Source organism: Ambystoma mexicanum, chromosome 4p (genome assembly GCF_040938575.1).
Source record: "Ambystoma mexicanum isolate Mex_15411 chromosome 4p, UKY_AmexF1_1, whole genome shotgun sequence".
NCBI classification, from domain to species: Eukaryota; Metazoa; Chordata; class Amphibia; order Caudata; family Ambystomatidae; genus Ambystoma; species Ambystoma mexicanum.
Window position 1 is genome coordinate 1,237,008,931 of NC_090927.1, and position 1,153,433 is coordinate 1,238,162,363.

At 47.0% G+C, this 1,153,433-nt stretch overlaps 2 protein-coding genes and 1 long non-coding RNA gene across 3 annotated transcripts; 2 read left to right on the forward strand and 1 right to left on the reverse strand.

The window, feature by feature from the left end:
- Positions 1-115,318: 115,318 nt before the first annotated feature.
- TBP (TATA-box binding protein) lies at positions 115,319-635,009 on the reverse strand. The gene is made up of 8 exons (XM_069606902.1): positions 634,902-635,009; positions 525,863-526,114; positions 388,079-388,410; positions 369,929-370,016; positions 369,398-369,489; positions 288,279-288,446; positions 245,444-245,538; positions 115,319-115,895 (listed from the first exon to the last, which is right to left on the reverse strand). The coding sequence occupies exons 2-8, from the start codon at positions 525,911-525,913 to the stop codon at positions 115,816-115,818; spliced, it is 906 nt and encodes a 301-aa protein (XP_069463003.1). The 5' UTR covers positions 525,914-526,114; positions 634,902-635,009; the 3' UTR covers positions 115,319-115,815.
- Positions 635,010-635,046: 37 nt separating this feature from the next.
- On the forward strand, positions 635,047-664,672 carry LOC138453766 (uncharacterized). Its single transcript, XR_011260522.1, has 3 exons — positions 635,047-635,150; positions 646,495-646,676; positions 647,662-664,672. It is a non-coding gene; the product is annotated as an uncharacterized lncRNA (long non-coding RNA).
- Positions 664,673-810,987: 146,315 nt separating this feature from the next.
- PSMB1 (proteasome 20S subunit beta 1) lies at positions 810,988-974,137 on the forward strand. Its single transcript, XM_069606903.1, has 6 exons — positions 810,988-811,309; positions 865,742-865,849; positions 894,229-894,310; positions 950,435-950,564; positions 972,788-972,894; positions 973,824-974,137. Exons 1-6 carry the CDS (start codon positions 811,209-811,211, stop codon positions 974,007-974,009), a joined length of 714 nt encoding a protein of 237 aa, XP_069463004.1. The 5' UTR covers positions 810,988-811,208; the 3' UTR covers positions 974,010-974,137.
- Positions 974,138-1,153,433: the final 179,296 nt, after the last annotated feature.

Consider the following 1,153,433-nt stretch of genomic DNA (forward strand, 5'->3'; position numbering starts at 1 on the left):
TAATAGGGAGGACACGAAGGACAACACTGTGTCAACCGTGGCCCCCCCTTGGATCCAAATTCTTCTCTATACACCAATGACAGAACCTGAGCCTTTTACTCTTGTACTGAGATCTGGTCGAGGGTTTTCTGGCTGCCTGGATAATACGCATGTTATCCGCAGACAAATTCAGATGCTCTAAAGACCTGAACTCAGGCACCATGCCGCCAAGCTGAGCGATTGTGGGGAGGGGTGCCACATCTGCTGTTCCCTTTGGTGAAGAAGATCGGGAGTTACTGGTAACCTGATCGGCGGACACACCGACAGGTGTTGAAGTTCTGAGAACCAAAACCTGGCCAGCCACTACAGAGCTATCAGTAGAAGAGAACAGTTGACAGAACTCTTCAACTTCCAAACTGCTCGATGAACCAGAGGCGGGAAGGCGTAAGATCTCATGTTGTGCCATGGGACTCGAGTGTGTCCCCCAGAGAGGAAGCTCCCAGCCCCCCTCTGGAGGCGTACTGATGAAGCTTCTTGTTTATCGCTGTGGCGAAGAGGTCCATCTGCGGTGTGCCCCAACGCGAGAAAATCCAAGATAGGATCTCCGCCTTCAACTCCCACTCGTAGCTGACCACTGTCCGCCGGCTGAGGGCATCCGCGGTGACATGCAGCCGGCCCGGGATGTGCACTGCAAGCAGCCAGACCCCATGAAGCACGGCCTACTCCCAAATCTGAATGGCCAGATCCACGAGACGGGAAGACTTCGTTCCCCCCCGCTTGTTTATGTAGTACATCGACACCACATTGCCCGTTCTTATGCAGACCACCTTGTTGACAATGAGAGGTCTGAATGCCTTGAGCGCCAGAAAAATCGCCAGAAGCTTCAAATGATTTATTTTATGTGCAGGAGCTTGTCCTGAGGAGACCAGAGGTCCGAGACCTGAAAGAGATCTAACGTCACACCCCACCCGAGGAGGGAGGAGTCCGTCGTGATCGTCACCATAGGGACCGGGTACTGAAACCCTGCCACCCAGACAGATTGCTGAGAGATGACCACCAGTCCAGGTCCACTCTCATGGAATCCGGAATCATTATCCGCATGGAGTTTGAGTCCACTGCCTGACGCCATGAATTCCGAAGGGCCATCTGAGTCCGTCTCATTTTGAGACGAGCAAGAGGAAGAGCCAGTACACATGAGGCCATGAGGCCCAGAAGCCTCTGGAACCACCAGGCCGACATACTCTCCGACTGCGCAAACATCTGACACGTGGCCAACAGATCCGCCATTCTGTCCCCGGTCAGGTATTCTCTGCAGTCGATCGTGTTCCAACGGAAACCCAGAAAAATCAGGTCCTGAGAGACCATCATGGAGGATTTCCGCCAGTTCACCGACAGCCCAAGATGGAACAGGAGCTGAAGGAGAGACTGGAGGTTGCCCGCTGCCGCCAGCGGACAAGGGCTGCGTAAAAGCCAATCGTCCAAATAAGGATACACATGGATACCCTGAAGACGAAGATAGGCCGCAATCGCCGACATCATCTTCGTGAAGACACGCGGCGCCGAGCTGAGGCCAAAAGGAAGCACCCGAAACGGGAAGTGCTCCTCTCCCAAAGAGAAACGGAGGTACCTCCTGTGTGGAGTCCAAATCAGGATATGCACGTACCATGCGAATGCCAATCGCCCATCTGCAAAGAGGAGCGTATCTGGCTGGGCGTGATCATCTTGAATTTCTCTTGGGGTAGAAAGAGGTTGAACTGGGAAAGGTCTAGGATGGTGCGCAGGCCAGCCTAGTTGGGTTTGGGCACCATAAACAGCCGGGAGTAGAGGCCCTCCCCTCGCTCCCCAAAGGGAACGGGTTCCACAGCCCTGAGATCCAGGAGTTTCTGAACCTCAGCATTGAGGGAGGGCGAGCCCAACGTCTGAAAAGGAGGGTTGAGGGGTGGGGTAGGGGGTAAAGGTAAGCGGAAGCCCGCCCGAGCGACTGACAAGACCCATTTGTCTTCTGTGATGGTCTGCCACACCTCCCAATGAGATGCAATGCGCCCTCCCACCGGGGTCGCGTACGTTGTTGTCTACGGCGGTTATTCCCCGCAGGAGTATCCACTCTGCGATTTTTGCGGTCGAGGAATCCCCTAAAATCAGAGGAAGGTCGCCCTTGCGACAACGGCCTTTGAGCCTTGAAGGGAGGTTTAACCAGAACAGACAATGATTTAGCCGTCTGAGTGCTATCCTTGGTTTTGGTGAGCTCTACATCAGTAGACGAATGAAAAAGCTTCTTACCATCGAATGGAAGGTCCAATACTTTGTCTTGCACTTCCTTCGAAAACTTGCCCCGAGCCGAGGTGTCTACATGATGAGCCGCAGCCTGCAGAGGGAGGTGGACAAGACGACAAGGTCACTTCCTCCGAAGAGTGTAGCCTGTACCTCGCGTCAATCTTTTTATTGACAAAAAAGTCCTGAGTGTGGCTTCTCCCAGACTCTTCGGACCTCGGCCAAAACATCCTTCTGCACGAAAAGGCTGGTACGCTCCAAAGGAGACAGGGTGAACGCCCCAGAAAGCACGCCCTCCTGTGGAGCCGGTGCCTCGGGAATTGGAACATCTAAGAAATTCATCATGTCCAGTACCCGGTCATGAAAAGCTCTAACAGAGCGGGGAAGGTCCTTGTTGTCCTGCTCGCCTTGAGGGTCATCTGACAGGTCAGGATCCTGCTGAACCGTGTCAGGCACTGCCTTGTCCACTGGGGAAAACGGTGGCAAAGGTGGAAGAGCAGGGGCAGGCACCACGGGCAAAGGAGGCGCCGGCGGAACCACCAGAGGAACGGGTGGAGCCGGGGGCGCTGGTGGACAAATTTCCTTAAAAAGCCCTTTGAAATACTCCCTCATGGGGTCGGTGCGCATAAGCGTTTGAAATTTACCGAAAAAAGCGTCCTCAGGAGATTGCTTCAGAACCTGAGGAGGCCTCTCATGAGGTGGACAAACCCAGGGACGTAACGGAGAACGGTGCCACGCCAGGCCCTCCGCCGACGTATCCACATAAATCAAAGGGGCCGCCCCTGCAGGCAACGAAACATTGTGCGGAAGAGGCATCCGGGCGTTCCAATCATAAACGGGCCGGTAGGGATACGCAAAAGTGACCTTAGGTTCACCCAAAGGACCGAACCCTACACCAGGGGCCGATGGCGTGGTTGTAGGGGTAGTACCTAAAATGGCCGCCGTGGTCGTGGCGGGAATGGCCGCCATTTTGTCTTCATCTGAGGGGAACTGCGGCATGTGAGGAGGTGAGGCAGGGGTCCCCGTCGATGGATCAGGGGTCTTAATTTTAGCCCTAACATAAGGAACCTCGCAGAGCCGGTACTGTGAGGCCTGGAATATTTCTGCGACATACCAACCGCCAACTGAGCCTTCGAAGAAAGGACCTCGGCACTGCCGGTAAAAGAAGAACCTTGCTTCTTTGCCCCCTCAACAGATCTGGTATCACCACAAGAGCGGGAACGGTGAGAAACCGCTTTCACCGACAGGGCCCTGCCCGACCCCTCAGAACTGTTGGTAGCCTTAGCTATGGTACGAGGGACCTCGGGCCTAGGCCCGGTAATTTGAAAAGGACTGAGGGGTATGGCGTTGGGGGGGCGGCATGGGAAGGCAGGGCCATGGCCACTTATGCGCCAGCCCTCCCGGGAAAATCAAAGAACATATGGAGGGAAGGGGAGCCTGTACTAGGAGTACAGTAGTCCCTAAGGTAGGTAACGTTTCCTTTTTCTGACCTAGACGTCAGATGAGACTAGGATAAACAGAATGCGTTCATATGCCACCATATGCTCAAATCAATATAAAGTTAACATATTGTGAACATCCTCCTACTACAGATTACAGTCATGTCTTCATTTTCTCCTCCGGCTGTAATAGTTAAAAACCTTCTATCTAACCTTCTATCTCTAAACAATATCAGGAGCAGATAGCACACTTCTGCAGGCTGTAATAACTTAATTTTGAAACTTCAGATTGCATTTATTTTTGCTCAGTTTTCAATGTCTGTCAGGAATGAACAAGCATCTATTCTTTTCTGGTTTTAAAACAAGGTAATGCAAACCTAACTCCAATCCCTTAGGTCTCTGAGCACTATGGCAGTTGAGAGGGTCCCAATTCCTACCCCCCCCCCTCGGAGGGTATGTTTCTTAGCAGTACAGCTCTCATGTCATACCTCCACTACAAGGTGCTTGCCAGTGTTTCTCTTTTTGCTGGTAGAGACACCTTGTTTCAGCCTGAAATCAAGAAGAGGCACCCAAGTCTGAATCCTGACCCAGCTGTGAAGACAAGACAGATATTCGATAATCACCCAACCGCAGCATTGATCCTCTGTGCAGGGACCCACAAAGAAAAAAGAGCAGCCGTGGTACCTACGCAGACCTATGCCGCCGATGAGCCCCAGCACGCAGAGAGAAGGCAGCATAGAAAAGCTGCTTTCAGACGTGGTCAGCAGAAGCACTGCATAGCGCTACCGGGGGACACCAAGAGCACTCCAAAGACTTGGACAATCCCTAGACCACCATAGACAAAAAGGAGTGAAAGTGGTACTGCTGAGTGAGAGTGTTTAGCGAGTGTGGTTAGCTGATTTGAGTGTAGTAAGTGAGTGTGAAGTGTATGATACTGAGTGAAGTGATGATGACTGGGTAGAAGTTGGGTGGATGAAAGTGAGTAGTAGTGTGGAGGAGGGTGGAGGAGGGAGTAGTATTGGGGAGGAGGGAGTGGTAGCGAGAAAGAGGAAGGAGTAACATGAGTAGAGTAGATGGAGAGAACTGGAAAACTAGATGAATGTCAGCCTTCAAATAGGTAGTACAATAGAATAGGATTAGGTGAATAACACTAGATAGGATATCATAAACATTAAGCATACGCTTTAAGCACTGAAACATGAGAATAAATAAAGTTGTTAATGATTAAGACACTGTAAACTAAGGTTCCTACCTTATTTCTCACATCAAAGCCCAACTCAAGTAGTGATGTAAAAATGCTTGGTGAGAGACTGCAAGCGTAAAAGGGAACATCATGCATTTCCATAGAGGCAACAGGCCAATCCGGGTAAATGTAAGGCATTCCTGCCAAGCATTATCTGAGGGTGCTTCACGGGTCACAATTATCCACATAAGTAGCCACATACATTACCCACGCCAGAGAAATAAGGACAGTGACATATATTGAAGATGAATTCTGTTGGGGTCCAGGAAGTTCTGTACAGGAAGTGCAAGTTTCAGGCGAAGGCTACAGTCTGAAGTGGAATGTCTGAGTCCCATTATGCTCAACTCGCAGAAACAAATAGCTACAGAACATTGATTGAAATGCAACAATGAATACACATCTGGGATCAACAAAGCCCACTGAGACTTTGCAGAAGAATTAGAAAACAGCAGAAATCTTGAAAAAGGTGGGCCCCAAAGTCCAGAACCCACATTTGCTTTTCCCGTTGCTGTTTTCATAAGAACAGCAGCAACTCTCCAGAGCTCCCATTAGCAGGTCTTACGTGTGAGGCAACACCCAGCTGGACCTACATAACAGCTCCATGATCAACAGCTTCATAGTAGTCCCTCAATCAAAAACAATGTTTTCTGGGGAGCGTGTGGCAGGTTCTTGAGGATTTTACTGTTAAGGGGCAAGACAAAACGAATAGCAGCAGCGGGTTCATGTGCGGGCCAAAGCTAGAGGTCTCAGCCCTGCTGGTTCTCAAGATAGGTTGTCATGATGCTCAATGCAAAAACCCTTTAGTTGTTTGTTATTCTTGATTGTGATTGGAATTTAGCGAGGAGCTAACGTGAGCACAAACATAAGAGCTCAGAGCAAATATTCTTTGCTGATGAACCTCATACCGATCATGTTTTACTTTAGTTAATATATATTTATAAAGCACAATTTACCCTTCAGAGGGCACCCTGGTAGCTGAGCTAAATTGCATACAAATCTTTTAGTGGTTCTAGCAGTGAATTCCAAAGAGTAATATCCTGAGATGAGAAGTATCTGGATTCATATTTGACAGAATACATTTTTGGTGAGAAATTAAAATTAAAGATCACAATTTTTTAACACAGTGGGGACATATTTTTTTAATGCATTGATAAAACCATTTGGGTCTCTCAAGAAGAATGATTTTGGATAGGCCTCATTACAGTTTGGTAGTAAATCTAAGTTTGCCAGTCTGGAAACAAGGGTGCCGGTAAACTCACCGGCACCCTTGTTTCCAGACCGGCAAACTACGAGTCTGTCTGCCATAGCTGCTGTGCCCGACAACAGGTCTAACCCTGCTGGTGCAGCAGCCACGGTAGGCAGACTCTTCACGAGAGCACCGGCACTGTTAAAAACGGTGCCGGTGCTCGCATGTCCCCACTCCCATAGAGTCCCATAGGACTCAATGGGAATGGGGATAAACAAATATACCGGCGTCTGACTTTCCGGCCGCCAGACTCGTAATGAGTCGGTGGCACCGGGAGGTAGGCGCCAGTAAATTATTATGGGTTTGGCAGCAAACCGCCGTTAGCACTGGTAGGGTTACCGCCAGACCCGTAATGAGGTCCAATATCTCATGGCGAGAGGCTGACAAGGGATTCGTAATTCTGCCTTCGGCTCCAGTGGCAGACCCTCAGTCACTTATTCCTATATTGTGACCGCATAGATGGCATCCTGGCTGTCTAAATGACGCACATGTTTTCACCCAGGAGGACAAGGTGAAAGACAGCAGAGGGAACACACGAGCTTCCATACTGTTGCAGGTTATCTACAAGGCGTCTCCCAAAGAGCTGTTTCCTTAACCCTCTCTTGCAGCATTGAGAGAAAATTTCTTATTCCAGGCTGTTGCCAATAGATTAACTAGGGGAAATCCCCATTTGTTGCAGAGGTATAGCAAGATCTCCTTGTTCAGTTCCCAATCGAAGTTGGCTGTCGCTAACTGATTCAGGGAATCCGTCGTCGTGTGCTCTGTCCCCGGAGGATGGATCACCTGAAGACAAATTTCTCTGTGAATGGCTCATTCCCAGATCTCTACCACCATCAGTGTGATTTGCCACAATTGTTTGCTGCCGTCTCTATATATAGAACATCGACACTGCGTTGTCCATACAGATCCTCAGTGTTCTGTTCAGAATACTGAGCTAAAAAACTTTCAGGGCTAGGACTATGGTAGTCAGTTCCAAGATGCTGATTTGTGACTTTCTAGTTAGGACCACAGGTCGAAAGCTTTACCCATGGTAGTGCCCCAGCCCAGGCAAGAAGAGTGTGTTGCTATGGTAGCCTGGGGAAGTGGTTCAGAGAAGGGATTTATCACATATAGCTTCCTACGTTTGGCCCACCATACAATATCTTGACGCATGTCCTCCATGGCAAGCACTAGTTAAGACTGCAGGTATGAGTCTTGAGACCAGCACTGCCTCAGTGCCCGCTGGGTCCTTTGCATTTTGTGCCTGGCCACATGAGGCCATAAGGCCAAACAACCTCTGAAACCACATGAGCTTATTGTTGAGGAATAGGGAGCATGTCTGAAATATGGCATGATTCTCTGTTTGGTAAGGAATACTCTGGCCTGGGATGTATTCCAGCAAAAGCCTGTGAAGGTCAGCTCCTGAGGGACCATCAAAGCTGACTCTGATCAGTTTACAGACAAGCCCAAAACATGCAGAATGTCCAAAAGAGTTTGTAGCTAAAGTCAAATGGAAGCAATGAGGCTTCACAAGCCATTCATGCAGGTACGGGTACACATGGGCGCCCTGGAGCCAGAGGTAGGGAGCAGCCATCGGCATTGTCTTTGTGAATACCCGTGGGGCTGAGATCAGGCCAAAAGGCAAGGCACAACACAAAGTGAAAAATGGCGACCGAGAAACTCAGAAATCTCTGATGGGGTGGTCAGATTGTGATATGGCGGAATGCATCTCTCAGATCCGTTGCACAGATCCAGTATCGCTGTTGAAGAGCAGACCAGCTCTGCACAGGTTTGATCATCTTGAATTTCTTTAGGTGGTAAAATGCACATTGGTCTTCGACAGGTTCAAAATAGGGCACAGGCCAGCCTATACTTCTTACTGCATTTTAAAAAAGGCATGAGCAGAAGCCCTCACCTCTCTCTGTCAGGGGAACCTGCTCTGTAACTTTCATTAAAAGTTTCCCAATTTCTTCTCACAATGAGGAGAGCCCATCTGCTGCAGGTGTGGCTTGGATGGGGGACAGGTGAAAGAGGAAAGCAAAATTCTTTGCTCGCAACTGATAATACCCATGAATCTGACATGGTGGTCCTCCAAGCCTTAACATTTTGGCGCAGCTGCCCCCGTGCCCTTGGTATACTAAGGGACCAATCTTGACCATCACTTGCAGGTTTTATCTGCTGAAGTGGAGGAAGAGCCAAGGAGGAGGAATGAGAACCCCCCCCTGTGGTATTTTGTTTCTTCTTGCAATGGATGGTACAGGATCTGTCCGTATGCATGGACTTGTGTTCCTGGAAGCCACGAAATCCTGCAAAAGAACGTGATTGAAAATCCTGTCTCTGGCCTGTGGTGGTTATACAGGCGTTGGTCTAGCCAAAACCGATGACGACTTAGCCGTCATGATGCTCATTTTTGTTGTTGTTCAGTTCCTTGTCTGTAAAATGATAAAAGAGGGCAATGCCTTAAAATTGAAGGCATAAAATTAGTTTTGTATCTCCTTTGTGAATTGTGTAGCATGGAGTCATGCCCAACGATGTCCGTCCACAGCTATTGCGATCCCTCTAAACAAGAGGTTCACATGGTGCACTGCTGCTTACAGCAAATCCTTTACTATGCCTCTCGCATCTGTGTGAGGCCGCCTTTGAACTCAAAATTGGTCAGGAGGAATCAACTGTTCAAATTCAGGCAATTCTCTCCATAGCTTTTGGTTTGCCACTGCTAAAATAGCCTCAGTATTTGCTTACGTGAGCTGGAGAGCAGAGTATGTTTGATGAATATTTGCAAAGCTGTCAAAGTTGAAAAGAAAGGTCTTGAATAGAGGGTAGCAGCCATCACCACTGAGGGGAATGGCTGAAAGATAATGGAAGAGAGACTTAGTCTGCAGAGAGAAGCCTACAGGAGCCATCAGTCCCCTTGTTCATGGGCATGACGGAGTGGGGTATAATCCAAAGCTTCCTGACCTCTGCTAATAGATGTTTCTGAAGACAGACGCATGATCACTCAGAGGATTTTAGAGAGCGAGAGCTCCTGCTAACACTCCAGCCTCTGCTGGAGGCATTTCCAGACTTGAGATTTCTAAAAACCACACGAGGTCCATATTCCTATCGTGGAAAGCTTGTTTCAATGATGGAGCTTCCCTGTCTCCTTCCTGGCAATCATCATCATCCTCATTTCAGAGTTCCACTGAAGGTCCCTTAATAGCTCGTGTGTGAGCTGTAATATATGTTGGCACCACTTGAGGCTGGTCAATTTCTCTTCCTGTGGCTTGGGTGCTGGGTGTAAGGCCAGAGGTGTGTAAGGAAGTTTAAGAGCATCTTGAGGCTGAGGGAGCAATTACTCTAAAAAAAAATCCTTAAACTAGGCTTTCATTGGGTTGGAATGCAGTAGGGTCTGAAGTTAGGCAAAAAAGGAATCTTCAGAGGATTGTTGAGGCTACGCCTGAGGGATTGACCTCTGAATGGGTGCTGGTCTAGCCCAGGAATCCACCAAAGTGGGTTTCCACGATGTTCGTCCTATCCAGGGATTCACACAATAGAGAGGGGAGGAGGTCTAGGGCTAAGAAAGCATGTGGGGGGTCAAAGCTGGATTTGGAAGTGTGTAGAAGAATCAGGTATGGAAATGTTTGCCTCAGACACATCTCAAGAGACCACCCTTTTGTGTGCTGATATTGCAAACTGTGTCACAGCCAGTCTAGACACCCGGACTGATTTAGAGGATGGGGCTCAGGTCACCATGAAAGGTTTCTCAGTGGAGTTTAGGTTTTTGTAACATTTTGTACCCAACGCTTTCTTAGTTTGAGAATTAGCTCTTCTTGAGGGATCCTGTGTGGCAGCATTTGCTCATTTAGCTTTAGGGAAAGCCCTGGTGGGTCAGCCTTAGAATGGGAACCTCCGTGCTCCCGGTAATTTTGTTAGCCCCCATTTGGAGCCTCAGTGGACTCTTCAGTACTCTTAGCCACTAGTTGGGGAACCTCAGCCTCGCTTGTACACTGCTTAGCCCCTGAACAAGAAACCTCAGGGTTTCCCCTGCTGACTTTAGCCCCTACACCGAGAAATATGGAGGTCACTCTGGTATCCAGTTTAGACCCTTGCGGGGTACCTCAGGACAGATCCTGGTAGTGCTAGTATTAATCCAACCCCTACCTGCACCAGAAAGCCCCCCAGCGAGAGGTGACCAGTCCATGGTGCTCTGCAAATAAAATCAATTACAGGTCTGTGTCATTTCTCATCAATGAATTCATTGAGGTGCTTCAGCAAAGAATGCTTGAATACCTCTTCTCAGCCATGCAGTCTGCAATCGAGTGTGCGTGTGTGTAAAGGGCATTGCAGTACAAGAACATGCTCCAATGGTGATACTGTCCGAAATATTCAAGGCAAAAGGTGTGAGGATCTGAGGCCGCATAGTGACACTAACATAAAGAACATGATGCAAACCCTTTTGTAACCGGTATAGGCGGTGGGAGAATACCAACCACAGAAACTGCACAAGGTTTCAATAAGACATATTTGACAAGAAAAGGGTATTAAAAAATCTTCAGGTGCTACGCGCCTCCGATCTTGACCGCACAGAGAAATGGACTGAAGGACGAAGTAGGGGGGGGAGGATCATGTGTAGGTCACTCATGTGCCAGGCCTCACATAGAAATCAAAGAAGGACAATATTTTTGGGTGGTACAAAAAAAAGCGCTCTGGTCCTGCACTGTGGGGCAAAATGTCCCAAAGGTATGGAGTAAAGGGGATGCGTTGTAAGAGTAAAGCCCACTTTGAAAATTCCAATTCTGTTATTATTCATACTTATTTTGTAAAATTGTGCTCTTGGTGATGTCATCTTAGTGAGAGATGGGACAAAATGGGACGTGCGATTTCATAGCCGGTAAAGAGGAGGTACAAAATAGGAGCCGGGTACACCTTTCTCAAACATTCTCATGATCCAAGGAAATCAGATGTTATGGTTTTACTTTTTGAAGTGGCATACAATCCAAGCATCCAATCTGAATAGCGACCCAACAGAAAATAATGACATTACAAATGTCAAAATGGGTGCAGTGAAGCCTTTCTGTAGGCCAACCCAAAGACATAAGGAGATCCTTATGAGAAAACACCCAGAGCAGAAAGCCCGAGGAGTCAGAATGAATTCCTGGGATCCCAGAAGGAGAAAGATTGATTCCAAAAGTTGAGAGACAGGAGCCATTCACGAAAAGGTCAGGAGACCCATTCCCGACTACAGCTGAAGAAGTGCGACTCCAACATGTAGACGCTCATCCAGAAGTACATTACAGTGGAGCTGGTTCCTGAGGATAGCTATAGGCCTTCCAATTCAGACAGCAAGAAGGGATTTGGCAGACACAGCCAGTAGATTGATCAGCCTGTGCAAAGTTCTGCTGACCGGTGTGCGCCCATGAAATATTAAAGGCAAGTGTGATAACCTGAAAGAATATTGGAAGGGTACACCCCCACATGCGTGATTTACCTCTTCCACAAAGAAATCAATGTATTCCTTTGGTAATTACCCATCAAGTACCTGTCAGGATATGCGATTTAAGCTTTTGATATCACAGATTTTCAGAGGTTATTTCTCTGTCTGTCGCTTTCTAAACAATCCTTTGTTTAAATGAAAGACCTGAATGAACCTAATTTATTCAGTCCTTAAGAGGGCTAGGGAAGGGGATGATGAACTTGTGGGTGCATTCAAGTATCCACTTCATGTTGTCCTAAGAAATAAAGCATAATTTTAAGTTAGCTGTTTAAAATGCATTTAAAATCTGAGACCAATAAATGAGGGACATATATATTCATTGACAATTTTGATTTGCTAATCGCATAACTGTGACATTTCAAAGAAAGATTTACGTCGTGTTTTCAAAAATATTTTAAAGGCAAACTGATTAATGCAGTGATTATTATTCATAAGAACATATACCTGTTGCTAGAAGGGGGTGTGCATTGTAAATAGTCTATATGAGGATAGAAACCTGCAGACTGTATTGCTTTGATTTATGGTATATTCTACTTGCTCTTGCCAGCAGTCGTTCAGTGAATTCCCCGTGTATTAAGGTAGTAAGCCACATGTCAATTTCTTTGTGCTATATTTCTAATAAAAGGAAATAGTTACAACACAGCTGGCTTCTTGCCTTAGAGGGTGGGGCGGAGCTTGTGTTGTTTGAGGCCATTAGAATGAATTTACCTGTGTGTAAGAAAAGGACCTAAAATAAGTGTGTAAATCTTGCTTGCTGGTGGGTTTTTAAATGTTTCCTGAAGACGATTCTGCTCAATTGAAGTTGTTACAGGTTTTGTTGACTAGAGATTGGCTTGAGAGCGAGAGCTCACTGGGACAGGCTGAGCCTTGATTTGGTCTTACAATTTGCTGAGAATCAGATTCGGGAAGGGATGTTAACGCATTGACAAGAGGTCTTCCACGCGATCAACCTTGATATGGCCACATATGTTAGCTGAGGACAAAGAAGTTTGCACAAACCATACCCAATCACAGAACACGCTTACAGTATGAGCAGAGCGTATCAGTGTCACAGAATTACATGTCCGTGAACAGATCTATTTAAGAGGAGCGCAGCAACGGGGGAGCCTGAGAATTAGGAGTTGGAGTGTGGAAGAGCAGGAGCTATTAGAGCATGATGGTGCAATGAGGAAGTGAAGGAGAGAAGACGAAGAAGCTAGAAGGGTAGATGAGAGTAAAGAGCAGACAGAATGAGGAATGGGAAAGTCAAGAGAAGCCGGGATGAGGAGAACAAGAATAGAGAGAGAGTGGAGAGGAGGGAAAGAAGAGAGCATGGAAAGGGTGATTAAAGTGAGAGGTTAAGGGGAGGAGGAAAATAAGTTAAGAGCAGGAGGTAGAGAAGGAGAGGATGAGTAAGAGAGTAGAGATAGAGTGTGGCGGAAATGGTAGAGGAGAGGCAGGAGAGGAGGCACATGGAAAGGGGAGAGAGAAGGAAAGAATCTGAAGGGAAGAAAAACAGAGAACAGCACAGAGGAGAGAAGGATAAAAGGGAGACTAAAGGAGGGGATGCAGAGAGAAGCCAGAAAGAAGGCATAGAAGAGAAGGAAGAAGGGTGGAAGGAGAAAGGGGGAGAAGGAGAGAGTCCCTAGAACCACAGTATTAAAGTAGAGATCATCCAGTGGTGGAGAGGCCTAAGGTGACCACCACAGATCTTGAACGCCTGCCAGTCAAGGCTACCCATTTCTACCAGGAGGAGAAGACTGATAAACCCTGGGGTCCAACAGTTCTCAAAGAGTCTGATGTACGTCCTCATCAAAACAACCGAGGGTACTGGGGTTATGGTGCCATGTTAACTGCAAACCCTGAAGGAACAATGGCACAGCCTGGTACGTCCAGTGACAACCAGCAAAGGTAAAGAAAAGTGCTTGGCAGTATACATCTCAGAGACTGAATGATTCTGTGCTGCCAAGAAGGCACACATACCAAGAGGGTTGGGCTGAGGACCATCTTCTAAAGAAAGTACAACTTAATTGTGCAACTCCTTAAACCACACGATGGGGAACAGTAAAGGCCTAATCATTGTCCAAATTTAAAAGGCACTTTCTTTAACAGTCCATTTTATTTTGCTGGTTAATTATTCAAGGGTGACATAGCAAAAACAAAGAGGTGATGGCTGGAAGGTTTAGAATTAATCTTAACCACTGGCAATGCTCTGGGCAACCCTCCAGACCACCGTTCTTCGCCTGCCAAGCCATTACAGAAGGGAAAGACCATATGCAAATCAGGCTTGGCCCCACCCCAAAAGGGGCAGTCCAGCCCGAACTGCTAGGCCACATCCCTTCTGCACGAGACCACAAGCATCCCCAAACATGTTTCGCCCTTGTTGGGGCTCATCAGTGAGGAGTAGCTTGGGTCTCTAGGCCCAGCAGGCACGGGACCCACGTCTGGGCATACCCGTCCCACTCGGGGTGACATAGCAAAAACAAAGAGGTGATGGCTGGAAGGTTTAGAATTAATCTTAACCACTGGCAATGCTCTGGGCAACCCTCCAGACCACCGTTCTTCGCCTGCCAAGCCATTACAGAAGGGAAAGACCATATGCAAATCAGGCTTGGCCCCACCCCAAAAGGGGCAGTCCAGCCCGAACTGCTAGGCCACATCCCTTCTGCACGAGACCACAAGCATCCCCAAACATGTTTCGCCCTTGTTGGGGCTCATCAGTGAGGAGTAGCTTGGGTCTCTAGGCCCAGCAGGCACGGGACCCACGTCTGGGCATACCCGTCCCACTCGGGGTGACATAGCAAAAACAAAGAGGTGATGGCTGGAAGGTTTAGAATTAATCTTAACCACTGGCAATGCTCTGGGCAACCCTCCAGACCACCGTTCTTCGCCTGCCAAGCCATTACAGAAGGGAAAGACCATATGCAAATCAGGCTTGGCCCCACCCCAAAAGGGGCAGTCCAGCCCGAACTGCTAGGCCACATCCCTTCTGCACGAGACCACAAGCATCCCCAAACATGTTTCGCCCTTGTTGGGGCTCATCAGTGAGGAGTAGCTTGGGTCTCTAGGCCCAGCAGGCACGGGACCCACGTCTGGGCATACCCGTCCCACTCGGGGTGACATAGCAAAAACAAAGAGGTGATGGCTGGAAGGTTTAGAATTAATCTTAACCACTGGCAATGCTCTGGGCAACCCTCCAGACCACCGTTCTTCGCCTGCCAAGCCATTACAGAAGGGAAAGACCATATGCAAATCAGGCTTGGCCCCACCCCAAAAGGGGCAGTCCAGCCCGAACTGCTAGGCCACATCCCTTCTGCACGAGACCACAAGCATCCCCAAACATGTTTCGCCCTTGTTGGGGCTCATCAGTGAGGAGTAGCTTGGGTCTCTAGGCCCAGCAGGCACGGGACCCACGTCTGGGCATACCCGTCCCACTCGGGGTGACATAGCAAAAACAAAGAGGTGATGGCTGGAAGGTTTAGAATTAATCTTAACCACTGGCAATGCTCTGGCCAACCCTCCAGACCACCGTTCTTCTCCTGCCAAGCCATTACAGAAGGGAAAGACCATATGCAAATCAGGCTTGGCCCCACCCCAAAAGGGGCAGTCCAGCCCGAACTGCTAGGCCACATCCCTTCTGCACGAGACCACAAGCATCCCCAAACATGTTTCGCCCTTGTTGGGGCTCATCAGTGAGGAGTAGCTTGGGTCTCTAGGCCCAGCAGGCACGGGACCCACGTCTGGGCATAGCCGTCCCACTCGGGGTGACATAGCAAAAACAAAGAGGTGATGGCTGGAAGGTTTAGAATTAATCTTAACCACTGGCAATGCTCTGGGCCACCCTCCAGACCACCGTTCTTCGCCTGCCAAGCCATTACAGAAGGGAAAGACCATATGCAAATCAGGCTTGGCCCCACCCCAAAAGGGGCAGTCCAGCCCGAACTGCTAGGCCACATCCCTTCTGCACGAGACCGCAAGCATCCCCAAACATGTTTCGCCCTTGTTGGGGCTCATCAGTGAGGAGTAGCTTGGGTCTCTAGGCCCAGCAGGCACGGGACCCACGTCTGGGCATACCCGTCCCACTCGGGGTGACATAGCAAAAACAAAGAGGTGATGGCTGGAAGGTTTAGAATTAATCTTAACCACTGGCAATGCTCTGGGCAACCCTCCAGACCACCGTTCTTCGCCTGCCAAGCCATTACAGAAGGGAAAGACCATATGCAAATCAGGCTTGGCCCCACCCCAAAAGGGGCAGTCCAGCCCGAACTGCTAGGCCACATCCCTTCTGCACGAGACCAGTGGTTTATGATTTATTCAAAACCTTCCAGCCATCACCTTTCTGTTTTGCTAAAGTTACCCCGAGTGGGACGGGTATGCCCAGACGTGGGTCCCGAGTCTGCCGGGCCTAGAGACCCAAGCTACTCCTCACTGATGACGCCCAACAAGGCTGAAACATGTCTGGGGATGCTTGTGGTCTCGTGCAGAAGGGATGTGACCTAGCAGTTCGGGCTGGACTGCCCCTTTTGGGGTAGGACCAAGCCTGATTTGCATATGGTTTTTCCCCTTCTGTAATGGCTTGGCAGGCTGAAAAACGATGGTCTGGAGGGTTGCCCAGAGCTTTGCCAGTGGTTATGATTTATTCAAAACCTTCCAGCCATCACCTTTCTGTTTTGCTAACGTCACCCCGAGTGGGACGGGTATGCCCAGACGTGGGTCCCGAGTCTGCCGGGCCTAGAGACCCAAGCTACTCCTCACTGATGACGCCCAACAAGGCTGAAACATGTCTGGGGATGCTTGTGGTCTCGTGCAGAAGGGATGTGACCTAGCAGTTCGGGCTGGACTGCCCCTTTTGGGGTAGGACCAAGCCTGATTTGCATATGGTTTTTCCCCTTCTGTAATGGCTTGGCAGGCTGAAAAACGATGGTCTGGAGGGTTGCCCAGAGCTTTGCCAGTGGTCATGATTTATTCAAAACCTTCCAGCCATCACCTTTCTGTTTTGCTAAAGTCACCCCGAGTGGGACGGGTATGCCCAGACGTGGGTCCCGAGTCTGCCGGGCCTAGAGACCCAAGCTACTCCTCACTGATGACGCCCAACAAGGCTGAAACATGTCTGGGGATGCTTGTGGTCTCGTGCAGAAGGGATGTGACCTAGCAGTTCGGGCTGGACTGCCCCTTTTGGGGTAGGACCAAGCCTGATTTGCATATGGTTTTTCCCCTTCTGTAATGGCTTGGCAGGCTGAAAAACGATGGTCTGGAGGGTTGCCCAGAGCTTTGCCAGTGGTTATGATTTATTCAAAACCTTCCAGCCATCACCTTTCTGTTTTGCTAAAGTCACCCCGAGTGGGACGGGTATGCCCAGACGTGGGTCCCGAGTCTGCCGGGCCTAGAGACCCAAGCTACTCCTCACTGATGACGCCCAACAAGGCTGAAACATGTCTGGGGATGCTTGTGGTCTCGTGCAGAAGGGATGTGACCTAGCAGTTCGGGCTGGACTGCCCCTTTTGGGGTAGGACCAAGCCTGATTTGCATATGGTTTTTCCCCCCTTCTGTAATGGCTTGGCAGGCTGAAAAACGATGGTCTGGAGGGTTGCCCAGAGCTTTGCCAGTGGTTATGATTTATTCAAAACCTTCCAGCCATCACCTTTCTGTTTTGCTAAAGTCACCCCGAGTGGGACGGGTATGCCCAGACGTGGGTCCCGAGTCTGCCGGGCCTAGAGACCCAAGCTACTCCTCACTGATGACACCCAACAAGGCTGAAACATGTCTGGGGATGCTTGTGGTCTCGTGCAGAAGGGATGTGACCTAGCAGTTCGGGCTGGACTGCCCCTTTTGGGGTAGGACCAAGCCTGATTTGCATATGGTTTTTCCCCTTCTGTAATGGCTTGGCAGGCTGAAAAACGATGGTCTGGAGGGTTGCCCAGAGCTTTGCCAGTGGTTATGATTTATTCAAAACCTTCCAGCCATCACCTTTCTGTTTTGCTAAAGTCACCCCGAGTGGGACGGGTATGCCCAGACGTGGGTCCCGAGTCTGCCGGGCCTAGAGACCCAAGCTACTCCTCACTGATGACGCCCAACAAGGCTGAAACATGTCTGGGGATGCTTGTGGTCTCGTGCAGAAGGGATGTGACCTAGCAGTTCGGGCTGGACTGCCCCTTTTGGGGTAGGACCAAGCCTGATTTGCATATGGTTTTTCCCCTTCTGTAATGGCTTGGCAGGCTGAAAAACGATGGTCTGGAGGGTTGCCCAGAGCTTTGCCAGTGGTTATGATTTATTCAAAACCTTCCAGCCATCACCTTTCTGTTTTGCTAAAGTCACCCCGAGTGGGACGGGTATGCCCAGACGTGGGTCCCGAGTCTGCCGGGCCTAGAGACCCAAGCTACTCCTCACTGATGACGCCCAACAAGGCTGAAACATGTCTGGGGATGCTTGTGGTCTCGTGCAGAAGGGATGTGACCTAGCAGTTCGGGCTGGACTGCCCCTTTTGGGGTAGGACCAAGCCTGATTTGCATATGGTTTTTCCCCTTCTGTAATGGCTTGGCAGGCTGAAAAACGATGGTATTGAGGGTTGCCCAGAGCTTTGCCAGTGGTTATGATTTATTCAAAACCTTCCAGCCATCACCTTTCTGTTTTGCTAAAGTCACCCCGAGTGGGACGGGTATGCCCAGACGTGGGTCCCGAGTCTGCCGGGCCTAGAGACCCAAGCTACTCCTCACTGATGACGCCCAACAAGGCTGAAACATGTCTGGGGATGCTTGTGGTCTCGTGCAGAAGGGATGTGACCTAGCAGTTCGGGCTGGACTGCCCCTTTTGGGGTAGGACCAAGCCTGATTTGCATATGGTTTTTCCCCTTCTGTAATGGCTTGGCAGGCTGAAAAACGATGGTCTGGAGGGTTGCCCAGAGCTTTGCCAGTGGTTATGATTTATTCAAAACCTTCCAGCCATCACCTTTCTGTTTTGCTAAAGTCACCCCGAGTGGGACGGGTATGCCCAGACGTGGGTCCCGAGTCTGCCGGGCCTAGAGACCCAAGCTACTCCTCACTGATGACGCCCAACAAGGCTGAAACATGTCTGGGGATGCTTGTGGTCTCGTGCAGAAGGGATGTGACCTAGCAGTTCGGGCTGGACTGCCCCTTTTGGGGTAGGACCAAGCCTGATTTGCATATGGTTTTTCCCCTTCTGTAATGGCTTGGCAGGCTGAAAAACGATGGTCTGGAGGGTTGCCCAGAGCTTTGCCAGTGGTTATGATTTATTCAAAACCTTCCAGCCATCACCTTTCTGTTTTGCTAAAGTCACCCCGAGTGGGACGGGTATGCCCAGACGTGGGTCCCGAGTCTGCCGGGCCTAGAGACCCAAGCTACTCCTCACTGATGACGCCCAACAAGGCTGAAACATGTCTGGGGATGCTTGTGGTCTCGTGCAGAAGGGATGTGACCTAGCAGTTCGGGCTGGACTGCCCCTTTTGGGGTAGGACCAAGCCTGATTTGCATATGGTTTTTCCCCTTCTGTAATGGCTTGGCAGGCTGAAAAACGATGGTCTGGAGGGTTGCCCAGAGCTTTGCCAGTGGTTATGATTTATTCAAAACCTTCCAGCCATCACCTTTCTGTTTTTCTCTAATTATTCAAGGGTGACCTACATAAATGTGCAATTGGTAAATTCGGTGAGAACCTACAAATCCATGATAATTGAACTATTTTGTAAAAAGAAGGTACGCTCAAAACTATCATGGGGAAACAGGGCAGTGCTTAATTTACTTAATTTGTGGGGACCTTGCCAGACCCAGCAATTATTGCTGGGCCTCGACACTTCATTCTGTTCCCTGCTTCATTATGTTATGGTATTTTGGCTACTGTATTATTTAACTGTCAGTCAGTTATAGTAATTTAAAAATCAACAACAGTATGCCCTGGCCAGGCACTCTGCATCCTGGTCTGGTTCATTATTATTCATGAACCCGATGACCCAGGTTGGCAGGGCACAACTATTTGTCCTTTTTTTATAAATAACAATGAGTTGGAAGGTGACAATGCTGGGAACTCATGCTGGCCATGTCTGCGCACTGCTCCACTCGGCCTGCATGATATTGCTTCAAATTCTGCACTGTAATAACCAGCAGGGTGGGTTGAAAACAGCAAGACCGTCACCAGCCAGAATGCCCAACACAGGGGTAGGGGCAGTGACAAGGCCAGTATTGAAGAGGAGTGCCTGTCATGAGTGCTAACCTGTAAAATATGATCTTGCTGCAGTGTTTGAGAGGCATGTTCATCAGTTCATGAATGGTTTTGCCTCCATTTGTCCATCAATTTACCATAGGAAGAAAGCATGTTTGCTCTTTTTTTCTGTGGTAGGGTTGTTAATATTGTTGTGTATTCTAGTCAAACAGGGGGCCATGCTGAACTGGTGGACTCCAGCACTTTAAGAAGAGGTAGCAATACCCTTGAGATGGATGGGGATTCAGAAGTTACTCAAACATCAATAATGAAAACGACTCGGGTAGTTGGCAAAAAGGTAACTGTTTTAATATCAATTATCTAAAACAACGGACATCAGCGGACGTCTCAGCGTAAGACCTCTCAATGTATCTTAATAAAATAGCATTCTTTTATAGCAAAAAATCATCCTTGATGACGTTAACCTACGTATTACTAATGTCATCCTACGTGGCAAACTACAAAAACGTATTGAAGAAAGTGATAGGACTGGAGGGAACATCTAAGTATACGATCCATACTCGTCTAAGAGAGTGAAGAAAAGTGATAGGTTTCTTAACATCAGGTGGGGAAACTATGCCCTCCCCTTAAACAGGTCACTATGAACGTCACTAAATACATGATGTCCCATTGGTTACACAAACTATAGGACCCTTAATCACGCGGCCCCCTACCATTGGTTGACACTCTAACCTCTGTCAGTACTTTTCCACCCACGTTTAGCAGCACGCAGGCTGGCCTTCCAGGTGCTGGTGAGCTAGTCTTAACCATAGCTTCCCGCCAATTAGCAAATTCATCTATCATCACCTCAGTGGTCTGCTGTCAATTAAGGCTTTGAACTTGTTCTTGGGAGTGTTCTTTTGCTCTGGAGAATTTAGGGGAGTGAAGGCATGCTCTGCCCTCATGCGTAGGTGTGACCACCGTGTTCATCCAACTTCATCCTTCCACGTGTCTGAAGACCACAAAATCGAGCCCTAGTGAAGTTAAAATACTATTTTCTAATAGACCTCTGATGTCTTCCTTGTTTTTGTCCATGTCTTCTGAACAAGAGTTTTGTTCTTTCACACTATTTGTATACAAAGTCTGCTCAACCCAACCTGATAAGACCTTGGCTTCTTGGGGCTCGTCCAGCCTTGCCTTTCTGAGATATGCTTCTGTAATTCAGTTGATTTTTAACTGTGACACACTGGAAAAGAGGCTTTCCTTATTTGGTCCAGCTCTGCTATAATAGGTAGTGGAAACATCAATTTTTTACTCACTTTAATATATATATATACATATATATATATGTTGGCGCATGCCGCAATCTATTCACTATAAAGCTAGCCTCAAGAATACTTTGTCTGCTTGCGTTTCTTTGCATCTGTACATGTGAAAAATAACTTGATATCTTCATCGTTTCTGCAGCATTAGTTTCTTCATCTTGATCCCAAGATGTCACTTATCTTTGATACCTTCTTGATGCCTTATAGAACATCTGCATTCTCTTATCTCTGCATCTCTCCCATGTACGTCAGCTTAGATTATGTGACGTCACCATTCTTCCCTTTCATTCATTGGTCCTGCTTCTTCCGGGCTTTCATTCAAATGGCCATCATACTGTCTTGCATGCAGGTATGGCTTTCTCAATGGGAACCTTGCTTCCAGGATTCTCTTCGGTATCAGTATTTTCACTGGTACTGCACGTGCCTCACACTCTAGTTCCCAACATATAGGCAATATGGGCGAGGTGGTTGAGGTGGGGGTACTTGGCTCCTTCTCTACACCCCCCCTCTGGGTGATTCATCGACCACTCTCCCATCATCCTTCATATCTAGACATCCTTGTCTGAAGAAATGCTTCTTTGGGATCCATATTTTTATGACTCCGTTCAGGCATCCAGCTGATTTCACATGCTCATTCTTGTTTCAAGTCATAGGCATGCACTGTCCACTTGGGCTGCAATAGATCCACTTTCCCACATACTTCTTATGGTTCTTTGGATACAGGAACTTTGTTCCCTCAGGTGCATGGACACTGGCCTTTACAAAGTCTCTGATTTCTTCATCTATCAAGTCTCTGGCCTTCCATCCTGAATCAACATCAATCATAATTTTGATCCCTATGGTTTTCTTTGCTGTCTTCTTGCATTGTGTGATTATTATCTTGATCACACAAAATCCAAGCAATATCAACACGTCCAGGGCTCCAAGAAACTTGGACATGTCTGCCATCCATTGTGGAACCCAAGAAAAAGGCAATCCGAACCAGCTGTCATCAGCAATGTCTTCTACTTCGTCTATCATCTGGACGTGTAGCTTTGTTAGCATTTCTATGGCCTTTGTCAAGGTGCCATTCTCGTCGTCATGAGAAGGTATGAACATGCAATATGATTCTCCGATTTTTGCACAAACACCTCCATCCATAGCTGTAATCATGTACAGGACATATCTATTTTGAAGAGTCAACAGTGGTATGGCTCTCATTTCTTCTCTGATAGCATTGAATCCTTTTATGGTAGTGTGTATTGTCTGTAGCAATTCCCATCTGGTAATCTGCAGCCATTTGGCATTTGCTCCAACCTGAATTCTCAGCTTGAAGATCAGAGTGAATACTGACGAAGTCTGACGGAACAGTCTGTGCTCATACAGAATGGAGTCAAAAGCTTCTATTGACTTGGCAGAGAAATAGTTCTCCCTCTTCATTCGATTAATCAGCTCCACAGATCTCTTCTTCCTCAGGTGAGCATCTGCTTTCGGGAAACTATCAAGACTTAAGTCACTTTTAGGAATCACCAACATAGGAACATTAACATTCACTAGTAAGCATCGTCCTCCCCAATCCTTGGGTAGCCTCATATATGCTCTGGATCCACAAGCCCAAAAATTATCCATGATCACTGCTGTTCCAAGTTTCATTCCTGGTACATCAAAGATTCGACCACAGTTCTGATTCTCTCCAACTTTTCTTGTGCCATTGTTTCTGAAGCACAGCTTTGCACTTTCCAAAGGCACTATCTGCAAGGGTCCTCCTCTATCTTCGACACGGGTCAGTAGCTTAACAAGTCTTGGCCATAGTGGCTTGCATCCATTCTGCACTATGCCAATGGTTGGCTGATAACCAATGCCCACTCAGGCTCTGCAGATCACCACTCCTTCTTACCATCCATCTGGTGATAGCACTGATCCCCAGATCTACATTTGGCCTCTGTTCTTCCATCTATGAATTTCTTCTGCAGATTTTCCTGGACTCTCCAGTATTTTGTTTACTTCCCATCTGATTTCAGCTCCTTTCACTCAAGGCTTTTGTATCTGATCACAAGATTCTTAGTATACTTCCCATTTCTTGTCTTCGTGTCTTGGATATAATCATCTTCCTCTGGATCTGTCCATTCAGTTGACCATTTGAGATAGGCATCTCGTCTCATGAACTGGCCTCCCTAGCACTTCTCTTAGGTCTCGTTGTTTTCTTACAGGTTTCTCTAACCATCTCATTCAATATGTCAGCACAGTTTCTCCTTACTGGACCAACCCTAGAAACATTTGTCAGTGGACTGGGTGTATTTACATGTACTGTGTAGGAGAAAGATCTAAAAGTCTTTTCCTATCCTGAAACCTCATTTTAGCAGCAGCTAAGGCCGGTCATATGGAATCTGCTATAATCTGTGCATGTGACCTCCCTCCAAAAGGTAACCCAGGCTTATCCATCACAGGACCAGGTGCCTGTGTGTGTATCTCTAGTGTAGGAACAATCCCATTAGGTCTCTGCTGCCTTGTAGTTGCCACATCAGTACCCTCCTTCTGTACAGGAAGATGTACAGGAGTCTTTGCTCCACTTAGGTCTATATAATAAGCAGTGTATACAGTAAGTGAGAGCAGTATCACTACGAAAAGGATACAAGATTAAATTACGTACAGATAAGTCCATTTACAACAATAGCTTCTTGTACATCGCGGACGTCTCTCAGGACCTGCCATAATAATATTTCTATTAATACTGCCCATTTTTCCTCTTTTTTAAGGAAGGAACAAATAAACTTTAATCGGGCAACATTATGCAATACACTGGAAGGTGCTGCGTCTGCTCCACATGTTCCCTCAATCAGCTTCGGCTGGCTGACTATGCGATAATGAACAAAAGTTCCCAGTGAATACCACAAATTGGCCTTTTACCAGAAGACATGACAATTCTTCTTCAGCATGAGACAAAGTACTTTGAGCAGTAGACTCTTGGATCTCTGTCCTAGACAGTCTCAATCAGTTCTCAGTGTTCTCTCACAGCAAAGGTTCACCTGCTCGATGATATCTTAGTATCTCATTAAGCGCAGCATTATTCCTCGGATCCCTCAGGAACGTTTGGACATCAGTTTGTCTCCCAACAAGATGCAGGCATTCCTCAATCAAATAATAGAACACCCAACTGACCAGTCTATGGGCATTATCCACTGATAGGGACATTTGAGTCTTCCCCTCTGTACTCAGAAATCTGAAGGATTTACTCAATGGTATCTGCAAGCAATCTCCTCACAATTGGATCTTGCAGGAACAGATGAACGCTAGTAGTTCTCCCCACAAGCGCAGGTTATGCACGCAAAATAAACAGGAATACTGCAAGAACGATCCGTAAAACGTTGTCATGAGGCACCACCATGGGCACATCCCAAATGAAATTCAGTGAGAAAGGAATCGTGGAACTGTTCCCTTTTCCAGTTGGTGAAAAGGAACTCCAAATCTGGCATGCTCTCCTTTATGATCAAGACTTAAACATGTCTCAGTCCAATGTCAACAAACTCCTGTGCCTCAAGAACAAATAGCTTCCCTTAACTCCGTTTTTAGTGACTGAAAAAGAGTGTCCTGAAATAAGCCACAGTCCAATGTACTCTTCATCTTTGTTCAACAGCTTCTGCATCCTTCTTCCTCGTCATAGACCTAGTCTGCATGTGCTGTGGTTCTTCCCAGATGATTGCTTCCGACAGGGGTGGGAGTTAAGGGGGTTCTGCAGTATTGATTTTCATATCTCCAAGAAATGTCCAAGAGCGTTTGCCCTGCACTTTGACTGCAGACGGTGTCACGTCTTCCATTATGAAGGGGTCGTTAAAACGTGGCTCATGCCACCCAGTGGTGAAATTCCTGATCAGGAATGAATAACTGGGGAAAGGTTTGGGAAGACATAATTTTTCAACTCCAGTTGTAGCATCTCCTTCTGTGTTCTGAACTGCCCCACACCCCTTCTGCTTGAGCTGCTCTGAAATGACAGAGATAATTGAGGTCATGCATGTTAAGTAATCACGTAACTCCTTTCCTAACAATTCTGCTGTTTTCTGGGCATCACTTCTAGTTCTAGATGGAGGTGTGAGAGGTGTCCTCATTCGCCTCCCTGTCACTATTTCATAGGGCGTAAAATGGTGGTTGGAACCTGGTTGATTTCTCAATGCGTGCAATGCCAGTGGTAGACAATGCAACCATCTTTTCTTCAGGCTAAGCTTCAATTTGGCTATTCTCCCTTTAAGCAAGCCGTTGAGTCTCTCACAGATTCCGTTCGCTTGCGGGTGAGACACCGATGAAAACCTGTGCTTTATGCTAAGCAACAAGCTTATTCGTTCAAAGACTTCATTAACAAAATGAGGCCCATTTTCTGATCTTAATACTTCACATATTCCCCATCTAGGAAATACTTCTCGTACTAAAGATTTTGCGATTTTGCTGCACAAATGGCGTCTTGGTGTGTACACGGACCAGCTTCAATCCACCTTGAGAAAGGACATGCCACTACAATCATATATCTCTATCCTTAACATACTTGCAGCATGTCGACATAGTCAATTTGCAAATGCTGAAAGGGTCCATTAGGTCTTGGGATAACTCCTCTAATTGTGCGCAGTGTGTGCCCAGCAGTAAACTTTTGACATACGATACAATTTACTACATAAAATGCAATGTATTCTACTATATTTGGAACAAACCAATCCTTCGCAATAGTTGCGGTGAGGCTCTCTCTAGTTGTGTGCGCAGGGTCGTGTAGCTGTTCCAACACCACCCTTAATAAGGCTACAGGCATCACCGGTTTACCAGTGCTGTCTTGTCGCCACAATGCTTCAGAGGGGTTTTAAGAATACCCTCTCCATGTCCACAAGTCTTTCTCATCTTGAGGTGCTTCCCCTTGAATCTCTGCCAATTGAGTCCTAGACAAGTTATTATAACATTCAGACGCACTCATCATCACCACCATGCTTTCATTCACATCAGGCGTATCAAACAACATAATAATATCTGTACATGCAACTCGCTTTGCTTCCTCATCTGCTTTTTGATTTCCGCGTGAGACAAAGTCTGCTCTCTTAGGGTGTGCTGCGCCTTTAACTACTGCGATGGCTACTGGGAGATGTAGTGTTCTAATAAGCCTGTCCAGTAAGGCTGCATGTTGCACTGGGAGTGCCGTCTGCTTGGAGGTCGTCCCTCTTTTTCCAACGTGCTAGCCCCGCGTGCACGGTTGACGTCACATAGGCGGAGTCACTGTACACTGTGACTTTCTGGTCTGCGTGTCTCTCAAGCACGATAATCAGCGCCCTTAATTTTGCAGCCTGCGCCGAAAAGTGAGACGTTAGTCGTGCACTTATCAATACCTCAAACTCGCCATTGGCCATGTGCTTCACCACAGTGGCACCTGTATATCTTTGTCCATTGTTCTGATTGATTCTAGAAGAACCGTCAATAAAAAAATCTCCCCAGCTGCCAATGCATTTTCCTTCACCCTCAGGAGTTCATAATAGAATTCCTCAAAGTTCAAGCAATAATGCACATCCTTCACTCTCAGGAGTTCATCATAGAATTCCTCATAGTTCAAGCAATCATGCACATTCTCATCCTCTGCCAGTGGTTCTGCTACAAACATGACAGGATTCACAATTTTGCATCAGACTATTTTAATCGCCGGATTCAATATGACTACCTCATAGGCAGAAGCCCTTTGAGAAGTCAACGTACCTTCAGGTTTTTCTAAAGTAGCAAATAATGCATGCTCAACAAATAACGTCATAGAACACCTCATTACCATGCTAGCATGGGATTGAGAAAAACACATTTTTCAAGTCAATCACAGTAAAATATCGTCCTTCAACAGGGATATTACATAAAATCGTCGTAGGATTAGGAACTAGAGGGAACTCAGCCTCTATAATCTGGTTAATCGGGCATAAATCCTGAATTAAACGCCACAACCCCCCTTTGCCTTTCTTCACAGGATAAATTGCAGTATTACACGGTTACTCTGACATCACTAGGATGCACTATTCCATCATAGCAGATATTGTCTTCAAAATACCTTAATCTGCCTCTCGAGACATAGGATACTGTCATGCTCGAGGTAAAATTGCTCCTGGTTTCAATTTAATCTTCACCGCTCCAACTCCCTTCAACAGGCCTACGTCATGGGGCCTGTCGTCCATAATGAAACTGCCAATCTCGCCATGTCTTCATCAAAATACTCGGGGCGTTTCTGGGCTAACATCATTTTCTGAGGAACCTCACATTTAATTGCTCTCACCCAATAAGTAATGCTCATCTCAAATACTACTTCGTCATCTGATGGATGGTCTCCAAACATATCCTCATCAGTCACGTCAGTCAATCTGTAACCTTCCCCAATGGCAATTACTGTGCACCATCGTCTGCCTTCATAATCATTACCATCAAGCAAAGACATTTCTCCTCGCACTATGGCTGCTTGTAATTCTAAAGGAAAGATTTGCCCATCCTCTTCATCCATAGGTATCTTTGGCCTGAATATCGGATATTCTCATAGTTCTACCCACTAAACCTGGCAGCCATGTCAACAGAATGCTTACCCCATAATGAAAAAGTTTTGGTTCTAACGGTACTCCTGGCATGGCCATTTGTCCCGCAAATGCCATCATAAATTCACTCACGTTTAAATAATGCATGCCTGATGTTGAACACACTATGCCTTTATCAGTCAACAAAATCGTCATGTCCAACTTGGTCATTAGATCTCGACCTAATATATTGACAGGTGTCTGCCTTGAATATAACAACGGCACAGGCATGTCACACTCTCCTATAGACACTGGCAATTCTTCAGTAAAAGGAACTCTGCTTGTAGGTCCTGTGAACCATTGGGGATTCATGGCACTTCCAGACATAGAAAATGTCCCCTCTCGTATACATGAGCGTGTCACACCCGTGTCTACTAAAAAAGAAAAAGATTTGCCACCTATATTGACGTCAACCCTTGGTTCCTCTTGAGGATTGGGCATCACTGATAGCATTGAACACATCAATTCTCCCAGTGAGCGGTCCTATTGTGGATACAATCTCATCCCCGTACCCGTGAAAGGATTTTCTCCTCAGACAGTGACACCCCCTATTCTAGGACTCATTAACTGACCTGTGCTTGTGCTCTACTGTATCTGCATAGGTGACTGCTGTGACTGCCCTTGTGGCAGATTCATTATTGCCTGCTGTGTTTAAAATCTTGTCGCATTCTCGGCGCTTGTGTTTGCTGCACTGTCTGATTCTGAGCAAACCCATCTCCATTCTGCTGCAAATATGCAGGCGGGTTTGTTGTCCCCCCTCTTGAGAATTGCCCATTCTGTACAAATCGTTGACTTCTACATGTGCGAGCATAATGTCCTGACATACCACATGTCCAACATATATGAGGCGGAGGTCTCCTAACTTGCCCCTCATGCATGCCTCGACTATCGTTCTGCATGTTTTGAAACCCACTTTGATTGCTCTGGAAGTTTCCCTGATTATTCTGGAAGCCACTACCTCGAAAGCCTCCCATTCCCCGTGGTGAAAATCCATTATTACCTTGATTAAACTTCCTTTGGTTATTCACTTGCGCCATACTGGCTGTGAACCTGATCCATCTCCACTAGTCAACATCGTCCCTTCAATGGTGTACTTTGATAGCTTTTACTGCACTAACTTTGCCTCTTTGCCTTTCCTAGCATCATCTTTCTTTCGATTCTTCTCTTGCAAAAGCCTGCAATAATGCACAATGGTCAGCTGAATCTCTGCCCATGGCTTTGCTTCCATGCCCACTAATTCCTTGAGCTGCTTTTGTATTGGTTGTGGCAGCACTTAGCACAATATATGATCAAATACAGGTATGGATTCCAGCCCAAGCCTTGCATGTCTCCAAAGCCCCTTGCTCTTGGAAATTCTGAATGTAAAGAAGAGGATCCTCCCCTTCCTGCATCTTCTTTGCCATTATAGCTCCCGTGCCGGACGTGTCCGGATACAGTACTCTAAGCGCTTTCCAGACTGCCGCCCTACAGTTATTAAACGGTGGTCCATCATGAGCAGTGTTTACTGTTGTAACACTAGAATACCCTGCTCTTGACCATACGTCATCAGCCCTTTCCCCAAGGATGGCAATCAGAAGACCTTTAATGTCCCCTATAGCGAACATGTTTCCTCGAGTCATTTTCTCTAACTCATGTATCCATTTCCCAGCGCCAGAAGTTAAACTCAGGAGTTTACACCTTAAATTATTCTTATCCATCTGTGGCCACGGTATATACTGTGGACTAGCTCCTCCCTTTTCTAACAAAGGAAACTGCGAGATCCCAAACTCACATTCATCTTCCATCGTCTGTATATCCATAACAGGGACAATGGCTATGCTCCGCCTTCTACCTGGCAGCAACCTTAACCTGCTCACATAGGGTGGCGAGTCCCCCCTCTCACCATGGGATCACCCTCTAGGTGGGTCTAGCTGCGTCAATGATTCTGATGCCCGAGATTTGGGTAGGTCTAGATCTGACCATCTTACTTCCTTAACTATTGAAAAGCACCCTTCAGGGCCACATGCATTGCCTGCCTCCTCCCCATGGAAGGTGTTCCTGTCCTCGTCTGACACATCCTGTCCCCAACTCGTGTGACTTCCCTCCTCTTCATCTCTATTCAGAGTCAGTCTATCTAAAGGCAGCTCATTTGGCTCACAACTGAAAGAGGCTCCTTCTTTGTTGTGCATCTGCATACTTTCAAGTCGATCATTTTTACCCTTCCCTTGCAGCACATTCTTAGTCCTCATATCATGATAGACTTTATCGATAACGTCCCCAATGCTTCTAGTGTCAAACTCATTCTCTACATTTGCTCTAGACGGACCTGCTATTGGCTCATGTGCCGAGAAATACTCTTCTATTTCTTCCCATGCCACTACTGGATTATAATCTATTAATTACTCTTCCACAAGTTCAAGATTGCGTGATCTCTGCCTCCTTTTTCTTTCTAGTCCATCATCAAACTCTCTGTTTCCTTGCCTCTTCTCTTATTCTTCTTTCTACTTTTCTTTTCATATCTATCCTTTCATTTGCTCTTCGTATCTCCTCATCTATTCATCTTTGTATTCTTTTATCCTTTCATTTCTGTTCCTCCTCTTCTTCTTTTTCTTTCTCGTTTTTCGATTACCCTCTGTCTATTGTCATACTTTCTCTGCTCTTATGTTCTTTCCTGCTTTCTCAGTTGCTCCTCTTGATACAACTGTTCCCGTCTTTGTCTATCCTTCCTTTTCGCTCCATCTTTTTTCAATCTCCTCTCTTTCTCTATTCTTTTTGTCCTGTCCGTCTCGATCTTCCCTTTGCCTTACGTCCTTGATGCTCTTACCATCGAGTTTGAGCAAAATCTGTCCACACATCCATTAGTTCTGTACAAGTGCTAACTCATCAGTCTGATCTTTTTCTCCTTTCCATCTCTTTATTTCCCGTCCTATATCTACGGATGTATTTGGTCGATCACTTCTCTCCTTGTCGCGCCTCTCCTTGTACCTCGGGACCTTAGAGATTGCATCTCTCTCGGGTATTTTCTCTGGGCCCTGGTCACTGTTTTGTGCAGGCGACTCATATGCTGGATTACTGTACCCTGCTCTCTTAATGGGTATATATCACAAAGGTCAGTAATGTCCTCTTCTTCAACTGAAGTTTCAGTCTCAAATTCCTCCCCCTCCTCCTCACCTCTGTCTTTTTTCCTGATTTTCTTTCCTTCGTTGTTTCCTGGTTTCTCCTTTTTTTTTTATGAAGATATGGACGGCCACGAAAGGACGCCACCGCGACACCGTATAGGTAAGGCGGTGAAAGATCCTCCGTGACCGTCGGATAAGGGGAAAAAGCCAAAGGCACAAAAAACCCCTAGTGGAAGATTTCAGGTTGTGATCTGTAAGCAGGTTGGGTAAGCTTCACATGAAGGACCAATGTCCACAGAAACGGAAGGCGAAGACAGTCCAAAATAGCAGGCAAGGTCGGTACACAGGAAGAGGAACAGTTCACAAAACGGGAGGCTGAGGCAGTCCAAATAGCAGGCAGGGTCAGTACAAGGGATGATAATATGCTCCACAACAGCAGAAGGCTGAGGCAGAACCAAATAGCAGGTGAGAGAAGGAAGGTAGAGCAGAATGGGAGTAGAGTAGCGAAGTAGACAGAAAAAGGAGGAGGGAAGACGGAACGAAGGAAAGAGAGAGGGAGAGAGAGAGACGGGAAGAAAAGGGGAAAAGGAAAACGAAAGTAAGGGGAGGAAGAAAACTGCAGGAACAGGCGGAGGTAACACAGAAGGCTTCCTAGAGAGGCAAAGCAAGCGGACAACCCGGGAGCGTTGCAACGCGTACGCGTACGCGACCCGGAAGTGGAAGGCTAAAAGCTCCCGGTCGCGTACGCGAGCGGAGAAAGACTAGACCTGCAAACACGCAGGTGAAAAGGAACGTGACGGCAGGATCTATGGCGGACAGTGTCGATACCGATCCCAGACCCGCCATCTACCCCACGATGTGACAGTATAACCCATCATCTTTCTTACTATCGCCATCTGCTGAAGGCACGGCGGGTGGAGCAGGAGCCTCCTCACCCCCCTCTTTGCATAGATTCAATATCCATTCTTCAGGAGGTGGCTCTTCTCTCTCCTCCTGGTACATTTTACAGAGCTCTGAGCTCGCTAATCGTTTATCTAACTTTTTCCCCGTATATGCTGCATGCAAATATGTCGTCATATGCTGCAAAACTGCCTTCGATAATGATCCCCCTTGTGGCCATGGCATGAAAATCTTGTCTGCCGTCCCTTTAACCCATTCTGCACTGTACTGTCTAAGCTTGGGTGCGTGTTTCGGCAACTGTTTGCAGAGGTGCATAAGTGGAGTAATATCCTCCATTCTGACTCGTCACACTTGACTGTCAATACTCACCTTTACACTTTACAGATTTCAAAAATACGTTTCAGAAAAACAACACAATATGAACGTACACCAATCGTCGCAGGCTCCAAACCCTCTATATCACGTTTTTTACTTTAATCTACTTTTACATTAAACACCATCAATTACATTTCTACTAAATAAACAATTAATTCTCAAATCTCGTGTTTTCTTTTCACATCTATCAATTCCTCTATTGTTTTTTCACCATAGTCAGCCATATAAAACGAACAGACAAACGGACATACTCGACCGGCCACATATATTTCAGTCCTCTCCTAAAGACCAACCTTTACCTACCCCTAAAAAATACCGCGATTAGGATGTGAATCACCATCTTTAAACTCGTCTTTAACCGAGTTTGAAGTCTATGTCACCCGTCTATAGGGCACTAGGAACGATTGGTTCTGTTATGTTCTTTAAAATGCAAGAACCTGGGCGTATCCTTTACCGTGGCACCTTCCCTCACGATACCTTTTAATTGCTTGGCCTCTCAAGTAAAAAACCCTAATATTTCAATGCTCAATATTCTCAAGTTACTTTACCCCAATCTTGCCTCCGTTACTCGTTTTTTCCGTATCACTTTCCTCACCGACTGCCCATTCACAATTTTGCCACTTCACTCAGTTTTACTCACCATTCATTTTTCAACTTCCGACTCTCAGGATCGTGCGCCTCTTTAACAGCCATTTCAACTTTCCGTTTGTTCAGCTTCCTGTAGACCCTGGGAGGGGTTCCTGCCTGAAAACAGGGGACCCTTCTAACCTGGCTTGCAAGACTTGCCTTAAACTAATTACCGCTATTCACAGGTAGCTTCACGTCCTTTCAGCCAAACGGCAGAGGTTGTGCGATATTTCCGGGACCCCAAAGCCTACTAGGTTGATGGATTTTAAACCATCCTCTCTGCTACCATGTGAACTGGTGGAGTCCAGCCCTTTAAGACGAGGTAGCAATACCCTTGAGATGGATGGGCATGCAGAAGTTACTCAAACATCAATAATCGAAATGACTCAGGTAGTTGGCTAAAAGGTAACTGTTTTAATATCAATTATCTAAAACAGGGAGTACAACGGACATCAGCGGACGTCTCAGCGTAAGATCTCTCAATTCATCTTTTAAAAAAGCATTCATTTATAGCAAAAAATCTTCATTGATGACGTTAACCTATGTATTACTAACGTCATCCTACGTGGCAAACTACAAAAATGTAAAGAAGAAAGTGATAGGACTGGAGGCAACATCTAAGTATACAATCCATACTCGTCTAAGAGAGTGAAAAAAAGTGATAGGTTTCTTAACATCAGGTGGGGCAACTATGCCCACCCCTTAAACCGGTCACTCTGAACGTCACCAAATAAAAAACGTCCCATTGGTTACACAAACTATAGGAGCCTTAATCATGTGGCCCCCTACCATTGGTTGGCACTCTAACCTCCGTCAGTACTTTTCCACCTACGTTTAGCAACACGCAGGCTGGCCTTCCAGGTGCTGGTGAGCTAGTCTTCACCATAGCTTCCACCAATTAGCATATTCATCTATCATCACCTCAGTGGTCTGCTGTCAATTAAGGCTTTGAACTAGTCCTGGGAGTGTTCTTTTGCTCTGGAGAATTCAGGGGAGTGAAGGCACGCTCTGCCCTCATGCATAGGTGTGACCATCGTGTTCATCCAGCTTCATCCTTCCATGTGACTGAAGACCACAAAATCGAGCCCTAGTGATTTAAAAATACTATTTCTAATAGACTTATGACGTATTCCTTGTTTTTGTCCATGTCTTTGGAATGAGAGTTTCATTCTTTCACACGATTTGTACATAACGTCTGCTCACCCCAACCTGATGAGACCTTGGCTTCTTGGGGCTCGTCCAGCCTTGCAAGTCTGAGATATGCTTCTGTAATTCAATTGCTTTTTTAACTGCAACACACTGGAAAAGAGGCCTTCCTTCTCTGGTCCAGCTCTGCTTTAATACGTAGTGGAAACATCCATTCTTTACTTATATATATATGTTGGCGCATGCCGCAATCTATGGACTATAAAGCTAGCCTCAAGAATACTTTGTCTGCTTGCATTTCTTTGCATCTGTACACATGTAAAATAGCTTGATATCTTCATCGTTTTGCAGCATAAGTTTCTTCATCTTGATCCCAAGATGTCACTTATCTTTGATACCTTCTTGATGCTTTACAGAATATCTGCATCCTCTTGTCTCTGCATCTCTTCCATGTACGTCAGCTAAGCTTCATGTGACGTCGCCATTCTTCTGTTTCATTCATTTGTCCTGCTTCTAGATCCACTTACACCCGCTTCCCAGCTGCAAAGGAAAAGCGGCTGGAGGGCTCCTTCAGTAGGGAAAAGAGCGGCAAGCAAGAAGGCACCAGGTGGGCGGGTCTTGCTAAGTGGTGAAAAAGAGTGGCAACCAGGAAGGCACCAGGTGGGCGGGGCTTAGGTCAGGTGACCTAGATCCACTTGCACCTGCTCCCCAGCTGCAAAGGAAAAGCGGCTGGAGGGCTCCTTAAGTAGGGAAAAGAGCGGCAAGCAGGAAGGCACCAGGTGGGTGGGGCTTGCTAAGTGGTGAAAAAGAGCGGCAACCTGGAAGGCTCCAGGTGGGCGGGGCTTAAGTCAGGTGACCTAGATCCACTTACACCTGCTCCCCAGCTGCAAAGGAAAAGCGGCTGGAGGGCTCCTTAAGTAGGGAAAAGAGCGGCAAGCAAGAAGGCACCAGGTGGGCGTGGCTTGCTAAGTGGTGAAAAAGAGCGGCAACCTGGAAGGCTCCAGGTGGGCGGGGCTTAAGTCAGGTGACCTAGATCCACTTACACCTGCTCCCCAGCTGCAAAGGAAAAGCGGCTGGAGGGCTCCTTAAGTAGGGAAAAGAGCGGCAAGCAAGAAGGCACCAGGTGGGCGGGTCTTGCTAAGTGGTGAAAAAGAGTGGCAACCAGGAAGGCACCAGGTGGGCGGGGCTTAGGTCAGGTGACCTAGATCCACTTGCACCTGCTCCCCAGCTGCAAAGGAAAAGCGGCTGGAGGGCTCCTTAAGTAGGGAAAAGAGCGGCAAGCAGGAAGGCACCAGGTGGGTGGGGCTTGCTAAGTGGTGAAAAAGAGCGGCAACCAGGAAGGCACCAGGTGGGTGGGGCTTAGGCCAGGTGACCTAGATCCACTTACACCTGCTCCCCAGCTGCAAAGGAAAAGAGGCTGGAGGCCTCCTTAAGTAGGGAAAAGAGCAGAAAGCAAGAAGGCACCAGGTGGGCGGGGCTTGCTAAGTGGTGAAAAAGAGCAGCAACCAGGAAGGCACCAGGTGGGCGGGGCTTAGGCCAGGTGACCTAGATCCACTTACACCTGCTCCCCAGCTGCAAAGGAAAAGCGGCTGGAGGGCTCCTTCAGTAGGGAAAAGAGCGGCAAGCAAGAAGGCACCAGGTGGGAGGGACTTGCTAAGTGGTGAAAAAGAGTGGCAACCAGGAAGGCACCAGGTGGGCGGGGCTTAGGCCAGGTGACCTAGATCCACTTACACCTGCTCCCCAGCTGCAGAGGAAAAGCGGCTGGAGGGCTCCGTCAGTAGGGAAAAGAGCGGCAAGCAAGAAGGCACCAGGTGGGCGGGACTTGCTAAGTGGGGAAAAAGAGCGGCAACCAGGAAGGCACCAGGTGGGCGGGGCTTAGGCCAGGTGGCCTAGATCCACTTACACCTGCTCCCCAGCTGCAAAGGAAAAGAGGCTGGAGGGCTCCTTAAGTATAGAAAAGAGCAGCAAGCAGGAAGGCACCAGGTGGGTGGGGCTTGCTAAGTGGTGAAAAAGAGCGGCAACCAGGAAGGCACCAGGTGAGCGGGCCTTAGGCCAGGTGACCTAGATCCACTTACACCTGCTCCCCAGCTGCAAAGGAAAAGAGGCTGGAGGGCTCCTTACGTAGGGAAAAGAGCGGCAAGCAGGAAGGCACCAGGTGGGCGGGGCTTGCTAAGTGGTGAAAAAGAGCGGCAACCAGGGAGGCACCAGGTGGGCTGGGCTTAGGCCAGGTGACCTAGATCCACTTACACCTGCTCCCCAGCTGCAAAGGAAAAGCGGCTGGAGGGCTCCGTCAGTAGGGAAAAGAGCGGCAAGCAAGAAGGCACCAGGTGGGCGGGACTTGCTAAGTGGGGAAAAAGAGCAGCAACCAGGAAGGCACCAGGTGGGCGGGGCTTAGGCCAGGTGGCCTAGATCCACTTACACCTGCTCCCCAGCTGCAAAGGAAAAGAGGCTGGAGGGCTCCTTAAGTAGGGAAAAGAGCGGCAAGCAAGAAGGCACCAGGTGGGCGGGGCTTGCTAAGTGGTGAAAAAGAGCGGCAACCAGGAAGTCACCAGGTGGGCGGGGCTTAGGCCGGGTGGCCTAGATCCACTTACACCTGCTCCCCAGCTGCAAAGGAAAAGAGGCTGGAGGCCTCCTTAAGTAGGGAAAAGAGCAGAAAGCAAGAAGGCACCAGGTGGGCGGGGCTTGCTAAGTGGTGAAAAAGAGTGGCAACCAGGAAGGCACCAGGTGGGTGGGGCTTAGGCCAGGTGACCTAGATCCACTTACACCTGCTCCCCAGCTGCAAAGGAAAAGCGGCTGGAGGGCTCCTTAAGTAGGGAAAAGAGCGGCAAGCAGGAAGGCACCAGGTGGGCGGGGCTTGCTAAGTGGTGAAAAAGAGCGGCAACCAGGAAGGCACCAGGTGGCCGGGGCTTAGGCCAGGTGACCTAGATCCACTTACACCTGCTCCCCAGCTGCAAAGGAAAAGAGGCTGGAGGGCTCCTTACGTAGGGAAAAGAGCGGCAAGCAGGAAGGCACCAGGTGGGCGGGGCTTGCTAAGTGGTGAAAAAGAGCGGCAACCAGGAAGGCACCAGGTGGGCTGGGCTTAGGCCAGGTGACCTAGATCCACTTACACCTGCTCAACAGCTGCAAAGGAAAAGCGGCTGGAGGGCTCCTTCAGTAGGGAAAAGAGCGGCAAGCAAGAAGGCACCAGGTGGGCGGGACTTGCTAAGTGGGGAAAAAGAGTGGCAACCAGGAAGGCACCAGGTGGGCGGGGCTTAGGCCAGGTGACCTAGATCCACTTACACCTGCTCCCCAGATGCAAAGGAAAAACGGCTGGAGGGCTCCTTCAGTAGGGAAAAGAGCGGCAAGCAAGAAGGCACCAGGGGGGCGGGACTTGCTAAGTGGTGAAAAAGAGTGGCAACCAGGAAGGCACCAGGTGGGCGGGGCTTAGGCCAGGTGACCTAGATCCACTTACACCTGCTCCCCAGATGCAAAGGAAAAGAGGCTGGAGGGCTCCTTAAGTATGCAAAAGAGCGGCATGCAGGAAGGCACCAGGTGGGCGGGGCTTGCTAAGTGGTGAAAAAGAGCGGCAACCAGGAAGACACCAGGTGGGCTGGGCTTAGGCCAGGTGACCTAGATCCACTTACACCTGCTCCCCAGCTGCAAAGGAAAAGAGGCTGGAGGGCTCCTTAAGTAGGGAAAAGAGCGGCAAGCAAGAAGGCACTAGGTGGACTGGGCTTGCTAAGTGGTGAAAAAGAGCAGCAACCAGGAAGGCACCAGGTAGGCTGGGCTTAGGCCAGCTGACCTAGATCCACTTACACCTGCTCCCCAGCTGTAAAGGAAAAGAGGCTGAAGGGCTCCTTAAGTAGGGAAAGGAGCAGCAAGCAAGAAGGCACTAGGTGGGCGGGGCTTGCTAAGTGGTGAAAAAGAGCGGCAACCAGGAAGGCACCAGGTGGCCGGGGCTTAGGCCAGGTGACCTAGATCCACTTACACCTGCTCCCCAGCTGCAAAGGAAAAGCGGCTGGAGGGCTCCTTAAGTAGGGAAAGGAGCAGCAAGCAAGAAGGCACTAGGTGGGCGGGGCTTGCTAAGTAGTGAAAAAGAGTAGCAACCAGGAAGGTACCAGGTGGGCGTGGCTTAGGCCAGGTGACCTAGATCCACTTACACCTGCTCCCCAGCTCCTCAGCTGCCCGTGCCTCAAGCCGTGTAGTCATTTTATAAGAAAGCATGAGGTAGAAAACAGCATTTGAAATATACTCATGCATTGAGCACATATCAACAATTATAAATGGTTTCTACCATCTATTGTGTAAGTCCGGGCTGTGAGCCCGGTTATCAGGTGTTATGGAACACAGAGGGGACTTAGTAAGCAAAAGCTTCTGGGTTGTGATCCAGTGGTCTGGGGCTGCGTTCCAGTAGCCATTTTGTTTATGTAAATAGTACCCGATGTTCTAGTAAACAATAAATAAGGCCCTAAAAGACTACAATGGACTACAAAGGGTGATGGACTCGACTTCCAGGCTATGCCGGATGCGACTTGGGGAATATTGTTGACTGATGAGCCTGGAGATAGATGCGCTCAGAAAACATCATGATCATGCGCTCGTGGCACATCAAGATAAATGTGCTCTCACTGCATGTAGAAAAAAAATCTATGTTTCTGATATTCCCGGGGAATATCATAAACGAGCTAGAAGCTATAAAAAACCAAGTTCTGGGAGGAGGCATCAGAGCTGTTTAAGAGATCCTGGGGAAACGGCGTCAGGCTCGAGGCAGAGCTAAGAGGATCAAAAGCAGGCTGGGAATACCCTCTGCATTCTGCCTATGGGGGAAAGAGGGGTTCATTCTACCCTGCCTTTTGAAGCATTGACATTGCATTTATGACTCCAGAGTCTCAGAAAGCCTTTTCTTTTAGTTCTTTTGAGAGAATTACTCTTTAAATGAGCTGTATAGGGAAGCACTCCTAACTTTAGCTGTCTGTGCAATACCCATGGAAATAATGTATCCAGATTTGGCTTATGATAGCAGCATGATCCTGCTTAATTGCCACCAAATCTCTTTTAACGCTTTGTTACAGCCATTAAGCGACCATGACTGATTATTAGCTTTTTTTAACCTATGGATTGCTTTGGAGATTTTTGGATTGTACAGAGAAACCTTCCTCCAAACCCATGCTCCAGGCATTCAGCTTTCAGCTGTCTTTTCCCTATCACAGAAGACTATAGTGAGTATGAGAGACGGTTTTACCCATTTGTAATATCACACTGGGAAAGAGGAGAGGTGTTGAGAAGGTAGTTCATTTCATGAGGCTGTTTAGTGAGAATTGATGAGCATACAATTGCTTTTAAGGAGCCATTATGTTTTTGACATGGTTGACTCATTTGGAGTAGAGATATAAGCCCTGATTCATGGAATTAGTTGCGAGTAAAAAGGGGATGTGCGTGCCATTCTGCACGCAAATCCCTGTATGACGAATGGGTATTTGTGGGCAGAATGGCACGCAAATCCACATTTTACACGCAAATAATTCCATGAACCAGGCTAGAAAACGATAGCAGTGTTTTCATTGATAACCCTTTTCATGTTCAGTGTGTTATGTGCATTTACAATAATAGTGGCAATGCTTTTTATTACTTATGTCTCTTAATAGAAGAAAAAGCTCTTTACATGACAGTGTGAGGACATTCATTGAGTGTTCTTTATTGAGAATCAATGTATGAACCTTTGTGTATGTGTATTAAGTGCGGGTCATCTATTTAAAGTACTGTACATTGTATTACTGTATACGGTGCATGTTTTGATAAGGAATTAGTTAGTAAGGGTTTTAACAGTAGTAGACCCTGTATACATTACATGACATTAGTAAATCAGTCCTGTGTGGATGAGTGAGTGTGGCTAACCCACGGCAGGGCTATATTGCCTACTCTCTCTCTTTTGACACATAGTGACAAGTATATGCTTTTTTCTACTTCTATTCCTGTAACAGTCCCTTCTACTGGGGGTCTAGAAGACTCCCCTTGGGGTTGGGGAAAGGCTCTGTGAGGTGATAAGAATCACGTCAATATGTTCCACTTGCCACCAGTAGGATCAGAGCGAAATGTTAATGATGATGTATTTTAAAGAAACACTTAAACATTTATTTTATTTCGAGGCACAATTAATACGTTTTGTCGATTAGCAGCTGTAAATTGCACAATGCATCCATCACCCTCATTGAACCGGTGCAAGCTGCAGCTTTAACCCCAAATAAGCTAACACTGTATCCTTTTCCACTTCTCCCAAGTCTCTGTCAAAGATGTGGAAAATATCATTGTAGGAATTAAACCCTCTAATTAACCGGGAGACATATGCCCAGCAGCGACCATCAAGGACAATGCTAGACAATTAGCCCCATTTATCACAACCCTGATAAACGTATCATTCAAAAACTGCTCTGTACCTGTCAACCTCAAGGAAGCATGGGTCATGTCACTATTAAAAAAGCCTACTCTAGACCCTAATGTACCCACTAATTATAGGCCCATCAATACGGTCCCATTTCTCTTAAAGATCCTGGACTGTGCAGCTTATATACAAATTCAAAGCCACCCCGAAGACAACAACATATTAGGCCTCCGGCAATCCGGATTTAGACCTATGCATGGCACCAAGACAGCACTGCTAGATCTCAAGTTCCAGATGGATGAGCTCAAAGACTGAGGCAAGCTTGCTATCCTCTTGCTCCTGGATCTCTCAGCTGCCTTCAACTTGGTAGACCATGAAATCTTGACCCAACACCTAACCTCAGCAGCCCCCTTCTCATCTAATGCAGCCAGTTGGATCAAATCCTTCCTCTCTAATAGAACCACAAGGTTCTTCTCATCTACGGCCTCAGCACCACCTATGCCCATCACCTGTGGAGTTCCACAGGGATCATGTGTATCGCCCACGCTTTACAATATATTCACAAAACTCCTATTTGACCGCCTTGACAATCTGGAGTCGCGTATACTAACACTGCGGATGACACCCAGATCCTGGTCACACTCACTGGTTGCTACACTCAAGACTCCAAATTGATCAACGACATTTATCTAGAGATCCAAGCCTGGATGGCCACGCATAGCCTTTGTTTAAACGATTATAAAACTGAACTACTTATCATTGGATTCCAAACTAGCTTAAATAAATTAGACACATGCTATGAGTCATTCAACATTGATGGTAATGTCATCAAAGTCTTGAGGGATGTCAAAATATTGGGCATATACCTTGATTCCACTCTGACACTAAATAAACAAGTCAACTCCTTAGCCTCCTCCACAGCATACACCAATAAACTGATCAATGCGTGCAAGCCCTTCTTATCTACCACTAGCTGCACTACACTAGCAAGAGCACTCATTCTCTCTAAGCTTGTCTATTGTAACACATTGTTCATCGGGACCTATGTGCAGAATTTAAACAAACTCCCAGTTTAGCAAAATGACGCACTAAGATTGGCCCTAAATATCCTGCGTTCCAGTCACATCTGTTCCCATAGAAGAGAGGCTCAATGGCCCATTTGTGACAGAATTACACTCTGATCAGTCGTCATCACTCACAAATGCCTAGCCAACAGGTCTCCCTCATACTAGTCAGTTAAATTCTCGAGACACCAGACTAACAGACCTACCAGATCCAACTACCTCAACCAACTCACTAGTCCCAAATTTAACCTAAAAACAGCAGGTGATTCCAGCTTCCCAGTGCTAGCAGCAAAATGCTGGAACTCCCTCCCCTCTGACATCAGAGCAGAGACCGCATTCTGGACCTTCCGAGCCAAAACTAAAGCCTGGCTCCTCAGCCCAAACGATTCCCAAGCATAACTCATCTTGGAAGAACGTACACACCTAGACTGTGTGATTCACTGCCTTGCATCTATAACCTGCAAATATATGTATACATGACACCTTGGCTTGATCACCCTCTGCGCTCAGCCACCTGCTTATATGCTCTTTGCTTTTGTGATCTATGGATCACTGACTCTTTCTTTATCTATAGCTTTAAGGTGATTTGTAACACACCTCTAGTACCTTTTTCTGTAGGGAAGGTGAACTGTAACACACCTCCTGCCTACTTTGTGTGATCTATGTTTGTTCTGTTGCAACCTTGTATCCTTGTACCCAAGTCATAAGCGCCCAGATACCCTTGGTTGGGGTGCGCTATACAAGTAAATAAACAAAACAAAACTAAACTAAACTGTATGGAGCAGCCGTGGGTGGTGTCAACAGTGAGGGGGCGTAGCTGCCCCCGCCCCGCCCCCAATGTATCATGTGCCTGGTAAAAAATATTTGGGGCACTTATTTTGTTACCAAAATAAGCAGTAGCTACACTAGGTAGAGAATCATGGCAAGGAAAATGTACCCAGGATCATCCATGGAGGCTGTACTCAACTGCAACATGCACTCAGAAACATTTTAGATGGGTTATGGAAAAGCACTCTGAAGCTCCTTATAATTACATAGGAGTTCAGTAAGCCCTTTTCACAGAGTTGCTTGGCGAAGTCCATATTTAGGACAAGCAATGGCTGTGCGTGTGAACCCGTCACCTTTGAATGCATTACATAGGATAACCAAGACAACACTGCCAAGGACCAGAAACACCACCTAGGATTACAAAATATCAGGAACACCGACGATCACAGAGCAGGAGAAAATGGTGTAACAACACAATGACAATACACCATGTGAAAGAGGTTCATAAAGCGAAAGTATTCATACAGCAGAGGGCTAACAAAAGAAACAGCATACTGCACTCGAGGCGATGGGGAAGCAAAGCAGCAGAAGCACGAAAAAACAGGCACCCCCCAAAACGCCTCCCAGCTACAACACACCCAAGGAATGGAAAGGAAGGAAATTGGATCTACAACGAGAAAGATTCACTCTAAAAAGCGACCAACCTCACAGAGCATGCACTTAATGCAGGCAGCACTAGGTCAGAGAACGTCCGCACGCAGCAGACTGTGCTGTTCAGCCGCTCCGTTGAGAAGTGCTGGGTCAAGAACTAAAAGGAAACACTGAAAAGAAGAGAAAACTCCAAAATCAGGAATTGAAGGGAACCAGTAGCCGGGAACTACAAACTAGAGGGTCAGTCACAACAAATACAAGAACCAGGTTAATTCGACTAACAATCCCTGCATTTAGGCTGGCAAACAGATGGCAGCTTTCAAACATGCCACTATTCAGCCAGGCCGGGGATCTGTAGTTAGCAGGCTTTCCGCGACAGGTTTCCCATGTAGCAGTGCGGCCGCATAAGGGCCCTGGCACGACACACGAAGAGTCTTCCTGCTTCGGTGCAAAGAGGGTGATGGGACACCAGGTGGGAGGGAGCAGATTAAAGAGTCCAGTGGATTTGGGGTGGACTCCCCTGAAAGGTGATGCATGCCAAACGGAATTCTGGAAGCCACCTCTTTGCTGAAGTACCAATGGAAAATGTAATTTAACAGCAAAAGCTGACAGGTGTGCATGAAGCACTTCAGGCGTAATGGCACTGGTGAACTCACACAGCACCCAGGAGCACTGCATCACTGGCCAATGATGGACTGGAGCAAGCACTAGAGTTTAAGGCTGACTAATGATCACAGGTATCACGTGTGTGCAGATGTGTGCATCCTTCATCCAATCTAGCTGTGCAATGGTGGAGACAAAACCCTGCAAAGCATTCTCAGAAATGTCATGCTTGGAACAAAAAAACAACAGTGCCTGCGACCACCCTGAAATGGATACTCATGGTAAGGGAAGTCCAATATGTAATCTAAGAGCAACAAGACTGTTGTATTTAATGTGCTGTTTTTTTTCATAAGTCAAGAGTGTCGATCAAGAATGTGGGCAACAGTAAGCAGAGCCATTCGTTTGATTTGCGAAAGGTCAGAGTAAGAAGAGTTAAAATTTATCATTTTGAGACAAAGGTTAAATCAGTACCGAAGCATGGACTGGTAACAACAGAGACCAACACCATACACTGTATACAACTATGAATATTTACATTGTATGCAGTTATTTGCCTTTTAATACAGTGGTGGGACACCTGGGTACTGGGGCAGGATGGTGGGGGGTAGAGGGTGTCATGTTGTGACTTTGGGCAAAGCGCCTCCCGCATCGTTATGTGGGAAGGCCCACGTTTGGGCTTGGACTAAGGGGAAGTGACGTTGGGCTAGGGAGGGGGTGGGGAGTACGGGGAAAACAGTAACGTTCATGGCGGCGTGTAATAAAGACGTGCTTCATTACACCGGCCGTTGTGTGCGCCTCTTTCTTGATTACAGGCCTCCCCGCTTGAGTGGCCCGCAAGTCAGGTGAGGCCCAACTTTACAGAGGGGTTGATCACCTTTAAGGTCTCTATTGCCCTTCCCCTGCTTAAAAGCAAGTTTTTGTGGATACTCTTAAAGGCCAGAAAAGATGTTTTCGGGGGTCACAAGTGCCAATAATATATGTTAGGAACACCACACACAATTAAGTCTACAAGTGCAAGTACAAATTCACCTTTGGTACAAGCCTGTACTACACAGTAAAGTGGTAGCGATGGCTGAGCAGCCAGACTTATCTCAAGAGTAAAGTGAGCAGTATCAGAAGTTAAACAAAGGACAGCAATTGCTATGGTTCAAACAAACACGGACTCAAGGTAAAAGAATATACACATTTATTTACACCATCAGTTGTAAAATAGTTCACTAATCTAAAGCAGCAGAAAATCACAATCTTAATACACTACACACCAGCCAATGCATTCTGGACAAGTTAAGCTCAAAATGAAGTGTGAGCAAAATGGCACTCCAGCAGTTTAAAAAGGGAGGGAAAGACAAGGTTATTCAAAATCAAGCAGCACCAACAAGTAAGTAGGCAGGGCAATCTAGAAAAGGCTTACTACAACTAGGATTCAAGTCAATAGGCCTGGGCCAATGTTAATGGTTCAGAGTCTTTGCAGAGGATCACACAGTTCAGAGTAGTTTGCGGTTAAGTCTTTGCCAAGAGTTCGAAACGAAGTTGGCTGGAAGAAAAGTTATTTAAAAGAGTAGAGAAGGACAAGCCCTCGGATTAGCGAAAGATTTCAAACACTTTCACCGCGGTTGGACGCAACGAACGACCGGCTTTGAACAGTACCTTAATAGAAGAAGAATGCTGTAGCTGAGGCAGAAGTTCCTGGCAGGTCCTGCAGGCTCACGGTTTCTGAAGCGACTGTCGGACGGACAAGAAGGAGGAAGACTGGAGGGTCCTGCACTGCCCAGGGAAGAAACCAGCAGCATAGCAAAGCGATGAATAAAAGGTGCGCTCCTTAAAACCCAAACAGGGTCCGGTCCTCCTGGCTATCCGGTTCACTGCAGCGATGCACAGCAAATTCGACCAGGGGAGGGAGGCCTTGCTTGGTGTTTGGCAAACTGGTTGGTCCCACCAGCTCAAGGGAAGAAGATTCCTTGGAGCTCTTCTCTGTAGTCGAAGTTTAGGAGATTCGGACCCGCAGCAGGGCTTCACCGGGAGATTCAGTAGTTGCAGTCATCCTCTTCCTTCAGCTTCTCTTCCGTTCTCTCGATCCAGTGGCGACTCTTCCTTCCAAGTACCAGAGACCTGCTTTTTATGCAGTTTTCCCCCATTCACACAGCCTGGCTGTCAATCAAACAGCAGGGTGGCTGTCCTGGCAGGACAGTCACCTAGCCAATCAAACAAGAGTGCGACTTGGGTCTCCAAGGAGACCCTGTGCAAGGGGCCTAAAACCCCTCCCTCACATCCTGTCCACCCAGAAACTCAGGCGCCTAAGGAGGGCTTCTGGGCAGAAGCCCACCAAAGGACGGCGAACAAAAGAACAAAACCTGGTTTGGCGCACAGAGTAAAACACGAGAAAGACCTTTACAAAAAGAAATGGCGAATAAACCCAGCTGGAGCCAAATAAAATTAAAAGGGGTCCATCGGATTAAAGTTCAAGGCTACTAGCATTGCCTAAAACAGTACCAAGGCTATTTTCATAGTCCGTGGTAGGAACAAAATGGTAGATACCACTGCCACCAGCCAAATCTTAAAGAAAGGGGAATGAAATAATGTTCCATGAGAAACAGACAAAAAGGGATAACTATTAACCCTTTCCAGTACTCTATGGAAGATAGTTGGTACTGGGTCTGTGAATTTAAAAAGACTAATAAAGTCAATGGCAACTTTACATGTTCTGCGAGACAGTAGTCAGTCCCAGAAAATGGAGTTTAAAGTGGGAAGCCTTAAAAAGACAACCCTGTGTCACTGCACTAAAGGTGCTGTGCGACACACAGTAAAAAGATGATGCCTATGGAGTAGGTGAGACTCCACAGTCTATGAACACAAAAATGTAAAACACACAGCAAAACACATGTAAGAGTGGGAAAAAAGGCTCACACTCTTACCAGGTGAATAAAATAAACCCTAGAAATCTAGCAAAGCTGCTGAGGGACTCAGTAGGTAAGGCAAATTAGCCATTCTGGAGAATTTTCCCTAACAATATAGCAGCGGAATGTTGAAGGGGCAGATGCATGAGGCAGCATGGGGTGGGGGATAGGGGGCAGAAGGGAATTATCACCTTGAGTAGGGCTTGGAATCACTGACAGCTAGATGAAAAGTAAAGCTAAGCAGAGTTGGCTAAAGGGTGGCTTTTTGAGGGACGAATATTAGTAGAGAGAAGTGAGCAGAGGCAAATGCTTGTGTGGAAAAAGAAGGGTGTTGCGGATAGTATGGTGGCCTGAGTGTCTCTGGTTTTGGAGATTTTTTAGATTAAATCATTGGTGGGAGGGAGGAGGAGATGGAGCAGTGGTGACCGTGGTCTATGGGGCTAGGGAGAGATTGCAGTGATAGGAGCTGACAGAGATGATGAGGTTGGTGTAGTAGGAAGAGTCTGCTGGGTAGAGGGCAGTAGAGAGCAAGAACAGATCAGTTGTAAGAAATAAGTGGCACAGGACTCTGCAAATGGAGTCTCCTGGTCTTTTTCAGCTGGCGGATCAGAGAAGCTATAAAGCAGATATGGGTGAAGAGAGACCTAGGCAGAAAAAAACAACACTAGTAGGTAGGAATCAGTGTAGACTTGTTTGAATTTGCAGTTAGATTTAGGGAAGTGTGGGGGAGGAAGACAGGAGGAGGTGGAACAGAGACCAAAAAGTGGTGGAAGGAGCAATGCAGTCAAGGTTGGGGGGAAGATAACTGAGTGCAGAGGAGAAGATACAGAGTTAAGAGAGTTCATTGATTTGTGCATAGACTGGTTGTGAAGGGCAACTAGGGAATGACCAGAGAGGATTGAGTCAGGCTACCCTCAGCCGTGTCCTACTTCTCGCTCATACCCGACTGTCTGTCCGCTATTCAGTCTTGGTGTGCTGCAAACAACCTCTGTCTCAACGCCACTAAGACTGAGATTGTTCGCATCAGGACCCCTGCTCTCACTTTCCCACCTTTGCTCTGGCTGGCCTCCCTTGGCCCTGTGCCCGCATCCTCCTGCAAAGCAAGAAACCTTGGGGTCATCTTTGACTCCACTATTCCTTCTCCTCCCACATTGCAGACATCTCTAAAAAGTCTAACTATCAGCTTCACCTCCTCAGAGGTACTCTACCTTTCCTGACTTTTCCCCAGAGGCTCACTGTCTCCAGATCCTGGTTCTCTCCAGGCTGGACTATTGCAACAGCCTCTTCCTCAACCTCCCTTCTTCTGCCCTGATCCCTCTGCAATTCATCCAGAACAGAACCACAAGATTTATCCTTGGCCTCAAGCCCAGGGACTGCATCTCTCTGGCACTGAAATCCCTTCACTGGCTCCCAGTGGCTGCAAGGATCAAATTCAAGACCCTTTGCATTGCTCACAAGGTTTTCTGGGGAATGGGGCCTGCCTACCTGCAACACTGCCTACCTAAATACTGTCCCTCACGAGCCCTCCGCTCCGCTACCTCCAAATGTCTGCGAGTGAGCCGCTTCACTAAGCAGAGATTTGGGGGGGGAGATCCTCCCTCTGGAATAGCCTCCCTGCTGCCCTCTGTCTAGAGTCAGATCTCCTTAAATTCCGGAAACTCCTCAAGACTTTCCTCTTCTCCTCCTCCTTCTCTCTCCCCTCTACACTGCTAACTCAGTTCTGTTTTTTCCCTCCCTCCCTCCTCTCCCTTACAGCATGCTGACTGGCCACCGGGTGTACCTCAGTCTCTCACTGGTCCCCAGCACCCCGCCAGTCCTCTCCCTCACTCAATGCACTTGAGAATTCAAGAGAGTGGCTCTCTCTGCACTTACCCCGGTCTCAACCAACCGGGTGCACTTGACCCTCCCTCTCCCCATGACCCTCTGTACACTTGTTCGATATGTACGCACTGCGCGTGAAGATAGTCAGTCGTCTCCCCTGTCTGCACCCCTTAGTTGCACTGTTAAATCTGCAGAATCGCATTCAGGCGTATTTGCTGTCTCACAAACTGTTAAATGTACTTTCATGCACTTACTCTGCCTGTGCAGACTATCATCGTCTACGGATTTCAAGGGCTCTGAGTGACTATTTGTTTTCTCCCCATGTTCCCACCCTCCTTGAGCGCTTTGAAACACTTCCCTGTTTATAGGCGCTATATAAATAAACAACAATACCATCAAGACATTAGGCTTAGGTGAGATTTGGGTGGTTGGAGTCACCTAAGAGGATGACAGAGACTCATTTGGGGAGGAAATAAGGGTCTGGTTAAGTTCAACCTCAACTCCTGAGCTATCCTCCCAGCACATCATGCTGAAACATTATGCAAAATACATTTTCTGCCCTGAATGTACAGTTTAAAATATGTATGTCCTTGGAGGCACAATTACCAAGATATTTTTCTCGGTCACATTCAGTGTTTGTGAGGCACATGTTACTACTTACCTCTCCCTGTGTGAGCATGTATCTGCTGTAATACCTGCCTGCATTTTGAAAAGTGGCGGCCGATAATTCTTTAAAAGAAGGGGATTAAACATTTCCATGAATATATATGAGCGACCACACGTAACAGGGGAGCCAGAAAGAACCAAAATAATGTGTTAAAATGGAGTGGCGGCTGGTGAATTTTTGAACTGGAGCGGCGTAAATGTATGTGCCTAATATGCGTGAGCTAACGAGTGTAGTAAGAGAGCCCGAACCAAAGAAGAGTGGGTTGGGGGGATTCCCGCCCAAATAAATATTTTAAAATAATGTGTTAAAATGTTGCATTTTACTACACTTTCTGTGAAAAGTTGGGAAAAAGCCACATAGTTTGCAATCAGTTTTGTATGGTAGCACATGAAAAAAAAACAGTAGTGCAAGTTAATAGATGCCAAGTTACCAAAACATTTTCATAATGCCTTTGCCCACACCATATGTAAGTATATAAGACATGTCCATGCTTGCTGTGCCTATACATGTCCTTGCATGCTGCACCAATATATGCCAGTATTACCATAAAAGGACTCCAGGCCAATACAAAATACCATGCCACAGAGAAAGTATATCCAGACTGGCCATACCAAGATAGGCCGGTGTACTAAGTAATCACACTTATGTTTGATTTTACCCTTGATGCAAAAATCAAACCTGCTATGATACAGAAGGAATATGTAGCTAGACTATTGTCACCGATTTAAACCAGTCTTGCCACTTACTAACACGCATGATGTTTGCTTTACCCTTGATGCACAGCAACTGTGGGTCAAGGGAAAAGCAAACTTAAGTGTTATGTTGCTAGACTGGCCTACATGCATTCACTGTAGGCCAGTCTAGCCACGTAATAACGCGTGTGTTTCATCTACCGTTGATGCATAGTTACTATGCATCAAGGGTAAAGCAAACATGACAAGTGTTGTCACTGGCCTAAATTCAATGGCTTGTCTAGCCAGGTAACAACGCTTATGTTGGCTTAACCCTTTATACACAGTAACTGTGGATCAAGGGTAAAGCAAACAGAATTGTCTGTTATTCTCCGTTAAAGATAGATAAATATCAGGACCTACATGTGTATGGGCATATTTCTCGTAAAATGGTGAAGCTGGCAATTCACAGAGGCAAAAATTGTGTAATGTATGTTTTGACTATGCTGCTAAGACGCCATTATTACCTATTCCTTCTTAGACTTGAAGTCTCTTTAGAGGGTGTTTTCCAGTGTAAGGTGGAACTAAAGCTATGAGTTAGGGAAAGGAGTCAGCATCCTCGGCCAAATGGTTGAAAGGCCCATAAAAGAGGTCAAACGCCTTAATCCTTCCCATTACCAACCTCCAAAAATGCCTCAAAATAAAGCATGCTGCTTCCAAAGGTATTCGCTCTGTATGACACGTCTTTTCAGCACATACGTTTTGGTGGCCTTTTGTACCGTGTAAATTCAACGTGGATCAATTACAAGCAATCCAATAAAACAATCAAATGAAACCCATATAGTTAAACGGAGGAAGGGAAGCACCATTTAGAAAAAACACACTCAAGAAAAGAAAAACTAACAAAAGTCTACCAGAAAAAACACTTATGAAAAGACATCTTTTCTCTGACTGCAGAGAAATGGAATACAAGGTATTTCAATGGGCTGAGAAAGTTAAATGACTTGTGTTACTAGGTAGAGAATCTACAAACACGAGACTTCGCAAAAGCAATGGTGAACAATAGCCTAGACATAGTGTATATTCTAAGTCAACAGTACTTGAGAGCAACATTTGTACTTATTGCACCTTTTTATAGGCCAAAGCCGCCACCCCACCAACACATCTTGGCACTATGTTATCCCACGTTTTCCTGACTACACCCCAAACAGAGCTTTATAACACATTTCTTTGGATTTCAAGAATTGTTGGCTTCTTGTCATTCAAGGGATGTCGAAACATCTGCATACCTTGGCCACAAACCTTCTCTGAGGACATAGGCATCAGGCACCCACCGTTTTGTGTAATAACGGTGGAGACGAGGTTGGGTGCTTGTATGTGTATCTGTAATAGATTTGGAATCAGAGTTCTTCCTGATAAACTCCTCACTCAACTAGGCACCAGATCACAAACCACAACAGCTGAGACTACTTTCTTTTCTGTACATACTTTTTTTCCTACATTTATAATTTCTTGTTTTTATGAGAAACAGGGCCTCATTACACGGATGGCGGTAAGGGTTTACCGGTACCGGTAAATCCTTACCGCCTTACTACGAGATCCCTTTGCGGGTTGGGAAATTTAACGCCTGCTTTTTGCAGGCGTTAAAAACCAACCCGCAAAGGGAGCAGGGAGCTAATTACGGTACCGCAATTAGCGGTACCGTAATTAGCGCCTTCCCCATTCCCATAGAGCCCTATGGGGCAAAAATGGGAATGGGGAAGGGCAATGGTGGAAGGGGGAATTACCGCACCACCAACCTTGGAATAGGCCGGTAATTCCCCCTTCCACCAAGGCGGTGCCAGTATTTTACCGGCATGAACCATGGCGCTAAAAGCGCCATGGTTCACCGCCATCCGTGTAATGAGGCCCACAGAGTAATGTAAAGCTGTTACTATAAATAGTGTTATATTCCAAGTGTCACTGTAAAACAGAAATGTTGGTAAAACTCTGAAGAATTACCAGAAACACGGTGTGCCTTTTTAGCAGACACTGTCAAAGGGAAAAAAACAATGAACATGGCAGCTTAAACCCACAGCTCAGCGTTGGACAAAATCCAGCCTAAAAATCATCTTTTTCTTTGGCACAGCAAAAATACTTCAGGCAATCGCTCGATCCCTGAAAGCAGTGGCAACATACCAACGGATTTTCTTGCCGATTTATCCCCTGGAACCGCAGCTTTGGTGGCTGTGTGGGGCGATGGGTGAGGTTGCCGAAGACCCTGCACCGTGTCCGAGGCCTGATGAGCGTCGGGGTGCCATGCACCTAACATCCTGCAGTGGCTCCTGCAGCGAGATCAGCATGGCTGTGGGTGCAAGTGGCAGGCGTTAGCAGATTGCGCACCGGATCCACAGCATACACCCGTTCAACTTTGTACTGCAGGGAGTGTGGTGGTATCAGGCATCGGAGCGCACCAATTTGAAGCAAGAGAGGCCGTCATTACTGCTGCAGGCCTAGTCCGGCCCCCGACGGCGCCGCCTTGACAAGAGTGGGGTGCTGAACCTGCCCAGGGCACACATGTCCCGCATACCTAAACACAGGGAAGTTAGTGGGAGAGCAGGGAGCGAGCTCCATAAATGTAAGACATTGTTGTGGAGAAACAGATTGGAAACTGTGTGCTGACTGTTGCATCAAGATCGCCTCTGGGACGTCACCATTACCGCTAGTCAAGATACTACACTCAGATGGCCCTGTGAGGGTCTGGAGGAGTCTGCACGTTCAGGGGGTATCCGTGGTGTACTTAAATCCCAATCCTTGCTTTGGGCATAACGCTGGCAACTACTGGCAATACTTATCTGCTGGGCAACTTAGGGGACACACATCCCTGCCGACCCAGGTGCATTGATTAGACTTGTCACATTGGGATAGCATACTTTGGGGAAGCCTTGCGCACCTGTGGTTAAGTGATATAACTCTAGACTCCTGCAGACATGACCAGTGGAAGCGTGAAGGGCAAGAGAGGACCAATGGACTCATACACCAGTACCCCACAGAGAGACGCCACTGTGACTGACGAAACAACAGGTGGAAGCGAGGAGGGCGCCCCAGGCAACTCCAACATGGATCCCTACATTACGATGATGCAGGTGGGGTTTCCCTCAGTAAATGCCAAGCTTGATGACATTGTTGCCAACATCAACTCTCTGCATAACAAATTAGATAAGGAATTATCGGTGGCAGTCCAGTGGCGGTCTCAGGTGTTTATTTCGATACTGGAGTGTCAGTGTTCCTCTGCTTGTGGCGTTGTGGTAGGCCAGTGTCTGTGTAGGCTTGCGTATTCTGGGGTTAATGGCTATTCATATGGGTAGCCAAAGGTCCCGCATCCTGGCTGTCCCCAATTCCCCCCTTCAACCGTGGCGCATCACATGTGTCCAGTTCTGACAGGGCCGCCGCACTTTGTGTGGACGAGGCCTGACGTAGTTGACCTTGCAAGGCCGATCAATTTTCCCTCGGGTGATGTTCCTCTATCAGTTTACTTTTTACTGGACACCTTTGCTTCAATATCTTTCTGTCTGTGAGGGTCCACTCCGTACTGCCATGGTTCCACTGCTATGTGGGCTTCCAGTTGTTGTTGAGTGTCTTTACCCTGTCTGTCACGCTGTGTCCCCGGTAAGAGATGGTGTTGCTTTCAACTGCCTCAATATATTGTTATATGAAGCCGCGGCCACACACCAGGCTAAGATTGCAGGCCGTGATCAGCTCAATTCTACTGGGCCAGGTCTGAGTCACTAACGGGTGTCAAAAGCATGAGCTTTGAGGGGATATGGTTACAACTGCGCCCATGGTCGCGGAGGAGCGTTCCCTTAAGTGTTGACAATGTGGTGCTGTTGTGAAAGCATTAAGACAAGGCTATCCAGGGTTGGCAGGCCATCAGTTACCCAGCGTTTAGTATATGCGTGATATTACCTGGTCGGACGTCTGCGGCTATGAATTTCGTGCAGTGGCCGCCATGGCTGGTCTATGGTAGTTCATCAACCATTGTGTGAAGCGTGTCAGTGGCCACTAGTGAGCTGTCCCAATGGACCGGTGGCACTGTGTCGCCCTATTATCCCCAGGAATTATGTCCTGGTGTGCTTCCCAAGGTGACCTACTCAATTATATCAGCTCGGGAGGGGAGACTCTTGCATTTCCAGTGTTTGGCCATCACTTGAAATACGTGTGCACCTACAGCAGATCCTTTTGTCCTTGGCCGTGTCTCACTGCAACACAACAACTGCAAGGGTATGCAGCGTGCACTTAATTATTCAATAAATCACTGTCACAGGCAGGCATCGGCTCACCAGTTACATGGATCAGGTGCAGTATTTCTTTTTGTCCCCTCAGTTGTTCATCCCGCTGCGGCGGGCTGGGCGGGCTCTTCCTGCGGAGTGCAGGATCAGTCCAGCATTACTTCAGACCGCTGAGGCATCCTATAAAGCAGGAAATATGCCGCAGGCTATGTGGGTGCTTGTGCCTTCTGGTATTGGCGCCAAAGCCAGTTCAATACTTGTTTCCCTGGGTTACCTTCAGGGAGTTTCAGTTGGGAGTACAGCTCCTGGTCTTACTGCTCTCAGCGTCAGTCCGAGTTGTGGTTATCTCCCAGTCTTCCCGTCACCACAGGGTAACGTTCCATTGCCATACTCGGCACCCTGAGTGCAGTCGTGGAGGCAGCACTTCGACAGCGAAACATGTGCACTCAGTACGGTGCAGTCCACTTAGCCGCAGGTCGGCAGATATCATATGCGGGCTTGCAGTACTATTATGCGCGGTCCCGGTTTGGCCTCCTGTGGTGCCGTTGTTTCTGTTAGCAGCGTTTTGCTGTAAGTAGTGTACCTCCCCCAAGCGGACCGGTCACGGCGGCCATTTTGATGAAAGCTGTTCGCGCCGATGGGTCTCCTCGTTCCGCTCCAAATATATCTGGTAATAAGCAATTGTCGCGGATCGTGTTCCGACCTGGTATGCTTCACATATTAATTCCCCGGCAGGTGTTTTCTTGTTCTTTTCTAGCAATGAAATCAGGATATTTTCGCTGAATACTGCTGGTGGCCTCGGGAGCTTCACAGGACTCACATCCTCATCTCTCGCTAGTTGGCCACGCCCCTCGCCTTGACATAGAATGAAGATTGCCCATGCTTACAGTGCAGGTAGTCTTGATTCTATTAAAGATACCGAGGCGAGCATTATATCCCGCCTGATACTGCGAAGAGTTTCTATGTTGACATGTATATTGATATTGTGTGTACTCTTTAGCGTATCTCCACCCTTATAATTTCCTCTCCATTGCTCATAGGGGACGAACAGAAAACAACATGAGATGTGAAAAGTAGAAAGGAAGCAAGATTTGTTGCATGGACCGCACATTGTGTCCTGTTGGGTCAGAGCAACCATGAAATGGAAGAGATAGTTGGAGGTTCTAGGCCACAGAACAGCTTTCATGGTGCAAAGAGTGTTATGTTTCAAGTTTGGACAGAGTTCGTTGTCAAAAGAAAGAGGAAAGGACCTCGGTCAAGAGCCTCTTGTACTGCGCCCTATCATCTGATAGGGGAGGACAAGAGCCTCAGGACTACCAAAGATTAGAGGCTCATGGGACTAGTGGTTCCAGTTGATATTTTTCCGTGAACTCTTTAAACCATTGGATTTTCATTTTTCTGTGAATTTAAGAGTACAACAAAAATGTTCAGTTTAAATGTTCAAACATTTTAGAAGCTGCTAGTTGCAGTAATAAATTATAGCATAATGCTCACCTCTGTATCTTTAATAGAGTCAAGACTACCCTGCGATGTAAGCATGGGCAATCTTCATTATCCAAATAATAGCTAAAACTGTGCCTACTTTAAGAAGATGGGTTTGGAATGGTCAAACCTGGAGCAATTTCCCAGGCAAGCCCATCTTCAGAGTAGAGAATAAAGGAATAATTGATAACATTCTAGTAATCATTGAGGGCAGGTATTAATTACATAGTGATAGCTACAAGGATCTACAGTGAGCACGATTCCCTTATTCTAGTCACAGACATTGTTTTAGGAAACAAATTTGCAAAGGAGGGCAAAAAAAAAAGCCTGCGCTATTCCTGCAAGTGGTCCAATAATAAAAGAGTGAGAAGGGCATGGATTGAGGAATACAATGTGGTTCCCACTATCTATATTAAGATTATCGCTTTATTAGCTGAAGTTCCATCGTCAACTTCCAAGGATAACCCTGTCGCTACTTACGATACCTTGGTGTTCTCTTTGGTGACCTCCCCCTCGAATGATGCAATACGAATCGGAGAAATATCCAGCTCACGGCCTGACGGAGTACAAAGATGCCAAAACAAAATGGATCTAATACATTTAATTTCTCAGCAAGGATGATGGGCAAGCGCAGCATGCAAGGAATATAAAATCCTGATCAAGAAAGAAAAACGGGATAGGATAGGTGCCGACTTTGATGCATTGACTAAATTCTTGATAATACACTTGTCCCTGGGTAGATGTCATAATATTGAATGGTTGGCATATATAAAATGGTCCCTTCGATCATTGGGCTTGGGGAGCTGCTTTAAGAACCCCCAATAACATTGCTGCAGTTCCAGTTCAAATGCTAAAATTGAAGTTCATAGCACTGTGGGGAAGTGACAGGTAGGACTTGAATTTTTGGAAATCCTCTGTAAGGCAATATTTGCCTTTATCACCATCTATATGACCAGCAGGGTTTCTTAATCTGGTTACCAGTTGTTACAATAGATCACAGCTGACTCGAACCAGGCTAAATGTGTTGCCAGTAAGGGCTATAACCGAAAAATTGTCTCGTACAAAGTGCCCAAGTGATGTTCGCTGTTTTTGTAGTGCCACCAAAACCTTGGCCCACTATTTTTTCTATCCTCTATACAATAATATACAGAGACTATACCTCCTTGGTTTCTTAAGGGACTGTGGATATTGGAAACCTTTATGATGCTATCCATCCCAGATGCTACAAGTGCTTTTAAATGGGTCCGTTACTTACGCACTGCATGAAAAGGAGAACATCAATTTTTATGAGATTTGACATATTTCATCGTGATTTTAATCAAAATGGCTTTTACGGTTCTTTTTATACTTGTTGATATACATGTAGTACCAGGAATCTTCAACATATGTTTTTATGATGTGGCGTATGGATTTTTTGATAATCCAAATAAACTGATTTGACTGACTGGTATTGCTTGCAACTACAGCCTTGGGCAAGCAGCTGTTTGGAGAGTAGTTTCCAGGGTAGGACATGTGTCATGATTTGCCATTGATTCCCATCACAGAATTGGCATGGACCGGCCATAATTGTTCCTTGTATCATGAATGTGAAAATGTATTGACCAGGGAAACAGCACAACCATTGGATTTGGCCTCTCGAACAACTACTACTTTTGGAATGGGAGGAAGAGGAGATTTGCTCCCAAAAGGAGTGAAAAGACCCAAGGCCAGATTTTCTTCCCGTGGAACTTGTTCAATTTGAGCTCAGAATGTGGGCTCAATTTTTAACACAATTTTTCAATGCGCCTTTGTGGTCGGCTTGGATTATTGGACCCAAGCAGTAAGCATACCCATTTACAAAACAGCAGGGTCTCCCTCCCTTATACCCTTGCAGGATGTAATGGGTTAATTCTTTGGCAAAATCATATCTAGATTTGAAGCCTGGTCTTCGGAAATATGCAGGCGGGTTTCTGCAATGGTGTAGTGACTTGGGTATTTAGATTACTTTCAATCCTCCAAATGTCATATCCAAGAAGGAATGAACCCTTCTTGCATTTAATCGGCATGCAAACCACCTTTGCTTTACCAGATCCCTATTGAGTTTTGGTGTACACGACCGTCCCAGATATTATGTGCCCATCAAGGACTTTTAACGGGATAACTAGGTGATAGTAAGATAGCAGGCTAGTTATCGGAAACCTGGATTGTTCAAAGGCGTGTGTATTAGCACACCTTCTGTTCTCACTTTTCATCAATAGATTAGCCTTTGATAAAACATTTTGACAGCTGATGCACCAAAGATGAATGGTTATAGCTGGTATTTTACTCTTCGACTTTACAGAGGGGTTGATTACCTTGAAGGTCTCTAGTGCCGTTCCCCTGCTTAAAAACAAGGTTTTGTGGATAATCTTCAAGGCTAGAAAAGATGTTTTCGGGGGTCAGGAGTACCAATAATCTAGCAGTGGAATGTTGAAGGGACAGATGCATGAGGCAGCATGGGGTGGGGGTAGGGGGCTTAAGGGTGGCTTTTTGAGGGACGAATATTAGTCGAGAGAAGTGAGCAGAGGCAAATGATTGTGTGGAAAAAGAAGGGTGTTGCGGATAGTATGGTGGCCAGAGTGTCTCTGGTGTTGGAGATTTTTTTTAGATCAAATCATTGGTGGGAAGGAGGAGATGGAGTAGTGGTGACCATAGTCTATGGGGCTAGGGAGAGTTTGCGGCGATAGGAGCTGAGAGAGATGATGAGGTTGGTGTAGTAGGAAGAGTCTGCTGGTTAGAGAGCAAGAATAGATCAGTTGTAAGAAATAAGTGGCACAGGACTCTGCAAATGGAGTCTCCTGGTCTTTTTTCAGCTGGGATCAGAGAAGATATAAAGCAGACATGGGTGAAGAGAGAGCTAGGGGGGGAAAAACAACACTAGTAGGTAGGAATCAGTGTAGACTTGTTTGAATTTGCAGTTAGATTTAGCGAAGTGGGGGGGGGAGGAGGAGGTGGAACAGAGACCAAAAAGTGGTGGAAGGATTGGTCAGTAGCAATGCAGTCAAGGTTGGGGGGGCGGGGGGGAAGAGAACTGAGTGCAGAGGAGAAGATACACAGTTAAGAGAGTTCCTTGATGTTGCATAGACTGGTTGTGAAGGGCAACTAGGGAATGACCAGAGAGGATTGAGTCAGGCTACCCTCAGCCGTGTCCTACCTCTCGCTCATACCAGACTTTCTGTCCGCTATTCAGTCTTGGTGTGCTGCAAACAACCTCTGCCTCAACGCCACTAAGACTGAGATTGTTCGCATCAAGACCCCTGCTCCCGCTTTCCCACCTTCGCTCTGGCCGGCCTCCCTTGGCCCTGTGCCCGCACCCTCCTGCAAAGCAAGAAACCTTGGGGTCATCTTTGACTCCACTCTCTCCTTCTCCTCCCACATTGCAGACATCTCTGAAAAGTCTAACTATCAGCTTCACCTCCTTGGAGGTACTCTAACTTTCCTCAATTTCCCCCAAAGGCTCACTGTCTCCAGAGCCCTGGTTCTCTCCAGGCTGGGCTATTGCAACAGCCTCTTCCTCAACCTCCCTTCTTCTGCCCTGCGCCCTCTGCAATTCATCCAGAACAGAACCGCAAGATTTATCCATGGCCTCAAGCCCAGGGACTGCATCTCTCTGGCACTGAAATCCCTTCACTGGCTCCCAGTGGCTGCAAGGATCAAATTCAAGACCCTTTGCATTGCTCACAAGGCTTTCTGGGGAATGGGGCCTGCCTACCTGCAACACTGCCTACCTAAATACTGTCCCTCACGAGCCCCCCGCTCAGCTACCTCAAAATGTCTGCGAGTGAGCTGCTTCACTAAGCAGAGATTTGTGGGGGAGATCCTCCCTCTGGAATAGCCTCCCTGCTGCCCTCTGTCTAGAGTCAGATCTCCTTAAATTCCGGAAACTCCTCAAGACTTTCCTCTTCTCCTCCTCCTTCTCTCTCCCTCTACACTGCTAACTCAGTTCTGTTTTTTTCCCTCCCTCCATCCTCTCCCTTACAGCATGCTGACTGGCCACCGGGTGTACCTCAGTCTCTCACTGGTCCCCAGCACCCCGCCAGTCCTCTCCCTCACTCAATGCACTTGAGAATTCAAACCAAGAGAGTGGCTCTCTCTGCACTTACCCCGGTCTCAACCATTCGGGTGCACTTGACCCTCACCCTCCCCGTGACCCTCTATACACTTGTTCGATCTGTACGCACTGCGCGTGATGATAGTCAGTAGTCTCCCCTGTCTGCACCCCTTAATTGCACTGTTAAATCTGCAGAATCGCAGTCAGGCCTATTTGCTGTCTCACAAACTGTTAAATGTACGTTCATGCGCTTACTCTGCCTGTGCAGACTGTCATCGTCTACGGATTTCAAGGGCTCTGAGCGACTATTTGTTTTCTCCCCATGTTCCCACCCACCTTGAGCGCTTTGAAACACTTCCCTGTTTATAGGCGCTATATAAATAAACAACAATACCATCAAGACATTAGGCTTAGGTGAGATTTGGGTGGTTGGAGTCACCTAAGAGGATGACAGAGACTCATTTGGGGAGGAAGTAAGGGTCTGGTTAAGTTCAACCTCAACTCCTGAGCTATCCTCCCAGCACATCATGCTGAAACATTATGCAAAATACATTTTCAGCCCTGAATCTGCAGCTTAAAATATGTATGTCCTTGGAGGCACAATTACTAAGAGATTTTTCTCGGTCACATTCAGTGTTTGTGAGGCACATGTTACTACTTACCTCTCCCTGTGTGAGCATGTATCTGCTGGAATACCTGCCTGCATTTTGAAAAGTGGCGGCCGAGAATTCTTTAAAAGAAGGGGATTAAACATTTCCATGAATATATGTGAGCGACCACACGTAACAGGGGAGCCAGAAAGAACCAAAATAATGTGTTAAAATGCAGTGGCGGCTGGTGAATTTTTGAAATGGAGCGGCGTAAATGTATGTGCCTAATATGCGTGAGCTAACGAGTGTAGTAAGAGAGCCCGAACCAAAGAAGAGTGGGTTGGGGGGGATTCCCGCGGGGGGGATTCCCGCCCAAAGAAATATTTTAAAATAATGTGTTAAAATGTTGCATTTTACTGCACTTTCTGTGAAAAGTTGGGAAAAAGCCACATAGTTTGCAATCAGTTTTGTATGGTAGCACATGAAAAAAAAACAGTAGTGCAAGTTAATAGATGCCAAGTTGCCAACACATTTTCATTATGCCTTTGCCCACACCATGCTCACTGTGCCTATACATGTCCTTGCATGCTGCACAAATATATGCCAGTATTACCATAAAAGGACTCCAGGCCAATAAAAAATACCATGCCACAGAAAGAAAGTATATCCAGACTGGCCATACCAAGATTGGTCGGTGTACTAAGTAATCACACTTATGTTTGCTTTTACCCTTAATACAAAAATCAAACATGCTATGATACAGAAGGAATATGTAGCTAGACTATTGTCACCGATTTAAACCAGTCTTGCCACGTAATAACACTCATGATGTTTGCTTTACACTTGATGCACAGCAACTGTGGGTCCAAGGTAAAAGCAAACTTAAGTGTTATTATGTTGCTAGACTGGCCTACATGCCTTCACTGTAGGCCAGTCTAGCCATGTAATAACACGTATGTTTCATCTACCCTTGATGCATAATTACTATGCATCAAGGGTAAAGCAAACATGACAAGTGATGTCACTGGCCTAAATTCAATGGCTTATCTAGCCAGGTAACAAAGCTTATGTTGGCTTAACCCTTTATGGACAGTAACTGTGCATCAAGGGTTAAGCAAACAGAAGTATCTGTTATTCTCTGTTAAAGATAGACACATTTCAGGACCTACATGTGTATGGGCATACTTTCTCGTAAAATGGTGAAGCTGGCAATTCACAGAGGCAAAAATGGTGTATGTATGTTTTGCCTGTGCTGCTAAGAAGCCATTATTACCTATTCCTTTGTAGACTTAAAGTCTCCTTAGAGGGTGTTTTCCAATGTAAGGTGGAACTAAAGCTATGAGTTAGGGAAAGGAGTCAGCATTCTCGGCCAAATGGTTGAAAGGCTCAGGAAAGAGGTGAAACACCTTAATCCTTCCCATTACCAACCTCCAAAAATGCCTCAAAATAAAGCATGCTGCTTCCAAAGGTATTCGCTCTGTATGACACGTCTTTTCAGCACATACGTTTTGGTGGCCTTTTGTACCGTGTAAATTCAACGTGGATCAATTACAAGCAATCCAATAAAACAATCAAATGAAACCCATATAGTTAAACGGAGGAAGGGAAGCAGCAAGAGGTGGGCTGGAGAGGGGCGCACACCATTTAGAAAAACCACACCCAAGAAAAGAAAACTAACAAACATTAAATCTGCAGACTTAAAAAGTCTACCAGAAAAAACACTTATGAAAAGACATCTTTTCTCTGACTGCAGAGAAATGGAATACAGGGTATTTCAATGGGCTGAGAAAGTTAAATGACTTGTGTTACTAGGTAGAGAATCTACAAACACGAGACTTCGCAAAAGCAATGGAGTACAATTGCCTAGACATAGTGTATATTCTAAGTCAACAGTACTTGAGAGCAACATTTGTACTTATTGCACCTTTTTATAGGCCAAAGCCGCCACCCCACCAACACATCTTGGCACTATTTTATCCCAGGTTTTCCTGACTACACCCCAAACAGAGCTTTATAACACATTGCTTTGGATTTCAACAATAGGTGGCTCCTTGTTATTCAAGGGATGTCGAAACATCTGCATACCTTGGCCACAAACTTTCTCTGAGGAGGAGAGGTTGGAGCTGATGTCCTTGCAAGCACATAGGCATCAGACGAACAAGTTACTTTCCTACCTGGTAACGTTCTTTCGATGGGATGGTCCGTGACGTATTCCATATCTATGACATGTAATCACCACAGCTGTGCTGCTTCGGAAACATTTTCCGGCGTCTGCGTCCTGCGTCGATGACGTCGATGCGCCGTCGTCGAGGACCTCGTCCGACGTCATCCGATGTGATAAGTAGGATGCACGACGCCCGTATCCTCAGTTGTAGTTTTTTCACCCCAGAACGTGTGACATTAGTCAACTGCCAGTCAGACACAAAGCCTTGCGGAACGTAAGCTGCAATCGCAAAAGAAATTCTGCAGCGGGGAAGGCAGGGAGGGAGCGATATGGAATACGTCGTCGGACCATCCCATCGAAAGAACGTTACCAGGTAAGAAAGTAACTTGTTCTTCGAGGGGATTGGGTCCTCCGACGTATTCCATATCTATGACAGACTCCCAAAGCAGTACCAGAGCAAGGAGGAGGGAAAGAATTTAGAATCAAAATTTAGAATGGCCAATCAAATAGCAGAGCAAAGGACCGCTTTGCCAAAGGCCAGATCCTGTCCTCGGATGCAATCGAGGGAATAGTGATGTACAAATGTATGTACTGAAGCCCAGGTGGCTGCATCACAGATGTTGCGAATAGGAACACCCCTCTGCAGGGCAGTAGATGCAGCCATACCCCTGGTAGAATGGGCCCGCAAGCCAGCCGGTGGGTCCTTACCCGCCAAGCGGTAACACTCCGAGATGGCCAAAATAATCCAGCGAGACAAAGTCTGTTTCGTCACAGCTTGCCCCAAACGCTTTCCAGCGTAACCAATAAAGAGTTGATCGTCCACTCTGACCCGGGACATGCATGAAACATAAAAGCTTAAAGCTCTCCTAGGATCAAGCCTATGGAGCCTCTCCTCTTCCTTACCAGGATGCAGAGGAGGATAGAATGCCGGAAGAACAACCTTCTGGGCCAAATGAAATTCCGTCACTACCTTCGGGAGAAAAGAAGGACGAACTCTAAGGACAACCCTGTCCTTGTGAAATACAGTGAAGGGTGGCTTAACTGAAAGTGCCTGTAACTCACTCACTCTGCGAGCGGAAGTAACCGCAACTAAAAACACAGTTTTCAGAGTTAACAGCCTCAAAGGGCAAGAATGTAAAGGCTCAAACGGAGCACCCCTAAGAAACTTAAGAACAAGGTTTCAATCCCAACCGGGCACCAGGAAAGGTGACGGAGGGAACACATTAGTGAGCCCTTTCACAGAAACTGTGAAATTAAAGGGATTTTAAAGTAAGAACACTCTTCAGACGAGCGCTTAAAGATGGACAGCGCCGCCAGGTAACCTTTAATGGTCCCCACTTGTAAGCCCTTGTGGGCCAAAGAAAGTAAAAAGGACAGAACCATGGGGATGTCACATGCAAAAGGATCCACATTCTGAACTCTGCACCAGTCGCAGAACTTACGCCAACGGCAACGGTACAGAGACTTTGTTGCTGGCCTTCGGGCCGAAAGCAACACCTCCATCACGTCTTCAGGGAGGTCCCAATCCTTATACCTCAACCTTTCAGAAGCCAAGCGTGAAGGTTGAGGGATCTGACCTCTGGATGGAGAACCTGACCCCCCCCCCCCGTGAGAGCAGATAGTCTCGGTAGGGAAGACGACGTGGAGGGCAGATGGACAAGTCGAGAAGGTCCGGGTACCACGTCCTCCGAGCCCACGCCGGAGCAATGAGGATCATCCGGGAACCGAACTTCCGTAACCTCCGCAGCACTTGCGGGCTGACGGGGACTGGAGGAAACGCGTACAGCAGCGGGAACGACCACTCCACCACGAACGCGTCTCCTAAGGCTCCTTTTGGAGGAAATTCCCACGAGCAAAACCTTTCGCACTTCCGGTTGACACTGGAGGCAAAGAGATCCACTTGAGGGGTCCCCCAAAGGGCGAAGATCTCCAGGAGAATCTCCTGAGCCAACTCCCACTCATGAGAGATCGTGCTCCGCCTGCTCAGAGCGTCTGCCGTCACGTTTTCGTCTCCGGCCAGATGAACTGCTGAGATCGAAACTTCCTGCTGGATGGCCCAGAACTCGAGCTGCATCGCCTCCCTGCACAGAGGAAGTGACCCTGCCCCCCCCCTTTTTGTTGAGGTAGTGCATGGCCACTGTGTTGTCTGTCAGGATCAGGACACTCTTTCCTCGCACAGTCGGCAGAAAAGCCTTCAGGGCTAGCCTGACGGCCCTCAAGTCTGGACTCCGACGGAGACCAACGACCGCTGACTGTCAGCCCGTTGGCATGAGCTCCCCATCCCGTGAGGGATGCATCCGTCACGATCGTCACCTCTGGCCAGGGAAGCCAAAATGGAGCCCCCTTCATCAAGTTGCCTTCGACGGCCCACCACAGAAGGGCCCGGGCGACCGAGGGCGGCACCTGAACCGGATCCGACATCCTGCCGGAGGACTGCGACCATTGCATCTTGAGTGCCCACTGCAAAGATCTCATCCGCAGGCGAGCCTCTGGCACCAGAAGAATGCAGGATGCCATGAGACCGAGCAACCTCAAGAACTCGAACGCTGGGAGCGTCTGGGCATGCTGAAACTTGTGCACCATCTGCTGAATGTAAAGAGCCCTCACCTGGGGAGGAAAACACTGCCCCAGGGAAGTGTCGAGCACTGCTCCGATGAACTGGAGCCGCTGTGTTGGCGTCAAATGGGACTTCTTTAAATTGAGGGAGAAGCCCAGCCTGTGAAGGGAGTGGCAGGTGACGGACAGATGATCCAGGACCTGCTCGGGAGAGCTCCCCCTGATCAAACAGTCGTCCAGGTAGGGGTAGACGTGAATCCCCCCTTGCCTGAGATGCGCTGCCACCACCACCATGAGCTTGGTGAAAACCCTCGGGGCGGAGGTCAATCCGAACGGCAGGACCCGAAACTGAAAGTACGAGTCGCCAACCGCGAACCTCAGGTACTTCTTGTGCTTGGGATGGATCGGCACATGGAAGTAAGCATCCTTGAGGTCGAGAGACACCAATCAGTCCTGAAGCTGAAGGGCCTGGAGGACTTGAGAGAGAGTAACCATCTTGAACTTGTCCTTCCTTAGGAGTTTGTTCAAACCGCACAAGTCCATGATGGGTCTCAATCCCCCGTCTTTCTTCGAAATCAAAAAATAAGGGGAATACCATCTCTTGTCCCTCTCCGCTACAGGCACCAGTTCTATGGTGCCTTTCTCCAGCAGGGCTTGAATTTCCTGCGCAAGGAGCGGATCTGGACTCTGCAAAGAGAGGTTCCCCGGTGGATTGTCGCAAGGCCTGTGCCGAAAGGGAAGACAGTAGCCGTGGGTTATGATCTCCAGAACCCACACATCTGAAGTAATGGCACGCCACTCTACAAGATGCTGCGCCAGCCTTCCCCCAACCGGCGAACCATGGGGCATGCCCTCATGACTGAGTGGTAGCGGCTGCGGCGTTACATGAGGGCAAAGAGGCAACTGCCCGAGCGGCCTTGGCACCACGGGTACCCTGTCGTCCACCTCTGGTACCCCTGCGTTGGCCTCTTTGACTGCCAGCTCCTCTCGCTTTACTGAAGGACGAGTAATAGCGAAAGGAACCACCCCTCCATTGCTGTCCCCTAGGACGAAAAGGCGGAGGTTGGTGAACTGCAGCGCCCAACGACTTTGCTGCAGCTTTTGAGGTCTGCAACCTCTCAAGGCTCTCGTCAGCCTTGCTGCCAAAAAGGTGTTCACCGTCAAAGGGCATGTTGAGGAGCCGGGACTGCACATCAGGAGCAAACCCCGACTTCCGCAACCACGCAAACCTGCGTATCACGGTGGTCGCTGCCATGGACCTGCTGACGCAATCAGCCAAGTCCAAACCCGACTGAATGGACTCACACATGGCATCCTTACCATCCTGGACCATAGCAAGGAAACCATCCCGTTCGTCCCCTTCGGGAATATGTTCAGCCGCTAACACAACACTGTTCCACAGAGTGTGTGTGAAACGAGACAAGGCACAAATGGAGTTGGCCGCCTGAAGCGCCATACCACCAGAAGAAAACACTTTCTTCGCCCAGCCATCAAAACGTTTGTCGTCCCTATCAGGAGGGATGGTAGGGTACGACGCCTGCTTTGCCGGGGCCGTGGCCGCCTGCACCACCAAACTCTCCGGAGTGGGGTGCCTGGTCAAGTAGCGGGGGTCGCTACTGGCTGGACGGTATTTTCGCGACAAGGACCTGCCCACCGCCGGGAGACTCTCCGGAGCAGTCCAAGCCGCCCCCAACCTTCTCTGTAAAGCCATATGGAACGGCAGTACCGGGTCAGTTGGGGAACCAACATCAAGGATGTCCGTGAGATCATCCTGCACAAACTCCCCTGGGGGAGCAGACCATCCCAAGTACTCAGAAACCCTAGCCCTAAGCCGTCGGTATGAGGAATCGGCATAAGAGCCAGGCTCAGGCCTACAAAACTCCACCTCCGGAGAGGTGTCCAGTCCACTGGCATCATGCAGCGACTGCCTCAAATCGTCAAACTGACTATGGCCCGAGACAATTTCATCTGGAACCTGACTAGGAACCAGGCCATCAGAATCCTCATCCGCCTCTGAAATATATTCCAGGTGGCGAAAAGAAGGCACCCGAGAGTGCTTGCTCTTAACCAGAGCCTTCCTAGGGGGTTCCCCCGTGCCACGGGGTACCTCCGACACGAAAGGCCTAGAGGGCGTCGAGTGAATCGGCGCCGGCGTCGAGAGAACAGGCATTGGCGCCGAGAGGATCGGCGTCGAGGAAATCGGCGCCGACGTCAGATGCAGCGCCGCCAGCATCGGCGGCGTCGACACAGTCCTCGAAGCCAGAGCTCCGAGCGTGTTCTTCGACGACCTGAGCGTCGACAGCTTCGACGACTTCCTCGGAGCCGGAGCCTCGAGAAAGCCTGTCGACGCCCTCGACGCCTCAGACGTCGATGTCTTCCTCGAAGACATCACAGGTGCACACGGTCTCGAACGCGTCGAGGACCGGGACCTGGAACGGGTACGTCAAGAACGAGTCCCCTTGTCCGAACGGGACCTCTCCCGTGACTCGTGCCGACCACTCTTTCGAACGGTGTCTCTCGACCTCTCACGACCGACCCCACTTGAGGGCGCAGACGGCTTAGTACCCTGCGACTCGAGAATCGCCAGCATTTTCTTCCCAAAGGAAGCCCATTCCTCTGGCGTCGCACGGCTGGTGGGATAAGCGACGTGCCGGGCAGAGTCCTCCGAAGAGGACCTGGAAGACGACCGGTGTCGGCGCTTCCGAGAATGCCTCGAAGAGGCTGAGGAGTGGCGAGACCGACTCCTAGAAGGAGACCCACGAGACTTCCGACGATGACGCAGAGAGTCTCCTCTCGAATCATCCGTCGAAAGCCCCGCAGACTTCGACTTCCGGGGCTTGGACACCCAACCTACCGACAACTTCTTCTTACGTTCACGTAAGACTTTGGACGTGAGCGACTGGCAGTCGATACAGTCATCCGTGTCGTGGGCCTCCCCGAGGCACCAGAGGCAGGCGTCGTGCGAGTCCGTCACCGACATCTTGGACCCACACTCCCCGCACTTCTTGAAGCCCGGACGCGGGGTCGAAGACGAAGTAGAAGACATCTTCACACGAAGGATTTTCACAAAAACTAACAGGTTCGAAGAACCGAGAAGAACAGAACTCCAAAGAGTCGAGGCGTTAACCGAGATTCACGAAGCAACACGTTCGCAGAAAAAATGGAACTGAGGCTACGGGCGTCGTGCGTCCTACTTATGACATCGGATGACGTCTGACGAGGTCCTCGACGACGGCGCATCGACATCATCGACGCAGGACGCAGACACAGAAAAAAGTTTCCGAAACAGTACAGCTGTGGTGATTACATGTCATAGATATGGAATACGTCGGAGGACCCAATCCCCTCGAAACCCACCGTTCTGTGTAATAGCAGTGGAGACGAGGTTGGTGCTTGTATGGTGTACCTGTAATAGATTTGGAATCCGAGTTCTTCCTGGTGAACTCCTTACTCAACTTGGCACCAGATCACAAACCACAACAGTACATAATTTTTTTCCTGAATTTATAATTTCTTGTTTTTATGAGAAACAGTGTAATGTAAAGCTGTTACTATAAATAGTGTTATATTCCAAGTGTCACTGTAAAACAGAAATGTTGGTAAAACTCTAAAGAATGACCAGAAACAAGGTGTGCCTTTTAGCAGACACTGTCAAAGGGAAAAAACAATGAACATGGCAGCTTAAACCCACAGCTCAGCGTCAGACAAAATCCAGCCTAAATATCATCCATTTCTTTGGCACAGCAGAAATACTTCAGGCAAGCGCTCGATCCCTGAAAGCAGTGGCGACATACCGGCAGATTTTCATGCCGATTCATCGCCTGGAACTGCAGTTTTGGTGGCTGTGTGCAGCGATGGGTGAGGATGCCGGAGACCCTGCACCGTGTCAGAGGCCTGGTGAGCGTAGGGGTGCCGCACACCTAAGATCCTGCAGTGGCTCCTGCAGGGAGAGCAGCTTGGCTATGGGTGCAAGTTGCAGGCGTTAGCAGATCGCACACAGGATCCACAGCATACGCCCGGTCAATCGGTCAACTTTGTACTGCAGGGAGTGTGGTGGTATCAGGCATCGGAGCGCACCAATGTGACGCAAGAGAGGCCGCCATTACTGCTGCAGGCCCAGTCCTCCCCCCATCAGTGCCACCATGACACGAGTGGGGTGCTGATCCTGCCCAGGGCACACATGTCCCGCATACCTAAACACAGGGAAGTTAGTGGGAGAGCAGGGAGCGAGCTCCATAAATGTAAGACATTGTTGTGGAGAAACAGATTGGAAACTGTGTGCTGACTGTTGCATCAAGATCGCCTCTGGGACATCATCATTACCGCTACAGTTAAGATACTGCTCTCAGATGGCCCTGTGAGGGTCTGGAGGAGTCTGCACGTTCAGGGGGTACCCGTGGTGTACTTAAATCCCAAACCTTGCTTTGGGGCATAATGCTGGCAACTACTGGCAATACTTACCTGCTGGGCAACTTAGGGGACACACATCCCTGCCGACACACGAGCATTGGGATAGCATACTGTGGTGAAGCCTTGCGCACCTGTGGTTAAGTGATACAACTATAGACTCCTGCAGACATGACCAGTGGAAGCGTGAAGGGCAAGAGAGGACCAATGGACTCGTACACCAGTACCCCACAGAGAGACGCCACTGTGACTGACGAAACAACAGGTGGAAGCGAGGAGGGCACCCCAGGCAACTCCAACATGGATCCCTACATTACGATGATGCAGGTGGGGTTTCCCTCAGTAAATGCCAAGCTTGATGACATTGTTGCCAACATCAACTCTCTGCATACCAAATTAGATAAAGAATTATCGGTGTCAGTCCAGTGGATGTCTCAGGCGTCTATTTTGATACTGGAGGGTCAGTGTTCCTCTGCTTGTGGCGTTGTGGTAGGCCAGTGTCTCTGTAGGCTTGCATATTCTGGGGTTAATGGCTATTCATATGGGTAGCCAAAGGTCCTGCAGCCTGGCTGTCCCTAATTGCCCCCTTCAACTGTGGCGCATCACATGTGTCCGGTTCTGACAGGGGCACCCCACTTTTTGTGGAAGAGTCCTGACCTAGTTGACCTTGCAAGGCCGATCAATTTTCCCCTCGGGTGATGTTCCTCTCTCGGTTTCCTTTTTACTGGGCACCGTTGCTTCGATATCTTTCTGTCTGTGGGGGGCCACTCTGTACTGCCAGGGTTCCACTGCTATGTGGGCATTCAGTTGTTGTTGAGTGTCTTTACCCTTTCTGTCACGCTGTGTCCCCGGTAAGAGATAGTGTTGCTTCCAACTGCCTCAATATGTTGTTATATGAAGCCGCAGCCACACACCAGGCTAAGATTGCAGGACGTAATCAGCTCAATTCTACTGGGCCAGGTCGGAGTCGCTAACGGGTGTCAAAAGCATGAGCTTTGTGGTGATATGGTTACAGCTGCGCCCACAGTCGCGGAGGAGCGTTCCCTTAAGTGTTGCAATGTGGTGCTGTTGTGAAAGCATTAAGACAAGGCTATCCAGGGTTGGAAGGGCATCAGTTACCCAGAGTTTAATATATGCGTGATATTACCTGGTCAGACATCTGCGGCTATGTATTTCATGCAGTGGCCACCGTGGCCGGCCTATGGTAGTTCATCAACCACTGTGTGAAGCGTGTCAGTGGCCACTAGTGAGCTGTCCCTATGGACCGGTTGCACTGTGTCGCTCTATTATTCCCAGGAATTATGTCCTAGTGTGCTTCCCAAGGTGACCAACTCAATTATATCAGCTTGGGAGGGGAGACTCTTGCATTTCCAGTGTTTGGCCATCACTTGAAATACGTGTGCGCCTACAGCAGATCCTTTTGTCCTTGGCCGTGTCTCGCTGTAACACAACAAATGCAAGGGTATGCAGCGTGCAGGTAATTATTCAATAAATCACTGCCACAGGCAGGCATCGGCATTGACACACCAGTTGCGTGGATCAGGTGCAGTATTTCTTTTTGTCCCCTCAGTTGTTCATCCCGCTGCTGCGTGCTGGGGCGGGTTCTACCTGCGGAGTGCAGGATCAGTCCAGCGTTACTTCAGACCTCTGAGGCATCCCATAAAGCAGGAAATATGCCGGAGACTATGTGGATGCTTGTGCCTTCTGGTATTGGCGCCAGAGCCAGATCAATACTTGTGTCCCTGGGTTACCTTCAGGGAGTTTGTTGGGAGTCACAGCTCCTGGTCTTACTGCTGTCAGCATCAGTCTGAGTTGTGGTTATCTCCCAGTCTTCCCGTCACCACGGGGTCACGTTCCATCGCCGTACTCTGCACCCTCAGTGCAGTCGTGGATGCAGCACTTCGACAGCGAAACGTGTGCACTCAGTAGGGTGCAGTCCACTTATCCGCAGATCGGCAGATATCATATGCGGCTCACAGTGCTATTATGCCCGGTCCCGGTTGGGCCTCCTCTGGTGCCGTTGTTTCTGTTAGCAGCATCTCGCTCCAAGCCGTGCACCTCCCCTAAGCGGACCGGTCACAGCGGCCATTTTGATGAAAGCTGTTTGCGCCGATGGGTCTCCTCATTCCGCTCCAAATATATCTGGTAATAAGCAATTGTCGCAGATCGTGTTCCGACCTGGTATGCTTCACATATTCATTCCCCAGCAGGTGTTTTCTTGTTCTTTTCTCGCCATGAAATCAGGATATTTTCGCTGGATACTGCTGGTGGCCTCGAGAGCTTCACAGGACTCGCGTCCTCATCTCTCACTAGTTGGCCATGCCCCTCGCCTCCTGTCTTGACATAGAATGAAGATTGCCCATGCTTACAGTGCAGGGTATCCTTGATTCTATTAAAGACACTGAGGCGAGCATTATATCCCACCCAATACTGCGAAGAGTTTCTATGTTGACATGTATATTGATATTGTGTGTACTCTTTAGCGTATCTCCACCCTTATAATTTCCTATCCATTCCTCATAGAGGATGAACAGAAAACAGCCTGAGATGTAAAAAGTAGAAAGGAAGTGAGATTTGTCTCAGGGACCGTACGTTGTGTCCTGTTGGGTCAGAGCAACCATGAAATGGAAGAGCTATGTGGAGGTTCTAGGACACAGAAGAGCTTTCATGGTGCAAAGAGTGTTACGTTTCAAGTTCGGACAGAGTTTGCTGTCAAAAGAAAGAGGAAAGGACCTGGGTCAAGAGCCTCTTGTACTGGGCCCTAGCATCTAATAGGTGAAGGACAAGAGCCTCAGGACTACCAAAGACTAGAGGCTCCTGGGACTATTAGTTCCAGTTGATATTTTTCCTTGAACTCTTTAAACCATTGGCTTTTCATTTTTCTGTGAATTTAAGAGTACAACGAAAATGTTCAGTTTAATGTTCAAAAATTAAAAAAGCTGTTAGTTGCAGTAATAAAGTATAGCATAATGCTCACCTCTGTATCTTTAATAGAGTCAAGACTACCCTGCGCTGTAAGCATGGACAATCTTCATTATCCAAATAATAGCTAAAACTGTGCCTACTTTAAGTCGATGGGTTTGGAATAGTCAAACCTACAGCAATTTCCCAGGCAAGCCCACCTTCAGAGTAGAGAATAAAGGAATAATTGATAACATTCTAGTAATCATTGTGGGCAGGTATTAATTACACAGTGATAGCTACAAGGATCTACAGTGAGCACGATTACGTTATTCTAGTCCCAGACATTGTTTTAGGAAACAAATTTGCAAAGCACTGCAAAAAAAAAGCCTGCGCTATTCCTGCACGTCGTCTAATAATAAAAGGGTGAGAAGGGCACGGCTTGAGGAATACAATGTGGTTCCCACGATCTATATTAAGATTATCGCTTTATTAGCTGAAGTTCCATCGTCTACTTCCAAGGATAACCCTGTCGCTACGTACGAGACCTTGGTGTCCTTGGTATTCACTTTGGTGACCTCCCCCTCGAATGGTGCAATACGAATCAGAGAAATATCCAGCTCACGGCCTGACATGGAGTACAAAGATGCCAAAACAAAATGGATCAAATACATTTAATTTCTCAGCAAGGATGATGGGCAAAGGCAGCATGCAAGGAATATAAAAGCCTGATCAAGAAAGAAAAAAGGGATAGGAGCCGATTTTGATGCATTGACTAAATTCTTGATAATACACTTGTCCCTGGGTAGATGTCATAATATTGAATGGTTGGCATATATAAAATGGTCCCTTCGATCATTGGTTTTGGGGTGCTGCTTTAAGAACCCTCAATAACATTTCTGCAGTTCCAGTTCAAATGCTAAAATTGAAGTTCATAGCACTGTGGGGAAGTGACCGGTAGGACTTGAAGTTTTGGAAATCCTCTAAGGCAATATTTGCCTTTATCACCATCTATAGGACCAGCAGGGTATCTTCATCTGGTTACCAGTTGTTACAATAGATCACGGCTGACTTGAACCAGGCTAAATGTGTTGCCAGTAAGGGCTATAACCGAAAAATTGTCTGGTACAAAGTGCCCAAGTGATGTTCGCTGTTTTTGTAGTGCCACCAAAACCTTGGCCCACTATTTTTTCTATCCTCTATACAATAATATACGGAGACTATGGGCCTCATTACGAGGTTGGAGGTAACCATGGAGCTATTAGCTCCATGGCCGCCTCCACCACCCTACCGACTCCTCCCTGGTGAATGTAGCAATTACCGGTCCATTCCAAGGTTGGCGGGACCGGTAATTCCCCATTCACTAGGGCCCTTCCCCATTCCCATTTGAACCCCCATAGGGCTCAATGGGAATGGGGAAGGCGCTAATAACGGTACCGCTAATTGCGGTACCGTTATTAGCTCCAAAGTCCCTTTGCGGCTCCCGCTAAGGCCGACTGGTAAAACCAGGCAGCCTTAGCGGGAGCCACAAAGGGAGCTCGTAGTAGGGTGGTAAGGGATTACCGGCACCGGTGCCCTTACCGGTGCCGGTAATCCCTTACCGCCCACCTTGTAATGAGGCCCTATATCTCTTTGGCTTCTTAAGGGACTGTGGATTTGGGAAACCTTTATGATGCTATCCATCCCAGGTGCTACAAGTGCTTTTAAATGGGTCCGTTACTTACGCACTGCATGAAAAGGAGGACATCAATTTGTATATGATTTGACACATTTCATCTTGATTTTAATCAAAATGCCTTTTACGGTTCTTTTTATACTTGTTGATATACATGTACCAGGAATTTTCAACATATGTTTTTATGATGTGGCGTATGGATTTTTTGATAATCCAAATAAACTGATTTGACTGACTGGTATTGCTTGCAACTACAGCCTTGGGAAAGTAGCTGTTTGGAGAGTAGTTTCCAGGGTAGGACATGTGTCATGATTTGCCATTGATTTCCATCACAGAATTGGCATGGACCGGCATTATTGTTCCTTGTATCATGAATGTGAAAATGTATTGACCAGGGAAACAGCACAGCCATTGGATTTGGCCTCTCAAACAACTACTACTTTTGGAATGGGAGGAAGAGGAGATTTGCTTCCAAAAGGAGGGAAAAGACCCAAGGCCAGATTTTCTTCCCGTGGAACTTGTTCAATTTGAACTCAGAATGTGGGCTCAATTTTTAACACAATTATTCAATGCTCCTTTGTGGTCGAATCGGATTATTGGACACAAGCAGTAAGCATACCCATTTACAAAACAGCAGGGTCTCCCTCCCTTATACCCTTGCAGGATGTAATGAGTAAAATCTTTGGCAAAATCATATCTAGATTTGAAGCCTGGTCTTCGGAAATATGCAGGCGGGTTTCTGCAATGGTGTAGTGACACTTGGGTATTTAGATTACTTTCAATCCTCCAAATGTCATATCCAAGAAGGAATGAACCCTTCTTGCATTTAATCGGCATGCAAACCACCTTTGCTTTACCAGAAGAGTTTTGGTGTACACGAACGTCCCAGATATTATGTGCCCATCAAGGACTTTTAACGGGATAACTAGGTGATAGTAAGATAGCAGGATAGTTATCGGAAACCTGGATTGTTCAAAGGCGTGTGTATTAGCACACCTTCTGTTCTCACTTTTCATCAATAGATTCGCCTTTGATAAAACATTTTAACAGCTGATGCACCAAAGATGAATAGTTATAGCTGGTATTTCACTCTTCGACTACTGTCAGACTTTCAGCAACATCTTGATAAGTTTGAATATTTTTTTTCAATTTTTTTATTTCATTTAGTTTTTACAAACTTTTTGAAAACTTTTTACAAGAGAAAAGGAGAAGAAAAACGAAAAAAGAACAGAAAAAAATAACTTCATAAAGACTCATCACTTTTCATCTGCATCTTACAGCAAATGGTCCAGTTCCTTTTTCTTTTAAAACACTATTTACACATCGAGCATTTCCATTCTATGTAAAATTTGATATATGCACTTAATATTAACTATGTGGCTTTGTGGCCTTTCTGACGTCATCATCTCTCAATTCCATCTTTCAGGGGGACCTCCTCCTCCGTGTATGCTGATGTCACCTCCAGTCAAATTTGTATCTGCTCGAGGATTCTCATCATTGCAATCCTTAGTGACTTGTTTTCACCAATATGAAGATGCCTCCACCATTCCTCAAGATTGTACGTCTGGAATTGACTCCTTTCCTTCCCTAGACATATCTCACGTTGGTCCTTTAGTTCTGCACAGAACAAGACCAGATGTTTTAGGTTTTCTTCTTCTGTTCTACACATCCTACATTTGGAATTTCCTTCAGAGATCATCCTTCGCTGCTTTAAGATTTCTTTTGTTTCGTAGATGTTCAAACGAAATTTTAAGTATATCCTTCTTAACCGTTTACAGGGTGAAAGGATCAGATAGTTTGGAAGCGTATTGCATCTTTTTGCTTCGCACAGTGTTTTGCATGCATTTTTGAGTTGATGTTTTCTCACTAATTGCTATCCAGTCCACATCTAGTAATTTCCTTTTCACCAGGTCTGGATTGTACCATAGCGTTTTCTCGTCTGAACCCACAAGTATTAGGATCTCTTTGCACTGTCGCTTCCAGTCATTCAGCGCCGATTGTCTTTGTATCTTTTTTTTCTGTCAGGATTTTGACGGGGGCAAATTTGCTTCTTCATACGTCTTCCTGAACAGTGCTAATTTGTTCCAGGTGATTCTTGCGTTGAGGGTTGAGATCCCTACGTCATACAAAACACATGCTGTTGGTGTACTTTGTGGAATCTGTAGAATTCTCTTCCAAAAGAGACCTTCGCACCGTGCCCATATTTTATGGTCGCACCCAAACATATTTTTTGCACCATATGTGAGGCTTGGAGTGACGTTACTTTGATAAAATTTTCGTACAGGTTCGAATAATCCTGTTTTAAAAAGGCCCATCCGTAACCGCAAATAATACAGGCTATGACTTGTAACACCTGCAAAAAATTGAACTTTAACAAAATAGGAAAGATTTGATAGAAACTGTTGACAACCATGAGTATTTAGGCATTAGAATCCCTAACAAAATAGCGTAGATTCCCCCTCTGTAAAATTGAACTGATTTCAAGTAGACAGGGGGAGGGGGGGGGGGAGTGATCCCGCAGTTTGCACCAAATTGTGGAGGACATGCAACAGAACTCTACGATAAAGCCTAGCCAGCATCTCTCTATGAAGCAGAGTTGTGTGTGGGTGGAGGGGGCGGGGATGAATGGGACATTAGCCCTGACAGTCTGCTCAAAATAGAAAAGATTCTAGAAATATTTCATTGTTTAACCAAGCTTGTTGACAAAATTAATAACTAAAAGGATTTTTAACTTGGCTCAGAGTGGTTGGTTATCTAGCTCATCATTGGCTCCCTCACATGCAACCACCACATTGTGGGGTTGGGAACCGTATATAAATAAAATTGAGCTCACATATGAACCTTTTTATTAAACTCCACCTAGGAATTCTCTTGCATAATTTACTACACTCTGGAGCTGTGACTAGTATTTATTGCCCTTTTTTTAAGAGTGGAGAAGATTTGATTAATTTCCTCAGGCTTGGTCTTCAAGCATAGATGTTGGATCAGAATTTATTCCTTGAAAATAGGATAAGAACACTGAATAAGAACCAAGTTACTCACCAATAACTCCTGTTCTCCACCATGGGTCTGAAATGGATTCACATGCTCATGAATATTCCCTGTAATCAGGCTAGGAATCCTCGATAAATAAGAAAAGAAGTTTTGCTTCAACCTGAAAAATGCATTTCTCCTCTACAACCAATTACTGTCCTTTTGGGTCATAATGCCCCCATCCAATGACAGTCGTCTCCCTAAGCTCCACCCCTGGGGGCCATCTTCAGATTTGGTAGAGCACATAAAGAGGCAGTGTGAACCAAGAAGAGCCACAGAGGGGAAGGAGAGGGTTAGCATGTGAATCCATGCTGGAGAAGAACAAGTTACTTACCAACTGGTAACGTTTTTTCGACTGGATGTTCCACGTCTTTGACATGTAATGTCCACAGCTGTGCACTTCGGAAACTTTTTCAGCAGAGGGCATCCTGCGTCGATGACGTCAGGTCGATGTCCCTCGAAGGCCTCCGCCGAGGGCGACGTCACCGGATGTTATAAATAGGATGCACGGCACCCGTAGTCTCAGTTTAAGTTTTTTCCCTCAGAACATGTGGCACCAGTCTCATGCCTGCTTGACTGCACATAGCCTTGCGGAAACGTAAGCTGCAATCGCATAGTAAATTCTCCAGAGGGGCAGGCTGGGAGGGCGATGTGGAATAAGTTGGAGGAACATCCAGTCGAAAGAACATTACCAGTTGGCAAGTGACCTGTTCTTCGAATGGATTGTGTCCTCCAACGTATAGCACATCTTTGACAGACTACCAAAGCAGTACCAGTAAATGGAGGAGGGAAAAGAATTTAGAGTACCCAAACAGATTGCGGAATAAAGAACCGCCTTCCCAAAGGCCATATCCTGACCATGGATCGTATCCAGGGAGTAATGCTTAAGAGAGGTATGGAGCAAAGACCGTGTAGCGGCATCACAAATATTCCTAATAGGAACACCCCGCTGGAGCGCGGTGGAAGTAGCCACTTACCTAGTGGAATGAGCTTGCAGCCCTTCAGGAGGGTCCTTACCCGCCAATCGGTAACACTTCGTAATGGTGAGGATAATCCACCTGGACAAGGTCTGTTTGGTAACAGCCTGGCCCAATCGGTGTCCAGCATATCCTACAAAGAGTTGATCGTCCACTCTGACCCTGGTCATCTTAGAAATGTAAAAGCTCAGAGCTCTCCTAGGATCCAACCGATGGAGTTGCTCCTCCCAGGATGAGGAGGAGGGTAGAAAGATGGAAGAAACACCTTCTGACTCAAATGAAATTCAGATACTACCTTAGGTAGAAAGGAGGGACGTACCCGCAGTACAACCCTGTCCTTGTGAAACTCAGTAAAGGGTGGCTTAGAGGATAGTGCCTGCAATTCACTCACTCTGCGAGCGGAAGTAACCGCAACTAAGAACACAGTCTTGAAGGACAATAATCTCAAAGGACAAGAGTGCAAGGGTTCAAACGGAGCACCCATGAAAAATTTCAAAACCAAATTCAAATCCCAAACCAGCACCTGGAAAGGGGACGGCGAGAACACATTAGTCAGTCCTTTAAGAAATTGAGAATTCAAAGGAATCTTAAAGTAAGAACATTCTTCAGATGAGCGCTTAAAGATGGACAGCGCCGCCAGGTAACCCTTAATGGTACCCACTTGAAGGCCCCTGTGGGCCAAAGAAAGTAAGAAACACAAAACCATAGGAATGGAGCACTGAAAAGCATCAACATTGTGATCTCTGCACCAGTCGCAGAACTTAAGCAAACGGCAACGGTACAGGGATTTTGTTACAGGCCGCCTGGCAGAAAGCAACACCTCCATCACGTCATCTGGGAAGTCCCAACCCTTATACCTCAGATACCAAGCGTGAAGGTTGAGAGTCTTGACCTCTGGATGGAGAACCTGACCATCCGTGCCCAACCCCCGTCCCCCGTCCCCCACCCAGCCAGATGTGCATTGATCAAGGCATGAGCCAAGCCAGCCTTGGGCAGGGAAAGCAGATACGTAAGGAGCATGCGTAGCAGTGACTCGGAGTGGTGAAATCTTCTGAGTCCTGCACCACAACGAGAAGCGTTTCCACTTGTGGCTGTAGCACAAAAAGGATGAGGACCCTCTGGCCTTGGCCAGGATCTTCTTGCATTCCAGCGGCAGGGAATAAGGCCCAAACTCTAGGCCGCAAGGCTCAGCGACGTTGGGTTGTGGTGCCGTATTGTTCTGTTTTCTCTGGAGTGAAGATCGGGAAGAGATGGTAGCCGGATGGACTAAGCCACTGACCGACAGAGCAGGTCCAGGTACCAGATCTGCCCTGGCCATGCCAGAGCGATGACATCATCCTTCAATTAAATTGAATGCGTTGATCACACAAAGCAGGCACGAGATCGCAGGGAAGGCGTACAGGAAGAGTCCCTCCCACAGGAACTAAAAGGCATCCCCCAGATCCATCGGCTAAGGGAACCTACTGGCAACCTCTGGCACCGAGTTGGCCGCCATCACGAAGAGGGCAATTCGGGGTTAACTCCACTTGCTGAGGAGCAAGGATCCTTGATCCTGACGAAGCTACCACTCGTGGCAGGACCGCTGTTCCCTGCTGAACGAGTCTGCAATGGTGTAATTGGTGCCTGCCAGGTAAAACGGAACAAGGAAAATGTCCTGAAGAATGGCCCATTTCCACAGGGAATGAGCGTCCAGGACGAGTGCCGGAGAGTTTGTCCCACCCAGTTTACAGATGTAGAACATGGTGGTGGTGTCCATGAAGATCCTCACCACCTTCCCCAGCATTTGAGGCTGGAATGATTTGAGGGCCCAGAAGACTGCCCGGAGCGCCAGGACATTGATGTGAAGGTCCTTTTCCTCCGGGAGCCCAAGGCATCTGGCGTGCAACTGTCCGTTGTCTGCTCCCCAGCCCTCCAGAGAGGCATCAGTGGTGACTGTGGCCTGGTACGGTGGGACCTGAAAGGGAGCCCCCTGTGTCAGATGTGGGTGCACTCCCCACCATCGTAGAGCTTGTCCATACTCCTGGTAGAGGAGGTTGGGTCCTTTAAAGTGCCTGTGACTTGTAGCCACTGCGCATCCAGGAACTCTTGAAGAGGCCTCATCCGGAGCCTGCAGAGTGGAACGAGGTGGATGCAAGAGGACACCATCCCAAACAGCGACTTGATGGCTCGAACTGTCATGGATTGCGTCGATGAGATGCTGCACCTTCCCCAGGATGGCTGTCACCCTCTCCTCCAAGGGGGTAGCCAGGTATGCAACCATGTTGAGAAGGGCACCCAGGAACAGAGCGTTCTGCGATGACTCCACACAGGACTTCAGACGGTTGGAGAATCCGAGCTCCGTGAGAAGGCAAAGGGTGTGTGCAGTGTGGTTCATTGCCAGCGCATGCGAGCCAGAGCGGAGGAGTCAATCCAGATAAGGGTAGACGTAGATGCCCTTGAGACGAAGAGGCGCTGCTAACGGAGCCAAGCACTTCATGAACACCCTCACTGCCAATTTAAAGCCGAAGGGCAGGACCTTGAACAGATAGTGCCATCCCCGATTCACAAATCGCAGGAACGTTCAATGCTTTGGCTGAATGGGGACATGAAAGTAGGTGTCCTCCAGGTCCAAGGTCGCCAGGAAATCCCCTTCCTCCAGCTGGTTGAGCACTTGCTGCAACCTGTCCATCCTGAACTTCTGGAATTTCAAGTACTTGTTGAGGTGCTTTAAGTCTATGATCGGCCGCCACACGCCTGACTTTAGTACCAGAAAGTATCTGGTGTACACTCCGGAGCCGCTGAGGGACGGGCTCTATTGTTCCCTTTCTTAACATGGCCAGACGGCTCCTGCAGCAAACGCGCCATGTGTAGTTCTTGACGCTCCACGGGATGAATAAGAGGAGACCTTTGTTGGAATTCCAAGATGTGCCCCAATGAAAAACGTCCAGCACCCATTTGTCTGTGATGATGATCTTCCACCCGCCTACAAAGTTTGCTAGCCGGATTCCCACTGGGATGCCAAAGTGGGAGCCCTGATATCCAGCCAGTTCAGGCCCGCTTGGGCATCTAGATCCTGGCTTGCGGGCGACAAGGCTGTCCTCTGCTGCCATAGGCCTGTGAGCAGCCCCAGTAGGCCTTCTGGCCTGTGGAACTGGAGGGTTGATGATAGGGGGTGTTATACCCCTGGAGTACCTGCCGGACTTCCCCCTTGCGGACTGAAACAACAACCTCCTCTGCTGCAATATCCCCAGTGAGTGCGCCCTCTCCTTATCGGTCTTAATCGTCTGGAGAGACTTGCCCACAGTCTTGCCAAACAGATTGTCCCCATCAAAGAGCCTGTTCACCACCTTGGACTGGACATCTGCCCTGAAGCGTTGCCCATCTGGCGGAACACGGTATCAGCAATGTCCAGAGGCACCGTGATGGCGTTATCCAAGGCTACCTCTCCCTCCTGGAACAGGGCCAGGTCAGACATTCTTGCCCTCTGCCAGGAAGTCCGAAATGGGCCTTATGACATAGCTTCCTGTCGTAGCGTGCCAAGATGGCCAGGGCATTAGTGGTCTTGACAGTGGAGGCTGCAGTGTAAATGATGCGCTTCCCCACTGCATCAAGCTTCTTCTCCCTCCTGGTCTGGAGGCACCATGGCCAAAGATGAAGGGGTTCGACGAGCGGTACTGGAGTCTTCATCAGGGCGAAACCTTCCGCCTAGACATCCAGCAGAGGGATCGATATGATGGTCTTCCGTCTGGACTCTTGGTGCTGAAAGAGAAAACCCTCCTTCTTAGTCTCCTCGGGTACCAAATTAAAGAGAGCGGAGGCCCTCGAGATCATGGCATGAAAGGAATTGACCTCATCTGGTGGGGAGGCCCTGGCGGGTTCGTTGGCACCCAACGGCTCCCCATCTGCTGGAAAAGTTATCAGACTTGTTGGTATGAGTCATAGTAGCATCCGTATCCGTACCAGTGTCGGTGTGTGGGGGTTCCTCAGCACCGGGGTCAAAGGCCGGTGCGGTGGCGGCGTCGGCTGACATCTCGGGCCTAAAGGGCCCCTGGGCTTACGCTTTGGCATGGAAGGGCTTCTGGCTGGTGGCTGGACAGGCCCAGGAGTAGCAAGAAGACTTTGTTGCATCTCGGACACCAATGTCTGGAGGGTCGTAAGGATGTCCAAAGACGTGTCCCTAGGCCTTGGTTGAGGCGTGAATGGAACAGCCGGCAGCGGCTCGGACTGAAGCGCCTCCTTGGGCTAGATGGTGAATAAGGCTCACCCCGTGGAGATCCCTCCATTTACATGGTCTCACAGCCCCCTTCATGGTCTGAGTAGCTGCTCTCGGGCAACTGGTCGTCATTGGAGCTTGTGTAAATATGTACAGACTCCATCTGAGAATCGCTTGGCATCATTGGGTACATCCTCATTTGCCTATGGAAGAAATCCACAGGCGGTGGTAGCTCCTTGGTCCTACCCGACTCCTTCAGGAATTAATATTAATGGGTGCCCGAACAGGAACGTCTGCAGTGGTAGCCGTCGGAGCAATCGCCGAAGCCGTAGGCCGTGGCGGCAAAGACACTTGCGGGGTCGTTGTCACGCAGAGACACTGATATTGATATTTTATTTATATCGCGCTCGTACACAAATGTTTCAGAGCGCGACAAGGCAAGGGAGGGGAACGGGAGAACAAAACAGCGATCTTACTAGGCCCAGTGACATTGAGAACGCGCAAGTGCATGGGAGAGGGGGAGGGGGGGAGGGGAAAAGTGCATGGAAGGGGGGAGAAGTGGACAGTGCGAAGCAGAGGAGAAACAGATAAATAACAATAAATAAATAATAAAGGCAACAAACAGTGGTAGTGCAGCCAGCAATTTGCAAGTGCTAGGTTAAAGGCAGCAAACAGGGTAGGTCTGATAAGTGCAGGAAGAAAAAGGGGGGGGCTGTATGGGTACAGATACAGACCCCAGTCCAAGGGGTGGCCCGGAGGCAGTGCGGGAGGGTGGCAGGGTGAGCAGGTACCTGGGCCCGGAGGACAGAGGGTGGCCAGGTGCACGGTGCCAAGAGAGAACAGATCAGCAGGGGAGAGGGGGAGCGAAGGCAGAAGAAAAGAGGAAGGTCTTGAGGTGCTTCCGGAACCGGAGATGGTTCTCCTCAAGTTTTAGAATGGCAGGGAGGCTGTTCCAGAGGGAGGCCCCAGCCGAAGACAGATCTAACCCCAGCTTGTTTCTTTGAAAAACGACTAACCCTGAGGGAGTTAGAGGTAGAGGAGCGAAGAGCTCGAGAGGGGAGGTATTTGCGGAGGGATAGCTGAAGGTATTTTGGACCCAGGCCCCAGAAATCCTTGTGGACAATGCAGAGGGTTTTGAATTTAATCCTTGCATCCACTGGGAGCCAATGGAGAGATTTCAGAGCTGGAGAGATACGATCCCAGGGCTTGAGGCCAAGGACAAATCTTGCAGTCCTGTTCTGGATTAGTTGCAGAGGGCGGAGAGTAGAGGCAGGTAGATTTAGAAAGAGGCTGTTACAATAGTCCAAGCTAGAGAGAACCAGAGCTTGGGATACCATGAGCTTCTGGGGGAAGGAGAGGAAAGGCAGAGTACCTCTGAGGAGGTGCAGTAGGAAATTTGACTTTTTAGAGAACTCAGAGATGTGGGCGGAGAAGGAAAGGGTGGAGTCAAAGATGACCCCGAGATTCTTAGCCTCGCAGGTGGGGTTAGGAGGAGGGCCAAGGGAGGCCGGCCAAAGAGTGAGGGGAAAGGATGGTGAAGGTGTGCCGATGAGGAGGATCAGGAGACCACAGAGGTAACAAGGCCCTCTTTCGACGATAGTGATGGTCGACGGGATCGTCAACGAAGTGAATGCCCTTGATGTCGACAGGACCGTGGTCGTCAATGGGGTCGTGGTGGATGCACTGGAAGATGAAGCAGTCGTCGAAGTCATGGTCTTGGTCCACTATGGTGTCGACTATGGACGAGAAGAGCCACCAAGGACCTCTCCTGCACAGTCTTGTTCGAGGATGATAATCCAATCTTCAAAGGGTTCAGGGACTTCCTCTTAGAAGGAGCACCCCTAAGTGGCAGGCTCGTCAGACTGGGAATGTGTCCTTCCCAAAATGGGTCCCGCAGCCGTGGCGACCCTAGCGGGATCTGTAGCGTGATGCTTAGCCTTCCTTTGGGCCCCCAGGGGACGGGCATCCTCAAAGAACCTCGACCTCTTCTCAGAGGGAGCACGCTCATGGGACTGGCCGGTCCTGGATGAGGCATTGCTGTGCCCAGAGGCCAAGTCAGAGAGGCCTTACCAGACTTGAGCCACGCCGCTAACCTGCTGTAACGGTCCTTTTTCGTCTTCGAAAGACCACTGCAAATTTTGCATCCTTCCTCATTGTGGTCTGGGTGTAGGCAATAAAAGCACTTGACGTGCCGATCCTCGACCGACATTCCATAGTCCGCATTTCACACATATCTTGAAGAGGCTCCTCTTCGGACATCGCAGAAGGTGCGAGGTAGGGCCGAGCCTGGGCCTCGGAAACTTGAAGAAAGCACTTGCGATGAAGCAGATCTTCCCGGCAATGGTTTCCGCTGCCGGTAGCTCATCAACAGAGAAGTAAACTGGAGAAAAAAAAACAAAATCTATCTAAAATATCTCAAAATAGTCAAAAAACTCAAAGAGCAAGATGCAAGGACTCCTAAAACTGAAACGTGCTGTAAAAATCTGAAGGTAGCCACCAGGGGTGGAGCTTAAGGAGACAACAGTCACTGGATGGTGGCAGTATGATATGATAGTTTATTTATATCGTACCCATACACAAGTGGTTCAGGGCGCGACAGCAAGGGAGGGGTACAAGGGAGGACAAAAACAACGATCTTACTAGGCCCAGTGACATTGAGAATGCGCAAGTGCAGGAGAGCGGGAAAGGGGAAAGTGCAAGGGGAGGAATGGCAAAGTGCTGAATACGTGATCAAAACAACAGGTAGTACGGCCAGCAGGTGGCAAGTGCAAGAAATGAGCGCAGACAACGGGTGTCATTAAGTGCAGGTAACGGGCCTGTAGGGTTGCAGATACAGACCCAAGTGCAAAGGTTGCCAGGAGGCAGTGCGGGTATGCAGCAGGATGGGCAGAGATCTGGGCCTGAAATCAGGGGGTGGCTAGATGCCCAATGCAGAAAACAGACAGATCAGCAGTGGAGAGGAAGAGTAAGGTCTTGAGGTGCTTCCAGAACCGAAGATGGTTCTCCTGAAGTGTCGGAGTGGCAGGGAGGCTGTTCCAGAGGGAGGCCCCAGCCGAAGAAAGATCTACCACCAACTTGTTGCTTGGAGAAGCGACTGACCCCGAGGGAGTAGGAGGTGGAGGAGCGAAGAGCTGGAGTAGGAAGGTATTTCCGAAGGGAGAGTTGAAGGTATTGCGGACCCAGTCCCCAGAAGGCCTTGTGGACAATGCAAAGGGTCGTGAACTTAATCCTAGCAGCCACAGGGAGCCAATGAAGATTTCAGGGCTGGAGCGATACGATTCATGGGCTTGAGGCCAAGGACAAGTCTTGCAGTCCTGTTCTGGATGAGTTGTAAAGGGAGGAGAGTAGTAGCAGGCAGATTTAGAAAGAGGCTGTTGCAGTAGTCCAGCCTATTGAGAACAGAGCTCTAGAGACAGTGAGCTTCTGGGGGGAGGAGATGATGAATACCTCCGAGGAGGTGCAATTTGTAGTTTCACTTCTTGGACACATCAGAGATGTGTGGAGAAAAGGAAAGCGTGGAGTTGAAGATGACCCCAAGGTTCTTAGCCTCACAGTTGGGAGCAGGGAGAGGGCCAAGGGAGGCCAGCCAGAGAGTGACAGGAAAGGAAGATTCAGGAGTGCCGATAAGGAGGATCTCTGTCTTACTGGCATTAAGGCAGAGGTCGTTGGCAGCACACCACTCCTAGATTGCAGACACAGTCAAAGATGAGAGAGGGAGGGAGAGGAGGTGGCAGAGGGGAGCCTGAAAACGAGCTCAGTGTCCTCAGCATAGCATTGAAAGTTGGAACAGAGAGCAGCAATGCGGTGGGCGAGGGGTGCTAGGTATTGGTTGAAAAGACAGGGAGAGAAGTTAGACCCCTGGGAAACACCACAAGTGGAGAGTGAGATAGAGGAAAGGAAGGACCCAAGTTGGAACTGGGATGGTTTGGTCAGAGGAAAGAAGTCAGCCAGGGCAGAGCCTGATCAGTGATGTTTTAACACATCACGAGCAGAATCTTTTTTATTAAAATAGTTTAAACCTGTGGCTCGAGTCCGTAGCTCTAACTAAATGTCCCTAAAGAGGAAAGGAATCTGTTCCTGGTTTTCTCCAGGAAACAGCCAAAGGGACACTCGCCCTATCCTGGCTCACTGCTTTCCTATAATTACTAAAAAGAGGTGCACGCCCTTGGGAGTCAACAAATTTCTTTTAATCATGTTGCTAGCCCTCTGTGTGACTTATGTATAAAAATCATAGCGATCATTGGTCCAGAATCAGTGGGTCCAATTGCTGCTGCGTACTAAAAAAAACTATGGATATTCTTTTCCAAGCTCATATATTGCTTCCTTACGAGACAGGTGGATCAGGTCATCACCCTGAACCTATATTTGTCAACCGGTTTCAGCGGGGGAATATAGTTTGCCGCTTTCTTCGGGACTATAGAGATATTTTTTTAGCACTCTATACATTCACATATTGACAGTAAGAACAATACTCAGTCTTTCAATTTCTTTATCTGGATCCGGCGTGTTCCATTTTTAGATGGGACATCTCATCTGCATATCAGCTCCCTGTAAGGGAAAATGCACACATCAGGGGCCTCAAAGTTTATGACTACTGTACATTCTATGGTACTCTTATCTATATAATTTCTTACCGCTATCTGTTGTCTATTGTGGTAGGTCATCAGTTCGGTTTCTCTGTTCTTCTCAGGAGTTCTGGTCTCTATAGAATAAAGAACTCCGGGTCAGATATATTTTGACCCCCCTCTTCTGCATGAATATGGTGGATTACTTGAGTATTATCTTACTTACCGTCACTATGATTGTCTCAGTGCACGGTATTCACATCTATTCTTGTTTTTTTCTCTTCACAGGTCTTATGTGGCGGGGCTGTTATTCCTGCAGAGTATAAGGGAATAATGCTGTTGAAGGTAAGTATCCAGAATGTCCCCCCAAAAACAAAAAGACTCAATCATTGTGGACATATCCAAGACTAGTTACAGTATGGCAAGTGCTCAACTTCCCCAACAATTGTTGTGTAGTCTGAAAATTGTGACCTGTGCCTGGTTAGATTTCATAGTGTCACCTCTCGCAATTTTCTACTAAACCTTATGTGGCCGTCACCCTATTCCCTGTTTGTACCGGGATATAGGTCTCAGTGGAGGCAGGGTCCATATGCCGCAGCATTTTCCTTCTGTCCTGGAGAAAAACGCTGCATTTAAACCCAATATTTCAGTGAGTCTTGTTTTTTTCTCTTCACAGGTCTTATGTGGCGGGGCTGTTATTCCTGCAGAGTATAAGGGAATAATGCTGTTGAAGGTAAGTATCCAGAATGTCCCCCCAAAAACAAAAAGACTCAATCATTGTGGACATATCCAAGACTAGTTACAGTATGGCAAGTGCTCAACTTCCCCAACAATTGTTGTGTAGTCTGAAAATTGTGACCTGTGCCTGGTTAGATTTCATAGTGTCACCTCTCGCAATTTTCTACTAAACCTTATGTGGCCGTCACCCTATTCCCTGTTTGTACCGGGATATAGGTCTCAGTGGAGGCAGGGTCCATATGCCGCAGCATTTTCCTTCTGTCCTGGAGAAAAACGCTGCATTTAAACCCAATATTTCAGTGAGTTATACGCTTGCACCGCGTGTCACTGTTCCTCATTTTGCCAGGCTATGGGTCTCAATGAAGGTAAGATCTCTCTTCTGCGGCATTTCCCTATGTCAGGAGGGTGCCGCTGGAGTGCTGCGTGTATTACCCAAAGCTTTCTTAAGTAAGTTGTGCGCGTACGTCGCATCTGTTGTGGCATTACAAGCCTTGAAATACAGGCGGTTTTTAATTTCGCTATTCCCTGCCCTTGTGGGGGAGCCATTCTTAGTTGAAACAAGATCTGCATACCGCGGCATTTCCCCGTGTTGGGAGAAGTGCTGAGTGTGTAGCGCATTGGTTAAACAATACGCGTGCGTTACTTATAAGATGCCGGTGCAGTTCTATGTGCACACGGCTCTAATGGCTTTTCGCAGCAATTAGTTTCTTACCTTGAGCTTCATGTTTGGGCTCTGGTCTGATCCAACAACGGCCGCCATCTTACGAGGGATTATTTATACCATGGCCAGGACCGCTAGTCCTTCCTTTATTTTTAGCGTTGTTGTCATTCATAGTTACAGCATTCTCTAACGTTGTGTTCCCTTGAAGGGTTTTTTATCTGGTAGGTGTGTTTTAACTGTGTTAATGATGACCATAAAGGTACCAAAACAGTCGAGTGCCTGCTATCGTTGTTACTTATTGCACTATTTATCGCAGTGCATTATATTCATTAATTATTTTGAATTACTCTGCCATGCTCAATGCGACAAGATACGAGCCATATATATATGTGGTCATGCATGGATGCTCGAGCATGGTGTATTGATAAACATAGTTATTAGTTTTTAGGTTACAGTGGCCGTGTGTGGGCCGTTCACCCCTATTTACGGACTCATTGTCGGGGACCTCATTTTTGAACTGCTAGTGTTCGCCAACATATACCTTAATTGAGGCCAGTAATATGGCTCTTTAATCTAAAAATCCATAGTTGTTCCCGTTTCAGTAGCATGGCCGCTAGGTCTCCACCCCTCCGTGGGGTTTTGACTTTCTCAAGGATAGTCCAGTGCATGTCGTTTTCAGAGTGCTTGTGCAAGAGGTAATGTTCCACTAGTGGTGCATTAATTCTTTTTGACCTGATGTTAGATCGATGTTCACCTATTCTTATCTTTATTTTCCTGGTTGTCATCCCAATGTAGATCTTATTGCAGGGACATTTAATAAGGTACACTACATTAGAGGTATTACAATTCGTCAGCATCCTTTGTTGCCAAGGTGTGTTCCAGCCAATGTCCACATTTGTGGATCGATCTGTGAATGGACAGATGCCCAGGTTATCACGGAGCCGGTTGAACAAGATGGCAAAGGACACTGATTGGTTATACAGGAGAAATGCAGTTTTCATGCTAAAGCAAAACTGCTTTACCTTTTTACCGAGGAATCCCAGCCTGACGGGCAACATTCATGAGTATGTGAATCCACGACAGACCGCATGCTGGAGAAAGCAGCATTCCTGTGTAATGCCACCACACAGGAAATGGTAACCTTTGCAGAAGGAATGTTTCTTCTTGACAGGGAACTGATTCTTCCACAAATAATTCTAATATGGAAGGTTATAAACGTCTTTGTGGTAATACAGCAAAGCAACAAACTAACAAAACAAACATCAAGCAGGCCCAGCCTCAACACGAAGAAATCCCAACCAAACCTGCCCCTCTCCAGAATATAGCAGTAATTATACTTTTCTGGAAGATTGAATTCAATAAGGGGCGGGGGGCGTACCCAATGCTGGTCATTAAGGCAATTTTAAACGAGTAAGCTCACACTTTGCTGTGAATCTTACAAAATTCTAAGACCCATGCATCGGTCATTCCAAAGTCTTTTGTTTAGGGAGGGCCCCAACAAGAAACCACTGCGTCTCGTTACATTTGATATATGGCAACTTTATGTGTGGCAGACTATGAAGACCGTCATCCAGTTCTGACTGGATTACTTATAATGGTGGAGTTGAAACAACTAATCAATGCATTGAGAGAATTCTCCCTTATGTGTGCCAAGTGGAAATACGTGCAAGCTTTTTACTGAAAACATGGAGTCACATCTCTACACAGACCAGTGCAGAGTAACAGAGGCCTGGCCTAACCAGCATAACATTATATTGGTTTGCTTTAAACAAAGACAGGACGTTTCTTTATCTTCATTAGGTGCATATCTACGTTCAATAGTCATCGACTTATTTTACTTCACCGCATCCAACTTGCAAAGAAAAATAAAAGCAAGAACCATCTTATATGGGTGAAGCTATCTTTTGTACATTGCAACTGTTGTCTTTTAACTTGTCTTTAGCATCAATGGTTTATTATGCTTTTCATAAGTTATATTTTCCAGTAAGTTTTTATTGTGAACTGCAATTATTTTAATTGGTTTCATAGGCATTGAAACCCGGAACAAAAACTGATGGTAAACCTTTATTCATTTACGGTGATATACATACTCATCACTGTGACGATTGCCACATTAACTAGTCAAGTGTATGGTTTACGAGAGGAACATTTGTATTCTGAAATACTATCCATTTTTTATTACTCCAGAATGCACTAGAGTAACTTGCAATACAAAATGCCAAGTTCATTTAAGAGTACACTTAAGTCTTATTTAAATATGTCTGCTATATCAAAAATATGTAAACAGAACATTTGTGATTTGTATATCCCTCCTTTTGTTCAAACGCAAACTGTGAACTTACAACCCAATTTTATTACATATGACTTCAAAACAAAATTGTCATTTGGAATAATTTGACAGTATGCAGAGTAGTGTGGGATTGCTGCAGTAAAGTCCTTTCCTCTAGACTTGGGGAACGGGCCATCAAAGTGGCTTGCATGCGCCAGGAGCGGGAACCCATGTGGATGTTGTAGCCTGCAACTGGCCTAACCCAACCGTTTTCACAGTCGGCAGCCGGTGAGACTCCAATAGCCGCCAAGTGATACAGCAGTCGGCAACACACCACGGAGGAAGGGGGGAAGCGCATGGGGGGGAAACAGGGTCAGAATAAAAGGTACCTGGATTAACCATCCTCTGGGTACCCAGTCAATTTTCCGAAAATAATTCAGAGTGGTATACTTCACCGAAAACCAAAATATAGAAACAATTAAATATATACAGGGTAGTGGGTTAAGGGGTTAAAATGGGTCGGAATGGGGTTGGGGTGGCGTTATAAGGATAGAAAAGCAGCCGGCTTGGGGGGAGGGGGGCGACCCCCCACCCCGAATTAAAAAAAGAATATAGTATTTTTGGGTATTTTGGTCGCAATGAAATGTACCACTCTGTCGGTAAGATCACATATAACCCATCTGTGCGCTTCTGCCGCACTACTCCAGCAGATCACTTCCTATGGATCTATTTCCATAGATTCAATGATGCAATGACACAACCCATGCCTGCCTATTGCTGGTGAAAATAGATGGGGTGCTGTACAAGGTGATATGCAGTGAGCTCACACCAATCTCTTGAATATTGATCAATAATACCTATGGAATAAGTGGGCACCACTGTGTGAAAGGTGCATTGCCCGCCTATTGCATGTTCTCCCTCATCTGATCAAGGGATAAGGGAAAGAGACTGCTCTTCTCATGGGTAACTTTGCCTCTAAACGTCCAGCAGGGAAGCTGGCATTCCTGGACTATTTGGAAAAGGTGGTAGGAGTGGGTGAGGCCCAAACTATTGGCAGCTGAAAAATCCCTTTGCTCCTTGGCCACAGATAAACAGTGGAGCCATAATCTAAACTTGCGGACCAGATTGTGGGTGATCCCTTAACACCAACCACAGAGGCCCAAGGCACCCCACTGGACATTTGGGCAAGTGGCACTCCTTGTGTCAATACAGAATCTAGTAGAAGTAACATTGAACTTAAAGGCTGCAATGTTTTTAACAACCACATGCAGGTCAAAATGTGAATGAAGAAGGGTGGAAATAAGAGTGCTGGTAAAAGTGAGATTCTTCAAGGATTCTTTAATGTGGGCAAGAATAAACTGACAGAAGTTATTTGCTTGCAAAATAACCTGATTTGTCTGGCTTAATTAAGTGTCAGCAGGTGTCCACAGGGGAAGCCAGAAGCCAGCCGTCAACCAGCAGCAACCAAAAAGTAAGTGTGGCATGGGTCGGGAGTAGAGCAATTACTCTACTCCGGAAAACCCAACCACTCAACATTACCCTAACTCAGAATTGTGAATGTTAGCAGTGCCGCACTTAGCTAGAATTGTGAACTTTACCCTGTGCCGGACCCAGACAAGATTGTGAATGTTAGCAATGCCACACTTGGTTAGAATTGTGAACATTAGCCTGTGCCTGTCCCTGACAGGATTGTGAATGTTAGCAATTCCAGAATTGTGAACATTAGCCTGCCACAGACCCAGACAGGATAAACATTCACTATATATTATGTCATCAAGATCAATACTGAGATGAGCTTCATGAGATTCATGCTTCTACTATTGTGGGACTTAGTCTGCATCTGATTTAATGGCTTCCTTCCCAGGTGCTTCCATTGCACTTCATTCACACTTAGATGAAATCATGAGCCTGAGTCGCATCTGGATAGAAATGTGAATGTTAGCATGTCCCACACTCTATGGACTTCTGGATGGAAGCAGGTGCCTCACTTAGATGAAATAGCGAACATTAGCCTAAGTCACTTCTAGATAGAAATTCAAATGTTAGCTTGTCCCACACTTAGGTGGAGCAGTGAACATTAACCTGAATCGCATCTAGACAGAAATGCGAATGTAAATGTTAACATGCCCCACACATGTTGACTGTGTACCCTGTTTTCCTGTTTCCCTTGATGTTGCTATATATCCGTATCCCCCCTTCCCGTCACCGTAAACCGAGCCCCCTACCTCTATGTGTCTGCGTGTTGCTGTGTTCCCTGCCATCCTGTTCACGTGCCTGGTCTCGGGCGCTTTGAAGATAACCATCATATCACATCTCTACGCTTACTCTCTACTATACACCATCATACAACTAGAACACAGCTATACCCCTGATTAATTCGGCCTAGCTGTTCACATACGAATACGACCCCATGAACACCTCATCACCCTAATAAAACGTAGCTAGCTGAGCACATTCCGGCCTAGTTGCTCACATATGCGTCCCTCAGGCCTAACGCAGCCAGAGCCCAGTCTGAGAGTCCACCCACCAGACTGCACACATCCAACTGATATCTTCAGCACCACAACTAACACTAGGATGCAGCTACCATCCGGCAATTACATCAGCTGGATACATACTTGGTGCACCCATGCACCCTATGACACTATCTCTCTACTGACCAGAACTATGGTTCCTGAGGGCGTTCAACCTACCAGCGCTTTGAGGTCATACCAATGATATATAGAGCGCTATATAAATGCCAAGTAACATAACATACCATAACATAATGCGAGACGCCATCTCAGCTGAGTTGGCAACTATGTAATCCTTGGACCGCATTGTCTCCTTATTTATGATCGGAACGCATAAGTAACATTGAAGCCACCTTGGTGGTAGCATCTTCCACAGTGCCTACTACTGCTAAGAAGATTAAGTCACCTCAGAGTAAGGCCAGCATTGTGATTTGGGGAAGAAAACCTGACTCTTGCGCCTTTTGACATGTGCTCAAACTCTCCTGTGGCAACAAACAGCACAATTAATGCTGACACTGACCCAAACGTTTCTCTCAAAGCCAACATTTTTAATACACAGAGCCACATGACGAGAACCACCTTGAGAGGAGAAATTCATGGGAAATGTTCCAGTGTTAGGCAGGCAACCACTGCCCTCACAGGAAGATATTCCAGTACATTTGAAAAAAGTAGCTGTTGAGGGGTGTGCACGTCAACCAGATGCCCAGCTAATCTCCCTTCAGCAGCAATGCCATATGTGATCTCCCTTAAGAAGGTTCCCAAATCACCACCTAATGTGGAAATCGTAATCTCTTAGGAACTAAGAGTTTTCACCTGATCAAAACTTCCCTATATATGAGCGTCCCATCAACACTTCGTTGGCTTTGACTGTGCAAAGAGAGCACTGTATTGTCCCATAAATCAAATGCTGCCATGGTGACTGATTTTATCTTTTTCCAACCATGATATTGTGTAATTATTTCAATCAAATTCCAATCGGAATACAACTGGTAAAATGGAAGGAAGAATTGTTCATTAACACTTAATTTTATGGTTGCCAGCGTTTGAAGGTAGAAGACCCACTTTAAGCACTTTACAGATTGCTTCACCCCAATCACTTTGCACCGCTTGCTACCTTAGAGGAAGTAGATTGATACCCGAAATGCGCCAGAAGGGATTTTGGACTTTGATAACAGCAATGCCCATAGAAGTCTAGTAAGATGGCTCAGCTGGTTGAGGGCTCACTGCTGCGGCCCGTGTGTGATCTGTAGATTGAGGTTTGAATCCCTGCAAGACCAACTCTGCCTTTCATCCTTCCGAGGTCGATAAATGAGTATCAACTTCAGTTGGGTAATATTTTATGTAAAATGTTCTACATACAGCGCTTTGGTGAACGCGCTACATAAATTATCACTGGGTCGAGAAATCATTTGATTGACAAGCCAAGTAAAAAGCAGAAATATCTATAGAATATGATTTATGTAAGCTAGAGGTGTTGTCCAGAAACGGGCTGTTTTGGGGGGTAAATTAGAGCAGGGTAGTTTGACTTACTAAATCAAACTCGTCGATTTTCCCGCAAGAAACTTGGTACCTGGAACCAATAGATCTTGGCAGCTATGTCCAACCCCAAAGACAGAAATGCTGGTGGTTTGACAATGTTGATTTCTAGGAATGGTTTATCAACTTGCACCAGTGTGTTTTTGATTCTCAAGGATTTCTGCCGATTAAGGCAAAATGTACTTCTGGCATTACAGCCAATCTAATGAATTGTTGGGTTTCATGGACGTCAAAAAAGATGGTTCCTTCATCAAGGAACTGAACTGGGTATTAATAGAATTGTATGCACGTGAGGGCATTGGAGGAGCGGGGCTTAACTTATTCCCTTAATAGTGTGTTGCCATTTTAACATCAATATTGGGACTATTGCTGGAAATGTAGCCAAAGACTGAGTAATGGTATAACCTTATTGAAACATACCATGGAGTTAAAACGTAGGTGTGCAAATGGTAGGGTAAAATATAATCTCCTAGGAAATTAGACTTTCTTAGGTGCAAGAGGGTAATCCACCATTGATTATATTTTTAGCTCTATGTGCCTGAACGCCATTGGATTTAGGTTATGGAGGTAAAGATCAGGGCAGATAGCTACCATGCAATGTTAAAACTTTCTTTACGGCCACCTACGTTGAGGAGTGGTGCCCCTAGAAACAATCACTATCTCAGATTTAGTTTAGGTCAAACACAGCGCTTACAATGGGAGCAAGTGATTAAGAAAAATATATTGGACATCGAAAAGGAAAATGTATACTGGCTTAACTCCCGTCTAAATGGCAGACGGATTAACCCATACTTGTACTGTTTTGACCACTTGTAAAAGAATATTGGAGAGGATAAACCCTTAGCTGTCGGCTCCAAAGTGTAATGGCTAAACAAATCCTGCAAGCTGGCAAAGCCAGATTTACTTAAAGCCTTAAATTCATCCAGGTTTCCCAGTGCTAAATGGAAGATAAATAAAGTTACAATTGAGATTCGAAAGAAGGTCTTGGCTGAAAGGGCATAGGAAGAGCAAGTTATCTCTGCAGCTGACCCCAATAGCCAGTGCTCTTGGAATTTGGTCACCAATGATCCAAGAAGGGGGTTTACTCGGATAACATTCCAACATAGACCTGGGAGACTCATTTTGCACAACTACATGCAGAGAGGGAAAGTGAAGTCCCCCTCCCCCCCGCCCTAGACATCCCCCTTTCCTCCTCCAAGGTAATAAATACTGCTCAAACAGAACATGATCCATGTCTTAATTGAAATAAAACAGTGGCTATTCAGACAATTAAAAATAATAAGAGCCGCTGGTCAGATTTCCTCACCCCAGAACTCTAAACTGTTGATCGACACGTGGGGCCCATTGTGATGTAAAATGTTTAACCTAATAAGGTTTGGATGTGTCCTTGCATTGGAAGTTATTTCACTTATTTTCAAAAAAGGCAATAGATTAGGTATTTCGAGTTACCACCCTATATCCCTACTGGACCCTTCATTTAAAATCCTCCGGAAAGCTCCCTTGAACAAGTTTAAACAATGGATAGTGTAACAATATTCTGGCACTTGTTCAGTTAGGTTTTAATCAAGGGAATGGCACTCCATATCAAGCACTCCATCTCTATTTAATAGTGGTTAAGTCTCTTGATTCAGCAAGAACCAACATATGCTGCATTTATGGATTTTTCCTCAGCATTTAACTTTGTAAATGAAGCAAAGCTTTGGACAACTCTAAAAAATATAGGGGCCCCAGAACAATTACTACATGGATTGGTCTTGCTCCATGCTGGTAATTCTGCAACAGAATGCCTTCCAAATAAGGTGTGGTTTTCGACAAGGGTATTTCGCCCGTAGTCTTTTTTTTTGGAGCTTTTATACAAATATCTTACTCAAGATTGTATATGATAGTGTGGTTTTTAACCCTTAAGGCAGCCTAATTTCATTTCTCATTCTGTCTTATGCTATTGACTGTTCCAATTACTAGAACAAATAACTCAATGAAACAGATATTCGACGTATGCATGGAACACATGACCATGCTAGGCCTAAAGATTAATGCAGGTGAATCTGCGATTATGTGTTTTTCACAGAAAGGGCTAGGTGTCAAAGAATTTTCAAAACCAGGATCCAGCACATAAGATTGGTGGAGAGTTTGATTATCTGTGCATTCGATTTTGCCAAACCTTATCATGCCCACAGCTTTCTTAACTTTTGCTACTAACTTTCGTGCTCACCCAGTTAAATATCAAGTTTACGAAGCAAATGCCTAGTGCCTTGCACTTTACAGTGCAGGAATTTGCGATTTCAATAAAGAAGAGGACCTACAAAGGTCTGAGGATTGATCTAGTAAGTTCGCTTACCTTCCTTTTTTTTATCCCCAAACTAGTCTTGCCACCTGGCATTGGGAATGACATACATAACGGATCACTTTCACTTAACACCTTTGCTGCTATTTTTTAATGGTATACTGATCGTTGTGAGAAACCTGAAGGTACTCAACAACTACTCCCCATGGATCTTCTGTTCAGGTGGCCAGGGAAAGGCCATCGCTTTTGGATCCCGACCTCCACCCAGGTGATCCCGACCCTGGGACAAGCATCCCGAACTCCACCCAGGTGATCCGACCCTAGGACAAGCGAGGGAGGATCACCTGGGTGGAGGGTCCTTGGGGATTGGAGAGAGGGTACCTGAAGGCGAGACATGGTATCCAATTTTTCTAATACTGGCCTAGCCTCCCCTTCCTTAGCCTTTATGTGCTATTATCAATCTCATTCTATCAACCCCAATAGTTTTCCTTTAAGTACTGAGATGAAAAACAAAACACTAGGAGCAGTGCAGATTTCTTATGGCCAACACCACTCTGGTACTATGACAAAGAAGTGGGGTCAGGCATGTCACAATAATGGCCTTAACAAGGTCAGGCAATTGGGTATGACATGCATTACTCACCGTAATAACATTTCTGAGGATTGTATCGGCTTAGATTCACATGCTGTGCATATAGTCCGACATCTAGTGGTCATCATTGAGTATTGCATCTTTCTTTCGAAGATTGTAAGGGGACATCGACATGGGCGTGACTGTAACACTATCCCTAACGTGACGTGTAGTGTACCCAAAATTCCTCATGCGTCGAGATCCCTCTGGTTATCCTTTTTCTGCTGTGAGGGAGCCTTATAGTCAGCGTGAGCGAGTACAGAAGAGAGAAGGTGTAAGAGATCTATGTTCCTTCTACTCCACGAGGGGATGAAGGGTGGGCGCATGTGAATCTAAGCAGATAAAATCAGAAATGCTACTATAGTGAGTAATGCATGTCTGATGCTTGTGAATCTGCTTAGAATCGCATTCTGTGCATAGACTAGCGAGCAGTACCCATAGATGGTGGTGGGATGTGTGAAGGAACAGTAGCAAAGATGTCTTCGCATTGCTTGTCCCACCTGAGAATCCGACCTAGAGTGTGTATCGAGGCAGTAGTGTTGTGTAAAATGTGTACAGAACTCCAGGTTGCTGCTTTGCAAGTGGACTTGAGAGGAACATTTGCAATGAATGCTATGGTTGCCACTGTGCCCCGAGTAGAGTGTGCTCTAGGCATGAAGGGTAGATCTCTCTTCGCAAGAGTGTAACACAGTGTGATGCAGTTTACGATCCACTTTGAGATAGCCGATTTAGAGACAGGGACCCCTACTCTGCCAGCTGCCAATGAAACAAAGAACTTGTTTGTTTTGCTTAGTGGCTTTGGTTTTTCCAGATAATAGATAACCGCTCTCCTCACATCTAGTGTGTGGAGGATTCTTTCTGCCACGTTAGTGGGGTTCTGTAAAAAGGTGGGTAGTTCTATGGATTGATCTACATGGAACTTTGAGATAAATTTAGGCGCAAAGCGTGTGCGAGTGCACATAACCACCTTATCTCTGAATTGTGACGAATGGGTCCTCAACTGAAAGGGCCTGCAGTTCGCCACCAGAAAGGCGGTCTTGTAGGCGAGTGCTTTAAGGCTAGCCTTGTGCATTGGTTCAAAGTGAGGCCCCATTAGTCTCGTAAGTACAACATTCAGGTCCCACCCGGGGGCTGGGTTGGAAACAGGGGGATGAAGCCTTCTTAGCCCTTCCATAAATGCTTTAATTACTGGAATCTTCCACCATGAAACCTTGTTTTGGGATGTGTTGTACGCCGAAAGCGCAGCTAAGTGGACCTTTAGAGAATTGAAAGCCAGACCTGAATCTAACGGGTGGGTTAGATATGCCTAGGATTGATAATGATGTGTTATTTATATAGCGCCTTAATCCAAAGCGCTTTACAGAGCATATATTTACATACAATATCACCCAACCAAAATTGGTACTCATTTATCGACCTTGGAAGGATGAAAGGCTGAGTTGGCCTTGCAGGGATTCGAACCTGCGACCTCCAGATGGCGCTTCCATTTGCTGGAGTAGCAATGCCTGGTGTTAGGTTCCCGTGCTTCTCCGAGTATGTCCATACATCTTTGAAGGAGTTGGAGGTGCCCGAACTAGGACCTCAGAAGCCAGGCTGCTAAGTTCAGGGTTTGAGGGCATGGATGTAGTGTTTCCCCCTGGTCTTGAGAGAGCATGTTGTACGGGCACGGGGAGACTGACATTGCCATGAGATGGGAGAACCAAGGTTGGTGGGCCCACATCGGGGCCACCAGAATCATCCTGACTGGCTCTTGGTGCATCTTGTGCACTATTCTGTTGAGCAGGGGAATCCGGGCTGGGAGGGGGGGAGAAGGAGGGAAAGCATTGACAAATTTCCCTGACCATGTTATCCAGAGACCGTTCCCCCTTGGAGCAGTTCTAAGGTTACCTAGAGGCGTACTCTGGTCATTGTGCCTTCTCCAGAGTTGCAAACAAGTCTGCCTCTGGGAAGCCCCAGTCTGCGAAGACATTGAGTAGAATGACCTCGTGCAGTTGCCACTCGTGCTCTACGGGTAGAGGGAAGTCTCTGCAGAGTACGTCCGCCAGAAGATTGAGTTCCCCTGGAACATCTTGTGTTTGAGAGCCCACTTCCATATGTTCTGGGACAGTTTGGACAGCCTTAGAGAGTGAGTGCCCCCTTGTTTGTTTAAGTAATACATGGCCATAGTACTGTCCGCGAGGACAACTGTTTTCCCCTGGAGGTGTGTTTCGAAAGCCTTCTGGCCCTTGAACACTGCTAGCAGTTACAACAAGTTTATGTGATTGGATGCTACCGCTGGGGACCACACGCCGTGCAACATCTGATGAAGGAGGTGAGCCCCCCACCCCGTCAGAGATTAGTCTGTGGTGAGAGTAGCTGGCTACTGCGGGGGTGGTGAAGGTTTTCCCCTGCAGAAGGTTTTCCCCTGACCACCACTGCAGAGACTGAACGAGGGCTGCCGAGACAACCAGTAGATCGTCCCATTGTCCGCTGGCCTGACACCATTGGCTCAAGAGCCACTCTTGCATGGGGTGCAGGCGAGCGTGTGGAATTAGGTAGATGCAGGAGGCCATCATCCCTAACAGTCGCATGGCTTTGCGTACGGTCACCTCGTGGCTGGCTACATAGTGAGGGATCTGGAACAGCATTTTTGGACCCTCTCGGAGGGAAAGAAGAGGCTGTCTTTGGTCTGAATTACAGCCCCCAGAAACTGTTTCACTTGGCTGGGGTTTAGACTGGACTTTTTCTCGATCGAGAACCCTAGGCTGAAGAGGATATCTACCGTCTTCTGGGTATTTGTTAGGCATGTTCCGTACGAATCCCGTTATGAGCCAGTTGTCGAGGTAAGGATAGATGGACTGCCTGCGCGGTGAGCAGCTACTACCGCCAGTACCTTCGTGAACACCCATGAAGCTGAGGCAATGCCGAAGGGAAGAACCTTGATAGTGGGCGTCTTCTATCATGAAACATAGGTACTTTCTGTGCGCCGGCAACATTGTAATATAAAAGTATGCATCTTTCATATCAAATATTGCTATGTAATTCCCCTGCAGCAACAGTGGGATTACCTCCTGCAGTGTTGTCATTCAGAATTTTTACGGTTTGACATACTTGCTCGCTGGGCGCAGGTCTAACACAGGGTGCATGGTGAGTTCCTTTTAGGGTACAAGGAAGTATACTGAATAAATACCCTTGTTTACCTGGTGAATGGGGACGACTTCTACAGCGCCCTTTTCCAGAAGGATCTGCACCTCTTCCAGCAGGATTTGCAGGTGTGCTGGTGATAGGCGTCTGCTCTTCGGTGGGTGTTATTGAGGTGGCCGGTGAAACTCGATGCAGTAACCATGGGTAACGTCTTTAACACCCCCTGGTCTGATGTTATCCCCTCCCAAGCGTGAATGAATGACAAGCGACCCCCAACTGGTAGTCTCCTCCTTTTCGCAACAGCTCCCCCGGGCCTGTAACAACAGCCCTAGGTGAATTCAAGGACACAAGACTGGGACCCGACAAGAAACTCCAAACACCAAGGGGGATCAACCTGGGGACACACCCCCTCATCCTAAAACATATACCTTGATAAAGACCCCTCGAGGTCGAAACACGTGTCGGCTGACAACCACAAGACTATGTGTCTACACTGTAATAAAAAATCTCACTGGAACAACCGCATTTAGCGTGGGAAGTAATTCATATACAGAATTTCAAATTAACGTATTGCAAGGTAACCAGCACTGTCTCTATACCTACCAAGAGTTGTGGGTTCACCTCTACCAATCTTTGACCTTGCACATAAGAATTAGGACTACAAGATTAACAAACAGAGCTTAGCGCAGGAGTGTTCAAAACTAGAGCCAGACTCCTCTCTAGTCTATTAATAAGAGAGGCCCGAGTTACTGGTTTAAAACCAGAGTTCCTCAGCAAGGCCTGTCTCTTAAGCTCAGTCCCCTGGGTTAGAGTGCGTCCAGCAGTCTCAGCAGCGTCTAGAGTATTCTTTAATATATTGTGGGTTACCTGTCTGCCCTCAGTCATGTCAGCCAGCAGGTGTGATCGCGTGGGCGCTGGGACCTTTTGAAGGCCTTCCTGGAGTAAGCCCCATTGGACATTGCTGTAGCTAGCCAGGCGAGTCGTATTGTTTGCGATCCTGGTTAAATAGGTCACAGAGGTAGTGATAAGTTTCCCGAAGGCATAAAGGTTCTTGCAGTCTTTATCCGGAGGGGCTTCCGCAGTGGACAGTGGAACACCTGGCCTCTTTCTAGTGGTTGCAACTACCAGGGAGTCCGGTGTGGCAAGTCCGTATGTACAAGGGGTCGGAAGGAGATGGTCACATGTGAGGGAGGGTGATAAAGAAGGAGCTAGGCGCTTCTTTATAGAATTAAGCACAGGGATTGCCCGACTAGTGGGAGGCTTCTCCTTGAGGATATTTTCGACAAAGTCAGAGTCAGGGACTGCCTCATGTGGAGCAATCTCAAAATGATCGGCTGCCCTCTTTAAAATGGCGTTGAACACCATTTGGTCATCCACAGGTGAAGACTCCCTTTGTGGAGGTGAAGAAGGTGGGTCTAGACAAATGTCCGGGTTAGGGGGATGTGTAGGCGATAGCCAAGCGCCCTGATACCCTGACTGATCCTGGTCCCAATCAGGGTCTTGGTCAGCGGTGTCCTGACCAAAAGGATCTATATCCTCATAGGTGTTCTCCTGTTCCGAGATATCTGGGATATCCTCCTGTTAGCCCTGTACAGAGACATGAAGTTTCTGCAATTTGAGGAATGGAGCAGGAGTCCTCTTCCCTAGGTCTCTTGGGAGTTATGTATTTATCTGAGAAATGAATAAATGGGGCCATTTTGTCCATATAATTTACAAATCTCTTCCTAGGAAAGATGCAGAAGTGTCTGGAGGTGGAAAAGTGTGTCTAGAAGGGGGACATTTACCTAATAAGGACTTCGAGAAAGGCTGGGGGGCTTTGGAATACTCCTCTCGATGAGATGGGTTCCCTTATGTTCTGTAGCGGCCGAAACAATAGCCGCTAGACTCTCGCAGATTATCCGCGGCCGAATGGCAGGTTTCGATGCGCTTGATGGCGCTGTCGCAGTCGTCGATTCCACTGAAGTCTTAGGTGCTTGTGCGCCCTTGGATGGCATTTCGGCAACCGTATGCTTTTTCTGGTGAACGCCCTTGCCAGAGGAATGCCCAGTCGCATGCCGTGCAGACAATTGCGCGAAGGGCAAAGGACGGCGAGGGTCGGCAGGCACCGTTGAAGATTTTGACTACCATGTTGGCGTTACGCACGTCTTCGACGGGCCCATCGAGGAGGCCTTATGGTTTGTGTGTTTAAGAGTTGGTGGTGCGTGTGCCCTTGTCGCAGGGGTGTGAACTCCCCATAACAGAGTCAGTGGCCTGTCTGTCGGGGCTGGGCTTCTGGGAACCTGAAGGTTCCGCCAAAAGGTCTGACTTCCAATTTCGGAGCCATGGCTGCCGATGGAGTCCTTGTCGTCCGAAGCGACGGCGCCAACCGGGGAATGGCTTTCGGCCTGCATCGCGTACCCCGCCCACCATTTAGTCTGCCTGTCCTTAAGGTCTTCGGACGAAAGAGCTTGCAGGACTTACACGAACGCTCTTTGTGGTCTCGGGGTAGACGTGATAGGTGTCCTTCCAAGGGAATTTGACGTTACATGATGGACAAAATTTAAAGGGTGTCCTCTCCATAGCAGAGGGTGACGGCAGACAGACCAAATAGGGAAAGAAAAGGGAAAAGGAAATGCATTCTTGACAACGAATAAACCGAGGGCCCCACTCTCCCTACTGTAAGGGCTGAGGCAATGCGGTCAACAAAGGTCGAGCAGTTCACCAGTTGACGAGCAGTCGTGGATGTCTTCGGTGGCAGGAAGCCAACGAAGCAGTCGAAAAGAAGTAGTTGGAAGACTAGATGACCGTGAGTCATGGGACAAGTAAGCAATATAAACTCTTTTGCGAGCTCCGCATAAGGCGACCAACTAGTTGGCCGGAAAAAAACTATCTGAGGGACCTCGACGCACAAGTGATTTTGGGTACACTACACGTCACGCCCATGTCGATGTCCCCTTTCAATCTTCAAGATGTAATACTTTGCGATTACCACTAGATGTCGGACTATACGCACAGCATGTGATTCTAAGCAGATTCACAAGCATCAGAAACCTTGTTTAACCTGCAGCCCATTAGTAATGAAAGAGTATAAAATGTGGTGGTCAGAGAGGGCGAAAGATGCAGGTGGTGCAGGAGCAGAACAAGGACAGAATTGAGTTTGTTTTGTGCTGAGGGGCTGGAAGCCGAGACGCTAAGGTGCCTGCCAAAGATCCCAGGAGTCCAGCTGAACGGAATGAGCCAGACCAGGAACTCTTTTGAGGAAGGCAGAGAGCACACGTAGTTGAGGAGCAGAGGTGGAGCCCAGCACGAAAGCCGGCATACCTGGAAAGAAGTAGCCGTGAACTGGCAAGTTGCTTCTCCCATGGGGAGAGGGGGGAAGCAGTCGAGCAGGGCAGGAGCAACCAGCAAGTTGCTTCTCCTGTGTGGAGAGGGGAAGCCGCCGGGCGGAGCAGCAGCATCCCATAAGTCTCAAAGTGACTGGGAACTCCGGGGCGCTCTGAGGGACTGTTCAGCCTGCATAAGTTAACCTTAAGTAAATTGAATACTGAACTTAATGAAAGGGTGCTGCTGAGCCAGCATAAGTAAACCTTGCGCATATTGAATACCAAACTCGATGAAAGGGGCCGTTGAGCCTGCATTAGTAAATCTTTCGGATATTGAATAGCAAGCTTGATGAAACTTGCATCTGTGGAATACTGATGTGTTTGAAAGACATTTTTCAAGCTCACACAACGTAAAGCTATACACCGTGAATATTGAACAGGAAAGCATGGAAAAGGTGAAACCAAGTGAATGCTACAATGTTGGATATATTAGGTAACAAGAAAGTTGCTACTTGGACAAAGGACTACAAGATTAACAAATTACAAAGTGTTAACATCTATAAGAACAGTTTTGAGAAATAAATTGTCCCATGGTTAGAAAACACTTTGAAAAGCATATGAAAGTCCTACAAGGAAATTAAAGCATTGTCTTGTGAACTATTAAGCACAGGTTTTGGGAAACTTTTGATTGCGTGGCCTGTGATGGGTGGACCGTGTCGTCCGACAACTACAGCTAGACCAAAAACCAAAAAAGGCTGAAAAGCAGGAAAGAAGTGAATCATTGGTGAAGTTAACCAAAGGAAGTGTCAACTAGATTCCATGATCTTTTGCAAACTGGTAAGCGTAAGAAACAAGTAAACTATTTTTATAGATGAATGTTGGAAGACGCCAATTGTGGTTAGTTTGCAATTCCCAATTACACTGGCTGCATAAGTACCTCTGCAAGTGTGATCAGAACTCAAATTAGGATGTTCTAAATGGGAACAGTTTGTGGCATGGACATCAAGGAGCAAAGTGAGAGTTCATAATGGGTTTTTATGATAAAATGTCATTGAGTAGCAGCAGATAGTCTGCTACTTATGTTGGGGAAATATAAAATAGACAAAGCTAAGACTCAATGAGTGACTTTACTGCCATCATGCAGTCATATCCATTGTGTCATAGTATTTTCAACAATTGCATATTGCAAAAAGATGCATTTTGACCACGACTATAAATCACAAAAACTGATCAGATTAATAAATTCAGCTCTGCCATGATGCAAAACTATGGGATGTCAGTAACTGAACTATTATCAGACCTAATAATCCTGCTAATTATAGGGCTTATGGAGTTCATCTGATCGACAATGGCAAGCATCTTTAAATAGAGCACACGGAACAAGTTGCTTACCTGTAATTGTTCTCCAGCATGGGTCTGGCATGGATTCACATGCTCATGAATATTCCCAGTCGTCAGGCTGGGAATGCTCGCTAAAGAAAAAATCAGTTTCAGTTTAATTTCTGAACTGTCTTTCTCCTAACAACCAATCACTGGGCTCTGGGTCATACTGCCCCCTGCCAATGACTGCCCTATCCCTAAGCCCCTCCTCTGGCAGCAATCTTCAGATTTGGTAGCACGTTCAGTGGCAGTAGGACCAAGAGAAAAGCCGCAGAGGGGCAGGCGTGAGGGTTCGCATGTGAATCCATGCCAGACCCATGCTGGCGAACAACAGTTACAGGTAAGTAACTTGTTCCTTCTCCAGCATGGGGTCTGGCATGGATTCACATGCTCATGAATAAAGAATACATAGCAGTACACACATGCACAACCACGGGAGGTGGCAAGGCTCAAAATAAGCATCTCTTACCTCCTCGCCTTCAAGCGAACAGGTTGCGCAGCACTGCTTGGCTGACTCTGGACTCCTCCCTGGAATCCCTGCCGATGCAGTAGAATCTCGTGAAGGTGTGCGTCGACCTCCACATAGCAGCCCTGCAGATGTCTAGCAGGGGCACACCAGACAGGAACACCGTAGTTGCAGCGATCGCTTTGGTCGAATGGGCTCTCGGACGGCCAGGCAACGGTCGGTTTGCCAACCAGTGACAATGGGTGATGCAACCGGAGAGTCACCTGGAAATAGAAGCCTTGGAGAGGGCCTTCACATGGTTCACAGGGCCAAAGTTCTGAAAAAGTTGCGACATCTTCCGGAAACTCTTTGTGCTGTCCACATAGTACTTCAGCTCTCTAGCCACATCCACCTAGTGCAAAGTCCTTTCAGCTGGCAACGAAGGCGTCGGAAATAACACAGGCAACACCAGGGGCTCATTTAGATGAAAGTCCAATGGCACCTTGGGCATAAAGGAGGGGTACGTCCGCAGCACCACCCTTGTGTCGTGAAAAGTCAAATAAGGTGGCTTACAGGACAGGGCCTGAATCTCACCCGCTCGTGCGGTGATGGCCACGAGGAACGCAGTCTTCCACGACAAGAACTTCAGTGGAACTGTCTGCATAGGTTCGAATGGAGGGCCCATGAGCCTAGTCAGCACAACATTGAGTTCCCACGCCGGGGCTGGAGCCTTCACCGGCGGGAACGAACGGAACAGTCCTTTAACAAACTCCTTAACCAGACGGTGTGACCATAACGACGACCGTCCCAGAGATCTGGTGTAGCAGGAGATAGCCGCCAGATGAACTTAGATGGAGGCATGAGCCAGTCCTGCTTTGGCCAACGACAGCAAATACGGTAGTACCTGCAGAGCCGTGGCTTGTAGAGGATCGATCTTCTGTGCACGGCACCAAACGGCGAAGCTCTTTCATTTATGTCTGTAGTATTTTAGAGTAGACGATGCTCTGGCCTTGGCAAGCACCTCCTTGCAGTCCGCTGGGAGATCGTAGCCCCCGAACACAACGCTGCAGGTGCCAGGCCTTCAGGTTCAGCGGTCCTGGGTCGTGGGGCAGAATTGCGGCTCCTTCCCTGGCAAGAAGATCTGCGACCACCGGAAGCTTGACTGGAGGGGACGCTGACATGCTGAGAAGGTCCGGGTACCAGATCTGCCTCAGCCACGCTTGTGCGACGAGGATCATCCTGCACTGGGACCATCTGAGTTGATTGATGAGTTGAAGAAGCAACAGCAACAGAGGGAACGCATACAAAAACAGGCCGTCCCAGGGAAATGAGAATGCGCCCCCCATGCTCCCCGGCTGGGGAAACCTGCTGGCGAACCTCCGGCACTTAGTGTTCGTCACCGTCGCAAACAGATCGATCTGGGGTTTGCCCCATCTGTGGAACAGGTGATCCACTTGGTCCTGCCGAAGTTCCCACTCGTGGCAAGAGCGTAACTCCCTGCCGAGAGAGTCGGTGACCGTGTTCTTTACTCCTGCCAGATGAAAAGGAACGAGGAACATCCCCTGGGCGACGGCCCAGTGCCATAGGTCCTGCAGTTCTTTGGAGAGCGCCAGGGATCTGGTGCCCCTCTGCTTCCTGATGTAAAACATCATGGTGGTATTGTCCGTGAAGACCTGCACCACCTTGCCCTTGAGGGACGGGAGGAAGGACTTGGGGGCCCAAAACACTGCCCGCAGCTCCAGCATGTTGATGTGCAACGCTTTCTCCTCCGGCAGCCACAGGCCTCTTGCGTGAAGACTTCCGGTGTGAGCTCCCCATCCTTCCAGGGAGGCGTCCGTCGTGACCGTCTCCTGGTGTCGTGGGGTCTGGAAATCCGGGCCTCCGGACAGATGAGCCGTACTCCCCACCACCTTTATCGTTCGACTGAAGCTCTCGTCGAGTGTGACCTAATCCTGGAAGCTTCCCGACACTTGTATCCAACGGTCGTTGAGGAACTCCTGTAGTGGGCGCATCGGTAGCCTGCATAGTCGGATGAATTAGATGCATGACGACATCATGCCAAGCAGAGACTTGATGGTCCTCACCGTGGCGACCTTCAGTGCCAACAGCCGGTGCACCTTGCCCAAGATGGCCGCTATCCTTTCCTCCGGCGGAGACGCCAGGCACAACACTGTGTCGAGTCGGGATCCCAGAAACAGTGCTTCCTGCGATTGAGTCAAGCAGGACTTTGCATGACACCTGGCTTAGTAGGATCGTTGTCTGTCTTCCCTGTTCCCCCTCCCTTGCCTCGTCGCGCCTTGAAACACTGTGTATAGGCGCGTTATACATGCCATATCATATCATAGTTCACCAAGAACCCCAGCTCCGTAGGCGAACGGTCCTCGACCTGTGGTCGACGGTGATGTCCTTCGAACTGGCCCGGATGAGCCAGTCGTCCAAGTAAGGGTAGACGTGGATACCCCGCAGTCGCAGCTGCGCCGCTACCGGCGCCAGGCACTTGGTGAAAACCCTTAGCGCCGACTTCAATCCGAAGGGAAGGGCCTTGAATTGGTAGTGCTTCCCTTGAACCACGAAGCGCAGAAACTCGCAGTGTCCCTTGTGAATGGGGATGTGGAAGTACGCATCCTCCAAGTCCAGCGACAACAGAAAGTCTCCCTCCTCGAGCACGTGCTGAAGAGTGACCATCCAGAACTTTTGGGACTTGATGTATTTGTTCAGTCAACGTAGGTCAAGGATGGGCCTCCACCCTCTGGTCTTTTTCATGAGGAAGTAGCTTGAGAACACTCCAGAGCCCCGGAGCCTCTTTGGGACGAGCTCTATCGCGCCTTTTCTCAACATGGCCCGTACCTCCAGCAGCAGCTGACGGACGTGGTTTTCCTGCTGGGCCACCGTTGGTATTCGGTCACACTTCCGTTGAAATTATAGGGTGTGTCCGTGGGCGAGAGCGTCCAGCGCCCTACGGTCGATGAAGATGGTCTTCCACAGGCTGATTAAGTTCCCCAGCTGGCCCTCCCACTGGGGTGCACGGGTGGGGGCCGGATGCCACTGTCGGTTCAATCCTGCTTGGACATCGAAGGGCCGCCTTGGGTACCCTGGCGACTACGTCCTCCTCCGAAGGTCTTGGAGCCGCCCCTGTTGGTTTCCTGGGCCGAAGAGCGCAAGGGTTGGCAGTAAGAAGCGGAGACCACTCCGAAACCCTTAGAGGATCCTTGGGACTTGCTGCCTGAGGGCCGAAAGGACGGCCTCCGTTGTTGAAGAGTGCCCAAGGCACGAGCCCTCTCTGTGTCCGTCTTTATGGCTTGTAGAGACTCTTCTACAGCCTTCCCGAACAAATTGTGCCCATCGAAGGGCATGTCCAACACCTTCGACTGAACGTCCTGACGAAAGTTGGTGGCCTTGAGCCAGCCATTACGACAGAGGCAAATGCTGTTGCGCATTTGGCGGAACCCCACGTCTGCAATGTCCGTGGCCACCGTGATGGCGTGGTCTGACGCCACTTCGCCTTCCCGCAGAATTTCCAGCGCTTCCGACCTCTTGTCGTCGGGGAGGAAGTCCAGAATGGGAGCGATCTTGAACCACAGCTCCCGGTCGTAGCGTGCTACGATGGAGGGCGTTGGCCTTGATGGTCGTCGCCGCAGAATAGATGACCCGTCGTCCCATGGCATCTAACTTCTTGCCCTTGCTGTCCGGCGGGGTGGGTGCTGCTGAGGAAGAAGCGCCCGAGGACGACTTCTTGGCCGCTGCTGACACCACAGAGTCCGGAGACTGTTGGACCCGTAAGCACTTGGGCGCAGAGTCCGGCACCCTGTATTTCTTCTTAAGGCGATCCCTCTTCGCCGGGGCCGTAGAAGGGTTCTTCATGAGAGACAAGCCTTCGTCCCAAACGTCATCCAGGAGTGGGACCGAGAGGATGGGATGGTCTTTCTCTTCGCCTCACAGCACTGATATAAGAAGCCCTCCTTCTCCTCTGGAGCGAGCTGGAAGAGTTCTGAAGCTCTGGAGATCATCGCGTGGAACAAGCCTATCTTGTCCAGTGGGGAAGATCTGGGAAGCGGCGATGGGAGGTTCCCCATCCCACCATCGTTGTCTGTGCCTGTCGTTGCTGTGTTAGGGTCTGTCATCCCTCGGGGAGCGGGGTGTGGGGGGGGGAAGAGGGGTGAAGGGTGGCAAGGAGGTGGAGGGTGTACTCTCCTCTTCTTGGCCGGAGGCTCCCCCATTGCCAGGGGGTCGGCCGTCACTGGTGCTGCTGGTGGAGCCGCCGACGCGATTGGCATCCTTGTCTGTATCTCGGAGACCAGAGTATGCAGTGCAGAGAGAATGTCCACCGAGAGGTCTCTAGGAGGTAGTTTGCGGCGGGGGTGGCAGCTGAGGTGGAGGCGGAATAGGCAGCTGGAGCACCGGCCGGGAGCCCAGGCCATCGTCGCCTTGCTGCTCTTCCTCAACGGTATCCTCGCTGTCGTCCCCTTTGCTCGTTGTAGGGCCAGTTCCCTAGGTTTTCCTCCTCCTAGATGGTTTGCAGGCAGGCGAGCTCCTCCTCAGAGGAGATATCAGTACCCTGGAGGGCCACTGCACCTCCCCCACCACCCCCTTCTTCGTTTCCAGAGGGGAAGGTCTCGGGGAGATGACTGGCATCTTCTTCTCCAGGGTCTTCTCTATGGGCCGGAACGCAACCTCATTCCTGGGAGGAACGGATACCCTCGCCTTTGGGGTTGCGCCCTGCGGATCCGTCTCGGCGGCTTTCGCAAGAGACTCCACCACCCCCTCGATGGAAGGCTGGGCCATCGCCGGGGTGTACCTGGGCCTTCACCGTCAGGACCGGATTGGGCGTCTTAGACGCCTTGTCCTGCCTGGCCTTCTCCTTAGGGGGCGGGTCCGCGCCCCGATCCCCCTTAGCCTTCTCCGGCAGGTCGGTCTTGGGCTTCTCCTTGAGTTTGCCCGGATGATACGACTTCCTCTTGGCCGAAGATCCTGAGATTTGACTGAAGCTGGAGACGAACGCGCCCTGGCCGCCGAAGAGCCTGTCGCAAGGGCGCTCCCGGTGGCAGTAGACTTGCGGTGCTTAGCCTTTTGTTGGACCCCCGCGGGTGGGGCGCCCTTAAAAGCCCGTTCAGTTTTCTAGGAACCGGGAGAGGCATGCTGCTGGGACCCACCCAGAGCAGGGGGCCTTGGTCTGCAGCCACTCCTTCAGCATACGAGGTGGCATCTCCTGTCAAAACACACAGTCTTCCTCCACGTGCGTCGGGTACAGGCAGTAAAGACACTGGGAAGGCTTGTCGTCCGAAAAGACATTCCGCAAGCCGCAGTCGGAACAAATCCTGAACAGGGGTGCTGAATCCTTCTCCTCCGACATGGTCCACGCGGTGTAGGGCTGAAGAATCTTCTGGAAGCCTCCACGAAGAAACTCGATGAAATTCACCCTGGAAAGACGCTTAAGAATCCGAAAAACGGGTCCCTGTTAATCGGAAGGTTGATCGATGGAGCACAAGGCTCGATTGACCGAAAAATAGAGTAACACTCTTCCAAAAAGCAAAAACACTCAGTAAAAGTTTCGAGAGCTAAACACGAGGACTCCCAACACTTGAACGTGTGGTAAAACATCTGAAGATGGCTGCCAGAGGAGGGGCTTAGGGATAGGTCAGTCATTGGCTGGGGCAGTATGATCCAGAGCTCAGTGATTGGTTGCTAGGAGAAAGACGGTTCAGAAATTAAACTTTTTTTTCTTTACCGAGGATTCCCAGCCCGACGGGGAATATTCAGGAGCATGTGAATCCATGCCAGACCCCATGCTGGAGAATTTCAAATTCCTTGCAACATCTAGACATCGTCCGCATTAAACGAGACCCCTGGTGAGTCCTTGAAATAGATTGCGCCTCTCCACAAGCTAAACCTCTTCAGCAACTATCAGTCAGGGTTCCACTCCAAGTGTAGTGTGATGCCTTTGGGCCCAGCGTGCTATATAAATAAACAAAATACAAATGAATCCTACAGATTCCTCACTAGAACCCTAAGTAAAGTCTCCTCCCAGGTGGCCAGGGAAAGGCAGACACTTCCTGACCTTGGGTGTGGTGTAATGCGGGAGGATCACCTGGGAAGAAGACAAGTCCCAGGGTGGTTAGGAGATCCTGTGGGATGATACGCAGTATTTATCCTTTAAAAGGGAGAACCTTTTTAAGTTGCCAAGGCATGTAATAAACTATTGTTGTTATAATGTATCTGAACCACATCAAATATGTTGCTTTGGGCGCAGTGGATGTAAAATCTAAACAAACCAAAAAAAAGGAAAGACCATTCGAGACCTCCCCCAGCCCCCAAAAGGATAAAATCCTCTTTGCTCCCAAAGGTACAAAGAAAGAGAATCTATAAATGTTGCCTTAAATAAGCGGTCTTCCTCTTTACCAATGAATTCCGATGATTCATCCCTAAATACCTTAAAGGGAAATAAATATACCCTTAAAAACAAGAAGTTGCCAAAAGGACCTGATTTTGCTGTTGGGGACTACAAGTCTCAAAAGCCTATAAGTACTGGGACAAGTAAGAGGGCTGAAGAGCCATGTTGCAGCAGTAGTCCGGCAATTAAGCCTGATATCCCACACCCAAGGGTCGCTGGGAGGCTTGAAACACTTGTGTATAGGCGCGTTACAAATGCCTTATCATATCATATCAAAAGGTCCCCTCAGGTGCAGGATATTAGAAGGAGTTGGAATGGTGGCTGGAGTGTATGCAGCAGTAGTAGAAGCAGGAGGAAGAAAGCACTGTACTGGCAATCCAGACAGAAGTGGGAGAACCGAAGGGACGCCAGGACTCTGATACAGCAGATTTCAACTGCTTATCCTGTGAGGGTCCTGTTCCCCCAAACTCTAATGTGCAGAGGTTGTACAGCAGAAGCCGTGAAGGAAGACTGCTTTTCCCCATGTGAACCCAATTGCAGAGATTGTGCAGCAGGAAGCATGTCGGAGACCGTGGCCAGAGGCTGGTGTGAAGTGGTGGTCTCGGGAGCGAGAGGGGCTCCTTAATTGCATGACTGGACTAGAGACATCTTCAGCGAGGAAGGGTGAGGGTCCAAGGTGAAGACAGAAGTCGTAGAAGTCTTGCAGCCTGCGAAGGAAGGAATACAGAATCCTGTGAATCTGACTGAGCATTCTGATTCATTGCGTGAGCACTGCCGGCAACAGTATCCAGCAATATAATCACTAGCCTATGAGCAGAAGTGATGCTAACCGACCATTGATTGTTTAACAATGGAACACTTGAATTGTAGCACTCGGGTATAAGCAGACATTCTCTCTTTCACTCGCGTAAGGAAGACACGCAGTGAAACCATTTTTTAACCTTAATTTTGGGAAAACCCATAAAGGAGTGGTTGTGTGTGCCAGATAAAGATTCTGGTAAGATAAAAAAGAAGACCAACCTCTTAATTTTTAATAAAGCAGTCAAACTATTCTGACAATAGAAGTTAAGTGTTTGGACATTGTTATTTACAAGTTGGAAAGAGCAAGCATTGCCCAAGCCAAGAGTGAAAAAAGTGTTTCCCCAATTAGAAGTGAAACCAGCCTTTCCCAGAGCCAAAGAATGGTGTAATCATTACTGTGAGCCGAATAGAACACCAGCATTGCCCAAGCCAAGAGTGTGCAAGCATTACCTAAAGCTAAGAGTGGCAACAAAGCTTCTGGGTAATTATGCTGGCTAACAGTTTACAGAGGAATAAAGGTAAGGTTGGGGAAGGGAAACTTGCTACTTGTAATTGTTCTTTGAAATTTGATACAACCTACATTGCCAATGCAATAGGAAGAAGAGAGAAGAGGGTCCTAAAGGCAATTTTGGGTTGTCAATGTTGCAGACAGATAAGAGTGGCAACAAGGCTGCCCCTATGGAACAGGAATATTCAGAGGAAGAGTGCCTTGCTTACTTGAAGGTGTTGAAGTACCAGAAAGTGAATCTTACCATATCTGAAAATTGTGTAAAGTCACAAAGTACTGAAGCTGTGGGTGTATTTGGTTGTCAGTAGATCTGATACTTCAATAGCACAATTGAAGGTGAAATACTATGAGGCAGAGAAGTAGACCCTCATGGTGAACTCTTGCAGAAGTTACTCAAATTTGAAAGTTGCTAAAATGAAGTAGAAGTGAGTCATCCTGAAAAAGATACAATCCATGACTCCAAATCTTATAAAGAAAGACGTACTAAGTGTTAACCAAGAACTGTGTTTTATTAACATCATCAGAAGTTGCGTTTACCTTAGCCTACGAAAGAACTGTGGTATTTTCTTCATTGACAACTGGAAGTTGTAGCACAGCATCCTGGCCGGTAAAGACATTGATGCTATTTGGATGAAGTGGAAAGTCTTTATTTCACCAAGAAGAGAAGAGTTTCTGTTTTTTGAACTTTGGCTAACAACACTTTGTTTTGACATTGAAGTAGCCAAGAACTGAACTGAGACTGTATTACAAACCTGACTGTTTCTTTTTGTTGAATATTGGAGCTGAATTTACCTTGAAACCTGGGGAAGGGGAGTTCACCCAGGTTACTAAGAAAGACTGAATACCATTGTTGATGTTACTATGAATTGCCATATATTTCTTTATGTATTTGATAATTAAGTTTGCGGGCCAGATATCCTGTGTTAGAGTTTTTTCCTTTAGTTTTGATAGACGGGGAAATCCTCGTCAGAGTAGTGATAATAGTGAGGTGTTTGACAAAACATAGGATTTAATAAAATGGCACGTTTTGAGAAATCATCCAAAGTTGTCTGCCTCACATTTCTGACCACATTTCTGAGCCTCGAGACAGCCACCGTCCAGGTGGTTGATCATGCCCTACAAATGATTGATAAGGATGACCCGTGCATCCTTGTCCTCCTTAATCTCTCGGCTGCATAAGCCACCACAGACTACCACATCTCACTTTCTTCCTCACCACCAGGATGGGATTCAATGTCAGTGTTCTGAATTGATTCATCTCCTATCTCTCAGACAGACAACAGGCTGTCCAGAGGAACACGCTGCATACTAACCAGCTTCCAGTCTCCTGCAGAGTCCCACAAGGCCCTATACCCCTTACAGATCCTTAGTAACCTTTACATGGAGCCTCTGTGCACACTCAAAGATCCTGATATAGCCATCCACCAATCCGTTGACGATAGTCGGTTGAACATGAGAGTAAAAAGCCAACAGTAGTCATCTCCGTGATTATTTAGCCATCATCCACAGATGTAAACTACGCACCTCAAACTTAACTCCTCAGTGTTTGAATTTGTCCTCATCTGTCCACCCTTTAAACAACTTGTCCAATAATGGCTCAATTATATGTATCTAGAAGGATTCCATCTGCAACTCTGATTCAGCAAAACCATTGGGCTACACCATTGATAGCGGCCTGTCCTTCTAGAAACACCTAGCCAAGAAGGCCAAACAAATCTGGCTCAAAATCTCCATCCTTAGAAAAATCAAACCAGTCTTCCCTGCCACAGGACTTCCGGATCGTAGTGCAGGCCCTCGTGGTGTAACATATCGATAGGGGAAAATCCCGCCCGACTGGCACCTAAAAGCAGCCCACCATGCTGCAACACTCCTTATTACGGGTGCGATAAAACTTGACAGACTCTCCCCCTTCCTGCATAAACTACTACAGGCCAGGCAACTATTCAAGACTGCATGTATCTGCCATAAAGCAGTCATAAGCAGCGCACAGTCCTCGTGCAGCTAATTCACCAACCTGCTCAAAACACAACTCGTTCCCAAAGGGAGGACCTGCAAACACTCCTCTCACAGACCCACCCTGTGAAACTTGATCCCAGTATCTGCTCAAAATGCCCCAACTTTGCAAATCTCTCAAAAGCTAGCTTTTTAAACACCACCTGAACAAGCACTAACATCAGTGGCCACATACACTGAAGGACAGACCGCAACTTGTGCTGCGCTACCCACACCCTGTACAGCACTCCACTGTTCTCAAGCAAGGCCTGTCCTTTAAGTAATAAAATAGATTAAAACACCTTGATCAATGTGCAAAGGATTTTCACAAAGCTATTTCTCTGCATTCTTCTCCATGTCCTGGGACAGAAACAAATATAGTGATTTCTCATCTTTACAACCACATGCATAATCACTTGTAGCACCTTTTTCATCAGCTTGAGTGTTTGAGGTGCAAGAGTGTACATACCCTTGAGCGCATGTCAGAAGTGCATGCATCTGCATTGGATAAAAAACTAAAGGAGGCTAGAAAGACCAGAAAGCTCCAGCAGTCAATAATACATTATATCCAGGACAAAGAAAACATTGAAAGAAAACATTTTCATTAGTACATTTATTCTGGCCTGAACACTGAACAGAGGGAATGTCTCCTGTACATAGAAAATGTCTAAAAGTGTAAATGGATTAAAACATCTTTAAAATGCTTTTTCAAACAGTGTACAACATAACATGTAGGCAGAACAAATTTGAACATAACTTTACACTATAATTGACGCAGCGTCACTTAGTATTTACACGGTTAGGTAAGTGTTCAAATATACAGCTTGTAGCATTCTTAAAAGAAGGCCTTAAAAAACTATAAAAGCACAATATAAATAAAAAGATGATGCCATTCCCAAAGCCAGACTCCTAAAATCAACTTGCAGGAATTCTGATGTAGTAATCCATGAGACAAAACTGGCACCAATTGGAAAATACTTTAAATGTAGGTGCCATGTGTGTAACAAGTCCATTTCTTTCGTTACTTTTGTGCCATGGCAGATGCCTCCATTAAAAATGAAAGATAAAAACTCTTCCCAAAATTTAAAAAGTGGGCTACGTTGTTTTTCGAAAACCTTTTAGAATTGGATAGATATTTTCAAAGGCTTCATATATTTCTGCACGGACCTTTGCACCTAAAACAAATTGTGAAAAAGAAAATGTTACTAGTGACCATTCTATTTCATACGCTTAGCTTAAACAGTTTCATGGATATGGTGGAGTCATTCAACACGAATTAAACATCAGAAAATGTTACCTCCCAGAAACATAGGTTGTAGGATGGGAGCACGAGAATCGGGATTCTTTATATGCATCTTTGGGGCAGGGGTCCTGCTATATCCATGAAATCTGTACCTTTGCGAGTCTGTGCATGCACATAGGTCTGCACGCTAATCACTAAGCCAGGATATGCGATGTTCCTATAGATTAGGCTAAAGTATGCAATGTTGCTTCCTGGTTTCTGGAGGTGTGCAGATGAAGAGGACAAAAGGAAAAGATACGGCTGAAGAGGTCATGGACAACTCGACATGTACGTTGAAGGGAGAAATAACTGAAGCATACACAAACAGACTTATTTATTGTTAATTTGTAATGCGCCTACACACAAGTGTTTTGAAGGCACAGCAAGGCTGGGGAAGGGGGGACAGCAAGGAGAAAGTAGTGATCCTAATGGGCTATGCGACATTCAGATCGTGCAAGTGGTGTAGCGAGAAGTGCAAGGGGGAAGGGAGGTGGGGAAGTGCAGGAGCTGGGTAGAAGGGTCCATGAGAAGGAGAGTGCCAGGGAGGCCAGGTGAACAGAGCCAGGGGAAAGAAGGAAGTGGGGGTCCATAACTGGATGCAAGCCGATCAGCTAAGTGTGGGCAGGGGGGTCTGTGAGGGAAAGTGCAGGATAAGTGTTGGGGGAGGGGGGAGAATAAGTGCAGAGGTAGAGTGGAAGGGGAGGGCCTGGCGCCCTGTGAGACTCTGAAGGAGCCAGGCCAACAGTCTGAGGCACAGGGGACATTAGCAAGGGAAGGGGAGGGGTGAGAAAGAAGAGAAAAGGGAGGTCTTAAGGAGCTTTAGGAACTTAAGGGGACTCGGCTCAAGTCTGAGAGGGCAGGGAGGCCCTTCCAGAGCGAGAAACATGCAGAGATCTACCCCCCACAAACTGCTTGGAAAAACTTCTGATTTGCAGAGAGCTAGACTAGCGAAGGACTCCAGTCGGGAGGTATTTCGAGAGAAATAGCTGGATATTGCGTGGTCCCCGGCCCCAGAAAGCCTTGTGGATTATGCAGAGGGCCTTGAATTTGATCCTCGCAACCGGGAGCAAGGGGAGGGATTTAAGGGCTGGTGAGATGCGGTCCCTGGGCTTGAGGCCAAGGGTAAGTCTTTCAGTCCTATTCTGGATTAGTTGAAGAGGGGAAGGGAAGAGTTAGGAAGATTGAGGAAGAGGCTGCTGCAGTAGTCCAGCATGGATAGAACTAGAGCCCTGGCGACATCCAGTTTCTGGGGGAAGGCGAGGAAGGGGAGAATGCTTCTGAGGAGGTGAAGCTGAAAATGGGCCTTCTTGGCCAGGTCCATGATGTGAGGAGAAGGAGAGGGAGGAGTCGAAGATAACGCTAAGGTTTTTTGCTTCACACGAGGGTGAGGGGATGGGGTGCACGGAGGGTGGCCAGAGTGTAGGAGGGAAAGAGGGAGCAGGGGTCCCAATGAGAAGGATCTCAGTCTTACTGGCATTAAGGCAGAGATTGTTAGTAGTGCACCATGACTGAATAGCAGACAGGCAGTCCGGAAAAGGAGGAGGAGGAGGAGGGACGCTTGAAAGAAAGCTGCTTGTCATCAGTATAACACTGAAGGTTAGGAGGGAAGGTGGAGATCAGATGGGCTAGGTGGGCCAGGTAGATATTGAAGAGCCAGGGTGAGAGGAGAGAACCCTGAAGGACACCACAGGTGGAGAGTGAGATGGCGGATAGGAAAGGGCCCAATTGAACTTGGGAATGCACTGCTCCTGCAGCTACCTGGGGGGGAGGGGGCTTCGACCCCTTTGGACTCATTGTCGTTTGGCAGTATCCATCCCACAGACTACGCTAACGCTACAGACTGCTTCATATGGATCCTTTTGCAGCTTCTATCCCTCGTCTGTGCTGCTATTACAGTCCCGCTCTATTTGCTTGACATGTACAACAAATCTTTTTCCACTTTTCACAGTATTGCAACAATCAAGTTATTCACAACCAGGATTATTGTTTTAGTAGTCCCTGGCGTTAGTGGAATGCCTTTGTCACCTCTCTCTAGCATAAGTGCTCCCTCATCGCCTACTATACTCTTAGCAAAGTGGTCAGCTCACCTCCCCTCTAAGCAGATAACTTTTGAAGTCTCCACAGATTTTTTTTACGTCTGGACATTGCTGGTAACATTTTAACAAATAATTCTTCATTGTTATTAGTCCACATAACGCCCCTCAACCACTCCTACAATGTTGATAACATGTGGCCAATCCACTTCTTTAAGTTGCATCTTTTAGCCAGCAGGCACCCCAGGTTCAGAAATAGTCTTGTGTTCTAAAGCGCCACCCCCAACCCAAACAAGTATCCCTTAGACATTGCCGGGACAGGTATTTTTACTATTTCTGACAATTTGTCACACACTTGTGACCAGAATCTGAAGAGTCTGGGGCAGTCCCAAAATATGTACATAGCCAGCTTCCCCTTCGTTAGATCAAGGAGAGAGGCCTTTATAATTCGGGCAGAGTTTTGTTAGTGTAGTCTATTTAATATTTTGAATTGTATACATTTGAACCTTGTGTTTAGCGAGACCTGGCCGTAAGATTGCACATCTTGTGCCATTTGTGATCAGTGATTTCCATGACCAAGTCTGTAGCCAATGTGTCTCTCACTTTGACTGATGTGTCAGGTGCTTGTTCAATGACCATCTTGTATAAAGTTGCTACAATTCTGAGACATACAAATGAATTTGCGATATATATGTTGCACACAAATTCTCTGCTGGTTCCAAGGTTTCCTGAGAATGCTGCCCTCCACCTGTAGTATTGCAGTATTGAGTGTGCCCCTGTGCTCTTCCTTCCAACTGTGCATGCGCAGAAATTGCTCCTCCAGATACACGTCACGTAGTGTTGTCATTAAGTCGATCTCAGTGTGCCTGTACAACCTTATCCCAAGTTGGAAGACCTGGAGCCTCCACATTTGTAGGTTTTTGTAATAGGGGGTTGTTGGGGCCATTTTGAAGAATATCTTGCACCACGCTACAAGCGTTATTTGCAAAGGATCAAACTGGCAATCAGTATATTCTCCTCCAACCAACACATTTTTCAGCTCTGCCTTTCTGCCTGCAGCACTCTCTAGCATAACATGGAGCGGTTCCCCACCAATCCCAAACCAATAGGTCAAATATGTCTGGGCTGCTATCCAATGTTGTTCAAAGTTAGGGCCCATGAATCCCCCTCTGTGATAGGTTCTAACATTCTTTGCAATCTTTGCATACAGCGCCGGAGTGCCATAGGAAATGAGACGGTAGCCTTTGTAGTGTAGTGAAGAAGGTCTGACCCAGCCACAGAGGTATGTTTAATAATAGATATAGAAATGTGGGCAGAATCATCATCTTAATCATGGCTATTCTGCGTTTCCATTTGCTCAAGTTGCCCTGAGTATGTACCGTAGTTGTGTTCATGTAAGAGTGTGTTACTGGAAACCATAACTCCTACATATTTAATACAGCCTAGTGCCGATTTTAGTTGGTATCTTCAATGGGGATTAGCATTTTTTTCAGTCGGGGGAAACATCTCGGACTTTGCATAATTTACCATAAATGCAGAGAATTCGACAAACTGTGTACTATCCATAATTGGATCCAGGTTGTCTTGTGGGTTTCTTATAAAATCTGTAGATCATCTGCATGAACGGAAACAATGTTCAGGGTCCCAGCTACATGTATCCCACAGCAAGCATGCCATGCTCTGATCAGATCAGCCAGAGGTTCTATGGCTATCCCGAACAAGAAGGGGGATAATGCCTTGACTGTTCTCCCTCCCCTGTGTGAATGGCTCAGATAATGTCCCATTCAGCAGTACTTTGGCTGTGAGGTCTGTGTACAATACTTCACAAATTCTACGAATTGGGTACCGAATTTCCACTCCCGCACCATCTCCCAGTCAGTGTTAAACAAAGAAATTCCTAGGAGACCATGTTAAATGCCGTTTGAGCATTGAGTGATACAGCCACTGCAGTCATTTCCAGTGAGATCCGAGACATATAAAAAACATGGCTTATGTTGAATGCCGTTGATCTTCCTGGAACAAAGCCAGCTTGGCCGTGATAGCCAGCTTGGCCGTGATGAACTATAGAAGGCATCAAGGGGCGTAGTCTATTGGCTATGATTTTAGCATATATTTTGGTATTGACATTGATAAGGGAGAGCAGCCTGTATGATCCGAAGTCCTCCGCGGGATTCCCAGGTTAAGAGAGTAACCTTATATTTGCTTCACGACGCAAGGCTGGAAGTTTGGAATTCTGTAGAGACTCCTCTCATACCATCAGCAAGTACAGGACGATGATGCCGTCAAACGCTTTGTAAAATTCTGCGCCAAGACAGTGTAGGCCTTGTTTCTGGGCAATGCCTCTATTGCTTTTAGGATTTCCTCTCGAGTGAATGGGTGGTTAATTTGATCACTTGCAGCCCCATATAGCTTGGACATGAGAATCTCGTCAAATAGTGCATGCATTTCCTCTTCCCTCTTGTTGGCCTGTGCATGGTACAGGTTGCTGTAACAATTTTGAAATATGGCTTTCATTTCCTTATCAGTATGACGTATATTGCCCCCTTTTGTCTCGTATAAGTGGTACGCAATTCCTCCCCCTTTCTAGTTTTATCAGGCATGAGACATCCCTACCTGGGCGCTCCCTCTAGCCATATTTCCTGGCTGCCATGTGCCTAGCAAAGTTTTAACCTCCCTGTCTGCATGCTCCAATGCTGGAGAAGGGAGTAGTTTCTTACCTGTAACTCGATTTCTCCAGCGTTGGTATCTTTCATGGATCGACATGCTGTGAATATTCCCAGTCGTCAGGCGGGAAACCCCGGTAACTTTAACTTAGTAGTTTTCCTATGGAAAACAACGTTGACCCCATCAACGTCTTTGTGGTGCTTTAGGCAGCAATAATGGGACGCCGAGTGTAAAGCTCCGCCCCAGCAGCTTCCCCTCAGATTTTAACCACTCCAACTGGCGGATGATCTTTAATGATGTTTGCCTGAAGGGGGTAGGCTGGAGGGCGCATGTGAATCCTTGAAAGATGCCAACGCTGGAGAAATGGAGTTGCAGGTAAGAAACTAAACTACTTCCTTCTCCAGCACTGGATCTTTCATGGATTCACATGCGGTGTATAGATTTTGTAGCAGTACAACTGCTTGGAGGTGTAAACCATGCAAACACAAATTAAAGGATTTGAAGACGTGTACATTAATGCAGAAAGGATACTTTTTTTAAAGGAAGAGAACATGAACAGCCCTGGAAGCTGCAGGGATTACCTTACTGGAACAGTTGCTGAAGGACTGCACGTCCCATCTGCACATCTTCAGCGTGTTGCTGGTGTAAGCAGTAGTGCCTGGTGAACGTGTGGGTCACCACCCATTTTGCTACTTGGCAAATGTCTCTTATGGGACCACCAGACCATAGAGCCGCTGAGGCAGCCGTCGCCCTAGTCGAGTGCACTCTAGGGGCCGATTGTAATAGCCTGTTGGATTTAGAGTGGCAGAAGAATATTGTAAATGAAACCCAGCTTGAAATGCTGTTTGTATATGAACTTTACTTTGTTGGATGGACCAAAGGCTACAAAGAGTTGCCTAGAGGATCTGAAAGACTTTGTGCGATCCAAGTCATATGTCAATGCCCCTTTGACATTTCTGCTGGTTAAGTGGCCTCGGGGAAGAATGTAGGAAGAGTGATCAATGATAGTTTAGGAATGAAATGCGGGTTAGTGGATAGCACTACCTTGTCTCTCATGAAGCGCAGGAATGGAGGATCAATAAACAAGGATTGGAGCTCCGAAACACGTCTAGAAGACGTAATGGCCACCAAAAAAGCCACTTCCAGGTTAGAAACTTGATGTGGGTTGTAGGCATGGGTTGGAATGGAGTTCATCAGACCTGCTAAGACTAGGTTCAGGCTCCATACAGGTGAAATCCTTTTTTGTGGTGGAAAGGTGTGGAAAAGGTCTTTTAATAAATGATTGATTAGCCTGCCACTGTATAGCAGGGAGGATCTTCTTTTCCATGTAAATCTGGAGATTGACGATAAATGCACATTGATCGAAGAGGCAGCCAAACTTTCTGTAGCTAGTTTCAGCAGATAAAGAAGGAGCTGATGAGGTGCAATAGCTAGCGGTTGCCGATCTGGTTGTAGTGCACACCATGCACAGAATCCACTTTCGACTATAGGAGATGTTGGTGGAAGGGGCTCTTGCTGCCGCTAGGATGCGGCGACAGTCCTGAGGAATATTCAGATTTCCAAACTCAGAGTGGTAAGAAACCATGCCGTCAATTTGAGAGAGCCTGGGTTGTGATGAAAGATCATCCAGTTGTTCTAGGATAGAAGATTTGCCTGGGAGCCTAGATAAATCAGCTTGTCCACTGCCAACTGGAGCAGGTCGGAGAATCTTTATGGTTCTTCTTATGAGAGGAAAGGGAGGAAATGCGCAAGCGAACACCCCGTTTCCAAGGGAAAGGGAATGCCTCCTCTTGAGAGTCCGGATGCGGAATCCTGCTGCCAAATTTTTGGCATTGTCTGTTGTCGGGGCTGGTGAAGAGGTCCAGAGTGGTGCGACCCCACCTTGAGAAAATTCTGGAAGCTGTGCAGTTGCCACTCGTGTGTTTGCGAGGAGTCCCTGCTCAGGTTATCTGCTTGCTTGTTCTGCATCCCTGGTAAGTGGAAGATCTGAATCAGGATGTTGTGCCGGATGGCCCAGTGCCAGATGGTTTGTGCTTCCTGTGATAAGGTGTCTGAATGAGTCCCACCTTATTTCCGTAGGTAAAACATTGCGGTCGTGTTGTCAGTGAGGACACGTAGCAGTGAGCTCTTGATAAGGGGGAGAAAGGATTTGAGGGCCCAGTGTATTGCCTGCAACTCTAGTAAATTGATGTGCAGTAAGGTTTCTTCGGGTGACCAGAGTGCTTTGACCTGGTGCTGGTCTAAACGTGCACCGAAACCCACTTGGGAGGCATCGGTCAAAATAGTGAGTAGGAATTTTGGCTCCACCAGTGGCATTCCTTTCGTGATGTTGGAGGGGTGTGCCCACCATTTCAGATTGTCTGATAGAGTCCGGGTCATCTGTACATTGTCTGACCAGGAACCTGGATTTGGGAGCATCTGGTTGCGAGGAATCTTTGCGCTGGACGCATGTGAAGGTGACATTGGGGAATGAGAGGAATGCAAGATGACATGGTTCCCAGAAGAGCCATGCAAGAGCGGACTGTGACCATCTTGTTAGGTGTAAATGAGCCCGCTACAGCTAGAATTCTTTTGACTCTTTCCACCGAAGGTTAGACCAGATTGTGGTTTGTAAGGAATTACGCGCCAGAAAAACCAAGTTCTTTGAGGGAACTGTACAGGATTTTGTATAGTTGATGGCAAAGCCCAATCATTGGAGAAGCAGCTCTGTTTTGTTGAGAGACAATAACGTTTGTTGGTACGTGGCTCCTCGAATTAACCAATCGTCCAAGTACAGGTAAACATGGTGGCCTTGCTTCCGGAGGAAGGCTGCTTCTGCAGCCATGTCCTGGGTGCCGATTTTAAGCGGAATGGCAGAACCCGAAATTGTTAATGGCTTTCGTCTACTACGAACCGCAGGTATTTCCGATGCCTTGGGTGTATTGGCACATGGAAGTGGGTCTAGGGCCGCAAGGAACTCCTGTGGCTGTACATCTCTTATTACCTCTTGGAGCGTTACCATTTCGAATGTTTGTTTTTTGATGTTTTTGTTCAGTAGCCGTAGGTCCAAAATGGGGCGCCATTTGCGATCTGGTTTTTTGACCACAAAGTACCTGGAGTGCACTCCCTTTCCTCTTGCTGAGAGAGGCCCCTTTTCGATGGCTCTTTTCCTTAGAATGTGGCGTATCTCGGGCCGTAACACGTGATGGTGTGGGTGAGAAACCTTTATTGGGGGAATTGGGAACTGTGGTCGCTTAAACTACAAAATGTGGCCTTACTGGATAGCACCTAGCACTCATCTGTCCGCAGTTATAGATTGCCACTAGTTGAGGTGGAACGCCACATTTCCTCCTATTTGACTGTCCTTGCGGCACTCATTGTTGCGTCTTACTCTGGCGACCTCTCTGGCAGGTGGAAGACCTGCGCTTTATTTGCCCTTGGAAATCTCTATTGCGCTGTGAAGATTGGTAACCGCGCTTGTAGCCCTGAGAATAATATCCAGGTCTACTGAATCCCTTGCGGTCTCTGGAGTTTGAGAATTTTGAGTTGCCTGAGACTCCTCGAAAGGAACGAAAGGGGCAAAAGGATCTCCTGTTTTGCAGAGCTGTAAAAGATGTACCCGTGTCTGAATCTGCCTTCATGGCCTTAAGGGCTTAATCTATTTTGTCGCCAAATACATTCTCACCTTCGCACGGCATATCAACAACTTTGTGCTGTACGTCTTGACAAAAGTCTGTCCAGCAAAGCCAAGCCTGGCGTCTTGAGTACTACCCCATTGCTGATCTGTTTAAAGACAGTTTTGGCTACTGCTATAGTGATGCTGTAATTTGACGCCACTTCTTCTCGCACCAAAAGCATAGCCTCTTTTCTTTGTTTTTCTGGGAGGTGTTCTAATAGGGGGGCCAAGCAGTGCCACATTTCACAATCATATTGCACGACAATAGCCAGGGAATTAGCTGCTTTAACCATAGTGGCTCCAATGGGCAGAACCTTCTTAACAAAAGCATACCATTTTTTATTGTCAGGAGGAGTGGCACACTTGTGTTGTGTTGTGTCCTAGCTTTGCGGCTAGCAGCAGCTGAGACCACCGACTCTGGCGTTGGTTGTGACGTAAGGCATTTTGGAGCGTAATCTGGAGCCTTACACAATCTCCTTTCACCGCCGGCGCGGAGGCAATCCTGCCATACATGATCGAGAATAGGAATGGAAAAACTGCTTTCCTTCTTTTCCCACATATGATCGAAGAGGAAGCAATCCTTCTTTTCATCCAGAATTAAGCCAAACTCCTGGCAGGCTTTATCCATCATGGAGTGAAACGCTCCAATGTCGTCCAGGGGTGAAGGTTGAGCTGGACTACCCGGTGCGACTTGGTCCGGATCCGTATCTCATGTGTCAGCTCTCCTAGGAGATGAGAAGGCAGTGGAAGTTATAACTCGAGGATCTGTGTCCTGGTCCGTGTGGACCAATTCACCCTCTTCTTGTTCCCTCCTTTGTGGGCTAAATGCACATGGAGGAGGTCTAGGAGGAGAAGAAAGAGGAGGTGCTACAGTGATGTGAGGTGAATGGTAGTCTAGGATGAACCAGGAAAGTGAGGGAAAGCTAGCAGGCAGATGACATAGTACTTTTTGTGGCGACATCACCATGGTAGGCTGAAGGGCAGGGGTGGTCACATGGGTCTCCATAGCACAAACAGCCTGGTAGCAAGCTCATGATGTGAATGTTGAGGCTATATATTAGGGCGGCTGCATGAAGATCTAACTAATGAAATCAAAAGCCATAACCACCTCCTGCTGCTTTGGCCATTTGGGTGTGCAATGTGCATTGACCCAATTAGGTGGGCATTTAGGAGAACCTGGAGGCTAAAACCTATGCAGCCAGTGTACACCTCAAGGGATGAACAATGCTACTGCTGCTGTAATCATCAATGAAATCATCCATTCAACCCTCATTTACAAGGACTGCCTATCCTGGCAACTCTCCACAATCACATCACGTGGAGCAGGAGCACTGGCTGGAGAAGGTACTTACTTTGTCCAGGAAGCATTTTAACCAACTGGACATTTCCTTTCTGTACCATGTTAGGGTAAAATAGGGATGCTAACAGAAGCTGGCTAGGTGCATAATAGGCAAATTAGTGAAAATCACACAAGATCCAAATGCCATTTTTGTACATGTAAGATGTGTGTTTGTACCCATCAATTACATCATTTGTTAGAAATGTTCCATACGCCAATGAAACTGTCTAGTGGTTGTATGCTAATTGTTTTTTATGCAGCCAGTGTACACTTTGCACAAGCATCTTGGTGCTGTATAAATCCTCAAACGGATACATGTAGCAACCTAATTACTGTAGAAATAGAAGTGTTTTGATACTAAAACTCTGGTTTGAGAGATTTCAGATTTGAGCATGTAGATGCTTCCACCGTTTGGCTGCTGTTGGGAAGAATTCTCAGAAATGTGCTAATTCCCTTCTACCTTAGAGACCCCCAGCACGTTTTGCTGGACTTTAGTACTTTTAATTTCTAACCTTTTAGTGAGTGAGAGTGAGACCTTTTTCCCACTCTCTCATGTATTTTTCTGTGAATTGGACTTTGGAGTCTGACAAACTCCATAGGCATTACCTTTACATTGTGACACACAGCACCTTCAGTGTAATGACACAGGGAAGTCTCTAAGATTTCCCAAAGGTTTAAATACCTTCTCTTGGTGAAACTACTGTTTCCAAGAGCAGTGAAGTGAAATTGATTTTACTTACATTTTGTAACTTTCTAGACCCAGCACACACTAGCTTACCATAGGGTGCTGGAGGGGTTACTTAGTATCCCCTTTGTCTAGTTTCTCATGTAACATTTTTATGTTACCCTTTCTACAATTAATGGCTGGTGGCAGTGGTTTACTTTTTCCTGCCATTGTGTAATTTTACAGCGGGCTGCAATTGCAGCTACAGTAAGACGCTCATGGGTGTCCATTTTGTCAAAATGGCCCGTTCTTTTTTCCACCATTTCTTGTTGGAAAGGTCCTTCTTGAGATTTACTCTGCGCGCCAAACCAGGTTTGGTCTCCTTGTCCGTTTTGTCTTTGGCGGGATTCACTGTTGAGCCCGGATCTGGCTCCAGCGAAGAGTGTGTGTGAGTGTGTGAGTGTGAGTGTGTGTGTGTGAGTGTGTGTGTCTGTGTGTGTGTCTGTGTGTGTCTGTGTGTGTGTGTGTGTCTGTGTGTGTGTGTCTGTGTGTGTGTGTGTGTGTGTGTGTCTGTGTGTGTGTGTGAGAAACCTGCATAGAAGGCAAGGCTTTTTGCTTGGAAGGCAGAGTCGACCACTGGACGAAGGAATCCAAAGAAGAACTTGGAAGAGACGCCGGCTGCAACTCCTGGGCAGTTGGTTTGCCCGGTGATGCCCTGCTGCTGTGCTGAAGCTCCGAATTCGCCTCGACTAGAGAAGCTTCTCCCCTTGGGTTGGTTGGAGCAATCAACCCCAAAGTGAACTTGCCTGTACATCCTCTCGGAGCTGGCTGTACTTCCACTGCAGGAACAGATTGCCAGGGAGAAGAACACCAGATCGAGTGGATTGCATTTACGTCTGACCCGAACTCCAGGAAGATCCTCCGGACTTCCATGAAGCAGGACTGACCAAGTCTGAGCCACCTCAACGGAGTTCTGGACCCCAGATGCGAGGAAAGTCCATTAAGGTATCAGAGACCGCAGTGGTGCTATTTGCAAGAGACGCGAGGAGCTGAAACTGCGAAGTGCCGGTGATCTGAAGTTTGCCCATTGCTGCCGCCGACTTTCCATTATAGTGCAGGAGTCCCCAGAGGACCTCCCTCTTGTCCACACGACTGAGGCCCAGGAACACAGGATCTGCAGACCTACACAGGAACAGAAGTACAGCTGGATCCAGTTTTCTTCTAACCAAAGGTACTGTAAAACTAAGGGGACTTACCTTTTGTTGTGTAGCCTTGCTATCTCTCAGTTGAGACTTGCCTTGGATGCTTTTTGCAGAGTTGCTTGCAGCTTTGCCCCTCCAAACCTCCCAGCTTGTGGCCCTTCAAGTGATCTTATTTCTACAAACTTTTCTAAAAACATTGTAAGTACGGATAAGTACTGTTTCCTGGTTTGTTGGACCCGCTGGAGAAAATCTCGACGAGACTTCTATTGAGCCCGCTGCCGTGCCGTGCAAACGCAAAGTAAATCGTCCTGGAGGACGTCTTTGCATGCGGCGCCTGGCTTGCCTGACTTCCTAATCCACAAGGTGATTACATACCCAGGTGTGTGTGTGTGTGTGTGTGTGTGTGTGTGTGTGTGTGTGTGTGTGTGTGTGTGTGTGTGTGTGTGTGTGTGTGTGTGTGTGTGTGTGTGTGTGTGTGTGTGTGTGTGTGTGTGTGTGTGTGTGTGTGTGTGTGTGTGTGTGTGTGTGTGTGTGTGTGTGTGTGTGTGTGTGTGTGTGTGTGTGTGTGTGTGTGTGTGTGTGTGTGTGTGTGTGTGTGTGTGTGTGTGTGTGTGTGTGTGTGTGTGTGTGTGTGTGTGTTTTTTTAATTGGACTCGTGTCTTATGAGTATATTTGGACTCCTTTTGGACTTGTGCTTGGATAAGCCTGTTATTGTCTTTACATACTCCAAGCATTACTAAGAGTGTGTCCTCATTCTTTCTGTTTAGGGCACTTCCTGGAGGGAGACCCCGCCCTCGCTAATCACGTGACGTGCAAGTTGCTCCCCCCTCCTTTCCTACAAGTACTGTCTCCCTGGCGCACTCGCACCGCGCACTAAGTACGGATAAGTACTGTTTGCTGTTCGTTGTTCGTTGTGCTTGGTGCGCGGTTTGGGTTGGCAGCACTTGACTTAGCCATACTGTAAACGAGGGGGAGAAAGAAAGGCGCAAAAAAAATAAATAAAAGGGAAAACTGTGCACAACGTGAAAGGGTAAGAGGCTACTGCCTGTATTATCATCTTCACCCATATTGCAATCTCTAAGCTACGTACTGTGCACGAAACTAATGTGGAAAAAGATTATAGATTGGGTGATCAATATTAGCAAGACATAATAACCCAGTTGTGATCAATCAAAGAAAGGGGGTAGTTTATCTGTGTTTAATTGTGATAGCATGGAGAAGGGTCCCTACACATTGTAATCTGGTATGCCGCCTATGAATGGCGCACTATTTAAAGAAGGATTTAATCCAAAATTAAAAAACATGGTGGGAATGCCGCATACTCCAACAGTCCCACTCTCAAAGAAGAAAGGAGCTTCCTGTGCAGGGGAGAAAAAAGTGGGAAACAAAAACAGGAACCGCTTGATGTCAAAGGTACCCGATATCCGCTCATATTATAATTTGAATACAAGTACAGGGACCGAAATTCCCCAAGAACAACAACAACAAATTAAAAATGGTCATCTGAATCAAGAAAAGCTCACTGAGCTGAATAACCGCCTTGACATGGAAGTAGCTGCCATTAAAGTAAGCGCACCTGTAACATCAAATGTCGGGGTGGGAAATGCAATCTCAGACACTACCATGGAACATGAGAGTAAACGGTGTGAAAATGAAGTATATGTACCCCAAACACTTGAAAAAATTGTTGAAAGTCTGCCCAAGCCCTGTATAGTCGAAGCTCAGCAGAGACTAAGAGAGGCTTATCATAACTTGCAAATTACAGGTCAAGTATATGAGGAAGCTATACATTTCATGGATTGTAGCTCTGCCTCGACGAGTGAAGAGGAAGTTGTGCTTGTACACTCCAATACAGGAGACTTAATGCAATTAGACAATCTATCGCCTATTCCAACACAACATCAACATGACATTAGCAGGCGTAGAGTTGAAGAGGAGGATATAATGAATGCATCACAAAATCATAAAGCAATGACATCTTTAGAAAAGTTAGAATGTTCTGAGGAAGAAGCGTTTGTGAAATCACTCTTTTGTTCCTCCAACCCCCAGGCAAGCTGAAAGGGGAAACAAAAATCTCACGGGTGGGAAAGCACGGCAGTTGATTCCTGTTGAAAGTCCTGCAGAAGAGGCCCAGGCCCTGATTGAGAATAATTCTGTCCTATTAGCAATGAACACAGCTCTGCTATCGTTGGCCAAATTATACGAAGCAATGGACCAAAAATTGAACTATCAAACTATATTATTGAATAAGCTGACAGATCAAAGCAACAGCTGCCAGGAAATGGGAGAACGGAGAGAGTGTATTCAACAATATGAAATATTCAGATATTGTGAATCAAAAGAGTCGGGAACCCAGACCACATTCCCCCTAAATCTAACAGACTGCAGGTTTAAGACTCCTTTGCAATCAAAACAGTTCAATTTTAGTAGGGCTCCTAGTACTAATAAACCTGAAGAACCCTCAAAGCATCTGTTACAGAATGGAGCAAAAGGTAGGGATGGTGAGATGCCCACGACTAAGTTAATCGTGGAAGCAACTATTGAGACCAATAATAGTGAAAAAGGACAACAGAAAACAGAAGCAAAACAGAACAAGCAAAACAAAGAGGGTCAATCTTTAACAAATAAAATGAAAAGTACCATGTCGGTAGCAAAGGGTGTTAAAGGGAAAGCAAAGAATAGACGAATTTTGAAGATAACAAGTGCTATAAAAGAAACCAGAGACAAATCAAAAATCACCGATGAAAGCAGTGAGCACATGAGAACTATGCCCTCAAACAGCATAAATAAAATTACACCAAGCCTATTCTACAAACCATTAAATGATTTAGTTGCAGTGGAAACCGCAATGAGAAGAAGTGAAAGTGCCCAACCTCAGGCACTCCCCAACAATGAAAAGATAGATTCAAGGTGGAGGGGGTTAAATGAGGTGCAAATGAGAGAAGAAATAAACAAAACTGTGGAAAATTACATGGCCAGCAGGTTAAAGGAGACTACGGAAACTGGATCTAGAAAGATGGAGACAGAATCCATGCCAGAAGGGCGCCTAGTGAGAGGTCTCGAAAAACAGCGTAATGTCCTCAAATAAAGAGACAATGAAGAATGCTAGTATGAAGAAAACGGCACAATGGCAAAAGAATAAGAGTATGAGCAAAGAGGTATCATTTAAATCGAGGGCAGTGGCTCAGAAGAACAGTCACTGCTTTATACTGGAATGCAGGGACCAACCATTCCAGTAATTTGACCTGAATCGATCAAGCGTCAAACATCTGCAGGGAGATATCTCAATTGAGGAACATATCAACGTCGGACATCGACAGAGTTGAGTTTATGGATGATAAGGATCTTACACGATCCAGAGTTTCTGTACACTCAACCATTCTTGCAGCTATATTATGGCAGGCTAGGGATGTTCTCTTTCAAATGGGCTTTAATTTGTATCAAGAAAATTGTCAAACGAATGAAGAAGCCATAGGCTCCACGAAGTGGATTCCCCGCATTTATGGCGCCAACTTTGCTGCATCAAATGAGGGCAGAGGTAATCACTTAGATCGTTCATAACAACCCACAGCAAAAGAGAAACTCCAACTCATATGTTGGAATACTCGGGGGTTCAAGCATTTTACGAATACGGCGAATACAAGTTTGACATGGTGGTCTTGCAGTAGACATTGTTGGCCGAAGCCCCAATATGGGATGGATATGAAGTATACTTGGAACCAGCAATATGCCTACCGCGCGGCAGACCGATGGCAGGGCTTCTGGTTGCAGTAAAGAAATCAAAGGGCTTTACAATCTCAATGTATGATTCCATCACCCCTTTTATTCAAACCATCAAACTGAAGAGTAATTTACATCTACTTATAATCATAAACATCTGTTGGGGAAGGTCTCATGTAACTGCCGATTGTTTTTTTTGACCTTTGCCAAGAAGTTTTTGCCAAAATTGCTAAAGAAAGAAATGTTGATCATGCAATGATCATGGGCGATTTTAACATGCACCTGCGGAATAAGGGAAAAAGAAAGAGAACGTTAGAAGAAAGAAGATGGCTAGCAATAATGGAAGACATGCAGTTATTTATGCTAAATGGGACCGTGGAGGGGGACACGCAGGCTGCTAGTACATGGCATAATGGTCCAGTTGAAGCCACACTAGATTACATATTTGGGAACAGTGCACTACTGAATTTAATCCAGTCCATGACAGTAAAGTCAAAAAGGGAAAGTGATCATAGCCAACTTTGCCTGGTGTGGGAAACAGAAAAATCCCGCAGTAAAAGCATTTGTGAGACCTATAATGGAGATATAACCGCTAACAACAGGAGGAATAAAATCAAGTGGTCTAAAGCTACCTTGTGGGATTTTGATAAACATTTGTCCAGGTTTGTATTATGTATCAATAATGCAGAAATATGCACATGTGAAAAACAGCTCACAAGGACATGGGTACAAACATGCTCATGTCTTTGACATTGATGTCAAAACCAAAAAAGCTAACATGAGAAAACAAATACGACTACTAAAAGATCTAACATTAGAAGAGAAACTCCCGCAAATAAGGCACATTCGGACAGTATATAAAAACTGGTTAAGAGGTAGAAAGGCCCAATGTTACCAGAGGGACAGTGAGGATATGCTTAAAACAATTGCCTCCAAATAGCGGAAATCTGGAAGGTTTTGAATAATGTCACCTACAAAAACCAGGCTTCTGTTCAAATCAACTCCATATCGGCCAAAACCTGGTGCGATTACTTCCTGAAAATATATCAGACACCAATGATGATCCAGCAAATGCCTCTTAAAGGTACAAATTGGGATCACACGATACAATTCAATCAAAGTGACATTATATTTTACATCTCAAAACTAAGCTCCTCTAGGGCCCCTGGCCCGGATGGGCTTGATAATAAAACCATCAAAGACGAGATAGAAGTGCGGTCGCTAATACTGATGAAAATATTTGCGGTAGTGATGCGCACCAGGCTAATTCCAACATCATGGAAAAAATCTCTTAATCCCGTTATTCAAGAAGGGAGACAGACTTGATCCAGGATCCTATAGACCAATAGCCCTTCTGGACTGTCCAGGGAAAATATTTGCTCGCCTTGTCTTGCATGAATTTAACAACTGGCTAGACAGGGAGAACCTGAGGGACCCTTGGCAGAGAGGTTTCCTTAAAGGCCTAGGAACAGGTATTAACCTATTTACGACAAATGCCATCATTGCAAAGCAAGCAAGCAAAAATCTACCACTGTATATTGCATTCATTGATTTCAAAACTGCATTTGATTCTATTTTGAGGGAGCTACTAGTGGTGAAGCTAATGAAAAACAATTGCCCATGGAACATCTTGAAGTGGATCATTGAGCTTCATCAAGGTACCTCACTCCAGATAAGACTAAACAGCGACGGTTTGCTGACTGACCCCATTGACACATCGAGAGGTCTTAAGCAAGGGTGTATACTTGCTTCAGCAATTTTTAATTTCTTCATTCTGACATGGGTAGAGAGTTTCTTAACATCATAACTGACTCCCCAAAATTAGGCAAGCATGAGATTAAATGGCTCTTGTATGCCGATGATCTCCTTCTGCTTCACCGATGGGGCTACGTAATATGCTTAAAGTATTGGAGAATTATGCCAAATTCAATGGCATGGTCATAAACATTAAAAAAACAAAAGTGATCTAGTTTGGAAACTTACACCAAAGAAACAAAGAACATAGGTGGCTTCTAGATAACCAGCAGCTCGAATCAGTGGGTGAATACATTTACCTGGGAGTGAATATTAACAACAACCCACAGGACACTCCATATGAGACTACTGCAACAATGAAATGGAATAATTTAATCTCCCAAGCCAAAATCATCAGCGGCAGGTCTTGTAAATTTACCATCGCTCCTCTGCTGACATACTATAAGCAAAAGGCTCTGCCAATACAATTGTATGGGTCAGAGACAAGATTACACAAAATACGCAGTTCTTGGGATAAGAAAGAGGGGGAATATTGGAAAAATCTCTTGAAACTCTCGAGATCTACACCCATAGGCCTCATAAGGCACGAATTAGGGCTTATATCGATGCAAGCCACCTACAAATGGAGAGTATGCATGCTATACAGTAAATGTGCCCTGGAAAATCAAAAGAATGGGCTGGTAAAGCATTTAGCAAATTATGTAAAAACATCAAATGATAGTTTTGCTAAGCATTGGAAAGCCCAAGCGCAGAGATTTTTGCAAGAAGCAGACGTAGGGGATGAGCTTTTGTTACAAAATCCTGACAAAGCTAAGCAAAAGATATGGGAGACGGATTGGATAAGTACTAGAGAACAATGTCAAGTCTATAAATGCTTCAGACAGAATCCTTTTGCTTTAAAATCCCTTGGCTCCCCTGAAGAGTATCTCTTAAAATCAACAAATGTCTCGCATCGAGCAGGACTTCTGCGCTTGAGGTTAAACCAATGGAAAACCAAAGAAGTTACATCTAGATGGTTTCCTGATGCTGTAGATTTTAGTCTATGTCCATTTTGTAACAAGCATGAGGAATCACTAGAACACCTGCTCACTGAGTGCACAAAACTGGATTGTCTAAGATTTAAATACTTCAAAAACCTCTTTAAACGTTGAGTACACATGGAGGCTAAAGACCTATGGAAGTTTATATTTCATGTGCACTCAAAATCAATAGGCTATGCGACTGTAAACTTTTTAAATGAATTAAAACTAGAAAATGATGATGAACAAAAAACAAAGTAAAAAATAACAAATAATTCAATCAAACCATATAATAATGATATGCTATGTTGAGAACTGTTTAAAGCACCTTGCTTTGTATGTTAAATAACTGCTATTCGATTGCACCTTGAACACGGCACTTTCTCTTTTGTTTCTACACTTTTATATTTTCTTGTTGCTCATTTTTTCTCTTCGTTTTATCATGAATTTAAATGAATTATGTTTAGAATAAGTTATGAGTATTGCGATCAGCAGAATGAATATAATATTTATGTAATGTTATGATACATTGTATATGTTTTAATGAAGTAAATGGATTCTGTATTGAAAGGTTGAATTTGTCAGCCAAATAAAATAAAAAAAATAAAAATAAAAAAAAACATTGTGCAAGACTTACTTCACTGCAAGAAGATCTTCAGCTCTCCTAGACTTTGCTCAACTAACATTGGCTGTCCTGGCTCCCTGAGAAACTCTTCTTACATCGGACTTTGTGCTTTTGCCTTTCCTCCAGTAAGGGGTTAATTTACTTTGCATTGGAGGGTTCAAAAAGTACTTACCAGTTTATGAATTATTTGTTAACCTTTGTTTTATTCCCATATCTAATTTTTTGCACCAAACTCAGTATTGCTCTGAATGTACCAGTGATAAATCAATGTCCACAGTGTCCTAGCTATTAAAGTCACCTGAGGGTGAAGGAAGTGTCTCTGTGCCATCCCCAATGGGTATCATCTGATTAGAGAAACTAAGAGTGTGTTTTGAAGTATATTGTAAAAGTGTTACATGTTTTGCTCCCTTCTAAAGAAGACTTATTCAACCGACTGTTAAATAAATGAATAATTGTTAAATCAAGAAATCTTGAGTCTAAGTGTTTATCTGAATAACTGTCACGGTTAAACTCTGTTACAACCTTACAGCTCACATTGACCCCTCTTGAGATAAGCCTGGCTGCTCAGTCACTCTACCAACTTGTGTAGTACATGCGTATACCAAAGGTTGGCTTAACTATGCCAAGAGGACAAGACTGGTGCAGTCTTCCACAGGGTATTGCATACAATCTTGCCGAACACTGGTGGCAGGCGGTGAGGATCTATTGTAGAGTTGTGACACTGAGTATTTGCTTTGCTTTTGTTCAACTAAAAACCTTCACAAGGCTAAGCTCCACCAGAACAGCAATTGTAGCATGCCTAATAGGGAAAACCTCAAACAGGAAGCCCGTCTCTGTCTAACAATAGAAAGAAATGTGTCAGATCAGGAATCTCCCCGTTAAAGGAAAGAAAAATGAATTGATTACAAGGTTGTTGGATCACCAAAGGTTGGATAGTAGCCCTGTAACTCCTACTAATCCATAAAATGTGGACATTGATAATGAGGATGATAATTCAGAGTCTAACTCTAATGTCTTAGAAGAGTCAGAGGCGGAGAGGCGTCCCAGGATAGGAGCCCCTCCTTGCCTCAGCAGGCCCTTTTGCCTCAACCTATGTCCACTGGGACACCACAAGGTCTATCACGGAGTCCCGAATATGTGTCTCTTGAGAAAATGAGACTTGAACTGGAATTTAAAAGGTTGCAAGCTCAAGTTGAAGCCAAAGCACATCAATCTCAGTGAATTGGAAATGCAACATGCTCTTGAAATGAAACGATGGTCTCTTGAAAATGTTTCCCTCGCAGAGTCCTCTTGGTCTTCCAGTCCCAAGAGGCCTTGCCTGCCTAAAGAAGCAGTGAGTATGTATGATGTGAAACTTGATATTTTGGATTGGTTGGGTGCTTTCGAATACAATCATAGGATTCAGGGTCTCACAGGGAATCAGTTGATTCCTTGGCTTTTGTCTAGGCTTCCCCAGGTTGCAACTGATGCTGTAAGGGAGGTGGGTGAACTTGAAAGACAGGAGTATGAGAATGTGAAGCTGGCTTTGATAGCCAGATTTGGGAAAACTCCTTCCCAGTACCTTAAGAGGTTTAGGACCCACAAAAAGACTGATGGTACCCCTTGGGCTACCTGGGTGTGTGAATGTTTGAAAAACTTACATGGTTGGGTTAAGGGTTACAGAGTGAACTCATTTGAAGGAATGAGAAATCTGTTTTTGTTAGAGTCTATTTGTGATGCCTGCTCTCCTGAGCTGAGACAGCACTTGGTTGACTCAAAAGAGATTGATCTCAAGAAGTTAGCTAAAGCTGCTGACTTGTGAGTTCCAAACAGGGCCACTCACACAGATTCTGGGGTGAGGAAGCAGCACAAGAAAGATGAGAAAGAGAAATCTAATTATAACCACCCAAAAGAGGGCCACACACAGAAAAAGGGTAAGCCACATGGGAAACCAGGTCAGTCTAGTGAAACCTCTGGTGCTAAACCAGAGGGAGGTCAGCAGGAACCCCCGTTCCAGAAAACATTTGGTAAATGTTATGCGTGTGGGTCAACTGACCATGTGAAAGGGGACCCCAGACGCAAGGGTAAACCTTCAGGGGTCAACACTTTTTATTTATTTATTTGCATTTATAAAGCGCACAAGCGGCCCTGGGGCATCGTGGCGCTGTTACAGAGTGCTTATCTTACATATGTAACACAACAGTGGTGAGAACATAGAATAAAACAGATGCAAAAACGCTAGATACGGAAAGAGAGCGTACTTTAGGCTGTTGCTGGGGTTACAAAGAAACAGCATCTATACGCAAGTTAGTAGGTACATTTAGCAGAACAGTAGGGTTTTTACACTGCCGCCTTAGCCTTCATCCCTGAGAGAGAAGTTCATATGGCAAGTGGAAACTTTGATCTATTGGCTGAAGACCCCATTGGAGTCTCAGTCAGTGTTTCTTTAGTGTCTGTGGGAACAGCAGAATGTATATGTATATAACTCTATTCCAGATAATACAAAAGAATATTACAAGGACAGCGTACTAGGAAACCCCCTGCCATTAGAGACACTGGTGCCAGCATTACAGTAGTAGATGAATCTTTTTCCAAACCTGAGGATGTTGCTAAGGCACCCAAAGGTCCTATTAAACTTGCTGTAGGCCAAATCCAGATGGTTCCAATATTACCAGCTCTCATCCAGTGCAACAATATGACTAAGAATGTCTATCGGTGTACAAAATGAGGTGCCTGGGAGAGTCCTGTTGGGGAATGACTTAAAGACTCTTGGAGTTGTATCAAGCACCCCCAAGCCTCCCAGTAAAAGGAACCAGGAGCAGACTAGACTGGCCAGAGAGGCTACTTTGGATGAATCTCAATGAGAAGTTAGAGACTACTATAACTTCCAGCCCACAGGAAGGACACCCTTCTACTCGTAGGACAAGGAAAGAGACAAAAGGGGAACACTAGGTCTCAGGAAAGAAGAAGGGTGCCACACCTGTTCTAAGGACAAGGACATCCCCAAGATGACAGTCCATAGTCACACCTGTGACTCCTCCACCAGCTGAGACGGAGTGTGAGGAACAACCAGAGAATGGTGATGCAGCTACTGGTGAAACAGCTAGAGGAAACCCTTCCCTATGTTGGAGATCTGGATCCTAAAGACCACCCTGAGCTGTAGACGTTGCTTGCAGAAGGTGGACCCTCTAGGGCAGACTTTAGCAAAGGTCAAATACAGTGTCCTACTCTTGAAGGACTTCGCCAACAGGCAGCTTCCCAGCTGGATGGGCAAGAGCCAGGAAAGCACAGGCTGTACTGGGAGGATGGCCTCCTTTACAGTGGGCCTATTGAGTCTACCCCACGGGACTACAGAAGAATTGCAGTGCCTCAGGAGGTGAGACCTCAGTTTCTACAGTTAGCCCATGAGATTCCTTTAGCTGGTCACTTAGTTTTACGAAGACCAAGGAAAGGATTTCTCTATATTTCTACTAGCCCAAGATGGGGCCTGATGTTAATACATTCTGTAGAAGCTGTCACACTTGTCAGACTTCTGGCAAGAGTCGAGCCAAGAACTTGGCACCCTTGGTGCAACTCCCACTGGTGGGAGTTCCTTTTGAGAGGGTAGGGATTAACATTGTTGGTCCCCTAGACCCTCCCACATCTTCAGGCAACCGATTTATATTGGTTGTGGTAGACCATGCTAACCGGTATCCTGAAGCCATACCTATGAAGACTGTTACTGCTCAGGCAGTGGCTATGGCCCTCCTTGGTATTTTTTTTTTTACCAGGGTAGGTTTTCCTAAAGAGGTCATCTCAGACAGGGGGACCAATTCTATGTCCCACTACATGCAAGCCATGTGGAAAAACTGTGGAGTGACCTACAAGTTCTCAACAGCCTACCATCTCCAAACCAATGGGTTGGTGGAGAGGTTTACTAGGACAATGAAGAGCATGATAGGTGCTTTAGAATAACCCCTTAGAAGAAAGTGTGACCTTCTACTGCCATGCCTTCTCTTTGCTTATAGCGAAGTCCCTCAGGAAAGGGTTGGTTTTAGCCCCTTTGAGCTCCTCTATGGTCATCCGGTTAGAGGTCCATTGGCCCAATCAAGGAAGAGTTGGAGAGTGCTCCTTCCCTCAAGCCAGTGAGAGTCACTGACTAGGTGTTAGGTCTCCGAAGGAGAATGACACAAATTATGACAGAAGGTTCTGATAACTTGAAAGCAGATCAGGCTCTGATTAAACTTTGGCATGACCAGAAGGCCAACATGGTTGAGTTTACTCAAGACCAGCTAGTTCTAGTTATGGTACCTACAAGGCAGAGGGCCTTACAGGACAAATGGATTGGACCCTTCAAGGTTGTGGGCAAACTTGGAGAGGTCAATTACTTAGTGGACTTGGGCAACCCTAAGGAGGCCCCTAGGGTCTTTCACACTAACCGCCTAAAGGCATATGTATCCAGACCAAAACTAGGAGCTTTGCTCTTAGCATCTGATCAAGAGGAGGAAGAGAGTGAACCTCTACCTAACCTTCTCAAGGGGCAGCCTTTAGATGGGAAAATAGGAGTTCTTCTCTCTTCTGATCGGACTATGAAACAACAGGAGGAGTGCAAAGTTCTGTTAAATCAGTTTGCCTCCCTGTTTTCACTGACACCAGGCTTGACCCCTTGGGGCCAGCATGATAGCCTCTCTGGTGACTGTCTTCCTGTCAAAAGCAGGGCTTACAGAATGTTAGACCATGTAAGAACCCACATAAAGTAAGAGTCAAGAAGATGCTTGATCTCGGGGTAATAGAGCCATTTGCCAGTCCATGGGCTAGTCCTGTTGTGCTAGTTCCAAAGGCAGGATCCAAGGAGTTGAGATTCTGTGTGGACTATAGAGCTCTTAATGCAGTCAATACGACTGAGGCCTATCCTTTACCTAGGACAGATGGGAATAAAGTTCTCTGTTTGGGATCTGGATGGGCAAAATAAGTGGCCTACATGCCCATGTTTGTGCCCTGGTGAGTAATTGTGTTTTTCAGTTCCCATAAACAGTTAAAATGTGGATCATTAATTAATAGGTGGCATGCATGCCCAATTTCCCATCCTTGAATCATTTGCATATGCCTAATTAATAAAGGAAATATTTTCTTTTAATGCAATCATGCATGTTTATAACAATGTTTGTGTATATTTTGATGAAGGTGTGGTACCAGATGCGCTCAAATCCGCCTGGATAACCCCCTTGCTGAAAAAATGAAAATCTAGATACTACCAACAAAGACAACTACAGGCCAATAACCAGGTGTCCTTTCTACTGAAGCTATTGGACAAACTAGCATATAAGCAACTTTAAGCTCATGTTGAAGAACACAAGATCCTCGGTACTCGACAGTCAGGATGCAGGGCTCATCATGGAACTGAAACAGCCATGCTCAACCTTAAGTCCACCCTGGCGGGCATTGCGGACAAGAGTCAAGCCGCACTACTGATGCTACTTAACCTCTCCGCAGCTTTCGATCTGGTTGATCATAGCTTACTAGTGACAAGGCTCGGAGAGGTCGCAAATTGTTCCATGATGGCATCTAAATGGATCGCCTCCTTCTTGGGCCCTCACATGGTAAGGGTTTGCGTAGGTAGTAATCACTCCACTCCACTCCTATCTCTCAAACCTGTGGTGTCCCACAAGGTTCCCGTCTGTCGCCATTACTCTTTAATTTGTACATTCAACCTCTTCTTGATCTCTTAAACAAGCTAGGAGTTCAGTATACAAACTACGTAGAAGACACTCAGGTTGTCATCCAGCTAAGCGGTCAGTACAGAAACGATGTTGATTCCATCAATAACATCTACAAAGCCATCCAGGACTGGATGGCTTGTAATTCTCTTGCTCTGACCAACAACAAAACCGAGTTTACGATAGTATCCTCCAAGAATACCCGGAGCAAGCTAGATACTGACTACGCCAATTTCCAAATTGCAGACAATATCATTACTGTCCAAAGGAAAGTAAAAACTCTGGGAGTTCTTTTAGATGACGAGCTATCCATGAAGCTTCATGTCTCCAACATCAGGTCTAGCTGTGGATTGATTAACAAGCGAATCAACTACATCCGCCCATTTATAACAGCTGAAAACTGTGCACTTCTGTCTACGGCGCTGATAAACTCCAGACTAGACTATTGCAACAGCCTACTATCCGGCACTACTGCCGCGAATATTCAATGTTTACAAGTGGCCCAGAACAATGCCGTGCGGACATCTTTAATCAATCTCGTCGTTCCCATATCTCCATCTTCAGGAGGAAGCTACACTGGGCTTCCTGTTAAACATTGCATAACACACAAAATGCTAACGACGACACAAATGCCTTTCTCTCAGCAGTCCCACCTACTTGTCCGAACGTATCAACATCAAGACCAATGGAAGAAATCTTCGCTCTTCCTCTGCTACAGTCTTTGCCCCCCCCCCACCAGATTTAAGACAGCTAAATTTGGTGGTACCACTCTTGACGTTCAGGGCCCCCTACTCTGGAATGCCCTGCCGGCTGGGTTACGACAGATTCAAGATTATCTTATATTCAAAAAAGCCATAAAAACTCACCTTTTTAACCTGGAGTAATCTTCCATGACCTCTCCCTCTCCTCCTATTGGCTTTCTATTGTTGTCTGTCTTTGTTTTTTGTGCGCCCTGAGGCCCACGGGCATGTGGCGCGTTATAAGAATTAAAATAAAATAAAAATGTTCCATACTCGTTGCCAGTGGCAGCTCCTCACTATCGGTTTGGGAGGCAATTACTGGATTGACTAGCAGGTAATGTGCTTTATTGTCAACGCGGACTGTGGACAGAGGTATATATTTTCTTATTGTAAGCAGACCTAGCACACCATAATGAGAGGACGGTGGGGCGTTGGAAGTCTGGCCCACTGCCTCTCATTATTGCACTAACAGCAAACACACACTGACTGACAGTCCTCTCCTGTCAGTCAGCATATTCACACTATTGAGAAGAGGGATGTGCCATCTGGTCCTCCATGCTGAGGGTGCAAGCAGGTAAGCGAAGTGACATTTGTGTATGAAATGTTTTTGTATATATATATATATATATATATATATATATATATATTATATATATACATATACAACAAACTAAACCATTGAATTGAAATTTTGTGCGCACTGGCGTGAATAACACACACATTAATTCTAAATTTTAATAGATCAGAGAACAGGATCAGGCATATGTTGTGCAGCCTCTCCCCTCCGCATATATAAATCCCGAATACAACATTTCCTGATATGGGGCGAGTACTAACTCACATTAAGGTACTTTGAATCCATTCAAAGATGGCCGTAATTTCGCCCATCTGCGACGCTAGCCACTTGCGATCACATGATCGACCAAATTGCAAGCGCAGGGGAGGAGCCTAACACTAATGCCGGTCCGGTTCTTGTTTTTATAAAAGTAAGGTGTTTTCACGTATTTGGGAAGAAGAAAGCCTGAGGAAGCTTGGTACACAAGCAGAACGCGTGGCGGTTTCCACCCTGGTGGGGTGAGTGTCTTAATAACCTGTCTGTCAGCAAGGGAGGCGTGGGAAATATGCCTACCCTTTTTAAGCCATTAGGTAGTGTTGGTTGCACGAGAATTTTAGTAATGAATTAAAATACTTTTTGAGCAAGCGGTTTGGTCATGTTTCCTGGGTTTATTTTCTACATGCTGTGGTTGGGGGTTTTTTGTAGTGTTACAACCTTCCTCTACACATGTGTATTTTTGTATATTAAGAAATCCGGCCAGGATTTCTGTCCCTAGCACCATCTACGTGTAGGCTGAACACTATGGCATATCTGTTTTCTTATATAGCCATTAGCTGCCGCCTCCCACAACTTTGGATATTGTACCAGCAATCTAGCTGCACAGCTGTGCATTACTATTAGTTTTGGTGTAGCCCCCGTTTTGTCTATAGAAGTTCCAGAGATATTGGGAGATTTTTTCAGCATTTTAAACTGGAATCGGGGAGACCAACTGGGCGCACCTTAGCCGCTGTTTGAAGCGGAGTGAGTGTGTGTTTGGGAGGATTATATTCACTTTTTCTACCCAGCCCAGTGATACAGCCGCTTGCCTCTGCAACCAACCCCTATGACTGGACCAGTCTTACTAATTGTAGACTTGGTACAATGGCAGAACAGGTTGAAGCCAAGAGAAGAGCAGCAGCGCAAATCCTTTTTAAACATGACCAAGCAGCCACACCGGCCACTGAAGAGAACAGCCTGCCGGCGAGCCTCACGGTACAGCAAAAGTTGGACAAACTTGAAAAAATAAAGAAAAAAGAAATCTCCAAATGGTGGGAGGCAATGATGCTCCAAACTTATCTGGAGGTTCAGCGTATTCCAAGAGGACTGAGAATCCTCACGATTCCTACCTTTGAGGACATAGATCCTAGGCTTATAGAGGAATGGACACAACACATTAATCAATGTTCCTTTAAAATGATCGAAAGTCTTGTAAAGTATGCCAAATTGGATAGGATCAAGCTCCTTAAAGACATAGAAGAGATGGAAGAACAACTTTTCTCATCGGAAGACAGAGACGAATGTAAAAAACGAATGTCCAGAGTTGAAGAAAATCTGGAAAGGCATGAGGGGGAGATCAGGATGGGTAAACAGCATAAATTTAAACGAGATTGTTTAGATTATGAACAGGGCAGAATATACACGTTTGCCAAACGCTTCAATGACCCCATCAAATGCAGACTGGAACAAATTGCCACCAACAGTCAACCAATAGCTGCTGCATTAGCTTTGATGTGGAGATTTCGGACACAGATGGGCCATCATCAAAAAGGCTCAACTTTTTAGAAGAATTCAAACTACTGCACTTAGACAGCAGAATGGAGAAGAGAGGGAGAGGCCAACCGTCCGGACAAGGAAGAGGCACAGCCGGAAAAGCAGGAAAAACAAGACAAGGAGGGAGTGCCAACACAAACAACCCACCCAGCGTGATCACACGCTCTGGAAACAAACCGACGGGAAGACCGAGAGGGAAGAAAACCTACAATTAAAGATTTTCAATATCTCAAAAAGAACTTTGACCAATGAAGAAACAGCAGTATTATCTCTAGGCTTATCCTTCAGTCCCACGCACAGTTATGACTACACCTCTACTAGAGTGGATCTTTTCAAATTCCTGAGAAAACTTAAATTGACGAAATTCCATGCAACCAAAGTCAATGAAGGATCAAAAACTCGGGAGAAACAGAGAGGAGAAATATCGCCCCTCTCAGATAAGGACATGTCAAGTTTGATCTGTTTAGTCAATATGGAAGAGCGAACGATACGGGAAGATGAAATGATAGACATATGATAATTCTACATTAGAAGAGCAATTTGGGATATTCACGGATATAGCATGTCCAAGTCACCTCAAACCCAGATCTATCTTCTGTCCAAATATTGCTTGTGGACCGATAGACACTTTTGAGAGTCTCGTCATGCAAGATCTGAAGAAACTACCCACGACTATACCATCGACCTCTAGGAATTTGAGCTTTGTGCAATACAAAGCACTGGAAAATTTGAAAAATGACCACTCCATAGTTATACGCCCCTCCGATAAGGGGGGCGGAATAGTTGTCATGAACAGTGAAAACTACAAAAAAGAAGCTAAAAGACAGCTGAGTGAAATTACCAACTATGTCCTGGTCAATAACAAAGTATTAACTGAGACAAACACTTTGTATTTCTCTCGGTTACGAAAATTGTGTGATTATGGGTTAATCAGTGATGAAGAATACTGGTACTTAAAAAATCCTTTTCCTGTCACCCCGTTGATCTACTTCAATCCTAAAATCCATAAGAGTCTAGCAGGCCCTCCAGGTCGTCCTATAGTGTCCTCCATGGGTAGTCTCCTTGAAAATACAACTAAGTTTCTAGATCATTTCTTGCAGCCATTTGTGACTAGTCTTAGCTCATATATACGAGATACCTCTGATCTTCTCATGAAATTGCATGATATCAATTGGGAACCCGGGTACATCTTGGTATCCCTAGATGTAGTCTCGCTGTACACTTCCATTAAGCATGTGGCTGGCATCAAGGCCTGTAAATTCTATTTAGACACTAGATTCATCAGTTACAGACAACATAATGATATGCTTTTGGAAATGTTGCAGTTCTGTTTGGAACCTAACAATTTTTTGCATGAAACCTCCATATACAAGCAAACCCAAGGTACGGCCATGGGGTCATGTATGGCCCCCACTTACGCCAACCTCTATATGGGATGGTGGGAGTCACAGATAGCGTGGGCTGAGGAAAGAGAACGATTCACCGAACATTTAGTGGTTTGGTATCGTTTTATAGACGATCTCTTTTTAATATGGGATGGGACTGAAGATTCATTACAGACCTATGTCAATATGCTTAACGAGAACAACCTGAATCTGTTCAGGACAGAAAGGAATGGGTTTTTCTGGATGTGAGATTTACTGTGGTTAATAATTCCTTGACCACCAAACTCTTTCGTAAAGAAACCAGCTCTAACTCCACGCTTCATGCCCTCAGTCATCATCCTACAGCTCTCAAGAATTCGATCCCTTATGGAGAGTTTTTGAGAGCCAAGAAAGCCTGTAGCACAGAATCGAATTATCAAAAGGAAGCCCAATACATAGGCCAAAGATTTATTAATCGCGGCTACAAAAGGAAGATTGATTAATGAATTAAAATACTTTTTGAGCAAGCGGTTTGGTCGTGTGTGCAGGGTTTATTTTCTACATGCTGTGGTTGGGGTTTTTTTGTAGTGCTACAACCTTCCTCTACACTCTACACACTAATATATATATATATATATATATATATATATATATATATATATATATATATATATATATGAATATGAAAGTACCTGTACCCAGGTACAGGAAAGGTGGAGGGCACTCCGAGAAGCAGTTTGCGGCCAGTAATCTTCGCCGAACACAGAGGCAGAAAACCATAGATTGGCAGGCAAAAAATGTACTTTAATGAATATAATGTCCAGGCCAGAAAATAACACGAAAACGACGTGTTTCGCGGTAACAGACTGCTTGTTCACATTGAGGGTGGGAAACACAAAGGAAGGACTTTTATGCTGACATAAGTCTCTATGGTTTTAATATAGAGAGTCATGTATTCCTCCACACAGTCTGTAATTAAAATCCGCCATGTTTGATTAGTGTTTACAGCAAAGTTCGTTGTGTATATATGATACATTACTCACCGTAATCGTATTTCAGATGCTTGTATCTGCTTAGATTCACATGCTGTGCATAGGCAGACATCTAGTGGAAGCTGCAGAGTATTACTGTTGTTTTCGAAACTCGAAAAGTGACGTGCCAGTAATACTATCCCTAGTGTGACGTCCACTGTACCCATGCTCCCTCACGCATTGAGGTCTCTCAGATTGTTATTTTTCTGACATGAGGTAGCATGAGCAGTTGTATCCAAGCAGAAACGTATCAGACAAGCTCACAAGCATCAATGCGCCTTCTTTCCGAGGGGAGGAAGGGTGGGTCGCAAGTGAATCTAAGCACATACAAGCAGCAGAAATACGATTACGGTGAGTAATGTATCCCTTCTGAGGCTTGTGGAATCTGCTTAGATCACGTGCTGTGCATAGATTAGCGAGCAGTGGAAGAAGGAGGTGGGTTGTGAGAAGGTTCAGGAGCTAATAAATGTCTTAGAACCGCTTGACCCACTTGTGTATCTGTCTTGGAATGGGTGTCAATGCAGTAGTGCTGAGTGAAAGTATGAATAGAGCTCCATGTAGCTGCCTTGCAAATACGGTCTAAGGGAACATTTGCAATGAATGCCAGAGTGGCCTCAGTACCTCTCGTGGAGTGAGCCCTGGGTGTAAAAGGCAGAGTTTTATCTGATAGGCAATAGCACAGTTGGATACCTAACTATCCACCTAGAGATAGCGTTCTTAGAGATGCGATCACCTTCTCTGCCTGGTGCTACGGAGACAAACAATTGATCTGTTTTTCTTAGCGTTCTGGTCTCGTCTACGTAGTAGAGGACCGCTCTTCTCACATCCAGTGTGTAGAGTTTTACCTCAGCAGAGCTCTTGGGCTCCTGGAAGAAAGCCGATAGCTCAATTGACTGGTTTACATAAAATTTGGAGATGAATTTAAGTGAGAACCTAGGTTGAGTACGTAAAACCAGTTTGTTCTATGTGTAACAAAGAAAGGATCCTTCACTGACAATGCTTGGATTTCACTAACCCTTCTTATGGAAGTGATAGCCGCTAAGAAGGCAGTCTTATAAGTCAGGTGTTTGAGACTAGACTTGTGCATAGGCTCAAAAAGGGGGTCCCATGTGCTTAGCGAGTACCACATTGAGGTCCCAACCTGGCGGTGGGTTAGAAATTGGAGGATGGAGTCTCTTTACTCCTTCCATAAATGCTTCGATGACGGTACTTTCCACCATGATATCCTATTATGGGGTGGTGTAGGCTGACCAGGCTGCCAGGTGGACTTTTAGGGAGTTAAACACTAACCCTGCATCTAGCAAGTGGAGCATATAAGTTAGAATGTTAGATGGAGTACATTCTATAGGGTTGATCTGCTTAGTCTGGCACCAAATTACGACTCTTCTCAATTTGTCAAAGTAACAGTGCCTAGTGTTTGGTTTTCCTGATTCTTTCAAGATATCCATGCATCTTTGAGGTAGATTGAGATGCCCAAACTCCATGACCTCAGGAGCCATGCTGCCAAGTTCATTGAGCGTGGTTGTGGGTGCACTGTTAGTCCCTCGTGCTGGGTGAGTAGGTTGTACTGGCATGGGAGTTTGATGGGATCGCACCACGCCAGTTTGCGCAGATGTGGATACCATGGTTGTCTTGCCCACATAGGAGCAACTAGGATAAGCGTCATCGGTTCCTTGTGTAACTTCTTTACCACCTTCCTCATGAGAGGAGTTGGGGGGGGGGGGGGTTTGGGGGGAGGAGAACATAAGCAAATTTCCCTGACCAGCTCATCCATAGGGCGTTCCCCTTGGAGCCTGGCTGGGGGAACCTGGACGCGAAGTCTGGGCATTGACGGTTTTCGCTTGTGGTGAATAAGTCTATAGTTGGGGAAACCCCATTGAGAGAGGAGGTGTTCTATGACTCCTTCGTGTAGACGCCACTCGTGTTCCTCTGGTAGGGGATCTCTGATCAACGAGTCTGCTAGAGCGTGGAGTTCCCCGGGAACATGTTGTGATGAAAGGAACATTTTACGTCTGAATGCCCATCTCAAGATTTTTTGTGCAAGTCTGGACAGATTTGGAGAACGTGTACCCCCCTGATTGTTGATATAAAACATCGCTGTAGTGCTGTCTGTTAGGATCTGTACAGACAGGTTTGTTAAATGGGTTTCGAATGCCTGAAGGGCTTTGAATACTGCCAGAAGTTCCAGCACATTGATGTGGTTCTGAGCTGCAGTGTGAGACCACCGACCCTGAGCTGTGTGGTGAAGGTAGTGAGCCCCCCGCCCTGCCAGTGAGGCATCCGTTGTGACCACTGCCTGTACCTCTGGGACGCAGATAGGTTTGCCTTTCGTTAGGTTTTGTCCACCAGCGAAGATTGTGTACAAGTGTTGGCAAAACGACCACTCGATCGTCCCACTGACCACTTGCCCGAGACCACTGTTTCGCCAACCACTCCTGTATGAGACGCAGGCGCGTGTGAGGAACCAGGTATATGCAAGATGCCATCATGCCTATTAAACGCATTACTTTGCGCACCCTTATTTGTCGGCCGGCCTGATAATGCGGTATTTGCAGTAACACATTTTTTACGCTTTCCTCTGAAGGAAAGACCAATCCTTCCTCTGTGTTTAGGACAGCTCCTAGGAACTGTTTTGAAGTGCTTGGCACTAGACTTGACTTTTTCTCGTTGACGGAGAAGCCCAATTGAAAGAGGAGGTTGATTGTTCTTTGGATGTTTTGTCTGCAAATCAGAGGTGATTCCTCTGTTATGAGTCAGTCGTCCAAATGGATATTTCCCATCTGTGAAAGGTACAGTGAGCAAAAAGCAGTTGGCTGTGAACTCTCAATGTGGTTAACAACCACTGAACAGGTTATCACACCTGTTCTTCCGAGAGAGGGGCGCCTGCTACCTTTGTTGAATCTTTTAAGGAACTTGGGGTTGGTCACCCTAGGTTACCTGGGGGCAACCAGATGTGGACTCCCTGCTCACTGTGCTTAGAGAGTCTCAGCTTCACCTCACTGATGATGCCCAACTGTCAGGGGTAAGACTGGCCTTGGGCCCAGTACTATTGGGACTGTGGGGCCAGGGACCATGAAGAAACCTGGATCCAGAGGGTTTCCGTACTTTAAAGGGCTGTTGTGCCCTTTCTGCAGACTGATCCAGCGTTCAGCCCGCCGGAACTACATTTCCCAGCAGGCTTCACGGGCCCGAGAGCCAATGGGAAGCCGCGCTGGGTGTGGCGCGCGACGAACGCGCATGCGCAAGCTCCAAGGCACGGGGCTTGTGCTCGAGACGCCGAGGAGAGAGGACGTAAGCCCAGCAGCTCCCCGGAATCCATACGCAAGGGGCCTTGAGCCACAGGAACAACGATCCGGCCCCTCGCTGACACAAGATAAGTGTTGCTCGGCCCAGGCAGAGTCTGGGATCCTAGGGGAAGCGCAGGGGGCATACCCCGACCCCTTCTAGAGCCCCTGCGCATAACGCAAAAGCTAAGCGGGCGGATTCACGGGGAAAGTCGTGTTTGCTAACTGAAGGAAGTGAGCATGGTTTCGAGTGCATTCGTCTCATGGGAAAAGCGCCGGAAGGGCGCGTGAGATGAAGGAGCACTAGCTTGGGGAACCCGGTCTGAGGAAAGACCGCGCTCGACACCCGGTCTGAGGGAAGACCGTGTTTTTGGGCAAACAGTAACATAGGGGCTTGATAAGCCACGTGCAGCAGAGCACCCTATTATTAAAAACGCTGAATGCGTGTTGAGAGAGTTTGTGAGAGGGTTTTGTGAGAGAGCGTGAGACCAGAAGAACGCAAGACAAACGCTAATCCTTGCCCTTTGTTTTCTTTTAGTTTGCACCTGATTCGAACCTGAATCTCGGACTGCAAGGACGTGGCACAGGACTTGACAGCCTTTGCAGGACAGGACTCCAAAGACTAAAGCAAAGCTAAGTGTGCTAGTGCATGTGACTGTGTTCATGAAAATGTAAATGGGCTAATGTCAACAATTGTTTGTTGCTAATCCTGATATGCTGCTGTAGAGCTCAAAAGGGCACCTTCATGTTGGTTCAAGGGGTCTGGTGAGGGTGGCAGCACCTTTACATGTAGAGGTGTTACGGCAGTTCCATCAGCCAGTTTGAGGAAAGTGTGCAGACATCGTTTACCCTAAAATCCCCAGTCCTATCCATAACCTCTTCCCAACCCTCGATCCGGTTATCCTAAAATCCCTCTACCTATCCACTCATCGAGATCCTAACCCTCCTTCCCCGCTCTGGTTAAGGAGGTCTGTGTAAAGCTCTGTCTTGCAGGCACTGAAACCATTGAGGGGGTGGTTGGTACTGCGTCGCTCCTGCGCCTAGGACCTGAGCATCTCTGACACCAACAAGGGTGAAACACGTGTATGGGGTTGCTGTTGGTACTCTTGTTCAGAGAGGAATTTTCCATAGCATTTCGGTGCTGGAATGCCCATGTGGAGGAGAATTGCCTAGCATTTCGGCGCTGGACTGCCCCTGGGCAGGACAAAGGCTGATATGCGTGGAAATTTCTTCTAAAAGGGTGGGACAAAGACTGATATGCAAATGGATATTTCCCATCTGTGAAAGGTACAGTGAGCAAAAAGCAATTGGCTGCGAACTCTCAATGTGGTTAAAAACCACTGAACAGGTTATCACGCCTGTTCTTCCGAGAGGGGCGCATGCTACCTTTGTTGAATCTTGTTAGTGAGTGGACCTAAAGATTTTAGAGTGTCATACTCGTCCTTTGCTGTTTTAAGTGCGTCTTCAACGGCCTTACCGAAGAGCACGTTAGGTTCCACTGACATGTTTATTAGAGTGGCCTGCGTTTCCGGCCTAAAGCCTGACTGGCGCAGCCATGCATGCCTTTTAATAACGGTCCCCTCTGCAATGACTCTTCCGGTATTGTCCGCCGCATCAAAATTTGATTTAAGGAGACAGGTAGATAAGGCCCTTCCATCTGCTGCCACTTGAGCTATTTGGGATCTGAGTGGCTCTGGGGCATATGAAAGTAAAGCAGATATTTATTCCCACTTGTGGCAGTTATAACTAGCCAAGAGGGTTGCGTTGTTCGCTATCCTGTATTGATAGGCCGCAGAGGAGGCGACCTTTCTGCCCATGGCATAGATCCTTTTGCTTTCTTTATCAGGTGGAGCCTCGGAGGAAGCAAGTGGTGTGCCTGCTCTCTTTCTAGTTGTGGTGACAACTAAGGAGTCTGGTTTTAGTTGCCCTCCAATATATAAAGGGTTTGAGGGGGCAGGCCTGAATAATTTCTCCACATGTGGGTTAACGGCCCGTGTGAGATTAGGGGCTTCGAAGGATGGCTGTATTCTGCGTTGCACTGATTTTAGTAGCGGGATAAACTGGCCCACTGTCTTTTTGTCCCCAAGGATTTGTTCTGCAAAGTTTCTATCCTCCTGTACCTCCTGTGTGTCAATCTGAAAGTGTTCTGCCGCCTTGGCTAATACTTCATTGAGGAGGGGTTGATTATCAACGGGGGAATCGACAACTGGAGTGTCTTGGTTAAGAGGGGAATCTATAGAGTACATGTTAGCATCTTGGTCTGCCTCTGGGTTCTCGTCATCCCCATAATAAGGTTCATCTGTATGCTCCTCAATAAGTTGAGGGTCAGATGCCTCCACAAAGGAGAGATCTTCTTGGTCTGATTCAGGGTCATATATATCTATGATCGTACTTTCTAAGGGAACATTAGAGCGAGACCTCTTAGAAGGGGGATGAGTAGGTAAGGCAGAGGCTTGAGAGCCAGAAGGGGATGTGGTGGGAGGAGTGGAGTGGAAACTCTGAAAGTAATCTGGGTTTTTCACGTAAAAATTGGCCATAAAGGTCATTCTTTACATTACTCTGTCAATATCTTGGGAAGACCATTCCTTGGAACTTGGAATCACTACAGATTGAGGGGAAAGTCCCAAGTCCTTATTAGTGGGAGGTATTACTTTAGGCCTAGAATCCTTACATTTTTCTATCGGCTTGGATAATTTAGGCTTTTCCTTCTGCGGTGTCTTCTCCCTAGGAGGGCCTTTGTCCCCGTGAGGGGTCTTGGAGGTCTTTTTGTGATGTTTCCCCACACCCTGGGGCCCAGAGGAGTGTGTTTTACAGACTTTTTGGGGCCTGCCACCTTATACGACGTCGAGCGTTGAATTTCAGATGTGGGTGCCGAAGTGTCGTCCGCGGACGATCGACCTTTGGAGGGAGTTTTTCAAGCGTCACCCTTGCCGTCTTTCAACGGTTGGTCCCTGTCGTGCGGCGATCTTCATCGAGATTGCCCAGAGGACCGGGACTCAGCGGACCTTTCTCTGGGTGTCCAATGTTGTCGAGTCTCGACTAGGGCTTAGGTGCTTGGTGGTGTGCGTTTTTGTAGCGCTGCCGCCACCGGGTGTAGTCCCCCCAACATGGCCGCCGGCCTGTCCTACGGGGTTAGGGGCCTGCGCTTGAGTAGCTGAAGCTACTCGGTCACCCTCGCCGTCCGAAAGTACGGCATCCCTGCCATCGCTAAAGGTTCCCTCTACCTCCATAGCCTCGAGTTGCCTTGCGTAGTGGGCCCAGCGTTTCGTGGAGCGGTCCTTTAAAGTCTTCGGCTTGAAGAGCCTGCACGCTCGACAAGACGTTTCAACGTGGTCTCTTGGACGACACAAATTACAAACTAAGTGTTTGTCTAACCACAGGAATTCTCGGTTACACTTGGGGCAACATTTAAATGGTGTATTTTCCATAGTTATAGGTTATAGTAAATGGGCAAACAAAGTGTAGGAAGGGGAGAATATGCATCCTAAAATGGCCTCCCCCATCTCTCCCTACTGTCTGGGCTGAGGTACAGGGCAGCCTTCCAAGGCCGAACGGTCCGTCGCAGTGGTCTCCGACGGGCAATCCTTCTGTCTTCACCGGCGTGGTGTTTTGGAGGTTGGTGAAAGGATAGAAAGCACCATTGTTAATTGTGAAAAGTCAATGGCTTAGCACCGAAAGGAACTCTGCTATACGCGTCCGTCTAGCATGGTGGAAAAAAACAATCTGAGGGACCTCGACGCGTGAGGGATTATGGGTACAGTGGACGTCACACTAGGTATAGTATTACTGGCACGCCCTGTCGACGTCCCTTTTTGAGTTTCGAAAACAAAAACTGTAATACTCTGCAGCTTCCACTAGATGTCGGCCTATGCACAGCATGTGATCTAAGCAGGTTCCACAAGCTTCAGAAATATATGGGATACATTACTCACCGTAATCGTATTTCTGATGCTTGTATCTGCTTAGATTCACATGCTGTGCATAGGCCGACATCTAGTGGAAGCTGCGGAGTATTACAGTTTGTTTTTCGAAACTCGAAAATGGGCGTCGACACAGGGCGTGCCAGTAATACTATCCCTAGTGTGACGTCCACTGTACCCGAGATCCCTCACGCGTCTAGGATCCTCAGATTGTATTTTTTCTGACATGAGGTAGCATGAGGAGTAGCGCGAGTACAGATAATCCAAGCAGATAGATAGAAAGGTAAGACTACAAGCAACCATGCGCCTTCTCTCAGAGGGGAGGAAGGGTGGGTTGCATGTGAATCTAAGCAGTTACAAGCATCAGAAATACGATTACAGTGAGTAATGTATCCCTTCTGAGGCTTGTGGAATCTGCTTAGATCACATGCTGTGCATAGATTAGCGAGCAGTACCTGAAGGAGGTGGGATGTGAGAAGGGTCATGAGCAAATAAGTGTCTTAGAACCGCTTGTCCCACTTGTGTATCTGCCTTGGAATGGGTGTCAATGCAGTAATGCTGAGTAAAAGTGTGAATAGAGCTCCAAGTAGCTGCTTTGCAAATGGTGTCAAGGGGTACATTTGCAATGAAAGCCAGAGTGGCCCCAATGCCTCTAGTAGAGTGGGCTCTTGGCGTGAAAGGCAGAGTTCTTTCAGAGAGTGAGTAACACAGCTGGATACAGTTAATAATCCACTTTGAGATGGCACCTTTAGAGACGCGATCCCCCTCTCTGCCTGTAGCTACGGAGACAAATAGTTGATCTGTTTTCCTTAGCGGTCTGGTTTTATTTACATAGTAGAGGACCGCCCTACGCACATCTAGGGTGTGTAGTTTCACCTCAGCCGAGCTTTGAGGGTCTTGGAAGAAAGCCGGAAGCTCGATGGACTGGTTTACGTGGAATTTAGATATAAACTTAGGTGAGAACCCAGGGTGTGTGCGTAAAACCAGTTTGTCTTTATGGACAGTAAAGAAGGGATCCTGCACTGACAGAGCCTGAATTTCACTGACCCTTCATATATAGAAGTAATAGCTACTAAGAAGGCCGTTTTATAAGTCAGGTGTTTGAGACTGCTTTTATGCATGGGCTCGAAAGGGGGGCCCATGAGCTTAGATAGCACCACATTAAGGTCCCACCCTGGTGGTGGGTTTGAAATAGGAGGGTGAAGTCTCTTTACTCCTTCCATGAAGGCTTTAACTACTGGTACTTTCCACCACGAGACCTTGTTATGAAGTGGTGTATGCCGACAGGGCTGCCAGGTGTACTTTCAGTGAGTTAAAAACCAATCCTGCATCTAGCAGGTGGAGCATGTATGTAACAATAGTGGAAGGAGTGCAATCAACAGGGTTGATTTGTCTACTCTGGCACCAGATAACGAACCTCTTCCACTTGTCAAAGTAACAGTGCCTTGTGTTTGGTTTCCTAGATTCCTTTAGGATGTCCATACACCGCTGTGGTAAATTGAGATGCCCAAACTCTATGACCTCAGGAGCCATGCTGCCAGGTTCATTGAGTTGGGTTGCTGATGCACTGTTTGACCTTGGTGCTGGGACAGTAGGTTGTACCAGGCTGGAAGTTTGATGGGCTCGCACACCGCCATCCTGCGTAGGTGTGGGAACCACGGTTGTCTTGCCCACATGGGAGCAACTAGGACGAGCGTCATCGACTCTCTGTTCATCTTGTTGACCACCTTCCTGATGAGAGGAATTGGTGGAAAAGCGTACGCAAACATCCCTGACCAGTTCATCCACAGGGCGTTCCCCTGGGAGTCTGGTTGGGGGAACCTGGATGTAAATCCTGGGCATTGTCTGTTTTCGCTTGTGGCGAATAAGTCTATAGTGGGGAAACCCCACTGAGAGAAGATATCTTCTACGACCTCTCTGTGTAGAACCCATTCGTGTTCCTCTGGGAGGGAGACTCGGCTCAGAGCATCTGCTAGGGAATTCAGCTCCCCTGGAACATGTGATGACAGGAAGATGTTCCGTCTGAGTGCCCATATCCAAATTTTCTGGGCAAGCTTGGACAGATTTGGCGAACGAGTTCCTCCTTGCTTGTTCAGGTAGAACATGGCTGTTGTGCTGTCCGTCCGGATTTGCACTGACAGGTTTAGTAGGTGGGGCTCGAACGCTTGAAGCGCTCTGAATACTGCCAGAAGCTCTAGCCGGTTGATGTGGTTCTTGGCGACTGAGGGAGACCATAGACCCTGAGCTGTGTGGTGGAGATGGTGAGTTCCCCACCCTGTCAGACATGCATCGGTAGTGACTACTGCCTGTACTTCGGGATCGTAAAAGGGCTTTCCCTGTGCAAGATTCTCTCTTGTCCACCAGTGAAGGCTTTGTACTATTGTTGGCGAAAACGACCACTAGATCGTCCCACTGACCACTTGCCTGAGACCACTGTTTCGCCAACCATTCCTGCATGGGACGCATGCGCAGGCACGCGTAGGGGACCAGGTAAATACATGACGCCATCATGCCCAGCAAACGCATTGCTTTGCGTACCGTTATTTGGTGACCGGACTGATATTGCGGAATTTGCAGTAGTACATTCCGAATTCTTTCCTCTGAAGGAAATGTCAACCCCTTTTGAGTATCTAGGATAGCTCCTAGGAACTGTTTGGAGGTGCTTGGCACCAGGCTTGACTTTTTCTCGTTGATTGAGAAGCCTAATTCGTGGGGAAGGTCGATAGTCCTTTGAATGTTTGTCCTGCAAATTGCTGGGGTTTCCCCCGTTATGAGCCAGTCGTCCAGATAAGGGTACACCGGGATTTCCTCCCTGCGTAGGTGTGCAGCCGCCACCGCCAGTACCTTGGTGAATACCCTTGGTGCCGAAGCTATCCCGAAGGGCAGTACCTTGAATTGGCAGTGCCGACTGTCCACCTTGAAGCGCAAGTACCTTCTGTGCGCTGGGAACATGGAAATATGAAAATAGGCATCTTTCATATCCAAGATTGCCATGTAATCCCCTTTTTTAGGAGGGGGATTACCTCTTGTAGCGTAGTCATACGAAACCTTTGGGGCTTGACATACTTGTTGGCAGGCCATAAATCCAATACTGGGCGCATTGTCAAATCTTTTTTTGGCACAAGGAAGTAAGTTGAATAAATACCCTTGTTTACCTGGTGTCCCGGGACAAATTCTATCGCGTCCTTTGCTAGCAGAATGGCGATCTCCTCGAGGAGAATCTTCTGATGTTCTAAAGAGTGTACTCTTTGTCGTGGAGGATGGTTCCGGGGACGCTGCAGTAGTTCTATACAGTACCCCTCGGATACTGTTGACAGCACCCATCTGTCTGATGTGATCCCTTCCCAAGCCTGGGTGAAGTTGGAAATTTGTCCCCCTACTGGGGTTGCGTGAGAAGGGACCCTGAACTGAGCGTCACTGCTTTGGTGGAGGCGTGCCGCCTCGTTTACTGGGGCTGCCTCTGCCTTTACCACGTCCTCTCCCATTACCCCTACCGTAACCCGGGGTAGACCGTTGGATGTTGTTCCACTGTGTACCCTGCCCCTGGGAATAGTTAGACCCTCTCTGGGAATTTTGGCCGCGTGGGCGACGAAAATTACTATTCCCTCTCTGGTTAGGGGGTTTATTGGTTAACTGGCCAAGGGACTCGGGTGTCTCGTATTCGTCCTTGGCATTCTTCAGTGCGTCCTCGACCGCCTTACCAAACAACAGATCGGCTTCCACCGGTTTGTCCAACAATGATGCCTGGGTTTCTGCCTTAAAACCAGACTGCCGTAACCACGCATGTCTCTTGATAACAGTACCTTCTGCTATCAATCTGTCTCCATTGTCCGTGGCGTCAAAGGTTGCTTTTAAAATGCAACCAGACACGGCTCTACCCTCTGCGGAAATCTGAGCTAACTGGCCCTTTAAGGGTTCTGGTGCAGAGGCTATGAGTGCCGCGACTTCTTCCCACTGATGGCAGTTGTAGCTGGCCAACAGGGTGGTGGAGTTTGCAATCCTTGCCTAATAGGCAGACGTTGAGGCTACTTTCCTGCCGAAACCATATAGTTTTTTGCTCTCCTTGTCTGGAGGAGCTTCGGACGATGACAAGGGTGTTCCAGCCCTCTTACGAGTGTAGTGACAACTAGGGAGTCTGGCTTCAGATGTCCTCTTATATAGAGAGGGTCAGACTGGGCTGACCTGAAAAGTTTTTCAACTCTGGGATTGACTGCTCTGGTGAGGTTCGGTTCACCAGGGACGGGTCTATTCTTCGCTGAATAGACTTGAGGATAGGGATGGTCTGGGCAACAGGCCTCCTTTCTCCTACTAACTCCTCGGCGAAGTCCCTCACCTCCTGGACACCGTGGGTGTCAATATGGAAATGTTCTGCTGCACGTGCGAGAACCTCGTTCAGGAGGGGTTGGTTATCGACAAGGGAGTCGGTAACCGGGGCTTCCTTTTCTACCGGGGAATCTACTCTGTAGGTTTCAGGGTCTTCCTCTTCTTGGTCCTCATCGTCCCCATAGTAGCCCGTCCCGGTTTGCTCTTCTACCATGCCAAAATCTTGGTCCTCACCAAAGGAAGTCTCTCCTTGATATAGTGAGTATGGTCGTGAGTATATCACTAACAAAAAACCTTGTTAAAGGGACGTTATGGTTAAGTTGCACCACTACAAAACCTATGAAATTCAATGGAAAAACGTTGCTACAGGAACGTTATGGTTACAGGTAAAACCTAAAAAACCCAGAAATTCGCATGTTATGGTACGCTACGCAACCATAACTCGCGCTACCACTGTGCACTGCAAGGACTAACACCAATGACAAAGATGACATCACAAATGTCATTGATGAAATACCAAAAGTGCCCAAGTCTTTCAAAAGTGCATGCATGTCAGCGAAACTGGGCTCGTACACTGCGTTCCACAATGTGTCTACTCCTTCCAATCCAAAATTGACATCAAGGTTTCTTGCGACGACATACTTGTGCAGATCTATGACGAAGGCATCACCGAAAGTCCACACAATGCGTTTTCGCCATGTCAGCCACCCTCACTACACACTACATAATGGACAACATTATCACCGCCCCTTCCGGTGAAGCGCACTCACAGTACCTAATTGGGTAATCCCAACAGTCCCATGGCCATTGGCCAGCATGTTGAGAAGGGCAGATTGTGGCACGTGCGGTGCTCAAAACACTGCGACGACCGTACCCCAGTAAAGCAGGAGCAGTCCATCTTCCCTTTCCACTACTTTCTCTCCGCCGCTACCTCATTGGATACAAGTACATAGGCACAAGCGATTCCACCAATGGAATGTAAGAGGAACATCCAGGAGCACTGTCCCATTCTAATGGTTGTATGGATGTGAAGAGCACCTTCGCAGTGGGGAAAACGCACTTCAATACATTTGGGAATCTCCTCACTCGGCGAAACAAACTTTCGCAACCCACATAACCCATGTGCATGCCGCCGTAGTGGATAACAACATCTGCTGTACCAAAAGTGAACAGGATTTGGGCAAACTGCATACATATCAGCAAAAGGGTGCTCGAGCACAGTGTTGTACAATGTGTCCAGTCCTTCCAAGCGGAAGCGTTGTACAATGCGTCCAGTCCTTCCAAGCGGAAATTGTGAGCAAGGTTTCTTTTCAGGGTGCACTTGTGCAGATCTATCACGAAGGCATCACCGAAAGTCCACACAATGGCGATCGCCATGTGAGCCATCCTCACTACGCACTGTACAATGTACAATATTTTCACCTCCCCTTCCTGTGAACCACACCCACAGTGCCTCATTGGATAATCCAGACAGTCCCATAGCGTGGCCAACTGCACGCATATGTTATGTTATTTTGCATTTATATAGCGCCTTATATACCATTGGTATGGTCTGAAGGCGCTGGTAGGTTGAAGCCCTTGGGAACCGAAGTTCAGATCACTAGAGAGTCAAAAGGTGCATGTGAGCACCGGGTATGTGTGCAGCACGTGCGATATCCGTGTAGTACCTGCTTCTTAGCAGTAGGTGTGGTGGTTGAGAAATCAGGAGAATGTGTTCGTTCAGGCAGGTTTTATCCAGAACGGCTGCGGCTGCGTTAAGCCTGAGGAGAACGCCTGGCTGGAGGGTGTGAGACCAGCACTGTCAATATAGAATGATGTGGAGTGAGCGGCGGATGTAGGTATGAGAACAGTTATACCGAATGGTGTCATAGTATCTCTGTGTTCTAGTTGAGTGGTGATGTAAAGAAGAGGGTAAGCGTGGTGGTGTGATATGATGAGTTATATGCTCTTTCAAACGTTCTCTGCATTCTAGACCATACTATGTACGTCACGCAATTCTATGCGTTCCAATCCGTACCGTGCACACCTATCCATTCTATGCACCCCAGTTTGGTCCAATACACTCTGGTCCGCCCTGCGAGGTCTACTCAGCTCCGCGCATGCGCTCTTGTTCGCCTCACGACTGTCCATTTGTCCGCCCCACGCATGCCCTCTCGTCTGCCCCAGGCATGCACTCTTGACTGCTTCATGCTCTACGCATTCAGTAGCTCAACGTACTCATCCATTCTACACACTCATCAGTACCGTATGCGTCAGTGCTCGTTCGTTCTACGTACTCGTCATCTCTACGCGACACTTCAGTTCACTCTGGGCACTCGATCGCTCCAGGCACTCGTTCGCTCCAGGTACTCATCCGCTTTATGCCCTCACGCGTGCTATGCGTTCACCTGTTTTACGCACTCACCCCAGCAAAAGGGTGCTCGAGCACAGCGTAGCACAATGTGTCCACTTCTGGCAAGAGCAAATTGTGAGCAAGGTTTCTTTTCAGGGTGCACTTGTGCAGATCTATCACAAAGGCATCACCGAAAGTCCACACAATGCGTTTCGCCACGTGAGCCATCCTCACTACGCACTGTACAATGTACAACATTTTCACCTCCCCTTCCTGTGAACCACACCCACAGTACCTCATTGGATAATTCCGACAGTCCCATACCTATTAGGCAGCATGCTAACAATCACAGATTGTGGCACATGCGGTGGTCTACTAAAGCGGGAGCACTTCATCTTCCCACACAAGCAAAGCTGGTTTGCCAACTGCAGGACTTACTACTCTGCGCAATGCACACTACTCAACCACATATAAAAGTGGTACCACCATAACATCATCCATATGTACAGTAACCCCACTGGTACACGCAGTGGACACACTACATGACTGCTCACTGGAACATCTCCACTCACACACATCTACAACTGTAGTTGCTTCCACCAATCACCACACCCATACAACCACACAGAAACCAACAATGCACCTGATAAGTTCTTTTCAAGGGCCATTGTGTTCAAATACTTCTTCATGGAAGGCTCTTAAAAGGGCCTACCTATAGTAAACGCAATTGCAGCGATCTGCCGCCCCATTGTTCAACGGGGGCTATGCTGAGTACCACATGCAAATATATGCGTAGCACCTCACTTGTGCTGTTCAACCAAGTGTTCAATGTACCGTACAACCGTTCTGTGCACCTCACCTACTTGAAATGCATGCCGACTGACAACTGCATGGCTACATTATGTTGTGCTCCCTGTGATGAAGGCCTAGCCTGCTGGGCACATGGCACATGGCCCAAGGCCTACGGCCTTCGGCCATGCACCCAACAGTACGACAGGCAGTGGACACACTGCAGGACTGCTCACTGGAACACCTCCACTCACACACATGTACAACTGTACGTGCTTCCACTAATCACCACACCCATACAACCACACACAAACCAACAATGCCCCACCTACTTTCAACCACTAGACATAGCTCTTCAGGCGGCAGTCACTTTTCCTCTCCTAGAGCTGCAGCCATGCATCAAAGGGACTAAAGACTTACCTCTCATAGCACCTTAGTGCACCCTATGTGTAAATGCTATCGTCTTCTGCAATGCACTCCCCTTTTCGGAAATGTGCCTCCCACCACTCTTCCCATAAACACATCGCCCCTACAACTGCCATGCCATACCCAAGGCTCCCTACAATCTCCACACAGCTTTTTTTCCTACTCAGGTAGCCGCCCATTGCCATACTGTACGCCAATACCGCTGGCACTCCACCCTCCTCTTCTGCTCAAATTTCTCACACAAAGCGCTTGTAACTCACGCCCCTTTTCTGTCCCTTCTTGCACCCACCTAATGCCGTACACTATGTTCATCAGCCCCTTTCGCCACTGGATTGTCCTCCTACACAACATTGCGCCATCATAGCAAACTTTTCTGACACATACCGTCACCGCACACTGCAGCACAATCACTATTTCACCTGCGCAGCCACCAAGAAAATGGGACGCCAGAGCTCAGCCACATATAACTAGTAATTTCAGTGTGCACAATCCCACCTACCCGGCCGCGCACACTATCTCTTACAACCCTGCCACACACACCACAGCCATATCCTCCGATACACCATGGCAGCGTTTCGCTAAATATTTCACGCACAGCACGCTTCCCTCCAGCCAACCACTGCCCGCGCCCAATGTTCGCCGACATCACGCCGTGCCGCTGGCCAATAACACTGCGCTCCGTGGAGCGAACAGGGAAATGGGTCTGCGCAGCGGACCCAGATATCACTAATTTATTGGGACGTACATTTTAGTACTATACAACAAAAGTACTTGTCCGATTTCCAAACACACAAAAGCACACTTTCTGGCCTTAACCACCAATCCATGCTGCCAATTTGGTGAAAATCCATCCAGCCGTTCGACCTGTAGCCGTGCGCAAAGTTTTTCCCCATTCAGTATGGGGAAAAAAATGTTTTGGGACCCCCACTATAACTTTGCCCCCCTGCACGAAACCCCACTCAAATTGGCAGAGAAATTCAGAGTCTCCCATATAAGTTTTCTGCAAAGTTTGGTGCCGATTCTTCCAGGGGGAGCGAAGTTATAAGCCGCTGAAAAAGTGCTCTTCCTATGAGTTTAGCAACTTAACCATAACTACACGGCCGCTTCCGCGGGCCGTGATATAGATATATATATATATATATATATACACACACACACACACACACACACACACACACACACACACACAAGCGTGCATGTTTGAGTGTTTGTTCATATGCATGCGTGCAATGAGATTGCACGTTGTACGAGAGCATCTGTGCATGCATGCACGAAGGGGGGAATAGGTCACTAAATTTAAGTTTCTGGGCTGCTGGAGGCATGGCATTGTTTTTCACTTTATCCTTTGATGTGGCAGGATTGCTATGTTATGCAGGATTGCTATGTTACTCCATGCTATGCTATGTTACGCAGATTATTATTAGGCTATGGTATGCTACATTGGGCTCCCCCATATTGTTAGGCCTCAGACCCTACTTGTCAACTCCCTCTGCATGCAGCACCGCTGACTCCAACAACCCACACCCCTCCTGTGGCAGATGACACATCAGACACTCTCTTCAGCTTACTCTCTACAGGTATAGCAGTAGTTCCTTATATGGGAGATAACAGGTGGTGTTCTGTGAATGCTGCTTATCCATAATACAACACAAATGTCCCCGCAGAGCTGTGTCACAAGTAAGACAGCAACAGTTCTTGACAAATGTCTGCAATATCGTGCCAAGTAACACCCCCATTGTGAAAGTACAGAAACATATTGGTGTTTGCCTATGATATGCTATATAAACCATCAGTCTAGGGTGGCGGTGCTAGCGAGAGCTCTGTGTGCCAAACTGCTTGAACACGTGCATGCAGTGTTCCCTGCTGATCCCTCTATATGACGTGCATTTGTAGTCTAGTACAGGAAGCATGATTTACGATCAGTCTGGTCTCGCCCCTTATTTGCTTATATTATTTATTTGCTGCAAGGCTCTTGGCCACCACTGAAATGATGCTGTGACTCTGGCCAGGTCTGTACAGGAGTTGTTCTGGAGGGCTGCCATCAACCACGACGCCGACTCATAAGGCCCTCATCATACTACCAGAGGGTGCTGTTAAAGGTGTGCACATCAGTTATCTACAAAGTTGCCGAACTCAGCGGGGTGATTGAGAAGTGGCCCTCTGGGAAATCTCTGCTGCAGCGCACGGCCATGGACCGGTTTGATTTTTCCTCAGACTGATATCAACCTTCCGCTTATGGCGCTGTTTTTCTCTGCACTGCACGTCATTTTGACTAAAGTTGATTTGCAATGTCGTGTATTTATATATTTTTTCTCTGTCTGTCTGTTTTTGGTTTCTAGGCATTAGTTGCTGGCTTCGGTGTAGAACTAAAATTGAACCACCAAGAATGAGTGCAGGACTGGGTGGTCCTGAGATTGCATCAGGGAAAATAATCCTTGCATCCTCGCTGGAAAGTTCCCACGCTGCAGTCCATGCCAGCCAGTGGGTGAAAGCAGCACCTCCACTCGACAACGATAAACAAGTCCAGGACAAAGACAACCCGTCGTCCGCATCACCAAAGACACAGCAAAGCTGCAATATCCAGGGTTACAGGAGAAAGACCCCTCTTAAGCGGCCCACTGTTTTCCCAGCAGCTAAAACACTCTGCTTAGTCTCCGCCTCCAGGACTCCACTATGAAGTTCTGCTACCTGTCCCAAAGTATAATTTGCGGAGTGTGGCCACCATCTCACCTGACATCAGCAGGTGATCCATCCCTATGGTGAACTGTAGCATTGCTACCCTTGTCTCATATGGGTGGCCCATCGCTCTCAAATGTTTTTGTCACCAGGCAGCCACAATAACGCTGCACACCTGGAGTATAGGTGCATAAGTGCTAGAACCAAAGGGGTTTTTGGAGTCCAGCTAGGTGGGCCCAGCACCGCAGCTGATTTCTTCCAGCTCTACACATCTGTCATCATCCTGGCAGGATTTTGCATAATCTACCTACCGGGTCCTGGAACGACCAACACTCTTTCGGAACTTTTGGGCATAAGGCCCCAATCTGCGTAGGGTTGGACTGCTAAAGCTAGGTATAGTACTGCTGTTGCATGAGTATATATGAAGTATTTGCACCTTGTTGCTGTTCATTACTATGGTATTTGTTCTGCCTCACCCTACATCCACCACCCTACACCCAGACACTAACACTTTTCTAAATTTCTCTCTGACCTACATGGACCTAATAAATGCCTATGAGGGCTAGATATGCTCCCACACTCCTACATACGCCAGTGGAGGGGAGAAAGCCCCTGATCCCCGTCCTGCTTAATGTTGTTATGACCCCCTTATCAATGACTTCTTGTACCAAGATGACCCATCCCTTTTCCTGTGGATTCTTCTACCTCAGGTACACCAATATGTCACCTCCCAAGAGACCGACAGCATGTGTTCCAAGCGCTCTGATCTCTTTCACCACTTTCGAACACTTTGGTTCATGGGGCTCTTCCATTCTACATGGTATTTTAATTATTGTTGTTATAATTGCCACCTTTGCAATGATCGTTTTTCGTATTTGCTGCCTTCTCTCATGTTGTGCTAGACCAGTGCCTCACTGAGGCCAGACTGCTGCCACTTGAAATCGAAAGATTTCAAAATTACAGACATTTCGAATCTGCAACACTGATTGGGCTGAATTTTTGAATTCGGAACTTCTAGGTCCACAATCTGTCTCTACGAACATTGCTTCAATAGCAATCCCTAAGCCTCTCCACCCTATCCTTATGTAACCCATATACCTTTGATTGAGATTATACCCCAATCCTTCTCCCTGTGGTCTACGTCCTGTTCAGGGGTGACCAAACAGGGGGCAGGGGGTTAAGCAGGATTGCTATGCTAAAAACAAGGGGGGTCCTGGGAGTCTCTGCCAGACATTAGTCCTGGTTGCAAGAGCCTTACCCAGATTTGTTAGCTCACTAACTTTCACAGAGGAGAAATATCCCAAACATATCAGTCTTTGTCCTGCCCAGGGGCAGTCCAGCACCGAAATGCTAGGCAATTCTCCTCTGAACAAGAATACCAACAGCAACCTCAGACACTTCTCCTCTGTGAAAGATAAATTAGCTAAGTCTCTCGTAACCGGGACTAATGTCCGGCAGAGGGACTCCCAGGACACCCCCTTGTTTTTTGCTATGCTATGCCATGCCATGATATGCTATGTTATGCAGGAGTATTGGGTTAGCATTATTTACCATAAGTCTGTCGGCCTGATCACCAGTTGGGTGGTAGCCCTTAAATGCTGCTGCATTTAAGGGTCTGCCCAATCTCCAGTCTGGCATGTTTACCCCCAGCTCAGAGCTGCGGGTGAACAGGCAGTAAAAATGACCATTTTGGGTGCAATTACAACCGGCTGTATTACCTCGCGGTAATTGCACCAAAAATTCCCCAATTGGTCCAATGGGGAATAACAGCAAGCGCCCAAACCGTGATCCGGCGGGGTGGGAGCTAATGCAACTCGTGATGAGGCCCTGTGTCTCTCTCTTTGTTTGCTTATATTACTTATTTGCTGCAAGGCTCTTGGCCACCACACCTTGATGCACAGTAAAGATTCTTTAGTGTAATTTAGGGGTAAAGAAAACATAAGTGTTGTTACATGGCTAGACTGGCATACATTGGTGGTGCCAATCTACATTTACTTTATTACGGTGGTAATACATTTTTCTACTGGCATGAAGGCTAAAACCAAACTAATAAGTGCCTAGCTAGCCATATATTTGTAGTGTGGCATGGCATTTTTGTACTGGGCATCAAGAATAAAAAGCAAACATAAATCATTAAGTGCTAGTCATTGTTACAGCCAGTCTGGATATACTTTCTTTCTGTGGCATGGAATTTGTTTCCTAGCTGGGAGTTCCTCTATGGTAATACTGACATATATTGGTGCAGCCTGTATGTATGGACACGTATGGGCAGGGCAAGCATAACAATGCTTTTTATACTGGCATTATGTTGTCAGCAAAGGCATCATGAAAACACATTGAAAAATACTCCTGTGCACTGTTGGGACCTTGCATCTGTTGATGTTTTTCATACACTTCCATACAAAACTTAGTGCAAACGTCACCTGGTCTAGATTTGGACCTCGACTTACTATTAAATTGCTGCACATTAATAGATTCGATTTGCAAAATTCCATGTGCTACTGTTGTAATTTGGGTGGAAATCATTTTGCCACCACCTGAAAGACAATATGTTCCATCGAGGTACAGCTGTTGCTCACTATTTGACTTGATAAGCAAATGTTGCTCATTACCCACAAAAGGTTGGGGACCCTGGATTGGAGCTTAAGAACCACACTGGTTTTTTGCGCAACTGAATGAGAAGTGCTTTACTCGTATTGAGTGGATGTCGGACTTCGAGAGGGACACAAGTTACGAGGTTATGAAAGATATTTTTAAGAGCAACTGGAATGTTGGGATTGGGTCAGTAATTATGAACATTTGTACACTTTGAGAAATTTTAAACATATGGCTGGTGTAATGGATAGTTATCTTAAAACTCAAACATATTTGATGCGTAGTCCCAGCCCTGCTGTTTGTAATTTAATGCTCTGGTTACGAACAAATCAATTACCTTTACTGTCAATTCAAGGGGCCTATGTTAAAACAGTATTTGAGAGCAGAAATTGTCATATATGTCAACCACCAGACAAAATAGAGACGGCTCGACCTGTGTTTACGGAATGCAGAGTGCTAGGAACAATCTACATGTGTATGTTGGGACAATATGTGAGCAGATATGAATCGATTAATACACTTGCATTCTGGAATTACTGTCTGAACACAGACTCGGAATCCATGCATGTTGCACTTTGCGGTTTGTGGAAAGAGATTTCCAAGTACCTCTTTGTTCAAAGGAAATGTAACTTATCTATTTTATTTGTATTTAATTGTGCATTATGAAATTGAAATATTTTCGGTGATTGTATGATATATATTGAAATTATTTTTTTAAAGGATTTATAGATACTACGAAATTGGTAAAAGTTCTTATGAACGAGATACAAATAAAGTTTACTATTATACATTTAGGGCTGGTGCATCACTCCCACAAAAAATAAAACAAGGAACCAGATACATTTTAATTTTCGAAAAGAGGAACTGTGGGAATTCAAATACACCCAGCTTGCATTGATGGCGCAAACATTTCTTACTCAGAATGTACAGGAAAAGCGAAAAATTGGAAAAAAATACACTATTCCTCACTCGTTGGCACAGGTGTCCCGATGAAAATGGTAGCTCACATGTGTTGGGTCCACTGGCCTGGGCCGAAAGAAAAGGGCTAAACCACAAGCACGGAAATGCTCCGTTAAGAGCATATTTGGCCTTGCAGCAAGCACATGGATTGAGGGCTCTGGAATCACAACCACCAAGGAAAGGTGGGACTCCCATGAAGTTTGAAAACGAGAAACCCAGGGGAATCCAAATACATCTTGCTTTTGTTAATCGCAGAAGAACGGGTTACTTGTTCGATTGGATGTTCCTCCCATGTAGTACTCATCTTTTGATATTTCCTTTACAGCTTCAGATGCTTTGGAAAATTTTTTCTGGTCTGGTCGACTTGATTTCCCTAGGTGACTTCCGCCCGACATCATCACCAGTATATGTAGCACGCGCAGCGCCGGTTGGCTTCAGTTCTGTTTTTCCCCGTTTTGAGGTATTAAACCGTAATGGACTCTAACAGCGTAAAGTGGAACACGTAAATTGTACAGCTGGGTAGGCTGGGAGGGGCGATGAGGATTATGTGGGAGGAACATCCAATTGAAAGAATGTTACCAGGGGTAAGTAACTTGTTCTTCAAATTGATTGTATCCTCTCACGTATTCCTCATCTTTTGATAGCTTCCCAAGCAATATTGGTGCTGGAGGAGGGAGTAAGAATTTAGACATGTCCCTAAGAATTATCATGGACAGAATGAAGGACTGCCTTCACAAATCCCCCTTCCTGAGTGGAAGTCGAGTCCAGACGAAGAAGTTGCTCTCTTACCTGGTAACGTTCTTTCGATGGGATGGTCCGACGACATATTCCATATCTATGACAGTAATAACCACAGCTGTGCTGCTTCGCAAAATCTTTCGGCGTCTGCGTCCTGCGTCGATGACGTCGATACGCCGTCCTCGAGGACCTCCTCCGACGGCACCAGATGTTATAAGTAGGATGCACGACGCCCGTAGCCTCAGTTGTAGTTTTTTCCCCAGAACGTGTGGCACCAATCTTCTGCCAGTATGACCACAGAAAGCCTTGTGGAAGCGTAAGCTGCAATAGCATAAGAAATTCTGTAGCGGGTCAAGCAGGGAGGGAGCGATATGGAATATGTCGTCGGACCATCCCATCAAAAGAACGTTACCAGGTAAGAGAGTAACTTGTTCTTCGAGGGGATTGGGTCCTCCGACATATTCCATATCTATGACAGACTCCCAAAGCAGTACCAACGTAAGGAGGTGGGAAAATAATGTATAATATACAAATTTAGAAAGCCCAATCAAATTGCAGAGTAAAGGACCGCCTTGCCAAAGGTCAGATCCTGCCCACGGATAGAATCAAGGGAGTAGGGACGTACAAAAGTATGGACCGAAGCCCAGGTGGCTGCATCACAGATGTTACGAATAGGAACACCCCTCTGCAGGGCAGTAGAGGCAGCCATACCCCTAGTAGAATGGGCCCGTAAGCCTACCGGAGGGTCCTTACCCGCCAAGCGGTAACATTCAGAAATTGCCAAGATAATTCATCGAGACAAAGTCTGCTTGGTAACAGCTTGTCCCAAACGCTTTCCAGCGTAACCAATAAAGAGCTGATTGTCCACTCTGACCCAGGACATGCGTGAAATGTAGAAGCTTAAAGCTCTCCTAGGATCCAGCCTATGGAGCCTCTACTCTTCCTTACCAGGATGTGGAGGAGGATAAAATGCCGGAAGAATAACCTTCTGGCTTAAATGAAATTCCGACACCACCTTCGGAAGAAAGGAAGGACGAACCCTAAGGACAACCCTGTCCTTATGAAACACAGTGAAGGGTGGCTTAACTGAAAGTGCCTGTAACTCACTCACTCAGCGAGCGGAAGTAACTGCAACTAAAAATACAGTTTTAAGAGTTAACAGTCTCAAAGGACAAGAATGCAAAGGCTCAAATGGAGCACCCAATAGAACTTGACAACAAGGTTCAAATCCCAACCGGGCACCTGGAAAGGTGACGGAGGGAACACATTAGTGAGCCCTTTCAGAAACTGAGAAATTAAAGGAATTTTAAAATAAGAACACTCCTCAGACGAGCACTTAAATATAGACAGCGCCGCCAGGTAACCTTTAATGGTACCCACTTGCAGGCCCCTGTGGGCCAAAGAAAGCAAAAAAGACAGAACTAAAGGAATGTCACATGAAAAAGGATCCACATTCTTAACCCTGCACCAGTCGCAGAACTTTCTCCAACGGCAACGGTACAGGGACTTTGTTGCCGGCCGTCTGGCCGAAAGCAACACCTCCATCACCTCTTCAAGGAGGTCCCAATCCTTATACCTCAACCTTTCAGAAGCCAAGCGTGAAGGTTGAGGTATCTGACCTTTGGATGGAGAACCTGACCCCCCTCCCGTGAGAGCAGATCGTCTTGGTAGGGAAGACGACGTGGAGGGCAGATGGACAAGTCTAGAAAATCCGGGTACCACGTCCTCCGAGCCCAAGCCGGAGCAATGAGGATCATCCGGGCACCGAATCTCCGTAACCTCCCCAGCACTTGCAGGATGACGGGGACTGGAGGAAACGCGTACAGCAGTGGGTAGGACCACTCCACCACAAACGCGTCCCCTAAGACTCCTCTCGGAGGAAATTCCCGCGAGCAGAACCTTTCGCACTTCCGGTTGACACTGGAGGCGAAGAGATCCACTTGAGGGGTCCCCCAGAGGGCGAAGATCTCCAGGAGAATCTCCTGAGCCAACTCTCACTCGTGAGAGATCACGCTCTGCTTGCTCCGAGCGTCCGCCGTCTCGTTTTCGTCTCCGCCCAGATGAACTGCCGAGATCGAAATTTCCTGCTGGATAGCCCAGAACCAGAGCTACATCGCCTCCCTGCACAGAGGAAGTGACCCTGCCCCCCCTTTTTGTTGAGGTAGTGCATGGCCACTGTGTTGTCCGTCAGAATCAGGACATTCTTTCCTCGCACAGTCGGCAGAAAAGCCTTCAGGGCAAGCCTGACGGCCCTCAGCTCCAACAGATTGATATGAAGTCTGGACTCCGACGGAGACCAACGACCGCTGACTGTCAACTCGTTGGCATGAGCTCCCCATCCCGTGAGGGATGCGTCCGTCACGATCGTCACCTCCGGCCAGGGAAGCCAAAATGGAGCTCCCTTCATCAGATTGCATTCGACAGCCCACCACAGAAGGTCCTGGGCGACCGAGGGCGGCACCTGAACAGGGTCTGACATCCTGCCGGAGGATTGTGACCATTGGATCTTGAGAGCCCACTGCAAAGATCTCATCCGCAGTAGAGCCTCTGGCACCAGAAGAATGCAGGATGCCATGAGGCCATGAGGCCGAGCAACCTCAAGAACTCGAACGCCGGGAGACTCTGGGCATGTTGAAACTTGTGCACCATCTGCTGAATGTGATGAGCCCTCACCTGGGGAGGAAAACACTGCCCAAGGGACGTGTCGAGCACTGCTCCGATGTACTGGAGCCGCTGAGTTGGCGTCAAGTGGGACTTCTTTAAGTTGAGGGAGAAGCCTAGCCTGTGGAGGGACTGGCAGGTGACGGACAGATGATCCAGGACTTGCTCGGGAGAGCTCGCCCTGATCAACCAATTGTCCAGGTAGGGGTAGACATGAATCCTCCCTTTCCTGAGATGCGCTGCCACCACCACCATGAGCTTGGTGAAAACCCTCGGGCGGAGGTCAATCCGAACGGCAGGACCCGAAACTGAAAGTGCGAGTCGCCAACCGCGAACCTCAGGAACTTCTTGTGCTTGGGATGAATCGGCACATGGAAGTAAGCGTCCTTGAGGTCGAGAGACACCAACCAGTCCTGGGGTTGAAGGGCCTGGAGGACTTGAGAGAGAGTAACCATCTTGAACGATATTCTGTTTATCTGGAAAGGTACCACACCAGAGTTAGCTATATTTCACACATGGCTGAATACTCAAGCTCCAGAAATTCAATTCACTTTGAACAGTAGCCAAGCAGCTATACATTTCTTGGACTTAACTATCATCAAAGATGACAATAAACTCCGATGTACATTGTATGGCAAAGAAACTGATCGCAACACATTGTTACACTTCAACAGTAATCACCCGCAAAGTCTGAGAACTAATTTACCATTTGGTCAGTTCCTAAGAGTTCGTAGGAACTGTTCGGAAACTCAACAATATCGGCAGCATGCATCAAACCTTGAATCCAAATTTTTGGCACGCGGCTACCCTAGGAAACTACTTAAGAACACACGCAAAAGAGTTCTATGTATCCCAAGGGAAACTTTACTCCAACCTAAGAATCACGACATACAAGAAGAACGAATCACCTGTGTGACTACTTTTGGACCAGATACTAATAATATTAAAAAGATTATTAAACAATTCTGGCCCCTTGTCCACCAAAATCTTCCTGATGAACCATTACCCAGGATGGCTCTCAAAAGATCTAAAAATCTTAGTGAATGGCTCACACATGCCCGCTTGCCTAAAAAGACATCCAGAACAGGACTCTGGGATCTTAGAACACTTATAGGCCACCACCCATGTGGTAACTGTACATCTTGTAAGTATACAAGCAAAACCAAATCCTTTACAATCGAAGGCAGAGAATGGTCCCTTCGACAATTCACCAACTGTAAGACACCCAATGTGATATACGCCATAGAATGCCCATGCGGCCTCCGGTATGTGGGACAAACTAAAAGACCGGTACACAAACGCATCGGTGAACATCGTTCAAAAATAAGATGTCATGCCATCTCAGCACCACTGGTCTCCCATTTTTTGGAATTTAAACACACACAAGACCAGTTGAAATGGTGGGTCCTGGACAAAATTCAGAATACTTCCAACATCAAAAATGCTTTAAATTACAAGGAAGCTTGGTGGATTTTCAAATTACGGACAATTGAACATGGATTGAATGAAGCCTCCCCCTCCAGATAATCTTTTTTGAGTCGACATCTACAGAATCATTCTTTATACTTTATAGGCGCGAATCCAGCAAGTTGGATTTTTACATCAGTATTCCATCTTTGCGCCGCAGACCCTTTTCACCCTAATACCCTGGAGACGTAGTATCTCCAGATGTCACTAGGATGTCTTTACTCCGTGTTATACCATTCATCCTATGTTGATTTGCTACCCCCTCCAGGGGATCCATACTTACAATGCCCCATCGAGAACCTTATGGATTTAACACTGTCCCTTATATCCTCTTGTGTTGTACCAGAGGCCCATTGCCACCTCCACCATATGGTTTCCTCTTATACTATCAGGTCATATCTTCCTTAAAATACACTGAGGCCATAGGGAGCTTTACACACACTTACTCTCCCTATCCTCATCCTTGTGACATAAATAGGGCATACTGAGCCAACTTAGAGCGGCTCGCTTTTAGAGCGATTTGATGATTAAGAAATAGAAAATACGTTTTTTCTATAGTGTGTTATCAGTACACACTATATCTTCTCTACTTTACCCTTCTTTCCCCCAGGCTCACACCACTAGCCACCACCAGACGGCGCTATGGCCCGCACACAGGACGGGCGGCTTGCGGCGGACGCTATCCTCGCAGCGCATGCGCGAGTGCAATAGTGTCCCCGTTCGCCAAAAGGAACAGCATACAGAGGTTGCGATTTGGAACGCCCACTCGGGAGGGGTTTCGCATCCGCCATCGTTCTCGGATGTCGCTGCAACCTGTGTGCAAGACAGGAACCTTATGGCAGACGCAGCCTCTACAATACATGCGCGAGTGGAGTGGTGTCCCGGTCCCGACTTGCGACACATGCGCACTTCGACCGCTTTAATCATCAGCCGTAAGCGCATGCTCGCAACTCAGCAATACACCGTCCAGTTGAGGTACATCCCGGACGCAGCTCCAAGCTTTCCATCTACTTACAGCGGCCAACGAAACTACGCTTTTCCTTTTCCATAACCGCTTGAAGGTAGGCTCCAGTCTTCAGCAGACTCACCCAGCGCCACAAACTCTGCTAGTTCAATATAGCACGGCATTCTTCCATGTCATTTTGCCAAAATCTGCCCCTCTGCCTTTCACAGGAATTACATCAATATGAATTGTCTAGTTCAACCTGCCTGGGAATGGTTCTGGACATACATAGCTGTCTAGTTACTTGCAAGGCGCAGCCTCACCACAGCCTGTTCCTGTGCCTGGGTAAGATAAAGAAACATGCTTAACCTTGATATTTATAAGTCTTATGACAATTAGTTGTCATATTTTAGTTGTAAATAGTAATTCTATGCCTTTCAACATCACATGCCTTTTCCTTTGTTGTGTGTTTTGATCACCAGCCTCTTCGGCGGCCATTTCCGCACATACAAGAGTCGATTGAGAAGACCAATATTAAAGACACACACGCAGTCCACAAGTTCCATCACGTCCCCTCCCTTTCCAGCCCGGACACACCCAAGGTGAGTCTGTTTTTAATTCCCCCCCCACTCCAGAATACACATCTATATGTGTTTCTGAGCTTACTTTTCCTTCTTTTTAACTGTAGACCCAGCCACGCTTGCTCTTAACATACAAATTCGAGCGAGCCCAGTACTTAAAATAGATTATTTATGTTTCTTTTTTTCTTACACATTACTTTAGGCTTTTCCAATCCTACTGGCCCAGAAGAAGGCTGTCCACTCAGAAGCCGAAACGTCATTGCAGCAGGCCTTTACCTGCTGTTAGCTAACTATCAGGGATTTTTAGTTCCCGACGTAGACCAAGGATTGGTAACCACCATACTAATGTGCAAGATTTTCATCACAAACAGGATTTTGCCTGACTAAATAGCCCTCAGAATAAAAGTCAAGCCATATACCTCGAATGCACTGAATTTTGGGTATCACTATCTTGGTAACATTGCATCATAAATTTGTTGTGTCAATATTGGATGTATTAGAATTCATTATTGCTTTACTAGAAAACTACCACATTAGCAAGAATTATTTTTGTGTGTTTGTTGTTTTTGTTTTGAATATTAGGAATCAATCGATCTTTGAGAATGGTTTTCACACAGAAAATAGTCTTCTGTTAAATCCAAAATTGTTTTCCAATTTTTGACCTCATGTTTTTTCTTAGATATGGGTAAAACTGGTTCTAAACAATGTCTCCATTCCTTGACCATATATAATGTCAATGATTTTTTTTATGTTTATATGTTGATGATTTGATTCTCACTTACAATACATGTAAATAAATACATGTCCCCTGAATCAAGGGATTTAGAAAAGCTGTTGTGATTTATTCGAATAACATTGGTCATGTCTCTAAAATGTGGGGATAATCTGAATACTTTTACGCTGGGGTTAAGGTGACTAATCCCAACTCCACTACAGTTCCTTATAAATAACACAACATTCGAAAACTTGAGAATGGTTTAAATTTTCCGGCGGCTACCAACCCCTTCAGTTATATATACCATCTTGAACTTGTCCTTCCTGAGGAGTTTGTTCAAACCGCGCAAGGCCATGATGGGTCTCAATCCCCCATCTTTCTTCGAAATCAAAAAATAAGGGGAATACCATCCCTTGTTCCTCTCCACTACAGGCACCAGCTCTATGGCGCCTTTCTCCAGCAGGGCTTGTATTTCCTGCGCAAGGAGCGGATCCGGACTCTTCAAAGAGAGATTCCCTGGTGGATTGTCGTGAGGCCTCTGCCGAAAGGGAAGACAGTAGCCGTGGGCTATGATCTCCAGAACCCACACATCTGAGGTAATGGCACGCCATTCTACAAGATGCTGCGCCAGCCTTCCCCCAACGGGCGAATCATGGGACATGGTCTCATGACTGAGTTGTAGCGGCTGCAGCATTGCCTGAGGGCAAAGAGGCAATTGCCCGAGCGGCCTTGGCACCTCGAGTACCTTGTTTTCCACCTCTGGCACTCCTACGGTGGCCCCTTTGACTTGCAGCTCCTGTCGCTTTACTAAAGGATGAGTAATAACGAAAGGAACCTCCCCTTCATTGCTGTCCCTAGGACAAAAAGGCAGAGGTTGGCGGACTGCAGCGCTCAACGACTTCGCTGCAGCTTTGGAGGTCTGCAACCTCTCAAGGCTCTCGTCAGCCTTGCTGCCAAAAAGATGTTCACCATCAAAGGGCATGTTGAGGAGCCAGCTTTGCACATCAGGAGCAAACCCCGACTTCCGCAACCACGCAAATATGCGTATCACTGTGCTCGCCGCCATGGACCGGCTGACACAATCTGGCATGTCCAGACCCGACTGAACAGACTCACACATGGCATCCTTGCCATCCTGTATAATAGCAAGAAAACCATCCCGTTCGTCCCCTTCGGGAATATGTTCAGCCGCTAAGGAAATACAGTTCCACAGAGTGTGCGTGAAACGTGACAGGGCACATACGGAGTTGGCTGCCTGAAGCACCATACCCCCTGAAGAAAACACTTTCTTCGCCCAACCATCAAAACGCTTGTTGTCCCTATCAGGAGGGATGGTAGGATACGACGCCTGCTTTGCTGGGGCCGTAGCCTCCTGCACCACCAAACTCTCCGGCGTGGGGTGCGTGGTCAAGTAGCAGGGGTCACTACTGGCTGGACGGTATTTTCGCGGCAAAGACTTGCTCACTGCCGGGAGACTCTCCGGAGCAGTCCAAGCCGCTGCCACCCTTCTCTGCAAGGCCGCATGTAAAAGGCAGAACCGGGTCAGTGGGTGGACCTTGGTCGAGGATATCCGTGAGGTCATCCTGCAAAAAATCCACTGGGGGCGCAGACCACCCCAAGTAGTCCGTGACCCTCGACATAAGGCGCCAGTACGATGACTCGGCATGGGTGCCAGGCTCAGGCCTACAGAACTCCACCTCCGGAGAGGTATCCAGACAGCTGGCATCGTGCAGCGACTGACGCAGGTACTCAAACTGACTATGACCAGAAACAATCTCCTCTGGTACCGTGTCAGGAAACAACCCATCTTCAGAACCCTCCTCCACCTCAGAAATATAATCTAGAGGTTGGAATGTGGGCACAGAATAAGGGAGGAAGACATGTTTTGCCTTGGCCAGAGCCTTTCTAGGGGGATTCACCGTGCCACGGGGAACCTCCGACACAACAGTCTTGAAAGGCGTCGAGGGGATCGGCGTCGAGCGTGGCACCGACAGCCTAGGCGCCGATGACGTCGACGACTTCCTCGGAGGAGGAGCCTCGGGACTGTCCATCGACGACCTTGGCGCCAAAGGCGTCAACGTCTTCTTCGAAGACTTCACAGGCACACGCGGACTCGAGGGCATCGAGGACCGGGACCTGGAACAGGCATGACCAGAACGATTCCCCTTGTCCGAGCAGGACCTCTCCCGCAAATTGTGCCGACCACTCGAGCCCGAAAGGCGTACAAGCAGTGTCTCTGGTACGGTCACGGCCTACCCCTCTCGGAGGCGCGGACGGACCGGAGCCCTGCGTTTCAAGAAACGCCAACATCTCCTTACCGAATGAAGCCCATTCTTCAGGAGTCGAATGCTTGGTGGGACAAGCAACCCGCCGACGGGCGGCGTCCTCAGATGAGGACCGGGAAGGCGACCGATGACGGCGCTTCCGTGAGTGCCTCAAAGAGGCAGAGGAATGGCGGGACCTACTCCGGGACCGAGACCTCCCGGACCGACGACGACGATGCGGAGAGTCGCCCCTCGAATCATCTGTCGAAAGTCCAAAGGACCTCGGCATACGAGCTTTGGCCACCTTACCCACAGAGAGCTTCTTCTTTCGCTCCCGCAAGGCCTTCAAAGTAAGCGACTGGCAGTCCACACAGTCATCCGTGTCATGGTCCTCCCCGAGACGGCAGAGGCAAGCGACGTGCGAATCCGTCACCGACATCTTGGACCCGCAGTCCCCACACTTCTTAAAGCCCAGTCGCGGGGTAGAAGAAGACGAAGACATCTCGTCAAAATAATACACAAACGAACAGGTTCGAGGAACCGAAAGAACAGAACTCAGAAGAGTCGAGGTGCGCCGAGATCTCCGAAGCGAACACGTTCGCGGAAAAAACGGAACTGAGGCTACGGGCGTCGTGCGTCCTACTTATAACATCTGGTGACGTCGGCCATCAGAGGAGGTCCTCGAGGACGGCGTATCTACGTCATCGACGCAGGACGCAGAAAGATTTTCCGAAGCAGCACAGCTGTGGTGATTACTGTCATAGATCAGGAATACGTCGAAGGACCCAATCCCCTCGGAAAGGTTTTACAAAAGTGTGAATGGTAGACCAAGTGGCTGCTGCACAGATGTCCTTAATTGGCACCCTCTTTGAAGAGCAGACAATGTTGAATGGGCCCTCAGACCCTCCGGAGGATCTTTACCAGCCAATTTCTAACATTCCCCAATAGAAAGAATAATCCATCTGGATAGCGTTTGTTTTGTTAACGCCAAACCTAATTTATGACCTCTATAACCAATAAATAATTGATCAAATAATAATTGGCGAAATGTAGCCATTTGTGAGATATAGAAACTAAGCCCTTCTTGGGTCCAGTCTATGCAATCTCTCCTCTTCCTTCCCAGGATGAGGAGGCAGGTAAAAAGTTGGTAAAACAATCTGAGACAATCTGAGACAAATGGAAGTCTATCTTTGGCAGAAAGGAAAGCTTCACTTTAAGAACCACTTTGTCTTTATAGAATATAGTGATGGAGGCTTACAGGAAAAGTGCCTGCAACTCGCCCACCCTGCGGGCTGATGTTATTGCAACTAGTAAAATGGTTTTCAGCATCAGCAGACTTAAAGGACACAAGTGTTAGGTAAGAATTAGTGCAGTCCAACTGCATCCCGAAAACAGAGAGGGCAGGAGCCCTTCTCCCACCAGCATCCCCGACGCAGGATCAGCAAAGCAGGAGCAGCTGATCACTGCAACGTTCGTCTGGACCAGCACATCGCTTCACGGAGGCCCGCGCCCACTCTAGGTGAGCACCATGATGCAAGGAGACCTCCATACACTTACACTCAAAGCCCTTTGAACACATCTTAGAGCAAGATCACTTGCGGAGGGTTTTCTGCTTTGAATTTCACCTGGATCATAATTGAAATCATAGCCTGCTCCGAAAATGGCCGCACGGCGCCAGAGCGAGGCTGTATACCTCGTTGCCTATCAACGCTTGGTCATTTGAAATGCCCTACATTTGCTGGCACAGGCCCAAGGGTAAAGGCCCTATTTTGCACCTGTTTGCGCACTGATGCGCGTTGCAGCTAACTTATCTGACCTAGGACTACCAAGGTAGGCTACCCACGCTACTATCCCGCCACACGTAAGAGTACGGCTGAAGTATGCCCTATGCGTCCCATGGCTGATTTGCAATTCAACTACAGATCTGATTTGACTCTTTTCCCGACCCTAAATCCTTGCAACTGGGTCTCCTACCGTCACTAAGCGTAATCCATTCCCTGCTGGCATTGAGTCACTATACAGCGCGGCCGTTCTACTGTACTTACCTTCCCCCAATGACTTGTCCCCACTCAGGCTTTATCTGTGCCTATTTCTCCAAGATGATTTGTTCGTCAAACTGTCCGCCTGATCATGATGTAAACGCCCTAATCACTTGCCCATAGCTTCACTTTATGGCCTAAGTGCTGCCTCCACATACTAATTGATGGACACTTTTATTATTGCCCAAATGATAATCGAATTATGATGTTATCCCACTACTGCTTCATAGCATATATTGTCCTCCAACTGCTAATATCAGTGTGTACTGTACATGTTGTTGCCCTGCTAGTGCTTCATAGCATATATTGTGATCTAACTGCCATAATCAGTAATTATTGCCCATGTTGTGATCTTACCATGGCTTTATGATATACTACGTGCTAACCACTGCCTAGGAAGTGAAAGAAGTAAAAGTGATTTACATAGTTAGCTATCCCTGTATATTCGCCATAACTGTAAGGTCATATCTCCAAAGGCCCCACCCAGACAATTACTCCTAAGACGTGAGCTGAAATATGACTCCCAAGATTGCCCAACGGACTTTACTATCAATCATTGCAGTAACGATTATCCAACTGAGCATAGCTGTAAGTTTCTATATCGCAGGCCCACAACTCCTGACAATTACCAATCGAACGTCTTTACCCTGCCCTCTCGCTGCTAGAAACAACAGACTCCGAGCTAGACTACCTTGCCTTTATGAACCACGTATCAGCTACTTATCCAATCCTTGCCACCATCCCAGTAATAACTTCTAGGAGGATAAATTGCCTCACAACCTAAATAAGGCGGCTACCTCCAAAATACAGAAACCATCACCTAATAATCCATCAAAGACTAAACCTAGCTCATCCAAACTCACAAACCTTTAGGACCTCAATAACCTTACTAAAATCAACTGCCCTAATAAATGCTAGATCTCTAGTGGCACATGCCTCGGAAATAGCTGACCTGATTACTATGAATAACCTAGACATCCTAGCAGTCACAGGGTCATGGGTACATGCAGCAGCTGGCCCAGCCCTTGCATTAGCAGTCCCTGAAAAATTCCAAATTTTCAGAGCAGACAGACATGATGCTAGAGGCGGCGGCATCGCCCTTATCACTAAATCGAACCTAGCGATCAGATTAGCTCCCTCTCCTTCAATTACATCTTGTGAAATTCTCACAGCCAAAGTACCGATCTCCAACTCTAGCACCCTAACGATCTATCTAGTATTTAGGCCTCCTGAACCCATTGGCTCCTTTGAGGAGGACATTTCGAGTATTCTCTCAAACAATAACAAAGAATCCTCACAAGTACTATTGTTAGGAGACTTTAACCTTGGCTTCAACAATCCAACAGACAAAAATGCTCTAGCAATATCTAACATGCTCTCAGAACAGGGACTTACCCAAAGAGTGACTCAGCCGACCCATGCCAACTGGGTGGCTAATATGAATTGTGGACTATCTATCAACTCTTTAACACCACAACTATGGACAGACCACCTTCTGATTGCCTTTACGGTGGCTATAAATAAGCAAGCACCAACTGACAAAGACATCGTTTCCCCCCCCTTCCCACAAGGAACAAGAACTCACTCCCGACTGTCTCTGACCCTAAGATTCTAGTTGACGCTTACAACAGCACAATGTCTAATGCCTTAGACATTATTGCACCCATCAAATTGCGTAAAAGCAAACAACAGGCGCATTTGAATGCCTGGTTTACACCACATCTAAAAGCCCTTGGACTAGAAAAAAGAAAACTAGAAGCTATATGGCAACATACCCCTTCAGGAGAAAATAAGACCAATGTGATTAACTTCTCTGATAACTATAAAAAATTAATAATCTGCACAAAAAAAGATTTATACAGTGACAGGATTACTAAAGCAAGATCTAATACTAAGGAGCTATTCACAATCCTACGTGAAATGGAAGCTCCTACTCCACTGGCAGACAACATTGTAAAAGACAAACTCTGGTGTACTAACATATAGAACGCTTTGGCAAAAAAAAAAATAGTACTGCTCCAAAACAAGATTGTCAACAATAAATCCACCCGACCTAACCAGGACACGCAAGTCTTAATCCCCAGTGGATTGACTAATTTACCAGATCAATTAAACTTCTCCAAATTTTCCACCCTTGAAGTTGAGAAAATTATTTCCTCACTGAAACCATAAAGGTGCCAGGGCGACAACTGCATGGCACAATTAATTAAAGATGCAGACAGAGACCTTGCATCATTCATCTCCAAACTAATCAACGCGTCCTTCTCAGCTAACATTGTACCAAGTAACTTAAAAGACTCATGGGTCTTACACATGCTAAAAAAGAAAACATTGGACCCTTCCATTCCAACTAATTACAGGCAAATTACAACAGTGCCTTTTTTACTTAAAATACTTGACAAAAGTAGCGTATCTCCAAATACAGCAATACCTTGAAACAAACCACCTCCTAGGTGTCCGTCAATCAGGTTTCAGGCCAGAACATGGCACTGAAATGGCACTAAATGACTTAAAGACTCAAATTGAGGAGCTTAAGGACAAAGGGAAAACTGCCACGCTACTCCTCCTTGACTTGTCAGCTGCCTTTGACTTGGTGGACCATGAAGTCTTGTGCAAACACCTTTCCTCGGCGGCTCACTTCTCCATGGACGCAATAGCATGGGTCCAATCCTTCTTAAATAACAGGACTAAGAGTCTTCTCCCCCCCAGCAGACCCTATCCCCATAACCTGCGGCGTACCACAATGCTCTTGTGTTTCGCCCACTATGTACAACATATTTACAAAGTCGCTGTTTGACAAATTGGATAATCTGGGTGTCACCGACACGAACTATGCAGACGACACCCAGATCCTCATACCCCTTTCGGGCAATTACCTCAAGGACACGGCTCTTGTGAATAAAATCTACCTCCTCATTCAGGCATGGATGGCAACCCATGGCCTCTCTGAATGACGAGAAAACCGAGCTCCTGATTCTCGGAACCACGGCCAACCTAAAAAAACTCAACACGGACTATTAGACTTAACATTGATGGTAACACCATGAAGGTTGTAAAGGAAGTAACAACCTTAGGCTTCTATCTTGACTCTACCTTAACCTTGAGCAAACAAGTAAACAGCATGGCATCGGCAACAGCCTACACATGCAAATTAATTAGGGCTTGCAGGCCATACTCATCTAAAACAAGCTGCATTACCTTAACAAACGCCCTCATACTCTCGAAATTGGATTACTGCAATGCCCTTTTACATGGAAGCTAGCAAGGACATCCTAAATAAAATTCAAACCCTACAGAATAATGCACTAAGAAAGGCGCTAAATATTCCAAATAGAGAGCACATATCCGAGCTAAGTAGACAAAACCATGACAATCAACGACAGAATCCTGCTCAAAACAGCTTCTTTGACTTTCAAATGCCTCAACAATGCTGCCCCACTATACCTTACTGAACGTATATAGTCAGGAAAACTTCCAGCCGCCCCTCTAGGACTGCAAACTCCTTCTGCCTCAATATACCTAGATTTAAAAAAATCTGGTGGTAGCAGCTTCCCAGTTAAGGCTGCACAAACTGGAACTCACTCCCTCTCGCACTAAGAGTTGAACAAAATTACTTCAGTTTCATACGAAATATTGTGAACTGGCTGAGAACTAATTATCTTTTACACTGCTTTCCAGTATTGCATATTGGAATTTGTAATAGATAATAACTTTACTGTTTGCATCTACTTATTAACATGTAACAGACTTACTATCTGACGATAATCTTACTGAGTGTATCTTGTACTTTTCATCTTGTATGTATCATCTACACTGCCACTTTCCTGGTACCTTATACTATGTAAACTACCTTGGTACCTAGTACTATGTAACCTAAGCCTAAAGTTTTCTTCTACCTCTTGCGCCCAGTTACCTTTGGGTTCAGTGCGCCATACAAATAAAATAAACACAAGACTTAATCTCCTTGGTATTAGACCCACCTTTTAATATAGGCCTGTACTACACAAGTTGGTAGTGTGAGTGAGCAGCCATGCCTATCTTAAGGGTGGTAATACTGCGTGTAGAGCTGTGCAATGAAACAAGTAAATACAGGTATCCAAGTAAACACTTACACACCAAGTTATAATACATTATTTATTTATACACAAAGATATTTAAAGCATTCTTTAAAAGGCAGTAATTGGCTGTAACAGTAATTCTCAGTTAGGATTAAATTAAAAAGAACAATAAAGCAGGTGAGTAAATAAGGCATATGCTACATGTTCCAGCACCCGGAGGTGACGTCAGTTGAAGTCAGTATAGCATTTATATAGTATCACTATTGCAATATATAATATAAGAACCGTTAGATTCTCCCAAAAAGATGCAGGCAGTCAATTATCCCAGCATTAAAGTGTTCAACATTTAAGAGCTGTAAGGGAACAAGCACTGCCAAAGCCAATAGGTTCAGGAGGAGGCATTTAGGAAGCCAGGACAGCCAAAATCAATGGACAAAGTCAGTTCTGATGTTGTTCTTCTTAGAAAAATGTTCTTAAATAGTCAGTGTTCAAAAGAATAATCACAGCAACTCAAGAGGAGTCACCTTTAGAAAGCAGAAGCTGTAAGGCCAATACATGTAAGTGGAGGTCGTCTTGGTGTTGGGTTAAAACGCACTCCCAAAAGGTAAGGAGCACCCCAAATGGCAAAAGGATATAAAACACCAAGCCCCAAAGTACCTTGAAAATGAAGAAAGTGTTCCAGCTGATTGCCTTCACGATGCAATGCAGTAGACCCTTGTTTCTGGTCCTTGGTCGGGGTGACAAAAGGGAGGACGTCTGGCGGGCCCCTGCAGCAGCACTCGAGAGGTACTCGGAGGCAATGGATTCCCATCAATTCAGCAGCTCTTTGTGGTTTTGGCACCTTTTCTTCACTGCCAATGAAGAACGGATTTCCTTGATCCCTCGGTCCTGTACTCTGGTGAGGGGACTCTGGAAGCGGATTTCTCGCTTCTGTAGGGTCCTCTGGATGCCTACGAAGATCTGGCCAGATTCAGAATTCAGAAGACAATGCATGCACAAGTGGTCGAGGTTTTAGGCTTCTGCAGCCTTGAAAAGTCACAGCAAGTTGGGGGTTGAGCCAAAATAGAGTTTGTCTCGAGGCTAGTTGGTTTCACCAGCCTAAGGGATGAAGTCATCCTTTGCGGGTCTTCCCTGTCGATTCAAAAACAGGGACAGCACAGCTGCAGGGCTTCACCGGGCACTTTACAGTCCAGGAGGGTGCTGCTGGTGTCTTCTCTCGTCCTCTGCTTCGGATTCTATTCTCCAGTGGTCGACTCTGCTTCTAGTCCCAAAAGCCTTGCTTTTTAAGCAAGTTCCCATTCATTCAAAGCCCTAGGCTGTCAATCACACAGCAGGGTGGCTGACCTTTCAGGACAGCCAGCCGGCCAATAGGAACTGGTTTTACTCAGGCACACCTAGAGACAAAGGACAAGGAAGTTTTGGGACCCTCCCCAACTTCCTGCCTTTCTAGACACACTGGAGCCTGGGCGGGCTTCAGGGCTGAAGCCCGCCAAAGGCAAACTACACAAAGGGCTCAAACCTGATGCAAACAGAGTAAAAGCCTAGAAGAAACGAACTAACATAAAATGGCGAAAAAAGAAGGCAGGGGCCATTTTGGGAAAATGGTCCCCCCTTGTGTGCAGCACTGCAGCTGAGGTATCAGCCTGCAGATACAGGTCACTAGGTAGTAACAAAGAAACCACCTCCACCAGCCATTCAAGTAAGTTAGTGTAACAAAACGTTACATGAGGAATTACTAGGTAGCCCCCCAGGGTGAAGTGTGCTGGACCCATAAAGTAACGGTAAGTAAGATAGGGACAGCTTACTATTCTTGGGAACAGTAGTTCACCCAAGAAAATGTAATTAAACATTAGGAGAATGGACTTCTCAGTGGCACTGCACAAAAGGTGCTGTGTGTCACCAAGCAAAAGCAGATGCCTATGGAGTTTAACAGACTCAGTAAGGAATATAGAAAATCAGTCAGGAAAACACATGAGCGAGTGAAAAGAACAAGTTACTTACCATATCTGGTAACGTTCTTTCGATGGGATGTTCCTCCGACGTATTCCATATCTATGACCGTAATGTCCACAGCTGTGCTGCTTCGGAAACCTTTCGGCAGAGGGCATCCTGCGTCGATGTCGTCGATCCAATGTCCCTCGAGTGCCTCCGTCGAGGGTCGACATCACCGGATGTTATATATAGGACGCACGACGCCCGTAGCCTCAGTTGTAGTTTTTTCCCAGAACGTGTGGCACCAATCTCCTGCTAGCCTGACTGCAGATAGCCTTGCGGAAACGTAAGCTGCAATCGCATAGGAAATTCTCCAGAGGGGCAGGTTGGGAGGGCGATGTGGAATACGTCGGAGGAACATCCCATCGAAAGAACGTTACCAGATATGGTAAGTAACTTGTTCTTCGAGGGGATTGTGTCCTCCGACGTATTCCATATCTATGACAGACTCCCAAAGCAGTACCAGACTATGGAGGTGGGAACAGAATTTAGAATACCCAATCAAATGCCGGAATAAAGAACCGCCTTACCAAAGGCCAAATCCTGCCCGTGGATTGAATCCAGGACATAATGCTTGACAAAAGTATGTAACGAAGCCCATGTGGCTGCTTCACAAATATTCCGAATAGGAACTACCCGCTGAAGGGCAGTGGAGGTAGCTACGCCCCCAGTAGAATGAGCACGTAATCCTACCGGAGGGTCCTTAACCACCAAACGGTAACACTCAGTAATAGTGAGAATAATCCACCTGGTGTCCAACCGGTGTCCAGTATAACCGATTAAGAGCTGATCGTCCACTCTGACCCGGGACATCCTTGAAATGTAAAAGCTCAGAGCTCTCCTAGGATCCAACCTATAGAGCCTCTCCTCATCCTTGCCAGGATGCGGAGGAGGATAAAACGCCGGAAGAACTACCTTCTGGCTTAAATGAAAATCAGACACGACCTTCGGCAGAAAAGAAGGCCGCACCCGAAGGACAACCCTGTCCTTATGGAAAACAGTAAAGGGTGGCTTGGCCGAAAGTGCCTGCAACTCACTCACTCTGCGAGTGGAAGTAACCGCCACTAAAAACACCATCTTGAAAGACAGCAGTCTCAAAGGACAAGAGTGCAAGGGCTCAAACGGAACACCCATTAGAAACTTCAAAAGCAAATTCAAATCCCAAACCGGCACCTGGAAAGGGGACGGCGGAAACACATTCGTCAGCCCTTTTAGAAACTACGAAATCAAAGCTATCTTAAAGTAAGAACACTCTTCAGACGAGCGCCGCCAGGTAACCCTTAATGGTACCCACTTGAAGGCCCTTGTGGGCTAAAAAAAGCAGAAAAGACAAAACCATAGGAATGGAACATTGGAAAGGATCAACATTCTGTCCCGTGCACCAGTCGCAGAACTTACGCCAATGGCAACGGTACAGGGACTTTGTTGCTGGCCGCAAGCAACACCTCCATCATGTCATCCGGGGAGGTCCCAATCCTTGTAGCTCAACCTTTCAGATGCCAAGCGTGAAGGTTGAGAGTCCTGACCTCTGGATGGAGAACCTGACCCCCCCCCCCCCTCGAGAGTAGATCCTCTCGGTAAGGAAGACGTCGTGGAGGGCAGATGGACAATTCTAGAAGGACTGGGTACCACGCTCTCCTGGCCCAATCCAGAGCCACAAGGATCATGCGGGTCCCGGACCTCCGCAACCCTTCAGGAATGACGGGGACTGGAGGAAACGCATACAACAGCGGAAATGACCAATCCACCACGAACGCGTCTCTTAAGGCTCCTCTCGGAGGAAATTCCCTTGAGCAGAATCTCTCGCACTTTCGGTTGACACTGGTGGCGAAGAAATCCACTTGCGGGGTTCCCCAAAGGGCGAAGATCTCCAGAAGGACTTCCTGAGCCAACTCCCACTCGTGAGAGGCTGCGCTCTGCCTGCTCACAGCGTCCGCCGCCACGTTTTCGTCTCCGGCCAGATGAACTGCCGAGATCGAAAGACCTTGTTCGATGGCCCAGAACCAGAGCTGCATCGCCTCCCTGCACAACGGTAATGACCCTGCCCCCCCCTTTTTTGTTGAGGTAATGCAAGGCCACTGTGTTGTCCGTCATGATCAGAACACTTTTCCCCCGTACAGTCGGCAGAAAAGCCTTCAGGGCAAGCCTGATGGCTCTCAGCTCTAACAGGTTGATGTGGAGTCTGGACTCCGATGGAGACCAACGACCGCTGATGGTCAGCTCGTTGGCATGAGCACCCCATCCTGTGAGGGAAGCATTCGTCACAATCGTCACCTCCGGCCATGGTTGCCAAAACGGTTCCCCCTTCAGTAAGTTCCTTTCGTCGGCCCACCACAAAAGATCCTGTGCACCAGAAAGATGCAGGATGCCATGTGGCCCAGCAACCTTAGGAAGTCGAAAGCCGGAAAGATGCAGGGCACGTTGAAACTTGTCCACCATCTGCACAATGTAATGAGCCCTGACCTGGGGAGGCGAACACTTCCCCAGGGACGTTTCTAGCACAGCACCGATGTACTGGAGCTGTTGGGAAGGTCTCAAATGCGACTTCCTGAAATTCAGGGAGAAGCCCAGCCTGTGGAGGGTGCGGCAGGTGAGACCGAGATGATCCAATACTTACTCGGGAGAGCGCGCTCGGATCAGCCAGTCGTCCAGGTAGGGGTAGACGTGAATCCTCCCTCACCTGAGGTACGCTGCCACCACCACCATGAGCTTGGTGAAGACCCTCGGGGCGGAGGTGAAACCGAATGGCAGGACCCGAAACTGAAAGTGTGAGTCGCCAGCCGCAAACCTCAGGTACTTCCTGTGCTTGGGATGAATCGGCACATGAAAGTACGCGTCCTTGAGGTCGAGAGACACCGACCAATCCTGAAGTTGAAGGGCCTGGAGGACCCGAGAAAGAGTAACCATCTTGAACTTGTCCTTCCTGTTCAACCAACGCAAGTCCATGATGGGTCTCAACCCTCGATTTTCTTGTGAATCCAAAATATGGGGAAATACCATCCCTTGTTACTCTCCGCCACAGGCACCAGTTCCATGGCGCCTTTCTCCAGCAGGGATAGGATTTTCTGCGCAAGGAGCGGATCCGGACGCTTCAAAGAGTTTCCCCGGTGGATTGTCGTGAGGCCGCTGAAGGAAGGGAAGGCAGTAGCCGTTAGCTATGGTATCCAGAACCCACGGATCTGAAGTAATGGCACGCCATTCTCCGAGATGCTGTGCTAGCCTGCCCCCAACCGGTGAACCATGGGACATGGCCTCATGACTTAGATGTAGCGGCTGCGGCAGTGCCTGATGGCAAAGAGGCAACTGCCCGACCACTATGGGTACTTCTTCGCTGACCCCTTTGACTGGCAGCCCCTCTTGATCTACTAAACGAGGAGTAGTATCGAAAGGAACCTCCCCTCCATTGCTGTCCCCTAGGACGAAAAGGCGGAGGTTGCCGTACTGCAGCGCTAAAAGACTTTGCTGCAGCTTTGGAGGTCTGCAACCTCTCAAGGCTCTCGTCAGCCTTGCTGACAAACAAATCGCTGTCAAATGGCATGTTCAGAAGACGGGATTGCACATCCAGGGCAATACCCGAGTTCAGCAACCACGCAAACCTGCGTATCACGGTGCTCGCAGCCATGGACCGGCTGACACTATCTGCCGTGTCCAAACCCGACTGAAGGGATTCACACATAGCATCCTTGCCGTCTTGCACGAGGGCCAGAAAGCCATCCCTTTCTTCCCCCTCGAGAATATGCGCAGCCGCCAAAGACGCACAGTTCCACAGAGTGTGTGTAAACTTTGCCAAGGTACAAATGGAATTGGCCGACTTCAACGCCATACTCCAAGCAGAAAATACCTTTTTCGTCCAACCATCAAAGCGCTCGTCGTCCCCATCAGGAGGGATGGTAGGGTACGCAGCCTGCTTCGAGGTTTCCGTAGCCGCCTGCACCACCAAACTCTCCGGAGTAGGGTGCGATGATAAGTAGCAGGGGTCACTACTGGATGGGCGGTATTTTTTCAGGAACGACCTGTTAACTGCTGACAGACTCTCCGGAGTAGTCCAAGCCGCTTCCACCCTCTTTTGCAAAGCCATGTGGAACGGCAACACCGGGTCAGTGGCCGGCCCCGATCCAGGATATCCATCAAATCATGCTGATAAAACTCCACTGGGGGGGGGGGGGGGCAGACCACCCCAAGTACTCCGTCACCCTCGACATGAGATGCCGATAGGAAGATTCAGCAAGCGCCCCAGGTTCAGGTCGGCCAAACTTCTCCTCCGGAGAGGTGTCAAGGCCACTGGCATCATGCAATGACAGAGTTCCTCCATCTGACTATGCCCAGACAAAAGATCATCAGGGACCTCAGGAGGCACAGGCAAGCCCATCTCCTGATCCGACAGTTCATCAACCTCCGAAATGTCTTGCAAAGGTTGGAAAACAGAAAAAGGTTCAAAAACAGGCCTCACAGATTTACTGAGAGCCTTCATCGGAGGTTCCACAGCCCGCAGGGGCCCCTGCGGCAAATCCTCCACAAACGGCGTCGAGGGAATCGGCGTCGACCGAGGCTCCAACGGCGTCGACAACTTCTTCGAGGCCGCAGCCTCGAGAACGTCCTCCGCCGGACACGGCCCCAATGGCGTCGACGCCTTCTTCGAAGGCTTCACAGGTTTCGATGGTCTCGATGGCATCGTGGACCGGGACCTGGACCTGGCACGGCTATGGAGATCGCCCTTGTCCGATCGGGACCTCGACTGCTCCCGATGATCGCGCCGACCACCCGAGCCCTAAGGCGTGCGAGTAGTTGACCGAGCCCGTTCCCTGCCGGCTTCTTTCGAAGGCGCGGACGGATCTGTGCCTTGCGACTGAAAAATCGCTAACATCTGCTGGCGGAATGAATCCCATTCGGCCGGCGACAAAGACTTGGTGGGACAAGTCAACCGTCTGGCGGAGTCCTCCTACAACGAGGACGGGGAAGTTAACCAGTGACAGCGCTTCCTAAAATGCCTCGACGAGGCAGAGGAATGGTGGGAACCAATCCTAGACCGAGCCCTGGAATTTCGTCGATGCGGAGAGTCGCCCCTCGAGTCATCGGTCAAAAGCCCAGCGGACTTCTATTTACGGGCTTGGACCCCCTACCTACCTTTAATTTCCCCTTACGCTCCCACAAGGCCTTAGATGTCAGGGACTGGCAGTCCTCGCAGTCGTCGGTGGCGTGGCTTTCGCCGAGGCACCAGAGGCAGATGTCGTGCGGGTCCGTGATGGACATTTTTGACCCGCAGTCCCAACACTTCTACTACCCAGAGGCCGGGCTTGAAGAGGAAGATGAAGACATTGTTCGAAGAGAAGAATCGAGCGAGCCGAGATTCTGAAGCAAACACGTTTGCCGAAAAACGGAACTCAGGCTACGGGCGTCGTGCGTCCTATATATAACATCCGGTGACATCGACCCTCGACGGAGGCCCTCGAGGGACATGGGATCGACGCCATCGACGCAGGACGCCCTCTGCCGAAAATGTTCCGAAGCAGCACAGCTGTGGACATTTCTGTCATAGATATGGAATACGTCGGAGGACACAATCCCCTCGAAAAGGCCTCACTCAGGAGTCGAATTTAAAAAGCCCCGAGTCCAGCAAAAGAGCTGGGGGTCTCCAAGGTTAAAGGGAATGGGCACAGAAGAACAAGTTACTTACCAACTGTAACGTTCTTTCGACTGGATGTTCCTCCCACGTATTCCTCATCTTATGATAAGTCGTTATCTCCACCTTCGCTGCTTCGGAAAAAATTATTCTCGGCAGAGGGCGCTGTGCTCGAGGTTGTGGCATCGATTGTCCCTTGACGGGCTCCGTACTCTGTCGACGTCACCGATGGTATAAATAGCTCGAGCCGCGCCCGTTACTTCAGTTCTGTTTTTTCGATGAAACATATAGGAGGAACACCCAGGGGTGCCCCATGACTGATGCACTCTTTGTGAGAGGAAAGTGTAAGAAAACGTAAACTGTACTGCGGGGTAGGATCGGAGGGTCGATGAGGAATACGTGTGAGGAACGAACATCCAGTCGAAAGAACGTTACAGTTGGTAAGTAACTTGTTCTTCGAATGGATTGTGTCCTCCCACGTATTCCTCATCTTATGATAGACTCCCATAGCAGTGGCAATTTTGGAGGTGGGAGTACTAAGTATTGTTTTCATGGACAGAGTGAACTACTGCCCTGGCAGATTACCCCTCATTGGAGGAGGCAGTATCCAGACAATAATGTTTGATGAAAGTATGCATGGTTTTCCAAGTTGCAGCTGAACAAATTTCTACTGCTGGAACTCCCCTCTTTAGAGCCGCAGAAGTAGCCATTCCCCTTGTAGAATTGGCTCTGAGCCCATCTGGTGGGTCTTTTCCCGCCAATCTGTAACATTCAATAATGGCTAGAATGATCCAGCGGGATATGGTCTGTTTTGTTACTGATAGACCTAGTTTGTGGCCAGTATAACCCACAAAAAGTTGGTCATCTTGTCGTAATTTAGACATTCTTGAAATGTAAAAACTAAGAGCCCTCTTGGGGTCTAGTCTATGTAGTCTCTCCTCTTCCTTGCCCAAATGAGGAGGAGGATAAAATGTTGGTAGTATGATCTTTTTTGACAAATGGAAGTCAGAAACTACCTTTGGTAAAAAGGAAGGTTTAACTTTAAGGACTACCTTATCCTTATAAAAAGTAGTATATGGTGGTTTGCATGAGAGAGCCTGTTTTTCACTAACCCTGCGGGCTGATGATAAGGCTACAAGAAGGACAGTCTTTAATGTTAGAAGCCTCAATGGACAGGAGTACAGAGGCTCAAAAGGTATACAAGTCAGAAATTTGAGTACTAGATTTAAATCCCAAGTTGGGACATGAAAAGGTACTGGAGGGTATATGTTAGTAAGCCCTTTTAGGAATTGAATTATTAATGGTATTTTGAAGTATGAAACCTCTTCCGAGGTGCGCTTAAAAATGGATAGCGCAGCAAGATATCCTTTTATTGTTCCTATCTGGAGCCCCAGATTGGCTAGATGTAGCAGAAAAGAAAGCACCATTGGAGTGCCACATTGAAAAGGGTCCACATCCTTATCTTTGCACCAGTTACTGAACTTGTTCCAGCGACATCGGTATAAAGATTTCGTTGCTGGCCTTCTGGCCGAAAGCAAGATCTCCATTACGTCATCCGGAAGATCCCAATCCTTGTATCTCAACCCCTCATAAAACATTCGTGAAGGTCGAGTGTCTTGACCTCTGGATGGAGAACCCGATCTTCCTCTTGCGAGAGAAGATCCTCTCTTTGCGGAAGACGTATTGGAGGGCAGATGGACATGTCTAGAAGGTCCGGGCACCACGTCCTCCTGGCCCAATCCGGGTCAATTAGGATCGTGGTTTTCCTGAACTTTCTCAACCTCCTGATTACTTGAGGAATCACGGGGACTGGAGGAAACGCGTACAGAAGTGGAAACTTCCACTCCACTACGAATGCGTCTCCCAGAGCTCCTCTTTGAGGAAATTCCCTTGAGCAGTACTCCTTGTACTTCCGGTTGATCACGGTGGCGAACAGATCCATTTTAGGGGTTCCCCAAAGGGTGAAGATCTCTTGAAGGACTTCCTGGGCTAGCTCCCACTCGTGGGAGACAGTGCTCTTCCTGCTCAGAGCATCTGCCGCCGTGTTCTGCTCTCCGGGTAGGTGAATTGCCGATAGAGATTCCTTCTCTTATTGCCCAGAACCAGAGCTGCATTGCCTCTTTGCACATTGGTAGTGACCCTACACCTCCTCTCTTGTTGAGGTATTACATGACCACTGTATTGTCCGTCATTATCAGGAAATGTTTTCCCTGTACAGAGGGCAGAAAGGCCTTCAGCGCTAGTCTGATTGCCCTCAGCTCCAATAGGTTGATGTGTAGTTTGGACTCCGATGGAGACCAACGACCGCTGATGGTCAGATTGTTGCTGTGGGCTCCCCACCCCGTGAGTGAGGCGTCCGTCACTACTGTTATCTCCGGCCATGGTTGCCAAAAAGATTCTCCCTTGAGGATGTTGTTGTTGCAAGCCCACCATAGTAGATCCTGAGCAACTGCGCTCGGGACTTGCAGAAGATCCGACATATTCCCTGAGAACTGGGACCACTGAGTTCTGAGTGCCCATTGCAGGGATCTCATTCTCAGTCTGGCCTCTGGCACCAGAAAAATGCAGGACGCCATGAGTCCGAGCAACCTCAGAAAATCGAAGGCCGGTAGATGCTGGGCATTCTGGAACTTTGTTACCATCTGCATGATGTGGAGAGCTCTCATCTCGGGAGGTGAGGCTTTTCCCGAGGAAGTATCCAAGATTGCTCCGATAAACTGGAGCTTTTGGGATGGTATCATGTGGGACTTCTTGAAATTGAGGGAGAAGCCCAATTTGTGAAGGAAGTGGCAGGTGACCGAAAGATGTTCCTGAGCTTGTTCGGGAGAACGTGCTCTGATCAACCAATCGTCCTAGTAGGGGTAGACATGAATCCCCCCTCTCCTGAGACTCGCTGCCACCACCGCCATTAATTTGGTGAAAACCCTCGGGCGGAGGTCAACCCGAATGGCAGAACTCGAAACTGATAATGAGAGTTGCCAATCGCGAACCTCAGGTACTTTCTGTGCTTGGGATGGATTGGCACATTAAAGTAAGCATCCTGAAGGTCCAATGATACCAACCAGTCTTGGAGTTGTAGAGCCTGAAGGATCTGAGAAAGGGTCACCATCTTGAACTTGTGATTCCTGAGGAACTTGTTCAAGTTTCTTAAGTCCAAGATGGGTCTCAATCCTCTGTCCTTTTTTGGGATAAGAAAGTATGGGGAGTACCAACCCCTGTTCCTCTCCACTACAGGTACCTGTTCTATAGCACCTTTCTCTAGCAGGGTTAAAATTTCCTGCAACAGGAGCGGGTCTGGAATTCTTTACGGAGTTGGCTCCTGGTGGATGATTCTGAGGCCTTTTTTGGAATGGGAGACACTAACCTTGAGCTACTGTTTCCAATGCCCAAGCATCTGAGGTAATGCCCCGCCATTCCTTCAGATGCTGAGAGATCCTGCCTCCCACTGGTGTTTTGTGTAATAAGGTCTCAGAGGGATTTGGAGGCGGCTGCAGGAGTGGCTGAGGGCAAAGATGCCGCTCCTGAGGCTGATTTTGCACCTCTTCCTCGTGCACCACGAGGGAAATTTCTTTTGCCTCTTTGAAAGGCCTGTCCTCTTCCTCTACCAAACGAGGAGTAATAGCGAAAAGAACGACCCCTCCAGGAAGATGAGCCGGAATAGGGTTTTAGAGGCTGGCGCATGGAGGCACTAAGCGATTTAGCTGCCGCTTTCGAGGTCTGAAGTTTTTCTAGGCTTTCATCAGCCTTACTGCCAAACAGCCTCGAGCCATCAAAGGGCATGTTGAGGAGTCTGGCTTGTACATCTGGTGCAAACCCCGACTTCCTCAACCACGCAAATCTGCGTAGTACAGTGCTTGCAGCCATGGATCTGCTAATGCTATCAGCAGTATCCAGTCCAGACTAGAGACATTCCCCCATTGCCTCCTTCCCATCTTTGACTATATTCAGGAAGTCTTCCCTTTCCTCACCTTCCGGAATATGATCAGCCGCCACCGAAATACAGTCCCACAGGGTATGGGTAAACCTGGCCAGGGTACAGGTGACATTTGTCGATTTAAGGGCCATGCTGCCTTAAGTGAAAACTTTACAGGCCCAAGCATCAACTTTTTTGTCCTCTCTATCCGGAGGGATAGTGGGATATGCAGTTTGTTTTGATGTGGATGCTGCTTGAATAACTAAACCTCTGGAGTCGGATGCCTGTTCAAATATTCAGGATCCGTACCAGCTGGTCTGTATTTCTTAGGGAAATTACTATTTGCAGCAGCAATGCTCTCAGGATTTTCCCAGTTTTTCTCCTCTGTCCTCTGAAGAGCTCTGTGGAAGGGAAGAACCAGGTCTTTTTGAGGACCTCTGACAATTATATCTGTCATGTCGTCCTGTTCAAAAACAGGTGAAGTATTACCCCAACCGATGTATTCTATTACTCTGGTCATAAGACCGCTGTACCCGGAGTCTGCATGTTCTGCAGGATCAGGCCTGGCAAACTCTAATTCTGGGGAGGTGTCAATTCCACTGGCAGAATGTACAGTGTCACTCAGGTCTCTCATTTTGGACTCTTGATCTATAATTTGTTCAGGAACTTGTCTTGTGCCATATGAAACTCCAAAAGGAGTGACTTCATCTTCCTCCGAGCCAGATTCCTCATAAATTGAGGACACAGACTTAAAAAAGTCTGACCTGGGCAATGGAGTAAATCTCCTTTCTTCCTCGACAATTTGCGTCGAAGGAATGGTAAAATCCTTCGAAGTTGTCGAAGGAATCTTCGATGACTTCGAAGATGACTTCGATACAGGCGTCGAAGATGCTTTTGTTTTCGACGCCGAAGCGGTCGATTCCGATGGCGTCGAAGAAATCGTCGAAGCCTTCAACGATTTATGTTTTTTATATGGCACCGGAGAGGTGCTCGACTCTCAAAGAGTCTTCGACGGCTTGACGTTGACTCGAGTTTTTCGAGTGTCCTCGACACTACTTGCCTTTAACATGGTAGTCTTTGACTTCCCTTTGTCGTCCAATGGAGCGACCTAAGGGGTATGGCTCTTCTGAGGTTTATTCGAGGGGGTCGGGGCAGCATTCTCGAATACCTCCATCATCTTTTTACGGAATTCCTCCCATTTTCTGGGGGAATCCGATTTTGTCGGACATCGAATTTCTTCGGTCGTCTCAGAAGAAGATGACGAGGGAGATCTAGGTCTCCTCTTCATTTCTTTTGGACGAGGAAGAAGAGTGTCTCGATCTACTACGAGATCGAAATCTCTTGGGATGTTTATGGCGATCCGATTCTTTCGACTTGGTCGCTTTCTTATGTTTTTTGGGCATAGCCTTCTTAGAGGCTTCCCTCCCCACCAACAGTTTACCTCTCCTCTCACAAAGGGCCTTCTCGGTCATGGACTGGCAGGAACCACAGTCGTCGGTTCGGTGACTTGAACCGAGACACCAGAGACAAACTCGGTGAGGATAGGTGATCGACATTTTCGATCCACAGTCGATGCACTTCTTGAACCCGGAAGAAGACATTTTCTTCACAGAAAATCTCGAAGCGCGCGGTTCTCGATAGTGAAGCGATCGGAAAAATGGAACTGAAGCAACGGGCGCGGCTCGAGCTATTTATACCATCGGTGAAGTCGACAGAGTATGGAGCCCGTCGAGGGACAATCGACGCCACAACCTTGAGCACAGCGCCCTCTGCCGCAAATTTTTTTTTCGAAGCAGCGAAGCTGGAGGTAACGACTTATCATAAGATGAGGACTACGTGGGAGGACACAATCCATTCGAAATTAACATTCTCCCCAACAATGAATGAAGAGGTTTAAATGGAATACATGTTAGACATTTTAGTACAAGATTTAAATCCCAAACAGGGACCTGAACGGGAGTAGCCGGGTATACATTAGTGAGTCTCTTAAGAAATGGTATGATTAATGGGATTTAAAGGATGAAGTTTCCTCCGATGAGCGCATGAAAATTGAAAGCGCTGCCAGATAACCCTTCCAATCTGGAGCCCCATATTCACTAAATGTAACAAAAAAGAAACACCATAGGTGTATCGCATTGAAAAGGAGCTACATTCTTTTCCCTGCACCAGATACTGAATTTGTTACAACGGCAGCGGTACAAGGATTTTGTTGCTGGCCTTCTAGTCGAAAGCAAAATCTCCATCCCCTCATTGGGGAGGTCCCACTCCGTGTACCTCTACTTCACAGAAACCATGCATGAATGTTGAGTGTCTTGACCTCTGGATGGAGAATCTGACCCTCCTCTCGCGAGAGAAGGTCCTCTCTTTGCGGAAGACGCATTGGAAGGCAGACGGACATGTCCAGAAGGTCTGAGTACCACATCCTCCTGGTCCAATCCGGAGCAATTAGGATCATGGATTTCCCAAACTTTCTCAACCTCCTGATCACGTGAGGAATGATGAACACTAGAGGAAACGCGTACAGCAGTGAAAATTCCCAGTACAAAACGAACGCGTCCCCTAGAGCTCCTCTTTGGAGAAATTCCCTGGAGCATAACAGTTTGCATTTCCGGTTGACACTGGTCGCAAACAGGTCTACTTGAGGGGTTCCTAAAAAGGTGAAGATCTCTTGAAGGACTTCCTGAGCTAGTTCCCACTCATGGGGGACTGCTCTGCCTGCTCAGAGCGTCCGCCGCCACTGTGTACTCCTCTCCGGCTGGCTGAACTGCTGATAGGGAGATTCCTTCTTGAATTGCCCAGAACCAGAGCTGCATTGCTTCTCTGCACAGTGGTAATGACCCTACACCTCCTCTCTTGTTGAGGTAGTACATGGACACTGTGTTGTCCGTCATTATCAGGACATTCTTTCCCATAGAGAGGGCAGAAAGGCCTTCAGCGCTAATCTGATAGCCCTCAGCTCCGAAAGGTTGATGTGTAGGTGCGACTCCGATGAAGGCCAACAAGCGCGGATTGTGAAATCCTTGGCATGGGCTCCTCACCCAGTGAGTGAGGCGTCACTACAATTATCTCCGGCTATGGTTGCCAAAAAGGTTCTCCCTTCAGAACATTGTCCTCACAAGCCCACCACAGAAGATCCTGTATAGAATCTGCAGTAGGTCTAACATTTTGCCTGAGAATTGAGACCAGTGTGTCCTGAGAGCCCAGTGGAAGGATCTCAGTCTCAGGCGAGCCTCTCGCACTAGAAAAATGCAGGATGCCATGAGGCTGAGCAATCTCAAAAAGTCAAAGGCCAGAAGATGCTGGACAGATTTTGGTGACCATCTGCAGAATGTGTTGAACCCTCACCTCGGGAGGCGAGGCTTTTCCCATGGTTGGTTCCAGGACTGCTTCGATGAACTGGAGTCTTTGAGATGGAATTATGTGGGGCTTTCTGTAATTGAGGAAGCCCACCAGTCTGTGGAGTGTGTGGCAGGTGACGCTGAGATGTTCCAGGACTTGTTCAGGTGAACATGCCCTGATCAGCCAATCGTCTAGGCAGGGGTAGATGTGAATCCCCTTCTCCCGAGACTCGCTGCCACTACCACCATTAACTTGGTGAAGACGCTTGGGGCGGATGTCAGCCCAAATGGCAGAACTAAAAACTGAAAGGGAGAGCCGCCAACTGCAAACCTCACTTTCTGTGCTTGTGATGGATAGGCACATGGAAGTAAGCATCCTGAAGGTCCACTGACACCATCCAGTCTTGGGGCCTCATTACGACATTGGCGGAATGGGTTAACGGGTGCCGCAAATGGATGCGGACCCGTTAAACCCATTCCGCCTGATTACGAGGTCCCCTCGCAGGACCCGGTAAAGACGCCTGGCAAAACCAGGCGTCTTTACCGGGTCCCGCGAGGTGGCGAGGGGGCTAACAACGGGCCGGTCGTAATCGGCCCGTTGTTAGCTCCCTCCCCCTATGGGGGCTCAAATGGGAATGGGGAAGGTCTGGGACCCGATTTTGGAGGCAGCCATGCTGCAAATAGCGGCATGGCTACCTCAAGTCGTAATGAGGCCCTTGGAGTTGGAGGGCGTGAAGGATCCGAGAAAGGGAAACCATCTTGAACTTGTCCTTCCTGAGGAATTTGTTCAGGTTTATTTAGTCCAAGATGGGTCTCAATCCTCCGTCTTTCTTGGGGATTAGGAAATAAGGTGAGTACCATGCCTTGTTCCTCTCCGCTACAGGTACCGGTTCTATAGCACCTCTCTTTAGCGCAGTCAACATTTCCTGCACAAAGAGCAGATCTGGAATTTTGAATGAGTCGTTCCCCGCTGGATGAGCCGGAGGTCTTTTTAGAAAGGGAAGGCAGTATGCTTCAGCTACAGTTTCCAATGCCCATGCATGTGAAGTAAAGCCCCTCCATTCTTTCAGATGCTGTGAGAGTCTGCCTCCCACAGGAGTCTTGTGGAATCTTGTGGGTTAAGGCCTCAGAGTGGTTTAGAGGTGGCTAGAACAGTGGCTGAAGGTAAAGCAGCTGCTGTTTGGGCAGAATTTGTACCTCTCCCTCATCCACCCGAGGGAATCTTTCCTGGCATCTATGACTAACCTCTCCTCTCGCTATTCCAACCGAGGACTAAAAGCAAAAAGGACCCACCCTTCCAAGATGATGTACTAGGGTAAGAATGTTGAGGCTGTCGATTGCGGCTTGAGAGCCTTTGCTGCCGCTTTAGAGGTCTGCAACTTCTCCAGGCTTTCGTCAGCCTTGCTGCCAAACAGCTGAGGGCCGTCAAAAAGGTATATTGAGAAGCCTGGTTTGCACGTCCCGTGCAAACACCGACTTTCTCAACCTCGCAAATCTGCGTAGTACGGTACTTGTCGCCATGGATCTGCTGATGCCGTCTGCAGTATCCACACCTGACTGTAGGCACTAACACATTATGATATGATATATGATATGACATTTATAACGAGCCTATACACAAGTGTTTCAAGGCACAACGAGGCAAGGGAGGGGGGAACAGAGGGAAGACAGACAACGATCTTACTAGGCCAGGTGTCCTTCAGATCGCGCAAGGGAAGGAGGAAAAGAAGTGTGTGGGGGGGTGTGGGAGTGCAGTACATGTGATAATAATCATAATAACATAAAATAAATAAAGAATGGCCAGCTGGTGGTAAGTGCGGACATAATTGCTGGTTAGGGGACTGTAGGGATACAGAAAACAGTCCCGAGGTGCAGCGGTTGCCAGGAAGGCAGCGCAAGTGTGCAACTGTCAGGGCTTGGGCCCAAGATCAGATGGGTGGACAGGTAACCCGTGCAGTCTCAGTATCAGCCAGGACTTCAGCAGGGGAGAGGGGGAGAGAAAGCAGAAGCAAAGGGGAAGGTTTGCCTCTTATCCACCTTTAATGATAGTAAGGAAGCGGTCTCCCCCCCCATCCCCCCCTCCCATCCCCCCCCCTGCCCTTCGAGGATGTGGTCAACCGCCATTGCTACACAGTCCCACAGGGTGAACGTGAATTTTGACAAGGCACAAGAGGCATTGGCAGATTTCAAGGCCATGCTATCTGATCTGAAGATATTCTGTGCCCAAACACGCTTGTCATTCCTGTCTGGCGGATTAGCGGGGTATGCCGACTGTTTAGTGAACGTTGACGCCTGAACTACCAGACTTTCTGGTGTAGGATGCTCGGTCAAATATTCAAGGTCACTGTTGGATGGCTTCTACTTCTTGGAGAAGGTTTTGTTAACTGGAGCAATGGTCTCTGGAGTTTCCCAATTTGAAGTAATCCTTTTTTGCAGAGCAATATGAAAGGATCTTTCTGTGGACCTTGTTCCAGGATGTCTGTGAAATCAGCCGGTCAAGTGGCACAGCGAGTAGAGCGCCCGCTTTGACACCCGTGCAGAGCCTGTTAACGCAGGTTCGAATCCCGGCGGGGCCAAACTCAGCCTTTCATCCTTCCGAGGTCGATAAATGAGCACCACACACCGTGGGTAATAATAAGCAGCGCTCAGATACCTGAGGGTTTGTAGCGCTATATAAAAGCCTAATTATTATTATTATTATTATTATTATTATTATTATCTTGCTCAAATGGAGGAGCAGGCCTGCTGCATCCTGAAAACTTAACAACCTTGCTCATTAATTGCCTATATGAGGCATCAGCTTGATCAGAAAGTCTGGTTTTCCAAACTCCAACTCAGGTGATATATCCACACCACTGGATGTCTGCAGGTTATCATATACATCTTTAATTCTGGACTCCTCATAAGGCTTCTGAGATATTTGGAGTAACATATACTGTAGGAGGAGTTGATTTCAGAAGGCTCATGTTCCTCATAAATTGAGGATAATGCCCCAAAGAAATCCTTCTTTGGCAAGGTTTATAAGCCTTCTATTGTGCCATTGGCAGCTTCGATGGCTTCAAACCTGCCTTCGACGAAGGCTTCGACCCTGGCGTCTATCTTGCCATAGGCATCAATGACTCCGATGCCGTAAGCTCTTTCAGGGCCTCATCACGAGTTGGACGGTATCCCGACTGGGATACCGTCCAACTTTATTTTCGTTAGCGCCCACCCGTCGGCGGCATTACTGCCAGATCACGGGTTGGGCGCTAAACGTTGCTCCCCATTGGGTCCAATGGGGAATTTTCAGCAGCAATACTGCCAGCGGTAATTGCGGCGAAAATTGGCATTTTTCTGGCGCGTTTACCCCCAGCTCTGAGTTGGAGGTAAACTCGCCAGACTCGAGATTGGGCAAAGTCGCATCTCAGGGCTACCGCGCAACTCGTGAGGCCCTTAGTGTCGAAGTTGTCAACATTCTTTATGTCAATAATGCCCTCGAAGTGCTGGATTCTCGACTTGTCGAAGCCCCCAACGATTTCTCGTCAGTTCGAGGCCATGATGGTTACCGATGCGATTCTGGCCTGCGCCCCTGACTCCAGGGTGCACTGGATTTAGCCTACAACGTCCCTTTCTCGTCTTCATGCAGAACAACCGGGGGCTGGCTTCTCTTCTCTTTCTTCGAGGTGGTTGGGGCCTCCCTCTCAAACATTTTTAGCATATGTCTCCGAAACTCTTCCCACTGAGTGGAGGATTTGGTCGGGCATGTGATCCTCCTGGGAGAGGAATCATTAGAGGTGGAAGGAGCCTCTTTGACGAAGACGAAGAGTGATGCGATCGGCTCCTGGATCGAGATTTCTTTGTAGGGAAAAAAACACAATTTTGAGATATTTGTTACCAGGAAACCACTGAAACAAGCAGGCAACAGCACATGTCCTACCTTCCCACAGGTGTCCAGATGAAAACGGTACCTCATATGTGTGGGTGCACTGACCTGGGTGCAAAGGGAAAAGGCTAAACCAATGGGTATACCAAACGCTCTGGGAAGACCAAATCCATACTGTGTTTGGCCTTGTGGACAACCCACAGATTTGGCCTTGGGGTGTCACAGCCACCAAGGAAAACAGGGAACCGCATATTTCTGAAAAGACATCTGTGAGAATGCAAAGACGCCTTGCTTGCGTGGGTCGGGGAAGAATTTCTTAGCCCGAGTGCATTGCGAAGTTACAAATGTGACCAAAAATACACTATTTTCACACATTTGCCAACATAAAACCACCGAAACACGTGGACAACAATGCATGCCACATCAGAGCTTGGACAGTTGGTGTGGCTCTTCCGAGAGGCCAATTTATTTTTTTCTGAGCAGCACAGTGCCTGGCTGACAAGAGAACCTCAGTGGACTTTCACTCGGACAGGGCGGCCTGTCAATCTGCGCCCTACATACCACGGGATCGATTTGGTGCACTTTGTCTAGGTGGGGTTGGTGGTGAGCGTTCCCCCAGTAAAGTTTGTCCATTTCCAGCACTGCCCATGCCCAGAAAACAGTTACCCTCCCTAGGGGCAGATCAGCAGCAACCTGCTGCTCTGCCCTCAGGGAGGTAAACAATTGTATGCCCCATCCCTTTTGGGTCCAGAATGAGAGAGGGCAGCTTATACGCCAAGTGGCCCCCCTCCACCTCTCCCCTATCCCTGGGGCATCTAGTGGCATTGCGGCTTCTGCGGGGTGGCAGAATGGTGAAAAATACCCCCAAATTGTCCCCCCCCAGGGAAACAGCAATGCACTGCCGGCATGGTGGACATTTCGCGGGTTGACCCTGCAATTGTGGGCCAGCCCACTGAAAAACTCCAGCTCAGGAATAAACTGTGTATGCTTGCAGCTGGGCCACGATATGCAAGGACTTCACAGACTACATCTGAAAGTCATGCTTTGCTCAACAGCCCAAACTCAAAGACACCGTCCAAAGCTGTATATGTCTCAGGCATTGCACACATTCTGACAGAGGACATGAGTACCATACCAAGTGTGCATTGCATGCTCAGAAGGAATCAACGTTTGAATTACTAGCTATGACTAGTCAGAGGTCCCTTTAAAGAGATGAAACCCTACTCCCATACCTAAAACAAGGCGCTAACTGAAGATTTCCACGACTCCCAGTTCTCTAAACAAACCAATACTGAGTAAATCAATGTATTTATGTAAAATGTAACCCATTGCCTATACATATAGTAATACAAAGAAGAATCACAAAAGTCCAAAGAGAAGCAAGGAAAACTGGGACAAGGAAGCCCCATGCAGAGAAAAGACAATCACAAAATCATAAGCAGCACTGTGGTTCTTTCTCGATGACCGACAAGCAAAGGACAAAATGCGAGGCTGTCGAGGCAGACGGCAGAGCGAAAGCCCAAGGAGTAGTGAACGGAGTGGAGGAGGCAGTGGGAGAAGAACAGAGAAAACAAGGTCCTAGCAATGGAAAAACATTGAAGTGTCTGATTTACGGGCTCCAGCTGAGACGGACGAGATGTGGAACTCCCATGGGGACGCGCATGCTGAGAACAGTTCTGTGCAAACTGAACCACATAGGAGCCAGACAAGCGGTTCCAAGAAAGGCATCGCTAAGTGGTGCTGCAGGAGTCTTGTTGAGATGCGACAGAGGCACAGTGGTGGCACCGCGACAGAGCGAAGCAGCCAACAGACCAAATATCAGCGGGAGAACGCGGTAAGTGTTGTCCTACGCGACTTGGTTGCCGAGAGTCTCCATCAAGCCAGGGAAGTGCTGCAAAGTTTCACCGATCCAGAAGGCCGAGGCCAAGTGAAGAGCAAACAACACATCACACCAGGTACTTGTTTGGGGAAATGGGGCTACTGGGCCATAGGTTCTTTGTTAGGGAGAATGTTCAATTTCTGTGCCAATTCCCTTTAACCTGGGAGACCCCAGACTTCTGCTGGACTCTATTTTAATCTCCTGAGCGAGTGGAACTTTTTACCCCTCACTCATACTTTTTCTCTGACTGGGATTTGTATTCTTACTGTTTTAGGGAGTCTGGTAAGCTCCCTTTGTTTAATACAGGCATCTGCTTTTTGCTTGGTGGCACCCAGCACCCTCTGTGCAGTGTCACTGGGGAGTCCCTTGGACTCTTTACTTCCACCAAGCAGGTGAGTGCAGCATGTGTGTTTGGTGTCCATTTTCACCCGTATTTTGTCTTAAAAAACGTTTGAGCCCCCAGGCCCCTGTATCCCATTGGTGTTGTCCCTTCCTATTTTCCTCTACCTCCCGCCTCCCTGCCCGCCCACGGTCCCTGATTGGCTCCCCGCCAGGGTCATTACTGACCACTCCAGGGCAGCCCTCTGCCCGTGCAGCCCCTGTGGCTAAGGAACCGAGGCAAAGGCGGCTCCAATATTGGCGGCTCCAGATAGTGTCTGCAGGTGTCAGCAGGGGAAGCCAGTGGCCATCCGTCAACCAACAGCAACTAAAAAAGTAAGTGTGGCATGGGTGGGGAGTAAAGCAACCACTCTACTCCAGAAAGCCCTGCTACTCTCCATTACCTTACCAAAACAGATTGCCAGGCCAACATCACTTAAAACACTCATACTTAGATAGAATTGTGACAATCAGCCTACGCTGATCCGAGACGGGATTATAATTTTGACTTGCATCGCATCTAAACATATTCGTGCATGTTAGCAAGTTGCACAATTGCATAGAATTTGAGGGTTAGTAGGTACCACATTAGATAGAATTGTGAATAATAGCACGTGCCACACTCAGATGGAATTGTGAATGGTAGCATGTGCCACACTTACATGGAATCGTGAACTTTAGCCGGCGTCGAATCTAGATAGAAATGTGAATGCTAGCATGCGCCACACTTAGATGGAATTGTGAATAATAGCAACTTCCACACCTAGATGGAATTGTGAATGGTAGCATTTGCCACACTTAGATGGAATTGTGAATGGTAGCATGTGCCAAACTTACCTGGAATTGTGAACATTAGCCTGCGTCGCATCTAGATAGAAATGTGAATGCTAGCATGCGCCACACTTAGATAGAAATGTGAATGCTAGCATGTCCACGCTTAGATGAAATTACGAATAATAGCAACTGCCACACTTCGATGGAATTGTGAATGGTTGCATGTGCCACACTTGCACGGAATTGTGAATGATAGCATGTGCCACACTTCGATGGAATCGTGAATAATAGCAAGTGCCACACTTAGATGGAATTGTCAATATTAGCCTGCGTCACATCAAGATAGGAATATGAATGTCAGCATGTGCCACACTTGGTTAGAATCCTGACCATTGGCCCACGCCAGACCCAGACAGGATTGTCAATGTCAGCAATGCCCCCGTGTATCACTGTGTACCCTGCTTTCCTGTTCCCCATGCTGCTGCTTTATATCTGCATCCCCCCTCCTGTCGATGTAAGCCCAGCCCCCTGTTTCTATGTGTCCGTATGTAGCTGTGTTCCCTGCCATCCTGGTCACCTGCCTGATCTCGGGTGCCTTAAAAATAATCATCATATCACATCACTACACTTCCTCTCTACTATACACCATCATAAAACTATACCCCTGATTAATTCGGTCTAGCTGTTCACATACGAATACGACCCCATGACCACCTCACCACCCTGATAAAGCAGCTTTCCGAGCACATTCCGGCCTTGTTGCTCACATATGCGTCCTTCAGGCCTAAAGCAGCCAGAGCCCAGACTGGGTGTCCAGACTGCACACATCCAACTGATATCTTCAGCACCACACCTAACGCTAGGATGCAGCTACCATCCGGCTTTTACATCAGCTGCAAACATCTGGTGCACCCACGCACCTACCTACGTCTCTACCTCTCTCTACAGACCAGAACTACGGTTCCCGAGGGCTTTCAACCTACCAGCGCTTTGGGGTCAAACCAATGATATATCGAGCACTATATAAATGCCAAGTAACATAACACAACTTCTCTATGTTTAAATACATTTTCTTGTGAGAACTACAGTTCCCAAGAATAGTAAGATTACTTCTATTTCTTACCTTTTCTTTTGTGGGTCCAGCACACACCACCTTATGTGGGGTGCTGGGAGGGTTACATTGTAATTACTTCATCCACTACTCATGTAATATTTCGTTACACTGACTAAGTTAAATGGCTGGTGGCAGTGGTTACTTTTTACTACCTTTTGCGCAGGTTACTAGCAGGCTGATTTCTCAGCTGCAGAACAGCACCCATGCGTGACCATTTTTCCCCAAAATAGCCACCCGGTCTTCTTTTTTCACAATTTTTTGTTTATCAGTGCCTTCTATACTTTTCTTTTATCATTTAGAGTAGATTGGAGTCCTTTGTGAGTTTTGCGTTTGGCGGGCTTCAGGGAGGGGGGGAGCCCGAAACTTTACGTTCCTTTGTCTGTAGGTATGCCTGCAGGTATGCCTGCCTGGCAGAAACCAGTTCTAACTGGGCAGCTAGCTGGCCTGGAGGACAGCCAACCACCAGGTAATTGACAGCTCTATGAGTGTGAATGAAAGGGTTTCCAGCATATAAGGTGAGAATTTTGGGACCACAGGCAGAGTTGATCATTGGAACAAGGAATCCGAAGCAGAAGACGAGTAGAGGCGCCAGCAGCACTGTGGGATATATTTACCCACTCAGCTGTACTCCCGTACATAACCAAGCTGCACTTCAGCAGAAGCAACAAAATGGCTGCGCTGGCTCCTTTGAGCACCATTGCCTTACACCAAAACTGCGTTTTCAGCTACAAAAAGATGGCTCCACCATCTTGCCAAGCACCTATAGGGCAGGATGGAACAAGAGGGCACACTGAGAACGCCTGCCAGTGTGTTCTTACATGTACAAAGGAAGGGGAGTGAAAAAGCAATGCTGTTTTGCTGCAAGCCCAAAGTTCCCATTGAAAAAGGGAAATATTTACATTTAATAATGATGCCGCTCTGACGCTCTTTTTCCTCCGTTACTCATCACAATACTTTTATTAATGAGACCTTGCCATGCCCCTCCACATTCACATTGTGCTCTAAGCAGACAAGAGCAGTATTCCTGAATGACAGGCTGTTGTTCAGCTCTGAAGAGTTCAAAAGAAGCTTTACTTCAGCTACACGAGAAACGCTTTACTTTTGGACTACAAAATATCAAAGATCAATGCGTCAAAAAGGCCCTGGCTCCTTGAATTTCAGTGTATCTGTGTTTCAACCCATTGCTGCATATTAGAAGCTAACTATGGCTACAAAACAATGTGGGAATTCAGATGGAAGAGAAAAATTGAATTTGCAAGGAAAATGTAGTCACCACAAGTTTAAAATGTACTTTTGCAAACTAAGAAAAATATGTGTTTAAAAGTGTATGTTGGAAAAGGCCCTGCCCTTATCTAGCAATGTGAAGGGGTTTTGTGCTGTGAAACAGACATGGGAGATCTTAAATAACCGGCTTTATTCTGATTTATAACAAAAATAAATAAAATAAGGAATTAAATTGCATTGGTTGCAGTGGGGGAAACCAGTCCCAAACAGGTTTCTGCTTAGGGATTGCCAGCAACAGAAGGCCCCCCACAGTAGATGCTAGAACGCAAGTGATAATTGCTACCTTGGCAGACTTTCGTCTTGGCGGAGGCCTCTTACAATGGAAGTTACGGAACACCAACCTGTGAAATGGAAGCAGCCATAAACCTTCAAACAAACTGGGAAAACCCCTCCCCACACTGGGCTGAAGTGACAGTTGGAGGTAGCTGAAGAGAAAAAAATGGTCCCAGTGAAGGACAAAGGATGCTCATTTGTTTCAAAAGACTATTTTATTAAGAAACTTTGATGACTTATTTTTGCAACAGAAATTCGCAGGAATGTAAAAACAGTTTTAATGTAATTTTGTGGGTTATAATTTAAGACGTTGTAGCTTTCACTGCGACCTTGGGAACAGAAATGGCAGAGAATTGGGTATTCCACAGAAAGTGTACATGATGCCAATGTTAAATTCAATACCGATATGCCTGATGAAAATCCATACACATGTGTAAAGTTATAGTATTTTAGGAAGAATATTTCACACTAAAAATGACTAAAAATTATTAGAAGGGCAAAACAAGGTCTTAAAAATTGTAGAGTTGGACTGGTTAAAAGGCCTAAACTGTACAAATGTGCCATTTATGGCAAAACTGGATTTTAGCTAAAGTAACCGTGGGAGGTTCTGGACATTGTAAAACTCACATCATAAATCTGACAGCATGCCCTTGAAACCCAACCAGCTGAGAGGAAGGCGGTAGCTATCTCCCGTGACCAATCCAGCTGTTTAGAGGCGTGCTTAGCTAAGCCTGCCCTGCCGTATAATTCTATGATGTCACCATGCTCTATAAAAAGGGTGGCTGACAAAACTCTAGACAGACTCTTTCCTGAATTTCCTGCACCTGCGTTCCTGATCTTCTACATTCTTCTTGCCAGATTCCAGATCCCCCTGCAAAGCCAAAGCATAGCTGATTCCAGATCCCACTGCAAAGCCAAAGCATAGCTGATTCTAGACTCCACTGCAAGGCCAAAGCATTGCTGACCATCCCAGCAAGGCCTCAATCCAGAGATCTCACTAAAATAAAATCCCAATAACCAAAAGGGAAAGGCTGTGGGGTCTTTTGGGAATCATCCTGAAACCAGACTGGCTTTTTGCCCAATAACTGTATATCCGCTGCAACCCTGCCATCCAGCTGTCCCGATTATCCGGTGACCAGACAGTCTCAGCTGTTGTTCTGCTAGGAGAGTCCGCCTCTACCTGGTGACCCGAGCCCTGGAGTCCAGAACCCGGTTCACTGTTCCTAATCCCAAATTTAAGAGCGGACTGTGAGTATCCCCCATCCCATAACACTTAGTCTACCCCAACTTGGCTTTTGTCATTGTGCCACTCCCTAAGAAACCCTATCCATACCCTGATAACTTGTATAGACTGTTCCAATTTTCTGTGCACCTTGTTCTTGTTTCCTAGCGCAACTCTTATTCACCTCACCTTGAAACTCATTAGTGATATTTGGAGTAATTTAAATTAATTTCCACATAGATCAGAACACGGTGGGAAAAGGTTGACGTCGCGAATCAATCTTTGAACGTACCGTGGCTTCCTTTAACAATATAGTCTAAATAATTTAGTTTAAGTAAAATTTGACTCATTTTTTTTAACCAATTTTGTCTTTTTCACTGCTCTATTTTCCTAAAAACTAACCTTATTCTACCTTCAAAATCTCTCTCAATTCTCCAGCTATAGCCCTCGTTTCACTTCTATATTGTCCCTGTGCTGTGCATCTATCCCCCTGCCCAAAGACCGCATCCCTGATTCAGTGTTTTTCACCTGTTTTTTGAAAAAAACGTTTTTGCATTTAAAACTACAAACCAGAAAAAATGCAACTTTTCCATGTGTGAATTTGGCTGCACTGGGTTTTCAATTTCAATCAGTTTTGTGAACTGTATGCTTTTGTGATACCTTGCCTGATGGTTGATAGTGAGGTAACATCCCTAATACTGTGATAAAAACATATGTATATCATCATTTAACACACATAATTAATTATTTTACAAAATCAGAGTGTCATTTTAGGCCTTTGCCTCTTATTTTGTGAGGGAAGGTCGGATTTTGATTCTGTTTGCTGCCTCTTATCCCCGGCTACCTGCTGCTTCCTTCTATCCACTCAGAATTCGATTATTGGTGGGTTGAGGGAACATTGCAGGGGGAAACCTGAACTAGGGTACTAGCTATCCTAACTCAAAAAGTGTTCCCATTCACTTGTGCTTTGGATATGTTCTACTAGAAGGCTAACCAAGTGCATTGCTTTCATTTCTATTGTAATTATCACCCCTTTGGTGATTGCTGCCCAATATTAAAATCTGTGATTGTTGTGAATTTTAAAAATAAATAAATATTTTATTATCACCAACCGGCCTGGTTCATGGTCCATTGTGACCCGGGGTATTTGTAAAAGGGGGCGTGAGACGGGTCGGGTACCGGCTCAATTTGAATTTGTTGAAATGAAAGAAAAATCATTCCTCTTGAGCACCACATCCAGGCCAAGACCAGTGTCCTGGTCCAGTGTGTGACGCCCGATTGGAATCCTTAACAGCACCTTCCAGGACCGCAGAAGCACTGGTGAAGCCCTGCAGCTGTGCTGACCCAGTTTCCAAAATCGACAGGCAAGATCCGCCAAGGACGACTTCTTGCCTTAGGCTGGTGGGACCAACTAGCTTCCAGACCTTCATTTTTGAGCCATCCCCCAATGTCCTGCGACTTTCCCGGGCTGCAGAACACCAATACCCAGTGTACCTGGACCATTTATAGAGTGCATCATCTTCAGAAGAACTAATCCGGCTGAAGCCTTGCAGGCGTTCGTGTGGACCTGCAGAGGCAGGAATTCTTCACCAAAAGTCCCCTCACCAGAGTTCAGGAGAAGTAATCAAAGAGAATCCAACTGTCGATATTAGTTTCTTCTTGGCCCTGAGAAAAAGGTGCCAAAACCACAAAGAACTGTTGATGCTGAAGTGAGTTAAATCCATTGCTACCGAACCCCTTCTCCCGAGTGCTGCAACAGAAGCCCGCCAAAGGTCCCTGTTAGGTAAAGATTTGGGGTAGTACCCTTAGGGTGCACTACAACAACCTCAGCCTCCTGGCAATAGGACCTGAACTACACCGGTTGGTAGTGTGGCCTAGCAGCCAGGCTCATCTCAAGAGGGGTCAATGTGAGCAGTAATGTAGTTACAGGGAGATTCACAGTGACAGGTATTCATATAAACACTGCTACTCAAGGTTTCTTAATAAAACTATTATAAATTTATCTACCAATCATTTAAACAAGCCTTCTTCAGAAGGAACAATATAAAGCAACACTCAAATATACTTCCAAAATTCACACTCTAAAGTTTCTTAGATTCAGTAAATACCCCATTGGGGATGACCTACAGACAATTCCTACACCCTCAGGTGACATAAATAACTAGGAAACTTGTAGTCATTAATATAGAACTGTTACATATAAAGGAGAGAAGTGGAATACATTTACTCTGCATTTGGTGGTCCTTCAGGAGGAAGAAGCAAAGCGAAGGAGCTGCCGGAGGAGCTGATGAGACTAGGTAAGTGTTGGGGACCCTTGAAATACCCGGGGCGCTCAAAGGAGGCAATGCAGGTAATAACGGTCCATGTATTATGACCGAAGCGCACAAACTGAGTGAAAGTAACATCTTGCATTGAATGAAATTGAACACGTTACTACTATTGAATACCAAACTGAATGAATCGAATGAAAGTAACATCCCACATTGAATGACATGCATTACTCACCGTAATAGCATTTCCGATGACTGTATCTGCTTAGATTCACATGCTGTGCATATGGTCCGACATCCAGTGGTAACTGTGGAGTATTGCATCTTGTCTTTCGGGGACCGAAAGGGGACGTCGGCATAGGCGTGTCTGTAACACTATCCCTATCGTGACGTGTAGTGTAGTGTACCCAAAATCCCTCACGCGCTGAGGTCCCTCCGATTGTATTTTTTCTGCCATGAGGGAGCCCAAGGTTATTGTGAGTGAGTACATAAAGAGGGAAAGTAGTAAGCCGTCTATGTCCCTTCCACCCGAGAGGGGAAGCAGGGTGGGTGCATGTGAATTTAAGCATATACAATCAGAAATGCTATTGTAATTGAGTAATGCATGTCTTCTGATGCTTGTTAATCGGCTTAGAATCACATGCTGTGCATAGACTAGCGAGCAGTACCCAGAGTTGAAGGTGGGTTGTGAGAAAGAATAGTAGTGAAAAGATGTCTTAATAATGCTTGTCCCACGTGAGAATCAGATCTAGAATGAATGTCTAGGCAATAGTGTTTTGTAAAGGTGTATACAGAACTCCAGGTTGCCGCTTAGCAAATGGACTCAAGGGGAACATTTGCAATGAAAGCTATAGAAGCCCCAGTGCCCTGGGTAGAGTGTACTCTAGGCTTGAAGGGCAGTTCTCTCTTAGCAAGAGTATAACATAGTGTGATGCATTTGACAATCCACCTTGAGATAGCGGATTTAGAGACAGGATCCCCTTCTCTACCAGCTGCCACTGAAACGAAAAACTGGTTTATCTTCCTCAGTGGTTTCGTTCTTCCAGGTAAAACAGGACTGCCCTGCGCACTTCTAGTGTGTGTAGGCTTCTTTCGGTCATGCTAGTGGGATTCTGGAAGAAAGTGGGTAGTTCAATTGATTGGATCACATGGAACTTCCAAATGAATTTAGGCGCAAACCGGGGATGAGTGTCACGACTCGCTCTCTTCGCTCCCGTTCCCACCATTTGGGGGCATGATTTGGGGTTTATTCCCCACTGGACTTTTCCTCCGAACTTTAAGCTACAGTGCTGTGATGATTTGGGAGCGCTAAATCCCTATTTTCCCAGCTACTTCCCTTCCGGATCCATTCCAGGTTTTTGGCAGCCAGCATGCTTCTTTAACCAAATGACTATGCTTCCCAGAATGCCTGGCCCACTGCTCCACCTCCACCCTTGCAACACAAGGTTGGGTGGAGGATAGGTAACAGCTGTGGCGGCAGGTGCAGCTATCAGCACACCCGAGGCGTGTGCTCGTTAAGCAGCTTTAAAAGCCTCAGTCTCACTTCAGTCCAGCGCTGGTCATCGATTGCAGTGTTCCTGTTTTTGACTAGTCCCTGGTTCCTGGTTCCTTGCCTTTGTACCTTCTTCCTTGTTCCTGTTTCCTTGTTTCCTCCGCCCTGAATTTCGGATTCATGAGCTAATTGATTTCTGCTCCCTTGATTTCCCTTTTTGTCTTCCTCAGTTTGCAGGCAGTAATTCTCAGTGCTTTCCCCTTTTAGATGCAGCCCAGTTTTGTCTGTGTTCTATATTTCTTTGACTCTGTCCTTTGCTGCTGTTACCCATTTGCCTTAGCCTTCCTCTTAGTTTAGTTTCCTGTCTTTTCCTTGGAGGGGTAGGGAGAAGTTTGCATAGGTTTATTTCGTTTTTCCCTGCTCCTGATCCTTACTTTCTAGAGGATCCATTCCATGTTTTCCACTGCACTTCTGCATTTATTTTCCCTTTGATTATTAGGTGTGGTGTGCGGTAGTAGCTACCTCCTGTGTGAATGCTTATGTTTTCCTCACTATTTTGTAGACACTATTCCCACTTAGGTATTTAGTTTTCCTTCCATTGCTGTTCTAGCCTTTCGGGGTCCCAGTTTCTTCAACAGGATTCGTGGGCTAGCTGACATTCTAGAGGTTTATCTCGTCCTCGTGAGTACAGTTCTTAAGTTCCCTTATGTAATACCATCAAGAGTGTTAGTACACAGATCCTGTCATTGCTTGCCCTCCACGTGGGTTTAGCGCTGTCAGTACCTGTAACAGCAATTGGGGGTAAGGCGCTTGCCGACTTTCCTCGCGGTCAGGTGCTTACCCCACATCTCTTTGCATATATTGGTTTTGATGTCACACTCTATTTGCACTCCTGGGTTCTAGCATACCTGAGTCGTAGTTCCTGGGTGCACATTTCCCTTGCCATATTCGCTGCCTTTGTACTCGCCTGACTAATCCCTGACAGTATGACCAGCCCAAAATTCCCATTGAATATGGCAAGTTTAAGAAAGAAAGGCAGCAAGGCCTCTAACAAGTTTGTACAGAAAGCTTCCCCTACGTTTACCCGTGACAATCAAATCACTAGTCCTGACTCCAATGAACTCCTTGTCACGAATGGGCATTTACGTGCAAAGTATTTTTCCCATAGGATGGCACATCCTACATGGCCTGATCCTAGTTCTATCTTTGGTTTTGATCCCGATTCTATGTCAGCACAAGCCTTAGCCGCAGAAAACAACACACTGTTAGACTTATTATACGAGAGTACCTCTGTTGTTGAACCCCATGATTCCAGTTGTGCTTCACCTCAGATAGAACAGTTTCATGATACCAACATAAAGAATGGAGGGGTTTCTTACATAACTTCTGTTTTCTACCCTCAGTCTAACGCATACTCCGTTGCACAGGTACATACTGTAGTCCCTAATGCCAAGAGGTCTAATGTCAATAGTTTGTTTAAGGGAAACACAGACCAAGTTGGAAAAATAAACTATAAATCACAGAACCTGCAAGCAGTAGAGGACAATGTACAATCGATGCACATCCAGATTGCTAGTGCAGGATCCAGCCCTGATACCACTATGCTTTCCCCTGTGCCTACTGATAGTGATGTACAGTTAATGCAGGGCATGCTAAGAGCTAAACTTGAGGAGTTAAGACAAGAACTCATTTCTGCACAAGAGGAAAATAAAACCTTACACTCTTTACTGAATACACCTCAGACTTTATCTGTTGATGTGGAGGAAGTGAACACTGTTCAGCCCCTGAGTGCAGAGACTTTGGTAAACCATGATATTTGTCGATATGTTAGATCTATTGGGAGTGAAGGTCTTTCGTCTAGCACAGCGCTTAATCTAGGCACAGGTTCTAACAATTGTTCTGCTGTTTATCAGGGATTGCAGTTAGCTGAAGAGTTACAAGCCACTCCTTTACCAAAAATACCCTGTGTAGCAGTTTGTCATAATTCTGAGCTAGCACACATACAAGCTTCTGAATTCCAAACACAATCCACAATGGTGGCATACACAGATTCAGTCACTACCGTAGGCTTAGGCCCTGCTCTTGATACAGCTGCTGAGACTGAAGTAGATGTTAAAGCTGATGTGGAAAACAATGTTACCTCTGGGTTCACTCTTCCTTCTGCCACTTCTGATCAATACGAACAGTCAGAGACAGTACAGATTTCATGTTCTGATGGACTCATTCCACAGTATACTGAACCAAAGAACCGTCAGGCGGTTCCTGAACTGTTGATTGATAATCTGCCTTTTTTAGAAGCTAAAACAGAGGAATGGACAATAGACGAAATCCTGATCAACAGAGACTTTACTATGGTGATTCCACTGATTGATTTTGACTTCTACAAAGAAAAAGACTCTGTGTCACCCACTAAAGAAAGGGACTGCAAGGGTACAGCTCAGTCTTTGGTTACTGGTGCCAAGGAGTCTACTGCCCTACAGGTGCCCTTCATTCCTGAGCTACCGATGGGTCTGTCAACTTCTGAGACTTCTGTCTGTCCTCCTACAACCATTGACTCTTCTATGATTCAATCTACAGCCCTGCAGTCATCTTTGGCACACCTGTCTTCAACCAATGAACCGCTGCCATGTCTGCCATTTACTCAAGAGCCAGTCCCAAAGACCTGGACATGCTTGTATCCAGAAACCGAGATTGCTCCAGCTTGCATGCCTTCAGCCTCAAGGTTTCCCCTGACCTGCCTGTCTTCAGCTACAGTGACTCATCCTGCAGATCATCCTTCAGCTTTAGAGCCTCCGGTAGTCCATCAAAAGAGCATGTCTTCAGTCCCGGAGTATACTGAGTATTTGCCTTCAGTTCATGAGACGCCTGTATCCTGTATAGCCTCGCTGCCAATATCAGAGGTATACATGTCTACACCATCTGATTTTGCTGTATTTTCTTCTGCTCCAGCGATTCCTCCTGAATCCCAACCATTTACAGTCGATGAACATCTAGCCTGCCTTTCTTTTGCTTCAGGAGGAGCACCAGAATGCCTGCCTTTCCCACAAGACGATTCTCCCAACTGCTTCACTTTAGCATCAGAGCCTCCTAAAGATGCAGCATCAGAGTTTGAGACTTTTGCCAGCTCCCGCTTCAGAGTCATCAAGCTGGACCAAGTGGTGAGTCAGAACCACTCACTTGGGTGTGCACAAGGGGTGGTGCAGACCGGCGTATTACCTACAGGACTTGTGCAACAGAATTCCGCCAAGAAGCACCAGTCGGGTGCTAGTAGCCAAAGGAAGGGAATGACTGCTGCAGTTCAAGATGTGTCTGTTATTGCTCCTTCTGCGAGTCTGCCTGAAATGCCAAGTACTGCGTCTATCACTCCTATCAGGATGCCAAACATCCCTGCTGTGGTATCCCACGTGAAACAAGGTGGCTACACGACTGTCACCAGGAGTACTAGCCTTGTACAGCCCATTGGACTTTCAGGTCTCCAAGGCGTAGAACATGTGCAGTCAAACCTTAGTCACTTTCAACCACAAGCCTTTTCCCAGATGGATGACAGAAGGAAATCTGAACCTCTACCTCAGCCACCACCTTCTCTAATGGCTGAGCATAAACCTTTCCTGAAGCCAGCATTTTCCTCACCTCCCGCATGTCCACTCTCGGCAGAAAGGCTAACAGAGCTTCTACCATTGCCTAAGGCATGTTGCACCAGCCTGCCTCTCTCCTCAAAGACTTATAAGGGTCCACTCCCAGTGACTGAGCTTCCTGGACCTTCCAACTCTGCTTCTGGTCCTGCAAGTTCGTCATGCCTTTCTTCGAACCATGAGTCTCTTCCTCACCAGAAGCCACCGTTTCCATCAGTACCACCTCCAAAGACAAAGCACTCCTATCATGGAAGTCCATCTGCCTTTGCCCACAGGCCACCATTTCCATCAGTGCCACCTCCAAAGAAAAAGCACTCCCATCATGGAAAGAAGATGTCTCGTGCGGGTGGCGGGCACCCGAAGCCGGCCGTAGGAGGGGGCATACTGTCACGACTCGCTCTCTTCGCTCCCGTTCCCACCATTTGGGGGCATGATTTGGGGTTTATTCCCCACTGGACTTTTCCTCCGAACTTTAAGCTACAGTGCTGTGATGATTTGGGAGCGCTAAATCCCTATTTTCCCAGCTACTTCCCTTCCGGATCCATTCCAGGTTTTTGGCAGCCAGCATGCTTCTTTAACCAAATGACTATGCTTCCCAGAATGCCTGGCCCACTGCTCCACCTCCACCCTTGCAACACAAGGTTGGGTGGAGGATAGGTAACAGCTGTGGCGGCAGGTGCAGCTATCAGCACACCCGAGGCGTGTGCTCGTTAAGCAGCTTTAAAAGCCTCAGTCTCACTTCAGTCCAGCGCTGGTCATCGATTGCAGTGTTCCTGTTTTTGACTAGTCCCTGGTTCCTGGTTCCTTGCCTTTGTACCTTCTTCCTTGTTCCTGTTTCCTTGTTTCCTCCGCCCTGAATTTCGGATTCATGAGCTAATTGATTTCTGCTCCCTTGATTTCCCTTTTTGTCTTCCTCAGTTTGCAGGCAGTAATTCTCAGTGCTTTCCCCTTTTAGATGCAGCCCAGTTTTGTCTGTGTTCTATATTTCTTTGACTCTGTCCTTTGCTGCTGTTACCCATTTGCCTTAGCCTTCCTCTTAGTTTAGTTTCCTGTCTTTTCCTTGGAGGGGTAGGGAGAAGTTTGCATAGGTTTATTTCGTTTTTCCCTGCTCCTGATCCTTACTTTCTAGAGGATCCATTCCATGTTTTCCACTGCACTTCTGCATTTATTTTCCCTTTGATTATTAGGTGTGGTGTGCGGTAGTAGCTACCTCCTGTGTGAATGCTTATGTTTTCCTCACTATTTTGTAGACACTATTCCCACTTAGGTATTTAGTTTTCCTTCCATTGCTGTTCTAGCCTTTCGGGGTCCCAGTTTCTTCAACAGGATTCGTGGGCTAGCTGACATTCTAGAGGTTTATCTCGTCCTCGTGAGTACAGTTCTTAAGTTCCCTTATGTAATACCATCAAGAGTGTTAGTACACAGATCCTGTCATTGCTTGCCCTCCACGTGGGTTTAGCGCTGTCAGTACCTGTAACAGCAATTGGGGGTAAGGCGCTTGCCGACTTTCCTCGCGGTCAGGTGCTTACCCCACATCTCTTTGCATATATTGGTTTTGATGTCACACTCTATTTGCACTCCTGGGTTCTAGCATACCTGAGTCGTAGTTCCTGGGTGCACATTTCCCTTGCCATATTCGCTGCCTTTGTACTCGCCTGACTAATCCCTGACAATGAGTGCGCAGAACCACTTTATCCCTGTGGACTAACAAAAGGGTCTAGAACTGAAAGGGCCTGAAGTTCACTAACCCTTCTAATAGAAGTGGTAGCCACTAGAAGGCCGTTTTATAAGTAAGGTCTTTTAGACTTACGTTATGCATTGGTTCAAAAGGGAGACCCCATGAGTCTGGTCGATACCACATTTAGATCCCATCCGGGAGCTGGGTTAGAAACGGGAGGATGAATTCTCTTTCCCCTTCCATAAAGGCCTTAATAACAGGTATTTTCCACCACAACACCTTCTGTTGTGACGTAGTGTAGGCTGAGAGAGCAGCTAGTTGAACCTTTAGGGAATTAAAAACCAGTCCTGAATCTAACAAGTGTGTCAGGTACAACATAATGTGGGTAGAAGAGCAGTCAATCGGGTTGATGCTTTTGGTATTGCACCAGATGACAAAGCGTTTCCACTTACTGGAATAGCAATACCGGGTGATGGGTTCCCTAGCTTCCCTAAGTATGTCCATGCATCTCTGAGGGAGTTGAAGGTGTCCGAACTCTATGACCTCAGGAGCCATGCCACTAAGTTCAGAGTTTGTGGGCATGGGTGTAGTGTTTCCCCCTCTGTCCTGAGACAACATGTTGTACGGGAAGGGCAACTTCAGAGGAGGGGAGAGAGACCTCTCCATCAGATGAGAACCAGGGTTGGCGGGCCCACATGAGGGCCACCAATATCATGGTGACTTGTTTCTGGGGCATCTTGTGCACGATCTTGTTGAGTAGGGGAGGGGGCGGGGGGGTGAAAGCGTAAAATTTCCCTGACCATGTTATCCAGAGTCTGTTCCCCTTGGAACAGTTCTGGGGATACCTGGAGGCGTAGTCTTGGCATTGGGCGTTCTCCTGAGTGGCGAACAAGTCTATCTCTGGGATGCCCCATTATGCAAAGACGGTGGAGACGATGTCTTCGTGTAGCCGCCATTCGTACTCTATGGGTAGTGGGAAATCTCTGCTGAGCACGTCCGCTAGAAGGTTGAGTTCGCCATGAACGTGTTGGGACAGAAGGAACATCTTGTGTTTGAGAGCCCACATCCAAATGTTATGCGACAGCTTGGATAGCCATGGAGAGTGTGTGCCCCCCCGTTTGTTCAGGTAATACATGGCTGAGGTGCTGTCTGTCAAGATCAGAACTGTCTTCCCCTGTAGCTGTGTCTGAAAGGCCTTTAGTGCTTTGAATACTGCTAATAGCTCTAACAGGTTTATGTGGCTGGACGCTACTTGTGGGGACCACACTCCATGCGCTGTCTGCTGTAGCAGATGACCCACCCACCCTGTGAGAGATGCGTCTGTCGTGAGAGTGGCTTCTACTGCAGGGGTGGTGAAGGACTTCCCATTCAAGAGGTTTTCCCTCGACCACCACTGCAGAGAGAGAACGAGGGCTGGCGAGACAACTATCGGATCCTCCCATTGTCCGCTGGCCTGACACCACTGGCTGTTGAGCCACTCTTGCATGGGACGCATGCGCAGCCGCGCGTGAGGAACTAAATAAATGCATGACGCCATCATTCCTAGCAGTCGCATGGCCTTGCGTACCGTCACTTCCCGACTGGCTACATATTGAGGGATCTGAAACAGCATGTTCTGAACCCTCTAGTTGGAGGGAATACGAGGCCGTCTTTGGTCCGAATTAGAGCCCCCAGAAACTGTTTGACTTGACTGGGGTCTAGGCTGGATTTCTTCTCGTTGATGGAAAATCCCAGACTGAACAAGAGGTCTATTGTCTTCGGAGTGTTCAATAGGCATGTTTCGTAGGAGTCCCCTGTTATGAGCCAGTCGTCGAGGTAAGGGTAAACCAGGACAGAGTCTGCGCAGGTGTGCTGCCGCAAGTGCCAGAACCTTTGTAAACACCCTTGGCGCTGAGGCAATGCCAAAGGGGAGTACTTTGAATTGATAGTGCCTGTCCGCTATCATGAAACTTAGATATTTTCTGTGCGCTGGCAACATTTGATATATGAAAGTATGCATCTTTCAAGTCCAGTGTCGCCATGTAATCCCCCCTGTTTCAACAGTGGAATTACTTCCTGCAGAGTTACCATACAAAACTTTTGAGGTTTGACAAATTTGTTCGCTGGGCGCAATTCTAGCACAGGGCGCATTGTGGGGTCCTTTTTGGGTACAAGGAAGTACACTGAATAAATATCCTCGTTTACCTGAAGACTAGGGACGGCTCCTATGGCGTCCTTTTCCAGAAGTGCTTCCATCTCTTGTATCAGGATTCGCAGATGGTCTGGCGTCAGGCGTCGTGTTTTGGGCGGTCTGAATTGTGGTGGTCGGGCGAATTCCACAAAGTACCCGTGGGCGACCGTCTTGAGAACCCACTGGTCTGACGTTATCCCCTCCCATGCCGAAAGGAAAGATGTTAAGCGCCCCCCGACCGGGGTGACATGGGAGGGGACCTGGATCCATAGGTCATTTCTGTGGCTCCCCTGGAGATGGGGCCTCTGCCTTTCCTGCGCCACTGTCCCCTGGGTGGATAGTTGGCAGGGGTGCTGGATGCCTGTCCTGAGTTCCAGGTATTTCCCGTATTATACAGGTTTTGTGTGGGACGGGATTGGCCCCGAAAAGGACCTGCGGGAACCGCTTCCCTTCTGGGGGGGAGGGCTTTTGGGTGATTTGCTGAAGGGACTTAAGAGTCTCATGCTCCTTTTGGCAGTCTCGAGGGCATCGTCGACTGCTTTACCAAAGAGATTTGTCTCCTCAACAGGCTTATTAATAAGTGTTGCTTGGGTTTCGGCTTGAAACCCGAGTTCCGGAACCAAGCATGCCGTTTGAGCAGGGTGCCTTGAGCTAGCGATCTTCCCGCTGTCTCCGCAGCATCCAGCGTGTTTTTCAGCACGTTCGCGTTGACCTGCCTGCCCTCGGTCACAATGGCAAGTAACTTGGTTCTAGCGGGCTCAGGCACCTCCTGAAGACCTTCCTGCAGTAGATTCCACTGTACATTGGCATAACTAGCACGCAAGGTAGTGTTTGCTACGCGCGTGGAAAAGGCAGCTGGCGTGGTGATTAGTTTTCCCAAGGCGTACAGCCTTTTCCACTCCTTATCGGGATGCGCCTCTCCTGTCGCAAGGGGTACCCCCGCCCGTTTTCGAGTGGTGGTAACCAATAGTGAATCGGGAGTGGCATGGCCCTTAATGTATGTAGGGTCAGTAGGCGATGAGCGAAATAATTTTTCCACCCTCGGATTTACTGCCCTAGTCTGGGCTGGTGTGATCAAGGAAGGAGCCAATCTCCTCTTGATGGAATTCAGAAGAGGTATGGCTTGGCTGGAGGGGGGATTTTCTTTGAGGATATCCTCCACAAAGTCCTGTTCAGGCAAAGCCTCCTGGGTGGCTATTTGAAAATATTCAGCCGCCTTTCTCAAGATGGCGTTGAACGCCATCTGATCGTCCACTGGGGAAGCCTGGCGGGCCGGAGTGGAGGGAGGGGAATCCAAACATAGGACATCAGGGTCCTGGTGGTGGGTAGGGAGCGCCCATGGTTCCCCCTCAACCTGGTGACTGTCCTCCCAGTCTCCCGTGGGATCAGTCTGGTCCTCCACAGTGTAGTCTTGTAGGAAGTTAGTATCCTCCTCATCATCATAAATGTCCTGATACGTGTCCATTTGGATCTCGTCTTTGGGGTGGATGGAAGTGTAATTTTCCTGAGAAGGTCCTAAATTTCCTAGAAAATTAGAAGCAGGCACAGTGGGAGGGTCCTCCCGAGGTCTCTTGGGGGTAGGTTGCTCTGAAAGCGAGACAAACTTCTCCAACCTGTCCATCCACCCTTCAAATTGGTCCATCTAGATCAGGGGTGCACAACTGATTTTGACAGAGGGCCGAAAGTACCTTACATGATGGCTATAGTGGGCCGCAAAGTAAATGTGGGTGGGGCGTGGCAGCAGGCTTTTTCAACCCCCAATTTGTATTAAACACATGGAAAAAGAATACGTTTTTGAGGTGTAACGATTTTTATTTGTATTTCAAACTTACATTTTGTACTACACATTTTCCATTGTTATCATTTATTTCTATTTAGTTATTGCATATTAATTAAATTATATATATTTTATTGACCCTTGATTGGACATTCCATTATTTTGAACTGCTATACTTTGCTGTTTGGGTTGCCCAAGAGGAGTATGGCCTTCGTTGAGTCAGGTTTCCTCAAAAAGCAAAGAGATGTACATCTCCTAACTGTGCCTGTTTTAGCTTTATTATTGGGTTCACTCTTGGAGTGTAACACTACGCCCCATGGCCCCCACCTGCAACCAAACACTATGCCCCATGGCCCCCACCCCTCAAGCAAACACTATGCCCCATGTCCCTCACCCCAACCAAACACTATGCCCCATGGCTCCCACCCCCAACCAAAAACTATGCCCCATGGCTCCCACTCGCAACCAAACACTATGCCCCATGGCCCCCTCACCCCCAACCAAACACTATGCCCCATGTCCCTCACCCCAACCAAACACTATGCCCCATGGCCCCTCACCCCCAAACAAACACTATGCCCCATGGCCCCCTCACCCCCAACCAAACACTATGCCCCATGTCCCTCACCCCAACCAAACACTATGCCCCGTGGCTCCCACCCCCAACCAAACACTATGCCCCGTGGCCCCCTCACCCCCAACCAAACACTATGCCCCATGTCCCTCACCCCAACCAAACACTATGCCCCGTGGCTCCCACCCTCAACCAAACACTATGCCCCGTGGCCCACTCACCCCCAAACACTATGCCCCGTGGCCCCCTCATCCCCAACCAAACACTATGCCCCGTGGCCCCCACCCGTCAAGCAAACACTATGCCCCGTGGCTCCAACCCCCAACCAAACACTATGCCCCGTGGCTCCCACCCCCAGCCAAACACTATGCCCCATGTCCTCACCCCCAGCCAAACACTATGGCCCATGTCCCTCACCCCCAGCCAAATACTATGCCCCATGGCTCCCACCCCCCAACTCAGCATACAAACTCTCAAGCATGCACCCATACAGACCCAAAGCCCCCACCCCCCAACTCAGCATACAAACTCTCAACCATGCACCCATATAGACCTGAACCCCCCCCCCCAACCTCCCAAATCAGCACACAAACTCTCAAGCATGCACCCATACAGACCTGAACCCCCCCCCCAAAATCCCAAATCAGCGCACAAACTCTCAAGCATGCACCCATACAGAACCAAAGCCACCACCCCCCCAACTCAGCACACAAACTCTCAAGCATGCACCCATACAGACCTGTACCCCCTCAACCTCACAACTCAGCACACAAACTCAAACATGCACCCATACAGACCCGAACCCCCCACCCCTGCATCTCAACATACACCGCACTTACACTCCAAAACAAACATTCATGCAGACCCGACACCCTCCCCACCCCCGCATCTAAACATACACAGCACAAACATACAAAAACAAACATTCATGCAGAAACCGACACCCCCCATCCCCGCATCTCAACATACACAGAACATACAAAAACAAACATTCATGCAGAACCGACACCCACGCATCTCAACATACACCGTACAAACATACAGGCAGAACAGACCCGACACACAAACAAACAGACCACTTACCAGACGTGCTGGAAGGCAGGCTAGCTGGAACGCTGGCGAGGTCTCTGGCAAGCCTGAAATGCCTTCAGGCATCAAGCCTTACTGGCCACGCCAGCCGTAGTGCTGGCCCTCCATTGGTGCAGCACACACGCACTACGTGGCTCGTAGGAGCTACGTGGTGCGTGTGTGCTGAGCCAATGAGGGCTAGTGTGTTGTCCTGCTCGGAAGAGTTTCAAAGACTTTCCTAATGGAGGGTGGCCGATGCGGCTTGCGGGCCGCACCCAATTAGGAAAGTCTTTGTACCTCGCGGGCCGGACAAACCAGCATGGCGGGCCGCAACTGGCCCACGGGCCGTATGTTGTGCACCCGTGATCTAGATGAACCAGAAGGGTGGAAAATTTAAATTTTCTTCCCCATGGCACCGAATTATGTCTCCAATAGAGCTAGAAAAAAAGCACAGGACTCTACATAGTCCTCACGAGCATCTGGGTGCTGTGGCACGTCTTTCGGCGTGTATGCGGATCGCTCCTTGCGCTTCTTCTTCTCTTTAGACCTCTCCTTCAGCCCTACTGCTGAAGCAATCCTAGCGATGCTTTCGGAGATATTCAGCGAAGCGGGGTGATATGCCGGTTGACTAGGAGGCCTAGCGTTAGTTTTTCCTCCTACCAGGGCCTTCCGGGGCGTCGGAGCGTCAGCTAAGCGCGCTTCGACGGCCGATTGTGTTTTGCAAGTAGCACCCTTTGGTTTGGAAGGCCCAGTCGCAAGACGCTGCTGCGGATGTGGGGAAGGCTGTTGATCTTGAAGATCAGAGGATTCCGTCGAAATTTTCGGCGGTCCTGACGGCACTTTCACCCGTTTCGACGGTGCTGTCGAAACTGGTGTTGGGGTTGTGTGTTTAGTGTGGCTTCGATCTTGTACGCCCCTGTTGCAGGGTGTTATCCCTCACGTCAGGCCTAGCGGGGTCGGGGACGGGCGTGGCGGACCTAGGAGTGTCCGTTGTGAGGTCGATGGCATCCGACACGGATGCCTGGTCATCACTAGTACCCCCGTCACTTTCGGCGGGTGCGGTGGTGGGGGGGGAAGAAAATCCAGCCCGTGACATGCCATAGGCCACCCACCGCTTAATGCGGCGCTCCTTAAGCGTTTTAGGGCGCAGGAGTTTAGAGACTGCGCTTCGTCGTGGTCAAGGGGTAGACAATTATTGCACTTAAAGTGCTCATCCTTCCAAGGATATCTGGCCCTGCAAGAGGGGCAAAACCTAAATGGTGTCCTTTCCATAGTGGAAGGCAATAAAGGCGATGACCAGACCTAGAGGGCAAAGAGGGGGGAAAAAGGAGAGACCTAGCTGAAACGATATGGCCACCCCGACCCCACTCTCCCTACTGTGTAGGCCGGCCAGAGGGCCCAGCCACATGGACGGCTCTGCCGCCGGATCGTAGGCATCGGCAGTCCACCGTAGTCTTCGGCGTATTACAGGAAACACCGTCGAAATGACTTTAAGGGAATAATCGACAAAGTCGATAACAAGGTGATAACAATGTCTCTGATGAAAGAGCTCCGCAATAGGGCGACCAGTAATCTAGGTGGAAAAAAACAATCTGAGGGACCTCGGCGCGTGAGCGATTTTGGGTACACTACACGTCATGGTAGGGATAGGGTTACAGACACGCCTATGCCGACGTCCCCTTTCGGTCCCCGAAAGACTAGATGCAATACTCTGCGGTTACCACTGGATGTCGGACCACATGCACAGCATGTGATTCTAAGCAGATTAACAAGCATCAGAAGAAACAGATTACGTTACTTCTATTGAATACCGGACTGGATGAAATATACTGAATCAAGTGAAATAAGTAAAAGCAATACATAACAATGAACGAAAAAGGAAAGTTCCTGCTTGCGTGACCTGTAATGGGTGGACCGTGTGGTCTGAAACTGCGCCTTGACCAGAGAATTCCTGTATGTCAACAGGGAAGCTTGCTGTGGTGTAAGCAGGAAAACAAAACTTGATAATCTTCAGACTTTGGGTGTAGCACTGGCCCACATTGGTGGATCCAGTCTGGACATTTCTTACTGTGATATGGCATTTATTTCTGGACATCAATAGATCAGGCAGCAGAACAAGTGTTCTTAAGTGGTACTGCTATGGAACAGTAAGAGCTTCCGTCCCTCTCGCCACCCCCAACCTACTTACATTACCCTAATTCTCCAACCCACATTCAGAGGCCTGCTCCCACGGCCTGGCACAGACATCAGCAATCACACAGCATCATTCAATCTTTAACTCTCACATGACTTACAATCATGCAATAGCATTCATACGACATTCATTCTTCATACATCACATTCACCCATGCTGCGCACCCATACAGCATTCATACACACATTCGCACACGCACACAGAATATACACGCTCTTTCACACACCCAATTGCAAACAACAAACCCTTGCATACAAGCACATATACATAATTTATTTTCTTACCTGCAGCCCCACTCTGTATTCCAGTCCTCTTGGCCTTGTGCTACCTGCTGCAATCAAGGCCTTCCGTCTCCAAGGCAGCATACTACGGGAAGCAGAGTGCTTTCTGGCACCTGAAATGCACAGTGGATCCAGAGCGCCTCCATCTCGCCAGCCCTTGGCCCCTGCATGTGCGAGGAGGCGCAAGAGCGCTCCCTTGCACATTCAGGGATGCAGTAACCCAGCCTACATCCCCAATGGTACATGCAGGGCAGGGGACACAAAATACCCCCAGCCTTGCATGGGTCATTGGCCATGCATGCAATGGTACTACTGAACTATCCATTTGGCAGTTTAAGTCAGCACAGGAGCACTCCCTCAACTATAGAAAGAAGCTGGGGAACGCTCAGTGTTTACACTGGGCTGGCTCGGCTGCTCCATTATGAGTGAGGGTTCTGGCCGGCCGGTGCGTGCCCCTTATGGAAGAGCCACCAATGGGGAAGCCATCCCATCAGTATACATTTGGCTTGCTATTTGGATACAAGGATTTGGAGATGCCAAATATTGCACACAATCCTTACATGATAGACTGTCCAGCAAAGAAAATCTACGGTACAGGAAGAGGTTGTGTACATTGGTAGAATTAAAACCTTATGGCAATAGACTGTTCCACCAGGCTAGAATTAAAACTAATTCTCAGCTTCTTTTTGCAAATTCCCCAGTCCAAAAGGCCATGTAAGCTTGTGTAGGCCTAAACCTTACAGTGAGAGAGGTCGACCAAGGACAAAGAACAAAACCAGGCTTATAAAGATGATGGGGCAATAGCACATTGTAGTAGATGGGAAAACAGGACTTACTTTGTATTTATATTTAATTACATTTGTAGAAAGCTTTCGCCAAAGCGCTCGACAATAGAAGCATTACAACATTACATTTTAAAATGGGAAATTATGAAATTGGGGTTACAACAGAAGCTAAGAGGAAGATAGAGACAGAAGAAGGTTTTTTATTGAGTGTGGAAGATATGAAATGAAGAGGAAGCACAATTGGGTAGTGGAAGAGTTTGAATGTTTCGAGGTAAGGGGCAAAAAGGAACTAAAGCGAGAGGAGGCACATGGTGGCTTAGGAACGTAAAAAAGAAAAAGATTGATAGCAAAGAGAACGTGTTGGAGTATGAAAAGATACAAGAGCGCAAAAACAGGATCGATTATGGCTGGTTTTAAGTCTGTAGTGAACAAATAATGACACCATTATTAGATTTTATTTTATTTATTGGGCATTTATAATGTGCCCATATACAATGTGCTTTGAGGCGCAACAAGACAAGAGGGTGGGGGAACATGGAGGACAAAACAAAAACAATTCTACTAGGTCTTGTGACATTTGGATTGTGCAAGTGCAGCGGAGGGGGTTTGGGGGTGGAGTGCCGGTCAGGCCAGAAGGTCCTGTGAGAAAAGTGAGTGGCAGGGGAGACAAGGTGGACAGAGCCAGGGGAAGGCAGAGAGTGCAGGGGAAGGAAGGTCCACATTCTAAGTGCGAGGTAAGGGGCTGGAAGGGCTACAACGGTACAGGCCCAGCCAGGCTAGTGCGGTGGAAGGGGCCCGGAAGGGCAAGTACAGGTAGAGCGGGAGGGTGTCATCGGAGATCAAGTGCAGGGGTAGACTGGACTAGGGGGGCCTGGTGACCTGCAAGACTCTGAAGGAACCAGGCAGCCAGTCAAGAGTGAGACAGGGACATTAGCAGGGGAGAGGGAAGGAAGAAGGGAAAAAGAGTCTTGAGAAGCTTCCGGAACTTAAGGAGATAAGGTTCAAGTCTGGGAGGGGCAGGGAGGCCCTTCTAGATGGGGGTACCTGCAGAGGAGCGAGATCTACCCCCCACCCCCACTCTCTGCTTGGAGAAGCGTCTGATCTGCAGAGTGGTGTTGCTAAAAGACCAAAGACCTCTAGTAGGGAGGTATTTGGGGAGAGAGAGTTGGATGTAGTGGGATCCCAGGCCCCAGAAAGACTTGTGGATGTCGCAGAGTCTTGAACTGGATCCTCGCAGCAACCGGGAGCCAGTGAAGAGATTTTAGGGCTGGAGAGATGCTGTCCCTGGACTTCAGGCCAAGGATAAATCATGTAGTCCTGTTCTGCATTAGTTAAAGGGGCGTGGGAGGAGTTCGGTAGATTGAGGAAGAGGCTGTTGTGGTAGTGCAGCCTGGAGAGGACCAGAGCTCTGGAGATGTTGAGTTTCTGGGGGAAGGTGAGGAAAGGGAGAATGCCTCTGAGGAGCTAAGGTCTGTGACGTGAGGAGAGAAGGGAGAGAGGAGACCAAGATGACACCAAGGTTTTTTGCCTAACAGGAGGGGGCCCATGGAGGGTGGCCAGAGTGTGGGAGGGAACGAGGGAGCAGGGGCCCCAATGAGAAGGATCTCTGTCTTACTGGCATTAAGGCAGAGATTGTTAGCAGTGCACCATGCATGAACAGTTGACAGGCAGTCAGGAATGAGAGAGGAGGCAGAGGAGAGAAGCTTGAAGGAGAGCTGCGCGACTTCCGCATAACACTGGTTAGGAGAGAAGGTGGAGAGAGGCCAGGTAGATGTTGAAAAGCCAAGGCGAGAGGATAGAGCCCTGAGGCACACCACAGGTGGAGAGTGAGATGGTGGAGAGAAAATGGCCCAGATGAACCTGGGAAGGTCGGTCCAAGAGGAAGGAGGTTGTTAGGTAAGATTGTATGCAGTACCCTGTGGTAGACTGCACTAGCCTTGGCCTCTTGGCAATAGTTAACCCAACCTTTGGTATAAGTCTGTACTACACAAGTTGGTAGAGTGACTGAGCGGCCAGGCTTATCTCAAGAGGGGTCAATGTGAGCTCTAGGGTTGCAACAGAGTTTCACAGTGACAGGTATTCAAATAAACACTTACATTCAAGGTTCCTTGATTAAACAATTATTTATTAATTTAACAGTCAGTTGAATAAGCCTTCTTTAGAAGGGGGCAAAAACATGTTACACTTAAATATACTTCAAAATACACACTAAGTTTCAATAAATCAGTAGATATCCTTTTGGGATGGCACACAGACACTTCCTACACCCTCAGGTGACTTTAGTAACTAGGACACTGGACATGAATAGATCACTGGTACATTTAGAGCAATACTGAGTTTGGTGTCGAAAGGAAAAGGTTAGAGGGAGAAAACAATGGTTAACAAGTTTCTCAAACTGTTAAGTACTTGTGAACCCCCAATGCAATGTAGATTAACCCTTTCCCAGCTATACAAGTAAAGAATATATGGCTTTTTGGACGGACAGATCAAAACACAAAGTCAGAGGTTAGAAGAGTCGGTCAGGGAGCCAGGACAGCCAATGTCACTTGAACAAAGTCTTGGGAAGCTGACGTTCTTCTTGAAGGCAAGTAAAAAGTCTTGCACAATGTTATAGAGAGTTTTTGTAGCAAAATAAATCACTGTTGGGCCAGAAGCTGGGAGGCTTGTGAAAGGCAGAGCTGCAAGCAACTCTACAAAAGGCAGTAAATGCAAGTCTCAACTGAGAGCAAGCAAACTACACAGCAATAGGTAAGTACCCCTTAGTTCACAGTACCTTAGCTCTGAAGAAATTGGTTCCAGCTTTCTGTTCTGGTTGTAGTATGGCAGATCCTGTTGTTCCTGGGCCTCAGTCGTGGGGACAAGAGGGAGGAAGTCTGGGGACACCTGCACTACGGTTTGAATGTCGGCGCAAGCAATGGACAAAGTTCAGATCACTGGCACTTTGCAGTTTCAGCTTCTCGCGAATAGCACCACTGCGGTTCTTGGACACCGTTTGGACTTTCCTCGTTTCTGGGGTCCAGCACTCTGTTGAGGTGGCTCAGTCTTGGTCAGGCCTGCTTCTAGGGAGTCCGGATCTTCCTTGAGCTCGGGTCCGGCTTAGAAACGATGCTCTCGATTCTGGTGTTCCTCTCCATAGCAATCGGTTCCTGCAGCAGCAATGGAAGTACAGCCAGCTCAGAGAGGATGTCCAGATGAGTTGGTCTTGGGGTCGATTGGTCCCACCAACCCAAGGGGAGAAGTCGTCCTTTGCAGGGCTTCTCTAGTCTAGGTGAATTCGGAGCCTCAGCACAGCAGCAGGGCTTCGCCGGGCAAACCAACGGTCCAGGAGTTGCAGCAGGCGTCTCTTCCAAGTTCTTCTTCGGATTCCTTCATCCAGTGGTCGACTGCCTTCCAAGCAAAAGACCTTGCCTTTTATGCAGGTTTCTCCCATTCATTTGCAGCCTAGCTGTCACTCACACAGCAGGGTGGCTGTCCTCCAAGGACAGGCAGCCAGCCAATCTCCTTTGGGTGCATTCCTGTAACCAAGAAGACTAAGCACAGGGAGTTTTGGGAACCTCCCTCGCTCACTGCCCTGCCAGACACACTGGAGCCAGAGGCGGGCTTCAGCAGTGAACCTGTTAGGAAGAATTCTCATTCAATGGCTTATTTCCTTTACCTAGTGAGTCCCCCGGCAGCTTTGCTGGATTTCTGTAGTTTATTTTTTTCCACTTGGTAAGAGTATGAGCTTTTCCCCACTCTTACCCATGTTTTGCCATGTGTATTTCATCTGCTTTTGTGATTGTGGGCTGTGGAGTACACCACTTCAGTAGCGCCCTCCTTTTGTGCGTTACACAGCACCTTCAGTGCAGTGACACAGGTTTGTCTTTTAGACTTCCCACCGACTCCATTTCTGGGGCTGACTACTGTCCCCCAGAAAAGGGTAAAGTTGCCATTAACTTTACATAGTCATTTAACCACAGATCCAGTACACCCCATCTTACATGGAGTACTGGCAAAGGTGAATTCTTAGCCCTTGTTATCTGTACTTCCTAGAGCCTTGTTTTGCTCTTTTAACATTTAGACTTGGCTGGTGGCAGTGGTATCCACCCTAACTTTTCTACCGCGTTTATACTATATAAACGTGGTACTGTTTTAGGCTATTATATTAGCCTCGAACATAAACCCGCTTGACCAAATACTTTTTCTTTTGGCTCTGGTCGGGTTTATTCGCCATTTCTTTTTGTTAAAGTCCTTCTTGTGTTTTACTTTGCGCGGCAAACCAGGTTTGCCTTCTTTGTTCACTGTCTTTTGGTGGGCTTCTGTCAAGAAGCCCTCCTCTAGGCACCTGGGTGTCTAGGTGGGCTGAATGTGAGGGAGGGGTGTAGTCATCCCCTGCACAGGGTATCCTAGGAAACCCAAGTTGCACTTTGCCATGATTGGCTGAGGTGGTTGTCCGGGCTGGATAACCCCCCTGCTGCGTGATTGACAGCCAGGCTGTGTGAATGGGGGATTTTCGCATAAAAGGCAGGACTCTTGAGCTGAAAGTCAGAGTCGCAACTGGAAATACAAGGAACCAAATAGAAGCGGAGAAGAAGACGGCTGCTGCAACTATCCCGTCCCGGTGAAGCCCTGCTGCAGTCCTGAGCTATCTACCCTTCGACGACCAGAGAAGATCCAGTCCGGAGTCTTCTTCCCTTGAGCCTGGTGGGGTCAACCAGCTCATCTTCCACAGCCAGAGGATCCTCTTCTTGGTCGAAATCGCTGCACCCTGCTGTAGTGGTCCGCATAGCCATCTGAAGAGCCTCTCCTGTTTTTAAGGAGCGCACCTTTTATTCACCGTCGCTGCTGCTGGCTTCATCCCTGCGTAGTGCAGACCCCTCCAGACGTCGTCCTTCTTACCGAAGCTCCAGGAACCGTGGGTATGCAGGAATCTACCAGGAACAACTGCTGTGGCACCAGCTTCTTCATTGAATAAGGTACTGTGTTCTGCTTCGAGGAGCTAGGGTGAATCCCTTTTCTCTTCATCCAAGGCTTGCCCTTGTCTTCCCTCCTTCTTATAACTTTTGCTTCCTCTGTTGACAATATCGAAGTACTCCTGGCAACGTTGAATCTCGAACTGTCCAACTGTGTGATCCTCGACAACAGGAACCGGGTTCCACTTGACACTGGCTCCGGCCTATTGACTCTTGAATTTCTGTCAACGAATGTTCTCTGATTCTGTCTGCCCTGACAAAAGTATTGCCTATAATTTTCCCGTTAACTCAGGTGCTAATTGTGTTTTGCTGCCGTAAACATTTGTGCCGCGGATACGCGTATCTTTAGTAAGACCGAACTGTCAAAAAGTGATCGCATATGTATTCCCGGTAACGTCTTTTGTTTCACAACACCGGTCTGTTAAAACATAGGGTACTTACCTTGAGTTAAACTGTACCAAGTGAATTGGTTGGTTGTAGTGTATTTTAAGTGTGGTTTTGAATTAATAGAAGTGTTGTGTTTATATATGTTGGATATTTTGTGTAATTTTGGGTCTGGTGGTAACTTCTTACTGCCAAAAAGATAGTGGTAGTTTGGTAATCACTTACCCTTGTATTTAGATTGGGTTTGGCCTCACATCATACTATTGGTGGTATGTTGTGGTGGTAAATTACTTAGTGGTGAGCATAATTTTCCCTCCCTACATTATACCCCATCATACACAAAACCTTCCTTTCTATTAGAATACCTCCTAGTGATCTATAGAGAGCCTCGGACCTATGCACAAAGGAACCAACAATTTTATGTATAGTGCCACCTACAGCCTATATCACTGATTTATTTACACCAATGAACTATACATCCGTAGGCCTCATTACTGGTTCATAGACCCCCAGTAATCTATATATTATTAGATTTCCCCAGACAACATGCACTGGGGAACACACGCAGACCTCATTACATCTGCATGAACAAATTGGCAGCTGTATTACCAAAGAACGTCAATCTTCCCCATGTCCGCATAGGCGAATCCAAAACAATGAAAACTCAGAATCATTTGTGTGTGTATATTATATTGCAAACAATTACAATGTCATGATACAGTTCTTACCATTTACCATTCAGCACTACCTGTAACCAAATGAGAAGAGAGAAACAAAACCACAGATACAGTGCACATAAAAGCTTTTCAAACTAGGCATCACATTTTATGATTCAACACATGACGAATAAAAATGTAAAAGATTTTCGTTTGCTTTGCTACTCTGGCTGCCTGCTATTTTTAGACCACATTCATCAAACGGCACACAGTGATCTCACTCAATTTCTCTGCTTACCAAAATATTTGTGTGAAATCCTCCCACACAACCTTGCTCTCCGCTCCCCTCAGGACGACAGGCTTAGTCGGCATGAACAGCTTCTGTAATCTTCAGTGTCTGGGATGCGCAGCAAGTAATTCTCAGCCAGCGCTTCGTGACCATGCACATTTGTCTTCAAAGCCCAGACACTAACTAACTCTCCCTCTGCCCTTGTTCCCCCAGCAAAGTTCTGCACCTTCCCATTTTGCCTACGTAATATAACTGCAGATACTTTGCACCAATCAAATTGAAATGCAGCATCACCCTTCCTTCAGTACAATAGGCCAGTTACACATTGAGCAACTGTATCCAATCTCATTTCCTGGTATGCAGGCTCTCTGCTTTCTGCAAACTGGAATGGACTGAAGAAAAGAAAAAAAAACTCAAGTGCACGTTTGAAAAACAAATTTCAAAATATGTATTTTCACCTCACTTTGTACATGGGACTACATTATAGTGTTAATGAGTTAGCATTAGTAATTGTTAATTAAATCAGTCAATTATATAAATAATGTTCAATAATGTAGTCCTCTATGCATGAGGGGTTCCAAAGAAGAGAAAAAAAATGATGCACTTTTACTCTCTGCAGTGTTACATTGGGCTTTGGCTGCATTATGAATTCCATACCCTGCATGCCTCCAGCCACATATTCACCTGTTATACTGGCAACATAAAATGACTATATGTGTGTGCCACATTATTGCTGGCAACCAAAAATGTTGTCATCACATTCAGTGAAGCGCTACCCACTCCAAGGCGCTACAAATACCCTAAAGCTCTATATATTGCTACATAACGAATGATTTAAAAATAAATGTACTTATATTTTTTTTACCTGAAACCTCGAGTCAGTGTTTGCTTGAGTCACAGTAATTGTGGTCCCTTTGTGTAAAATCTGCTACTGCTCATATACTCTTGAGATAATCCTGGCTGTTCCGCTACTGCTACCACTCTGACATAGTAGTACAGGCTTGTACCAAAGGTGAACTTGTATTACCACTTGTGGTCTTAATTGTGTGTAGTGGTCCCTAAGGGCACTGCACAGGATTCTGCCTAACACTGGTGTTAGAGGTGGGATTTGGAAGTAGAGTGATTACACTTAGAGTGCTGCTGTTGCTTGGGTTCAACTAACCACAAGGCTAAACACCACTAATTCTATTTAACTGAGAAATCATGTCAAATATGGAAAGCTACACTGAAGAGGGTCTCTTAAACTACACTGCTGAGGTTTTGAGAACCATGTGTAGGGAGAGGAGTCTCTCTGGTAAAGAAAATAAATCTGAACTGATTGCAAAGTTAATGGGAAAACAAAGTCTGGAGAGTGGGTCAGAAGGGCCTACCTCTCCAGCAAATGTGGATACTGATGTTTCTGATTCTGAGAGTGTTGATTTAGAAGACTTAGATGAGTCCTTGTTAGGAAACCCTACAACTCCTTTGCCTGCTCAGAAAGCACAACCTCTGTCCACAGGGACCCCCACAGGTCCTACACTTACTCCTGAGTTTATTGCACTTGAGAAAATGAGACTACAATTGGAAGTGAAACATATTGATGCACAAACTGCCATGAAACATCAAGAGTTAAGGCTCTGAGAAATGGAGTTGAATCATGAACTAGAAATGAAGAAATTGTCTTTAGAAAATGCTTCTCTCCCAGAGTCTTCTAGGTCTTCCAGCCCTAAGAGACCCTGTATGCCAAAGGAAATGATTGGTATGTATGAGACTAAACTTGATGTTTTGGATTGGTTAGTAATGTTTGAGTACAATCATGGGATTCAAGGTATCTCGGGGAATCAGCTGATTCCCTGGCTTTTCTCTAGGCTTCCCCCTGTTGCAAGTGATGCTGTAATGGAGTTGGGGGAGGAGGATAAACAGGATTATGAGTGTGTGAAGCTAGCATTAATAGCTAGATTTGGGAAAACCCCTTCCCAGTATCTTAAGAGGTTTAGAACCCTCAAAAAGCATGATGGTACCCCTTGGGCTACCTGGGTGTGTGAATGTTTGAAAAACCTAGATGGTTGGGTTAAGGGTTACAAAGTGAACACTTATGAAGGTTTGAGGAATCTTGGAATGTTGAAGTCTATTTTTGATGTCTGCTCTCCTGAGCTTAGACAACACTTGGCCGATTCAAAGGAGATATATCCTAAGAAGTTAGCTAAGGCTGCTGACTTGTGGGTTGCCAACAGGGCTACTCACAAGGATTCTGGGGCAACTCAGAAAAAGGATGAGGAAAAGGAGTCAAAGAAAGACAACAAAGAGAATTCCAATAATTCCAATCCAAAAGAGGGCCTCAAACATAACCAGGGTAAGCCACAAGGGAAACCGAATCAGGCTAATGTACCATCCGGTCCCAAACCAGATGGAGGTCAGAACAAGCCCCCATTCCAGAGAGCATTTGGGAAATGCTTTGTTTGTGGGTTAACTGACCATGTGAAAGTGGATCCCGGATGTAAGGGGTCCACACTGTTTCCTTAGCCTTCTCCCAGGTGGATGAAGTACCTATAGCCAGTGGAAACTTTCAGTTACTAGCTGATAAGCCCATGAGAGTCTCAGCTAGTGTTTCTTTAGTGTCCTTGGGTCTTTGGGAACAACAGAACTTAGATGTCTATAACTCAATCCCAGATAATACTAAAGAGTATTACAAAGATAGTGTTCTTGTGAATGGTCAGGAAACCCCTGCCATCAGAGACACTGGAGCCAGCATAACTGTGGTGGATGAATGTTTGTTCAAGGTGGAGGATGTTGTTAAGGCACCCAAACAAGTTAGCTGGAGGTCCTGTGCAAATGGTTCCCCAGTTACCAGCTCTCATCCAGTGTAATGACATGACTGCCAGAATACCTGTAAGTGTGCAAAATAACGTACCTGGGAGGGTACTGCTGGGTAATGACCTTAAAACTCTTGGAGTTGTGTCTAGTACCCCCAGGCCCCCAGCAGAATGAAGCAGGAGCTCGAAAGGTCTGCAAGGGAGAGAACCTTGAGAGGCTCTCCTGGGGACATGATTGAGGAAACTATCACCCCAAGTCCACAGGACTTACTGCTATTGCAGGTCAGAAAGAGACAAATGGGAAACCCAAGTCTGCCAGCAAGAAACCAGCAAGCACTCCTGTGCCCAGAAGGACATCTCCGAGACTGTCCAAAGTCACATCTGTGACTCCTCCAGCAGCTGAGGCTGTGTGTGAGGTTCAACCCTGTATGGTTCAGCTAGATACTGAGGAATCAGATCTAGAAGAAGATCTTACTCTGGTAGGAGATCTTGACCCTGTTGACCATCCTGAGCTGCAGTCTTTACTGGCAGAACGTGGGCCCAACAGGGCAGATTTCAGCAAAGGACAAAGAGAGTGTCCTACCTTGAAGGTCTTCGCCTACAGGCAGTTTCTCAGCTCAATGGGACTGAGCCTGGGAAGTATAGGTTGCACTGGTAAAATGGCCTCTTCTACAGTGGACCGACTGAGTCACCCCCTGGAGACTGCAAAAAACTTGTAGTGCCTCTAGTGAACAGACTCCAGTTTCTGCAGTTAGCCCACGAGATACCTCTGGCTGGTCACTTAAGTTTTAAGAAGACCAAGGAAAGGCTCTCTCTTTACTTCTACTGGCCTAAGATGGGTTCAGAAGTAGACAAATTCTGCAGGAGCTGCAACACTTGCCAAATCTCTGGCAAGAGTGGAGCCAAGAATGTGGCACCCTTGGTGCCTTTCCCAGTGGTGGGAGTTCCTTTTGAGAGGGTTGGGATTGACATTGTTTGTCCTCTTGACCCTCCCACATCTTCAGGCAACAGGTTTATCCTGGTTGTAGTGGATCATGCCACTAGGTATCCTGAGGCAATACCTATGAGGTCTGCTACGGCTCCGGCTGTGGCTAAGGCCCTACTTGGTATTTTTACCAGAGTAGGTTTTCCTAAAGGAGGTGATATCTGACAGGGGATCAAATATTATGTCCCACTACATGCAGGCCATGTGGAAAACCTGTGGAGTCACCTACAAGTTCACAACTGCCTACCATCCCCAAACCAATGGGTTGGTGGAGAGGTTTAACAGAACTATGAAGAGCATGATAGGTGCTTTAGAAGAACCCCTTAAAAGAAAGTAGGACCTCCCACTGCCATGCCTTCTATTTGCATATAGAGAAGTCCCTCAGGAGGGAGTAGGTTACAGTCCCTTCAAACTTCACTATGGCCATCCAGTCAGCGGTCCATTGGCCCTGATTAAGGAGGGGTTGGAGAGTGCTCCTTCCCCCAAGTCAGTTAGAGTGACTGACTATGTGATAGGTCTCCAGAGGAGAATGTCACACATGATGGCAGAGGCAAGTGATAACTTGAAGGCTGGTCAAGCGCACTGGTCAAACATTGGCATGACCAGAAGGCTAACATGGCTGAGTTTACAAAAGACCAGCTTGTTCTTGTTATGGTCCCCACAAAGCAGAGGGCCTTACAGGACAAATGGATAGGACCCTTCAAAGTTGTGGATAAACTTGGAGAGGTGAACTATCTGGTGGATTAAGCAATCCGAAGGAGGCTCCCAGAGTCTTTCACACCAACCGTTTGAAGGCTTATGTCTCTAGACCTGACATAGGAGCTTTGCTTCTAGCTTCAGCTCAGGAGGAGGAGGAGAGTGAACCTCTGCCTGACCTCCGAGGCTTACCTTTAGATGAGCAAGTGGAAGGAGTTAATCTCTCTTCCAGTCTCACAGCTGACCAGCAGGATGAGTGCAAATTACTGTTAAATCAGTTTGCCTGCCTGTTCTCACTTTCACCAGGCTTGACCCCTTGGGGCCAGCATGATATACTCACTGGTGACTGTTTGCCTGTCAAAAGCAGGGGGTACAGAGTGTCAGACAATGTAAGAACCCACATAAGGAATCAGGTCAACAAGATGCTTGATCTCTGGGTTATAGAGCCCTCTACTAGCCCATGGTCTAGCCCAGTTGTGATTGTACCAAAGGCAGGATCCAAGGAGTTGAGATTCTGCGTGGACTACAGAGCTCTAAATGCAGTCACAAAGACCGATGCCCATCCTTTGCCTAGGACATATGAGCTGGTGGACACACCTGGTGCAGCCAAGTACCTCAGCACATTTGACCTAACATCAGGCTATTGGCAAATAGCCCTGACAGACCATGCCAAGGAGAAAACTGCATTCTCCACCCCAGTTGGCCTTTACCAATTCAAGGTAATGCCTTTTGGACTAAAGAATGCACCTGCTACATTTCAGAGGATGGTCAATCAAGTTCTGAATGGGATGGGGGACTTCTGCATGGCATACTTGGATGACATTGCAGTGTTCAGCCCTACATGGAAAGAACATATTGAACACCTAGGATATGTATTGCAGGCTCTGGAACAGGGCCATCTGACTATAAAGGCAAGCAAATGTAAAATTGGTCAGAGTACAGTGGTCTAATCTAGTGAGTCCCCCAGCAGCTTTGCTGGATTTCTGGAGTTTGTTTTTTTTCTCCTGCCAAGAGTGAGACTCTTTTTCTCCCACTCTTGGACATGATTTGTGGTGTTCCTTTGACTGTTAATGTGTTTTATGGGCTATGGGGTCCTTTACTCCATAGGGTCTCATGTGTTTTTACTATGTGTGTTACACAGCACCCTCCGTGCAGTGACACAGGGGTGTCATAGTGACACCCCACCATAGACTCCATACCCTGGGACTGACTACTGTCTCCCAGGGCATGCAAAGTCACCATTGGCTTTACTAGTCCCAAATTATTAACAGAAACCGGTACAAACCATCATATTGTGGACGTACTGGTCGGGGCAATTCGATTGCCCCGGGGTCTGTTAGTCGAGTGGGCACATCTCCGTCCCCCCTGATCGAGTTTTGGTTGGTGGCAGTGGATACTACTTTTTATATTCGCCCGCTAATATATCCTATGGGATTTTCCCATTGTTCGAGGCTACCAACTTTAATTATTTAATTCTCATAGCCTCGAACATACCGCCGGTTTATTTATTTAATATTAATTCATCGGTTGGTAGTTTTTGCCAGGACTCGATTCTAAAATGGCGTTTGTGTCCTCTTCTGTGACTCCAACCCAAGTCGAGCTCTTTGTTCCACTTTTGGTGGGCTTCTCCACAGAAGCCTCCAAAAGTGGTGCCACTCTGTCTGGGTACCACAGGGGGTGTGGGAGGGGGTTTAGGCACCCTGGACTGAGTTACCTTGGTAACTCAAGTCGCACTCTTGTGTGATTGGCCCAAGTGGTGAGCCGGCCGGCTCACCACTTAGCATGTTTGATTGACAGCTAGGCTGAGTGAATGGGGGGGTGCTGCACAAAAGCAGGGCTTTGGGGACTGGAACTTCAGAAGTCGTCACAGGACCTGAGAATCCGATGAGGGAGAAGCTGAGCCGACCTGCCACGACGAAACCACCGGTGGAGCTCTGCGGAACCGACTCACCACTTCCTGACGACAGAGAAGATCTCCCGGCTGGAGAGGTTTCTTCCCCCGACTGGTGGGCACAACCAGTTTACCTTCTTTTCCTCGCATCCCAGGACGTCTTGTGGTCGAATTGCCCGTGCCAAGCACCCCGGCAACCGGATAGCCACTTACCACTGGACCGCGAATAAAAGGACCGCTCCTTTTACCCGAGAACTCCGCGGCTGGTTTCTTCCCTGGCAGTGCAACGGACTCCTGTCTTCCTCCCCGACGAGATCCTCTCTTCCCCTAGACGAAGCACTGACTTGCATCCGCTGCCAGGAACAACTGCCCCCGCTGGAGTATTCTCACCACTTTAAGGTACCGTGTCCGCCAGGCCTCCCTTTCTAAAGATTGCTACAAGGTAATAATAATCCCTTAACTTTCTGGACTGGGCTGGCCGCCTTGACCATCTAACTGGTCCCTTTCTTTTGGTCCAACACTTTCTGAACCTTTGAGACTTTGGTGCACTTCAACCGTGTGACCTTGGACACATTTCGTTCTGATCCTCTTAAAGTGGATCCGGCCTTCTGAACTCTAACTTCACGGTTTTACTTTGCCTTCCTCTCTTGTTGTGTTCTTGTGAAAGTGTTGGGATCTGTTTCAAATGATACTCTGCTTTTCTCTCCCTTTTAAAACGAATTATGAGAGTGCCATCTGCGTTAAGCGCTCACCGCTGTCTGAAAATAAGTGGGGCTTTACTCAAGACTTGTCTAATATTCTTCTACGGGAGTGTATATCTTTTAGTGACCGTGTTTTTGAACTGCTTAACATTAGTGCCTGTGTGTTTTTCTAGATGTGGTTTTAAATAAATAATTATATCTTTTACACCAAGCTCTGGTCAGCGTTTACTTGTTCTACTGTGTTCTTTTGACCTGTTGTGAATGCTCTGTATACTGCCTAACTCTTCTTGAGGGAAGTCTGACTGCTCAGCCACAGCTACCAAGTGAATCTGTGTGGTACAGACTGCTACCAAGTGGGTTTACTGCCAAACACCTGTAGTCTTAAATCTTTTGCAGTGGTCCCAGAGGGAACTGCACAGGTTTCTGCCTAACATAAGACCATTGCCTAGCAAAGTACAATCTGTACAAAACTGGGCCACGCCTACTACTCAAACCCAAGTGAGAGCATTCTTAGGTCTCGCTGGGTATTACAGGAACTTCATAGAGAACTATGGGACCACAGCTTCTCCCTTGAATGTCATCTCCTCTCCCAAATTCCCAAAAAGGTCAGGTGGAATGAGGAGTGCAATCAAGCCTTTGAAGGTCTGAAGAAAGCCCTTTGTCAAGCTCCAGTCCTAAGAGCTCCTGACTATCACCAACCCTTCATTGTACAAACTGATGCTTCTAATGTAGGTATAGGTGCAGTCCTTAGTCAATTGGATGAGAAAGGTAGGGAACACCCCATTTGTTTCATCAGCAGGAAGTTAAAGGATCCTGAGACAAGGTGGGCAACAATAGAACGTGAATGTTTTGCTATTGTGTGGTCACTGAAGAGGTTTAGACCATACTTGTATGGATCTACCTTCATTATTCAGACTGACCACCAACCCTTGAGATGGCTGATGCAAATGAAAGAGGAAAACCCAAAGTTACTCAGATGGTCAATCTGCCTGCAAGGATTTGATTTTTCCATTGAGCACAGAGCAGGAAGTCACCACCAAAATGCTGATGGTCTCTCTAGGATATTTATAACCGACTAGAGGTATGAGAACCATCCAGGAGTGGATTAAATCCTCCTGTCCCTTAGTCTGGGGGAGGGGGGCGAGTGTTAGGGAGAATTCTCATTCAATGGCTAATTTCCCTTACCTAGCGAGTCTCCCAGCAGCTTTGCTGGATTTCTGGAGTTTATTTTTTCCACTTGGTAAGAGTGTGAGCTTTTCCTCACTTTTACCCATGTTTTGCCATGTGTATTTCATCTGCTTTTGTGATTGTGGGCTCTGGAGTACACCACTTCAGTAGCTCCCTCCTTTTGTGTGTTACACAGCACCTTCAGTGCAGTGACACAGGGTTGTCTTTTAGACTTCCCACCAACTCCATTTCTGGGGCCGACTACTGTCCTTCAGAAAAGGGTAAAGTTGCCATTAACTTTACATAGTCATTTAACCACAGATCCAGTACTCCCCATTTTACATGGAGTACTGGAAAGGGTTAATTCTTAGCCCTTGTTATCTGTACCTCCTAGAGCCTGGTTTTGCTCTTTTAACATTTAGACTTGGCTGGTGGCAGTGGTATCTACCCTAACTTTTCTACCGCGTTTATACTATATAAATGTGGTACTGTTTTAGGCTATTATATTAGCCTCCAACATAAACCCGCTTGACCAAATACTTTTTCTTTTGGCTCCGGTCGGGTTTATTCACCATTTCTTTTTGTTAAAGTCCTTCTTGTATTTTACTTTGCGCGGCAAACCAGGTTTGCCTTCTTTGTTCACTGTCTTTTGGCGGGCTTTTGCCAAGAAGCCCTCCTCTAGGCGCCTGGGTGTCTAGGTGGGCTGAATGTGAGGGAGGGGTGTAGTCACCCCCTGCACAGGGTATCCTAGGAAACCCAAGTCACACTTTGCCATGATTGACTTAAGTGGTTGTCCGGGCTGGACAACCCCCCTGCTGCGTGATTGACAGCCAGGCTGTGTGAATGGGGGATTTTCGCATAAAAGGCAGGACTCTTGGGCTGAAAGTCAGCGTCGCCACTGGAACTACAAGGAACCGAAGAGAAGCGGAGAAGAAGATGGTTTCTGCAACTATCCCGTCCCGGTAAAGCCCTGCTGCAGTCCTGAGCTATCTGCCCTTCGACGACCAGAGAAGATCCAGTCTGGAGTCTTCTTCCCTTGAGCCTGGTGGGGTCAACCAGCTCATCTTCCACAGCCAGAGGATCCTCTTGGTCGAAATCGCTGCACCCTGCTGTAGTGGTCCGGATAGCCATCTGAAGAGCCTCTCCTGTTTTTAAGGAGGCGCACTTTTTATTCACCGTCGCTGCTGCTGGCTTCATCCCTGCGTAATGCAGACACCTCCAGACGTCGTCCTTCTTACCGAAGCTCCAGGAACCGTGGGTCTGCAGGAATCTACCAGGAACAACTGCTGTGGCACCAGCTTCTTCCTTGAATAAGGTAGTGTTCCGCTTCGAGGAGCTAGGGTGAATCCCTTTTCTCTTCATCCAAGGCTTGCCCTGGTCTTCCCTCCTTCTTATAACTTTTGCTTCCTCTGTTGACAATATCTAAGTACTCCTGGCAACTTTGAATCTCGAACTGTCCGACTGTGTGATCCTCGACAACAGGAACCCGGTTCCACTTGACACTGGCTCCGGCCTATTGACTCTTGAATTTCTGTCAACGAATGTTCTCTGATTCTGTCTGCCCTGACAAAAGTATTGCCTATGATTTTTGCCCCCAACTCTCTCTGGTTAACTCAGGTGCTAAGTGTGTTTTTGCCCGGGTAACATTTCTGCCGAGGATACGCGTATCTTTAGTAAGACCGAACTGCCAAAAAGTGATTGCATATGTATTCCCGATAACGTCTTTTGTTTCACAACACCGGTCCGTTAAAACATAGGGTACTTAACTTGAGTTATACTGTACCAAGTGAATTGGTTGGTTGTAGTGTATTATAAATGTGGTTTTGAATTAATAGAAGTGTTGTGTTTATAACGAATGGTTTAAAAATAAATGTACTTCTATTTTTTTTACCTGAAACCTTGAGTCAGTGTTTGCTCGATTCACAGTAATTGTGGTCCCTTTGTGTAATCTCTGCTACTGCTCATATACTCTTGAGATAAGCCTGGCTGCTCTGCTACTGCTACCACTTTAACATAGTAGTACAGGCTTGTACCAAAGGTGAACTTTTATTACCACTTGTGGTCTTAATTGTGTGTAGTGGTCCCTAAGGGCACTGCACAGGATTCTGCCTAACAACCCTGCCAAAGACAAAACGAACAAAAGGACCAAACCTGGTTTGGCACGCAGAGTAAATCTCAAGAAGGACCTTTCCAACAGGAAATGGCGAAAAAAGAAGACCGGGGCAATTTTGACAAAATGGGCACCCATGGGTGCTTTAGTGTAGCTGCAATTGCAGTCCGCGGTAAAACACACAATGGTAGGAAAAAGTAAACCACTGCCACCAGTCAATTATAGAAAGGGCAACATAAAAATGTTACATGAAAAACTAGACAAAGGGGATACTAAGTTACCCCTCCAGCACCCTATGGTAAAATAGTGTGTGCTGGGTCTAGAAAGTTGCAAATGTAAGTAAAGTCAATTTCACTTCACTGCTCTTGGAAACAGTAGTTTATCCAAGAGAAGGTATTTAAACCTTTGGAAAATCTGAAAGACTTCCCAGTGCCACTGCACTGAAGGTGCTGTGTGTCACAATGTAAAAAGATGATGCCTATGGAGTTTGTCAGACTCCAAAACCAAAAGGAATCCAAAGCAAGCCAAAACACCTGGGTGAAAGAGAAAAAGGGCTCCCTCACTCCAAGGTTAAAATTAAAAAGTCCCAAAGTCCAGCAAAAGAGCTGGGTGTCTCTAAGGGGGGAGGAATTAAACACTAAAAATGAATATTCTCCCTAACAGAGGTCAACCAGTCCAGAGCCTGGTCCAAGATTCCAAGGGTATCACAGAGCCGATTTATCAGGGTGGCATGATTGACCGTATCAGAGGAAAGGTCAAGACGGATGAGAACGGTAGGAGAGCTGAATAGAGATTAGACGGCAAGTCTTCACAGGTGTTCAGAAGAGCAGTTTTCATGCCTCTGTCAGCTCTGAAACCAGACTACTGGTCTTGGAGACAACCAACAGATTCAGTGTTGTGAATAAGCAGGGAGATGGCCAGCTTCTCCAAGAGTTTGCCCAGGAAGGGGGGCAATGGACATAGGGTGGTAGTTTGCCAGACAGGAAGGGTCGCAGAAGGCTTTTTGAGGGGAGGGTGCACAAGGAAGTGCTTGAGGAGTGAGGGGAAGGATCCAGTGCCAAAGGAGTGATTGCAGAAATCAACCAAGGCTGAAGCAAGAGAGACAATACTGTCCTTAATAGTTCTGGAGGACCAGGGGAGCACCTGTTTGGATGAGACTTTCATAGAGTGGACTTGTCTAGAAACCTTGTCAGGTGTTGTGGGAGAAAAAGAGTAGGCGGTGGGGCAAAGGGAGGCCTGAGAGCAGGCGGGGGAGAATGGCGTGGAGTAGAGGAGAGTGAGGACAAGATTTCCTGAGTTTTAGAAACTAAGTGTGAGGCCGGAGAAGTGCAGAGGGCCAGGGAAGGCAGTGGAGACGGCAGTAGGGTTGGCGGTTCCTTGCAGATTGTGAAAAGTTCCGCTGTGTTGTTAGTGGCCGCAGAGATGCAGGCTTGGATATAGGCCCACTTCTTCGAGCAGATGGACTCTGTATAGACTTTGGAGCAGGTGGCATGCCAGTTTGTCAGAGGATATGCTCGAAGTCCGCCACTTCCGCTTAGCTGTTACTGAGATTCTCTACTGAAATAATTTACTGAATAGAGAATACCATTTGCATCTGTGAGGAACATCCTGAAGAAGGGAAAATTAGAAGGCCCAAGGTTGCAAAAACGGAGCCATGGGAACAAATTGCGTGAAATCATTCAAATGTGGCTGAAATCTTCTAACCAAATGTGATAGGATAATGTAATATTTGTACACAAGAGTCAAGACATAACAGCTCAACTTCAATGGGTAGTACATATCAGGGAATTTAAACGGTGCCATCAAGAAACACAGGAGGATTATTACATGCAGGTGTGCACAATCATAATGTAAGGTCAGCAGACAATGAGGGCACTGGATAAAATATGCCATGAAGAGACATAACATGAATGTGATATTCCAAACGGTGTGCAACGAAGATACAGTAACGTCATAAAGCATGATTGGTAGGAAACTAGGAAGTGTTCAGAAGAAGGTGTAGGATATTTGAGTAATTAAAATGCAATTTCCATAGATTAAGATTAGCAGACAATGGGGATAGAATCTGAAGTAGTAGGACTAACAGACTCCAAGTGGATTACACAATAGAATTAATAATTAGAAGACTATGGAGATTATAGTATACACTTAAGTGGGAAGAGCCTCAAGAACAGGTCCCTAAAAATTGTAATACCTAATTTACAGTTCCAGTTAAATGCGAAATTCAGACTATAATGCAGATGAGCACCCAACACATTGTCAGTGAGGGGAAAAAGAATAAAACTACTGCAGTAAGCAGAAAACTACAAGTCCCAACTTTCGCAAATGTATAAAATCATTTTACTGATTTTCAAAAACATTGTATATGAATGGATAATTTTGCAAGTTTGTATCCCACAAAAAGTATTGCTGTTTAATACATTTCTAGATTCAAAACAATGCAATTTTCAGATACATGGAAACATGGTGGGTACAATTACAAGACGCATTCTTCATCAAAATTGGCCATTATTGTATTTCTTTTGATGAAACAGTGACACACATTTAGAGACCAATAAATGAAGGCATGCAAGAACAAAATAAAATGAATGCATTGCTGGTATAGATTAAATGTCCACAAACTTACCAGTTAAAACAACTTTTCCAGAAACAAAAATAAGTAGGACAATCCTGGGTTTGATCATTCTGTAGATTAATCCAGGAAACAACTCTGGTTCGTAACTACAAAGAACAAAAACACTGTCATTCAAATATATCGAAATGATTTTGCATATGTTCAAGGAAGAGTACAAACTTGAGAAACTATCGGGATGCAAAACTATGCACACACTTAGTTTTTTTAAAAGAGCATTGGGCCTGAATCTACCTTATTTTGACCAAAAAGCTGCATTAATAAGTGCCATCCCTATACCTTTATTTCCTGCTTTGTTGAGAATTACAGTTTTTAGCAAAACAAATGTTCATGACCCATTTAATTAAAAAAACTTTTGAAACAAATTGCCATTCTTAGGTTGGGATTCATAATTATAAATCGTTTTTTTATAACGCGCTTAATAATGGAGAGGTTTTCTAAGTGCCGACCCGGGATTTGAACCTGTGTTGCTCTGCATAGTCTTGCTTCCAAGACGACTGCGTTGCCACTGAGCTAGCCCATAACAAGTATTATTCCCTCAATACATATTTAATTGTTATGCCGGTCCGAAAGCACAGCGAGTAGAGCGCTTGCTTTTACGCCTGTGCAGAGCCTGCTGACGCAGGTTCGACTCCCGCGAGGGCCAAACTCGGCCTTTCCTCCTTCCGAGATGAGCACCACACACCGTGGGTAATAAGCAGCTCTCAGATGCCTCAGGGTTCGCAGCGCTATATAAATGCTAAATGATCATTATTATTACATAGCTCTTAAAAATGGCAAATTAGTTTATATGAAAACAAATCTATCCTGAAAGGGAAATGAGGCTTAAAAACTGCTTTAAATCGTAAAAGGAAAAACAGCAGAGCTAGTTCGCGTTTGAGCAAAAAAACGTTGACCTAGCCCATGAGAAGTAGACCAGTAAAGCAGTCTTCTGAATATGCAACATGGGGTAACAACCTGCTCAAGACAGCCCCAATTAAAACCCCACATACCAGACTCAATCACCATATGCAACAGAAAGAGAAACATATTGTAAAAGCCTTTCAGGAAGTCCCTAGCAGCAAAGCAAGAAACCTCTCCTAGCAAGATTGAGCACCTTGGGAAATAAGACAATGAGTGCCTTCAGAAACGTGACAAATTCACATAGTGTGAACCTCAGATCAAGGATACCCACCCTCTGTGGGCAAGTCTACCTGCAGGAGTTATATTGCAAGTTATATTACTCAGGGGTCCCTCCTAGTGTCTGGGGTCAGCCTGTCTCTAATATTAGAGTTTGGTGCCGTGACACAGTAAGAAATGTATCCTACCCACCATTTGACAGGCTGGTAAACTAAGTCATGGCCTACTTGCCTTTCATTCTGAGTTTTTACTCGGACTTGCATCGCCAATAGAATGGGGACATGTATAAATACCCCTCTTCTGGAGCGCAGCGACCGAGCGCTCACCGAGGCCCCACCAAAGTCCTGCTTGTCTGCGCTTGTCCTTGCAAGGACAGAGCTATGGGACTCTGCTGTAAGTATTGGGGTTATGCACCATGACATTCTTCTGGGTCTTGCTCCCAAGAGCACTATTCTCCCTGCTGGAATGACTTAGTCACACTGTAATTTTTTAAATTTTTTTAACTGTTTTTATTGGCATTTTAGAAAACAGAAAAACATAAACAGCACTTGTATGCTAGCATTTCCCATACCCCCGTCCAACCCCTCGGTACATGTTATTACTTCACCATAGTACAGTTTACTTATTACTTTACGTACCCACGAAATGTTCATTGGCACTCCACTGTGCTCCTCTGCAATGCTTTCGTTTCGGGTATAGGTATTGGCAGCTCCCAGGTCTAGACTCTAGTTTTAGTTCTTGCGACTAATATAGTACGTATCAAGGAGTGGACTGTTCTGCCATGTCATCATTAGTTTGTTTGATCAGAAATTATACATAAGGGTCCCACATGCGACGGTCACCTTGTTGGTTGCGAGACACAGAGCCCCAACCACTCTCCATATCATTACAGTACATGATATCCTCTCTCCACTGGGCTATCCCCGGGCTTTGCTTCCCTCCCCAAAGCATCGCAACCCTTCTCTTTGCTAGAATCAGGAGCAGAAGGACCAGTTTCCGAGCATGCTTGAGATTTGGTTTGGTGTAACCCAGCAAAGCCATCAGAGGATCCGGTTCTACATCCTGTCCCGCGACTCCCCTGATCATCTCAAATACCTGTTCCCAAAAGTACTGCAATTTCGGACAGCCCCATGCCATATGAAGGAAATCCAAGAAGAGGTGCCGCCACATCTGCTGTATCTGCCCGAGGTGTCTGGGAAGGGAGTAGTTTCTTACCTGTAACTCCATTTCTCCAACGATGGTATCTTTCAAGGATTCACATGTTGTGAACATTCCCTGTCGTCAGGCTGGAAAACCTTGGTCACTTTTTAGCGTTTTCCTATGGAAAACTTCGACACTTCAGTGTCCTATCAACGTCCTTTTTGGGTGCTTTAGGCCCCACCAATTGGATGTATGGTATAAATATCCCCGCCCCTGCGGCTTCCCTTCAGATTTTAACCTCCAAAGTAGAGGAAACCCGAACCAGATTTGCCTGCAGGGGCGGCTCACGGGCGCATGTGAATCCATGAAAGACACCAACGCTGGAGAAATGGAATTACAGGTAAGAAACTACTCCCTTCTCCAGCATTAGATCTTTCATGGATTCACATGGTGTGAATAGATTACATAGCAGTACAACAATTGTGTGGCGGAGTGGAACAGGCAAACCAATAACACTTAATCAAATACATGAGACAACAAACCAATCAAGTGAAAAAGTCCAAAATAAACACCCGAAGCTGCGGGTCTTACCTTATTGGAACAGGCGTTGTAGGACCGCACTCCCCACATGCACATCATACACATGCTGCTACCCCAGACAGTAATGCCGGGTGAAGGTATGCAGCACCGCCAAATCTCCACCAGCGGAATCCCAGACCATAACGCCGCTGACGAAGCTGTGGATCTCGTCGAGTGAGCCTTTGGAACCCTCCTCAAAGGCTTCCCAGCTTTCGAGTGGCACAACGAGATCGTAGAGGAAACCCAATGTGACAGTCCTTGTTTGGAGATAGCCGGTCCCTTGTTGGACGGACCAAAAGCCACACACAGCTGCTTCGAACTCCTGAAGTCCTGAGTGCGATTCTAATAAAACTTTAAAGCCCTCTTAACGTCCAGAGAATGCAGGGCTCTTTCTGCAGGCGTGGATGCAGTAGCAAAAAACGAGGGCAAAGAAAAAATGTTTGTGAAATGCCGTCGCCACTTTAGGGATAAAATGCGGGTTAGTGGCCAGAATACCCCTGTCCTTCAGAAAGAAATCTCAAGTATGGAGGGTCGATGACCAGTGCCTGATATCCGCCTGGCTGAAGTAATTGCCACCAGAAAAGACACCTTCCATGATAGAAACTTTAACGGAGTCGTCAAAAGGCGTTTTAATCAAAACCGAAAGAACCACATTAAGGATCCACACCGGTGCAAACTTCTTCATAGGAGGAAAAAGTTCAAAACAAGCCTTTAAAAAAATGCTTCACTAACCAATCACTGAACAGAGGAGCAGCATGTTGCTTCCTAGTGAACCTGGATATCGCCGCCAAATGTACCTTCATGGATGACAATGCCAGGCCCCCTTCCGCCCAATGCAATAGGTACGGGAAACCTGTGCCGGAGGGTCAACTCCAGGATGGGCCTTACACCATTCGCAAAACCTTTTCCATTTACGTCCGTAGGAGATATTGGTAGACGTGCCCTTGCTGCCTCCAAAATCCGCCGACAGTCCCGGGAAATACCTAAATGTCTGAACTCGGAGTGATCAGGAGCAAAGCCGTCAAGCTGAGAGATCCCGGATCGTGATGCCACACCTTGCCCTCGTCCTGAGACAGGAGATCCGGAGCTGCCCCCAACCGGATCGGCTCTCCCATCGACATATGAAGGAGATCGGAGAACCACGCCTGTCTGGGCCAGAACGGGGCCACCAGAATCACATGGCATTGGTATCTCCGGATCCACTGGAGGGTCCGCCGAATGACCGGAAACGGGGGAAATGCATATGCGAACCAGCCCGTCCACGGGAACGAAAACACATCGCCCTGAGACTCTGGCTGAGCCCCCATGCTGGCGAACTCCCGATACTGCTTGTTTTCTACAGTTGCGAACAGATCCAACAGAGGATGTCCCCATCGCCGGAAGATCATGGACACCTGCTGCCCGTTCAGCCTCCACTCGTGCAGCTGGCCGGCATCCCTGCAGAGTGCGAGTGCCTGAACCTTCAACACCCCCAGTAGATGATAGGCCACAATGCTGATCTCCCAGGCCAGAGCCCAATGCCAAACGTCCTGCGCCTCCTTTGACAGGACCCTGGAATGTGTGCCCCCGTTTGCGTAGATAAAACATTGTGGTGGTATTGTCCGTCAAAACCCTCACAGCCGATCTGCGTATGCGCGGCAGAAAAGACTTGAGGGCCCAGTGCACCGCTCTCAACTCGAGCACATTGATGTGGAACAGAGACTCCTCCCGAGACCACAGGCCCTGCACCTGTGACCCGTCGAGATGGGCCCCCCCCCCATCCTGTCTGAGAGGCGTCTGCCACAATCATAAACCGGAAACTCTGGCTCCAGCAACGGCATGCCCCGCACCACATTGGCCGTGCATGTCCACCAGCGAAAAAAGCGTCTACCAGACTTCTGTTGACCACCAACTTGTCAGACTATGACCCGCGACACTGTGCCCATCGGTCCACTAGGAACTCTTGCACCGGCCTAATGAAGAGACGACAATTCGGCATAAGCGGGATACACAAAGCCATGGCCCCCAACAGCGACATGAAACTTCGGACCGACACCACTGTGCCCTCCCTTCCACTCGCCTGCAACTTCTTGACACGCTTGCTGGAGGGCTTCACCAGATTGTGCTGGGTGAGAAACTCCGCCCCCAGAAATACAAATTCCTTGGACAGCGTCAAAAAAGATTTTTTGAAGTTGATGGCGACTCCCAGCCATTGCAAAAGGTGCATGGTTGCCACGAGACTGTCTTGCGCCCTCCCCGGCGACGAACCCCTCACCAAACAATTGTCCAGGTAGGGGTAAACACGATGACCTTCCTGTCGGAGGAACGCTGCCACTGGTGCCAAACACTTCGTAAAAGTCCTGGGCGATGACTTCAAGCCAAACGGGAGGACCCGAAACTGATGGTGTTCGTCGCCGACTACGAACCGCAGAAACTTGCGGTGCCGTCGCTGCATGCGAATGTGAAAATTTGCGTCCTGTAGATCCAACGACGCCAGAAACTCACCCGGCTGCACCGACCAGATGACCTCCTGAAGAGTGAGCATCTTGAACTTTAGGCGTTGCAGAGACTTGTTCAACACCCGAAGATCTAGAATGGGTCTCCGTTTTCCGTTGGGCTTCTTCACCACAAAGTATCGGGAATAAACCCCTTGACCCCACTCTGCCACCGGCACCGGTTCTATAGCCCCTTTCTCCAGCATGAGAACCACCTCCTGCCGCAGGATGTGAAGATGCGGCTGTACGACATACACCGGTGGTATAGGAACCGGGGAACACTTGAACTCCGAGTGGCCTAGATGCACCGTGTCCAACACCCAACGATCCGATGTTATTTTGCTCCACTCGTCCACGTGCATCGCCACCCTGCCCCCCAGCAGATTGCCCATGAGGCAATCATTGTTGCGGTTTAGCTGGCCTCCCTTTAGATGCAGAGGACTGCGAACCCCTTTTCCGCTGAGCCTGGAAGTCTCGATTTCTCTGCGCCGACTGGGCTGACCGTCGATACCCTTGCGAGGAGTAACTGGATCGACTGTATCGACTGTATCCACAGTCCCTGGTGGAAGCAAACCGGGCATTACCTGAAGCCCCCCGAAACGGGCTAAAGGAGCGAAAAAGAGCACCCACTATGTAAGGCTCCTAAGGACTTAGCCGTTTCCGTGTCCTCCTTCATCCCTTTCAGGGATTCATCGATCTTTTCACCAAACAAGTGCTCCCCTTCACAGGGCATGTCTATGACTCTAGATTGTACTGCCGGCCGAAGGTCAGTGCATTTTAACCAGACCTGGCATTGCAGCACCACCCCATTGTTAATTTGTTTAAATCCTGACTGCGCCAGGTCCACGTCGATATTTATGCTGTGGTTGGATGCCTCCTCACCCTCACGCACCAACAGCATGGCGTCTTTGCGGTGCTGCTCCAGCAGATATTCCAGAATTCGGCCCAGCCGATGCCACATTTCGCGGTCATATCGAGCCATGATCGCCAGGGAATTCACCGCCTTGGCCGTCGTCGCCCCCACCGACAAAACATTCTTCCCAAAGGCATCCTGCCTCCTGGCCTCACTGTCGGGGGGCGTCACGCACTTGTGTTGACTCCTGGCCTTCCTGCTGGCCGCCGCCGACACCACAGACTTGGGCGTGGGCTGTGATACCAAGCATTTTGGGGTAGACTCCGGCGCCTTGAACTTCTTTTCAAGACGACCTTTGACAGCCGGCTCCGAAAATGGATGCCGCATCGTGCACAGCCCCTCCTGCCACACATGATCAAGAATAGGCACAGAGAAGATAGCCTTCCTCCTCTTGCCCATTTGGTCAAATAGGAAGCAGTCCTTCCTCTCCTCTTCTCAAGCCAGACCAAACTCCACACATGCCTTCGACATCATGGCGTGGAACGCTCCAATATCTTCTCGTGGAGAAGGCTGCGCCGGACTCCGGGGTGGCTCCACCTCTCCGTCTGCATCCCACGCATCGTCCCTCGTCGGCGAAGACGAAGCAGTAGACAGCGTGTCTCGCGGAACACTCTCTGGCTCAGACTCTCGGAGCTCGCCTTCTTCTGGATGCGACAGTAGACGGCCTACCCCCACCGGCAACGGCACAGGCAACTATGCCGGAGGAGACTTCCTCGGCGCTACACCAGGTACTTCGACCACCGGCACCGCTGGCTTCACATTCGGCAGAGGCAATCTCACATCCAGTTGCCCCAACAACGACTGGAGCGTGGACAGGACTTGTAATGACAAAAAAGACTGCAGGTTAACCAGCGGATAACTGGCCGGACCAGCTCCCAGTCCACTTGACGTCAAAGGCCCCACACTTTGTATACCCAAAGCCGACGGGCCCAGCACCTGTTCCTGGTCATCTTCAACCTCTGATGAAACCGGAAAAGTCGCCGGATCCTGGTGCAGAATGTTGTCTGGAAGATGAGAATCAAACACAGCGGACTGCCACGCCCCGCTCGACACCAACAATCCTTCAGTGCCCCCTCGCGTGGACGAGAACAGCATTGGTCCACTGTCGTGGCCGGAGCCGACGACACCACCGTCGAAGACAGAACCACCGTTGACGAGGTAGTTGACGGAACCACTTCCGACGACGACGACTTCACCGGAGACCCGGCTTTCTTGGACAAACTGGACCGGTGTTTGGAAGACTCCCGGCTGGACGACAACCTGCGATGGTCGCCGGACGACTTATGCTTCGATAACGCTTCCCTCGGCTTGGCCAAGCCTTTTGTTGACTTCTCAGGCCTACCACCAGATCCCCGGGAATGGTCCGACCGACCATGCTTGGACGAAGAGGTACTCGCACCCTTGGACTGCGGCTTGCTTGACGAAGACTTACTGCTCTTCCCCACCTCTGACGCTGGTAAAGACAGACTATGTTTCTTCGCCGGAGGCTCGGCCGACGCCGCACAGCGATGTTCCGCGGACTTCACCGCCCGCTCCGAAGACAGACTCCGGACCGACCCCACCTCTGAAGCCGGGTATGCACCCTCATTGAGCCAACAGATAAGCCTCCGATTGCGGTCCTTCAGAGTCTTTTGCGAGAACCCCTGACAAATCTCACAGGTGTCTGCCGAGTGATGGGGGTAAAGGCAGTAGAGGCAATCCATATGGCTGTCGCCCTCATACACCTTCTTCAAGACACAGGTGGCACAAGGCCGAAAGAGATTTCTTCTGAGCCGATGCCATCGTAGCTCTCGATACCAAAACACGCACGTGCAAACACACGAAGAACACAAGGTGATCCCAACAGTTTGGAGACGGATGAAATCTGACGGGAAGCTGTGGGGCGGGCTATTTATACCATACGTCCTATTGGTGGGGCCTAAAGCACCCAAAAAGGACGTTGACAGGACACTGAAGTGTCGAAGTTTTCCATAGGAAAACGCTAAGTTAAAGTGACCGAGGATTCCCGGGGAATATTCACATGAAAGATCAAATGCTGGAGAAGTATCTTTCTAGTTGAGCCACTGTGTAATAGAATTGGTGCAAATATTTATAATGGATCAGTTTGAACCTTGTGTTAATGGCCCCCTTCCTTGTCATCTCACAGCAGTATCTCTAGACCACTTCCAAGATCTCACAGCCCATGAACACCTCCCATCTTTTCCTTGGGGTGGCTTTTGTTTCATCCCCAGAATGAAGACTTAAGGTATCCAACCCGGAAGTGATCTTATTGCCAATGCTGTCCTGTAGTAGTTTGTCTAGTGTGTTGGCTACATTCGGCTGCTCGGGGAAGGTGGGGAACAATTGACGCATGGCCACCTTCAATCTATTATACAAGAATATGTCCAACGCGTTTACCTCTCCTTTCTCTTTGAACATTTCCAGTGTTATGAATGACCCATCAGGAAATAGCTCCCTGAAGTGTGTTATCCCCAGTCTTTTCAACATGGACACGAAGCGAGCCTCTCCAGTGATGCGTTCCGAGGAATATGTATCACCGGGAGCTTAGGGGAATAGAGGACCTCATATTATTTTTCTTCAATGTGTGTCCAGGCTCTATAGGTAACGTCCACCATACTTTGTATTTAGTGCGCCCTCCCCTGGGCCGTGAGGATGACTGACCGTAGGAGGGCTGGGGCCGCTATTGCCCTTATAACCTCCACATGCCTCCTGTCACCCGCTTCCCCGAACCAGTGAGTAAAGAACCCTGCTTGTGCCATATTATAATACGCCTGGCATCGCTAGCCCACCTTTGTGTATGGGTGCCACTAGTTTATCCCAAGAGATCCTGGCCTGTTCTCCCGCCCATCTAAATTGTGAGACTACTGATTTTAACTCTCGGAAATAGTCCCCAGACACTGCTATCTGGGCATTCAAGAATACATACAAAAACCTGGGGAGTGTCATCTGAACCACAGAGATTCTACCGTACAGAATGAGGGGTAGGTTCTTCCATCTGGACATGGCTATCCTCGTCTGTTCCAGGACTCTTAAATAGTTGCAGATTGGTTGCAGGGTCCTTGATAAACAGCACCATATCATCAGCATACAATGATATCACTACTTTATGGGTGAACAGCTGAATTCCACAGTGGAGGTGCATTTCTCATATTCTTTCCGCCAGTGGTTCCATCGATTAAGCGAAGAGCAAAGGGGAGAGGGGGCACCCCTGTCGTGACCCCTCACTAATGCCATCGCTGATGTTAATTGTCCATTCACCCTAATCTTGGCAACCGGGTTAGTAAATAATAGGGACACCATATTTATGAATTGTTCCCCCATTTCCATTCGGCGCAGCATAGAGAATAGGAACAGCCGCCATTCGGTGGAATCGAACGCCTTAGTGGCGTCCAAGAGGGCCACCACTGCAGGGTCCTCTCTTTGTACCACTTTTATCAGCCCAAACATTCTCCTTAGCCCATACGAGGTAGAGCACCCCGGTATGAACCCCTACTGGTCTGCTCTCACCATTGTTTGCATCAGGGGTGACCAAGGGGATGCAAGGAGTTTTGCTAGGATTTTATTATCAAGGTTGATGATTGATATTGTGCGATAGGAAGAGCAGTCATTAGCAGGTTCATCCGGCATTAGTAATATTACCACCATGGCCTCCCTCAGGGATTCCGGTAGTTGCCCTTCCGTTAGACTATGTTGATACATGTGCAGCAGGTGGGGAGCTAGTTTGTCAGCAAATTGTTTCTAACATTCTGACGTGAATCCATTTGGCTCAGGGGATTTCCCAGATGGTAGAGATTTAATAGCCCCAAGCGCTTCTATCTCTGGTTGAGAGGCCCAAGTATGGGAGGAGTATAACCTACCATAGAACACGTGGAATTGGTGAGCTATTTCCTTGTCCTCAAACCTATCCACCCCATGTTCGTCTGTGATCAGCGGGATTCTACCACTGAGGTTATCCAGTTTAGTTGCTCTGGCCAGTGTCCTGCCAGGGGGCCTTCCCCTCCCCATATTGACGTATTGCCATCTTCCCCGAGATATACTTCGCTTCTCTCTGAATTAATTCCTGAAAATCCTGCAGTTGATGCAGAATCTCTGCCTGCTCCTGGTGTGAGTGCAGCTGTTTGCAGCATTCGGATGCTGATCTCCTTGGCCGCTAGTTCCCTCTTAATCTGCTTTAGGATTCCCTAGATATACATTCCCCTCTGAACACACATTTGAAACATTCCTACAACGTCCCTGGTGATTCCACTGAGCCCACATAGGTTTAAAAAAAAGGAGTCAATGGCATCTGACAGGCCATCCCGGAACACTGAGTCCGCGAGTCCATCACTCTTACACCTCCAGGGGAGTTTCTCCCTCACATGACCCTCTACCTCAATGGACAGCATCGCTGGAGCATGATCCGACAGTGTGCAGGCCATGATCACTATCTCCCCAACCCTGTCAATTAGAGATTACGATATCAAGAAAAAATCTAGTCGTGAGGCAGAGTTGTGGGGTGTGGAGTGGTGTGTGTATTGCCGTGTATTCTGATTCCTAATTCTCCACACATCCTCAATCTCCCATAGTAGGCACATGTCTAATATTCTATTAGTCCCCCTGTTCCCAGACGATTTCCAGACTCAATGCGATCATATGTGATATTCATAACCGCATTGAAGTCTCCTGCCCAGATTATCTCCCCTGGCGGTAGTTTCCCCAGCTGTAGATCAATCCAATCCAGTGTTTCAGTGGAATCCCGGTTTGGGCCATAATAATTAACTAAAGTGTAGCGTTTCCCCTGCATCGTCCCTTGAACCACAAGTGCTCTCCCTTCCTGACCCTTGACCACGTTAATTTGTCGAAACCCAACAGAACTGTGTATAAGGGTACTCTCTCCCCTTGCATATGAATATTATGACAAATACCTACGACAGCCCCAGCTTTTTCCAAATTTAGATTCCACTTCTGAAGTCAGATTGGTCTCATGCAGGAAGGCTATTCCCACCTGATGTCGCTGCATGCATAGCAGGACTTTCCTATTTTTCGACATGCAATTCAAACCCCTAATGGTCCAGGTGATTAGTTTAAGCGGCGTCATCGCACACTAGCGGAACCTATAATTCTCTGGGGGTAGCACTGTGGACGGGTCTTCCTTATAATACCCCTTGGGTCATATGGCAAAGGTGCTACGTGTCATGCAACGCATAATTCTTGTACCGAGTCCCTTCCCTCTTCCCACCTCTTCCCGCCTCTTCCCACCCCCACCGAGAACCCCAATCTGTCAGTATACTGTGACCCCCTCACCCCTCTACTCTCCCAACGCCAGCTTCTTTCTCTGCCTCCCAACCCCCACTCCCCTGCTGATCACCCCAACTTCTCAGCGGACACCTCCCATCAACCCACAAACGAACTTGAAGCTTCCGCATGAGAGGCAACTACAAGCCCAGCCGTCCCCCACACCTCTAATAGCTCATGGTTCTGCTAATGCACCCAGACTGACAATCAGTTTCAAGTGACGTGCAGCGATAAAGGATATACATCAATGAGCAGATGTTTCACACATTGTTCCCACATTGGCGAGGTTGTCTCGGTTGCATTTCCAAAAAGATGGTGGCCTCTTCCGGAGTGTGAAAAAAAACAGCACTTCTATAAATGTGTTACGCTCACCTGGTATCCACGGGGGCACCACACGATACTGGATGGAGGTCTAAGCGCTATCCCGGACCGCTCTCTGCTATCCCGGACCGCTCTCTGCTTGGAGACCCAAATGCACAGAGTGCATTTGGGTCTCCTAGGAGACAAAGCACAGGGAGTTTCGGGCACCTCCCACACTTCCTGCCTACCCCAGACACTCGGAGCCAGAGGCAGTCTTCACTCTTGAAGCCCGCAAAAGGCGAATGAACAAAGAGACCAAACCTGGTTTGCCATGCAGAGAAAAACTCTAGAAGGATCTTTCCACAAAGAAGTGGTGAAAAAAGAAGACCGGGACCTGTTTTTAGCAACAATGGCTGGGCACCATCTTGAAAAACATGGCTCCCGGGATTTAATGTTACCGGAGCTACGAATAGTTGGCGGCCGGGAAAAAAATCATGGTAGTTAGTTGTAAAACCACTGCCACCAGCCATTCTGAGAGGAAAGGGTAAGATTTGACTGTTACATGAGTAACTAGAGATAGGGGATACTAAGTAACCCCTCCAGCACTCTCTTGTAAAATAGGGTGTGCTAGGTCTAGAAATTTACAGGGCTAAGTGAAGTCATTTTCACTCCACTGTTCTGGGAAACAGTAGTTGATCCCAGAGAAGGTATTTAAACCTTGGGAAATCTGAAAGACTTCCCTGTGTCACTGCACTGAGGTTGCTTTGTGACAATTGTAAACGATGATGCTTATGGAGTTGGTTAGACTCCATAATTCAAAAAGAAACAAACACAGAAAGCACATTGATTTGAAAAGTTCCAAAGTTTAGCAAAAGAGCTGGAGGGCTCTAAAGTGGGAGGAATTGGCACATTTATGAGAATTCTCCCTAACAGTCTTGCTCTTGCGAGGCTCTTTTGAGGGGGACGAAGCCGCATTCTCAAAGATTCGCATAATTTTTGTTTGAAAAGCCTCCCATTTTCAGGGGGAATCCGACTTGGTCGGACATCGAACCAGCTCCGTGGAGGAGTTTGAAGAGGGAGACCTATGACGTCTCTTTTTTGATTTCTTAGAGGAAGTCGAAGAATGTTCTGAACGACTTCTCGACCTAGACCTAGACCTCTTCTGGCGTTTGTCGAGCGGAATCTTTAGATTCCTCCGATCTTTTGACCTTCTTCGAAGAGCTCTTCAAAAGCATCCCGACCCACCGCTAGCTTACCTTTACATTCGCGAAGAGCTTTCTCCGTCATCGACTGGCAGGAGCCGCAGTCGCCAGTCCGATGGTCGGGACCCAGGCACAAAAAGGCAAACTCGGTGGGGATCTGTGATAGACATTTTTGCCTCACAGTCCTTACATTTCTTAAAACCAGACTTTGGGGTTGAATGGGTAGATGAAGATGACATTTTCTTTCGTGAAGAAAAAGGAAACGCGCTGTGTCTCTAAACAAAGCTCGGAAAAACGGAACTGAAGCCAACAGGCGCGGCACAAGCTATTAATACCACGAGTGACGTTGACGCGCTGCGGCGACCTTCGAGGGACATCGACGCCTCGACCTCGTGCACAGCGCCCTCTGCCGAAAATATTTTCAGAAGCAGCAAAGCTGGAGATACGAATTATCATAGATTAGGAATACGTGGGAGGACACAATCCATTCTAAACCTTTTTTTGATGCCTGCTCTGTGAGCTGAGACAGCACTTGGCTGACTCAAGAGATTGACCCCAAAAAGTTAGCAAAGGCTGCTGACTTGTGGGTAGCCAACAGGGCCACTCACAAGGACTCTGGGACAACTCACAAGGAGGATGAGGGGAAGCAGCACAAGAAAGTGGGAAACGAGAACTCTAATTCCAACCATCCAAAAGAGGGGCACAAACATAGTAAGGGTACATTCCATGTGAAACCTGGTAAGTCTAGTGAACCCTCTGGTCCTAAACCAGAGGGAGGTCAGCAGAAACCCCCAATCCAGAGAGCATTTGGGAAATGCTTTGCATGTGGGTCTACTGATCATGGGAAAGGGGATCCCAGATGTAAAGGTAAACCTTCAGGGGTCCCCATTGCCTCCTTAACCTTCATCCCAGAGGGAGAAGTTCACATGGCAAGTGGTACCTTTCAATTACTGGCTGAAGACCCCATTGGAGTTTCAGCCAGTGCTTTAGTGTCTGTGGGTCTGTGGGAACAACAGAATGAGGATGTGTACAACTCGAATACCAGATAACACAAAAGAATATTATAAAGATAGTATACTTGTAAATGGTCAGGAGACCTCTGCAATTAGAGACACTGGTTGAAGCCTTACGGTGGTTGATGAATGTTTTCTCAAACCCGAGTATGTGGCTAAGGCACCCAAAGGTCCCACTAAACCTGCAGGAGGCCCAATCCAAATGGTTCCTATACTGCCAGCTCTCCTCCAGTGCAGTAATAGAATACCCGTCAGTGTACAGAATGAAGCACCTGGGAGAGTCCTGTTGGGGAATGATTTGAAAGAACAAGTTACTTACCAAATCTGGTAACATTCTTTTGATGGGATGTTCCTCCGACGTATTCCACATCTATGACATGTAATGTCCACAGCTGTGATGCTTCGGAAAATTTTCGGCAGAGGGCGTCCTGCGTCGAGCCGATGTCCCTCGCGGGCCTCCGTCGAGGGTCGACGTCACCGGATGTCATATATAGGACGCACGACGCCTGTAGCCTCAGTTGTAGTTTTTTCCCCAGTACGTGTGGCACCAATCTCCTGCCAGTATGACTGCAAACCGCCTTGCGGAAACGTAGCTGAAATCACATAGGAAATTCTCCAGAGGGGCAGGTTGGGAGGGCGATGTGGAATACGTCGGAGGAACATCCCATCGAAAGAACGTTACCAGATTTAGTAAGTAACTTGTTGTTCGAAGGGATTATGTCCTCCGACGTATTCCACATCTATGACAGACTCCCAAAGCAGTACCAGACTATGGAGGTGGGAAAAGAATTTAGAATACTCAAATGACGGAATATAGAACCGTCTTACCAAAGTCCAGATCCTGACCGTGGATTGAATACAGGGCGTAATGTTTGACAAAAGTATGTAGAGAAGCCCATGTGGCTGCTTCACAAATATTCCGAATAGGAACACCCCGGTGAATGGCAGTGGAGGTAGCCACGCCCCTAGTCGAGTGAGCACATAATCTTACCAGAGGGTCTTTACCCGCCAAACGGTAACACTCAGTAATAGTGAGGATAATCCTCCTGGACAAGGTCTTTTTGGTAAGAGCCTGGCCCAACCGGTGTCCAGCATACCTGATAAAGAGCTGATCGTCCACTCTGACCTGGGACATCCGTGAAATATAAAAGCTCAGAGCTCTCCTAGGATACAACCTGTGGAGCCTCTCCTCTTCCTTGCCAGGATGCGGAGGAGGATAAAACGCCGGAAGAACTACCTTCTGGCTTAAATGAAAATCAGACACGACCTTCGGCAGAAAAGAAGGCCACACCCGAAGGACAACCCTGTCCTAATGGAAAACAGTAAAGGGTGGCTTGGCTGAAAGTGCCTGCAATTCACTCACACTGCGCGGAAGTAACCGCAACTAAAAACACCACCTTGAAAGATAGCAGTCTCAAAGGACAAGAGTGCAAGGGCTCAAACGGAGCACCCATCAGAAACTTCAAAACCAAATTCAAATCCTAAACCGGCACCTGGAAAGGGGACGGCGGAAACACGTTAGTCAGTCCTTTGATTTCGCAGTTTCTAAAAGGTATCTTAAAGTAAGAACACACTTCAGACGAGCGCTTAAATATGGACAGCGCTGCCAGGTAACCCTTAATGGTACCCACTTGAAGGCCCTTGTGGGCTAAAGAAAGCAGAAAAGACAAAACCAGAGGAATGGAATATTGGAAAGGATCAACATTCTGTCTCCTGCACCAGTCGCAGAACTTACGGCAACGGTACAGTGACTTGGTTGCTGGCCGCCTGGCTGAAAGCAACACCTCCATCACATCATCCAAGAGGTCCCAAACCATCTCAACCTTTCAGATACCAAGCGTGAAGGTTGAGAGTCCTGACCTCTGGATGGAGAACCTGACCCCCCTCCCTCGAGAGCAGATCCTCTCGGTAAGGAAGACGGCGTGGAGGGCAGATGGACAATTCAAGAAGGTCCGGGTACCACGCTCTCCTGGCCCAATCCAGAGCCACAAGGATCATGCAGGTCCCAAACCTCTGCAACCTCCGCAACACTTGAGGAATGACGAGGACTGGAGGAAACGCCTTCAGCAGCGGGAATGACCAATCCACCACAAACGCGTCTCCTAAGGCTCCTCTCGGAGGAAATTCCCTTGAGCAGAATCTCTCGCACTTCCGGTTGACACTGGTGGCGTATAGATCCACTTGCTGGGTTCCCCAAAGGGCAAAGATCTCTAGAAGGACTTCCTGAGCCAACTCCCACTCGTGAGAGACTGTGCTCTGCCTGCTCAGAGCGTCCGCCGCCGCGTTTTCGTCTCCGGCCAGATGAACTGCAGAGATCGAAAGACCTTGTTCGATGGCCCAGAACCAGAGCTGCATCGCCTCCCTGCACAACGGAAGCGACCCCGCCCCCCCTTTTTTTGTCGAGGTAATGCAAGGCCACTGTTCTGTACATCATGATCAAGACACTTTTCCCCAATACAGTCGGCAGAAAAGCCTTCAGGGCAAGCCTGATGGCTCTCAGCTCTAACAGGTTGATGTGGAGTCTGGACTCCGATGGAGACCAACGACCGCTGACTGTCAGTCCGTTGGCATGAGCACCCCATCCTGTGAGAGAAGCATCCGTCACAATCGTCACCTCCGGCCATGGTTGCCAAAACGGTTCCCCCTTCAGCAGGTTCCTTTCGTTGGCCCACCACAGAAGATCCTGGGCGACCGAGAGTGGAATCTGCACGGGAGCCGACATCTTGCCCGAGAACTGGGACCACTGCAGTTCGAGGGCCCATTGCAGTGATCTCATCCGCAGTCTGGCCTCCGGCACCAGAAAGATGCAGGATGCCATGAGGCCCAGCAACCTTAAGAAGTCGAAAGCCGGGAGACACTGGGCACTTTGAAACTTGTCCACCATCTGCACAATCTGATGAGCCCTGACCTGGGGAGGCGAACACTTCCCCAGGGACGTGTCTAGCACAGCACCGATGTACTGGAGCTGTTGGGAAGGTGTCACATGCGACTTCTTGAAATTCAGGGAAAAGCCCAGCCTATGGAGGGTGTGGCAGGTGAGACCGAGATGATCCAACACTTGCTCGGGAGAGCGCGCTCGGATCAGCCAATCGTCCAGGTAGGGGTAGACGTGAATCCCCCCCTCGCCTGAGGTATACTGCCACCACCACCATGAGCTTGGTGAAGACCCTTGGGCAGAGGTCAAACCGAATGGCAGGACCCGAAACTGAAAGTGCGAGTCGCCAGCCGCAAACCTCAGGTACTTCCTGTGCTTGGGATGAATCGGCACATGAAAGTAAGCGTCCTTGAGGGCGAGAGACGCCAACCAATCCTGAAGTTGAAGGCCTGGAGGACCTGAGAAACTGAAATTGTCCTTCCTGAGAAGTCCATGACGGGTCCTCCGTCTTTCTTGGGAATCAAAGAATATGGGGAATACCATCCCTTGTTCCTCTCCGCCACAGGCACCAGTTCTATTGTGCCTTTCTCCTGCAGGGATAGGATTTCCTTCGCAAGGAGCGGACCCGGACGCTACAAATAGAGCTTCCTCGGTGGATTGTCGTGAGGCTGCTGAATGAAGGGAAGGCAGTGGCCGTGGGCTATGGTATCCAGAACCCACGCATCTGAAGTAATGGCACACCGTTCTCCGAGATGCTGTGCTAGCCTGCCCCCAACCAGCGAACCATGGGACATGGCTTCATGACTGATATGTAGCGGCTGCGCCAGTGCCTGAAGGCAAAGAGGCAACTGCCCGAGCGGCTTTGGCACCACGATTACCCCAACCACCATGGGTACTTTTTGGCAGCCCCTCTCGATCTACCAAAAGAGGAGTAGTAACAAAAGGTACCTCCCCTCAATTGCTGTCCCCTAGGACGAAAAGGCGGAGGTTGCCGTACTGCAGCGCTTAAAGACTTCGCTGCAGCTTTGGAGGTCTGCAACTTCTGAAGGCTCTCGTCAGCCTTGCTGCCAAACAAATGAACCCCGTCAAAGGGCATGTTCAGAAGACGGGGCTGCACATCCAGGGAAAAACCAGACTTCCGCAACCACGCAAACCTGCATATCACGGTGCTCGCAGCCATGGACCGGCTGACACCATCTGCCGTGTCCAACCCCGACGGAAGGGATTCGCACATAGCATCCTTGACGTCTTGCATGAGGGTCAGAAAGCCATCCCATTCTTCCCTCTCAGTAATATGCTCAGCCGCCAAAGATGCACAGTTCCACAAAGTGTGTGTAAACTTTGCCAAGGCACAAGTGGAGTTGGCCGACTTCAACGCCATACTCCCAGCAGAAAATACCTTTCTTGCCCAACCATCGAAGCGCTTGTGGTCCCTATCAGGAGGGATGGTAGGGTACGCCGCCTGCACCACCGGAGTAGGGTGCGACGATAAGTAGCAGGAGTCACTACTGAATGGGCAGTATTTTTTCGGGAACAACCGGTTAACTGCCGACACTCTCCGGAGCAGTCCAAGCCGCCGCCACCCTCTTTTGCAAAGCCATGTGAAACGGCAACACCGGGTCAGTGGACGGACCCTGATCCAGGATTTCAGTCAAATCATCCTGATCAAACTCCACTGGGGGGGGGGGGCAGACCACCCCAAGTACTCCGTCACCCTCGATATGAGACGCCGATGGAAAGACTCAGCATGCGCCCCAGGTTCAGGCCGAACAAACTCCACCTCCGGAGAGGTGTCGAGGCCACTGGCGTAATGCAAAGACTGATCGAGTTCCTCCATCTGACTATGCCCAGACAAAAGATCATCAGGGACGTCAGGATGCACAGGCAAGCCCATCTCTTGATCAGACAGTTCATCAACCTCCGAAACGTCTTGCAAAGGTTGGAAAAAATCCACTCTAGGAGGAGGAACAGACCTGGGCTCAAACACATGCCTCACAGACTTACTGCAAGCCTTCCTCAGAGGTTCCACAGCCCTCAGGGGCACCTCTGGCAAATCCTCCACAAACGGCGTTGAGGGCGCTGAGGGAATCCACGTCGACCGAGGCGCCGACGACTTCTTTGAGGGCAGAGCTCCGAGAGAGTCCTTCGACGGACAGGGCGCAGACGGCGTCGACGACTTCTTCGAGGGCGGAGCCTCGAGAGCGTCCATCGACGGACACAGCGCCAATGGCGTCGACGCCTTCTTCGAAGGTTTCACAGGTTTCGACGGTCTCGATGGTGTCGAGGACCGGGACCTGGACCTGGCACGGCTATGGCGATCGCCCATGTCCGATCAGGACCTAGACGGCTCCCAATTTTCGCACTAACCTCCCGAGCCCAAAGGCGTGCGAGCGGTGGACCGAGCCCGTTCCCTCGCGGCTTCTTTCGAAGGCGCGGACGGAACTGTGCCTTGCGACTGAAAAATCACTAACTTCTGCTGGCGGAATGAATCCCATTCGGTCGGCGACGAAGACTTGGTGGGACAAGTCAACCGTCTGGCGGAGTCCTCCTCCGGTGACGGTGCTTCCCAGAATGCCTCGACGAGGCAGAGGAATTGCAGGAACCACTCCTAGACCGAGACCCCCTGGATTTTCGCCGATGCGGAGAGTTGTCCCTCGAGTCATCAGTCGAAAGCCCAGCGGACATCGATTTACAGGGTTTGGACAACGTACCTACCTTTAATTTCCCCTTACGCTGCCGCAAGGCCTTAGACGTCAGGGACTGCCAGTACTCGCAGTTGTCGGTGGTGTGGCTTTCGTCGGGGCACCAGAGGCAGATGTCGTGCAGGTCCGTGATGGACATTTTCAAACCGCAGTCCCGACATTTCTTAAAGCCCGACCTCGGGGTAATAGAGGAAGATGAAGACATCGTTCGAAGAGAAGAATGGAGCACGGTGAGATTCCGAAGCAAACACGTTCGCAGAAAAAACGGAACTGACGCTACTGGCGTCGTGCGTCCTATATATAACATCTGGTGACGTCGACCCTCGACGGAGGCCCTCGAGGGAGATCTGCTCGCCGCCATCGACGCAGGACGCCCTCTGCCGAAAATGTTCCGAAGCAGCACAGCTGTGGACATTACAAGTCATAGATGTGGAATACGTCAGAGGACACAATCCCTTCGAAACAGAGTTGTATCTAGTACCCCAGGCCTCCCAATAAAAGGAAGCAGGAGCAAAGAAGATTGGCCAGAGAGGCAACTTTGGATGACTCTCAGTGGGAGGTTGAGGAGATTCCTCTTACCCCCCCCAGTCCACAGGAAGGTCGCCCTTCTATTTGCAGGACGAAGAAAGAGACAAAGGGGAAACCCAAGGTCTCAGGGAGAAAGAAAGGTTTTGCACCTAAACCTGCTCAAAGGACAAGGACATCCCCAAGAGGATAGTCCCAGGTCACCCGTGACCCCTTCCCCAGCTGAGCCTCAGTGGAAAAACTGTGGATTGACCCACAAGTTCTCAACAGCCTACCATCCCCAAACCAATGGGTTGGTGGAGCGGTTTAATAGAACTATGAAGAGCACAATAGGTGCTTTGGAGGAACCCCTTAGAAGAAAGTGGGACCTTCTACTGCTATGCCTTCCCTTCGCTTATAGAGAAGTGCCTCAAGCAGGGGTTGGTTTCAGCTCATTTGAACAGCTCTATGGTCATCCAGTTAGAGGCCCGGCGGCCCCGATCAAGGAAGCTTTGGACAGTGCTCCTTCCCTCAAGCCAGTGAGAGTCACTGACTATGTGCTAGGTCTCCGTAGGAGAATAGCACTCATGATGACAGAAGCTTCTGATAACTTGAAAGCAGGTCAGGCTCTGGTCAAACATTGGCATGACCAGAAGGCCAACATGGTGGAGTTTACTCCAGACAAGCTTGCTCTAGTTATGGTAGCTACAAGGCAGAGGGCCTTACAGGACACATGGATTGGACCCTTCAAGGTTGTGGGCAAACTTGCAGGGGTCAATTATTTAGTGGACTTGGGCAATCCCAAGGAGGCCCCTAGGGTCGATCACAACAACCGTCTAAAGGTTTATGTTTCCAGACCAAAAGTAGGAGCACTGCTTTTAGCCTCTGATCAGGAGAAGGAGGAGGGTGAGCCTCTACCTGACCTCCTCAGGGGACAACCTTCAGATGAGAAAATTGAAGGAGTAAAACTCTTCAAATCTGACTCTGCAACAATAGGAGTGCAAGGCTTTGTTAAGTCCATTTGCCTTCCTGTTCTCATCGACACCAGGCTTGACCCATTGGGGCCAGCATGATATTCTCACTGGTGACATTCTCGCTGTCAAAAGCCGGATTTACAGGATACCAGAACATGTAAGATCCGACATAAAGGAAGAGGTCAAGAAGATGCTTGATCTTGGGGTAATAGAGCCATCTACAAGTCCATGGGCTAGTCCAGTTGTACTAGTACCAAATGCAGGAACCAAGGAATTGAGATTCTGCGTGGACTATAGAGCTCTTAATGCAGTCACCACAACTGATGCCCATCCTTTACCGAGGACAGATGAGCTGGTGGACAAACTTGGTTTAGCCAAGTTCCTCAGTACATTTGACCTGACCTCAGGCTATTGGGGAAAAAGCTCTGACAGACCATGCCAAGAGGAAAACTGCATTTTCTACCCCAGGAGGCCTCTACCAGTTTAAGGTTATAACTTGTGGACTCAACAATGCACCTGCTACATTCCAGAGTGTTTGGCAAGATTGTATGCAGTACCCTTTGGGTGCACTACAACAACCCTGACCTCCCGGCAATAGGAACCCAACCTTTGGTGTAAGTCTGTACTACACAGGTTGGTAGCGTGTTGAGCAGCCAGGCTTATCTCAAGAGGGGTCAATGTGAGCTGGGGGGAGTTACACAGAGATTCACAGTGACAAGTATTCAAATAAACTCTTACACACAAGGTTTCTTGATTAAACAATTATTAATTTGTCAGTTAGAATACGCATTCTTCAGAAGGGAGCAACATAAAGCAACAAACAAATACACTCCAAAAATGCACACTCTTAAATCAGCAAATACCCATTTGGGATGACACACATGCACTACCAACACCCTCATGTGACTTCAATAGTTAGGGTGCTGTTGACATGAATATATCACTGTTGCCTTTAGAACATCCGAGAGGAGTGTTCATGGAAAGAGTTCAGAATAAAACAAGTATTCACACAGTTATCCTTAAGCAGGTAAGTACTTACAAAATAACCCCCCAATGCAAAGTCAGTTAACCCTTTCCTGGAAGGAAAGCAAAACACATAAGCAAGGGAGAGAAGAGTCATTCAGGGAGCCAGCCCGGCCAATGTTAAGTTAACAAAAGTCAAGGTGTACTGAAGCACTTTGTGCCGGTAAGTAGAAAAAGTCTTTCACAATGTTTAAAAAGTCTTTGTAGAATAGAAGAAATCAAAGTAGGGTCACAAGCCGATTAGGCTTGTGAGGTAGAGAAGCTACAAGCAACTCTACAAGAGCAACCAAGACAAGTCTCCAACGAGGACAAGCAAGGCCGCACAACAAGAGGTAACTTCTCTCAGACTTTACAGTAACTTTAGGTTGAAGAAAAGTGCAGCAGGTGACTTATGTTCCTGTACAGCTCTGCAGATCCTGGTGTTCCTGGGCCTCAGTCGTGGGGACAAGAGGGAGGACGCCTGGGGACTCCTGCCCTGTAATGGGATGGTCACCGACTGCAACCGGCATTCTTCAAACAAGTGGCACTTCGGTGTTTCAGCTCCTTGCGTCTACTGCAAATAGCACCAGCGTGGTTCCCGACTGTCGAGATGGGCTTTCCTTGCATCTGGGGTCCCGCACTCTGTTGAGCGGGCTCAGGCTCGGTCAGTCATGCTTCCTGGGAGTACGGAGGATCTTCCTGGAGCTCTTGGCAAGCTTAAAAGCAACGCACACAATCTGGTGTTCCTCTGCCTGGCTATTCGGTTCCAGCAGCAACTGCAGTGGAATTTCAACCAGCTCCGAGAGGATGTCCAGGTGGCTTACTGAGTCCCCCAACTCCAAGGGAGAAGTTGTCCTTGCAGGGGCTTCTCGGTTTATACGAATTTGGAGTTTCAGCACAGCAGCAGGGCTTCACCAGGCAAACCAACGGTCCAGGAGTTGCAGCAGGCGTCCTCTTCAAGTTCTTCCTTGGTTCCTTCGTCCAGTGGTCGGCTCTGCCTTCCAAGCCAAAAGCCTTGCCTTTTATTCAGTTCTCTCCCATTCATTCCAGCCTAGCTGTCAGTCACCCAGTCAGCCAGCCGGCCAATCAGTGCATTCCTGTCTCCTAGGAGATTAAGGATTCTCCCCCTTGATCTGCATTTACCATCTCAAGGGTTGGTGGTCTGTGTGAATTACAAAAGTAGATCTATACAAGTATGGTCTAAACTTCTTCAGAGACCACACAATGGTAAAACACTCACGTTCAATAGTTGCCCACCTTGTCTCATGGTCCTTCAGTTTCCTACTGATAAAGCAGATAGGGTGTTTCCTGCCTTTCTCATCCAGCTGATTCAAAACTGCACCTATCCCTGTATTCGAAGCATCTGTCTGTACAACGAAGGATTGGTTGTAGTCAGGAGCTCTCAAGACTGGAGCTTGACAAAGGGCTTTCTTCAGTCCTTCAAAAGCCTTAGTGCACTCCTCATTCCAACTAACCTTCTTTGGGAATTTGGGTGAGGAGATCACATTCAAGGGAGACGCTATAGTCCCATAGTTCTCAATGAAGTTACTATACTACCCAGTGAGATCTAGAAAGGCTCTCACTTGGGTTTGAGTAGCAGGGGTGGCCCAGTCTTGTACAGCTTGTACTTTGCTAGGCAATGGCCTGATATCACCTCCTCCTACTTCATGTCCAAGGTTGATCACTTTGCTCTGACCAATTTGACATTTACTAGCCTTTATGGTCAGATAGGCCTGCTTAAGAGCCTGCAAAACGTAACGAAGGTGGTGAAGATGCTCTTCCCGAGTAGGGCTGAACACTGCAATGTCATCCAAGTATGCCATGCAGAAGTCCTCCATCCCGTTCAGAACTTGATTCAACATGCTCTGTGTTAGAAGGAATTCTCAGAAATGTGTTAATTCCCCTCTACCTTAGAGACCCCCAGCAACTTTGCTAGATTTCGAGGACTTGATTTTTTAACCTGGAGAGAGTGAGACCTTTTTTTCCCAATTCTCTCATGTATTTTAATGTGATTTTGAACTCTGTTTCTTTTGGTTGTGAAGTCTGACCAAACTCCATAGGCATCATCATTTATATTGTGTCACACAGCACCTTCAGTGCACTGGCACAGGGAAGTCTTTCAGATTTCTGAAAGGTTTAAGTACCTTCTCTGGGATAAACTACTGTTTCCCAGAGCAGTAAAGTGAAATTGATTTTACTTACATTTTGTAACTTTCTAGACCCAGCACACGCTATCTTACAATAGGGTGCTGGAGGGGTTACTTAGTATCCCCTTTGTCTAGCTTCTCATGTAACATTTTAATGTTGGACTTTCCTCAATGAATGGCTGGTGGCAGTGGTTTACTTTTAACTACCATTGTGTGTTTTTACCGCGGGCTGCGTTCGTAGCCACGGTAAAGCACCCATTGGTGCCGTTTTTGTCAAAATGGCCCGGTCTTCTTTTTCGCCATTTCTTTCTGGAAAGGTCCTTCTTGAGATTTACTCTGCACGCCAAACCAGGTTTGGTCCCTTTGTTCATTTTGCCTCTGGCAGGATTCACGAGTGAAGCCCGCCTCTCGCTCCAGTGTGTCTGGCAGGGCAGTGCTGATTGGCAGGCCGGCTGTCCTTGCAGGACAGCCACCCTGCTGTGTGAGTGACAGCTAGGCTGTGCATGAATGAGAGAAACCTGCATAAAAGGCGAGGCTTCTTGAACTGAAGGCAGAGTCTACCACTGGACGAAACATCCGATGAAGGAAACTGGAAGAGAAGCTTGCTGCACCCTCCTGTACCATTTAACTACTCGGTGAAGCCTGCTGCAGTGCTGAAGCCGCAATTCCGAATCGACTAGAGAAGCCCCGGAGCAGACGACTTCTTCCCTTGGGTTGGTGGGACCAACTAACCCCAAGACTAACTTTGCAGGAGGACCTTCGCCAACTGGCTGTACTTCTTTGCTGCTGCTACTGCAGGAACTGAGTGACGGGGGTCGAGAAACCCGTAATCTAGCGCATCGTCTTTAAGCCGGACCAGAGCGCCAGGAAGATCATGAGGACCCTGCCGAAGCAGGACGACCCAAGCCAGAGTCACCTCAGAGTGCTGTACTCCAGATACGCAAGGGAGGCCCATCAAGTGTCCAAGAATCACAGTGGTGCTATTTGCAGGTAGCTGAAACCGCAAAGTGCCGCTGATCTGAAAAGAGCCTCTAGCTGCCAACCTTCAAACTGCAGTGCAGGAGTCCTCCAGACGTCCTCCGTCTTGTCCCCTTGCAACCAGAACAGGAGCCGGCTGGATCCTCTTCTTCAAACCAAAGGTACTGTCTTGACTAAGGGGTACTTACTTCTTTTGTCTGTAGCTTGCTTGTTCTCACTGGAGACTTGCAGTAGCAGCTTTTTGCAGAGTTTATTCCAGCTCTGCCCAACAGCATGTGGCCCAACAGTGATTTTTCTACAAACTCTCTAAACTTTGTGCAAGACGTTTATGCTATCTAAAGAAGTGCCTCAACTCCATAGACCTTGTTCAAATCGACTTTGGCTGCCTGGCTCCCTGAAGACTCTTCTGACCTATTGACTTTGATTCCAACTGTCCCTCATATGTGGTGCATATGTTTAACTTGTATTGCTGGGAAAGATCTAATCTAGACTTCATTGGGAGATTGAAAAGTATTCATATGCTCTGAGAACCTGTTAACCTTTTTCCTTCCCCATCCTTTTCCTTTTCCACAACCTCAGAATTGTATTAAGTGCAAAAAGTGATATATCAATGCTAACACTGCCCTAGTAACTGAAGTCACCTCAGGGTGTAGATAGTGTGTGCGAGGCATCCCAAAAGGGTATCTACTTGCTTATCTAAAATCTGAGGAAGTGTTATGAAGTGTATTTTTATTGTTGCATATTACCCTTTTTAAAGAAGGCTTATTTAAAACTGACTGTTAAATAATTATTTTGCTAGAAAACCTTGAGTGTAAGTGTTATTTTGATACTTGTAATTGTGAATCTCAGCGTTACAGCTCTACAGCTCACATTTACCCCACTTGAGATATGTCTGGCTACTTAGTCACTTTACCAACTTGTGTAGTACAGACATATACCAATAGGTGGGTTACCTATAACCAAAAGGACAAGGCTGGTGTAGTCTCCCACAGGATTACTGCATCCAATCTTGCCCAACACGTGCCCGATGACCCACTTAACTATCGCCCTATCTCTAACTCCCCATTTCTTCTTAAGATTCTCGATAAAGTGGCTTATGTCCAACTATTGGCTCACTTAAGAAATGGTAACATCCTGAATAAGAGACAGTCTGGCTTTCGGGAAAAACATGGCACAGAGTCTGCTTTGTTGGATTTAAAATCTAGGCTCCTTAGACACATGGATCAAGGTGACCCCAGCATGCTGATGTTGTTGGACCTATCCTCCGCCTTCGACCTGGTAGACCATACGTTACTAGTCTCCAGGTTGAGGGAGGTGGCGGGTTTCTCGTCGTAGGCGGCGGATTGGGTCTCCTCTTTCTTGAAATAGAGTTACTGGAGAGTGAGCAGCAACTTAGCTGATGCCAATATCAATGAGATGACGCAAGGGGTTCCTCAGGGAGCCTGTCTCCGATTTTCTATAATCTTTTTACGGTTCCGTTTCTTGATTTCTTGGACATTAACAACATTGAGTTTACTAATTACGCCGATGATACTCAGTGTATCATACCCATCTCTGGTGTTTTCTCCTATGACAAACTCAACATCAACAGAATTTATCTGCTTATTCAAAGTTGGATGTGCTCTAATGGCCTGGCCCTTAACACAAGCAAGACAGAGCTTATGCTTGTGGGTACCGTCCCCAAGATCCGTAAACTTGAAGATCAATATTCCAAATTGGTTATTGATGATTGTGTTATAGTGGTCAAGAAGAAAGTCAAGACACTGGGCATTTATCTTGACTGTAATCTTAATATGAAAGCTCAGGTTAGTAGTCTGGTGGCTTCATCCTCCTACTATATCAAATTGCTCTCACATGCTCGACCATTTCTCTCTCATACTAGTAGGGAACCCCTTGCCAGGGCATTGATTAGCTCCAGGCTTGATTATTGTAGCAGCCTGTTAATTGGTCTTTCAAATGGTGAGCTTAACAGACTGCAGGTTGTGCAGAATAATGCTGTTAGGGTTGTCATGGACAAGAAAAGGTCCGATCATATTTCCGAGGCAAGAAGGGAACTTCACTGGCTCCCTATTAGGGAACGTATCCTCTTTCGGCTCTTATCTATCTCTTTTAACTGCCTGAAACATTCAGTCCCTAATTATCTCAATGAGGAACTACGACCCAAAGTGAGCAAACATAATCTCAGATCCAACAACCAATATCATCTTATGCTTCCGGTATGTAAACTATTGCAAACCAAGGCTGGTGCCTTTTTCTCTGCAGCTCCTGTGGCCTGGAACAATTTGCCCTTGAAATTGAGATCAGAAAACTCCATTTGTGTATTTAGAAAAGGTTTGAAGACACATTTGTTTAAATAATCTACCTCTGGTTTACTAATTTCTTGATCTTTTTCTTCCCTTCTATTCTGCTCAATCACATCTCCCATTTGTTGGTCAGCGCCCTTAAGCCTTCGGGTCAGTGGTTTCTTGCGCTATATAAATGTTAAATAAAATAAACTAACATGTGATATGAAAAATAAATGGTCTGTGTGAAGCCCTGTTAAACAAAAAGGGCAGATGTATGTATAATGTTTACAACTGATGGGGTGAGATTGAGTGAATAAGAGGATGCATGACTAGTGTGACGTGGATGTACTCGTGATAAAGTTGAACACAATGTTACAGTGATGTATAAATGGATTTTGAAGATGGTAATTTATATTTTTGCAATAAAATTATTTATTCATTAAAAATGAAGTTGTGAGATTAGAAGTTAACCTGATCTGTTCGGTCTACCACTTATGGGTCTTGATCTTTGTGCGTTATATTACAAGCATTAGGTTTTGTTAGCATAGGCCATTTTGATTTGCAAGACTCCACTAAGACTGTTTTATCGTTTGATGGTCGAGACTACTCCCAACTTAGTTATAGGGACAAGTAGGAGTTTTTCCAACACCAGAAACTTCAATAAAGGTTTTAAAAATTGTACCTATTGTGTCAGTGTCATACTTGTGATATCATGCCTCCCCTACACTATGCATAGGGCGACATCTAGTGGTAGTCGTGGAGTATTACATGATTTGTTTTAGAAACTCGAAAAGGGTCGTCGACTGGGCGTGTTAGTAATACTATCCCTAGTGTGACATCTACTGTACCCATGGTCCTTCGATTCTAAGTGATCAGACCGTGGCTGATTTTGCCGCTGCTGGAAAGTTTGCATGAGAAAGGTGCAAACTACCAAAAGGTTGCACCTTTCTCATGCGAAAACTTACATAATACGGGGGCTGCAGGGGTTTCCCCGTAACCCCCGCTCACTATACTGCAAAGTATAGAGAGAGGGGTGTTGCGGGGGAAATCCCTGCAGCCCCCGTTTTTTTTCTTTTTTTTTGCGATTGTGCTGCAGGGGTGTCCCCCACAACACTCTGCTCACTATACGACACAGTATAGTGAGCGGGGTGTTGTGGGGCACAAACCCGCAGTCTTCATTTTATTTTTTTACTTACCTGCAATGCTACCACCAAAGGTTCGAACTTTTGGAGTTCGGACCTTTGGTGGTAGCATTTTTTTGGGCTTTTTGTACGGTCGGACCTTTTTTTTCGGTCCGATCGTACAAAACCGGTCCTTCACGCGTCGAAGTTCCGCAGATAATTTTGTTTCCGACATGAGGTTGCATGAAGTGTACGGGGAGTACAGATGTAATAAAGCAGAACAGAGTGATAGAGCAAGAAACATCTAGGCACCTTCGACTCTAGGAGGGGCGACAGGGTGGGCACATGTGAATCTAAGCACATACAAGTATCAGAAATACGATTACAAAGAGTAATGGATGCCTTATGAGGCTTGTGGATCTGCTTAGATGGTTTGGGTGTGTTTGACCGTCTGAGAACTGATCGCGGCAAACCGTTCGAAAAAAAACAGCCTGCATGTGATCAGTTCTCAGAGGATGAAATGCACTCACACCAACTCCCCACCCCACCCCACATCCCCCTTCCCCACTTACCCGATTCCCTTCACCTGGTCCACTTTAACCCTGCAGCGTTTGATTCGTCCCTCTAACGCGGGTCGGCTCGGACGCCGCAGGATCCATTTTTCTTTCTTTCAGTCCCCCGCCTCCAATATTGAGGAAAGGGGTGGACAGCACTGCAACCCCCCACCCCCCAACGGTAATACATGCCAAACATGGGGGCGGGGGACATCCCGCTCCACATGTTTGGTATGTATTAGCCTAATTGTTTCTTTTCGATCAAATGGTACCGACCAGATTCGGTCAAATGTATCCTTCGATCAAAAAAAACAAACAATTATGCTAATACCGCTTAGATCACATGCTATGCATAGATTAGCAAGCAGTGCCTGGAGAAGTTGGGTTGTGAGAAGGTACAGCGGCAAATAGATGTTGCCACCTGTGAATCTGCTTTAGATTGTGTCCATGCTGTAATCCTGCGTAAAGGTATGAATTGAGCTCCAAGTAGCTGCTTTACAAATAGCGTCATGGGGGTGTTTCCAATAAATGCTAGAGTAGCTCCTGTACCTCTGGTAGAGTGAGCTCTAGGAGTGAAAGGAAGGGTATTTTTGGATAGTGAATAGCACAGCTGTATGAATTTGACTATCAATCTGAATATGGCATTTTTAGAGATGTGATCACCTTCTCAGGTGCTATGGAAACAAAGCGTTGATCTGTTTTCCTTAGCGGTTCAAGACTGCCCTCCTTACATCTTATTTATGGAGGCTTCTTTCAGCTGCGTTAGTTAGATTTTGGAAAAAAGTAGGTAGTTCAATGGATTGGTTGACATGGAACTTGGGAGATAATGTTAGGTAAAAACCTTGCATGCGTTCTAAAGACCACCACTGGCTGGTCTTGATTGTCTGGTGACTGAATGACGTAGATGTCGTCATAATATTGGTCCTGGTCATCTTGGTCTCCTTGATCTTCCAGAGATCCACGGTCCTAAGAGCCTCAGAGCCGCAGGGGGGTCTAGAAAGTAAAGGTCTTCAGAAGGATCATGGTACTTGGAGGTGGGCTGGGTTTGGGTGGAAATGCTGGCCTGTGAAATGTCCGTGCAGACGGAAGGGGTCGGCAGACCTTAGAGTGATTCAGGCAGATGTGCACGCAGCACCCAGGTGAGGAGGAACAGGTGGATACCAACCAGAGTATCAAGGGGGCTTTCCAATGGGATTTCAATGTGGGTCAGGGGGTTTTCGGGTGCACAGGCAGGGTGAGGGGGTTTCGGAGGAATGGGACCACAAGGAGGAGGAGCGGGCCAGTGTTGAACATGTGGACGTATGGGCCATTTTTCAAGGGAATATAGGAGTAGAGTATGCATATCCTCAACAGATGTATCCTTATCCGCAGGGAGGTCCAGGTTCATACCCCTAGTCATACGGACAGGCTTCTTATGGTGCACCAATGCCCACGGCTCTGCCCTCTTCCTCACCAGTTTTCCTGCAGTTACCCGCCCTGGGAGCTAGTAATATTCACTTCTAGACTGTAGATCAGGGACAGCAACAAGGAACCCAGATTCCGAGCAATAACACTGTTCCAAACCGTGCAGTGACTCACTATCAGGGAGCCAAGCCACTGTGGTCGGAGGAAACCCATTTGTCTTTCTGTGGGCAAACATGCACCCGGATTAAGACAGGCCACAGAGAGCATTTGCGTGTTCAGTTCTATCAGTCACAGTCGACACAGGTTCACGGTAGACACAGGTGCGACTATATCATGCATTAGCGAGGGAGTAGTCTCTATATCAGGTGAGGTTATGGAAACGCAGGGCTTCTCTGGGGCAGTTCAATTGGTTCCTTTCACAAAGAAATGATATATTAAAATAGGGGGCAGAGAACTTCTGATGCACTTACGAGTTCTTGCAAGTTAAAACTCCTAGCTTTATCACCCTCTACCCACTACTCAACTCAGACACATGCTACCACTTCTACAGCCAAACATCAAATGCAGCATGATCCTACTAGTTTTTGCTTACTCTGCTCTGCAGCTTAGTGCTGGATTTTCACGACCTACAATTGTGGCATCTTGTAGCCCTTGTGTGCTGACAAACGGTAATAGATGGTGGAATCCACAGAACACAAGTAGGCCGATAACACATACATTTACTTCACAACATTTAGAAAGTAAAAGGCTTAAAATGGTTAAATATTTACACATCCTATCCTAGCTATACAAAAATGCTATTTTCATGCATAAATAACTAACCAGTTTGCCTGCAGGTAGAGGAAATAGCAGCTATACAAGCATGCCATACACTTTTCACAGTGCACAATTACTGAACGTCTCAAGATTACAATTCCAAACACAGCTAATTCAATAGCCGATAGTCAAGCCGACAAAATAAATGCCAAACCCTCACATGAAAATCTTTGAGAAAGTGAACACTTTTACCTTAAAATGAATGCAGTCTTTGAAACTGTAGGATATCATGAACTACACCATATGCATGTGATGCAATGCCAGGCTGTCTACAAGATACCGAGAGCTGCTGCAGCGATGCACCTCCAGAAAGCTGTTCGGACAGTTTTTCTGAAGTCCAACTAAAGGCTAAGTAAAACCATTCAACTCAGGCAGTACAAGACTCCACTTTTAGTATAAGGCTGTACCACCTGAGTTCATGGTAGTGTAGACAGAGCAGCCAGGCTCATTTTAGGAGGCAGAGAGGGCTGTAGAATCAGTACAAGTGAAATTGTAATACAAATGATCCAAAGAAACACGGAAACACTATGTATGTAAAAATAAAGGATTTATTTAAATACAGGTAGGCCCAGATAAATATAGGGGTAAGTAAGTACTAACACACTATACTTGAAAGTGCACAGACCCAAGTATAGACCTTATTTGAAGTACCCAACAGTAGTTCTAGGGAAGTCAACACCTTTTCATACACATTCAGTATAGGTCAAGCCTATTCTTGGGGAGTAAAAACGAATGGTTACTTTTTACAATTACATTCAGTAATGCAAGGGGAGTAGACCCTTCCGGTTGCAGAATGATTCTCGGTACAAAACACTTAATCAGTCAACTGGACAATATACTTTGGTTGAATAATGGAACACTTATTCTAGGTGCAGTAAAACATATTTAACAACTTTTGTGATGACACAGTTATACTAGGTGAGTAAAACCCAAGGATGTAACATATAATTACAGGTGCTTTTGCAATCAGGGAACCCCAGATAGAGGTAAGGAGTAACTTGTGTAACTTATTTTGGATGGCACACAGCTAACACAAGGTAAGTAAAACCCACATACTTTGTTTAACCTTACAATGAAGGGGAAAGTAAAACCCAATGTCACACTTTACTGAATGACTCCTAGGTAGGCAACAACCTAATACAGACTTATTCCGGACAGGCTAGCATCAGGTCAGGGGAAGCAAGACCCTGTTAGGGGACACTCATACAATTATCCTCAAAGGACTAATCTGGTGATACCTACACATTACTTTTGGGAAGAGGCACAACCTAATCACAGGAGAGTAAAATACATTCACATCTACGTTCTATTAGACTGGCAAAACAGTTGCTAAGGAAGAAAAGATGTTAACCATACTTTTAAGGATAGTGCTTCACACATTCAAGATCAGTAAGAACTTGTGTAACTGTTCACTCTTATAATTACAGTTACCAACAAACTCTTTACAAGTAAGTTACTTTTAAACACTTTTTTTCTTTTCTAGGCAGAAGTGCCAATCCCTTGAAAGTCTTTCCCTTATTCTTGCAGCATGAGTGTTCTCAGTGGCAGAAGGGGGGTCACTAGGACTAGTGACCAACAGGCAGTGTCAGAATAGGTTCTTTAGTAGCAAAAGTCAGAGTTCCTTAGGAAAACTGGGCAAACAGGTGAGTACTTTACTTTAGAGTTAGAAGAGGGTCCAGGGGCTTCGCAGAAGACACTGCAGCAGGATTCTAGCAGTGGGACTGGGTGCACTGGATGAGAGGCCTCCCCATCACAGAAAACAACCCACAGCTACACAGAAATCCCAACAGGCTTAAGGTAAGAACATATCCAAGCCAACACAGTACCTCAGCATTGAAGAAGATTTTGCAGCAGGAGAACTTCCGGGTCTGCAGCCAAATACCTGGTCAATGGATTCCTTGTTGTGGTGACTGAAAACAAGACCTCAGAAGGGACTTTTCCGCAGGGATCGATGATGAAGGCTCTAGGCAAGGTTTCCCTTGTGGCTGAATGCAGTTCTGCGGATTTGGCGCCTTTTCGAGGAGCATAGAAGAAGACAGAAAATCGCAGTTGAATTCTCGTTGTTTCAAAGGTCCATCACTCTGGTGAGGGGACTTTTTGGACTCGATTCATGTCTCTGGACTCGATTTGTGTCTCTGGAGATCCACCAGGGTTCCAGCGAAGTTTCAGCGATATTCGGAAGACTGTGCACTGCACGATGGCTTGAGGTCCCAGGGTATTAGGGTATTGCAACAACGCATGGTCGTAGCAACACGTGGGATGGCTCAAATGCAGGTAATCTTCAGTCTAGTGGGTCTCAGCAGGCTCTGGGTTGGAGTCGTCGTTTTCGGAGGCCCCAGGTCGATTGGAAGGAAAAGCTACAGCAGGCTCCGGTTACACAGCAGGCTCTCTCCACCGCTCTCCACCGCTTTTCCTTTACCATCCTCTTCGGTTTAAGTTCCAGTGGACAACATGTCTTCAGCTACCAGGTTTGCAGTATTTATCAGGAATTACAGCACAACCTCCTGGCATTTTTACAAGAAGGGGTGGTCTGGTTGTCCAATCAGGACAGCCACCCCCCACTGGGATTTGTCCCCATTCAAACAAGGCGTAAGACAAAGGCCTGGGGAGTTTTGGACTCCTCCCTCACTTCCTGCTCTCACAGACAGACTGGAGCCTGGGCGGGGAGTCCAGGGGACTCCCGCCGAAGATAAAAATCGCACAAAGGAATTTCCCACCCTGGATGTCAGGGGAAGGAACAAGAAACGACAAGAAACACTTGAATGGTGAAAAAAGAAGACAAATGGACACCGCAGCTGTGAACACAGGCCACGGTAAAGGTGCACCAAATTAATACACAGTATCACTGCCACCAGCCATTGAAGGTAAGCTTGTCACTGTAACATAATTGTTACAGTTTTAATGTGAAAGGCGATGCATTGTATCTCCCCAGCACTCAACATAAGGTGGGGTGTGCTGGCTTCACAGAATACAATGTAAAAGGGATCCAAAGATCCTTTCTACCCCTCGGAACTGTAGTTCTCTCAAGGTTAGCAAAAGTAAGTTAACAGGGGAGCCCCTAGGGCAACCCAGTAACAAAAGGCACTTATTGCCAATACGTTGTTAAAGAGGATTACTTTAATAAGACACTATGGAGAGTCTTAAACATGACACCCATAAAAAAGAGTTAAAGATTATGTGTGTGTGGAAAAAGGTTCCCACTGACTGAGGTATTAAGGAAAAATATCCCACTAGTAAAGCAAAAAGTTGTGGGGTTGACCCAGGTCAGGAAGATTTACGAGTTCTGTGCAAATCTTCCCTAACAAAAGCCATCTCAGATTTGGCAGGCATGTACTACAAATGCAACAGAACATTTAAAAATGTTCTAAAGACGTTGGCTTTACCTTGACTTAAAAAGGTTCCTTGACTTGAGGATACTGTCAAATTGCTTGCAGTGCTCCAGATAAGATTTGGAAGTGGGTGCATCTTACTCCCTTTTTTTTTTAAAGTTGGGAGTAAAATGATTTTTAGGAAGTAAAAATCTAAGTCCAATCCCCAATTACAGTATTTTATAAGCAAGTAAAAATATAACAAAAATTTTCATATTTACTTCTTTGCACCTAGTTATTCATGTACGTTAAAGGATACAGGTTTACTTTTTCCCCATCAGGCAGTTAAAAAAGTAGTTTCTTCCTGCGGTACTACGTGCACTACTGGTCCATACATATCGATGGATCTGTGTGAGTGAAAGCAGGGGTGCAAGATTCTGCATGTATGTTGGGTAAGATTTTGTAAAGTCCAACTGGTGCGAGACTTCACAAGACGTTTGGTATTAGGGACCCAACTCTTAATATAGGCCTGTACTATCCAGAGGGATGTAGGCAGTCTTTTATCCCAGCAATAATAGTGTCAACAATTAAAACCTGTGAGGGAACAAGCACTGCCAAAGCTAGTAGGGTTCAGAAGAGGAGCTTTTAGGAAACCAAGACAGCCAAAAAGGACAGTTCCAGTTCTAATGCAGCTTTTCTTAGAAAATGTTAAACAGTCAGCAGTCAGGGAGCTCAAGGGGAGCCTACCTGATGGAGTACAAGCTGGAAGGCCTGCACAGGTGAGTTGAGGTCAACTCCAGATGGGTGAAAATAGTACTTCTCAAGTCAGGAAACACTATACCCAAAGCCCCAGAGTACCTTAGAATTGAAGAGGTTCCAGTTGGATTCCTTCCGATGCAGTGATGCAGACCCTTGTTCATCCTCCTTGGTCGTGGTGGCGAAAGGGGGGACGTCTAGCGGGTTTCTGCGGCAGCAATTGGAGGGACTCAGCAACAATGTGTTCCACTTGATTCAGCGGCTCATTGTGGTTTTGGTGCCTTTTCTAGGCGCCAAGAAGGAACGAACACCTCTGGTTGGATCTTTCTCAGTCCTGGGCTCTGGTGAGAGGACATTGGATAAAGAATTCCTGCTTTGGGAGGTCAACAAGGATGCCCACAAAGTTTTGGCCGGATTCGTTCTTCGGAAGATGATGCACTTGATGGTCAGGTGTCCCCGGGCATTGGGAATCTGCAGCCTCGGAAAGTCCCAGCAAGTCTGGGGATGAGCCAAAATGAAGCAGGTCTCGAGGCTAGTTGGTCCCACCAGCATAAGGGAGGAAGTCGTCCTGCACGGATCTTGCCTCTCGAAACGAAAACGGGGTCAGCACAGCTGCAAGGCTTCACCGGTGCTTCTGCGGTCCTGGTAGGTGCTGCCGGCGTCTCTGCTCGTCCTCTTCGTCGGGTGTCTTGTTCCAGCGGTCGACTCTGCCTTTAGTCCCAAAATCCTTGCCTTTTATGCGAACTCCCATTCATTCAAAGCCCTAGTCAATCATCTAGGGTGGCTGTCCTCCAGGACAGCCAGTCTCCCAGTTTGAACTGGATTCTCACACTCGGGCTGGAAGAAAATGGACTGCAGAGTTGGACTCATCCCTCGCTTCCTGCCTTCACAGACACTGTAGAGCCTGGGCGGGGAGTCCACAGGAATCCGCCGAAGATAAAACCACACAAAGGAATTTCCTGCCCTGTAGGTCACGAGAAGGAACAAGAAAGGACAAGGAAAACTAAAATGGCAAAAAAAGAAGGGGGCGATTTTGGTAAAATGAGCACCCATGGGTGCCTTTACCGGGGCTGTGCAAACCGAAATAAAAAGGTTCACCGCCACCAGGCATTAAAGCCAAGTGTGTCCTTGTAACAAATGTTACATTTAAAATGAGAAAGGGGACACTCCGTATCTCCCCAGCACGCCATATAAGGTTGGGTGGGGGGGGCAATGGGGGTACTGGTCTAACCTAATAAAATGTAAAAGGGATCCAAAGATCTGTTCTACCCTTGGGAACTGTAGTTCGCACATTGTTAGCCAGAGAAAGTTAAACGGGGAGCCCCTAGGGCAACCCAGCAACAATAGGCACCTATTGCCAAAGAGTTGTCAGAGGATAACTTTTAAAATACACTATGGAGAGTCTTAAAAATGACACCTATAAAGAGAGTAAAAGATTCTGTGAGCATGGAAAAGGGTTCCAACTCGCAGAGGTATATGGAAAAATAATCCAACAGTAAAATCACAAAGTTCTGGGGTTGACAGAGGTCAGGAAGATTTATCATTGCTATGAAAATCTTACCCAACACAGACTTGTCAGCAGCTTCCATGGTCGGAATATTTATCAGGATCTACAGCACAACCTCTGCAAAGTCTCCCTGCAGTGTACAGAAAGGGGCGGTCTGGATGTCCAATCAGGACAGCCTGCCCCCCCACCCACCATCGTGACCTGGAAAGTATTGCCAATATTCTGTCTTCTGTGCTCCTGCCGTGAAGAAACCCTTGCGTGAAGCCAACTGGGTCGATCCCTGCTGAAAAAAGCCCATCCAGGGTCCTGTTCTCTGTCCTCCTGACAAGAAATGCAGTGCCTGGGTTTTTGGCTACAGATCCTGAAGTCCTCCTGCTGCGAATTGTCTTCTGTGCTGAGGTACTGTGCTGGCTTGGGCATTTACTTAGCTCAAGTCTCTTGTGATTCCTGTGTAGTTTTGGGGTGTTTTCTGTGATTGGGAGGTCTCTCGTCCAGTTCACCCAGGCCCACTACTGGAATCCTCCTAGAGTGTCTTTGTCTGAAGTCCACGGACCCTCAACTAACTTTAAAGTAGAATACTTACATGTTTGAACAGTCTTCCTCTGGAACGCTCAACTTTTATTTATTTATTCACATTTGTAAAGCGCCCAGCAGCCCGTAGGCATCAGGGCGCTGTTTGAAGACAATGAACTTAGTTACATAGTACAGTCTTAATAGACAGGAAGTGCATTCTTATTTACAGCATACACAGTAAAAGACTGACTAAGGGTGAGATGGGGGGGGGGGGGGAGGGGAAAAAGAGTTAGTTGAAGAGTAGTTTTTAGGGCTTTCCTGAACGCTGAGAGGGAGGGCTCCGCTCTAAGAATTGGGTAGTGCGTTCCATAGTTTTGGTGCTTAATGAGGGAAACCAATACCCCCTGCTTTGGCCCTTTTGATAGAGGGGATGCATAGTTTGTTTGCATGGCAGGTTCTTTTTGGGTGTGTTGAAGTATCGAATGGTATCGGATAGGTAGAGTGGAGCGCTGAGTGTAAGACACTTGTGTGTAAGGGTGAGTGTCTTAAATGTGATCTGATCCTTCACTGGGAGCTAATGTGCGTCTCGCCTAGCTTGAGTGATCTGGTCCCTTTTCGGTATATTTAGGGCTGCTCTAGAGGTCACTACTAAGAGGACGTTACAATAATCTAATTTGGCTCCAATGGTGGCTCTGGCTATAGAAAGGCAGTTTTGCTTGGAAAGGTTTTATTTTGTTGATGAGCTTAGTGGTATGGGCAGAAGCAGAAGCAATAGCGCTAACCTGTCACATCATGGATAGAGTGGAATCTCGGTAGACACCCAATGTCTTAACTGATGAAGAGACAGGGATGAGCGAGTTGTCTATGGTGAAATAACATTATTTTTGATCCAGTTTAGCTAGTGTATCTTTGGGACCGAAAATGATGATCTCGGTTTTGTCTCCATTGAGACATAGTCCATTTGTCGCCATCCAGGCTTGGATGGTGCTATAAATTAGATGGAGGGCTGCAGCGTCTTGGTCATAGGAACCTGAGAGAGTCAGGAGTACCTGCCTATCATCGGCATAGTTTGTGTAAACTATGCCAACGGAGTCCAGTTTGTCAAAAAGAGGTTTGGTAAACAGATTGTACAGAGTGGGTGCTTTGCAAGAGCCCTGCGGGACTCCACAGTGTATGGTAGTGGGAGCCGCATTTGCCTGGTTGGAGAAAACTTTCATGGCTCGTCCATTTAAGAAAGAAGTGATCCGTGAGGAGGCCTCGTTGGAGAATTGTGCTGCGTGGATGAGATGTGATGTGAGGACCTTGTGGTCCACAAGATCAAAGGCAGCCGAGAGGTTGAGAAGTAGGAGGAGGGCAGGGTTGCCTTTATCAATAATTGTTATTTGATTTTTAAGATCAAGGAGGGCGGTTTCTGTGCTATGTCCTTTGCGGAACCCTGATTGCCTCTTGCCGAGTATGGCATTGGTTTCAAGAAATAGTTGAATTTGATTTTGAGCCGCTTTGTCCAAGATTTTGAAGAGGAACAAGACTGGTGATGGTTCGGTAGTTATTAGGCGATGAGGGGTCTAATGAAGGTTTTTTTAATTGAGGGCATACCCATGCTTCTTTAAGGCTGGCTGGGACGGACATTGAAGTAAACGAGGCATTAATGAATGCTGTTAGGAGAGGTGCAAGCGAGTTGACGCATTCTTTAACAATATTAGGTGGGCAGATGTCTCCTTTGCACATGGATGGTTTAAGATGTTTGAGGAGGTCAAGGACATCTTGTTCCGTGACATCATGGAAAGAGAAGAGCTTGTTAGTGCAATCGTGGGGTATGTGGTGGGTCTGGATGGGCTGGTTGTGTTTGGGCAGGTCTCTGGATTCCGCTTGAATTTTGTTTTGGAGCAGTTCTTTTTTACTAAGCAGGGCTGATTGTATGCTAGAGCACCAAGCTTCGTCTTTACAATCTCATCAGGGCTGGTGGAAGGGGTAATGAGTTCTCTAAAGATGGAAAACAATTCCCTTGGTTGAGAGTTGGCCTTAGAGATGCGCAAGTTGAAAGAGAGAGACTTGGCATGAGTGTCTGCTTTTTTATATTGTGTGGATATCCGTTTGAAGTTATCTTTAGTGGAATCACTCTGGTTGGTTTGCCAATTAGATAGAGTTGCGCTTGATGGTGCGTAGGGCAAGTAGTTCATCCGTGAACCAAGCGTTGATGTGCAAATATTTTTTCTCCTTTTTGTTTTCTAAAGGTGCTATAGCCTCAATTGCATTGGTCAGCGTGTAAGCGTAAATGTTTGCAAGAGTGGCTGGGTCACTAGAGAAAGGGGGCTTAAGTTCTGGGATATCCAGGAAAGGAAGGAGGTTGTCCTTAGTTCGTTTTTTTTTTTTAGCTTCGCCACTTGGGCTGGTGGGGCATAGGCGAGAGCTTTGATAGGTTGGGCTGAGGAGATTGTGAATTGAATGCAGTTGTGATCAGTCCAAGGGAGGGCGGAGATTGAGCTGATAGTAGTGTGGCAGTTGTGGTCAGCCACTCAATCGAGGATGGGACCTTTGCAGTGAGTTGGGCTGGTGACATTTTTCTGGAATCCCATGTTATTGAGCTCTTCGGTTAGGGCGGCTGCTGTTTTATCTTTGGGATCATTAAGGCCTAGGTTGAGGTATCCGAGTAGAATTGTTTTCGTTGATTTTTTTAGGTTGTCTCCTAATAGATGGAGATGCCCATGGAAATCGGGGCAGGGCCAGGTGGCCGATAGATAGTGTGTATATTTATGGTGCAACTAGGAGATGGTGACAATTTGGCGGGATTAAGTCGGCATTGCCTTCCCAGGAGAGCGAATCTTTTGTTACGAGAGCTGCTACTCCGCCTCCTCCTCCTCCTCCTCCTCCTCCTCCTCTCAGCAGCTGTTTGCCTGCAACTGAGCCCTATCTCACCCTGCCGAATAGCTCCGATCGAATAGCAAGACGAGTGGCCATTTGATACCAGAAAAAGAAAAGAAAAGGGCACATCAAGAAAGTGCAGCTCCTTGTGGGAGCGGAGTTGAATTATTACATCTAGAGCTACAGAAAAGACTGGTGTGTCTGCAAATCTTTAGCAGAGCCATGGTGGAGTGATTACCGACATCCATACTACCCCTGAAACTTCTTTGGTTAGCGAAATATACCCCAGAAGACATCCGATTCAGTTGTTGTGGGAGCCCGGAATGGTGGTTCCTAGATCCTGAAGAAGGTTGAAAAAACGAAGGACCAAATAGTCCACTAGTGACCGAAACATATGTAGATCATTGGGATAACAATGATAGTTGTTCTATGAACATAAATTGATCACATATCCGTGAAAAAAACAGTATTGACATGAAAGGGAATGTTTATTGTTCTTTGTGTGTTTTATGTGCAATAACTTTTGGGTTTATGTACATTTTTGTTAAACATTTGAGATATTGATGGTATGTGTGAAAGTATGAATGAATGGAGGCTGATCAGAAGAAATTATGATGTTGAATAAGTTGGGTTAATATTATTTTGCAAAAGTGTATTCTTATGAAAATGAAATTGGTTTGTGTCTTGAAATTATAAAATGTGTATATTTTTACAAATGTTCTCTCTCTAGCCTCGTTTGTACCTAGGCTCATTGTTTATTATTGTCCTGCAAAAGGGTGACAAATCCAGAGAGCCGCAAGAATCCATCAAGAAACCTTTGCTGGAAGCCTCCTCTGCTGCAATCCAGTGTCTTTCGTCTCCAGACCAAGAATCCAGGCACCAGATCCTGTGCTGCTGCATCCTGAAGGCATCCACCCGAAGCTCTTCTTTTCTCCCAAGGTACTGTGTTGGATTGGGTAATACTTGCATTAAGTCTTGTGTGAATCCTGTGAGGCTGAGTAGGTGATTTGTGTGGTTGGGAGTTTGCCCATACCACTTGCCCAGGCCGAATGCTGGAACGCATATAGGGAGCCTTCTCAGAAGTCCCTGAACACTTAAATAGCTCTGAAGCTAACACTTACTTGATAAAGAAGATATCCTCTGGAACCCTGACTTTCCTGCAACTGAAACCTATCCCAACCTGCCTACAGCTGGCTCCAAGAATACTAGGGTCCCTCTTCTGCCTCAGAGAATTCATTCTATAGACTAGGGAGGACTGGATAAGAAAAGACTTCTGTGTTGAAAAGTATAACTAGTGTAAAAGTACTTACTTAAATGATTTTGTGTAACTGTAGCAGTTGTTGGTGCAAGCACTACTATTTAAACAGTGGAACTGTCATTACTGTAATTTTCCAGTAACAATTGTGGGTGCCAGCCACTAACAGTCACATGTAAAAGTATACAAGTACTTACTTTGAATAGTGTTTAACATTCTAAAAAGTAATAAGTTTTGGAACTGTTTTACGATTCTTAACCGAATGAGTGAAAAAGCTTACCAATAGAGTTTACATACCTTGAATTACATTGTGTTCTTCTTAAAGTGTACCATCCAGTTTTGCTTTACCTGATCTGCTTTATACAGACCTAAAACAGTCTAAGTTAATATGTGTCTTATGAGTTGCTTGTAGCCCCTCAAGTATATAGGTCTTACTCCCCTTGAATAGCTGCTGCTCTTCTAAACTTGTAGCACTGGGTTGTGCTTTCCCAGAAAACTGCTTAGAGCATTTCTAAAATAGCTTGAAATACATTGCATCTTCCTTAAAGTGTAATGGGGTTTTGCTTTCCCCGAATTGCTTAGTGCAATCTAAAATGTTTATTGAGTGTTCATACTTATCATTGAGTCGTTCAAGGCCACTCCAGAAAGCATAGGAGGCACCTTACTAGCTCTGAACTGTGTTCTACAAAGTAATATCTGTTTCAAGGTGAATACCTGTAACTGGGTTGGTTTATTAAGTGATTTCTGTAACGGATTGTCACTGCATGACTGACAGGGTCTACTACCCTTGAATTACTGGTTGTAATCTAAAGGTAACTAACCAGGTCTTATTCACCAAGAATAGTATATTACTATCCTGAATGTATAACCTTATGTTTGACTCAGCCCGACTTGCTTCATGCAGCTCTAAATAAGGTTAGACCTTGGTTTGTATACCATAGGTATTGAGTTGGTTTTTATGATTGTGTTTATGATGTTATAGTACTTTTGGTTTTATATAAACGCTTTATTTTTACAATACATAGTGTTTTTCAGTGTCTCTTTGGACCATATGTATACTACAATTTTATTGTACCAAGCTACAAACCATCTCTCCTCCCAAGATAAGCCTGGCTGCTCTGTCTACGCTACCAAATGTTCTCCAGTGGTACAGCCTTACACTAAGAGTGGGTTTGTGTACTGTCTCAGATGTATAGTTTTATGAAGCCCTTAGTTGGACTTTAGAAAAACTGTTTTAACATCAGTGACATACCTGCTGAACTGTTGATGTGTGAGTACCAAGCCTTCTAATCTGATTGGAAACTTCACATCACAGCTTCCCACCATATTCTGAATCTTGAAGTCCAGGAACTTTGCCGGAAAACCTAATTTCTGAACAACTCTGGCATACTTTCTTGCTGCTAGCCGGGACTGCTCTTCGCTGAAAGGGAAAATGAATAGCATTTTAACAATGTAGACTGTTTTATTCACAGGTAAAAGTAGCAGAAGGCAAACAAAATGGAATGCAAAACAGTCATTGCTTTAGAACAAATACAAAATTAGTTTTCATTTCCAGCATTAGCCCGAACTATACAAAGTGTGTTCTATTCATAAGACTGAACATGTACATTTGGCCTGCTCAGCTCTAACAGAAGGAATTTTGCTACAAGTGGAATTCACTCATAACATTCGATTTTAGAGTTCTTCCAGCATACACATTTTTTAATTTAACATTGATGAGATTGAAAACGCTCAAACATAATTGGTGAGAGATGGCTGCATCTCTAAAGATGCCCTTGACTCCTGGCACCTCCTCTTGCTCGAGACTGCCAGGAATATAAAGATGTTCAAAAGGCATTTAGGACTATATATACAAACCCATCCATAGGCAAAATCTGATCATTTTATTTAGACAGATATATGTCCCAAGGACAGCCAAAGGGTTAGCACATGACAAATAACCTTGGACAACTATACTCAAAGTGAAACCATGCATTCAGGCGCAGTACAATTAAACCTACCTTAAAAGACTGAATAAAAACACAAAAAAACAACTATAGATGCGTGTGGCACTCTGGACTTAGCGTAGCAATGTTCTAAACTATATTTCTTCTTATTTTATCTTCAGGAGTGGAAAAAGACAACTGCTGTGGTAGAATTGCAACATTCACAAAGTGGGAAATGAAGATCTATAAAAGCTTTAACTTGATTTACCACAATCAAGTTGGAATCTTGCTGAAGAAACTACTGACAATCTTTTTGTACGTAAAAATGCACTTCAAGTTGTATAAATGTATAGCCTACAAATTGCTCCTTTTGACCACACAGTTTCAGCCAGGAGATGTAGATGGTGTCCAGATGTGTTCCTTGTACTATTCTAGCCACTTACAAAGGACATTCATATGCATCAACCTCCCACTTAACCTTAAAATACAAACTGAAAACGGTTTTAGTATACAAATATGTATAAGACTCCATTCTCCCTGTTGTATTCTGCACACCTTGACAAGTATGTGTTTTTAACTAATTATGTACTAGCTCTCCGGACCCTCTTCTTGTATTCTGCTCACCATGTGTTTTGGAACCAATTATGTACTGGCGCCGTGATACCTCCAGGTCTGGGCGCTAGCAACAAATGAAATCAAATAAACAGACACTTTGGCCAGCATGAGGATTGGGACCAGACAGTCCCAGCCCCCACATTTGGCTACACATACTGCTGCAAGTGGAGTCAGTAGGGCGACTGGAATCTCAGCCTACATTTTTTACAGCAGAAAACACCAACTAGGCTATGCCCAACTCACTGCCTCTAGCCAGTATGGCCAGATGAGGGCCTAGCATGGCAGCAATGGCAGAAAACTACTCCAGCAGGTAGGAGGACCTGCTTCTTCCATATTCCAAGATGAGGACTAGGAGAACACTGATGCACCACTGCAAAAAAGGGACTGGTCAAATTCATCCCATAGTTCACTGGGGGGGGCTAGGGAGGGTAAGTAGTTGGACCATGAGGACTGCCACTCAGTTCAGACCACCCCCAGAAGATGTGACCTGGAGAGTCAAGGGACATAGACTGCTCTAACAGATATGGAGGCTGCCTTGTGGGCTCACAAAGTGATCAGAACTGCCACTGTAGGCCTATACCATGGTTGCTCTAAACAAAAGAAGCCCTAAAATAGAAAATGGCGTAAAGCAGGGCTTCAAAAATACATCTATACCCCAATGGCACCAAAAGGTGCATTGGCCTATCGAAGTATTAAAATGGCTTGCACTCCTGGGGAAGCCAAAATTAAATTACAGCTGCCACCACCCTCCGTAAAAAAACGATTATAAGGTGGTTGAATCAACCTAGTGCTAAAATTTCTTTGACCTGGTCAATCTTTCCACCCTGATTAATCGCCTCCGTGACACCCTTGGCATCACAGGCCTTGCACTGGACTGGTTAACCACCTTCCTCTCAGACCATCCCTCTCGGGTCCAACTAGGCCCTTTTCTTTCCGCCATCACTCTCTCCACCAGCAGTGTCCCTCAAAGCTCTATCCTCTCGCCTTGGCTTTTCAACATCTACCTTGCCCCTTTGGCCCACCTGATCTCCTCCTTCGCTCCTCACTTCGTGTTATACAGGCAACATGCAGCTCTCCTTTAAGCTTCCTTCTACTCCCTCCTCTTCCTCCGCTCTCATTCCTGACTGACTGCTATTCAGTCATGGCGTGCTTCCAAACATCTGCCTTAATACCGGTAAGAGATTCTGCTCATTGGGACCCCAGACCCCACCTTTGCTCCCACCCTCTGGCCACCTTCTATGGGTCCCCTATCCTCACCCTCTTGCAAAGCAAGAAAACCTTGGCATCATCTTTGATTAATCTCTCTCCTTCTCTCCTCACATCGCGGACCTTGCCAATAAGGCACACTATCTGCTACACCTCCTTAAAGGCATTCTCCCTTTCCTCAGCTTTCCTGAGAAACTCAATGTCTCCAGAGCTCTGGTCCTCTCTAGACTGGACTACTGCTAAACCCTTTTCCTTTATCTTCCCTTCGCCCCCTTCAACTAATCCAGAATATGACTCCAAGACTTATCCTTGGCCTCAAGCCCAGAGACTGCATCTCTGTAGTCCTAATGTCTATGCACTGGCTCCTGGTTGCTGCTAAGATCAAATTCAAGACCCTCTGCATCATCCATAAGGCATTCTGGGGCCTGGGACCCCACTACATCCAACTCGCTCTCCCAAAATACCTCTGTGCAAGAGCCCTTTGGTCTGCTTGCTCCAACTCTCTGCAGATCAGACGTTTCTCTAAGCAGGGAGTGGGGGGTAGATCTCTCTCCACCCTTTTGCTCCTATCTTTTCTCGTTTATTCATTCAACATGTTTTTAGACCTGAACACTAAACGCTGACCGTAGTACCCAGTTCGTCTCATCCTTTTAGGAAAGAAACCTGTCGCGTCTAGATCAGGGGTGCACAACTGATTTTGACAGAGGGCCGAAAGTACCTTACATGATGGCTGTAGTGGGCCGAAAAGTAAATGTGGGTGGGGGGGTAGGTGCGGTGGGGCGTGGCAGGAGGCTTTTTCAACCCCCAAAAGTAGAATTTCACTTCCAGAACAACCAAATTCCAGACGTGACAGTAATAGCAGTAGGACAACAGACTGGTGATGGGGGTCCTCTCTATTTCTGAAAATCAACCTTCCTTTCAGTTTAAGGTGGTATTCCACACTGGAAGGAAACACTCTGAAATTCTTTACCAATCCACAATCAGACACTGTCACTCCTATAGCCCAGAAAGATGTGAAATCAGCTCAGAGCCTGGTTGATATTCAGCAAATTGGAGATCAGTTCTTCATCCCTGTTCAGTTAAATGATGGGAAGGACTCTGTTCTCGCTCGAGTGTGTGTGAAAAACGGTAAGAGCTTCATCAGCGAAGCCATGTTCCGCCAACTCCCAAAAGATCCAGCCATTCCCACATTCAAACTGATAGACAAATAGGAAATGGACCTGGAAGCACCCAATTCCAAACATCTCCTGCCAAGCAGGTGTATGCTCAAAATCTCCATTGGCAACAAGAGCATAGTCCATAATTGTTGGGTCGTGCGAGACGTCACTGCCGCCTTTTACTTAGGCAGTGACATTCTCAATCGCTTTGCCATTAATTTGGACCTAATAAACTTCAAAGCTTGGTCCCGATTAGCAGATAATCCCATGGGCTTTGATGATTCAGAAAAAGCATTTAGGTCAGCTCAATTGCTACCTTATGCAGTTGAAATTCAGATTAAGGAGGAAGTCACCATCCCAGAAAGGACCCGACAATTCTCCCTGGAAGTGAAAGTTAAAAGAGGACAAACATTGAAAAACCCTGATGCTTATATTCATCTAAATGCTCCTCTCCAACAGCAAGGGTTAGGGGTAAACCCAACACCATTAGTCAACATAGAACATGACACCATTCCAATAGAGGGGATAACAGCGACTTAAAGAGTATTACTCTAGCCGCAGGCACCATTATTGGAATGGCGGTTGATGAGGACAATACAACACCAGACAGGACTTTCACCCGGCATGGGGGGATCTTCCTGGTGTACACTTCTTGCCCTTATGGTAAGGAAGATGTGACTTGTGACTTCAGAGGGGATGAGGTGATTTTCCAGGTCCATGAGGGCTGCCTTTCCCACCTGTAGCCTCCGGTCCAAATCAGCACTCTGACCAGGGACTTCTCCACCCAGCTGGAGGAGGCCGCTGAGATAGCTAAACCAGAAGTCTTTCCAGGCTTCAGGCAGATGGTGGAAGAGAGTCAACCGAGCTGATGCCTGTGTGACTCTGGAACAGAAGCAAAAGTTGAAACAAGTTTTCTTGGATTTCCAAGATCTCTTTGCGGTAGACTCATGACTGTGGTCGCACCGACATCCACACAACAACATTTCCCACGGACCCTGGAATGACTCCAGTGTTTGTGAAGCAATATCGCTTGCCTCTCGCATCCATGGAGTCCCTTACTGAAATAATTAAGAACCTTGAGTCCCGGGGAATAATCCGTCCAGTCCAGTCAATAATCCGGTGCTGGGAATATTGAAACCAAACGGCCAGTGGAGACTCTGCGCCGACCTTAGGGAGCTCAACAAATGGGTCCATACTTCCCGATGGCCTCTGTCCTACATTGACCAAGGGCTGGCCCAGATTCAGGGGTCACAGGTATTCACAGCAATAGACCTGACCAATGGATACTGGACTGTGCCTGTCAGTAGGGAGGACCAATAGAAACTGGCTTTTACCTTTGGGGGCCAGCAGTACACATGGACCCGGACTCCCTTCAGATACCTCAACTCCGGCAATGAATTCAACATTTTCCTACATAAGGCCATGCCCGACCTGGGTGCGAGGGGTAACCTGGCTTATGTAGATGATGTCCTCATCAAAAGTTCATCTGTGGAGGAAACACATAGCGGAGATCCGTTATGTTCTGACACAGTTGAGGGCCGCCGGAGCAAAACTTTCCTTTCAGAAAGCACAGTGGTATAGAACCCGTGTTAATTTCTTGGGGCATCAGATTACTCCTCAGGGTCTCTGTCCCCAAGAAAAGAAAGTGGAAGCACTCCAGAAACTGAAGGATCCCACAACTCTGCGGGAACTAAGGAGCCTCCTTGGACTGACTAATTACAGCAGAAAGTTCATTGAGGGCTACGCAGAGATCACCAGACCCCTGATTCATCTCTTGAAGAGGGGCGTGGGGTCAAGTAGGAATGGGGTCCAGAACAATCCGAGGCAGTAAGACAACTCAAGAGAAGCCTCTCACAAGCGCCTTGCCTAGCTTACCCTGTCAGAAACAAGGAGTTCTTCCTGGAGACAGGGTTCTCTAATACGTGCTTGACGGCAGTATCATACCAAAAGCATGACAAGGTCAATAAAGTAATCTCCTATGCGAGCAAAACTTTATCCTCTGTGGAGGAAAAATTCAACGATTGTGAGAAGGCACTCCTGGCAACGGTGTGGGCATTGAAGAATTACCGCCCGTTCATCCAGGAGGAATACATCATAGTGGAGACTCCACACCAGCCTCTGCAATATCTCCAAAGTGACAGAATCCGGGCCGGAAATGTGAGTAATTCCCGAATTACTTCCTGGATTCTGTCAATGCAAGGCTTTCCTGTGGAGGTCAGATATGGCCAAACCAAGAAGAGTCCCCTCGCGCAAGGTCTGGCTGACTTGCATGATTGTGCCAGAGAAAACTGTCTCGAGGACGAAAGTCTAAAACTCAAGGACAACATGGAGGCATACCTTAATTCCCCACACAAAGTCTTTGAAGAAGACAAGTGTGAGGGAATGCCCACTGTCTATGTGGATGGATGCTCTTACCATGTTGACAACAACGGGGAGAAAGAACTGGTGGCCGGCGTAGGGAATGCATGGGTGAAGGAGTTTCCAGAACCCTCCGCTGGATACAAAATTGGTCCCCGAAGTAGTCCGGTGGCAGAATTGATGGCTGTGCATCAGGCCATCCTCACTGCTGTCCAGCATCAACTCCACGAACTGGTCATAATCACAGATTCGGATTATGTACGGAACGCGTTCGTGGAGCACCTGGTCAACTGGAAAACCAGAGGCATGTTATGAGCTAATAACAAACCCCTGAAACATGGGAAGTTAATCCAAAACAATGATGATCTGGTCACCTCGAATGGGATGACCATCTACTGGAAAAAGATCAAGGGTCATTCCAAAGTAGAGGGACCAGACAAAACTGGAAATGACTTAGCTGATCATCTGGCCAAACCCGGGGCCATCCACAGGGATCTAATAGAAATAGAGTCCCTGTTGGGGGAAATCCAGGTCACTGCTATCACTAGGTCCCAGACAAATGCTCACAATGATCTTTCAACTGCACAATGGAGTAAGGAGACCCCTGATGCTGATTTGATTACAGCTCAGAAGGGGGACCCAATAATTGGTAAGTTTTACCAACACATTGAGGACCCAGAGAACTTTCCCCTGACGGATACCGATTACATTGGGAAAGAGGACCTAAGAGTGTTGATGAAATGTCCAAAAAGGTTCCGAATCCAAGACGGTTTGTTGGTAAGGAAATCCCAAGCTGGCCATGATCAGTGGGTGGTCCCTACCTCATTCCAAAGCCTGATGTTAAGTCACGCCCAGGATGCGGCCACCGCCGGTCATAGGGGGTTTCACACAACACTGAAAATCTTGAGAGGTTGCATACTGGCCACACATGGGGCAGGACCTCGATCAATACTTGAAGGGGTGTCTTGTGTTGCACAATTTCAGCCATCATCCCTCACACACTGTGCGCCTCTCCAAAAGAGGGGGATGACACTGCCATGGTCAGATTTGCAAATCGACTTTGTAGGCCCCGTGATTCGCTCGCTTAGGGGAAATAAGTACATGCTGACCGTGACATGCTTATTTACTAAATGGGTGTTATGTCTCCCAGCCCCAAACTGCAAGGAAGAAACTGCAGCTGCCCTGATGATAAACCACATCTTCTCTCGGTTTGGTCTACCTCAAAGGATTGAGTCAGACAGAGGTAGCCATTTCACCAGCGAAGTAATGACTAAGATGTGGGAGATACTGGGGGTTAAAAGGAAGCTACACATTTCTTATAGGCCAGCTTCTTCTGGAGCAGTGGAGAGATACAACCGAACCATTGTGAGCATATTAAAAATGTTTGGGGCAGATTCTGGCCCAAGTTGGGATATCCGATTACCCCTGGTCCTAATGGCCATCAGAACTACCCCTTCATCTGCAACTAAAATGTCACCATTTGAGTTGATGACCGGACGCAAGATGGTGCTTCCTCAGCATTTGCTCTACAGAACCCAAGAGCAAACATTGATAAATGCCTCCACAACTCATGAGTATGTGGAGAATTTAAGGAAACACCTCCAACATGCTTTTGCCTATGCTCAGCGGAATCTAGAAAGATCAGCTGATAGCATGAAGACCCACTACGACCTGAAAACCACCAGGAAAGTATACGTGTTGGGGGACCGGCTCTATCTATACAATTTCCAAAGGAACCAGGCCAAACAGCGTAAATATTTGCCTACATGGAAGGGACCGTTTGAAATTATAGACAAAATCTCCCCTGTTGCATACAAAATCTGCATCCCCAAAGGCAGCTCGGCAGAGGGGGAAGACAAATGGGTACATATAAATCAGCTAAAGTGTTGCCATCCCAGGCACACACTGCAGCAACTGGAGGAGTCCTCTGCAATACCAGAGGGGACCGCTCCAGATTAATTCAGTTCCCATCTTAAAATATCCAACATATAGTCTCTAAAATATTATGATTGGAAAAAAAAAAAAGTGTTTCATGATGATATCTTGTTTTTCAAAATAAGAATGCTATGATCTATTCTCGTGATTTATAAAATGTATATGTTGCCCCACTATATCAATAGTGCTGGAAAAATGTCTATGAATAGGTATTGCCGCTTTCCTTTGTCGTCCTAGGAGAAAGAAAACCTGGAGACTGGCCAAGGAGAACTATCCAGGGACCGGGAGCAAAGATCCGAGGGGCCCGGGGTACCGCCCAATATTTCCATCAGGACCGGCGAGGAGAACCGATCGATCCAACTGGGTGGAGGAAAAGATGCTGAACTGTGCCATCTACAGAATTGGGAGAAGATAATGCGGACATACCAGCACAGGGCTCAAAACATTCTTTGCACCAGACTCCCCCTCGACTCAAATTCAAAGTGCAGTCGGGCGGGGGGGTTTGTCAAGGGTTTTGACCCATGTTGAATTATTAGACGGGGTATATGTGGGGATGCGCTGTCGCCGCCCATCATCCTATCCCAGAACCAGGAAAACCGCGCGGTTGTGCGCACACCAAAATGGTTGTCTAACCCGCCAGTGCAAAGAAAGGTGGTGTCAAAGGAAAAATAACAGTGTTGTTAGACCAAAAGCGCCTTAAAATAACCTTTGTTTTCCTGAATGCAAGCTCAAAGTGCCTATTTCGAACATTGCAGGATATTCAAAAATCTTACTGAACACCAGCAGACATCTGGCAGAATGAAGTGTTGTGTGCATACAAAATCTGGGAAGATGAAGAGCACAAAACAATGTTTATAACAAAACTGGCTGAGCTGTGGATGTCAGCAGCTTAAATGAAATTGGATTTAAAACCACTAAAATCGAAATGTTTAAATTAAATGAGTGACCTACTTTTGAGTGTCACATAGTTTGCAACTGTTAAATGTCATGGTTTTGAACTTAGAATCAGTATTCTAGCTGCATGTGTAAAAATTGTAAGTTTGGGTTGAATGTAGAAAAATGGGAACTAAAGTGACATTTAGCTGAATTCTGCCTGACAACTACCCCCGACAGGAGTTGAACTGGCTCAACAACTCTTCCCAGGCCTGGCTGCATCCTGCTGCCCCTGCCAAAAGGAGATGACACCTCTCTGATTGAATTAGGGGAGTGGCACCTGGGGATGAACAAAGCCCTGTCCTGGACTCAGGCAAATGTTATATTGGGGGGGCGTAAAGTGGCTTCCTCTTGGGAGAAACTGGGAGGGGCAGTGCCTGTGAGAGCCAGCTGAGCTTGGGGGAAGTAGATAAACCAGTTATTCCACCATGTGATGTGGGAAGCCACACCCCTTTTTGACCAGGGCATAAGTTAAAAAGATGGATAATTCATAGTACGGACTTGTCAGAATTATATAAGTAATATCATTATTCTTGTGATTTTTCTGTGCACGTTTTAAGAGGTGTTAGGACCCTGTGGTGTATTCTGGGGGGTGTGCTAGCGGGAAATAGGGTCTTACTCCAAATGTCTGCATGTTAAAAATCTGACACTTCATCAATTAATGTCCATACTCCTTGCGCACATTTGTGTAATTTTGGGTAAATGTCCGATATTGGTAAACCGACCAAAAAGCGCAAAATGTTGTCATTTCTGAATCCCAGCTCGCAGGAACATGGGGCTTGAACAGAGACCTGTCTTAATTCATCTGTAATATGTACATGTAAAGTCAACCACTTGTGTATCTGGGAAATATGTATTTGAATCAAATATAGATTTGTGGGCAAATTGACCAGGGGAGGATCCTCTGACCCATAAACAGATCTCATCATGATGACAATCCATTTCCTTCCCCCAATCATGGGAGAGGGGAGAATTGGGCCAATGACAAGTAGAGAGGGGCAGGCTCAGTTATGCCACGCACACACCCACTTTCTAAACACATAAAAGCAGACAGTGCAAGACAGGTAGGGACATTAATTTTCCATTTCTGCGGAGCATTTTGATGGCCGACATCCCATCCAGACAGAGACCAGAACCAGGGACCCATAGACTACAGAACTTTGAACCTAGAAGGTCCACTGCAAGCAAAAGTATTCTCAGCAGGCCTTCAGAATCCAGCAAACCTAACCAAACTATTCAACAGCCGGGAGAGCTGTTTGAATTCTTTGCCAAGAACTTTTGTCGGAACCGCAGACCAGACCCAGCCCGCTGTGAGCAGAACCGGTGCCTGATTGACCCGCCGAGCAGAGAGGACCGCCGCTGGACGTGTTGACCAGATCCGTGACGAGGCCTATTTCAAATTTATATTGTGAGTACCTAGCAGAACTGTGCAGAACCAATCTCTTAGTTAAAATAATCTAATTCAAACTATTTTAGCCTATTAGAAATGCCTCCTAGAATCGTGTCATTCTGTCATCTTTAAAACTGAGAACTGTCATCTGTCATTCTAATCTTTAAAATTTCAAATCCGAAAAACTACCTTTATTAAATCGGCCGTATATCCGGAACCGTTTGTGCTAGGAGCGAATTTTAACTGTCATCTTAAAGCTAAGATTCTATGCTTTCCAACGAGCCTACTCCTTATAGTGCCTCCATAATCGCGCTCGACTAAATTGCCGCAATTCGACATTTTGCTCAATTTCAGCCACGTGTAAAAATATTTGTCCTTGCTTCGCTTGCTGAAATTTGTGTGCAACCTCACAATCATTCATAGAGCATTGCTAAAGTGATCCTGAACTGATTCAAAGTATCTATCAACTACCCTGAACCCCCCATAGGGAATTAAAAGCCTTTTTAGCGTATTTTTCACTTAATTGCAACCACATCAAAGTATCTTGCCTGTGTTTTAAAATCATACCTGTTTTTCTCTATCTAAGCTTGCTAGGGGGGAACTGCATTTTGTAGTGCATTTTTGTTGGGCTTCTTGAAGACTGTGTGCTCTCCTTCCATTTCTTACATTGCATAGGGGGGGGTGAATTGTCAAAGAAAAGTGATTACATTGTCTTTTGATGAAGTCATATCAAGTTTATTTTCTGTACTGCAGTTTTCATCATTGCATTGTCCTTGAAGCCATAAAAGCATTCTCAGCTACTTTATCATCTCTATATCAACTCCTAAGCCATTAAAAAGAGTGTACCACTGTAACATTATCCATTGCTGATTACTGCTCTGCTCATATTCGCAAGTGTGCTATCCATTATCAATTTATTTATAGAAGTGTGATATATATATATCTTGTTAATTTTTCAAATAAACCTTTTAATTTGCAAAACAAACCTACTTCTTGGCTCACTGGGGTCAGGGGGATTTTAAGAGGGGGGGTGTTATACAAGGGTTGTCATCCAGAGTACTAAACTGTACATAAAAATACATCAATAAGGGTTTTCCTCAGCATCCCAGACTAGGCATTGACTTAGCTGTAGTGTTGATTGAATATCGCTTACAGCATACATACTCATACCGACCCCAACCACCCCCACCCCTGCATACAAACTACCAAGTATACACCATGCACCCATACAGCCCCGAACCCCCAACTCAGCACACAAACTCACAAGCATACACCATGCACCCATACAGACCCGAGCCCCCAACTCAGCACACAAACTCGCAAGCATATACCATGCACCCATACAGAACCGAACCCCCACCCCCAACTCAGCACAAACTCACAAGCATACACCAATACACTATGCACCCATACAGACCCAAACTCCCACCCCCCAACTCAGCACACAAACTCACAAGCATACACCATGCACCCATACAGACCCGAACCCCCATCTCAGCACACAAACTCCCAAGCATACACCATGCACCCATACAGACCCGAACCCCCACCACCAACTCAGCACACAAACTCACAAGCATACACCATGCACCCATAAAAACCCGAGCCTCCCAACACAGCACACAAACCCACAAGCATACACCATGCACCCAAGGATGCTACATCAAACGAAGGGAGATGGACGGATCTCTCACCTCTGGCAGAGTTCCCCTATAACGATTCCCATCATACCTGTGTAGTTTATTACTTGTATTGCGCACCAAACCCAAGGGTATTCGGGCGCATTGCATAAGGTTACTCACAGCTTGGCTGTACATAAGAATACATTTACAGTTACAATGTAGTTATATAATGTCAAAAAGCATATTTACAATAAACAATTTTTACAAAATAGTTACAGAGGAGCATATATACAATAATAGATTTTACAGTATAATTACAAGGGGGTGTCCAAAGTATAAAAGGGGCTATTGCAAATGAAAGCTATGAAGATCTGGAGGTATGAGAAAGCAATTCGGTAAAGTGCCAGAAGCTCACTTAACCGTCAGAGTCTTTGAGCAGCTTTATAAGGTTGTGACGAAATTTTAGGTATGATGGTTCTAATCTGAGGGGGGCAGGAAGAGAGTTCCACAGCTGGGTAGCCTTGACTTGGAAGCTGCTTCCTCCCACTCTGGCAAGTTTGAATCTGGGGGTCAGAAGACAATTTGTATTGGAAAGTCTGGTTAATCTTGTCTCAGGTTTAGTGACATTAGTGACAATTCTATTCACAAGATAGCGGGGGGCTACTTTATTTACACATTTATGTATAAGGGAAGCGACTTTAAGTTTTATTTTGTCATATGTGGACAGCCAGTTGTTGGCTCTTCTAGTGTCAGATATGTGTACTCTCCTTGCAATTCCAAGTGCAGCTCTAAGAGCATTATTTTGCTGAAGTTGGATTTTCTTGGTAGTTTGTCTACTCGCCCCAATGTACATAGCATTGCAATAGTCAAGTCTTGATAGTATAAGTGCTCTAGCAAGGGTAATACAACTGTTATTGGAGAGGAAGGCTTTGCCCGCTCTAATCAATTTACAGGTGTAAGCTGTGGTCGAGGCCAGCGTATTTACCGGTTTGTTGAAGGAGAGGGTAGAGTCCAAGTAAAACCCCAGGGTTTTTACTTGCTTAGCGGTCGATGTTGAGGGCTGAGTATTTAGGACTTAATTTTTTGAGGGATGATGGGGTACCCAGGATGATGATCTCTGTCTTGTCATCATTCAGGCATAGTCCATGGGAGGCCATCCACGCCTGGATGATGAGGTACACCTTATTCACTAAAGCCAAATCCTTTTCATAATCAGCAGTAATCGGTAAGAGGATCTGCGTATCATCTGCATAGTTAGTGTAGGAGATACACCTTTTCATGCCTCCTATGGGTACCACCCTCTATCCCTTCCCATGTTTTTATTTGATTGTTTGCTCGTGAGGCGCTTATAAAGCACGTCAAATACTGTTTCAAAGCACCCACAAGGCAATGGGAGGGAACATGGGAGTGAAACATTACAAAACACAACATTTAAGAGCAGTGGGAGGAAAAAGGACAACACTATTCTATCCTGTGAGTATTCAGAACATGCAAGTGCAGCGAGGAAGAGGGCAGAGGGGGTAAGTGCATGGGAGTCCGAGCTCATGGGTGAGCCACAGATGAAGTGCTATGATTCTTGAGTACTACACAGCTAGAGCCACGTTAGGTGTAAGTGCGAACCTCGGGGCGGAGTGTGCCAATGCAAGTGCCGAGGGTAGACTGGAGCTGGGCCGATTGGGTGTGGGAGGTCAGGGGCCCTGAGGATGCATAAAGGGCCTGGACACCAATCACAGCAACTGTGGGATTAGCAGAGGAGATTGTAAGGGAAGGAGGAGGTAAAGAGGAAAGTCTTAAGGAGCTTCTGGAATTTAAGAAAGGCCTGCTCAAGGCACAGAGAAAGTGGGAGGCTGTTCCATAGGAAGGAGTCAGCTGAGGAAAGCTAACAACCGCCTACCCTCTGTTTAGCAAAACGCTTTTCACACAGTTTGTGCCAGAGAAACGCAGTGGTCTAGAGGGAGAGTATTTAGAAAGAAAGTTTGATAGTGTGGTCCCCGGGCCCAGACAGCCTTGTGGATGATGCAGAGGGATTTGAAATGAATCAGTGCAGCAACCGGGAGCCAGTGAAGACTTGTTAGGGCAGGAGAGATGCAGTCCCTGGGCTTAAGGCCAAGGATAAGTCTTGCTGCCCTACTCTGGATTAGCTGGAGGGGTCCCAGAGTGAAAGAAGGTAGATTCAGGAGGAGGCTATTGTAATAGTCAAGCCTAGAAAGAACCAGGACTTGGGTAACATTGAGTCTCTGCGAGAAAGTGAGAAAAGGGAGAATTCCTTTCAGAAGGAAGAGCTGAAAGTGGGATGTTCCCATGTTATCTTCCTTTGATAATAAGGTTCTTTCTGTAAAAAAGAAATCTGTTCTATCCTGGTAGGCTTCCAAACGGGAAAGAAACAATTAAAAAATGTGCAAGAAAAGGCTTGTCGCAATACGGCTAGGAGGAGATCCACAGCACCGGTGTATCAGATACAAGATTTAGTTTGGCCTTCCACTAACCATATCAAGCTACCTGCATGTAGTAAGAAATTCGAACCTAAATATATTGGTCCTTTTCCTATTTCCCATATTATTAACCTGGTTGTTCTTATCAGATCACAAGATACATCCGTTTTTTCATGTTTCACTCCTTAAACCGGCTCTTACCTCTCAGGCATACCTTAGGGTATTGTCTTCAGCAATCCTACCAGTTGGTCCTCAGGAAGAGTATGAAGTGCAATATATCGCCGACTATCGCACCCGGGGTCGTTCACTCCAATATCCAGTGCATTGGAAAGGTTATGGAGCAGAGATCTTGGGTACCTTGTAATACCATAGATCCCCGGCTCACAAAGAGATTTCATGAATTATTTCCTGAGAAACCACAATTGGGGGCCCCTCTGCCCTGTAGGGGTGGGCTTAGGGCGGGTGGGGGCATACCTTTTAGGGTCCGTGGTGGGCATGTACTTAACCTCTTTTCTGCTTGGGACTCGCCCGCAAGTTGAGGCATGCTGCGCCGGACCTAAAGGACATCGGGATCCGCCTTACAGCAATACCGCCTACTGTGGCGGCTCAAGGACAATGGGAGATGTTCCTGGAGACCAAGTTCTTATTTCTTCTGTTCTCGCAAAGCAAGCAGCAATGTAAGTCAGCTGACTTGCAGTGTTTTTCTTAAGTCCTTTCTTTGAATCCGCAACTCGCACCGAGAGAGCATAAAGCCCAGGGGAATCCTACTCCATATTGTTCTCGCAATGGCCAACGTACATAGTGGCCAGAACCCATGCATCCAGGTGTTACTTTTTTGGTATCAGGTAATTAGAAGTCAGGTACTTAGTTAGGGCCTGGATCATTCATAGGTGTTCTATTCTAGGAACCTTCCTTCTATGGGTAAGCATACTGCTGAAATAAGATGTATGTTGACAAGATCTGTGTCTTGACCATCTTTACATATTATACTATGTCTCATCAGCAGCTCCAGAAATTCCCAGATCAGATCCGGAGGGGGTGTGTCAAGTGGCACTCCTACACGGGTCCGAGTCACCCCAGATTGGTTTTCAGTCTGTTGGGCTTATTGATTGGGGAAGGGGGTAGCATAGCGTGCAGACTTCTGAGGAACCCCTTTTGGCCTTCAAGCAAGTCTGGCAGATCTGACAGCCGCTGGGCAGACCTCTTCGGGACGGCAGGTAATATCTCCACAGTGCTGGGAGGACAGAGGTGAGGGGATCAAGTCAGAAAGAGGTACTGGAATCGGCATCGACTCAGAGGGAGGCCAGGTCGCCTGACGGATGTAAGGCAGGATTTGGAGCAGTACCCTTTGGGTGCACTACAACAACCATGTCCTCCTGGCAGGAACCCAACCTTTGGTATAAGTCTGTACTACACAGGTTGGTAGTGTGGCTGAGCAGTCAGGCTTATCTTAAGAGGGAGCAATGTGAGCAGTAGGGGAGTTAGAAATTCACAGTGACAAGTATCCAAATAAACACTTACACTGAAGGTTTCTTGATTAAACAATTATTAATTTATTTAACAGTAAGTTGTAATAAGCCTTCTTCAGAAAGCGCAATATATCAGTAACACACAAATACACTTCAAAATACAGACTCTTAGTAGGTTAAATAAAAGGGTTATAGAACAAAACAAGAGATCACACAAATATTCTTAAGCAGGTAAGTACTTTTGAAACTCCAATGCAAAGCAAGTTAACCCCTTCCTGGAAGGAAAGGTAAAACGCAATGTCAGAGGAAAGAAGAGTTATTCAGGAAGCCAGGCCAGACAATGTTAATTGAGCAAAAGTCTAGGTGAGCTGAAGCACTTCGTGTAGGTGAATAAAAGTCTTGCACAATGTTTTAGAAGTCTTTGTAGAAAAAGTAGAATCAATGTAGGGCCACAAGCTGGGAGGCTTGCGAGATGTAGAAGATACAAGCAACCAAGACAAGTCTCAACTGAGATCCAGTAAGTCCACAACAACAAGAGGTAAGTTCTCTTTGACTGTACAGTACCTTTGGTTAGAAGAAATGGTTCCAGCTGGCTTCTGATCCTGTGCAGCTCTGTAGATCCTGTTGTTCCTGGGCCTCAGGCGTGGGGACAAGAGGGAGGACTTCAGGGGACTCGTACACTGCAATGGGATGGTCGGCGCCAGAAAAGGACAAACTTCTATTCAGAAGCACTTCACGGTTTCAGCTCCTCGCGTCTCAGCAAATAGCACCACTGCGGTCTCACGGATACCACTCTGGAATTTCCTCGCATCTGGGGTCCAGCACTCTGTTGAGGTGGCTCAGGCTTGGTCAGTCCTGCTTACTGGGAGTCCGGGGGATCTTCCAGCAGCTTGGGTCGGTCTTAAAACTGATGCACTCCGTTTGGTGTTCCTCTCCCTGGCACTTCGGTTCCAGCAGCAGCAGAAGTACAGCCAGCTCGGAGAGGATGTCCAAAGGAGTTCACTTTGGAGTCGATTGATCCCATCAACTCAAGGGAAGAAGTCCTTGCAGGGCTTCTCTTGTCGAAACGAATTCAGAGCTTCAGCACAGCAGCAGGGCTTTGTCGGGCAAACCAACCATCCAGGAGTTGCAGCAGGCGTCTCTTCCAAGTTCTTCTTCGGATTTCTTTCGTCCAGTGGTCGACTCTGCCTTCCAAGCCAAAAAGCCTCGCCTTTTATGCAGGTTTCTCCATTCATTCCAGCCTAGCTGTCAATCACACAGCAGGGTGCCTGTCCTTGCCGGACTGCCAGCCGGCCAATCACCTTTGGGTGCATTCCTGTAACCAAGGGGATTAAGCGCAGGGAGTTTCGGGCACCTCCCTCACTTCCTGCCCTTGCCAGACATACTGGAACCAGAGGCAGGCTTCACTCGTGAATCCCGCCAAAGACAAAACGAACAAAGGTACCAAACCTGGTTTGGCAGCCAGAGTAAATCTCAAGAAGACGTTTTCCAGCAAGAAATGGCAAAAAAAGAAGACCGGCCATTTTGACAAAATGGGCACCCATGGGTGCTTTAACGCAGCCTATGGTAAAAACACATAATGGTAGTAAAAAGTAAACCACTACCACCAGTCATTAATTGTAGAAAGGGTAACATAAAAATGTTACATGAGAAACTAGACAGTAAGTAAGTAACCCCTCCAGCACCATATGGTAAGATAATGTGTGCTGGGTCTAGAAAGTTACAAATTGTAAGTAAAGTCAATTTCACTTTACTGCTCTTGGAAACAGTTTATCCAAGAGAAAGTATTTGAACCTTTGGGAAATCTAAGAGGCTTCCCTGTGCCACTACACTGAAGGTGCTGTGTGTTACAAAGTAAAGATGATGCCTATGGTGTTTGTCAGACTCCAAAGTCACAAGAAATACAAAGTCCAAATCACACAAAAATACATGAGAGAGTGAGAAAAAGGTCTCACTCTCTCCAGGTTAAAAATTAAAAGTCGTAGAGTCCAGCAAAAGTGCTGGGGGTCTCTAAGGTAGAGAGGAATTAGCACATTTCTGAGAATTCTCCCCAACAACGGAGTAGCCAGAAAAGTAGCTCTTGCAGAGGCCCCACTATTTTGAAAATGCTCATCAGCTATTGGTCTAGATTCAGGAATTAGGTGTACAGGTAGAGTGGTATTTGTGATGCCGGTCTCCGTCCCTGTTCTAGGATGGCTTGGAGGATCGCACTGGGATGGATGTGTGGCGGTTGTTGATCCCTCCGAGTTGAAGGCATCTGTTCAGGCTGTGCCGGTTCCCAAATGGATGGTTCCTGGAAGTTTTGGGGTTGTGCGCTCTTGCTCAGGGGCAGAGGGCTGCACTTTCCGACGAACGGCAGCATGGGTCAGGATGTGACTACCTTACACTTCACCACAGTGAGCAGTACATGGTGCGGTCCTCGCAAAACGGGGTTGGAGTGACAATTTTTGCTGGTGCACTCGGATGAAGACCATTTCACGAGGTTGCAGAGTCACAGGATTTGGTAGTCCGCTCTGGCACGTCAGACTTGACCTGAGAGTGGGGAGAACAAACAGTCTTGACAAGAGCACAACAGTAATTAAGAACCGTTTGATCTTCCAGATCCAAGTTCAGACAGGGAGGGGTTGTGGGGGTGGGAGGCTTAGTGCCCCTGCACATTGGGCACCCAGTGAGGATCTCATATGAAGACACCCCATGCTTGCTGTGTGGGTGATTGGGCATGTGGGGTTGGGCAAGGTGTAGCACTACACACAATTGCCTGACAGATTTTGGAGAGCCTAGTCTTCAGGTCACCGATTCCGAGTTCCACTGCACCTCTAAACTGAGGAGATCTGTGCAGTGACACTGTTGAGGGATGCGAAGAGCCTTGTTACCATTCCACCGGGCAAATCTTCCAGTAAGCGTGCCTTGATCGGCGTCAAAGAGGAGTGGGAGCCCAAACAGGGAGCAAAATCAAATAAGAATTTCTTGGCAACAGTAATAGCGTTGACTCTCCTACATGAGTATGCTTCCACCCACCCAGAAAAAGTGTAGATCACTGTGCGGCAGAATTCATATCCATAGGGGGGGTGGGGCGAGTGGAGACGGGGCAGGTGGAGAACGCTGTTCAAGTTTAATATGCGCATTCATGAATTGGCCTTCTAGTATGGGATGCACAGACTGCTTGTTTTTCACTGGTCTTACCACATTATGAGCTGAACAAAGCAGAATTCTCACAATAGGCCTGGGTCACGGTGATACAGTGGGAGTTGTGAGGAACCCAAGAGCATCCTCCCATCTATTCCCCCTGGATCTTCTTCTCAGGTGGCCAGGGAAAGGCCATCGCTCTTGGATTCCGACCCGGAGGGTGGATATGCGTGGGAGGATCACCTGGGTTGAGGGACCTTGGGGAGTGGGGAAGAGGATTTCTTTAGGTGAGGTATGGAATCCCCCTTTCCCTTGTCAGAATGTACCCTTCCCCTCCCCCTACCTTCATAGGTTATGGTCAGTCTTTTCCTCTTTCACACACACAAATGGTCCCACAATCATATTGCTTTAAGATTGGGACGAGGAGGCGGCAACTGGAAGTTATGCACACTTCTATTCATTCACACCACTTTGTTACTGGGACGAGGAAGAGGACTATGGAGGAATACCATTACAATGGCCAGGCATGTCCCACTAATAGATTCAACGATGGCCAGGCAAAGGACTTGCACCTGCAACCAATTAAGAGGCTACAGATGCATAAAATGAGAGACAGGCAAGAGTGAGGGAGACACCCACCTGGTGAGAAGGATGCAGCGACCCGACGTGGAGCAGGCTGGAGATGGGCCGGCAAAAAGGATGCCATGTGTTGCAGAGAGGTGAGAGACGTGGGGCCCGAACGGGCCACGAGAGGGTCGAGACACCTGCAGTCCCCTGTACTGTGTGTTCACAGCCAGAGCTGTGGGACACAGAAGACTCCAGATTGCCACAGACCACTGCAGCAAGGTTTGAAGGCGGCGAGCGCTGCTCGCCAGAGCTTCAGATATGCACAAGGGGAGCGAGAGAAAGCCGTAGAAGAGAAAGAAGATGTCTGGAGGAGCAGCCGCACACCGATGAGTGAAAGAAAGGGATCACTCATACTGGGGAGCGCCAGGGGCTGGAATTGGGCCAATGGAAATGCTGATCGACGAAAACGTATAATAATTGAGTTTGAAAACCGAATATAAGAATTTTGAAAACTGAACAAGCTGCAAAGTACTTTTGAAAAAAGGCATCAAGTGTTACTGAATGCCGAACTAAAGAAAAGATATGAGAGGTACATGAAAATACTGCACAAGTGAAAAGAAAGTGATGTGCATTAATGAACGCAGTGAAAACAAGTAATATGCACTGATGGACAATGTGAAAGCAAGATGGTGAAAAGGAATAAACACCACAGAGTGAGTTGTGTGAAATTCACGTTGTGGCACAACCAAGAGGCTGCCAAGGAAAACTGTATTGAATGTGGACTAATGACACACGTTCAGGGAGAAAAACTCTGTTGGCAAGGAAGTCCAAAGAGAACATAAATCTTATAAAGTGCCCAGGGTTATCGGTTGCGTGACCTGTAATGGGTGGACTGTGTGGTCTGACAACTGTGCCTAGATCGAGTAACCCCCTACTTGGAAAGAATCAAGGAAAGTCAAGATACAGAAGCTGTTTCATATAATACGTGCTGCAGTGATTGAAGAAAGGAACAATCGGTGTGAACTACTGAAAAGCCTGAATGGTTACAAAGTTGATCTGGAATTATTATTGAAAGCTGAGAGATTTGCACTGACTGGTTTTGAAGCTGGAATAGTTGCCTTCTTAGGGAAGGCAATCCCGAGACTTTGTGAACTGTGTTGAACTTGGGAAAGGGAACCATGAGGCCTTTTGGAATTGTTTTGCACTTGGGGAAGGGGGAAGTTGAAAAGCAAGCCAGGAGCAGGAAGAAGCTCAGAACTCTATTTTGAAACACTGTTGCTTTTGTTCCTGACAACCCTACACATTATATATCTTTAGTTGCAAGGGCAAGTATAGGTTTTGGACACAAACAGACTTGAGTTGAACTTAATGACAGACTATTCTTAGTTTCTTTAGGTAGGGAAATCCCACCTTAGCATCCTGACATTTACGAATAAACTATTTTGTAGAAAAGTGAATCGGTTGTCTGTGTCTTACTTCATGATGACTTCACAGAGTATACCAGTCGCAGTTCAAAGTATCAGACATTGCCCCTTTAGCCGAGGGTATGCCAGTTGGGCTAGGTACAGTAAGTGCGTTTGGGGTGACCGTCTGGGGAGCACCAAAGTGAATCAGTTTCCAATTTCCATCTGTGTTGGAATCAGAACTTTTCCGACTTGGGTGCTTGACCTTGATTCACAGCCAGATTGGAAAGTGGAAATCGGTGACTGTTGAAATAAAACACAAATAAGGACCTCCTTAAGAGCCAGGGGCCCAATCTTGGCAGCATTTCAAGCTGTTTCATCAGCTAGAGAGTTACCCTCAGCAATAAAGGATAGAGAGGGGTTGTGACCATGGCACTTGACAACTGCAAGGGCAGAAGAAAAGAATAGGGCTTGTAGTAAGGCAGGCATATTTCACATTCAGAATTGGGGTTCCTCATGAGGTCAAGCAATCCCTTTGCTGCCACAGGACACCAAAGTCATGAACTAGCTCATGAGGATACCTGGAATCTGTGTAAATAGTAGCCAACTTGTCCTTTTACCTAGGCCGATTTGACATTTGGCAAACAATAGGCTTCTAAGATCTTGTGATGAGGATATGGCATATCCAGACACCAGTCCCTCTAACCCTGTAAACAATAACCATCCACAAAGATGTGGACATCGCAGCTGTTAAACAGTTCTCCCCTTCGCGTTGTTAGCAATCTGGATTTCGGAAACAAACGCCAGCTGCCACTGACTAACTCATCTAATCAGCATTGCCCCAGCAATAGTAAACACATATTACCACCCGGCACGGGGGAACTAGCCAATCAGGTGGCTAGAAACCTACAATCTCAGCCAGTGTTCCAACCTGCCCGACGGCGGATTCCCCCAGCCGTCATCTCCCCTCCCAAACACCCATACCCTCATTTGTTTCTTCTATTTCCCACTCCCCCTCCCCAACTCCACTAATCTAGGGTGAATCCAGACGGGCTGTGAACCGCAGTTGAGGAAATGTGACAGACGGACGACCGTGGAGCGTACTGCACAAAGAGGACTGAGTTTTCCCACAGCCATGGTTATGTCCGACTCCGCCAAGTTCTTCGACACGTTGATTCACCACAACCAAGGTCCCCACCTAAGAACAGCAAATTACTCGAGAAACGCAGTGCAGACTAGCTGAGTGGGACGAGAGGATGTTGAGATATCAGGTGAGATTTATTTATTTAGATTGGTGCTGGTCGAAAAAAGTTAATGAAATGATGTTATGATATTACAGTATTTCAGGGACCACTGCTTTAAGTGAACCTAGACATATTGTAGCCTTGTGATCACAAGTATATGCATATAAAATGGGGAGTGCATGCACTACAATTCGAGGTTGCGGTGAAAAGCACTGTAATAAGCTTGAGCAACATGTTCCGACCCCTTCCAAAGGTTCCCCAAAATGGGAAATTATGGTAAAAAAATGATTAAGGGTAGTATTAGTCTTGAGGGAATGGCATAGACATACTGCTGAAAATCCGAATCTACAGATACCCGAGCATGGGACCTTTGACTTACAGAAATTCGGGTATCTTAGAGAAAATCAGCAAAGGGTCCCAAGGAGGTAAGATTGCTCCAGTGGGAGACTAATCAGAAATGGGTAGATTACGCCAGGCAAAAGGGGATCAGGAAAGAGCAACAGAGGAGCAGAAAATCAGTCAAAAATTGGGAGCCCGACGCCAGGGAAATTAACATGCAGGTAGTTAGACTGACAGAGGGATCTGCACCCTCTGACCAGCTGGAGTCAGACCCATTGATAGAGCATCTATTAATTAAACGACCTCCCCACCTCCATATAATACCGAAATACAAGATGGTGAAGGGTCGGAGGAGAAAGAGAGCGATGACCCGGAATAGGGCATCTAATGTAAGCAAAGAACAGATACTGCCTGGCTAGACGAATGGATAAAAGCTGGGGTAGATGGTCCAGAAAAGCAAAGGAAGAAATGAATGGCCAAACCCTGCATACTACTAACAACCTGGCACATTAGTTAGCTATACGAGTGTGGGAATAACCGAAAGAACACAATGGGTCCAAACAAGAGTCCTGGTCATGGCTACCCTTACCCAATCAATATGATGGCAGATAGAAAAAGCATGGAATTAAAACTAGGACAAACGTCGCCAAAGAGGAATTCAGATATTATTAGACTGGCTTTGCCAGATATTAGCCTCTATAGGCAATTCATGCTCCCAGGTCCCAGTCCCCACTACTCAAGGTCCCATGAGGGAAGTTCCAAGGTTTAACGTAGACCACCCGACTCGCCACATACATGTGCCCAGGAACCAAATGGAATTATTATCTGTCACAAAAGATTTTCCGGATATCAGACAGACCCTTGAGCAATGGTATAACTCAACAAATAAAGTACTACGTACGGTCCATTAACTTTGGGAGACATGGATCAGCTTTTCTCCTGTATTCTGCTTGCAGATATATCTGGAGACAGTGTACCAAACAGCAATGAGCCGCCCGTACAATGGGCTGCCTTAGAACAAGATGAGGTTGCGAATCACATAGATGACAAAGGACACCTGCAGATGACCTGGTCACCTTGCCTGGCGTTAGGACCGTTTTTTTCTAAAGTCCTACCAAGACTTCATAAAAACCATATCTGAGGCAGTATATACGCTCCACTGTTTGATTAAGGATGTACCAACCAAGAATGTTTTGGTAGCATGGACAGAGCAGCCAGGCTTATCTTATGAGGGTGAGAGGGCTGTAGGTTGGTACAAAGAAAGTGTTGCATACATATGGTCCACTGAAACACCATGCACTGTAAAAAAAAAAAAAAAAAGGTTTATTTGAATACAGGTAGGCCAAGATAAATCTTGGGTAGGTAAGTACTATAACATATATAAACACAATTACAAAAACTCAGTACTTATGGTCTACCCACCAAAGTACAACCTTATTAAGAATAGCAAATCAGCAGTTCAAGGTGAGTCAAACCAATAACACATTCAGAATGGCAATCAGCTATTCTTGGGGTGTAACACCAGGTTAGGTATACTGTATATTTATGTTGTAATTATACATGAGGATTGGAAACACCAATTTATGTATAACAAACATTATAATGTGTTAACAAATGGAAAATGGCACACTTTGGAACAGAATAATATAAACTAATGGTTAACATCTTAGATTGTGAAGTAACAATGTCAGGATGGATAGACGATCAATAGAATGTTAAGCACACTGTAACTAAGGACAGACTGTATGATAATGAGATCAAGGCCATAACAATCTGTACTTCCAGACAGCTTTTTATTTTATTTATTGAACATTTGTATGATGCCTATATAGCATAAACTTTTGCCAGGCACCACATTGTGCAAGTGCAGTATCAAGAAGTGCAGGAAGAGGGGACAGGGATGGGATATTTGGAGCGAGAAAAGTGCTTGAGGACGGGAGCCCAGCGGGCTGGGCAAGTGCTAAGTAGTGCCCAGGTGGGCTAGTGCCAGGGGTAGGGAGATCATACAGGGGAAGGGGACGGAGGGAGGGTTCGGGAACCAGCCACAGAAGGCTAATCAGGGAAGGGAGCCCGAGGACAAGTGCTGGTAGGAAGGGGTGAGAAGCAAGACTGGCCGGAGGATGGCCTGACCCCAGCGAGTCTCATAAAGGGACACAGGCATCCAGTTGTAGCAGCAGGAGGAGACTAGCAGGGGAGGGGGGGAGAGGTGGAGGAGGAGGAGAAGAAAAGGAAGGTCTTGGCGAGATTCCGGAACTTAAGGCGATCCGGCTCAAGACGGAGAGGGGCAGGGAGGCCGTTCCAGAGAGAGGCTCCTGCCGAAGAGAGAGATCTACCCCTCTCTTACCCCCCCACTCTCTGCTTGGAGAAACGATTGATCTGCAGAGAGCTGGAGCTAGAAGACCGAAGGACTCTAGCAGGGAGGTATTTATGGAGGAGATTTTAAGGCTGGAGAGATGCAGTCCCTGGCCTTGAGGCCAAGAATAAGTCTTGCAGTCCTCTACTGGATTAGTTGAAGAGGGCGGAGAGAGGCAGATTAAGGAAGAGGCTGTTGCAGTAATCAAGCCTTGAGAGAACCAGAGCTTTGGAAACGCAGAGTTTTTGTGGGAAGGTGAGGAAAGGGAGAATGCCTCAGAGGAGGTGAAACAGATAGTGGGCCCTCTTGGCAAGGTCAACGATACGAGGTGAGAAAGGAGTCAAAGATGACACTCATGTTTTTGGCCTCACACGAGGGGAAGGGGAGGCGGCCCAAGGAGGATGGCCAGAGTGTAGGCGGGAAGGAGGGAGTAGGGGTCCCAATGAGAAGGATCTCAGTCTTACTGGCTTTAAGGCAGAGATCATTAGCAGCACACCAAGCCTGAATAGCAGTCAGACAGTCGGGAATGAGAGAGGAGCAAAGCTTAAAGGAAAGCCGTGTGTCATCGGCATAACACCGGAAATGAGGAGAGGTTTATTGGTCTTATAATTGCTTTGATTTTTTGCTACGCCTTGACAAAGCCCGGTCCCGGAAGAAACATTAGCAAGTGCGACCATTTGGATGATGTTGGCTTAGGAAGGTTATAATTAGCCTAGGATCACTTCGGACTGTATTTATGCACCCAAGGACAGATGTAAAAGCATCTTTTTGTCTATAAATGCTTGTACCGAGTCTAATTAACACTGGCGCGGAACCCTAACTACTCTGCATTCCTACGTTTAAAATACAATCAGTATTTCAAGGGTAGTAAACCCCGTCAGTCATGCAGTGGCATTCAGTTACAGAAATCACTTAATAAACCAACCCTGTTACAAGTATGAACCTTGTAACAGATATTACTTTGTAGAACACAGTTCAGAGCAAGTAATTTAACTTGTATACTTTCTGGAGGTGCCTTGAGCTACTCAATGATAAGTATGAACACACTAACTATTTTAGAATGCACTAAGCAATTCAGAGAAAGCAAAACCCTATTACACTTTAGGAAAGACACAATGTATTGCAAGGTAAGTAATTGACACTATGACTATTTTAGAAATGTTCTAAGCAGTTTCATGTAAAGCACAACCCAGTGCTATAAGTTTAGAAGAGCAGCAGCTATTCAAGGTAAGTAAAACCATATACTTTTAAGAGGGGTTTCAAACAACTCAGACAAATATTAACTTCAAGGCTGTTTTAGGTCTGTATAAAGCAGATCAGGGAAAGCAAGCCCCAATGGTACACCTTAAGAAAGTCAGTGTATTTCAAGGTAGGTAGACCCTATTGATAAGCTTGTACACTCATTCAGTTATGAATAATAGAACAGTATACCAACATACACTTTAAAGGTGACTGCTTGGATAGTAGTGGCTTGCACCTACAATTATTAGAGGAAAATGATAGTAATGACAGTTCCACTGCTTAAATAGTAATGGCTTGCACTAGCAATTGTTACAGTTACAACACTAACATATAAGTAAGTACTTGTTATAATTTACAGACAGAATACATCATCAAAGTTCTTCCCTAGTGTGTAGCATGGAGTTTTCAGAGGCAGAAGAGGAACCATAGTGGTTTAGGAGCCAGCTGTAGGCAGTTCAGGATAGGTTTCAGTTGCAGGAAAGTTAACGTTCCAGAGGATATCTTGTTTAACAAGCAAGTATTAGCTTCAAAGTTAGTTAAAAGTGTTCAGGGACTTCAGAGAAGGTTCCCTATATGCGTTCCAGCATTCGGCCTGGGCAAGTGGTATGGGCAAACTCCAAACCAGACAAATCACCCACTCAGCCTCACAGGATTCACACAAGACTTCGGGTAAGTATTTCCCAAGCCAATACAGTACCTTAGGAAAAAGGAAGAGCTTCCGAGTGGATTCCTTCAGGATGCAGCAGCACAGGACCTGGTCCCTGGATACATGGTCTGGAGACAAAAGAACTGGACACGGGATGGGAACTTGCAGCAGCAGTCGTCAGAGGAGGCTTCCAGCAGAGGATACTTCACAAATTCTTGCAGCTCTGTGGATTTGGCACCTTTTTTACAGGTGCCAGATGAAGAACTAATATCGCTGGTCAGATTCTCTTCACTCTCTCGGTCCTGCACTCTGGTTAGGGGACTACAGGCATTCTAATAGTGTCTCTGGAGGCCAAGGAGGAGTCCACCAAAGTTTCAGCTGGATTCGGACTTCAGAAGACCATGCAATGCACTCGGGCTCAAGGTCCCAGGATACTGGCGGTTTGCAGTCCAGCAAGGTCACAGCACGTCATGGGATGGCTCAAAATGCAAGTCTTCTTGAGACTAGCGGATCTCACCAGCCTCTTGGTAGGTTTCGTCGCATTCGGGACCCCCAGGTCAATTGGAAGGAAGGGTTGCATTAGACTTCAGTTACACAGCAGGCACTCCGGTCGGTGGAAATCGCTGCAGCTGTCTTTTCTTCATCTTCCGCTTCGGAATCAGCTCCAGTGGTAGACTTGTCAGCAGCTTCCAGGATAGGAGTATTTAACAGGAACTACAGCACAAATTCTGCAAACTCTCCCTGCAGTTTACAGAAAGGGCCGGTCTGGCACAGCCAGCCCACCATTGAGAACTGGTTCCTTTCAGGCAAGGTGAAAAACAAAGGGCTGCAGAATGTGGAATCCTCCCTCGCTTTCTGCCTCCTCAGACACTCTGGAGCCTAGGTGCGGAATGCAAAGGATTCCCACCGAAGACAAAACCTCAACCAAGGTCGTTCCCGCCTAGAATGGCAGGGGAAGACCTCAGAAACAACAATCACGTGAAATGGCAAAAAAAGAAGGAGCCCACCATTCTATCAGAATGGTGGCCCTTCTGTGCACTATCAAGCCTGATTTAACAGCCTGCGAGTAATAATGACTGCAACCAGCCATGCAAGTAAACTCGTAATTGTAACACACAGTTTACCAGGTAAGTAAGAAAGGGGATACATAGTAGCCCCCCGAGCACTCCACATAGGTTGGGGTGTGCTGGCTCACTATATACAACGTAAATGGGATGAAAATCTCTTTACCCCTTGGTAACAGTAGTTCATCCAAGTACACTAAAGAGAAATTAACAGGGAAGCCCAAAGGGGCAACTCAGCCTAAGCCCAAAAGTTCTAGGAAACTATAACTCCAATCACGCACTATGGAGAGACATAAAAAGGTCACCCACAAAAAGAGTAAAAGACTAGGTGGGGGAATCCATATGTGGATGGTCCCTAGGTGAAGGGGAGATTCCCCTTCACTTAGGGACAAGGGAAAATAATCACCAAGTCCAAGCAAAAAGTTTGGGTGTTGGCACAGCTCAGGAAGATTTACCACTGAAATGAAAATCTTACCAAACACCTGAAATTATACAGTAAATAGTACCTAGAAAACAGATGTATTGGGATAAATTAACTTCCTATAGGCAGGAAGTTGGTGAACCAGTAGGAGGGGGCATTCTCTTCATATAGTGGTATGGATTTGGCAACTGTGGAAGGACAAAGCGTTCTGTTCTCACTTTGTACATTAATTACTTTCACACCTTAAAAACGACATACAAACATACGAGTCCATCTGGCCCACCCAGGCTGCTGCTCAGATTCTCACTATGGAAAGATATTATGCAATCAGGCATCTTAAGGAGAAAGGGGAAAAGGAAAGAAAATTGATGGGAGTTAAAAAACGAGGGCATTAATGTAACAAGCGTTTCCTGAAAGAGGTAGAGGAATAGGAATGTTGAGGGGAAGAGGAATGTACAGAGGGAGAGTGGGGGAAGTGCGCCTCCCGCAGACAGGGGAGGAATAGTGGACGGTGGGTGCCATTACTGCCAGAGCCCAGACCATTGGATCTGGGAATGCCCATTCAGACTAAGAGGTCAATTGGACGAGGAATAGCTCAAGGAAGAGTAGGATTGCCTAATGATATTGCAACAAACGTTCAAAGCCAGAGGCAGTCTAATTATTTTGATCCTAAACCGTGCCAGCAATATTCTATGAGAGCCTATTATGGAGATGACCCATTTTCTGAAGATTATGCAACATAGGGGTGCCCAGGAGAGGGGAAAGGAAGGGTTCAAATTCCAGTAGATTCTGCAGGCCCATATGTCGAATTATGCATAGATGACAAGAGGAAATTCTTGTTAGATATTGGAGTGACCAACACTTCCATTTCTCATAAGTTGGTGCCTTCAATACCTCTCTCCTCGCGAATTAAACCTCAGTAGGATTCTCAAATGCCCCAGTCCCCAGTCCAGTGTCAAGAGTCCATTCGGTTCCGAATTGGACCCATTTCTTGCATGGCTCTGTTTGTCTTAACAGTTAAATGTGCTTGGAATCTTCTGGGAATGGATGTGCTGAAATGCCTGCATGCGAACATTTACTGCTCTTCTGACTGTCTATCTCACTTGCTCTGCTGAATCTTTTGCTAAATACCGTTTGTCACAAACGATTTACCGCACAAATTGCAAATGGGGGGAGAAGGGGGGAGAGAGAACGTGTGGGCAACAGGCGTAAAATAACATGGAAAACAAAAAAGGGGGTCTGGGAGTCTCTCTACCAGCACGAACAAACCCCAATGACCTGTTCTTGGGTGAATAACCCCTGGGAGAGACTCTACCAAGTCTTTAGCTCACTGTCCCTTTCACACAGAAGAAATGTCCCCGCATATCAGCCTTTGTCCTGCCCAGGGGCAGTCCAGCGCCGAAATGCTAGGCAATTCTCCTCTGAACAAGAGTACCAACAGCAACCCCATACACATGTTTCAGCCTTGTTGGGCATCAGTGAGGTGGTGCGTTCGCAGCTGCAGTAAAGCACCCAAGGGTGCCATTTTTGTCAAAATGGCCCTGGTCTTCTTTTTTCGTCATTTCTTTGTGGAAAGGTCCTTCTTGAGATTTACTCTGTGTGCCAAACCAGGTTTGGTCCCTTTGTTCATTTTTCCTTTGGCGGGTTTCACGAGTGAAGCCGCCTCTGACTCCAGGGTGTCTGGCGGGGTCAGGAAGCGAGGGAGGTGCCCGAAACTCCCTGTGCTTAGTCTCCTAGGGGACAGAAATGCATTCTTAGGTGATTGGCCGGCTGGCTGTCCGGCAAGGACAGCCACCCTGCTGGGTGACTGACATCTGACAGAAGCATCCAGTGATAAGCAGTTTGCAGCTTCCCATTGCCAGCGAAGCCACAAGTGTCTACAGCAATGTTTTAATTTCATTATATTGGCCTGAAAGCTGCATTTTTGCATTTCTCCACGTGTAAAACCATGTGGATGAACCTAAAATGGCCACAGTTTCTATTTATGTGTAGGTTGCCTAGCAACCCACATCTCCGCTCATTGGAGGATAACAGGCTTTTATTCGGCCCGCATCTGCCTGAAGGCGCTAGCCGGCCCACAAAACAAGGCACTAGCCTGTCTGTGCCGGTCGGTGCCAGGAGGCCTGGATGCCTGCCCATTACCTCTCACGCCTGCTTCCTACTCCTGTTCCAACGCCGCTCCATCTTGTGCTGCTGCCTCCCTCAAACTTTGAGGTAAGACATTGACTTTCCGTCTTGGAAATCACTGTGCCAAGGATACTAATAACATTCTAGTGACTTGCAAACACGTATCGCTTGCTGTGCTCCTTAAAAACGTTAAACTCGTTCCGATTATCCGCACGGCATTCCCAACACGTCCTAAGCAATATGCGCCTATCACACCCTGGCAACACCCATTTCCACATCCTTGCACATTTATGCATCGAGTGCTACATCGCTATTCATTCTGGCTACTGCTGTGGACGTTCCTAACCTATCGCCATACTTACTCACTCATGTATTATTTTTTTAAACCTGTAATGTACTGGGGAAATGCGTTTATTGCTCACGTGCCGCTTCTTAACTTGTAATAATCGTCCTCTTACTACTTATCAGTAACTCAATCCATGTCAACTACGTTAAGTAGTAACTGTTATTATCACTCTGATTGTGCATGATCGCATGTGTAGCATATTTACATTGTCTCCTTTAACATATCTCGAGATTCAACTCCACACTAGCGATTCAAATGAATTGTAACCCTCCTACCTTGTGACGGTTCGTTTTCCCATTTGTCTGCATATGCGTACCTAGCTACTTCTCATTTTTACAAACTGATCGATTGCGTGCATTGTGTACCGCATTTCAAAATGGCACACTTAGCCTAAGTGCACAGGCGGATACAGCTGCCTTGAAGCCCCTCTGATCCGTGGCCGATTTGCGCCAACACCCGTTGGGATCCTCCAAACATCTGCTATCCTGTTGCTGTTAGATACCACAACGCACCAGATTGTGTGCATTTCACTGTTCCCCCTGCGTCATATCATTGGGAAACAGACAAGGCAACCTGCCTCCAAGATGGCCGCCTCCCTGATCTAACTTTGCCTGGTTGTGTCCCTATTGTGTGCCTGTCCTACCCTGGACTGGATTGGCTGCAACGTGCACATAGGTTGATACACCAATAGCCAGCAGGCTATTAGCCGGCCTAGGAAAGGCGGCCTTTTCTGACCGAGCTGACAGAGCGCTACAGGCGATAGAAGCCGTCATGCTGCCTGCATACTCAACGGTTCATCTAGAGGTTTAGGTGAGTCTGCACTACGCCTGCCCATGACAGACTACAACCCTTTCAGGAAGACTCTTCCCGCCACGCCTCCACAGACTAGTGTACTTTAATGTCAATGAGTTGCGATATGCAAGCAGCCGTAATAGAAAGCCAAAAGCATTCCCCTGACTCCTTTGTGATTCTCATATGTGACCAACATTAATGTCTATGCTATATCCACAACGATACGAATGAGCACCCGTCCTACCATAGTGTCTAACTTTTAAAGCCCACTTTCTACCAACAGCAGTCTGCAACATGTCTACGGTAATGTGATTGTTTGCTATATGCTTAACCGACAAGTAAATGCTAGCGCCGACTACTGGCAATAGTGCCTTGTACATGCATTTCTAGTCTACAATACTGCCAGCCTTGCTAATCTTGAAAAGTGTTTCTAGTACTACCACGCAACCAATTTAAAACTGACCCTACCTCCGCTATTTTTACGCTTTTCCTTAGCTGAACACCACATGCCCTTTATGGCACTGCCTATTGAATGCAATGTTATTGAATCTGCCTAACTAGATCTACATTAAGCACTATACTGCAAGTGTATTGTACAAATGCATTCCCCCAGAACCCTCTGAACTGCGCCACCATCCCAGCGCACCACACCTCACCTCACATTCTCTCATCTTTCTCATCACTCTCACCCTTTGGGCAACCTGCAGCATGTACCACACACACACAGACCTCACACCACCATCAGACCTATCGCACCTACCACTGCACTCCTAACTAATCACAGCTTCAACACCACCAAACTGAATGGACAGTCCCCTCGCCACCATAGGCTCGGCAAACTCGCACAAAGCCTCACTTCACTCACCGTAGCATCCCACCCACCACATACCTTAAGAACTGCAGACTTAGCTCTCGCACCCACACACCATCCACTAACACACACCTCTCACACCACCCATACCATCTCATCCTCCAACGCTCTGCACCCAACCCTTACCACCCACATCCACGCATACACTAACCCACTACCACTCACACCCCCAACACTAGCACTCAGACACAACTCCCACCAATACCACCTCACACAGATTTAAAATGCGCGCTCATCAACGCCCGATCTATCCCAGCCCACGCTATTGAGATCAATGACCTCATCACCTCCCACAAATTAGACCTACTAGCCATATCCGAAACCTGGCTCCATGAAGCTTCCAGCCCGTCCTTCCCTTGCCCTCCCTCAAGGATGCGCCATCATGAGACAGGACCCCAAAACCTCGAAAGGTGGAGGCATAGCCCTCATCTTTAAAAACACCCTCTTCATTAGAATTTGCAACCAACAGTGGGGAAACGATGCTTATCTTCTCACTGCCAAACTATCACTCTCCCCTAATTGTACCATAAACATCATAATTACCGATAGGCCACCAGTATCTCGGCCACCAGTATCTCCCCCAACTACCAAAAGCAACTCCTCCAAATCATAAGTAACAACCTTAAAAGCTCAACTAAAACCATCTTACTCGGTGACCTCAACCTTGGTTTACTTTACCATAAGGACAAAACAGCCGCTTGCCTAGCCAAAGAACTCACCCACACCGGGTTCGAGCACAAAATTACAGCACCTACTGACTGCAAAGGCCGATCCATTGACTGGATCGCTGACCATAACTGCTCATCATCCATCACGGACATCTCAGCCCTCCCATGGACAGACCACCACTATATCCAATTCACTATCCCTACCACTCCCACCCACTAGACCCTCACTTATGCACCACCCGCTAAAGTCAGAAGCTTGAAAAAAAACCTCACAAAATCTAACCTTGCCCCTCTTCTCAATATCCCTGAACTCAAACCTCCTTTTAACAATGACCCCACCTCTCTTGCCAACACCTCTGCCCACATTCTCACCCAAGCCATTGAATCCATAGCCCACCCTAGAAGAAAATAAAATCTATGCACTCAAACTCTTGGTTCACAGAAGAGCTATCGGCTCTCCGCACCAAGAAACGTAAAGCTCTAACCAAATGGCAATCAGCGCCCAACCAATCCCCTCTTAACAAATTCAAAGAGATCTCATCCGCATATAAAGAAGCCATATTTCTAGCTAAATCCGAATCCTACAACCAAAGAATCTCTAAAGCCAACTCTAAATCAAGAGAAATGTTCTCTATTTTTAAAGAGCTCACCACTCCCATCTCAAGCCCAGATGAAATCATTAAGGACGAAGCCTGGTGCACTGGCATCCAGACTGCCTTCATCAACAAAGTTAAAACGCTCCAAGATAAAATAGCATCACAGCGCAAGGCTCTCCCTAACCAAGGCAGTCCTCCCCCACCCTCCTCTCACAATCCGTTCCCTCAAACACCCCTCTTTGCCTTCAGAGACGTCACAGAACTGTAAGTCACCGACCTCCTCAAAACAAAAAAAACCCTCCACATGCAAGGGGGACATCTGCCCACCATCCAACATCAAAGAATGCGCAGACTCACTCATCCCCATCATCACTGCATTTATTAATGCCTCGTTTTCATCAGGAATCGTACCACAATGCCTAAAAGAAGCCTGGTTTTGCCCGCTCTTAAAAAACCCTCCCTTGCCCCTGCCTCCCCCAACAACTATCGCCCCAACACTACCGTTCCCTTCCTCCTTAAAATCTTAGGCAAAGCCGCCCACAACCAAATCCAACAATATTTGGAAACTAATGCCATCCTAGGCAGAAGACAATCAGGCTTCCGCAAGGGCCATGGGACAGAAACCGCCCTCTTAGACTTAAAGAATCAAAATCACTAAAATAATGGACAATGGCAAACCTGCCCTCTTGCTCCTCCTCGATCTCTCCGCTGTGTTTGATCTTGTTGACCATGACATCCTCACCTCCCACCTATTCAACGCAGCACACTTCTCTCACACGGCCACCACCTGGATAACTTCATTCTTAGAAGGAAGGGCCATGAAAGTGTACTCAGACCAGGCCAAAGCACCCCCTGCCACCATTAACTGTGGCGTCCCGCAGGGGTCATGCACTGCACCTACCCCTCTATAACCTGTTCACCAAACCACTCTTTGACATGTTGGATGCGCTCAGCATAGCTTACACAAACTATGCCGACGATTACCCAAGTCCTCCTCCCTATCACCAGAGACTATGACCAGGACACAGAAGCTCTCCTCCAGATATATGCCACCATCCAAACATGGATGGCTATTAATGGTCTCTGTTTAAACGGTGATAAAACCGAGATCATCCTAGCCCCCAAGGAAATTCTATCCAAACTAGGCGCGAATATTCACATATCACCATTGACAACACTAACATGCCTGTCTCCACATCTGTGAAGATCCTAGGAGTATACTTAGACTCTACACTCTCAATGACAAGACAGGTCAGCGCCATCTCCTCCACCTCTGCGCTCACCACCAAACTCATTTATGCCATAAAACCCTTCCTAACCTCTCCTAACTGCCTCTCCATCGCCAGAGCCACAGTAGGAGCCAGACCTGACTAATGCAACGCCCTCCTAGCAGGCACCTCAACCAAAAACAAACAATCTCCAAATAGTGCAAAATAACGCGCTCCGCGCCATCCTTCACATCCCCAAATTTGACCATGTATCTCAGGCCAGACGAAATGCCCACTGGCTCCCTGTCAAGGAAAGAATTAACTTCAAAATCCTCACCCTCACACATAAATGCATCAATCTCACCGCTCCATAACTAAAAGAATTCCTCTGACCGTCCCAAAAGAAGCCACTATGCGAACCAACTCTGCATACCCACCATAGGAAGAGCCAAAGCAGGCGGCATTGGCTTCCCCCACATAGCACCTAAGCTCTGGAACGCCCTTCCCAACTCACTCCGAGCAGAACCCTCTTTGTGCTCCTTTCGCAAATCCCTCAAAACCACATTATTCACATAACCCCATACTGCTGCCCTCACCCCAGCTACATCCCTTCCTACCTTAAGTTGTACCGTAACACAACCTGCCTGTAATGGAATCCTATCTAACCAAAATATGCTCTTGAAATGCATACTTCCATTTAACCACTAAGCTTTCCTCTGTAACCAGCAATGTTGTTATATCTGTCTGTAACAGCGCCACGATGCCCTTGGGCTGATGTGCGCTTTAAAAATACGGTGGGGTTATATCTTTATGCACCGTATGTACCGCTATTCTCTATGCTGCTTAAGGAACTCTGGTACTTTTTAGCATTTGTCTGAATAAGGCGGACTGAGTGTTGTTGTTCCGCATATACTTCTATCTGCTCTCACACAAACGTAGAAGAATGTCCTTATACCCCCTCTAGCTATCCCTCATATCACAGGCCAACTACCTACAGTCTAGATTAACGTTGCTTTCATTGTGCATATCTAGCTACCCTGCCCCATTCAACTGAACCTAGCTATGCTGCCACCTCAACAAGTCATTGTATTCATTGCAAACTGCCGATCTTGTCCGATTTTACCCATCTGTGTACTCACTATTGTTAGTCCCCCACTGATATCTATAATGAACCCATATACCAACTCCAGTGTGCCATACACTCGCTTAGCTATGGCATCTAGTCTCCCACCATCAGCCACTATACGTCCATCTAAATTCCTACCACCATGTCTGCATACTGGACCTATCCTCCCTCAGAGGCCACAACAGCTACGTATCTGTACAGAACCTAAAACCCAACATATGCCCACAGCATCTCCCCAAAACACTGTAGCACCACCTTACATGACCAACTCTTTCTGCAGTACCGGTGACCAGCCACCTCAGTCAACCACACCTACACCATTGACCACTGCCCCGTGCCCTACTCTACACAGAAACCATAGGCTATGGTCTAGACTCCTACGCCGGCACAACGCCCTAATCATTAATGACACCACTGCTGCAACACACACTCAAGCTAACCTAGTTACCATATCTCCCGCATCTGAGCACATCCCAAGCTCACCTCAGGGGAAACAGAACAACCTGTCACCTACAATCAAAGCCAGTCTTCTCAATGCCAGAGCCCTACCTGCACTAGATATCGCTGACTTTATAACACTACATGACCTTGACTCTATGGCCATCACTGAGACTTGGCTTCACAGAGCCTCAGGACCCTTCCCTCGTCCTTGCAATCCCAGACAAGTACTCCATCATCCAAGCTGCCAGAGATGACAACCTCTCTAAAGGAGGAGGCATTGCCATCATCTACAAAACTGCATTAGGCCCAAAGAATGTTAATAACCAACCTTTGCCATCAGCAGAACTATTATCTATCAAACCTCCCACCTCACCCACATCCACTATCACAATCCATCTTATCTACCGTCCACCAGGACCGACGACCACCTTCGAAAACGATCTCACATCTACTGTCGACCAACACCAAAAACAAATCATCATTCTGGGAGACTTTAACTTAGGTTTCCAAGATACTTAAGACACCAAAGCTTGTGCCCTCAAGGACACTATCACCGAATTAGGTTTCACACATTGAATAACAACCTACTCATAATAAAAAGGTAGAACCTTAGATTGGTTAGCCGACTTAAACTGCAACATCGATATCCTCTCCAACACTCCTTGCGCCTGGACTGACCACCATCTAATCACATTCACTATTAAAGAATTGTCATCACACAATTTGCAAAACCCAGCACCAGCCATGATGACCAGAAATAAACATAACCTGACCATTGAGAAACGTATACCTCTACTTCAACCGATCATTAACCCTACCACAACCCTCAGACCCCACGGCTCTTGTTGACCCGTACAATCACACCATCCTTAAGGTGATAACTCTTTAGCGCCACTTAAACTACGCAAATCCAAACCTTGAGGACACCTTAACACGTGGTACACCCCACATCTCAAAGCGCTCAGGAAATTGAAAAGAACCTCTGAGGCTTTATGGAAGAGCACCCCTGCCCAAGCAAACAAGGATAACTTTACTGTAGCTTCCTTCAACTACAAGGTTGCCATTGTCCAAGCCAAAAAAGATAACTATAACAATCATATATCTAAAGCCAAGTCCAACACAAAGGAGCTCTTCAATATCTTGAAAGAGTTAGAATCACCTGCCTCTCCTCCTGACACTTGCAACAAAGACATTCTGTGGTGCACCAATATCCAGAACGCACTCCAAGACAAAATCACTATGCTCCAAAACAAAATAGGAACTAGAAAAACACTCATTACTAATATGGAGCCTTCTCAGCATTCAGCCTGCCTTACCAGGAAGGTATAAAAGGGGTGGAAACTATCATTCTAAAGCTTAAACCATCTAACTGTCAGGGAGACACATGTCCTGCACCCCTTATCAAGGAGGCCGTGAAGGAACTAGCTCCCTTTATCATATCATTAATCTTTTTGCTGGTAAGATAGCTCAGCGGGTTGAGCGCTCGCTGCTGCGATCTGAGCGTGATCTGCAGGTCGCAGGTTCGAATCCCTACAAGGCCAACTCAGCCTTTCATCCTTCCGAGGTCGATAAATGAGTACCAATTTCGGTTGGGTGATATTGTATGTAAATATGTGCTATGTAAAGCGCTTTGGATTAAGGCACTATATAAATAACACATCATTATCATTATCATGAATGCCTCATTAAATCTAGTACAGTACCTAAAAATCTGAAAGACGCCTGGGTACTACCGCTTCTAAAAAAAAAATCCTTAGACCCGAACAACCAATCCAACTACAGACCCATTACGACGGTACCCTTCCTGTTAAAAATATTAGACAGAGCGGCCTTTCTGCAGATCCAACAGTATCTTGAATCTAAAACTTATTAGGCCTCAGACAATCTGGATTCAGACCCAAACATGGGACCGAAACTGCACTGATTGACCTCATGACTCAAATACAGACTCTTAAAGATAAGGGGAAACTGGCCTTACTCCTTCTACTTGACCTATCAGCAGCATTTGACCTGGTGAATCATAAAAATTCTATGTAAACACCTTTCATCTGCTGTGCACTTCTCCGATCAAGCAAACGCCCGGATTGAGTCCTTCCTTAACAGATCCATGAGGGTCTTTGCGCCCACAGCCGCTGCTACTCCCACTCCAGTTACCTGTGGGGTTCCTCAGGGGTCCTGTGCGTTACCTACACGCTACAATGTGTTTACCAAGCCTCTTTTTGAGGATTTTGACTATCTGGGTGTCACCTGCACTAACTATGCGGATGACACCAAGATACTCATCCCCATCACTGGTGATCACATTGTGGACAGCAGGACTCAACGTCTACCTCACTATACAAGCCTGGATAGCGAAGCATGGGCTCTGTCTCTATGACGATAAGACAGAGCTGCTCCTACTGGGCTCACTAGCCAATCTAAATATACTGGACGTGCTATTCACCTCATTCAATATTAACGGTAATATAATCAAAGTATCCAAGGTTGTTAAAACACTCAGTTTATATTGACTCGGCACTTACCTTAACGAGACAAACTAATGCTATGGCCTCCTCATCTACCTACACATGCAAGCTTATAACCGCTTGTCATCCTTACCCGACATCAGCTAATTGCATCAAAATAGCAAGAGCCTTGGTCCTCTCCAAGCTCGAATATTGTAATGCGCTCTATCTTGGCACATCACAACAAAACCTCAACAAAATGCAAGTCGCGAAAAACAATGCCATTAGAGCAGCACTGAACATCTCTTTAAAAAAAATAAAAAAAAATAAAACATTTCGGAGACCAGACACTCTATAAATTGGCGTAACATTAAGCAAAGGATAGCCCTCAAATCACTATCCCTTACACATAAGTGCCCATCTAACCAGGTGCCCATCTACCTATCCAACTACATCACACGCCACACATCAACACGACTTACAAGAATAGCCCAGACGCACTGTATCAACATCCCACACTACAAGTTACAAAGAGCAGGAGGGGTTAGTTTCCGAGTCCTCGCTGCAAAGAAATGGAACGCACTCCTGCTTTCATTAAGAGGAACCGTCCTACCTCTTACTCCGGAAAAAGGCCAAAGTGAGGCTCCATGAGCAAGACCTTATCCCAGTCGCATAACCATGATCCACTATGTATATATGTATGTGAACTCCTGCCTGATGTATATATGCAACTCTTATGTATATAATTCTTATGTAATATACTGCTGTATCACATGTTTTTTTCTTCTTGTATATTTTGGAACTTGTAAGCATAGTGCCCAGATGCCTCTGGGCTTGGCGTGCTCAACAAATAAACTAAACAGCTAGGCTGGAATGAAATGGGAGAAACGTGCATAAAAGGCAAGGCTTTTTGGCTTGGAATGCAGTCAAACACTGGACGAAAGAATCCGAAGAAGAATTTGGAAGAGACGCCTGCTGCAACTCCTGGACCGTTGGTTTGCCTGTTGGAGCCCTGCTGCTGTGCTGGAGCTCCGAATTCAGACTAGAAAAGCCCTGTAAGGACGACTTCTCCCCTTGAGTTGGTGGGACCAATCAACTCCAAAGTTAGCCACCTGGACATCCTCTCGAAGCTGGTTGTATTTCCACTGCAGTTGCTGCTGGAACCGAAGAACCAGGGAGAAGAACACCAGATTGTGGGCGTTGCTTTTAAGTTGGCCAAGAGCTCCAGGAAGATCCCCAGGAAGCAAAACTGACCGAGCCTGAGCCACCTCAGAGTGCTGGACCCCAGATGCAAGGAAAGCCCATCTCAACAGCCAAGAGTCCGCGGTGGTGCTATTTGCTGAGATCCGAGGAGCTGAAACTGCGAAGTGCCACTGAATAGAAGTTGGTCCTTTTCTGTCGCCGACCGTCCCGTTGCAGTGCAGGAATCCTGCAGGAGTCCTCCAGGCATCCTCCCGACGTCCTCCCTCTTGTCCCTACGACTGAGGCTTAGGAACACAGGATCTGCAGAGCTGCACAGGAACAGAAGCCAGCTGGAACCGTTTTGCTTCCTACCAAAGGTACTGTAAAGTCAAAGAGAACTTACCTCTTGTTGTGTAACCTCACTTGTTCTCAGTGGAGACTTGTCTTGGTTGCTTCTGTAGAGTTGCTAACAGCTTCTTTACGTCACAAGCCTAATCAGATTATGACCCTACTTTGATTTCTTCTTTTCTACAAAGACTTCTAAAACATTGTGCAAGACCTTTTACCTACCTGCAAGAATTGCTTCAGCTCACCTTGACTTTTGTCCAATTGACTCTGGCCTGGCCTGGCTCCCTGAATAACTCTGACTCTGTGTTTAGCACTCCTTCCAGGAAGGGATTATCTTACTTTGCATTGGAGGTTACCAAAAGTACTTACCTGCTTCAGAATATTTGTGAGATCTCTCGCTTTATTCTAATAACCTTTTTCCTTGCCATGCTCCAAAGTATTGCCCTAAATGCACAAGTGATCTATTAATGTCCACAGTGTCCTAGCTATTGACGTCACCTGAGGGTGTAGGAAGTGTCTGTGTGCCATCCCAAATGGGTATTTGCTGATTTTAGGGAAACTCAGTGTGTATTTTGGAGTGTATTTGTGTGTTACTATTAAATTGCCCCTACTGAAGAAGGCTTACTCAAACTGACTTAAATTAATAATTGTTTAATCAAGAAACCTTGTGTCTAAGAGTTTATTTGAAAACGTGTCACTGTGAATCTCTGTAACTCCCCTACAGGTCACTTTGACCCCTCTTGAGATAAGCCTGGCTGCTCAACACGCTACCAACCTGTGTAGTACAGACTTATACCAAAGGTTGGGTTCCTCTTGCGAGGAGGTCAGGGTTGTTGTAGCGCAGCCAAAGGGTACTGCATACAATCTTGCATAACGCTGTTCTTTCTTGGGTGACTCACAGTTCACCCCGGATTCCCTTCAGTGGGGCTCAGATACCTTTTTTATATTCAATTAGTCTCCCCTCAGCCGGGCTCGGATCATTTGCAGTTCACTTTACACTTATCAAAGACTTCGAATGTGCACAGGGTTTAGCATGACACGCTGCAGGACCACTTTGCTATAAAGATCCTTTTTATGATATGATAGTTTATTTATATAGCGCCTATACACAATGTGTTTCAAAGCTCTTCAAGGCAAGGGAGCGACAAGGGAAAATACAATGACATTCTTACAGGCCATGAACAGTATGGATGTGAAATGAACTATCTTACTCGGCCTGACGACATTTCAGATAGTGCAAGTGCTAAGACAAAGATAAGGAAGGGAGGGAGGGGGAGAGTGGGAAGGAAATGGAAACAGATGGGCGACTACCATACTAGGCCTGACAACATTTCTGGTAGAGCTGGAGAAAAACAAAAGGTGATGGAGAGGGGTGCAAAAGGGAGGGGAGGAACAAAACAAGCGACTATCGGACTAGGCCTGACGACATTTCAGATAGTGCTGGGGGCGGGGGACAAGTAAGGGGAAGGGGAGGACCCAGATGAGGTTGTTATCATACTAGCTCCAGGGAAAGTTCTGATAGAGTAAGTGCATAGAAGAAAGTAAGGGGAGGAAATAGGAAAAGGGGGCAAGGGAGAGGAGGAGAGAACATAGAGTAAGCAGTCAAAAAGATTGGAGAAGCAAGAGGGGGGAGTGAATTGCAGAAGTCAGTAGTAACACAATGTTGCAAGCCAGGATACAAGATGAAGATGGGAACAGCATGATTCAGGGCCACTATGAGTACAAGATGCAAAGGCAGTCCAGCATGAGAGTTGAGAAAGGGTGACGCACTGTGAAACAATGAAGTCCATAAAAGTCAAGTCCAGCATTGGCCACAAGACAGTGATGGTCAAACCAGAATGTTTCAGGACAGACTCCTGCAGAAGTAGGCTGGAGGGGGCTGGAGGGGGAAGGAGGGAGGGGGAGCAGGGTAGAAGAATCAAGCAAAACAGGCAACACCTGTGTGCGAGAAGGGTGGGGGGGGCACAAGGGAACATCACAGGGGTGACCAGAGGGGGTGGGGATGGCCTGTGGAGACAGCGGGAGGAAACACATGTTGGTGCATACTTACCTGCTGTCTGAGCAGGTGTTCGGGCCCTGGGTCCTCCTGGTCCAAACAGAATTGCCCTTTCCTTCATCTGCCCTTCACTTCGGACGCCCGGGTAAGAGACACCCTTGATCTAAGAGTTAAGAGCAGGAAGGAAGAGGCAGGGCTAAGAAGGTGGGTGGTGCTTAGGCCAGGTGACCTAGATCCACTTGCATCTGCTCCCCATCTGCAAAGGAAAAGAGGCTGGAGGGCTCTTTAAGTAGGGAAAAAGAGGGGCAACCAGGAAGGTGCCAGGTGGGCAGGGCTTGCTAAGTGGGGAAAAAAGAGCAGCAACCTGGAAGGCACCATGTGGGCAGGGCTTAGGCCAGGTGACCTCGATCCACTTGCACCTGCTCCCCATCTGCAAAGGAAGAGGCTGGAGGGCTCCTTAAGTAGGGAAAAAGAGCGGCAGCCAGGAAGGCACCAGGTGGGCGGGGCTTAGGCCAGGTGACCTAGATCCACTTGCATCTGCTCCCCATCTTTATGATACAGTTACCATTCAGTTGGATACCTAGCAGAGTCCTTCGAATGAGCGCCCACATGGCGCCCGACCACTCTGTACAAGGTATCTTATTTTGCCTTTCAAAGTACATTCATTTTCCACTTGTTTGCACATCTCATGACATGCGCTTCAAACACTGTCCTTTATGCCGCTTGCAATCTTGGTTCAAACACAAGCTGATTTCGTATCTGTTTCTCAGTAAGGCTGCGCTGCTTTTACTGGCACAGCTTTCTTGCAGGAGCCAAGGACAGTACCACAGCGGCAATAGCTCCTACCGGCCTGGGTTATCAACATGGGAGCACCCCCAATACCTTTAATGCACGGTGTAGGACCGATCAGCGTCATTTCCCGGTCTTGGTCTTCTCACTCTCCAAGGTTCGTGAAAGTGACGGTTTCTAGAGGTCACATTCACTTCCCTCCTTGCAACCCTCTCCGGTCTTGCCGCCTTTCGCCTTGTATTAAAACTACCAACTTGGAACTGCTGCTTCCCTCGTGTGCTTTGCCTCGCTCAGAGGGTGCTCTCATGCTCTGCCCTTTATCCGTGTGGGGGAAGTGTGATGGGTGTTAGGTGTGTGTAATGATCAGTAATTGCCTTACCATGGTGTTGGGACATGTCAGGTATACGGCTCGGGTCTTAGTCCGTTTTCCCTCACAGTGAGTTGTCCGTGAGAAAGTGTTTCACAAAACAGTAGAAAATGTTTCTGATATTTTCCAGCAACCCTAAGGGCAGTGCTTTTGAGAGCTCTTAGTTGATGGGGTCAAAGGCTTAGCCTGCCTCCTTAGACCATGTCAGGGGTTTCGGTAGTTGTATCATGGGTGAGAGTTTGGAGGGGCTTAACTATGGTGGAATATCCTAGTATCCATTGTCTGCAGTAATTGACCATTCCGATGAATCCCCTCATCGGTTTCTGGGCGATGACCTGGTGAACCGCTTTAATGTGATCCTGGGACAAGTGTCTTACCTGCTGATACATCATGGCCTAAACAGCACAAATGGGTCAAGCAAAACTACAACTTTTCCCTAGAACCATTGCGACCTTTCTGAGCAAGAGCTGTCAACAGATCCAGAGACCTGGAGGGGGATGCCAGAAGTAGATCCAAATATTGGAACAGAACAATAGACATCTTTACATGGTTTCTTAGTCAGAAGAATGGGGGCGCTACAAGGGCTGAGAGTGGGCACAATAAATCCTTGCTCGAGCAGTGACTGAACTTGTTTGGAGATGGGGTACTTTGATACACATGGAAGGGGTTTGGCTGGGTTCAAGGTAATTCTAAAGACCGGAGGGGGACGTCTATATTCCTGCTCTCTATATGGCAGAGGAGAGGCACAGGGGACCCCAGCCAAGATTCTCTATTTGGTAAACATGGGTGAGCAATCAAGGCCTAGCTTCTCAGGAGGTGATGCGAGCTGGTTCTTAAGTACAGTGTAGTCCCCAAGCACCCACAAAGGAATGTCCACACTCTGTATTAGTGAAAACACAGTCTTTATATAATTAGGGTTCAAGGTTATATACACAATCACAATAACTCACTTTGTGCTCAGTTAATCTACAATGGAAAATATATACACAGTTCTACGTGGTACCACAATTACTATCAGATTTCATTAAAGTGTATCAACTGTACTTGGTCAAATGTTTCACAAATCAATAAAGGGAACCAACAATAAACATAGGAGGAAAGCAGTTGGTTAGAACAAAAAGGCAGAATACTGTGCCCCTACCACTAGGCACAGTTCTGTATGAGGATCCCCCCCACCTGGGCAACCTGTAAAATAAAGATATACTACAAGCCCAGTCCATATATTATTCAATATGAGTCTTCTTTCCTTCTACAATAGTTCTACAACCCCAAAGTACCTGGAATCACAGAGTTAGACGACGGGTCGTCGACGGATCCTTCTTCAGCGGCTCCCTTTAAGGCAGGAGCCACGAATCGTCGAGATCCCTCGAAGAAATGGTGAACCACGGCATTGAGGTAGCAACTTCGGTCCTGGCGGTGCTCGTCGACGATCGGTCATGGACGTCATGCGAGGAAGAGGCGTGCGGGGCACCTCGTCGTCGATAGTTCGGGACCGCAAAGAGTCTATGAAGAACTTTGGCCCAGCAAGGGCATCCAGTCGTCCGGCGGTTTCTCCTCGATGTGTCGGCAGCCTCTGCTTTCTCCGACGGGACAAAGCGGTGGACGGGGCGGTCGAGCGATTCCTTGTATTTTAATGTCTTAATCAACAGGAGCGTTGCGGCTTTGCTTGTCAGCGGCACGGCGTCAAGCGGTTCCCAGTTCTGGGCAACACGGCTTTGAGCGGCCTCCAGCGGTTATAGCAAACCTGCGAACCCATGGTCGATGATGGTGGACAGAATGTCCGGTGCTTCTCTTCGTTCTCGTCGGCGGTCCTCGTCTCCGGTTGACAAGTTTTTCGTAGGCTGGCTTCCAGGGCGTTTCGGCGAAGGTTAGCAGTGCAGAATGGTCCCTCGTAGCTCGGGAAAGGTCTCCTTACCAGGTCCTCTCTTGGATCAGTTCTTGTAGACCCGACAGCTTTCAGATCGACGAAGTAGAGCAACAGCAATTCTACACTTCCAGCAGGGCTTCAAGATTAAGCCTCAGTTTCAATGTCAGTTTCAACTTCAGCTTCTGAACGATTTCTAGCAGTGAGAGGCCCCCAGATATACTAGTTGATCTCCCATTCATTCTGCTGGGTCACAATCAGGCAACCAATCACTCAGAAGGGCATTCAGGCAGCCAATCGGGTGCACAGTGCATTCAGGCCATTCACTTCTCTCCAGACACTCACAGCAAGTAATGTGTATTGGGACAAGAACCCAGCCATTCAACACTCCACACTGCATTCATACCAGTTTCGGGCAGGGCGGTCTCAGTCTTTGTGTCACATACCAGATACTAGACATCCACAACAAGAAATGCGTATTCGTCACACACTCCATTCCCCCAGGTCCCAACCCCACAGTCCCCAACATACGGTCGTTGGCAAGGCTCCAGCCATCTGGTCGGCAATTCCCCACACTACCATATATGGAACTTCCACCCAACAGCCAGTCAGGGGGAAGGGACAGAGTCAGTGCTTCCTGAGACTTTGGGAAAACCAAGGTAACAGGCGATGGAAGGCAAGAGGCCATGGGGGTCATCTTGTCCCCATCAGGAATCTACTGATCCCAATGACAGGGCTGGGCATCACAAAATGGAGGACGCTCAGAGCACCTGTCAATTCAGCACGGAGCTGCCACCAGCCTGTACCCTGCTCTGTGGGCCACAGAGTTGCCCAAAAACATACAATAGGAGTACAGGGCTGTACTCCCACCCATGGGTGCCATAAGGGTATCCCAAGGGTCTGTTCACCAAACCAAAAGAGAGCTGCACAGCCAGGAGTCCCACATGAACTCCTGCGCGGAAAACACGACAGAACACACGATAAAAAGCAATAAAGGACAAGGATACGGAGGCCCTGTCCCTCCGATGCATTTCCAGCATCACAGTAATCTTCGCTGGTTCGGCATTCAGAATGCAACCAACATCGTTCGCATGTGTGGAACATTATTTGAAAGGAACTCAGTCCAGTAATCTGTGTTGCAACAAGGGAGAGACATTCAGGGTTTCCAGTTTCAGATTTGACTTTTCCTGTAACGCAGCAAAACCTCAATTCCAGATGAACGGGAATGTCAAAAAAAATACCTTCTGTGGAGCAAGAGAAGGAGCAACTCATTTGGCACAATAAATCTACTCCCAATAAGTTCACAAAGGTACAGGGACTCAGCACAAAAGCGTTTTCTTCGGAAATAGGTTCTGCAGCATCAGTTAGAGGGTGAGGGTACTGGTGTACACCCAATCTCAACAGCATCAATTATTTCATTAGAGCATACAACATGAGAAAATTCAGAAGCTTTCAATGCGGAGTGTGAAGCCCACGCGTTGACCAAGCATAAAGCCTTGATCCTCTCACAGCACAATCTACGTAAAGAGCAGTAGGGTTAAGCACTATTAATTGGGCAACAAGCTCATGGTCCCCCTAGCCGTTCGTTAAGTTTTTCTAAATTCCTATTGGGATTTGACTCTACAAGATTTATCCCTTGGTTTTAGGGTCACAACTTCTAATACAGGCATGTACTACGCAACGTTAAGAGTGGCAGAGCTGACAGGCTCATCTTAGGAGGTGAGCTGTAAATTAGTACACAGAAATCAGAAAATACAGACCCAAAGAAACATCTAAACACTTGTAGTTCTATCAAAAATAGTGATTTTATTATACAAGGCAAGTATAAACTAAAGGAATACTGTATCAACTAGCAACATCAAACGTACATCAGGATAACAAGTAAAAATAAAGCAGGTGAGTAGACTGTTATGTACTTTGACTATCTACACGCGGTATGACTTCAGTCAGGTAAGTAAAAGAACTTTATTGAAATAACTGTTCCTTGTGTAGTTTATAAGCCAGTTCAAGAATGTAAAGAGCAACAATCACAGGTAAGCAATATTGTAGCAACTAAGGTTTAGGCTTTTCCCTAACTAGAAAGGAGTTCTTCAGTTCAGGTTCTGGAGGAAAATTAGCAATGCCAAAGCCAAGAGGTTTGGAAGATTGACTGTAAGGAAACCAGCAATGCCAAAGTCAAAAGAATGCAACCGTTCTGGCGAAAATCTTAACACAGTTATGCAACAAGTTAGCGGTCTTTGTAAAGGTATAGGTGCTTAGGAGAAGCATTCCTGAAAAGGCACAAGCTGTTAGGCCAGGGCGACTGGAAATGGGTGAAACCCAAACAGTAGAAACAGTGCTCCAAAAGCAATGGAGCGACACAAACGTGATGCAGCAGCTGGATGCCTCCTGGATGCATGGCTGCAAACCTGGTCTCCTAGTCCTTTGTCGAGGTGATGAAAGGGGGGATCCTGTATGGGCTCCTGCAGCAGTAGTTGCATAGTAACTATCCAGGCATTGTACCTTACCCGTACGGATACAATAAGGCAGTGTATGCAACTTACCATCCGCAAGCCAACACACAGACTCCAGTTTCTCCTGGTTCTGGACCTATCCCATCACTATTCCCCTCACTAACCCAACCCCATCCTCTTTCTTACAAAGCCACATGAGCACCAGGAGATTGCCCTTGGGTGGTAGCGGTGCGCAGTGTAAATCAACCTAACCTACCAGTATTCGAGAGAGGGACTCGCCAACAAAGAATTCTTACTGTGGGATATATCGACCCACTCCACGGCATTGCCCCACATCACTAAGCTGCATTTGCGCAAGAAACAGCAACCTGGCTGTGCTGGCTCCTGTGCACACCAGGACCTCAAAACTGCATTTTGGCAGCATCAACAAAAAAGGCTGCACCATCCTGCCTAGCACACTTCAGGCAAGATGAAACAAGGGGACACACTGAAGAAGTATGCCAGTGTGTTCTGAAACATATAAATGGGATCAAGTGAAAAGGCAGCACTGCATTGCTGCAAAAGCCAAAAATCCCCTTCAAAATGAAACATTTTCACCCTTTAAAAATGCTGTTTTTACGCTAATTCCATCTGTTCATTCTGAAACCACTGTGAGTAAAAAGGCCCTGTCATGCCCAGGATATTTCACTGTGCTCCACCAAAACCAGGCATAATTCCTGAGTGACAGGCCCAGTCAAACCAGCTCAGAGAAATCAATAAGCAGCTTCACTTGCACAGGAACACACGTTTATTTCTTTCCAAATGTATCCAGGCTCAGCAGTTCAAAGAGACTTTAACTCTCTGAGCCAAGTTAGTGTAAATGTTAGTGTAAATGTTAGTGTAAATGTATCTATGCTTTAGATAAAACTCCTGCATTCAAGGAAATGACTACAGCTGCAAAGACAGTGTGGGAAATCTGGTGGAGCTGCCAAACCGAATTTAAAGAAAGAAATGCTAGCAGCTTTTAACACATGTGGAAAAATGGGCTTTGCCGACTGAAGAAAAAATTGGCCTGTTTAAAAATAAATTGTTGTATAAAAGTCTGCTTACTTAGCAACGTAAAGGGATTATGTTAGTGGTGATAGTACACACATAGGCCATCTTCTTTCACAGGTTGTTTTAATTCAGGACCCAAAATAAGAAATTAAAGAGTTTAAAACACATGGGCTGGATTTGCAAGCTCTCAGAAAAACCAGTCATTCCAGTTGCCAGCCATGAAACTTCCCCAAGGAAGGGAGACACCATATATCCAGGACACGTAAGTGAAAATTGCCAGCTTGAAAAACTTTGAATGGGCCAGGACAAAAAGTTCACACGCTCGTCAGACATTCGTCTGTGCTCCAGGCTTGGACAATAGAAGTCCTGGGACACTAACCTGTCAAGTGTAAGGGGCAATAAAACCTTCAATTAAGATGGCAAACTCCCCTTGCCTTTACAGTTGCTTGCAGTTGGAGGACGAAAAAAAAAATAAAAAAGATCTAGTAACCATGGACTGCCTTTTGGTTACAAAGACTATTTTATAAAGAAACTTTAAAGACTTTTTATCTCTGCAACAAGAATTAGTAAAAATGTAAAAAAAAAGTTCACAGTTTCAAATCTAATTTTATGGGCTTTCTTTTAAAACTTGGTAGAACTAATTGCTGCATGGGGAACACAAGTTACAAAATATGACAGATTCCAAAGAAAGTATTAATGTTGCAAACATAAAATTTGGTACATACAACCCGGGGGATAATTCACATCTGTGTATAAAATTGTAGCATATTACGCCGAATCTTTCATGCATCAGAAAGGCGAAACAAGGTCGCACAGACTGGAGGATAGGACCGATCTGTGCTGCACATAATATGTAACCTGTGTGTATAATTTGCCAAGAGATTGCAAGTGTTTAAATGTATGTTTTTGGCAAAATCGGATTTTCAGTAAAGTAAATGTGGGAGTTTCTGGACATTGTAAAACTAACCTCATAAACCTGACATCATTCCCTTGGAAACCCAACCAGTTGAGAGCAAGGCAGAGACTAGCACCCTGGTCCAATCCCTTTGTTAGGGGTGTGTTTAGTTAAGCCTGCCCCAGTCATATACTGTGATGATGTCATTTTGCACTATAATTAAGGGTCCATGACAAGACCCTAGACAGATACTCTTCCTGATTTCCTGCACTGCGTTCCTGTACCCGTCCATCTATCCAGACTCCAGATCCAAACTACAAGGCCAAGCATTGCTGATCCTGCTCCAGCAAGGCCTCAAATTCTGAAAACCACTAAATGTCCCATTAACAGGGGAAAACTATGGTACTTTTGGTATCCTGGTCCAGATTAGCTTGCTGCCACTCATTGCATGCTGGTGCCATCCTGCTACCCTGATGACCTATATTATCCAGTAACCAGAATTGCCAGTCCAGAAGTGATACCCAGTAACCAGTCCCTGCCCATCTGATCCTGTCCCGCTGATTTTGTCCGGCTGTCCTTTGTTAAACCAGATCCGTGTGGTGAACAGAATGCCGACTGTCCAGAATCCAAAAACTAAAAAGTGGATGGAGTATCAATTGTCACCCCACCTAAACCCATAGCCTATCTTGTCTTTGTCCGCATCCCACTCTTTAAGCCACCCTATCCTTATCCTGATAACTTGTAATATTGTCAGAATCATTTTTGCAACCCTGCCTTTGATTTCTAGTGCTAGCGCCATCTCTGTAGTAATTTTGCCTTGTGTAAATCCTAAACTATTAATCCTTTTCGAGTGATCAGACTGGTTCCGCCAGGGCGGGCACTGGGGAACTAGGGTTGAATTCGCGAATCAACCCTGGAGCTTACTGTGTGCCTCTTTGGTATTCTAATCTGAATGCTCTAGTGTAGAGTAAAACTGTTCTTGTCACAACTGATTTCCTTTCCCTTTTCACCGCTCCATTTTACTCAAAACGCACCTTTCTAGATCTTGCATAACTCACTCAATTTACCAGCTAGAGACCTAATTTCACTTCCATATTGTACCTATGATCTATAGCTACACCCCAACATAACGCATTGCGATTTACAATATTTCACCCATTTTTATTAAAAACCGTTTTTTGGTAATTTCAGGCGGGAATTGCAAAGTTTGCAAAATTCCCAACGTGTTATTTGCTGCAACATGTTTTAAAACCTGCCACTCATTTTCGAACTGTATGCTCTTGGTTATACATTGGTTGTGGTTGTTTGTACTTCTACATGGTTGCTGTAGTGAGGAATAATATTTGTTTAAAGGTTTTTGCACATATTCATTATTCAATTATACATTTCCGAGTGTCATTTTAAACATTGCAAAGGGGTTTAAAATCTGTTTTCTTCGCTTGTTTGGGGAGGGAAGGTCAGATTTCAGTTTTGTTTTCCATTTGTCATTCCTGATTACCTGCTGCTTCTGTTTATCCATTTAGAATTGATTATTTGTGGGTGGAGGGAACATTGCAGGGGGAAATTATAACTCAAGTGCTACCTTACCTAAAAACAAAAAGTGCTCCTATTCCCTGGTGTTTTGTAGATGTGTCAATAGAAGGTTAACCAAGTGCATTGCTTACATTCCTATTGTTCTGATCACCCCATTGGTGATTGCTGCCCCATATTAAAAATGTTCCGATTTCTTTTAATTTTCAAATAAATAAATATTATATTTTATCAACCAATCTGGTTCATGGTCCATTGTGACCGGGGTATTTGAAAAGGGGGTGTGATATGAGTGGTGTACCATCTCAATATTGAATCTAACATAAAAACATAAGCATTTCAATCGTGCGCTGCATACTAGGCCAAGACTAAGGTGTGCGTCGCCTGATTGAAATCCTTAACATTATTCCTGTGTCGCTTTGTGGTTTTGGTGCCTTTTTCTCAGCACCAGGAGCGAACGATCACCACCGGTTGAAATCTTCTTTCTCGGTCCTGAACTCTGCTGAGAGGATTTGTGCTTCTGGAGGTCCACACGGATGCCATCGAAGTTCCAGCGAGATTCGTCCACAGTAAGGCAATGCACTTCAAGGTGGTCTAAGTACCCCAGGTATTGGGATTCTGCATCCCTGGAAGGTCGCAAGACGGCTCAAATTGAAGAGTGTCTTGAGGCTGGTTATGCCCACCAGCGCAGAGGAAGTCGTCCTTGTGGCGCTTCCCTCTCGATTCAAAACCGCGGTCAGGACAGCAGCGGTACTTCAGCTGTGCTTCTGCGGTTACTGGAGGTGCTGCAAGCGTCTCTGGTCGTATTCTTCAGAGCTTCAGTTCCAGTGGTCGACTTAGCCTTCTGTCCCAAAAGCCTTGCCTTTTATGTAGGAACCATTCATTCAGTCCTATAGACCTGTCAATCACCTTGGGTTGGCTGTCCTTGTAGGACAGCCAACCACCCAGTTCAAACTGGTTCCAGCCAGGCATACCCTAAAACAAAGGACAGAAGTTTTGCGCTCCTCCCTCACTTCCTGCCTAAGCAGACACACTGGAGTCTTGGTGGGCTTCACAAAGGGAGGATCCCGCCAAAGGCAAAACTCAAATAGGACCCACCCCCACCTGGAATGGTAGAAGGGGGGCCAAGAAGGAACACCAAACCAAAAAGGCCAATGAAAGAAGACTGGTGCCATTTTGGAAAAATGGTGCTGTTACTGCAGCTGTGAAAATTGTAGAAACATATATCCACTGCGCCAGCCATTTAGGGTTGTCTGTTATTGTAACTATACAAGTTGGAGGAGCAGTGGGAAAGGCATTACAATTTAGCCCCTCAGCACTCGGCATAAGGTGGTGTGTGCTGATCCTACAAAAAGAAAGGTAAGTAAGATAAAAGTATCCTACTATCCTTGAGAACAGTAGTCCTCAGGGAAAAGTAATAAACATGGGGTGCTGTGTGCTGCAACAATCAATTACAGATGCCTGTTAAAAGTACAATAATTACAGTGCATTAAAATGGGTTCCCAGGTGAGAGCAAAAATAAGTAAACCATCCCACCGACTCAGGAGAAAAAATGAAAAATCCCAGAAGTCCAGCAAAAGTGTTGGGGGTCTCAGGTTGAGGGGAATTGACACAAGAGGAAATGCATTACTTACCGTAATAGCATTTCTGAGGACTATCTGCTTAGATTCACATGCTGTGCATATAGTCTGACATCTAGTGGTAACCGCAGAGTATTGCATCTTGTCTTTCTAGGATTGAAAGGGGACGTCGACATCAGCGTGTCTGTAACACTACCCCTAAAGTGACGTGTAGTGTACCCAAAATCCCTCACGCGTCGAGGTCCCTCTGATTGTATTTTTTCTGCCGCGAGGGAGCCTTAGGACTATCGTGAGCGAGTACAGAAAGAGAGAAGAAGTAGTAAGATGTCTATGTTCCTTCCATCCGAGCTGGGAGGAAGGGTGGGCGCATGTGAATCTAAGCAGATACAATTATCAGAAATGCTATTACGGTAAGTAATGCATGTCTTCTGATGCTTGTGAATAGACTAGCAAGCAGTACCCGGAGTTGGTGGTGGGATGTGAGAAGGAACAGTACTGAAAAGATGTCTTAGTACTGCTTGTTCCACCTGATAATTATACCTAGATTGAGTGTCCAGGCAATAGTGTTTTGTAAAGGTGTGTACAGAACTCCAGGTTGCCGCTTTGCAAATGGATCTAGGGGAACATTTGCAATGAATGCTATGGAAGCCCCAGTGGCGCGAGTAGAGTGTGCTCTAGGTTTGAAAGGCAGATCTTGCTTGGCAAGAGTGTAACAGAGTGTGATGCAATTTACAATCCACCTAGAGATGGCTGATTTAGAGACAGGACCCCCTTCTCTACCAGCTGCCACTGAAACGGTTAATTTTCCTTAGTGGTCTTATTCTTTCCAGGTAGTACATGACTGCCCTACGTACATCCAGTGTGTGTAGGCTTCTTTCCACCACGTTAGTGGGGTTCTGGAAGAACGTTGGTAATTTGATTGACTGGTTCACATGGAACTTAGAAATAAATTTGGGCGCAAACCGAGGGCGAGTGCGCAGAACCACCTTATCTCTGAATTGACAAAGGGGTCTAGAATAGAAAGGGCCTGCAGTTCACTGACTCTCCTTATTGAAGTAACTGCCACTAGGAAGGTGATTTTGTAAGTAAGAGTTTTGAGACTTGCTTTATGCATCGGTTCAAAGGGAGACCCCATAAGTCTGGTTAATACCACATTTAGGTCCCATCCGGGAGCTGGGATAGAAATGGGGGTGGTGAATTCTCTTAAACCCATGAAAGCATTATTAACTGGGATCTTCCACCGCAACACTCTGTTGGGACGTGGTATAGGCTGAGAGTGCAGCTAAGTGAACCTTCAGGGAATTAAAAACCATACCGGAGTATAGTGAGTCAGGTGTAACACAATATGAGTGGGAGAGCAGTCAATGGGATTGATGCTCTTGGAATTGTATCAGATGACAAAGCGTTTCCATTTATTGGAGTAGCAATGTCTGGTGTTAGGCTTTCCTGCTTCCATAAGTATATCCATGCATCTCTGAGGAAGTTGGAGATGCCCGAACTCTATGATCTCAGGAGCCAGGCCACTAAGTTGAGAGTCTGCGGGCATGGATGAAGTGTTTCCCCTCTTGTCCTGAGATAGCATGTTGTATGGGAAAGGTAGTTTCATCAGAAGAGAGAGACACATCTCCATCAGATGGGAGAACCAGGAATGGCGTGCCCACATCGGGGCCACCAATATCATGGTGACTGATTCCTGGTGCATCTTGTGCACAATCTTGTTGAGTCGGGGAGAAAAGCGTAAACAAATTTCCCTGACCATGTTATCCAGAGTCCGTTGCCCTTGGATCGGTTCTGAGGGTACCTGGAGGCGTAATCTGGGCATTGCGAGTTCTCCAGAGTTGCGAACGAGTTGATCTCTGGGAAGCCCGATTCTGCGAAAACGTTGGAGATGACGGCTTTGTTAGGCAAGATTATATGTAGTACCCTTTGGGTGCACGACAACAACCCTGACCTCATGGCAAAAGAAACCCAACCTTTGGTATACGTCTGTACTACACAGGTTGTTAGTGTGGCTGAGCAGCCAGGCTTATCTCAAGAGAGGTCAATGTGAGCTGTAGGGGAGTTACACAGAGATTCACAGTGACAAGTATTCAAATAAACACTTACACACAAGGTTTCTTGAATAAACAATTATTAATTTATTCATCAGTCAGAGTAAGCCTTCTTCAGAAGGGAGCAATATTAAAGTAACATTAAAATACACTTCAAAACACACACTGTAGTTACTAAGGAACAAGTTACTTACCTGTAACTGTTGTTCTCCAGCATGGGTCTGGCATGGATTCACATGCTCATGAATATTCCCCGTCGTCAAGCTGGGAATCCTCGGTAAAGAAAAAATCTGTTTCAGTTTCGTTTCTGAACTGTCTTTCTACTAGTAACCCATCACTGGTCTCTGGGTCATACTGCCCCCAGCCAATGACTGCCCTCTACCTAAGCCCCTCCTCTGGCAGCCATGTTCAGATTTGGTAGCACGTAAAGTGGCAGTAGGACCAAGAGAAGAGCCGCAGAGGGGTAGGAGGGAGGGTTCGCATGTGAATCCATGCCAGACCCATGCTGGAGAACAACAGTTACAGGTAAGTAACTTGTTCCTTCTCCAGCATGGGGTCTGGCATGGATTCACATGCTCATGAATACAAGAATACATAGCAGTACACACATGCACAACCACGGGAGGTGGCAAGGCTCAACATTAAGCATTTACTCAACTCAACATTAAGCAACTCTTAACTCCTCACCAGGCCCACCTTCAGGCGAACAGGTTGCGCAGCACTGCCTGGCCGACCCTGGAATCCCGGTCGATGCAGTAGAATCTCGTGAAGGTGTGCGTCGACCTCCACGTAGCAGCCCTGCAGATGTCCAGCAGGGGCACACCAGACAGGGACGCCGTGGTAGCAGCGATCGCTCTGGTCGAATGGGCTCTCGGGCGGCTGGGCAACGGTCGGTTTGCCAACCGGTTACAGTGCTTGATGCAGCCGGAGAGCCATCTGGAAATGGAAGCCTTCAAGAGGGCCTTCCCTTGGTTCACAGGTCCAAAGTTCACAAACAGTTGCAATGTCTTCCGAAGGCTCTTTGTGCGGTCCACGTAGAACTTCAGCGCTCTAGCTACATCCAGCGAGTGCAAAGTCCTCTCGGCCGGCGACAAAGGCGATGGGAAGAAAACAGGTAACACCAAGGGCTCGTTGAGATGGAAGTCTGACAGCACCTTGGGCATGAAGCAGGGGTGCATCCTCAGCACCACACTCGTCTCGTGGATTGTCGGGTATGGAGGTTTACAGGAGAGGGCCTGGATCTCTCCCACTCGTCGTGCGGAGGCGATGGCCGCAAGAAACGCCGTCTTCCACGACAGGAACTTCAACGGTGCCGAATGCAGCGGCTCGAATGGCGGCCCCATGAGCCTGGTCAGCACCACGTTGAGCTCCCACACCGGGGCCGGGGCCTTCAACGGTGGGAACGAACGGAACAGTCCTTTCATGAACTCCTTCACCAGGCGATGGGACCATAGAGATAAGCGCCCCAGAGTTCTGGAGTAGCGGGAGATAGCCGCCAGATGGATCTTGATGGAGGCATGACCCAGCCCCGCCTTGGCCAGCGATAGCAAGTACGGCAGCACTTGAGGGACCGTAATCCACAGAGGGTTAATCTTCTGTGCAGGGCACCAGACAGAGAACCTGTCATGATGCCCGCTCCCGGGGAGCCGGTTCAAGCCCTGCGTCCCCGAAAGCGGACATCCAGTCCCCAAAGAAGGACCCAGCAACCCCATATAGGGGCCCTTTGGACAGTGTCCTGGCGCCTATGGCGCCAGGCTCATAAAAGACATCAGTCCTGGCACCATAGGTGCCAGGCTCATTATGGGAGTGCTTGGGTGCACTTACCTGATGGAGACCATGCTGCAGGATCCCGGCCTCCTTGAGGCCTGAAAGGAACTACTTTACCTGTGGGACTAATTTACCATCCGGGCGTGGTCGGGGAAGGATACATACCTGATTGGAGGAAGGATACATACCTGGAACTTCTTCCAAGGCTATTTAAACCCCACCCGAACAGCCACACGTGCTTCGCGTTGTTCTGCATCTAGCAGCTGGACGCTCACCGTGTCTGCTCCTGCATCCTGACTTCTGCCACGCCTGCCAGCATCCTGGATCACCTGCAAAGGAAGAGAAGAAGAGAACAGAAGAAGGAAAAGTCCTTATCTGCTAAATCCGCATCCCGGAGACATCTCGCCGACAATCCTGAAAAGGAAGACTTTTATTTAAAAGCTCATCGCGTCGATCGCTGCAGCGCCGCATTCCACTCACCTTTACAGGGCGCCTCCATGTTCAGTAGCGATCATCCGGATTCGCAGTCACGCCCCAGCGCCTAGGGAGAAAAAGACCAGAACAAAAGGTGAGAGAGAGAAGGGAATAAGGAAAGCTAAATCTCCATGTTAAGACTTACCTGTTGATTCATTCCCTCTTCATTTCGGGTCCGCGCCGCATCCTGGCATTTCCGGACCCCGGCCCCTAAGGGGAAAAAGAGACATCAGCGTTAATGAGCGAATGAAAAGACATTACCAAAAAACGCTCATTAAAGACTTACCTGATTTCTACAAGGATTTCACCTCTCATCTGGGGTCGGTGCCTGTTCCCCGGCATTCCGTAAGAAAGGCCCCTATGGGGAAAAAGACACTAGCATTAGTACATTAATGCATGGACACAAGGGGAACCTCTTATCAAAAAACTTACCTGGAAGCCAAGCAAGTTTGGTTCTCACCAATCCGAAAATCCAGTGAAGTAACTGGATACCAACGCGCCCCTGCATCAGAAGCAGGATGGAGAGCTCGTCCTTCCAGACCCTAAGGTGAGACGCTACGAGGAATCACAGAAGGGTTTCGAGGAGGGTGAGAGGGGAAAGTGGGAGGCCGATTGCATTACCCCGCAGACAGTTAATCCCCTATTTTCGCCTACAGAAGGATACTTCTGCAAAGCCAGACAAGCCAGATTTGGGGGCCCGGTCCATTCCGTCTTCCGAACCCTGCGCATCACCTTAGAAGAGGTCACAGCAGCGCGAACCAGGCCAGCGCCTCCGTGGGAGTCAGGTGAGCGTTACAGAACACAAAGCCTTCCTACAAATTGCCACCCAGGCGCTATGAGACTGATCAGTTGGCCCAATTACTGGGGGAATTACGGGCCGAAGTACATGCCGCTCGTCAAGAGACTAATGACCTCAGGAGGGAATTAATAATATTAAAGGAAAGAACTGATGACCTGGCCAGACAGCTTTTGCAAGGTCAAGCTGGGCAAACTCCTCTACCCGGTTCCAGAGGGAACCCTGCTCCTGTGGTTTCCAGTAACCCTGTGCAGATTAATCTACCTGGAAACATGCCGCTGGCCCCACCCGAACGCTTTGCTGGGGACCCCAAACGATTCGCCGTATTCATGAATCAGTGTCGTTTGCACTTCCTATGCAGACCTGGGGCCTTCCCTAATGATCAGACCAAGGTAGCCTTTTGTATTGTCATATCTCAGCGGCTGCGCTGCCGATTGGTCAGTTCCACTGGTTACTCAAGATGACCCGATTCTCTGTGATTTTCAAACGTTTCAAGCAAGCATGGAAAGGTTATTTGCTCGACACTCTCAGGGGCAGGCTCTGGATGACGAACTTCTATCCCTGCGACAGGGCAATCAGGACCTCCTATCCTATATTGCAACCTTTAATAGACTAATTGTGGAAACGGGATGGCCAGAGGATGAAAGAGTCATGTTGTTTTATCGAGGCCTACGCGGAGAACTTAAAGATGTCTTGGCCCAAGTTGTAAATCCGCCCCAAGAATGCACAGAGTATATAGACTTAGTGGTCCAATTGGATCACAGACTTCAAAACAGAAAAGCAGATCGGTCCAGGTTTGAGACCCGGGTGTTGGTCAAGACCCATGCTAATCCCAAGGGAGTTGATGTCTCTGAGCCTATGCAAATTGGAGGGGTTAAAGGACCCTTAACTCAAAAGGAACGTGAAAGGAGGCGGCAGTTCAAATTATGTCTTTATTGTGGGAATTCTGGACACTTTCTACGAGATTGCCCGCCAAAACCGCCCCAAAAGGCGGTAGGAGCCGCTGATAAAAACCATGAAGACTCTGTTTCGGGAAACGACTCCGCCCGACAAGTGTAGGGGTCGGCTTGCCGAGCTTGAAAACTAACTCTCAGACCTCGCATTTCATTGTGCCAATGGTTCTCGTAGATCCAGAACAGCCTAAGCGGTTGCATGCAATAAAGGTATACATCGATAGTGGGGCTATTGGAAACTATGTGGATCGTGAATTGGTCTCTAGGATTAACCTCCCTCTCCGTCCTAAAACCAGCAAAGATGTCATCACCACAGTCGATGGAACTGAAATTGCCTCTGGACCGGTAACACATTCCACTACTGAGGTGACTCTTATTGGTCCCGACGGCCATCGGGAGGGTGTTGTGTTTGATGTAATCAAGGCTCCACAGTTTCAGGTTATTCTTGGAATATCTTGGCTAGAGACACATAATCCTTGAATTGATTGGCGAGCTAAGAGAATAACCTTCCCGGATTGTACACAAACCTGCTACCCAGAAAACCTGAAGATTAATCTAGCACCTGTAACCTCTGCCTCCATGCAACTACCTCCGGAATACCAAGACTTTCAGGACATCTTCCAAAAGGAAGAGGCCAACACGTTACCTCCTCACAGATCGTACGATTGCCAAATCGATCTGGTGCCCGGTGCACAACCCCCTTGTAGCAGGATTTATGCCCTTACCGAACCTGAGAACCTGCATTTGAGACAATATTTGGATCAATACCTAGCTAATGGTTATATTCGCCCGTCAAAGTCCTCGGCATCCTCGGCTTTGTTCTTCGTGCCCAAAAAAGAAGGCGACCTTAGAACTTGTATCGATTACCGCGCATTGAACCAGATAACGGTTAAAAACCGTTATCCTCTGCCTCTGATCCCTGAACTCCTTGACCAGGTGAAGGACGCTTGCATATACACCAAGTTAGATCTCCGGGGGGCTTATCATCTGGTACGAGTTAAAGAAGGCGACAAATGGAAAACTGCCTTCCGTACTAAATACGGATTATTCGAGTACCAGGTGATGCCTTTCGGATTGTGTAACGCAACGGCTGCCTTCCAATACTTCATGAATGATGTCCTTCGGGAACTCATCGATGTTTGTGTTGTCATATATATCGATGACATTCTGGTGTACTCCTCTTTGGAATCTGATCACAGAAAACACGTCAGGGCAGTACTTGAAAAACTGCGCCAACACAAACTATTTGCTAAATTGGAGAAATGTGTTTTCCATACCACAGAAGTCGAGTTTCTAGGTTTCATCCTGACACCCAAAGGAGTCCGAATGGACTCAAGAAAAGTGGATGCCATCCTCAAATGGCCATCACCTAGCTCTGTAAAAGGGGTTCAAAGCATGCTCGGCTTTGCCAATTTCTATCGCAGTTTTATCCCGGAATTTTCACGCGTGGTACAACCCATTACTGCACTCTTCAGGAAAAATAAACGTTTTGAATGGTCTGAAGAAGCCGAGCAGGCCTTTTAGGATTTAAAAGCTAAGTTTACCTCCGCACCTATATTGAAACACCCGCGTCCAGATCTCCCTTATGTCGTCGAGACTGACGCATCCAGCCTAGCCATGGGAGCTGTCCTGTCCCAAAGAGATCCCGAAACCAACCAACTGCATCCCGTAGCATTTTGGTCCAGAAAATTCTCGGCACCCGAGGTTAATTATGCAATCACGGACAAAGAACTGTTAGCCATTAAGTTCGCTTTTAAAGCATGGCAGCATTATCTGCTTGGCGCTCGACATACCATTACAGTGATCACTGATCACCGGAATTTACAGTATTTGAAAACCGCCAAGGCTCAGTCATTACGGCAGCTCCGATGGGCTTTGTTTTTCGCTGAATTTGATTTCGTGATTACCTATCGACCTGGCTGCAAGAATGGCAAAGCAGACGCCTTATCCCGAATTGGAATGGGAGAATCTGATACAAACTCGGAACCAGTACCAATAATTCCCGAACAGAGGATTCTAGGCATGACTTCGTTACAGACGCTTGAAGACATTCAAGCCAGATTGAAACAACTCCTGGACCCCATAACCTCACAGGAATGGATACAAAAGGGATCAGACTTTACCATAGATAATGGTTTACCTTATTTCCAAGGACGCTTATTCCTGCCACATAAGGAATTACACGAACTAGTTATTTCCGGTTATCAAGATACATTAATAGAGGGACACCCCGGTATTGCCAAGACAGAGGAAAAGGTGAAACGACAATTTTGGTGGCCCTCTTGGCGAAAAGATGTTAAATCTTTTGTGATGTCCTGTGGTGTTTGTGCCCAAAATAAAAGTCAAAAGAAAAGACCAGCTGGTCTCCTTCAACCTCTAGACATACCGCCAGCACCCTGGCACACCCTATCAATGGATTCTATTACGGACCTGCCTCCTTGTTCGGGGTACAATACTATTCTGGTAATTGTGGATTTGTTTTCCAAAATGGCCCACTTTATTCCTTTGAAAGGTTTACCTTCAGCTTCTGTCCTAGCCAAAGAATTCCTCGAAAATATTGTTCGGCTACATGGATCCCCATCTATACTAATCTCTGACCGGGGAAGCCAATTCATTTCCCACTTCTGGCAAAAATGTTGTCAAATGGCACAGATCGACGTAAGATTATCGACCAGTCACCACCCTCACACCGATGGTCAGAGCGAGAGGACAAATCAGACCCTTGAGCAGTACTTACGTTGTATGTTACAGTAATCTGAAAGCAACTGGAAAGACATTCTTTGGATAGCCGAAAATGCATATAATAATTCGGTACACTCTGGAACTGGCCACAGTCCTTTTTATACTTTGTTTGGGCATCACCCTCGAACCTCAAACCTTGACTCACCTCAGAACCTCGGAATGCCTGAAGTAGAACATCTGCATTCTACAATTACCCAAGCCTTCAAAGAGGCAACTACGCATTTACAACAAGCCAAGAGAAAATACAAGGAGAATGCTGATCTACATCGGAGTGAAGCACCTCCGTATCAGATTGGGGATCAAGTGTGGTTAGCTACCAGACATTTACCACTCAAAGGGCCTCGAACTTTTAACCCAAAATATCTGGGACCTTATTCTATTACGGCAATAATTAACCCAGTGGCTGTTAAACTTGATTTACCAGCTAGTATGCGAATTCACCCTGTTTTTCATGTGTCACTTCTGAAACCAGTGGAACCCGGAACCAGACTACTCAAACCTCCAGAACCTATTCTAATAGATGGGGAGCCCGAATTCGAAGTGAAGAACATTTTAGACTCAAAAATGTTTAGGTCAAAACTGTTCTACCTAATTGATTGGAAGGAGTACGGACCTCAGGAGAGGTCGTGGGAACCCAGCGACCATGTGCATGCACCTCGATTAGTCAGGAAATTCCACCGACTCTTCCCAGACAAACCGAAACCCCCGGAGGGAACAACCTTGGGAGAGGCCTTGGGGGGGGGGGGGGGGGGGGGAGTGCTGTCATGATGACCGCTCCCGGGGAGTCAGTTCAAGCCCTGCGTCCCCGATAGCGGACATCCAGTCCCCAAAGAAGGACCCAGCAACCCCATAAAGGGGCCCTTTGGACAGTGTCCTGGTGCCTATGGCGCCAGGCTCATAAAAGACATCAGTTCTGGCGCCATAGGCGCAAGGCTCATTATGGGAGTGCTTGGGTGCACTTACCTGATGCAGACCATACTGCAGGATCCCGGCCTCCTTGAGGCCTGAAAGGAACTACTTTACCTGTGGGACTAATTTACCATCCGGACGTGGTCGGGGAAGGATACATACCTGATTGGAGGAAGGATACATACCTGGAACTTCTTCCAAGGCTATTTAAACCCCACCCGAACAGCCACATGTGCTTCGCGTTGTTCTGCATCTAGCAGCTGGACGCTCACCGTGTCTGCTCCTGCATCCTGACTTCTGCCACGCCTGCCAGCATCCTGGATCACCTGCAAAGGAAGAGAAGAAGAGAACAGAAGAAGGAAAAGTCCTTACCTGCTAAATCCGCATCCCGGAGACATCTCGCCGACAATCCTGAAAAGGAAGACTTATTTAAAAGCTCATCGCGTCGATCGCTGCAGCGCCGCTTTCCACTCACCTTTACAGGGCGCCTCCATGTTCAGCAGCGATCATCCGGATTCGCAGTCACGCCCCAGCGCCTAGGGAGAAAAAGACCAGAACAAAAGGTGAGAGAGAGAAGGGAATAAGGAAAGCTAAATCTCCATCTTAAGACTTACCTGTTGATTCATTCCTTCTTCATTTCGGGTCCGCGCCGCATCCTGGCATTTCCGGACCCCGGCCCCTAAGGGGAAAAAGAGACATCAGCGTTAATGAGCGAATGAAAAGACATTACCAAAAAACGCTCATTAAAGATTTACCTGATTTCTACAAGGATTTCACCTCTCATCTGGGGTCGGTGCCGGAACCCCGGCATTCCGTAACCCCGCCCCTATGGAGAAAAAGACACTAGCATTAGTACATTAATGCATGGACACAAGGGGAACCTCTTATCAAAAAACTTACCTGGAAGCCAAGCAAGTTTGGTTCTCACCAATCCGAAAATCCAGTGAAGTAACTGGATACCAACACGCCCCTGCGTCAGAAGCAGGATGGAGAGCTCGTCCTTCCAGACCCTAAGGTGAGACGCTACGAGGAATCACAGAAGGGTTTCGAGGAGGGTGGGAGGCCGATTGCATTACCCTGCAGACAGTTAATCCCCTATTTTCGCCTACAGAAGGATACTTCTGCAAAGCCAGACAAGCCAGATTTGGGGGCCCGGTCCAGTCCGTCTTCCGAACCCTGCGCATCACCTTAGAAGAGGTCACAGCAGCGCGAACCAGGCCAGCGCCTCCGTGGGAGTCAGGTGAGCGTTACAGAACCTCTTCCATATGTGTCCATAGCACTTGAGAGTCGAGGACGCCCTGGCCTTTGCAAGCACCTCCTTGCAGTCCATCGGGTTATTGTACCCTCCGAACTCCAGTGCTGCAGGAGCCAGACCTGCAGGTTCAGCAACACTGGGTCGTGGTGGAGGATGGCGCCTCCTTCTCTGGCGAGAAGATCCGCTTTCGTCGGCAGTTTGACTGGGGGGGACGCTGACATGTCCAGAAGGTCCGGGAACCAAATCTGCCTCGGCCACGCCGGTGCGACGAGGATTATCCTGCACCAGGACCGTCTGAGTTGACTGATGAGTCGCAGCAGCAACGGCGGGAACGCATACAGGAACAGGCCGTCCCAGGGGAATGAGAAGGCATCACCCATGCTCCCTGGCTGGGGAAACCTGCTGCCGAACCTACGGCACTTGGCGTTCATCGCTGTCGCGAATAGATCGATCTGGGGATTGCCCCATCGTCGGAATAGGAGATCCACTTGATCCTGCCGCAGCTCCCACTCATGGCACAAGCACAGCTACCTGCTGAGTCACCAATGGTGTTCTTTATTCCTGCCAGATGGAAGGGTACCAGAAACATCCCTTGGGCGAAGGCCCAATGCCACAGAGCCTGCGCTTCCTTGGATAGGGCTGGGGATCTGGTGCCCCCCTGCTTCCGGATGAAGAACATCGTGGTGGTGTTGTCGGTGAAGATCCTTATCACCTTGCCCTTGAGAGACGGCAGGAACGACCTGAGGGCCCAGAACACGGCTCGGAGCTCCAGGACATTGATGTGCAGCGACCTCTCCTCCGGGAGCCAAAGGCATCTTGCGTGGAGATCTCCGGTGTGCCCTCCCGATCCCTCCAGGGAGGCGTCCGTCGTCACAGTTTCCTAATGTGCCAGTGCCTGGATTTCAATGCCGCCGCTAAATGCTTGCGGGTGCCCCACAACCGGATCGCTTGGCGGAAAGTCTCGTTGAATGAGATTCGGTCCTCTAAACTGCCCGCCGCTTGCATCCAACGGGCGTCGAGGAACTCCTGCAGTGGTCACATCCGCAACCTGCATAGGCGCACGAGGTAGATGCACGAGGACATCATGCCGAGTAGGGACTTGATGGACCTCACTCTGGCCACGTCCATGGTCAACAGCCGTTGTACCTTGCCCAGGATGTCCTTCGTTCTCTCCTCCGACGGCGAAGCCAATCGCGCCACTGTGTCGAGTCTGGCTCCCAGGAACAGGGCGACTTGCGACGGTACCAAGCGGGATTTCACAAAGTTGATCGAGAATCCCAGATCTGTGAGCAGTTGGACAGTGTTTGCTGTGTGATCGACGGCGAGTTCTCTTGACTTTGCCCGGATGAGCCAATCGTCCAGGTAGAGGTAAACTTGGATCCCCTGCAGGCGCAGCCGCGCCGCCACTGGTGCCAGGCACTTGGTGTATACCCTGGGCGCCGACTTCAATCCGAAGGGAAGGGCTTTGAACTGGTAGTGCCCCCCCCCCTGGACCACGAATCTTAGGAATTTGCGATGTGCCTTTAGAATGGGGATGTGGAAGTAGGCATCCTCCAAGTCCAGAGACGATAGGAAATCGCCTTCCTCCAGCTGTCCCAGTACGTGCTGGACGGTGAACATCTGGAATTTCTGAGACTTGATGTACTTGTTTAGACGACGAAGGTCCAGGATGGGTCGCCAACCGCCGGTCTTCTTCTGGACGAGGAAGTACCGCGAGTACACTCGAGAGCCCCGGAGCCTTTTTGGGACGAGTTCTATGGCTCCCTTTCTTAGCATCGCTCGTACCTCCAGAAGTAGTTGTGGGACGTGGTTTTCCTTCCTGGCCACGGGTGGTATACGGGGACACCTTCGCTGAAATTCCAGGGTGTGCCCGCGGGCCAGGGCATCTAGCACCCAACGGTCGGTGGAGATGGACTCCCACACGCTGACGAATTTCGCCAGCCGGCCTCCCACCGGGGTGCTTGGGTGGGTGCTTGGGTGGGGGCCCGACGCCACGGCCGGTTCAGTCCTGCTTGGCGGCGGTCTTGCCTCCTTGGCGACAACGATGAGATCCTCCTGTCTTGCCGCATCCTCTGTAGGCTTCCTGCGACGAGGAGCGGGCCGCTTGGCGGTACGACGAGGAACCGCCGCCAAATCCTTTGGAGGCACCTTGCTTGCCTCCGGAGTTCTGAAAGGACGGCCGTCGTTGTTGAAGAACACCCAAGGCCTGAGCAGTCTCGGTGTCTGCCTTGATGGCCTGCAGTGACTCGTCCACTGTCTTGCCGAACAGGTTGTTCCCGTCGAAGGGCATGTCCAGAACCCTGGTCTGCACGTCCTGGCGGAAGTCGGTGGCCTTGAGCCAGCCGCGCCGGCGAAGGCAAACGCTGTTGCCCATCTGGCGAAAGCCGGTGTCAGCGATGTCCGTGGCCACCGTAATGGCGTAGTCCGAAGCCACCTCGCCTTCCTGTAGGATTTCCAGGGCCTCAGCCCTATTGTCGTCCGGGAGGAAGTCCAGCAGGGGAGCGATCTTAAACCACAGCTCCCTGTCGTAGCGAGCCACAATCGCGAGGGCGTTGGCTGCTTTAATAGTCGTTGCCGCCGCCGAGATGACCTGTCGTCTCATGGCGTCCAGTTTCTTTCCCTCGCCGTCCGGCTGAGAAGTTGAAGCCGTGCCCCTCCACTTTCTTCTTGGCTGCCGCAGAGACCACGGAATCCGGGGACGGCTGTGCCCTGAGGCAAATGGGGGCAGAGTCCCGGACCCGGTACTTCTTCTCGTACCGGTCTCTTAGCAGGGGCTGTGGACGGGTCATTCAGGAGCGCCAGCCCCTCGTCCCAGATGTCGTCCAGTAACGGGACTGAGATGACAGTCTTCGTCTTGGCCTCCCGCCGTTGGTAGAGGAAACCTTCCTTCTTCTGTTCTTCGGGGCAGAGCTGGAAGTGCTCATATGCCCTGGCGATCATGGCGTGGAATGAGCCAATTTCGTCGGGAGGGGAGGCCCGAGCGGGTGGTGATGGAAGGTCCATTCCATCGTCACCACCGTCATCCGTTCCTGCCGTCTCCATTCCCGTCTCATCCCTCGGAGGAGGTGAAGGCTGTGAAGGCTGGAAAGGAGGAGGGGGATGAGTTCTCCTCCGCTTGCTCGGTGGGCTTCCCGACGGTCCAGGCTCTGCTGGATCGTCCGCTGTGGCGGTAAGGGCAACCTTGTCCTTATCTCCGTACACAAGGCCTGAATAGCTATCAAGATCGCTCCCGAGTTGTCTTGTCGCACAGGCATCGGTTGCGACGGGAGGAACGGTTGGGGAGTAGGATCCTCCGTCCCCACCACGGCCTGCGGTTCCTCGTCGGCACCGCCATCTCTTTCTTCGTCCGCCTCGTCAGGATCCCTCCCGTAGGACCGGACCTCCTCGAACTTCTTGTCCAGGATCTTTGCGACGCCAGCCAGCTCATCTTCAGAGGTGGTATCTGTGTCCGTAATGGCTACCACCCCCCCCTCTTTCTCTGCACGGGGTTCACAGGGGTCTTATCGATAGGCTGAAAAGAGGATTACCTCCGCGGTGGCAGGGAAACTCTAGGCCCGGAGGTAGTCTCCACTGGGAAAGCCTCCGCAGGCTTCGCGAGGGCCGCCACGACTCCCTCTATGGAGGCCTTAGCCGAGTGAATCGGGGCCTTCGCGACTTTGGGCGCGCCTGAGGCCTTCAACCTTTGGGGGGGGGGGGAGGATCACCGCCTCGCTCCCCCTCGGCTGTCTCCGTCAGGATCGACAGGGACTACTCCCGAAGCTTACCCGGGTACTCTGGCTTCCTCTTCCCCGAGCCAGAGCGCTGGCTCGTGGTTGATGGCGTTGGTGATAATGCGCCCTGCCTGGCAGCCGAGGAGCCCGACCGATCGGTGCTCCCGGTGCCCGCGGACTCGCAGTGCTTTGCCTTTTGTTGGGCCCCCGTCGCTGGAGCGCCCTCAAAGGTCTTAGAAGACCGCTCTGACTACTACTTCTTCTCACCTGCTGCTGGGCTCTTCCCCTCCAGCCAGTTGGCGAGTCAAGTACGACGATCCCTCATTGTCCGTTCGGACATGTTCTTACAAAACGCACAGTCCTTCTCCACGTGCGATTTGTCATTGTGAAGGCAGTAGAGGCACAGAGAGTGCTCATCCTCGTTAAAGATGTTCTGTAGCCCGCATCCAGGGCAGTTCCTGAACAGCTTGGGTCCGACAGGCGTCATGCTTCCTTTGTCCTGGGCCAAGACCACGCGGGGTAGGCCTCAAAGATCTTCTGGAATCTTCCGAGAAGTGGAAACTCGATGAAAAGCTGCCCTTGAGGGGCGTAGGAAATTCCGAAAACGGGTCCCCGTTGATCGGAAGTAGTATCGGTGGAGCTTGAGGCTCGATTGACCGAAAATATAAGAGTAAACTCTTTGAAAAAACGCAAAACACAGTAAAAGCTCGAGCTACAGCACGAGGACTCCGAACACTTGAACGTGCGGTAAAAATCTAAAGATGGCTGCCAGAGGAGGGGCTTAGGTAGAGGGCAGTCATTGGCTGGGGGCAGTATGACCCAGACCCCAGTGATTGGTTACTAGTAGAAAGACAGTTCAGAAACGAAACTGAAACAGATTTTTTCTTTACCGAGGATTCCCAGCCTGACGACGGGGAATATTCATGAGCATGTGAATCCATGCCAGACCCCATGCTGGAGAAATCAGTAAATACCCTTTTGGAATGGCCCACAGTCACAACCTAGACCCTCAGGTGACTTCAATAGCTAGGGTGCTGGGGACATTAATATCTTATTGTTGAATTTAGAATACTTTTAGAAATTGGTTGAAGAAAAAGGTTATTAGAACAAACAAGAGATCATAAATATTCTTAAGCAGGCAAATACTTTTAGAGCCACTAGAAGAGTCATTCAGTTATAACAGCTTAAGCCAAAGTAAATGGGCAAAAGTCTTATATGGGCTGAAGCATTTCTGGTATATAAGTAGAAAGAGTCTTTGCACAATGTTTTACAAGCCTTTGAAGAAAAGAAGAATCAATGTAGGGCCACAAGCGGTTTAGACTTCTGGGTAGTAGAAGATGCATGCAACTCTACAACAAGAGGTTAAGTTCTCTCAGACTTTACAGTACCTTTGTATTGAAGAAAAAGTGCAGCAGATGACTTCTGTTCCTGTGCAGCGCTGCAGATCTCTCTGTTCCTGGGCCTCAGTCGTGGGGACAAGAGGGAGGATTTCTGGGGACTCCTGCACTACAATGGGATGGTCACCACTCGCAACTAGCAATCTTTCCAACAAGTGGCACTTCAGTGTTTCAGCTCCTCGTGACTACCGCAAATAGCAACACTGCGGTTCCTGGCTGTCGAGATGGACTTTCCTTGCTTCTGGGGTCCCGCACTCTGTTGAGGGGGCTCAGGCTCGGTCAGTCCTGCTTCCTGGGAGTCCGGAGGATCTTCCTGGAGCTCTTGGCCAGCTTAAAAGCAATGCACACAATCTGGTGTTCCTCTCCCTGGCGTTTCGGTTTCCAGCAGCAACGCAGTCAACCAGCTCAGAGAGAATGTCCAGGTGGCTTACTTTGGAGTTGATTGGTCCCACCAACTCAAGGGGAGAAGTCGTCCTTGCAGGGGCTTCTCTGTCGATACGAATTTGGAGTTTCAGCACAGCAGCAGGGCCTCATCGGGAAAACCAACGGTCCAGGAGTTGAAGCAGGCGTCCTTCGGTTCCTTCGTCCAGTGGTCGACTCTGCCTTCCAAGCCAAAAGCCTTGCCTTTTATTCAGTTTTCTCCCATTCATTCCAGCCCAGCTGTCAGTCACCCAGCAGGGTGGCTGTCCTTGCTGGACAGCCAGCCGGCCAATCACTACAGAGCGCATTTGGGTCTTGTTATGACCTTAAGTAGGGTCATTCATGTTAAAGGATACTCAGGATGCCAGGAGAGATGTTCAAGTAGGTTTAATCAGGTCTCATCAGGAGAATTAAGGAATACAGTTACAGAGGAACTGGCTCCCACCACCCAGGCTACATCATTCTCAACTGCCCTGGGTGGAATCTCACGGCACAACATTCTACACAGTCACACTCCAGGCATATCACTCATGACCTCACAGGTCCAGGCACACAGCATACTTACAGGGAGGGAGATTAAGCAGATGTCTCAACAGCCTAATAAGAAACACAGATACCAATCCTAACACCTCCCTTCCTTACCTCAGCAAAAGAAACCAATGCTAACACCTCCCTTCCTTGCCACCACACAACACACACATAACCTCTCTACATCAAAACAACCACTCACAACTCAGAGTACAACACACCTCAAAGCATGCACACAACCAGGGAAAGGATTGTACCAACAGGCGTAACTAGGTTTCTGGCAGAAGGAGCACACCAACTCAACTACAATCCCAACCAAACAACGCAGAACACCTTCCGCTCACCGCTACCACCTGAGAGCCTCAAACCTGCCGAGCACTGCCAGCCCCACCTTGGGCAACTAAGCATACACAACAAAAACCCTCAAAACAAACTCCAAATACCTCCTATCCACCCCTGTCACAAGTGGATCATGGGGCTGCCACCCCAAGCACAACTCCCCAAAAGGGACTGGCAAGGGTCCTACTGCACCACAACGAGAAGACCAACTAGCTTCCAAAAAAATCAGCCCGGATAGGTATGACAGGAGAACCGGGAACATGCAACCCACACTCTTACACCACACATGCCAAGACTCAAACACACCATTGTCACAGCTGGGCAACCACACACACTGAGGAATTCCAATCAGAAAGAAACACTCACTCACTACACCCCAGTTTGACGGCCACTCAAACTGAGCCACTGGTACATTGAGCCTCAACCCAAACGATCAAACACATACGGCGAAGACCTCTGGCAGCTACAAGAAAGAAGCTAAATTTGCCCTAAGATCACAGGCAAGCGCCAAGCTTTATTTGGCACTTACTGTGAACCAAATTGGAAACACAAAAAACTTGAAACCTTACTTTGGCATGACAAATCCAAAGTACACCAAGTCCACTTCAACCAAATTCTTTACTGGACCAAAACACCTTCTTCAAGCAGACTCACAACATGAACACAACACCAACACACATCCCGACCTCCGTCCAGGTAGACTACAAGAGTCTCACCCCTAGACACTGACCACAAGGAATGGAGGCGTCCCAACCACTCTGTGCCGCTCAAAGCTTGCGAGCAGGGCCCTGCCCCACACCTGTTCCTTCAATGAGTTACCTCTAACCCATACTAAAACACCTAAGCATGCACACCTCATGCCTAAACAACATCAATGGGTTACCTCTTTCTTTCTTTTTCTTTCTTTAAATTATCGAAAGCGTGGGCGGACTCACGCAGGCGCTTCCCCATCCTAATGGATGATGTGCACCTAACCCACCAATCATTATTTAACTTACATAAACTCACAGTTCCTCCCACCTCCCAGTCTGCCTCACAAAATCCAACAACACACTGCTCTTCTTCCTGCCACTCACCCCGTCACCTCCCAACAAAGCCTTCCCACTCAACTCAGCCACACCCACCTCATGTCAAATACACATCAATGGGTTGCACAATCACCCATGCTCACTCATCATACCAACATCAATGAGCCAATCCCACACATTCATGCATCTATGTACCCAACACCTTTCGCAACAATATACTGGCAAATTTCGACACTCTAGAAGTTCATGTTGCCTTAAAAAAACCTTAATGCAATTTAAAGATCCTGGAAAGCCTCAAGACGTTAAACTAAAGCATGTCCGATGCAAAGTACTCACTAATCAACATGCGCCGTTCAAACTTTGTGCTCGCATCCACTTCCCAGAACTACAAACTGGAAGCAATAAATAGGAAATCCGTGCTTCTTTTCACAGCGTAGCACCTAGTTTAGAGAGTCTGCTGTCTACACTTCACAAATTCCAAGTCTACTCTGCAGCAGCTACCCTAGCCGCACGTGACATTGTACATATCCTTACTTCGAACATTTCCTTTCACGTGAACTTTACAAACTAAACTGCATAGCGTGCTATTTGACTTTTGACTTCACCTTTCCTTCCAGAACAATAGCCGCCGCACTAGTGGATAGTGATGCACACAACAGTACTCGATGCATAGTGAAGCACATGACAGTCTTCCATACAGCGCAGGAAGCGCACATCCTCCTCCTCCTTTTTTCTCTTTGACAACATAGAACACTTTCCCAAACCCGATGCTGACCCAACGTAACCTTGCCCGGTATGTCACAAAATAGCATCAGTGCCAGTTCAAAGTAGTATCAGAGTAGTCCTCCATAGGGACTCCCACAAGGACGTTATTTCCTGTGGCCTACGGCTCGGCTCGATCTCCTCCGGGAACTCAGACAGTCACAGCTGAACTCGGTGAGCTGCATGAGAGACACTTCCTGGACACGTGAAAGCACGCAATTGGGTGCTTTACTATCAAGTTTACTGTTGCTCTCCGCCTCACCAACATTTCCGTTCGTAACACCTTTGGGAGATACATGATGACACCAGCATTCCAAGAGCAATCACTAACACTTCCAGCAGTTGCAGTGACGTCACCAGTTCTACCTGGTAGACAGAGCCGCACGGAGCTCCGCAGCCCAGAACGGCCAAATCAGCCACGCTATGTATCGCGCACATAATGCCAGTGGCCCACAGCATTGGGCCACACCAGAACTCTCCACAGCATCTCCAGCACCACGGTAAAGCCATATGGTTTCACATTTCGGTTGCTAGCCTATATATCTAATGTCTTCGTGCACTAAACTCGCTGACATGTCCTACAACTCAGGGGAGAGTCAATCTGCAATCCTCCTAACGGCCGTCAAGGATCTTCGACACCTTTCAAACGTTCACTGGAGCTTCTTCAGCATGCACCCCACGCTACCTCATAGCGCATCGTCACAGGCGTTGCTATAATCACTGGGTGCCCACCGCTGTCTTCTCAATCCCTTCCTGGCACCCCCCCTTTTTTTCCCACACGGAGGCAGCCTCAACAATCTTCCCTGGGGATAGTCTCTCCCTCTCTGCTTCTCACTGGAAGCTATCCAAGACACCCTCTTTCCCCCTGGTGGTGGGACTCATTATTGGTGGCAGTGGCTTCCATCTCCCCCCTCTCTTCCCCGCCTCTACCCCCCTCTCATCCCCTCCTCCCCCTCCCCCTCTTCCTCCCTCCCCTCCCCCCCCCTGGGCCCAAAAACACAGGTAACATCTTCTCCAGGGTTGTCCAAGACCAACTCGTCGCCAAAATGTGTTGTGACCTTAAGTAGGGTCATTCATGCTAAAGGATACTCAGGATGCCAAGAGAGATCTTCAAGCAGGTTTAATCAGGTCTCATCAGGAGAATTAAGGACTACAGTTAGAGGGAAGCCCACTGGCTCCCACCATCCAGGCTACATCATTCTCAACTGCCCTGGGTGGAATCTCACGCCACAACATTCTACACAGTCACACTCCAGGCATTCCACTCATGGGAAGGGAGATTAAGCAGATGGCTCAACAGCCTAATAGGAAACACAGATACCAATCCTAAGAGGTCTCCTAGGAGACGAAGCACAGGGAGTGTCGGGAACCTCCCGCACTTCCTGCCCACCCCAGACACCCTGCAGCCAGAGGCGGGCTTCACTCGTGAATCCCGCCAAAGGCAAAGCAAACAAAGGTACCAAACCTGGTTTGGCGCGCAGAGTAAATCTCAAGAAAGACCTTTCAACGAAGAAATGGCGAAAAAAACAACACCAGGGCCTTTTGACAAAAATTGCACCCTTGGGTGCTTTACTGCGGCTGCGAACGCAGCCTGCTGGTAAATGCACCGCACGGCAGTTAAAAGTGGACCACTGCAACCAGCCATTCAGTGAGAAAACTGTAACATAAAAAATGTTACATGAGAAGCTAGACAAAGGGGATACTAGGTAACCCCTCCAGCACCCTATTATAAGATAGTGTGTGCTGGGTCTAAAAAGTTACAAATGTAAGTAAAGTCAATTTCACTTTACTGCTCTGGGAAACAGTAGTATTTCAACCTTTGGGAAATCCGAAAGACTTCCCTGTGCCACTGCACTGAAGGTGCTGTGTGACACAATGTAAAAGATGATGCCTATGGAGTTTGTCAGGCTCCATAACCAAAAGAAACACAAAGCTCAGAAATCACATTAAAATACATGAGAGTGGGAAAAGGGTGTCACTCTCTCCAGGTTAAAAAATATCAAGTCCTCAAAATCCAGCAAAGTTGCGGGGGGTCTCTAAGGTGGAGGGAATTAGCACATTTCTGAGAATTCTTCCTAACAGTCCGTTTCATCGCCATTCGTACTCGAAAGGGCAACAGGAAGTCTCTGCTGAGCACATCTGCCAGAAGACTGAGTTCACCTGGAACGTGTTGAGACATTAGAAACATCTTGGGCCTCATTACAACCCAGGCGGAAAACCATGGTGCTATTAGCACCATGGTCAATGCCAGATTCCGCCATGGTGAATGGTGGAATTACCGCCCCATTCCAAGGTTGGCGGGGCGGTAATTCCCCATTCACCATTGCCCCTTCCCCATTGCTATTTTTGCCCCATAGGGCTCAATGGGAATGGTGAAGGCGGTAATTACGGTATCGCAAATTGCAATACCGTAATTAGCTCGAAAGTCCCTTTGCAGGTTCCTTCCTTAACGGCTGGTAAAACCAGCCGTTAAAGTCGGGACCCGCAAAGGGACCTCGTAATCAGGCGTTAAGGGATTACCGTTACCGGTAACCCCTTAACGCCAGGGTCGTAATGAGGCCCCTTGTGTTTTAGAACCCATTTCCAAATGTTCCGAGATAGTTTGGACAGCCCTGGAGAGTGAGTGCCCCCTTGCTTGTTCAGGCAGTACATGGCCGTGGTGCTGTCTGCGAGTATCAGTACGGTCTTTCCCTGCAAATTTGTCTGAAAGGCCTTCAGTGCTTTGAAAACCGCTAGCAGCTCCAACAGGTTTATGTGGTTGGATGCTACTGCTGGGGACCAAACGCTGTGCGCTGTCTGTGGAAGGTGAGCGCCCCCCCCACCCCGTGAGAGACGCGCCCGTCATGAGAGTGGCTTCTACTGCAAGGGTGGTGAAGGTTTTCCCCTTCAAGAGGTTTTCCCTCGACCACCACTGCAGAGAGAGAATGAGGGCTGCAGAGACAACCACTAGATTGTCCCATTGTCCGCTGGCCTGACACAACTGGCTGTTGAGCCACTCTTACATGGGGCGCATGCACAAACGTGCATAAGAAACCAAGTAAATGCAGGATGCCATCATCCTTAACAGTCGCATGGCCTTGCATACCGTCACCGCTCGACTGGCTACATACTGAGGGATCTGAAACAGCATGTTTTGAACCCTCTCGTTGGAGGGGAAGACAAGGCCGTCTTCTGTCTGAATTAGAGCCCACAGAAACTGCTTGACTTGGCTGGGGTCTAGGCTGGATTTCTTCTCGTTTATGGAGAACCTCCGACTGAATGAGAGGTCTACCGTCTTTTGAGTGTTCACAGGCATGTTCCTAGAAGTCCCCTACTATGAACCAGTCGTCGAGGTAAGGATAAACTGGGATGGATTGCCTGCGCAGGTGTGCTTCTGCAACTGCCAGTACCTTTGTGAATATTCTTGGGGCTGAGGCAATGCCGAAGGGAAGGACGTTGAACTGATAATGTTTGTCCTTGAAATATGAAAGTGTGCATATTTCATGTCCGTTAGTAGAGGAATTACCTCTTTCAAAGTTACCATCCGAAACTTTTGTGGTTTGACAAATTTGTTTTGCTGGGTGCAAGTCTAGCATAGGGCGCATGGTGAGATCCTTTTTGGGTACAAGGAAGTACAATGAATAAATACCCTTGTTTACCTGTAGAACGGAGACGACTTCGACTGCACCCTTTTCCTGCAGGATCTCGACTTCTTGCAGCAGGATCTTCAGGTGTTCCGGTGTTAGGCGCCTGGATCTTGGAGGTCTGTATCGAGGTGGTCGGCTGAACTCTATGGAATAACCGTGGGTGACGGTCGTGAGCACCCACTGGTCTGTGGTAATCCCCTTCCATGTGTGCAGGAATGATGTTATACATCCCCCCTGACCGGGGAGGCATGGGAGGGGACCCGGACTGGAGAGTCATTTCTGACCGGAGGCCGGGGCCCCTCTGGGGGTGGCGTTGCAACCCCTTCCTTTCCCATGGCTTTGTCCTCTGGGTGGATATGGGTTTGTAGATGCAGACCCCTGTCCTGAGGACCAATTGTTGGCTGAGCCATATTGGTTGTGTGGGGAACGAGAGTAGGACTTCCCAGTGCCTCATTAACAGCCTTGCCAAATAAGTTAGAGTCTTCCACAGGTTTGTTGATCAACGACGCCGGTGTCTCTGGTTTGAAACCAGAGATGTTCAACCAGGCGTGGCATTTTAAAAGGGTACCCTGGGCCAAGGTTCTCCCTGCCGTCTCAGCAGCATCCAAAGTGTTCTTGAGGATGTTGTGGTTTACCTGCTTACCCTCTGAAACAATTGTAAGCAGACAAGAATGCACTGGTTCAGGGACCTCTTGTCGGGCCCTCCTGCAGCAGGTTCCATTGGACGTCAGAATAGCTGGCCAATAGCGTGGTGTTGTTGGATATGCGGGTAGAATATGCTGCCACAGTAGTCATTCTCTTCCCAAAAGCATACAACTTTTTACATTCTTTGTCCGGCAGTGTCTCACCCGTGGACAAGGGGACCCGGTCCTTTTTCTTGTAGTCGTAACCACAAGAGAATCTGGGGTGGCATGACCCCTAAGATAAAGGGGGTTAGAAGGTGAGGGGCGAAACTATTTTTCCATCCGAGGGTTCACGGCCCTAGTCTGAGATGGGGTTAACAAAGAAGGGGCGATGTACCTCTTGATGGAATTAAGTAAAGGGATAGCTTGGCTGGCAGGAGGCTTCTCCTTTAATATGTCTTCCACGAAATCTGAACCCAACACCGCTTATTGCATGTTTATTTGGAAGTGTTCTGCTGCCTTCTTCAGAATGGCGCTAAACGCCATCTGGTCATCGACAGGTGAGGCCTGACGCAGAGGAGGGGAGGAAGGAGGGTCCATACATATGGTATCGGGGTCCGGGGTATGCGGTATGGGTGGATGACAGCCATGGTGGGTCATCCCCCTGCTGGTCACCCCTCCTCCCCCCAATCCTGGGTCTGATCAGTGGTATCCACAAAGGGATCATCCTCCTAAAAAGGGTCAAGGGGTTCTTCTTGATCTGTAAGGTCATAAACCTCCCCATGAAGAGGGCAGGATGTCTTCTGAAATTTGGTGACTGCAGGATAAAGGTAGTCTTCCCTAGGACTTTTAGGGTTGAACCTCTCAGAGAAGTCCGCAAATTTAGCCAACCTGTCCATACACGCTTCAAATTTTTCTCTGGTCCATGGAGAAGAGCCAGAGGGGGAAGGGACTCCTCCTGGGGATACCCTTGCCTAGAATGGCGAGATTTATCAAGGAGGGTCTTAGACGCGTCTTTCGACGTGTCTTTAGACTTGTCCTTCCATTTACTGGCCGCTGAAACGATCTTAGCAAGACTTCGCTGATGTTTGGCGTTACCGGGAGGGGTTTAGGCCGTTTAGACGGTTGCGCTATAGACTTCGACGCAACCAGAGCTTTATGCGTCAGCGCGCTCTTAGGAGGCGTCTCAACGACTTTGTGAGATTTGGGGCTGGTGCCTTTACTTGTACAGTGCCCAGACGCATGCCGCTTGACACGGTTGCAGGGAGGGCTGCCGATCAAGCGAATCGGTGGGTGCCGTCGAGAAACTCGACGTACCCATTGGCGCCTTGGACCGCTTCGACTGATCTGCCGAGGCGGTACCAGGGGTCGTGTTTAGTCCTAAGGGTATCGTGTGCGTCCCGGTCGCCGTGGTGTACCTTCCCCATAGCAGGACTATCATCGTGCCGAGTGGGGCCGCGAAAGGACGTCGTGGAGCACACGCGCTCCGATGTGAGCTCAATGGCAGCCGGATCGGAGCCATGGCTGTCACTTAGCTCCTCATCACTTTCGGTGGCTGCTGCGGCAGAGCTACCCTCAGCCTGCGACATGGCGTAGGCCGCCCACCGCTTCACTCAACGCTCCTTGATCGTCTTAGGACGCAGGAGTAGGCAGTTCTTACAGGACGCCTCGTCATGATTGAGGGGAAGACACTTATTGCACCGACGGTGCTCGTCTTTGCAGGGGTATTTTACCTTACAGCAAGGGCAAAATTTAAATGCTGTCCTGTCCATAGCTCAGGTGTGTGACATCGACGGCAAAACCAAAAGGGCAAAGAGAGGGGAGAAGGAAAGACATTTTTGAAAAGAATAGAAACCCCCAGACCCCACTCTCCCTACTGTATAGGCCGGTCAGCAGGCCGGGCCACGCGGTAGCCGACCGGAGCACCAGCTGTCGAAGTCTGTTCTTTGCTGTCTTCGTCAGTGGTTTAGGAAGTAATTGTCCAAGAGAGGACAATTAATAATAAATGACCGAAGTCGGGAAATAACAATTTTGCACTAAGTAGGAGCTCCGCATAAGGCGACCAGCTAGCTGGGCGGAAAAAATCAATCTGAGGGACCTCGACGTGCGAGGGATTTTGGGTACACTATTTGTCACATTAGGGATAGTGTTACAGTCACGCCCATGTGGACGACCCCTTTCGATCCTCGAAAGACAAGATGCAATACTCTGCAGTTACCACTAGATGTTGGACTCTATGCACAGCATGTGATTCTAATCAGATTCACAAGCATCAGAAATTAAATTTCTCCTCAAGAGTCCTAACGGGTATTGAATGTGGCTGGCAGGGAAAATGCAGGTGAAACCGGGGCTGCGGACTGGTTGGCTCATATGCCCTTTGGTGGCCTGTTGGGACATTCAGCTTTCCACTGACCAAACGTAACAATAATTACATTGATTATACACATTCCCAGTCTGTCCTTCATTATTGTTTCCATATCCCACCTGCGCGATACGACATCTTCTCTGCCCTTTTGAAGTAGGTCGGAAACTATCCCTCCCCCAAGTGGGTTTTAACTGCTCAATCTGTACAGCCACAAGCTTTGCTTCAGTACTTGCTTTCTGTTTTTCAGCTTTCTCAAAGTGCTGTGCGGCTAACAAGACTGCAGTCAAATACTTTCCTTCCCTACCAATTAGAATGGACTTTATCCTTCTGTTCCTTTCGATTGCAGACCTATAACAAAACTGATACTACAACATCTGGGTCAGTAATGGTAGCATCTATGATTCTTGAATATTGATCAAAGCCTTGTTTCAGTCTTTCAAGAAAGGCTGCCAGATTTTCGCTGCTAGCTTGTTTACAGGAGTTGATTTTAGACCAATCTGTTTCCTTAAAGCAGATGTCAAGAACAGACTGTACCAATCTGTCGGTTAATGCGTTTAGGCCCTGAGGGAGGGTTCTTCAGCTGGCCAGTTACATCTTTGCTTAAGCAGGGTGAACTTGTCAGCAGGGAGAGCAGCTCTCAACAATTGATTAAAGTCAGCGCACTTGGGTCAGTAGCAATCAATGACGACCTGCAATACCTCCTGAAAAATGGTGGTGTCCTCTCAGATTTTGGGGAATTCTGAACATTGTTAAAAAGGTCAGTGGCACTCCAGGGTCTGTGTACTGTAACTAAGGTGTCTCCGCCCCCTGAAGTGGTCTTAAAAGGGAAAGCCGCAGCATTGTTGGAAAGATGAGAGTTTGGAAACGCATCAAAAGTGCTTGAGGCGCCATCTCACAGGGACCCAAAAAAGAGTGGATAACCGCTCCTGGAAGGTGTACAGAACGGAGAGTGATTGTGAGGGACTGTTGAGTAATCATAATGGAGTGGATTGGTTGTACACAAGTGGTTCACTTAAGTTCGAATAAGGCTCAAAACCACACTGCTTTCACTCCAATACAGAGTGGGAGCGGAGGCAGAAATTAATATTAGCTCTTGCTACTGATTGGGTGCCAGATTCAAATAGCAGGGTTATACGATTCAAGCATGACCTTAAGTAATTTTGTAAGTCACCCAACAAGGAGACTGATTTCTTTCGGCTGATTTTGGGTGGCCTACAAAAAGCAGAAACGCACACGTGTGCGTCGCAGGGGCTGACAGTTCAATTTAGAAAGACCGTTCTGTGCGGTCACAGAGCATTCTTTCTAAAAGAAAAATCTATGAGCACTAGATACAGACTGCTATAGTCTATTGTGTTTAGGCACCAGCAGGTTGGCAAATTCTGCCTGTAGGATTTTAACTAGCTTGTGCAGCTTCTCCTGCATGTCTAAGCGCACAGATTTTAGATTCAGACCGTCTCTTGGTTGTTTTGGAGCAACAGTCACAGTAGTTCTCACTGTTGCACCTTGCCACCTTCTGCTGCGAGAGGGCCTCGCAAGGATATGACGCAGTCCAAGTCAAATGGGGAAACTGTTTTGCTGGGTCATCTCGAGTATAATAGTGCCATTTGTCCAGAAACGTACATGTTTTGGGAGAGTAAGGCATACACATGAAGTGGGCTGAACTTCCTTTAGGAGAAAGCAGCAATTCTTTAAACTGAGTAGTACTCCTCACAGAGGAACAAAAGCTTATTAAGGGCAGGTAAGTGTCACTTTCCATCAGTGTCAAGTGCTACCACACTAGTAAGCTGGTGGAGTTGATCTGGCTCATGCAGACTGCTGTAGCTTCACTATTCAGGGGTTTCGTATATAGCCGCACAATCTCTCCTCCTCTACAGTTACTGTTATTTCAGATACTCTTTTCTGTGTTATACACGTCTATCGCCTGTTAACTGTGCTTCCCGTCGAAGGCATTTTTCGTCACATTTTATGCTCCCTCCCATAAGCTACCCAGTATACAGAGCGGTCCAGGGGTAGGGAAAGGTCAGGTACAAAAGATGCATACTTAGGAAAGTAAAGCCTATAAAAGCTCACATACCAGGATAGAAAGAGGTGAACATTTTCTTTACATTCAGATCGCACATGCAGGGTTCGGGTAAGAAGGGGGTTAGACGAGGCACAATAGCGCACTCATCTAGTATTTTTCCTTCCAGGTTGAAAACCCTCGCCTGTCCCCCTACTCCCAATCAACAGTTATCCATTATGTATGTATTTTATCAGTGTTGTGCATGGTTACAATGCTTAGGTGTTAGTTACATTCATAGTTAGCTCTTGATAAATGCAGTGGCCAGCTGCTTCTCGATTTAATTTTTATCGACAGGGTACCACTGGTTCCCCTTGTATCTGTATTTTTTACACGAGCTCATTATTTCAAGACATTTCCCAAAACCAGATTCCCCAAACAGTTAACAGAGAAAACAAAACAAGCATTGTACAATTCATTTTAACATCTGCATAAAGCATGACATGCATTTTACAAACATACCTTTTAGCCCCTGTGCAAACCATTTTTCCCGAGCTGAATATAAGTGCAGTAGTTCGGGGTTCTCTTATTCGCATAATAACAGCAGCAAAGCGCTAAAAAAGAATAATTGTACAAATGTGTGAACAAAAACTTCCTATTAAAAGAAACTGCTCACAATTTAAAATGTTAGTTAACAATATGTATATAATAATTATGAGGAGTACAGTGTGGTTGTGTACTGAAGAAAGTGGTCACATGAAACAGAGTGATTTCCTATGGACTGTCAACGCTAGATGAAATCAAAATTATCTTGGTTAATTATCCATACCCGTCAAAGATAAATAGGCAAAGGTATTCCCCTCAATATGAATCTACTTTCAATTACTTGGCAAGCTCAATTTCTATTTCCATGGTTTTAAAGCAGTTCAGACCCTTCATAAATAATGTGAAACCATGTGTCAAATGTATAAACAAATTCGACTTTTACCTCAACGTTTAACCTGCCTCCAAAAGAACTCTGTCCCCCAAAAGTAGCACAACACGATTTCTTACCTTAGGATTGTATTCTGCATTTCGGGCACGAAGTGCAATGGTTTTTAAGTCTAGCTTACAGCCAAGATTTACTGTGGACACAATATTCCTAGAAAAAAAGACCAAGAGATCAGATCATGAACATTTGCACCCAAGATATTGAACATGAACTTCAATTCAAGTGCCACAAAAAACTAAGACGACTAAATATGTATCACCATGCAAGATATCAGAAACCTAACCGATCCATAGTTTCGGACTCCACAACATTATGTATACTTCCCTTGCACTTCATTGTTTCATCATCCATATCAACTTGACATCCAATCTACTTTAAATTCCCCCAATCTTGCCTTAAAATGACAGTTAACACCTCTTCTTTAGCAAACAGCCAAGTCAGATGACATACACTCAGAACAGCAGACAGTTCTAAATCACACTGTTCTTTTGACAAATTTGTCTGCACTCTATAACTGAGGCAGATGTGAGGAGCTACGAATGAGACTCGGACACAAGGGAGTCATGGTTTTGCTCAAAGACTTATTCAAATAAAAAGGGGGTGGAGGATAGAGGGCGCTAGAGGGCCAACAAAGATGGCTGCTTTGGTCCAAGCTCCCTCTTAGCCCCGGATTAATCCTTCTAAATCCTGCGGTCACCGGCTCTTGGACGACCTGTCCAGCCCTGCCTCTGGCCCCCCTCCTGTCAGCCCCTCACCCCGTGAATTTTGGTAGAAAATCGGCCTCCCGGTGCCATCAAACAGCCGCCCCAGCATCAAGGCCGAGCAACCTGGGGAGGCCGCGCGGCCCGCGGGGCAACCAGACATCCCCCGCTGCGGGCGCATCCAGGGACGCCCTGACAGCTGCAACTGCTCCCTGGACAATATCGCAGTCCCAACAGGTGGGGGTGCGGCAGCGCCCGGCGAGCGGAGGGAAGAGTCCCCCCCCCACCTCCCCCGGGCAGAGCGGCTCGGCAAGGCATCTCCGGAGTGGGGGCGGGCCTTCCACGCCACACCGGCGGTGTGCGCCCGTGTGATGGGTACGAGGGAGCGGAGCGGACCGCTGGCTGGCCCCCCCCCCCATCTCCGCACTGTACATCGGAGCCGGGCGGTGCCCCCCGAGACGCAGGCTCCCCCCCCTCCACACTAGCAGCCGAGAGTCCAGGGCTGCCGCAAACACCCGGGGTCAGCCGGGCTTCGGCGCCACTCCAAGAGCCCAGCTGCACGTCGGAGACGTCCGGGAACGGCACTAACGGTGAAGTGCCCAGCAGACAGCAGACAAGTCAAGGTACAAGGGGCGGTGGGGAAAGCACAATCTAAGCAGACAGACTCGCGCTGGGCCTCGTCCACCCCCTCCCCCCGCAGCGCAGACTACCTCCTGTAAATCACTGTGGCAAGCGCCACGCGACGGACCCCCTCCCACCTACAGCAGAGCGAGGACTTCTGGCAGTTCTCAGCACCGATCAGCCCTCACTGCAAAGGGGGAAGCACCGGAGAGCACCTCCACATCCCAGTAAAGTTCACACTGCCACCACGCACTACAGAGGCAGCCTAGCCGGCCAAAAGCACCACGCAAGTAACTGTCCTGGCGACACTTCCCCAGCTGCCAGGACTCCTTGACATCCATAACATGCTCGAACTCCCTCGAAGCCCATAATCTCGGTGGACCGGGCAGGCACTTCACCCGTCAAACATCTCCATCGAGGAACACAGCAGGCACTCCTGTTCCCTCCAGCGTCGGCCCTACTGCCCCTGTTGGAAAGGAGGCAAGCAACACGGCAGGGGGCCCGTTGCCGGCAACCAGTTCGCTTCCCACAAGAAGCTACTTCTCCCTGCGACCCCCCCTCCTTCGATTCCCACAGGCGGAGGCTGACTACCCTCCACTAAGGGGAACACAGCAAGTCATTTCAGCCACAGTACAACCTTAAACACAAATTAGACCCTGTATTAGCTCTCACAAGGATAATGGGGAAATCGGATAAATCCCAAAGGAAACTAACCTTTGAAGGTGGCACGACCCCGATAACCCCCTGCTTACAAGATGAGCTAGATCCCACGCCTGGCGGCTCCCAACAGATGGAATCAGGGAACAATCCGACCGAAATTAAAGAACTCCTGCTAGAGCTTAAGGCTGGTATTGGCAGCTTAAATAATAAAAGGGATGGCCTCTCGTCAAAAGTGGATCTCCTACAACACCGCACAGACACTCATACAGAGCGCCTGAATGAGGTTCAGCAACGGGTTTCGAGCCTGCATGATGGTGCAGCCTCCATATTGAGTAAAGTGTCCAGGCTGGAGGCCCAAATGAAAACAACTATGGCCAAATGTGAAGACTTAGAGAGCCTCTCAAGACGAAAAAATATCCGAATTATCGGAGCGGGAGAACACCAATCTCAGTCAAAGATTGAAGACTATGTCAAAGCACTTTGTATATCCCTCTTCGGCCGAGAAGCCGTATCCCACTTGTTCATAGTGGAGAGAGCACACAGAATTCCATCAGCCAGACCGGTCCCCGGCACATCACCCAGACCAATCATCGCGAAACTACTGAATTACAAGGACCGTGACACCATCCTCCGGCTCGCCGGGGAGAAGGGGGAACTCCTTCACGACGGAGACAAGATCCACATTTACCCAGACTTCTCCCCCGCGGTCCAAACACAGAGAAGATCCTTTACCAGCATCAGACAAAGGCTCAGGGACAACCAAATGGCCTATTCAGTGCTTTTCCCGGCTCGACTCAGAGTACAGCATAACGGGAGTGTCCACTTTTTCCAATCGCCAGAAGCAGCAAGCACTTTCCTAGACCAGATAGGCTGCCCCGACCAACCTCGCCCACAAAGGGAGAGAACCCCCAGGAATCCACCATAACATGAAGAGGCCAGGAGCGGATCACACTTCAGCAGTCCGCAGCGAAACCGCCGGAACAGCAACATATGTCACAGCGACAGGGCAGGGATACTTGGGAAGCCCCGAGCGCCCCTAGCAAAGCATTTGTTCATTTTACAGTTAGTTGTTATTGGGAGGGGCTTCAGGTGACGGCCTGGCTCCACCAGGAACCGCCTCCTGCACTAGTTTACCAACGGGCCAGTTGGGGGTTGCCCGTGGAAAGGTTACAAGGAATGAGAGAGGGCAAGGCACTACCCGCTCAGCCCCCCCAACCTGTTCAAAGCCCCCCACCAGACCTCCACCCCTCGGGTCACCTCCGCCCCTGCTAACTCGCCAAGCTAAAAACTCTCAGTACAGCTGCTCAACCTCTATCAAATCAGCTCACAGCCTCTCCAGATGATACACAAAGTCAGTACAATCATACAATTCAACCCACTCCATTCAAGGTCGCAACCTGGAACATAAGGGGAGGCAACATCCCATCTAAAACCAGGAAAATCCTCCAATACTTAAGAAGGCACGAGATCGATGTGGCCATGATCCAGGAAACGCACCTGCTTCCAGGGAAAGATCACCTCTGGGCTAGAAGCTGGGGTTGCCACCGATATTTCTCCTCATTCTCATCATACTCCAGAGGAGTTGCAATCCTAATTAGCAGAAAGACCAACTTGCCCCTGACCCACACAGAAAAAGACTCAGATGGCAGATCAATCCTCGTGAGTGGCATCGTAGCAGGCCAAAAAAAATCACCCTTGTCAACTCCTACGGCCCCAACGTAGACAGCGCTAATAACTTCGACTGGGTACTGACCCACCTCTCTACTCAAGACCCAACAACAGTAATCTGGGGTGGAGACATGAACACAGTACTTGCCACAGCGAAAGATATGACACGGATCGCATCACATCATGTCTCCAAGGCCAGCCTTCAAATAAGAGAAATTTGCAAAGCATTCGATCTCAAAGACGCCTGGAGAACGTGCAACGGAGACCAACAAGGCTACACCTTCCACTCGGCAGTACACAACACGAGTTCCAGAATTGACTACCTATTCATCTCAGCAAACGGTCCACTGAAATGCGGCCCATGCCACGTCCTACCGAAAACTCTCTCTGACCATTCGCCAGTAACACTCAGTTTCAGCCCATCCAACCCCAGTCACCCGCTACAACGCTGGCGCTTCAATGCAGGCGCCATGCGAGACGAGGTATTCGCCTCTGAATTAAGCAAAGAGATTGTGTCATTCCTCGATACCAACAAGGACTCTGTTCCCTCACCGAGCACGTATTGGGAAACTCTGAAGTGCTTCGTCAGAGGAGTATGTCTCGCTAAGGAAAACGGCATCCTTAAACTCATCAGGCGAGAACTAGCAACTAGTGAGGAGAAACTCAAACACCTCGAGCGCGAAATCACACGCACGGACGACTCGAGCCTACAGGCCATCCTAAAAGAGGAACTACAAAAGTTCAACAACGCAGCCAACCGTGAAATAAAATTCCTACACCGCAGCAGTCAAATCCAACAATGCGGAGAAGGACAAAAACCAGGCGCCCTCCTCGCAAAATTGATAAAAGCTGATAAAATGTCGCCAATAGACGGAATACGTACTAATCAAGGCGAGTTAACCCACACTGACGAGGGAATTGCAGAACAATTCAGACTCTTTTACCAAGAGCTATACAGTTCCAAACATGACGCAAACTCAAATCTCCCACTGGATTACCTCGAAAGCAGAGTTATACTGGGTTGAAAGTCAGTTGCGAGAACCACTCAACGAACTTGTCTCGCCAGAGGAGATCATTGAAGCCATCAAATCCCTTCCGAATTCCAAAGCCCCCGGTCCAGATGGGCTAACTGGGGAATTCTATAAGTCTTTTGCAAGTACCCTAGCCCCACTCCTGGCAGCGGTGTATGAGGAGGCACTAGAGAAAGGGGTCCTTCCCCAGTCAACCCACAACGCTAATATAATACTCCTACATAAACTTGGTAAACCTCCAGAGGAATGCGCTTCATACCGCCCCATTTCCCTGCTCAACCTCGACAATAAAATCCTGGCAAAAGTTCTCACTAACAGATTGATGCCACTGATGCCCCCGTTGGTACTTGCAGATCAGGCAGGTTTCATACCCGGCCGCAACACGACCTTTGGAATCAGAAGACTTTTCGGCGTCATCGAGGCGTTAGACCCTTCCCAGCAAACAATTGCAGTGCTACTCGACGCTGAAAAAACATTCGACTCAGTAGAATGGCCATTCCAGTTTATGGTCCTCACCAGAATGGTGTTTGGGAGTCCGGTTCATCATGTTGGTATCACTACTATATACTAAGCCACAAGCCAACATCATCGTAGGGGCAGCAAGGTCATCGCCCATAGAAATGCAGCGAGGCACCAGACAGGGCTGCCCACTATCAGCATTGATATTCGCCCTGGTAATGGAACCACTAGCCTCTAACCTACGCGAGCAGCGGCAACTTGGGGGACTCCACATAGGCCCACACAAACTGATAATATCCTTAATATGCAGACGATGTGGTCTTATTCATCAGAGATCCCGCCGAAAACCTGAAGCCAGTCATGAGAGAGGTTATTAAATTCGGAGCAGCCTCCGGGTTAAAGATCAATCAGACCAAATCCATTATATTTCCGCTGACTCCGACAACCACGCCATTTACCGACGACTTCCATTTCACATGGAGAACATCCCGTGTCCGGTACCTAGGAATACAGATGTCGCTAAGCCACCAAGACGTTTTCATGCAAGATAAAGTGTCACGTTGGAAGACCCTGCCATTAACCTTATGGGGGAGGGCCTCTTTGGTGAAGATGGTGATCCTGCCGAAACTCCTGTACCTATTCACCAACATCCCCATTCTACTACCACAATCCTTTTTGAACAGACTAAAAAGCATGGTCCTCGAGCTCTTATGGGCAGGCAAACCAGCCAGAGTGGCACATTCAATACTCACCCTCCCGGTAACACAGGGAGGACTAGCCCTCCCGGACCTAGAGAAATACTACTGGGCGGCGCAGGCGCAATTCCTCAGCTTTTAGTACTCCGAGCATGCAGTTAGACCACACGTACAAGTTGAACAGGCCTTCGCAACACCTAATCTGTTGACGGCAGTTATACTCAGTCAGACCCCAGTCCCCTACACCACCATGAACATGATGCTCTCGACCTACAAGATCTGGAGAAGAATCGCCCAAAAATATGGAGTGCAAACGCGATATTCACCTCTTCTCCCGTCAAGTTTATACCAAGGGTTCCACTGACATCAGAAAAGGTCTTCCACCAGTGGGTTGAAAAGCTACATATCAACACCCTTGGCGAACTCTTCACCGAAGATGGCTTTATGACTTTGCAACAAGCAAAACTACAAGGAAGCAACACCGCCCTCGATACTTTCATTTATTTCAGAACTCATACTCTGCAGGCACTCTTACCCGATTTCCCACAACAACCTCCGACCTGGCAACTCCTCCATAATGTTATACAAGCACAAGGTGAAGGCAGACTGGTATCGCAAATTTACAGATCGATCATCTCCGACACAGCCCCAAACACTCGGGCAAAAGCTAGATGGGAAAAAGCCCTACAAATAACCATCCCAGAAGAAGACTGGACCTACAACCGGAGGCAAACGCAAAAAATAGCACTTAATTCAAGCTTTAAACTTATCCAGTTTAACTTTCTCCACCAAACATACTACACACCAGTGAAAGCGAGCAAACACCATCCTGACTCTTCCTCAAATTGCGAACGGTGTGCAACACCCAAGGCCGATTTTGTCCACCTTAAATGGGACTGTCCCAAACTGACCCCCTTCTGGAACCAAGTTCTGGAGACGACGGCAGCGATTGTGGGGGAGGTGATTCAACCCATCCCGACAGCAGCTCTGTTGGGTATGACTAGACTACTACCAGCGTCAATAAGAACATTTGCTGGATTACTCTTAACATTGGCCCGCAGGAGAATCGCCATGTCTTGGGGTCGCAGCCCCCTCCCCACAGTCGCCAACTGGCGCAGGGACATTCTTTACTGCCAAGACGTGGAGACAGACTTCATTAAACTGCTGCCCCTTCACGCACGTCCTCCAGACATTTGGGGCCCAGTGATCTTATTCCTAATGAATGAAGCAGAAGACACCGCGCCCTCTCCAACAGGTGCTCAATAAACGGATGACGAAATACAGAGTATATCGTGGCCTAACGACCCAAGACCAGATATGTGAACTTGAGCCGCACAGTATAGACCCGAGGGATCACTGAACAATGAGGCGGAGGGGAACAGAGGGGGGAGAAGGGGAGGGAGAGGAAGGAGGGCACGGCGCACAGTTAAATCCACCCTAATGTGGGTGTGCAGTTGTATCACGTTAAAAACCCCAAAAATAAAGTTTAAAAAAAAAAAAGGGGGGGTGGAGAAATGCCTCTATCCCTGCTCTAAGAGGCGTTTCCCTAGCAAAAACCAAAACTTAAGGTTCGGTCAAAGTCAGAATGTTCAAAGCATAACTATCCTGTCTCCAAAGAACTATTCTGGTCCTCACATTTGAACAAACTAAACTTTAAAAAAGGGAAAAGGGTAATGTCTTTGGCCTTGAGTGGTTCATAAATGTTCAAAAAGGAAAATGCTTACCTCCAACATAAAGGTTCCAACAAGATAGAGTTCCTTGTTCCAGATGGTGGTTCCCTAACCCTGGATTTCTGTTCCCTTGGTTGATTATTCAACATTGTCAGTTCCTTCAGTTTCTCTTGATCAAATCTACAAAACAACTAGGCTCTCTGTCTTTGTCTTGTTAGGCTACCCGGTGCACTCTCCTGCCAGGTTTCCACTCCTCTTCCAGTGATCAGCAAAGCTGTTTGTTAATCCTGATACGGCTTTCTAAGTTAGGTATTTTCCTACACAATGTTCAAATTCTCTATGCCTGGAGTATTTCCCTACTAGGGCTTTCTTTTATGCACACACTTGCAACTGCCTAGTATCCTCTTCTGCCAGGGAGGGCTTTTTTAGATGCACACCACTTGCCACTGCCTGGTACGCTCTCCGGCCAGGGTCTTCGCTTATATATGTCGTCCTTACAATTGCCTGGTGTGCTTCCCTGCCAGGGCTTTTCTCAGATGGGCTCTGCACATCTCTCTTGTTTCTGCTTTTTCACATGTGTACCGCATACACTCACAAACTGGAAAGCCTAGTGTTTTCCTTCAATTCTTTAAATATTCTCTTGCTCTCTCATATACCAATTTCGGTGTTGGCATGGCTGCCACTATGCCCCGCCTTCCCCCGGGTCTGGCTGGTGTACTCTCCTTCTCCCATGGTAAGCCGGTAACAATTGTTCGGCATTTCCTCTTCTGTTGCTGCATCCATTTCTTGGCTTCTCTTCATTCCGCTGTGCCTGCTGGGCTTGTCTGCTTTGTGTCTTCAGGCTCACATAAGGCTAAGGCTGCCTCCAAACACCTGTAAACGCCCAGGAACCCTCTGTTGGCTTCTGGCGTTCCGGCAGCGCGTTTCCTCTAGCAGTCATCTTCCCTGTCTCTGCTTCCTGAGCCGATTCGCTTCACAGCCTTTTCACCAGCTTCACGGTCTCCCGGCTCGTTCAGAGAGAAGCAGCTTGATTTCTGTCTCCAGCAGCGTGCCTCATTTAGCGGCTACGCTCATTTAAATCTCCTGGTCACAGGTATGTGCTTGCAACAACTAGAGCGCAGCCGGTCTTCCTCGATCTGCATTACTCCGTTCTTCCTCCTCGTTGCAGTGTTCCGGTAGTTACAGGAATGAAAGTCCATTCTTGAAGTTCTACAGGTAAAGTTTGGATAATTGTTCTTTAAAGGTAAGTCAGTTGTAGATGACTTGTAGGTAGAGGCTGAGAATGTTCATTAATTCCAGAGGGCAAGTCAAATGGTGAGGTCTTGCATACAGTTCTCATTAGAATAAGTTCAGCATCTTTCCTAGGTGGAAGAGGGTAGGTGTAACAGTATGCTATTAAGGCATTAGGGAGGGCGGGGGTATCCTCAAAAGAAGGGGGATACCTGGTCTCATCCAATGGCGCCATGATATTCTCTTGGACGTTGTCTCCCACCTCCCCCCATGTGATCCTCCCTCATATAGCCACCCCGAGGTTTAGGATCAGGTAGCAGCTGCAGTCCCCAGGCTAAATGGGGAGAGGTCATCGACGGGAAAGGAGTGATGACACTTCGACAAAAAGAGTTAACTTCATTTAACAGAAACAAACCATTTACCTTTTCCAGTAAAACAAGTAATTGTGAGGTTGCATGGAAATATTTTGGTTTGGTTTTAGATACATCTAGAATCACAGCATCTTTCGTAGGGGTACTGCTTTTTTGGCAATATAAATACAGCGTCAAGAAATTTGAGATGCCAGTTAAATGGAAAGCAGGGAAAGTGCCAGCAGGTAGGAAAATTCCATGGTTCTGCTTTGGTTTGGTAAAATGCTAAAAACTCACTTCCCATACTAGGTAAAGTCACCTAGTATACTTGCACGCAAATGCATGAATAGCACTTTAAGGAATTAAATCTTTATTAGCACTTTGCATATCACTTCAAAACATAGGTAATATGTCTACTAATTTTGCTTGCATAGACAACCTAACTTCCTAACCGGACACCCGGTAAGGTCAGCTGTACTGCCAACTTCCAAAAAGAACGCTCAACGCAGATCCTATCATATAGAGAGCATATATGACAGGTTTCCATGCATAAACCAAAGGAAAATGGCTAAATTGGATATGCAGAACCATCTACCAGCCAAATAAACATAACAATGTTCCAGATTACCTAGAGACAGTGTTGCAAAGATCTTTTTTGAAGGGGATATGGACTCCTGTTTCTCATCGGTGTCTGTATCTATGCCATTCAACACCTTTTGTGTATTACTCAGAGGCCAGGCACTACATCTTCCAGAGAATAAAGATCTATAGGCAGCCCCAATTCTATCCTTTGAGGCAACATTTTTTAAAAGGGCTCTGAAAGCAGGGTCTACAAGACAGCTGCCGTTAATTCCTTAGCCATAGTGGAGGGTTCAGCTTGATCCACTTCTGACAGCAGGGGATTTCAATAAATCCACCCTATCGGGCAGCAAGTGCATAGGAACCGAAACGGGCCAAGGATTGTAAATGATAAACACTACAGTTATAGGTGCTTGAAAATGTAGTCAAGACCACAAAGCGGGACCTCTTGATTCTCATGAGAAAAGCTGTTGGGTAAGAATAAGTGCAGTCAAACTGGTCAGGAATACACAAGACTTATCTGCTTGGTATTAGGTAACCCACCTTTTAATATAGGCCTGTACTACACAAGTTGGTAGTGTGACTGAGCAGCCAGGCTTATTTTAAGAGGGGTAACGGGAGCTGTAGAGCTGTACAATTGAAATACAAGTAGCCAAGAAACACTTACACACTTAAAGTTATACATACATATTTATTTATAGTATACACAAGATTTAAATAAACATTCTTTAAAAAGCTTCATATACTAGTAACATTCAAAGTTTGGATTCAGTTTTTAAAAAGACAATAAAAGTTGGTAAATACTTTATGCCAATACATTTTCCAGCACATGGATGCGACTTCAGTTAAGGTCGTATTGCACTTATTTTCAGTTACCAATTCAGTTATTGAGTTGTAAAGGAAGGAAAGGTTAGAATCAGATTTAGAACATACTTTTCACAGTGTAAAACAATTACAATCTCACAAAGGGAGGCAGAGGAACTTTTATCCCAGCAATAATCCCAGCAATAATAATGTCCACAATTATAATCTATGAGGGAACAAGTACTGCCAAAGCCAGTAGGATTAGAAGGGTGCCTTTAGGGAGCCACGACTGCCAAAGTTAATGGACAAAGTCAATAGTTCTGATGCACTTCTTCTTAGGTAAAGTCTTGACAAAGTTAGTAAGTTCAGCAGAAATCACAGTAACTCAAGTGAGGTAGCTGTTCAGGCCAGTGCAGGAGAGTTGGTATCAACAGTAAAGCGGAAAAAAAGCACAACTTATGGCTAAAAGGTGAACACCCCAAGCCCCACAGTAAAAAAATGGCCAGCTGCATTCCTCCTTGCTACAGCTTGGCAGACCCTTGTTTCTGGACCTTGGTCGTGGTGGCGAAAGGAAGGACCTCTAGAGGGCTCCTGCGGCAGTACTCGGGAGAGAGACTCCTCAGCTACGGATTTCCTTTGTTTCAACGGCACCTCAATGTTTTGGCACCTTTTCCTCGCAGTCAATGAAGAACAAATATCTCCGGTTGGAAGAAGCTTGCACCGTTGGTCCTGGACTCTGGTGAAGGGACTCTGGATCAAGATTTCCTGTCGCTGTATGGTCCTCGGGATGCCCACGAAGATTTGGCCCGTTTCGGACTATGCAAGACGATGCACTCGTCAATGGTCACAGGACCACTGGCATTGGGCTTCTGCAGCTCTGGTGAGGCACAGCAAGTCGGGGGTTGCACCAAATGGAAGCTTGTCTTGAGGGTAGTTGGTCCCACCAGCCCAAGGGAGGAAGTAGTCTCGTACAGGTCTTCCCAGTCAATATGAAAATAGGGTCAGCATAACTGCAGGGCTTTACCGGGCACTTCACGGTCCAGGGGTGTGCTGCTGGCATCTCGTCACGTCTTCTTTGGATGTTCCTCTCCAGTGGTCGACGCTGCCTCTAGTTCCAAAAACCTCGCTTTTTATGCGATCTCCCATTAATTCGCAGCCTATGCTGTCCATTTTACAACAGAGTGGCTGTGCTTTCAGGACAGCCAGCCGGCCAATCAGGAGTGGTTTCACTCAGGCAAACCTAGAGACAAATGACAGGGAAGTTTCGGGACTCTACATCACTTCCTGCCTTTCCAGACACACTGGAGCCTGGGCGGGCTTCACCCACCAAAAGGAAAAACACACAAAGGACTCAAACCTGCATCAACTAACAGAGTAAAAGCCCTGAAGAAATGAAAATACAGAAAATGGCAAAAAAAGAAGAGTGGGTGCTGTACTGCAGCAGAGGGCTCAGCCAGCAGTAAACATGCACACTGGTAGTAAAAATGCCACCAGCCATTTAATGTAGGTTAGTCTAACAAAATATTTTATATGAGAAGTGGGATAAGGAATTACTAAGTAACATCCTCCAGTGCTCGACATAGGGGGGGGTGTGTGCTGGTCCCACAAAGAGAAAAGTAAGACAGGGATCATCTTACTATTCTTGGGAACGGTACTGCTTTGTCTCACTATACCAAAAGCAGATGCCTATGGAGTTTGTCAGACTCAAAAAGTAAAACACAAATCCTAGTCAGGAAAAACACATCAGGAAAAACACATGAGAGAGAAAAAGGTCCTACTCACTGAGGTGGAAAAAGTCACAAGCCCCAAGTCCATCAAAAGAGCTGAGGGTCTCTAAGGAGAAGGAAATTAGCACAGAAATGAACATTCCCTCAAACAAAAGCTAGGCAAAAAATTCAGAGTTTGCGATCTAAGGGCAGTACTGGACAGTTCTGCCGGAAATATAAAATACTTGCTTGTATCTAAATCCTCAGAATAAAACAATAAGGTTTACAGACTCCAAATGGTCACTTGGAACTAAAATGAGTTCACTATGTTTCTCCTTCGATACTCTTTCTTAGTGTCTTTTCTGAGACCGGTACCAAACTCTGACAGGAGTGAGACTTTCTTTTTTGTGAAGGGGCCTTGTTGGCTATTCTCACTGGAGAACTCTGAAGAAGCAGCAATAGTAACAGATGGGTATAGATTATGCTACTTTACCAGGCATTCTGGCACTTTCTACATCAATACTGCTGGAGTAACTATTGCCAGAGCTGTGCTTGCCTGTTTGATGAGGGTCTGAGGTAGCAGAGCTTTTCCTCTGTACCGTAGTGACCTTGTCAGGCTTGAACAGATCTTCCAGTACAGAGTCACCAGGATACTCTCAGGCTACTTTCCCCCCTCCAAGGGGGACATGCACTTTCCCACCTAGGAGTACTGGCAGGTGAGTAATACAACTAAATTGACTTGCGAAGACCCTGAAACTTGGGGTGTGGTCTTCTGTGGTGTAAGGAAGGCATGGTATCAACAGTAAGACCGACACAAGTGACCACAGTTCAAGGGTGTCCATTGATCTTCAAAAAAAGGGAAAACACTGATCTAATCCTAAATCTACAGATGGTAGCAAGGTACAATTATCAAATAATAATAACACAGCCCTAGTAGTGTCTTGTCAAAATAAAAGGGCCTATACTAATAAATCTATTGCCAATCCTTACCTCTAAATACAAATAGTGTGGGAAACAATGTTATGAAAAAGAAATACGTTTTCACAAAATGAGGACAGGATGTTCAGGAGGTCGGCCTCCCTTCCCGATGTTTTCAGCATGGGACAAGGCGGTACACTCGAACTAGCACAGTCTCTGGCTTCTCTAGCATAAGGATACAGTTCAATCATTAGCATCAGGGCCTTCCGTGCCCAAGTTTCTTTGCCTTTCAAAGTCTCTTCATTCAGAGGTCCTGATCCGATAAACAAACAATACGTCATTTTCCTCTTTACATTTTCACAAGTACTCAATTTCTTAGGTGATTCACTATTCACCTTTGATCCCCTCAGCCGGGCTCAGATCCTTGCAACACAATGTTCGTAAATTATTTATGCATCCTGTTAGGCAAGATGGTATGCAGTAACCCTCTGGGAGACTACACCAGTCTTGTCCTCTTGGTATTAGGTAACCCAACCATTGGTATAGCTCTGTGCTACAGAAGTTGGTAGAGTGACTGAACAGCCAGATATCTCAAGAGGGGTAAATATGAGCTGTAGAGCTGTTGACATTGAAATCCACAAATACAAGTATACAAATAGCACTTACTCTCAAGGCGTTCTAGTAAAATAATGTTTTATTTAACTGTCAGTTTTAAATAAGCCTTCTTTAAAAAGGGCAATATGCAACAATCAAAATACATTTCATAACACTTCCTCAGATTTTAGATCGGCAAGTAGATACTCTTTAGAGATGCTTCATTCACACTTCCTACACCAAGGGGACTTACATTACTAGGACAGTATTTGCATTTATATATCACTTTTGTACTTGATAAAATTCTGAGGTTGTGGAAAAGGAAAAGGTTTGGGAAGGAAAAAGGTTAACAGGTTTTTAAGAGCATGTGAATACTTTTCGATCTCCCAATGAATTCTAGATTAGATTTTTCCCAGCAATACAAGTTAAACTTATGCACCACCTATGAGGGACAGTTAGAATCAAAGTCAATGGGTGAGAAGAGTCTGCAGGGAGCCAGGACAGGCAAAGTCAATTTGAACAATGTCTATGGAGAGGAGGCACTTCTTTAGATAGCATAAAAGTCTTGCACAATGTTTTAGAGAGTTTGTAGAAAACTAATCACTGTGAGGCCACAAGCTGTTAGGCTTGTGAAAGACAGAGCTGAGATCAACTCTGCAAAAAGCAGCTACTGCAAGTCTCCAGTGAGAACATGCAAGCTACAGACAACCAGGGGTAAGTACTCTTAGTCAGCACCATACCTTAGTTTTGAAGAGGATCCAGCAGGCTTCTGTTCTGGTTTCAGTCTTGCAGATCCTGGGTTCCTGGGCCTCAGTCATGGGGACAAAAGGGAGGACGTCTGGAGGACTCCTGCACTGCAGTTTGAAGGTCGGCGGCTACGGGCTCTTTTCAGTTCAGCGGTACTTCGTGGTTTCAGCTACCGGTAAATAGCACCACCGCGGATCTTGCACATTTGATGGGCTTCCCTTTCTTCTTGGGGTCCGGCACCTTGGTGAGGTGACTCTGGCTTGGGTTGTCCTGCTTTGGGAGGGTTATCGGTTTCCTCCTGGAGCTCTGGTCCGGCTTAAAGACGATGCACTCTACTATGTATTTCTCGACCCGTGGCACTTGGTTCCAGCAGCAGCAAAGAAATACAGCCAGTTGGGGAAGGTCCTCCAGCAAAGTTAGTTTTGGGGTTAGTTGGTCCCACCAACACAAGGGAAGAAGTTGTCCGTTCCGGGGCTTCTCTAGTCGATTCAGAATTGGAGTTTCAGCACTGCAGCAGGGCTTCACCGGGCAATTTAACGGTCCAGGAGGGTGCAGCAAACTGCTCTTCAAGGTTCCTTCGTCGGATGTTTCGTCCAGTGGTCGACTGCCTTCAGTTCAAGAAGCCTCACCTTTTATGCAGGTTTCTCCCATTCATGCACAGCCTAGCTGTCACACAGGAGGGTAGCTGTCCTGCAAAGAGAACCAGCCAGCCCATCAGCACTGGGTGCATTCAGGTAACCAAGGAGACTAAGGACAGGGAGTTTCGGGCACCCCCCTCGCTTCCTGCCCTGCCAGACACACTGGAGCCAGAGGCGAGTTTCAGCATTGAAGCCCGCCAAAGGCAAAATGAACAAAAGGGTTAAACTTGGTTTGGCGTGCAGAGTAAAACCCAAGAAAGATCTCACACGCAAGAAATGGCGAAAAAAGAAGACCAGCCCATTTTGACAAAATGGGCACCCATGGGTGCACTACTGCAGCTGAGGATCCAGCCTGCAGTAGAAACACACAATGGTAGGAAAATTAAACCACTGCCGCCAGCCATTAAAAGTAGTGAGGGTAACAAAAAATGTTACATGAGTAAGTAGGAAAAGGAGGCTAATAAGTAAACCCCCCAGTACTTCCACATAAGATGGGGTGTACTAGATGTAGATAGGAAAAACAGGTAATTAAAGTTAATTTCACTTTATTACTCTTGGGTACAGTACTTCACCCAAGAGAAGGTATTTAAACTCTATGAGAAATCCAAAGGACTTCTCTGTGACACTGCACTGAAGGTGCTGTGTGTCACAATACAAACATGGATAACTATGGAGTTTGTCAGACTCCAAAAATGGAGTCCAAGTCAGATCAAAAATACATGAGTGTGAGAAAAAGGTCTTGCTCACTCCAGGATGAAAATAAAAAGTCCTAAAGTCCAGCAAAAGAGCTGGGGGTCTCTAAGGTTGAAGGGAATTAGCACAGAAATGAGAATTCTCCCTAACACATCCGATGTTCTTTCTCGGGTGACTCACGGTTCACCCCGGATCCACCTCAGCCGGGCTCAGATCTCGGATCCCCTCTGTCCGACTCAGATCTCTTAATACAATGTTCAAATCGTCTCCCTCTGCCGTGCTCGGACCAACCTCAATTCAACCTCTATTCAACTCATCAACTATCGAAGATTTTCGAATGTGCACAGGGTTTTGCTTGACCTGTTGTAGGACCACTTCCATTTCACAGTTAATTATCACTCTTCACATTTGCCACCTTTCAGCTGGATACCTTACAGAGACTTTCGAACGAGCATCCACGTGATGCCGGACCACTGTCTACGATATCGTATCTTGGCTTCAAAGTTCAATCACTCACCTGCTATTTAATTGTGTTTGTGTCGCTTGACACATACGCTTCATAAACTGTTCTCTTCAGCTTTCATTATACAATGTTGCCGCTTGCAACCTTGGTTTCAACACAGACCAGTGACCAGTCTGGTATCAGTCTCACCAACTCACCGGCTGTGCTGACTTCACTGGCGCCGCTTTGTTGTAGGAGCCAAGGACAGTACCACGGCGGCAAATGATTCTCCCCGCCGTGACTTTCGACGTAGGAGAGCCCTGGGTACCTCCGACACACAATGCAGGATTCTTCAGCCTCGATTCCTGGTCTTACCTTTCCTATTCTCGAAGGTTCATGAAAGTAACAGTCTTTCATGGAAAAGGTCAGGGACACTTCCCTCCTTGCAAGATTTTGCCGTCTTTCGCCTTCTATTAAACTGCCATCTTGGAACTGCTGCTTCCTCGTGTGATTTGCCTTGCCCAGAGTGTGCTTTTGTGCTCTGCCTTTTATCGGCGAGGGGAAGTGTAATGGAAGTCGTGTGTGTGTAATGATCAGCAGTAATTGCCCGACCCTGCCTGACCATTCTTTTGGGACATGTCAGGTATGCGGTTTGGGTGTTAGTCCGTTTTCTCTTGTAGTGAGCCGTCTGTGATGAAATGTTTGTGTTGGGAAAAGAGGGTGGGGGGTGGGAGGGTTGAGTTCCTAGGATGGGGTAAAAGTGTTACAGGGAAGGGGAAACCACATCTCGCCATCCGGTGTCCCACTTCCACTCCCCGAATAGCCCTCACCTTCTCATGCACTGGTCGACCCCCAGGAACTGGATCCAAAAGCGATGGCCGTGTCCTGGCCACCTGCATGACAGATCCCCGGGGACTAGCAGGTGGGACACCTTCAGGTTTCACAGTGGCCATTTTTATTTTCAGCGAGCAGAGGCTTTGTTTGTTTTTCATTTTTTTCATCCAGGTGTGCGTTTTACTGAATGGAAACTACAACCACTGTTCTCTCCCCTTGGGTGTACCTATGCCGGAACTAAACCTAGCCCAATCGCCTCCCATCTCACCTTACTTCAGCATCCAAAGCAGACTGGAAGATCAGTTACAGGACCTCAACTCTTGCAATAATCTAGGCTCCTAGGGCAACCTCTGCCCAGGCAAACAGTGAAGGGGGCCAAGTCGTGTCACCAATCTGGTACCAGACACAGGCTGAGCATCAAGCACTGGCCAAAGTTCCGACTCATAACTCCCAGTATCCTATAAAGCCACTAATACTTCTCCCTTTTGTACATCCAATACGATTCCGACTCATGTTTCCCAACTAGGATTTATGCAAAGGGGTTTAGCATGATACAATGAATGTCCATTGGGGGTCTGTACTCCCTATTGTATTGTACTCTAACTTAATAAAGAGCGAACACGACCAGTAAAGGCATCAAGGTGCTAAATCCGTCCCTATCCGATGCAAAGTCAAACGTTGCCATTTTTTATTTAGCACATTGGCCAAGTCATTCAGATGGCACACCTCAAAAAACACAAAACTATCAACCTTGTGTAACAGTTCCAGCCCAGGCCACCTCAAACTTTAAGTGCACAAAACTCGCCGAACACAGGAAATTCTGCTGTGCACCCATCAACAAAACAGCAAAGCTAGATTATATTCCCCCCCGTCTCTACTAAAACCCAAACCGCTTTTCATGTGGATCCAGTAGCATCCAGAGAACATGCAAATGGCAGTAGCAGATTGGTAGAAAACCCAAAATAACACTAGCAGCAAAGATAAAAAGTTGCATACTTATGGCCCAGAGAAGGGAGCTCAGGTTGAAGAACTGCTAAAACAAGACCATCTGGAAACAGCTAGCAATGCCTGCAAACCATTTTGAATTCCTCAAACCAGCCAATCAAAGCATTTCAAAACTAAGAATTAGCATGTACACTGCCAGTGAATGAAAGATAGTCACAGTAACTTACTGTAGTTGTGGTACAATTCCAGAGCTTTCAGATGCAGGTGTTGCTGGGGTAATTGGGGTCATAGGAGTCATTGGTGATGGGTACAAAGGTGTGGTCCCCGGTAACGGGGCAGTAGTAGTAAGAGCCTGCGAATGAAAAAGCTGTGGCGTTTGTCCCGTAAGCCCCTGTGTTACTTGCTGAGATGTGGATTGCTGGACCTGTTGTTGCTGCTGTTGCCGCTGCTGCTCCTCCAGTAAGGAAAGGCTATTGGTGTTTTGGACAGGCTGAGGTGTCAATCCTGTACCATAGGGCATCATTGGACTGAAAATGGGGATTCCAGGAGTCATGGCACCCTGCAGGGGGAAAAGAAAAGGAAATCATTTTCAAACAGTATAGTCATTTGTATAGTGACTAGACTAGAACAGGAAGGTTATGTGGTATCTTCACCAGTATCAGTTACTGAAAAAGGAACCAATTATTGGGATCCACATTGAAGCGTGGCCTGTAGAATTTGGCCCCCACATGACCAGCAGTGGGGTGTCCTGCAAGCACAAGCTCCTCACAGCCGATTCATTTGGCCTGCTTGCAAAGATTGCCTCCACCTGCAAGCCAGGCTGGTAAAATGTGGTATCCTAATCACATGACTGCTTCATAGCCCTCCTATGGGAAAATTCTCTTACCGGGCCACATCCGTTTGAACCTGGCGCTCCCACACATTTGTATCATGTTCTCCTCACCGGATGCTGCCATTGGATACAAAAGTAAACCCATGCTTACCTCAGTGGTCGAAGTGAGTGGGAGCGGTTGGAAGCGGTGCTCCTGTACTTTTTTAAATTACCCTTTACAGCTCCTATACTTTTATTTTAAAAAGAAACCGTTCCGGAATGTTTTCGTATTAAAATAAAAGTTTAGGAAGAAGTTGAAACTTGCACTTTCAGTGCACTGCACTGAACGTTCCCTTAACAGCAGGTGCAAGTGTTTGGGGGGGTGTACTGTGTGTGGGAGGGGACAAGGTGATGGGGTTTGTGGGGAGTGGGTGCAAGCCAGCAGGGAACATAGCTCCACTACTTCTTTTTGTACACTTCGACCACTGACTTACCTACCTCCGTATCCTAACCTAATAGGACACTCGCCTTATCAGTACACCAATGCATTGTCCCGCTCACTCCACGGCCTGTTCTGGACGCACAATCCTATGCTCCGCCTACCAATGTTCCCTCTAAGATGTGCGCATGTGCGCTTGCCCAGCTTCCTTCTGGGTGCCGCTAAGAAGATTTTTAGCAGTGCACATAGACAGTTCTCACCTATTCAAAAAGATTAAATAAAGGCACAAGCCACAGCAATTACCTAAAATTGTCTTTCTTTTAAATTAAGCAACTAGTCTTGATATTCTGCTCATTTGCATTACACTACTATGCAAGGGTGAACGTAAACACCTAAAATCCCTAACGGCAAAATACACACACAAGAGGTTAAAAACGAATATTGAAAACTGTCTCCGTGAACAGAAGAATCTAACCAAGATATGCCTGCACACAGTAACCAAATAACCAAATAATGTTCCCTCCCCACCCATGACTCCTAAACCCGACTCTCACACTTTTACCGTATGACTCCAACTTCGGCCCCAGAACACATTAAGATACTACTGGACAACCCTGACTCTTTCTCTCTTGGCTCTGCGAAAGGTTAGCAGACGTGTAGCTACATCCACTTGTGTTATGTTTGTTGTAACATGAATAACGTTCACGCGCCAACATTTCTGTTACTCATTGCGCCTTAGCAAAAGCGCCACCCACACTATATAATCGAACTACCAGCTCAAATAATGGATACTGATTGTAAGTAAGCAAGCTACTTTGATGTGTAACCTCATCCCATACTTCCTCTTTTTTTTAACATATGTCACGCAAGTGCTTTGAAGTGGCCCCCTTGCAAGTTAACGCATTATAAAACTCAAATATTAATTTGTCCTCTAAAGATTTTGAGAAGACAAATGTGATGATCACCGTCTTATTTTAGCATTACTAACATTACCCTACAAGTAGAGAGCAATATTGCAATATCCTTTACTTAGCCTACAAGGGATAGTGGGTATGGACTATGCCTGGGATTACTCGTCCGTAGTATCAGGTCACCAGATATTCAGACAGGAGAATGTTTCTCACACAATCTGCATCGTTTCCAAGTGTCCATAGTTCCTTTGGGCATAGACCTTCACACATTATATGATAACTCGCTTCTATACAAAAAAGCTTTCACTGAGCACTTGTGTAATCCTACACAATGATATATGGGTGGGGTATGTTGACAACAATCTTGTATGCATTACGAAAGAATTGTGTACATGCAGAGTCTTTTTTTTTTTAAACAATTTTATTGCATTTTCAACAAACAAAACCAATACAAACCAAATATGCAGTGCAAATATCGATAATACAATTTCTCATTGTTCATTACACAGTTTGATTACTGCTCCCTTTGTCCCACCCCCCTTACGAGCCTATTAATCCTATTCACTCTGTATCCGCACCGCGTGGTGGGGTTTGGTATTCGGTGGATTCCGCCGGATCTGGTAACGTTCCAAACAGTTCCGCTACCAGCGATTTCCATACCATCAGGGTTCCCACCTCTTCTTCTCCCCCTATGTTACTTGACTCCTGCCATACCATTGTCTCCGCTTCCGCCCACTTCTGCAACTCATTCCACCACATCTCCACCCGTGGCCTATGACAAGCCTTCCAACCCATGGCAATCCTCTTTTTTTGCAAGCACATATGCTAAATCCTTCAGTTTGTTGACATGCTTCAGTTTCTGCGACCTAGGGTACCCCCCCAGTAAGCAGGCCCAGGCTGAGTTTATAACAATAGTAACCCCTTTTTCCTCTAGTTTCCCCGCTACTTCGCTCCAAAAGCGCTCAATCACCGGACAGGACCAGAACATATGTACCATATCAGCCTGTTCTTCATCACATTTGGGACATGCTTGTCTACCAGTGTTTTCAAACCTTGATATCTTCAGGGGTGTCATATAAGCCCTGTGCGTAATGTAGAATTGTATCTGTTTCAACCTGGCGTTTGACACCTTCTTATGATACCACAGGGCCCTTTCCCACATCCCATCCTCTATCGGGGCTCCCACCTCAGCTTCCCAGTCTAATCTTAGTTGCGTTGGTTCTTTCCCAACCTTGGACATAATCATTTAGTATAATCTAGAAATCACGTGCCCTCCCTCCGTTATATCGTATATTGTGTCTACGGTACCATCTGGCTCTACTTCGAGTACCGTTTCAGGCCACGTTTTCTTGATTTCCCGCATCAATCTATGGTATGTAATATACTGACCCACGTGTAGTCCTACTTCCTCACCCAGCTCTTCAAAATTTATGATGGTCCCCTCTCGCCAGACATCTCCCATGGTTACCAAACCCACCGATTCCCAGTGGTTCCCAATTGTCATTCGTAGCTGCACCTCTCCTCCAGCCAGCGCAACAAGTGGTATCTGCGGGGAGCATGGGGTTGGGTTTCCCATCATCCGGCACGCTCGGCGCCAGATCCTCCATCCAAACATCATCATCTCGGGGCGCGCTTTCATTTCTGTCTTGGGCAACCAAATCATTTCTTTTAAATAAAATGGGGCACAATCTGCCCTAAACAACCTGAATTCGGGGGTCGCGTCGTCCGAGAGCCATTTAGCAATGTATTGCAGTTGGCTCGCCACATAGTAGACCTCATAGTTAGGGAGCCTTATCCCTCCTTTTTCGTAAAAGTTCTGCAACTTCCATCGTGCCACCCTATTCCTGGTGCCCTGCCACAGGAAATCCCTGCACATGCCGTTCAGCCTGGTGAAAAACTTCCCAGGTATGTGGTATGGGATGTTCACAAAATAATGCAGAAGCCTGGGCAAAACCACCATCTTGAGCATTGCACTATGCCCCATCATCGCCAGTGGTAGCTTCGCCCAAAATGTCATACTCTTTTCAATTTTCGCTATAGCTACCTCAGTGTTATTCCTATGTTCTTCTTCAACCTATGGTACACATCTATCCCAAGGTACCGAAAAGTCTAACAGCCCAGGGAGCTTGCAGCACCGGCAGCTGCCCGATAGGGATCCCCTTATAGCTGCCTAGCGGGAAGATGAGACTTCTGAGGGTTCACCGCTATGCCAGACAGCCCCGCATACCTATCCATAACCTCCAGGATGTACTGGAGATTCTCCTCCGGGTACTTCAGGTACAGCAGCAAATCATCTGCATACAAGGAGATGAAGTGTCGCTCCTCTCCCACCTCGATGCCTATAGTATCATACTGTTGTCTGAGGTATATAGCCAAAGGCTCTAGAGCCAATATGTATAACATAGGGGACCATGGGCACCCTTGTCTAGTACCTCTGCCTAGTCGCCATCTCTCAGAAATCACGGCTCCCGTTTTGACTCTGACCAACGGCTCACTATATAGCATCTTTGCCCATTTTATGTATCCCGGCCCCATCCCATAGCCCGCCAGGGCTGCCAGCAGCCATGGCCACTTGACAGAATCAAAGGCCTTGACTGCGTCTAGAGACACTATTGCCATTTACCCCTCGTTCTTGCTCGCCCATTTGACAACCCGATGGAGTCACCTGTGGTTATGGGTTATGTTCCTATTCGGAACATAGCCTGTCTGATCAGGGTGTATTAGTTTGCCTATGACTCTTCGTAGTCTGCTTGCCAAGACAGCTGTCAGTATCTTGCTGTCCTGATTCAGCATTGATAGCGGTCTGTAGGAGCCACAGCTACGTTCAGGTCTGTTGGGCTTAGGAAGCGGTATTATAATTGCTTCTTTAAGCGACTCTGGCAGCCGTCCCGTCTCAAACGCTTCGTTTAGCATATCTAGCATCGGGGGGAGCACTTCTGTTTTATACACTTTATAAAATTCACTTGGAAAACCGTCCGCCCCTGGGGCCTTACTAGTAGGTAGCTGTCTCACCACATCTTCTAATTCCTCTAAGGTAATCGGTGCATCCAGTTCCTCTTTTTCTTCAGCACTTATTGTAGGCAGACCTATGTCTTCTAGTGTTTCTTTTATTTCCTCATAACTGCTCCTCTCCACATCCCCATATAGTTCCCTATAGTAATTTGCAAACTCCTGATTAACTCCCTCCTGGGTGTCAGCTACACTGCCATCTTCTCTTGTTTTTGTCCTAATGGTGGGTCTGGGGGTTTCGCTCTTGTAGAACCATGCCAGAAGCCTTCCCGTTTTATCTCCTCCCGCATGCTGTCTCTCTATATATTTCTTATAATTTAGGTTGCACAGCCTATCCCAATGCTCCGCACATGTCTGTTGGAATTTAAGTATCAGCTCCGTATTTATTCCAGTATCCTCATTCTCTCTCTGCGCTTTTTCCAGCTCCCTTTCAGCTTCATGTAGATCGGTAAGGATTCCCCCTTGCAGGCTTTTAGATTTTGCTATGGCTACGCCCCGTAACACTACCTTAAAAGCTTCCCATAGCGTGCTCGCTGAGTCCACGCTACCCGTATTCACCTCGAAGTAGTTTGTGATCTCCTCCCTTATATCTTCTCTAAAAAGGGGATCTTTAAGCGCCTCTGCCCGGAGCCGCCATGTTGGGATCCTCGCTCTTGGGGGGCGGTATTGCCAGCCAACAACCAGGAGGCGAGTGGTCTGACAAGACCCTCGCTTTGTTTTCTGCCTGCATCGTTTCCATCATTATGTCAGACGTGGCAAAGACATAGTCCAGCCTCGTATACAACTGTTGTGGGGCAGAATAGTGAGAGTACTGTCTTTCATGGGGGTGCTTCATTCTCCACACATCCGCCAGACTAAAGTTGTGTAGCAGAGTTTGCAGCGCTCTTGCCGCCGGGGCAGGTCTATGCAGTTTCCAATCTGATCTGTCCACCCTGGGGTTCAGTACACAGTTAAAATCTCCACCCCAGATCACCGCACTTCCCATACACATGCTAAGGTTAGTACTCAAGATTCTGAAATATGTTGCCGTATTCTGATTGGGTGCGTATGTATTCAAAATACTTATCTCCCTATTCTCCACCAATCCCCTCAGTATGACCATTCTCCCATCCGCTTCCGCAGTTTCCTGCAACATGTGAAAGGGGACATGCGGTGCCACCCAGATGAGCACTCCTCTAGCGTAGGCAGAATATGTCGAGCCCACTACGACCCCTTTCCATTTTTTCATGACCGTTGCCAGTTTTTCCCGTGTCAGATGAGTCTCCTGTAGCAGCGCAATATCTATCTTTTGTCTGCGCAGGTATAACATACCCTTATTTCTTTTTAAATAACTGTTGAGGCCCCTGACATTCCATGTGATTATCGTAAGGTCCCCCATGGCTTGATATAGTTCCCACCCCCCCCCCCCCCCCATCAGTGCAGTCCAGTTCTCATTTCTGTTCCTATATAGGCTCGTTCCCCGGTTCAAACTTCCCCCATCTAACAACACCCCAAACACCCCTCCCTCCCGCCCCCCCAGCACCCTTCCCTTCCCCAACTCACCCAATTCACCCAACTTCCCATTCCCCTCCCCCCGACCCCACCTCTCATCCCCAACATTCCCCCCACCCCCCCCCCCCCCAACTGTTGCCCAGCTCCATCCCTGGATCTCAGGCGCCCCCGCATCTAGCTCTTTCTGGCTCCCGCCTGTACTCGAAGCTTTGCAGGGTGAGGCCGCCCTAGTGGCTAACCCGCTACAACTACTATTATTACTCGGGCAGGGGGTAGGGTGCTTGCGTCCTGCCGCTCCCATTTGCTATAATTCAAACACACTTTGCTGTACATTTTGCGCATGTATACGTGCCACTATATTAGAGTCTTTTGTGTTCGCCCAAGTCAATGGTCTCCCCGCTAAATATCAACCTTGCTCAGTCGCACCCTTTACTCATAAACACCATCAGTCTTCCTACTGGGGTACCCGCTTTGCATCACATCAACATACATGCAATGTCCCCATCACTTATCTTGTTCCTCTCGAGTTTGCTCCGCATTTCGTTCCGGACAACCCTGAAGATCTAGCCATGTTGTCGCTTCCTCGGGGGTGTAAAAAAAAAAAAACATCTTGCTTTTGTACAGCACTTTCAATTTCGCAGGGTACAGCGGCATGTATTTTATTCCCACCATGCGCAACCTCCTTTTGATTGCCACATAACTGTACCGCTGCCTCTGGACCAACATTGTATAATCCGGATATGCCGTGATGGTGCACAAAGCCCTTTCGATCGTCCCACCTTTGCGGAAGAACTCCAAAATCTTCTCACGATCCCTGTAGTTCAATATTTTAGCGATTATTGCCCAGAGGTGGGGCGGGGGGGTTCGTGGATTTGGCTTCCTCATAAGGGCTCTATGTGCACGCTCCACGGCCAATCCTTGCGAAAGTTTTCCAGCCCCTATTGCTTGTAAAAGTAGGTTCTCAACGTAGTTTGTAGGGTCTTGGCCTTCCTCACCCTCCGATAGGCCGATCACGCGGATGTTGTTACTTCTTGCTCTCCCTTCCGCTTCCTCCGCACAGTTCTCCAGGTTAGCTACGTGCTGCTTTAATATATGAACATCCTTTGCATGGTTGGCGCTAGTATCCGAGTTGGTTTTCACTGCACTTTCCAGGCTGCTCGTTCTCTCCGCCAATGCCCTGACATCCTGTCGTAGCAAGGCAACGTCAATGCCTACTGCGTCTATCTTGGCCTCCAGTGAAGTGCGCAGGTCTGCCATCGCTGTCCCCCATGAGTCTCTCAGCTCTGTGATAGCAGCCAAAATCTGATGGTTTTCCATCGCTACGGTGCTCTCTGCCGGTGCCGTCGCGCCCTTAGGCACTGTGGCCGCTGGAGATAGTTGCATCTTGGCGAATGTTTCCATTGTGGATTGTTTGTTCTTGTTCTTGCTTATGGCCCCTCGCCCTGCCATCTTGCGGCCTCAGTTATGTGTCTGAGGTTGCTTGGCCTCAGGTGTGTCGATCCTGCTCCCCTGTTTTCATGCAGCACCAGTGCATCACTCCAGATCAAGGGCAACTGTCCCAGAGGAGCCCGAGTATAAGCTTGTGTTTGTTGGGCTACTTCTCAGAGTGGGTTGTGCCCTCCCACGTTTCAAGTTGTCTTGCTGCGTCTTGGAGACCACTCTTTTCCCTTTTCGTGATCCCCTAGCTTCCAGGCCCTTTGCACTCTTCACACCGCTGTCTGCATCCGCAGCAGTCTCTCTTCCATCAACATCAGCTTAAATCAACCCTATATGCCGTGCCTCTCTATGGTGGCGTCCACTTTTTGGCTCTTGGACTCCGCTGGGGTCACCTGCTTATCTTCCGCCCCCCCAGAGTGCCCACAGCTCCCAGTATTGTACTACTTTTTGTCTCTAGGGGCACAAAGCACCTCCAACAGAGCCAGCCCAGTGGTCTGTTACTGTGTCCTCCAGTGGCCGCTGCTACCAGGCGCTCATTTCCACCGTTATCAGCTGCTGCTGTTATTAATGAGCAGCCGCCAGTTGCATCAGCTGCCCTTTCTGCTGAGCCACGATACCCTGTCCTGCAGCTCGCCTCACACGTGCCTCCGACTTCCGCGCGGCCGTCCCGAACTCCCAACATCTCACTCCTGGCATCCGCTGTTAATGTTACCTCGCGTTCCCGCTACAATGTATCCTGTAGTCCAGGTGCGCGCCGCTTGTTCTCCGCACAAGGAAGCGTTCGGATGGCCGCTCCACCTGATTCCAATTCCGGGCGCCCGGCCGCATCAGCCTCGCGCAGCCAGCTCCCACCGATGGAACTCTCGGGGGAGCCCTACCCGCGCTACAGTTTCTATTCAATTCGCCACTCACAGGCTTGCCGCAGAGTGCATTTAAATAAACGATGCTCCTACGGGCGCCCCGTGTTGAGCGAGCTCTCCGCTCTCTGCTTACAGCCCATCTCCATGATTCAAGCAGTCGGGGGTCCCGATGTCTTTGTTGTCCGCCATTTTGTTGGACTACGTGCCCACCAGCTCACTCGTAGAAAAGCCGATTTCTTGGGCACGCTTACTCCAATTTGCTCGTCGTTTGCTGTGGTCGCGGGGCACACCTTCCGACGTCTTTGCTATTATTTTCAGGAACTCATAGCTCAGTTTAGGTGCGTTTACATGGATCGCCGTCGGATCACCAGGAGCGGCTGCACCAGAGCACGTCCTACTCCATGGCTAGTTAGCCACACCCCCCTGTACATGCAGAGTCATGACATTCTTACAATGGACATAATATGTTGAGGCATTAAAAATGCCTTGCTTACAAAGTATTGTGGGTCTGCAAATATCCCAGTGAGTGTTTACTGCTACAATTCTTCACTTTTTACATTGCTCTATCAACTAGTATTGGAGGCTAGCACAGGGGTCGGGAAAGGGTATGGGTGGAAGAGCACAGGTCATCAACTCCTTGCGGGTGATTAACAAAGCAGCACATTTCAAAAATCAAGGCAGACGTTTCGGCAGTACACTGAAGGAAATGTGTTGCTTGTTTGCTAAAGGATAGGAAATTCTAGTAACCGTCTGGACAACAGCACCTTTGTTTTCTTTCTATGCTCAGCTGCTGAGGACTTTTCAATATAACCATGTGTTCTGTGTGTATTGTCTCTAGCAGCTCCCTGCATCTTATTTAACTGATCATAAAGAATTACAGAAGAGGGATCCATAGTTACAGAAGAAAGCGCTCAATCAATTGTATCTCTAATGAATTGATGTTATTTTGCCAACTATGCCGATGACACGCAGATTGTTGTCCAACTTACTGGTGAGTACTTAAAAGATGCAGAACATATTAATGCTATCTTTGCTGAAATCCAGAAGTGGATGGCATTTAACTCATTAGCCCTTAACAACGCTAAGACTGAGCTGTTGATATTAGGCACCCAGCAGAGATTAAAGAAACTTGATACAAAGTATGACAACTTCCTGATAGGCTAACACGTCATTGCTGTTTCTAAATCTGTAAAAACTCTAGGGGTCTTTTTTGACCCTCAGTTATCCTTCACCCGTCAGGTCAATTACCTTAAATCTTCCTGCTACTATTATATCCAGCTCTTATGGCAGATTTGTCCGTTTCTGTCGAAAGAAAATCTTGTCTTGATCGCAGCTGCCATTGTAAACTGCAAGCTGGACTATTATAATAGTCTGATGATAGGTACTTCGCAGGCCAACGTGAAAACCATGCAGATTATTCAAAACAGTGCAGTTCGGGCTGTAATGGGCCATAAGCGTAATATGCACATTTCCGATGCTAGGTGTAGCCTGCATTGGCTGCCAGTTAAACAGCGCCTAGATCATAAAGGTTTATCCATAGTCTTTAAATGTCTGTTCGGTCAAGCACCATCTTATCTTACAGCTAGGCTCAGAAAGAAGCAAGTTACCCGTTCTTTGCGCTCTAACAGTAACATCATCTTGGCTCAACCACCATTTGCCCTGAAAAGATTTGGCGGTGTTAGTTTTGATTCTTGGGCTCCGGCTCTATGGAATTCACTCCCTAGCTATTTTGCTAACAGCGACTCTGTGGTTACCTTTAAGAAGCAACTAAAGACCTTCTTGTTTGATAAAGGTTAGGACACTCTTAACTTTTCCGACCCTGCAGTCTGATATCTGGTTTTCCTTCTGTCATTTCTCTTCATGATGATTGGCCTGTGTGATGACGGGCCTCCCTTGGTCACTGTCTTTTTTGTTCTACTTGTTTGTCATTGTTGTCTGTTGTCTGCTCTCTCTCTCTCTTCTGTGAGCGCCCTGAGGCCTTTGGGTTAGTGGCGCAATATAAGAACCTAGATAGATAGATAGATGTTATTAACTTAAAAAGGCATATACATGTGATTTTCTTCAGTAAGGCTCTTGTTTAATTGGATCTAGGCTGTGGTGGGGAAGGATGGGCAAAACTATACACTTTATTATGTGCCCTGCCATTTCACTTCCTATGTAAGGTACAAGCAGGACTCTAATCAGATTATGCTCCCTACTTGGAGTCAAATGATTTTTCGGGGATTAAAAATGTAATTAGCTTTGCCAATAGGGATACTTTCTGCTCATTAAAAGATGTTCTGTCACCTTAAAATTCCTCTTGAGATCATGCATTAATATTAGAGTTCCTTCCTATGGCATTGCTCTACTGGTCACTAATTCGAAAAAATATCTCTGGAGCTTTGTGGGTTTGTAGCAATGATATGTTCATTGTTTCTCATTTTTGTTAGGCACATTTTCCTTTTTTAGGGAGTAAAAATGGATGTTGCATATGTCTCTTAGCTGTAAGGCTGGTATTATCACTACCCACAGGAGAACGCAATGTGGATAGTAAGCAGAGGCACAGGAATTTTTGATCCTCATATTCTGGTGCAATTAGCATCATTACACATTATTAAAAGCATGTTCTCCTGGCCCTTGAATTACTTAAAGTGGCACTTGAACTCCCATCAGCATGTTTTTTACACATTGCATTTAATTGCCATTAATCCATTGGCAAATGTTGTATTCTGTCTGAATTTCTTGACAGCCACATCAGTTATGACAGCAGATATTTGTCTTTTGTAATAAATGAATGATTTTTCAGTGGCATAAAACATACATTTTTCTCTGCACAGAAGTACGTTTGCAGTGTACAGTGGCAGATATTGAAGTGTTGGACTGGTTGATGAGTTTTCTCTATAATCACATAGAACATATTTTATTTTAGCCTATCTGTTTGGAAAAAGTGTAAGATTTGTAAAGAATTGCAGTGGCTGGAAAGAGGAAATTCCTTTCAAAACTCTCTTCTGCAACGGTAGCTCACAAAGTAGCTTACCTCATTAGTCAGTTGGGCACATGGAAAATAATGTGCACACAACAGCCAACCAGTTCCGCACATAGAGAAAAATAATTAGAGGGAACATTGCCGCCTACCACTAAAAGACATTCAGTTTCACACAGACCACTCTTGATCCGCTTTGTTCAGTCACTAGTGAATCTTTTAGACCCATTCTACCGGAGTGCTCCCGAGCAGGCAGCTTGCAAGATTTCCACCATTAGGCATGCTGGATGTTGTAGCACGCGGGACAGAAGAGAAATTCAGCAGTACAGGCTTTCGGCAAGAAAAGGTACTCATTTTATTCAAGCAGGCACAAGTGCAAGGGATGAAGGCCCTCCAAAACTAACACCGCACCTCTGGACTGGCTTTGATGAAAACCCAGGTAAGCCCCTTTCCCCATAACAGGTTAAGAGGGGTCCCCATTCCCTTGAGAGGGTCATTTCATGTACTTATATCTGCGCTATGCACCCAATGGGTATACAAGTGCTAGAAAGAAAGAAAAGAAAATACTAAAAGCAATCAGTTTTTTTCCTGGTAGGCAATGGTGAGCTCAAAACGCATAGTTGGGGCAGCAAAGAAATCCAAAGGGATGTCGCCTGGACTTGAAAGAAAGACCCCAAACCTCTTGAATGCTTAACAAATCAAGTCTGCCACATAGGCAGGCGGTTTGCCAAACAAGGTTTTATGTACCTGGGTCAAAGCTTTAAATGTCACCCTTTCCTCAACAAGTAGCCAGTGCAGTTTCCTAAGTACTGGGAAGATGTGCCCCATCTCTGCAGTATTGGTCACAATGGGAGCTGCAGAATTAAGAAGGATTTGAAGAACTTGGTTTGCACCCAACAAGAGGGCATTACTTTGCACCGATAACAGCCAGAGCAAGGTTTTTGGAGGATAAAAAGGAGCTTATCTGCCTCAGCGCATCAAATAATACAAAGATGTATTAAGCACCGGATTGGCTTGGAGTAGCATGGACATCATATCATCGAACAGCAGAGTCAAAAATGTAACTTTGCCAATGGCAGCTATTTTAAGAGACTTGTGCTACAAAGATTTGGGCATAATCTAAGCGGATCAGAGCAAGCTAGCAAGAATTCAGTTTGACTGGTTTAAGCTAAGCCAGTTTTGCTACATTCTTAGTTCAACCAAGTTAAAAACTGATTGGAAACGGGCTTCTGCGTTTCCAGCCGTTTCAGATATTTTAAACACAAAATGCGTCATCTGCCTAATGATGAAATATCACGCCAATTTGACCAACAGATAATGCAGTAGTTAAATAGCGATTGACAGCAGCAGAGAAAGAAGGGAGCCGTGAGTAACTCCACAGGTCTGGCCAGCAGCAGAAAGATTACAAATATTTAATCCGCACTGCTGTCCTTTATAACAAATCATTCCAAAATAACAATTTTCTTGTTGCATGATCTGATTCAAATTCTGTCAAAATTCATGTCCCAGTATCACATTACCTCCGCTACCCACTGTGAGAAACCAGAGGGTATTCTCCCTAAGTAGACCTCGGGAATCCCTTATTCAGGTGACCAGGGAAAGACTGGCGGTCTCAGAACCAACCCTGGGGGTGGACGAGCAAGGGAGGATCACCTGGTATGGGAGCCCAGGGTTGTGCTTGGGGAAATAATCAGGGGAGACGTGGTATTATACCAGGAGAGAAGGTGAGGAGGGTGAAGTCCATGAACCTTTTGTAGGCTGCTCCAGATCTACCCCCTTCGTCCCAATGAATCTCCCTTAGCCAAAGCCAACAAACCATCCGTCTATAGTAAACCCTTTAAGAACCCAAACTCCAGTGCCATGAGAAACTACACCTCCCAGAATACCCGTCTGTTACATACCCGAATACACCGTCATATTTCTTCATGTCCCTTTGATTATTCTTTCCCGAATCCCCAGTATACTGCATTGACAACACACTACCATTCCCACAAACCCCCCTGTTCCGGTCATGATAAAAACTCTGATCATTTTCGTCCATTCCACAAATCCTACCATTCTCACTCTCCAGAGTTTACCCAAAACCCTAGTACAAGGGCTCTAATCTCGTACAACACTTTTTCTCCATCCTACCCTGTAGGATACTCAAACTCTACCGCCCTCCTTTTCCACCTGAACCCTTCCTTACACCGTGACAGTCAATGGATTAATGCTAAATTCACCTGACATGTCCCAACATAAGAGTCTGGAAGGGTCAGGTAATTGACCGAAATCTCACACCCTACAGCCCTCTCCTTTCCCCGCAGGGATAAATGGTATAGCACAAGAGCACAGAACGAGCACGGCAGACAGCATGACGTGAGAGCTAACTCAGCACGGCAGATCAAGAGGAGGAGAAAGACGCCACATACTGAGGGGGTGACAAAGAAAGAAGCGACCTTGCCCTTTCCAACCAAGGCCTGTGAATCCTCCACAGAAGTAATCATAAAAGCGCAAACAATAGCCAGCGTGTGTTGCAGCAGGTGTCTACAGTACACAAGCCCCTACTCCGCTGATAATCAATCCGGGGAGAGACACTTGTATCTGTGGTACAAACCTGGACTCAAAGGAGAAAGAAAGCTGAGCAGTTCATCACAGATGGTGAGTCGAGGGGAGAGTCGATAAGAAACCGAACTGTGTTGAACGAAAAGTAGCCAACGGCTAATTTGAACTATGAAAAGCTTAAAGATACTATTGATGGAAAAGGGGGAAACCAGCAACAGAGGAGTCCAGCACCACATGGGTGCTCACACAGGAAACTCTGGGCGATTGCCCAATGGTAGAAACTACCATAACCAGAAGGCCTTTGAAAGAGCGAAAAGAGGTCAAAGAAGTCATACAGGGGTCTTGTAAAATCCTCTGTACCGTTGAGTCTCTGACCTACAGATGATTATGAAGGAAAGGGAAGGGAAATTAATACCGCTTGGTGAAATTAGCACATGGACTGTGTGTTGTAAAGCTTGACAAGAGTGAACACAGCAGAAGGATGAGAACGAAAAGGGCCAAGGCCTAAAGCCCCTATGAACAGTGTGTTGACAGGAGTGTACCCGACCGAGGGATGTCCTCAGTGAACTGTTTTGCAAGAGGTGGCCAGAGTGAACCCGGAAGAGGGAGGCCGACAAACAGGGGTGAATCCTGAGGAACGGTTTGAAAAGACATTACGATTCACGAAAACAAGAAGTATTGCAAGATCAGGGGAGGTGAATTGTCCCCCTTGTCATTTGGGTAGTAGCCCGACCGAGGGAGATCCAGGGGTGAAAAGTCATCACCCAAAGTCCATTTGGAAAGGAACTCCATCATGCCCTCGAAGGCAAGAGGCTTTTTATTGCAAAGAGACTTAACCATTGAAGAACCTGATAGCCGGTACGGAACGGTCGACTCGTGCTGGGAAAGCTCGAGTGTGTGCTGTGCTCAGGAGATCCGCCTTGTCCCGTGCTCAAAACGTGGGGAAGGAAGACCCCTGGCAATCACATCCTGACTTATTATTTGTGAACACTTCTTGCTTTATTCAAAACCCTATCCCACACTTTTTGTAATTAGTTGTAAGGATTTGGCAATAGGTTATTGTTTTAGTATAGGCCTTTTACTTTCACAAGACGCCACAAGAACTGCCTTATTTTTCATTTTGATGGTCGAAGCTTGCTCCCATCTTAGATTTAGGTTAGGCGTTTTTCCACCCTGCATTTACAGTTTAATAAACACCCTTGAACTGTGATCACTTGCATTTGTCTTTACTGTTGCCACCATGAGTTCCTTACACCACATGTTTCCATTTTGGTCAATGCCGGCCTCCTTTACCTTTTGGCATATTGGTTGCTATCAGCCTATTGAAACCTGTATCTTCTTTTGGGCCTCAATAACGCACAAGTCTGAGACAGCTCAAGGGTTTTTAATAAACTTTAAGGGGGTGGTTGAACCAATTGCCTTCACTCTCTCTAGTCTCACTCCACCCTAGCCCAGGCTTCCCTAATCATAAAGACGATAATCACTAGAGTTTGGTAACTGCTACCATCATAAAAGATGGCTGGCTATGGCCAAAGGCCTTAAGGTCTGAGCGTTATCTATCTTTCTCCCCTGCAACTTCCCAAGGGTACCCCAACCTGTTCTCAGATTTCAAATAAGATTGTGTCAGCACCAAGCCACCCTACTCCCTACACTCCGATTCCACTTGCTAGCTCTTATTCTTTCACCTTCTTCAATCCTCCTTACTCTCTTCCTCCTTGGTCCCTCCGATCTTCATGTACTCGCTCATTCTCCTCTCACTGCACCCCTCTCCTCACCTCTCGCTACAACCTGCTCCTCACCATTCACAGTGACCCTCTTCTTTAGATACTCCTTACCACACTCCGCCCATCTCTTACCACTACTTTTACCCCCTACTGCATCAGTCCGCCCTTACCACTCCACTGCTGCATTGCACACTCTACACACCCTCCCACCGTACAGTCAGTCTCTCTCGCCTTTTACACCCCCTCCCTTTCCCACACTACGCACAACTGGCACCACTCACAAATACCTCGCCTGCCCTCGGCTCAAACTCGGTCACCAACTCTTCAGTACTCTGCTCCTCTGCCTGGTCTTTCGGTCCATCTCTACACCTCCCCATTGTAAACCACACTATGCACTCCATTCATTCCCTTATATACGGTGTTCCTGCTGGTTCTGTGTCTCCCCATTGGTTCCAGCCAATCTGTGCCAGTCTTTTCCCCAGTGGAAGGGTCACACAGGTGAAAAAAGCTTTTAAAAAACCTGTACGCAGTTGGGGCTCCAGGGGGCGCATGGAGGAGAGCTAGCCTTTCTTAAAGTTCCCGAGCAGAGGGACGAAAAGGGACCCTGAGCCCCCCCCCTTTTTACCCCTCCAATCTGCTAAACAGACGTTGCCCCCGGTCCAAATTGGGTGCCAAAAGACAATGGGATGGCTGAGAGAGTCGAGAGGAAGTTCAGACGGGAGCGAAGGAGAACCCAGCCCGCGGCAGAGACAGAGATAGCAGCACAGCGAGACCCGGCGGAAGAACCTAGGCCTCATGAGGCCAGGTGGGAAGGGGCACTCCTCCTCCCATTATTGCCCCCGAGACAGTGACATGGCAAAATGACCATGGGGGGTGGGTGGGGGAGTTCCCGCTGCAGGGTAAGGGAGAACCGCTGCAGGGATCACCACACAGCCTCTTCTGACTCTGCAAAAGGCTGAGAAGTGACTGTGAACCCCAGGCTGGAAACCCCGCCAGATTACAGGTGAATTGAAGTGGTGCAAGAGAGGTGCAGTCTGAGTGGGGGCGGGGGGGGGCATGTCGAGCCAAACAAACAGCATGCCCTGCACTCCAAGTTCCTCAATCCTCGAAAATAAAGGAGCAGAGACACAGGGAGTGGGAGGAGGTGCCATAGGTGCTCGTAGGGAACAGGAGCTGGAGTGGGACACGGCCCGAGAACCCCATACCCGCACCCCCCGCCTCCCCTCCTGCCCCCAACGGTGGAGGGCCACCACTGGAACCAAGGGTTAGGAAACAGACCACTTGGCCACAACAAGGGGCATCATATGATTGAGAAACATACGGCCCCCGCGTCCACAGTGTCTATGTGAGAGAGGGGACCCCACCCCCACCCACGTGACAAGCATGCAGGAACACACTGAATGAGTGCTTTTGGCGGAATAGCACCCCAGAGACCGCCTGTTGAAAGACCGATTTGACCGGGGCTCTGCAGAAAAATCCTGTAGACCTGGGGGGACAGTTTTGGTGTAGCACCCCTGTGGCATTTCTTCATACGTGGCGAGGGTCCGCTGGGACAGAGAGGCCCTGTGCCCCACTAAAGGAAAAGACAACATCAGGGACAGGGACAAGGGGGACCAGTGCTGGGCGTAAGTGGAGAGGTGAGGGCCCCGTCAGCTGGAAGAGGGGTGTGTTGCCGCCTTGACACAACCCACATAGGGACTGCCACAGGGGAGTGCGGACAGATAAGAAGGGGAGATCGCCCCTTGGCCCTGGAGGAGAGGAGGAGTCATAACGAAGACCCCTGAGTGGGAGGCACAGAGGCCACTGGACTCAGCAGAGGGAAGCCGGCGACAGAAATAAGAGGGGTCCTACCCTGTCCTCCTTTAATCTACCTCGTCTGCCCAAATGGAGTGGGGAGAACACGGGCCCTGAGCAGAGCCGTGCAGCATCAAGACGGAGCAACTGGCCGGGAAAGAGCAGGGCGGGTAGGCCATTGCAGAGGCTGCGGATAAATGCGAGAAGCCCGAAGATAAATGAGCTGGAGAACAGCCATTGAGAGGTTCCAGTTTCAAACTCCCATACCCGGAACATCCTAGACCTTGCCCCCTCCCACGACAGTGAAATGGAAGCAGACCCAGTATCCACCAAGACAGACATTGCTGCACTGATGGAGGAAATCCGGGGAATGCACCCAGCACTGGGCCTCAGGTTAGACAACATGGATAAGAGGAGAGGATTCAATTCCTGGAGAACAACCAAACCATACATTAGCGACACAGATGGATATGAGGCTCTCTGAACTGGAAAGGCGAGATACCGAAGTGAAATGAAAAATGATGACTTTGAAAACAGGGAAAGAAGGAACAACCTCTGTTTCTTCGGGTTCCTGGAAAGAGGAAGAAACCGAGGGAGAAAGAGGTCGATCATGGAGGTCCTTAGAATCCTGTTTGGCTCGGATGCGAATGATGAGCCCCACGATCGACCGAGGCAACCGAGGTGGGAGCAGAGCAGGGGGACGAAGGACAGTGTTGGCAAAGTTCGACTACTTCCCTGAAAAGGTGAAGATACAGGAGAAGGCGAGGAAGGACGGTTCAGTGACCGATGGGCCCGCAAAGTTAGCAATCTACCAAGACCTGTCAAACTTCTCATCCAGCAATGTGGTTCCCTGACAAAATGGCTCACCGACAAGGGCATGAGGTATCGATGGGGCTTCCCCTTCTCAATAATATCTTTTGAGCACGAGGGTTACTTGTACAGACTAACAGAAGATGAGAAGATGAAATTCAAAGAGCGACCACCGAACTTATGGGGGACCTCCGACCCCTGCCACGGGGTCCTGGCAAAGTAATGGAAATAGCGTGCAGCAGCAGCCAGATGAAGGATAGACAGGAGATCCAGAGGACACAGAAGTTTAAAAAACTCCCCGGGAGGAAGGGGAAAATCGATGAGTACCATGGGGGAATGCATTTCTGAAGTTATCGCCATGTTGCGGAGAAGTGGCGGGGCCCAGGGGGCAGGACGTTTGGGGAGCAGGGGGGTGGAGAGGAGGAGTTGTCAGAAGGGCGGGGGGAGAAGGGACTTGAGGTATTCAGAGATGGGGGGGCTCAGGGAAAAGTGCTTAATTGATAGCTGGTCCCGGGTTCGGGAGGACCGCTGGTGATTTGATACCATCTAAGGTGATGAATCGGGGCAGGGTTGGATGTCGATGGGAGGGTGGAAGTGGCAGGGATGGGGATGATTGAGTTGGGTTTGTTCAGCAAAGTTCTGAGTGCAGGGTTTCAAAGTTTATTAAAATGTTCCATGGGTTCCGGGAACAGAGGCTAATCGAGGCAAATGTCTTGGGGGAGGGGGAGAGTCATGTGGTGTTCGACAGTGGAGTAATGTCCGGATCAGGTGTAATGAGTATTGGCTCTCTCAATGCACAAGGCCTCAACTCACCAAGTAAGAGATCGATGGTACTCTGTGAATTTAGCGGGCAAAGTTAGACTGGATGGGTCTTCAGGAAACACATTGGCCCAGGGGCAAAGAGCCCAGACTACGATCACGAAAGGTGGGGGGGAGGGGCGATTAGGCTTCCGATTTGGGGGGAAAAGATGGGAGGTGGCGATCTTGATCTCAGCCCAACTGGGATTTGCTGTGAAATCGGTTCTAGCCGACCCCAATGAGAGATATGTGTTTGTAAGGGGGTGCGACATTCGACTCACACATGGCTCGGTGTACGCTCCCAATGTTGCGGAGGGGGTTCGAGATGAACTAATTGAGTTAGTGGAGGGTAAGTTGGTGGTTGGAGGTGACTCCTGTATGGTGCTAGACCCGATATGACAGCCAAGAGAATTGGGAGGGGGGGGGGGGGGGGGCAATACATTTTTTTAAAAAAAGAAGAAAAATCAGCTATTATAATAAGGGTTCTGAGCCTGGTAGATTCCCTCTCGCTTCCCCTGGAAGCTGATAGACCGTACAACTTCTATTCGGCAGGTGCACTATTCATTCTCACGCACTGACTTGATCCTGGTGGATGCAACCCTGAAAGCACAGGTTTTGGAATCTTGGGTTGCCCCAATCCCATGGTCCGATCACAACATGGTTAGAATCACAGTTGACATGGGGCGGGGAGGAGACCCCAGAGGGAGCTAGAGGTGTAATGACTTCTTACTAAAGGACAGGGAGGTGCAACAGGAGCTGCTTGCAGGAATTGGAATATTTCTCCTTCAACGACACCGAAGAGGTGGGAATTCAGTCAGTGTGGGAGGGCTTCAAGGCAACGATCCGATGGGTGCTGATCAGGATAGGTTCCCAAAAGAAAAAAAGAGAGGGGGAAGAATTAAAGCATTCTACACCATAAGATAGCACAAATACAGCCACGGGCTGAGGGGGGGCCAAGGAAAATGTATTTCCCTGCCAGAGGCGAAGGTGCTCCGGCGCTCTAAAACTCAGTTGAAAGCCATTATGACCCAGGACACAGAAAGGAAGCTCCTGTTCTTAAAACAGAACTATCATGAGAGGGGGGACAAAGCAGACAAGATCCTGGCATGGAGATTGAGGGAGGAGAGGAAGCGAAGAACAATTGGGGCTATAAAAACTGGAGGAGGGTGGGTCTGTCTTCGACCCCAGGGGCATTGGAAAGGAATTTGCAAAGTACCACAGCAACCTCTATGCATCGAAGTGGACGAGGGAGGAGACCCAACTGGATACCTTCCTGAGGGGTCTATGCATTCCAGCGCTTCCTCAAGATACAGTGGAGGACCTTGAGCATCCCATAAGTATTAAGGAGGTTCTGCTGCCCATTAAGGGTATGAAGGCAGGGACGGCCCCTGGAGAGGAAAGGTTCACAATTAAGTTTTAGAAGCTATTCAGGTCTCTGTTGGCCCCATGCTTAGTGAAGGTGTACAACACAACTCATGTGTGCAGGGGTAGGCCCTGCCCCCGATGACGTTGTTGGCAACGATAGTAGCAATTCCAAAAGAAGGGAAAGATCCAACTTTGTGCGCCTCGTACAGACCCATCTCCCTCCTCAAAAGAGACGTAAAGATTCTGGAGAAAATCCTAGGAACAAGACTAGAGGGGGGAATGCCGAAATTGGTACATGTAGACCAGGTGGGTTTCATTAGAGGAAGACAGGGTTCCAACAACATACGAAAAACTATAAATTTGATCCACGGTGTAGAGGAGGGGGAACTGAACGCCCTGCCTGGTATCATTGGACTCTGAGAAGGCCTTCGACAGTTGAATGGCGCTTCATGATGAAGGTCCTGAAGAAGATGGGGTTCCGGTTGAAATTCCCGAGATGGTTACCAGAGCTTAACAACAAGCCCAGAGCTAGAGTCTGTGTCAAGGGGGGGGTCTCGGAGGTGTTCACGCTGACCAGAGGGACTAAACAGGTGTGCCCCCTCGCTCCGCTTCTCTATGCCTTAACGATGGAGCTGCTGGCGATTGTAATCCGTTCCAATGGGCAGATTAAGGGCATAGACGGTGGGGAGATAGAGTGCAAGCTTTCACTTTTCGCGGACAATACACTGGGGTACCTCACCTATATCCAGCATTCACTCCCAGCACCAACGACACAGATTGGGGAATCTGTCAGGGCTAAATATTAACGTAGGGAAGTCCTGCATAATGCTGTCACTTAATACACAGCCCCCTACTTGATTCACAGAAGCGATATCAGGGCCTGAGAGTGGAAAACAAGGGAATACGGTATCTGAGTATGGTACGGAGTATTCAGGTGACTAGGGACCCAGAGGAGATGGTATCCGCAAATTATGATCCCTTTTGTACACAGCTGACAGCAGACCTTTAAATGGTGGGACCCTCTTATATCAACTTGGTACGGACGGATGACATCAATTAAGATGAATGTACTCCTCCTGACTGCTATATCTGTTCACAGCCAACCCGAGACAGCTCCCATTTACTTACACCTGGTAACATTCTTTCGACTGGATGTTCCTCCAACGTATTCCTCATCTTTGACATGTAGTGTCCACAGCTTGGCTGGATTGGACATTTTTCGGCAGAGGGTGCCCTGCGTCGATGGCGTTGTGTCGATGTCCCTGTCGAGGGTGACGTCATCGGATGTTATAAGTAGCACGCACGGCGCCAGTTGCCTCAGTTGTGGTTCCCCGCCCCCCGCCCTAGTGTAGCAGAAATGGCCACAAATCGGGCCTGGCCGTACTCAGCCCTGTGGGAATGAAAGCTGCAACAGCATGGGAAATTCTACAGAGGGGTAGGCTGGGAGGGCGATGAGGAATACGTTGGAGGAACATCCAGCCAAAAGAATGTTACCAGGGGTAAGTAACTTGTTCTTCAAATGCATTGTGTCCTCCACCGTAGTCCTAATCTTTGACAGACTCCCAAAGCAGTATCCATGAATGGAGGAGGGTGAAGAATTTTGTAAAGGTGACATTAAAGGATAGAGTACAGCACAGCCTTACCAAATGCCACATCCTGAGCATGGGAAGTATCCAGAGAATAATGTTTAGTAAACGTGTGTATCGAAGACCACGTTGCAGCATCATATATGTTCTTAAATCAGGACACCCCTTTGCAGGGCTGTCGACGTTGCCATGCCTCGGGCTGAATGAGCATGCAAGCCCCGATGAGGGACCTTGCCCGCTAAAGTATAGCATTCATAAATAGTGAGGATGATCCACCTAGACAAGGTTTGTTTAGGCACAGCCTGGCCTAGCCTTTGCCCGGTAAAACCCACAAAGAGCTGGTCATCCACTCTCACCTCGGACATTCTGGAAATATAAAAGCTCAAAGCTCTCCTAGGGTCCAGCCTATGAAGCTTTTCCTCTTAGGTAGCACAATTTTCAGACTCAAATGAAAGGTAGATAGGAGGGTCTGACTCAACACAACCCTGTCCTGTGGAAAACAGTAAAGGGTGGCTTGGAAAAAAGTGCCTGCAACTCGCTCACTCTACGTGCAGATGTAAGAGCAACCAATAGAATAGTCTTAAAGGTCAACAACCTCAATGGACATGAGTGCAATGGTTCAAATGGAGCACCCATCGGAAACTTTAAGACCAAGTTAAGGTCCCAAACCGGAACCCGAAATGGTGAAGGCGGGAACACATTTGTGAGCCCTTTTAGAAATTGAGTGACCAAAGGAATCTTAAAATAAGAACATTCCTCGGATGAGCGCTTAAAGATTTAGAGCGCTGCTAGGTAACCTTTAATGGTTCCCACCTGAAGACCTTTGTGGGCTAAAGACAGCAAAAAGGATAGAACATCCGGAGTGGAACATGAAAAAGGATGAACATTCTTTTCCCTGCTCCAGTCGCAGAACTTATTCCAACGGCAACATTATAGAGACTATGTCGCCGGCTGCCTGGCCCAAAGCAACACCGCCATTACGACATCCAGGAGGTCCAAATCCTTATATCTCAACCTTTCAGTAACCATGCGTGAAGGTTGCGAGTCTTGACCTCTGGATCGAGAACTCGACCCTCCCCTCGCGAGAGAAGATCCTCTCTTTGGGGAAGATGCATCAGCGGACAGATGGACATGTCCAGAAGGTCCGGGTACCACGATCTCCTGGCCCAATCTAGAGCCACCATGATCATGTGAGTCCCGAACCGCCTTAACCTCCTAAGAACTTGAGGAATGACGGGGACTGGAGGAAACACGTACAGTAACAAATTCCCAATCCACCACAAACACGTCTCCTAGAGCTCCTCTCAGAAGAAATTCCCTTGAGCAGTACTGTTCGCACTTCGGGTTGGCACCGGCCGTGAAGAGATCTACCTGCACGGTTCCCCAAAGGGCAAAGACCTCTTGAAGGACTTCCTAAGCTATTTCCCACTCGTGGGAGGCTGCGTTCTGCCTGCTCAGAGCGTCCGCCGCCGAGTTTTCCTCTCCTGCCAGATGAACAGCCGCTAGGGAGATTCCTTCTTGAATTGCCCAGAACGAGAGCTGCATTGCTTCTCTGCACAGTGGCAATGACCCTACACCTCCTCTCTTGTTGAAGTAATGCATGGCCACTGTGTTGTTCATCATTATCAGGACATTCTTCCCCCGTACAAATGGCAGGAAAGCTTTCAGTGCTAACCTGATTGCTCTCAGCTCCAAAAGATTGATGTGCAGTTTGGACTCCGATGGAGACCAACAACCGCTGATGGTCATATCGTTGGCATGAGCTCCTCCACCCTGTGAGGGAAGCGTCCGTCACTACAGTTACCTCCGGCCATGGCTGCCAAAAAGGTACTCTCTTCATGAGCTTTTCCTTGCAGGCCCACCACAGAAGATCCTGTGAGACCCTGACCGGAACCTGAAGGAGATCCGACCTCCTGCCTGAGAATTGGGACCATCGAGTCCTGAGGGCCCATTGAAGGGACCTCATTCTCAGGCGGGCCTCTGGCACCAGAAAAATGCAAGATGCCATGAGGCCGAACAACCTCAAGAATTCAAAAGCCGGAAAACTCTGGGCAGTCTGAAATTTGGTTACCATCTGGAGAATGTTGTGGGCCCTCACCTTGGGTGGCGAGCACTTCCCCAAGGACGTGTCTAAGACAGCCCTGATGTACTGGAGCGGTTGGGAAGGCGTCATATGGTACTTTCTGAAATTGAGGGAGAAGCCCAGTCTGTGAAGGGAGTGACAGGTAACGTTGAGATGATCCAAGGCTTGCTCGGGAGAAAGCACCGTGATCAGCCAATCGTCCAGGTAGGGGTAGACGTGAATCCCCCCTCTCCTGAGATGTGCTGCCACTACCACCATCAGTTTGGTGAAGACCCTCGGGATGGAGGTCAACCTGAATGGCAGGACTCGAAACCGATAGTGCGAGCTGCCAACGGCGAACCTCAGGTATTTCCTGTGCTTGAGATGTATCGGCACATGAAAATAAGCATCCAGAAGGTCCAATGACACCAACCAATCCTGAAGTTGAAGGGCCTGAAGATCTGAGAAAGAGTAACCATCTTGAATTTGTCTTCCTGTTGAACTTGTTCAAGTATCTCAAGTCCAAGATGGGCCTCGGTCCCCCATCCTTCTTGGGAAATCAAAAAATAAGGGGAGCACCAGATCCTTGTTCCACTCCGCTACAGGCACTGGTTCTATAGCAGGGTTAATATTTCCTGCACAAGGAACGGATCTGGAACCCTCAAAGAGTGTACTCCCCATTGATTGCTTTGAGGCCTCCGTAGAAAAGGAAGGCAGTACCCATGAGCTATTGTTTCCAGAGTCCAAGCATCCAAAGTAATGGCTCGCAATTCTTCTAGATGCTGAGACAGCCTGCCCTCTACCTGTGAGCTGTGACTGAAGGCCTCAGAGCGGTTTTGAAGCGGCAGTAGCAGAGCCTGATGGCAAAGAGGCTGCTGCTTGAGTGGCTTTGGCACCTCTACTTCGTCCACCACGAGGAAACTTAAGTTGGCCTCTGACTGGCCATTCCTCTCGCCCTTCCCAATAAGTAGTAGCAAAAAGATCTACCGCTCCGCTGCTGTCCGCTAGGACGAAAAGGCTGAGGCTGCCGGACAGCGGCACCAAAAGTCTAAGCGGCTGCCTTAGAGGTCTGCAGCTTCTCAAGGCTCTCGTCAGCCTTGCTGCCAAAAAGGTGAGACCCGTCAAATGGCATGTTCAGAAGTCTAGCCTGCACATCTGGTGCAAAACCAGACTTCCGCAACCACGCAAATCTACGTATCACGGTGCTCTTAGCCATGGACCTGCTGACACGGTCTGCAACGTCCAACCCGAACTGAAGGGATTCACACATGGCTTCCTTGCCGTCCTTAACAAGAGCCAGGAAACCCTCCCTTTCTTCCCCTTCGGGAATATGCTCAGCCACCACAGATATGCAATCCCACGGAGTGTATGAGAATCTTGCCAAGGCACAAGAGGAGTTGGCCGCCTTCAACGCCATACTCCCAGCCGAAAATACCTTGCGCACCCATCCATCCACATGCTGGTCATCCCTATTCGGAGGGATGGTAGGGTACGCAGCCTGCTTCGAGATAGCCGTGGCTGCCCGGAACACCAGACTCTCAGGAGTGGAGTGAAATGACAAATAGCCGGGGTCGCTACTGGAGGGGCAGTATTTTCTTGTCAGACTTGTTCACCGCCAGATTAGTCTCAGAGGTTTCCCAATGTAGGCCACCATGTTCTGCAGAGCCACATGAAATGGCAATATGGGATCTGTAGAAGGTGTCATGATCTCTGCTTCCAAAAGGTCAGGGTTTTCCCAACTCCCTTGGAAGCAGATCCATAACCCAGGTTCCGAGTGCCAACCAGTCCCAATTGGGACCTTTTGGACCCAGTCCTGGCGCCATTGGCACCAGGCTCATAAATCTGCCCAGTCCCAGCGCTGGAAGCGCCGGGCTCATAATGCTTGGGTGGACTTACCTGCAGCAGACCATGCTGCTTACTTGCCTGCCAGTTGAGCCTCTGATCCTCTTCTGTTTGGAACTACTTTTCCTGTTGGGTGGGGCTGGAGCCACTCCCTAGATTCAGAACACTGGAACTCTTCTGGAAGGCAGGAACTCTTTTCTTACCAGGAACTCTTTTCTTACTTAGGCGTGGCTGTGGAAGGAGACACCTAAGCACTACAGGAGGCTATTTAAACCACACCCGGTGGATGAATCTTGCTTTGCGTTATTCTGCACCCTCTGCAGCAGAACGCTCATCGTGTCTTCTGCATCCGGTCCTGGGCCTAAGGAAAAAGGCTTACCATCCTGAATCCAGTCTTCAGCAACACCTATAAAGACAAGAAAGAACAGGTTACCAACAAAAAGCTTACCAACTCTTCGCACGCTCCGGAGGCCGTCGGCGCTGCATCTCGCATCTGAAAGACAAAACAAGGTGCGTTTAAAGACATTGGGGAACTTTAATACTCACGTGCCATCACTCCTTTCCACATCTAACCCAGTGGGTATCCCGGCACCCTGCAGCCGCTCCGAACTTGTACCTGCAAAATAAAAAGACAGTTAGAGCGCTTTGTGAAGCTGGCAACAAGCGCTTACTTACGTGCTTCCAGGCGCTTCTATTCATCACACGGGCTCCATCTTCAACTCACTTCAGCCCGTCATCCGCCATCGCCGGAACCCTGCAAAACATGAGACATCATTATTAAAGACTTTAAAGACATTTGAGTTACTCGAAACTTACCGTTCGTGCAGTAAACGACGGACAGCAGTCCTCTGAAGTCAAGAGGCCTGCGCTACCTATCCAGTGAAGAAACTGGCTACAGCACCCTGCCCCGAGGCAGATGGAGAGCTCGGCATTCACTTACCTAAGGTGAGAGCGTTAACCTGTGGGGGTCTACAGGAGAGGAGAAGAGGAAAGAGATAGGGACACCCCAATAACCCCAGTTCATTAACCCCGTATTTTCTATCTGCAGACATCTTACTCTGCACGTCAGGCATACAGGGCACAGAGGTCCAGCCCAAAGAGCCCATCGGGTGCTGCACATCACTTTTGAAGATACGGTAGTCGCCCAGTCAAGACCGGCGCCTCTGCGAGAATCAGGTGAGCGTTACAGAACGCAAAGCCTACCGCAAAACTCTCGCCCAGGCGCTATGGAAACCTCGGATACTGACCACCTAGCCCGGTTACTTGGGGAACTAAGGGCAGAAGTGCATGCAGCTCGTCAGGAAACGAACGCTCTAAGAAGGGAACTAATTATTTCCAAGGAAAGAACAGATGATCTTGCTAGACAATTGCTACAGTCACAAGCCGGACAGACCCCGCTACCCGCATCAGGGGCAAATCTTCCTTCAACATCCTCTATGAATCCAGTGCAGATCAACCTACCTGGGAATGTACCTCTGGCTCCGCCCGAACGATTTTCTGGTGACCCAAAGAGGTTTGCGGTATTTATCAATCAGTGCCGGTTGCACTTCTTATGCCGGCCAGCAGCCTTTCCAACTGATCAAGCTAAAGTAGCTTTTGTACTTTCGTACCTTAGTGGCAATGCGGCAGACTGGTCGATCCCTCTAGTTAATCAAGATGATCCGGTTCTCCATGATTTTCAAGCCTTTCAGCTTAGTATGGAAAAACTGTTCGCAAGACATGCACAGGGGCAGGCCTTGGACAATGAGCTTCTTTCGTTGCGACAGGGTAATCAAGACCTTTTGGCTTATATTGCATCTTTCAATAGACTAATAGTGGAAACTCAATGGCCTGAGGACAAAAGGATTACGCTGTTTTATAGAGGTCTACGTGGAGAGCTCAAAGACGTTTTAGCCCAAGTAGTGAATCCCCCACAAGACTGTTCGGATTATATAGACTTGGTCGTTCAAATAGATCACAGACTGCAGAACAGGAAGGCCCCTCAGTTCCAGATTATTCTAGGAATACCTTGGTTAGAGAAACACAATCCTCTGATCGATTGGCGAGCAAGAACGGTCCAGTTTCCAGAATGTGTCTCTACGTGTCACCCTCCACCTGGTGCTGCACTGGCAGCAATTTCTTCAGAGACTCCCCAGTTACCTCCCGAATACCTAGAATACCAAGATGTTTTCCGGAAGGAGCAGGCTAACTCTCTACCTCCTCATAGGTCTTATGACTGCCAGATAGACCTGATACCTGGATCTACTCCTCCTTGTAGTAGAATTTAGGCCCTCACCGAGCCTGAGAACCTTCACCTTTGACAATACCTGGATCAATACCTGGCAAATGGGTTTATTCGTCCCTCCAAGTCCCCTGCCTCTTCAGCTTTGTTCTTCGTTCCAAAAAAGGAAGGAGACCTTAGAACTTGTATCGATTATCGCTCCCTGAACCAGATCACCGTTAAGAATAGATATCCGTTACCTTTGATCCCTGAACTCCTGGACCAAGTCAGAAAAGCATGCATATATACAAAGCTGGATCTTAGAGGAGCTTACCACTTGGTACGAGTAAAAGAGGGCGATGAATGGAAGACGGCCTTCCGCACCAAGTATGGGCTATTTGAATATCAGGTCATGCCCTTCGGACTTTGCAATGCCCCGGCCGCCTTTCAATATTTTATGAACGATGTCCTCAGAGAGCTCATAGATGTGTGTGTTGTTGTTTATATCTACGACATTCTCGTTTATTCTTCATCGGAATATGAACATCGGAAACACGTGAAAATGGTCCTCGAAAGATTGCGTCAACACAAACTTTTCGCTACGTTGGAAAAATGTGTTTTCAACGTGACTGAAGTTGAATTCTTGGGATTCATATTATCACCTGGCGGAGTGCGTATGGATTCAAAGAAGGTCGATGCAGTTCTCAAATGGCCATCACCATCCTCCGTAAAAGGTGTGCAAAGCATGTTAGGCTTCGCTAACTTTTACCGCAGGTTTATCCCCGAGTTCTCTCGAATAGTCCAGCCCATCACTGCCTTGTTAAAGAAAAACAAACGTTTTGAATGGTCTACCGAGGCGGAACAAGCTTTCCAGGATTTGAAGACTAAATTTATCTCTGCACCAATCTTAAAACACCCTCGCCCCGAACTCCCCTATATCGTGGAAACTGATGCTTCAAGCCTTGCCATGGGGGCAGTTCTATCACAAAAGGACCCGGTAACCAATCAGTTGCATTCCGTGGCATTTTGGTCCCGCAAATTCTCGCCTCCTGAAGTCAATTACACGATTACGGACAAGGAACTTCTGGCTATCAAGTCTGCCTTTAAGGCTTGGCGGCATTATCTGCTGGGGGCCCGACACACCGTTACTGTGATTACGGATCACCGAAACCTGCAATATTTGAAAACCGCAAAAGCCCAATCCTCTAGACAACTCCGTTGGGCATTATTCTTTGCCGAGTTTGACTTCATAATTACCTATCGACCTGGTACCAAGAACGGTAAAGCCGATGCCCTTTCTCGGATGGGAGTGGAAGAACACTTGATCAACCCTAAACCTGTACCAATCATTCCCGAACAAAGAATTCTGGGTGTAATCACCACAGAATCCATAGAGGAAGTTAAGGATAAAGCCAGGCAACTTGTAACTCCAGCAGACATACAGAATTGGCATCTGCAGGGAAAGGACTTTGCAGTAAAGGACAACTTATTGTATTTCCAAGAACGATTATACCTACCCAGCACAGATTTACAGAAAAAAGTAATCTCTTGTTATCACGACTCTTTAATGGAAGGTCATCCCGGTATAGCCAAGACCTCAGAAAAGATCAAGCGCTACTTCTGGTGGCCGTCTTGGAAAAAAGATATCAGAGACTTTATAATGTCCTGTGGAGTATGCGCCCAAAACAAGAGTCAAAAGGAAAGACCAGCAGGCCTCTTACGCCCTATTGACATCCCACCTCGCCCTTGGCATACGCTTTCTATGGACTTCATCACCGATCTACCTCCATGCTCCGGATACAATACGATTCTAGTAATCGTGGACTTATTCTCCAAGATGGCGCATTTCATTCCGCTCAAAGGCTTGCCAACAGCAGCAACTCTGGCCCGAGAATTTCTCGAAAACATCGTCCGACTGCACGGTTTTCCTTCGGTTCTAATTTCGGATCGAGGTAATCAATTTATTTCTCATTTTTGGCGAAGTTGCTGTCGGTCGGCTCAAATTGATGTGAGACTATCGACCAGTCACCACCCTCAGACCGACGGACAAACCGAGAGGACCAATCAAACTCTGGAACAGTATTTACGCTGCATGCTGCAACAAACTGAAAAAACCTGGAAAGATATCCTTTGGATAGCCGAGTATGCCTACAATAACTCTGTCCATTCGGGAACTGGGAAAACCCCGTTTTTTCTTTTATACGGTAGTCACCCTCGAACCTCGGAGTTGGATCCCCTCCAAGATCTTGAAACACCAGCAGTAGACTACCTGCATTCTACAATCACCCAAGCCTTTAAGGAAGCTGTTTCTCACCTTCAAAGGGCTAAAGAACAATACAAGAAAGGAGCAGATCAACATCGGAAGGAAGCCCCTCACTATCAAGTAGGGGATCAAGTCTGGTTATCCACCAGATATCTATCTCTAAAAGGGCCACGCACATTCAACCCAAGATACCTTGGTCCCTATTCCATCACTACCATAGTAAACCCAGTAGCGGTCAAGTTGGACTTGCCCCCGCACATGAAGATACATCCGGTCTTCCACGTCTCTCTATTAAAACCCGTGCAACCTCAAACCCGACTAACCAAATCTCCAAAACCTATCCTAGTTGATGGAGAACTCGAGTTTGAAGTCAAAAGCATTCTGGACTCCAAGATCTCCAAATCTAAACTATTCTACCTAATTGACTGGAAAGGCTACGGCCCCCAAGAGAGATCCTGGGAACCTGCTGAATATGTCCACGCTCCTCGCCTAATCAAAAGATTTAACCGAACATTTCCTGACAAGCCAAAACCCCCGGAGAAGCCCGGTTTGGGAGGGGCCTTGAGGGGGGGTACTGTCATGATCTCTGCTTCCAAAAGGTCAGGGTTTTCCCAACTCCCTTGGAAGCAGATCCATAACCCAAGTTCCGAGTGCCAACCAGTCCCAATTGGGACCTTTTGGACCCAGTCCTGGCGCCATTGGCACCAGGCTCATAAATATGCCCAGTCCCAGCGCTGGAAGCGCCGGGCTCATAATGCTTGGGTGGACTTACCTGCAGCAGACCATGCTGCTTACTTGCCTGCCAGTTGAGCCTCTGATCCTCTTCTGTTTGGAACTACTTTTCCTGTTGGGTGGGGCTGGAGCCACTCCCTAGATTCAGAACACTGGAACTCTTCTGGAAGGCAGGAACTCTTTTCTTACCAGGAACTCTTTTCTTACTTAGGCGTGGCTGTGGAAGGAGACACCTAAGCACTACAGGAGGCTATTTAAACCACACCCGGTGGATGAATCTTGCTTTGCGTTATTCTGCACCCTCTGCAGCAGAACGCTCATCGTGTCTTCTGCATCCGGTCCTGGGCCTAAGGAAAAAGGCTTACCATCCTGAATCCAGTCTTCAGCAACATCTATAAAGACAAGAAAGAACAGGTTAGCATTCCGGCATCTGAAAGGCAAAGGCTTACCTACTCTTCGTGCGCTCCGGAGGTCTTCACACTGCATTCCGGCATGTGAAAGACAAAAGCTTACCAACTCTTCGCACGCTCCGGAGGCCGTCGGCGCTGCATCTCGCATCTGAAAGACAAAACAAGGTGCGTTTAAAGACATTGGGGAACTTTAATACTCACGTGCCATCACTCCTTTCCACATCTAACCCAGTGGGTATCCCGGCACCCTGCAGCCGCTCCGAACTTTTACCTGCAAAATAAAAAGACAGTTAGAGCGCTTTGTGAAGCTGGCAACAAGCGCTTACTTATGTGCTTCCAGGCGCTTCTATTCATCACACGGGCTCCATCTTCAACTCACTTCAGCCCGTCATCCGCCATCGCCGGAACCCTGCAAAACAAGAGACATCATTATTAAAGACTTTAAAGACATTTGAGTTACTCGAAACTTACCGTTCGTGCAGTAAACGACGGACAGCAGTCCTCTGAAGTCAAGAGGCCTGCGCTACCTATCCAGTGAAGAAACTGGCTACAGCACCCTGCCCCGAGGCAGATGGAGAGCTCGGCATTCACTTACCTAAGGTGAGAGCGTTAACCTGTGGGGGTCTACAGGAGAGGAGAAGAGGAAAGAGATAGGGACACCCCAATAACCCCAGTTCATTAACCCCGTATTTTCTATCTGCAGACATCTTACTCTGCACGTCAGGCATACAGGGCACAGAGGTCCAGCCCAAAGAGCCAATCGGGTGCTGCACATCACCTTTGAAGATACGGTAGTCGCCCAGTCAAGACCGGCGCCTCTGCGAGAATCAGGTGAGCGTTACAGAAGGACCCTGATCCAAAATTCCCAAAAGATCATCCTAGTGGGTAGTAGGCCTGGACCAGCCCAAATACTCCACAACTCTCGACATAAGGCGTCTTTAAAAGGAGTCGGCATGCTCCCCAGGGTCTGGTCTGCCGAACTCCAGCTCCGGAAATGTCAATACCACTTGCAAGGTATCACAAAGATCCTGCATCCTACTCTCCTCCTAGATGAGGAATTCTGGCACATTAGGGGTCCCAAACCGGAGACCAAAAGGAGCCTCACCCTCATCAGAATGTTCCTCCTTCTCAAAAATGGAGGTGAGGGACTTAAAGAAGTCTTTCTTTGGCAGGGGAGTACACCTTTTCTGAGGTATCACAGCCAGAGGCTTCAAAATTGACGACTTAGACACTGCCTTTTTAGGCGGTTCAAGCCTTACCAGGGGTTGCGCTGGCAAATTTGACACCGACGGCTCCAAAGGTATCGAGCGTCTGATTAGGGTGGGGGACCCAACAGGCACTATCGACTGGCGTGGGGCCAATGGCATTAAGGGTTTGGACGGTTTCGAAGGAGACGAAGACCGTGATCTCGCTTCATGTCTCGAGCGATCCTTAGCAACCTTGTCCGAACGAGGCCTCGAAGGCTCCCGGTGAGGACCGCTCAGTTTACCCGAGCTCAAGGGCGCGCGAGTATCCGACCAAGACCGTTCCCTGCCGGCTTCAACAGAAGGCGCGGATGGGGCCTTGGCTGGCTTTTTGAAAATTCGAAGCATTTCCACGCTGAAAGCTTCCCACTCAGCAGGCCACGAATGTGTGGACGGGCAACTCGCCCTCTCGGAGGTGCCGCCTGAAGAAGACGAGGAAGGCCACCGGCGGTGCCTTCTCCTCGAGCGCTTCGATGAGGAGGAGTGGCGGGAACCACTCCTGGACCTGGAACAATTGTTTGCCCTCTTCCTCTGAGGAGAGTCACTTCTCGACTCATCGGTCGAAGGACTAGCAGGTCAAAGCTTATGGGGCTTGGACACCTTGCCTACCTAGAGAATCCCCTTTTGTTCCCGCAAGGCCTTTCCAGTCATCGACTGGCACTTGGAGCACGTGTCCGTGTCATGGCCCCCACCGAGGCACCACAAACAGACACGATACGGATCCCTGATGGACATCTTGTATCCGCAGGCCCGGCATTTTTTAAACCCGGAAAGAGGTGTCGGAGTGGAAGATGAAGACCTATTGAAGAACTTCACAGCAAATACTAGGCAGTACGAGGCGTGCAGAGTTTCACGAAGCAAACACGTTTGCAGAAAAAAATTGAACTGAGGCAACCGTTCTTGCTACTTATAACATCTGATGACGTCACCCTCGACGGAGGCCTTCGAGGGACGTCAACCCGACGCCATCGACGTAGGGCGCCTCTGCCGAAAAATTTCCGAAGCAGCTGAGCTGTGGACACTACATGTCAAAGATGAGGAATACGTGGGGGAGGGAGTTTGGGTTCCCTGACGTGCAACTGTATTACAAAGCAGCAAAGCTGAAGGTGATGCTAGAGCACATGAGAGGCGAATTGGGGACCTATTGGACCTATTTGCGAGATTTGATCGCTCACCCAATGAAGGTGAGTGATTACTTTTGGTCTCCACCGGGTGCCATCCCGGAACGTCACATGTCCCACCCAACCTTGGGGGTGTTCTGGTCCATCTGGCGTGAAGAGGGTAACCGCAATTTCTCAACTTGGCCCTCCCTGAGGTAATCGGTGTGGGGGGGGGGGGGCCCATTTCACTTTGGACTCAAGGGGCTGGCTTGCTCACAGAAATGGTCAGACGGGGGTCTGGAAAAGGTGGGACAACTGCTTAGGGACGCAGCCTTGAAGGAACTGGAAACCACTCGAGAGGCACTGGGAAAAGATGTGGTTTGAGTACCTCCGCATCAAGGGCTTACTGACGGACCCAAAGTGGGGTGGCTTAATGGCAAGAGGGCTTAGCACTGGAGAAGGTCACTGATGTCTCTGACACACAAAGGGGTATACTGTCTAGACTATATAGAGCCATGAACGGGGCCTGCCTGGAGGGGAGGAAAAACATTCCAAAGGTAGTGGGTGGACTTGGTGGGGGCGGGGGTGAGATCTCGGAGGAGTTATGGGCGCAAATTTACAAGGTGGCCTTCCAGGGCGGTTTGTTTACCTCCACGGTGGAACATAATTTCAAGATGTTGATGGGTTGGCACAGGTACCCCCTGAGGCTGAATGTTGATTACAAGGTGGTTTGAAATTCGAAAATTACATTATGTCTTGTTCCCTTAACAAATGTCAATAAAAACCAAAGTTAAAAAAACAAGAAAAAAAAACACACACTGTAAGCCCTTTTCCAACATGGTTTTGTTTGCAGTCTCTTGTGGTGTGGTAGTAGCCAGTGGCTCTGTTGCTGCCTTCATATGCTGGTAAATTTAGTTGGAAGTTCGGTTTGCGAACGGTTTTGGTTTCCCTCTTGCTCCCCTGCAGTCACTTCTCATTCGCAATTCATTTTCCAAAGCTTCACCATTCAGCTAGGGTATGTCTGGGTTTGTTAGGTTGGGTTTTTTTTGTTAGACAGAATTGCATGCAGTACCCTCTGGAACCTCCACATACAATTAGGACTACAGGTGTAAGCAAAACCAACCTTTGGTACAAGTCTGTACTACACAGTTTTTGGTAGCGAGCTGAGAAGCCAGGCTTGTCTCAAGAGGGAATGTGAGCAGTAAAAGATATTACACAGAGGTCTTACAATCACAGTGGTTCAAGTAGACACTTGCTCTCAAGGTTTCTTGGTAAAACGCTTATTAATTTATTACACAGTCATTTAGAAAACATTTACTAGAAGGAGGCAACTTAATATGATACACAAACGCACTTCAAAACCAAATCAATAAGTTTCTGAATAAATTAGGCTCTCGTGAAATAGGAACAAAATGGCATTTGAGTCACTTTAAATAGGAGTACAAAAGGCGCAAGTTAATAAAATAGATCACAAATACTTTCTTAGGCAGTGAAAATAGTTTTAGTTCCCTACATGACTCAATTCCGCTCAATAGGCCTAGGCCAAAGTCAATGAGCTAGTTTCTTGGATAGGAAAGAGAAGTTCTTGTAGTAAACGGTAAAGTCTTTGCCAAAGTTCTCAGAAGTAGTTTGTACGTAAAAGAATCATATGTTGGTCACAAGCTGATTAGGCCTGCAAGTTGGGAAAGTTCCACGAACTTTCACTGCGAGAGGTAAGTTCTCTCAATCGGGTTGGCACAGTACCTTAATATGAAGAAAAGATTCAGCTGAAGACGTTGGTTCCTGGCAGTTCCTGCAGATCTCACTGTTCCTGAGCCTCAGTCGTGGGGACAAAAGGGAGGACGTCGGGGGACTCCTGCACTGCACGCTGACGGGTCAAACAACGTGGCAAAATGGAAGATCTTTGGTTCGAGTAGCTGTAGTCGAGCACACAAGCTGGTGTCCTTCCCCCTGGTTAATCCCAACCAGCCCAGAGAATGGTAGCCAGGTGGCTTACGAGTTGATTGGTCCCACCAACTCAAAGGAAGAATTCGTCCTTGAAGGCGCTTCTCTGTCGAGATGAACATGGCAATTCGGGCCTGCAGCAGGGCTTCACCGGGCAAACCAAAGGTCCAGGAGTTCAGCAGCCGTCCTCTTCCAGCTCGTCTTTGGTTCTTTCGTTCCAGGGGTCGACTCTGCCTTCCAAGCCAAGCGACTCGCCTTTTTAACAGTTTTCTCCCTTTCATTCCAGCCTAGCTGTCACTCACCCAGCAGGGTGGCTGTCCTTGCCGTTCAGTCAGCCAGCCAATCACGCCAGAGTGCATTTGGGTCTCCTAGGAGATTAAACACAGGGAGTGTGAAGGGACCATTCCAAAAAGAAACAGCGAAAAAAGAAGAGCGTGACCTGTTTAAACAAAGGGGCTTAAGGAGCCATCTTGAAAAACATGGCTCCTGTGATTTTTAGCTACCGGTGTTCGCGGTCGGGGAAAAATCATGGTAGTTCGTTGTAAAACCAGTGCCACCAGCCATTTCGATAGGAAAGGGTAGCATTTGACTGCTACATGAGTTTCTAGACACAGGGTTTACTAGGTAACCCCTCCAGCACTCTATAGGAAGATAGTGTGTGCTGGGTCTAGTAATTTAAAAAGACTAGTAAAGTCAATTTAACCTTACATTCTCTGGGAAACAGTAGTTTATCCCACAGAAGGTATTTAAACCTTTTGGAAGTCTAAAAGACATCCTTGTGTTACTGCAATGAGGGCGCTGTGTAATACACATGAAATGATGTTGCCTATGGAGTTATCTAAAACTTCACAATCAAACACAAGAGTAAAACACACATCAAAATAGATGAAATAGTGGGGAAAAAAGGCTCACACTCTTTCCAGGTAAAAAAAATCAAGTCCTCAAAATCCAGCAAAGTTGCTGGGGGTCTCCAAGGTGAAGGGAATTAGCACATTTATGAGAATTCTCCCTAACATTTTGCATCTCATTTCTGTATGGCAAGGAAATTACCAGTTCAGTCCCCGTTTGTTCTTAATTCAGTTCTCTTAGCTTTGCACCTGGGAGCATCCAGGAAAATCCAGACCTCTCTGGGAGTTTGAGTTCTGAAACTGAAAAGAACACTGGCCAGAAAATGTACTGGAGACATCACGTGACGAAGAGTGGTACATTTGGTAGCAAGCATGGAGCATTAGGGCTTAACAGGGACATCCACCCCCTTACTTCTGGGAGGGACCCCCTGCCCCCGTCAACCCGATAGGGTGAGGACCTTGATCACGTCATACGGCCTATTTATGCCTGTAAACATTTTGGTCATTACCAAGCCATTCAATCCTGTATCTGTTTTGGTCGATAATAGACCACTAACTGATCACAGAAAGTTATCACTGCATTCCTTCTGCTTCTTTCTAACCATCATGCAGTAGCGTGGGGATTAATTATCAGTAAATACACAGCCAGAGCCCAGACGTTGCCCCCTCCTCCTTTGTATACATCAGCCGAACTCCTTGTTCTCACCCTTATTAGTCTCCTCGTATATCACCAACCTTGTGTCCACAATTTTTCTCGAGCCTAAAACTATTGCTCACTTCTTTCTGTACCAACCCCCCACTGGTCTTCCTAGGTGACGTCAAACTTCAGACCATCTCAAAGACACATTAATTAAAGCTGGATTCCTCATTGTGAATGCTCAACTCACACCGGTAGGTCTCTGGATCTCATCTTCCTATCCTCCACTCCTCACCCCCTTTCTTCTGACCACTCTACCCTGAACACTCATTCACTTCGCTATTCACACACCAATCCCCTTCACCCCCACCTTCATGCATCACCAATCGGGAGTTCAAACCAGGCTTGCACCATACCTAGACCAAGTAAAACCCTCCCTGCCAACTCTCCTCTCCACTTACAGACGCCATTAAAATGTAACCTTTACCAACTTGCCACCTTATTTGACTATTACTAACCTGCTCGCTCCTTCATCCCCCTCTTGCCCGTCCTCAAACCAGTGATCTACCAAACAATCCAATAACTGAATACTTCCATCCCTCTCCACATACAATAAAGGTTTAAGGAATACTCACCACTCTGTTCAATGCCTATGAAGGCTCATTGCCTACACTACTGCTATAGACTCTGCCAAATCTTACAACACTGACTGTACCATTCCTCTGCTCTCACCCTCACAAACTCTCCATGACTCCCAAACTATACAATCAAAAATATCCACAACTTCCCATCATCGCCTTTCTTTCAGCTGAAGACTTTGGCTCTTACTTCTCCAAAATCACAAAGATAATAAACACTGTGTCCACCGTCTTATTTCACCCACCTCCTTCTCTCCACCTAGCAGCCCCACCCACTCATGATCCATCTTGCTGCCCAACAAATTAACGTATCCGCCACTCAACTAACCCACACTACACAACTGTTGAACCACAAACAATTAAAAAGCTTACACCCAGGTCTCTGTGCATAATGGAGGTGTTCATGGGTGAACTCATTCTGAGGTTAGTTGCACAAACTCAGCTATCAGAAGGTGCAAGCTATCTGGGTTTCAAAGAAGCCTACAAAAGCTGGCTCTCTGCCCACGTCCTTTGTCTCAAAACGTCATTCGGTATCTTGTGTGTCAACCTTTCCAGCGAAAGACCCAATCAGCTTTTGCCTCATTTCCATGTATTTCCCTGCTGCTTTCTGCAGTATGTCGCACATCAGTCCCTGCCTGCCAGCCCATTCGTTCATTAAGCAGTGTAATAGATTGCCAAACCATCTGCCTTGGTGAGTCAGAGGGTCTGTGCACCTGCGAGAGTGGGAGGGCAGGCATGTACTAATTGTTATTCCTCTCTATCCAGCTGTACTAGTTATCTGTGGTGGTGCTCCAGCCCTAGACACCCACTCCCGACTACTTCATGAGGTCCAAACTATCCAAGCTCACTTAGCTAGCTCACTCCTGGTTATGTCAGAGAATGTTTGGAAGCAGGCTCAAATGAGTTCCTGAGCAGTATCAGGGAAGCGGACCTGACCTTTGCAAGGCCAATTCTCATTTGTGCACCAAACTAATATATCCGTCCATTACCTTCTAAAAATGTGCACCCAGGGATGGGCACTCTGCCAATCAGGGAGTTGGGAATTTGGGTGGAAACTGAAAGTGTCTGCTAAGCATTCCACGAGCCACCTTCCCCAGATTCCGCCATAGTATTTTGTGGCATCTAAGTCACCCCCAGCTCACCTCACTACACTGCCCACAAGCCCCCACCGACTTACCTGCTGCAATACTTACACTGTCCGCGCCATGCCACCACCACTGAAAAGGGAAAGGGACTTTATTGGTTTCTTTTTTAATGGCAGAGTGAGCTTGTGCAATATGCACAGAGCTCCCTCTTTTGACCAACAAAAAAAAATGAAAACCATTTAACATTATTCACACCCCAGAGGTGAACCTGGGTTGCGGATAACAATTAACCCCCTATCAAGGGGCATACAGGGCTGGTAATGACTCTAGGCCCTCACTTCGCTCCGGCTTAAAACAGCCTACAGGACTGCAGCTGCATTTACAGCACAGGTGGGTCCAGTTCAAGATGAGAGCATTCAGATGCGATTAATTTATTATGCCATGATGGACTCAGTGAAGGCCCTTAAACTTTAGGTGGGGTCAAGGGACGGGTGCGGGGGCCCCTGCATGCATTAGAGCCACAACCCTGTTAATCAAGATACTGCAAAACCTTTATTTCAAAGACCCAAGCCTCATGAAGGAGAACATTCTGAGAATTAGACTAACATAGTTGGCAACCTGATCTAAAACAGTCCACGAAACAACTGCTACAACGCCATCCATGTTTTCCTTATAAATAACATGTGTTCAGTAAAACAATACAGATCATATCCATTAGAAAAAGAAAGCAAATAAAATAGAGCTGTCCTTGCCTGCTTCGTTCCAGCAAGCATCAGAGCAGGGATTAAAAACTACTTTTATGGGTAACAAAACGGGCAAAACAAGAATATTTAGAAAAAAACGTTAGTTGATGCCTGATTACAAACAATCATTTGAAGATCTATATTCTCCTCATCTCTCATTTGCCACAAATAACAAATTTGTTCTAAAACTAAACAGAAGTCTACACTGCCGAGGCTTAACAAATATGGTCCAATAAACCCAAGCCTTCAACCGATTTTAAGTATAGGTAATGCCTGAAAGATGTTGACTGATTGGACGGCTAGTCTATCACAGAGACGAGCAAGAAAGGAAAGTCTGCATCGGGACCTGAATATTTATTACAGATGCCCTAGAATGGACCAAAGATGCAAACGAAAAGCATATGGCAGAAAAATTATCTGAATTTGCAGAGTTGGCAAAGATGTAGGTGAATTAGGAGCACAGAAGCACAAAGTGGAAAGCCCAAACGCACCCAAGAAATTATTCTCCTCAACTCGGATTAGCTTGTGGATGCCATCCGACTTCACCACAATATGTTCCAATTGAAAATGATTTGGAACAGTACATACGGAGGCAAGTATCAATGAGAGACCTCCGAAACACCAAAATCTAACCAGCGCCCCCATTGACCTGGGAATAACCTTACAGCTTGGGCTCTCCCTCTGCATGGACACCCCAGCACAAATTAGAAGAAAATACTACACGCCAGACGCAGAAGGTAAATATCATCTGGCCTCTTACAGCTATTAGGAGGTAGCAAAGCCCATGGGGTGTTTACACAATGGACAATCACAGAGCTGCCACCAGCAAGTAAAAACATTTCGGGACAGTGTCCTACGCAATCCATGATGGAACTGCTTGCTGTTCTTGCAATTCTACCTTCAGCCAAAAATCTGGTCTGCCTATTTGCGTAACACATTGCCTGCCTTCATGGCTTGCCCAACAAGAGTGGTCTTGGCCCGGGCACTACAGTTCACAACTAAATTCTAGCATGCTCTGCCAGAGCAGTTAGGCTACTAGGGCTATCACCCCACAGCTTTCCACCCACAAACTGATAGGCAAATGGAACAAATTAACCAGGTGACATAACAGTATCTATTTTAAATCTGTTTAAACCACAAGATAACGGGGGCAATGTTGTGCGCCGAACAAGATGGGCGCTTGATCTGTGAGCTCCGTGGCTGGCGGAATCCTTAATCATCCTGTGCAGGTGCGCTATCCCAGTGAACCCAACTGAAACGATTCTGCAACAGCTGACCCAGGGACCACCCGGTCCGAATCTGGAGCAGAAACGGTGCCGGGAACCCAGAAAACGAATGTTCACATAGCCGCAGCCATCCGCCAACGGCCGAGAAGCTACGCGCCAAAACCAACAGACCCTGCGTTGAAAAGGGAGAGAGCCGACCCGGACTGCATCCTAGAAAACAGCCCACTAACCTCAAGAAGACCCGACGGAGGACAGACATCCACATCGGTACAGCCTGGGAGCGGAACCCCGGAGGGAAGAGCACGAGTGTCGGTGCTCCGGACTGCGGGTGAGACGCGGCGCTGCCTGCGAGGCCACGGGACCCGTGGCGGGCTGGGTTCCCTGTAGCTCAGGCTGACGTCTGCCAGAGGAGACAAGACAAGCCCCCCGTGGTGGCGAGCTGCCCCCCCTACACAAACCTCCACCGTGGAATACAAGGGGGCTGATCCGTGGTGGACTATTCCCCCCCCCCTTCAGCGAGACTTCAACACCCAGGTTTGAGACGCGGCGCAACAACGGAATCCTGGTGCCGCGCTCCCCTGACAGCGAAAGATATAAGCATACAGAACTCGGCAGCCATAAGGTACGTGAGGAGTAAATATTTCACACACCCCCAGTAATCAACGCACGACTACATAGACAATTGAGTGACCTACAAAGAAAACACCACTAGAGTTTTGGAAAAGAGCCCAAGGGACAGAGGCACAACGCAAAACTGCAATACCCTGGGGGGGGCACCCGCTAAATAGACAGGGGGCGGATCAGCACTCCATCGACCGCCACAGTTCACCAAACACATCGCTGTGAGCCATAACCCCAGATTTCCACCATCAGGATCGGGAGCGAACACACCGACCCTACTAGAGAAGTAGCTCCCAGACACGAGCCATCCTTAAAGAAATGCCACATTGTGCTCCATACCACCCCATAGCATTGGGTCACAAGAAAGAATCAGGACCAATAAGTAAGATAGATGAGAGGCACAAAAAACAAAAAGCGAGGCCCAATGGATGCGTTTGCAAATACCTCCGCATCGGCGCCGGAATCTGTCCAGGCGCCCACCCAGAGGGACTCAGCTCCAGACCCATCTGAGCAAAACATGACCCTGTACATGGCAGTAATGGAGAAAGGCTTCTTGGCAATCAACTCCAAACTCGATGACATATGCGAGAACATTACTTCCATCCAGGCTGATATTAGAAAGGTCAACTCTAGAGTTGCCGAAGCCGAAGAAAGAGTATCGACCCTTGAAGACACATCTGTCATACAGAACAAAACAATAGAACAAATTCAGAAAGACATTAAAACCATCCAAAATAAGTGTGAAGACTTAGAAGCTCGCTCACGCCGAAATAACATCAGGGTGGTTGGAGTGGCTGAACACAAACTCAATATTCCCATGGAACACTTCCTCGAAGACATGCTGCACTCTTTGTTCCCCGAAGCACAATTTTCGAAGCAGTTTCTAGTCGAAAGAGCGCACAGAACCCTTGCTCCTTCGCCTAAACCGGTCGCACCACCAGGAACAATTATAGCAAGAATACTAAATTACCGGGACCGAGATCTCATACTTAAAGTGGCACGTGAACAAGCGCCCCTATCCTACGACTCCAGTATCATCCACATTTACCCAGATTTCACATCAGGAGTCCAGGCGTCGAGGCGTTCCTTTGACTCCATAAAAAAGGCACTCAGAGAACGGAAAGTAGTTAATGCTATGTTGTATCCGGCCAAACTGCAAATACAGCATAATGGCAAAACAATTCTTTGAGACACCCGAGGACGCCAGGACATATATGGAACAGTACAAAAAAGAAGGTGGGTGAGGCGCGCACTCCCGGTCCTGGTCAATTAAACCTGTTGCAAAAAATAGGTAGCTGGGTCACATCCCAAAATGAACAAATATTCACAAAGCACAAGTCCTTCCCAAATTTGGGGGAGGGGAGAGAACCATTTTTATGATACTCCAAAGTGGGGCACAGTCACCCCGTGGCGCTGCCTCTGGAGCCCGGGACTCCCATAGCATTCAGTACAAAAAAGAAGGTGGGTGAGGCGCGCACTCCCGGTCCTGGTCAATTAAACCTGTTGCAAAAAATAGGTAGCTGGGTCACATCCCAAAATGGACAAATATTCACAAAGCACAAGTCCTTCCCAAATTTGGGGGAGGGGAGAGAACCATTTTTATGATTCTCCAAAGTGTCTAGCCATGTGAATATTTGTCCATTTTGGGATGTGACCCAGCTACCTATTTTTTGCAACAGGTTTAATTGACCAGGACCGGGAGTGCGCGCCTCACCCACCTTCTTTTTTGTACTGAATGCTATGGGAGTCCCGGGCTCCAGAGGCAGCGCCACGGGGTGACTGTGCCCCACTTTGGAGAATCATAAAGATGGTTCTCTCCCCTCCCCCAAATTTGGGAAGGACTTGTGCTTTGGAGGGGTGTCGGTTGCTGGCAACCTGAACAGAAAAAAACTTTTTTCACTACAGCTACCAGAATCCTTTGAGTCTAATTAGACACACCTGCTTAACAGCCTCCTTGATGATTATTTGAGATAAGAAAGCGCTAGGAGGAGAACAACCACAGAGCACAGAACTGCAGCTGAGGGATCTAACCCTGTTAATACTGACTACCTGATTTGCAGCAAGGGATCTAACCCTGTTAATACTGACTACCTGATTTGCAGCAAGGGATCTAACCCTGTTAATACTGAGTACCTGATTTTCAGCAGAAGGGATCTAGCCCTGTGAATATTTGTCCATTTTGGGATGTGACCCAGCTACCTATTTTTTGCAACAGGTTTAATTGACCAGGACCGGGAGTGCGCGCCTCACCCAGCTTCTTTTTTGTACATATATGGAACAGCACATCCCGGCAGCTCAGAATGGTACCCGAGTTCCTAAACTCACATGTCCAGATACAGAAGCAAATTTTGAATGAGAAACGCACCGACAAAATAAGCAAGTACCAGCCACGACTCCGGAGAAACAGGCGGGCCATACAGCCCCCCACACTTTGCAATGTTGCAATCGGTTCATAGGGATCCACCGCCCGATTGGGGGGATGGTGAGGGAGGAGGGTGGGAAGCATTACAGGCCTGTTGCCTAGTTAAAACGGGTTCTATATTACAATGCACACCCGCATCAAGGAACTCAATCAACAGATCCAGTCTAGGAGTTATGTTCACAGTTATAATTGTTTGTTACAAAAGAAAAATAGAGAAACCAAGTTTACTTCGAGCAAACTATAAAAATCTGGCACGGCAAAACCTGGAAGTCCGATATTCGACCAACGCAGACAATGAGCCTATCCCGAAGTCCAGAATAAATGGCTACTCGAGATAAAATGAGGGGCACAAGGCTCATGTCCTGGAACATTCAAGGCCTGTCCAATCCAATCAAAACCAGGAAAGTCATGGCCTACATCGCTAGACATCGTAATGACATCCTCTTCTTGCAGGAAACACACGCAACAGAAAAGGTGGTAACATCCCTCAGTCGCACATGGGGTCAACAGCTAACTACTACTGACTACTCATCACAATCCAGAGGAGCAGAGATAATTATTCACCGAAGGTTGGGCTTCATAATAACCAAAACTAAATGCGATCCTGAAGGCAGATATGTGATAGTCTGGAGAACACTCAACGGACAGAGCGTGATACTCCTCAATACCTATGCTCCCAACGTGGACAACCCGGAGTTCTACCAACAGATTCTGACGCTTATACTACCTGTAGGGGAGGAGAAAATCTGGGGTGGACACTTCAACACCATCCTAGACCCTGAGATGGACAGAACCACTACTGGTAACCGGAAAGAGACAAAGGCAGCAGCAACCATCAAGCATGCCATGCGCCTACTGCCACTATCTGATGCGTGGAGAGCATTCCACCCACACAACCGGGAGTACACATTCCACTCATACGTACATGGGTCAAGCTCCCGCATAGACTACTGGTTATGTTCCATGGACTGTATTCAAAATACTAAAGAATGTACTATATTGCCCCGTACCTTCTCAGACCATTCCCCAGTTATCCTAGACATTTTACATGACTTTACACCTCGAGCCCCTCGAATGTGGAGGATGCCGCCGCAAATCCTACGTGACGAGGAACTGGTTGAAACGCTCCACACGGAAATAGCAGTCTTTTTTGAACGAAACGAAGGCTCCGTACAGTCATACCACAGTATGGGAAACATTTAAGGCATGGCTGAGAGGTCTGCTGATCGCCACGGTACATGGTAAACTACAAGAGATCCACTCAAATTTGACCCATGCCGAAACCCGCATAAAGGAGGCCGAAGAAGCATATACCAGAGCCCCGGGACAAAACACGCTACGTGAAGCTACAGAAATATACAATAAGCTAGCGGACCAAGAGGTGCATTACATGATACGTCCAATCAGAGCCAGGAAGTATGGCGAGGGCAACAAATCAGGAAAACTCCTGCCAGTCTTATCAGGTCGGAAGTAGGCCAAGGGCAAATAACCAGCATCGTGGACGAACAGGGAGTAACCCTCACAAACCAAAAGGAGATGAATGAAGTATTCCTCAGATACTACAAGGAACTATACCACAACAGAGACCAGAAAACACTAGAGGAAATACAGCAACACCTGGACTCCTACCCACTCCAGCAACTCACGGAGGAAAACAAATTAGCCCTGGACATACTGCTCTCGGAAGAGGACATAACACAAGCCATCAAAGACTTGAAGATGGGCAAAGCAACAGGTGCAGATGGCATCACGAGAGACTTCTACAAAGCAATCATCCTGGAACTAGCGCCACGATTCCTGAAAGTATGGCAAGAATCGCTAGAGAGGGGAACACTACCACTGACTTTGCGAGAGGCCGTAATCTCGGTTCTGCTGAAACCGCACAAACCACCCCACGATCCCTCCTCCTACAGGCCCCTTTCCCTCATTAACGTGGACGCAAAGATCATAGCTAAAGCCATTGCCAACAAGCTGAATCTGTACATGAATAAATGAATCCACCCAGATCAATCTGGCTTCATCCCATCCCGATCCACAGCCCTGAATCTCCGTAGATTCTTTGCAATTTCATCACAAATGGACCCGGAAAAGAAAACTATTGCAGTAACCCTAGATGCCGAAAAGGCGTTTGATTCCATCTCTTGGAGATTCATGTACGCCATCCTACAAAAAATGGGATTCGGCACAGGATTCATCAGAAACATACAGACGCTATATTGCAATCCCATTGCCAAAGTCAGGACTAACGCGACCATCTCCGATACCTTTGAACTGCAGAGAGGAAAGAGACAAGGGTGCCCCCTGTCCCGGCTAATATTTGCACTTACAATAGAGGGAATGGCAGCTTTCTTACGAACCAAGCACGCCTGGAGGGGGATACGCATCATGGGCAGACCTCAATTCATCTCATTATACGCAGATGATACCATGCCTTATATCAGAGACCCAGAAACACATCTTCCCCCGATCATGCAAGACATTGCAGAATTCACGAAATACTCTGGACACAAGATAAATCAAAGTAAATCCGAAATAATTCCCTTAACCAAAGCCGTCTCACAAACAGAATCGATGACTCAATTCCACTGGACACCAACCACCGCCAGATATCTGGGTATCATTATGGCAACGGATAAAAGCACATTATATTCAAATAAATATGGCCCACTATTGACACAAATAGAAACCAAGCTTAACCTCTGGGCGAAACTTCCACTATACATGTACGGCCGGATATAATTACTAAAAATGGTGATTGTCCCCAAATTGTTATATCTATTTAGTTGGATACCCATATGGCCAGGCCGTAAGTTCTTTGAGAACCTACAGAGGAACAGCACGCACTTTGTGTGGGGTGGAAGCACACTCAGAGCCAGCTGGGCCAAGTTATGCGAGAATTATGCTACAGGGGGCTTAGCGGCACCGGACTACCTGCTCTACTATTACGTGGCACAAGCCCGGTTTGCCAAATTTTGGTTCCAAGGCTCTAAACAACATGCTCACATACATGCAGAGGAGTTTGCTGCTGCCCCGAACGACCTGCGGGGTATGCTATTCACGAGAGTCAAAGAAGAGAGTGCGAGTGCGGACCCAGTGTCAACTACGGTACTAAAAAGATCCTAAAAAGAGTCCAATGCGACACGCCCTATTGGCTGCACACCCAGTTATGGTCATACCCCGATCTCGAACCGACCCTAGACCGCAAAATACAAAACTGCTGAAATCCGGAACGTGGAGCCAGACTGGGGGACCTTTTCCCCCCCGAGGGACAATTCATCACGATGTCAGAGTTACAGGAAAGAACAGGTAAGGCCTGATCCCAACATTACAATATCATAGGTTGAAAGCGGCATGCAAAGAAATCTGGCCATCATTTCCGACGGAACCTCCGGTAGACAAGTTTCTTGCAGACATGCTTACAACAGAAGGGTTCAAAGAAAAAGTTACTCTCTTACCTGGTGGTAATCTTTTTTCGATGGGATGGTCCGACGACGTATTCCATATCTATGACAGTAATCACTACAGCTGTGCTGCTTCGGAAAATCTTTCGGCGTCTGCGTCCTGCATCGATGATGTCGATATGCCTTCCTCGAGGACCTCCTCCGACGGCCAACGTCACCAAATGTTATAAGTAGGGCGCACGACGCCCGTAGCCTCAGTTGTAGTTTTTTCACAGAACGTGTGGCACCAATCTTCTGCCAGTATGACCACAGAAAGCCTTGCGGAAGCGGAAGCTGCAATAGCATAAGAAATTCTGTAGCGGGGCAGGCAGGGAGGGAGCGATATGGAATACGTTGTCGGACCATCCCATCGAAACAACGTTACCAGGTAAGAGAGTAACTTGTTCTTCGAGGGGACTGGGTCCTCCGGCGTATTCCATATCTATGACAGACTCCCAAAGCAGTACCAACGTAAGGAGGAGGGAAAAGAATTTAGAATATACACATTTAGAATGCCCAATCAAATTGCAGAGTAAAGGACCGCCTTGCCAAAGGCCAGATCCTGCCCACGGATAGAATCAAGGGAGTAGTGACGTACAAAAGTATGGACCGAAGCCCAGGTGGCTGCATCACAGATGTTACGAATGGGAACACCCCCCTGCAGGGCACTAGAGGCAGCCATACCCCTAGTAGAATGGGCCCGTAAGCCTACCGGAGGGTCCTTACCCGCCAAGCGGTAACATTCAGAAATTGCCAAGATAATCCATCGAGACAAAGTCTGCTTAGTAACAGCTTGTCCCAAACGCTTTCCAGCGTAACCAATAAAGAGCTGATCGTCCACTCTGGCCCGGGACATGCGTGAAATGTAGAAGCATAAAGCTCTCCTAGGATCCAGCCTATGGAGGCTCTCCTCTTCCTTACCAGGATGTAGAGGAGGATAAAATGCCGGAAGAATAACCTTCTGGCTTAAATGAAATTCCGACATCACCTTCGGAAGAAAAGAAGGACGAACTCTAAGGACAACCCTGTCCTTATGAAACACAGTGAAGGGTGGCTTAACTGAAAGTGCCTGTAACTCACTCACTCTGCGAGCGGAAGTGACCGCAACTAAAAATACAGTTTTAAGAGTTAACAGTCTCAAGGGACAAGAATGTAAAGGCTCAAATGGAGCACCCATTAGAAACTTGAGAACAAGGTTCAAATCCCAACCGGGCACCTGGAAAGGTGACGGAGGGAACACATTAGTGAGCCCTTTCAGAAACTGAGAAATTAAAGGAATTTTAAAATAAGAACACTCCTCAGACGAGCGCTTAAATATAGACAGCGCCGCCAGGTAACCTTTAATGGTACCCACTTGCAGGCCCCTGTGGGCCAAAGAAAGCAAAAAAGACAGAACTACAGGAATGTCACATGAAAAAGGATCCACATTCTTAACCCTGCACCAGTCGCAGAACTTTCTCCAACGGCAAAGGGACTTTGTTGCCGGCCGTCTGGCCGAAAGCAACACCTCCATCACGTCTTCATGGAGGTCCCAGTCCTTATACCTCAACCTTTCAGAAGCCAAGCGTGAAGGTTGAGGGATCTGACCTCTGGATGGAGAACCTGACCCCCTTCCCGTGAGAGCAGATCGTCTTGGTAGGGAAGACGACGTGGAGGGCAGATGGACAAGTCGAGAAGGTCCGAGTACCACGTCCTCAGGGCCCACGCCGGAGCAATGAGGATCATCCGGGAACCGAACCTCCGTAACCTTCGCAGCACTTGCGGGATGACGGTGACTGGAGGAAACTCGTACAGCAGTGGGTAGGACCATTCCACCGCGAACGCGTCCCCCAAGGCTCCTCTTGGAGGAAATACCCGCAAGCCGAACCTTTCGCACTTCCGGTTGACACTGGAGGTGAAGAGATCCACTTGGGGTCCCCCAAATTGCGAAGATCTCCAGGAGAATCTCCTGAGCCAGCTTCCACTCGTGAGAGATCGCGCTCGGCCTGCTCAGAGCATCCGCCCTCTCGTTTTCGTCTCCGGCCAGATGAACTGCCGTGATCGAAATTTCCTGCTGGATGGCCCAGAACCAGAGCTGCATCGCCTCCCTGCACAGAGGAAGTGACCCTGCCCCCCCCCTTTTTGCTGAGGTAGTGCATGGCCACTGTGTTGTCCGTCAGAAACAGGACATTCTTTCCTCGCACAGTTGGCAGAAAAGCCTTCAGGGCAAGCCTGATGTCCCTCAGCTCCAACAGATTGATATGGAGTCTGGACTCCGACGGAGACCAACGACCGTTGACTGTCAACTCCTTGGCATGAGCTCCCCATCCCGTGAGGGATGCGTCCGACACGATCGTCACCTCCGGCCAGGGCAGCCAAAACAGAGCCCCCCTCATCAGATTGCCTTCGTCGGCCCACCACAGAAGGTCCTGGGCGACCGAGGGCGGCACCTGAACGGGGTCCGACATCCTGCCGGAGGACTGTGACCACTGCATCTTGAGGGCCCACTGCAAAGATCTAATCCGCAGTCGAGCCTCTGGCACCAGAAGAATGTAGGATGCCATGAGACCGAGCAGCCTCAAGAACTCGAACGCCGGGAGACTCTGGGCATGTCAAAACTTGTGTACCATCTGCTGAATGTGAAGAGCCCTCACCTGGGGAGGAAAACACTGCCCCAGGGAAGTGTCGAGCACTGCTCCGATGTACTGGAGCCGCTGAGTCGGTGTCAAGTGGGACTTCTTTAAGTTGAGGGAGAAGCCCAGCCAGTGGAGGGAGTGGCAGGAGACGTACAGATGATCCAGGACCTGCTCGGGAGAGCTCGCCCTAATCAACCAATCGTCCAGGTAGGGGTATACGTGACTCCCCCCTTTCCTGAGATACGCAGCCACCACCACCATGAGCTTGGTGAAAACCCTCGGGCGGAGGTCAATCCGAACGGCAGGACCCGAAACTGAAAGTGCGAGTCGCCAACCGCGAACCTCAGGAACTTCTTGTGCTTAGGATGGATCAGCACATGAAAGTAAGCGTCCTTGAGGTCTAGAGACAACAACCAGTCCTGAAGTTGAAGGGCCTGGAGGACTTGAGAGAGAGTAACCATCTTGAACTTGTCCTTCCTGAAGCGTTTGTTCAAACGGCGCAAGTCCATGATGCGTCTCAATCCCCCGTCTTTCTTTGGAATAAAAAAATAAGGGGAATACCATCCCTTGTTCCTCTCTGCTACAGGCACCAGTTCTATGGCGCCTTTCTCCAGCAGGGCTTGAATTTCCTGCGCTAGGAGCGGATCTGGACTCTTCAAAGAGATTCCCTGGTGGATTGTCGTGAGGCCTCTGCCGAAAGGGAAGACAGTAGCCGTGGGCTATGATCTCCAGAACCCACACATCTGAAGTAATGGCACACCATTCTACATGATGCTGCACCAGCCTTCCCCCAACCGGCGAACCATGGGACATGGCCTCATGACTGAGTGGTAGCGGTTGCGGCATTGCCTGAGGGCAAAGAGGCAACCGCCCGAGCGGCCTTGGCACCTCGAGTACCTTGTTTTCCACCTCCGGCACTCCTATGGTGGCCCCTTTGACTTGCAGCTCCTCTCGCTTTACTAAAGGACGAGTAATAATGAAAGGAACCTCCCCTCCATTGCTGTCCCCTAGGACGAAAAGGCGGAGGTTGGCGAACTGCAGCGCTCACCGACTTTGCTGCAGCTTTTGAGGTCTTCAACCTCTCAAGGCTCTCGCCAGCCTTGCTGCCAAAAAGATGTTCACCATCAAAGGGCATGTTGAGGAGCCGGGCTTGCACATCAGGAGCAAACCCCGACTTCTGCAACCACGCAAATCTGCGTATTACGGTGCTTGCCGCCATGGACCGGCTGACACAATCTGCCATGTCCAGACCCGACTGAACGGACTCACACATGGCATCCTTGCCATCCTGAACAATAGCAAGAAAACCATCCCGTTCGTCCCCTTCGGGAATATGTTCAGCCGCTAAGGAAATACAGTTCCACAGAGTGTGCGTGAAACGTGACAAGGCACAAACAGAGTTGGCTGCCTGAAGAGCCATACCCCCTGAAGAAAACACTTTCTTCGCCCAACCATCAAAACGCTTGTCGTCCCTATCAGAAGGGATGGTAGGATACGACGCCTGCTTTGCTGGGACCGTAGCCGCCTGCACCACCAAACTCTCCGGAGTGGGGTGCGTGGTCAAGTAGCAGGGGTCGCTACTGGCTGGACGGTATTTTCGCGGCAAAGACTTGCCCACTGCCGGGAGACTCTCCGGAGCAGTCCAAGCCGCTGCCGCCCTTCTCTGCAAAGCCGCATGGAAAGGCAGTACCGGGTCAGTTGGTGGACCTTGGTCGAGGATATCCGCGAGGTCATCCTGCAAAAAAATCCATTGGGGGCGCAGAACACCCCAAGTAGTCTGTGACCCTCGGCATAAGGCACTGGTACGATGACTCAGCATGGGTTCCAGGCTCAGGCCTACAGAACTCCACCTCCGGAGAGGTGTCCAGACCACTGGCGTCGTGCAGTGACTGACGCAGGTCCTCAAACTGGCTATGACCAGAAACAATCTCCTCCGGTACCGTGTCAGGAACCAACCCATCTTCAGAACCCTCCTCCACCTCAGAAATATAATCCAGAGGTTGGAAAGTGGGCACAGAATAAGGGAGAGAGACATGTCTTGCCTTGGCCAGAGCCTTTCTAGGGGGATCCACCGTGCCACAGGGAACCTCCGACCCAACAGCCTCGAAAGGCATTGAGGGCGCCGACAGCATCGACGGCTTCAACACAGGCCTCGAGGACAGAGGCCCGAGCGTGTCTCTCGACAGCCTAGGCGCCGATGACGTCGACGACTTCCTCGGAGGCGGAGTCTCGAGAGAGTCCGTAGACGACCTCGGCGCCACAGGCGTCGATGTCGTCTTCGAAGACTTCACAGGTGCACGCTGTCTCGAGGACGTCGAGGACCGGGACCTGGAACGGGCATGGCTAGAACGATTCACCTTGTCCGAGCGGGACCTCTCCCGCGAATCGTGCCGACCACTCAAGCACGAAGGCGTACGAGCGGTGTCTCTGGCGCGGTCACGTCCGACCCCACTCAGAGGCACGGACCGAAGCCCCGCGATTTCGCAAATCGCCAACAACTCCGTACCAAAGGCCGCCCATTCTTCAGGCGACATGGTAGGACTAGCAACCCGCCGATGGGCGGCGTCCTCGGACGAGAACCGGGAAGGTGACCGATGACGGCGCTTCCGGGAGTGCCTCGAAGAGGCAGAGGAATGGTGGGACCTACTCCAGGACCAAGACCTCCCGGACCGAAAACAATGCAGAGAGTCGCCCCTCGAATCGTCCGTCGAACGTCGAACGTCGAGAGGACCTCGGCTTACGAGCTTTGGCCACGTTACCTACAGAGAGCTTCTTCTTACGCTCCCGCAACGCCTTCGAAGTAAGCGACTGACAGTCCACACAGTCATCAATGTCATGGCCCTCCCCGAGGCACCAGAGGCAAGCGACGTACCCGCAGTCCCCACACTTCTTGAAGCCCCGTCGCGGGGAAAAGACGACGACATCTCGTCGAAATAGAACACAAACGAACAGGTTCGAGGAACCGAAAGAACAGAACTCAGAAGAGTCGAGGCGCTCCGAGATCTCCGAAGCAAACACGTTCGCGGAACAAACGGAACTGGGCTACGGGCGTCGTGCGTCCTACTTATAACATCTGGTGACGTTGGCCGTCGGAGGAGGTCCTCGAGGACGGCGTATCAGCGTCATCGACGCAGGACGCAAACGCCGAAAGATTTTCCGAAGCAGCACAGCTGTGGTGATTACTGTCATAGATATGGAATACGTCGGAGGACCCAATCCCCTCGAAAGTGGTGTTTCCAAAATATACAAAAAGGTACAAGCGCACACCCCCTCAGTCAACACAATGCGAACCAAGTGGGAAGTAGACCTTGACACTCAAATCAGTGAACAATGGACACATTACTGTAGATATACTAAAGCCATCTCTATCAACACTAACCTCCGCCTAATACAATACAAAATCATGAATCAACTGCACATCACACCAAAAAAAATGGCCAAATTCGACCTCACCAGACAACCAAGGTGCCCCAAATGCGGGGCAATTGAAGCAGACACAATACACATGTACTGGAAATGCCCCCCGATTCACCAGTTCTGGGTTGAGGTGGCAGAGAGGGCGAGTGACATATTGAAGACTCATATTCCGGCAAACCCCACAAAAATACTTATTCGGAGACATTGGAAAGGCGTCAACCAAGACACGTAGACTGTTCGCAGTGGCAGGAGCGGTAGCCAAAAACAAATACTCCTAAAATGGAAGTTATCTCCTCCCCTACACCCCAAACGTGGCTTAAACAGCTGGCCATGACGCAAGAAAGCGAGGAGTTATATGTGCAAGGAGTGCAACCCCACTCCAGACCCAAGGACATATGGGCCCCACTGAGAGCATACCTACAAGCCCAAGCATCAAACTCCGATGAAGAAGACAATTAGAAAGACTCTTGATAAAGAGTTGTGAATATTTTCCATTAGTAATACCACTTCTGTTAACATTATTTCACTAATTGTATAAAGATATTTCGTCTGCTTTGCCTAAATGCCATGTCAGAATTAAATAAAGGTTTTTTTAAAAAACAAGATAACTGAGGTGAACTCCTCAGCCAAATTTGCCTACAATAATAATGTATGTATTGGCATGTCCCCCTTTTACTGCCCCAGGGGTGCCCGCAAACTTTGCCGCTGCCTCGGTAGTCGTGTCCCGCCTGGGAGGCAGGGACACTCTGCGCTGTAGGGACTGCCCTCGTTGGGTCCGTACCACCCACCGTAGCCCCAGAGGATGTTGACGAAGTGGGCGACAGTCTTTGGCTGCACCTGATGAGCCTGCTGCGAGGCTAACTTCTCATCCTCCGGCCTCTGTTTCTCAGATTTGTCTGGTAACTTGGCAGGGTTGGAGGACTTCCTCTTTGAGGAGAAACCTGATGGCAGGCTGGCTGATGAGGGAGACACAATGGGGATCGCTGTCACAGTCTATCCGACCTGGTACCCGCATCAGCGGCGAACCCGGCGGAATCGGTCTTGCGGCTCTTGGCCTTCTCTTGGACCCCCATGGATGGGGTCGTCCTGAAAGGACTTCGACCTCCTCGCGGAGTGAGACTGCTCCTCTGACCAACCGGTCCTGGGTGAGGCATGCCCTGCTCGGAGCACGGGTCAGGGGCCTTGCTCGACTTGTTTCATGCCGCCAGCCTGCTATACCCGTTTTTCTTCGTTTTGTTCGAGAAGCCCAGGCAGATCTCGCACCCATCCTCATTGTGGTCCAGGTGCAGGCAGCACAGACAATGCTCGTCCTCCAAGACGAGCCTTCGCCTGCATTGGGTGCAGGGCCTGAAAAGTGTCCTTCCCTCCTTTTTCTCCTCCGTCATGGTCGGAGGGCACAAAGTATACCCAAGATGGCCTTCCAGAAAATTTTGACGAATACCGCCCTTTAGGGGCACGCAACTTCACCAACAACGGATACCAGTTGGTGGCCGATGAAGATAGGAGCACACAGGCTCTGATGGAACAAAAATAGAACTTTTCAGCAAAAAACTTGGAAAAAGGTACTAAATAGCTCAGAGAGCAACTCGAGGACTACCAACACTGAAGCGTGCAGTAAAAAGCTGAAGATGACTGCAAGAGGCGGGGCTCAGGGAGAGGACTATCACTGCATGGGGGCAGTATGACCCAGAGGGCAGTTATTGGTTTATAGGAGAAATACAGTTTTTAAAGTGAAAGTGAAACTTTTTTCTTTTACCAAGGATTTCCAGCCTGACGATGGGGAATATTCATGAGCATGTGAATCCATGCCATACCCCATGATGGAGAAGCTAATGTTTTAGTAAACATTAAGGCTATTGAGACGATTTGTTTCACTTTTTCACTGCAACCTTGAAAAAGCGCTCAGCTGTGGAAAAGACCATGGCAGACTTGGTGCACCTCCAAGACCATTTTTCCTATCCTTAACATGGAGCTGATTTCCTGGAGGCCTTGCAACTGTAAAGTATGCAGCCTTTGTCTTGTGTAATCAATGGTGGAGTGCAAAGAACGTTCTCATCTGAGCCAGTTTAGATTTGTGATGGCATAGAAAACTCCAGCTGTGCTCTCGATTTGCATCAGATATCACTAGAAACTCAAGTCATAAATATCCCTAGTTAATAGCTACCCATCTATAATTATTGATGTCGCTATATTAGGACAAGACAAAGCAAACTTGGAAGATTCCATGCCTCAAAGGAAAGTCATAGAGGAATGGGTTTATATGTGGAGAGAGGTTAATGTATTTGTGAACGTCCAAGAGGATTATTTTGTTGGCTAGAAACGTTTCACTTTATTTAATCGTTTAGCGCTCCCTGAAAGGACACTTACACAAGGCGGCCTTCCGGGAACGGGTCGGGGTGTTCTCGGAGAGCAGAGGATTTGGACTGGGGGGAGGAGAGGGGGAGTGGGAATAGGGGAGGGAACAGGGATTGCAAGGGTGTCCCCCGCATCGTGAAGAAACAGGGAGGGGGCAGCGGAAAGGGAAATAGGTTTCCCTGCAGTGCCTAATTCGGGCTTGGTCCCCAGGCTTCGATGAATTCGACCTGCAGGGAAACAACATAGATCCGCTAAAAATATGTAATGCTTCTTTTGAGTGAGGAATAGGTGTTTGAGAGGGTTCAAGCAGAGTCCGATGGTGTAAAAAAAACAAGTCCTGTGGTGTTTAGTGGTTGTGAGAAGATTCCACAATTGTTGACAATATTTGTTGCTGAAGGGAGTTTAAAGAACTTGGTAGTTCTAGTTTGCGCCATCTCCTCTAGAGGTCTTCCCGTCCTTGCATGAATTGCCTTTTTGACTTTAACAAGGGATTGATACTTTCAGTCCTTAGTCTCAGGTTTAAGAGTGATGATTCTAGAAATAGCTTTTGAATTAAGACGGGTTATTCGCAGAGCTTGTCCAACAGCCAGCAAAGATTTTTGGCCTGTAAAAAGGATTCCACTCTCAATGGATTCCACGCTCAGGTGGCTTAGGATATGGAGGGGGAAGGAAGAGTCACACATTGGGCAATGCTCTTTTGATCACAAAACATACAATAGATAAGAAATCATATATGACGGGAAGCAGTGTGCTTATTACATTAGGGTGAGATCAAGTGACATTCTGACCAGTTTGCGGAGGGGAGTAAATAGAACAGTCACTGGAGACAATACAAAAGTGGACAAAAAAATTTAAGACAGCAGACATTTTTAATTGCATGTACAGCTACTGTGTTCGGGATGTGACTACGATGGATGAAGTGCTACAGTGGAGGCAAAGAAAGTGAGGGTCAGGGGTAGGTTAGCGGAGAGGGAAAAATGTTAGCTAGAAGGCAGATGACAGGTAGTTAAGAGGCTAAATGAGGTGATGAGGTAGGCTTTTAGTTTGTTTTCCAACAAAAAAACGTGTGGACTGTTGCTCCGATATCTGGGGGAAGAGAATTCCATGCAAGTGGAGCAAGAAGAAACAAAGAGCAAAAGCGGGATGAAGCACAGGGACGGCTAGGTGCCCCACAAGGGTAGTCATGGAGGCAGAGAGGAGATTATGAGGCAGCTTGTAGAGCTGGATAGGAGGATGATGGATAAGGTGGTGCCTTACCGTGCATAGGTTTGTGAACCAGATGAAGACATTTAAATCAGGGCCCCGTTTCGCATTATCCGCCATCTAGCATGGTGATGGTATGAGGAAGTAGGTGTGAAGTGAGGGAGTTCAAAGAGTCCTGGTAGCGAAGTGAATCTTGTTAAGAGGTCAGAAAGCATTGTTCGGGAGACCAAAGAGGGTGGCAAGGTAGTCCAGTTTAGAGTAGACCACAGTGGTTAAGAGTGGTTAACAGATGCTTGGTGGTGTTGAAAGGAAGGAGGTTCCCGATTTTCCAAATATTTAGGGGGTTGAGGCGAGTTGCCTTTGCAGTTTTGGAGATTAAAGTGAGAAGAGTCAGAGATGACTAGGTATCTAGCTGAAGAAGAGTAGGGGAGAGTGTCAGGATGGAACTGGATAGGCAGAGGAGAGAGTATTTGGCAGAGATGAAGAGCACTTCGGTTTTGGTAGAGTTTAACAGACATTGGTGTTAAAAATCAGCTACACTAGCAACTGTATTACTAATGACAAAACAGTCACATTGCCACAAAAGGAATGAGTAGTCCGTTACATACACACTCCTTGTACCGATATTGGTTTCAAACCATGGTGTACTTTTTTTTTTTCACACACCTTTTGTCTAGCTAAATGTCATCATCAAGTTCTCCTTCCAGAATTGTGTTTCTCTTAATGGCCAAGCCATACATTCCTCCTACCCCCCTCCATCACAAACTTCAGTTGCTCATGTGACCTACACAAAGTGATGAATTGGCAGATCTCCGCAACTTAGTGTGTGGGCAAGGGGGAGCTGCAAGTAACTGAAGGATTGGCTTGATCTGGCTGCACAATGCGCCTAATGGAAGGGGGATGGAGTGGGATCCCACAAGCTCTCCACCCCTACCAATAAAGGCACCATCGCTTTCCAAAAACCTCAACTGCCAGCCAGGAGTTTAAATCACAGACTATCACGCGGTGCTCTGTGCCCGTTTGCAAATCCATGGAGTTTGCAGATTCTCACAAAAACTATCCACAAATGTATCGACTGCTAGACCATATGGTTTTCAGTTGTGTTGGTTTCTATCTCTTCTCGGAGAAGCCACTGCAGTCAGCTTTCTGATCATGGGAAAACTTACACAACTGCCCGAAGAGCTGCTACAGGGAAGCGTACAGGATTGTGCCGAAATCACACAGTGCCTATATAATGCATGTAAGGGATCAAGAGTAAGATTCAGACACAGTTACTAATGTCAGTATTGCTGTAGCAATAAAGAGTCAGGACACAGCTGAGAGGTAAACCACGTTATTATTCCAGAAAGAAACAGCATAATGACATGCATTACTCACCGTAATATAGCATTTCTGATCATTGTATCTGCTTGGATTCACATGCTGTGCATATGGTCCAACATACAGTGGTAACCGCAGAGTATTGCATCTCGTCTTTCGATGATCGAAAGGGGACGTCGGCATGGGCGTGTCTGTAACACTATCCCTAGCGTGACGTGTACTATACCCAAAATCCTTCATGAGCCGAGGTCCCTCCGATTGTATTTTTTCTGCCATGAGGTAGCCCAAGGACTATCGCGAGTGAGTACATATAAGAGAGAAAGTAGTAAGACGTCTATGTTCCTCCCACCCGAGCGGGGAGGAAGGGTGGGCGCATGTGAATCTAAGCATATACAATCATCAGAAATTCTATTACGGTGAGTAATGCATGTCTTCTGATGCTTGTTAATCTGCTTAGAATCACATGCTGTGCATAGACTAGCGAGTAGTGCCCGGAGTTGGAGATGGGTTGTGAGAAGGAACAGTAGTGAAAAGATATCTCAGTACTGCTTGTCCCACCTGAGAATCAGACCTAGAAGGAGTGTCTAGGCAATAGTGTTTTGTAAAAAGGTGTGTACAGAACTCCAGGTTGCCGCTTTGCAAATGGACTCTAGGGGAACATTTGCAATGAATGCTATGGAAGCCCCTGTGCCTCGAGTAGAATGTGCTCTAGGCTTGAAGGGCAGTTCTCTCTTAGCAAGAGAGAAACAAAGTGTGATGCATTTGACTATCCAGCGTGAGAATGCTGACTTAGAGACAGGATCCCCTTCTGTGCCAGCCGCCACTGAAATGAGAAATTGGTTCGTCTTTCTCAGTGGTTTAGTTCTTTCCAGGTAAAACAGGACTGCCCTGCGCACATCTAACGTGTGTAGGCTTCTTTCGGCCATGATAGAGGGGTTCTGGAATAAAGTGGGCAGTTCTATTGACTGGTTCACGTGGAACTTGGAAATAAATGTAGGTGCAAATCAAGGGTGAGTGCGCAGAACCACCTGACCTCTGTGAACAGTAACGAAGGGGTCTAAGTAGTGATAGCCACTAGGAAGGCTGTCTTATAGGTAAGATCTTTAAGACTAGCCTTGTGCATAGGCGCAAAGGGAGACCCCATGAGTCTAGTCAAAACCACATTCAAGTCCCATCCGGGAGCTGGGTTTGAAATGGGGGGATGAATCCTCTTAACCCCTTCCATGAAAGCCTTGATAATTGGTATTTTCCACCACAACACCTTTTGTTGTGACGTAGTGTAGGCCGAGAGAGCAGCTAAGTGCACCTTCAGGGAATTAAAAACCAGGCCTGAAGTGTGTCAGGTACAATACAATGCGAGTAGGGGAGCAGTCAATGGGATTGACGCCCTTGGCATTACACCAGATAATGAAGAATTTCCATTTACTGGAATAGCAATATCGGGTGTTGGGTTTCCCTTGCTTCCCAGAGTACGTCCATACATCTCTGAGGGAGTTGAAGGTGTCCGAACTCTATGACCTTAGGAGAAAGGCCGCTAAGTTCAGAGTTTGCGGGCATGGGTGCAGTGTTTCTCCCCTGTCCTGAGATAACATTTTGTACGGGCAGGGCAGTTTCATAGGAGGGGAGAGGGACATCTCCATCAGATGAGAGAACCAGGTTTGGCGGGCCCACCTGGGGGACACGAATAGCATGGTGACTGGTTCCTGGTGCATCTTGTGCCCGATCTTGTGGAGTAAGGGAGTCGGGGGGGGGGGGGGGGGGGGAAAGCGTAAACAAATTTCCCTGACCATGCTATCCAGAGCCCGTTCCCCTTGGAGCGTTTCTGTGGGTACCTGGAGACGTAATCTTGGCATTGAGCGTTCCCCAGAGTTGCGAACAAGTCGATCTCTGGGAAGCACCATTCTGCTAAAACGGAGACTATGTCTTCGTGTAGTCACCATTCGTACTCTACGGGCAGTGGGAAATCTCTGCTGAGCACGTCTGCCAGAACGTTGAGTTCCCCTGGAACGTGTTGGGAAAACAGGAACATCCTGTGTTTGAGAGCCCATATCTAAATGTTTTGGGACAGCTTGGATAGCCCTGGAGAGTGTGGGCCTCCTTGTTTGTTCGGATAGTACATGGCTGTGGTGCTGTCTGTCAAGATCAGGACTGTCCTCACCTGTAACTGTGTTTGAAAGGCTTTCAGTGCTTTGAATACCGCTAATACCAACAGGTTTATGTGGTTGGACGCTACTTGTGGGGACCACACGCCGTGCGCCGTCTGCTGAAGCAGGTGAGCCCCCTAGCCCGTGAGAGACGCATCGGTCGTGAGAGTGGCTTCTACTGCGCCAGTGGTGAAGGTCTTCCCCTTCAAGAGGTTTTCCCTCGAACACCACTGCAGAGAGAGAACGAGGGCTGGCGAGACAACTACCAGACCTTCCCATTGTCCGCTGGCCTGACACCACTGGCTGTTGAGCCACTCTTGCATAGAACGCATGCGCAGACACGCGTGAGGGACTAAATAAATGCAGGACACCATCATTCCTAACAGTTGCATGGCTTTGCGTACTGTCACTTCCCGACTGACTACATACTGAGGGATCTGAAACAGCATGTTTTGAACCCTCTCGTTGGAGGGGAAGACGAGGCCGTCTTTCGTCTCAATTAGAGCCCCTAGAAACTGTTTGACTTGACTAGGGTCTAGGCTGGATTTCTTCTCGTTGATGGAGAATCCCAGACTGAATAAGAGGTCTATTGTCTTCTGCATGTTCAATAGACATGTTTCGTAGGACTCCCCCCCCCGTTATGAGCCAGTCGTCGAGGTACGGGTAAACCGGGATGGATAGTCTGGACAAGTGTGCTGCCGCTACTGCCAGTACCTTTGTTAACACCCTCGGTGCTGAGGCAATGCCGAAGGGGAGTACTTTGAACTAATAGTGCTTGTCCTCTATCATGAACCTTGTATTTTCTGTGCGCTGGCAACATTGAAATATGAAAGTATGCATCTTTCATGTCCAGTGTTGCCATGTAATCCCCCTGTTTCAACAGCGGGATTACTTCCTGTAAAGTGACCATACAAAGCTTTTGAGGTTTGACAAACTTGTTCGCTGGGCGCAAGTCTAGCACAGGGCGCATGGTGAGATCCTTTTTGGGTACAAGGAAGAACACTGAATGAATACCTTTGTTTACCTGTAGAATAGGACGACTTCTATGGCGTTCTTTCCTAGAAGGGTCTCCACCTCTTGCAGTAGGATCCGCAGGTGGTCCGGCGTCAGGCGTCCTGATTTTGGCTGTCTGAATTGACATGGTCGGACAAATTCTATGCAGTACCCGTGGGTGACTGTCTACTGGTCTGTTAACCCCTCCCATGCAGTGAGGAAAGATGTTATACAACCCCCCCCCCGACCGGGGTGGCATGGGAGGGGACTTGGATCCGAAGGTAATTTCTGACCAGAGGCCAGGGCGCCTATGGGGGTTGGAACCTCGTCCTCTACCTTTCCCACGCTGCTGTCCTCTTGGTGGAGGTATTAGACCCTTGTCCCGAATTCCAAACATTTCCTGCATTATACTGGTTCTGGGGAAAACGAGATTGCCCACAAAAGGACTGGCGGGAGCCGCCTCCTCTCGGAGGAGAGGGTTTCTGGGTAATCTGTTGAAGGGACTTGAGCGTTTCATGTTCTTTCTTGGCAGTTTCCAGTGCATCGTCCACTGCCTTGCCAAACAGGCTGGTCTCCTCAACGGGTTTTTTTATAACGGCTGCTTGGGTCTCCGGCTTGAAACCAGAGTTCCTCAGCCATGCATTTCGCTTGAGCAAGGTACCTTGTGCCAGGGTTCTTCCCGCTGTCTCTGCAGCGTCCAGAGTTTTCTTGAGCAGATTCTGGTTGACTTGCTTGCCTTCCGAAACGATGGCGAGCAACTTGGTCCATGTAGGTTATGGCACTTCCCGAAGGCCTTCTTGCAGAAGGTTCCAATGGACATCTGCATAGCTGGCCAATAGTGTGGTATTAGCTATTTGTGTGGAAAACGCAGCAGTAGTTGTGACCCTCTTTACCAGTGCATATAGTCTCTTGGACTCCTTATCGGGTGGTGCTTCTCCTGTAGACAGGGTAACACCAGCACGTTTTCTGGTAGTGGTAACCACTAAGGAATCTGGAGTGGTATGTCCCTTGATGTAGGCAGGGTCGGTCGGAGAAGGACGAAATAACTTCTCCACCGTAGGGTTCGCCGCCCTGGTTTGAGCTGGCGTCAACAAGGAAAGTGCCAATCTCCTCTTAATAAAGTTCAACAAAGGGATGGCCTGGCTGGCCGGAGGTTTTTCTTTGAGTATATCCTCCACAAAACCAGAATCTGGTAAAGATTCTCGAGTGGCGATCTGAAAATTGTCAGCCGCCTTTTTCAAGATGGCGTTAAACGCCATTTGATCGTCCACTGGGGAGGCTTGGCGGGCCAGAGTGGAAGAGGGGAATCTATGCACAGGGCATCGAAGTCCTGGGTGGGAGAAGGGGACGCCCAAGGTGGAGCATCAACCTGATGGCTGTCTTCCAAATTGTCTATCTGGTCATCCACATTCTAGTTTTCCAGAAATGTCATTGTCCGTAACATCATCATCTGTGAGGACACAGGTATACTCCTCATGTGGATCTTCCAAGGTCCTTTGAAGCTTGGATACAGGTGTAAAGGGAAAGTCATCTCAAGGTCTCTTGGGAGCAAGCGTCTCAGAATAAGAGACATTTTTCTAATCTGTCCATACATCCCTCAAATGTCTCCCTGGTCCATGAGGATGAACGAGAGGGGTGCAGGGGAGGAAAGGGTTCATCTTCCCTGTGACGTCAAGATTTGTCCCCTAATGTAGTTGACAAAAAGGCACAGGACTCTCAGCGTAGTCCTTGCGGGGATCGGGGCGCTGTGGCGTGTCTTTCGGTACGTCTCTAGGCCGTTCTTTGTGCTTCGCCGCCTCCTTCGACGGTTCCTTCAGTCGAACTGCCGAGGCAATCCTTGAGATGCTCTCGCCAATGCTCGGGGAATCTGGTCGATCTACCGGCTGAACCGGAGGCTAAGCAGTGGATTTCGGCGCCACTGGGGCCTTCAGCAGCATCTGCGCGTCCTCCTGGAGCGCTTCGACGGTCGCATTTTTTTTAGTGTTAGCGCCCTTTAATTTGGATTGCCCAGTCGCAGGCCACGGCTGCGGTTGCGGGGAAGGCTGTCGGTCATGCCGATCAGAGGATCCCATCAAAGTTTCACGGTTCCGTTGGCGCTTTGGTACGCTTCGACAATGCCGCTGAAGCAGAACCTTGGGTTGTGTGTTTGGTGTTATGATCGTGTGCGCCCCTGTCGCCGGGGGTTTTCCCCATAGCGTGACTCGCGTCAGGCCTGGTGGGGTCTGGGACGGGCGTTGCGGACCGAGAGCAGTTCGCCGTTAGGTCAATGGCTTCCGACACGGAAACCTGGTCATCGCTAGTCCCCCCCCTCATCACTTTTGGCAGTTGCGGCAGCGGGGGAAGAACATTCGCCTGCGACATGCTGTAGGCCGCCCACCGCTTCAAGCGGCGCTCCTTAAGCGTCTTAGGGCACAGGAGTCTACAGGCCACGCAACCCGCTTCTTTGCAGTCGCGGGGAAGACAACTGTTGCACCGAGAGTGCTCGTCTTTCCAAGGATATTTGGCCCTACACGAGGGACTAAATCTGGTGTCTTTTCCATAGCGAAAGACAGGTACAGCGATGACAAAACCCAGGGAGCAGAGAGGGTGAAAGAGAAGAGGCATACTTGTAAAGAATATGGCCACCCCAACCCCACTCTCCCTACTGTATAGGCCGGCCAGAAGGCCCGACCACGTGGACAGCAGCGCCGCTAGAATTAACAGGCAATCAAAAGTCTGCAGCAGTCTTCGGTGTGGTTTCACAGGATTCAACTGTCGAAGTGACTTATGGGAATAACGACAAAGTCGATAAATATGACAATAACACTATCTCTGTGTAAGAGCTCTGCATTAGGGCGACCAGTAATCTGGGTGGAAAAAAACAATCTGAGGGACCTCAGCACGTGAGGGATTTTGGGTACACTCCACGTCACGTTAGGGATAGTGTTACAGACACGCCTATGCCGACATCCCCTTTCGATCCTCGAAAGACAAGATGCAATACTCCGCGGTTACCACTGGATCTCGGCCATATGCACAGCCCGTGATTCGAAGCAGATTAACAAGCATCAGAAACAGTAATACAGAAAGACAAGCGACAGCTGTTCCGTCAGAGCTCATCTTATATAGCCTGGCAAGTTCCCATGACGTTTGTAGACATTTGGTAATACTAGGAAGCAGACATTTGTGAAGAAACCTTGCAGTTATATGCACGGTACATTGTGTAGCAAGATCAGTACGCAACTTTGGCAGAAGCACCGGAATAGTCCTTATAAGGTGGTATTTGTACACAGCTATGGAAAGGTACTGGGAGCTGGTGTCTCGTGGGTCCCAAGGGCAGCATTAGGTCGTGGCCTGCTGAGCCAAGGCGGGGTGTGAGCATGCCAGGAGAGCCGGGTGTAGCAAGAGGCCTCAGGCTAAGTCATGGTGAATGATCTGGGGCCTTGCAGGGGAGGGTGATTGCTAGTAGGTATAGTATCAGGACAATCCTGCCACATCGGTATGAAATAGGACTTTATCAAAATAATTATATGAGGGGTTGGGGAAATCCTACCTATGCCCAAGTCTCGGAGGGTTTTCCCAGCCTCAACAAAACTTATGAACGTTTTTGTTACAATGTTAAACAAAAGAATATGGTCTGTCCTAAAACTGACCTTTACACTCTAAACTCAATATAATGTTTACATGGGTATATCTGTAAACTATACACTTGAAGCTTTCTTTCAAAGTTCCAAACAAAGTTCTAAGGTGCAGAAGAGAAAAGGAATACAGGTTCTCCTAGAGAAAGGGATCCCCCTGCCACCCCCTATGTTTTACAGAGTCAACAATGTGCCACTGGTTCAAACAAAGAGAGGGGGGTGGGGGGGCAGGGGTCTTGGGGATTTTCACCTACGTTTCGCTTTTCTCCCAATATTTCACTTCACATTTTCAAAAGGGGGTGGGGTCCTCCTACCTTCAGTTTATCCATCTGTTATACTTCAACAGTTTAAAGGAAAATACCTCCTTCCCTCGATTCCTTCTGTTTTCAGTAGTCAACACTTTAACACAGTTCAACTTTATTCCAGGGGGAGGACTCTTCCATTAAGCTTGAATGTTCAGTTTCTCACACTACTATCTCTATTAGTTCAGTACAGGATATGGCCCTTCCCGTTCCCACCCACTTTACTTTTCTTTCTTCCCCTGGTATACTCTTCCTGCCAGTGGGCCTCATTACGACTCAGGCGGTAAGGGGTTTACGGCGGCGTAAACAGCGCCGACCCTTACCGCCTGATTCCGAGGTCCCTTAGCGCCATGGAGGTTTTAACACCTGCTTTTAGCAGGTGTTAAAATCCATGGCGCTAAGGGACCTTGATGTTAATTACGCCACCGTAATTTACGGTGGCGTAATTAACGCCTTCCCCACTCCCATTATGCCCTATGGGGCAAAAATGGGAATGGGGAAGGGTAAATGGGGATTGGGGACTTACCGCCCCGCCAACCTCGGAATGGGGCGGTAAGTCCGCCAACCACCATGGCGTAAACGTAGTTTACGCCATGGTGGTAAAGGTACGACCCAGGCGGTAACTTACCGCCTGGGTCGTAATGAGGCCCAGTGTATTTGCAACTTTCTTATTGATCCTCAAAAGGGGTATGGGTCTTCCCTTTTGTCTTCGTTCTCACGGTTTTAGGTTTACTTCTCTTCTTACTCCCGGTTTACTCTACTGCCAGGATGTCACCACTCTGTTTCTTGGGTGCAGGTCCCAGACTTGTACAGTGCCTGGTTCACTATCCTGTCAGGGCTTTTGCGTTCTCCACTCACTCTTTCTTTCATCCAAGAAATAAAGTTTTTCCAGTATTGGGTCACCTCCCCTTTCTTATTACGGTTCGTATTGGTATTAATCTCCCTTCGCAAGTACTGGGTCACTGACCCTTTCTTAACAAAGTTTGTATTTGGTGCAGTTTCTTCAATGGTTTTCATCTGCGTCTCTCGCGCTGTTATGCGACTCGGTATTCTCCCTGTCATGTGCAACTCTTCCTCTTGCTTCTCTTATACTTCTGTAATGACAAATTCTTTTTTTCCTTCTTTGGTACTCATTACGTATTCTGCTGATCATTTGTTATTAGCTTTAGCAACTTTTATATGAATTTTGTTATTCTTATTTGTTATTTTATTTATAACTTTTGTATGAATTTTGTTCTTATTGTGAAAAGTCAAGTATTGACTAACCACAAATAAAAAAATAAAAATAAGAATCCTCCCTCAACTGCCTGGTAACCCATTTTGTTCTCCCTAGGCTTACCCACCAGCTTTGGCACCCCTCACGTCTTCTTCCCTTTCTTGTCCGCTGACTGGGCGTGCGTCCCGTCGACCAGTTAGCCCTCCCTTTATCTTCCTTTGCTCCGGGTGGCTCCAACTGCCCCTAGCCATAAAACGGTGCCCCTCTTTTGGCTCGGCCTCCATGCACGCTATTCGTGTCAGCCTCCATGCTGCTTCTCACAGTCTGCTCGCCTTCGGCATTCTGACCGTCATCAGAACAAGTTGCAAACAGCTTCAGTCTCACCTCTCTCTCGTATTCTGGTCGGTTGTGTGCGTTTTAAACTTCCTGTCATGAGTTAACATTTTCTAAAGACTAGAACGCAGTGTTTGCGTACCGCTTCTTGTCATCCTCATTGTTCCACCTCTCTTCCTCGTCTCTGTACCAAAAAGGGTGGGCGGTGGAAATAAGTTTGGTTGTTGGGCAAGAAGAATTCTTTATGTAGGTCACAGGAATTACCTCTAAAGGATTCTTTTGATTCAGTATTTTCCTGCCTCTCTGGAGTTTGCCCACCCATATGTGGTCCTCCCACATAGGGCCACCCTCAGAGTCAGGTAGCTTCTGCCTTTCTTCACTGCACCTACTCGATGTTAGGACCAATTGGCACTGTGCATAAGTGCCAGGACGTTTTAAGCTGCTGTGAGATGCAGAGAAGGGCCCTGGGCAGTTGAGAATGTATTTTTCCAGATGAGTATCCATCTATCTCGGGTGTGTTTACTGGTATGATCACCTTGTTATGTTATGAAGTATGTGGATCCTCCAAGCTGGTGGTAGAGAGGGCGAGTTGGATTCAGTGTGTCATTTATGCTATTCAGGTGTGCTCTCCCACAGCAGTCATTGGATTGAGTTTAGATCAAGGTTTGTTATTTTTTAACACAAGCCATGAGCAAACAAGGCAACCTCATGAATATCACCCCCTGGAAAAAGTAGAAAAGCAGCCAAACTGCTCTCATGAACGATGCAGCATGTTTAGCAATGAAACTCCCTAGTGAAGGGGATTTTAAAGAGACTAATGAAAATCGTGCTAATGTCCCTCATGCAGCAACTACAGACCCCTCTTTGGGCTCATCTGAATCACTGATCTCCTACCTTGCCATACAACCAACAAGCAATATTAGCATTACAGGAAAAGTGACTAAATTGGTCCAAACTATTCTACCACTTAAAATCCTGGCTGAAAGGGTTTCCCCAGCGTGTTTCTTTGTAGCACCTGAACTTCTTCTAGGTGCCACATATGGTCAGGTGGTAGGAAACAACTTTTATTCCTTGGAAATACACTTACACCATAAAACAAGCATTCCATCCCATCAAAAGAGAAATTATGTATTAGCTTGCAGGTCAAAGCGAGCACTATATAGCAGTACAAAATAAACCATTTTCAAATAGGTCTTACCCTTATTTTAGAAGGCAACAATTTAACAGTTGATTTTGTTGCTTTCACCCCTTCATTAGAGAGCACTTCAATCTCTGCTTAGAACTCCTGTTTTGGACCAGGCAGGCCTTTGGCCATTTGCCACACTGAGGTAGTTTCCTGTAGATCTTCCAGTAAAGTGTGGAAGCCACGTGTTTGGGTGACTTCCCAAGTGCTGCTCGAGTCCTGCCGCTACGCTATGCGAGTATCTTTTTTGAAAAACAACTTATTCCTGTTTAACTGGAGAAGAATTACAGCATTGCCGGTCCTTTAAGAAAGAGGTGGCCCTTTTCACAAATCCGCAGATGCGAAATATGGAAGCTAAGTGTTTAGGTGTCCAGAGGCGGCCGCCCCGACCTTGGGTTAGTGTACATGGCAAGTAAGTCAGCAGCTACCTAATCTTTATATAATTTTCCAACTTTGTATGCTACTGATAAAACACTAATCGAAAGTGACTCGGCTTCTGTAATCTAAACGGTCGATGGCTGCTGGCAAGGGCCTTGGAGCCGACCGACATATATTAGAACCATACTTTAATTGTACTCGACTGACTGCACACTATTGGGGCCACTAAGCCAAAGTAATCAGAAAACCTGTGAAGTACATGGTGAAGAGAGACAAGCACAACAACAGTAAATACATTTACTCACTGTGAAATTAGCACAGTGCTCTTCTGGGTTTAGTGACTTAGGGTTTAGGCATTGAACCGAACAACTGCCCCTAGACCAAATTGCCTTGTACGGCAAGAGAAAATTAACATACAAATTGAAAATTAGCACCGAGCTTCTTTGCGTTCGGTGACTGTGGGCACAAAGCCTTTCAGCCCAACGTTCGTATCTCAAACTAACTGCCTGGTACGGCAATAATAAATCAACACAAACTGAAACTCGGCACGGTACGATCACGCGCTGGGCAGCTGATCACAAAGCCTTTGAGCCGCATACCAGTGCTAAAAACTAAATGTCCTCTATGGCAATAGCAAAACAAACTGAAAAACAGCACAGTGCCTTTACATGGCTGGCGACTGCAGGCAGGAGTTGAACGTCAGTCCTAGATCTAATTAACTGGTGTTAGAATAGAAAAGGCATCAAGACTAGTTTATCTTGGATTGCTCAGTGAATTGTCTGCATGTGACTCAATGTATTTTTAATTGTTAATATTGGTCTGTGACCATATGGAATAGTAGGCATTAACTGACTAGTGTCTGGTTGCACCGCTGATGAATATTTTGCTTTTTTCTCTATATCTTTCTAGTGGTGCCCAACATATGTCAAGACAAATTTAGATTTTGAAGCTAAGAAGCCATACTGTCATAGGGTCTGGTCTGGCGCCCTCGTCTGGTACAATACGTGGTGACCTAAGTAATAAAACAAATATCAGACCCAAATCAGTTGGCTGCTCTAAATGGGGTCCAACTATCCATCTAACATATCAGGGAGAAGTACAATGGGAGAAAGCTTTTCTGCAATAGTGGGCGACATGCTGTGTAAGACATCTAAATAAGATGTAAATGGAACACAAAAAGGAGTAGTTGGTACAAATCAGATGCTCCAATTTGAATATTACTACGGAACCCAGGTGTGATAAAGGTTGGACTGATGAAATTATTACTGGAAATAATCCTATGTGTAAATCTAAAATTGGAAAATGTAATAACATCTGCTACCTCATTAACTGCCCAAAAAATGACGGACCTTTTCCCTGTGCGGAATCAAGTACAGAGGTAAGACATCTGATCCCATGACAGTATAATTCCGACAAGGTGCAGACAATCTAACAGATCATAGTCTGCTTGCGTGTGTGGGTAATTTAGGATGTGTAAACTATGAAATTACAGAGAATATGGAGGAAACTATTGATGCATCCATTGATCTCCAGAGACAAACCAATAGGCCTGACAATGTAAAACTGTTGGATCAGGGGGAGACTATATCTTCCATGCACTTTGAAGGCTCACCAGACTCGCCATCACAATTAATGGAATTTATGTTGCCAAGTAACTTGGCGCAGGGACCTGAGAAAACAGAGTAATATCATGCACCACACAAGGAAATATAAAGTATTCTCTCCCTCCATTTCTGCGCTAACTTACATTTTGAGTGCCAAAGTTGAAACATTCGGGACAAGTTAAAGGTGCACAAACTCATCCTTGTGGGTCCCTGTGTCCATCCTCACCACCTCGAGCATGTAGATGTCTGCTCCCTCCCTCCTGCCAGCTTGAATCACACGCCTGGAGACGTGCCTGCGCCACAACACCCAACACAGAGGTAGGAAGATCCCTGCCTCTGAAGAAATAGCGCAACATCTTTTTCGGAAAATAAAGATGTTCCAGAGAAAAAGAAACAGAATTGTAATTTGTTTAAAAGAAAAATAAATTTTATGTTTTTTAATCATTGCGCGTTTTCGCCCCGCTGCCATGCACCGTTTTCCTTGTACCCATTCAACTTGGGGCCTCATGTGCTGTTAAGCTCTGAATTCCTTTTGTGTTTTATTGCAGACTCGCAGCATTTCCAAGATGGCTGCCGTCTTTGCCAGACTGTAAAGGCTGCCTGAATTTCTTTGTACCCACCTCCCTGCAAGCCTATTGGGCAGCAGGGAAGCTAAATTGGCCTATGGTGGACCGGGTGGCTGTAGCCGGCCCACCCATCAAAGGCCCACTTTCTAAGGCCCTGTCCGCGGCCTGGCCAGGTCCGAGGGGGCTGCCCCTACACCCCCCACATGATCGCACTGACTGATTTGACCCGGCTCTCTCTCAGAGCATAGCGCAAAGATCGTGACTCTTTCACTCCTTGGGGTTAGTCATCTTTGCTAACCATCACTCGATCATCTCTAACTTCCCTCACTCATTCCGTCTTACCTGGACTTCCACTCTCTTTACCTCCAGCTGTGCCCAGTGGTTTTACTGTGTTTCCATCTGCCCTGCTAGTTTTGAATTTAGCTGTGCCCAGTGGCTTTACTGTGTTTTACATCTGCCCTGCTAGTTTTAAATGTAGCTGTGTTTTACATATGCCCTGCTAGTTTTAAATGTAGCTGTGTTTTACATATGCCCTGCTAGTTTTAAATGTAGCTGTACCCAGTGGCTGCATTGTGCTTCATCTGGTTCTCTCTAGGCTGGACTACTGTAACAGTCGCTTTTTAAATCTACCCTCAACTGCAACTCACCCAGAACAGGACTGCAAGACTTGTCCTTGGCCTCAAGCCCAGGGATCGTATCTCTCCAGCACTGAAATCTCTCCATAGGCTCCCAATGGCTGCAAGGATCAAATTCAAGACCCTTTGCATTGTCCACAAGTTCCTCTGGGGCCTGGGACCAAAATACCCCCAGCTTTCTCTTCAGAAGTATCTTCCTTCTCGAGCTTTTTGCTCTCCCACCTCTCCCTGAGGGTCAGTCGCTTTTCTAAGAAACAATTTGGAGCAGATCTCCCTCTTCGGCCGGCGCCTCCCTCTTGAACAGCCTCCCTGCATCCCTGAAACTCGAGCAGAACCATCTCTGGTTCCGGAAACAGCTCAAGACTTTCCTCTTTGCTTCTGCCTTCACTCTTCCACTTCCCTGCTGATCTCCGCAGTGATAATGCACTGGCTACCTGGGTACCCTCTGAACCACAGAACCAGGCCCCTGCCCTCCCAGTGGCACACTTGCACTGCCTCTTGGTGACCCTGCACTTGGGGCTGTATCTGAATCCCTACAGTCCCCCTACTTGCACTTATCCAACACTTGGTGTCTGCACTGCCACCTGTTGGCCGCACTCTTTTCTAGGTCTTGATCCTATGTCTCGCACTTCTTCTCCTCCCCTTCCCGCGGCACTTTTCCCCTTCCCACTCCCCTGCACTTGCGCGTTCTCAATGTCACTTGGCCTAGTAAGATCGCTGTCTTGTCCTTCCTTGCCCCCCCCTTGCCTCGTTGCGCCTTGAAACACTTGTGTATAGGCGCTCTATAAATAAAATACATAATATCAGATCTGTCCTGTATTGCTCCATCCCTTCCGCTTGAACCCCCTCCAGTTTTCTCCCCTAGTGACCCCACTCCCCCCCTTCCATTCTTCCTTCATTCCCTACCCTCCCTCTCTCCTCTTCCACATCTCCTATAGTGCTCTCATTTTCTCCTATCTTCTCCAACGGTTTCTCTATCAACTATCCTACCCTTCTCACCAAGTCTGGTAGGAAGAAGTTCAAAAAGGATATCCTGGTCTCCAACCCAGGCCTAACTATAGTCGATACCTACCCCAGCGCTTCCTCCAGACAGACCTCAATGGCATCCTCTTTATCGTTTCTTCGCCAGACCTATTGACTCCTCATTTGGTCTCTGTGCTGCGCTGTCTCCTTACTCTTCCTCTACCATTAATGGGGGCACCCGGTGGGAGGCCCTCCTGGCTTCCTTCCTCTCCTCCAAGGTCATCATCAAGGTTTACCTCAATGGCACCGTCTTGGTCCAAAGCCCTCAGGCCACCCTCCTCCTCCTCCTCCATGATCAACGCTTCCCGCGCCTCATCAACTTCCTTTCCTCTCCTGCTGTGCCTTCTCTACCTTCTACTGTTCCCTTGCCTCCTCCCTCTGCCACTACTTTGGCTCCCTCCCCCTCCTCCTCCTCGGCTACTTTGACCTCTCCTCCTACCTCCTCTGCCCTCCCTCGGGCTCATTCTACACCTCTGCAGACAGTACCTCTGATTTGTGCCCCTCCCCCGAAGTCTTTCAAGGATGGCAACCTTCTCCACCTTACCACTCTTCACTCTCGCTGAGCTGTCAAACACTCCTCTGACATATGACACCTCCTGGAAGAACTTGCCCTTGATCTCACCGAAACATGGCTCACGGCCAGCTCCGTCACGAGCTTTGACACTCTTCTTCCTGATGGCTTCAAGAGCCTCTCTGCGCCCAGACCCAACTGTTCTGGTGGGGGTGTAGCCTTGATCTTCCCTGATTGGATTCCTGCCTCCATCATTCCTATGCAAACCTACTCCTCCTTTGAATGCCTGTTCTGTAGTCTCTCTCTCTCCTGGCCACTATCTCATAGTGGCTACTACCACCGGCCACCGGGTTTGATCACCTCATTCCTCTCCGAGGGGGCTGACCTCTCTTCCTCCCTTCTGGCCTCAAACATTCAACTCCTCCTCCTCCTTGGAGACTTCAACATCCACCTGGATGCTTCAAGGCCCGCCGTGAGACCCCTCCTCCCCCAACTGCCATTAAGAACATCTAAGCATGGAAGAAGGAATAGACAAAGGGCAACATCTAGACTATTCCGCAGAAATCTCCATTTGTTTGAGAACTAATCAAATTTAGCAAACCCCCCCCTAGAACTAATAGTGAGGATATGGGTAGAGACATGGGAGCTCAATCTCAAAATGCTCGTATTGATTTAAGGTACTGATAGTCATGTTGATAAAGAAGGTGTTGAGCAAGCTATGCAAACAGCCAAGTCCCCTAATAAACAAACTAACCTGCTCTATGCTAATAAAACCCTTCAACATACTACAAAAGAAACTCAAACATTGGTAATTGAAATACTCAATCACACGGCATCAGGGAGCCTTAAGAGTGCCCCCATTGACAATGATGAGCATTTTAGACAAATGTCACTGGTTTAACGTTGTGTATACATTTTCAAATTATCGAAAAAAACTGCTTAAGACTCCTTAAACATGGAAGATGGGGAGAGCTCGACAACGAGTGTAAAGCATGTGCATTTTAATTTCAATAGGACAGAGGCCCCAAAGCGAACTACAGCAAATAAATCTAGAGGAGCATGGCGACCTGAATCATTTGAAGCTATTTGGGTTGACAAAGAAAGTGGACATCCCTGAAAGGTAGTTAAAGATGGAGGCGAATCCTTTAGCACATCATGCCGGATGTAGTCAGGAAAGAATAGGGACGCTTATATTTAGAAGTGATTTGCCTGAGCCAGACGCACATTCCTCCAAGTCTGTAATAATCCATCATTGGGAGGGGGTGAACAGAACAATGAAGGCCAATTTGAAAAAGGGTCATACATTCATTCTAAAATAGATCAAGGTAGGTAAAATAAAATTTGATATATTTCGAATTAGATTCACACCTTAGAACACCAATTGTACTGAATCGCTCTAACATCTTGAAATTATTACATGAGGTACCTACGCCAGATGGAGTATCTTCTACGGACATAGCATATAGCTTTGTAGATGATGCAAGAACATTAGGTTGAAGTTAATCTAAAATCAAAATTTGTCAAAAGGGTCATATTGTCTGTACAAGATTAATTTGAAAAATTGGGTTGTAAAATCCATATTGATATAAAACATATGAAGGAAATATCTAAGGGCTTGAGTAAGAGACAGAAACCCGACCCGCTGGAGGCAATAAATAGCCCAAACGAGCTTAAAGCGGTGGGCAAATTCTAAGACATAATTAGCCAATCCAGGGATTCGGAAGAACAGGAAGGATGGGCTCGGCTCCTTGGTATTTTAAAATGCAAAGCAGCTAAGAATAGTGCATCAGAAAAAACCTCTAAAAAGGAAATTAAAATTTTAACTTGGAATACAAGAGGTCACAGCAGCTTCATGCGTCACTAGCAGGAAAACAACATTTTTGATGCATATCCTATTTCAAGAAACCTGGCTGCTGATAAAAAAATGTGTGTTGATGGTTTTACCATTATGTAGCAATTGGCTAAGAAATCACAGGTAGGAAGGCCCTCTGGTGGGCTTTTAATCACCACAAGAAATTCAAAGATTTCTAAAGCAATTGTAATCTGATAATTATCCAGGCATACTGGCGGTACAAATAGATTTCCTCCTTGAGGGGGATCTGCACTAGTGTGCTTCTTATTAATTTATATTGGAACTCATTGGCGACCCCTGTTGATACGTATTTGGAGAAAAATTCGAAAATCATAGGTGTTAGGGAGAATTTTCATTTCTGTGCTAATTCCCTTTAACCTTAGAGACCCCCAGCTCATTTTCTGGACTTGTGGCTTTTTAATTTTTACTACTGAGTGAGTGTGACCTTTTCTCACTCATGTGTTTTCCCGACTATGATTTTCTGTTTCCCTTACTGTTTTATGGAGCCTGGTGAACTCCATAGGCATCTGCTTATGTATTGTGACACACGGCACCTTTTGTGCAGTGCCACTGAGACTTAGGGCCTCATTACGACCCTGGCGCTAAGGGATTACCGGTACCGGTAAGGGTACCGGTAATCCCTTAGCGCCTGATTACGATGTCCCTTTGCGGGTTCCCACCTTAACGGCTGTTTTGACCAGCCGTTAAGGATTAGACCTGCAAAGGAACCTTGGTGCTAATTACGGTACCGTAATTTGCGGTACCGTAATTAACGCCTTCCCCATTAACATTGAGCCCTATGGGGCAAAAATGGCAATGGGGAAGGGGCAATGGTGAATGGGGAATTACCGCCCCGCCAACCTCGGAATGGGGCGGTAATTCCGCTATTCACCATGGCGGACTCCGGCATGGACCATGGTGCTAATAGCACCATGGTTTAGCGCCGGAGTCGTAAAGAGGCCTTTAATGTTGAACTACATTTTCTTGGGTGAACTACTGTTCCCAAGAACAGTAAGATGACCCCCGTCTTATTTACCTTTACTTTATGGGTCCAGCACACACCACCCTATGTGGAGTGCTGGGGGGTTACATAGTACCTCCTTTAACCTATTCCTCATGTAACATTTTGTTACACTAACTCACTTGAATGGCTGGTGGCACTGGTTTCTTTTTTACTACCTGGTGACATGTATCTGCAGGCTGATACCTCAGCTACAGTGCTGCACCCAAGGGTAACCGTTTTCACAAAATGGCCCTGGTCTTCTTTTTTCATCATTTCTTGTTAGTTCATTTCTTCTGGGCTTTTACCTCCGTTTACATCAGGTTTGAGTCCTTTGAGTGTTTTGTCGGGCTGAAACGGCAGGAAGTGAGGGAGGGTCCCGAAACGTCCCTGTCCTTTGTCTCTAGGTGTGCCTGAGTGAAACTAGTTCCAATTGTCCGGGTGGCTGTCCTGGAGGACAGCCACCATGCTGTGTGATTGACAGCATGGGGCTGTGAATGAATGGGAACTTGCATAAAAATCTAGGTTTAGGTTTTTGGGACAAAGAGCAGAGTCCACCACTGGAGGACAACATCCGAAGCAGAAGACGAGAGAAGACACCAGCAGCACCCTCCTGGAATGCAAAGTGCCCGGTGAAGCCCTGCAACTGTGCTGACCCAGTTTTCAAATCGACAGGGAAGACCCATAAAGGATGACTTCCTCCCTTAGACTAGTGGGACTAACTAGCCTCAAGACAAACTATTTTGGCGCAACCCCCCCCCCCGACTTGCTGCGGCTTTCTAAGGATGCAGAATCCCAATATGCGCGGTACCTCGACCACCTGCGAGTGCATAGTCTTCCGAAGTCCGAATCAGACAAATCTTCGTGAGCATCCAGGGGACCCTAAAGAAGCAAGAGATCTGCGTCCAGAGTCCCCTCTCCAGAGTGCAGGGCAGAGGGATCAAGGAACTTCTAACCGGAGTAGTTTGTCATGATAAAAAGGCACCAAAACCACAAAGCCACTGAATCAACGGAAATCCATTGCTGTAGAGTCCCTCTCTCGAGTGCTGCCACAGGAGCCCACCAGACAGCCTCCCTTTCTTCACCACGACCAAGGACAGGGAACTGCTGCATTGCATACGGAAGTCATCCAGCTGGAGCAACTTCTTAATTTCAAAGGTACTGTGGGGCTTGGGGTACATTATTATTTTGCCATTTGTGGTGTTTCTGATCTTTGGGAGTCCGATTTAACGCTACACTAAGTTAACCTCAACTTACCTGCACTGGCCTTACAGCTTGTGCTTTCTAAAGGGGACACCTCTTGAGTTGCTGTGATTTCTCTTTTGAACACAGACTATTTAAGAACATTTCTCTAAGAGCATCAGAACTTTGACTTTGCCCATTGACTTTGGCTGCCCTTGCTCCCTAAAGGCCTCCTTCTGAACCTTTTGGCTTTGGCAGTACAGGTTTTAAATGTGGACCAGTTTAATGCTGGGATAATAGACTGCCGGCATTCCTTTGGGAGAATCTAGCTGTTCTTATACCCATCAGTCTGTTCTGATTTAGCCCTAACCTCTACTTCCGTAAATAAATCAATACTGCAAAGGTGAAACAAATATAAATGTTATACTGACCTCAAAGTACATCACCGCCGGGTGCTGGAACATGTGTAACATATGAATGAATTACTCACCTGCTTTATTGTTCACTTTGAATCCTAACTTGAGATTAATGTTACAGCTAATTACTGCTTTTTAAAGAATGCTTTAAATATCTGTGTATAAATAAATAATGTATTATATAATGTTTAAGTGTGTAAGTGTTTACTTGGATACCTGTATTTACTGATTTCATTGTACAGCTCTACAGCTCACTTTACCCCTCTTAAATAAATAAATAAAATAAATAATTTAGCATTTATATAGCGCTACGAACCCTCAGGTATCCGAGCGCTGCTTATTACCCACAGTGTGTGGTGCTCATTTATCGACCTCGGACGGATGAAAGTCTGAGTTTGACTATGCCGGGATTCGAACCTGCGTCAGAAGGCTCTGTACAGATGTAAAAGCGAGTGCTCTTCTCGCTGTGCTATCGGACCAGCTGGCTGCTCAGTCACACTATCAACTTGTGTAGTACAGGCCTATATTAAAAGGAGGGTTACCTAATACCAAGACATAAGTCTTGTGTAGTCCCACACCAGTTGGGCTCCACTTAATTCTTACCCAACAATAGGTGAGTGGTTGCTTACCAACAAAGCGAATATAGATCTTGCCGGTGACAGCAATACTCAATTGATAAAAAATGCATCCTCAATGAATAAGGAAAAAGTGGAATGCCCCGTTTCTTCAATGGGACCTCTTACTGACAAATGGACCCATAATCGGTGACCTAGACTCACATGTAATATGGAAAAGTGGGTCTAGGTCAGGGGGGCACAACTGATTTTGACAGAGGGCCGAAAGTACCTTCCATGATGCCTATAGTGGGCCGAAAAGTAAATGTGGGTGGGGCGGTAGGCGCGGGGGGCGTGGCATGGCAGGAGGCTTTTTCAACCCCCAATTTCTATTAAACACATGGAAAAAGAATTGGTTTTTGAGGTGTAACGATTTTTATTTGCATTTCAAACTTACATTTTGTACGACACATTTTCCATTGTTTTTATTTATTTCTATTTAGTTATTGCATATCGTCTGTTTAAAGGAGAGTTCCGGGACTTTTTTTTTATTGTCCCTACGGGTCGGCCATGTGTTTGTAAGCATAAATCGGTAGATCGTAGGAAACTTTCCTATGGACCTTACCCGACTTTTCGCCCCTTATCGCACTCGAAATCAGCCTCCATTTTGTGATAATCCTATCATTCCGCCGCATCGACCTGGCTCACCTGCCTTTGCGGCACTAAATCAAATCCCCCGCCCCTGAGCCTGACATCAGCAGACGCGTACTGCCCATTTCAAGCACGTCTCGTGTCAACAATCGCTGCGCCTCAGCTATTGACGTGTTGCCATGGAAATGGCAGGACGCCTCTTTCCCCAATAAGTATAAACAGACCGTTTCACAACATACAGCAGCAGATTTTCGATTCCATTCCTCTCTCTGTGTTACTTTGAGTATTCTGTGACTCGTTTCAGTGCTCTGGTCAGCTACCTTCGCCGCTTGTAGCCCGTGTGAACAGATACCAGTACCACCGCTATAAATTATTTTACTATCTTTACCGCACAATGGCCACAATAATGCCGTATATGTACGAGCCCGAGTACACCGAGGAGGAACTACTGGAAAGGCAAGCACGCGAAAACGATGGGGATTCGGACGGCAGTTGGGAGGACCAGTCAACGGATGAAGAGCCTGGACCATGTCGCATGGACGGCGTCTCCACCTGGTGCACGTGCAATCGGTGCGAGCTAATGCCAACTGAGGAGGAGAACTGCTGCTGCCGTGAAAATTCCGGGTGCTTGGCCTACATTTCGGAAAGCGAGCAAAGTCAGCAGGAAGGCGAGCAAAGTCCGCAATGCATCACCGAGCTGCCAGAGTTCAGGGAAGCCTGCCTCTCACGGACAGTGTTGAGGATGATGATGGTGCTTATGCACGAACTTCGTGGCACTGTTCGTCCGCGTAATCCGAGTAACGAGTAAGTATACTCTGTTTGTGATGTCAGTGATGCCACCACTATTTCATGGTCGTCTCCCACATATAAAATTACATTTACATATCATTGGAACGCATGTAAATTGGTTCCATATAGTGCATTTTCTAGATATAATTTTTTTCTAAGGAAAATGACATGTGTTACCTGAATCGACATTGATAAGAAAGTTTGGTCAGTTTAATACAGTTTGCATCTTTTTTTTTCACAGGTGGTACAGGCTGGTGGCCTATCGTTGCTTCACTTGGTGGCTTCACGGGAGGCTCGGACACCGCGTTCGGAGAGTAATACCTGCCTGTGCGGTACTTGCCATTAGACAACATTTCCCCAGTGACAGTGGACAATACCGCGGATTTTCCCTCGATGTGCTGCAACCTCAACTTTACAATGTGTAATGTTTATTATTTATGTTTAATTAAAATCTAAAATAAAGCCCAACATATATTTTAACAATGGTTGTTTTGATTTTTTAAATGAATCTAGTGTATATTCTCCTGGGAGGGTGAGGTATTTATAAACTCACCCCCCTGCCTTCCATGTAGTAGATCCTGCAGCCATCCTCTTACATTCAGTTAGATGGCCTCTCCTTGGTGAGGCCCTGCGGCAAACGGGTCTTGTCTGCACGACCACCGCCCCGATCCACCCCCCGCCTTATCAAAGGCAGTTCGCACCGGGGTACTTGAGCTGCTGGCAAGTGGAGCTGTCAGGGAGCGATAAAGGCCAAGAGGTGCCAAAGACCATGTACACTTCAAAGTGGTCTATAGAGCATGGGTTTGTTGTTCCCATGTCTACCTCCAGACCCCGTGTCTCCTGCCAAGCATCCCCCTCACGCTGGACGGCCCCCTGCAATCCACATAAGTGTGTCTCCATTCACGAGTCTTCCTGTGTCTTGTCTGCACGACCACCGCCCCGATCCACCCCCCGCCCTATCAAAGGCAGTTCGCACCGGGGTACTTGAGCTGCTGGCAAGTGGAGCTGTCAGGGAGCGATAAAGGCCAAGAGGTGCCAAAGACCATGTACACTTCAAAGTGGTCTATAGAGCATGGGTTTGTTGTTCCCATGTCTACCTCCAGACCCCGTGTCTCCTGCCAAGCATCCCCCTCACGCTGGACGGCCCCCTGCAATCCACATAATGCCACGACATATACACGTCATTCATTCACAAACACACCCCTGGTTCGAATTCTTTATAACCCACCTCATATTTCTAATGAGAACTTCTTTGCGCTTTGCTAGTCAACCCGTGAAGGTGCTGGTTATCTGCTCTTCGTCTCTGTGAACTTCCGTGACCACTTTGAGCAAACTCGTCAGTTTGCAACCTGTGAACTGCTCCCTGTTCTACGACAAGAAACTACTCTGATCCCTGCATCTAACTGTTTGTTCGTCAAGGTAAGTCCATGTACCATAATCATTTTGCGTCCAATTTTTTAATTTATATCTATTTGCTAGTAGTCATCAAATTGCATCCATGTTTTCTTTTCGTTCACGACAGTACATGCAAGGAACTAGTCACATGTTCTGAGTTTAGTCAAATTACTTTTTCTATTTTTTGAAAGTTATTGAAATACTTATCCGCATGTGAATAACGTGTATAGTTCCAAGAACCAAAACGGACCTTGCATTGAACCTTTTATGTGTCATTTACTGTTTTAACACATTGGTATTCATAGAGAATTGTTGATCTTTACTTTTCAGAACTTTCCATAATGCCTGCCTGTTCCATTGGCGGTTGCCCTTCGAAGACCCATAACAAATCTGAAGGTACTATAATGCATGTTTTCCCTAAGACAATAGATCAGATAAGAGAATGGGTCCGATATTGCGGATATCCAGCCTCTGAGATAGAAAGTAGAGTCCTAGAAGTCTTTGCGGACAAGAGGGGTGATCGATACCGCATCTGCAGCAGGCACTTTAGCCCAGACATGTACTCCACATCATTGCTAATAAGGACGAAAACACCGCGAGCGAGGCGAAAATTGCTCTCAACCGCTATTCCCACTCTATTCGTCCACATCCCTCCACTGGTGAGTCAAGTTTACGTATTTATCTCTCGGCATTGCGGTAGTGTGTAGCATTAGCTAACAATAATTTCCCCATTTATGTATCCACTCAATATGAAGGCTGAAGATTCTCCATCCGTGTCGTTATTGCAGTCATCAGCCACTTCAAGCGCCTATCGGGTAATCTTACTTAGCTATTCTGACACTGACTTGTTTTAGGCATGTAAATCAATAGTTTTAATTGATCGTGTAATTATTTTACCTAATGGTACACCACAGTACTCGTCCTCTAGTCTTTGTTTTCAGTTATAATTATTGTTACCCAAAATAATGCAAGTACTGTCTTTCAGGGAGATGCTGAGGAGTCCAACGCATTGACGACAACCGTAGATGTCACTCAGATGCTCGAGGTACGTTTCCGGACAGTTCCATCGATGGAGATCATCAGATCTTGCATTCTTGTAGCGTGATTGTTACACACAATGTTTCTTTCGTTTTTAGCCATTGGTATGTCCTTCTGTCGTCGCCCTCCTATGTGTCTTCTTTTTTCAATATTGTGTTCATTACTAATGAAAGTCCTATGTTTCAGGGAGTCGATGGAGCATTAGTCCAAGAGGAAGGGGGAGCATGCAGTTACGGGTCGGCGCAACAGCTTGCAGAAGTGTGCACCGCAGTTACAGCGTCCCTTGATGTTCTTATGCATTTCGAGGTATGGATACTGACAGATCAATCATGCGAGATCAAATGACGTGATTACATCCGCTATACTTCCTTCTTTATTAACGCAAGTACTATGTTTCAGGGAGCTGACGGAGCTTCTTCAACAAGAACATCACCCCTAGTAGTTGATGCAGATCTCTGGGTGGTGACACTTCCAACGATGGAGCAAATCGAATCATATTTAGATATCCATTATTTATTTTAGACAACTGATCATTTGTGCAGGTCTATTTAGATGAGCCGTTGACGCCTGCAGAAAGTTTATGTTCTTTTAAACAAAATAGAAAACCATACTAATGCAATTACTGTGTTTCAGGGAGTTGCTGAAGCGTCATCTTCAATAATATCATCAATGGAAGTCTATGCGGAGCCCGAGGTATGGATCTTGACAGTTCAATCTAACTAGATCAACAATGCGTGAACTATTGTCGTTTGAATGTTCTACACAATGCGTTCATTCGTGTTTTGCTATTGAGATGTACGTATGGGTATTGGTCCCCAAGTACATTTTGTGTTTTCAATATTATTATACATACTAATGAAAGTTCTATGTTTCAGCGAGTCGATGGAGCCTCAGTGAGTGATGGATGTGCTTATCATGAAAGTATAGTCGTTGCAGCGCGAGAGGAAGTGGAGACATGCACACACGAGTCGGAGCAACAGCGTCCAGATGTTGAAGTTCGAGGAAAGAAAGTTTCAAAGAAAAGAAAGCAAAAGAAGGTTAGTGTCCTGTTCACTATATTATGTTGTCTTTCACTGTCAATAGTTCAATACTGTAAGTTGTGTTTAAACTGAACATCCCTTTTCTAATCTGTCCTCTAGTTGCGAGTGGGTGTAAGAACTAGATCTACACAGACAGTGAAGCGAACGAGAGATGTTGCTTGTCAAACCTTTTGGCAGGGACTTGAGACTGGAGATGCATCGTGCCAATGGGAAGAATATGAAGTGATTGACAACGGAGCTATACCACCACCAGCCATTGATAGTGAATGTCCTCCTGGTAGTTTGGATGCAGTCGTAGATCAATTCACAGAATCCACACCCGCAAAAAATAAGAGCACGCGAAAGTTGAAGACATTGTTTTTTTCTCCCATCTCCGGACAAGGAACAGATGTTGCAATGGAAGAGAATGAAGTGGACGACAATGAAACACCATCAATATCACTCAGCATAGCGGAAGACGATATCAGAGATTGTACCTTTCATGCGAGTGACATGTCCTCAACGTTACAGGCCGAACCAGCTGGGATGCAGAGTGACAGTATAAGGAAAGAGGCCAAATTCATTGTATTCGATAGCTGTTTGATGGATATTATTATGATGATGAAATGTGGGCATTGGGTTGGTGGGGAAGTATGTGGGGAGCCATTGATTAATGTGACTCGTGCAATTCGAGGCACTAACCTTAAAATACATGCCACCTGTACACAATATCATCCGTTCGCATGGTCTGCACAACCCATGCTGGGGCAACTGCCAGCAGGCAATCTACTTTGTGCAGCGGCCGCACTTTTTAGTGGTTCAAGTTTTAAAAAGTTACAGTATTTCTTTCAGTTTGTGGGAATCCATTTCATTGCGAAAAGTCAGTTCTACAAATACCAAACCGATTATCTATTTCCAGCCATCAGCGAAGCTTGGAGAATGGAAAAAATGTCAATGGAAAGTACATTCGCGGGCAAACGCTTCAGGCTAGCCGGTGATGGACAATGCGACAGTCCAGGATTTTCAGCCAAGTACTGCACCTACCACTTTCAGGACATGGAAAGTAAGAAAATTGTGAGTTCGGTGGTCGTGCAGGTGTCACAAAGTACATCCTCAGTGGCCATGGAGAAAGTTGGCTTTGTAGCATCATTGCAAGAACTACAATCGCGGGGAATGGTGATCGACCTGATAGCCACGGACAGACACGTTTCAATTGCCAAGACAATGAGAGAACAGTACAAAAATATAAATCACCAATTTGACGTATGGCATCTTGCAAAAACAATCAATAAAAAATTGTCGGCTGCAGGAAAAAAAAAAGGTATGCAAGGTATTTCACAGTGGTCCAAGTCAATCAGCAACCATCTTTGGTGGAGCTCAAAAACATGTGAAGGGTCGTTGGAAATTCTACTGGAAAAATGGCGGTCAGTAATGTTGCACTGTAGCAACGTACATCAATGGTCGACAAATGAGCATTTCCACAAATGTGAACATGGCCATTTGTCCACAGAGGAGGCACGGAAGAAGAAGTGGTTGATTCCTTCATCACCCACTCACAAGGCCATTGAAAAGATTGTATTTGATAAAACTATAACAAGAGATTTGAGGGGACTCACGGAATTCTGCCACACAGGAGATTTGGAGGTGTTCCACAATATGTGCCTAAAGTACAGGCCCAAAAGATTGCATTTTGGCATGGAAGGCATGATAAATCGGACTCTTCTAGCGGTCTTGGCACATAACCATAATGTTGGCCGTCAACAAAGTAGGACGACCGGAACTTTAGGGACGCTTCGCTACAATAAGGCCTTCACTAAAAGAAGTAAACAATGGGTGATCAAACCAGTGTTTGAGGATATGCAATATGAGTTTATTGAGAGACTTATCGTAGATGTCCTCGATAGGCACATACATGGAGTGGTGAACGAACCTATGCAGGGGACAACTGCATTGCCACCCAACATTGCCTCTGTTCCATGTCCACCTAAAGCAGAGCTCATTGAGAAATACACATCACGGTTTAAATGATTGTAATTCGATTGTCTGTTCTCTCGAGTCTCCTCATGTTGCAGGCCCATTGCAATTAAACCAAACAGTAATATAAATCATTTTTACAAAAATTATAGAATGTTTCCGTATTACAAACACATGGCCGACCCATAGGGACAATAAAAAAAAAGGCACGCAGACAAGATGCCCTTACACTAACTGGAGCTAACTAGAAATGTGTGCTCGCTCAAAGTGAAGGTCAGCTGCTTTGATGTTTTGCTCGGGTGGCGGAACGGCCCACGACCCAATATAAGGTTCTATTGTGATTTGACCTTGACAGGCCGGGACCATCCTGAAAGACTAAGAAAAGATAATGAATAAAATTTCAGAAACGAAACGATGAGCCACGTTCATTAGAAGAAGTAACGTCGGCAAAGAAGGAGTGGTGTTTCGGGTCTGCCCTACACAGAGACACAATGGAAAATGCAAATATAATGTAAGTAACTTTTGATGAGTTTATACCGCAATTTCATTACTATACAGTGGCTTTAAAGACGGGTTCAGTTGTACTTGTTCGTTCTATGTGGCATAGTGTTTTCTACCGCGCACTATCTGGAGGAGAACCATCTTCTTTTACTGAAGCACCTCAAAACCTTCCTCTTTGCTTCTGCTTTCTCTCTCCCTCTCCCCTGCTACAACTGGTCCACTGTCTGCGACCTCGGTCCTGGGCCCTTCCACTCTCCACCTGCACTGCCTCCCTGTCAACCCCTGCACTGGGGGACTGTCTCAGTATCCTACAGCCCCCCCTTCCCAGCACTTGTTCTGCACTTACCTTGCACTTGCCACCAGCTGGCCCTATTTATTTATTATTTTATGCTACTTACCTTGTACTCCACTCCCCCCCCTCCATGCCTCGCCACGCCTTTAAACACTTGTGTACACCCAGTAGCGCTGTCCTCGCTATGAAATGAATAATTTTAATAAGGATCTGATGGTGAGACTAATTTCATTTTTTATGTTTTTAGGTACATCATTCACTACTGTCTGTGTCACGAGTACCAGACACCGGCGGACGGCTTCTACAGCCGCCAGTTGCTTCTCCGCGTGAACAACGTTACCACCCTGACCATTTTATGGGACGATCGCCAAGTACAAGTATGCCCTTACGCGGTACTAACGGTTAGATGCAACATACCTACCGTTGTGGTGGCCTAGTGCCTCGTTGTTGGAACAGCCATGCGATTATCAGTGCGACAGAAGAGCTTATTTTTATCGTAAACCAACACCCTGTGTACTGCACACGAACATCGCTTCCCTCAAGACGAACTAATTTGGATCGAGAGCAAATAAAAATGCAAATCGCTGAATATTCTCTAAACATTTGATGTCCAATAAACGTACTTTGCCAAATGTACAATCTTGCCGTTTGCTTTTAAACCACGGTTTCACATTCCGAATTGTGGTGCTGTATTGTGAGATGCTCTAAGACCCTGTGTACAGCAAAGGACCATCGCGTTCCTCAATACGAACTTTTTGGAACATGAGCAAATAAAAATGCAAATCGCTGAATATTCTCTAAACATTTGATGTCAAATAAATGTACTTTACCACATTTACAATCTTGCGGTTTGATTTCAAAGTACAGTTTCATATTCCGAATTGTGGTGCGCTGTATTGTGAGCTGATCTGTGTTGATTTCCGGGGTCTGTGTGGAGTCGCGTAGAAGACGCCTGGGCGCGTTTGCCTACGCAGCACAGTCACGTCACGGATAGAGGCGGGGAATATGAATGTTTTGATAAAGTCTGTTTCAGGGGCGGGGGATTTGATTTAGTGCCGCAAAGGCAGGTGAGCCAGGTCGATGCGGCGGAATGATAGGATTATCACAAAATGGAGGCTGATTTCGAGTGCGATAAGGGGCGAAAAGTCGGGTAAGGTCCATAGGAAAGTTTCCTACGATCTACCGATTTATGCTTACAAACACATGGCCGACCCGTAGGGACAATAAAAAAAAAGTCCCGGAACTATCCTTTAATTATATATATTTGATTGACCCTTGATTGGACATTCTGTTATTTTGGACTGCTATACTTTGCTGTTTGGGTTGCCCAAGAGGAGTATGGCCTTCGTTGAGTCAGGTTTCCAAAAAAAGCAAAGGATGTACATCTCCTAACTGTTCCTGTTTTAGCTTTATTATTGGGTTCTCGCTTGGGGTCCGACACTATGCCCCATGGCTCCCACCCCCAACCAAACACTATGTCCCATGGCACCCACCCCTCAACCAAACTCTATCCCCCATGGCCCCCACTCCCCAACCAAACACTATGCCCCATGGCCCCCAACCATTATGCCCCATGGCCCCCAACCAAACACTATGCCCCATGGCACCCACCCCTCAACCAAACACTATGCCCCATGGCCCCCACACCCCAACCAAACACTATGCCCCATCACCCCTCAACCAAACACTATGCCCCATGGCCCCCACACCCCAAACCAAATACTATGCCCCATGGCCCCCAACCAAACACTTTGCCCCATGGCCCTCACTCCCCATCCAAACACTATGCCCCATGGCCCCCAACCAAACACTTTGCCCCATTGCCCCCAACCCTCAACCAAACACTATGCCCCATTGCCCCCAACCCTCAACCAAACACTATGCCCCATGACCCCCACCCCTCAACCAAACACTTTGCCCCATGGCCCCCAACCAAACACTTTGCCCCATGGCCCTCACTCCCCAACCAAACACTATGCCCCATGGCCCCCACTCCCCAACCAAACACTATGCCATATGACCCCCACCCCTCAACCAAACACTATGCCCCATTGCACCCTCACCCCAACCAAACACCATGCCCCATGGCCCCCACACCCAACACTATGCCCCATGGCCCCCAACCAAACACTATGCCCCATGGCCCCCACTTCCCAACCAAACACTATGCCCCAAGACCCCCACCCCTCAACCAAACAATATGCCCCATGGCCCCCACTCCCCAACCAAACACTATGCCCCATGACCCCCACCCCACAACCAAACACTATGCCCCATAGCCCCCAACCAAACACTATGCCCCATGGCCCCCAACCAAACACTATGCCCCATGGCCCCCAACCAAACACTATGCCCCATGGCCCCCACTCCCCAGCCAAACACTATGTCCCATGGCCCCCACACCCCAACCAAACACTATGCTCCATGGCCCCCACTCCCCAACCAAACACTATGCTCCATGGCCCCCACACTCCCCAACCAAACACTATGCCCCCAGGCCCCCAACCAAACACTATGCCCCATGGCCCCCACCCCATGCACCCATACAGACCCGAACCCCCATTCCCCAACTCAGCACACAAACTCACAAGCATACACCAATACACTATGCACCCATACCGACCCGAACCCCACCCCACAACTCATCTCAACATACACTGCACAGACATACAAATACAAACACCCATACAGACCCGACACACCCCCATCTCAACATGCACTGCACAGACATACAAATACAAACCCCCTTACAGACACCACACACCTCCACCCCCGTATCTCAACATACACTGCGCAGACATACAAATACAAGCACCCATACCGACACCACCCCACCCCCGCATCTCAACATACATTGCACAGACATACAAATACAAACACCGATACAGACCAGACAACCCCCCCCACCCCCGCATCTCAACATACAATGCAGACAAATAGAAAACACCCATACACACCCCCGCATCTCAACATACACTGCAGACATACAAATACAAACACCCATACACACCCGACACCCCCCCCCCCCGCATCTCAACATACAGACAAAAACAAAAAACACATTCAGGACGGACCTGAGACAGACACACAAATATACAGCCACCCCCCCTCCCCCCAGTACTTACCAGATGTGCTGGAACGCTGGCAAGGCTTCGGGTACTACGGCTGGCGTGGCCGTGACAAGGGTTGTATACGAATTGTTCGTATTACAACTGTTCGAATGACAATTGACCTTTTCACAATTGACCGAATTGTGAAGGTCAATTGTACCATATATGCGGGGGGAAACCCCCCACCCAACCCAAAATCCCCCCAAAATCCCTTACACACATATATATATATATATACACACACATTACCAAACCGATATATATATATATATATATATATATAGGATACATTACTCACCGTAATCGTATTTCTGATGCTTGTATCTGCTTAGATTCACATGCTGGTAGGCTGGTTGAGTCCTGAAATTGATACATAATTCAAAGAGAGGCCTGGACATGACCATGTAATAGACAACAGAAGACCTAGACCACATGTGCACAACTTGCGGGCCAGTTGCTGCCCGCCATGCCATTTTGTCCAGCCTGCGAGGAACAAAGACTTTCCTAATGGAGGGCGGCCTGCAAGCAGCATCGGCCACCCTCCATTAGGAAAGTCTGTTGTCTTCCGGGCCGGACAAAACACTGGCCCCTCATTGGTTCAGTGCACACGAACCATGCAGCTCCTACGAGCCACGTAGTGCGTGTGTGCTGCACCAATGGAGGGCCAGCACTATGGCTGGCGTGGCCAGTAAGGCTTGATGACGGAAGGCATTTCAGCCTTGTCACGGTATACACCAAATTGATCGTTTACAATTGTTCGAATGAACAATTGACCGAATGTAAAGGGTCACAATTGACCTTTTCACAATTGACTGCATATATATATATTTCTGAGGCTTGTGGAATCGGCTTAGATCACATGCTGTGCATAGGCCGACATCTAGTGGAAGCTGCGGAGTATTACAGTTTGTTTTTCGAAACTCGAAAATGGGCGTCGACACAGGGCGTGCCAGTAATACTATCCCTAGTGTGACGTCCACTGTACCCAAGATCCCTCACGCGTCTAGGATCCTCAGATTGTATTTTTTCTGACATGAGGTAGCATGAGGAGTAGCGTGAGTACAGATAATCCAAGCAGATAGATAGAAAGGTAAGACTACAAGCAATCATGCGCCTTCTCTCGGAGGGGAGGAAAGTTGGGTCGCATGTGAATCTAAACAGATACAAGCATCAGAAATACGATTACGGTGAGTAATGTATCCCTTCTGAGGCTTGTGGAATCTGCTTAGATCACATGCTGTGCATAGATTAGCAAGCAGTACCAGAAGAAGGAGGTGGGATGTGAGAAGGGTCATGAGCAAATAAGTGTCTTAGAACCGCTTGTCCCACTTGTGTATCTGCCTTGGAATGGGTGTCAATGCAGTAATGCTGAGTAAAAGTGTGAATAGAGCTCCAAGTAGCTGCTTTGCAAATGGTGTCAAGGGGAACATTTGCAATGAAAGCCAGAGTGGCCCCAATGCCTCTAGTAGAGTGGGCCCTTGGCGTAAAAGGCAGAGTCTTTTCAGAGAGTGAGTAACACAGCTGGATACAGTTAATAATCCACTTCGAGATGGCACCTTTAGAGACGCGGTCCCCCTCTCTGCCTGTAGCTACGGAGACAAACAGTTGATCTGTTTTTCTTAGCGGTCTTGTTTTATTTACATAGTAGAGGACCGCCCTACGCACATCTAGGGTGTGTAGTTTCACCTCAGCCGAGCTTTGCGGGTTCTGGAAGAAAGCCGGAAGCTCGATGGACTGGTTTACATGGAATTTTGATATAAATTTAGGTGAGAACCTAGGGTGTGTGCGTAAAACCAGTTTGTCTTTATGGATAGTAAAGAAGGGATCCTGCACTGACAGAGCCTGAATTTCACTGACCCTTCTTATAGAAGTAATAGCTACTAAGAAGGCCGTTTTATAAGTCAGGTGTTTGAGACTGCTTTTATGCATGGGTTCGAAAGGGGGGCCCATGAGCTTGGCTAGCACCACATTAAGGTCCCACCCTGGCGGTGGGTTTGAAATAGGAGGGTGAAGTCTCTTTACTCCTTCCATGAAGGCTTTAACTACTGGTACTTTCCACCACGACACCTTGCTATGGGAAGTGGTGTAAGCCGAGAGGGCTGCCAGGTGTACTTTCAGTGAGTTAAAAACCAATCCTGCATCTAGCAGGTGGAGCATGTATGTAACAATAGTAGAAGGAGTGCAATCAACTGGGTTGATTTGTCTACTCTGGCACCAGATAACAAACCTCTTCCACTTGTCAAAGTAACAGTGCCTTGTGTTTAGTTTCCTAGATTCCTTTAGGATATCCATACACCTCTGTGGTAAATTGAGATGCCCAAACTCTATGACCTCAGGAGCCATGCTGCCAGGTTCATTGAGTTGGGTTGCTGGTGCACTGTTTGACCTTGGTGCTGGGACAGTAGGTTGTACCAGGCTGGAAGTTTGATGGGCTCGCACACCGCCATCCTGCGTAGGTGTGGGAACCAGGGTTGCCTTGCCCACATGGGAGCAACTAGGACGAGCGTCATCGATTCCCTGTTCATCTTGTTCACCACTTTCCTAATGAGAGGAGTTGGTGGACTAGCGTACGCAAACATCCCTGACCAGTTCATCCACAGGGCGTTCCCCTGGGAGTCTGGTTGGGGGAACCTGGATGCAAATCCTGGGCATTGTCTGTTTTCCCTTGTGGCGAATAAGTCTATAGTGGGGAAACCCCACTGAGAGAAGAGATCTTCTACGATCTCTCCATGAAGAACCCATTTGTGTTCCTCTGGGAGGGAGTCTCTGCTCAGAGCATCCGCTAGGGAATTGAGCTCCCCTGGAACATGTTGTGATGACAGGAAGATGTTCCGTCTGAGTGCCCATATCCAGATTTTCTGGGCAAGCTTGGACAGATTTGGCGAGCGAGTCCCTCCTTGCTTGTTCAGGTAGAACATGGCTGTAGTGCTGTCCGTCCGGATTTGCACTGACAGGCTTAGTAGGTGGGGCTCGAACGCCTGAAGCGCTCTGAATATTGCCAGAAGCTCTAGCAGGTTGATGTGGTTCTTGGCCACTGAGTGAGACACTGAGCTGTGTGGTGGAGATGGTGAGCTCCCACCCCGTCAGACATGCATCTGTAGTGACTACTGCCTGTACTTCGGGATCGTAAAAGGGTTTCCCCTGTGCGAGATTTTCTCTTGTCCACCAGTGAAGGCTTTGTACCAGTGTTGGCGAAAGGAACACTAGATCGTCCCACTGACCACTTGCCTGAGACCACTGTTTCGCCAACCATTCCTGCATGGGACGCATGCGCAGGCGCGCGTGGGGGACCAGATAAATGCATGACGCCATCATGCCCAGTAAAAGCATTGCTTTGCGTACCGTTATTTGTTGACCGGACTGATAATGCGGAATTTGCAGTAGTATATTCCGAATTCTTTCTTCTGAAGGAAAGGTCAACCCCTCCTGGGTATCCAGGATTGCTCCTAGGAATTGTTTTGAGGTGCTTGGCACCAGGCTTGACTTCTTCTCGTTTATTGAGAAGCCTAACTCGTGGAGGAGGACGATAGTCCTTTGAATGTTTGTCCTGCAAATTCCTGGGGTTTCCCCCAATATGAGCCAGTCGTCCAGATAAGGGTACACTGGGATTGCCTCCCTGCGTAGGTGTGCAGCCGCCACCGCCAGTACCTTGGTGAATACCCTTGGTGCTGAAGCTATCCCGAAGGGCAGTACCTTGAATTGGTAGTGCCGACTGTCCACCTTGAAGCGCAAGTACTTTCTGTGCGCTGGGAACATGGAAATATGAAAATAAGCATCTTTCATATCCAAGGTTGCCATGTAATCCCCTTTTTTAGGAGGGGGATTACCTCTTGTAGCGTGGTCATACGAAATTTTTGGGGCTTGACATACTTGTTGGCAGGCCGCAAGTCCAATACTGGGCGCATTGTCAAGTCTTTCTTTGGCACAAGGAAGTAAGTTGAATAAATACCCTTGTTTACCTGGTGTCCCGGGACGAGTTCTATCGCGTCCTTTTGTAGAAGAATGGCGATCTCCTCGAGGAGAATCTTCTGATGTTCTAAGGAGTGCACTCTTTGTCGTGGAGGATGGTTCCGGGGACGCTGCAGTAGCTCTATACAATATCCCGTGGATACTGTTGACAGCACCCATCTGTCTGATGTGATCCCTTCCCAAGCCTGGGTGAAGTTTGAAATGCGTCCCCCTACTGGGGTTGCGTGAGAAGGGACCCTGAACTGAGCGTCACTGCTTTGGTGGAGGCGTGCCGCCTCCCTTGCTGGGGCTGCCTCTGCCTTTACCACGACCTCTCCTATTACCTCTGCCATAACCCTGGGTAGACTGTTGGTTGTTGTTCCACTGTGTACCCTCCCCCTGGGAATAGTTATTCCCTCTCTGGTTAGGGGGTTTATTGGTTAACTGGCCAAGGGATTTGAGTGTCTCGTATTCGTCCTTGGCATTTTTCAGTGCGTCTTCGACCGCCTTACCAAACAACAGATCGGCTTCCACCGGTTTGTCTAACAATGATGTCTGAGTTTCTGCCTTAAAACCAGACTGCCGTAACCACGCATGTCTCTTGATAACAGTACCTTCTGCTATCAATCTGCCTGCATTATCCGCGGCATCGAAGGTTGCCTTCAAAATGCAACCAGACACGGCTCTACCCTCTGTGGAAATCCGAGCTAATTGGCCCTTTAACGGTTCAGGAGCAGAGGCTATGAGAGCCGCGACTTCTTCCCACTGATGGCAGTTGTAGCTGGCCAACAGGGTGGTGGAGTTAGCAATCCTTGCTTGATAGGCGGACGTTGAGGCTACCTTCCTGCCGAAACCGTACAGTTTTTTGCTCTCCTTGTCGGGAGGAGCTTCTGACGAAGAGAAGGGTGTTCCAGCCCTCTTATGAGTGTTGGTAACAACTAGGGAGTGTGGCTTCAGATGTCCTCTTATATAGAGAGGGTCAGACTGAGCTACCCTGAAAAGTTTTTCAACCCTGGGATTGACTGCTCTGTTGAGGTTTGGGTTCACCAGGGACGGATCTATTCTCCGCTGAATGGATTTAAGAATAGGGATGGTCTGGGCAACCGGCCTCCTTTCTCCCACTAACTCTTCTGCTAAGTCCCTTTCCTCCTGTACACCGTGGGTGTCAATGTGGAAATGTTCTGCTGCGCGAGCGAGAACCTCATTTAGGAGGGGCTGGTTATCGACCGGGGAGTCGGTAACCGGGGCTTCGTTCTCTACCGGGGAATCTACTCTGTAGGTTTCCGGGTCATCCTCTTCTTCTTCCTGGTCCTCATCATCCCCATAGTAGCCCGTCCCGGTTTGCTCTTCTATCATACCAAATTCTTGGTCTCCACAAAAGGAAGCCTCTCCTTGATACCGTGAGTATGGTGTTGCGTAAGGTTGTACCTCGAAGGGTTCAGACCTCATCGGGGTTTCAAACCGGCTTTCTTACTCGGGGGGGATAGGATCAGTAGAGCCTGAGGGTGTGGCCCCTTGTGGATCATACGAGAGGAAATGTTCTGGATTTTTATCATAAAAATCAGCCAAAGAAGACAATCTTGACATGACCCTATCTATGTCTTCACTGACCATTTTTTGGAACTGGGAATGACTCTCTCAGCAAGTCTATGGGATTTATCTTGAGTAGCTTTGCTGGTTGTGGACCTATCAGCAGACCTGGGCCTGTGTCTGTTTAGGGGGGGTGGAGTGTTTCACAGGTGTGGAAGAACGTACAGGTAGTTTCTTCTGCTGTTTTCCCCCCTCCCCGTGCGTAGAAAAATGTTTTCCCTGTCCCTTAGTGGCTCCGGAGTTTTTCGACCCTGGCGTCGAGGATCGGGAGAGGTGTCCCTGTCCTTCGAGCGTGGGGCCTCGCCGTCTTTAATTGTGGGCTCCGCCTCCTGGAGCGCGGCCTGGGGGTGGAAGTCGTCTTCGTCTTCCGACGATCGAACTTCTGTTAGCCTAGGGAGCGAGGCACTCTTGGCAAGAGTGGATGATTGCCTGGAGTCATGCGGCGATCTTGATCGAGAGCGCCCAGAGGACACCGAATCGGACCGTTCTGTCTGTGCCTCTTTCCGAGAACTCGACATCGAGTCTCGGTTGGACTTAAAGTGTTTAGTGTGTGTAGTATGTGAAGCGCTTGCGTCGCCGGGGGTCTTCCCCATAGCCGCCCTGCCGGACGACCTTCCGAGGTCGGGGACCTGCGCTCGGCTGTCCTTCGACGCCGTAATGCCCTCGCCGTCCGAAAGTACGGCGTCGCTGCCATCGCTGAAGGCGCCCTCCGCTGCCATGGCCGCCTGCCTGGCGTGGTGGGCCCAACGCTTCGTCGAACGGTCCTTAAGTGTCTTAGGTTTAAACCTACTACACGCTCTACAGTTCGCTTCGGGGTGGTCCCTCGGCAAGCAGAGATTGCACGTGGCGTGCCCGTCTACCCAAGGGTATTTGCGGTTGCACTTGGGGCAGAATTGAAAAGGGGTACCCTCCATACGTACCTTGAGGCAGCGGGCTGTTAAGTGTAGGAAATGTATAAGGTGTACCTATATACCAAGAGTGTAGAGTATGAACCACCCCCCACTCTCCCTACTTGCAGGGCCGAGTCCAGCGGCCTACCAGGCCCGGGCCGAGGCCAGCGGCCTTCCGAGGCCCAAATCCGTCGTGCAGCAGCCGACGGTCGATTTCTTCTCCAGCCGGCGTCGAGTGTCGAAGTTCGATGTTGGGGTGGGGAAGGATGTCAATAGATTAATATTTTAAAATTTTAGCAAAAGTATGGCTAAGCCCAGGGGACTCCGCAAGATGCTTCCGACCAGTATGGCAGAAAAAAACAATCTGAGGATCCTAGACGCGTGAGGGATCTTGGGTACAGTGGACGTCACACTAGGGATAGTATCACTGGCACGCCCATTTTCGAGTTTCGAAAAAAACAAACTAATACTCCGCAGCTTCCACTAGATGTCGGCCTATGCACAGCTTGTGATCTAAGCCGATTCCACAAGCCTCAGAAATATATATATATGCAGTCAATTGTGAAAAGGTCAATTGTGACCCTTTACATTCGGTCAATTGTTCATTCGAACAATTGTAAACGATCAATTTGGTGTATACCGTGGCAAGGCTGAAATGCCTTCCGGCATCAAGCCTTACTGGCCACGCCAGCCGTAGTGCTGGCCCTCCATTGGTGCAGCACACACGCACTATGTGGCTCGTAGGAGCTGCGTGGTTCGTGTGCACTGAACCAATGAGGGCCAGTGTTTTGACCGGCCCGGAAGACAACAGACTTTCCTAATGGCCGCCCTCCATTAGGAAAGTCTTTGTTCCTCGCGGGCCGGACAAAATGGCATGGCGGACAGCAACTGGCCCGCAAGTTGTGCACATGTGGTCTAGGTCTTCTGTTGTCTATTACATGGTCATGTCCAGGCCTCTCTTTGAATTATGTATCAATTTCAGGACTCAACCAGCCTTACTCAGTGATCAAAACATGCTGATCGGGACTTTAGCTGTGGAAAATCCAGTTAAATTGGGCAATAACTGTAGTAACGTAGATATTAATCTTGGGAAAAATTGTATTAGATGCTTTAAGAAAGGAGGAGTATCACTAATGAGAAAATTAGAAGAAAACTATGGGACTACAAATGCAAAGAAGTACTGCAGGTGGGATGTAGCAGTCGGGCGCTTTAAACCTTTTTATGCGATACAGAGGATCCAGTATGTCAAAAATCATCAGCACACAGTCACAAGCATAAGATTGACAACGCTGCCTGGCTAAAATAAAACAAACAAAAAACGGAGAGTCAACAATTAAGGTAACGTACACTATATCCATGTCCAACAATGATACCTTTCAAATAAGAAAATAGGAACTTTTGCAGGCTTTTAAAAATTGCCTTTGCACACAGATATGAAATGACCCAAAAATGTTGAATGCCAAGCACACCGATTCAAAAAGACACAGTTTTTGGTCTTTAATTGATGACCATACCAACTAGCAAATAGAAATACAAAGCTGTGTAATCAGTGAAAGTATGTTAATGTTAAAAGATATTTGTACCGCTCACTATCACCACCGGAGTGGTCCCCTGGCGCTCTGGCAGCTCTGAAAAAAGGGAAGCGTGGTGGGAGGGAGGGGGGGAATTAGTGGGAATTGGCTGGGCTTGGGGTGTTTTACGGTCGGTAGTCGTTGTGTACTGTTGTGCAAGTCTATGTGTGTTTTCTTTTTTTTTTGCAGTGTAGTGAAGTTTGTGCTGATTGTTTTGTTTTAGTCTTGTGGTTGTGTTTGGTTAGAGTTTGAGAGGTGTATGCAGAGGGGTGAAATTGTTTGTGGATTGGTTAATTGGCACTGCTGTCCTTGCAATTATGTCTAGCTGTAATGCCCGCTATCATTCTCTATTCCATCTCAGTGTGGCACTTGTTAAACTTCAATATCCAATCTGGATGTGAGGCAGGCTAGTAATCACGATTCCATCTAAGTGTGGCACCCGCTAACATTCATAGTTGCACCCAGGTGCGGCACATGCCAACATTCACATTTCTATCTAGATGCGACGCAGGCCAAAGTTCAGAATTCCAAGTGTGGTACATGCTAACCTTCATAATCCTATCTAGATTTGCGATGCAGGCTAAAGTTAAGAATTCCATCTAAGTGTGGCGCTTGCCAACATTTACATTTCTATCTAGGTGCGACGTAGGCTAAAGTTAAGAATTCCATCTAAGTGTGGCGCATGCCAACATTTACATTTCTATCAGAATTCTATCCAAGTGTGGTACATGCTAACATTCATAATTCCATCTAAGTGAGGCAGATGCCGATATTCACAAACCTATCTAAATGCCACGCAGGGTAGCGTCCACAATTCCCTCCAGGTGTGGCACTTGTTAACATTGACTAGTATGTTAGGATGCAATGCAAGGCAACATTTCCAATCCTGTCATGGATAAATTCAGGCTGGTGGTCGCAAATCTTTCTAAGTATGCATGGTCTAAGTCTATGGCATTCTATGTTATGGAAAATTAAAAAATAGAGTGACGGGGGCTTTCTGGAGTACAGTAATTGCTCTACACCCCACCCATGCCACACTTACAGTTTTGTTGTTGTCTGTTAACTGCTGGCTTCACTTGCGGACACCTGCCGACACTTTGTGGAGCCGCCTCTGTTGGAGCCGCCCTTTGCCTTGGGGCCCTCTGCCCGGCAGCGGAGGGCTGCCCTGGAAAGGTGGCTTAAGGAGTATAGAATGAGCCAATCACACAACGGGGGCGGGCAGGGAGGCGAGAGGAGGAAGGGAAGGGGAAACAGATGCAAAGGGATGCTCGGGCGACAACGGAGGGGCCAGGGGGGGGGTCAAAGGCCACAATGGAGGTGCTAGGAACGGGGACGAGGTCCCAAAACAGTGCCACGCTCACCTGCTATGTCAAGCTGCAATCAGTCATGCAGGGAGCGTTCGTGGAGTCCAGCCAATGGATGGCTGCAGATAGCCAATCACACAACGGAGCGGGCAGGGAGGCGGGAAGGAGGGAAGTGGAAACAGAGGCAAAGGGACGCTTGGACGACAACGAAAGGGCCAGGGGGGGGTCAAAGGCCACAATGGAGGCACAGAGAACGGGGACGAGGTCCCAAAACAGTGCCGCACTCACTTGCTACGCCAGGCTGCAAAAGTAGCTGGTGCATGCACTGGGAAAATATCAATGATACACATAACAGGGTAGGCCTTCGTGAAAGAACAATTTGGAAGATACATTTTGAAGTGACTGATGTGGAATGTATGATAGTCTGCACATCTAATTCAAGAGCGACAGGCCCGAACGGGTGTATGAGCACGCTATTAAAAATGAATAAAATAAGTATGGGCAAAGAGCTATTCGAAGATATTATGGACAGTTACAACTTGCCTGACACATGGAAAATCTACTATAGTTAGTCCCAATATTTAAGAAGGGCGATCGACTGGATCCAATGAATTACTGGCTGATTGCCCTTCTAGATGTGGACAGTAAGATTTTTGCCAGCTTGGTTTTGGAAAAGTTGGAGGAGAAGACAATTTCTCACTAAAAATCAAATAGGTTTATAGAAAAATATGGGGAATCCACTAAATGATTTAGTAATATCTTCATTTCGTGAAATTGTTTGCTCAAATGGAGAGTCCACCTTATATGCAGCTATGATTGACTTTTCCCAGGCTTGACACCATAAACCAGCAGAACTTGTGGAAAAAAACAAAGACAATGGAAAATACCTACTCCCCTGCTAGCCATTCTTGAAAATACAACAACGGACAATCTAATTCAAATTAGATTGATGTAAAAAGGCATCTCACCAATCCAATAAATAATAAAGGGCTCAGACAAGTAAGCATATTGGCACCATGCCTTTTTCATCTATACTTAACAGATATTCATGAGACTAACTGAGACTGCGTTTGCCAGTCCAAAACTGGTGGGGGGGGGGCGCAAATTAGTTGGCTGGCATATGCAGATGAAATACTACTAGATTGTACCGAGATAGGCATATAGAGACTTAACTGCGCTAGCTAAAAACGCACACAAAAATGATCTGATAATCAATCGAAGTGCAATGTTATTCCATTTTTGACGTTTACCCAAGAAAATAGTGAGAAATGTAAATGGTATATCGATAAAAATAGGACTGAATTAACTAACACTGTCACTTACTTAGGCTTTTGTGTAACGGTGCAGCCGAAAACGTCCCAACACAACATTTATTGAGAAAAAGGCTGATCAACTTACATATCCAACTTACATATCCTATGAAGAAGATGATCTACAGGAAGCTTTGTAAGTGGAGCATAAAAACACTAATACGTTTTTTATGTTGGGAAGGTAATACCAAAATTACTATACGGGACGGAAATTGAACTAACCTCTTATGAGATGTTGTGGGATATATTGGAGTGCAGAATTTGGAAAAAGACCTTCAAGCTGCCGACCTTAATCCTGATTGCGTCTTTTAACTTCAAACTTGTTTTACAGTCCCTACGCTCTTGGTTTCACTGGCATGTTATGTCAGAATACAGAAAAATTGGTATCCAGCGATTATACTGAATAAAAAATAGAGAATTAAATTTTAACTAAAAAAATAAATAAATACCAAATTCTTTTTGAAAAATATATGTGGGATGGGGTAAGGGGTTAAATCTGTAAATCTGGTGGGGAGGGGTGGGGTTTTAAACATGGGAAAACGGGGGGCATTTATGTTTCGTTAAAATTTCATTCTCTATTTTTTCATTCGTTAAAATTACAGTAAACCACAACAATTATGTATCCAACCAAAGCCTCTGTATGGAGAACTACAGTCTGCACTATACATGAAAACCTGTACATTTGTGTTAAAGATGGAACGATTAGCAGAGCTGTCTCTCTTTGCCTGCGGGAAAACGCTCAAAGACTTAAAGGAAAACCCCTTAAAACTTAAACGTCTTCGTGAACATGACTGATAGATACAATTAACAGAACCAGGAGCTACTATCTACACTCCACCTTGAGCAATTCACATCTCCTTTTTATCGGGAGAAGTTTCTAAGATTTCATTTAATATTTGGGTTGTTTTTTTTTTTTTAAATTGGAGCGTATCCATGGACCTGGAAAATATGTGGGACAGACTGAAAAGGGAAATGAAGTGTTTTTAACAACAGATTGTACGGATGTAATTAGATATTGGTCGCGCAGGCAAAGTAATCATGAATGTTAACATTTCATTTTTAATGTGAATGAATTAACGTAACCATTTTACTAACATTTATTACAAATCTTTGTTTTTAATGAAATCTATCAGATTGTATATATTAATTTTGTGAAAGACCAATGTTTGATCAAAGCACAATTAATAAACTAAACAAACCTCTTGCAGTAATCTAAATAATGCACTGAGTGAGATAATTGAAATTAATTGCTTATGTACTAGTGGGAACCATGCTTGTAGAACTTCAATGTATCAAATGTAGGATTATGCAGTGATGGGGCACCATAGGTCCCTCATACAATGAATTCTGCTTGACCCAAATCTGTAGGAAATCAAGCGTCTAAGAAAGTAAAACCAGGCACCAACATGGATGGTAGCAAATCTAATGTGACAGGGTCAGAGACGTGACCCTGTCAAGATGGGATAGCGGCCCCTCAGTCTGGGGTAGGAGGCTTACCAGTGGGATTCCCAGAGGCAGGGTGCGAGTTGGGAGGGCACCAGTCCCCATCCATTCTTCATGTGTCTGCATGTTTGAAATAAGTACCACTGTCGATCACCCCATACCATCACTGCCCAGTTCTGGAAAGATTGTTTGTCGCACTGGACTTCAAGTACCAGCAGCCTTAGTGGTGAAACAGCCAGCAAGCTACCAGAGAGCGACAGAAGAGTAGAGTGACACAGCAGGCCACACAGCAACCAAATGAGGCCAGACCTCTGCGTGGCCCGCACCAGCACAACTCATGCGACAAAGAGTGTGCGGTGCGCTCAAGCAATGTTCACACGCTCTGAGGCAATGTGCCCACCTGCAAGAGGGCTACAGAGTGGTTCCCTCCTCAAACCTGCAGCTCAAACCGGTCGTAAAACCATCACATGAACTGGGACATTGAATGCAGCAGGCCATCAATGCTTGAATCATCCAGCAGACCTGCATATGCGAAAGGGGCGGGGCAACCCTTCTTGTACGTTTCATTGCCTTGAACACCTCCCCTGGGAAAAGGACAGGCAATGATTGGCCCAGGGAACAAGCTGAGGAAGAGAGCCAATGTTGGACGTTAAGGGGGAGGACAAAACATGGTGCAGGAAGGAGATGGGCATTCAGGTGAAGTCCAGGGAGAGCAGGCAGAGGAAGGACAGAGAAGAGTAGAGTGGAGGACAACTGCTGAATAAGCGTGCAAGTTGAGGTATTGGTTGGGCAGAGAAATTGATACTTGGGTTTAAATGTGTGTGCAAGTCGACTGTGACCAAGTGCGTGAATCAGAAGTTAACTGCTGAAGTGAAAAGAGGGATACACTGGGAGCACAGTAGGGTGGAGAGAGGATAGCAGTAGTGGTGTAGAGAAGGGAGAGCAGTATTAGTGTGTAGAGAGGGGAGTAGGTAGCAGTGGTGTGGAGGAGGGAAAAGTGTAGTAGAGTGAGATCCGAGGGAGGAGGTAGGTAGTAGAGGCACATTGGAGGGATAAAAGAGGGAGGGAGAGAGGAGAAATAGTGGGTGGAGTAGTAGGAAGAGAAAAGTGGGAGCGACAGACTTGGAGGAATACTAAAACATGGAAGGAAAAAACCAAGTGAGGCCTGCGTGTCTGGAAGGCACATACACGTACGTTATATTGCAGTGTGGAACTTATGTTATGGACCACCTAGATTGTTTACAAAGGGTAGAAGGCATTTGCCTTTCAGCAACTGTAGCCGGACAGGTTCATATAGTTGGGGTTGCTGATCTCTAGTGACAATCCTGGGGTTGAAGGCCACCTGAGTTAGCAAGGGAATGCCTCCATTAACCAGAGAGGGACAGCCCTTAGTGAGCCCCTATGATTTTTCTGAAAATTAAAAAAAAACATTAAACTGTCTTGAGAGTTGGTGTGTTCTTAGGACCATTTGAGACACAATATAGCCACCAACTTCCTCATAATTTGCAGCTATACCATCTATATCTTATGGCGGCCTACTGAGCTAATCATTGATGGCAATCACTAGGCTAACTGCTCGATATCAACCCACGGTGGGCCGGTTTAAGGAAGACATACCGCTCCTAATATAAATTGCTGCAATAAACAAGTCAGTCTATCATTGTGGTGGCAGCTCCCATCGACCTAGAGTCTAGGATTTCATCCGTATCGCCACATAGGGCTAGTAATGTTGCCCATGTGGAGATAAGCGTTTACCAATCTGGGGTACCCATATTGAACAGGGAAAATGTGGCACTACCAAAATCGTTATTATAATTATTCTTTTTTTATAATTGTTCTTTTATAACGTTCTAAATACCAGAGATTGGTTTCTAAGCGCGGGATCGGGATTCAAACCCGTGTTGCGCTGCATTGTCTTGCTTCCAAGACAAACGCGTTGCCCCTGAGGTATCCCCTCTCACCAAGTTTAAGTGAACACAAGTTCATGAAACAAAAATCCACTGGTAATACTTCAGCTTTCAGTTGAAAATATCCCCTTCCAATTTCAGCCAAGAAAATAGTACCAATGGTAATCCTGGACATCTTCTTTCCAAGATGAATTGCCACAGTTCAAAAGATTAGGTTAACAACAACTTCTTCTATGACTTTACAATTGATTAAGATCTCTGCAGTACATTTAGTATCAGTCAGGATGCCTCTCTTTGGGTTGTTTTACGCTCGACAACCACCCTTCTACTACTGTTACTGCGGGAACAGTCCTTTGTTCCACGGTATGCTACCAACTTCCATGTGACATCCACTGACATTTATACACCACCACAGTTCAGGTACTTCAATAGCTTTATACTTCAGAATGATTAGGCTCATAAAGATAAGACACTTTGACCTCTATAGGTAGGCAAGGCACTTTTTCCCATCCTCCAAGAAAAGGGCAGCCTCGTTGCCTCTTCTGGCCGCCTCACTGCCACAAGTATAACCTGTCTTTGTTCACACCTTCTTGGTTCCAGTAACAACCCTGAAGCTGTATTGCCACGCTTCCAGCTTCAGGTAACAATGCCACACTTGTATCAGAGGATACTGGACCTTTAACAACCTCGCACGTCAGGTGTATAGATCTTAATAGGACTGGTTTCACTTTGTAAAAGGTGTGCCTCTTGGCTTGGGCAATGCTTGTGAGAAACCTGAAGTTGTCTCACCCGCTAGTCCCCAGAGATCTGTCATCCAGGTGGCCAGGACACGGACATCTCTTTTGGATCCAGTTCCTCGGGGTGGACCAGTGGGGGAGGATCACCTGGGTGAGGGGTCTTCGGGGAGTGGAAGTGGGAAACTGACGGGCGAGATGCAGTACCCCCTTCCTTAAAACACCTTTTCCCCATCCTACCCAGTAGGATACTTAGAGGCTCTGCCCCCCCCCCCTTTTCCGACACAAACACTTTATTACAACGTGAAAGACAACGGACTAACATCAGAGCCGTTTACTTGTCATATCCCAAGACAAGGGTCAGGCAATTGACAATAACTACACACACCTGACGGCCCTTTCCCTTCCCCGCAGGGCTAAAAGGCGGAGCACGAGAGCACATTTTGAGCAAGGACAAACGCACGAGGAAGGCAGTTCAAGCGGAGAAGAAAGGCAGCAAGACCAGAAAGGACAATAAGGAGGGAAGTGCCCTTGCCCTTTTTGACCGAGACCCTCAAAGCCTCTGTGAAAGGAATCATAAGACCGGGATCTACAACTGATGTGTGGTGTAACAGAAACAGTGCACGTGACCCTCACGTAGTGGCGAGACGTGCTTGCTACCGGGGTACCATCCTTGACTCCAGAGACAAGAAACGACATGGAGTTCTGCACAGCGGTGAGTTGGAGGGAGAACCGATAGTAAAGCGGACGGTGTTGAGCGAAGGTTGGAAACGGCAACATGATATGAACAAATAACTTGTGTGCTACTGAAATTTTAAAGCCCAGGGAAAAACCGGCTGCAGAGTGCGACATTCTGTTAAGTACCTGATTGAAATTTTGAGGTGTACAAAAACATTTCTTCTTGTCAAATTACAAATAAAATACTGCATTGCTGGCAGGCAAATCTTACAACATTATCTCACTGTGCAATTTCTTTGAGGAGTGTAGAGAGCGGACAGTAGAACAATTGCACCATGTCCAAGAGGATATGGCCCAACACGCTCAGATGCAGGACTCTCTGGCATACGCTAAAGGCCTTCAATTTCCATCCTTGCTTAGACTATTGCAAAAACTCCAGTTGAAATTAAATTGGTATATTCTTATCAAAAGCACTTGTATTACATGTATTTTTACTGCCATACAGGCTATTGATCTAAACGACCCTCATTTAATAAGATGATGTTTGTCAATAATCCTCAGACTTATTTACTTTTTTTAAACATCATCAGGTAGTTGTAGGTTATGGTTAGGTTGTGTATGTTGTGGTTATGTTAGTTGTAGGTATGTGATGTTATACATTTGGGTAGTAGACTTAAGAAACATGAGCGGTATATTGCTCAAGTGTGCCCTGATGAGGACCCAACGGGTCGAAACACGTGTTCGCAGACAAGTTTAGGTGTTATCTTAGGTTTCTTGGCAACCCTATGTCCATGTTGTTTATAGAAGGTGACGAGATTAATTTGCGATTTGGCAAATTGACAGATAAGTTCAGGTGTTATCTTAGGTTTCTTGGTAACCATATGTTTATGTTGATTATAGAAGGTTATAAGATTAATTTGTGATCTGGCAAATGCTTAGACCAGAGGGTACCAAATCATTTGTGTTTGCATAATGGCGAATTGAGCCAGTATGAGAATGAATTGTTCTTAATGCGACATTCTACAAGTACCCGATTGAAATTTTGAGCTGTACAAAAACATTTCTTCTTGTCGAATTACAAATAAAATACTGCATTGCTCGCAGGTAAATCTTACAACACTATTATCTCATTGTGGAATTTCTTTAAGAGGAGTGTAGAGCGCGGACAGTAGAACAATTGTACCATGTCCAAGAGGATATGGCCTCACACCCTCAGATGCAGGACCCTCTGGTATATGCTAAAGGCCTTCAATTTCCATCCTTGCTTATAGAGTGGGGCATGCGCAACATTAATGGACGCATTTATCCAGACATTCGTTGTCTTCCAACTTTCAGGAATCACCAAGGATCCTCCACCATTGATTATTTATGCCTCTCGGTCCAACTTTGGGATAGGATCCTGGAGTTTGAAGTAGTGGGAATCCTTGTACTGATCACTATCCAATCAGTTTAGGCTCCTGGGGTTTCTAAGTTTGCAAGGGGAAGTTGCAAATGATTTTTTGGATGTAGTTGAGGTTAATATGATAGCCAATAGAAGAATCAAATGGGCTAGAATTGAAGGGTCAAAACTGCATCATTTTGTATTGGTGTAGAAACGGCTACTAATTTTGGCCACACTAGACGGCACTCATGCTCCTTCTATTGCCTCCAACATCGTTGAACAGGGGCTTTTTCTGACTGCATTCAGAGGACTTAAGAATAAAAGACAAAAGTATTAACAAAGGTTGCTGTCATGACAACATGACAAAGAGATAGCTTCTGGAGGCTTTAAAATCTCCAGCTACATCCAAAAGAGTTATAGTTCAGGCTAGAGCCAAGTATCGTATAGCCCTCGCCAAGTGGAAAGCAAAGTTGGATGAGCAAGCTTGGGTTGAACGGCTTACTGCTGTTTCTGCAAATTATTCCAAGAAATGTTGGGAGTGCGTGGCCAATGGGCCTGATTACAAGAGAACCAAGAGGCTAATGGGATCCCATGTGGATGCTAAGGCTTTGTTTGAGAATGATTCCACCATATAATGGCTCTAAGTATTCAACCGATTGCACAGTGCTTAGTTCATCTTTGTTTTCTTCATTCCAGGAGGTCTCATTGGCAATTTCAAATCACGCGCGCCAGAGGAATCAGACGCAATTTCGGCTAACCTTTTTCACTACCCCATTGACCGGTGGGCCCAGTTGTTGATGTTATATTGAACGCCATTTTGGAGACTGGCCAATTTCCACTTGTGCAGTTGGCTATTACCTTCCCCATATTTAAGAAGGGGGATCCAGGAAGCCTGATTTCTTACAAGCCGATTTAATTGCTCGACACCTCTTTTAAAATCTTTGGTACAGTAGTATTGGGGCACCTTGAATCTTGGATATCTCAAAAAAAATCTCCTTTCAGCTATACAGTTTGGGTTCAGACCGGAGGTGGGTATTGCAGACAAAGCGCTGAATTTGTAGCTTCTTGTGGCTCACACTGTTTTTTTGCAAGCGCAAAGCCATTTATCTTGCTTTTAGGTACCCGAGTACGGCCTTTGATGAAGTGAATAGGGCTAAGCTCTGGGCCATACTCGGGTCTATGAACTGCCCAAAGGAGATTTTGTCTGTTACAGGCAATTCACAGGGGGAACCAGGTATGTGTGCGATTTGGGGCCGAGGGCAGTGCACTGATTTTTAGGTCAATCGGGGGGTCTGCCAGGGTTGTGTTTTGGCACCGCTCCTTTTTTAACTTTGTACATCAATAGACTGCACGATGCCCTGGTGGACTCACAGGTTGACTATCCAAGAGTGGGCGGTAGGGCCTTCCTGATCTTGCCCTATGCAGACAACAATGTTCTTATTGCCCGAACCCCCATTGCACTGCAAAAACAGCCTTCATGAACAATCTGGATCTCAAGATTAATACCGTGAAGTGTGCCATGATGGCCTGTGTTGGGGGTAAAAGGATAGTCAAAATTAACCCAATGATTGTAATGGAGCAGTTATCCTCAGGGTCAAGGAATTTGATTACCTGGGCATTCCTTTTTCAGCTGCAGTAACAGGCCAGGCTCACTAATGTATGTATCTTATTGCCCTGAAAGAGGTACCTAGTCACTCTAAATGGCTGACCGCCTGATGCCTGCAGCCCCCTCTGCCTGACCAGGCCACCAGCAGCCAGCTGATTGGCCACCTAGCCTATCTACCTCCCCATTGGCCGCCGGCAGGCGAAGCCGGCCCACTCCCTCCAAGGCCCACGGGAGGCAAGGCTATCTCCTGTTTCGAGCCTGCCAGCAGTCCCCACCACCCACCTGAGGAGCAGGAGCTCCAGGTTACGTCCCTGCAGGAGCAGTGGACCCACGGAGGAAACTACCTGCCCAGCCATTTTTACCACAAAATATGGTAAGCGCTGATGCCCCCTGCGCATCTTACCAAAAAATCGCCAACTTAACCCCTGTTTTACTGCAGGTGAGCTTATACTGAATCCGGAATCCGTAAGAAGCAATATATGTATCTTATTGCCCTGAAAGGCTAAAGTGAGCCCCTCGCAGCCATTAAGGTACACGAGGTACCTAGTCACTCTAAAATGGCTGACCGCCCGATGCCTGCAGCCCCCTTTGCCTGACCAGGCCACCAGCAGCCAGCCGATTGGCCACCTGGCCTATCTACCTCCCCATTGGCCGCCGGCAGGCGAAGCCGGCCCACTCCCTCCAAGGCCCACGGGAGGAAAGGGTATCTACTGTTTCGAGCCGGTTTCGTGACGCTTCTGCCGCCTGCCAGACCCCCTGGCCCTTGCATGTACGCCTGACAAGGTAACTTTCTATGCAGCTATCATTCACTACTCACAGCTACAGCTGACACATCCACGAGTGTACCCGACACTCTGCTGCCATTGACTTCGACACTTGCGCACCTACACTTGTATCACTTGTGACTGGCATTTGGTTTAGCCCACTTAACAGCTAAATGCTAATATTCTCGCTTCCTGCTGCCCTAGATCAATGCATGATTCGGTGCAAATGTGTTAGTCCACCCCTTGACTCTGCATAACCTGTAACCTAGCGTATTTGTCTCCAAAACATCGTTAACATATTTCAGACTAATGCTCAACCCTTAACTCGATGCCCCCTTGCCATCCAGCCTACTGTGCTTTTTCTGATTACTGTTACTACCCACTACACCTTATGACCAATTGGGCCATCTGAACTAGGCGGTGCCCAACCGCATATCTAGCCCAATTAGGTTATGCACCCTGTTCAAATGTGTCTCATTATGCCTCGCCACTGTCCATTGCATCTGATCACTACTATGCTATGCATTTACCCTTATTCTATTGTACCCAGGAGCTACCCAGTGCATTTTAGTATGAGACTGCTCTCATACCTAGGTGTTACCCTTTGCATTTCAAACTAACTATGTTACTCTGATCCTAGGTGCTACCATTGTGCTCACTTGCTAGTGAATTTTAGTCCATTGTTCTCACTTACCAGTGCATCTTAGTCCATTTGTTCATTTGCAAATTCATTTTAGTCCATTGTGTTCACTTGCTAATGCATTTTGGTCCATTGTGCCCATTTGCTGGTGTATTTGAGTCATTGTGTTCATTTGCTAATGCATTTTAGTCCATTGTGCCCACTTGCTGGTGTATTTTAGTCCATTGTGTTCATTTGCTAATGCATTTTAGTCCATTGTGCTCACTTGCTGGTGCATTTTAGTCCATTGTTCTCACTTCCCAGTGCATCTTAGTCCATTGTGTTCATTTGCGAATTCATTTTAGACCATTGTGTTCATTTGCTAATGCATTTTAGTCCATCGTGCTCACTTACTAGTGCATTTTAGTCCATTGTGTTCACTTGCTAGTGCATTTTGGTCCATTGTTCCCACTTGCTAGTGTATTTGAGTCCATTGTGTTCATTTGCTAATGCATTTTAGTCCATTGTGCCCACTTGCTAATGCATTTTAGTCCATTGTGCTCACTTGCTGGTGCATTTTAGTCCATTGTGCTCACTTACCAGTGCATCTTAGTCCATTGTGTTCATTTGCTAGTGCATTTTAGCTTAATTATGCTATCCCAGACCTAGATGTTACCTCTTGCACTTCAACCTAACTGTGTTACTCTGATCCTAGGCGCTACCATTATGCTCATTTGCTAGTGCCCAACCCACATCACCTCTTACCTCCCATAGCTCAACAGCCCAATCCACATCGCAGTCACAATTATGCCCGCCTGGTACATCTTCATCATGTTCCCTTTTGTGGTCATGCACAACAATACGCTCTGCAGTAGAAACAGCTACATACCGATTAGCAATGGACTTGCCAAACTCTGCTGCCCGAGACACCACCCCATCCCCTGTCCCACACCTTTCCTGCCTACCCTGCCACCTTTCCCCCACAGTGTCCATTCATACCACACCGCCAAAGTCAGCGCCACACTAGACAACCCCCCACCCAACTCTCCTAACACCACTAAATATGTCCATACCAATACCAATCCAAACCCTCTCAAGCTTCCAGAATATCAGATCCCTTGTGGCTCATCCCACCGAAATCTCTGACATCATCCTCTCAGCAGATCTAGACTTCCTTGCCACTACAGAAACCTGGCTACATGATGCAGCAGGTCCCTATCTAACCCTCGCGGTTCCCGACAAATACACTATCCTCAGGGCCGACAGACCTAATGGTCGCGGAGGAGGTGTAGCTATTATATTTAAATCCTCACTCGACATTAGATCTGTTACCACCCTTCCACTAAAATCATGCAAGCACCTCACCATTAAAATACAAACTACCCCGAAGAGTACCATCACTCTGGAACTACTATATAGACCCCCAAGTCCCACAGGTACCTTCGAGGAAGACAATCAACTCTCTCATAGCCGAGAATTCCAAGCCTCACTCAGGGTCTGTAGCGGCGGTCTGTAAAATACTCACTGTGGCGCAGACCATGAAGCAAGCGCCAGTTTCGTCGAGCACACGCGGTGCAAAATATTGTGCCCTGCACGAGGCATCAGCACGCTCGCGCAGGCAAGTTGCTACGCAAAGTTCTCCCCATGCGTCACTGTTGACAGAAGTCGGAGTGCGTGTCCCTCTGTGACGGCAAGAGAAACCCAATTTTCTCACAGCAATAATATAGGCAGTGTTTCGGCTAGCACCCGCCATTACCAGAGTAACGTGAACCTAGAGAAGGAGTTTTGCTAGTGATCTAGTGATTTTGGTATCACAAGGGTATCACAAGCAAGATCCGACATACACAGACAGTGGGCTGAGCACCATCCAGGACAGATGGTGTGCATTTAGCACTGTGCCCCAGAAACTAGGGTCTTTACTTGGATTTCCTTACAGGGAGCAGCACCCAGCGTACCTATAATAAAGCTGGTATAAGAAAGCTGAACTAAGCTTGTACTATTCTATCCCCACCGGTTCCCATCTCATCTCACTTCAGAGGACGTGCCATTCAGCCCACGTTGTTCGGGTGCTCAGGCAATTTGTAGAATATTGTGGTGACTCGCAACATGGAGTCGGATGATGGCAGTGGTGGGAGCGAGGACCAGGTATTTATGGACAAGGACACAGCTGGGACTCTCAGTATCAAGCGTTTTGGGAGATTCCCTGGTCGATGCAGTGGCCCAGGGGTGCGCAGAGGTCTAGGATACGAGCGACATAAAGGAGCCCAAGCAGGTGAGGAGTGTAGTCTTCTAGCCTCCGGTGGGAGGGAGGACACGTATGTGTTTCGAAAATTGGCAGAAGCTTTTAAGCAATGCCTGGCTACTGCAAGAAGTGGCAGGGTTCAGGCTGAGTTTACAGTGGAACCCATTCAGAAGGCTGGTGCAGGGGCAAGAGGAAAGAGAACCTATATAGGGAGCTTTGGCAGTTAAGTCAGCAAAGGTGTGATAGAGCGTAGTGACAGTGTGGCAGAAGCGTTTATCAGCTGCATATTCCTGGTTCACAGGAACAAGAAAGGTGAGACCAGTTACCAACCTAAAGGAACTCAACGGATGGCTGGTTTACATGCACTTCAAAATGGAAGGAGTGCACCTTCTCAGGGACATTCTTCGCAGAGGAGATTGATTAGTAAGGTTGGATCTGAAGGACGCGTAACTGACTGTTCCAATAGCCAAAGAGCACAGGAGGTACCAGAGTCTCCTGTAGGACGGACAAGTGTGGCGGTTCAAGGGCCTCCCATTCGGCCTCGCCTCAGCGCTGTGTGCTTTCACGAAGATCATGAGACCAGTAGCGGTGGCTATGAGGGAGAGAGGTCAACGGATTATAGTGTACCTGGACGATATTCTCATATTAGCAGACAGCAAACAGACGCTTTTAGCGCAGGCGCAATGGGCATCCCAGCTCATTAAGTTTCTAAGTCTCAGCTAGTTCCCAGATAACGCATGGAATATCAGCAGAGGTTGAAGATTCAACATCTGCAGGAAGGCCTAGGATATCATTAGCTAATTCCTCTAGATCAGGAAGAAAGGTCAGAGTTGGAATGGTGGCTCCAAAACATGGAAGCCTGGAACGGACGGGCTATCTTCCGAGACGTCCCGGATCCAATATTGGGGTCCAACACAAGCAGAGTTGGATGGGGCGCGAGGTGCAGCCAGCTGGATACTGGCAGCTTGCTGTCCCTTCACATCAATTGCCTGGAGTTGCTAGCGGGCTCGTTTGCGATAAAAGCATTTGCAAAGGACATAGCAGTGTGTTGTATCCTCCTCAGGACTGATAACATCTCAGCGGCACGGTACATAAATCACCTGGGTGGTAACCAGGTCAAGGATGCTGGTAGAGCTGACTAAAGACTTCTGGTATTTCTGCCTCGACCGGAAAATCCAAGTAACAGCGAAGTACCTACGGGGAGGGGTGGGGGGGTTCAGAACGTAGTAGCAGATTGGAACTCCCTCTACACGATGGCAGTGACAGGATGCTACACAGGGACACCTTTGCCCAGATTGCAGCCCTTTGGGGTTCTCTGGACACCGACCTGATCGCGTCCAGATTGAACAGTCAAGTTCTTCATCTGGCAGCTGGATCCGGAAGCTCAAGGGAGCAGACACCTTTCTACAGTCATGGTCGGGCACAGTATATTATGCTTTCCCCTCCTTCATGATGTTGGCCAGTGTTAGGGAGAATTCTCATTCTATGGCTAATTTCCCTTACCTAGTGAGTCCCTCAGCAGCTTTGCTGGATTTCTGGGGTTTATTTTTTCCACTTGGTAAGAGTGTGAACCTTTTTCCCACTCTTACATGTGTTTTGCCATGTGTATTTCAACTGTTGGTGTGATCCTGGGCTCTGGAGCCACACCACTCCATGAGCCCAACTATTGTGTGTGTTACACAGCACCCTCGGTGCAGTGACACAGGGTTGTCTTTTAGACTTCCCAATGACTCCATTTTCTGGGACTGACTACTGTCCCCCAGAAACATGTAGAGTTGCCATTAACTTTATATAGTCACATTTACCACAGATCCAGTACACCCCATCTTACATGGAGTATTGGAAAGGGTTAACTACTATCCCTTTTTATCTGTGCCTCTTGGAGCCTTGTTTCGCTCCCTTAACATTAAGACTTGGCTGGCGGCAGTGATATCTATCCTAACTTTTCTACCGCGGTTATATTACATAACGTGGTAATGTTTTAGGCTAATATAGTAGCCTCGAACATGAAATCCGCTTGACCATATTGGTTTTAATTTGGCTCCGGTTGGGTTTCGTCACCATTTCTTCTTGTTAAAATCTTTGTGTTTTACTTTGCGCGGCAAACCAGGTTTACCTCCTTTGTTCACCGTCGTTTGGCAGGCTTCTCTCGAGAAGCCCTCCTTTTGGCGCCTGGGTGTCTAGGTGGGCTGAATGTGAGGGAGGGGTGTAGTCACCCCCTGCACAGGGTCTCCTTGGAGACACAAGTCACACTTTGTATTGATTGGCTGAGGTGGTTGTCCGGGCTGGACAAACCCCCTGCTGAGTGATTGACAGCCAGGCTGTGTGAATGGGGATTTTGGCATAAAAGGCAGGACTCTTGGGCTGATAGTCAGAGTCGTCAACGGAACTGCAAAAAACTGAAGAGAAGCGGAGAAGAAGACGGCTGCTGCAACCCCGAGTCCCCATTGAAGCCCTGCTGCAGTCCTGAGCTATCTACCCTTCAACGACAAGAGAAGATCCAGCCCGGAGTCTTCTTCCCTTGAGCCTGGTGGGATCAACCAGCTCACCCTTCTTCAGCCAGAGAATCCTCTCCTGGGTCGAAATCACTGCACAGTGCTGTAGTGGTCCGGATAGCCAACAGAAGAGCCCTCTCCTGAAATAAAGGAGTGCACCTTTTATTCACCGTTGCTTTTGCTGCTGCTGGCCTCATCCCTGGGTAGTGCAGATCGCTCCAGATGTCCTCCTTGTCCCCGCGACTGAAGCTTCAGGAACCGTGAGTCTGCAGGAACTACCAGGAACAACTGCCGTGGAACCAGCTTTTCTTCATACGAATAAGGTACTGCGTCCGACTTCGAGGAACCAGGGTGAACCCCTCTTCTCCTCACCAAAGGCTTGTCCTCATCTTCCTTCCCTCTTATAACTTTTGCTTCGTCTTTTGACAATATCCAAGTACTCCTGGCAATCTCGAATCGTGAACTGTTCTAGTCTTGTGATCCTCGACAACAGGAACCCTGTTCCATTGACACTGGCGCAGGCCTATTGACTTTTGTCTACGTTTTAGAAAGTGTCTCTTGATTCTATCTGCCTTGACATAAGTATTGCCTATGATTTTTATCCCCAACTCTGTGTTAATTCATGTGCTAAGTGTGTTTGACTTCGGTAACATTTCTTCTCGCGGGTACGCCTTTCTTTAGTAAGACCGAACTGTCATTACTGTCAAAAAGTGATTGCGTATTAACCCACGGTAATCTTTGTTTCACAATACCGGTCTGTCAGATCCAAAGGTACTTACCTTGAATTGTTCTGCACAAGGGGAATTGGTTGTGTGTAGTGTATTTGAAATGTGGTTTTAATGTAATAGAAGTGAAGTGTTTTGTGAACAGATGGTCTAAAAATAAATGTACTTTTACTTTTTAACCAGAAACCTTGAGTCAGTGTTTGCTTGAGTCACTGTAATTGTAGTCCTTTGTGTAATCTCTACTACTGCTCATTTGCTCTTGAAATAAGTCTGGCTGCACCGCTACTGCTACCACTCTAACTGTGTAGTACAGGCTTGTACCAAAGGTGAAATTGTACTACCACCTGTAGTCTTAATCTTGTGTAGTGGTCCCTAAGGGCACTGCCCAGGATTCTGCCTAACAGACAGGACTTTAGCAAAGCTCCACCGAGAGAAGGCGAACCGCGAGAAGTGTCACACTAGCCCCGGACTGAAGGTCGCATTTCCAGTTCTGATGCAACATTCCACTGATTTCCTGCGAGTGGTTCCTCCCAGGCAGGATCTCCTGGCAGATCCATTGGGGAACTTGCATCCTCTAACGAGGACAGGGCAACTACCTCTGCTGGCATGCAGTGTGTCGGGGGCAGATGGCATCTGCCAGGCATTTCGGGAGCAGCTGCTGACTTCATCAAACAGTCGTGGGGGCCCCCCCAAAACCTTCAGGAACTATGACCCAGCTTTGCAAAGATGGCACCTATGGTGCGGCCAGCTCAGTATTCATCCTGTTTCGGCCCCTTTAGTCCAAGTACTGAATTTCTTGGAATCTCTAGCAAAGGGAGGAAAGGCATTTTGAACCGTAGGAGTTTACAGGTGTGCTATTTCAGCGGGGTATGAACAGATAGGAGCCCCTGTAGGGACCACCCAGCAGTGGTGAGGCTGCTGCGGCGAGTGAAGATGTGCACACCTCCCATGCCGAAATAGACTCAACTGTTTCACGGCTCTTCATTGATAGGCCGTAGAACAGAGATCTTTCAGATCAACGGTTATCAGGAAAACTAACTATGCTGCCGTTTCTAGTGTCCTGCAAAAGAGTAGCAGATGTTAAGGCACTTGAACTGGATAGGAACACTTTTCACTGCGGCTGAAGTGTTTTATTCTACTCTATCGCTAAGCAAACAAAGTGTCACTCTGCAGTTCTCATCCCTATTTTCAAGAGCAACTGAAATTATGCGTTGCTAACCATCAATGAATATGAAGTTAGGACAAGCGAGTTGAAACCGCCAGACGTTTCAACTGCTAATTATGCACAGAAAAACAAAGCGGTAGCAGCAGCGACTATTGCCAGATGGGTGTGGTAAGTTAAGACCCTGATGGGGTTACTTGTTTTGGAGCGCAGTCGGTGAGGGGCTCTTTGTTATCCAAATCTTTTAGTGCCGGGGCTAGCCTCCAGGACATTTTGAGGGTAGACTATTGATTCAGCGATGCTGCATAATTTTTCCATAAACCGATAGGGAGCATAGTGCTGCCCGTTGTGCATAGCTTTGAACAAGCATAATGCTTGCATCCAGTCTTCAGAGAGAACAAAGATTACCCCGGCTATAGCACAGGGAGTCTCGATTCTATTAAAGACACAGAGGCAAGCATTATCCAACCCATAAGCCCAAGTACTATGCGTGTTACACTGTGATAATATTTGACAGCTGTTTGGTTGTGCTTTGCGACTTGATACCCTCCCCAATACGTCATACGTTCTTCTGTATGGCAGGAGATGACCAGAAAGCGGGCAGAGTGCCATGAAGCAGCAGGTCCATGGGTTGTTTGGTTTACCTGCAAGACCAGAGTTTTCGGGCAGATGAGCACCAGTTCAGTCACAGTGGATTGACTGCAGGATTGCATTTTAGTTCAAGGTTTACCAGATTTGGAGTGCATTAAAAGAAAAGGACACGAGCAGAAAGTGACTATTGGAGCCCACGGGAGGAAGTGGACTGGTAGTCTACCAGAGGCTCAGGTCCTCATGGGAAATGCATTGCAGTTGATATTTGTGTTTATTTTAGTGTTTTTAGTGCTTTGAAAAGAAAATGAAGGAAATACAAAGACTTAAATATGCTGTGAAAGTTGAAGCAGAATGCTCACCTCTGTGTCTTTAATAGAATCAAGACTCCCTGCGCTATAGCATGGGTAATCTTTTTTTGCGTTTGAATTTAATTTGATCATGGCTAGCTTGAGAGACCTACTGGATGGCTGGTTAGAGCCTGGGGTTACCAGGGGCATGGTGCAGATTTCAGTAAGTTCACTCAAAAAAAGTTACGATTGAAAAAAGTTGTCCATAATAAAAAATATGACCTCCATTACTTACCATAAAAGCATTTCTGATGATTGTATCTGCTTAGACTCACATGCTGTGTATATAGTCCGACATCCAGTGGTAACCACAGAGTATTGCATCTCGTCTTACGAGAATCGAAAGGGGACGTCGACATGGGCGTGCCTGTAACACTATCACCAACGTGACGTGTAGTGTACCCAAAATCCCTCATGCGTTGAGGTCCCTCCGATTGTATTTTTTCTGCTGTGAGGGAGCCTTATGACTATTGTGAGTGAGTATAGAAAAGACAGAAAAAGCAGTAGACGTCTATGTTCCTTCCATCCGAGCGTGGAGGAAGGGTGAGCGCATGTGAATCTAAGCAGATACAATCATAAGAAATGCTTTTACGGTAAGTAATGCATGTCTTCTGATGCTGGTTAATCTGCTTAGAATCACATGCTGTGCATAGACTAGCGAGCTGTACCCAGAGTTGGAGGTGGGTTGTGAGAAGGAACAGTAGTGAAAATATGTCTTAGTACTGCTTGTCCCGCCTGAGAATCAGACCTAGAGCGAGTGTCTAGGCAATAGTGTTTTGTAAAAGTGTGTATAGAACTCCAGGTTGCCGCTTTGCAAATGGACTCTAGGGGAACATTTGCAAGGAATGCTATGGAAGCCCCCCTGTCTCGAGTAGAGTGTGCTCTAGGTTTGAAGGGCAGTTCTCTCTTAGTAAGAGTGTAGCAGCGTGCGATGCATTTGACAATCCACCTTGAGATAGTAGATTTGGAGACCGGGTCTCCTTCTCTACCCACTGCCACTGATACGAAAAACTGGTTTGTCTTTCTTAGTGGTCGAGTTATTTCCAGGTAAAACAGGACTGCCCTGCGTACATCTCGTGTGTGCAGGCTTCTTTCCGCCATGTTAGATGGGTTCTGGAAGAAGGTTGGTAGTTCTATGGACTGGTTCACATGGAACTTTGAAATTAATTTAGGCACAAACCTGGGGTGAGTGTGCAGAACCACCTTATCTCTGAACTGTAACGAAGGGGTCCAGAACTGAGAGGGCCTGTAGTTCAATTACTCTTCTTATGGAAGTGATAGCTATTAAAAAGGCGGTATTGTAGGTAAGAGCCTTAAGACTTGCTTTATGCATGGGCTCGAAAGGAGACCCCATAGGTCTAGTCAATACCACATTTAAGTCCCATCCGGGAGGCGGGTTAGAAATGGGGGTGAGGGGGTGCACTTTCTTTTTACTCCCTCCATGAAAGCCTTAATAACTGGTATCTTCCACCACGAAACCTTCTGTTGTGACATAGTGTAGGCTGAAAGAGCAGCTAAGTGAACCTTGAGGGAGTTAAAAACCAGGCCTGAGTCTGGTAAATGAGTCTGGTACAATACAATGTGGGTAGGAGAGCAGTCAATGGGGTTGATGCTCTTGGAATTGCACCAAATGACAAAGCACTTCCACTTACTGGAGAAGCAATATCGGGTGTTAGGTTTTCTTGCCTCTCCAAGTATGTCCATGCATCTCTGAAGGAGTTGGAGGTGCCCGAACTCTATGACCTCAGGAGCCAGGCTGCTAAGTTCAGAGTTTGCGGGCACGGGTGAAGTGTTTCTCCCTTGTCCTGAGATAACATGGTGTATGGGCAAGGTAGTCTCATTGGGGGATAGAGAGACATCTCCATCAGATGAGCGAACCAGGTTTGGCGGGACCACATGGGTGCCACCGATATCATGATGACTGGTGCATCTTGTGCACTAGCTTGTTGAGTAGGGGAGTCGGGGGGGGGCGTAAACAAATTTCCCTGCCCATGTGATCCAGAGTCCGTTACCCTTGGAACGGTTCTGGGGTTACCTGGAGGCACAATTTTGGCATTGAGCGTTGTCCAGAGTTGCGAACAGGTCAATCTCTGGGAGGCCCCATTCTGCAGAAACGTCCATGGGTAGCAGGAAATCTCTGCTGAGTATGTTTGCCAGGAGATTGAGTTACCCTGGAACATGTTCTGACAACAGGAACATGTGTCCGAGAGCCCATTTGCAAATGTTCTGGGACAGTTTGGACAGCCCTGGAGAGTGAGTGCCCCCTTATTTGTTCAGATAGTACATGGCTGTGGTGCTGTCCGTAAGGATCAGGACTGTCTTTCCCTGCAGCTGTGCCTGAAAGGCTTTCAGGGCTTTGAATATTGCCAACAGCTCCAACAGGTTTATGTGGTTGGATACTACTTCTGGGGACCAAACGCTGTGTGCCGTCTGCTGAAGCAGGTGAGCCCCCCAAACCGTGAGAGATTAGTCTGTCGCGAGAGTGGCTTCTACTGCGGGGGTGGTGAAGGACTTTCCCTTCAAGAGATTTTCCCTCGACCACCACTGCAGAGAGAGAACGAGTGCTGGCGGGACAACCACTAGATTGTCCCATTGTCCGCTGGCCTGACACCACTGGCTTTTGAGCCACTCTTGCATTGGACGCATGCGCAACCGCGCGTGAGGAACCAAATAAATGCAGGCCGCCATCATTCCTAACAGTCGCATGGCCTTGCGTACCATCACTTCCCGACTGGCTTGAGGGATTTAAAACATGTTTTGGACCCTCTCGTTGGAGGGGGAAGACGAGGCCGTCCTTTGATCGAATTAGAGCCCCTAGGAACTGCTCGACTTGACTGGGGTCTAAGCTGGATTTCTTCTCGTTGATGGAGAATCCCAGGCTGAATAAGAGGTCTATCGTCTTTTGAGTGTTCGACAGGCATGTTCCTTAGGAATCCCCTGTTATGAGCCAGTCGTCGAGGTAAGGATAAACTGGGATGAATAGCCTGCGCAGGTGTGCCGCTGCCACTGCCAGTACCAGTACCTTTGTAAATACCCTCGGTGCTAAGGCAATGCCGAAGGGTAGTACTTTGAACTGATAGTGCTGGTCTTCTACCATGAATCTGAGGTATTTTCTGTGCGCTGGAAACATTGAAATATGAAAGTATGCATCTTTCATGTCCAATGTTGCCATGTAGTCTCCCTGTGTGAGCAGGGGAATTACTTCCTGCAGAGTGACCATATGAAACTTTTGAGGTTTGACAAATTTGTTTGCTGGCCGCAAATGTAGTACAGGGCGCATTGTTAGATCCTTTTTGGGTACAAGGAAGTACACTGAATAAATACCCTTGTTTACCTGTAGAAGAGGTACGACTTCTATGGTGTCCTTTTCCTGCAGGATTTCGACCTCTTGCAGCAGGATGCGCACGTGTTCCGGCGTCGGGCATCTTGATCGTGGAGGTCTGAATTGGAGGGTCTGGCAGAATTCTATGCAGTACCCGTGGGTGACGGTCTTGAGCACCCACTGGTCTGTCATCCCCTCCCATGCTTGAAGAAATTATGTTAGCCGGCCCCCGACCGGGGTGGCATGGGTGGTGACCCGGATCTGCTGGTCATTTCTGACCTGAGGCTGGGGAGCCTTATAGGGGTGGAATTTCGGCACCTTCCTTTTTCCACGTCGTTGACCTCTTGGGGGATACGGGTGGTGTAGCTGGTTCCCTGTGGCGAGGACCAGTTATTTCCAGAGCCATATTGGTTGTGAGGTGAGCAGGATTGGTCATGAAAGGAACGTAGAGACCCGCCCCCTCTTCTTTGGGAAGGCCTCTGGGAGATTTGATCCAGGGTCTTAAGGGTGTCTTGTTCCTTAGCTGTTTCAAGCGCCTCGTCAACGGCTTTCCTGAATAAGTTGGTCTCCTCCACCGGCTTATTTTTTATCAATGAAGCTTGGGTTTCTGGTTTGAAACCAGAGTTTAGGAGGGTACCTTGTGCTAAGGTCCTGCCAGCTGTTTCTGCAGCATCCAAAGTATTTTTGAGAATACTGTGATTAACCTGTTTGCCCTCAGCTACAATGGAAAGCAGTCGAGCATGTAGCGGTTCAGGGACTTCTTGAAAGCACTCTTGAAGCATATTCCATTGCGAGTCTGAATAGCTAGCCAACAAAGTGGTGGCGTTCGCTATGCTAGTGGAAAATGCTGCAGCAGTTGTGACTCTTTTCCCCAGTGCGTATAACCTTTTGCACTCCTTGTCAGGGGGCGCTTCCTCTGTGGACAGGGGGACCCCGCCCTTTTCCTGGTTGTAGTTACCACCAGGGAATCTGGAGTAGCAGGTCCCTTGATGTAGAGGGGATCAGAAGGGGAAGGGCGAAACAGTTTTTCGACTCTAGGATTGACAGCCCTTGTTAGGGCAGTTGTCAACAATGAAGGAGCCAAGAGTCTTGCATGAATTCAGCAATGGAATAGCTTGGCTGTCAGGTGGCTTTTCTTTTAAGATGTCCTCGAGGTGTGGGGGGAGAGGGCGGGGGGGGGGAGCACAGGGCGTCGGGTTCCAGTGCTGGTGTAGGTGATGCCCAAGGCTGAGGGTCGACTGGCTGGCCGTGGTTGTCTTCCCAACCCTCTGTGGGGTCAATGGGATCACCCAAACGGGTATTCATCTTGATTGAATTGGTCTACAGGGACCTCATCATCAGTGAGGTCATAAGACTCTTCCTCCTGAAAGGAATTAAAGGTCTTTTGAAATTTTGGTACAGGAGTAAAAAGGCTCTCCTCTCGAGGCCTTTTGGGTGTGAATTTCTCTGAGAAATCCACAAATCTCTCCAACCTATTCATACACCCCTCAAACTTCATCCTGGTCCATAATGAGGAGCCAGAGGAGTCTAGACGTGGAAAAGGCTCTTCTAGTTGATCTTCTCTAGAAAGAAGAGATTTTTCCCTTAACCTCGAAGAAAGAGGCACAGGGCTCTCTGAAAAGTCTTTGAGGTTCCGGTGGTTGTGGCGTGCCTTCGGACGTGTCTTTAGGTCTATCTTTCAGTTTCGATGAATCCTTATGCCTATCTTTAGGTTTTGACGAGTCCTTTGACCGTTCTCCTTGATTTGCAGCGGAAACGATCTTAGCAATGCTTTCGGTAATACTTGGTGTCACAGGAAAGTGTTTAGATTGGGCCGGTGGTTGCGCGGTTGTTTTCGGGTTAACCGGGGCCTTGTGCGCCACCAACGCTTTCTTCTGATGCGTTTCGACGGTCGCTTGAATATTGGTGGTAGCGCCCTTTGATTTAGACGGCCCAGTCGCATGCTGCACCTGTGGTTGCGGGGAGGGCTGCCGATCAGGATGATCGGCGGGCAATGCCGAACTATCCAGTGTGCCCGTTGGCACGATGGAACGCTTCGACTGTTTCATCAAAGACAGACCGGGGGTTGTGTCTTTAGTGTGGGAAGAGTGTGTCCTTGTCGCTGGGATATACAGTCCCCATAGCAGGACTCACGTTGTGCCTGGAGGGGCCGGACGACGGGGAGGGGCCTGACGACGGGGAGGGGAAGAGCGCTCCGCCGTGAGGTCAATGGCCTCCGAATTGGAGCCCTGGTCGTCACCAAGCCCTTCGTCACACTCGGCGGCGGGGGAACTACTCTCGGCCTGCGACATTCCGTAGGCCGCCCACCGCTTAACACAGCGCTCCTTTAGGGTTTTGGGACACAGGAGCTTACAAGCCGCACAGGCCGCCTCGTTGGGGTTAAAGGGAAGACACCTATTATACTTAAGGTATTTGTCTTTCCACTGGAATTTTGCCTTACATGAATGACAAAATCTAAATGAGTCCTGTCCATAGCGCAGGAATAACAGTGACAACAAGACCAAGGGAACAGAGAGAGGAAAGGTAAAGGCCCTTAAAAAGGAAATGTCCACCCCAAACCCACTCTCCCTACTGTGTAGGCCGGCCAGAAGGCCCGGCCACGTGGTTGGCAGCACCGACCGGATCAACTGCCGTCGAAGGTCCGTAGAACAGGCTTCGGTATAGGTCAGGAAACTGCTGTCGAGGGAAGGGACGGTAAGAATATAAAAGACCAAAGTGCGAGAAGTATAACAATATAGAAATGTCTCTGGAAGAGCTCTGCATAAGGCGACCAGTACACTGGGCGGAAAAAAACAATCTGAGGGACCTAGACGCGCGAGGGATTTTGGGTACACTACACGTCACGTTAGGGATAGTGTTACAGGCAGGCCCAAGTCAACGTCCCCTTTTGATTCTCGAAAGACCAGATCCAATACTCTGCGGTTACCACTGGATGTCGGACTATATGCACAGCATGTGATTCTAAGTAGATTAACAAGCATCAGAAATATTAAAATGGTGTCCCCCATGCGTAAACCACCCAACTGGGGCGATCCTGCTTACCTTCACGATTAGTAGCATTCACAGTGCTAGGATGAAGCACTGCTTGTATTCAGCTTTCCAGCCTGAATGGGCTCGGCCTTGCCACCCCATGAAGCCAAGCAGGATCAGCCTTGGTTGGTTTGTGGAGACATGAGATGTGCATGGTGGGGGGGTGAGGGGTTGGGGGTTTACTGCTGCCGGGGCACTTGAACTTAGGGCACTGGATCAACTGATAAGATTAGCACAAAATGGCGGCTGGCAACGCGTGAGTTTGGCCAGAGTCAATGTGAGAAAATCGAAGGGAAGACGAATAGGTTGGTTTTTTCGATCAAAATATGCTAAAAAAATACATGCCCTATCCATTGGGACAATAACATTTCTAAGAAAACATCCCCTTTAAGGTTGGATAAGCAGGAGCTACAAACAGTTCCTGGGATACAGCATTAACCAGTGACCAACAGCTAACACGGGGAACAAAGCGCTAGTACATAGGGTTCGACAACGCTAACTTCCGCATAATATAGAAACATATCTTGTTATCAATTATTTATGGCTCCTTATGTTTTAAGCTGTGTCTTAATGTTGAATTATAGATTTTCCCAAACCCAGAGTAAAATTCACATAGGGGTTTTTGTTCGGCATCAGTTGGCTTAGGGAGCCAAAGTATCTCCTGGTAGCTGTTGGTGTCATGCTAACCAGGTCTTTGCAGGCTACAAGCAGGAACTGAATGGCTCACAGCTCCCCTCAATTTTGAACCCTGGCTTGAATGTCATGGAAAGGCATTTTTTCCTTGGTTGGGAGGGTTGTAGGTGGCTCAGGTTTATGCCTCTGGTAACAAGTTCCGTAAACCGCAGCTAGGAAAGAAACCTGTGCTCACCGCGTTGTTCAACCATGCTGAAACAGTTTGTGCCGAAACCTCAGCTGGAAGTACTTTCCTCTGGGCCCTGGTGTGGGCAATTATTCACCATACTCACCCTTATGGGCTCACTCTGGTCCAGGGTCAAGATTCTTTGGAGAAGAGTCTTAACAGTATTTCTCATTGACTTACATTGGGTGACCTTGTGCTCTGCTGCAATTTCTCCTGGGGCATCTGGTACTGCAACCAACCTCGGGATCTCGTTGATTAGGTGCGGAAGGGTGTCCCTCTGGTCATCCCTGGGGAGGTTTGCCACAGAATCTGTACATGCGGGGTACAACCAACCTACCTCCATACAAGCAGATGGCCCACTCACTATCCCACTAATTCCTATATAACTTTCTATTTGCCATGGAACTCTCCTAAAGTGACACGGGGTACTTTCTTGCCCCATGACATTTCTTCTGTACCCACAAGGGGTCCAGGAAGCTCTATACCAAGAACTGGAAATTGGGACTCAGCTCCAACTTTATATGTCATGCTCTGTACCACTCTAGCCAGGACTTGCACATTCTAAAAAATCCCACTAGACCTGCAGGGTGAGTTCCTTAGTTTATATACTCGACCTAAGAGAAATGCACTCTACCCAAGGTGACTGGTGACAAAATATTTACCAGTGCTTTTTGTAAAATTGTACATGTCGCAATAAGGACACTTCATATTTTGTGCAATGATGCTAAGCATGCACAGTGAAACCTGCATTTGCTAGTTTCTGCAAAGTGTTTTTGCAGTAAATGCAAAATAAGTTTCTAACAACCCCATACTCGCCAGCAAAGTCGAGTATCCTAGGACACTGCTTAAATGTTCACACCCATGGTAGGTGTAGGGGGCAGAATTAACCTGCTTTGCGAAGTTGTCGGGTTCTATCGTCCTTCCCCATGTTCATTTATTTTGGATGCTTATCAGAGATAGTGGGCCAACATAAAGGCAGTGTGGTGAATCCCAAAAGACATCTACGGTTTAATATTCAGTGAACTTTAATGCTATGTGTTATGTGCCAAGTACATAATAAAAGTATGTATTTTTCAGTATATTGGTGACCTGCATTTTCTAGAGCGAAGGGTACACCATATACCGTAAAGACCGACAACATGTAATAGGTGGTGGAGTAGCCATCATAGCCAAAGAATCACTGCCCCACAGACAATCCAATACCTCCATTGAAGATAATAGTGACTCCCTATCCCTCAAGTGTGTCATATTTCCCAAATGCACTATCTCTATCCACATTGTCTACCGCCCACCTGGTCGCACGGCTGACTTCCATGACAACCTCCTCCACCTCATTTCTGACATCAAGCTCTCATCCAAGTCTATTCTCCTGAGGGACCGGGACCTGAACCTAGGGTTCAACGACCCAGATCATCTCAAGCCAAACCCCTCGCCAAGGCGCTAGACACCTTGGGCTTTAGATCATCACCAATGCCACACACACCAAAGGCTGAATGCTGGACTGGATAGCAGACCAAAACTGCCCACGGGCCATCGGCTCAAACTCCCCTTGCCCTTGGACTGATCGCCACGTCATTCACTTCTCCATCTGCCCACACTCCAACAGAAACTTCGTCCCAGTCCCCTACCGCCTGATCTAGCTCAGAGAACCCGCAAGGTAACCAAAGATAGCCGAACACCATATCTAGAAACGCCTGCATTCAGACCTCCATTGTCCAACGACCCCAGTGTTCTTGCAGACACCTACAACCTTGGACTCTCACAAGCAATTGACGCTATAGCACTGGAGAAAGCAAAACCTGTGAGACAACAACTCCTGCTTCACACCAGAGCTACTGGAACTACGCTCCAAGAAAAGGACCGCCCTCTACACTTGGCAAACAAATCCATCAGGGTCCACAAAATCTAAATTCGAGAAGATCTCTGTTGAATACAAAAAAGCAATCATCCTAGCCAAAGTGGCCTCCTTCAAGACTAGGATTGCTAACGCGAAATCGGGATCCAAGGAGATGTTCGCCATATTCAGGGAACTGGAAGGCCTAGCCCCAAACACACAGCCCATCCTTATGGTGCTCAAACATCCCAACTGCCATGCTGGACAAATTGGACATACTGCATAATAAAATCAGAAATAACCAGAAGGCCCAAATCACACCACACTACGCTGCCCCATCCACAGCCACAGCTAACCTCTCCTCCCAGGGCACCCTACTCTTCTCGTTCAAGGTTGTCACTGAACTAAGTCTTCACCCTTCTAGAAAATCTGAAAACATCAATCTGTAAAGGCGACGTCTGATCACCACTATAATGAAGACTGTGCTGCCTCACTGGCGCCATTCCTCACTGCCTTTCAAAACGATTCCTTTGCCTCAGCAGCTGTCCCCTCATGCATGGGTTCGCCCGTTATTAATAAAATCCTTCACTTGACCCCATACTCCCCAACAACTACAGACCCATAACAAAAGGTTCCCTTCCTTCTAAAAATAATTCAAGACAAAGCAGCTTACCTACAGGTCCAACATTTCCTTGAAGCCCAACACATCCTCGGCCTACGAGAATCCGGCTTTCGGCCTGGTCATGGTACTGAATCAGCCTTGCTGAAATTGAAAAACCAGTTGGATAAGATCAAGGACACAGGCGAACCAGCACTACTCCTCCTCCTTGACCTATTGGCCGCTTTTGACTTAGTAGATCATAACACTCTGTCATCTCGCCACCTCAGCTAATTTCTCAACCAATGCCATAGCATGGATCACCTCCATCCTCGAAGGAAGAGCCACGACAATCTCAGATCAGGCCCGTGCGGCCCCAACCACTATCCATTGCGGACTCCCACAGGGCTCCTGCATCTCTCCCACTCTCTATAACATTGTCACCAGACCCCTCTTTGAGATCCTGGACACCATCGGCATAGCTTACAATAACTATGCCGATGACACAAATTCTCCTCCCTCGCTCAGGAAACTATGAAACAGATGCAAAGGCTCTTAACACAATCTATGCCACCATTGAAGCTTGGATGGCAACCAACTGGCTGTGCCTCAATGGAGACGAAACCGAAATCCTCTTGGTAGGGCCCCAGGAAACCTTGAATAAACTCAACAGCCAATATAAAAACGTCACCATTGACAACATACAGATCTCCGTATCATCGTCTGTAAAAACCCTGGGAGTCTATTTAGACGCTACTCTCTCTATGTCACAAGTCAGCGATATCTCCTCCTCTGCAGCTTACGCCACCAAGCTACTCAAAGGAGCTAAAACATTTCTGTGCACAGAGAGCTGCCTCTCCATCGCCAGAGCTTTAGTTGGATCAAGACTAGATTACTATAACATCCTCATGGCTCGTACCTCGACAAAAAACCTACGCAAACTGCAAATAATCCACAACAACGCTCTCTAAGCAGCCCTCAGCATACCTAAAAGAGAACATATTGCCACAGCAAGACGGGAAGCCCATTGGCTCCCCATCAAAACGCTGGTCCTGTTCAAAACTTTGCTATCAAACACGTGTCTCAACCACACAGCCCCACCACCCCCCATCTCTCACTCAAAGTCATTAAAGTAGGCTCTTCAAGATCTACCAGAACTCCATACTGCCACTGACTTGTAGTTCCCAGAGTCAAACGCACTAAAGCAGGAAGCTCCAGCTTCCCCTTCATTGCTTCCAGGCAATGGAACTGCCACACACGCCAAGGGCCGAGCCCTCCCACCTCGCTTTCCGCAAAGTTCTTAAAACATGGTGGTTTGTCTAACATTTTTCTCCATCTTGTATACCACTGTCTTTTGTCATTCTGCATGTGCTCGCCTGTAACTAAGCAAACTGTCGAACATCTGTAAAAGCGCCACGATGCCTAGGGGCTGTTGTGCGCTTTATAAACAAACAAATATACATTTAAAAAGTGTGTGTGGACTAGTTATACGTTTATGTCAACCTGCCACCCCCACTCAGTCCATGTTACTTACCCTAAAAAGGTTTTGCTTCCCTCTGTCAGCTGTGTTATACCCCATTAAAGTCAATGGTTGTAGACCCCCTCAGAGGGTTGCAGAAAAGCCGATTTAACACGAAGCCTCCATTCTCTGATGACACACACAATGCCAGGAGCAGTTTAAACTCAAGATTAGGGTCCCCTGCAACAATGGCATGCCCAGTCTTTCCAATACCACGCAAATCAGCCTATGGTAGACATTCAACAAGTAAACTACTAAGCCTTTTTATCCATCTCGATACATAATAGGTTCAAAGAAGGTATATCAAGTAGACTATACTTCGAATCAAGTGACACTGAAACCCAAATAAGCACTCCCTTTCCTTCCCCCTGCGATTTTGATCTCTGGGATCAGTGGTCTTGCCTTCGAAAAAGTGCTGTACCTAGATGTATTTGACCAATGACCAAGGCTGCTGGAGGCAATCACTAGTGCCCTCTACATGAACCTGTGCTGGCCCGCAGCCCCTAGTTTGCTAGATATCCCGCCAAGCAACAGTCAAGAACACTAGGTCCGGGGTGATACTTTATTGGGCACACAAGTGAATCTCTAGTTGAAAAGCATTCAGCAAGGGTGTTCAACCCATCAGTCAAGCTATACAAGAAAGGGGTATATTTTTTAAGGCAGCAGATGCAACTATGTTCTGGGCTGTGCATCAATTGTGACTGGGATGTAGCATTATTTTTAATAAACACAGTTGAATGCTTATCCCGATGCAATTGTATTTTAGAGCCCCTGGGCGATAAAGTTCTGAATTATATTGAGTACAATCCCTGAGCCAATAAATATCCTAGAGTACATTTGATAATGTTGTGTCCGTTTTTACCTCTGTTGGAATTAGCTTCGTTTGGACCTGCTACTGGTGTGCTTTTAAATACTTTTCCTGCGCCCAAAGGAAGCTCCTTGGCCCCTTCACAGCACTGCAAGCAGTCGGCTCTTGCTGGTAGGGAGGCGGAGCTACACTCACTCACGTGACAGTATCACGTGACCTTATTGGAAACTTCAAATTGCTGCCAGCGCCACCCTCGAGGCGTAAGCCCTGGTGGCAGAAGTGCTGGTGCTGTTTGGCTGTTTGCTGTGCTCTGTGCGAGGGGCAGGTTATTGGGATTTGAAAGAGCACTACAGTGGGAGACTGTTGAGGCAAGTCCTCTTTGTCCTACCGCTTACTTTCCATCCGTTACTTCGGTGTTTCCAATAGCAAAGTACCGGCTAAAGTACCGCTTTCCAGCTTACCCGCGTTACCTGCGGTCTGCGTTTTGTTTTGAGTCCTTTTTTTGCACTGTATCCCTTTTGTGCAACCTTATGACTTATATTTGAAACTATTTGTATTTTTGATTTTTGAGTCCATCTCTCTGTTTTAGTTTTTCTTGCTCTCTGTCATCTGTTTAACGAAGGGAAAAAATAAATAAATAAAAAAAGGGGAAATATTTTTATTGCTTTTTTTTAATTTTAATTTTGCTTTTTAATTTGTATTGTTTATTTTTTAATACAACCAATATGGATTTTGTGTATGATAAATCATTGAATGGTGTATCAGTTTTACAAACTCACGACAAACATGCCTAACAATGCTTGCGCTCTCCTTAATCTTACCAATTGCCAACAAGTGCCAGCTCAATCTCCTAGATTTTTCACAGCTATTGCGCTGACCCCCTTCTTAGCACCACTGGTCCGATATTACCTGCAAAGTTCCCCTTTCCGTCAGTCCCCAGTGAAACATCTCAACCAGTGTATCTGAGCCAACCTCCACACGCAATAAACCCCATACCCAATGCCCTTTCTTCTACTGCCAACAATTCTCCAGTTGTCCATTCATCCCCTCCGGCGTGCATGAACACCCATCCATTGTCTGACATTACCATGCTTAATTCAGTTAACCCTCATCTCCACCCCTCACACAAGGGCATGGCTCTCTCTCCCATCAAGTTCCCATCCCTACAGCCTGATGCTTCAAATATCCCCATTCATGCCTCTTCGAGTAGAAACCTCTGCGGAGATCTCCATCCATTCCTCAGTCACTTGCTCATCAGCGCTCATTGACTCTTTTGCCATGCCCACTCCCAGAGCCCCACACACACCCTCTCCTACCGCCTTGCCTCAACAACTGGCATTCATTAATGCTGCCCTCACCTCCATCAATCTGGCTATTTCCACAATGAGTAAACTTTACGACAGAATAGATCATAAACTCTCCAATCAATCTGTCCTGTTCGAAGAGCTAGCGAAATGGTTGCATACACATGATTCTCCTCCTCTCACTAATCCTCCTCTCATTCACTCACCAACACATTCCATCTACCAATACAATCCTATTGCCGAGAATGTGCAGGAACCTAATCAGCCTCTTTCAGATTGTTTTATTGTTCCCGTCACAAGTCATCTTCCTTCCATCCCGGGAATAATCAGACCTATCACTGTTCCCCTTCTGTTAACCGCGCCTATTCCCCAGGATGCACCCAGCGAGCCTACCCATTTTATTGTTGCTCCTGTGTCCCTCCCTCCTGCTTTGCCTTTACCTCCTCTCCACTTCCCCATTCCTGCACCCACACCTGCTCTTGATTTGCTTCCTGAACCAGTCCTTACTACTTCAACTAACCCCCATTTCACATATTTCTTCTCAACCAGCCTCTTTGCCTTCTCATTCTATACTACCTGTCTCAGTCTCTTCTCCTGTATCCTCCACGGGTACAAATGTTATCCCAATGATTAAGCCTCCTAACCGATGACCGTCTGGCTGCAAAAAAAAACTAAAATTTGACAGCTACAAAGCATTCCAAATGCAGCCTCACAGCTTTCTTTAAAGCCCTAGGGCAGTCCTCAACAACCACTGCACCTCTCAAATCTTCTGTGGCTCCTCACCTGCATACTTCTCTTGCACCTTCTACTGCAAGCTCAGTCACGATGACCTCACTACCTCATTCAGACTCTTTCCCCACTTAGTCAGCTAGTTCAATCCATTCAACATCATGAACCGCCTCATCAGTCAGTCGTTTTGCCCCCTTTGTTGCAATCTCAAACCTACCTATCCCAGTCTATTCCCAACTTACCAATCGTGCCTACTCTTCCTCTTTCCACAGAAACTCGTTTCGACTATAAAGCAAGCATTGATGCTTATTTAGCCTTCCGTTTGTGTAATTTGGGGTTGCCCAGGGATCCTTCACTCATCATTTTCTAGGACGCCTGGCTTAGCTTCAACTACGCAATCCCAAATGACAAGCGTACAGGCTGCTCCGCTGATTAACAAGCATGTCACTTTTCAAAAACCCTCTGCCTCAACTGTATCACAGACTATTCCTCCGGCTTCTGCATTATCTGATCTCAAAGCCAGTGTTGATGCATATCTAGCTTTGCGATTAGGCCTCACGCAGACGGAGCATGAAGCCTCTGAGCTGCCCACACAGTGCCCGACTGCACTCACCATGCAAGAGGAAGAAAACATCTTACGCTCGTGTCTTAGATCAGTTCCAGTGGTTCCATCGTCAAAATGGCCCACTCAAAGCTCAACAACTAAGCCCTTCTCTAAGCCATCATTACCTTCACAACCTCTTGCTCACTCTTTCATTCTCAAATGTCGAGATGGCGATTTTCCTTCATATGATCTAAATCGTGCAAGTGTCCTGAACATATTTGAAGACATCGAGGACCTGCATGCCATTACTACCCACGACATAGATCAGATTGAATTTGTTTCTGACACTTCCTCTTCTGTGGTCAGTCTACGCATTCCGTCGGCTATTGTATGGAATACAATCTGGCGCTGCAGAATGTTAGGTTTTCTCTTAGCGCTGGATCCTGAATCTTCTTCGCATTCCACTGCACCATCAAAGCCGAAAGTGAACATCTACCAAGGGCTGGGGAATAAATTCCCTAACTGCTCGGCATCTTCCTTGATTTGCGCGTCTTAACCACCAACTACTGTATCTTCCTCTTCTTTAAATCTTGCCAGTTGGAATACTCAAGGCCATGCTCATTTACATATCTCCATGTCTATCCCCTCTTACTCACCATATTATAGCCTTGCAGGAAACCTGGCTGTTAACCCCCCCTGTTTGGGATGGTTTTGACCTCACTTTACTCCCGGCCCTCCCAACCAACGGCCGGCCGTCTTCCGGCTTGCTAGTTGCAGTCAAATCACAGCTGGACCTCTCTGTTCTTCCTTTGGCATCAGTGCAAGCCCACATCACATTAGTGAAGATTCTACATCGCAACTTCACAATTGCGCTCGTCAACATCTACCGTAATCTGCTTGCACAAACCAAGGAAGCTTTCTATGACGGTCTGGCTTCCATTCTTGATGCGGTCTTACAAACTCCTTATATTTCACACACTATCATTCTCGGTGACATCAATCTCGATTGTTGGAACCAAGCCCGTTCTAATCAAGCAACATCTATGTGGTCCTCGTTTATGAAGTATCGCAATTTCCACATGGTAAATGGGGCTGTACCGGGCGATCTACCGCCTCAAAGCACAAGGCATCGTGGAACTAATTCAAGCATCATCAACTACATCTACGTGAATGCTAAATTGTTTCACCATATAGATAGCCTTTTCATCACTACTCTCCCACACAGTGATCATAACTTACTCTCCTTGAAGATTCAGTGGCCTTCTCTTGTGGAAGAAACTCACCATCTTTCCACTGAACTACTTGTTAATTCAGTTGGATCTCGGGTACGCTGGAACTTTTCATCTCTTCTCTCATTTGGCAATAGTGTGGACTATCATGCTCAGTTGCTCCATCATTCACAATATTCTGACTTATTGCGTCCATTTGCCAACACCTTGACCACTTCGAAAAGGCTGATTGGTCACCATACACATGCTTTTGATTCAGATATTCGAACTGCCAAAGCAGACTATCGAAGAGCTCGAATAGCTATTCTACGATCAAATTCTCTTTCTCGCAGCTCTGATCTATCCACGCTTAAATGCAGATATAAGAATTGGATCAGAAGCAAAAAAGCCTCACTATTCCAACAAGACAGCGAAATGATGTTTAGAGCCATGAAGAACAAAAATTCTAGCACCATGTGGCAACTACTCCATAACCTGACTTCCAATTCACAAGGTGCCCTGCAGATCAATGGGGTTTCAGACTTAGCTTGGCTAACTCACTTTTCATCCTTGTACGCTGACCCAGAATTTTCCAACAATAGCTTTCAGTTTCTTACCTCTGGCTCTTGGAGAGTCGAGTTTACCATCTCTGACATACAAGAACAAATCATGAAAGCAAGCTCATCTCGAGCTGCTGGCCAGGATTGCCTTTCTAACATGATTCTCAAAGCATTTCCGTCTGAATGGGCTAACATCTTATACATCATTTTTCTCAATATTCTAAGGCACAAATCAATTCCTCCCTCCTGGAAGATCTCACTAATCATTCCGATTTTTAAAAAGGGCGATCGCAGTTTACCATCCAACTACTGCCCCATCGCCCTTCTCGACGCCCCGGGTAAATTATTCTGTAAATTAATTTTACGGGACTTCAACCAATGGACCAAAAATTCTTATCTGCGTGATCCCCAGCAATCAGGTTTTGTCCCAGGCTTATGCACCTCCATTAATTTAATTTGTCTAAATGCCATCAAAGCACAGTGCCATGCCACCAAACAGCAAATTTGTTTTGCTTTTGTAGACCTGCACGCTGCATTTGATTTTGTCAGCAGACCACTTCTATTCACTAAATTACTCCATGATCATTGTCCACTTACTCTCTTTGACATAATCTCATCTCTACACACCAATACCTCAATTCAAATTCGCCTCTCATTAGATGGGCGTTTGTCCTCATCCAACCCCATGGCTCATGGCCTAAAACAAGGCTGTCTCTTAGCTTCAGCTGTCTTTAATTATTTTATTCAAGACGTGAGATGTGCCTTCAAAAATGTCATCTCAGATTCACCCAAATTCAATAACCACCAAGTCAAAGCACTAATGTACGCCGATGATTTGGTGCTTATTTCCAAAACACATTCTGGTTTACAGAATCTTCTGAATGCCTTTCATGACTATATTCAATGTAACAAAACTCAAATTTTATCATTCTGTCCACGAAACCACAGGCCTCTATTCCATCTTTGGCACATTAATCAGATCCCCCTTTCTGTGGTCTCTCAATACACTTATCTTAGGATGATTTTTGAGGGCAAGGCTCACGCCTCTAGTCACATCACTCATGTAGGTAATAAATTGAAGACTGCCATCTCGCAGGCCTCTCTTATAATGTTTAAGTATGGTAAATTCTCTATCACTCCGGCTCTCCAATTTTGGAATTTGAAAGTCACTCCATCTTTACTCTATGGCCTGGAAACCCTTCATGACGATCTATCATCACTGTTCCTACTATGGGAGGCTAAATTTTGGAGAAAAGTGTTACACTTACCACAATGCATCCCCTGCCCATGGATCAGGTTTGAGCTAGGCCTTGTCTCATTGCAAGCTCTCCATAATTGGCGGATTTGCGCATTATTCAGAAAATGTTTGCTTTCTACTCCTCATATTTCTATACTCAAATTGCTGTCTGATTATATGTTTTCTGTCACTCACGCTTTTATATACACATGGTTAACCAAAGCTTACCATATTCTAATAATTGCAGAGGTTTCAATTGAAACTTTACTAACAAACCCTGACAGAGCCAAACTTAAAATGTATCAATCTGATTGGCTTCTGACTAGAGACCTCTGCCTGCAGTATAAAGACGGAGATGGCTTAAGATTCCCTCACAAAAGAATCCGCACAGTGGCACCATATTTGCTGCTATCGCCTTCCCCGAAATATCGTTTAGGCATTCTACGTTTGAGATTTAACTTATGCCTCACAAGAGACATACAAGTCAGACGCAAACTTTTGCCTACATCAAGCAACATCTGCCGATTTTGTATGACACCTCAGACTCATTAAAACTCTCATTCATTTGATCACTGAATGTGTGCCTCTCCGTGGTGAAAGAGAGACACACTTTTCAAAACACTGCCATTATCTAGGTCTTTTAGACCCGCAAGATTCTTGGGCTGTAATCTTAAACTCTTCGTGCACAGCTATACAAATAGCCACTGTTAATTTCTTGAATTGTTTGTTGCTAGATTCTGTGCACCGTTAGTCTCTTGTTTATCTGCTTATTTGTTTACTGATTTATTTCTTGATTTTATATTTGCATTTGTCATGAACTGTGTTTTGTTATCTTTTTGCTTTTTTACTTATTTCAAACTTGTTATTGCTTAAATTGTATTCATGAAAGTTTTATATTTGAAAGGTTGATTAATTTCAGCCAACCAAATAAATAAAAAAAAATTTTTAAAAAAAAGTTGTGTCCGTCTCACTTAGTAGATTTACTTATTTAGTACTACATTACTGTGCTTGTGTACTCATGGGGCTAATTTTGGGGCATGTCATCAATTGTACTAGATTGTAATAAAGCAGGAATTGGCGGAGGTACTGATTTGGTATTTATCAATGGAGACTCAAAACACCCAGAATGTATTCTAGGCAAGAAAGTAGTGTGAAACTGAATAATCGCTGCCAGAGGACTTACCCCCTCAAGCAAGAAGGATTTATTAGCAGCGTATGACAATTACTGATAACACATGGCAAGTGTTTTGTTGGACTTACTGAATTCTTACTTACATATTGAAGCAATGGCCTATTAATTAGGGACAAGTAATGAGATTGGCTCTTTAGGAAAATCCCAAAAAGGGTTGTTTGATATGGGCGTTGAGATTGAAGTTACTCTGAAACACAATAAGAAAACGCCAAACAAGGCAGCCACATGGTCCATCTGATCACAGATTCATTTAACATCAGACTTCAAAGTAAGAATGGCATTATTCAAACATATGTAGCATATACAAACCTAGGTTGTACACTAGTAGTACTGTTTGCCTTAGCGGTTATCAAATCACTACTGGTCAGAGGTTTTAGGACCCAAGAAAGGCAGAGGATGGGGTTTGTTGGTATCCTGCTCTAATGCCTTAAATTGAATATCTATCATCACATGGAACATCAATAATATGATAATGAAAGATCTCACCCAAGTGTGTGGAGTTTCAGTGATAGCCAGAGGCAGGACTTCACAGGCAATGTTGAGTGCCGGCCTCTCTTAACTTTGTAATTTAGGCAGGAAAGAGTTCCATTTGTAGCGACATGTCCAGGGATATACTTGGATTATTTTGGTTTGCTCCAAACACCTTAGGCAGTACCTTTTCTCCTTCAATTCATTTAGCAACAAGTCGGTCTCAATGTTATTTGCTTGAACAACAGAATTTATTCTATATGGAACAGATGAAAGGCCATAAGTCACCTTGCGCTTGGCAGCCTCCCTTCCTCACGGTATGCAAGGTAAAACTAGCAAATGTTCAGTGCTGTGGAGCACCAAAGTGACCTGGGGGGATCGGGAGCTAACTCAAGTCTGTCTCCCCCACCCGCAGCACAGAACCAAAGTGCTTATTTGTCATCAGCAGCTTCTCAGGTAATTCATAAATCTAAAGTCAAGATGAATACATTTTGGCTCAACAAAAATACATAAGAGTCTATACTAAATAGTCCCCCCACCCCCAAAGCCTGGTGGCGACATTTGGGAGGGGGGTGTTATGGGAGAAGGGTGAGACTTCCCTTGCGGCCAGTAACAAGAGTAAATCTGTGTGCAAGAACGCTAACTCACCCACACCTGATTTAACTAGATATTTTATCCTTCAGCCTTCTCATACGCAAAGCAAGTCGAACCAAGGAAGCCAAGAGCCCTTCGCCAGGAGGCGTGCTGGTGGTGCAGGAGACGCTAGCAGGGTGTGGCCAACAAGGAGAGTGGTGGGATGGCATCATATGGCATAATTTTATATATAAGAAAAAATCAAAAACATAATTCAACAATATTTAGTAATTGCAATCACTGTCCCAAATATCCCACATAAATACAATTCGCAAGGTATTAAGAAAAATACAAATACTTTTATTGTGTTAAAAACCTTTAAAAAGAAAAAAAACGGGTAAAATTGCACAATATGTAACAAACCAAAAAGCATCCACAATACATAAAAACTGTACGCAATACATTTACATAAAAAACATCAATACAGAGTTTGATTGAACTCCCAACACCTAGGCCTTAGAGTGAATCAATATGTGGCCCTGTTGTGCTGTGCTGTAAAATGCCCAACACAATGGGGCCAAATATTTTTTAACTGAGGATTTTAACACAATAAAAGTATTTGTATTTTTGTTAATACCTTGTGAATTGTATTTATGTGGGATATTTGAGACAGTGATCGCAATTACTAAATATTGTTGAATGAGGTTTTGTGTTTCTCTCTTTTATATATAAAGTTTGTGTTTTCCCGAGCAAGTAGAGCGATAAGACTTGTAGCGTTGAGCCAGGCGGGGGTTGATCTGGGTTATGAAAACAATTTGAAATATTCCTACCATATGGCATAAGGCATGGTACGAACTGCCAGCACCCCTGGCTTACAGGCTTGTTTTTCAGTGTAGTCTCCCCTGCAGCTATCTTTCCATGAGATGTCGTACAACTTTGCATATTCAAGAATTAACACAGAAACACAGACTTTAAAGCTACTAAAATTACCATCCAAAGAAAAGAAAGATAGTCATTGTTCCTTACAGTGGGTGTGTAGCAGCACCAGCAGCACTGTGCTCACCATGTCCAATCTGCCCCCTACACAAACGAAATCATGGCTGGAGGATTCATGAAATTGATGAAACCCGTGCTTTCAGGAACAGACCGTCTTCTTGACAAAGCTGCTTTAACAGAAGCTAGCATTGCACATAAAGTAGGTTTAGCATTTAGCAAATTCAAGGGATATTTTACTCAGAACACACTTTGCTATGTATTCTCATCATTTACCCCAATCTTCCAGTTACAATGTTCCAAATTGCCGGGATCTGGGAGCCATTTAGCTCCTGGTTATAGCCAAGGGGAGCCTTGTTAGCTTGAAAACAAAGAGCTACTTGTGACTCCGCAAGACAAGTGGTGACACACAAAACTAGCTATGCAATATTAACTGTGTAGGTTTGGGGATGTGAATAAAAGCGAATAAAGTACCCCACTAAGACATTTAAATCATATTGTATAATCGAGAATGGATGAACAGTTAAGAGTTTGCATTACACGCACTATGTACTAGCTCCTGGTTCTCCGGAAGTAGTTCCTGCCTAAAGGATGATGCCCGAGACCCAGGAGCTGCGTTTTTTTCCTGGTCAACAAATCTTAATATCGACCCCTGCAGTTAGAGCAACAAACAAAAAGGCATTTCTCCAGATAAAAAAACAACCCCCAAAACAAGGCAGTCAATCATAAAATGCACATACCTGTGGTGATGCCAAGCCTTGGTAAGGCGGTATGCTGTTGTTCTGGTCCATATTTCTGGCCTTTTGGTCTCCACCAAGGAGATTAGAAATAGTTTCAATAACTTTTCAACACGCCTGAAGCAGGGCTGGCGTCTGTAGGCTTCTTTAAAGCATCCACTGCTGTTATTCTGGGCGCATCAGACCACTTCAGTAGCCTTGGTGCAACCAGGGAATAAAACATACATGTTTCTGTCATTGATCCAAAATGTAAACCTACAGAAAGAAAACAATATTATATTCATCTGAAAACAGCAACGCATAGTCAAGTGAAACAGCAAAGCATTGTCTTTTTTTCTGCCTCATTCTATACTTACAAACTTAATTTGCATCTCTCACAGAGTACATGCTGCTATTTTCACTTTAAAGTGAAACTTTGCATGATTCATTAAAAACTACATGGGTAATTCCACTGAGTAATATGGTGTAAAGAAGAAACGAAGATACTATATGGATCAAAGAATACAACTCCCAGAGATGGTTGATGGGTTTTTAATTATGTACTTCAGCAGGGTATGGGGCGGTCTCTCGTATAGAAATAGCGTTCTCCACCCTAACCCAGGTGTCCATAGCCACAGGTTAGTAATAGCGTTTTCCACCCTAATATAGATACTGAGTGGGAGGGCCGGCCATATCGCTTCAGTTGGTGCTCATGTTTTCAGCAAGATAAACCCTTCTCGGAAACCTTCAAAGCTTTCGGAGGATGGGCTGATAGCTTGTGGCCAAGACCCTTGTTGTTCCAAGAAGAGCACAGGGGTGGGATGCATGTCTGTCGAGGAAGATATGCTCTAATTATGAAACCACAAGAGCGATTCCCCAAACTAGGTCGCCTGAAGATAAGGCAGGTGTGGTGTGTGTGTGCAGCTGCAGATATAACTGCTAAGCTACAGGAATGAGTTTGCAAGAAACCCTCAGTACGATCGAAGACGTGAAACAGGGCATGCAACCAGCTGCCAATGACTACACAGATTCTTGTCTTGACTACGTGCCAGCTATTGAATGCAATGCTAACAAAATTGTATATAAGCTGTATGAAGTTTGAATGCTCAGCTCACTCCTGTGCAGTCCTCTGAGTGTGCAGGGAGTCATGCCCATTTGCGAAAGCCTAAATTGAATAAATGGATGACTTGACTTATTTGGTCTGAGTCTTATTGGTGGGGTCCTTTGTACCAGGTTGGGGTGAGCAAAAGGTGTATCCTCAATTTGGCGACCACGAAGAGACCCGAAGGTGCGGTAGCCGATCACTGGGTGAGGCCTTCCATGGCGAGTCTGGAGGGGTAACGGTATCGGGGCCACAGCGAAAACCGCACCATTGAATGCGAAAACACGCGTTACTCTTCCTCCGCCAGTCGCGCCGGACGACAGGACAGCATGCTGCCGCTCTTCGGGTTCGATAGACTTCTGGCGAAGACCCCACAAGAGGTGAGTGCGGGTAGGAGGAACAGTTGGTAAGGCCGTTGGGACACAAGTACCAGTTTCATTATATTTGATATCTGTTTTGTAGACTGAAAGGAAGGATGTTTGATGTGAAGGACCGGCCCAGATGTAAATGGTACAAGTGAAACAAAAGTCATGGGGAATTTGTTGTCAAGGGAAGGGGGGGGGGATTGGCCAAAGCCCGGTACGCCCCATTAGACGGTACCCCGGCATTTGAAATGTTAATTAAGCATGGGTTAAATGCAACTTTGTTTATGAGACAATGGACAGAATAAACAAAAGACTCACTCCAACATAAGTGGGGGAACAGGGCACATTTGATTTGGATAGCATCGGCCTAGTAGAAATAGAATTAACAAAACAATGTATCCGACCAGCACAGTTTGAGGCAATCAGGTTGTGGAGGGTCGAGGCAATTAGGAGGCAGAATGCACGAATGAAAACCGAGCGGAAGCAAAATAGACCAACAGCTGTAGAAAAGGCGAGGCAGTTAGATGTCAAAGAGTTAGAAGAAAAATATGATGCAGAGGGGAGAAGGATGTTGATAAAGGAGAGTAAGGGTATGTACCCGTCCATCCCTGCCCCAAAATATGAGGGCATTGCTAGAGAATCTGCATTAAATCACCAACGATCTCCTATTCCCAGGAGCCACAGCTCCCAAGTTGATAACAGAGGCCGCCGAAGAAGACGAGTGTCAGGAATTTGATTTGGGGCAGAAAAAGGCGAGTTTTCCGGAAGAATTACGGTAAAACTACTATTCCCAGCATCCTATGGGCTTGCGTGTAGTACTTTTGTGCTTCGCGCAGCTAGTCAGCAGTGCCTGATTGCGTGTCTAATAAAACCGCCGGCCGCCCATGCCCTGGTGTGGATAATTAATGATGGCAGCACGGGCGGTCACGGCATAAGGAAGGAGATCCAGGAGTTAATCCATGCAGCCAGAAGATTGAACCTGCTTCCCCGGGCCGCGGTGGTGAGGAGCTTCGGCGCGCAAATCATTTTTCATTCCCCTGCTACGGAACGGAGGTGTGCGCATGCAGGGTTCGGCCCGCGGGGGTGTGCAGTGAAGGCATTCACTACGATCCGGCATCAGCCTACGGCGTCCGGGTGTGCTTACGAGGCACCCGGACATTAAGATTAGTGCTGATTAGTTTCTTCATGTTTTCTGAATTAACTCATGGTGTTGTGTGTAACACAGATGTTATTTTACATTAAGAGGCAGACGGTGACGTGCTAGAAAAGAAAGTTACGGCACATATTATTGCGAACCTTTGGAGGGGAGGGGGCCAGTGTGTCCTACGGAGTTCATATCCGTTGTTTGGAGTTTCTTTGAACCCCAACACATGTCTGCATACTAGAGACTGTAGACAGGCATTTTCTTTTCCATGAACTATGAACTTTACTGGGTTCCCTCGCCCTTTTGCGTTTAACCGCACTTGGGCAGTGCAGCTACAGAAAGGATTACATGCTGAACAGGGCGATTCTTTCGAGCACTACACTAGAAGAGCGCTGCTAAATGTTTTGTTCCATGTTGCTAGCCCATTGGGCCATGTGTTTTGTTGTTTCACTACAGGGAGCCTCCCTTGTTTGTGCCATACAGCTTAATGTTTTGTATGCTCCCTACTTTGCATGTGATATGTGAATTTCATGTGGTGTGTGGGTTGAGACTGTTACATGTACCTGTACGCTCAACTAAGATGATTAAGCAGCAGTAGGTTTGTGAATTAGGTAGGTGGCAGGAGTAAGACTTAATAAGCGTTGGAGGATAGGCTTAGGAGTACATGGGTTGGAGCATGCTAGTTAGGAAGTATATGTATGATTTATCTTCCCCACCTTCCCTTTCCCTAACTTCCTTCTTCCCCCCATTGGCTGCCACGTGGTTTCCTGTGTTATTAATATCCAGGCGCCCGTGCCAACCACGGTGGGAGGGTCGAACTATTCGGCTTCTGTGGTTCGGGAGAGGGAGTTGACGCCCTTTCACCCCTTTGGTTATTGACCATGAGTTTCCAATGGAGATTTGGTGAGAATGGGGAAGTGGGGGTCACCAGGACGGTTGTAATATCCCCGGAACGAGTAAAAGACTTAGAGAACCTAGCAAAGGAAGTGGAAGTGGAAGGGGAGAGGTTGGGGGAAGACGTGAAGAGGACATTGGGCAGATTAAGACCAGTGGAGTTTAAAAAGATTGCACAACTAGTGATGGAAAATTACAATGATTTTAGAAACCAGGTGCAGGCGCAGGATAAGTATTCAAAGTCCTATCTGGATGCTGAAGCAGGAATAAAAGGTAGGTAGAACAAAACTCGGCATTATGGAAATATATGGAAATAATCATGGAAGAAATTCAAAAGGGACATATGACCCAGATGGAAAAGGAACAAGAACTAGCCGAAGAATTAGAAATAAGAAAGCAACAGATGTCGGAAGCAGTTGTAACTGGGGAGAACTTGGCGGTTAAAAAGGTAGAGGAGTTAGCAACCAGGGACGTAAGCCAGGTACTTGAGGACATAATGACCCACGGATGGGCAGAACAAGCCCAGTGTTTGATCCATATGATCGAACTTTTAGACACGTTGATTGACGAAGCGGAGTCACAGTTACAGGGTCTCAGACTATTCAAAGGAGGATCCAGATCCACGGGTACCAGAAGGAAGCGGTACAACGAGGTCGAGGAGAAAGAGGATGCTGAAGCGGGCGTTAGAACTGTATAAAAATTCGAAAGAGACCTTGGATAAAAAGAGTAAGGTGGAATCAGGAGGGGCGGCCGCATTTCCCTTGCGAGAATGTCAGCCTATGACAGGGGATTGTAACAAACCCGTCCGGACCTATGTGTTTGTCCCATTGACGAAAACAGAACTGATGCAGATTACCAAAAGTATCCCTGACCCACGGATAGACCTAGCAGGTTTCTACAAGGAAATGAGGAAACTGTTCCGGCCTGGTCAGTATACGGTGGAGGATGTGGATAACATCATGGTGTCACTAGTTCCAGAAGAGGTGTGGATTCCATTTAGGGCAAGTAATGAAGTGGGAATAAACTGGGCAGCGGTCACGAAGGCGAGTGATGATAGGAAACCACATGAGAAATTGACGGACGCCCTGAAACTACACGGTATGAATGTGTTAGGGGCGTTGGAGAAGGTCCTTAAGCCAATAGATGTCAATGTCGAAAAACTGGCCGATGTGACCCAAAGCCAAACTGAGGATGTTGCGTTGTATTTCTTAAGGTACGAAGCAGCACTTAAAGCTCAGAGCGGTTTGGACGTGACGAGTGAGACAGGTCAACGATATTTTGCAGGAAGTTTTGTGGATGGTTTGCATCAACCTATACAAAAGGGACTTGCGAGTAGCAGAGTGTACGTGGCAATTTAAGTCGCCCAGGGAACTACTAGAAATGGCACGATATGAACGAAACGAGCAGGCCCGCGTGCAGACAAAGGTAAAGGTAGAGAAAGAGTTGAAGACTAGGGTGCTAATGCAACAATTGCAGCAAGGACAACAGCCGAAAGGAGGGAACCAGAGGTACCCCCCCAGTCAATGGAGAGGCCAGAATACCAGGAACCACCCGGCCCAGGTGAATACCTATGTGCGACCGGATGCCCTGGCACAGAATGTATGTGCCTATTGCAAGAAACCTGGCCACTGGAAGAACCAGTGTCCAGAGAGCATAGCTCGAAGAACGGGCCCTCTGCAAATAGGGCCCATGCCACCTCCTTGGCAGTTCGGCGTACCGCCGACTCCGAAAGCAAGCTTCAAATTCTTTAATGTGATATAGTATGAAAAATAAATTCAAACTTTACACATATATCAATAAACATTAAAAATGAAAATCTTACATATAAAATCTTGCATCTAAACTCATCCTACCAATATTTAACACCACATACGACACAAATCTGAAATCTAAAAATCCAAACAAGAGGGGTGGGAATTGTGGTAGGGGATCAAGATAAACATAATTGCTGATACAACCTTCATATTATTCAAAACTAGTATTTGGACAGCTATGTCAAGTATAAAAAGCCTCTACAGATCGTTACCCAAACGTCAATGATAGAGTTTGCTCATTTACCCACTTCATGTTCTATCTGTTGCCAGACATTATACAGGGCTATGAATAGATGCATGTTCGATGTATTAGTGCAATAGCGCCAAAACATAAGTTTGGGTATAGATAGCGGATCATGCACAAATTCTCCCAGATAGTGGACAATAGTCTTCTTGATTGCTCTACATTGCGTTAATACATGTCTTGTCGTCTCCAGACATACATGAGATTTGCACACTCGGCAAATTCGCTCTGCTGCAGGTATGTTTTCCCTTACTCCTATTCTGGATAGGGTGGGCAGTTGTTCCAGTCTGAATAAGATGATGAAACGGCAGAGTCTTCTAGTAGGACATAGGAGAAGATAGTCCTGTGGTTTCATGAACTTGTATACTCTGTAAGTCACAAAATGATAGGATTTGAGGGATTCCAAGTGGGCAAAGTTCTCTAGCCAATCCCATAGGTCTACCTTTTTCCTCAGGGCATTTAGCATATCTTTGGTGACAATTGCCTCTCTGTGCATCCAGCCAATTTCATTAAGAAATTTACCCATATCTTTATATAGGGATGCAGTGGTAGATTTTTTGTCTAATTCCTGATGGAGTGTCCCTAATAGGGCATTAGGGGAACCACTTGTCATTTTAAGGTAGAAGCCAGCTCTTCTTTTTAGTACCATGGCCCTGAGTGAAGGAAGACCTAGCTCTAGTCTTATCAGAGCCATAGGAACCCCCGGTGGTAGTCCCAGCATACGTCGCCAGAACGTTCCTTCCAGTACTTGTAACCATGCCAGATTCATCGTCAGCAGTGATTCCAGGCCATAAATGACCATTGGGGCGACGACTTGCATGTAGAGATGGCGAGTTCCCCACATAGTAAAGCCCCCTTGCTTGTTGGTAAAGGATGCTATAAGCGAGATCACTTGGAGGGCCCTGTTGTTCCGATCCTGTTTGCAAAGTGTGTAATCGCCTAGGGGCTCTATCTCCACTCCAAGATAGCGATAAGAAGGGGCATACATAATTATCTGTTCATGTACTATCAGGTTCACACGAGTTGTTCTTTTCTTAGTGAATCTTAATACGTTGGTCTTCTGCAGGTTGATGGTCAAACCATTAAGCTTGGCATATTCCCAAAGGACATGTGCAGAGCGTCTGAGGCCGCCAATAGAGTTATCTAGTACTACCAGATCGTCTGCATATGCCAGGACCACGCACTTTTCCCCACCAAGTTTTGGAGGACAATCATTTGCCTCCGCTAGTGTCGCAGGAATATCATGTACATACAGATTATATATGAGGGGGGCTGTTACACAGCCTTGCTTCACCCCTCTATTTTGAATAACCTTATCGGTTGAGTGCCCCTCCAAGTTAAGTCGAAGGCTCACCATGGTATCTCGATGTAGTAGTTTGAGATAATATAACAAACCTATAGGGCAACCCAATGCTTCTAATTTATTCCAAAGCCTGGCTCTAGGAATTGAATCAAAAGCGGCCTTGAAATCAATGAACAGAGCATACAATGGTGGCTGATCTTTGCTGAGTGCTCTCGTGCGTAGTATGTCCATTACAAGAAGATTATGTGCTGTCGAGAACGCCCGTCTAAAGCCACATTGAAATCTGCTAAGTATTTGCTTAGCTTCCACCCATTTATGCAGTTCGCTAAGCAAAAGGGAAGCAAAAAGTTTACCCGACACATCCAGCATCGATAAAAGTCTGTAGTTGTTAGGGTCAGTGCGGTTACCTTTTTTATACACCGGGATCAGGATCGCCGTTTGCCAGGTTTGGGGGATTTCTCCCCCTGCAAATACCTTATTGAAGATTATAGAGAATAATTCTGCCCAGAAGGCCGGGTTACTTTTTACAACCACGTTCGCCAGCCCATTTGGGCCAGGGGCTCTGGAGGACTTGAGAATCATAATTTTGTTGAGTATTGCCTCCGAAGAAATATCAAATAATTGAGACATCGATGGTTTTTCCGTGGTCCTATTTGCCGACTCCTCTTCTTCCATATTACGGTCTAGTAGGAATTTATCCCAGACTTTCTTGTTTATTGGGTTAGTCATTGCGCCTTTGACCTTGGTTCTATTTTCATTCAATAACACCCATATGCTTCTCGAGTTTCTGGAGCAGATAGTTTTGACCAAACGTTGGTAGCCAGTATTCTTCTCTATCGCCTTAATACCTCTCACCTCCGACCTATAACAGTTTTTGATTGATCTTAATTTCTGTTGATGTCGAATTACCGTGATGTTCTGATCTTTTAGGCTGCGTATCTTTCTTCTCATTTCTCTTTTAGCATCTCTAATTTTCCTATTATAGGGAAGTGGTACGTTTCCCTCTTGTATGACATAATTCTTTTTGGTTGCTGCATGTAGGCCTGAGAATCTGGATATCCACTCTTCAATTTCATTGGCGGACATAGTGTGAAAGTCTCGCCCACTGTCCTCCAAGGCGCCCTTTAGTGTTTCTGTGGCCGCTCTGACATTCTTTTCAGACCAAACTATTCTGGTTCCTGTGCAGTTAGTTGCAATACTTCCAATGTTTATCTTGGGAGTGTCAGGATACTGAGTCCTGAATGAGCACAATACTGCCGCATGATCACTCCAGCTATTGGGCTTTACCCACATATCAGCCACTCTTGTCTGCATAAGGGGGCACATAAATACATAGTCCAAAGTACTTCTTGAAGATCCGTTAGACCAAGTGTGTGTCCCCGGCCTGTCACTCATGGTGCGGCCGTTGATCATCGCCAGGTCCCAAGACTCAAATAATTGCAGCCAACCCAGACCTTCCTTTTCTCTTTTCCCATGGGTCATTTTACTTCTAGTACTCAGGGCAGGATTAGTAGATATACTAGTTTTATCTTCCATATGACAGTTAAAGTCCCCCATTACCATCACTGCGGTGTTGTTTGATCCTAGTGACCAGGAAGACAGTAGATCCTGTATGGCTTCTTGCAAGGACTCTTATACCTGCACCAGGAGGATTGTAGAGGTTAATAAGCAATAGCTTACCACTTCCCTCTTCTTGAGGGTACGTCACTTCTACTGCCAATAATTGGTCCTCCGCTCGGCAACGGATTTTCTGGGACAGCATGGTATTAGAAACTCCCGTAAGTAGACCCCCAAAAGGACGTCCTATACTTCCCCTCTGTGCCAGTGATTGATAAACAACATATCCATCCAATAGAAGGGGTTCCCGAGCCCAAGTCTCTTGTAGGCAGATGAAAGTATGTTGGAGCAAAAGATCAGACGAACCCTCTGCCCTCAATAGATGGGAGAAGCCTCTACAATTCCATGATAGTAATGATAGGCTTCAATGCTTATGCACCAACTGCGGAAGTGACTCCAAAAGAGCCTTGATTGCTTGTTGTACTTCAGCTAATAGTGGATTCTCCTCTGTCACCTGACCGAGGGCATTTTCAGCGTTCGCTATTTCAATTGGGGTTTCAGGCATTGCTGTTGGGTCTTTCTCTTGTAGATCCACATCTATGGCAATGTCTACTGCTTTCAGCTCTTCCTCATATTTCCTTAAGAGTTGTGCAGTGTTCAAGAATACACAGTGTAGGGCAGAAACGTTGGGATTCGGGCCCGTTAAAGGCTCGATGAATAAGAAATCCTCTGATTTTAATACACGGAGTTGAGGTATATGGTATAACATAGTCAATAACTCCGATCGTGCCAGCCAGGAGTGGCTGTCCCTTGGATATAAGTTCTTTATAAGGCAAATACGATTCATGTGGTTATCCGAGGCCTCCTTCGTTTTCTCTGTAGGTATAGGCTCCGATGGTTCTCTTACTGGGGTCTCAGGCAGCGTTATCATACTTAGTTCGCATTCTATTTCAGTGATCTCCCCGGTAGTAGGGTCAGGGTCCTCCTCATTTTGCTTCTCTTTAGGTTTCAACCAATCTTCCAAAGGACCTTTTTTCCCTGCCGTCCTCGCAGCTGCTCTCATCATCCTTTTCCGGGCTTTTTTAGATCGAGTTTCGATCGCAGGGCCATTGCTCCCCGTATGAAGCACCAGGCCAACTTTGGGAGGCTTATTTTTGCGAGCCTTTTTTGCCAGTCTTTGCTGTTTCCATGTTAACGGGGCCTGTGGACTGTCATTCTGCTCCCAATCTATTTCCTCAGCGGGGGCTTCTTCATTCGAGATATTAAGCTCCGGTTCCTCCATACCCACACTCGCCTCTCTTTCGTCTGTCTTTCCTTCCATCTCTTTGCCAATTTGTATAGCCTCTGCTAGGTTTTCTTCCACGTCCTCTTGCGGTGAGTTCTTCATTTCCAATGCCAATACAATGGCATTGGAGTTTGCCAAGATACGGCCTGTCATCTGCAGCAGTATCTTTAGGGCAAATTGGAGGGCCCCCACCGACGTTTGTAGCTCAGCAAGTTGAATGGGTCCGGCTGCCGATCCCTTATCCCCCATAGTTTCCTCATCTGACTCGTCCTCCATCGAGACCATTACCAAATTCGGGGAGGCAGATAGGCGTTCACGGTGGCCTGCTGCATTGTGCTCCTCCGTTGTAGTGTTCCTGCTGTTGTCATTCTGGATCGGGGAGCCACTAGAGATGATCTGTGGGGTAAGTGGTTGCATTCCCCTCTGTATTGTGAGGCACAGGTCCAAGAGGGAATTGTTGTCAATATCGTCATAATTTGAAGGGTTATTAGACTGACTTACTCTGGACACTTGTGCCGGCTCCTCATTCAGGACAGGTTCTTCATCAATTATGGTGGAGTTTATCTTAGGGGGTGGGTTCACCGGGAAAAACTCCGTGATGGCACCATACACTACTGGGAGCTCATATTTAGTGTTCTTCCTGCGTTTGGCCCCTTTTTTTTCGGCTCCATAGGCTCTTTCTGAACTTTTGCTTGTACCTTGTTCCTTAGATTGTAGATTGAGTGCAAGGCTCTTTTCCCCCGCTGCATGCCTAATGTGCAGGCCCCCTTTAATGTTTAGGGAGAGTCCCGGGGTCTGTCTGTTGCACCAAACTGCTCCGTTTATGGCAGACAAGAAGTGGATATAACGCAGTTCAAGGAGTGTTAGGACTCACATCTGCGCCCAGGCGACCGGAGAAGCTTCACCCCTCCAGGGACAAACCTCTTTGATCATGAGGCAAGTCAGATGATACAGACTAGTCAATGTGAAGGAGAGGAGTGTGTGCTGTTTGGGAATGACCAAGCGATGTTCCAGAATTCGACCAGTAGTCTGCTATGAAGGGGCCGTGGTGGATCTGAGGGAGCGGTACCTGTACCCATCGATCAGAAGGGTCTGTATGTATCCTTACGGATAGGTCAACAACCCGCCATCAAATGTTTGGTAGACACTGGGGCTGGGCACAGCTCCGTTGATACCAAAGCTGTCCCCTCAGTGCCACTATCGGGAACAAATAAGACATCAGTAGGATTTGGCGGGGAACCCATAGTTACTCCGGTAAGTGAAGAAATGGAAGCAGAGATTTAGGGGGTGACATGGGACGGTAGATGGTGGTTGACAGAAAAATGTCCCGAAAACGTGCTTGCCATTGATGCACTGAAAGCACTTAATGCCACCATCTATTGCTCCCCGAGAGGGGTACGGATGACTGGATTCAAAGGGTGATAATTAGGATGTGCCTAAGCAGACCATTGCCAGCAGAACTACAAGCATTACCAGAACAATTGTGGGATACTCATAGTAATGATGTAGGGAACCTAGCAGTTGACCCGATTGTAATAAAGTTGAAGGATGGGGTAAGGCTCCCCCATGTGAAACAGTACAAGATTTCAGTGGAAGGGGAGGAAGCACTGATTAGGATCATTAGAGATTTAATTGATATTGGTGTTGTGGAAGAATGTTATGATAACCCTTGTAACTCCACGGTGCTTCCAGTTCATAAGAAGGGCGATGAGGCCGTGCACTACAGTTTTATTATTGATTTGAGAGAAATTAACAAAATGGTGGAACCACGCTTTCCAGTCGTACAGAGTATTGCTAATATTTTGACCTTGATTCCCAGTACAGCCAAATGGTTTAGTGCGATTGATTTGAAGAATGCATTTTTCAGCCTACCTATTGCACCAACGTCCCGGTATTTGCTTAGCTTTACACTGGGTCGGAGACAGTATCGCTTTACCAGAGTCCCACAAGGATACACGGAAAGACCAGCCATCTTTAGCCAGGCACTGAAAGCCCAATTGGACGAACGTATGCTACCAACAGGCACATCCGTGGTCCAGTACGTAGATGACATATTAATAAGTGCCAATACGGAGGAAGGTTGCAGAGAAGCGACTGTTCTGGTACTGTCTCACCTGGCAAAACAATCATAAATTATCTTTAGCAAAAATGCAGTATGTACAGCGACGAGTTGACTATTTGGGCTATATGTCTTGTCAAAGGAAGGGCGGTCATTGTCATCAGACCGAGTAGCGTTGATTCAGGTTATGCCGACTCCCAGAACACATGGAATTGAGAAAGGTGTTGGGATTGTAGGCACTGGATACCAGAGTTCTCAGTAATAGCCAAGCCCCTGTTAAAAACATTGAAGGATGAGAATCACCACATACCCTTCAAATGGAACAAAGAGATGGAAGAGGGGTAATGTAGCGTTGAAAAGTGCCTTAGGTAACGCTCCAGCCCTGGGTACGCCCAATTATAACAAGGTATTTTACCTATTTGTTGATGAAGTGGATCGCTGTTCGGTATCAGTATTAATGCAAGAACAGTGTGGGAAGCAAAGACCATGCACTTATTTTTCCACAGGGTTATACGCAGTAGCAAGAGTATTACCCCCCTTGTATGAGAGCAGTTGCAGCACTAGCATTAAAGCAGAGCACTGGCATTATACTAGGAAATGAAGTGATTGTATGAGTGCCTCATGCTGTGGACGTATTATTGAATACAATGCAGACACAGCATTTGACAGCTGCCAGACTAACCCAATATGAAATGTATTGGTTTAGCAGGAATGTAAAAATGGAAAGATGTAATGTGCTTAACCCAGCGTCATTGTTACCCATTCCAACCAAGGGTGACGGCCCAAGGCAAGACTGTGTGATAAGAACAGAAGAGGAAACGAGGGGGAGAATAGATTTGCAGGATCAGCCCTTAGAGGATGGTGATGGGATCTTGTTCTGTGACGGGTCTTGCTATAAGTTGGAAACAGGAGAAACAGTCGCAGGGTATGTGGTAACAACATAGTCGATATGAGAAAGGTACCAGAGGATTCAGCACAAGCAGCTGAATTACGTGCTCGGATACAAGCACTGAGGAAGAGTGAACGCATGTGTGTAACAATCTATACTGCTTCAGCATATGCCCATGGGGTTGCGACTAACTTTGGGAAATTGTGGGCGGAAAGGGGGTTCCTAACATCACAAGGGACGAAAGTAGAGCATGCAGTGTTGATACACGAGCTATTGACTGCCCTAGCGCTGCTCATCGGTAAATAACAGATCATTTGTCTCAGGGGAATGATATGGCAGATATGGTTGCAAAATTTGCAGCAGAAAACTGTGTGAATGACAAAGGGGGAATGTTTTTATATAAAGGGAAAGAGGGAGGTGGGACAGAGGAAGTTGAAGTAGCGACAGAAGAGAAGAATTGGCAGATGAACGGTGACATACACCAAAGAGACTCAGAAGCTTGGGTGAACAAGAAAATGGGAAGATGGATGTTACCAAGTGCTTTTCTCCCTGTTGTGGTGAGTGTATGCCATGGGCAAACAATGTGAATGGAGCCGCCATGGAGCGAATGCTGAAAGCCATATGGGATAACAAAAACATTGGCCAGTATTGTAGAAGGTGGGCCAGACAATGTGAAATATGCATCCTGTAAATGCAGGGAAAGGTGTGCCGGCTCCAAAAGGTCATAGCCGGCTGCCCACTCAGCCATTTGATGTTGTGTACATGGACTTCATACAGCTGGAATCAGTAAGCAAGTTCAAATATTGTTTTGAGATGAAATGTGGGTATTCTGGTTGGGTGGATGCTTTCCCACTAAGAGACAATGGAGCGACATCTACTGCAAATTGCAAATTGAAGCATTGGATTCCTTTGTACACTGTTCCCACCTACGGTCCGACAACGGGCCATACTTTACAGGACAAGTGGTTGAGAAGGTGTGTAGAGCCCTAGGAATTGATCAAAGGTTCCATTCTGTGTACCACCCCCAGTCAGCGGGTCCAATTGAACGAACCAACGGAGTGCTGAAGGACAAACTGGCTAAGGCATGTGCAGAAACATGCCTGAAACGGCTTGAGGTGTTACCATTAGCATTGTTGAGCACGAGGGTGTCCCCATTCGAGATTGTGATGGGCCGCCGACCAAGTATTGGCACACCTGTTAGTCCTGACCGACTGTCTGATCAAACATGGCCTGCGTTGCAACAATATTGTATAGCCCGGACTAACAGATTGCTTTCTATACGCGCACAGGTTGAGGAAGCTGCCCCAGTACCACTGGTTGGGCCCGGCCATGATCTGAAAGCCGGCGAGTGGGCTGTCATCAAGGCATTTGATTGCGCCAACGGCTTGCAACCCAGATGGAAGGGACCATACCAGGTCCTACTAACCACGCAAACTGCTTTAAAGGTGAATGGAAAAGCTCATTGGTATCATGCGAACCATGTAAAAAGGTCACCCGCTCCTACAGTGAACAACCCGCCAGAAGTTGAAGCAGAATCGAAAGATACTGACTTGAATGTTTCCCCAACGGATGTGCTAAAGTATACTCTAAGGTCTCGAGAGGTGTATGCCTAGTACGAAAGGGCAAGAACTGTGAAATGAATTTTGGTTGGGATAGAGATATGGACTCATTCATTGGTCAGAGCATGGCACACTCTTACTGAAGACATCGGGCAAATAGCCTGAAGGGCCTCCGGCGTCCCTCCTGGACAAGGCACAACGAGACATGGGACAGATCGGAGAAAGGGCCGCTGGTGCGCCCTGTACATTTAGGGTACAAAGACACTGGAGCTTTAATTAGGGTTGGAACATAGGAGTGAGAGGCTGTTCACTAGGGTAGAACGCTAGGACCCAGCCAAGCCACGGAACTTAACCCTCAGGTGTTAACGTAAACTCAGGTAAGGTGGCAGAAGTAATAGCAACAGAGATGGAAATGCAGAATTTAGCTCTACCTGCCCACCCACAGCGACGGATGAAGGTGGACAAATATGGGTGTACGACAAAGGAAAAGGCTGTCTTTTGTGCAATTGGTATTGTGGTGTTAACAGGGTTGGGTGCCTTTGTGTGGTATTTAGAACATCCGACAATGTACAAATTCAAAAATATGCTTCCCATGCCTACTCCCAAAAATAGCACTGGTATCGATTATGTATATAGCAAGAACAAACATGAACATGATGTCCATGAAGATAATGAATTGAACAAAAACACATGTGAACGTGATGAATGAAACAGAGGGCATTGAATGTGTTGAAATGTTGGATATATAGCAATATACCCCTGCCATGCTGAGGATGGTATACCCGTCTATGCCTTAACAATGACGGAATGTGTCATTTGTGCGTTGTTAGCAATGAAGGTTCTGAATCTAAGGGGACTGATGGGGAAAGAGAGTGTGCCAAATGGGAAGAGGGCCTGAGAATAGTAATACGTCCACTTATATTTACGAATTAATGAAGGAAGGAACACAACTGTTCGGGACACGACGGGTCGGGCCTTACCGACTCCTTTTCCAGTAAATAGGGAGTTGTTTAAGAAGACTACGTTTTAGAAGGGCCGGGGGAAACATAGATATGGGCTGCAGTGTTACCTATGACTTTACCAAGCTCAGGAGTGGAATAGGCCAGGCTGATGGATATGCATATGTGTGTAATGGAAAGGCTTATTTGTGGCTTCCCCGGAATGTTTCAGGAACCTGTTATATTGCAAAGATGGTTCCTGCAGCTATGATCTATACCCCAGAAGAAATGCATGCTAAGTAGAGGCATAAGAGGGAAATAAAGGAAGGAGGTCCGGTGGTGGACCAGTCAGATACAAGTTTGGAAATATGTATTGACATAGTAAAGGCAATGACGCGCACTGTAGGGATATTTTTGAACTCCCAGGAGGTGCGCAAACCGAGTAGAGTGGTGGATGCAATGATTAGCGACACGACTGAAATCCTTACCATTACGTATGAGATGAAAGCCATACGGTTAGTTGCATTACAAAACAGGTATGCTTTGGGTGCGCCGACAGCATAACAGGGCGGAGTCTGCGCCATGGTAGGATCACAATGCGGCGTGTATATACCAGACGCAACTGACATGGTGTTGTCTGGTATATCAAAGCTGCATAAGATTGCTGAAATCATTCATTACGAAACTGGGTCAGGTGAAAGTTGGTGGATGTCATTGTTGAAGGATTGGAGATGGAAATTGTTGACCCCACTGTTGGTAGTAGCTGGGATAATATTATTCTTGTGTTTTTGTGTGCAGTGTTTCCCGATGCTTGTAGGGTGTTGTGTAGATTGCTGCGGTAGAACAGTGAATACAATAATCCACACAAGGCCAGTCCAGGTGGCTGCAAATGAAGAGTATAAGCGGGTAATGTGGTAAAAATGTAAGGAATGTAAGGATTAAATAAGATTGGAGTATAGTAATCTTGCTCAACATGAGCAAAGGGCCGCTTTGTAGATACTGAGTGGGAGGGCCAGCCATGTCGTTTCAGTTGGTGCTCATGTTTTTAGCAAGATAAACCCTTCTCGGAAACCTTCAAAGCTTTCGGAGGAAGGGCTGATAGCTTGTGGCCAAGACCCTTGTTATTCCAAGAAGAGCACAGCAGGGGTGGGATGCATGTCTGTCTCGGAAGATTTGCACTAATTATGAAACCACACTAGCGATTCCCCGAACTAGGCCACCTGAAGATAAGGCAGGTGTGGTGTGTGTACAGCTGCAGATATAACTGCTAAGCTACAGGAATGAGTTTGCAAGAAATCCTTTGCACGAGCGAAGAAGTGAAACAGGGCGTGCAGCCAGCTGCCAATGACTACACAGATTCTTGACTACGTGCCAGCTATTGAAAGCAATGCTAACCAAATTGTATATAAACTGTATGAACTTTGAATGCTCAGCTCACTCCTGTGCAGTCCTCTGTGTGCAGGGAGTCACACCCTTTCGCGAAAGCCTAAATTGAAAAAATTGATGACTTGACTTATTTGGTCTGAGTCTTATTGGTGGTGTCCCTTGTACCATGTTGGGGTGAGCAAAAGGTGTATCCTCACTAACCCAGGTGCCCATAGCCACAGTTTAGTAGATTGAGAACATTTACCAGTCGTCCTATTATCTATTCTCCAGCTAGCTGTTCGCGAAAGGCCAAAAGGCAATCATCTTCTCCTCACTCATGATCGCATGCACACACACACACACACATATTCTCACCTCTTCCAATAATCCACTAACAATCCAACGCAACGTACCCCCTTTTGCAGTCTCGTGACCCACCACCACCCACTCTGACCTCACCCGAGCAAACCACACCTTAGTGTTTTTCCTGGAGACTTTATATTCTAGGGACGCCCTATTGGTTGCCTGCACCTTCTTCTCCACCCAGAGGTATCCCACACAGCAAAGATTAGAAATAGCAGGTTAGGCCCCACCCCTTTTCTCCTTATGAGGCTCCCGGGAGAAAATGGGGATCAGTCTGGTGCAATGTCAGAGATGTTAGGGGGCCTGGACATGACACTCACAAGGTAGTGTGCAGTTTTTATTTGTGATGGTTTAATTTCAAGTCCCTACTGGCATAGGGAGTCCGCTGCAGCGTCGTCGTAGCAAGCGCAGAGAATGGAGCAGAGTGTATACTCTGGCTACATAAAACTCTGGTCTCCCCTCTGCCGCCTCTCAATTTAGAGGTTCAAGGATCCCAGCACTGGGATGCAGGCAGAGTGGGGTGGTGGGCTGCCCCCTCACTCTGCTGGTGTCCCCAGTTTGTCATGTTAATGCTGGGAATGAAAAAATTAAAGCTGGCAAACATTAGGTTTAAAAGGCATGGGGTGGTGCAAGTGGTTGCTGCCCAAATATAGACACTGGGGATGGGTTAGAGGGGTATTGGTGCCCTCCCAACTGCCTCCGTCCTCAGGTGTAGGACTGCTCTGGATTCCACCCTGGTAGGTCTCCTACCCCAGACAAAGAGGGGTCCGTTCCCTCCTGACAAGGTAAGGGTACTGACCTTGTCACATTATACAATGGTGTTTACATTAAAGCCAGTCCTGTCAGGTGAGGTCCTTTTTCAGCCATGTATCCTGTATTAGATAAATACAAAGACAATGAATTGGAACATCATCATGGACTTTTCTGGGCAGAGTTGCTCCTCAGTTACATATTTGAGGGAACAAGTAACAAAGGTTTAGATACTCAGAAAGGCTACGTCAAATTGTATGATTAAGGTTCAACGCACACAATTACATATTTCAATTATGGGAATGTATGCATGTGGTACAAAAATGACTTGTATTTCTACTGCTCCCTGCCTGCATTTCATATCTGCAATCTAATCCATCTGGAACAGAAAAACGGACCATGTGACTAGTTTCTCAGTCTTAAAAGTCATTTTTAATGAACAGGTACTAACAGCATCGCCTGGATATCCAGCATCAACTAGTGAGCAGGAACTACCTTTCGGGGATCAACACACAGCACAGCGCATATGTAGCTTCCACTTTCCACTATACCTTTTTATCCATTGCACATGATCCCTTTGATGTCAAAAAAATAAAATCAAAAAGAAATCTTGGGGGCGTGGCTCAGAGCGACGACGATGCGGATGCTCTCTTAAGAGCCTCCATGCGGAGCCCGGGTGAAACGGAGGATAACTCTGGTTAGGGGACATCTGCAGGGAAAATCTGATGGGCTGCCATAGCAGGGTCCAGAGGCGCGGCGGAGCGCAGCGTTGGACCCAGAAACTAGTGTTTTGCTCTTGACAAGCATAATCGGAGCTCCGGCGGCCGCCGCCGCATATGACAGCCAAAATGGCACCCATGTCTCCTGTACACCTCTACATCATGCACTGTCCATGCGTGGCAACGCGCTTGCAGCAGGGGGGCCGGCTATGCCCCTCAGGAAGACCAAAGTCATTCTCCCCCCGCCCCCAAACCCCTTCATATCAGTTTATGCCCCAAACGGAAAACAAGTTATTTTAAGAAGATCTGGTGTCCAAGCTGGCCCCTTTGTAGAAGGGCGAATTGTCATTAGTGGGGACTTTAATGGGCTGTGTGAGAAACCTGAAGTTGTCTCCCCAGCTAGTTCCTAGGGATCTGTCATCCATCGCCATTGGATACAGTTCCTGGGGGTGGACCAGTGAGGGAGGAACACCTGGATGGGGGTCCTTGGGGGAGTGGGACACCGATGGGTATCTCCCTTCCTTTGACTACTTTCCGGATCCTACCACGTATGACCTTCAAAACCACTGCCCCCCCCCTTTTCCCACACAAACACGTCTCGCACGACACACCAGGGAACAGACTAACATCAGAGCCGTTTATCTGGCATGTCCCAATACAAGGGTCAGGCAAAGTCAGGCAATTGATCAGAATCACACACACCCGACGCCCTTTCCCTTCCCCACAGGGATATAAGGTGGAGCAAGAAAGCACAGTATGAGCAAGGCAGACCGCACAACGAGACAGCTATCCAGACCCGGCAGTTCAAGAGGAGGAGAAAGGCAGCGAATATCAAGAGGCTGACAAGAAGGGACACGACCATGCCCTTTTCGACGCAGACCCACAAAACCACAGCAGAGGGAGCCCAAGTGTGCTGAAACAGATGTCAACAGTACACAGAGCGTGTTGGCGCTGACAAGCGGGAGCAAGGGGCGGCCTATAACAAGAGGAGTTTTGGTGTTATGGCCAAGCTGGAGAGTGAGGTAATAGAGGCTGAGCGTAAACATAAAAAGGGATGGTCCCTGAGGGCACATAGAACTCTTCAAATGGCCCTAAATAAATTAGAGGCACATCTCATGGTGGAAACTGCCCATGCTCTTATTGCAACAAAATAAGGGTACTATGCCAAAAGGAATAAAGGCTAAAAGATTTCTGGTTAAGAAGTTGGAGAAAGCAAAGCAGCGGAATATGATAGTGGGATTAAGGGATTCGTAAGGGGTGGTGCAATGTTCAGAGGACGCAAACCTACGGCTGGCAGAATCCCACCTGGCAGAAATCATGTTGGCCACCCCCCGAATCATAGAGGAACAAAGACTGTACATAGCATAAGCTGCCCTTCCCCCACCTTTCAGACACAGATAGAGAGGCCATGGACCTGCCCATGATATATGATATGATAGGGCATTTATAACGCGCCTATACACAAGTGTTTCAAGGTGCGACGAGGCAATGGAGGTGGAACAGAGGGAAGACAGACAACGATCCTACTAGGCCAGGTGTCAATCAGATCGCACAAGTGCATGGGAAGGAGGAAAGTGTGGGGGGGGAGCGGGGAGGGGGACAGTGCAGTACATGGGATAATAAAATAAATAAAGTAAAAGTACGGCCAGCAGGTGGCATTGCAAGGGTAAGGCCAGACATCAGGTGTCAAGTGCTGGTAGTGGGACTGTAGGGATACAGAAAAACAGTCCCAAAGTGCATGGGTTGCCAGGAAGGCAGTGCAGGAGTGCAACTGGCGCGGGAGGGTACCTAGGCCTGAGATCATAGGGTGTCCAAGTAACCAGTGCAGTTTCAGTATCAGCCAGGAAGTCAGCAGGGGAGAGGAGGAGAAAAAGCAGAAGCAAAGAGAAAGGTTTTGAGGTGCTTCCGGAACCGGAGACTATTCTCCTCAAGTTTCAGGGAGGCCTGAAGGCTGTTCCAGAGGGAGGCCCCAGCCCAAGAAAGAGATCTACCACCAACTCGTTACTTGGAGAAGCGACTGACCTTGAGGGAGTTGGAGGCGGATGAGCAAAGAGCTTAAGAGGGAAGATATTTAGGAAGGTAGAGTTGAAGGTATTGAGGCCCCAGGCCCTAGAAGGCCTTATGGACAATGCAGAGGGTTTTGAACTTAATCCTCGCAGCCACTGGGAGCCAGTGCAGAGATTTCAGTCCTCAGAGATACGATCCCTGGGCTTGAGGCCAAGGACAAGTCTTGCAGCCCTCACTCTAGAAGAGGTGGATGCAGTGATTAAATCTCTGTAAGCAACAGCTCCTGGCCCAGACGGATTCACGCCTCATTTCTATAAAATCTTCCGGGTGCAACTACTTGTGATGCTGGAAATGCATTGGCGGGACAGGGCCTCCGTATCCTTGTCCTTTATGCCTTTATCATGTATGTTCTGTCTTGTGGGACTCCTGGCAGTGCGGCTCTTCCGCTTTTTGATCGTGGAGAACAGACCCTTGGGATACTCTTAGGGCACCCATGGGTGGGGGTACAACCCTGTACTCTTAGTATATGTTTTGGGCACCTGTGTGTGGCCCACAGAGCAGGTTATGGGCTGGTGGCAGCTCTATGCTGAATTGACAGGTGCTCCGAGTATCCTCCATTTTGGGACACCCAGGCCCTGCCATTGGAATCAGTTGATTCCGGATAGGAAACAAGATGGCCCCTGTGGCCTCTTGCTTTCTATAGCCTGTTACCTTGTTTTCCCGAAGTCCCGGGAAGCCCGGTCTCTGTCCCTTCCCCCTGACTGGCTGTTAGGTGGAAGTTCCAGATATGGTGATGTATGTTGCGGATACACCTTTGGGGTGGGACCTGGGTGAATGGAGTGTGTGACGAATACTAGTATCTGGTATGTGACAATGCCTGAGACAGCCCTGCCCGAAACCGGGATGAATGCAGTGTGGAGTGCTGAATGGCTGCGTGCTTGTCTAATCCACATTCCGTGTTGTGAGTGTCTGGATGGAGAAGAATGGCCTGAATGCACTGTGAGCCTGATTGGCTGCCTGACTGCCAAATGCCCTTCTGAATGATTGGTTGCCAGAGTGTGACCCAGCAGATTGAATGAGAGACCGAACAGTATATCTGGGGACCTCTCACTGATGGAAATCATTCAGAAGCTGAAGTCGATACTTGATACTTACTCTCGTAACCAAGCTGGAAGAAGGTGAACCGCTGCTCCCTTCAACGTAATCTGAAAGCTGCTGTGCCTTCAAGAAACTGATCCAAGAGAGGACCTGGCTAGGAGACCTCTTCCTGAGCTACGAGGGACCATCGTGCACCAGCTGATCTTTGCCAAAGCTCCCTGGAAGTCAGACCCTCGAAAGGCTGCCGACCGGAGATGGGACCGCCGCTGAATCCGAAGTGAAGCACCCGGACATCCGTCGATAATCGTTGACCAGGGTTCGCAGGTTTGCTATAACCGCTGGAAGCCCGTCGAAGTGTGTTGCCCAGAAGCGGGGACAACTTGACGTTGTGCTGCTCAACGACCGGAGCTGCAACGCTCCATTGCCCAAGACATTTGATCCAAGGACTCCCTTGCTTATCGTCAATCGCTTTGTCCGGCGGGAGAAAGTCAAGGTCGTCGACGACCGAGGAGAAACCAACAGTGGGTATCCCGCCACCCGAAGTTCTCCAAGACGCCGATGTAGATCCGAAAGCCAGCCATGGTCGATTCCCGATCTCCGACGCCAGACGCTGACGACCAGACGCCCTTGCTGGGCCAAAGTTCTTCATTGACTCTTTGCGGCAACGAACTACCGTCGTCGAGGTGCACCGCGCGCCTCATCTTGCAGGACAGTTTCGGCCGATCATCAACGAGCACCGCAAGAACCGAAGCTGCTGCCTCCACTACAGTGTTCACCTTTTCTTCACGGAATCTCGACGACACATGGCTCCTGCCTTAAAGGGAGTTCACTCAAGAAGAGCCAGTCGACGACTCGCTGAAGAATTCTACGAAACCAGTTACTTTGGGGTCGTAGTACCTTTTTGAAGGAATCAAGACTATATTAAGCATATCTGGACTGGGCATGTCAATATGCTTTATTTACAGGTTGCCCAGGTGAAGGGTTCCTCACACAGAACGGTCTCTAGGTGACGGGAGTCTGTGTTCTGCCATTGCTCAAATAAGCTTGCTCTCTTTCTCTGGTCTATCGTTGATGCATCTTACAATCTGATTTGTATGTCATTTGAGCTGTTAGCAGTTGATGCATTTCAAAGGAATCGATAGTTAAGAGTGGTAACACGTAGACCTGTATATATTTGCCATTATAGTATTGCCAGAGTACAAAGTGTGTTATTGTGTATATAACTTGAACCTTATTTATATAAAGGCTGTTTTCACTTACAGTGTGTGGACATTCCTTTGTGGGTGCTTGGGAACTACACTGTACTTAAGAACCAGCCCGCATCACCTCCTGAGAGCTTAAGCCTTGATTGCTCGTCCACGTTTTACCAAATAGTGAATTTTGTCTCGGGTGATCTGTGCCTCGACTCTGCCATATAGAGAGCAGGAGTACAGATACCCACTATTCCCCCCTACAGTCTTTACACTACTGAAACCGCCTAGTGAAACTTTAACACCTTTAACCAATCGGGACAAGTGACCGATTCCATGCAAGAATAGTCAACCATTCGCCTATTGAAACCAGGAAAGGACCCCAGGGACTGCGCCTCCTACAGGCTAATTTTGTTGTTAAAAATCGATGCAAATATTTACTCAAATATTTTGGCCAACAGGGCAGCGATTATACCCAAGATAATTGAGGCGGATCAGACCAGTTTTATTTTGGGCAGAACCACAGGGGACAACATCCACTGGGACTTAAACCTGGTGGAAATATCAACAGTCGACCTCTGTAAGATGTCCCTCCTGGCGTTAAACGCCACAAAGACCTTTGATAAGGTTGACTGGGCCTTTATGAAACCGACCCTGTAGGCATTCTGTTTTGGGCCAATCTTTCAGAGGATGATCCTGGCCAACTACCACTCTCCTAGAACGTCCTTACGGGCAAAGCAAAGATGATCAGGCGCTATACATCTTACTTGTGGAACACAACACTTATCTTTGCCATGATAATGGAGCCATTTGCTAAAAACAGGTCAAGCACAACCCATCTATTGAAGGGATAATAGTGAGACAGAAAATATATAAGCTGTCTTGGTATGCGGACGACGTGATGTTACCCCTCACGAATAGCCAATCCTCCCTGCAACACGCGCTGACAGAACTGGATGCCTTCAAGCGCACCGCTGGGTTTGTAATTAATTACCACAAATCGGGAGCCATGGGGGTGGGCCTATCGCAGAGGATGTCAATGCCTCTGACCCTGCTGTCAGATTCCATGGGAAAAGGCGGCATTGGGATACCTGGGGGTTCGGATTCCCACACGACCGAGGGAGGTGTACGCCGCAAACTTCCCACAACTGTTTAGAGAATTGGTGGCAGATTTAGAGAGATGGAAAGCCCAGGAAATCTTGCTCATGTGTCGCATTACGGCCAGTAAAATGATCAGTGCGCAGTGCTCCCGGTAAAGATCCCGCTGTCACCCTTTATGCAACTTCAACAGAGGGTCTTTCCAATTTGGCAGGGGGTGGGGGAAGACCAATAATCCACAAGGCGGTTATAGGTAGAGCGCAACGGAGGGATGAGAGTTCTGAATCTGCGTCACTACCATACAGCAGCACAACTGGCTCACTCCCTCACCTGGAATGGAACCACATCTTCCCAAATGGGTAGAACTTGAGCAGGCCAGACTCCTTGCCATACACCTCGAAGCTGCCGTGGAAGCATTGGCCCAAACTCCTCCACGATAACATTGAGAACATAGGACTGGGAAAGGAAGAAGGTGCGAGTCCCGGGATGTTTGAGCCCATGCACTCCTATCCTTCATAACCTGGACTTCACCCGGGCCTGCGGCCTGACTTAAGGTGGTGGTCACATGGTAGCCTGTGCCATGTTTCACAACTCTGAGAATGGGTCGCCTCTGAGTTTGTGGACTGCAAGGTTAGGTTTGTCCCAACGGAAGCAGAAAGATCTAGATATGCTCTGATTAGACATTGGGTAGTCCATCCTCCAACAGGGGGCAACCTGGGAACTAGGTGTCATCGAACATGCATTGCTTGACAGTACAAGGGGGGTGCCATATCTTTTTTTTTTTTATTGTAATTTTTAGTTTAATTTACAAAGAAACAAACTTTTTATTAGACAATTCCCTCTGTCTTATTCTTAACAGTCTATCATGTTGTAGCACATTTTACTCCGGTCAAGTCGCATTAAATTATTGGCAGGATTAAGTCCATGTAATTTATCACTGCACATGTTAATTGTGTGTTTGTTCCAGTGATTATATAGTTCCATAGATCGTCATCTATTGGAGCAAATCTTGCGAGGTGCAATGTCCTTTCATCCTTGATGGCTAGACATTCAATTATCAGATGTTTTGCTGATTCGGCTGCATTGTTGCAGTATCTGCAGAGAGAGTCCGTGATGTCAGGGTCCCGATTCATCAATCGAACTACTTTGGTCTTAAGTAGGTTGAGACGAAGTCTCATGAATTGATTGCGATGGTATCGCGAGGGAAATTTACATAAGTATTTCGGAATTTCACCAAGACCATGCGATGAAATTCCCAGATCTTGTATAGACTTCAACTTTTTTCGCTTTGCTTCATTTTGGATCCAATTCCAACGGCTCAATTTTGTTTTTGCCCTTTGTGGCATTTTTATCACTAGCTCTTCTGTCAACTCTGCAGATCGCATAATTGCATTCAGTTTTCGTTCCCACACGCAGATTAGATCCGACTTATTGGAATTGGTGTTATTTTGCAATATTTCATAGGGACCGGCTACTTGAGCCATTCTCATTTTCTGCCATGCCGAGATAGACTTCCATATCACTGTGGCATATAAAGGCTCTAAGCCTAGTTCGTAGCGGATTGCTACTATTGAAAGATTCTGTGGTAGACGTAGAACTTTTCGCCAGAACTTGCCCTCTAGCTTACACCAGAAATCTGCGGGTATATTCCAACCTCCCTCGCTGCCAAACGTTAGGGCTGGCACAACTTTTTGCAGGTAGAAGGAGAGTAACGGTTTCAGCGTAAATTTGCCATGTGCAGCATGGAGTTTCAACCCTTGCAAGGCAAACATTGTAGTTCGCGTTAATAGGTCTTGGGTCCAATTCCATTCACAAATTGAAACATTGAATTGCACTCCATCGAATAGAGTTTGTGACCTCTATTTTCTCTTTATTGAGAAACCAACTGAAATTTTTTTTACTCCCTTTGTGTCTGCTATCGATTGCCATGATCTTTGATTTCTTGGTATTTATTAGCAGGTCATTGTTGTTGCAGTACTTTTGAAGAGCATCTAAGGAACGTTGAAGTCCAATTTGTGTGGTATCTAAGAGGACTATGTCGTCAGCATATATGACCCAGGATACATGATGGTTGTTGATCTTCGGGGGAATGTCCTTGGTTCAGTTAGGGCGATAGGTAGATCCGAAATAAAAAGTTTGAACAGTAAAGCTGCAAGAGGGCAGCCTTGTTTTACTCCTCTCTTTGTAGAGATTGTATCAGAGAGGTCTCCTTTTGCATTCAGTCTAACCCGGAAGGAAGTATTTGTGTACAATGCCATGATAGGTATCAGTATCTCAAGAGGGCAAGACCATGATAGTAATTTTCCCCATAACTTCTGACGGTTGATGGTATCGAAAGCTTGTTTCAGGTCTATGAAGGCGATGAACACATTACTGCCGCTCTTAATGGCTTCCAGTTTTATGGTATTTAGAATGATTAGATTCACTTCAACGCCGACTCCCTTGGTGAATCCTGTTTGGTGTTTGTCAATTACCTTTGCTTGGTCGGCCCAGAGTGCTAGTTTCTTTTGGAGGAAAGCGGCAAATATTTTTCCGATAGTATCAAGCAACGTGATAGGGCGATAGTTTGTCGGATCGCTGCGGTCTCCTTTTTTGAAAATTGGCACAACTATTGCTGTATTCCAGGATTCAGGTAGGGTTTTACATGCAGCGATCCTCTCAAACAATGTGGAGATAAATGTTACCCACAAAGGACTATTTGTTTTCAGCATCACGTTGGAAATACCATCTGGGCCAGCAGCTCTGGAATTATTTAGTTTTGAATGGCGCATTTTATATCCTCCGATGTTTCAGGAGTGGGCCAGTTACAAGTGTTCTCAATTGCTGGTTTTTTGCATTCGATATTTTGTGCATCAAAAACTGCTCTGTAATGGGAGACCCATCTTGCGTCATTTACCCCATTTGCCATATCATAGGCTGGTTTAACTGATCCAGTATTTATTATTTCCGATAACTGACGTGTATCTTTTCGCAGAATGGTCTTCAGCATGGTTTCCGCTTGCTCCTGATCGCGCTGTGTGCTGAATGCTTTTAGCCAATTTCTATAGTGCAGCCGCCGTTTTTTCATTTGGTCGGCACTATCTTTGCCTTTTCCCTTCTTTATCTTTGTTAGATCGCTGCGCAGTTGTTTCTTGGCTGAGCACAGGATTTCGCTGAAAGGATGTCTATTGATTGCATGATGGGTCTTTTGATTAACGATGTCTGCGCTAAACTGCGACAGGAGCGGGCTATAGTTGATATTAGAAGTCGCTGTAGCGGTTGACAGATAATTATCAGTAAACGCGGACAGTTGTTTGGCGTTAATTTTCAGCCTTGATCCTGAATTGTTGATCATAATCGGATCCGTAAATTTGGTTTCTGCTTGCGGCACCGCCATATCGTGCCATGTCATCATTAATGCGTCATGGTCGCTTATTGTCGATCTTACTGTTGTCAGGTGAATGATTTTGCTTAATAGATTTCTCGATGTCCAAATATAATCTAGAGTTTTGTTGCTCGATCCACGGTGCCATGTCGGTGCAGCAGGGATGTCTCCAATTGTGCATCCATTTAGCATCGAGCAGTTTCTTGACGTCATCTCGTTCATCCAGCGAGCGCCTCTGTCAATTGAATCGTCAGATGACGGGATGTTTATTTTTTTGATGTAATTTGCGTTCCGTGAACCAAGAGTAATTTAAATCACCGCAAATGATTATTCTTAGTTCATTGTAAGTGATTAGACAATCATCGATCAATGCAGCGACAGTAGTTATGAATTTGATTTGGGAGATCATTGCTGGATTCCAATACACGTTGATAATTAACATGTGGTCTCCCGGCCCCTCGTTGATCATTGGTAGTTTTACCGTTGTCGCTTGAATGAAGAGGTTCGGGTTTATGGCTTTTATAATGGACCAGTTTAAATTGTTTTTGATCATCGTGATGAGCCCAGCGAATGGTCGACCAGACTCATTCTTGCCCGCGGCGTTAAACAGTATTGTGTAACCATCACGTGATGGTTTAAGCCTGAGCCACGTTTCTTGTAGGCATATAAGCGTACAATCATCAAATTGTGAACATTTCTCTTGGAATAAATGGGTAAATCCTCTTGTATTCCAAGAGACCAAACGGTGAATGACAATCTTTCCGGGGATCATTTCCTAGTGGTCCCTTCTCATCAGAGCTTTGGAATTCCAGCGTGGGTTTGAAGAGACTGTTTGAGCCGACGTGGGTGACGATCTTAACTGGTCTCGTAGATCTGTGCGTTTTCGCTCATCATTCTGTTGGGCGAGCAGACTTGAATTTGGGTCTTGTTGATGGGGGGAACCTTCATCTGAGAACTGTACATCAAAGCCAAAAAATAGCAGATCCTCTTTTGCGTCAAGTAGTTGTCTGGCAATTAATTTAGACTTAAGGTGTAGAGTAACCCAGTCTAATCTTGCCTCTGACATATATTCCACGACTACAATGTCGTCGGAATCAATTGTGCGTAGAGTAGGTATTGTGTGCAATAGTTTGATGATATTGCGGCGATTGAGGTTTACCTCATTTTGGTCACTTAAGACGTTTTCGAGTTGTAATTTCCAGCTGTTGCACTTTACTGATTTAACAAATTGATGGGAGCTTGTTTTGTTTTGCCCATCACATATGGCTTTTTGAGCTCTTGTCTGTTTAGGATTTGGATTTCGTGTTAAAGGGGAAGTGTATCGCCGATTTTGTTCTTTACGGTGTTTTTCTGTACTAGCTGCCTTAGCAGGCTCGGCTACGACCTGGGAATTACTGCTTATTCCCTTCATCTCTGCGTTAGTTGGCAGAGGGTTTTTTGGTCTCTTGTCAGCTGATGTCTCAATTAATGTGGCCGCATTCTTTTTTCTGTTTTTGTTATCCCAAATTTTTGCCATGGGTTCCTCGGATCCGTCGTCCACGGAGTAGGTCGATAGGTCGCAGAGATCTATCGACTGCTCCCCCTTAGTCTCTTCTTCATCACTTATCTCTTCTCTCGCTCTTTTATGGGCCGTATTTACCTGCATATTCGATTTGTTTTCCTCTTCTCTTTTTTTTTTCTCCATTTAGCAGGTTTCCCTTCTTCGTCGCTTGATTGAACATACTGAGGGGCGGAGGAGTTGTGATATTCCTTATGAATCTTTTTGCCTCATTGGTTCGTGGTCTCTTTGCTTTTGGTTCAAGTCTTGCTTTAGGACATTTAGCTGTTGGCTTGGATTCAGCTTGGGATTTTTTTCCGTCTCGTACCTTTATCGTTTTTGCTTGCCCTGAAAAGATGCCAAAGGATAATTTGGTAGTCAGGTCGTGCACGTCTGGGTTAGTAGGAACTTGAGCATCAAACATACTTGATAGTATAGTATCTTTTGTTGATACTTTCTCAGTCTCTTCTAACAATTTGACATTCGCTGTCTTGCTCATTGAAGTTGGATCGCGGGTTTCCTTCTCATCACGTGCAGGACGCGATCCCATTGATGCAGCTGGTGCCGTCTTTGAAGATATATGCTTTGTAACGGTTGTATTCAATGCGAGCGACTGTGATGCAGTTTCCGTTTCAATGTGTTCAATGATCGAGGACTCTTTGGGGGTCTGCATAGGCCCATTTGGATTAGGCGCTGGCTTCTTTATCGATCTTGGTTCAGTCGAACTACACTCCTTTTCCACCCTATGATCATGTTTAGGTGTCGTATTATGTCGCATCCATTTTGTGCATTCTATGACAGCCTGCATCAAATCGGCTTTATCATTTGATTCTTGTCTAGCAATGTCGCTTAAGCGCGATTGCCAGCACCGTGAGGCATCGGCTTCATAATCGAGTCTCTTGGTAATATTTTGCGCGAGCGTTTCCAGCGTACACATTTTGGTGTTTAGTGTAGCCAGCACTGAAAGATGGCCTTTTAGAGAGTCGTGCAGGGCTTCGTATAACTTCATAAATGGGATCATGGCTATCGACGTTGCTGCTAATACGTTGTTGTGAATTTGTACGCCAGCAGCTATAGACAAATGAGCTTTGTTCTTAGCATCAGAATCTGTTTCACTATCAAGGGTGGACGATGCATCTAAAGCTTGTAAAAACGCTTTGTAAGTCTCGTTTATTTTAACGAAAGCGTTAGATTTCCTTCTGTTGTCATTGGCCATTCTGCATCCTGTAGGAGTTTTCGTATGGGGTGTACTTGTGTTTGAGAGCGGGGAATTCAAGCTTGCTCTGCTTCCGCCGTTGATATTATCATAAAGTATTCCATATTTTTGAATGAAACTGTCTTCTAATCTCTCACGCATCGTTAGGAAGTCGGCTTTCATTCTTTCAGTTAGGCGCGCTTCTCTCGCGGCCAACTCTGATGCGGACGATTCCTTATTCCTTGGAGTTGTATTCGCATGGGCGGCCGCATTACCAGGCCCCCCTCTGACTTTTTTAGTCGGATCGTTATTTGGGTCAAGCTTCGCTTGTTTTTTTGCCGTGGAGTCTTTGTGCTTTATTTCGTCGACATGCGTTCGTTTTAGGTGTCTTGGGTCACTTAATAGGTCTACGTTGGTTCTCAATCTATCAGCGGTGTGTAAGCAGTTGTTCCTGTTAACTGGAATGCTTTGTATCAAGGGAGTCGGGATACTTAATCCACGGGCTTGAAAAAATGTAGACACGTCAGGCTCACGGTTTTGGCCTGCCTTAAGGGCTTCCCACACGCCCGCGGCTTGTACGTGAGTTGGACAGCCGGGTTCAAAGGAGGGTCTGGCTGATTGTGCCACGTTGGTAAACGTGGCTGAAAGATCTTCAGTGCTGTTCTCGCTCGTCATTCTTAGCGCTAGCAATTCGGAGTCAGTTACATCAAAGGGTGATTCGCTCGCGTCAATGTAAACTGATGGCGACGGTAGAACTAGATCTGGAGCTGTTGATGTTTTGTTTGTTTTAGTCGTTTCCGATAGCTCGCACTGTGTGATGGTTCTGGCTGATTTCCCCGTTTCAGGTAAGCGATTGTCGTGACATTGTTGTGCTTCGCGCACCTGTACTATCTGGAAATCCTGAAATGCAGTGGGGTCTATCTTGTTTGCTGCCACTGTTGCCAGTAATTGTAATGACGGTATTACTGAATTGTCTTTTTTACATGGGACAACATGTGAATCGGTATTGCTTGCCTCTAACTCCAATCCATTAGTCAAGTTTCGGCGCAGCTGCAATACTTTGAGGCGCGTTTGAGGGCCAGAAGGCAATGACCGGGACGGTGGCGGGGGCCTAGACTGATTTTGGGGTGCCCCGCCTAAATTAACAATCGAAACACCACGTGTCATTTTGGTCGGAGCGTGGGCCGCGGGAGCTACGGCGGACCACTAAGGCTTTTCAGTCACAATCACTGTTTACAATGGGCGGCAGCTCCAACGATAGCCGTTAATTTAAAATTAGTGTGAAGACGGGGTAAAGCAGCTGAAAAGAGTGCCCTATAAGTGCTTTTTGCGTGTAATATAAGGGGCAGAGAGGCAGGGAGAGTGGGGAGGGGGTCGATAGTGTGGATAGAATAGCAAGCGTGTGGATCTTACCCACTCTGCCTCCGCTGTGAGCCACACAGACTGTTTAGGCGATTCAACAATTCCGACACCACTCCAAAACCGCTCCGTGACCGCTCCGAAATCACTTGTTGCAGTCGAGCTCGTATCGAGCAAAACCAGGCGAGCTCAGGCGACCCCTCGGCCCCTCAGCCCCTCGGTGCCGGTATCAAATGCAAACGCCTACACCGCGGTTCCTCTTCCCTTCCTCGTCCTTTCCTCGTCCGTTCAGTTAGAGGAACGGACCCTCGCCAACGCTCGTCAGCACTTTCTCCGTCAAGCCGCACTGAATCGTGAAGCAGTGAAACAGCCGCTTCCGACAGAGGTTCAAAGGTCCAGCCTCATATCTAAACTATACAAACTCCTGCAGGTTGATATGTGGGCGCTCCGACCTAGCTATATGACGCAATGGGAGGCAGACCTGGGATCCCCCATCGATGAGACATGGGTGGACATATGGTCACGTAATTACTCCGACAAGGGCGACCAATAAGGAGGGCGCCTTTAAACTAACGTACCGTTGGTACTATCCACCAAACAGACTACATATCATTGAGAGATCATTGGACCCAGCCTGTTGGAGGAAGTGTGGAGCACGAGGTACATACTTCCATAGGTTGTGTGAGTGCCCAGGGGTACAGAAATGTTGGGAAAAGGTGGCATCCACCCAATGAAACAATGCCCCAAACTCTTCTCCCGTCGGAGCCTGCAATAAGGCTGCTGGGGGTCCTTGTCCCGGATGTGTACACCAAATCGGGTTTGACCGCCAAACTGGTCACTCACCTCTGGTTGGCAGCAAGAGTCACAATTGCCCGGGCCTGCTCATTGCCCACTGCTGGAATCTGGGACATCCTAGTAGCGGAAAAAGTCAAAGCGGCCAAAGAATGGGTGTTTCATAGATTCACAGAGATTTGGACCCCCATCCTAGAACATGGCCTGGAGTTTCCGGCACAAGTATACCAACCGCGGCAGGTGGCACAGTTTTTGCAAGGCCAACTCTGGGACTGGGCCACGTGGCATGGGACAGGGTGGAGGTTGGGCGGAGAAAAAGGGTGTGGGGGCGAAACTGCTTGGAAGCATGAATAAGCATGTCTGACTGTCTGGTTCATAAATGTCAGTACCATTTCCTATTTGTGCAGCCGAAATTAAACAAAGTTGGTAAAAAAATAAATTATAAATCTTCTAGAGCTGGGGTAAACATTTTAAATTGCAAGGTACTAGCCACAGCTCATCTTTCCTTACTCGCCAAGAGAAGATTATAAACAGCCTATGGAGCACCCCAACGCCCCCAGATAGAGAGGCCTGGAAGTCTTTTGGCGTCCGCCCGCCTCCGCCAGATCTGCCAGTGCAGCATCAGCGGCTGCCACAGAGAACAGCAGCGGGCCCCCGAGCGGAGGAGAGCTGGGACGGCCCTGGTCGGTCCCTGGAGGTTCAGGACCACCCAGGAGTCGCCGGATGCGAGGGCCGGCCCTTGAAGACGCGGCCAGGCCACAAGAAGAATACAGTCATAAGCCCGGTTCCGTGGGCCCAGACCCCTGAGACCCCGCAACACATTGAGGCTCGCAGAGGAGGCTGAGGCCGACGAGAGGACCCCGCTGCCCCCCCACCCCCGCCTGAGCACGGTGCGGCGCCGTCTGAGAGAGCCCCCGGCGGTGTGAGGGACGTCTGGAAGCAGCGCCAGGGCCGGGTCTCCCTGCGACCGGACACGGCTGGCCTTGCGGCGCTACAGCCCAGCGGCAACCCCCAACAGCTGCGGGCGCAGAGCCCGAAGGAGAGAGGACAACAGGCCCCCTATGCACGCGCCCAGCGCTACATCCGAAACGCGGTGACATCCGCCGGCTGAGGCCACGAACTGAACGGAGGAAAGTGAAGCACCCGAGCCATCGCGGGAGCAGACCAGAACACCCAGGTACAGCGCATGCAGCGGGGCGGGGGGCGAGCTGAACACTTTAGAGGCACAGACCATCGGTGTCCAGGTGTAGGATCATCTGGACACCCAAGCTGTAGGGCCAGACCCGCCCGGGCAACCCTTTCTCACACGGACCACCGCAAGGGGCATTGCCTTTGCTGCAAGGGTGCTGAAACAGGCAAGACTTGCACACACCACTGCTGGCACAGCTTCTCTAAGCCGCCTCGCCGCTCCCCAGCCACTGTCAGCTGGCCAAAAAGTAAACAGTAAAACTGATCCCATGCAAGTACAAGCTACACTGGTAAACAGAGGTGCTGACACCACCCCAACCCTTCAGGCACTTGTTGGGTCCCTCGCTTAGAACCACGAGACGCGTGCCACTCAACTACGCCAGGCAACATAGCAATCCTGAAAACCCCCCAGCGGCACACGCCCCCCCGCCACCAAACAGCACGGTCTCCTAGACCCAACACCCCGCACCAATATCCTAGCTCACCAGCAGGAAGAATCAGCAGAATAACGTCCGCACTGCGCACATAAACTTGCAATGGGGAAATCCAACAAGTCACAACCCAAACTGAACTTTGAAGAGGATACCTCGTCCAAAGCCCAAGCACAATTCTTGAGCCATTGGTATGCAACGCAGTTTATAAGGCCCCATGTCCAAATTGAAAGGGCGCTCGCAACTCCACACCTTCTTCGCGCCATAATTTTCAGCCAATTTTCAGCCAGCCAACAATCAATGAACCCCGTCGCCACCACATACTCAATTTGGCGAAAGATTGCCAAAAAAAAAAAAACGCCGTCATAACCAGATTCTCCCAATCAAACACATTGCGGGAATTCCCATCACGGCTGAGAAAGTATTCTTACTATGGACAGCAAAACTCCAGTTAAATTCCATGCACGACCTCTTCCCAGAGGGAACCTTCCTGACCTTGCAACAAGCATGAGAAAGGGGAAGCAACAATGCCCTAGATACCTTCATTTACCTAAGACTACGACACTCGCTTCAGGCGGCAATCCCGACCTTCCTGGAACAACCAGCCGAATGGCTGCTGTTGCATGACACAATCCAAGCCCAGGGAGAAGGAAACCTGGTGACGAATATCTACAAAGCCCTCCTTAGCGAACAGAAACCACCTTGCTCGAAAGCAAAAAAAGATGGGAAAAAGCGTTGGATACCAGAATCCCAGACGAAGAATGGGCCTACATACTCAATCTCACGCAAAAGGTCGCGATAAGCCTGAGATTTAAGCTAATCCACTTCAACTTCCTCCACCAAAAGTACCATACCCCCAAGCGACTCCATGCTCAAAGAGAGAATATTGGCAGAGTTTCACAGATGCGGAGAGTCGGAGGCAGACTTCCTTCACCTGGCATGGTCCTGCCCGCCTGTTGCCATCTCCTGGAACGCAATCTTTGAGAAAACATCAGCAATAATAGGAACGGACCTCGACATAGACCCAAAGATGGCAATGTTAGGCCTGACCCGATCGCTGACGAACACGGTCAGGAAATTGACAGACCTTTTGTTTATCCTAGCCTGAAGGAGAGTCGCATATACCTGAGGCAGGGGCCCCCCACCAAGCTCCCGACTCTGGCTTAAGGACATCACATACTGCCAGGACGTAGAGACGGACTTCATCAAGACTCTACCGCTCCACTCACGCCCCCCAGATATCTGGGGACCATACATTGCTTTCCTGTTGTCAACAACAGACGCCCTAGACTCACAACCACCATCTTCATCGCAGCGACCTGTCGTTAGCGTGCCATACAACGCTACAGTCCCTGAGGCGGCGTCACGCAGATAACTGTTTTGGTTTAAAGACTTTGCTGTTCCAAAGGGCAAGAAGGAGGGCTGGGGGAGGGAGCGGGTCTCAAGTTACAGTCAGCGCATGGCCTCACTGTAAGTTATGTTGAAAATGCCAATAAAGAAAGTTTAAAAAAAATAAAAAATAAAGATTTGGCATGCTCTGGGGGGGTTGGGTTGCTCTTTAAACAGCCCAAATCTCTCGTTTTGAAATTGGTAGGCTGCAAAAGCAGGAGTGCAAGCTGCAGTCTCCGCCTCCCCCGACCCCTGCTGTAATCGTTGCTCTTTCTCCTTCATGGGACCAAAAAAAGCCCTTCTCTCTTTAGTACTTATAATATCAGTTGGCTGTATTTTGGCCGTATGTTACTTCTTCCTTTACTTACTTTTATTGCTTTATTTCGACACAATAATCATAAAAGCAGTTCACAGAAAAGTTAAAAAACACATTAGTTACATTGTCACAATCGCTTAGCTCATAATTACTCCACTAAAATTACGCAGTCAGTGCTTTACCTTAAAACCAAATAAAAACAGATCAAGATACAGACAATAGCAACTCGTGCAGAAAGATGTCTTTACCCCATAACACTGTTCAGCAACTTAGCCTTCCTCACATAAGTTTTTCTTGCCAAGGTCAGATAACTTGTAGTGGCAAGGACAGCCTCCTTATCCGAGGCGCCCAGGCAAATTGCTATAGCACCAGCTAGGGACCTACATCCACGACTTAAGAACAGAGGCTTCTGGGAGCGCTTCCTCAGAGGCTTGGTGGCCGAACAGTAACAAATGGTGTTGTATCTTATCTTCAGACTCACCACAAAGGATACATGACGCGGAAACAGCAATATTCCATCTATGCCGAAATACAGAAGTCAGCAAGATTCCAATACGGAACTTTAAATATAATGCTCTTTCCCACTTGGGCAAGACATAGTCCAGGTATTCTTTGTAGCCCGACTGCGTCTTTATTGAAAGATATCCGGCCAGCTGCTCAGAAGCCCTGGATCTTCCCCGGATGTCCTCCCACGCATTTGCCCCTGCTGCGCTCTTGATCGCTTCCTTTGTAACCGGTATGATGATTGAGGGATTTGACCAGTAATCCTCCAAACCCAGCAAACCCAGATATCCATTCACATGGGCAGCCCACTTTAAGGAGCTGCCCCCCTGCTGGGACAAAACATCTGTAACTGCCTCTTTGTTTTTACGAAGGTGAGGATTAGATCATAGGCGAGCCCAGTAAAGGACCGGGCGTAACTTACAGATCATCTCAAACCCCTCCAATCCAGTTTCCAAAAGCACTGGGATGTTCGGGGACGCAATGGGCAACCCAAGGATATTCTTCAGAAATGTTGTCTTAGTCACTGCAAGTGACCTGGTCTCCACGTGCCCCCAGAGTTCCGCCCCAAACGATGCTGCCTGATGTGCTTTTGCTCCATAGGCCTCCAGCGAGACCAGCACTGCCCCATTCCCATGTTCGTTGATGAAATCTAGTGAGGGCCCCGCTATATCTAGCCATGGTGAGGTTGGCCTTCTTAACCTGCATTTTCCAACTACATGATGCCATAAGTCTCAGACCTAGATAATCATAGAACTGAACCTGCTCAATTGCACCCCCTCTAAAAAGAGATAAGGGCTTGTGCTTCTTCTTGGAATAGGCACTTCTTCCATTACCCTTGTAAAAAAAGTGAACACTTGCCCATAGCATTCCCAGTTTATGAGTAAAAGAAAAATGAAAACACGTTTGAATTTGAAACTAAGACTCCCTCCTGTGTTTTAGTTACCTCCCTTTGTATGTTCGAGAACCCTTTCCAAGTGTCTGTGTGGGTCTCTTATGAATCCATTTGAGTATCCTGGTAGCTCACTGGTCTCTTGTTTCTGTCTAGTGAATGTCCTTAAAAATGTCCTTAAAAATGATAAAACATGGTTGGGCATTTTACTAATGGTAGAAGTGGAGTAGGAAGGAGGCTTGCGTCACTGAAGAATAGGATGTGCCATATTTTGGTAGTGAATGGTGTGCATGTTGTACCTGTACACAGCACGTGCTGCCTGGGGTGGGAGGGTCATTGCAGTACTGATCAGAAAAAGGAGTGGCAGCAAATGAAGAAGTGCTTGCAACTGCCACAGAAGGTAGTTTGGAGGAGCTGGCAAGGTGTCTGGAGATTGGCAGTATGACTGAAAAGGCCCATGCTGTGGCCAATTGAAGAAGAAATTGGCTGCGGATACACAAGCAGTTTTGAATATTGTCCCCAGATTGCTAGAAAATGCAGTTGATGATAAACTCAAGTGACATGTGAGCAAGAAGTGCAGACCGCAGAAGATCGGAAGCAAGGGGAAGAGGCAAAACAGGAAGTGGCCACTTTTGTGTGGGGTCTGGAACTACTTTAGCTTACTGGAGAGGGACGCTAGTCAAGCAGGTTACACCAACGAGGTGTTGCCAAATGAATCCACAGCAATGCACAGGCAAATGAAATGGTGGCATGGTCCAACTCGTCCTACAATTCACACCAGCCTCTGATGAAACTCTCAAAGCACCCTTTGAGAACCTCAGTGAGAGATTGTCTGCAGGTTCCTTTCGTGAGGACACCAGTTTGTGGCTTGAGACGCTGGCGCAAGTTGCTGCAGGGAAGGCATGGTATCAACAGTAAGACAGACACAAGTGACCACAGTTCAAGGGTGGTTATTGAACTTCAAAAAGGGTTTGAAAAACGCCTATCTAATCCTAAATCTATAGATGGGAGCAAGCTACGACCATCAAAATAACAATGCAGTCCTAGTGGTGTCTTGTCAAAATAAAAAGGGCCTGTAGTAATAAACCTATTGCCAATCCTTACTTCTAAATGCAAACAGTAGGGGAAACCGTGTTACGAAAAAGAAAGAAGTGTTCACAAAATGATATGTCAGGCTGTTGGCCTCCCTTCCCCACGTTTTCAGCACGGGACAAGGCGGTACACTCGAGCTTAGCACAGTCCCTGGCTTCACTAACAGGAGGATACTGTTCAATCATTAGCATCAGGGCCTTCCATGCCCAAGTCTCTACTTTAAGAGTGCCCAATGCAACAAACAATAAGCTCTTTTCCTCCTTCAGATTTTCACAAGCACTCAATTTCTGACGCGATTCATTATTCACCTCGGATCCCCCTCAGCCGGGCTCAGATCCTTTTAAAAACACAATGTTCAATTAGTCTACCTCCGCCGGGCTCTGACCAATTCCAATTCAACTTTTCAACACAAACTTGCTTTAACCAAAAACGCTCTCAGCTGATTTCCCTCCGCCGGGCTTGGACCAACTTCAATTTACTTTGTCATCAACTCTTTCTTTATACTATCACTATCAAAGACTTTCGAATGTGCACAGGATTTTACTTGACCCTTTGCAGGACCACTTCCATTTCTATTTCACAATTCTTTATCACTTGCCACCTTTCAGTTGGATAGCTAACAGAGACATTCGAATGAGCACCCACGTGGTGCCAGACCACTCTAAGGTATCGTATCTTGGCTTCAAAGTTCCATCACTATCTGTTTAATTTTGTTTGCGTTGCTTACCACATATACGCTTCATACACTGTGCTCTCCAGCTTTCACTATACAATGTTGCCGCTTGCAACCTTGGCTTCAACACAGACCGATCTGGTATCAGTCTCCCTATGTAACGCTTACCTGAACTCTGCAGGGACACCACTCCTGAATGATTAACCTTAGGACTCTTCTTGCTTACAAGGATGGTTCTTCTGTATACTGCCACCATTCATCTAGGAAATACACAGGAAACCCCTCAGTGATCATTTCCAAGAGAAAATGTAACAAGATTTGGATTTCTTATGAAGGTCCTAGTTTACTCTCTCTAATTCTCTTTACCTTTGGTGTTTTTATAATGGGCTCTCCATCCTGCTTCTAGCAGGGGCGCTTGTCCTGAAGAATCGGAACTGCTGGATGAAAAGGCTGCTTCAATGGAGTGAATGGAAAAACCCTTCCATACAGGCGTGACAATGGGAAACTGGGAAGTGTGTCTAAGCAAGGATTCAATAATGTACTTGGAGTGTAAATACTGTGTAACAAATGGAAACACTCTTAGTGCTTATAAGGCTCTAATTAGCACTGTCCAAAGGCACTTGCTTTAACACATACAACCATGGAAATGTCTAATTCGGAACACTCATAAAACAACGTTCGGAAATTCTGTGCAGAAATTCTATTGTAGCATGAGAGGAATCCTATGCTATGGTGACAGAGTCTAAAGGAACTTCATTATTACCCACACGGCTCACTCAGAGGTGAAGACAATCATAAGATGTGCGTACCTTGAAGGGGCTAAAAGCTCCAACAGGCGGCACACCTGAAGAGAAACAACGGACTGCGAGGGCGCGCTTCAAGAGCTTAATGGGTAAACTAACACAGCACTCTTTTAGTGAAAACCTAAGTGACTGTGTGCACCTGAGGACTCAAAGCACTGAACCAACACGGCACACACTAAGGTAAACCCTATGTGACAGTGCGCACCTGAGGAAACCAAAAGCTCTACACACGCGGCAAACCTGAAGAAAACACAATGAAATGAAACAGGCGCGCGTTACACCAAAGAACTGTGAGAGAAATACTTGCAGTGAATTGGAATGCTGACAGGAGTAAAATGGCACAGGAGACGCTGCCGACTGCTGGCGAATGAGCGTACGTTCTGACAGGAAACTTGTACACACAAAAACTGCGGAGTTACAAACTAACGGGAAGTTCTAGGGAAGTAATATTCTGTGACAGGGAATATAACAAGGGAATTAATACACTGACTGGGAATATAACAAGGAAATTAATTCCTTCAGCAAACTGTGACGGAGAGTGGAACCGCGGTAAGCGTACACTGCAACTGCAGAAAGGCGCGAAGCGCGGATCAACAAAGGGGAGGGGCTTAAATACCCAATGAGTGTTAACATCTAGACCCACACGGCCGCTTCTAGGTGGCCATGTTGGGTTATGAGGAAGTCACTTAATCATGTTTTTTCCATTGTTTTCCTACCCACCACCCAGACATGGTAAGCAAGTGTCCAAGAATTCCTGGAAGTTAATCTGGGGGCATGGTCAGTGATCATGACACCCTAAATACTCGGCTGTGCTGACTTCACTGGCGCTGCTTTGTTGTAGAAGCGGCTAACGATTCTCCTCGCCTTGACTATCGCTGGAGAGCCCGGGTAGCTCTGACGCACAATGCAGGATTCTTTAGACTCGATTCCTGGTCTAAAGTGTCCTATTCTCGAAGGTTCATGAAAGTAACAGTCTTCCGTTGAAAAGGTTAAGGGCACTTCCATCCTTGCGCTCCTCTTCAGTTTTGCCGCCTTTCGCCTTGTATGAAACTGCCATCTTGGAACGGTTTCCTAGTGTGCTTTGCCTTGCTCAGAGTGTGCTCTCGTGCGCCGTCTTTTATCCGTGTGGGGAAGTGTAATAGAAGTCAGGTGTGTGTGTAATGGTCAGTAATTGTATTGGGACATGTCAGGTATACGGCTTGGGTGTTAGTCCGTTTTCTCTCGTAGTGAGCAATCTGTGAGGAAGTGTTTGTGTTGGGAAGGGGGTGGGGGGGGTCGAGTTCCTAAGTGGCATACTTGTTAGGATGGGGTAAAGGTGTTACAGGGCAGGGGATATCGTCCCACTCCCACAAGACCCCTCACCCAGGTGATCCTCCTGCACCAGTCCACCCTCAAGAACGGGTTCCGAAAGCGTTGGCCGTGTCCTGGCCACCTGGATGACATATCCCTGGGACTAGCGGGTGAGACACCTTCAGGTTTCTCACATTGCCCTTCACACATACACAAGCACCTCTGCTTCACATGCATAGTGCCACCAATCACCTAATAAGAGCCATCTGGGAATACAGGCAGTAACATGCGAGCATGGAGCATTTGAAATTGGGAGCTGAACCCACAGCACTGGGGGATGTCATGGCGAGGCAGATGGTGCAGCAGCATCATACCCACTTGTAGGCGACAGGGCATTGAAAACAGGAACAGGGTAGAAATGGTGGAGTAACTGCCTGCTGACAGAGCAATGTTGCCCGGTTATAAGTGCTCTTCAACTGTGCCAGAGGATCATTGTGTCAATCAGGTTATTTCAAATCTTGCTTGGATGGAATTACACTAGAAGTTGCAGTAAGGAGATAATCATGGTTAAAACAGCCTTTTTGAGTCCCATATTTTAGCCATACGAGTCTCATATTTTAGGTTGGGTGAAAGGACTGCAGGGACCACGAAGGTAGGTTCCACCACCTTCTGCCTGATGTAGGGCCTGGTTGAAGTAAACAGGGGAATTCCCCTTCCCAGCGGATTACTGGGCTTAAACAAACGAACCAAACCATAAACCCTGGGCGACTGCCTTGATTTCATTGATTGTTTGCCTCCAAAGAGTATGGGGTATGAAACAGCTTAGTATACAACAGAAACGGATATAAAACAAATTAGAATCCATGGCAACAGGAAAAGAGAATCCATTTGCAACCTGTTTGAGGGGGGCAGGGGGAGATTAGGGGCACCAAACTGAGGGGCTGGGCACCCAACGTCCTAAAGTCAGCAGTGGCAATCCAAAAACATGTTGATTCTCCTTCAGAAGAAATCCTTGGTAGGTAGGAAGAGGGAAAGGGGTGGCCAACCATGGAGAACAGGAAGATTAACTTCTTGAGAGCTCTGTGATCCCAGGAGCCTCAGAAGCCCTGTACCCCTCCAAACAGACAGCAGCACGGCCGTGAAGGGTGGTAAAATGTCTCTGACCCTCTTGGGAGCAAAGAGTATGTTAAACTGTTTTTCCCGAAGGGGGAGGGCAGGTGAGAAGGCGGACGGAGAAGCCTCATGGCTTGAGGAAAGAGTCATGAGGCGGAGTAGTGGGAACAAGTGAGCCGCTGCTGGGACCACAGGGACAGCGAGCGGTGTTCTTAAGATCACCCTCATGGAAGAGCTTTAAGCAGTTTGGCCGCCATCCTCAAAACAAGTTAGGAAGACGTTCGGCTGTGAGGTCCCATGGTGCGAGGAGATGGTGCCTGGGGCGGGTACCAGTGAATAAAAGGATACGACACGGAGCAGCGGGAGTGACGGATCTGCAGTCAGGGCTCAGGGATGGCGAGAGGTGCCCATAGACTTCCCCATCCGGATATAGATACGTTTTGGAGATGCCTGGTCGTCTGAGCCAAGGCCATGAAAGACGCTTAGATGCGGCACTGGAGGACTATCCGAAAAGCAGGGTGTTGGATTGATATGTTGAAGAGCGGTGCATGAAGTATACCCTTTGATCACCAGAGGAGAGCAAGCAGAGCAGAACGAGATGTGCTTGGTGCAGGTAACATGTGCGGATAGGCAATGCGACGTTGAGGCTATATAAGCTAATTTTGACTGAAGGGTAAGAAATTGTTTCCAGAGGTGAATTTTGGCTTTTGTTACAAGTGCTAAAATTAAGCTAAATCGGCTATCTGGGACTCTGTTCCTGGGGTGGGGATCATTGAAGTACAGAGGCCTCCAACTGTTGGAAGGAAAGACTTGTTGAGCTTCCCCTTTAGGGAGGCTTTGTTGCTGCTGAGATAATAGCTAAGATAGCGGGCAAGCAGAAAGGAGCACTTTCGCGAGACATAAAAAGTTTGATGCAAGCGCAGGACAGACTGAAGAACCATCAACAGATGGCGTCTGGTTGATGATTCCCTGGCAACAAAAACAGATTTACATCTATGCTTGCGAAGATCAAGAAAGAGTTGAAGGATAATACCTTGACTCTTGCTAAATCAATGGAAGATTTGGATAAACAGGTGAGAGTGGCCGAACACAGACTCAAAGAGGTGGAGTGAAATCGGCGTAATCGGGAACCTGACCATGAGGAATTAGTGGGAAGAGTAAAGGTGACGGAACAGCAAATAGAATTTGTGCTTGCCAGACAGGAAGATGCCGAAAATAGAATGAGGCGGAATAATATTCGATTAAGGGGAATACCAAAGCAGATTGACATACTCCAACTCTTTGTCCTCAAAGAGCTTTTCCATTATATCCAAGGGGGAAGAAGAGATGGATATCATCCTGTTTCGCACACATCGTGTATTCTGGAGGTTGCAACAACGCAATGATTTGTCCCTGATGTGATTACGCGTGTCCACTTTTACCAACTGAAGGATAGGATTATGAGGAAAGCCAAGACCCAGGAGAAGATTCATTTTAGGGACACTGCAATTCTACTATTTCAAGATTTAGCTCAGGTGACATTCCAGAAGAGGAAGATTCTGCATGTAGTCACGGTTGGCTCCAAGAGAAAGGGGCGAGATATAGCTAGGACCACACATGTAGGCTGCTATTCGATAACGAAAAGAAGTCATACAACAAGAAGCGGAAGTAACAGAATTAAAGGATTCTTTGGTCCCGCCAGAGGGTCGCTTAAACGATCCCCATGTGTCCCCCCAAACCCCCACAATGGAGGAGAGTTCCAGGAAGTGGTTGGGGGAAGAGAGCGGTGCGAGCATGGCAGAGTTGCTTCCACTGAGCTTCCTCGTGTGAGAACCCGACATTCTTGGACGGGAGCTTCCTGCAGAGCAAAATATGAAAAAGTAGGACTCTTATGCGATAAGTATAGTGATCGTTGCGGGATAAGGGGAGGAGGTGGTGTTGGGGATGATGGAAATTGGTGGTTGAGTGTGGGACCTGGGTTGAGCAGAAGGTGATGGGGGAGGGTTGAAGGTTCAGACAGAACAGTTGAGTTTGTTCATTTTTGGGGAGGCTGGTGGGGGAGTTTTATTTAGTGTGATGAGAGGGGAAGGGGTTAGTATTAAATTGACAGATGGTATAGACAAGCTGAAACAAAGGGAAGAGTATGGTTGGGAATGGATGACCAGATAGGGAAGACGCAGGTGTCTGCCTACTGGCCGAAATATGGTTTGTGACCCTGAATGTTCAGGGTCTCACCTCCCCACGTCGCTCCATCATGCACAGGCTGCTTGAATTGTGAACTAATGTTGGTTTCTTCAAAAAACACACTTCTTGGTAAAGCATGAGGCGTGGTTGCAGGACAGGGATTTCCCTGATACAATATTTCAGTTCTATTGCCGAGAAGAAATGTGGAGGTGCAATAATCATGGGTAAAGGGCTGCGGTTCACATCACAATATGTGGCTAGGGATCCAGAAGGAAGAGTCCTAGTGATCAAGGGCCTGTTGGTCAGCTTTTTATGTTCCTAGGGGTGTACGGTCCAAATAAGCATCAAGATTTGTATCTGGACACATTGCTGACAATGCTGTGAGGGATGTGTGAAGGTCACATGGTTATTGTGGGTTATTTTAACTGCGTTATGGACCCCTTCATGGAAAAACACAAACTGTTACGTTAGCAGATCAACATAATAGGGTGGCTTTGGCCAAGTTGTTTAGAGATTTCAGAGTAACTGAAACCTGGCTTTTTGATTATACAGGAAGAGAGGGAGATTACATACTTTTCAGCGGTACATAGAGGGTTTTCAAGGATAGATATGTTGCTGGTTTCTGCGGTCCTGGTTCCCTCAATTGTAGAGGTGGATATTGGGCTCTGGTACCTTTCGGATCATGACCCAGTAGCGGTTAAAATGTTACAGGGCTCACCGCATTCGCTGGTCAGGAAGAGTTGGTGCCCGAATGATATGCATTGAAAGGTTTATCCATCAAATCTCAAATGGGGGAGGTAATACAGAAATACTTCAGGGAGAACTCGAGCATGTACATGGATTGGAACACAATATAGGATGCGAGTAAAGCGTGGTTAGAGGCAAATTCATTAGCAGGGCATACGAGGGCCCTTGAAACGAAGTATAGAATTAGAGGGACGGGTAGCAGAGGCAGATCACAAATGTAAGAGATCCATCAAGGCTGTGGGGGAGCTGGCAAAAATGCATTCCCGCCTGGAAGCACACTTAACGCATTGCTGAGCAAAAAAGGATCCTCCAAACTAAGCAATTGTATTACTCCAAGTGTAATAAGGCCAATCTCTTCCTTGCAGCGAAACTGCGGAAACAGAAGATGAGGAACTATGTCATGGAATCAAAGGATAACCAAGGGGTTGTGCAGAGAGTTGAGAGAGAAAAGTTAGAAATAGTTTCATCATATCAGGAGAGGATCATGGATGGGAAACATTTAGATAAACTTCACACAAAGATTTTATTCTCAAGGCAGGTTTGCGTAGTAAAGTTTCGGCAGAAACATGGGAATGGTTGGAAACTCCCATAACTCATGAGGGGGTAGGCAAGGCAATAGATGCCTTACCAGGCAATAAGACCCCGGGACCTGATGGCTTCACTAATGCCTAGTATAAAGTGTTTTAAGAGTTTATTGGTGGGACCATTGAGCTAGCTATTAATGCAATTGCGGTGAAGGGAATGGTCTCTCAGGATATGGCACAGCCGACTATGATTTTAATTCTTAAACCAGGTAAAGCCCAAACTGATTGTGCAAGTTATCATCCCATGTCACTTCTCATTGGAGTTGCGAAGATTCCTGCTAAATTATTGGCTAAACGACTGATGAGGGTGTTGCCGGATATCATACACCCAGATCAGACTAGTTTAATTACTGGTAGAGCCACGCATGATAACGTAAGTACCACCATAGCTTTTATATAGATTGGTGTAGAAGATCTGGACAAAAGATAATACTTGCATTGGATGGCATGCGTGGATTGGAGATTTCTTCTGAAAATGTGTTTATTGGTTTTACAACAAAATCAAACACCAAAACAGGTACAATAAGAAAGCAATTAGAAAAACAGAATTATACTGGCAATCGCCCCATACAAAATGGAATGAAGATTTCTAACATACGTACTAGAAGGTTTGGAGTAGGTTCTCTTTTCAAGGACATGATATTGGCAAAATTTCAGATTCCCCTCCACAAGAATAAGCGTCAAAGGGCATTAACGCCCAAGTTACTTATTAAGAGAGGTACCTTGCAGGGTTGTCCCCTATCCCCTTAGTGTTTCCAAAGACAGACAATGGAACCACTGGCATGCCTGGCTTTAGGAGAGGGAAATCGAACAGGGGTTAAAAGTTGGTAGTACAAAATTAAGATTGCGTTTTACGCAGATGATGTGCTATTAATTCCTGACAGACTCTTGGAGGACGATAGCTGCAGTATTGGAGAAGTTCTGGCAATGTGGGGTAGTCTCAGGGTTTATAATAAACTATACTAAATCGAAAGGGCTTAATGTGAATGAGGGTATAGCAGTGGTAGATGAACTGGCCTGATTGTACCCACTTCCCTGGGAAAAAGAGGATCGACTATTTGGGGTTTAAACTAGCCTCATTTTACGAGAGGATTTATTCCACCAACATCCCCGGACCTTGGGCCATCGTCTATTGAACGCTTACAATTTACAAGATGGGATTTACAAGAAATATCATGACTCGGAAGATTAGCCGCTGTAACAATGTCCTCCTCCACCTATCAGGAAGTATCAGATGGCTGCCGAAATAGCCTGTATGCTTGAAGTCAGTGCAGAGAGGTATCGAGGGGTTGAAGGACGCGGAGCAAGGGGCTACATCTATTCCCTTCATCATCTTTTTGTGGATAATGGTTTGAAACACGAGGGAGGACAATTCCTGGCAACTACAATATGTTCCCCATCTTTCTGGTGGGGGCCCTCCGAGAACAAGGGCTTCAACCAGGGATAGGTCCATTCTCATCACTTAGATGCAATTCAGAGTTCACAGCAGGGAGACCGAATGGCCTTTTCGCGGAATGGGAGAGGGGAGGAATGAGTAGATTACTGGACCTATACAGTAATTGGAGACCAATTACGTTTGAGGTATGTAGTGGGGGCGCCTACGCCACTCCCCCCAGTATGCCACCAAGGCGAGAGACGACACTCACTGAAGCAGCCCAACAGACCATAATCAGATGACATCACTGAAGTAATTATGAAGAGGCGACATGGCTGCACACACACAAACACACACAATGTGTTAGACATGAAGCACATGCATCCCTGCACAAATCTACACAAAAACGTTTCTTAGACACGAAGAATATGCTTACAATCACCAAGATAGAGATTACATACACCCTCTCTTATACGGAAATGCCAATCACACAAAGAATACATATAACTGCTTGCTTGATGCAGAATGCAACCAAACTGAGTGGCCATGTAAAGCAAGATGGAAGATGCAGCCATGGCAGATGAATGGTAGCCATCCGTGGGGAGAAAGATTCACTCTTGCTGAGCCAGCGAAAGGAGCCACAGCTCAGACACCAAGTGCACAGTGCCATGGTCATTATGAAAAGGCAGGTTTGAGCCAGCATTGGAAAGGTACAGACAGTAAGCATATCCCAGGAGAGAGACACAACTTTTTGAATAAATGAGAAACAAATATTGCAGAAATGTAAGGTTCTCATCAGCTTACACCTAAAACAGGGGAGAAGGCAGCGTGAACAAGCCCCAGCTAAAATCCTCACAAATCACTGAGCAGGACAATCCAAAATGCGGTCCCTACAGCCATGACTTGCAGTGGCAGAGAAGGCCTATTCCGAGAATCATTTCAGTGGGACAAAAGATACAATAAGATATGAAGTTAGAATGTGCTTGCTTACAGCCAGAGGAGCCAGAGTGGTAACCTTATTGGGAAAAGGCGGCACTCTGATGCCCTTCTCACCACCCAGATTGTGCTCATGTGCTGGTAAATTTCCAAGGCAGAGAAAGCCTGCATTGGCTTATACCTACCCACCTTTAACGCTCACTCACACTTTGTTGCAGTAACCACTCACAACGCACTAGCATGACAGTTTCATTTGCAACATCTTGTAGGTATTCCCAGGTCAAGTTACCCGATATGGCCGGACCAATTAGATCATCCATGCCACACAGAATACATATCTATCCATACAACTGACCCAATCCTATTTAATCTGAAGTTTTAGAAATGTATCTTGTGTGGGATGTCACTATGTAATAAATCTCCATGACAAGCCTGTAACCAGCTGAGCGCATTGGAAATCGTAAGACGTCTGTGTGCATCCCTGCTTTTTGAAATGTCTTTATTAAAGCAGTAGTTTTTTCACATCCTGGACTCCTCCGTTACTTAACTACCTCCAACTTCACTTCAGGTATGCAAGGGCAAATTTGGAATTGGGCAGCATGAAAGATATAGCTATGCTCAGATAAGGTATTGAATTACGAATGGAGAAGTACAACGGGCGGGGACTAGAGCTCCGACAGGTCTGGAAATATCGATGAAAGAAGGGATAAAGCGAGGGAAAATCTATACAGAAATACTCCAGAGGATGCTTTTCCCCTACATGAAACATTGGTAAGTTTAACTGGGTAAAGAAATTAAGCAGGAAGATTGGGAACATATCTGGGAAAGTGTGTGTAAGGCATCGAAATGAAGGTCGATAAAAAGATCAGATCAGTTTCCGATGGTACCTCATAGTTTGTCACACAAGCATTCACTCTGTATTGGCGAGAATGCAGCAAAAATGGGTTAATGTGCATATGTGGTGGGGAAGCTGTGATACTTGGCCATATTAGGGACCCAACTGGTATACTGCTGCCCATGGATCCGTTAAAAGTGATCTTAGGAAATGTGGAAGTGGGTTCATATGCGATGAAAGGGCCTATGACTATGCCGGCTACTCACTTGTTGAATGCGGCGAGACTGATGTTGGCACATTGCTGGAAGACAGCGTAAGGGCCAATTATAAGGCAATAGTGGGCTAAAATGAGGGTGTATGGGGGGTGGGGGGGATTTAGCTATGGAGAAAGTCGCTGCCTTTGTAAGTTTCACAAACTTCATTAGGACTTGGACACCATTCCCGGAATATGTCAGAGAGAGGGATGTGATGACTCAGATGGAGTCATCACAGATTTCCCTGCAGTGACCACCTCCCATGTGACATGGGGACGGCAGCTGCTACCCGATCCAGACCCAGGCGGGGGCTATATGATGGAGGATCACATGGGCTGAGACAACCTCAGGGGAGATGTCATGGCTGCATCGGCTGGGACATGGTATCCCCCATTTTCTCTTAAAAATAACCCTCCTATCTCTAAAACCCTCATAGCCTATTGTAATACATCCAGTCCTTTTACCACGAAGAATAGGGAAATCACCCATTACAATTGCACTTAATAATCCAGAATTCATTCACCATTTAAAATAACTGGAAATGTTTATTCAAGTTATCCAAAGCAATTCTCCAACTTGAACTTCATATCCCAGAATTAAACCAATACTGGGAGGAGGAAGAGGAATCAAGCAGTAGAGAGCGAAAGAGGTCAAGTCCACCGAGCGCTCCCGTGGTTGCTCGCATACACTTGTTGTCGGGAAGTTAAAAAGGCAACCGAAGCAGCAAGTCAAGGTCTGCTGCTGTCAGGAGAGAGCTGCGTCTCTCTGTGAAGGTGAAGCAACCGAGAGGCAATTACTAGCGTGGTGGAGACAGGCGTCTCATCTACGGAGAAGGAAGAGGCTGCGGAACCGACAGGAGAATCTTGGGCGTTTGCAGGTGACCAAGAGCAGCGATTTACCTACCGGAGGCCGGAAAGAAGACATGTGAAGTGGAAGCTGCGAGAGACACCGGAACCAAGGGAAAGCAGCCGCAAGAGGGAAACGGACAGACGCTTCTCCAGTTAGACGCCAACAAGAGCCAGTGAATCCACCCAGAGGCAGTGGGGATGCCGAGTAGAAGCAATTAAGCAACAAGTAAACGAGAGAAAGAACGAAGGATCTTGATGTGAGAAGGGGTGGTAAATGACAAACAAGACCCATGCAAGCAAAATAATATGTTATACACATATTGGGGGAACCCCAGACCGGATAAAATATCCAGAGGACAAATCAACAAACAAACTGAATATGCAACGTTGGGGAAGGGCAGAAGCCCAGTGTGAATATAAGAAGTCCTGCCAGGAGAGTATGCCAGACAATCACAAGTGTATGAAAACTAGAAGCCCTTGCAGGAGAATATAACAGGCAATCACAAGTGTGTGAAAGTAGGGAATCTTGGTGAAGAATAGGCCAGGCAAATAGCCCTGTGTGATACAAATGCGGTCCTGAGAAGACACATCAGGACTAGAATAGGTATTCTGTTGTCCAGGAGAAGAAAAATAAAAGCCTGGCAGAGAAGCATATCAGGAATTGGGAAAATCAATTGCCAAGCCAAAAAGTGTGTACATCAATGGTTGTGAGCCTAAGAAGGCATAAATAACTGTTCTATGTATAACCATGGAGAGCAAAGATGAATCCAGGGGATGGGAATCACCCTCTGGAGCACAAACCTCTATCGTGGAAGAACTGGTGTGTTGGAGCCATTTATTCTTCTTTTGTGAACACTTTTTGAAACCTCCCAAGGTAAAAGACATTTCCTGTTTCACCTTAGAGTTTAGTTTTAGTGTGAGGGTCAGAATAGAACTTTGGGCACAGGACAGTATTGCTTTTGACATCCTGACACAAACAGATCCTTGTCTTAGTGTAGGTATGGAAATCTCTCTTGGAGCAGGGTCAGATGGGCCCTTTCCCACCCCATTGATTTTCAAGTCTTTAACCAGAAACATGACTAACTTCTGTCAGAGTTTCATTTCCGACTACTCATAGGGAGCATTTTTTTAAAATGTGTATCCGCTTTATTTAACTTTTAAAGAACAACAAAACAACAACTAAGTCATATTTCAGGATAATAAATCGTTACAATGCAATTAGAACAATGAATAGGTAATCAGCATGGAATGTATAATAAAAACAAAAACAGATTGCATAAACAATATGAAAAATATCCACAGCATCTTAGAATTTCAAACAGAACTTTGATACAATATTGTCAAAGGTACCAATAATGCACAGACCAACACAAGACACAACACAACACTAACCCCCCCCCCCAACCCACTCAAAGAATGAAAACATAAGCAACCTAACTCCGGTCAAATATTAAACATAAAATTCTTATAAGCCTTGTCTCTATGCAATTTACCAAATTTGATCTTCTCAAAACGCGAAAGGAGCTGCACATGTGCTAGCCATTCTTCAACGCATGGCTTTTTCCAGACACGCAAAATTTGTCTAGTCGCCACCAGAAGTACTTTAGTGACCCAACACAACGTCACACAATCTAAATGTCGAACACAATTTGGGGATTTCTAAAGTACAGCCAAAGGTGTCCTTGGAAAAGCAATATTCCACACCATGTCAAACCGATCGAGGACATTTCAAAAACCATTCACCATTGTACAATTCCATAACATATGTATCATGGTGCCCTTTTCCTTCAAACAACCGCAACACTTATCACTATCACTCAGGCCAAATCTATACATTCTGTCTGGAGTCCAATAAAGACGTCCTAAAATTCTCTGTTGGATGTAGCGTCGGTTCAGGTCCACTTTTGCTTTTATTGGGACTCTCCACATGTTTTCCCATTCTTTCAAAGATAAATCTACTCCTAACTCATTAGACCATGCAAGTCTCAAATTATCCCAGGACTAACAGAGTTTCAACAAATTTGACACTTCATGGGTTGCGGCCACAATAAAATCACACCTCTCTGGTCTTTGTATCAGAGGAGCGGTCATCATATTTAGTCTTTCAATTAACAGTGTTTTTAACAAATTATACCTGCTTTGTTCCCGTTTTTTGTAGGCCAAACTTCCTTTGTAGGTACTCAAAGTTTTCACCCCCCCCCCAGTCATCATCACACCAAATATCTTCCAGCACTAGTATGCCTCTGTTGATCCAACTCCTCCAATACAACATCCCATTATCAATTTGTAAGCCTGGATTCTGCCAGATGGAGGCGTACATAAACAATCCCTGTCCACCACCCAATATCAGTGAAGAAATAGTTTCCTTAGTGGTTAGTATCGTTTGTAAATTCACAACTTGATCGGGTACCCTACCAAAAGAATACAGACTTTTGAGGAGAAACGGTCTCATTTTGTATTTTTCAATCCAAGCCCAAGGTGGAATCCCCAACTCATTTGTAGAAAAAAAAGAAAAGACGATTTTTTTGCCAAAAAACCTTTATAGTAATTGTCAAGATAACCGAACCCTCCATCCTGAACACTTCGAATCATAATATACCTTGGTATCTTAGGCCTTTTCCCAATACCCCTGAAAAAATCTTGAAAAACTTTATCCACTCGGCCCAAAACCTTTTTGGTGAATCTTAATGGAAGTGACTGGATGATGTATAAGACTTTAAGCAAGAGAACCATTTTGATGGCATTAATCTTAGCCCAAACAGAAAACGAGAGCCTTCCCCATTTACAGATATCCCGCCAAAGAGCATCTATGACTTTATCCACATTAAACCTAGCCATGCCTCTTAAGTCCCTAGTGAGCTATACCCCTAAATATTTCACACATTCGTTCTCCCATTTGCAGTTCCAGTCCATTTTTAGAATAGGCCAACCTTACTGAAGTATTTCACACAATTTGGTGAAAGTTACTAATGGTGGAATGGGGAGGGATCAAACTGAGGCGTTAGACCATACATGTGGAGGTTATTACATTAGATTCCTCTCACTACTGTCGATATTTAAGTTATGTGTTTGCTATTAATTTGGGTTTGGGTAACACTGCTGTATATGGAGGAGTGTTGCCTACACTGGTCTGCGTACCAGGACTGTGAGGAAGGAGTCATTTGGTCCCCATGTACGAGCAGATGATGGTGAAAATTCAATAAGTGCGCTTGTTAAAAAAAAAAAAAAAATGGGAAACGTATTGTTTTAGGTCAATCTCAAGTCCCATCACCCAATCTAATCTTTTTTCCTCCCTTTAAAAGCATCTTCAGTTGTTAAGGAACTTCACTTTGACATTTGTAATGTATCTGTTTTATTATTTTGATGTTATTTAAACTACGAGTTTATTTATTTGTGCATTTGTAAAGCGCACATAGCCTAAAGGCATCTAGGCGCTGAGACTTAAGAAGTTAGTTACAAGTTTTTGGAGCTTCATTAAAAAAACATTTACACAATAGGTACACATAGATACGTTACACATTCAAAATTACATGCTTACTTAGAAACCAAATCGAACAACAATTACCATAGCTGGAGGCTAGTTATGCATAGTGTTAGTCCTAGCGACAACAGAGGAATCAGCAAAGAGGCTGTGAACTGAGAGGCAAGGTGTCTGTTGTGTAAGGTCAATCCTAAATAATAGGGTTTTTAATTTTTTCTGAATGACCTGAGGGATGTGTCGTTTCTTAGTTGTGTGGGGAGGGAGTACCACAATTTAGTTGCTATTACCGGAAAGCTTGATCCTGCCGCTTTCTGTCTTCTATATCAAAGTGTGATAAGGAGGTTGGTGTATGAGGACAGAGTAGATCTGTTAGATTGAGTTTTGCTGATCTGGTTTCTAAGATAAGCAGAAGCATTATTATTTGAGACATTTGTAAGTGAGCTTAAGCATTTTTAATTTAATCCTATCATGGACTCTGAGCCAATGGATATTCCGCCTAGTAGTCAAAATATGTCCGTTGTAAGGAATATTCAGTGCCGCTCAGATGGCATTATTTTTTACAATTTGTAGTTTGATATTTCTAATAATAGTTCCAGCAAATAGTGAGCTACAGTAATCAATCCTAGAGAGTATCAAGGCTCTGGCCAGAGTGATGGAGTTGTCCGCAGAGAGGAAATGTATACTGGCTCTCTAGGCAGCAGAGGAGACAATGGCATTGACCTGATTTAAAGTGAGGGAAGAGTCAATGTAGACCCCAAGAGTTTTTATTTCGTTGGCGACCGGGATATTGTTGCCATCAATGATGAATGATTTTTACTCTTGTGGGAGGTTGCTTAGCTTAGATTTATTTCTGATTAGAATTAGCTCGGTCTCGTCATCATTGAGACACAATTCATTGAGAGCCATCCAAGCCCGAATTGCAAGATAGATTTTGTTTAGGTTTTTGGTGTCAATGTCGTGGCATTCGGTAATCGGTACGAGTATTTGTGTATCATCCGCATAATTTGTATACATGATACCCATTTTGTCAAGCTTGTCGAATAGGAGCTTAGTAAATGCATTATATAAAAAGGTAGGGGACACGCAAGATACTTGCGGTATGCCACAAGTCACCAGGGCAGGAGTGGCTGCTGAGGTGTAAAAGAAGACCCTCGTAGTCCGATTAGAAAGAAATCGATCCATTTAATGGCTTCAAGAGAAAAGTGGGCCGCTGTTTAAAGGTGTTGGCACAGGATATCATGATTGACCAGATCAAAAGCTGCAGGAGGAGGATACACAAGTCACCTTTATCCTTGTATTGGTCCAGTTGCGTTTTTAAATCCAGAAGGGCTGTTTCTGTTCCATGACCGGGTCTGAATCCTGATTGTCTCAAGCCCAGGAGATTATTGTGTTCCAAGAATTTAGGCTGCACGATCAAGGATTTTTCATTAAACTGGTACTGTGGTGATAAATTAATGGGGATATTAGGGTCTAATGTGTTTGTTTTTTTTTAGTAATGGTAGAACCCATGCTGCTTTTAGATCCTTCGGTACTGTGTTAGTGGCAAATGAGCTATTGATGAGGTTGGTTATGAAGGGTGCAAATTCAATCACACATTCTTTTACCAGGTTTGCAGGACAGGTGTCACCCTTGCATCTTGAAGGTTTTAGGCCTTTAATGGTGTCTAGGGGAGACACTGGCGTGAAGGTAAATTTACTATCCTTGAGTAGTTCCGTTGAAGGAGGTGTAGTTGGCATGGTAGGGTTGAGGTTAGATTTTTTTTAGTACTATTTTTTGTTGTAATAGTGAGATTTTGTCTGCTAAGGCATTTTGAATATTGGAACACCATTGTTCATCTTTGATGGTATGGTCTGGGGTAGGTGCTGGTGATTCCAGTTTGCGGAGAATGGTAACTAATTCTCTAGACTGGGGGTTCAGGATTCTTTGGTTGTAGGCTTCACTTTTTGCTTTTACCTCTTTAGTGCCAAGGACGAGTTATCTCGTCCTTGGAAGTGCATGTGCAGTGCCAAAGACGAGATAGCTCGTCCTTTTCGGCACGTTGTTTTGAGCGATCTCCGCAAAGCAGGGATCACTCAAAACAGTAATCCAACCCCTGGGCTGTGTGATGGGGAGGTCCCCCCTCACTGCCAGGGGGCTGGATTACCTCCAGTTTCACGTCGGCGTGCGTAACGCACGTCGGCGTGAAACTGAAAGTAAATCCACCGCAGCAGCCATTTTTGGCTGCTGCGGTGGAGAGAGGAGGTAAGAGCCCTTCTTTGCCAACCTCGATCTCCGCCTGTATTTCAAGCCGGAGATCGAGGCGGGTATCGCTGGAAAGGGGAGATTGTCCCCTTTCCAGCGATACCCATTGTGTGGCATTGCTGCCCGCGGATCGGGCGCTGGGCGCGCGATCCGTGGGCAGCTATGTCACCTGATCAACGCGGATCCGTGTGTGACGCGGGGGGAGGAGGGGCTGCTTACTAGCAAGCGGCCCCCTTCCCCCTGTGGCCCCAAAGCATGGGGCCACAGTGCCAGAGACCCCTGGGGACAGATAATCACTGCCCCCAGGGGTGAAAAAAATAAATAATAATAATAAATCGAGCGGAGGTGGGAGGGAGTTTGGGGCCCTGGGGCCCACTAGGCCACCAGGGTTTGAGCAAAAAAAGGTGTCCCTGGAAAAGGGACTTTCTCCCCTTTCCAAGGACACCACATATGAGGCATTGCTGGTCACGGATCGGCGCAAGCGCTCGATCCGTGACCAGCAACCCACTAGACCACCATGGATCCGTTTGTGAGGTGTGGGGGGGGGGGGAAGGGGGCTGCTTCAAGTAAGCAGCCCTCTCCCCCTCCCGGCCCCCAAAGCATGGGGGCACATGCATGTGAACCCTGGAGCAGATGGCTGACCATCTGCCCCAAGGGAATGAAAAAAAAAATTGAAATGATGGGGAAAGGGGGTGGGGAAGGGGTGGAGGTGGGGGTCGGGGAGCCACTCGCCACCATGGATTTTTTACTGAATGAAAGGGGGGGGGTGCCCCCCCAACCGAAGTAGAAAGGGGGCACCCCTTGTAACCCTCCCTGGGGGCAGATATCTGCACCTAGGAAGGGGGATCTGACCCCAGGGAGGGATGCATGAGGTGGGGCCTCCCCTATCTGCCCCCAGGGAGGGTTGCATGAGGAGGGGCCCTCCATTTAGGTTGGGGGGGGGGGTTGAGGGCCACCCCCCATTGCAATACATCATTTGCTGCCAATTTAGGGTGCCCCTCAGCCCCCCCCTAAAAAGCAGCCTGTGAATTTGTATTATTTTTTTTGTTTACCCAACTTTGCTTGCTGCAGATGGCCACATTAGTGTGGCCATCTGCCCCCAGGGTGCCCAAACCCTACTGCCCCATCTATTGGGGGTCCTGCTCCACCTTTTGTGGTGGCCCTCTCCCCCCCTCACCCCAAATGGAGGTGGGGTGTACCTCACGCAGCCGTTTGTAGGAGGCTCAGGGAGGCCTGCATGAGGTGCCCCCGCCACCCATTTGGGGTGGGAGGGGAGAGGGGCCCCAAAAAATGGTGGGACAGGCCCCCCAATAGATGGGGCAGTAAGGTTTGGGCACCCCGGCGCCAGATTGGCACACCAATGTGCCCCTCTGCACCAAGGGGAGTTGGGTTACCAAATGAAAAAAGTGAAAATGGTGGAACGCTTTTTAGGGGGGGCGGTGGGGCACCCCAAAGGGTCGGGAAATGTTCTAATGGGATGGGGCGTGGACCCCCCCCGCCCACAATGGAGTGGGTGCCATGTCATGCAGCCCTCCCTGGGACCAGATATCTGCTCCTAGGAACGGACGCCTGAGCCCAGGGAGGAGTGCAGGACAGCCTCCCCCCTTATCTGCCCCTGGGGAGGGCTACATGAGATGGGACGCCCCTCCAATTGGGGTGGGGGTGGAGAGGTGCACCCCCCTTCACGTTACAAAATTCCACAGCGGTGTAGGGGGCCCCTCCGCCCCCGCTAAAGGGCAGCCTGCCATTTTGAATTGTGTTCTTTGTTTACTATACCTGCCTTGGCGCAGAGGGGCACATTGGTGTGCCAGTCTGGCGCCGGCGTGCCCAAAACGTACTGGCCAATGCAACAGGGGGGGCCAATATGGGTGGTCTGGTATTTGGGTGGGCTGACACAGATAATATATGTTTTGTTTTTCCATTTACAAGTCTTGAGCAGTTCAAGCTTCTCCCTTGTTATGTACGTATGAAATTTTGGTTATTCCAACATTTTATAGTGGGTGGAGGGCACATTGCTATTGGGATGGGGGTGAACAGGGCCTGTAGTGTTGGTGTTGTGAAGGGAAGTGGGTGCTCTGAGGAGGTATTGGGGTGGCCAGGAACACACTTGCCGGGGTAGCGCACAAAACGCCCCCCAGTGCAGCCGAACAGTACTGTTTCCCTGGGAGGGAAGTTTGCCACTTAGCCATCTGTGCAATGTTTTTTTGTGTGCTGGGGGTTGCCATACACCCATTGGTCTTATGCCAGTTTGCTATCACTGTGCAGTCCAGCCTTCTGTGGAGGTAGATGACTGAGAAGTTTCATGTATGTGGTGGAAGGAGCTGAAAAACGTACAGATATATGCCAGACAGTTTGGATGTGTTATTGGTAGGCAAAGCACTGAATGTAATTCTTTTATGTTTCCGTTGCAGTTGCGGCTACTGAAAAGCTTTTGCTGACTTATGTAAGTACTACATATATTACTTGGATATGTGCGGGTGGAGGGTTACTGTGGTGGGAGGAACTGTGGCTGCAGTGTCAGTGGTATGGGTGAGAAAGGGTAGTGGGGAGGTTCGGGGGCCAGTGACGGGAGTGCCTTGCATTGAGGAAGGTGGCGGCTTTGCAGAAGGAAAAATTGGCCGACATAAGTAGCAGCTCCTTTTCAAAAATGTTGCCGGTAGTAATGCAGATGGTCATTTTTTTCTGAGCTTGCTATGCACACTTGATACAGAGAACACTACTTTTACTGCAACGATCCCCATTTCTGTGGTCCTTTTCCAGCAGTCGTCCCAGTGAGCCCCGCCAGGGTCCCCATCCTTTTGCAGGGGGAAAAGCTGTAACGCAGGGTAGCTAGAGGGGCAGGAAGGGTTGGGGGGTGAAGTCATTGGCCTTGGGCGTCCATCTCCCAGATGGATATTTTGTTCCTCAAAAGCAGCAGTGGGTGCAGGGTGCCCCGGCAGGGTCCCCATCCCGTCCTAAAGGGGAAAGCTGCAGTGCTGGCCAGGCAGAGATGTAGGGTGGTGGTGGTTGATGTGTGTGACCTTGGCTGCCTCTCTGCCTTGGTAGTCGAGTGGCCCCAAGTTCACCAGTAGTTCAGGAGCTGCGCCCCAATTTCTCACAATCAAAGTGTCCAAAATTGCATCCATGTGTGATGAATGGCGCACGTTCTGTCAGAGTAACTATATTCAGAGAGGTTACAAAGCACTCTTGCTGCACAGGTCATATCCTCTGTCAGACTAGTCACCCTCCCAAAGTGTAACGGTGTAGCATGTGCAAGTCACCTTACCACCGTGCAGTGCAGGCGGTGGGCCACAGGAGCAGACAACCTTTACTGATTACAATTGCCCCAGCACAACTGTGTTATTGGCATAAGGTGACATACTGTCTTCTTCACCTCTTTCCCACCTCCTTCCCCTGAAACGCAAGTGCCAATTACGTAATGACCTACTGTAAATTCACATGAGAGGTGCATGTCCGAATGGGTGAAGTTTGTGTCTGGGATTGTTACAAGAGCCATGTGTTCATGCAATCATTCAGCTAGTTGGTAAACTGTATGTATAGCCATATTCATTGGGGTTTACTTGTTTCCATTTCCTAGTTACGATGAGGGTTGTGTAGATAATTGGCTACTCTTTTACCCAAAGGGCTGCACGATTTTCCGAGGGCCAACCACATCTGGCTCTCAAAGGGATGCCCTCCTGGTGCATTGGTTTGGGGTTAGGGGGAAGCGCTTTCACCAGCTCAGTGGAGCCATCAGCGATGTCCATGCAAAAGGAGATGCAACCCCCCCCCACCCTACTGTGGTGCACCTGGGAGGAAATGATTTAGCGTCTGTGGGAGGGGAAGGGATACATGAGCTGCTCATGGAGGAACTGGAATGGATAGCACAGAGGTTTCCAAACATTTCCAGGATTTTTTTTTTTTTTCTTTTTCTGCAGGATGCCATATGCCCACTTGTCTTATTTCCATTTCCAATCCGTGTGCAGTCTAGCCTTCCGTAGTGGTAGATGACTGAGAAGTGTCATGGAACTGGTGGAAGGAATTGAAAAATGTACAGATAGTTGCCAGACAGTTTGGATGTGTTATTGGTAGGCAAAGCATTGAATGTAATTCTTTTATGTTTCCTTTGCAGTTGCGGCTACTGAAAAGCTATTGCTGACTTATGGAAGTACAACATTTATTACTTGGTAATGTGGGGGTGGAGGGTTACTGCGGTGGAAGGAATTGTGGCTGCATTGTCAGTGATAAGGGTGGGAAAGGGTAGTGGGGAGGGTCGGGGGCCAGTGATGGGTGTGCCTTGCATTGAGGAAGGCGGCTGCTTTGCAGAAGGAAAGGTTTGGCCGACATAAGTAGCAGCAAATTTTCAATTTTTTTTCCAGTAGTTATGTAGATGGTCTCATTTTTTCTGAGCATGCTATGCACACTTGTTACATAGCTCATTCCTTTTACTGCAAAGTTCACCATTTCTGTGGTCCATTTCCAGCAGTGGTCCCAGTGTGCCCTGTCAGGGTCCCCATCCTTTTGCAGGGGGAACAACTGTAATGCAGGGTAGCTAGAGAGGAAGGGATGTCATTGGCCTTGGGCGTCCGTCCCCCAGGTGGATATTTTGTCCCCCAAATTCAGCAGTGGGTGCAGGGTGCCCTGGCAGGGTCCAATCCCTTCCTGGAGGGGAAAGCTGTAGTGCAAGTCACATGTAGCATGTGCAAGTCACCTTACCACCGTGCTGTGCAGGCGGTGGGCCACAGGAGCAGACAACCTTTACTGATTACAATTGCGCCAGCACAACTGTGTTATTGGCACAAGGTGACATACTATCTTCTTCACCACTTTCCCCTGAAAATAATGTGGCAATTATGTGTCGACCTACTGTTATCTCAAATGAGAGGTGCGTTCCGAATGGGTGAAGTGTGTGTCTGGGATTGTTACAAGAGTCATGTATTGACGCAATCGTTGTGTAATTTGGTCAAATGTATGTGTAGCCATAATCATGGGGGTTTTCCGGTTTCCATTTCCTAGTGAGGATGAGGGTTGTGTGGATTTTTGGCCACTCTTATATCCAAAGGTGCTGCACGACTTTTCAGAGGGCCACCTACATCTGGGTCTGGAAGGGATGGCGTTGCAGTGCATTGGTTTGGGGTGGGGGGGATGCGCATTCACCAGCTCCGAGGAGCCATCATCAATGCCCAAGCAAAAGGAGAGGGCCCCCCCCCCCTGACCTTATAGTGGTGCACTTGGGAGGAAATGATTTTGCGTCTGTGGGACGGAAGGGGGTACGGGAGCAGCTCATGGCAGACCTTGAATAGATTGCACAGAGGTTTCCAAACACTGTGGTGGCCTGGTCCCAGATGATTCCCAGAATGGATTGGAGAACTCGAGGGAATAGAAGGGCCATCACCCGCTCGGTGTGGAAACAGAATGGCGAGTTCACTAGACTGACAGAGGGCAACACCAGAATACGGACCATTCACCATGGCAATATCAAAGGTGCTGTGATGTTTCACAGAGATGGGGTGCACCTTTGCAAAACAGGCATGGAGCTGTTCATTGGAGACATAATGGATTTTGCCCAGACGCTATTTTAGGGGGGGTTTGCCCAGTGACTGATGGACGCACTGGAAGATGTGAAAAGTGAATAAAAATGGTAGTAAGTATGTTGGCAGCGAGACTTCCACTTCCTAGCAATTGTTTGCATTCATGGCATGTCAAAGCATTCAGTATGTTTGTGCTGCTTATTTCTTAGCTACCCATCACCACTTGCTTCAGCCTATATCAATTTGCTTGGCCTTGCATTAATTGTAAGGGGAAAGGTCACAAGGACACAACAGACACCCCTATGTGAATGAGCAGGTGTTTTTGTCAAAAGTGTGCCAGCAGTTGCCTGGAAGGGCCTGCCGTGTACTTTTGTTATCTTCCCTGTCTGCATCTTCATTGCCTATGGCTTTTCAACTCACCCAATCACTAATATATTGCATGGTTGCTTCTGACCTCCATTTCCCATCCACCAGCATCCCATGGAGGAGGGCATGGTGCAAAGCATGTTGGCTGTTTATGAATATGTAGTGTGGCTGCAATCCTCGTCCCGACGCTTGTATTTGTGTAAAGTTTAGTGGAAGAGGACATTGTCCTTAGCTTTTTTGTTGTATTTCTTTTAGGTGCAGGTGTGTTGTAGCGGTCTACCCACTTGTAGGAAAGCAGTCAGCTGGTCCTTAGCATTTCACGTGAGTGTTTGCAAAGTGGTACTCCGTTTATTGTAGCATGCAGGGAGTACCTCATATTGCAGAGGGCTGCTACAGTTTGTGAGCAAAGTCTGGACCTTTTGGTGTACTTGTGTGGAGTACGTTTGTGCCACTGAATACCACTTTGTGTGCTACGTTCCATACTTTGAGAAGCACACATCCTTATTGTTTTAGTCTTCATCTGGTCTTTGGGCAGTGAAGGGTTCCACAGCCAAGGTACTCATGGCTTCTCGCGATCAATGTCTGGTGCGGAGGCATTAGCTGCAGTGATTGAGTCATGCTCAGAGCAAGGCACAGAGGTGGACATGCAATCTGAAACAGATAGTGCTTCTGAGGGTCAGGGGGGAAGTGAGATGTCCATTGATGAAAGTCCCTCCTCAAGATCATCGTCATCATCTGATGACGAAGAGCAAGGAAGAGTGCATCCACCTTTTCGCACACTTCCCACACCCAGGGGACCTCTAAGGGGGAGGGGGCGTGCAAGACAGCCACGCAATGTGGCAGTTTCTGACATGGCTGAAGAGTCGCACTGGGTGCCTCCAGCAATGGCTCAGCCTGTTGTGCCCCCTTTCACTGGTATATCAGGGTGTACAGTGAATACAGATGGGTTTCAGCCTATTGATTTTTTCAACCTTTTTGTTGATGATGGGTTAATTGCAGATGTGGTTCAACAAACCAATTTATACGCTGCACAGTTCATGAGGTCAAGGGGTCCCACTCTGAAACCCCAGTCCAGAGCACAAGCATGGGTTCCCACAACCGATGTTGAAATGAGAAGGTTTTGGGCTCTCACTCTGCTCATGGGAATAGATCACAAGCCATCTGTCGCAATATACTGGTCTACTTGTAGCACCAGTTTATTGCCCGTTTTTTTCAGCTACAATGAGCAGAAATCGCTTTCAAGCACTGCGCCATATGTTGCACTTCAATGACAACTCGGCAGCATTACCCAGAACGGACCCAAACTTTGATAGGCTCTTCAAACTCAAGCCATTTCTGGACCACTTCACTCACCGATTTGCAGAGGTGTATGTTCCTAGCCAGAACATATCCATCGATGAATCGTTGGTGTTGTATAAAGGTCGGCTACTGTTCAGGCAATACATTCCAAGCAAGAGATCACGATTTGGGATTAAAATGTACATGTTGTGTGAAAGTACCACTGGGTATGTCTCCAGCATGAGAGTCTACACTGGTAAAGACTCTACCCTAAACCCTCCGGGCTGCCCAGCCCATTTAGGGACAAGTGAGAAGATAGTTTGGGATCTTCTCACACCATGGCTCAACAAGGGACACCATTTGTATGTAGACAATTTCTACAAAGGAATTCCACTGTTCAAGGAATTGTTCAATGTGGGCACACTGGCATGCGGTACAATCTGCTGTAACCGCAAAGGCTTCCCCAGACAACTTGTGTGTAAGAAGTTGGCCAAGGGACAATGTATGGCATTGCGGCGGGATGAAGTGTTGGCAGTGAAATTCTGCGACAAAAGGGACGTGTACATGCCAAGTACTATTCATGTTGAAAGTACTTCAGCAGTCACTCTGCACGGGCGCACTCATCAAGTCTGGAAGCCCAACTGCATTCTGGACTACAACAAGTACATGGGTGGAGTAGACAAAAATGACCAAGAGTCCAGTGCCATTTTATCATACCCCACATGCAGTCCGTGATGCACAGCACTGGGCAGGCACTGCAGCAGAATTACTTTGCAGCCCATGCAACTCTGAGTGTGGAGTTAAGTGAAGCCTTCAGCAACATGCCCCTAAATTCCAAGCTGCACGTAAAGCGCAAGTTGGTCGAAGCTAAGCCCCGATTAGCTCACCCAGTATTGCCTTTGATAATGCACTGTGGGACTTAGAGCTGCATTGAAAATGGCTTAATTCAGGTCCCATATAACAAATAATTCAGGATAATTCATCATGAATGTGGTGATGCAAGGGAAAGAAAGAGGCACATTGTGTTTGCGTTTTTCAATTTGATATTGAGGTTCTTTGATACTTTTAATGAATGGCCCTAGACGGTTTCCTTTTTTTAAATTTCAAACCCAATTTGCTACTAGCCATCCATAATAAAGTAACTTGATACCACAATGCTATATAGACACACAACACACTATTTTTTTCTCGCCAAGAGTCAATATCACTCGCTAGTGGCAAGTGCAAATATATATTTTTAGAGATAGTTAAGCTAATCAGATTCATTGATACAAAAACAAGGACATTTGGTGTGGAAAGGGACTACCATCTTAAAACTGAGTCAACCCTCTTCCCCACCCGAAGATACCACCAATGATGTAACTTCTTATGAGATTGTTGATCCTTGCTTATTTATTTATTTGAATTTTTAAAGCGCGCAGCAGCCCAGGGGCATCGTGGCGCTGTTACAAAAAAGTGTATCTGGATACAAAGGAAATCATAGTGGTTACATTGATATTTACAGTGTGTGGTACATTTTGAGTTACATAGTATAAGCAAGCAGAATTTGCATTTTTAGACGATTATCTTAGGGGTTATATGAGTAACCTTGGATAGCCCGAAGGCAGATGTGTTACATACAGTAGGTTGGGTTCTCAGTGTAAGAGACTGGGAATCAGTGTGAGACGGTTATGTGAATAGTGTGGTTTTAAGGGATTGGCAGAATGCAAGTAGGGAGGGCTCTGCTCCAAGTGCATTCGGGAGGGCATTCAAGAGCTTCCGAGCTAATGGGGGGAAGCTGATGCCTCCAGGCGTTGGCACTTTTTATGGATGGCGCGCAGAGTTGGTTAGCATGGTGACTTCTTGTGGGTCGGGTGGAAGTGTTTTTGGATGGAGTTTCAGAGAGGTATGATGCGGCGGAAAGATTGATACATTTATGCGTAAGGGTGAGGATTTTGAAGTTAATCCTTTCCTTGACCGGGAGCCAATGGGCTTCACGTCTGGCGTGGGATATGTGGTCACTTTTGGGGATTTGAAGAGCTGCACAGAGTGTGTTATTTTGCGTTATTTGGAGCATGTTGATGTTTTTATTGGATGTGCCTGCCAGAAGGGCGTTGCAGTAGTCGAGTCTGGCTCCAACTGTGGCTCTGGCTATGGACAGGCAATTTTGAGTGGTTTGAAAAGGTTTAATTGAAGTTATAAGTTTAGCGGTGTGGGCAGAGGCAGAAGAGATGGCGCTGACCTGTCTTGTCATTGAGAGTGTTCAGTCTAAGTAGACACCAAGGGTCTTTACTGAAGTAGAGACTGGTATGATTGTATTGTCAATGGAGAAATGGGTGTATTTATCATTAAGTTTGGCGAGGATTTCCTTGGGACCCAGGATGATAATCTAAGTTTTGTCCCCGTTTAGGCAGAGGCTATTGATTGCCATCCAAGTTTGGATGGTGGTATAAATTTGGAGGAGGGCTGTGGCATCTTGATCATAGTCTCCAGTAAGTGGGAGGAGCACCCGAGTGTCGTCGGCATAGTTAGTATAAGCTATGCCGAGCATGTCCAGCAGGTCAAACAGGGGTTTGGTGAACAAGTTATAGATGGTGGGGGCTGTACAGGATCCTTGGGGGACTCCACAGCTGATGGTGATGGGGTCTGCGTTGGCTTGGTCGGAGTAGACTTTCATTGCCCTTCCTTCTAAGAAGGAAGTTATCCAGGAAGTGGCTTTGTCAGAGAACTGTGCAGCGTTGGTGAGGTGGGAGGAGAGTATATCATGGTCAACAAGATCAAACGCAGCGGAGAGATCGAGGAGGAGCAGGAGTGCAGATTTGCCCATGTCCATTATTTTGGTTATTTGGTTCTTCAGATCTAAGAGGGCAGTTTCTGCACCATGTCCTTTGCGGAATCCAGATTGTCTTCTACCTAGGATGGCATTGTCTTCAAGGTATCGTTGGATTTGTATGTGTGCGGCTTTATCCAAGATTCTAAGAAGGAAGGGAACAGTGGTGATGGGGTGGTAATTATTGGGTCAAGAGAAGGTTTTTTTATGAGAGGGCGAACCCAGGCTTCTTTTAGCTTTTGTGGTACAACTCCTGATGAGAAGGATGCGTTAATGAATGCTGTGATGATGGGGGTGGGCGAGTCTGCGCATTCTTTGATGATGGTAGGAGGACAGATGTCCCCTTTGCAGGTGGAGAGTTTAATATGTTTGAGAAGGTTGGTAACTTCAGTCTCTGTGATGTCTTTGAAAGCGAAAAGGGGTATTTGAGAGAGAGAGGTTTAGGAGGGGGGGTTGAGGTGGGTTAGGATGTTTGGGAAGGGCTAGGCGTTGAGTGGATATTTATTGTTTGAGCATTTTAACCTTATTGACGAGGGCGTCCTGAATGTTGGTGCACCAGGCTTGGTCTTTGATGATGTTGTCTGGGGTGGTAGCAGGGGAGGTAGGATCTTTGAAGATCGTGAAGATTTCTCTGGATTTAGAGTTGGCTTTGGCGATTCTTTGATTGAAGGATTCCGATTTAGCTCGAAAAATGCCTTTTTTATAAGCATTTGAGATTTTTTTTTATTCAATTAGTGTGGATTGGGTGGGCGAGGATTGCCAATTGGATAGAGCTTGGTGCTTCTTGGTGCGTAAGGTGGCAAGTTCTTCTGTGAACCAGGAGTTAGAGTGCATAGATTTTTTCTCTTTTTTGTTTTCTAAGGGGGCTATGGCTTCGATAGCTTGATTGAGCACTTTGGCATAGGTGTTAGCAAGAGTAGTGGGGTCATTGCTAAATGGAGGTTTAAGTTCTGGGATGTTGAGGAGTGGTGCAAGGTCGATTCTAGTAAATTTTTTTGAGCTTCTGACTTTAGCCAGTGGTGCGCAGGAGGGTAGCTTACGGTTAGGGGTGGTGGGAATGGTGAACTGAATGAGGTGGTGTTCTGTCCATGGGTGGGCTGAAATGTTGGAGATGGATGATGCGCAGTTGTGATCTGCGATCCAATCTAAGGTTCGTTCTTTGCTGTGAGTAGGAGCGGAAATTTTATGTATAAACTCCATGTGGGCGAGTTCTTTGGCTAGGGAGGCTGCAGCTTTATCCTTGGGGTCAAGTAGGCCCAGGTTGAGGTCGCCAAGAAGGATAGTTTTGGTAGAGCTTTTTAATTTATTCCCTAGGATTTGGAGGAGGAGCTTTTGGTAATCTGGTGGAGAACCCAGTGGCCTGTAGGTGACTAGAATGTTTATGGTGCAGTTGGGGGAGAGGGAGAGTTTAGCAGCGAGAAGGTCTGTGTTGTTTTCCCATTGTTGGTCGCAAAGTCTGATGGAGAGGGAGTCCTTAAAGATGAGGTCTACATCTCCACCTTTGGATGTTTTGCGATCTTGTCGGAGTATGGTGTATCCTTGGGGGAGAGCGAGGGTCAGTGATGAGCCTGATGCTTCACGTAGCCAGGTTTCTGAGATAGCTAGTAAGTCTACTTTGAGGGCAGTGATGAGATCGTTGATCTCTAGTGCATGTGCAGGGATGGACCGGGCGTTGAGTGTGCAATTCAGATCTGTGTGTGGTGGTTTGAGTGGTGGGGTGAGAGTGATGGTGTTTGGGCTGGATGGTGAGATGGGTGATGGATTGTGCGTATGTGTTAGATGGGTGGTAGGTGAAGTGCATTGAGAGATGGGGTGGGAGATGAGTGTCTTATGTTGTGCTGGAAGCGAGTGAGTGGGTGGGTGGGTGGTGTGCGAGACCTGAGTCTGATGTTTCTGCAGTTAATGGTTGGTGGGGTGCTGTGGAAAGTGACTTGTAGTTTGGTGCGAGCTCTCAGTCTGCAGAGCCTGGAGATGAAGAGGGTATGGTCGAAAAATGGTGTGGTGTGTGCGTTGGGCTGGGTGTTCTGTAGAGAACAGCGTGTGTGGGACGGTGGAGTGGTAGGTGTGTGAGGTCTGTGAGTGTGTGTGTGACATGGTGAGGATATACAAAAAGGCGGGTGTGATGAATGGGGTAGATAAGTGAATGGGGTAGGGTGAGGTCCATAGATGTGGTGGTGTCGTTGGCCAGTGCATGAGAGGATGCATTTGATAGGTGCAGTGACAGTGTGAGGTAAGCTGATGGAGCTTGTGCTGCTAAACCCTAACTAGATAAAACAGATTAGGCTTGTCTGGCAATGGGCAATTTAACAATATGCAGTATAGGTGGTCTAGTTAACAGTAATACAGTTTGGAGTAGGCAAGTCTCACCAATCGGCAAAATAACAATATGCAGTATAGGTGGCCTGGCCATATAATGAGCTAGCCCCCAAATACCTAACAGAAAGGTTCAAAAGAAGAAATTCCAACAGACCTACCAGAGAAGTATACACTAACCATCTAGTTGTGCCCCATTTAAACTGAGCACTGCCAGAGGCAACGGCTTCCCTGTCAAAGCGGCCCAGTTATGGAATTCCATCCCATCCTCCCTAAGGTCTGACCAATCTTATCTACACTTCAGACTCAACTGCATTAAATGGCTCAAAGAAAATGACCAATAACCGACCTACCCCAGGATGGCCCACACCTGTCCCATCTGTTTATCTGTATCTGAAAGCATACTTACATGCTCATCTCACCCGTTTAGTCCACCTTGCTTTTGACCTTTAATGTATACTGTGTATACACCTCTGTGTACAATTACCTGTGTATATAACTCTGTATATAACCCTGTGTACAAATTTATGTGGCAATCTTTAAACTATTGTCAATGTATCCTGTAACTACTTGGAATGTGTTTTTGTAACTTGTAAGCTTAAAGTATTCTTGTACACGCGCCCGGATACCTTTGGGTCTGGCGCGCGCTATAAATAAATAAACAAACATAACAATATGCAGTATAGGTGGTCTAGTTAGCAGTAACACAGTTTGGAGTAGGCAAGTCTGGCATTATGGCGATTTAGCAATGTGCTGTTTAGGTAGGCTAGTCAAAATAGTTTGATCTAAGGTAGGCTAGTGTGGGCACATCAGTTAGTACCTTCGTTAGATCATTGGGGTTGTGCGGAATATGGATGCAATGCTCTGAGAAGACATAAGGCTATATTCACGGTGCAGCGTCAATTATCAGCGTTCATTCCCGCCTGGAAGATGACAGAGTATGGTACCAAAACGCGGTGATATAGTAGGTAAGGTACAGCTTACTATGTGGGGCAAGAGGATTAGGCTCTATGGGCTGGAAGCACGTTTTCAATTTTGCAGTAATCGCTCCTAGTAATCCTTCGTTTAAAAACATTAAATAAGCAGTACGAATACAAGGTACCCGGAAAAGCCGGTGAAGGGCACAGATGTTGCGATGCTGTTTTAAACAGATCTAGGCAGCATTTTCAGTGAATAATTACAGATGGTGCAAGTTACAATCACGCCCGTGAGCAGCGTTAGGGTTCATTGCTTTTAGAGTGAATATGTATGCCGTTGTGTGTACTAGGGCAGAAGAGTAGGTAAGAGCAATATGCTAGTAACCGAGCGTACGGTGCGAGCAACGTACATTGTACATTTGCTGTGATCCCTGTACGTGTTCAAGAGCTGAGCAACTGAGTGAGTGTGGGGGACAGAGGGTAGATTTTGTCACTTCCAACTCCCACCAATTTCCCAGGTTTTGTTGTGATGAATCGGGTCATCTTCACCCCATCTTAAGTAAAAACTTTCACTGAATTTCAAGTGTTTTTTTGTGCTATATATGCTCCAGGGCCCACGTTGCAACAATTATTGAAAAAGGGTGAAGCCCACCATCCCCTGCCTAACAAACTAACTAGATGGCATCAGCAATGGGCTTCAGACGCGTCACTCTAGTGTCGAAATTGCAACAGTTAGGCAAGAAGAGTGTCCAACTATCCATGGCCTTTCGCAAAGTCCACTGCTCTAAGGCTGTGCCCAATACATATCGCACTGCATAGTAACTAACCAGGTCCAACCAGCCATGGTCATTGGCCACAGCCTGTGGCCGTGTCCACTAACATCGCAAACACACAAATAAAAAATGATAATTTACACCAAAAAATACATTTTTAAAAAAGACTGCCCCAATCCCTTTCACTATTAAATAATCAAAACTAAAGTCCATGGGCTACATGCCACTCGCCCCGTGCCCACTTTTTATTCTGCCTCCTTTAAATTTCTTTCCACTGGGAAATTCCCACAAAAACACAGTGGTCAACCTGATTGTGAAGTCATCATGAGTCAGACACAGACAACAGGTGAAAGTTATTTAATAAAGTTTTATTAACTAGGGCAGGGTGAATTAATTCCCAACTTGCCCTATGCTAAGGTGGGATTTCCCTACCTAATGGTCTGCGTCAGGAAGTCCAAAGTAAAACATCTGTGTCCAAAAACCTATACCTCACAACTGCATACAATGTACAGGGATTGAACAGAAATACTCAGATTTCAGACAGCGCCAAAGTTAGTGCTCAAAACATACATTTATTTTAAATGGTTGCCCTTGGTGACGACACGTGTTTCGGCTTGTCTTCAAAGCCTTTATCAAATCAGGGGCGTAATACACTGTGTTCAACAATGGTTTCAAGTACATATTCAAAATGTTTAACAGAATGCACACAAATCAAAGTTGTCAAATTATAATATTACATATTAGTTGTTTTGAACCATTGCGCAAAATAATAAGTAATGTATGCAAGATAATGAATTGTTCATTCACATTCATGTAAAATAAGTTAAAACAGTTGTTAATCACAGACAGTTGAGGGTTGGTGAAGGGGAGGATTATAAGGGTTAGAAAAACAAAATAACATGGTATACGTTTGTATATAGGAGAAAAGGGGAAAATGAGAAGGGCATAATTAGTAGTTGTGAGCCCCATCCAATACACTTGAAAATATGTATTCATTCATGTTTATTATGATTGATTTACCTTCTGATGTGTGTCCCCATTGGACTATGGAATGGTTGCTCGATCAATAACAGGGTTCAATCCCTATGCGGTTAAACACAAAAGTATCTCAAATCAGTATATGTACTGTCACCATATATATGTCTATATGCAGATAACTTGTGATGCACGATTATACTATTTATCTAAATTCCGGTTAAAACATGGATCCTTTATATGTGATACATGTTGGCGAGTGAAATGAGCATTGCTCTTCAATCGTATTCTCCATTACACTGCATATGCGTGCGCTTTGCCTATTGCGAGGGAGCGCTTCTTAGATTTGAATAACTACCCATAAGGGATATAGTTTTGCGACAGTCTCTTACTGGGTCTCAAGAGTGGATGGAACAGGTAGAGTGGATGAAACAGGTAGAGCGGATGGAACTGGTAGAGCGGATGGAACAGATGGAGGAGCCGATGAAACAGATGGAGCCGATGGAACAGAGGAATGGATAGAACGGATGGAGAATATGGAGTGAATGGAGCAAATGGAGTGGACAGAGTGGATGGAGCAAATGGAGTGAATGGAACGGACGGAGTGGATGGAACTGACTGAATGGGTGGAAGCTGCTAGAAGGAGCTGATCGAATGAATAGGAAGGAAGAAACGGATTGAACACATTAACGGGTCAATTCATAGATTTCAGCGCAGAGGCAGCGCACGCGAGCAGCGCAGAGAGGGAGCGTGCGCCAGCCGTGTGCGCTAAACAGCGTTCTGGCGCACCGCATATTCATGGAATTACCAAGCCATATTGAGAGCTGGCGCAGAGAGCATCCCGCAGCGCCAGTTACCCCCCCAAGAACGCCCCTTGCGCAAGGAAAAGCCATTGAAATCCCTAATGCAGCGCAAAGGGCGGCGCTAACCCTGGACCAGCTAACAGGGCCGCTACACTGCAATCGCGCGAGCGGGGAACGTGTATTTCAGGGGTTTGCGGGAAGTTCCACACGCGATAGGCCTTGGCCGAGCGGGGTACGTGTATTTCGTGGCTTCGCACGAAGTCTTCCACGCGATAGGGCTTGTGCGAGCAGGGTACGTGTATTTGGGGGGTACACGGGAAGTCCCACACGCAATTTCGCTGGGCGAGCGGGGTTTGTGTATTCCTGGGGTGTCCCAACGCAATTTGGCAGTGTGTGTCCTACCAGGTGTGCCCCCCCCCCTCCCCAGGCCCTGCAGGCAGCCCACAACACAGGGGACTACCCTGCACCCCTGGCCATGCCCCGCAGGCCACCCACCCCGGCCATGCCCCCCAGCCAGCCCACATGTCACCATGCACAAGTGAGCACACCCCCCCCACGTCATCACGATCCACAATCATGGCCCTTATGGCCACCCAAATCCCACTGCACGCCACCCCGGCCCAAAGAACCAACCAAGTATTACATCCACCCCACATTGAAATGCCCATTACATGATACAACCCAAAAGGCAAGTACGTACATTAACACATGAGACACAGACACAGACACACACACAGTGAATGTGAAAACCCACACCATGACATGCATGAAACCAATGAGAGAATACCACACATTGAAGTATGAATCAAAAATGTATTCAACACAAAAGTGAATCAAATGAAAACACACAATAATTGAAATAAGAAAAAAAATCATGTCCCAAAATGAAAAATAAATGTGAATACAGAATCCAAATGAAAATGTGTCCAAAGTCTACGTCCAACAAAGCAAATCCAAAGGGAAAGAAATAAGAAAAATCCATTGCTCCATGGTGAAAATGACAAATCCACTGTTCAACTATGTACAAATAAGAAATCCAGGGTCCATGAGCCCAACTATAGAAATTAAACCTACAAAAAACCCTAGCTAATGAACTATATACAAAAAGATGGGGCATTGTCCAAGCACCCCAAAAGAAATAAAAATAGAAAGGAAACTTAACACTAAAGAACTATATACAATGGCGGCGGGCAAGTCCAACGGCTCACATGTTGATGTCCCGTGCCAGGGCATCATCGAACTCCCATTCAACTTCCTGGAGGCGGGCCTGTTCACTGGCCCCGAGGTCTCGCAGGGATAACGCCATGTTCACCTCCAAATCCCTGCGAATACCCTTGAGGCACTCAGCCCGCCTCAGCGCATGGAGTTCTCCGCCCTGACCATAGTGAGCCGTGCCTCTTCCGCCCGCCGCCGCTCCGCATCTATGGCCTGGCCCAACCGCTGCCACACGGAAGACACTCCCAATCCAGGGTCCTCCTGCCCTATGGTCGATGCCTACCCCTCTGATGTTGATGGCCCCGAGCCATCATGGCTCCCACCTTGAGCCTGCTGCTGCCGTGCCTGTGCCCTGCCTCTTGATGCCTGCACGTCCTCCTCCTGCTGGGGTGCAGTTGTTGGTGTGGCCACCCCTGCTGGACCTCTGACTCCCGACTGTGGCAGGGATGTGTCCTCCACCAGCCTGGCCACTGGGTCAGAGGCAGCTCCACAGGGTACCCAGGTGATACATGGGCCGGAAGAGGGCACAGAGGACGACTGGCGCATAGGGGGTTCAGGTGAGGAGGGGCTCGCTAGAAGGTCCAACACACGGAGGAATCCAGCACTGGTGACCCATCCTAGTAGGTCGACGCGGTCAAAGAAGCATCCGAGATGACGTGCAGAGTCTTCACGAAAACTCTGCAGGTCACCTCGCATGCCCCGTTGACGCAACGCCAACCCAGCCAGGACAGGTTCAACACGGAACCGGATTGCCACGTCCGCAGGGAGAGGAAGGCCAGTTGTTGTGCGCTCATCACCTCCCTGAAAAAGGGTCTGGACGTAGGCATCCCTGCTGGTGCGGGATGATGCAGCCACAGGATCGGGGACAGGAATACACACAGGCCCCTCTGCGGCGGCCTGTGCTACCACCTGTCACTGCTCCTGACTGCACCATTAGCACCAGTGGAATTCCCCCTCCAGACCCTGTGTGTGTCCCTTCCAGGGCCGCCTCCTCAACCAAACCCCCCACCAACCTGGATGACTCCGTGCCATCTTCCTCCATCGGACCCTGTGGGGTCTCGGCTGCCCCTTCTACTGCCGAGGAGTCCACCTCCGACCTCTGCCTCTTGGACCTACCCTCGGCAGCTGCGGCCATGGATGCGGCACCAGACTCCTCACTCCCCGACGAGATGACAACACGGGAGGGGAGCTGGGCCTTGCGTCTCCGGCTGGTGGTGCGATCCCTGCCGCTTTGCTCCACAGCACCGTCTCCGCCCTCTTCATCAGTTGACGATGCAGACAGGGAGACAGTACACAGGCATCAGGGCAATATACAATGGTCTGATACACACATGATAGTTGCAGATGAGTGGCGGTTCCAAACTTCAGACATGGCATCACACTCCCCAACACACGTCATTTCAAATCACACACATGAGCAAATCAACAGGAATGTTGCACCAGGCAGCACCATCCATACACAAACAATAGCATGAGTAGCCGAAGGTGAGCCTGACGTCACATGCAACACGGGGAGTGCAGAACACATGCACACACGCCACCAGACATACATGCATCTGTACATCTCCACCACCTGACGCAGTGATAACATCGCCATCCATGTCATATCTGGCAATCAGCACCCTACATGTCAGTGTCACATGCATCCATGGTGTATCACAGTTGCACACTTATGAAATACACACACATGCACATAGTGCAGATACATGCAGGTGGAACCAGCATCCATGTGTGACACCACAACCATGCATTCGGCCATCATGCATTCCAACACATACACCCATTGATGTGTCTCACACATGACAGGACTCACATGCGGCAGGCTCATGTCCCTGTACATACACATCCATACATGGGCCTACAAAGACATATGCGCAACCTGCACACTCCTGGCACACCTCAACATGCACAGCATCCAATCAGTATGCATGTACACTTACCGCTCGACTCCGGACGGGTCTGCCTCTCAAGTACCTGGACGTGGAGCGCTGGGTGTATACGTTCCAGGACCCTCATCTGGTTGTTGGTTAGGCAGACCCGGCACCCCTCAGCATCCGCTGCTTTCATGAGGCGCTGGGCCTTGTTGAGGGTCCTGGACCTGAAGTCCTCCCAGCGCTTCCGGACGTGTTGAATCTCGCGATGTGCCACCTCCTCCACGTTGATGGCAGTCACGATGTCCATCCAGATCCTCTTCCGTCCTTCATTGTCGGGCGTGACCTTCCAAAGAGGGCATCATACTGCCCCAGGACTTGCTCCACCAGGATACCAACTTCATTGACACTGAAGTTGGTAGCCCTCTACCTCCCTGCTGGGGGGTTGCCACTTGTGCCAGATGGTGTTGTGTCCGACATAGCAACCCCCGAGGCAGGTGTGGGTGGGCAACTGGGTCCTGGGGCTGGGCTGTAGAGCGATGGTATCCCAGTCGGGAGTCTTCTGTTCCAGCAGGGGTGGTCACAGCAACTGGACCCCTGCAGATGGCTGACGTGCAGGCACCAAAGAGCAGGGCAGGTGTTTTGCAGGCAGGCAGGCAGCAGCAGATGGCAGGTGGGAGGGTGCTCAGGACTCTGGGGGTCCAGGAAAAAGGCCTTCTGGGCAGGAGCGTGGTCTTCCGTGTGTTGTCGCCTGGCCAGCTTTATACGGAGTGACTTGGCATGTGAAAAAAGTGCACGTCAGCGTGTAATTCAAGGAAAGTCTCTTAGCGCGTAAGCGCGTCTGACGTTACGCGCGCGGGTGTTTCCCTCGTGACGGGAGCATGTTCATTGTACACGTGCAAAAACTGCACGTTCGGGTGTCACTGCGTGTGATTGGAGGGAAGGGCCTTAGCGCGTACGCGCCTAAGTGACGTCGCACGTGTGGGCTGCCTTAAAAGGTACGCGTAGGACACCATTTTCTTGTACGTGCTTTTTGTGGAGAGCGAGCGAGTGATTCTTGTACTTCTTGTCGGTTCACACGTGATTACTTCACAACGGTTCCAGTTCGTACTCCCTGTATACTCAGACAGCGTTCCATTCTTCTTTTGGCGGGGGTGGTGCCAAGGCACGTCTTTTTCACGTTTTTTTACAGGCAGACGGTGAGTCGCGCACGTATCATTCAACTGTGGTTGCCCCCGTGAGTTGCGTACCCATTCAGAGGTCATTGTAGCCTGTGTGTAACACGCGTACGCTTCTTTTTGTGTTTCTGGGTGCCACAGCATAGTGCGAGTTCTTTATTCCATGCACGTGGTCTACCAGGGGTCGTGTGCACGTTAAATTTTGTTTTCAGGGTGCCTGAGCGTTGCCTGACCCGTCATCTTCCCCCAGGGGTCACAGACAGCCTTGCTAGAGCACTAGGGTACGTATTCCATCTAGTACCCTACTCCTTTCACCCCAATTACCCAGGACAATTGTTTACTGCACCTCCCATTCGCACAAGAACATCAGTGCCATGGTTGGGAGGCGACCAAGCGGTAAGGGAGGCAAAGGTGGGCGACCTACAAGAGGTGGGCGCGGTAGGGGACATGGCCAGGATGTGCAGGGTGGCCCAAGAGGCCAGCGTGTGGAGGACCAATCAGGGACACCTATGCCCCCCCCTAAATGGGTCGGGAAGATGCAGCTGACGCCATCCCAGCTCAGCCCTTGTTAATCCCCCCCATATTGTCATCTGAACCGGCACAGGATGACTCCCAGGCTGACTTCCGTGTCACCAAGTCAAAGCCACGTGTGGGGGTGAAAGTTGCTGTCCCCAGGCCCCGTGGATCTGGGGCAGCAATGTGCTGCCCCAAGTAGCCAGGGTGAGGAGGCTGCAGGGGCAGCTGCATCTCAATCAACCCCAGCTCCGAGTCACCCAGCGTCCAAGTCCATCACACAGAAGTTGGCCCTGCCAACATCACCCAGCAGCCAATGCCTGCAGTGATACCTTTGGTCATCGTGCCTATGGATACTTCCAGTGCCCAGTCCACCTGCGCGCCTGCCCCTACCAACCAGAGCAGCGTGAGCCACTCAGGGTCCGCACCAAGTCTCAAGAGGAAGAAGGGTGCTCTTGCGGTAAAAGGCTGGGACCCCAGCCACGGCTACCCACTCCGGCACGTCAAGGAAGCCTAGTTTCAATGATGCAGAACTAGATGCACTTGTGGGCTACGTGTCGGCCCATGGCCGCGAAATGGTGGCGACTGCAGAGTGCAGGACTACGCCTGCTCAACGTAGGGCCCACTGGCAGACCATCGCGGACTACATTAGTGCCCTTGGTTTTGTGAGGCGCACAGCTGATTGCTCTAAGCGGTGAAATGACCTGAAACGCAGAGCAAAGAACAAGCTGGCTTCCAATCACGCCTCTACTCTGGTGACTGGCGGTGGCTCTCCACCAGAGGATGTAGAACTCACTAAACAGGAGTCTGTCGCTGGAGCCTTCATCACAGATCAGATCCAAGGCGTGGGAGACCTACCAGATCTTGAAGCAATGTCCGGTGAGTGCCCATGCATGTGTGTGCAATCCATGTGTATGTCGCTTGGGTGATGTGTTCTGATTGAGTGCTAGTTGAGGCTGTGTAGTCATGACTGCTATGGGTCACCCATGTGGTCCCTCCAAACCATTCCCCGGCCTTGGGTTTCACAGTATCCCTTCCGACCGCAGTTGCAAATTTGCACCCGATTACTGCAGTTGCCTTCAACTGTCATCTTGCGACAACATTGTTCATACTGTTTTCCTGTTCATTCAGCCTGATTGATTTAATTTGTTGCAGCGTGTGGCACATGCGTGTATTGTCACACTATTTTGCATTTTTTGTTTCATGATGTCCATCTCACATGGATGGGTGACAGTACCGATTTGCTACCATCTGGGTGTCCTTGTCAAATCTACCATGGCTATGCTACGTGCCATCTGTGTGCTGGCATGTGTCATGTATGTGGATTGTCCATGCCACTCACAGGCTAATGTGTGATGCCAGTGCTATCCAGCATGCAGCACATGTGTTGGTTTTCCATCTTGTAGTCCTCAGTGTCTGCTTTTTCCATCCCCTTCCAACTCATTGACAATGCATGCATGCCAGAGATATTGTCATGTGTGACAGGTGTCATTTATGTACTGCATGTCTGCCTCGTCATGCCTATGTGTGTTGGCTATGGTGCTCATGCCTGTTTTCATTTCTTTGCTTTTATGTTTATGCAGGTGATGAGGCACTGTTGAGGAGGAGGAGATGGCGCAGAGCCAGCAGAACTCACAGCCACAACCGGGCACCAGTGGAGGACGTGGGGTGGTGGTGGTGGGGGAAAACCCATTACTCCTGCAGACCTTGCTGTCCACGGGTGTCTCTGGGTACACCTCCGGAGACCTCTATGAACCTGGTGCTGAATCGGACATAGAGACATATGTGTCATCGCAGGTGAGTGTTTCTGGCAGGGATGCTGTTCTGTCCAACCCACCTGCACTGGGGGTAGACCCCTCTATGGGGCATTCAGTGTTGGAAGGTCCGCCTGTGGCGGTTACGGATGCAGGGTCACGCTCCACAATATTTGCTCCTGTTCCTGGGGTAGCAGATCAAAGGAGGAATGCAGTCCTGCAGCCTCAGGTAGTGCCAGCACAGCAAGGTGCACATCAACTTGGCCCAAACAGGTGTGGTGCCCGCCAACGCGATGGACGTGCGCCACCAGGCAATACTCTGTGGGAGAACTCCATCTACACTATGGGCCTCATCACAAGTTGGACTGTATTCCCAGTTGTAATACCGCCGACTATAAATAGCCCTAGCACCGACCGGTCCCGTGGTATTACCACCGGATCACAGGTTGGGCCTTCACGGTAAATCCCCATTCCCGATTGGGTCCATTGGATCCAATGGGGAATTTTCGGTGCTAATACTGCAGGCTAATACAGCCGGCTGTAATACTGCCGAAAACAGGAATTTTCACCTCCAGAAAAAAGCTGGAGGTAAAACAGCTGATTTAGCGCCCAACTCATGATAGGGCTAGCCCTTAAATGCGGTGGTAATACCTTACCACCGCATTTAAGGGCTACAGCCCAACTCGTGATGAGGCCCAATAGCAGCACAACAGGGGGCATCGTGTGAAATGATGGCTCAGGCAATGGATAGGGTGGCCACTTCCATTCTCCCCCCTGTAAGGCATGTGGAGCTCCAGGAGCAGGCAACAGAGTCCATTTGCCACTCACACAGGGAGGACATGTTGGCGTCCAACAGGGACCGACGGGCTGGGCTGGAGACTCTGTGCGCAGCCATATCTGCAGAGTCACAGGCCCACAGGAAAGCCCCAAGGTCAGAATAGAGGTCCCTGAGAGATACTCTGGGTGAACTTGAGGTTTCCCGGAATTTTAGGTCAGAACAGCAGCTGGAGCGGCTGACACGTACACTCTCAGCTGAGCTCCAGGCAACCCGTGCGGAGATCTGGGCATCATGCGAGGCCATGCAGACAGAAATGCGTGCTACCCGTGAGGTGCTGCATGGGGATTGCCGTACCATCATCCTGCAGAACCAATCCTTTCAGACCCGCATGCTTGCTACCATGGAGGAGCATGCCAGGGCTTTGCGTGGTCCACCTCCCATATCACGCCCACCTTCTGATGTACCACCAGAGGGTGACGACAGCGCCGGCAGTTCTCCCACTATAGCGTAGCCGTGCAGGCCATGAGCCCATGGAGGTATTTTTTTTTTCTCAACATCCACGCATGTGGGTGTTCGGGTGCACCCTGTACCTCGTCCCTCCTGGGTCGCAACCCCCCCTCCCTCCTGGTCCACACAGCCATTTTTGATTTTTCTTTTTTTTTATATATTTTTTTTTTACAGTGTGTTGCTTTGTGTGGCTCCCATAGACATCCACTGTGTATTCCAGCTGGGTACATGCAGGCTTGTCCTGTCTTTGGGCTAGATGCTTGGGTTCCTGACACACACACCCCTCCTGCTTCCCCTTTCCATGGGCTTGCAAAGGGTGTGACCAAATGACAGTAACTTACACAGTGACATTGGGCTCCCAAAAGTTGTGTGGGCAGTCTGACGTCCAAACTCTGTATACATCCCTAGTGGTGATTGTTGTTGAATTCTCCACTACATGGTGGATTTTTATATGGTTCTGAATCCATGACTGTTTACTTATGAACATGTACCTTCTTCATGTCTTAACAAGCCCGTCTCCTTTGCAGATGCAGTTCATGTTGCATGCAGTACACTGACACATTTGCATACCAGCAACACTCTGCAGTTGGAAGGGGTCGATGTGCTGCCTTAGTCAGGTTGTGACACTTGCACTACTTTAATATTTTTGCAGTCATATGTTGGCACTGTTTGATCCTGTACTGATGTTTTGTCTTGCTGGTAAGTATTTGTTAATGTGTGTTGTTTTTAATTCATTACTGAGAAGAAATTGTCGGGGGCTGTTTCCATTTGGGACAGTGCATTGTGACACTTGTGTCATGTGTTGGGCATTCATTTGGTTGCTTTCGCATTGCATGCCTTGCCATGGTGTGTTGGGTAGCTGAGATGGGGAGGGGTTGGGTGACATGCCTCGATTTTGATGTTGTATTTTGTAAGGTGGTAGTCCTTCGTGCTGCATGGATGTGTGGCTTTTTCTGACACAGCATTAGGTGTGATTAAGTAGCTAGGGATGCACACAATGTGGCACTTCCAGGTGAACAATCTCAGACTACTAGTGTTGTGACAGTTGACTGTCCCTTTTGTCACTATCATTGATTGTCAGCTGGTATGTGCCAGGCCTGTATGCACTCCGCAGGGGTGGGATTTTAGCTGAAGTAATTTGCCACAAGCTGTGTATGGGCTGCCTCACCACGGGCCCTTTCACCTCCATGCGCAGCGGCCGTGCATGTGGTTGGGGATGTAGGGGCACCACCATGTCCACCGGCACAACCCGCCGGGTTGCAACGTTGTGCAGGAAACAGGCTGCCACTATGACCCTGCACACTACTGGGGGCGCGTATAGCAGCTGCCCACCAGAGCGGTCAAGGGAGCAAAAGCGTGACTTGAACACTCCGAATGTGCGCTCCACTATGCCCTGGGTTGCAATATGGGCTGTGTTGTATCTTACCTGGGGTGGTGTGGTGGGGTTGCATATTGGCGTCATCATGTAGGTGCTCAGTGGGTAGGCACTGTCCCCTGGGGAGGTGATAATGGTTGACATTAGTTGGGTTTTCCCATTTCTCATTGTCTGACATGCATGCATGTGCAGAGGCATTTGTACTCACCAATTAGCCATGTGTCGCCATGCCTCCCAGCGTCCAGGTCCCGGTTTAGGGGTGACATTCTGAATATGAAACTATCATGGGTGGACCCAGGATAGTTGGCATATACTGAGGTGATGATTCCCTTGGCATCACATACAACCTGCACGTTGATGGAATGCCAGTGCTTGCGGTTTCGATAGATGTGCTCAGTTGCCCTGGGTGGACGTAGAGCCACATGGGTGCAATCAATGGCACCTAGCACTTTGGGGAAGTGTGCGCCATCCCGTAAAAGTCCAGGACAGCAGCCTGCCTTTCTGCAGGTGTTCTGGGCATGTATATGTGCCTGCGGCCTGAGGGCGTGCAGTCATGATGGCCAACACCTGGTGTAGGCAGCGTGTCCTGTGAGACACCCCCAACTATGGCAGTTGTCCGCCGAAATGACCCAGTAGCCAAGAAGTGCAGTACTTTGGGCACCTTTTCCAAGGGGCTGAGTGCTTGGGAGCACAGGGTGGGTGTTGTGAGGTCATCCTCCCACTCAGCAACCAGTTCTAGGATGATATGGGGTGGAATCCTGTACCTCCCATAGACATGGTCATCAGGCATCCCAAAAAGGCTGGTCCGGGGTAAAAAAATGCGGGGCCTGGCTATCCTCCTCCTCCTGCGGTGTCCCACGACAACTGCTGCGAGGAAGGGTACATTCATCGTAGCGTATGTGCTTGTTTGCACGCACTTTCATGCTGCGCGGGGCCGCTTACGCCTGCTTCCTGCTGGCGTACGTGTTTCCGGATTAGCGCGTCTTTTTAGGCGCACAGCTGTCCCCTGTTCGATTCCATGAATACGTGTTGTTAGCGCGCGTGTGGGCGTTGCGAGCATTTTCCTCCCGTACTTCCCCACGCCCACATTTTCACGCGTTGTTCTCCATTCCGTGTCATACTCCCTGTGTTCCACCCACTTTTTTTGTTTGCGCTACACGATGTGCGCTTTCCCTGTGCGCGTCGCGCACGGCCTTTCCTGACGTGTGCGCTGTGTGCCCCACCCACGAATTTGGTGCACATCCCAATATTTTCCAGCGCAGCGCATTCCATGAATCGACGAACGGCTGCGTGCGCGGCTTTGGCACGCGTGCGCTGCGATTTTCACGCTTGCGCTCCCCTTTTCGGCGCACATTTATTCCCTGAATTACCCTGTAAACTGATGGGAAGGATGAAATGAGTCTATGGAATGGATGGCGTAAGCTATGTGGACGATGGGTTGAGTGGATGGAATGATGGAAAGATTAATTAGATTAAATGGATAAAACAGACGAAATGGATCAACAGACGTAGTAGAACGAACGGACAGGATAAATAAAACAAATAGAATAGAATAGATGGTACAGATGGAATGCCCGATCCTAAACGCCTGACTGATAACCAAATAGATGCAACAGACGAAATGGATGATCCGACGAAGTGGAATGAACGGACAGAGTAAATATAAACGGATAGAATTAATGGTACAGATGGAGTGCTCGATCTCAAGCGCATAACTGATAACCACCATATTACACCACCACACTTACTCTCTCCTATACACCAACACTCATATAGAACACAGCGATACTATGACACATTCGGTATAGCTGTTCTCATACTAACACCCGCCACATACTCCCCATCATCCTAACGAAACACACCGCTAACTTAAGCGTCTCCTCAGGCCTAACGCAGCCACAAATCAGTCTGGGCGTCATCCCTCCAGAATGAACACATATGCCTGACCTCCCAATCGCTACACCTACCGCTAAGAAGCAGCTATCATGCAACTGCCACAGCGGCTGCACACTCTTTCTCTCTCTGACTTCCTGAGGGCGTTCAACCTCCCAGCGCTTTGAGATCATACCAATGATACATAAGGCACTAAATAAATGCCAAGTAACATAACATCTGTAAAACTGTCTCCACGTCCGTTGTCTGCTTAATGGGGCACCGAATGGCGTCTGAGTTCGATATTTAATGTTGTTTGTTGATCGCCATGGAAACAGTTGGGCCAAAGTCCCTTGTTTGTCTTTATTCGTGCTTCGCTGTAGCCGCGCGCCATCTTTTGGGAATGCTAATGTCGTGTTCCTTATAGCAACGCGATTGAGGTTCCCCAATCAAGATTAAGAGTCTGTTTGAAAATATTCGCTATTTGTGTTAGTATTAGTTAAAGACTAATGTACTGATAATTTAAAATGTTGCTAACTTTATTAATAATTTGATCATAAATTGTTGTAGAACCAAAAAAAAAAAAAAGGAAAAATTGAGCTGATCACTGAGTGTTCATAAATATTAATAGCATGAACATGTTGGTTATAGAAGTACCTCTATTAGCCATATTAGACCGTCTTGTCAGTCTGGTGCTCATTCGTGCATGTAGTAATGCGCTCTAGATATCTTCATAATCACATACAAAAATAATCAAGGCATAACATTCTATTCATTTCATGGTATTACTGCATTAGCTTAATTGGAAAACAGACAAACTCGGGCTCGGTATATGCCGGTCATTAGGTGCATTAGCAGCTATGTTGGACCGCACAGATTGTTCTATTGTTTCTTTATTACATAGATTTTGACTTGATGATAAGCAGAACTACTCATGCTTGCAGAGAAACATATTGTATCAAAGGTTATAGATCTTCTGTTAATAATATGACTAAACGTATTACTTCGCATGTAATTACTGGTATATTGCTATAGAAAAGACACCATCTCATTATCAGAATTAAGGCCAAGCACTGTAGTGTTCAACTTGCAAATCATTCTGGCCTCTGCCTGGCGTAGCACTTGCTCTGGTGAATCTTTTGTTTGGGTTTTCTGGTGGTGCTTGATTTATTGGGTCTTGTGCCCCCCCTCCTTCCTCTCCTCCTTGTGTAGATTGTGTTGGTGTCGTATTCGTTGTTAATTGAAAACGGACCTGTTTGGATATTTGATTTCTGTTTCCTTTTTTGTACCGTTTAATTTGGTTCATGTATCCTAGGTTGTCTTTTCTTTGGTTGGTTCATCAGTGTTGGTTTTATCAGTAACGGTCGTTTCACCTTCAGAGTCTGCATCTGAGCTTGCTGAGGATGTATTTGGTGTACTTGTTTTAGATCCCGTCTTGATGAATTGGTTGGATTTAGCTTGGAAAGTGTAAACTATAGTCTCTTTCATCTCTGTAATGTTTCCTTAATTTTCTTAACTTGATCTCATCCTGGTAATTTTTCAAGATTTCATGCATAGTATTATAATTTTTTTCTTTTGTTGCCTCTAGGGATTTCTTTTCTGTTATTTCCTTCTTAATGCTGTCTATCTGTTCGATTACTCTCTTGTGTTCCCTTGTAGCGTGCTCAATTAGGAGTTCTAACATCTTTTTTGAGCTACAGTTAAGGTTCTTTTCCCATAGGTCTGCGAGGTCCTTGTCCTTGCTAAAGTTTGGAAATATTAGAATCCGAACCTTTAAAGCCAAAATTATTTCTTAACTGTTTAAATTTGGTACCAGGCCAGCGCAGACGCAGTGCTAATAAAATTGCCTAACCATGGCGGAGTATTTACGAAATCGGCAGGAAGAAACTGCTAATTTATTCACACCCAGAGGCAATATGACGCTTGCATTTTTCAACCCAACTCCGAAACAAGAAGATTTAAGATAATTATTTTTCAAATTAGAGAGATTTTCCAAAAAGGAAAATCGACAAATATTGGGAAAAAGTATCATTAGAAAACTATGTTAAAAGTGAACTTATTCCAAGAGGATTTTGGATTCTAATATTTCCAAACTTCAGCAATGACAAGGACAAGGACCTCGCGGACCTATGGGAAAGGAACCTTAACTGTAGCTCAAAAAAGATGTTAGAACTCCTAATTGAGAACGCTACAAGGGAACACAAGAGTAATCGATCAGACAGCATTAAGAAGGAAATAGACACCATTAAGAAGGAAATAAAAGAAATCCCTAGAGGCAACAAAAGAGAAAAATTATAATACTATGCATGAAATCTTGAAAAATTACCAGGATGAGATCAAGTTAAGAAAATTAAGGAAACATTACAGAGATGAAAGACTATATTGAAGACACAGTTTACACTTTCCAAGCTAAATACAACCAATTCATCAAGACGGGATCTAAAACAAGTACACCAAATACATCCTCCGCAAGCTCAGATGCAGACTGAAGGTGAAACGACCGTTACTGATAAAACCAACTTGTAACTGCCTAAAACATGCACCCGTAAGCCTTCGGGCAAGAAGTGCAATACAAATAAATAAATAAATACAAATACAAACCAACACTGATGAAGCAACCAAAGAAAAAGATAAACACAACCTAGGATACATGAACCAAATTAAACGGTACAAAAAAGGAAACAAATCAAATACCCAAACAGGTCAGTTTTCAATTACCAACGAATATGGCACCAACGCAATCTACACAAGGAGGAGAGGAAGGAGGGGGGGGCACAGGACCCAATAAATCAAGGACCACCAGAAAACACAAACAAAAGATTCACCAGAGCAAGTGCAAAAGAATACAACAGGAACAAATAGGAAAAGATTGTGTCATAAACTTAGTCCCGACTGAAGAAGAACTGAAACTACTCAATAAGGGGCTTTCATTTGCCCCAACAACTAGGTTTAACAACACAGATATTCATATTGATCTCTTTAAATTTGTGTGCAAGCTTAAACTGACGAAGTTCTTTGCAACCAAAGCACCAACCAATTACAAAACACCTATACTGGTCAAACAAAGTGACTTAACGATCCAAGAGATAGAACACATACATCTCATCAGATGTATTGCTGAACAGCAACATTTCAACATACAGCAAGTACTTCAAGAATTGAATATCCAACCATTAGATTCATAGTACTACAAAGAATCTCAATGGGCAAAAGAGGAGGAAATAGAGAGAAAGCACTACGCCACGCAGAGGCCAGAATGATTTGCAAGTTGAACTCTGCAGTGCTTGGCCTTAATTCTGATAATGAGATGGTGTCTTTTCTATAGCAAGGTACCAGTAATTACATGTGAAGTAATATGTTTAGTCATATTAACAGAAGGTCTATAACCTTTGATACAATATGTTTCTCTGCAAGCATGAGTAGTTCTGCTTATCAAGTCAAAATCTATGTAATAAAGAAACAATAGAACAATCTGTGCGGTCCCATTTAGCTCCTAATGCACCTAATGGCCGGCATATACCGAGCCCCAGTTTGTCTGTTTTTCAATTAAGCTAATGCAGTAATACCATGAAATGAATAGAATGTTATGCCTTGATTATTTTTGCATATGTGATTATGAAGATATCTAGAACGCTTTACTACATGTACGAATGAGCACCAGACCGACAAGACGGTCTAATATGGCTAACAGAGGTACTTCTATAACCAACATGTGCACGCTACTAATTGTTATGAACACTCGGTGATCAGCTCAATTTTTCCTTTATTTTGGTTCTACAACAATTCACGATCAAATTATTAATAAAGTTAGCAACATTTTAAATTATCAGTACATTAGTCTTTAACTAATACTATGACAAATAGCGATTCAATATTTTCAAACATACTCTTAATCTAGATTGGGGAACCTCATTCACGTTGCTATAAGGAACACGACATTAGCATTCCCAAAAGATGGCGCGCGGCTAAAGCGAAGCGCGAATAAAGACAAACAAGGGACTCTGGCCCAACTGTTTCCATGGCGATCAACCAACATTAAATATCGAACTCAGACGCCATTCGGTGCCCCATTAAGCAGCCGACGTGCGTGGAGACAGTTTTACAGATAAGACACGGTAAGAGACCGTCGCAAAACTATAGTCAAAGGGTAGTTATTCAAATCTAAGAAGCGCTCACTCGCAATAGGCAAAGCGCACGCATATGCAGTGTAATGGAGAATACGATTGAAGAGCAATGCTATATATAAAAGATCCATGTTTTAACCGAAATTTAGATGAATGGTATAATCATGCATCACAAGTTATCTGCATATAGACATCTATATAGTGACAGTACAGATACTGATTTGAGATACATTTGTGTTTAATAATTCACCGCATAGGGATTGAACCCGGTTATTGATCGAGCAACCATTCCATAGTCCAATGGGGACACACAGAAGGTAAATCAATCATAATAAACATTAATGAATACATATTTACAAGTGTATTGGATTGAGCTCACAACTAATGATGCCTTCTCATTGTCCCCTTTTCTCCTATATACAAACATATCTTTTTATTTTGTTTTTCTAACCCTTACAATCCTCCCCTTCACCAACCCTCAACTGTCTGTACATGAACATTTCATTATCTTGCATACATTACTTATTATTTTGCGCAATGGTTCAAAACAACCAATATGTAATATTATAATTTGACAATTTGGTTTTGTGTGCATTCTGTCAAACATTTTGAATGTGTACTTGTTTAACACAGTGTATTAAGCCCCTGATTTGATAAAGGCTTTGAAGACAAGCGGAAACACGTGTCATCACCAAGGGCAACCATTTAAAATAAACTTCTGTTTTGAGCACTAACTTTGGCGCTGTCTGAAATCGGAGTATTTCTGTTCAATACATGAGTGGTTTTTGGCTTTATAACCACAACTCAGTTAGACGCGACAAATGGTTTACAATGTTTCAAGATAAATAATTTTCTTTGCTCAACCTATTAGTGTCGCATTGGCAGACCGGACCTTTAAAGCCAAAATTATTTCTTCAATGTATAGGGATGTCAGCATCAAAAATTACTAGTGTTCAAAGTAAAGTTCAGAGCTTCTTCTCGCTCTCTGGCTAGTAATCAGTTCTTCTTCCCCAAGTTCAAGTAGTTCATCAAACACAGGGGTTCCCTTCCCAAGAGCTCAAATATTCCAGCTTTCAAAACAACACTTGACTTCAAAGTCACAAAAAGGTCTTTATACAACACACGCTTCTTAATAGGTGTTTTTAGTGACTTTTCCATTCAGGGGCACCCGGTCTAAGCGCAGTTGTTGGACCACACGGTACAGCCATTACAGGTCACGCAACCGGTACTCCTCATTGACTGCCTTTCCATTTAACACCAGTTGACTACTTCTCCTCAGCAGTGAGGCTTGCCTCAGTCACACGTGTCGCTCTCTCCCGACACTGTATTGGTGCTTGCTTAGCCACCATGCACTTGTTACACTAAGTTTGCTTGGCTCTTGCCAATGCTCGTTTCATCATAATATACAGTTCTTTGCACTTTCTTGGCTTGGGCCAATGCTGCATTTCTCATATCATGCATACACCACTTTGTGCTCTCTTGCCTTCGTTAGCACTTCAATCAATGCAGATCATTATTTAAAAGGAGTTAAAAAAAAAAATGTACTTACAATTAGATTCACAATCCTTCTTTCACCCCACTCAAAATGCAAGCGTGTTCCCAAATTGCTTTCATTTCGTTCTGTGTTCAAAGTGGCCTGCTTTCATTTAGTTTGGTATTCAAAATGCCTTTAAATATCCTTCAACTTACTTTGCCTTTCATAGCAATGCGATTTTCCATTTATTTTAATGTCCATAGCTTTATTTTGTTCACCGCCAGCCAGCGCAGTGGCATACTCATATACCCTGAAGCTCTGCTTTTCGACTGCTCAGCATGCATCCTAACTGTTTGAACACCACCCCATCCGTGCCCCCTTGTGACTGTCTTTTTTTAATATAATGGTTTTGTAGCCAAAACCACTGGTTGCACTCACCAGTCTGCCTTATGGCTCCTTGCGAGGTGCTCCGCCACCGCGGGTTTCTGTCTCTCCGCGCTGTCCCTCGCGTCTTCTCCCAGCAGTCTTCTTGCGGCTCACGCACACCCAGCAGCGCTTCCTCAGCTAAGCAGGACTCTCACAACCGTTTCCCTCGGTCCCGCCAGCCTCCATCATACAGCTTGCCACCGGCCTCCAGCGTCCTGTACCTTACACTTCCCGCTGCATACGCTCTGTACATTTCCAGGGGTCTCTAGCGCTTCTCCTGTCACAACGCCACACCGGAGAGGGCTGCTTGCTCCAAGCATTTTGTGGGAGTCCTCCCACAGCTGACTCCATTTCTTTCGAGCTTCCAGCTTTAAAAGTTCCCATCTCCATGTTCATGCCAAAAAGCACTAGACCGCTCACCATCAAAGCGGTAGTCCTGCTTTGCTCTTGTTGTCCCCCTCCTCGACCCAGTACTTGGCAGGGTTTGATAAATGGGGAAAGTGTTGTAGAGGGGCACTACAGTATCAATATGTCTTCACTACTTGAAAGGTCTCGAGTATGTTGTGTTCACCGTTTCATAAATAAAAAGAATTTCTAATGGCTTCTGGGTTATAATCTCCCGGCCTGAGGGAGACTCAAGATCACACATTTGCCAACACCCTGTTGTTGCAACAGGTAACCCCTTTGCACTCTTAAAGGACAATGCTCCTCATACGCTTTGATTATATCTTATAACTGTAATTAGACAATTTGGCTTGCTGATATTTCTTAAACATGTATGTTCAGTAGCTAAAGAAAACTCCAACTGAAAAACTTTTCGTTGTCCATTTCTAATAAAAAAACAATTTGTGTAATAAATGAATCATAATCTGACAATTTTCACTGTACACAAATATTACTAGTGTTCAAAGTAAAGTTCTGAGTGAAATCCAAAACGCGCCGGCTATATTTTTGAGTGTCAAGAATAGGTTCAAGTAGAGTTAGCAATGATAGAAGAATTGTTAATCTGAATTTGAACTATTAACCTTGTAAATTTGTATTTGAACTTACCCTGCAATGGGTTCTAGGAGGATTATCCTGTATGTGTCACAAGCGTCTCTTCTTTCTTGCCTTTTTTTCCTTGCTTGTGGTCTTCCTGGATGTAGTTTCCTTCTTCCTCACCGTCTGGGACTTGTACTGGCTGGAGCGCGAGTCCTCGGGTTCCAGCGTGGTAGCCGGCTGCCTAGCCTGGTGCGTTCGATATCCAGGAACAATGGTTTACCTATCGAGGAAGGAGGATAGCGGGAAGTAAGAGTTTGGAAGGGGATTCCAGGATAATGAAAGAAAGGAGAGAACTGATGGTAGCACAGAGATTGGACTCGAACAAACGTCTAGCAACTCGTAGCAGTTGTGTTGAGACGCGCAGAGCGGCGGGGGGGTGTCTGTTTTCTATGAAGCAGAACGCGGCACGGGAAGGCTAGAGCGCAACGTTTCAGGTTCGGAGGCCATCTTGGAAGAGTTGCTGAGTTTATGCCGCGGTGCATCATGGACCATGAAGTCCAGAAGGGCCGGATTCGGGGATTCATGACAGTATGCCTCCTCCTGAACCCAGATCCACCAGGTTTGCCCAGGTGTATTCGATGAAACCTTTCAATTAGACTGGGTGCATTCATATTTGAGATTGGTTCCCAAGTGCGTTCGCTGGGGGGCTACCCCTTCCACTCCACCAAATATTGGAGCTGACCTCGTCTGTATCTGGAATCGCATATCCTGGAAACTTGGAACTCTATCTGATCATTCATAAGCACAGGATTAGGCCTAGGAATAGTGCGATTGGATGGTACATATGGTTTCAATACAGAGGTATGAAAGACTGGATGTATTCTCTTCCAGGATTCCGGGAGTTGAAGCCGAAAGGCTACTGGGTTAATGATTTCCTAAATGATGAAAGGTCTGTAATACCTTGGAGCCAGTTTGTTTGGCCGTAGATGACGAGGAAGAAGTTTTGAGGATAGCCAAACTTCATCCCCTATGGAATAGGAAGGGCTAGGGCTCCGCTTGGCATCTGCATATCGTTTGACTACTAACCTGGCCTTTTCCAGGTGTTCCTTAGCATCCTTGTGTACGTTTACCAACGTTTCAATCCAGGAATCTACTGCTGGGACCGGGGTAGGATGTGGTAAAACAGACGGTAGAACCGAAGGGTGAAATCCTTGACTACAAAAGAATGGACTTGTCTTGATGGCCGAATGATCTGAATTGCTGTAAGCAAATTCGGCTACCGGAATCAAAAGTGACCAATCATCCTGTACATTGGTCGCAAAACAGTGGAGGTATTGTTCTAGGGTCTGATTTAATCGTTCTGTGACTCCATTGGTCTGGGGATGATAACCTGAAGACAATCGATGCTGAATACCCAGTATTTGACATAGTTGTTTCCAAATTGTGATATCTACTGGAGGTCCCCTTTCGGAGATTATCTTGGAGGGTTAACCATGGAGTCTGAATCTATGCTTGATAAATATCCCAGCCAATTCAAGTGAGGATGGTAATTTAAACAATGGTGTGAAGTGTGCTAGATGGGTAAACAAATCGATGGTAAACATTATGGTTGTATATCCCCTTTATGGAGGCAATTCCACGATAAAATCTGTGGCAATGATTGCTCAAGGGCGTGTTGGTAATGTGGGTTGGTGTAGAAAACCGGCAGGTTTTCTGTTGTCATGTTCGTTTTGGTTACACAAAGCACAAGATTGAATGTAGGTTCTTATGTCAGCAATCATTTTAAGCCACCAAAATTGTCTCTGTATGAGATGGAGTAGTAGTGATGCCTCGATGTCCTGAATGAAAGGTGTCAAGGTGCGGGATAAGTAGGCAATAGGATGTTCCATCTTGTCCTCAAATTCTTGTTTTAAGACCACCCCAATGGCATAATCAGAAACGTCTGTTTCTACCAAGAAGGTTTGATCTATGTCGGGTTGAGTCAGGATGGGACCTTCAGAAAATCTTTTTTTCAGTTGCTGAAAGGCCTTCTCTTGATCAACAGACCAAGTGAATGGTTTATCCTTCTTTAGAAGTGCCACTATAGGGTGCACAATGTCAGAAAATGTGGGAATTAACTTTCTGTAGAAATGTGCAAGCCCCAGGAAGGATTGAATTTGTTTCACATTGGTGGGCGTAGGCCAAGAAAGTATGGAATCAATCTTGCACGGATCCATTCCTATTCCATTAGGGCCGAGCACGAATCCAAGATAATGAAAAGTTTGAGCATGAAAAAGACACTTTTCTTTTTTTTTTTTGGCCAGGAGTTTGTGTTCACGTAAACGTTGCAAGACTGCTTTTACCTGCTTTTGATGAGTCTGGGGATCCTTGGAGTAAATCAGTATGTCGTCCAGGTATACGATGACAAAGAGGAACAACATATCAGAAAAAACTCTGTCCATAAATCGTTGAAACACAGCAGGGGCGTTGGCGAGACCGAAGAGCATTACCAGGTATTCGAAGTGCCCAAAAGGAGTTCTAAAGGCTGTCTTCCATTCGTCACCTTCCTTAATTCTAATGAGATGGTAAGCACCCCTAAGGTCGAGTTTGGTGAAGATGACAGCTCCACGTACAACCTCCAGGATATCAGAAATAAGTGGTAGCGGATAGCGGTCCTTGAGGGTACATTGGTTGAGACTGCGGTAATCCAAAGAGGGCCTCAGTTCTTTTGTGTTTTTCTTAGGAACAAAAAACAGGGAAGCACCGGCTGGAGATTTAGAGTGCCGGATAGTTCCATTTGCCAGGTTGGTATCCAGGTATTCTCGTAGAGCCTTCTTTCCAGGTTCAGATAATATGAACATTCTCCCGAATGGAATCACTGCGGAAGCATCAGTGTCTATGGCGCAATCCTCAGGTCTGTGGGGTGGGAGAGCTTGAACAATGTCTGTTGAAAACACATCCGAGTATGTTTGATACGTTTCTGGTACTTGGATAATGTTGGATACACTTAAGGAGGCTTGCTTGTGGTTCTGGGGTTTCACTGGAGGATTCAATGATGTCTCCTGAAACAAACAGTGGGACATACAAAATTCTGAACCAAGAAACAAAGTACCTGCTGTCCAATTGATGTAAGGGTTGTGCTTCTGTAGCCAGGGCATGCCTAAAACCATGGGGTAATGGGCGGCTTTTATGATATCAAATCGTAATCTTTCCTGATGGTTGTTTATCGAGAGTGTTAATTCTTTGGTTTGGTGAGTTATAGGTCCTGAAGACAACGGTCTGCCATCGATTCCTTCCACGGGTTGTATTACCTCTTTGAGCTCCCGAGGGATGTTATGAGTGGCAGCCCATTCGTGGTCTATGAAAATTTCCATGGCACCGCAGTTCACTAGTGCCAGGATGGGAAAAGATTCTTTTTCTGTGGATGTCAAGACAGTCTGGAGAATCACTAAGGTGTTCTCTCCTGGAGTATTCAAGGAAGGAATGATGCGGAGCAGGCATCCTTCTCCCGAAGCTGTGCTCCGTTTAGGATCGGGAGCTGGCGTTTCCCGAACGCCGGGGTGGTGCTAATAGGACATTCTCGAACAAGATGTTTATCAGAGGCACAGTACATGCAGAGTCCTGTATTAGTCCTACGGATTCTTTCTTGTGGAGAAATTGGACCACGGAAGGCACCTAGTTGCATAGGTTCTGGATCAGAGGCACGTCGGGTCGAGGTTTCTTTAGGACATGGGTATTCAGCAGTTGTCTTTGAAAATGTCCTAACTTTCTTTTTCTCAGCCATTCTCTCCTGGATCCTGAAGTCAATCTGTAAGGAAAGATCCATGAGGGCCTGGAAGGAACTCGGACGTGCTACTCTGGCAAGCTCGTCCTTTACTATCATTTAAGCCTCTTCGGAACAGGGTGAAACTAGTCTCTTGAGACCAATCGGCCTCTTTAGCTAGCTGCTTGAAGCGAGTCACGCAGGAGAGCATTATCCTGACTCTCTTGTTGAAATTCAAGAAGTCTTTCGTGTGCACTGTAAACAAGTTCTGGTCGATCAAACATGGCTTTTAGGGTTTCCACAAATCCGTCATAATTATCCAAGAGCTGATCTCCCGAATTAACTAGGGGAGTCGCCCAGGTTAATGCATTGCCCGTTAGATGTGATATCATAAATCTGAATTTTGCTCGTGGAGTGGAAAAATAGTAGGGTTTGAAGGTGAAGTGCACTAGACAGGAATCAAGGAAGGAACGTAGGGACTTGGAGCATCCATCATATTTGTCCACTTCGCCCCCTGCTACGACGCTTTCTTTGCATGCGGAATCCCGGGATAGGACCAGCTGTTTTAAAGCTGCATTTTTTCGGCCTTGAGGTTTTGAACCTCTGTGGTTAATTCTTGCATGCCTCTCATGAGGTCTTGAACTGCAGCCTCCATGTCTGCTTCTGTATCAGATTCCAGGCGTCTCAATCTGTCACAATAGTCTCTCTTTCTCACCTTTTTTTCCTTGATTGTGGTCTTCCTGGATGTAGTTTCCTTCTTCCTCACCGTCCGGGACAAACTGGCTGGAGCGCGAGTCCTCGGGTTCCAGCGTGGTAGCCGGCTGCGTTCGATATCCAGGAACAATGGTTTACGTATCCAGGAAGGAGGATAGCGGGAAGAGTTTGGAAGGGGGTTCCAGGATAATGAAAGAAAGGATAGAACTGATGGTAGCACAGAGAACGGACTCGAATAAACGTCTAGCAACTCGTAGCAGTTGTGTTGAGACGCGCAGAGCGGCGGGGGTGTGTCTGTTTTCTAGGAAGCAAAACGCGGCGCGGGAAGGCTAGAGCGCAACGTTTCAGGTTCGTCGGCCATCTTGGAAGAGTCACTGAGTTGATGCCGCGGTGCATCATGGACCATGAAGTCCAGAAGGGCCGGATTCGGGATTCATGACAGTATGAGTATTTAATACTTATGTACAGTTGAAAATTGTCAGATTAAGATTCATTTATTACACAATAAATTATGTTTTTATTAGAAATGCACAACAAAAGGTTTTCTTCAGTTGTTGGAGTTTCTTTAGCTACTGAACGTATAAGTTTAAGAAATATCAGAAAGCCAAATTGTCTATTACAGTTATAAGATATGAACAAAGCTTATGAGGAGCATTGTCTCTAAGAGTGCAAAAGGGTTACCTGTTGGCAACAACAGGGTGTTGGTAGATGTGAGGGTTTGATAAATGTTAATTTTTCACAAAATGAGGATGTGTTCTAGGTGTCCTCTTCTTCGTCCCAGTACTATACTGATCCAATTTGGGGAATACTTTAGCAGACTCACAGAAAAAAAGACTGATAAAAGCCCATGAGGGATGGAGGTGAAAGGGAAATGGGGCTTACCATCTCTCACCCAAGGACGCCCTGTCCCCCAAGTCTCCTCCACGCAGGTGATCCTCCCTCGCATATCCACCCTCAGGGTCAGGATCCATGAGGAGCCTTTGACAATCCCCGTAGGTAAAAGAAGCCTGGCTGTACAGTAAGAGGAGTAAGGGGCACAGAAAGGAATCCAGAAGCAGGTTGCTGACACGAGCGGGAGAGAAGCTGGCTGGAGTGCGAGAGGAGTGGGAGCCAAGAGCCGTGTCGGGCATGAGAGAGGGATGCCATGGCAGAGGCCTGCTACAAGAGGGTCTGGAAGGCCTGCCAAGTCTCCCCGTTAGGTGCATGCAGCAGGAGCAGTGGGCGAGAAGACACTCCAGCGGCCGCACAACACCATGGGAGTGGGCAGATCTCGGTCTCCGCAAAGGAAGAGTGGAGACACAGAAAGTAAGCCCGACAGCAGTGTGAGGAGCAAGCGAGTAGCCGAAGGGAGCTAACATACGGAGCCGGTGAGTGATACAAGGGAAACTCATACCGGCGCACTCCGGGTGCTGAAAATATGCACGGTTAGCTACTGAATTAATACATGGTTATAAGCACTTTTGAAATGCAGAAAGTGATCAGACATTTTTAATGTTCCATAAAGCAGAAGCAAGTTATTTTGGATACCGAATTAAAAGGCATTGTGGACAATTTTGAATGCTGCATAACACAGAAGCAAGTCCTGGGTACCTATAATGGAATGGAAATAAGCTGGTGCAAGGTAGAGATAATACGTAGTGAATTGTTTGAGAAGTGTTGGAAAAGCAGAGGAAAACCCATCAAGTGTATGAGAGGAGAAGCCAAGTGTTGGACAAAGTTAAAATAGTTCAAGGAACTGCAGGTCAAGTGAAACCCTGCATTGGCAAGAGCCAGAAGAATACATGAGGTGTAACAAAGTGCATAGTGGCAAACTAGGCCACGGTAAAGTGTTGGAAGAATAACATTGATGAAAGAAACAAGTTTAACTGTTCAAGGAAAGCAATGGACAATGGTTGATGAAAAGCAGATAAGAAGGGCTATCGGTTGTGTGACCTGTAATAGGTGGACTGTGTGCTCCCACAACTGTGCCTAGACTGAGGTCCATTTATCAACAGCTGCTTATATGATTTTGAAGTCAAGAAACAAGAACCAAAAAGAGTACCAATGACAAGAGAGCTGGGAAGTGTCACAAAGAACTGTATCGTTTTTAAAAAGCTGGACGATTTGAACTCTTGGGGAAGGGAACCCAAGTCTTTTGTGAACGGTCTTGAACTTGGGGAAGCAGGAGCTAATCATAAGCCAAGAGCCGGAAGAAGCTCTACACTTTCCTTTTGAACACTATTCCTTTTGAAGCAGACATCCCTACATATTGTATTCAGTTAGTTGTGAGAGCAAGTAGAGGTTTTGGACACAGAATTTGGACATCCTGGCGCAGACTATCCTTGGATTTCTTTAGGTAGGGAAATCCCACCTTAGCATAGGGCAAGTTAGGCCTTACTCAACCCCAATTTAAGTTAAATAAGAGTATACATTTGAATCTGTTGTCTGTGTCTTGCTTCATAATGTTTCACACTACCAAAAGCAAGCAAATAGTGTCTTGTTGACTTACCTCCAAGAGATTTCAGAGAAATTAGAGAATACTGGATGTTGTAAAGAACTGAAGGTTACACGACAACATGTGATTACACCCTTGCCACAAACGGCAGCTTTAGCTGCAGATTTGCTAGCTGGTACCATAAACACCGAAAGTGCGCTCCCCTTATTCCAGCAGAATCTGTACTGTTGAATGGGGAAACGGGTACTATATCATTGGAGTCTAATACTTCAAATCAAGGAGTCTCTAGTAATGTCAAACAGTTGAACCCGATTCAGGAACTAAACCTGGAAGAAGTTCAATGTGACACGGGAAAGGGACAAACCGACGGGCTACATGGGTAGAGCCCAACTGGAGAAATCAGCCATAACGAGGAAATCTACCAGACGTTTATTGACAATTTCAATAAAATGCGGGCCACTGATCAGGGAGAGAAGATCTTGAAAGTATAGAGTTGTTAAAAAATCTTGTAAAGCAACATCCAGAGTTAATCTCCTGCAGTGACTCCTATTGTTAGTATAGGAGAAACTAAAATGCAAGCAAATCCAATCCAAGGGCAAAAACAGGAAATCTTACCACATGGTTTACAATCAAACATGATGTTAAGCAAGTCTTAATATGCAGCAAAAAGGAATCTTTGCAGAGATTAGGGCTTGGAGCAACTAAGAATCCCTTGCAGGAACATCAATATAGGGATCTGGAAATGAGCACACTAAATCTACCACCAGAGGCCTCTTTTTTAGTGGGCATTATCATAGGTGTAGAGCCCTTTAACAAGGATGTATACGAATCAACAGCCGCCCTAATAAATAAAACATCTCATTGGATAAATATCATATTATATGTACCCAGTAGTAACCCTCAAACAATACTGAAGGCTAGGGGGGTTAACTGGGTGGGTAGGACATTTAAGCCCAGTGAGGGAGATTGTATAATATTGATATTTGCATCAACGCAAGCAGCAGCCTATGTTTAACATTCCAATTTGCAGTTGCACCAGTGGTCGACTAGGATAATCCTGCTTTAATTTTTATAGCCACAGAAGGGCGAGCAAATCCAGCATCAAACCTCACCTCTATTTACTGCTTTTGAGAGATATTGTATCTCACAAGTACAACCAGAGATTAAACCTGTAGCCCAGAGAATTAGCCCAGAGAAATAGACCCGAGTACTAGCACCCAGAGGCAGAATCAGGAATAGCCAAATTGGTGGAGTGTCTGTCCAAAGAGATTGCACATAAACAAACCTAATAACCAATGATCAGGGGGTTTTGTTTTGGAGCATTGGTTCAAAGCCATAATGTCACTAGAAGAAACTGACTGACTGCCAGAGATCACTGGGGATAGGCTCGAACAAGAAAGAGTCCCTTCAAAAAGTACCAGAGGCCTGGAGTCTGATGCCATGTAATAGTAATATAGATCTTCTAAATGAGTCTAATGGGCAACCATCCATTTGCACATTCTCAATCCTTTCATAGAAAATAGCTGGGGAAAAGGGGAAAATTAGCTGATATGGCAATTAAATCCCTCCTTAACAAGCCCAAGATCACCCCCCCCCCCCCAGGACACATCCATCAGAGGTCTTCACTTTTCTAGAACCCTAAATACTTATGTGGTTAGTTGCCTCAACTCCCGAGAACGTTTGTGAACACCACAGTCAATCATCAACACGATTCAACATAATACCAACACCCTAGAAATGGTCTCCATAAAAGTTCTGCCAGCCAAAAAGGAACGGTCTTGTCCCTTCTTTTGTGTACATTTTCTTCTATTGAAAACACAAAACTATGTGTGTATCCCAACCATCACTAAACTAAGCCCATTTGTACAGCTCACTGTGAAAGGCAATTACTTTGAAGAATGCTACACAAAGGCTACTGGGTAAACGACAAGGTAAGAAAAGAAGAAGATTAGGATCCTTTTTTTTTTTTAATTTACTGCATGTTTCCAGGAGCAGATTATACCTACTAAACATTGTGTTCCATTAAAATAGACTTTTGGAATGATGATATATGTATATATATCCATGTCTGACATAGTGGAGGGTGTGTAGGATGGAATAAACTGCACTTTGACATTACATTAATCTTCTATTCACTTTAAATACTCTGACGCCAAATGAACTAGATCAACACAAACTAGAAAGCCTGCAACTTGTCATTAACGCCAACATGACACCAGTTTCTTGATGCACCCCCTTCTTAAGAAACTCTCCTCCGACCCGTCCTGCCCAGCTAACTATCACCCTATCTCTATCGCTCCTTTCCTGGGCAAGCTCCTGGAGAAACTTGCCATCTCCCAGCTTAATCTCCATGCTGAATCTGTTGGTAGCCTTCTTGACCATCAGTCTGGCTTCAGAGCTGCCAGAAGCACGGAAACTGCTCTCCTGAACATCTGTGAGGACCTGCTCTCGAACCTTGACTCTAACATTCCTTGTGTTCTCATTTTGCTTGATCTCTCTTCTGCCTTTGATACTGTCAACCATACCATCCTGCTCAACCGTCTCCGTGATAACCTGGGTATCACTGGTCAGGCTCTGGCTTGGCTGACCTCTTTCCTCTCAAATCGACCCTCCCAGGTCCAACTGGGGTCTTTCCTGTCTGACATCTTTTTCTCTACCTGTGGTGTTCCCCAGGGTTCCAACCTCTCTCCCTGGCTGTTCAACCAGTACCTGGCACTTCTCGCCCACCGCATCGCTGCTCTCTGCCCCTACTTTCAGTGCTATGCTGATACCCAGCTCATTTTCAGGCTACCCTCGGCCTCCTCTTCTCCTTCCCTCATCTCTGACTGTCTTTCTGCTATCCAGGAATGGTGTGCCGCCAACGACCTCTGCCTTAATGCCAGCAAGACCGAGATTCTACTTATCGGCACACCCACTCCCTCCCTCCTTCCCTGCAGCTCTCTGGCCGGCCTCTCTTGGCCCTCTTCCTGCAAGGCTAAAAACCTCAGGGTCATCTTCGACTCCACACTCTCCTTCTCGCCTCACATTTCTGACGTTTCTAAGAAGTCACACTACCAGCTGCACCTCCTCAGAGGTATCCTTCCTTTCCTCTCCTTCCCCCAGAAGCTCACTGTCTCCAGAGCCCTGGTTCTCTCGAAGCTGGACTACTTTAACAGCCTCTACCTAAATCTGCCTTCCTCTACTCTCCGCCCTCTGCAACTCATCCAGAACAGGACTGCAAGACTTGTCCTTGGCCTCAAGCCCCGGGACCGTATCTCTCCAGGACTGAAATCGCTACACTGGCTCCCTGTGGCTGCGAAGATTAAGTTCAAAACCCTCTGCATTGTCCACAAGGCCTTCTGGGGCCTGGGGCCAAAATACCTTCAACTCTCCCTTCCTAAATATCTTCCTTCTCAAGCACTTATCCTGCACTTGCCACCAGCTGGCCCTTATTATTTATCTTGTTCATTACTAACCGTGTACTGCACTTTCCCCTCTCCCTTTCCCCCTTGCACTTTTCCCGTCCCCTTAACCTTGCACTTGCGTGATCTGAATGACACCTGGCCTAGTAGGATTGTTGTCTGTCTCCCTTTGTTCCCCCCTCCCTGCCTCGTCGAGCCTTGAAACACTTGTGTATAGGCGCGTTACAAATGCCACATCATCATCATGGATACCCTCATTTTGAAATATTGCAAAGCAGAGTTCATTCTGGAATCCTCTTTGTCTTCTAGATCCTTTTTACCCTTTCTCCAAAACGTGTTTTACATTAGCAACACATTTTAGACTATTTTGTCCCTGGCAACCACTTCTCTAGACATTTAAAAGACATGGCCTATTAAGTGGTGACCCTGGTCCATCATGCCTTTTATTATACCTAGGGTAGCATGAGAGCCTTGCAAGCCTTTCATGCATCCGTACAATACACCCACATGACATTTGCATCCTTCGCATTCACATGTTCCTTCCATTTCTCTTTCCCTCTTTCATTGGTCTCCAATGGACTAAGGACTGGTGATACTGGGGCAGGGACACAATACACCCTAAAGCTTGGACAAGGATAGGCACTTTGAAACCACTACAGTAGTGATGCAGTGCATTACAAAAGCTCAATAAGTAATTCTGGCTGCACCGAGCCATCACCTGTCATGTACACATACATGAGTGTTGCAACAAGAACACAGCACCAAGTGGAGAATTAATCTGCGGTCCTATCTCACAACACCTGGGTCACCTACCTATAGTCTTAGTAAAGGAAAATATCCTTTCACTGGTCGACTCAGACAGTCTACCAGAATCATGCACCAATGCATCCTCGACAACCCTACAAGTTAAAGGAGTACACATCAGACACACAAACGTCAATTAACCCAACATGATAAGCTAATGGAATGGGCAATTTTGAAGTTTCTACACCCTTATGATTTTGGTGATAGTATGTTGGCTGTCTGCGGTATGAAAATTATCTTGGAAACTGTCTATAGGCAAACTCTGGAACCCTTTTGGATTTTGAAATAGAGCGTTCAGGCGATTTGTCAATTTAGCCCAAAAGCTAGCAAAAACATTTCTCAGTTACCCTACATTTGAATTGAAGCATAAATCTAAATGATTGATTGGCCAATTTGTTTTATAGCAGGTGACAATTAGACCGCTCAGGTGAAACACTGTTTCACAGTGTGTGAATATTAAACACAAACAAGAACAAACACAGTACACAAACAAGAACATACACAGTGCCAAAAGGTTCTAGCCTCTCCTCTTCAACATGTACATGTCACCCTGGATGAAAATCATTCGAAACCACGGACTGAACGCCTACAACTACGCAGATGACACAACTCATCAAGATAGCCACGTCCCAAGAACCAAGCAACATCCTCACCAACCCACAGCCTTAAAGATAAGGGGTGTATCGGCCACCTTTACTCCCTAAAAATAGGCAAATGCTCCCGAAAAATAAAAATAACGATAAAATACTAGCAACAAAAAGTAAATCATAGGATCTTGTGGCTCTTCTTTCACCCACACAGCTCCGTGGATATGTTTGGACCAGTAGTGCACGCTGTACCTCAGGAAGAAACTATTATTACGGCCTGATCAGAAGTAGTAACCATGTATCTTTTAATGGTATGAATAACTAGGTGGAAAGGAATAATTATTACAAAAACATTTGCGTTTTAAAGTTAAAACATTTGTACGTGCTTATCCTATTGGGAATTGGATTTACATTTGTACTCCCTAAAAAAACATTTTACTTCGAAACTTTTAAAAAAACAGGCAGTAAAATACTCCCACTTACAAATCTTATCTGGAGCACTGACAACATATCTTAGTTTCATTTTCATTCAATATACATTTAACCGAACCGGCTTTGTATACACAAAGACATATATATCACATTCCATTAAAACATTAAAAAAAAAAAACTTGTATACATTAAAATCTGAAGTAAAATGGGTAGTAAATTCTCACAAAGATAAATAGTTTTGGACAAGTAAAAAAGTGTGCCTCATGGCAGTATTTCAAATATTTCTAAACATTTCCAATAAAATTTGACCATATGCTATATACAGTTGATGCTGTTACCCTCCAATAACATTTTCCACATGTAAGCTGAGTCACCAAAATGTATCTTACTGTCATAGGACTTCACATATTTATCGCTCAATTGAGGAGTATATGTTTCACAGATTCAATTTCTTGACAACCACATAATCGACACATCCGATCTTCTTGGGTAAGGCCAATTCTGTGCCCCTGGATCTCAAGCAGAGGGGTAATATTAAACTTCAACAGAAGATATTGCCGTACTACAAAGATATCAGGATAGGCTATTGTGTAGCTGGGTACCTGCTCACGATTTATAGGGTACTGAATAAAGGGACCACTGGTAACAAGTGACGCGAGCTGAATAAGATCAGTCTCGTATTGTGCAAAGACGGTATTTCAACTGTGATATTATTTCTGCTGAGCTAGTTCCAGATGATTCTTGGTAGAACTATAAAGCCAGGTTGCGTTGAACTCGCATGAGGTTACTCAGGGTGCAACAACGATTCGGGTTATCCAACTTCGTATAGGCTTTAAAAATGTCTACCATAATGGTTGCATTATCAAAAAAATGTTTGTTCTGGTAACACATAGCTACCCTGTAACTGTAGTCAACGACAATACCTTTCTGTTCGAATTCCAATCTAAGATATTAAATAGACAAATGGCATGGCATTCTAAACACTGCCAACATATATAGTTGGATGAAAACGAATATCCTCAAATTAAACCCAGCCAAAACAAAAAAATAATGATCTAATCGCCAGAGGACAACGCTGCCGACCCACAATTAGACTCGCTGCCTGGCATGGAAACCCAACCAGTGACAGCAAATGTGGTAAAAAACCTGGGAATTCTCATGTACAACGGACTCTCACTGGAACCACAAGTTAATGCTATTACAAAGAAGTGCCTTTCATGAGGCTACTTAAAGAGGTACTCCCCTACCTCTCCTTCCCACCCAGAAACCTCGCAATCATCTCCCTAGTATTGTCAAGAATCGACTATGCAAACAGTACCTTGGACTGCCGGAGCGGCTAACCAAAAATCTTCAGCACACACAAAACACTGCAGCAAAGATACTCCTGAGACTGAACAGAAGAGACCACATTACACCTGCTCTGTGAAACCTACATTGGCTCTCAGTAAAAAACGCATTAAATTTAAAACTTTCTGCATTGCACACAAATCATTACATGGACAAGAAGCCAAATTCCTCCAAGCCAAGATCAGCCGCTACCAACCAGGAAGACACTAAGATCAAGCGACGACCCCAAATGGAAATTAAACAAATTTGGAGAAAACGCATTCTCATGTCGAATTGCTAACCTATGGAACACAATACCAAACGAAATTGGGACAACAGAAGACCATTGCAGCCTCAGAAAACGGCTGAAAACGTTCAACTCCTTATGAACAGCACATAATGCACACTGAAAGTAATACCAATGGGGACCGAAAAAAAGCCACCAACCACTTACTCCCCGCTTCCAACTCCTCTTCAGTATTTTGCAGATTTACCTCACACGATCCGCAGATCAGTCCAATTCCACTGAAACACACAACCCACCCATCCACCACGAAGCTAACTGCCACAAACAATCATCCAATCACTGCACACTGCCCATCCGGACTCAATAGCCCCAGTGCACACAATCCAAACACACCTAGAAACCTGACCTGCACTAGACACCAGCTTTTCCTGGTTCTCCAAGCACCAACAGAAAAGTGCAACCTCTATCCTACGCCCTCTTCCCTCACTAACCTACTCTCTTACAGAACCATGTAAGCACCTGGAGACTATGGCAATGGTAATGGTGCACGGTACAAGACAACTTAACATACATTGACACCAATAATTACGACTTATTATGAAATTGTGTTCTGGCAAGTACCAGTTACATGAAACACAGAAGAACGAATGGAGTATAACAAGAGTTCAACAAACCTTTAATAGAAAGGCAATTGCTAGATTTACTGAGCATCTTCAATTGGTCAAGTGTGACACTATGCAGGAAAGCAAAACACAAATTGAAAGAACTGGGAGCTATGTAAAGGTGATCTCCATAAGCCACCTGTCAATTTTGCAACCTATACAGAAACGCTGATACAGGTTTCAATTGAAAAGCATAAACAGGGATGACCAGGTTGGAGGGTCATATGAGAAACAGATTGGTATGGCATTAGAGAAAAAATATGTACCCTGGACCCAGTTGTACGGGATGCATGAAGGTCTGGGGAGACTAATTTAAAAGTTCCATACGAACTAACAGTAAATGATATCGGAGTTGTCTGGTGCAACCATCCAAATATACATACAGCCCAATGAACATAACCCAAAGTCTGAGGCAGCATTTCAATGCCAACCCCCACAAACCAACACAATTTAAACAGGTATAGACTATACCCTGGTCTAAAAGGATGACTTTAGAGACCATCCTGGGGTCATCTGATGATCATCGAACTACACTAGAAGTCATTCTCACATCATCAGACGTCATCACGCTGTTAAAGTCATCAGCAAATATCTCAGAATGGTGGGTGATTATTTGGGGAAGAGCTTAGGATGACTTAATGAATATGCTAACATCATCCCCATTTTAGAAAACTCTTTGTTCCTGATGCTTTTAGGATGACCTACTGATCACTTAAAGATTGCACGTTTGTCCCTGATGATTTGGGGAGGATTCTGGGATGACCTGCTGATTACTTCAAGAGCATTGCCATGAAACAGGTTTGTTCCTGATGATTTGGGGATGACTTACTGATTACTTCAGAACAGTAAGTTTGTAGGATGGTATGCAGACCAATACGCATTGTCATTCTGCTTTTTCTTATTTGCACTTATGCTGAATGATCCCCCACCATGGCAAGGGTAAAGCTTGAGACTATGTTGGGCTAAAGTGGAAGCCAGAGGCCTAAACATAGCATGCACCCGTGAGAATCCTTTGCCATCCCAGTCAAAAGCAGGAACCCAGCACCCTCACAATCAATACATTTCCATGCTTACTTGTTAGGTACAAATCGGTGTAGTCCCACTGTGTGAGACTACACAACACGTATCTGCTTGGTATTAGCTAAGCCCACCTTTTGGTATAGGTCTGAACTACACAGGTTGGTAGTGTGACTGAGCAGCCAGGCCCATCTCAAGAGGGATAACTGTGAGCTGTAGAGCTGTACAAATGAAATCTGTAAATACAAGTAGCCAAGTAACACTTACACTCAAGGTTTCAGTTATAAATAGTTGTTTATTTAATTAACATAAATTTTTAAATAAGCGTGCAATTCATGTAACAATGTAAATATACTTTTAAATTACTTTTCAGAATCAGAGCAAGTTAGTGGATAATCTTTGGATATGCTTCATACACAATTGCTACACCCTGGGGTGACTTCAATCACAAGAACAGTAATGGCATCTAAGTATCACACTAGGTTGCAGAAAGGAAAGGTTTAAAGGAAGGAAAAAAGGTTAAACAGGTTCTCAGTATATGTGAGGACAACTAAATCTTCCAATGAAATCTAGACAAGCCTTTCCCAGCAGTAACAGTCTAAAACAACTTACTACCTATGAGGGACAAACCATATCAAAGTCAGTGGGCTAGAAGAGTCTGCAGGGAGCCAGGACAGCCAAAGTCAATTTGAAACAGTCTTTGGGGCGGAGGTACTTCTTAGAATCAAAAGGCTTGCACAAAGTTAGAGAGTTTATCACTTGTAGGGTCACAAGCTGTGAAAGCAGAGTTGGAATCAACTCTAAAAGTAAGCCACTGCAATTCCCAACTGAGAAAAGCAAGGCTACAAGACAGTGAGGTAAATACCCCAAGTCTAAACTGTCCCTCTGGTTTGAAGAAGAGTGGTCCAGCTGGCTTCTGTCCTGCTACAGTGTTACAGATCCTGTGTTCCTGAGTCTTAGTTGTGGGGATAAGAGGGAGGACATCTGTAGGGCTCCTGCAGTGGTACTTCGGAGGTCATTGGCAGCTACGGGCTCTTTTCGGTTTCAGCGCTTAGTAAACAGCACTGTTGCTGATCTCTGGTACCGGTTGGGCTTCCTTCACTCCTTGGGTCTGGTGAGGGGACTCTAGCTCTGGGTCGTCCTGCTTCTGGAGGGTCCTTAGGAGACTCCTGGAGCTTCTAGCCGGATTTCAGACATTTCACTCGACTACGGATTACTCGACCCATGGCACTTGGTTCTTACAGCAATGAAGAAGTACAGCCAGACAGGGAAGATGGTCAAGTGGATTTCGTCTCTGGGTTAGTTGGTCCCACTAACCCAAGGGGAGAAGTCGTCCATTCCGAAGCTTCTCTGTCTGAAAAGGGAGTTTCAGCACAGCAGCAGGGCTTCACCAGGCAACTCAAAGGTCCAGGAGGATGCAGCGAGCTTCGTTCACGGTTTCTTCGTCGTGTGTTTCTCCCAGTGGTCGACTCTGCCTCTAGTCCCAAAACACTCGCTTTTTAAGCAGGTTTCTCCCATTCATGCACAGCCTAGGCTGTCAATGACACATCAGGGTCACTGTCCTGAAAGGACAGCCAGCCAGCCAGCCATTCAGGACTGGTTGCATTCAGGCATTCCTAGAGACAAAGGACAGGGGAGTTTTGGGACCCTCCCTCACATCCTGTCCTTTCAGACACACTGGAAACAGAGGCGGGCCTCAAGCCTGAAGTGCGCCAAAGGCAAGACAAACAAAGGGCTCCAATCTGTTCGACGCACAGAGTAAAACCCAAGAAAGACCTCACAAACAGAAAATTGCAAAAAAAAGAAGACAGGGGCCGTTTTTTATAAAATGGTCACCCCTGGGTGCTATACTGCAGCTGGGGGTTCAGCTTGCTGTAGAAAAGCACAATGGTAGGAAAAATGCAACCACTGCCACTAGCCATTTAAAAGTAGGGAGGGCAACATACAAATGTTACATGAGAATGTGGGATAAGGAGCTACTAGGTAACCCCCCAGCACTCCACTTAAGATGGTGTGTGCTGGACCCACAAAGAGAAAAGGTAAGTAAAGTCAATTTCACTTTACTATTCTTGGGAACAGTAGTTTACACAAGAAAAGGTATTTTAAACCTTATGAGAAATCTAAAGGATTTCTCAGTGACACTGCACTGAAGGTGCCGTTTGTCACCATACAAAAAGTAGATGCATATGGAGTTTGTCAGACTCCAAAAACAGTGAAAACACATAATCCAAAAGGTCAAAACACATGAGGCAGTGGGAAAAGGGTCTCACTCACTCCAGGGTTAAAATTAAAAAGTCCTAGAGTCCAGCAAAAGAGCTGGGGGTCTCTAGGTTGAAGGGAATTAGCACAGAAATGAGAATTCTCCCCAACATCACTGCACCAATATATGGCAGTATTCACATGCACTCCTTCACACATTATTCATGTTTGCTTTGCGGAAAATCCAATAATCAATAACCATAACGAAAAGTACCTCCAGGATAAAAAAAATAAAAGAAAAGGATCCAAAAAAGAAAGAAGCAATAAACAAACGGAACCACAAAGTCCCATCAACCGAGGTCTCAACTACCCACAACCTACCAAATACAAGCAACAAGAAACCACAAACAGCAAAGACTAAACCCAAAAGACCATGAAAAACACCAATCGAAAGAGGACGCCCACTAAGGAACACAACCCACGCATCATGCCTCGCCACAAGAAAGACAAAGAAGTCAGAAAAGACAACAGAAATAATAAGAAATCCCAAACCACTCGGGAAGGCACAGACCAGCATCATCCCACAACCCCAAAAAACTCAACAAACATCTGAGATGGCCCATGGAGACATACAAATAACAGAGCAAAGACTACAATGCTCGCTACCTGTCCACATACGACAACGTGGTAAACAAAACAGCACAGCAACAACAAACCGACAGCCAACAAGCTTCATGAATACAGACCCAACCAGGACATAAACGGATGACAACTAATAAACCATCACAACCCGGTCTCCACCATGGACAATACCCCAACCAGAACAACAAACAAATTGGAAACCATCACACTCACTCTACACCCCCCATCACCAAGGCTGGAACAACAGAGGGGTAGCTACCCTATTTACCACCGGAAACGAACCAACCCCACCATAAACCTTATGGGTCTACTCGACAAAGAGACTGACCAACAAAGAACCACCCCACCAAAAAGACTCAACCGGGAAAAACCCACCTGGAACGGAAACCCAACCAACACCACACCGGTCAGAACAAACAATCCTAACAACAACACAAAAGGTAAATCCAGCAAACTACACTGCAGCCTCCTCAACATTAGATTCATGGCAAACCACTCAACAGAAATCAATGACCTCCTAAGCGAAGGAGGCACAGACGTGCTCTTCCTTACTGAAACCTGGCTATCAGATAACTATAACGCCATCGCGAACGAAGCAATACACGACAATTATAAATTAATACAAAACCGAAGGAGGTGGAATCGCAATTATACACAAAAAACACGCCTGAGCATCTCGAATCATCACAACCAACGCAGAAGACTATGAATCCCTCCAAATCAAGATAGAACTCAACGACCAATCCAACATAGTATTCCTACTGATCTACAAACCATCTTCTTACAACCCCAACTTTGCAACAAAACTAGCGGACGAGGCCACCATGCTATCAACCCACCACAACAACCTAGGTGAAAGAGATCTCACTGATACAAACAGATACAACAGAGGACACACTCAACAATTGGATCACCAAGGCCATTAACCAATTAGCACCAGCTAAAACATTCAAAGCAACACCAAAAAAACTGGCAGCAAAATGGTTCACAGAAGAACTGAAAAAACGTCCCAAAAAAACCAACTGCAAAATGGAAACAAAATGGAGAGGACAATACACCAGACAAGACTAAATAAAACACCAAAGACAACTCAAACTGTACAAAGCAACAGTCCTCAAAGCAAAAAAAATAAATAAATACTACACCACAGAATCGCCAAACAATTCACAGAAAGAACTCCATCCCCTCTACAGACACTTACACCAGAGCAGGGTGTGTGTAGTAGCTGCACAGCAGTTACTGCCTCTGCGGGCATTATCCTGTGCAGGTAGAATTATATATGTAGTCACTTACACCAGAGCAGGGTCTGTGTAGCAGCTGTACAGCAGTTACTGTCTCTGCAAGCATTAGCCGGCGCGCGCATATATATATATATACATATATATATATATAGTCACACCAGAGCAGGCTGTGTGTAGTAGCTGCACAGCAATTACTGCGTCTGTGAGCATTAGCCGGTGCAGGTATTTGTCACTTACACCAGAGCAGGGTCTGTGTAGCAGCTGTAAAGCAGTTCCTGTCTCTGCAAGCATTAGCCGGCGCAGGTTGCACCAGAGCACGGTCTGTGTAGTAGCTGCAAAGCAGTTACTGTCTGCGAGCATTGCAGAGCCTGAACCCTACCGTAAATGAGCTTCGAGCAGCTACTGTGTCCATAATACCAACAACAGGCTGCCCCGTGTAATTTCAAAACCAGATGTTTAGAAAATCACGTACTTACAATATTTAATTTCAACAAGTGATAAGTACAATACAAGGGATTACAGTTTCAACGTGCATTCCTAGAGGTTGCAAAAGGGCTCCTCTTAACAATGTAACAACAAAGGGGTGAGAACGTCTAAGTTGATGGATGCTAAAAGAAACGCATATAAAATTCACTACAAGAGCTGGAACGCATGCACTCACCTGATGCTGCCTGGAAACTGCGCCTGCGCGTTAAGGGTAGTTTTCTAGTTCCCGTTCGAGGAACGGACCCTAGCAACGCTCGCCTCCACTTCATCATGTGGGCTGCTCTGCATCACGTGGGTTTCAACGTCTGCTTCATCACGTGGGCTGCTCTGCATCACGTGGGTTTAAGCGTTCATTTCGTCATCTGTTTTGCACGAGAGGGAAGGCAAGGCGGAGAAGCAGGGGCTGCTACTCTCGGAGAGCCAGGTGATCTCCCCCGACTCGCCATCTCCAAAAAAAAGAAGCCGTTTTCAGTGAGGGCGGCATGTTCAGGATGGAGTGACGGGTTGACATGTCTCGTAGAGGAATGGGGACTAGACGCTGAAGTGCGGCGGCATGTTTCAGGAATGTGCTTGGGCTGTTGAGAGGTGTTGCGCGGGTGGCGGATGCGTTTGAAAGTGGCGGGTAGTTGGTGGAGCTGGGGACGGGGTGTGAGTTGGTGGGGGCGTTTGTTTGTGGTAGGGTAGCTGTTGGTGTGGATTGGTTGGTGTGGTTGTTTGTGGTAGGGTTGCTGGTGGTGTTGAATTGGGGGTAGTGGTTGTTTGTGGTTTGGTGGCTGGAGGTTCGTGTGGAAGTGTGGGTGTCGCTCAGGTTGGTTGTGGTGGGTGGTCGGCAGCGCGCGGTGCCTCGCCAGAAGCACATGTGTAGGCGTACGGGCTGGGGTCTGCGCGCCTGTCTCCGGGCTCGCTGGGTGGTGTGAGTTTGGGGTGTTGTGACTGTTGGTGTGGATTAGTGGGGTGTGGTTGTTTGCGGTAGGGTGGCTGGTGGTGTTGAATTGGGGATAGTGGTTGTTTGTGCTTTGGTGGCTGGAGGTTCGTGTGGAAGTGTGGGTGTCGCTCGGGTTGGTCGCGGTGGGTGGGTGGCAGCGCGCGGTGCCTCGCCTGAAGCGCATGTGTAGACGTACGGGCTGGGGTCTCGCGGGTCTGCGCGCCTGTCTCCGGGGCTCACTGGGTGGTGTTTTGAGTGGTGGGGGGTGTGTGTTTGCAGTGGGGTGGCTGGTGGTGTTGGATTGGGGGGTGTGGTTGTTTGTGGTTGGGTAGCTGGTGATTTGTGTGGAAGTGTGGCCTGTGTGTTGATTGGTGGGGTTGGTGCACATCATCCTTTAGGATGGGGAAGCGCCTGCGTGGGTCCGCCCACGCGTTTGATAATTAAAAAGGAGGAAGGCAAGGCGGTGTTGCGGAGCGATTCCTCCGTTGCAAAGAACACTGCGTATAGTTGGTTATTTGGGTTCTGGTAAGTCTTAAAGTTATCTCTTGTTGATTGTTACTTTAATGCAGAGCGGCAGTATTGGGAAGGGGGTATTTCTGTGTATTTTGCTGGTTTGTAATGTGCATCAGGGGTGAGGTTTACTTAGAGTACAGGCGGATTCAGTTTTATTCTTTTCGTTATTTCAGTGTTTTTGGAGGATATGTAACGTGCATCAAAGGGGTGAGGCAATATTGGGGAGGGGGTATTTGTGTATTTTGGGGAGTGAGATCTACTTAAAGTACAGGTGGATTCAGTTGGTTTTGGGCTTTTCTCGTGCAGATGTGCGATTTGCCCGTGGGAGATCTGTTTTATGGCGTGGGGCTGGGCACAGGGCGTTCCTCCCGTCCCAATGGGACTTCCACTATACCAGTAAACAGTACAGGGAACGGCTAGTTATCCTCCCCGCTGGAGGGGGACGGAGGAGGTTGCAGGATTTGGTATTTGCAGCAGATGGGGATATGTGTCTTATGCAGACAGACGCATATAGGTACGAATCACCAGCATAACAGTTAAGTTCTTTATTTCTCCTGCATGGGGGGCCATGGGATTGTGCATTTACCCCTTTGCAATGTGTGCAAGAGAAGGCTAAACGGAGGCCTTGTATTGCTTTCATTATCAATCACACATTTAAAGTCCCTATGAGACCCGCTAGCATTGTGTTTGTTTTAAAGTTTGCCGATAGTTTCCTTCCCCACAAGGGCCGGGGTGAAGGCGGAGGCTTGGGGGCGGAGCTGGCAGTTGACCGCCGATCAAACGGAATGTCCAAAATAATAGTTTCAACGTCGCAATTTCTTTCATGCTGCTGCTTTTTCAAACTATATATCAATTCCTCTTCCATGGCACTGGTGATGTTACTTCACTATGTTAATAATAGTTTTGACCAGTGTTGCTGAGTAAATATTCTTTAAAATGCACAATTTGCATCCCATTTTATAACTTAAAAAAACTCTTCGTCCCCCCACCCCCCTTGGATACTATTCAAACAGGGTTAGAAAAGCAATGAATTGTCATTTACAACTATGGGCCACTTTTTCATTGGTGCACGAGACAATTTTATGGCCCAGTCCGACCCGCACATGTACACGGAGCAAACCGTACCAGCCACCTGTGCACCTAAACTACCAACAGCAATGTTAGTCTACACTGTGATCTTAGCTCATGCAGAGCAGTATTTTAAGCAGGCTGTGAAAGAATCGTTAAGAGCAATTACTCTAGCTAACGGAGAAAGAGCAGTCAGTCTGTGGCGAAACCATGATTTAATTATGTGAACAATTTTTTTTACAAAAGAATTTACAATTTTTTTACAAAAAGAAGCAATTCAAGTTCTCCAGTGCATTTGCTTCGTTATGAAGTTCATTAGCTATGTAGTCGCGTCTTTACTCTCTCATCAGCTTAGACGAACAAGTGAATATTTCTTTATCGGTCAGATCCTTTTTGTCCCTTATCTGACCAGGCCAATCATTTTAAAGAAACCCACCACTGCAATGACCCAGTTCGTCTTTTCACCGCTTATTAAGCGGGCCCACCATTCTTGTTCATCATATACGTTATTAAGCAGCTGGCCTTGCCATGTGGATCTTTCTTTTGAGAGGCCTGTACAGGATAGGAGATGCCTTCTTGTCTCGATTTGATTATCTTGGGTGCAGAAGCAGCATTTGTTTGAGTACACCTGTCGCCTGATCGCTATCTCGTATGTGCTGATTTAGTTCAGGTGAATTCTCATGAAACTTGCTCTTAGAGCTTTGTCTGGGATTTGCATGCGGTATGGTATAATCTTGGTTACTCTTTTTGGATGATATGGCACATCCTTTGTCAGGCTGCATTCAGTCTCTATCATATCCAATCCATTTCTAGGATCTTTTTATTGACTTTCCCTGGATTGGCGAGGAGGTCCTCTTCTGAACTTACGAATTTTTTTTTTTCTTTTCAATAAGCTCCTGTTCTTTGATCTCCATTTTGTGAGCATTTGGTCATTTCTCTGTTGATTATCTCCAGAATTGATTTCGCAGCCAGTTGAATGGTCTTCCTGTATAGCATCAGACCGCTTCTTTCGACGCTTTCAGGGAGGACGAACTCAGTTCACGTCGAATCAACACCATAGCAGTCGACTGTGGCAATGACAGCTCGTGTTTTGGCTTGAAGTGCTTTTGCCTTCAGAACACTTATTAGGAGAAGGTTTGCTGAAGTTCCCAGACCACGCACGAAGCCCGCCTGTAGTGGATCATAATTATCGGAGGCAAAGGTCCACTCTTGGAAGCCCTCCAGAGCTAAGGAACCAAACATTTTGCCGATGGTATCCAGTAGAGCGATTGGGCGATATTGCCTTGGATCATTCTTGTCTCCTTTTTTTTTTTTTTTTTAAAGATTGGCACTACAATGGCATTTTTTCATGTTGAGTGAATTGCACTGCAGTCTACGGAGTGCTGGCATATCGCAGTGCTGGAATATCTCGCTTATCAGGGATGCCCAGGCTTCCGGGTGCTGTTTCAGGTTATAATTAGTTAACCCATCTGGGCCCGGTGCTCGATAATTTTCTGATCTCGTCTTGTCACTGGCGATGTTCCAGCACACTTTAACAGATGGCGTGTCAAGGGGGCATTTGTTTTCCAATGATTTATATAATTCCTTGTGTGAAATCCAAGCTTGTTCAGCCACGTTGTTATCAAGTGTTGTTGATTCATTTGCGCCTGGCTCAATCGGGGTCCAGAAGACCCTGGAGTTTTTGCCACTCAGAATGCGCAGCATTGCTTCCGAGTCTGCTTGGTATACATTTACACTTTGCTTTGTATCCAGGCTTTGTAGTTTTTTTTCCTCCTCTTTTGCTTTAGTTATTAATAATGATATATTTTTTTTTTTTCACCAAGCGTTTGCTTTTTCTTACCATTCGCCTTTTAGGTACTAACAGTTTGTTTTACACGTGGAGCTTTGGTTTTAAGTTGTCAGAGCTCTGCAGTTTTTTTAACTTTGTGTACTTTGAGGAAGGGCTGATAGGCAATAACTTCTATGCCTCTTTTTCCCCACTGTTCTTTTGCTGGGCGATAGTCAGATGTCAAGAAGACAATTTCTTTTTCTTTCAGTCTAAGGCGTGTATTCCCCTTACAAGGTTCCAGGTTATTAACCATGCTTTCCCTGTTCAGGTGTGTGACTTTCCAGTGGGTTGCTAGGTTATGGTCGCTGTTTAAGGTTCTCACGACTTCAAAGTCTTCAATTTGCTCCATCAATTTTCTTGAGACACATGTGTGATCTATCATGAGACCCACTCCTTTTCCTTACCATGTCGGTACTGATGGGTTTTGGTTTTTTTATTTTGTGGAGGTTATGCAGATCGTATGCATCCATTAGCAGATTCCATTTTCTGCCCCATAGATATAAATGCACTCTCGAAAGAAGGTGTGCCTCCTTTGCCCCCTCTGTTACGCACACTGCATTTAAGTCACCCTAAATTGTGTGATTTTTTGTGGGTGGCGTTGGCTTCTTCAAGGGTGTCTTCTATGGCGTGTAAGTATTTGTCGGCATCAGTTCTGGCCGGGTTCCAGTAAGTGTTGCTTAAGAGAATCTTTTCAAATTTAGTTGGATCTTCTTGGGGCTCTTGTCTATTCCACTAAACTAAGACTGCTTGAATTAGTTCTGTGGCTTGAAGGGTAGAATCTAGCGTTAACCCGCTTCCTGCTCTTATGGCAGTTAGGAGCCTGGAAATGGGCCTACCAACCTCCCCCTTAATTGCTGGTGAGAGTTCCAGGTCATATCCATCGAGGTAAGGCTTTGTAGTTAACCATGTCTCTTGGAGACAGACGATATCAGTCGCCCAGGTTAACATCCGAGATCGTAGTTAAATGTCTGAAACCTCGGGTATTCCTTGGTGCAACTCTTCTTCTGACTTCCCATAGGTCAACCCCCGAAACTTCCCTGCGTTTCAATGTTGGTGGCTACAAGAATTTATAGTTTTTCTGGACTCTTGATGTCCAAATGCCCTGCTTTGGGGGCGGTTGTTGCTAATTTTCCTCTCTACGCCTGTGCTAGTAGTTTCTCGGAATCTCATGCTCTTTGTTTGCCACTTTCTTGTCTTTGTTTCTCCCGAAGGCAGGGCCTCGTGGGAATCACTTTTTAGCTTTTTCGGAGAGTCTGCTGTCTCGCCTTGTTGGCGAAGATTCATTAAAGTTCCGTTGATATGATGGACGGCGTTCACAATTTTGAAGATACCCCGTCCGACTGTGGTTAGGCGTCCTTATGTAGGTTCTTGTGCATCTATAGTCTGTCCTTCAATTTTGTATTACTTGGGCTTTCTTGGTGAGCTTTTCTGCCCATGTATCTTTCTCTCTCTCTCTCTCTTGATTCATATCAAACTTTTGTCTCTTTGGTTCGTGAATCTCCTTAATTTCATAACCCATCCTTTTGGAGTCCCCTATAGAGTTTCTGAAGAGGCACCTTACGTTAGTTGCTTCAATCTGGAGATCGGAGCACTCTTTATTATCTTCCTCCCTTGGTTCAACAATCAGGATGTCCCGATAGTGCAGTCTTTTCAGGCTTGCAGTTTGTTCACAAAGTTGTATAACCTTCCTTCGGTTGAGAAGTACATTATTTGTTCTGTTAGAGATCCATTCAAATCTAAAGACACTTTTTAAAAAATATTTTTTTATTTGAGGGTCACTTTGGTTTTCACAACGTCCTGAGCCACTACCCCTTAACCTGTTCCCTTTGTGCTTTCTTTATTCCCTCTAAATACATCACATTCTTTGCTATTCCTAGCCCATTTTGTCCAAAGATCCCATAGGATACCTTGGGGCCCTACGTTTGAATCCCGCAATGGTTTTCGCAAAGGATTTTGCCGGGGTAATGGCTCAAAAGGCCCAGATCTCTTGCAATGGCCCCATTCTCCCTTGGTTTCTTTTGTGCAGGTTCCATCTCTTGTGACTTCAGATCTGGGATAATGTCTTCCGATACGTAAGCTGCTCTACCCTTGGCTTGGGTTAGTGCCAGTACTTCCTTTTGGGTGCCGGCTGATGTGGCCACTTTGGAACTCTGTTCAGAGGAACTATGTTCAGAGTTGAACTTGTTGCTGTAACTAGTACTGAGTGTCTGGTGTTCTCCTGATTTTTGGCTTCAATATAACCCTCGAGATGGGCTAGTTTTGAATGCATGGATGACATTATTGCAGAGTTGTCTTTAAGGGCTTCATTCATAGCCTCGTATAGTTTACAAAAAGGGGCTAGCGCAATTATGACCGTTGACATAATGGACATCAAGACGACTTTGTTGGATAGGGTATCTGGTGAAACTGGAGTTGACATTTCGCTGAGCCGTCTCCTCGGGGGAGTCATCTCCAAGGTCAACCCATGCTGATGGGTTAATTCAAGTTTTTTTTCTTCATTTTATTTTTTAATGGGATCTAGCTTTGTGATTCATTTTTTTCAGCCACGTGTGGAGATGCCATTCTGTTTTGAGTCCCCTCATTTATCAGTGTCATTCCAAGCTCTTGCCTTGGAGGGCTACTTTCATTAGACGATGCAGGTTTTGTCTGGTTGACTTTTCTCTAAGCCAACCTCGGTCCACTAGTCTGGATTTTTAGGCCTTAGGCAGGCGGCCGTTTATTTTGACGATGGGGGGTCCGTTGTTGCGGCCGTTTCGTTTGTCATCTCTGGAATACGATTCTGTAGAATGTCCTCACTTAATTGGCCATCGGACCGTCCTTTTTCTTGCCTGATATAATGCCATTTTATCAATGTTGGAGTTTTGGGCAGGTCCTCCCCGGCCCTTAGCGCTTGTTTTCTGTCGTTGCAACGGGCCTGTAGGGGAAGCTTGTCTGCTGAGCTTACTTGTAATGTAGCCCGGGCACTGACACCTGCTGATGTGACAGGCTTCCGACCCTGCCAGCATTTCAGCATCTGTCAGTTCAACAGGAAGCCGCTCCCCCATTGATTTTTGTTGCAAAAAAATGTTTCAATGTGCTAGATAGCACTGATTTTTGCTGTAGAGCGAGAAAAGACGAGGTTCCGTTTTTTTTTTTTTTTTTTTTTTGGGCGCAAACATGTGTGAACTCGGGGTCTCGGTCTTTTCTTCTGATTTGTAGCCCGCTGTAAGAATTTGCCCCCTCCCTGGCTGTTTTTTTGTTTTCAGCACGTTGGCCGGGCTGGGCTTTATCCCTCAGGGGCCCGTCTCATCTCAGCAAGCGTCTTCGGTAGGGAGGGTTGAGGTAGTGGCTTGCGTAGATCTTACATTTTTTTGGCTTTTTGCCTTCTTAGGCTTTAGCGAGATCTCCAAGCCTACTTCCCGGGATTGTGTGGTCCTTTTGTCTTCATATGTAAATTGGGCTAATGAGTTTCCTTCTTCCACGTTATCCGCACAATACCCCCATGCATTATTCCTTGTCAGCGTATCTGGAGGAGTTGTTAAATCCTCTCTGACCACCATATCGTGGACTTCGATATTTACTTTCATGTTTGTTTTCTTAACCGCAAGCGAGCAGCAGGTAGGAGGGGCTGGGGGAGAGCTGCCTCCTGACCTTAGAGTGTTGGTCGTGGGCTTACCCCGGGGGGTGACGCTGTTTATAGCAATGGAAACAATATCTTCAGCTTCAGATAGTCTTCGAGTTGCTTTCTTTGTATTCATGTGGGCACACTGTCTGCGTTGCCTCAGCGGTCTGTTTTTGTTTATTTATCGTCCCCCTCCAGTGTGTCACACACTAGGTTCTCCCGGGAGACGCAGCTCTTACCTTCAATCTTCTCGCTGCCCCCCCCCTTCCTGATAGGAGTTGCCATTTGCTGCTTGAAGTTGGCGGGGCACGATTCTTCCTCCATAATTCTATGGCGCCCGCTGCGCAGACTTCAATTTTCGTCCATTGACCGCCCCGACAGCCACGGACTGCATCCGTCTCAGCGTCCACAACACTGTTTAATGCGCTTCCTCTGGATGAATGGAGCGTGTAGAAAGACTGCAAACCAAAGGGAACGTCTGACTGCAACAGACTGCGTCCCACTCAACATCCACACTACGCCATAAACAACGTTTTCTTTTACTTGAACCATACCCGGCACAGCTCCTGCAGCTCACCTCTGAACGCAGTTGGGTGCCTGCATCATGTGGGATAGTTTAAATGATAATGGGGGTATTTATTCATGCAATGTTTGTTGGATACAAGTATCCGACAAACATTGCATGAATAAATGAACAATCTGGGTCCATGTATCCGGCAAACATTGCATAAACTGGGTCGTGGCTGAGGACTTTAACTTCCTCTGGTGACCCCGTGCACCCTGCACAGGGTCACCAGAGGAAGTTACAGTTTGCTTTTCCTGCAGCTGTGATCTGTATCAAAGTCCTGCTGTGTACACGTAGGGGGGCGGAGCCATCGGAGTGCTCATGGCGGCAGTGAGATGCTCGGCCCCCTACTCCGTGCCGCCTCCTTTAAGTAACCCAGCGCAGAGCATGGGTTTGGGGTTTGCGGCGGCTGACTCTGGCCGGATCCGGCTACACACCTGGTACGGAATCTCAGATCCGGCGAGAGCCAGCCCAATGACCAGCGCTGCTGTCATCTGCGCAACACGGCTTTCACTGTTAAAACAGCAATGGGCACACTATGACGGCATGCAGTTCCCTTGGTATGATTTCTGTAACTTTACTGCCTTTACGAGGTGAGGGGTTCTGAACACTGCAGGGAGATGTGACTGACTTTACCGCTCAGTGCTGCCAGGCAGTGCATTGACCCAGACTCCCCCCATCCAATATTTCTTTCTCTCTGTATAGGACCGACTTCCTTGATTTACCTGCGTTGTCTCACTGACTAGGTGCCTGCCCGTTGCTTTGCTAATATACAGTGAAAATGCAAATGCCTATCTAGTCTTGCGAGCAATATAACAATGAGTATTTAGCCCTAAAAAAATAGCCATACTGTAGGCAGAGGTTTTCTATCTGTGGGGCGTGTGATCCAGGACAGCGAGAAAAGAGAAAATACATGCCCTGTCAGTACAATGTGATTGGGGGGGGGGATAATCGTGAAGGGATATGTTATTCCTTATATTTATAAAGGGAAATTTACAGCTAAAAAAATGTACAAGTTCCAATGTTAATGAACAACCCCTGATATAGCCTGCAAGTAGCTCTTGGCCCCCTACTGAAAGCAGCTCACGCCAACATAAAGGTTGGAGACCCCTGGTCTATTTTATATAGAGGGCACAATGCTTGTAATTTTCAATAAGTTGCCCAGACAGCTGCATGCCAGTGCACAGATACCCGCTGGCATAGATTTCCCTTTTGTGGGCACTGTTGATGTGTGGCTTGTGGGTAGCGCGTGTGACTTTTGCAGCATTCTTAATATTGCTTAATTCTGAAGCAGTATGCCAAGTGGCAAAGTTTTGTTTGGCTAGCATGAAGGCTGGCTAAGTTTTGAAGTGTGTGGTAGACTGCTTGAGCCGCTCTGTGGCACGGGTGTGCTGCACACACTGCCAGGTGTAGTCTCAGCTGGGGATGGTTGTAACGCCCTGATGAATGAGTTCTTCGATTCCTCTTTCTGGTGGCACAGGGTGCTTTGGGCTTAGATTTGTTGTTGTGATTCTACGCACAGAGAATGGTTGCAAATATTGGCCATCCAAACTCTCATGAAGAAAGGAGAGAAAAAGACTCCTCTAACCAACAGTGGACAGATCCCCGCCCCATCTATTTATTTCTCTTAACAATGCTTGCAACCTGATCATTGCTTTCACTTAAGCCATTGAACACCAGCCAACTAAAAAAAAGAAGTGGCATGTCCAGCAACTGAATTTGCATTAAAGGAGAGTCTCAACGCCCCCCACCCCCTTTCAAGCTGGGGAATATCGTTGAGATTTGTGTAATGTGAAGTGTACAGGGCAGGTACTCAGTTAAGTTCAAGGTCAAAGCACCCCTAAAGAGGTTCTGTAAAGCTACCCCCCCCATAAAAAGCAAACTGTCTGGCATTCAAAGACTCATTTTGTATTGTAATGCTTTTGAATATTTTTTCACTGCTGAAAGTTACGGATGCTATACCCATGAGGCAGAGCTTTTTACACCATTTATTTTAAAGAACACACAGATGGCTTGTTTACCCCCGTTTTCCATTGCCTTTTTGGTTCACAGTAGGGCTAGTTGTGCCAGCCTTTATGTGCTGGGGACGGTGTTCTAATTTCCCCCCCCCCCCATGACTCCTGCTCTACTCAATCTACGTTTAGTTTGTTCAACACTATGGGGATTGGGGAAATCGCTACATGATTTAATATATACAAATGTAAGTTTCAGGGACTGTGGATTACTGCGTGTTCTAGTTATACTTGTGTCACATTCTCTATATAGGTTGATGAGGTTCCCGGAGGGATTTTATTGCCCCTTCAATGCCGTTTATTTTTTGTTGTTCCCAACCACTTGACCCCTCAACAGTTAATTGACGATAGTTTGCCTGTAAACGTTATTTAATGCTTGCTAGGGATAGTGATCCATGTCATTAATTTGGAAAATATCTTTTTTGATCATTGTTTATTAATGTGTGGGGTGAATGCTTTTTATGTTTTTTCTTCTTCTCTAATGATGGGACCAGTTCATTCTCATTAGATGATGTTGAGCTATTTTCATGCTTGTCTGGATGTTTAAGCAGCCTTGTGTATCAGAGGACTGGTGCGGTAGCGGGAGTTTTCTTACCTGGGCGTGAAAGAGTGCTGTTAATTGCTTTGCTATTTGAATGCAGGAGGTCACTTTATTTTCTTAAGGCAGTGGTCTTCAAGCCTTTCTATGCTGACCCCCTCGCCCCCTTAAGTAAAATAATTTCTCCCACCCACAGCCCCACAGGTGGGAGGAGACATCTGACTCTTCTGGAGATTAGTGCCTGGCTCATATTAGCAAAGGCCTTCCTGCTAAGGTGTAATATTGACGGTTCCCCCCAGTAAAGATCACTTTGGTAATGGGTTCTGTCCCTGCATACCCTCCTATTTCCTGTGCATGTTGCTGTCTGCAAACTGGGGCTCTCTATGGTTGATATGTCCGTTTAAGAAACTGAAACGGGTGCTTGTCTTTTAAAGGACACACATAAAATGACTGCAGCATTCTAGGTACACGAGCTCTGCAATTAACAACATATTGCCTCTCCGGAACACCCACCTCTAATTTTGCAATCAGATGCAACTAGTTAAAGCCACAATGGGTCTTGGAGGAAGTTAACCAAGCACCAATCACTCATAAATCTGGACACATCAGGCAGGAACATCCATAGCAAGCCCACTATAAATTAATGGTTTTGGGTACAGACCTGGTTCACAAATACTTGGCGCATACTAAATTTTACTTTTTTTATTTCTTCTTTTAGATAACTCAAATCATGGCACTCTTTTTGATTCCGACAATTCTCTGCATTTGAAAGAATGGGGAATTTGAGCCTTTGCAATTCCTGGTGAAGTTAATTGTAAATTGCTGATAGAGGGTATCGATGAAAGTAGAAGAGAAATACATGAAGAAAAGGATTTCAAGGCAGTCATGCTTTGTAGTTGGGTAAGCAATTATATATATATTTTTTTTGGATTCATCTATTTGATGTTTGGGGGAGGAGGTTACATCTGACGTCTCTATGCAGAGTTGTTCCCTTTTTTCACACATACAGATGAATACTGCACAATGCCCACCTAATTTACAGCATCTCTTTCCTCTAGAGTATAGAGTGCTATGGGTTGAATGCCCTCGGGGACCGTAGTCCAGGTCAGAGTATGTGTGCAGATTGGACAGAGAATGGATTGGTATTGGCGAATCGCACTCTACCTCCTTAAAGTTAGGTATGCAGTGTTTTAGAATGAAAGTAAAACAATATGGTGTATCTGTAGGTGAATTGTTTCGACCTTGGCCGTCTTCAAGGCCTTGAAATTGAACACTTGGTATGGTGACCAGGTTTGGAAGTTGATTGTGAAAATATCTTGAAACAATTTTCTGATGGTACTTGATGATAAAGGGTTGAGTCGTGAGAGACCTGTCAATGGCTGGCGCGTAGCCCTGAAAGTTTTTAGTGGTGCTTGGGCATCCTGGATTGGTTCCCCAAATCGAAATTCCTAAACTATCTTTATTTTTATTTTTTTTATACCTTAGATGCAATCCTGAAAGTTTAGTCCACAGGTTGGGGAACCAATCTAGGATGTCCAAGGTAGAGCGCGATTAGCAAATACCAATCCGTTTTCTGTCCTATTCAGTCAAGGTCTTTATAAGTAGACCATGCAGAATTGGTGACGCAGCTCGTCGCCATTTATAAATTATAGGGGTCAAAGGGTATGTACCCATACACACTTTTATGTGTGCAGCTACACTGAGTTGTGTGTAGCTGCATGGGGAGGGAGGGAAAGCGCCAAGGAGAGCAAGAATAAGCAAAACCTCAAGGGGGTGGGTAGGATGGCGCTTAAGGGGAGTCACCCCAGTGTACAGCTCAGGGAAAATGTTGGTTGTATTTGTAGTCACATTATGAAGTTTCAACTTGCCTTTTTCATACCCGCAGCCAAGAAACAGTATTAAGACAAAGGAAACATTTGATGAAATAACAAAAAGCTATAATTGAGGCTTTAAAAAGAAAGGAAGAGGAGAAAAAGCAGCTACTGGTGGAATCTGGAAAAAGAAGATGCAGTGAAAAAAGAGAATTATATTGTAAAAGCTGATGGCTGAAAACTGACTATTCCAACATGTATTAATGGCTGTTCACAAAAGCTGGAAAACCTAAGTCTTTTGGCAGGGATGGCTAGTGTTCTTCATTCTTCCTACATTCCTTCCTCAGATCCTGCCTCTTACTTCACCTGGACAATTGATAGACACAGCATTAAATCTGCAAATGTCTGTGTAATGCTGCAGTTCCTGGCGATGTAGCTGTGCAATAACTGCAAAATATTGGACTATAAAGTAACCCGTCAGTTGTCTGCTACAAATGTTTTGTTGGACAGATCTAATTTGACAAGCTGAACTCTATCACCACGTCTCCTTAACAGTGTGTTTTTGTTACAGTATGACAGTCATGCCTGTTTGGACATAGAAGTGACACCTACATGTTAGCACACATCTGCGCAATCTTTCAGATTATGTTTTTAAAAAAAAAACACAATGGAATTGTAACATCCCCACAACTGAGTTTGGTTGCTATGTCAGCCCCTGCTACTAATTTACAATGTAATTGTAGCGCACATGCTGCTCTGTGAAACTGAAGATGCAAGTGCTCTTGTGTGTAGAACTATTATAGTTGATCTGGTGAATTTGTAGGTTGGTGCCAACTTGTAAATGGTACATGTTTTTGTGCTATTGGATTTCTGTTGGGGGGGTGGGGGGAACAGCTAATATTTTCTTGGGTGTGGTGAATGGTCAAACTAATTGTTAGCTGCTCATAGTGATATTGGGTGTAGTGATCGGCAATCTTGTCATGCAGGTAGACCTTTAACGGATTCTGTTTAGGTCACTGAGTTTTTATTTTAGTGCAGTGATTTGTAATTGTGGGAGTTTATTGGGTGTGATGCCATGTTAGCTAGAGGTGAGCTATGAAATGAGGGAGTTTAGAGGTTGGTTTGTGACATTGTGGGGGTGGATTTGTAGTTTTGTATACGGTATCAGCAAACGTTAGTTAATGACATTTGAGTGCTCTAGCAAACAAGGCAAGTAGCGGCTGCAAATTCCATGTTTTCCAGTATACTATTCATAAGTCTAACCCTATAGTAATACCACCCATCTTACACACAAGGAATCGAAACCATTTTCATAAATCGTTTGAAAGAAACAGCCTCCTGAAATTGTCTGCAATATTCGTTCACAATTTCAAACCCATCCTGAAGTTATCAAGAAGTCATCCTGGAGTAATACAAGATCATCACTGGAAGTAATCAGAACTCCTCTTGGAGTAGTTTCTGTGATAACTAGAGTCATCTCATTTGAATATTTCGGCCGATACACTTACTTCAGGATATTTTCGGATGATCTCCCTGAACTAGCCATGGATGACTCTAGGATGGAGTCACCTGATGACTCAAGAATGATTCCAGGAAGATCTTCCTTTTTGACTTGGGTACGCAGTGAGCTGCAATTCTAAAAGAGTGCAGGTCGAAAGATACAAATTACTCATTGATTTACACAAGCAGTGTGTAGGTATTTGGAAATGAGAAGACCAGCCTTCAACACTTTAGACCTACTGACTTTTATTTGCAGAAACATCAAGCTTCTTTAATCCTGGGGAAAATGGGGGGACAACACGCCGTTTGCTTTTCTTTCTCAAAAGGGTGAACATACTGTTCACAAATCATTCTGTTGAGGCTAACAGTGTTCGGGAGTCTTCTCCAGGAGATGAGACTCTATTGCCTTTTATTCTTTGGAAACTGTTTTCCTAGGGATCATTCATCATCAATTCTTTAAAGTCTCGTATTGTCTCTTAAGCCTCCCTATTCATTTCTCTACAGTTCTCCAGAGAGGAGGTCTCGAGCTCACACCCTTACTGGTTTTGGTTGTACTCCAACCTCCTTGGCCCAGCCCCTCTCCTTGTTAGGAAGGCTTCCTGGACAACTGTTAGCACGGTCCCCTGCCTCTCTGTTCATTCAGTCTTCCTCTCATTCGCTCGACGCGCACCTTTTTTGTTTCCGGATGACCGAGGTCTCCAGCTGGGTCTCAAGTGCTCTTAGGGCTGTCAGCAGCAACTCTCTCACGGCTAACTTCTTCTTTGGGGATAAATGTCTTAGTAAGTAAGTCTCTCTAAATGGGCTATATCAGGATGGGGCACAACCAGTGCAACTTGGACTACTGCTTCCTTATGGTCAGACGTCAATAGGCCCACTCATAGGCCACCTCCTCCTCAGGCCCCGGGCCCTCCTCCAACACTTCTCTTTAACTCAAAAGGAAAAACACCAGAGACCTGTATCAGTATGACATGCTTGGAATCTTTATTGTTCTAGAGCATTACCATTGGTCCAATTGTCTGTCTCTCCCAGGTTGTAGCCTCCCTCCATTATGACCTCATCCCCCAAGGTCTGATTGGCTTCTTGCTAGAGGTCTTGTCCTGGCTCTGATCTTCCTTCCTTTCCACCGCCTTGTCACAAATCCTCCCCCTTAAGCCCTTACGATCGGGAAGGGCATGCAATCTGGATAAGTAATCAGCTTGAGTCATTTTCCTACCCGGCTGATGGATGGTGTGGAAAGAGTATGGTTGTAGCGAGAGAAACCATCTTAAGACACAGGGATTGTATTCCTGGACAGCCAGACCAAGGGAGCGTGGTCCGTAACGAGAGTAAATGTTCTTCCCAATAGATAGTACTTTAGAGTTTCTACGGCCCATTTCACTGCCAGGCACTCTTTTTCGATGGTTGCATAATTCATTTAATGAGGTAAGAGCTTTCTGCTGATGAACAAGACAGGTCTTTCTTCTTCTCCCCTACTCTGGAAGAGTACAGCACCTAATCCTGAATCAGAGGCATCTGTATGTAGGTAAAAAGGTTTCTCGAAATCCAGACACCTTAGAATGGCCTTATCCGATAGGCCACAAACGCCTCTTCGGTTTCTGTATTCCTCCATTCTCTCTTACGTGGTGCATTGGCTTTCACAAGGTTCGTCAGGGGGGCAGCGATTGTCGATGGGATGAATCGCCTGTAGTACCCTACGAAGCCCAGAAAGGCTCTGACCTGTCTAGTCGTTACAGGGAACTGTAGCTTACTGATGGCCTTTACTTTCTCTTGTTGAGGATGGATTTCTCCTCGACCGACATAGTAACCAAGGTATTTGGTATATGTGTTGGCCAAATGGGTCTTTTTGAGATTGACATGTAAGCCGGCTTCCTTTAGGGTTTGGAATATCGCCTTTAAATGTTTTAAGTGATCCGGCCAACTTTGACTGTATACCACTATGTCGTCTAGATATGCTCCGATGTATTCTTCATGGCCCTTTATCAAATAGTTCATTAGCCTCTGGAATGTGGCTGGGGCACCATGTAGCCCGAAGGGTATCACAGTAAACTGGAACAATCCGGTCGGGGATGCGAAAGCCGTTTTTTCGCAGTCAGCATGGAACAGTGGTATCTGCCAATACCCCTTTGTCAGGTCAATTGTCGACAGGTACTCTGTTTTGCCCAACTTCTCTAACAGATCGTCAATTCTGGGCATAGGGGAATGCATCGAATTTCGAAACTTCATTTAACCCTATAAAATCCATACAGAAGTGAGTGCTCCCATCTGGTTTAGGGACCATTACTAATGGTGAACACCACTCACTGTGAGATGGTTCTATTACCTTCAGGCGTAGCATCTCTTCTATTTCTTTATTAACCGCTTATAGTCTGGCTTCCGGGATCCTATATGGTCTCAGCCTCACCTTTGTACCTGGGGATGTTTGTATGTGGTGACATGTCAATGATCTTCTACCTGCGATTGAAGAAAAAATCCCTGTGTAACGATTGATTAGCTCACGCAGTTCTTTCTTTTGAAGTGGGCCAAGGTCTGGGTTGACATTCAGGGCTTCTTTTCCTATGTGGTCTTCCGCTGAGGGTAGATATTCTGGAGCTGTTTGGTCATGCTCAGTATTAATATCTGAAGTTTCCTTAACGGCGTGACCTCCTAGTAGTGGCTGCTTTGATGGGATCTCTTTGGTCTTGAACGCCCCTATTGTGGCCACCGGCTCCTTCCATTCCTTTAAAAGATAAAGGGTTCCAATATCAACGGCATGGTTTGGAGGGGTGCCTTTTAAAATTTTGGGATTGTTCTTCTTTTGGCACTCAGGACAACGCTGGCAAAGGCGTACCAGCTGGCCATAAATCCCTGGCCAGTTGAACCTCGCCAAGATCTTCTGAGTGGTCTTCTCCGCCCGAGGTGTCCCTCTCCCACTGGAAGATGTGCCACCTCTAATACAGTCTGATAGTATTTGCTAGGGACCAGAAATTGTCGTGTGGTTGCTTTTTCTGTAGATTCTGTAAGGTGATAATATAAACCGTTCTCTTTCACAAAGCATGGCATTCTTCCATCCGGTTTGTCGGCCACTGAGGCTCTTGCGTGTTTCAGGATTGGGTCTAGCTCTTGTGCCATGCGAAAATTGTCCCCCTCTTCATCAATCCTCCAATCTATCGCCACCGGACACATATTTTTCTCTATCCAGCCCCTTTTTTCTAGCCTCTTGGTAGACTTACTCTTCTTCAAATTTAGGCTTTCCGGCGTCTAGGTCTTGGTCATAAAAGGGGGTTTCTCTCAGCCAGTGGTTTTCCAATTTGTGAATAAGGCAGGGAAGATCTGGGACATCAGAGCCAATCAAAAGCGATTCAGGCAACATTGGCATCACAGCGGCTTTTACAGCCATTTGCTCACCTGCTAACTTTATCTTGATATTCTTAAGTGGGTATGTTTTAACATCCCCGTGAACACATTGAATGGGTATATTTTCATTTGAACTTCTCACCTCTTACCAGTTCCGATTGGACTGCTGTCTGTAGACTTCCAGAGTCCAACAAGGCTCTGGTTGGCCGACCTTCCACTTCAGCCTCACAGACAAATGGATAGGTGATCTTGTGACTTGGGGTTGAACTGCATGGATCTACCTCCTTTCCCCCAGCTCTTTCAAAACTTCTGATGTCCATTGGCTCTGACTTGATTTTCTTTGGACATAACCTCGCCAAGTGCCCCCATTCTCCACATTCAAAACACTGGGGGCCCCGCAGCGGGCGCTTGGGGTTCGTGAGGGGAAGGTTGATCCATGAGTTTCATGGTTAGGTCGGGGTCTTGACGGGTCCCAATCTGTTCTGCGGAACATCGAATTTGGCCAAGGTGGATTGTTGGCCTGTCTAGAGCCTATGTTATTAGGGACTCTGACAGCCCTAACTTGAGGGGGATAGGAGGCCAATCTGCCCTGTCCCTCTTTCTGGTAGGCGGAAGCTATGTCCATTGCTTCGAGTAGGGTGGGTTTATAGTGTCGCACCCATCTCTGCATTGGAGGAGGAAGGGCCTCCACGAATTGCTCGAGGAGTCAAGGACCACCTTCTCTGCCATCTCATGCACAGTAGCAGAAGTGCTTTGCAACCACTTATCCCCAAGTTCCTTGATTCTGTAAAACAACTGTCGGGGGGGTGGGGGGGTTTCCTCGGGCAACAGCTTGGTATCTCTGAACTTGATCATGTAGGCTTCTTGATCGTGGCCCCTTCTCTCTAGGACGGCCCGTTTCATCTCAGGGTATGTAGTGTCTCCTATGGGGTTAGCGGCCTGGTATGCGCTCTGCATTTCCCCCATCATAAGGGGAGCAATATAGTGCGTCCACCTCTCGACTGGCCATTGAGCGTTTAGGGCTACCCTTTCAAAGTTAACAAAAAAACGGGCAGGATCTTCCCCTGGGGAGTATTTCTGCAACACTGACGCAGGTACTTGTGGCTGGGCTCTAACTGCGGTAGCTTCTAGCAGCAGAACCTGTTGCATTTGAATAGCTTGCTGGAAAGCTTGCCGGTCAGCCTGCACTTGCTGGCTCTGTATCTGAAGGGCTTGTTGCAGCAGTTGTTGTCCCTCCGTTAGTGACTTTATCAACTCTTCCATCGTGTTTCTTGATCCCACCGCTGCCACCAAATGTAGGTATTTGGAAATGAGAAGACCAGCCTTCAACACTTTAGACCTACTGACTTTTATTTGCAGAAACAACAAGCTTCTTTAATCCTGGGGAAAATAGGGGGACAACACGCCGTTTGCTTTTCTTTCTCAAAAGGGTGAAGATACTGTTCACAAATCATTCTGTGGAGGCTAACAGTGTTCGGGAGTCTTCTCCAGGAGATGAGACTCTATTGCCTTTTATTCTTTCGAAACTGTTTTCCTAGGGATCACTCATCAATTCTTTAAAGTCTCGTATTGTCTCTCAAGCCTCCCTATTAATTTCTCTACAGTTCTCCAGAGAGGAGGTCTCCAGCTCACACCCTTACTGGTTTTGGTTGTACTCCAACCTCCTTGGCCCAGCCCCTCTCCTTGTTGGGAAGGCTTCCTGGACAACTGTTCGCACGGTCCCCTGCCTCTCTGTTCATTCAGTCTTCCTCTCATTCGCTCGACGCTCACCTTTGTTTCCAGATTACATAGGTCTCCAGCTGGGTCTCAAGTGCCCTTAGGGCCGTCAGCAGCAACTCTCTCTCACGGCTAACTTCTTCTTTGGGGATAAATGTCTTAGTACCTCTCTATAAACGGGTTATAACAGGATAGGGCACAACCGGTGCAACTTGGACTACTGCTTCCTTATGGTCGGACGTCAATGGGCCCACTCATAGGCCACCTCCTCCAACTCTTATCTTTAACTCAAAAGGAAAAACACCAGAGACCTGTATCAGTATGACATGCTTGGAATCTTTCTTGTTCTAGAGCATTACCATTGGTCCAATTGTCTCTCTCTCCCAGGTTGTAGCCTCCCTCCATTATGACCTCATCCCCAAGGTCTCCCAGGTTGTAGCCTCCCTCCATTATGACCTTATCCACAAGGTCTGATTGGCTTCTTGCTAGAGGTCTTGTCCTGGCTCTGATCTGCCTTCCTTTCCACCGCCTTGTCACAAAATGTTTTTAAGGAAGCGAACAGGAGAAGAAACAGGCTGCCACAAAAGAACAGTAAGTTTGTGACACGGGGGCCGATTAAATCCAGCACAGCTAACACCTGGGCTCCAGTCTCCACGAGAAGCAAGGGCTCCTAGGGGCACCTAGGTGCCCACGGGCCAAGCTGCTTACCGGGCTCGACTGCATAGTGCAACTGACACACTGCACAGCACTAAGACAGAGACGCAGTGGACTTGCAGAGGCAGCAAAACAACGAGTCTCGAGTGTGCCAGACACAGGTTCCTTTCACGCAGTACTGTGAACAGCTGACATACCTACTACGGAGGATATATCCAAAATGTTTCTACTGCCTGCCCTCCGCACCAGCAATCATACACCAAGGCGCAGGACAAGTAACCTCTCTACATGCCGCGCACCGGCTCCGGCATTCCGTCACTTCCGGGAAAGTGGGCGGGACATTTTCTAAAAAGTATAAAATGGCAGGATCAGAGCTTATCACCGTTCGATTGGGCGAGTTGGTGGGTAAGCTGCCATAGAGTGATGTTGGGCTGAGTGCCTGCGCTCTGCTGCATCACACACCGTGCTTTTTTTGCGTCGGTATCCGAAGAAACTCTCGGTGAACCTGAGGGAATTTTTGTCATTCTCTGCCTCCCTCTAGTGGCGGCAAGCGGCGCTGTTCGATCATGCTACCACCAGCATTGAGCATCTACTTTAATGTCTTGCCTTTTTGAGGGCACCATTGTGGGCACAGCAGGGCTCTTGGAGCCTGGGCACAGCAGGGCTCTTGGAGCCTGCTTGTGATGTTGTTGAATGTATCGGAAATGCATTTAACTTAATTATGACAAGCGTAAATGAGACGATATAATAAGTCACGGAGAGCAATGATGATGAGTGATCTTCTTTTATTCCCGAATGTTACTGAACTCTTGGCGGTAGCCCTGCCTCTATTATCCCACGTGGGGCGCAGCCCACCAGAACAAGAACAACAGAAAGGAGAGTTGGCTCCTTGACAAGGGATTCATTGATAACAATAGAAAGGGAACACAATATCTCCCCCCACTTAAATGACTAGTTGGGATTATCAGTTCATCTCATCTATCCATCTGGGTGGCTTACGTATTGTCCTCCTCAAAGGGCTGCGTGGCGGTAAGGGTGCCGAGGCGGGAGTAGTGTCACTATCGTCAGCGTCTCAGTCTTGTCCTCTATACTTGGATTCTATGTCTGATTCGTCTGCTGCATCTTTCGTGGGGATCTCGAGTTCTTGATCTCCTTCAAGGGTTCTGAAGAATGAGGAATTCCTCGTGATGGTTCCCTGTGGGTTAGCTGCCGTATCATGGACCCTTGTATGTGAGTTACTGTCAGAGGTTCGGGCTTCAAGGCCGGGCTGTCCTTGGCATTTTGAGTTTGTCTGACTAGTACTTGATCACCTATTTGGATGAGGCTCCGTCTGACGTGTCTCCTGTGGTCAGTGTATTCCTTCATTTTCATCTTGCTCGTCTTGTCTTTTGCCCGTACGTCGTCGATGATGGTGGTGTGCAGTGTGGCACTCAGGCTGTGAGGGAGCCTTGTCCGTATGATCCAGCCGAACATTAAAGCTGAAAGGCATTCGCCTGTTGAGCTGTGGGGCGTGTTTCTGTATTCCCGCAGCAGCATGCAGATGGCTTGCATGAATGACCCATTGATGATGGAGCAGATTTGTAATGTCTGAGATTACTCATGAACTTTTTTGCCATTCCATTGGCTTGTGGGCATAGTGGCGTAATCTTCCGATATTGGAAGCCTAGATGTTCTGTGAACATTGCAAAATCGTGGCTACTGAAAGGTGGGCCATTGTTTGATTTCACCATCGATGGGATTCCGTAGTCTGCTAACGTTTTGTCCAATGTGGGTATAACTGCCTGAGCTCTTTTGGAGTGGATAAGATGTACTTCCGGGAAGCGAGACATTTCGTCGACCATCACTAGTGCATATTTTCCATTTGCCAATGGTCCAAACATGTCAACCGCAACTTCCTCCCATACTTGTAGGGGCATTTCCGAGGGTTTTAGTGGCGGGGGAAATGTGCGTGGAACGACTCCTTGAAATGCAATGCACTTGCTCAGAAGTGTTTCTACTTTCTCATCCATTTTGGGAAACTACACTTTGGTCCTGAGTTGTCGCTTTGTTGATACCACCCCTCCAGTGTCCTGAGTGAGCGATGGCTAGGATCTGGTCTTGCAGACTGGATGGTATAACCAGCCTGTTTTCTTTCAGTAGCAATCCGTCGGGAGATGTGGATAGCATGTGTCGGATGAGTTTGAAGGTGTGTAACTGCTCTACTCCTTTGGTTGATAGATTTTGTTTGTTGCGTTTCCTGTGCCACAAACCAGACTTTAGGCACTCCTGAACTGCTTGGAGCAGTTCATTGTTCTGCGTTGCCTGAAGTAGTTGGGCTGCAGTGATGGAATTTGGGAGCGCATTGTTTATAATAAGGCATAAATTAGTTTTGCAAAATTGATTAGCTTAAATTGCTAAGTAAAAAACAATTGATTAGCAATCCAACCTAAATGATTAGCAATTTGTATATCTTTGTTTTTAGGCATGAGCAGTTAATTGCGCCATGACAATTGCCTAAATAAGGCGGAGTTGCAACTAACAAATATTTTACAGAGGTAATCTCTGGGCGTTTTTTTAACCGTGCAGCGCTGGCAGAATTCATTTATCACCTGCTGTTTCTAAGAGGAACACTCCTGGAAACAGTAGACCCAGGTAACATGTACCTCCCCAGTTCCTAGGTAACCATGGATATGCTTTTTCCCCACATATAAAGTTAACAGGGTCCCCTACGTACACTGGTTCTATTTTGTGCTTTAAAACCACTGTATTCATCAGCTACTAAACGTTCCTACTTTATAGGAACCTTTTTTCTTTAAACATAGGGGGACAGTTCTTGGGCTGTAATCTACTGTATAGGCAGGGGGCACAGCATCTTTATTCCATTCATCCCTCATTCGAAATGTCATTACTGATGTTTCTTCTGCTGGCGGGGTCGGTCTATTCTGCCTATGTAATCTATCTAGTCTTGTTGTCTTTCGTGTATTTTTCCTCATGGGATCTGGTGAAAACACGCGAGCTTTGTGGAATATGGAACAACCCACAGGTCTCATGATCACTTCCTCAAATTCATTCATATTTGTCTCATCTAGCTGACCCGTATTACTCTTGTTCCATTTCCCAAAGAACATTGCACTCAACGATACTTCACATGCATAACTCATTGGTAACGGTTGTACATACCAGCCTATCCCTTTTTCACCATGCTGTGGTAAATGGGCACAAACCCAGCAATCTTTCTTTTTTAAAACCGCATGGGTCATATTCATTATCCGCAACAATGTATTGTTGCCATATCCTTCTCTATGTCCCTCTTCTATTGAGGACAAAGTACCAGTGATTACATGAACCGGGCTTTCAGTAGTTACTTTTGGCAAGAGTGTTTCTAATGGGTGTGCGGACTCTATAAACCATAGCGTAATAGCTATTATTGTTGGTACTATCATACTTAGAGAACACAGGACCAATGTCCAAGCCGGTACCTTATTCCTTTTACCATGCTTTTTCCCTAAATTTACAGTCTCTAAAACTCTAAAAATCATCTTTTCAGCAGCGGTGCAGGGGGAGGCTGAAACCGGATTTGATTTGTTCTTCATCGTCCATCTTTCTGCTGGCAAAGTTTGTCGCAAATGTCTCTCGTTCTTGATGCCAAAAAAGTTCAACGGAAATGTCACAGTTCAATTCTGCCAACCCTTCACAGCCTCGATCACTTATCCACTCCGAGCAAGATTAGTTGTTCTTCCTTTCACTGCTCAGACTATTTCTGAACAGTTCCTTATTGACAGAGTACTATGTGCGTCCAGTTTGTCCTGCTCTGGTTTAGGACACATGTACTCTATTATAAGCGCACCGAGGAGCCGTGCGTCTTGAATTGTCCGACTTGCACAACTCTCACACTTCTCTCCTCTACACCGTCCGTGAGTAGAACCAAAGGCAAAAGAAAAGCACCAAAGATCTGTGGATCACTTTGCCTGTCGAGGCCGCAAATTATACCGTTTCACTCCTGGTATTGTGTGATCGGTGAACAGTGCCAATGCACTTCAGTATCAGGCTCGGTGTCAGCCTGCGGCGCAATGATGAGTAGCGATGAGCGCCGTGGCAATGATGTTTCTTTCTTTGGCTCTGGTGCGTTTGCAGAAGCTGGTGGGTGCCAAAGGAGTACACGCGTTGTTTCTGCTCGTGTTTGCAATGCAGAGTTTGTGTCGCTCGGCAGTGATGTTGTTTCTGCTGAGCAACGTTGGGGCACTTTTCGCCCTTTCCCCTTCCTGGCAGCCTCCTCAGGCTCTGTTTCGAGTTTCACTTCTCGCTTAGGCTTTGTTTCAACTTTCACTTCTCGCTCAGGCTGATGCTGTGGCAGTGGACTGGTGACAGTTTCTTTCTTTTCCAGGACCGTTGTCTCTTTCTGGTCGTCTGGATCAGGCAAAGTTTTCAGTGAAGCTGGAACCTTTTGGCTGTCCACCCGTATGGCCGTCTGCGTCGCCAGCAACACTTGATAGGGGCCGCGCCACCTGGGTGCTAATGCTGTCTTCCGCTCAAAATTTTTCAGCAGCACCCAGTCTCCTGGCTCCAGGGCATGCCCCGGGCCTGTGTACCTCACTGCTAACACCTCCTGCACCTGCTGATGAATCAAACACAACTTCTGCATTAAAAGGCCACAGTACGTGCTTAACACAGGATGCTCAACCTCACATAATCTTTTGGGCTGCGGTGCGCACCATACATTTGCCGGTCTCCCCATTATAATTTCATAGGGGGAGAGCCCAGTTTTAGCCTGCACAGACGTGCGCATGCACAATAGCGCTAGGGGTAATGCATCCTCCCAACTCAACTTGCTCCCAGCACAGATTTTAGCTATCTTTGACTTTAAGATACCGTTATGTCTCTCAACAAGCCTGGCGGAACTCGGATGCCTGGAGCTGTGGAATCGCTTGTCAATCTGCAGACCTGCACAGATCTGTATTTGCCGTTGACATGGCAGCACATTCTTTTAAAGGATATGCCTCCACCCGCTTGCTAAATGCACAAATCACCACCAAGACATACTTATAGTTCTGGCACCTTTCCATTTCTATGAAATCAAAGTGGATCATCTCAAATGGCATAGATGGCGGGCCAAAACTGCCTGTCGGAGTCACGGTTCCCTTTCCTACATTGTGTTGTAAAAACGTAATGCAATTCTGCACAAACCTTTCTGCATTTTTCTATGTGTGCATTCTGCCATACTGTGGATAAATGCAGGACCATCTTCTTCGCGCAAATGTGGGTAGGGCTATGCGCCATTGTAACCATTGCGGTTATGTAACAATTCGGCAATATCCAGTTCTTAGTCTCTTTGTCCACCCAACATCCTTCGAAGTCTAACTCAGCAGAGCCCTCAGCCCACCCTTGGATTTCATCGGCCGTGGCTTCGGCCTGCATTTCTTTGACAGTGGCAATCCCATCTTCTATCATACAGGGTACTTCCTCAGTCTGTACTGTCATCATTTTATTACTCAAATCAGTGGCTGTTTGTTTTGCAATCCTGTCTGCAAATGCGTTGCCCTCTCCCACTTTACATGTTACTTTTTTATGCGCCTCGCATTTTACTATTGCTAGGCGTTTTGGAAACGTGAGTGCAGACAACAATCGTACAATCAAAGGCCCATGCTGAATCCTGGCCCCATGTGATGTCAAGAAACCCCTCTCAGGCCAGAGTCGACCAAAGTTATGAACCACGCCAAAGGCGTACTGGCTGTCCAGTATAAATATTTACATTCACATTTTCAGAGAGTTCACAGGCTCGGGTCAGTGCTATTATTTCTGCGGCTTGTGCCGAATTGTAGGGGATTCTTTGGCTTTCTACAACACTCTCTAGGGTAGTAATTGCATATGCGGCAGTTGATGTGCAATCAGGTAATTTAAAACAAGAGCTGTCAAAAAACAACTCCCCATCCGGCTCTTTCTGTGGGGTGTCGCTCAAATGAACTCTTCCCTTTGTCTCTTCTTCAGTGACCATTAAACAATCATGGGGTGGTGATTCGTTGTCACCAATTTCTGCAATGGGTAGTGGCATTAATTCTGCAGGATTCAATGCGCTACACCTCATAATTTGGATGTGGGGTGCAAACAAGATGAGCTCATATCTTGTTAGTTTAGCAGAGGTGAGGTGTTGCGTCTGTGTTCTATTTAATAGAATGTCTATGGCATGTGGCACCATCAGAATTAAAGTATGCCCCAATACCATTCCTTCCGTTTGTTTCACTGACGCAGCAGCCGCTGCAACAGTTCACAAACATTGTGGTAGTGCGCGCGCTACAGGGTCCAGCGCGGAAGAATAATAGCCGCACGGCCTATTTCTTCCACCTTGTTCCTGTGTCAAAACCGCCAATGCACATCCTTCACTCTCGCTCACAAATAGTCTAAATATTTTTTTGTAGTTCGGTGTGTCTAAAACTGGCGCGGAACATAATGCAACTTTCAATTGTTCAAACGCTTTTTGACATTCCTCATCCCACTGTAAAGGCATCACTGCATCCTTTTTAGTTAAGCTTACCATCGGCTTCACAATCAGCGCAAAGTTACTGATCCACTGCCGACAATAAGAGGCCATGCCTATTACAGCTCTCACTCCTTCTTGAGTTTTTGGAATAGGCATACTAGAAATACTTTCTATGTGTTCTGGTGTTAATCTTCTCCCTTCTTTCGAAAGTAGGTAACCCAAATAAGACACCTCCTTTTGATTATACTGGAATTTCTTCAAACTTGCCTTGTGACCATGGGTCGCTAGGTGTGTCAATAGTAATATAGTACTTTCTTTGCAGATCTCTTTTGTGTCAGCAGCTAATAACAAGTCATCTATGTACTGCAAGAGTGCGCAACCTGTCGGTAGTTCTAGCATATCTAGCTGTTCCTTTAGTGCCCTGCTGTAAATGCTCCGGCTTGCTGTGTATCCTTGTGGAATGCGTGTGAATGTGAATGATCGACCTCCTAGAGTGAACGCGAACAGATATCTACTGCTTTTATCCACTAGAATGCTAAAGAACGCGCTCTTCAAATGAACTACACTAAAGTATTCTGTAGTGGCCGGTATCATGGTCAGTATTGTGGGTCTACTACTTTGTTTAATGCGCGCTGATCAATTATGAAACGATATGGTACTTCATTGCCTCCTTTCTTGTAAACTGGAAGAATCGGGCTGTTGCACTTGCTACCTGCAATTTCTTCGACCACCCCCAATCTCACCAGGTCAGTAACAATACTCTTTAATCCCTTCTCAACTTCAACAGAAATTTTATACTGGGGAATTCGTGGTAATGTAACACCTTCTTTCAAAGTTATTTTTGCTGGCTCTATTTTCAAGCATCCTACATCGTTATCATGCATTGCCCACAGACAGGTTGGTACTCTACTTAGCTCTTCTGGTAACGCTTCTGACATAAATTCCATCACCGGTGCATCGTGAGGCCAAATCGTGAGGAACACCCCATCTGCCGTACAATGTATAACTGCCCCCAATTTTCTCAACAAAGTTAATTCCAACATTACATGTCTCTCGTTGCTTCTTCAGTACCCATATAATGAGGCCAATGCTGCCGTCCCATCATTTCCTTCTATGTACATTTCTGCCTCTTGCTGTAATTCAATCTTTCTTTCTTTGCTGAACGCGCTGCGAGTTACCCGTACAAATCCTGTTCCTTCAGCCCCGCCTCTTGCCTCCCCGGTCTCACTTTCGACTTCGGGAGGGGCGGATGGTGCAGAATCTATCTCTGGAGCGGGAGGTGTGGATGGGACAAGTGACACAGGTGGCATCTGTGAAGGGCCTTGCTTAGTGCTGGGAAATTGCGCGTGTGCGGTCTGCGCTTGTGGGAGGGCTCGAGCTGTGGATGGGGCGTGGGTTAATGCTTGCGTGAGGGGAAGTACTTGGGCTGTGGGAGGGGGTGTGAGAGCTACTGGTTGGGCCTGCGCAGTCACTACTGGCGTGTTTGGTTTCGATCCTGGTTTTGGGCCTTGACCCGTATGGGTTAACAAATGTTCCATTAATTTGTCTGCTGTGTGTAGTTCCCGCTGCGGGTATATTCCTTCTATGTTCGTTTGCTCACGTCTCCCTTCCCGTCTTAGACTTGCCGTCCACTCCTCCTCCTCTTTTTCTTCTGCTACCTCAAGCTTCGATTTGTGCCTACGCGCATGCTTCTCTCTTCTCCTAAGTCGGAGCATTGCTTCCCTCCTCCAATCTTTGATAGTCTCAAAATCTGCGGGTCGCGCTTCTTTCCTTATCAACACCCTTTCTAGGTTATCTATCCTCGCAATCTCAAAGCTACCATTAATCGGCCACTGATGGTCCTGTTGCTTTCTAGTTTGCCTATGCCAAATTTCACAAAATATCGCACCCACACCATATTTTACATACATGTCATAAGCCGGCGTTCCCCCAGGCGGTGCACTTAGGCCATTTTCCAAGGACTGTCTACCGCAGCGGAAAAGCCCCGCTAAAGTGGACAGTACTCCAGGCATTTTAACCTTCCCCTTGGTTAACCAACCTTACTCCCGGATGTTTGAATTTGCAAAATCAACACTCTACCAATTATCAGGGTTTCGTTTGAATCGGGGAATGACTCACCTGATAAAACAAGTCGCCTGTGTCCTGACGCAACCCCTCCCAACGTCGTGTCTGCGCTTCTCTGGCTTCTGCCTCGTTTCGGGACCCTCGCCTCCTTTGCCCTCTGGCCTGGTACATCGATCAGGGATCAGATGTGTGCAGATCTGCGAAGGAATCTCTCCTCACTTCTACAGGGCGCCCCGTACACCTCTTGATCCCGGCTCGATCGTCCCGTCCTCGCCATTCTTCCGCCTCTACTCCGTTACAACGTCTACGAAGGGGCAAGTGGGAGAGGGTCCCTTTTCGGGCGTGTAAGGATATTTGGAGTGTTACAGCACAGAGTACAGCACTACTGCACAGGTAGCAATTTTTTTTTTAGCACCACCACAAGGGTGCGGTGCATTGCTATATGTGTTACCAGATTAACAAGGAAAGACAGGCTATTCAGTCAAAAACGATTTTAACATATAAGATGCAAATCTATTTTTACAGTTAAAAGCACACGTGCACATTATAAAATGCACACTATTTTTCACCTGAAATGCCTATGGTGCGGGAGACACATTTGAAAATAATAACTAACATTACTTATAACTAACCTGACTAATGAAACATAATCCACTAATAAAAATGTGTCTCCACTGCAGAATTAGGCCTATTCTGAAAGTGAACTTTTAAACGCACATCCATTTTTTTTTCTCTGCTGCCCTGTCCACATAATTACAGGAAGCAAAAGAGCTCGAAAGAACAGGAAATCAGTTGGTTACAAAGTATTACTATAAAAATGAGCCATTGTGTAGAGAAGGAGGAGATGGCATGATTGATTCTGATTGGAGCAGCGTCATAGCAAGTATCATGCTAGAGGGAGTGATCAGAGTTTTGCTGGGGGGAGTTTGAGGAGAGAGAAGGGCAGTCAAGATTTGGCAGAGCTGGGAGAAGGAGCTATTTTTTCCTGGTTGGAGCATTCCTATCTGCAAAAGCTGAGAATTCCAGGCAATGACCCCGGTTTGAGAAGGAAAGGCGCTCCTTTTCACTGGGGTTAATCTTCAAGGGAGCCACATTCAGAAAGAGAACAGCTGAAGAAAACTCTGAACAGATAAGGTAATTACATAAGTGTGGGAGCTGAGTGTGTACGAGAATGTTCAGTCAGAGTAGGAAAGGAGATTCCGGTGCCTTAATCACACGTTAATGTTGCAAATTGTGTTCTGTTCTCCGCCATTTTTTCAGTGTATTACAGACAATGCTAGCAATGTGCTGTTTTATTTATTTCTGTAAAGAGTGAGATCGTGTTTAAATGCAACTTTTATAATACAGAAAAATATTTGAAAGCAGATGGGTGGTGTGTCTTCTATTTACCAATACAGTGCTGATGATGAGGGGAGATTTTTAAACAATGCAATTGTCATTTTAAGACAGATGTGTGCATGATCATATTCAGTATGGACAGTTGAGAGTGATTGTTTGTAGCATAGCTCGTTGGAGGTACATGAGCCAACGGGAAGAGGGACTCTCTGAACATAGTTCCCTACCGTATATAAGGTAGTGGAAATTACCACATATAGCTCTCTGTCGTAAATAAGTCAGTGAGATCGCCCATGGTGGCACACTAACACTGAAAATGTGGTATTCCTAAAATGTAGGTCTGAGGTCTCTCTAGTGATTACACGAAAAATTTAAGCAAAGATAAGGGATTCTGGACATTGGGGCCACAAATAAAACAAGGGAATTATGCTCACCAAAATACCACCAACCACGCATACCAAATATGCATGTCTGGGTGCTGAAATAAGGCATGTCCACTGTATGATTGTTGCACATGGCCAAATCTGAATACAAGGAGTGATTATTGCTAAGTTATTTTTCGGCGGTAATAAAATACCGTCAGGCCCCAAATCTCCACAAAATACCCTACATATTTATGGTGCGTTGCAGGCCGGGAAAGTGATCATAGAGTACCTACTGGGCGTGGCAAGTGTGTCTCACACTGCCATTTGCACATTAAAGGGAACCCATTTTATAATAGCAGTGTGCCACTAAAAACGAATTTCAGAATGTCACAAAGGGAAACCACATTCTCAGATCTAGTGCAATATTTAGAGGCAAAGTTGTTTGCACATGGGAATTGGTCGTCAAATAGCACGTTAGAATGGACTAACCGCATTCAGGGTGAGGTGCAGAAAGAAAAACTAGACAATATTTTTGCAGAAGGCAGCATAATTCAGGTCTGCCTTACAAGATTATTGAATGCAGCCGATAAAAGTGCAGAGAAAGACTGTTTAATACGGCTATGCGGCAAAATATGGTTTATTTTAAACAAGTCCCTGCGAATGCAAGAGAATGATACTCAGCTAATTAACAGGTTAAATTAGAGGGGGCAAGTAAAAATCAGGAAATGTTGAGAGCAGAATTGGATGTATGCCAAAAAGACATGCAATTAAAATGCAGAGACTTTGAAACTCAGTTATCCAAAAGCAAGAAACAATTTGAAGATAGTGAGCAAGAATTGGCACACTTAAAAGCCTTAGTGGATCACATTAGGCAGGATAAAGATGAGGTTGTTTCAGAAATGCAGATTTTACAAAAAGAACATTGTGAAAAAGAAGGTGATCTCCAGAGTGCAGAACAAGAAATGATTAAAATGATTCAAGAAAGAGACAAGAGAAATAAAGAGTTCAATGAATGCCAAATGCAAATGTGCGACATGCAGGAGGTGATTAATAAAATGAATGGTGAAAACAACTATTTGCAAGATGAAGCCAACAGACTCCTTAAAAAGTGTAAGGACTTAGAACAGCAAATGTGCATTCCCAGGTCCCAGGAGAGGCGGCAGGGTACCACATTCAATGGAGTGGAGGTGAATTCTAGCTCTGCCCAAAGAGCTAGTGCTCCAGTGACTGGGGCGGTGACTGAACTTGGTTGCAGCGCCCTTGGGGGATTTGATACTCCCATTGGGGGCAGCCACCAATCTCATACACCTGAAAACAGGATTGAATCACAAAATAATGCAATTCCATGCATTGCAACAAGTAGCCCCATAAAAATAATGAAATCCATTAAAGCCCTGATCAAACCATTTAAAAAGCGAGGTGAATGCTGCATTGAGGATCACTTAGAAGCGGTGCATGGCATTTTTAAAGCACTCCAGATACCTAAGGAACAGTACAGACAATATTTTCATTTAACTTTAGATGCCCCGACGGCCAGCATCATAAGGGGATTAAATGAACAGCAGAATATGACATGGCTGGAGTTTGAAAAAGAAATTAGGCGTCATTTTTCTCCTTTTCAGTCATTGCAGGAGGCAAAGAAAGTCGCGTACACAATTACTGCTGGACCTAATATATCCCCTCGCCAATTTTTACAAGACTTAAAAAGAGCATTTTCTCGCTTTGATGTATCTTTTGACTCAAATTCCAATGAGTTTAAAACTGCATACTTCTATGGGCTACAGAAAGACATCATATCCCAATTGGTCCGTGAATTTGACCGTGACAAGTCCCTTGAATGGATTGTACATCAAAGCACAAAACTATATGAGGTACTCTATTGTCAGGGTAGAGAAAGTGATAAAATGAAAGATACTAGACCTAAATCTAAAGAACCCTCAGCCACAGTAATGGAAATCAGGTCAGCCAAAATGTCCCTTGAGTCTGCTCAAAGCCAAGGTAAAAATAATGTGACACCTGAACAAAGGGGTAATCAACAAAGATCGCCATTTCCTGTACCAATGTTCCAATCACATGATCCTAGTAATAGAGAGAGCTACATCAGCCCTAGGTATTTAGGGGACAGACCCCGGGTAGGATACCGGCCTGAAACGGCAGGTATGAACAATAACCAGAGACAAAATCAAGATCAAAGAAATGATGGTCCCTACCAGTCATTGGGGACACAGAGCAGATTTGATCCCAGCACCATGATATATGGTAATCAGGATAGGCCCAGATATGTGGATCGATTTACTGATAATGGAAATCAACCTAGGGGCCAGTACCCACAATCTGAGAGACAGGACATGAGGCAAAACGTGAACTACAGTCCACGCCAGTACAATGATTCCCCACCAGGGGACTATAATCAAAGGATGGGTGCAACCCGCTCCCCTCCACAAATGAATCAAGAGTTCAGAAACCATCCCAACCGACATCAATCACCTGAGAGGTATCAGAATAGATCCAATCAGGGGGAAAACAACCAATATCGACCTAGGCCACAGAAAGAGGATCCTAGAGAGATGGAAAGGTTCCAGTGCCTTGAGGCCCAAGTGAAAATGTTAGCTGAGCAAATAGGAAAGCTCTATACAGCGCAAAAACAACCTTCCAAAGAGGGGGCTGATGGCCATAGCAATGACCGGGGGGCTTCCGAAAAGTGACTAAGTACTCATGATAACTGCAGTGCCAAAATGACAGATTGCTCTGATATAATTTTGCATAACGACTCTGAGATGCCTAATGGATTAAAAATGAAAGTACCAGTAAATGAAATTGTGACAGAAAGTGCAAATACTTCTAAAAAAGAGGTACGGTTTAACTTAGAGCTAAATAAAACAGTAAAGATTTGCACAAATGAAAAAGAAACATTAGGAATTCCAAAAGAACAAAGGAACAGATTTAAGAAAAATGACTCATGCATGGGGAATACCAGTGAACAGGGAGTAAGTGGGGATGCTATAGCTCCTTCCCTGGGCAAGCAAAACAATGACCAAACACAGACAGAAAAAGGAAATACTCACAAGGAGGGTACAAGTCAATCACCTGAAGAATTCTTTGAGCCACATATTTATGAAGAGGCTGAAAGGGCTGGTATCACACTAAATGATCACAAATGCACAGAATTAAAAAATGACAAATTGCTGAATGATGTTGTTACACATGTTCAGTTGGAGGATTGTAATGTGGTCTCTGATGTTACCCAGATGGATGGGCGAACAGTGGCCACACTCCAAAAAACCTCTGAACATGGAGAAATGAATAAAATCTCTCGCGCAGAAATGGGTAAAAAGGAGGGAAAAATGTCTTTCCATTTACCAATGTGCTTAGCCAAAAGTGAAAAAGACCTGAGAAAGGTGAGCCCTGAAATCAGTAAGAATTCACATTTCTTATGTGTATTAGAGGAAGTTGAGGACAGATATTATGCACCCATCACTGTAGAAGAAAAATGCCACACCTTTGCTATGATTGACACTGGCGCACAGGCCACAATTATGTCCAAGGAGCTGGTAAAGAGTATCAATGAAGGGAGGCCTCCACAGAGTCAGATCACAGTGAAGGAAAATCAAGGCCCAGTGCATAACTTTAATGGGGAGGAGGTGCCCATCATAGGTGTAACTGAGGTTGACATAAAAATAGGAAAGCACAGAATGAATCAAGAGGTATTGATCACATCTATTTGTGGAATTCCATTTCTGATGGGGACAGATTGCCTGAAAAGATTGTCTCCTCTCAAAGATGGGGTGAATGGAGTGCTGTGGTCATTAACCAAAAAACCATTGAGGCCTAAGAAACTAAAATCACAAAACAGCAATATAAATGAATGTCACACCGTTGCCAAAACAAATGATGCTGTGGAGGTATATCTCCAGAATAGCTGCATACCTAGTGTCACTGTCATATTAATGTGTCAAGACAAAATGCAGAGCGACAATGAAAAACTACCTGTACAAATATACTTGGACCCAAGGAAAGATTGGCAGACTGCCATAGATGAGCACACATTATGTTTTTATCTAAAAGAGAAAACGTGCAAACAGAATATTGCTCCTAAAACAGATTCAGAAAAACACATTACCACTCTGGCAGAAATACACATGGAAGATGAGCAACCATGGGTTCATGTTGGTATAAATGATTATTTTAAAACAATAAAAGCCACTTTAGCGCTTGAACATGAAAGGAGCTTCATTAATGAGAAATTGTTGCAAAAAATAATGGAAAGGGAAGAAATCCCGAGATTTAGGATTAAAAACCAATATGTTTCTGGCTTGGACAGTCCAGACTTTGAAAACCGAATTGCAGGCAGATGCATGCTTAAAATTAGCATTGGGCAGAAAACAATTTACCATAATGTATGGATAGTGAGTGGAGCACAAAATGAATTTTACATGGGAAATGACATCATGCACAGAATGTGTATGGTGTTAGATTTCCTTAATCAAAAAATATGGTCACGCCTAGGTGGTCCGGCACCTGAATTTGAAGACAAAAGAAGGGCTTATCATTGTGCACAACTGGTTCCTTATGCAATCGAATTACAAATGAGGAAAAATACTATTATTCCTGCATTTACAAAACAGTTTGCAATAACACTGAAATGCAAAAATGGACAGCAGATGAAAGGCTCTGATGCATTTGTATGCCTGAATGAATCCATAAAACAGCAAGGCCTGGATTATGAATACATTCCATTGGTAGACATTGGTGAGGGATCTGTAAAAATCATGGTAAATAATAAAGGTTGTCAGGATATTCATTTAGAGGAAAACTCCCCATTAGGAATGGCCATACAAAAATCACATTATACGGCAGATTTAAATAACATGGTGATTGGGAATATTCCTGAAAAATATGTAGATGCCAAGGGCGAGTTGCCAGAACACCTGGACTCTCAGCCCAAAGGAATATTTAAAATTAATTCTATGTATCCTTATGATTCAAATGAGACAGTGTGCTGCCATCAGGAGGACTGCATAATATTTAATTTAAATGAAAATGAAACAGAAAATCAGCCCATTGAAGTGGAAGCTGATATGCCAAAATATTTAAAAGTGGCAGCTTTACAAAAAGACACAGCCACACAGTTAGAAGAAAGCGCCGAGATTCCCTTACCAGAAGATTTTCCAGAATTTTCCAAAATGGTAGAAGAGCAGATCTCCTTAGCGGATGCATGTGAAAGCAATGAAGAGAGGGACAATCTGAGGGAGATATTTATGGAGTTTAAGGATGTATTTGCAAAAGATGCTTATGATTGTGGTTTAACTGATTTACATGTGGCCACACTACCAGAAGGGTGTAGCAGAAACCCAGTGTTTGTACGCCAGTATAGACTACCGCTGGCATGTTTAGAATCATTGGCAGAGATTATTAAAAATTTGGAATCACGGGGAATCATCAGGCCCATTCATAGCACATCCAATACACCTATTTTAGGTGTATTGAAGCCAAATGGTCAATGGCGGCTGTGTGCAGACTTGAGAGAGTTAAATAAAAGAGTACCAATATCTAGATGGCCACTGCCATTCATTGATCAGGGCCTAGCTCAGGTACATGGTTCAAATGTATTTACCACATTAGATCTCACCTCTGGATATTGGTGCGTGCCATTGGCAGAGGAGATACAACATTTATTTTCTTTTACATTTGACAGGACTCAATATGCCTGGCTTAGAGCTCCGTTCGGGTACATCAATAGTGGGAGTGAATTTGGCATATTTTTGAGAAAGGCCATGCCGGATGCAGCGGAAAGAGGAACAATAGTTTATGTGGACGATGTCCTGATAAAAAATGAAAGCCTGAAAAGCCATTTTGATGAAATAAGACATGTACTTGGCCAATTGCAGAAAGCAGGTGCCAAAGTATCTTTGCAGAAAGCACAATGGTGCAAGAAAAAAGTGAACTTTCTAGGGCATGAAGTGACTGAATATGGGCTAAATCCTCAAAAGAAGAAAATAGAGGCCATACAAAGATTAAAAGATCCTAAAAATGTGAAAGGAGTAAAAAATGTATTAGGGATGACAGGCTATAACAGAAAGTTCATTGAAAATTATGCAGAAATCACTCAACCATTGACTAAACTGCTTAAACTGAATACTCCCTGGAAATGGGAAAAAGGGCAGTCTGATACAGGGGCTAAATTAAAGGAATGTCTTGTAAAGGCACCATGTTTAGCATACCCCATAAAGGACAGGGATTTCTTTATAGAAATAGGTTTTTCTGAACATTGTATGTCAGCAGTGTTATCACAAAAACACGATTTGAATCACAAAACCATTGCATATGCAAGTAAGGCATTTTCCCAAGTTGAAATGAAATTTAATGAATGTGAAAAGGCCCTATTAACCACTGTGTGGGCGCTACAACATTTCCGCCCCATTGTTCAGGGAGAAAAGGTAATTATTGAAACAAATCATCAACCTTTGCAATTTTTAGAGAGTAAAAGAATTAGATCAGGTAATCTAGCGCAATCCAGAATCACTTCATGGACGGTGGCATTACAAGGTTTTCCCGTAGAAGTGAGATATGGACAAAATAAAAAGAACCCAATTGCTCAAGGGTTAGCTGACTTACATGACTGTGCAGCTGAACAAATACCAAATGAAATGGAAGTAGAAACTAGTTTGCAGGAATTTGAACAATCACCACACAAAGCTTTTGATGAAAAAACATGCAAGGATTTGCCAACTGTATATGTGGATGGTTGTGCTTTTCACATTGAAAATGACAGTAATAAACAGTTAGTGGCAGGAATAGGAAATGTCTGGTTGAAATGTGAAGGTGTCCCCAGTATAGGGATGAGGATTGGAGATAGGAGCAGTCAGGTGGCGGAATTGGCAGCCATTTATAAAGCAATTGCTACTGCAGTTGATAAAAAGTTCAGTGAAATTGTCCTGGTGACTGATTCTGACTATGCACGGAATAGCTTTGTGGAGTATTTGCCTGGTTGGAAAGCAAGAGGCATGGTTACATATAACAAAAAGCCACTTAAGCATGGAAAAATGATACAAGACATAGACAAATTGGTGTCAGAGAATAAGTTAACAATATACTGGAGTAAAATTTGTGGGCATTTAAAAACACCAGGAGAGGATAAGGAGGGAAATGATAAGGCAGACCACCTGGCTAAGATTGGGGCTGTGATGGGAGAATTGCTACCTATTGATTATTTAATGGGTGAAATACAAATTGATGCAGTCACACGTTCTAAAGCACCAAAGGAGGTAGATCAACCGGTGGTGCAGTGGAGTCATGACACGCCAGACCAAGATTTGATTGAGGCACAAAAGAATGATCAAATTTTGGGAATCTATTATAATCATTTGATAGATCCCGAACAAAATCCTTTAACAGAAAATGACTGTATGGGAAAAGAAGAGTTGAGGGTGCTATTAAAGAACAAAACACGAATTAGATTACAGGATGGACTCATGATTAGAGAGTCCATAACAGGACAAATACAGTGGGTAGTACCCCTTTCATTCAGAGGACTAATGCTACACCATGCACATGATGCCATAACCGCAGGCCATAGAGGTTCACAAAAAACATTAGAAATACTAAAAGATTATGCTTACTGGCCACATATGTCCCAAGATGTGGAATTATATACTAGAGGATGTCTAGTATGCGCCCAATTTAAACCTGCTTCACCAATGCATAGAGCACCATTGATGAAAAGAGGCCTAACTCTCCCATGGTCAGATTTGCAAATAGACTATGTAGGTCCTTTAAAAAGGTCGAGCAGGGGACACCGTTATATTTTGAGTGTGGTATGTTTGATGTCGAAGTGGATTGAATGCATTCCTGCACCAGATTGTAGTGCGCAAACAGCAGCCACATTGCTGGTGAACCATGTGTTCTCAAGGTTTGGGTTGCCACAAAGAATTGAGTCAGACAGAGGAAGTCATTTCACAAGTACTCTAATGAGTAAGGTATGGCAAATACTAGGTGTGAAAAGGAAACTACATATCGCATATCGGGCGGCGTCTTCAGGTGCAGTTGAAAGAAGCAATAGGTCTGTTGTGGATATTTTAAAGAAATTTGTGGCAGAAGCAGGTTCCAGCTGGGATTTGCGTTTACCATTGGTTTTGATGGCAATCAGGTCGACTCCTGCCAAAGCAACAGGTGTTAGCCCCCATGAGGTCTTAACAGGTAGGAAAATGGTGTTACCACAACACCTACTATACAGAACACATGAGCAAACCCTTGTGAGTGCATCCACAGTTCATGAATATATTGATGAACTGAGGAGGCATTTGCAACATGCATTTGCTTTTGTGCAGAGAAATCTGGAAAGAGCTGCTGACAGTGCAAAATCGTATTATGATAAAAAGACATCAGTAAAGGAATACAGTGTAGGGGATCAGGTATACAAGTTTCATTTTGGAAAAAGTAAACAGAAAAATTCTAAATTTCTAGCAGCCTGGCAGGGGCCATTTCGAATTATAGATAAGGTCTCTCCTGTAGTGTATAAAATTTTGAAAAATTAAGGTGAAACAGCAATAGAGCAGTTTGTCCATGTAAATCAAATCAAACCATGCCATCCCAGACATGAGATCAGGCAGCTTGAGCATGTAGAAACAGAAAAAGTCCCTTGAACACAAAAAGAGAAAATAAATGGGTGTAATCAGGAGGCAGTGACAAAGAAGTTAAAAAGTTGATTGTTATGATGGCACATAAACACTGTAGTATATGTAAAAATGTATAATATAAAATAAATAAATAAATAAATAAATGCACATATAACGGAAGCTCATGGTTGGTGTGCAGAGAGAAAATGTATTAAATATTGAATGCTGTTTATGTGTGCTTGTTTTTTTTTTAACTTGTGTTTAATTTAAAAAAAAATATATATATTTTTACCAAGCATGTTTTATTTTTGGCAAAAGGGTGAAGTTAATATTGTGCTATGTACTTAATTTGTTTATTTTCTATTTTGATTTAGAAAATTAACATTATTTGGTCGGAGGTTCCGGGATCAGAGCCCACGGGAGACGATGGAGTCCTGGAGCCCATGTGGACGGATTCCGAGAAAGCTCCAAAGAGGGGTGAAGACCAAGGCTGCAAAGCGATCAGCATTGAAGATGATACCGATGATATGGTTAATGATGATGATATTTGGAGGGATCTTCAAGAATTCAGAAGCACAGGTTGTCATTGAACCTGGACCAGCATCTGGTATTGCGGTGGAAGAGGCACCAGGATTCATCATGAGTGATAGAAGGATGATTTTCCAAAATATATACATACCATTAAATCCTGAGATTTTGATTGAAAAACACTTGAACAATACCGGAATTAAGATTGAACAGACTAAAGAGTGGCTGGAAATAAGAAAAGAGGACACTAAGCAGTCAATAAGAGATATATTAATGCAATTGGAAAAAACATTCGTGAATTCAGCAGACATTAAGAAGAAGAGAGGAAAGAGAGGTGCGGTGATGCTCGCGATATCAATGGTAATGTCTATAGTTGGAGCAATAATAGGTACCACAATATCAACAGCCAATTCTATTTCGGTAGGAACACTGAGTACTAAAGCACAACAACTGAGTATTGACCTAGAAATAATACAAAAAACATTAGATGGAATTAGAGGGGGACTGGATGAACAAGTAAGATTCATAAATGAAACTGCAATCATTCTAAATGAACAAGCGGATGTAATGCAACGGGCGACTAAAATAATACTTAAGCATGACAGAACTTTAAATGAAATATTGAACATAATGAGTCCTGTTGATAGACTATTAACGAATTATATGAGAGAAGTTCAAACTGCAGTTTCACAATTGATTCAAGGACATATTCCATTGTATTTTGTTTCGCAGGATATCATTCGTCAAATGATAGAAAGATTGACCAGGAGGGAAATTGACATAATACAGGTAAAAATTGCATTCGAAATGGGGAATGCAACGCCGTTATATGTGGACTTGGAAAGACTAGAGATCGGATTTTTGCTATGCATCCCATATGTAGCCCCTGAACTTATTTATCAAACGAAGTGGGTACACAATGTAGGATTTTGGCAAGAGGACAGATTCATTAAGATTAAGACTCCAGAAGTGGTGGCATTTCAGTCATGGGAACCTGAAGTTTATTTAATACCAAACCTGGAAACATGTGTAACATTTAAAGAACAAAATTATATGTGTCCAGGTAAACCGTTTGTTCCTGATGCCACAGATGCTATTTGTGGTTTGAAATCTGACCCAAGTATATCAGAGGGATGTGAAGTGATTATTAGTAATATGGGGAGTGAAGAAATGGCACAGGCTAAGATGGTCAGAGGTAAATGGTTGGTCAGCACCTGCTTAAAGAACATGACGGTAGTACATTTAAACCATGGAACATACGTGGTTAAACAGGTGAAATATAATGTTTTTTATTTACAGGTTCCAAAGGATGCAATTGTGTCAATTGGGGGATTAACATTGTTTCATGTAACAAATGATGTTTGGGAAAGCCAAGTGGAAAATATCGATTTTTTTCAAAGGGATACTTTTCCAATAGATCCGGATGTGGAATATTTATTGAATCACAAAGAAAGACATGTTATAAAAATGAATTTGAGAAAAAACAATATTACAATTAGTAATCTGGGCATAATAGAAGTGGAAAGATTTAATTGGGGAACCTGGGGGGAACGCTCAATAGTGGGTTTGGCTATCCTGGTGCTAATCATGGGTGGATGGTTGATTGTGCTATCAGTAAAAATGAAAATGTTACTGATTTTACTAGCTACGTCAGGAAGAGAAAGATATCCCAATACACATGCATTTTAAAAGAAAAAGAAAGAACAAGTTGTTTTTAGGAATTGGCTTGGATCGTAGCCAGATTTTAAAAACAAAAGGAGGGTATGTAAGGATATTTGGCGTGTTACAGCACAGAGTACAGCACTACTGCACAGGTAGCAATTTTTTTTTTAGCACCACCACAAGGGTGCGGTGCATTGCTATATGTGTTACCAGATTAACAAGGAAAGACAGGCTATTCAGTCAAAAACGATTTTAACATATAAGATGCAAATCTATTTTTACAGTTAAAAGCACACGTGCACATTCAAAAATGCACACTATTTTTCACCTGAAATGCCTATGGTGCGAGAGACACATTTGAAAATAATAACTAACATTACTTATAACTAACCTGACTAATGAAACATAATCCACTAATAAAAATGTGTCTCCACTGCAGAATTAGGCCTATTCTGAAAGTGAACTTTTAAACGCACATCCATTTTTTTTTCTCTGCTGCCCTGTCCACATAATTACAGGAAGCAAAAGAGCTCGAAAGAACAGGAAATCAGTTGGTTACAAAGTATTACTATAAAAATGAGCCATTGTGTAGAGAAGGAGGAGATGGCATGATTGATTCTGATTGGAGCAGCGTCATAGCAAGTATCATGCTAGAGGGAGTGATCAGAGTTTTGCTGGGGGGAGTTTGAGGAGAGAGAAGGGCAGTCAAGATTTGGCAGAGCTGGGAGAAGGAGCTATTTTTTCCTGGTTGGAGCATTCCTATCTGCAAAAGCTGAGAATTCCAGGCAATGACCCCGGTTTGAGAAGGAAAGGCGCTCCTTTTCACTGGGGTTAATCTTCAAGGGAGCCACATTCAGAAAGAGAACAGCTGATGAAAACTCTGAACAGATAAGGTAATTACATAAGTGTGGGAGCTGAGTGTGTACGAGAATGTTCAGTCAGAGTAGGAAAGGAGATTCCGGTGCCTTAATCACACGTTAATGTTGCAAATTGTGTTCTGTTCTCCGCCATTTTTTCAGTGTATTACAGACAATGCTGTTAATGTGCTGTTTTATTTATTTCTGTAAAGAGTGAGATCGTGTTTAAATGCAACTTTTATAATACAGAAAAATATTTGAAAGCAGACGGGTGGTGTGTCTTCTATTTACCAATGCAGTGCTGATGATGAGGGGAGATTTTTAAGCAATGCAATTGTCATTTTAAGACAGATGTGTGCATGATCATATTCAGTATGGACAGTTGAGAGTGATTGTTTGTAGCATAGCTCGTTGGAGGTACATGAGCCAACGGGAAGAGGGACTCTCTGAACATAGTTCCCTACCGTATATAAGGTAGTGGAAATTACCACAAAATTACCACATATAGCTCTCTGTCGTAAATAAGTCAGTGAGATCGCCCATGGTGGCACACTAACACTAACACTGAAAATGTGGTATTCCTAAAATGTAGGTCTGAGGTCTCTCTAGTGATTACACGAAAAATCTAAGCAAAGATAAGGGATTCTGGACATTGGGGCCACAAATAAAACAAGGGAATTATGCTCACCAAAATACCACCAACCACGCATACCAACCACGCATACCAAATATTCATGTCTGGGTGCTGAAATAATGCATGTCCACTGTATTATTGTTGCACATGGCCAAATCTGAATACAAGGAGTGATTATTGCTAAGTTATTTTTCGGCGGTAATAAAATACCGTCAGGCCCCAAATCTCCACAAAATACCCTACAGGCGCCATCTTGAAAGGGGCCCTTAGGGGTCCCTCACGATATGGAAACAAGGCAATAACCATACACGAAAGGATGCGCTAGACACAAGGATAAAATTCCCAATGCTAGTGTTTATTGCAAGCAAAATAGTCCCAATTGGCCAACTGTGGTCTCACACCCTGCGACGTGTATTTTCTAGACCTCGAGGGACGCAAGAGAGCGAATTACGTAGATCAGTTACATATATACAAAATGCATATCATACAATCGGCTATGACATGTTTAACACCCCCCTTTTATTGAGTTTCTTTGAACTTGGGATGATGATGGACATTTCCGACGAGTATGACAATTATGACACTTTCGATGTCTATTCTAGTAACAATGTGTAATTTAGAAAGTGCGGAGGCATCTTCTAGTTGTTGAACAGAACACAGTGCTTCTGTTCTTGGCAGCAAGCTGCACACGGGGGATGAGTCACATTCCAAGCTTTGCTATCTATGAGGTGCTATTCGTGTCCTGGGAGCCGACACGCTCTAAAGGATTTTCGTGAAGGGGGGCCTTAAGAAGAACATAATTCAAGCCTTTAGCTGCTTTATTCTAACATATTCTACCACAGTACGAGACTGGCTGGCAGCTGTGAAATGATTAAATGCCCTGCAGCTCTCCCTCAAGGCTACAGAGAGGGAGCGTGGGCATTCCTTTCTGGGCTGCTCATGAGGAGTCTCAACGAACTCCTCAGTCCCACGGCCTTGCCCTTTCATATTCAGACAACAATGTTAACAGTTGAGCAGAGAAAGCAGAATTCGCAAGAATTGCAAGCTGCAAAGCAGTTTAGACAGAAAGCAATGAGCAATGGTTAACAAGCAAAATGGCGATTCTTGCTACGTTTAAAATGGCCGCTTGTTGGTCAAGCATAGCAGTCTGTATTTCTATAATTCTGTGCATAAGACGGTTGGCCTTCGGCCATCAAGATACGTCTATCATTCAAATGAAGGGTATTCACTTTTACAGATTGACAGGTCTGTACGTATTTTGCCCCAGAGCGCCTGGACAGAGCTCTAATAGATGGGTTTCCTGCATCTGTAATGATTCTGCAGTTTTATTTATTTTGGTTATGTGTTAAAATGCCATCTATCACTAATGTTACCAACCAAAAAAGTAGATTGGGGCAGGGGTGGGCGGTTTATGGGCGCGAATGAGCCCACATGGAATTGCGCGCACTGCATTTGCGGGGAAAGTAGCAGGACTTTTTTGTTTGCTTGCTTTCCCCCCTCCCCCTCATCCCCCCCTGGCACCCACCTTTCCTCCTCCGATAACTCTTGCATTGCTGGATACTTCCCTGCGTACAGGTAGTGTTATCAGTGCTGTGGCAGTGTGAGCCCTACACTAATAACACAACCCACAACAAGGCTTTCTAAATGTTTTTTGAAACGCGGGACGGCAGGAAATTACTGTAGTACTGTGCTCCAAAGAACATTGAGAAGGCAATATGCCTACAGGCTGTTTTATCAGTGCAGGGTCTGTGTGAGCCCTGCACTGATAAAACAGCCTGATAAGACGTTCTAAAATGTTCTTTGAAGCGCGGGACGGCAGCAAATCAATGGAGGCCCCGCTTCAAAGAACATTAAGAAGACCATATGCCTGCAGGCAGTTTTATCAGTGCGGGGGTGGGGGGGCTTATACAGCCCCCTGCACTAATCACAAAGCCTGCTGGCATATGCGTTAATTAACGAGTACTTACCCACGGCATCCACGATGGCTGGGCAGCCGAGCTGTGACTCGAGCTGTCCCTTCCGTGCTCTGGCCTCTGCACATGTGCACATTTCTTTCTGAGAAAGCACCGGGCTGGGCACTTGAAAAATGGATAATGTCTCAGCCCAGCCCGGGAGCCTCTTCCCCCCCCTCTGCCTCGCCTGTACGCTATGCAACAGAAGCACTGGCCAGGCGAACTAAACCTGTAAACCTCATTCTAGAAATCATGTTGCAGTTTGTGCGACATGATTATTGAAATAAAAAGCAAATCGGGAGTATTGTATCTCAAACTGCGATGCAATACCGTTTATTTTATGCCTTGTATAAGGTAGTTGATGTACTGGTTTGCCTTGGCTGACTGACGTTCTTCCTGGGCTGGAAGTGGGTACCCATACAGGAAGTCCGCTGGATTGCTGTCTTTCCCCGGTCGGTGAATGATATTGTCGGTGAATGATATTGAATGAGTATTCCTGTATGCTCAGCCCCCATCTTGCTATTCGAGGAGGCATTTTGGCAGTGGGTTTGCCGTAGATGGTGGTGAGCGCCTGATGGTCAGTGACTGGTGAATGGGCATCCGTATAAGAACAGGTGCTAGTGTTTGCAGGCCCACACAACTGCTAGACTTTCCTTTTCTGGTTGGGAATAGGTGCATTCGGTGGTTGATAGACTGCGACTCGCGTATGCCACTATGTATCTTAGTGCATTGGGTGGTGTTCCTGGTTTTGACTGCGCCAGGATTGCTCCTAGTTCCACAGGGCTGGCGTCTACGGTAAGTTCTGTGTCGTATTTGGGGTCATAGTAGGCCATGCAGGAGGTGTACGCGATGCGTCTCTTGATTTCCTGGAAGGCATTTTCGCATTCGCTTGTCCACTGGAATTCTTGACCTTCCTAGAAATGAGCGTACCGCTGATGTGGACGTGGGGGTGGGGGCTTCTACTAGTGCTTGTACCTTCTCTGGTCTGGTTGCAGGCGATTGTTCGAAAATATGTGTCCAAAGAATTTTATAGTGGTTTTGCTAATTTCGCATTTGTCCGGGTTGTGTGTAAGATGTGCATTTTCAAGTGCCATGCATACCCTTCTGAGGGTGTTGTCATGTGTTTCTTGAGTGGTGCCAAATATCAGGATGTCATCACTATAATTTAGGCAATTTGGAATATGTTTGATTACTTGATTGATTTCGTTTTGAAATATTTCGGCAGCAATTGACACCCCAAAGCTGACCCTTTTGTATCTGAAAAAACCCAGATGCGTTGAGAAGGTGGTGATGTACCTTGATGATGGATGCAATTCAAGCTGATGATAACCTTTATTCAAATCCAACTTGGAGAATACTTTGGCACCATGCAATAGGTGCATCATATCTGTCATTCGGGGCGCGAGGTGCCGCTCTCTTTCAATTGCCATGTTTGGGGCTTGCATGTCTATGCAGATGCGTATACTGGTTTTGTTGTCCTTTTTGGGCACCAGTACGATCAGTGATACCCATCGCGTCGGGCCAGATGCTGGGTCGATAATGTCTTGTAGTAAAAATTGAATTTCATCCTCTACGTGTCTCTGGATGTTGAGAGGAATACCTCGGTAGTGTTGAGCCGTTGGTGGTATTTGTGAGTTAATATGTAGTTTGATTTGCCTGTCCTTTAGTCTGCCTAATCCCTTGAAGAGGGCTGGGAACATTTTTTGTATCATGCCCTTTGAGTTGGTGGTGTAGGTACATTATGTGAATTTGTCCCATTTGTATGGCTGTCTTGAAGCTTAGTATGCTTCCACCTGGGACTTCTCGCTTAATTACTTACATTTTTACCTTGTGACACTGGTCTTTGTATTGGCACGTGGCAGTGGACATGCCATGGCAGTTGATTGGTTTACTGGAGCCGTATGGATATATTAGATTGTCAGCTTGTTTCAGATCTTTCTTCTTGGTGAGTGATCTGTAAACATCGTCATTGATTACATTTACTGTCAATCCGGTATCAATTAGAAACTCTAGATTATGTCCATTTAATTGAAGCAATAGCGTTGGGCTATATTTGACAGCTGCGTTGTTGCCGATGGCATGAACGTAAGCTCTTTTGCTGTCCCCGCTGGATGAAGATGAGTGAGAGAAGAGTTTCCCTTGTGGTGATTCGTCTAGATATCTAATTCTTTGTCTCGGTTTTCTTCGTGGAGCATCATGTCTGCTCTTGTGACGGCTGGAGCTGTCTCTCCTCTCTTCCCCTCCTCGGAAGGTGTGTGGTTGATCACGTGATGAGCTGTGAGAGCAACGCCTGTTGGGCGTGGAAGAATAATTTGTGCGAGGGCGCAGGCTTTCCCGCCTCGAATTACAGCCATCTTGTCTCCAGGATTCTTTGCCAGTCTGGTGATTGAAAAAATGTGTTTCTGCAAATGGACTGAAAATGGTTTTCACCACCATTTGTCGCAGTGATGACCAATTGCGGGACACGGCCCCACGTGAAGAAATTTGAAGCCGCACCTTTAGCATTCCTTTTGCTCTGTCGTGTCACTCGGGGTGCGTATGGGACACACTGTGGCTTGCGTGGCCGTCTGTGTTATTGTGATGTTTCTGAGTGATTCAGTCTGCAATGCTAGTGCTGAGTCAGCTCTTGCTAGTTGGGAGTATTTCTTCCAATGGTCTGCTTTTCTGGAGAGGTTTTTTGCGGAATTCTAGAGATCCACATCCTGCAATGGCTTGCGATTTGAGAGCTTCATCAGTCGAGTACCGATCAAAGTCACAATATTTGGCTCTTTTTCGTAGTCTCATTATAAAGTTGTCCATGCTTTCACTCTTTTCCTGCATGGTGGTGTGAAAAATGTGTCTTTCGTAGTCAACATTTCTTAAGGGCGCAAAGTAGGGATAAGACAATGTCACGTACTGTGGGTCCCAATGAATGTAGTAGGATGCCTCGTAGTCGGCATTCTTCTCTCACACCAGAAGCATCTATGTAGATGTGGAGTTCTTTCAGCCACCTGGCCCATCTGGGTGCTAGGCTGCTGGGGGTCTGACATCTTGAAGTGATGCACTGCTTGTAGTTATAAAGACTCTGTGTTCCCCTCTTCCCTGGGGTTAGCATGTTATGGTGTGGAACTGGCCTGAGGGCTTTGGAGCCCACTGCCTTCCGACATGGTGATTGCACGTGTGAAATGACCCGCTCAGTTTAGGGACTGGACGTGAATGCTGTCATCAGTGTTGTGACACGCTTCTGATTGTGATGCTTGATGGATGCCGAGTACTGCTGTTGTTTAATTAGTCTTTGGAGAAGAAATAAAACGCTTGCCTTGTGTCACACTTGTGCCTCGTGATGATTAGGACGTTTGTGTCAATTTTTCCTCCGTGGCGGTGCCTTGTGATAAGGGGCCTGCTCCGTAGCTGCGTGAAGGGTGGAATGCAAACGCTTGCGTGACACAGCTTTCCTAAGCTTACCAACTGCCCTTATCAGCGCTCCCAAAGAGCTACCTCTCGCCTTGAAACTGCCCTTATCAGGCAAAATGCTCTTATAAGGGCAAGTGCCAGTCCCTGCAAGGATGGTAAAAGAGCACTGTCTTTATCTTCCTCCCATCTTCTACCCCACTCCTCTTGCCTGCGTTCCTCTCCTTTCTCTGATCTCCTTTCTCTCCACTCTTCTCTTTCCCTAGAGCAAGCCCAGGGCATGCAAAGTCCTTTTAACGACTATTGGCTATGGGCTAATCGGAGCTCATGCAGCCTGCTTTACACCCTTGCAAAGAGCTTTTGCACACCTGAACTGCCCTTTTTAGGGCAAACCTGGGCTGTTCGGAACTTTGCAATTACCCGTTTCAGGGTAATCGAGAGCTACCTAAGCTTACCAACTGCCCTTATCAGGGCACCCAAAGAGCTACCTCTCACCTTGAAACTGCCCTTATCAGGCAAAATGCTCTTATAAGTGCAAGTACCAGCCCCTACAAAGGAGCACTCTCTTTACCCTCATCCCTCTGTCTCCCATCTTCTATGTTCCTCTTGACATTCCCTCCTGTCATCTACCCCACTCATTTCTCTCCTGCTTTCTCCCACTTTTAAATTCCCCTCTCTCTCCCTACATCAAGCATGACTGCAGAGATGACACTCCCCACCTCCAGGAAGCTGAAGAAGATATGGATAGTCTTGATGCAAGAGAGAGGAAGACTTCTGCTAATGTCCAGTGATCGAGTCGCCAGTAGCCATCCAGAGGTCTGTGCTGCGACTGCACCACCGAAGAACCAAAAGTCAGTAAACTGTGAAATCCTGAAACGCAACATCTACTTCTGCCACTGCATCTGTCACCAGCAAAAGGCATCCAAGGTCCCCAATGGCCTTCTTCAGCTAGTCCTTTTCGGAGTCCACAGTCTCACCTTTGTGGGACATACACAGCTGGAGTAATGACCTGCCAACGAAGACCACTGTGAAGACCGAAGGGGCTGCCTTTCCAACACTGTCTGGTTCCACTTTTTCTCTTGGTCTCAACATTGCAGCAACTACTTCTTGCGGGGGGGGGGGGGGTTCCATCCTCAAGGGGTCCCGTTGAAGAAGCCAAGAACATTCACCTCTTCGCTTGCCAAGGTACTGTGACGAGGAAGAGTATCTTCCAGCCAATGTGCATCATTCAGGGGTCCCCGGTTTGTCTTGGATCCTTTTCTCCTGGGGCGTCTCGGGTACTTTGGGATGGTGGAACCTGTAGAAGTAAGCAGAACATTTATGGCTTGGTTGTAATAGACAAGATAAGGTACACCCTAACTTTTTCATCACAGGTTGCCCAGGTTGGGGGGCGGGGGTCCTCACATGGTGGTACTAAAAGTATACTGCCTATGTTATGAAACGAACCTGCCTTTCATTCGCTCATGGAAGAGTACTATATTGAGATGGAAAGAGGAAGAACTGGTTTTACCTGTTGGTATGATTAATAATGTAGTAGAACGAAAGTAAAGATCTATTCCAATACATTTTTTATTTAAAACGGGTGTTTTTCCCATTCTAATTAGTGATTTGGCATTCATGTGTGCCTTCTTGTTTTCCCATCAGCAGATCCATTTCTTGAAATATACCTTCTTCATTTCATATCAAGATAGTGATATAAATGCGACATACCGCAACGCGCCTGTACAGAAGTGTTTCTAGGCGCGACAAGGAGGGGGAAACGGATTGAGGCCAAAACAACAATCTTACTAGGCCTTGTCATTCAGAACGCGTGGGGAAGGGGGCAATGGAGAAGTGCAGGCAATCAAAAAGTGTAGCCAATGGGTTGCTAATAAGTGGAGGGAGTGGAGACTGTAGGGTTACAGATATAGACCACAAGTGCTGCAGGAGCCAAGAGCGAGTGTGAGGTACAGCTGGACAGCCAGGGACCTGGGCCCAGGTTCATAGGGTCGCCAGGTGGACAAGTGCATGGAACAGATGGGTCATCAGCAGGGGAGAGGAGAGAAAGCGGAAGCGAAGAGGAAGGTCTTGAGTTGCTTCCGGGACCATAGATGGTTCTGCTGAAGTTTGAGAGAGGCAGGGAGGCTGTTCCAGAGAGTTGGAAGTGGATGAGCGGAGAGCTCGAGAAGGGAGATACTTAGTAAGAGAGAGTTGGAGGTAGTGCGGTTCCAGGCTCCAGAAAGCCTTGTGGATGATGCAGAGGGTCTTGAACTTGTTCCTTGCTGCCATTGAACTTGTTCCTTGCTGCCACTGGGAGCCAATGAAGAGATTTCAGAGCTGGTGAGATACAATGCCTGGGCTTTAGGCCAAGGACAAGTCTTGCAGTCCTGTTCTGGATAAGTTGTAGAGGATAGAGAGTAGAGGCAGGAAGATTTAGAAATAGGCTGTTGCAGTAGTCCTGCCTTGAGAGGACCAGAGCTCTGGAGACAGTGATTTTCTGAGTGTTGTGTGCTATACCTTTTATATAGAATTTGGATTAATCTTGGTTTGTTCAATGCAAAGACACCAATACTGAATGGAGGGACACACAGCTTCAATGTGTGATAGAATGCCATCCATACGGGTCTTGTGTGGGTTTTTGCTGTGTGAGCTCATTGTGGTTTTCTCTCAGTGGCCTCTACTTAACAGTCCCACTTTCAAAAAGATCCATGCTGAAAGTATAGTTCACACATGTTTACTTTGCTTGGCAAGGTCTTCTGACACACCAGCAGCTGCAATGTGATTTTGCAACATGTCGGCCACAGAGTAATGTGCTTTCCTAAAACTGCCTTCTCGAACCAAAATTAATTCGAAAAGTCATGACCTGCCTTAGAAACACCACCCTCATGTTCAAAATAGCTATGACTGCACCACTGCATTTGTCTGGTGGTAGAACATTAGCTAAAGATAAATATGAAGCTATATCTGGTTTGATAAAGTGGCAGATGTGGAATAATTGAATTGCTAGAACCCATTATGACCTCTTTTATTAGTTCTTCTTGATCTGCAAGGCAGAGCCGTTTCTGTATGGAGTCTATCCTGGAAGTTTCACCCACAACAGGTGATGGTCCTCGCTCGGGAAGTTCTCTGATGGGAAGCTGTGAGACCTTTCCCAGAAGAGCAGGGCGTACCTCCACTGGTGGTGGATTGAGCCCTGGGAACTTCACTGGGGCCTTTGCAAAGCAATAGGGAAGACCCACCAGGAAATATTACTTGAGTCGTTTTGATCTAAGGCAGAAAGGGGATGGGGGAGAGAGGGGGCAGACAGTGTAGCTGGAAAGGACCTTCTCACAGGGAAAGGGACCAGCCGTCTTTCGTTTACTAGGCAACCGATTCCTTTCAGAGACATCCCCTAACAGCCTGTAAATTACACCTTCTGGGAGCAGACTTCTCTAGGAGTAACCATTGCTATAACTGCAAGAAATGGCCCCTTAGTGAAGACTTGGAATGGACTTATCTGCTATGGTGAAGTAGTTATATAAGAGGGTGAGAGCCCCCTTAGTGGATCATATTTGTTTTTGGCGAAATTACATTTCAGAAACCATTGTTACAGAAGAGAGTGAGAATGGGAGTTTTGAACTGACAATATCTAGTTGGCAAAGCAACAGGCAATACCACGGCATAAAAGTGACAAACTGCTAAAATCTATTTTTCCGAATTCCTCTGCCATACTAACCAATGATAAGTTCCCTAACAATATTTGTTCCAATCGGAAGCTTCTTTTTAAGAAGCAAGTCTGGTGCCCGGTTTTCCATTTCCCAGCTGTGCAGTGATTTCATATTGGGCTACATTTGACGGCAGATCTGTGGTTTTGTCCTCCTGCAGCTGCTTTTATACACTCTACCCCACCCTGTCCACCATACCTCCACTCTTTCTACCCATGTTCTGTCTACCCTAGCAAGCCCCGCTGTGTCTACCCACCACACACTCAGTCTACCCCACCTACTCTACCTCCACTCTCTAACCCTACACACTCTCTAACCCCACCCCCCACTTGCTCTACCCCACCCTCTACTGCCAGCCTATGCCCACTCTATCCCCACTGTCTACCCTTACCCAGTCTACCTCCACTCTCCCTGCACAATCTCTCTAACTCCTCCCACCCTACTGCCAGCCTATGCCCACTCCCTCTATCACCACCTGCACCCACCCTATCTACCATACCCATGTTCTCTACCCCAACCCTCCCACCCTATTCCATGCTCTCTGCATCCACTCTCTACCCCACCAACCCATATGCTCTGCTTCCACCCCCTACTTTCTTTACCCCCAGCACACCCTCTACTCACACCCACCCAACTGCCACTCTCTCTGCCCCCCCACTCTCTCTCTACACTCCCCTCTACCCCACTGTCAACCACCACTGTACCCATGCTCTCTCTACCCCCACCGTGCCACACACACACACTACCCCACCATACCTCTGCTCTCTCTTCTCTGAGAAACCAAAGGGTGTCTCACCTACTAGTCCCTGGGGGTCTCTCTGAAGTGGCCAGGGCACGGCCATCGCCTTTGGATCCAGACGCTGGGGATGGACCTGTGCGGGAAGATCACCTGTGTGGGGGATCTTCAGGGAGTGGGGGTGAGGCAACCAATGGTGAGATGCGGTATCCCCCCCTCCCTTCCCGTACTCATAACCCATCCTCTTATAGGATTCTCCAACATCCAACCCCCCCCTGACGCCCATTTCGACACAAATACTGGGTTGGGGAAGAGGGCGACTGAGAGTAAAGAGGCTATCCCTTACCTATCTCATTGGACATGTCCTGCTAATCGAGTCAGGCACTTGACTTTAATCACGACACACTGCAAGGTAGAACACGAGAGGGAGCAGAACTTCCGGGGAGAAGGTGGACCTACTGGAGCAGGACGACCGATCAAGAGACTAGAGCAAAGGGTAGCGAAATTCTGAAGATCCCTGCAGAATGTCATTGCTTCCGGGAAACCGTGAAGGAGACGCAGAGAAAGCCCAATCGCAGACAAGAAGAAACCTGCATTGTGTTTGAAGGACGGCAGCGACCCTCCCGGGTGAATGACAGAGTTGGGGAGGCAAGGCCAAGCCTGTGGTATTAACCTTGACTTGTGAATCAAAGACGCAGAGACAAGAAAGGAACGCGCACAACCGGTGAGTTAGTGAACGACATGAAAGGCCGGTGTCAAGGAAAGATTAAAGCTGCAACAGTGTATCTCACCAGTGAAGGTTGCGCACATGCTGATGAGATGCGAAAGAAAGCAAAGCTAACCAGTGATGAACATTTAAGTGGCTGATAACTGTGAAGCCCATGATACAGAGTAGCGGAGTCCGGCGAAAGGAAGTCGCCCACTTGAAAGTCTCCGTGAAATGTTTTGTTATAAAGCGGCAAAGTGAACAAACTCAATTTACTTCTTTATTAAGCAAAGAGTGACAATGGAACAGCATCATTACATATACAATGGTCATATATATATATATATATGTATATATATGTAGAAAAAAAGGACTGGGAACCAATCCGGATTACATCGGCACTCCGGCTGTGATCGAAGCGAAAGGCTGGATGTCTTCAATAAATCCACACACAGACTTGTATTCCGTGCAGTCAAAGTGTCCTTTATTGTTTAAGATACATGGACAAAGGAGGCAGCAACGGTCCTAGGTGCAAGAAGGAACGACGCGTTTCACCCTACTCGGGCTTCGTCAGGTAAGTGACATAGAGAGAGGACTATGGTATTATATAGACAAGTATATGAGTCCTTTTTCAATGTTTTGCACTAAGATAAGGTAACAAGTGGTAGGCAAAAATGCAGCCATGTTGGAACCTACATAACAACACAGTTCAGTGCATTTAAAAGAGACACGGCATTTTCATAGACAGTGTAGCGGTTTGAAACATGTTTGTTTAATCACGCCAAATGTCCCAAGTGGGTAAGGGATGGACAGAAAGCCTGAGATTGCTGATATTGAATCACTGATATTAAATCATGTGGTTTCATCTAGGTATTTGCCAATGTCAATACAATTGGGTATGACAATCGTACACCGTATATTATTTATATATACATATATATGACCATTGTTCATTCTAGGCATTTTTGTACTAACAAACAGAACTTCAAACAGGCAGGCAAGAAATGGGGGCGGGGGCGGGTAACACAAACCTCCATACATAAAACCAGCTTAGGCACAAGATAAGGACTATTCACGTTACCATTGGTGGCATCTTATAGTGGGCTACGAGTGATTTACATAGAGCTTGCATCCAGACCTGTGTGGGGGTTTGTGGGGGGTAGGGAACCGTCCTTGTTACAAGCAGATGTTCAGTACTGTGATTGGTTTGGAGGCTATTGGAGGTTTATCGTCTGATGGGTGAAACACATTGTGGACAAGGGATTTCCAGGCTGCAAAGGTGTCAGCGGGATCACCCTCGTATGAGTGCAGTGCCATAGCCCATGCTCTTGTCTCGGCTTCACACCAGGTTTCAAGGTCTTTTAGCCACTGTTGAAACTGGGGGCCGTTCGGGGATTTCCAGTACATGGCGATTCTCCTCTTTGCAAGTATACATGCTAAATCCATGAGTTTAACTACGTGTCTACACTTGCTCTGTCTTGAGTATGTTCCCAACAGGAATACCATTGGGGACCATCATATCTAGTGACCCCAGCTTCCCTACCGGTGTAGAGGAGGTCCCAAATAAAGCCTGCACTCCCATCGCCCATTTTGAAGTACCACGAACATTCGCACCAAAATATGTGATGTATGATGAGCAAATAAACCAGCAGAGAGCCGCAGTAGGGCTCTTCCTAGTGCCTTTCAGGAGAACAACACCTGTCAAAATACTGATACCTAGACAACCATGGACACTAAGGTATCCATTGAGAAAACCCTACCAGCAAGTAAGACGAAATGAAGATAGCCTAAATACCGTCCCGGAAGAAACCACAAAGGCCTTAATTGAAGACGAATGGTGACGTCACGAAGTCCCGGACAGACTTGCAGATAGAAGATGAGATGACCCAAAGATGACACAACAGACGAAATCTCATGAATAAGGATATCGTGAACCTAGAAGAAGAGACGATGTTGAAATATAAAGAAGCTTAGACTTTAAAGCAGGATGAAGTTATTCAACCAGCTAACGCCTGTACATATGCTTGAAACCGCGAGAAAGCTAAGAAAACAGTGCAGCTTGCTATGCTTAGTAGAAGATAGACCGCGGCAAGCGCCACCTATACATATCTACCTCAACGAAGCACATTATATAAGTGCGAGTCCACTTTACACAAAAGCAGAATCAACTCAGGTTACTAGAGGCCAAACAGGACAGGATTCGTATTCCAGCTAAAACGAGAAGAGATGGCTGAATCGAAACTCAGCAGAGGCAACGTGAGCCAGGAAGAGCCAAGGTCAGACCAATAGAAGGAGCGAACAGTAGCTTTGCGGAATCGAAACTTAAGAACAGAATAGCCTATCTCAGGAAGGTCGAGATAAGGAGGCGTAGGCAGGTGGAAAGCCGAATAAGAATTAAATGCACAAATTGAAGTAAACTAGGCAGATTCACGGTGTGAGCAGCACATGACCATCCGAGCAAGAAGAAGCACGGGTTCACACCTACGCTTGGCAGCCGCCCAGACAGAGATGATATAACTTTTCCTGACAAGAAGACACAGTTTCGAGGCCGACCACAGCCAACTAATTGACACATAGCCACTAAAGTAATGATGGATTGAAGGAAGTCCGGGTGAATCGTGGGGCAACCTGCACCTGGCTGACCATTCTGCGTGCTGCTAAGTAAAGTGGAGATTTATGCATGGGGTTGAAGCCAACCCAATCACAATGGACCAATTAATCTAGGGTCTTATAGATAGCAGAACCAATGGGACGTCGTACTCTTAATGACGTCTACAATAGCAATGTTAGAAGGAAGGGCTTAGACGCCCTCCTATAGTGTTTATCCAATCCTCTCACTCCGTTACCATATACAGATATAGTACCTATAGTAAAGTTACCTTTTCCTAACCAATAGAATTGCATGTTAACTTTTGAGTGTACAACGTCAATGATGATGAGTTTTGAGTATAAATGTTACTGTTTGTATGAAGTTTGCGGGAGTTGAAGCGAGACGGACTATCGCATCACTGTTGATTTCCATGTTTCCCCGTTTTTTGTACTTGTCATTAAACGGACTCCCCTTTGCCAAACCATTGAGTTGTCCTTATTGAGTGGTGTTGGAGTAATATACCTGCACCCCCATCCATCTCGAAGGTGCAGCTATCCCGTCTTAAAGTACTGCAGAGCAAACCCCGACTATGGGCCGGCCGGGGGTCTCCCCAGTACACAGGTCTGTTCAATATGGTGCCAAAAAGATTGCACTTTTACACATTTCCAAAACGTATGTATTAAGTTTGCATTGTCCTGTTGGCACCAAGGGCATGTAGACAGTGTGTTCTTTGTAAATCTGGCGAAGTGCGGTGAAGTACATTTGATCTGTAAGAGCCTGAACCTAGAATTGCGGGATCACTTTTTAGGGAAAACAAGGGCCCGTTCCCACTTCTCGTCACTGATGATCGTACCCATGTCAGGTGAATGAACTCTGAAATACGTAGTGATCAAGATTAACCCCGGCAAAAGGGGAAGTGAAGAGGTGAATGCTTGAAGAGAAAGATTTGTTTGAACTTTTGTGCTTATGGTACTGAGCCACCAAGACCAAGAGACAATGGGGCAAATAACATAAAAGTGTGAGCTGAAGAGAAAGTAGAAGTGGTACTGCTGAGGTCTATAGTAAAAGCCTTGGACATTCGAAGTCTTTGACATCAATGGAAGGTCCGAGCCCGACTGAGGGAGACTGGAAGTGTGATAAGTTAGGGGAAGGGAACCCTAATAGATGTGAATTAAGATTGGAAAAGGGGCCTCAATCCATGTTTTGAACTGCCTTTGTTTTGAGAACCTGAGTCAGTGTGTGTCATCCTGTCTAAGGGGGCCGCCTTACTCTGTGCTGTCCAACATGACGAGAAGAGCTGGCTCAGCCACTTTGATCCTTTATGTTATAACACTGATTTTCTTTTACATACGTGTTCCCCATTACACACTTTTTGTACGAGAGATAGGGCAGGCATTAGGGTTTGGTTAGTATAGGCCATTGTGATTTGACAAAGGCTGACTAGGACTGTGTTTTCTTTATTATTTGATGGTAGAGACTACTCCCATCATAGCTATAGGGCAAAGCAGGAGTTTTTCCAAACCCCGAAAATTGAATAAAGGTTTTGAAACTTGTACCTCTTGTGTCCATGTCATACTTGTGATACCATGCCTCCCTCGCACTACCCATTACTTTTGCTCTCTCTACCCCAACCCACTCACCATACCACCGGTCTCTACCCCTACCCTTCTGCCCACTTTCTCTACCCCACCCACTCTGTACCATTACCCTCCACTCTCTCTAGCCCAACCTACCCGACCCTCACTCTCTCCCCTCTCTCATCCTCTCACAGGCTAGCTTTATTTCTTAACCTTTCACTCTCAACCTTCCTCGCTCATATTTCGTCTTGCTCATCATCAACGGCACTCTCTCACAATAGTTTCTTATCTTGCTGTATTCTCCTTCCTTCTCATTCTCTTGCACACCCGCATCCCTTATCGCATCCTCCTTTTGAAACATTTCACTGTGGTGCTTATAAATGCAAAGAACAGAAGTACATGCCAAAACTATTGGCTTTGTCAATGCTTGTTAAGCTTCTTTTGTAGAATCCTCTGAAAGAACCATCTTGAAGAGTCACCGCTGAACCAGATTGACATTTCCACTGGAACCTTGATGGGGTAAAGGCTGCCCAGTGAAGACAAGGATTTTCAAGGTGGGTGCATACCCTCTCTCTAATCACTCCAGGGGAATATTTGAAGTGCTCTTCTCGAGGAAAGGCTAACCGCAGTGGCAAAACTGGTACCCACGACTCTGCTTACTGAAGTAGCAGTCCTGGCTACTTTCGTGGCTGACATATGCAGAAGACAGAATCAACTTTCCTCAAGGACCTGGGTGAAGGATCCCATGGCACCCCAAGGACCAAAAGAACCATCTTTGACTCTCTCTAAACTTGAGACACTGCAAGTGTCCCAAGCACCTTGAGTCACCACAAATGGAGCTGCCTTTGACACTCTCTCAACTGTGTGCGATATCAACCCAAACATCACTCCCTGTCAAAGCTTTTCTTAGCCGCTTGTTGAACCACGCCGCATTGATGGACCACTGCTGAAGCCTAATCTCTGTTTTCCTCACGTTGAGATACTGTGGAGTCAGTGTAGCTTGAAGACTCGGCACCACCTGCCTGTCCCAAACCAATTAATGCTATTGCCGCTTTTCAAACCACATTGTTGTGTTGAACCACGTCAAGCAAACTCAAATCACAGTTGTTGCACCAGAAAGCGCCCAAAATGCTGAATCCATGCTGTCAAGACCCTGAAAGAAGATAAGAAGGTATATGCAAGTTATGTCCCACTGGTCTTGTTCTATGGGCCCTAGTGACATTTAGGACCCTGCTTTATTCTTCAGACATATTCCTGAGCTTTTCTTCAAGACCGTTTACCTGCAGGTCCCTATTCTTCAATACCCAGTGGCCTATCTTCTCAAAGTCTACATTCCCTGTACATCTCATTAAAGGGGTGGCAGATCAGAAGAAGGATGCAGTAAAGCCATTTTCATTGTATAGTTTATTGAAAGTATGTGGGCAAAAATGTTCTTAATACCCGCCTCTGACCATAACCAGCAGAATGAGACACTGGCACAGAATGTTCCAAAGGCACACAATCCTAGTTTATTGATTGTATAAAGCTGAGCCGAACAACAGCAATGGCTTTGTCTGTGCCATTGAAGTTATTGTGTGAACAAACAACCTTTATACACTTGGTGTTACGTTGTTTCATGACGGGTGTTAAATCACAGGCCAAATGCAAACACAAAGGCAGGGTCTGGGGCTGCGTTGGTGCAGCTGCTTAACTGAGCTATTTTCACTCCTGGAGCCTGCTCCAAGAATAAAGGCATACGTTCAGTGCAAAGGGTTTTCTTACTGCTAAGCAAGCATTCTATAGTCGTGTGCACAGATCAACTAATTAGAGAACTAATGTTCACTCATTTTGCAAGTGACTCGATTTTTGTTTATAATTTTCCACAAGTAATATATAAAAGCTTATCTTTCCCTGGTCATATCTATTTTAAGGTACTTATCAGTCAGTGTTAATGTCCAAAATAAGTCAGTCCACCAGTTGAGGAAATTATAAAAGCATGACGTAACTGTAGTGAACGTCATGTGACAAACACAGAGATAGAGATAGAAATAGATTAGGACAGGTTTCAACAAAGGGGCTACACGCATGACAATTTGCAAATGGCACAGATAAAAGCTATGACTAAACACAGAGCAGAACCTATTAATGGTGGTCCGAGGAAGAAATCTGTGGGACCACAGCAAAAGGATGTGGTTAGGTTTGTGAAACCATACAGCAATGGGAGTTGTAAGCTCTATAACCACTTAAGGAAGAACTGGCACCTTTACTGATTGAAAATCTATGTAGGTAATAAACCTAACATTGTATATAAGAAGGCACCCACGTTCTATAATATTCAATGTCCTAGCTACATAGAACTTTCTAAACCTACAGATAATTGGTTGACTGGGCTCTTACGAACAGTGGGATTTCATACATTTGGTTGTTGTACTATGTGCTTCCATGCTTTGACCAAAATATTGAAACTTACCACTAATGGCTTACCAGATATACATATCACATAGTTTCTGAATTGTCGCGGCAAACTATGTTGCATATATCATTTGCATGTGGTAAATATTATGTGGGTAGCACCATCTGTGAAGTGTGAATATGGATTAGAGAACATTTGAACACTATTGCCAACCAGGAACCTAGATTCCCACTAGCGCAACATTGGAATATTACGTATCAGATGGACAAGAAAAGTGGCAGGAAGTTTCTGGCCATCAATCGTGTCAAGCAGACAATAACAGGTGGCGACAGAGAAAGGCAGTTGAGAAGAAAGGAGGCCAGAGACATCTTTAAACTCAGGACTGTCTCAACATGGACAGTGAAATGGAGGTGTTTCCATGAACAATGGATCTGACTTTTTTGTTTTTAAAGACATGTTCCGATCCCTGTTTCTGGTGCACCATTATCAATAATAGTTAATGTTTGAGCCTGGAATTGGCAAATATCAATGGGCATCTGAAGACATGTTATAATAATTTTAATGCATTGTATATTTTAACTATACCAGAAGCCCTGAATGAGCAATCACAAATTATCTGATCTCCTGATGAGGCTATTATATTTTGAACTAATTGCGATCATACACATTACTGAGGATGGCACAATTTGTTTTTATGTGCCTTTCATATATACTTTCATCGTCTTTTATTTTACCAATATGTCACACCCTATTTCACGGCATAATTCCCACCATTACCACGATATCCTGCAACAAACTATGGCACTTACATGTTTATTTCATTACTGTTAAACGATGTTATTCATACACGGTACGCCTTGGTATTGTAATTGGCAACTGTGCTATTTTTGGACGTCAAACATTGACCTTCACAGCATTGACATGTCTTATTATGCATGACGTCATGTACGTTGGAACATGGATACATCACAATATACACACATTTTTATAAAACAACATGGCAGCAATGTTGCAGAGCGGAACACAGCGTTCGTGCTCGACACAGCACTTGTAGTTTACATTCTTTGACCAGTAAGTAGCTACATCCCACTGGGTTTTCTGCTATGTTGGAAGGACAGTATTGGAATGGATTCATTAATAAGTAGCCTCTTATATTTTTAGATAGGTCGCTGATTGATCCAGCTTTGGTTTAAGATTTTTCTCTCTCTGTGTATAGGCTGGTAAATAATTCTCTATTGACTTTTCAGTGGCATTGGAATTTCTGGAAGACTAGTAATTTTTAATAATACACACATTACAAATTGAGTTTCATTCTGACTAGAATCAGGTACGCAGCATTGCAATGATTGCTAGCATGCATTGCTTATCAGGACTTTCTGGTATCATTGTACTACAGTATATAATCATGTGCATTTTATCACAATCATTTTATTTTTATTTCCTCTTTGTTTGTCCCCCAACTTCCCCTTTGACTCTGCCTCTATCTCACACTTTCAAACATTGGGATTTACCCTGTGCATTTGGTCTTGTTAGTGACCAAAGCAATTGACGATGATTCAAATTATTAAAACCTTGACAAATCCAATGCTTTCATAATTGTTTTTGACTAGAATAGAGCGCCGTAATGGTGGATTGTGTTTTTTCTAAGTCTGTCGACTGTCCGAATCTAACCTATCTAACTGGACCTCTTTGATAACAAAAGGCAGGAGAATGTCTCCTGTTGCCTTGATTTACTTGTTCCACACAATAGATCATACGTAAATAGACTCTCGTTATCTTCTTAATTTAGTTCTGTTAGAGGACTGGGAGTTTCCCTGCCCTCTCTCTTATAGATTCTCTTAGCTCTGTACAGGTTACCTCTCTCTCTCTCATAGGGTTTGAGACCTTCCAGTAGATTACTCTCCTATTGGATATTTCAGTTGCTCAATTTATACTTTAGTTCACCTCTTCCCAGGGTGCTGTTTCATGTATGAGTCTTAGTTTCCTGACTTCATGTGTCTCTATTCCCAAGTGTCTCTCTCTCTCTCTCTCTCTCTCTCTCTCTCTCTCTCTCTCTCTTATACTCGATTTTCTTATCGTCAGGGATATGAGTTGACGTTTCCTTTTTCCCCAGGGCAACGAGTTTCCAAGTTCATTTCTCTCCCACTTTGTGGATTTCGTGTTCTTCCTGCTCTTAATAACAGTTCTGGTTTAACAACTTATTTCCACTTGTTTTCACATTTGTACTGGGACAAGTTTTGCTTGACTGATGAGTCGCACTTGACCTTCCAGTACCCCTATTAAACTTTATTACCTTCTATTGTCAGGGTGAACATAGCTGGTACCTGTAGGACATTATATTCTCTCTCTGTATCTTCGTAGCTCTGTGACTTACTTTCTGTAGCATCTTTCTCCTCTGCGTCCCACTCTCGCCTTCTTGATATCACTGTTGCCATGACTGGTTGAGAGTTGCTTTCTCCCATTGATGGTGTCCGCGTTGTTTTGCGAGCGGGCTGCCCACCACGATTGCTTAGTGGTCATGCCACCACCAAATACTCTGATCCACTTTGTTCAGTTTTCTTCCGTTTCCACACACCGGTCATCCAGCGTTTCTCGCTCGGTGTCAGAGCTTCCCAGGCTTACGTGGGATCCGTGTTCTGCGACAGCCCCACCTCCTTCCACTCTGTTACATACAGGCAGCTTCCCTGATTCTCTCAGCCTACCATTCTCTCTCGGCTCTCTGCCTTTTTTCGCTCTCATTTGGTATGTCATCCCTTTTCAAACTCCTCAGCACAGTTCATTGGAGATTCTGACTAAAGGGATAGTTTTGCTTCCCTGTTGCTGATATCCACACTTTGGTGTATTCATTCATTCATTTGTGCTTTATTTCGGTATAAATACCCATAAAAGTCAATACAGAAAATTCAAACATCAAATCATTAATAAAATTCAGGGCTAATCATAAAAATGGCATGATACAATTATAAGATGTAACAGAGTAAGAATGGAAGGTGCAAGACAAGTGAAAGTATGGGTCACTCTCAACAATTAATGGACAACTAAAAGAATCAAATTTCATCAAGCAAACATTAAAAATGAATCTGTCACTTGGCCCTCTTTTTGTAATTGGACCTGAGATTTAGACGGGGTAAAATGAGCCACTCCAATGATAGGATGAATCAAGGATGGGTAAAAAAAGCCAGCCTGCTTCAGCCGATGAATTTGCTCCTTATTCTGCAGGCCCTCAACAAGAACCAGCCCGTGGCAAATGTTGCTGCAGGGTCCTTGGCTGATAAACATAGAAACAGGGCCTCTGCGACTGTGTGTATATCTAGAGAAATGAGGAGAGGGCACAGGAAGAGGAAATGAGCTATATTTTCTGTTGCAGCCTTGCACAATGGACATACTCATGATTCCATTTGTTCCTCTAGTCAGCCGGGGAAAAATGCCAATGCAGCCCTTGATAAATAATGATCGCATCTGCTTTGGTTGCATCTGATCCAAGTAATCTTTATACTGCAAAGAGATCTTCAATTATCAATATCTGGTAAACTGGACTGATACAACCAACTTAGCAATATTTCCTCCTCTCTTGCTGTCCTAAAGGCATCAGCAATAGGAGTATTGAAATATCTGCTAATAGTACAAGGGGCAGTCAAATACGCATTTAAACCGATGGCCTGGAATTCCTTCTTCAGAAACAAAAACCATGGCAGGGGCCCGCCCCCTTCCTGGGAAAGAAAACCATCAAGTGCCAGCCTGTACTTCATCAGGAGCTGCTAGTCCAAAGCTTACCCCAATAAATAACAGTCTGGCCCTGCAAACTTTTGTAATTGGCTACAAATCTAGCTCTAGACCAACAGTGAGATTTGGTGCACAAGTCGGTAAGCTCAACAGGTTCTTTAGAAACTGGTTTTCAGTTGTATCATCTTATTTGACCAACCCCACAACTCTGCACCAAAAAGTGCTGCCTGCCTGACCTGGGCTTTATATGCCTCTAGGGTTACTCCGACAGCACCCCTGTACTCCCTGGTGAACGTAGCCAGTGCACCACTGCACTAATGCTCAGTTGCTTGGTGTATTATACAAGTCTATATAAGCCATCACCTGGAGGGCATCGAGGAGTTCCACACCGGAACGGGCGTCCTTGTCCCCAAAGGGGGAGTCTCTCTCGGTGAGGTTGCACTTGCCTCGATCCCTAAGGAGGAGGGTGTTGCAGAGCGGGCTCACCTCCCTTGCCTCACATGGGAGGTGGGGGGCTCCCCTTTGGTGAAGGGACAAATTCCCTCAATTTCATAATATTTTTTTTATTTATTGATTTTTGTCATTTTGGTTTAATTAAAATCTTGTTTTTATAGAACATTGATTGGACACCTTTTTATTCTGGAGCTTACTGTGCTATTTTTATTGTGCTGGCTCCCATGCTTTTGAAGATACTAGCCTACTCTCGGTCTATGCTTCCTTTTCAAATAGACAAAAGAGGTATACCTGTCATCTGGTACCTTTTTTGTCACCTTCATGATTGAGATCACGGCTGCTTTGGTTGTAGTATGGAGCGGAGTAGGAATTTAGAAACCACTTCTCAACCCTGTGCTCCCTGCAGGGCAGTAGTTCTTTGGTCACACATTGTGTTCGGACATTGTGCTTTAGGAGTGTGCACTGAGCAATGGAAGCGTAGGGAAACACTTAGTATCAGCATTACAGTAGTGGGCATCTGAGAGTAAAACCAAACTTGGTTGAGGCTGCAAGCATAATCAGTACGGACATCTAGTAGCAACACCAATGGGGGCACTTGGAGTAAAATACATTGGCCCTCATTCCAACGCAGGCGTTAAGGGTTTAACGGCGCCGTCGGCGCCGTTAAACCCTTAACGCCTGATTTCCACCTTAACGCCTGCTTTTAGCAGGCGTTAAGTACCAAGGCGCTAAGCTTCCTTGGCGCTAATTACGGCACCGTAATTTACGGTGCCGTAATTAGCGCCTTCCCCACTCCCATTATGCCCTATGGGGCAAAAATGGGAATGGGGAAGGGTAAATGGGGATTGGGGATTTACCGCCCCACTCACCTTGGAATGGGGTGGTAAATCCGCCATCCACCATGGTGTAAGTTTACACCATGGTGGTAAAGTAGGGAACTTACCACCTGGGCTGGAATGAAGGCCATTGTGGCATAATTACAGAATGGAGAACATACAAACATATAGGAACAAAATCACAGTACAGAATCAGTGTGGCAATGTCCCTTACCTAGAAAAAAGGCCCATTTAAGTGGATGATACACTGCTATAGAGGAGTGATCCGGAACCTCAGATTCTGGAGCACAGCAAGGATGCCATTCCATAAATGGCAAAAGGAACACTGGCTGCCAGGGTTCCTTTCCCTTGAATCCAGATGATTCCTGCCCTCTATACTGAGCATTCTCCATCACTGCCATGCAGAACCTTAGACGGGATGTTTTGTGTTTAGACAGTACATGCGACCATGCTATTCACTCAACATTGATGTTTCTATAGAATCCAGTGGCTACTGAAAGTAATCCATGCCACAATTCTGCTCAGAACTGCCTAAATAAAAGATAATGGATGTGCTGAATACGAAATTTGAAGAAAAACGGACATTTCAGTAAGGTGGGACAAATCATGGCTGTGTGAGTAAAAACCCTATGTCGGTAGATGGTATATTAAACTGAAAAGGGCATCCATGGCCTACTAATGTCAAATGCAGAATCTTCTTCAACGTAATCACTTAACACCGGATCCCCCTCCTCCTCACCTGTACCTTCTGAGGTGGATTTCTGTTGTTTCTTCTTCTTCCTCTTGTCGTGGCTTCTTTTTTTGTAGAGGTACGGCCTCTCACGGACGGAAGCCACTCTGCCGCCTGTATGAACAGGATCAGCAAAGGACTCCCTTCCGTGAGTGCCAACAAGAGGAAAAAAAGCCCTAGGCAAAAAAAAACTCTTAATCAGTTTGGTGTGTTAACCGCAGTCACTAGTGGTGAAGTTTCACTGGATGGCAGTTTGGAGAGTTCGTCAGCGGTAGATCTGTCTCCGGAATCGATGACTTCACAGGTAAGGCATGAACCACCAACCAGAATGATGTATCGGAAACCCAAAGTGCAGTGTGTTTCCCGGTCTGGAGCTGCGAAGGGAGCAGTGTCGCAGGAAAGGGAAGAGAGGTTCCCAGAGGCACAGAGCAAAGAAGCGGGATGACCACCAGGATACGGATGCTAAGGGAGGGTGCCGGAAAAGGTAAGTATAACTCCAACACAGGGGGGAGACCAGAGTAGTAAGGAAAGAAATGATTGGAAAGATAAGGAACAGAAAGAAGCCACGGAGGGGTGGGGGGGAACCGGGCGATGGAGAGAGAGTGTCCAACAGAGGATCGAGCGAAGACCGGCACGAGACCCGTAAAGAATCCTCGAAGACCAGAGCCCCTGAAAAAATAACAGGGAAGGCAGGTGGAAGCAAGGAAAAGAGAAAACACTAGCGTGTAAACCCAAAAGTGAGAAAGCAAAGGGGATGCAACGCGCCGAGCGGCGCAAAGGGGCGTGGCTAAATACGGAAGAAAGGAAAAAGCACAGAAAAGACTAGAGCGAGCAACAAGGAAGTGGGAAATGAAAAAGGGCAGAACAGTCTAATGGCGGTGCAGCCTCCAAGCGCTCCACAGCCACCAAGAGGGCATGCGAAGGAATCGCATGACAACTAAACAAACACCACAAAATCCTTCTGTGCCATTAAGGTAGTACTGGGCAACATTATTTGCAAAATGTTGAAGACTTCAACAAAAGAATTCTACGGAGTCCCCCCCCCCTCCACCCTGCTAAAATGAGGGGTTTGGGGGAGGGGGATTTGGGAGGGGGGGAAGAGTCTATAGAAACTCATAATAGTGTCTGTGGACATTGGTTTTGTTTACTGGCTCCTCTGATGGTGAGCAAAGGAGACGTCAACACAAATTACATTAGACTAATATAAAACTCTTTCACATTTAATCTCTCCAGTTCTTTAATCTCCCTTTCCTTTTAACCCAACCACTCACAGACCCGTCATCACTAAACCCGTAAATGCTCTTACCACACAGTTCCAATGGGGGCTTTGTCTAACTCCTTGGAGGTCATTTCAGTCATGGCAAGGATATCTCCCTCCAGTGGAATAGACATGATCTTCCCTACATCTCATTGATCGCCTCAACAATCCTATCTGCTTTTTCAGAGTAGTATTCAGGAACATTGGCATTGGCTACAGTTGCATTCTTGTCACAGCAGGTGCTTGATGTGCTATGCCTTTATCAAAAAGAATAACATTTGTCAGCACAAGATTTAGGGAGCAGCAGCTGAGAGAGTTATATGTTGAATCATGTTCTGGAGGAAAAGAATTAAAATAACTGTACAAGAAGTCCAGCTGAGCGAAGTCCAGGGATGTTATTTGGGAGTCACCAGGGGTTGCAAATGCGACCCCTGGGGGCCACAGTTGCAACCCATGGGGACTCTCTTGCAGCCCCAACCTGCAAAAAAAAAAGCGTGCTCCTGGTGTAGTGAACCCTCTCTCGGTTTGGGGTGCCCCGCCACACCAGGTCTGGTGGGTCCCCGGCCCAGTCCTCACCCATCAGGGTAAATGCTGGGCCGGGGAGGGACTCAGTAGGAGTTGGAGCTGACTGTGACATGTGGCACAAGTCACATGCCATGTTCAGCTCCAACCCCTTCTCCCTCGGCTTCCTTGCAGCTCAAATACAGGACACTCTTGCAGCTTCGGTCCGTCCTTCCAGGCCCCCTCGGCTCCTCCGTACTGCTCACAAACGGGAACCAGGAAGCTTCCTGGTTCCTGTTTATGAGCAGTACGGAGGAGCCGAGGGGGCCTGGAAGGACGGACCTAAGCTGCAAGAAAAAGGTAAGAAGGCTTTTTTTTTGTAATATGATGTGTGTTTTGCATGCGTGAAGTGCGTGTCAGATGTATGTATGTGAATGGTGGGTGAATAAGAAGTGATGTGATGTGTGTTTTTGAATGTTCTGGGTGGGTGGGTGTTTGCCTGTTGTAAGGAATTCATGGTGGCAACAGTAAAGACAGACACAAGTGATCACAGTTCAAGGGTGTTTATTAAACTGTATGCAGGTTGGAAAAATGCCTAATCTAAACCTAAATCTAAGATGGGAGCAAGCCACGACCATCAAATAAAAATGGCAGTCCTAATGGCATTGTGTCAAATAAAAAGGGCCTATATTAAGAATCCTATTGCCAAACCTTACAACTAATACAGAAAGGGTGAGGTACCCCTCTTTACTTTCAGCATCCCTCCACCGGTTTCACCATGGCTTTTCTTTCCTTGACAATTCTTAATGTCTTTTTTAAACAGTTCCAGTGGACATCCCTCTACCGAGTTCACACGTGTCAACACACTGTTTCTTGGGACTTTAGATTTGCCTCCTTCTTGTCAGCATCCCTCCTCCGGGTTCACTCTTGCCAATTTCACATTCACATTCGTGTTCAATGTTTGCGAGATTCGCTTCCCTCGCTTTCTCACAGTTCTTATGTCAAAGACTTTCGACTGTACTGAGATTTTGCTTGACCTTGTGTATGGCCACTTTGAACTATCTTGGCGGCTCTCCTACGGCCTTCTGGTATCTGTAGTTTCCTTTTAGATAGGGCTTGACCAGGGTTTCTCGGAACAGCACCCACGTGGTACCAGTCCCCTTTTGCAGCTGGTCTCCCCTTTACAATGTTACAGTTCTCACTTTGCTACTTTGCGACTTTCATTCACCACAGCCCCGCTCTCCCCTCGACTCACCGGCTGTGATGAACCGCTTGGCATTCATCTTTACTGGAGTCAAAGCCGGTACCATGGAAGCAGGAGTCTCCCTCGCTCCGGTTTATCCGCGTCGATACACTCCGTGTACCGTAGACATCTGCTGCAGCACACTTGTGCTATTGTCCTTGGCCTTACAATTCTTTCAGCGAAGGGCTCGCAGGGTTTTGTCGAAAAGGGCAAGGTCGTGGCTTTCCTTGCCAGCCTCGATATTCACCGCCTGGATAGCTATGTCATTGTGCGGTCTGCCTTGCTCGTACTGTGCTCTCTTGCTCCACATTTTATCCCTGTGGGGAAGGGAAAGGGCCGCCGGGTGTGTGATTCTGATGAATTGCCTGACTTTACCTGACCCTTGTATTGGGACATGTCAGGTACATGGCTCTGGTGTGTCGTGCAAAAGTGTTTGTGTCGTAAAAGGGGCGGGGGGCAGTGATAGGATAGGAAAAGGTATTGAAAGAAGGGGGATACCGCGTCTCACCCGTCGGTGTCCCAGTCCCTGAGGACCCCCATCCAGGTGATTCTCCTTCACTGGTGCACCCCCAGGAACTGGATACAATGGCGATGGCCGTGTCCTGGCCACCTGGATGACAGATCCCTGGGTTTTAGCTAGGGAGACACCTTCAGGTTTCTCACCCTGTGTAGAGAATGCAACGAGTGTATGTAAGAGCAGTTGTGAGTGACTGGTGGGTGAATGAGAAGTGATGTGATTTGTGTTTTTGAATATTCTGGGTGGCTGGGTTTGTGCCTGTGTAGAGAATGCAATGAGTGGATGTAATAGAAGGTGTGAGTGACTGGTGCGCGAATGAGTATGAATGTGATGGTGTGTTTTTGGATGTTTTGGATGTTCTGGGTGGGTGGGTGAATGTGTGTGTGCCTGTGTAGAGAATGCAATACGTGCATGTAAGAGAACGTGTGAGTGTGTGACTGGTGGGCAAATGAGCATACATGTGGTAGTGTGGGTTTGAATGTTTTGGGTGGGGTTTGGTGTGTGCCTGTGTGGTGAATCCAGTGGGAGTGATTGCGAGAGGAGATGTATGGCTGAGTGACCGGTGGGTGAAAGGGGATGCATGTGTGTGTAAGCCATTGGGAGACTGGAGGTCACTGGAGCATTTTTGCCACATCCTTTATTGACAGGTATTTCTGGGCAAATGCAATTTAATGTGTGCCATTCCCTGGCTAGACAGGCATTTTGGTGCAGTTGGTTTAGCCATTACTTACTCTGGCACGGCATTTATTACTCAGCATCTTTAAAAAAAAGAAAGCATAAGTAGTCTTACCTCGCTAGACTGATGTTTTGGTGTAGCAACCTGTATATTCTTCACTGTAGCATGACATTTTATTAACTGAGTATCTATGATGAATCAAGCAAGATGGGTGTTCTTATGGGCCTAGACTGGCTTACATTGGAACCAGTTTGGACAGGTTTTCCTATTGTGACATGTCACTTTTAATGGCCAAACCAACGGGAGTATGTACTTACATAGGAGTACTGGCATATATTGGCAGAGCCAGTTTTGTGCCCGGTGCCAGTAATGATACTATAGAAAAACGTCTTGAAGCAAACTTAATTATGGTCTTATATGGAATACTAGCATATGTTGGTGAAGCCAGCATGGAAATGTATGGGCACAGCCAGCATACAAATGTTTTTTATACTGGCATATATTTCAGGGACCGGCATGATAATGCATTGGGAAATGCCCTGTGCATTTTTGGTGACTTGCATCTATTGTACGTTTTTTTCATAATTTACCCTACAAAACCGACTGTTGGCCTTTTACCCACATTGTTGGCGTTTTACCCACATTTTTCCAGAAAGTGTGCTGTGTAATGCACCATTTTAACCCATTATTCAAAACATTTACTCTGGGGAGGGAGTGGAATATCCCCAACCCATTTTCGTTAGTTCTGGCTCCCTCGCTATGCTCAGTCGAAATCGCATACTTGTGCAAATATTTACACCCTGCAAAAAAAAAACACTTACCAGCCAACAGTGGTGGCTGTTCTATTTGTGGATCAGGCACCACCCCCTTCTCTCTATATAACGTTAAATATTTAAGCTTTGAAAAACATATTTACTTCTTTCATTTAGTGCATGCCCCTGCAGTGGCATAATCATCATGGACATTGCACACACGTGGTTGCGTGCCCTGTGCTTAGTTAAGGAGCGTTAGGGGGTAGGGGGGGCTTGCAGGGGAGCTGCCAAATTGTGTGCTACACCATTGGGTACCACTGGGTCTGCCAAAGGGGTAGTGTGCAGTGCACGCCTTGAAGTCTGCCAGTGAGTCCCCGGGTGAGAAGCAACTCATGGGTGTTTTACATTTTAAATAACTGTGTGGTGCTATACATTTATGTGTGCAGCAATGATATTACATTAAAAGGTGTTTTTTTAAAAGTCCCCTGGCACCCAGTATTACGCTTTGATAATAAAAAACTATGGGGGAGTCTTGGGTATATTGAAAGAACCTTTCCCAGGTATTGTACTCCAGCAAAGATAACGTTTATCAGGGGCACTCACCTCTGTGCACGCAGACCAGTCTTATAGGTTTCTTCTATTGTAGTGGTAGCTGAATCATATATACATATAACCAGGGAATTTTGTTGATACTAAATCCTGGTCAATGATTTAATTTTCAGGCTTTGCTCGCGCAGTATTTTTCTCCTGGTAAAATAGCAGCGCACGCCTCCCCAGGTCAGTGCTTTTTGGGCTTGTTTAACACAGCAACGCCACAGATCACACATACTTCTGTGTGCATTGATCTATAGATGTTTCATACACTAGCTGTAGCCTGCGTTACAGATTTCGGTTACTCTGTTAGAAATACTGCATTATGTATGTTTTACATATAAACCCCATGTCGAATCTGGAAAATGGCGTTCCCCAAATGTGTAATCGTGGCCAAATCCTGCCTCCCTCTGTACCTCGGTTCTTATATCTGGCTGAAATGAGAGCACCTGGAAACACGGGTGCTAGATGCATCTAACAAATTTGAAGGTCGTTTGCCATCACGTCCTGTGATATCACTTGGGGGTGGGGTCAAATTACATCACTTCCTGTGATGTCATCAGATGGGTCAAGGGTCGTGTGATGTCACTTCCGCTAACCCTGGCATTTTGGTGAAATGACGTCCCTGGTGAAGTCGGGCTTTCTCCACTCCCTGTTTGCACATTGCAGCTGATCCTAGATTACTGCGTTATTTGATGTACTGCTGCCAAATACACTTTTCATTGATCCTCAACTGATCCTTCCTAGAGACACACAACGGTATGAGTGAAAAGGTCTTTTTAATTTTCGCGAAAATGAAAAAGACCGATTTAGAAAGACCGCCCTGAGAACGCTCAAAGCGGTCTTTCTGAATCAACTGTCACGCCCGTGCCTCAAAGGAGTGCACGCAGGGGCTGACAGGCTGAACGAGATGGGCAGGGGAAGACGGATTTCAGGTAAGTGTGTGTGTGTGTTTGAAAGGGGACAGTGTTTGTGGTGGGGAGAGGGCTGGGGAGAGTGTGTCTGCGTGCATGTGTGTGCTTGTGTGCAATTTTATTATGAGGCGGGGGCTGGGGAAAAGGTGTCTGAAGTGGGGTTGGGATGGGGCAGAGGTTGATAGAGGTACAGTTGGAAAGCCCTGATTTAAAATGTGTGGGGGAGGGGAGGAATTGATGTCTTCGAATATTAAAGGCCGCACAAAATCAGCCAAATGAAATCAGTCTTTTATTGTACGGCCTTTAATATTCGAGATAATCACATAGAACCCACACAACATGTATCACAGATGGCCTCAAGAACATACCTACTCTGGAGGATTTGAGAAGGGGCTCACTAAGGGCTGTCCCTCTCTCGTCTTACCTGGGCATTTCCCACCATAGCCCAGGTGTCCCTCTATGCCAGGATGGTCAATGGAGATCGGTAATCCCCTACTGTCTAATCGCTGACTGCTTGCTGTGATGACCCAAGGGCAAATATCATTTCTATCTCTCTCTAGGAACAATCTAGGTGAATCCTAACCTATATCCCAAAATACAATGAGTACACAAAGAGGTGCCTTCCAAACACTCGTCTCACTTGGACATTTTTGGCATATCCTTGTACTCCTTTCCCATATAATCCATCCTTCCTTTCCCTCTCGTCTGCTCTCCTCACTTTCTTCCTCACACTCTCCTTTGTCTCTCGCTCTTCCCTTCTGCCCCTCGATGTTCTCTTTTTTTCTCCTACTCTCCTCCACTATGTATTAAAACTATCCCTTCTCCACACTGCTACTCTCTCCCCTACTACTGCTCTCAACTGTAATTACTCTACACTCCACACACACCTCTTCCTCAGTCAACCTCCTTTTACTCGACTTTCATTCACCCCCTCCTATACCTCTATTAGCCTTGCTCACATACCGTGCACACACACTCACGACCAAGTACCACTTTCTCCCACCTATCAATGGCCTCACCCTACACTCTCCTTCAGAAATCCTACTCCATGCTATCTCCCTGTCCTTCTCCTGCTTGATATTTTGGTCCTCCTTCTCTTCCCTTGACCTCACCTGAATAAAACACACATTCCTGTTCCCCTTTTTATCCTGCGCAATCTCTCTCCATTGTTTCTCTTCCTTGGCTGGTTCCCCAGCCCAACCACTGGCTTTCCTTTCCCTAGGATAAGTGGTACAGGTAAGAAAATACATAAAGGGGGCTTTAAGCTCTGCCTGGTTCTTCTTGTACACAGGTCCACCTACATTTGTAAATGAGTGCCCACTCAAACTGCCATCCATGTTCCCGTTCATATTCGAGCTGACTGGTGGGTCTGAAATGCTGGTTTGATATGGAGTGACCACAGCCGTGCTGAAGGTAATAATGCTGCTGCAATTCGCATCACACTGAGTGCTTGTCACCTTGATGTTCAGACTGCTCTGCGGTTCTGCTGCAGGTAAGGGAACTGTCAACATTCATGTGTGTAGAGTGCTGGTATTGCCGGTTTGCTACAGTGGTGGCTTTACAGTGCTGAAGTTATTTGCTGTCTTTCTTGGTTGGTTTGCTCTCTCTCATCCACGACTAGGCCTTCCGGGTGATTTAGACCTATGGAACAAATATAAAGAAACTGGCCAGCATTGTGAATAACATGCATGGGGCAGGAAAAGGTGCTACTCAGGTTAGTCATGCAGTTACAAGTAGAAGGGGCAGGGGCTGTGGCCCTCCCAACTCCCACACACACCTCTTGGGCAGGACTTGCTCTGGTAAAAATCCTGTCCCAAAAACCCTTTATAATGCAACAAACTTGGTCTTCCAGTGTGCGAGTTTGGGACAGGAGGTAGAGAGAAGAGTTCTGAACATATCTGAGAGTGCACTGAATCAATGGGCGAGGTTGAAGGGTGAAAGGAGATTTAGGAGAGACGGTGGGCGAGCAGAGTGGTAGAAGGTGGTTGAAGAAGAATGTAAGGAGGAGGGTGGTGGCAATCTTGTTAGGAAACCTGATAAAGGCTGAGGTTCCACCGCCGGGCCCTCTGCAAACAGGGCCTCTGTTCCCATCTCCCATACTTCTATCTGGCCTATCCACAATCTTCCAAGTGCATCACAGAGGCTCGGGAAGTTCCATGACTGTCAGCTTGCCTGGTGCCTGTTTCCAAAATTGTGGCTCACCAGCCTGCAAAGACGTGGACCCAGAAGTATATTATTATTATTATTATTATTATTATTATTATTATTATTATTATTATTATTATTAAGTAATTTTTTTATAGAGCCCAACATGCCCGAAGTCCTCAGTGCACGCGAATAACAGGAGACAGAATGCACAAACATAAAAGCAGAGAGTCGGGGTCGTAGATATGTAAGCATCAGATAATCCGGGTTATTCAGAAGATCCAAGAAAAGGAGTCTAACTCTTTTCTTGTCCATAGGCAGATAACCAACAGACACGTGGTGCAGCATCTTTGTAACAATGAAAGTAGCAGGGATCCTACACGCCAGAACTATGGTGTTTCTATACACGGGGATAGTCGGGAAGAATTGCTCTTCATAGTTAGGGTTTTTAAACTTTTTTTTTTTTCTTGTTAAACAGTGTGACAAATCCAGGGAGATCGTCACCTCTTCCCAAGTGGGAGCCACCCCGTTTGGAACTTGGGAGGTGAGCTTACTACGCTTAACACCCCCTATGGAACAAGGTAAGTGGGATCCCTGTGCAGAGGCTCCACCTTAGGGGACAGGAATACCTAGAAAGGAGCACAAGTCACCATCCTACCCACTCTGATAACTTTGAGATATATATATATATATTTGAGGCTAGGTGGTATGAAAAGCCCATACCTATGCTAACGAAAGAGCAGCTGAAGCCACCTGCCGCAAAGACCCCTTCAATACGAACAAAGACTGCTTCACCACACCCTCCCGCCATTACAAACAGGCCATTCATGCAACCAAAGTAGCCACCTACAATGATAGGATCTCAAAGGCATCCTCCAGCTCCCGTGAGCTATTCACCATCCTTCGAGAGCTTGAATCCCTGTCAGTACCCCCGCCACAATACTGAAAGACAATTCTTGGTGTAACACCATCCAAGACACCCTCACCAACAAAATGTTACTACTGCAAAAGAAGATTTCAACTAAATGGTCTAGTATCATAGCAGCCATGGCCCTCATCCCACAACTTGAAGAATTTTGAGTTTCAACCCATCGATATCCCAATCTTGACAAAATCATCAAAGGCCTTAAACCTACCTGGTGTAATAGAGACACCTGCCCAGCTCCCATTATAAAACATTGACCGAACCACCACTCCCTCTCATCGCAGCCATCCTCAATTCCTCCTTTTCCTCGTGCTCTCTCCCTCCTGCCCTCAAGGAATCGTGGATCTCCCCACTACTAAAAAAAAACCTCCCTCTACCCATCCTTCCCCACCAACTACCAACCCATCATCACTGTTCCTTTCCTGCTAAAAATCATTGACAGATTTGCTTACTTACAAATACGGAATTCCTAGAATCCCATCACTTCTTGGGCAGTCAGCAATCTGAGTTCCGCCCAAAGCACGGAACTGAGAATGCCTTTCTGGATCTCAAGAACCAACCAGATGACGCTATCGACCATGGCATCCTCTCTCTTCTCCTGCTTCTAGACCTCTCTGCAGCGTTTGATTTGGTGGACCACCAAACCCTCTGCCACCACCTCACATCTGGAGCCCACTTCCCCAATGACGCAGCCAACTGGGTTGCCTCATTCCTAGCTGACGGAACCTCTCGTGTATTTGCTGGCAAAGCCTCTGTGCACCCCACCCCAACTTCCTGTGGAGTACCACAAGGCTCCTGCGTCTCCCCCACCTTATACATTATATACACAAAACCCCTTTTCGACCTTCTCGACTTGTCAGGCATATCATACACCAACTATGCCGACGACGCGCAGAGCCTCGTCTCCCACTCAGGCAACTACACACAGGACACGCTCATGATAAACTCAATCGATGAGACCTTTCAAACCTGGATGGCCTCACAGAGCCTGTGTCTGAACGATGAAAAGACAGAGCTGCTCCACATCGTCCGTCCATCGCACCTAGCCACGCTTCTCCAGGCATACAAAGCATTCACCATTGATGGTGACAATATTCCCGCTGCCACACAGTAAAAACCCTCAGTGTTTACTTGGACACCTCGCTCAACATGATGTGCCAGGTCAAACATATTGCCTTCACATTGGCATATGCCACAAAACCAATTACCTCTAGCCGACCATTCCTTTCCACCAGAAATCGGCTTGCAGTTGCCCGTGCCCTTATCTGCTCCAAACCTGACTACTGCAACCCACTGCTTTGCGGTACATCAATCAAAATCTTGAGCAAACTTCAAACAATCCAGAACAATGCACTACGAGCAGCACTTGACATTGGGAGGCACGATCACATCACTGAGGCTAGAAAATCTGCCAACTGGCTATTGGTAAAGGACAGAATCAACTTCAAGATCCTTTCCATTACCCACCACTGTCTCTCCAGCAATGCCCCATCTTGCTCAATAGACATTCACCGGCAAGTCCTCTGAGATCAGCCTCCAGACATTGTCTCAAAATCCCCAAAATCCACCGTAAGTGAGCAGGTGTGTCCAGCTTCCCAACTCGTGCATCCACTCTCTGGAACGAGCTCACCATTCACCTGCGAGACGAACCTTCATATGACATCTACATAGAAGACCTTAAACCTCACCTATTTAACTGACTTACGCTTTCCCGCTGTTGTATCCCCCCTTGTTTTTATCCTATTGCCTGACTGTAACTTGCACCCAGATGCCCAAGGGCTGGGTGCACTTCTACAAATGCAAAAATAAAATACATACAAATAAATAAACCCTTTTATCATGGCTGACTGCTTCTGACCCTAAATATGCCCAATCTTCACAAAAGACGTTGAAGGGACAAATGGACTAGCTTTCTACAGGAGTGGTCAGAGAAGAACTAATTAGGAGATCTCTGCATTGTCCCACTGAGTTTAACTACATCAAGGAGATCAAAGGAAGTGTGGAAGGTGAGACAATGAGAACACCAGTCTCGGTGTGCAGTTCCGCAACACACACTGGAAGAATGCAGCAAAGAAAGGCAGACTAGAGGCCGAAGCAGCCTGGACAGGCAGTGAGATTGAGGACCAACCGCCTCTGAGGGCCGAGCCGCAAGGCAGCTGAAAAACTGCCTAAACGACCCCTGCACCAAGCAAGTGGGGGAAGGACTTGCCCGAGGCCACCATGAAGCTCCGTTAAAGAGTTGCCCGACGGACACCCCCTCCTGAGAAGCCTCCCTCTCAGCAATCAGGGATGGAGTGGCTCCCGTGGAAAGGGTGGTGGTTGGGTGCACGACGAAAAGAAGCAAAAGCCCGACAGGGTGGAGAGGTGGAAATACCCCGGACTAGGGAGTAGAATGAGAAAATCCCCAGAGTGAGGAGTGAAAACGAGAAAAGCCTGGGGGTGGGGAGAGCAAGAAGAAAGAACCCTGGAGTGGCAAGTGAGAAAGAGGAAAACCCAAGAGTGGGGTTAGGTGGAAACCCTGGATTGGGGAGAGCTGAAGGAAACCCCAGAGTGGGGAGCGAGAATGGGTAAAGCCCCAGAGTGGGAGAGCAAATACAACTCCTGCGCGGGGAATAAATAGGAGGAAGAAAGCAGAGTGGGGATGAGAGACGCTGGGAAAAATAAAAAACTTGGACCAAACCTAGAGAGGCCTGGGGTGGAGAACAGCTACAACATTCAAGTCACCAAGAACTGTATAAACCTGGACTGCAAACCTAGCCAAGAGGCCTATGATAAAGAGGGATACGGGTTTGGGTCAGAAGCTAGCAGCCCTCCCTTTTGGTGGGTAGCTAATCCACCACTGTTGGTTTTCTTGTTTTCGTTTTTTCGTTTGTAGACTAGGGAAAGTGGTTAGGTAGAATAGGATTCTGGATGGAGGATTTATTTATGTATAAGAGATCCTAACGAGTACCCTTTTTGACTTTCTGTTCTAGAATAGGGCTTGATCTTGTAGAGTAGGGAAAGAGTAGGCTTTAACTTTGAAAGAGAATATAAAAATCCATTGAACCATGCCTCAGTGTTCGTGCCTTAATTCTTATGTACCACATTGGTTATTGTGTATCATCACAAACACCTGGAAAGATGGGTGGGGTAGAAGCGGCTCCTGCAGATGAAACTGCCTACATCAGATTAACTGGGCAAAAGAGTCTCTGCTTTAAAAGCACCCTGGTGCCGGTCTGCCATTGCCTGGTAAGCCTCTTCCATCTCATGAGTTCTGCCTTTTGTTCTTCCCTATTGAAATGATCTGATATGATACGTTATTTATAACACGCTTAATACCCTGAGGTTTCTAAGCGCGGACCCGGGGATCAAACCTGTGTTGCTCCTTGTCATCTTGCTTCCAAGGCGAGTACATTGCCCCTGAGCTATCCTCCCGACAAATATTGAATACATTAGTAGACACCTGCCCTTTTTGTGCTCCAACCTCTGAAACATTAGCACACTCATTATTTGTTTGTCCCCTATGCAACAAGCAAAGAGCTAAGATGCTGTTACCCCATATTAGAGAGGGCAGAATATTTGAGGCCTTAGCCCTTTTAAAATCATTGACTAGGCAAGATTTGGTGTTATCATTGATAAAGTAACCGTTATTTTGCATCCTATTAAGAGTAAAGAATACATGTCATTTATCCCTTAATGTATTTTTTTTGTTTTAGTTAAACTCATGTTTTAAATGTTTTATTACTGAATCTATTCTATTGCTTTGATGGATATGTAGTTTATCTGTATAAAGAGTATGTTGTCGTTGTTTTCTTTTCTATCCCATTCTGGTGCCATATATCTTGATGCTTCTCCCTTCACATCTGCCCTCAGTGTGAAGCCACAGTCCCAACTCCTGCACTACGTTACATCTATCTAAGCAGACAGACTGGGGGACAACATCTGATAACGGCCCTGTACTTAGTTCAAAGGCAGGGGTCACATGGTTAACGAGTGCAGGGAGGAGGTTGAGGAACAGCAGGAGACGATTGGTGATAGTAGGGAGGTTGGAGAGAATACAGAGGTTGTTGAAAAGCCGAACATTAGAGGAAAATATCAGGAGGTCAGAGGAGAGGATAATCAGGAGTTTGATGGAGAAGAATAACAGGAGGTGGTAGGTGGAGGCACTAAGGTGGTGTGTATATAGTATAAGGAGGTTAGTGGAGGTTATCATGGTGTTGGTGATAGTATAAAGGAGGTTGATAAAGACATGATCATGAGGGGGGATTTGAAATGTCTCAGGGATTTTACGAGGAAGAGGAGTTGAGAGGAATGCAGGAGCTACTGGGTAGTAATTGGAGAGGTTTACAGAGACGAGGGAGGGCGATGGAGGGGGTTGGAGAAAATAAATAGCAATCAAGAGAATAATTGACTTGAAGGACGGAGGAGATCAGAGAATATCAGGAGGTGTTTGAACAGAATAAGGAAGTGGATGAAGGAACCAAGAAGCCCGCGAGTTGGTCAGACCAATGTGGTTCCAGCACGTCTGTCCATAGACAGGTGTGGGTGGCAGGAGGAGGAACAAAGGCATGGCAGGAAGTGTACCTGCAGCTCAGAGAGGCAAAGGAGGAGACCGAGACCGGGACTCTGGAAGGGAGGGATTGGCAGGTGCTGGAGACAATGCCACTAAGAAGCCTGGAAACCCTGCCACGTTGCCTATGCTGACACCAGGAGACCAGGTCCCCAGGAAGGCAAAATACCCGAAGCACAGCTGGGAACTCTTCTGCAGCAGAAACTCTGCTTCTGCCTTTTCCTCCTTGAGGGGACCCAGTGTAACCAACATGCCAGGGATAAACTGTTATCGTCACCTTAAGAATAGTTCAGGAACCCTGGAAAACCTACATCAGATGACTTCAAAGGAACCCAGTCCTGGAGTAATCCGGTACTATTGGTGGAGCACTTTTATTTTAATACAAGAGATCCTCCCCTTTTAAGTTCTAGAGACTATTGTAAAGTAAAGGACCTTCTATAAGTTCTGTGCCAAGTCTCACGGGAACGACCAGAGATCATGAGCTTCCCGCTCATGACATTACGGAGTGAGGCAGCCATTGAGAGGCAGGCTGCCCAATGCTCTCCCCTGCAACCTCCTGATAAGGGGCCCATTACCTATACTAAATACAGGAACTGCCAGCAGGACGTAGTTAACCATAACACTTATGACTGAACTGTATGCTGTGGGATAATTGGAGGGTAAAACCAGAGTTAAGTGTGTTGAGTTAATAAAGGAACACTAACTCAATCTCCTGCCTGGTGTGATCATTTGCATAGACCACAACAACTATCCAGATGACAGAGAGAGTATTTGTCCTAACTATTTTAGTAGATAAGGATTTGACCATGTTTATTTCCTTTAATAAGGATTCTTGAACTAAAGAAGATTGGCTTGCATGGTGGCAGTCCTTTGATCCTGTGTCACTAACATTATTTTTAAACCAATCCATAAAGGGCGAATCCATTGTTATGGAGGTTACATTAGTGCAGCCTTTGTGGAAGTCGCTTGCAATGTGATTACCGTAATCAGTTGCACCACCCCTGCCCCCATGTGGCTCCTGTCCTGATACCTTTTGCAGTGGCATGTGATCAGGGTTGGACTGATGCATAAAATTGATTGGGCACCAATGAAAAAGTGTCACACAGTGGCAAATGGCAGTTCATTCCTTTTGTGACAAACGCCTTTGAGTAGCACCCAGGGGATGTGGGGTTGATAAAATGTGATGCAAATTGTGCATTTGAAAGAACATGTATTCAGTAACACTGGTCAAAACTGAGTTTTTGGTTCAGGCTTGGCCCCATTGCCCTATAGGCCAGTCCGAGCATGCATGTGATCACCTTACACAGTTAATATAATGGGGCTAAAGGCAGGAACTGAGAAACTGTTGGTTCTATATGCTGCTGTGAAGAAATTCCACTCTGCCTACTGGACGATTTTCAGAGCACTCTGCTGCCCTCTGTTTTTATAATTATTTGAACTTACTTAACATGTCCCTGCATCGCTGAGCTGCAATGCCAGAATATGCCCAGTAGAGTGTGAGGGAGCAAGTCTGTCGTACTCAGTAGTCAATCTTTGATACTGGTCTTGTTCGTGACGTGCTGGCGAGGTGTATAGACAACTGAAGCAGGTACCCTTCAGCCATCTGGCCCACAGAGAATTAGGAGAGCGCTGATGCACAATTTCAGCCAAATTCATCATGCAAGTCAAAGGTTATTAGCAATTAATTGTTTTAATTTCCTATGGAACTCACTACACACCTTAACTATAGTATAATATATATTGCACAGCTCGCGGTAGCGGCCGTGTAGTTATGGTTAAATTGATAAACTCATAGGCAGAGCACTTTTTCGGCAGCTTATAACTTCGCTCCCCCTGGAGGAATCCTCACCAAACTTTGCAAAAAAAGGTATAGGGCTTTCACAGAATATTTTTCCCAAGTTGGGCGAGGTTTCGTAGAGGCGGGCAAAGTTATAGGGAGGTCCCATTTTTTCTTCCATAGACTGAATGGGCAAAAACTTTGCGCACGGCTACAGGCTGAACGGCTGGATGGATTTTCACCAAATTTGCGGCAGCAGTGGGGGCTTAGGGTCAGAAAGCGTGCTTTTGTGTGTTTGGTGGAAATCTGATCAGTACTTTTGTTGCGAACAACAGAAATGTACGTCTAAAAAAATGAGTGATATCTGGGTCCACTGCATGGACCCATTTCACTGTTCGCTCCGCGGATCGAAGTCTCATTGGCCTGCGGTACGCCGTCATGTCGGCGAACATCGCACGCGGCCGGTGGTTGGCTGGAGGGAATTGTATTGTGCGTCAATGTTTTTGGGAAATGCCGCCATGGTGTACCAGAGGATAGTGTTGTGTCTGTGCCAAGGCTGTAAGCCATTGTGTGCATGGCTGGGCCTCTTGTATGTAGCAGTGTGGTGACTAAAATTAGTCATATGTAGCTCTGCTCAGGCGTTCCATTTCCCTGTTGGCCGTGCAGTGAAAATGTTTATTGCAACGCTGTGTGTGGTGATGGGTGTCAAAAGTTGTCCATAACGGCGGCATGCTGTGTCGGAGGAAAATGCGGCAGCGAAAGGGCCTGAAAAACAGTTCACGGCATCTGGTGGTGGGACGAAGGGACGGAAAGGATGGGGGAGTGAGAAGTGCTTCAAGTGCTATATCTCATTAGAAGAAGACAGTGGTGTGCCAGCGGAATCCGTGCATACTACGCCAATTCGCAGTTACCTCAACAGGCAACAATCTTGTGTGGTCACTGCAGGCAACCTTCGTTATGGCATGCCAGCTGCAGCGGCAATGTCTTTCTGTGATGAGTGGTGGCAGGCACATTTGCAGAAGGGGTGTACTATGGTGTGCTGTGTTTGGTTAATCCGTAGCCCCTTTAATGCATGGCTGCAGCCCTTGCACAGAAAAGTATGTCCACTGGTTGAAAGGGTATGTCCACTGGTTCAAAGGCAGTGGCACATTGGCGCTTTGTGTGAGTGATTTGGCTGCATTTCTCACATTGTTGGTTGCATGGGTGTGGTGATTGGTAGAACATCCTTGTCATGATCTCTGCTTCCAACCGAGTGCCAGCCAGTCCCAATTGGGACCTTTTGGACTCTGTCCTGGCACCAGTGGCACCAGGCTCATAAAGATGCCCAGTCCCAGCGCTGGAAGCGCCGGGCTCATAATGCTTGGGTGGACTTACCTGCAGCAGACCATGCTGCTTACTTACCTGCCAGTTGAACCCCTGATCCTCTTCTGTTTGGGACTACTTTTCCTGTTGGGTGGGGCAGGAGCCACTCCCTAGGTTCAGAACACTGGAACTCTTCTGGAAAGCAGGAACTCTTTTCTTACCTAGGCGTGGCTGTGGAAGGAGACACCTAAGCACTACAGGAGGCTATTTAAACCACACCCGATGGATGAATCTTGCTTTGCGTTATTCTGCATTCTCTGCAGCAGAACGCTCATCGTGTCTTCTGCTTCTGATCCTGGGCCTAAGGGAACAAAGGCTTACCATCCTGGAATCCAGTCTTCAGCAGCACCTGTAAAGACAAAGAAAGAACAGGTTAGCACTGCGGTCTTCAGTGGCAGCGCATCTCTTACCTGGTCCATCGGCTGCCACCAACGCCTCGCGCTGCATTCCGGCATCTGAAAGACAAAGGCTTACCTACTCTTCGCAGGCTCCGGAGGTCTTCGCACTGCATTCCGGCATCTGAAAGACAAAAGCTTACCAGCTCTTCGTACGCTCCGGAGGCCTTCGGCGCTGCATCCCGCATCTGAAAGACAAAAGAAGGTGCGTTTAAAGACATTGGGCACTTTATTACTCACATGCCATTACTCCTTCCCACGCCGAATCCAGTGGGTATTCCAGCACCCTTCAGCTTCTCTAAAGCTCCGAACTTGTACCTGCAAGATAAAAGGCACAGTTAGTGCGCATCGTGAAGCAGGCTACAAGCGCTTACTTACGTGCTTCCAGGCGCTTCTATTCCTCACGCGGGTCCGATCCTCAACTCTCATCAGCCCACCATCCGCCATCGCCGGAACCCTGCAAAACAAGGGATATCATTACAAAAGACTTTTAAGACATTTGAAGTGCCCAGAACTTACCGTTCGTGCAGTTAATGACGGACAGCAGTCCTCTGAGGTCAAGAGTTCTGCACCCTTATCCAGTGAAGAAACTGGTTACGGCACCCTGCCCCGAGGCAGATGGAGAGTTCGGCGTTCACTTACCTAAGGTGAGGGCGTTAACCTTTGGGGTTCTACAGGAGAAGAGAAAGGGAAGAGGAGAGAGGCACCCAACAACCCCAGTTCATTAATCCCATATTTTCTATCTGCAGACATATTACTCTTCGAGTCAGACATACAGCGCACAGAGGTCCAGCCCAAAGAGCCAACCGTGTGTTACACATCACCTTTGAAGATACGGCATTCACCCAGTCAAGACCGGCGCCTCTGCGGGAATCAGGTGAGCGTTACAGAACGCAAAGCCTACCGCAAAACTCCCACCCAGGCGCTATGGAAACCTCGGATACCGACCAGCTAGCCCAGTTACTTGGGGAACTAAGAGCAGAAGTGCATGCAGCCCGTCAGGAAACGAATGCTCTAAGAAGGGAACTGATTATTTCCAAGGAGCGAACAGACGTTCTCGCTAGACAATTGCTACAGTCACAAGCCGGACAAACTCCGTTACCCGCATCAGGGGCAAATCTTCCTTCAACATCCTTTACGAACCCAGTGCAGATCAACCTACCTGGGAATGTACCTCTGGCTCCGCACGAATGATTTTCTGGTGACCCAAAGAGGTTTGCACTATTTATTAATCAGTGCCGGTTGCACTTCTTATGCCGGCCAGCAACCTTTCCAACTGATCAAGCTAAGGTAGCTTTCGTGCTTTCGTACCTTAGTGGCAATGCGGCAGACTGGTCGATCCCTCTAGTTAATCAAGATGATCCGGTTCTCCATGATTTTCAAGCTTTTCAGCTCAGTATGGAAAAACTGTTTGCAAGACATTCACAGGGGCAGGCCTTGGACAATGAGCTCCTTTCATTGCGACAGGGTAATCAAGACCTTTTGGCTTATATTGCGTCTTTCAACAGACTGATAGTGGAAACTCGATGGCCTGAGGACAAAAGGATTACGCTGTTTTATAGAGGTCTACGTGGAGAGCTCAAAGATGTGTTAGCCCAAGTAGTGAATCCCCTGCAAGACTGTTCGGACTATATTGACTTAGTCGTTCAAATTGACCACAGACTGCAGAACAGGAAGGCCGATCGTTCCAAGTTTGATGCTCGAGTATTTTCCAAACCACCAACTCCTACCAAAGGAGTAGACTCCGGGGAACCCATGCAAATAGGGGGCCTGAAAGGACCACTAACACAAAAGGAGCGGGAAAGGAGAAAACAGCTGCAATTATGCCTCTATTGCGGAAACTCGGGGCACTTTCTTCGAGACTGTCCGGTGAAACCAGCCAAGAAGGCAGTAGGAGCTGCAGTTACCAGGGTCACAAACTCTGAGTAGGGAAACGACCTCGCCCGACAAGAATAGAGGTCCTCTTGCCGAGCGTTAAAACCAGTTCCGTGACCTCGCATTTCGTGATACCTATGGTCCTCATTAGCCCTGACCATCCGGATCGATTACATGCGATTGAAGCTTACGTCGACAGCGGTGCCATCGGCAATTATGTGGATCATGAAATGGTTTTGAGGATGAATTTGACTCTTTGTCCAAAGGCTGTAAAGGACGTCATTACTACGGTGGATGGTACGGAGATAGCCTCCGGACCAGTAACGCATACCACCCAAGAAGTGACGCTAGTAAGTCAAGATGGACACCATGAGAAGATCGTGTTCGATGTGATCAAGGCCCCTCAGTTCCAGATTATTCTAGGCATTCCTTGGTTAGAGAAGCACAATCCTCAGATCGATTGGCGAGCAAGAACGGTTCAGTTTCCAGAATGTGTCTCTACTTGTCACCCTCGACCTGGTGTTGCACTGGCAGCAATTTCCTCGGAGGCTCCCCAGTTACCTCCTGAATACCTAGAATTCCAAGATGTTTTCCGGAAGGATCAGGCTAACTCTCTACCTCCTCATAGGTCTTATGACTGCCAGATAGACCTGATACCTGGATCTACTCCTCCTTGTAGTAGAATTTATGCCCTCACCGAGCCTGAGAATCTTCACCTCCGACAATACCTGGATCAATACCTAGCGAATGGGTTTATTCGTCCTTCCAAGTCCCCTGCTTCCTCAGCTTTGTTCTTCGTTCCAAAAAAAGAAGGGGACCTTAGAACTTGTATAGATTATCGCGCCCTGAACCAGATCACCGTTAAGAATAGATATCCGTTACCTTTGATCCCTGAACTCCTGGACCAAGTCAGAAAAGCATGCATATATACAAAGCTGGATCTTAGAGGAGCCTACCACTTGGTACGAGTAAAAGAGGGCGATGAATGGAAGACGGCCTTCCGCACCAAGTATGGGCTATTTGAATATCAGGTCATGCCCTTCGGACTTTGCAATGCCCCGGCCGCCTTTCAATATTTTATGAACGATGTCCTCAGAGAGCTCATAGATGTGTGTGTTGTTGTTTATATCTACGACATTCTCGTTTATTCTTCATCGGAATATGAACATCGGAAACACGTGAAAATGGTCCTCGAGAGATTGCGTCAACACAAACTTTTCGCTAAGTTGGAAAAATGTGTTCTCAACGTGACTGAAGTTGAATTCTTGGGATTCATATTATCACCTAGCGGAGTGCGTATGGATTCAAAGAAGGTCGATGCAATTCTCAAATGGCCATCGCCATCCTCCGTAAAAGGTGTTCAAAGCATGTTAGGCTTCGCTAACTTTTACCGCAGGTTTATCCCCGAATTCTCTCGAATAGTCCAGCCCATCACCGCCTTGTTAAAGAAAAACAAACGTTTTGAATGGTCTACCGAGGCGGAACAAGCTTTCCAGAATTTGAAGACTAGATTTATCTCTGCACCGATCTTAAAACATCCTCGCCCAGAACTCCCCTACATCGTTGAAACTGATGCTTCGAGCCTTGCCATGGGGGCAGTTCTATCACAAAAGGACCCAGTAACCAATCAGTTGCATCCCGTGGCATTTTGGTCCCGCAAATTCTCGCCTCCTGAAATCAATTACACTATTACTGATAAGGAACTTCTAGCTATCAAGTCCGCCTTTAAGGCTTGGCGGCATTATCTTCTGGGGGCCCGACACACCGTTACTGTGATTACAGATCACCGAAACCTGCAATATTTGAAAACCGCAAAAGCTCAATCCTCTAGGCAACTCCGTTGGGCACTATTCTTTGCCGAGTTAGACTTCATAATTACCTATCGACCTAGTACAAAAAACGGTAAAGCTGATGCCCTTTCTCGGATGGGAGTGGAAGAACATTTGATCAATCCTAAACCTGTACCTATCATTCCCGAACAAAGAATTCTAGGTGTAATCGCCACACAATCCATAGAGGAAGTTAAGGATAAAGCCAGGCTACTGGTAACTCCAGCAGACATACAGAATTGGCATCTGCAGGGAAAGGACTTTACGGTGAAGGACAACCTATTATATTTCCAAGAACGGTTATACCTGCCCAGCACAGATTTACAGAAAAAGGTAATCTCTTGTTATCACGATTCTTTAATGGAAGGACATCCCGGTATGACCAAGACCTCGGAAAAGATCAAGCGCTACTTCTGGTGGCCGTCTTGGAAAAAAGATATCAGACACTTTATAATGTCCTGTGGAGTATGCGCCCAAAACAAGAGTCAAAAGGAAAAACCAGCCCGCCTCTTACGCCCTATTGACATCCCGCCTCGCCCTTGGCATACGCTTTCTATGGACTTCATCACCGATCTACCTCCATGCTCCGGATACAATACGATCCTAGTAATCGTGGACCTATTCTCCAAGATGGCGCATTTCATTCCACTCAAAGGCTTACCAACAGCAGCAACTCTGGCCCGAGAATTTCTCGAAAACATCGTCCGACTACACGGTTTTCCTTCAGTTCTAATTTCGGATCGAGGTAGTCAATTTATTTCTCATTTTTGGCGAAGTTGCTGTCGGTCGGCTCAAATTGATGTGAGACTTTCGACCAGCCACCACCCTCAAACCGACGGACAAACCGAGAGGACCAATCAAACTCTGGAACAGTATTTGCGCTGCATGCTACAACAAACTGAAAAAACTTGGAAAGATATCCTTTGGATAGCCGAATATGCCTACAATAACTCTGTCCACTCGGGAACTGGGAAGACCCCGTTTTTTCTTTTATACGGTAGTCACCCTCGAACCTCGGAGTTAGATCCACTCCAAGATCTTGGAACACCAGCAGTAGACCACCTGCATTCTACAATCACCCAAGCCTTTAAGGAAGCCGTTTCTCACCTTCAAAGGGCTAAAGAACAATACAAGAAAGGATCAGACCAACATCGGAAGGAAGCCCCCCAATATCAAGTAGGAGATCAAGTCTGGTTATCCACCAAATATCTACCTCTAAAAGGACCACGCACATTCAACCCAAGATACCTTGGTCCCTATTCCATCACTACCATAGTAAATCCAGTAGCGGTCAAGTTGGACTTGCCCCCTCACATGAAGATACATCCGGTCTTCCACGTCTCTCTATTAAAACCCGTGCAACCTCAAACCCGACTAACTACATCTCCAAAACCTATTCTAGTTGATGGAGAACTCGAGTTTGAAGTCAAAAGCATCCTGGATTCCAAGATCTCCAAATCTAAACTATTTTACCTGATTGACTGGAAAGGCTACGGTCCCCAAGAAAGATCCTGGGAACCTGCAGAATATGTCCACGCGCCTCGTCTAATCAAAAGATTTCATCGAACATTTCCTAACAAGCCCAAACCCCCGGAGAAGCCCGGTTTGGGAGGGGCCTTGAGGGGGGGTGCTGTCATGATCTCTGCTTCCAAAAGATCACGACTTGCCCGACTCCCTTGGAAGCAGACCCATAACCCCGGTTCCGAGTGCCAGCCAGTCCCAATTGGGACCTTTTGGACCTTGTCCTGGCGCCAGTGGCACCAGGCTCATAAAGATGCCCAGTCCCAGCGCTGGAAGCGCCGGGCTCATAATGCTTGGGTGGACTTACCTACAGCAGACCATGCTGCTTACTTACCTGCCAGTTGAACCCCTGATCCTCTTCTGTTTGGGACTACCTTTCCTGTTGGGTGGGGCAGGAGCCACTCCCTAGGTTCAGAACACTGGAACTCTTCTGGAAAGCAGGAACTCTTTTCTTACCTAGGCGTGGCTGTGGAAGGAGACACCTAAGCACTACAGGAGGCTATTTAAACCACACCCGATGGATGAATCTTGCTTTGCGTTATTCTGCATTCTCTGCAGCAGAACGCTCATCGTGTCTTCTGCTTCTGATCCTGGGCCTAAGGGAACAAAGGCTTACCATCCTGGAATCCAGTCTTCAGCAGCACCTGTAAAGACAAAGAAAGAACAGGTTAGCACTACGGTCTTCAGTGGCAGCGCATCTCTTACCTGGTCCATCGGCTGTCACCAACGCCTCGCGCTGCATTCCGGCATCTGAAAGACAAAGGCTTACCTACTCTTCGCAGGCTCCGGAGGTCTTCGCACTGCATTCCGGCATCTGAAAGACAAAAGCTTACCAGCTCTTCGTACGCTCCGGAGGCCTTCGGCGCTGCATCCCGCATCTGAAAGACAAAAGAAGGTGCGTTTAAAGACATTGGGCAACTTTATTACTCACGTGCCATTACTCCTTCCCACGCCGAATCCAGTGGGTATTCCAGCACCCTTCAGCTTCTCTAAAGCTCCGAACTTGTACCTGCAAGATAAAAGGGACAGTTAGTGCGCATTGTGAAGCAGGCTACAAGCGCTTACTTACGTGCTTCCAGGCGCTTCTATTCCTCACGCGGGTTCGATCCTCAACTCTCATCAGCCCGCCATCCGCCATCACCGGAACCCTGCAAAACAAGGGATATCATTACAAAAGACTTTTAAGACATTTGAAGGGCCCAGAACTTACCGTTCGTGCAGTTAACGACGGACAGCAGTCCTCTGAGGTCAAGAGGCCTGCACCCTTATCCAGTGAAGAAACTGGTTACGGCACCCTGCCCCGAGGCAGATGGAGAGTTCGGCGTTCACTTACCTAAGGTGAGGGCGTTAACCTTTGGGGTTCTACAGGAGAAGAGAAAGGGAAGAGGAGAGAGGCACCCAACAACCCCAGTTCATTAATCCCATATTTTCTATCTGCAGACATCTTACTCTTCGAGTCAGACATACAGCGCACAGAGGTCCAGCCCAAAGAGCCAACCGTGTGTTACACATCACCTTTGAAGATACGGCATTCACCCAGTCAAGACCGGCGCCTCTGCGGGAATCAGGTGAGCGTTACAATCCTACAGTTGTCAGTGTATGGGTGGAGATGCTGCAGTGACCAGTCATGTAGGGTGGCCACTGGCTGCACTAATGAACTAGTGTACATATGGAAGAGGTTACGGTGCAACTGGTTCTTATATGTGCTTGCATAGTGTGCATTGCGCAGATTAGTAAGTGTTGTAGTGCACTATGCAGTATTGCTTGTATGCACATAGTAGAGTGTGGAGTGCAAGACCAAAGTTGTGAAGATTGTGTTGTTTGGTTGGCATTATTACAATTGTTTCTGAATGGAAGTGGGTAGCAGTGCTAAAGAGTGTTGTATGTTTGTGCATTACGGTAAGTGGAACATGCATGCTTGCATTCTTGCTTTAGGATGCACAGGGTGGGTAGAAGTGCTGGTACCTATGTTGCCTTTCTGACTTGTGGCACATAACTACATGTTTGCCTGCATGGCTTTGTTATGTTGTGGTGGGTGTGGGCAAGGCCTAGACTGTTGGGTGCATGGCCGTAGGCCATGCACCCAACTGGCTAGGCCTTCATCACAGCCACCACAATATAATGCAGTCATGCACTTGTCAGTCTGCATGCATGCATGCATGTCAGGTTGGTGACTTTTACGCAATGGTTGTGGAGGATATTGTAGACTTGGTAGAGCAGCAGAAGTGAGCTGTTATGCATACATTAGCATACTGTGCACATCATTGCCCCAGTTGTACAATAGGGAGCCGCATGTCATCATTTGCGTTTGCTATGGTTAGGCCCTTATAAGACCCTTGCTTAAGAAAGTGCTGTAAGATGGATGCATGGCCGAAGGCCGTTGGCTGTAGGCCATGCAACCAACAGGCTAGGCCTTCATCACAGCCACCACAATATAATGCAGTCATGCACTTGTCAGTCTGCATGCATGTCAGGTTGGTGACTTTTACGCAGTTGTTGTGGAGGACATTGTAGACTTGGTAGGGCAGCAGAAGTGAGCTGCTATGCGTACATTAACATACTGCGCACATCATTGCCCCCTGTTGTACAATAGGGAGCTACATGTCATCATTTGCGTTTGCTATGGTTAGGCCCTTATAAGACCCTTGCTTTAGGAAGTGCCCAGCAGCACACATGTAAAATATGGCCAATGTACACAGCCTCCTACATACCGTTCACCACACTTGCACCCAACAGCCTAGGCCTTCTTTACAGCCACCACAACATAATGCAGCCATGCAGTTGTCACTCTGCATGCATTTGAAGTTGGTGACTTTTACACAATGGTTGTGGAGGACATTGTACACTTGATAGACCAGCAGAAGAGAGCTGTTATGCGTAAATTAGCATATGGTGTACATCATTGGCCCTGTTACACGAGAGGGCGCCACTATGTGTATTTCATATGGATTTCCCCTTATAAGCCCTTTGCTTTTGGGAGTGCTTTAAGATATTGCAGCATGAAAGGCCATGCTCAGCAGCACACGATCAGGACCAAGTGCCTAACGGGCATGGGGTACTCTTGAACTCGTAGTGAAGAAATGAGTTCTTCCCACAAATGCAATACTCAGTTGTACTTAAGAACAGTGCTGAGCGTTTAATTGGTTGAAAGAGTAATTGACGATGGCTGCACACGCTGGACCCCAAATGGCTGCAAAGAAAACACTGGGTTAGCAACTGGTATATGGAGGGTACTTAGTAGCATAAATGGCAATTGGCAACCCACCTGACTATAACCAAGATGACTCCTGAGATAGCAGGTATGAATTGGCCAGTACTGGAGTCAGATAGCGAATCTATAGTAAACACAACACATAACAGGTAAGCCTAGGACTGGAAATAGAATCGGATAGAAATAACCAGGCACTAGTACCTTTGCTTACCTATCTGTCCAAAAGCAGAACCTCTTTTGTAGCACCAGCACAGCAAGACGTAAACTTGAAAAGCGAATAGTTCCAAAATTCCACAATGAAGCAAGAACTCCACCTGTACCGCCGAAACGAGGATGCCTAGGTTTCACAAGTGCTGCAGGCAGTCTCTAGTCCAACACAGTCGAGTTCCAAAGTGCTGCAGGCAGTCTCTAGTCCAGCACAGAAATAAACACCCTATTCCCGCCGGCACGAGTACGCCTAGGAGATGGTATTTCGAGCGCAGCTCCTTGTAGAGGTGTTTAAACAATGTCCATAAAGCAAAGCATTCCGTAAGCAGTCCAGGTCCTCAATCCACGAGCAACAAGAAGAAGTGAAATCACGAGACAAAAGCACAGCCAGTTACACAGTCCGGGTCGTAGCAGTTCAAGAAGGCTTAGACAGGAGGGCAAGACAAACGAAGTCCAAAAAACAAGCAAGGGTTAAAAGACCAGGAGTTCAGTAGTACATAAGCGCTGCTGTTGAAGTCCGAGGAGAAAACAATCAGAAGCGATGGGGGAAGGAAGGGGCATGACTATATCGGCGTTGCTGCGGCGTGGGAGTCACGTGAGCGGAAAGCAGACGGGAACGTGACTGCAGCCGTGTCAAGTGCCAGCATCGCCATGGCAACCCCCAATGCCTTCGAAATAGTCCATTGTGCAATCGCCTGCCCGTATGTGAGATTGTTCGTTTAGTATCACCAGGTGAGCTAGGGGAACGCGCCGGCGATTGCAAGCTGACACACACATGTAAACTATGGCTAACATACACGGCCTCCTACATATCGTTCAAAAAACCCAATGCAACGTTATGCAGCCATGCATGCAAATATGTGCCCAGGGTGAAAGCTGGCAGGCTCAATTGCAGATTGGGAGTGCAGTGCACATGACATGAGCATTTAACCATAGCGCGTACTATGGTGTGTTTTCTGTGGTGAGGGCCTAGCGCCCTGCATGCATGGCTGGAGTGGAAAGGAAAAAAGGAGTATCCCTGCTTTACTGGGGCCCAGCCCTTAGGTGGAAACGCGAACGTGCCACATCCTGGCCTTTTAAGGATGGTGGGCATGGAAATGGAATTGTGCGATTTAGCCAATCAGATGTCGGGTGTCGTTGACATGAAGGGTTGGCGATATCATTCCCCAAATGTCGATGCAGTGAGGTTGGTAGGGATGGAGAGGCACAGAGTGCTCATCGTGGGTTATACCTTTGTGCAAGACCTGCACAGGTATGCTGTGGAAAGAGGCTTTGCTGCTAACTTTCAGTTGGAAGAAGTGGAGGCTTTTTGGAGCACAGTCCATGAGTGCGGTTTCGGTGCCATAGTTCTCCTTTGTACATATGTGGCCTCTGCCGGTACTGTTGATGTAGTCATCGTGCATTATGGAGGCCTTCATTTGTGGTACATGTCGACAGCAGTGATGCACATTTTTCCCACTGCCAAGTTGATTTTCACAGCTATACCACCAAGAGGAGCATGGGACCATGCCGGTGTAATTTGTCCACAGCCAGAGGTCGGGAGATGTTTCATAAAGAGAAGCATGTGTGACTTCATGTGCAGTGCTGGTATGTTCTGCACCGAATATGACAGCATTAACGAGCGAGATCTGGAGTGGTTTCAAGGAAATGGAATTTTTTTTACTTCCATTGGCAATGCTGTTTTGTTTACCACTATGAACAAAGCGTTGCAGAGAAATGTAAGAGAAGCGTTCACCTTCGGTCGCTAAAAAGTGTCAGGAGGAAAAGCAAACAGAAATGCATCGAAAGAGGTAAAATAAACATTGTATGCAAGCACGTACATACCAAAAACAGGACAAAAAAAGAAAAGAAAAAAAGCACATCTTTCAAAAACTCTGCAGATTCTGCGGTAGTTTCAGAATTACATGTGGCAAATCCAGCTATTTGCAGGATGGGAGCCATGGACATGGGACTGTGGATACTAAGGCATTGCTCAATAAGGCTTGTGGTTGTGGTGTGTAAGTACAAAGTGTGGCAGAAGGTCCCTTTGTACAAAGAAGTGCAGAAGCCTTTGGTGGAAGTGTGCAAGGTAAGGGGCAGGAATCTTGTTGTCATGAATGCAATGTGGGTATGTTAACATATGATGTCAAATTGTATGATATGTCATTTACAGTGCACCTATACACTAGCTGTGCAAGGTGCAGCGAGGCAAGGGAGGGGGAACAGAGGGGAGACAGAGACAACAAACCAACTAAGCCAGTTGGCACTCAGATCGCCCAAGTGCATGGGAAGGGGGGAGGCGAAAGTGTACTACATGGGAAGAATAAAATGACAAGAAGTGAAAATATGGCCCAATGGTGGCAAGTGCAAGGATAAGTGCAGACATCTGGAGGTGGTGGAACTGTTAGGGATACAGCAAACAGTCCCCAACTGAGGGTTTTGCCAGAAAGGCAGTGCATGGGTGCAACTGGCGCGGTGGGGGGTGGACCTGGCCCGACATCAGAGGGTGGCTAGGTAACCAGTGCAGCATAATTTCCAGGCAGTAAGTCAGCATGGGAGAGGAGGAGCAAAAGCAGAGGCAAAGAGAAAGATTTGCAGTTGCTTCCGGAACCGGCGATGGTTCTCCTCAAGTTTCAGGGAGGCAGGGAAGCTATTGCAGAGGAAGGCCCCAGCCAAAGAAAGAGATCTACCACCAAGCTTGTAGAAGTGAGTGACCCTGAGGGAGTTGGAGGCGGATGAGGGAAGAGCCTGAGCACGCACATATTTACGCAGTGACAGTTGCAGGTATTGAAGCCCCAGGACCCAGAAGGCCTTGTGCATTATGAAGAGGGTTTTCACATTATTGCTGGCAGGTACTGGGAGCCAGTGCAGACATTTCAGTCCTGGAGCGATACCACCCCTGGACTTGAGGCCAAGGACAAGCTGCACAGTCCTGTCCTGGATGAGTTGCAGAGGGTGTAGAGTGAAAGGAGGCACATTTCGACTGAGGCTGTTGCAATAGTGCAGCCTACAGAGAACCACAGCTGTGGACACAGTGAGGTTTTCGGACTTGCTTTACGTTACTACATTCAGTGCTGGTTTTGAAGCCACATTTTCACAATTTCTGTAAGACATGGGTTAGTGGTGAAAAAAAAGTCTACTATTGTCGAAAGGAAAGAAGAGAGTTCCTGTTGCGATATAACAATGGGTGGTATGGTTAAATGGAAACGTTGCAAGCATATGCAATTGATGTGTGACTTCATGGCAGTGGATGGGAGAAAAAAACAGTTACATTTTTACGATCGTAATGGATGCTCAGTGACACACACCATGCGCACAGGTACTTATAACGGAGTCCTACACATTTCGCGGACGAAATACTATTCATACCTCCAGTTTGTGGTGAGGGGTGCTCAACTGGATGAATGTTGATGCACAAATGTTGCATTATTTTACTGAACTTTCTACCGAACGTGCTTTACAATAACACGCCTCTTGCAGGCTTAATGTGCAACGGTACATATGAAGTGTTGTACGGAAGAGACAGTGTACGATGCTAAGGTCGTCAATGTCATTGGTGGATGCCTGTGTGACTACTTAATAGTCCCCAATGAGGTAGTGATGGACACGAAATAATGCACGGGAAAAAGGAGTCCTCCTGCTTTACTGGGGCGCGGCCCTCGCTGTACTTGGGGAAGCGTACACGCCACATTCTGCACTTCTCACTCTGCTGGCCAATGGAAATGGGACTGTAAGCCATTATCCAATCAGGTGCTCAGGGTGTGCGCCACAGGGAAGGGCACCAATAGGGAAAAGGACTCCTCCTCCTTCACTGGGGCGCAGCCCTCGTGTTACTTGGGGAAGAGCATGTGCCATATTCTGCGCTTCTCACCATGGTGGCCAATGGAAATGGGACTGTGGGGAATGTCCAATCAGGTGCTTAGGGTGTGCCTCACAGGAAAGGGCAGCAATAGGAAAACGGACTCCTCCTGCTTCACTGGGGTGCGGCCCTTGTGGTACTTGGGGAAGAGCATGTGCCACATACTTCGCTCCTCACCTTGCTGGTCAATGGAAATGGGACTGTGGGGATTGTCCAATCAGGCGCTCAGGGTGTGCGTCACAGGAAAGGGCAGCAACAATTTGTTTCATTACTTTGTGTAGTGCGGCTGGCAAACATGGCAAGACGCACAGTTTTCATCGTGGGTGATGCCTTTGTGAAAGATCTGTTTGTGTATGCCCTCCAAGAAGGCTTTTGTGGGAATTTCGGTTTGGAGGGAGTGGAGCCTTTGTGGTGCAGTGTAGAAGCGTGCTGTTTCGGAAGAGTGCTTGTTATGTTATGTCTACTTATATAGAGCCAGCAGCCCGCAGGCATCAGGGCGCTTGTAACAAACAACAAAGACTGGATCTACAAGGAGCATCTATCTATAGTCCTAAGGAGCCATCAGTTTCCTAACTGAGTGCTATCACTTAAAGAGACATGTCTTTAAGCTTTTCCTGAAGGCATGATAATTCTCTTCTAGCCGCAGAGTGAGTGGGAGTTTGTTCCACTGTTGCGCAGCACGCACTGCAAAGGATCTGCCTATACCTGTCTTAAGAATGTATCTTGGCACATTGAGCAAACCTTTGTCAGCTGAGCGTAGCTGCCTCAGTGGCGTGTATCTTACAAATTGATTCTTGAAATAGCAGGGGGTGTCTCCATACAAGCACCTATGTATGATGGTCATAGACTTAAAATTCACTCTATCCTCTACTCTTAACCAATGAAAAGATTTTCTTGCCATTTTTATATGTTCTCTGGTTTTTATTCTCTTCACTATGTGTACTGCGTCATTTTGCATGACTTGACACCTGGCAATATCTTTTTTAGTTGCTTCTATTAACAGTGTATTGCCGTAATCCAGTCTGGACAACACTGTAGCTCTCGCAATGGTTGCTGTATTCTCCTCATTCAAGTACGTCTGATTGCTCTCATGAGGCGTAAGTAATATGCATTGTTTTTATGCAAGTAATTGACCAGCGCCTCTGAGCTAACTTTGGCATTAACCACCATCTCCAGTGTCTTAACGTGGCTCATGACTTGAATTTTAGCCTCTTTAATTGAGAAGGTTTCATACTCCTCTCCTAACTTTGTTCTTGCTGTACTGGATCCAAATATCATGAGCTCTGTTTTCATGTTATTCAAACACATCCAGTTTTGCTGCATCCATAAGTCAATTATGCTGTACACTTCAGATATTTTAGCACTATCCCTAGTGTAGTCTCCCTCCAATTCAATACCAAGTTGCTTGTCATCGGCGTAATTTGTAAAAAAAGACGCCGACGTCATCCAACAAATCACAGAGGCTTCTCATATATATGTTGAAAAGCAACGGGGACAGACTTGCTCCCTGGGGCACTCCAAAGATGATGGATATAGCCTCAGAAAACATATCCCCCCAGTGCACTCTGGCTTGGCGCTCTGTAGGAAAGGATGTAAGCCAGTCCAGGGCTACCGGGGAGAACCCGGCTATTTTCTTTAACGCTTTTACTAGGAGCTGTTGATCTACCAGATCAAAGGCGGCGCTAAGATCAAGCAACATCATCATCCCTGTTTTGCCTCTGTCAACTAGCTCTAGCATATGGCTTTGCAGGTCCAACATAGCCATATCCGTGCTGTGGATGGCTCTAAAACCTGATTGTTGTTTATGGAGTGATACCTGATCTTCTATATGTTTTTGCAGTTGGTTGGTTGCTATTTTGTCTAGTATCTTGAGGATGAAGTTGGAGTTAGTGATCGGACGAAGATTACGTGGGTCCTTAGGATCCAGACAAGCTTTTTTGACCAGGGGCTTAATATATACCTTCTTTATTTCCTTAGGTACTGAGCCTTCCCTAAAGGATGCATTGATTATTTTGACAAACACTGGTGCAAATATTTCTTTGTTAACTAGGATAATTTTTGTTGGTAGTATATTTTCCGCACATGAGGTAGGTTTCATTTGCTTCAATACCCCTAATATTTCTATTTCCGAGACTGGCGTGAAGTTAAATGTATCTATAACTTGCAAGTGGAACAGTCTCTCTCTGACATAGATTTACCTGGGAGTCCTCTGGCTTTAATAATGTTATTTCTAGCCTTTTGTGTTTTTGCTACAAAGGCATTTTGAACCATGTCGCAGTGTTCCTTAGATGGAGACAAAGGCGGCGTAAGTGACTTTGGTTTCTCAATACTTTTCATTATTTCAAATATTTTACTTGTGGCATTAGATGCTGCTGCAATTTCCTTATTGTAATAATTGTCCTTTGCTACTCTTATACTTTCTCTATAGTTTTTATTCGCCTGTTTCCAATTGTCCTTATTTTCTTTGGAGTGATTTTGGTGCCACTTTCTTTCTAAGTCTCTTTTTTCTACTTTCTGTTTATTTAGTTCACTGAACCATATCTGATGCTTGCAGATTTTTCTAGCTATTTTGGTTTTCATTGGGCCTTCTTGTTCCACCAGGCTTTGAATCTCTGTTAAATATTTATTTAGCATCACTTCACAGCTATCTTGATCTTGAAATTATTTCAAGATTTTTGATATGCAAGGTTTAAGTTGTTCTACCACCATATTTTTAAAGTTTCTACTCAGTACTTTAATATGGGGGTTATGTTGCTGTTTGGTGGTTACCAATGTAACCTCAAAAGAAACCAGAAAAGTGATCACTTCATATGCATGGTTCAGTGGTCACCTTCTGAGATTGTAGGTTTTGAGTTAATACCCAATCTAATTGGTTTCCTTGTGGGGTTGTAGGTTCCTTATTGATTACAAGGTAATCAAGATGTTTAACATATTCTCCAGTGAAGTGGCTTCTTTATCGTTCGCATTCCCTCTCCAATAATTAAAATCACCAACTACCAATGTAGATGTGTTAGATGATTTCAGGTTTATTAGCTGAGAGCAAAGCTCATTAGCGAAATCTGAAACTAATGATGGAGGTCTGTAGATAACTACAATGTTAAGGCAGTCGTTGGGTGTATGCGTTAGTTTCAGTTATAGGGTTTCACATCCATTGCAGTTAAAATTAGCTTCAAATAATTTCATTGAATCTCTGGCTATAGTGGCCACCCCCCTCCACCCTACCCACTATCTCTATTTGTGCTATACACTACGTATCCTTCTGGTACTGCTAAATCACATGCAGGTCCTATTGGATCTTTCAGCCATGTTTCTGTAATGCACAATATATCAAATTGTTTCTCCATAATTAACTCATGTATATTGATTGCATGTTTACACATTGAGTGAGTATTTAATAGCCCCACCTTAAGTGTTTTGGTAATGCTGAGTAGGGGTTATTGAAATAACTTTCTCCTCTCCCAATTGACAACCACTTCCATTTGAATCACAACCCTTCGCCCCTTAGTCAGCTCACCTTTCCTTTTGCTGTCTAGGATCTGCAATTCCTTCTGGATTTTAATCCTTGTAGAATGTCAAAGCATGGCTACTTCCGCAACTGTACAAGTTGTGGTCAGGTACCTTGGAGCCTTCTTTTTGGGTTGCATGCCTTGTTCCACTGTGTACCGTCAACTGAAGAAGATGATGAAAGCAGTGCAGCACATTTTTCCCACTGCCAAGGTGCTTTTCTCATGTATACCCTCAAGAATAGTGTGGGACTATTCCAATGATTCTTGTCCCCAGCCAGAGGTCGGAAGGGGTCTCATCAACAGAAGCATGTGTGACTTCTTGAGTGCTGCTGGGATGTTCTCCTGTGATAATGAGAACATTTGTTCTCAATATATATACCTTTTGAAAGGAAAAGGCATGTCTTTGTTGACCAGTGGCAATGACATTTTGTTTCACAATCTACAGGTTGCACTGAAGACCCTATTGTAAGAATGTGAGCTGACGTACAAAACACAAAAATACATATACAAACTGCAAAAAAAAGGCGTTTCAGAGGAAGCACCTTTAAAAAAACCCACAAAAAAGGCTCTTTTGAGAGCCGTCACAACGAACTGCGTCCCCTACCCTGATTGAAAGTTATTCCCCCACTCCTGCGCATGCACAGCACGAAAAGTCAGCGAATATCGCGATAGTTGCAGGGTGGCACGTGTTAGATACACCCCTTTTACAGATGACGGCCATAGAAATGGGCCTGTAGAGGCTACAGGGTTGGTCATTAAGGTTTCAGGGTGTGGTGGGATTGTACCTTTTTACCGACAACAAAGGTCCGCAAGGACCAAAAGTTCTAAAAATGCTACCACCAAAGGTTCGAACACCAAAGGTTCGAACCTTTGGTGGTAGCATTGCAGGTAAGTTATATAGTGACTGGGGGTTGCGGGGGAAACCCCTGCAGCCCCCGTAGTATGTACGTGTGTTCGCATGGGAACGGTGCAAACTTTTGGTAGTTTGCACCTTTCTCAAAATCAGCCACAGTCGGAAAACGTAGATCCAGTGTGGTGTGTACGCGCAAACTGTAGTACACAGTGTATTTGTTGACAGAAATGAAGAAGGTGCGGTTATGGCTCTGTGTTTCACGAGCCACAGCGTGCAGGTTTTGGGGAAGTTTGAAATACATTGATTGAAAGTGAATGGAAAACACTGTGCAGTGGCTGCTCATTTTGGAATCTATCATGTGGATGTGTAGTGCAATGGAGTACCTACAATGAAGTGACTGATTTTGGTTTGTCTGTGTGACACTTTGGTGACACGCAATCATGCCAACATTATTGTTGTTCATTGTGGAGGGAAAATTGCACAGCATGTTACACGAGTTTCAGTGCCGTTTGCAATGAAGGAGGCACTTGCCCAGGTCATGCGTCTGTTTCCGATCCCCTGCATAACTTTCTATCGCATTATGCAGACACTGATGTGGGTGCGTCATTTTTCATTTGGTCTGCAAATGGAGAAAGCTCTGTACATTGTGAAGAAGTATATTTGTGCCTTTCTACAACATGTTCCAATGGCGTACTTCACACATGGGACATGATGTTTCACAGCACGAACAGTTTTCCCCCAGCTATAACGTTCATCGTCCTATGCCTGCCATTCCAATTTCTGCACACCACAGTGTTGCACTGAAACTCTTCAAAACACTCTGTAACACTAAAGAAACCTCTTTCTACAGTTAGCCTCTTTCCAACCGATTCAACAACAGTGTTTTGCACAGTGCCAGGCCTCCCGCCCTGCATCCTTTCATTGACAATCCCATTGTTCATCTATGAAAGGTGCTTTTTTTGATTTCCCTTTTTTCCTTTCCCACTTCATTTCCATTGATTATGGTCATCTGACAGATGCCACAGAAGGAATGGTAGGAAAGGCCCGGTACGCAAAGGGCAGCACCTGCATGCATACCATAGGGGAGGTGCGGAGAGACAGAATTATTGGGTGGCCCTCACCTACATAGGCACCAGTCATTGTCATGCTCCCGGACGGACCCTTCCCACGCACTTCCAAGTACCTTCCCTCTGTAGAGTAGCGTGTTGCAGTACATGCAGAATACAATGCCCTTTGCCGGGTAAGGGTCTGAAGCGCGGCATATGGCGTGCAAGGATGTTTTAGAGCTCCACTGTCATATAGGAGTGCCCCTCTTGTTGGCCGCAGCAGATGTGGAAAATGCTGTACATGAAATTACCCTACTTAATTGTTGGAAGGGCGGAAGACTGCCCACTGGTCCCTTGTGCATTTCAATTGTCGTCACATGCAGTACAAACACTTCATGCTGCGCCATTAGCCTTAGGAGTAGCATTCACGGAGATGCAGACATTCTGGAATACAAGAATGTTTACAACAACGCGAAACGCAGCTTCATTACGTGGAGCAGGAAGGCAATTGTTCTGTGCGACCCATGCAGCTACAGTACTTTTCTAACCACCACTAACATTGTTTGTGGTCTGAACATTCTGCTGTTTGCTTACTTGCCTTTACATGCACTAGTATGTGCATGACCAAGCCGCACTGGCTTTGCCATTTTGCAGACTCACTACAAACTGTCCCACCTGCAGTTACATATTTTCTTCAACTGTACGACCCGCAGGCGACCTCTTGACACTTTTCGTCACACTGCTCGGTGCAGACACGATGTGTCTGTTTCATGGGTCATGGAAAGGCAAGCAGCACATCAATGAAATTAATGCGACATTTAACACGCCCACGTTACACTGCAGGTTGCTGTTCCTTGTTTACCAGTGGGCGTCATACAGCCAGGCGTGCTGCAGCCACACATTGGTAGGTTTTCAGAGCCACCCACGTAGTCGGCAGGAGTACTTGAAATGCGGTAGCCTACCGTATGAATCTGTGTTACCAGCACACAGTGGATGCCCTATGCATGGTTATAGCTGTGCAACGGATACACGTGCCCACCCACAACTATTTAAAAGTGTATTAGAAGATGCAGACATGTGGCCACTATTGGAGTCCTATGGATACTTGCAGTGTGATTGCACATACGCTGGCCAGGTGCAGTCTCCCTAGGAAAGGTCCATATTGCTCAATTGCAGTCATCTTGGCCACTACTGTGCGGCACAGATTCCCCATGCAATGTTAACACAAAAAGAGAAACTACTCAAACACTCACCAACACTTACCATGTACATCTGTAATTGCTAAGATACACTAACACTATTTGGAAAATGAAGGGGTAGCACAAATGGATACATACACCAGACAATTTGGCCTTTTCACATGTTCATCATGAGGGCAGCCAAGGAATCAGTGACAAACCATTGTCTACGGGACGTTATGGTTCCGTTGCAGTACCAAATAGCTATCATCTTTACAGAAAACACTATGCTAAAGCGGCATCCCAGTTACAGTGCCCTACTACAAACCTATGAAATTCACTAACATAAAGCATTGTTAAACGGACGTCATGGTTAAGTTGCACTCCTAAAAACCTATCCCCTTTACTGAAAAAAACTATGCTAAAGGAAGGCTCTGGTTACAGTGTCCTACTAAAACCCTATCGACTTCAGTGCAAACACATTGGTGAAGGGACATTATGCTTCAGTTGCCCTAAGAACAACCTATCAACTTCAGTGCAAAAACTTTTGTTACAGGAATGTTACAGCTACTTTGCACTAACAACAACCTATCCATACTATGCTTACAAGTAAAAACGAACCATAACTCGCACTACCACTGTGCACTGTAAGGACTAACACCCATGACATCAAAGATGACATCACAAATGTCATTGATGACAGCGGCAAGATGCAACAAAACGAAAAGCAATGTACAAATGCATAAATCGGAATCAGTGGAAAGTCAATTGAATGGTGCCACCCTTTCCTTGTTCCACACTTCACCACCAAACGTTCTGACAGCATTGCCTGAATCTTTCTCCACCACCTTCTCTGTGGAAAATCTTGCATCACACTTCCTCCCCTTCCTCGGCAAAAACACATTCACCCTGTCTCCACTCAGAAACTCTACCTACGAGCAACTACGCCTTCTGTCATACCTCTCCTTCGCCATCTCACTCTACCTGACAATGCGTGCTCTAATTTTCACAATGTCAAGCTGCACCAGACTCGACTTCCTCAACCAACCAGGTGTCAAAAGCAGGTTTTGGTTTCAGACCACTGAAAAGTTCAAATGGGGAAACTCCTGTTGTGGCTTGTGGAGTAAGGTGATACAGGAATACCCTTTACAAAAGAGCATCCTTCCAACTCTCATTATTAGCCATTCCAATCCTAACCCCTTCCATGCTCATTCTGTTGAGCCTCTCAACACACCCATTGCTTTGGGGATGATACAAAGCGGTCTTCCTATGTTCAATACCAAAATACTTCAACCACTTATCAAACTTTAAAGATGTGAAATGAGGCCCATTGTCACTGATGATCAAAGAGGGAAACCATTCCCTCGAAAAACACTCCCTCTAGAAATGCTACAACATTGGCAGTGGTGATCTCTTTTATTATACCTACTTTGGGCTATTTAGACAGCATGTCCACAGCCACAATGACATAGCTACACTTCACTCTCGAAAGATTTAAGGGCCCCAAAAAATCTATGGCTATAACTTTCCATGGAAGGCATGGAACATCCTGCACTGCCATGGGTGGAACCATCGGTTTCAAAGCCTTGTCGCTCTCCTTACAACTACTACAGCCTTTCACATGTTGCTCAATCTCCTCATCCATCGGAGGCCACCAGAAATCACTTCTAATGGCTTGTTTGGTCCTTGAAATGGCCACGTGACATTTGTGAAGGCATAATGAAGTAAGACACAGACAACAGATTTAAGGTTCAAACAAAAGAGATGTATTAACTTAAATGTCAGGACGGTTGAATACGTAACTTGCCCTCTGCTAAGGTGGGTTTCCCTACCTACTAAGGAAAGTCTAAGTCAAAGAGTTCAACTTAAAAGTCTGTGTCCAAAACCTATTCTTGCCCTCACAACTAAAGCTAACCAAATGTATTGGGGTGTCAAAGTTAAAAGAAATGGTGTTCAACTCAAAGTTCTGAGCTTATTCCAGCTTGCAGCTTACTTTCAGCTCCCCTTTCCCAAGCATAAGAAAGTTTCATGAAAAAGTCTCAAAGTTTACCTTTCTCCATTTCTGTTAAGGTGTTTATCACGAGAAACTCGAGTACCTGTTGGTTTGATTGTAGATCTTGATGTGGCAGCCAGACTGACAACTGTCTCCAGACGGACGTATGACGCGAGGAACCGACCCTTCCTCCACCCAAAATGGTACTGGGTGAAAGATGGACCGACTCCCAACGTCACGGGGTGCTCTCTCCTGATTAGCGTGATGTCAGGACAGTGCAAGCACTGACAGGAGAGGCAGATGTTCAGAAGAAGTTGAATGTCCGATGAGGTTGACAGCCGGAGTGGGGATACAGCAGAGCAAGTTCAGGAAACAGCGGAACTGATGCTGGGAATGGTTGTAGTTTCAATGAAGACCAAGGCGATGAAGCTGAAGAGGTTGGTCCGGCCAAGGAAGGCAGCCAGAGGGGAATCCAAGGGTTGCAGGCTGACAAGCAAGAGGGCGAGGAACAAATACAGGAAGGGAGAGACCAGGCAGGGGAAACCCCAAGGGGATCCTAAGAGCGAGACCCAAGGGAGCTGAAGAAAGGGAACCCAGGGGAAGGCCACGGAGGGAGAACAAGGAACCCCAAAAAGGAGGCAGCAAGGAAGAGAACCAGGACAACAACCAGGACCCAAACAAGGAACAGTGCAAGGAACAGGAAACAGAACAGAACCCTCGGGAGTCGAGCGAGCAACGCGATAAACAAACCGTGTTGAGACGCAACTAACCCTCACTCTCGACTCCTCTTATGGACCGTCGGTAACCGAGAGGCTTGAGGCGCAAGCCGTCTCGTTGCCAGGTTCTGACGAGCCCAAAATGAGGCCTGGAACGCAAGCCGCAGCAGTAGCAAGGGCCCAGTCTACTGCGCATGCTCGGAGCCAGGAGCATGGTCGTCCGCGCATGCGCAGAGACACACCAGCTCGGACCCACGAAACTTTCCTGGCAGCAGACCCCCAGGTGCGAAAACGCGGGTAGAGCCGCCAAGAGGGAGCGGAACGGACTGGCATAGCGGATCCCGGTCTCCAGGTAAGTGGCCTGACACTATGACCCCCCCCCAGAAAGACCCGGGGCCCCAGGCTTCCAAGGAAAGCGAGCATAGAATTCACGCACAAGGCGTGGAGCGTGCACATGCCGGTACAGTTCCCAGGTGCGATCACAAGCTGGGTACCCCTTCCAGTCCACCAAATAATGCAGTACCCCCCTGCGGAAACGGGCATCACAGATCTCCTGGACCTCAAATTCGGGGTCACCCTGCACTAGGACTGACGTTGGGCGAGGACAGGAACGACCATTGGTATCGTGAACATAGGGCTTCAAAAGGGAGATATGAAAAACCGGGTGGACCCGCCAAGTGGGAGGCAGCTGGAGGCGGTAAGCCACCGAGGACAGGCGCTTGGTTATCCTAAATGGGCCAAGATATCGAGGAGCCAACTTCACGGGTAAATTGTGAAGTGGCAGGTTCTTAGAGGACAACCAAACTCTGTCACCAACCTGAAAGTCAGGTTCCACACTCCTACTCCTGTCAGCCTGCAATTTCATACGTTCCTTAGCTTCCATCAAAGACTTGCGTGCCATCACATGTTGCTTCCGAATGGTTGATATCAGTGAATCGGCGGAAGGAACCGAACTGGGAGGCACTGGGCGGAAAGGCATCAATTTGGGATGCTGGCCTGCAGAACAGTAGAACGGGCTGTATCCTGTAGAAACATGGGCGGAGTTGTTGTATGAAACTTCAGCAAGATCCAGACAAGTCTTGCAGTTGGACTGAGTAGCGTTGGCAAAACAACGGAGATAACACTCTAAAGTCTGATTAGTCCTTTCCATAAGACCGTTGGATTGCGGGTGGTAACCAGAGCTCAAGGCCCTGCGGATGCCAAGATGATCACACACTTTACCCCAAAAACGAGAGAGAAACTGAGATCCCCAATCCGAAATGATCTTCTCAGGCAGGCCATGCAACCGATATACTTCGTGCAAAAAGGTGACAGCCATCTGGGCAGCCGTGGGTATCTTGACGAAAGGAATGAAGTGGACAAACTTAGTAAAGCAATCAACCACCACCATTATGCAGGTATATCCATCAGAGGGAGGCAGTTCAACAATGAAATCGGTGGCAATGGTGTGCCAAGGATAAGGAGCTCATTCCGTTGGTACAAGTAATCCCAAAGGCCGCCTCCTGGGAACCCTGGACTGGGCGCAGACGGGACAACTTCCCACGTACTTCTCGACCTCTCGAGCCAAACCAGGCCACCAAAACTGTCGGGATGCCAGTTCTCGGGTAGCGCTAATTCCACGATGTCCTCCAATCGGTGAATCATGAAAGCCGTGAAGAATGTCGTCGCGAATAGACCCCTCGGGAATGTACAACCTCCTTCTGAAGAACAGGAGACCCTCATGTTCAGATACTGATTTCCGCTGAAGAAGACCCGACCTCTCCGGATCCCGTTGGGTGGCATCGGAAATGGACTGTAAATGCGGAGAGAGTGTCAACAAGAAATGGTGTGGGGAAATCAACGGCTGATCCAGACTGGGGTTTCCATCCTCCTTCTCCAAGGATCGGGATAAGGCATCCGCCTTAAGATTTGAGGTACCAGGGATGTATGTAACATGGAAATCATATGGAGAGAAAAAAAAGGCTCATCTGGCTTGGCGAGGCGTACGGCATTGTAGAGAACGCAAGTACTGCAGATTACGATGATCGGTACGGACTTCTACAGAGAAGCGACCTCCAAGTAAAAGATGTCTCCACTCCTCGAATGCAGTCTTGATGGCCAACAATTCCTTTTCAATTACCGCATAATTCCTCTCGCTGGGGGACAGTTTGCGTGAAAAGTAGGCCACCGGATGTTCAATGGAAGTTCCGGGATCACATTGTAAAAGAACAGCCCATACAGCGAAATCCGAAGCGTCCGACTCCACAATGTAGGGTATTTCATCTTGAGGGTGACGCAAAATAGGGGCGGTAATGAAAGCCGTCTTCAGGGAATTGAATGCCTTAGTAGAAAGAGAATCCCACACATAAGTAACCTTGCTGCTGGTCATCCTGGTGAGTGGTGCTGAGATTTGGGAAAAGTGTGGAATAAATCGTCTATAAAAATTGGCGAAACCCAAAAAGCGCTGCAGCGACTTGACGTCATTAGGCTGTTTCCAATCCTGAATCGCTTGGACCTTCTTGGGATCCATTTGTATGCCAGTATGGTTAATCACATATTCCAAGAATTTGATACTGTGTTGGTGAAAAGAACATTTTTCAGCTTTGGCAAACAATTGGTTACAAGATAAACGACGAAGAACCTCACGTACATGTCCTACGTGTTCCTCCTCCGTACAGGAAAAGATCAGAATGTCGGCCAAATAAACCCAGACCGAAACACCTATCAGATCACAGAAAATGTTATCCATGAATCGCTGGAAACGGCCGGGGCGTTGCACAATCCGAAGGGCATAACGCGGTACTCATAATGCCCAAAAGGTGTTTTAAATGCCGTTTTCCATTCATCCCCGGCCTTGATTCTAACCAGATGATAGGCTCCACGTAAATCAAGCTTGGTGAAAATCCGGGCAGTGTGGAGGGTCTCCAGGATACTGCGAATCAACGGCAATGGATATCGATCCTTAGTAGTAATTTCATTCAATTGCCGGTAGTCAACACAAGGTCTCAAGGTTCCTTCCTTCTTCTTAACAAAAAATAAAGGGAATCCTGCGGGTGACTTTGAAGGTGCTATGTATCCCTTACTTAAGCATTCTGACAGATAGTCCTGTAATACTTGTCTCTCGTTCAGGGTCAGAGAATACAGCTTTCCGTGTGGAATCTCAAAGCCTGGCAACAATTCAATGGCATAATCAAAAGAACGATGTGGGGGTAAAGGTATGTCCCCTGGCTCAGAAAACACACGTTCAAAATCGGCGTACGCTTGTGGAACATGAGAAATGGAACAAAGACCAGACCCTTTGCCAAAGGATTCCAAAGTAGTCAAAGGGTTCTGAATCTGAACTGGCAAGCCGCAATTCTGAGAGCAAAAGGTGGAGGAAAACGACAGAGCATGAGTCCTCCAATTGATGAAAGGGTTGTGATGTTGAAGCCAGGGTAATCCTAAAACCACTCTGTATGTAGGTGACTTAATGACATCCAACGCAATATTCTCCAGGTGTTCGGCAATCCGAAGCGCAAGACCCACTGTGTGCAGACGGACGGGTCCGGAAGACAAAGGAGTCCCATCGATGACTTCCACAGGTAGTGCAGCATCTCTGGAAAGGAGTGGTATCTTGTTTATGGTAGCGAAAGCTTCATCGATGTAATTACCTGAGGCTCCACTATCCATCAACCCGTATACTTCCAGGACCTTGTCTGGCAATAGTAGTTGAATCTTCAAGGTCAGTAAAACGGCTGGTTGCATGGGATGAAGCACAGAACAAGACGAGGAAAGGACTGAAAAAGGAATGAGACCTGTTGTTGCCCTTCCATTACACAACAGGTCCTCTAGTTTTCCGCCTTCTTCTTCTGGGGGCGCAAAGGGCATGTGCCCAGATAATGCCCAGAGGCCCCACAATAAAGGCACAGACGTAACGTCCTTCTTCGTCTCCTCTCCTCTTCCGACAAAGGACCTCTCATAGCCCCTAATTGTATCGGCTCTGTTCCAGAATCTGTGGAACCCAATGATCCGGCAGGAGCACTGGTCATTCTGGAGGTAGACCTCTCGGAACAACGTCTTTCCATTCTTCGTTCCGCTAACCTTTGGTCGATCCGGAGCACCTCTTCAATAAGGGTCTCTGGCTCAGGGATATGAAGCAACTCATCCTTATATTCTTCTCTCAGGCCTCGGCGGAACAGAGTCTTCTGTGTGATATCCGGCCATTGTGAATCAGTTGCCAATTGACGGAAACGACTGATGTATGTTATCAAATCGGTGTTTCCTTGTTTCAAATCCATCAATTGATTCTGCGCTGCAGATGCCAGATTGGGCGTCTGAAAAACTTCCAGGAAAGATTTCTCAAAGGATGCAAAATCGTTCAAAATGGGACTATTGGTAGCTACCAAAGGTGTTGCCCAGGCCAGAGCATTCCCAGTTAAATTTCCCAGAATGTACCCGATCTTGGTCTTGTCGTTGTTGAAATAAGTTGATCTGAAGAGAAAATGGATTCGACAGTGATTACAAAATTCCGCCACTCGTCACGGGTCACCGTCAAATTTAATTGGAGACGTATGTGCTAATGAACCTTCCGATTGCGGGGCACCCTGTGTTACCATTTGGCGTAACGCTTGATTCTCCTGGTGTAGTGCTGACATCTCGGCTCTGAGACTTTGTAACTCGGTTCGTATTGCTTGATCGTCCTCCATCTCCAAACCTGAAGGCAGGCGTCTCAATCTGTTATGGTATTTATCACGAGAAACTCGAGTACCTGTTGGTTTGATTGTAGATCTTGATGTGGCAGCCAGACTGACAACTGTCTCCAGACGGACGTATGACGCGAGGAACCGACCTTTCCTCCACCCAAAATGGTACTGGGTGAAAGATGGACCGACTCCCAACGTCACAGGGTGCTCTCTCCTGATTAGCGTGACGTCAGGACAGTGCAAGCACTGACAGGAGAGGCAGATGTTCAGAAGAAGTTGAATGTCCGATGAGGTTGACAGCCGGAGTGGGGATACAGCAGAGCAAGTTCAGGCAACAGCGGAACTGATGCTGGGAATGGTCGTAGTTTCAATGAAGACCAAGGCGATGAAGCTGAAGAGTTTGGTCCGGCCAAGGAAGGCAGCCAGAGGGGAATCCAAGGGTTGCAGGCTGACAAGCAAGAGGGCGAGGAACAAATACAGGAAGGGAGAGACCAGGCAGGGGAAACCCCAAGGGGATCCTAAGAGCGAGACCCAAGGGAGCTGAAGAAAGGGAACCCAGGGGAAGGCCACAGAGGGAGAACAAGGAACCCCAAAAAGGAGGCAGCAAGGAAGGGAACCAGGACAACAACCAGGACCCAAACAAGGAACAAGGCAAGGAACAGGAAACAGAGCAGAAACGCTCAGGAGTCGAGCGAGCAACGCGATAAACAAACCGCGTTGAGACGCAACTAACCCTCGCTCTCGACTCCTCTTATGGACCGTCAGTAACCGAGAGGCTTGAGGCGCAAGCCGTCTCGTTGCCAGGTTCTGATGAGCCCAAAATGAGGCCTGGAACGCAAGCCGCAGCAGTAGCGAGGGCCCAGTCTACTGCGCATGCTCAGAGCCGGGAGCATGGTCGTCCGCGCATGCGCAGAGACACAGCAGCTTGGATCCCCGAAACTTTCCTGGCAGCAGACCCCCAGGTGCGAAAATGCGGGTAGAGCCGCCAAGAGGGAGCAGAACGGACTGGCATAGCGGATCCCGGTCTCCAGGTAAGTGGCGTGACAATTTCAAAGCAATATAGTTCAGAACCAATCCTTGGGGTTCCCTTCCCCAAGTTTCAAATAACACAATCCAAAACAAAAGGGCCTTGAGACTCCGCTCCCAAGACAACAAGTTTGGTCCTTTAAGTCTCAGGGTTCCCTTCCCCAAGAATTGGGCTGTTTCACAGTGTCCTTATTTGTTACCATTCAGGGCTCTCTGGTCTAGGTGCAGTTATTAGACTGCACTGTCCAGCCATCACAGGTCGCGCAAACCAGGATCGCTGGACTCCTCAGCCAACACATGTTCCCTGGCCCTTGATCCTGTGCAACAAATCATCTTCACTTAGCTCCTTTTATTGGCCTCTTGGCTTAATGTGTAGTCTTGCACTCCTCTGGCTTCTCCTTGGTAGCCTTGTGTGTCTGCCACCGCATGTCACACACTGATTGCCAAACTGGGGCCTTGCCGAACTGCATTATTTCATAAAAGTTCACGGTTTGTCTCCCTTCAGCATTTCATGTATTTGATTTCAAGGTTTAAATCATTGTGCATCATTTATTCAATATTGTTTTACTTTTAATTTGATGTTCCGTGGACACTTATGTTGCTAAATTATGTTCGGTATTTAATATGCATTTGTTTGCTTCAATATTAGGTTTCCATTTAGTTTGGTATTCAAAATGCATTTGTTTGCTTCAATATTAGGTTTCCATTTAGTTTGGTAGTCAATATGCCTTTGTTTGCTTTAATATTAAGTTTCCATTTAGTTCGGTATTCAATATGAATTTGTTTGCTTGTTTTCATGTATCTTACTCACTTGAGCGCCCTTCTGACACTCACCTGCTTTCTGTGAATCTTCCCGGTGGTTCTGCGACTTCCTCTCAGCTTCAGAACCTGGGAAATCCACCAGCGTGAGCCTTGCTCGCTTGCCGTGTTTTTCCTTCCACACTCTGGCACCTCCAATGTCTCTTCCTGGATGCAGGCAGCGTCCTCTGTGCTCCGGACTCCTCACCAGCTCCTGCTTCTCGCGCTGGGACTGAAGACAAGAGAGGCTCCCAGACTTGTGGGAAGTACACAGCCCTCTCGCATCGGGACCCACAAGTCTTCTGGGCTAACTGCCGGAGTCCTGGCTCTGTCCCCAGTCCCACCATGGCTGCCTCCTTACAAGGGTCTCCTGCTGTTCTTCTACACACAGGTTTCCCTGTTGCTTTCCCTGTCACTCTCTGCACTGCTGCTTTGGTCTCCCTTTATACAGCTGCAGCCCCTTGACAGGCTGCAGGTGTGGATGTTGGATTAGCCCTGCCTGACCATAATTAACGAGATACCCCTGACCCTTACAATTCTTATCGGGCATCTTCCTTGTCTCAGTACTAGAGTGGTGAAATAATGTAGTCATCATTACTCTTAGCTGCCTCTTCCTCGTCCCAGTACTGTCAAATATTACATGTGGGAAAATGAGGGGACAGGGGGATATCATGTCTCGCCCAAGGGCACCCCAATCCTCAGAGGCCCTCCACCCAGGTGATTCTCCTTCACTTCTCCACCCCCAGGGTCAGGATCCAAGAGCGATGGCCTTTCCCTGGCCACCTGTGCAGAGGATCCAAGGGGAGAAGGAGTGAGAATACCCAAATGTTTCTCACATACCCATCCCCAATGTGGGTTGGGTTGAGGTGCCTCACACGGAACCCGGCAGGGGAAGTTTACCTTATCTTGCTCTCTGCCCTTCCACGGTTCCACTGTGGAGCAGCAAGGTTGATGGCCCAAGACACTCTGCATATCCCTTAAGATGGGTTCTCTTTGCTGGAATATTGGGTTCATTTCCAAGAAACTAACATTTTCCTCCTTACTAGCTCTTCTTTAAAACTTGGGAGGTTCTAATTTCACTAGGCAAGGAAGCCCAACTATACGAGTCTTGGATTTTACTTGGGCCACCCTTGAAACCCATTGATCGAATTTGGGTACATATCTTCCAAGGACTACTTGAGCTGGCAAGTTGGAAATCACTGCTACAGTCAGCTCTACTTCCTTTCCCAAAATAATGATAGGGAATTGGGTTAATGGGTATCTTTTTGAATAGTCCTGTACACAGGTGTACCCCCTCCTTTCCAACTTGTTTCCATCCCTTAGGGAATCGACCCATTCTTATGGCACTTTCCTTACTTCCTGTATCCAGGTCTGCCAAGACAAACTTTCCCTCTAAGGTAACATAAATTTTGTATGTGGTTTAACCTCCAGTATATAAAGGGCATAAAGTTTTCTCTGATTCTTACAATCTTTTCCTTTTCTTTCGGATTTCTTTAGACTCTTCTTCCCTTCTAACGTCCTACCCTGAGATTGCGTCTATAACCCATTATTGTATGATGGCTCCAATCCTTCCTCCTTATTTTATTTAGACTGGTCAGGCTCTCTGGATGATAGAAGATTGGGAAGGTCAACTATATTCAATGGACAACACCTTGCAACATTTCCATACCCTTTACAAGAGTAACATTTCCGATATGATCGAGAAGTGGGTTTATCACTGAAGGGTAATCTCCTCCCACTGTCTGTTCCCATAGAAATTCAGATCTTGTGTCTCCTCTTCCTAAGGCTGTCGTTATCTGGGGAAGGTGGATGTCAACTACCTCTGGTGAGAAAGGTAGAACATTAGATGATGACTTATTGGGACTCTCTAGAGCCTCGTCAGAAGTTCTTACCAAGACTAACTTCTTTACTTCTTTTCTCCGATTTTATGGATTCCCCAACTTTCTGGGGAAACAACTGATTCTGTTAACATATATTTCCCAATGGAACATCGATTTTCCGTCTCTAAAGGACCAAAGACAAGACTTTGATTCCCCTTCTTGCTGGATATTTTTTCCTGATAACTTTCTCTCAAAGATGGATAGGTAAAGGGTTCCCATAAGACTTCATACTTTAAAATCCCCACCAACTGGCACTGCTTGATCGCAACTGCGTCGTCACAAACATTCAAAAGAACACATTTCCTCTCCCCATGAGAGTATGGGCTGTATTCTTTATCCTTTTCCTTTAGGGGGTAGCACAGAGATGTCCACGCTATAATGGAAACTTAGCTGTAAACCCAAAGAGATTATTATTTTATCTGTCTCTGGCACTCGACAATCGTTGTCAAAACCACTTCCCAATATTTCTTTACCCGGAGTCTCCTCACCTTGATCTTCACTAAGACTGGTGGCTTTCTGTCTTCTCCTCTATTCTTTCTGGGTCTTCTCCTCTTCCGTGTCCTTCTTAAGGAGTCCTTTACCCTTCTTGCGTTCGAAGAGATAGGGACGGTCTCCTCCGGAGGCCACCTTGACCGTTATTAGACTAAACCGTCAGGTGAACCCTGGGGAGTCCGCCCCTCCCACTACAGGGAAAAAGCCAGTAAGGCAGAAAAAACCCTGTGAGGCTGCCGGCGGGGATGGATTGGGTAACTTCCAGAAGTACTAAAAGTCTTGAGAATAATGTCCAGTTGATAACTCCAAATATCACCGGAAACAGGACTTTGATTCCTTGGCAGGAACGAGGGTGCCTTGGATGAGGCGCTGGAGTGAAGAGCCACGAAGGAAGACTAAACAGGCTTCCGAAGTATCCAACAGCGGCTCCGAAGACTGCTGATAGGGTAAGTTGGGATGGAGGGAGAGAATGTGAGAGTGGCCCAGAGTCCGTGGGAGAGCGAGAATGCGAGAGAGTAAGAATGAGAGAGAAGTGACTATGAGAGTGCGCGAATGCGAGGCAAGCGAATGCGAGAGAGAAAGCATGAAAGGGTAAGTGACTATGTGAGTGCGCGAATGCGAGGCAAGCGAATGCGAGAGAGAAAGAATGAAAGGGTAAGTGACTATGTGAGTGCGCAAATGCGAGGTAGAGTGAATGCGAGAGAGTCTGAATGAAAGAGCAAGTGTCTATGAGAGCGCGCGAATGCGCGGTCGAATGAATGCGAGAGTACGCGAAAGAAAAAAACTAGGGGAGAAAGAGAAGGATGGAAAGACCGAAAGAAAAGGGGGAAGGCAAGAGAGAACGGCCGTCGCCAGGCGAGAGGGCGGCGGGCCGGTGAGAGTACCCAGGTAAACTAAAGAGGAGCTCGGGAGGTCAAAGCTTTCGTCGGCACAAATCCGAAAGTAGCATAGCGAGTTGCAACGCAACTCGCAGGGGGGGCGTGGCTTCCTTAAATGCAGCGGCAACCAGAAAGACTAGACCGCTCACCGACAGACCAGATGGACCTAATAACGCCTCCATCTTGCTCATAACTTCCACGGTCTCAGCGGTGTGACAATCGTGTGGGCAAAAAAAGATGGAAATCATTCCCCTCTATGGACATTCTGATGGGGAGGATAGCCTGTGAGTTCAAAGCCTGAAAATCCACCCCTAAATGATGGTTTACCTGGTTGGGAAAGTTAGTGTTTTCTCATGGGCTCTTACTTTGTAGATTTGACCCACCAAAACAATTTAAGACAACCTCTGCTTTTTGGGATTTCAGTCCATTGGTGGAACAGATAGATAGTATAGGGGTGCTAGTTTTCTGGCAAGTTATGAAGGCCTGCATTATAGTTTCAATGTTAGCATCCATTCCAGGCCCAAAAACCTTTTCTGTTAAATAGGTTTAAAGTCTCAAGTGCCCCGGGTGATCTCCCATCAAATATGAACAAGCTTTCTCTAGGATCATCCATTTATGACTTTCTGTGATCACCAACTGTAGTTTTACCCTGCCCTGTGGAGAGGTGCATCATCCTATAGAGAAACCCATGTTTCAAAAGGAAGAAAGGTTCCCCTATCTCACAAGCCCCTGTCTCTGAAATCACTTGTGAAAATGCCTTAGCCAAAAAGGGGTTGTTTCTTTGGGCCACGGCTAAATCCATAAGTGTAGATGGTTCTCCCTTTTCAGGGTTTAGGGTTGGGAGGGCCACCAGATGCCTCATCAGACTCCCAAAAGCCTTAGGTTCCCCTGTCAGTGCTTTCCTCTTCAGATTTTTCTTTAAGCTCTGGGAACACTGCTCTCTCAAGCACCCCCATGGTCATCCTTATCCCCTTGGTGAATCTGAAATGGGTCCTTTCCGTGACTTTGTAACAATACCTTAACATCACCTCTAAAGTCTGGGTCTATCAGTCCCGCTGATACATCAATTCCAAATCTCCATGCTAACCCTGACTTGGGTGCCAGCCTAATGTATGGATCAGGGTGGGGGGTGTGGGGTGATATGATATGATAAGTCATTTATAACGTGCCTGTACACAAGTGCTTCTAGGTGCGACAAAACAAGGAGGGTGTCAAAACTCGCAACCTTAGTTCCCCTTTCCAGCAACTCCTCCTCACCTGAGTCTTCGACGGAGTCTTCTTGGGGTTCCGTCTTCTTTTTCCTTCTAGCTCTTCTGGACTCTTTACTCTTCCTTTGATGCAAATACGGACGTGACTCCCCGGAGGCCACCGTGACCGGATGAGAACCAAGCCCCAGGAGCCTCCCAGGAGTCAGCCCCCAATTCCAGGGGAAAAGCCGTAAGGCATAAAAAACCCTGTGTAGATAGGATCCTTCCTTGTAGGTTGGAGAGTAGATACGCATCCGACCAGTTGTTCAGTGTAGCATGTACTCTGGTTCCGGTAGACTGGAAGCGGAATATCCATTAAGTGAGTTTCCCCACAGATGTAGTGGCAATGGACTGTACGTTCTGAAGAGGGCAGGTAGAGTAAACAGAATATACTGTGTCTGAAGTTCGAATACAACAAGTAGCGGACGCCACATGAAGGGAAGGCACTCAATCAGCAGGAAGCAGGAGTATGAAGGTAAGCCGCACAAGGTGCACTGGAAAGCAAGACCGGGAGGTCGGGGAACGCCAAGGAACGGCACGTAGACTGAAACAAGCCGAAAAGAGGGCTCGTCTGGGAAGAATAAGGCGAAAGAGATCAGAATGGGAAATAAACGAAAGTAGATGAAGGAAAGAGTTGGAAGCAAGGATAAATGTAAACAAACTAAAGTAACGGTAAACAAGAAAAAGAACAGAGACTGAGGAGTGGAAGGGCTTGCCTCTAGGTACGCTTATCAGATAAACAACCACAAAAATAGTTATCCACGAAGCTTGTAAGCCGCAGTGAAAGAAAGTCAGAGAAAAGATATAGGACACTAGTATGGGGGAGAAAAAGAACTCTGAAGAAGGAGTTTGGTACACAGCGCTGGAACAAAACGAAAGTCTTTCGATACAACGCTTCGGAGCACCGGTGTGTCACATGTAAATACTCGCTGGCGGCCATCTTGAATGAGGCATAGACCGCTAAGAGAGGTTCCTATTCTGCATGTTAGGTGTGCTTCCATCGGTACCAGACCTTCCACGGCTGGTGCATTACAGTATGCCCCCTTCTATGTCTGGGTCCACCTGGTTTACTCGGGTTCATTCTGTGGAACTTCTGAACAAGCCTTGGTGCACTTATATGTGTCTTGGGTTCCCAGGTTCTCTCTGATCTGGGATATCCCTTCCAGTGCACCAAATACTGTAAGGTTCCTCGTCGATAACGAGAATCCACCAGTCTGGCTACCTCGTACTCCTTGGGTTCTTTGGGATCCGCTACACTCGTCTTCTTGATGCTCCTATGAAATGGATCCTCCATGTGTGCCTTTAGTAAGGAAGTATGAAAGACTGGGTGTATTCTCTTGAGTTGAGGTGGCAACTTCAACTTGTAGGCGACAGGATTGATCGCAGTCTCTATCCTATATGGACCGATGTATCTTGGAGAGAACTTGCCCATTCGTGTCTAGCTAGGTAAGTACCTGGTGGATAACCAAACCATTAAACCAGGACCCCATTGCGGATTTGGTCTTCTCTTGGCATCGGCGTATTTCTTGTAATTCCTTCGGATTTCCTCCAACGTCTGCAGAGCAGATTGATGAATTCGTTGGATTCTGGAAACAACCTCATCAGCTGCAGGAGCCTTAGTTCTTCCGGAGACAGTAGTGGGTAGGAAATGCGGATGGTACCCATAGGTACAATGAAAAGGACTCATCCCAATGGCTGTATGTACGGTGTTGTTATAGGTGAACTCTGCCATCGGTAACAGAGATGCCCAATTATCTTGTTTCCTATTAAAGAAACACCAAAGGTATTCTTCAAGGGTAGCATTTAGTCTCTCTGTCTGTCCATTGGACTGGGGGTGTTACCCTGACGACAATGCCCTATGGATTCCTAGTCCCTTGCACAATATGGACCAGAATCTAGAGGTGAATTGTACCCCTCTGTCTGAAATAATGACACGAGGTAATCCATGTAGTCTTATGATGTCTCGAAGGAACACAGAAGCTGTTTCAGCAGCAGAGGGTACTCCTGTAAGGGAGGAGAAATGAGCCAACTTGGCGAATGAATCAATAGTAACCATTATAGCTGTCTTTCTCTGAGATGGAGGCAATTCCACGATGAAGTCCATAGATAGGCTCTCCCAAGGACGAGAGGGTAAGTCAGCTTGTTGCAAAAGACCAAGAGGTCTCTGCTTAGAGTCCTTGGAACTGACACAAACCGATTAGGACCTAACATATGAGTATACATCTGCTCGTACCGAAGGCCACCAAAACTTCTGGTCAATAGTTCGTATGTGGCCTTTTGCCCCCTATGTCCAGCTAATGGGAAATCATGACAAAGATGTAGAGCTTGTTCTTGGAGTTCCTGAGAGGGAAGAAAGAGAGCTGATTCGTGAAACCATAGTCCTTCTCTTTCGTGTAGACCTTTAGACAATAGTGTCTGTCTAGTCCAAGTCTTGTACCCATCCTGCACATTCTGGAGGAAACTGTTGATTACTGCTATAAATCTTTGGTTAGGCAGTATTCAGAACAGAATAGTTTTGTTCACTGACCGTAAGGGTACGTGAGTAGTAGGCTATAGGATGTTCTACTCCTTCGCTATCTTCTTGTAACAAAACGGCTCCGATGGCTCCGCCAGAAGCATCTGTCTCCACTATAAAGGGCTTAGACTGATCTGGTTGAATAAGCACCGGAGCTGTGGTAAACAGCCTCTTGAGTGTAGAAAAGGTGGATTGCGCTGCAGGATTCCAGTCAAAGATACTTCCTTTCTTGAGAAGCGTAGTCAATGGAAGTACTATCTCAGAAGAGTGCTTCTTGAGGAAGGGGGGGCACAAGGGAGTGCTTCAGGGTGGAAGGGAAGGTTTCAGTGGCAAAAGAGTGATTGCAGAAATCAGCCAAGGATGGAGCGAGGGTGTCAACGTGGTCCTTAATGGTTCTGGAGGAGCAGGGGAGCATCAGCTTTGACAAGACTTTCATAGATCGGACTTGTCTAGAAACATTGTCTGGAGTAAACAAGGGGAAGGAGGAGAATGGAGGAGGAGAGACGACCAGAGAGGCGCCCGGAGTGGTAGGGGGGGAAGAGTAGGAGGAAGTGGACAGGATGTACAGAGTTTTAGTGGTGAAGTGAGAAGCCAGTGTTGTGCAAAGGGCCTGGCAGGGAACAGGAGAGGTGGAGACTGCAGCAGGATTGGCCAGCTTCTTGCAGATTTTGAAAAGTTTTGCTGAGTTGTTTGAGGCTGCAGAGACACGGACCTGTATGTAAGCTCTTTTCCTGGACAGTACAGAGAGTCGATATTGCCTTTGGAGTAGGTGGCAGGCCAGTTTGTCAGAGGATGAGCCTGATGCCCTCTACTTCCTCTCGGCCACCCTACACTTGCGTTTAAGGGTGGCGAGGTCGGAATCATACCAAGAATTGCAATTGGATGTGGGCTTCAGATGGATCCTCATGACAGGGGCAAGGACATCAAGAGTGTTAGAGATTGAGAGATTCAGGTTGGAGAGGGCTGTGTCAGAGTGTGCGTCAGCTTCAGGAGTAGGAGGCGAAGAGAAAGTAGAGGCAAAAGCCTCCCCAGACACATGCTTCATGGGCCGGAGGACCGAGAAGGTGGGTGGTAGTGCTGGGGTCGGCTTTACCTGGGGGACAGAGAGCGACAGGTGAGAGGAGAGAAGTAAGTGGTCAGTTCAATAGAGAGGAGTGGTGGGAGGAGTGGTGGGAGGGTTGGAGTGGGGGATGTCTGACAAGATAAGAACATCCAGGGTGTGCCTGGCAGAGTGTGTCGGGCCAGAGGGAAGAATAGAGAGAGAGACAGAGCTGCAGAGATTGTGAAAGAGCCCAGTGGAGGGGCTAGAATCATCCAGATGGATGTTGAGGTCTCCGAGGAGGAGGAGGAGGAGTTGAGAGGTAGAGGCAAGAAGGGAGGAGGAGAGGTCGGCCCACTCAGAGAGGAAGAGGGCGACCTGGCCACAGTAAGAGAGAGGCCAGGAGAGATAGAGAGCCTGCAGACAAGGCATTCAAAGGGGGAGTAGGCCTGCGTAGGAATGACAGAAGCAGGGATCCACTCCGGGAAGATCAGGGCTACTCCACCTCATGAACGGTTAGTTCTGGGTTCAGAGAGGAGCTTGTAACCATCAGGGAGGAGAGTGTTGAAGCTTGTGACAGAGCTGGCCGTGAACCATGTCTCAGTGAGACCAAGGACATCCAGATCAAGTTCTTTGAAGAGTCGGCAGATGTCAGAGGAGTGTTTCACAGCAGAGCGAGAGTTAAGAGTAGCAATGTGGAGCAGGTTGCCACATTTGAAAGACTTCCGTGGAGTGGTACAGGCATGAGGTACACCCTGCGGAGGTGTTAGAGAGGTCCGAGGCGGGGCAGAAGAGGAAGGAGGCGATGGCAGTGTAGTCAGAGAGGAAGAAGAGGGTGCCAGAGAGGTGGCAGATGAAGGACGTGGAGGAGGAGCCAGAGAGACAAAGGTAGGAGTAGCGGGAGAAGGAAAGAAGTTGATAAGATGTGAGAAGCGTCTATCAAAAAGAAGGAGATTGGACTGAGGGCCCTGGACCAAGATGGTGACATTCAGATAGACATTAATTATGGTCTTGGAGGACTGATAGTGGCCACAAGGACCTCCCGCCAAGTTCCACCATTAATGGGAAAGAAGAAAAGGAGCGAGAACAGAGACCATATGGGGGGTCAATAGGTCTGGAGGCAGAACGACAAAGAAGATGTCGGTGAGGGTCTGTCTGGAGAAAACACTGATATAGGCATACGTGATAGGGAGGCCTGGGTTGGATACCAGGATGTCCCTTTTGAGCTTCTTCCTACCAGACGTAGTGAGAGGGACAGGATAGGAGATAGAGTAGCAGTTAGAGTGGTTAGAGGAGACAGAGCACCAGGGAATGGTACGAAGCAGAGAGCAAAAGAGCAGGATGGGAGCACAAGCAGGAGGGGGTAAGGGAGGTTTACACACTAGGGGCAAACATAGGGGTAGGCACATGCAGAGGACGAGTACAGTGATCACAGAGAACCATAACAACAGTAATCGCAGATCGGGGGCGTGAATCAATATCAGATCAGTGCCAGAATTCACTGACCTTGGTCCTAACTTTCTTCCTGGTGTTTGGCTCCCCAGTTCGTGAAAAACCTGAGGGTACTCTCTCATGCAGACCCCGAGAATCCTCTATTCAGGTGGCCAGGGAAGGGCCATCGCTTTTGGATTCCAACTCTGGGGGTGGACAAGCAAAGGAGGATCATCTGAGTAGGGGAGGCCAGGGTAACCCTCAGGAGAATACCCTAGAAGAGACGCAGTATTTGTCAGAATCCAAGGTAGAACTCGACTTGTACCCGTAGTGTAGCCGTCGAGTTCTTTTTACCAACGTAACCCTCTGAACACACAAGGTAAAATTACAGAGGGTTCAATTAGTCAAAAGATTAGGAACACCACACGAAGACCAGGCACTACAGAGGGAAAAAAGGGATGATTACATGAAAAAACCAGGCAATAATTCAAGGTAACAATAATGGAACAAGACCGTAACACTAACTAGAGATATGGCTCTTTCTAACAGATCAGGTTCTTCTCAAACTTGATGATTGGACCGAGATGTGATCAACAATACATAGGAAACCAAATGAGCCAAGAAAGACTGAGGAGCCAAATAATGGAATCACAAGGAACAGTACTTACCAATTCTTGAGTTGGGAATTCTCTTGCAGTCATATGACACCCAGTGTATCCTATCCGTAACCCGATGGCACAAGGACGCCTGGCGAAGGGAGGCAGTCTCTAGCCAGAAACTATCCCGCTGGCACGAGGACGCCTTATGATGCTGAAAATGCATCGGAGGGACAGGGCCTCCGTATCCTTGTCCTTTACTGCTTTTTATCGTGTGTTCTGTTGTGTTTTCCACGCAGGAGTTCATGTGGGACTCCTGGCGGTGCAGCTCTCTCTTTTGGTTTTGGTGAACAGACCCATGGGATACCCTTATGGCACCCCCGGGTGGGGGGCGGGGTACAACCCTGTACCCCTAGTGTATGTTTTTGGGCACCTGTGGGTGGCCCACAGAGCAGCGTCCGGGCTGGTGGCAGCTCCGTGCTAAAATTGACTGGTGCCCTGAGCGTCCTCCATTTTGGGATGCCCAGGCCCTGTCATTGGAATCGGTAGATTCCTGATGGAGATAAGATGGCATCCGTGGCCTCTTGCCTTCCATTGCCTGTTACCTTGATCTTCCCGAAGTCCTGGGAAGCCCTGACTCTGTCCCTTCCCCCTGACTGGCTGTTGGGTGGAAGTTCCATTTATGGTAGCGTGGAGAAGTGCTGACCAGACTGGCTGGAGCCTTCCCAACGACCGTATGTTGTGGGTACGCCTATGGGTGGGACCTGGGTGAATGGAGTGTGTGACAAATACGCATTCTGTGTTGTGGATGTCTAGTATCTGGTGTTTGACACAATGACTGAGACAGCCCTGCCCAAAACTGGTATGAGTGCAGTGTGGAGTGTTGAATGGCTGGGTACTTGTCCCAATACACATAACTTGTTGTGAGTGTCTGGAGAGAATTGAATGGCCTGAATGCACCGTGTGACTGATTGGCTGCCTGCTTGCATGAATGCCCTTCGCCGTGATTGGATGCTTCAGTATGACCCATTGGAATGAATGGGAGATCAACAGTATATCTGGGGACCTCTCACTGCCAGGAATCGTGTTGAGAATCTGAAGTCCACTACGACGAGTAACTGGAGTGAAACTGAAGCTTGACCTTGAAGCCCTGCTGGACGAGAAGAATTGCTGTTGCTCTCCTTCAACAATCTGAAAGCTGCTGTGTCTCCAAGGACTGACCCAGAGAGGACCTGGTAAGGCGCCCTCTTCCCAAGCTATGAGGGACCATCGTGCACCAGCTGATCTTTGCCCTGGTCGACAGACCTACGACAGGCTGCCGACCGGAGACAGGGACTGCCGCGGAATCCCAAAGAGAAGCGCCCGGACTGTTGTCCACCACCGTCGACGACCGCCATCGCCGACCGGAGCCGCCAGGCTCTCGTTGCCTAAGAACTTCATTTGATCCAAGGACGCTCTCCTCTGCATCATCGCCCGCCTTATCCCACCGGAGAAGGCCTGACCATCGACGCGCCGAGGAACATCCACCGGTGGGTTTCCTGCCACCCAAAAACCACAGAGAGACACCGACGACTCGACGCCCTTGCCGCGCCACAGTTCTTCAAACTATTTGCGGTCCAGAACTATCGACACCGAGGTGCCCCGCACACCTCTTCCTTGCAGGACGTTTACGCTTTCCCATCAACGAGCACCGCTAGGAAAGAAGCTGCCACTTCACCGTCGTAGCTCACCCGGTTCTCCGTCGGATGTTCGACGACCCGTGACTCCTGCCTTAAAGGGAGGACACTCAAGAAGGGCCGTCGATTCCCCGACGAGGAACACTACAACGCCAGGTACTTTGGGGTTGCAGAACTATTGGAAAGTCTCTTGTGAACAATATATGGACTGAGCTTGTGATCTATCTTTATTTTAGAAGTTGCCCACTGTGTTTAACGGTAGTGACCAGTATTCTGCCAGTTGTTCTAACCAACTGCTTTCCTCTTATATCTATTGTTGGTTTCCTTTACAAACTGATTTGTGTGACATTTAACCGTACAGTTGATGCACTTTAAAGAGATCTAATAGTAATTGTGGTACCACGTAGAACTGTATATTTGCCATTATAGATAACCGAGTACAAAGTGAGTTATCGTGATATTGTACATAACCTTGAATATTAATTATATAAAAACTGTGTTTTAACGAATACAGTGTGTGGACATTCCTTTGTGGGTGCTTGGGGACTACACTGTACTTAAGAACCAGCCTGCATCACCTCCTGAGAAGCTGGGCCTTGATTGCTCGTCCATTGCTACCACAAGAGAGAATCTTGGCTGGGGTCCTCTGTGCCTCTCCTCTGCCATATAGAGAGCGGAAGTACAGACCCCCTCCAGTCTTTACACTGGTGGCAGCAGTGGGATGCTTATGGTTTTAAGAATCAGTGTATAACCGTGCCACTTACATGGATATTTGCACTTAGTTAAATTGAGGTTTAGTTGTGTACAAGATAACTGCATTACAAGCAATGGAATCTATTGCGAATGGTAAATTGACTAGGATGAGCTTAGAGGCTCTCCAGAGTGCTTGTGAAGCCAGGGAGTTAGACTTTGTGGATAAGTCTAGGGCTGAGCTGATAGCTGCCCTGGTAGACTACCAGACTGATGGTGAAACTCTTGAAGGGGGTTTTGCAAACAATGAGGAATCTGCCCCTGGGTTTTTTGCTGAATCTGTTTCTGGGAATGCCACCATTCCTGCTGCCTCTGTTCCAAACCCCAGCAATTCCTTGGAGCTTGAGTTATTAAGGATGAAATTGGCCTTTGAATACCGCAAGTTAGAAATAGAATCTGAGCTTAAGAAAGGGGAGCTGGCACAGCAAGTGGAACTCAAGAATAGGGATCTCGAACTCAAAGACAATGACACTGAATATTAGAGAATCCAGATAGAAAAAGCTAGAGTGGAGACTTCAGCTAAACCAATTGAGAGTGTCGGCTCTCCAGCAACCAGGTTTATGAAAAATTTGGTTGGTGTGTTTGTGGAGGGTTCTGATATCCTCCAATGGATTGAAGCATTTGAAATGGCTTGTGCAATTCATGATGTTGATAAGAGAGATTGGGCTAAGTGTTTGTTAAGCAGAGTGCCTCAAACTGGATATGACTGTATTCTGAAACTGAGTGTGGAAGAAAGGGGTCAGTATGAGTGCATGAAGTCTGCTTTAATTGCCAAGTTTGGCAAGACACCTACTGTTAGGAAAGATTTCGTAATTGTGGGTAATTTTCCTTCCATGTGGCAACCCCTAATCTTTTTGCTGTTGTTTTCACCATGATCTAGACTTTGCCAGAGAAGTGCAGCCTTCTGCCGCACTCCTCTGGGCTTTCGCTCCATTCTTACAGGGAAACTGACATGCCCTTAAGACAGTCAGTACCGGGAAACGCTGTTTTCCGTAGTTTCTTTATCATGTTGCGGCTTTCGTGCAACATGACACAAGAGGGCACTGTAAGCTAAGTTACTGCTCTCTTGGGTCTCTAGCCTTCTACAGGCCCTAGATACTCTTTTTGGATTGTAACTGATCGGTGCAAGTGAATCACGGACAGGAATGGTGGCAGCGATCGTTTCTTGTGTTTTGAGCTCCTTTTGGCGTTTTAAGCGCGTTTCTCGTGCTTAGCCCAAAATGGTGGCCTGGCTTCCAAAATGGCCAGACCACGAGGCTCCTTTGTCCTGTCCGCTGACCGTCTTGCTCCCTTCACCTTCCCCAGGTCGAGCCGACCCAGGGCCTTCCTTATTTGGGCATGTACTTTCCCGCGAAACACAGATGCTTTTGCAGGCTTCTACAGGCCTTGTGTGTGCCTCCAGGATGTGGGCTGGGATGTCTGGTCCCAATACACATCCTGAGTGCCAGAGAGTCTAGGGTGGTGTGAATGTCTGGGACCACCGTGGTCCGTGATAGGTCCACGTATGGTGTGAGTGTTGATGAGCGGATCTCCCATTGGGTCCCCTCCGTTTTGGCACGAAGGGAACCGTGGATAAGAGGGGGCTGGAAACGCCACTACCATGTCGATCTCCTGAGTTCTCACGAACAAAGGAATACAGGAGCCAAGCATCCTGCAACCACGAGGCTGAACCGAGGAATCGCTGGTGACCCGCTGAAGGACTGCTCCTCTGCACTGCTGTCGCCTTGTGAAACCCTTTTTACCTCTGATCGAACCAGAAGGCCTGTACTGGTACGTCAACCCTTGGAATAGCGGGACCAGCTATTCTCGGCATCTTCACCATCTCCTGCACGTAAGCCTTCGGAAGTGTCTCTGGGCCATCCAGCAGACTGACCAGCCTACCCAGGAGTCTTGCTCTGTAACCGCCGCCAGGTTGTGTTGTATTTCTAGTCCTTGTCACTCTCACACGATTCGTACACTTGGCGTTCCCAGGTCTGAAGTGAGTAGTGTACATTTGGCTGAGATACAAACGGCCGCTCCGTTGCCCTGCTGTGGTAACAAACTGTGCGGGTTCACTTCGTTTGGGACATCTGTCGGGGGGGAATTCTCCCGGGGTCGGCTGGGCCGTCCGCGGACCACCGGGCAGGGAGGCCCCAACTCCTCCCGTATATCCCAAAAGAGATAGAGTATGAGACACACGCAAGAAGCAAGGTGATTCTGCTGTTTATTAAACAAAACGGCAGGGATGGGTCAAGGATCGTACGCGTCCGTCCTGACACTCTCTCAACATCGTGGGGCTCGCAGGCCCTTTTTACCTTAGTATGACGCGCTACTTGCGTCACCTGAGAAAGTTAGCAAAAAAACCTATCGCCACTCTGGATTGGTTCCCTGAGTGGTAGGGTTAGTATAGCATACGTATAGAGAACGTCGTTATTGGTTAAGGGTCAGTCAGGTGGTATACTTGGGTTGTCCCTTCAGTTTGATACATAAAAATTGTTACATGAAGACCCCTGAGGATTGGTTAATGTTAATGGCGTCAGTGATAAGGGCCCCATGTTCTGATTGGTTCTCCCGCGAGCCCCCCAGTCTGGGACCATCGCTGTTCCCAGCTCGCGGTGCACCTGTCATTTGCAACAATGTTTCACTATGGGTATGTGCAGACAATGTGAGGATTTATTCATAAGCAGGAAGGCCGACTACTCCCACCGCTGCAGATGTCCATTGAGTCGCTTAATTGTATCTGCCTGTGTCTTGAGACGGGGTATCCAGGCGCCTTCTTCCTCCTGGGCTTGGCATCCTGTCAGGTTTGGCTTGGTCACGTGAGGTGGGACCGTGTTTGAGGCAGAATTCTGCACAATTAATATTGCATTTCTCACTGTGTGCCTGGCTTATCTTGCAGGTGCGACCTTGGCGTCGGCTTGCGCTTCGAGAGTTTGCAACGTTGTGCCCTTGACTGTCTGCTTTCGCCGGGCTTATTCTGCAGGGTCAGCAACCGAGCTCTTGCTCATTCAATGTTCATGGAAGCTTTTGCTTGCGGCCTACTTGGGCCTGGTGCATAGGTGGAACCGTTTGATACAGAGCGCTTTAGGTTATGGTATCATATTGCTCTATCCCCAGTATCGTGTCTTCATTATATTTCTCATTATGGTACAAGGGTTTAGAAGAAGCATGAGCAAGCCTTTTTAGATGAGTTCATTATGCGTCTTGCGTTTCTGCATTTTGAGAAGCCTATGTGGAAAATAATAAAGATGCACGTCCGTGGGTGTGTCCGTCGCCTAAGTCATAGCACTGAGTATGTTCTTCGTGTGGATTGGTGTGGGAGTGTCCGGTGTGTATGTTTGCACGGGTGTGCTGACCGTTGGCTAGGTCGTCATGGCATCTCTAACGATGTGATTATTTGGTGCTGGATGGTTTAGTCGAGTTCATCCATGCCGCAGGTGTCGGCATGTGCAGGGCAGGCTGGTGGGCAGGCAGGTGAGTGGGCACATCCGTATGTTCTTGTACCAGGATATTTGGTCGTCTGGGAGATGGGCGAACTCCTCTCGTGGCGGGTGTCTGGGCCGTGATCCTCTAGGCCAGGGTTGAGAGGGGATTGGCGGGGGCCTTTTGTTCACTTTTCCCACTTCACATCTTTAACTCAACTCTGCTGCTGCAGAATCTACACGACGACGAGACGTCCCCTGCTCCCCTGAACCTGCCAGCACTGAAACTGATGCGGAGAAGCCTGGGTCTGCTTGCATCGGGGACTGGTGAGTAGCATAGCTAGGAACTGGTCGCCCTCCTGCAGGAGCCCATAGCTTTTCCCCGCGGTGTCAAAACAGCACGCCTTTCCGTACTCGCGCTCTGCTTCTGCCCACAGTGGAGGCTGCGCTTGAATCGCGGAACTCTGTTCTTCTTCATTTGTGCACTAAACTGAACTGCCTGATTCCCTCGAAGAGACTCCCCTTTTTGCCCGTTGGTACCAGCGTGTGCAGGTACTTTTGAGCACAAGGCTCCACTCTTAGTAGGGCTCGGACTTCCTTTTAGTTAGGTGCCTCTGAAGGCGGACTGGGTCTAAGCATTATTTCGCACTGCCTGTTTTCCTTCCCTTCTAGGTGGACTACACATTTCGTGCATCTAACGCTTTAGACTTGTTTGTATTTGTATATATAATGTATTGGTTTGGTATGTGTTGGTTTACTAAAGTTGTATTGTGATTTCTCGCTACGGTCATTGTTTTAAAGGCCTTGGAATAAATGTGTATATATTTTTAATATAACACCTGTTTGGAGTAGTTTGTAAGTGTCCTTGCTTTGTGTGCTCATTGCGGGCTTTCAGTCACCCTCACCCCTCTTGAGACCTAGTCTTGACCGCCGCGATCGCTACCCTGATTGGTCTGGCTTGTCCAGAGGTTACCCTGTTCCAAGTAATTAGGTTGGCCTTCTGAACTTCTGCGCCGCCAGGACAGAGTTCCGAAATCCGTCTTAACACCTACCCAAAACCTTAAACGGTTCAGGGATTTTAAGAAACAAGAGAATGTGTCTTGGATTGACTGGGTGAGTGCTGCGCACATGAACATGATGGGGTGGATTGATGGTTACAAAGTGAAAACGTTTGTTGAATTGTACCACCTTTTTTTTTTTTTTAAAATTTGATTTTGTTAGTTTCAAACAAAGGGAATTCACATTACATAATACGTAATTACAAGCTCTTGGTTACATGAGAAGAACAGGTTTTTCGATTCTTTTTATACATTAATACAACTCTTATTTGCGTCACCATTCTTTGGTTGTAACAATTAACAAAACATATCCCTCTCAGCCCCCTCCCTCCCGCTGGTTGAGCAAACATCTTAAAGGCATGTATTTTATGTGTGGGCCAAATAAGTTATAGTTATACCGTTGTGGGGCTTTCATGAATGCGGGGTCTGGGTTGTCTCACCAGGTCATCGTGTGAGTTTTGGCTTACATTAGGTCCTTGAAGGTTCCTCAGGTTGGGAGTCTGTAATCGTTTGAAGGTGTTCATTTTTGAAGTCAGACCATAGGGCCTCACATTGTGATGCTTTGTTGTGTAGAGAGGCTGTGATAATTTCCATGGTGTAGATGTTGGTTGCCACGTTTATCCATTCCTTTTTTCTTGTGACCGTTTTGGATTTCCATTTCATTACCAGTAGGGTTTGGGCCGCTAACAGTAGCTGTGGGACCAGTCCTCTGATTCTGATCCACTCATCTTCATCTTTCTCTAGACCAAACAGAATTAAGCGTGGATCGGTGTCTCTCTGTATGCCATCTATTTCTTTAATCCACCCTAGGACCTCATGCCAAAATACCTTTATGTATGGGCAGCTCCACCACATGTGCCAATAGTCGGCTACCGCGCCACATTCCCTCCAGCATCTGGGGCTTGTTGTCTGGAACATTTTGGAGAGTCTGAGTGGGTCATATTGCCACCTATATAGCAGCTTAATGGCATGTAATTTATATTGGCAGGATATGGATTCTCTGGATGCCGCTTTGCACATTGTTTCCCATTGGTCGGGGCTAATCTCATCTCCTATGTCTCTTTCCCATCTGCTTTTGAGTGCTTCCGTGGGCCTGCCTCCCGCCTCAATTAGTTCTTTATACATTGCGGATATCAGGCCTTTCATTTCAGATCTAGAGTCTAGGAGCTTTTACGAACAGGGTGACATCCCTCTTCAGCTTCTCCCTCCACTCAGATTTTGTTAGGACACCTTTTATCTGGATTTATTGGAAGGTGGATAACGGGCCTATTCCCAAGGCTTCAGTTAGTTCTGGAAGTGGGATGAAAGTGTCTTTTTTCTGCAGTTGTCCCACTCTCTCCAGGCCTGTGCTATATGCGATCCTCGCTCGCTTCCCCTGCCAGAACTTGACTATGCTTTTTTTGACTTCTTGGAAAACCCTATTTGGAATCTCAACCGGTAGCATCTGGAAGGGGTAAAGGAACCTAGGGAGACATACCATTTTAGTGGCGTTAACTCGTCCTATCCACGAAATCTTAAGCTTGTCCCATCTTTTTAGATCGGCTGAAAAACGCTGGAGAAGGGGAGGGAAATTAGCTTCATATAGTTCTGCAAGAGTTTTGGTGTTCTGTATACCTAGGTATTTCAGTGTGGAGTGCTCAATCTTGAGGCCTAGAGGGAGGAATTTAGTTTCATTTTCTTCTTTCGTTCCTTGTAAGGGAAATAATATCGATTTGGTCCTATTCACTTTGAACCAGAGAGTTGGCCATATTCTTCTAGTAGATGGAGGGCACGGGGGACAGATACCGAAGGATTAGTTATGTGTAGCAGTATGTCATCTGCGTAAAGTGCCACTTAGTATTCTATTGTTCCCAGCCGCATACCTTCTACCCTGGCGTCAGATCTCATGTTTTGTGCCAGGGGTTCTAGGGAGAGCCCAAAGAGGATTGCAGAGAGGGGGCATCCCTGTCGGGTTCCGCGTTCTAGTTCGAACAATCTGGAATATTCTCCATTTACGAAGATTGATGCCTTGGGGGATGTTAAAACCGCTTAGACTGCCTTTCTAAATTTCGGCCCTATTCCCACATTCGCAGGACCGCCCTCAGAAATTCCCACTCCACTCTGTCGAAGGCCTTCTCTGCGTCTATCGATAGTAGGGCAGGGTCACCGAGTAGGGTATGTGATGTGTGGATTAAGTGAAGTGTTTTACGCATACTGTCTGCCCCCTGCCTGCCCAGTATAAATCCAACCTGATCGTTGTGTATAAGATGAGGCATCAGTACCTCCAGTCTTGCAGCTATAGTACCCTGGTATAGATTTTAGCATCTAGGTTGAGTAGGGGCAGTATGAGCCACAATATTTAGGGTTTCTCCCTTCCTTGGGGATCACCGTCATCAATGCCCTTGTGAAGGAGTCTGGGGCATCTCCTGTCTCTATTATCTCGTTGAATAGTTCTGTCAAGAATGGTGTTAGCTGTGCACTAAAGGTTTTGTAAAAACCAGCGTTGTAGCCATCTTCCCCAGGGGATTTACCTATGGTTAGCCTTTTTATTGCATCTTGGACCTCTAGTTCAGAAATTGGGGCACTAAAAGTTCGGATTCTAGGTATGATATTTTGGGCATGTCGATTGAAGATAGGTAGTGTTCTGTATTCGAATGGCTGGAACTCACTTCCGAAGTGTATAGCGTTTCAAAGAAGTTGGCGAAACTCTCAGGGATGGTGTGGGGAGTGCGTGCTGTGGGGGAGTTTTCTTCAATTATCTCTTTTACTTTTCGCTCTGCCCTTTGCTCTCTGAGTCTGGCGGCTAGTAGCGCATCGGCTTTGTCCCCTTTTTCACAACATTTCTGTTTGAGGAATTGGAGCTTGCCACTACTTGCTCTTGTTCCAAGAGTCGTAATTCCTCCCTTTTGCACTGTGCTGCGTTTATTTTATCCTGATCTACGCCTGGGCTTTTCCTGATATCACCCTCGAGATGGGATATTTCAGTTCTGAGTTTATGTTCTATAATCTTTCGCTCCCTCTTCTTAGAGGACCCTTCACGTATTAGGATACCTCTCCAGGTGGCTTTACCAGCTTCCCACACTATTTGTTTGGATACCTCATCATTATTGTTCAGTTTGAGGTATTCATTGATTTCAATCTCCATCTCTGTCCTGAACGCTACATCCTTCCATAGACTCTCGTTACACCTCCATTTTCCTCCCGGGACAGGTAGATCTACCCAATTCACGTCGACTAGGACCATGTCATGGTCCGTCCATGTTATCAGGACAATTTCGGAGCGTGTTGTGGTTTCAAGGATATCTTTTGTAAGTTATATGTAGTCAATTCGGGTAAATGTTTTGTGCGGGTTAGAATAGAAAGTGTAGCCTTTATCATTGGGGTGCATGATTCTCCACACATCTTTCAGATTGTACTTGTCCATTATGTCGGATAGTTCAGTGCGGTCACCTCTATTCTGGTTTCTCGTTTCAGGATTACCTGGTTTCCAGTCTTTGGTTGGGTCAGCCCATTGGTTGAAGTCCCCGCCCAGGATAATATGGCCTGAATCTTCCAACATTATTTTGGGAATTGTTTTCTCTAGGAATTCGACCTGTCCGGTGTTTGGGGAATATATCACCGCAATTGTTACTTTTATCTTTGCGATTTTCCCAGTTATCAAAAGGGCTTGTCCACTTACATCGGACCATGTTTTGTCTACTTTGAAGTTGATCCCCTTCTGAATCAGGATACCCACGCCTCCTCTCCTAAGTGGGCCAGAGCCCCAAAATTCTATTCCCCCTCGCTTCCCAATAATGCATCGTTCTTCGCCTTTAGCAAACTTTGTCTCCTGTAGGAGAAGAATATCAATTCGCGATCTTCGAAATTCCCTAGCCACCAATGACCTCTTGGTAGGCGAGTGTAGGCCTTTCACGTTGAGCGTTCCCATCCTAAGTGACTCTGTTCCCTTCTGTTCTTCAATTGGTGCCATTATTAGTGCTTGTTAGGTAGGTGTTCGTCACCTGTGCCCAGTAGATTGTTTGTTTGTTGAGTCCCACATTGTCCTGAGTGTTCTGAATTATTACCGATGTTGCTACAACCTTTGCCCATTTCCTGCTAGCCCATTCTCCCCGTCCCCCTACCTTCCCAAGTTGCTGGCGTTCGACTGCACCCAGGTGAGAACACTGGTACTGCACCGAACCACCTGAAGGGACCGTTACTTCACGTCCCTTTGATCAATGTAACATCTCAATTTTGGTTGAGCCCCATTTCACCTCCCCCTTTATGTCCATTTCCTCACTTTATTGTAAGTCTGTATGTCTTTCTCCATTCAAGTCAGATCGTGTGTAATGGAATAAATGTCATCTTACCATAGCTGTGGATCGTTAGTTGTCTCCCCCAGGGGGGGTGTTCCCTCTTCGATATTTCCTCGAGCCTTGTACTCGTTTCCTCCTGGGGCCTTGTATCCGCCATCCTCTGTCTTCTCTCCCTGGTCCTTCTCGGTCGTTTTCTTCAGTGCAAGGTCCGAGCAGGTCGGAGATGCAGGCCTTGATTTCTTTTTCCAAGCTTAGCTTGATTTTACTGCCCTCGTACTCAAAGGAAAGGGAAAAGGGGTAGCCCCACCTGTATCTTATATTCTTTTCCTTCAGGTGTCTGGTTAGGGGTCCGCACATCCGCTGGAGCACCAGCGTCATAGATGATAGGTCTCGATATATTGAGATTTGGTGTCACGACCCGTGACCCAGAATCCCACTGGCATGGTCACATGCCAGGTAGCGTCAGGACTCAGGGTTCATTTGGGGCCCCAAGGGCCTTGCATTATCATCATAGACTCTCCTGGAGTCAGTCCTGGCGCCTTTGGCGCCAGGCTCCTGTTCAGATTGGGACTTTACCTTGAAGGGACTACTTTTCCTGTGAAGGCCTGCAGCCAACAAGGAGGCACCCATACGGTCTAGTTCCTAGGAACCAGACTGTGCAGTGCAGTGTTTTAGGGTGTGGTAGCCTGGACTACTTTACCTGGACTACTTTACAGAGGGCTATATAAACCGCACCCAAGCTACAGAACGTGCTTCGCATTATTCTGCAGCCAGCAGCGTGATGCTCATCGTGTGCAGAGACAAGCACCCGGCGATCCTTGAATAGCAGACCTGCAGAGGAGACAAAAGAACATCATTAACAGTCTCTGCTTACCTGCAACTTTCCATCCGTCGTTTCCTGCTGCTTGCGGTCTTCCATCCAGTTGGCAGCATCATCAGGAACGCTCGCACCGGAACGAAGCACCTGGAGGGAGAGAGAAAGAAGGACAACGTTAAACAGGTTACTCACGGCAATAATCACAAAATCCTCACCTGGCTGGGCATTTCTTGACTGGTTCCGCTCCGGAAATCTTCACACGCCCAGAAAGGCCATTGCAACCTGAAAAGGAATAAAGAATACAGGTTAGCAAGAAAAGACATTACCGCGCCGCCCTTAGCGCTTAACCTACCATCCATCATACGCTCCTGCGTCCATCATCCTGGCAGGAGCCTGATCCAAGTAGCGCACACACCGAACCTCCGTGCACCTAAGGGGAAACAAACAAGAAAAGACATTATTAGCAAGAAAGGAAAGCAAGGACATTTAAAGACTGCTATAACCCGACTTACCTCCTTAAAGACACTTGAATGGGTTAGCACCAGTGAAGTTAACTCAGTCGCTTCAACCCGCAGAAGACTACGCGTCCCTGCACAAAAGGCAGGACGGAGAGCACGCCAGACATCATAACAAGGTGAGGAGTGGGCCATCAGGTCGAGTCCATGGGGCTGGTGGGAGGAAACGAAGTCTGTTCCTAAGCCCAGTCCTCCTGTGTTTTCAGGCCCGACTGCCACAGAAGGCATTGTCCAGAATTGGGAACGTCCAGGGTGAATCTGGCAACCAGGGCATAAGGGTGTCCCCGTGGATACCAGGTGAGCGTAACCTTTGGGCACCCCCCAGAGTGATCGAGTCAATGCCCCTTGCTCTTTCGAGGATCCTGGTCTTGTCCTGAAAACGATGGAATCATGCGAGTACAGATCTTGGTCCAACCGGTGGGCCTCCGGCTCTGTCTATCCTCTCTGTTTTGGGTTCGTCATTTTCATTGTCAGCAACTATAAGTTTGATGATGTTGTGGAGAGTATTCCTCAGGTTGCTCTCCGTCTCCCCTTCTCGTTCCGGGATACCAAAAATGTTCAGGTTGTTTCGTCTTTCCCGGTTTTCCAAATCATCGAGCTTGAGTTTGAAGTTTTCTTCACGCTGTTCCAGTTCTGTTATCTGTAGGTCGAACTGTGCCTCCAGGGTGTCTATCGAAGCTTGGTTATTCTCTACACTTTCCAGTCTTTCTTCCATGCTAACCAAGCGGTGCGTAATTTTATCTATTTTGCAGCCAATGCTGGCGCCCATGTATTTTATTTCACCCAATAAGGCGACAATGTCCCCTTTGGTGGCCGCTGCCTCACTTGCCGCGTTGTCTTTGTTTGCCATGTTGAGGTCGCGATTCTCCAGGGGTGGTGAGGTGTAGGCAAATGAGGCTAGTTTTTCTTTTATGTTCATAGGGCCTCTGATGCCTCTGAAGTAGCATTGTTATTGTCCGGCAACAAAGTGGGGACTGGGGCAGAGGAGGCACACGCCCCTGAGTAGGGGGCCCAACCCTCTGTGTTACGGTGTTCACAGACGACTTCAATTTAGTGCACTGCTTCCTAGAGTTTGGAGGTGACTGAGTATTCAGGGCGTACACTCCTCTCCATGCGCGGGCCGTCGGCCCAGTGTAATCGGGGTCGCCCACATCTCACACGGCCTTTGGTGGGGGAGGGGAGCCGTGGCGCTTCGCCGGGCCCTCTGGGAGGAAGGGTGCTGGGAGTCGTGTGGTGACGCGGGCGAACACTTGTTAAGCGTGGTCCTGCAGGTGGCGGGAGGGAAGCGTTCGCCTACCTTTCTCCTGTGGCCCGCGTAATACGTGTTTCAGTCCGATGCGGGATCCAGCGTGGGCACGGATGATGTAGGGCTGGCCACTGTCTCGGTGGATGCGGCGAGGTTCTGGGGGGAATGAGGGTGTCCTCACGGTGGGGACGATATTCTCGACTTCGCTTTGTTCCGCAGGCCCGGAGGCCCTCCTCTAACTTTCACGCGGGCTTCGCCGGATTCGGAAGGGCCACGGAGCCGCCGCACGCGAGGTCTCTTTGAGAGGCAGGTTTCTCAGCTTTCCAGGGTCTGATTTCTATCAGATTTTTTGCCAACTGGGGGGGGGGGGGGTCTTCCGCTGACTCCACAGCAATTTTTAATCTTGGGGGGGGGTCGCAGGGTGGGGGCTCAATTCACTTGAGGGATCCAGAAGCACGGAGCTCACACAGAGTTTGGACTCATCCGTGCACCCACTGGTGGCCAATCACCTTTTGTTTTTTGAACATTTTTCGCAAGCCTCTTCACCAGAGCTGCGCCAGTATGTTGCTGACCAGAACATTTTGGACCCCTTTAAGCTGGCTAGGTTGGCTGACAAGTGGGTCTCCCACCGGGTGTCCCCTAAGGACTCCAGTGGGAAGGACAAGGACAAAGAAAAGGGGACCTCTCAGAAAGCGGAGGAGTCCCAGAAGCAATCACAGTCAGGTAAACCAAAACCTTCCTCTCCTAAAATCCAAAAACCTAGTGGGGATAAGTCTGTTGTGGGTGGGAGTAAGAGTAGTGGTTGGCCTGCTGCAAAGCAGGGTCCCAGTGGCTCCAGTACCGTACCCCGCACTCCTGGCACTTGTTGGGATTGTGGGGCTCTGGATCACCGAAGGGGTGACCCCAAGTGTAAGGGTAAGGTACTTGGAGTCCAGGCTGCCAGCCTGACCTACCCCTACTCCGTGCCTGAGGTGGAGTCCACTGTCCTCCCCTCCTCTCCCGGGATCACCTTCAGTGCTCCCGTAGAGATTTCCTTAGTGTCCCTTGGGGCCTGGGACCAGTACGCAGAAGTACTGGCGACTATCCCACAGAACACTCGTAGGTTGTTGAGAAGTGTCCTCTTGAATGGCCAGCCTTCTACTGGTTTGAGAGACACTGGGGCAAGCATGACAGTGGTGGACAGGACCCTGCTCAAGCCAGAGGACTATGTAGGTGCTCCTCTGAGAACCACCAGGTTAGCTGGTGGGCCTCCCAAATTATCGCCTGTAGCCTTAGTCAATGTTACAGTTGGAGACAAGACAGCAAACCTTCTGGTCCTGGTTCAGGACAACGTGCCTGCGAACATTTTGTTAGGAAACGATTTGGTTGAGTTAGGGATGATCGGAGATGGTCTACCCATGGCTGCTGTGGCAGTCACCTGATCGCAGGTCACACCGGATCCGGCTGCGAGCCCGGTATCCTTGCCGATGGGGAAGCCCAAGGCACGAAGGAAACAGAAGAGTAAGAAGGCCACCTCCGTGGAGGGAACCCCTGCTCTTCCTGCTGTTCCGACAGCACCCATTGGGATCCATGCTCCGGACGGGCTGGGTCCAGTGGTAAATCCCGTCTCAACTCCTGTGGGAGAAGAGCCAGAAGACTTTCCTGTGGGAGAGGTACTCATCCCTGAGGAACACCCCGACCTTCAATGTTTGTTAGCTGAAGGGGGACCCTCCCAGGCAGGCTTCTGTAAGGGACAGAGAGAGTGCCACTCTCTCGAGGGTCTGAGGAAACAGGCCCTGTCCCAGGCACAAGGAGAAGTGCCTAGGACATTCCGGATTTATTGGGAGGGTGAGCTCCTTGTTAGTGAGCCCACTAAGCCTGAACCTGGTGCCCTCAAGAGGTTGGTGGTACCCCAGGTTTACAGGCCCTTCCTACTGCTGTTGGCGCATGAGGTGCCCTTAGCTGGTCATCTTGGTACCAAGAGGACTAAACAGAGGCTCTCTGCCCATTTCTCCTGGCCTCGGATGGGAGTAGAAGTGTAGTCCCACTGCAGGACCTGCCCAACTTGGGCAGTTGTCTGGCAAGACTGGAGGCAGTATCATTGCCCCACTGCAGCCGTTGCCAGTGGTTGGCACACCATTTGAGAAGGTGGGCATCGACATTGTCGGTCCCCTTGACCCTCCCACTTCAGGTGGACATCGGTTCATCCTGGTCTTGGTTGATCATGCCAGCAGGTACCTTGAGGCTATACCCCTTTGGACTGTAACTGCCAAGGTGGTTGCAAGGGCTCCCCTGGGCATTTTCACCCATGTTGGATTCCCCAAGGAGGTTGTCTCTGACAGAGGATCCAACTTCATGTCTAGTTACATGAAAACCATGTGGAAAGAGTATGGGGTAACCTACAAGTTCTCCACCTCTTACCATCCCCAGACCAATGGTCTGGTTGAGAGATTTAATAAAACTCTCAAGGACATGCTAGGCGCTTTGGAAGAGCCCCTGAGGAGGAAATGGGATCTCCTCCTGCCATGCCTGCTGTTCGCTTACAGAGAGGTACCTCAAGAGGGTGTTGGTTTCAGCCCCTTTGAGTTACTCTTTGGACATCCCGTGAAGGGGCCCCTTGCCTTGATTAGAGAAGGTTTGGAGGCCACCCCTCCAGGTCCCGCCAAGCAAGTGGGGGAATATGTGTTAGGCCTCAGATGGAGGATGACACAGATGATGGGTCAGGCGACAGAAAATCTCAAGGCCAGCCAGGAACTGAATAAGTACTGGCATGACCTTAAAGCCTCGCAAGTGGATTGGACTCCGGGACAGGAAATCCTTGTGATGGAGCCTACAAAGCCTCGAGCTTTGGCAGACAAGTGGACTGGACCCTTCAGGATTATCTCCAAGATGGGCAAAGTCAATTATCTGGTTGACATGGGAGTCCCAGGGGTAGCCCCTCAGGTATTCCATGTTAACAGGCTCAAGCCTTTCCACAGGCGAGCAGAAGTCTCATGTCTCTTGCTAGCTTCAGAGCAAGAAGAGGATGAGAGTGAGCCCCTTCCTGATTTGCTGCATAGCAACCCTCAAGATGGCTCAGTGGAAGGAGTACGTCTCTCTCCGGATCTGACGACAGAGCAGAAGAGGGCATGCAGGGCTTTGCTCTGGCAGTATGCCTGTCTGTTTTCACTGACACCAGGCCTTACAGCGTGGTGTATGCACGAGATTGACACTGGTGACAGTGTGCCTGTCGAAAGCAGGTGCTACTGTATGTCAGATACCGTTAAGAACTACATTCAGGCTGAGGTCGCCAAGATGTTGGATCTGGGTGTTATTGAACCCTCAACCAGTCCCTGGTCCAGTTCCGTGGTCCTTGTCTCCAAGGCAAGTTCCCAGGCGGGTACCAAGGATTGGAGGGTCTGTGTGGACTACCGAGGAGTCAATGCCGTCACCAAAACGGACGCGCACCCATTGCCCAGGGCTGATGAGCTCGTGGACATGGTGTCCAAATTTGTGAGCACCTTTGACCTTACCTCAGGCTATTGGCAAATAGCTCTGACGGACCATGCCAAGGAAAAGACGATGTTCTCAACACCTGAGGGACTCTACCAGTTTAGGGTCATGCCTTTTGGGTTGAAGAATGCCCCTGCCACCTTCCAGAGATTGGTCAATCATGCGCTCAGTGGGCTGGAGGCCTTCTGTGTGGCCTACTTAGATGACAATGCCGTCTACAGTTCCACCTGGGAAGAACATTTGACACATCTGGATAAGTTGTTGCAGGCCTTGAAAAGGGCTAACTTCACTATCAAGGCCACCAAGTGCCAGATAGCTCAGGGAAAAGTCACCTATCTTGGTCATGAGGTAGGAGGGGGTCAAATCCAACCTCTCCCCAGCAACGTACAGGATGTACATGACTGGGAGACTCCCACTACTCAAACCCAGGTGAGAGCCTTTTTGGGCCCCACTGGCTATTATCGCAATTTCATGGCAGACTATGGAACCATAGCTACACCCCTGACAGCTCTGACTTCACCCAAACAGCCTAGGAAGGTTAATTAGACTGGAGACTGTCAGAGGGCCTTTGATATCTTGAAAGAAAGTCTGTGTAGGGCACCTGTGTTGTGTGCGCCTGATTACAGCAAGCCCTTTATTGTTCAAACTGAAGCCTGCGACACCGGAATTGGAGCTTTCTTGTCCCAGTTAGATGACAAAGGAAGGGAACATCCTATCATATTCATCAGTAGACAACTCAAGGGTAGAGAACGTAGGTGGGCTACTGTTGAAAAGGAATGCTTTAGTATAGTTTGGAGCGTTAGGCATTTTAGACCCTACCTTACCGGGTCTACCTTCAAGGTCCAAACAGATCATAAGCCCCTGATGCGGCTTATGCAGATGAAGGGTGAAAACCCCAAGCTGCTCAGGTGGTCCATTAGCCTGCAAGGGCTAGACTTCACCATAGAGCATAGACCAGGGAAGAGTCACGATAATGCAGATGGCCTTTCCAGAAGGTATGTTGACCGTCTGGATGAGGATGTCTATCTCGTGGGAGATTAGGCACCCTAACCTCAGTCTGGGGGGGGAGACTGTGATGCTGGAACTGCATCGGAGGGATAGGGCCTCCATATTCTTGTCCTTTACTGCTTTTTACTGTGTGTTTTGTCGTGTTTTCCGCACAGGAGTTCATGTGGGACTCCTGGCGGTGCAGCTCCCTCTTTTGGTTTTGGTGAACAGACCCATGGGATACCCTTATGGCACCCCTGGGTGGGGGGGTACAATCCTGTACCCCTAGTGTATGTTTTTGGGCACCTGTGGGTGGCCCACAGAGCAAGGTACGGGCTGGTGGCAGCTCCGTGCTGATTTGACTGGTGCCCTGAGCGTCCTCCCTTTCGGGATGCCCAGGCCCTGTCATTGGAATCGGTATATTCCTGATGGAGACAAGATGGCCCCCGTGGCCTCTTGCCTTCCATCGCCTGTTCCCTTGATCTTCCCGAAGTCCCGGGAAGCCCTGACTCTGTCCCTTCCCCCTGACTGGCTGTTGGGTGGAAGTTCCATATATGTTAGTGTGGGGAAGTGCTGACCAGGCTGGCTGGAGCCTTCCCAACGACCGTATTTTGTGGGTATGCCTGTGGGTGGGATCTGGGTGAATGGAGTGTGTGACGAATACGCATCTGTGCTGTGGATGTCTAGTATCTGGTGTTTGACACAATGACTGAGACAGCCCTGCCCGAAACTGGTATGAATGCAGTGTGGAGTGTTGAATGGCTGGGTACTTGTCCCAATACACATAACTTGTTGTGAGTGTCTGGAGAGAAGTGAATGGCCTGAATGCACCGTGTGCCTGATTGGCTGCTTGCCTGCATGAATGCCCTTCGCCGTGATTGGATGCTTGAGTATGACCCAGCGGAATGAATGGGAGATCAACAGTATATCTGGGACCTCTCACTGCTACGAATCATGGTCAGAAGCTGAAGTCCACTACGATGAGTAACTGGAGTGAAACTGAAGCTTGACCTTGAAGCCCTGCTGGATGAGAAGAATTGCTGTTGCTCTCCTTTAACATTCTGAAAGCTGCTGTGTCTCCAAGGACTGACCCAGAGAGGGCCTGGTAAGGCGCCCTCTTCCCGAGCTGCGAGGGATCATCGTGCACCAGCCGATCTTTGCCAAAGTTCCCTGGTAGACAGACCTACGACAGGCTGCCGACCGGAGACCGGGACTGCCGCGGAACCCCAAAGAGAAGCGCCTGGACTGTTGTCCACCACCGTCGACGACCGCTGTCGCCGACCGGAGCTGCCATGCTCCCGTTGCCTAAGAACTTCATTTGATCCAAGGAGGCTTTCGTCTGCATCATCGCCCGCCTTATCCCACCGGAGAAGGCCTGACCATCGACGATCCGAGGAGCATCTGCCGGTGGGTTTCCCGCCACCCAAAGACCACAGAGACGCTGACAACTCGACGCCCTTGCTGGGCCACAGTTCTTCAAACTCTTTGCGGTCCAGAACTTTCGACACACGAGGTGCCCTGCATGCCTCTTCCTTTCAGGACGTTTACGCTTTCCCATCAACGAGCACCGCTAGGAAAGAAGCTGCCACTTAACCGTCGTAGCTCACCCGGTTCTCCATCGGACATTCGACGACCCGTGACTCCTGCCTTAAAGGGAGGACACTCAAGAAGGGCCGTCGATTCCCCGATGAGGAACACTACAACGCCAGGTACTTTGGGGTTGCAGAACTATTGGAAAGTCTCTTGTGAACAATATATGGACTGGGCTTGTGATCTATCTTTATTTTACAGGTTGCCCAGGTGGGGGGAATCTCCACACAGAACTGTGTTTAACGCCAGTGAGGGGTATTCTGCCAATTGTTCTAACCAACTGCTTTCCTCTTATGTCTATTTTTGGTTTCCTTTACAAACTGATTTGTGTGACATTTAACCGTACAGTTGATGCACTTTAAAGAGCTCTAATAGTAATTGTGGTACCACATAGAACTGTACATTTGCCATTATAGATAACCAAGTACAAAGTGAGTTATCGTGATATTGTACATAACCTTGAATATTAATTATATAAAAACTGTGTTTTAACGAATACAGTGTGCGGACATTACTTTGTGGGTGCTTGGGGACTACACTGTACTTTAGAACCAACGTGCATCACCTCTTGAAAAGCTAGGCCTTGATTGCTCGTCCATTGCTACCACAAGAGAGAATCTTGGCTGGGGTCCTCTGTGCCTCTCCTCTACCATATAGAGAGCGGAAGTACAGACCCCTCCTCCAGTCTTTACACGCCTAACGACCGGTTTATGGACAATCTCAAGTTCAGTGCTGTCAGATAATACACTGGGTGTAGCAGACTCTCCCACAGATAGGAGTGATGGTGGTGATAAACAAGTAGTGTTCCAAATCCATACGCTGAAGAACCAAGGCAAGTTGACACAGCGTTCTAGTAGGATGACAGACAAATGCACAAATAGATGAGGAGTCGGGAGGAAAGCTGGTTTGGTACACGGGTAAGCAAACAGAGTTAATTCAGCAGGCAGGAGAAGAGTCCGGAGGCAGGCTGGTTCGATGCACGGGTGAGCAAGCAGAGTTGAATCAGCAGGCAAGAGAGTAGTCCAGAAGCAAGCTGGTTCGGTACACGGGTGAGCAAGCAGAGTTGAATCGATAGGCAAATGGAGAATCAATTGGACAATCCGGGTCACAAGGGATAGACACAAGGCGAGGAAACAGGAGCAAAAGGGTTTCAATGGAAGCAAAAACAAGACAACGTAGAGCCGTGATTCATTCAGAATCAGAAGCGGCGAGGTGAGCAAACCGGAAGTCTAAATAGGTTGTCATGGAACCCACGTCCCCTCTTTCATGATTACGCTGCATATGGAGAGCGTAATGGCCACCACAGTCGCCATGGCAACCCATGTCCACAGGTCCTAAGGAACCGTCTACGGCGGAAACGTAGTAAGACATCAGGCAAGCGCTGATTTAATGGATTTGTGTTCCTTTTTCCGTGTCTAATGCCGTGTATTCCTGGTTTGACTGATAATGGACCAGTTAGCCTAGAAGGGATCCTGACAGTATTCTAACCAGACAGTAGAGGAGGAAGTCCCAGATACCTTCTTGGGATATCTTGACTCCCATAACCCAAAACCAGGTAGCAAGATCCTTAGATCTCATTCCATCCGGCATGACCCCAGAGGGAGAAGGGAAGGAGCTGATTACCCAAAGGAGAGAGGGAGGAAGGTGCAAATAGTACAAGAGCAGAGCACTGAGAACAAGGGTTATTCATCCTCTCCAAATCATAGGGAAGCCACCTAGAACCCTATACACATAAATCATTGGCAGACATAAAGAAGGGGACATCTTCCTCCTTAGGGGTAGAGCAAATTGGGATATTCTATCACACCCCCTGCCAACACTGTGATAAGCTGATCAGAACTCAGTCTACATCTTGTTACATGTTTAAACCCTTTCCCTTAACTTCAAGGAGATATTTACAATCTCACCTCATCTCCCCTCCCTATTTCCAACAAATACTAAGACGAGGAGGAGGCTACTAAGATCAGTAAAGATTACCCATAGGAATAACATGGGGAAAGTAAGGGAAACCTACCCTAGAAAGAACTCGGGTGTCCCACTAATAGAGTCAGGCAGGGTCAGGCACTCTATAGTAAGTTCTCGCACCTGACTCCACTTAACAGTTTGGTTCACTATAAAAGGTGCGGTCATGCACACAAAAATGAGCGAGCTAGGGATGCTGTCTGGACCGGTGGAGGCCAGAAGCGGAGAGAAGAAAGAGCTGCAGGCTGGAGGAGGATGCCATATGGAGACGCTAGCTCGGTGTGTGTGGGCTGTAGCGTGGTGAGGGAGCCGTGCCTCCGGGAAGCCGGAGAAGCACTTCCAGAATTCTGCAGGCCAGGTCCGGAGGAAAGCTTGTTCCCTTGGGGCCAGTGCCAACCCCAAGGGTGCCTGAGGGGCAAGCTGTGAGACCCTGACCTCAAGCCCACACTTACAGGAGGAACCGCATCTCAACGTGAAGCTGATCAGTGAGCTGCATGCGGAATGTGAGAGAAACTCGGGAGCCTACGTTTGGATGAGAGCGGAGCGGGGGAAAAGCACGGACAGTAAAACCGACACTGAATTGCAAAGAAAGGAAAGCATTAAAGTGGAAAGTGCAGCAGAAAGCCAGAACAAAGACAAAGACAGAAATTCTGAGAGCGAAGCAGAAAGCCAGAGCGAAGAAGAAAGCTTACCTGCAAGCAAAAACATAAACGCAGGAAGCATGAAGTCTATTGGCATAGTTGCAAGTACAAATAAAGCAGAAAGGAGCACAAGGGTTCGAGTGGCCCATAACGAAAAGAGAGAGCAGCACGAGAAGAGGCAAGGAAAGGTGCCACGCGCACAATAAGAAGGAAACAGAAAAACAGGTGCAAGTGTGCATGGAAAGGAAAAAGGAGTGCAAGTGTGCACAGAAAGGAAAGAAGAGTGCGAGTGTGCAGAGAAACAAAAAAAGAAGTAAAGGGTGCAGGAAGCATCTGAAGAGAAATAAAAGGTATAAAGAAACGAAACAACAAAAAACAAAGAGAGGGCCTGAGAGTGGTCACGCCTAGGAAAAGCAAAGGAAATGATTTGCCATGGTTTTGTAGGTATTTGTGTGCATACTTGTTTCCCTATGGGTGAATGCCTGGGGGTCTTAGTTTGGAGGCTAATGGTGCATGATGATATATAGTTCTGTACATCAAGTCTGATGGTTGGCCACCAGTATTGTCTCTGAATGCGATCTAATGTACCTGTGAAGCCTCGATGTCCAGCTGAGCCTGAATCATGACAAAGACGTAACACCTCTCGATGGAGATCCTTGTTGGGTACGAAGATCCTTTTGTCCTTGAATAGAAGGCCTTGGCTAGGTGTTAAATGGTATTTTGCTACCAATTCTGGATGAGAGGATTCCCAATCCTTTGAAGTCACCTCGATCTTTTGTAAGAAGTCTCATACCACTAGCACACAAACCGTCTGGGGGAACATCGGTTCAGATTGGAACAGAGTTTCTTCAACTGGATCTCTATGAGATAAGGCATCTGCCTTTAGATTTGTTCTGCCAGGGATGAATGTAAAGGTAATACGGAAAGGTGAGAAAAAATGAGCCCACCGGGCTTGGCTGCTGTTACATGTTTGAGCATATTGTAATATGCGTAGATTGTGGTGGTCTGTTCTTACTTCAATCGGGAATTGGGCTCCTAATAAAAGATGTCGCCATTCTTCGAATGCCCGTTTTATGGCCAACAGTTCCTTCTCCAACACGGTATAGTTCATTTTTGCCTTAGATAGTGTCTTAGATGAGTAGGCAATTGGTTGTTCAATGTTATTAAACTCGGATTGGAGGAGAACCGCTCCCAATGCCTGATGAGACGCATCTGATTCCACAATGAACTTCTTTTGTTGATCTGGCATGATCATTATTGGGGCTTTCGTGAAAAGTTTATTTAGTTCGTTAAACGAGTGCTGGGCCTCCGAAGACCAATGAATAGCGACTCCTTTCTTAAGGAGATTTGTTAAGGAATATGTAAGAGATGAAAAGTGGGGGATGAAACACCTATAAAAATTGGCGAATCCCAAAAACCTTTGGATGTCTTTGACAGACTTAGGTGTTGGCCATTCTGTGATTGCGGAGATCTTTGTGGGATCCATGGAAATACCCTCTCCTGATAGTATGAATCCCAAATAAGCAACCGAAGGCTGATGGAATTCGCACTTCTCTATCTTGCAGAAGAGATGATTTTGTTGCAGACGGGAGAGGACTTCCTGTACGTGGTGAATGTGTTCAGTCAATGTGGATGAAAAAAACAATATATCATCTAGATATATTATTACATAGTGGAGGGATATGTCAGCGAATATGTGGTCCATAAACCGTTGTAAGACGGCAGGAGGGTTGGATAATCCAAATGGCATGACTCTGTATTGGTAGTGACTGAACGGAGTACGAAATACCGTCTTCCATTCGTCACCCATCTTGATGCGGATTAGGTGATAAACTCCACGTAAATCGAGTTTGGTATAGATACGTGAGCCCTGAACTGCCTCCAGAATGTCTGGGACGAGGGGCATCAGGTATTTGTCCGGTACCGTGATCTTATTTAACCCTCGATAGTCGATACACGGGTGTAGTTCGGTGGTGTTCTTTTTTGGAATAAAAAAAAGTGAAGCTGCCGCCGGGGATGTTGACTCCGTGATAAGGCCATTTTGCAAATGTGTTCGCAGATACTCCTTTAGCACTTCTTTTTCCTTGGCGGAAAGAATATACATTTGTCCGAATGGAAGAGGACTGTTTGGTACTAAATCTATGGCACAGTCATCCCTTCTGTGTGGGGTAACACGGAGTATTCAGTGTGTGTAAATACTGATTGAAATTGTTGATATTCAGGAGGTAGTGTAGAGACCTGGTTTAATAGGGTTCCCACAGGACTTGAATTCCCTGGGTCTTGATCCCTTCCGGATTGAGAGGTAATCTTTTTTAAACAGTCTCAGACACACTTCTCCGAGCCCAAAACGAGTGTTCCTGCTGCCCAATTGATGTAAGGGTTATGCTTTCTTAACCAGGGTAGACCTAGGATGATGGGATAATGCGCTGTCTGTATGATATCTAACTCTACGGCTTCCTGATGAGTGGTTACAGTCATTATCAGGGATTTTGTATGATCCTTAATGGGACCTGAAACAAGAGGACTTCCATCAACACTTTCTACTGGGATGGAGATTGACTTAGAGGTTCTAGGAATGTTATGCTTTTGAGGCCATGCATCATCAATAAAACTTCCAGCAGCCCCACTGTCTACCAGGGCCAACACGTTCTCCAGACGGATGTTTTCCCATGAGAGAGATATTTCTAGCACAACCATTCCGTTATCCGATAGTGGACTCTTGTAATCTGAAAAGGCACTAAAGAGGGAACTGCATGTGGATGAATTACCCTGCACCGTTGTTCCCCTTACGGCCGGGCATTGGCGTTTCCCGCCTTCTCAGTAGGAACTAAGAGACACCCTTTGACGGTATGAGTACTGGCTCCACAATACATACAAAGTCTGAGAGACTTTCGTCTAAAGTGCTCTTCTGGTGAGAGAGGACCGCGAGAGACTCCCAACTGCATGGGTTCTTCCATTGATATAGGTTTACTAGGCGTCACACACCCTTCCTGTTGTGGTCGGCTGTTCTTTCCCTTTCTTTTCTCACGGTTTCTTTCCTGGAGTCTATAGTCCAGTTGCATCACTAAAGATATGAATTCACTCATATTGTGGGGCAGGGTACACGTGAAACCTCATCCTTTAACTCTTCTGATAGGCCTCTCCTGAATATGGTTATTTGGGCATCGTCTGCCCAAGCAGTATCAGCTGCCATCTGTTTGAAACGAGTGATATACGACAGGATATCCTGTGAGCCTTGTTTGAGGTCTAGAAGATGTTCTTGAGCGGCTATGGTTATTTCTTGTCTACCAATCATATTCTTTACACTGTTTCAAAAGGCAGAATATGAGTCCAGTATAGGATTGTTATTAGTGACTAATGGGGTGGCCCATGCCAATGTGGCTCCGGTCATTTGAGAAATCATATAACCAACCTTATCCCGATCTGTAAGGAAAAAAACCGCTTTAAATGCAAACTGGACGGTGCAAGATTCTAGGAATTATTTAACCAGATGGGGGTTTCCATCAAATCTACCAGAGGGGAGGGGTCCTGGAGGTACCTCTGAACTCTGAGCTGATCTACCCACTTGACTCTTTAAAGAGGCATTTTCTTGTTTGAGAAACTGTACCTCTGCTGATAGGTTTTGCATGGCTGCCACAAGTTGTTGAACTTGTTGTTCCATGTTTGTTCCTTCGTATTTTTGTTACCCGTGATGTTAGGGTGATATGTAATAATATTCTTTACAGGCGTTGCTAGCTGTTTACCCTGACTCGGGACTTGCGATCATAGGATTTGGGAGACACACTCTTTCACCCTCACAAGTGACACACAAGTACAACAATACGAAGTCCTACCTGATCTTCAAATGATAGATTGAGGATAGGAGAGATTACCCTGGCGTTCTTTCACTGGGCAGCTATAAAGTGCACAATGTGAAAACACCAGGGAAACCCTTGAGGGGAAGAAAACCCTTGTAGATGGTGATCGTTGGAAGCGGAAGGGAGCTTGTCTCAGGTGTGTGTCTTCCGGGTGTAGTTAGTCGCCGTCGGATCGTCCTCGAGACGTCAGGGTGTCCAATCTGGTTCCAACACTAGCTATAATGAGAATGTAAAGTTAACCCGGATAAAAGTAAACAGGTAAGTTAAATGAATGGATAATATACTACCCTTGACGCTAGTTGTTGCTGAGGTTAAAGTAGGCTGAATCATCGATGGAGCTGGGAGTGAGGATCTAGATGGAGATACAAATCTTAAGCAAACTCAGATAAGACGGGGAACAAAGAGACTACTAGTACTGGGAGATATTTGTACCGGAATCCTGAATGGATTTTGGAAGGTATTCCCGGGGAAACGCTCCGCGAGGGTATAGAGGTGGTGGCTGGGAGATGCAGTCTGCGTAACCGCAAGTTGCATGAGATGCTAATTAAAGGAGTAAATAAGATGAGTTGGTATGTCTGAAGTCCGTTGTATTGGATGTGATGTAGTGGTATGTCTACCTACGTTGTGCAGTTCCCCGGAAATGTTTGGATTGTAAAATCCTTGTGTGAGCGAACAGATGGATACGGGGGAAAAGAGGGAGTTCCTGCTAGCGGGAAAGAAAGAAAAGGAAAACGTGAATCGGGGGTTTGGAATGCAAGCAAAAAGTCTAGGAGTTCCTAGCTGCAATACTCACAAAGCGTGACTGCTCTGATCAGTAGCAACGCAATGCCGTTCTGTATTTGGTCCCGGAAGTACTTTCTCAGCACGGATGGGAGGAGCAGGATCCAATGCCTTCAGAACCACTGTACCGTCACCCTGCGATACAGCGGCCATCTTAGGTAGGAGAATCTGAATGCTTGAGATACGCTACCAACAGCGCCACAATGGCCATTTCCCAAGAATGCGCCGAGGGTTTGTAACAACAGCAGAAACTTTAGTTCCAATGAAGCGCCACAACATTTGCTCATTCTTTCTTGGAATTCCAGATGACATTCCAACTTCCTAGTTTCCAAAGCTTTGTGTATTAAATTTAAAACCTATGATCTGATCTGCATCCAAGAATCATGGATGATCTCTCCACTCCAAATCGACGGCTTTTACTGTATGTACCAACTCACCAATTCGGCACACCTCGGCAGGTCTGCAGGTGGCCTGTTAACCGCAGTTAAAGTGGCAACTGGAACAAAATTCCAGTTTATTAAAAAGGTGATAGATATACTGGCAACTACATGGACGAAGACTCTAAAATCTTTGCGGACATAGTCTTAAGAAGTATTGTGGAATGGAGTGAAGCAAATAAAATTTTGTCGGATCGCCAGTTTGGCTTCAGAAAGGGCATGGGCACAGAAATACGAGGCCTGCTTTTTACTTTACTCCTTGAAAAGGCCTGTAAGAAATCTGCGAGTCCTATTTTCTTGGACTTCATTGACCTCTCCCTCACGTTTGACAAGGTGGGTAGGGTTAGACTATGGTCCAAGTTGGCCTTGATGGGAATGCCTTCTGGGTTACTGACAATCCTTATACACCTTCATGAGGAATCTGCCATTCAGGTCCAGATTAATATGGGATGTAACCTCTCTCAGCGGATACAAACCTTTAATGGCCTTAGACAGAGGTGCCTATTTGAACCGACTCTTTTTAATTTATATATCTCCGATGTGGCTGGTCCACTCGAAAAGGCCTCCCTGATCTCCCGTATGGTGGAAGGAATTAGAACTAGCTGGAGTGCATATGCTGATGACCTGGTACTCGTAGATGGTACTCCAATTGGTCTTCAGAGAAAGCTTCCTGCCCTCTCACTTTATGTTGGGGTAATTGGTCTTGTCATAAATGAAAAGAAATCTGTAGTAATTTGCCTCACGAATCTAAAAAAAATCTCTACATTCAAATGGACTGTTAATACTTGTCTTTTAACTGAAGTAAGATCCATGTGCTATTTAGGCTTTCCAGTATTATGTAGATCTACTAACTACATGTACTGGAATTTCTATCTTGATAAAGCTGATAAATTGATATCCCAAATGAAAAAGTTGACATGTAAATATTGCAAATACTCGATCATTCCACTTCTCAGGTTTTATAATTTGAAAGTTGTGCCGAAACTCATCTACGGACTTGAAATACTTCCATTTGCAACAAAACGACTCATACATAAGTTGGAATCTAAAATGTGGCGTAGAATATTTTACTATCTTCCAAAGGGGGTCCCCATGAATGCCATACGCTAGTCTGGGTCTGCTATCTTTGGAGTACAGAGTGCTCTGGAGAAGATTGCCTCTGTATCAAAATCTCCTAATGGCCCAAGAAAACTGCATTTATGCCCTTTTGGGTAATAGGCTAAGAAAGGGCATCACAACACAGGATAATCTCATATTCAATCCGGAGAGAGTAAAGTTCTGTCTCCAATGTACAGACTGGTTGAAAACAATGGAGAGTGTTCGTGCCTCCAGGATATACTGTCATCTAGTCCATGAAGGGAAGAGAATGGGAACCCCAGAGTCGTACCTTAGTACATTTCCTGACCCTAATCAGCGGTTATTATACATGAGAGTTTTCTTTAATGTCTTACTTACAGGTGAAATTCTGGAAATTCGCTCACGAGAGACAATAAAAATTCCATGCTGCTTTTGCCAATGTACTAAATCCACCGAAACGCTAAAACATCTATTGTTGGATTGCGTTGTTCTTAAACCACAACGATTAGCAACTTTTGGCAGATTTGTCCATGATCCTTCCAAGGTTAATACAGAGGACATATGGTGGAATATGCTTCATGGGAAACTAATTGCATTAAAATTGGCCATTGTTAGATTTCTCTCTGAAGTTTGTGGGCTAATAGAGCCTTGTAATAATCAAAGCTGAATACTTAACTCCTGCAATTGACTGATATATTAGGGTTCAAAGGTAACCATCTGATAAATGAATGAACTATTCTTGATTGGATGTCGGTGGATTTGTTTGTTTAAGGGACAAAAACCATTGATACATGTGTTTTTGCTTTGGATGGTTGAAACTTCTGTTTTTTAACGGTGAATTGTGTTTGTAAGATATGACTGTTAAATATGTTTTATTTGTGTAAACCATATACAAATAAAAAATAAATAATAATAATAATAATAATATCTGGGTTGGCACAAGCTTGGTCTGAGAAGGCTTTCATAACTCAGCCCTGGAGGAAGGAAGCGGTCCAAGCTGTGGCCTTGGAGGAAAAGTTGGCAGTGGACAAAAGGAAGGGGCAGAGGGTATTGTGATCCATAAGATCAAAAGCTGCCGACAGGTTGAGTAGAAGGAGGAGTAGCGGTTTGCCAGCATCTCTGAGATCATCAATTTGATGTTTTAAGGTCTAAAAGTGCAGTTTCTGTCCGATGGCCAGGACAGAAGCCTGACTGGCGTAGACCAAGAAAGCGGATGGCTTCAAGGAAGTTTTGGACCTGCAGATAGGCGCTTTGTCTAGGAGTTTTAATAAGAAAGGGACTGTCTTAATGGGGCTGTAGTTCCCTGGGACGGTTGGGTCAAGTGCAGGTTTCTTCAAGAGCGGGCATACCCAGGCTTCTTTGAGGCATGCAGGGACAAGTCCAGATGTGAAGGAGGTGTTGATAAAAGCTGTCAAGAAAAGGGCTACGGTGGAGGCACACTCTTTGATAGGTTGTGCAGGACAGGCGTCTCCTTTACAGTTGGACGGTTTGATTGATTTAAGGAGGGCAATGGCTTACTGTTCATTCATTTGCTTGAAAGAAAAGGAGGGGGAGTCATGGCCGGTCTAACAGTGGAGGTCAGCAATTTATTGGCTTATGGAGATGATTTTGCTTTGCAGGAGGTTGAGCTTGTCAAGCATGACGGACTGGATACTATTACACCAATCTGCATTTTTGGGGATGGAGGGCAGAGCAGGAGGTGATGATACCAACTCTCTGAAAATGGCAAAGATTTCTTTGGAGCCTGATTTTGTATTTGCTAACCTTGTGTTTAAAGAGTTGCCCTTGGCTTTGATAATGGCAGCATTATATTCTTTGGCAATAGTCTAGAATGCTGATTCAGTAGAGTCACAAGGTTTGGCTAACCAGGTGGAGTGTGAAATTCTCTTTCTAGCGTGCATCTCGAGAAGTTCAGATGAGAACCAGGTGTTCGTATGTTTATTACGCTTGGCTTTCCTGAGGGTAAGCGGGGCAATGGCGTCAACTGCGTGGGTGATGATGGTGTAAGTGTCGGCAAGGGTACCTGGATCCTTGGAGAATGGTGCCTTGAAGGCAGGCAACAGAAGGTAGGGCAGGAGTCTTTCCTTGGTGAGCTACCGGGAACTCCTGTAGAAGGCTGGAGGGAGTGGTTTAACTGTCCGGGGTGGCACTTTGGCGATGTTCATTCTGAAACAAATGGAATGATGATCCGACCATGGAATTGTAGAAATGGCTGTGATAGTAGGAGGGCAGTTGTGGTGTGCGACCCAGTCTAGGGTGCGACCTTTAATGTGGGTGGGTAGTTTAACCGCTTGTTGGAATCCTAGGGAGGATAAGGATTTGTTGAGGGTTGTGGCTTGGGAGTCTGACGGTTCATGAAGACCAAGATTGTAGTCCCCTAGCAGGAAAGCTGTGGAGGTTTGTTTTAAATTGTTGGATAGGGCGTGTAAGAGGGCATCTTGGAAGTCCATAACTGGTCCCGGAGGTCAATACACTGGAGGGTGATCATGCAACTAGGTATGGGTTGATTTAAAGGAGCAGGTAGTCGCTCTCCTGGGAAAGGTAATGTCAGTAGGCGGCCCCTGGCCTGGGTGCAACATGGTTTGTAGTAACAGTAGGCACAATCACAGGCACATTGTTATTGGCCACTGGCATGGGTGCAACATGATTTGTAGAAACATTAGGTACAATCACAGGCACATTGGTAGGGGCCACTGGCATGGGTTGAAACATGATTTGTAGTAACAGTAGGCACAATCACAGGCACATTGGAAGGGGCAACTGGCAGGGGTGCAACATCATTTGTAGTAACAGTAGGCACAATCACAGGCACATTGGTAGGGGACACTGGCATGGGTGCAGCAGGAAGGGAAATGTCAATTAGCACAACTACAGGAGTGGTGGTGGGGCTGGTTTGTAATGGAATGCAAGATGGGGAATTTGCACATGTGACCATAGCTTTAGAGCGCTGCATTGTATCCCAAGGCGTGGGAGGTCTTTCTGTAGCCCTGGCGTGCAGAAGCCGTGGCTCCCAATGCCTCCAACTTTGAAATCTTGCTGCGTTTTTAATTAGGCCGATCCTAGCATATGACGGGGCCAAGTGGGAAGTCACATGGTCAGAAGTATGGGTTGGACCTCTGTTACAGAGGGAGGTCCAATGCAGCAAGGCACGGAGGGCGAACGGGGGGTAGAAAAGTCTGGAACCTAACCGCAGGTTCCTAGTATTGGAGGAAGGGGCCGAATCGGCTACCAGTGAAATAAATGTGCATGCTCTGAGACGCGTGGCCCTCAGGGTTAGTGACGCTTGCATGGTCTGAGGTGCTGATAACTTCTTGAGGTGACCCGCTGGAAGGAATGCAACAGAGGGGCTAGCAGGGGGCGCTTACATTCTAATGCTCTGAAATTAACTGGGCTCGCAGCATACAGCTTCTCCAAGCAGCAGAGAGCTGCAGAGAGCTTCAGTGGCCTTTATCTTTGGCCTTCCCCACTCGGCTTCGCCTGACGGCCTCCTCCATCTCCCTTTAAGGCAGGAGGGGAAGCCAATCCGGACCCTGACAGACGGCGGTGATGATTCTGGGCAAATTGTTGTTGTTCGGGGTATCCTGGGCAACCGCTGCGGCCATTTTATGGCATCTGGATACCGCGTGGAGCACGGATTTCGCTATTGATGTTTGGGAACACTCCAGTGTCCCTCTTTCAGTACGAACAGCTGATTCAGGCAGCAGCTGTACCGAAACTCGCAGCGGAGCTGCAGAGAGCTTCAGGACGAATTAACCCCATGCTTAATGCCTTATCAATGTACTCTTTTAGCACTAGATCTTCCTTCTGGGTGAGAGAGTATACCCATCCGTTGGGTATCTTGGCTCCGGGAACCAGATCTATTGGACAATCATAAGGCCGATTTGGTGGTAGTTGTTCAGCCATGCCTTTATCAAAAACGTCTGAGAAGGACCCCTATTCTTTGGGTAGGACGTTGCCGGCCGGGAGTGTGATATCCCCTATATTGGACACAGCATCAAGAAGAGGACGGCAAGGGCCGCAATGTCGGGGAACAGTGGACCCAAAACAGTGATTGGCACAATAATCTTCTTTGCTCTGCCAGTCTACTGTAGGATTATGTTGGGACAACCAAGGAAGACCTAGGATGACCTTGAACTGTGGGGTGGCTATGAGATCGAAGGACAAGGACTCGCCATGCCCACATTCGGTAGTCATTAGCAGATCTGTGGTGCATTCCGTCACGAGACCAGAGAGCAGTGTGGTCCCATCCACTGCGTTCACTACTTCAGGGGATGGTTTAGCCACGACCGGGATCCCCAATTCCCTGGCGTATTGTTGGACGAGATAATTGCCTGTAGCACCCGTATCTATTACTGCCAAGGTCTTCCAGGGTTTACCAGTAGTAAATGAAAAGAGAACAGGAACCACAACAAAGGTCAGGCTATTTTTCAACAGGGAGTCCGTAGGCACCTCGCTCGACAATCGGACACCATCTGTTGTCGAGCTTGGAAGTTTCCCAATTTCCTGGCAGGTCTCTTTGGACAAGACCGTAGGAAGTTTTCTGAGGAACCACAATACAGACAGAGGTTATTCTTCCTCCTGTTGTCTCTTTCAGCTGGAGTCAATGGACCCTGTACTGCCCCTATGTGCATGGGTTCTGTGTCTCCAGTGGTGGAGGATTCGGGACGGGGAAAGGCCTGTAATACCGGTCTTTTTTCTCCCCTTCTTTCAGCTGTTCGGGCATATATATGTAGCACCAGATCCAGGAGTTCGGGATAGGTCACAGGACTGATCGGAACGGTGGCAAGAATATCCTTTAATGGATCAGATAGTCCTTTGAAGAATATGGCAGCCTTTTTCTCTTTGGGCCACCCAGTTTCGGCTACCAGTTGGTTGAATTTAGCAAGGTAAGCAGAGACCTATCACCCTGCCAGAGGTTCAGTAGTTCCAAGTCGGTGGCTTGCGACTTGTAACTTGTGTCAAAAACCCAGTTGAGGGCTGTAATCAGAGCGTCACAATCATATAGCATGTAGCTATTATTTTCTAGGAGTGGATTGGCCCAGGTAGCAGCCATACCCCCTAGGTAGGACAACATGAAGGTTGCCTTTGTTGTTGAGTCTGAGAAGGAGGCAGAGAAAGTGGAGTTTACACCGGTGAATAAATGTCCTGAATTGCTTGGGATCACCTGTGAACCTTTTCCGGAGGAGCAAGCGGGAATGGAGCAGACATTAGCACGGGGACCGGCGCCTGTCGGGGTAACGGGTAGAGAGACCCTGAAGCCGCAGCCGGGGCCAAAGCCTCAGCCCGAGATGGGTGCATCTGTAATTCCTCTATACAGCGGTGGGTAGCCTGGTGAGCCGCCGTCATGTCAGCCCATAATTCGGAGACCAACTGAACTAGGGTGGCCAGAGTATCAGAAGTGTCCATTGTTGGCTTCTGATTCTGTTAGGACTCACTGTGTGAAGACACATTGGGTTTTGAGGACACTCCCAGATACCTGGATACCAAGGGCTGAAGAATCCGTACTTCGCTAGTCGAGGACGAATTCTTTCTATCAATGTATCTCTCTGGTGTGTAATAGTAACAGACAAAGAAATCAGTTAACTGAAAGAGGCTGGACATGCTACAGGAACACACCACCAACTGTAATAAGGAAAGGGCAGTGGTTAGGTACAGGACTAACGTCCTTAGATGTATGAAAAAGTACAAAGGGAAGTCTGACCTCTGTGGTGGTTGTAGTCGCGCCTAGTTGGGACAGATGTGCGAGTTGTGGAGTAGTGGGCCTTCGTGATACCAGCTCGACGAGATGGTCATCTGGAAGAACAGGGAAGAGTCAGTGCAGGACAATGGGAAACAACCAGAAGAGAGGTATAGAGCAGAGCAATAATGATGTTACCGGGGACGTGTTAGCAGAGCAACAAAGGAGAAGCAGGTCTATGAGTCTCCGGAGAGCAGCGTACGTAAGGGAGAGGTAGATGTTAACAGGACCTGTCCCGACGGCACAAGGACGTCTACAATGTACGGGATGGAGGCACTCGAAACAGTCTCAAGTCCGTGCCTACTTTCGGGTCGCAAAGCGAGGTGAAGTCCAGCAAAAGGGGAGAAGCAAAGAGGGATCAGCAGAGCATCTCTGATGGGTTAGTTCGAGAACAAACTCCAGAATGGCAATATGGAAAAACGGTTGGCAACAGAAGAGCAGGGCGTCATAACAGTGGCAGTAGGCAGATGCAATCCAGGGGTGTAGCAGAAGGTCAGCGATGTGTGGGCAGCAGGATACAAGGGGTAAGGCAAAAGCAAGTCTGTGAGAAGTCCGAGTCAGAGAACCAAGATCCAGTAGACAAAGGGAATTCACAATGCAAAAGTCCAGTATGAAGAAAACAGGTCAGCAACAAGGTATCAATATGAATACAATCGAAACACATAAACCAAGGAACAACTCTAATCAGAAGCACCGGCTGTTGGGCGCAGACAGTGTTTATTACGTGATGTACCTGATGCATTGCGTGGCAAGTGTTCGCTTCAGCCGGCCTTTCCATTGGTTGCCGCATATGCAGGTGCGTGACGGTGTGTGCCGCGAGGCTTCCATATTCGCCATGGTACCTGCCAGGATAACGAAGATCGGGCTTGCATAACCCGAGCAGCACGCTTAGCAGGGCAACAGGGCTGAGAACATTTAGAACGAGGAAGCACCCTCGAGGCAGGGGATGCTGTAATGGTAGTGCGGGAAACCCTACGCCCGCAATTAGGTGGGATCCTGACAGACAGACACAAGTGATCACAGTTCAAGGGTGTTTATTGAACAATGAATTCTGTATGCAGGTTGGAAAAACACCTATTCCAAACCGGCATCTAAGATGGGAGCAAGCGTTGACCATCAAATGAAAAAATAAGACAGTCCTAGTGGTGTCATATCAAATAAAAGGGCCTATACTAAGAAACCTATTGCCAAACCTTACAACTAATACAAAAAAGAGTGTGGGATAGTTCTCAAGAAAAGAAATGTGTTCTCAAATAATATGTCAGGATACATTAGCCTGTGTCTCCCTTCCCCACGTTTTGAGCACGGATAAGGAGGGATCTTGGAGCGCACAGTACAGTCTCTGGCTTCTCCAGCACGAGACGACCGTTCTAATGGCAGCTCTCAGGAATGTTGATGGCCAAGTCTCGATTCCTTGAAAGTCTCATGCCTTCAAGGACATGATGTCTTCAACTAACAAAAACAAAATTCCTTTAACAAATGAAAAGTTTGTTTCCAATCTTTGCTGGGTGATGGGTTCACCCCTGGGTCCCCCTCTTCTGGGCACTGACCCTTCTCAATGGTTTACCACAGTTTCACGTAGGGTGATGGCTTCAACCCTGGATCACCCTCTTCTGTGCGCTGACCCTTCTCAATAGTTTACTACAGTTTCACGTAGGGTGATGGCGTTACCCCTCGTGCCCCTCTTCTGGGCTCTGACCATTCTCAATCTCAGCCGGATCTCCCTCGGTCGGGCTCGGAGCACGTCCCAGCATCTGAGAAGTACTGCTGGATGCGGGATTCCAACCTGGGTACACAAGCCGAGCAGCTTGTATCCGTATTCCAGGTAAGCACAAGGACATGTGCCAATAGTGAAAGCCGATATAGGAGCAACAGCCTGCATGCCAGTCAATTTACCAGCGTGCCTCTGTTGCTTCAACCCAGCCTGCTCACTCAAAGGCCCACAGGCCATCCCCAATCCCCAGCCAGGCCCTGCATGTGCATGGCCCGAGGCTCCAGCAGCATAGCCACCTCCGTGCCACACTAAGGAACTGGATGAGGCACATGGCAACAAGCCAGAAAGAGCAGAACCCCGGGAGACCGATGGACTAGCCTGCCCTTTTGGTGTGTCCACGTCCTCAGAGCCCTACCACAAAACAGGCCGAACAGCAGCTGTTGGCTCAGCCATCAGCCCCTCCCAGTTACCAGTGCCTGGGTATGCTCCGACTCTCTGACCCGGGGAGCAATGGGGAAGGGACTCCCATAGTTGCCAACATGATCCATTCCAATCTGTAGGTGCTTATGTGGTCCTGGTTTTGTTCTTTGCATTCTGTGAATTTTAGTCATGCTTGTCCCATTACAAAAAAAAAAAAGAAAAGAGAAGATCCTATGTCAAAAATTGTAAACACTTAATGGCTAATTGCAATTTGACGGCAGAAATCTGCACATACTTTATAAATTGACATGATTTTATTGTGTTGATTTTATTGTGTAAAGGACAATACAAAATTGTAAAATTAGTTAAATACATAGCAAGGTCATAAAAATCTGAACCTCCATGTGTGTGCATATACATATGCAACACTAAACATCAAATCAAAATGGCCAATTTTTTCCCCTTAGCGACAAAGACTCTATATAAGACAAGACTAACACCACATTTATAGACATAGGGCCTCATTACACGGTAGGCGTTAGGGGTTTACCGGTACCGGTAAGGGCACCGGTACTGGTAAACCCCTACCGCCTTACTACGAGTTCCCTTTGCGGGACCCGACTTTAACGGCTGGTTTTACCAGCTGTTAAAGTAGGGTGCCGCAAAGGAACCTCGGAGCTAATTTCGGTACCGCATTTTGCGCTACCGTAATTAGCATCTTCCCCATTTCCATTATGCCCTATTTTCAACAACCCAACCTTCCTCATGGCAGTATTTCTTCAGCACAAGGGTAATGTACAGAATTCTTGTTTCCTTAGATGAAAATTCTTCAATACGTCAGAAGATGAGTCTATTCACTAACAAAACAATGTAGGAGGTCTTCATCCGACCCTCCCCACCCCACAACAGGGGCCACCACAGGTTAAAGCAGTGCTGGCCTCGACCACGAGTGAATCTTAAAGCAGTACAATGCAGGTTCCGGCATCATTCCCGGTAAATTAATATCCTGTTGCAGGATCCACTCAGCGTTTGTAACAAAGTCCCATTACAAAACTTAGACTACAAGTCCCAGAATGCAAACAAAAAAAATAGAACTGGATAAGCACCAACAGATTGGAATGGATCCTGCGGGCAACTATACTTGGCTCCGCCCTCACTGAAGGAACCGCCACTCCATGCTGCTGAGTTCCCATATCCACTCAACTGTGTTCCCTGCCCATTAGGGGGCACAGGGGGGATCTGGCCCAACTGCAAATGCCCATTGTCCTGTCAACGGTGCAAGGAGTCGGGCAACACACAGGTGTTCCACCAAGCTAAGCAAGGAGAGGAGAGGATAGGCGGGGCAGCAGGTAGTCCACCCAACCATCGGAGTTCCTGTCAGGATGCAGGGAAAATAAATTAAAACGTATACCTGGTCTTGTGAGTGTCCTGCCATTGGCCTCCGGCAGGAACCCACTGTGCTAGGCACATCAGCACACGACAAGCCCAGTGCCTGTGAGGGTTGGGGCCTGCCCTGGACATCTGGAAGGCCCCATGGTACTTCAGGTCACCAGCACAAATGGGGGTGGGGGTACAGCCTGCCAGGCCCCTCACCATGCGGACCTCTGCCCCGTCCTGGCACGAGGGTCCCACGGCATCAGGGCCTGCAGGCCTGTGCCTCCATGTGTAGGCCTGTAGCCTACATGAAATGAGACACGGACAAAGTCATTCCTCTTCTGGAGTCTGCAGCTGTTCTGTTGGGAGTGTCTGCAGAAGCTCCTTTTATTAGCTTGGGCCATGACACAGTCATGGCCCGTGTTAAAAGGGCAATAAACAAGGGAAGGGATACATTCCCTTAAAGGGACAACATTCGCGGGAGGGTCACACACCACACTCCTTTTTCATAACAAACAAACAACATTACTTGTGCTACTTCCAAACCATAGGATCAATGACAACTATAATATGCCACGGCTACGCACACAAAGCTCTCATGTCCGTGGACCTACTATACATACTAACACCCTATACACAAAACCCGCGTGTGATAGTCGCGATTGGTGAACCGCGGGTGAAATGTTGGCAGTCCGACCACATGTTTCAAAACCCTTTATTAACCTGGGGTGTGGAGACTACCACCACTGAATGACGCCGCTGTTAGCTGCTGGCACTATATAGCCCACACCTCCAAACAGCGTGATCATCACTTCACCTGGCTGTTCTTTGCCAAGACCACTTTAAGCATATACCTAACATGCAGGTTCACAGCATCAAGACCAGTTCACTTTCCACCACCGTCCTTTCAGGATGTTTATCTCCGTGGGTCCAGGTCCGTCGGTGTTACAGTTCAGAAAAACCGGCAAAGCCGCACCTGGTGGGCTCCAGGGGCCACATCGGTTTAGTCCCTTGATGTTATGGCATGCAGCGAGATGCTGACAGCAGGGCATCTTGGCGATGCCACATGATGTTGACAGGGCATGGGGTGACGGCATGTTACTCCCCCCTCTCCTTTGTCATACTCTTGCAGGCAGGAGTGCCACTACTGCAGTGGCATGAGGGCGCACAAGCACTCTTGCGGAGCTGCAACCCTCACTTGGTCGTTGCACTTCTTTCAGATGACATGTGCCAAGGCTGCACGACGTTGGCTGGCCAGACACAGGTGACGGGGTGCCTGGACAATTCCTTTTCCTCCCCCAGGCAGGAGCCACTGCTGTTGATGGAGCAGCAGCAATGACCAGTCCGTCTTGCAGGCCGGACAGCTGAGCTGGTGACATCAAATCCCAGGGCTGGCCGGAACTGCACCCAGGGCAACATCAGTCATGGCCAGGTGCCCGGGCCACTTACTGTTCCAGTTTCCCCCTGTTCCTGGGAACAGTTCAAAGGGCGGAAGAGCCGTACCTGGTGGGCTCCAGGGGCCACATCGGCCCAGTCCTTGGTGTTGGCCATTCAGCAAAAATGCAGGCAGCAAAGCGTCCCGGCCGTGCCACACGATGACGGCAGGGCAGGGGTGTCTCCTCCCTGTCAGGGCTGGAGAGCGCACACGCACTCCCATACATCTTCACCCTCTCCGACTCACAGCACTTCTTCTGGGCGGTGTGCTTGTGGTCTGCGTTGGACAGACGTAGATGACAGTATGTGACCTGGTGTCGGCCACCTCTTGTCCTCCCTCCAGTTCAGGAGTCACTGCTTGTTGACGGGGGAGGTGATGTCCCAGGTCAGGGGTGACAGGAACCATACCTAGGGTCACATCGGCCTGGTACATGGGTGGCAGGCCCAGAAGGGCACACGCCAGTGGCAGGGCAATACTGAGGCAGGTTGTCGAGGCTGCTTCTTCATTCAGCTCCCCCAGGCCGGAGTATGGCTGGTATGGTACTGTCAGCACCGGAGGGCGCACAAGCACTCCCATGGAGCTGCAACCCTTGGCCGCTTCTGCCTGACGCCTGTGCTGGGTCTCCTGACGGAGCACCCCCAGCCACTATTCTTCATCTGAGCAGGGAGGCGTCGGCACGACACAGGTGACCTGATGCTTGGGCTGCATGTTCCCCAGGCGGGATTGATGGATACACAGAAACTGTCCAGAACATCATATACACTTTCAAACTCCAGTCCTGCCACTGTCTTACGTCTTTTGTGTTTGTCTTCTCTGTCCCAGATGTTTGAGTGGAACCTAAAGATAGCGAGGGTCAGAAAACAGGGGCATGTGCACAACATTGATTGGTCGTCAGATGACACACAGGAATTTCCGCTTGGGTTGCCGATATAGACCACTCCTCACTGGAACATGATGGCAGTGGCATCTGAAAATTGTGTCTTCTTATTCCGAGTATGACGCTTGAACGCCTCAGTGCAATGGCACCTCATCTGCGACTTTCCTTGCCGAACTTCTTGCGCTGCCCTTTTCTTCCATGATGACTCGGCTCTGTGTGTTTACCTGGCTGACAGCTGTGCGAACTAGGTGGGGCTCTCTGGAAGCAACTTGTGCGGGACCGTGCAGCCTTTTGTAACTACCTCTTGTGTTGTTGTCTGCTTGGATTGCAAGATCTGACCACTGGTGCCTGTGGCCATGTGCCATTCGCTGATGTTGCAGGGCCGTTTAAGGGCAGCCTTGGGATTTGCCTGCACCAGGATCATAATACCCCCGGTTACAAACAGGTGAGACCCACCTCGTTTTGACAGCGGCATGGTGGAGGGTGACACGCCTTTTAAACACTTTCTTCTCATTCGGTTCAGTCCTGGGCCCCGGATCTCCAGAAAGTCATTTGTGTTATTCTTCTTGTCAATATCCGACGTGGAGCTGCAGGTTTCACCTCCAGTCTGCCCCGTGTTCCCAATGGGGCTAGGTTTGGCAGAACGGGGCACTCCGTTTTACTTGAGCTATGACATGAACCCTAAATGCCAGCCTCTGATATGACCGCCCAGATGACAAGAGTATCTTCAAACCTTCTTAGCCTTGCGCGATCTTGGAGTATTCAATTCCGTTTTCATTGACCCAATTTGGGACACTCTGTATTTCATCGCCGCCGGCCAGGTGTCACAGAGAGCCCTGTACACAGCCAGGCACTGCATCGACCTCTTGACCCAGGGCTCCACACTGGGGCCTTCCTTTTCTTCTGTTGTCTGGCCCAGAGCACTGCATTTTCACACACCGCCAGAGGCCCGGGCATCATACTAAAGCTGTGGTGTCACGTGACCCTGCGTGCGCAGGCACGTGACACAGGAAAAAGGGAAATAAAGGAATCACCGGAACTGACGACAGTCAGTCCGGGTTTAAGCACGAAGGCCGCGAGTCGCGTGTTTTGTTACGCGCTGCTGCTCCCGCGCTGCGCACTGATATCGCCCGCCCCCGCGCATCGGCAGGGGCGGTAGCAAATCCCTGGAGCCCAGATACCCATCATCACACTGGCGACGAAGGGAGCCACGAACCCGACACGGAGCTGTGCACCGACGCCCACATCAAAGGAATGAAAAAAAAAAATAAAACAACCGGCAGCCAAGAACAACGCTGCGATTGAGGTGGTTGAAGCCCCACTTTCTGATCTAGACAAGGGCTCCCACACACAGCTGCAACAAATCCACCTGACACTCCGGGAGGAATCCAGCAGCCCTGACCAGGTACTGCGCAGCAGCATACAAGCACCCTAGGCCCACGCTCCAACACTAAGAAGAACGCCTACAAATTAACATGTCGAGCCCAAGCACCAGCCCTGGGAGGGCCGGTACGAGTCCTTCTTCCAGGAGGAGCATCTCCTACGAACACCCTGACCCGACACAGACGTCATTTATGCCGCCATTCGACCCTTTCACCTCTGGCGCCGCCATCAGATGGGAAATCTGGCTCCAACAATTCGAGATGCACCTCGAAGCCAGAGACATCACCGTGCCTAAGAAAATGCGCACTTTCCTCCTACTTAACATTGGAGCTGCGGCCCTGCGCCTCTTTAATGCAACACCCAACCACGGCAGCGCAGACAATTATAACGCAGCAAGATCTGCACTCACAAACATGTTCAAGCCCGACCTCAACCCGGACTACGAACGCTTCCACTTTTGCATGGCGAGGCAGCGAGAGAAAGAGACGGTTGACAAGTTTCACGCCCGCCTTCGTGAAATGGCTATAGGCTGTGAGTTCCCAGACGAGGAATTCGCCATCCGTCTCCAAATCATTAACGGAATATCCTCTGAGAAACTGAGACGGGCTATACTTTCAGAACGTAACATACGCCTCTCACGGATCCTTGAAATGGCGCGCCTCCGTGAACAAACGGAAGACCAGGTAGCAGTCATGGAAGCAGCAATCCAGAAACTACCACTAGACAGCCCCGGACCTACGGAAGATGTAGCAGCCATTTCCAGGCGCCAGAACACTCGCACGAGACAAGATTGGAAGCCCCACCCACCACAAGGGCGGGACAGAAGCTGCAAATGGTGCGGAGGCCCATGGCACAAAGGCGAATCCTGCCCCGCATGGAGTTCTACGTGCAGGAAATGCAATCGCCTTAACCATTTTGCCGCGGTCTGTCTAAACCCACCGGACAAAGACTCTACCCCGCGCCAGACACAAGAACGCCGGAAAAAGTTTGCGCCCAGAGAAACCTCACACCTCCAGACACGAAAAGGAAAAGCCAGAGGCCCAAAGGTCTCCGGACTCGAGCGACAGCGGCGATAGCGACAGCAGCACGTCCCCCGAAAGAGGAGACAAAAGCAGACGGAAAAAAGGAGGCAGACGGATACACCGAATACATCTCATATCTGCAGTTGAACCACATCGGTCACGGCAGAGGAAGAGACCATCGTGCACCGTCCTCTCCAATGGAGAACCACTGAAGGTGGTCATCGACACCGGCGCAACAGTGAACGTCATGCCGGTGGCTGCATTCAACAAACTTCACCCAAAGCCCGATCTCCAACAAAAAAGAGTCAGGCTATACGCCTACGGTTGCAAGAAACCCCTCCCCGTGCGAGGGTCATTCAAATCTAACTTTGCCCACGAGAACACCAACTGCCGCGCACGCATATATGTGGTGGACGCCGGCTGCGAGACGCTACTGAGCTGCAGGACAGCAGAAAAGCTGAAACTAATTCACTTCGTGTTCAGCCTCCAACAAGACAAACTCAACAGCCTACTAAAACGACACAGTAAACTATTCCAGGGCATCGGGTGCCTCAAGGGGAGGACCATCAAACTCCACATAGACACCACAATTGAACCGAAAGCAGTTCCGCACAGACGGATCCCGTTCCACCTACGAGATGCGGTAGAAAAGGAACTGACCAAGCTTGTAGAAGAAGGGATCATTGAGAAAACTTCTGGACCAACCCCGTGGGTCTCACCCATGGTCGTGGCGCAAAAACCCAAACAGCCGAATGCAGTAAGAATTTGCATCGATATGAGGCTTCCCAACGTCGCGATCGGGAGAGAACGCCACGTAACCCCCACGATCGACGAACTCATCGTAGACCTCACCGGAGCAACCGTCTTCAGCAAACTCGACCTCAGATCGGGCTATCACCAGCTACGTCTATCGAAAGAATCGAGGTACATCACTACCTTCTCATCTCACCTCGGCCTGATGAGATACAAACGGCTAAATTTTGGAATATCCTCTGCGGCAGAAGTGTTCCAACATGAAATCCGCAAAGTTATCGCAGGATTAGAAGGGACCACCAACATCAGCGATGACATCCTCGTATATGCCCCAAATAAAGAGGAACACCACCAATGCCTAGCAGCAGTCCTGAAAAGGCTCGAAGATGCAGGCCTGACACTCAACGCAGAGAAGTGTGAATTCAACAGGAGTGAGCTGTGCTTCTTTGGCTACATATTCAGCGCGGAAGGAGTATCCCCCGACCCGTCAAAAGTGCGAGACATCAAGGACTTCAAAGCACCACAATCAGCCTCCGAGGTGAGGAGCTTCATGGGGATGGCTACCTACTGCACACGTTTTATCCCCGACCTCGCAAGCGTCGCAAGTCCACTCAGAGAATTAACAAAGAAAGACCAGAAGTGGGAATGGACCGCAGCTCACCAACAAGCGTTCCAACAAATCAAGGACACTCTATCTACCTCCACCACCATGGCATTCTTCGACATAGGAAAACAGACCGAGCTTCTCGTGGATGCCAGCCCTTGTGGCCTAGGAGCAGTGTTAACCCAAACAGACAACGAAGGCAGAGTGTCCCCCAGCGAATCACCCCGAGATGGCCCCAAGCAAACGGAGGCGCAGAAAGATTCATGGGATCACTTAACAAGGTCATCAGGATCGCCAAAGAACAAAGACACTCATGGCTGACGGCCGTGTACCGGTTTCTGAGGACACACAGACAGACCCCGCACTCGGCCACCGGGATCAGCCCAGCCGCCCTCATGTTCGGGGTACCTATACAGGCGGAACTCCCTGTACACCCCCACTGGACAGCCCCAGAACCTGACATCCCCGCGATAGAGCCAGGCGGCTAAGGAGAAACGAACAGGAGAGCATCGCCAGGCGAGCCTGCCACCGAGAACTAACCCCAGGGGACACTGTCATTGTCAAGAACCGGGCACCGCCCAAGAAAATGTCCCTGAATTTTGAAACACGACCGTGGACAGTCAGTACAACCAACGACAGCATGGTCACCGCCACCCGAGGGGGAGAAACCGTGACACGCAACGTGTCACACTTCAGGAAAGTGCCTCCGGAGATGTGGGAAGAACCATCAACACCCCCAAAGGAAGACGGAAGAAGAACACCGCAGACTCCTCGAGGACCGGCACCAAGGGAGAGTCTAGCCACACCAGGAGATGCAGGCGTATCACACTCACCCAATGGGGAAACCGAAGCAGAGATCACAGAAGAAGACAGGCCTACAGAAAGAAACACCCGCTATTGCCTGAGAGAAAGGCCCAAACCGTCATGCCGCCTCCAAGGATACATAGTAGACGGAATCTACAGGCGAATGCCCAAGCCAAGATGAACCCCGAGAAGGACACGAATGGAAGCAGAGACAGTTAAGTTGAATGTTACTCTGCCAGTCAACACTGTTTACAAGACCCCGCGTTAATTACCATGTTATTAAGTGTAATGCATGAACATCTCCAAGTTGGGGAGGAATGTGGTGTCACGTGACCCTGTGTGCGCAGGCACGTGACACGGGAAAAAGGGAAATAAAGGAATCACCGGAACTGACGACAGTCAGTCCGGGTTTAAGCACGAAGGCCGCGAGTCGCGTGTTTTGTTACGCGCTGCTGCTCCCGCGCTGCGCACTGATATCGCCCGCCCCCGCCCATCGGCAGGGGCGGTAGCAAATCCCTGGAGCCCAGATACCCATCATCACAAAAGCCTCTGCTCCTCGCTAGGAGTACCTTGGATGTTCCTATTTTTTGTCCATGTTCCATTTCCATTCCCTGGGCACACTGTGGGGCTTGGCGGCATAGTGAAGTGCTCGCACCTGGTTCCACACAATTGCAGGCAACCGCATTTTTTTTTATGCTTCCACGCCCCGAAATTGAGCACTCTCGTATTCACCGCACCTGCAGCCCGGGTCTGTGAGGGCACTCTGCAAATCCCTGCTCGGGATAGGAGCACTTCACCCTTTTCCACCGCCAGGGGCGGAAACATTACCTGCAACATTTTTTTTTCGACAGCTCCGATCCCGGAGCTATCATTTCACTTAAGCACCGCGGGGCCCGGGATCATCGATGCCGCAGAGGGGCTGTAGGCAACTCCAACGCCGGCCGTACGAGCACCCCCATAAATGAGAGCCACGGCCGGGGGAAGAGCGCTGGCACAGGCCCCCACTGCTTGCCTCTTCTTCCTTCCCCTTGAGCACCATACCTCCCCCTCCCCATGCAGGAGGTATTACATTTCTCACGGCCGCCGCCGTACCACATCTCCTTCTGGCAGCGGACGCCGCAGGGGCCAGATGGTTGGCACTCCCTCAGAGACATGGCAACAGTCCACAATGAGCAGCGGATGTCGCAGGGGTGCCACCACACTCCCATCTGGCTGCACAAGCACCCCCATAAATGACGGCCGCAGCCAGGGCAAAGCATGCCAGGGCTCCCCTGCACTTCTTGATATCACGGCAATGGACTGCCGCTCCTCCTCAATCCCCCTCTAGGAAGAACAAACGAAGACACCTTCTAGGGACAGCTGGGGAACGGCCACTTTTGTGGGTTTAATCCTCGTCGCCAATGTTGTGAGTGTCCTGCCATTGGCATCCGGCAGGCACCCACCGTGCTAGGCACATCAGCACACTACAGGCCCAGTGCATACATGCCAACCCTCCCGATTTAGGCAGGAGACTTCTGATTTTCTAGTGAAAAATACTGCTATTTTTCACGGTCTCCCGCCTAAAATAATGATGTCCCCTATGCATTCCTATGGTGAAATTGGTGTCTCTGGATTTCGCTGTAGAAATCTCCCTCTAAGCTGCTTTGGAATATTGGCGTGTAGGACATCCAGCAGGCCCCATGGTACTTCAGGTCACCAGTGTAGTGTTCTGTATTAGAACCTTGTCTCCCCGCACTGCGTCCGTCTAGGAATGTTTGGGTTGGAAGTGAGAAGGGTTCTGGGACGGTTGGTGAATGAGGAGTGGTGGATGGAGGCGGACGCAGTGCGGGGCGCCGGAATCATAGAAGAAGAGAAATAAAGCCTTGTTAACTTATTCACCTCGCCTCCGTGCATACATCATTTGGCGACGAGGATCCGGCGTCCCACGAGCCCACTTTGAGGAGGGAAGAGAGAGCTGGAGCTCCGAATGAACGTAGCCTCACGTTTGTTTGTGCTGCTGTGAAGGTAGCCGGAGCCACTTATAAAGGGAAAGCGGTCCCTTAGTAGACATTATTCCTCGATCGTTGCCGGTGAGTTTCTGATCGCTTCCAGCCGTACGCGCGTAGCAGTGCCTGCATTAAAGAAAAGGACCCTCCAACAGCTTGCGGTCACGTGCCCCTGCACGTTCAGGACCAGGAAGTCTGGGAGGGTGAAGATTGGGCATCTTCATCCTCGTCCCAGTACTAGTTTCTTTCTCTTTTCACCGCTATAGTGAAATTGACTATTGGAGCCAGCCTGTGCATTTTAAGGAAGCCAGATTGACAATTAACTCCACATTTTGACAATTGTACGATAGTGGAATGACCATTTTGCTCTAAAAAATGCAGGGCATCAGTATTCAGCGTCCAGCAAGTTTTTTGCCTACTCCAGGACAACCAGCAGTTGTCTGGTCAGAGTGGAAGGAATTTTGGCTGAATTATATTCAAGCTGTAGATCAAGAAGAACTCACATCACGGAAGAAGAAACTACTTTTGTTGCATGCACTTGGGTTAGAAGGTCAGAGGAAGGTTAGAGAACTTCCAGACTTGACGAGAGATGAAGCTGGAGATGCTGACGAGCATGATAGGGCTATAAGACAATTAGACAAGTACTATGCTCTGGAAACTAATGTAGCTATAAACACATACAAATTTTACACAAGAGTGCAAAAAGAAAATGAGACTATTGAAGAATATGTTTCAGAATTCTGGGTTTTATCGCAAACTTGTCAATTTGTTAATGGCATCACTCTTGATGAATTGATAAGGGGTCAAATAATTATTCACTCAAGGGATAATATAGTTCAAGACAGGTTGTGGATGGTTGGCAATCCATCACTGCCTGAGAATATAGCCATTGCTAAACGGGTGGAGCATAGTCAATTGTGCTCCAAGGAGATGAAAGACAAGAAAGAGGAGGCTATACAGAACATGCAACGACAAACCACTAAGGTAGTACATGAACAAGAGGAACAGAGTCAAGTTAATGCACTCCGATCTAAAGACAAAGGTGAAGCCACTCCAGGAAAGAGCAACAAGGCAAAAAACTATGAATATAGAGGAAATAATTCAGTTAAGGGTAGGAATTGGTCGAGGAATGAACCTCGATCACAATATGATCAGAAATTCCAGACTGCCCAGCCAAGAGAAGGAAACAGGTGTTATAACTGTGGCAGAATTGGACATTATGCAAATGCGAAGCAGTGCCCGGCATTAGGACAGAAATGTGGAAACTGTGACATAAAGGGCCATTTTGCAGTTGTTTGTAGAAGGAAGAAAAAAGTTTCCGTCATCCTGGATGAAGAAGAGGAGTCAGAAGAAGAACGGGTGTTCTTCATACATAAACCTCCAGAAGGAGAATTTAGATGCCCGAGTTGTGAGGTGGTTCTAGATAATTGGAAACTTAGAGTGAAGGTGGATAGCTGTTCACCTTGGACAATTGTTACTAGGAAATCATGGCAGAACTTAATAACATGGGGTCTCAAAAGTGAGTTGAATTCACCAGACATTAGAAATCCGGGTGGGTTTGAAGGGTCTAGAATCAACATAATTGGATGGTTTGGATAATGTGTCTGTGGATGAGGTTCTCAAGGAGAGGGTGTGGTGTAGTAGGAAGTCTGCTAAGAGAGGAATTAATATTTCTCCCTTTGAATTAATGAGGGCAAGAGCTCCCAATACATTGCTTATTCCAGAATGGGTTAATAGTAGGAGAGTTGCACATGATGAAAGACAAAGTCTGGTTAAACATCAGATTAAGAATAGTGTGTTTACTGGAGAGCCCAAATTGAGAATCTTGCCAGGAGATTATGTGCGGATCAAGATTGGTAGAAATGTGAGGAAGGGTGACTCTAAATACAGCAGTCCGGTTAAGGTTATACATTTCCCCATAGGAATGCATTGGGATTACAGCTATTTCAGGCAGGAGACAGTGAAAAATAGCCCGATTTTTCGCTGAAAAATCGGGAGTCTCCTGCCTAAATCGGGAGGGTTGGCATGTATGCGAGAGTCCCACGGCATCAGGGCCTCCGCGTGTAGGCCTGCAGCCTACAGGTAATGAGACACAGACAAAGTCATTCCTCTTCTAGAGTCTGCAGCCGTTCTGTTGGGCGTGTCTGCAAAAGCTCCTTGTATTAGCTTGGGAAGTTAAAAGGGCAATACACAAGGGGAAGGATACATTCCCTTAAAGGGTGTGGCGTTGCCCGATGACGGGCACGCACGCGGCGGCGTGACGTTGCACGCCGTCGCGTGCAGTACAAATAAACGGGGCATTTCCCGGCCGCGTTAGAGCGACCGGGAAGCCCGAACCAAGACGGATGTGTGTGCCTCAGTTCTTGGTGCCGGGGCTTGCGGTGATGCGCGCGGGGGGGGCCAGTCACCCCCAACAGTGGTGACGAGTGGGGGAAACGATGCCCGGGCGGTGATCATCGGAACAATTTTTCACCGAAACGAGGTCGGAGTAAAGACTTCGTTTCACGCCGCGGGTAGTGCGTTGCCCACGCAGCTGGCGGCCATTTTGTGCAACAGGCTGTGGGACTTCAAGATGCTCCGGTTTGAGCCCTGAAGCAACCCGAGGCCTAATTTTTGGAAATCCTGGTAGCTGACAGCTACATCTACACGAGGTTATGCCTGAATAGTGCATCGGGTTTTCTACGTCGAGTGGAAGCCAGGAGAAGGCCCATCTTGGCTGGGCCTGCATAAACCATTTGTCCTTTGGCACAATTTTTGGAACAGCTAAAGGCAGAGTGCCTTTTTCATCCCCTTCATCATCATCATCCTGGTGGCCCCACCAGCCTTCATCCTCTTCATCATCACAGAGGTGTGTTGCAAGTGACTGTATCCATGGGTGGTCCATGCTGGGGGTCATTTTGGACTGGGTGTTTGAGTTGCGGCTCCTGGTCAACATTCTGGGTGTGCCTGTGCGCTCAAACTCATGAGTGACACCGAGGACCAGGACGGAGCACACGGTGCGGCGGCGCAGCTACATCCTCGTGCGCCAGTGGCCCCGCAGGGTCGACAGCCTCCAATGCAGCAACCATCAGCACCAGTAGGTGGTCAGGCAGCGGTTCCGGCTCTTCAACCCCCAATACAACCAGCTGCAGCACCTGGTGTTCAACAAGCCGCACCTGTCATGGCCCAGGTACGTGCACATGCTGCTCTGCAGCCCATCCCCGAATTCGATGTGTCGGGCACGCCCTCCAGCTTGGGGCCCAGATGGAGAAGGTGGGTGGACCGCCTGGACATGTACTTCAGGGCTGCACAGGTGGTTGATGACGACACAAGGCTGGCTACGATGTTATACTCGGCAGGGACCTCTGTCCAGGAGACCTTTGAATCTCTGCCACAAGGGAATGGAACTTATGATCAAGCAAAGACTGCCCTACAAGCGTACTTTCTGCCCCTTGCCAACGCGGACTATGAGCGGTTCGTGATGCTCTCTGCCAAACAAAAAGATGACGAGACCTTGGACACTTTTTATGGGCGCCTGAGGCGGCTGTCGCTCGCCTCTGCCTGGGGGTGGTGCAGAGGACATGATCAGGACCATGCTTATCCAGGCGTGCTCATCAGGCAAGCTCAGGCGCCAGGTGCTGAGGGAGCCCGGGATAACACTCCAGCACATCCTTGAGCTAGGAAGGTGCCACGAGGTGTCGGAGGCGAGAGCTGCAAAAATGGAGGCCGGGTCGCGCCCTATCAAAACTGAAGAGGTCTGCGTGATGTGGCGAGGGGGAAGGGGTGCCAGGAGGTTTGGTGGCAGCACCCGAGACAGAGCCGGGAGGGCAGGCAAGATTTGCCAAAAATGCGGGTGTGACCCGCCCCACCAATCAGAATGCCCTGCAGCTGGAAAGACCTGTGGACGGTGCGGGCTGCCGGACCACTTCTCAAGGGTGTGTAGGGCGACTATGCCCGTATTGGTGCCAAGGGGCCAAGGCCGAACTAGTTCCACTCGCCAAGGTCGGCCGTCCAACGTCGCTCAAGTGGACCAGAGCGAGGAGGAGGCCCAGGTGGAAGAGGCGGAGGAAGAAGACGAAGAGAACATATTCTTTGTCTCAAGTGTGGAGGTTCTAAGAAGCAGGAACCAACGACAACCAAGGTGTGTGGTTGAAGTGAACCAGTCTCCAGTCCCTGTCCTCGTGGACACAGGGGCGTCGGTAAACGTCATGGCCCGTGAACATTACAACGCCATGGATCAGCCGCCCAGGCTGGGCACACCCAAGGCCCATATCTTTGCATTCGGTGGTGTGGAGCCCATCCCTCTGGACTGGGCATTCGTAACAAAAGTAGAACACGATGGCTCCCACATCACAGCACGCTTCTACGTGACCCCAGTGAGTACGAATACTTTGTTAAGTTATGCAGCGGCAGAAGCTCTCGGCATCGTCAGCTTCGCGTACTCCGTCTACCTGGAAGACATTAATGACTTACTGGAGAAGCATGATGCTCTGATCAAGGGGATGGGGCGGATGGCTGGGGAGCCGGTGCGGCTGCACATTGATGAGTCGGTACAGCCGATCGCCCTGAAACATCGGAGGGTACCATTCCACCTCCGTGAGCAGGTCGACAAAGAACTGGACAGCCTCGTCGATCTAGACATCATAGAAAAGGTTGAGGGCCCGACTCCCTGGGTGTCCCCTATAGTGGTGGCAAGGAAACTCAAACAACCGGGCGCAGTCAGGATCTGTGTGGACATGAGGATCCCCAACAAGGCCATCAAGAGGGAGAGGCACCTCACCCCGACGCTGGATGACATCATTGCAGAGGTGCAGGGCGCTCGGTTCTTCTCGAAACTCGACCTCCGGGCCGGCTATCACCAGGTTGTCCTCCACCCCGAGTCAAGGTATATTACCACCTTCACCACACACCAGGGATTATATCGCTATAAGAGGCTGAGCCTTGGGGTGTCCTCGGCGGCTGAAGTATTTCAGAACATCATTCGGGGTGCCCTAGCTGACCTCGAGGGCGTCCTGAACATAAGCAATGACATTCTGGTGTTTGCAAGGACGGAGGTGGACCATCTGAGGCGTTTGGCAAAGACATTTGAGAGGCTGCGGTCGTTGGGACTCACCCTCCACAAGGAGAAGTGCGAGTTTCTACGCCCCTCCCTGGAGTTCTTTGGGTTTGTGTTCAAGGAGGGGGGGGTGTCTCCTGACCCCAAGAAGGTACTGGACATACAGAAGGCACAACCACCGGAGTCTGTATCAGAGGTGCAAAGCTTCTTGGGCATGGTCACTTACTGTGGGCGGTTCATCAAGAACCTGGCATCCAGGTCTGAGCCTCTCAGGGCCCTGACAAGAAAAGACACCATCTGGAATTGGGGCCCACTGGAGCAGGCGGCTTTTGATGACATTAGAAGTGCCCTCACGGCCGAGGACACTATGTCGTTCTTTGATCCTGCATTACCGTCGGAGATCATCGTCGACGCCAGCCCATTTGGCCTGGGTGCTGTATTGACACAGATTGACCGTGACGGCGGCGTCCGGCCAGTTGCGTATGCCAGCAAAGCACTGTCGGACGCAGAACAACGATACTCGCAGATTGAGCGTGAGGCGCTGGCAGTGCTGTGGGGATGCCGCCACTTCCGGCTCTATGTACTCGGACGCCCGGTGACGGTGGTAACTTACCACAAACCACTGCTGCCCATCCTAGCGGGGTCGTCATCCAAGCTGCCAGCACGCATTGAGAGGTGGATGCTGGCTCTTTTGGAGATTGGTGTGACTCTGGTATACCGACCGGGGGCGAATAACGCAGCTGACTACCTCTCCAGACACCCCGGGGTGCCTGGAGAAGGGGACCGAGACACCTGTGAAGAAGAAGCTGAGGAGCATGTCCGAGTCGTAGTGGAAGCAGCCACGCCGAATGCCATGCCTCTTCAGGAGCTGGAGGCTGCAGCGGCACAGGATGAGTGTTTTAAGGTTCTGAGGCAGTCCATGCAGCAAGGCTCCTGGAAGTCAGCGCTCGAGGCCCTGGCGGGGCACACTCAGGAGGCCCGGACTGGGCTGGAGCAACTATGGAAGGTCAGCGAAGAACTGTCCGTCTCAACATCGGGCCTGTTACTTCGGGGTGATCGGATTGTAGTTCCCCAGTCAAAGGTGGGCGAGGTGATTGCACTGGCGCACCGGGGTCATCAAGGGGCCGCCAAGACCAAGGCTCGCCTCCGGATGAAGGTGTGGTTCCCCGAGCTGGAACGCAAGGTGGATGACTTTGTGGCGGCTTGTGTCTGGTGCCAGGCAGCATCGCCTGTACAGCGGGAGCCAGTCATAGAGGTAATGCCGAGGGGGACCCATCCGTGGGAGGTAGTTCATGCCGACTTCGGGTCCATCACCATGGGCACCCACTTCCTGGTCCTCGTTGATGAGTACTCCAGGTACCCCGAGGTGGAGTTCGTGGAGTCCGTGGCGTTTGAGCACGTGGTTGTGGCTGTGGAAAAAGTGTTTGCGGCTCATGGGTTTCCACACACGCTGTGCTCGGACAATGGTGCGCCATTCCAGAGTGAACGGTTTGCAGAACTAATGGTGAGCTGTGGGGTGGTGCACCGGAAGATCACACCTCTCTGGCCTCGAGCAAATGGGGAAGCAGAGAGTTTGATGAGGACTCTCAATAAGACCTTTAGGATCGCCCAAGGACAGGGGCAGTCCCTACAGAGAGCCCTTTACCAATTCTTGAGGGTATACCACACCACGCCGCATGCGTCCATGTGGGGTGGCCCCGGCGGAGGCGCTGTTCAGGAGGTGTCCTCGAGGATTGTTGCCAGAGGTAGGAGAAAGAGAGCCTGCGGTGATCGATGACCAACGAGTCGAAATGGACCGGCGAGTAAGAATTGAGCAAAAGAACGTGCAGAGGGGGCTTCGCCCACAACAGCTGGAGCCGGGCGATGAGGTCCTCATTCTCAATCGACATCCGCATTGGAAAGCTCTCCCTGCCGTACGAGCCTGAGCCCCTGGACGTTGTGGCGGTCCAGGGCTCCATGGTAACTGCGTCAGATGGCCGGTCGGAAGTAACTCACAATGTAAGCTTCTTCAAAAAGCTTAGGGATCCCAGAACTCACCCACCTCCTGATCCGGACCTGGGAGGAGTCCCGGAGGACGAGGGAGACCCACCCTGCATGCCGGAGTCCCCAGCCTGGGGCCCGTCGGTGGACAGATCACCCGTGCCGGAGACGAGCCGGAGGTACCCCCAGAGGGCTGGGCGAAGGAAACCTGCTCGCCTCACTGATTACGTGCTGGGACAGTTGGCTGATGATCCGAAGGGTGAGAACTATAAGCTAAGGGGACCCGGGTGGATGCTGATAAAGGGGTGTTCATGGCATCGGGGTTTGTGACTTGTTCTATTTGCAGTGTTGTTTGGTTTGCAGTGTACAGTTGAATTGTGATCGTTGGTTCTCCCCGAAAAAGGAGTGTGGCGCTGCCCGATGACGGGCGCGCACGCGGCGGCGTGACGTTGCACGCCGTCGCGTGCAGTACAAATAAACGGGGCGTTTCCCGGCCGCGTTAGAGCGACCGGGAAGCCTGAACCAAGACGGACGTGTGTGCCTCAGTCCTTGGTGCCGGGGTTAGCGGCGATGCGCGCGGGGGGCGCCAGTCACCCCCAACAAAGGGGCAACATTCTCGGCATGGTCACGCGCCACAATTGGTGGTGGCTGAGAGTGCTATGCTCTCAGTAGACAGCAGTGGGTAATGTATATGATATTGATAAGATGGAATGTATTGGTAGGGAAGTTGGAAGCTCACAAGTACTAAGACGAGGAAGAGGGACGTGGAGGTAATGTTGGCCTATATGAACATATTAAATCCGGACAATACGTGAATCCGCCTTGGTTTCACATGAGGCTACTCTTTAAATAAACTGCGTTTATCAGTGGCACATTCCGATTGTTCAAATGAAACCTTATCCAACATGGCAACCCGCTTTGTGTGTAGGAAGCGATGGCTTTGTCGTTCTAGGCTTCTCCATGTAGCCTATACATGGCGAGTTCAAAAAGCAAGTCGTTACTGCTCACCAAGCAACAGCCAACAGGCAGTGATGGTACCGTCGTATTGTAGAAGCAACTGATTACTGAGCGACTGAAGAGCAACACATCAATTAAGGCGACGTTGTTTGTACTAGTAAAAAGCTTTGGCATGCTACTTCATCAAGCACATCTATTATATCAATGGTTTTAAACACCGTTTTTTTTAAATAACCGTAAATAACGAAATACATTATTTACAGATCATCGCTATATTTGAATAATGCTCTTTTATTTTCTTATATAAATTTGCTCAGGACTTTCCTGGTGTGGCGAAGGATAATCGTTAACCTTCAAGATGGCCACTATATTAATGCAAGGAGAGCGTTGCTGTTACCAGCGTGTTGTATGGCTGTCTTTCAGTTTCTCTTACTAGCAAATGTATCCGCTTCCGCCCGGGCCATCTTGGAATGAGACAGCAGCAGTGATAGATCCCAACCCTGGAAGTATTACGGATACCGGCAGTGTGTGAATAGGGGTGAAGCGTCCCGCGTGTTGAAAACTACAGATAACAGGATGCTGTCCATACAGCGACAAGACGAGAACCTGCGCGTGGCGGACTACCACTACAGTGGTCCTGTAGAGCACAGATTCTCCCCATACACCTTCAATGGCGGGTGAGATTTGGGAACCATCCATTACATTTACCCTCGTCACACTCGCTGTGCCTGTGTGTCGATGCGCTTCTGTGCCTATCTTCATGTAACGTCATCGGTGATTAGAGGTTTAAGGACGATGCCCAACCATTTAAAGTCAACAAATGCTTTCCTGCCAAGTGTTAATTTTTCATGCGTTACACCTCGAGCTTCCCTGCATTTTTTTTCTTTCCAATTGCGTGCAGTGCTTTGAATGGGAATACAGATTCTCGCCAACCTATGAAACCACACATTTGACTCTGCGCTTTTGACGCCGGCTGTTTTCGGCATGGCACCTTGGGCTCAGGTCCCTTCGGCATATCCTGTTGTTTGCATACAAGGCCCAGTGATATTAAATAATGTGCCAAAGAGTACACACTTTGGTAAAGCAGTGTATCTGAGATCCTTATACACAACTTCCCGTTTAGTTGTTATGCGCTATGTTATGAAACTTTGAATATACATATTAAGTGAGACCTTTTTTGTGTATAATCTAGCCGATATAGCTGTAAACTAAGCTTTAGAAAGGGAGTTTTGCGCTCAAAGATATTTGATGGTAACCTATCCATCGCACTTAAAGATCTTTAAATTAGCTATTGTAACTGCACTTAGAAGATGCCTGGTGGTCACCTATTATGGGATTTATGAAAATATATAGTAGGACTATAAGTGTAGTTTATTTCATTTGGAGGATCCTATGATCCCTACACCAAAGTTAACCTGTCTCGCACGCCTAGAAAACGTACTAAGCCTACACCAAAGTTAACCTGTCTTGCACGCCTAGAAAACGTACTAAGCCTACACCAAAGGTAACCTTTCTCGCACGCCTAGAAAACGTACTAAGCCTACACCAAAGGTAACCTGTCTCGCACGCCTAGAAAACATACTAAGATAGCTGGTCTATTTTCGCATGGAAGACTTTGAGGGTAGCCTGTCTATATAGTGCCTAGAAGAGCCTTTTGAGGTTAGCTTATCTTTTCACACAGACTATCTGTTCACACAGCAAGATCAAAGATAAGCTCCATCTGGGCTTAAAGTAGGTATAAATGCACAACTTCGGAGGACAACTGCCACAGGCACGACTTTCCATTCACATACTTTAGAAAGCAGCTATGACTATGACAAAACCGGTCTAGCTGGACCCGTTACGGCTTCGCCTCCTTACACCACACTTGCCTTAACACCTCTGCCATTAGAATACAGCGACCACTTACGACCATATTTGGTCTAGCTGGTTACATAACAAGTCTGCTGCACTAGCGCACTGTCGTGACCTCCCTCAGCACCCACCCACATGCCTGATCTCTTGGGTTGCTTACTGGAGCCTAGCCAGGCCACTTAATCCCTAATCTTGGCCAAATGCACACACTCATTCTGAGCTTTTTCCGAGAATGTTCCTGTACCTGGACTTCGGTCCCTGAGGGCTTGCGTCCCCACCTCAAGCACGTTGCGGCCATACAAATCAAGGCATAACATAAACAGTGTTGCATCGCAATTTGCTATGCAATTCTGTAGGTTTCCTAATTAAAATGTATGTAGCAAAACTAGCTATTTAAGTTGCTTTGTTCAATGAAAACACAGCTCACCCTGCATTCATCTTACCTTCGGGGCTCTTGTTCCACCCTCTTTTCTCTGTGCAAATTCAAGTGGGCTAATGCAGGGAGAGAGTGCAGCAGTAATCATCTCCTCCACTCGTAAGTGCCAAAGGCCTGTGTGGGAGTGCTAGGTGAGGCTTTTTTTCTTTTTCAAATAATTGCAAACCAGAAGTACATTACTTTTACTAAGCCAACTATATCCTTTTTTGCAAAGACCAGAAGTTAGTCATGTAATCCCATTCCTAAACATGTAAGCCGTTACATAATGCATAATTACAGTATTGCTACTGTAAAACACTGCATCGCCTCCATGCTTTACAGTAACATATCTACATTTCATAGTTTCAAATACACTTCATTTTGTTGGGGAGATGCATTTTATTGACTAGTGAACTCTTTTTGAAAATGTACATGATCACACAGCCAAATGCTTTTGATGGCAAAACTAGTTCTGTGGCCTACTGGCTGCGTACATCTGTGCAACTGGTGCTCAACCCATGAGCTGATCCCATACTTCTTGACATTTTATCCTCAGCTCCCCCGAGAAGTTAGACGGCCGCAAACTACAATATTCCACCTAGCTTGGCCAATTCTCTGCCTGCTTCACCATCCAATCTTCTTAATTACATGTTTACACAAAGTTGTGATTAATCCATCTAGTCTGTACATCTACAGATCTACTGCAGTAAGCCTCCAGTGCTCGCTTTGCTCTGATTATGATTGCATTATATATTTGCACCTGCTGGAGACAGCTGGTCAAACTGTTTTTAGAGCCTTTTTATTTTTTTTTTACAATAATATTAACTTGGGCCCATTCATGCAGCTAACATTTTACAGACACTCCTCCAGGGTTCGCAAAGTCTACTCGCCTGCTCGCATAGTCGAGTAGATTTTTTGAATCGGTATCGTTTGCAGGGGATGTTTGAAACGTATATTTAACATTTACTTTGCTGTTAATGTCAAAGGTTTCAATGTGTGTGGCGGTCCTCTGGGTGGCAGCAGTATGCCAAATAAAGTGTTTGTGGTGACAAGGAACATTTAGCAGAAATAGCATTTACATTTTTGTCATCCGTTGCTATGGGTCGAGTTAATTTCTTTTATGTCAAGTGGGTTAACTAATTAACTCAACCTGCAGGTCAAGAAGAATTTTAAATAATTTGCATGGCCTGACTCCACTCACAAATGTGTTACTTCAGCGGTACATAAAAATACTGCATTGATGCTCATTTTGTGTCTTGGGTACAAATAACATTGGTGGACATTCAAAATATTAGTACAACATTTACCAAGCAAATGGATTTTTTTGATAATCTAGAACACTTTATTCAGAAATCTCTAATACATTTCTTTTTTTAAATACCACATTTTATTGGTTTTTAGAAATACAAAACATGCAGTCCCACACAGTGGGGTAAACAAAACTTCCCATACCCGCCCGCCAACAACTCCCCGCTGTGGTCCCTTACCAACGAGCTTCAAAACATGCCACAACATTTTGTTTTTTTTGTATTACACCTGCAAGTCTCTGGGTAGCGTAACGGTACAGTATTATAAGTTACTTTTAGTGCGCCTCTTCCCAACTTTGCCATATTTTTTACGCTTTTTCTGGGCACACCCTGGCAGTATAAACTCTTTTCCATCGCAATGCAGATATCCACGTCCGTGATCCATTGTTCAAGGCTCGGTGGCCTCTCGCTATGTTCCTTTTGAGTATCGTAGTGGTGGTAGATAAGAGCGCTCTCTCATACCTCGTTAGATCATTGTCTCCTTCTATCCCCAGCAATAATTGCTTTGGATTTACAAGTATCCGCTTGCCCATTACCCTTGACAGTTCATCACAGCATTGTTGCCAGTATTGTTGAATGATGGCACAGTGCCACAGGATATGATAATAGGAGCCTTCCTCCCTCTTACATCGCAAACAGTATGGATTCGTAACCTTTCCCCACTTGAACAGTGCCACCCTTGGGTAATAAATCCTATGTAGTATCTTCAGTTGAATTAATCTAAGCCTGGAGGAGATAGTTGATTCTCTGGGGTACATCAATGCAGTCACCCATTCCTCTGGGAGTATATCACCTACCCCCCTCTCCCATTTGGCTTTCAGGCTCGAAAGTTCTTTCGTAACAAAGGAGTTAATGGCACTGCACATAGTCGACGTGACTTTATGTTTAAACAGTTCTGGGAATACATTACGCTCTAGTGGAGAGTAATCGGGTATGCCACTCAATTCAGGGAGATGGGCCTGCAACGCATGTTTGAGCTGGATGTAGTGGTGGTGTTCGTTGGGTGGGAGTGCAAAGGTGGCAGCTAGATCCGCAAATGCTATTCCATTTTCTTTCATCACATAGCCAATTTTCGTAATACCTAGTTGGGCCCATGCTTGCCATTTAGGGAGTTCACCTCCGGGAGATGTCTGTTGTTCCAGAGTGGTTGTGCTAGAGTTATTTTTTTATCCAAACCTAGGTATTTGTGTATCTGCCAGGCTAGGGTTATATGCGACAACGTGGATGGGTCAGCAGGTCGCCCTTTTATCTGTTAGAGGAGGCTCATGATGGGTCTTTCCTGTGTGTCAGTGTCTTGTATTATGTTATGCGGTAGAGTGGTATCCCCATGCAATTTATCATTTACTATTGCCATTTGACTGGCCCAGTAGTAGGTCTGTAGCCTGGGGAGTCCCATCCCGCCCTCCCATATGGATCTTTGTAGGGTAGTAAGTGCCATTCGTGGGTGCCCCCCTTTCCATAACAACCTCCTAAGTGTTTGATCTATCTTATGGAACTCATTGGGTGCTATTGGTAGTGGTGCATTTTGTAGTACGTAAAGAAAACGGGAAAGGGCCATCATTTTGAAGAGTGCCGCGCATCCCAGTAATGTGAGTGGTAGGGACATCCAGTGGCGAACATCATCCTTGAATCTGGTCGCTACTGGATGTAAACTTTTTCCCACGTAGTCTGTTAGTTTGTGTGTGATTTGTATACCGAGTTATCTGAATTGTTCCCTTTCAATACGGTAGGGGCACACATCTTGTATCGCAATGTCCATATGCTTCACCGAGAATAGTATGGACTTTGAACAGTTGACGCGGAGTCCGCTGAACACGCCATATCTCTCTAGTAAATGCGACACAACGGGACAGGAAACCCGCGGGTCCGCCAGATAAATTAACAGGCCATCCGCGTATAAAGACACTGTCTTCCCAGCCGTCCGCCCACCTGAAGCCACTCCATGTTTGCGTGGATCTTAACAGGATTGCTAACGCAAAAATCAAAGCTGATGGGGGGCAGCCTTGTCGATTGCCCTTACCTAGCTGGAAGGGTTAAGAAGTATACCCATTCACTCTTGTTACTGCTAATGGAAGGTGGTATAGTAGTTTGACCCAACTCATGAAGTAAGGGCCTATGCCCATTCGTCGCATAATTTCCCAAATTGCCTCCCAGTGCACAGTCAAAAGCCTTTTCGAAATCTATGGACAGTAGGGCTAGGGGGTTTGATAGCTTAGGTGTTTTTTCTAGTGCTGTGTGTAATCTATATATATATTTTGCCTGGTGGATCTTTGTGGCATAAATCCGCATTGGTCCGGGTGCACTAGTGTATGTATGACGCGCTGCAGCCGATTGGCCAGTACTTTCGCAAGTATTTTAGCCTCGCAATTAATAAGAGAGATGGGTCTGTAGGAACTGCACTGTCAGGTGGCTTATCTGTTTTGGGCAAAACTATTATTGTAGCCTTTCTGAGGTCAGGGGGGAGGCAACCCTGCGAGCGCGAGTGTTGAAAGAGGCGCAGTAGTTGTGGAGAGATTGTTTGCACCTATTTTCTTCCATATTTCGACAGGAAAACCGTTCGGGCCTGGGGTCTTCCCTGACTGAAGTTCTGACATTGCACAGGTTACTTCTTCCTCTGTGATTTCTTGTTCTAGTAGGGCCGCCTGTTGCTCGTCTAGGGTAGGAAGGGTAATTTCTTCTAATATATCGGTCGGTGGCAGTGCAAGTGATGCACTGTACAGTTCAGCGTAATATTTAGCAAATCCCTCCGCTATGTCCTGGTCTGTTACTAATGGGTCTGGTTCTTCTGTCGTTAGTTTCCTAACTTGGGTGAGGCCTAAGTCCCTACGCTACAACCATGCTAGAATGTTCCCCGCCTTGTCCCCAGTTTCATATATTTTCGCTCGTATTGCTGCATGCGCTTGTTTTGCATTGTCTAAGGCTATGTGCTGTAGCTGTTTCTGTGCTAACTGCAGTGCACGTTGTGTCTCGGGTAGGTCATGGACCAGGTGAGCAGATTCCGCATTCCGTACCTTGGCTTCAGCTGCACGTATCGTTTCAAGGTGTTTTTTCTTGTGGGCTGCAGTCCAGGCTATGATTTCACCCCTCAATACTGCTTTTAGTGCCTCCCATAACATTGTTGGGCTGTCCAGAGTCCGTATTTATTTAAAAGTATGTTTCGATAACTTTTTGTATGTGTTCCACCAATTCGGGAAACCCCAGGTAATAACCATTCAGTCTCCAACTGGGTGGGGGGGGTGGCCTGCTGGTCTTAATCGTTAACATGAGTGGGGAATGATCTGAAATACCTCTGGGGAGCAGTTGTGCATCACACGCCTCATGTATGTTACACATTGGTAGGAAGAAGTAATCCAACCTGGATAGCAAAGCATGTGCACTGAGTGGTACGAATATTCTCTTGTATCAGTGTGTAGGTATCTCCATGCATCAAGCGTAACCCCAGTGCATTGGTAAATGTGGCAAGTTTAGTGCATATATCTGGGTTTCTGGATCGTACGTGTGTCCTATCCAACTCTGTGTTCATGACTTCGTTAAAATCTCCTCCAATCAATGTGAGGCCTTCAGTGTTGTCAACAATTAGGGGTGTAATATCGTTAGTCAGGGGAGGTTAGGTGGTGCATATACAGCGATCATAGAGATGGTGCGTTCCCATAGGGTTCCCGTTGTGCGTACATATCTACCTTCCTGGGTGACAGCAGTGTGGCTATGGGGGAGTCTTTTGTGTACTAGGATCAATACCCCACGTGATCCCATGGTGAATCCGGCATGAAAGGCTTGTCGGTAGTTTGTGCGACTAAACAGTGTGGATCTTGTGCCCGCCAGCTGTGTCTCTGTTAAGAAGGCCACATCCGGTGAGTGACGGTTCAGTGCTTGTAGGACTAGGCGTCTTTTAATACTATTTCCAAGCCTTAACGTTCCATGTCATCATCCGGATGACTCTGCTTTTTTCTATATTGGTGTTCTGCGCCCTGTCACTTGTGCATGTGTGGTGTCAGTGTATTGTATATCTAAGAGTGTTCCATGATCCACCAACCCGGGCAGGGATTGAGCTGGATCGTACATCTGTTGGTTCAATGTCGGGACTCGTTTGCTCTGCTAATACATTTTTGAAAACTAATTTATGCCTTGCAAATGTGGAAAAAGTGCTGTATTTACTATTACTACTGCTAGCTTTCATTGCCTAATACGGAATTCGGAAGTCTAGCTGTGTGCGAGTTTTCAGTCAAAAACGTTCCATCACAACTCCAATTACTAAACATTTACATATTAGATAGGCACTGCTAATAACAAAGAAACTTAAGGTAATTTCCCAGGTATTCCATCTCTGTTCCATCAAAGAACACCAATGGTAACGGGTGAAGCCCACTTAGCGAAACTGTTCCGCGACTAGTGTGCTGAGAGCACAGTAGATGCATGTTTGTCTCTCCTTTTTGTTCTGCAGACTGGGCCCTGAAGGAGACTTCTGGCTGCGGGTGGGGGAGAGGAGGGAGGAGAGGACGCTATTTTCACCATCTAAGGCTGCAGAAGCTTAGTCCTTTAAGTTGCAATAAAGTGAAAGTAAAAACGTTCGTTTTCACCTTGCAACATAGTTGAGTACCGTTACCTCTTTCATGCGGTGAGTGCAGGTACTCAAATGCTAAAAAAAATAAGAAGTGCAGGTACTGAAGGGTCCGTCCCATTTAAAGCATGAATTGCATGCTTGCAACGTGTAGTTTGGTTTTCCCATTGTAAAGATGGTCCTAGAAGTCCCAGCATGTATTGGGGGGGGGGGGGAGGGGCGGACAGCACTGGTTGTAAAGATTGTCCCAGATATGTAGATGAGCACCTTTAGAGTTAAGATGGAGGTTTTATTAGGGTAGCCAACTTTATAAAATTATTTCGCAGGACATTTATGCCTGTATGCTCAGTTACCAAAAAAGCTTCCACTTATAGTGGGGTGATCGTATAAAGCACCTTATTGGGAGAAAGGTGTAGGCGGGCACACGTTGGAGAGATCAACCCGGTGAGCCACTGTGGGAATGTGGTGCAAGTAGGAAATGGCAGAAGGCTAGGGCAGGATCCCTAAATACCCCCCAAGGAGAAAGACACAAGGTTAAAGTAATGGTCACACAAAAGGAAAGTCGGACAAAGGAACGCTGGTGTACAGTTCTTCAGTTATATGCACTTTTTCTCTTTTGGTACACCAGCTGGGGTTTTTGAGTTTTTGTACAAAAGAGAAAACAAGACACTGCACACATTAAACTTAGCAGCTGCGTATCTAAAGAAAAACTATACAAGTTGTTTTAAATATTAAAATTGACAAGTTTGTTAAAAAAATATTTACAAGTCCATACAGTGTACTGTACAAAAAAAACCTATAAACATCCTTACTTCTGAGACAACCTTGCCGCAAGGGCTGTCTCAAGGTCTCTGCTGCTGCTCCTTGATGTTCTTCTTTCATGATGTTTCTTTCTTCACACGCTCTCCCTGGTCCTAGCAGGCAGAATGCAGCAATGGTGTGTAGGGGGCCCCCAGGTCTCTTATATGGGATCGCATTTGTGCATCTGATATGGTTCAGAGAGCCCCACCCCCTCTTCCACCTCCCCCCTCCCCCCCCCCACAACGCTACTCAACCTGGGCCATGTCTGCCAGGTGTGGACATGGGAGCCAAATGGGTCGCCTGGCTGGTGGTTGGCCCCTTCAATTATGAACAGGTCAGAGGGCTGGAACTGTTGAGCGCTTACCTGCTATGGGGTGAGCCAGTAATTTCATGTGCCTGGGGCATTTGGGCCACCTGAGGGCTGGGCCTGATTGAAGGGCCAGGATGCAGCGGTGAATTGAGCAGAGCGCCTCTAACCCCCTTAAAGGGTTTACCCACGTGGCCAAGTTTTATTTTCTCTTCCAACTAGAGTAAAGAATTCCCTGCGTGACCACGCACAAATGTACTTTGCCCTTTTTTGTTTCAGGATCAACGGAGCAGCTTCACGCACCAGAGATTCTTTTTTTTTTCTTTTCTCTCCCTGCACAGGGTTTACACACTTTTGGGGGAATTAGTGGCAGATGGCATTTTAACGCATAGATAGCACAGCAAAAACAGTAGGGCCATACTTTATGCAAGACACTCATCTGTTAGATCTCTGTCCAGGCCCTGTGGGTCAAAATACATGCAAACATCCCAATTTGCATGCGGGTTGACACCAACATAAGTGACTTCACAGAAAGGGCACTGCATGAAGCATCATCAGTCTTTGATACTTCGAGGTACCATGGTAAGTGGCTTTAGAACAAGTTGCCCATGAGTATGTTGAGTGGCAAATACTTTTTTGGTGTGAAATACATGAATAACGCTATTGTTATATATGATGCAACACCATAGTTCCACATGGGTTTGGCGCGCTCTTCAAATGTCAAAAATTGTCATTAAACCATAAGTGAGGATTTTTTTAGTTCATAATTAAGGTGTCGAGTTTTCCGTTTTTACTGATTTTAAACACAGACAAATCAATCTTCTTTCTGTCTGTATTGATTTATAAAAATGGAAAAACAGTTCTTTCTGCCTGGTTCTCTGCAATGCCACTCGTGATTGCATTGCAGATTGGTAGCATGTAGAGTGTAAAAGTTGTATACAAATAGCACTAAAGTTCTTTAAATTGCTGATAGGCAGCAGCAGTCAAATGAGCAACCGTTTGTTATGGAAAACATTGAGCTAGGATTTTATTTTATATAGCTGCAGGTGTGCTTTAATAAATGCATTCATTTTTTTTATTAGAATAAATGCAGAAAAATACTGGTTGCGAATTATCTTTGTATCTGACAAAAAATAAACGTGGATAAATAAAGAAAAGGCCCGAAAATAAATATGGATAAATACAGACGAAATGGCAGAAAAATAAATACCATAAAACCGGAAGCCTTACTTATAATAGAATAACATAATCTATGAACTGAATCACTTATAGGGAGTCCCATGTAAGACGCAGTGAGATTAAATGATTTGCCCGGGATCACACACTTTGGTTAGGGTGTAAAAACAGGACGTGCACACTTTTAAGCAATTGACAACATATCTTTCCAGGTTTAGTTGATATGAATATTAAGGCTTTGTTTAAAGCAATGCCTTGAAAATAATGTACACAACATAATGTAGCATGTCATAATAAAATAAATTATAAATTGTCATAGGAACAGCTTTAATGAAAAGAGTATGACATAAGCATTATTTTCCCCATCCTGCATGGCACTATGCAAAGTAATGATCTCACTTGGGTATTTCACACAGCATGCTGCATTATGCACACTTTCCATTTCTCATCACCCCCTTCATATTTTTTTAAGGCCCACTACCTCTTCCTCCCACCCATCACTACCTAATTGTAATGCTGTTTACACAGAGCAACGCGCTACACAGACCCCAGTCGGAGCAGGTCTGTTCTGCTGCCCCCAGCACCAGCTATGACACGGAAGGCTGAGCGCATGGGTTGAAGAGGTTTGGATCATACCGGCAAAGCAAACTCAGGACTTTGTCTCACTATATCTCACCAGGCATACTGGTCTCAACCTTTTGTTTAGCAGTTTCGCTGAAGTCACTCCATTATCAAGTACCATACTTTGCTGGTCTTTTCTTTGTCCTGTATGGACATGCTTAGTTAGTGGTGCGGTTTTGTGACATTCATATTTTATAACGCGCTTGATACCAGAGACCAGTCTCTAAATGCAGGACTGCGATTCAAACCTGTGTTGCTCTGCGTTATCTTGCTTACAAAACAAATGCGTTGCCTATGAGCTATCCTCTAACATAAATATTACATACAGAATGGTGCTTTTATGATGTAGGGAAATCTAGTAACATGGTGGCCCATTGTAGTTACATACTGTTTCATTGATTCCACAGACCATGGTTCCCCATTTATCTTGGAAACCTTGTTAACCTAATCATTACCCTGATGAAGATGATGGAAGGTGGATAGTCCTAAATATTCTTCTTTTGGACATTTCAAAGTCCATATTGGGCTGAAGCAGAACCACTTTATCACCACAACTCCTGCATGTCAAAATGTGTCCGTTTTTGGTGTTACAGAAAGGCAGCTTATGGATTAATCTTTTATTTGTTATTTGAAGAAACCTTGTGTATTAATTTGTGTTTTATTTCAAACAAGGGGGTACAATCACTGCTATGTTAATTTATCACTCAAATTATCTTTGTTTATTATGTGTCCTCATTCATATGTTTCAATCAAATCATGTGACACTTGTTTAGTGCTATGCACTTTATCATTGGCAACTGCTTCTCTCGGCGCTGAAATCCCTCCACTGGATGCAAGGATCAAGTTAAAGTCTCTCTGCATAGTCCACAAGGCTTAGTGGGTTTGGGGGGGCCTGCAGTACCTACAACGCTCTCTGCCTAAATACTCGCCTTCTACTGACCTCTGCTTGGCCTACTCCAACTCTCTGTGGGTGAGCCGTTTCTCCAAACAGATTTGGGGTAGAACTTTATCCTCTACAGGTGCCTCACTTTGGAACAACCTCTTTGCCTCTCTCCGTCTTGAGCCGGACCTCCTCAAGTTCCGGAAACTCCTCAATACCTTCCTCTTCCTCTTTTTGCTCTCCCTCTACCCGATTAACCTCCTTTCTCGTTGCTCCTGCTGCCTTCCTCCTTTATCCTCCCCAACTCGGCTCAGTTTCGCGGACTGGTCTCCTGGTGCATCTCCAGGCCCTCCCAGGTCCCAGGCCCTCCCACCATTCCTACGCTTGCATCTGGGCTTCAGCACTCTGCCTCACACTTTTGCAATGGGAATACGTTCCATGTGAGGGGCTCCACTCGTGCAGCCCACTTTGTTCCTGCACTACGGTGAGTGTTTGGGCCTGCTAAGACCCTCTTGGGCCTAATTCCTGGTGCCCGCAGACCCTTCTGGTTGTGTCCCCAGCCCGCTTCCACCCCGTTCAGCCCTCCCTCCCCCAGACTGTCTCCCTTCCGTGTTTTGTCTCGCCTCCCTCCTCCCCTGATTGGCCGGACCCCTTCCACCTTGGCCCTGATTGGTGCAGACGTGAAGCTGCCCGTCTCTTTGCTGGTCCTCCCAAGGCAGCCCTCTGCCTGGCAGCCCATCGGCAAAGGACGGCTACTACAGTGACGGCTCCACTTCGTATCTGTAGGTATCCGCAGGAGAAGCAAGAAGTCAACAATAGGTAAGTGCGGGAAGGGGGGGGCCAGAAGCAATTACTTCACGCCATACTACCCAACCACTCATCTAACAAAACATCACCACTGTAAACTCATTATATCTGTAAAATATTTGCATTTGGAAACTCTGTTCTATACATGTGAAAGTTGCATTTAGAAGTACATTTAGATGTTGTAGTTAGAAACGTGCCTAACAGCCCCCATGTGAAAAGTTGCATTTAGAAGTGTCCCCAATACCCTGTCTGTGGATTTAGAAGTGTCCCCAAACCCTGTCTGTGGATTTAGAAGTGTCCCCAATAGCCTGTCTGTTTCATTTAGAAGTGTGCCCAATAGCTTCTCTGTGAAAAGTTGCATTTTTTAAATTTTTTTTTTTATTTGCTTTTATCAAATCAATGATTTTGCAAAGAAAAGGAAGAAGAAAGTCTTGAAGTTAGAGTTTCAAAGTTTCGTTTTCTTCTTTCCAGCCTTCTCACAGTTTAAAAGTTCCCTTCTGATGTTCACAGCGGATTCAGATTCCGGTTCCAACTTTTATTGGTCAGAACCTTGTCTCTCTTCTTCTTTGGTTTTAAGGAATCATGCCTCTAAGGCTGCCTTTAAAATGTTCGTTGTTGCTTTTGACCATGTAGTCCTAGATCCACTCAGGAGGCGGTTCCACCAGACGTCTTCTTCGTACAAGAAATTAGGATTAATCGGTGGTCTCAAAAACGCTCTTCGCCATTTTTTCGTTTTAGTGCAGTGCATCAGGAGGCGCTTTACCGATTCAGGCTCGTGTTCAGTTTCGCATAAGCGACATTGATTTGTTTGCGATTGGCCCCTGATGGCCCTTATTTCGTTGGTCGGGAGCAGGTTAAGACGAGATCTCAGAAAAATAGATCTTAAGGCTTTATCTGGGAATCCTTTTAGGACTTCAGTAGTTGAATGTCATTTTTTGGGTTGGAAGTTCAGATGAGTGAGGAGTTTGTTGTTTCCTGCTAGTGTTAAAGTCCCTATCCAATCCAATTGGTCCATTTTCCGTTTTATTTTCGTAGGATTTCAAATCAGTTCCTCTTCAGAACATCCACTGTTGACCAAATGTGCTCGCTGTTTGGCTGCCCAGGTGGTAAGAGACTTGTTCCTTCCTGCTGCCATTTCGGTTTTGATTATGTTATACAGGGGCGGTGAGTCCTGTATTATTATTTTTCCTAAACAGCGCCATTTCACCTGCCTCAATAACAGCTTTCAGGTAGTTGTTTCCCAATTCTCTTCTGATGATCGAGATAGGTGTGGAGTTGGGAAGCTGAAGGAATTTCCGCCAAAAGTAGGCTTCCAATTTTGGCCAAATCGCAGTGGGAATCGCTGGTATTGCCTCACATCCGTATGCCAAGCTCGGAATTACTTTGCCTTTGTAAAATTTTATGGCCTGTAGAAGCGAAAAACGGCCGTATTTCCTGTCGATTATTTTTACCTGGGTGGTGAGTTTTCGAGTCTTGTCCCATAGATTGTTTTGCATTGAAGTCTCAGACTTTGAGTTATCCATCGTCACCCCCAGGTATTTGAAGAATTTCACCACTTCTATAGTCGCGTTTTCAATATGCCATCTGAAGTTTTTTGGGTTCTTTCTTGGCAGCTGTCCAAGTATCAAGATTTTTGTTTTCTCCTTATTTATCTCTAAGTTGTTTTTTGAGATGTATTTAGCCAAGTTGTCAAGCTGTCTTTGGAGACCAATTTCAGTCTGGTCAAGAAGGATGATATCGTCAGCATATAATAAACGAGCCACAGAAGTCTCACCAATTTTTGGAGGGAAAGATCTAGTCTTGCTGGCGTTTTCTTTAAGGTCTCCAAGAAAGGAGATGAACAAGACCGGGGCCAGCGTGCAGCCCTATTTCGCCCCTCTGAGTGTCGGAATTTCTTCGGACAACCGGCCTGCTTGATCTAACTTGACCCTAATTGACGTCTTGTTGTGGAAAGCCTTTATTGGGTCAAGAATTTTGCTCGGACATTTCCATTGTTCCAATTTGGACCACAGCAGAGATCTGTCTATTTGATCAAAGGCTTGACTGAGGTCTGTGAACGCCAGGTATACTTTCCCGGGCCCTGGCGTGAGTTTGGCCTTTATAGCACTTAGCATCATGATGTTGGCTGTAGTCCCGAGTTTTTCATGAACCCTGCTTGAAAAGTGTCTCGGCAGGGGGCTGTTTTGGCCCAATTTTGGTAGCTCTTTTTAAGAGGAATGATCCATAGAGCTTACCAATTGTGTCAAAAAGCGCAATGGGGCGATAGTTTCCTGGGTCGGTTCTGTCTCCGTTTTTGTAGATGGGAGCGATTACTGCGCAGCGCCAGGATTTCGGAATCGATCTTGTAGTGCAACATTTTGTTGAACACCTGGCCAATGAAGCTCACCCACTCCTCTGGGTAGTTTTTTAGGTCTATGTTGGTGATTCCGTCAAGGCCAGGAGCTCTGGAGGATTTAAGATGCCTGATGGCCCGTACAATGTCTTCTTCATTTGAGAAGTCTTCCCAGGTAGTTGAATTTGACTCAGACCCCAGAAGAGGAATAGTTTGCCTGGGGAGCTGGAATATCTTGGAGAAGTGTAATTTCCAGACTTCTTCCGAGACGTTGTTCGATCCTATTGCGGTTGACCTGTCGCCTGTGTTCCTAATCAATTGCCAGAAAGCACCTGAGTTCTTATCTGCCAATTTTCTCAGCATTTCTTCTGAGTCATGTTGATAGAGGAGAGCTCTTTGGAATCTTAACCAGGATTTGTACAGCTTTTGTACATTTAGGTAGGTTTCCCTTGGTTCATCAGATTCAGAGGTTGCTGCCTGCCTCTTCAGCTTTCTCAGAGTGCGACGTTTCATTACCAGCTCTTTGTCGTAGGTGTGTAATGGTTGCTGGGTACCCTTTGGATTTGGCTTCCTGGGTATCGGATACGGAACCAATAAGGGTTGGTAGTCAGTTGAATTTATTGTCCCCCTGTTTTCCCACAAGCAGTGGGTTGCGTAGTTTTTGGACAGTTCTTTACTTTGTTCCGCTGTGGTTTCCTTGAGCATTTGATTCAAATTTTTCTGGCATTCGAATTCTATCACCCCCTTCAGTCGGCCATGTGATTTTCAGGATGTTATGGTCGCTTGTTTCTGTCCTTATGACCTCAAAAGTTGTAATTCGGCTCGGCATCGACTCTGAGACATATATGTAGTCTATCGTCCCTTCTTGAGAACCTCTTTCCCAAGTGGGAATATAGATGGCCTGAGGAAGAGAGTGATCAATATTGTAGAGGTTCCTAGAATCCATGAGGGATTGCCATTGCTTACCACGTGATTCGACCTGGCTTGTCGGACGTGGTAAAGTGCTTTTTGGTAGTCCCGTCGGGCATTTGGCATTCAAGCCTCCACTTAGAATTATAAGGGGGTTATTTTGGGCAGTCAAGATGCCATCGATCTCGGTTTCGATGGTTGCTAGGAAGAGTCTATCTGAGATGACTTGAGGATTCCAATAAGTTGTGATTATGGTAATCAAAGAGGAGATGGTAGAGTGACTCTTCGCATCCAGTCGTTCCCACTTTATTAATACTAGCAGAAAGCTTCTTCTGAATTGATCCAGAACCGGAACGAACTGCCACAAGGAACCAGCTGATGGACGACCCAAACGGCCTTTGTTTGCTGGGGAAACTACGACTGAAAAGCCATCAATTGTTTGAGGTTTGAGGAGCCATGTTTCTTGGAGAGTAATGATTTCAAATTCCACAAGGTTTACTCCCCCTGGTTTTGTGAGGTGAGTATAACCCCTGGTGTTCCTAGACATCATTTTAAGTGTTCGAGTTTGGAGATCAGGTTCTGACCTTGGGTCTTTTATGCTTGTTCCATCTTTTGTTAATTTCGCCATTTCACTGGGTATTTGTTGCTATTTCTTTGAGTGGCTTGAAGAGGTTTTTGGAAGCCATCCCAAAAGCTGCTCGATTGGTGCAAATGTTGACAAGTTGTTCTTGGCTGACAAAGATTCCAAGTGTCTCGAGATTTTATAACTTCTGTCAGACAGTTTTTGCTCAGTCTTAGTTTCTGAGTGAGAGGGATTCCTTCTCTTAGACGGAATCTTTTTTCCTGCATTTCACTTGGTCTATGTAAGTTTCTTTCAGTGGGTCTCCTTATCGGAGAGTGTCGGTCCTTGCTCATGCCAGTGTTGTCCGACCATGGGACCGAGTCTCTCCTTGGGGTCTGGATCAGGTTTTGCGCATTTGACTCTGTTTTTGACCTCTAGTGGATTTTCCCTGGCAGATAAGAGTTCTCTTTGGATTGAAGTTTACAATCGCTCGATGCTCTTTTCACCTCTGTAATAAAGTAGCCCTTTTTTTAGGTGGTCTGCTTCGCCTTCTTTGGACCATCTGCTTTTAGCTTCTGCTCTTATATGCAAGTACGCCTTTGCTTTTTGGTCTTTGTGGTAAGGCTCTACTAGTATCAGGTCCTCCGTCGTCAATTCTTCGAGATCTCTGGTGCGTTACAGAATTTTCAGTACCGTTCCCCTATTTAGGGTGGTCTTCTCGAAGTTTGCCGGGATCTGTTCTGACTTAAAAACTGTTGCAAGAGCTAGCCTTTGTTGTGTTGCTATTTTTTGGTTCCGACTGCCGTCTCTGAAATAGTTATTTTCTTTCTGTACAATGGATTCCTTTGGTTTTTTGTACAAGTTGAGACCGTCTTTCCGGTCATCGACAGTGTCCTTGGATGATTTTACTTCTGCATAGTTTCTTTTTAATGACACAGATTTCACTCTTAGAGAATCCGGCCCTCTAGGATATCTCTGGTTTGGGCTATGTTTGTTTGTTTATTATTTGTAATGCGCCGAAATACCCTAGGGTAACAGGGCGCAGCAGGTACAGGAATTTGCGAAACTTAGTTACAGACAAAATATATACAGGGCATGAACACAATAATAATGAAAGTGAGCAGGAATATATACATATATACAGTTAACAGTTGTGTATCCAGTATGTCCAAGTGACAGGTGGGAAATGCAGAAACCTGGCACAGTATGTTTAGACAATGGCTGTCTTCAGCCAAGACATCATCTTGGAACGGACGGAAGTTTTGGTAGGGTAAGTCCATTCTAAGAGTGGGTGGTAGGGAGTTCCACAGTTTAGCCGCTCTCACTGGGAAGCTATTACCGCCTATGGTAGAGTGTTTTTAGTTAGGGATAGAGATGCAGTCTCTGTAGGCTGTCCTTGTCGGTCTCAAGGATGTCAGTCTGTGAAATCTGTTGATAAGGTAAATGGGGGCCGCGTTATTGAGGGACTTGTGGGTAAGTGAGGCAGTTTTTAGGGAGATTTTGTCTATAATGGGGGTCCAATTGTTCTGCTGGCTATGTGCTGTAATGTGGTCTCTTCTTGAGATGCCCAAGGCCGCTCTGAGTGCGTTGTTCTGGAAGGTTTGTAACTTGCTAGTAGTGGCTTTGGAGGACCCAAGATAAAGGGCGTTGCAGTGTAAGCGGGATAGTATGAGGGCTCTGGCCAGGGTCAGGCAGCTGGTGTCGGATAAAAAAGGTTTGGCTGTACGGATCAATTTACACGTGTAAGCCGTGGAGGAGGCTAGTGAGTTCACCTGTCAAAGGTGAAATTGGAATCCAGGTAGAAGCCCACTGTTTTGACTTTGTGTCCCACTCTGATAGTGTTGCCATCAATTATGAAAGATGAGTAGGCTGGGCTTAATGTCTTTAAGCTGGCAGTGGTGCCCAAGGCGATGAGTTCAGTTTTATCATCATTCAGGCATAGACCGTGAGTGGCCATCCATGCCTGGATGATGATGTAAACCCTATTCACCAAGGCCAAATCCTTTCCATAATCTCCAGAAAGCGGAAGGAGGATCTGGGTATCATCTGCATAGTTCGTGTAGGTGATACCGAGATGATCCAAATCATCGAAAAAGGGGCTTGGTAAATATGTTATACAGTGTAGGGGAGACAAAGGAGCCCTGAGGTACGCCACAAGTGATGGGTATGGGGTCTGCAGCGTCTGTAGGCTTGAAAACCCTCATGGTTCTGCCATCGAGGAAAGATCTAATCCATGTAATGGCCTCGGGGGAGAAGTGGGCAGCCGTGTGTAGGTGTGTGCAAAGGACCGAGTGGTCGAATGCTGCAGAGAGGTCGAGGAGGAGGAGGAGTAATGCTGCTTGGCCACTGTCTTTGAGCAGATCGATCTGTGTTTTAAGGTCGATGAGCGCTGTCTCAGTCCCATGTTGGGGTCGGAAGCCTGATTGTCTGGCTCCTAACAAGTGGCGTTCTTCCAAGTGCTTCTGTATTTGAACATAGGCGACCTTGTCCAGGATTTTCAGGAGGAATGGTACTGTTATGGGTCTGTAATTAGTAGGTGTGGCTGGGTCCAGAGTAGTTTTTTTTTTTTTTTTTAGTAGAGGTAGTACACAGGATTGTTTTAGGTTGGTTGGGATGGACCCAGTGGAGAAGGAGGCATTGATTAGCTTTGTGATAAATGGGTAGAGGTCGCGGCCACGTCTTTTATAAGCTGTGCTGGACATAGGTCTCTCTGGCAGTTAGAAGGCTTTAGTGACAAGATGATTTTTTCGACTTAGAGTAAGGTCACTTTGGTAAAGTTGAATCGTGTATATTCACTTGTAGTCTGCTTCTCGGGTGGCTTGGACAGGGCAGGGATGTTCAAGGATGCTTTTTTTACAGGATATTTTATTATGTAGCGATTTTGTTGGCTAAGGCATTTTGGATGTCGGTGCACCAATTCTTATCTTTAATGCAGGTGTCTGGTGGTGCTATGGGGGTTTCTACTTTTAGAATAGAAAATAGTTCCTTCATGTTTGAACTGGCTTGGGAGATGCGGGAGTCAAAGGAGGTACGTTTTTGCTAGGAGGATTTTTTTATTTTTTTTTGTACAGGGCCGCTAGTTTGGTGAATTTGATTTTATTGGCTACGGATGGGTCTCTTTTCCAGATGGTTTCACAATTTCTTTTTGTTGTCTTAAATTTTTGAGGAACGGTGTGTACCAATTGTTCAGGTGTGTTTTGTGCTTGCTTGGCCCGAGTTTGAGAGGGGCAATTAAGTCCAGGGAAGTGGACATAATTTTATTGTATTCCTCAACCAGGCTCTCAGGGTCCAGGTCGTCAGGGAGTGAGTTGAGTGTGGGGAGTAGGTTGGGGATGAGTGTCTCCACCATGATGCTCTTTTTGTTTCTTGTAAGAGTGGGTGGGGCCCTACTGGGCTGCATAGGAGGAGGTCTGGTGGTGGACAGCAGGAACGATACCAGGTGGTGGTCAGTCCAGGCTAGAGGTGAGATGTCAGTAATGTTAGCTAGGCAGTTGTAGTCAGCTACCCAGTCAAGTATTCTGCCCTTGTCATGGGTAGGTTTTAGGCTTCTTTGAGTAAATCCTAATTCGGGGAGGGTGTTCAACGTGGTGATGGCAACTTGGTCTTCGGAGTCGTTGAAGCCCATGTTGAAGTCTCCAAGGGTGAGCACCTGAGTGGCATTTTTTAGGTTGGTGGATAGGATAGTGTTAAGATCCTCATCGAATGTGCCTAATGGGCCTGGAGGGCGATAAATCACATGGATGTCGAGGGTTTGGGTATTAGTAATAGGGACTTTGGCTGAGAGTAGTTTGCAAGAAGGGACACTGATGGAGGTAGCTGCTCTTATGGGAAGGCTGCATTTATGAATGATGGCAACACCGCCTCCTCTAGAGTTAGGTCGGTCTTGTCTCAGGATGGTGTAATTATCTGGGACTGCTAGCATAAGCATAGGGCCTGCTGCTGGATGGAGCCAGGTCTCTGTGATAGCAAGGAGGTCCAGATCTTCATTGATAATTAGGTCTGCAATTTCAGTTGCGTGAGCTACAAGTGATCTAGCATTGATTAGAGCTCCCTTGATTTGGGGGCTCACTATGGGTGTAGTGGTCGTAGAGTCTGACGATTTCTGTGAGGGTTTAGTACTTCTCTGGTTGTTGGGATGAGTTGGATATTTAGTATGGTAGTTCAGAGATAATTTAGGTTTTTTAGTTAGGGCTGGTGAGAGTGGAGCTGGATTTCTTAGTGGTGGGCATGGAACGTGCGAGTGGCTCGTGAATTTTGGCTAATCTAGCTCCGAGTCTTGTATTCCTATCTGTAGGGGGGCAAGGGAGGCTAATCAGTAGCACTGGAGGTGCCTCAGTTGTCGTTGGCGGTGAGCTGTTGGATGAGTTAGGTAAGGTCGCGCACATGGTAGTTGGATGTTGAGGCAGCATGTTGGATAGTATTATGGTGATTAAGAGGAGCAGGGGGCAGGCAAGGCAATTACTGAACGCAGGAGGCATGCTAGTTAGTGGGAAAAATGCAAAATGCATATGCAGACGCAAGCGGGTACACCTGGATACCGAAATTCACACTAGGGCTAATGATGCAAGACAAATTGTGGCAGCAGCAATAGTAGTTGGGTGCAAACTAGTATAAGGCAATATCTGGTAAGGCCCGACAATTGGTATAATGCCGGCAGTGTTTTGTATCAGAGGCTTGAGACCTTGGAGAGTTCTCAGTGGAAGAGGTTCACCTAAATTAGAAATCACACTCGGGCTAAAAGTGGCATGTGCAAACAGATGCAGTTAGACAAGGGGTTCACTTAAAATCAAAAATCGCACTCAGGCTAAAAGTTGACATGTGCAAACTTCACAGTAAAGGCGAGCGAGTGACAACACCATCCATGTGGTATCTTAGCGACCATAGGGCACAATACAGATAAAGTGTGGTCTATTAGCGACCATAGGGCACAATACAGATCAAATGTGGTCTATTAGCGACCATAGGGCACAATACAGATCAAATGTGGTCTATTAGCGACCTTAGGGCACAGTACAAATCAAATGTGGTCTATTAGCGGATGCAATAGGGCACCTAGGTTCAAGGTCATAGATGCAGAAATACACTAGTGCCACACATTGAGTAGGATGCATGTACGGTGATACAATGGACACCTAGAATTGGAACACTAGTTGAGGTCGGGGTGCACTGAGGTCATACCGTGGGACCCCTAGATTCGGATCGCCGCTAGAGGCCTGAATGCACTGTTTTCACACAATGAATACACATTTATTCTGCTGTAATAGGACCCCTAAATATAAGAATTAATAGGTGAAGCAGGTTACACTAGTGACACAGAGAAAAGTATGCCGAGGGACCTCTAGGTTCGAAGACGCAGGCGGAGGCACACAGTATGGGTAGCATCAATAAAGTCAAGTGAGGATGATGGTGAGTCCTGAGGTGTCGCAGTGTAGCAGATCTCTAGGACATCGATATTTGAGAGCCAAAGATGAGGGGGTGCTATGCCAGTCCTTTTTCTTATTTTCACTATTTGACCTTCTTTTTTTTATCTTGGAGATGTTACACAGTTAGTATTTGTCAGCGGTCTTTCTCCCTCACGTTCGTCAGTTTGTCTTTGACTGCAACTCCCAGGAGATGAGTGGAGAGTGATGTTCTGAGAGGCTTCATCTCTCAGGAAGTCTTCCATGGTAATTGGTGAGTGTAGCGGTGAAGTTTGCAAGGGACTTCTGACGAAATGACAGACCTGGATGGGAGATTTGTGGATCCGCAGGCCGCGCTTGGTTTAGGAACCAAATTTCAGTTTTTCAACTGAAGGACTGGGCCGTTTCCCAGAGCCTGACCTAAAGGGGCTGTCGCTGGATCTTGAAGGATGGGGTTTTTTTGAACTCCATTTGGCTTAGTTGATTGGGCAAGTGATCCTTTTGTTGAGACTTTGGATGCGTTCGTCAAAAAAGGGAGATGAAGTTTTTTTGGGGCTGGTTCTTTCAGGCATGATTTGGCCATTCCCTTTTTGACTCCTTCAAATACAAATTGGCGAGGGGGGTCAATATTCTCCTTCGATTTTTGATTTTTTGAAGGCTTTTTTCCAAGTGGAAGCAAATTTTATTGGAAGACTGCTTGTCTGCTGACTGTGTCTGATCTTGCAGGTCTAGTTCTTTCTCGGTGGTTGAATCTGTCTGTGATGCACAGTCTCTTGAGTCCTTAATTAGAATTGGTTGGGGTAGAGGAGTTGAGATTGCAGGATTAGTTTGTGTTAGGTCTCCTATAATTTTGTCATAAATGACGCTGTCAACTTTTTCTTTGGCGGTTATATATCCCTCAAGATATGTCATTTTGGTATGGGTCATTGCAATCAGAGTCGTTTGGTCCTTTAGCGTGTCATTTATAGCTTCATATAGTTTTCCAAATGGAGCGAGCGCGATCGTCGGTGCTGACATCAATGTTGTCAGGTCTTGCTTCTTTGGTGGTGTTTCCTTTAGAACTTCTTCTGTTTGGAACCCCCCATCACTATTCCTTTGGGGTGAGATGTGAGGGCGGCAGGGTGGGGTAGAAGACTGGTGGGATCCTAGGTGAGTGGAAATCTTTGTCTGATAAGGCGGCAGCTAGGACCCGGTGTGATTGGATTTTGACTGGAGTCTTGACAGGTCGGAGAAGTGGCTTCAGAACGAGAGGGTTTTCAGCGCCCTCATTTGCTGTATTGTTGATTGAGTGGGTCCCAGTAGTTTGCAAGGGGGTGACACAAGAGTCCCTTGGGGCTACTTGCCCGTGGGCAGTCTGCAGGAGAGGGAGACGGTCTCGTTAGAGGAAAATTAAGAGGGGCCATTTTCTGACTTTCAGATGAGACAGGAGAGCCTTCCTTGGGGCTTTCAGGCTGAGAAGAGTCCTCAAGAGTATTTTCTTTACCACCCGGATATAGGTCACCCTCTTTTGGTGTATAGGGAAACTTACATGCTTTTGGACCTCCAGCGAGGTCGGACGTGGCGTCCAGCAATTCCGTGTCTGTCAATTCGAGGAGAACGTCATATTTCCACTTTCCTTGGCTGGAAAAATATGCTTTTAGGGAGTTACAAATCGCTGAGTTAGCCAGGATCTTGTCCGAGGATTTCTTGTTCTTGTAAAGCAATGGTTTGAGTTTTTTTTTTTTTTTTTTTCTTGATTTTCTTTTTTTTTTTTTGTTTTTGTCTTTGGAAGGATGCATTTTTTAGTATTTTTTTTTTTTTTTTTTTGGGGGGGAAATAAATGTAGGCGGAGAGTCAATGGGAAGAACTTCACTCTCTTGACTTGAGTGAATTTGCGGCGTATCAAGAAGAACTTCACTCTCTTGACTTGAGTGGATTTGCGGCGTAACAAGTTGAATAGCTTCTTTTGGTCTGGCCCCTTCGCTCTGTTGATCCTTGGCTCCGCCCCCTTGAGGAAGTGGAGCCTCGCTCTCAGCCACCTGGATTTGAGCTTGCGCCGCCTCCTCCTCTGACGCATTCGGAGCTAGTCTGGGCACCGCCGCGCTCCCCTGCAAGCTCTCAGCAGGGGAGACAAGTGCCGACAGCTCCGCGCGTCCCTGACGTGACAGGCTCCACATTCACGGTGAGTAATGGAAGGATGGTCTGGTTAGTACTTTGTGAGCCCTCCTGGGCTATTTCTGGCGTTTCGAGTTGGGGGACCACATGCTGTTCCCTCGCCGGCCACCCTTCGGTCGGCTGTACTGGGTACTTGTCCGCATGAGGTTTCCCCGTCTCTATCGCCGATTTCGGCTCCCAGACCTCCCGATCTAGTGCAGGTGTATTCTTGGCGGCGGTGAAGCAGGCTTGCAATTTTTTATCGCTGCATGCAACTTTTCCTTGGCAAGGTCGCTTGGACTTCCCCCTTGCCCTGGGGTAGTTCTTCTGTAGGGGGAACATGCTGCAGTTGTTTTGAGAGGCTGACATTATGAAGCCCCGCTTTTGGTGGGTGCCTTGGTCTTGATAAGGGGCGGGGTAGGTCGAGTCTCTGGGAGGCAAGCCTTAAGCTTGAACTTCTCATCCACCGCTCCTCCTCATCTTCGCCTCCCAATAGTGGTGAGGAGGGCAATTCCGCCCGTCTGTCCTCCATGTTGGTTATGGGGGGCCTTCCACGCCTCACGCACTGCCACAGACTGCAACTCGGCAGCCAATTCCGCGGCTGCTCCGCGGTTAGGAGGGGTTTTTATGGGTCCACCCACAAAACATGAGGCTGTAGAAAGACTGGTCGCACCGGAGTAGAGGGTAGACGGCCACAGCCTGCAACTCTGCAGCCAACTCCGCGGTTAGGAGGGGTTTTTATGGGTCCACCCACAAAACAGGAGGAGGCTGTAGAAAGACTCTGGTCGCACCGGAGTAGAGAGTAGACTCTAAAAATAAAAGTTGCATTTAGAAGTGTGCCCAGTAGCCTCTCTGTGAAAGCTCAATTTAGAAGTGTGCCCAATAGCCACGTTGTGGAAAGTTGAATTTGGAAGTGTGCTCAATAGCCTCTGTGTGAAAGTTGAACTTAAATGTGTACCCAATAGACTCTCTTTGAAAGTTGTTTTTAGAAGTGTGCCCAATAAACTTCTGAGGGAAAGTTAAATGTAGAAGGGCGTCCAATAGCCTCTCTAGGAAAGTGAAATCTAGAAATACACCCAATATCCTAATAGTCTAATACTGTGCCGGGTTGAACTGACTAATCTCCCTAATAACCTCTCTGTGCAAAGATGATTTAGATTCATACCTAATACCTTCCCTGTATAAAGCTGAATTGAGAGAAGTGCGCCTATTAGCTTGCCCTAATTGAATAGTGTCCAGAACTCTGTGCTTAGTTCAATTTAGAAGTGTACACGACACCACTGAGGTTAAGAAGCGTGCCTAAATATCCTAATTAATCCCATTAGTATACCTAATAGTATATCTGAGTAATGTAGAATCTAGAACTGTGACTAATAATCTAATACCCCCTCTATTCAAAATTGAATCTAGAGGTAGATCTAATATCATCTCTGTGTACAGTTGAACTTAGAAGTGTACCCAATAGTACCTAATAGCCTAATAACATCTCTGTACAATCGAATCTAGAAGTACACCTAATAGTCTTGCACCATCTCGGTGCAAATTGAACTTGGAAGTGTGCCTAAAGCGTGCTCCCACTGAATTTAGAACTACAATTAGAAAGCCCTCCTAAATCCACCTAAAAGCTCGTACCAAGCATGAGTGCACCCACTCCACCAAAGTTTGTCGGAAACGACCACCGTGGACCTCCCCCCACTTCCCGATCTGCCTTCCCTCCAGTCCCTCCCTTCCCAAATCACCCCACCCTCCTTCGCACTCCCTACCATTCCCCTCTCCAGACACCAAGCCAGAGGAGCACGATGGCGATCCAACCACCCTAAGACCACTCCTCCCCTGAACCCCAGCACCGACCAGCCAATGTTAACCATGCCCCCTCCCCTCACTATCCTACCTGGCACACCCACCCGGCAATCGTCCACCCCCCGCCTTGCCCTCAAACCCCCACCACCTTCCCCTCCCGAATGCACCCTTTCCCCTCCCTAAAAACTGCACGCCTAGCCCTAGCAAGAACCGAAGCTGGATCCCTCACCCCCTCTAACCTCCCCATCCTCTCACCTCCCCACCCTCTCTCACACTCCAATCGCAACAAAGAAACTAAAGAGGAAATGTACCTGGTCCCCCTCAATCTCTCAGCACTCTTCGCCTCCCGTATCTCCACCCATCACCTCATTCACCCACTCGCCTCCTTCCGCCGCGGCTTCACCCTTCCTGAAACCCCTCTCCCTCGATTTATCATCAACTGCAACTGAAACTCCTAACCGCCCACACCCCACCTTCAAATCCCCTGACCCAGACCGGATCATCCTAACACACGCAGCTACCCAACCCCACCCGAAGCCTGCCAATACTGCTGCTTGCCCACTATTCCCATTGATCATCTCCCACCCTACCCCTCTCCAGCTCCAGCCGCTACTCTCTCCGCCATCACCCCCTTCCGCTCCAGCTCCGAGACCAACCTTGCCTGCCGATGTGAACTGCATTCTATTTAATGCCCGATCCATAGCAAAAAAGAGACATTGCATCTTTGACCTCCTCGCCAGACCTGGTTTTCATCACCGAGACTTGGTTCTCTGACGACTTCAGCCCAATCGCTAATGAAGCCTTCCCCTCCTGACTACTCCCTCATCCCACTGAACCGCCCCTCCAGAGGAGGAGGAGCAGCACTCGTCTTCAAGTCACTCTGCCATGCCTCAATCGTTGACAACCAACCTTCCATTCCTTCCTGCGAATCTCTCCTCATTAAACTATCCCTCTCCCCATCGCTCTCACACAGCTTCCTCATAATCTACAGGCCCCCTTGCATATGATAAGCCATACGCAAACAACCTCTGCGACGCTATTGCCACCCTTCAACTAAACCATCCCAACCTCACCCTTCTTGGAGACTTCAACATATGGATTGAGATCCCCACCAACCCTATGACGCACTCTCTGGTTGACGGTTTAGACGCAATTAACCTCCATCCCCACATAAATGGCCCGACTCACTATGAAGGACACACTCTTGACGCCATCTTTAGCTCCAACACCCAGATTCATTTAAACCCCTCACCCCTATCATCTGGTCCGATCACTTCATTCTCTCGTTCGCCATTCGCTCACTCGCCCCCCCCCCCCCCCCCCCACCCGCATACTGTAATCTGAACCTCCGAATCTATGCAAATGCTGGAAAAAACTAATGATCGTCCCGGACCTAGCCGACGCACTCCTCCAGTCTCCACCACCTACCTGCCAACTCAATAAACAACCCGTGAAGCCTTTGACGCATGGCTCAACGCATCTCTGATGTGGCTCACACCCCCTTGCAAACCATCGACCCGCCATGGCATCTTCCCCAAATGGTTCACTCCTGATTTGAAGACCACTTAACTATATAAATACCTTGAACGCAAATGGCAGAAAGACAAAACCCAGGAAAGCAGGGCCACCTCGGCCCGACACCTCTATCAGTACAAGGCTGAAATCCGGAAAGCAAAAAAAGCCCACTACAACTCCCGAATCCTAAACTCCAAAAACCCGAGCAAAGAACTCCACAAAATCATCTCTGAATTCACCAAACCGGCTTGCACCACGACCGCCCCAACCCCATCTCAATCACTGTGCGACTCACTCTCCCTACACTTTTACACCACAGCTCTCGAAAGAACAAATGCTCTAACCACCAAACTGGCCCTCCTACATCCACCAGGCAATACTCCCACCATACCGACCTGCCCACAAGCTGCAACCACTACGCAACCAAAGTTCGAATCCTTTAGACCAATATCACCAGAGCAATTTCTCACTTCTATCTGCCCGCAAACCATCTGGCTCTCTGCTAGACCCTTGCCCAGCCACAACCCTCAAAGAAATTTTCGCTTCCACCTGCGCAGCAGAACACGCAAGATCCATCATAAATGCCTCCCTTTCCTCTGGTATCTTTCCCGACGCATTCAAAACGGTTCATGTCAAACCTCTAATTAAAAAGCCTTCCCTCGACCCTCTCGAGCCCAAAAACTAACGCCCCATCTCAAACACCAGGTTCCTTGCCAAACTCATTGACCGAACCGCCTACTCCCAACTAAATGCCTTTGTTGAAGCCAACAATCTCCTAGACCCCGCACAATCGGGTTTCAGAGCCCGTCACGGAACTGAAACCACCCTAACCTCAATCTGGGATGACCTTAAAATGACAGCAGACGCCGCAGGATGCGCCGCACTAATCCTTCCTGACCTATCCGCCGCCTTTGACACAATCAATCACTCAATCCTCCTAGACAGCCTCCACTCCCTAGGAATTTGTGGAACTGCTCTTAAATGGATAGCTTCATTCCTCAAAGATAGGTACCAAATAACAATACTCTCCACCTACACCTCCCAAACCCGACCGGTCGACACGGGAGTCCTACAAGGAGCGTGCCTATCCGCCCTCCTGTTCAATCTCTACTTGATCACCCTCCCACCAATTTGTTCACACAACATCCTGTTACAACTACGCCGACGACACTCCACTAATTCTAAAACTCCTGAACTCAAATCCCAACCCCCAACCTGACCTGGCCTCCTGCCTCCTTGACAAAGAACTCTGGATGACCCAAAGCCACCTCTTGTTAAACCCCTCCAAAATGGAAATCGTGATTTGTGGCAATTCCGAACTTCTTCCGCGCCCTCTACCCTGGCCACCCACCATGGGCAACTCACCGACCCCCGGCAACTCGGTGAAAAATATTGGATGCACGCGCCAAGTCGTCAACGTCTCAAAGTCCTGCCACTACCACCTTAAAACCCTTAGGCGCATCTTTCCGTATCTCTCCTTTCCCAATAGACTCTCCGCGGTCCAATCAATCGTTATATCAAGACTGGACTACGCAAACCCCCTATACCTTGGAATCCATGCCTACCAACTGAATAAACTCCAAAGGGCACAAAGCGTGGCAGCCAAATTGCTACTTGCGCTCGGCCCAAGAGACCACATCTCCCCAGCCCTTAATACGCTGCACTGGCTTCCTGTAGCCCGAAGGGTGACTTTCAAAACCTTATGCATCGCCCATCGAGCACTGCATAAAACCGGACCTCAATATTTTCAAGACAATCAACCCCCACGCACTCTAAGATCAAGCTCAGCCGGCTTCCTAGTCCTACCTAAGACCAACTCAGTCAGGTTAGGCGGATCATCATTCTCAGCTTTGGCCCCCACACTATGGAACTCACTCCCACCCCACATCCGCCTAACTGGGGATTTAACGTCTTTCCGCAAACTCCTGAAAAAACGGCTCTTCCCCTAAAAACAGCTCATACCAAACTAACACAAACATACTAACACTAAAATTATTGACACCAATCCAACAAACTACCTGATGCGAGAAATTGACAGCTTATTTGTATTTGTATTTTATTTATTTGTAATGCGCACCTAACCCGAAGGTAGCCAGGCGCAAGGGCAGCAAGAGGGTTGCAAAGCTTCGTTACATACGTGTGGCGAGGTCCAGCTAGGGTTACATTGTCGGGCGTATCACGCCAAATAGGAGGGTAGAACATGAACATTAAAGGATAGTTCCGGGACTTTTTTTTTATTGTCCCTACGGGTCGGCCATGTGTTTGTAAGCATAAATCGGTAGATCGTAGGAAACTTTCCTATGGACCTTACCCGACTTTTCGCCCCTTATCGCACTCGAAATCAGCCTCCATTTTGTGATAATCCTATCATTCCGCCGCATCGACCTGGCTCACCTGCCTTTGCGGCACTAAATCAAATCCCCCGCCCCTGAAACAGACTTTATCAAAACATTCATATTCCCCGCCTCTATCCGTGACGTGACTGTGCTGCGTAGGCAAACGCGCCCAGGCGTCTTCTACGCGACTCCACACAGACCCCGGAAATCAACACAGATCAGCTCACAATACAGCGCACCACAATTCGGAATATGAAACTGTACTTTGAAATCAAACCGCAAGATTGTAAATGTGGTAAAGTACATTTATTTGACATCAAATGTTTAGAGAATATTCAGCGATTTGCATTTTTATTTGCTCATGTTCCAAAAAGTTCGTATTGAGGAACGCGATGGTCCTTTGCTGTACACAGGGTCTTAGAGCATCTCACAATACAGCACCACAATTCGGAATGTGAAACCGTGGTTTAAAAGCAAACGGCAAGATTGTACATTTGGCAAAGTACGTTTATTGGACATCAAATGTTTAGAGAATATTCAGCGATTTGCATTTTTATTTGCTCTCGATCCAAATTAGTTCGTCTTGAGGGAAGCGATGTTCGTGTGCAGTACACAGGGTGTTGGTTTACGATAAAAATAAGCTCTTCTGTCGCACTGATAATCGCATGGCTGTTCCAACAACGAGGCACTAGGCCACCACAACGGTAGGTATGTTGCATCTAACCGTTAGTACCGCGTAAGGGCATACTTGTACTTGGCGATCGTCCCATAAAATGGTCAGGGTGGTAACGTTGTTCACGCGGAGAAGCAACTGGCGGCTGTAGAAGCCGTCCGCCGGTGTCTGGTACTCGTGACACAGACAGTAGTGAATGATGTACCTAAAAACATAAAAAATGAAATTAGTCTCACCATCAGATCCTTATTAAAATTATTCATTTCATAGCGAGGACAGCGCTACTGGGTGTACACAAGTGTTTAAAGGCGTGGCGAGGCATGGAGGGGGGGGAGTGGAGTACAAGGTAAGTAGCATAAAATAATAAATAAATAGGGCCAGCTGGTGGCAAGTGCAAGGTAAGTGCAGAACAAGTGCTGGGAAGGGGGGGCTGTAGGATACTGAGACAGTCCCCCAGTGCAGGGGTTGACAGGGAGGCAGTGCAGGTGGAGAGTGGAAGGGCCCAGGACCGAGGTCGCAGACAGTGGACCAGTTGTAGCAGGGGAGAGGGAGAGAGAAAGCAGAAGCAAAGAGGAAGGTTTTGAGGTGCTTCAGTAAAAGAAGATGGTTCTCCTCCAGATAGTGCGCGGTAGAAAACACTATGCCACATAGAACGAACAAGTACAACTGAACCCGTCTTTAAAGCCACTGTATAGTAATGAAATTGCGGTATAAACTCATCAAAAGTTACTTACATTATATTTGCATTTTCCATTGTGTCTCTGTGTAGGGCAGACCCGAAACACCACTCCTTCTTTGCCGACGTTACTTCTTCTAATGAACGTGGCTCATCGTTTCGTTTCTGAAATTTTATTCATTATCTTTTCTTAGTCTTTCAGGATGGTCCCGGCCTGTCAAGGTCAAATCACAATAGAACCTTATATTGGGTCGTGGGCCGTTCCGCCACCCGAGCAAAACATCAAAGCAGCTGACCTTCACTTTGAGCGAGCACACATTTCTAGTTAGCTCCAGTTAGTGTAAGGGCATCTTGTCTGCGTGCCTTTTTTTTTATTGTCCCTATGGGTCGGCCATGTGTTTGTAATACGGAAACATTCTATAATTTTTGTAAAAATGATTTATATTACTGTTTGGTTTAATTGCAATGGGCCTGCAACATGAGGAGACTCGAGAGAACAGACAATCGAATTACAATCATTTAAACCGTGATGTGTATTTCTCAATGAGCTCTGCTTTAGGTGGACATGGAACAGAGGCAATGTTGGGTGGCAATGCAGTTGTCCCCTGCATAGGTTCGTTCACCACTCCATGTATGTGCCTATCGAGGACATCTACGATAAGTCTCTCAATAAACTCATATTGCATATCCTCAAACACTGGTTTGATCACCCATTGTTTACTTCTTTTAGTGAAGGCCTTATTGTAGCGAAGCGTCCCTAAAGTTCCGGTCGTCCTACTTTGTTGACGGCCAACATTATGGTTATGTGCCAAGACCGCTAGAAGAGTCCGATTTATCATGCCTTCCATGCCAAAATGCAATCTTTTGGGCCTGTACTTTAGGCACATATTGTGGAACACCTCCAAATCTCCTGTGTGGCAGAATTCCGTGAGTCCCCTCAAATCTCTTGTTATAGTTTTATCAAATACAATCTTTTCAATGGCCTTGTGAGTGGGTGATGAAGGAATCAACCACTTCTTCTTCCGTGCCTCCTCTGTGGACAAATGGCCATGTTCACATTTGTGGAAATGCTCATTTGTCGACCATTGATGTACGTTGCTACAGTGCAACATTACTGACCGCCATTTTTCCAGTAGAATTTCCAACGACCCTTCACATGTTTTTGAGCTCCACCAAAGATGGTTGCTGATTGACTTGGACCACTGTGAAATACCTTGCATACCTTTTTTTTTTCCTGCAGCCGACAATTTTTTATTGATTGTTTTTGCAAGATGCCATACGTCAAATTGGTGATTTATATTTTTGTACTGTTCTCTCATTGTCTTGGCAATTGAAACGTGTCTGTCCGTGGCTATCAGGTCGATCACCATTCCCCGCGATTGTAGTTCTTGCAATGATGCTACAAAGCCAACTTTCTCCATGGCCACTGAGGATGTACTTTGTGACACCTGCACGACCACCGAACTCACAATTTTCTTACTTTCCATGTCCTGAAAGTGGTAGGTGCAGTACTTGGCTGAAAATCCTGGACTGTCGCATTGTCCATCACCGGCTAGCCTGAAGCGTTTGCCCGCGAATGTACTTTCCATTGACATTTTTTCCATTCTCCAAGCTTCGCTGATGGCTGGAAATAGATAATCGGTTTGGTATTTGTAGAACTGACTTTTCGCAATGAAATGGATTCCCACAAACTGAAAGAAATACTGTAACTTTTTAAAACTTGAACCACTAAAAAGTGCGGCCGCTGCACAAAGTAGATTGCCTGCTGGCAGTTGCCCCAGCATGGGTTGTGCAGACCATGCGAACGGATGATATTGTGTACAGGTGGCATGTATTTTAAGGTTAGTGCCTCGAATTGCACGAGTCACATTAATCAATGGCTCCCCACATACTTCCCCACCAACCCAATGCCCACATTTCATCATCATAATAATATCCATCAAACAGCTATCGAATACAATGAATTTGGCCTCTTTCCTTATACTGTCACTCTGCATCCCAGCTGGTTCGGCCTGTAACGTTGAGGACATGTCACTCGCATGAAAGGTACAATCTCTGATATCGTCTTCCGCTATGCTGAGTGATATTGATGGTGTTTCATTGTCGTCCACTTCATTCTCTTCCATTGCAACATCTGTTCCTTGTCCGGAGATGGGAGAAAAAAACAATGTCTTCAACTTTCGCGTGCTCTTATTTTTTGCGGGTGTGGATTCTGTGAATTGATCTACGACTGCATCCAAACTACCAGGAGGACATTCACTATCAATGGCTGGTGGTGGTATAGCTCCGTTGTCAATCACTTCATATTCTTCCCATTGGCACGATGCATCTCCAGTCTCAAGTCCCTGCCAAAAGGTTTGACAAGCAACATCTCTCGTTCGCTTCACTGTCTGTGTAGATCTAGTTCTTACACCCACTCGCAACTAGAGGACAGATTAGAAAAGGGATGTTCAGTTTAAACACAACTTACAGTATTGAACTATTGACAGTGAAAGACAACATAATATAGTGAACAGGACACTAACCTTCTTTTGCTTTCTTTTCTTTGAAACTTTCTTTCCTCGAACTTCAACATCTGGACGCTGTTGCTCCGACTCGTGTGTGCATGTCTCCACTTCCTCTCGCGCTGCAACGACTATACTTTCATGATAAGCACATCCATCACTCACTGAGGCTCCATCGACTCGCTGAAACATAGAACTTTCATTAGTATGTATAATAATATTGAAAACACAAAATGTACTTGGGGACCAATACCCATACGTACATCTCAATAGCAAAACACGAATGAACGCATTGTGTAGAACATTCAAACGACAATAGTTCACGCATTGTTGATCTAGTTAGATTGAACTGTCAAGATCCATACCTCGGGCTCCGCATAGACTTCCATTGATGATATTATTGAAGATGACGCTTCAGCAACTCCCTGAAACACAGTAATTGCATTAGTATGGTTTTCTATTTTGTTTAAAAGAACATAAACTTTCTGCAGGCGTCAACGGCTCATCTAAATAGACCTGCACAAATGATCAGTTGTCTAAAATAAATAATGGATATCTAAATATGATTCGATTTGCTCCATCGTTGGAAGTGTCACCACCCAGAGATCTGCATCAACTACTAGGGGTGATGTTCTTGTTGAAGAAGCTCCGTCAGCTCCCTGAAACATAGTACTTGCGTTAATAAAGAAGGAAGTATAGCGGATGTAATCACGTCATTTGATCTCGCATGATTGATCTGTCAGTATCCATACCTCGAAATGCATAAGAACATCAAGGGACGCTGTAACTGCGGTGCACACTTCTGCAAGCTGTTGCGCCGACCCGTAACTGCATGCTCCCCCTTCCTCTTGGACTAATGCTCCATCGACTCCCTGAAACATAGGACTTTCATTAGTAATGAACACAATATTGAAAAAAGAAGACACATAGGAGGGCGACGACAGAAGGACATACCAATGGCTAAAAACGAAAGAAACATTGTGTGTAACAATCACGCTACAAGAATGCAAGATCTGATGATCTCCATCGATGGAACTGTCCGGAAACGTACCTCGAGCATCTGAGTGACATCTACGGTTGTCGTCAATGCGTTGGACTCCTCAGCATCTCCCTGAAAGACAGTACTTGCATTATTTTGGGTAACAATAATTATAACTGAAAACAAAGACTAGAGGACGAGTACTGTGGTGTACCATTAGGTAAAATAATTACACGATCAATTAAAACTATTGATTTACATGCCTAAAACAAGTCAGTGTCAGAATAGCTAAGTAAGATTACCCGATAGGCGCTTGAAGTGGCTGATGACTGCAATAACGACACGGATGGAGAATCTTCAGCCTTCATATTGAGTGGATACATAAATGGGGAAATTATTGTTAGCTAATGCTACACACTACCGCAATGCCGAGAGATAAATACGTAAACTTGACTCACCAGTGGAGGGATGTGGACGAATAGAGTGGGAATAGCGGTTGAGAGCAATTTTCGCCTCGCTCGCGGTGTTTTCGTCCTTATTAGCAATGATGTGGAGTACATGTCTGGGCTAAAGTGCCTGCTGCAGATGCGGTATCGATCACCCCTCTTGTCCGCAAAGACTTCTAGGACTCTACTTTCTATCTCAGAGGCTGGATATCCGCAATATCGGACCCATTCTCTTATCTGATCTATTGTCTTAGGGAAAACATGCATTATAGTACCTTCAGATTTGTTATGGGTCTTCGAAGGGCAACCGCCAATGGAACAGGCAGGCATTATGGAAAGTTCTGAAAAGTAAAGATCAACAATTCTCTATGAATACCAATGTGTTAAAACAGTAAATGACACATAAAAGGTTCAATGCAAGGTCCGTTTTGGTTCTTGGAACTATACACGTTATTCACATGCGGATAAGTATTTCAATAACTTTCAAAAAATAGAAAAAGTAATTTGACTAAACTCAGAACATGTGACTAGTTCCTTGCATGTACTGTCGTGAACGAAAAGAAAACATGGATGCAATTTGATGACTACTAGCAAATAGATATAAATTAAAAAATTGGACGCAAAATGATTATGGTACATGGACTTACCTTGACGAACAAACAGTTAGATGCAGGGATCAGAGTAGTTTCTTGTCGTAGAACAGGGAGCAGTTCACAGGTTGCAAACTGACGAGTTTGCTCAAAGTGGTCACGGAAGTTCACAGAGACGAAGAGCAGATAACCAGCACCTTCACGGGTTGACTAGCAAAGCGCAAAGAAGTTCTCATTAGAAATATGAGGTGGGTTATAAAGAATTCGAACCAGGGGTGTGTTTGTGAATGAATGACGTGTATATGTCGTGGCATTATGTGGATTGCAGGGGGCCGTCCAGCGTGAGGGGGATGCTTGGCAGGAGACACGGGGTCTGGAGGTAGACATGGGAACAACAAACCCATGCTCTATAGACCACTTTGAAGTGTACATGGTCTTTGGCACCTCTTGGCCTTTATCGCTCCCTGACAGCTCCACTTGCCAGCAGCTCAAGTACCCCGGTGCGAACTGCCTTTGATAGGGCGGGGGGTGGATCGGGGCGGTGGTCGTGCAGACAAGACACAGGAAGACTCGTGAATGGAGACACACTTATGTGGATTGCAGGGGGCCGTCCAGCGTGAGGGGGATGCTTGGCAGGAGACACGGGGTCTGGAGGTAGACATGGGAACAACAAACCCATGCTCTATAGACCACTTTGAAGTGTACATGGTCTTTGGCACCTCTTGGCCTTTATCGCTCCCTGACAGCTCCACTTGCCAGCAGCTCAAGTACCCCGGTGCGAACTGCCTTTGATAAGGCGGGGGGTGGATCGGGGCGGTGGTCGTGCAGACAAGACCCGTTTGCCGCAGGGCCTCACCAAGGAGAGGCCATCTAACTGAATGTAAGAGGATGGCTGCAGGATCTACTACATGGAAGGCAGGGGGGTGAGTTTATAAATACCTCACCCTCCCAGGAGAATATACACTAGATTCATTTAAAAAATCAAAACAACCATTGTTAAAATATATGTTGGGCTTTATTTTAGATTTTAATTAAACATAAATAATAAACATTACACATTGTAAAGTTGAGGTTGCAGCACATCGAGGGAAAATCCGCGGTATTGTCCACTGTCACTGGGGAAATGTTGTCTAATGGCAAGTACCGCACAGGCAGGTATTACTCTCCGAACGCGGTGTCCGAGCCTCCCGTGAAGCCACCAAGTGAAGCAACGATAGGCCACCAGCCTGTACCACCTGTGAAAAAAAAAGATGCAAACTGTATTAAACTGACCAAACTTTCTTATCAATGTCGATTCAGGTAACACATGTCATTTTCCTTAGAAAAAAATTATATCTAGAAAATGCACTATATGGAACCAATTTACATGCGTTCCAATGATATGTAAATGTAATTTTATATGTGGGAGACGACCATGAAATAGTGGTGGCATCACTGACATCACAAACAGAGTATACTTACTCGTTACTCGGATTACGCGGACGAACAGTGCCACGAAGTTCGTGCATAAGCACCATCATCATCCTCAACACTGTCCGTGAGAGGCAGGCTTCCCTGAACTCTGGCAGCTCGGTGATGCATTGCGGACTTTGCTCGCCTTCCTGCTGACTTTGCTCGCTTTCCGAAATGTAGGCCAAGCACCCGGAATTTTCACGGCAGCAGCAGTTCTCCTCCTCAGTTGGCATTAGCTCGCACCGATTGCACGTGCACCAGGTGGAGACGCCGTCCATGCGACATGGTCCAGGCTCTTCATCCGTTGACTGGTCCTCCCAACTGCCGTCCGAATCCCCATCGTTTTCGCGTGCTTGCCTTTCCAGTAGTTCCTCCTCGGTGTACTCGGGCTCGTACATATACGGCATTATTGTGGCCATTGTGCGGTAAAGATAGTAAAATAATTTATAGCGGTGGTACTGGTATCTGTTCACACGGGCTACAAGCGGCGAAGGTAGCTGACCAGAGCACTGAAACGAGTCACAGAATACTCAAAGTAACACAGAGAGAGGAATGGAATCGAAAATCTGCTGCTGTATGTTGTGAAACGGTCTGTTTATACTTATTGGGGAAAGAGGCGTCCTGCCATTTCCATGGCAACACGTCAATAGCTGAGGCGCAGCGATTGTTGACACGAGACGTGCTTGAAATGGGCAGTACGCGTCTGCTGATGTCAGGCTCAGGGGCGGGGGATTTGATTTAGTGCCGCAAAGGCAGGTGAGCCAGGTCGATGCGGCGGAATGATAGGATTATCACAAAATGGAGGCTGATTTCGAGTGCGATAAGGGGCGAAAAGTCGGGTAAGGTCCATAGGAAAGTTTCCTACGATCTACCGATTTATGCTTACAAACACATGGCCGACCCGTAGGGACAATAAAAAAAAAGTCCCGGAACTCTCCTTTAAAGGCAGTACTATAAACATATTTACAATTAATGAGTAGGGGCAGAACATGACATGTACATTAGGGCAATACTATAAACATAATTACATTCAGTGAGGCGCCACATGGTAGTGGCGAATCTGGGTCTCTAAGAGTCATTAGGAGTCGAGAGATTTGAGCCAGTGGATGGTCCTGGCTCTGAACTGGTGGTAGGGTAGGTCCTCCCTGCACGACGGAGGGAGTTCCAGTATTGTGCTACTTTTACTGGAAAGCTATTTCCTCCAGATGTAGTACGTTTAAACCTGGGCACCAGAAGAAGGTTGGAATTGGCCGTTCTCGCGGGGCGGGAGAGGGTAGGTCTAGTAAATCTGGGGGTGAGGTATTGGGGGGGGGGCTGCTTGGTGGAGGCATTTATGAATCAAAGACACTGATTTAAGAAATATCTTGTCCTTGGTGGATAGCCAATTAGCAGATCTTCTGGAATCTGAGATATGGGCTTTCTTCGGGATACTAAGGGCCGCTCTGAGGGCATTGTTCTGGAGGATTTGGATTTTGTTAGATATATTTGTTGCAGCCTACATATAAGGCATTGCAATAGTCCAACTTGGACAGGATCAACGCCCTGGCCAGGGTGGTGCAGTTGGTGGGGGAGAGAAAGGGTTTGGCTGCCCTGATAAGTTTGCAAGTGTAAGAGGTGGCGGAGGCCATTGCGTTCACTTGTTTGTTGAAGGTAAGGGTGGAATCTAGATAGAATCCGAGGGTTTTAACCTCCTTAGCTACCATGATTTTGTTGTTGTCAATTATAAATGAGGAGTATTTGTGGCCCAGTTCGTTGAGGTAGTGTGTGGAGCCTAGAATGAGAAGTTCCGTCTTGTCATCATTCAGGCATAGTCCGTGTGAGGCCATCCATGCCAGGATGATGAGGTACACTTTATTAACGAAGGCCAAATCCTTGTCATAATCCCCCGACAACGGGATGAGGATCTGGGTATCATCGGCGTAATTAGTGTAGGTGATACCCAGATCGTCTAGATCATCAAAAAGGGGCTTCGTGAAAATGTTATAAAGTGTAGGGGAGACGAACGATCCTTGAGGTACGCCGCACGTGATCGGGATAGGGTCGGCTGCTGCTGTTAATGAGAAGACTCTCATCGTACGGTTATTAAGGAAGGATTGGATCCAGTTAGTTGCATCTTGAGAGAAGTGGGCAGCTATTTGAAGGTGGTTGCACAAGATCTCATGGTCGACCAGATCGAAGGCCGCAGAGAGATCAAGGAGAAGCAATAGTGCTGTCTTCCCCTGGTCTCTCATCTCATCTATCTGTGCCTCGAGGTCTGAGTGCGGTTTCTGTTCCGTGTTGTGGCCTGAAGCCTGATTGACGGACGCCTAGGAGTTGGAAGTGCTCAAGGTAGTGTTGGATCTGTTGGTATGCTATTTTATCGATGATTTTAAGGAGGAAAGGTACTGTGGTAATAGGGCGGTAGTTAGTAGGGGTGGATGGGTCCAGATTCGGTTTTTTAAGCAGAGGGAGGACCCAGGACTGTTTTAAATTATTAGGTACAGTGCCTGATGTGAAGGACGCATTTATTCGTTTGGTAATAAATGGTGCGAGATCACGGGCAGCATCCTTAATCAGTTGAGCGGGGCATAGGTCTCCATGGCAGTTTGAGGGTTTGAGGGTGAGAATAGTATTCTCTACCTCTTTGGTGGATACTTTGTGGAAGTTAAAGGATGGGTTAAGCGCTGGGGGGGAGGATTGAGTCGGGTGAACCTTTTTGTGGGAGGCGGTACTCTGCTTGGTGGAGGAGAGTAAAGATTCTTTTTTAGTGCTTATTTTAGTCTTAAGGGATGAGATTTTGTTCGCTAGGGCATTTTGAATGCCCGTGCACCAATTTTTATCTTTGATACACGAATCGGGTACTTGTATCGGGGATTCAATCTCTTTGAGTATTGTGAAAAGCTCTCTAGTGTTGGATTTGGCTTGTAAGATCCGCATGCTGAATGACGATTGTTTAGCCAGTATAATTTCTTTTTTATATTGGGAGGCTAGGCTACTCAAGTTTTTTTTGTTTTTTTCTGAGGGGGAAGCTCGCCAGATTTTTTCACAGCGTTGCTTTTCTTGTCTGAGGGCTTTGAGATGACCCCTAACATAAACTAGAAGGGCAATCGGAATTAACCGAATAAAATGAGAACTAAGCAATGAAGTGGTTAATCAGAATAAATCATACGGAAACGGTAAAAAGACCTAAACTCCTGAAATGGACAAAGCATAAGGAGTGAACGAAGTGAATGGTGTGGATGAAATAGTTAGAATGGATGAAGCGTGTGGACCAGATGAATGTGCTGAGTGGAAGAATGCACGAGTGGGAGAACAGATGACTATATAGTTCAAATGAATGTGTAATTTGAATGAGTAAGTAGATTGGATGAGTGTATAGAATGGATAATCAGACTGAGTGGCCTGAGTGCGTAGAGCAGACGGATAGATGGAACAGGATTGCTGCCTACTAGCGAATGACTTTATAAGGCTGATGAGTGCATATTGCTGTTGAATGTGGGGAGCGAAAGAGTGCGGGGAGCGAGGGCGGACGCGTGTGGAGAGCTGGTGAGTTCCGGGAGCAAACGAATGCGGGGAGAAGGTAATTGCATAGGGTGGATGAATGCATAGAGCAGATGAAGGTATGGTGCATACGAGGGGATAAAGCGGACAAATTCCTAAAGCCGAGGAGTTACATAGACCAGGTGAGTGCGCAGAATGGATAAGCATGCAGAACCGATGAGTGCGAAATGCATGCATAGTAGATGAGTGTATAGAACAGATGAGTGCCGGGAACTGATGGATGAGCGTAGCGGGATGGATGAGCTGAGCGGAAGAAAGTATAGAGTGGAGGACTCCATAGAACAGACTAGTATGTAGGGCCGACAAGTATATAGAGCAGACGAGTGCATATGAAAAAGGGGTCCGTAGAAGGAGATGAGTGCGTGGAGGGGGCGAGTGAGCAAAACAGGTGAAGGCAAAGTGCGTGTAAGGGCATAAAGAGGACGAATTCCTGGAGCGAACAGATGCCTAGAGCGAACGAGTGACTAGAGTGGAACGGACGTGTTCGATAGTGCGGACAAGTTGCGTTAAGCGGAGGAGTACGTAGAGAAGCCGAATGCATAGAGCGGATGAAACGAGTGAAGTGGAGCGCATGTGGCAGACAAGAATGCATGCGTGGGGCGGACTGGAGCATGCGGGGCGGACTAGAGCGCGCGGTGCGGACGGGAGTGCATGAGTGCGTCGAGCTAACCAGAGTATCTGGAGCAGAATAGGATGCATGGAGTGGATAGGAGCGCATGGAACGGACTGGAGCGCATAGAATTGCAAGACGTGTATATATGGTTGGAATGCAGAGAACATTTTGAAAAAGCATATAACCCATCATATCACACCACCACGCTTACTCTCTTCTTTACACCACCACTCAACTAAAACACAGAGATACTACGACATCATTCGGTATAACTGTTCTCATACCAACATCCGCCGCATACTACACATTATTCTAAGTAAACACTGCTTGTTATGCACCCCCAGCCAGGCGTTCTCCTAAGGCCTAACGCAGCCACATTCGGTCTGGATAAATCGTGCCAGAACGATCCGCCACACCTACCACTAAGAAGCAGCTACTACACGAATACTGCACCAGCTGCACACATACCCGGTGCTCACATGCACCGTTGACTCTCTCTACTGATCTGAACTTCGGTTCCCAAGGGCGTTCAACCTACCAGCGCCTTCAGACCATACCAATGGTATATAAGGTGCTATATAAATGCAAAATAATTTAACATAACTTAAACCAGGCCCCAAATGGCCTGGGCTCACTTTTTCCCTCCAGTCACCCCACCTCCCTCTTTCTGTCTAAGCACTTGCACGACCTTGAATGCACTAGGCCTAGCAAGATCATTTGTCTTGTCCTCCTTGTCTCCCCTGCCTAGCATGGTTGCGCCTGAAACCCTTGTGCATAGTCCATTATTGATGACCTATCGTCAATCTGAATGTCGCCAGGCCTAGTTTTGTAGTTTATTGTTCTGTATGTCCCTTCCCCTCCTCCCCCTCCTCTTCACGTGACTTGTACTATCTGACAAGTCGTTGGGCCTAGTACGGCAGCTTATTGATTGTCTTCTTCCCTCCTGTCCTGCACTCTCACTAGTATTAATGCATCAGGCCTAGTATGCTAGTTCATTTTGTAAGATCATTCAGGAACCTCAAGGCCTAAGAACAACTACTGCATTCCCTTGTTTTCTTCCTGCATTGAAGTGCTTTGAAGCACTTCACTTGTGTATACGCGCTTTACAAATAGACAATTACAATTGTCTATGCATCTTGACTTGGGTGGTTTATATAATCATGTTCTTGGATCGAACCCACAAAATTCTTTGTGTTGAGAATCCAATGTTTTTTGTTTTCAAATGAATTATTAAATCATTTTCAGATGTATAAATTGTTCTTCATGGTCACGCACACAATACAGCGGCCTGACATATTGGGGAGGCATTTCGGGAGGCATTTCATGAACCAATATCTCTCTGGAACACCATGATCTTGTCGCTCATTATGGTGGGACCAGGATTCATTCACTTTGCCACTCGCATCGTTGAGCGGTTCATGATTCCCCTCACGCTCCCCCTTCCACGCTGTTGTTTTCTCCTTTTTCTGGCTTGAAATTATCTTGACTTGGCTGAGTGCTCCCTTTTGCCAGCACTGCAACTCTCTCCAGATTCCATCTTTACTCATCTTGGGTGCACACATGGTTCGTGTCATCCTTCACTAACCATATGGGATGACTGTACCGGACATGTTTCTTTTGTTCTTGTATGATAGCTCAATTTCTGTGACATTTCCCTCTTCTAATTCGGTTCTCTGCACCTCCCTTCGACTGTCATACCACCACATCTTCATTTGGTCGTTACTTTTCTTGATTTGCCATAAGCCTCTGGGGGCACCAGCGGAGACACTGCTCTTATTCCTTTCACCATATGGATAGCCGATATTGTGGTATGGGCATTTAGTCAGTCTGTGAGCTTCTACTGCTTCCATAGCTGTGTCATACAGGCTCCTGCTCGGAGGCCTAACGCGTTGAATGGCTCCCTTTATGAATCAGGTTGTTCTCTCACCTAACCCCTTCACTTGTGGGTGATATACAGCTTTCTTGCTTTGCTTTATATTCATCTTATCCAGGACCCTAGTTCTCTCTACCGACGTCAGCTGAACCCCATTGTTGGTTATTAACAGTTCAGGCAAGCCATCCCTTTGGAACAGTGACCGTAGTACTTTGATCATGGCCTTTGTGTTGATGTTGGGAACAAATACTGTCTGTCCATTTGGATAGTAGTCCACTAGCACAATGCCATACCTTTGTTGCAGGTTCATGGTTTTTAATAGTCTTGACCTATGCCAGACTCCTTTGAGAATTTCCACGGGCAAAAGAGGATCTTGCCTCACTTTCTGGTGTTTGTTGCTGTTTAAACATTCATGGCATTGTTCCAGCACAGCCTTCACTGTCCATGCTTGGCCACCAATAGGATGCTCTAATGATTCTTTTTGTGTTATTTTCCAAATGGTCTTCATGAGCACGGTGTACTTTGGCTTTCCTCAAAGTTGTATCACCTTATTGTTTCTGAACCGAAGGCCGCTTCACCGAGTAACAGCTAGGGTGCAATGAATGGGAGAGAACTAAATAAAAACCTAGTCTCTTGGCTTGGAAGGCAGTGTCGACCTCTGGAATGAAAGAACCGAAGACAAGCTTGAAGAGGACGGCTGCTGCAGGTCTGAATCGCCAAGTTCACCTCAACAGAGATGCCCTGCAAGGACGACTTCTCCCTTTTTGAGTATGTGGGACCAATCAACTGAACAGTAAGCCACCTGGACACCTATCTCGGAACTATTGCATTTTCCTCAGCGTGCTGCAGGAAACGGTCTAACCAGGGAGAGGGACACCAGCTTGTGTGCGTTACTTACAGCCACCGGAATTGAAGTTTGCCAGTTGCAAGCTTTTTGACCAGTCTCAGTGCAGAAGTCCCCCGACATCCTCCCTCTTGTCCCCACGACTTGAGGCCCAAGAACAGCGAGATCTGCAGGAACAGAAGTCACCAGCTGCATCTTTTTCTTCATTGAAAGGCACTGTGAAACGAGACTGGGAGTACTTACCTCTAGCGGTGAAAGTGCTTGAAACCTTTGCAACTCGCAGGCCTAATCAGCTTGTGAACCAACATATGATTTTCATTTTTTCAAACTACTTCTGAGAAATTGTGCACATACTTTACATTTACTTACCAGAACCGCTTTATCCTATCCAAGACTTTAGCCCATTGACTTTGGCCTAGCCTATTGAATAGAATTGACTCTTCTGGTGAACTCAATATCTACACTGTCTAGAATAATTGTAACCTTTCATGTTCTAATAATCTTTGCCTTTTACTCCTCTTGAAAAGTATTCTGAAATAGTATTGAAGTATATGTGTTATATAATTGCCTCCTTCTTATGAATGATACATTAATAAGTATTTATCAAAGAAACCTTCAGTGCAAGAGTTTGTTTGAACACCTGTGATTGTAGACCTCTGTGTAACCTCATAACTGCTCAGATTCCCCTCTTGAGATAAGCCTGGCTGCTCAGCTTTGCTACCAAAACTGTATAGTACAGGCTTATACCAAAGGCTGGTTTGCTTACACCTGTAGTCCTAGTTGTGTGAGTGGTGCCAGAGGGTACTGCATACAAACTCTGCCTAACAAAGGCCACAAAAACGATGCTTCAACGATTGGGGTTAGAAATTGATCGGGCATCACCTCATAAGGAGCTACCTCTGAGATAACCAGGAGCTAGTTCATAGTGCACCGTAAATCTAAATGTTCCAAGAGATTCAAATGTAAACTTTGTGTCATTTATATTTGAGCTATTGTGCTTTAGATGTCGTAATTCTTTGTATGACACCAGTTGGTCTGGGAAATGAAAAGTAGCTCCTGGCAGCTGTTGCAGGTTACCTATACTAGAAGCAGTAACTAAATGGTCCCAGCAATTTCGAACTCTGCACCATCATCCTTTAACCTCTTTGAAATCTTTCCCTTGGGTGGCCACCCAGACATAAACTGCTTTTTTTTTTTTTTTTACTTTTTTTTTATTTTTTAGAAACTCATTTGAGCTGTCCCCATAGAGAACTGTGGTACAAACTAGAGTGATTATTCATCAATATAAAAGGTCAGGGAGACCCTCTACCAAGAACGAACACGGCCAAATAACCTGTCCTCTGGGTAGGTTCCCACTCGGGAGGGTCTACAACCACGTTTTAGCTCACTGTACCTTTCACAGAGAAGTATCCATTTGCATATCAGTCCGGGACAACCCATCCCTGCGAGGGAACAGCAGCCTGCATGCTTTCCTTGCCCCCTATTGAGCGAAGGGGCCAGTTGAGGGTGGGGGGGGGTCTCTACAACAGCTTCTCTACCATGATGACGTTGCCGGGAGCAGAGGCAATAGCTTCTGCCTCTTACAGGAAACCTTCCTGTAGCTGGTCACAGGTGATGACACCTGGTGGGCCTTGGGGCACGCAGAGTGTCTGCATTTATCGGGTGAGGGGTCTCAGTGGTTCGGGCCAAGTCCATCTTGGCTGTGGTCTCTGGCAGACCGTGCAGCTGGTTTGGAGTGTCTACACATTTGACAAAGGGGATAAGCCTGCATGTAAACTGCCCGATACGAATAAGGCGAGTCTGGCTGTGCCCCATGCAGCTGTAAGTCTGGGCTCACCGCACAGCCAATGAGTAGCCTGGCATGGAACAGTCTGTGTGATGATCCCGGTGCTATGGAGGGGACCGGCGGGGAATGTAGCCCTAATCGGTCTGCTTACTGGAGGTCACTATGTTGTTTCCTCTTGGCCCATGGCTAAGAAGGGAGGTTTCCGGGTGGGGTAGGGTCGGAGGAGGGAGGGGGGGGGGTGGCTTTGGAGAAAGAGGAGGTTTGGACACTGAAAAAGATAAATGGAAAGAGTCCTTGGTCTGGGTATATGCTCTGACTCTATGTTGAGTGGGAACTGGACTGTAGGTGCTCTCTGGTAGAAGATATGTACTTCCTTCAGCAGGCAGAGCCCTGCTGAACTGTGGCGTGCCTGATTAGCATGTGTGCAAGGTTGATTGGCTGGCTACCGGAGAATCTACTTGCAGGCTGCCGATGGACTTGATTACAACTATGTTCAAGTATGGTAGCTGGAGGTGTTTTTAAGGGGTCTTGTATGCATGCTAGTTTGTGGCTGTACTGAGAGGTGTTGGTGTGTCCTGCTACAGCTATGCCTTTAGTTTTCCTCTGCTTGTTGGAATCCTGTCTATGGCTGGAACAGAAGTAGACTCTTCAGCGTGTAGAGGTGGCGTCTGTAGTGGATTCTGATTCCTCTATGCCCCTCACAGCCCAGGTGCAGAAGAGGAGGTGGCATGGGAAGGGTAGTCATGCTTCTGATCAGAGGGTGAATAACATTGTCCTCAAAACTTTGAAGGAGGCACACTGTCGTCGGCACAGGTCCAAGAGTGGCTGTCCCTTCCTACTTCTCATCCTTTAAGGCTTATCCCGTGAGTCAGAGGAGGATAGTGATCCCATGGGCAAATAAAGTGCTGGATTGAAGATTACATGGGGTTGCCTTCTAAGTAGATTCCTGGGTTGTGGAGTGAGCCTAGAGCCTTTAAAAAGTCACCCATGGTTGGGTTGCCGCAGATTCCTGATGTCGAGGACGAGATTCTATCGCAGTGGCATGGCCTGGAGGGGGGTTTCCATGCTCTGGTTTATGTCCAAGCTTTATCCTTTGATGGGGCAGGCAGTCTTTGCCTTAAGTTGTGGACTTTGATCACTTTTTGGCCAGCTTGAGGTCGTTCCACTAAGGCTTTGGAGGAGGTGACTTTGCAGATTCCCGTTGGTAAGGTGGATGCTGTCTTCAAAAAGACCTATTCAGGGACACCTCTTTCTTTGAGAACTAATACCTATGCTTCATATGCTGCCCATACAGTTTTGCAAGGCTTCCAGAGACTGGACTCTGCAATCGTTGTGGGGGCCGATTGTGTGCCAATTTTGGAAGAAATACACCTCAAGGTGCAATTCTTGTCAGACCTCTTTCAATGGGGTGCGGGTGTCTTTTATGACCATGGGGGCTGTTGCTTCCACCTGGACACCTGCATTTATCTGACTGGCAGTACGAGAGTTTACAAAAGGTGACCGCTTTAAAACTGCCTTTTGAGGGTGTCCTGTTGTTCGTCACTGCAGCAGCAGAGGATGGATAAGGTGAAGTACTGCGTCTTCAAGTTCCGTCCTCAGCGAGAAGGCCAGAAGTTGTGACAGTCTGCAGTCTCCTGGAGGAAGTCAACAGTTCCTAAAAGGGGGTACTGGCCGGTAACATTCCCACTATTGGTGGTCCAACTATGCCACCCAGTCGTCCCATGACACCCTTGGCCCCTTTCTGATCCCAAATACCATTTTACTAAGTCGCCGTGGTTTTCATCATCGTTGGGAAGCCATCACGCTTCCCTGGCCACAAAAGCACAACCCCTGACGGAGCAGAGCCACTGTAGGCATTGGACACACCAGGAGCTATAGCCAGGGCAATGGCTGTGGTTGCATTCACAGAAGCGGGTCGGGGCAGGCGTCCCTCACTTCAGAAATCAAGGAGGCCAGTGTGCCCATTTTGGTAGGGTATTCTGGGGGTAGACAACGGGGCCCCTTTGCATCAGGCGGAATGATGGAGGACTTGCCCCTCAAGAGCCCCTCCTCCTTTCCCCTCGGTGTCTAACAACTCTAATAGAAGTTTTTTTTATAACTGCCAGTTCAATAAACTATTAACAGCTGCTCTTACTTCAAAAGTAGGTCTGGCGAGGATTGGGTGCCCATAGTGGTTGACTTAAGGGCCCTAAATGGAGTTGGGCGGAGAAAGGAACTGATCACTGATAATGTAGATAGGATGGTCTCACTCCGGGTACTGGAGTACTTGTCTTCGATTGTGTCTTCGGTCTCCATCCCAAGAGGGTCAGGGGTGCAATACAGGAATGGCCAGAGAGTTATTGGTGATGGTAACAGGCAAATTGAAGATGCTGCTGGCTTTTCCCACTTAGCAGCAACACATTCGCCCTCATGGATAAATGCACAATCCCCTCGATTTCTTCTAAACAGAAGAGTCTTATGATTAGGGTTGGGCTTAACCACCAGATGGTCTTGCGGCACAAACGGAAGAGTGTGTTTGTTGCAGAGAAGGGGTGGCGGGTGAAAAACAAAGGGCAACTCGGGAATGAGGTTAAGTTATTGGTGGCACCGGCTATCATCGCCATGAGGGAGCATATGGACAAACGGCCAAACAACCAGAGGGAATGCGGACAGATAGTCACAGATGGCCGTCAGACGGCAGCAGACCATCAGGGCAGATCCAGACTGAGCTTCGGTATGCTCCATCCCTTCCCCTGGTCACACTCCTCACCTCCTCCGGTGCCTCTGTGCTAAAGACCTCTTGCCTAGATGAAAGTAATGGGTTGGTGGTGGCCCCCTTCAGTCGCTGGGTCATAGGGTCACTGCAGGGGTAAACTCTCACGGTGTCCCTAGACCCCTAGCGGGCCTTAGATGCTGTCATGTGAGGGGGCGTGGCTTAAAGCTCCAGCGCTACAGGTATTGCAACCCTCCTGGGACAAGATTACAGCCTCAGCGGGCAAATTGCTTCTGCGAGCCACCTCCAGAACAGTTTCTGCAGGGTGCTGTTAGTAGCAATCACGCGCAACCCTAGGGCGCCGAACACCTGCTCGCTTTGGCCCTGGAGGGGAAAACACTCGTTTTTAAATGCTTGGAGGTGTGGCCAGAAGCCCCAACGGCAACAGTGGCCCTCCAGGGAAAGCAGAAGGCACCAGCGTCACTGAAGACCCCCAACCTTTGTCCCCACAGGCTATTTTCCTAACTTGATGACTGGTTGGTGAAGGCTCCTTTGAGTGCTCTCTTGTAAAAGGGGTGCAGGTCATGTGTTCCTGTCTGACTGGCGGGGCTTCTTGATCAAGCAAAATCTAATCTCGGGATTTGATGTTTATTGGGGCACAATTTCATATGGACCGGTGGATGGCCCTGCTCCCGTTAGATCGTGCAACTCGCCTGTAGGTGCTGCTGCTGGATGATTGCAGGATGCAAGTGATCTCGGATGCAGGACTCTGGGTCACATGGCATCCTATGTGTTTGTGATACCATGGGCCAGTTGCTCTGGTGGCTTATCTTCCTCGGCATTGGTGGCGACTTCGCAGGAGTTTGAAGCACTGCTGCCACTGTTATAGGGCCTGACTAGCAGTTGTATCTGTTTTTTGGAGTTGGGCACACTAATGAGAGGGTTTTTCTCTGGTGTGGTCAATGCCAATCATGCTTTCCACAGACGCAAGTGAAGCGGGTGGGGAGCAACTTTGGGGCATTTGCCTTACCAGGAGTTGTGGATTCAGACAGAGAATTCCTGCTCCAACTGGAAGGAGCTGGCTGCAATTGCCAGAACCCTGGTAGTCCTTTCCAGCATAATGTATGACTGGTCTGTGTCGGTGCAGATGGCCAATACACCGGCAATTACATATGTAAGCTGACAGGGGGCCTCTTAGCCTCCTTCTGTGAGGGACCTGGCCAGAGGATTGGGGATGTGGGCAGAGACACAATGTTACTGAGAACCGTCTGATTGGTGTCGCTGCCCCTCCTGCCACTCCTTCAGAGGATGTCACTGTACCCATCTGTGCTTCAGAGGATTGGATCACGATTGGGAGTTCCGAGCCTGGACCCATTTGCTTCTGCAGGGAATCCACAGCTCCTGTTTTTCTTCAGGAGTCCAAGCAAGAGCCTGGGGAATGGCTGGGGGGAGCCTGCTACATGCATTTCCTCCCATCCCTTTGATTCCGAGGGTGTCGGGCAGGCTTCAGGATTGCCTAGTGGGACTGATCCCAGTGGTTCCCTATTTGCTCCATCGATTTTGGTCTCTTCTATTGATGATTCTGGCGGTGGCTCAGGTGTCCCCTTGAGTTCATTTAGTGGCGTGCTGCGATTGTCTGGCGAGATTGCTGGTATTGAAATTGAGAGGATGGGCTAGCAAGAGCTAAGATTTACCCTCTGCGGGTGGCAAACTCACTGCAGACTTGTGGACGGCCGGTAATGCAATGGGCATTGGAACCAATTTTTCTCCTGGTGTGTTCAGAATGGGGTTCAGGCCATGCCCTGTTGCATAGTGGCTATACTGCAATTCCTATCTGCTGGATTTGAGAATGGCCTTGCTGCGTCTACCTTGAGCGTGCAATGTCAGCAGTAAAGGTGCTTTGTGAACGTTGCACAGTGATTTTTCTGGTGGGGCACATGTTTAAGAGCTTTGCCCTTTCCTCCCCCTTACAATCGTCCGCTGGTGTTGAGGTTTCTTCAGAATTTCCGTTTTGAGCCGATGGATGACCGTGATTTAAGACTATTGACTCGTAAGACTGTTTTTCTAGCTGCATTTCCATCTGCCCGCAGATTAGGGAGCTTGATGCTCTGTTGTGTAAAAGGGAGTTCCTCCCCTAGGCGTTGGTGCTGGTCTGTGATCCTTAGTTTGTACTGGAAGTGATGTCGAAATTCCACAGGTCTCAAGACATTGTGCTTTTGGCGTTTCATCCTCGCAGGCAGACGAGAGATGGCATTCCTTGGATGTCCGCAGGGAAGTGCTCGCTAGTTGTGAGAAAGTGTGCCATTTGTTACTTATGGGGCAGGAAGGAAAGCCTTGGTGGTTTCCATTAGCCATTGTATTCGGAAACCAATTTTCATAGCCTCTGAGACAGACCACTGCGTCTATGGATCTAGGTTGCCACTGCGTCTATGGATCTAGGTTGCCACTGCGTCTATGGATCTAGGTTGCCACTGCGTCTATGGTTCTAGGCTCAGCCTCGTAGACGTCCACCACCTCCCCTATGTGCTCTGTGGTCACTTCTTTAACTCAGTTGCTTAAATAGTGATTGGGCAATCTCTCTAACCTTAATCTCCACTTCTCGAATTCTCTCAGTAACACCCATTATTCATAGGTCCCAACGTCTTTACCAATTCACCATATCATCCACCTTGAAGACCAAGATCTCCTTCTTCCACTCAATGCCCCTCATCTTTGCTTCCTAATTAGTCTCCATAAGATTAGCCAAAAAGCTGCTCCTGTTCTATCGCATCCATTTCTCTTGCACCTTGCTCACTTGCGATTTCACTTCTCCCAGTGGGGCTTGGATGCTGCTTCTTAATGACTTCGCTTTGAAAACCTTCAATTCGATCTTTGTGACCACATTATCCATGATTGGGATAGGAGTGTAACCTTGATCCAGTGTGCCACCCATTTCATATACTTGAAGGCCTCTCCTAAAATGTTTAAGAACTAGTACAGCCATTCTTTTTATGTTCCCCTAGGTGGTTGCCATAATAACTATACCTTCAATCGACTTTGCCCACGTTCCCCACTTTACTTGTGGTGTTGCTTCTTCTCTTTCTTTCCAGGGGCTCCTCTCGGCCCTGAGTAGGCCTCACCGAGGACAAATGCTGTTTTTCTGCATGTCTTCCCAGTGGAATCTCCACTTACAACCCAGACCTCCCATTCCGCACATGCCACTGTCTGCTCACAGGCATTTTTAGGAATGAGTGCTTCCTCTATTCAGTCACTCCATCTCTGAGTGGCCCAGTGTAATCCGTGTACCCATCTTTTTCGTCTTCTACCATTTGCCTTCAATGGCGATTCTCCAGTTTGCACAATGGCTAGCCTCCTGCCATCGCTGTTGTTGTCACACCACCACTTCATCATCATAAGCTAGCTTCAGCAGGTCTGTCACCCTGTTGCTGATGTCGGCACGCTTTCTTCTTTCTCTCTGATACTTCTTGCCTACTAGATTCCACCAGTAATTTGCAGCTCTGCAGACCACTGTCTTTGCTCTAGGTCCAAGGGGTTCAACTACCTGCTGTAGAGATCAATGCGTCCTTGCGTCCTCGTATGCAGGAGATTCACAGTTAGGTAAGGGGGACCAAGATGATCAGGTTGCCACACTGCTGTTGCTCCCTAGTGGTCTCAGTCATGTCCATTTACTTTTAACTAAAGATGCTTGAAAATTTATTTAATCTGCTCCAGATAAAGCCCTACTACAAAGGAGTAGAATAAATTCCTTCAGACCTTCCATGGTTTGAATGGATTGCATGCCAAACTTACTTTTCTTTACGTGTTGCTTATCTGGATATTTCTTCTGATCGACCACATCCAGAGCTTGCCAGGCTCTAACTCTGTAATCAGCTACTCCACATTGAGCTCAGCTCGGAAAGTGTTCCCATATTTCACCTCTGCCAAAACCCCCTGTCCCAAAGACATTTCACGTATTGGGTTAGGCTCTTTCTGAACATATTTACATTACATTCCCCATCATATATTTTATCATAGTCTCCCAAAAGGATGCCATTTCTCATTTGGTTCCTTACCTGTCATTTTTGAAAATGTCAGATTACTTATTAGAAGAGAGCTCGGTCACTTTCCTAGCAAAACTGCATTTCCGTTTTATAGCAAACAAATAGCTCTTGAAACTCGCGCTCTCTGTCTGATTACTGTAGTTTGTTTGTGCCCACTTGACAATATGGAATGTTCTAGCCAGTGGCCACATAATGGCAAACGTTTTGTCTTCAACTTTAAATCCATGGTTCCCTTCCTTGGCTGTGGACCATGCCCTTTCGTTGCCACCAGAGTGTGGAAATGTCAGTGTCCAAGATGTAGAGTAAAATTATCTAGTTGTGGTAGAAGGAATTTAAAAACGCCCCTCCGATGTCTCCAATACGTTTGTGTGGGGATGGTCTTGAGTGGAGTGACCACTGACGAACTGGACTGCTACAGGGATATCCTGCTATTGGTCGGTCTACAGGGGCAGTGAAGTGAGTTCTATTGGTAGGGTGTGGTGGATTAGTGTTGTAGCATTTTTTCAATCTCTGGCCTGTCTGGGATTTGTAGTTTGTAAGGTGATATGAGCGTTTGGAAGTTTATGATGTCAGGAACAATTTCTGTTAGGCTGGCATAGCTTAATGGCCTAATGTTGTGGGGAAGATGAGTTGTACAGTTATGGCTGGAGAGTGTAGGCGCAGGGTATCTGTCTTGGACCAAAAGACCTTCCGCAAGCGTTGGTCTCTGGTCCTGCATGAGTGCATGTGTTATTTTTAGATCCGTATTTGTTCAATCGATCTTTTCCTTGCTTTTGGCGAGCACCGTTTGGCCCAACAGGTAGGGTTTTGGTGAGTTGTGTAGACCTTCCTTCACATGTGCAGGCTGGCATGTTGACATAACAAGATCGCCGAGTTGTTAGACCTGACCATTCGCGTTACTGAAGTGGTAACCTTCGTTGTGTGAAATTATAGCACATCAGAGCAAACCTCTTAAAGATACCCAGGGAAGTGGGCAGTACTGCATTTTCTTGCTCTTCTATAAGCACTGCTCCTACTCGCCACTCACCGCCCCCCTCTAATTTACACACATTCCACTCCTCCCTCCCCATTCGTAAACTTTCCATCCTTTTCAATGCAGCAATCGGCACACACATTCACCTGTGTTGATGCACAGGCCCTTAATCTGTCTGATTTTGATATGTGGTTTTGGATAGTTATCCTTATCATGAAGGGAATGTGAGCTGCAGAAAGTCTATAATTTTGTTGTAGTGTCTTGTGCTGTCCCCTTTTAAAACCGTGTATATTCACGCTTTTGATATTTACTGGCATTGAGAGTGAACGTTGATCCACAGTAAAGCATGATGCGTTATCCCTTCATGAGAGCCTGACAACCAGTTGCAATCAATTCTCCAGTGGCATTTGCTGCCTTTTCAGTTGCCGGGTGGAACCTAGGTGACTTTGGCATTAGATATCTTGTAATTCTCAGGTCAGTGCTTCATAGAGACAAACTGAATTTAAGACCCCAGTCCTGTTTCAAATCTTGCCATGGTCTTGCTGATTAAGGTGCTGTGTCCTATTTGAATATATTAGTTGCTGTATACACTGTGCTGCTCCTCATTCTATACAACCCCCCCTTTTTCTGTGGCATGTGATCACCAAAAAGCCTCAAGTGGGTCTTAACCTTTTCTACAACAGAGCCATGAGTCCAACTGTGTTCTCTTTTAGAGCTGATGTATTGGCCGATTCCACCAGTGTCAAATGCCTAACTTATTTGTTTCCTCTAATGGGTTTGGTACAAGACCTTAGCCACTCTTTTCACTTTCGTGGTGATAACAGATCTAGCTGCGTATAAGTGGCTCTCCAGATTGTTTTCCGTATGGTGTGGAAACCCGAGTCTGTTGGAGAAATGGAAAGATGGCAGTAGGCTTAAACCGAATGGCATTAAAATAAAGATTTTGCTTCTGTTTTGATAAATTAGCTTGTAACTCCATGAGTAAGCTTTCATATGACGTATGAGCCCCCCCCATCACTAAGACGCTAGGAGTTATCCTGGACTGTGGCTTTAACATGTCCCACACTCACGAAAGCAGTAGTCGTTCTTTTCTTTAACTTCACTCGCACCTTAGAAAGCCAGGCTTGTTTACGCAAATGCCCTGTACACTGGCATTGTGAAAAACCAGTCCGACAGTCTTAAAGAGGGAACATATATACAACAATGGTAGACTGACTGCTAATCTGACAATAGACACCACCCCCTTGGCAAGAAGTCCTCTTGCCTCCTGTCATGACACTGAATCAAATAAAAATTCCTCTGCTTAACATGCACCTATTTTTAAAGATTCCCCCTCCCCTATTTTCATTACAGAATTCTCCCCTGCACCTCCCAAACTTCAGGTTCTTGGCCCTCGTAGATTGTTTAGTTGTCCTTTCACTAACTTCGGAACCAGTTCCTGCTCCCCACTAGGACCTTTTTGCTTTCATCCTCTCCTTCGAAACTGCCCTACAACCTCAATGTTTGCACCACTCTCTGTATAGCAAGATGTTCTTTGACCTAGCTCAATTTGAATTGGAGTTCTGCTTCGAGATCAACTTTGTGTCCAACGTAAAACCTAGAATTGTCAGTTTAATTGATAATTACTTTCATTGAGAAGCATGTTCAATTTGTGTGGTTATCACTTTCTAGTTTATATATCGTAGTAAATCTTCTTTCCCTTTTCCTCAATTTAAGCACTGTGTTGGCATTGGCTGGAGAAGACTTTGCACTGGTTGCTTCTGATACACGATTGAGCGAAGGTTATTCGATTCACAGCCGGGACACTCCAAAATGCTACAAACTGTAAGTAATCTATTTTTGTTTAAGCAAAAACGAGTTTTATTTATTGCTTGCATTTGTTACATGCCCAAACCTGGCGGTATCACAGCGTAGGTTATACAGGATTTACTTATCGGGATACAGAGGAATCTACAATACACGTAGGATTAGTTGCATCATTTTGTTGTCATACAGGCAACACAGTTCGGGCGAAATAATAGTTCCAGACACGGCCTAAACATTTCAGGTTGTGGTCATATTGGTTAGAATTGGTTGACTAGCCAAGCTTTGATAAGGCTCTTGAAACGATGGTTGGAGAGCTCATTTCTGATGTGCAATGGGAGGGAGTTCTAGATCTTCGTTGCCACGGCTGGGAAGCTGGCACCCCCGCCCTGGAGCTCTTGAATCTTGGGATGAAGAGGTGTGCGCTAGAGCCTGATCTAAGGGGTATAGTTGACCTTTTTTTTGGGTAACACTGTTATTGAGGTAAGTGGGGGCATCATTGGGAATACATTTGTGAGTGATTAGGGACTTGAATAATATGCTCGTTTTTATGGGTGACCAGTGTGCGCCTCTCCTAATGTGAAGATATGGTCACTTCTTTTTAATCCAAAGGCTGCCCGTGAGGCTTTGTTTTGCAGCAATTGCAGTTTATCCAGATTAGTCTTGTGGTTCCTAACAGGAGGATGTTGCAATAATCCAGCTTGGATAGTATTAGGGCGTGCGCTAGTGTGAGGCAATTGTGTGGGGTGAGAAGTTGGGGGCTAAGAGCAATGAGTTTGGCTGTGTAGGCGGTAGAGGAAGAGTGCACTAATGTGTTTAGTCATGGTAAGGTTAGAATCAAGCTAGACGCCTAATGTTGTGAACTGTTTAAGTACTGGTATCAGTGTTCCATCGATAGTAATGGCATGGTAGTCGGGGTGCAAAGTTTTCAATCACGTGGCGGTACCTACAATGAGGATCTCAGTTTTTTCATCATTGAGGCACAGACTATTAGTAGCCATTCAGTTTTGAATGATGGCATATATCTTGTTAATGGCAGCGGGATCTTGTTCATGGTCATCCCTGGTGGGGATTAGGATCTGAGTATCACCAGCAAAATTGGTGTAGATAACCCCCATGGAATCCAGTGCCGCAAAAAGGCAGGATCCTTGCGAGACTCCAAGGGGTACTGGGATGGGGTCAGCAGCCTCATCGCCAATGGATACTCTTGAAGTGCGGTCAGATAGGAATGACTTTACCCACGCGGTGGCTTCTGAAGAGATGACATTTTTTTGACAGCGCATTACATACCTTACCATGGTCCATCAAATCAAATGGAGCCGACAGATCGAGTAAGAGGAGGATGCACAGTTTCCCAGAGTCTCTTATGGTGTCCATCTGGATTTTGAGGTCTAGTAAGGCCGTTTCTGTACTGTGCTTGGGCCGGAATCCTGATTGTCTCCTAACAAAAAGTTGCTTTCTAGATACTCTTGGACTTGCGTGTAGGCAATTTTGTCAACTAATTTTAGCAGGAATGGAATCTTGGTCTTAGCAGGAATGAAATCGTAGTTCTGGGTCGGTAATTGGTAGGTATAGCAGGGTCCAAGGAGGGTTTCTTCACGAGTGGGGTTACCTAGGCAGCTTTGATACTTGCGGGTAACAAGTTGGACGTGAAGGAGGAATTTATGAAGTTGGTAATTATGGGAACTAAAGTGGGGGCACAGAGTTTGACTAGGTGAGCGAGGAAGCGGTCTCCTTTGCAATTGGATGGTTTCAGCATAGAGATGTTTACAACTTGGTCTTGGGCTACAATGATGAAGTTGAATGGGGTGCTGTTTTGCCGGGGCCAGCAATGTTTGCAAGGGAGGGCATACTTTTACTGGCCGGTAGTTTTCTTTTAGCTAGTATTTTCTCATGTAATTTGAGGATTTTGGAGGTTAGTGCATTCTGGATAGGGGTGCACCAGGCTTTGCTTGAGTTAATGCGGATGGTAGAAGGGATGGGGCCTTCCAACTCTGAGTATAGCAAATAATTCTTTGCTGTTAGAGGAGGCGTTGTTTATGTGCGTATTTGGGGAATTCGCTTTGTGAGCTATGACTGCTGATTTGTAGCTTTTATTGGCTACCAAGAGTGCATTGGTAGTGGCCTTGGTCGGGCTCTTTTTATGTAAATGCTCTAACGCTCTTTTAGTGAGACGAACAACAGTGAGCTCTTCATTGAACGAAAAGTTACTTTGTTTGGTATTGCAGGGCATTTTAGAGGAGAGTGGGGCTACTGCATCAATGGTTGATTTCAGACAGTTGTGGTAGATCAAGGAGATACTATCGTGGTTGGTGTTGGATATTGTGTGGGCCTCAAGGGAATTGGACAAAACAGGGATGAGATTTTCTGATTTGGTTTGCGGGTATTTCTTATAGTAATGGGGCATGGTGAGGGTTGAGGTACACCCTGAGTATTCAGTGTCAAAATATTGAAGCTTATTAAGTAGTGATCTGACCAAATGATTTTGGAAATAGATTCTATAGTTACATTCATATTTAATGTTGGGATCCAATCCAGGATTCTACCTGTGGAATAGGTGCGTGAGTTAACAATTTGGGTAAACTGCATTTCTTGTAAGGCCTTGTAAAATGCAGTAGCTGTCTGGTCCAGTTGGTCATTGAATCCAGGGTTAATGCCACCTATAGTTCTAACCAAGGGGGCACTAGAGGTACAATGTAGAGTGAAGCCCTAACAGGCCAATGTTTTAACACAAAAAGGAGGGCAACACACAACTGTATGTAGTTACAAAAAGGACAATGCGGAAATCCCTCAAAAGAAGTGACAGGCGCATGTACAGTGACCAGTGAGATACTGGGTCAATAAGGGAGACAGACAGAAAGATAGATGGAAAAAACCCTTTCTGTCCCTCTCTAAACCCAATCGTAGGAAAAAAACTTTCCTTAGAAGACGCTGGTACAGAGCTTACAAAAACGGGGACAGGAAAAGAAGGCGAAGAGAAGACCGTTTTTAAAAACCATAACAATATAGAAATTGTTAAACTCCTGTATATCCCAGGTCACTGTGAGCCTCATAAGAGGACTAAGGGCAAGCAATGCGGGTGTTAAAACAGAGTTTACACCTAGGACTGGAAACAAGGGGCCAGATAGTCTACTCTGGGTCAACAGTACTTTAATATCCCATAGACTATTCGGGCCATCCCAGGGTAGCTCAGGATTAAGAAATAGTAAGGAAACTCAAGGCACTGCTGCAGATTGTAACTGATATGCTGCAGACGGTACTCCTTAGTATAGGTGAGCTTGCTTTTTTAAGATGAAGACAAACATTGCCCGTCCTAGAAAGGTACTAGATAGTAGGATGTAGCGTGGGACAGACATAAAACACATATAACAGGTTGTTCATGGTACAGGTAGAGCAAGTTTGTAGCCTCCACCACGTAATATCCGCTGTCTACCGGTTTCAGTGGTATATATTTGGGTGGCACCACTTTCATCAGGACAGTCTTCTAAAAGCGAAAAAGCACAAGGTGATGCTCAGTCACCATTGTTTGCCACAGGGTACATAATTTACCCTGCTTCTTTGCGCCAATGCAGTGAAGGTCAAGAAGAGAACCTTCCGGCTGCAGTGGGTGTGTTCGGCAGTCACAACTGGCAGAGTCTTAATGATAGATTTGTGACGTGGTATTGAAAATACTGTCACAAACAGCTTGTTGCTTGCACGGACGCAGCCGCGTCAGAAAGATAAGGAAGTTGATGGTAGTTTTGGGGTTGGCTATGAGTTTGAGTAGGAGGAGTTTTTAGCCAGCTATTGGGTCTAGTGTGCAGGATCTGAACTGCAGTATGGCTTTGGCTATAATAGCTACCCCTCCTCCTGTGGTATCTTGGCGGTCGGCCCTAAGGATGGTGTAGTCGGGAAGGATGGCAACGTTTAGTAGGGGGCCAGAGGCTTGATGTAGCCAAGTTTCTGCGACGACTATAAAGTCTAGCTGTTGGTTCAGGAGGAAGTCATTTATGTCTAGGTCATTCAGCATGGGCCTTTAAGGTTGGTGTTGGGCTCTAGAGGGGGGGCAAGGGCTTTAGATGGGGCAAGGGCAGATCTGTAGGGGTGGCGGCAGGGGAGCTGTAGAGGGTCTGCACCTTGGGGTCAAGTGGGATCCTGGTCGCACTGTCGTGTGGAGGTGACGGGGATCTGCACCTTAGGCTCGGTGGCGTTCTGGTCGCCGTGGGGGGTGGGGGGTCAGGGGTTGTAGGCCCTTGAGCGGTGGGCGGGGGAAGCTGCAGGTAGTTTCGTGCGGATAATCTCAAGAGCCTATTGGCCCCATGATGGGGTGGGTGGTGGAGAGAACAGATCTTGGAATTTTTGAGCTAAGCCGTTTCAGTCGTGATGTTCCTAGGCATTGGGCACTAGATCCTGGTGAGCTAGTGGGTCTGGTGGAAGGGGTGTTTCTAAGGGGATTCATTAGGTTTTTGGGTCCTATTGCTCCTGTAGGCCGGGAGATAATTGGTAAGGTATGGCAGGGCCAAGTTGCTTTGTGGGAAGGGGGATGCTTTCGGTAGGAAGGGTGTTTGGCAGGGGAGAGGGTGGTGACTGGGACACCCAAGTCGAGCAGGGACATTGCCAAGCTGAATGAAGGTGCCTGCCATGTAGGGCAGTGGTCTAGCCAAGTTATGGTCTGTGATGAGGCTATCGGCGGTCGCCTGCATAATAATCATGCTATTGGGCAAAAGTTGGGTTCAAGCAGTAGACCAAAATACAGTGTGAATTAGATTAACAATGGCTAGTTGCATACAGCATGTTTTGGGTTATAACAGCAGTCACTGTATAATATGCCCTGGAAAGGCACCAGCGATCAAAAAAGATGGACCAGGGTTTGAGAGCTAGCACCAGGCAAAATGTGGTATGCTCAGGATTGACACTAACACATAGGGTGCAGTAAGCTTTGAATTCTAGCACCAAAAACAAAATGCAGTGTGCTTGATGTTAGCACTAGCGAGCAAAATGCAGCATGGTTAGCGTTTTAGCTGCATCCATTGAGCCGTATGCAGTGGATTAACGCTGGCGATTGAAGTGTGGCATGATTGGCATTTACACAGCAACCTACAGACAGTGTGATCTGGTTTAACAGTGGGGATCAGGATGCAGCACTCTGGCAAAAACCGAAGTACAGTAGATGGTTTATATCTAATGGAGAGTGCAATGTTGCATGAATAGCAGATTTGCGGTACCCCAAATACATAGTGCTCTGGATTTAAAACTAGTGAGCAGGATACATCAAGGTTGACAGTCTGGCAACAATCTGCAATCGGCCACCATATGCAACGGGTCAACAAAGGCTAACCACGTACATTGTGATTTGCATTATAACAGCGGGAATGATAATACATACAGGATAAGTACAATAGAGCAATATATAGCATGGCTGGAGAACTGGCTGTAAGACGGGTTCAGCAAAAGTCTGCATCTTGAAATGCGATGTAAAGGTGGAACAGGGGTGTGCTGACATAAGGGAAGGTGGCTGGTAGAGTCTTCAGTGAAGGCAGCGGGAAGGAAAACACTGTCGAGGTGTACAGAGCAGGGGAGGGTTCAGGTGGGAGCGCATTGAACGGTTTCCAGTCTGGGCATAATTAGGGAGCTCTGTTTCGTTAAGATGGTGTAGGCTGGGTAACGCTGCTGTCGAGCGGGATTGTGTTGGGACACAAGTCTTGGGTAGGAGAGGTCGGTACGGGCGTCCAAGCTAGGCTCAGAGGGACACGCCTCAGGCTGAATGTACTGGCTTACCGGTAGGGCTCTGTATATGCTGTGGGCTGGATAAGTTAGGGCAGGTTGTCACAGGATACTACTCCAGGCGGAGATGGGCTCAGGCGCGGGCCTTGAGCGCGGGCCTTGAGCGCGGGCCTTGAGCGCGGGCCTTGAGCGCGGGCCTTGAGCGCGGGCCTTGAGCGCGGGCCTTGAGCGCGGGCCTTGAGCGCGGGCCTTGAGCGCGGGCCTTGAGCGCGGGCCTTGAGCGCGGGCCTTTGGTGGAGGCTGGCGTTTTCCTGCCGGCTCCCTGATTCGCTGGCTTTAGATGCCGGGCAGCCAGTCACTATGGCAACGTGGTGTAACTCAAGAGCACTCCAGTGCTGTAATGCATGTGGGCCATTTTGGAGAGGGCTCTGTCCTTCGCAGTATATGCGAGTCGAGTATTGGGCAAAGTGGATACTAGGTGAAGAGATGGATAGTCGTGCACAGCAGTGCCTGCATTCAGTAGACTTTATTCAGGGAAGCCCAGCAGCAACTGTTAACTAGCGATCAGTAAGCACTGTGCAGCCCAGGGGGAGGGGGGCTTACCTCACACAGTAATACGGCAGCATCTTTCAGATGATCTTCATGTGGTCCTTGGCGTTCTTCTGCCACGGATTCACAAGCGGCCTTCTTGCGCCTGGGGGATGCAGATAGTGTTGGGGCCAGAGCGTGGACGTTTGGTGGGGGCCGGCGTTTGCCTATGAGTTGGTCATACTTTAGTGTTCGAAATTGCCAGGAGCTTGAAACTATTTAGCACCTAGTTAGCTTGAAACCAAGAGCTTCTAGGAGCTACTAGTGACTCCTCAGGCAAGTGGTGCCATTCAAACATAGCTATGTAATAACTTTGTAGGTTTGGGAATGTGTATAAAAGAGAATAAAGGACACACCTAAGGGACAATTAAAGCATATTGCATAATATATAATAGACAATGGACAACCAGTTAGTTTGCATCTCATGCACTATGCACTAGCTCCTGGTTCCCTAGATGTGGCTCCTGCCTAAAGGGTGATGCCAGATAGCCAGATGCTGATTTTTGTTCCTGGTCAACCAATCCTAATTTTGACCCCTATTTTAATCTTTTATGCAAACGCTTCAGTCGGCACATCGCTCATGCTTTAATGTACTTGCTCGGATATAGCTGTATTTAAGTAACAAATTCTATTTGTATTTTTAGACAATTCAGGGCAGATACACAATTTGTAACGGGACGCTTCCAGAGACCAATCGGTTCTCTAGCATTTCAGCTTGCATAGATTGACAAGCGTAAAATAATTCCCAGTCATCGAGCTGGGAATCTTCTGTTAAGAGAAACGCCTAGCAAGACATGTAGCTTACAGTTTAAAAAAAAATGTTGTTCTTTTACCCCCCCGACCAATGAGGGAGTGACTGAGGCGCCACGTTGTTTTTGTATATATCCAGAGGTTTTTTCCTTAGTTTTTTCCTTAGTGTTTTTAGCTATGTACACCTGAATTTGCCAGATCCACATTCTTCAGTCTTCTGCTGTTGGGTTCTGTAGGGTCTCAATATTTCCACTCACTCCTAGCCAATGGCAAGCGCTGCCTGCATGTGGACAATGCAGGAGGTGAGTGATTGCTTGTGTTTGGCTCGGAGCTATTAGGTTTATAGGATTCATAGCATGCACCTCGGCTGTTTGCAGGTGCTTGGGTGGATCTGAAAGAAAGGGGGGGTAGTGTTATGTGATGGCATTTTACATGGCATAATCATTAACCTGTCATATGTACATAGTTTGAAAAGTTGCTTTTACGTGAATCCCCTGCATTTGCACGTACAATGGTTCCAAGTTCTAAAAAGAATGTACCGGGCCAAAAGTTGAGAATGTTCAGATTTGAAGCAAGAAAGGGAGGTTGGAAAGCTTGGGGCTGCTATAATATTGAACCTACTGAAATGGAATGGATATGTTTGAAGACTGCATCTGTCGTGTATCGCTCACTTATGGGTAGCTTGTGTTAGTTAGGAGAGGGAAAATGCTGAACAGCTTTCCAGCTATATTTGAGGTATGCGAACCGGAAAGTATCATGTGCTCTGCACACAGGTCTCTTTGTAGGTGTCGTGTTGGGTGAATTGAACGAATGATGAAAGTAGAGATTGTATGCTTGAAGGACATATGAAAGAGTATAAAAAAGTGTATTTTCCAATACAAATAAGTGTTATATGTTTTAGTATTGTTTCTCTCGATCATAGAAATATTCGACGTTTTAATGTAAAAACAGACATTTTTTACTTTAAATGCACTTTAAACCAGTAATAATGCACTAGGAATAAGATGTTTCAATGTTTCTCTAAAGTCGAATAAAAGATATATATTTTTTCTACCAAAAAACTATGTGGAAGAAGTATAAAACTTCTACCTAAATTGATGATCTACAAACAATGCAAAGGCTTCTAAAGTTTTAGTCAGTAAGTGTTAAACTTGAAACGACAAAGGACCACCCAAACATGTTTGTTGTACCGTAAATCTTAAAGGAGGGATTGTTTGGTGGGGTCCGTAAAGAAAGAATCCCCGCCAGTCTCTACATTAGTCTTACTGTGAGTATAGAGGCATTTGAGTCCAGAGCGGATACTGGTGTTATTAGATGCATTGGCAAGAACTACAGGTAGGCAGTCAATGCATTTGTAGACGGCACTACTTGCTTAAAGGGAGGCGTCAAGGCACTGCCACATTGGAAAACCTGTGCCCTCAAGGCTGGGTGAACACTCTGAAACAACCAGATCTTCAGGCGATGTCTGAATTCATAGTTCGACATTCACCACAACTTAATTGGGATGTTATTACATAGTTTAAGTGCCAATCGGCTAAAGGATGTCAGCACTTTCAGTAGTTAAAGCCGATTGTATTTCTTTGCTAGGCGTGTACCGATCAAGCGATTAGGAATAAAGGCTGGACCTTATGGTAAAAAGCTTTATGCACTGTACAAAGCTTTGTGAAGTGTGTCCCTTTTGCATGCAACCAGTGCAAATCCTCAAGGACGGGAGATGTGAGCCTACCTGGTAAAATGAACTAAGTCTGGCTGCAGCATTCTGAATTGTTTGAAAAAGCTTTTTCTTTGGCAGGCCAAGATATATAGTATTGCAGCAATACAGCTAGCGATGAAGGCCTCCTGAAGTTGTATTCTTGCTGGAAAGGTGAAGTAATCAAGGGATTTTTTTTTTTAACGACTTAAGATGGAAAAAAGCAGTTATTAATTTGGATTTGTCTAGAGTAATACCAGTGTCAAGCCAGACACCCAGGTTACTAACGGATGTTGCTGGTGAAGGACAGGGACCTCGAGAGGGTGGCCTGATGGTAGTGCTCTCAATTGCTCTCTGGCCCAGAAAATCACATGCTAGAGATGCACGTATTGGGTTGTTTTTACAGATCTTGATCGCAATTATTTTTGGATTGACTTGCAGACTGTTTAAGGACATCCATAGACCCACTTTCTCCAGAGGTTTTAAATGCAAATTAAAAAGTTGGCTCGGGGATGATCACAGGGGTACTCCACAAGTGATAAATCCTATGGAGGATTGGAATTGCAGGAGTGATATTTGTTGGGTCCAATTGGTCGGATAAGATTTGACCCAGTTCCAGGGTTTCCTGCTTAGACCCATTCTATTATGGTAAGTCCGACCCATGAGACTTGCAAGAGGTGATGTTGGCAACCTAGAGCTTCCATTAAATAAAGCCTGTCCTAGCCCCACTTCTACAATGATAATTTACCCTAGCAAAGCAAAATAATAAAAGGGTAGTTGTCGGCATGTCTTACAACAAAAGAAACAGTCCTCATTCCAAACCCTAATCTACCTATGGTCTGTCCCTCCCACTTTTATATATGGGTAACATAACCTTGACCCAGAAGAGTCTATAAGGCCCTTTTGTCTAGTATTGAGAATGGTGGTTGTTTTCTGATTCCCTCCCCAATGTCTCTAGATTCTCTCAGGCCACATCCCTGATAACTTGGCTCAAAAGGTCTTTGTCCTTATTTTTCTCTCTTCCTGCTCATACTTGATCTCCACAAAACTGTCTGTATTCTTCCAGGCCATCAGCCTCGTGTGGCAGTCTTAGGGCTACCCAATGTTTCAGTATTCTTCCTTGGCACCTGGGATGGCAGTCTCTGGTCTTTTGAGTTTGCCTATAATTAATTGGTCCTGTATGACAGCTCCCCCAAGCCCCCCCACCGATTTGGGCACAAGTAGAAAAGATAGTCAATGGAACCACTTTACGTCAATCCCATCGCCTGGCACCAGTGTTGGGTAAGGATTGTTCACACTGTGTGAGACTACACAACTCGTATCTGCTTGGTATTAGGTAACCCACCTTTTGGTATAGGTCTGCACTACGCAAGTTGGTAGTGTGACTGAGCAGCCCGGCCTATCTCAAGAGGGGTAAATGTGAGCTGTAGAGCTGACCAAGTGAAATCCATAAATCCAAGTAGCCAAGTAACACTTAGACTCAAGGTTTCAGTTATAAATATTTATTTATTTAACATCGATTTTTAAATGAGCGTTATTTAAAAAGGCAATTCATGTAACAATGTAAATATACTTTAAATTATTTTTCAGAATAATAAGTTACTGGATAATGTTTGGATATTCTGCTTATACCATTCCTACACCCAGAGGTGAATTGAATCAAAAGGAAATAACATTTATATATCGCACTAGTTATTCTTTGCAGATTCTGAGGTTGCAGAAAGGAAAGGTTAGTGAAGGACAAAGGTTAGACAGTTTCTCAGTATATGTGGGAACAACTAAATCTTCCAATCAAATCTAGATGAGCCGTTCCCAGCAGTAAGTCTACAACAAGCTACCACCCATGAGGGGCAAACGGTATCAAAGTCAATGGACCAGAAGAGTCTTCAGGGAGCCAGGGCAGCCAAAGTTAATTGGAGCGCAGTCTATGGATCTGAGGTACTTCTTTAAAAAAAAGTCTTGCACAAAGTTAGAGAGTTTGTAGAAAAATCACTTGTAGGGTCACAAGCTGTTAAGCCTGTGAAAAGAGATCTGGAATGAACGCTAAAAGGTAAGCAACTGCAATTCTCAACTGAGAAAAGCGCAGCTAAAAGACAATGAGGTAAATACCCCAAGCTTAAACGGTACCTCTGGTTTGATGAAGATTGGTCCAGCTGGATTGTCTTGCCACAGTGGTGCATACCCTTGTTCCTGAGCTTCAGTCGTGAGAACAAAGGCAGGACGTCTGGAGGGCTCCTGCGGCGGTACTTGGGAGGTTGTTTGCAGCTACGGGCTCTTTTTGGTTCAGCAGCACTTCGAGTTTTGCACGCTTAGCAAACAGCACTGTTGTGGATCTCGGACACAGTTGGGCTTCCTTCACTCCTTGGGTCCTGCACTCTGGTGAGGGGACTCGGGATCTGGTCGTCCTGCTTCTGGAGGGTCCTTAGACTCCTGGAGCTTCTAGCCGGATTCATTACCGCTTCAGACGTTTCACTCTACTACGGATACTCGACCTCTGGCATTGGGCTTTCGAAGCAACAGAGATCCACAGCAAGTTGGGGGGTGATGGTCCAGTGGAGTTTGTCTCGGGGTTAGTTGATCCCACTATACCAGGGGGAGAAGTTCCATCCGGAGCTGCTCTGTCTACCTTTTAAAAGGAGTTCAGCACAGCAGCAGAGCTTCACTAGTCAATTCAAAGGTCCAGAAGATTGCAGCAAGATTTGTTCACAGTTTCTTTGTTGGTTGATTCTCCCAGTGGTCGACTCTGCCTATAGTCCCACAACCCTCGGCTTTTAAGCAGGGTTCTTCATTCATGCACATTTCAGGACAGTCGGCCAGCCAATCAGAACTGGTTGCATTCAGGCCTTCCTAGAGACAAAGGACAAGGGAGTTTCGGGACCCTTCCTCCCATCCTGTCCTTTCAGACACACTGGAGCCGGAGGCAGGCTTCAGGGCTGAAGCCTGCCAAAGGCAAGACAAAGAAAGGGCTCAGATCTGTCAACACACAGAGTAAAACCCAAGAAAGACCTCACAAACAGAAAATGGTGAAAAAAGAAGACGGGTCATTTTGACAAAATGATCACTCATGGATGCTGACTGCAGCTGAGGGTTCAGTCTGCGGTAGTAAAGCACAATGGTAGGAAAAAGTAAACTACTGCCACCAGCCATTTAAAGTAGCGAGTTTAACATAAAAATGTTGCATGCAAATGTAGGATAGGGGGCTACTAGGTAACCCCCAGCACTGCACATAAGATGGTGTGGGCTCAACCTACAAAGAGAAAAGCTTAGTAAAGTCAATTTCACTTTACTATTCTTGGGAACTGTAATTCACGCAAGAAAAAGGTATTTAAACCTTGTGAGAAATCTAAAACGATTTCTCTGACACTGCACTGAAGGTGCTGTGTGTCAGTCACCATACAAAAAGCAGATGCCTATGAAGTTTCAGACTCCAAAAACGCTGAAAACACCATAAAATCTACATTAGGTTATATACCCACACATGAGGGTGTGAGAAAAAGGTCTCGCCCACTCCTGGGTTAAAATTCAGGAGTTCTAAGTCCAGCAAAAGAGCTGGGTGTCTCTAAGGTTGAAGGGAATGAGCACAGAAAGTATAATTCTCCATAACATACACAAAGCTACATTTTCCACCAAAGACTGCCCCCTACTTGCTCCCCAATATATATATATATATATATATATATATATATATATATATATATATATATATCTATCTTACATTTGTGTGCAGTTGAAGGCAAGGTGGTTATGTGTGCTGTGTAGGTCTTGGGTGCCCTATCTGATTGTATTAATAAATCCAATTCTGGCCGCAGTGTCAAGGGCGGTGCTTTTTGTGAATCCCTTGTGCTGTTTTGCTGCTGGTTCTGGTGGAATTGGAGTACAGACTGCAGAGACTGTCACACTTACTGAAGGCCGAGGAAATATTGGAATCCTGAATGCGAACTAACAGCATTGTGCCATGTGCCTTTAAGGACTTGGGAGGCCCAAGCCACGCACCCCAAAAAGCAGAAAGTTAAAAAGCAGCATCCCTGACCCTTGTGGCGTGAAGCCCGGCCGCGGTGTAATTGTCGGTGCTTTTTGTGAATCCCTTGTGCTGTTTTGCTGCTGTTTGGCTCTGGTGGCGCGGGAGAACAGAAATATCCGGAAATCACTTGTGAACATTGTTGTCCGGGGAGCTGACCAGATCAACCACGGTAAGCCCTCCTGACTATTAAACTAAACGCACACGCTCATTTACACTTCTGGTAGGAGTGCATGGCAGACATCCTTAGATCCAAAGGCTGAGCACACAGCCCGGAGTACACAAGAGGGTGTGCATCTCGCGGTTAGCCTCCAACTATCAACTGCATAACAAATGATAGAAGAGGCAGCGGTAGAAACACTGGAGACTGTCGGAGACTGTTCTCCTTTGATCCTGCCTTACCTGCATGTTGCCGCGTAGGTATCTAAAAACGAGTTACTGGAACTGAGTAAAAATCTACCCAGCATGCCTATCAAAGCCAGCAATATTAGGCTTGTCTTGTGTAAAACGCCACAGCACTTTTTACAGAAATCTCGTACATCCATAAAATGTCAAATCGCTACAATCTAAGAAGTGGACCATTTACTGATGATCTTGGGGCTCCTTAATGGGACGGCTCATACATGGAGAAATCCACACACAGACAAAATTGGTCTACCGAAACCCATTATTTCACCGGGTGGTCTCAATCAAGTGGAGGTTCAAATCCATCAAGAATCGCCCATTAATAGTCCAACCGAAGAGAGCCGGAGGGAGGAAACGGAAAATCCTCCACCCACAAGGCCATAGGACTTCACTTTATCATCTACAAACATTAAAAGCACTATTGATCGTCTTTCTTGATGGCGGAAAATGGGCAACTTGAACTGTCGGGGTCAGTCATTGATCTTTCAAGGACCACCAACCATTTGTCTCAACTTAAACCAAAATCCATTGCACCAAGGAGACAGGCTAAACTCAAGGTAGTCGGCTGCCTCTGAAGAATTAAAACAAAGTCAACCAGTCTACAGGTCAAGTGTTGCTTTGGGTAGTGTGAGCCAAGACTCAAAGGGGTGGGGATCCAACTTTACCAGACTTGAACTTTGTACTCAACTCGCTTGTGAAGGTGTTTGAACTACTGAAAAGGGACATTCAGATCCACACTGGGATTCTTATGGAAATGACGAAAGAAAATGGGCAATTTAAATTTACCGTTGTGGGTCAAATCAACGTATTAACTGCTCAGTATTGCCCACGTTGACGAAGATGGCAGACATATTTTCTAAAAAAATTGGAGAGTTGATGGAAATAAAAGGTCTACTAACTTCACTGCTGAAGGAAGACCAGGAGCTCAAGTATTCCTTGTCCCATCTCCGTTCTAGACCAATTACATAGTTAAACACCAGGAAAAGGAAACCAAAAGTGATGAAGCTTTACCATGCCCTAGTACATCAGTGGACGACACCCCCCTATCCGAGTCTGTCATGGAAGAATTCTGTCGTTTAGCACAGGTTGCAGACCAAACAATAGAACTGTTGCCTGAAACCCGAGAAATAATTGAGATCAGCAGAGGAAGAGAACGCGATACGACACCCTTGAAGAGGATCACACATATCAAACACAGAGAAGAGAAAGGCGAAAAAATCAAAAGCACAACCAAAAAACATCCAAGTTTAGGTGCAGACAAGAAGATTAAAAATATGAAGGTGTCAAAAATAAAAAAAAAAATCTAACGTCAACAATTTTGTTATGGGGATCACAGGTCACGGAAAAAAGCCTGAAAGCTCAATTGAGGAGGAAATAAACGTGCCAGAAACTGAATCCCTGGGACAGAAAACTCAATGAAGCAGAACCAAAAAGAGAAAAAAAAAAAAGGAAAAGTATCAACAAAGTCAGGTGGGGAACAAATGGACAAAGCAACTACTGGTACGCAGACGGAAGAAGAGAGGTGTCAAGAAAAAGTGCAGAAACCCCCCATACCAACAGGATGCAGCTAGATCAAAGATAACAGGGAAGTTGCTTAAATTGGCGCCGATATTTCAACCATGACAAATCATACAAAAGCACCAATACAGAGAGATATTGGCTTAAGGATTGCACCAATATTCAACATCTCACGACAAAAGGCAGGAGGCCATGCAGGAATACCAGCAACTCGGATAGAACCCATACAGGGCAAAGGAGAAGATTCTTCATCCAAACCTGAGATCAAGAAGCCTGATCAATACAAAGGAGTAGAGGAAGATGGGACTATTATTCCTCCAGTGAGAATGGAATCCCCTGAAGCCCAGACTTTGGCAATGGGCAGTTGCCAAAAGTGTCTGCTCCCTATGCTGCTCCAAGACTATGGCTCACAATTGAAGCAAATAGGCTGTCTAGAAAACCAATAAACAGAGAATGCTGGAATATCTTGATTCAGTGTCAGTTGTCCTTAGGGAAGTCAGGTTGTCTCATCCAGAGGCATTCATTTTTGCAGCGGGGGCTCTAAATTCAAAATGCAGTCGAATTAATCATAAAGGTGCAGAAAGAATAAGGAAGGATATAACAGCAAATGGCAGAAGGTGGTTACGTTTCTTTAACGATTGGGACCTAAAGCTTCTGAATGGTTCGATAGAAGGGGACGTCCCTCCGGCCACTACTTGCGGGGGGGGGATGGGGAACACAGAATCAACCTTGGATTGTTTTTCTATCTGCTATTTGGTTTGTGAAATGTACACATTTCTCAATTGAGGAGGGGGGGTACAAGCGACCATAAGTGACAAATAAGTTGGCATACCAGAAACACAGTAGATGTATGGGACAACCCGGTGGTTGTTAAAGCCCAGAAAAACGTCTAGTTAAATATCACAGAGACGGAGCTCACCTTAATGATGGTCTGGACAAACTCTGATTGGACGTTTCCTGAAGTCCTAGACAAAAAACTATAATTCGCTTACCTTCCATGACTTTATATGCTCTATAGATTGCCCACAGAACATGCAGAGGGGTTGTCTGTGTGTGTGTGTATAAACAGTTTCGACGAAGGAATATGGGCAAAAAAGTGTGAAACGCGCAGACAATTAAGAATAGCAAGGAAGGAGGCACGAAATAAATTAGGTCTTGTCGCAGCAACAAAAACAATTTTAAAAAAACTATAGGAGTTGGTCCAGACATCACTAAGAGGAGCTACTGCAGAATGACAGTGAAGCAATGCTGCGTGCCTCGAGTAAAAACTCTACGTGCAATTTCTGGTCACTCATCAATAACCTTAAAACTGACCGAAAGGTCGTTCAAATGAATAATGTACCAGAGTTGAGTTGGTTGAATTATTTTGGAGAAAAATATCAAAAACCACGAGCAGAGGCAACCTTCAAAGGGCGTGGAGGAAAATGGGGGCTAAGAATTGATAAAGGAGACATTCTAGATTTGATCAACAAATCTTCATCTAGATAGATTTTAGTTATAGGCCAATCACGTTATTAGACGTGGAGAGCAGATTGTTCACCAGTCTCGTACTAAGAGAACTTGAAACGTGGGCAAAAGAAAGTAACATACTCCCCAAACGGACAGGTTTCAGAAGAGGTCACTCAACATCATTGAATGGCGTAATACTTGCCTCATTAACAAATAATAAAGATAAAAACAATGCAGTTAGACTTTATGGAACGTTCATTGACTTGTCGAGTGCCTTCGATTTGGTTAACCGTCATAGGCTTTGGTCTAAGCTGGAGCAGAAGGGGCCGCTGAAAAAACATTGATAAATGTTGTTGTAAGTCTTCATGAAGGCAATGCATCCAGAGACAGACTTAATCTGGACGGTCATCTGTCAGATTACATAAATATAAACGGGGTCAGACACGGTTGTATGGTGGCTCCATTTCTCTTTAAATTCCACCTGGGAGATTTTAGTCAGGCAATCGAGTCCTCCTCATTGGCAAGTATTAAGGTGGGTTCCCTGGCTATCAAGTGGCTCATCTACGCGGACGATATTGTCTTTTTAGACAGGACACCAGTTGGTCTGCAAAGACTTCTGAGAGCACTTGACCTATACATGAAAGGAAACGATCTAGCCGTTAACATGGAGAAATCGAGGGTTGTAATCTTTGTGGAAAAGGGTGTCCGAGGAGTCCGGTTCTCCTGGACAGTGGGTGGTCGGTTAATCCCTGTGGTTAAGGAAGTAGTATACCTTGGATATACTTTGCACGTGGTTCCTACAATTGGGACGCAGTATGCAGAAATATTGGCGAAATGCACGCAGTTGATAGCTCAAATGAATATCTTAGGCCTTTATTGCAAATTTTCTATTTTACCAATAATAAAGTTCTAAGTGGCAAAAAAATGATTCCAGTGTTACTTTATGGAATCGAAGCTAAACCCCTTCTCTGGTCCATTCATTGGCAAAAAGTAGAAGCCACCATCTGGAAACAAGTACTGGGCTTGCCCAAAAGCCTCCAGATGATAACACTAAGGTATGAGCTAGGCTTAAGATCCCTTAAGACACTAGTTGATTGGAAATTGCTTTCTTTTTTTTTAGATCCATCATGGTGCCATGACAAATACGCTTTATGAAGATCTCTTGGATCACTTGAACTCAGACTCTTCCTTTACTTTAAGGGAACTCAAGAAAATGGCAGATGAGATACTGGTCTGTTGTGAGCAAGACAATCCCACATTGATCACTAACCCTTTGAAGGTTAAGAAAGCACTCCCGGTGAGAGACTGGATAACATCGGATATCGTGAGGGCTTCTTAGATTCCCGTATCTTTCTTTAAGTACGGCAAAAAGTAGTGTTACGTTCCTAGGTATCTAACGAAGTTTCCAGATATAAAAGGAAGGCAGAATTTCCTGAGCGTACGTCTGAACTAGGGGTGTCACGGTATTAGTTTTATGACGGTACAATAACCTTCTTGCCAAATGACGGTATATCATGGTTATCGCAGTATAGCAGGTGGAGTTAACCAATCTTAACAAATATTTTCTAAAAGGTCATAACTTGTCAGATTTATCATCACAAACAAAACCAGGCACCCAGGGCCAGAATTGGGCTTTTCAACATACTTTCCACTGAAATGTCACCCCTTGCTTCCACCAAATACAACACACGTGTGGAGAGGGGGAGGGGGGAGCCCTGCTGAGAGTGGCAAAGCAAACTGAATAGCTTTTCTTAAGTGGTCATTTAGGCTTTTAGCTCCCTCACTGGCTACTGGTGAAGATGAACATGTTGCCATCTTTATAACCTGCATGTCACAGATCAATGGAGGCAGATGGTAGTATACGCTTGTGCGCATACACACACGCACATTCTCTTTACGTTACAACCTTTAGTTTACTTGTGGGCCAAAAGGTGTTCAGTAATCACAGACATGTTACCCTTTGGTATGGCAGCAGGGAATACCCACAGAGATGAGTGAATTTCGTAGTGCGACTTATTATATGTAAATTCAATGATAGAACCAGGGAAATCCCCCATTGTCCATTATAAATATATAGACCCCAAAGCTGCCAACCAAAAGTAAAGCCTTTTTCCTTCTTGGCACTATTTATTCTTCCTTTTGCTAACATATTGATTTTGTGTCAGACACATGTGGTTTATGGAATGGCTTTAAAAACTGCTCCAACTGAAACTACTTGGCAGATGGCACATCCAACAGTGCAAGACCAAGACTGTGCAGCACTTGCTTACTGCAGACTTTCCAAATCAGATTGAGAAGCACACTTAACAGTATAAACGGTATACCGGTATAAACAATGTGACGGTTATTATTGTTTAATTGAGTGGTTCACGGTATCTTTAACGGTATACCGTTATACCGTTACATCCCTAGTCTGAACCTGATTAAAACGGGCTCTGTTTTGGCCAAATGGGGATTAACAGAAGGGTCTCGGACTTTGTGCCCCGAATGTACAGACCCGAGAGATCAGACGATTGAGAATATATTGACATTCTGCAGGGGAACTTGGGACCTCAGGGTTGAATACTTGGGTTACTCAGGTCTATCGACCGTCTTTCATCAAGTGCTTTTTGGGAAATAATAATGTCTGGGTATGGGACTAAATTTACACTGAATCTTATAAGAGTGTTACAGCATACAGGATTCATTGCACATGAATTTTGGTAATTTCTCCACTGTTAAAAGGTTTTACTCATTCTTTACTTTTATCTTGATTAATTTTTGTTACGTGAATTTTATTTTCTTCTTTCCATTTTTTTTTTTAAAGGGATCATTTGTACTGAAATGATTGAATTGTATGATGAATTATTTTATGTAAGAAAGCTTGTGGAAAAAAAACCTAAATTGGTTGCATCACAATATAAGATAAAAAAAGAAAATTGTAACACTTTAATCAGTTGTGATGTTGCGTATCACAAATAATGAATCAAAAGTTAATAATGTATAAATTATCTTCTCTTCTCATATTGAGTGTGCAAGAGCAAGCAACTTTTCCTGGAATCTGGCGAGGCAAATATGCACAGTTTTATGCTTGAGTTGAAGGTCTGTCACCCAAAACAAATCTACAAATGCACCGGAAGAATAATTGTATAGTCTTTTATTTAAGTCCGCAATCTTTTTTGGGTGTCCTTGGTTAACCTTGGTAGTCAGTCCTCCCATCTCCTTACTTTCCACACCCCAGTATTTCTCCTGGCTTTTGGTGCACTCAACATTTTCGGATTTTTCCAGTTTCTTTGAGGGCTGTAACTGCCATTTGGTGTTCTGTCCTGGATATTCCGTATAGTTGCCAGAGAAAAAGGGTACTGTAAAATATGCTATTTTATTCCTGGGTAAACCCCCTAATAGAACGTTTGGGACATTTGCAGGCCTGTATGAACTATGATTTGTAGCTTGGTTACACCACAGTGTGGTCTTATTACCACAATGATGGCCGTTTGCTCCCTAAAGAGAAGCAAAAGGCAGCATGGGGGTTTAAAAAGCCATGCAAATTTGCCATTTTCTTTGCTAGTTCTCACAGCGGGAACAGATAATTTGGCAATTTTGCCTTTGAGCTTGCCTTTGAAAGGCTTCCCGGACTGTTAAGGCTACATGGCTTCGCCCAGATACCTAGATCTCTATTGTGTGTGTCAGTTTAAGTGGAGTTTTGCTGCTTTGAATGGGCATTGGTGGTGATTGGTGGGCTGGACTCGAACCCCAACCCATAACTCTGGGGACTCGTGCCATTCATCCAAATCTTACTTGCGACTTTTGAACATAACTGGAAAAGTTGATGCTGAGCATCCTTGTTGATGGGTGTGCTGCTGACTCCTGGTCCTCTTGAGTGCAAGGTAATGTGCAGTACAGATCCGGCTGGTAGATGAATCAAGGAGCATATTGATGGGAGATGGAGCAGGTAAAGGGGGTGAATCGCCAGAAGTCTGTGGCATGAGAATACAGTGTTGCATGTTTCACCATTTGGGAGAGAAGTTTCGGGCACAGTTAGAAAGTGGCAACCAGTAGTGAAGAAAGAGTAGGGGCCGCATCCATTGATGAAAACGGAGAAAAGAAATCCACAATCAATACCTAGGTTGCGCTTGAGGAGAAATGGAAATAGGATTTTGCGTGACTAAAGCAATAAAGCTTGTTCCTTTTTAAAGGTTTTAATTGTTGAGCACTCTTAATGCTGGGATAAAAGACTGCCTGCTGCCCTTTGGGAGAATCTAACTGTTTTTATAGAATACCAGTCTGCTTTGAGCTAACCCTAACCTTTCCTACCTTTTAATAACTCAGTACTGCAAAGGTGATATAAAATAAGTGTTATACTGACTTCAAATGACGGCACCTCTGGGTGTTGGAAAATGTGTAACACATGAATGAATTACTCACTTCCTTTATTCACTTTTTGAATTGAATCCTAATTTGGGATTAATGATACGGCTGGTTACTGCTTTTTTAAAGAATGCTTTAAATATCTTTGTGTATAAATAAATATTTATTATATAACTTTGTGTTTAATTGTATACCTCGATTTACTGATTTAATTGTACAGCTCACATTACCCCTGTTAAGATAAGCCTGACTGCTCAGTCACACTACCCACTTTTGTAGTACAGGCCTATATTAAAAGGTGGGTTACCTAATACCAAGGGATGTTTTGTCCCGCAAATTGTTACCTAACAGTTTCAATGTTTGGTTTTCTAATGGTAGGGATCAGAAAACCAGGAATCCTCAAAGAGCCCACTTAACTGCAGACTAGGTCAAATAGCTCTTGCTGACCACCCTTGTTTTGCCTATCAAGGCACATCAGTGTGAAGAGACCATACTGACAATTTGGAACAGGCTAGTAGATCTGCTTGTGTCCACATCTTTACTACTGTATCCAAGTGTACAAACGATGTGATACCCTTAGGTCTGGGTGTTACACAAATGCTAAAAATAAAATAAACGAGAAGAACCACTGCAGATGTCTGGCCTTATCAGTATCTCTATCTGTTCGGTTGATCCACCCGGTCAGGTGCATCGGGTAAGCACACTGGAGCTGCAGTGGAGGATGAATCGGCTGTTACTGCACAATTTGTTGGAAGATATTCCTGAAGCATGATTCCTTTAAACTGAGCGAAAACGTGTTGCCTTCAGAGTCTGTACTAGAGCCTCCAGAGAGGATCTTCAGTGTTCTCCTCTTCATCTACTCTCATGTAGTTCCAGGTATGTTCTGCCGATTGGCTTAGGGTCTCCAGTTATACAAAAGGGATGGAATTGACCCTAACACTCCAATTGCCACCTGTGCCCTTTACAAAGTTTCAATGGCCTTCCAATGAGAAACTGCTGTCCTCACTTCAACATTGTGGGCACGCATAAACACAAGATGTGAAGTGGCAAAAATCACCCAGCAAAAACAAGATTTCATTCAAGCAGGGAATCTTTTGAGCTCACAAATGCAAATTGGTCATTGCACCATGAAACCCAGACAAAGATGCCAACAAAGATATATTGACAAGTATCAGGGTTTAAACCCTACATAGCTACTGTGCTCCTTTTCATGCAGCAAATGGATACTGTTGTAGTAAAGTGGCCACATCTCAGTGCAACCAAATGGAAAAAGTAAATAGCTTCCACCAGGCTGTAATTTTCAAAAAGCCTCCCTGTCGACAAAACTTTGCCAGGACATCAAGACTCTGGCTACCCAAGTTGGCAAAAAAAAAACAATTTCTGGCAAAAGTACTCATCTTGATCAAGATGTTTTCGCCCCGGGAAGTATTGTAAAAGCTTTAGAGAATAGGACACGCCTGAATGTGTGTGTGTGTGTGTGTGTGTGTGTGTGTGTGTGTTTATTTATTTATTTATATATATATATATATATATATATATATATATATATATATATATATATATATATATATATATATATATTTCTGAGGCTTGTGGAATCTGCTTAGATCACATGCTGTGCATAGGCCGACATCTAGTGGAAGCTGCTGAGTATTAGTTTTTTGAAACTCGAAAATGGGCGTCGACACAGGGCGTGCCAGTAATACTATCCCTAGTGTGACGTCCCCTGTACCTGTGATCCCTCACACGTCTAGGACCCTCAGATTGTTTTTTTCCGCCATACTGGTCGGAAGCATTTTGCGGAGTTCCTGGCCTAAGCCATAATTTTGCAAAATATTGATAATTTTACCCCTTTCACCACCCCAACGTCGACATACCGAATTTTGACACTCGACGCCGGATCGGAGAGGATGTCGACCGTCGACTGCACGACGGATTTGGGCCTCGAGGCTTCCGTCAAGGCCCTGCAAGTAGGGAGAGTGGGGGGTGGTCATAATCTACACTCTTGTAATATATAGATACTTATATATTCCTACATTTACCAGCCCGCTGCCACAAGGTGCGTATGGAGGGTACCCCTTTCCAATTCTGCCCCAAGTACAATCGCAAATACCCTTGGGTCGACGGGCACGCCACGTGCAACCTCTGCTTGCAGAGGGACCACCCCAAGGCAAATTGTAGAGCCTGTAGTGGGTTTAAGCCTAAAACACTTAAGGACCGTACAATGAAGCGTTGGGCCCACCACGCCAGGCGTCAAGAGGCCATGGCAGCGGAGGGCGCCTTCAGCGACGGCAGCGACGCCGTACTTTCTGATAGCGAGGGCTTTATCGCGTCGAAAGACAACCGAGCGCAAGTCCCCGACCTCGGAAGGTCGACTGGCACGCCGGCTATCGGGAACACCCCCGGCGACACGTGCGCTTCCCATGACACTTTCACTAAGCACACAAAGTCCAACCGAGACGCGACGCGTTCGTCGAGTGCTCGGAAAGAGGCACGTAGAGAACGGTCCGAATCGGCGTCCTCTGGGGGCTCTCGATCGAGATCGCCGCACGACGCCAGGCAAGCATAACACTATTGCCAAGAGTGCCTCCTTCCCTAAGGTCACGGAAGCTCGATCGTCGGGAGACGAAGCCGACTTCCACCCTCAGGCCGCACTCCAAGAGTCGGCGCCCGCAGACCGAATTACTACGGATCCCGAACCCCTACCTCCACGCTCAAAGGATCGGGTCAAGACCCCGAACCTCGACGCCAGGCGTCGAAAAGCTCAGAGGGCCCTAAAACACACAGGAAACACTCCTCCAGTCACGGGGAGGGAGGGAAACAGCAAAGGAAGCAGTCTCTACCCACTTCCAAGCCCGTAGAACACTCCACTCGTCAAAAACAGAAAGACAAGTCCAGGTCTTCTGATGACACCAAAACCCCTGCACAGGCTACCAAGTCTAGTCAGGATAAAATTGGGAACCTCCCAGAAAGGGTCATTCCCAGTTCCAGAGAATGGACCAGTGTTGACATAGATAGGGTAATGTCAAGAATGTCATCTTTGGCAGATTTATATGCAAAAACCCAGAGCACTTTCTTGCTTATACTCCCGACGGGTCAGCACCCTCTGGCTCTAAGGATCCTATACCTCAAAGTACAAGGTCCCACTTTGACTCCACTTTGACACACCAACAGGGTCTTCAGACCCCTTCTACGTCCAGCCCTACTCTCATTACCAGGGAGAAGACATCCTTTGTTGAGGATCTAGATTTGGGCATGGTGGAGGAACAAACTGGGACAGGCTTCTATGGGGATGATGAGGATCAAGATGAGGAGGAAGACCCCTACAGGGTAGACTCCCCAGTAGAAAGAGAGGCCCCGGTTACCGACTCCCCTGTCGACAACCAGCCGCTCCTGAATGAAGTGCTGTCTCGAGCAGCCGAACATTTTCACATTGACACCCAGGGTGCCTAGGAGGAAAGAGACTTTGCAGAAGAGCTAGTGGGGGAGAGGAGGCCTGTTGCTCAGGCCATCCCTATCCTAAAATCTATTCAAAGAAGAATAGACCCATCACTCCTGAATCCTAACCTCACCAGAGCAGTGAACCCTACGATTGAGAAACTTTTAAGGGCGGCCCAATCGGACCCACTATATATAAGGGGGCATCTGAAGCCGGACTCCTTGGTTGTTACTAACACCCGTAAGAGGGCTGGAACACCCTTATCGTCCGAGGCTCCTCCCGACAAGGAGAGCAAAAGACTGTACGGGTTAGGCAGGAAAGTGGCCTCCACTTCCGCCTACCAGGTAAGGATTGCCAACCCCACCACCCTGTTGGCCAGCTACAACTGCCATCATTGGGAAGAGGTCGCGGCACTCAGACTCCGCACCAGAACCCTTAAAGAGCCAATTGGCACGAGTTTCAGCGGAGGGAAGAGCCGTGTCCGGTTGCATTTTAAAGGCAACCTTTGATGCCGCGGATAACGCCGGCAGATTAATAGCAGAAGGAACTGTTATTAAGAGACACGCTTGGCTACGCCAGTCTGGTTTCAAGCCTGAAACACAAGCGTCATTATTGGACAAACCGGTGGAGCCGGATCTGTTTGGTAAGACGGTTGAGGACTCACTAAAGAATGCTAAGGATGAGTATGAAACACTCAAATCCCTAGGCCAGCTAACCACTAAGCCCCCAAATCAGAGAAGGAATGACAATTTTCGTCGCCCACGCGGCCAAAATTCCCAGAGAGGTTCTAACTATTCCCAGGGGCAGGGTACACAGTGGAACAATAATAACCAGCAGTCTACCTAGGGTTACGGCAGGGGTCATAATAGGACGTGGTAGAGGTAGAGGCAGCCCCAATAAAGGAGGCGGCACGCCTCCACCGAAACAGTGATGCTCCGTTCAGGGTCCCTTCTCACGCAACCCCAGTAGGGGGACGCATTTCCAACTTCACTCAAGCTTGGGAAGGGATCACATCAGACAGATGGGTGCTGTGAACAGTATCCGGTGGGTACTGTATAGAACTACTAGAGCGTCCCCGAGACCATCCTCCACGACAAAAAATACATTCTTTGGAACACTAGAAGATCCTCCTAGAAGAGATCGTCAATGTGCTAGCTAAGGACGCGATAGAACTCGTCCCGGGACACCAGGTAAACAAGGGTATCTATTCAACTTACTTCCTTGTGCCAAAAAAAGATTTGACAATGCGCCCAGTATTGGACTTACGGCCTGCCAACAAGTATGTCAAGCCCCAAAAGTTTCGCATGACAACTCTCCAAGAGGTAATACCCTCCTAAAAAAGGGGGATTACATGGCAACACTGGACATGAAAGATGCCTATTTCCATGCTCCCAACGCACAGAAAATACTTGCGCTTCAAAGTGGACAGTCGGCACTACCAGTTCAAGGTACTGCCCTTCGGAATTGCTTCGGCCCCAAGGGTATTCATCAAGGTACTGGCGGTGGCGGCAGCACACCTACGCAGGGAGGCAATCCCGGTGTACCCTTACCTGGACGACTGGCTCATCACGGGGGAAACACCAGTAATTTGCAGAACAAACATTCAAAGGACTATCGACCTCCTCTTCGAATTGGGCTTCTCAATAAACGAGAAAAAGTCAAGTCTAGTGCCAAGCACATCCAAACAATTCTTAAGAGCTATCCTAGACACTCAAGAGGGGCTGACCTTTCCTTCAGAAGAAAGAATTCGGAATATACTACTGCAAATTCCGCAATAACAGTCCGGTCGCCAGATAACGGTACGCAAAGCAATGCGTTTGCTGGGCATGATGGCGTCATGTATTTACCTGGTCCCACACGCGCGCCTGCGCATGCGTCCCATGCAGGAATGGTTGGCGAAACCGTGGTCTCAGGCAAGTGGTCAGTGGGACGATCTAGTGGTCGTTTCACCAACACAGGTACAAAGCCTTCACTGGTGGACAAGAGAGAATCTGTCCAAGGGGAAACCCTTTTACGATCCCGAGATACAGGCGGTAGTCGCAACCAATGCATGCCTGACTGGGTGGGGAGCTCACCATCTCCATCACACAGCTCAGGGTCTCTGGTCTCACGCAGTGGCCAAGAATCACATCAACCTGCTAGAGCTTCTGGCAGTATTCAGAGCGCTTCAAGCTTTCAAACCCTACCTTTTAAACCTGTCAGTGCAAATCCGGACGGACAGCACGACAGCCATGTTCTACCTGAACAAACAAGGAGGGACTCGCTCGCCAAATCTGTCCAAGCTTGCCCAGAAAATCTGGATATGGGCACTCAGACGGAACATCTTCCTGTCATCGCAACATGTTCCAGGGGATCTCAATTCCCTAGCGGATGCTCTGAGTAGAGACCCCTCTCCCAGAGGAACATGAGTGGTGTCTACACAGAGAAGTCGTAGAAGATATCTTCTCTCAGTGGGGTTTCCCCACTATAGACCTATTCGCCACAAGCGAAAACAGACAATGCCCAGGATTCGCATCCAGGTTCCCCCAACCAGACTCCCAGGGGAACGCCCTGTGGATGAACTAGTCAGGGATGTTTGCGTACGCTTTTCCACCAACTCCTCATCAGGAAGGTGGTCAACAAGATGAACAGAGAATCGATGACGCTCGTCCTGGTTGCTCCCATGTGGGCGAGACAATCGTGGTTCCCACACTTACGCAGACTGGCGGTGTGCGAACCCATCAGACTTCCGAGCTGGTACAACCTATTGTCCCAGCACCAAGGTCAAACAGTGCACCCTCAACCCAACTCAGTGAACCTGGCAGCATAGCTCCTGAGGTCATAGAGTTTGGACATCTCAAATTACCACAGAGGTGTATGGACATCCTAAAAGAGGCTAGGAAGCCCAAAACGAGGCACTGCTACTTTGGCAAATGGAAGAGATTCGTAATCTGGTGCCAGAGTAAGCAAGTCAACCCAGTTCATTGCACTCCTTCCACTATCGTTACTTACATGCTCCACCTGCTGGATGCGGGGCTGGTTTTTAACTCACTGAAGGTACACCTGGCAGCCCTGTCAGCATACACCACTTCCCATAACAAGGTGTCGTGTTGGAAAGTACCAGTAGTTAAGGCCTTCATGGAAGGAGTAAAGAGACTTCACCCTCCTATTTCTAACCCACCACCAGGATGGGACCTGAACGTGGTGCTATCTAAACTCATGGGCCCCCCATTCGAGCCCATGCATAAAACAAGTCTCAAACACCTGACCTATAAAACTGCCTTCTTAGTAGCCATTACATCCATAAGAAGGATCCGTGAAATTCAGGCTCTGTCAGTGCAGGATCCTTTCTTTACTATTCATAAGGATAAGCTGGTTTTACGGACACACCGTAGGTTCTCACCTAAGTTTATTTCCAAATTTCATGTAAACCAGTCCATCGAGCTTCCGGCTTTCTTCCAAAACCCACAAAGCTCGGCTGAGGTTAAACTTCATACCCTAGATGTGCGTAGGGCGGTCCTTTACTACGTAAACAAGACCAGACCGCTTAGGAAAACAGATCAACTGTTCGTCTCCGTAGCCACAGGCAAGGAGGGAGATCGCGTCTCTAAGGGTGCCATCTCCAAGTGGATTGTCAACTGTATCCAGTTGTGTTACTCTCTTTCTGACAAAACTTTGCCTTTTACGCCCAGAGCCCACTCAACAAGAGGCATTGAGGCCACTCTGGCTTTCATTGCAAATGTTCCCCTTGACACCATTTGCAAAGCAGCTACTTGGAGCTCTATTCACACTTTTACTCAGCACTACTGCATTGACACCCACTCCAAGACAGATACTCAAGTGGGACAAGCGGTTCTAAGACATTTATTTGCTCATGACCCTTCTCAAATCCCACCTCCTTCTAACACTGCTCGCTAATCTATGCACAGCATGTGATCTAAGCAGATTCCACACGCCTTAAAAGGGATACATTACTCACTGTAATCGTATTTATGATGCTTGTATCTGCTTAGATTCACATGCGACCCACCCTTCCTCCCCTCTGAGAGAAGGCGCATGAATGCTTGTAGTCTTATCTTATCTATCTTCTATCTGCTTGGATCATCTTTACTCACGCTACTCCTCATGCTACCTCATGTCAGAAAAAATACAATCTGAGGGTCCTAGACGCGTGAGGGATCATGGGTACAGGGAACGTCACACTAGGGATGGTATTACTGGCACGCTCTGTGTCGACGCCCATTTTCGAGTTTCGAAATACAAACTAATACTCCGCAGCTTCCACTAGATGTCGGCCTATGCACAGCATGTGAATCTAAGCAGATACAAGCATCAGAAATACGATTACGGTGAGTAATGTATCCCAGATATATAGATTATATATATATATATATATATATATATATATATATGAAACCTGCACCATTTCCAGACGGATATTTATTTTTGCATTCTTGTGTTTTATTAAAATGTATATGTCATGATGATAATTCTGTTTACTTTGTATTTTACAGGACAGACAAAACAGTTATTGGATGCTGTGGATTCCACGGGGACTGTCTTACTCTTACCAAAATAATCGAGGCCAGATTGAAGGTATTTGAAGTACTTTTTCATCTGTTTTTGCTGGATTGGCAACTAGGCCTCTAAAAACTTAATTCCACAGCAGACTTTACTTAATTTTCTGCGGTTTCCCTTTTGGTATGGTTGTGTTTAGTCGCAGTTTGATGTGTATGCAGAGGGGTGAGATTGTTTAGCGGGTTGGTTAGTGGCATCGCTGTTTAGAAGTGACACATGCTAATTTTCACAATTCTGTCTAGATGTGCCGGGAGCTAGTATTACAATTCTGTCTTGCTATGACGCAAGCTAGTATTACAGTTCTGTCTAGATGTGACGCAACCTGACATTCACAATTCTGTCTAGACGGAACGCAAGCTAATCTTCGCAATTCTGTCTTGATGTGATGCAAGCTAGTATTACAATTCTATCTAGATACAATGCAAGCACATTTTTACAACCCTGTCTAGGTGTGGGGCAAGCTGACATTCACAAGTCTGTCTAGATGTGACGCAAGCTAGTATTATAGTTCTGTCTAGATGTGATGCTGGCTCATATATGCAATTTTTGCTGGACTAGCTAGCACTTAGTATAGTCTACCTAGTTGTGAGATATTGCTCACTAATAGTTAGCTTGATGTGAGAGATGACTGGGCAACATAGTTCGCAACTCAGTGAGTCTGTGGGCCGACAGTTGAAGAATGGAAGTGGGTACATGCGCATTACCTTCTATTTGGTGGTAATGAGGTAGGGGAGAGGTGGGCCAGTTTTGTCGTTGCAGAGATAGCTGTGCCCCTGTTAGGTTAGGTTAATCTATACCGTGCACCAAAACCACCCAAGGGCAGTCAGCAGGCGCTCATGTGACTCTGCAAGAAAGAGGATGTGGTTGCTGAGTGAGGGAAAAATGATAGGATAGGTCCAGAACAGGAGAAAATGGTGTCTGTGTGTGCTCGTTTGCAGATGTTAGGTTGTGTGCACTGGCTTGTATCCATACGCGTAAGGTCCAATGCCTTGGGCGTTTTCTGTGTGAATGTTTGTCATGTTGGGGTGTATATGTGCGTTTTATAAGCAGATTGGCAGGTGTTTAAGGTTGTGTGCACTGGCTTGTTGTGTCTGTCTGGGTAAGGTGCAGTGTTGGGGTTAGTTTGTTTGAAGTGTTTGTTGCTTGTGTTGGTTATGTGTTAGGGTATACTTTTGCTAGACCAGTGGGCCTGTATAGTGTTTGGGTGGTGTGTTTGAGGAGGTGAAAGCGGGTGGTTAATGCTGTAGCTATTCGCTAAGTTCTTCTATGTGGCTAATGTAGACAGTCCTATTTGATGTGGCAAATGACTAATCTCCATAATTTTCTGAGTGTGACTCATGGCTAAACTTCACCAAGACAGTGTTCACTCCTAAATTGGAGGCACAACAATAAGTGCAAGACACCTAGATTTGAAGTATCTAGAATGCCAAAGTATGGGACACAACAGTAAATGACAAAACTTAATGGTTGGCACACAGCAGTGATAGGGGTTCGCTTTACTAGCTGACTAAATTTGGTAGACTATGCTGTGTAGGAAATGAGGCAGGGCTTTTTGGAGTACAGTGATTGCTGTACTTCCCACACAGACCACACTTACCTTGTCAGTCGCTGCTGGTTGACGGCTGGGTACTAGCTTCTCAGGCAAACGCTCTAGAGCTGCTTTTCTGGGAGCTCCCCTTTGCCTTGGGGCCCTTAGCCGAAAGGGCTGCACGGGCAGTGGGCTGCCCTAGGAGTTGTGGTTAAGAGCCTACCTCCTGGAGGGCAACAGCCAATCACGGGCACAGGGCGGGAGTAGGGAGGGGGCAGGGGAGAGGGGTCACACAGGTGCAGCAGAAAAATTTTAAGTCTGGAATGCAAGTGGAAATGGCTGCCAGGAACAGAGGCAGAGACACAGCTGACTGTTTCAACGAATTGCAAGGGGGAGCATGGGGGCAGGCAGAAAGCCAGAAATAAAGGACTACACCCAAGGGACTGCACACTCTAGATGCAGGCCAGTTCCGAAAAACATGATGGGAGGCCACAGAAACCCAAGATAAATCCACCCGAATAGCACAAACTAGTCAAACGATTGAAAAAAACACACAAACCCCTGTTCAGGAGCACATGAAACGGTCCAGAAACAGATTACAATCAATGTACAACTACTCACTGAGCTCAACCAGCCCCTAAGACTGCTCCTCAAGTGCTTTCCTTATAGGATGCTTCTAGATTGCAGTCCAGAAGGCAAGATGGATGTGCGGCTTTGTCCATGAACAAGAGATGCCCAATTTTCTATTACTTTTGCCTTTTTTGATTGCAGGGTGACCTGGTCAAACTGAAATAATTGTATTGTTATGAGATGGCGTGCTTGAGCAAAGAGCAGTAGGCTAGGTTAAAGGTCACTAGAGAAGGGGTGTGTTTGTGGTGATGTTTTGGGGGTTGGGATTTGTAAATCAAATATTAAAGGCACCCAAAATAAACCTCTACTATGTTTATTCAGTCCAATTTTGTTTAAATTTGTCTCTGCCCCAGAAAAGTCTTGAGTCTGAAACACTTTAAAGGATTGAAGACTGAACAAAACCTCAAACAACTTATAAATGGAGAAAACCCGTGACCGATTCATAATTCATTTTCACCCCACCCATGCAACTGTATTTTCAAAAAAAGCATGTTTTCCAGCAGTGTGTCGATTTTGCTTAATCTCCTGCACTGTCATGTGGGGAAACTGAGACACACAAATATTTTTTTTTGGTTTGTTGTAGGCCCCTTATAACACATTTTCAAAGTAACCGCAAAGTGGACCTATACTAGTTCTCTTTATCCCTGGTCTTCTAAGGATATTTAGACATTTATTATTTTCTCGATACATATGTAAAGCTTTTCTACAGGTAGTTTTCTTGCCTATAAGAGGACTCTGAACTATTGACACACTTTGTCCCTGAACACCTTGTTGGCTTAAACCCTGTGTTTTTTTTTTGTGTTGAAGCCTTAGGCATCAAACCCTTGCTTGACTCAGACCTTAACCTTCACCTCTGCCACAACCATAAATCAACCGGTTATGTTTGATAAGTGGATAACATGCCAGGGTGTGGGTTTTCAGAGAGGAGGCTCAATAGCTTACTGGGAGTCTGCTAATTGATAAGGGAACCTAGTTTCGTTTTGACAGGACTATGCTTTATCCAAGTACTTGAAACATGTCCTGTTGGCCATGTAGAGCATACACCAAAGACTAATTGGTTAAGAGTAAGCAATGCTTTGTGTCTCATAGTCCAGATTCCTGCTGCTTTGTTGGACCCTTTTATGCTTTCGAGTCCTTTTATTTCCATGATCTTTCTCTGCTAGCCCATCTTCTAGATTCAAGCCTTCATATCCCGTTGGGAAGAGTTTGGTATTTTCCCCTATGTAGATTTCCAAGGTTAGGAAAAAATCTGGTGCACGTGTTCAGTCTTTTGTTTTTAAAAAAAAAACCTTTTTTTGGATTGCGCATCACAACACAGCTGTCTCATCCATTAATAACAAAGTATTCAGTAAATAAGGGCATTTTGTTTCTACATTATATAACTATACATTGATTTGGCACGTTATGTACTTATTGAGCTGTCTTCATCAGAGAGTGAATCACGCAGGTATATCCTGAATGGTGTCCAAATATCCTTTGGCCTATTTGTGGTGGGAACCATTTTAACATACATTTCTTCAGATTCGTTAACATATGCAAATTCTCAGAGAACGTGATCTATGCGTGGTGCATGGGCTCTTTTCCATGCCTGAAGTATGCATTTCTTTGCTACTACACATTGAACATTCTTCTAGTTTCTTCCGATATTTTCCCTATATCACCAAACAAGTATTTCTGGGGTGTGAGGTTAGCTGGAATTTGTCATTCCATCCAGTATCCCTGCCACCTCCCGCCAGAACAGTGATCAGTGGGCATGCCCAGTACATACGATATGCATCCGCCATGGAATTTACGCATTTCTGACAGCTTCCGGTTACATTATTGAATTTTGCCGTTTTAACTGGGGTATAATGGAGTTTAATACCTTGAACTGTATCACCCGGAGGCCAACATTTAATGAGACCTTTTACAGATCATAGCCCATGCAGTGATCGTGGTGGTTGCCGGGTCATATTTGCATTCATCTTTGTGAATATGATTGACTGAAGGTCAGTTGGACGGACCGAACGTCGCTCAACGGGGATGTGTGGTGCAGTATTCGTCGGGTCCTGCCAGTATTTGGCATATTGTGCCTGGGCTACCAGGTTGTACGGTTCGAAGTCAGGTGCAGCTATACCACCCATCTCATAAGGTTCCACAAGCTTTTCCCGTTTCATCCTGTTTGCCCCGCCGTTCCATATGAATGTTGTTGCCATGGGCATCAGGTTATCGAAGCATGGTCTACCAGGCCATATCGGGACATTGCTAAACACATTTGGGAAGGACCACCATTTTAAGTGCTGCGATACGACCAATGAGTGAGATAGGGAGTCTGGCCCATATTTGTAGTTTGGCGTGGATCACATGTAGCAGTTGGTCATAATTGTCAATGTATAGGGACGGCCTGTCTTTAGATATAAGGATCCCCAGATACCTTTATATTGGTGGGGGACCATCGAAGACCATGTGTGTTAGTTGGGCAGGTGGTGGCGGTGTTAGTGGGAAAATCTCAGATTTCGAAATGTTAATTTTGTATCCCGAGTAGACAGCAAATGTATTCATTACTTCCAGCATGGGGGCAATATTATTCTCCGGTTCACGTATATATAACGATGCGTCATCCGCATATAGGGATATGGATTGGGTGCTTCCGGCCATCCTTATACCTCTCTGCCCCTGTCCTGATCTGACAGCGGTGGCTACTGGCTCTCTGGTGAGGGCGAACAGAATAGGGGAGAACGGGCAGCCTTGGCCTGTGCTTCTACCCATGCTGAAGCTATTGGGTAGAGTGTGATTAGTGAGGACCTTCGTTTCCGGAGAAGTGTATAGTATTTTGACACATCGGATAAAGTATGGTCCTTATCCAAATTTCTAGAGTACTGCAAATAGGTATGACCAGGATACTGAGCCGAAGGCCTTCTTGGCATCCAATGACACAGCTGCTTGAGCCTCAGGTTTAATCTGTGCCATAACTCTGAACAATCTACTCCAGTTTAACGCTGTGGATCTGGTTGGGATGAAACCACATTAGTCTGGGGGAATTAACGTCGTCATCTTGGGGAGTAATCTAGTTGCAACTACTTTTGGCGTATATGTTAATCAACGAAAGGGGACGATAGGAGGACATTTCGTGGGAGGGACACCTAGGTTTCAATAACACTGTAATGATTGCCTCTCTTGTGTTCGGGAGTGAGCCACACGTCATTGCTTCTTCCCATACTGCTTCTTCCCATACTAGAGACAAGATTGGGGAGAGTTCTGAGGAGTATTCTTTGTATAATTCTGCACCCAATCCGTCCGAACTCGGGGCTTTTCTGAACTTCAGTGATTTAATTTCTTGAGCAATTTCCTCGCTTATAGTTGTTCAAGAGCCAGGGTATTGTCTATTGACAGTTTTGGGAGCGTGATATTGTCCAGATAACCCCTTAGTTCTGTTTCATTGCATGTATCATGGTTTGAGTACAGGCTAGTATAAAATCTGGTGAATTCTGCATTTATCCCTGCGTCTTCATTTAGAACTTCCCCAGTGCTGTTATAATACTAGTGATTGGAATACGGTTTTGTTCGATCTTACTATACAGGCTAGTAGTTGTCCCGCCTTATTACCATCTCCATACCTGCATACTCTGATGGGTGCAATCATGTAGTGCTGTTCCCTTGTTGCCAATTAGTTACAATTTCAAATGGAGAGTATCCATTTCGGCTAGGGCCCCCTTACCGTGTGTTGTGCTATAGTCATTTTCAAGTCTTTTTAGGTGTTTTTCCGTTTCTGTTAGTTGAAACCTGACTGTTTTTAGGAGCCCTGTTGTTTTAGACATTATACCCCCCCTTATCCACGATTTGAAGGTTTCCCATATTGTCGACCATTTGTTCACCGATCCTTTGTTTATACTAAAGAATTCTTCCATTTCCACATGTAGTGATTCTACCACATTCTGGTCTTTAAGGATGTTTGGGGGCATTCTCCATCTTTTAACTGGAGGTTTAACGTTCTGTATTGTTACTTCGAAGGGATTGTGTCCTCCGACATATTCCTCATCTTAGATATCTCCTTCCAGCTCTGCTGGCCTCGGAAAAATTTTTCTCTAGAGGGTGCTGCGCGTCGACGTCCTCCGAGTCGATGTCCCTCGACAGCCGCCGTGTCGACGTCATCCTGCCTATAAAGGCCGCGCGCAGCGTCCGTTGCTCAGTTCCGTTTTTCCGCGCTTACTCAGTGCCTCGGAATACCGTTGCTCAGTTCTTAGTCAGATTAATCCTATTTACCTCGAGTCATTCGATCCGTACTCGATGGCTTCCTCGTCAGAACCGACAACTCCTCGATCCGGCTTCAAGAAATGTCGAGATTGTGGGAAAAAGACCCTCACAGAGTTTGTCTGTGGTGTTTGGGAGCTGAACACCATTGTTCGGAATGCGAGGACTGTATGTCCATGACAGCTAAGGCCCTGAAGGAGCGTAGGGGGAAGCTGGAGAAAGGTAAGACTTTTAAAGCTTCTTCGTCGACGAAGTCGAGACATCCGTCTCCTCGTCACCATTCGCGCTCCAGGTCTCGGAGTGGGTCTCATCACTCCTCGAGATCGAAGCACTCGAAGAGGAGACGTCGGGCTGAATGGGAGGAATTCCGCAAAAATATGATGAGCGTCTTCGAGAAAGCGGCCTCGACCCCCTCGAAGACTGCCGAGAGCGATGCTCTGGTCGAAAGAACCGAAGGTCAAAAACGCCGCGAGTCGCAGTACCCGGCGAAGGAAACCTCTCGAGCGCGTCTCGAACCCTCGAGTAGGACTATGACCTCCAAACCTTCCTCGAAGGTTCCGTCGACGAGGGTTCAGTCGAGGTCGATGTCTTCGACGCTGTTGTCGAAGGGACCTTCGACACACGGGTCTGTTGCCTCGACGCCAGCTTCGACACCGGCGTCAACGCCAAGAAAAGTCACGGTTACGACACACCCAGTGACTATCCCCAGGTCCTCGACATCGATGGCTTCGAGATTGTCGAGTAGAATTCCAATTCTGTCGATCTTCGAGGCCTCCGCCTTTGTTTGCGACCCCACGCTCGAAGCCTTCGACATCGGCATCGACGACATCGACGTTTTCAAGGCCGATAATGACAAGTTCGGCACCCTCTGCCTTGGAAATGGGATTTACTCCCTTTATGAGTTCAGAACAATTGAGAACTATGTCCTCAATTTTGGAAGAGGGTGAATTGTCTGAACAGGAAGACACATTTGAGTTGCAGGGACCTGTAACCCCAATTGGAGAGGAATTTTCCTCTGAAGAGCGCAGGTTAAAGGATCTTCATGATTCCTTACATGAGGCAAGTGGGTTAGACACTTCCCCTGAGGTGGAGTTTGCTAAGCCAGACCCGGGGGAGCATGCTGAAACCCCCTATAGAGCCTTAATGGCCAGGATCACAGAGTTCATGGGGTGGTCTGCACCTTCACAATCTTTCCAACAAGATGACCTCACGGATATTCTTGACAAAGGCCCACAGGAGGATCCTGTGGTGCCTTTTCATAAAGCTCTTCAGAGAAAGATCATGACAAACTGGGAAACCCCAGATGTAGTACCAGCAGTAAATAAAAAACTGTCTACAAAGTACAGGGTATCTTCTACAGACCCAGAGTTTTTGTCTAAACACCCATCCCCAGAAAGTCTGGTGGTACAGGCAGCATCCTCTACCGATGTCAAGACGGCTTATCCTACTGTCCCACAGGACAGGGACGATAAAAAATATGATGCTATGGCAAAGAAAGTCTTTTCAGCATGTAGCATGGCGTTAAAATCTGTTAATGCTACTTGCACCCTTGCTAGGTTCAGCCATACACTTTGGGAGTGTGCTTCTACAGCGGCTGACTGCATCCCGGAGGGAGAAGAAAGGGATGCGTTCCTGAATATTATACAGGACGGTAAAGACGCTATGTGCAAATCCCTCCAGACGGGCATTGATTCGGCTGACAGTATCAGCAGAGCAATGGCGGCAAGTACATCAACCAGGAGATTCGCTTGGTTGAGAGAGTCTGGTTTTGCCCCAGATGTGCAAGCCAGGCTCTTGAACATGCCATTCGATGGCTCTTCTTTGTTCGGGAAAAAGGCGGATGACAGTTTAGAGAAACTGCAAACTTCAAAAGCAGCAGCAAAATCCCTAGGAGCTGCAATCCGTCAGACTCCTTTTCGTCCCACAGGAACCTCTGCGAGGGGCAAGTCCTTTCGCTTCTACTCCGCATTCGGAAGAGGTAGAGGATGACCGGCTCAAAGGGGACAAAGAACTACCCGAGGTGGACGGGGTAGATATTCAAAAGCCGCAGCAACAGCAGGTACCTCTTTACCATCGGCATCTGCATCAGCCGCCCCAAAACCACTCTGAGGACTTCCCTCACAGGACACCTGTAGGAGGCAGGTTGACTCAACATCTGGCGGTATGGCAGGCTATCACTTCAGATGCTTGGGCATTGGAAACAGTTGCCCAAGGTTACTGCCTGCCTTTCCTACGTATACCTCAGAGTCATCCACCGGGGATCAGCTATCAGAAAGCACAGATCCGCTCCTCTTGCAGGAAATTTGGCACCTAGAGAAGCTAGAGAAAGGTGCCATAGAACCGGTACCTGTAGCGGAGAGGAACAAGGGCTGGTACTCCCCTTACTTTCTCATTCCAAAGAAAGACGGAGGACTGAGACCCATCTTGGACTTGCGAGAATTGAACAAATTCCTCAGAAAAGACAAATTCAAGATGGTCACTCTTTCTCAGATCCTCCAGGCCCTTCAGTTCCAGGACTGGTTGGTATCTCTGGACCTTCAGGACGCTTATTTCCATGTGCCTATCCATCTCAAACACAGGAAATACCTGAGGTTCGCAATTGGCAACTCTCACTATCAATTTCGAGTGCTGCCATTTGGGCTGACCTCCGCCCCGAGGGTCTTCACCAAGTTAATGTCGGTAGTGGCTGCAAGTCTAAGGAGGGAAGGGATTCACGTCTACCCCTACCTGGACGATTGGTTGATCAGGGCTGTTTCTCTGGAACAAGCTCAGATCCAGCTAAATCACGTGTGCCACTTCCTTCACAGACTGGGCTTCTCCCTCAATTTAAAGAAGTCACAAATGATACCATCGCAGAGACTCCAGTTCATAGGAGCGATCCTGGACACTTCCCTGGGAAAAGCCTCGCCACCAGAGGTGAGGGCTCAAGATATTCTACAGATGGTTACCAAGTTCCAACATGCCCAACGTCTCCCAGCCTTCGACTTTTTGAGGTTGCTAGGCCTCATGGCATCCTGCATTTTCCTAGTGCCAAAGGCTCGCCTGAGAATGAGATCCCTCCAGTGGGCACTGAGGACTCGGTGGTCACAATTCTCAGGGAGAATGACAGATCTTCTTCAGGTTCCCGGCAGGGTGGCTCGAGACCTTCAGTGGTGGGCCTGTCAGGAGTACATTCTGAAAGGAGAACAGTTTTGGCAATCCTTGCCGGAGATAACAGTAGTCACGGTTGCCTCACTCACGGGGTGGGGAGCCCACGCCAACGACTTGACCATCAGCGGTCGTTGGTCTCCATCGGAGTCCAGACTACATATCAACCTTTTAGAGCTGAGAGCCATCAGACTTGCGCTGAAGGCGTTCCTGCCAGCTGTACAAGGGAAGAACGTCCTGATAATGACGGACAACACGGTGGGCATGCATTACCTCAACAAAAGAGGAGGCGTAGGATCACTACCCCTGTGCAGAGAGGCGATGCAGCTCTGGTTTTGGGCAATCCAAGAAGGGATCTCTCTATCGGCAGTTCACCTAGCCGGAGAGAAGAACTTGACAGCGGACGCTCTGAGCAGGCAGAACACGTCTCCCACGAGTGGGAGCTAGCTCAGGAAGTCCTTCAAGAGATCTTCGCCCTTTGGGGAACCCTTCAGGTAGATCTGTTCGCCACCAGCCTAAACAGGAAATGCGACCTGTTCTGCTCAAGGGAATTTCCCCCGAGAGGAGCTCTGGGAGACGCGTTCATAGTGGACTGGGAGTTTGCGCTTCTGTACGCGTTCCCACCGGTCCCTGTCATTCCTCAAATGATCAGGAGGTTGAGAAGATTCCGGAGAACCATGATCCTAATTGCCCCGGATTGGGCCAGGAGAACGTGGTACCCGGACCTTCTAGACTTGTCCATCTGCCCTCCAATTCGACTTCCACTCAGAGAGAACCTACTCTCACAGAAGGGAGGTCAGGTTCTCCATCCAGACATCAAAACCCTCAACCTTCACGCTTGGCTTCTGAAAGGCTGAGGTACAAGGATTGGGACCTCCTTGATGATCTTATGGAGGTGTTGCTTTTGGCAAGGAGGCCAGCAACAAAGTCTTTATACCGCTGCCGTTGGAACAGATTTTGCAGCTGGTGTAGAGAACAGAATATCGACCCTTTTTCATGTGGTACACCAATGGTTTTGTCCTTCCTACTACATTTGGCAAATTCAGGCCTTCAAGTGGGCGCCATTAAGGGCTATCTCGCAGCGCTATCCATCTTTAAGCGTATTGCGGAAGAACCATCCTATTTCAAATTACCCATGGTAATACAGTTTCTAAAGGGGTTAACCAATGTTTATCCCCCAAGACCATTCCAAATTCCCCTATGGGATTTAAACTTAGTACTAACTTTCCTGATGGGTACACCTTTCGAACCTCTCCATTCTTGTTCGTTAAGATTCCTTACCCTTAAAACTGTTTTATTAATAGCACTTATCTGCTAGAAGGGTGAGCGAATTACAAGCTCTTTCTTGTAAACCCCCTCACACAATATTTCACAAAGACAAAGTTGTCCTGCAAGTGAAGCCTAATTTCCTCCCAAAGGTGGTTTCTGAATTCCATATCACTCAGAAGATTACCCTACCATCTTTCTATCCTCCTCCTCACCCGGGGAAAGAGGAAGAGAGGTTGCACAGGCTAGACCCTAGGAGGGCTTTAAGTTTTTACATCAGTAGACTAGCCAGGATAAGACAGGCAGACCAGCTGTTTGTAGGTTGCGCAGGTCACAAGCTGGGGTTACCAATAACTAAGCAGACCATTTCCAGATGGATCATTCTAGCCATTCTGGAATGTTATAAACTGGCAGGGAAAGAGCCCCCTCAAAACCTTAGGGCTCATTCGACCAGAGGTATTGCAGCTTCATCGGCCCTCAAAAGAGGCGTGCCGGTTAAAGACATATGTGCGGCCGCTACATGGTCGTCTGTCCATACCTTTACACGTTTTTACAATTTGGATTCCTCCTCCAGTCAAGAGACTAGGTTTGGAAGGGCTGTACTGCATTCTATTCATCAATAGAAGACAGCGTGAAGTCAGTACTCCCTCCTCTGATAATAGAATACTGCTATGGGAGCCTATCTAAGATGAGGAATACATCGGAGGACACAATCCCTTCGAAGAACAAGTTACTTCTTACCTTGTAACGTTCTTTCGACGGGATGTTCCTCCGACGTATTCCTCATCGACCCTCCCATCCATCCCCGCAGTTCTACTTCCCTTGTTGCTGCAGCTTACGCTCCTTCAGGGTGATTAGTTAGTCCAGAAGGTATTATTGTGGGCTACAAAACGGAACTGAGCAACGGACGCTGCGCGCGGCCTTTATAGGCAGGATGACGTCGACACGGCGGCTGTCGAGGGACGTCGACTCGGAGGACGTCGACGCGCAGCGCCCTCTAGAGAAAAAATTTTCCGAGGCCAGCAGAGCTGGAAGGAGATATCTAAGATGAGGAATACGTCGGAGGAACATCCCGTCGAAAGAACGTTACAAGGTAAGAAGTAACTTGTTCTTCTATAGTAATTGCGGAATGGCCAGATAATGTACGGGGGTGAATGTCAGTGAATTACCAAGTTGGCCAAATGGGAAGAGATAAACCAATAATCTATCCTTGACTCATTATCATGTGCCGATTAGTAGAATGAGTACTGTCTCTATGATGGGTGTAAGACTCTCCATGCATCAACAAGGGCTAATTGTGCTAAGGCCTGATGTAAAACATTAGCTGATCTAGTGAGATTTATATGCCTGTCGGAGGACCTGTCAAGAGACAAATCAAGTATGGTGTTGAAGTCCCCTCCCCACAATATACATGCATTTGCTGCCAAGCCAAGTTCCACGATCACATTTGCAAAGAAATCAGGGTCATCAGTATTCGGCCCGTAGGTATTCACTAGGATCAATTCCTTGCGCGCCACTCTGCCCCATATGATCACATATCTTCCTTGAGGGTCAGTTTTACTTTTCTCGGTTTTAAAGCCCAATGAGGGGTGTATCAATGTGAGGACACCTCTGTTCGGAGATTAATATTCCGTATAATATCTGTTAGCCCATTGCCGTAAAATACCATTAACATTTTGGAATGCGTGCGTTTCTTGCAACATCACAATGTGGGGGTGATGTCTGATAATGTAAGCCCCGATTTGACTAGATTTCGATCTGTTATTAAGCCTGTGGACATTCCATGTGAGGAGTTTAAGCTTCAGCCCCCTGCCCAGTTTTATATGTCGTGCCATTCATTCATGATAGTTACCCATTAAGAGGGGTCTGGTTCCCCAGTTTGGTACAGCTTGTGGTGTTCTGATCGCACATTTTTAAACATTACATTTCAACTTTGACTCCTGGTTCCCAAGGTGGTCGGCTCATTCTTCCAACCATATAGCATGTCTCTATCTGTCCCATGCCAAACCCCCTTTCCCCAACATCCCGTAAAATAACCATGCTCTGCGCTCTGTCCCCAACCCCCACCATCAATCCCAACCTGATGATGACCCCCCCCCCATTGTTAACTTGTGGAACGTCCCAGGGGAAGCATACGTTACAGCCACAGCCCCTGACACCAAACGCATCTCATCCGGCTGATAACCATTTTAGAAAAGGTGCCCTCCGATCACCTTTTATTGCACAATTAAGTTAGCAAAGGATATTGTGGTGCTGTCCTTCAGTCATTCGGATTTCTCATCTCGCCCACCGGTTGTTGGTCATTTTGATTCAGGTTGCACCTCTGCGGTGGCAGAGGGATGGAAGCCTCTATGTAGGCCATTGTCGCAGACAGAGATTCAAAGAAGTGTGCACGGCCGCCGTGTTGTATTCGCTGCTTCGCAGGAAACAGCAGGGCGTATGGAACCTTCCCCAGCCTAAGTTGTCTTTTAATCAACTCGTATGATCGCCTTTGAGTTTAGACTCCTGCTGCGAAGTCTGGGTATATGTGGATATTGTCGCCACCATGTAGCAGAGGGCCCATTTCCCTGGACAACCGAAGCGCAGCATCTCTGCCTCTGTAATTTAGTAGCTTGGCGATGACCGTGCGGAGTAGGGGGGCTCATGGCTTAGGCACTGGGGCCAGAGTGCGATGTGCCCGTTCCACCAAAAAGTGCGGGGAAAAGGAGTCTTCAACAAATGGGGATTTCAGCAGCACTTAAATATGAGGCTTCATTGGGCCCTTACAAAAGGACTCGGCAAGGCCAACTATTCGTATGTTATTGCGACGCGACCTTGATTCCAAGTCGACGCATTTGCCACAAAGCTTGGTCATCTCTCCTTTCAGAAGGGTTATGTCGTGGGTATTTTGATTGAGTCTCCATTAGAACCAATTCTGTTTTCTGCCTCTGATTTTAGCACTCGCTTTATCGACACAGGCTTTGAGTGAGCCGATTGTTGAGACAATATCGTCCAGTTTAACATTTACCGCTAGGAATCCATTTTGTACTGTAGCAGTCAAATTTGGTTTCATCTGAGGAAGCTGAGGAGGCGACGACTGGAGGACCCGGACACCAGTCAGGGTCTGGGAGCTTGTGTATGAATCCATTGGGCCAAACTTATTCTTCGCACTGGCCCCTCTTGGCATTTCACGGATATCACCAGCGTATGGCTTGCTGTCTAGTAGTTCAGAGCTCTCTGGCAAGTACCCTGGGTGGGTTCACCAACATCAGAATATGTTCACGTGTTTGCAGGGGGCGTGTTGCTGAACAAGGGGTCCGCTCCTGAGGGGTGTTTGTCCTTTTCTATGTTATGTGGATTTTGCGGTGTCCGCTATGCTCATCCTGGTATGCACCTACACAATGTTTGACTCTGTACCGTGTATGTTGTAGTCCACTCTCTGGATATTTTAGGAGATGTGCAGCTTTAATACGGCCTATGTTATTGATTCAATTATTTGAGCTTTTACTTCATTTGTAATCTAGCTGCTTCGAAGGATGGACTGTGGCCTCCAGCATATCTTAATGTTTCGATTTGCAGATCAACCGAGAATGGCGACTCGCTCATGAAGGGCTCCCTTGTGTCGTGCTGGCTGGTTAGCCGGTCAGTGGTAGAGCTGTGGTGTAGTTGGCTATGGCCCTGGTCCGGGTGGCTAATAGGTTAGCAGGCTAGCATGCAGCAGTGCACGTATTGTGCTGACCATGGGTTCAGGCGCTAGATGGTCCACGTGTAATCCGTGTCCTTCTGGCGCTAAAGAGGGTGCTGTGCGCCTTTGCCGTGTGATGTGTGGCCCTGAATGCAACAATCCGTTCCTGTATGCTGTTAGATTCTGGAGCGCACTCTTTTGGGCTTGTTCACCGCGTGTCGGGACCCCCACGGACCCCTGCGGCCAGAAGTGGGCGGTTCGCACACACTTCACTCGGGTCTCTGTCGTGCCAGATTATGTATGGCGGTGGCTGGCAGCGAGGGGCAATACCATGCTCTGTTCTGGTAAGTGCAGGCAGGTCTCGCAGCCCGTCCCCCAGCATCCCCGCGTGGACCCTGCTGTTCGTATGGCCATCCCCACTGTTCAGTGGTCCCCTCTGTGTAATTTAGAGATGGCTGGTCCCAGGGTTTTTCGATGGTGCCAGGATCCTCTCTCCCGTGTATCCAGTCGGAATATTGTGGGCTATGGTGGTGTTGGACTGCCGGCGGGAGAAGAGGTTGAGCCACCTCCCGGGCCTCCATATTCTAATGGAGCTGCGGTCTCCGTAAAAAAAAACGCTGGTTCCCTAGATCGGCATGCCACGTAGCTCCAGTGCCTCATGTCGCGTAACCTCAGTTTGTGGAGTATGAGTCCGATTATCCTCGTTCTTTCTCCCAGGGCGTTCCAGGGGTTGTAAGAAGGCAGAACCGCCAATTTAGGTGGCTCAGAAGGCTCCGGTAATGGGTTTTATGTCAGAAGGATTACTGCCGGAGAGAAGCTCAGCAATTAGGCGGCCATCTTTGTTGCACGCAACAGCACCCCCCGTGTTCAGTCTTTGTTAAAGTGAACATCCTAAATGGTGACTCAGTGAGCCACCTGCTTCTTTTTTTGTGTTTATTCTTTTTTTTGCTCCCCCTCCTCCAAAAGAGTTTTCAGCCAGAGTCCAACTGCGAATGCAACTCAGTGTATTGTTTATGGAAGACTTCCAGCTTGGAGTGCCCTAAAGGCACATTCTATTTTAGTTGAGCCTGTTGCAATGCTCAGCTCCTTTTGTGCTCAGTAGCTGTTTGCAATACTTTAGGAAGGCTTCACCCTATTGAAGCTGTTTTGTGATCAGGAAACAAAGACTTGTTACTTTGGACTCAAGCTGACATGTTCACAGTACTGTGAGACTCTACATGAAAGCTGTGCTTTTCCTCATAAGCCTGGAAACAAGGGTGTGCCATTTTAAGGGTATGTATAAACTCTGGGTACATGGTAGGCTTCAATCTTCCAGGCTATCAAAATCTAAACAACATATTGATCATGGCAGTCATGTCATACATTTATTCTTACTTCACCACATACATAATTTACTTCAATGATACTTTGAACTTTAAAAATAGATACGATGTACATTTTGCACAGCCAACATACTAACAATTTAGTATACTTACTGTGACACAACTCTCTGTAATGTTTCCTTTTCAGACACAAAACAATTATTCACCCTATGACCCCTACAAAACCTGGGTCCAACATATGTGTATACTATAACTGAGTCCCTAATCACTTCAGGGACTTGAACAACAGTTATCTTATTCCTCATTTACTGTTGACCTGCCTTTTCTTTGCAGTGTTGTGATTACTTCAAAACAAGTCGACAGTGTGTTTTGGCTATCGCAGGATTGTAACTTGTAACACTTGCAGCCTTCATCAGGACATAGTATATAGTATAATCCCAGCAAATGTAATTTGTCTACAAATAAAAATATATACTTATTAGAATTGGCAAGGTATGACATGTAATTCAAAATAGTACGTCTTATTGCATCTGGGCTAATTTAATATGTCAGTTATACTGCTCGGCCAGCTACCTATCTGGTAGTGGCAGAGCCAATACGGGGGGGCTTCAATGTCCCACTTCTTTACTCCAGCGCTGTACCATATACGCCAATATCTTTGAATGAAGGGCATACTAAAAGTGTACATCTATTATGGTATGTGTATGGTATCCTGAATCTGTAAACCATGATTGCTCTTCTACTGGGATGGAGTAAATCGTATCTCGATATATTTTTTAAAAAAGGGCTGTTTTGGAAACATAAGTTAAGGGGAAGAAATCTCCTTGTCAATCTTGTAACGTGGTACAATTGTTCCCACCACTGATGTAATGTACAGTGCGGCCTCTGTACCCTGAATTGTGTTACATGTCTATCAGTCATATATATTTTCTTGTGTCTGCTAGTTGCGGGACTTAGGTAGACTAATTACCCACTCTGATGTAATATGGGGCCAAACGTGAATTTACTTCAAGCTACATACAACGCAGTGCCGAGTACAATCGTGTCTGTTGTTCAGAATGCCTTGTGCAAATCCAAGTCACCTCTACGCTCAGCCTCCAGGACTGGTTACCGATCTCTGTGGCGGCGATCAAGCGGTAATACAAAAGGAGGCGCTAAGTGTGTCATTAAGACAATGCGTGCGTCTTAAGATTCTATTCGCCGTGGAGAGTGTCTACATGTGCATACCTCCATGTGTTACTTGTGGCATGCTACCCAGGTGGCATCTTTGTAATTGAAAGCCGAGCACTCCCCGTCTGGTTACTGAAGGCAGTCCTCTACTGGAATTGCTTTACTCGAAGCCCGAGCCACACTTCAGTATTCGTAAAGGTTGCTAGGCGACCTGTGCGCGGGTCGCGCAAAATAGATAATAGACTCAGGCGAACTCGGAACATAGAAGACATGTTTAAATGGGGCGTCAGCATTGAGTTAATGTTAATTATGCCGAATTAAACTCTATGTAAGAGCTAAGAACAGTTGACATTAAATCTCAGCATTTATACAGAGCAAACTACAGTATGGTAATATAACATCAGTTTCTGCAGATATATGCAACAATACTTTTTGTAATGTGCTCCAGCAATTAAACAGCAATTGTGACGTTGATCTAACATCCTACAATCAATCTGGTTTCCTCAGCATAGTCGCTATGCGACCCCTGTGAAGCATTTGGTCACGCATAACCGACAAGGAACTTCACGCAAAGTGGACATGTTTAAATGAAACGACAGCATTAAGTTAATGTTATGCCGGATGTTAGGTAAAGATTTGGGGTAGTACCCTTCGGGTACACTACAACAACGTCCGCCTCCTGGTAATAGGAACCCAACCTTTCGTATAAGTCTGTACTACACAGGTTGGTAGTTTGTTTGAGCAGCCTGGCGTATCTCAAGAGGGGTCAATGTGAGCAGTATGGTAGTTGCACAAAGATTCACAGTGACAAGTATCCAAATAAACACTTATACTCAAGGTTTCTTGATTAAACAATTATTAATTTAACAGTGAGTTTGAATAAGCCTTCTTCAGAAGGTAGCAATATAATAGTAACACACAAAAATAGACTTCCAAATACACTTAGTTTCTCTAAATCAGCAAATACCCATTGGGGATGGCACACAGACACTTCCTACGCCCTCAGGTGACTTAAATAGCTAGAACACTGTTAATATATTACTGTTGCATTTAGAGTAATACTGAGATGAGTGTCAAAGAAAAGGGTTATTAGAATAAACAAGAAAACACACAAATATTATGAAGCAGGTAAGTATATTTTGAATCCAAAAGTCTAGGTGAGCAGAATCACTTCTTGCAGGTAAGTAAGTATTGCACAATGTTTTAGAAGACTTTGTAGATAAAGAAGAATCCATGTAGGGCTACAAGCTGCTAGGCTTGTGAGTTGTAGAAGATGCAAGCAACTCTACAGAGCAACCAAGACAAGTCTCCACTGAGAGCAAGCCAAGCTACACGACAAGAGGTAAGTTCTCTTAGACTGTATATTACCTTTGGTTAGATGAAAATGGTGGCAGATGACTTCTGTCCCTGTGCAGCTCTGCAGATCCTGTTGTTCCTGTGCCTCAGTTGTGTGGACTAGAGGGAGGACTTCTGAGGACTCCTGCACTGCAATGGGACAGTCACCGACACCAACCGGCAATTTTCAAACAAGTGGCACTTCAGTGTTTCAGCTCCTCGCTTCTGCTGCAAATCGCACCACTGCAGTTTCTGGCTGTCGGGATGGGCTTTCCTTGCATCTGGGGTCCAGCACTCTGAGGTGGCTCTTGCTCGGTCAGTCCTGCTTCCTTGGAGTTCAGAGGATCTTTCTGGAGCTCTTGGCCTGCTTAAATGTGATGTACCCCGAATCTGGTGTTCTCTTGCTGGCACTTCGGTTCCTGCAGCAGCAGGGAAGTACAGCCAGCTCCGAGAGGATGTCCAGACATTCACTTTTGAGTTGATTGATCCCACCTACTCAAGGGGAGAAGTCGCCCTTGCAGGACTTCTCTAGTCGAGGCGAATTCAGAGCTTCAGCACAGAAGCAGGGTTTCACCGGGCAAACCAACTGTCCAGGAGCTGCAGCAGGCGTCTCTTCCAAGTTCTACTTCGGATTCCTTCGTTCAGTGGCCGAGACTGCCTTCCAAGCCAAAAAGCCTTGCCTTCTCCCATTCATTCCAGCCTAGCTGTTAGTCAAACAGCAGGGTGGCTGTCCTTGCAGGACAGCCAGCCGGCCAATCACCTTTGGGTGCATTCCTGTAACCAATGGGATTAAGCACTTGGAATTTTGGGCACCTCCTTTACTTCCTTCCCCTGCCAGACACTCTGGAGCCAGAGACTGGTTTCACTAGTGAATCCCGCCAAAGACAAAATGATAAAAGGGACCAAACCTGGTTTGCCGCACAGAGTAAATCTCAAGAAGGGCCTTTCCACAGAGAAATGGTGAAAAAAGAAGACTGGGGCCAATTTTAAAAAACCTAGCACCCAACCCGCAGTAAAAACACCAAACGGTAGTAAAAAGTAAACCACTGCCACCAGCCATTAATCATAGAAAGGGTAACATAAAAGTTTTACATGAGAAATTAAACTAAGGGGATACGAAGTAACCCCTCCAGCACCCTATTGTAAGATGGTGTGTGCTGGGTCTAGGAAGTTACAAATGTAAGTAAAGTCAATTTCACTTTACTGCTCTTAGAAACAGTAGTTTATCCAAGAGAAGGTATTTTAAACCTTTGGGAAATCTGAAAGACTTCCCTGTCCCACTGCATTGAAGGTGCTGTGTGACAATGTAAAAAGATGCCTATGGAGTTTTTCAGACTCCACAAATCAAAAGAATCAGTGTTCAAGTCACAGAAAAATACATGAGTGAGAAAAAGGTCTCGTTCTCTCCAGGTTAAAAAAATCAAAGCCTCAAAATCCAGCAAATGTGCTGGGGGTCTCTAAGGTAGAGAGGAATTGGCACATTTCTGAGAATTCTCCCTAACATCGGAAAAGACCCTCTGTTCGAGCTAGCATTTGTTCTCACTCCATAAACTGAACACACAACAATACAGTCTGGTAAAAGAACATCAGTTTTTGCAAATATGCAGTGATCACTTTTTTTGTAATGTGCTCCAGCAATTAAACAGCAATTGTAACATGCATTTTAATCCATCTGGTTTCAGATATAAGGGTTTGACCTTCCTAAGACTCCAGGTTATGATCCAAGGGCCGCCATGACTAGATGCATGGACACGTTTCTGGGGATTGGCGTCAAATCCATTAAGGGAGGTTGTAAGTACTTACTCTGGGCAGGGGTTCTAAGAATCCAAATTAGTGGTACAAAAAGATTTACACTGAAATGTAACGAAACTCGGTGGTCGTTTGGCTGAGCCACAAGGTTGGCGAGTCCCAGGAATGAAGTCTATGCCAGAAGCATTTCCAGCCCCAAGGCTAAAATGTGCTTATTCAGTAGTGCAGGTCAGTTGCAGACTTGGCAGCTCTCCTGACATCAGGAAGTGGAGGATGTTGAGCAGGGATTCATACCTGTGGGTCCCACCAGTCCAAGGGAGAAAGGCACACCGTTTGGGTCTTCACAGTGGAGGTTAGAGGTTTGCAACTTGGTGTTTGGCTTCAGCCAATGTTTGTTATAGCAGTAGTCCTCCAGTGTTCCTCTTGCAGTCCTTCAACGTAGGATACTTGGAGTCTCCAGAATGGCTCCAGACTCTATATTATTGTGCATTTCGGAAAGCAACAGAGTGCTTTCCAATCATAGCTGAAATAACACTGAGGAAAGCATTGAAATATGGGGCGAGAGCTAACATGGGAGGGCTTCAATTGGCAGCAAGGGATCTTCAAGCAGCTAGGGGAGGAAACCATGGGGAACAGACCACCGACACTCAGGTAGGGTAGGAAATGATGGGTAAGTGGACCTAGGTATTAGGGGGGAGACCCCCTCATGTTTTATCCCAAATTCTTGCTGCTGGAGACATCAACCTTCCGATGGTAGGGTCCTGTAACATTCAAACGGGTAGAGGCTGTCCAATCATGGATCGCCAGCTGTTCCACAATATGCCCACAACAAAGCCCACTCTGGCTGGAATATGAATTGGTGCCGGACAGTCCAAAATCACAGCTCTTACCATTTCAGGCACACAAAGCATTGACTGGGATTTGTGTGCAGGTCTCCTGTAGTGCACGCCCATATATGCCATTTTCCAACTTGAAAGGTTGGGAAGAAGGGCAAAAAGCAAGGTGGCGCAAGCCGGTTCTAGACCAAAAAGAGCTGCTATTTTTGAGTATATAGCACTCAAAAAGGTATTATCACGGTTGAAAATAAACTGATCGGATTAAACATATGTTCACTGCCACAAGCCTGTTCTGCACATATCATAAAAGTAACTAGAATGTTACTTGGATGAAAAAAAGGAACACCAAGTATCCCTGCAGTAATCGTCTTGGGTGGCATTGCAAAAGGCCAGAAGCTCTTCCTGTGCGGGATCCCAAAACACTATCCACTGCGTTCCAAACAAAGTATTTTGATTAGAGTAGTGAGGCTGGGGGTCCCATTGAAGTCAATGGGGGAACATTACAAAAAGCAAGATCTTTCCCGACACTCAGCCTGAATATTTTCGTGGGAAGATGTGGATATGATGATCTCTGGCTGGCAGTCACCAAAAGTTTAAATGGTGGGGGTGTGGTCTAGTAATGACTGTGATGAAAAAACTACTGCCCTGCCGGAATACAGGGCTGAGTTGTGGCTAAACTGTTTTTAGCAACACTGCCACTAAACCAGCAGTGATCCCAATCATAAAGGTGAAGCAGACACGGCCCAAAACATACACCTCCTTTGCCTTTTGTGCTAAAGCAGGCAGAGTGAAGGCTACTTATTCAGAAGCCGTTGAGTAAGCTGATAATGGTAGCAATCCAAACCGATTCAGTACAATGGTTCCAAAATAAAAATGTCCAATACAGGTTCTACAAAAAAAAACTTTAATAAAAATGTCAGTTCAACTAACTGAAGTGCTGCAAGCCCACCACTGTAAAAGAAACAGTGAATGCAGAACTTGGTGTGAAAGGGCACTCTGTGTTGATCAGCAGTGGTGTTCAAGCAGGAGACTTGGCATCAATGTTACTAGTTCAAGGATATGTCTTTGTACACAATTATAGTACATCCTTAGTTCCGCGCTTCCACCGCAGTACGCAGGATCCTGGTTCCAGTGCTACAGCCAGCTGTGCCACTCCCACTGTTGCCTTGGGATGAATGACCGACAACTTTGGAATAGGATGCATCACCCAACCAAGTTCCAGTAGTTGAATCCTTCTTCCTTCAGAGTCCAAAGAAGAATCAAAGGAAGAAAGGATTTCCTCTCCATATTAAGGCAAAGTGTCAGCGTATTGGTTCAAAGCAAGCCTGCTGTAATGGGTCCAATCCAGAGAGTTGTACCTTGCCTGTAGGAAGCTGAGGACACAGAAAAAGAAAGCAAGCCCTAATGGAATTCAAAATGGTCGGACCCTTCTTGCAGTCCACCTCTCCCTTCTGGCTACTCTACCTCACTGGTTGCTGACTACAGTGGTCCGCATCCTGGTGTGAGAGTGGCTTTTTTCAGTCGGTGCTGCCTTTGAGGCACTAGTTCCCAGGAGACCTTCTGGGACAAGTCCGTGTACCCTGTGGGAAGGTGTTACCATTCCTGCAGGAAAATCAGAGGCATCATCCTGTAAACTTGTCCACCTGGCTGTATTCGTGACACGAGACACTAATCCACATCAGTCCTGTCCTATCCTGGCTGGGCCTTTCTCACACAATAACGTGATATCAAATTGCTGTGGATGCATAATTGTGTGATCTTAGTAGTCCTTCTGCCTGAACCAGGCATGGCTTTTATTTAAATCTTATTCTTGAGATTCTTTGCATAACTCCTATTATGTAAGCAGCATACAGCTCGCTAAATCTCCCCGTCGGAAAGGCTACCTATCCCTATCCCAATTGATATCTATTCCTAGCTGGCGCTGATGTGCCGCCGATCTAGAAAAGAGGATGGATAAGAGGCTGACCCTAAACTACCTCACTACTTTCCTCCTACTATTGGTTGGCTAAAAATCCAAACACTTGGAGTGTTCTGCAATTTTTATACCTCCCTCTTCAGTGTATAAAAATTGCAGTCGTTCTAAAAATAATTTTTCTTTCCCTGGCAATCAATAAGTCTGAGTGTCCAGGGAGTTCAGGGAATAAACCAGAACACTTATGGTCGGTTTACCGGTTTCAGCGGGTTATGTTAAAGTCTAGCTGCTTTCATCGGGACCAAAAAACAGCCTAAAGCTTTTTCTCTAAAAGCAGAAGGTTAGTCAATCTAATTTATTTAAGCCAGAAGTCGGATCTCTTCTGTTTCATACCTGCAGTGGGAGACATAAAACATATAGGACATTACTATATATACCCTACTAAATTCTCAGTAGGGACTTTTCGTTAATCTTCTTACCCACCATTATAATTCTGGTTGTGCTCCAAGGGGCCTGTATTTTTGTTCTGCCAGCCTGTCCCTGTAATCTGAAGACCACAGGGGAAGATATTCTCAGGCTTCACCTGAGTGTACACCATAGTCTTGTACAATATATACATTATTATTTCTTACACGTGAACTGTTGTTTAGCCACTCAGAATGGCTGGCCAATCAGACTTTTCTACTCCTTTTCTTTCTTGTTAGATATTGAACGGGTATGGCGGCTCTGTGTCTGTTTACATAGTATTGCCTGCGAGGTCCTGTTTATGCGGGGTGGAGAATGAAGTGCAACCAAGCGCTACCCGCTTCCTCGTTACATCTTGGATGCCCTTAAACTTCATGTTCATGTGTTTAGCTTGCTGCTGTTTAATCCTTCAAACGTGGGACGCAGGTGTGTTGCCTGCTCCCTGCATTCACACTACATATTAACCGCAGCATCCCTCTCGCGTTGTCCGATGTGATTCTAGATCACATGCTATGTGCGCGCCTTGTTATAAAGTATTTACCCACATCCATCTTTGAATGGGACCTTTTCGGTATTGCGTTTGTATTATGGCTGCAAAACGTTTTGCTTTTTATACCACCAGTGTATTCTTCTGTTGCAATTATGTTTTAATATGCCTGTGTTTTTGAGGAATAACATGGCCATATATATTATTTATTCACATATTGTTGCACGCCAAGCCCAACTTAAAAAAATGATATTTCGAAGGGATTGTGTCCTCCGACGTATTCCTTATCTTAGATAGAAATCCTTCAGCTTTGCTGGCCTCGGAAAATTTTTTCGCCAGAGGGCGCTGCGCGTCGATGATCGCCGAGTCGATGACCCTCGACGGCCTCCGTGCCGACGTCGACGTCATCCTGCCTATAAAGGCCGCGCGCAGCGTCCGTTGCTCAGTTCCGTTTTTCCGCGCTTCGTTGTGCCTCGGAACACCGTTGCTCAGTTCTCGTCAAGATAACGTATATAATAACTACTATTTACCTCGATATCGATGGCATCCTCCTCCGACCCGACGACCCCTCGGTCCGGTTTCAAAAAGTGCCGAGACTGCGGGAAGAAAATGTCGTTGACGGACCCTCACAGGGTCTGTTTGTGGTGTCTGGGAATCACGCACCAGAGTTCGGAGTGTGAGGAATGCCTTTCCATGACGGCGAAAGCCTTGAAGGAGCGTAGGGGGAAGCTCGAGAGAGGTAGGTCAACTTTAACTTCCTCGAAAGCTTCTTCGGTAGAGTCGAGACGTTCGTCTCCTCACCATAAAAAACACTCTCGATCTAGATCACGAAGTGGCTCCCACCACTCGTCGACATCGAGACACTCGAAGAAGAGACGTAGGAGATCCCCTTCGTCATCTTCGTCGAGTTCTCCTGAGAGAGTTCATTGCCCCACAAAACGCAGCTCGCAAGCTGAGTGGGAGGAATTCAGGAAAAAGATGCTAAGCGTCTTCGAGAAAGCGGCCTCGTCCCCCTCGAAGACAGCTGAGGGTGATACCCCGGGTAAAAAACCCAAAAAATCTAAACGCCGCGAGTCGCAGTACCCGGCGGAAAAGTCAACCCGAAAGCGCCTCGAGCCATCGGGAGATAAAGCATCATCGACGCCATCGTCGAAAACTCCTTCGAAACAGAGGTCGGCGCCATCGACGCCGTTGTCGAAGGATTCATCGGCGCATCAGTCGATCGAGTCGACGCCGACGTCGACGCCGATATCGACGCCGGTGAAGGAAAGAACCACGGCTACTCCACAGCCAACGGTTAGACAAAAGACCTCCGACTCGACGCCGAGAACGTCGACGTCGTTCTCGAGCAAGACTCCGATCCTTTCGAGTTCTTCGAGGCCTAGTACACATTTCTCGACGCTTTTCACGGCGCCTTCGAGTACTTTCACGTCGGTGTCGACGACATCGACGTTTTCAAGGCCTGTGATGATGGCTCCTTCTGCATTGGAAATGGGGTTTATACCATTCCAAAAACCAATGTATCCCCCTTTAACCTCGATTTTTGAGGAAAGGGAGGATTCAGACCAAGATATTGATTTACAGAGGACCACATCACCAGAGCCAGAGAACTTCGCCTCTGAGGAAGGAAGATTAAAAAATCTTCAGGATGCACTTCAGGAAGCTAGTGGCTTGGACACTTCTCCTGAAGCAGAATTTATCAAACCAGACCCAGGAGAACATGCGGAGACTCCATATAGAGCTCTGATGTCTAGAATCATAGAATTTATGGGTTGGTCTGCACCTTCTCCTGCCTTTCAGCAGGATGACCTCACTGACATACTGGACAAGGGCCCACAGGAGGATCCTGTGGTTCCATTTCACTCTGCTCTACAGAGAAGGATTTTGACAAACTGGGAAACGCCAGAAATTATCCCGGCAGTAAATAAAAAACTGTCAACAAAATACAGGGTGGCTAGTTCTGACCCTGAATATTTGTCAAAACACCCTACTCCTGAGAGCTTGGTTGTACAGGCTGCAACCTCATCAGGCAGCACATCTGCATACCCCACTGCTCCGCAGGATAGGGATGACAAAAAATATGATGCCATGGCTAAGAAGGTTTTTTCTGCCTGTAGCATGGCGTTAAAGTCTATTAACGCGACCTGTACGCTCGCTAGGTTCAGCCACACCCTTTGGGAGTGCGCTTCATCAGCGGCTGACTGCCTCCAAGAAGGAGAGGAAAGGGACGCATTTTTAAACATCATCAGGGATGGTAAAGATGCGATGTGCGAGACCCTACAAACTGGCCTAGATTCTGCTGACAGTATCAGCAGGGCCATGGCGGCAAGTACCACAATCCGCAGGCATGCGTGGTTGAGGAAGTCTGGTTTTGCCTCTGACGTGCAGACCAGGCTTTTGAATATGCCCTTTGACGGTTCTACCCTCTTTGGAAAGAAGGCGGATGACAGTTTGGAGAAACTGCAAACGTCCAAGGCAGCAGCCAAGTCATTGGGAGCTGCTATCCGTCAGAATACCTTTCGTCCTTCGGGATCATCGTGGAGAGGACGGTCCTTTCGTTACTATTCCTCATATGGAAGGGGCAGGGGACGACCGGCTCAAAGAGGCCAAGGAAGATTTACCCGTGGTGGACGGGGTAGGGGAAAGAAAGCCGCACCCGCAGGAGCAGGAGCCACTTTACCTTCGGCAACTGCATCAGCCGCTTCAAAACCACTCTGAGGTCTCCCCTCACAGAACACCAGTAGGGGGCAGGTTAACTCACCATCTGACGGAATGGCAGGCTATTACGTCAGATGCTTGGGCTCTGGAGACAGTAGCCCAAGGTTACTGCCTGCCCTTCCTACATATCCCTCAGAGTCATCCACCGGGGAACAACCCTTTGAAGCTTCCAGATCCGCTCCTCTTGCAGGAGGTTTTAGACCTGCTAGAGAAAGGTGCCATAGAACTGGTACCTGTAGCGGAAAGGAACAAGGGTTGGTACTCCCCCTACTTCATAATACCGAAGAAGGACGGAGGACTGAGACCCATCTTAGACTTACGGGAATTGAACAAATTCCTCCGAAAGGACAAGTTCAAGATGGTGACTCTCTCTCAGATCCTTCAGGCCCTCCAGCTTCAGGACTGGTTGGTATCTCTAGACCTCCAGGACGCTTATTTCCATGTGCCGATCCATCCCAGGCACAGGAGATACCTGAGGTTCGCAATTGGCAGCTCTCATTATCAATTTCGAGTTCTGCCATTTGGGCTAACCTCCGCCCCGAGGGTCTTTACCAAGCTAATGTCGGTTGTGGCTGCAAGTCTAAGGAGGGAAGGGATTCATGTCTACCCTTACCTAGACGATTGGTTGATCAGAGCTGTATCTTCGGAACAGGCTCAGAGACAACTAGATTATGTTTGCCACTTCCTTCACAAGCTGGGCTTCTCCCTCAATTTAAAGAAGTCACAGATGATACCATCACAGAGACTCCAATTCATTGGAGCAGTCCTGGACACTTCCCTGGGAAAAGCCTTGCCACCAGAGGTGAGGGCTCGAGATATTCTGCAGATGGTCATCAGATTTCAGAATGCCCAATATCTCCCAGCCTACGACTTTCTGAGGTTGCTAGGCCTCATGGCATCCTGCATATTCCTCGTGCCGGAGGCTCGCCTGAGAATGAGATCCCTCCAGTGGGCACTGAGAACTCAGTGGTCACAGTTCTCAGGAAGGATGACAGATCTCCTTCGGATCCCGGTCAAAGTAGCCCGAGACCTTCAGTGGTGGGCCTGTCGGGAGAACATCCTGAAAGGAGAAATGTTTTGGCAACCATGGCCGGAGATAACAGTAGTCACGGATGCCTCACTCACGGGGTGGGGAGCTCACGCCAACGACTTGACCATCAGCGGTCGTTGGTCTCCATCGGAGTCCAGACTACATATCAACCTGTTGGAGCTGAGAGCCATCAGACTAGCGCTGAAGGCTTTTCTGCCGTCTGTACGGGGAAGAAACGTCCTAATAATGACGGACAATACAGTGGCCATGCACTACCTCAACAAAAGAGGAGGCGTAGGCTCACTACCACTGTGCAGAGAGGCGATGCAGCTCTGGTTTTGGGCAATTCAGGAAGGAATCTCTCTATCGGCAATTCACCTAGCCGGAGAGAAGAACTTGACAGCGGACGCTCTGAGCAGGCAGAGCACAGTCTCTCACGAGTGGGAGATAGCTCAGGAAGTCCTTCAAGAGATCTTCGCCCTTTGGGGAACCCCTCAAGTGGATCTGTTCGCCACCAGTATCAACAGGAAGTGCGACAGATTTTGCTCAAGGGAATTTCCCCCGAGAGGAGCTCTAGGAGATGCGTTCGTAGTGGACTGGGAGTTCCCACTTCTGTACGCGTTCCCTCCGGTCCCTGTCATTCCTCAAATGATCAGGAGGTTGAGAAGGTTTCGGAAGACCATGATCCTAATTGCCCCGGATTGGGCCAGGAGAACGTGGTACCCGGACCTTCTAGACATGTCCATCTGCCCTCCAATTCGACTGCCATACAGAGAGGATCTTCTCTCGCAGAAGGAAGGTCAGGTTCTCCATCCAGCCATCAAGACCCTCAACCTTCACGCTTGGTGTCTGAAAGGTTGAGGTACAAGGATTGGGACCTTCCGGATGAGGTTATGGAGGTGTTGCTTTCGGCCAGAAGGCCGGCAACTAAAACTCTATACCGCTGCCGTTGGAACAAATTTTGCAGCTGGTGCAGAGAAAAGAATATTGAACCCTTTTCTTGTGGTACACCTATGGTGTTGTCATTCTTACTTTACCTGGCTAATTCAGGCCTACAGGTTGGCACAATTAAGGGCTATCTCGCAGCGCTATCAATCTTTAAGCGCACTGCAGAGGAGCCTTCATACTTCAAAATTCCATTGGTAATACAATACCTAAAAGGATTAACTAATGTTTATCCCCCGAAACCTTTTCAAGTTCCCTTATGGGATTTAAACCTAATTTTAAACTTCCTAAAGGGTGCCCCTTTTGAACCACTACACTCTTGTTCATTGAAGCTTCTCACCCTCAAAACTGTTTTGCTAATAGCATTGACATCTGCTAGAAGGGTTAGCGAGTTGCAAGCCTTATCGTGTAAACCTCCACATACAATCTTTTACAAGGACAAAGTTGTTCTTCAGGTGAAGCCTAACTTCCTCCCGAAGGTAGTCTCGGAGTTTCACATCACTCAGAAGATTATATTACCTTCTTTCTACCCTCCTCCTCATCCGGGGAAGGAGGAAGAGAGACTGCACAGGCTGGACCCTAAGCGAGCCTTGAGCTTCTATATCAGCAGATTGGCTAAGATCAGACAAGCAGACCAACTCTTTGTAGGTTATGCAGGACATAAGTTGGGCCTTCCAATAACAAAACAAACCATCTCCAGATGGATTATTTTAGCCATTCTGGAGTGCTACAAATTGGCAGGAAAGGAGCCTCCTCAAAATCTAAGGGCTCATTCTACCAGGGGTATCGCAACATCCTCAGCCCTTCAAAGAGGGGTGCCAATTCGAGATATATGTGCGGCTGCCACATGGTCGTCCGCACATACATTTACCAAATTCTATAGCCTGGATTCCTCCTCTAGTCAAGAAACTAGATTCGGCAAGGCTGTGTTACACTCTGTCCATTCTGGAAGGGTAACATAACTTTTATTACTCCCGCCTCCAGTCACAATACCACTGCTATGGGAGTCTATCTAAGATAAGGAATACGTCGGAGGACACAATCCCTTCGAAGAACTAGTTACTCTTACCTTGTAACGTTCTTTCGATGGGATGTTCCTCCGACGTATTCCTTATCGACCCTCCCATCCATCCCCGCAGTATGACTTCCTGTGGGTTTGCAGCCTATGCTCCTTCAAGGTGATTAGTCTAATCCAAAAACATTACTGGGGACTACAAAACGGAACTGAGCAACGGACGCTGCGCGCGGCCTTTATAGGCAGGATGACGTCGACGTCGGCACGGAGGCCGTCGAGGGTCATCGACTCGGCGATCATCGACGCGCAGCGCCCTCTGGCGAAAAAATTTTCCGAGGCCAGCAAAGCTGAAGGATTTCTATCTAAGATAAGGAATACGTCGGAGGAACATCCCATCGAAAGAACGTTACAAGGTAAGAGTAACTAGTTCATTTATAGCAGCATGTGCACAGTCTTATCAATTTAGTCTATTCCTCAATCGGATAGATAATAGGTTAATTGCGCTGCTCTGCTTTTCCATGCACATAAAAGGTGTAATGCATAGATTAGTATATTTTTATAGCCAGATCTATTCTCATACAGCACTGGGTTTCAGTGTGTTACTCTTGCATGGCATAGATTAAACATATTTATTGGAGATGTGACCAACCTCTGTATTTCATCCTAGCGTTTCTAGGGTTTGCTAGCAGATTTTCTCAGTTAGATCCTCTGTGGGTATTCAAACAAAAATTCCATGATTGTTCTCCTTTTAGCAGCATAGTTCCTATGTCTCCCCCTCTTCTTGATATTTGCACCTTCTCAAGGACTGTCCATTCTAGATCCTTATTGTTGTGTTTTAGTTGTAGTGTAATGTTAAAATAAGGGTGCTGAGTCTTTTTGTTCTAATGCTCGAAGGGTATTCACAGATTCTCCTTTTTATAGCTCTTGTGGTCATCCCTACATACCGTAAATTACACTCGTGTAATTAAATACACCACATGGGTCATGTTAGTTTGTGAAGGCCTTTTGTTCTCAAGGTGTGTTCCTCCTTATATCTATCGAAGTGGTGCACTTAGTGAATCGGCAGACAGAGCGGGGCGTATGCCCAACTGGTATATCCATTTTGTTTTTTTTTAAACGGTGACAAACCACTTTACAGAACTGCGCCGGCCCCTCTACACCCCGCCCCCACCCCCACAACCTGAAAGTGAAATTATTCGCCAGACATGCATTTTATACTACATTTATCATACAGTAGCTGAAGAAGAAAAGGGATTTTCTGCCTGAAGTTCGTGATTCGGGGGTGGATTGGCAGCATTTAGTCGGACGTCGCCAGTAAGTAACCAATGTAGGGCCCCCCCATATATCTGGTGGTCTTGCATGTAGGGGCAGAGTTTTAATGAAGTTGGATTCCATATCGTGACAGTACACTGTCTTGTACTCATAGTTGCATTGTAGGAGAGCAGCCTTTTCTTCAAGACATGGCTATTCATCTTCGTGCCAGTATTAGCAATAGGCCAGTTAGTCTTCTCACTGAGGATTGTAGGTTTCTAGTGTACCTCAACATTGAGACTTTAGGGTTTCGTTAGAGTTGCCCTCCTATTATTGCTGAGGTCTTGTCTAATACATCAGTCCAGAATTGACTCATTGGTTCGTTGGTGGGCACTCCCAATCCAGGTGTAGGAATCCTGCTGGGGTCACACCACATCTCTCGCAGGCCGCTGTTATGGTCGGTCGTATGTATAATCTGGCTGGTGTATGGTACACTTGATGGATGAAGTTGAAATGAATCAGCTTATATCTCAAATTCAGTGACACTTATTGTGTCTGGCATAGGATATAAATGCAATCACCTTCCTCTATCATGTTCCGTAGTGCTCTTTCCCATCTCTGTTTTGGAATTAACTGTTGGCTTTGGTGACGGATAGTAGGTCCTTGTCGATGTTGGATACCAGCTTTCCTTCCCCTTGTGCTTGAATCACTCCATGTAAGAGTTGCCATGTGGCTGGTTGAGCTGGGAACAAAGGAAATAAAGATTTGAGAGTGTCGGAGCCGAAAATAGACCCAGGTGTCTAGGGGAGAGTCTGCGGCACGTTCACGTCTGTTGGATCGTCAGAAAACATCCAGCCACAAGCCAGTCGCCAAGTGTGACTATCTGTAGCTTGTCGGCCCACTGGAGGTATATTTTCTCAGTTGTAAGTGGTTTCCTGGGATAAATCCTGCTGGATAAAGGGAGAGAATATGACCACGGTGTTACTCCTATGGGCGATTCTTTTCCATATCTCAACGTGGTCAGTACTACATTCAGAGTCCTTGGTACATGGAGATCCCCTAAGATTGCTGCTTGTAGAAGGTTAGGAGTTATCGGGGCCCTTTCAATTTGGACATGGGCGGACAGACTGGGTGGCATACCAGTGACTCGGGAATTGTGCCTGTGCAGTCCAATAGTAGCATTCTAGGTCGGGCAGATATATGCCGCCTTTTTGCGATTGGTTGGATGAGGGTTGTTTGAGCTACTCTTGCTGGTTTGCCTACCCATATCAGTTCAGGAACTAGGCTGTGCAGGTGTTGGAAGAAGCCCTGTGTCAGTAGCAGCAGTATATTTACAAACAAATACAGGCGTTTAGTATGACCATTTTCACAATTGATACCCGGCCCCACAACGTGAGTGGAAGGTGTCGCCACCTTGCTATTTTGACGCAAACTGTTTCCATCACCCTCCCATAGTTGTCCCGGTACAAATCTTCATAATTTCTAGACACCATTACCCCTAAAATAACTGACACCTGAAGACTCCCATCTGGACTCAGTCGTCCCCGAATTCTACTGTTTCTGGTTTTAAGGGGAGCACAACCGATTATTTTTAGTCCCAAGAAGGCTCCGAATTTTAGCACCTCATCACTGGGTTTAGGTTTGTCGGTTGATCGCTGAAGAAGAGGGCCACGTCGTCGGCGTACAAAGAAAGGCTCGATTTGTGGGGCCCTATAGTGAGACCTTTTTCCATTAGTTTGGTTTGGAGGCTTGCAGCTAGTGGCTCCATTGCAAGCGTGAACAGGGCTGATAGAGGACAACCCTGTCTGGTCCCTCTTTTTAATTCTATGGGAGCTGACATATGTTTCCCGGGTGATACTAGTCAAGGTATGTTTATGGAGGAGCGAGACTAGGTTTAAGAAGTGGTGCCCTAGGCCTAATATTTTTAATACTGCGAAGAGATATGGCCACTCAACCGAATTCAACGCCTTCTCTGCATCTCATAGGACTGCCAATGCTTTGGCCGAGGGGTCCAAGGCTTCGATGATGCCGAAGAGTTGTCAGATTCCGAATGTCGTGTTTTGCCCTAGTATGAATCCTGCCTGATCTACCAGCACTAGTCCTGGCATCAAAAGGAGTAGTCGATTAGTTAGGATTTTAGCGAGGATCTTATCAACGTTGATCAGCGATAACGGCCTGTATAAGGCTCATTCCTCAGGGGGTTTCCCCAGTTTTTGGAGCAGGATGATGTTGGCTTTGTGTAAAATGGAGGGCAAGCATCCATTCTCGAGTGCCTCCTCATACACCAATAGTTGGATCGGTGCCAGGGTCGGGACAAATGCCTTATATTGCCTGTCAGGCCGCCAGGGCCAGGTGATTTAGTCCCTGGCAGTTTTTTTTTATGGTTATCTCCTCGAGTGTGATCAGCCTATTTAGGGACTCTCATTTCTCCCTTCACCCAATACAGTTCAATTTAATCTAGGTACTCCCAGAGGACTTTGTGGGTGTTCGGGTTCTGGAACTATATAGGTCGAGATAAAAGGCGTGAAATGCTTCTACTATTTCACCTTAGTATGGACCAGTTTTCCGTGAGGGTTGCGGACACACTCCACCTGTGGGGGACGTCTGTCTGCCCCGAACAGTCTTGCCAGCAGCACTCCTGGCTTCTGGCCCTCGCCATACTGCCGTATTTGATGGCCATGTGCCAAGAACCTGCCATCGCGGTCAGCGTTATTCCTGAACTTGTCTAGTTCCTCCCTAAGGAGAGCCAATGTTTGAGGGTCTTTTAGATTAGTGTAGTTCTGTTCTAGTTCTTTTAGTTGGGTGTCATTTTCTGCTAGTTCCCTTCTGAAGGTTTTCAAAATCCCATTCTCTTTGGCCATGTATATCCTGCTGGTGTAGCATTTCAACATCTCCCACAAGGTCCCGCTCGACGTTACAAACTCCTTATTAATGGTGAGGAATGATCTAATCTCAGTTAGCAGCTCCTGAGCAAAAACTGAATCTTGGAGTGCCACTGAATTAACTCTCCAACCGGGGCCTTTCTTACTATTGTCTATGGGGATGCACTCTAGAGTGACAGGGGGGATGGTCTGAGAGCATTCTCGGAAGGATCAAACATTCACCCCACTGGAATCCCCCCGTCCGGGACACCAGTATATAGTCCAGACGAGAGCTGGTGCCATGGACCCATGAGTGGAAGGTGTACTCGCGAGTGTCGTTATGGCTGTCTCTCTACACGTCGATCAGGTTGTAGGTTTCACAAATTTCTTGAACCTGAAGGCTTGTCTTAATGGGTGTACTGCTGTGTGAGTGGGATCTGTCCCATGCAGGGTTTAGTGTGGTATTCAGGTCGCCACCCCATATGATCGTGGCTGTGTCGATACTTGCCAAATGTGTCATCTTCCAGTCGAAGGTGTTGATACTGTCTGTGTTTGGGCCATATGTGTTCAACAGGACAACCATGGTACCCTCCAATGCCCCCTTGGACCAGTAGCGCTCTGCCATAGTCATCTCACGCCACTGACAGCAAACTGAACTTTGTGTTCCGGCTGATAAGTATGGCTACTCCTCTGTCCTAGGATAAAAGGAAACTGGTCTATCCATTGACCATAACCTAGTTGAGTATGCTTTTCGTTTGTTTTCTTGATAGGTATGGACTAGGGAGTCTTGAAGGTTGCGTCTCCTTTGTATTGCGAAAAGGTGGATGGCTAAATTAGGGGTCCCTAAATTCAGGATTGGCCAGCGTTTATTTGATTTCTTGTTTGATTTTATTGACCAGAGGCGATTGGCTCAAGATGGCTGTGATTTGATCATTAGTTTGTCTTTTTTTTATTTTATCAGTTTTACTTCAGTTCAGTTTCCGGGCTTGTTGTGTAATTCTTTTGGGATATTTTCTATCCTCCAGTTTCTTTGATCACATTATTGCATGTTCGACTCCTTGGATGAAAGCTATGAAATTCCAATAGGGCTTTTCTATCTGTTTTCTTATGGTATACTGTAGTTTCCAGAGATTCTCCTTTTCTCAAGATCTTTAGCTCTAGAAAGGTGGCCTCTTACTTGCTGTATTTGTAGGTCCATTTAGAAAAAAAGGCGTTCTGATCATTCAACCATGTGATGAAGCTAAGAATATCCTCTATATAACCGGCCCATTACATTATATTAGTCGGCAATGGATTCTGATCTCTGTAGATGGTATTCTCTTCGAAATCAGCAACATATTTGTTTGCCATACTAGGGGAGAAAGTCGCCCTCATAGTAGCAGTGCCTGCTATTTGCTCATAGTATTATTCTTCTAGGATTAAATAATTTCTAGGAACATAGAAATTCTCACATTTACTTTTGAAAGGCGGGTCTGACAAACCACACCTTCAGTGACCAAATTACTTGCTTCGCTAAAGTATTAAAAAGGCCACATGGCACATAGCAACCACGTCACATAGCCCAAGTAGTCCCAAATGGCTAACTGGGCAGTGGTACTTTTTAAAGCACTCATTTTGGTACGATTGTGATTCTATCACCTGACAGTTGTTGTGTAGGCTTGTGGCGGCTCCAATTTTTAGTTTTGGCTTCAGTTTGTCATTTTTACTGCATCGGTAGCCAAGTGCACCAGTATGTTGGCCATTGGGGTACTTTTTAAGCTCTAAATTTGGACGTAGTTTTGGGCAATCCTTTGTCTGTAGGGGCCATGAGGTAGGTGTGAAATGGCTGTTCTGTTGACATCGGCTCAATCGAAATCCATCCCTGCACCCTATGAAGCGGTTTTAACTTTGTTAGCCTGGTTTACTGCCCAAGTCATGCCCAATATACATCTTTTTCAGGCTTTTCATTTTAGACTGTGTAAGTAGAGTTTGGGACTTGTGGGCGACGGCAGGGTAGACCTGTGGGCTTAATAAGCAGGGATTCTGGCCGTTGCCCCGGACAATGCCTGACAAACTCCTGTGGCATGGTGCGTTTATTTAAATGAGAAAATGCATGTCTTGCACTACCGCTATCGGGATTAGTTCCTGCCTAACAGAACTAAATAATGGTGCTTGTCTGCCAGTAAGAGCCCAAAAGGAAATGCCCACTGTCCAAACCAAAGGGACTTCCCGTACCAACTCCTAGTGCAAGACAACGCTCAGACGCCAGTTCCTCCTAGTTCTGAACCTATTTTCTCTAACACACCCAGCCCTTTTCTCTTGCAGAGCCACCTGAGCGCCTGGAGACGGCCCCTGGGTGGTAGCGGGCGCGGTACAAATAAACCTAACATAACCCATCAACGCCACAGTCTTTGCAACTACCTGTCCTCACCTCCCCTTTTTTTTTTCCTTACAGAGCCACGCACTGCGAGACCACAAATAGTAGCCGAATGGTGCTACTTGCATTGGATTATATTGTGTGGATGGACCGCAGGGTTTGGTGGTGTTCATGGCCAGCCTGATTGGCTGGCTTATGAAATCGGTCTGTGGTGCATGAGTGGGGGCCTGGGCCAGTCCTTGTGTGAATGTGCTGATCTGTGGGAGATTATGTGCATTCACCTCATCAGAGATGATCCTTACCTGAACTGCTGGACACCAGTCATGAAAATGAGCTGCTGCTTCTGAGGGCCTGGTTTAGCATTATTGCCTGGAAACGTGTTCCTTTGTCATTGCCCTGGTTTCTTCTTAAGAAAGGTAGGAAATCTCCCTTCTGGAAGAGTGGTGAGTCGCCTCTACTCCACTTCAGTTCTATCTGGGCCGTTCTTGATCGCCTCCATCTATTGCCCCTGATGTGGGGCTTTTTTGCTGGATAATTGCCAGCCCCCCCCCCCCCCCCCTCAAGTGGCCCGGATCCCCCTGGTCAGGTTACTCATTCTTCCAAGTGCCTTCATCCTTCCTGCCATTTCTGCCTGTTGGGTCCCCCTTCACAGGTTGTTTTCTTCTGCCTGGGTCATCGCTTATCTAGGGTTCAACTCCTTAATAATGGACCCTGCCCCATTCCTATAAAAGATACCCTCTACTTACTGGGCTCTCCTCCTGTTTCTGAATCCATAGTGACACTGGCAGTATATGTGCCTGTCCCTGGGTCCAGGTGGCCTGATGTGTTCTGTGCAATAGTCTTGTGGGTCCGGATGCAAGGGAATTTTGCAGGCACCTCTAGCGGTTTATCATTGAGTTTTACTAGTCCGTCTCTTCATTCTGTATTGACATTATGGATTCAAAGTAATTCACTTTACTCAGGTCTAGGAACCCCACCCTACCACTCCCCCCCCACTGTTATGTTAAAGGTTCTCATATACTGTGGGCTGTCACCACTTGCATGGTTCCTTCACGCTCTGGCGGTTCTGTCCTGCAAGAGGGTGAGGGGGTGGGGGGGTGTATGTCCTTGGGATTGAGCAGGAGAAAAATGCAAGAGAGCTATGATATGCTGTTGGCATTTTCGGTTCGGTTTACACCGTTCAGAATTTAGTTGTGTTTTTCAGTTGGTAGCCATCATGTGCTGTTGTGCGTGGTATGTTTTGTTGTTGTGGTGTAGTGCGTGTGGTTTGTTCTGTAGAGGTATGGTTGTGTTTGGTTCAGAGTTTGAGAGAGGTGAGTGTTTTAGTATGGTTGATTAGTGGCACCACTATCTAGATGTGACGCCTGCTAATCTTCATAAATCCTTTATTTCTACATACATAGTGTTTCAGTGTTTCTTTGGATAATTTGTATTACAATTTCACTTGTACTGATTCCACAGCCCTCTCGCCCTCCTAAAATAAGCCTGGCAGTTCTGTCTACGCTACCATGAAGTCAGGTTGTACAGCCTTGTACTAAGAGTGGAGTCTTGTACTGCCTCAGTTGAATGGTTTTACTAAGCCCTTAGTTGGACTTTAGAAAAAGTGTCCTAACCTTAAGGAGCCCTCCAGCCTCTTTTCCTTTGCAGATGGGGAACAGGTGCAAGCAGATCTAGGCCACCTGGCCTAAGCACCACCCACTTATTAGCCCTGCCTCTTCCTTCCTGCTCTTAACTCTTAAAACAAAGGCGTCTCTCGCCTGAGCGTCTGAAGTGAAGGCCAGATGAAAAAAAGAACAATTCCTCTGTGGACATGAGGACCCAGGGACCGACACCCTGCTGAGACAGCAGGTAAGCATGCACCAACATGTGTTTACTCCTTCTGTCTCCACAGGCCATCCCCACCCCCTCTGGTCCTCCTGTGATGTTCCCTTGTGCCCCCCACAACCCCTTGTCACACAAAGGTGTTGCCTGTTTTCTTTGATTCTTTTACCCTGCTCCAAACACCCCCCCCCCCCCCCCCGCACTCCCAAACCTACTTCTGCAGGAGTATGTACTGATAAATTCTGGTTTCACCGTCTTGTGGCCAATGCTGGATTTGAATTTTATGAACTTTATTGATTCACAGTGCGTAACCCTGTCTCAACTCTCATGCTGGACAGACTTTGCATCTTGTACTCATGGTGGCCCTGAATCATTCTGTTCCCATCTTCATCTTGTATCCTGGCTTGCAACATTGTGTTACTACTGACTTCTGCAATTGTATTCGCTCTCCCCTCTTGCTTCATCACTCTTTTTGAATGCTTACTCTGTTCTCTCCTCCTCTCCCTTTCTCGCTTTTCCTTTCTCCTCCCCTTGTTTATAAATTTGTAGGGCGCACCAAACCCATAGGTAACTGGGCGCAACGAATACAAGGATACTTACAGCTTGGGTTACGTAGTATGACAAGTTACATAGAAAAAGAAGAGTAGCAGAGATAGTTCCGGAAGAGTACATCAGAGTTATACAGTAGTTGGCATAAATCAGGTGAGGAAAAGATAAGCAAGAATAAGTACAGTTCATTATGTAGGAGGCGCATATTAGGTGAGTAAGATAGTTACAAGTGTGGGTACAGTAGAGATCAAATGTAATTGTATTGTAGCCAATTCAAGGTATTGCGTCTAAAGCTGAGGAAGGATTGGTCGGCCCTGAGAGAAAGAGGTAGTGCATTCTAGGACTGGGCGGCTTTCACTGGGGAACTATTTCCTCCAGATTTATTTAGCTTGAATCTGGCTATGTTCAGACAGAAGGCGTTGGCCGCTCCATTAGGTAGGGGGTGCTCCGTTGTTTAGGCACTTGAAAGTAAGGGAAACTGTTTTAAGCAAAATTCTGTCATTTTTATCTTCAGCCAGTAGTGTTCTCTTCCGAATTCTGAAACATGTTCTCTATTAGGTATGTTCAGAGCAGTTCTTAGCGCGTTGTTCTGTATAATTTGGATTTTGTCTAGGATATACTTGTTTGGCACCTAGGTATAGGGCGTTACAATAATCCAATTTTGAGAGTATTTGTGCGTTTGCACAGATAATACAGCTAGACTTGGATAAAAATGGCCTACAAGCCCTGATAAGCTTGCACGTGTAGGCAGATGATGAAGCCATGGAGTTTACCTGTTTACTAAGGGTTAGAGTGGAATCCAGGTAAAAGCCTAAAGTTTTCACTCCTTTAACTACCTTGATTGTATTTCCGTCTGTTGAAGGCAGTGTAGTTGGAATTCAATTTTTTTAGGTAGTCTCCTGTCTGTTTCCACTTCCTTCCCACTCTCCCCCTCCCTTCCTTATCTATGTCTTAGCTCTTGCACTATTTGAAATGTCGTCTGGCTGTGTACGATAGTTAATTGCACATCCTTATTGTTTATGGCCTGTAAGAATGTCATTGTATTTTTCCTTGTTCCCTCCCTTGCAGCGCTTTGAAACACATTGTGTATAGGCGCTTATATCATAGTCTCACTCCACTCTCCAGAAGTCTGTGCAAAAATCTCCCCAAAAGTTATCTTGGGCAGATTGCTTAGCAAGTGGGGAGGAATACAGTAGTTCAAACATATCACAAGCTTCTCTTGCAAAACTACTAGTAATGATTTACACAAAACTCAAACTTTGATACCTTTTGTTGGACTAATTTAAAATATTATTCTCAGCTGGTACAACCAGTTTGCTTTCGAGTCCCATAGATTACTTCCATCAGATGCTCTTCACATATTATGCAGCAAAAGGTTATCCAGCGGTTTGTTCCCTGCAACACTAGGTTTGCAAGAAGTATGATTTTAAAAGGATCGATTGATTTGATCTTTTTGTGTCCCTTCATTTTATTTGAAGTTGCATTTGTAAACTCAACATTCGCCATTTCATTGCCGCAAACGAATGTGATTGAGGCCAAGGTTTGCTTAGCTTTCGTGACCTCTGTGATTTTGGTGAAATAATACGGCTTTTTAATCAATTTAGTCAGTTTTGTTTTTGTGCCAGTTTTATTCCTCCTCCCTTAAATTATTTTGCACTTTTTTTTTTTTTGGTTCTGTGCTTTAGTTCCCTTCCACTTTTTCATTTCGCTTTGTCTGTCAATTGGCATTTGTAGGTTCCCCATTTTTTAATTTTTTTATTTGCTTTTTATTGGGATTTCCGTACTCGGAACACATTTGAACAACATACCCCAACTCTTCCCCCTTCCTCCCCCACCCTGGGTTCGAGAGAGGTCCAGTGTTGCATCACTTCCCCAGACGAGCCGTTCCCGCCCACCCCCTCCCTACCAACCCCTATAGGATGGGCTGAGCTAAATTGTCATGCCCCTTTATGGGTCCGCTACATTGGGGGCATCTATTATGCCCAAGAGTCGCATGCTCTGAGGGCACCACCGCTGCCTTGTTCCATCTATCGGATATGAAAGAAGGGAGTCCCAGTCTGACCTCAACCTTAGATGTTCTCCTTGTATTGAGTATGTGAGCCACTCGAGTGCCACCAGGCACCACATCTTTGCCACCCATTCCTGATCCTGTGGAGGGTCCTTTGCTTTCCATCTGCGGGCTAGAACCATTGCCGCTGCCATCATCATTATTGCATAGAGTTTGCGGTCCGCCTTGGTCTTAATTGATCCGAGGATCCCCCCCACCCCCCAAGGCCAGTATCGCCAGACCTTTGTTGCCCCTGTGGTTAAGTCCCAGGACATGGCTAAATGCATCCCAAATCCCTGTCCAATAGTTCTCGATTTTTAGGCACTCCCACCATATGTGCTCCCACATACCCACCTCACCGCATTCTCGCCAGCACAGGGGGGGAGCTCCCTGGGTACATTCTGTGAAGTCTGGAGGGGGTCAGGTGCCACTGAGTTAGCAACTTCAGCCACATCTCCCTTATTTGAAGGGATCTTTTTAACTTTGGTATCTGCTTCCATAGCCAATTCCAGTCATTACCGGGGCTGCAATTGAGGATAGCTAGTTCCCAATTCTTCATGTAGGGCCGCAGAGGAGGACCCTCTCCTGTCTTCATGTGCCTATATATGGCTGTGATCAAGTGCTTATCCCCCGATTCCCTGCCGAGCTACCTTTCAAAGGGGGTTAATTGTCGAGTTGCGGCTTGCTTTAGAGTGTGATGGCTGAGCCAATGTCTAAGTTGGCAGTAGCGAAACCTTTCCCTATCACTCAGTGCAAATTCCATCTTGCACTGTTCGAACTGCTCTACCTGGGTCCCCTCAAACATGTCCCGTAACATCCTGCATCCCCCTTGTTGCCAGTCTTGAAAGGCAGTGGTGTTGTGCCCAGGGGTGAACTGCGGGTTAGTGAACAGGGGGTGGTGTAAGGCGATGGATGTGTCGTTAGGTGGGCCAGCTGCACCCCCTCATCCCAGGTGCGGGCTACCAGGGCAGGATTGCACTACAATACATACGAATCAGCCTGTCCTGTTTCGGCTTCCACAGGACCCCCTCGATCTTCCCACCAGCACCACCCTATCCATGGACCTCCATACTTTCCCCCAGTCATCTCTTTGCCAGTCCTGGAGCACCTTCAGCTGAGCCGCCCTATAGTATCCATTAAAGTCGGGTAGCGACAACCCCCCCCCCCCGCTCAGTGGGGGTTCTCATCACCCTGGCCGCTATCCTTGGGGACTTGTTTGCCCACACGAACCTGCTAATAATTTTATTCAAAACCTGAAAAAAGCTGAGGGAACGTGCACTGGTAAGGCAGCAAAGTGGTACAAGAGCTTTGGGATTATAGTCATGTTGATACGTCCCAGCCACAAAATCGCCAAGGGGCCACAGTCAATCATCTTGCTCTTTAATTTCTCCAGTAATGGCGGATAGTTCGCATGGAACAACTGATCCACCTTTGTCGTCAATGTTACTCCTAAGTAGGTGAGTGTGCTCCACCCATCTATAGGGGGAAGTGAGCTTCAAGGAGTGAGCTGCTGGTGTCGGGAGTGTAAGGTTGAGAATTTCTGTTTTAGAGGTGTTTATTTTCAGGCCCGCGATGCTGCCAAAGTGCGTTAATTCAGCTACTACTGCTGGTATAGCCGTACTCGGGAGGGTCAGAGCGTGTATCATATTGTCTGCGAATGCAGCTATTTTATGTGATTCCCCTGCGAAAGGGAGGTCGGTTATGAGATGGTTGGCTCGCACCGCTTCGAGGAATGGTTCCAAATGAAGGGTGTACAGTATCGGGGACAGAGGGCACCCCTGCTTCATGCCCCTCTCGACATGCACCGCGTCAAACAATTGCCCGTTCGCAGCCAGTCTGAGGGTTGGATGTCTATAATTGGCTCTAATCCTGTCCATAAATTTGGGGCCGAAACCCATCCTGAGCATGGTTGCAAAGAGGAATCCCCACTCCACCCGATCAAACGCCTTCTTAGCATCAATTGCCATCAGGAGAGCGGGGGTTCCTCTCTTGTGAGCCTTCTCTATTAAGTGGGCCAGCCTCTTGACGTTGTCGGGGGTCTGCCTGCCTCTGACAAATCCCGATTGGTCTGGATGGACTAGCTTAGGGACAAGGTTATCTAATCTTTTTGCTAGGATCTTAGCATGTATTTTAGAGTCGACATTGATCAACGATATGGGGGCGGTAGTAGGTGCCGTCGGTTGGGTCCTTGCCCTTTTTGTGAATCAGGACAACTTTCCTCTCCTCCATAGATCTTGAGTGCGCTATCCCGCCCTATTTGGTTAAAGAGCGCAGTTAAGATGGGGGTAAGTGTTTCCTTATGCCATTTGTAGAATTCCGCCACATAGCCGTCCGGGCCCGGCGATTTAAGATTAGGCAGAGCTCTAATTGCGTCCCTAACCTCGTCGTCTGTGATATACCTTTCCAGCGTTTCCATCTCTTCTTGCGGTATGTGGGGCAATTTAATGCTATCTAGGTAACTTAGTGGGAAGAGTGCGCCGGAGTGTCGGATGTTTACAGAGCTCAATAGAATCAGGTGAATTCCCTTGAAATGTCCTCATTTTTGGTGGTGGTGGTCCCTCCCCCCCACCCTAATTTTTAATATTGTCTTCTCCTTCTGGTCCTTTCTGAGCATTCTTGAGAGCAACCGGTCTGCCTTATTGGCTTTAACATAAAATTTCTGCCTGAGATATAATAAGCTCCGTTCAGCAGCTTGAGTCTGGATCAGGTCCAACTGGCCCGAACTGCTCTGTACTCTTTTGATGGCCTGAGTTTGGTTTTTTCCCCATTTTTGCAGTTATCTCCCTTAGTGCTTCCTCTAGCCGCGCCTCCTCTACTCTCAGCTCCCTGTCCCTTCTCGCTTTAATCGCTATCACTCCTCTCGGGGTCGCCTTAAAGGCGTCGCACCTAATCTGGAGTGATGTGTCCCCTGCTGAATTCTCCGCAAAAAAGCTTCCCATTTCTGCCTCAATCTCTCGGACCAGAGCTTGGTCATTGAAGAGAGCACTCGGGTAGCACCATTTCCACAGCCCCGGGTGTCTGTCTTTCGCTTTCAATGTTCTTGTCAGAGGGGCATGGTCAGACAAAGTTTTGGAGCCCATCGAGATGTCTATCGCCCTCCCCAAGATGATGGCTGACAGCCAGATATAATCTATTCTTGAATGGAACGTTTGAGGATATGAATAAAAGGTATATCCCCCCCGTGCATCGCCCGGCAGGCATCCACCTGCCCCAGGTTACTGATTTTCTCCTTCAGGTCGTGTGTTGGACTCCCTTGTGGGCCACACCCTCCCGCCATTCTATTCTTTGCAGGATCCCACGCGATATTGAAATTGCCAGTAAGGATGAGAGGGAACTTGACAAATTTCTCGAGCTTCCCCAATACGCTCTGGAGAAAAATCTTGTGCTGTGTTGGGGGCGTATATTGTTGCCACTGTGAGAGGGTGTTCGTTGCCCTCCAGAGAAACCGCCAGAAACCTTCCTTGGTCGTCTGTCACCTTCTCTGTGATATGTCGCTCCAGCCCATCTCTAAGGGTCAGCAGGATACCAGCTTTCTTTTCAGCTTGAGTAGCTTGTAAAGACCTGGAGTAGCCCCAAAGCTTGACCCTTCCTCGATCAGCCGATCTAATATGAGTTTCTTGGAGCGTGATAATGTCCGGCCGGTCGCGCTTAATAAAGTGCTCTACTTTCTTGCATTTGATCGGTGAATTGAGACCATTTACATTGAGGGAGAAGATCCTCAATACTCGTTGGCTAGACATGGTAGTTCAACGGCCATAATATAGATCGTGCGGCACCCCCCTTAGCGTCTGGACCTCCTCCCTTGGGCTCCCCCTTTTGCGTTTTGCTGCACCAGCCCTTCCCTTGCTTCTGAGACACTGGGACTCCCAACCCCCCCTCCCCCCACCCATTCCTGCCGCCTCCCCCCACCCCTGTTCCCTCTGGCAGTGTGAGACGACTGGCCTCAGCCCCCCTTGAATCAGAACCTCGAGAGTCGTACCGAATGCCATTCAGCTATTCCAACGCGGGACCATCCCGTCCCATTCCAAGAACTGAGCCCCCATCCCTCAAGCTTGACAAACCCTTTATCTGCTTCTATGCCCTCCCCAGGCATCGTTTTCCTGCTCCATCGTCCGGATCCTATGCTGAAGCTTGCTCCCAGTGAAGGTCCATTCACTTCCGGGATTCCTGGTCCTTCCTTGGTGCCGGACCTTTCTGGAGCGGGTGGTTGTCGTTTTTCCTTGACTTCTTTGGCCGGGCCGTAAACCATTCCCACCCTCTACGTTCAGTCCGCGGGGTCGAAGGCGCAGCGGGTGGAGGTGGAGGATCCTCTTCCAACCCCAACAGAGCGCGACCCTGTTCACATGTGTTAATCTTCTGAGCTTTCCCTTGCCATTCAAAGGCCAGGCCGAAGGGGTGTAGCCATCTGTAACGGGTACCTTGGGCTCTTAGGTGGGAGAGAACCGTGCCCATTCTTCGGCGTTTGTTTAGGGTTGCTTGCACCAAGTCCTGATATAGCGCGATCTCCTTCCCGTTATACGTGAGTCGGCCTACCTATCCGTGCTGCTGAGAGAATTTGCTCCTTGACTGTATAGCTCTGCATTGCCACTAGGGTATCTCTGGGTCTAGCGCCTGGCTCTGCTCGTTTGGGACCCACTCTGTGTATCCTATCGAATACCAAGTCCTCTGTCTCTGGCGCTTCCAGGAGATCCACAAATATGCCCTTTACAGCTTGGGGCAGGTCGTGGTCCTGGGTGTCCTCTGGAAGGGCCTTAATACGAATGTTTCAGCGCCTAGACCTGTTTTCTAGGTCTTCCACCTGGAGTTCCAGCTTATGCGTGGCTGTCGCCAACGTGTTCAGGAGGGAGTCCGTCTTCCGTGCGTCCTCGATTAAGTCTTGAATCGCCCTCTCATTCGTGTCCACTCTTTCTTCTATCTTGCTTATATCTCTCTTGATCTCCTGGAGACCCTCCGCCAGTTCCTCCCTAAGGGCGTCCATTTGCTTTTGCCCTGCTGTGGTGATCTGATCCACTAGATCTTATCCACTAGGTCGGCTAAGAGGAGCTTCAGTGCCGTTTGTGTAATGGGTTGTTCTTGGGCCACAAGGTCCGCCTGGGGGTCCCCCGCAGGCCACTCTTTGGGGGATGTTCCCTGAACGTCTTCCGTTTCCTTGGCCCATATCCTGGTCCGCGCATTCACGTGCGGTCTCCTCGTGGGTCTTTGGAGGGGTTGAGTGTCCTTGGTTTTGTTCTTGGACATAGTGACGGCACCTCCGGTGTTTGGTCTTCTGGGTTTCTCCAATAGAAAGGCGAGTCTGCGAGGTCCACCGGGCCACCGCCCAGAGGGGGGACTCCCCCCTTAATCAGCAGGATTGGGTGAGTGCGGATGGGCGTCCGATGGAGGAATCTCCTTGTGGGTGCTGCTGCTCTTGGTATTTCTGTGGTCTCAGCTGCGCTTCCCCTGGTCAATCTGGAGTGCGCTCTCTAGGTGGGGCCTCCCCGATTGCTCGAGAGTGAGTGCATCTGACCCTTGGCGTGTTGGTGATCTGCTCCGGTCGCAGCAGGGCTGGGGAAGTGTATGTCGCCGTGGGGGGCACAAGGGGTCTTGTGCTAGTCCTTTTAGTGTAATTATACGGGGGCTTTAGACCAGAGTCTTATAAAAGCAAACACGCCACTTGTGTTAACTAGGTGCTTTTATTAGGTAATGTGAAGCACAGTATCTGGAGACCCCCAACACATCCAAGATCTCAGGTTCAACTGCTATAACTCAAGCAACAACAAACTCTCCAAGATTCAGTGTTCCAATTAGAACATCATGTCGCATGCTCATTCTAGAATGAACATGGCAAAGCATGAATCAAGTCATTTATACAACACATGCCCCTCCCCTATTTTACAAAAAAAAATATTTCATGAACACACATATTTACACATTTATCACTTTAAATGAGCAAGAAACATGTTATCTCTTAATTTTTGCAACTCTGGAGAAGTTCCAGATTTGCCCACTTTCCAACCTCACAGCATTTCTAAAAACCCGCACAACTTTAACAGGGTCCGTATACAGGGGCTCTCCTTTTTTCAAGAGCACAGCAGCCTTTCTTATCCGAACCGATTCTCCAACTTTAACTACCGTTCTCTTTTTAGGATTTCTCTCATTGACTTTCCACCCATTTTCCTTTACGTACATCCATTCTTTTTTTTACATCTTCCACAACTACATCCGTCTCTTCCCTTGCCCAGCCAAGCTGGAGCCACCAATGTATTAGCTTTCCGGCCCCTTATGAGTTCAAAGGGGCTCACACCTGTCTCAGAACCGGGAGCCATCCGCAACGCATACAACCTTTCCCTCACAGCTACTCTCTTATCTAAACCACATGCGTTCGCTCCACGGATAGCTTCCATAATACACCTATTAACCCTTTCGACCATACCATTTCCTTGTGGATAATACAGCGGCGTCCTTTTGTGCCCAATGCCACATTTAACCAGATAATCTCTGAGCAACTTTCCAGTGAATTGGGGGCCATTGTCTGAGGATACCACTAGGTAGACCCTCCCTTTCAAATACATTTTCAAGAAATTCAATAATGCGTTGACATGTAACTTCTCTCATGATCTTGAACTCCGTCCATCTTGAGAATGTGTCAACTAGGGCAAGAATAAATTTTCCTCTTCCCATCCCCATGTCAACCGGACCCAAAACATCCATTGCTAAATCTTGCCGCACCCTCAGGTATACTTGTCTTTCCCATGGGCTGAGACACCGCCATCAAATTTTTTCCAGATCGAATACAATCTGTACATGTACCAACCACTTTTTCAATTTCGCGGTCAATACCAGGCCACCAGTAATCCGCTTTTATCACTTCTTTCGTTTTACATACCCCTATATGCCCTTGATGAGCAGATTTTATCAGCTTTTCCCTCAGGCACCACCAATTTGTCCCATCGGAACAATAGCCCCCCTTTCAATGACAATTCAATTCTTACTTCCCATAATGACCTTTCCTCCCCGGAAAGTCATCTTTTCTCCGGCCACTCATTTTATACAAACATCACTATGCGTTTCCACATTTCATCTGATTCTAACACCCGAATCCATTCTTGCTTTTGTATGATACCCTCTGCAGTTACAAAAAACCATTTCACTCTCACCACAGGCATTATTGCTGCCCTCACTTGCCCCATCCTCCAGTTTCACCCTAGAGGCATGGTATGCTCGCACGTTTTCTTTCCCTGCAACCACTTCTTTGTTGAACTTGTGGCATTGTAGTCTTGTGACCCAACCGGCATCTCTCCTTGATACCTTGTCAAGACCTTTATTTTCAAAAATTGCCTTGAGAGGCTTATGATCTGTTCTTAAAGTAAAATCCTGACCCCACACAAAATTCTTCATTTTCTCAATGCCCCAATAGCACGCCAAGTCTTCCTTTTCCAGCACAGAATAATTAAGTTCTGCCCCTCTCAACATTCGTGATGCATGCATTACAACCACCTCTGAGCCATCCACATCTGGTTGCAACATCGCTACTCCTATACCAGTATCACTGGCATCAACTGACAGAATAGTTCTTTTCCTTGTATCAAACATCGATAAGGGTTTGGCCATATCTATTTTTCTTTTCATCTCTTCAAACTCTCTCACATTCCCTACTCCAAACGAATTCCACTCGTTTCCTTAACAATGCCCTTAAAGAGGTTATACAGTCAGCATAATTCCCAAAAAACCTATGATAAAATGCAATAGTACCTAGAAATGACCTCAATTCAGCTTTATTGCTAGGAGATTTTGTCTTGAGAATGGAATCCACCAGATTCCTTTTTGGTTTGAGCCCATTCTCTGATATTTCATGGCCTAGATAATCAACAACCTGTGTTATAAAAACACATTTTTCACTTCGCAAAGTTATACCTCTCTCCTTAAAAATATTGAGAACATCAGCCAGTCTTCCCTTCAATTGTTCCTCATCCTTACCCCATATGAGAACATCATCCTGAAAGCACCAGACACCCTTTGACATCTTTTAACAACTTGTCCATAACCTTTTGGAATACCGAAGATGCCGATATTAAACCAAAAGGCATACGCCGAAATTGATATATTCCCTCATAAGTAATGAAAGCAGCCAATTTGCGAGATTCAGCATCTAAATTGATTTGATGGTAGGCACTTGCCATATCAAGTTTGGCAAAAAAATGTGCACTTCCAATTCTACTCAACAACTCTCCCATGTTCGGAAGAGGGTGGCGGTCTGCCACAACACACCGATTAAGTTCCCTTAGATCGATGCACACTCTCAAATTTCCACTACTTTTCTTTACAACTACCACAAGAGAAATCCACTCTACTGCCTTGGCCAGCTCAATAATGCCTTCTTTTTCTAATTTCATCAGTTCCTCACGTACAGCTTTTCGCATCGACAAAGGTAACGGCTTAAGGTTCGATACAACTGGTTTGCTTCCCTCTTTTACAACAATCTTGTGAACCATTCCTTTTAAGCATCCTACATTACTCTTGAATACTTCTGGATACTTGGATAACAACTCATGCCTTTCAGAATTATTTCTACACGATCCATGTATATTGGCCACATTAAGTACTTGTTCCTCACTGTTAGGGTCTAACTTGATGCATAATCCTCTCTGCTCCTTCCAACCCAGCAGTGTTTCTCCCTTTTTGTGACATAAATTTTCCCACGAGTCACTCTGCCCTTAAACTCGAACTTGGCATTACAACATCCCAAAATTTCTATATTATCACCATTGTACCCACCCGGCATTTTATCAGAGGGTAGTAATTGCTCTACAGAACCACCAATTACATTCTCGAACACCACTCTGGACATTAACGTGATCTTTGAACATGAATCAGCCAACATCTTAACTAAGTGCCCATTCACTTTTATCCAAGCAGAGGGGTGTTCACATTCATCAGACCCCGAGCACTTTGCCATGTGAACAGTAACAATTTCATTCTCAGAAATATCACCCTCCTCCGATGTTGCACCATCATATTCTTCAATGAGAAGAGTTCCTTTTCCATTACCAACCCGATAATTTTTGCAACAGCTCTGAAAATGACCCAATTTCTTACAAATGCTGCAATTCACGCGCCTTCCAGGACATATGGGAGACGTGGACAAATGTCGAGCACTACCACATCTGAAACAGTCTGTCTTCCCTTTTTATGTGACCCTGGGAACTATCTTTCTGGACACGTCTATTTACCTGTTCACTACCCCACCTTTGTTTTGGGTAGACTCATAACGTCTATCAGGTTTGAACTTTTGTTTTTTCTTTTCTTTCACGTAGGCTCCCTTCTTATCATTCACCTTCAGAACCTCAACAGTTGACATTGACATATTTTCCTTAACCCCCAATTTGGCTACGCACTGTAAGGTGTGCTCGATCCTTTTTGCAATGCCTATTACCTCCTCTAAATTAGAATCATCTTTCAACCAAATTTCCTCGCAAATTTTATCATTTGCACAATGTACAATAAACTGGTCCCTTATATGTTCATCTAGACTATCACCAAATTTACAATTAAGAGACAAGTGTCTTAGAGCCGTGATGTAATCTTCAACGGATTCTCCTTCATTTTGGAACCTCATGCCAAAATGATATCTTTCCAAGACAGTACTCGTTTTAGCTTCAAAATGTTTGTCCAACTTTAACAAAGCCACAACAAAATCGTTAGATCCCTCTTCCAAATCCAGTTGAGAAATGTCTGGGAGAGTGTCATATATTCTCTGACCTTCATATCCCAAAAAGTGCATCAGCATTGCCACATTTCTCTCCATCGACATCCCATTACCACAAGTAGCTTTAACGTAATGTAAAAACCCCTTTTTCCAAGGCGCCCACTTAATCTTGGGCGGGCCTGGAGTGGGCATAAACACTTGGGGACCCGGTACTCCAGAAAGTGCCATATTATAACCTCAATCCGCAGCACTGGGTATTATATATATGCGTCTGGTGTCGCTCGCCCAGGACCAGAGCAGCCAACTCATACAATCTCTTGTTATAAAAAAAACCAAGGCAATCTTCACCGGAACATTAATCCCATCCTCGTCGCCATTCTTATAAAAGCAAACACGCCACTTGTGTTATCTAGGTGCTTTTATTAGGTAATGTGAAGCACAGTATCTTGAGACCCCCAACACATCCAAGATCTCAGGTTCAACTGCTATAACTCAAGCAACAACAAACTCTCCAAGATTCAGTGTTCCAATTAGAACATCATGTTGCATGCTCATTCTAGAATGAACATGGCAAAGCAAAGCATGAAACAAGAGTCCTTTATACAACACAAAGCAAGAGCACTCGCGAGAGAGGGATGCGTCACCTTAGCCCCTGCTTCTCTCCCCTCCACTCCCTCCCCTGTAGACCTCCAGTTCGCCAACAGCCTTTAGGTTCCAACCCCAGGCGAGGGTGGTTCAATGGGGGGGCGAGAGAGTCCCAATTTGGAGCAGTTATAGAAGGTAATCACTGTGGACAATGGTGGTAGCTGGTCCAGGGAGGGAGGGCTAACGTTCTCACCTCTCAACTTGTAGGTATGGGATGCTCCCTGGGACGCGGCTTCCTCTGCTGATAGGGCGAGGCCTGTACTGTGCTGCTGGACACGGGCCTTGTTGCTTCTCCTGGCCGCTCGCAAAGCTGTAGACGATGCAAGCAGCTCTCCTCGCGGGAGCGAGGCCCCGACTGGGCACCCCATACAATGCCGGCTATTCCGCTTCTCGCGGGAGATGTTGGCGGCGCCGTCAATGGGCAGGCACTGGCTCTCGCTCCCCGCCGCTCAGGACTCCCCAGGTCCCTCCGACGGGTTGAGGCAGGGGGTAGTTTCAATGGAGGAGGGTGGTGCGGAGGACCTGTCTCGGGCCGCTCCCCCAGGGCTGGGTCCGAGGCTTCTTTCCGCGGCGCCGCCCCCTCGTTCGCTGGTAAGGTGCTGGGTGCTGGATGTGCTCTGGATGCCGCGCAGACACGGCAGGCACCACGCGCGGGTCCACCGGTCCGCTCTCCTCAACCCACGCAGGACCGGGTATATTCCTTGTGTGCTTCTGTGTCCCACCATCCCCCCCTCTCCCCCACCCCGTCCCGGGGGGGCCGGCGTTGGATGTTATCACCTGGGGAGGGCTACAACAATTAACAGGCAGCTTTGCAGGCCTCGGGATCGGGGGCACGGTGGCCGCAGTGTTCACAGCATCGCTGCCATTTTGGAATCCCTGGTTCCCCATGTTTTAAAGGGGTCATTTTGAAAATTCCTTCCTTTCACATTTGTCAACTTCTAGGAGTGAGCCCTGTCATTATTACTGGCGAAAGCTAGTGTGCCTGTCATTTGTTTATCCAATCAGAAACAAAGCTGAAGTTTCTTCTTCAAGGCAGGCCTTCAGTCTATCTAACAGGAGAACAGCTTTAACAGTTTTCCAGTGCATGAAAAGTCCCATAATCTGCGTTCCCTATTGTGGCCACATTATGCACACCTATATTCCTGAATTTAAAAGAATCCTCCCCTTTTTATTGAAAAGCATAGTGTTCAAATATGGTGTCATTTTATGTAGGGCACAGTGGTGGGTATAATTGAATAGTTCTTTGTTCATGCATTAAATGTAATGTGAAATGAGTAAACATGAGTGGAGTGTGCTCGGAGAAAAATAAATGATGTCCTTGGGTTTCTTACGGACTGCAAGTCAAGCTGCAATTTTCTTGATGACTTGACTATCTGATATTGATATTAAACATGATGTGGTATATGGAATTTTCATGTTCAGCAATCTTCACCCACACACCGTTTGTCACTTAAGGCATAAATGCTCCCACAATACAACCTTCCCTTGCTTCCATTTTGCACATCTTGCTGGTGCCATCTCGGATGCCCAATAGGTTTCTGCCAGATGGCCAATACCCTTCACCTGAGCCAGGCTGTTAGGCAAGATTTGGAGCAGTACTCTTTGGGTACACTTCAACAGCCATGGCCTCCTGGCGATAGGAACCCAACCTTTGGTATAAGTCTGTACTACACAGGTTGGTAGTGTGGTTGAGCAGCCAGGCTTCTCTCCAGAGGGTCAATGTGAGCAGTAGGGTAGTTAGAGATTCAGTGACAAGTATCCAAATAAACACTCTCAAGGTTTCTTGATTAAACAATTATTAATTTAACAGTCAGTTTTGAATCAGCCTTCTTCAGAACGGGCAATATAATAGCACACAAATACACTCCAATACAGTGTTTCTCTAAATCAGCAAGTACCCATTGGGGATGGCACACAGACATGCCCTACACCCTCGGGTGACTTAAATAACTAGGACACTGTGCACATTAATGTCATTGGTACATTTAGAGCATTACTAAAATGAGTGTCAAAGGAAAAGAGTTATTAGAATAAAACAATAGATCACACAAATATTCTGAAGCAGGTAAGTAGTTTTATGTCCATGATCGTCCTGCCAACTTGTAAGGCACATGACACCTGTAACCCTTGCATTGCCTCCCACATCCTGTAACTTGGACACCTTCTTGAAACAGCGCCTCGATGCCTCTGGGCTGCTAGGTGCTTTACAAATACAAAAATAAATAAAAATACTTTTGAACCCCCAATGCAAAGCAAGTTAACCCCTTCCTGGAATGACAGGTAAAACACAGTGTCAGAGGAGAGAAGTCATTCAGGGAGCCATTACAGCCAATGTCAAGTTAGCAAAAGTCTAGGTGAGCTGAAGCACTTCTTGCAGGGAAGAAAGTCTTGAACAATGTTTTAGAAGTCCTTGTAGAAAAAGAAAAATCAAGGTCGGGCCACAAGCTGATAGGCTTGTGAGGTGTAGAAGATGCAAGCAACTATACAGAAGCAACCAAGACAAGTCTCAACTGAGAATAAGTAAGCCTACACAAAAAGAGGTAAGTTCTCTTAGGCTATACAGTACCTTTTGGTTAGAAGAAATGGTGCCAGCTGGCTTCTGTTCCTGTGCAGCTCTGCAGATTCTGTTGTTCCTGGGCCTCTGTTGTGGGGACAAGAGGGAAGACTTCTAGGGACTCCTGCTCTGCAATGGGACGGTCGGCGGCAGCAATCGGCAAACTTCAAATCGGTGGCACTTTACGGTTTCAGCTACTCGTGTCTCAAGCAAATGGCACCAGTGCGGTTCTCGGATACCACTTCCGAATTTTCTTCGCATCTGGGGTCCAGCACTCTGAGGTGGCTCAGGCTTGGTCAGTCGTCCTTCCTGGCTTCCAGGAAGTCCGGAAGATCTTCCTGGAGCTTGGGTCCGACTTAAAAGCAACACACTCAATCTGGTGTTCCTCTCCCTGGCACTTTGTACAGCCAGCTTTGAGAGGATGTCCCCAGGGGCTTACTTTGGAGTTGATTGGTCCCACCAACTCAAGGGGACAAGTCGTCCTTGCAGGGCTTATTTAGTCGAGGCGAATTCACAGCTTCAACACAGCAGCAGTCCTTCACCAGGCAAACCAATGGTCCAGGAGTTGCAGCAGGCGTCTCTTCCAAGTTCTTGTTCGGGTTCCTTGGTCCAGTGGTTGACTCTGCCTTCCAAGCCAAAAAGCCTTGCCTTCTATGTAGGTTTCTCCCATTCATTCCAGCCTAGCTGTCAGTCAAACAGCAGGGTTGCTGTCCTTGCGGGACAGTCAGGCGGTCAATCACCTTTGGGTGCATTCCTGTAACCAAGTGGATTGAGCACAGGGAGTTTCGGACACCTCCCTCACTTCCTGCCCCTGCCAGACCTACTGAACCCAGAGGCAGGCTTAACTTGTGAATCCCGCCAAAGACAACATTAACAAAGGGACCAAACCTGGTTTGGTGCGCAGAGTAAATCTCAAGAAGGGCCTTTACACAGAGAAATGGTGAAAAAAGACGACCGTGGCTATTTTGAAAAAATGTGCAGCCGTGGGTGCTTTACTGCAGCTGTGAAGGCAGCCCGCGGTAGAAACACACCACAGTAGTTAAAATTAAACCACTGTCACCAGCCATTAATTGAGGAAAGGGTAACAACATTTTTGAACATGAGAAACCTAGACAAAGGGGATACTAAGTAACCCTCCAGCACCCTATTATAAGATAGTGTGTGCTGGGTGTAGAAAGTTACACATGTAAGTAAAGTCAATTTCACTTCGCTGCTCTTAGAAACAGTAGTTATCCAAGAGAAAGTTATTTAAACCTTTGGGAAATGTGAAAGACTTCCCTGTGCCACTGCATTGAAGGTGCTGTGTGCCACAATGTAAAAAGATGCTGATGCAGTTTGTCAGACTCCAACAACCAAAGGACAGAGTTCAAATCACACAAAAATACACGAGGGTGTGAAAAAGGTCTCGCTCTCTCAAGGTTAAAAATTAAAGTCCGAGAGTCCAGCAAAAGTGCTGGGGTTCTCTAAGATAGAGAGGAATTGGCACATTTCTGAGAATTCTCCCTAACACAGGCTAATTCTTCCGAAGCCAACAAATGCGTGTGGCCTTCCAGAGATATGACGGTGTCGTCATCTGGGTGCCTCCAAACTGTTATTACAATCTGTTTGCTTGAGTTCAGGCATGACAATAAAATGCCTTCATCTGTACTCCAGTCTGTTAAGTACCTTGAATGTTTGGAATTAATAGTATGGAGGGGTAGAGTGGACTGTGTGCTGTAGTACCAATGGTAGAGCTAGCATTTGGTCTTGCTCACTTACATACCACCCTGTTTTGCACAGTTTAAGTTTGGCTGTTCCACCCGCTCCCCACCTGGCTGTCCCCAACACCTGGCTGTTCTCCCCCCCCTCCACCCCCCCCCCAACCTGGCTGTTCTCCCCCCCCCAACCTGGCTGTCCCCCCCCCCCCCCCCCAACCTCCCCCTGGCTGCACCCCCCCACACCTCCCCCTGGATGTCCCCGTCCGCCCCCTCCCGAACCTGGCTCTTTTCCCCAACCCCCGCCCCCTACACCTGGCTGTTTTCCCCTTAAAAACGTCTTAATTGAATGTTATTACTGCTTTTGTTTTGGTGAACCTTACAATGGTGTTCTAGTATCTGCTGTATTAATTGTTTTTCTAATTAAATTTGATATGAGTAAAACGATAGTTTACATCATCCTATTTCTAGCAGTCCAGTCAGGTTTCAAGTGTTAAGTGGATCAGCTGAATGCCTCTTGTTTGAAATGATCAAATTCCAATGAACGGCTGCTACCTTTTTTAAAGCGTATTTGAACACCACTGCAGACATGGCACCCCTATCCCAATAAGCTCTATCGAAACACACACACACACCAAGGCAATCAACGTCTACAAAGTGGTATGTAAATCGTGAACTCAAGTGATGTATGGGTATTGAGAGCATGATTCGACACCAATTAAGCCTTATGGAAAGACATTCTATGTGAGATAAAATATTTGAGAAGAAAAATCTTGCCTTGAAGAGAGCGGAAGTTTGAAACAAAAGTTAGGAGGAACAGTTGGTAAACGTTTGATAATGAGCGGAAAACAAGGAGTCCTTGCTACTTCTATGGTTTCTTCAAGTTGCTATTAGTAATCTCATAAAATACTAAATGTTCATTCTAATTTTATTTTAGATAGTCGTTTACTACATAGGTAAATAGTTTTATGGTGCAGAAGCTTGGTAAAATGTTCGTAGGGGGTAGGGGGTACGATGGCAGAGTTAAATTCAAATTGCCTGCCCCCACAGCCACACAATTGTAATGAATAATTAACAGTGTACTTTTCAACAAATACATTTTCCATTCAAATAATCTAAAACCTTATGTAAAGTAGAGCGTACAATTAACTTATCCACAGCTTTTTATTGAGATGTTTGTTGTCTAATGTTTTGCCTCAAAATCGTGTTTCTTTTCCAATATCATTTCAGATGTATAAGCATTCAAACAACAAGACCATGACTAGTGGGGCCATTGCAGCAATGCTGTCTACAATACTTTACTCGCGGCGCTTCTTTCCATATTATGTTTACAACATCATTGGTGGACTTGATGAAGAAGGTATGTTCATCTTCCATTAGTAGCTTGTGCACAAAGAACAGAATATTTAAACATTTGCATGTAGCTGTTATTTAATAGAGTACATTTTTATCAACCTCCATAATTAATATGCCATCTTTGTCATCCCAGCAGTGATGCGTGTTTTGGGACAGTACAAACTGATGGAACTTTGTAGTACTGTTCAGTTTGAGTTGCATTACTGCTCTGGCTCCCTAACCTCTAAAAAGTCCACAGGAATGTCAGAGTTGCAAAGAGATTTGTAATGTGAAAAGGTTTATTTCTGATGTTTGTTAATCTGCTTAGAATCACATGCTGTGCATAGTCCGACATCCAGTGGTCACTGCGGAGTATTGCATTATTTTTTTCGTAGTCGAAAAGGGGTCGTCGACAAGGCATGTCTGTAACACTATCCCTATAGTGACGTGCAGTGTACCCACAACCCCTCACGCGTCGAGGTCCGTCAGATTGTTTTTTCCACCCAGTTATTGGTCGCCTTTATGCGGAGCTCCTCGAGAGACATTGCGAAATCATTTCCTCGACCCTTGGTCGTTTATTATTATTATTATTAACTATCACATAGATCCCTCTCTCAACGTAGCTGCCAAGCTGTTCTCCGTCGAGCAAGATCTTCGACGGAGGGACGAGCGGAGGAGATCCTTCGGCGCTGCCGAACACGTGGCCTGGCCTCGCCGGCCTAACACAGTAGGGAGAGTGGGGTTGTGTGGTCATTTCTTTGTTTCACTCTGAGAATGCCTTTCTCTTTCCCCTCCCTCTCTTTCGAGGTCGAAATCACATTTCATGCCCTCAGCTATGGAGAGGACGCCCTTTAGGTTTTGCCCGCGTTTCAAGGGCAAGTTTACCTGGAAGGACAAGCATAAACGGTGTAACCGTTGCTTGCCCCTCGATCACAAAGAGGACGGCTGCGCGGCCTGTAAGTTACTTAAACCCAAAACTTTAAAGGACCACAGGGTCAAAAGGTGGGCAGCCTATGCGATGTCTAGGTCTGACTCCTCGCCAGCTGCCGCCGAATGTAATGAGGACAGTGATTACACGGCCTCCGCAACGGAGGTTGTAGACCTCTCGAAGGAGCATTCCCGCTCGTCGTCGTCGTACGGCCCCGACAAGCACGGCTCACGCCCCGCTTATGGGGATGAACACCCCGGCGACAAGGACGAACACAGAAAAACACATAAGCACATACCCCACGGCACGCATTCGTCGAAGACGAAGGCAGCCATAGCGTCAACGGAGGCGTCTGGGTCCACCGGCGTCTTCCGCCGACTGTAAGGGTTGCAAGCCCTCCCCGCCACCGCTTACGCGACTGGGCTTTCTGTAAATAAGGGCGCTAACCCCAAATCCTCAGCCGGCGTGCCTCGCAAGAGTGCGTACGTTGCCAGTAAAGACTCGGCACTGCCTAGCGCGACGTTGAGCGATCCCTCGACGGAGAAGCTGATCGCCGAAAGCCTCGCGCGTATAGCTTCTAAAGACGGCCAGAGACGGTTTCTCAGAAGGCGAAGGGACCCTATCTTGGACGCTATGGGACAGAACTAAGCAACTACAGGGAGAGGAAACTCCCTTTTCACTCCCAGACCGCTCTGGCCTACCTTACTGGACTGTATAGGTTCCAGTCATGTATGGACAAGCTAGATGGGTTCATGGCCATCCCAGAAAATAGGACACCCGAGAGGCCAACGGAGGTACTCCAGGAGGGGCCAAGGGCTAAATACCACGAAGCTCTTTAACCCCCCACAGGCAGACACAAACTCTTACGACCTCACTGAAGAGGACTCTCACTTCCAGGAAGAAGATGGGTTTGTGAATAATGAAGACCAACAAGAGGGAGGTTTTCATGATGACACAAACATAGGTGAGGAGGGCTACGAGGAGGACCCAGGTGAAGGTGGCTCACAGCCCTGGCAGTCGCCATCAGGGTCTACAGACCCCGCTATTATTTCTGGCTTCCCAGAAATAGACCTGTTCGCAACTCTGGAGAACTCACAATGCCTAGATTACGCCTCCAGATACCCACAGAACCGCTCCAAGGGGAACGGTCTCTGGATACCATGGTTAGAGTAATTTGTTTACGCTCCCCCCCCCCCCTCCCACCCTCCCCCCCCAACTCCTCTGCTGAACAAGATAGTGAACAAGATGCACCAGGAACCAGTCACCATGTTACTGATAGCCCCGATGTGGGCCCGCCAACCATGGTTTGCGCACCTGACGGAGATGTCCCTGTCCCCACCGGTGAAACTGCCCTGCCCGTACAACATGCTGTCACAGGACAAGGGCAAGACACTACACCCATGCCCACAGAACATTAACTTAGCAGCCTGGCTCCTGAGGTCATAGAATTTGGCCATTTACAACTCCCACAGAGATGCATGGACATTCTCAGAGAAGCAAGAAAACCCAACACTCTCCACTGCTACTCTAGCAAGTGGAAGAGATTTGTCATCTGGTGTAGAGGCAAGAGCATGAACCCAGTCCACTGCTCTCCCACACAAATTGTCCTTTACCTGACCATTTACTGGACTCGGGTCTAGTGTTCAATTCTATTAAAGTCCATCTAGCGGCACTTTCTGCATACACCACCTCTCAACTTAAGGTGTCATGGTGGAAAGTCCCAGTTATCAAAGCCTGTTCAAAGTGTTCTACGCGCACACCCAAGGTTTGCCCCGAAATTCATATCGAAATTCCATGTCAACCAGTCAATAGAACTACCAACGTTCTTTCAAAACCCTTCTAATTTTGGAGAAAAGAGCCTGCATACACTCGATGTTCGCAGAGCTGTCATGTTGTATATGGAGAGAACTAGGCCACTGAGAAAGACTAATCCGTTCTTTGTCTCGGTGGCAGCAGGAAGAGAAGGAGATGCAGTCTCAAAGTCCACTATATCTAGATGGATTGTTCAATGCATCACTCTCTGTTTCTCTCTTGCTAAGAGAGAACTACCCTTCAAGCCAAGAGCACACTCTACTCGAGGCACTGGGGCATCCATAGCACGATCCCCTTGAGTCCATTTGCAAAGCGGCAACCTGGAGTTCTGTGCGCACCTTTACAAAACACTACTGTCTAGATGCTCACTCTAGATCTGATTCCCAGGTGGGACAAGCAGTATTCAGACCTCTTTTCGAGGGGATTGGGTCCTCCGACGTATTCCATATCTATGACACCACAGCTGTGCTGCTTCGGAAACTTTTTTCGGCGTCGATGCGCCGTCGTCGAGGACCTCGTCTGACGTCATCCGATGTGATATGTAGGACGCACGACGCCCGTAGCCTCAGTTCCGTCTTTTCCGCGAACGTGTTGCTTCGTGATTCTCGGTTCACGCCTCGACTCTTTAGAGTTCTGTTCTTCTCGGTTCTTCGAACCTGTTCGTTTTGTGAAAATCCTTTGTGTGAAGATGTCTTCTACTTCGTCTTCGACCCCGCGTCCGGGTTTCAAGAAGTGCGGGGAGTGTGGGTCCAAGATGTCGGTGACGGACTCGCACGACGCCTGCCTCTGGTGCCTCGGGGAGGCCCAACTGTATCGACTGCCAGTCGCTCATGTCCAAAGCCTTAGCGAACGTAAGAAGTTGTCGGTAGGTCGGGTGTCCAAGCCCAGGAAGTCGAAGTCTGCGGGGCTTTCGACGGATGATTCGAGGGGTGACTCTCCGCGTCATCGTCGGAAGTCTCGTGGGTCTCCTTCTAGGAGTCGGTCTCGCCACTCCTCAGCCTCTTAGAGGCATTCTCGGAAGCGCCGACACTGGTCGTCTTCCAGGTCCTCTTCGGAGGACTCTGCCCGGCACGTCGCTTACCCCACCAGCTGTGCGACGCCGGAGGAATGGGCTTCCTTCGGGAAGAAAATGCTGGCGATTCTTGAGTCGCAGGGTACTAAGCCGTCCGCGCCCCCGAGTGGGGTCGGTCGTGAGAGGTCGAGAGACACCGCTCGCAAGAGTGGTCGGCACGAGTCACGGGAGAGGTCCCGTTCGGACAAGGAGACTCGTTCTCGACGTACCCGTTCCAGGTCCCGGTCCTCGACGCGTTCGAGACCGTGTGCACCTGTGAGGTCTTCGAGGAAGACATCGACGTCTGAGGCGTCGAGGGCGTCTACAGGCTTTCTCGAGGCTCCGGCCTCGAGGGCTGTGTCGACGCCGCCGATGCTGGAGGCGCTGCATCCGACGTCGACGCCGATTTCCTCGACGCAGATTTCCTCGGCGCCGATGCCGGTTCTCTCGACGCCAGAGCCGATTCGCTCGACGCCTTTCGTGTCGGAGGTACCCCGTGGCATGGGAGAACCACCTAGGAAGGCTATGGTTAAGAGCAAGCACTCTCGGGTGCCTTCTTTTCGCCACCTGGACTATATTTCAGAGGCGGATGAGGATTCTGATGGCCTGGTTCCTAGTCCGGTTCCAGATGAAATTGTCTCGGGCCATAGTCAGTTTCACGATTTGAGACAGTCACTGCATGATGCCAGTGGACTGGACACCTCTCCGGAGGTGGAGTTTTGTAGGCCTTGGCCTGGCTCTCGTGCCGATTCCTCGTACCGGCGCTTTATGGCTAGGGTTTCTGAGTACTTGGGATGGTCTGCTCCCCCAGGGGAGTTTGTGCAGGATGATCTGACGGACATCCTTGATGTTGGTCCCCCAACTGATCCGGTACTGCCGTTCCATATGGCTTTACAGAGAAGGGTGGCGGCGGCTTGGACTGCTCCGGAGAGTCCCCCGGCGGTAGGCAGATCCTTGTCGCGAAAATACCGTCCAGCCAGTAGCGACCCCTGCTACTTGACCAGGCACCCCACTCCGGAGAGTTTGGTGGTGCAGGCGGCCACGGCCCCGGCAAAGCAGGCGTCGTACCCTACCATCCCTCCTGATAGGGACGACAAACGTTTTGATGGCTGGGCGAAGAAAGTGTTTTCTTCTGGTGGTATGGCGCTTCAGGCGGCCAACTCCATTTGTGCCTTGTCTCGTTTCACACACACACTGTGGAACTGTGTTGCGTTAGCGGCTGAACAGATTCCCGAAGGGGACGAACGGGATGGTTTCCTTGCTATGGTCCAGGATGGTAAGGATGCCATGTGTGAGTCCGTTCAGTCGGGTTTGGACTTAGCTGAATGCGTCAGTAGGTCCATGGCGGTGAGCACCGTGATACGCAGGTTTGCGTGGTTGCGGAAGTCGGGGTTTGCTCCTGATGTGCAGTCTCGGCTCCTCAACATGCCCTTTGACGGTGAACACCTTTTTGGCAGCAAGGCTGACGAGAGCCTTGAGAGGTTGCAGACCTCGAAAGCTGCAGCAAAGTCGTTGGGCGCTGCAGTTCGCCAACCTCTGCCTTTTCGTCCTAGGGGACAGCAGTGGAGGGGTGGTTCCTTTCGCTATTACTCGTCCTTCAGTAAAGCGAGAGGAGCTGGCAGTCAAAGAGGCCAACGCAGGGTTACCAGAGGTGGACGACAGGGTACCCGTGGTGCCAAGGCCGCTAGGGCAGTTGCCTCTTTGCCCTCAGGTAACGCCGCGGCCGCTCCCACTCAGTCATGAGGCCATGTCCCATGGTTCGCCGGTTGGGGGAAGGCTGGCGCAGCATCTTGTAGAGTGGCAAGCCATTACTTCAGATGTGTGGGTTCTGGAGATCATAACCCACGGCTACTGTCTTCCCTTTCGGCACAGGCCTCGCGACAATCCACCGGGGAACCTCTCTTTGCAGAGTCCGGATCCGCTCCTTGCGCAGGAAATTCAAGCCCTGCTGGATAAAGGCGCCATAGAACTGGTGCCTGTAGCGGAGAGGAACAAGGGATGGTATTCCCCTTATTTTTTGATTTCGAAGAAAGACGGGGGGATTGAGACCCATCATGGACTTGCGCGGTTTGAACAAACTCCTCAGGAAGGAAAAGTTCAAGATGGTTACTGTCTCTCTCAAGTCCTCCAGGCCCTTCAGCTTCAGGACTGGTTGGTGTCACTCGACCTCAAGGATGCTTACTTCCATGTGCCGATTCATCCCAAGCACAAGAAGTACCTGAGGTTCGCGGTTGGCGACTCGCACTTTCAGTTTCGGGTCCTGCCGTTCGGATTGACCTCCGCCCTGAGGGTTTTCACCAAGCTCATGGTGATGGTGGCAGCGCATCTCGGGAAAGGGGGGATTCACGTCTACGCCTACCTGGACGATTGGTTGATCACGGGGAGCTCTCCCGAGCAAGTCCTGGATCATCTGTCCGTCACCTGCCACTCCCTTCACAGGCTGGGCTTCTCCCTCAATTTAAAGAAGTCCAATTTGACGCCAACACAGCGGCTCCAGTACATCGGAGCAGTGCTCGACACTTCCCTGGGGCAGTGTTTTCCTCCCCAGGTGAGGGCTCTTCACATTCAGCAGATGGTGCACAAGTTTCAGCATGCCCAGACGCTCCCAGCGTTCGAGTTCTTGAGGTTGCTCGGCCTCATGGCATCCTGCATTCTTCTGGTGCCAGAGGCTCGCCTGCGGATGTGATCTTTGCAGTGGGCGCTCAAGACGCAATGGTCGCAGTCCTCCGGCAGGATGTCGGACCCGGTTCAGGTGCCGCCCCTCGGTCGCACGGGACCTTCTGTGGTGGGCCGTCGAAGGCAACTTGATGAAGGGGGCTCCATTTTGGCTTCCCTGACCGGAGGTGACGATCGTGACGGATGCATCCCTCACGGGTTGGGGAGCTCATGCCAACGGGCTGACAGTCAGCGGTCGTTGGTCTCCGTCGGAGTCCAGACTCCATATCAATCTGTTGGAGCTGAGGGCCGTCAGGCTAGCCCTGAAGGCTTTTCTGCCGACTGTGCGAGGAAAGAGTGTCCTGATCCTGACGGACAACACAGTGGCCATGCACTACCTCAACAAAAAGGGGGGAGGGGCAGGGTCACTTCCTCTGTGCAGGGAGGCGATGCAGCTCGAGTTCTGGGCCATCCAGCAGGAAGTTTCGATCTCGGCAGTTCATCTGGCCGGAGACGAAAACGTGATGGCGGACGCTCTGAGCAGGCAGAGCACGATCTCTCACGAGTGGGAGTTGGCTCAGGAGATTCTCCTGGAGATCTTCGCCCTTTGGGGGACCCCTCAAGTGGATCTCTTCGCCTCCAGTGTCAAGCGTAAGTGCGAAAGGTTTTGCTTGCGGGAATTTCCTCCAAAAGGAGCCTCAGGAGACGCGTTCCTGGTGGAGTGGTCGTTCCCGCTGCTGTACGAGTTTCCTCCAGTCCCCGTCATCCCGCAAGTGCTGCAGAGGTTACGGAAGTTCGGTTCCCGGATGATCCTCATTGCTCTGGCGTGGGCTCGGAGGACGTGGTACCCGGACCTTCTCGACTTGTCCATCTGCCCTCCGCGTCGTCTTCCCTACCGAGACGATCTGCTCTCACGGGACGGGGGTCAGGTTCTCCATCCAGAGGTCAGATCCCTCAACCTTCACGCTTGGCTTCTGAAAGGTTGAGGTATAAGGATTGGGACCTCCCTGAAGACGTGATGGAGGTGTTGCTTTCGGCCCGGAGTCCAGCAACAAAGTGTCTGTACCATTGCCGTTGGCGTAAGTTCTGCGACTGATGCGGAGTTCAGAATGTGGATCCTTTTGCATGTGACGTCCCCATGGTTCTGTCCTTTTTACTTTCTTTGGCCCACAGGGGCTTGCAAGTGGGTACCATTAAAGGTTACCTGGCGGCGCTGTCCATCTTTAAGCGCTCGTCTGAAGAGTGTTCTTACTTTAAAATCCCTTTAATTTCACAGTTTCTGAAAGGGCTCACTAATGTGTTCCCTCCGTCACCTTTCCTGGTGCCCGGTTGGGATTTAAACCTTGTTAAGTTTTTTATGGGTGCTCCGTTTGAGCCTTTACATTCTTGCCCTTTGAGGCTGTTAACTCTGAAAACTGTGTTTTTAGTTGCGGTTACTTCCGCTCGCAGAGTGAGTGAGTTACAGGCACTTTCAGTTAAGCCACCCTTCACTGTATTTCACAAGGACTGGGTTGTCCTTAGAGTTCGTCCTTCTTTTCTTCCGAAGGTAGTGACGGAATTTCATTTGGCCCAGAAGGTTGTTCTTCCGGCATTCTATCCTCCTCCGCATCCTGGTAAGGAAGAGGAGAGGCTCCATAGGCTTGATCCTAGGAGAGCTTTAAGCTTTTATGTTTCACGCATGTCCCGGGTCAGAGTGGACGATCAACTCTTTATTGGTTACGCTGGAAAGCGTTTAGGGCAAGCTGTGACGAAACAGACTGTCTCGATGGATTATTTTGGCTATCGGAGTGCTACCGCTTGGCGGGTAAGGACCCACCGGCTGGCTTGCTGGCCCATTCTACCAGGGGTATGGCTGCATCTACTGCCCTGCAGAGGGGTGTTCCTATTCGCAACATCTGTGATGCAGCCACCTGGGCTTCAGTACATAAATTTGTACGTCACTATTCCCTCGATTCCATCCAAGCACAGGATCTGGCCTTTGGCAAGGCGGTCCTTTGCTCTGCTATTTGATTGGCTATTCTAAATTTTGATTCCAAATTCTTTCCCTCCTCCTTGCTCTGGTACTGCTTTGGGAGTCTGTCATAGATATGGAATACGTCGGAGGTCCCAATCCCCTCGAAGAACAAGTTACTTTCTTACCTGGTAACGTTCTTTCGATGGGATGGTCCGACGACGTATTCCATATCGCTCCCGCCCTGCCTTCCCCGCTGCAGAATTTCTTTGCGATTGCAGCTTACGTTCCGCAAGGCTTTGTCTGACTGGCAGTTGGCTAGTGTCATACGTTCTGGGGGAAAAAACTACAACTGAGGCTACGGGCGTCGTGCGTCCTACTTATCACATCGGATGACGTCGGACGTCGGAGGAGGTCCTCGACGACGGCACATCGGCGTCATCGACGCAGACGCTGAAAAAAGTTTCCGAAGCAGCACAGCTGTGGTGATTACATGTCATAGATATGGAATACGTCGTCAGACCATCCCATCGAAAGAACGTTACCAGGTAAGAAAGTAACTTGTTCTTCTCTACTGTTCCTTCTCACAACCCACCTCCAACTCCGGGTAGTGCTCGCTAGTCTATGCACAGCATGTGATTCTAAGCAGATTAACAAACATCAGAGGACAATGCATTACTTACCGTAAAAGCATTTCTGATGGTTGTATCTGCTTAGATTCATATGCGCCCACCCTTCCTCCCCGCTCGGATGGAAGGAACATGCATCTTTCTACAGCTCCCTCTCTTTTCTGTACTCACTCACGTATAGAAGGCTCCCTCAGGGCAGAAAAAATACAGAGGGACCTCGACGCGTGAGGGGTTGTGGGTACACTGCACGTCACTATAGGGTTAGTGTTACAGACATCCCTTGTCGACGTCCCCTTTTCGACTACGAAAAACAAAATGCAATACTCTGCAGTGACCACTGGATGTCGGACTATGCACAGCATGTGAATATAAGCAGATACAACCATCGGAAATGCTTTTACGGTAAATAATGCATTGTCATACTGCGCACAGGTGCCACTTGCATGGTCCCTCTGCACTCTTGCGATTCTCTGAAAAAAAGGGGGTTAGGTTAGTGGGAGAAAGGGAGCGGTGATGTGCTTTTGGCAACATCAGTTTGGATGTACCATTCGCTGAGCTTAGGTGTAAGATTCGGGAGGCGGACGTCATGTGGTGGTGTTGTGCAAGGTTGTGTGGGCTGTGTCTTGTGATGGTGTGAAGTGTGTGCGGTTTGCTGTGCTGAGGAGTTTGGTTGTTTTAGTGCAGTATGTGAGCGGTTATGCATATGATTGAGTAACAGTTTGGGTTGTCAGTGGCCGTGGCTGATCTTCAGCTTTTCCGGTTTATTAGTTGTATCTTCCATTTTTCCATGCACCCTTTCTAGTTATATTGTTAAAATCCCCTCTCGGTGAAGGATTCTTGCACTACTTTGCTACTCTGTCTGTTGCCTGAATTCTCAGTGCAGTCCCTATTTTTGGTTAGAATCCGGTTCCTAGCCCACAGTGATCAGCGGGGAGTTCTTTAACTGGGTTCCCTTGGGTGGTTAAATTCTAGTAGGGGCATAGTGTTTGGTCCAGTTCCCTCTTGTTGCCCTTACTCATGGCATGCTTCTGGGTGACCCTCCTTTTCCCATTTCCATCCCTGGGTTTTCCTTGCCCTGCTTCCCTTACGCTAGCATTTCTTGCTTATCACCCTCTTGTCCGAGGCTCTATGTTGGCTGGAGAGTGGGGTGTTTTTCCTAGTTACTTCTCTTTTTTCCTGTATCTGGTTGTTCGGAAGGCATGCGTAAGTAGTTCAGTCTGCTTTGTTGTGTTCAGAGTTGAAGAGCCAGGTTTTCAGCAGTTTCCTGAATTTTGTATGGTCCTCCACGGTTCAAATTTACCTCGGAATGGAGTTCCATAGATTTGCAGCTAAGCAGGAGAATGCTGAGCCACCCAGTTTTAGTTTCTGGTACCATTTGGGTTCAAGATGGATGTCAATGCAGGATCTCGGGGTTCTACCTAGTTTGTAGATGGAGAATTTCTTTTGTATTGCTCTGCGTGCTAATCACAGGGCTTTGGAGGAGATTCTCTTTGACAGGGGGCCAATGTTGCATCCTGAGTGCTGGTGTGATGTGATCTCGTCTGCAGAGTTTGAGGCGCCTGGCTACCACGTTATGCATTAGTTGTAGTTTCCTCTATAGGTATTCTGGCATTCCGAGGTAAATGTTGTTAACATAATCGATCCTGGACCTGAGGGATATGATAGCCAGTGTTTTGTGTGTGAATGGTAGGAACTTTATCGTTAGTAGGAGGAAGTAGCATTTCTGGATTATTGTATTCGCTTGGCGTTCAAGTGTTAACTCATCCATGAGGATGCCAAGATTTTTTTTTTAACCGCTTTGGATGGCATTGGTTGGTGTCCCAGCTCTATTGGCCATGGTTTGTGCTGGTTGTTCCCTCTGTCTTCCGGTGTAATCATGATTTCAGTTTTGTCAGGATTGATTTTGTTGAGGTTAATGTTCATCAATTGGTAGAACAACTTGAGACACTCTCCTAGTGGTGCGTTCTCTTCTTGTATGTCCCCGAATTAGAAGATGATTTGTGTATCGTTTGCATAGTTGTTGCATGTTAGTCTGTACCTTTTGATGAGGGTGATTAGCTACGTCATGTAGATGTTGAAAAGGAGCGATGATGGTGAGGAGCCTCTGGTACTCCACAGAAGGAATCCAGGGTCATGGATTTGAAAGGCTTTAGCCTGATAGTTTGTCCTTTCCGCAAGGAATTAATTGATTCAGAGCAGTTATGTGAGCCCTATTTCTTCGATTCTTTTTATTAGGATGTTGTGGTTGACTGTGTCGAAGGCAGCTGAGAGATTGAGTAATGTCAGTGCTTATTTGGTGTTGGAATCTGCCTTCATCTTTTGGTCATCCCATATTGAGTCTAGTGCTGTTTCGGTTCCTCTCAGGGGTCTGAATCCTACTTGCGCCTGATCGAGTAGTTGGTTATTTTCGACATGCTCCAGTAGTTCGTAGACATAGGTCTCTAGTATTTTTGCCTGGTAAGGGATGAGATTGGTCTGTAGTTTCAGAGGTCTTACACATCACCCATTGTATCCTGGAGTTGAGGTTTGATGTGGGCCGTTTTGAAAGCTCTTGGCACTTTCCCTGTTGAAAGGGATTGATTGAAGAGGTTTAGGTAGTATTCCGCTGGTTTGTCCTGTGCAAGGATAGATTCATAAATGTCTGGAGGGCAGGAGTCCATCGGAGAACGTGCCTTGTTGCTCTTTTTCACCAAAGTTGGTAGATTTACTCTTGACATCTGTTGGAAGCAGTACATTCTGTTAACTGGTTCTGGGGTTGGTGGTAGCTGGTGGGTTGTCTGGTCGATTGCCATGTTCTTCCAATATTGGCTAGCTGTTGCCCTCTTATGGCCAGGTAGAACCATCATGGCAGTGACTGGCAAATGCCTTTCCCCTGCAGACAGAAAAGAGGAAATAAGAGGCCAATTCAAGACACGGAACAAATAGAAGTTAAGACGACAGACTGCAGCTGCCTTTGCTGTGTTAGGGAGAATATGTTGAGTGTTCAAGCAAGGAAGTATGTATTAAGCAAGCAAGCAGCGAGTCAAGGCAGAGGCAAAGAAAGGCCAGAGGGGCTCTTTGAATAATGTAACAGGGCAGAGGACCCATGTTCTGCCGTCCTAGTAACATATGAGAGAATCAAATAGATCAGGCTTTGCAACAAATGTTAAATGAGAAAGGATCAGAGTCCAGCTCTGCATTCAGAATAACAAAGGCAAAGAAAGGCTAGGCTCTGAAGCCAGCATGAAATGGAATAAGAGGGACCAGACTCATCGTGAGAGGCTGGCACGGCCCTCGCAGGGGTGCTAGAGGGGCAGCCCACATAGCGAGCTGCCCTTCTGGACACCCCCTGGGTCCACATTCACCCCACCTGCTAGGCATCCCTCGGGTCCGACACATCTGGCCGCGGACCTGGGGAGTGCTTATAAGGTGGTGGGCTTATGATCGCTCATCCTCCTTGTTTGCTGAACACCCCCCTAGGAAAGTCAAACCAGCAACATCACAGACCTGGTCCCTCTACTCCCATAACAGGGCTTACTCAGGGGTAAACACAAGATTTCCTCTTTCTTTGAAACCCCCATTTTACCATTCCAAGAGCACCACACAAAAACAAGTAGCAACTTGCAGTTGGTAGAAAAGGCTTCAACTCCTTTATTTGGCAGAAGTCCACTTACAGGTGATCTGCCTCTTGATGAGCTGGTGTCCTAGCTGTGGCCCACTGGAAGTAATCATTTCCTCTCTTAACATGAGCTCATAGTCAGAAGAAAAATCCAGAAATGCAGCATACAAAGACATGTTCTTTGCTGCTGCATCCTTTAATTTTCTTCTGTTTTCTTTTCTTCTTTTCTCTTGTTTTATTCAGTGATATCTGTAATTGAATACGTACTGCTATTTTAATTCTAATTTTGTGAAAAGTCGAGTTCTTTGACTAAAACACAATAAATAAATAAAGCAAAGTCCACAAGATGTCCCCTGTCCCCCCCCCCCCCCCAGATTTTATGTGTCTCCTACGCCCCTGTCGATTGGCCTGCTTTGTATGATTCAGTGTATGCTTGGTGATTTTTGTTCTTAAAATGGTCTGCATCTACAGAGTGTACATGCCTACCGCAGATCTGGATTGCAAAGATCTATGTAGAATTTTAAGATTTAACATGCCTCTCTATCCGGCTTACTGGATTAACTGACCCTGATGTGCATAATTTTTAAAGCGGGCAGTGTTTAGCCCTGAAGACTGACTTGGGTCCGAAATGCATTGGTTTTTTAAAATACCTGTTGGATCCACATTGCCTTTTATGAAGACATGGAAACATCGGGTTACCTCTAAAGGATTTGATTTACGGTTCTGGATCATTTAGACGCAAAAGAGTTTACACTATTGTGAAATACTTTGAGCAACTTGTTTATAGGGCCAAACAAGTGCTTGGTCCATTAAGGGGAAATCTTTAATCTTTTTCACATACATTACGTCTTTGTGCCTAAAGCATTATTTCCATGTACGCTCCGATAAAACATTTTGACCATCGATTACTACAATACTCATACAACAGCAATTATTAAGTAATAGAGTGGTGCCCACCCCACTCCCCATTAAGCAATTCTATTCACATAGATGTGAGAGTAGACTAAGCAACAGACTCAACTATGGTGTGAGAAATTGATAAGAGTACAAATCAACTAGGTGTGGGAAGCTAACACACATGATCTGTATGAGAGGTGTGGTTGTCATATAAATGTGGGTGCATGAATTTGATTGTGGACTTATGGGTGGTAGGTCAGTTTGGTGGGGTGCAGTGATTGCTGCCCCATTGTCCAACAGTTTTCAGTCGAAGCAGGTTGACAGCTGCATGCTTCCAGCTGACCCCAGCGGACACGATCTGGAGCTGCTTCTATAGTCTTTGCCTTGAGGCACTTGGTCGAGGGCTGTCCTGGAAGGGCCTTTGAAATACAGCTGTTCCAGTCACAGGTATGGCGCGGACCAATGAGATTAAAACGGACCGACACCTGACCGTTTTAGCCAATATGCAAGGGGGAGGACAGTAACAATGCCAGAAACAAAGGACTACACCACAAAGACTGCACACCAGCTCAGAAAAGGGGCTGGGAGTCCACAAAAAACACAAGATAACTCCCACAGAAAACCACAAACTAGGCAGAAAATGATTGCAAAAAGCGCACTTAAATCCCTCCAAAAAACACCTACAAAAGGCCAGAAACAGAGTGAAATCAGTGTAAAACTACTCATCAAGCATCAACAAGCCCTAAGACTGCTTTTCAAGTGGTTGCCTTAAAGGATGCAAGGAAAACGCAAACTATTGGTTTGCTTGTGCTAAATTTAACAACCATAACAATGTTGATCAGCCATGTGGCTAGAATGTTGCTCTAATGTCCTTGCTGCCTGGTCTCGAGGAACTTTGAGTAAATAATGTGTCTTTTAATGTACATTAATTGCTAGGTGCAAGTTGTTGTATTGTAAATATTTCTACAGAACAAACCAAAATATGATTTTTGGATCATAGTATTACCATTTTGGATCTAGCAACCGTTTAAACTTATCGTTCAACTACATATTTATGTGAAATGCCTTTGGGGGAAAAGTGTGGAGGAGAGAGGGGAGGTTGGTGCTTGACTATCTATCTGCAAGTTCCTACAAACAATGACCAGTCCCCTTAACGTAAGGCCGAGTGGAATGAGCCATTTGGTTTGCTATAAAACTTACTTGATGGATGGAAATGATTTAAACAGCATCCATAGGACAGAGCAGCAGACCAAATTGGTACAAATGGAAGTATAAACTTTATCCCAGAGTTTTGCACACTGCAGATTATTAATCTTGTCCCTAAAGTGTTCTTCAGCTCCTCCACTAATTCTTTCCATAGGTTAGCACAAATGTAAATAAACTCTTAGGATGCCTGTCCATATGGAATATGCACATGTGGTGTAACGCCCTACTGTGCCTAAACTGACCGTGCATGATTTATTTCCTCTGCAGGCCAAAATCATGTCTTATTTTCCGAATGATAACGACTGTCTTGTTTTTGGTTCATCTATGATCCAGCACTCCAATGCAAATTTCAGGCCCATTTTCCCCGTCTACGCTTACATCCCCACGTTTCTAGTATTCATGGCATGCTTGACCTTCTCTAGAAACTCCACTTTACATTCTAATTGTAACATAAGACCTTGCTCGTGTTGCTGAAACTCATCACCATTTTCTTGGACAGATTACTCGTGAGTTTTGGATTCCACTAGCTCTTTGAGTATCATGTGTTTGTGCATGGCCCAAAGGCCCATAATATTGTCCCATTAATATTGTTTCAGTAGCAGACCTTCTCCAGCATGGGGTCTGGCATGGATTCACATGCTCATGAATATTCCCCGTCGTCAGGCTGGGAATCATCGGTAAAGAAAAAATCAGTATCAGTTTCGTTTCTCATCTCTTTCGTAGTAACCAATCACTGATCTCTGTGTCATACTGACCACAGCCAATGGCTGCCCTCTACCTAAGCCCCGCCTCTGGCAGCCATCTTCAGATTTTTACCGCACGTTCAAGTGTTGGGAGTCCTCGTGCTTAGCTCTCGAGCTTTTACTGCGTGTTTCGCGCTTTTTCAGGTGAATTTTCACATTTTTTTCGGTTAATCGAGCCTCAAGCTCCAATGTTTCTACTCCCGTTAACGGCTACCCGTTGCAGGATTTTCCTACGCCCCTCAAGGGTGAAGATTTCGTCGAATCAACTTCTTGGAGGATTCCAGAAGATTTGCGGCCTACTTCGAGATGGCCCAGGATGCGAGTTTGTCGCCCGGACCCAAGCTGTTTCGCAGCTGCCCTGGATGCGGGCTGCAGAATGTGTTTAAGGAAGACGAACATTCGCGATGCCTCTGTCTTCATGGGGACAAGACTCATGTAGAGAAGGACTGCCAGTTCTGCAAGAACTTGTCGGAGCGGACCATGAGGGACCGTCGATCCCGTCTCGCCAGCTGGTTGGAGAAGGGCTCAACGGGTGAGAAGAAGAAAGGGTCCGAGCGGGCTTCTAAGTCCTGTGCGGGCACCCCGGCGACGGGGGCCCAACACCAGGCCAAGCGCCGCGAGTCCGCTGGCTCCGGGAGCGCCGAAAGGTCGGGCTCTTCGGTCGCCAGGCAGGGCGCACCTTCCCCGGCACCGTCAACCATGAGCCAGCGCTCCGGGGAAGAGGAAGTCCGAGACCCCGGGTAAGCTTCGGGAGAAGCCCCGTCCGATCTCGGAAGAGGTGGAGCGAGGCGTCGCCCCTCCCCCTGAAGGAGAAGGCCCGGGGCGCACCTAAGGTGGTGAAGGCCCCTACCCAGCAGGCAAAGGCCTCTATCGAGGCGATCACGGTGACTCTGGCCAAGCCGGCAGAGACCCCGCCAGCGGAGACTGCCTCCGGGACTAGAGTTTCCCTGCCGCCAAGGAGGGAATCCTCTTTTCAGCCCATCGTCGTGGCCGCCCTGATGGAAGAAGCGAGGGGGGGCACGGTAGCCTCCTCGAGCTCGGAGTCAGCCTCGGAGGAGGAACTGACCGAGGCCGTGAGGAACCTCGAAGTCCAATTCGAGAAGGTTCGATCCCGTAAGGAAGATCCTCGGGAGATAACCGAGGAAGACGAAGATGGCGAGGAAGAGCAGCGTTCCCTTCCGGCGCTGCCGGAACCTAGGCCTCAGGATGGCTCAGCGGCCATTTTGTCTGCGATCCAGTCCTTCTGCTCTGAGATGAGGACGAGATTCCCACGGCCCAGGCCGGAGGACCCGCAACCTGGCCCATCGGGAAGTCCTCAGACCAAACGACGGAGGACCCAACCCTCTCCTCCTCTCGCCCCCGTAAGGCCTACAGTTCCCTCCTCATCCTCCCACGAGTTGGGAGATGACGGTGCGTTGGGCTCGACGACGGGTTCTGAGGGCGACAACGACGACGGAACGGGTCTCCCGTCTCCAGTTGCATGGGCCTCGCCGCCCGACGAGATTGGCTCATTCCACGCCATGATCGCCAGGGCGTCCGAATTGTTCCAGCTCTGCCCGGAGGAGCAGAAAAAGGAAGGTTTCCTCTATCAGCGCCGGTAGGCCAAGAGGAAGACTGTCATCGCGGTGCCTCTAATCGATGACATCTTTGAGGAGGGCATGTCGGTTCTCAAAAACCCCTCTACGGCACCAGCCAAACGGGACCGGTACGAGAAGTACCGGGGCCCAGCCAACGCCAGACTCGGACGTCTCGGCGGCGGCGAAGAAGAAAGCGGCGGGGTCAGGTGCCTCGACGTCGAATTCCCCGTCGGACGGCGAGGGAAAGAAGTTGGACGCCATTGGGGCGGCGGGTCATTTCATCGGCGGCAACGACGATCAAATCGGCCAACGCCCTGGCGATCGTGGCCCGTTACGACAGGGAGCTCTGGTTTAAGCTGGTCCCAATATTGGACTTCCTGCCGGACGACAAGAGGTCCGAGGCCCTGGAAATACTGCAAGAGGGCGAGGTGGCGTCGGACCACGCCATAACGGTGGCAACCGATTTTGCCGATACCGGGTTCCGCCAGCTGGGCAACGGTGTTTGCCTACGACAACGGGGTTGGCTCCAGGCGACTGACTTCCGTCAGGACGTCCAGACCAGGGTGTTGGACATGCTGTTTGACGGCAGCAACTTGTTCGGGAAGGCGGTGGACGAATCCCTCCAAGCCATAAAAACGGACACGGAGACGGCCCGCGCCCTAGGAGCCCTTCAGCAACGACGGCCCTTTCGGAGCTCAGGAGGCAGACAGGGTGCCTCCAAGGGATCCAGCGGTGGCTCGTCGTCCTACCGCCAGGCGGCACGCTCCTCGTCTCAGGAGGCCTACAGGGGTTGCGGCAAGCAGGGAGCGCCTCGCCGGCAAGGTGGCCAGGGCGGCAAGGCCACCACCTCCAAGCAGGACTGAACCGGCCGTGGTCTCGGGCCCCCACCGAAGCACCCCGGTGGGAGGCCGGCTGACGAATTTCGTCGGCATGTGGAAGTCCATCTCCACCGACCGTTGGGTGCTGGATACCCTGGCAAGAGGACACTCTATCGAATTCCTGAAGAAGCGCCCTCATGTTCCACCTGTGGCCAGGAAGGAAAATCACGTCCCCCAACTGCTGTTGGGAAGTACGGGCGATGCTCAGGAAAGGCGCCATCGAGCTTGTCCCGAAGAGGCCCCGGGGTGTACTCAAGGTACTTCCTTGTCAGGAAGAAGACGGGCGGCTGGTGCCCCATCCTGGACTTTCGTCGTTTGAACAAATACATCAGATCACAAAAGTTCAGGGTGGTCACCCTCCAGCACGTACTGGGACAGCTGGAGGAAGGTGACTTTCTATCGTCGTTGGACCTGGAGGATGCATACTTCCACGTTCCCATCCTCAAAAGTCACCGAAAGTTCCTCAGGTTCGTCGTCCAGGGATGCCACTACCAATTCAGAGCACTGCCGTTCGGATTGAAGTCGGCCCCCAGGGTCTTTACCAAGTGCCTACCACCAGTGGCGGCACGGCTGCACCTGCAGGGGATTCACGTCTACCCCCTACCTGGACGACTGGCTCACCCGCTCAAGGACGAGGGAACTCGCCGTCGAACACACTGCGAGGACCGTCCAGCTACTCACAGACCTGGGATTCGCCATAAACTACCCAATGTCCTACCTGGTGCCGTCGCAGGTGGCCCTGTTTCTGGGAGCGAAGCTCGATACAGTGAGGCGCCTGGCGGCCCCGTCGGAAGAACGGACGAAGACCATTCTAGGCAAAGTGCAGCGCCTGCTAGCCACGGACGTGGCCAGGGTGAGGTCCATCAAGTCCCTCTTGGGGATGATGTCCTCTTGCATCTACCTGGTGCGCCTCTGCAGACTACGGATGCGCCCTCTTCAAGAATTTCTCAACGCCCGTTGGATGCAGGCGACGGGCACCTTCGAAGACAGGGTCCCCCTCAACGAGGTGTTCCGGCGAGCGATTCAGTGGTGGGGCGCTCGAGCGCACCTCACGGCGGGTAAGGACTTTCAGACGCCGGCGTACCAGGAGACGGTGACGACGGACGCCTCCCTGGAAGGTTGGGGCGCCCACACCGGAGATCTCCACGCAAGAGGCCTCTGGCTCCCGGAGGAGAGGCTCCTGCACATCAACGTCCTGGAACTCCGAGCCGTGTTCTGGGCTCTCAAATTGTTCCTCCCGTCGCTCAAGGGCAAGGTGGTGCAGATCTTCACGGACAACACCACGACAATGTTTTACATACGGAAGCAGGGAGGTACCAGATCCCCAGCCCTATCCAAGGAGGCACAGGATCTGTGGCACTGGGCGGTCACCCAGGGAATGTTCCTGGTTCCCTTCCACCTGGCAGGAGAAAGCAACACCATCGCCGACTCGCTCAGCAGGGAGCTGCACGCGTGTCACAAGTGGGAACTGCGCCAGGATCAGGTGGATCAACTCTTCCGACGATGGGGCAAACCCCAAATCGACCTGTTCGCAACAGCGACAAACTCAAAGTGCAAGAGGTTCGCCAACAGGTTTACCCAGCCGAGAAGCATGGGCGATGCGTTCTCGTTCCCCTGGGACGGCCTATACCTGTATGTGTTCCCTCCGTTGCCGTTGCTGCTTCGACTCATCAGCCAGCTCAAGAGGTCCCGGTGCAGGATGATCCACGTCGCACCGGCGTGGCCGAGGCAGATCTGGTTCCCGGACCTTCTGGACTTGTCAACGTCCCCTCCCATCAAGCTGTTGGCGGACGCGGACCTTCTCTCCAGAGAAGGAGGCGCCGTCTTCCACCACGACCCGGCGTCGCTGAACCTGCTGGCTTGGCTCCTGCAGCGCTAGAGTTTGGAGGCTACGATATACCGGCCGATTGCAGAGAGGTTCTTGCAAAGGCCAGGGTGGCCTCGACTCTCAGATGCTACGGTCATAAGTGGAAGAGGTTCTCTATCTGGTGCCGAGCGCAGAAGATCAACCCCCCCCCCCCCCTACGGATTACGGCCCCTCAAGTGCTGCCGTACCTACTATGGCTGGCGAAGGCTGGGCTAGCCCATGCCTCCATTAAGATTCATCTGGCGGCGATCTCCAGATATACCAGAACCACAGGACGGACGTCGCTGTGGTCCCATCGACTGGTAAAAGAGTTTATGAAAGGACTGTTCCGGTCGTTCCTGCCGGTGAAGGCCCCGGCCCCGGCGTGGGAACTTAACGTGGTGCTGACCAGGCTCATGGGGGCCCCCATTCGAGCCGATGCACTCCGCACCGATGAAGTTTGTGTCGTGGAAGACTGCATTCCTGGTGGCCATTACCTCCGCACGACGAGTGGGAGAGATCCAGGCCCTATCCTGCAAAGCACCGTACTTGACTTTCCATGCCTCGAAGGTGGTGCTTAGGACGCAAAGAACAGGTCAATGGGCCGTGTTCGTTCTCGAAGAGGGGCGCCTATGGACAATTTTTTTCATTGTTTAAGGCACTTAGGCTTAGTCACCTTAAGTTTCCTAGCGTCATCCAGACGTGGACCCCTTGCTCACTGTGCTCGGAGAGGCACCGCTCCACCTCACTGAGGCCCAACAAAGCTGAAACACGTGTATGGGGTTGCTGTTGGTACTCTTGTTCAGAAGGGAATTGCCATAGCATTTCGGTGCTGGACTGCCCATGTGGGTGGGACAAAGACTGATATGCAAATGGATATTTCCCTTCTGAGAAAGGTACAGTGAGCTAAAGAGTGGCTGCATACTGTCAAGTGGGTACCTTCCCAAAGAACAGGTCAATGGGCCATGTTCGTTCTCGAAGAGGGGAGCCTATGGACTATTTTGTTTTTGTTCACTTTCTCTATTTAGAATGGGTTGATCCATGTGGCATGGATGGTACTCTACAATGGATTGGATTGTTCAGCTTCTACTGAGCACCAAGATCACTTTCCCAACTTACTTCACATGCATTGTTGTCAGGCTGTTTTTGTTTACAGTGGTGGCTCGCCGGATTTAACAGTCCAATTTAGTGCCTGCATCAGTGCTACTTTACCTGTCCTTTAAAAGGTGCGGCGAGGCTTCTAGGTACCCAGTTTCCTTCAAATGTATTGGGCTTATTTTTGATACTTAGTTTAGTTTTGGAAGTGTGGTTGCTTTTTCAGCAAGTCATTAGAAACTTTGAAAGTATAAACCCCCCCCTCCCCCCACCCAGTTATTGACAATTTAGGCTGGGAAAGCTATCCGTTTGCAATAACTGTTCACTAATATCGAGAAGACAGGTCCTGTTTTTTATTTTTTATTCTTAAGCTTACTTGAGCCTCGCCAGCTCACCCAACTCTCTTGCCCAAATGCACACACACATTCTAATCATTCAGACAATATCCCATACCTTAGACTTCGGTCCCCTCACGGTGTTCCCACCACAAGCGAGTTGCGGCCATACTAATGGGACAAAGGTGCTATATAAATGACAACTACTACTTTAAATAACAGATGCATCTTCTTTCTCTATAGTTTCAGTTCCTAATACTTTAATCTGAATGATATCTGAGGATATTCCCACTATCATTTTGGTCAGGGTTTTTCTATTACTGGAGTAATCGTTATTTATTTCTTCTGCAAGCTGTAATTTGACCCAACAAAGTTTGAAATATCTGTGTTTGGAGTTCGACCCACTAAAGAATCGGATTTTAATTCAACTGAAGGGATTTTCCACCCTAAACGTTTGACAGTGCAGAATTAGTTTCAAATCATTGCTTCTCTACATGTAGCCCCCTACCTTGTTTGTGCATGTGTTGCCCCCAATTTGAGAGTAGAGGAATTGCATATTTTAAGCCTCAGATGGAGAACCGAATCTCTGATAATTGGTAAATGGATGTTTTAACAATGCTTGAAAGCTTAAGCCTCATTGTACAATTTGACAAATGGCTAGTGTCTAGAGTAACTCCCGAAAAGGAGGCTGAGAATTGCCCACTCCAGTATAACCCACCATGTGGTGGTGGGTGGTGGGTGGGGGGGGGAGAAATTGGATGCTTACCCAGTCTTTCTTTTTGAAGCTATTGGTGATCCCACTTTTATCAGTTTTAGTTGTGCAGAGATTTGTGATTGGCTGGGTTCAGTAATGCATACCAATTCTTTACCTATTTTGCAGGCTTTAACGCTTTTTCTAGCATTTTCGAAGTATTTTGGACTAAACATAAGTGCATGTGCTGTTGGGGAGACGAGCATACTTTATAAAGATGTAACGATTATGCCAAGCAATTAACTGCACATTCTCTTGACTTATGAATTTGCTCCATTTTTGTCTGTCTTCACAAGGGAAAGGAGCCGTGTACAGTTTTGATCCGGTTGGGTCATACCAACGAGATTGCTACAAAGCAGGAGGTTCAGCTAGTGCCATGTTGCAGCCCCTGCTAGACAACCAGGTACAGTGATTAGTGTGGTATTATATTGGTTCTCGAATTGCCATACCAGTGCGTGTGTGGGCGCCCTGGTTTGATGTAACGACTGCCAAGTACAAAAAAGACTAACTTGTCCACATGAAGTGATTTTTTTTTTTTTTTTTTTGTAAAACTCCGCATTTGGGTATTCAATCATATTTTTACTCAAAGTGCAAACGTAATGTTCTCCCTGGTTTGTATACTTCTTTTGAAGCAGTTCCAAAAATGTTAGTATTACTGAGGTTCTTTGTTTTGCTTACATTTTAGCAATATAGTCCAACGGTACACAAGAACATGGTTCCTGTGGCCCTTTTGAATGAGAAAATATTGTAATTTGTAGATGAGCATACGCTTGCGACTTCTAGATGAGATTGGATGAGCTAGAGGTCTGCAACCTTCAGTTATCCAGATGTTTTGGACTAAAAGCCCCTTTAGAACCTTGTTCCATAGCCAATAATGAGGGATTGTGAGTGCCGTAGTCAACATCGGGAGAGCCTCAAGATGCAGGCCCATTGTGTTCAGGAATGTCAGCAAACAGCATTTGGCTGCTGGCTGGTGAAGAGGGCTATCTTGAATTCTTACATGATGCCAAGAATATTCCATGCACGAGACCTACATGGTATCCATGATTTCACTTTTACCTGCTGGGGGGGGGGGGTCTATGTATTCTTATTGGGTCCTTACAGGTGCTGCTTGTATGAAAAATGATCCTCTGTTCAGGCAATGCACATTGACCTTAACAATTTGGTTTCTAGTGCAATGTTCTTTCCCATCATATTAGAAAATGGAATTTTAGATTGCTTATAATCGGCCACTAAATGTTGTGCTTGTTAATAAAAAAAACAAAAAGGTGTGTTTAGACATTGTTCTCCTATTCAGAGGTATTTGTTTACTTTTTTGCTTTTTTAAACTAGATTGGCTACAAGAACATGCAGAATGTGGAGCGCTTGGATTTGACACTGGACAAGGCTCTGCAGCTCGTAAAAGACGTCTTCATTTCGGCTGCAGAGAGAGACGTATACACAGGCGATTCCCTTAAAATAAGCATAGTTACCAAGGATGGTGTGAAAGAGGAGGTTTTCCCACTGCGGAAAGACTGATTCACTGCTCTTTGCCAGGCTGTCTGATCAAGAAAGTCTTCGGCTATATGTTGGTTTACTGCTAAGTTTTTCTAATATAAAAAACAATAAAAATGAAACCAAAATACTGGGATTATATGTAAAATGTCTTTAGGCGTACATGGCATGAAGTTATTTGATCAATTCAATCATAAGTGTCAATGAAAAATAGCATTACTTAACAATAGTTTTGCAGGTTGATGTCTTATAAATTCATGTCTTGCGTTATCCTGTCATCTTGTGTGGGGCGGGGTGCAGGGTTGCAATTTAGTTTATGTACTGTGTGAACTTGTGGGGTATCTTGTATTTATTTAAGTGTGAACCTGGTTTAAGAACAGCAGAGCCCTTTACCAGGTTAGGATGTTGTCAATTGGCTCAGCATTTTAGTACTATTGGTGGTGAGAGAGGGGGAAGTTATCCGTGAAGAAACCATGTACTCTTACGTCCCGTCCCCTTTCCTCCATACTGCATGGGGCACCCTTCCAAGGGACTGGAGACGGAAACATTTTCACCAGAAAAAACATGTGTCCCCTTTAAATTTAGAGGTGCGTTTGGGTGCGGCCCTGGGAGCATGTGCTGACCTGACTCTGGCGCCACACCCCAGTCCCCTTTTGCGCATTGACGGGAACGGGCAGAATTCACCAGTGCTCCTGGGTTTGGCTTCGGCCATGTAATTCCGCGTGCAGATACTTATTCTTGTCTTGTTTGTCTTTTATCAAACAGGTACTCTGTCCTCAGGCATCACGCTCCTCCCTGGCGCATGTCGACTTCCAAAGGGTTCAGCAGGTGTCCATCCTGCAACGGGCTCTTCCTAACTTCAGACCCCCCTGTCATCGAGGTCTCTGAAAAACAGACGGTCAGGTCGAGGGAGCTCTTCCAGAAGTTTCCTCCAGAGGACCTCAAGGACTTTGTGAAACATTGATCTAGGCCCAAGGTAGGGCCTTTATTTTCCATTGCAAGGGAGACTACTTCTTAAGGACTTGCCCGTGCAGGTTCTCGTACCAGCATGTTCACGGAGGCTGTTCCAGCTACCTGCCTACAGGCAGAGGAATACTCTGATCCTCCCAGTGAGTGTTGAGAGACCGGAAGGTTCTTGTACAGGGTCTTCACCTGAGGGGCTCAGCCCTTGTAGCGGCATCATGTCGGAGGGGCCACGCCCTAGTACCGTCAATACATCAGAGGGGGCGCCTAAACGCAGCTCTACTGGCCCACAGGCTGAGGGTGTCGCACCTACCGGGTCTAGGCCCTAGGAGCATGGTAGGCCTCGCGATCCATACTAAAGAGTCCTTGAGGTTGCTGTGCCCAGCGAGCTGAGCAACATGCTTGCAGGCACTTCGACAAAATGGGTGTCGTGCCAGACATAGGCACCCGTCGCATGCCATGAGTTTGACGAGGAACGAGTGTCAAGGTGGGACTGGCCTCAACCAGGTACGTGGCATACAGACAATCCTTCTTTGGCGCAGGGCAGGTTCCCCCTGTGTCCGTATGGGCAGGGTGTGCAGCGGCCCCAGCAGCCTCCCGCTCCCCTGTCTATATCCCCTACCACTCATCCAGCCTGTGAAGGCAGGTTCTTCGGGCTTATGAAGTCCCCTCGGATGGGGCTTATCCTCAGTGATGCCATCAGGGACGTGCTCCCTCCAATGCTTCCAGCACCTCAGGCTCCTCCACTGGCGCCCCTGGCTCGGTGAATCCTCTGCCTCTGGCCCCCCAGCCGATTCCGCAGGTGTTTTCGTACCAGCCCCCTCCACAGCCTCCGGTCCCTGTACCCCAGCCGCAGGCCCCTGCTACTCCTCCACTGTCGCAGGATCCTCCTGACACACAGGACATGGATGAGGATCCCGACACACCCTCATCAGCCAAGGCCTTCCATGAACGTCTGGCAGGGCTGGCGGAGTACCTGGGCTTGCCTCAACCCAAGGTCGAGCAGCCGGCAGAGGGGGTCCTTGTTGAAGTCCTCACGCGGCGCCCCGCTGCTTAAACAGGAATTCTGCTGCAGACCGATGTACTCTCCCTGGCAAAAAAGGGTTGGCTCAAGCCCCACTCTGTCCAGCCAGTCAATCGACGCTTGGATGCCAAGTACAGCCAGATGGAGGGGGGGGGGGATACACTCTTGTTATCGGCTCATCCTCAGTCCCACTCCTCGATCGCTGCAGCATCACAATACTCCGAGCCTCAGTCGCCCTCAGCATCTTCCTTGGTGGTGCTGCTAGGCAAGGGGTAGGTGGTCTTGGAGGCTTACGGGAAGCAGCTGTATTCCAACGCGTACTTCCATCTCCGTCAGGCTAATGGTGATGCCATGCTGGCTGTCCATAACCAAAGGTTATGGCGGGAAATTGCGGACTTCCTCCAGGAACACCCTACGCAGAGCCAATCACGTTTCAAGGCGGGACTGGCTGAGGCAAAGCTGGTGGCGCAGGACCTCATGGGAGTCCACCGTGGCCCATATTGACACCTCTGGCTGTGCCATTTATATTGCCATGGACATGAGGACGACGTCCCAAGGATGAGGCAGAGTTCTGCACTGCCCGGATGTCGGGCGTGCCCTGAAATTCTACCTTGACAGGACCAAGGGCTTCCGCAAATCAGATGCCCTGTTTGTCACTTTTGGAGGTGCAAGACCAGGCCATCAGGCCTCCAAAGCCTCATATCCCGCTGGATGGTCTCGGCCATCAAAGAAGCATACTAGGGCCAGCACAAGCCGCTTCCGGCGAACATGCACGCCCACGCAGTGCCAAGGCAACAGCCATTGCATTCCAGTGCCATGTCCCTTGGCAAGTCATTAGCAGGGCGGCCACTTGAAGCACTCCCTCGGCTTTCTGCAAGCATTACTGTTTGGATGCCGGCTCTAGATCTGATGCGGCTTACGGACAGGCAGTTCTCAGGAACCTATTTGCTTAAGGAGGGTCTCCTCTCCACCCTGGAGCTACATTCAGTTGTAATCGCCCATGCAGTATGGAGGAAAGAGGACGGGATATAAGAGTAATTATAAATTACTCGCTGTAGTGACAAACGTACTTAGTCCCCTTTCCTCCATACGTCCCACCATTTCCCCCCACCCCCAATAATACTGGTGTCATTAGGCAATGTTAAATCTATTGTTGACGCGTCAATGGGGACTGAGGTGTTGTGCCGGAGGGCGGCGTCAAAGCACTGCATGCTCCCAGAGCCGCACCCCTCTAAATTTAAAGGGGAAGAGGTTTTTTCTGGTGAAAAAGGTTCTGTTTCCTGTCCCTTAGAAGGGATGCCCCATGCAGTATGGAGGAAAGGGGACTAAGATTACGTTAGTCACTACAGTGAGTAATTTATAATTTCTTAGTGTTTGGGGAACTGGAGGATGGTGGGGACATTTAGAGCAGCTGCCGGGATTGTGTTCCAGATGGTCAGTGCTTGGTAGGAGAAGGGACTGCTTGCAAGTCTTCTCTTCACTGGCTAGCTTAGACTCCCACCTTCTTATAGTTTTACTATGTGAGGTGTGAGAGCCTACAGAGGTGTAGGGGTTTAGCTGCCAAATTGGCTTGTGTTCCGTCCGAAACTGCTTTGTGGATTATATATGCAGTTTTGAATATGAACGAGGCAGGTGTCCCACAGATACTCGAAATTCTCTTTGATTCAATGGCATCTTCAGATTCTTTAGCATTTAGGTTGTTGCCCAGGCAGCAATTCCCAAGTGTGCAGGTCAAATTCTATGGCGGGGAAAGATGTTAAAACACACATTAGTCCTGTCCTACCCCATAGGCACACATCTTTATCATTGCAGGTTATTTCTGTCTCATGCACTTAATCACCGATTCTTCATTTAACTATTGTGAGAATGCTAAAATCACAACAGTCCATAAAAAATCTTTATGCAATTTAGTCTCTTCCAAATGCAATCTATCGAATGGAAATACCTCTTTATATCCAAGCTATTTCCAGAAGGACATTTCAAATCCACAGTACCAAATACATCTTTACAAACTGTACTGGTGCCTGTAAATCGTTCCAACAAATTTGCCACGTATTTGTAAATCAACCTGGCATACAGATTTCATGTTGTACTCAATATTGTTTCTGTTCTTGTACGTTCTAATTACCAAACATTCATCAGGAGTAATTCTACAACATCACCATTTGTGTTACACCAAATGAACCAAGAGTTCTCCAGCATGCCCTGGAAAAAGTGCATTCCCTGCACCCAACTATTATTTCATGTCAAATGTCATTCTTATGTTCTTTTCTTTTTTAGACAGCGTGATGCCCAGATCTTCAGACCGAACCTTACTCTTAATCCAATCACTTCAACGAATGTGTTGCATACTGTTTGTAAATTAAACCTGCCATATAGCTATGTCATGCTGTACTCTAATCATTCCAACAAATTAGTCACATTATTATACAATCTGAGTGCAACATGACATATGTATATGGCAGGTTTGATTTACAAATATTTGACACATTCGTTGGAATGATTTACAGGCACCAATGTAGCTGCTTGTTAAGATGTATTTAGTACTGTGGCCTGGATTCAACATTTTCTTCTGAAAAGAAGAACTTGAGAATATAAAGAGGTATTTTAATTTGATTGCAGTTGGAACAAACAACCTGTGATGACAAAGATTTGTGCCTTTGTGGCAGGACTAATGTGTTTTGTAGAAATACCGAGCAACTGCAACACAGGCCAAAATATTCTCGAGGTCCTCTGGTTGCAAGTTATTTGGGGAAAGATGTTCTGAGGAGCGATACAAATTTGTGACCTGATTTGGCGTATTGTATGCTTATTTTGGATGTGTAATTACCTTGATACATAAGCACAAAGGAACTGTATTTCCTTACAAAGTTAGCCTTGCTAATTTATGATGCGGGGGTGGATTTTCATGCATCCAACAGTGCAGAATTATGTTTGCTGGAATCTAGTTTTGGGGTCAAAATCGCACACCGAAGCTCTAGTTCCCTGGCAAAACATGTGATGTCACCTTCTATGACAGAAATGTGACGTGATAGTTATTTTGTATTAGTAAAGCGTTGGTTGCTAAGGGTGTGAAATGGTGCATGCCAGTGAGAAAGAATAATCTTCCTAAAACATTGGAGTCAACATTCCTGATCATCCGTGAGCGCATTACAATGCACACATTTATTGTGCAATGCCAACTTTTTTTCTAATCAAAGCGAAGTCTAACCCAGCAGTTGAAATTCGAAACTTGAGCAGGATTTAGAGTCCCAAATCCTGCGGGAAGTCACCCTGGTTGTAGGTGAGCTTAAACGTTCAGCAAGAGGCTTCTATGAATAAGCTGTTAGGGAGATGATATTAAATATTATGACATCATAGTTTGTCGTCCAGTAACCCCACCTGTTTTTCGGTGTATTCCAAAGAGTTCATATTGCTATCAGAAGAGACTTGAAGAAAAAATGAATTGTTTAACCAATTTTGCTTGTATACAGCACTTTGGAGATTAAGGGGTCCACTTAAATCTTTACATTTTTATAAACTGTTCAACTTATTAGACAGTAGAGGAGAACATCGTAAAGGTGATCAGGTCATATGCAAAGTAAATGACAGATTGAAGGAAACCATTGAATCCAAACTCCTGGAAAAGAACTGCAGGTCAAGGTGATCGCCTATTACAGAGGGAATAAAGGGTTAAGGATAAGCTGAAGTTAATGTTTCAGGACTTTTGTTCCTTTGGAATTTCTCAGCACCATTTTTTTTTCACCATAACCAAAGTGGACACATCTACAAAATACTACCATATTAAAAAGGCACACGCTGACCTGAACTGCAAAGCCCCAACTTATCTGCAGATGAGATCTAACCCCAAGTGTGTATTGAGCTCATTGGGCTTGTTTGCGTGTCGTGATGAGTCTCTAGGCACAGCAAGCAATTGGGCCACGGTTGAAGATAACCCATTTCATCAAGATGCCTACGTTTTCTAGAAACATCTAAAACTCCTGAAATGCTCGGTACACTTTGTATTTTAAAATCCCTTTGGAGTATTCAAAAAGTAAACCTGGCTTGTGCTTGTTTTTTTAGATGTAGAGGGTGTTGTGGGTAGTGTTGTGATTAATTTAAATGCTTTTACTACTTGCACTTAATACTATTCAATTCAAAATATAAACCTTAATATTAATGATGCATATGTTTCTGCAGCTATGATTTATTGATTGTTGCCAGGCTTTCACTGTTGTATATGAAGAGACCAAGTAAAACCCAATGGTTGAGTTAATCGGGTTCTATGTGAATGTACAGATGTTCAAATACAACCATCTATATTCATTTTTTTTTCTTTTTTTTACCTGGGGTGAGGCTTCCTGTGTCCCTTATCCTCTGTATAGGGAGAGGAAAGGACAGTATTTTGTTCCTGAAATTCAACACTGGCATATCGATGAAATGGGTTTACTCTAGGTAAATTTGCTCTTAAGTGCTGTGCATTGTGACTCCTTGGATACGTTTTTAGATCAGCATGTGATCAACAGTCCTCAGAAGAACAGTAGTTGCTGTCCACATACCAACGCCTCTGCATATTGGATTTAATGCAGACCAACCTCAATGCCAAGCTTGCCCTCTTCAGGGCGGGTGTTGTAGGGCTATCGCTATGTTGGCATTCTCTCCTGCATGGCAAAGTACGTGCAGCATTTGCGGAAGAGCTAGCAACTCGGTCCATTCACCATGCACAAGTTACAGCTCGTCGACAGACAGGCAGAAAAGATGAATGCATCTTTCCGGATTATCTAAAGGTGATATTGCTCAAAAGAAAGTCCTTTAAGGGTTTGAAAACGTTGGTCCAAAAGCCAACTCCGGTTTGCATAAGTACTATAAACTAAGGTATGATCCACTCCCCCCCCCCCCCCCCCCCCCCTTGGAGCTGTCCATATTACCTCCACGGACAAAACATTCATATAATTCACAATGTGATTATTTAATACTGACTTCAATAGTAAAAAAATGGCGCCTGGGCATACAGGCAGTTAACAAATATCATATTGAGGCAGAGATGTGCCAGTGTCCTAGAGTTTGAATCTAAACAAGCTTGCATAACAAAACAGAGGAAAGGAGCACACAAAGGTCATCTACGCCCATACGACGTAATGCGCTGATGTCGGCTCAGAATCCATGGAGGAGCGAAATCAGAGAGTTTAACGGAACTGTTGGTAAGCCCCTACACGGAACGGACAGAAGACAATGGTGGTCCGATAATTGCAGAAACGTGCGTACCGGAACAATTGGAGTGCACCAGGTAGGATCACTGTAATAGATGCGACTTCCTAGTTTGTGCACCAATGTTAAAACCTCTGAAGAAGCTGTTTTTCAATTGCGACAATTCCGCTCAGACTCTATGGAGACTTCTCCTATCAGTTGGGAGCTGGCACTGCATTCCGTTAGCGTATGCTGGCTAGGATTAGAGAAGCTTAGTCTGTTCAACAGAACATCGATGGGGCTCTTGATTAAGAACTTGGAACTCGATCACTAATAACCGCTAGTGAAGTTTATGTGCATAAGCTAAGGTTCATTAACATGCCGGCTATAACCTCCCCGTCCTAACAGCCCAGAAGAGGGATGAATGAAGTACACTGACTGATGGTTAATGAAGACACTATGACTACGGGAAAAAATGAGAAGTCTCCAGTCGTTTTTACATCTAGATAGGCATCTTCTGCATTGTGGTTGATGTACAGAGGTTCTACAGTGATCACCGCCAAGAATGAGGCTCCAATTACTAGACTCAATGGTTATTTTATATCTAGCTCATTTGATCTGATCCATCCTTGCATTAACTCTGTCGGGTGTACTGGCTGCCGTAGGTTTTCATCATAATTGTCAGTGTTGAATACCTGGTGCAATCGGATGGATTACTCGCTTCACATTAACTAGAATAAACAGTTAAAGGGTACTGGACTTGGCTAGCTGGTATGCTTCTGCCCTCTCAATCCAGCATTAACTTACCTTGATATGCACATATAATGATCACGCAAGCTGTCTGGCCCAATAGCATAGTGCCTTGGGGAAGGGGTATATCGTGATTGAAGTTCTATTACAAAAGAGAGATTTTAACATGATGGTACTCATTACGCTGTGGTCATACCAATTGAATTTTATGAAATATCACACAATTCTGATAAGTTGGATAATATGGCGTTAATAGTTTGTGCCTGCAGTTAGCAATTAACAGCCAACAAACGAGCGCGCGCTTGGTCAAAAGGCATCTGGGTGCATATTTTAGGTTACATTTACATAGAAAACAGCATGGTAAATTTAAAAAAGAATTGTGGACAGTAACAAGCTATATATATATATATATATATATATATATATATATATATATATTTCTGATGTTTGTTAATCTGCTTAGAATCACATGCTGTGCATAGGTCTGACATCCAGTGGTCATTTTGTTTTTTGTAGTCGAAAAGGGGACGTCGACAAGGCGTGTCTGTAACACTGTCCCTATAGTGATGTGCGTTGTACCCACAATCCCTCGCCCGTCGAGGTCCCTCAGATTGTTTTTTTCCGCCCAGCTACTGGTCGCCTTTATGTGGAGCTCCTCGACAGACATTGCCAAATAGGTTCTTCGACCTTTGGTCGTTTGTTATTAATACCAATAACGATAGATACCTCCCTCGACGCAGAGCCGTTTCTCCGCCGAGCAAGATCTTCGACGGAAGGACGAGCGGAGGAGATCCTTCGGCGCTGCCGAACACGTGGCCTGGCCTCTCCGGCCATACACAGTAGGGAGAGTGGGGCTTTGTGGTCTTTCTTTTCTTTAAGAATGCCTTTCTCTTTCCCCTCCCTCTCTTTCGAGGTCGTAGTCACACCTATTACCCTCAGCTATGGAGAGGACGCCATTTAGGTTTTGCCCGCTTTGCAAGGGTAAATATACCTGGAAGGATAAGCATAAACGGTGCAACCGTTGCTTACCCCTCGATCACCAGGAGGACGGCTGTGCGGCCTGCAAATTACTAAAGCCCAAAACTCTAAAGGACCGCAGGGTCAAAAGGTGGGCGGCCTACGCTATGTCTAGGCCTGACTCCTTGCCCGCTGCCGCCGAGTGTGACGAGGATAGTGACTACACGGCCCCCGTAACGGAGGCTGTAGACCTCTCAAAGGAGCGTTCACGCTCCTAGTCCGTCCCCGGCCCCGACAAGCCCGGCTCACGCCCAGCTTATGGGGATGAACACCCCGGCGACAAGGACGCACACAGAAAAACACCAAAGCACATACCCCCAGGCACACATTCGTCAAAGACGAAGACAGCCATAGCGCCAACGGGGATGCCGGGCCCACCGACGTCTTCCACCGACCGTAAGGGTCATCAGCCCTCCCCGCCACCGCTTCCGCGACAGGCGACTGGGCACTCTAAAAATAAGGGCGCTAACACCAAAATTTCCGACGACACGCATCGCAAGAGCGCTCACGTTGCCACCAAGGACTCGACGACCAAGGACTCGACGAGCAAAGGCTCGACGCTCCCTAGCGCGACGGCGACCGATCCCTCGGAAGAGAGAATGATCGCCGAAAGCCTTGCGCACATAGCATCTAAGGACGGCCAAAGACGTACGGCGAGTGAAACGCCGAAAACCACGCACCAGGCTAAAGATACGCCGAAGGCGCCGGAAAACAGATCAGGTCAGTTCCCGACGCCGTCGGAAGGCCCTAGCCAGCAAGAAGGCTACTCAGAAGGCGAAGGGCATCTTTCTTCTACGTTATGGGACAGAACCAGACAATTACAGGAGGAAGAAACCCCCTTTTCTTTCCCAGACCGTCCTGGCCGACCTCAGTGGACCTTTGAAAGGTTCCAGACCTGTATGGACAAACTAGATAGGTTCATGTCCATCCCAGAAGATGGGGCGCCCAAGAGACCAAGAGAGGGACCCCTTGAGAGTCTAAGGGCTAAATACCAGAAGTTTTATAACCCCATACAGGAGGACATAAACTCTTACAATCCCACTGAGGAAGACACCTTCTTCCAAGAGGAAGATGAGTTCACCTATGTTGAGGACCAACAAGAATAGGAAGGTTTTCACGAGGAAACTAACCTAGGTGAGGAAGGATTCCAGGAAGACACAGGCGAGGGCGACCAAAATCCCTGGCAGTCACCGGCTAGGTCGACTGACGCAGGCAGTAGCAGTATAGTCATCAGGTCTACTGAAACTACTCCAGTCGGGAACCCTTCGCCTGTCGATCAACCCACCTTCAATGCACTGCTGAAGAAGGCAGCAGCGCATTTCGAAATCGAAACTGGAGACGTCACCCCAGACTCCGATTTTGTGGAGAGGATTATCAAAGAACCCCCCTCCCCCCCACTAGCCAGGTTATACCTATCCTCGCCTCAGTTAAGAGACGTATTACACCTTCTCTTTCCACTCCTGCATTGGTGAGAGGGGTCAATCCGAGGATTGAGAAACTGTTCTCTCCCTCTCAATCAGACCCATTATATATTAAGGGTCACTCAATCCCGGACTCCCTGGTCGTGACCAACACCAGAAAAAGGGCAGGAGTCCCACTATCTACTAGCGAGGCACTCCCAGATAAAGAGGGGAAGAAGCTGTATGCCCTAGCCAAGAGAATCACCACCTCTGCAGCATTCTCTACCAGAATCGCCAATAATAATACCCTATTGGCAAACTACGCCGATGCTCAATGGGCTAAGCTCAGAAAGGACATCGAAGAAGCTCCCGAACCCCTAAGGACTAGTTTACTGGCTACAGTTAACGAGGGCTCTCTGGTCAATCAAAGCATCGTCAAGAATACCCTCGATGCAGCAGAGACGGCTGGCCGCACTTTGGTACAAGGAATTTTACTGAAGCGTCACGTCTGGCTTCGCAATTCCGGATTTAAGGCAGAAACACAAGCATCCCTTATTAATAAACCCATAGAGGAATCCAACCTCTTTGGGAGAGCAGTGGATGACGTGCTGGAGAACGTGAAAAAAGAATTTGATACTATAAAGACCTTAGACCAAATTTCTAAACCTCCTAATAGGCGGGGATTTGGTAATAAGCGCTTTTTTCGTGGACAACGCCAGCAACAAAACCAACAACAACAGTACTCTGCCAGCAACTACCAGAGTAATAACGGCCAGTACAATCAGAGGGGTCAACGTCGTGGCAAGGGAAGAGGCCGGGGTTCCACCCCCAGAGGCTCCCAAGCCAACAACACCACCAAGTGTTGCGAAGATTCGCGTCACCTCCCATGCAACGCTGGTCGGGGGCCGGTTAACATCCTTTCTTCCAGCATGGGAGGGAATAACATCAGACCGCTAGGTAATTTCCGTGGCTACTGTATAGAGTTCAACAGTTTCCCAACATACAGACCCCCGAGGGGACGCCGCATGACACCAGAACACCTTGCCATCCTTCTCCAAGAAGTGGACCAACTGCTGGAAAAAGGAGCCATAGAGGTCGTGCCTCTATCTCAGGTAATGGAAGGTATTTATTCAGTGTACTTCCTTGTACCCAAAAAGGATCTAACCATGCGCCCTGTATTAGATCTGCGCCCAGCGAACAAGTTTGTCAAACCCCAGAAGTTTCGTATGGTGATCTTACAGGAAGTGATCCCACTGCTATCACAGGGAGATTACATGACAACACTGGACATGAAAGATGCATACTTTCATATTTTAATGTTGCCAGCGCACAGAAAATACCTCAGGTTCATGATAGAGGGCAAACACTACCGGTTCAGAGTGCTACCCTTCGGCATATCATCTGCACCAAGGGTATTCACGAAGGTACTGGCAGTGGCACACCTGCGCAGGTTATCCGTCCCAGTATACCCTTACCTCGACGACTGGCTCATAACAGGGGATTCTTACGAGACATGCTTCTCAAACACCCAAAAGACTGTAGACCTTTTGTTCCAACTGGGCTTCTCCATCAACGAGAAGAAGTCCAGCTTAGACCTCAGCCAAGTCAAACAATTCCTAGGGGCTCTAATTCGAACAAAGGACGGCCTCGTCTTCCCCTCCAACGAGAGGGTCCAAAACTTGCTGTTTCAGATCCCCCAATATGTGGCAGGTCGAGAGGTGACGGTGCGCAAAGCGATGCGTTTGCTAGCGTTGTGTATTTATTTGGTACCTCACGCGCACCTGCGCATGCGCCCAATGCAAGAGTGGCTCAACAGCCAGTGGTGTCAGGCCAGCGGACAATGGGACGATCTAGTGGTGGTCTCGCAAGCCTTGGTTCTCTCGCTACGGTGGTGGACAAAGGAAAACCCGATAATAGGGAAACCCTTTGCCACACCCACGGTGGAGGCCACTCTAACCACGGAAGCATCCCTCACAGGATGGGGGGCTCACCTATCCCATCAAACTGCTCACGGAGTCTGGACTGCGAACGTAGCATCCAAGCATATAAAGCTTCTGGAGCTACTAGCGGTGTTCAAAGCACTAAAAGCCTTCCAGGAACACCTACAAGGGAAGACAGTGATGTCCTTACAGACAGCACCACAGCCATGTACTACATCAACAAGCAGGGGGGAACCCACTCTCCAGGACTGTCCAAGCTGTCACAGAATATATGGAAGTGGGCTCTCAAACACAACATGTTCCTACTGTGTCAACACGTACCAGGGGAACTCAATCTGCTAGCAGACAAACTCAGCAGAGACTTCCCCCTGCCCGAAGAGTACGAATGGCTTAGATGTCTTCACGCAATGGGGATTCCCGGAAATAGACCTGTTCGCAACACTGGAGAACTCACAATGCCAAAGTTACGCCTCCAGGTACCCCCAAAACCAGTCCAAGGGGAACGGTCTGTCGGTTCAATGGTCAGGGAAATTTGTTTACGCCTTTCCCCCGACTCCCCTTCTCAACAAGGTGGTGCACAAGATGCACCAGGAACAGGTTACCATGATACTAGTGGCCCCAATGTGGGCCCGGCAGCCATGGTTCGCTCACTTGATGGAGATGTCCCTATCTCCCCCAGTGAGACTTCCCTGCCCGTACAACATGCTGTCACAGGACAAGGGCAGGACACTGCATCCATGCCCTCAGACCATGAACTTAGCAGCCTTGCTCCTGAGATCATAGAATTTGGACATCTACAACTCCCACAGAGATGTATGGACATCCTCAGGGAAGCCAGAAAACCTAATACTCGCCACTGCTATTCTAGCAAGTGGAAAAGATTTGTCATCTGGTGTAGAGGTAAGAGCATCAACCCAGTTGACTGCTCTCCCACAAACATTGTTCTGTACTTGACCCATTCACTGGATTCAGGTCGAGTGTTCAATTCCATTAAAGTCCACCTAGCGGCACTTTCTGCATACACCACTTCCCAACTTAGTGTCGTGGTGGAAGATACCAGTTATCAAAGCCTTCATGGAGGGGTTAAAGAGAATACACCCTCTGATAGCTAACGCAGCTCCCGGATGGGACTTAAATGTGGTACTTTCTAGACTCATGGGCCCCCCTTTGAACCCATGCACAAGGCAACTCTTAAGGACCTCACTCTTAAGACTGCTTTCCTAATAGCTATCGCCTCCATTAGGAGAGTAAGTGAACTACAGGCTCTTTCTGTTCTAGACCCCTTCGTAACAGTTCACAAGGATGAGGTGGTTCTACGCATACACCCAAGGTTTGCACCAAAATTCATCTCGAAATTTCATGTAAACCAGTCCATAGAACTACCAATGTTCTTTCAAAACCCTTGCAGCTTGGGAGAAAAAAGTCTGCATACACTAGATGTACACAGAGCTGTCATGTTCTACATGGAAAGAACCAGATCACTGAGAAAGACTAACCAGTTCTTTGTCTCGGTGGCAGCAGGAAGAGAAGGAGATGCAGTCTCAAAGTCCACTATATCTAGATGGATTGTTCAATGCATCACTCTCTGTTACACTCTTATTAAGAGAGAACTACCCTTCAAGCCAAGAGCACATTCCACTCGAGGCACTGGGGCTTCCATAGCGTTCATTGCAAATGTTCCCCTTGAGTCCATCTGCAAAGCGGCTACCTGGAGTTCTGTGCACACCTTTACAAAACACTACTGTCTAGATGCACACTCTAGATCTGACTCCCAGGAGGGACAGGCAGTATTAAGACATCTTTTCTCTACTGTTCCTTCTCATAACCCACCGCCAACATCGGGTACTGCTCGCTAGTCTATGCACAGCATGTGATTCTAAGCAGATTAACAAACCTCAGAAGACAATGCATTACTTACCGTAAAAGCATTTCTGATGGCTGTATCTGCTTAGATTCACATGCGCCCACCCTTCCTCCCTGCTCGGATGGAAGGAACATTGACATCTTTGTACATCTCTCTTTTCTGTACTCACTCGCGTATAGAAGGCTCCCTCAGGGCAGAAAAAATACAAACAGAGGGACCTCGACGCGTGAGGGATTGTGGGTACAACGCACGTCACTATAGGGATAGTGTTACAGATGCGCCTTGTCGACGTCCCCTTTTCGACTACGAAAAACAAAATGCAATACTCTGCAGTGACCACTGGATGTCGGACCTACGCACAGCATGTGAATCTAAGCAGATACAACCATCAGAAATGCTTTTACGGTAACTAATACATTGTCATATATTGGATGCGGTAGCCTCCATGTAGTTATGGTTAAGTTGGTGTTTCCATAGGAAGAACATTTTTTGGGTGGCTTATAACTTCGCTCCCTCTGGACGAATCCTCACCAAACGTTGCAAAAAAAGTATATGGCCCACTCTGAATTTTTTTGCAAAGTCTGGAGAGGTTTGGGCCAGGGGGGGCAAAGTTATAGGGGGAGTCCCAAAACTTTAGTTTTTTTCCCATAGACATAATGGGGAAAATGTTTGCGCACGCCTACAGCCCAAACCGCTGGACGGATTTACACCAAATTTGCGGCAGGAGCGGGGGCTTGATCCCGAAAGCGTGCTTTTGCAAATTTGGTGTAAATCCGTCCAGTAGTTTTTTTTTTTTAAATGACCAAAATGTAAGGCAAAAAAAATAGTGATATCTCTGCTTTGCGGACGGACTTCCCAGTTCGCTTTGCGGACAGTGCCCTGATTGGCCGAGCGGCTTGTGTGATGTCCGCGGACATGCGACGTGTTCGCTGATTGGATGGCGTGGTGCGTGAAGTGCGTCAGATTTTCTGTGGCGTCTGCCATCTTGCATTTGTGGGCGACCGCGGACAGCGCGGTGAAACTTGGATTAAAAATTGTATTTAGTGGAGTGTGTTGGTGTGTAAGAGTGTTTGGGGAGGTTGGGGGAGTATGAAATAGGTTCAATGTTCTGTTTTTTTATGTGCTAGACACTTTTGTTGTGTTCGATTTTTCTGCGGACAACACGGCTGTTCTGAAATGTTCGTAAATAAACAGAATGGATTCGGTGTCAAGTTGGAAGTGTTCTAAGAACACTTGCGGTGTCCTGAAATGTTCAAAAATAAACAAAATGGGGGTGTTCTGAGGACGTTCTCCGTATTGTGTGCCTGCTTAGCTGTATCCAATGAGGAAATGGCACAGAGAATGAAGTGGAAATGGTAGAAGGGCTGTCTAAGAGTTATGCGGTCTGCGGACAGGGCGTGCTACATCCAGGGTTTTCCAGCAAATCCAGCATGGAAAGAAGACTGTAGGGATCAGCCAATCGGATGTTGTGGATTAGTGTTCAAAGAGACTGTGTGTAGTGAAGATGGCAGAAGTGGAGAAAGTCAGGGTGTTGGTGCTCGGAGATATGTTTGTGCATGGTTTACAACAGTATGCTCAATGCAGGCATGTTGCAAAGAAATTTGATGTTAAAGGTGGTGTGGAGCACTGTGCCTGATTGCAATGTACAGGGAATTGTACAAGTTTGTGAAGCTATGGACCGGATCAACAGCCCCCATGTGGTAGTTTTGCACTATGGTGCTTTCCATTTGGGCTGTGTCAGTGCCCCTACTTTATTGGCAGATTTGGAACACTTGGTTCAAGCAGTAATGAACATCCTTCCAAATGCCAAAGTATTTTTTTCTGGATTAGTACCTAGGGCAATATGGGACAATAGTTCAGTTTTTTGTCCTCAGCAAAACAGTGCTAGGTGTGTAATCAACGGAGGCATGTGTGCCTTCATGCTTAGAGCTGGTATGTTCTTCTGTAATAATGAGAATATTGATTCCAGTAATGCTGTTTCTCCAGCATGGGGTCTGGCATGGATTCACATGCTCAAGAATATTCCCCGTCGTCAGGCCGGGAATCCTCGGTATAGAAAAAATCAGTATCAGTTTAGTTTCTGATCTGTCTTTCTCAGTAGTAACCAATCGCTGGTCTCTGGGTCATACTGCCCCCAGACAATGACTGCCCTCTCCCTAAGCCCCGCCCCTGGCAGCCATCCTCAGATTTTTACCGCACGTTCAAGTGTTGGGAGTCCTCGTGCTGTAGCTCTCGAGCTTTTGCTGCGTTTTCACGCTTTTTCAGGAGATTTTTCTCATTTTTCGGTTAAATAGAACGTCAAGCTCCACCGTTTCTACATCCGATCAACGGGGATCCGTTTCGGAGTTTTCTACGCCCCTCAAGGGTGAAGATTTCGTCGAGTTGCGCTTTTGGAGGATTCCAGTAGTTCCGAGGCCTACCCCGGACATGGCCCAGGAGAAAGGAAGCTCGACGCCCGAGAAGCTGTTCAGGACCTGCCCTGGAAGCCAGCTTCAGAATGTTTTCAAGGAGGACGAGCATTCGTTATGCCTCTACTGTCTCCATGAGGACAAGACACACAAGGAGAAGGACTGTGCGTTTTGTGGGAACATGTCAGAGCGGACCATGAAGGATCGCCACCTCCGTCTCGCCAACTGGCTGGAAGGGAAGAGCCCGTCAGGCGAGAAGAGGAAAAAGAAGTCTGAGCGGTCTTCTAAGTCCTGTGAGGGTGCCCCGGCGACAGGGGCCCAACAAAAGGCTAAGCACCGCAAGTCTGCGGGCACCGGGAGCGCCGAACGGTCGGGGCTCCTTGGCTGCCAGGCAGGGCGCATCCTCCCCGGCGCCATCAACCACGAGCCAACACTCTGGCTCGGGTAAGAGGAAGTCCGAGAACCCGGCGAAGCTTCTGGAGAGGCCCCGGTCGATCTCGAAGATTCCGGCAGAGGGGGAGCGAGGCTCGGACCCTCCCCCCAAGGTGAAGGCCCCAGGCGTCCAGAAGGTGACGATTGCCTTAATTCACCCTGCTAAGACCTCGATTGAGGATGTCGCGGCCCTGGCTCTGCCTGTGGAGGCTACACCAGTGGAGGCGCCCTCAGGACCCAGAGTCTCCCTGCCACTGCAGAGGGAGTCGTCTTTCAAGCCCATTGAGAAGACCCCCCACGAAGTCCTCGTTGGAAAAGGTGGGGGAGGGGCTGGTGGCCATCGTGGATACGGACACGGCCTCTGAAGAAGAGCTCATCGTAGTCGTGGAAGAGGCCCAGCCCATCGGGAGGGATCCCGACGAGGGCGACTGTGTCGCCGACAAGGCTCCTCAAGAGCCCTCGCGCCCGTCGTTTCCGGTGCCGCAGGACACCTCGGCGGCCATTTTGTCAGCGATTCAGTCCTTATGCTCGGAGATAAGGACAAGGTTGCCCCTTCTGACAGAGGTACCTGAGCCAGACCCGACGGGGGAACCGGAGCCAGGACCGCATGAGAGGAGGACGACGCATCCTACGCCACCTCTGCGGCCTGCTCTGCCTTCCCCCCGGTCTACTACCCACGGGGATGATACAGACACGGCTACGACAGATGACAACGGAGGCGACGACGGGACGTTTCCCCCGTTGCCCCCCCCCCCCCCGACGAGATTGGATCCTTTCATGCCATGATTTCCAGGGCATCTGAGCTTTGCCAGCTCTGCCCAGAAGAAAAAAATAGAAGGGTTCCTATACCAACGGCGCGAGGCTAAAAGGAAGACAGTCCTCGCCGTACCGCTTCTTGATGACATCTGGGATGAGGGGCTCACCCTCCTCAAGAACCCTGCCACGGCGCCGGCAAAGAGGGACCGGTACGAGAAGAAGTACCGGGTCCCCGACGCTGCCCCCTTGTGCCTGCGGTCACAACCTACCCCGGATTCGGTCGTCTCGGCGGCGGCAAAGAAGAAAGCTGGGGGGGGCATCGGCCTCGACATCAACTTCCCCGCCGGACGGCGAGGGCAGGAAGTTGGACACGATGGGACGACGGATCATCTCATCCGCAGCAACGACTATCAAGGCGGCCAACGCCCTGGCTATCGTAGCCCGCTACGACAGGGAGTTGTGGTTCAAAATCTCCGCTCTGTTAGACTTCCTTCCGGGCGCCAAAAGGGCTGAGGCCCTTGAAATCCTACAGGAGGGGGAGATTGCTTCGGACGACGCCATCATGGTGGCAACGGACATCGCCGACACTGGTTTCCGTCAGTTGGGCAACAGTGTTTGCTTGAGACTACGAGGATGGCTCAAGGCCAGTACAAACCAAGGTTTTGGACATGCCCTTCGACAGGAACAACCTGTTTGGGAAGGCGGTTGATGAGTCCCTTCAGGCCATCAAGACGGACACAGAGACTGCCCGGGCACTGGGAGTGCTCCAACAACGACGGCCGTCCTTTCGGAGCTCCGGAGGCAGACAAGGTGCCTCCAAGGGATCCGGCAGTGGCTCCTCCACTTACCGCCAAGCGGCAAGATCTTTGTCCCAGGAAGCCTACAGGGGACGCGGCAAGTCAGGTGGTGCCTCCAAACAAGATTGAACCGACTGTGGGGATGGGCCCCCGCCGAAGCACACCGGTGGGAGGCTTGCTGGCGAGGTTCGCCAGTGTGTGGGAGTCCATCTCCACCGACCATTGGGTGCTGGACGCCCTGGCCCAAGGGCATGCCCTCGAGTTTCAGAAGAAGTGCCCTTGCGTTCCACCCGCGGCCAGGAAGGAAAAATCACGTCCCTCAACTACTGTTGGAAGTAAGGTCGATGCTCAAGAAGGGTGCCAACAAGCTCGTCCCAAAGAGGCTTCGGAGCTCTGGAGTTTACTCAAGGTACTTCCTCGTAAAAAAGTAGACAGGAGGATGGCGCCCCATCCTGGACCTACGACGACTGAACAAGTACATCAAGGCACAGAAGTTCCATATGGTCACCCTCCAGCATGTGCTGGGACAGCTGGAGGAGGGTGATTTTCTGTCGTCGTTGGACTTGGAGGATGCGTACTTCCACATCCCCATTCTAAAAAGACACCGAAAGTTCCTCAGGTTGTTGGTCCAAGGGCGGCACTACCAGTTCAAGGCCCTCCCGTTCGGATTGAAGTCGGCACCCAGGGTGTTCACCAAGTGCCTCGCACCGGTGGCGGCACGGCTGCGCCTACAGGGGATCCACGTCTACCCCTACCTGGACGACTGGCTCATCCGGGCAAGGACAAGGGAGCTCGCCGTGGAGCACACAGCCAAGACCGTCCAGCTGCTCACAGACCTGGGATTCTCCATCAACTTTCCAAAATCCCACCTGGTTCCGTCGCAAGTCGCCCTGTTTCTGGGCGCCAAGCTCGATACAGTGGCGCGGCTGGCCTCGCCGTCGGAGGAAAGGACCAGGACCATTCTGGGCAAAGTGCAGCGTCTGCTGGCCACGGACGTGGCTGGATAAGATCTATCAAGTCCCTCCTCGGGATGATGTCCTCCTGCATTTATCTGAGACGGACGCCTCCCTGGAAGGTTGGGGAGCACACTCCGGAGATCTTCACGCGAGAGGCCTTTGACTCCCGGAGGAGAAGTCTCTCCACATCAACATCTTGGAGCTCCGCGCCGTGTTCTGGGCCCTCAGGTCCTTTCTTCCGTCCCTCAAGGACAAGGTGGTGAGGATCTTCACCGACAACACCACCACGATGTTCTACATCCGGAAGCAATACGGAACCAGGTCCGAGGCCCTATCCAAGGAAGCCCAGGATCTGTGGCATTGGGCCGTCGCCCAAGGGATGTTTCTGGTGCCTCTTCATCTGGCAGGAATAAAAAACACGATCGCCGACTCACTCAGCAGGGAGCTGCGCTCGTGCCACGAGTGGGAACTACGCCGGGATCAAGTGGATCGACTCTTCCGATGATGGGGCGAACCCCAAATCGATCTCTTCGTGACGGCGACGAATTCCAAGTGCCGGAGGTTCGCCAGCAGGTTCCCCCAGCCGAGGAGCATGGGCGATGCTTTCTCGTTCCCCTGGGACGGCCTATTTCTTTATGCGTTCCCTCCGCTGCCGTTGCTGCTCCGGCTCATCAACCAGCTCAAGAGGTCCCGGTGCAGGATGATCCTCGTCGCACCGGCGTGGCCGAGGCAGATCTGGTTCCCGGACCTTCTGGACTTGTCAACGTCCCCACCAGTCAAGCTGTCGACGGACGCAGACCTTCTCTCCAGAGAAGGAGGTGCCATTCTTCACCACAACCCGGAGTCGCTGAACTTGCAGGCCTGGCTCCTGCAGCACTAGAGTTTGGAGGGTACGACATCCCGGCCGACTGCAGAGAGGTTCTTGCAAAGGCCAGGGCGTCCTCGACTCTCGTGCTACGGACATAAATGGAAGAGGTTCTCTGTCTGGTGCCGTGCACAGAAGATTAACCCTCTGCGGATTACGGCCCCTCAAGTACTGCTGTACCTACTGTCGCTGGCCAAAGCTGGACTGGCTCACGCCTCCATCAAAATACATCTGGCTGCAATCTCCCGATATACCAGGACGACGGGACGGGCGCCCTTGTGGTCTCATCGCCTGGTGAAAGAATTCATGAAGGGACTATTCCGATCATTCCCGCCGGTGAAGGCTCCTGCCCCGGTGTGGGAGCTTAATGTGGTGCTGACCAAGCTCATGGGGGGGCCCCCATTCGAGCCTATGCATTCGGTGCCTTTGAAGTTCCTGTCGTGGAAGACAGCTTTCCTCGTGGCCATCACCTCCGCACGACGAGTGGGAGAGATCCAGGCCCTATCTTGCAAGCTTCCATACTTGACTTTTCATGACAGTAGGGTGGTGCTGAGGACACACCCATCCTTTATGCCCAAGGTGCCGTCGGACTTCCACCTCAACGAGCCCTTGGTGTTGCCAGTTTTCTTCCTGTCGCCGGCTGAGAGGGCTTTGCACTCGCTGGATGTAGCTAGAGCGCTGAAGTTCTACGTGGACCGCACAAAGTTTTCGGAAGATGTCACAACTGTTTGTGAACTTTGGGACTGTGAACCAAGGGAAGGCTCTCTCGAAGACTTCCATTTCCAGATGGCTCTCCGGCTGCATCATGCACTGTCACCGGTTGGCAAACCGACAGCTGCCCGGCCGTCCGAGAGCCCATTCGACCAGAGCGATCGCTCCTACCACGGCGTTCCTGTCTGGTGTGCCCCTGCTGGACATCTGCAGGGCTGCCACATGGAGGTCGACGCACACCTTCACAAGATTCTACTGCGTCGATCGGGACTCCAGGGTCGGCCAAGCAGTGCTGCGCTATCTGTTCGCCTAAGGTGAGCAGGTAAGAGTTGCTTAATGTTGAGTTGTTGTATTGCTTAATGTTGAGCCTGTTGCCACCTCCCGTGGTTGTGCATGTGTGTACTGCTATGTATTCTCTTATTCATGAGCATGTGAATCCATGCCAGACCCCATGCTGGAGAAGGAACAAGTTACTTACCTGTAACTGTTGTTCTCCAGCATGGATCTGGCATGGATTCACATGCGAACCCTCTCGCCTACCCCTCTGCGGCTCTTCACTTGGTCATACTGCCACTTTACGTGCTTCCAAATCTGAGGATGCCTGCCAGGGGCGGGGTTTAGGGAGAGGGCAGTCATTGGCTGGGGGCAGTATGACCCAGAGACCAGTGATTGGTTACTACTGAGAAAGACAGATCAGAAACGAAACTGATACTGATTTTTTTTCTATACCGAGGATTCCCGGCCTGACGACAGGGAATATTCATGAGCATGTGAATCCATGCCAGACCCATGCTGGAGAACAACAGTTACAGGTAAGTAACTTGTTCCTTATTTTAAAGAAGATGGCATTTCCTTATCTTTTATGGGAAATGCCATTCTGTTTTGGAATGTAAGGGTTGCTTTGGAGAAGGTTATGTGAAGATTTTAGGAGTAAGGTAAGAAAAATACAAAATAACAGGTGTCTGTCAAGCATCTGCAAAAAAACCCAAAAGAAACGGCTCTTTTCAGAGCCAACCTCAAAGGGGAAATGGGGCACACTATTTAAATTTACATTCACTACGCTCAGATTTTCGATATGTCCGCGGACATCGAAATCACTAGCTAGGGGTTAAGTACGTTCTATGTTGCATGTATATAAAGTCAGGGATATTATGGTTAAGTTGTGCTAGTAAAAACCTGAAAATCGGTGAAAAAACTTAGCAGTGCACGGTGGCGCGAGTCCATTTAACTAACACCCAGGACATCAAAGATGACATCACAAATGTCATCGATGACATCACATGTGCATTTACTTTTCATGAAAACTCTGTAGGAGGGATTCTTATAATGTTGACCAAAAAGTGTGAAGGATCATTTGAATAAATATCATGAGCGAATTAGTGCATTAAGCAATGCATTGATATAAATAGCATTTTATTATTAAGTTCTATCCAGTATACTAGAAACTTAGGCAGTGTGTGCAGTGTACATAATCTAACATGTAATAAGTAGCTAATAAAACCCACTTAATACATAATTACACTTAAGACAGACAAAACAGAGACAACAACACATACAAATATGAGTATATACAGAGACAGAGAAGTAAGCAAAAAAGCAGAAGTAGTAGCAGAAAGGGTTCATAACCGAACTGATTATCTTTATGCAGAGAAATGATTGCTCTGTTTCAAAGGTGCCACTTACTGTATGTATGTGTATCAAATGATGTTGGTGAACCCTAAGTAAAGGAGTGTGAGTACAATGTATACAAATATGAGCATATACAGGGAAGGTATAGTAATAAAACTATGAGAAAGTGCTGATAACTCTAATGATTATCTTCATGCACAGAAAGGATTGCTCTCTTTCAAGCCTGTGTCTTCCGCTATATATATATGTTTCATATGATTTGACCCCAAGTCTACAAATATAGTACCTTTTCAATTTTTACTTCCTGACTGTTACTGAAGAAAACTATGTGGCTTAGATATGTCAGTAAAGGAAAAAAAGGGAGAGCCAGCCATGTGATGTCATCTTTGATGTCCTGGGTGTTAGTGTTAGCAGTGCACGGTGGCGTGAGTTATGGTTGCTTATCTTACCATAACTGCCGAATTTCAGGGGTTTTTCGGTTTTACTTTGAACCATAACGTCCCTTTAACATAGTTTTTTTTACTGAATTTGATAGGTTTTTAGTAGCGCAACTTAACCATAACGTCCCTTTTAACAAAGTATTTTCACTGAATATATATATATATTTTAAACAGGAGGGTAAGAGACCATACATATAGCTAGAGGACAATAGGTTAAAAAAAAATCTGCTGTGTGTGTATATATACAAAGAAATTCCAGTACAGTGGCCCAGATTTAGGCATCTTGGGTCACCAACCATAACTTGGCTTTGTGCTTGAATTAATGGAAAGATGGGTGTAGGTATTTAAGAACAGTTTATAGGCAGGATCTGATGTATACATATTTTTATTTTTTTATTTAAAGAATGTTCGATCCATTTTTACCCTGGACTGAACGATTTTAGATGAATGTTCGAATGTGATGGACTGCATGTGTACAACGAGTGACACTAGATGGTTAGTCGGGGAGGTATGGCCAAAATGAGTTTGATGGCTGTCCTCCTCAATGTATGAATTATATAATCATTTTTTACCCACAGGTTCCAAATTCGAAGGGGCGATTCGAACAATTTGAATGCTCTTTTTGTACGAGGGGAGGGGCATATTAAGAAGTGAGGGTAGGTGATGCACAATTGCAACAATTAGTGTAGTGCTCAAGATAGGGAGGGGGGGACCAAGGGTTTAGTGTTCTTTAGAATGTTCTTTCTTAGAAAGAAGCAGTTGTGTTTGTTAGCTAGCATTCCCTTAAGAGGGTTTATTAGCTTAATACTTTTCTATTGTCAGGGCTGGTGAGGTCCAGGCTGGACTACATATCCACCGAGAGAATGGTGACTTATGATTAGAGATGACCTATGTTTTGTTTCTTGGAATGTGCATGGCATTAATAATCAATTAAAAGGAAGAAAATAATTAACCATCTAAATGACTTCAAGGCAAAAAGTAGGTTTACTACTGGAAACACGTTTGTTACAGGAGGAGGTAAACTGACTGAAGAAAGGTTGGATAAGTGAGGTCATTTGGCTCAATGTATAATTCAAGGTCATGCAGAGTGGCAATATTATTACGCAAAAAATCACCAATTCAAATATTGAAAGAATACACCATGAGGGTAGAATGATTGCATTATTGAATATTCAAGGGGAAATTGTTTTGTAACATATATGTGCCGACGATCGATGATGGTTCATTCTATAGATCTGTTGCCCAAACACTACTAGATATGAATACACCAAACATAATACTTGGAGGAGACTTTAATGAGGTGACTTAATTGCTGAGCACAATCTGATACACGTGGAGAGGACAACATCCGTCAAGCACAGACTACAGTTTCTCTCAAACGTGCACAATACATACTCTAGAACAGACATGATACTGGTGTCTGGGGAAAGTAGCAGAACATTTTCAGAATTGGTGAGATTGGGAATATACACCATGCTCCAGTGTATATGCACCTGGGCCTAACTTTTAACATAAACAGGACGGATCATGGAAGATTAACACAATGCTCTTGGAAGAGGATGAAATTGTGGAGAAGATTGTCAGTGAGGTTAATTATTTCATTGTAGAAAATCACTCGGGTGAGTTGGATACTAGAATAGTCTGGGAAGCCTTCAAATGCTCCACGAGGGGCTTTCTGATCAGCTTATCAAGTGGACGGAAAAAAGACATGAGGTAGAGGCCTTGACTCTGGACAAGAAGATTAAAGCTTTAACGGAAGAGGCATTACATTCACCCCATGCTGATATTAAGGAACTATGCAAAATGAGGAATGAATATAACAAGATGTCTGAAAAGGCAGAACAAACTTTATTTTGTATTAAATGTACCTATTTTAAAGGGTGAAAATGTTATTGTTGGCAAGCCCACCGGGTAAGGATCCAGGAAGCAGGGGGGGGGAGGGCAATCCCATCAATAGCTAGATCTGACCGGTCCATTACTTTCAACCCTAAAGACATTAATGTGGTATTTAAGGACTATTATGAACAACTATACTCTAATCTGAAGGCTATATCTGAAGATGTAAGGAGATTTAAATCGGATATAGAATTGCCAAAATTAACAACTAAAAAGAACAACTTGGAAGGCGATTTGACGATTGATGAATTGCGGAAATCTATTGCATTATTAAATTCTGGGAAGTCACCAGGCCCACATGGTCAACCAGCAGAATTCTAGAAGATTATACCAGAATCCCTACTTAAACTTTTACCTGACATATTTGTGTCTTTTCCATCTGTAGGGATGTTACCAACAACACGACGACATGCAACTATTTCATTAAAAAAAATGAATAAGGACCTGACCCTGCCATCAAATTATCGCCCAATAAGCCTATTGAATACAGACAATAAGATCCTATCAAAAACGGTAGCAATGAGATTAGAGGCATTATAACCGAAGTTGGTAAACCAATCTGGATTCATCAAAGGGAGACATGCTGCTAGTAATATGAGAAAACTCTTGCAAATTATAGCATAAACAACCGACAAGTGTGATGATGCAGAAGTCTTCTCTTTAGATGCTGAGAAAGCCTTTGATGGGGTGGTTTGGAGTTATCTGTATGAGGTGCTAGAAAAGATGGGTCTTGGGCAATGCATTATTAATTGGGTTAGGCTTTTATACACCAGCTGATGACGGAACCAATGGCATAAGATCATAATGCTTTGAATTAGAAAGGGGTACTAGGCAGGGTTTTCCGCTGTCGCTGCTATTTGTAAACGTAATAGACCCCTTGGTGGCTGTAATCGGACAAGAGCAAGCAATAGTTGGAGTCAGCTATGGAGGAGTGGATCAGAAATTATGGCTATATGTAGGTGACCTGTTGCTGCTGGACCTGGGAAATTAATTACTTACTCTTATGGAACTAATATCAGATTTTCATAAATGCTCAGGGTATAAAAACAACTGGACAAAATCAGAGGCTCTACCATTGACACACAGTTATGATAAATTGCAGATTACTTCTCTTGGCTTCAAATGGTGCCCGGAGAAGCTTAAATATTTAGGTGTCTGGATGACCAGCAATTTAGACGGAAAGGCATGGGAGAATATGATGGTTTTGTGTGCAGGCCTTAAGCAAGAATTAGAGAGGTGGAAACTAATGAACCTATCTCCTATGGGGGAAAGTTTAATGTACTTAAAATGATCTCCACTCCTAGGATAACTTATGTACTGAGCATGCTACTGTTGAAAGTAGGGAAAAAGTTCTGGAAAGATCTAGATGCTCTTTTACAATATTTCCTTTGGGACAACAAACTGCCTAGGATGAAATTATGGAAATTGCAATTGCCTCTGGAGAGAGGTGGGTTAGGGTTTCCAAACTTGTATGCATATCATCTGGCATTTATGGCCAGATCTTTTGTTCCGCTCATGGAAACGGAACCTAATGAGTGGTCAAAAGCAGAGGCATGTTTATTAGGCCCTCTAACACAGAGTGATACTGACAACTGCATCACGGGGGAGGGTTGGAGGGTTACAGTGGCAGCTACGACACCATTTTTGAGAAACTCATGTAAGGTTTTTTTTAAAAACTTCTGGGAGAAAATGCCTACACAAGACTATACTCCGCAATATGGTTCAATCCAGAAATATTGAAAAAATGTGTAAACTCCATTTTGGCCAGAATGGTTCTTGGGCAGTGTTCAGTGGATCAGGGACCTCAGAAGTAATGGCTGACCCTGAGTCAAGTAAAGGATCCATGGGGAATTCCAAACTGTACACAGCATGAATACCAACGGCTTAAAAAAGGCTATTGGAGAAATTTAATCTACAGAAGGAACTGATTTTGTAACACTATATGGAATTGGGAACACAGAAGGTGGCAAACTAGCGAGTAGATACTATAAACTGATTGTGTTGATTCTAAAGATAAGAGTTTGCTTATGGAAGAATGGTCTAAAAGATTAAAATGGGAAATTACGCAAGGAAGGTGGGAGAATATATGTAGGAATGTTTGCCTACCTTCACTAAGTTTAAGCACCTTTCCAGAATGCCATATTCATTGCGTAATCTTAAATCCTGTGCCCTTTCCTCCATACTGTTTGGGGGACAGCTGGTGCTTGCTGTTAAGCAGCCATGTAGAATTATTTTGTATGTGTGCATGCCCTGACATGCCCCCAAGAACGCACACACATGACCAGCGTCTAATACATAGCCATAGTTTGAGTGTTGTCTGGGATACACCTATCTGGCATAACGAGATACCCCGTGCAGGTCTCGCATTCCACGGGAGGGACGAATGTCCTGCTGTAAAACCCCATAATGAGTGAAGTGCCAGTCTTAGCTCCAAGAGGTAGAAAAACAAAGTACAAACAAGTTCCATCAGGCCCCCCTCGCACGAGCGTGGGCCCGAACATCAGGGTCATCATTCCCAGTCAAGACCTGACAATACAGGTTTAGTTTACACGTGAGAATCTCCAAGATGGGGAGAGCCTCGGCATTTTTGTGCACCACTGTGGAAAGCCCCAGATGAAGTCAGGAATCCGCTGCAGGCTTCCCCGCACGTAGCACAAACATTGTAGGTGCCGACAGCAAAGGAAGCGCAAGCGTATACCTTTGAGTGAAGAGTAACTTGATCAGAAGCCCCCCTGGGAGCCGTACATGGGCTGTCAGTCTTGGTAAGTGGAACCGCATTTCGTTCCCCTTGGGGACAACTGGGCACTGCAAACTGGCACCCCCACAAGTTTATTCTGCATACATGCTAACCTTTTCACCAAGTGCTCACAGCTCAACTGGCAGTGTATCTGTTGCCGTAGACTAGTTTAGTCAGTTTAGTTTATTTCTATAGCGCACTTAACGCTTGGGTATCTAGGCGCTTTAGCTTGGTTACAGAGTTAGATACAAGACCATTGACAGGTCATTGAATTAAACATACATACACGATTTACAAAATGGAGCCAATACAAATGCAAGTAATCTCGCAGTAGAATTAAGAATACATACACACATTTACACTTAAAGCAGGTAATGTAGCAGCTGTTTTTTGTTACAATGCAGGTCTAGGAAGTAGGTGGCAGGCATAGGTACAGTGAAACCAGTCACAGTGTATAATTTCAGTACTAATATTGCTGTGCGAAAAACCATGTTTTCACCCTAGATCTAAAGGTCGATATGGAGGGTTCGGCTCTTATGGCAATGGGGAGGGCGTTCCAGCTGCTAACACTGGGACACTTGAGTCCCCTGCCGTTTTTAGATTATACTTGGGTATATTGAGGCAGTGTAGGTAGGATGATCTAATGGGTCTGGAATAGAAGTGTCTTGAGATTTGTCAGACAAGTATTGGGGTGCTGTATTGGCCAGGCATTTGTGAGTGACGACGAGTGTACGTAGTTTAATTCTGTCCCGTACTGCACTATGACTGGAAACTGCACAATCCCATTGCAAAGGAATGGTATGTTTGTATAAATGAAAATTGAGAAGGAAACACATTACTGGTTATTACCAAGTAATCGCAGTGGACGCCTAAATGTAATAGCAAGGCTGCAAACCTTTTGAAGTATATGTGGGTGTATATATGTAGTGTGTTCTATTCTCATATAAGCATTGAAATACTGAAATCGCACTGGTCCTCCTTCCATCATCTGCCATATTCATTAACTTTAGAATTGGAATGTATTTGATGAAGCTCTAAAAACCTGCATTACCACCCAATCATAATGTCTGGTCCTTCCTATATCCTAAGGAATAGAGAAGAAAAGGAAGAAAAACTTCCTAGTCTGGGAAAACAAACATATGAAACCTCAGATTATATACAGTACATTGAGGGCTCAACGACTTTTCTACATCCCTTGCTTTTCTTCGTCATCTCCTTCCCCACTAAACCAACTTTAACTTTTATGACTTTTCCACTCTTGGAGTAGGCCTCTGAATTAAGATTGGCAGTCCCAGGAGTACCATCTGGGAAATATCTGCAGTATTTTAAATGGATGCAGCAGATCTATTCAGCGGACGACTACCAGGATTGACGGAGCATGCTCTCGAGCACCTAACACACCCAACGCTACTCTATTAAACTTATAGCCCTCCAAAACTGTCTTGGCACCAAATTACTTAAGCTATCTCAACACATATAGCCATTCTCTGCCTTTCTCCAGATAAAAAGTCCATGTAAGAGGGACTAACGCATCCATTCTTGCACAAAGCACTACCCTTTGCCCAAATAAGCTTCTACTCTTCCTACTCTCTGCTCTTACATCCCTCAGTTTTCCTCACTATTCCTCAAGCAGTAGCGTCTAAAGCACTCTGGGTGGGGGCTCAAACCACGGACAAGGATCATGTGCTCAAATCATTACGATGGTGATTTGGCGCATTATAAGAGCATAGTAACTTAATTTGTGTAAGTAGTAAAATCATTTGAGGACTGATCCCCCCCCTCCCCCCCGCCACCTCTGGTAACCAAGTCTCTTAGAAATCTGAGTCCTGTTTAAATTTGTCTAGCATATCAATATAAAGTTGGTTCAAAAAGCTTTACTTTCAACAGTCCACCTGAATGCTATTTGGAATGCGGCAAAAAACACTGTTGGAAACGCACGGGTGCACACTGGATACCCTGTGCTGGTTTAGCATACTGCTCCACTCGCACGTTTTGTCCAGGTGTCACCTGCCATGTAATCAGTTTTTTAACCCGCTAAACCCGTCTGTGCGCTTTAATGTTAATGTACTCCCAACTGTTTTGAAATTGTCCGTTTTCACCCGTCCTGGGGACTAAAAAGGTTGAGCGGTGCGGGTTTAGGATGCCTCCACATGTGACCGTTGCCTTCCTCACTTCTAAATCCAGTCAAGAATTACGTCAGCTCAGGCAACATAATACAATTCTTATTAGCACTAATGTACCTGTGCCAAATTTTGCAGCGCCGCCCTCCAGCATTTATCTCAATGTAAACAGATGGCTGTTGGAAGACCGTTAGATAGCTTACTGAGTGAAGAACTTGCTTCTCTCACAGCAAGATATGCACATGTTCAAGGCTAAGAAGAGCCATGACAGTTTTCCTTTTTCGGATGAATTGGTCACCATTAAAAATGGATATTAGCCAGTGCAGTACAACTGTAAATTATAGGGTGCCCAGACAAAAAAAGTAAAAAACTGGGATAGGGCAATTAACATAAAACTAGGACTAACTCTTGAATGTGGCTGTCAAGGTGCTACACCTCAGTAGCGTTTGGAGGAGAAGGGGGTTTACGTGTTACTGTTCAAAGAAACGCATTATAATTAATTTATCACAAATGAACACCATCTTAAATTGTAAAATACAGCGTTTCTTCTGTGCGAGATTGTGCATTCCTACCTGCCAGCTATAAAGCAGCACCAGATAGTTGAAACCACTATAAGGGGTTCATGAGCCACTGAATGGTTTGCACTTTACACGATTATCTTTTAGCAAGCAGATCAGCTACTTTTACTCATGGCTCTCCAGTGCCCTGAGACCACTCACTTTCCACCGATCCTCCTCCCGCAGACAAGGCCCTTTCCTTAGATGGTTCACCCTTTCTCTCAAAACCCTTAAGCACAGGCTGGAACGCAGGCGGTGGGCCGACCCATTTCCCCAGAATAGAGCTGCTTACATAGTCCGATCAAAACCTAGAAGGCAGAAATCGAGAAGGCAAATAAATCCTTCTACTGGAGCAGAATCTCTAACGCTTGTAAATCCAGCAGGGAACTACAGAGATCATCTCAGAATTCAGGGCCCCTCCCTGCACGCCCTCTCCCCTCCTCCCTCCCCCCTAACTACCAAGCACTCTGTGATGTCCTCTCGGACCACTTCCACTACATTTCTGTGGAAAGAAACTACACCATCGTCGCTAAACTAGCAGCTCCCCCCCCCCTGATCGCCTGCACTCTCATCTATTCCCAAATACCTGCCTTCTCTTCTCACATCTCTTGACCTGAATTCCTGAAGCTACTTGCTAGCAGCCACCGCCTGCATCCCTGTGCATTGCCGTCTGCATCCCTGTGAGATCCATGCCCTCCTTTAAGATATCCTTTCCTCAACCTGGGAAATCGGCTGCTTTCAAGACATTGCACATCAAACCCCTGCTTAAACCCTCCCTTGACCCTCTACCTCTGGCAAATTACAGACCTATCTAACAACCACTTCATAGCCAAACTTATTGACCGAACGGCCTACTCCCAGCTTTGTCTCTTCACCGAATACAACCCTCCCCCGCCCTGTCACCAATGGGGGTACCACAGGGTGCCTGCCCATCCCCGACTCTTCAACCTGTACCTGACCCCGATCCCTGCTTCATTTGCTCACATGACCTATGCTGCTACAATATACAGACAACACCCAGATCATCTTGAAGATACCCAAGACCAACCCCATCCTGAGCTCGCCGCATGCCTCTCAGAATTCGACCACTGGGTGACGGCTAGCCACCTCCTCAACCCCTTAAAAACAAAATCATGATCTGCAGGAAGATGGCACATATTCCCCAACCCACCTCTTGGATGTTCTCCATAGGCCCTCCTGCTGCAACCAACTAGCATCTGTGTCCATGGCATATCCCAGGTTCGTAACTGGCACTGTCAAATCATGTCAACTGGCCCTAAATCATGCTATCTACTCCTCTGCGCTCCCAGACACATCTTTCCTTACCTCTCGTACCCTCACAGAGTCACAGCAGTCGTGGCTATCATTCTCTCCCGCCTCGACTAGGCTAACTCCTTTTACCTGGGCGTCCCTGCATAACAACTTAGAAAGCTCAGACGAGTCCAAAACACTGAAGCAAGTCTCCTCCTAGCCCTTGGCACCCAGAGAGCACTTCACACCTGACTTCTGTGTCCTCCATTGTTTTCCTGTCGGGCGATGGTCCCCTTTCATATCCATGTGCATTACCCACCATGCTCTGCACAAGACAGGCTCAGACTACCTCCATCACAAGCCCACCCCTTACTAACTCATTAGAAACATTTGCATCTGCCGCTTGGCAAGTCACCATGCCTTCTGGAAGGCCCTCCAGTCCCCCTTGCTTGCATTCTGACGAGCCCATTTTGCACTACAGGTTATTTAACCTCCAGCCAGATGGGCCAAGGCAGCATTGAACCCCTTTTTAGAATGTACTGAGAGGCGGAAGGAATAAACTCTAGCAGACCACAGAACAAAATCCACTCCACATCTCTGAAACCTGCCAGGACACATGGGTACGTATCGCACTCCATGTCAATGGAAGATGGCTGCAGGCACGACCACCACCCACCTGCACCAGTCTGCTGTCCTACACTAATTTAAAAAGGCATCGCTTTCTCCAGCATGGGGTCTGGCATGGATTCACATGCTCATGAATATTCCCCGTCGTCAGGCTGGGAATCCTCGGTAAAGAAAAATCAGTATCAGTTTCGTTTCTGATCTGTCTTTCGTAGTAGTAATCAATCACTGATCTGTGTCATACTGACCACAGCCAATGACTGCCATCTCCCTAAGCCCCGCCTCTGGCAGCCATCTTCAGATTTTTACCGCACGTTCAAGTGTTGGGATCCTCGTGCTATTGCTCTCGAGCTTTAGTGCTTTTTTCGTGCTTTTTCATAGGAACATTTTCTCTTTTTCGGTCAAAAGAGCCTCAAGCTCCACCGTTTCTTTATCCGATCAACGGGGACCCGTGTCGGATTCTTCTACGCCCTTCAAGGGTGAAGATTTCATCGAGCCACGCTTTTGGAGGACTCCAGAAGTTTCTCAGGACCATCTCGGCATGGCCCAGGAGAAGGGAAGCTCGACGCCCGGAAAGCTGTTCAGGTTCTGCCCTGGATGCCAGCTTCAAAATGTCTTTAAGGAGGATGAACACTCCCTTTGCCTCTACTGCCTGCATGAGGATAAGACGCACGTGGAGAAGGACTGTGCGTTTTGCGGCAATATGTCGGCGCGGACCATGAAGGACCGCCATCTGCGTCTCGCCAACTGGCTGGAAGGGAAGAGCCCGTCAGGCGAGAAAAAGAAGTCGTCGTCCGAGCGGTCTTCTAAGACCTTTGAGGGTGCCCCAGCGACGGGGGCCCAACAGAAGGCCAAGCACCGCGAGTCTGCTGGCACTGGGAGCGCCGAACGGTCGGGCTCTACGGGCGCCAGGCAGGGCGCATCCTCCCCGGCGCCATCAACCACGAGCCAACGCTCTGGCTCGGGTAAGAGGAAGGCCGAGCACCCGGCGAAGCTCCTGGAGAGACCCCGGTCGAGCTCGAAGGCCCCATCGGAGGGGGAGCGAGGCGGTGACCCTCCCCCCAAGGAGAAGGCGGTGAGCGCACCTAAGGTGGTGAAAGCCTTGATCCACCCGGCCAAGGCCTCTATCGAGACAGTCGCGACGGCCCTGGCTCAGCCTGTGGAGGCTACACCAGTGGTGGCGACCTCGAGGCCCAGAGTCTCCCTGCCACCGCGGAGGGAGTCCTCTTTCATGCCCATCGACAGGACTCCCCTGAAACCTCCGACGGAGAAGAAAAAGGGGGGTAGGAGGTCGTTGTGGATTCGGCCTCAACCTCTGAAGAGGAGCTGATCGAAGTCTTAAGCCACGGCGTTGGCGTGGAAGAAGACCAGCCCGTCGGGAGGGACCCCGAAGTTGGAGACGACGATAACGTCGAGGGTGCCGACAGGGCTCCTGACCGCCCGTCGGAATCCCCTCAACCAGTGCCGCAAGACAACTTGGCGGCCATTTTGTTGGCTATACAGTCCTTATGCTCGGAGATGAGGATGAGGTTGCCATTACCACCAACGGAGGAACCGCTCCCGACGGGGGACCCGGAGCCAGGCCCTTCTGGGAGCCCTCCTCCTAAGAGAAGAAGGATTCATCCTCCACCTCCTTTTCAACCATCGCGCCCTGCTCAGCCCTCCTCCCCGTCCATGACCCGTGGGGATGATACGGGGACTGACACGGCTGCGATGGGTACAGACGAGGTTTACGACGAGGATCTCCCGTCGTCACCTCCTCCCCGGGCTTCCCCGCCCGACGAGATTGGATCGTTTCATGCCATGATCACCAGGGCATCCGAGCTTTTCCAGCTTTGCCCGGAAGAGAAGAAGAAGGAAGGTTTCCTTTATCAACGGCACGAGACCAAGAGGAAGACGGTCCTTGCTGTACCTCTACTGGACGATATCTGGGATGAGGGTCTCGCCCTCCTCAAGAACCCATCCACAACGCCTGCGAGAAGGGATTGGTACGAGAAGAAGTACCGGGTCCCGGACACGGCCCCCTTGTCCCTTCGGGCACAGCCGACCACAGACTCGGTCGTCTCCGCGGCGGCCAGGAAGAAAGCGGGGGGGGGGGCTCGGCCTCTACGTCAACCTCCCCACCGGACGGCGAGGGAAAGATATCGGACACGATGGGACACAGAGTCATCTCATCGGCAGCGACGACGATTAAGGCTGCCAACGCCTTGGCTATCGTAGCCCGCTACGACAGGGAGTTGTGGTACAAAATCGCCCCCCTGCTGGACTTCTTACCAGACGACAAGAGGGCAGAGACCCTAGAGATCTTGCAGGAAGGAGAAGTGGCGTCGGACCACGCCATTGCGATAGCGACGGACATCGCTGACTCTGCATTTCGCCAGTTGGGCAACGGCGTGTGCCTTAGACGGCGTGGATGGCTCAAGGCAACTGACTTCCGGCAGGACGTGCAGACCAGAGTCTTGGACATGCCGTTCGACGGGAGCAACCTGTTTGGGAAAACAGTGGACGATTCCCTACAAGCCATCAAGACGGACACGGAGACGGCCCGGGCTCCAGGTTTTCTCCAGCAACGACGGCCGCCCTTTCGGAGCGGCGGAGGCAAGCAGGGTGCCTCCAAAGATTCCGGCGGCGGATTTTCCACCTATCGTCAAGCGGCCCGTTCGTCGTCACAGGAAGCCTACAGGGGACGAGGCAAGTCGGGCGGACCCCGCCGTCGTCGCCAGGGAGGACAAGGCGGCAAAGCCTCGTCGAAGCAGGACTGAACCGGCCGTGGGGTCGGGCCCCCCACCGCGCCCCCCCCGTGGCCAGGAAGGAACATCACGTCCCTCAACTTCTCTTGGAGGTAAAGGCGATGCTCAAGAAAGGCGCCATCGAGCTTGTCCCAAAGAGGCTTCGGGGCTCCAGAGTTTACTCAAGATACTTCTTTGTGAAGAAGAAGACGGGAGGATGGCGTCCCATCCTGGACCTACGACGACTGAACAAATTCATCAAGGCACAGAAGTTCCGGATGGTCACCCTCCAGCACGTCCTGGGTCAGGTGGAGGAGGGCGATTTCCTGACGTCGTTGGATTTGGAGGATGCTTACTTCCATATCCCCATCCTAAAGGGACACCGAAACTTTCTCAGATTCGTGGTCCAAGGGCGTCACTACCAGTTCAGAGCCCTTCCCTTCGGATTGAGGTCAGCACCCAGGGTGTTCACCAAGTGCCTCGCACCGGTGGCGGCGCGGCTGCGCCTGGAGGGGATCCACGTCTACCCCTACCTGGACGACTGGCTCATCCGAGCAAAGACAAGGGAACTCGCCGCGGAGCACACAGCGAGGACCGTCCAACTACTCACGGACCTGGGATTCTCCATAAATTACGCCAAGTCCCACCTGGTGCCCGCTCAAGATGCGCTGTTTCTGGGAGTGAAACTCAACACAGTGGCGCTTCTGGCATCTCCGTCGGAGGAAAGGACGAGGGCCATCTTGGGCAAGGTGCAGCGGATGCTGGTTGCGGACGCGGCCAGGGTGAGGTCCATCAAATCCCTCCTCGGAATGATGTCTTCTTGCATTTATCTCATCCGCCTGTGCAGGCTTCGGATGCGCCCGTTACAGGAGTTCCTGGACGCGCGCTGGATTCAGACGACGGGCAGCTTCGAGGACAGGATCACACTCGACGAGAGCTTCCGACGAGCGATCCGGTGGTGGGGCACCCGCGCGCATCTGACGGTGGGCATGGACTTCCAGACCCCGGGCCACCAGAAGACAGTGACCACGGATGCCTCCCTGGAAGGGTGGGGAGCGCACACTGAAAATCTGCACGCGAGAGGCCTTTGGCTCCCGACAGAGAAGTCCCTCCATATCAACGTCCTGGAGCTCCGGGCAGTGTTTTGGGCCCTCAGGTCCTTTCTTCCATCCCTCAAGGGCAAGGTGGTGAGGATCTTCACCGACAACACCACCACCATGTTCTACATCAGGAAGCAGGGCGGTACCAGATCCCAAGCCCTGTCCAAGGAGGCGCAGGTCTGTGGCATTGGGCTGTCGCCCAAGCGATGTTTCTGGTGCCGTTTCATCTGGCAGGAATAAAAAACACCATCGCCGACTCGCTCAGCAGAGAGCTGCGCTCGTGCCACGAGTGGGAGCTACGACAGGATCTAGTGGACCGCCTCTTCCGACGGTGGGGCACTCCCCAGATCGATCTGTTCGCGACGGCGACGAACTCCAAGTGCCGGAGGTTCGTCAGCAGGTTTCCCCAGCCGAGGAGCATGGGCGATGCTTTCTCGTTCCCCTGGGAGGGCCTGTTTCTTTACACGTTCCCTCCATTGCCGTTGTTGATCCGGCTCATCAACCGGCTCAAGAGGTCACGGTGCAGGATGATCCTCGTCGCACCTGCGTGGCCGAGGTAGATATGGTTCCCGGACCTTCTGGACTTGTCAGCGTCCCCGTCAATCAAGCTGCCAGTGGACGCGGATCTTCTCTCCAGGGAAGGAGGCGCCATCCTCCATCACGACCAGAAGTCGCTGAACTTGCAGGCCTGGCTCCTGCAGCGTTAGAGTTTGGAGGCTACGACATACCGGCCGACTGCAGAGAGGTTCTTGCAAAGGCCAGGGCGTCCTCAACTCTTAAATGCTACTGACACAAATGGAAGAGGTTCTCTGTCTGGTGCCATGCACAGAAGATTAACCCTCTACGGATTACGGCTCCTCAAGTACTGCCATACTTACTGACGCTGGCCAAGGCTGGACTGGCGCACAGTTACATCAAGATTCATCTTGCTGCGATCTCCCGATACACCAGAACCACGGGACGGACGTCTTTGTGGTCTCATCGTCTGGTGAAAGAATTCATGAAGGGACTGTTCAGATCGTTCCCGCCGGTGAAGGCTCCGGCCCCGGCGTGGGAGCTCAACGTGGTGCTGACCAAGCTCATGGGACCTCCGTTCGAGCCTCTGCACTCAGCTCCGTTGAAGTTCCTGTTGTGGAAAACAGCGTTTCTTGTGGCCATCACCTCTGCACGACGAGTGGGAGAGATCCAGGCCCTTTCCTGCAAGCCCCCGTACTTGACTTTTCACGACACAAGGGTAGTGTTAAGGACACACCCCTCCTTCATGCCCAAGGTGCCGTCGGACTTCCACCTCAACGAACCCTTGGTGTTGCCTGTTTTCTTCCCGTCGCCTTCGTCGCCGGCTGAAAGGACTTTGCACTCGCTGGATGTAGCTAGAGCGCTGAAGTTCTATGTGGACCGCACAAAGAGTTTTCGGAAGACGTCACAACTTTTTGTGAACTTTGGACCTGTCAATCAGGGGAAGGCTCTCTCAAAGGCTTCCATTTCCAGATGGCTCTCGGGCTGTATCATGTACTGTCATCGGTTGGCAAACCGACCGCTGCCCGGCCGTCCGAGAGCCCACTCCACCAGAGCGATCGCAGCTACCACGGCTTTCCTATCTGGTGTGCCCCTGCTGGACATCTGCAGGGCTGCTACGTGGAGGTTGACGCACACCTTCACGAAATTCTACTGTGTCGACCGGGATTCCAGGGAGGAGTACAGGGTCGGCCAAGCAGTGCTGCGCAACCTGTTCGCCTAAGGTGAGCCTGGTGAGAAGGTAAGAGATGCTTAATGTTGAGTTGTTGTATTGCTTAATGTTGAGCCTGTTCCCACCTCCCGTGGTTGTGCATGTGTGTACTGCTATGTATTCTTTTATTCATGAGCATGTGAATCCATGCCAGACCCCATGCTGGAGAAGGAACAAGTTACTTACCTGTAACTGTTGTTCTCCAGCATGGGTCTGGCATGGATTCACATGCGAACCCTCCCGCCTTCCCCTCTGCGGCTCTTCACTTGGTCATACTGCCACTTCACGTGCTACCAAATCTGAAGATGGCTGCCAGAGGCGGGGCTTAGGGAGATGGCAGTCATTGGATGTGGTCAGTATGACGCAAGGATCAGTGATTGGTTACTACTACGAAAGACAGATCAGAAACGAAACTGATACTGATTTTTCTTTACCAAGGATTCCCAGCCTGACGACGGGGAATATTCATGAGCATGTGAATCCATGCCAGACCCATGTTGGAGAACAACAGTTAAAGGTAAGTAACTTGTTCCTAACACCTCTATTAGAATGCAGCTATGCCCCCCATGGCAAAAGTTTGGTCTAGCTGGACAATAATTGGCCTCCTGCACTTGCATACTCTCCCGACAACCTCACGGCACCCATTGACAAGCCAATTCGACATGGTTTGCTAATAGGGACTTGGTCACCCCTTTGTATCGGCTGCAAGACACATGCTTTCTAAACTTCTCTGATGAATCTACCATACCTTGGACACCCCAGGGCATTGCCCTACAGCACCTTGATGCCATTCCAGTGGGAAAGGGTGCTATACAAATGATACATTACATAACATATACCATGCAGGCCTTGCCCCATCAGCTTTTCTCTGCAAAAGAGGCCAGCTATAGAGCCCAACCAGTTCAGGGTGATGTCATTGGTACAATGTTTCTTCATCCCCGTTTTTTTTTTAGCTGCACTTTTAGTTGGAAAAAAAACATCGAAAAATATGGGGGGTGGGCATATAAGGGGTAGGGTGAGGTGGTGTACAGGGAATAGATAGGGGAGGAGGGATTGTGGGGGACCCCCAAAATAAAAAAAATCGACAAAACGTTTTCAGCAAAAAGTGCAGTGAAAAAAAAATTAATGGGCGAAGAATGAACATGGAACCATGTCCTTAATGTCCAGGTTGTGCAGTGACCCGACATACATGCCTTTAAGGACCTAATAGAGATTATGCCCCACCTCAAAGTCCTGCAACACCAATGGCTAGCCAAGAAAATCCAGCTCAGGTAATTTCCTCCACTGAAGTGGCGCAAAGTGCCAGGCGTGTATTGGGTTGTAACAATACCTGCAAAAGACACACAGACGACGACGACGATGTGGTTGGGGAGACTTCCTTGATTAGGATGTGCCTTGACAGTATCTGGGACGTAGTGCAGTTCTTACACCTACCACTCCCAGAAACCCCACCAGTTGAATCTGGTGTTCTCTCAGGAGTGTTGGAGAGAAGTGGAAAACCTTGGTAGCAGGACATTGTTGCTAGGGCTAAAGAGGTCTGGCAGAAACCACACAATGTTTTACATGTCAACAGAAAAAAACACCGGCAAGAACCGATAGAGGCACTTGGTCGGTCATCTAACCCGCCAGCCAAGTTTGTGGTAGTCACAGCAGCTTTGGCCCAAGGAAAGGCTGCCTGGGGGGCGAGCAGGGGGAAGAGAGTTGGAGGAGGGGATGTTGGAGGGGGGGATGGTTGGAGGGGGGGGCAGCATTCTCTGACCCCAGTGGGAGGTAGGAAAGGGCCTTGGATGCATTGGGAAAATAAGCCTACTCCCAATAGTGCTCTTTACCTGAGGCAGGCAGGCAGGCAAACAGTGATGCCATACTCGCTTGTATGTAATAACAGCAGGAAATGGAGCAATTCTCACATTTGACAGGTGTGAGGAAAGAACAATTTCTGGCTGACCTACGTTATACCAAGGTTGTGGCATGAGATGTTGGGGGCAGCCACGAGCCATGTAGATACGTTGGTCAGAGCTATGCGCCTGGATTTGTGCAGGAGTGCCTGGTGGAAGAGCATAAAGCTTTTAGCAGATGTGCAGGATACGTTATGCTGTTCCATTTGATGGGACACATTTCTTTCAACCGACAAGGAACTGGCAAAGGAAAATGTGCAGACCCTTACTGCAAAGGGTCTGTCGGCAGTATTGCTACCTGCAAATAAAGTGGCCACCTGTATCCATCAACCGAAAGCGCAGCAAACCACTGAAGGCTCCCTTGCATGCACTCAGAGCAGGGACGGAAGAGGGCATCTTTCGGGAGAGCCCCAAAGAAAGAAAGCAAGGACAGGAAAACCTGTACAGGGCATTGTTGTATTGTACTTGTCATTTACATGGCGCCTTTTACCATTATTCTAATCTCAATGCGCTGGTAGTGGGAACGCCTTTGGTGCACCGAAGTCCAGAGTGTTTGTAGTCCTGGAGTAAGATTAAAATGCGTGTGTGCCTTTTGCCAAATAAAGGCTTGTCTTGGGGCTGGCCAGACTCGGGTAGAGAGCAACCCATGCGGGCAGGCATATGGATGGGTGCTGAGAGGAGTCAGGGGATGAAGTGAATGCTAGAGACTCGCTATGTGTTCAGCGTGCCTGATTTTGTCCTAGGTCTTTGCTGCATTCTGATGTCAGAGGTGCTTAGGCGTAGTCTGGTGTAAGGAGGTGGAGAATTATGTGAACAGCACAACTGAATTGTTATAGTCCTTGTTGTATTCTGATGTGTGTTGGTAGACATGCCTGCGGCCAGTGCCCACTGTAGTGATGCATTATACGTACCTAGCAGATTCGGTAGTGATTTGTTTGTGCGCCTGATCAGGTATTGGCTTCTTCTGTCGATTCTTAGGGCTGCAATAAAATGGTTAGCAACAGCGACCATCTAGGCTCCAACTATTTGCAACAAAAGGAGCACAGGTTGTACTTCCAGGTTCTTCTAGGTGGATAGCATAGCGAGTCTACCCAGATAGTGTGCTTACTGGACCTTTTCAGTTGCTACCTTTACCATGGGAGGTTCATCCTATAGTTCGTACATGCCTAGAATCACAATTAGGCAAGACCCAGTAAATTAAACGTAGCGCTAAAATAAGTAAAGTTAGCACTGTGGAGGCGCATAAGGGCGCAGATACAAAGCGAGGCAGGGGGAGAGCCTGACAAAGATCCACAGTATCCAGTCATATGCGGGAGGGAAGGAGAGCGGGGAAAAACAACATAGCTCTATATCGATGCCGGCATTAGAGCAAGTGAGAGATGAAGGTATCGCTCACACTACATTGCCAAAAATACTCAAGGTGGGCCTGTTGAACATGCGTTCTTTGAGTAAACATGCTTATAATATCCATGATTTGATTATAGAGAAAAAACTAGATCTGGAGATTCAATAAAGCTATTTAAAGCCAATCTTCCATGCAGTGGCTGCCAGACAATACATTTGAAACTCACACACCTAATGATTGTCTTAATATCATAGTCATTTATAGACCACCTTCCCTAGTCTCTGAGTTTGATAATGAGCTTACTTCTCAGTTCATTAACCTGAAATCCATTAACATCAACTTTGTTAGCGGGAGATATCAACAGATGCAAAGGGAACACAGCAGACAAGGGGGCCATTTTGCTGGAGAAAACTATGAAAAACATAGTGATTAATGACGAACCCACAACCCCTAGACTGGGTCTTCACACAGAACCTGAAGACCCAGACGGTAACTACTGAGCCTTGTATTTTTGACAGGCCATTTTTTGGTCATTTTTGAGATGCTGTTAAATAATCCTGCCAAACAAATTAAGAACCCTCAGATTAAGGTGCCGAGTAAAAATGTGGGTCCAGAGCAATTAAAACTTTGCCTATAAAGGATTTTAGAGACATTTCAAGATAAAGATTGTTGTGAGAACATGTTACAGAAATATTCTAAAAATATGCGTGATCTGGTTGAACAGGGTGCTCCCTTGAAAGCGAAATTGGTGAGGGAAAAACAATAATCATCGCAAATGATACAATGAGGAGATCAACAAATTAAAATTGGAAAAACGAGCCATGGAAAGGAAATGGAGACAAAATCCGACTTCTGAAAACAAAGATAATTGGAAATGCTTAAATCATAAGTACAGAAGAGGTGTTAGAGAAGCAAAGGCGAACTACTACAACAAGGAAATAGCAGCAGCTCCAAATCCCACTAGTAAAATCTTTGAGATACTTTAAGGGCACAGAAAAACCAAAGACGCTCACACCTCCTTTTGCTCCTACAAAGGAAGATTGTGATGTCGTACAAGAGGCTTTTGCAAGCCAAGATTCAGAAAACCAGAAATAATATCATCTATAGAAGCTTTAGACAATGCATCACACCAAGTAGACACTCCGAAGCTGGAAGAAAGAGACAGTTTTAGTTTTTCTTCAATTTCAGAGGAAGAACTATCCTTAGTACTGGCCAAAATGAAATTCACGTCGTGTGCAGAGAACATCTTGCCGACAAAAATCATTCTAGATAATAAAGAACTATTCTCTCCAGTTCTAACTACATTAATTAATGCCTCTTTTAAAGAGGGTGCACTGCCAATGGAAATTAGAGGGGTGACTATTACACCACTGGTCAAAAAGGCCAGCCTGGACCGAAAAGACCCAGGCAACCTACGACTGATCACAAACTCCAATTTCATGCTAAAGATTCTAGATAAGATAGCGACCAACCAAATTCAGAAGCATGTTGAATCCCAGGGAACCCTCCATGAGCAGCAATCGGGTTTCCGGGCTGCTCACAGTACTGGAACCGCCATGTTAGACCTACAGAATCACATGCTGGAAATGGTTCGTAGAGGTAAAACTGGGATTTTAATGTTACTTGACCTTAGTGCAGTGTTTGACCTGGTGGATCACCCTCTGTTACAAAATGCCCTGGACAAAATAGCAGGTTGCTCTCCAGTCGTCTTGGCATGGATGTCCTCATTTCTGAAGGATCGGCGAGCCAGAGTACACTGGGGGATACATTCTCAGAGGCTGCTTCCATCATTTTTGGAGTCCCACAGTGGGCAAGCCTATCCCCCCTACTGTTTAATCTCTATATGAGAAGTCTTTGCGATTTATTAGAAAGCGTTGGCGTATTTTACGAATTACGCCAACGATACGCAACTAATATACTAGTTAAAAGGTGACCATCCTATGGATAGTGCAAAAATAGCAGAGGTCTGTAACATCAGACCTCTGGATGCAACAGCAATGGATGTGCCTGATTAACGCCAAGACCGAACTAATGATTTTCGGAACACGTCAGGCCAGATCCAAACTAGGTGAGGAATACAAAGCGTTTGTCATTAAAGAGGCTAATATTCCTGTAATGACTCAAGTTAAAACGCTCGGGATGATGGTTGAAGCCTCAGCAGGGTCAGAGGTACAGGTTAATTACCTGCACAAAAACAATGCATATTACCTACACCTATTGAGAGCTATTAGACCATTCATCAATGAGGAAAATACAGCTACCATCGCCAGGGCGATTATAATGTCACAACTAGATTATGGAAATGCCTTGTTCCTTGGAGCCACTAAGAGAGAAATGGAGAGTTGCCAAGTAATGGAAAATGATTCCGTTCGTATAGTAAAGGGAATTAAAAACAGAGAGCATATAATGACAGGAAGAAAATCCTTACATTGGCTTAAAGTTGAAGATGGAGTCATATTTAAGTCTGACAATAGTCCACAGGTGCCTATTCGGTGACACGCACAGTTATCTTAAAAAACAATTTTCAAGTTACACCCCCAGGAGATATTTAAGATCAGCTGATTTGGGCTTGCTTAATGTACCGTGCGTCAATTTCCCTACAGACCGGGGTAGATCCTTTCCAGTGCGGGCAGCGCAACATTGGAAAAAGCTGCCCGACACTCTCCGGCAAGAGGAAAACTATCAGAATTTCAGGAAACTGTTGAAAACTCATCTGTTCCAGTGAGATGATCCATCAGATAAAAGTCAGCCACACTATCATTACTGGTATGTCTTTAGGATGCTCCATCCTTTGTGTTTCCGCGCCCTGACGGCGCATTACAAGCGTATATAAACCAGCGCAATACCTGCCCATCCCTTAAGTCCTTTGAATGTGATTCTGGTGCTAGTTCTTGATTGCCATCCTAGAGTAATGTACAAGAGACCCCTACCTGGGCTTCTGGCACGAGACATGGCTATGGCTTAATTCCTCCCATGAACATTTCTTGCAGTGCATCCCAATCTGTCTGATTGCAATGGTGGTGTTTCTATCAAAACCACTTTGAGTGCAATTTTCTTGTTTTCCCATAGATGCCAGGGTCAATGACTAATCAACCTGTAATATTTAATATAAGAAGGGCTGTCTTTCAGCTAGTAGTGCTTGTGGGAAACCATGGTCATGATTGGTGTATGATGGTGGGAGGGGTTAGCAATGCGAGGCAGACAACTTTTAGGATGGTTTTTCAAAATAAGCCATTTTTATTAATTCATAAATGTTATCACTTCACAATCCCTACACTGATTTCCCTACCTATCAAAACTAAAGGAAAAACGCTAACAGAGGATATCTGACCCTGACACTTTAACATCAAATACATAAAGAAAGAAATATAGCAATTCATAACAACATCAACAATAATATTCACAGTCTCTCTCAGTAACATGGGTGAAATTCCCTTCCCCAGGTTTCCAAGGCAAAGTCCAACTTCAATGTTCAACAAGAAAGACGAAATCTGTGTATGTGATACTCGGTTAAGTTTCTGGTTTCTTCAATGTCAAAGGTAAAGTTCTGTTAACCAAAATTCCAACAACAGAAAAGATTGTCCGCTTGGTGAAATAAAGACTTTCCACTTCATCAAAATACCATTAATGTCCCTCAGCCACAATGCTTTACCCAAACTTCTAGTTGTCTACAAGGAAACACCACCGTTCGTTGTTGGATTTACGTAAATACTCCTCTGCAAATTTTAATGAAACATAGTTCCTAGTTAACTCTTAATATGTCTTTCTTTACAAGATTAGGAGTGAAAGTAGGTATCTTTGTCAGGATGACTTCACAACACTTCTACTTCAACATCTCTCGACTTTGAACAACTTATAGTCAAGTTCACCAGAAGGGTCTACTCCTGCCTCATGGTAGTCTAACTTAATTTGTGCTACTGAAGTCTTGAATCTGCTGACAACCAAATACACGGTGTATAGTCAAAGGATCAAATCAAAAGAGTTGACAGGACAAAGGGTCGCATTTATTTTTTTAATTATATATATTTTTTTAGGTTTTCGTTTTGGAAAAAAAAGTGTTTTTTAGCAAAAAAAGGGGGATAGGGGACCCACCTCCCCCCCCCCAAAAAAATGTGAAAAAAAACATTCGATCCTTTGTCCTGTCGACCCTTTGGTGTCGATCCTTTGACCTGTCGACCCTTTCACTGTCGATCCTTTGACTGGCAACCCAAATACACCACCACAGCTTCAGTACTTTATGACTTCATAAAGGTTTTGTTTGACAAGATTCACTTTCTGGTACTTCAACACCTTCGAGTAGGCAAGGCACTCTTGCTCTGAATATTCTTTCTCCAGAGGGGCAGCCTCTTTGCCTTTTGTCTGGCTGCCACAACAACAATCCAGAATTGCCTTTAGGACACACTTCTCTCTACTTCCTATTAGCTTTGGCAGTGTAGGTTGTATCAACTTCAAAAGATAATCGCAAGTTGCAAGCTTCCCTTTGCCAACCTTGACTTTATCCCTCTGCCTATTGTTAGCCAGAATAATTACCCAGAAGCTTTGTCGCCACTCTCTTGGCTTCAGGTAATGCGTGCACACACTTCTCTTAGACAAGTGTGATGTTCTATTTGGCTCACAGTATCATTCAGACTGTTCTTTGACTCTGGGAAAGGCTTGTTACAGTCTTAAATGGGGCAATACCTTGTTCACTCTTGGCTTGGGCAATGCTTGCTCTGACAACTTGTAAATACAACGTTTAAACACTTGGCTTCTCTCTGTATGAATTGGTAGCTGCTTTAATTAAGATTCACAGGTCACCTTTCCTTTTAGAATCCTTTATTAGATAAAAACGACCACTTCTTTGTGTGCTTTGCAAGGTTTTAAGTACAACAAGGCAGTTTTATCACATTTTTTCTTCATACGAGTGAAAGGGAGAATGCTTGGTCATACGCGAGTGCTACAATTCAAGTGTTCCATTGTTAAATACTTTGCATCACTTCTACTGATATGCAAGTGATTATCTAACTGAATACTGTTGCAGGCAGTGCTCACACAAGGAACCTGAACGCCTGTCTCATCTCACCGGCTTCCTTTCTCTGTGAGCTGTACGTCTACAACTTCTGGCTTCACTTGGGACCCACACCCTTCCTTGCTGAAGGCGTCTCCGGTCAGGCCTCTTAATTAAGGAGCACCTCTTGCTCCTGAGACTCATGGCTTCACAGCACCTCCTCGCCAGGGTCTTAAACATGCTCTCTGCTGCTCAATCTCTGCAATTAGGCTCACATGGGGAAAGGCAGTCTTCCTGCATGCCTTCTGCTGTGCAGATTCTTTACATCAGAGTTTGGGGAAACGGGACCCTCATAGCACAAGCAGGTGAAATCTGCTGCATCAGAGTCCTGGTGTCCCTTCGGTTCTCCCTCTTCTGCCTTCTGCTACTATTGCACACACTCCAGCCACAGTTCCAGCTCCTTCCAATTGCCTGTTCCTGAGGTGACCTTTTAAGCCTCTCAACTTCCCCAGGTGTGGGCTATCAGGCTTCACTACAACTACATGCCTCTTCAGCATTCCTCCTTGCCTCAGTACTTATGGGACTTGTCCTCAACAACAAAGTCCACTCTTTTTGACCACTTCTTGTTTTTAAAGGTAGATTCATTTCCTTTTAAGGTATTTAGGGATGAGCCGTTAGATTTCATTGTTAAAGAGGAAAACTATTTAAGGCAACATTTTGAAATTCCCTTTCCTCTATACATTTAGGTGAACAGAGGATTTTTATTCTTGGGTGCCTCAAATAATCTTTCTGTCCTTAAGGCTTCTTCAGGGGTTCTGTGACCTATGCTTATAGCCACAGAATTATTTGGGGTTCAGATACATCATAATGACAATGGGCCATTACATGTTTTGGCAACTTTAAAAGGTTCTCCCTTTTTAAAAGACAAAAGCTGTGTCCACTCTGGGCCTGGTCTCCTCCCAGGTGATCCTCTGCAGTAAACCACCCTCAATGTCAGGAAGCATCTGCCTTTCCCTAGCCACTGGGGAGGAGACTTTAGCAGGGTTTTAGTGAGGTTGCTGTAGGATTCGCCACAGTGGTCCGAGCCACTGCGATGGCAGCTGGAGCTGAGAGGTCGGGCCACCACGAATGCAGTCTGTGCTGGTGGGTGCCGAATGTTCCTGGATAGGGAATTGGAAGGTTTAGGGACGGGTTTCTGAATAATGCTGAAAATTGCCAGGTTTTGAGGACTTATTTGAAGGAAAGGTAGTGCTCTGTGCTGCCGATGTGCAGAGGAAGTGTGCTCCAGATGGTGGTAGCTCGGATAGAGGAGACCGTACCACCAACTCTGGTGGAATGGTCGGGGGGGAACAGCCAGCAGTAGAGCCGAGCCCGATATGAGGTTTCAGGGGGGTTGGTAGCAGATGGGTTTGTTCTGAAGGAACTCCGGTCCTGTATTATGGAGGGCTCAGTGTGTGATGCACATGACTTTCAAGGTTACTCTTGGGCTAACTGGCAGCCAGTGTAGTACTCTGCGTGCAGGGGTGATATGTTGAATGAGCAGTATGGCTGCCGAGTTTTGGATTCCTTGGAGTTTCCTGAGCTGGCGTGCTGGGATACCAAGATAGAGGGAATTGGCGTAGTCTAGGCAGGAGATGATGGACACTATTGCAGAGACTCTTTGAGGGTAGGAGAGGTAGAGAAAGATTCATTTTAGGATGCATAAGTGAAAGTGGCAGGTTCTGGATACAGAGTTGATCTGTTTGTCGAGAGATATGTCTGCGTCTATGGCGCATACAAGATTTTTAACTGAGGTGGAAGCGGCCGGTGGGGTCTCCCAGGGCTATTGGCCATTGTAAAGGTTGAGGAATCGAAGCAGTTCTGCAGGATTGGATCTTTCATGGATTCACATGCTGTGAATATTTCCCCATCGTCAGGCTGGGAAACCTCGTTAACTTTAATTTAGCGTTTTCCTATAGAAAACATCGACACTTTAGTGTCCTATCAACCTCCTTTTTGGGTGCTTTAGGCTCCACCAATCGGACGTCTGGTATAAATAGCCCCAGCCCCGCAGCTTCCCTTCAGATTTCAACCGTCTCCAAATCGCTGGGATCACCTCATGTTTCTTCGTGTTTTTGCACGTGCGTTTGGTTCATGGGCTATGATGTCGTCTGTACCCCAGAAGAAGTCTCTCTTTCGGCCTTGTGCTACCTGCAGCTTGAAGAAGGTGTCGAAGGGGATGGTTATATGGACTGTATTTACTGTCTCTACCCCCTTCACTTGGCGGATACCTGCAAGATATGTCAGGGGTTTTTCCACAGAAGATCTGGAAAGACTGTAATCGACGGCTCATGTGTTGGCTTAATGAGGGAACGTACTCTGTTTCTAAGGTGGGTTCGGCCTGGGGGAGCCAGTCTTAGGGAAGAGCAGAGAAGTCTGCAGAACATCACAGAGCTGCGTCGGCAGAACCCCCTGCAAAGGGGCATTAGGCCGCATTGCCTGTGTGTAGGTGGGGAAAGGCAGCAAGTCTTTGTAGAGGCCGCATCAGTCGAAGGGGGCGAGTAGCTCTTCGCTATCCAAGCATGGTCGGTAAGACAAATCCAAGGGTCTGGTGGCAGGCCTGCGAAGTCTACGGTGCCAGAAAAAGTCCTGGCGAAGCCGAAGGAGTCTTTGCCGAAGCACTCATCGTCCAGGGACCATTACAGGTCTTCGTCCAGCCGGGAGTTTTCTTCCCAAAAATATGGGTCTCCGGTGAAATCGTAGCCGGGAGACGTGGTTCCGACAACGAGTTCGTCGACAGTTCTTCCGTCATCGACGGTAGTGCTGCAATCTACGGTTCTGTCGTCGATGGCTGTGTCATTAGTGCTGTCCACGATGCTGACGGATAGTGGTCCACTGCTGTTGTCACAGATGGGATCGGAAGGGATGTTGACGACGGGTGGGGCATGGCAGTCCTCCGCCTTTGAGTCTATCCTTTCTGAGAATATTTTGCAGCAAGATCCAGCTAAGTTTTCTGTTTCTTCGGAAATGGTGGAGGAACAGGAGCCGGTGTTTGACCCGTCAGCTATGGGTCTGCAGAGTTTAAGGCCTTCAATGTCGAGGGGAATGGGGGCTGGGCCGCCCCTTTATCCGTTGGTTAACCCACAATCTCTGCTGTCGTTGCAAGTGCTGTCTACGCTTCAATCTTTGTTGGGGCAACTGGATGCAAGGTTGCCTCCTCCTCTCAGTCTGGCGGTGCCGGTGGTCGAGGTGTTGCCTGGTGAGGCACCTAGGAAGTCCCCTCCGGCATGATTGCCATTGCCGTTGCCGGTGGGGTTGGGTCGTCCACGGTTTCATCCTGAAGAAGGTGAACTACTTGATTTAGACCCTGAGAGTGTTCCGTGGGACACCCTATCTACTGTATTGTTGTTGCTGATGAGAGATGACGCATGGGACATGGATGCGGAAGTGGAGCAGCCCCGTAGTCTGGCTCAACCATCTTCTCCGGATAATATTGGGGCGTTACATGCGATGATGTCAAAAGCATGTCTGGAGTTTGGCCTGGCACCTGAAGAGGAACGTAAGGACTGCTTCCTCTTCAACCATATGGGCAAACGGAGGAAGGCGGTCTTTCGGTGCTGATTCTTGACCATGTGTGGCAGGAGGATCTGTGCACAATGCGCCACCCGTTTTCGGAGCCGGCTGTGAATTGTCACCTTGAAAAGAAATTCAAGGCTCTGGAGTCTACCCCTAGATGCCTGCTGTCAGAGCTCATGCACGAGTCAGCGGTTTCGGCGGCTACCAGCCATAAGGCCAGGAGCCAACATAAATGTGTTATGCCTCCAGACAGTTAGGCCAGGAAGCAGGACGCTTTTGGAAAGAAGGTCTTGATGGTAGGGGCTACAACTGTGAAGGCTGCAAATTCCTTGGCAATCCTGGTCAGATATGATCGTGACATGTGGCATCAGCTGGCCCCGATTCTTGAACATCTGCCACAGCATCACTGAAAGGAAGCAATGCTGTTGGTGCGTGAGGGGGAGGAGCATCCAACCACAGCATAAATATTGCTGTGGACCTGGCGGAGTCAGGTTTTAAACAGATTAACAATAGGGTAGTGCTCCGGCAGCAGGCCTGGTTGAAGTGTACTGACTTTCACCCGGAGGTCCAATATAAGGTCATCGACATGCCCTGTGAGGGCGAACACTTGTTCAGCGAGAAAATTGTTGAGGCTCTGAGAGGGATGAAAGAGGATACGGAAACAGCTAAATCCTTGGGTTCCTTGCAAAGTGGGTGCTCTTCGCTCCTTTCGAACTTTCCTTGGAGCCTCAGGGAATGCCCAGTTTGCTTCAGCCAGAGATCGAGGTTACGGGCGTTCCAGCTACTCATCTCAAGAGTATCAGTGATCTGTCCAGTCTGCGCAGCAAGGCTGGGACTTCTAGGCTCAGCAAAAGAAGAGTTTGCAGTCCTCTGCGGCTAAGGGGCGGCAAACTAAAACTCAACATTGACTGCCATATGGACAATCTGCTGGGGGGGCAGGGTCACTATCCATATTGACGAGTGGCGAAAGATAACGTCAGATCGCTGGGTGCTAGACACGGTGCATCTTGGCCACTCGTTGGAGTTCCGGCATCCTCCGGTCCCTAGTCCGCTGGTGCATGTACTGCAGCTGCATCTTCCAATCCTGCTGCAGGAAGTGGTTCTCATGATAGAAAAAGGGGCAATAGAACCAGTTCCGGGGGCGGAACGGGGCCAAGGGGTTTAATCTCGGTACTTCGTCGTGAAAAAGCCCAACGGCAAGTGGAGACCTAATCTAGATCTTCGGGCATTGAACAAGAATCTGCAATGCCTGAAGTTCAAGATGCTCACCTTTCAAGATGTCATCCGTTCAGTGCAGCCAGGTGAGTTCCTGGCTTCGTTGGATCTGCAGGATGCCTATTTTCACATTCCTATGCGGCAGAAGCACTGCAAGTTCCTGCGTTTCGTGGTCGGAGAGGAACACTATCAGTTTCAGGTCCTCCTGTTTGGCCTGAAGACGTCCTCCAGGACGTTCACGAAGTGTTTAGCGCCGGTGGCGGCCTTCCTCTGGATGGAAGGACACCATGTGTACCCCTACCTGGACGATTGGTTGGTGAGGGTTCGTCGCAGGGAAGGGCACGAGAGACCGTGCAGCTTTTGCAGTGACTGGGGTTCGCCGTCAAATTCGACAAATCATATTTGATGCCATTCAGAGAGTTGCTATTTCTCGGGGCGCAGTTTCTTACCTGGCAAAATCTGGTGAAGCCTTCCAGCGATGTGTGGAAAAGTTGCGGGCCAAGGCAAGCGAGTGGAAAAAGGGTGCAGCGGTCTCGGTCGGAGGTTAAATGTTGCTGTGGGGGGCCATGGAATTGTGTATTCCTCTTCTGCCCAATTGCCACCTGTTCATGAGGCCGGTGCAGGAGTTCCTCGCGGACAGATGGTCGCAGAGTCGAGGATTGTGGTGGAGGCTGTTACACATCAATGTGCTTGAGTTGAGGGCGGTGTACTCAGCCCTGAGGTCGTTTCTTCTGCGCACCAGCGGATTGGTGGTGAGGGTGTTAACGGACAATACCACCACAATGTTCTATTTAAGGAAACAGGAGGGCACGCATTTGATGGTCCTGTCAAAGGAGGCGCAGGACGTTTGGCATTGGGCTCTAGCTCAAGGGATCTGCAGTGTTGCTTTCCACTTGCCCAGAGTTCTGAATGTTCAAGCAGACGCGCTCAGCAGGGACGCCAGTCAGCTGCATGAGTGGAGATGGAAGGAGCAGCAGGTGCCAAGGATCTTCCGGCGATGAGGGCATCCTTCGATGGATCTTTTTGCTACGTGGGAAAACAAGCAGTGTCTGGAGTTCGCCAGCAGAGGGGCTCATCCCGAGTCATTGGGGATGCGTTTTTGTTCCTGTGGACGGGTCTCTTAGTGTATGCGTTTCCCCCGTTCTTTCCTATTTGGGGGACCATTCAGTGGATTTGGAAGTACCAGTGCCGAGTGATGCTGGTTGCCCCTTTCTGGCCCAGGCAGATGTGATTCTCAGATCCCCTTCATCTGGCGGTGGAAGAGCTGATCCGGTTGGGAGCGGATCCAGATCTCCTGTCTCAGGACGACAGCAGGGTGTGGCATCACGATCTGGTATCTCTCAGCCTGCGGCGTGGCTCTTGACCACTCTGAGTTATGATATGGCATTTATAACGCGCCTATACACAAGTGTTTCAATGTGCGACTAGGCAGGGACAGGAACAAAGGGAGGACAGACAACGAACCTACTAGGGCTTGTGTCATTCAGATTGCACAAGTGCGGGGGGAGGGACAGTGCAGCACATGGGAATAGATACTAACAATAAGTAAAGTAACAGCCAGCATGTGGCAAGTGCAAGGGTAAGTACAGACATCAGGTGTCAAAGGCCGATAGGGGGACTGTAGGGATAAAGAAAGAATCCCAAGTGTGGTGGGTTGCCAGGCCGGCAGTGCAGGTTTGTGACACTGGCGGGGGAGGGACCTGGGACCGAGATCAGAGAGTGTCCAGGTAGCCACTGCAATTCAGGTTAAAACCAGGAGGTCAGCAGGGGAGAGGAGGAGAAAAGGCAGAAGCAAAGAGAAAGGTTTTCAGGTGCTTCCGGAACCAGAGATGGTTCTCCTCAAGTTTAAGGGAGGCAGGGAGGCTGTTCCAGAGGGAGGCACCAGCCGAAGAAAGAGATCTACCACCAACTTGTTGCTTGGAGAAGCGACTGACCCTGAGGGCGTTGGAAGCGGATGAGCGAAGAGCACGAGAAGGAGGATATTTAGGGAGAGTGAGTTGAAGGTATTGAGGTCCCAGACCCCAGAAGGCCTTGTGGATGATGCAGAGAGTTTTGAACTTAATCCTCGTAGCCACTGGGAGCCAGTGCACAGATTTCAGTCCCGGAGAGATACGATCCCTGGGCTTGAGGCCAAGGACAAGTCTCGCAGTCCTGTTCTGGATGAGTTGCAGAGGGCGGAGAGTAGAAGCAGGCTGATTTAGAAAGAGGCTGTTGCAATAGTCCAGCCTAGAGAGAACCAGAGCTCTGGAGACGGTGAGCTTCTGGGGGAAGGAGAGGAAAAGAATAATACCTCTGAGGAGGTGTAGCTGGTAGTGTGACTTCTTGGAGACGTCGGAGATGTGAGGAGAGAAGGAGAGTGTGGAGTCGAAGATGACCCTAAGGTTTTTTGCCTTGCAGGTGGGAGCAGAAGAGGGCCAAGAGAGGTCAGCCAGAGCGCTACAGGAAAGGAGGGGGTGGGTGTGCCGATGAGGAGAATCTCAGTCTTACTGGCATTAAGGCAGAGGTCATTGGCGGCACACCACTCTTGGATAGCAGACAGTCAGAGAAGAGGAGGAGGCAGAGGGTAGCCTGAAAATGAGCTGGGTGTCATCCGCATAGCACTGAAAGTTGGGGCAGAGAGCAGTGATGTGCTGGACAAGGAGTGCCAGGTATTGGTTCATGGGCGTAGGACATGGGAGGGGAACAGGAGGGACAAATCCCCCCCACAATTTTAAGTGGGGGGGATGTAATGTCATTTATCCCTCCCAGAATATGTGTTTGGTGTGTCATGAAGGGATCTGTTTTTGAGGTGGGAGGAGGGGCTGCTTACTATGTAAGCTGCCCTCTCCCCCCGGCCCCCAAAGCATGGGGGCAATACTCTGCGGGCAGATGGGTGATCATCTGCCCCCAGTGAAGGGGGGCAAACAAGACATTTTTTTTTAAAATGTAGTTTTGGGTTGGGTGGGTGCGGGTGGGACCCCTAGTCACCAGGGATTTTTGCAAGGGGTTGGCCCTCTCCCCCCCCTTAAGTGGATGGGGGGCACCTTATGTAAGGGGTACATGATATGCCCTTCATCCATTTTGGGTGGGGGGGAGAGGCCACTGCAAATATTGCCAGAGCTACCCCTCCCAAGCCTGGGGAAGTATGTTTTGACCCCCCCTGGGGGTAGATGGCCACACACGTGCCCATCGGCCCCTAGTGAAGGGCAAAAGAAATATATATATATATATATATATATATATATATATATATATATTTATATTATAACTTGTTTTGAGTGGGGCTGGGGGGTATGGGGGGTCGACTAGACCACCAGGATTTTAGTGTTTGAAAGGGGGACAGCCCTCTCTCCCACCCTAAATGGATGAGGGGGCACCTTATGTGGCCCTCCCTGGTGGCAGATTTCTGCCCCTAGGAAGGGGTACATGGGATGCCCCCATCCATTTAGGGTGAGGGGAGAGGCCACTGAAAATATTGGCAGAGCCACCCCGCCCCCCAAGCCTGGGTCAGTACATCTTGCCACCCCCCTGATAGCAGATGGTCACACACATGTGCCATCTGCCCCTAGGGAAGGGCAAAACAAAAATATATATTATAACTTGTTTTGGGTGAGGGTGGGGGGCCCACTAGAACCCCAGGATTTTTTGTGTTTGAAAGGGGGGGTGGCCCTCTCCCCCCACCCTATGTGGATGGGGGCACATTATGTAGCCTTCCCTGGGGGCAGATTTCTGCCCCTAGGAAGGGCTACATGAGATGCCCCCATCCATTTGGGGTGGTGGGGAGGTCATTGCAAATATTGGCAGAGCCATCCTCCAAGCCTGGGGCAGTATGTTATCCCCCCCCCCCCCCTTGGGGGCAGATGGCCACACACATGTGCCCATATGCCCCTAGGAAAGGGGCAAAACAAAAATAAAACAAATTATAACTTGTTTTGGGTGGGTGTGGGGGGGGGCATTGAACCACGATGGATGTTTTTAGTGGAAAGGGGGGTGGCCCTCCCCCACCCCAAATAGATGGGGGGCATCTCATGTAGCCCTCCCTGGGGGCAGATTGCTAGCCCAATCTTCACCTGGAAAAGAGGCAAAACAAAAACAAACATAAAAAAAAATAACTTGTTTTGGGTGGGTGTTGGGGTCACTAAACCACCATGGATGTCTTTAGTGGAAAGGGGGGTGCCCATGTGTGTCTTCATTTCAGAAATGCATGGGGTTCTCTGTTTTCCTTGGTGGCTTCGACACCCTAGGCCAAAATCTGTAGGTTGTCCACATGAGGAAAATCTGCTTTGCCGAAAGGCTTGGGTTATCAGTGGGTTAGCCTTTTCCCTTTGCACCGAGGTAGGTGCATCCACCCATCTGTTGTGTTTCCGAAACACGCTGCCAACACCACATGTCCTACCTCCCCAGGTTCCCACAGGTGTCCCGATGTAAACGGTACCTCACGTGTGGGTGCACCTACCTGGGCGCAAAGGGAAAAGGCTAAACCACTAGTAACCCCCAAAGGCTTTGGGGAGACAACTACAGATTTGGGCCTACGGTGTCGAAGCTACGAAGGAAAACAGGGTACCCCATGCATTTCCTCACCCATGAATGTATTACCCACAATCCTAGACAAAGTGAAAATTGTGTTTTTTCCACTAAATTTCAGACTTTGTCAGGGATTGTGGGTCATAAATTATGGAGTGATTGGCGCAAGTCAGACTTCTTCTTTTTGGAAATGCATGGGGTTCCCTGTTTTCCTTCATGGCTTAGACACCCTAGGCCCAAATCTGTAGGTTGTCCACATGAGCAAAATTCCTGAAAATCTGCTGTGCGAAAAGACTGGGTTACCAGTTTAGGCTTTTCCCTTTGCACCCAGGTAGGTGCACCCACACATGTGAGGTACCGTTTCCATCGGGAAACCTGTGGGAAGGTAGGCCATGTGTTGTTGGCTGCATGTTTCGGTGGGTGACCAGAGTGAAATGTGCAGAAATTGTGTTTTTTTTTTCCTGTCATTTTCCCGATTTGCCCCTAAACTATGGAATCTTTCCCTACATAGTTGTTGCCTGACCTGTGCAAATCACCCCTTCCTAAACTTGGAATATTGTCTACTTTTCAGAAATGTATGCCTTTCTGGCTTCCCATTTAGCTTTCCTACCCTTTTCTTCCATTCGGTAAAACGCATGTACTATTGGACAAAAAATGCCAAAATCGCAAACCTCTCACAAAACGGCTTATTAGCATATCAAAATATGTTATTTTGGTTTCCACTCAATCTGTTATTGATAGCCTGGAAAATGGCTAATCCAGCATAGCAAACCATTTGTTCTTAGCTTGTACAAGGAAAACACCACAGGCTTCTTTGTACAACATTTTATTGCCATTTTCTGAAGAAAAAAAAACAAATGTTCTCTTTTTTGGTTATTTTCTCTCACCCCCCTACAGCAAAGTAGGATTCCTGGGTGGCGTTAAGACCTCCTACATGTGGGAAAAAAGGGGCCAATTTTGGCTGAGATATCTCATGTAACAAAGAAGTTACAAGGGAGTGAATGGCGGCATACCAAAATCACCAAAAAAGGCCTTGGCACTGGGGGGAAATACCCATGGCAGTTAAGGGGTTATGACAGTGAAGCCCCAGAGGAGATATAATTTGTAAGGTAGCTCAGTTAGTTAATTCTCCAAATGCAGATTGTGCACAGGGATATGTAACACCTGTGTTCAGCACCTGGCTTAATCTTCTGGTGGGATAATAGGCAGAGTGAATGCAGGTCAACTGGTTCCGAAAAAGTGGTGGAAAACACTATTAGTGTCACTTTGTCTAATTGGCCAGATTTTCGTGCATTTTCTGGGTGGAGTTCGGGAGCCGAGTGGACACATCAGGACTCCCTGTATTTCCAGCTCCACCAGACAAATGCAGACTTACTGCCAGCATGGATTCTCATGCTGGAAATAAGGAAAGGGATTCCTCTGGGATCTGCTTGGAAACGAAACTTGGGAAAAGCGGGTGGAGTCCAGAGGAAGCCATTGTCAATTCCGCCAGCAATCGCTAATTGCGTGAGTATTTACACTCTTCCAAAGGGGAAAAGCAATGTGATTTCACCTGCCTTTTACACTAAAATCTTCCATTTTGTGGCGGAAAAGTAAAAACGTGCGCCAATGGAAGTGGTCCACTCTATGCAGTTTCCTTTGCGCCTTGATGCTTGGGGGTTTTGCGTGATGCTACACATGTAATAAATAAATAAATACATTTAACATGACCCAGATAAATGCCAATTTGTGATCAGAATGAGTGAGCATGGCATGTCGCTGGTAAGAGGATTTCCTGTGCTTCTTGAGTGTGTTGGCAAATGCCCTTAATTGCCATTTCACGTTAAGCAGGTGCTGAAACCCATCAGTGTGGATTGCGCAATAATAAGTCGACAGAGGTATTTCAAATGGCCAATTTCACTCTTTGGGTGACATTGTCAAATTGGGAGAATGTTGCCCAGCATGTGCCACTTTCTCTGCGGAGTGAATTGTGCCCACCCCGAGGAAGAAGTGTGAAAAACCCACGAGGGCACTGTGTCCTGCTCTTTCTGTGTGTGTCTTCCCCACAGGGTGACAGATGCTGACTCAGACATGGGTAAGTCTCAGGTGACAAGCCTGTACCCTAGTTGATGTGGCAAAGGATTCCAGACTTCTGAGGCTGATAACATTAGTAGCAATGCGTTACATGCCACCTGACAGGTATGTGTGATAAAGTTGCAAAGCAGAGCTGATAGTGGGCTAAAGCAGGAGGCAATGTCTGCCCACCCTCAAAGGGTACACACAACCAAAAGTAATAGGCCCTTCCCTCCCATCATGGCTGTAGGGACCAGGCTCCAAAACAGGGCAAGAATGCCCTCCAATCATCCATGCCCACGAGTAGGGTAGCCCTCATGCTCCAGGACCCCTGATGAGCAACCTCTGTGCTTTCCAGGTGGTACTAACATTATTTAAAGCCAGAAGTCTAAAAGGTAATCGCTTAGTTGCAGCTGGAAATTAGCTCCTGGCGTGATCAAAATGTCTTAACCAAGTGTGACATCATCCCCTTCCTTTATAAGCAATATGTGTGCTCTCGTGTTTCTTCATCCACTGAATTACTGTTAGAAACAAAGACAAGAGTTGTGTCTCTTGTGTAGGCATTAGGAAGACAGTTGCCAGCCTCTGGCATAATATGCCCATGTTCTTCCAATATTGGCTAGCTGTTGCCCTCTTATGGCCAGGTAGAACCATCATGGCAGTGACTGGCAAATGCCTTTCCCCTGCAGACAGAAAAGAGGAAATAAGAGGCCAATTCAAGACACGGAACAAATAGAAGTTAAGACAGACTGCAGCTGCCTTTGCTGTGTTAGGGAGAATATGTTGAGTGTTCAAGCAAGGAAGTATGTATTAAGCAAGCAAGCAGCGAGTCAAGGGAGAGGCAAAGAAAGGCCAGCGGGGCTCTTTGAATAATGTAACAGGGCAGAGGACCCATGTTCTGCCGTCCTAGTAACATATGAGAGAATCAAATAGATCAGGCTTTGCAACAAATGTTAAATGAGAAAGGAACAGAGTCCAGCTCTGCATTCAGAATAACAAAGGCAAAGAACGGCTAGGCTCTGAAGCCAGCATGAGATGGAATAAGAGGGACCAGACTCATCGTGAGAGGCTGGCTCGGCCCTCGCAGGGGTGCTAGAGGGGCAGCCCACATAGCGGGCTGCTCTTCTGGACACCCCCCTGGGTCCACATTCACCCCACCTACTAGCCATCCCCCGGGTCCGACACATCCGGCCGCGGACCTGGGGAGTGCTTATAAGAGGGTGGGCTTATGATCGCTCATCCTCCTTGTTTGCTGAACACCCCCCTAGCAAAGTCAAACCAGCAACATCACAGACCTGGTCCCTCTACTCCCATAACATGGCTTACTCAGGGGTACACACAAGATTTCCTCTTTCTTTGAAACCCCCATCTTACCATTCCAAGAGCACCACACAAAAAAGTAGCAACTTGCAGTTGGTAGAAAAGGCTTCAACTCCTTTATTTGGCAGAAGTCCACTTACAGGTGATATGCCTCTTGATGGGCTGGTGTCCTAGCTGTGGCCCACTGGAAGTAATTGTTATTTCCTCTTTCTTACCATGAGCTCATAGTCAGAAGAAAAATCCAGAAATGCAGCATACAAAGACATGTTCTTTGCTGCTGCATCCTTTAATTTTCTTCTGTTTTCTTTTCTTCTTTTCTCTTGTTTTATACAGTGATATTTGTAATTTAATACGTACTGCTATTTTAATTCTAATTTTGTGAAAAGTCGAGTTCTTTGACTAAAACGCAATAAATAAATAAAGCAAAGTCCACAAGATGTCCCCTGTCCCCCCCCAGATTTCATGTGTCTCCTACGCCCCTGTATTGGTTGAACAACCAGGGAGAGAGGTTAGACCCCTGTGGGACACCAGATGGTAGAGAAAAAGATAGAGGAAAGACCTGAGATGGACCTGGGAGGGTGATGCCCAAGTTATCACGGAGACGGTTCAGCAGGATGGCATGGTTGACGGTGTCAAAGGCAGAAGAGAGATTAAGCAGGATGAGGACGCAAGGGGGGGTTAGAATCAAGATTGGAGAGCAGGTCTTCACAGATGTTCAGGAGAGCAGTTTCCGTGCTTCTGGAAGCTCTGAAGCCAGACTGATGGTCATGAAGACAAACAACAGATTCAGTGTAGAGATTAAGCTGGGAGATGGCCAGTTTCTCCAGGAGCTTGCCCAAGAGCAGAGTGATGGAGATTGGGCGATAGTTAGACAGGCAGGAGGGGTCGGCAGAGGGTTTCTTAAGAAGAGGGTGCACAAGGGAGTGCTTCAGGGGGGATGGGAAGACTCCATTGGCGAAGGAATGAGGAAGAGCAGAGAGTAGAGCGAGGGAGTGGATAGGAGGAGAGTGAGGACAGGATGTCCTGAGTTTTAGAGATGAAGTGCGAAGCCAGTGCTGTGCAGAGGGCCTGGGAAGGGACAGGAGATTTAGAGACTGCGGCAGGATTGGCTAGTTCCTTGCAGATTTTAAAGAGTTCAGCCGAGTTGTTCAATGCCACAGAGACGCAGGCTTGGATGTGGGCTCTCTTCTTGGTTAGGACAGAGCCGATATTGCCTTTGGAGCAGGCGGCAGGCCAGTTTGTCAGAGGATGTACACGAAGCACACCATTTCCTCTTGGCCACCCTGCACTTGCGTTTTAGGGTGATGAGGTCAACCAGGAGTTGTACTTGGCTTTGGGCTTCATGCAGATTCTCATGACAGTAAGTATATCAAGAGTATCAGATATAGCAGAGTGGAGCGTGGTGAGGGCTTTGTCAGGGTGAGAGTCAGCTAAAGGGGGGAGTGAGAAGGTGGCAGCGAAAGCCTCAACTGATACGCGCTTCATGGGTCAGATGACCGAGAAGGTGGGTGGCAGTGATGGAAGTGGCTTGGCCTGAGGGGTAGGGAGGGTGAGGTGGGAGGAGAGGAGAAAGTGATCACTCCAGGAGAGAGGAGTGGTGAGAGGGACAGAAAGGGTAAGGTCTGAGGAGAGCAGAACATCCAGTGTGTGCCCGCAGAGTGAGTCGGGCCAGAGGGGAGAATAGTGAGTGAGAGAGAGTTGCAGAGGTCACAAAAGAGTCCAGAGGGAGGACAAGGGGCTTCAAGGTGGATGTTGAAGTCTCCAAGATGGAGGAGTTGAGTGGTTGAGGCGAGGAGTGAGGATGAGAGGTCCGCCCATTCAGAGAGGAAGGAGGAGATCTGACCAGGTGGCTGATAGATAGTAGCCACAGTAAGGGAATGGCTAGGGGAGAGAAATAGCCTGCAGATGAGGCATTCAAAAGAGGAGTAGACCTGCGTAGGAGTGACAGAGGCAGGAATCCACTCAAGAAGATCAGAGCTACACCCCCTCTGGAGTGGTTGGACCTGGGCGCGGAGCGGATCTTGTAGCCATCAGGTAGGAGCGTGTCAAAGCTGGTGACAGAGCTGGCGTTAACCATGGCTCAGTGAGACTGAGGACATTGAGGTCAAGTTCTTCCAGAAGGTGGCAGATGTCAGAGGAGTGTTTGACTGCAGGGCGAGAGTTTAGAGTGGCAATGTGGAGAAGGTTGCCATCCTTGAAGGACTTCCGGGAAGGGGTACAGATCAGCGGTACGCTCTTCAGAGGTGTAGAAGGAGCCCGAGAGAGGGTAGAGAAGGCAGGAGAAGGCAGGATAGCCATGGAGGAGGCAGAAGGGGGAGAAGGGACAGCAGGAGAAGAAAGGAAATTGATGAGGTGCAGGAAGCGTCTATCAAAGAGGTGAAGGTTGGCCTGAGGGCTTTGGTGTCACGACCCTCGCCCATAACCCCCTCTGGCAAATCCATTGGCCAGGTGGAGTCAGGACTCGGGCCTCTAGAGCCTGGCATCCTCGTCAAAAGCCCTCATGGGGCCAGTCCTGGCGCCTATGGCACCAGTCTCATACACCATGAAAAACAATGCGCTTGGGAACTACCTTACTGTATTGTCAGCCAACATGGAGGCATCCACATGGCTTGGTTCCTAAGAACCAAGCTATACGGTCTAGTGTTTTAGGTGTGGTAGCCTAGGGACTACTTTACCTGGACTATTTTGTTGGGGCTATTTAAAACACACCCGAGCAAGACAACACGCTTCACGTTACTTTGCAGCTTGCAACATGACGCTCACCCTGTCCAGCTATTCCCTCGAACCTCGGAGAAGTAGAACCTGCAAGGAGACAAAAGGAACATCATTAGCAGCAGCATCTTACCTGCAGTCTTCATCTTTGAACACTCGCAGCTACTGAGAACAGCTTCCTCGAATCTGCACGCCTCCCGGACAGAACGACCTGAAAGAGGAAGATAGAGGCAACATTAAAGAAAGCAGTAGAGATATTTACCAATTACGAACTGCTCAAAAGGCTTACCTGGCTGGTCGCCTCTCGGCTGGCACCACTCCGGACATTGCACTCGCGGTGAAGAACACCGCGACCTACAAGGAAGGAAAACACAGGTTAGTAAAGGCAAGACTTCGCAGCGCTGCACATAGCGCTTACTTACCGCATCATAGTGCTCTTAATGCACCATCATTTACCAGCTGGGCTCAACCAAGCCAGTTCGTCGCGCTGAAGCTCTGCATACCTACGGGAGAAAAAAGAGACATTTTAAACAAAGAAAGGCATGCCGTATAGCAACAAAACTAAAGAACAGCAATAAGACCTACCTGAACAATATCAAACGGGCCGGCGTCAGTGAAGTAACTGGACCACACTCGCGCATGAAAGACAACGCGCCCCTGAAAAGAAGGCAGGATGGAGAGCCCGCCTAATTCTACCACAAGGTGAGGAGAGGGCGCCAGAGGGACTTAAATCATACGGGGGTGGAGAGAGGGTACTTAACCCAGTCAGTCAGTCTTGGACACAGTCCTCCTGTATTTTCAGGCAGAACCTTCCCCGCAGACCACATCAGGGCAAAGCTGAGAAGCATACCAGCGAGTAACCCGGATGGGTGGCGTCCCTGTGGATACCAGGTGCGCGTAACACTTGGACCAGGGCGGTCCCATGGTCACAGCCATGGCCTTAATGATGACCTTAGAGGAGTGGAAGTTTAGGAAGGCATCCCAACGGGTGCCACCATTAATGGGAGAAGAGAAGAAAGGAGAGAGCACAGAGACCATATGAAGGGTCCATAGGTCTGGTGAAGGAACGACAAAAAGGATGTCGGTGAGAGTTTCCTTGGAGGAGGCACTGGTGTAGGTGTCAGCGATAGGGAGGCCTGGGTTGGAGACCAGGATGTCCTTTTTAAACTTTTTTCTACCAGATTTAGTGAGGAGAGCAGGATAGTCAATAGAGAAGCAGTTAGAAAAGATATGGGAGACAGAGAGTACCATAGAGTAGGTGGCCGAGGAAAGAAGATGAAGGCAGCGGAGGAGACACTCGAGAAGGACACTAAAGTAGGCAAACGAGAGAGCGGGAGGCAAGCGAGTGGAGCAATAAGAAAGGACGACGACACTCGGGACATAAGAGCTCACAAAATGCACATTTTAAGACAGGAGAGAAAACACACCTAAGTTTGAGTATCCTGAATGGAGGGAGAAAAGGCCTAGGATTCACAATGCACATTTTTTTTTCAAATACTGATACAGTGCATATTGTAAGGAATAGGATGAGAAAAAAACACACCTATATTTTAGACTGAAGGTGGAGGGGGACAGGCAGGGAAGCCTGTGGGACTATCCTGGATGACTGACTGGCAACTGGCGTCTCCTGCGGACATCTGCAGACACAACCAGGAGCTACCTAGATGGGAGCTGCCCTTTGCCTAGGGGCCCTTAGCTGTGGGGGCTGCCGGGCAGAGGGCTGCCTGGGGAAGGCCAGTAAATAGGAAGGGAGAACCAATCGGGAGGGGGGGTGGGCGGGCAGGCAAGCAGGGAGGCGGGAGGAACAAACACGCAGAAAAACGAGGGAGCAATGAGCAGGGAGCCAGGGGGCACCAGAGATTCGTATCACAAAAATGTCATAGGCCCAGGAAGATCTTACCCAGAGACACTCGGCCGCAGCAGCACCTGCTCAAGCCTCGATGGTAATGGCGAGCGCGGTGCGTGGCAGATCACCCAAACCAACCAGGAAGTTGGAACAGCCAATCGGGAGGGGGGTGGGCGGACAGGCAAGGAGGGAGCAACAAACACTGGGAAAAACAACGAGGGAACAATGAGCAGGGGTGCAGGGGGCAGTGGAGATTAGTATCACAAAAATGAATAGGCCCAGGAGGGTCTTACCCAGAGACCCTCAGCCACAGCAGCACCCGCTCAAGCCTCGATTCGGTCATTTAGGAATATCCCAAGAGTGTCGACGGATTTTGGAGGCAGCAAAGGCGCCTTCCACGAATGTCTCTTATGGTCGTAAATGTACGAGATTCTGTGAATGGGGTAAGGGTGATCCTGGGGTTTGAACCTTTGAACGTTTCTCTGGTGCTGGTTCTCCCATACCTGTAACACTTGGCGTAAAAGGGCTTGGCGTTGTCATCCATTAAGGTGCATTTGGCAGCGATTTCTAGGTTCACGAGAAAGCGCCATGCTGGTCCTCTGTTTAGTGATCGTTTGGTGAAACATTTCTGAAGGGGTTGTTTCTGACATTTCCTCCGGTGAAAAAGTTTGCACCGGTGTGGAGCCTTAATGTGGTCCTTTCGGCTTTGATGAAACCTCCTTTTGAACCTATGTCGACGGCTCCCTTGAAATTCCTCTCATGGAAGGTGACTTTACTAGTGGCGATTACCTCGGCCAGGCGGGTGTCTGAATTGCAAGCACTGGCCATTGACCCGCCTTACCTAAGATTTGTGAAGGACAAGGTTCTCCTGGCCACTAACCCGCACTTTATCCCAAAAGTGCCATCAGCATTTCACAAACTTGTCTCTATTGCTTTACCCTCGTTTTTTGCTAATGCATCCACGCCAGCGGAAAGGGCCCTGCATTCTCTGGACGTCTTAAAGTTTTATCTGAATCACACACAGGACCTCAGCAAGACACGGCAGCAGTTTGTGGCGTATGGGCCGTCCAACAAGGGGCAGGCCATCTCCAAGCAAGGGCTTTCCCGCTGGGTTTTCTCTACAATTTCGTTTTGTCACACAAAAGCTGGCAAGCCTTTGAGGGGTACTACGAAGGCTCATTCTACGCAGTCCACGGCATCAGCGGCGTTGTGGTCTGGGATACAGCTGGTGGACATTTGCTAGGCAGCCTCCTGGGTGGTGCCGCATACCTTCACCAGGCATTACTGTCTGGGGCAGCAACATGTGGAAGATGTGCAGGTGGGGCGTGCGGTCCTCCAATGCCTGTAGGCTCCGCAGCTTCAGGGTTTTTTTTCTATGTGCTTTATCACTTGATGGGTTTGTTGTCTCATGTATGTTATTAAGTGCTGTTTGTTGGTTTGCCTGTGACACACCGCCACACATTGGTTGTACTGCTATGTAATCTATGCACAGCATGTGAATCCATGAAAGGTCCAATGCTGGAGAAGGGAGTAGTTTCTTACCTGTAACTCCATATTGATACCAGACGTCCTATTGGCGGGGCCTAAGCACCCAAAAAGGATGTTGATAGGACACCAAAGTGTTGAGGTTTTCCATAGGAAAACGCTAAGTTAAAGTTACTGAGGTTTCCCAGCCTGACGACTGGGAAATATTCACAGCATGTGAATCCATAAAAGATACCAACGCTGGAGAAATGGAGTTATAGGTAAGATACTACTCCCTTTTGCTGCATATTATGATTTCTGATTTGCCGGTTTTGAGGATTAGGTGGTTGGACGTCATCCATAGGTCAATATCCGAGAGGCGGGAGATGAGGTTGGGTAGTGTGGAGGCTGGAGTATTGGGGAATTTTGAAAATGATCTATGCGCCGACTTTGTAATTGTAGCAGGTAAGGTTGTGTGAGTGGATGAGAGCTGGCAATGGGCTTAGGTATAGGGTGAAGAGGAGGGTTGAAAGGAAGGCTTCTTGTGGCTCCCCTTTTGTGTCAGGGCAAGTGGTGGAGGAGAAGGGTGGGAGAATGATTTGCAAGTAATTGGAAGTACGAGGCAATCCAATTTAGGGCAAAATCTTTGATGCATAGGGTGAGGAGCCTGCTCAAGAGTATTGTGTGGTCAATGGTATCAAAGACCGCAGAGAGATCCAGGAGGATGAGCGCAGAACACCTTCTGAATCAACAGTTTTTAAGTCATCCCAGAGAGGATTCCATTCCACAGAGGGGAAGGAACCTCAATTGGGCTGGGTCGAAAAGTCTATTGGCTTCTATGAAGAGGCCAAGTTGCTCATATGCCTTGCAGTCAATTGGTTTAGCAAAGAAGCACGTGTTGAGTGGGTGGTAGCTTGTTGGTGAGAGTGGGTTGAGGCTGTTTTCTTTAGTTTTTTTTTTAGCAGTGGTTTGATACGAGAGATTTTGAAAGCCTCTGGGAAGAAGCCAGATGAGATAAGGATTGATTTATGATGGAACAGGCTACGCTGCCAGCACAGGTGGAGGTAAGGATCTTCACTTTAGAAGGGGCGGTGGGTAAGGATCTCCAGGCGAGCCTGAACATTGGCTAAGTGCTAGTAGGTTGCAGAAATCGGGCTAGGAAAGAGGTGTGAATGAAGAGCACGTTTGTAGGGAGGGCGAGGAAAAGCCAGATGTAGATGGCGGGATCCAAGCTAGTTTTGTGGTGATGGCACAATGTCTTTCAAGCGCAATGTTATGAAAATGGTTGGAAAGTTCATCCCAGAGAGCTTGTGAGTTAGGGGCATGCGGGGGAAGAGGGGTTAAGCAATTGAATTCCCTTAGGATTTTGTGGAGTTCTCTGCATGGATTGTTGGAGTGGGAGATTCTGCTTTCATAGTGTTTTTTATGGCTGCCTTGATTTTTTAAAGATATGTCCTGTTTAGTCTTGCGAAGGCTGTTTTGTGGGGTAGGGTTGGTCCACGTTTGCTCTATGTGATGCTTGAGGGTTTTGAGAGCTTTGAGGGAAGGTGTTTACCACTTTTGGTGTGTGCTTGATCATAGGGAGGGGCGCAATGGGTTAGTGTGAGGCAGGGTCATAGCTTTGGTGAGCACTGGTCGAAGGAGGGGTGGTCTTCCTTCCAAGAGATATCGGGTAGCGTGTGAAGTATGGAATTGGGCAGGTGTGGTCTGGGTTGATGATGATTTTATTCCAGAGAGAGAGTGAGAGAGAGAGAGAGAGTGGCTGGGGTGGTTGAGGAGATATTTTTCTGGAAGTAGTAGGGTGGGTGAGTGGTGTTGAAGTGAGAAATGTATAGTGTGGTGATCAGTCCAGATGACAGGGCGGCAGTGGGGGAGACTAGACCTGATGTGCAGAATAGTGTGTCGAGGGTGTGTCCTGCAATGTGGGTCAGGTGGAAAGTCTGTTATGTTAGGCCCAGAGCTTCCAGATTGTTGGTGAGGGAGCGGGTCATGGGGTTGGCTGGAACATCAAACCAGATTTGAAGTCTCCTAGCGAAGTGAGCACGGGGTGGTTGAGAGGGAATCAGTGAAATTTTGGTCGTGGCCAGGAGGCCTATATAGGAGGAGGAAACTGTTGGTGACGGAAGGGCAAAGGTGGAACTTGGCAAGAATAGATTTGCATTTAGTATTTCAAGGTAGATTCTCGGTGGATGTTATTGAAAGGTGGTGTTTGAGGAGGATGGCTAGTGTCCCCCCACCCCCCGGGCCTGTTATGTAGGAGCAGGGAGTAGCCGGGTGGGAAGGGCTCATGTCCGATGAAGTCATTGTTGAACCAGGGTTCAGTTATAAATAGGCTGTCTGGATTTTCAGTGGCTATGAGGTCAAAGATGCTGTGTTTGTTTTTGGAGGCCAATCTGGCGTTGAGGAGTATTCAGGATAGTGAGAGAGCATTCTGGTGCATTGTCTGCCTTGGGAGTGGTCGCAGGTTGAGTGTGGGGGAAGCAGTGATGTCTGAGTGCATGGTGGGATGTTCAGCATGAGGGGGCTATAGAGGATATTGGTTTGGGATGGGTATTTTGGAGGGGAAGGTGAAATGGGGTTGCGAGTGGGGGGAGAGGAGGGAGGGCCAGGGGCTACCCTGGGGAGGACCAGGGGAGAGCAATGTGTCGTAGCAGCCTGCGATGAGAAAGGCCTGTGTGATCTGAGGGGCGCTTGAGTGGCGCAGGAGCATGTGAGTGTAGGAGGATTTGCTTTTGTTGCTGTGTTGACCAGGGCGGCTTATGCTGTACTAAGGGAGGGGAAGTGTGAGCTGTGTCTGAGGGGGTGGGGTGGAGGGCAGTGAGGCAGTAGCTGAGGAGTGGTACGACATTGCCATAGAAGGAGTGACAGTGGGTTAAGCGGGGGTGGGTGGTTTGTATTGCAAGATGTATGCTGGGGTGTAAAAATTGGGTTTGAGGGGGGGTCACATGACGGTGTGCTCCCCTATTTCAGTGGGTAGTGGGTGGGATGGGTCAGACGGGTGGGGTGAGTTGTGAGAGATGGGGGTTGTTGAGTACTGAAGGGGTTCTGGAGAGTGTTGCGCCAGTGAGCTGCCTTTTGCATGGTGAAATGTCGGCTGCATGCGGGGGCTGCTGAAAGAGGGGAGAAATTTGGGGTGGGGAAGGGGGAAGGAGTGGGTATGAGTGTGGTACGTCTGGGGCCAGCATGACAGGGTGAAATCTAAAATCACCTACAATGAACTTTGGCACAGCAATGGAAAGACACTCAGGTTCCACTTTGGCACAGCGGTGGAATATGACCTAGAGTCAACTTTGGTAGAGCAATAGGAAACACTCCGATTTAACTCTGGCACCACAATGGAGCGCACCTAGATTTAGATTTGCCACAACAATGGAAAGATACTCAGATGCAACTAGGATGAAGCAGTTGAAAGCCATCTAGATTTATCTTTGGCACAGCAATGGACACACCTGGATTTAGCTATGGTACCGCAAAGGGAAAAGACTTAGATTAACTTTGGTAACAGCAAAGGAAAACACTCAGGTTTGATTTTGGCACAGCAGTGGAAACAGATTTGACTTTATTTATTGGTCACTTATTAGGTGCTTATACAATTAGCAAAACTGTTACAAAGCCCACAGGGCAAACGGGGTGCGGACAGGGGAAGGTAAACGATGAATTACAGCAAGGATAAATAAATTGCATTAATAGTACAAACAATTATTGAGAATAGAGGAAGGGGAGTAAAACCTACTATGCCTTGTGAGTGTTCAGAACGTGCAAAGTGCAGAGGGGCGGGTGAGGGTTAAGGTGCTTTGGTGCTCAGGGAAGTGCTCATGGTAAGTGCTGAGAAGAGAGGAACATAAGTGTAATCATAATGAATGGGTGAGCCAAGTAAGTGCTGTATAGAGAAAGACAGCGGCTGGGATGAGAGATGGGGGTGGGGGGTCAAGGCGCCAAGGACCCATAAGTGCCCTGCACATCAGTCACACTGCTGTAAGATTAGCAGGGAAGAGAGGTGGAGAAGGAGGAGGTAAAGAGAAAGGTCTTGAGGCCTTTTCGGAACTTAAGGAGGTTTTGCTCAAGACGCAGAGAGTGAGGCGGCTGTGCCACATGAGGGCGCCAGCCGAGTAAAGTTATCGCCCACCAGCTCTCTGTTTGGCAAAGCGCTTAACACACAAGGAATTGGTGCCGGAGGAATGGAGGAGTCTGGAAGGAGAGCATTTGGTCAGGAGGCATATAAGATAGTGGTCCCCGGCCTCAGATAGCCTTGTGTATGATGCAGAGGGATTTGAATTTAATCTGTGCTGAGACCGGGAGCCAGTTAAGGCTTAGTAGGGCAAGAGAGATGCAGTGCCTGGTCTTGAGGCCAAGGATAGGTCACGCTGCCTTATTCTGGATAAAATGAAGGGGTCGTAGGGTGGAGAAAGGAAGATTAAGCAGGAGGCTATTGCAGTAGTCTAGCCTGGAGAGAACCTGAGCACTGGTAACATTGAGTCTCTGGGGGAAGGTGATTAAGGGTAGAGTCCCTTTGAGAATGAAGAGCTGAAAGTGGGACTTCTTGACCATGTCCAGAATATGAGGGATGAAGGAAAAGGAGGAGCCGAAGAGGATTCCGAGGTTCCTAGCTACAGTGGAGGGGCGGGAGGGGGGCGCCATGGAGAAAGGCCAAAGTGCAGGGAAGAAGTAAGGTGCCCAATAGGGAGAATCTCTGTTTTGCTGCCATTGAGGCAGAGGTCATTGGCAGTGCACCAGGCCCGGATGGCAGAGAGGCAGTCATAGATGAAGGAGGATACAAGGGCGTTGGTGGGAAGTTTGAAGAAAAGTTGTGTATCGTCAGCGTTGGCACTGGAAGTTGCGGGAGAAGGAGGAAATTAGTTGTGCCAGTAGAGAAAGGTATATGTTAAAGAGCCAGGCTGAAAGAATAGAACCCTGGGGGATGCCACAGGTAGCAGAGGGAGAAGGAGAGGAGAAAGGGCCAATAATGGTTTTGGAGGAATGATCAGTTAGGAAGGAGGTAGGCCAGTCCAGTGCCCGCTCCGAGATGCCAAGGGTGTCATGGAGCCTTTTTATGAGGATGGAATGATTCACTGTCAAATTCAGAAGAGAGATCTAGAAGGATGAGGACTGCAGGAGAATTGGAGTCAAGAGATGTGAGCAGTTCTTCATGGGTGTTGAGAAGAGCAGTTTCTGTGTCTCTGGATGCTCGGGATCCACACTGGAGGTCATGTAGACTGCCAACAAGTTCGGTATTGGAGTTGAGTTGGGGCGAGGGCTAGCTCCTCAAGCAATTTCCCCAGGAAGGGGATGATGGAAAAGGGCCAGTAGTTGGCTCGGCAGGAAGGGTCTGCAGAGGGTTTTTTAAGGAGGGGGCACACAAGGGAGTGCTTAAGGGAAGATGGAAAAGAACCAGTAGCAAAGGAATGGTTGCAGAGATTGGGCGAGAGAGACAATATTTTCCTTGAAGGTTCTGGAGGAGCAATGAGCAACTAGTTTGGACGAAACCTTAATGAAGTTAACAACTTTAGTGACTTCTTCAGGGGAGACATGAGTGAAGGGAGGAAGGAGTAGGGTGAATGGTAGGAGGGTGTTGGGATGGGTGATTTGATGACCAGGCTGTTGATTATGTCATGGGTTTTGGAAGTGAGTGGCAAGTGCATTGCAGAGGGCCTGGGAAATAAGTTGGGGCAGAGGATACTGCGGATGGGTTGGCAAGTTCTCTGCAGATTTGGAAGAGTTCAGCTGTGTTGTTGGATGCATTGGACACTCGTGCCTGAATGTCGACTTTTTTTGGCATAGATGGAGAGTCAGTAGTGTCTCTGGATCAGGCGGCACGCTGTTTTTTTTTTCAGAGGGTGAGCCTGAAGTGTGCCACTTCCGTTCAGCAGCCCTGCAGTTAAGTTTTTGGTCTGCAAAATTGGAGTCGTATCGGGTGTTACGCTTGGAGGCAGGTTTCGGGCAGATCCTCATTACTGGGGCAAGAATGTTAATGGTGCTGGTGATGGACAGATAGAGGTTGCTGAGAGCAGAATCAGTGGAAAAAAATCTGTGTTCAGTGGGCTAGGGGGAATGAAGGTGGAAGAGAAGCTGGCAGCTGACACTCGTTTCATCGGACGAATGTTCATGAACGAAGATGGCAGAGATTTATGAGTAATTGTCACAGGGCCATAGAGACCCAGGTCGGAGGAGAGAGTGGTCCGACCAGGAGAGAGGGGCGGCTAGGGGCATAGAGAGAGTGAGGTTGGAGTGGATGATGGCATCTTTTGTGTGTCCAGCAGAATGGGTATGGCCAGAGAGGAGCATGGAGAGGGATAGGGAGGAGAAGAGGTCAGTGAAGAGGGTGGCTGCTCTGCAAGGGAAGTCTAGGTGGATGTTCAAGGTACCTAGTAGTAGGAGGTTGAATGTGGTAGAGAGTAGAGAGGAACAGAAGTCCGCCCACTCAGAAAGGAAAAGAGAAGTAGTGCCAGGAGGCCGATAGATGGTAGCAATGGTCACAGTAGAGTAAGGATAGATGACCAATTTGCATACTAGGCTCTCAAAGGATGAATAGTGCTGAGTGGGTAGGATGGTGGAGGGAATCCACTCTGGGAAGATTAAGGCAACTCTACCGCCAGCACGATGGGCTCGAGGTTTAGAGGTGATCTTATAGCCGTCCGGGAAGAGTGAGTCAAAGGAAGTAACTGAGCTGGCGTTGAACCAAGTTTCCGTGAGTGCAAGTATGTCCTGGTTGGTGTCTTCAAGGAGAAGGCAGATGTCAGCAGAATGTTTGATGGCTGAGCGTGGGTTGAGGGTTGCCATATGGAGACGGTTGCTGTCTTTAAAGATTTTTTGAGGTGGGGTGACGGGAGGTGGGGCATCCGTCTGGAGAGATGGAGTGAAGGGGGTAGAAGGTAGAGGGGCAGAGGAAAGAAGGTAGTTGATGAGAGAAGGCAGGGGCCGGTCAAAGAGGAGGATATTGGCCTGAGGGCCTTGAACCAGGACCATGCCCGTGATGTAAACATTAATACAGCAGCAAGAAGAGAAGACACCCGCAAGGAGGACTTCCCAGGTTGAAGAATAAGGTGGGAGAGTGGCAGTGAGGTGAGAGGTCCATAGGTCGGGAGCTGGGACAGAAAAGAGGATGTCATTGAAGGTTTCTCTTGAGGAGTCACTGACATAGGTATCTGCAATTGGGAGGCATGGGGTAGCTGCAAGGGTGGTTTTTTAATGTTGTTTTGTCTGAATTTAGTGGGAGAGGGAGGATAGGTGATGCTGTAGCAGTTTGAGAAGATAGGGGAGATGGAGAGTGCTATCTTGGTGAGGTGGGGGTGAGTATGCTGCAAAGCATGGTTCTGAATTTCTGAATCTTGAGCACTTGGCACAATAGGCTAGAAGGGTATTGGGTGAAAGATCAAAGAAGTAGGATGGAGGCACAGCTAAAACGATTTTCACACATACAGGCAATTTCAATGCAGGAAAGGAGGGACAGCTAAAAGTGATATTTACACGCACAGCAACTTTCAATGCAGGAAAGGAGGCACAGCTAAAAGCGATTTTCACACAAACCAAGACAGTCTTTGGGGAATGGCAGTGTAAGTGCAGTAGTTGGTAGAGTCACCACAGAGCAGGGGGCATCTGCAAGGAGGATCACTTGAGAGGTAGTTGAAATGAGTCCTGTGGTGTTGAGGAAGAAACTAAGTAGCAGTGCTCGCGTGAAGACACGCTTGGCGAAGACAGTCAAGAAGGGCCGTTGGGTGTAGATAAAACATTGTGGAGCATTTTGCAGAGGATTCCGGGGAGGGTGGGGCCGGAGCACGGCAAGGCACTGACAGGGCCTTTGTTCGGGGCCAGCTTCTGCCTCCGGGTGCTCCCTGTTGGCTAAAGAGGATTGCAGGCAGCCAATGGGGAGGCCCGACATGTTAGAGATGGCAGGCCCAAATGCACACAACCAGGGCCATCTTGTACAAATCTGTGCCAATCTGACTGATGCAGAAACAAAGATAAGTGTCCCACAAAGCACCCAGGGCAAGCAGTGATGCGGGTGCGTCCAATGCGCCTATGCTCAGAAAAAAGTATTGTGTTATATCAGGTTTTTTGCCCAAGTTGTGCAATCCGCGCCAAAAATAAATAAATGCACTTTGCAAAAATCGAGTTTTGTCTTTAAATTTTTCTTCTTTATATGAAGGCTTGCAGGAGGAATAAGAGGGCCCGCCGCCCAATGGGCTTACCTTCAATCTGATGGTCAGTCACAGAGAGGCTGCCGCGGGGGATGCATGGTGATTTCACGAGTACTCCTTCTGTTGCTGGGGGAAATGAGTGTTGTACCCAATGTACTTGGGTACAGCACTGACACATTCGGACAAACCCAAAGTTTGACACACTGCAGGCACCGCAGTATTTGACATGAGTGGGTGGACGAATAGTCCTCCATTTTCCAGCTTTGAGGGCTATAACGCCAGATGCGTGGACCCTACAGTGGAGAGGTTTGCATACTGTGTTCACATTCCTCACGCCCCCACTCTAACCCTGTGGCCCCTTCCCCAATAGTTTTCATCAAATGTGTGAGAGGGTCGGCGGTTAATGTAGCTGAAGAAACTGGATGCAATAAAGCAGGTTGACTTAAGAGTCTGGTGCAGGGTTTCTTTTCAAGACTTTTTGCACTCCCAAAGAGAGACAAGGCCGGGTGGAGACAACCCAGTTTACAAGGGGAGCATATTTGCCCATATTGGAAAGATTGGCTGATAGGGGGTTCTACCCCATTGCAAGTCGGGAATTCTGTCACTTTTCCAATGCAGCAAGCTTATCCACTGGGACTAACCTTAAACCAGGAGAAATCGGTTCTGACTCCACAACACAAAGACTGCAGTTCATTGGAATTGTATGGGACTGTGCACTAACAGATTGGAAAACATGAAGGTCCGCAGGGAGTTCCTGAACAATACAACACTCCCTGTTTTAAAATGTCAACTACTTTTGTGTTTACTGGCATCGTGGCTATCCCTCAATCCAGAGAACAAATGCAACCGGTGCAATTGCATTTGAAGTCTGCCTGTCGTAGACGCAACAAATACAATTCCACCATCTCTGCATTCAGATCTGGGCGGTGGATGGAAGAGGGAAACCTCACAGCAGGAGTCCCGTGCCCACGCTCAACCCTTGAGTTGAGCTAGCAAAAGATTCGTCCCTTGTGGGATGGAGGGGATCTGCGTTGAATGCATCACAAATCCACCATCTATGGGGAGAAGAGGACTATCAACCCCATATAGGTTATTTAGAATTGAAAGCCATTTTTCTTGGTCTCACGGCTACCGAACCAGGAGTGGAGAATATCAGAGCGGAAGTGCTGAATGGTATGACCCAGGCACCACATGAATGGGACATTAACAAGGCTCTGTTACCACTTTTCCAGGCTTGGGGCACTCTGATGGTGGACCGCTAGAACCAGAGGGTCTGCCTGTCCCACAGGAGCATAAAAGCATCCCCCAGTGAGTCCTGCCCCTTCCATGAGGCGGCCAATGCATATTTTCTGTTCTGTTTGGTCGCAAAGAGGTCCACCATCCGAGTACCCCAAGCCTGGAAAAGTGGTAACAGAGTCTTGTAATTTCCCATTCATGTAGTGCTTGGGGTTCTATGTGATATTAACGCATTTAAAGGAATGAAAACAAAAAATACTGATTTTTTTCGGACGTTTTTGTGTTGACTTTGTGTTGTGTTGGCTTTCAAAATCCGGCAATATGAACCCCCCCCCCCAAACTCCCCAAGAGGACTCCTTCCCCACCCTCTCCCGCCGGTTTTTATGTTAAACAGGGGGTGGCGGGTGTTCACCCCCCAAGCCCTCCTTTCTCCCCCTTTCCCAGCAACAACAAAAAACACCTCCAACCCCCCCCCCCAATCTGTTTTCACTTAGAGCCGACCCTCTATGCTTTCTCTCCGCTTCCACAACCAAAGTGTTTCACAAATTGAAACATTAAAAAGGTTGTCCAATGATCCTAGTGGCACCTGCCTTGCTAAACAGATTTGGCTTTCCGATCTTCAAACTCTCAAATGTCAGAATATATGGAAAATGTCCTACTGGGTAGAATACTTTCTCAACAGCAGGGCACTTCAATCGCTGTCCTTGGCAGCTTGGTCCCTGAGGACCTAGTATCTTGTCACATTGATCTGTCAGGCAAAAATGTAAACATTATCAAATATGCATGCAAGGGCAGCACTAGGGCCCAGTACACAAGCTAGTGGGGTCATTTTTGTCACCGGTGTTTAGAGAAACACAAGGACTCTTGGAAAGCGTCCTGCCCTCCTTCACACCTGGGAGAATCTGGTGTGTATGTGGATTCTTGGAAGACACATTTATCAGTGACAGGAGCAGATCTAAATAAGTAAGTCCAAAGGAAAACAGCCTAATTACCTCTTAGTCCACCGACTAGACCAGAGGGTGGGGTGTGTATTGTAACTTATCTGCATGCAAGGGCAGCACTAGGGGCCCAGTACACAAGCTAGTGGGGTCATTTTTGTCACCGGTGTTTAGAGAAACACAAGGACTCTTGGAAAGCGTCCTGCCCTCCTTCACACCTGGGAGAATCTGGTGTGTATGTGGATTCTTGGAAGACACATTTATCAGTGACAGGAGCAGATCTAAATAAGTAAGTCCAAAGGAAAACAGCCTAATTACCTCTTAGTCCACTGACTAGACCAGAGGGTGGGGTGTGTATTGTACCTTATCTTTTACATAGATTAAAGCACACTTACGTGAACATGCCAAAGTCTTTAGCACATTAAAACAAATGTTATTCATTGCACACAGTTTTCTTATAATAAAAATAACAAAAACACATGGATTTCATTCAAATGAGTGCTTTCCGAAAGGTACATAAAGCAAAACTATACACATTTAACTCAGTTATTCTCAAAAGCCCATTGCAGGGCACCAAAAAGAGTGGGGTTAGTACGTGACAAAAAGATATTGCCAAATTACTGATGTGAACATATCATCAGTGTTGTCATATCACAGAAGTTTCCTTTTGCAGGAAACCTTAATGGTGGGAGACAGATATTATAGTCTCATTTCTGACTAGACAGGTTTTTGTGTCTAAAGGAGGTCTACATATGTTTCGGCTGGAGTCGCATTTCGACACCATCCCTGGTGTCTCGCTCTTTGATGATAGCCCTCTTCAGGACAGGTAATTGTTTTGTAGTTAATGCAACAGTAGTGTGTTCCCCAAAAGTTCAAATCTTGCAGTCACTATGGACAAAAATAAGAATAAAAGTGTGTGTGTTAGCGATAAAACCTTTAAGAGGGCATAGGTCATACTTTATGGGGTGCATATCCCCGTTATTACACACCACTGACCTGGTCAGTATTTCTTGGTTGGACTGGAGTTTGTTATGAATAATTTGTCAAAGGGAGATATGTTCTTTCCTTTTGTAGACAGCGTTATGTTGCTGTCTTAAGTATTTCCTTCGCTTGATGAAGGCTGGGTCTTGGAGTACCCTATAAATAACCAAAAAAGGGGTTATTCTTCAATCTTGGTTTTTCTACATGTATGTAGGTGTTTGCTACATTGGCCTTAAGGCACTGACCTTTCTTTGCAGTACCAAACTTACTGCCTGATTCATGGAATTATTTGTGTGAAAAACGCAGATTTGCATGCCTTTCTGCCCGAAAATCCCCATACTTCAAACAGGGATTTTTGGTCAGAAAGGTGCGCACATCTGCGTTTTTCACGCAAATAATTCCATGAATCAGGCACTTAGTAGTCTGGCGCTGATAGCTGCGTCTTCCCAAAGGCGCAGGTAGTGGTCTCTTGATTTATTCAGCACACTCGTTTTCATCACTGTTGAACATAAAACATATTGGGGCGTTGCTGTTGGCATACATACGAGGGATGAATCTTAATTTCCCTAGCTCATGTTACATTCTGTCATTACTAAAAAGCTTGCAGAGAAAGCTCTGCATGTCGGTCTGATTCATTTTTAAATAGTTTTCAATGTGAAGGCTACCCCGGGGCATTTACATCTTTCCATGTGTAGCACTAATATAGGCTGAAGAGCACCAAGAAGCGGAAACAAATCACATTATAGTAGAGCGTCCACGTTGCGCGCGGCGAGACTAGGAGACACAGAAAGAAAATGTGCCATGTAAGTACTGCCTTTTGGCTACTATATTGATTGACGTGGCGAACAGCTTAACTGTAGTACTTAAGACTATATTAGTGCTCCAATGCAACACTAACACACATTTTAGCTCTATGTCGTTATCTCGAATATTAAAGGCAGCACCAAAAAAAGACTGATTTTATTTATATTTATTTTTTAATCTGGCCGATACTTGAATCCCCCCCGCCCCCCCGTCCTTGCAAATCAGGGGTTCCACCCCCGAACCAGCACCCTGTTACATACCAAAATACTCAGAAACACACACACACACCTGTAACCCGTCTTCCCCTGCCCATCTCCGTCAGCCTGTCCGTCCCGCATGCACTCGTGTGTGGCAGGGGCGTGACAGTTCAGATTTAGAAAGACCGCTCTGAGCGTTTTCAGAGCGGTCTTTCTAAAAGGGGCTTTCTCATTTTCGGGTAAATGAAAAATACTTTTTGACCTAATGACCACATCTTGCATGCATTGATGGTACTGATGCAGTTCTCACTGTCTTCCCAGGTACCAATTTAGCCTTTCTATAGAGAGCCTCTGAAACCACTGCCTGACTTGGGAGCGAATGCGGTATATTCGACCAGAGCAACGTCGCCATCAAAGAGCTCTGCTTATGCCTGTTCCTGCCAAGAGACCAATTCAACTCTAATAGGCAACATTTATGTCAAAAGAAGACTCTCTTGCAGACAAGGTGCAGGAATGGAGATACAAAAAATGCTTCAACGGTAGCACCCAAAGACAAACCACCTCCATCTACTGCGCCTCGAGGCTATGGAATAATCTACTTCTGACTCAGTGTTGTTGCTTCTGCAGTTTTGAAACAAAGGGCCTCATTACGACCCAGGCGGTAAGTTACCGCCTGGGCCGTGACTTTACCACCATGGCGTAAACTACGTTTACGCCATGGTGGTTGGCGGACTTACCGCCCCATTCCGACCTAGGCGGGGCGGTAAGTCCCCAATCCCCATTTACCCTTCCCCATTCCCATTTTTGCCCCATAGGGCATAATGGGAGTGGGGAAGGCGTTAATTACGCCACCGTAAATTACGGTGGCGTAATTAACTCCATGGTCCCTTAGCGCCATGGATTTTAACACCTGCTAAAAGCAGGTGTTAAAAGCACCATGGCGCTAGGGGACCTCGTAATTGGCGGTAAGGGGTCGGCGCAGCTAACGCTGGCGTTAACCCCTTACCGCCAGGGTCGTAATGAGGCCCAAAGACTTCTATTCTTGTTGCAGCACCTTGCATCGGACTTGTTAATATAACCTGCATACACCTATCAAACTCTAACCAAACACAACCACAGGCCTATAGCACAACAATCCTCACCAACTTCACTACACTGCAACAACAAAACAAACCACACATAGACTCGCACAACAGCACACAACGACTGCCGACCGCAGAACACCCCATGCCCAGCCAGCGGACCCACTGGGCTGAGGCTGCCAACGGCACTTCGCTGCTCTCTTGCACTTTTCCAGCTTATTCCCACTAACTCACCACCCCCTTCCCTTTTTCAGAGCCGACAGAGCGACAGGGGACCACTCCGGTGGTGATAGTGTGCGGTACAAATATCCTTTAACATTAACATTAACCTGCAGTGCCTAATGGCTATTTAGCCAGTTTTCTGACAGAAGGTGCTCCTCTCTATTCTAACATGAGCACTGCACCTTGGAGTTGCCACCTACAACTAACTCCATTTTGTTTGTAAATCACCTGGGAGCCCTCTCTCTCCCTATGCAGAGCACCCTGTTGTATTTCCGTATTGCAATGGCTGCGCAATGTACCTGCTCTGCAATGTAAATGAAAATATTGCCATGATGGCCCTGCTATACTTGCCTTGTGAATGGAAACCTAACTATTCTTTTCCAGATGAAAAAACGTGCATATGCAATGTTTGGAAACATTATTTTAAGAGGCGTCACTACTCGGTTACATTTTATTCGTATTGACCAGAATTACGTCCATTGTATGGTCTTCTTTTACAGGCCTACAGCTTGGCTTCCATGCAAAATGGTGTATGCACCATTACATTTGTCGTCCCTTTCCCTCCCTGCACATCAATGGCCCTGGGTTACGATCTTCCCATAAATGGCACGAGCTAGCCAAGCGCTGTTTTTCACAACATGAACCTGCCATGTTCAAATCTAAGCCACGCCCAGCCTTCCTTGGAAGTACATCTGCACGATGTTGCAAGCCCCATGTCCTGTAGCAAATCAAGTGCGTCATGATCTGGCCCAAAATGAACCCATCAATGCATGGCTTAGTCCCGCTCCTGTGCTGTAGAAATCACATCCGCATTGCCACTTTCATTGAGGTAGGCTCAATGGCGTCACCAGGAATCAAATTTAGAAGGGGCACAGAGGAGGCCACAGACAAAAGTAGGGCGGGGCCACAGACAAAAGTATGGGGGCCCTATATAAGGGTAATGTGTGATTTCAGAAGCACTCCTGCAGAGAAACTTTTCTGCACACCAACTACCACACGCCACTGCACCTTCTCTCCCATCAGAATGTAGGCACTAAACCATTAAGTCACTATATTCTGATTGGAGGGGCTGCTCTTGGCTGGAGGGGGACCTTAACACCTCTTCATTGTTGTGCAGCGGCATTGATTGCGGCCCGTGTGTGCGCTATGCGGGTGGACAAAGCATTGCAAGACAGTGGAGAGAAATTCGCCCAGCTGAGGTAGGGGGGCGTAAGGGGAGGCAAGATTTTAGAGGAGGTGCCTGTCCCCCCTCCACAGTCAACACTAGCGACACCACTGGGTAGGCTGCCCCATTTGCACATTGAGAAATGCATGTTTGTTTGAACGTTAAAGCATTGTTGCATTTCAAAATGTGATAAGACGCAGGCTTTCTAAAAGTGCTGCCTCTTCTGCCCCCCAAAATGTGAACAACAAAAAAAGTTGCTTGTATGGTGCCCACACAAAACCAACATATGAAGGAAAAATAAAAGCCCTAGAGCTAATGTAGACATAGTGATGTGTTGGAGAATAATTATTGGGGGGAGCCAGGGGTGGACTGCGATTTGTGATGAGGTCCAACGTAAAAGGGTAGGGTTGGGGCACTTTTGGGGCCGGAGACCACTGTCCACTCTGCAGTGCTGGCCCCAGAGGCTGTGTCCAAGCCCACCACCTCCCACTGTCTCCACCCCGTCCCTAGCTTTAAGTGCCCCCTGATGATCCCACCATAGTCCACAATGATGACATGCAGGAGGCTTTACCCACATCCCGGATCACACAACACTGGACGGAACCATAGAATTTGCAGATCGCAAAAACTCGACAAACTATCCGCCAAATATCCCATGATGACCTGTGGGCGGAACGGTATCTTTTTTTTTGTTTGGGCTAATGGGTGTTGCTCGCGACACCTTTATGCATAAACTATTGCATTAGAGAACCGATAGGGAGAAATGACATATGAGGAGGGACACCTAGGTTGTAGCTGTTGTTTGCCCATCTACTGCCTGCCCATGGCTATACCGATTCCTATGGCCATTCCCGCCCAGATCCTGCCCCTACCTGCCCAAAACACCTCCTTGTGGGAACTCTTTGAGCTCCCTTTAATCATGCCAGGAGGATATGCCCGCAGCAGCATGCTCGACTTAGAAACAAGATGACACGGAGCAACACAGGTTCGATCCCTGGGTCTGCGCTTAGAAACCTCTGGGTATTAAGCGCGTTATAAATAACCTATCATATCATATCATGCCATACCATCAAACTGTGCCCTCAAAGTGCCTGCCAGGGTTTGTTCAAATCAGTCTCCTGAGAGTTAATGACTCAATTGGAGTTGTAAACCCACTACTGGTGTAATAAAAATGTCTTAACCTGGTCTGCCTTGAGCCACTCGATTTACAAGAACACTGCATATCCTTCACTGAAGTCTTATTAAAAACAAGCATTGGCAAAGGCAACAGTTTTGGCTTGTGTAAGTGTTAGGCATTTGCCAAGCACTGCTATTAGATGCCCAGGTAATCACACCATTTTGCACTTGCTAGCATCAACGGCCAGTTAATACCACTATGTCTGCACCTGGCAAGTGCTTTTCCCATGTCTGCACAAAAGCCCAAACTGTTGGCATTGCCAATGCTTGTTTTTAATGTCAGGCGGACGAGTGAGGGGCAGGTTCCTTGTTACTGGCAACACAGAGCAGGATTGTGGTGAAGTGAGTTTGATGGGTGAGGTGGAAAGGAAGAGAGGATCGAATGGGTACATGGAGCGGAAGAGGGAAGTGGGGAACACAGGATTAAGGAAAGGGGCGGGTAATGAGCCGTAATCAGTGCTGGAAAGAGTCAGGTGGGCAGCACTCCCAGACCCCATTTATTGGAGGTAGCGTGCAGTGGAGCCAGGGGGCGTGGGTAGTGGGAAGTGGCTTCAGGGGAAGGGGGCATGAGGAGTGGAGCCCCCCGATTAAAATAGTCAGTGAAAAAGTGGGGTAAGGATCCAAATTGGTGAGTCTGATACGCGAGGAGGGGGGACCTGGGGCGAGGAGTTGGTGGGTGGAACATGGTGCATGGGGTCGGCGGGAAAGGGATTGGATATAGAGGTTTAGGGAAAACAAAGATCTTTACAGGCTATAGGTGAGAGGAGCAGGAGAAAGCATAAGATTAACTCAGTTGGAGGAAGCAGAAGTTAAAGATCCACAAAGAGCAAGAAGGGAAGGTGAAAGAGGAGCACATAAGAGGGAAAGGAGATCTGGCCGAAGAACACTATTGAGAGGAAGAGGAGGAATGGCAATATAAGGAGGAGAAGGGGGAACATCCGCTCCAAAAGAGAAGGATTGAAATGAATGGCATTGGAGAGAGGGACTCACAGTGAGGGATAGTTGGAGTCACATGTCAGGTGGAGGGAGGAAAAGACCTGAAGACGCAGACACGCTGAGCAAGTACTGGGTAGAAAAGTATGTTAAGATCTGCAGGAAAATCCTAAGTTGGTTGAAAGGGGCCAGATCTGGTGCCAGAGTTCAGCTAGATAAGAGGTTAGGCGAGTTGGGTGGGCCCTAAATTGTGAGTCTTTATCCACATCACCAGACAGGAAGGGCTGCCTTGAAGTACTTTGGGGTCCAACAGTTTGTGTAATGTCTGATGTTGACGCACGTCAGACGATCTACCGGTTCTGGGAAGTGGCTTCTGGCAGCAGAGTCAAGGGGGACCAATATGGGAATTGGACTACTTCAATAGAAAAGCCAATGAGGAAGTATTCATGGTTCTATACAATCTCATAGATGGTGTGACTGATTAGCCTAGGAGTGGGTGTTGAAGTAAGGGAGGGAGAGAAGGACTGAGGACTTTGCTCCTAAAAGAAGTAAAAGATCTGGTAGGATACCAGTCTCTTCGTTGGACAGATTCTAACCCCCTCACTGTTGCTTCCAGTCAACCTTGAACCCTTGCCTAGGAATAATGTTATGTCATGTTAAAGGATCTTATACTGCGCATTGTCACCACCTGCGTGGTCTCTTGGCGCTCTGGTGGATCTGTAAGGTAAGAGGGTAAGGGGGGTGTAAGTTAGTAGGACTGTGCGGTAGAAAGAGCAAGGGAACTGTGATGTGCTGTTGGCAGCTTCTGCTCAGTTTACACCTTTCACTGACCTTAGGTGTGCTTTTTGGTTGGTAGCCATAATGTGCTGTTGTGCGTGGCTTTTTGTTGTTGCAGTGTGGTGAAGTTCATGTGGTTTGTTGTGCTGTAGAGATGTGGTTGTGTTTAGATCAGAGCTTGAGAGGTCTATGAAGAAAGGTGAGTTTTTTAGTAGGGTTGGTTAGTTGAAGTACCTTATCCTACCCCCACTGTTTTCATTGACTGTGGCTGTGTCTCCTCCCCTGCCAGATATTCTGGTGTGCTACACTTACCACTCTTATATGTGCAGATAAGTGGGTCCTCAATGGGCTATTCAGTGGTGGTACCTTTCCAACGCCTCGGTTCAGATGAAGTGCTGCCCATATCCCTTCCCTCTTAGCTCACCCTGGTGCACAGCTCCCACCACCCCCACGGGTTCCTCAAGCGGGACACCTCTCTGTCACCTTTTTTTGAATCTAGGATCCTCTGTCTGAGGTTTAATTAAGTGGGGCCCATTTCTCTAACCTGTTTCCAGATTAACCCTCTATCAGGATGGGTACAACGCGTCCTCCATCCCCTGCAGATACCTCTCTACTTCCCTGCACTTCACTGCGGTCCAGCCTACTCCCAGTCCTTTTTAGTTGTGTGTTGATTTCATGGGGAGTAGGTGTTAGTCATTCGTTTCGTCCCAATCTGAGTTGAGGAGCCAGGTTTTTAGAAGTTTTCAGAATTTTAGATGATTCTTCATGGTTCTTATTTCTCTGGAGAGGGAGTTCCAACGTTTTGCAGCTGGGCAAGAGAACGCTGATCTGCCAAGTGTTTTCCATGTGCATGGGTTACGCTCTAGGCGGATGTCGTCGCTGGATCTGAGTATTCTAGTCAGCTGGTAGATGGTGATTTTCTTTTGTATGAATTTCGCTCCTAGGCCGTGGGTTGATCTGCGTGTTATGCACATTGGTTTGAAGGTGATTCCTTTTTTGACTGGCAGCCAGAGTAGTATTTTTATTGCTTGTGTGAAAGAGGAGTCTGTCCGCTGTCTTCTGTATATGTTGCAGTTTCTTCTGTAAATAATCCAGCATTGCAAGATATTTATTTTATTTATTGGGTATTTATGAGGTGCTTCTACAGCAAGACAGTGTTTCAAAGCGACACAAGGAAAAGGGAAGGAAACAAGGGAGCAAATAAACATTGAAAAATGGACACTATAAGTTTGCTGGTCTGGTAAGCATGCAAAGTAACGGTTTCCGAAATGACGGTTGCCAGGTTGGTTTCCAGCCAATCCTAGCAACCGGCACACAGGTTTATAAAGTGGCTCTTTCTGCACTCCCTTGGTAAAAGCTGACATCATAAGAATATGTGTTAATTACCGAAAGTGTTGTAGGCCTTTTTCAGTAATTAACAGGGGTCAAGTCCTAAAAATTACGTCGCCAGAAATTAGCATATAGCATATCGAGGTGAAATATTCATATTTCATTAAATTGGCTTTGCATAATCACCCAAATTGCACAGGACGAATGGCATTTGCACTTCAGAAAAAAATCAACACACACACAAAACCAAGAGAGGATATTTTCTTCTACTAGTGTTTTTGAAAACGTTAAAATGTGTGAAAGTTTTGAACTCCGAGAACCAATACAAATGTTTTCACTGGTATTTGCAGTACCAAAATACAGCATTTTATCCTTAGTTGTTTGCTGTTTTTCATCAGATTATATAGTGCAGTGGTGAAGTGTCTGGTCTACAAACCTGACGACTGTGGTTCGATCACCGTGGTTGCCTTTAATGAATAACTTCAAAGACAATATTCAATGTTTATCATTTTAGCTGGGGGGGACTGAGTCCAGGGCTGGTCTTTGTGTCAGGCAGCTCAGGCGGCGGCCTGACGTCATTCAGCCTCTAAGGGGTGCTTTCCTGGGTCTCAAGCCAGTGCAAAGCCACTGGGCCAGGTCCCACACACCAGCCAAAGCCAGCCAGCCTAGGAACACAAACGTAAGCTAACAAAACATTAAAATGATGCATCATTAGTCAGCCCAAAACTGCCTAATGATGCATAATTTTAATATGCTTTAACTTACGTTCGTATTCCACACTGCAGCGGGCGTGAGGCAGTCTCGTCCCTCAGGCAGGGCAGCAATTGGCAAGCCAATTTGCAACATCTCTTGCTTTATTGACTTCCCGGATGGCGCCGGCGTCATTGGCGCCAGCCAGGCCAATGGGCGCACGTGCCCTCCTCCAGGACATGCGCACACACACAGAAGTGCACTGCTACTCTGACACAGATTGGGATTGGGGGCTGCTGGCGTTGGCGATGGCGTTGTGGTTGAAAAACCATCTTTTTGCAAAAGAGGAGTGGGTCATGCAACGTGCGGTGCAACCGTGCGCACAGGTAAGTGTTTGGGGTTGGGGGCAGGGAGGCCAGCAGGCAGGCATACCTACTTTCCTGGTGCCCGGTGGTCATTATGTTGAAGAGTGGCAGGAGGGAAAGGTAGAAAGCATTGATCGGAGGGTGGTGGACGGTGATTGATGGTCACGGACTGCAGACACCCGCATTTACTTTCCGGACTGTGATTTCCTCTCCAGCCCACTTTCTCTTTCCATCTCTGCGACTCCTATTTATTTTTCTTTAAATTCCCTTTTTATCTGCTTTACTATCGCCTCCTCTGCTCTCTCGCCCGTGGGCTATCTGCACTAAATACAGGCGTTAATAACAGGCCCGTTGTTAGCTCCCTCTCCATTCCCATTGAGCCCTATGGGGGCTCGAATGGGAATGGGGATGTACCGGGTCCGGGTTCCTCGAATGAAGAATTACCGGGTCCTCCAAGGATGGAATGGTCTGGTAATTCCTCATTTAAGGAACACGGACCCGGGACCCGATACCCGGTAAGGGGGTAACCATGCCGCAAATTGCAGCATGGTTACCTCCAAGCTCATGCATGCATTCTGTGATCAATTGGGGGTCTCCGTGCACCATCAGAATGCAGTACCATGGAAAAAAATAATTGCACTTTTTGGGCAATATTGTGCTGTTTGAAGTAAATGATATGCATCCAATGTATGGAGAGCTGACCCCCACCTTGAAAACATAATGAGTGATTAGATTTCTGGAAAACCAGACATGGACACACTTAATACACAATAAAACGATATACAGAAATGTTAGTGGGAGTGCAGAACAGCCCCTAAGTACATTCAGAAAAGAAAGTGTGTAAGAGCTCCAGAAACAGGTTCAGCCATACTGATCACCAGTCTGGGGTCCTCTGCACCATAAACCCTCGTATGCTTAGCCCCATTATGTTGCCCCACAGATCATGAAGGTTAGTGTCGAAGAGTGACTGGCCGACCGGCTTATTGGCACCTCAACACCGTACCAAGTACTCAACCTGTGGAAAAATCTCCTGAAATTGTCACTGCTTAATTGGTTGCAATGATGACGAGTACAACAACGACAACTCTGTCAATAACATTTGCAACTCAATGTTATAAATTGTGAAAACAGCAGTGACCCAGCGCTAATATCTCTCAAGTGGTTCCCTGTAAGCCAGTCTAGTTCCTTGACACTATCCCTCTGCGGGGACCCTGTGCCGTTCACCGCTATCACCCACCTCACACTACTCTACCCGTGCATTATACCAAGCATCGACTCACCCTCAACAAACTCAGCCTCCTCTTGATCTTCACACCTCACACTCGGCCAACATGCCAGTCAACTCCACTTGATTATGCTCAAGCATGAGGGAGCATTGGGCGGGGGTCTTTGGTATGGCAGTTTGTGAGGTAACAGTTACTGTAAGGCACTTGGGGGGACATCTGTCCGAGATGCAGCAAAACAGGTGTGAAAGGGCAGGCAGATTTTTCGCAAATGCAGATAATTGTATAAAATGTTTTCTACTCTAATTTCTCCAGTTGTTGTTTCTGTTCCGCACTGCAAGCTGTTGCATTGTGTTGCTGATGGTCCAGAATATCATTGGGTTCTCTCTTATTCCATGCCCCTGGGCCTCTCTTTCTCTCTTTCTCTCTTTCTCTCTTTCTCTCTTTCTTTCTTTCTTTCTTTCTTTCTTTCTTTCTTTCTTTCTTTCTTTCTTTCTTTCTTTCTTTCTTTCTTTCTTTCTTTCTTTCTTTCTTTCTTTCTTTCTTTCTTTCTTTCTTTCTTTCCCCCTCATCCCCCTGTCCTCTTCGTGTTGCTGCTGTACATAGCTGGGTTTTCATGACAGTGGTCGGTGGTCATAGTAGGGGTTCTTCTAAGTCACCAACTGTACCCACTCTACAACGAGCCAAGGAAAATAAGACCACGCAGGCCGGTTTGGGTTGGGCCAGGATTTAAATGTGTCCGGGCGCCGATGAAAAGTGAGCCATAATTGCTAAATTTCTTTTAGATACTTTTGGGGACCGACTTTTGGAGTGCTATTTGCCTAGAGGGGCGTTGTGACATATTGTGCATTTTAAAGTATATTTAAACAGACCTGTTTTAACCCCCCAAAAAACTGCCCAACAGTAAGATGCTAAGCCAGCGCTTTTGGGCATTTATTGACCAATAGGCCAATTTAAGCCCCTGAAGACCGGTTTGGCGCCAAAAGTGCTGTACCCACAAGTAGTGCTGCCTGCATTTGCCCGTTGATACTGGTCTAGCCAGTGGCCATCGAGCTCGCAAAGGCAGCCCTTGTCCCCAAGATTTACCCCAGATAACAGTGGTGCCCAGGGATAGATAGCAGTTGCTCTCAGACCCCGCAGTGTGCCAGTACGGACAGTTTGAAACTGTATTAAGGCAGGGCCTTCCCTAAGAGCAGGTGACTGAAAAACCATTTACTTGGGCAACAGCTGTGCTTTCACATTACAATTCTTCTGTAAAGTACGTGAATTACAATGTAATGAAGCTAGCTTCATTTATATAGCAATTATTTATTCATATTGAGGAGGGTTTTTGTCGCACAAAAGAGGTGTAGTTTGGGGGTGACGTGAGCCAGTCGGGGGAGGAGGGGCGCTTTCTGATGAATGGGGTGGGCAACGATGCTTCCCGCCTGGGGTGCAATCTGGTGTAAGACCGGCCCTGACTGAGTCCACCCAGCCCTGGTAATTAACACCTCCTTCAGAATATGGCTCTCAGTACTGCAGACTGCATACAGAAGCTGCCAACGCCTCATACAGTTTTGCAGCTGTCCAAACTTGCATTTATGTCCTGTAATTTACAGACATCTCTTTATTAGGCTGAATATTGTGACCAATCAAAACAGAAGCGGCCATTATTCGCTTAAAAGGTTTTCTTACTGAATCACTATAAGAAATGTTTAACATTTAAAATTGTGGACTTATAATATAATACTCTTAGCTTTTATGCAAATTACTACAATTGGGTTCTATCTAGAGATACTGGGCCTCATTACGAGTATGGAGGTAGCCATGCCGCTTTTGGCGGCATGGCTACCCACATACTAGGTACCAGGTCTGGGTTCCTGGAATGGGGAATTACCGGGCCATTCCGACCTTGGAGGGCCCGGTAATTCCCTTTCCCCGGACTTGGACCCGGTACATCCCCATTCCCATTTGAGCCCCCATAGGGCTCAATGGGAATGGGGAGGATGCTAACAACTGGCCGTTAATGACGGTCCTGTTATCATCCTGGTCTGCTAGCGGGTCCCACTAAGGACGCCTGGTTTTACCAGACGTCCTTAGCAGCTCTACCGGCGCCATTAACCCTGTACCGCCTGGGTCGTAATGAGTCCCACTGTGTTGCAACCTGGCCGGGGGTCCAACCCATGCCCCCGCCCCTGCCCCCTCCTTCGCAAAGCTTACCCCTCCTAAGAAGTGACGGTTCCCCCAAGAAAAGTTTTCAATTTCCAGCACTGATCAGAAGTGTCTGCGTTGCAAAGTCCTATGAATGGTTGGCACTCAAAAGCAGAAAAGCCCATCAGGATGTGCAATCCGAAAGTGGCAGGCCCCTGGACCTCTGCTTTGCTTCTGAATGTGTAAGAAAGGTAAAGCATGTGATCTAGTGGCATGCAAGTGGGCAGCTGTTTCCAGTCTGTAGCATAAACTGTTGAACCGCTTACCTTATGGGATATGCACATCATACATTATATACATAAACAATATGCAGACTTGTGTGTGTTGGCAATAAAAAGGATGTGGCATTTTATTAAACATAATAGTAATGACTCAAACAGGAGTATTGTGTTTATTTCCAGGTGTGCAGTGTTATCACAGCTCTGTACTTTTGGGCAATTGGGCCAGGAACTGGAAACTGCCCTTCGTTGCTCCCAGTGTGCACCCCGCTTCCCCCAGCATGGGCTCCCAGTTCCGTGTGTTTGGGACCTGTATGTTGTCTGGTGGGCACTCCTCTGCCTGCTGGCAGCTTCCTTCCAGGCCCATGCCGTCACACCCGAGTGGGTCCATGGACACTCAGGTTCACCCAAAAGACCTTTGCTCTAATTTTGCTCTACTTGCACCCCCTTGTTGCAAACATGTTCAAAATCCCTGTGTGGAATAATTCCTTCCCTTTTCCTGACAGGTGGTTCTGATTTTGCGAAAAAGATCCGGGTCTGAGAAAAGTATGCTCCCATGCCTGATAAAGTTCAGCCCCCTACTTATGCAGCGTGTTTCTACTTTCCCGTTCAGATTTCTCCTGGCTATATCAATGGCTCTGTTTGATGATGCCCCTCTCCGTATTTTTCTGTGTAGTATTTCAGACATAACTATTTCTGTGTCTCTCCAATTTCTTGCTATCCCTGTAAGGGATGTACATATGTCATGTGTTAGTTGTTGCTTTCTATCTCAACTAGATCGTTCCCCCATAGGTGTATTATTAGGTATTCCGGGGGGTCCCTGAAACCCACCAGGTCAGCTAATCTCTCATGTGTGTCATCCCATTTCATGCCCCCCCGGTGCCCCCCCAGGAGGTGATTGCGTTTTTAAAAGGTAGTTTGTCTCTCGTTTCTTCGGTCCACCTTCCTGTCCCGCGATCCATGCTGATTTGTAGGGTGCTTCTTTATCTGTTGAGAGAAATTGGTTAAATTAGTTCTGGCCTTATGTATCTTTTAAAACAACTTGATTTCCAGCCCCCTATTTTCTTGACCCCTTGTGGCCCTATGCCACCACTCCATGTCGATGTGGCTGCAACTATTCTAAAAGTGTGAGTTTGATATTCTGTGCTATCACAGCCTGCCTTGGTGATGTCTTCTTTCAGGATGGCATGAAAGTGAAAGCTGCTGAGAGCCTTAACATTCCTGTGCATCAGGAACTGGCCTCCTAGATGGGGGCGGATTGCAAGAACATAATTTGTGATGCATTTTGGGACGTCCACCCCTTCCACAGTTGTATCAATCTCCCCTTTCCTGTTTTTCATTTTCTTATTTCTGTAGTCATGCAGTCCTGCCCCATGCACACATCCAACATGGCTAACCCATCCTTCGCCCTTTTACTGGATGCTATCAGCTCGCTGACCCTCAGTGCTCGAAAGTAGACCAGTGCAAAAGCAAGCCCTGATTAACTTGGTCTCATATATGTTTGTACATATTTATCCTAGTTCTATCTGTAATGCCTTCAATTTTTCGAAATTCAGGGGCTGTCTTTTGTCTCTTGTTGGCCCTTCTTGTTTTCCCCATCCCTTGACAGCATAATCTATCAACGCACCGTGGGTTGGATATTTCCCCCTCGCTATTTTTTCAAAACATGCTATTGCTGATAGATGCATCCCAGACCATGCCTTCTTTTTATTCTGGCTATATGCCATGCAACAAATTTGTTGACATCCCTTTCATTTATATCTTCTGTGTTTGTGACATTTGTAATTTCTTTTACAGTCGCCAGGCACTTACTTTATTGCTTGTCTGTCCTCTATGCCAATGCCTTGTTGGCCAACTCCATCAAGACTCTTGTGGGGGGCCTCTGGGTCTCTGACAGGGAGTGGGCCTTGATAGGCACCTTGCTCTGAGGTGCGTTTGTTGCCCACTGGTTCCTTCTACTGGCCTTGGCTGTTCGGCGTGTACCTATCAGCTGCTTCTGTGTGTTTCCCGTCAGGGCCTCGCATACTTCTTTTGGCACTTCTGGCATTTTCTGTTTTGCGTCTGGTCGGAGGTGCCGGAATGCATCCCACTGTATGCGAGAAAAAGCGTCAGCGACATAATTCTCTATTCCTGCAATGTGTTTTGCCCTTATCTCTATGTTGTTGTGCAGGGAAATTGTGGTCATTGCCCTTAGCACTCTCAAAACCCATTGGCATGATTTTTTTCTTTTATTGATGATGCGGACCACCGCCATATTATCCGACCAGACAACCAGCTCTGTGTTGCTTACATCTGTGACCCATAGCTTTAAGGCAATCCATATGGGGAAGATTTCCAGATGCCATGTTCCTGGTCAACCCCCGTGCATGCCATGCCTTTGGTGAAGGGCCCGCAGACCAACTTTTTCCTAACATTGCACCAAACCCTTTGCTGTCGGCGTCATCCATAAATATCACTCTTCTCCGTATTTAATGGTGTGCGCCATATGACCACCCCATTGAAATTATTCTCGAAATGTTCCCATGTGGTTAAGTCATTTCTAACTTTTTCTCCCAGCCTTGTATGTAGGTGTGTTTGTTTTTTATTTAATCTCTGTTTTTTAGCTGCAAAGTTAAGACTTCCTGCTGAGGATTGTAGTTCTATCACCATTCCTTTGTTTTTATGTTTTAAAACCTCGATTGCTTTCCGTAGGCTTTCTATTTTTTCTTTGGGGATCCTGTATTCCCCTAATACCGTGGCTATCTCAATGCCTAAAAAGGATATTGTAGTTGTTGGGTGTGCTGTGTTTTCATGGGCTAGCGGGACACCCCATGGTTCTGCGAATTTGATAAACTTCTCTGGGGCCTGAGTGTTCTATGATTAAAAAATCATCCAGGCAATGAACCATGGATGCCTCGGCATGTGCCTTTAGAAGGCCCATTAGATGAAGGAACTACATTTCTCAAAGAATGCACATGAGATGGCATTTGTCCCCATATATTTTGTTTTCAAATTGAAAACACAGCAATGGTTGTGCCCTGGTGTGTACTGGCAACAGCCTGAAAGTGGCTTCTATGTCCACCATGGCTAGAAGTGCACCCTCCCCTCCTTCTATGACCAATCTAATTGCTTCTTGGAAAATAGTGTAGGATACTGCTGTGTCCAGCTCAGATATGCCGTCATTTACTGACCAGTCTGGGGGAATAACAGATGATGTATGAGGCAATATTTTCCTTGCTGTTTTTTGGGGAACCAGTCTCAATGGAGAGCAGATTAATTCTTTGAAGGGAGGTGTGTCCCAGGGGCCCTCATCCTTGTCAAAGCCAATTCTTTCTTGATTTTTCCCTTTACTGCTTGTGTATTTCCCTGACTGATTTGAGGTTCTGTGGGATGTCCCTTGAGCTGCTCCCTTTGAAGGGTATGATGAAACCCTTTGTGAATCCTTCTTGCAGGCATTTGCTGGTTAGTCTGTCCGGAAATGTGTCCAGTCAGCCCTTTGTTGCATGTATATTTATTGGTGATTGTTTAACGGTTGTATTAAGGTGCTTAAGGTTTTTGGGAGGGTTTCTTGTGCCTTTGCTAATGCTGTGCTCCCCCCCGCATCTGCTGCGCTGGTGCTTATATCAAAAAAATACTAGATTACATTTGGACATCCAGAAATGTTTGGATAAAGATCTTAAATTTAAATATTATTGAAACAGAGCGGAGTGACCATAACATTCTAAAAATGTCTTGGCCAATACATCGTAAAAAGGAAGCAGTCACGTATAATCAACCGGTGGAAATAAATCAAGGACGCAACCGGCTTTGCATAAATGAACAGCAGATAAAGAACCTCACTAAGGAATTTCGAGTAAGACCAAACAAAGACAAGGATTCAATCAACTACACGTCGTTGTTGCCTTACCAACAAAGGAGCAGCCAAAGTTTCTCAAACAACAAACAAACACACAAGCACGAATGGAGCAATTTGGTCAAAAGCCAAAAAAAAAAACTCAACAAGGACATACGAAAATTGAAGCGTCACTGGGGTACACATACCTATCATCAAATAAAACAAAGGCGTCAGACATATCGTAATTGGCATAAATCATTTGCCATAATAAGAGATCAAGAACGAGGACAACAAATGATATCCTTGATTCAATCTAATAACACGCGCGAGATCTGGCGAATTCTAAACAATAACAATGCACACCAAACTGATATGCTTGCAAACGGAGTGTCTGAGAGAGCATGGCACCAACACTTTACAGGCGTATTTAATCAAACAAAACAAGTTTTAGCATGTGATGTGAGTTGTGAACCAACCAACTGGAATGTAGCTGAAACTACAGAAGCTATTCAAATTGCAATCTGCAATTTAAAAAACTCAAGAGCAGCAGGTCCTGACGGTGTATCCAATGTACAATTAAAATCTCAGAAAACTGAATGGGCAAGCTTTATTGCGATTCTGTTTGAAAGAATTGCAAAGCAGAAACGACTACCGGAATCTTGGACAGAAGCTATCGTGGTACCAGTGTTCAAGAAGGGAGATCGTGCTGATCCAGCAAATTATCGACCCATCGCCCTTCTTGACACAATGGGGAAAATAATGGCAACATTCCTACAACAAAAGATCACTATATGGGCCACTAAGAAAGGTATAATGGATCACCGTCAAACTGGGTTCACAAAAGGAGTGGGGACAGATATTAATCTGACCATAATAAATCTACTAAAACTAGAAACCATGGCAAAAAAAACGAATTTATACATATCATTTGTAGATATGCAACAGGCTTTCGACACAGTTAATCGAGATCTTCTGTGGAGAAAACTTGTAAATTGGGGATGTCCAACCAACATTTTGCACCCAATAATGGCTTTTCATACGAAAACCTCGATTCGAGTAAGATTAAACGGTAAAGGAGATCTAACCGAAGCCATAAATACCACCAGAGGGGTGAAACAAGGATGTCCGTTGGCTGCAGTCCTATTTAAATTGTTTATCGCTGACATTCCGAATGCACTGAGTAAGATCCATCGCTTCTCACCGAAAATAAATGGCCAACAAATCTGGTGTATAACCTATGCAGATGACCTAGTCCTTCTGGATCAAACACAAATAGGGCTACAACATCTACTTCAGGGTCTACATCACTATATGAAGAAAAATGAACTAAAAATAAACGTAAACAAGACCAAAATAATGAAATTTGGACCAGTCAAAGGAAAGAAAAATCGAGATTTTACATGGAGGATTGACGACGACAATATAGAAGTTGTTAAAGAAATTCGATACTTAGGAGTATTAATTAATACGTCAATTTGTGAAAACAATTGGGTTGCACACCTGATACAATGTATGAAAACATTCTCTCTGCAAGGAGCAAAAATTAATAGCTTGTATGGAAAGTTCAGTCTGCTTCCAGTACGACAATTTTATACTCAAAAAGTAATTCCAGGAATTACATATGGGTCGGAAACCATATGGAACTTGGATTATGAAATTTGGACAAAACTGGAGGGCATTTTTTGGCGGAAAGTGTTAAGCTTACCTAATTACATCCCAACTATCGCAATAAGACATGAACTTGCCTTAGAAGAACTGCATGGCTGTGTAATATGGAAATCTCTCGCAATGTTAAGGAAAATGCGGATCATAAACCCTGAACCTGCATACAAAATACTAATGACATCTGGAAATTCGAAGACCAGCAATTTACTTGAGAAATGGGCACATAAGCTCGAGAAAATTTTGAATGCAACTGACATTACACTCAAAACACTTCTCGATCAGCCACAAATAGCAAAGAAAAAATTACAACAATGGCTGTGGATAAAAAATATAGAAAAACTAAAAGATCTCCCATCCACCTTGGATAAAAGTCAGTTAACAAACAAACTAAATAACGTGCCCAAATATTTGCAGAGATTCCCCTCGAGACACCATCGGAACGGCTTCTTGAAATTAAGATTAAATGCTATAAAAACAAATCAAATGCTCGTGGCACGTCACATGGTAAAAACACAAGATGACGCATGCAGATTTTGTAAGATACACACTGAAACACCTAAACATCTTATAACAGTATGCCCAGAGCTTAAGCTTAGGAGAAAACTCCATCTTGGGAAATTTGCGCCAAAAAATGATAACATGGACGATTGGTGGCAAAGAATATTAGGTGGAAGTTCGATACATCTAACTTGCTCGACAATAAACTTTCTAGATGATTGTTTGGCAAATGAAACTTAAACCTGGGTGACGAAGAGTGAAATGTAACAGCTGATTTCTTAAAAGATTTTAAACAAATGTAAAGGAAAATGTTGTGATAAAAGTTTGATTTAAAACTAAAAAAATTACAATAAAAAAAAAAAAAAAAAAAAAAAAATATATCTCCATTCTTCCCCCATGTGCAAAACCCTTCGTCGTATTTCCAACATATGGTGGTGCTCCCCTTGGCTGTGTGCATTTTTGGTGCACTTGAGCTGAGGGTATATGACCTAGCCCCCCCGCCCCCGGTGCTTCTTCCGAAAGGGCTGCCCTCCTTTTTTTTGGTGTTGGTAACTATCCTTCCCTCTGTTTACTGGAGCCTGTGGGGGTCTTTCTGCTTGCTGCCCCGTGTGTGTGGCATATGGTAGCAATCTTACCTTTAATACCTCATGTATGTATAGGTTAACCCCAACCTCATCCCAACCTAGTTCTGGGTACTTTTCTGTGCACAGCCTGAATTCCCTATTGTAATTTAGCTAGTATCCCCCCACCGCCCAAGTCGTCATTTACCTCTTGAATTTTGTAGAAGTATGCCATAAGCGCTACCCGTCGTCTGGGAATTTTTCCATTACGGTAGTTACCAAAATATTGAATGCCCTTGTCCCGTTTCTAAGGTTTTGCTCTACTTGCTTTCTCTTTGTTTGTTTGTCATCCTCTTTCCTGTCCTCTGTTACTACATTGTATCCTCTCTGCTTGAATTCTAGTAATGTAAATATTTCAATGAATTCTTTCCTCCACATTTTCTCTTTAACCTTTATATCTATGTGCCAAGCTAACGTTCTTTTAAACTTACTTTGTGCTCTGCTGTGGGTCTACCACACTTCCTTATGTATGCCCCATTAGTAACCCGGCGAGAGCGAAGCAGAATGCAACAAGCATTCTGATTGGCTCTCGCCAGGTCCCTACCTGGCCGGGAATCCTTCCGTTGGCCTTTGTCCCCGGCGGGGGGCGTGGCAGCCCTTCAGCCAATGAGGAGGCTCGAAGTGGGGCCATCCCCGCTCCGAGCCTCCCCGCGGCTGAGAGGCTGCCTTCGCCCCCGCCGGGGACTCGGGTAAGTCTTTTTATTTTTTTTAAATCCCTTGGCCCCCCCAACTTACCATCTTGGCGAGGAGACGAGGGAAGCCTCCAGCCGTGTGGAGACTCGGAGCGGGGCCATCCCTGCTCTGCGCCTCCACACGGCTGGAGGCTTCCCTCGTCCCCCGCCGGGGACGCAGGTACTTTTTTTTTTTTCCTCCCACACCCGCCCTACCAAACCCAATTACCTACTTTTAATCCTTTTTCGGGAGCCGACGCGCTGGGAACACTTGTTCTCCCGAAACGCTGCAGCGCCGAAACGCTGCAGCGTTTCGGGACAAAAAAAAAGCTTTTAGTGCCCCGGTCACGCAATTTTTGTGAGGCGGGGTACTAATAGGAATAGAACCCTCGCGTCGGGGGCATTAATGTCCCAGGTAATGCCCCGGGGCCCATAGGTAATGCCCTCGACGCTCGGGTTCTATTGCTTAATTAATTGCTGGGGCCATCATAGCATTTTGGTTATTATTCATATCACGGGTTGGGTTTACGAATGTGTTTGTCCCTATGGTACTATTAGGCACAGTCTCTAAGGGAGTGTGTGTGTATCTTACACCGTGTGGTACTGCCATTGCTGGGGTGTTCTGCATGGTAGCTCCATCAGTTAAACCAATTATTATACTATTGCCCAGTGTGTTATTAGTGTGACCTTGCCCATTAATGGTATGGCCTGGCGTATTGTTTTTAGCGCTTTGCGCACACGTGGTAGCATGCTCTTAAATGCTCCCTTTCTGTTCCCTTATCGCCTGTGTTAGCTGCGCTTGACTTTTTATTGCTGATTACCTCCTTACTTGCTCCTAACTCAGACATCAGCTTCTCCATTCTTTCCAGTTTACTTAATAATTCAAATTCTTGCACAGATTTATGCTCAAAAAGCATTTTCTTAAACATCCTCCCCATGCGTTTTGCATTACCTTTGTTGTTCTTTTTTCCGGTATGTTTCTACCCCTGGCTGGCCTTTACTGCTCCTGTGTCCATCTGTTTCTTGGTTCCCCTTTCTCTTTTTGGTGGCTGGGTTAATGTCTTCCTGACTGTCTTCACTGTTTTCTTCCTCTGATGAGGCTCCCCAAGACTTTTCCTCACAGCCCAGCCATATTTTATTTTCAGCTGCTGCAGCCCATAGCAGTAACTTGGAGTCTCATTTTTTCTTTTCTTTCTGGGGGCTTGTAATTGTGTTTCTATGTCTTGCTGCTTCTTGTTCTATTTCAAAATGTTGTTTCCTCACAATTTGTTCATATTTCTGCAATAAATGTAACACTTTAGTTGCTTTTTATAGGCAGGTTCGTACTTCGTGCTTGAGTAATTATTTAACGTTTTTGGTTTTACTCTGCTGTGATGCAGCTTTTTGTTTGTAATTTGTAAATATAATCTTCTGTGGCTCTCTCTCTCTTGCACGCTGGTTGCTATAGTGATCTGTTCTTCCCTGGCAACCAACTTTGCTACATTTACCCAGGCCTCTGCGTTCTCTGCACCTTCCCCTAGTTTTGCAGATCCTTCCGGCACTGAGTTGTTCGATGAGCCTGCTCTACGCGTTCGTGCTAGCTATGGTTAGTCTATGGATGCGGGGGTGGGAGCCGCTGGCTCGCAGCCAAAACATTGCATTTCAGGCTGTCCGCTTACCCTTAGCCGCTGTACCGTTTCTGTCTCACTTTTCCTGCTCCTCCACCTCTTGTCTTCGGCTACCTTAGTCGCTATGCGGCTTTCTGCTCAGTTCTGCATGATGCTGTCCGTAATGCACTGCAGTCCGCTTTCTCTGTGGTGGCTCGAGCGTCCGTTCTGCCCAATATTTTATAATTCTGTGGGATTACCAGCGGCAAACCTCTTCTGTTTGCGCTCCTTCCGAACAGGTTGTAAAGCGCTCCCAGAATCTAGGTCACGGCTAAACACTTATGACAAAAGCTTATTTTTAAAATGGTATTACAAATGCTAAGACTTTCTCTCTCCAGTGCTCCTGCCCTGGACGGGGTGCAAAAAAACCACAAGAAGCTGGGTCTGTGAATGCAGAGTCCAATACTCTCAGGCCAGAGTGTTTCTTCTGCACTGCTGCTCCAGAAGCCCTGCCTTTATAGGGCCTATGTGCCCTGAGGCAATAACATGCCCTGTCTCCTGTGCACCAGGAGGGGCCGGCATATGCCGATAGCCACTCTGCAAATAGGTGCAGGGCTTCCTGCCCTTTTCCCCCTCATCCTTTTGTTTTATTGTCTCTCCCCCTTTCAAACAAAAGGGGAGAGAACACTGCTGCCAAGGTGCTGGCGCCAACCGCCCGTTAGCACCTTGGCTGTCTGGGCTCCTTCCCTGTCAGGCTTCCCTTTGGGCTGCCTGTGTTAGGCTATCTAAACATGGGGGGGAGGGCACAGGAGGGGAGGCGAACCTTGTGGCTGCCGTTCTTTCCCTCTTGCCCCCCCCGTATCCCATGGCCGCTCCCCACCCTGTCTCCCATGGCCGCTCCCCAAGCTTAAGGGCTCGTGCCTTTTAGCTTCATTGGCGGTAACTCCCCATTCTGCGGCACTAGACATTTGGCTCACAGAAGCGAAGATGCAGGGACAAAAGGCGACGGAGAGAAGTCACGTAACTAGCTTAGATCGAAATGTACAAGCGTGAGATGCTGTGCTTCGAAGATAGTAACATATTCAAGGCCGAAATACTGTAAGGGCCTCATTACACGGATGGCGGTAAGGTTCTGGTTCTCTGCCATCCGTGTAATGAGGCCCAAGAGTCACACTAGAACATGATGCAATGTGTAACACTCCCAAATGTATTCAGTAGTTACCTTGAAGGTGAAAAACGTATACAAGTGTGTTCAATCTTGGTTGGAGGAGATAGGATTACTACGTCTTATTTGTTTCCTAATATTGCAACGAAATACATCTGACTTTTTTATCTGTTGCTATTAAATGAGTGCTGTCCTGTTTGTATTTGTCATGTGGAACCCCACTTGAATAGTCATAATCGTCTTCTTTTTTGTCTTTTTATAAAGCTCATGACTTTCCTGTAGCAGCTCTGCACACAGGATTCCACCCTGAAAGTCCCAAAAAGGAAAACTCTCTGCCCAGAGCATGTGGTTCTCCTGACCCCTGTAGCCCTCCAGCAATCCCGCCCATCATACAGTTAGGCCTTCTGACACAGCAGATCCATATGTCCCTGTTGAACGGATACCTGCTTTCATGGCTGAAGAAACCTTGCTGTGTGTGTTTTTTTGGTCAATGTATGAAATCACCTACATGAAAAACTATACTTTCTTTGTTAATTCCAAATGTTTTCTGTCATTATGAAACTATGTACTAGGTTTCCAGGCGACACGCCCTAATTCTCACCCTCTCGGGCTGTTAGTAATACAATACAAACTGTCCACTTACTTAATTATGGTTTTTCTCTGCTGAGATTCCTGAGACACATAAACATTTTGTGATCCATGCCACAACATATTGAAATGAAGTATTTTCGGTAATCACAACCTCATGGGGCCATTAGCTATGTTGTTTCAGAGTATAAAAAACCAATGCCACTCCGCAATGCTTACGGTTGCCATGGCAACCGTTTGTCAACAATATTGTCTAAATTTACTTTTTAGACACGCGTTGACACTAATCACACCCATAATTGATTGAGCTTTTTTTGTGCCCCCCGGATGGAGCAGAATCCATCATTTTGTTTCCCACTCAATCCTAGGGCCATTCCAAGATGGCCGACATATAAATAACTACAGGGACCTAGCAACAGCGTTACCAACGCTTTGCAGTCAGGCCCCTGCAGTCTCATCTGTGACTCAGCAGCCTGAGGAGCTCCAGCTCGTACTTTTTTGCAGACAGGCTGCCCATGCTGCAACCCTCACAGGTACTTTAAAATAAACCCTGCACTTACTGCTATATATATGAGACAGTTGTTACTAGGTAACCACACTCACCTTGAGCCATATATATTTTTTAGCTGTGCAAGCCGTGTCTGTTTCCCACTGATACCACCCTGGATCAGCATTTTTCGACCTCCAGCGAGAGGTAAGACTTTTTTCCCTGAACTTTTTTTCATGCCTTTTTAAACGGGGACATGTTTAGCTTCAACCTCCCTTTGCTTCTCTCGTTCTCTGTTATTTGCAACAGGATCATACAGAGACCAGCCCATGCGGCTAGCAGATCTCAAATTTAGCGCCTGTGAAATCTATTAACCCATAGGTAAGCTATGTGCTTTTTGATTTTACATCAACCACACGTGATTCACTCAAAATAAATAATTTTGGCTCAGACACCCCCCTGACTGTAGTCTCCTTCCCCTGCAGCACAGACGTCAATCTACACAGAACTCCGTCCTGATGAAGGCCGTGTTAAAGATGAGGCACACCTAGCCCACCTAGAAACGGCTGAAACACCTGGTATAGATGCACTACTCCCCCAAAACTACAGCACATTAATGCTGTTTACGCAAGAAAAATAATTTTGTGTACCCACCATTGTTCCATGTGTTTTCCACAAATGTTGATTTGAATATGTACACTGTAATATGTGAATTTCTTGGAAAATCTTAATAGGAGTCGGGTTTGTTGCACACACACAATTTGGAGATTGTCCCAAAAAATGTTTTTTTGGCACTGTGTGTTGTAAATATCTTTCTGTTTTTTTGTCTGATTGTTCTGTTTTAGCAAACCATTTTGACGTCTTAATTTCTCTAAATGTTGGATTTATGTCTTTTTGCACACAACTCTAATATAAAAAAATGAGATTTATCTCTACAACATACTATTGAAGAGTGATTCCTTCCTTAGCAATGCAGAGTTTGATAATACATGTGGAGGTGTTGTTCTGAGCCCAGCATCCTTGGACCTATTCATTTGTATCTTTTGTTTTCCTAGTTAACCCTCCTGGGTAGAATAGGTTCCACACCAGCAGCCCTATTTTTTGATTCTATATAAATACAACCCCCATCCCGGCCTGGTCTACCCACACCTCCTTATGATTTTCTAAGTCTTGGGCCGCTTCAATGGTTGTGTGACATAAATTATCCACTATATCTCCTGTATTATACACTGCTGTCATATGATATTTGGGCTCATTACTTTTGCCAGTTTGATCTTACGCTTCCCTAGTATCATGAGGCATCTTGTTTGGGTTGCCCACTGTCATCATCATCATAGCACTACCAGGGATTGCTTCAGCACAGCATCAAACCCCTACCTGGCACACACAGGCACACACAGAAAGATCAGTAGCAGGAAAATGATGATAGGGACCAGCAGCTTAATTGCAGTACCCAGTCAACCACTGTGTCGAACCAATCACTGCGCTGAACCCCACCTTCCTTTTCATTCTCACTCCAAGGTCGTGCACGGCAGCAATTACAGGTGACAGTCTCCCGTTGTCGGCATCTGAATTAAGCGCAGGGCTCTGAGTCATTAACCGCAGGGCTCTGAGTTCTACTTTGATGACATTGAACTCCTCTTCATTGTTGTTGGCCAGCTGGATCAGCTCCCACCTCACGATATGCAGCCATTTGGTGTTTGCTCGGGCTTGGATACTTGGTATGAGTGATGCTAAAAATTTCTCTGCCGAATTAAATAATTTTTACTGGTTCAGAATTTGTGCCAGGACGAATCTTTCATTCAAGATTCAATGATCTTCTTTTATAAACATATTTTGTATTGTTTTCATGTACAAAACATCAACACATTAATCACACAACTCATCCCCCCCACCCTCACACCCCACCCCCGGAAGATTTGGGTCCCATTCAGCTTTGTTTTGGGAAAAATGTACATGCCATATATGTCTGATATTTTAATATTGTGTGGGAACCATTGTTCCATGGAGTCTGACTTCAAATATTCCAACACTGTCCCCCATTCCTTCATGAAGGAGTTCTTCTGATCCTGAAGGTGGTGCGTTATCTTTTCCATGGTTATTTGTGACCAGACTTTTTGTAACCAGGTGAATACCAATGGTGGGTCTTGTTTTTTCCAGTTTTGGCTATCGTTGCCCATGCCGCAATGACTAAGCTCATGAAACTCCTGTATTGTGATTTGTGGAGTTTTTTGGCCTGTGGGTCTGTGAATCCGCACAGCCACACCCGCTCGCCCATTTGGTCTGCCCCTGGAAAGATTTTGTCATTTCCATTTGCACTTCTCTCCAGAAGCCCTTTACCCCCTGACAGTCCCACCAGATATGCCTCCAGGTGCCAGATTCTGGCACCCCCTCCAGCAGCGATCCGACATTTCCGGGTACATAGATTTGAGCCTCTCTGGGGTGTAGTGCCATTGAGTGATTATTTTAAGCCACATTTCTCTGGTTTGGACTGCCCTGGTGAGTTTTGGGATACCAACCCATAATTCCTCCCACTGCTGTCTAGTTATTCCTTCCCCTAACGTGCCTTCCCATCTCTTCATGTATATCCATTTGATTTCTTCTTCTGGCATATTGATGAAGTGATATAATGTTGACACAAGCTTTTTGTTGCCAGGGTTGGTTATTATATATTTTCCAAATGGTGTTAGGTCCCTAGTGGCCCCTGATATACCTCTGATGTGGTAAGCCAAAGTTTTATTTGCTCATATTTATACATATCTGCGTCCGTCAGGTTCCACATTCTTTTACATTCCGCAAATGTTCTTATTTCATTGTCCTGGAACATTTCTCCAATTTTCCTGCACCCTGCTGCTTCCCATTTTTCAAAACCACCAGATTCGTGTCCCGGTGGTAACTGCGGATTTCGACATATGGGTGTAAAGGGGGCCTGTGCGGTGGTCATGATTGCCTTCTTGGTTTGATCATCCCAGGCATTGAGGGTGGTTTTCATGACCTCACTGATTCTAAGATTCGGGTGTCTATGGTGTTTGTGTTTCCACAGCAGGTCCTCCAGGGGGGGGGTCCTGGCGACCGCCCTATCTTGTATTACCCAAATTGTTCATTGGTCTTCCCCCAGCCATTCCTTCAGGACCCAAAGTTGTGCTGCTTGATAGTATTTCTTGAAATGTGGAAGTGATAGACCCCCTGCCCTGGTTGGTGTCGTGAGGATAGTTCTGGCCACCCTAGGGGATTTCCTGTGTCAGACGTATACCGAAATGGCCTTGGACAGTGCTTTAAAAAAGGAGTCTGAAACAGTTACTGGGAGGGCGTGGAAATAATAGAGCACCCTGGGGAGTATGTTCATTTTTACTGATTGGATTCTGCCCCACCATGAGACCCTAAGCGGGCTCCATCTGTCTAGGTCCTTCTTCACTCTAGCCAATAAGTGTGGGTAATTGTTCTTATATATCAAGTCTACCTTACGTGTGAGTGTCACCCCTAGGTACTTAATGCCTCCTTCTGCTATTTTTAGCCCTAGCGAGCCTGCCACGTTTTCTAGTGTCCCCTTACCCCCCGCTAGGAACATGATCTCTGATTTTTTTCCTGTTTATTTTTAGGCCTGAGAACCCCCGAATTCCTCCAATTCTTTCAGGGTTTGTGGTAGAGAATTCCCTGGGTCTTTCAGGGCCAGCAGCATATCGTCTGCGTATGCAATAATTTTGTGCTGCCTGCCCGCCATCTCGATCCCCCTTATCCCTACCGATTACCTGATTTTAATAAGAAGAGGCTCTAAGAATATGGCATATAGGACGGGGGAGAGTGGGCATCCCTGTTTCGTACCTCTTGAAATCTCCACCCTATCCGTTACTTCCCCGTTTATTGCGATTCTTATCAATGGAGATTTATAGTTAGCTTTGACTATGTTTATAATTTGGTCTCCGAACCCCATGTGTTTCTGTGTTTTGAATAAGATGGACCATTCTACCCGGTCGAAGGCCTTTTCGGCGTCTAGTGAGAGCAATATTGCTGGTGTGCGAGTAATGCCTATTTTTTCTCCCAGGTGAATAATTCTTCTTAGGTTATCGTGTGTTTACCTGCCGGGGATGAAGCCTGATTGATCTGTGTTTATTAAGGTCGGAAGGAGGGGTGATAATCTAGCTGCTAGTATCCTGGTATATATTTTTGCATCCAAATTTATCAGGGCAATAGGACGATACGAGCCTGGGAGAGTGGGATCTTTACCTGCTTTATGGAACACTAGGACATTCGCCTCGTTCATGGATGGAGTTACGTTCCCACTGTCCTTGAATGTGTAAAGTAGCCTTGTCAGGATTGGGGCAAGAGTGTCCGCGTACTTTTTGTAAAAGGGGTCCGTAAAGCCATCTGGACCTGGTGCCTTTACAGTTGGGAGGTCTGCTATTGCCCTACAGACTTCTTCTTCTGTAATCCTGGGTTCCAGTGTCTTTTTGTCCTCCTCTGATATTGTTGGGATGGGGAGAGATTGTAGGAACCTGTCTTGCTGCTCTTCATCCGGGTGTTCTGTCGCATAGAGATCTTGATAGAATGCCTTAAAGGCCTCCCCTATGACCCTGTTGCGTGTTTGTGTCTTTCCATGTGCGTCTTTGACGTTCAAGATTGCCATTGATTTCTGTTTTTCTCTGAGTTGTCTTGCTAGGTATGTGTCTGCCTCGTTGGCCTTGATATAGTATTGTTGCTTTAGGTACAGTAGGGATTTCTCTGCTTTTTTTTTGCGGAGCATATCGAGCTGTCCTTGCACGTGTTTCAATGCCTTCTTGAGGCTTCTTGTGGGATGAGCTACCAGCTCCCCTTGAATATCTGTTATTTTCTTTTCTAGTGTTCTTTCCCATTCGTAGTGCTGCTTGTCTTTTGTGGCCTGTAGTACTATAATGTGACCACGAATGACTGCCTTGAAGGCTTCCCATACGGTCCCTAGAGGTACTTCTCCATTGTCATTTAGGTCAAAATATTCTTTAATTTTGTCCCCAACTGCCTCTCCCATCACCTGGTCTGTAAGAATGTCGGGTGGTAATTTCCATTTACAGAGGCCTCTTCCCCTACCTGGCATCTGGATGTCCAGCCAGAGCGGGGCATGGTCTGATAGAGCTATTGAGCCCATTTCTATTCCCTGGATCATCCCGATCCGTCCCACCGACACCCAGAAGTAGTCTATCCTCGAGATCGTGTTATGCACGTGCGAGTAGTATGTGAATCCATTAGCTTGTCCCTTTTTTACCCTCCAGGCATCCTGTAATACCAGCTGTTCCATCATTTGCTTAAGTTGTTTTGACGGGGCCTCCTGACTTTGAGTTCCCCCTGCGCTCCTATCCAGCTTTGGTTTCCAGGCCATGTTTAGATCTCCTCCCAGTATTATCTCTCCCTTTGGAAATCCTTCTAGTTTCCCTAGGGTGTCATGAAGAAATCCATCCTGCCCAGAGTTCGGTGAGTATATTGCCGCTAGGGTGAGCTGGAATCCCTCTATTGTGCAGTTAGCAAATACAAACCTCCCTTCCCTGTCTACCTGTGTATCTGAGGGTTGCCCCCATTCCTCCTTTAACTGCAATCAACACTCCTGCTCATTTTTCACCCGCATTCGCCTGCTCCCAGATCATGTACCCTCTCAGGTGTACCTTCTTTCTATCCTGGGCCTTAATATGTGTCTCCTGGAGGAGCAGAATGTTTGCCTTCTCCCTTTTTACCAGAGCCTCCAGTTTCTTCCTCTTCACCGGCGAGTTTAGCCCCCTTACATTTAGTGAAAAGATTGTGAGTTTTCCCATCTCGTCTAGTCTGTTGTCTTTGTCTTCTTTCCTGCTTTCTGTGTTCCCTTCCCTCTTCCGGAGTCCCCCCTCCCAGTTTCCCCCCCAAACTACCCAACTTTCCCCCAACCATTAAGTGTAACTCAACTTTGATCCCGACGAGGGCTCAGGCACCCAAGGTTGCTAGGGCGTTGCACCTATCGCGCCTTGCCCTCTGTAGACTCGGGGCGAACTTTGCGGGGGTTCCTAAACCCCGCATCTTCCTCAGACCTGGGCTGTGTCCCTTCCGGGTCCCCTGCCCGGGTGCCAGGTATCTGGTATTCCGAGGTTCCTCAGGTTTTTCTTCTCCATTCGGAGACTGAGCTGTCGGTTTTACTTGGATTTTTCTACTTTTCCCCTGCTGGGTGCCCTGCTTTCCCCCAGCCAGTTTGTTTGTTTCTTTCTTTGCCGCACTACTTCCCATCCTCTCGGCCTCTTGTGTGGATCCCCCTTTGTCCTGACCCCTCTTGTGTTGTCACTTCCTCGCTGGTGGTCACTCTTCTCTGTTTACCTTCCCACTCAAACAATAGACCAAATGGAAACATCCACTTGTATCTTATTTCTTTTGCCACCAACTCTTTTACCAGTGGGGCCATCTCCCTTCTTTTTAAGAGTGTCGCTGAGGCCAAATCTTGGTATAATTGGATTTTCACCCCATCCATCCTTATGTGGTCTAGCTGCCTCGCTTTCCTTAGAATCTGCTCCTTTTGTGGATATGATGAGAGGGCCGCTAGTACATCCCTTGGTCTTTCCCCTGGGGTGCCTGTTCTTTTCGGACCCACCCTATGGACTCTGTCGATCCCTATGCTCTCCGCTTCTTGTTCCTCTATTATGTCTCTGAAGATTTCTTGCACCGCACTTTTTAGGTCTTTGTCTGTCACCGATTCGGGCATGTATTTGATGTGGATATTGGATCTGCGGGAGAGGTTTTCCAGATCTTCACATTGAATTTCAAGGTTATGGGTTAGCCGAACCAACTGTTCCTGTGTTTCACTGTTCTGATTCGCTTCCTCTTCTACATTTTGCACGATTCTCTCTAGGGTATCTGTCCTTTCCTCCAGCTTGGCCACATCTATTTTTAACTCTTGGACAGCCTGCTTCATTTCGTTCCTCATTGAGGTAAACTGTTCCTGTACTGTGGACATGAACTTGTCCTGCAGCTCCACAAACCAGGCCCTCATGTCGTCTTTTGTCAGTGGGGAGGTGCTCTGGGTTTGGGGAGTGATGTCTAATTTGGGCTCTTTTCCTACCCTGTCCTTTGTGATTGCCGGTGCATCCGAGGACCACATTTGAAGCAGATTTGAGTCCTGTCTTGGAGGCTGCAACGCAGGTTGGGAAGCACCCCCTTACCTTTCACCCTTGACATCTTTCCTTATTTATGGGGGTTCTGTAGTGGCTCTGGGTGTCTCCCAGGTGCTCGAGGTGGGGCTGCTATGAAGGCTCTCTGTGGTATCTGGGGGAATTTTCCCCTTCCTTTGATAGGCCTGTGAGCGATGCCTCCAGGCTGTTATGCGTAGGTCCGCATCGGTGTGGGAAGTATTACGGCGTCTCCTGTGCCTTCCCAGGGTATGCTGGTTGGCCGTTGTTAGAGTGGGATCTTGTTCCCCCCTGCCCAGGAGCCGCAGCTCCCCCCTTGCTTTTTAACACTATGCTGAGGAAGGGGTGGTGGGGGGGTGCTCAGCGCCTCTGTTCCTGGAGCGGTGCCTTGCTTGTGAGTTTGCAGCCTATCCAGGGCCTCAAGGGATGTGGAAAGGAGGAGTGCTTATGCGGGCGCTCTCACCTCTGTCTTCGGGTCTCCTCTCCTCCTCGATTGATGCTCCTTTGTTTCGCGCCTGCACTGGTGCCTCCTGCCAATGGCGAAGCCGCCCGTTGCCGCCGCGGTGTGGTCCTGCTGGCTTAGTGTGTCCCCGTGGGGGTCTGGTTGGAGCCTCCTGTCTCCCTGCCCTACTCCGCCGGTCTGTGTGAGGATTAAGTCCGCCTCACCGGAGGGGGAGGCGGCGCTCTCACCCTGCCGTGTCTACTCCCGGCGATGCGGGGTGCGCCTTCCAGATGGTGCACGTGGGCCCCCGTGCGACTTTACTTTCCCCCCGTGGGCGTATGTCGGGGGTTTATGGTCAGCCCCCTCAGCCTCTGTGCTCTCCTTTTCTCCGGCTCCGTCTCCGCTCAATCTCTTGATCTCTCCTGTTCATGTGGTGGGGTTTCCCTCGGTGGGGGAGGGGCAGCTGCTTCTCTCGGATGGTTGTCTCCACGGGGGGGGGGGTCTTGCTGGTTGGATTTCTGGTCGCTGCTGCACCCACCACTATATGTGAGGTGCGGGAGTGCGTCCGGTACCAAACCACTCGGAAATCAGCATTTGAAGTGCTTTTTGTTGGCGATTCAGACGCGACTTCCACTGCCGGCGGCTGTCTTGGAATGTCAATGATCTTCTTTTACGCTACACTTTATCTTGCAGCTGTTCTTCTGATAATGCATTATAGGTGGGGAGTCCTTCTTTTGTTGACTGGGGTGCCGATGACCGTCTGACGGACACCCTCTCCACCTGGACATGTCTCTCTGGAATCACCATCAGGGCAGAGTGCAGCGATGCCAGAGCACAATCGCCCTCCATGATTGTGGTAGGTGCAAGTATGCCTGGTTGCCACACACCCAATAATTGTCCATCAAGGCAGCAGTTCCTTTTCGCATATCTGGGATGACAAGTGTTCTTTTGCAATGTTTGTTTGATCCCAGGGGCACCTTTCCTTTCTCCATGGAAGCAAAGTTCGAATGTTTCCTCACGCTGTATTTTGATTGGTTTTTCAAGAACTGTGACCCAAGTGAGCTTTGTGATGTGTTTCGACCACGTTCTAGCACATATCTTCCACCCATTTCAGTCTTTCATCTGTCTGTTCACGTAGTGCTACAGCCTTGCACACCACTGTCGCGTCATGCCACTTGCTTTCTGTAAACATTGTCCCATTTATTGCAAAAAACGGCTCTTTGAAGCATGTGGCACCTTCTGGTTTTTTCCTGCCAAATTTTTCATCAGGAGGGAGTAAATGTAGTTTCACTGTGTGTGCCTGGAAGGTACTTCAAATTCTACACAATGCAAAATGAAGGAGGCATTGGGCTTCCACTGTGGGAGTTTCCTGTGGTACTAAAATCGTAGGTGTTCCTGATGCATGGGGGATAATTGAACACACATAACAGCTTTCATTGGTAACCTGCCTGCCGGTGGTGCTCATATCTTAGTACCATTTGTTAGACTTTTCTGGGTGACGGGGGTCTTCACTTGTATCCAATCCCAATCATGGTAAACATTGTATTTGTGCTGTTGTACTCCCCCTTTCCTTCTCCCTCTCCCCCCTAGGCCATTGTGGACATGCATAGCGTTTTGGAAATAGATGGGAAAAATACCTATGTTCTACATTTCCTTTTGATCATTATTATTCTGCCAATACTGTGCATTTGGAGGAGTAGCTAGTGTGGTAGCCGAGGAAATAGTACACATAAATTCAACATTTGAGGTAGGATCAGAGGTTGTCGGTGAGCGAGTGTGTGGTACGACAAATGCTGGTGAGGTTTGATTGATAGTCCTCATATACATATATTAGATTTTCACTGACATTCGTTACGGATAACCAAGGCTGTGGTGCTTTCATTATGCAGTTCTTATGCAATGTGGTGAGATTTGCAGAGGTATTATGGTCCCATATCATTTTTACCCCATCCCATATTAGTTGGGTTCGTTCTTGTATCAGTTTACCCCCCTTCTTTTACATCCCCAATGATCAAAGAAACACTCCAATAAAGACCTAAGCATAATAACAAAACAGAGAAGATAATGGCCGTGAAATAAAGGCCACAGTCATAAGAGTACACCCTAGTGGCACTAATATTATCCCTAGTGCTATCTAACTCTCTTCTTGCGGTATTCAGAGGCCCTGTCCCTGCCATGGTAGTTCCTACAGAGTGGGATAAAAATGGGTTAAGAATTCCTTTTGTCAAAAAAACCAATCATACATTTTTAAATACTTCTACTTACTAGTGATAGAGAGAGGGAGTGAGAGATGGTGATGGGAAGGAAAGAGAAAGAGAGAGAGAGAGAGAAAGAAAGAGAGATATAGTGAGAGAAAGGGAGAGAGAGATCGTTTTTTCATTTATACATAATATATTTTCATTATAGTTTATTTTCCTTTTTTCTTTAATCACATGTTTTGAACCATTTAATAATACACATCTTATGGCCACTATTGTCATCATTGCAGTTCCTTAGCAACTACGATTCCTGTACTCAATGTCCTCATTAAGGTACTGCTACTTCTGTGTTAAGGAGATGTTGTAGAAATTAGCCAACATCTGGTCAAAAGGTATTAGGTTGTTCTGAACCTCATGTGTGTTCACATGAGGACTAATTGAATTAGGGCATTAGGTGTCACAAGAGGGTACCCTCGAAATAGGGACAGTCTCTTTTTTTGCAATTGGAGTGTCTTATCACAACACTGTTTTTTTATGTAAGGCAGAAGTAATTGGTTTCTGTATTATATGTGGGTGCAGTACATGATTTAATTCATGTTTTTTAGAGGTGAAAAATTAATTAGTATTGATTGATTTGCACTTTAAATTTGTTAAAATGGAAAACGAAATAAATTGTGTGTTTTTATTAGATCGATGCTATCCAACGAGTTTTATGAAATGATGATTTAATAAAGTATTAAAAATGTATGAATTAAATGTTTGTGTATTAGTCTGGCTTGTAGAATGGTGACCATTATCCCTAGGGAGGAACAACAAAGTAGTTACGAGATTCTGGAGTTTTGAAACTGTCGTGAGCCGTGCTAAGGGGGTGAATCTCGGGGCTAGTTACATTTTCCCCAGTGTCTTTTCTATGTTATTTACTGCTACTTCATGTTCTTCTGGCACTACTGATTGTGGTGCTACGCTGTCATGCGCTTTTCTGACATCTGACAGATGGATCCAGTATTTCAGGCCCTTTACTTTCACTGCTGAAGAAGTGCAATATATTACTTCATAAGGGCTGTGAAATCTTGGAGAATTCCATCTTCTTACAAAACTGCGTACGTACACTAGATCTCCTGCCATTAGTTGCTTTGCTGGGCTGTCACTAGCAGCCGTTGTTGTATCTGTCTACTCATCTTTTGTGAAGGGCGGGGCAATTTGTTTAACAATCATTCTTACTGCTCATGTGAGTTGTGTCAGATGTTCCTTAAATTATTCACCTATTATTGTTGCTGTTTTATGGGCATCAGATACTCTTCTCACAGGTGACGGGAGTTTGCATGCGTCTCCCTGTCACTATCTCGTGGGGGGACAAGTGGTGGTCTTTACTGGGCTGTGTGAGTAATTGGAATAGGGCCAAGGGCAAGCAATACACCCAATTATTTTTAAGAGTCTGGCACAATTTGGATAGTCTGCTATTAAGGAGGACATTTATCTTCTCGACAACTCCATTCGCTTGTGGATGATAAATCAAACACATTTCATGTTTTTTTTTCCCCAACAGTGTAGTGACCTCTCTGAATAAGTCCTTGACAAAATGCTTTCTGTTCTTGGAGTGTATGACATCACATATTCCCCAACGCGGGAATACCTCTCTCACCAAAAATGTTGCTCTGCATTTCACATATGGGTGTGCACAAGGTCCTGCTTCAACCCACCATGAAAAGGGGCAGACCACCACCATTAAGTATCTCGCACCATTGCACTTTTCACCCATGTCCGCGTAATCAATGTGCAGCTCACAAAACGGTCCAATGGGGCAGGGTAGTGTTTATCTCAATGTTTGGAGCATCATTCCTGAATTTTATGTTTAGCACGTAACACACTATATGGTCATTTTACTGAAGGTGCTTGTGGAGATTTGGAACGAACTAGTCCTCCTGAATGTCTGCAGCTATGTGCTATTTTGTTGGGTGGGCAGGGAAATACAGTTAATGGAATGGTATTTGTAACAATTCTACAGGCATTACTACTTTTTCTGTTTCATCCTATCTCCATAGGAGATCCATTGGTGATTGTGTACAGCCCCTTTTTAACGATAGGTCCTGTTCTGTGGGTGGAGCTCTCTTTTGTAATTCTATTATTTGTGCTGTAGGCAAGGAATTATACCCGTCCTCCTTCTCCTCCTCTTGTCTACTTTTTTGCACAGATTCTGCGGGAAGACTTTTGGTGAAATACGCTGCTTGTTTTGCCGCTGCATCCACCGCTGCATTTCCCAGCGATATTTCATCACTGTTATTTGTGTGGGCTTGGAATTTTACCAATGCTACCACAGATGGTTCTGCAAGTGCTTTAATTAGTTTGTTTAACAATTCTGCATGTGTACCGGGGCCCGACAACCCTCCTGAACCCCCTTCTCCTCCGGGACAATCCAGCATGCACCATAGTGGTTGTATATGCTGAATCTGAATATATTGTTACTGCACAGCCTTTTGCTGCACGCAAAGCCTCAATTGGCGCAAACCAGTTCTGCTGCTGGCGCTGAATAATGCATGTGTAATCTTTTTTGGACCAAAATCTCGTACTTCCCTTCCTCCAATCTCACCACTGCTGTGCCCACATGTTTCTCCCCTGTTTCTGGACAAATCGATGCTGACCCATCTACGAATTACACTTTGCCCTCATCTAATGTATTCTCACTTGCTTTGGGAATGTTGTCTCCTTCACCTTCATAAGTGGCACAATCATGATTTTGTATGTCTTCCATGGTGCATTGTTTTGTGAGAAATGTGGCTGGATTCACTGTTTGGCAATGTACCGTGTGGACATTGGGGCACGAGATTATTATCTTGTATGCTGTTGCTCTTTGTGTAGTGAGTGTGGATTTGGATTGTTCGAGGATGGCAAATAAGGAATGTTCCACAAACAAAATGACAGAGCAGCCCATCACGATTGTGGAGCTTTTCTCAATCGTGAAAGAGGCTGCCGCAAGGTCCTGTTCACACATAAACTGACCCTGCATCACCGAGCGAAGAGTACCACTGAAATAAGCTAGTGGATTTTGTCCCAAAGATATTTTTTGTGTCAGTACTGCTGTTATTAATGTTCCATTCGAGTGTGAGAACAGGAAAAATCGCTGCTCATAGTCAGGAGTAGCAAGGTCGCGTGCTGTCCAAATCATTTCCTTCAATGTGTTAAAGGCGGTATGCATTTTGGGCCACTGTTATTGTTTTGTTTTCCTTTTGGGCCTCTTTTAGTCCCTGCGGCAAGGGCCTCATGTACGCGGCATAATCTAGAATCCACACCCAGCAACAGTGGCCAATGCTGAGGAATTTCTGTAAATCTTTCACTGTGTGTGGTCTGGCAGCAGCACACACTGTGGCAGCTCTGTCTGGTATTATTCTTTTGCCATCTTTGGAAATTATTTGACCCAGTTACAGCACTTCTACAAGACAGTATTGGGGTTTGTTTTTATCCACCTTATATCCCTTGTGAGCCAGTAAGATGAGCAATTCAATAGAATCTTTCCTGCATATTTCCTCCCCTTCACTACACATCAGTAAATCATCCACGTATTGGATGACCGTGCTTTGGACAGCAATATTGCCGAGGTCTTTGTGAAATAGTCTGTAAAAAATGCTTGGGCTTTCGCAGTACCCCTGAGGCAATATGCAATGCTCATATCTTTCCCCCCCTAGAGTGAATGCAGTCAAGTATTGTGATTCTGGATCAAGGGGTACTGAGAAGAAGGTGTTCTTCAGTGCTTTTTCAGTGAAATGTGTTGCCTTTTTTGGAATGCTACACAAAATGGACGCTGGGTTTGGGACAAGAGGGAACTCTTTTTGAACCATGTCATTGAGTGGGCGTAGGTCCTGCACCATCCTCCACGACCCCCCTTTCACTTTTTTTAATCAGATAAATCTCAGTATTGCATGGGGAATTGGAGGGGACAATGATGGCCTGCTTTAGCACTGCATATATCGTTTCTTTTATTCCCTCCTATGCCTCCCTTGATAGGGGGTATTGTCTTACTCTGGCCAGTACTGCTCAATTTTTCAATTTTATTTTTACTGGGGTCACTTCTTTCAATAACCCAACATCATGTGGGTTTGGGGTCCATATATTTGGCGGCACTTGTTGTAAGTCTGAGTCACAGAATGATGGTTGTGCACCGACAAAAGTCATGAGGGGGGGGTTGTCACCTGCCTGTTCTGTACAATTATGTTACAAGGCATGCATATTTCCATTTTTATTTCCCCATCAGTGTCACTGTCAGTGAACAACTCCTCATCTGGCAAATCTCGCAAAGCTGTGTTCGGGTCTATGGATGATACTGTGCGCCATTCACACCCGTGCGTGTCCAGTCCAATCGCCATAATACGTTTTGATGACACCTGTACTCCTTGCAAATCTAGTGAGAGTACTGTACCCAATAGTATTTCAGGGGTGGCCACTAGGCACAAAACAAAATCGGAGGGCACTCTCCAGTCTTTTCGCGTTATTTCTGGCACTACTCTCGCCAACACCTGTATGCCATAGATAAACATATCCCCATTTACGGGGATACTTCATACTGTCACTTCATTTGTTAATGTCTGTATCAATAACATGGCTCTAAGGTTGCACATCCCTGGTGTGGAGCACACCATGCCCCTGACTGTGAATGTTATGGTCATGTTGAGCTTGCTGAGGAGGTATCTTCCCAATAAGTTTACAGGTGAATTTTCATGGCAAAGTAGGGGTGCTCGTACCATTCTTCCCCCCACTCTGACATCCATATCTTCAGTGCAAGGGACCATGACCACAGCCCCAGAGAATCCCTGCGTCTCAAGATTATTGCCAGACAGCGGAAAATTGCCTTCACATAGACATGATTTCTCTGCCCCCCGAGTCCACCATAAAGATGAACTGTCTGCCTCCTATCTCTGCCCCCACCAGTGGTTCCTCGTCTGGGCGTAAGGTAGTCGATAGGACTGGACACGCAAGGGCTCTTTGTGGGCTGTCACCTAGCACACATGTTCCTCGAAATGGTGCTGGTGCATCATTCGTGGTTGTAGTAAAGGGGTTTGTGTGTGTGTGTGCGTCATCTGGTTTTGATGAGTAAGACCTGTCTGCATGTTTTGTGGTTGTTGCCTAGGCATCCTGGGTCCTGGTGTGTGTGGGTTGCACTGCTGTTCATCCTGTCTGTACCCTCCCATAGGCAGCCCATACTGGTGTCCATTATTGTACCGTTGATCATTCTGGTAGTTAGTCATAGGGCGGACACGCCATTCCTTCGCAAAGTGGCCCCATCTTCCACATGACCAACATGCACCCTGTCCTTCTCCCCTATGTACTTGACCTGTGTACCCTCCTCTGCGCTGTCCTCGGTACCCACCTCTTCCTCTTGCGGGTCTCCCTTGCCACTGGGGTCCTGCATACTGTTCCTCTCCAGCCCATTGCTCCTGAGCATTGTTTGCCCATGCAGCTGCCATTCTATCCTGTAATGCCACTGTGCCCTGCCCCTCTTCTCCCTACCGTTTCATGGGCGGTCCTGCCGTTAATGCTGCGACCTTCACCAACTTACACTGTTCCAGCTTTGCTTCATCTGCTAATCTTCTTTGTGCTATTTCTTTTTCCCTTTAATTGATCCTTCTGCAGTGGTGTACGGTGATGCTCTGTATTTCTGGTCATCCCTTGGCTTCTATCCCGGGCTTCTGTACCTCCTTTGGGAGGCCTTTTTGATAACGAAGTAGAACAGGGAGGTGGATTGGTCCCACCTGTACCCGTCTCCGCTCGCCACATATCCTGCATCCGTAGAATGAACTGCAGAGCCTCTTCCTCGTCCCCCATAGTGCACTAAATGACGGAATGTAAATATAGGTTGTCGGGGAAGGTCTTCCTCAGTGCATCCCATACTTGTGCCCTTACATTGTTAAAAGATGCCCCATCATGCCGATCGTTGCCCATTGTTACTGCCGGGAACCCCGCCTTCACCCATACTCTGTCTGCTTGGTCACCCACTGCCGATACCAGGAGGCTTTTGATATCCCCAATTACCAGGGGGACCCCCGCTGTGTTTTTCTCAAATGTGTATATTCATTTTCCAGCCCCCCCGCCCCTTAAAGTGCAGGGAGCGCTTTTAATAAGTTTGTTTTGTCCTTCAATGCCCAAGGGATGTAATGGGGACGTCCTGCTCCTTTATGAATAAGAGGCATTTGCAATTTTGACCTAACCTTTCCTCTACTTACCTTCGCTCCTTTCTTTTTTGTTATTGCCATTTGCCATAACCTGTTACAGAGCCTTCCTTCCCACCTTTCTTCTCCTGTTTCTGTCACCTGTGGAGTTGCCCACTTTATCTGTTGTATTCCTCCCACTGACCCCTTATCTGACTCGTCAAAGTCACTCCAAAATTCCTCTTCCCTATCTGATGCTACCGTGTCATATCCCACACTCACTGCTTCTCCTTCGTGCTCCACCCATAATGTTTTAATTGGTGCGCTGTCTATTCGGAACAGGAAATCCCTTGATTCACTTTCATCTTCCGGTAACACGGTGGAACTTTGTAATTGGGGTGGCAACTGTGACGGTCCTCCCTTGTGTGAGGGCAAGGCTGTCTCGCATAATGTCTGCAATTGTGCTAACTCAGCCTGCGTGTTTGTCATCAATATTTCTAAATCAGGGGCACCAGTGGGATTAGCTGGAACATATGGGGGAGGTGGTGCAGCTACTGGGGTGGTCAATGCGCTTGGTTGTGGAAATTTAATGGATCACAATACCCTTCTGCGGGTCTTGTAAGCAGTGGGTTTAATTTCTTTGGTGCTGCCCCACCTTTATCCTTTTCTCCTGCCTCGCCATTTGGCACTGCTGGAGCTTTTGACCCCTTTTCTTTGCTATTTGTAGGGGGGCGTTTCTTCGAACATCCTCCACAAATCCGACACTTCTCATCTATTTTGGCGATCAAGTACGTTTCCACATGGTCTAATATTACTTTATCAAAAGATCCCTCTTCTGACCAGACCCGGGGTGGCCCCTCCCCTTTAATGTCTGTCAGCCACCGCCCATGATATTTCTTTATTTTGTCGCTATAGAGAGGGAGGTGCTGCTGTATACCTCTCGCATCCCTCAATGTGTGTAAGTGTGTGCTGACACCCCTAATTCTTAACCTTTGATATATTACTTACACGTTTTATTCTTTACTTAAATCAATTACTTATACATTGCAATGATGGACAAAAAATATGAAGAACACCTGACCAATCAACATAGGACACAACAGATCAACAAATACATCAACAACATTGAACAGAGAACATAAAACTTTAAAACAGCCCCTTATATTCCAGCCCCTTGCTTAATTAAAAGTCTGCTTTCCCCATTTACACTCAACATTCACGTCACCTCTGCCCCGCCGGAGCCTTCCTTTTACAAATTATAGATACTAAAAAGAAGAGCTAATACTATTTTCCCGAGCCTACTAAATATACGAGGCTCCTACTTTTATCCTGTTCCTCACTTATATTCCAGCACTGGTCGGAACAATGCTATGCGGTGCCGCCTTCCACCTCCTTTCGGAGCTAGGTTCCTGTATCTCCTTTTACTTCATTACCTTGTTCATATAAAAAACCTAATGGCCATGAAAAAACAAACAACTGTTTTTGTGTTCAACAATCACTCTATTCATTCGCATTCAGCCCAACCCATAACGCTGTTCCCCTTAATAAATCTGCTCCATGCGTGTCAAACTCCCACCTTTAATTCTTCTTGCAATCAATACTCACATGTCCATGGTATTCCAAGAGCCTCCGTTCGTGGTCTTTCCAGAAGGGGGGCCTCCCCGTGGCGGGCCCTGCCCGGCTCCGTCGAGCAGTTGGGTATTCGCAAAGCCGGGACCCACAAAACCTGCTCAGTAGCGTATGCTTTTTGTAGAATTCTGGTCAGCCGTAGGTGGCGTTTGGCACTCCTGGGGAAGCCCCGGATCTCGCTGCAGTATGGGGACGTCAAGGAACAATCACATCGGACTGGTCACCACTTTGAAGGTGCCCGGTCCCAACACGATACCAAAATGAGTCAAATAAGGATGCACCCCACTAGGGAATACGACCAGGTGATGAATTGCAAGTTTTATATCAAGTTGTGCATTCAGAGAACTCTTCTGCCCTGAGAGCGCTCTGCCAAACATTACATGAACAGTATATAAGTTCTGAAAACGTCACTACAGACGTTTTCCTATAGGTACAGCATATTGCAGAAGGATTGGTGGAATACATGGATACATTATGTGGACATATGGGTCGGCTCCACAGGATTGGCTGATGGCTTGGAGGTTCAGCAGGCAGCACGTGGGTCAGCTGGCCTCCTCTCTGCAGGGTGAAGGTCAGGCACACAAGATGCTACATTTCTAACAAACTATCTTAGCACAATGAAGACTAAAAGACATGAGACAAATGACTATCATAAAGATTTTTTTTTTTTAAATAATTTTATTTTATTTTCAAAACCAAACAAAACATCACACAATGCAAATGTTTCAGCACATATAAACATCTTCGAACCATCACAATTCACAATATAATTCCCCAATTTCCCCCCATACCCCACTTAAACTAGAGCCGGCTCGCTCGTGTCCTCTGCAGGAGCATTATCAGGTAGTGCAGTGTTTATGCGCTCATCTTCTGAGTCTTCCGATTCACTATTACCCTGGTAAGGGTTTGCCATAGAGGTCACCATTTGCCGCCAGCAGGGGCCCTACTTCCTCCTCACCACCCCTAGTAACTGCTTCAAACCATGCTACAGATTCTGCTTCCGCCCATCTCAGGAGGTCCGCCCACCATAATTCCACCCTGGGTCTGTGAGCCACCTTCCAGCCCATGGCAATCCTGCGCTTAGCCAGGACATAAGCTAAATCCTTCATCTTGCTTATATGCTTCAGGTCCCTGGGCCTGGGGAAAATCCCAAGCATGCATGACTAAGCCGATCCCACATCCAACACCACTCCCCCTCCAGCCAGTTTCGTTTTCACCTCATCCCAGAATCTGTGCACCTCCGGACAAGCCCAAAACATATGCCGCAGCCCCGCTTCCACTTCCCCGCATCTAGAGCATGTCTGAGTAACCGAGCCTCCAAACCTTGCAATCTTCCGGGGAGTCAGAAAAGCCCTATGCGTGACATACAGTTGGAGCTGTTGGAGTCTTGCATTCCGGGACACCTTTTTGTGGTACCTCTGGGCTCTCTCCCATTGCCCATCTGTCAGGGGCCCACCCACCTCTTCCTCCCAATCCTGTCTTAATTGGAGTAGCTCCTTCCCAGCCCTCGCACTCGGGAGCTCGTATATCCTCGATATTTCGTGCCCGCCCTCCGAAACATCGTACATAGTTTCCAGGGAAACATCAGGGTCATCAGCTAGCACCGTCTCGGGCCATCTCTCTCTAACCCGTTTCACAAGCCTAGCGTGGATTATATATTGGCCTCTGTGCACCCCTGTCCCATCTTGCAACCTCTGAAAGTCCAATGCCTCCCCTTCCTGCCATATGTCTCTGAGGGTTGCCAGGCCCACCGGTTCCCAGTATCTATGGACCGACTCAAATAATTGCGAGTCGCTCCCGCACAGCGCCACCAGTGGGGCCTGCTGGGAGAGCGGCTCCGAATCACCCATCATTCTCCATGTTCTGTGCCAAACTTCCCAGCCCAGCCTCAATAGCAACCCCCTACCCACCAGTCTATCCTTTCGCAACCACACCACTTCCCTCAAAAAGTATGGGGCTGAGTCTATTCGCAGAAGCCTAGCTTCCGCCGAATCTTCAGCTGACAGCCACCTGGCCACATACAGTAGTTGCCCCGCCAGATAATAGAGCTCAAAGTTTGGCAGGCCTATGCCCCCCTTGTCACACGGGTTCTGGAGTTTCCACAGTGCCACCCTGTTCCTGGAGTTGCCCCACACGAAACCCCTGCACACACTATGGAGTCTCACAAATAGGCTCCTGGGAATCAAAAACGGGACATTCACGAAAAAGAGTCTAGGCAGGACCTCCATCTTGAGCAAGGCCGCCCTCCCCATCATAGTCAGGGGCAGTCTAGACCAAAACACCATGTTGTTCTTGACCCCCTCTATGGCTTTCTCTGTGTTATGTTTATGCTCCACCTCTATCTTGTGATAAATGTTCACACCCAAATACCTGAACGTCTCTACCTGCCATGGTATTGGCAAGATAGGCACTCTCTGCAGCGGGACATCTCTGTACCTACCCAAGGGAAACAGACTAGACTTTCCAGGATTTATCGATATGCCCGAGAGGGTGGAGTAACGGTCCATCACCTCCAGCACATACTGCAAGTTCTCCTCCGGGTAACGCAGATAGAGGAGCATGTCATCCGCCCACCTCTCCATATTGCTGCCGCAGGCATATCGCCAATGGTTCCAGTGCAAGTATGTACAGCATGGGTGACCAAGGGCATCCCTGCCTGGTCCCCCTACTGAGTTGCCAAATATCTGAGACTATGGATCCTGTCTTGACCCTCGCCATTGGGGTGCTATACAACAACGGGACCCACCTGATGTATCCAGGTCCCATACCGTATCCTCTCAGGGCTGCTTTCAGCCAATGCCACCGTACCGAATCAAAGGCCTTGACCGCATCTAGCGACACGACGGCCAGCTCGCCCGTATCCCCCTCAGTTTGGTCAATAATGTGGTGTAGCCTCCTATGGTTATCTGTGATATTCCTACCTGGGACATAGCCCGTCTGATCTGGATGTATCAGTTTACCGATAACCTTCTTGAGCCTATTTGCCAGCACTGCCGTAAGTATCTTGCTATCCTGATTGAGCATGGACAAGGGTCTGTAGGACCCACACTCTACGGCCGGCTTGCCTGGTTTCAGGAGCGGGATGATCACAGCCTCACGAAGGGACAACAGGAGTTCCCCATTCTCATAAGCCTCGTTAAACATGGCAAGCAGTGGCTGGAGCAGCTCCTGCTTGTATGCCTTGTAAAACTCACTAGGCAGCCCATCCCACTCGGGCGCCTTGCACGTGGGCAGGTTCTGAATCACCACCTCCAGCCCTTCCGAGGTGACCGGAGTGTCTAGCTCTGTGCGTTCTAGGTCATTCAGGGTGGGTAGTTCTATGTCCTCTAATGTGTCCAGTATGCCTTGAGACACATCCTCCCCTGTGTCCTCATACAAATGTCTATAAAACTTGAGGAACTCCTCGTTCACCCCCTCTTGGGTAATGCAAATGCGACCTCCCTCACCCCTAATCTCACTGATCACTACGCGGGGGGTCTCGCTCTTATAAAGCCAGGCCAGCAATCTGCCTGGTTTGTCGCCCCCTGCGTGTAGCCTTGCCGTGTATTTCCTGTAGTTTAGTCTACAAAGTCTATCCCAGAGTGCACAGCAGGTTAACTGTAGATCCTTAATCTTTGTCCTATTATCACGAACAGTGTCCTCCTGTCTCGTCAGGCTCTCCAGCTCCCTTTCTGTTTCCTGAAGCTCCCTTTCAATACCCCCCTGGAGCCCTTTAGACTTGGAAATGGCTACACCCCGCACCACCACCTTAAACTCCTCACATAACGTTCCCACAGTGCGTACACTGCCCGTGTTTATTTCGAAGTATTCTTCGATGGCATCTCTCAAGTCCTCTCGGAACCCCTCATCCTGCAGTGCCTCTGTCCTGAGTCTCCATTTTGGGATCCGTAATCTGGGGGGCTGGTGTAGCCACTCCACCACCAGAGGCGAGTGGTCAGATAATACCCGGGCCTTGTATTCCGCTCCCACTATTTCTATCGCTATCCCAGCCGCTACGAACACATAATCCAACCTCGTGTGCAAGTCCTGTGGTGCCGCATAGTGCGAGTACTGCCTGTCCGTGGGATGCAGCCTTCTCCACGCGTCCTCAAGGCTCAGGTCTTCCAATAATGTCCCAAGCGCTTTAGCCGCCGGCGCCATTTTCCCGGCCTTATCTACTGACCTGTCCAGTTTGGGATTCAGGGTACAATTAAAGTCCCCTCCCCATACCACCGTACCACCAGCCAGGGGGCCAAGTTTGCCATAAAGGGACCTAAAATAGGCCGTAGTGTCGTTTTTGGGGGCGTACAGATTAACAATGTGCACCTCCCTGTTTTCCAGGAGCCCTGTCACGACCACCATTCTGCCATCCGGGTCTATCGTCGTGCCAAGCACCTGAAACGGCACATGCGGTGCCACCCAGGTGATAACCCCTCTAGCGTAAACTGAGTACGTAGCCCCCACCACACTCCCCCTCCATTTTCGCCTGACCACCTCTAACCTCTCCCTGGTGAGATGAGTCTCCTGCAACAGAGCTATGTCTATGCGCATCCTCTTTAAGTACAGCATCACTTTATTACGTTTCAGGTAACTATTTAGGCCCCATACATTCCAGGTCACCATCCAGAGATTACCCGATGCCATCTACTTGGTCTGTTCCCGGCCCACCGCTCCCTTCAATGCTCCCCTTGATGGTTCGTTTTCCGACTCTCCCCCTACCCACTATCAACAATCCCCCCCCCTCCCAGTACCCCAACTACACACCACAACACACAACCCCACCCCTCCCCCCACCCTACCCCACCCCAACAAATGCCCAGCTCCATCCCTGGATCTCAGGCCCACCCGCATCTGGTCCTGTCCCGTGTCCGAGGACTAGGACCCCGCGGGGCGTCACCGATCTAACAGTGACCTAACTAAGTATACAACTATTGGGGTCAAGAGGTGCCTCTCGGAAGCTCCCTATCATCTATTTTAGGAGAAGTGCGCCCAGCGGGTCCAGCCAGCCGGTGCCACGATTCATTCCCCACAAGCATAATACAAAACTATATTCAAGTCCCAATGTCTCAGCTATGTCCCTGAGTGCCATAGCAGCATGCTACTTATCTTCCGCAGCTTCCTTCTGGGCATCCGATTCCTGAGGTCGGCCCTGCATGTCCAGCCAGTCCATCGCTTCGGCTGGTGTCTCGAAGAAAAGAGATCTGTTCCTGTAAAACACCTTCAGCTTGGATGGATAAAGCAACATGTAGCGGTGGCCTGCTTCCCTTACCCTTCTTTTCACCGACCCAAAGTTCATTCTGCTACGCTGTACGAGCAGCGTATAGTCCGGGTACACCGTGATCTTTGCGGACCCCCTCTCAATCGTTGCTCCCTTCCGGAAAAATTCAAGAATCTTCTCCCGATCCCGGTAATTCAAGATCTTTGCGATCATTGGCCGCGGGGGGGCTCCAGGGGCCAGTCTCCTTGTTAGGGCCCTGTGCGCCCGTTCCACCGCGAACCCCTGGGACAGCACCCCGCCAGTTATCTCCTGTAAGAGCAAGGTCGCCACGTATTCTGTGGGGTTTGGCCCCTCCATCCCTTCCGGTAGGCCCACTATACGGATGTTGTTGTGCCTGGCGCGCCCTTCGGCCTGCTCAGCTCTGTCCTCCAGATTGCCCACCCGTTGCACGAGGGCATGGAGCTCCTTAGCATGCGCGGCACACGCCTCCGTGGTCGGGGCCATCTCCTTCTCCAAGGCCCCTGTGCGCTCCGCAATCGTCCGCACATCCTGCCTCAGCAGGTTCACCTCCTCCTGGACCGCTCCGATCTTGAGGTCCAGGCCCTCCTGCAGCTCTTTCATGGCCAGGCCCAACTTTGTCTCCCAGGCCATTTTTAAGTTGGCGATCGCCGCCAGCACCTCCTGGATCGTGCCCGGTGTTTCCGCCGCTACCGCGGGAGTCTCCTTACTTTTGCCCCCCTCCACGCCCGGGGGCGACTTAGTATAGGCCTCCATTGTGGGCTGTTTGTTCCTGGGCCGAACAATCTTGGAGGACATCGTGCACTTGTGTCCTGGTAGCAGCCAGCTGCGTCACCCCACCCACAGCCGTCCGCGTGTCGTCCGGCCGCTGTTTGCGGGACTATTGCAATCGTGTATAGATGTGCCTTTGTTACTCTTCCCCACCAGGCGTGGGTTGTGTTCTTTTCAAAAATCAGTGCTCCCGCAGTCTCGTGTCTCTGGGCTCTCCGTATTCTTTCAGCGTCTCATGAGCATTGTCCACACTTGCTCTTCACTTCCCGACCACAGTATTCCTCAGGAAGCGAGGCCAGCTAACTTGCGATGTGGCCCAGGATATTATGTACTCACTCCCAATGCGAAGGGGGCCGCTCCGTCCACCAGCCAGGGGCTGACAGTTGCCACAAGTCAGTTCCTCCTTTCCTCTAATTGCTTCCTTAGTTTTATTTTATTATATTATTTTTTCCTCCTTTTTTTTCACCCAATTTTATTATTTATTATGGGGGGGGCGCAGAGTTAGGCCCTCCACAACCCCCAGTGCCGTGTGGAGGCAGCAAGTTAAAACAGGCTTATTGTCAAAGATTCAGCACTCTCCGCTGCACTGGCCGCCTCTTCCTTCCCTGGCAGCCCAGGTGGCAGTGTTATTATTCGTACAGGGCTGCGGTCTGAGCCGCCGTCCGTTCCCCTCCACCAGGATACTTTGTATCCGCTCGCTGATAGATATACGAGCGGAGCGCTCGTCTGTGTCCCCGCCGGTGCAGAATATGCCTCCACCTTGCGGTTGCGCTGCAATGCTATGCCAGCATCCGCCGGCTGTTGGCTCGTTCTCAGCGGGTCCCGTCAGGCACCCAACCTGGGCGCCCGCTTCATCAGGGCTCTTCTGTTTGCGAGTCTGACTCACGGCCCAGGCTGCCTACCTCCTTTCACCGCTCCGCAGCACATCCACTGCTGCTCAGCCGTTGCCTGGAGCAGGATGCAGAAATGGGATTGGGGTCCCACCGGGCCCTCTTTTCGTTGCCGCCGCTGCACCCCTCTGCTATTCCTTTGTTCTCCCCGCCATCTTGTATCCGTTCCGCGTCAGGGCTATCAATCTTCAAGGAGCTGCAACTTTGTTTCTGGGCATCCGCCATGCATCAAAAGTTCAGCGAGTGTGCTCGCAATGTTCATAGTTAGGTGCGTTTAATATAAGCGCTGACAGGATTCCGCACACGCACTTTGCCACAGGATCATAGACGGATCCAGGGAGCCTCTCCGGAGTGCTTCCTCTTACATGGCCGTCCTAGCCACGCCCCCCACTATCATAAAGAGTTGGCATTTTAAGGGGATGCTATAAAGTTCATTCGCCAAATATATGGTTTGGTGGCCCTTTACACCCATAGGTTCATAAAACACAGTGTCCTGACCCAGGTGCCTGTCTTGGGCTTTTTGATCTACTTGATGCCTCATGATACAGATTGACACATGTTGTTTTGTACAGAGGATATATGGTGTGAGGGGATTAGGGCTGTGGTGGGCACTCAGCATGGTCACTACAGGAATTTTGGATGTGTATCTGCATCAAAGAGATAGAGGGTCAGGGGCTCGGTGTGCTGTAACGCTAAAGGTGGGGTTCCAGTGGGCCCATACTGGTTTGTGGAGATGGATGAGCCTGCAGGCCAGGGTTTGCTCCGGTCACACGCAGGGCAGTGAGCTCATAGGAAGAGAAAGGATACTGAATACTTGCAACAATACATGGACTTCCGTGAGAACTGGGATTGTGCGAAGCTGCCAGGGGATAGAGGGGGAGGCTGTGCTTTCTGCGTGTGGTACTGGGCAGATGGAGAGATGGCTTTTTAGAGATCATTGTGTACCCTTGTCATACTGCTGTAGATAACTACAGCAGTATGACCAGGGTAGACTTGGTTGGATCATGCAGCTTAATTCCCAGAGGAGCCCAGCCTCCACCACAAGGAGTTCAGCCTCCCATACCAGTGTAACCATTCCCATAACGCTCCTGGCAGGCCCCACATGCTTCCAGTCAGCCTGGTCCAAGGCATTGCTGCCAGAGGAGCTACCATTTTAAGCGTGCGTATAGTTCCTCCCAGCTTTATGGTTATTAGAACCAGGCCCTTATTTGCTGTTCAGGGTTTAGGGACTTAGTAGAAGGGTTTTTGCTTTCCTAGTCTGTTCCCTTGTGCATTATTTCAACATGCTAAAAATGATACCAAGGTTTTGTCGAAGGCCTCAAAGCCTAACGCCCCTGAACCAAAGACATAATCATGTAACTACATTTCACACAGAAGGGGCCAGATTTGCACTACATACAGAAGGACAGGCATTTGCTTGAGCGCTCTCTGCTTTCATGTTTTTCTCTGCCCACATTCACCTTTCATACACAGACCTATATGCAGGCTATAATTGACTTGGCCACTCAAGACATCCCCAGGATTTCGGTTCTGAAGTTTGTCTTGTGGGATGATATTAAACATTCTTGTCATGTTGGGCATTTGCCTCTTCATGTTTGGAGGTGTGGTTAGGGAGGGGGCTGTGCATAGGAAGTGATGCGTTGGGACGGGAAGTCCCCAGTTTGTGAGTCGAGGCCAGATGTATGGTGTGTGGGCCTCCTTTCTTGCTGCGCAGTGTTGGTGTACGACAGCAGCAGGACCCGTCACAGGGTGATCCTGGCCTTGACAGGGGTGTCGAGTCCGAGCTCATGGTGCCCCAAGGGACACGACCGTGAGGCGGCATGCCAGTGACATGGGTCGCAGGAGCGCCCTATCTTCCTCAGTTGCTCGGGCGGCGGTGAAGTGAGACTAAGGGTGCCGGAGTGGTCAATGAGCACCCGGCATAAGGAGAAAGGTTTCCCCACGTGCCAACCCACAGCCAGGGCCCCCACCTCACTGGCATGCTATAGGCAACCGCTGCACTGGAAAGAACACGCCACATTGAGGTGAACTAAAGGGTACCTAAGAAGAGGAACAGGCAGTTAAGAGGCAAAGGTACAGCCTACACAACATCTGGCCCTTTAGAGTGCCAATCAAGAGAAGGGACCGCACTGCCATTAGAGAAGACCCTACCTTTTTCAGGAGTTTGCAGCAAGATTAAGAACTTACCAAGACAGAGGAGGATGTGCCAGTGACAGTGCCGGCACGCCCATCGGAAGTCTTCCAGATGGCGCAAGGGAAGGATTTACCCTGGAAATTGCCTACCACTTTTTACCTCACTGACACAAGCAATTTGGGCCCAAGATGGATTAGATGGGCTAAAGATATTAAGGTGTAAGTTGGGGCCTTGGGCCTCATGGATGATGAGAGGAAGAAGTATATATGCACCTTGGTGGCAAGGGCAGCCGTACAAGACATCCTATGTGAGCTGGTGGTTGAAGAAAAGGCCACATTTGGGGAAATACAAGAGGCACTGGCTACATATTTTGCCCTGCACAGCAATGTGGACTATGAAAGGCATATTTTCCATACCACTAAGCAGGAGAGAGGCGAAACGCTGGACAATTTGTCATGAGCATCTGCATTTGCATAAATCACTGCACATTCCATCGATACTCAAATGAAGAGGCGGTATGCTTGCAGGTCATAGTGGGAGGTTTGTCTCCTGAGTTCAGAAAAAAACTGCTCCAAAAACAATGGTCCCTAAATGAGATCCATGCCATGGCAAAGACTGACTCGGCTATCTCACAACAGGTGATCAACATGGGCAGAGTGAAAGGGTCCCCAGCGCCTAGAGAACAGGAGTCCATCTGTCAAGAAACTGGTTCCGGCAACTCAAGACAATGTCAAAAGTACAGACAAAATGTGATTTCGGTGCGGATATGAATTCCCACACAAGGGACATGCCCTCTGGGAAAGAAATGCACAGCGTGCAGTGGTGAAGATCACTTCCATGCAGTGTTCTATAATGCCCCTATTCCTACCCCCCAAGGGGCGTTGCCAAGGAGTGGGAGACAACATCCAAAATGTTGCACCGATGATTGGAAACCAAGCCATGAGTAAAGAAGGTATCGCCCGGCAGAAGGTGAGGGTGATAAGCAGCAGTCTCGAAGGGCGTAAAGGTCCCCAGACAGGAGAGGTCCTTCAGGACGGAGCAGAATGTGCAATATGTGTAGGTGAGATCCCAGTCGGGGAGTAACTCCTCTTCATCTCCAGAGGACCAACAGAAGAGGGGATATTTGTGGGCACTAGGGAACGAGGTTGCAAAAAAACACAGCACGATGCTTGTCCTCCAAGTCAACAACACACAGACTGAATTCCTGATTGACACTAAAGCCTCGCAGGACAAGGCTGCGGTGTTGAGCAACACAGGTGCGCAGGAGACACTGCCCGATTATACGTAGCATGCTTCACTACGTCCACGCTTCCGTACCTACAAGAACCGAGGTACGAACCCTCTGCAGCAAAGCCCTTGCAGGACAAGGCCGCGGTGTTGAGCAACACAAGTGTTTGGCAGTGATGGGGTAGCAGCATAGACAGTGAGTGTGGACAACCACATCCTCCTGTCTGCGGCTGCAAGGTAAGAAGGTGCAGGTAGATTTAGAATGCTACACTCCACACAACCCCCTGACCCAATGCTCTTTCTCACTCTTACACATGTGTTGTTTCCCCTGCAACCGGTCCTTGCACCCATCCTCCTCCCCACTGCTTACTTGTGCTCCCTCGCATCTTAGGCTGCGTACGCTCCCTCGCAACCTAGGCCATGTGCGTTCCCCCGTAACTTAGGCCATGTGTGTTCCCTCTCTACTTGGCCACGTGCACACCTCCTTCTGTTAGTCGCTGCGCTCCCTCGCATCTCCGGTCTCTGTATTCCCCATGGTCCCTTCTCTCCCCTCTCATCTTAGCTCCCTCCCTCCCTTGATCTATTGTGTACTGTTATTGACGTTTATGTTGCTCCACGGTTGTTGGACTACATTGCACTGCCTGCGTTCCTGTTGTCTACATTCTTTACTTCTAGGTTCCTTTTGTGATTGACTGTGTGTGTCCTCCTTTGCTCTGAGTTTGTGCTGCACTCCTTTGCTCAGATATTGTGCTGTTCCCCACAGTTGTTGGCATCAGACTATACTGCCTGCCTCTTTCAATTTAAGTCGCCTGCTGTGGTCTGTGCTTTGTTGTTGGTCCTTATTCTTTCTTCCGTTCTAGGTCCCCTGCTGTGCTCTGTGCTTTGTTGTTGGCTCTTTGCATCTGCATCCCTTTTCTTCTAGGTTCCTTATTGTGCACTGTACTTTGCTGTTGACAATGTATTGAATCTGATTTTTCTGGTCCGTTGTTTCTTGTCCATTGTGTGCCCCCCTCCTTTTGTGTCACACCCTTGTTATGCCCCCCGCATGCCTGCTACCCAGCACTTCCCCCTCCCTGTTGCCTCCCCCCACCCCTTCCCTCTTCCTCTCTGCACCCTCTATGGTGCTCTCTGTTTCACCTATCTTCTCTAGCTGCTGGTAGGAAGAAGCTCAAAACGGACATCCTGGTCTCCAACCCATGCCTTCCTATTGTTGATACCTACACCAGTGCTTCCTCCAGACAGACCCTTTCCGACATCCTCTTTGTCATTCCCTCTCCAAGCCTATGGACCACTAATATGGTCTTTGTTCTCTCTCCTTTTTCCTCTTCTCCCATTAATGGTGGCACCCAGTGGGGGGCCCTCCTGGCCCCCTTCCACTCCTCCAAGACCATCATTAATGTCTACTTAAATGGCACTGTCTTGGTCCAGGGCCCTCAGGCCAACCTCCTCCTTTTTGATAGACTCTTCCTGCGCCTTATCAACTTCCTTTCATCTCCTGCTATCCCTTCTTTTCCCTCCCTGGCTCCTCTGCCTCGTCCATCCTCTGCCAACTCTACGGCACCCTCTGCTGCCTCTCTGGCCACCCTGTTGCCTCCTTCCCCCACCTCCCTTCTGGAACCCCCATCCTCCTTCGCCACAAGTATGTGAGAGTGACAGAGTAGCGAGGGAGGTCGAACCAACAAAATGCGGTTGTGGTGTGGGACTCTCCCCTTAGAGCATTTTTGGAATAATGTGTTAAAATGGTGCATTATACAGCACATTTTCTGTGAAACATTTGGTAAAAAGCCAGGCAGTTTTTGTAGGATAAATCATGAAAACATCCAATAGATGCAAGTCACCAACAGTGCGCAGCAGCATTTCCCAATGCATTGTCATGCCTTTCTCCACAATCTATGCCATTATAAAAACATTTTCACGCTCACTGTTTTCATACATTTCCATGCTGGCTGCCCCAATATATGGCAGTATTCCCATATAAGAACATACTGCTGTTGGCTTTGCCATTAAAAATGCCATTCCATAATAAGTAAAGATGTCCAAACTGGCTTCCATGTAGGCCAGTCTAGACACATACGAACACTGATCATGCTTGCTTCATCATAGATGCTCAGTAAAAAAAGCCATGCCACAGTAAGAAATAGCTAAGCTGGCAGCACCAAAATGCCAGTCTACCATGGAATAACAGTTATCATGCTTCCTTTATAATGCCCAGTAAAAATAAAAATGCCATGCCATAGTAAGAAATGGCTAGACTTGTCACCAATTACTCCCTTTGCTCTAGTTCCTGCCACATTTGGGGGCCTGAATTGGGGTCTGCTCCCTAATGGACTTTCCTTCTAAACCTTACGACAGAGTGCTTTGGTGATTTGGGAGTTATAAAACCATATTTCCCATTTCACTTCATCTGGATCGTTTCCAGGCTTTTGGCAGCCAGTATGCTTCTTTATTCAAAGAATATGCTTCCCAGAATTTATGGCCCACTTCTTCATCTCCACCATAGCAGAAAAGGTTTGGGTGGAGGATAATGAACACATGTGGCTGGCAGGTGCTAGCAAACATCACACATGAGGCATGTGGTCGTTATCCAGCTTCAAAAGCCTCTGTTTACTTCAGTCCAGCGCTGGTTATTGTTGCAGTGTTCCTGTTTCTGGCTGATCTCTTTTTCCTGATTCTTTATTCCTAGTCTCTGGTTCTTAGCTCTTGGTTTTTCATTCCTGGATTTCGAATTTAGTGTGCCTAACAGTAGTTTCTGCTTCCTAGCTCCCTTTTCTGGCTTCCTCTGTTTTGCAATCAGCACTTTCCCTTGCTTTTCTTTTTCTGTGCAGCCAAGTCTATTTGTGTTCTATATTTCTTTGATCATGCACTGTTCTGCAGTCAATCTTTAGGCAATATGACCCGAGGAGGGGCGCATTACCGGTCGGGTAATGCCCCCGGAACCCTGGGGGCGTTACCCAACCGGTAATACCCCCCTCCGAGGGTCATATTACCATAAGTACCCGAGCACGTTTTACCAGGGACTAATTGCACTTTTTCTCGTTGTTCCTTCTCCCTTTCCACTGCGGCCATTGAATTTTATGGAAAAAAAAATAAAAAAACAAAATGGCTGCCATGGAATAGGGAGAAGGGACTACACATATTCCTTTCTCCCTTTTATGGTGGACAGTCGCCATGGAACCCCGGGGCTGCAGCAGTGATCGCGAGCCTTGTTCTGGTAAGGCCCTGCTGGCGGGCGAGGGCCAATGAGCTTGCGTTTTCCAAGCTTATTGTCCGTCGCTGGGTACTAATGATCCTTTAGACACCATTTATTGAGAACATTCCTATTTTTGTAGCCCTTTCCTTTGGTGTGGAGGATGTGAGGTTTTGAACTTGTGATTTCGTCTTCCCTGCTCCTGTTTCTTGACATCCTCTTGGAGTCTGTTCCGATTTTCCCTTGCTCTTCTCTCTTTGTTCCTATTGATTTTTAGGTGTGGTGTGCTGTTGTATCCAGCTCCTGTATCAATGCCTGTTTTCCTCACTAGCCTGGAAGCACGATTCCTACGTGTCACTTGTCGGGAGTCTTATGTATTAAGTTATCCTCCCTTTGCTGTTATAGCCTTTCTGGGTGCCTGTTTGATCAGCAGGGTTTGTGGGTTTTGCCATCATTCCAGGTATTGTTTCTCAGCTCAGTATTATCTATAAGTTACCTTACATAATACCATGAATGGTGTCCGTTTAGAGACCCTGTCATTGCTTGTCCTGTATGTGGGCTTAGTACTGACAGTACCTAGTAATTGTGGGTGAGGAGCTTTGTCACTTACTGGTAATCATAAGGAGCTTCTAAGTGTCTACCCCTTATACCTTTTCATATATTTGTATTCTTATCACGTTTTACTTGCACATTCTGGGTGTTAGTGTGCATGTACCTTAGTTCCTGAGTGCACGTTGTTTGATACGTATCGACTTATTTTGTGATCTTGTGCACATTTCCCTTGCCATATCCACTGTCCTTTGTCTCCACATAACAAGTCTGGCTTCACCAACATAACGTTCTAGCCATGTAAAAACACAGTGTATGCTTGCTTTATCATGGATGTCCATTAAAAATGCAGTAGTAGCACACCCCCACATGTCCCTCTGCCCACCACCTGCTAAAATCAGCTTCTTGGCACAGTGCAAACACAAGTGCACACAACATACACACAACATTCACTCCCTAATTTACACACACCATTCACTCATTCCCCCCCCCACACACACACCAATACACCCTACCCTCACTCATTCACACACACCCAGCTACCAATACATCATAAACTCACTAATTTGCACACATTACATACATAATAGAAACCCTTGCATGCATGCAAGCATACATACATACAAACAAACATATATCATAAACATGCAATACCCTCACAGGTACGCATGCACACACACACACCTTATTTGTAAATTCTTCCAGTTACCTTGTCCCAGAAGGACTCCTCTTCAGCAGGCCTGTGGCTCCAGTGCTCCACTATGCATACAGGAACCAAGAAGCTCTCAAGCAGGGAAAGATACCTGGTTCCTGACATGCACAGTAGAGCCAAAGTGCCTCCATCTTGTGCCACATCAGAAAAGAATTATGTCTTTTGCACTTTGAGATGGATGTGCTATGGAGCCAGAGCCCCTCCATCTCATTCTGTAAAGGAAATAATTAACACGAGATGAAGGCGCTCGGCTCCACCATCTTGCGCTGCAAGGGAAATAATTATTTCCCTTGCAGCGCAAGATGGAGTTGCTCTGGATCACCTCCATCTCCTACCGAAAAGGAATTTCCTTTGTGGCGCGAGATGGAGGTGCTCCGGAGCCAGAGTGTCTCTATCCCCTGGTGCAAAATAAAGAATTAATTCTTTCCTTTGTTACAGGAGATGGACGACCCGAAGCTCATCCATCTCATGCCGCAAAGGGAATAATATCTTTCTGAAGTCTGAGTACATGCACTTGGATTTCTGAAAGAAATCATTAATTTCTGAAATCTCTGGGCTGGCACCCCCACCACAAGTTCCCCCCCTCCTGGTTCTTTGATTCACATTGGACAGAGAGAAGAGCAAGGAGAGTTTGGGGTGAGTGGGGTGTCTGTTTCCTTGTGTTTTCGTAAATTCTCAATGTACTCATGGGTCGTGGACGAGTTGATCAGGGTCTGCTCTTGAGTTCTGTAGAGCAGATGCTGAGGTAGCACCATTTTCCGTCCAGTCATGAGCTCGAATGGTGACATTTCTGTCGCAGAAGCTGGTCTAGACCTGATGGCCATCAGGACAAGCGGTAATCGGATGTCCCAACTAGGTCCAGAGTCCACCACAAACTTCTTCAAGATGCCCTCAATCATTTTATTGTACCTCTCAACTCCCCCACTCAAGGCTGAGCGATAGGCAATGTGGAGTTTTCTCTTTACCCGGAGTATCTCCCACATATTTGTCATCACCTCACTGGTAAAATGACTTCCTCGGTCTGACCCAATCCTTAGGGTGAAGGCCGAAACTCGAGAAGATGTGATTGATCATTAAGGCGGCAGCTGTTTCTGCCTAGCAATATGGGGCTGGAAGTTATTCTACCCACTTGGTAAACAAGCATGTCACGGTCAACATGTACTTTATTCCCCTAGAGGAGCAAATCACGGGCCCGATGAAATCGCCTTGCAAGTCCAACCAAGGCAGTGTCATTCCCCTTTTCTGTAGGGGGCTCAGTGTGTGAGAGAACTTGGCTGAAACTGAGCACACACAAGGCACCCCTTCAAGTATAGGTTGAGGTCCTGAGCCATGTGTGGCGAGTATGAAACCTCTCACAAGATTTCCAAAGTTGTATGAAACCGTCTATGACCAGCAGTGGCAGCGTCGTGGGCATGACTTAACATCAGGCTTGGGAATGAGGTAGGTACCACCCACTGGTCACATACAGATATGGATCTCTGTACCAACCACCCATCTTGGATTTGAAACATTCTGGAAAACTTCATCAACAACCGGAGATCCTCTTTCCCCGATATAATCGGATTCGATCAGAGGAAAATTCACGGGGTCTATACATGTCGATAACATTTTCCAATAATCGGGTTGCCTTTTTGCCCGTAATCAAATCAGTATCTGGGGTTTCCTTACTCCACTGGGCAGTTGAGAGTTCATTTTGGGCATGTGTTTGGGACCTGGTGACAGCAGCGACTGGGATTTACCACAACAGGGATTCGATTTCTATGAGATCCCTGTGGATGGCTCCGGTTTTGGTCAACTGGTCAGCCAAGTAATTTCCAGTTTTGTCTGGTCCCTCTATTCTGGAGTGACCTCTGATCTTTTTCCAACAGATGGTCATCTCATTAGAGGTGGCCAGATCATCAATTGCTTGGATTAATACCCCATGCTTGAGCGGTTTGTTATCTGCACACAGCATGCCTCGATTTTTGCAATTAATCAGGTGCTCCACAAACCCATTCCTGACATAATCTGAATCAGTGATTATGACCTGTTCTTTGAGTTGGTGTTGCATGGCAGAGAGGATGGCTTGATGAACCAACATCAACTCTGCCACCTGACTATGTCAGGGACCTATTTTGTACCCTGCAGAGGGCTCTGTGGCATCATTCACCCAGGCATTCCCAACGCCAGCCACTAGTTCTTTTTCCCCGTAATGATGAACATGGTAGGAACACCCATCCACATAAACTGTGGGTATCCGCTGGCACGTGACTTCCTCATAGACTTTGTGCGGGGAAGTAAGGTATGCCTCCATATTGTCTTTGGTCTTTAGACTTTCGTCCTCAAGGCAGTTTTCTTGAGCACAGTCATGCAAGTCAGTTAATCTTGCGCTAGGGGACTCTTCTTGTTTCAGCCATTTCTGCCCTCCACAGGAAAGGCCTGCATGGACAGAATCCAGGAAGTAATTCTGGAATTACTCACGTTCCCTGTTCAGATTCAGTCACTTTGGAGATATTGCAAGGGCTGGTGAGGAGTCTCGACAATGATGTGCTCCCCCTCGATGAAGCTGGCGGTAATTCTTCAACGCCCACACCATTGCCATGAGTGCCTTTTCACAGTCGTTGAATTCTTCCTCCACGGAGGATAAAGTCTTGTTCGCGTACGAGATTACTTTGTTGACCTTGTCATGCTTTTGCTATAATACTGCTGTTCAGCAAGTATTTGAGAACACTGTCTCCAAGAAGAACTTATGGGGTAAGCCAAACAAGGTGCTTGGGAAAGGCTTCTCTTTAGTTGTTTCACTGCCTCAGATTGCTCTGGACCCCAATGCCACTTGACCTCTGCCTTTAATAAATGGGCCAAGGGTTGCGTGACCTCTGCGTAGTCTTCTATGAACTTTCTACTATAATTTGTGAGTCCAAGAAGGCTTTGTAGTTCTCGCAAAGTAGTAGGGTCTTTCAATTTCAGTAATGCTTCCACCTTTTTTTTGCCTGGGGACTGAGACCCTCAGGGGTGATTTCATGCCCTAAGAAGTTCAAGCAGGTCTTACACCACTATGCCTTCTGAAAGGACAGTTTTGCTCTGGCTTTCTGCAACTGGGGCAGAACATAGCGTATTTCAGCTGCGTGTTCCTCCACAGTTGAGCTCTTGATTGAAACATCGTCTACATAGGCTAGATTTCCCATTTCGCCCAAGTTGGGTATGGCCTTATGCAGGAAGATGTTAAATTTGATGCCAGAATGTATGTATCCAAAGGGGGTTTCAGGTCCACGTGTATTGCTGCCCCCTAAGGTAAAGGCAAGCTTGTACTGATGTTCCCTACTCACGGGTACTGTCCAGTAACCGTTGGTTAGGTCAATGGTGGTATACACCTTTGACCCTTGGATCTAGGCCAGTGCCTGATCAATGTAGGGAATGGGCCATCTTGACATGTGGACTCATTTATTTAACTCCCTAAGGTCTGCGCAAAGGCTTCATTGGCCATTGGGTTTGAGGATCCCCAGTAGCGGGTTATTAAAGGTACTGTGAACTGGAAGAAATATCCCATGGGATTCTACGTTTTTAATAATGTCTGTGAGTGACTCTGTAGATGCAAGAAGCAACCGGTATTGTTTCACAAATATGGGAGCCTACTTAGGGTCCGTTGGTATGGAGGTTGAATGTATCTCTGTGCACCCACAGTTATACGAGTCCACAGCAAAGTTCTTCTGAAAATCCAAAAACACCTGTTTCAGCTTCTGATTTTGCTCCTCGGTCTCACAGGCATCATTGAGGTTGATTCATTCCTCAACTATCCGCTTGAAACTTGTAAATACCTCGGGTTTTGCAATTTCGACGGTAACTTCCAGTTAAGTGGAGAGATCTCTTTTTATGGTGCTGGCATGGACGGTAGGTTTCAAGGAATGGAGTCATTCACTGTTGACTTGAAATACCACCTCATCCTTCCCGATGTCACAGTTTACCTCTTTCCACCATAAGGGCAGGAAGAGTTCACCAAGAAATTCCCCCCTTCCCGGGTGAAAATCTTTTCCGGAGGGATATTGTCGTCACAATTGTAACAGTCATTTGGAATTCGTCCCGTGATTTCATTCCCTAAGCCAATAGAATAATGTTGGGCATCAACCGCCATTCCAATAAAGGTGTCCACGGCCAAAGTGATACTTCGCTATGGTCGCTGTTATCCACCAATATTTGAATGGTGTCATGTTCTAGGTCAACTCGTGGTGTTGGATGTAAATACAAACCTTTCTGTTGGAGGTGATAATTCAAATTTATATAAGATGTGCTTGTTTTTGAGGTTCTGTCCTCGCTTAATTTCTAGGGGAATTGTGAATTGTCGTGCCTGTCCTGGGATGGTGACCTCTTCTCCCGTTTGAACTTCAACTGCAAACAGCAGCAATTGAGCTTACCAAAATGCTTTCTCTGTGTTGTCAAAGCCCATGGGGTTACCCCGCAGTTGGGACCAGGCTTTGTAGCTAATTAGGTCCAAATTAATTGTGGACCTTGTTCACGCAAATAGGGGTAGACAAGGTGTGCCCTCTGGAGTGATGACTATCATGAGGTGTTTCACTCTGTCACCCAAATTTGATGTCCAGATCTGCAGTCCCTTCAATGGAAATATCATTTCTGTCAAAGTTTTGGAGTTGCCCAGGAAGAGCTGTGAGGGGAATTTGGTGACTCTCCCCCCTTCCTGAATTCATCTGGTCAAAGGCCTTTTTGGACAGAAGGGTGGCTTGGGATCCAGCATCCACCAGCGCTGATAATTCACATTGCCCCTTTACCTTGACACAGGTATAAAATCTCCCATTTCTCTCTTCAAGGGGACAGAGAAAATGTGCATTTTGTGCCAGCTTGGCAGTTCATTTTTTTATTTTGAGCTCTGACACTGTGCGATATTGGACAGTTTTCTGTGTCGGAGTCTGGGAATCTGTAAACAAAATTTGGCACCCAGATATCTGGGTGATTGGGAAACCCCCTTTTCTCCTTTATTCTTTGCTGTCCCCCTTTTCCTGGAGACAGTTACTCGAACCTGTTTGGAGGGAGGATCCCTCCTTGCTTTCAGAGTCGGCTGGGTGACATTGTTGAAGTTTAAGAATTGGTTGCTCTGGGTCAGTCTCCATACTTACCCATTCTAAGTTAGGGTCTTTTGGAGGCCATTTATCCTTGGATAGGATCCCTCCATCCCTAAAGGACAGTGGGCCTCATTATAACTCAGGCGGTCCGGAAAAAAGGGTGGCGGCAAACCCGCCGCCACCGTTGTTTCCGGACCGCCTGATCCCGACTCTTGCAGGCGGGAGGTGATGTTCCCGCCAGGTCTGACCTGGCGGGTTTAACACCGCCCGCCTGCAGGCGGCCGAGGAAACACCGGCAGCATTACGAGATGCTGCCGGTGTTTCCATGATCCCCATTCCCATCGAGTCCAATAGGACTCGATGGGAATGGGGATTAACACCATTCCGTCTCCGTGATTCCCGGAAAACCGGGGTTGTAATGCCCCGGTAATTCCGGGAATCACGGAGGCGGAATGGTAATACGAGTCCGGCGGTAACAGGCGGTTTTACCACCGCGGTTACCGCCGGACTCGTAATGAGGCCCAATGTTTTCTTCGCTGGATCCTCCAGGGATTCTTCCCCTTCAAACAGGATGACTTGGACTTCCTTGACAAAGTGGGTTTTCTTTGGCCCTTTGATTTCACCTACTTACCATCTGTTCCCTAGGCTCCATCTTTTCGGGGTTAGGACATTTTTGTTTAGGTTCAGAGGTTTCATGGAGTTTTTCTCTGATAAGAAAGGAAGTTTCCACTAGGGCTTTGCATCCACATGCCCCCAGATCCCCCTCCTCTGGAACCTGTTGGTTGTCAGGGTTTTCTTCCTGTCATTACTCCGGGGCACCCGACCTGGGTGTTGAGCTGTTCTGGGCAGCAATTTCCATTTGAGGGCTCTGCTGAGCCCTTAACATGCTACCCAGGTCTTGTGTATTCATCTAATAATAGTTACTTTACTAGTATCATTAATAGTTGATCACACTGCGATGTCACTATGACTTCGGATTTTAACACTTGAAAAGATTGTAATGACATATACAAGTGCAATATTAATCCCTCGCTGGGTTTCAAAAACAGTTGAGAAAAACCACATATAACTAGTACTGTTTGTTACTAGAATTTTTCTGCATTTTAACTTGTTTGAAAATTTAGACAACGGGCTAATTTCGCTCCGTGTTTGTTTGTCCCCTTTCTCCTCCCACTAGCATATCAATCTGCAAACACCAGGACCAAGATCATCTTCTTTCATTGTTCCTAAGAATTTATTGTCAAGGTCGAAGTGACATAGTAAAATCAAGTTCCTCCTGAAGAAAGTTCTATAATGAATGTACAGAACTGAAACATGTTGAGGCAAAATACTAGTAACAAACAGTACTAGTTATATGTGGTTTTTCTCAACTGTTTTTGAAACCCGGCGAGGGATTAATATTTCACTTGTATATGTCATTACAATCTTTTCAAGTGTTAAAATCCGAAGTCATAGTGACATCGGAGTGTGATCAACTATTAATGATACTAGTAAAGTAACTATTATTATGTGCACTTTGTTCTTGTCTTTTAACAAATATGTTCTCACTTTTTAGATATTTTTTATATAATGATTCAATAAAAATATTTTTGATATATCTTTTATAGTTCTGGTGATTATCAGTGGGTTGTTCTAGAGAAATTAGGACGTTTACTTTGTTGTTCTCTATAATTTAGTCTTAATATACCCCTAACAGACAAAGTATAAAAATAAGGGGGTTTCCCTTCTTTATACGACTTGTGTATTCATGGCATTTACTATTGGAAGAAGGGGTGGTTCCAGTCAGGTTGTTCCTTTTTCCATTTTTCTTTGGCGTCATCCTGTTCTGTGTCGTGGCATGTTGTGGTCCTTAGTAGTAAGTTGGTTTGGAGGTTGGAGTGTGGGTGGGTCACAGGGACGGTAGCCCTCCTGTAGCACCTCGCAGGATTTGGATTGTGGCGATTCTTATCTTATTGGTATAATGGTGTACCCATGGTGGCCTTGTGACTTTGTACATGAATCTAATCCGGAGGTGGTGATGATAGTTGGGGGGGATTGACTAGGGTGTCCCTATTCCTTATTCTGTTGAAGAATGAGTTGGAAGTGGTAGGGGGAGTCCCAGCCTTGATATGATTCTAGGGATGTGGATTAATGCCTGGGAGTTCCAGGGGCTGCCTAAATTGTGGGTTGGTATCTTGGTGTTCCTCTTTTCTCTGGATGGTGGGCCTTGGATGGGTGATTCTAAGTTTTGTAGAGGGAGCAACGCCATTGATGATAGGTCAGTTGGGAGTGGGAGAGACGACCTGACCTGGGTTTCATCTTAATTTGGTACAGTGGCCCAGCTATAATCAGTTGTTTTCACTGGATTACTTGAAATTTCCTAGTTAGTGGGAAAAGGCCTAGGTTTCCCAAAATGGCAGTCAAGGGAAAAAATGCACCTTGGTTTGAGTTTCCAGGAGAGCAGGAAAAAGGCCTAGGTTTCACAAAAAGGCAGTCAGGAGAGAACACACCTAGATTTGAGTTTCCTGGATAGCGGGAAAAGGCCTAGATTTCACAAAAAGGCAGTCGGGAGTAAAACACACCTAGGTTTGAGTATCTTGGATAGCGGGGAAAAAAAGCCTAGGTTTCACAAAAGGCAGTCAGGTAAAAACACACCTAGAATTGAGGTTCCTGGATAGCGGGAAAAAGGCCTAGGTTTCACAAAATGGCAGTCAGAAGAACAGCATACCTAGGTTTTAGTTTCCTGAATAACGGGGAAAAGGCCTACATTTCCCAAAATGGCAGTCAGGAGAAAAAACACACATAGATTTGAGTTTCCTGGATAGTGGGGTAAAAGGCCTAGGTTTCACAATACAGTCAACAGTGAAATTAGATTAGATTTAGAATTGCTTTCCAGAAGAATGTGTCACATGATTGTGGTGAGAGGGTGGTGTTATTATAACAAGTGTGGGTGGTTTAAAGGATGAGATGGAAGATTTCTTAGTTGTTAGTAGTGTGCCTTCCTTGTTAGTTGATGCTAGTTGACAGCTGCCTCTTCCCCTGTTGCCACTTGCAGACTCTGCAGGAGTTGTCCTTTGCCTCGGGTTCTTCGCTGCAGGGGCTGCAATAGGCAGAGGGCTGCCCTGTAATGAAGAGTCTTGCAGGGGCTCTGGGTGGGATTACATCTTGGTAGCCACTGAGACTGGTAGGGGGAGCTGTGAAGCACAGGGGCTGTGGCTTGGATGGGGATCAAATGGAGCATGCTACAGCAAAATTACCTGCACCCTGGGCTTGAAGTGGCGTGGAGGGGCATCCACACAAGCAGTTGTGGGAAAGCCTGGGCTTTGATTTGGGTTAACAAATGTGAATAAGAGGATTTGGACTAGTGTGGTAGATGGGGGTGGTCTCATTGTGAACAGTGTTGGCTGTTGTCTAACTGGTTAGTTCACAGATGCCTGCTTTCCCTGCTAACACCTGCAGACACATCCTATGGCTACTTCTTTTGGGGCTGCCCTTTGCCTTGGGGCCCTTAGCCAAAGGGGCTACTGTGCAGGGGGGTGCCCTAGAGGGGTGCCTTATGTGGGCAAGGGGAGCAATCAGGACGTGGGGGTGGATTGGGAGGAGGGAATGGAAATGGAGGAGGAAGCAGGCAGGGGACAGGGGACAAATGCGCACGCATCACTACTCTGACTTAATTAAAAATGAAATTGGCGAATTTCAGGAAACTATGTGGGTTGGGGGCTCTGTAGCACTCAACTAAGCCTTCTGCACTTCCCAAATGGCAGAGGCTACGCACAGAGTACCTGTTATCTTGCCCTCTGTTGTGGATTGGGGAAGGTGACCAATCAGGACGTGGAGGCGGGCTGGCTGGGAGGCGAGAATGGAGACATAGGAGGAAACGGGCAGGGGAAAGGGGACAAATGTACACGCAGTGCTACTCTGACTTAATTAAAAACAAAATTGCCCAATTTCAGGAAACTATGTGGGCCTAATCCTTCTGCACTTCCCAAATGGTGGAGACTACGCAGAGGGCAGCGGGTGTCTTGCCCTTAGATGTGGATTGGGATGGTGGGCTGGTGGAGCTATGCAGGCTGGGGCCACATATAGTAACAACTGTGGCCCTTCTTTCCCCAGTCGTTCTGTCATCACCTACCGTGGCTCAGCCCTTACTGTGGAAGCATCCAGTAAAATGATTGGCCTGCTCCAATGTGTCAGCAAGATGCGGTCTGAGCCTCAGTACAGGATGTTTGCCGCATGCAGCCCCCCCTGTGAGCTTCCACTTAATTGGCCTGTAACTCTGATTGCAAATCTGATCCAGAATGCAAAGAGAACCTTTTTATTTTCGTCGCCTCAGCAGCCAGACTGTTTTCAGCTAATTACGTTTTGTTGACACTAGATGGCAGTAAAATATTGGAAATGGATTTCATTGTGTAGACACCAACAGTGTTCAATGTCTCTCGGAAGTTCAACAGAAGTGAGTGATACCAATATTCATCATGGTATGCCCCACGGTGACATGTCGGAGTCAGGCAAAACGTAATTGAATGAATGCTCGCGTGTGTGCATTATTCTCAGCAAGATGGAAACAGCACCATCTACATGATCCCCGCGCAAATACCGGAAGCTCACATTGCAGGATTATTTGGGTCACAGGTGGCTTTGCCACCTTTCCCTTAAAACTAAAAATGGCGCCGGAGGGCAGCCAAAATAAAGCTTCAAAGTGTCCCAATTTTTAACAAATGGCACATCTGAGGCAGCTGCACAAGACCAGAATGCTAAAGCTCAAAGCCCTCGCCTCTTTGCTCCTGGTCTTAGCCAAAAAGGCCTGGAAGATTACGTTAGCAGAAACTTCAGAGACATCTGAAAGGGTGGGCAAAAAGGTACCATGCCCAGGACTCTCTTGACGTGGCTGCTCGATGGGAAGAAGTCAGTGCATATTTTTCACAAAACATAAATAACCATTTGAAGACATTATATAGTGCGATGTAGAGGCCGTGAGCTTCCTGTCTCACTGCTGTTGACAACTGATCAGTTAATCCTGTAATGCAGCAGATGTTCACTCTAGTACATACCTTTGAAGCATTCACTGTAGCACATGATGTGCAGCCTTTTCAGCTTTCTTTTGGGAAGGTATTAATCACATGCAAAACCCAAAGTTGAAATGCATATTGACACATTTGAGGGCCACAATGGTTAAGAAGTTAGCTCAGTGTGTTAAGCAATTGTTGCCGAGATCATTCTCGTATGCCAGATCACAGTCCCACATCCCGACAAGGCCACCTGTTAGGCAAGATTGTATGCAGTACCCTCTGGGTGCACTACAACAACCCTGACCTCCTAGCAATAGGAGCCCAACCTTTGGTAGAAGTCTGTACTACACGGGTTGGTAGCGTGTTGAGCAGCCAGGCTTATCTCAAGAGGGGTCAATGTGAGCTGTAGGGGAGTTACAAGAGATTCACAGTGACAGGTATTCAAATAAACTCTTACACACAAGGTTTCTTGATTAAACAATTATTAATTTATTTAACAGTCAGTTAGAGTAAGCCTTCTTCAGAAGGGAGCAATATAAAGCAACACACAAATACACTTCAAAAATGCACACTCTTAGTCTTCTGAATCAGTAAATACCCTTTTGGGATGGCCCACAGACACTACCTACACCCTCAGGTGAATTAAATAGTTAGGGGGCTGGGGACATTAATTTATCACTGTTGCATTTAGAATCAGACTTAGGAGTAGGTCAAAGGAAAAGGTTATTAGAACAAAACAAGAGATCACACAAATATTCTGAAGCAGGTAAATACTTTTGGTAACCCTCAATGCAAAGTTAGTTAACCCCTTCCTGGAAGGAAGACACAACAAATAAGCAGAGGAGAGAAGAGTCATTCAGGGTGCCAGGCCAGCCAATGTTAAGTTAGCAAAAGTCAAGGTGAACTGAAGCACTTCTTGCAGGTAAGTAAAAGTCTTGCACAATGTTTTAGAAGTATTTGTAGAATAAGAAGAAATCAAAGTAGGGCCACAAGCTGATTAGGCTTGTGAGGGAAAGAAGCTGTTAGCAACTCTACAGATGCAACCAAGACAAGTCTCCAACGAGGACAAGTGCGGTTACACGGCAAGAGGTAAGTCCTCTTAGACTGTACCGCACCTTAAGGTTGAAGAAAAGTGCAGCAGATGCTTCTGTTCCTGTGCAGCTCTGCAGATCCTGGTGTTCCCGGACCTCAGTCATGGGGACCAGAAGGAGGACGTCTGGGCACTCCTGCACTGCAATGGAACGGTCACCAAACGCGACCGGAAATCTTCAAACAAGTGGCATTTCGGTGTTTCAGCTACTAGTGTCTACCGCAAATAGCAACACCGCGGTTCCTTGATGTCGCAATGGTCTTTCCTTGCATTTGGGGTCCAACACTCTGTTGAGGTGGCTCAGGCTCGGTCAGTCCTGCTTCCTGGGAGTCCAGAGCACATGATTTGGTGTTTCTCTCCCTGGCTATTCGGTTCCAGCAGCAACTGGGGTGGGATTTCAACCAGCTCTGAGAGGATGTCCAGGTGGCTTACTTTGGAGTTCATTGCTCCCACCAGCCCAAAGGGAGAAGTCATCCTTGCGGGCTTCTCTGTCGATACGAATATGGAGTTTCAGCACAGCTGCAGGGCTTCACCGGGTAAACCAACGGTCCAGGAGTTGCAGTAGGTGTCCTCTTCAAGTTCTTCTTTGGATTCCTTTGTCCAGTGGTCGACTCTGTCTTCCAAGCCAAAAAAGCCTTGCCTTTTATGCAGGTTTCTCCCATTAATTGTAGCCTAGCTGTCAGTCACCCAGCAGGGTGGCTGTCCTTGACGGACAGCCAGCTGGCCAATCTCGTAAAAGTGCATTCCTGTCTCCTAGGAGATTAAGCACAGGGAGTTTCGGGCACCTCCCTCGCTTCCTGCCCCCACCAGACACCCTGGAGCCAGAGGCGGGCTTCACTTGTGAATTCCAGAAAAGGCAAAATTAACAAAGGGACCACACCTGGTTTGGCGCGCAGAGTAAATCTCAAGAAAGACCTTTCCACAAAGAAATGGCGAAAAAAGAAGACTGAAGCCATTTTGACATAAATGGCACCCTTGAGTACTTTACTGCAGCTGCGACCGCAGCCGGCGGTACATGCACACCACGGTAGTTAAAAGTAAACCACTGCCACCAGCCATTCACCGAGGAAAGGGTAACATAAAAATGTTACATGAGAAGCTAGACAAAGGGGATACTAAGAAACCACGCCAGCATCCTATTGTAAGATAGTGTGTGCTGGGTCTAGAAAGTTACAAATGTAAGTAAAGTCAATTTCACTTTACTGCTCTGGGGAAACAGTAGTTTATCCCAGAGAAGGTATTTAAACCTTGGGAAATCTGAAAGACTTCCCTGTGCCACTGCACTGAAGGTGCTGTGTGACACAATGTAAAAGATTATGCCTATGGAGTTTGTCAGACTCTCCAACCCAACGGAAACACAGAAAAACACATAGAATCAAAAGTACAAAGTCCCACAGTTCAGCAAAAGAGCTGGGGCTCTCTAAGGTGGGAGGAATTTAGCACTAAACTGAAAATCCTCCCCAACACCACCTCAGGCTTTTCTCTCTTTGGGGTTTATAAACTTGTGTATATAATATTTGGTGAAAATAACACTTATTGCAGTACAAAACAATATACCAGCACGCGCTGGTTTTTAAAATCTATGGTGCAGGCTAGACCTCAATCCCTGCAAATGAGTGTTTGTAAAAACTGTACATCAGGTTTCAGCACAACCGTATATTTACAAGCCCCACTGAAGAGCAGAATGTGTTAATTGGGAGAGGTTGTTAGGTAATGTGTCGAGTTACCTGCCTGTCCCTTGGAATGATAATAATAATTAATAATAATAATAATAATTAATAATAATTTGGCATTTATATAGCGCTACGAACCCTCAGGTATCTGAGCGCTGCTTATTATTATCCACGGTGTGTGGTGCTCATTTATCGACCTCGGAAGGATGAAACGCTGAGTTTGGCGCTGCCGGGATTCGAACCTGCATTCGAAGGCTCTGCACTGATGTCAAAGCGAGTGCTCTACTCGCTGTGCCACTTGACCGGCTGATGGTTGGAGTGGCCAAGGGGGTTGGGTGCAGCCACTTGTGCTGTGATGATTGGCACTGGGGCAGAGTGGCGAGGATCCCTTGACCAACCCCCACATGCCGGACTGGAATGCCACGACACGGTTATGTCCCTTTAAAACACTTAGTTATGCACAAATCCCTTAGATACACTTTATCCCACTGTGGGACACCCACATGCTAACCCCAGCACAGGGAACCAGTACATAGTAAATGTATAAAGCACAGAAAGTAAGCAACACAAAGATACAGACACAGTGGAGACTAGAAGATGCAATGCAGACCAAGCCGGAAGCATTGACAGAAGCGCAGACACTCATGCCCGGAGGATCCCTCGGTCGCAGCACCAACTGAGATGAGCATGTGTTTCTGCAGAGCATGTCGTTCTGACACGCTCCACCCTTACATTGCAAATTCACAAACTGAAAGCAAGATGTCGGTGCAAGTCTTTATCAGCTCCCACTGAAGTGGGGGCATGAATCAGAGAGCCACGAGGAGATTACACCGCGAACCAATAACAATGCAAGTTGCCCGCAGAAGAACACATTAATCAGGGTTTGTGTCGGCAGTGCAAAGTCACTTTTCAGCAGTGCAAAGTCACTTTGAACTGTGTAAAAAATTCCATGAATCGGGCTCTTAGCCTGTTTGACCTGTGGGGGCAGGTTCAGACCTGTATACAAGAGAAGGAGTTTTACAACATAGTGTGGGTGTTTGGAGGAGGAGTGAAACTGGAGGAGAGAGAAGATTGAGTGAAGTCAGGAGTTGGAGAGAGGAGTGCATAGTGAAAGCATAGGATAGGAGAGAAAGAACTTCAGGGGAGGAGGAGTGGGGGAATTTGAGGAGGGGATGGAATGAGAAACCTCTGCTTGAGTAGTAAGGTGGATGGTGAGAGGAATATTGGCAAGGAAAGGGCATGTCATGTCCAAGAGGACCAAGGTGGTAGCCTGGAATAGGTCATACTGTGATTCTGTAGAGGGTAAGTCTGGCAGGGGTGGACAAACAGGCACATTGTGAAAGGTCGAAGAGGTGCAGACGAAGCAAGAGGAGTGAGGGTAGAAGAAAGAGGGAATAGGCAAGGTTTCTTTAGGTACGCTCATGTGAAAGGTGGGATCAAATCCAACATCCCATGGAGTCTCCCAACGTACTGGGGATGCAAAAGACCCACCCAAGACAGCATGAAGACTAAGAAAGATACTTCACACAGAGTCTGAGCACTGGTGAGGTCCCCAAGAGATATTCATATTCATTTAATTCAATTCATCTAGAATTTCTCATTTGAGTTCTTTGGATTTTCCTTTGGCCAACCCTGTACATAGGTATCAGGTAATATTATCCCCATATATATGGTCGCCGTATGTCCCCACAAAAAACGGCAATTTTTCGGCAACATTTTTGCATGGCGATATTTTTGAGGGGACATTATTACATGGAACCTATACATATCCCTAATAAAACTTGTTTAGTCTACAGTTTTACTGTTGTGCCGTTTGCGAAGTCCACTCTGAAGACCGTGGAATCAAAGTGTTGCAGCTCATATCCCAGCAATTCCTCTGGTCGATACTGTAATCAATCATTTTATCTCAATGTATAGCATTCTGCTGTCTAGAGTGAAAAGGTTTGCATTCACACATTTTGGCGGCATCCCTTCGCTCATTCCCTGCTGTTTTCATGGAGGCCACATATGTGGAAAGGGCATAGATGGGACAGCGCTGGCCAATTAATTAGGATAATAAGACTTCTCAGAACAGAACCCAGTACCATATGCCACGCACCACGAAAGATGGCGAACAAGGAACAAACAAAACAGAGCAAACGAAATGGGACGACACTGGAAAACCACACCTGAAAATAGATGCACACCTATGGATCGAACAGCGTGCCCAACAGAAATAAGCCCTTTGGCCGAAATAAGGCAGAAAGAATTCTACCTAACACCCTAGATATCAACCCACCACCCACTCGGACAGCCAACGATATCAAAGAACCTCAAGCATATTAGCAGGCTAGGAGAACGCCAAGTCTCAGGAGGATAACTTGGGGCAGGGCACCTGCCTTGGAAGCAGGACGATGTGGAGTAACCCAGGTTAGATCCCATGGTCCGTGCTTAGAAACCTCTGTGTATTAAGCACATTATAAATAAATAATTACCAATTACAAAGACAAGGAGGTGAAACTGAAAGAAACAAACTGGAAGGAAACTACACCACCACACCATTCACCACCAAAAAATAGTGTGAACACAGGAACCACCAATGTCAACCAATGTCAACCGACAAGAAATCAACCCAATACGAAACTTGACCGAATTAATCAACAACAAACCAACCCCACAGAACCGAACATGCAACAAGCAGTAATAATGAACTAATCACTGAAGAAGAATCAACCCTTTTAGACCCAAACATGCAATCAAACATTAATAACAAACAAAATCAACATGGCCACCAAAAGACACAGCCTTAAACCAAACAAATGACAAGAGTCACAAAGATACACTGCAGCATAGTCAATGCCAAATCCATGTCCAAAAGCGCAACACAAATCTACGAACTACATGACAGAGGGATAGACATCCTATTCATCTCTGAAGCCTGGCTAACTCAAAACGAAAAGGTCAAGTGCACTACTGCATACTCAACAACTTTAAGCTCAAGCAAGGCAACAGGAATGGAAAAAGAGGAGTAAAACTCACAGTGGCATACACGGACCACATAAAAATAACAACAGCCCAACCATTAAACATCGCAAACTGAGAATCACTCATACACCTATCTTCACACCCTCAAACGAATATCACGTTTGTACTCATCTAAAGGCTACCAACCTATGACTGTACATTCGTAGACACCTTCGTAGATGCAGTCACCAACATGGCCATTAAGCACGATCACCTGATCAGCCTTTGAGACTTCCACATCTGGTTCTAAGAAGAGAAGATCCACCCAGCCAAAACTCTAACCAATGAACCAGGGACAATGCATCTGAGAAAAATTGTGAAAGGAGCGGTGCACACAGCAAGCCACAAGCCAGATGCAATCTTCAGCAAACAAGAACTTGGTCACAACTGCGCCCTCAATACAAATCCTCTGGAGTGACCACCTCATTATACCCTTTGTGCTCCAAACACCATCAAGGATAACAGGCATTTACCCCAATAACCCACCAACCCACAAAAGAAACTGGAGAACCATAACAGGTCAGAACTTAATGAGAAAATGGAAACCATGAAACAGTCACTCACCAATTCAAACTCAACCAGCATAGAAGTAAGGATAGATGAAATCCTAAAATGGATCAAGAAGACAGTAGATAACATCGCACCAGAAAAACCTTTCTACCCATCACGCAAGATGGTTCATGCCCCATCTCAAAGCAATGAAAAAAACAAACAGGAAACTAGAAAAAGAATGGAAAAATACTACGACCAACACAAAAAAAACAACCTGCCAAAGACCGATCAGACTATATAAAACCGAAATGCTCAAAGCCAAAAAGACTGACTCCAATGAACCGATTGCAAAAGCAGGCACCGCCCCGAAGGAAATGTTCAGGATCAGAAACGAGATGAGAAATCCATCCATGTGCAACAACACACCGATCCCTACACAGAAATTATGTGATGACCTCTCCAACCACTTTAAAAATCAAATCACCAACATCCAACGAATCATACAAAGCAAGCCAAGAAGCCTCACAGACCACCTCAACCAGCCAACACCGGAACCAACAACCAGACTAGACCTCTCATCAATCTCAACAGATAAATTCAACAACCTGGTGAGCAAAAGCAACAGAGCGGGTTCCCCAGTAGACCGCTGCCAACCAGATGTCTACAATGCCATCCTCACCAACAGAACACCGGCAGAATACTACCTCAGCCTCTTCAACCTCTCACTAGCAAAAGGATCAGTGCCACATGCATTCAAATTGGCCTACATCAAACTACTACTTAAAGATACCTTAGGAAATGCGGAAGCCATACCAACTACGGACTGATTTTGAATATACCAGACCCAAAAAAGCTACTGAAAAGCTTACGTCTACGAGCAAATCCTGGAATATGTGGAAAAGAACCAGCTGCCGGATCATGCGGAAGCATGCTTCAGACCCATGGTACGAACAGAATCTGTGCTTTTATCTATCTGGGTGACCTAAAGACCAACGCAGACTCAAAACTAACCCTGCACTAATACTACTCGATTTATCTCTGCAGCCTCTGATGCAGTCAACCATGACACTCTCATAAAAAGACTAGAAAATATTGGGATTGGCAACAGCGCTATCCTCTGGTTAAAATCCTTCTTGACAGAAAGAAGCAAAACTATTTGGCTGCAACCGTTCAAATCAGCACCTCGGAAAACAACATGTGGGGTCCCACAGGGCTCATCACTCTAACCACTACTCTTTAACATCTACATGACTCCATTGATCAACCTCATCAAAAACGCAGTCTCACCTGCTACATACACATATGCAAACGACACCCAAATCATCTATAAAATCAACACCAGTGAAGAGCAAAACCCAAAACTAACCAACTGCCTCATCGAGCTAAACCAATGGATGAGCACCAACAGCCTTAAACTCAACCCGGACAGGACTGAAATCATGATTACATCCAACAACCTAGCAAACAACAAAACACATTCTATGGCTCACTGACCTAGGCAACTCGCCAGCACCCTCCAAGGTGGTAAAAATCTTGGAATCCTAATGGACGAGCTAACACTAGAACCACAAGTAAACGCTGTAGTTAAGAAATGCTTCTTCCACCTACAGATGATAAAGAAAATAATGCCCTACTCCTCCTTCACACACAGAATGCTCGCCATAATCTCCCTCGTCATGTCAAGAATCGGCTACACCCAGAGCATCTACATCAGAATGCCAGAATACCTGCTGAGGAAGCTACAACGAATATAGAACGCAGCAGCAAGAGTACTCCTTAAACTGTCAAGAAGAGAACACATCACACCAGCACTGGGAACGTTGCATTGGCTGCCAGTCAAAAAATGTATCTCCTTCAAAATGCTTTGCATAACACATATGCACAGAATGCATACAGGAAAGAAAATCACCCTCTACAAACCAACACGAATGCTAAGATCCAGCAACATCCTCCTCGAACACAAACATTACTCAAAACAATAATTTCAGGGATCAGCATTTTCCTGCATAGCGGTGAAACTATGGAACACACTCCCAAAGGAAATACGAACAGAAGAAGATCACCTCAAGTTCAGGAAACTATTGAAAACATGGCTTGTTAACACTCCGAGCTGAAGAAACTCAGAGCGACAAAAATTCACCCACCACAATGCAAGAGAACTCCACGATAATGGACCACTGAAACGTCTACCACAAACTCACCATGAACAAGACTAAGCGAAAGAGCCAACTCATCGCAGCAAATCAAAAGAGCCACAACCAACCCTACTAACAACTCTCTAAATCTCAAATTCTCTAACTCTCAGCATATCCACCACCCACTACATAACTGACTCGATACAAACCTCAGATACCATACACCGTAACCAATAAACTCTACCTTCTCACACAACGCTCAATACACACAGGTAATGTCTGCATACAACACGCAAATGCCAATCACCAAATCATACCAGCACACACTGATTGTTTTCTCCGAACTGGAGATTCCAACAGCACATCAAAGCTCTCTTGCGCTTTCCCCTCTCAACCCACTAACCGTCCCAACCCCCCTCCTTTTCAGATGGCCTGAGCTCCTGGTACCATCAAAAATGACAGCGGTGCGCAGTACAAGTCCCAATAACATAACATAACCAACAATTGCCAAAGGACTGTATCAAGCTTATTTTCAGGTCTCCTTATTTGACTCCAGGTTTATGCCAAATAATTACTTTGAATAGTACACCTTGTCTGACAGCATGCATTTAAATCTTTCAAATACAGTAGCAAATCGAAAATGAGATGTTCTATGATTCTGGTACTTTTAGACTTCCAGTTATAGGGGAGACAATAGAGCTCCACTCACGGCCCTTCGGCATAATATGTTTCTACGAGGATTTTCTTGTCAAATGTTGCGATGTTGTTATAGCATAAGCGTCAGGACTATAAAAACAGGGTTTTTATTTTAGTTCTTGAAAGAAATTCCAAAATAGATACACCTTGCTGTACAGAAGGAACAGGGAAATCATGTGCGCAAGGGACACATTGCAAATTGGGCTCAAACCCCAATCCTACCAATTAACCAAAGTGTGGTGGCTCGTTTCATTTCACGGTGCCTAACCTGTCAAAATTGCCAGTCTCCAAATATTTTAAAATTGTCAGTCCTTAAGTGTGATTTAGTTCTCAAGGTGCATTCTTGAAAAAGCACCAGTCATACTTTAACGTGCTATAGGGCCTCATTACGAGTCAGGCGTTAAGGGGTTAACGGCGCCGTAAACGGCGCCGACCCTTAACGCCTGATTCCGAGGTCCCTTTGCGCCATGGTGAGTTTAACGCCTGCTTTTTGCAGGCGTTAAAATCCATGGCGCTAAGGGACCATGGTGCTAATTACGCCACCGTAATTTACGGTGGCGTAATTAGCGCCTTCCCCACTCCCATTAAGCCCTATGGGGCAAAAATGGGAATGGGGAAGGGTAAATGGGAAATGGGGATTTACCGCCCCACTCACCTTGGAATGGGGTGGTAAATCCGCCATCCACCATGGTGTAAACATAGTTTACACCATGGTGGTAAGGGTACGACCCAGGCGGTAACTTACCGCCTGGGTCGTAATGAGGCCCATAGTGTTTCTTCATAAATAATAATAGTGTCCATTCATATATTGTAGAGCACAAAGTCATGTTCGCCATCGCTGGTTGCAAGTGAAACCTACAAGTGACATCATTCTGCCTGAGAACCTAAGCCATAGCCGATAATAATGATGTCATATGCAAAATAGACACACCACTCCTTGTCAAAGTGGCCACCATTAACTGCACAGTGGGAATACGGATTGCATATGTGGTTGCAGCATTAAATAGAACCCTGCCAGCATAGCACACTCACTGCAACATTTATCTGTGTACCACTCTTAAAGTTAACCTTTAAAGCCCTGATGAAGAGCCCTGCACGCAAGTAGGCGCACATTCGGTTGGAACATCTGTGTTGACATCGACAATGTGCAGCAACTTGCCCCTAAACTTTTACCTGATCGTTGGTACTCAGGATTTAGATGTCCAGGCATGATTCACCCACTTCTGGCACACCTCCTAAACTTCACTATTCGCCACACATGATACTTTGTAGTAACCACAGCCAGAGTGGTTGAAAATCCTAGGGGCTGTGCTGGATCAATCATTGAACATGAAAGCTTATGTAGGCTATACTGTTGCGCCAGCATCATACTTCATTAAGTTACTAGCCCATTTGAGACCTTATATTTCTCAAAAGAATGCGGAGGCAATTGTGCGAGCAATAATAGGCTCCAAAATAGATTTTTGTTGTAGTCTCCTAGTGGGGGCCAGTAAAGCAACCATTAACAGACTTCAAGTGGTGCAAAATGGAGCTGTGAGAGTAGTTAAGGGACTCTCCTATCGCTCTCATATAATGGTAGCGCGCCAGGCACTACACTGGCTTCCAGTGGAGGCTTGGATCACCTTCAGGTTGTTGGTTATTACCTGTAAGTGCCGAATGGGGACTATGCCTACCTATCTACAAAAGCATATAATGGACAAACCCTGCTACAGAAATTTAAGATCCAGCAACCAAAACCTTTTATCTCTGCCCAGATGTAAAACAAAGAAAGTTCAGGCAGTAGCATTCATTTGTATTGGACTGACACTGTGGAATGCCTTGCCGCTCTCTTTGAGAAGTTCCCTGTCTTTGAGCACCTTTAAAAAAGAGCACCTTTAAAAAAGAGCTCAAGACTTTACTATTCTATTAGTCGTTTCGCCTTGGACCATTGTTTCTGGTGGAGACTCCATCTCCCGCCTTCATAGGACCTTGAATGTTTTATGTCTTGTCTGCGCCCTCACACCTACGGGTTTATGGCCACGCATTATAAATGGTTTAAAGTAAAGTAAAGAAAAGTAAAGAGTGTCCAGTAAAGGTTTGCTTGTGAGCTAGGAAGATTAGGTTCCTGCAGATTGTGGAACATATGGTGATTAAAACAGAAAGAATAAAACAATTGCGATCAAGTAATCATACTATCAGTGTGTTGTGTGTGACATTCAGAAGACGGGGCCAATGAGGCCGATGAGGCCAATGAGGACAATGAGGACATGAGTCAGCTTCTGACAAGTAGGTGCTTTATTAAGGCAAACCTAGGAAAAGTCACAGAGGTATCAGTAGGAAGGACAAGGCGGAGTAGGATTGGGAGCAGAGACCTGAGGCCCACTGATGGCACATCAATCTCATCTAATTTTAAGACGCGGAACCGAGTGACGGAACACTGACTAAACAGCAAAACGTGCACCTGTCACTCACCCAGGGTTCCATACACAAAGGCAGGCAAAGAAGAACACACATTATACCAATTCTCCGGAGAGCATCAATGCTAATATAGGAAATACACGTATTAGTTGTTTAGTTAATATTATTCACTGACCACTTAAACTAAATCCTGTCACTGCGACTAAGCAATGATATGGACTGACCTGCATAATTTGACTGTTGATATATTTTTGGGAACCGAACATGTGGGTCACTGTATCTGGGCTACCCATTTTAGCACCTACTACCTCTTCCAATCTCAGTCTTGGTCCCGATACACACATCTCTCTGGTAACTCCTAGGGCCTCATCATGATTTGGGCGGTATTCCCCCTGCTAATTACGCCGGGATACTGCCTAACACAATTAGCGTTACCGCAGTTGGGTCCAGCGCAATTTGCGCCGGATCCTGAGTTGTGGGGGTGGTGGAGGGCAGTAAGTCCCTATTCCCATTGGATCTAATGCACCCAATGTGGTTGGGGGGCGCTATTACCGTCGGGGTTAATAGCACTGGCGGCAATAGCACTGAAAATGACCTTAAAGCTGGCGCATTCACCTCCAGCTCAGAGCTGGAGGTGAATGCCTTGGAACACGGGATTGGGCGGTGCGGTAAATACAGCAGTAATAGCATTACTGACACATTTTACCGCTGCGCCCAACTGATGACGAGGCCCAAAATCTGTATACCGTATCTAAGCTGTGCAATGCGCAGGTTCCTCATGGCGCCAATCTGTCTCCTGTGTCCATGCTTTAGCGGTTGTACCCTCTGTGAGGTTGCTCACCTGAGGACTGTATCTAAGCTCTGACCTATGTACCTTCCTCACAAAGTGTAACCTGAGTTATGGTCTATGCCTCGGTATGTGTACCTTTGTGATAAGGCTACTGGGCTTTGCCCTGCGTCTATACTACAGCCAGTATATGTTCCTCATGGCTGCTGTCGTTAAAATGTACTTACGCTAGCACACAAGCACCTTCATTGTGGATGGCTAATGTTGCCATGCAATGTCGCTGGTTTATTATTCTAATTCCAGCACAGGTAAAGGGGGTCAGGGGACTTCAAGGGTGTTTACACGATTGTCTTGATTGCTTCCTGGGCATCATGTAAAGCTATGGATTGTGATCCGGCTAAAGATGGGGGTTTGAGGTTAATAGTTTCTAGGATTCCTTCATTTCTTTGGTTTTGGGGTGAGGGGGGTGAGGGAGCAAATGTGTCCGTACCCCTGGCCCAAAAACTCGAATGAGGGCTCTGGAAATAAATAGTCCCTGCAATGGCTTCTACCGTTTCTGTGCAAAGGGGACCTGGCCTAGGAGTTTGGGCTGCGCTGCTCCCATTGGTGGCAGTACCAGACTGATTTGCATATCGCTGGGCCCCTTTTGCAATGGTGCAGATGGGCTAAAAAACGGTGATGTGGAAGGTTGCCCAGAGCCATGCCAGTGGTTAAGATTCATTCAAAACCTTCCACCCACCACTTTTGTGGTAATGGGTTGTCTCACTATGTGAGAGAGGGTATGCCCAGACCTGCGTCCCTTGCTCGCTGCGCCATAGGGAACCAAGCTGCACCTCACTGAGGAGGCCCAGCAAGGCCAAAACATGTCTGGGGTTGCTTGTGTTTGTGTGCAGAGGGGACGTGGCCTTGGAGTTCGGGCTGGGCTGCTCCCATTGGTGGCAGTACCTGACTGATTTGCATAAGGCTGGATCCCTTTTGCAATGGCGCAGACGGGCTATAAAATGGTGGTGTGGAAGGTTGCCCAGAGACATGCCAGTGGTTAAGATTCATTCAAAACCTTCCACCCATCACTTTTGTGGTTATGGATTCTACAGCAACACTTAATTTATGCAAAGAACAGAGTGCAGGGAAATAAGTCAGTACATTTCAGGCATATAAGCCATTTCCAGAGGAATTAAACAATAAAAAGTGGTGAGTTTTTCATGAGCAGTTTAGTGGAGCATGTCTCCTGGATGCAGCCATCACGTGTCCCCCTGGGCTAATAACTGATGAGCATTTATTGATTACAATAATGTATGGTCTATTTCCCGGGTAGGCCCCATTCAAGATCTATGTTATGCTCCTCGCTAGAATGCCATATGATGATACTGTGAGTTAACACTCCTCTAACTCATGATCCTCCCTAGAATTGCGTAGCATGATACTGTGGGCTTTCATTCCTTCTCACATTAACTCATGCTCCCCGCTGGAGTGCAATATGATGATACCGTGGGCTTCCACTCCTACACACACTAACTCATGCTCCTCGCTAGAATGCAATATGATGTTACTAGGCGCTTCCACTCCTTCTCACACTAACACCTGCTCCTTGTTAAAGTGCAAAATGATTTCACTATGGGCTTTCACTCGTTCTCACATGAGCTAATTTCCCTCGCTAGAGTGCAATATGATGTTACTATGGGCTTCCACTCCTTCTCAGATGAACTCATGCTCCTCGCTAGAGTGCAATATGATTTTACTATGGGCTTACATTCCTTCTCAGATGAACTCATGCTCCTCGCTAGAGTGCAATATGATGTTACTATGGGCTTCCACTCCTTTTCAGATGAACTCATGCTCCTCGCTAGAGTGCAATATGATTTTACTATGGGCTTCCACTCCTACACACACTAACTCATGCTCCTCGCTAGAATGCAATATGATGTTACTAGGCGCTTCCACTCCTTCTCACACTAACACCTGCTCCCTGCTGGAGTGCCATATGATGTTACGGTGGCCTTCCACTCCTTCTCACATTAACTCATGCTCCTTGTTAAAGTGCAAAATTATTTCACTATGGGCTTCCACTCGTTCTCACATGAACTAATTTCCCTCGCTAGAGTGCAATATGATGTTACTATGGGCTTCCACTCCTTTTCAGATGAACTCATGCTCCTCGCTAGAGTGCAATATGATTTTACTATGGGCTTCCACTCCTTTTCAGATGAACTCATGCTCCTTGCTAGAGTGCAATATGATTTTACTAAGGGCTTCCACTCGTTCTCACATGAACTAATTTCCCTCGCTAGAGTGCTATATGATGTTACTATGGGCTTCCACTCCTTTTCAGATGAACTCATGCTCCTCGCTAGAGTGCAATATGATTTTACTATGGGCTTACATTCCTTCTCAGATGAACTCATGCTCCTCGCTAGAGTGCAATATGATGTTACTATGGGCTTCCACTCCTTTTCAGATGAACTCATGCTCCTCGCTAGAGTGCAATATGATTTTACTATGGGCTTACATTCCTTCTCAGATGAACTCATGCTCCTCGCTAGAGTGCAATATGATGTTACTATGGGCTTCCACTCTTTCTCACATGAACTAATTTCCCTCGCTAGAGTGCAATATGATGTTACTATGGGCTTCCACTCGTTCTCACATGAACTAATTTCCCTCGCTAGAGTGCTATATGATGTTACTATGGGCTTCCACTCCTTTTCAGATGAACTCATGCTCCTCGCTAGAGTGCAATATGATTTTACTATGGGCTTACATTCCTTCTCAGATGAACTCATGCTCCTCGCTAGAGTGCAATATGATGTTACTATGGGCTTCCACTCCTTTTCAGATGAACACATGCTCCTCGCTAGAGTGCAATATGATTTTACTATGGGCTTACATTCCTTCTCAGATCAACTCATGCTCCTCGCTAGAGTGCAATATGATGTTACTATGGGCTTCCACTCCTTTTCAGATGAACTCATGCTCCTCGCTAGAGTGCAATATGATTTTACTATGGGCTTACATTCCTTTTCAGATCAACTCATGCTCCTCGCTAGAGTGCAATATGATGTTACTATGGGCTTCCACTCCTTTTCAGGTGAACTCATGCTCCTTGCTAGAGTGCAATATGATTTTACTATGGGCTTACATTCCTTCTCAGATCAACTCATGCTCCTCGCTAGAGTGCAATATGATGTTACTATGGGCTTCCACTCCTTTTCAGATGCACTCATGCTCCTCGCTAGAGTGCAATATCATTTTTACTATGGGCTCACATTCCTTCTCAGATCAACTCATGCTCCTCGCTAGAGTGCAATATGATGTTACTATGGGCTTCCACTCGTTCTCACATTAACTAATTTCCCTCGCTAGAGTGCAATATGATGTTACTATGGGCTTCAACTCGTTCTCACATGAACTCATTTCCCTCGCTAGAGTGCAATATGATGTTACTATGGGCTTCCACTCCTTTTCAGATGAACTCATGCTCCTCGCTAGAGTGCAATATGATTTTACTATGGGCTTGCATTCCTTCTCAGATCAACTCATGCTCCTCGCTAGAGTGCAATATGATGTTACTATGGGATTCCACTCCTTTTCAGATCAACTCATGCTCCTCACTAGAGTGCAATATGATTTTACTATGGGCTTGCATTCCTTCTCAGATCAACTCATGCTCCTCGCTAGAATGCAATATGATGTTACTAGGCGCTTCCACTCCTTCTCACACTAACACCTGCTCCCTGCTGGAGTGCCATATGATGTTACGGTGGCCTTCCACTCCTTCTCACATTAACTCATGCTCCTTGTTAAAGTGCAAAATTATTTCACTATGGGCTTCCACTCGTTCTCACATGAACTAATTTCCCTCGCTAGAGTGCAATATGATGTTACTATGGGCTTCCACTCGTTCTCACATGAACTAATTTCCCTCGCTAGAGTGCTATATGATGTTACTATGGGCTTCCACTCCTTTTCAGATGAACTCATGCTCCTCGCTAGAGTGCAATATGATTTTACTATGGGCTTACATTCCTTCTCAGATGAACTCATGCTCCTCGCTAGAGTGCAATATGATGTTACTATGGGCTTCCACTCCTTTTCAGATGAACTCGTGCTCCTTGCTAGAGTGCAATATGATTTTACTATGGGCTTCCACTCGTTCTCACATGAACTAATTTCCCTCGCTAGAGTGCTATATGATGTTACTATGGGCTTCCACTCCTTTTCAGATGAACTCATGCTCCTCGCTAGAGTGCAATATGATTTTACTATGGGCTTACATTCCTTCTCAGATGAACTCATGCTCCTCGCTAGAGTGCAATATGATGTTACTATGGGCTTCCACTCCTTTTCAGATGAACTCATGCTCCTCGCTAGAGTGCAATATGATTTTACTATGGGCTTACATTCCTTCTCAGATCAACTCATGCTCCTCGCTAGAGTGCAATATGATGTTACTATGGGCTTCCACTCCTTTTCAGATGAACTCATGCTCCTCGCTAGAGTGCAATATGATTTTACTATGGGCTTACATTCCTTTTCAGATCAACTCATGCTCCTCGCTAGAGTGCAATATGATGTTACTATGGGCTTCCACTCCTTTTCAGATGAACTCATGCTCCTTGCTAGAGTGCAATATGATTTTACTATGGGCTTACATTCCTTCTCAGATCAACTCATGCTCCTCGCTAGAGTGCAATATGATGTTACTATGGGCTTCCACTCCTTTTCAGATGAACTCATGCTCCTCGCTAGAGTGCAATATCATTTTACTATGGGCTCACATTCCTTCTCAGATCAACTCATGCTCCTCGCTAGAGTGCAATATGATGTTACTATGGGGTTCCACTCGTTCTCACATTAACTAATTTCCCTCGCTAGAGTGCAATATGATGTTACTATGGGCTTCAACTCGTTCTCACATGAACTCATTTCCCTCGCTAGAGTGCAATATGATGTTACTATGGGCTTCCACTCCTTTTCAGATGAACTCATGCTCCTCGCTAGAGTGCAATATGATTTTACTATGGGCTTGCATTCCTTCTCAGATCAACTCATGCTCCTTGCTAGAGTGCAATATGATGTTACTATGGGCTTCCACTCCTTTTCAGATCAACTCATGCTCCTCACTAGAGTGCAATATGATTTTACTATGGGCTTGCATTCCTTCTCAGATCAACTCATGCTCCTCGCTAGAATGCAATATGATGTTACTAGGAGCTTCCACTCCTTCTCACACTAACACCTGCTCCCTGCTGGAGTGCCATATGATGTTACGGTGGCCTTCCACTCCTTCTCACATTAACTCATGCTCCTTGTTAAAGTGCAAAATTATTTCACTATGGGCTTCCACTCGTTCTCACATGAACTAATTTCCCTCGCTAGAGTGCAATATGATGTTACTATGGGCTTCCACTCGTTCTCACATGAACTAATTTCCCTCGCTAGAGTGCTATATGATTTTACTATGGGCTTACATTCCTTCTCAGATGAACTCATGCTCCTCGCTAGAGTGCAATATGATGTTACTATGGGCTTCCACTCCTTTTCAGATGAACTCATGCTCCTCGCTAGAGTGCAATATGATTTTACTATGGGCTTACATTCCTTCTCAGATGAACTCATGCTCCTCGCTAGAGTGCAATATGATGTTACTATGGGCTTCCACTCTTTCTCACATGAACTAATTTCCCTCGCTAGAGTGCAATATGATGTTACTATGGGCTTCCACTCGTTCTCACATGAACTAATTTCCCTCGCTAGAGTGCTATATGATGTTACTATGGGCTTCCACTCCTTTTCAGATGAACTCATGCTCCTCGCTAGAGTGCAATATGATTTTACTATGGGCTTACATTCCTTCTCAGATGAACTCATGCTCCTCGCTAGAGTGCAATATGATGTTACTATGGGCTTCCACTCCTTTTCAGATGAACACATGCTCCTCGCTAGAGTGCAATATGATTTTACTATGGGCTTACATTCCTTTTCAGATCAACTCATGCTCCTCGCTAGAGTGCAATATGATGTTACTATGGGCTTCCACTCCTTTTCAGATGAATTCATGCTCCTTGCTAGAGTGCAATATGATTTTACTATGGGCTTACATTCCTTCTCAGATCAACTCATGCTCCTCGCTAGAGTGCAATATGATGTTACTCTGGGCTTCCACTCCTTTTCAGATGAACTCATGCTCCTCGCTAGAGTGCAATATCATTTTACTATGGGCTCACATTCCTTCTCAGATCAACTCATGCTCCTCGCTAGAGTGCAATATGATGTTACTATGGGCTTCCACTCGTTCTCACATTAACTAATTTCCCTCGCTAGAGTGCAATATGATGTTACTATGGGCTTCAACTCGTTCTCACATGAACTAATTTCCCTCGCTAGAGTGCAATATGATGTTACTATGGGCTTCCACTCCTTTTCAGATGAACTCATGCTCCTCGCTAGAGTGCAATATGATTTTACTATGGGCTTGCATTCCTTCTCAGATCAACTCATGCTCCTCGCTAGAGTGCAATATGATGTTACTATGGGTTTCCACTCCTTTTCAGATGAACTCATTCTCCTCGCTAGAGTGCAATATGATGTTACTATGGGCTTACATTCCTTCTCAGATGAACTCATGCTCCTCGCTAGAGTGCAATATGATGTTACTATGGGCTTCCACTCCTTTTCAGATGAACACATGCTCCTCGCTAGAGTGCAATATGATTTTACTATGGGCTTACATTCCTTTTCAGATCAACTCATGCTCCTCGCTAGAGTGCAATATGATGTTACTATGGGCTTCCACTCCTTTTCAGATGAACTCATGCTCCTTGCTAGAGTGCAATATGATTTTACTATGGGCTTACATTCCTTCTCAGATCAACTCATGCTCCTCGCTAGAGTGCAATATGATGTTACTCTGGGCTTCCACTCCTTTTCAGATGAACTCATGCTCCTCGCTAGAGTGCAATATCATTTTACTATGGGCTCACATTCCTTCTCAGATCAACTCATGCTCCTCGCTAGAGTGCAATATGATGTTACTATGGGCTTCCACTCGTTCTCACATTAACTAATTTCCCTCGCTAGAGTGCAATATGATGTTACTATGGGCTTCAACTCGTTCTCACATGAACTAATTTCCCTCGCTAGAGTGCAATATGATGTTACTATGGGCTTCCACTCCTTTTCAGATGAACTCATGCTCCTCGCTAGAGTGCAATATGATTTTACTATGGGCTTGCATTCCTTCTCAGATCAACTCATGCTCCTCGCTAGAGTGCAATATGATGTTACTATGGGTTTCCACTCCTTTTCAGATGAACTCATTCTCCTCGCTAGAGTGCAATATGATGTTACTATGGGCTTACATTCCTTCTCAGATGAACTCATGCTCCTCGCTAGAGTGCAATATGATGTTACTATGGGCTTCCACTCCTTTTCAGATGAACTCATGCTCCTCGCTAGAGTGCAATATGATTTTACTATGGGCTTGCATTCCTTCTCAGATCAACTCATGCTCCTCGCTAGAGTGCAATATGATGTTACTATGGGTTTCCACTCCTTTTCAGATGAACTCATTCTCCTCGCTAGAGTGCAATATGATGTTACTATGGGCTTCAACTCGTTCTCACATGAACTAATTTCCCTCGCTAGAGTGCAATATGATGTTACTATGGGCTTCCACTCCTTTTCAGATGAACTCATGCTCCTCGCTAGAGTGCAATATGATTTTACTATGGGCTTGCATTCCTTCTCAGATCAACTCATGCTCCTCGCTAGAGTGCAATATGATGTTATTATGGGCTTCCACTCCTTTTCAGATCAACTCATGCTCCTCACTAGAGTGCAATATGATTTTACTATGGGCTTACATTCCTTCTCAGATCAACTCATGCTCCTCGCTAGAGTGCAATATGATGTTACTATGGGCTTCCACTCCTTTTCAGATGAACTCATGCTCCTCGCTAGAGTGCAATATGATTTTACTATGGGCTTACATTCCTTTTCAGATCAACTCATGCTCCTCGCTAGAGTGCAATATGATGTTACTATGGGCTTCCACTCCTTTTCAGGTGAACTCATGCTCCTCGCTAGAGTGCAATATGATTTTACTATGGGCTTACATTCCTTCTCAGATCAACTCATGCTCCTCGCTAGAGTGCAATATGATGTTACTATGGGCTTCCACTCCTTTTCAGATGAACTCATGCTCCTTGCTAGAGTGCAATATGATTTTACTATGGGCTTACATTCCTTCTCAGATCAACTCATGCTCCTCGCTAGAGTGCAATATGATGTTACTATGGGCTTCCACTCCTTTTCAGATGCACTCATGCTCCTCGCTAGAGTGCAATATCATTTTTACTATGGGCTCACATTCCTTCTCAGATCAACTCATGCTCCTCGCTAGAGTGCAATATGATGTTACTATGGGCTTCCACTCGTTCTCACATTAACTAATTTCCCTCGCTAGAGTGCAATATGATGTTACTATGGGCTTCAACTCGTTCTCACATGAACTCATTTCCCTCGCTAGAGTGCAATATGATGTTACTATGGGCTTCCACTCCTTTTCAGATGAACTCATGCTCCTCGCTAGAGTGCAATATGATTTTACTATGGGCTTGCATTCCTTCTCAGATCAACTCATGCTCCTCGCTAGAGTGCAATATGATGTTACTATGGGATTCCACTCCTTTTCAGATCAACTCATGCTCCTCACTAGAGTGCAATATGATTTTACTATGGGCTTGCATTCCTTCTCAGATCAACTCATGCTCCTCGCTAGAATGCAATATGATGTTACTAGGCGCTTCCACTCCTTCTCACACTAACACCTGCTCCCTGCTGGAGTGCCATATGATGTTACGGTGGCCTTCCACTCCTTCTCACATTAACTCATGCTCCTTGTTAAAGTGCAAAATTATTTCACTATGGGCTTCCACTCGTTCTCACATGAACTAATTTCCCTCGCTAGAGTGCAATATGATGTTACTATGGGCTTCCACTCGTTCTCACATGAACTAATTTCCCTCGCTAGAGTGCTATATGATGTTACTATGGGCTTCCACTCCTTTTCAGATGAACTCATGCTCCTCGCTAGAGTGCAATATGATTTTACTATGGGCTTACATTCCTTCTCAGATGAACTCATGCTCCTCGCTAGAGTGCAATATGATGTTACTATGGGCTTCCACTCCTTTTCAGATGAACTCGTGCTCCTTGCTAGAGTGCAATATGATTTTACTATGGGCTTCCACTCGTTCTCACATGAACTAATTTCCCTCGCTAGAGTGCTATATGATGTTACTATGGGCTTCCACTCCTTTTCAGATGAACTCATGCTCCTCGCTAGAGTGCAATATGATTTTACTATGGGCTTACATTCCTTCTCAGATGAACTCATGCTCCTCGCTAGAGTGCAATATGATGTTACTATGGGCTTCCACTCCTTTTCAGATGAACTCATGCTCCTCGCTAGAGTGCAATATGATTTTACTATGGGCTTACATTCCTTCTCAGATCAACTCATGCTCCTCGCTAGAGTGCAATATGATGTTACTATGGGCTTCCACTCCTTTTCAGATGAACTCATGCTCCTCGCTAGAGTGCAATATGATTTTACTATGGGCTTACATTCCTTTTCAGATCAACTCATGCTCCTCGCTAGAGTGCAATATGATGTTACTATGGGCTTCCACTCCTTTTCAGATGAACTCATGCTCCTTGCTAGAGTGCAATATGATTTTACTATGGGCTTACATTCCTTCTCAGATCAACTCATGCTCCTCGCTAGAGTGCAATATGATGTTACTATGGGCTTCCACTCCTTTTCAGATGAACTCATGCTCCTCGCTAGAGTGCAATATCATTTTACTATGGGCTCACATTCCTTCTCAGATCAACTCATGCTCCTCGCTAGAGTGCAATATGATGTTACTATGGGGTTCCACTCGTTCTCACATTAACTAATTTCCCTCGCTAGAGTGCAATATGATGTTACTATGGGCTTCAACTCGTTCTCACATGAACTCATTTCCCTCGCTAGAGTGCAATATGATGTTACTATGGGCTTCCACTCCTTTTCAGATGAACTCATGCTCCTCGCTAGAGTGCAATATGATTTTACTATGGGCTTGCATTCCTTCTCAGATCAACTCATGCTCCTTGCTAGAGTGCAATATGATGTTACTATGGGCTTCCACTCCTTTTCAGATCAACTCATGCTCCTCACTAGAGTGCAATATGATTTTACTATGGGCTTGCATTCCTTCTCAGATCAACTCATGCTCCTCGCTAGAATGCAATATGATGTTACTAGGAGCTTCCACTCCTTCTCACACTAACACCTGCTCCCTGCTGGAGTGCCATATGATGTTACGGTGGCCTTCCACTCCTTCTCACATTAACTCATGCTCCTTGTTAAAGTGCAAAATTATTTCACTATGGGCTTCCACTCGTTCTCACATGAACTAATTTCCCTCGCTAGAGTGCAATATGATGTTACTATGGGCTTCCACTCGTTCTCACATGAACTAATTTCCCTCGCTAGAGTGCTATATGATTTTACTATGGGCTTACATTCCTTCTCAGATGAACTCATGCTCCTCGCTAGAGTGCAATATGATGTTACTATGGGCTTCCACTCCTTTTCAGATGAACTCATGCTCCTCGCTAGAGTGCAATATGATTTTACTATGGGCTTACATTCCTTCTCAGATGAACTCATGCTCCTCGCTAGAGTGCAATATGATGTTACTATGGGCTTCCACTCTTTCTCACATGAACTAATTTCCCTCGCTAGAGTGCAATATGATGTTACTATGGGCTTCCACTCGTTCTCACATGAACTAATTTCCCTCGCTAGAGTGCTATATGATGTTACTATGGGCTTCCACTCCTTTTCAGATGAACTCATGCTCCTCGCTAGAGTGCAATATGATTTTACTATGGGCTTACATTCCTTCTCAGATGAACTCATGCTCCTCGCTAGAGTGCAATATGATGTTACTATGGGCTTCCACTCCTTTTCAGATGAACACATGCTCCTCGCTAGAGTGCAATATGATTTTACTATGGGCTTACATTCCTTTTCAGATCAACTCATGCTCCTCGCTAGAGTGCAATATGATGTTACTATGGGCTTCCACTCCTTTTCAGATGAATTCATGCTCCTTGCTAGAGTGCAATATGATTTTACTATGGGCTTACATTCCTTCTCAGATCAACTCATGCTCCTCGCTAGAGTGCAATATGATGTTACTCTGGGCTTCCACTCCTTTTCAGATGAACTCATGCTCCTCGCTAGAGTGCAATATCATTTTACTATGGGCTCACATTCCTTCTCAGATCAACTCATGCTCCTCGCTAGAGTGCAATATGATGTTACTATGGGCTTCCACTCGTTCTCACATTAACTAATTTCCCTCGCTAGAGTGCAATATGATGTTACTATGGGCTTCAACTCGTTCTCACATGAACTAATTTCCCTCGCTAGAGTGCAATATGATGTTACTATGGGCTTCCACTCCTTTTCAGATGAACTCATGCTCCTCGCTAGAGTGCAATATGATTTTACTATGGGCTTGCATTCCTTCTCAGATCAACTCATGCTCCTCGCTAGAGTGCAATATGATGTTACTATGGGTTTCCACTCCTTTTCAGATGAACTCATTCTCCTCGCTAGAGTGCAATATGATGTTACTATGGGCTTACATTCCTTCTCAGATGAACTCATGCTCCTCGCTAGAGTGCAATATGATGTTACTATGGGCTTCCACTCCTTTTCAGATGAACACATGCTCCTCGCTAGAGTGCAATATGATTTTACTATGGGCTTACATTCCTTTTCAGATCAACTCATGCTCCTCGCTAGAGTGCAATATGATGTTACTATGGGCTTCCACTCCTTTTCAGATGAACTCATGCTCCTTGCTAGAGTGCAATATGATTTTACTATGGGCTTACATTCCTTCTCAGATCAACTCATGCTCCTCGCTAGAGTGCAATATGATGTTACTCTGGGCTTCCACTCCTTTTCAGATGAACTCATGCTCCTCGCTAGAGTGCAATATCATTTTACTATGGGCTCACATTCCTTCTCAGATCAACTCATGCTCCTCGCTAGAGTGCAATATGATGTTACTATGGGCTTCCACTCGTTCTCACATTAACTAATTTCCCTCGCTAGAGTGCAATATGATGTTACTATGGGCTTCAACTCGTTCTCACATGAACTAATTTCCCTCGCTAGAGTGCAATATGATGTTACTATGGGCTTCCACTCCTTTTCAGATGAACTCATGCTCCTCGCTAGAGTGCAATATGATTTTACTATGGGCTTGCATTCCTTCTCAGATCAACTCATGCTCCTCGCTAGAGTGCAATATGATGTTACTATGGGTTTCCACTCCTTTTCAGATGAACTCATTCTCCTCGCTAGAGTGCAATATGATGTTACTATGGGCTTACATTCCTTCTCAGATGAACTCATGCTCCTCGCTAGAGTGCAATATGATGTTACTATGGGCTTCCACTCCTTTTCAGATGAACTCATGCTCCTCGCTAGAGTGCAATATGATTTTACTATGGGCTTGCATTCCTTCTCAGATCAACTCATGCTCCTCGCTAGAGTGCAATATGATGTTACTATGGGTTTCCACTCCTTTTCAGATGAACTCATTCTCCTCGCTAGAGTGCAATATGATGTTACTATGGGCTTCAACTCGTTCTCACATGAACTAATTTCCCTCGCTAGAGTGCAATATGATGTTACTATGGGCTTCCACTCCTTTTCAGATGAACTCATGCTCCTCGCTAGAGTGCAATATGATTTTACTATGGGCTTGCATTCCTTCTCAGATCAACTCATGCTCCTCGCTAGAGTGCAATATGATGTTATTATGGGCTTCCACTCCTTTTCAGATCAACTCATGCTCCTCACTAGAGTGCAATATGATTTTACTATGGGCTTACATTCCTTCTCAGATCAACTCATGCTCCTCGCTAGAGTGCAATATGATGTTACTATGGGCTTCCACTCGTTCTCACATGAACTAATTTCCCTCGCTAGAGTGCAATATGATGTTACTATGGGCTTACATTCCTTCTCAGATGAACTCATGCTCCTCGCTAGAGTGCAATATGATGTTACTATGGGCTTCCACTCCTTTTCAGATGAATTCATGCTCCTCGCTAGAGTGCAATATGATTTTACTATGGGCTTACATTCCTTTTCAGATCAACTCATGCTCCTCGCTAGAGTGCAATATGATGTTACTATGGGCTTCCACTCCTTTTCAGATGAACTCATGCTCCTTGCTAGAGTGCAATATGATTTTACTATGGGCTTACATTCCTTCTCAGATCAACTCATGCTCCTCGCTAGAGTGCAATATGATGTTACTATGGGCTTCCACTCCTTTTCAGATGAACTCATGGTCCTCGCTAGAGTGCAATATGATTTTACTATGGGCTTACATTCCTTCTCAGATCAACTCATGCTCCTCGCTAGAGTGCAATATGATGTTACTATGGGCTTCCACTCCTTTTCAGATCAACTCATGCTCCTCACTAGAGTGCAATATGATTTTACTATGGGCTTACATTCCTTCTCAGATCAACTCATGCTCCTCGCTAGAGTGCAATATGATGTTACTATGGGCTTCCACTCGTTCTCACATGAACTAATTTCCCTCGCTAGAGTGCAATATGATGTTACTATGGGCTTCCACTCTTTTTCAGATGAACTCATGCTCCTCGCTAGAGTGCAATATGATTTTACTATGGGCTTACATTCCTTCTCAGATCAACTCATGCTCCTCGCTAGAGTGCAATATGATGTTACCATGGGCTTCCACTCCTTTTCAGATGAACTCATGCTCCTCGCTAGAGTGCAATATGATTTTACTATGGGCTTACATTCCTTCTCAGATGAACTCATGCTCCTCGCTAGAGTGCAATATGATGTTACTATGGGCTTCCACTCCTTTTCAGACGAACTCATGCTCCTCGTTAGAGTGCAATATGATTTTACTATGGGCTTACATTCTTTCTCAGATGAACTCATGCTCCTCGCTAGAGTGCAATATGATGTTACTATGGGCTTACATTCCTTCTCAGATGAACTCATGCTCCTCGCTAGAGTGCAATATGATGTTACTATGGGCTTACATTCCTTCTCAGATGAACTCATGCTCCTCGCTAGAGTGCAATATGATGTTACTATGGGCTTCCACTCCTTCTCAGATGAACTCATGCTCCTCGCTACAGTGCAATATGATGTTACTATGGGCTTCCACTCCTTTTCAGATGAACTCATGCTCCTCGCTAGAGTGCAATATGATTTTACTATGGGCTTACATTCCTTCTCAGATCAACTCATGTTCCTCGCTAGAGTGCAATATGATGTTACTATGGGCTTCCACTCCTTCTCACATGAACTCATGCTCCTCGCTAAAGTGCAAAATGATTTCACAATGGGCTTCCACTTCTTCTGACATGAACTCATTCTCTCCAATAGAGTGCCATATGATGTTAATGTGGGCTTACACTCCTTCTCACGTGAACTCATGCTCCTCGCTAGAGTGCCATATGATGTTACTATGGGCTTCCACTCCTTCTCACATTAACTCATACTCCTCGCTAAAGTGCAACATGATTTCACTATGGGCTTCCACTCCTTTTCAGATGAACTCATGCTCCTTGCTAAAGTGCAAAATGATTTCACTATGGGCTTCCACTCCTTCTCACATGAACTCATGCTCCCCGATACATTGCCATATGATGTTATTATGGGCTTCCACTCCTTCTCACATGAACTCATGCTCTCCGATAGAGTGCCATATGATGTTAATGTGGGCTTACACTCCTTCTCACACTAACTCAGATCCACCAGAAGAGAGTTTGAGACCCCATATTGTTATGCATGAGAACATCAGCAGGTCTAAATGGAGCCGGAACAAAAATGTAATTAGGCCCTCGAGAAAACCTCTGCTCTGACCCCCTTTCTTAATACCGCTTTTCCCACTCGTGGGAAACCTCAACTTTAAGCCTGTGCTTTATGCCTACGACAAGTTGGTAGAAATGTGTATTGTACTGTATCTGTTCTGTAAACACCTCTATTTAATTACAGTTTATTTGCTAGCATAGACATTTCAACGATATATATACAATTCAATACAATGAATAGCCATGCAATAGATATACACAAAGGCCAAACTATTAGCATATATTACACTTCTAAAGCAACTTAAAAGTACATAAAAATACATGACAACCTACTCTAAAATATAATAAAAGGTCGATTACCAGCAATCGTATGCCCCTCCTAGTACCAATCACATTTAGTCGAGTAGCATTTTTCCTTCAACACCACGCCCACCAGAGAAATTATGCAACACAAAACCGCACGACCCTGCAACTATTAGTTCAACGTTCTACTAAACTAAGACCCTATAAATACTAATTAAACTTACAAAAAGAAAATCTTTTGGCGAAATATTCGATATCTCTCGTCTGCAGAATAGTTGTATGATCTATAAAGTTTTGTTAGTTATACTTTGCTGCCCTCTGCTGACACGAATTCGTCAATGCACGTTTGCCTTGTTGGTCATTTGTCACACGCATATCGAGTTCCTGGGAACAAGGTTTACAGCAACATTTCGTCCCAGTCCTTGCATCTGCGTTTTTTATTTAGAAATTAGCAAACATGACGTTCCTTTAATGAACTGTCACATCCCACGACTTTGGTAATGGTGAACGTTTTCCTTAATGGAAATTAGTAGTCACTGGAAGGAAACGCATTTTTTATGCGACCCAATATGCAAACAGGTCACCTCTAATTATGCACTGTCGTTCTCACATATATCTTATCATTAATGTGAAGTGCTGCTACTTAAGGACTAATTCATGGAACTTTTAGCGTGGTGCAAAGTGACTTTGCACTGCCAAAAACACATTGAACCGGGCCTAATTCACACTGCTAAATGGGTCTATCTCAAAAAAATCACTAGTCTGTGCTACTTAATACCTTAGGACCCAATACATGGAATTTTTTGGACGGTTCAAAGTGACTTTGCACTGCTGAAAAGTGACTTTGCCCTGCCGACTCAACCCTGATTCATGAAACTGTGCAAAGTATATTTTTGCAGTGCAAAGTCACTTTTGTAGGTCAAAAGGACTTTGCAGGGTTTGTGTCCTCAGTGCAAAGTCACTTTGAACTGTGCAAAACATTCCATCAATCGGGCCCTTCGTCTCTCAAAACATACCGGTTGATGGTGAAAACTATAACCGATCAAAAATCTTTCAAGACGAATATAGTCAAAAAGAGGCAGGGCACCCATCTGCAAGAAAGTACACTGCATGATAACCTGTTCTGTGGGAATGTACCCACTCAGAGTTGGCAGCTACATGTTTTAGCTCACTGTACCTTTCACAAAGGATGAATAACCATTTGCATATCACTGTTTGTCCCGTCCACTTGAGCAGTCCTTCACTGAAATGCCTGGCAATCCTCCTTTGAACAAGAAGACCAACAGCAACCCCAGACACGTGTTTCAGCCATGTTGGGCCTCATCAGTGAGGTGGAGCTGTGCCTCTCTAAGCACAGTGAGCAAGGGGTCCTCCTCCTTGATAGCCCTAGGTAACTTAGAGTGACCAACCCCAAGTTCCTTTTACATTCAAAAAGAGGTCAGGGCGCCCCTCTGTAAGAAAGAACAGGTCATGATAACCTGCTCAAGTGGGTGGGGCAAAGACTGATATGCAAATGGCTATTCCTCTTTTGTAAACGGTGCAGTGAGCTAAAACATGTGGCTGCAGACTCTGAGTGGGTACATTCCCACAGAACAGGTTATCATACTGTGTTCTTTCTTGTAGAGGGGAACCCTAACCTCTTTTTGAAAGGCCAATATAGTGTTCTACTAAACAAAATGCTCAACAATGATTGTCAATGATTTTTTATATTTAATAATCAGTAGTTTCAACAATACATTTCATAAAAAGATTCTAATACAATAATTTCTTTCTCAAATACATTACAGGTTTCTACAAATGAACTCACTCCAAAAGGAAGAAATGTGTTCATCGGGTCACAATATTTACTATCTTTGTTAAATTTATTGTAAGCAATAACTCACAACATAATGTATTCATTCTATTTGATCGAGCGAATACAATTTAATCACAAAATACTAAGTTATATCAATTTGATCAACTGTTGATTCAATATGAATGGGTTAAAATGTGTTTGTGGGGTGCATTTAAATGCCCCAAATAGAAGTCCCTTTTACATGAATGGTAGGATTTTAAACAATGAAACAAAAACGGCCTGGCCTTTGTTTTTGTTTTTCAAATAAAATTAAAGAGCCATGTGGACAGGGGCCTACCTGTCATTACCAATGGATAAGCAGCATTTTAATGTACAAAAGAAGGAGGAAACAGAAGTCCCTGTCACATGGAAAATAGGATTTTTAAAGATTGAAAACAAAAATGGCCTGCACATGTGTGTGCAAATAAAAACGGTTTGAAAAAGTAAAAGTGAAAAAGAATATCACTGCTCACAGAAATATTTCAGGAAAACAAAACATGGTGTGTGGGTTGACAAAGAGCAATGTATATAATGTTTCACCCACAAAACTGCAGTGACATTTGAAGAGCCACTTTGTCTTCATGAAAAAAATTCAGCCCATGCCACACCTTTTTGCTTGATGTGGGCAAAATGTCACAAAGAAAACTCCCACTTCGAGCCTGGTTGTCACATCGCCTATCTAATAACCAACCGCTATAAAAATGTCCTGCTAAAGGCATTGAAATTCAGTGTTCTCCCGACATGCTTGTAAGTTTCTAAATAGTATACTATGGAAACAAAAATTAGATCACAAAGACATAGAGATGGATACTGAAACAGAAAACAATTTATTGTGCATGGCAGCATGTTCAATAACAAGCCAAGGCCCCAGCACTCAGCACTAGCAATGAGAGCTTCAGCAATACCAGCCCTCCCAGCACACCCTCGTACTGAGAGCTCCCTCGCTCCTATCCCCTGCTGCTGTCTACTGAACAGAAATGCACTGTTTTATACATAGTGGCATAATGGCATGACTCACATTACATGCGTAGAAGCATTCCATGGCAAACAATATTTTACCTACGTGCATACATTGTAACATAGCCGTGTACTGTGCTGCAATATATTCTAAGAAAGCAAGCATATCTTGCAAACATTCTTTCTCTCGCACGAGACAGAAGGACTCTGCAGAAATTGAAAATAATAGTCATGCTATCTCTAACTCTTCCGCAGTCGAGGCTATTTTCTCGATTTAAGGATAGCTGACAGTCTGCTAGAAGTGGCTGCCAAAAGACACTCTCTTCTAAATAACATCTCTTCGCTGTTCAGCTGCATTCATGAACACATTTTCGCACACAGCAACGCCAAATTCATAATGGACAAAAACAGACCGCAATTAGCACTTCAAAAATCTACAATGTGCGCTTTACAAAATAACAAGTGTATCTAATTACATATTTCTGCATTGCTCTCAGCAAATGTTGATCCATGATAGCTCGCAACAAACTATATTGCTAAACAGATTTTATACTAAATGATGAATGGATTAGCTCATGCTAACTATAAAAATATGCAGATTGACATGCTAGTTCTGAAAGCAAATGTTACCCTTGCCTGGAGCATGACTAATATGTGTGAAAATGGGGGGCAACCACTTCAAAGAGCAAGCTTCCAACACAAAGTAGATTGATCAAAAAAACTGTGGGCACAAGCTGACCCAGTGAAAACAAATGGCCGGAAGGCAGGAGTCAGGGCCATTTGTCCCACATGAATATTCACAATTGATTTAAAAGGACTAATATCATTTAGGCCTTTTTTCAGTCATCAAAGGGCTGATGAATTTCATCTATGTACCATTTCTTAATTAATTTCCCAGCCGATTTTGGGGAGATGAAATTCATCTTCCTGTGACTCTGGGAACTGTAATGGCCAGTTAAACTTGGTTTCTGGCTGATATGAACATGTTCCTAATGTGAGAGTTGGTGAACGGGTGGTAAATGAAATTAGGGATATGCTTAATAACTTACATATTAATAACTGTTGTGCTTTTTATGGAAACCGCAGAAATGTACCACATGGCCGTGCTACATCGTACGGATTGCCTGGTCGGCTTATCTAAATCCCCATGATTAGTGGAGACAGAAAATATGTTTAGTATGGTAGTTGCTAATAGAATTATGAAGTTGTGATGCATAACTAGTTTTCGCCAAAAAGTTGAAAGGAGAACAAAGGGACGAGTACAAATGGTAATTGCCATATGTTGCTACAGACCCCTAAACCAATCCTGACTTGGATGCTGGGTTTGGGAGGAGAGAGAAGGGTAACTGTCAAATCCTAGTCTCAGGGATTATTGCAGGGTACTACCCCAAGATTGTAAAATTGGTGGTGTCATTGCTGCTATATAAGGGGGACTGCCCTGGGACAGAGAAACAGAAAAAGGAGAATGACAAGAGGACAGAGAGAAGAAACAGACCATCAGGAAGGCTGCTAAAATGCACCATCTGACAGCTGTAAGGAGACACCAGAGGAGATTGCTGAGAGTGCATCTGGGTGGAGCTGTCTATCTCTAGGAACGCCTCATAGCTGACTGGGTGCTATGGTGGCCTCCCGTATCTTTGAGAGTCGAGTGACCAGACCCCTGCCCTATCTTTCCAGAGTGTCCTGAGATGCAGCTGGCTCTCCTGAACCTTAAACAGAGGCTTGCTATGTAAGTAGAACTGAGCCCTGGGAAACCAAAAGGCGGGAGAGTCTGCTTGCCTTGAATCCTTTCTCCTTTATAGTGGGAGGGGGGCGGGGTTAATTCAAAATTAACAAAGCTCAATTCCAAGTGTGCGATAACAACTATAGCCTATAATTTATTTGGGTAATCCTTGTTGTCCAGCTGACCCCGACTTCTTTAAGGAAGAGGAGTGTTTTTGTTCTTAAATCAATCCAACCTTTTTATCTAGCTTCCCCAACACAGGCCTATCAGTAAGGGTGGTCTGAAATCCAGAATTCCCGAAAGCATTCAATTTTTCTGTCTGACTCCCAACATAGACCAAAGCAAGGTGGGGACTGAAAAACAAAGAGATAAATCACCCTGTGTTTATTTTAAACCGAATGTGGGAGTGAAATTATGATTGCCATATGTGTTTTTACTAATCTTGAAATCTGACTGCTACTGTTTTAAGCCTGCAGGAAAATCAAAATCGCACAACATTACATAAGAGCCTTTGTTATTGATCAGCGTAATTATATCGTGAAGTGAAATTTGCAAAAAGTCAAGAATTGTCATTGTGTTCTTTTTAACTCACTTTTGTGATTTATTTATGCTGAGAGAAGTTGATTGTGTTAGGCCACTGATAAAGTCGTTTTGGACATTTTCGAGCCAATTTGTATTACTTTTAATTTAAATAAATAGCAATATTTGTCCTATACAGAGGCCTGGTTCTTTGCTCATGGTTAGCTCAGGGGAGAGGAACCGAAGGGGCATGATATGTGTCTGAGATAGGGCTAAAAGCTAAAAAAAAATTCTGTTAAGCAGTGTGTTGCATAACCACTTAAGTGGGGAGGGAAGGAACTCCCTGTGTTGAGGGTGGTTTCTCAATAAACCGTTTCATGTTTCGCACATTGACAGACTCAGTATACTGCTTTGAGTGCTTCTTCAGAGCCAATATGTCTATATGTGACTTAAAATTCTTAACTTTATATGATCATTTTTTGAAACCATATTTAGGGTCATATGTTAGTGTGCAAATATTAGGAAACAACATAACCTTATGTATATCCAGAATTGCTTTGTAAATTTTTCCAGGAAATAATCGGTACGATTCAAGCCAGCATGACTTAGGCCGTGGCTCCCTTTAATGGTACGGGTGCACACTTTCCACTATTCCCTTACAGAGAATTAGGATTAATCATTTTTTAAACATTTTTGTTGATACCTGTTGGGTAGAATCCACAAATACATTTTGGAGGGTGACTAGATGTTGCAGCTTTGGGCAGAGGATAACCAGTCTGGTTTTTCATATCATGTCCCCACTATTCCAACAAGCTTCAACGGTCCTGTTTTAGAAAAAGACTGTCAAGCTGAATCCTTGGTTCTACAAACGTTTGTCGCAACTTTTTCGCCAACCTACACCTTTGCTGAATTTTTAAAACCTTTTTTTTGCAGCAAAATGCTGGGGTAGACCCCCGCACCTTTCCTTACTTTCCGCAACCATAAACCTATATATACCTTATTCCATGCATTTTTGCTACAGAAAAAGTGCAAACAGAAATCGCAAAAACGCATTTGGCGCAAGTGTAAGTCGGCAAAAGTAGGCTAGACTGGATGCTTGTCAGAGTCTCTCTGAGTGAAGGTCATGTTCCAGCTGCAGGGAAAGCTTCTTGGCTGAGTGGAAAGATAGCACAGCATCAGCGGCTCATCTTACTTCTAGAAAGACGGGAGACTCAAAGACAATGACAAATAAATCCTGCAATTAGGACATGAAAGACAATGTGGATCGGGGGTCTTGCTAGGTCTGGAACTCAGGCTTCACTAATGTCAGGACTCAGGGCTAGCTAGTATTTTGGTTGTAGTCCCTGAGCTTCTATCCGGGGCTACAACCAAAAGACCCAGGGCTATATCCTCCGCCCTAGCAACGCCACAGATATGGATAAGTAATTAGATGGAATAGAGCCGAGAAAATGACATCGTAGTGAAAGGAAGGGCTAGAAGCCAATGAAAGGGATGTACAAGAACTGTAAGTGATCCATGCACACCCACTGCCAATATCAGCGTCCTTGGGCAATAATGCACGCCAGTACCCTGCAGAAAAAAGTAACCAAATCACCCTGAAAAGGTCTCCACTATTGAAGCATGATCCAGCAACATTTGGAATAACCCCTCCATGACATAAAAAGAAGCTAATGACACCTAAAAATCCTGAATGAAGAAAAACTCTGCCCAACATCCTGATCCGTTATAGTTGAGGCCTCTGCCTTCCAGGTAATTTTCTAGGTGCAATATTGCAAAAGGATCCCGGTTTTTGGTCTGGAAAATCTGGTCACCCTATTTTAATGTCTCCTATTTTTGATTCTGCATTTGTGTTTTTCTTTTACAAATCTACATTTTTTCACCCTTCTCTTTCTTTTTATGCAGGGGTTCTCCTCAAACCCCTTGTTTGCCACCACCTTCCCCCTTTTTAACCATTACTCTAATCTCTGATATATGTTTTGGGCATGTTTATCCAATTTGTGTTGAATGGAGAAAACCCTGTCTGCAGTGTTTCTCAGAGTAGCAGGGTGGAGTGAATTTGAAGGTTGAGCGCAAAGGTTAGCTCATGTTGACTGAATTATGCAGTTGTCTCAGTGAATGGGCTCTTCATTAATGAGTATAGTGTGACTTTGGCCTCCTGAATGCCCTGACGGTTAGATTAATGAATTACTGAGATGTGAGTGTAGTGCCTTGCAATGATCCCACTCTTTGGAAACGGCTTTCTTACTCTACTTGGTTTGCTCCCGATCTAGGGGAATTGGAGAAGGGTAACCCCCATGATAGGTTTAAGCTCAGGGTTTTATGCCACTGTACACATTGGGTAAACCTTCAGTGTGTATTTAGTGGAGGTGAAGGTGACTCTGTTGAGGTTTCCCCATGTATGGTTAAGGTTTCATTTAGCTACTCATTGATACTGGCAATGTTAAAAGGGTCCTCACTGATGGCTCCTGGGTTATGATTCAATCTAGCAATATTACTGAGTGACAGCGCACTCCTCTGGAAGCCTCTTGCTCTGCGACTTGATACTTAACCCGAGCATTACCAATATAACCATGGATCTGTTCCAATGTTATCGAAGCAGGCAAATGTATCATGTTATGTTATTTGGGTCTTAAACCGCCCACTGATGCCACTTTCGTGGTCTCTTGGCACCCTGAGAAAGGAGGGCTGGGTGGGCTTTGTTAGTGTGGTTGAGGGAGAAAATCACAAGATGGCTTTCATATGTTGTTAGTAGGTTCAGTATGATAAAACCGGTCACTGTGTGCTGGTTTGTTTTTAGCTGGTAGTCGTTATGTGGTGCTTGGTGTGTGAGTGTGTGTGTGGAGATTTGTATGTGGCTAGCTTAGTTTCTTGTTCCTTGTTGTGCGGTCTGAGCAGTTTGTAGTTTGTGTTGGTTTTATGTTTTGCTGCATTGGAGGTATGGCATGGTTTGTTCTGTGGTTTAGGGTGAGTACGTGAATATTTGACAGTTGTTAGTGGGTTTGTGGACAGTTGTATGATGTTCAGATACGTTTAATGCATTGGCTACCCACACAATTCCTCTAAATTTAATACATTGGCTACCCTCAAATGTCATCTAAATTCTATACAAAAATCTAGGATGCGCCAAACTCCAAGGCAGTGGCAATGCTCTTATTATGCATCTAGCTTTAGTACAGTGGTTATACTCTTCATATGCACTTGCATTCAAATGGTTGCTATACAGATGAGTGCTGTTATTCAATGCAGGCATTAACAGCAATGCATTTGTTACATAAATCAGAGGGGAATAAGAGTAAAGTCATCTCTTACCTGAAGGTTGCTGCAGTCAGTGTTGGGCTTGGCTGGGGCGCCCCGGGTGAACACCGCAAACAGGGGATGGGGCACTGCCCTCTGCCTCTGGCCCTTAGCTGGCTGCCCAGGTAAGGCTGCCCTGGGAGGGCCTCTGAAGTGCAGCTGTGCCGGTCATGTGGGTCTGGACACAGACCAATAGAACCAAATGGGCTGGCAGGGAGGAGTCGGAGGAAGGGTCAGGCAATGGATGAAGATTGATGGGAGAAGGCAGAGGAAAGCAGTGAAAGAAGGCTGCTAAGACAAAAGGAAAGGGACACCTGACTACCTTAGCCAATTGCTAAGGGGTTGGATAGGGCAAGAAAGAAAGCCAGAAAGAAACAAAGGACTAGACCACACAGACAGGACACTCTAGCAGCAGACTAGCTCAAAAACAGATTGGAAATCAAAGTAAAACACAGATGAATCCCTCCAAAAATCACCACCTAGGCCCTACAACTCCTTCCCAAGTGGTTGTTGTGCAAGATGGCTACATATTACAAGCAGGAAAGGCAGAGGGAAGCAGTGAGAGAAGGCTGCCAAGACAAAAGGAAAAGGACACCCGATTGCCTTGGCCAATTGCTTAGGGGTTGGGTGAGAAAGGGAAGAAAGACAGACACAAAGGACTAGACCACAAAAACAGGCCAATCTAGCTGGAGGCCAGCTAAAACTAAACAGATTGGAAATCAATGTACAACACAGATAAATCTCTTCAAAAAGCACCAACCAGAACCTACAACTATTTACCAAGTGGTTTTTGTGCCAGATGACTACAGATTACAACCAGGAAAGGCAGAGGAAAGAAGTGAGAGAAGGCTGCCACGACCAAAGCAATAAGACACCTGACTGCCCCTGCCAATTGCCAAGGGCTTCGGTGGGGAAAGGAAGAATGCGAGAAACAAACAAAGGGTTAGACCACAAAGACGGGGCACTCTAGCGACAGGCAATCTCAAGAACGGCTTGGAAATCAAAGTGAAAACACAGATAAAGTCCTCCAAAAAGCACCAAACAGGCCAAAACAAGGAGTGGAAATCAAAGTAAAGCACAGATAAATCCCTTCATAAAGCAGCAACCAGGCCCTACAACTCCTTACCAAGTGGTTGTTGTGCAGGATGGCTACATATTACAATCAGGAAAGGCAGATGGAAGCAGTGAGATCATCAAATTGCATCCCCATTGTAAAAATAACGAAGGCATAACCACAATTATTTTGCAGGTAGAGTTGTGGATGGCACAATTCTGCTAAAACCCCACCAAACAGGAATCAATCAAAACATCTTTTATAGTTATCATCCAATAGTGCGTTAATGCACATTTTCTTACACATCATACCTGCCACTTCATCCAACACATAACAGGGATTGACATTTGGCAAGTGCACATCCATTAGGCAATTTACACCTCATGGATTTCCTATACGAACGATGATTACCACCCTTCTTCACCATCACTAGCCTGGCGTACCTTATAGTGCACATTTGTGTGTACCAGTATGCTAACTCCCCTAGACTTGGAGTTGATACAGTTGTAATGTTCCTGTCCAACCGGTCCCAATCCCACTACAAATTGCATGCCTCCTCAACAGTCTGATGTGTCCCCTGGACAAGAAGGCTGAGACCCATATCTACTTCTTTTTGTTTAGGGGGATTAAGTAACATCTTCCTCTTAATCGGCTTGCTAAAACCATTCCCATTCCAGCCCATGGTCTTCAATGTTTCAGTGGCCATAATGCCTAATCCCTCAGAGGGTACTTACTCACCCCATCAAACTGGTTACATTTAACCTAACAAAACAGTCTAGCCAAATGAGAAAATTCTAATGTA

Excerpts from the sequence above, each read along its gene's own strand:
- TBP (XM_069606902.1), bottom strand. The coding sequence starts at position 525,913 with ATGGACCAGAACAACAGCATACCGCCTTACCAAGGCTTGGCATCACCA. Across the intron at positions 370,017-388,078 it reads GGAATTGTACCACAACTACA|GAATATTGTGTCCACAGTAA; the intron begins GTAAGTTACTGT and ends CTTTTTTTCTAG. Across the intron at positions 369,490-369,928 it reads ATGCAGAATACAATCCTAAG|CGCTTTGCTGCTGTTATTAT; the intron begins GTAAGAAATCGT and ends ATTCTTTTTTAG.
- PSMB1 (XM_069606903.1), top strand. The coding sequence starts at position 811,209 with ATGCTGTCCATACAGCGACAAGACGAGAACCTGCGCGTGGCGGACTAC. Across the intron at positions 894,311-950,434 it reads TAATCGAGGCCAGATTGAAG|ATGTATAAGCATTCAAACAA; the intron begins GTATTTGAAGTA and ends ATATCATTTCAG. Across the intron at positions 950,565-972,787 it reads TGGTGGACTTGATGAAGAAG|GGAAAGGAGCCGTGTACAGT; the intron begins GTATGTTCATCT and ends TGTCTTCACAAG.